The following is a 1153433-nucleotide window of genomic DNA, read 5'->3' on the forward strand; positions in this document are numbered from 1 at the left end:
TGGTTCCTAGTCGGATCCGTTAACCACTGCGCCACGACGGGAACTCCTCGGGCACGACTTTTTACACGATAAATCTTTACTTTTCCAGTCTCCTTTGTAGCAGTTGGACTTCTCAGATATTTCTGCCATCTGGAGGGTTAATGTAGATAGTCATTTGTTACTCAGAATTTCTTCTAAATTTTCAAATTTGCATGACAGCAGCCATATAGGCTTTCCTTTATAGTGTGTAACCTTGGTTTCAAAAACTTATATTGAACACTTATAAATTCCAATCATATTATTAGTATTTATTCAATAATTTCAGTGTATATAATCTATCTAGTGCAAGAATCATTATTCACCACTATTTTCTCTTTCTTTCTAACCATAGTTTCTAATCAACAAGTATATTTTGGTTGAATGAATGAAATAATCATATATTTTAAAAAATATTACATATTTATGTTTTGTTTTCTCCTTAAGCTTGCTGATGGTTGGGGGTTGGGGAGAAGGGTGTTTTTATTTTGCTAGTCTCTCTTTTTCGTTTAAGGCCTGCATGTGCGGTATATGGAAGTTCCGAGGCTAGGGTTTGAATTGGAGTTGCAGCTGCTGGCCTACGCCACAGCCACAGCAACAGGATCTGGGCCTTGTCTGTGACTTACACCACAACCCTGGCAATGCTGGATACTCAACCCACTGTAAAAGGCCAAGGATCAAACCCGTGTCTTCATGGATTCTGGTCGGGTTTATTACCACTGAGCAACAACAGGAACTCCCTGTTTTGCTTATCTTTTGAAAGAAAACATTTTTTTACTAGTTTTTAGAACTTTATTTCAATTGTTTTCATTCCTACATATATAAATCTCCCTTATTTGTCTGATAGAATTTGCAGTTTCCTCGGTCCCTGCCCTGCCCTAGCAAAGTACTGAAACGGTTGGCATTTAATAAATTTAGTAAAGTGAAAATACATTTTCAGAGAGAGAGATTGCACAGGTTTGATCCCTGGCCTGGGAATTTCCATATGCTGTAGGGGCAGCCAACAAATAAACAAAAAAGCAAACAAACAAAAACCCCACTGACCTAAAACATTAGATGTAAATATGTATATTTTTTTTGTCTTTTTGCCATTTTTAGGGCCGCTCCTGTGGCATATGGAGGTTCTCAGGCTAAGGGTCTATTCAGAGCTGTAGCCACTGGCTGACACCAGAACCACAGCAAGGTGGGATCCGAGCCGCACCTGCAACCTACACCACAGCTCACGGCAACGCTGGATCCTTAACCCACTGAGCGAGGCCAGGGATCGAATCCACAACCTCATGGTTCCTAGTTGGATTCGTTAACCACTGAGCCATGATGGAAACTCTGAAAATATGTATTCTTTGTTTTAGAGTATGTTCCATACTATTCTCTCTACATGTAACTGCTAAATCAAGCTTTTTAAAATATTAAAATTCTCCACATCTTGCTTCTTTTTTTGCCTTTTTTTTGATTTTGTAAAATAAACATTAAAGCCTCCTAATTTAATTGTGATTTATCAAGTTCTTCTATTTTTAGGACTTTTTACCTTCTGTGTATGGCTGCAATTATTGGATGTATGATGATTCACTGTTGTTATACCTCCTTCAAGTTTTATATCTACTATTAAATAGTATTTTTCTTTGTTTTTTTAAATACTTTTGAACATTTTGAAATCTCCTTTTCCTTATACCAATATTGCTTTACTTGCTGTTATTTGATATCCAAATTTGAAGATTGTTTAACCTTATTATATATGAATATATATGAAGAGTTATTCTCCAAACATAGTCACACTGGGGATTAGAATTTCAATGTATGAATTTGGGAGGGGACACAATTAGGTCCATAGCAGATATTATTCTTGTTTTATTTAATGCTTTTGGCTTTGAAATTTACTTAGGGTAATATTAGCATTGACTCTGCCTATTTGCCTGTATTTCTCTGGTATATCTTTGGCCAAAATTTCAAACTTAATTGAACTTTAACTCCCACTTTTCTTATCTTTTGGTTTTCAGTATGTATGCTTAAAGTCACATATATAGCTGGCATTTATTTATTAAATTAACCCAATTCATGTTTAATATGTCACACTTGACATACCTGTTTATATTCTATATAATCTAGTATTTATTTTAATTTTCGTTGTCGTGGTTGTTTGCATGGGCAATTCTCCTTTCTCACTTTAGAAATTTAGAAATATTACTGTGCAGCGACATTCTCACAGTAGTGACAACTCAGGATCCTTAATCTGTTGAGCAACCAGGGGACTTCCTAAAACAAAATTTAAAAAAATTGTGTACCATCATTAAATTAGCAAGGAAGGAAACTGAGAAGAGATTACAGGAAACTTGAGTCAGACTCTTAGGATGTGACTAAATCCTCAATGAATCCCCGATGAACCTTCTAGTCATATATGTTCATGTCTGTGAAGAAGAGAAGAGAACATGTAAATTTAACGGAGACTAAGACAGGAAACAAGTAGGAAAGTAGCAGTAAGTAAAAATCATTAAAATGGGCTAAGAAAGTCCTGAAGTGGAAAACAAGATGTCTGATCAGAAGTATAAAAAATAGGCAGAGGTCAGCAAATAGAGGCTACACTGGGAGATGAATATAATAAAATAATTTATAATAAACGTGGACTTGAGGAGAAATGATTCAACATTTCTAACTCAAAGAAGGCAGAAACAGATGATTAAAACCTTGAAAAGGAAAAAGAAACCTAAGTAATCTAGGGTATTATATTATGGTAAAGAGCAGAAACTGCTAAAACGTACACTTGATTCTTTAGGAAGAGATTCTGCATAAAAGAAGTTAGAGGTGGTGAGTGAGCTTTCTGTGATGGGTCAGATTTTTTTTTTTTTTTTTTCTTTTTAGGGCCACACCTGTGGCATATGGAAGTTCCCAGGCTAGGGGTTGAATTGGAGCTGCAGCTGCCAGCCTATGCCATAGCCACAGAAACGCCGGATCTAAGCTGTGTCTGTGACCTACACTGCAGCTTGTGGCAACACTGGATCCTTAACCCACTGAGCGAGGCCAGGGATCGAACCCTCATCCTCATGGGTCCTACTTGTGTTCCTTACCACTGAGCCACAATGGGAACTCCCAGACATGTTTTATGTATACTTACTTTCCCCTTTCAGCTTTCAGAGCAAGAACAGAAGTAGTGATGGCCGATCACTGATCGTGACAAGTAGTGCTCATTATAATCATCATTTTTCCCTTTGAGAAAACCAAGGCTCCACACACTAGCCACTTTTACCCAATGTCACAATGCTTAGTAAGATACGGAAGCTAAAATGAGATGTTTGTCTGTCAAATCTGTGATTAAAAACAAAATACAACAAATCAAAACCTGTATCACATCGCTGCTCAAAAGAAATGAATTCAAAAGCGAGCCGAGGTGGAATGCAGCTGGAGTAATGTTTAGCAGATTTTGTCCCAAGGACCACTTCTGGTGGGACTGAGATCCTGACTGCAGGAGCTGAAATTGAGAGCAGCGAGGAAAGTCAGAGACAGTGGCGCAGACCACTTTAAGAATTTCAGCTGAATAGCATTGAGAACTTTGTCTAGATACTCATGTTGCAACAGAAGAAAGGGTGGGGGAAAAAATGTAATTGTAATGTATACATGTAAGGATAACCTGACCCCCTTGCTGTACAGTGGGAAAATAAAAAAAAATTATATATATATAAAAAAAAGAACTTCAGGAACAAAAAAGTGTAGTAAATTATGAATAACTATTTAATGTTGAGTTTTCTTAATGCATTTTTGGATAATCTCTAGAAAGACAGGTCAAGTCATGATCCCAATGAAGAAAGAGTTCATTCCCTCAAATGGCTAGATTTAAAAATTCTGATTTGTACTCAGCCATAAAAAAGAATGAAATAATGCCAATTGCAGCAACATGGATACAACTAGAGATGATCATATTAAGGGAAGTAAGTCAGAAAAAGAAAGACAAATACCATATGATATCACTTATATGTGGAATCTAAATATGGCACAAATGAACCCATCTACAGAACAGAAACAGACTCACAGACTCATGGACTGTGGTTGCCAAGAGAGAGAGGAAAATGAATGGGAAGGACTGGAAGCTGGGGGTTAGTGGATGCAAACTATTACATTTAGAATGGATAAGCAATGAGGTCCCACGGTATAGCACAGGGAACTATATCCAATCTCCTGGGATAGACTATGATGGAAAAGAATATAAACAAAAAGGAACATATATGTATGTATGCCTGAGTCACTTTGCTGTAGAGCAGAAATTGGCACAACATTATAAATCAACTATAATTTTAAAAAGTCAAAAAAATTCTAATTGCTCTACTCTTGTTTTGCACACCAACCCATATACTGAGCAGTTCCCAAGAGTTTCTTTTAAACATAAATGAGCTGAAGTAGCTTAATTTCCTGACACAAACTCTGTTGGACCCTGTTGTTAGGGTCTCTTATTATGTGTTTCAAGTCGTTTTATTGATGATGACAACAGAGAACAGTGTGGACACTTGCATTTAAGATGCCAATGTATTTTTGACTGAACTTTTATATTTCTTGTGATGTCTGACAACAAAAATGGATCATATGGATTTTTTTTTTCTTTTTAGAGCCCCACCCACAGCACATGAAAGTTCCCAGGCTAGGGGTCAAATCAGAGCTACAGCTGCTGGCCTGTGCCACAGCCACAGCCACAGCCACGTGGGATTTGAGCCACATCTGCGACCTACACCACAGCTCATGGCAATGCCAGATCCTTAACCCACTGAGTGAGGCCAGAGATTGAACCTGCATCCTCAATAATTTATTTATTTAAGGTCACTTAACTAGTGACTTTGATGGCAGGACTCAGACCTGAAACTGCAAACATCAGAGCTTAAAATATCAGAGCTTAAAACGTTCAACTGGAGTTGAACTGTTGTGGCTCAGTGGTTAGTGAATCTGACTAGGAACCATGAGGGTGAGGGTTCGATCCCTGGCCTTGCTCAGTGGGTTAAGGATCTGGCGTTGCCGTGAACTGTGGTGTTGGTTGCACACATAGCTTGGATCCTGAACTGCTACGGCTGTGGTGTAGGCTGGCAACTGCAGCTAGGATTTGACCCCTAGCCTGAGCACCTCCATATGCCACGGGTGCAGCCCTGGAAAGACAGAAAAAAAAAAAAAAGTTAAGATGTATTACAATTTATTGTTAGGTGTTGTCAGGGTGTGTGGTCCACATACTCAAGATGTTTTTGATCTGGTAAGAGGAACAAAACTGTACTCAGAAATCAGAGATGAATCAGAGGCTCAGCTATGAGAGTGATTAAAAAAAGAGAGAGATTGGGAGGAAAGAAATGATTTATACCTGAGTCTAATGTTGAAAAAAGAAGGGGGCTGCTATGAGGGGAAGGAGGGGGCTCTGAAGTGGGGGTAAGCGTGAGTGAGGGCTCCGAGGTAGGGATGGCATGGCAGGTCTGAAAGGAAGGAGGGCACTTTAGGAGCATTTATTTTTTTAATTTTTTAAAATTAAAAAATTTTGTTTTTGTCTTTTTAGAGCTGCACCCTTGGCATATGGGGGGTCCCAGGCTAGGGGTTGAATTGGAGCTGTATCTGCCAGCCTACACCACAGCCACAGCAACGCCAGATCCGAGCCATGTCTGTGACCCACACCACAGCTCATGGCAATGCTGGATCCTTACTCCACTGAGCGAGGCCAGGGATTGAACCTGCATCCTCATGGACACTAGCCGCATTTCTTACCGCTGAGCCACAATGGGAACTCCAAAACATTTATTTTTAAATTGAGATATAATTGACATAACATTGTATGAGGTTAAGGTATACACCATGTTAATTTGATACATTTATTTATTGCCAGTAGGTGTTAGCTAACACATCTATCAAATCTTCCCATCACAAAGCATTTTTTGATAATGAGCATTCTTCCAAGTTAGTTACAATTAGTGAGTTTTTACTGTATATCCTTATGCTGTTATGTAATTGCCAGAATTCATCATCAACTGTCTGAATTACGGTACAGAGCAATATGTTAGCAAATTGCATCCTTTTTTTGCTTTTCAACTGCCATCATGTTTTAAGGTTTTGAATGCTAACACAGCCTAGGACAGATGGCAAGACATTACCTCATGGTTGAGATTTTTAAAACTCTAAAAAGTAAGGCCATTTTTATAATGGGCTTTCTGCATACTAAAACACTTTCTTTATCCTGATTTATTCATACAAAATTGCTATATGATTCCTCCTGCTATTGTTCCAAGAGGGGAGAGGTACACCAATGTGTAATGCATATATGAAATTCATTTGGGTACTGTACTTATAATCTAATCCAGATTCAAAGTAGGCTGTGGAGACTGACAAATATTGATTGTGATAAATTATTACACAGACCTATTCCCACTAAGGCTAACAGAAAAAAAAATAATGAAAATTGACTAATTCATTTTGAAATGCTACATGAAAAGTCAGAACAAAGAGAAGAAAAGGGATTTAAAAAGTAGGCTTATTTAAAAAAATACACGTCGTTTTGTGGGAAAGAGGGGACATCAATCCATAACTCTAAAGCATCGATTGTTTTCCCATTTGTTACATTCTTTCTGATACGAATTACACAACATTTTTTCCTTAGGACTAGAGCGTTGCTAATTTTCTCCATGTGTGTACAATTTGTCTTTGACCTTTAACAAACGTCCTCTAGGCGGTCCACTTACCATCCAAGAACAACGCCACAGCACGATTTTACATGCACACAAAGGGCAGAAAGCGCCATAAAAATAAATGGCCCATGGTACAAGCTACATTAACCCATAGAATAATACGCCATGGCAGCCCTTGTAAATTTTAGTGCCATCCATTCAAAACCGCACTGGGTCCCTTTAGTATTAAATTGGCAGGAACAAAATAGTATATACACATGTTTTATTTGTTAAGGTGCCAGCTATATATTTTGTGTAAAAGTTTGTTAGCCTAGGAAAAGCTATTAAAAGGTGCATCAGGCAGCGTAATATTTAAAAGCAGTGTCTCTTGCCAATACATGATTGCATGTGTTACAGATACACTTACTATTAAACATCATGTATATTTAATATCACGCCATCTACTTCAGTGCCCTAAAAAGCCTTTGTTCATTTTGTTGTTTCCATTATTGAAGAGCTAATATTTGGTTCTCCCACAATTTTGTAAAGTGCAGGCAACCCACAAGGGCTTCTAGTTTTAGCCAGCCGTCCTGTGGGACTAGGATAATTGTTATGAAATCATTAATTCTACCTCAGCAGTTTCTACTGTCAGGTACATGTAACCGTAATTGCAGTTAATGAATGCTGCTCAATTTATTAAGTACAAAATGAAAACCAGTTTTCTTTTATATGCAGCATTGCGATCTAGTAACATTGATCATTTGTGTGTCCCATATTGAATATTCTGCCATCATTTATTAGGGTCTATAGCCACATTTTTAAAAAAAACTTCTCTTCATTAAAAAACAATGCATGGGCAGTTCCCACTGTGGCTCAGCAGAAACGAATCTGACTAGCATCCAAGAAGATACAGGTTCGCTCCCTGGCCTCGCTCAGTGGGTTAAAGGATCTGGTGTTGCCGTGAGCTGTGGTGTAGGTCGCAGATGTGGCTCAAATCTGGCATTGCTGTGGTCGTGGCTTAGGCCAGTAGCTGCAGCTCTGATTCAACACTTAGCCTGGGAACCTCCAAGTGCCACAGGTATGGCCCTAAAAAGATAAAAACAAAAACAAACAAACAAAAAGCATGGAATTCCAACTCTCCATCTAAAGAGTAATTAAAATAATTAGTACCCAAAGTAATATTTAATAAGAATCTATGTCTATGAAAAACAATCCAGCAGAACAAAGACTTAGTTCCTTCTTTGGATAAACAAAATTCTTTCTCGTGCCACTTTCCCTTCACCAATTCTGACAAGAGTATGAAAAATTCCCGAAGCTCTTAGTTGTTTGAAATATTAGTGTTGTTTCTTTCTCAAACACTTGAGCAGTGAAACTCGTGTACATAGATATAGTCTATTTCTTGATTTAAAAAGTAAGGACTAGATGTCTGGTTATCCATCACTCCAAGTAAACTGAATAGACATTTGCAAGGGCAAAGAGAGAAGAATTTCTGAAAAGGTATGATGAAAAATTATCATTTTTAGGATCCCAGAGGCATCTGCTTGCAATGAGTAGGCTCTGGCTATTCAGTTGTCCAATATGAACCACCACAATTAGCTTATACCGTGGAATCATCAAGTCCTTGACCTGGGCTTTAATAACCTAGAAATTAAAAGAAAATAAAAGGTCCTCACTTCGTCATGTTGAAACTTACAGAGTCTTAATTTTCATCACAAATATTGTGGATTTAATTTCAGAAAAAATCATGACGTGAAGACTTTCAGTAATTGCTGTAAAATGGGAGCTATGATTTTCTGCAAGCACCATCCTCACCAGATAGGACATTTAGGGACCAAAGGATCGCACCAGCAAGAAATCTACATGTTCTAAAGCACAGGGGAAAATGACAATCCTGAGAACAGAATTCAATGGCTTTATCACTTTATTTGAAGACCTATGCTGAGATGACCTCCCTTCAAAAATGTTGGCCTTAGAGTTACACCATCCTGCTCACGTCTAATTAAGAGAGCACATATCTGAAGTTTCCTGTAATATGACTACTCATAAATGCTTATTACAGAGTTTGTTATTTAAAAAAGTGCAGCAAGGATGATGGCGTGCCAGCACTTTAGGTGATAAAAATGGAACTAGTGTATTTGAAGGGCACCACGTTTGTATTTGACGACATACAAAGAAGGTGCCTCGAAGAGAAAATGATCATTAAAATATGGTTTCTTTTACAATAAAAAATTTTAAACAGATTGGGCAGTTTTATACATTTTCTGAACAGAATACATGCAAACGATGCACGTAAGAATTGGTTGAGACAAAGGCTTTTTACACCCACGCAATATGGTATATGACCTCATGAATATTTGCATAAAATAAAAAATCAGCAGTTTTACTGCTACTGCAAAGTAACTGTCTTCATCAAAAAGTAGGGGGTTGTGCTTTTAGCAAATATTCTAGTCATAGTTAACACTTTGGGAAATCACAGGTATACCTCAGAAATCGTCTTGGTCATCTGTTTACAGAACTCTGGTTCATATCGTTCTTCTTGTAGGTAGTTAGTTAACACATCTTTCAGAATGTGATCGACGATAACCACAGGAAAATGTTTGGTAGGACCTGAAAATACAGACGAAATCGCTTTCAAAGAAATAATTTCAAATCACACTTTCCCACCCCGTCACTTACATCCAAAGAGGACTGAAACATGGAAAGGCATTTACTCTTCTGGGTGGCTTCTATTTAAGGGAAAAAAAAAAAGTTGTCCTGATCTGGTTTCCAGTGAAGCTCTCTGATGGAGGAGGAGGACAGGGGACTCATGCATTTATCAGACTACCTAACAGGTGTGTTCAGTGCCACTGAGGCTTGACATTGGAAGCATCTTCCTTCCAGTTCCCACTACTACTGACTCACTTCAAAGTGTCAATATCTTTCTAACTGGACCCACCAATCTTACATCTCCCCCCACCAATCTATCTACCACAGTACAACTGACCCCAGGAGCTCCTTGGCAAAGTCAAAAGTTCAGCTCCTACCCAACCTACAGCCTCTTCTTTGACCATTGCTGCTTTTTCCGCGATGACTGCTTCAGCACCATGGGCTTCACCTGTCCTTTAAGGAATACTTGTGTACATCTGCTCTTCTTTTCATTTCTTTCTTTATTTTTTGCTTTTTAGGGCTGCACCTGTGGCATACGGAAGTTCCCAGGCTAGGGGTCAAATCGGACTGGCAGCTGCTGGCCTATGCTCCAGCCACAGCAACGCCGGATCCTTAACCCACTGAGCGAGGCCAGGGAGTGAACCCACATCCCACTGAGCCACAGTGGGAACTCTTCCTCATCTGAGAAATATCCACTCGTGTTCAAGGCCAGTTCAGATGCCTTCTGCTTCAGGTAGCCTTCCTCCTCTCCTCAGGTAAAAACCAGCCCTTGCTTCTCTGTGCACCCAAAGTGCTGAGTGTCCCCTGCTGTCCTGGCTCCTAATCCACCTGATACTTGCCTTCCTCCCCTCAAATGGTAAGCTGGATCAGATTGTACCCTCCTGAGAATCGAACGTAATGCCAAAGGCATAATAAATTATTTATGGTATGGTTTCTGAATTTAAATAGAATTAAACATTTTATAGATAATAACCACAGGACAAATGACAGCTGCTTTTATTGAGTATGTTCTCATGTTAGCCACCATGATAAGTATTTTGTATTTATTTCCTTGTATGTAGAATCTCCCAGTAAATCTTACCATTATTCCCACTTCACAGATGGGAAAAGCTTACCATTATTCCCGCTTCACAGATGGGAAAACAGAGGTTTAAATCCATTGGATAACTTGCCTTGAATCACACAGTGGTAGGGCTCGGATGTACTCCCTGGTTTATCTCACTTGAGAGCCTAAATTCTTAACCATGTTTAACCCACTTTCAGAGGAAAAGCTTCGGCTGCATCTCATCCTGCATCCCAGGAATCTTAGCTGTACCCCCCAGGAATATTAACCTCCTCCTCACCTCTGTCATTGCACAACATGAGCACGTGCCCAGGGCCTAGTGTACAGAGGCTCCATCATTATTTGCTAAGTTGATATGGGTGAAGAATTATACCCAATTCTATTTTAATATTCATCAGTATTTTTTAAAGGCTTATTTTTGTTGACTGTATCAGGGTCTAAGGAAATATTTCGCACACTAAAGTTAGGATAATTCTAGGAGAACTTAATAAAGAGACTCGTTGGGAAAATCTGAGCAGGATGTAGGAAGTTAGGAAGGAAAGTGTAGAGCCCCCTTGGATAATGAAAGTGAGAGCATTGCCCCCATTCTAATCTCTACCCCAACCTCAGCAGATCCCAAAAGAGCCACGTGGAGAGGGCTCCCTTGAGAGCACTTGTGTCCTTCTGTTGATGGATGCAAACAGCCAGAGATGAAACCACAGGTAGGAGTTCACACTCCTCTCTTCTCACTCCCTGCTGAGGTTTCCTGACGGCTGAACTTAACAGGAAGGTGACAGCCCATGCTTAGGGTTAAGGTAGGTCACTCTCCTGGGGCTCAATAAATAGTATTTGTATTTTAATAATTATGTATAAATTGTTCAATTAAAGTCAGCATGGGGAATGAATCTGGACGTGTAGAACAGAAACTTCTGAGTTGGTGAGTATGATCATGAACCCCAGCATGTTGTCAGCAGGAATCTCTGGCCTTCAGGGGAATGACAAGCAGTTATAAAACTCTGACGGATTGGTCCTGATTGCTCCTGCTTCATTGGCTCAGGGATAAAGCACCAGCCCCTGGAGGCAATGCTTTAGATACCTACTGTGTACCCATCCTGTGGACTTTTTAGAAGATTTCCACTTGCCTACTCTAGTGAAATGAGGCTAATTTTGAGGGTGGTTTCTCTCTATTGAAGAAATTGATAAATGATACTACCAGCTCAGACTAAATTAAAATAGATTATAGCCTCTAGATTGGTACCTCTCTTTTTCATTCCTTCCCACCGAGCACTCAGGCTGCATTTATCTTAACTTGACATATATCATTCACCTTGAATGTCATCTGGCCTCATATTACCGTGCCTGTACGCACCATTCCCTTCACAAAATGGCAAATTCCTTTAGTGCAGATATTTGTCCACCTGGTCGACCTCCCTGTCATTTGGGAACAGCATTTCCCAAAGGGAAGGAACTGATCCTCTTTCCACCCAAACCATGTGCTTTTTAAGATCTATCATCACCTCCTCTGAGCACGTCCAGGTCATGCTTGATTGGCTCTGGGTAGACTCACTCCAAGTCCGGCCAATTGGAGTTCTTTGTTGGAATTTATATTTTAAACTGCAATTGGGGTGTAGGTGGGGGGCAGGGAGTCAAACTCTTTCTGGTGGCAAAAATTATGACATGTGACCCTGAGGAAATGCTGGAGGTCATGTTGCTCACGGTGGGAAGGAAGCCAGGTCTCAGTGACAGAGGAAACCTATACACAGTTTAGTGCTAAAAAGACAGAATCCTGAGTCCTGGGGTCCAGCAACTCCCACAGTCCAGCTGCACCAATGTCCTTTCTGTACTTTGCTTCGTTTTTTAAAGAAATCTAATTAACTAGATTCTACTCTGAAGAAAATTTAAAACATAGTAGTCAATGTTTTTTTTCTCACTTCTTTGTGACCTCGGCCCTATACAGCCAGAATAATCCATTGCCTCACTCAGGCTGGGATTCTGAGAGGCAGAGAGAAAGCATCAGTGTTCGGCTTTGGAACAAAGCTCCCAAAGCTTTCAGAGTGGACTCGTGTGAATGCCTACAGTCTTTTCTTTTTTTAGAGCAATTTTTTTTTTCTTTAGGAGGAAAGAATGCTTTTGGATATCAAAAAGCAAAGACCTGAAGAAGGATCAGGATGGGGAAAAAATAGGAAAAAAAAAAAAAAAAAAAAAAGCCCTGTCCACATAAGTAGATTTAAGAAAGAACAGACAAAAAATTTGGTTATTTAATATATCTGTATCTTAGCTTTCCAAATTAGGATACTAATAAGAATGACCACATATTGCTTTTTGTTGGGATTAAATGAGGTGAAATAGTTAAAACGCGCAGAACAGTGCCTGCCACACAAACAAAGCCACTCAGGAGATATTTCTTCTTATTTGTGTTGTTGCTGTTATTTTTGCTGCCTCACTCTGAGTGAAGAGATAGGAACTGGTCCTGCTGAGAAGGCAGCAAGATGGGTGAGGGTGCAGGTAGGGAGGTCAGGTGGAAAGGACTCTATAGATAGGGTGGAGCAAAGTCATCCCTAAGAGACTGGCAGGCTCTGCCCAACAAAGCACCTGATGACAAAGCCTTATCATCTCATGGAGGTTGAGCTCAAACAATGTCTCTCTCTCTGTCTTTAGATTCTACTTTTCACTATGTTGGCTTCATTGTCAGGTGGGCTGTGTTAATGTGGCAGCAAAGATGGCCACCAACAGCCCTTGTCTGGCGTGCGACTCACAAGCAGTGTTCTTAAAGAATCACGTAGCTCTATTGTCATTGCCCCAGAAAAAGTCCTATGCAGAATGCATCCTATATTTACCAGGAACTTACAGGGAATGCCACAGAAGGCTTTTATTCCTCATGAGCTAAGGTGACGTCCCGGAACAGTCATTTTGAGAAGCAATCACATACCGAATGGGGAAGCAACTTAGATCAAACACTTCACTTAATTCTCCCATCCTTATGATGTGCGGACTATTATCCCTACTTACAGATGAAGAAACTGAGATTCAAGGAGGTGGAATACCTTGCAAAAACATCATTTATTTAGAAAGTGGTAAAATGAGTATTCAGATTCATAGACATTGACTCGTTCAGCCTGTATATTCCTCTGTACTCATGTTTCTGTACTTAATAGGAAGATGTAAATGGCTTTTGTTATAAGAAACATTTCAAGTCTTCCGTTCCCTTTTTTCTTTCCTTAATTATGCTCATGTTTCATTTCGTTTTTGGTGGCTATAATCAGTCAGTTAAAGGGAGGACAGGAGTTCCCCATGTGGCGCAGAGGAAACACATCTGACTAGAGTCCGTGAGGATGTGGGTTTGATCCCTGGCCTTGCTCAGTGGGTTGGTGATCTGGTGTTTTTGTGAGCTGTGGTATAGGTCTCAGATGCTGCTCAGATCCTGCTTTGCTGTGGCTGGCAGCTGTGGCTGTGGCTGGCAGCTGTAGCTCCAACTCGACCCCTATCCTGGGAATGTTCATATGCCATGAGTTTAGCTCTAAAAAGCAAAGAAAGAAAGAAAGGGAAAAGAGAAAGGGAGGGCAAACATGCTAACATTTATTTTTTATTTTATTTTTATTTTTACTTTTTTTAAATTTTTTGTCTTTTTTTTTTTTGCTATTTCTTGGGCCGCTCCCACGGCATATGGAGGTTCCCAGGCTAGGGGTCAAATCGGAGCTGTAGCCACCAGCCTACGCCAGAGCCACAGCAACGCGGGATCCGAGCCGTGTCTGCAACCTACACCACAGCTCACGGCAACGCCGGATCGTTAACCCACTGAGCAAGGGCAGGGACCGAACCCGCAACCTCATGGTTCCTAGTCGGATTTGTTAACCACTGCGCTACGACGGGAACTCCAAACATGCTAACATTTAAAATGTGTTTAGATGATGCAAATATTATTGAGTAGATGTGAAAAAATAAACACAGTAATACTGGTGATTGACTTTTTTTTTCTTCACTCTTCTGGTCAGTATTGTATTTATAGATATGAGAAAATCTTTTCCAGAGGTTCACAAAGTACCTTTCATATGCAAAATAAACCCAGAAACAAGCAGAAGTAAGTTTTTGATTCTTCACAAAATTGCGACTTGAGTGCTTAAAAGATGAATTGTCAAGTATGAAAGGCTTTAATCAAAAAAAGAATAATGCACATGACTTTTTGAAAGAAAATATGGAAAATAATTTATCCTAAGGTATTTCTAAAATTACTTTTCTCACTTGGTTCAATACTCAGTACTTCTAAAACGGATTAGATGATTGGAAATGTGTTATGAAAACATATCCTTATGAAGAAGAAACTGGGTTTCCTATTTCAACTACTTTATCTTGTGGAAATCTAAGGATATGCAGCTGGATTTAGGGCTTGGTGTCAGGCTTCCTGTGGGGAAAAGATGACAAAAGCTGCCATGGTCCTCACTTTCTTTCAGGTTTCAGGGTCTGATCTGCTTCTTCAACAGCCCAAACAACATTTTCCGAATTGAATCTCAAAGACTTTGATGGGCCTGATCAATCAAAGGGTTGTGTACCATCCCCAGATCAGTCACTGCTACATCTCTGAAGGCAGTGTCAGCTTTAGCAGGATGCTATGGACCAAAAGTGGTAATGATGGCAGTGGTGGGGCTCCCCTAAAGGAAACCTGGGAAGGTTACCAGAAGGAGAATAAATGTATGTGGTATGGCAGGAATATTAGTTGTCTAACAAAGGCACTGTGAAAATACCGGTAGACAGACTAATTAAGGAGCCTTATAATCCATGTTGCCTTGGGGATTACTGTAGAAAACTGGCTGGAAGGCCTAATGGGATCTGCTGATGGTGTATAATTTTCTTGAGGTTAACTGGCCACAGATGAAACCACTCTGGCCCATGGTGTCTTCCTTTGGCCATTGGTAAGTCTCTGTGGAATTTCTTTTTGGCGGTAATTATGTATGGATCCAGATAATAGTGGGCAGTACACATTTAGAGAGAACAAGTAATTCTGTGAGGAAACGTGAATGGGGAATGACAGTCACTGTGGACTCCACCTGGAATATAGGAGCAGGTGCAAGTATTTTTGTTTTCAGAGATCCAAAACCTCTGTGGGAAGGGATAAACATCTTGGTTAACAGGGGACCAGGAGTCATTTGCCTTTGCCTTGAAGGCTTTTTTCTCCACTTACCAGCAACCTTGATTGGTTTTGTTTGAAAAAATCTTTAATGCATATCTCTTTCATTTAACTCAAGATAACCTGGAAATACCCAGTGATTCAGTAATATACACCACACCTCCGTGCCAACCAGTGAATTGCTTGGTATTTAGGAAATACTGATAAAGAAAAGTAGGCAATGGATACCAGTCTCATTTTGCAGAGGAAGAAATTAAAGCAGTATCAAATTAATTAAGATATATTGTGCTAGCATTGAAGATGCCAGGTTATCATATAGTATTTTAAGTAAATATCATTCATGAGATTAGACATTTTAATTAGGAGGGAGTGACAAAATAACATACCCAACTGATAGGTATTTTCCATCTGAACTATGAGGCGAGAGGCATCTTCACGCTGGCTAGGTTCATCCATATAAGAGACTGTACTCACAGAGCTAAAAGCAAGGAGAAAACCAATTTCAATAATATTATAACAATTATAATGACAAAATTATAACAACAATAACAAAGCACAACTCTGCTTTCAGCAAAAGTGTTACAAAAGTTTTATGTTTTCTCCAAGAAAATTTCAAACAAGTCTCATGTAAATATGTAATTTTTATTTATACAAAAATTATATTGTAATTTAAGTCTAAATTAAAGACTTAAAGTCTTTAAGTGATGTAATTAACGCCTAAAACATTTTAGAGGTGAAAATAACATGGGAGTAGAGAAGTGACTTGGAGCTGGCCTCCATATAGTGGTTGAAGCCCAGTGCAGTGCCTGGGGCATTTGATTATCACTAAAGTGTTCATGGGTTGTTCTGTCTCTGGGGTAACAGAGTGTGTATAGGATTTGACCAATCGCGGATTTCAGTTGGTTAAATCCGTGGATGCAGAACCCGCAGATACTGAGGGCCAACTATACTTTGCCATTTTACATAAGGGACTTGAGCATCCACGGATTTTGGTACCCAAACTGGCTCCGGAAACAAACGCCTCATGGATACTGAGGGACCGCTATGTATGTTTCCAAAGCTATTGTCAATTGCCTCTTTACCACAGATGCAAAGGCTCTCCTCCAAGTGGACAAAACTCACAAAAGGGGCTGGGGATTATATGAGGAAGCTTAAAATGTTGGGAAACAAGCTCTCTATATACATGGGAGTTTACTATTAAGTGTACCTCACAAAATCCCTTCTTAGAAAAAAGAAAAATGAGAAACTCATGGGCATCATGAGAGAAACCGCAAGTCACCCAAATGCTCATAATCAGTAAGCATCAACCACCCTTTTCAACATTAAAAAAAGGGTTTTGACTTGGTTACCAAGGTGATAGAAGCTTATCCAGGTGCTGAACAAGAGACCCAAGCAAAGAGTAACCCCTAAAGCCCCTCCAGGACTATTTATTCAATGTAATCAGAGGAAATTCAACTTTCACTAATGTCAGTCTCAGATCTTTACCCCAATTCTCTCCACCTGTGAAAACGGAGGTTAAGACAGATGTCATTTCAAAGAATATAATAGTGTGTATGTGTTTGCGAGCATGCACACACCTGTGTACGCGTGTGTGTGTTTTCAGTGACTACTTTTATAAGCATGCCATGTTTTTGCTTTAATTAGATGAGAATGAGATTTTTGTTCTTAATCTTTTGGGATTTTTTTTTATCTCTGCAAGGAATTTTAAATACTTAGTTCTGAGCTGTTGGGAATTAGTGAGCTTCTTGAAAATTGCTATTTTAAGAACATCAAGGATATTATATTTTTAAAAATCCTTTAATACAATTTACCCAATAAATTAAGGCTTACCCACCCAACCCTGGAAAGTGATGCAAGGAATTATGGCTGCTTTTCCATGATGGATTTCTGGATTAGAGTTAGTCTTCATTCTTGTAACACCTGCTTCCCTCAATTTTCTGCTGCCCTTTGAAGTAGCAACCAATCTGTTTAGCCACATTGGCTGCAGGTGTTGTGGGCAGCACCAAAGATGATAGCGTTTGCTTAGAAATCCCCATATTGCAGTAAGCCCCTTGATTCTAAGATAAGCCAGCCTGACCCAAATTGTATATGCTACTTTTCATTTTGCAAAACATTTTCCACCAATTATCTCATTTTACCTTTATAATACTCTTTGAAGTAAATAAAAGAATCATTATTCCGCTCATTTCAGTGATAAAGGGAACTGGACAAAGATATTAACATCATACACATGGGAAAGGCAGACTTAGATTTCAAATGTTCTATTTACCTTTTAGGGACAAAGTTTCACACAAGATCGTATCTGACAGAATGGAAGTAGGGGCAATGACTACCTGAAATAATTAATTGCTACAACTAAAATTTACTCACACAAACCTAAGAAGGCGTTAATAAAACCTTCTTTTTCTTTCTTTATTTTTTTTTTTTTTAGAGCTGCACGTGCGGCCTATGGAAGTTCCCAGGCTAGAGTTCGAATCAGAGCTGCACCTGCTGGCCTACACCTCAGCCATGGCCACACTGGATCAGAGCCACATCTGTGACCTATGCCATAGCTTGTGGCCATGCTGGATCTGCAACCCGCTGAGCGAGGCCAGGGATTGAACCCACATCCTCATGGAGACCACGATGGGCTCCTAACCTGCGGAGCTGCAGTGGGAACTCTCTATTTTTTCTACTAAATGCCATATTAAAAACTCATATAAGAAAGGAAGACAGTTGGTACAAAACTCAAATTAGTAGGAGTTAGAAGTCTGAGACAAAAAAAGCAAACAAGGATTTTTACAAATAGTCCTTACTATTGCAATAGCCATGTTACTAAAAGAGTGCACTTTATAATATTATCAGTATGAAGTTAGTAAGTGTCATAAGGGCAACTTAAAACCCCCTGGATGAAGATGGACATGCAAAAATAGAAAGTTTTTCAGAGTGACTTTTTTTGAAATACTTAAGACGATTTCATTCAGTGTCTTTTTACTTCTACAGTATTCTGTCAACAGTGTATATTCATTGTACAAAGTTCAAAATGCACAGGAAAGTATAAAGAACAAAGAAAAATTACACAATAATTTACCAACCTCAGCGATTTTTGCTTTTTTTTTTAGGGCTGCACTTTCAGCATATGGAGGTTCTCAGGCTAGGGGTTGAATCGGAGCTGCAGATGCTGGCCTACGCCACAGACACAGCAATGCCAGATCCGAGCTACATCTGTGACCTTTACCACAGCTCATGGCAACACCAGATCCTTAACCCACTGAGCGAGGTCAGGGATTGAACCCACATCCTTATGGATACTAGTCGGGTTTGTAACTTGCTGAGCCACCAGGGGAATGCCTACCTAACTACTCTTAATATTTAAAAAAACTTCAGATATGATCTTACATACTGGATCATATGATAGGTGGTTTTTTTTTTAACTCAGAAATGTATACTAGATAATGTTCTATGCCAAAAGAGAGTATTCTACATGCATATTTTCAATATCAAGACAGTATTTAATATATGAATATACTGCATTTTATTTAACCATATATTCTTCAGGCCATTTAGATTGTCTTTAATGCTCCATCATTATAAAGAATACTGTCACAGCCATCGTGGCAGGGACTGTCTTTTGCTTTCCAGTGTTCTCTTCATTGTTAGCAGAACCCGAAGTTCGTGGGAATATGTCTTTCCAAACTAAAGACAAATTCTTGGACTCTTTGGTGCTCTTGGGGTCATGTGGCTTGTGAGCCAATGAGATGTAAGTGGAAGTTAGGGGTGAAAATTCCTTTTTTTTTTTTTTTTTTTGGCTGAGCCCACAGCATAGGGAAGTTCCTGGGCCAGGGATAGAACCTGCATCACAGCAGGGACCCAAGCTGCTGTAGTGACAACCCTGGATCCTTAACCTGCTGAGCTACCAATGGAGGTCCAGGGGTGAACGTTCGGAGAGAATTAATTCAATCAAAATAACTCAACCAACAGGGGCTAGTTTATGACTGGAATGTGGATATGATGGCAAGAACTCAGCAGCTATCTTGAGTCCTGAGATGACCTTATGGATTACAGATCAGGAAGCTAGAAGACCAGGCCCCTGAGCTGCTTCTTTCAGATGTCTTACATGTAAGAAAAAAATATATTTCTATTTTGTTTGTGCCACTGTTTTTGTTTTCTTTTTAAAAGTATTATTCTAAGAAGCATTAGATATAACTGATATAAATTTTAACTGATCTAGTGTTTGGAAGTGGGATGCTGCAAGTCATAGAGCATAAAACTTGAAGTTAATTTTGTGGAAGAGATGGAATTTTGGGGAGTGAGATTTCAGATATATTGTTAGAAACCTGGCTTCTCTTATCATGTAGAGAAAAGTATTTGATCGTCTATTGATTTCTGTACATTGGAAGACTGACCATGTATCACCAGGACTATAATAACTTCATGGTAGATTACAGGAAATTTTTACTTTTTAAGAAACTCTATTTATGGTGTTTTTCAAAACTGATATCCAATAGCTTCTGTATTAGATTGAGATGGCTTGGGGAAAGGGAGAGAGAAAAGAGAAGAATAAGCGAAACAGAAAAAAACAAGTTATTTATTTCTTGAAAAAAGAAAAATGAAGACAAAATATTAAAAGTGCTTTCAGTAATCAATGTCAGTTCAGAATATTGGCTAAGAAAAGCTTGGGCATATTTTATATGGATAAAAGCTTTATGCAAGCCCTTTGAAATTTTTGAAGATTAAAAACTGAAGATGCTTCAAAGAGCAAATTTATAATTTTAATTATCGGGGCTGTAGACATAGCACAATAAATTTATTGAGTGTATTTCACAACATTACATGTGAATGAGTTTCAGTTTTCTAAGACCAGGCCTTCCTTAGTTTATAATCACAGTCCTTCCAGATACATGATCTCATTGTGAATGGAATGCTGTAGCCTTTTTTGTTGAATGTGAGTAATGTTTTTGCTGTCTATGTGTTTCATCTGTGTGTTGGCATTTACGAAGGAAGAGGATCTCAATTGGCAAAATATGTCCAAGAGAGTTGTAAAGTTCTAGGAAGGAAGGGAGTTTAAAAGTAAAAGCAGGAAAACTGAAAGCCCAGCGTGAACTGCTGGTGAAAACACTGAACGAACCAAATATATTATTCTAGAGAGAGGAGTAACAATTTGTGACCAATGTAAATTCCAGTGACCACCTGGAATCACATGTACTATCGCTTAGGACACATGGAATTAGCCTGGATGTGGAAATAACTGCATGAAATCAGTTCACAATAACAGAAATAACCCTCCTATATTGTACTGGATTGACCCTGCTAACATTCCCACACGAATCCAACATCCTGTGTTCTGATTATACCGAAAAAGAGCCAAAAAAATTAACTCAGGAGTTCGAATGTTTATTTTTTTCACAAATTTCAGTTTCCTGAAAACATCTTACATATTTGCATGCTAAACCATTTCTTGAATTTCATAGAATAAATACAAGGAATGTCTTATTGTTATAATGGCTGGAGATAAAAATAATAATTTCAATTAAATCTCACCAGCCACGGTACCATCTAATTCTTATTAAGAATGCACTCCAGATATTTTCACTGCCATTATGACTTAGATGTTTTGAAGCTGCAGTGAGAGATAATATTTGAATGGATAACCAGCCATGGAGCCATTAATTTAGTAGATTAAAAGGTCAGACGTTCATCTCTTTCTTCGATGTGTGACTGTGAAATGCCCGGAGATACCGTATATTGAGCCGTCTCATTAAACATGCCCTCCTTTTTCTTTTTTCTTTTTTTTTTAAATTTGTTGCTAAAGTCATGTGCTGCCTCCCAGTGGAGATATTTCAGAGCACACAGAGCAATATAAGGTTTCAAGGTATAAATTTATACATTTGTTCTTTTTTTGGTTTTTGTTTTTTCTCCATTGTTTCAACAGATATTTATTACCCACAATGTGACAGGCAAGATGGGAAGTGCTAGTAACACAAAGAAAAATGAGAGTCCCTGTGCTGGAGAAACAAGATGTGGAAAATAAAGTCAAATATGCATCAAAACTCTTGTGGGGACTTTCCATCTCAAATCTTCTACGGATATTTTTGTGAATGTTATGCTTAAGAGCAAAAGCACACTAACTCTTTCCCCATCAGTGGAAGGTACAGACTGTCTATTCAGGTAATTTAATTTTGTGGTGACAGTTTATAGCAAGGTTGCTGGATTTTTATGTAGTTTTCAGCTATTTTATTCGCATTCTTGGTCCCATCTTACTAGTAAAAGGAAGGCTATAATGCAAACAAAATTCAAGATGTATTTTCACAAACTGAGAGAAAAAGACATGATACGTGTTCTTGTTTTTTGAGGACAAAGGGGCTGAGGGACAAAGAATGAATCATGCCATGTGTGCAAAGTCTAGCTCTGAAGTGATTGGAATAATCCAGGAAAGGCAATTGACAAAGTAGAACAATTTTGAGTACGTGGATAGAAAGTCAGAGTTAGTGCCTGAAGCTCACTGACAGATCTCTTCATCCAAGAGAAGGTGAGGTTAAGGTCAAGGGCAGTTGATGAAACTTCTGTTGCAGCTCCTGGATGAATGCACAGTTCCAAGTTGCATTACCCTTGGCCATCATCAGAGAGGTGAGGCTGAGAGTACAGGTGCCGTGGTTACCTCTGCAATGCTATGGATACCTTCAAGGACTATGGTCTATTCCAACAGGTGTTCTGGCATTGCTGCAAGCTGCAGCATAGATCACAGATGTGGCTTGATCCAGTGTTGCTGTGGCTGTGATGCAGACTGCAGTTGACCCCGAGCCCGTAGCTCGAGTTGACCCCTAGCCCGAGAACTTCCATATGCTGCAGGTGCAACCATAAAAATAAAAAAAAGATAAAAAAGGTTAAAGTATACTTTGTTTTCAAAACCTGAACCAACATTTTTCTATTTGCTGTAAATGAGTCTTATGTCTGCAAGAGGAAAGCCCTTAGTCACCCTGGACTAAACACATACATGGACCTGTGAATCTAACCTATTTGAAATATGAGCAAAAGAACTTGCTTGTCCAGGAATTAGTATAAAACAATAATTATTTACTGTTCCATCAAAAATATTTATTGAGTGATTGCTATGTGCCAAGCACTATTCTAGGTCTTTGGGATACAAAAATGAAAATAAACAAAAAACCCCAAACCAAGATCTCTGCCTTCAAGGAACATAGTGAGAAGAGACAGAAAGGAGACAATAAAATACTAAACAAGTAAATTATATATTACGTTAGAAGGGGCTAAGTGCTACAAGGAAAAGAAGGGCTTGGTTAAGGGAGCTTGGAAGTGGAGGGGGGCTGTTTGCAATTTTAAATAGAATGATCAAGATAGATCTCCCTGAGCAAAGAGTTGGAGGAGGTAAGGAAATGAGCCATGTGGATGAAGGAAGAGTGTGGTGAGGGGAGAGAGAAGCGAGAAGCAGGAGCATAGGCTTTGAGGCAGGAGGCCGTCTGGTGTTTTTTTTTTTTTTTTTTTTTTTTTGCCTTTTTGCCTTTTTGCCTTTTCTAGGGCTGCTTCTGCGGCATATGGAGGTTCCCAGGCGAGGGGTCTAATCTGAGCTGTAGCCACCAGCCTATGCCAGAGCCACAGCAATGCGGGATCCGAGCTGCATCAGCAACCTACACCACAGCTCATGGCAACGCTGGGTCCTTAACCCACTGAGGGAGGCCAGGGATTGAACCTGCAACCTCATGGTTCCTAGTCAGATTTGTTAACCACTGTGCCACGACGGGAACTCCTGTCTGGTATTTTTGAAGAAGTGCATAGAGGCCAGAGGGAGCAAGCCAAGGGTGGAAGACGATGAAGGTACCAGGGTGTCAGGCAGTAAGCCCATGTAGGGCTTTGTGGGCCATTTTAAAACCTTGGCTTTTATTCTGATAGAGCAGGAGCCTTTATAGAGTTTTGAGCAGAGGAATAGCAAGCTCTACTTTATATGTTACGACGATAACTCCGAATGCTGTGCTGAGAATAGACTATAGGCCGGCCTGTGTAAAAATAGGAAGCCCAATTAGAAAGCTTTTATAGTAATCCACGCAAGTGATGATAGTAACTGCTATACAGGAAACTACATCTCTCCCAAATCCATGGGCTGAAGCCTTCACACCCTCCCTTCCCACCTGCCCCTGTGTGTGTATTAGAGATAGGGCCTTTAAAGAGATGATTAGGGAGTTCCCACTGTGGCGCAATGGTTAACGAATCCGACTAGGAACCATGAGGTTTCGGGTTCAATCCCTGGCCTCCCTCAGTGCGTTAAGGATCCAGCGTTGCCGTGAGCTGTGGTGTAGGTTGCAGACACAGCTCGGATCCCACATTGCTGTGGCTCTGGCTTAGACTGGTGGCTACAGCTCAGATTAGACCCCTAGCCTGGGAACCTCCATATGCTGCGGGAGCGGCCCTAGAAAAGGCAAAAGACAAATAAAAAATAAAAAAATAAAAAAAAAATTAAAGAGATGATTAAGGTTAAGTGAAGAGGAAGAGACTCCATCATGTGAAGACATGGTGAAAAGGTGGCCGCCTGCAAATCAGGAAGCGGGCCCTCACCAGAACCTAACCAATATGGCACTCTGATTCCAGAATTCCAGCCTCCAGAGCTGTGAGAAAATAAATTCCTATTGTTAAAGCCCCTCAGTCTGTGGTATTCTGCTATGGCAGCTCAGGCTGACTAAGGCAGTGACCCAGGTGGAGAAGGTACCAGTAGGGGATCGTCCTAAGTAGCTGGATTCTGAGTATATTTTAAACATTGACAGAACCTCCTGATGAGTGGGAAGGAAGGTAGTTAGATGGAGTTAAGTTGTGAGCATGTTGAGTTTGTGATGCCTACTGAAGTGAGGGGAGGAGAAGCCATTAGACCTTTGAGTCTGGGCTTTGGGAGCAATGGTTGGGCTGCAGATGTAAATTTGGGGGCATAACTCCACGTCTCAATCACTAGACTGGACAAGATTCCCGAGGAGAGAAGCACAGGACAAGAGAAGAAGGGGACAAAGGACGGCTCCCTGACGCACTCCTACATTAGGAAACTGGGAAGAAGAGGAGGGACCAGTGAAGAAGATTGGGAAAGAGGGACTGGCCAGGTATAAAGAAGGAAAACAGGAGACCGTGTGTCCTGAAGCCCAAGGGCAGACAGTCTTTCCAGGAGGAAGGAGTGGTGGAGGGTGTCAGATGCAGAGAGGTCAAAGAAGAGGAGAACTGAGGACTGACTGCTGCATGAGCAATGGGAAAGTCATTATGACCTTGACAGGAGCAATATCAGGAGTTCTAGGACAGTCTATTTTGTTCACCACTGTATCTTTAGCACCTGGCACAATGCCTGTAACCCAGGCAACAAACATTGTGTTCAGTGAACAAAAGACATGGCACTGTGATGAAGTCATTATTATTCTTATTTTGTAGATAATATGTTAAGACTCAAAGAATATTACATAGTAGCTAGTTAACAGAAGATCAGGGATTCAAACTCAGGTCTGCTTGGATATCAGAATTCTATGTAAGAATAACAATCAGTCCTTGCTCTGTACTTAGGTGTGCTGAGAACCATTCCAGGTGCTTCCATGTATGGCTGTAATAAATTCCCATCGCACCTGGAAGTGACATTTACTATTTTAACCTTATTTTGAAGAAGAAACTGAAGCATAGAAGGCTTACTAACTTATGCAAGATCAGCAGCTTGGATGTGCTCAAGCTGGAACTTGACCCCAGCCCGTCTTCTGAGTCGCCCTGTTCCACTCACTAAGTTGATGCTATTCCATTCACTCCTTTAACTACACAGTTGCCCCTGGGGGGTTAGGAGTGCCGACCCTCTTTTGCAGTGGAAAATGCAGCATAAATTCTGGTCAGCTCTCAGGATCTGGGTTGAATTTCTTCTCTATCCTTGATTCCACATCCACGGTTTTGAAACAAAACCCCCACCTGTTATAAGTGAACCCATGCATTTCAAACTCCGGTTGTCGAAGGATCAACTGAATTGCATTAGCTAGCCAGGGCTGTCAGAGCCAAGTACCGTGGACCGAGGGGCTTAAACAACAGCAATGAACTGCCTGACAGTTCTGGAGGAACGGATTCCTTCTGAGAGCTGTGAAAAAAGGATCTTTTCCTGGCCTCTCTCCTCGGCTTGCAGATGGCTGTCTCTTCCCTGTTTGTGTCCCAGTTTCCTTTTCTTATAAGGACACCAGTCATATTGGATTAGGGGCCACCTTGATGAACTCATTTAAAACTTAACCACCTCTCTTAAAGACCCTGTTTCACATTCTGCGATACTGGGGATTAGGACTTCAGCATATGAATTTGGCAGGGGGTGTGGGATGCATAATTTAGCCCATAACAAGTACAAGTATTAGGGTCAGAGAACCACACTTGCTGTGTCACCTGGGAGTTGTAATATGCCGGCAGGTTTCCAAGCCTCAGTTTCCTCAATATAGGGGGATAATAAGGCATGTATACCCCTAATTTTCCTAAATACTATTAAATTTCTTCGCTGAGTGCCTGTATAAACTTTGCTTCCCACTAACTTTGCCAACATTTGCTTCTATTCTCTCTTCTTATATTTTGCCATTCAGATGGGTGCAATATGGTATCTTGTTTTAATTTGCATTTTTCTCATTCCAAGTGAATTTAAGCATCTCTTCACATTCTGCTTCACCATTTGGGCTTTGCTTCTGTAAACTGCTATTTATCTCTTTTGACTATTTAAAACTTGTTTTCCGCGGTTATTTTTTTTTTAGATTGTTAATGTGCATGAGCTAAAAACTGTATATCTTCTACTAGCCTGTAAACTGCTTATTGTCTTCTTTGTGGAACAGAAATGCTAAGTTTTATTGTAGTTGTATTTATCAAGTTTTTTTTTTATGGTTTTAGTTTTTCATTTTGGGATGAAATATTTCCCTCTCACAGAACACAAAAATATTCTATACTTTCCTCTATTAACTCTATAGCTTTCCACATTTCAGTCTTCCATGAAAATGGTGTAAGAATCCAGCTTCATTTGCCTTCATATAGTAAGCCAGTTTTCTCCCAATACCATCCATCAAAAAAAAAAAAAAAAAAATCCGTCATTTCTCTGTGTTCATATATTATGTTCTGTATACTTATGGGTTTACTTCTAAAGTGTCTATGTGTTTCACTGGTCTCTTTGTCTATTCCTGCACCTCTTTTATGTTCCTGCATTTATGATCACATTTCCTTACCATTGCTTTGTGGTATACCTTAATACGGAGAGGGTAACTTCCTCCTCAATACTCACTCTTCAAAGCTAACTTAGTTACTCAGAATTCTTTCCTTATTTATAAGATTTAGAAGTAGTTTGGGAGTTCCCGTCGTGGCACAGTGGTTAACGAATCCAACTAGGAACCATGAGGTTGTGGGTTTGATCCCTGGCCTTGCTCAGTGGGTTAAGGACCTGGTGTTGCTGTGAGCTGTGGTGTAGGTTGCAGACACAGCTCAGATGCCCCGTTGCTGTGGCTCTGGCATAGGCTGGTGGCTACAGCTCCGATTAGACCCCTAGCCTAGGAACCTCCATATGCTGTGGGTGCGGCCCTAGAAAAGACAAAAAAAAAAAAAAAAAAAAAAAGAAATAGTTTGTTGTGTTTCTCAAAAAGTACAAATGGATTTTGATTATTATATTGAATTCATAGGTTAATTTGAGAAATAGGGATATCTTTTGGTGTTAAGTGCTTCATCTATGAACTATTTCTCCATTAATTCAAATCTTTCTTAACGTGAATGTCTTTACCTGGAATTACACTTCCAGGGCAGTTTTCACAAAGATGCCAACGAAGGGTTCCATGCTGTGTTGCATACCTTGGCAGGGATTCAAAGTCCATCTTTCTCTCCCTAGTTCTTGGCCCATCTGAGCACAAACAAGGATGGATTATTATTGTTACATAGTTCATCCAGAGAGGAATGGATAAGAACATATGTGATGGAAGTCTATGAAGGACTGCAATGCAGCAGGAAGAAGCCAAGAGCTAGGTCTCCATAGTTACATGAGTAAATATGAAAAATAAAAGTGTTGAAAGAGATAGAGAAAACAAAATGAGATTTATAGCACCATACCATTTATGTCAATAGAAATTCAGATCTCTAAGTACTTGTTTTATAATGTTTTATGAGAGTCAGTCAGGTGAGGCACAAAGGGAATCAGAGGAGAGGTTCAGGAAAAAACAGTTAACTCTACTCACAGGTCCAGGAGACAAGAGATTCAACACGCCACACAGGACCATGTGGAAAATGCCAGAGGAGACAAGAGGCAGAGGACGAGAGCCAGGGAGACCCAGGGCTAGAGCCTTTAGTGGGGTTTCTCAGGGAAAGGCGAAGCTCAGGGGAAATAGCACAGATCTGACCAGTCTGGATAACTTCAAAGAGCTCTAAGCAATAGGAGAGGCCCCTAGCTGTCTGGTACTTGGTACCAGGATGATGAAGGCAGAGAGATCTAGCTTCCTGGACTACGTGGGGGGCCAGAGAGAAGAGCTGGTTCTCAGTTGGTTAGTTTGCATATCAAAAGCATGTTCCCTGGTGGGGCCTTGACTATCCTTAAGTCCTTAATAATTGACTAGACCTGGGAGGGGCAGTCTTTCCTCAGCTAGAAAGCTTTTTTTTTCTTTCTTTCACCTGCAGCCTATGGAAGTTCATGGGCTAGGGGTTGAATCGGAGCTGCAGCTGAGATGCCAATGCCCCAACCTAGGTAATACCAGATCCTTAACCCACTGAGCGAGGCCAGGGATCGAACCTGCATCCTCACAGACACAATGTGGGGTCCTTAACTCTCTGAGCCACAATGGGGACTCCCAGAAAGGTTTTTTCAAGATAATATGTTTATATGTATAACTGATTCACTTTGCTGTACACCTGAAATCAATACAACATGGTGAATCAGCCATTCTCCAATAAAATTAAATTAAAAAATAAGCCATCAGTCCAAAGCATCACCATTTGGAAAAAAAATAAAAGATGTCAAAACATCATAATACATAGAAAATGTAAAAATGTATAAGAAAGTATTTAAACATTCTTGTAGTATATGTAGTATTTTGTGCATCAGAGTATCTGCCTCCTGGGACCTGAGAGTGGGACCTGAGGATGGGAAAGAAGATGGACAATCAGGCAAGCCCGAGGGTTCCTACCAATACTGGGAAAGCCAGAGTGCTATGAAACGATATTCAACTCAACTCTGTTCCTCAGATAAATAAGATAGTAAGTGAGATAAACAGGGATGATAAAAATATCTTCTCTATTTAACTCTCAGGGCTTTTATGAGATTCATATGAATATTGTACATGATGTATTGATCAAGCACAACATAATACTAGCCATTATTGTGGTTTAATTTGGGAACATGGCCATGGCAGATTTCTCAAGCTTCTCTCTTTTTTGGGGGGAAGCCATGTCTCATCCAGATCTTGGTGGGGGCTTTCCTTTGATTTAGATGGCAAGAGAACTTAGTGAGCTGAGGAAACAGGCCAGGCAACATCATTTTTTTTTTTTTTTTGTCTTTTTGCCTTTTCCTCCCGTGGCCTATGGAGGTTCCCAGGCTAGGAGTTGAATCTGAGCCATAGCCACCGGCCTACGCCAGAGCCACAGCAATGCAGGATCCGAGCCGTGTCTGACCTACACCCACAGCTCACGGCAACGCCGGATCCTTAACCCACTAAGAAAGGCCAGGGATCGAACCCGCAACCTCATGGTTCCTAGTCAGATTCGTTAATCACTGCGCCACGATGGGAACTCCAGGCAACATCATTTTTAACTGCACATGAGCAGTATAGGTTGGAAGCATAGAATAAATTCACCACATTTATTCTATGCTTTCTCTCCCCAGATTATTTCTGTGTGGTTCACCACCTAGTATGGTGCCTGGAATGTACTTATTGGTCCATAAACAGTTATTTCAAATGATGTAATGAATGCAATTTTTCCATTTTTTTCGGAAAAAAGATTACCAGGTAGCTTTCAGCTTACTTGAAAAAGAAGCTTCTGCAGAGAACGACCCTGCAGTTCATCATCTTTATACACCTAACATGTGGCACAATAACTGGCACAGAGTGGATGCCTCATAAACCTTGAATAAATGAAAGAGTGAAAAAATACAATGTGGCCTAACTAGAATGTTAGATGCCATCAGGGGCTTCAGACAGAGGGTGGTGGGATCCATCAAAATTCTTGTTTAAGACATCACTGTAATTTTAGTTTGAGACAGAAGAGAGACTCTGACCTACCAGTTGAACTACTGGCCACAGAGATAAGAAGCCTGGATATTATGTCACATTATTCTGGGAAAGTAACTTAACCCCAGGCTTCTATTTCCATGGTAAGGATATGAGAGCAGCACATCTGTTCAAATGCTCTTTGAAGACTGCCAAAGGCTGCTTCCAACAAGAAAGATATCATTGTCAACACCTGCTCTTACCCATGGATGGGAAGCAGAAGGTTCTGGCGAATGAATACAAGAGTTTCAACAGGGCAAGTTACACATAACCAATTCTCAGAGAATGAGAATTCTTGACGGTAAACAAAAGCCCATTTTACCACTCGCTAATTCTGTAAATTTGGAGCCTCAGCCTCTCTAAGCATCTGTTTCTTCATTTGTAGGATGAAGATGATAATACCATCTCTCTTACAGATCAAAGATCAGAAAACATTTCTGTGAATGCCACACTGCAGATTTTTTTGGCTTTGCAGGACCTGCATTTCTTTCTTTCTTTTTTTTCTTTTTAGGGCTGCACCTGTGGTATATGGAAGTTTCTGGGCTAGGAGTCAAGTCAGAGTTGCAGCTGCTGACCTATGCCAAAGCCACAGCAACTCTGGATCCAAGTGACCTATGCTGTAGCTTGAGGCAATGCTGGATCCTTAACCCATTGAGTAAGGCCAGGGATCAGACCCACATCCTCATGAATACTAATTGGGTCTTAACCCCCTGAGCGACAGTGGGAACTCCAGGACCTGTATTTCTATCGCAACTACTCAACTCTGCCATTATAGTGGGACAGCAGCCAGAGACAATACATACATGAAGAAGCATGGATGTGTTCCAATGAAGTCTTATCTATGGATACTAAAATTTGAGTTTCTTATAATTTTCACATGGCAAAAAATATTTTCCTATAGATTTTTTTCCAACCACGTAAAAACTTTTATACAAAAACGGGTGGCAGCTTAGACTGGGCCCTTGGACTGCAGTTTGCCAACCCCTGATATAGCGCTTCTATGAAACTTAAATGAAATCATCGTGAGGACTCAATAAATATTCGCTTATCTCCGTTATTACTATCAATTAAGGGAAAAACAAAGAAAATTCAAAATTACAGATGAAGCCTGATGACAACTAAGTAGACAGAGGAAGAAATATGCCAACGTGCTAACAGGGACGATGTTGGGATCGTAAGAACCTGCTTAAAATGGTTCTTCTTTTCAAAGCATAAAGCATAAACACTACATCATCATGAAAGCATCATTTAAATAAAAGATCTTGGAGTTCCCGTCGTGGCGCAGTGGTTAACGAATCCGACTAGGAACCATGAGGTTGCGGGTTTGGTCCCTGCCCTTGCTCAGTGGGTTAACGATCCGGCGTTGCTGTGAGCTGTGGTGTAGGTTGCAGACGCGGCTCGGATCCCGCGTTGCTGTGGCTCTGGCGTAGGCTGGTGGCTGCAGCTCCGATTCCACCCCTAGCCTGGGAACCTCCATATGCCGCGGGAGCGGCCCAAGAAATAGCAAAAAGCCAAAAATAAATACATAAATAAATAAATAAATAAAAGATCTAACCTTAAAAATGGTTAATGATAATTATATTGAGTATAAATTCAGTCTTCTTCCCACAATTCAGAAGGCACTTCATGTATCTGTTAAGCTCAGGGATCAACTGTAAGCATTAGTTACTAATGCAGAAGACCACAGATGTAGAAAACAAGATTGGAGGACTGAACTTATGCTGATCTCATACCACATCCAAGAAATGGTTCTCCAAGTAGGTCTACCTCCTCCTCTTCTCCTTTGCCCTCCTTATCAGTGTATTTATTGCTCTAAAGGCAAATCAGTCTACAGTCTAATGAGGGAGATAGGCAAGAAAAAGGCCAAACACAGGGCCATGTAAAACATGAAAGCAGCCGAAACAGAAAGGGAGAGCATTCAACCTAGTGGGAGGGGGGGGTGGTTGTAATTGGGTAATTATGACATCAGGGCTTACATCCATTTCATTGACGGCACTCATCAGGGTTGTTCTGAGACCTGCACGTCCTCCAAGCAGTGCATAACCTAAACTAAGAGGTTTGCCCGAGTTATTGTTTAGGAACTTGGAGTCGGCTGCATCTAGTTCAAGCTAAGCTGGTTAAGACTAGACAGGACCACAGCCCCTTCAACTGGGCAGACGGAAGTGTCAGATCGGTGACCTTTTGACATCAGAGAGCTGCAAACTCTACCCTCGGAACATGCAGACGCCTGTAGGCTAGTTAGGTCTGTTCAGAACAATGATTGCTGTACCTTTTCCCAATCCCCTCTCCCGCCCCTCCCCATGTTCCTCAAGCCTCAGGCCACCCTGCTTCTTTATTCTTTATCCCATAAACACTCAAGCCCCTTCCCTGAGAGGAGGTGGATTGGAGACTGGGTCTCCCATCTTGGCTGCCTTGAGAATGAACCCTCTCTTTGTGGCAAAACTCAGCGTCTTCGTGTTTTAGCTTGCTGTGCATCAGGCAAAATAACTTGTTTTGGAAACAGATATAGAGAGCTTCCTGGAGAGGTTGGAGATGGAGCTAAATCCTGAAGGAGGAAAAGAAGGAAGCCAGCATGTAGGAAGAGCATTCCAGACAAGGGTACACCATGGGAAAGCCACGTGGGCCAAGGGCGGGTAGCAAGGCAGAGCACTGAGGGATTATAAATACGGAGGCTGGGAGGGACCAGAGAGTAGGATGCAAGCAGCGTAGTGGGAAGACGGTACTGGAGAAGAAGGCAAGAGGCTGTGGATCCTTCTTCCAGCCTCATAATTGAGGACTGTCCCCCAGCCCTTAAACTGTTATGGGACCGATACGCCTCTGTTATTTCATAGGGAAAGGGTAAGAATGACGTCTCCGTAGTAGGATTAGTGCTGAGGAAATGAAAGGAGATAATGTATGAGGTCCTCACTATACTTCAGAACATGCTTCATCCTGTTGAAATTAAGTTACTCCAAGAATCGCTTTGAAATAACTTTTGAATGAAAGGTATATGCTTTTCCAAAACGCACTGCAAATTCAAAACAATGTTGCATTTGATAGCTCCCCAGCTTTCAGAATTTTTCTCCTCATGGAAGACCCATTTCGGGAAGGAGAATCACACATACCTGCTGCTCTTGGTGAGTGATGAAGACGATGAGAGGTAAGTGGTTAGGGTTGGCGGGGGGGGGGCAGCCTCCATAATGGCCTCTGTGTTGCCTGATTGCTTGGAAGCCGTTCATTTGCTGTTGAAGTAACAAGTTCCAATAGAGGACCTATTCTGAATATTTTGTTTGAGAGCCCCAGTTTCTAACTTTGAAATATATCAAAATAATTATCATTTAAGCGTCTTTGTTAGTAAAACATAATCTTCCCTAATGTGTTGTTAAAACTAGTTTTGTGTTCTTGTTACCTTTGAATTTGTATTTACTCTTCATCAATAAAATAAGGGTTGGAATTCCCATTGTGGTGCAGTGGAAACGAATCCGACTAGGAACCATGGGGTTGCGGGTTCGATCCCTGGCCTCACTCAGTGGGTTAAGGATCTGGCATTGCTGTGGCTTTGGCGTAGGCCGGCAGCAACAGCTCCGACTGGACCCCTAGCCTGGGAACTTCCAAATGCCTCGGGTGCAGCCTTAAAAAAGAGAATGAAATAAAATAAAATAAAATAAAAGTAAAATAAGGGTGATATCTCCTTCTTCGAATTGCTTCTGATTCTAGCTGATTTCCTAACTTGCTTTGAAAGGGAAGAAGTAAATGACAATTATGCAAGTAGGAATCTTAGTTTAGTTTTTGGATATGAGAACAGTGATTTTTTAAATCACAGGACTAGGATTTATGTCAGATTATTATTGTAATTTTTTTTCAAAAAGTTAAATTTAAGCTAACAATTATTTTAAGATAATGAAAAAAAACCTCTTACACTTAAGTATTGGAAATAGCAGCCAAAAATGACTTAGGATCAGAGGCAAAATTTATAGAGGTTAATTATTCTTCCAACTTTACTTCTGATGTATGCTGAGATTGCTACTCCTTCATGTTTCCCATGTGTAAAAGAGAGAGATTGTATTTGTAATCCGCAAAGATCCATTGAAAAATGGAATTTTGAATAAGTGCATTAATACACTCTGGGAGTAGAACAATTTGGTTTCAGAATTCTAATGTAAACCTGTTCCAGTTCTTCTGGACACACACATACCTAACCACAGGTATTCATGTATGTTTCAATCTCGTAGAAACCCCTTAAGAAGAAAAGTCTATTACATAAGTTAATTGACCTCTGCATTGGATCATTTGTTTGGTTTTCTTCCCAAATGGCAGTTTAAAAATGCTATGAAAGTATTAAAAATTCATTCATCTTTTTAAGGAGAGCAAATACAATACGTACCAAGAGCGAAAAAGGTACTTATTACCCTTTGATCCACTGTAAACCTCTGGAAGAAAACAACCAGAGACTTCTTATAGCAGGACAAATTAAAGTGGACACAAACTGAAAATGCTTGATAATTAAAGAATGGTTAGCCAACCCAGAATTATAAACTAACAAAATATTATGCAGCCATTTAAAACGATAAGACAAAGATTATGCAAATGCATCACAAAAATTGTTTAAAACAATGCTAAATGCATTTTTGTGTATTTATTGATAACAAAAATGCAAAAATCATGTATTTATATGATATTGAAGAGAAGAATTCAGGAAACAATGTACTAAGTAGCTGGTCTACACTGCATATGACATTCTTTTGAGGAGACAATTTTGGGGGTAGTCTCTGGAATAGTAAAAAATGGTGCTGCAGTCGGTGTTATTATTTAAGTTGGCTTGCTCTTTTTCTCTTTTATTCTTTTTCCTGACGCACAACACAGTGATTCAATATTGCCATACATTCTACATAATCACCATGATAGATTTAGTTGTCATCCTTCCTCTTTCTTAAAAAAAAAAAAATATGGCCCCCAAAGATGACCTAAACCCTGCGCTTGTCCATTTTTCGCCCCTTTTATGTCCCAAAGTAAATGTGTTTTTTATCCCTCCTGATAAATATCATGAAGCTGTTTCTTCAATAATTGAGTCTGTTAATAGACATTTAGTCACTCACTCTTTGGGGCGGCCGTGAGGTTCCTTCCGCCTGAACTCATGACTACTTAGAGAAGACACACTGCCCTTTTTCTTCAGTAAATGAGTCGTTCTGTCTTTAGCAATGTCTGACGTCATCATAACCTAAGGAGGAACACTTTAGTAAAAATACTGGACAAAAGATCTGAAAACATTTTAGTAGAACACAGAGACGCATTCTAAGTAAGGTACACAGATACTTTAAAAAGAAGTTTTTTTTTGAATAGGGAAGTGGGGTTTCCTTAAGAGTGATTTTTAGTATATGTTATTATTCTGGTCCCTATAACTGGAAATAGGATAACACTGATAACTTTTACTTATGCAACAGCATGCTTAATTCACATAAGCAGATGGTAAGCTACAACGAAATATTTGACTGCAGAAGAGGTTAAAGTCACTGAGAAAAGATAGCTATATGTAGCTATTATCCTATTCCAGAAAGCAGTATTTTTATTGACTCTCCCAAATTTAATCTTTATGAAAGTTTGCTAATTAATATTTGTTGTTGTTGCAATTATTTTAAAAATTTAAATAAACTGCTTCTGCAAAGGGTATTTTTTTTCAAGCAACAGTGATTTACTTTGTAAAGAGTAAACAGAACTTAACCTTTAATGAAGGAATTTATTGGAAAACCTACCTCTTTTCACAAATGCTTGTGACTGTAATGGGACTGGACTTTGCAGAACTCAGATTATAACTCTACTGCCCTAGCTGCCTATATACAATGCCTTTAGACATCCCCTTAAATGATTTCATAATCTGTAAATCTGAGAGCCCTAACAGGAAGATGTGCTAGACACTAAGAGAACTGCCTGGCTTTAAAGAGCTGGCAGGTGTGTGGGTAGGGCAGATAAGTACACACCTAAAACGCCAGTGTGATCAGAGTCAGGGCAGACCGAAGCCAAGGGTACTGGGGCACACAAATACAGCAGTGTGTTAGGAAGAGAGGCAGTGATGGGTGTGTGTGTGTGTGTGTGTGTAATTGTGTACCTGGGTATGAGTGTGTACACAAATGTGAGCTTCTCTGTGTGAGCACGTGTCTCTCTGTGGGCATGTGCTTCTGTGTATGAGCATTGACTGTGTCCCCATGAGTGTACGAGGCTGTGTGTATTAGGATCTGTGTACAGGAATGCAAGTGTGTGCCCCTGTGAGCATCTCTTTGTGTGTGCACCTGCGTGTATGAGTGATTATCTGTGTACCTGAGCGTGTGCCTTTGTGTGTCTGTGTATGCACCTTTGTGTGCGATGTCTGTGCACTGAGCCTGTTTCAGTGGGTCATTCAGGTTCCGATCTTAAAGCGACACAGACAGACCTCGGTCTGCTCACCTGTTTCCACGCAGGCCAGAAATGGGACATAGGGGGCCGGAGGGGCTGTGGCTCTGGTGTCGCCAGACTAACTTCAGGGAGACTACTCAGAACTCACGCTGCTCAGGACCCGACCGGCCGGCCAGCTCTGCACTGGGCATCGCCCTAAAGTCCAGACACGTGGACGGTCAGGGAACCAAAGGCCGGGACCTGCTTCCAGTTCCCAAACTTGAGGCTACCTTTTTCTTATTTGTTGGAGTGAGGAGGAATAAGGCACCAGAGAGGGAGGTCGTGACCAAGGCAGGCAGGCCATTTCTCAACATGGGACCCTCTTCCTCAGCCCTAGCGACCTTCAAACTTGTCTTTGGCCTTGGTCTCTCTCTCTCTCTCACTTCTCTGCTCCTGCCAGACGTGCTGCGGAGAGGGCGCACTTACCTAAGGCAGGGCTGGAGCTGCAGGCGCGTCTCTGCCCGGGGACCTCTCAGAACAAGGGCTCTTCCTCTTCTGGGACCGGCGCGGGGCGGCGCTCTCGCCTCCCCGGGTTTCACTCTGCTCGGGACGTCGGTGCACTCCCATTGGACTCCGCGACACGTCTCCAAGGAGACCTTCTCAAACAGAGTCAATGGCCCGCCCTAGGCGCACCAAATCGTTGCATGGTCCTCTGAGCCACCTAAGGACCTCATCTGTCACTGCCCAGAGGGGGCCGCCCTGAGCCCGGCTGTGCCCTGGGATGGCCGGAAGCCGAAGGGGAAATGGATTCATCCTATAGCCAGGGGGACATCTGAGACTCAAGATGCAGCCCTGAGAGGCTTCATCAGTTCCTGTTGCTGCAGATGTCGGGGGCAAGAGTGCGAAATGCTGCCAGTGCCGAGGACAGGAAACCCGAGGCACAGAAAGAAAGTCAAGCAACCCTTTTCCTTCCCCTTTCCCTGACGCTGCTGCTTTTCCATCCCATCCCGTCCCGCCCCTCCTTCCCGCCCTTGGGTGGCACAGATAGCTGATAAGAGGGATAATCTACTGAGAGCTCATATTTACCAGATTCTGGCAAACAGTGTTAGTCTTATCTGGTCGTCCCAACACCACTTTCAAGAAAGAGCTGTTCTTCCTTTACCATTTAGAGAATAGAGATTCTAACATGTTGAATAATATGCCCAGGGCCCCTGTGGTCTCAGAGGCTTATCTCTTGTGCATTAAAAACTTTGACTTTCCTTGACACTTGCCTTGAAACCACTCTTCCTAGTCCTTAAAATTTAAGAGGATTTGGAATGGCAGCTCTTTGGAGTTGGGAACTTGACATAACTAAAAAGTCCTACCCCCCTTAATAACTCTCCCTTTTCTAACCTCAGCCCCTCCCCCAACTTAAAGCAAACAGAAAGGAACCCTGAAGGGACCCTCACATAGGGGACAATCACCGGAGGTAAAAATAAGATGGTGCCTCTAAGCACCTAGCCTGGCTCAGGTCCGCTGATGGATGCTCAGTGCGGTTAGAATTGGCTGTCAAAAGCAATACATCAGGACAACAGGAGAGCATAGGGGTTACGATAGTGCTGGGGAGAGAACATTAACATTTTTCTGGCTTATCTTATCTCCTGTTTTTAGAAAAAAAAAAAGAACAGGAAAGGATTGTTGATTACTAGGTACTAGGTAGGAACTGCTAGGTGACTGATAAATATTATCTCATTTGATCTATTCGCTGGCCCTGTGATTAAGGGATATGAACTCCATTTTTTTTATGCTAAGGAAATGATGAATCATTGAGTAACTTGCTCAAGACTATAGTTAAATTATAGAGATGAGATTTATCCAACTCTAAAGTGCTTGCACTGTGCCAGACTTTTTGCCCGCCGTGCTCACCTTAGATATGTAATGAAAATTTTCCAGAAATGTGGTAGAATTTTAAGAGGCTGGTAATAAAAGAGGTTCACAACTCGGTTCATTTTTATGTTTTTCATTTATTTTCCAGGAAAAAAAAATCACATTTAAATAACAACTTAGATATTTCATCTTGTTCTCACATATAATTAAACTTTGTCCAGAAATGGGAACCCTAGTTGCAGTAATGTGCCACGGTAAATAATTGCATATTCAGGATTTTGTGAAATGGGTGATTGGGAAAATTATGAAGGAAAAAAACATTTGTAAAAAAATCATTATTTACCAAAAAAAGATATATACACCTTTTCTAACCTATAAGGCAAGTAACATTAAAATGTTCTCATGATTTTCTTTACTGAATCAATATTACACATTCATCTCACCATTGCTCAACAGAGAGCTTTGGGCAGTTCTGTGAAGGAACAGGCCCTTGCTTCTTTTGCTGGTTTTTTCTTGAGCACAGCACAGAAGCAGTAAAGATTTCATCACAGACAAAGCAATAATGGCTATGAGAATAAAGGATTCTCTGTTGAATTACACATGTAGGAAAAAGAGCCAGCCATCAACATTTTAACTAATTTTTAAAAGTGTACTCGAGTATTTTCGTCCACAATTCTTTTTATAAATATTTAATGCTCAATATATTTTGTGAAAATATGTACTCCACCCCAGGTCAAAAAGACATTGTTTCTTTTTTGCTACAAAGATCATGGACAACTCTAAATAAAAGGTGCTACCAACTCAAAGTATACATTAATAGCATTTTCCTAAAGAAAGACAATTGGCTGAATTTTATTACCTTTAGAAACACAGCAAAATTTCTCTGAACTTCTTTTCCTAGTTTCTCTCCTTGTTAAAGTGCAAAAAAACCCCAAAAAACAAAAAAACAAAAACTGAAACCCACAATGCCTTACACTGCCACTTAGGAGGGATGAAGATTAAATTTTGATCGTCTCTTTCATACAGATCTTTCCCTATACAAAGTGAAAAAAAATTTTTTTTGAATATTGAAACCCAACGCTATTCTTACAGTTTAAAAAGCCAATTCTATAAATGACTGCTTGGCCTGTCATAAGCCCTGCTCATAGATTAACATATCATCATACCAACACTTGACTTTTTAAAGAACACTTAATTATTCGGTGGCAATGTTTCCACAGAGAAAGAGATCAAACGGGAGTCAGTCCCTCTCATGCATATCCATTTAACAAAGCAAGAACTAAATACTGACCTGAAAAATCACAGCTATCAAATTGATCATCCTAGCATCTCATAAGGAAAAGAAACAACTTTGGACTTTGGGAAGATAATCCTAGTGGTAGTCGTTAGGTGTGTTATTTACAATATCTTAGGAGTTCTCATTGTGGCTCAGCGGGTTATGAGCCCAACTAGTATCCATGAGGAGGTGGGTTCAATCTCTGGCCTCACTCATTGGGTTAAGGATCCAGTGTTGGAGTGAGCTGTGGTGTGGGTCTCAGACGTGGCTCAGCTCCTGCATTTCCACGGTGTAGGCTGGCAGCTGCAGTTTTGATTCAACCCCTAGTCTGGGAACTTCCATATGCTACAAGTGTGGCCCTAAAAAGAAAAAAATTTTTTTAGGGTAACGATGTGTGAATAACATTAAAAATTTGTTTTGCCAAAAAAGAAAAGAAAATGCCAATGGAATAATACTGAATAAGTGACATGGAGTTAATGTTTGCAGGCTGTACTCATTCAATGGAATAATCTAAAATGATAAATGGCTTGTTATCCATCAACTGATTCACAAACTATGAATGAACTAAAAATTGAACTATATTTAGGGAAATGTACAGTGATTCAGCTTTATTCTTTTCTATCTGATAACAGACAGTTTACCCAGGAATATTTATTTATTTATTTATTTATGTTTTTCTTTTTAGGGCCCCACCCATGGCACATGGAAATTCTCAGGCTAGGGGTCGAATTGGAGCTACAGCTGCCGACCTACACCACAGCCATAAGCAACAGGGGATCTGTGCCGTGTCTGCAACCTGCACCACAGCTCACGGCAATGCCAGATCCTTAACCCATCGAGTAGGGCCAGGGATTGAACCTGTGTCCTCATGGATACTAGTTGGGTTTGTTACCACTAAGCCACAACAGGAACTCCTACCCAGGAATTTTTACAAAAACTTTGCTGATTTATTTGTTTTTTATAAAAAGATTGATTTGCAAAATAAAGCAAAGCAAAAAAGAACTATCTGATGCTCATTAATAGAGTAAAACCTTCAAAATCTAATCCAAACAGTGCGTTTCTCTCAGATTTAACTGAATTTTAAAGTGTACTTTCTAACAAGATTATGTAAAAAAAGTGTCAGCATCAGTCTATCATGATTCAATTTCTTAAAATGTTCAAAGTATTATAAAGATTGTTCACTAGTATTAATTCCATTCTGCAAAGAATTTCGACCATCTGCCACAGATAGCAGCCTGATGTGCTGGTCATAGGTGCAGATCTTAAAAATAAATATTAAAATATTAAAACAATGTCATTGTTTTGTTTTGAATATTTTAGGTGATTAAGTTAAATTCATTAAGATATACTAATGACATTTAAAGTAGATACTAGTTTATTTAAAGTGGCAGATATTCCTCTTAGAGTTCAAACAAAAACCCAGAAGCATCTTTCCAAAGCATTCCTGGTTATATTGTCTGAAGTCGCTGAAAGCTATGTAAACTGTGTTAAAAGAAAACTTTTCTTAAGTTTCTTCGAGGTGTGTTTAGAAAAAAAATGTTTTCCTGATCCAAAAGCTTCTTCAGTTTCATTAAAATGCTAACATTTATTGTCAATGCCCAAGAAGTGGGGAGCATGGGTAGGATCATTTGGTCTCAGATCGCAGTGAATATTTCCCAGAACCAGTGGTCCTGAACATGACTTGGAAAAGACTGGAATACAGGTGAATGCAGTAGAAGTATCCTTTACTTATTTTCATTCACCAATTAAGGGACACATAAACATATATTTGCTTTTCATTGGAACATCTTTTGTTTTGTGTTTTTTTTTTTGGCCACACTCAAAGCAGGTGGAACTTCCTGGGTCAGGGATCAAACCCGAGCCTCAGTTACAACTTCAGCAACACCAGATCCTTAACCTGCTGTGCCACAGAGAACTTCCAAAACATCTTTTCTTATAAGGTTAAAGATGTATTTAAAACAGGCAACGTGCTACCCTAGGGATAGAAGGAGACAATTAGCAATAAATCAAAGGAAAAATGGAATTTGGAGAAGAACTGATCACACCCATGGTGAATGTGAACAAGGATGTGACTTTCTCTCCTAGAAATACTCATTTTGGGTAGAAATCAGATATTAAACCTGAGGGATAATCGAGAGGTCTGGCGCTGGTCAACTCAATAGACTCTCAAATTTGACATTCTTTCAAGGACATTTGGATTCAGTTAGGTATTACAAATGCAGCTCTGGCCTAAAGAAGATGCCAGAACATCAAAGCAAGAGAAATGCTAGTGGGTTTGTTGTTTGTTTTTAATATTTGGAGACTTAAACATTGCACTCCTATCTCATGTTCCCTCTGTACATTCTATGGACAAAAGGTGATGCGATGGCAGCCATATTTGATTCATGAATGAGCAAATGGTATTTAAATACTGCTTGCCAAAGAAAAAATGGAAGGATCAGGAAAATACAATAAAAACCAGAGAGAAGTTCACGCAGTAAAGGGGGTGGGGTGGGTCATCAGAAAAGCCTCTTTAACTAGTATAAGGACTGATTTGTTCAATCATATCAACAATTTAATTTGACTCATTTTAAGGAAACATGCTGACAGATTAACTTTTACAGCAATGTTAAGAGATCACCTCCATTTTGATATCATAAAAATTATGCTTCCATTTAAAAAAAACCTGCTTGATCAGAAAACCATGTAGCAAAACGAATACATTTAGATTGAATGGTATATGCTTCAATGCATAATCTTTTGGGAAAAAGAAAGTTTAAGCAAATGAACAAGTGAACAAACCAGAAATATATCTCTGTAATAGATATCTGCACATTTCACTCTGTCATTCAACTTTAACTGACAGACTGTTTTTTTGAGAAAAAAATGCACAGATGAAAACGATTGGTGCAACCCTTTTGAAATGATACTAGTCCAGGCTTCTGAAGCGTTCAGTTCAAAAGCCTGCAAAATAAACAGTCTAAACCCACAAGGTAGATGTCTGTGTTCCTTGCAAGGAAGGAGCCATTTTTTAGGACGTTGTATTTGGAAGGAATGACAGCTTACAACTGCCTTACTTCTTTTAATCTTTTAAGACATTGATGAAAAGGACAGAACTGTGAAAATGAGAGAATGCATTTCAGTCCACTTTGAGACTGAAATAGCATAGCAGAACTCTAAGGAAAAGAGGGAATTTCCTAGAGAAATCACCCCCTAATGAGTCCCCCCTCTTTAAGATTAGAGGAAGCTAAAGAGACTGAATGAAAAAATAAGCTTACTAGAAAAATGGTATTCAAGGGATAATTTAATGTCAAAAATCTGATAAAATGTCAGACCTAGAAAGTATTTGAGAGATCTACTAGGGCAGTGAGTCTCAAATTTCGGGTGCTTGTTAAAATACATATTCCTAAACCCCATCCCTACAGATTTATTCATTCAGTATGAATTTATTGATGTCTAACTCTCTTCTAGGCTCTGGGAATGTAGTGGTGACTAAACCAAATTCATTGCCTGTGTTAAATAAATGATACTACAAGTAGTCCACAAATCATGCTCTGAGAAACATACCCTTTTCCAACAATTTTGCTTTTGGAACTATCCTTCTTTTGATATTAATTTTTCATAGCACCTTTTAACTGGATGTTCAATGGAATATGTGTAATAAAATGAAACAGAAGAGTTCATTCCGCAGAATGAACATATAAAACAGGTCAAGGGCTTCCACTGCCATCAAGACAATGGGGTTACTTCTAGCTGCCCTATACTTTGAGCAAATTAATTAATCCATCTAAGCCTCAATGTCACCATTTGTAAAACAGGAATTAAAAAGAATATCTACAATTTGGGGGTTGATATAAAGATTAAATGAGTTAATAGCTACAGCGACTGGCCCACGGTAAGCACTCAAGTGAATATCAATTCTTATTGTATATCAACTACTGATTGTACAAGCTTCTTTGTAAAGCCTCCGAGGTTGGATCTTTCTGAGTCGGGTAGAATGATGGAAACTTCTGAGGTGGGAGAAGCTTTATAGATCACTGATGTGTTATTATGCTTGCGTTTGGAGTGGATAGGCAATGGGATCATGCTGTATGGCACAGGGAACTATATCCAATCAATCGTCATGGATCAGAGTGGAGCATAATGTGAGAAAAAGGATGTTTATAAATGGGTCACTTTGCTGTACAGCAGAAATTGGCAGAACACTGTAAATCAACTACAATAAAAAATGTAAATGGAAGTACCAGTTAAATAAAATATTATCTTGAGTTTTTTGTACAATAGAAAAAATAATGTACAACCTAAAAAAATAATAATAAAGATGAGAACCTGAAAAGGGCTATGATTTGTCCCAGGTCACAGAGCAGGAATCAGTGGTAGAGCTAATGCAGTTACTACGATTCTTTGCAAATGGAAACATAAGGAATTATGGCCTCAAACACTTTGTAGATTGAGATTGAGTAAAAATACATAAAACAAAAATAAAACAATTGTAGTTTGACTTTCTAGGGGGAGGGTTCCTCTCAATTCCCTCAAAACTATTTGAAATGTGGACATTCTTTCTTTACAGGTGAAATGTATTCCCACATACCATACAGTAAATTTTCATTTTGGCTATAGGTGTAAGGAAGAATGGAGCTTTAAAAATAATAACAAATTTCATTCTTTGGAATTGAATGTTCCAATTATGATAAAATTCAGACTAATTCATAACAAGTAATTTATTTTTAAAAAACACAAAAATGAATTTATTTGAAAAAACATTTTCCATGTTGCCAAAATAAAGCAGTATCATTCATACTTTCCATCTTGTTAGAGTAGAATCTTTTAAAATCAGAAGTCTAGGGAAATGGTGTTCTGATTAATGGGAATCCTTTGTTTATATTTTAACCCTGGTATTGAAAATCTTAATATCTACTAGTCAATTTTGTTTTGTTTTAGGAATTCAAAATGAATCTGTCTTAATGTTTCTTTTAGAATTGTATTGTCTAGGATCATTTTTCCTAACACGAATTCTTATCATACAGTACTGTGGATATAGGAGTAACAGGATATTATAAACTACAAGATTAAAAAAAACCCCACTAAAACCTAAATACCTGATGTGAGTTTATTGTGTTATTATTTGACCTATTTTCTGAAAGAAGACAGGGTATATAATATCTACTGAGATTTTTCTGGTTATTCAATAATAATAATTATTATAAAAATTAATAACTTCGAAATCACCAACTTCCATTCTGTTTCATAAAGACCAATTATGGAATCAGAGGATATCTTCATAGTTTCAAATTTAGTTCCTAGAAACATTTGAATAATGTTAGAGATCATTGCAATTTATCGTTTGAATTATATTTTATAATATCAACAAAATTATTCTTTGGAAAGAAAAACACTGTATTTAATTACTAATTTGCCCTAGAACTATTTAAAATAAAATAAAATTATAATAAGCAAGACATGAGCACCAGTAATATTTACACGTTTTTATTTTTATTTATTTTTTTGTCTTTTTGCCTTTTCTAGGGCCGCTCCTGCAGCATATGTAGGTTCCCAGGCTAGGGGTCTAATCAGACCTGCAGCGTCTGCGACCTACACCACAGCTCTTGGCAACACCGGATCCTTAACCCACTGAGCAAGGCCAGGGATGGAACCTGCAACCTCATGGTTCCTAGTCAGATTCGTTAACCACTGAGCCACGATGGGAACTCCCAATATTTACACACTTTTAATATGTGATTTGTGTTAATATTTAATATGGTTTTTTATGAACCCATTTCTTAAAAACATGTTTTTATATTCATATGCTGGATAATTCTCAATTTTCTGCTTCTTACTCTCCATCTCTTCATTGGATTCAGTGTTTGAACTATTCCCGTGCTTCATGGGATTTAAAAGTTTGCATTTTCTACTTTGGTTTCAAAATCAAATTGATCTTTACTTAAAATGAGTCTATTAGTTATTTGCTCAAAAAACTTCAATACCAGACTGTTTGGGGAGCCAATCGAGAATTCGTTTGAAGAGTAAGAATTCTTCTAAGGTAAAACCGGGCATTTGAACATTCTCTTGATAGCAAGCACTGATTGAGAAGTACAAATATTAATTTTAAAAGTTCCACTATGAACAATTGCCAGTCACGATCTCATTTTAAAAGTAAGACTTAGAAAATTTAATTTGATTCTAAAATTTAAAGGGGCTAAATTTTCTTTGTCGAATATGAGTGAATGTAAAATAAAATTTAGTAACTAGTGATAAATATAATAATAAATAATTACAGTTATTTAATAGTATAATCTAGACTAAGAATTAGTTTTTCTGTTTAGGTTCGATGATTAAAAGATGAATCACATGTTCAGATTGGAATGGAAGAAGGTTTTACAACTGGGACCCCTGAAGAAATGCTTCATCATTCTGAATTTTCATATTATGAGGCCAGACTGAGTAATTACCGTTTTTATTATACCTTGCAACAATGAAATCATAACATACATTTTTAATAACTCTCTTTTTGACTCCCCAAGAATGGCAAAGATTTATAGTTACATACAATGAATCTCATCCAAAAGGAAATTTATTGCACAATAATATGGTTAGAATTTCATTTATAAAGCTTGTTTTTTTTTTCGTTCTCAAATGATATAAATAATGACAATTAAAATTCTCCATCTGGATTTAAATAGGGGACTAAAAATCATTTTTTCTGGGATTTTTAGACTCAATGTTTTGATTCCTTTGGGTAACGAGAAAGATACTTAGTACCATTCTCCAGGCTGGATGGGACAGCCTCTGTTTAGAGTTGTAGTGCAGAAGTTGTTAACCGGCTCAACTATGGAAATTCTTGAAATTTTAAAATCACAGTTTTGGTTTTGGTCTGATCATTCAGTAATCTCCCACCTTGGCTAGACTGTGGAGAGATGGGGAAGTAGTTAAGACTTCAATGTCTTCTTTCCTCTTGTTTATAATTTCATATACTTAAACTTTAAATATGAATTGCTTTCCCTTTTTACACAAGTTATAAAAATAAGAGGCCTTGTTTACACAGTTTGCATTTTTATGAAATTTGCGGTTTGAAAAAAAAGCTTTTTAAAAAGTGGTAATTAATGCTTTTCTTTGAATATGCTGCAACCTTAGCATTTTTTTTTTTTTGTCTGAAATAGTTTCTGAATTTAACCCACTAAACATGTGAAGATAGAATTTGTATTTAGCACTAGAGTAAAACATACTAAGGACTGAAGAAAAGGACTTTTTTTTTTTCCTGGTTCCACTTAATTCTCTTTGTGCGTGGCACCCCCGTTATGACAGCGATCAATATTATATTTAAATTTTATATATTGACAAAATGCAATCTACCTCTGTAAGCATTGTGCCATTCAACAGGACTACTATTAAATTTACATACCACAGTTTAAATTACATCCATTTCAGGAATGGTAAAATGCTAAAACTCAAAGTATCTAACTGCCTTACTGGAATGAGTACAATTTACAAATACAATAATTACATTTTAAAACCATTAACAATATTACACCTAGAAGTAAATACTGTAGGACTGGTCGTCAAGGTATTGTGTGAGGGAAATCTGTGCTGAAAGTCAATGACATTTCTAGCAGATATATCCCAAGTGCAGATTTTGGTTTGTTTTCACCAAACCAAAATTAAAACCTGTTTCTCATACAACAGTTCTCCATTATCGGAATCCTCCAAATCCTTGCATAAGATTTATTAGTTATCTGCCAAGTATTTTCCTGCAAGAAAAAAATAGCATATCCGTAAGTTACCTGTTAGGTCCATAATGTGGTCATGATATAGGTAACGTTTTATTTTTTCTGCCTACTTCTAGAAGCCAAATACGACATGCTTGAGCGATATAATACTAACAGAAAATACATACAGTTTTTTAAGTTTTCAGTTTTCCAGACCAGCTAGCTGCCTTTTCACATTTCCATATATGAACTCTTTGCAGATATTTGGGTTTGGCCCAGAATAGGTTGGAAGATTTGTTCCTGGATGTGAGAATCCAACTCGTTATAGGAAGAGTAACCATACAATTACTTTCCAACCTGGGTCATTTTTGATAGTGCAAGGGGTGTAATTAATAATTACATCAGTAATTCAGGCATAAAACCCAGGACATTTCCCAAGAAATCATTGACAAATATAATCACTTTAATGTTGGGGAATCTCCCACAATGAACTCCGGAGTGTCCCAAAAACCTATCTCATGACCACACTCAGCTCAAGGGCAACCAGTTCTGATCTCTGGCCTCGATTTTTTAAGGTTGCTATTAAAGTGAAAGATGGAACCTCTCAAATCTCAGCTAAGGCTGACAAGTCTAAAATCTATGAAGACTTGCTGAAGAAAAACACTTTTCAGGCAGGAGATATTAAAACAAAAAGAGCATTTATCTTGTTTACTAATATAACAAAAGTAGGATTTACTCCATTAACTTCCATGTCAACGTCTATAAAATGGGATTGACTGGTTTGTCTCATAGAAGAAATAGCTATAGTCATGATAAATAGACAAGGCCTTCCTAATTTCTCATTTCCATATCACTGTCCTATTATTCCATTTAGCAATTGGTTTGCTTTTTGATTGTGATAAGAAATGGGAGTTGGGAATGAGGAAGAGGAGGAGAAAGATCAGAAAATCACAACAGATTCCCTCTTAAGGATGAGCTGTTAGTGCAGCATTATTTTTTGCAAATGAAACTTACAAGAGACCCCCTTACCTGCAGCAAATCTTTTCTTGATGAGTGAAAATCTATACCCTGCTCCAACAAGTTCAATGTCACAGCCAGAAAGGGTGCTTCCTTCACTTGTAAACTGCACAACCAATGGGGAAGGTTTGCTTGGGCCTTCAGATAACTGAAATCTTGCCAATAAAGAACCCACCCCTACAAAAAAAGTATTGTTACGAGATAACCATCAACACAACATTCAGGATATAATTTTGGAAATTATATTCAAAGTTAATGGGCAAAGTCAAACTTACTAGAAAATAGTATGTGTTTGAGTGACAAAATGGTAAAGAATAACAATTTATCATTAAATATTACTCATGACTGGAGTTCCCGCTGTGGCTCAGCGGGTTAAGAACCCAACAGAGTGTCCATGAGGATGCAGGTGCGACCCCTGACCTTGCTCAGCGGGTAAGGATCCTGTATGCCACAAGGTGCGGTGTAGGTTGCTGATGCAGCTCGGATCCAGTGTTGCCGTGGCTGTGGTATAGACTGAAGCAGCAGCTCTGAATTGACCCCTAGCCCGGGTACTTCCATATGCTGCAGGTGTGGCCATAAGAAGAAAAAAAATACTACTCATGACTTTTTTTTGCACACTGATTAAAATGTAATGCAGCCAAACAGTACTTCAAAATTTGGGAGAATGCTGCCCGGAAGGCAATATTTTCCAGGTTATGATTAATAGCAGATGAAAGTGAAAAATATTTAAACCATCAGGGAGTGTGAGGTCTGATACAGAATGGAAACATGCCTCATTAAGAGCTCTTTGGTGCTTAAGGTATGGTTCTGTTTGATGTGGGTTCTTGGGCAGAAAAGAGGAAGCAGTGAAGAACTATTTGCTGTTATTGGTTAAAATAAGTATATACCTTAATGAACTGAAATATTTTACTTGCTTTTAGTGCTAGGTATATGTTGGTTAATAGTTTTCTAATATCTGAAGGTTATTTCAGCTTTATATATTAAATAAAACAAGCCTGTGATTACATTACCTCCATTTTCTGACTTCTGAGAAATATCGGGAATCTTCCACAATATTCTTTGTTGTTCAGCATTCCTAAAAATAAAAGTGGTAAAAGACTTTTGCGTATGCAAGAGTTTTTGTTTGGTGGCTGTTGTATTTTTCCAGAATGTTAATCAAAATTATCTTAAAGATTTAAGCTACAATTTAAGCATTGTCTGTCTTTATCTACCTACTCAGCTGTCCCTTCCTCCTCTAATTCCCCTCCCTCCCTCCATCTATCCATCCATCCATACATAAATTCTCTCCTTTCCCTTTCCTTATTGTAACTAGTCACAACACTCTTGTTGGAGAAATAAACATTTAGAGGACAATGCAGTTTAAAACATTAAAAAATATATATCTACTGAACAAAAATAGATGGGATGTATTAGTTGAACAATTAATTTAGGTAATTTAAATTGAACCTGTCATATGGCTGACATTCTTTTTTTTCTCTCTCAATGTTTTACTTTCTGCTTCTACCAATCATATTGAAAAACTATAGTATTTTTCCTTAGAAGAATAAGCTCTTAACAGCCACTCTTGGTTGTCAGTGTTTATTCTGTTTCTGTCCGTATCTTCTCTAGCATGTCTTTTTAGAGTCCAGAGGCTGTAAAAGAAAACTCAGTCTCCCCTGCTGCTTTGGGGCTGTGTTCTGCTGGCCAGCAGCCTAACTGAGGCGTGAGCATCTTGCTAAACAGTGTCCCCATCGTCTCAGTTTTGTAGTTGTTGAGAAGCACTTTATGCGGTGCCTGTAGGAGTTTCTCATCCTTGGATTCTCATGAGGGTGGGTTCTTGAATTCAAACGCTCCACTGACAGGATTCTGATTTCTTTCCTTCCTGGTTGGGGCCAAGGTGGCGGCTCCCCTGGTGGGCCAGTTCTGCAGTGTTCTGGGAAACATCCCAGGAGATCCAGGCTCAAGCTTGCTGCTCTTTTACTGTGTGAAGATCTAAAGCCCTGAGTTAAGTCATTTTCCTTTGAAATAGCTATCGAAGTTTTTATTTTCTGCCCTGAACCCTGACACCCAGACCTGCTGGGATCTCTTCCTGGAGGAAACCCACATGGTAAGAAGTCTGTGGTCCTTTTGCCCAGCAGGGGCCCTTTGCAGAAAATGAAGGGGACTAGTGGCTCCTTACCAGACTGCTGGTGGGAGCACCGCCTGGAGCTTGGTCACCCCTCCGTCTACAGGAACCAGGAACTGCACGTTGTTGAGGGCCACAGCCGTGGTCATTGCGTCTGTGTTGTACTTGTAATCTATGCGCAGGTCGGTGCTTGCCGGCTCACACCGCCAGTTCACTGCCAGGTTCAGAGGCGTGGACTGAATGCCCTGGGCCGACACCTTGCCAAAGACAGGAGAGAGAATAATTAAGGCTTGACCACGAATCTGAAACAAAACCAGAAGCTGTGATTCTCTTCCATTGGGATATTCTTAGATACAAAAATATCATAGTGCTGTTTATGCTGCTCACAAAAGAGCACTCAGTAAAGAAAAAAAAAAATCACCATGAATGGTGGCATGTGAGAGACAGCTGAGTGCTTCAAGTAGACTGTTACAGATTAAAACCATAAAGTCAATGGTGAAAATCTCTATAGCACTTCAGAGTTTACAATGTACTTTATGTCAATGAGTAAGCTGGTAGCACACTGGTTAGGAGCTGAGGCCAAGAAGGCAGATGTTCCTGGATGTGAGTTCTTTTTTTCTTTCTGTGTTTTTTAAAAAGTTGAAGTATAGATATAGTAATTCATAATTTTTAAAAGTTATACTTAATTTTTTTTTTTTTATCTTTTGGGGCTGTACCTGCAGCATATGGAGATTCCCAGGCTAGGGGGCAAACTGGAACTGCAGCTTCTGGCCTACGCCACAGCCATAGCAACTCCAGATCCAAGCCGCATGTGCCACCTACACCGAAGCTTATGGCAACACCAGATCCTTAACCCACTGAGCGGGGCCAGGGCTCGACCCCTGAATCCTCATGGATACTAGTTGGGCTCGTTGCTGCTGAGCCACAGTGGGAACTCCATAAAGGCTATACTTCACTTATAATTACTATAAAGCATCGGCTGTATTCCCAGCATTGTATAATACTATACCTTTTTTAATACCTAATAGTTTGTACCTCTTAATCCTCTAAGCCTATGTTGCCCCCCTTTCCCCCTCCCCTCTAGAAACCACTAGTTTGTTCTCTATACCCATGAGTCAGTTTCTTTCTTTCTTTCTTTTTTTTTTTTTTTTTTTGTCTTTTTGCCATTTCTTGGGCCGCTCCCGCAGCATATGGAGGTTCCCAGGCTAGGGGTCTCATCGGAGCCATAGCCACTGGCCTACGCCAGAGCCACAGCAACGCGGGATCCGAGCAACGTCTGACCTACACCACAGCTCATGGCAACGCCGGATCGTTAACCCCCTGAGCAAGGCCAGGGATCGAACCCGCAACTTCATGGTTCCTAGTCGGATGTGTTAACCACTGCGCCACGACAGGAACTCCAGTTTCTTTTTTGATATATTTACTACTTTGTTGTATTTTTAACTTATAAGTGATATGATACAGTTCTGTCTAACGTAATTCACTTAGAATAGTACCCTCCAAGTCCACCCATGTTGCTGCAAATGGCAAAATTTCATTCATTTTTATGGCTGAGTAGTATTCTACTGTATCTATACACCACATCTTCTTTATCCATTCATCTGTTGATAGGCACTTAGGTTGCTTCCGTATCTTGGCTTTTGTAAATAGTGCTGCTATGACTATCGGGGTACATGTATCTTTTCAAATTAGTGTTCTTGTTTTTTCAGATATATCTGGCTGTGAGTTCTGATTGCCACTTCCAAGCTGAGTGATCTTGGGCCAGTCACTGAACCTCTCTGTCCCTCAGTTATTTCCTCATCTGCCAAATGAAAACAACAATAACAATAATATTTACACCTACAGATGCTAGGAAGATTAAAGGAGATGTTTATATGAAAGAGTCATTGTAGCGCCTAGCACATAGGAAGGAACTAATGTTTTAATACATATTACTTAGTAATATCATCACATTTGCTCCTCACGAATCAGTGAGTTAGGCAAAGCAAGTTGCTATTACTTGAGATGTGCCAAAGCAAGGACATGAACCCAGGTTGTCTGACTGGCAGTGCTGCATTGTAATGTCTACTGCCAATTCTAGTTAGAATCTACTGTGAATGCGACCAAGGAAAAGCCAGGTTTGAACAATCAACAAAAAGTTATATAAAGACAATAATAACAACTTGAATCCTGGGTCTGCAGTGACAAATTTGCAATGTTATTATTTCTGTGTACCTGTCAAGTACACACACACTGTAGGGGTCAAGTGGGTGGGGTCTGTGCCCTTGCACGTTTATTCATGAAGTATGAGTTTTGCTGATTTTCAAGCATACAAACTGCTCTTTACTGGCCTCGCAATGCCTGAGCATATGGACACCACGGGGAAGGCTCCTGAAGGCAGGCTGTGCTTACAAGGTTAGCATGGCTGCTGCAGAAACAAACCCAGAAATGGATTCTTTTATAAAATGACAGACATGGCTTTCAATGACATAATTTTACTTAGATAACCATTATAATAAAAGTTTTAAAACTTTATAATAAACTCCACAATAAGCCTTATAATCAAGTTTTTTCCTTTTCTTTTCTTTTTTTCTCACAGCTGCACCTGCGGCACATGGAAATTCTTGGGTCAGGGGCTGAGTCGGAGGTGCTGCTCCAGCCTATATCACAGGTACGGCAATACCAGATCCAAGCAACATCTGCGACCTATGCCACAGCTTGTGGCAACAGGGGATCCTTAACTCACTGAGCGAGACCAGGGGTCAAACCTGCATCCTCACAGACACTAAATTGGGTTCTTAACCCACTGAGCCACAATGGGAGCTCCAATAATACAGTTTTTAAAATTTAAATATTTTTCACAACACAGTCCTCTGCAGACGAGCTTTTATTTAGAAGTCTGTTATTTAAGATAGCTCAAAAGCCCAGCAGCCTCACACTCCCCGCCCTGTCTGTGTACTCTGTTCTGAGCAGGAGGTCTCAACTTCACAGCAGTTCCTACGCTCCACGAGAAGTTTTATGGATGTATGATTGTCCTGGTTACTGCGATGCTACCGGGGGCCAGAAAGTAGACACACTGTGATTTGAGGGCTATCTCACAAAACCATGCCTCCCACAGAATCCCTTGCATTGTTTTTTTGTTTGTTTTTTGTCTTTTTTGTCTTTTCTAGGGCTGCTCCTGCAGCACATGGCGGTTGCCAGGCTAGGGGTCCAATCGGAGCTGTAGTCACCGGCCTACGCCAGAGCCACAGCAACGCGGGATCCGAGCCGCGTCTGCAACCTACACCACAGCTCCCGGCAATGCCGGATTCTTAACCCACTGAGCAAGGGCAGGGATCAAACCCACAACCTCATGGTTCCTAGTCGGATTCGTTAACCACTGCGCCACGACAGGAACTCCAGAATCCCCTGCATTGTTGAAAAACAATAACAACAACACAACTACACAACAACAAAAGGGATTCCTCCATTTGTTTCTGCTGTGCCACAACGGGAACTCCATTTTTTTTTTTTTGCTCTGAGGGATGGCAGGCCTAGGGCTACTTGTAGCTCACAAAGTATTTCAAAATATGCTAGGTTGCTAGCTCCTTACAACCTATGAAATACCTACGTGGGAATCTTTTTATCTTTTTTTCTTTCCTTTTCTTTATGGCTGCACCTGCGGCACATGGAGGTTCCCAGGCTAGGGGTTCAATCGGAGCTGCAGCTGCTGGCCTACACCACAGCCACAGCAACACCAGATCTGAGCCTCCCCTGCGACTTACACCACAGCTCACAGCAACGCTGGACTCCTAACCCACCAAGCAAGGCCAGGGATCGACCCTGCAACCTCGTGGTTCCTAGTCGCCATGACGGGAACCCCGTTTTTTATCTTTATTTACAGATGAGGAAACTGAGGCTCAGTGCCCAAGGTGAGTGGACGGTAGGAAGCTGACTTAATTCCAGAATTCAGTCGCTTGCTTACATTTTAATACTTTTCACCAAGCTCAGAAGCCATAGGTGAATTCTGTCTACTTTCAAGGTTTTGTTATCATGTCCAAAGCTTAGGTAATACTATTCTTACCTGGAAAACATATTCATTTGCATTTCTGTGAAATGTACCATCACATAGACACTTCATGTTCAATAGTTTCTTTACAATATAAATCAGTGGTTTTCAATCGATAGGGTGGATTATATTCACTTGGAGGACTTGTAAAAATACATATATCTCAGTTGCACTCTGAACCAATTAAATCAGAATCTCTGGGAGTGTTAGGGCCCAGAAGGTATCCCTGTCTCTCTCTCTATTTCTAGCCTCTCCCCCTCCGCATCCCCATCTCTATTGTCTATAAATAGATTTTTATTACAGATGTCTATTTCTCTCTGTATTGATCCATAATTAGCACTAGTTCAGAACCAGCACTTGTTTATAACTTCCCTGGTGATTGCAAAGTGCACTCATGTTTGAGATGCACTGATTTTTAAAAAATTAATTTTATTGCTTTAGTAGAGTCTTATTTTATTTAAATTAAAAAAATTAAAGTATGGTTAATTTACAGTGTTGTGTAATTTCTGTTGTGTAATTTCTGCTGTACAGCAAAATCATTCATATATACATATATATATATTCTTTCTTTTTTGTTTTTGTCTTTTTGCCATTTCTTGGGCCGCTCCTGTGGCATATGGAGGTTCCCAGGCTAGGGGTCCAATCGGAGCTGTAGCCGCCAGCCTACACCAGAGCCACAGCAATGCGGGATCCAAGCCGCGTCTGCGACCTACATCACAGCTCACGGCAACGCCGGATCGTTAACCCACTGAGCAAGGACAGGGATCGAACCTGCAACCTCATGGTTCCTAGTCAGATTCGTTAACCACTGTGCCACGATGGGAACTCCTATATTCTTTTTTATATTCTTTTCCATTGTGATCTATCCCAAGAGATTGGATATAGTTCCCTGTGCTATCCCGCAGGACATCACTGCCTTTTCATTTTAAATGTGATCGTTTGTATCTACTAACCCCAAACTCCCAGCCCCTCCCCTCCCCTTTGGCAACCACAAGTCTGTTCTCTATTTCTGTAAGTCCATTTCTGCTGTGTAGACAGGTTCATTTGTGCCATATTTTAGATTCCACATGTAAGTGATATCATGGTATTTGTCTTTCTCTTTCTGACTTACTTCACTTAGTAGAGTAATCTCTAGTTGCATATATGTTGCTGAGAATGGCATTATTTCATTCCTTTTTATGGCTGAGTAGAGATGCACAGATTTCTGTTAAAAGTATAACTTTCAAAAATAATAATTTTGTTTCCTCATCTTAAGCAAAATAATTTGAGCATATTTAATCACAAAAATTACAATGCACTAAAAAGAACCTAGGAGAGCAAGTGATTGGGAATCAGTGGGATACTCAGGCTCTATAGAATCCTGGTTTGAAATAGGTTTATTTATTAGGTCAGTAATAATCTGGAGTCAAGGGCAGTCTTAAGCACAAAAAGAAAGTCCTCCTATCTTATACTGGGATGTGCCAAACATTCTGTTAACAGTAAAAACTTTCCTAACAAAGTTTCATTAGAATTGATTTCATAGGACTATCACATGATGAAAAAACACCAGGTACTTATATTTAATCATTTAATGCTCTTTACAAAACCACAGTGAGCTAGTCTGTCAATATTTGTAATCTTAACTGAAGTAATTTTCTGCAAAGTCATCTTTGTGGCATCTTAATAAAATGTTTTACTTGTAAGTTTAAACTCATGAAGATAGGTATGGATAGTCTTGTCACTAAATGGCCTCCAAATAGTCTTTCAAGGTTCCTATTTTCTTAAAAATTATAGCTTTTAAATAATATTGAGGGAAATGTTAGTTTATGGACTTTTACTTAATGCTAGGTATGTTAGAACATACATTTGTAATGTGAGAGACACCCCGATCATATAAATAGGCTTACCTGATATTTGAGCATGTCCACATTATAATATGTAGCCTGGGGTTTTTGTTCTGATACTTTCTTGAGGTGAGTCATCAAATTTGGCATGTTTACCCAGAACTCCTTGGTATTGGCTTCATTTTGGGTATTATCACTATTCAATTGGGAAGAAAAAAAATGATTGAGTGACAAGCATGCTTCGTGACAAACATAAACTACACCACACCAAAAAAGCATCTTAGCAAATGGTCCTCTGATTTCTGTATCCGTCTTTGGCAATTTGTAGAGGTTATATTATTCACAATAGTGTAGTTTTAGTACAATCGCAGTTCTGAATGGTATTGCGTTAATAGATTAATTCCCATAGGGAGGCATTATTGTATTGCTATAAATCTCAGTGAGTACCCAGGAATATTAACCAATCAGTGTGATAATTGGTTGCTTTAAAGAGTGAATTATTTATTAACCCGAATTTAATAGCTCTTTCTACATCACCACCGTTTCCTCTGAATTAGTCGGTTAATGCAATCAAGGAGCTGAGTACATTGATTTTCTTTTGGACTTATTTGAAGGGCAGTTTCCCAGAAATTACTGAGTTAAATATTTGGCCACATATAAGCATAGTCTTTCTCTCCAACTGAGGAGAAAAGGGTGATACGAAAATTACCATGCCAGCTTTTTAGCATCCATACTATTTCATCTAAGAGCACCTAGATCATAAAAAGTCACCTAACTTAGAAGATGATCCTGGAATTTAAGAGATAATAAGAATGGTAGTTACACTAGAGTGTATAGTTTTTTTTTTTGTTTTTTGTTTTTTTTTTTTACCACACCTGTGGCATGTGGAAATTTCCGGAGGCCATGGATGGACTCTGCACCACAGTAGTGCCAACACCAGATCCTTAACCTGCAGAGCCACCAAGGACCTCCCATGCAGTCTTGATGAACTGAGGACTTTGTATTTCTATGAGAGTTGTCGGCTTTGCTCAGAGACCTGTTCTCAGGCCACTTGCCCCATGTCTCTTCAAAGGTTTATCTCAATGGCAAAAAGAACCAGGCAAGAGTGTGCAAAGCACCTGTTCCCTTCCCACACGACTAGGAACCTGAGGGCCCAAGTGAGTTAATATCTGACTGGCATCACTTTTAGAATTAATTCTCTATAATACTGTAACAGTGGCTGTAATTTTGGCACCTAGGCCCTCTGTTACATATATTATAAACTATTTCATTAAAATTCACCCTGCAAAGGAAGAATTATCTTCCTATTTATTTATTTATTTTAGGGCCGCACCCATGGCGTATGGAGGTTCCCAGGCTAGAGGCCCAATCGGAGCTGCAGTTGCCGGCCTACACCACAGCCACAGCAATGCCAGATCCAAGCCACCTCTGTGACCTACACCACAGCTCATGGCAACGCTGGACTCCTAACCATGGAGCAAGGCCAGGGATCAAGCCCACGTCCTCATGCATACTAGTTGGGTTATCGCTGAGCCCCAATGGGAGCTCCATCTTCCTTTTTAAAGATAAATAAATGTTACAAAAAGAGAAAATCAGCGGTTAGGAAGGTAGAAGGGTGATAGCGATGAGGTGATAAAGGCAGATCGAAAGAAGGTTCCTGTGATTCAGCCTCCAGAAGTCAAACAAATCAAGAAACGAGGGCCTTGGAGTTCCCGTCGTGGCACAGCGGAAATGAATCTGACTAGGAACCATGAGGTTGTGGGTTCCATCCCTGGCCTCGCTCAGTGGGTTAAGGATCTGGCGTTGCCATGAACTGTGGTGTAGGTCGAAGACGTAGCTCAGATCCGGGGTTGCTGTGGCTGTGGTGCAGGCCGGCAGCTATAGCTTTGATTAGACTCCTAGCCTGGGAACCTCCATATACCTTGGGTGCGGGCCTCTGAGGGCCTTAAAACTGCTCCTGGTCTGTTAGGAGGGAGTGATGGGGTCGGGGGTGGGGAGCAAGTCTCAGCATGACCCATAGGCTTCTGCTGTGCCCGATAGAGGTTGTTGAGCACACAGCAAAGCCCTATGACTCTGGGCAGGGAGGAGGTGAATGGAAAAGACCTCTGGCCCCTGGACTTTGCTCCTGCTAAGCTAAGGATGCTGATCTAAAATGTTATTCAAAGCATCCATGTTACCCAGGGCTTCCAGAGTGGCAGCTACACAAGGAGGCAGGAGATAAACTTAAGAGAGGTTCAGCAAAATTAAGTAATTTACTAAAGTTTGAATGGCCAATAAGTGACTGAGTCAGGATTCTAGCCCAGGTCAGTTCTACTGCAGGTCATACTCTCCCACTATATCAAAACAGGTGTGGAATGAATATCCAGCAACATGTCATTAACTTGTGTTAAATAAATCTGAATAACTGAGAAAAATCTCAGTTGTATGTGTAGTAACAAAATAAGCTAAGTTATATGTCTGTGATGAATCCTCGGAGAACTTGCTTTAATATATCCAATCTTTTGGGATAGAACATGATGGAAGATAGTATGAGAAGGTATAGAAAAATAGAGTCATGAGAAATACAGTCACATACATATGTATGACTGGGTCACTATGCTGTAGAGCAGAAATTGACACAACCCTGTAAATCAACTATACTTTAGCAAAAATTTTAAAAAATGGTCAAGAAGGAAGCTTTGCCAATCAAGAGTTTTCAGAGATGCAATGTTTGCATGCTTAAAAGGCTTGAGAATTCTTTGGTTTAAGGATGGGTCCTGAACATGCTTTGCAAGCAAACTCCTTTCATAAAGGAAAAGTAGAAGGACATCTGAATTCATTCCCTGTCAGAGGGATTGCAAACCCAAATGTCCCCAGGGGCCAAGCTGGTAACCTAATTAAGTCTTTCAGTAATGATAACAGAGGATTGGCTAGGGGTAAGACGACAGATAAAGAAAGGTTTGAATTGCATTTGAGAATAGTGCTTGGTTCCATTGCCCTTTTTGTTTCTTTGTTTGTTTTTTAGGCTACACTCATGGCATATGGAAGCTTCCAGAAAGTTCCCAGTTCCCAGCTGCAGCTGCTGGCCTACGCCACAGCCACAGCAACGGGCAATCTGTGACCTATGTCACAGCTCACAGCAATGCCAGATCCTTAACCCAATGAGCAAGGCCAGGGATTGAACCGGAGTCCACATGGATACTAGTCTGGTTCATTAATGCTGTGCCACATTGGGAACCCCTCCATTGCTTTTTAAAACCTAGGTGTAGCAGGGGTGGTGGAGCAACGCTACATAACCAAACAAATAGGCTCTAGGACTAATGGGTCACCAGTCATAGCCCTGACATAAGAATCAAATAGTTGGAGTTAATAAAGTCCAAATCAAGGAGGATTTTTGTTTTTGTTTTGTTCAAAATATAATATAAGGGTCCAGACAATGTTTTGTCAAACAAACATGTTCAGACTGATATTTAACTCAATTAATAAGACTGCTGCATTAATATAAGCATTAAACGCTTACATATATGCCCATTTGGCAGCATAACTGCCTAAAAATACAACCAAAATGATGACTCTTGCACCAATGATATTTACAAACAAGCTGGTGAGATGGTGGCACCTCATTGCTAATTTCAGATGGAGGAACCTAGAAATATAAAATTAGCTGTCTCGAAGTGCACATGGAAAACACAGAGGGAAACAGAAATAAGAAGCTGCTGATTTCCAATCTTGATCATTTCACATTCATTTTTCATACAATGGGTAAGCATTTCATTCATATTTATTTACTTATCTATTTCTGTATTTATTGCTTTTTAGGGCTGCACCCATATAGCGTATGTAAGTTCCCAGGCTAGGGGTCGAATCAGAGCCGCAGCTGCTGGTCTTATAACCACAGCCACAGCAACAGCTCGGGATCCGAGCCATGCCTGCGACCTACACCACAGCTCATGGCAATGCCGGCTCCTTAATCCACTGAGAGAGGCCAGGGATTGAACCCACGTCGTCATGGATACGAGTCAGATTCATTTCTGCTGAGCCACAATGGGGACTCCCCTCTTTCACATTGTTAAACCTGGAGTCAAGTTTGCCAGTTAAGCCATCACAAGGATCAAAGGGAAGGAGGTGATCTTGATCATCACCTGAAAGACCTTGACTTTTTTCACCGCTGGAGTTTCACTCAGTCAAGAGAGTGACTATATTGGTCCTCAAATTCCAAATACCAATAAGCTGTAGTTATTTCTACATAAAGAAGCAGCTTGATAAACTGCTTTATAGTTGAACTCTTCATTCACGCAACACAATCCAGTCCTTATCAGGCACGGGGGAAGGCACTGAGGCTGTGGTCGTGAACTCATGGATGTGTTTTACTGTCTAGTGGGAGAGATGGATGAAAGAAGAAATTGACAGGTAATTGTTAGTTCTTAGTACGTGGGACAAAGCGAAGAATAGGGAACCTTCAGAGAAGTACCACAGCTACTGATTTAGTTTGGGAGGAGAGCGGGGAGGTCAGCAGAGGCTGCGAGGAGCTGAGATCTGAAAGATGAGTAGGAGTCTAGGGACGAAAGGTGGACATCCTCTTGGAGGCAGAGAGAACACAGCCCTGCTGTGGGAAAGGACTTAGTCTGTGCCTAAGACTGGCCAGTCTGGCTGGAGCTGCAAGGGTTCTGAAGAGGATGATGGGAGATGAGCACAGACAGACGAGCGGGAGTGGATGGCTCAGGGCCGGGAGGTAAGGGTCACACGTTTGGATTCTGGTCCAGAGGCAACGTGAAGCCATCAGAGTACTACGAGTGAGGACAACGCGATTTAGCTCAAAAAAGGTCATCTGGCCATTGTGTGTAGGAGGGAGGCACGGTTGGATGCAGGGAGGGAAGGAGGAAAGCAGATGCTGCGGTCCAGGGAAATGAGAGTCAGAATTTGGATAGGAGAGTTCACGATAAAGGGGAAAAGTGGCCGTGTTAGAGAGAGATTTTTAGATGGAATATCAGGACTTGATGAAGGAAAAAACTGTCAAGAATGACTTTTTTGTTCTCATGGTCATCAAATTTGGTTTTGAAATTTGTCACTTTGGTCCTGTTTTATAAATAGGTTATTTTGTATCATATAACATAGAATCTAGTGGATAATTTTTTTTTTGCCTTTTCTAGGGCCTCTCCTGCAGCATATGGAGGTTCCCAGGCTAGGGGTCGAATCGGAGCTGTAGCCTCTGGCCTACGCCAGAGCCACAGCAACGTGGCATCCGAGCCGCGTCTGCAACCTACACCACAGCTCATGTCAATGCCAGATCCTTAACCCACTGAGCAAGGCCAGGGATTGAACCCGAAACCTCATGGTTCCTAGTCGGATTCATTAACCACTGCGCCATGACGGGAACGCCTAGTTTTTAACAGCATGTATATGTGTGTTGTGTGAATGCGCACATATGCGTATATGACAAAGACATCCCATTCAGATTTAATAGGAAATGTGACAAAGTGTTTTTCACAGAAACAAATTCACATAAGCTTCTTTGATGCCATGCGTGTAAAGTTCCACCAAAATAATTACCATTACAAGACAATGAAATTAATGTTTCACAGAGAGATTTTCAAGCTTATGCGAAGAGACGCTCACAGCTCAAATGTCATTTGATTCTAAAGGGGGCTAATACAACAAATGGATTTTATTTCTTTTATTGGGCTCATTTCCTACCATCTTCATCCACTGCCTACCAATGATAAGCAAGCAGAGAGTGAATGCATTTACTCTAAAGGTCTCTTTAGCCACTTGAGACAGTTGGCCATAAAATACATATATGTACACACACAATCACCCACCAAATACTTTGACAGCTAACAAAGTTCTGGGTTTGCATCTCTGGACGTATCTCAGCCGTGGCCGTTTTTCTACAGTGCTTCTCTCTTCCTCATCTACGTATAAAGTGCTAAGCTACGCATATCTCTAAAAAAATGTGTGCAAAATATATTTACCAGCAGAGAAGTTGGGGATTTGGCAGGACGTGTTCTAACCTGCTGAAATTTATCACCCGGAAAGTCAGAGCAGCTGGTGATGGGTTGTTGGCAAAGTGTCTGGTGATGCCGGCAGGAAAGGACAACACCATTTCTCCAGTAATCTTCACGATACATCTGGCGCGTCACAACACGTGAGAGGAAAGAGAGGAAACCCAGGTCAGCATGCTGTGAATCAAAGCAGTTGCGAAAAGCAAAAATTTCTGTGATGATACGACTCAGCGGAAAAGCAGACAAGTAAGCTCTTCCAATTCACTCTAAACTGCTAACACAGTTCTCAGACCTGAGGGCTCAAAGGTTTGTTTTAACACGGATCCAAAAAAAAGTGGCTATTTTGTTGAAGATGTTTTTTTGGACTGTATGATGAAAAATGCAGCTTTTCTCTTTCTGTGGAAAAGTCTGTATGCTCACCTCAAAGAGAGTCATTTATAGTGGTTCACACACTGTCTCTTGTTGATTTCTGAATTGTTGGCAGCGTATGTGAATATACTAAATTGCACCATGTTATCACACTATTTATCAGGGCTTAGTTTCTGAGTAGCATGACTTGAGCATGTTTTTTTATGGGCTCGCAGATGCGGCTTGGATCCCACATTGCTGTGGCTGTGGCATAGGCCGGGAGCCGTAGCTCTGATTTGACCCCTAGCCTGGGAACGTCCACATGCTGCAGTGCGGCCCTAAAAAGACAAAAAAAAAGGGGCGGTTTTATTGATGTATAGTTGATATGTAATAACTGGCACTTATTTATAGTGTAAAATTTCATAATTTCTGACATAACGTATACCTGTAAAACCATCACACAATCAAGACAATCAAGAGAGCCCACATCCCTAAAAGTTTCCTCCTGTGTTTTGTCTTCCTCTCTCCTGCCTTTCTCCATCCTTTCCTTCCCTGTCCCTTGGCAACTGCTAATGTTTCTGACACTACCTATTAATTTGCACTTTCTAAAATTTTCTATATACAGAATCACAAGTGTGATTTTGGCGGGGGGGAGAGGATCTGGCTCATTCCACTCAGCATAATTATTTTGAGATTCATCTCTGTCGTGTGTGACTCAATAGTTGATGCCTTTTCATTGCTGGGTAGGTAGCATATGGACATACCACGGGTTTTGAAAAATTCATTCACTTGTTAAAGAACATTTGGATTCTTTCCATTTTTTTGGTTTGTTTTTTTTTTTTTGCCTATTAGAAATAACGCTGTGATGAATATGTGTGTACAAGTCTGGGTCCGGACACTTGCTCTCCGTTTTCTTGGATAAATATGTAGGAGCGCAATGGCTGGATCACGCTGAACTTTTAAAGAAACCGCCAAATTGTTTTAAGTGGAAAATACAGCTGGGTATGAGAGGTTCAGTTCTTCAACATTCTCACCAAAATTTGGTAGGATCTGTCTTTTTAAGTTTAGCCATTCTAGTAGGTGAGTAATGGTATTTCATTATTGTTTTAATCTGCATTTCTCTAGTCGCTAAGGATCTTAAGCATCTTTTCATGTGCTGATTCATCATCAGTTGTCTACTTGGGTTAAGTCTGCTCAGATTTTCTGCCAAGTTTTTAAATTGAGTTTTCTGTTCTCTCATTGAATTTTGAGGGGTTTTTGTACATTTTGGATACAAATAATTTGTCAGATAATGCTTTGCAAAGATTTATTTCCTAGTCTGTGGCTAATTTCTTCCTTTATTTTAGGCGTAACTTTGAAGAGCAGAAGTTTTTAATTTATCAATTTATTCTTTTATGGGTTGTAGCTAATTAGTTTATTCTTTTGAAGTCTTATCTGAGAAATCTTTGCTACACCCAGGGTCACAAAAATTTCACCCATGTTTTATTCTAGAATTTTGCAGGTTTTTTTTTTTTTGTCTTTTTGCCATTTCTTGGGCCGCTCCAGTGGCATATGGAGGTTCCCAGGCTAGGGGTCAAATTGGAGCTGTAGCTGCCAGCCTATGCCACAGCCACAGCAATGTGGGATCCAAGCCACATCTGCGACCTACACCACAGCTCACGGCAACGCCAGATCCTTAACCCACTGAGCAAGGGCAGGGATCGAACCCGCAACCTCATGGTTCCTAGTCGGATTCGTTAACCACTGAGCCACGATGGGAACTCTAGAATTTTGCAGTTTTATATTTAGCTTTGTAATCCATTTTTCAGTTAACTTTTATATGTTTCCTGTGAGGTAGGGTCCAAGTTCATTTTTTAGTGTGTAGACGTGGATATCTAATAGTTCTAACACCATTTGTTGAATTTATCCACTTGACAATTGTATTGAAATTCCGTTGTACATATATGTGTGGGTCTATTTCTAAAGTCTTTCTTTTGTTCCACTGATCTATTTTGTCTGTCTTTACACCAATATCCCACTGTCTTGATTACTGTGGCTTTAAAATCATTCTGAAATCAAGTAGCATTACTTCATCCACTTTGGTTTTTTTTCAAAGTTGTTTTGGCTAATGTAAGTCCTTTGTGTTTCCACGTGAAGTTTACAATCAATGTGTCAATTTCTACATAAAATCAACATAGTTCTAATTCACCCTTTACTGCCTGCTCTGATAGAGTCTTGGGCCCTGAATATATTTTTTGTTTGCCTATAGGCATTATGTTACACTTTGTCAGTAGAGGGCGCTAGAGAGACATTGCAGAAAGAGTTTTTTTTTTTTTTTTTTTTTTTTTTTTTCTTCCTGCTTCCAGTGTGCAGGCTAGACAGGATCCTGCGGTACTCAAGGCTTATCTAGACCTAGGCTCTTGCAGTGCAAGAAGCATGGGGCACCCCCAGTGGGTGGGTACCACAACCCATGTGGCTTTGTTAGTGCCCGGTAATACTGGTAAGCTTCCATAGCCTCTTGCTCCTGAGGTAGATGTGGCTGGGCTGCCCCAATGCCCAGCTCCTTTAATGCCAATAGGGTCCTTAAACTGTCATATGCACACCTTTACAGCCAACTTCTGTAGGGCGCAGTGATCGGCAATACCCACTGCCATTAGCTTCCTTGGGCAGCCCCCTCAGCCAGTTGTACAGTGCTGTGTGTCTGTGTGAGACACCTCCTATGGATAGTTGGGATTCTGCTGGGCTCTGCCTATGCCACGGCCTGGAAACTCTCCAGGAAGTCACACCTCACCTCTCAGGGGTCACACTGTCCTTCACCCAAGGCCCTGAGTCTTACAAATCATTGTTTCATATGGTGTGTCTGTTTTTGAAGTAGTTTCAGGCAGAAGGGTAAACTGGTCCCTTGTCACAAGACATGTTTCTACAATATTTTCTTAGCCTCTTTGCTGAAAACTCCATCTTGTCCTGCTTTACTTTACCCCATCTTCCTGCTTGAAAAACAGTTGCAGTTCTGGTGAACGACTTAAGATTAAGCACAAAGACCTAAAGGCATAAGTTATTCATAGGGTCAGCTGAATGAGGACATAAGGCATTGGTCTAGGCACGCCGGACCTGTGCAGATTGGCACGCCGTTTGCACAAGCATGATAGGTCCTCTGAAGAAGAAGAGAAAGAGGAACCTCATGGCCCCAAGTGGTTTATGAGCGGTCGTTAGCAGAATATGCATTAGCAAAGAGAACCAAGGTGCAAACCTAGGCATGCAGGGTTGCCTCAGAGAAGCATGCCCTTTCTGGAAGCACAGTGAGGATTCTCTGAAATGCTAGGCATAGATAGCTGATGCCAAGCTTCCTCAAATGCTAATGATTGTTAAATGCCTAAAGGTCAGAGTAAAAGCTTAACCTTCTACCAGCTATGTGACTTTTAAAATAATAAAAGAACTTATAATAATAAAAAAAAAACCCTATATCCTCTACCCATAGCCCCTCCTCACTTGACATCATCCTCAAGAGCACAATAAAAACGGTGTGGTTTCTTGAGGTGGTGCTCTTGGTCCCTGAGACCTCGAGTCCCCCCGGTTCCCACCTTTACTTAAGATAAATGTGTCTGTGTCTTGTTTTATGTTAACTTTTTTCCTTGAGTTTCACAGCACCCGTTCTTCAGCCCCATCTTGCTGAGCTGGTCTCAGCAGTCCCTGTTACTCCACCTTGACCAGAAGCAGAAATCTCAGAAGAATTATTCTTCTTTGGGAATTGGTAAATATTTAAAAATGAGTGAACTTATTTACGACTTCCCTATGCATCTGGATAACTGACCCTTGTACCATTTTTATAACTTTAAGTTCAAGAGTGTACTTTCTAGGGAAACTCAGGTTAATAAATGAAAACTTTGCTCACCCTTGAATATAGGAAACTCTGTTTGCTCCTCAGTTACTCTGTACACTGTGTACCTGTGACTGATGAGACATGAGGGGCTCAGGGGAGATGGTAACTTGTGTGCGAGTTCCTGTCATGGCTCAGCAGTGACCAACCTGACTAGAATCCATGAGGACTCGGGTTCGATCCCTGGCCTCACTCAGTGGGTTAAGAATCTGGCGCTGCCGTGAACTGTGGTGTAGGTCGCAGACACAGCTTGGAGTTGGTGCTGCTGTGGCTCTAGTGTAGGCTGGCAGCTGCAGCTCTGATTCAACCCCTAGGCTGGCGACCTCTATATGTCACAGTGCGGCCCTAAAAGAGACAGAAAAAAACAGCTTGTGTGAAGAACTGCTCTAACCTTGTAAATACAAGGCTGGGTGTGGGGTAGAGGTGGAGGCAGATGAGCTTTCTAAAGTTACCATGCGTCACCTCCTCCCCACTCAGATATTACCGTCCGCCACGCTGATCTATTCCGGGTGAGAATTTCGGTTTCTGGACCTTTTCCCCTCCATTGCTCCTAGAGAATATTACCGATCTCCCAGTTTGGAGCCAAGTCTGCTGTCTTCCTTCTCTATCTTTGGGATCCACCAGCCTTGCTTGAGTTATTGGTGCTGAATTGGTGCTAAGCCTGGACTTCCCCTTAAGCTGAGTCTCCTCTTTAAAAAGACTGTTGACGTGTAGTTGATTTATAACACTGTGTTAACATCTGCTGCCTGAGTCTACTCTTGATGTTTTTCAATATGCAAACGTGAAAAATGTTTGACAGCTCTAGGAAAAAAAATCAGTTTGAGTACTTGTTAAATTGGATATAGTACCTACCGTCACTCAGTATATTGCTGTTAGCAGTGGTGACGCAATTTTTTTTTTTTTTTTTTTTTGGTCTTTTTAGGGCTGCATCTGTGCCATATGGAGGTTCCCAGGCTAGGGGTCGAATCGGAGCTGTAGCCGCCGGCCTACGCCACAGTCACAGCAACGCAGGATCTGAGCCACGTCTGCGACCTACACCACAGCTCATGGCAATGCGGGATCCTTAACCCACTGAGCAAGGCCAGGGATGAAACCTGCAACCTCATGGTTCCTAGTCAGATTCGTTTCCGCTGCGCCACGATGGGAACTCCTCAAGTGGTTTTTAACTAGTAAGGAATCTACTTAGTTTCTTTTCCAAGTTACTCAAAATTAAATCTCAGTGCTGTCTTGGTGGGGGTACTTTCTCTTTTCAAAGCAAGTCAGCAACGGGAGGAGGTGGCATTTATTAAGTCAATAAACATTTATCATCAACTCCTAACTATATAAGTTGCTTTGTTTTTGTTTTCGAGTGGGGAAGCAATTCAAAAAAATGAGCAAAATAAGCCCCTGCCTTCAAAAGGCTTGCGATATTGAGTGGACAATGAGAGGAGCAGTCCATATAAACCACTATAAGATAAACACCCCACTCCCTCTTACGTTACATGCTCTACTGCATCTTAACTGTCAGAGTCAGACCTTTGAGGATTTATTAATCCATCCAGTGTCTAAGTCGATCTGAAATTTTCTATAGTCAGAAAGAGAAAAACAAATACCACATGATATCACTTAGAGGTGGAATCTAAAATATGGCACAAATGATCCTATCAACAAAACAGAAACAGACTCGCAGACGTGGAGAACAGACTTGTGGTTGCCAAGGGGGAAGAGGGAGGAAGTGGGATGGATGGGGAGCTTGGGGTTGGTAGATGGAAACTATTACATTTAGAATAGATAAGCAATGAGGTCCTACTGTATACAGCACAGGGAACTATGTTCAATCTCTTGGGATAGGCCATGATGGAAGATAACATGAGAAAAAGAATGTGTATTGTGTAAGCATGTGTATATATATGTGTGTGTGTGAGTGTGTATACATATGTATATATATATGTGTGTGTGTATATGTATACATATTTGCATATATATCTATTTTTATATATATAAAAGACTGGGTCACTATGCTATATAGCAGAAATTGACACCACACTGTAAATCAACTACACCTTATTTTAAAAAAAAGAGAACCAAAAAAATAATTATTTTCAACCTATACTTACTGAAGGAAAGTCTTTGTTCAACAGTAAGGATTTTTCCTCCCAGTATGTGATGTGGCTACATTTCGTGTGAGTTTAAATTATGGAAATTTAAAATACTACAATATGGAAAAATGAACGCATGTACTTTATGAAGTAAATTTGAAATCATTTGACTCCCACAAATGAAATGTTTGTCCAGAATGGCAAAAAATTTCAGAGTCAACTGGTCAAATGACTTATAAACTGGCTTCTCCCTGTTGTGGACAGCATCATGTTAGCTGGTTAACAGAAATGCTGGCCAATTTTGGTTGGGAAATGTGTGGATTTGATTTATGTGAGGTCACCAGAAGTGCATCTGCCACATAGAGTGTGACTTCTACTGCTTTGCAACCTAAGCCCATAGTTTTCACGTGTACATACCTCTCTGCATAGGCTATTTCCTTTCCTCTATTTATCATCCCCTTTCATTGACTTGGGTACTTGGCAAAAACTCCTTTTCACATTTCAAGACTCAGATCAATGGCAACCTTTCCAAAGCCTTCCTTAATACCCTCTCCATTTAGCCCTCCTCAATTTTTCCTTTCTTTAGATTCCTTGGGCAGACAGATTTTTAAAAAACTGGTAGTTTCTTGCACATATTCTACTGTGAAGCCAAGTACTGTGTCTTTTTTTTTTTTTCTTTCTTCTGTGTCTTAGGTTCTGGGAAGGCAAAGGTGCAAAACACAGAACCCAGTGCCGAGCAGGAACTCAATAGAGTGCTTTTAAAATAAATTCATACATTAACAATTATATATAAGCTGGCTTATCAATGCATCGGGCGTTATGTGATGCACTAGAATGTGCCATGAGAAACAGGACAAACGTGATCTTGCCCAAGCTTCCGGATGAAGCAGGGAGACAGCACTTGAGTAAATAATTGAAACACGATGACAAGGGAAGGATAGAATGTGACTGAGAAACCTAAGGTTTTCTTGGTAATTAGAGAATTAGTACCTAGAACCAGGGTTTTTCAAATAGGAGCTAATAATGGGAGACGTATTTCCCCCCAGAGAAGCAGCAAAGTCAAGGCGTTCTCTGCCTATAAGCTACTGAGAAAGATTCAGATGTCAGAATAGCAGAATACCTACTACAGGTGTTCTGAATACTCAGTGAAAGAGTGTAACTATATTCACATGGATTATATACCATAAGATATAATAAAGCAGTAGATTTATGTTCGGGGAACAAATGGAGAAGCCTTTGATGCAGGATGAGAGGCAACCACATGCAAAAGCAAACCCACATGGCTTTTCTGCATTGTTTCTCTATGTGGTGCTGTGTTTGGCTTTACCCGCCTCCTTCCCACCTTGCCCCATGATGGAATTTTCGAACTTGAGTTGTTCCTTGAAAGTGAATAACAAAGCAACAGCAATTAAAATGATTCACTGCCAGGAAATGAAATTAAATTTAGAAGACTGTCACTTTTTTTTTTTTTTTTTTGTCTTTTTGCTATTTCTTTTGGCCACTTCCGTGGCATATGGAGGTTCCCAGGCAAGGGGTCAAATCGGAGCTGTAGCCACTGGCCTACGCCAGAGCCACAGCAACTCGGGATCCGAGCCGAGTCTGCGACCTACACCACAGCTCATGGCAATGCCGGATCATTAACCTGCTGAGCAAGGGCAGGGACCGAACCCTCAAACTCATGGTTCCTAGTCGGATTCGTTAACCACTGCGCCACGACGGGAACTCCAAAGGACTGTCACTTTTGATTTGTTCATATTTCAGATCCCATAATTTCAGTGAAATACACTAAATCTCCCACTTACAGGTATGCAGTATAGACTACAACTATTCATGGCCATATAATTGAAAAAAAACTCAAATGTGTAGTCATCTATAAATCAAAGGCTCAGTTAATTTGGGAGGGCATGGGAAAGCACTGATATTAATTTGGTGTAAGTGCCACATTATTGGAATACCAAGTCCAAGGTCATGGACACCAGACTCGCTTTATAGATCTTTACAGACACTTGTCATAGTGTGCTGGGGAAACAAAACAGGATGAAGAACCCAGCTAGTATAGGGACAGGTCCACAAGTGACTGGTAGGCTGTTATGCCACTTCTTGGGATTTAAAAAAAGATGATCATTAAGGGTTTCTTAACTCCCATTGCCCCATCTCTACACCTTTCCCACAGTTCATTCTATTTATGAACGAGTCTAATTCACCAATATATACCCCACCTAGCACAATGGCAGCCACAGAGCAAACATTCTATAAATGTCAGGTGAGTAATTCAATGCAACTTGTTCAGCAAATATGCACTGGGTACTTCATGCCAGGCCTTGTTGTGGGTGCTGAGGATACAACAACGAACAAAATGAAATGGACAGAAGTCCCAGTTCTCAGAGCTTCCATTCCAGGGGCGGAAGGGACAGACAGGGGATGCTGAAAACATGGAACTTGTTAATGAACATGTTCATTAAGTAGAAAACATGTAGCATGTGAACTATGGAGAAAAACAAAGTGAGGTAAGGAGAAAGGTAGTGTTGGCACAGAGGAGTGTTGCTGTTGTACACAGGATGGACAGGCAAGGTCTCTGATCAGTCTGCTGAAGGATCATGAAGGAAGTGAGGGGGCAAGTCACTCAGATCTTGGTGATAGATTTCACGAAGGTGGGAGGGGCAACAAAGGCAAAGATGCTGAAATGCAGATGGCGTTGGGCTGATGAAAGAGAAACAGCCCAGGGTGGCTAGAGGGACCTGAATAAGAAGGAGACTGACAGAGGCAGGGTCTTATAGGCCATTATAAAGCATTTGGTTTTGACTCTGAACACGTTAGAAAGATTTTGAGCCGAAGAGTTACATGATACATTGAGAAGAGATTTTAGGGGGGAGCAAAAGTGGAAGTATCCTTACTACCAATTTGTTCTAGCTGAATAAGTGAAGGAATAAATGAGTGAATGCAAGCCAATTAGTAGGCAGACAAAAAAGGATTCATTCTTGTGTGATTCCTCGTGTTTTTCACTCCAGTAGAGACAGCGCTTCATACTTTTGACTATTCATTGTCTTAGGGTGTGTGTTTCTCCCTGCAATTTAGGTGAGTTTTCTAAGGTATAGGTCAGTCAGTCATAAGTGGCCCTTAGGACTGATGTGACAGAAAGCCACGCAAATTCTTTGCTCAGGGAAGAGTCTACAAACATGTATGCATGTATATAAAGTATACATACAACCTAAGCTCATGATGCTTACTTGCTCTAAGAGTTCAAACGCATAAACTATATGAGGGGCTTTTAATTTCTATTCATGTGTGATTGTGGCAAATGACCTCCCTGCTTTAAAGATGAAAAAGAACAGACATGGGAGAAACCAGAGTGCTGCAGAGTGAATGTGTGTGTTCTCCCCAAATTTATTATTTAAACCTAATCCCTGATGTGATGGTGTGTGGGGTGGGGCTGTTGGGAGGTGATCAGATCATGAGAATAAACCTTCATGAATGAGATTAGAGCCTTTGTAAAAGAGGTCCACAAAGCTCCTTAGCTCTTTAACCCTTTCCTATGAACCAGGAAATTGGCTCTCTTGTCAGTTATTGAGTCTTCCAGGGCCTGGATTTTGGACTTTCCAGCCTCCAGAACTTTGAGGAATAAATTTCTGTTTATAGCCACCCCACCTGTTATAGCAGCCATAAGTTCATAACTCATAAATGGACTAAGACATCAGAGTCCACAGTGTTAGTTTCACTAAAAAAACTCTTGGGTCCAGAATAAAATCAAAATGCTGTTTAAAAGGATATTTAGGGAGGTTGCTAGATCCCAGTGACTAGGAAGGAGTGGAGTTACTAATTATATTAGTTTTTTTTGGCATAATATTGTTAGATTTAAACTTAAAAAAACAGTGTTTCTGAAGTGTAAAGAGGTTTAAAGATTAGTCATGCAGATTCTCACTTATAATATATAGAGATCCAAGTGCTAATTATACTTAATTATCACTGTTTCAAAGCTTTTTCATAAAATAGTCTAGTGTTCTTTATGCACATTTAATTTTTTCTTTTATTCTTATTTCCATAGATACTAAGGTTTTCTAAACCCTAGTTCATGCAAGTAAAAAATAAGGAGCAATTCTTTCCTCACCTAGATTTGTCTTTTATTTGTCCATTGAATTCAGACCTATAGCTGGATAGTGACAATTGCAAATCAGTTTGCTTAGGTGTATAGTTTTCAGTATAGACCAATAATCACCTTTTAAAAAAGAGTTGAAGCCCTTTACGAAATTGCTGAATGCTGTAGACCCTCTCTATGGACAACTGTGCACATGAACACACACAATGGACTTGAAATACAATTTCAGGGGATCCCTAGACTTCCTGAAACCTATCTATGGAACTCATTAAAGAGAGGAAAAGTATGTAATTATACTACAGTACATTCAGGTTAAGTCCATTGTCAGGATCTGATATAAGTGAAATCAGACTCGTGTAAATAAGAGAGTGGTACATTTTTATCTAAAATTTTTACTTCGCTCTGATTAAAATTTTTTAGACTGGGTTTTTTTTGTTGTTGTTGTTGTTGTTTTGTTGTTGTTGTTTGTTTTTACTTAACAAGGGTAACTCATAGCTTGTCCTCTTCCTCCGTGTGTTATGGAAAGATGGTTTTACCCCAGGTTCTCATTCCAATTCACCATTATTTCAGTTTGTAGGTGGGTGACTCCCATCCAGGAAAGACTAAGACAATAAGGACATGATTCAGACATTTACTTTTGTGAGATGATAAATTTTCTCACTGTTGGCAGAGTTAGGTGAGAGTTTTCTGTAGTCTGTAACCAAAACTGAATCAGAGATTTCTGGATACTAAGGTATTAGATTATTGGACCTTCTGGCACATTTTTTAAAAAGCAGTGAATTAATATTCCTAATTCAATTCATTCTAGGTGTGCCACCTGTTCTTGATAGTTGGATTTTTTTTTTGATTTTAGTATATGGAATGAAATAGTTATATGTAGGGTGTCCTCACTGAATAGGACAGTTTGAAGAAGACAGTGGCCCAAGCCCCAGGCTTACTTGCTTGGATCTGCTCCTTTGAAGTAGGCATTGACCGTTTCTGTAAATGCTGCTGCAACAGGGAGGGTGTCCTGGGCTCCCATGGTTAGGGGGCTGGGTCCCCTGGAAGAACCTGCACGAAAGGAAAAACCTTCATTTAATATGGATTGGAGACATTTTAGCATAATTGGAACTAAAAGCCCATCAAAGGATTAAAGAATGCAATCTAATTACTAAAACAAAACTAATGTGCTAGGAATCATAACTGTATATTCAACATACAGCTCAAGTATTTAAAGGGAAATATTTGGCTAGCTTACAGACAAACACATTTGAAATTAATTCAATTATGCATTTTAACTACAGAAAAAAATTCAAGCAGAAGAATCAAATCATAGGCATCTTCAAAGTTTTACATACAGCATAGGCAGTATTTGCATGACAGTTTGTACAGCAGGTAGTTAATAAAGAAAACTATGGGTTTCCTCTTTGAGCATTTACCTTACACAACTGCCCATACACTCAAAACTACTTGCCTTCTTCGTTTTAAAGGGTCAAGCAGCCATGGCGCTCCATGGATACGCTGTCCTTTCCTGGGTTCTTTGCATTTCAGAAAGTCCAATTATCCTCAGTTCAAGTAGGCTCAAGGCACATGTCCCCAAACATACACAACCCAAATGTACACCTTGACTTAGCATAACACATAAATGCATCAATTCACTTCACTAAAAATAACAGCAGGAGTTCCCCTCATGGCACGCAGTGGTTAATGAATCCGACTAGAAACCATGAGGTTGCGGGTTCGGTCCCTGCCCTTGCTCAGTGGGTTAACGATCTGGTATTGCTGTAAGCAGCTTGGAACAGCGTTGCTGTGGCTCTGGCGTAGGCTGGCAGCTACAGCTCCAACTGGACCCCTAGCCTGGGAACCTCCATATGCCGTGGGAGCGGCCCAAGAAATGGCAAAAAGACAAAACATAAATAAATAAATAAATAAATAAATAAAATAAAATAAAATAACAGCAGTGCTCATGTTTACTGAGCATCTACTATACATCAGACCCTATACTGGCTACCTAACAAGAATTCAATCCCCACATCAGTCCTATGGGATAGGCAACATTCTTCCCATTTTATAGAAAAAAACCTAAAGCTCAAAGAGCTAAGTGACTTGCGCAAGATAACCCAGTTAAGTGGCAAAACTAAAAGTCAAACCTAGGTTTGCCATCTTGTGAGGTTCATGTATTTCCCATTCTATTTATACAATATAGTTTGTCTAAATGAAACCTTTTCTTGTATGGTTTTGATATACCTTGAGATTTCCAAAAAAGAGCAAAGTTTAGGATTGTTGTCTTTGTTATTAAGCTCTAGACGTGGCACTAAAGAGTCAAGTTTTAGTAATGACAAAGTATTAAATTATGTCACCTACCTGACCCCCTTGCTGTACAGTGGGAAAATAAAAAAAAATATTAAAAAAAATTCAAAAAAAAATTATGTCACCTATTCATTGCTTCTACTTCCTATCACTCAGAACATACTTACTCTTCCCTACTTTGTCCCAGACCACGTTATGCTTTTTATCTTTTACCTTTGGTAATTTCCATCCTCTCCTCTGAGTATGAAAAAAATCAACCCTTTGTATATTTCCCTCCTCAAGAAAGTTTTCCTTGATAATTCCAGTGCATGCGAATGTCTACTTTTTCTATCTTCCCTTGGCTCTCGCTATCTTGAAAGTGATAACTGGTTGTTAACAAACATTCGCTTACTATCTACTGTGTATCAGGCACTGTGGTAGGTGCTGGGGATTCAAAGATAAACACAATCCTTGTCCTCAAGGAGTTGCAGTTCAGTGTACTAATACCATCATCACCATTGACGTTATCAACATTCACTACCAGAAGTGCCTCCATCACCATAATTTGTTGCATACTTACTATATGTTTTACATATGTTATCTGTGTCTGTATGAAGTAAGCATTATATTCATTTTGTGTGGATGTAACCAAGGCTAAGAGTTTATACAACTTGCTCAGTCTTGCACAGCTGGTATGCAGCGTATTTAAGATGGGTACCCAGACATGCATATTTTCAAAGCTTCGGCTCTGAGGACTATATGAATTTGGTGCATTAGTGGTCAATGACATTACCAGCTGAGGGTAAGCAAACTGAGTTTTAAGTTGCATGTCTAAGTCTTTGCCACCTACAAGAGTGTCAGATTTTAGAAGGTAGGAATTGCGACATGAGCCTCTTTTACCAAACACCCAGTCCCTAAAATGGAGCCAGGATTACACTGACCTTTCATTAAGTACACATCCAATTATCCATTGCTGGATCTCAGAAAGGCAACGTTTAGGCACATCTATAAGTAAAGAAGGCACTGAAAGCTACCACTATTATTTTGTAATAGTATTGCTCAGTTTATTTGTTTATTCATTTTTCAAATATTTATTGAGTAACTCTTTGGTCTTGGAGGAGAATGGCTTTCCCAACTGTTAATTAAAACTGGGTGAGAGGAGTTCCCCTCGTGGCGCAGTGGTTAACGAATCCGACTAGGAACCATGAGGTTGCGAGTTCGATCTCTGGCCTTGCTCAGTGGGTTAATGATCCGGCGTTGCTGTGAGCTGTGGTGTAGGTTGCAGACATGGCTTGGATCCTGCGTTGCTGTGGCTCTGGCGTAGGCTGGTGACTACAGCTCCAATTAGACCCCTAGCATGGGAACCTCCATATGTCTCGGGAGGCCCAAGAAATGGCAAAAAGACAAACAACAACAACAACAACAACAACAACAACAAAAAACTAACAAAAAAAACAGGGTGAGAGTGGTGAGAGGGCTGGATCCTGACCATTATATCAGGGTCATGTGACTGGGACTTAGAGTTTGGTGAGGGTTTAGCTAGACTTGCATTCAAATAATTAAAGTAATTTGCTAATTGCTCTAAGAATGCTCTGAACAAAGCTCTATGAAACCTTTTAATGCTACTTAGATACGTCAGGGGTGGTTTCATTGAGAAAGTGACACTGGAGCTGAGGTTTGAGGATGAATAGGATCTTCCCACAAGGCCACGGTGTGGGAGTTCCCATTGTGGCTCAGTGGAAATGAATCTGACTAGCATCCTTGAGGATGCAGGTTTGATTCCCGGCCTCACTCAGTGGGTTAAGGGTCTGGTGTTGCCATGGGCTGTGCGGTAGGCTGGCAGCTACAGCTCCCTTTCAGCCTCTCGCCTGGGAACCTCCATATGCCAACGGTCTGGCCCTAAAAAGACAAAAACAAAAATAAGATAAAAAAACAAGGTGATGATATTAGGAGGTGAGGGCTTTGGGAGGTGATTAAGCGATGGGAATGGAGCACTCAGGAATAGGATTAGTACCCTTTTAAAGGAGGCCCCAGAGGGCTAGCTTGTCACTTTCACCCCATGAAGACTCAGTGAGTCTTTCGCAGCCTGCAGTCTGAAAGAGAGCTTTCACCAAACCACAACCGTGCTGGCACCATGCTCTCAAACCTACAGCCTCCAGAACAGTGAGAAATAAGATTTTGCTATTTATGAGCTATGCGGTCTGTGGTACTTTGTTACAGTGGTCAGACTAGACTAACACGTGCAGTCTGGCCCTGATCTACCCTTCATGACCCGCCTCTGCCCTCTTCCTCTAAGAGCCCTGCACTTGAGCTGTGTTCACCTCTGGGCGTGACAGTCCTTATTGTAGGTTTAATCAATAATGCCAGAGAAGGCGAAAACATCAAAATTTTACATAGACTACTTTTATCTTGAAGGAGTCACATTTTACCATCCTGTCTTCACATCCCTATATTTTGCAATTAATATGCCATTTGTATTTTACTTTTTTCATTTATTACATCATTTTCCTTATTGCTATCTGGTCTACATATTATTTCCACAAGTATGTATTATGGTAGAAACATTTTCCAAATGTTGGGCCATTTCTAGGCAGCAATTATTCTAAATCCATCTTCGTATGAAATGATCTTTTCCATTTCAATCATTCCCTTAAGGTATAGTCTGAGCACGACAAAGTGGGATGATCAAACCATAAAGCAGATATATTTTTGATTACTAAGAATACCAGATTATACTCAGTGAAAATGCAATTAGTGATAAGTGAATGCTTCTGATCCCCTATAGTACCTTAGAGAGTCTTTGTTCATATAATTATTGGAAAACTGGGTTCAAACCAAGAGCGTGTCTAAGATGCTGAAAAATTCAAACCTAAGATGCTGAAAAGTTCAAACCTCATGAAAAATTCAAAGGTGACCAAGAGGGGCCTGAAAACTATTTTCAAATATCTGGAATAGTATTACCAGACAGTGACTCAAGGGACCAGAGTTCATGGCCATGGATCTGCAGGTTAATGGCTTTGTGACCTTGGGCAAGTCAATTAACTTTAGGTTTTCTCAACCATAAAATGAAGGCAATAGATCACATCATCTCTGGGTTTTAGGAGTCTATGATTCTAAGATGTTTATAGACTTTCAAGGACTTTTAAACAGTAGGAACAATTTTCTTTTTTGCTTTTTGTTTTTTAAAATGGAGCTACAGAATTTATTGGTATTATAAAAAATTTGCTAATGTGCAAGTATTTTATACCACATGGCAATAACCTTCCCAATCGACGCCTGACAAAAAGCCATCGTATTTGTTATAGACAAGGACATACAAGTACAATCTGCACAGAAAATACATTAATTTCCTTAGGAGGTTTGAAAGTAATCGGAGGTTATGCATTATTTAACTCAATGTACTAAGAGTCCAAATTTTAAAGTAAAAGTGATCTTGGGAATTATATTCAAGGTGCCATTACAGATACTCTCACTAATTATTGGTACTACGAGTGTCAGATGACACTTCAAAATTTATCCAATTAATGTTAAGTGAAGAGACTAATCCCAAAAGACTTAACAGTATTTCCCCAAATTCATAACATTCTTTGAAATTAACCTCAGTAATTATAACATAATTTAATAAACATATGAGGAACAATTTTCTCACACACAAATAAGCTGCTTGGAAAACGGGATCCCTTCACTGGTGGTTTGAGTGTTTCTGCCAAACTTTTTTTTTCTTTTGTCTTTTCAGGGCCAAAGTTCCTGGGCTAGGGGTTGAATCCAATATGCAGCTGCCAGCCTACGCCATAGCCGCAGACGCATCAGGTCCTGGCCACGTCTGCAACCTACACCACAGCTCATGGCAATGCCGGATCCTTAACCCACTGAGCAAGGCCAGGGATCAAACCCGTGTCCTCATGGATACTAGTTGGGTTCATTACCGCTGAGCCACAATGGGAGCTCCAGATCTGCCAAACATTTACTGAAGTTCTATCACATGTAAGACAGTTGTGGGACACAAACATGTAAACTTTCAGGAAATAGGTTACGAACATACAGAAAACCTAGTAATAATAACATATGCAAACAACTTAAGTTGACAGTTCAAGTGACAGCACTATGAAATTATTTTGCTGCAAGATTAATAGCCAAATGAACAGAATAGGAAATGCTGCTCCTGGATTTAACAAAAAAGAAGCTTGGGCTCTGGAGTCCTAATAGACTTGGCTGTGACTCCAGCTCCTCCACTTACAATCTGTATGAGCAGGAGCAACCTATTTAATCTGTCTGTGACTCAGTTTCCATCTTTAAAATAAACTCGATAATAGTATCTAGGTTAGAGGCTTGTAGTGGACATCAAATGGGATAATATTTGTGAAATCCCCAAGATGGTTTGTACTCACAAAACCATGACTAGTACCCATGAGGACACAGGTTTGATCCCTGGCCCGTCTCAGATCTGGCATTGCTGTGGCTGCAGTGTAGGCTGGTGGCTGTAGTTCCGATTCAACCCCTAGCCTGGGAACCTCCATATGCTGTGGGCACAGCCCTAAAAAACAAACAAACAAACAAAAAACTGCTTATTATTGGTGTTTTTGTTACTGCTATTTTCATCACCACGAGCTTTCTACTACGGTTGTTGAATTGGAGTTGATTCTTTGAATTCGAGTGTTATTCAGGAAGAGAATGATGATATCACAAATGGCATTCTTCACTGAGCAAGGAGATACACTAGAATTTTCTGGTTCCTGTCACACCTAAATTCCTCTTACAAGAACAAAGAATTCTATCATGCATGCTTAACTTTTTTTTTTTTTTTTTGGCTTTTTAGGGCTGCACCCGCGGTATTTGGAGGTTCTAGGTTAGGGATCGAATTGGAGCTATAGCCGCCAGCCTGCACCACAACCACAGCAACTCAGGCTCCAAACTGTGTCTATGACCTACATTGCAGCTCACAGCAATGCTGGATTCTTAACCCACTGAGCGAGGCCAGGAATCAAACCCGAAACCTCATGGTTACTAGTCAGATACGTTTCTGCTGCACCACAACGGGAACGCCATGCATGCTTAACTTTTTGCTTATCATATGGGTGGCTATTGTATCTATTCAAGTTACCTGATAGAATGTTTGGACTAATAAGAGATGAAAGTTGTTTGAATGCTTATTTGTCTTTTGATTCATGCAAATGTGAGTTCCTGCAATAACTAGGCATTGTACTAGGTCCTGAGAGATACACAGAAACAGCTCCTCCCTTCAGGGGATTTACAGTATGGAGACTATAATATTAGGTACAAAATAAATATAAAGCACCACTGAACGTTAGATAATAGTTTACTATTATAATTACTATATTCCTGTTAATGATTATTTTATTTTATTTTTAAGATTGAATGGATTTACTATAAGGTTTAATTTTTTAAATTTTTTATTACTCAATGAATTTATTACATTTGTAGTTGTACAATGATCATCACAATCCAATTTTATAGGATTTCATCCCACGACCCCAACACATCCCCCCACCCCGTTAGTGATTATTTTAAAGAATTCAAGGTAGACATAATAGTTACTATGTCTGTCCGACAATACAATAAAATATCAAACATGAATACAGTTTCTGTTCTATATACATCTATATATACAGATTCAGTATAATTACCTCTATTTCATTAGTTCAAGGTCACTCTTCTAGTAAGTGGCAAAGCTGAAATAACTGTAAACCTGAAATGCAATCCTCTGTCTTCTGACTCTAACACAGGAGTAGTAACAACAAAATTTTTGTGCCTCTTCCTGCATATCAAGAACTATTCAAGGGACCTTCCTTATATTAACTCTTAATCCTGATGATACCCCAAAAGGCAATTACCACTACATCCTCATTTTATGGATGAGAAAACTGAGGTTTTGAGTAGTTCAGTAGCCTTGCCCACAGTTACCTAGTAAGTAAGATGCAAGAATGGAACTGGGAGGCAAACCCGGACTTTCTGACTCTGGATCCCACACTCTTGCCTACTCTGCTCTAGGAGAATAGAAGTCAGAACAAATTTAAGTTAGGTGTCGGATGGCACATTTGCAGTGCCCCCAAAAGAATGAGTTGCTGCCCTTAGCTTGTCAAGTTCTGACAAAACAGCAATTCCAGGGGCCTGGAAAGCAATTGCTATGCATACTTAGGGACGTCTCAGAAATGGAAAAAGCCACACAGAGTCACCAGTGAGTGATGATATTTTCTACAAGTTTTCTGTGACTCTCCTTACTAAGCAAGGTTTTATACACACACACACACACACACGCGGGCGCGCGCGCGTGCACACTCCCCCCCAAGGCCAAACAAAAATTAGTATGACATCTTTAAAAGATAAGGTTGTTCATTTGTGAAAGCATTTCCTGAGTAGTCAATTGAAATATGAATGTGGGCATGGAGTAGGAACTGTATATGTAAAAATATTAAAGGAGAGAGGGAGAGAGATTTTAAAAGAGAAAGGCAAATATACAAACAAAAGGAAGCAAAATAGCCAGGTATGGAAATTGAGTAACAGTAGAAGGTTTGCTTGACAAATGAATGACCCTCTGCTTCCCGAGTTCCAGGGACACCTGGTGCCACACTGTTGCCAGTCTTTTGTGTGCAGGACAAGCCTGTCATCCCCCTGTGCCTGGAGCAAGCCCCGGGAGTGGGCAAGTATTTGTCTCCCCTTTGGGTATACTTTCCTTCATTTTCTATATAATGTTTTCCACTTTGCAATGTTGAAATTTAGAACCTTTTTACATCAAAGCCAGCACATGAAGAAGGTTATTTTCAGTTGTTTTAAATGTGATGTGAAATTTCAGAGGAGTCGCCATCAGGGGTGTTTGTAGCCTGTGTGTCATTGTAGGGTCAACAAATGGAAATAGCTGTGATTTATTGTATCCTCTGTGTATTATCTCATGTGTTATCTCCTTTAATTTTTTTATTCTTTTTTTTAGGGCCGCACCTGCAGCATAGGGAAGTTCCCAGGCTAGGGGTCAAATGGCAACTGCAGCTGCCGGCCTACACCACTGCCACAGCAACACAGGATCTGAGCCACATCTGAAATCTATGCTGCAGCTTGCATATTCTTACCCACTGAGTGAGGCCGGGGATTGAACCTACATCTTCCCGGACACTGTGCCGGGTTCTCAACCCACCAAGCCACAACGGGAACTCCTTATTTCCGTTAATTCATGAAACCACCTCACCAGCGAGTCACAACAGGTGAGGTTCATTAATCTCCATTAATGCATAAAACCGTCTCACCAGTCAGATACTATTTTTTTTTTTGGAGCTTTTAATTTATTTATTTATCTTAACATTACTTAATGAATTTTATTACATTTATAGGTAGGTGCTATTTTTAACAACCCTTCCTTACAGATGAGGAAACTTGGGGAGCTTAAGTAACTAGCTCAAATTCTGAGAGCAAGGGAGCTATAATTTTAGTTATTATGCTTTACTGTGATGGTAAAGAATCTAGAACTTTGTGGGAGGCTCTGGGCTTCAGTCCTCACTGTGCTTCTTAATCGGCATCTGCCCCTGGGCAGGTCAGTTATTCTAGCTGCATCACGACTAAATTGGGACAGTGATGGCAGCGCTTCCAACCTCATCTGACTGTAGAGAGGATTTGCACTTACAAATGCCAGGTGTCCAAAGTGCTGCAAATTTTACTCTTTGTTCATCCGGGCTTGGAAAGAGTCACTCTGAAAGTACAACATGAAGCATGGATAGCATGTTTGTTTAGAAAGCCATCTGCATCCTTGCAGTCTAGCAACCCAAATAACTGCCACTCCACCAGGCCCTCTGTATGTAAGAGGCAAATGACGCTTATGTTCATGAGTGAGAGTACAGGAGACAGAACAAATAAATGGGAGCAACAGATAGCATCAGAATGCATGAAAGAAGAGAGAAGAAAAGCCAGGAACTGGAGTTCCCTTTGGGGCTCAGCGGTTAACGAACCCAACTAGGATCCATGAGGATGTGGGTTCGAACCCTGGCCTTGCTCAGTGGGTTAAGGATCCGGCCTTGCTGTGCCTGGGGTGTAGGCTAGCAGCTACAGCTCCAATTCGACTCCCAGCCTGGGAACCTCCACATGCCAGAGGTGCAGCCCTAAAATAGCAAAAAAAAAAAAAAAAAAAAAAAAAAAGAAAGAAAGAAAGAAAAGCCAGGAGTCGTATGAAGCAGCAGAGAGTGGGAATTGGGTTAGTTTTTCTTTAATGAAAAAAAAAAAGGCAGATTATATTAGTAGAATTAATAAAAAATAAATTATATTTAATTTTACTATAATTTATGGAGTATATTCTAAGGCAGTGTTGAAGACAAAACAATGCTGGAATCAGATTGAATTAAATTTAAATCCTGGAGTTCCCGTTGCAGCACAGCAGAAATGAATGCGACTAGTATCCATGAGAATATGGGTTCAATCCCTGGCCTCACTCAGTGTGTCAGGGATGTGGTGTCACCATGAGCTGTGGTGTAGGTCACTGACATGGCTTGGATCCCAAATCGCTGTGGCTGTGTTATAGTCTGGCAGCTGCAGCTCCGATTCAACCCCCAGCCTGGGAACCTCCATATGACATGGATGTGGCCCTAAAAAGAAAAAAAAAAGCATTAAATCCTCTCCTTATCACTTACGGTGTAACCTTGGGCAAATTACTTAACTCCTCTGATGTTCACCATCATTTTGTAAAATGGAGATCATACGGCTAGAGATACTGTGAAGATTAAATATGATGATACAGGATGTCTTTGTTATCTGAGGATAGTCAATATTAGAAAAAAAGTCACTTTGAAATGATTGCATTTAAAAGATTCATAAAAAATTTTAGGATATGATAAAAAGGCTTGATTGGCAGTCTAAATTGTTATAAACTAAATCTGTGAAAAAATCTTTTATTGACAAACTATGATCAAATAATTAATGAATTCTTAGCATGAACGAAAAAAATGACTTGTCTTGATATCTCGAGGAAGGGTCTTATTTTTCTGAAAAAGTTATGTTATAGCTCTATACACTAATATGGTTTCAGATATGTATTTTATTCATGGTGATATAGTGAGTCATTATTGCAGGGTTGATGGAGAATTTTATAAATTCTCCTAAGGGCCTCTCAATTTCTTGATTTTCTTTTGAAGTGGCTATGATGTAAGCTTCCTTTATTTCTTATTCAGTTATTAATAGTGTTACTTCTGCTACACCTTCAATTGATAATGACTTTGAATATGACCTAAAGAATTTTACAAGATTACTTTCCTTGACTTCATGGAATTCCATATTATTTCTAAGAGGGACGGTTTCACCTGTTAGGGCAATAAATATGCCCCGTATTTGCATTGTATGTCCATTATTTGTAAGATCAGACATTTATGGGAGAAACTGAATCTGCATATTCTATAATGAATTGGGATAGAGGATATAAATTCTACAGTTAATTTGGTAAAATGATATTAGAATGGGGATTAATGCTGTAAGTTAATACTTTCATGTCATGTTTGTCTTTATTTTCCTATAAAATCCAGTAACTGCAAAGACACTAATAATGCCATTAAAGTAAGAAGTTTCACCAGTATATGGAAATCTGATTGCCTATTCACAGTAAATATTCAATAAATAAGAGCCATTATCATTAACAGAGAAGAATTTGCCCGGCAGTCACAATATAATACTTCAGGCTCCCCTCCACATCATATGCAGGCAGCACACGAGGGATGATAAAGAGACGATTAGAAGTTCTTAGGTCAGTAGAAAGGATTTTATCATGAGCGCTTAACTTGAGAAGCTATATTTTTATGACTTGGTGAATCTTAGCTAAAGTGATGGTTATTAAAGTAATATTACCTTTTCTTTATAACAGCAGCTTTGTTTAAAGAATTTTAGGACAGGTTTGTAGGAAAAGGAGTCAAAGGAAAGTTATTACATGTAAAAATTTCTATTTATTCTTTTTCTCTACACCTTTGAATGTTACCATTCCACATAAATGAGTTGACTTAAATTATTTGAAATCTGTCTTACGTATGTGTATGTTGTGGATGTGTGTATGTGCTGCATATAAAATCTACATGTAAACTATTTGGTATAATTTTGGTATATTTGTATATTGTTGTGAATGTATATATATATATCTTTAGAATTCTAGCTCTAAAAATTCTTTATCTAATGAATGTTATAGCCCAATCTAATAGATAATAATGCTGAAATGAAAGCTACACTGAGCATAGACTTTCTGTATTTCAGGACTATGCTAAAATTTTCACATGCACTACCTTATTGAATCCTCACACTTAAAAAATACCATTATCACTATTTTGCAGATGACAAAACTGAGGCTTAAGGAAGTCAAAAATGTTCGCTAAGTGCTACTTTGGTTCCTCATACCCTGAGATAAGTAGCATCAATTGACCTGTAGAGCGCCAGTAAAGAGGAAAAAGGGCAAACCTCAAATGAGGAGGCGCCAGTACGACCGAGTACCTGTTGTCTTTTATGTCTTACATAGTGTTTCATTTAATTATCACCACGGTCCGGTGCCTAGATGGGCGTTACTCCACACTGCAGATCAAGATACTGAGTCTGAAAGAAGTGAGTCATTTGCCCACTTACTCACAGACGGTAAGAAGTGGAATTAAGATTCAGATGAAGGGAGTTCCCATCGTGGCGCAGTGGAAACGAATCCGACTAGGAACCATGAGGTTGCAGGTTCGATCCCTGGCCTCGCTCAGTGAGTCAAGCATCCAACGTTGCTGTGAGCTGTGCTGTAGGTGGCAGACGTGGCTCAGATTCCATGTGGCTGTGGCTGTGGTGTAGGCTGGCATCTACAGCTCCAATTAGACCCCTAACCTGGGAACCTCCATATGCCGAGGGTGTAGCCCTGAAAAGGCAAAAGACAAAAAAAAAAAAAAAAAAAAAAAAAAAAAAAGATTCAAATGAAGATCCACTAAACTCCACACTCTTTCTGCATAAGGAGCTCTACAGGTTTTGTCTCTACCATAGCGGCACTGAGTGAGTTATATTTGCTACACGTTTTTCAGTGTGCAACCCATTCACCTTCATGAAAATTAGGAAGATATACTTAAGAAAGTCAGTCATCATAGAATAGAACTAAAGATACTGAGTTTCTCGGTATGTAAATAGGATTAATTTTCAGTCTTCCTCTTCATAAGTCTCCATCCACTTGTTCTTGAAATATATACATACATATATGGATAATATTTAAATAGATAAATATAACATATATGCCTTTTTTTTTTTTTTTTTTGCTTTTCAAATTCTACTCAGTCCAGAAACACAGGATTGGCTGACATTTTTGTTGTGATTTATAGGGCATTTTCTTCAACCTGGGTCTTTGCTTACAGATCCCCAACCATCATCCAACATTAATAATGCCCTACTTAATTAACTGCCTAAACTAATATGTCTGATGAGGAAAATGGAAAAATTATGTTTCATTTTCATCATCCAAATCCCATTCGGCATATTCAACACAAGGACTATTGTGAGACACGGATGTGAGGCAGGTGACAAAGCCATCATGAAAATGTCTCCGTACGAGGACTTGCACGCACAAACCCTAGTCAACTTCATACAGATGGTCCTGAGAGTTTGACCAAGCATCTGAAGCTGAGCCAGCTAGAGCATGGTATGACAAAGAAGGTGAATAATGACATGAACGGTTAATCTATGGAGCACTTATACGGGATGCCACTGTGCTGAATGCTTTACATGCATTATATCTTCTCCCTCTATCTCTTTGTGATACATATCATTATTCTGCATGTGTTATCACCGAGGAGACTGAAGCTTAATGAAATTAAATAATTTACTCAAGGTAACTTGCTCTACAGCAAGTAGAAAGGTGCTGCGACTGAAAACCAGGTCTAACTTGAATTGCATCCTTGAAATCTACCCGGTAGTCTCCATGTTTGCCCACTCACGTTCATAAACGCTGCTCCAAGATCCAGCTGGATGCACAGCAGGCATTTCCATTGGGGCAGCATCATCCCAAAGGAGGTGGAGATTGGTTCTTGGGGGACCATGAAGGAAATCCTTACTTTTTATGTGTAAAGCACACAGATATACATGTAGTTCATATCCAGATGTACAGTACATCTGTGAAAATAAAATTCTACTGGGGACCAATTAGGAGGAAAGAAATGTCCAAAAAAAGGTCCGTGGGTAAGGAAAGGGGCATAATGCAAAAACAGTTTGAGAAGCACTGGTTTACAGTTTTAAGAGCCACTGGTTGTGAATGTCCTTTATACCTCATCGATTCTCTTCGGAAAAACTGTAAGGTGCTGGTTTTGCTGAAGGATAATAATAGTTTTTCTTTCTTCAAATTGATACCAAGTGAATAGTATCTGTGGTGTCAGAATTATAGGTGGGCTAATCAAGATCCTTGGGAAACTATCTAAGGATCCCACGAGGGAACACAGAACAGAAGAGGGAGGCTTGGGTGGGGGCCTGATCAAGCCAGGAGAGGTGTTCTCCCATGAGCAGTGTGGGGAATCCCTGAGCTGAGGCGGAAAACTAGGAAATATACTCAGGGGATTTGATAGAATCAGAGAAGCTGGAAAGAGCCTGGGTTAGGCTTCCAACCAAACAGGAGCAAGGTCAGAATACAATGGTAGGAGACAGTGACACAGGTCCAAGAGCATCAAGAGAATAAGTGAAGAGTCTGTTCATGAGGAGAATTAGTGGGTCCAAAAGAGACTTCCAATCAGATTGGCAGGGGAATGTGTATTTCTGTGGAAAGTCTCGTGTGTCTTTTCAGAGCAGTGCTGGCTACTTTAAAGGTATGGCCTTGGAGTTGACAACACCAGCATATTATTAGCCTGTTAGAGTCTTTCTCAAACACAAGTGGGAAACATTAAGGCCTTTTAAAAGGACTAAAATATAGGCTATTAATATTAATATAAAGAATTACTATAAGAAATAATGTAATGAATAAAATATAAGGGATAAAATATTCATTGAAGAGCCACAATTGGCTAAAAAGTTTGAAAAGTTCAGTCTCACTAGTAATCAAAGAAATACAAGAAGAGAGAGAACTTTTCACCTTTTCAGATTAGAAAAGATCTGAAAAAATGATACTACATGCTTGTGAGCATATAATGAAACAGACACTGTAATATAATGTCGATGGATATAAAAATTGGTATAACCTTTCAAGAAAACTGCTTGCCAATGTGTATCTGGAACCTGTAAAAGTTTCATAATTTTAACCCACAATTACAATTTTGAGAATCTGTTTTAAGAAAATGTCTTAGGGCCAAAGAATTATATGCAAAGATGTTCATGGAATGTGGAAGAAACTGAAACAATTTAAATGCCTAATAGTTGAAGTGAAATAAATCATCATTCATAACAGAATATACAGATATTAAAAAGTGTTCAGAAATTAAAAATGGACCTAAAAACAATCACATTTTACCTATTAGATGGGAAAAGGTGAGAAATACTGCCATAACTCAGTGTTGATAAGCACACAGAAAAATATTAATCATAAGGCTGGTGTGAATTTTTTGATGGACATTTGGTAATATGTAGCATTATTTTTACACCCTTTAAATTTACAAATTCACACAAGGATATGAGGGTATAGTTTAAGGCTGCTAACTGCACCAATTTACATAATAGCCAAAAAAAAAAACCAAGTTAAAGATCCATTAATAAAAGATAGATACATGTATATAATGCTATGAAGCCACTGACATGAGTATATAGACATATATGTGTATATACATATTTGCACACACACATCTATACTCACACACTCCATATCATAAATTTAAACAGCCATCATTAACTGCAGGTTATATAGCGCTGAGTATATACTCTACTTGCAAAAAAGTGTACTTATTTCCTTGATTGTAAGACGCATATTTTTGAAAATTTTTATGGCTGCAACTGCAACATATGGAAGTTCCTGGGCTAGGGGTGGAATTGGAGCTGCAGCTGCTGGCCTATGCCACAGCCACAGCAACGTGGGACCTGTGCCACAGCTGCAACCTATGCCACAGCCCACGGCAACGCCAGATCCTTAACCCACTGAGTGAGGCCAGATATCGAGGTTGCATCCTCACATACACTATGTCAGGTCTTAACCTGCTGAGCCCCAGTGGGAACTCCCTTACACATTTTTTTAGTACTCCCTACGGTACAGTAATAAAGTGAGAACTTATTTGTACACAGAAGATAAACTATCACATACCAGGCCATTGCTAGACACTTTGAAATCTAAACCACAGATTTTTGATAGATGGGACAAGTAGGTTATGATTGAATTATACATCATGAAAGGATATATAACTCAGGTGCTAAAACTATATCTGTCAACAACTCCTGGCTGGCTTTCAAGAAAGTTGTTTACCTTTTGGCAATTTATAAGTAAATTTAGGAATATGAATGCAGCTACAAGCCTGGAATTTTTGATGTTCCCCCAAATGAAACTATCAACATCAAAGAAAATAAAGAGATCCAAATTATGAACATGCAGTATAAAAAACATCAAGTCACTGTGAAACTAAACATAATCGTTGAGGGTCAGAATTGATTTAGGTGTATTTTTAATTCTGAAATTGAAATAAGGGTAGATTCCATTTCTGATGGTTATACTGAAGATAGTGGTTTGCATTTTGTCTGTTATTGTCGATTTAAAAAGTATTTGCTTTTCTATATTAATGAAGCTTACTTCGCCCCTGAAACATTGTTAAACCAACAGAGCATATCCCAGTGGGTGACTTTTTGGAATCAAGTAAATTCAGCACACACACACACACACACACACACACATACACAACACACACACACACACACGTGTGATTTCAGGGTTGTATTTACTCTCTTTTTTTCATTTCCAGGATATTTTTTTCCTTTTAACTTTATTTAGGTATAATTGAGAGATAAAATTGGAAGCTATTTAATGTGTACGTGGTGATGATTTGATTTACATATACCTTGTGGGGAGATTCCTCCCATCTAATTAATTCACACACTCATCACCTCCCATCTTCTTCTTCCTCCCTCTCTCCCTCCTCCCCTCTCTCCCTTTTTCTTTTTCTACTTACTCTTTTATCTATACTTTCTCATATGGTTTGGATGTTTAAAAGCAATGTGCTTACATCAGTTTTATGATCAGAAGAAAACAAACTATGAGCTGTTTTCATATACTGTTAATGGCATGGGGGACATTATATTAAACTAAAAGCATGTACAATTACACACTATATGAAAATATAAACTAAACACATACTCACACATAGAGTCACATACACATGGAAATAAATCTTAGAAATAAAATACATCAAAATGATATAAGTGGTTATCCATGGTTATTTGATTATAGGTTATTTCATTTTCTGTATAGTTTTCTGTTTTTCTGAATTGTCTATATCGAACATGCATGATGACACTGTAGCACAAAATATTATAAATAGGTATTTAGAGTTATACTGGGATCTGAAATAACACCGAGGTTTCTTTTTTTTACTTTTTTTTTTGTCTTTTTTGGGGGGGATGAACCTGTAGCATATGGAGTTTCCCAGGCTAGGGGTCGGATCGGAGCTATTGCTGCTGGCCTACGCCACAGCCACAGCAAAACCAGATCTGAGCCACATCGGCGACCTACACCACAGCTCACAGCAACGCCAGATGCCCAACACACTGAGCGAGGCCAGGAATCGAACCCTTGTCCTTGTGGATCCTAGTCAGTGAGCCACGATGGGAACTCCAACACTGAGATTTCTACATTTCTCCTTTATTAATTTCTTGAATGTTCTGTTCTTACAGTTAAAAAGTGGACGCTGGTCATTTTGAACCCTACTGAAAGTTATTCCCCAGGGGGCTGATATTTATGAATGGAGAGGCATAAAGAGTGCTGTCAGTCATGGTTTGACTCCCTGAAAGCCTGCTATTGGAGCTGCCAGTTTTGCAGGGAATGGGCTGTGAGCAGAGTCCAAAAAAGGCAAAGCCTAGGAAAGGAGTAATCAACATTAAATAACTCATTCTTCCTCTTCCTGGACTCACCCTTTCAAGGACGGATGGTTGCGACTCTCGAAAGTCACCAAAACATCCTTGAAAAATTAACCTCACCCTTGTTCCTTTGTGAGCCTTCTCCAGAAAAACCTTTTGTGTTTTCTCAGAGGCACAGTTCAAGCCACTAAATCAAATCTTACAGGAAGCCACGCTGCAGTTACTCTTAATAGAAGACCGAGAAACCCCACTGGAAGTAGCACACAGTGGCCGCAGGAACATGTGCCAGCAGGAAAAGAAGCCCCACAACCATATTTACTCACATCCTGGTGACTTGATCCAGCAACACCAGCAGAAGAGGAACAAGTCCACGAAAATTTTTGTCTGCTGAAAACCCATGCTCTAGCGTAAATCATTTCCACATACATATTGCAAAATAGTTGAAGACACAAAAAGGTTAAAATCTTAAGGGCAATCACTTATCTTAATGAATCCAAATCCATCTTTGATTTAGTAAATAAAGCAATGAATGTAAAATTCTCAGCACATATGTAAGTATTCATTAATGTTACCTGCTATCTTAAGAAATAGTCCATTTACATAGTACCTTACAAAGGCTTTTCACGAGTCATTGATTAAAATTTGTTAAGGGTATATACGGTATTGATGAAATATGTTCATTCCACACATATAAAAGGGCTTAGAAATGGGAGATTCTCCTGCATCTCTCTTTTTTTTTTTTTCTTTTTATGACTGATTCTGTGGCATATGGGTGTTCCTGGGTGAGGGGTTGACTCTGAGCTGCATCTGTGACCTGTGCCACAGCTTGTGGCAAAGCTGGATCCTTAACCCACTAAGTGAGGCCAGGGATCAAACCTGAACCAGCATGCTCATTAACCCACTGAGCCACAACGGGAACTCCTCACCTGAGACTTGACGTCACCTCTTTGAATACCTTTTCCATTCATAGCAGCAGCTCTCCTCTCTGCAGAGGGTAAAGAGGTTCCCCTCCCTGTCTGTCAAAGTCAGGAGTACAATGCAGGGTTGCCTCCATTTATGGTCAGCTCTTCTTAGAAGGCACATAATGAAAAGCTATTGCACAAACTATTATGTGTAAAAATAAGCTATAAGGACATATTGATTAAGAGGTGGTGTACAGCTAATACTTTGTCATATCTATAAATGAAATACAACCTTAAAAATTGTGAATTGCTGTACACCTGTAACATATAATCTTGTACAGCATTTTTTTTTCTTCAATAAAAAAAACAGCAGAAACCAAACTATTGCACAAGAGCTCACAATCCTGCAGAGGGAGAACAGACCCCTCTGGTGATTTTTAGCTTCTCCATTCTTTTCTCAGTAAGTTTGAAATTACTTGTCAAATCGCCTGAAATGCCTGTGATTTACAAATTCTTTAATAGATGAATTAACAGATTTTAATGGTAACAGATAGTAACAGATTTTCCTCCTATATTTCATCAGCCTGAACACAGCACCCCCAAAGATTTATTTAGATCATTAGTCTCAATAAGTCAGCTTTAATGATAGACTCTGGTGGAGGCTGGAAATGGTGGTGGGTAAGTGTGCATTGGGGGGGGAGTGGCATTCTGCTTCCAAACCACTCTCCTGCTTCATAAACCATGGAGGAAAGATGACTTGTTGTCCCTGCTGACAAAGAGGGGGACCATATCGCAACTCATAGCAGATCAAAGTGCCAGATGTTTTATGTGGAAGAAGACTAGCATGTAATGACCTAACCTTCTTACATGACCTAACCTTCTCCAAAGTAGGCAATGATTAAAGAGAACAGTCAAGGGATGTGTGAAGTTGGACAACAGTGGTGATAGCTAATCATTAAGCCCTTCGTACCTCGCACGTGACTATTTCAGTCTTGACTACAGCCACTACCACCCTGTCAAATAGGATACTGTTTCCTAGTAATACCATTACTATTCCAATTTCCAGAGAAGGAAACCAAGACTTAGACTAAGTAGCTTATCTAAAGTCACATGACGGAGAGACTAGAATTTAGACTCAGAAAGCTAATTCTAGAGCCAAAGTGCGAGCGCGTGCACACGCGCATATACACACGTTTTCTCGTTCTCTCGTTCCATATATTTTTCTCTATCTATATATAGATGTGTGTCTGTGCATGCATACGTGCATACTGAGAGTAAACTCACATAGGGGTTCCTGTAGTGGCTCAGCGGAAACCAATCTGACTAGGATCCATGAGGATGTAGGTTTGATCCCTGGCCTTGCTCAGTGGGTTAAGGATCCAGAGTTGCCCTGAGTTGTGGTGTAGGTGGCAGATGTGGCTTGGATCTGGCGCTGCTGTGGCTGTGGTGTAGGCCAGAGGCGACAGCTCTGATTGGACCCCCAGCCTGGGAACCTCCATACACTGCAGGTGTGGCCCTAAAAAAAAAAAAGAGAGAGAGAGAGAGAGAGAAAACTAATATAAATTATTTGTACGACTCCTTCTGTTTCTACTATCTAGGTATATAATACCCAGTATATCTTTAGACATAACACATTACATAAGGTTTTTTTTTTTTTTTTTTTTTTTTTTTTTTGCTGGAATTCTATCTCAGCAACTTTTTATCTTTCTTCAAAGCAGACTCTGTGTAGACTGAAATGTCACCCTTGTCTCTTCCTCTGGAAGCAGTCCCTAACTTCTAGGCCAGGTTGTTTTTCTGCTGGGTACCTCCAAAGGACCCCATCTCCTGATCAACAATCTGAATGACAATAATCTCTAGACATTGTTGCAATAACTTGTTTAATGTCTGGCTTCTATGCCCCACAAAGGTAGAAACATGTCTCTCTTGTTCATGCCTGTAATCCTAATGCCTTTCATAATACCATGCATACAGTAGGGGCTCAAAAATTACCTCCTGGTTGAAGGACTGCATCCTTAACAATATCCATCCCTACAGCAATATCAACAAGGCGGTATTCTCCAATTTGTTCATTGTTTTCCCTATCAGATACCTACCTATTGCAGAATTAGTAAACATGGCAAATCTTAGCATTTTGCTATGCATCCATCATCATCAATTTTATGCACATACCTATAAACATATGAAGACAGTCATGACTCCGGCTAAAGAATATTAACATAAGCATGTCTAGACACATTGCAACTACTGGGAGGAGTATTTCAGAAACTCTGTGATATCATAACAGGCAACTAAATCCTCTCATTGAGCATGACTTATAAGTCTCTAAGTTTACTTGCGAGGTAGGAAGGGAAATTTAAAATTTTTTGCAAGAGCTTCATGGAAAAAGAAAAACGAAGTGCCCTGTAATAAACCAATTTTCTTTCTCTTCATAAGCCAAGACATGCAACATTTATTTATTTATTTGTTTTTTGTCTTTTTGCCTTTTCTTGGGCTGCTCCCGTGGCATATAAAGGTTCCCAGGCTAGGGGTCTAATCGGAGCTGTAGCCACCGGCCTACACCAGAGCCACAGCAACACGGGATCTGAGCCGCATCTGTGACCTACACTAGAGCTCATGGCAATGCCAGATTCTTAACCCACTGAGCAAGGCCAGGGATTGAACCCTCAACCTCATGGTTCCTATTCGGATTCATTAACCACTGCACCAAGACAGGAACACCTTTTTTTTTTTTTTTTTTTTTTTTTTGGTTTTGGTTTTTTTTGGTTTGTTTTTACATTTATTATTTAATCATTTGTAAGAGTGATGCAAGTCATTATATTTTTATTGGATGTACACAAATATTGAAAATTCCTTCAGTCTCATATGATGTTCAGTTTTGAGTGTTCATGTCTGTGTGTCAGGAGGAAGGGAAAGGAGAAAGGAAACAAGGTTATAAGATTTGAAAAGGAGGAACACCCAAGAGAGGACAAAAGGGGTGGATAGGCAGCTGTCAGGGAAACAAGGCAGCATGTCCCCTCTATGTTAACCTATATTTGGAATAATTGCCTTCTAGAAGCCTGTATTTTCCTTGTAGACTTAATATCTGCAATTTTCCTACCCAGTACTTGGGTTAACAGTCATACTCAAAGTGTAACTGGGTGAACAACTGAGACATAGCAGATCAGCAAAAGTCCTAAGCACTTAAAATAGTCCATAAAACATGTCCATTAAATATCGTGCAAATTACTAATTGGCTATTTAAAGAGAAGATGCAATGGAGCAAGTTCCACGTTCCAATGCATTCCTTTTCCAATATGGCTCTTGAATATGGGCTTGCCCCAAGGCAAAACCCTCACCTCCAAGGGTTCAGCAAATAACCCCCAAACTTGCACCGTCTGGACTCACACCGCATGATGGTGTGCAGGACGTCAAAGCTGAGAGGTCCCGAAAACAACTTCTAATTTCTGACCATATCGAATACTCTCGGAGTCCCCGGTCTCCTGGTTTACAACAGCATTCTTCCTCCCTGTGTCTCAGAATGGAAGTTTTCGCTTATTTTTCCCATCTTATTAGATGTCAAATGTTTCCACCCCAATGATGTTTTTCAAACTCTCAATGAAAACGGTACCATCCGTTCCTTACTTCTTCTGAACCACTTCAGTAAATGCCCCAATTTCTCTGTGCCTCTAAGCCTAAAAATCAAAGATAATCATAGCATTTTCTTTCGCAAAAAATTCTCAAATCCCACCTTGCAGAAGGATTGTATTTCAAATTCCTCCCCTCAGTCTTTAAAAGCCTTTTAGAATATGATCTCTACTTACTTTTCAAGATCATTTCTTCAAATATTTCCTGGCCCCTCCCAGTGTCTACTGAATGTAACCCGGCTATCATTTCTGAATACAATGAGGATAGCCTTCACCTCAAAGTCTTTGCTCAAGCTGTTCTTCAAACTGGAACTGTCTTAGCTCTCTGGGTCTCCTCGTTCCTTGCCATCAGCCAGGTCAAAGTCCCTGTGCCTCTAAGAAGCCGTCGGAGGTTCTTCCCAGATAAAAATCTATCCCTTCTTCATACATTTCCAGCACGTTTTTATAATTCTTTTATGACATTTACGACAGGATGCCTTTTATAGGAAGCCTAACTCTTCTTTTTCTTGTGAATTCCTCGAAGGCAGAAGCCATATCATTTTATCTCCCTGACTCCTACTCAAGGGCTGATAGCTAAGAGCAGATCATGAATGAAGGAATACGTGAGTGACTATTCTTTAGCTTTTCTATTCATTATTAACCCTAGTTCCCCTCTCCCAATCTAGTGAGCTATTCAACGTACTCTTCAGGTTTTGAGACTGTCTACACATAACAACTCTCTGGGGCTTAGGGCTTTGTGCTGATCTTACTGGTTCTTCATTTGGTAACCCAGATGAGGACTCTGTTATATAATCTGCTTTTGCATCCAGACAAGTGTGATGCAAACTCAGGGGTCCTCTCCTTTGTGGGGGAGTAAAAGACTTCAATCTTGAGCAAAGTAAAAGCTGTCCAATATTTACCTATTTTAAAATTATTGAATTATGTTCATTTTCTTTTTGCTTGAGGGGCACCTTCATTGGATTTTGGATTGTTATGGGCACATGAGAAGAAAATACCCCATCAGTGAGTCTGATGGAAATCCAAGATGCTCCTGGGCTTGGTCACTACGAGAGACCCAAGCAGTCATTTGAGAGACCAAGAAATTACCAGAAATAAATAAGAAGCAAATGCACCTTGGGTACAGAGTGTTCTTGACCCCTTCCCGTAATTCTCCTCATTCAGTTTGAATGCAGACTCAGCGTATGAATAATAAAAGCATTTCAGAGCTATTAGGAAGTAAAAAGATATGAAGGAATTTAAAATTCATGTTATTCTGTGAAGGAAGGCAATCTGAAAAAGGCCATACATTTGTGGCAATATGAATGGAACTTAAGATGATCATACTAAGTCAAGCAAGAAAGAGAAAGACGAATACCATACGACATCACTAATATGTGGCATCTAAAATATGACGCAAATGAACTTTTGTGAAACAGACATAGAGAACAGACTTGTGGTTGCCAAGGCGGAAGGGGCTGGGAGAGAGATGGAGTGGGGGTTTGGGTTGGCAGATGCAAACTCTTATATATAGAACGGATAAACCACAAGGTCCTACTGTAGGTAGGGAAAATATATTCATTATCTTGTGGTAAACCATACTGGAAAAGAATATAAAAAAGGATGCGTGTATACATATACACATCCATCTCCTTCGAATGTGTATTCACATTACTCCCCAACAAAGGAGATTTGAACCCTGAGTGTGTGTATATATACGTGTGAGTATGTAACTATATATATATATATATGTATGTACATATATATGCAACTGAATCACTTTGCTGTTCAGCAGAAATTAACATAGCATTGTAAATCAAGTATATTTCAATAAAAATTTTAAAAGGCCACATACTATGTGATTCCAACTATATGACATTTTGGAAAAGGAAAAACGATGGAACCAGTGAAAAGATCAGTGGTTGCCAGGGGTTGGGGGACTGGGAAAGAATGAATGAAGAAAGCACAGAGGCTTTTTAGGGCAGTGAAAAAACTCAGCACGATATCATAATGATAAATACATGTCATTATACTTTGTCCCAACTGACAGACTATAAAACACCACGAGTGAACACTAATGTAAACTACGGACTCCAGGTGACTATGCTGTGTCAATGGAGGTTCATCAGTTGGAACAAATGTCCCTTACTGGCAGGGTGTGTTGATAACGGGGGAGACCGTGCATGTGCAGGGCAGATGATATGTGGGAAATCTCTGTACATTTCCCTCAATTCTACCATGAATCTAAAACTTCCGTAAAACATAGCGTCTAAATAAAAACCAACCAAATCCAAAAACATTTTATGTTGTGCAATACATCCATAAATTAGCAAAAATCTATCCATCTTGATTTTCCTAATCATCCTGCTAGGTGGGTGTCATACCTTTTACTTTAAAAATTACAAAACAGGAACTCAGAGACGTTCAGTTCTTAAGATCACATGGTTCTTGAGTGGTACCGTAAAGATTTGAATATTATAGCAGTAAGGAACTTTGTTTTGGTAACGTAACACTAACTCCCCAGAACAGATATACCCACTGACTAGCTGTGTGATCTTGGGGAAGTCACCTAAATTCTCAGAGCCTCTGTTAACTCATCCGTAAAGTGTGAATAATTTTCACTAACTGAGCACCCTCTTGCTTCTTGACTCGGGAGAGAAGGTACCACTTACCCTTAGGCTTTCCCACAAAAATTTAATTGGATAGAATTCTGATACGAATTCTGTACATTGATGTCATCCCTAGCAGCCCATTCACATCATTTGGCCTGGACATCAGGGCAAAAACAGGGAGCGCTTTGCTGACCATGATATTAAGAAACATGTATTTGCTCTTTGTCCCAGTTCCTGGCACAGAGCTCCTCAAACCCTTGTGTTTTCTTGAGTGACAGGGCTAGAGGGGAGTTTTTGGTAATTCATAAAAGGCCTCTTTCAGCCATACTTGAGTTTACACTAGTAAGGTGACTCTTGGAGGATGGGGGTTTGTTGGTTAGAAGCCTGGTTCTTTCTGTCTTATACCCCACCCTCTGAGAGAGAGAGAGAGAGAGCGCGCCTAGACTCATTTAACCTCAGAGGTCAATGATTCAATCAATCATGCCTATCTAATGAATGTTCCTATAGCCCCTAATAATAAGGTTTGAAGAGCTTCCAGGTTGGTGAACCATCAAGGCGCTGAAAGTGTAGCACAGAAACCCTAGCCCCTTCCCTCCCACCTTGCTCTATTCACTTCTTTCATTTGTCTGTGCCTAAACCATATCTTCCAGAATAAACAGGTAATAGAAAGTAAAACTGGGGGAGTTCCCATTGTGGTACAGCAGAAACGAATCCCACTAGGAACCATGAGATTTCGGGTTCGATCCCTGGCCTCACTCAATGGGTTAAGGATCCAGTGTTACTGTGGGCTGTGGTGTAGGTTGCAGATGTGGCTCGGATCTGGTGTTGCTGTGGCTGTGGTGTAGGCTGCCGGCTACAGCTCCGATTGGACCCCTAGCCTGGGAACCTCCATATGCCACAGGATGGCCCTAGAAAAGGCAAAAAGACAAAAAAAAAAAAAAAAAGAAAGAAAGAAAGTAAAGCTGGAAGTAAATCTTTGCTGAGTTCTGTGACTTGTTCTATCAGCTCATGGAACCCCAGGAGGTGGCTGTGGGAACCCTCAATTTATAGTTGGCCAATTAGAAGTACAGGGGATGACTTGGGGCTTGTGATCAGTATCTGAAGTGAGGTGGGCAGGCTGATGGGATGGAGCCTGTGGGGTCTGCACCAACCCCAGGTAGTTCGTGTCAGAACTCTTCTGGGTGAAGGGAAAACACCCCGTATGTTTGGTGTCAGAAGTGAATAAATAAAGAAAGAGGTTTCCCTTTTTGACTCTCTATCTCCAGCATGACAGTCAGACACTAAACCTAAGTGACACAAGGAACCTGACTCAAAGAACAGGAAATCAAGTGAAATACCAGAATATCGGTCAATCCTAGAGATTTTTCAGAACCAGGAGACTCTTTTCTTGAGAAAAGGTCAAGCGAATTCTGAAACCCTCAGCATATCTCCCTGAAAGAACATTTTGCAGGTTCAGCTCCACCTGAATTTGCTTCACAGGTTTAGGCTATTTAAAAAATGCTATGACTTTAAGTTATTAATAGAAAGGATTTTACATTTTGTATGCACAATACAATTTACATATAAAAGTTCAGAATTGCTAGGGAAGTGTGATTTTAATATTTTTAATGAAGACAGTCTTATATCACTGCTTTTTATGTTGATATATTTTTTTCTCCAACTTAGTTGTACTTAATACTGTGGTTTGCAGAGTTGGGTATTCAATAACTTTACTGCATCATTGATTACAAAGAGGCTATAGTTGGGTAGGGACAGTTAGTGAACTCTTCCCACTAGAAGAATATTATGAATTTAGCAAAACAGTTGCTTCCTGAAAATTCGCTATGCCTTTCCATTTTTCTTTTTCTAGTGAATCTCAGATGAACTAATATCCTTCTAGGTCACACATGAAAAATTTGACTTGTTTGCTTCTTAAAGGATGCTATTACCAAGTCAGGGCAAGGAAAGTTTTGTTTTGTTTTGTTTTGTTTTCTGTTTCAGGGCTGCACCCATGGCATATGGAGGTTCCCAGGCTAGGGGTTGAATTGGAGTTGTAGCTGCCGACCTATGCTGCAGCCACAGCAATGCAGGATCCAAGCTGAATCTGCCACCTACACCACAGCTCACAGCAACGCCAGATCCTTAACCCACTGAGTGAGGCCAGGGATCAAACCCACAACCTCACAGTTCCTAGTCAGGTTTGTTAACTGCTGAGCCACGAAGGGAACTCCCAGGACAAAGAAAGTTGAGTGGTCCATGATGATGATATTACGTCTTATCAGTGACTAAGTAGGGATATTTAACAACCTACTGAAGGAGGTCAGAAGTTTAAAATGTCCAAGAGTTGGAGTTCCTGTTGTGGCTCAGTGGTAACGAACCCGACTAGTATCTATGAGGACTCAGATTCAATCCCTGGCCTCACTCAGTGGGTTAAGGATCCAGTGTTGCTGTGAGCTGTGGAGTAGGTTGCAAAAGTGGCTCCAAACCCTGTTGCTGTTGCTGTGGTGTAGGCCGACAGCTGAAGTTCCAATTCGATCACTAGCCTGGGAACTTCCGTAAGCTGCGGCTGTGGCCCTAAAGAGACCAAGAAAAAAATGTCTAAGAGTTAACTTTTTCACATAGACAACATAGTTTCAAAGAAGAAAATGTAGCTCCTTCTGCATAAAGGATTAAAAGTCCTTATTGATATATACTTTCCTCCATGAGGAAGCCATCTGAATATAGGCTTGGCCAGTGGATTGAATAAGAGTGGGATGGACATGAGACCAGAGGTTTTAACAAAGTCAAGGATAAGGTATAGTCAGGGGGATGGGAAGGTGGAAGGTTAGGAGAGATGAGGAAACCCACCAGAACCATGTATCTCAAGGGGCTGTCACAAGGGCTGAATGAGATCATACATGCAGAAGAGAGCATCAGCCCAGGTCTCTAGCTAGGCAGCCCTGGTTCAAATCCCTACTCTGCCTCTTCCTGGCTGAGTGATCCTGCAAAAGTCACTTATGTTATCTAAATCTGAATTTCTTCATCAGTTTTTTGTGCAGATGAAATGAGATAATAAACTGTACTTTTCACGTAGTAAGCACTCAGGTGTCAGTTATTATTTATTACTTTTATGGCCCCAAGTCCTCTTATTCATAATTACCATTCCCAGTATGCTCCATTTTCCTTCCCTATTTTATTTTTTCTGTAGAACTTATTACTGTCTCCATGCTATACATTTTACTTATTTATGTTCTTACTTTTGATTCTCCACATTAACATATGAGCTCCACGGTGACAGGGAATTCTTTTCTATTTTTTTCCCTACGGGGGGCGGGGGTGCCTAGGACAGGGCTGTCACACCGTAGTACTCAATAAACATTTGTTGAATGAAAGAATATTTGCCTAAAATAGTTCTTGGAGTAAAGGAAGGGGGACACATTGTTGGTTCCAAAATAGTCAAAACGACCCTTGCCAGTGGGACCATTTTCAAGATGTGGCCAGAGGTGTGGGTTACTAAATGGAGGGAACGTTTATTGGAACTGAAAAAGTCAAAGAGACCATGGAACCAGTGTGTTGGATGGGTCATCAATGAGGCTAGGGAGTGAGATGAAGGAGAGATGAAAGAGGCTGCCAGCTTCTCTAAGCCTACAGATAAATACAGAGGAATGCTCTGCGGGTCAGCGGTAGGCAGCCAGAAGAAGTGGTAAGAGATGGAATGAACAGATGGCTGCCTTTCACCATGGGGAGTAGGGCTTAGAAGTAGCAACAGGGAGTTGGGAGAACCCAACCACTGCCTCCTAGTCCCTTGACATGGAGCCCACAGAAGACTGAAGAACCTTCGGTGGAGAGAGTGTTCTTTTTCAGTGAAGCAAAGAGGTCAGTGAGTTTGGCAGAGAGCCTGTGAATGTAGAGTAGGGTGATGCTAAGGACGTGACATTCCCGAAGGCGTGGTGGGAGTGAGAGCAGTAACAGGAGCACAGAGCAGTCTAAAGATGAGTGTGCAAGCGGCTGTGTGCACAGAGCACAGAGAGAGGTCATCTTCAGAACAGGGACACTCAAGAATGGATGGTTGTAGGTGGTGGTTGTTGTTTTCCTCCCCATTACCAGATACAAGATGATTTTGTAGTTAAAGAAGCTAAGGAGAAGGACAGCACATTTCTGGAAACATCTTGATGTTTGACTGCTCCAGGGAATTATTCAAATATCTAACAGTCACATCTTCTACTTGTTCTGGAAATATCTTTTCCTTCCTTCCATCTCAGAAGAATACTTGATAGCTTCAGTAGGGTATACTTTTGGATGAATGAATTTTAAGTTACTACCTTTTGTAATCTTTACCTTTGGTTGAAGCCCAACTTAAATAGGTCAAAATTTCAGTGAGACTGTTTAGAAAAGTAAAACATTAAGGCAAGCTTTGGAACTCTTGTGAGTTAGAACCATTGTCTAACACTTTGGTATCTCTTTTGTTAAGTTAAATTTGGAGGTGTGAAGCATCTCATATTATCTCCAAATAAATTCATAACGAGTGCTCCTTAGTTAGTTGATTGGTCAGTGGCTCAAAAACTCATTGGGTAACCACAATGCCTAGAACACTGTGAGAAAAAAAACAATGGATAAAACAAGGCAAGGTTCTGAACACGATAAAAAACACTAGATGCCAACAAATAATAATTTAAAAGCTATTTAGAACAAGTGAATATTTTGACCTGGGAATCTTTCTTCCACTTCTGCATTCCCTGAATAAATAATTGAAGAAAATGATAATTCATATTCATAATAACAAATATGGGTAAAGCCAGAATGCCCTAGAAGAATATCCTAGAAGTGCTATTCAATAAAACATGTTGAATGAGACTTTTTGGAGTTGAAAATTTGGGTCAGGGCACTATTCTCAAGGGAATTTAATATGTCACTGCTTGTATGTCACTTTATTATCACAGCAGAAAATAAAAAATCATTCCAGGTTGCACTGGCTGAAACTACCTGAGACTAATGTTTATGAACTAACTTTTCCATTCTCGTAACAGCACTTCTTAGGTCATTTTTAGTTTCAGGGGATAAGGTGTCATTTTTAGTTGCTCCTAAGTCTTCCCCTGAAGTTCACTTTCGTGTACTTTTATAGGCATGAGCATTTCCTGATGAGATGAGTAGGGACACATTCATGACACAGCTGCTCCCATGGTCCCTTGGGAAGCCTTGTCTATACTTCCTACACTTGAGCAAAGTCCAAGATGAAGCTAACACAGTACTAGGTTCCAATTAATTGCTCTTCAACCTCTTTCTTGTATGACTTCTCTTGGCCCCAGTTAAGATGCTTTAGGAATTTGGATCTTACTAATTAGAATGGCAGTGCTATCAACTTTAGCTACTCAGAATCTACTAATATTTTCTTTTCCTAAAATGAAAAAAAAATGTGATTCATGTTGTTATTCCACATGCTTATTAATACTCACACTTGATTGATGATGCAGTCTTGAAAATCAAAGAAGCCAACAACCCAGATTGATTTTTAAATTGGTATCTTTTAAAAAAAGTCTCTCTTTCTCTGTTTAATGAACTCCAAACCAAAACACAAAGAAACAAGCCAATAGACACTCTAAAACCAAAACAACCTGCAACAACAACGAAAACTGCCAAAGACGGGAAGTTTTTTTTGGAGCCCCAGATATTACTTAGGCGTGTTGCTTAATTTTCTGGTTAAAACAGGTAAACTTCAGTTTCTGCTGAGGCCATACTGAATCAGATGAAGGATCTTTACACACACAGGTAATGGCTATATGTCAGGACTACCAACTGTAGCTTCTCCTTTGAGATGCACTGATAAGTAAAAAGACACGTTGGCATTTTTTATTTCCATCCTATTTGAAGAGAAAGTTTATAAGGTCATACTCTTATTGCAAAATTAATGGCTTAGGGCAATGAAAGCCTCTGACGTGATGTGGAAAATAGGCACCCTCCCCTCAAACTGCCTCTCTACCTGTTCCCTGCCTGAGCCAGAACACACCACCAGGTATTTGGGAAGTTTTAAATCGGACAATATTTTCTGACGCTAGCCAAGCTATTCCAAGCTTAGGACTTCCATCTCCGGGACCATCTTGCAAGGAAAAGCCGCTGTTGAGAGAAAAAAGCCACACTACACAAACTACTTAAAAATCCACATGGCTCCTTCCAATTTTTAAAATTGTGTTAAAACATACACTTAAGTTAGGAAAATTCTTTTTGTTGTCATGAAATACAAAGACAAGTTCAATATTTAGAATCCATTCTCGGCTTGAATATTTTTTGTCTAACTTTTGATCCCAGGGTAAATTTAGCTTTTTAAAACTGTAGAAAGCAGAGGTGTAAGAGATAAGTATTTTTGTATAAGACAGCCCATTAATAAATGAAATTGTTTATTTTTTCCTACACCATTAGTTTAAATGGGCCACTTCCTCAAATGTCTGGTCTAAGTTGATCTAATTTTTAACTATAACACAGAAGAATGCAAACCCTTAATGCAGAATGTAACAAATTACCCATCACTGAGATTAGATATCCGACATTATATTTATGTATGTTTTCTTTTTTTTTTTTTTTTTGTTCTTTTGGTTTTTTGTCTTTTTAGGGCCGCACCCACAGCATATGGAGGTTCCCAGGCTAGGGGTCTAATCGGACCTCTAGCTGCCGGCCTACGCCAGAGCCACAGTAACGCGGGATCCGAGCCACGTCTGCAACCTACACCACAGCTCACGGCAACGCCGGATCCTTAACCCACTGAGCAAGGCCAGGGATCGAACCCGCAACCTCATGGTTCCTAGTCGGATTCATTAACCACTGCGCCATGACGGGAACTCCTATTTTCTTTAATCTTCTAAAATGGCAAGCCCAGTGGTAACCATCCATTTTATTTGTCATTCCAGTAGCAATTTCAATTTCGGAAGATGTAAATAGAACTTACTAAAACACTCCTTTTGTTTTCTTTTCCTCATTTTTCTGATTTCCCATGTAGCATTCCTTGTCATAACAATCTATATTAACATATTTACATCTCACAATAATGGAAATCTTACATCTTACGAGTACCTGAAATATTAATTATCCAAAGCAAGGTTAAATGCCAATTCTGACTAAAAATGTCCTTATATCTGTTGCATTGCATTTGCCAAAGAGGAAAGAGCCCTGGTTGACAGAGTTAAGTTCCTTGCCCCAAAAAAGTGCTTTTTTTTTTTTTTCAATTTAACACGGTTAATTAGTAACCAATATTCACTGCAAATTAACTTTAATTTTTTTAATATGAAAAATTGAAGATCCCATACAAACCAAATTCGTGGAATATTTTCTTTTGTATTTCATATTTTCTAAGTAGCCATAGCATTTTTATATAGAAAGTGAGACCAGGTCTTTTTAAAGAGAACTGGGATTTTAAAATGTGGCTGGGGGAAAAAAAAAACACGAGGGGAAGATAAATTAGAATCTGGTATGCTATGTACTACTTACCTTCAAAAGTCAAATAAAACTTTCCTCTGTCAAACCAAACGAGGGAAGGCTGTTCATTCTCTGTATGGCCAGGAGTTGAAGCGGGATGGGAAGGTTAAGGAGAGGGAGAGGGAGAGAGAAGGACACAGTATGAGTTACAGAGCAGGTCATTAATCTCACTAGGGGGAGGGCGGAGGCACTGCATGCCATTATCGTGCAGGAAAAAGGAAAGGCTGGCAATCTAGGGTTTGTTTTTTTGTTTTTAGTTTGGGAAACAGAAAGCAAAAAGCAAAGCTATGGAGGCCTAAAGGGATGGGCACGTGTTGCTGGTAGCTTGGTACTGGGTGCTGGTGGGCATGGAGCAGAAGTCTTCCTGGCCATGCAGGGGCGTCAGCATATTTTCACTGCACTAGTTTGGGCAAACTATCATTCAGCAATTGCCGTATTCAGTTCATCTTCAGGGTCCTCCCCTTCCATGTTTTCGAAAAGGTAAGCTGGGAGTTAGAGGTTATGTAAAACTTAGCTTAGGTTTTCAGTGACAATAGCACTGCACATCAATTGAAAGTGCACGGAAGATGTCATAGATCTTCCGTCCCCTCCCCTGGAATCACCTTAGGCATCCAGACACAAAACACCCTTTACCTATGTACCAAAAGAAAACGAGATTACTAACAGTGCTCTATGATATGTTAAATTTAAAAGCCGTCACCAGACATGGAATTCTAAGCAGTTAAATTATTCCTCCCTTTGTAAATTCACAAAGCCACAGCATCTCACCTTCTTCAAACCTTTTCACTGAGAAACTGTCATGCAACCTGCTGCTTTATAATATGTTCACTTAAAAACATTTCAGTGGCATGAGTTCCACGATGAACAGAAAAATAGACGATGCATCTGAGAGGCACTGGATACTCATGAGGTGAGTAGCATATCCATGAAATTTAGCAATCAGATGGCATAATGGCTTGAATTTTTAAAGTCTAAATATCTAGAGATCACTTTGCTAGCACCATACCTGCAGGCGTTTCACAGCGCCTTTCAAACGAGGGCAGTTTGTCATAAAAAACATCATCTTCTGACACTACGAACCAAAGAAATATAAAGAATGGAAAACAAAAAAACACAAATACAAATCTCAAATGAAATCAAGCAGCACACTTTACTGATCAAAACGCAGAAATGATTCTAATGGAAAAAGGAAACAAAAACCTAAGACACTGGGATTATGCACAGGGTATAAAAAAGTGACGTGCTTGTTTCATGATGAGTCTAGGAGAAGAAATGGAAATTTAAAAAATGCCAGGTTTTAGCATCTGTGAATTGGCTGAAGTCAGCTCCATGGAAGAAATCTCTCCCCCACCTTTTCAGGGAGTTGTTAAAGGCACGGTCATTAATAATTGACTCGTGCAAGTGTATTTCACTCAGACACAATTCTCAAGTGGCCAGACATATGTCCATCAACAGAGCCTCCTGACATAGTGCTGACAGCTCAATGGGATCACTCAGCATGCACCTTCCCCCCATGGGGAAAGAAGAAGCTTTTAATGAGACCGTAAAAATGCAACAGTATGAAGCTGAGGTCCCTGAATGAAGTCTCCTATTTCAATTTCATCAATATCCAAATTGAGTTGGCCTGGCACCTGTCTTTGATAGCTATGGGCTGTTGGTTTTGAACAGCATTATTGTAATCCCACCTCTGGGCATGGTATCAAGCATGGCCAAGTGTTTTTGTGAATTGGTCACAAGAATTGCTCTGAGCCCCAGCCATTCCAAATCTTTGCACATGACCTCTCTTCTCACCAACAAATGCAGATAACTGCAGTTTTACTCTCTGTGATTTAGATCAATCAATGCCATAGGTCAGATGGGTGTAAGTATAACCTTAATAGAAGATTGAATAAATTTTGTACAAAGACTGGTAAGAGAATCTTCCCTACAATGTAGAGAAGTTAAGATAAGGAAATGGATGAGAGTAGTAAAATTATTCCATAAACAATGTTTCTTGGAAATGATTCTACTAGCTTGCCTTCTAGACTTAGTAAGGCAGGGAAATTACTTCCTTGCCAATTCTTAAGGCTCTAGGATACCACCTGTCAGTCAGTCTTTAGTATATATGTGGCTTCCTTAGTGGTTAGAACAAGTGGATGCCACTCCTATAATGTCTCTAGGAGAGGAACAGGAGCTGACACTAGGAAGGGACACTCTATAATATCTCCAGAAAATAGGAAGCAAAACAATAACATTGGCAGTAACTGCATGTAACAGTGCCTTCTTGTACTTACTAGTGGGGAGTGATGGAGACTATTCCTTCTGTCGGAAGATCTAATTTTCTATTTATCATCTCCTTAAAAATGAGGAGTCTCCGACACTACCATTTGTTTTCTGAGCTGAAGTTAACAAAACAGTAGTGCATAAAGGTTGAATGGCATGCTTATAATTTTTAATCCTGGTTGTGTACATTGACAGCTTAGAAGAAAATTTACTAACTAAATCAGAGAACTTTTAAAAAGTGTCATTGGATAGTTCTGTGCTTGATTTAAATAAGGGCAGATGAAACTTTTCCTAAAGAACTAACCTTGGAAATTGCCTCAAATTGACCCGGGATGGGGAAGCCAGTCCTAGAGACAGGCTTAAAAAAAAAAAAAAAAAAAGCATAAGGGGAAAAAAATACTAAAATTAAGTGTAGGAATTTAAAATTAGGGTCAAGAATATCCTCACCTGAAGGTCTTTCCTTTTGTGAGAATAATTGATGTTAATGCAGATATTTAAAAAAAAAACTTATTCAAGTCAGAATTGCCACCCAGTTTGGAGAGACAAAGGCTTGGAGGAAATATCTGAAGTTTTAGACGCTATGTTTAACATTTCACTGTTGACTATATTAAATTACTTTTGCCTAGAGGTCTACACCAAAGGAAATATTGAAGCCCATCGGGGGACCATAAAAGATTACTTTTCATTCATTACAGATTCCTGGGATGTTAAAGGTGTAATTAAAAATGCATAATTAACAATGAAGGAATCTCATTAACAGTGAATTTAACAATGAAGAAAAATTGTCTTTATAGTGGTCTTTTTGCATGGGGGTATCAAAGGAAGGTTTTGCACACATCTAAAAAAAATGACTATCACCCACATAAATAAGAAACAAATAATAAATTGGATATTTACAATTAGAGATAACTACTTGCATATCTCTAGAGGTCTGGAGTTTGTTTCTTCGAATAGGTTTTAAACATTTTCTCTATTCACATAATATTATTAGGATTTCCCCCCAAAATCAAATAGTGAAGGTCTTGTGAGCTTTTATCAGTACAAAAGGAGTTTACTGTATTCCATTGATTCTAATATGTGCAGAATTCACATTGCTGAATTAGGGTTAGGTCTTACAATCAGCATAAGAAAGTATTAACTCAATGGGCAGCTTTCCCCTCTCCTTCTCAGTCATATATAAAATAATAGCGCTTCTTTTAATTGAAGGTATCTGAAATTTAGTGAAGTACAGTTGCAGTGGAACTCTTCATTATTTGAACGTGACAACACACAAAAAGTCCTACTTTCAGGTGTGGCATCAGGTTTACTACTTTGTAATCACAGGTCTCACGAAAGATCTTACGCCCAAAGTCTTTCAGAAGGGGCATATTCTCATATGAATTGTTGTCTAGAGAGATCAGACTTGTTCTTAAAAATTTAGCCCTTTAAATATATGACATTTTGCAATAAGCAAGGACAAATAATAGGTACAGAGTTTCTGCTGCACTTGGCCCGATTTTGGTGCAAGTGTCAGAGAAAATGTCAAAAAAAAAAAAAAGTATGGTGGCATGATGGGAAGGAAGTGTTGAGCTGTCAGTGTCAGGAGTTTGCTGCTGAAATTCTCTATCTCCCTCAAACCATTTGACAATGTTAGGTTGACTTGATGGTCCGAGTCCATCACGAACAGTCAGCTCCTTGGTGCTGAAAAAAACCAAAGCACAGCCTCTCTAGAAAGAGATAATCAGCACCATGCAGGTGCTGCTGGGTGGTCACTGCCAATGTATTTACTTGAGAGCAAAGTGGCTGTCAGGTGACCCACAGCAGCAAGAAATAAAGAACAAGAGAGTGAGGAAGATGAAACCTAAATAAAAATAACCAAACCAAACAGATTAAATCAGAATGCCCCTCAGCAATGAAGCCATGGGACTAGCCTCTCAGAAGGCTTTTTTCTTTTTTTTTTTTAGCCTCTCTGTGGTTCACCTCCAGAGAATGCCTACTAGCTGTGTTAAGTATCAAAGTCATTGGCCAGGATTTGAGACTTCTGCAGCAGAGAGCATAAAAGCACATTGTGCAAAACAGACACAGTTCAAATTCTCTCTGCATGCAATTTTCTCTATGAATCTCAATGAGCTGAAGGAATATGTTAGACAGTCATCTGAGGTCACTTGAGGTCTGCTTTCTGAGTGACAGTTTATTATCCTTGCTTTCCTCTGACCAACCAGGAAAATCACATGGAGCGAGTGGAACAAATGACCTTGAGGACAAAACCAACAGAAAAACAGCAGAGCAGGAATGGGGAAAATGGCTGTAGCAATCAAGAGTATTAAAAAGAGTTCAAAGATAAGATTGGATGTTATAGAAAAACAAAACAAACAACCAAAAAAAACCACAAAAACCCAGAAATGAACAAATAGCCATCTAAAAATGGAGAACCCCAAAGTGCCCCAACTGCTAATGCAGATAACGAGTAGATTTGACTATACAAAGAAATGTTAAATATCAGTCTGTTAAGGAATCATACGAAATTGGACAGCTGGCTATATTTTCATCGAATCTGAACAGTGCTTTTCGGCCCGTCTGACCAAAAACACAGAGCACATGATATGGTGGAAATTCTTTTTGGGGGCCTAGGAGGCACACCCCGTTTCCCTATTTTCCTGGGAAAAGAGGGATTTCTTCTCCAGAAGCGCTTCAGGCTTTGATCAAACTACCTCTCATACCGGCAACTTTGTAGCTTGCTCTTCAGCAAGTAGCAGGAGGAATGTCTTTAGCTTTGGTTAAGGATTCCCCCCAGCAATGCAGAATGGGCCAGCTGGTGTAGAATATGGAGGACGTGGAGGCGGGTTCAGACAATAAAGGAAAACAATGAGATACAATGGAATGGGAGAGCCCAGGTCAGAGACACCATGCAAACAGGGGAAAGGCAGGGAGAGCTATGGAAGATGGGTTAGAGAGGTGGAGAGACAGACCAGCCCTTGGGAAGAGGGAGGATGCTCCAGGCAAAAGGAGACATTTAAACCTGGGAAAACCATCCAGCTGAGCAGCCATTCTCAACTCTTCACTTTCATCACACCATAAGGAAAGAGGCACAAAGGCATTTACTGAAAATGCCAGCAATGACTTATTTCTCGGGAAAATTGACCACACAGTACTGAAAGGCACTAGAAAAAATGTCAAAAAGTTTCCTCAAGTCCCACAATGCCCATGTTTACACCATCTGTCAACATAAGGAGAACCAAAGTGATGAAGAAATGAAAGCTTCCAGAAAAGAAAAGTTCTACATTTTGTGATTTGCTAATGGGTTACATGGTTGGAATTTAAAGAACCATTCCCCCCTCTCCAAGGAGACTATTTTCATGATAAGAAATAATATCTAAATGACAGGATCTTATTTGACAAATTCTTCTTGACGTTTATGAATAGCTTTGCATGGAAATAGCATAAGAGAATTCCTGCAAAACACAGGTGTTCACATTCTTTTATTTGTTTCTTTGCTTTGTGCAAGCACTTTGCCTTCTTTGCTGAGAAGGTGCTTTTAAAAGAAGAGCCAGATGACAGTAGCAAACACACAGCAAAACACTTCTGACCAAAAACATAGGGCGTTAGGGTTTTCAGATCATAAAAAATAGCCAGTTGAAACCACAAACGGACCGAAAGAGAGGAGATAATTTTTACCAACTGTGGGAGTGGTGGCTGCACTCAAGGAATTGGTGGATGATATTGAAGAAGTGCTTTCAGCCCGGGCTAGTGGTGCTATCGGAGGAGGGCTGGAAGAATGGATGGGAGGGCTGAAAGGTCGGGGCTGCAGGGAGAAGAAAAGAGATGGAAAGTTAGAGTCACAGGTCTTCCATATTTTTAACATCTCCCAGCCCCACATATGATAACTCAGGTTCTTTTTTTTTCTTCTTCTTTTTTTAACCCCGCACCCGTGGCATATAGAAGTTCCCAGGCTAGAGATGGAATCCAAGCCCAGCTGTGCCCAATCCACAGCTGTCACAGTACCAGATCCTGCACCCACTGTACGACAATGGGAACTGCACAACTCAGGTTCTTAAAAGAGGATAGGTGGCACCATTTTTACAATGAGATTGATTATATCTGGACAGGACCTTGTGGATGGAGCTAGAGAAACAAAGCAGAAACCGTAATGCGCCACATTCAACGGGTACATCACATTTAGATAGGCTGAGATCTGGGGTGCAGTCAGTGACCTTTCAGGACAGTGGACTCACATGCCTTCGGGGACTAAGCAAATAAGCTTATACCCGCTGAAAAATGTCGAATACAAAATACAGTCCTGTGCTAGCTAACCCAGTCTGTGACTCCTGTGTGTGGATGCCAAAGAAATTTACCTGTACCAGAAGTCTCTTAATTGTTTACATACTGTTTTCCACCCCTCTGCCTTAAAACAATTTGCAAGAAACTTCCAGAAAAAATTCATCTGGCCATCATCCTCTTTTTTATTCATAGGATGCCTACCACGAGTAACTTCTCTATAGTCTTGAGGACAGACATCAGGATTTGCCCTCTCTTGGAGGGCCACTTCCAAAATCAAATAAATAATTGTGAAAGATTCTAAAAGATTCAGCACAACCCAGCATTATTATCTTAAACAGCATCAAACTCCCTGCAGAGGAACTGAGGGACCCAGTATCCTATTCCTACTATTTTAGACCTTGGCTTGAAAGATGCTGGAGATTTGAGGGTGGCTGAAATGTACACTCTTATTTGCAGTGACTATCTTTCAGATGCCACTGGTCAGGGCCATCTGGGGAAGCGCTCTAAAGCTTCGACCTTAAGTTGAGATGACCCATGTTCAGGCATTTTGACTCCTGTTTGTCATTCCCACTGTATGTGTCTGAGCAAGCCAGGACAGAAGGGAACATACCACATCTCCAACTCCAGGCTTCCCTGGAGGTAGCTTTGGCCGAGATGGAGGCCGGGGAGGTGGAGGAGGTGGGGTGGTGCTGCTGCAAGGAACCAAGGGGGTGGCTGGCCGAGCAGGGGACGATGCACCTGGAAAACAAGCTGGTATTAATTGAAAATGGCTGGAAACAATGGCTGGCATCTCTTCAACGCCCCTTCCCCACTCCCTCAGTGCATCAATCACGGACACTTTTTTCACCTCAGCACTTAGGACGGTCAGCACTGTAGCACATGGGTTTCTTTTTTTTTTTTCAATAAAGAAAAAAATTCACTCAGTTGAACTATGGTGGATGGCAGCAGCTGAAGCTCATTGCCCTTTGTTGTCATGTGACACCCAGGGAAAGGTAAATCCTTTTATTACTTTCTGTGATAGAAAATATACTCAAAAGACTCTTTTGGCTTGGGGGGGGGGGGAACGTAGCTTTCACTTTGACCCTGGTACACACAGGATTTATAATAAATTCTCTTGATTTTTGTATATTCAGATTTATTTATATCTAAGATGAAAATAAAGGTTAGAGCTTAAAAAAGATTTTTCATATTTTATGTCTATATACCTGTAGGTGTGTATATGCTAATATATACATAAAACATATAGAAGAGAATTATCCTTTTTACTGTGCTTTGAGGTATGAATACTGTGTAAATATAAGCAAACATAATGATAAGCAAAGGACAAAATGTAAGAAAGTAAATTAGATGTTGCCTGTGTACTTTGTGTATAGACTCTTAACCAGAACACATTGAATTTAAGGGTTTTTGTTTTTCGAAGGAGGCTGCTTAGCAATCTGTCTACGTAGAAGTTGCCGGTTATGATTTTTGTGATAATATTCTATTGGATTTACTTTTCTGGCTGTCAATGACAAACATGGGACACACAGAGGACACACAGAGGTCGGCATGCACAAGGATCAGCACACCAGAGGGGTCTCTAGACTCAGGGGTCTGCCTAGCTTCCTTTGTACATCCGGGGTTCACGACTAAACTACTTGGCTCACAACCAAGTCAAGGTCCAACACATATTCCGAAGAGTTCTTGTTCAGTCAGAAGAGTTCCAGCGACTCCTGAGGTGCATTTCACTTCAGTTAGAAGCACAAGTATCCAATCACTCCAAGGAAATTCGAAGAAATTTTGCTCCAGGAAAATACCCAGCCCCCAGCCCTGCCTCCCCTTTAACACGCCGCAAAACTCTGCTCTCTGGAGCATCCTAGACCAACACCTCTGTCCCCAGATTTTCAGATTCTCAAGAAGATTTGAAGTTGAGCAGCACAACCCACATCTCAGCATCTGCTCCCATTTCGAGGAGAGTCCTCGGTAAAAACCTTTCTCCTCTCTTTCAATAATTTGAAATCTGGGTGCGCTGTGTTTCTTTCTTTTTTTTTTTTTTTTGTCTTTTTGTCTTTTGTTGTTGTTGTTGTTGTTGTTGCTATTTCTTGGGCCGCTCCCGCGGCATATGGGGGTTCCCAGGCTAGGGGTTGAATCGGAGCTGTAGCCACCGGCCTATGCCAGAGTCACAGCAACGCGGGATCCGAGCCGCGTCTGCAACCTACACCACAGCTCACGGCAACGCCGGATCGTTAACCCACTGAGCAAGGGCAGGGACCGAACCCGCGACCTCATGGTTCCTAGTCGGATTCATTAACCACTGCGCCACGACAGGAACTCCTCAATAATTTGAAATCTGAGTGCGCTGTGTTTCTCTGTGTTGTTTATTCTAAGTGTAATTTCATTAACGTGAACCCCCACTAATTATTTCCACTCATCCACCTTTTTTTTTCCCACCACTACCAACGTTTCACTGTATGGTCATCTTTTTATTTTATTGGGCTGGTATCTATGCCCCATATTTTTCATACTTTATTTTATGCCCACCATAAGATTTGGAGGAAGATACTTCTACTATCTCAATGGAAACTAAAGCTCTGAGATATTCAATAACTTGCCCAAAGTCACATAGCTCAAATATCCTATTTAACTACAAAATTGTTAGCTTTTAAATGTGCTGTCTTATAGCTTTAGGTTGCCTTTTGCCGCATATTTTGCACAAAGCCTGATCTTATTTTTGCATGAGCAGACTACACCCGTTTCACTCAATATAAACATTTTCGGCTAATTTTCTCTTGAATAAAAGAATTGGGTATATTTTTACAGGTTCCACTACAAAGTTTTCTTTACACCCAAGATGTTTTCAGAAAATAAGAAGTGACAGCAAAGAGATGGGAAATAAACATTTATGCAACAAAGTCTTTTTTAAGCAATTTGATGGGACTTTTTTGGGGGGTTCCATTTTGCTGGAAACCCATGCTATAAGAGTGGGTCAAAAAGTCTCTCTATTGGGTATATTTCCAAGAAATAGTCTTCCTAGTCAATCTCAGGAAAAGGTAAGCTGCTCACCCTTTTCCTACAAGTTCCAGAAGGGAAATTTTAAAACCCAGTTTCACTAATATTTGGGGTTATCATCAAGGGAGTGTGGAGTATTGAAAAAAACTGATGAAAAGTTCTGGCCCTGCCCGCCTCTTCTCTGCTGTAGGATTTTGACTTCTCTGAGCCTCAGCTTCCTGTTTTAAAAAGGAAAACATGTTTCTACCTTGCAAGTTGTAATGATCAAAATGGAAAGTGCTTATTAAAGTATTTACTAAACTATAAAATACTATACAAATAGAAGGTAGTTGATGTTGAGGTGATAAAAACTGTGTTTTTTGATACATATATACCTAAAAGCAAAGAAAAGAGTGGCTAGTTAACTGCTTTCCTTTTTCTTTTGGGGCACCCTGTTGAACTCACTTTTTCTTTACTGAATTGATTTCATTGATTTGCTGTGGAGTTAGAAGACACCAAAGGAGTGCTTAAGAAGTAAAACCCTGCTTGACAGAACCTACACACTCAGCAGAGGGTGCCCAGGGCCAGAGGAGTACTTCACAATGGAACTTAGGCCTCACACCCTTTTTTGCTGCCCAATAAGATAGTCATTAGCTACATGTGCCCACTGAACACTGAATTGTGCCTTCTGCATCTAAATAACTGATTTTTACTTTTTTTTTTTTTTTTTTTTTTTTTTTTTTTTTTTTTTTAGGTCTTTCTACACAATTATTTCCTATTGAGAGAATGGAGAGGGTTATTATTTGGGCATCTCTGTCCTTATTCTTCGGTCTTCAATTATGCTGTCATTTCCCCTTCAAGCAATGTTTAGTCCCAAGAATAATGCTGGAAAATAATTGTACAACATTGTTTAACAATCACATGTATGTTATTTGAGTTTTGTGAGTTCAAAAAAGTTGGCAACCATGGACATGTTCTCAGTCCATCTGCTGTTCTCAACCTGAAGTTCCATCGTGGCCTCTTTGGTAGTCCCCCAGGACCGCATAAAGATGGCTTCAACCTTCCTCTCTCTTGGTGTGTGTGCGTCCTTGTGGGTGGGGAGGGGAGTAGGGGGGGTTGGTAAATTGAATCCAACGGATCTGAGGTCAGGCAGATCTTGGCTTTGCTTTTTATTAGCTTTGCAATCGTGGCCAAATCCTATCTTTGAGTTTCCATTTCCTTATCTGTCAAATGAGGTTAATATATCACAGTGTTGTGGGGAGAATGAAACAAATTAAAATATATGCCCTTTTAAATATATAAGCAGCCTTTTGTTTTTCTTAAAACACAGTTACACCATTCCATTGAAGAAAGTACTAAATATGTGTGGGGAAGGTTTCATACTATGTTTCTTTTTTGGTGACCAGCACCTTAAAAGCTCTAAAACAGTACTGTCCAACAGAGCTTTCTACGATGATGAAAATGTTCTAGAACAAGTGCTGTCCTTAAGATAGTCATTAGCCACATGTGGCCACTGAACACTGAAGTATGCCTACTGCATGTAAATAGCCAATTTTTACTTTTTTTTTTTTTTTTTTTTATCTTTCTAGGGTCTCACCTGTGGCATATGTAAGTTCCACCCAGGCTAGGGGTCAAATCGGAGCTGCAGCTGCCAGCCTATGTCACATCCACAGCAACACCAGATCTGAGCTACATCTGCAACCTTCACCACAGCTCATGGCAACACCAGATCCTTAACCCATGGAGTGAGGTCAGGGATCAAACCTGCATCCTCATGGATCCTAGTTGGGTTCGTTACTGCTGAGCTACAAAGGGAACTCCTGACTTTACATTTTAATTTAAATTAATTACCATTAAAATTAAAATACGCCACATGTACCTAGTAGCTTCCATATTGGATATTGCTTCTCTGAAAAGACTTGTAGTTAGGAAATATATTTATTTAACTCAACCCCAGGTAGGTTCCAACTCATTTGTCTATGGATGTGTGTGTGTGTTCAACATCTTTTAATACTACTTTGGTTTCCCCAGTTGAGAAATGTTGCACTGAACATTCTGTCTTTATTAACACCTCTCTCTCCCTGGCCTCCACACGTGCTGCAGGCCAATAAAACACCTTCTGCATCTCCTCCCCTGGGCACACAGCCCACACAGAAGAGATGGCCTTTGCCAAGAATCAGTGTCTGCCTTCCAGTAAAGCAATATTCTGGCCAAACTATGTATTTTTAAATTTTGCCATCAGGAAAATTAAAGTTCTTGGAGCAAATTCTTAACTTGCAACTTTCTCAACAACAGGTAACTCTCCTGATTCACCAGGCTGTTAGTGCTGTTGACACTCGATCTGTGACAGTCATCTTGCTGTGAATGAAATTTTAAAAGTAGGCATAATGGTATCCAATTAAACAGAGTTTGAGAAGGATAGGGAAAGTTATTCCCATCAGGCTAAGTGCTACAAAAAAGCAGGTGGGGATAAGCATTGCTACTCTTTAAAACCAGAGATTACATCCTACTCGTTTAAGCCTAAATTTACATTTCTCCCAGTCTGCGTATATTTCATCAATAAAAGATTAACGAGCAAATAAACTGGGACTTAATTAAGGAGATAAAGGTGCAAAGTTTTATTTATTCATGAGCTTCATTGGCCCAGTTCTGTCTTCCATTTAGAAATTCAATCCTTTGATACCAGCAAAGTATAGTTCTTTTCCAACTCAATTATTAAGAATCAATAGTCTTTACGGGTAACATTTTAAAGTGATTTTAAATAAGAATAGGGAAGCTAAACATTAAAACAATAACAAAACTCCCAAGGATTCCAGAAAGAAATCTAGAGCTGTCTTCGCTCATTAGATCAGTGGTCAGCCAATGCAATGAAGCGAGCACCTCCCAGAGCCTTGTGGAAGGTGCTGGAGGAGAGAGGTGAATTACAAAGCTGTCCTGACCTGTTCACCCCTCCCTTGACTAAAAGTCTTGCTTTGAGGAGAGCAGAGTGGCCAGGCCATTGGAAAGGGGGGCTTTATTTTTTGAAAAGTTATTTCAGAAAACTCAGAGCATGGCCTAGAAAAAAGAATTCCATCCAAGAAGATGGAAACACACCCCTCTTTGACAGTGGACAACCATCTTTGGGATTGAGGTCTGAACGTAAAATTTTACCTAATGGTCATTTATTATCTTTAGAGATAAGTAAGGAGACTTACATCCCCCCAAAGACCTAAAAAAGCAGTAGAGGTGGAGGCTCTAACCCTCCAGAATTATAGAAAGGAGCACAGAGGATAGGTTTGGAGAGAATTTTGGTGATGTTGTTGATGACACTGGGCAGTAGAGGTGGGTGTCAGTTTCAAATAAGTTTGGGATGTTTTGTCACTAAACCTTGCAAGAGGGTCTGGAGAGCGTAGTGGTTAAGAACCTAGGCTTGGGATAAGACAGACCGGAGAATGGATCCCAAATATATCATCTCTAGCTGTGTAAATGTGGTCAAATGACTTAACATCCATAAGCCTCGGTTTTCGTGTCTGCAAAAGTGGTGACTGAGAATGTTTCCCTCATGGGGTTGTTGTGAGGATGAAATGATATGCATGGTGCCAGGATAAGAAACTATAGCTATTGTTCGTATTGGCAAAATAAAGGCTCTCAGAGTGTCCCATGGTCAGGAAACTGACTGGTTTTGTTTTAACACAATGTTTCCCAAACTTGTTTGAGTATTGAATGGTTTTCCCTTTTTGGTTGGGCACAGGAATACCTAATGATATAAAACACTGGTTTTGTTTACAGTACAGGTGACTCTCCAGTCCTCCTTGATTGGCTTGCATGCTCTCACTTTAGAGCACAGGGCAATTAGCAAAGAACACGCCTTGACAGATACTCCATTGAAAGTGGAAGCAGAGATAACTATTAGCCTAGAGACAAAAGCCTTTCCTTTCTGTCTCTTACTAGATCTAAATAACTTAAACTTGGTCGCCTCTTTCAAAGTAAATGAAACACAAATAGCTCTTGACACCGCTGGGAAGGTATCTAAACAAAACCCACAGGAACAGGAGGGAGGGCATTGGAGGATGTTGGCAGACAAACATGAGAACCAGTAGAATAAATGATATGGAAGACACATTAGAAAAATCTTGATCTTTTCCCTGGTATACATGGCAGATCATCCTTTCATAGAGAACACAAAAGGAAGTTTCAAATAAGGAAAACCAAAAAAATCAGATTCAACAACAAAGTTTGCACGTGGAGTCCCCAGATGTACGTTTCGGATGACCTGCTCCATCATCTGTCACCACACTTGGAGTTAAGCTCATAGGCTGATGAGCATGTTGATGACGACATCAGAGAGCAGTTTGTTTCAGCAGCAGCTTGATGAGGCCGAGGATGCAGTAAGGCATTCTCTTTTTTCTGCTATCCTCTAAAATCTTTTCACACCCTCCTTTTTCTCTGAAGTAATGATAGGGGTTAACACCGTTCCCTCTCAATAAGAAAAACGCAACACAGAAAAAATTAGGAAACGCATTGACCTACAGAGAAACAGGGCTCTTGAAAAACATACAAGCGTAGATGTATACGATGATAAATTGAATAATGTCTGAGGATCTGTAATCAACTGTGGTGACTACAGTTGATAGGTGACTACAGTTGATAACACTGTATCGTATGATTGAAATTTGCTGAGAGTAGAACTTAAATAGTCTCATCAAAAAAAAAAAAAAAAAGTAAATATGTGACGTGATGGGCTGCTAATTAACTGGGTGGGAAAAATCCTTCCACAATGTCTGTGTGTATCACATCATCACATTGTACACTTTAAAGATCTTACAATTTTATTTGTCAGTTTCACCTCAGTAAAGCAGAAAAACACTAGGGCCCTTGGGGAGGCCTCTGACGAGGAAATCAGACACTTAACGTGAAACTCACGCTAGGAAACCTGTCTTTCTAGAACTTTCCTGAATTCTAAACAATGACATGGCAGGTTTCTCTGAAAAACATACACTTAATGGCAGGGCAGAAGGCAGCGCCCTCCTAAGGGCGGGGAGCACAGGGCAGGACACATCCACAGACTTGCACTATGACTGCGAGCATTTGATGGACTGGGACATGCCACCGGGCATAGGACACCCACACCAAAGGAGGGATGGCTGAAGCTCTAAAGTCAGCGGCCAGGCAGGAGGAGGGTGTTGCTCACACGGCAGCAGCCACGGCCATTCCCGGGCACACGAAGCACACGCAAACAGTAAGACGTACCACTGGTGGTCCCCGTACCACTGCCCGAGCCGGGTCCGGGCGACGAAACCACAGTCCTGTAGGTGGGTGGGGGTGGGGGAGGCGGCGTTGCTCTCTGTCCCAACCCAAAATCTTTCGGAGAGGAGATTGTTTCTAAGTAATCATCTTTAATGAAGGTCTGCTCGGCCACTTTCTTCTGGACCTCTTCTAAATTGAGCGGCGATGGTACATTGCGAGGCGGACCCGGAGGTCCTGGGGGGCCTGGCGGGCCAGGGGGAGCCGGGGGGCCGGGAGCTGGGGAGTCGGCTGGGTTGTCTGATGCAGCTGGTGGGGACGCCACCTTTTCCCTTGGAGTCAACTCTGGAGTAACACGTTCCGGGGATGTGTCAGAAAATTGGACCCACTTATCTTCAGCGTTAACAGCAACAGACTTGGGGGACAACACTGGGCCAAAAATGCTGTCCAAGTCATTGATTGATGGTAGTTTTTCAATTTTGACCTCTGTGGCTGACTGGTCATTTCCTGTGGTTAAAGTAGTTGATTTTAAACTTTAATTACTTTGTTAAAATTATTTGTGGGGGAAGTGGGAGGGGCGAGGCAAAGGCTGGTAAATAGATTGTCTCCTGAGGTGTCTAGGTGGGCAGACTTCATGATGGAAAAATTCTTTTTTTTTTTTTTTTTTTGCCTTTTCTAGGGCATATGGAGATTCCCAGGCTAGGGGTCCAATCGGAGCTGTAGCCATTGGCCTACACCAGAGCCACAGCAACGCCGGATCCTTAACCCACTGAGCAAGGCCAGGGATCAAACCCGCAACGTCATGGTTCCTAGTCGGATTCATTAACCACTGTGCCACGAGGGGAGCTCCCATGATGGAAAAATTCTTGATTGGAGTTGAAGGGGAGGGGAAGGTCCCCTGCCTCTACAATTGAGCATCACCTTTTTTGCTATCATTTACCTGAGTTGGCTATTTCTACCATGATTGAAAACACCGAGTGTGTAACTGCCCTCCAAGGCTTCTCCCAGTGTGCAAAGTGTGTTCGTTTTGAGAAAGCAGTGTTAGGTTCACAGAAACGTACAGGCTCTGGAGCTGCAAATTCCAAAGAGGAGGTCCCTTTGGAAAATCTGGCTTACCAGAATACCTAGGACATACTAGAAAAAGACTCGGTAGCTGGAGATCACCCTCATAATTGACTGGCCACTCTAGCATTTTAAATGAAAATGTTTGGCAAAACTAATGACAATATATGTTATTTAAACAAAAAAATCACATCAAAATAAACTGTCTATCCTCCACCTTAAATACACCAGAAACACAGCACAAAGATTAAAAAGATGTCACCACGCGAATATTTACAGACACATACCCCCCCCCGAGATACACACACACACACACACACACACACACACACACACACACACACGACACTGAGGAGACAAGTACTGCTTATTAGAACTATTACTTATATACCTGTTTAAAAGACAATTATAAAAACATCTTTATCATTTCTTTTCTCATCAAGTCTAACCTGTAGCATCCTAGGCACAACTGCTATATATCCATCTGAGATCATGAAACAAAAAGTCTGCTTTGCTTAAATGTTAGCATTAGATAGTCTTTTCAATTCTTACAGTAATAAGAGAAAAAACATTTAAAACTGTCTTCTGCAGCTTGGCAGGAAATACTTGATAACAACTGAAATGTGAGGCAGTGTACTCTTTGTAAACCCAAGGTTATTCAAATTAGAAATCGTTACCCAAGTAATTGCAAGGCCTGAGCAGAAGCCATGTTACCTTTAAATGACCTTTTCGCTGTAAGAGCTGGCTTAGGACTTACATATTTCACATTTGAAAAGAATTAACCTTCAAGGTTCCAAGGCTACAGATAAATGGGATAGCCGTTCGCATGGCCCATGATAGTTATAATTTTGTTGCTGGTAGGTTCATTTATCTCTAACATAGTCAAGGGGCCAAAATGGTTTGAACTTGCACACACCTCTCCTTGTGACATTCTGGATGACTCTCTGTTGGGTTCGCGTCACTATAAATTTCATAAATGACTACATCTTGCATTTGCTCTTGTCGATAAATACCCCTCTCTATAGCTATCAAACTCACCAGGCTGCAATCGAATTCCAAAGGTGATAAAGAACTACGTTTTACAGGCCCAGACACATAAAATAGCTATGATGCTTTTGCCTTGCTAGGTAGATTATAAATTGTAGGAATACATAGTATTGATTTTAATAGACGGTAAAGATGTGCCTTAGAAATTATCTGTCTAAAGACATGCGGCAGTTCCTTACCGTATTTCATCCTCCCTACACACCTCTTTGCTGTTGGATAATAAATATTTAATGACCACTGGGAAAAAAATCCCCCACCCCTCAAGCTTACCTGAATGCTGCACATCCTAGGAATCATTGCATTTGCATTAGGAACTACACAGTTTGAATTCTAGGAAAAAAGTCATCAGTTCTTGGAAAAATACGAATTATGCCTTAAGATTTTTACCTTGTAAATCATTAAAATGAGATTCAATGATGTGAGATGTCAACTAAACAAAGACTTTTGATGCTGAGATTTTTTTTTCTCCTTTCCTCTCGCAAGTAAACGTGGCCTTCGTTCCAACAAAATTATACAGAGAAAAAAATGAGTTGAGAAAGTAAGCCTTTTTATGCAATCTGGGAGAGGCACTACCTGCATAGTAAATTGTAACGGAACTAAAACAAAAGGCAAACGTTTTCATGTTTAGTCTAGCCTACAGCTTCCAACACATCAAGGGCATGTTGAGGTCCGGGTCCACTGCTGACTGCCACATCATCTCAGAATAGAAAAAATAGAGCTTACCTGGTCCAGTGGTTAAAGGGGAGCCTGTTCGGGGTGGGGTGGCTGGTACGTTTTTTGGAGGCAGTGGTGGAGGTGCTGCCAAGAGATAAGAAGCCAAGTATTATTGATCACTTTCTCTCTAAGTTACACAATATTCCCCAGATAAGCAGGATTTGGGTTTTCATTCATGTTCCTACTGTTGGAAAAGGAATAGTACTAATGGCCCACATTTTTAAGTTCAAAACTAAGGTACTGAAGCAGGCTTCATTCAGAGTCTTCCCTTTTATAAGAATTTGTTAAAAGAAATCAGATAATAATAATAATATCATTTCAAAAAAATCATTTCATTCACTTATTCCTTTGTCCAGAGAACATCAAGAGCCAACTAAATCCTATGCCCTGTACTAGGAATGGAGTTGAATACAAGGAGCTTCTGCCCTTGAGGAATTTACAACTGAATGAATGAATATCGTGGTCACAGGCAATTACAATCCAGAGGGTCCTCAGAAAAAAATGAAAACAGCTTGGGTAGGGGCTCAGATGAGAGGAGGGATTTTTAATACAGTCAGGCTATTATAGTTTGGGTTGAGTCTGGAAAGCTTTCTCAAAGTTATACGTCTTAAGTTGAGGTATATTGTTCAAAGTCTGAAGCAAAATGATTTGGGTCAAGGAAGAATGAACAGATTCCTTTGGTGAAAATTATAGCTAAAAAAAAAAATCCCTGATATAGAAAAAGTATGTATTACAGCCCCAACCCAGAGACTCACCCTTCTGAACTGGGCTTGTCACTTTGTGGGGAAAGTTAGGAATTTCAACGGGTACATTTTTTTCCCTATTGTTTCTTTAATCTATGTTTTCTTCTCACTGCTCTGTTTGCTAGATTCAGGAGTTTGCTTTTTTCTTTGGGACCTCTTTCCCCAGCACCTGGAGTGGGGTTGAGATGCTGGAATAAGCAGAGCTGATGGCTCTGCTCTGGGAGAGCCCTCATCTCCTGTCTTAGCGTCTCTCTGTCATATGGCATCATTCCCTTGTTCTCCAAGTACCACTCTTTCCATGTGTCCCCTCCCTCCTCTGCAGCCTCAGTAGTTCTGCAGGACTGGCAGAACCTTATCTGACTTGGTCAGCTCTGGGTTGGGAGCTTGCCCATGCTTGGAGCATAGCAGGTTTTTAGGTCACTTGCTTCTCATGCCTACATCCTCCTACTGAAAGAATGAATGAACCTGTGGGATCTCAGAAGAAACTATGATTCAAAGCTGATAATTTCCCTGTATTATATTATTCCGGTCTCAACGAACTGTCCTAGCGTCCTTTAATTCTAAAACCTTTTCGAGTAACGTCTCCTCTTAATATTATACAGTCCAAATGTTGCTTATGTGGACTTTCGAAGGGGTGCCCAATTTCACTATGCAGACAGACAGTAAAATGAGTCACTTATTTTTCCAGACAGAGCAGACACATAACTTACTTCCAGTGGGAAAGGGCCTTGTTAACTTTGGCGACTCCGTGCTGGGATTAATTGGTTGGCCTGGACCCCATATCTCAGGCTGATCTAAAAGAACTGGAAACATAAAAAGAAAATTTCCCAGGGTGAGCTGAGAAAAGAAACGCCCTGATTTTAGAACTTGAAATTTCAGTTTAAAGCTGAGCTTCATGAGATTATTTCTGTCTTGCCTCAGTCCTAGCAATCATTCTTTTCAAGCAGAGAAAGGAAACAGGAATGGGGGTGTCTGTGTGTGTGCATGCACAGGGGGTGTCTGTGTGCATATATAGCTGAAGTAAAAACTGCAAAACACAGCATCTGCATTCTCTTCCTTGTTGGTCACTTAAGGACATGCTAAATGTCAGGAGAATGTACAGGCTTGTTTTGGGGACCCACTTGAAAATACAGACATTTCTCCCATGGACATTTGTTTCAAGTTGGTTTATTTAAAGTTTGCTATGACTGTGCTTCAAAAATGAAAATGCCTGAATTCTGTACTGTGATTGCCACCTTTAAAGATTCTTAGGGAGTCTTTAAATAAGACGTTTACAGCATCAGAAAGAGAAATTATTCAAAAAGTGTTTGGTGAATATACTAAGCCAACCAGAAAAATAAACAAGACATCTTAAAGTACATCAGGGCAGTTCGGTATCAGGCCTAAGAACACGGAGTCTAATGTTCCTTCCATTTCTTTTGTCTCTTCCTTCTGTTTTCTTTGTTGTCATGGTAACACTGTAATGAACTAGCTCTTCTCAGCACCTGTCATGTGCCAGGATCTAGGTAAGTACAGCTTGTAATTCATTATGTTGTAAAACACAGTCTAGGAAGTTAGTTGGCCTTGGATTTGAATCCAGCCTCCACACTTACTGTATGACCATGGGCAACTCATGTAACCTTTGGGCCTCCCTTCCTTCAGGGTAGAGATAATAAGAAAAATCTCAAACAGCTACTCAAAGGATTAAAGGAGCTTATGTATATAAATGTAATGCACATAAAATTCATACAAAACATTTATGACAAGACCAATAGCTATTGTGATGTAGTTTAGTCCTCGCCACACCACCATGTGATTGATATTGAGGAAAGCAAAGATTATAGCAGTTAAACAATCTGCCTAACAACATACACGGAGAGGGTAGAAGAGCTAAAATCTGAGCCCAGACCTGTCTACCTAACTCCAAAAATACACTCTTTCCACTCAACCTTGTAAACTAGTGATAGAAGAATCAGTCAAAAAAGTAAGAGTAAGTATGTAAGAAAAGTGGGTGTGGATGTTGGAAAAACTGGTATGCTTGGTGCAGTGTTGGAACTTTACAGAACTTCAGGGGCTGACACTACCCACAGAGCAATCAAGCCAGGTTCATGGACAAGACCAGGTGTGTATCTCCTCTCCCTCATGAACCTCTGATGGAACCTTTAATTGATGGTCTTACCTCTGTTTTAACATGAAAGCAAATGTTCTCCAAAGATGTGGAGTACCATTTTTTTTATTGTCATGGGTTCCATATGGAACACAACCTTTTGAAAATGATTTTTAAGAATTGTTTTCTATTTTGTATATCAGGTTTCCATAACGTTAAGGCATTTTTCCATAGGTAGATTCAAATGCAGCAAATCCAATCCCCCCTTCAGTCACCACATGTCATTATGTCATGCAAAGTGAGATAGATCACAGATGACTTAATAAGAGACAATTGATAACCTCATCCCAGGGCCACTATTACTTATGGATTCTCAGTTGTAGACATTTAAATCACTGAACAGGTATTTAGGGATGTTCCTTATACATTTTCCTAACCTCATCATTGAAAAATATTCATTTGTGGCTGGCTGCTGTCTCCCAGATTCATTCTCCATTTCTTCTGCAGTTAAAATTTAACTGGCCACATAGCATTAAATTCTTTCTGATGGGCTGGTTGGAAGTGATGTGTGTCTCATTCAGATTCTGCTCATACAGGAACCGGCAGTGAGTTCCCTTGGTTCTCCCCTGTCCCCCTGTCTTCTGACCGGGAGATGCTGAGAGCTGGAGCAGCTCCTTTGGACCCAGAGATGATAAGGCCACATGCAGAGGAGATCAGAGCCACCCTGCCAAGTTCTGTATGGTTTACTGTGAGACTGTTTACATAAAACAGAAATAAAATTCTATATGGTTTAATTCACTGTCCTTTGGAGTCTCTTGTCACTCAAGCTCAGTCTACTCATTATGCTTTCAAGTCTTATTGTCCTTAACACTAAAATCTAATTTCCTTCACCAATGGGTCCTAAGAAAATAACATTTTATTATGCCTATAACATAATGCTATTAAGTCATATCATTTTTTTAATGCTTTGTTATTTTAAAATTTTGTGTGTGTGTGTGCTTTTTAGGGCCACATCCATGGCATATGGACATTCCCAGGCGAAGGGTCAAATCAGAGTTGTAGCTGCCAGCCTACACCATAGCCACAGCAATGCCAGATCTGAGTTATGTCTTTGACCTACGCCACAGCTCACGGCAACGCCGGATCCTTAACTCACTGATCGAGGCTAGGGATCAAACCTGTGTCCTCATGGATACTAGTCGGGTTTGTTCCCACTTCGTCACAATGGGAACTCCAATCATATGATTTTTATAAAAACATTTCCTATTAGCAAAAACAGCTGCTGGAGATACATGCATGGGAGATAAATTCATTTTAAGAATAGATTAGATCCCTTTCATAAAGAGTTTTATGTCAGCAAGGTATACATTACTTACCACCATCCAAAAATGGCTAATTGGTAAAAGTTAAATATTTCATGCCAGGCATAAATATTTAATAGGTAAACCCAACAATAACAGCCAAAGTGGTATTTCTCCCATGACATTTTAGTTCTAAGTTGCTAAATGATTGAAGGTCATTCCTGGGTCTGGAGATTTCCAGCAGTGTCTGCTGTGTGAGCAATCCAAGTGACACATGCACTGATGAGGTGGGCAAGAGAGAAACTGTGGTCAGAGAGGCCAGTCACAATGACAGTGACTACGATGCAGAGTTCGGAAGGTCTGACTCCATCACGATGGCCGTTTGGCTCATAGAACACCGACTCCCCACCCAGCGAGTTGTAGCGATGTGCAGTAATTCTTACCGACCTCTTTTGAGGAGTGAACTTGTGAGCTGTTAGGTGCTTCTGGGAGTAAAGTTTCAATTCCTGAGATACTAGAGGTTTGCAAGCTAAACTGCCACGCTGATATCACGCCTAGATCAGAACTATTCTTTTACATGAAGATCTGGTGATACATGAAAAACATGCCTCAAAACATGTACATTTACTCTAGGTAAGTTATACTTTATTGAAAAGAACGACAAATCTCTAGATGGACAGACTTTTTCTTACCTTCTGTCTTCTGTTCATCAAAAGCTGATTCTAATGGTGGGCCAAAGAGGGGAGCGAGCGCCATCGTGTCATCTGGAGGTTTCTTGCTAAATCAAGAAAAAAATTGAGAAAAGGGGTATTAATGTTAATGAGATACAAAGCTTTCAAATATTTTTCACAGTAAGGCCGATGTATGTGTGTGCACTTATGTACATATGGATGTATGTATGTTACTCAAGCTCCCACAGGGATAAAAGTATATTTCTGAAGCTATAAAATGTATGTGGACAAAAGCATCTGTAGGAAGTGAGATTCCTGGTTCTCAATGGGGAACCAAAAGACTGGTCCAACAGAAATAAGATGAAAGAGAGAAACTTTCAAAACCATCCGATTCCCTATACCTACAAGAAATAATACTGGAGAGAACAGTTTATTGCAAAGCACCTTTTCCTCTGAAGATCTTGAAAATCACTTATATTTGTCTTCGCCACATCTCTGTGCTGTAGTTAATGCAGCTTGTGATTAGTGAAAGTCAGGCAGAGGGAGGTTAAGGAACGAGCCACCAGGAAGTTTGTGTTTGTGTTTGAATAAGAAGCGAAGGCTACCAACTTCTAACTTCCATTTTCCCCTCAACTTCCCTCTCACCACATGGTAGATTCATTATTACATCCTAATACTGCCCATCTGAGAAGGAGAAGCACATTGAGAAATCAGGGGGAAAAGCATAAATTAAATGCTCATCCTTTCTAGGAATTATTTCTTAAATTGACTATTAGTGGAAATCTGCATAAGTGTCTCCATTCCCCCCCTAGACCTGATGCCCTTCATTGATCCTAAAGAGTTCTGTGTGTGTGTGTGTGTTGGGGGGTAAGAGGTGAAGAGGAGAGGGGAGTGGCTAGAGAAGGAGGGAAAATGAATCCAGCCTTTCAATAGAAGCAGGAGTCTTTGGGGGAAACAGTGCTTGTTTGTACAATACTTACTTATCCCAAGGAATACACAGAGTAAACTACGGTGCTTTACCAAAACCAAAAAACAAACTAGAAGATTTCTTTGGTGTGGAGCAGGTAGAATGTATCCCCAAATTGTATCCAAATAATAGGCTACTCTTTGTAGGGCCATACAGCCGTATTTCAGATCAGCATTCTAGACACCAAATGACGTCTTCAGGTAGATCTTTCCCTCTCATTAGTGAGAGGCTGCATGTTCCGATAGATGTTACTTTAAATGACTCCGGAGTACCTCCCTAAAGGGTTCCCTCATGCTACATTGATGCGAAATGATAACATACTTAAACCTGCTATGACATACACACACACACACACACACACACACACACACACACACACACACTCTCTCTCTCTCTCTCTCTCTCTCTCTCTCTCAAGCCCTTTGTTGTGAGGAGCTGAGATTTTGGTCCAAAGGAGATTTGCTTAACTGTTAGCCATGCATAAAACACAACTAACATCTCTCATGCTCACCTTATGAGTTCTGGAGTTGGAGTGGAACGCCTAGGTCTCGCCACTTCTTCACCTGATGCACGGGACAAAGGAAGCTTTTAGCATATCTTAACCATTTCTTTTTCTTTTATGTCTTATGAGCTATGTTAGGAAACACTTAGAGATTTAAGTCACGTCAATAAGCAACTCCATGGGAAAACGTTGCAAAACAAACCCAGCAAACAAACCCTTTCCCCTGGCAACACAGCAGCCATCTTTTAGGCATATGCAGTAGCATTTTCTTTGGTGTTTATAAAACCTAATTATCCAAGGAATAACCATGATAAACCATCAGATAGAAGATTTGTACACTGCAGAGCTTAGTGGAATAGCACACCATTCTTTGAGAGTCTGCTGCCTTGATAAGTTCTGCTTTCCAACTACTATGAGAGAACACTAAGCCAGGCCATATGTACATAGTACATGAATCCAGCATTCTCTGTCTGTTCTTTTCTTGAAATGCCAAGAAAATGTTACACCTTTAACTAGGAACCATTCACTTAAGATTTCCTAGAATGTGCTACATGCAGCAGAATATCATGCCACATGTATATTATAATCTATTTACTATCTCTTTGGGTTTAATAAACTTTTCATATTAAATAACACAAGAATGGGTCAGTTGCATCTGCCTTCAATTCCTTCTGCCTTCCTCCTCTGCCTACCCCAATCAGCAAACACACATTTGATTAAATTCATTTCTAAAGGCAAATGACACAGCGAGAGTTGACAAATACAGGAATAAAGTATCAATGCTTATGCAAAAGCATATTCACTTCCAGGATTTAAACATTAATCACTGAGAACCCACTGAGCCCTTGAATCATGACAAGATTTCTTTGCTGTAAAGGTAGGACATTTGTAAGCCTTAAAAATCAAGCCCAAACATGTATCAGTCAAAGGTATATATGCTCCAATATCCAAGGAACTACTCCTTCTTTTAAATCATACTCTATTTCTGGTAGCTAAGACATACTTACTGGATAAGTTCCTTTTAATTGCACCCTAGAATTAGAAATAGACACTATAAGGTTTAGGACCACATATATATTATGTACAATATGTATATTTCTGTCATTGCAATTAAACTGAACTCAAAGAAATGCAGATGGGGAAAAATGAATTTTTTTTCTCAGCATTGCATTCCAGTTGGAAATTGTAGACACACACGCACAACATAAATCAGTTTTTCATTTTGCTCAAAGACTATAGAGAGGAAGAGAGAATACATAATATGTCTTCTGAGCCAGAAAAAAACCCTTACCTGAATAGATTTCATAAGTTAAAGTAAATATTGAATAGTCTATTAAAAAACCTTGAAATCTAGCAGCTAAGAAAGTAAATCCAAGTTTACGTTTGATGTTTAAAATTTAGAGAATGTATTAGGAGTATGCTCCACTCTTGCCAGATGGGGTCCATAAATTGCTTGTAGAAACAGTCATTAGTTTACTAATGCACTTTTTAAAGATACACGAGGCAAATGTTAAAAGGAAGGAAAACTCGAAAACTCTGCCCCTGAGGGGGCTGTTCTATTCTGAGAGCCAGAGAATTCCATTCTTCCCCACCCTTCCTCCCTACCCTGATTTCTTCCACTTGCCTGCCAGGGGGAGCACCCATCTATCAACGTGAAGTCACTCCTTTAGCTCAAGGCATTGTGATCGTATAGGAATAAAATAGCCCTGGCAGGAATAAATAATCTGAGAAGGTCATTTTCAGATTTATAATGCCCTAGAAGAAATTTTTTTTGATAACAGAGGGTTGATTAAAGAAACGTTCTGATTCAAAACCACTGTGAAAGAGTCTTAGCCTGGGATGCTTCCAGAAAAGCAGACCACAAGAAGGGTGGCCTCATAAGATGGGATCTCCTTAGAAGAATGACAGGGGCAGGGTTCAAAGTCAGGGAGGTGAAAGCATAAGAAAGTTTTCCAAAAGGTGTGACTATGAGTTTGGTAGGTGATAACCAAACACACATTTTATTTTTATTTATTTTTTAAAAAATGTTCTTACTTTCCTGCTTGGGTGAAGGCTTAACCTGGTGGTCACGGATGTTTTCTTCTCTCAAATGATAACATGATAATATTAACAACTCCAGACAAGATGTGGCATCTCTTTAACAGACCTACCTGAAACTTCTTCCTCCTTTCCTAAGAATTTATTAGAATTTCGTCTCATTTTGAACTCACTTATAACACAGGAGCAGTTTCAGTCTGAATAAGGATCCACTAGATACTTTTTAGTGAATAGTCCAATCTCTCAAACTCTATTTTCCGGCTTGTCTTGTCTAATAATACAGAGTCTGCATATGTGCCATGTAGAGAATGATTACATCATTGGAAAAAAAATTTTTAATGAATACTTTTTTTAAAAATGAACATTTTAAATTGATATATTTAATTAAGTTAACATGCTTATTTAAATGAATAAACATTTAAAATCAGTATCATTTAAATCAGCTATAGTCATTCTAGGAGTCTGGATGCAGGCTAGCTTTTTGAAAATGAGACAAAATAAAAAAAGAACAAATTGTTTAAGTGAGGTTAAAACGTTTTCCTAGGTTGTAGCGTCTCAGCCAGATTTTTGTGTGTGTGTCTTTTTAGGGCTGCACCTGAAACATATGGAGGTTCCCAGGCTAGAGGTCAAATTGGAGCTATAGCCAGTGGCATACACCACAGCCACAGCCACAGTCAGATCCAAGCCATGTCTGCGACCTACACCACAGCTCACGGCAATGCCAGATCCTTAACCTGCTGAGCGAGGCCAGGGATCAAACCCTCATCCTCGTGGATATTAGTTGGGTTTGTTAACCGCTGAGCCACGATGGGAACTCCATAGTCAGATTTTTATTAGCAAGGTCAAGGTCTGAAGGAAAAGATCAGGAGCTTTAGTTCCAAGTAGCCGATCACAAGGTTGGCATTGAGGGCATAGGACCCACTGAATATAGTGAGACCTGAAATTCAGGAGTTAAGGGACCCTGAGGGCTGTATTGAAGACCTCTTAGTCTCTGTCTTACCTCCTTTATTTTAAATGTAATACTCATCAAACCAAGAAAGATACAAAGCTTCTTCAGTATTCATCATTTTTTGTGTATCCATTCATTTGATTATTGTTGTAAGGCACTAGACCAAAAGCCCCTGTAACATTTTATTAAATATTCCTCATGCATGAAAAGTCATCAGTCGAGAACTAGTAAGACATGGCAAAAATATGCAAGAAAAAGCTCTGTTGTTTAGAAAGAATAAAATCATATCAATTTAGAAAAGAATAGATATTGGAATGATCAGCAGCAAGCCGTTAGCAACAGAAAAGAAAATCTCATCCCCGGATCCAGCCTATAGATCTTTGGTGGCCTTGATGTCGCAGCAGGACAAATCTAGAACAAGGTTAAAGTGATGGTCAACCACACAAAACACATTCAGGAAAAAAGCCTATTGAATCCTAAAACCTTTTCCTCCCTAAGTGACCACATTTCCCTCCTTCCAAGGGTTGTCTTTATAGGTTAATCATGAATAGACTTTGCTCATTTTGAATTAGTTAATTTGCTCTTTTTCTATATTTCTTTATTATTATTATTATTATTTGGCTTTAGCATGTGGCAACTTGATGTGGGAACTCAGTTCCCAAACCAGGGATTAAACCTGGGCTTCAGCAGTGAATGCACAAAACCTCAAAACCACCAGGGAACTCCTCATTCTTTTTCTTTAAAAAAAAAAAAAAAAAGATGTAACTTGTCATAACCTGAGATGTTATCTAACTTCTGGGTTAGAATTATCCATGTAGTACCTGCAGACGTTAATTTTGATCATCAACTATGTGACTTAAACAAAGAACCACAGCTTGTCAGTCAAGGGAGAGTATTTGCTTCAAATAGTTATTGGCTGATCAAATGGGCACAGGTCTAATTCAGAGAACATTGTAATAGTTTCATATTCTCTCTCAAGGGACTGACCGGGCAGGTGGGTGTCATTTCACACATAGCAGTGACTCTTTGTTGCTTCAAAGTCATCACACTTTCAACCTGAAGAAAATGACTGAGATTTACTTTGGACAACACAAACTAATACTGATGTGTCATCACTGATGAAATAAATACCAGCGATAGCCTAGAAAGATTGATTTGAAAGCATGTCTGTCTCTTCCTCCCAAGATTGTGTATTAATGTACATAAGTATTCTAACCAATATTAGTTATGGTCCAGGGACTTACTTTAAATTCAGGCTTAAAAACAATGTGGCTTACAAATTGTTTCCTTATGGTTTTCTTATTTTTTATTATCACTTTGCTCTAAACTTCTATGGTGCTTTCTGGACAATCTTCAGGCCCTAGGCATGCATGTGCCTGTGCACACACATGTGCATACACACACACACATATAGCTCTAAGAGTTGAGATACCTATGTATTAATTTAGTTTGTTATGGAAAAGTGCTCTGATGATCCTAAAATATGCTCTTGACCCATATAAGACCAGAGGCCTTCAACGACTAAACTTTTAATTCATCTGCCTCATTCATACTGGGTTAGCATAAATTTAGCAAGAAGCCAACCTGGCCATTATTACTATACATGTTTAAGGTAAAAATGTTGAGGGTTCTTACCGGGCTGCGCCTCTGTGATCAGCAAAAAGGAAGAGAGAACAGACACCTAGTCAGAGAATGATGGATCAGTCAACAGGCTTGGGTAATAGAAGATTTCATAAACAACTACCTGAACACAGGCTCCAAGTAATAAGGCCAAAGGAAGACAGGCAGTCATGGTGTTTGTGGCTTATTTAAACCATAAGGAGGTTCTGGATAACCTTATGGAGACTCTATCTATCGTATAACACAGCTTCACTAGTGAGGATGTACTAGTTTCAGATATGTGTACACAAGGATGAAGCAGAACCATACAGGAAAACTTTGCTGACAGCTTTAAATATCTTGTCATAGGAATTTTTCTCCATATTGTTTGGGGAGGGAGTTTTAGAGCTAAGGCACTACAGTGAAAACTGTTCCCCCACCCAACAGGGGGTCAGCAAACATCACAGACATAATGCATTTCCCGTGTATTGGAGCTTTAATCAAGAGTCTCCAAAAATCAGAGAGCAGGACTAGAAAGACCTCTTTTCTGCCTGGCTCTTCTCTTTAGTGTTCTGTGGAATGAATGCGGATGAGGACTTTTTTTTAAAGTGTATGCTCTTGGCCTGGTGATTTGGGGAGCCTCTATCAACGGATATAATGGGATGCGGATGATGAGGCGCTCCTGACAAGCACAGGTGGGGAGGATGAAAACTGTCCAGCACCAACAGCATGCTGGTGGACCAGATGATGCCTGGAGAAAGACGACATGCTTGCTGACACGTGACTTCTGTCTCCAACTCCTCCAACCCTGATCACGGATGATATTAATACTCCCCAGCAATCTCTGGTCGTTCTCCCTCTATAGGATTTTCAGCAGTTCCAAGAGTGCCTATGATGTGAGTGGGGAAAGAGCTGTTGTTTGAAGTTTCACTTTCAGTTTATGGGTTAGCTCATGAATTTCCCAGAAGCTGCCTGGGATCCAGTTGCTGCCAAATCTCAAAATCCAGGCAGGAAGCACAGAAGTAGTGAAACGGTTGCTTAAATGAAAAAGAGGGTTCTACTCTCCAGAACACAAACCAGAAATAAAACCTATAGTCTTTTATACCTTTTATACCTGGAAGCCTCCATGGATAGATATTAGTCCAACTGCCTCAATGATATAAGAGGGAAATGAGGCTCTGAGACCCACAGCTGGGAAATGGGTAGAACCAGACACGGAGTTTAGATCTTGGATTCTTAGATCTCCAATTCTCACGTTCTTGCTAAGACACCAAGCCTGACATTGTTGGAGAACTCCTAAAGCAGAGAGCCAGGAATGGTTAATTCTCAGATGGCTACTGGTAAGTAGCTAGGATTTTAGACATATTTACACAGGTCAATTTTACTTGTAGTATTTTAGACTTTACTCTTTGTCATATTTTCCTGCTTTTGACTTATTGATCCCTTCTTTCTTATAAATCTGTCTATATGCATGACACTATTTAAATAAAATTTGAAAAAAAGAAGACTTTTTAATATATATATTTCTGGCTTTAAATTCTTTTGCTGAAGAATTCATACTGTGTTGTGAGAGAAATTTGAGCACTATTTTATATAAAGATTTAGATTTTATAATTCTTTTATGACCAGGCTAAAGTTCTTCTCTAAAGAAGGAAATGTGGAAATTTATATTTTATCTTTAATTTTATAGCAAACAATTCATTCTTAAAAGCTGCATAAAATATAACAGAGGGATTAAAAGTGACACAATTTCCCTCAAAAAGGTTATGAGAAATAATACAAAATAAAATGTACATGGCAACCACATAGAGGCAGAAACTTAAGTTCAAGAAGCTTTATTAATTTAAGATTCTAGAGGACAATGCTTTTCAAAATAATTCCAGTTATATTCACCGAAATTCAGTCCAATAAGTTAGAAACCTATATATTCTAAGTCATTGTTCCTCTTTGTATTTTTTCTAGTTAAAAGATAACAGGATTAAAAAAAAAGGAACATCAAAAAACAGCTGCTCAGATTCATGTCATCACAGCTTATTGACCAGAATCCAGAAGACCCAGCTAAAAGCTGTGAAAAGGTCAGGCACAGAAAACCTGAAGGTCCATAAAGTAAAAGATATCTGAAACTTTCAAAAGGAAAGGAATCCCAGAAATCAAATTGAGGGGCTTTTATATGCTAATTATCATCGTTAAGGAGCATAAAGCCACTGTAGGCTCTGCTGAACTAGGACTGCAAAATCATTATCAGCCAGGAGGGGAGGGCCTTTCCGTTAAAAGTTTTATTTTACTCTTTCTCCTGCCATTTCCCAAGAACTTTGAAGCCTTTAGTCTTCTTTTTCCTACCAATTCATAAAATTTGCTTCAAAGGTGAAGAATACTCATTCAGTGTCTGATCCTGATATGTTCTGTATGCTGAATTCTCTGAGTTGTTAAATTGCAAACTCAGAAGCATGCAGGGCAAGGAGCCGGGTATAGTGCTCGAGGGCACGTGTGTTTCACAAAGTTTTGGTGAACTGGCCACTACTGGCCACTACTGTCTCATGCCTGCAGCACCAAAACAAGTGGGCCTAATGCTGCAGATCTTCAGAGTTGTTGGAGAAGATGCCTGTCTTGATTTTTTTTTTTTTTTCAAGATTCTGGTTTTGAAATGGCACTGAAATTGTTTTTAACTGTGCAACCAAACAAAACATCCATTCAGTTATTCAGAATCTGCAGGTGGCCAATTTGTCTCTGATTGCAGGCATTTGTATCTCACATAACAAGCTCTCAGTACATTTTTTATCTCCTGTTATTATTACTTCACTTGATTGCTCAAACAGGGACTTTGCAATGGGTCTGTTTGTTTTCTGAACAAATTTCCTGTGTTCCTAATTAAACATTAATTGTTCAATTCCTAGACTTCTCTTGGTCTTCTGATGCATTATGGAGAAGGTATTGAAAAAGTTTATTTCCCCCTCTGCTTTTATTTTTGATGTTCGACTTAGAGATGAGTCTTACTTTATATTCTGAGGCAATTTTCAAAGTGGGTATACACCACCAACTTATGATTTGGTCACTAGAATGAAGATCTTTGGTTGGAACATTTTGCGTTTCTAAAATTTATATACTCTGCTATATGAATATGTATTTCTAAAAGAAACTACTTCAGTATATGTCCCCACCCACGGTGTCCTTATCCCACACTAGTTTTGTTTTGTTATTTTTTGCGCACAAGGATTCATTTAAATTCAGCTAACTAGGATAATTTAGTATGCACCAATGTGGGTTAAGTGTTTTAAGAAATTTATAAAAAGCAGTCACCAAACACAATCTGTCCGGCTTGTCAAAATTACTAAATAACCAGCCTCAGGTTTTGAAGCTTTACAACTTCCTCTTTGCTAAAATTCAGTGCTATAGGGAAACAGAGGAAAATGCATGAAAACCACGAAGCCCCAAACAAATATTATTTTTACACAGTCTAGTCACAGCAAACTCAGTGATTCACGGTAGAGAATCTTCTAGGAAAGAATGAGACTATATGATCATTATGTTTACTATTACGATCCTGACCAATCGTCTTATTTGTTTTAAATGCTCTAGGGTGAAGACCCAATGCCCCCCTGGCCAGTTGTACATGTTGGTCTATATTTAAATTTATTCTTGTGTCTATTACAAGTCAGATGACAGTGAATGCCTATCAGATCCAACAGGAAAGGGAAGAGATGATCTTCAGAAACTCCATTTGGGGAGAAAAACAAACAACCCGTTCCTGACCAGGATATCACTGAGAGTTGACTGGGTTGAGCCTCACCAACATGAGCATGGCCAAGGACAAATGAGACAGGGAAGCAGGAGGAGGACTTGTCTTTCAAGACCCACAGCTAACAACGGAAAGGAGTACTTGCCCTTGAGACTGCTCTAAGAACAACAGGAAGAAAATTAACCAGGAAGAGGACATTTTTAAAGCACCACAGGTAAACCTCAGGCTGCTCAGTCCTGTCAATATTAGAAGTGGCCAAATTTGGTTAAGTCAGAGATTCAGGGTCAAAAAGGATAAGCGAAATTGGCAAAACACAAAGAAAGGTTGCTGAAGCCCACCGATGATAATATGTATGTTACATAGCACGTGACGTGGAGTTGACTCACAATTTCTCCAAAGTGGCCCATTCGGTTTAGTAAAAATAATGATTATAATATATACCAATGTTATGTTTGAACGCCAAAATCATTGGCTCTATATTTTGAAAACTTGTGATATTCCTATTCCCTTTTTTGTTCTTCCTGTGTCTCCTGCTCTTCCTCCAATCATATGGACTTGCTACAAGAGCATTTCCTGCACGTGGTGCAGAGACTGTCACGATTGGGCAATGCGCAGGGTGGAAGGTTATAGCACTTACTGCAGCGTCCCCTTAGAGGCGCTCCTTAGTCAACCAACCACTTCTCAGTCGTCCCTTAACATGGAAACACAATATTTTCATATTTTTCAGTGGAGAGGTGGTCTGTGCCAGCCAGGCATCAGCCATCATGCATCAGCATCCTGGGAACATGTTCCCAATAAACCAGGCAGCCAAGACAAGAACAATGATTTTTTTTTTTTTTCCAGTAGATCTGTTCCACTGTTGCTCTAAAAAAGAGATGTAGGCATGTCCTATCTGATTTGTGTTGCCATTGAAAATCACCCTGGAGTAAACGGGACTGTATAAGAAATGATTGGCATTTTATAAAGATCTTCTTTTACTGTCTCTGACAACTCCTGAAGGGGATAATTTTTCTGATTAATTAAAAAAAGAAGAAAAGAAGACCACGACCCTGTCTCAGGCCAGCTTCAAGAGCATTCACTCAGGAAGCTATCATATTGTACATTAAAAAAAAAATTGGAAAAGTTTGCCTAGCTCATGGTAAGTATATGTAGCTTGACTAATCCAAGTGGAAACTGCAATAAATGAAACTTAATACTAAAATATTTGATCATCTGCCTGTGACTGAGGAAGAGGTGACTCTTTACAAAATTACCCTGTAGCCCTTAATAACAGGCTTGTAAAATCACTTAGTAACCAACTTCCTTTTTTCCCCCATGGGGCATAATTAGACCGTGTCCTGGTTCACAAAGGTTTGTTTTTAAAATTCAGAACCTTGCTTAGGTATTAAAACACAGGCGGTTATTAGATATGCAGATGATGAAGATGATATAATAAATATATAAATAACATTTGGCCAAGATATGGAAAGGACTTGTTATTTCTTACCGGACTTTTCCTCTAAAAGCGTAGGCATGGGGAGGAAAAATAAAGAGAAAATGAAAGAGGTGAAGGGTATATTCAAGAAGATACAGCTCAAGTCTCGGAATAACCTTGCTAAAAACAACTCTCCAAGTCATTGCTCTTATTAATGCTTCCTATGAGTGTCTGATACAGTCATTCCCAGGCTGCCGGTTCACACCACCCCAAAAGATGCCATGTTGCCGTACTGATTTATTGATTATTTTGAGCTGTAGGCACTTGAAAACAGCAAATTCTGGAAGAGGCTTTCTATGAACTCCTCTAATTTGCCCAAAGATAAATCTTCCAAAAGGAATTCAGTTGTCTTAGGAGTTTCGTCAATCAGGGAGGACTGGCTCTTTTTTTTTTTTTTTTTTTGGTCTATTTAGAGCTGCACCTGTGGCATATGGAGGTTCCCAGGCTAGGGGTCTAATCGGCCAGTCACAGCCACAGCCACAGCCACAGCAGCATGGGATCCAAGCCACATCTGCACTCTACATCACAGCTCATGGCAACGCTGGATCCTTAACTGCTGAGCGAGGCCAGGGATCGAACCTGAATCCTCATGGACACTAGTTGGGTTTGTTAGCCCTGAGTCATGAGGGGAACTCCAGGACTTACTCTTATCATAGGAGAGAAGATAAGAAGTTAATACTATATCCAAACTTTGTCACAAAACAGCATACCGCCCATCTACACTTCTAAGGGCCCATTCATGTTTCCTGAATATTACTTATTTTCCCCTAAGAAACTTCCATACCTTTCTCCTTTCCCTATTAAGATTCTGAATTCTAACATCACCTCTTGAAGTTACTCATTTTTCTTGACTGTCTGCCAGGTATACGTGAGATAGACATGTAATAAATGTATGCTCATTTTTCTCTTGCTAATTTGTCTTTTTGTTAGAGTCCAGCTGAAAATCTAAGATGGCTTGAAGTAGTTTTGCCTCTTCTCCAGATTCAAGCTGGAGGACATAGGTGTGGCCTCCATTTGCTCGCATGCTAAGCTCTCTTTTGAATGGTTTATTTTTATCAAGTAGAGTTATACTTTGAAAATAAAAAATTATGCTGTGTAATGTTGAAAGGAGCTGGAACATTCCATGAATGCATTGCAGCCAAGCACAAAAATAAAACATGAAAAATTTTTCCCAAATTTCAGTTTTGTCAGGGAACCCAGTATCTATTATCTTCTCCTGAGTTACTTTGTCTAGAACCGTCAGTTCTTTCATTCTATCCTTCATTTGCCCCCACACTCCCCAGGGTCAATTACAAATGATTTTCCTGGTACATGGTCCCCGGCCCCTGGAAATGCTCTTTTATTTCTTTAGCAACCGTCTTGAGGGCTTCATTTCTTGCTGCCAGCAGTACCCCACCGACCTCCTCCAAGTTTCATCTCCTAAATCCATCCTTTGTACCATCCCTAGAATTAGTTCCCCCAAATAGTGAAGTGAATGCATGGCTCTGTCCCTCAAAAACCTCCCTATTATTCAGAAACTAGAAAGCAGGTTGCATTCTGTCATCTCATGCCTTCACGATGGGCTCCAGCTTACCTTCCACTGTTGTCTGTATGAAACCTACACTTAGCTTCAGACGCTCCTTGATGTCTCCGTGTGTGTGGTACAAACACTTCCCTGCCTTCTGCTCGAGCTGCCGCTTCAGCCTTGCATGTCTTCTCCTTCTCCCTCAATTACCATCTTACTCATTCTTCAAGGCCAGTCACATTTCCTCCATGAGGTCTTCCCCAAGCTCCTAGTCAGGATAAACTCTTCTCTGACATTTATTAGCCTCCGGGAAAACAAAGATACTCCTGGCTAGCTCTCATGGGCAGCGCTTACTTCGTTTTGTATTATTTAGATGTCTTCATTCGATTATTAGCTCCTAGTAATGGTTATGAATGGACACTGTCTAGCCCCAAACATAGTGCAAGGCACGTAGGAGGCTCTCCAAGTGTGTTTATGAATTTACTTTTGGGGTCATTAAAAATGATACAGATCAATTAATCTCTGACAAAGGAGGCAAGAATATACAATGGAGAAAAGACAGTCTCTTCAGCAAGTGGTGTTGGGATTCACGTACATCAATGAAGTTAGAATATTCACTCCATACACAAAAATAGACACCAAATGGCTTAAAGACTTAAATATAAGTCCTAATACCATAAAACTCCTAGATGAGAACACAGCCAAAACATTCTCTGACAGAAATTCAACCAATATTTCAGCTTTCCAAGGCGATAGAAATAAAAGCAAAAAAAAAAAAAAAAAAAAAAAAAAATCCTCCCCCCCACCCCCGCAAACCCTCAAAACTAATTGTCACCTAATCAAACCTATAAATGCTTGCACAGCAAAGGAAATCATAAACAAAACAAAAAGGCAATCTATGGACTAGGAGAAAATATTTGTGAATGATGCAACTGATAAGGGCTTAATTTCCAAAATACACAAACAGCTCATGCAACTCAATAACGAAAAGCCAAACAATCCCATCAAAGCATGGGCGGAAGACCTAAATAGACATTTCTTCAAAGAAGACATACAGATGGCCAAGAGGCACATGAAAAGATATTCAACATCACTAATTATTAGAGAAATGGAAATCAAAAGTACCTCACACCACTCGGAATGGCCATCATTAAAAATCCACAAACAATAAATTCTGGAGAGGGTTTGGAGGAAAGTGAACCCTCCTATATTGTTGGTAGGAATATAAATTGGTACAGTCACTATGGAAAACAGTATGGAGGTTCCTCAAAAAACTAAAAATAGAGTTGCCATAAGATCCAATAATTCTGCTCCTGGGCATATAGCTGGACGGAAGTATAATTTAAAAAGATACATGCACGCCTTTGTTCACAGCAGCAGTATTTGCAATAGCTAAGACACAGAAACAACCTAAATGTCCATCAAGAGATGAATGGATGAAGAGGGTGTGGCATAAATAAATAAATAAATAAATATATATATATGTATATAAAAATAAAATACTATTTAGTCACAAAAAAGAATGAAATATCATTTGCAGCAATGTGGAAAGAGAAATATAAATACCACATGATACCACTGAGATGTGGAATCCAAAATATGACCCAAACGAACTAATCTACAAAACAGCAACAGACTCACAGATGTAGAGAACAGACTTGTGGCTGCCAAGCGGGAGGGATGGATTGGGCATTTGAGATTAGCAGGTGCAAACTATTATATAGAAAGGATAACAATACAGACCTACCATACAGCACAGGAAACTATACTCAATATTCTGTAATAAACCATAATGGAAAATAACCTAAAAAAGCATATATATGTGAATCACCTTGATGTATACCTGAAACTAACACAACAGTGTAAATCAATTATACTTTAATAAAATAAATTTTTAAAAACTCTATTAAAATTATACAAATAGTTGAAGCATAGTGTGTTTTAAAATACAAAAAGACGGAGTTCCCATCATGGCACAGTGGTTAACAAACCCAGCTAGTATCCATGAGGATGCTGGTTTGATCCCTGGCCTTGCTCAGTGGGTTAAGGATCCAGCATTGCCGTGAGCTGTGGTGTAGGTCGCAGATGCAGTTCAGATTCCAAGTTGCTGTGGCTGTGAGTAGGCTGGGATTAGACTCCTAGCCTGGGAACCTCCATATGCTGCGGGTGTGGCCCTAAAAGACTATATGTATAGTATAGAGAGAGAGAGAGAGAGAGAGAGAAATAAAAAAATATATAGAAAGATGAATTGCTCTCTGAAATAAGGCTGAATTGTATATAGTCCAAAGGATATGGCCCAGTTGTAATGGTCCCTTCAGCAGCTCCTAGAAATGTTTCCCTTGGCTTCTATTTGACTGTTATCTCTCTGCCCATTTGTGAACTCAGGGTATAATATATGTCACAAAGGCTCTAAGGAAGCAGCACAGCTTGGCACAGACCTTTGGGCAGAGCCATATGATTAGTTCTCAGCGAGCAATAAAAAAAACGAGTGTTTCAGAATAATTGAGGGTCAAGACAGGGCCCACACCCTGGGGCTGCTTTCAGACCCAGACCCTTGCCAAGGAGCCCAGAGATATGAAAATTATTAAGGTTCAGATCCTCGATTTCCAAACAGAAAGAATTTTGGGAGGGGTTAAATAAGATAGCTTCCAAAGAGTTGTCATGGAAGGCAGAGCATGAGTTTTTACATATTCAAATTAGCTTAACCGCTTATTTTCTGGATGCTTTTGAACAAATTACACTGTTCTTCAGTTCCACAGTGTGTAAAGCAGGGTGATTGAGACCTTAGAGAACTCTCATGAGGATTCAGAGATGTGGATGAGAGTGAGAGCAAACATTCACTGAGACCTTACTGCCATTATTTTACCTTATGAGGTTGGTGACACTATTATTTCTAATTTACTAGTAGGGAAAAGGAGGTTCAGATGAGTTCCAAGGTCACATGGTTACCAAGGATGAGAGCAGGAGAGATTCCAGCTTGTCTAACTCAAGGGCAGGGGTGGGCTCCTGGCACAGCCCATTTCCCCTGGCCATTATCAGCACTGGGATTCAGGAAACACACAGCCAACAGCTCATAGATCACTGAGCCTGGAAAATCATCTTGAATTTTTCCCTTGGACTGGAGGTAAAGAGCTCAGGCCTCTCTGCCATAGCAGGTCTCAGGGAGTGAGCTTTTCAGAGTGAACTTGTGTTTCCCTGCATGGTTTCAGATCCTGGAATTCAACTCTGATCATAAGGTAAATGTCTCAGCCCTTTTCTAGAATTAAATGCATTTTATTAAATTAGAATCAGAAGAATAAACACGAGCATGCAAACGATAAGGGCCCTCCCCTTCCTCCTACTCCAGGCTATGTGATGATTAAATCATCTTTATTCAATAAGTTGTTTTAATTGTTAGCAGCTATTAACACCTAGGCTATGGTCTCTTGGCTTAAGAGTTTCTTCGGAATATTAAACAAAGAAAAAACATGACAATTCTCCTTTGGGGAAAGCAAGGCTATTTCTTGATTTAAAATGAACTAATAGTATCAGAGTCAGAAAAAAAAAAAAAAAACTGAAAAAGAGATGTATACCTCCAGGTACTTGTAATCACAGAGTAAGTGAATTTTTGCTTGAACTATACATGTACCTAAAATATAACCATTGAATTGTCTCTTTGTGCAGCGATGTTCCTGTCCTATGGCCTGAAACAATATAATTCTCTAATTTGCGAGCCTTGTCTAAAGGTAGCTCTTCCATATGATCAACAGCTTTCCAAGGGACACACAGATGCCTGCCCTCTGGGGATGGAGAATCTCTAGCTGCATTATCCCAAATCGCTTTCTAATGCAAGTAGACATTCAAGTTAGGTCTTGTTGAAACCTTCCTTTCTTGATGAAGGACTAGAAATCTGCAGTATTTAAAATTGAACTTGGGGAGTTCCGGTTGTGGCTCAGTGGTAATGAGCCCAGCTAGTATGCATGAGGACACGGGTTCGATCCCTGACCTCGCTCAGTGGGTTAAGGATCCGGCATTGCGGTGAGCTGTGGCATAGGTCTCAGGCTCTGCTTGGATCCTGCATTGCTGTGGCTGTGGTGTAGGGTGGCACCTGCAGCTCTGATTAGACCTCCAGCCTGGGAACTTCCATGTGCCACTGGTGCATGTGGAAAACAAAACACACAAACAAACAAAACCCTGAATTCTGTTTAAGACCCAGAGTTAAAGTTAATAGAGGTGAAGAGAGAAAAATATAGACCAGCATTTCACATGGAGATTTTGTGTTCTAAGTACACCCCTGTCCTCTTAATAAGGAACTGAGTTGCCATGGGAATATCTGGCATCAAGTTTCATAAAGTGGCATCAAGACACAAAAAGCTAGATCTAATTTGAAGCTTTTTAAGAGTCTATAATTCTTTAACCTTAAAAATAGAATCTATATTTTGAATCTTTATATTTTAATTACAGAAATTTTTTTTATAGATATACCCACTTCCTATCAGTTATGTATGACTAGTCAGGTATTCACAAGGCACATAATTCATTTACTAAACCATTAGCAGATATTAATTGGGTACCTAACAAAGGCCATGTACTATTCTTAGTACATTAGTGAACAAAGCAATAGGAACAATAGACAAAAAAGCTTCAATGAATTTTTGGGGGGACAAAGGAGGAGATAATTAAAAAATAATAAATATAATAAATAGCTAAAGTATTTAGAATTTGAGAAGATGCTAAATATAATTTTATTTTACTTTTATTTTTTTGTCTTTTTAGGGCCACACCTGTGGCACACGGAGGTTCCAAGGCTAGGGGTCAAGTTGGAGTTGTAGCCACTAGCTGACACTACAGCCACAGCAACACCAGATTTGAGCTGCGTCTGCAACCTACACCACAGCTCATGGCAACACCGGATCCTTAACCCACTGCGTGAGGCCAGGGATCAAACCTGTGTCCTCATGGATACTAGTCAGATTTGTTTCTGCTGAGCCACAAAGGGAACTCCTGATACACGTCATTTTAAAAAGTCAAGTGGAAGAACTTACAAAGCAGAAACAGACACAAATATTTGGAAACCAAACTTATGGTTACCAAAGGAGAAATATAGGGGTAGAGGATACATTAGGGGGTTGGGACTGACATAAATACACAACTATATATAAAAGACAGATGGATAACAAGGACCACACAGGGGGTATAACACAGGATGTACTCAATACTGTGTGATAACCCATATGGGAAAAAAAGTCAGAAAAGGAATGGATATATGTATATGTACAACTGATTTACTTGCTCTACACCTGAAACTAACACAACATTGTAAGTCAACTATACTCCAATAAAATTTTTTTTAAAAGTAGAGGCAAAAAAAAAAAAAAAAAATGGAATTCCCGTCATGGCTCAGTGGTTAACGAATCCGACTAGGAATCATGAAGTTGCGGGTCCGATCCCTGGCCTTGCTCAGTGGGTCAAGGATCTGGTGTTGTGGTGAGCTGTGGTGTAGGTCGCAGACGAGGTTTGGATCCTGTGTTGCTGTGGCTGTGGCGTAGACCAGCGGCTACAGTTCTGATTGGACCCCTAGCCTGGGAACCTCCATAAGCCGTGGAAGCGGCCCAAGAAATGGCAAAAAAAAAAAAAAAAAAAAAAAAAAATTAAATTAAATTAAAAAAAACTAAAAAGTAGAGGAAATTATAACGTTGTGGGAATGCCAGAGGGGGGCTTTTTGTGACTTTAAATAAGGGAATCGGGAGGGCTCATTGAGAAGGTGACTTGACAAATCCCGGAAGTTTGACCAGGAAGTGGCAGTGCCACTGTCTGGGGGAAAAGGGCACAGCTAGGGAGCGCTGAGTGAGAAGGAAGAGTGGCAGGTGTCCGTCTGGGGTCTGTGTGTCGTCACCATGAGGGGTTCAGAGGCCACTGTGAAGCCTGGCTTCACTCTGCTCTGACACAGCTTATGGCTGTTTATTTATCAGGAGTTCTCACCGTGGAGGTTTAGTCACTGTTGGTTGCTGAGAAGAGGCATTGATGATACAGATGAAACAAGACCAGAAAATGCTTGGATGAGACATATGTTGTTTTTCATTACTCTTTGGAAGCTTATTTTGATTCCCCATGTACCATGCTAAAAATAAAAATAAAGATGGGCTTCACAGAGGCTAGGAGGGAGAAAGAGAGTTTCAGCTGGGCCAAAGAGAATGAGACCAGTCGATCTTGCCTCTCCTCTGTGTCAGCCACTTTGGGACAAAGTGGGACCAGTTACCTGGGACAAGTTAACTCAGACTGGCATTCACGGCTCTGTGCCGCTGCTGCGCTGGTGGCCGATTTGAAACACGAGTTCCTAAGGTCTATGGGCAGCTAGTGGCTGTCCTTTAGACAGTCTAAGAGACAAAAGGAAATCTCACCTTCATTCTGTTTAGAAATGAAATTTCCCTCAGTCTCTGGGAAAACATTTTCTGATATAATTAATATGGGTGATTCACACTCAAGTATTTTTTTTCCTAAAATAATTACAAAGCACATTCATTGCTATAGATTATTTCTGGCACTAAAATTCTCCTTCAAAGAACAAAGGGATTGATACTTTTTTTCTTATACCATTATACTTATTTTTAAGGTATTATTCATACATTTATAGAAACTCTAGTATAAAAATAAATGTAATAGTATAAGAAAGATAATAAAGGATCCACCCTTTACTCTCAAGATCAGGGACCACTACGTGACTAAAATTTGAGACTTTTTTTGTTTTTTTGCTTTTTAAGGCTCTACCTGCGGCATATGGAAGTTCCCAGGCTATGTCGAATCGGAGCTACAGCCACAGCAATGAGAGATCCGAGTGGAGTCTGCCAACTACCCCACAGCTCACAGCAACGCTGGATCCTTAACCCATTGGGTGAGGCTAGGGATTGAACTAGCGTCTCCATGGAACCTAGTCGGGTTCATTAACCGCTGAGCCATGAAGGGAGCTCCTGAGAGGTTTTTTTTTTTATGGCTGCACCCATGGCATATGGACGTTCTTGGGCCAGGTATTGAATATGAGCCACAGCTGCAACCTACAGCCTACCTACAGCAATGCTGGATCCTTTAAACCACTGTGTCAGGCCAGGAATTGAACTCACACCTCCTCAGAGACCCACGCCACTGCAGTCAGATTCTTAACCTACTGTGTCAGAACAGGAACTCCTAAAATCTGAGACTTTAGATGAGAAAACAGACCTCTTATTAGGATGTGTGGGATTAGGGGAAGAGAATTATGACCAAAGAAACTGGCACCCATAGACGAGAACACAATAATAAACTTTAGAAAATGACTTGCAAATAACTTCTGCAAAAGAAGAAATAGATGTACTGTTCATATTATTCATGCAACCAATAAAGGAAGAAAAACTCAGTTGAATGGAAGGGGAAAGGTAAAAAAATTTGCTCTCTTTATAAAATAATGCAAGGGATGTAAGTTGCATAATATTACAGCAAAACCCCAAATTCTGTCAATTTCCCACAGTGAAGAGCAATCTATCTGTCCAACCTACCATGTATTTTCTAAGTACCTACTACGTGTCAATCAATGTCATAGATTTTCGAAGAAAGTTTCCATTAAGGAAGGAGTAAGAACCTAAAACTTGTGGGTGTGGGATCAGTTATAAACTCGACACTTACTGAATTACAAGTTATGTTTCTGTTACAAAACTTATTTTCCAAAATGACTGCTTATTTATAGGGTCCATTCTACCTGGATTATACCATTAGTTAAAAAAAGCAGTTTTAAATTCAATTCTAGACCTGTGGGATGAACACAACCAAGGCAGGAGGCCTTAAAGGTATAAACATTAGCCTTTTCGATTATAATTAGCATTGTAATTAAAAGCATATAGCTCAGGAATTTGCTACCTCTGTTTGAGAACATCTTAACATTTTTACGTGTGCTAACATTGTGGGTCTATTGTCTCATTTGATTAGATTTTAAGTTGGTAACAGAAACTGAGGGTTTAAGGTCTCTGACCCTAGTGTTCATGTTTCTGGACTCCGCAGTCAGATCAGGTTCTCTGACACAGAAAAACATAATGAAAGAATTTGGAGTTATGCAAGGAAATTCTAACTCTTACACCTCGCAAAGGGAAGCAAAATGCCATGTACTCCGAGGGTACAGCCAATATTAATTGGAGAAATAATGACAAAGGCAACTCAGATTAAATTCATGTTTTCATTTTCTTTTGTCTTTTTCTTTTTTTGGCTTTTTTTAGGGCCACACTTGTGGCATATGGAAGTTCCCAGGCTAGGGGTTGAATTGGAGCTGTAGCTGCTGGCCTATACCACAGCCACAGCAATGGGGGACCAAGCCGCACCTGAGACCTACACCACAGCTCATGGAACTACGAGATCCTTAACACATTGAGTGAGACCAGGGATGGAACCGGCATCCTCATGGATACTCGTTGGATTTATTTCCACTGACCCACAAAGGGAACTCCTTCTTCTCACTTTCAAAGAGATCAAAGCACACAGCAGCTCAGATGTCTTCGTACCATGGTGGGCATCAGGGTTTGAAAAATAATGTTTTTATTTTAAAGATCATAAAATGGAAGTAACAGAGAATTCCCCAGGAAAAAATAATGAGTAATGAAGGAACAAACAAGCATCTAATAGATATGAAACGAATTCTTGTTCTGATAGACCATGGCTTATTATAATATAGGAGAGAGAAGAATATAATTTGCAAATGGAAGAGTCCACCCCTTTCCCCGACTATCTTTCACGATAAGGCCTGAAAAAAAAATAGAGTTACATCTCATGTGACAACTCCAAATGATTTTGGCCAGGCTGCATGCAGCTCTGTCTAAAGGGGACTTCTCAGACTACATCTGGGATGCGGGACCTTGTCGTCATGTCTGCTGAGAGTATGGAAGGGGAGTAGTAGCTTATACGCTCTGTGCTTGACCTCCTTGATCTAGATCCAATCCAAATCACATTTGCCTTGTGAAGCTGTCCTTGATGCGTAGACCCCACGCTGAGCCTCCTTCCTCCAGCTCGCTGCACTGGAGGTCTGGGCATCAGAATGCATGCAATCATTAGCCTCCCCTTGCACGGTGCACTTTCTACCAGGAGCGAATGCCAGCGTGTAGGAGACTGGAGCTCTCCGCCCCCACTGATGACTCTTTGTTTTTACTGAACCCAATGGGGTGCTGAACCTTCTGCCAAAGCGGGGACAGGAAAGGGGGTGGTGTTACCAAGCAGCAGCAAATTCAGGGATTTTGCTCTCTGGCAGGCTAATTTGGGGGTGGGAGGGTGGGTGGGCCACCTGGAATAGGCAACCAGCACCAGACTGTCCTCTGTTGCAAGCAGGCTCCCCCTCCCCAGGTTTTTTTTTTTTTTTTTTTTTTTTTGATTAAATAACTTCATTATGGATGGCAAATTTCCTGGAACAAGATTAGACTAATTGCTCCTTCATGACTCCATGTCAAATACTTTAATTCCTTGCATTGTGGAGTTTTGCGATGGGGAACGGGAGGAGGCATTTAGCAACATGCCAGGCTAGGTCACCTCCTACTCTCCCATCATTTCCATCAGCCCTCTTGACTTTGCTCAAGTCCTCCCTTGCTATTTTTATTTTCTTTCTGCCTCCCACAAGTTTCTGAACTTAGGGAAAAGGGAAACGGAGCTGAAAAGGGAACTGATGCTTACAGAGCCCCTTCTTAGGTGACAGGCACCGAAGGGGGGTATTTTGCAGCATTATCTCATGTCCCCTTTACATACATCCTGAGAAGGCAGGATTATTTGTTCCTATTTTACAGACTTGGGATCTGAGACTCTGGGTTAAGGAGCTTCCCTGGGGGCACACGGATAATAAAATACAGGCTCAAAAGCTCATAGTCGTCCTACTTAACCAAAGTGATTCAGGGAAGTACTCTCTTTCTTGGTCTCCTTGCTGTGTCTTCAACCTGCCTCTAAAAGCGCTTCCCTTAGAGATTCTTGGGCCAGAGCACACAACGGAATATTATAGCTGAGAGGGATTTAAAGATAATGTAGATGAAAAGATATACTGTTTTTAACTTGGCAGAAACAAGGCAGAATTAGAGTCCTGGCCCTCAAACCTTTGGCTGCCTCTTGATCTTTCTGAGTTGATTTCTTCTGTGAAATAGGGTGATGCCCACCTCCCCGTCTCCTTAACAGTGTAGCTGCTCATTACATCTTTCTAATCATGTCATTGTTTGTACAACAAAAATCACTATTATAATGAGCCATCGACATAAAAAAAGCCTTGCTGATTAATTGATTCGGGGAACTGAAATACATGAGTCACAGAAAAAACAAGCTGTCCTTCTTTAACATTTAAAACAAAGGCGACACAGAAGCCATGAAGCCTGCCTGACCTGTCATCTCAGCCTTGCTCTCTTGTCACGTGGAACAACACATGGAGGACCTTAGGATGCGGTGTATGGAGACCGACGACGTGGGCTCTTTAGGCACCCTCAAAGTGAGAGGCTTCAGAGGGTTTGTGAGTACTCAGAAATTATTTGAATAATGTTTTGGATAAGTTCATGAACTTTTCATTTGTCCCCTGGAAAGAGAACCAACAGCTTTCATCAAAAGTAGTGTAGTGCTATTGAGTCTTGAGTTGGAAACCAGACCTTCTGAATTTAAATCACTTAACTTCACTTACGAGCTGTGACATCCTGGATGAGTTAATTAATTCCTCTAGGTTTCACTTTTCTTATTTGTAAAACAAGGGTAATGACCGTACTTATAGGGTGGTTGTGAAGATAAATAAATTAATATACGTGAAGCATCTGACACACAGTCAGTGCTCAGCTTTTCACAGCTGCCAAGAGCAACACCATTGCCACTGTAAATGCTCTAAGTGGTCTGTGACCTTAAAGATGTTTAAGAGGAGTCACCATGAGACACATTTTATTGTTGTTCTGGTTAAAAACAGCTGTCATTTACTAAGAAAGTCCTTTGGGCCTTATGTACATAAATTTCCTTACAAAGTACTGAGCACGATCCTTGCACTACTTCCTTAATTCTTACGAGGACCCTATTGGGTGAACAGAATCATTAAAATGATTTTACACTTGGTTAAGCCTTGACTGGGGCTTAGAGTTTTAAGTAACTTACCCAGAGTCATATGGATAATGTGTGCAGTCAGAATGCAAACTGAGTTCTGACCTTTTGTAGAGCACAAATTTGTAATCAGTACAGAACTAAATACTTACAATTAAGAACAACTATTCAAGGTAAGTCAGCAATGATTCTTGGCTATCAAAGAATAAAAGTACAATGGAATATTATGCAGCCCTAACAAAGAATGAAATAATGCCATTTGCAGTAACATGGATGGACCAAGAAACTCTGATACTAAGTGAAGTTAGACAGTGAAAGACAAATATCATTTGATATTTCTTACATGTGGAATCTAAAAAAAAGGATACAAATGAACTTATTTGCAGAACAGAAACAGACTCACAGACTTTGAGAAACTTATGGTTATCAAAGTGGACAGATGAAGGGAGGAGATGGATTGGGAGGTTGGGATTGGCATATGCACACGAGGTATAATGGAATGACTGGCCAACAGGGACCTGCTGTATAGCACAGAGAACTCTACCCAATATTTCGTGATAATCTATGTGGGGAAAGAATCTGAACGAGAATGGATCTGTGTATATATGTACGACTGGATCACCTTGGTGTACAGCAGAAATTATGACAACCTTGTAAATCAACTACACCTCAATACAACTTAAAAAAATAAGAAATTCAAAAATAAAAAAGAACAAAAGTAAAGGAATCAATGGCAGCTCATGACAAAGGCAAAGGTGATTTTGCGCCAAGAATGAAAACACAGCATTGTCATCTCAGTTCCATGAAAGCTACGAGAGCTATGGATTGCAAGGTACCTAGAGAACAAAGCCCATCTCTGAAGACGTGTCCCTGTGGGTTCTGGAAGAAATGGAGGCGTCTACCTCTGAGATCCTGCAAAGCGTGAGGAAGCCAAGAAACTGTGAGATGGAGGCCAGAGGGGAAGCTGACCCCCAGAGAGCAGATCTTCAGTCAAGAAACTGAAGTGAAGACAGGCAGGGCATTTGGACCACAAGGGGAAGTTCAGCTTCTATGTGCTGTGAGTGACATCAGTTACACATTGTTTTCTGATAAACTTGTAGTTAGAATGTTAGCAAGAGGGTTGGACAAAGACTGTCCAGTATTTCAGGTATGCGCTCTCAGTGCCTGCTGCACAGAAGGTGCTTACAAAATATCTGGTGGATTGATTGGAAAAGGGTTGGAAAACAAGGTCATTCCTCCATGAAATAAACTCAGTGGAGATGCACGATAGAGGACTGCACTGTGAATGCCAGCCTGTCATAGAGTCTCCTGAAGAAGCCCATACTTATTCCGGGGATTTTGATGTTAAAAAAATTTAGGAATGCTTCTGGAATTACCTTCAAAACCAATCTACAGGTATTGCAAAACCAGTTATTTTATTTTATTTTTATTTATTTATTTATTTTTTTGGTCTTTTTGCCATTTCTTGGGCCGCTCCCGCGGCATATGGAGGTTCCCAGGCTAGGGGTCAAATCGGAGCTGTAGCCACCGGCCTACGCCAGAGCCACAGCAACGCGGGATCCGAGCCGTGTCTGCAACCTACACCACAGCTCACGGCAACGCTGGATCATTAACCCACTGAGCAAGGGCAGGGACTGAATCCGCAACCTCATGGTTCCTAGTCAGATTCGTTAACCACTGCGCCACGACGGGAACTCCAAAACCAGTTATTTTATTAACACATTTTCCCAGTTGGCTACTCAGAGTAACTACTGGTCTTGGCTTTTAATGGCTTCAGGCTATTTGGGTTTCCTGATTTATCACCACTAATGATATTCTTAAAAATGTGCCCTAGGCTCTGCAGCTAAATTTTTTTTTTTTTTTGTCTTTTTGCCTTTTCTAGGGCCGCTCCTGCAGCATATGGAGGTTCCCAGGCTAGGGGTCAAATCAGAGCTGTAGCCTCCGGCCTATGCCAGAGCTACAACAACTCAGGATCCGAGTTGCGTCTGCGACCTACACCACAGCTCACGGCAACGCTGGATCCTTAACCCACTGAGCGAGGCCAGGGATCGAACCCGCAACCTCATGGTTCCTATTCGGATTTGTTAACTGCTGAGCAATGACAGGAACTCCTCTGCAGGTAATTCTAACAATAACAATAAAATAATCTCTAAAAGTAGTATTGGTTATGAGTGCTTTATATATTAACTCATTTCACCCTCACAATAGCCCTGTGAATTATGTATGGAGGTTATCTCCACTTATCATTGAAAAAACCACGGCACGGGTTTTGTAACTTGTGCAAAGAAACCCAGCTAAAAAGCAAAGCCCAGTTGTTTGAGGAATCATGACATCACTGGAATAAGTGTCTGTTTCCACCTCCCTTAAATTATTTTAAATTAAGGAAATTAAAGGTATTCAAGCATATGTTGAATGTACATTTCATTGTTTTTGTAAAGGTATATTTCTCTGTGGTCTAATCTTGTACCTGCTATTTTATTTAGCCCCTTTGAGACATTTTTACTTTTTTTTCTTTTTGTCTTTCTAGGGCCTCACCCACAACATATGGAGATTCCCAAGCTAGGGGTCCAGTCGGAGCTGTAGCTGCCAGCCTACACCAGAGCCACAGCAACGTGGGATCTGAGCCAAGTCTGCCACCTACACGACAGCCCATGGCAAAGCCGGATCCTTAACCCACTGAGCAAGGCCAGGGATCGAACCTGAAACCTCAAGGTTCCTAGTTGGATTCGTTTCTGCTGCGCCACGATGAGAACTCTGAGACATTTTTACTTTTTAAGAGCAAAACCTTTCGTGGAAGATGTAAGGAGTGTGACATCAAGAGAAGTAAGTAGCATAACTCTTTATCTCATCTCTGTTTCTAGCTCCTCCTTTAAGGGAAAGAGCTTTGTATTTTATTCACAGAAAGAAATGGACATCCCAACAACTACCATGTAAGGTAGAGGTTCTTTGTTTCCATTTTAGGCATGAGACTCAAAACAGGTTTAGGAAACTTGCATAAGTAGTACTGTTAACAAGAGGCTGAGTTCAGGATGATCAGACTCCATCTTTCCCACTCTATGCTGATTCCTTTAGCGGTAAAGCACGAAGTTACTATTTGTGTTTAAAGAAATATCATGTGTCTTTTTTAAGGAAAGTTTTGTCCAGATATATACCCAAGAGTGGGACTGCTGGGTCATATGGTAGTTCTATGTATAGATTTCTATACATAGAACTATCTCCATACTGTTCTCCATAGTGGTTGCACCAGCTTACAGTCCCACCAATAGTACAGGAGGGTTCCCTCTTTTCCGTACCCCCTTCTGCATTTGTTATTTGGGGACTTATTAAAGATGGCCATTCTGACTGGTGTGAGGTGGTATCTCATGGTATTTTTGATTCGTATTTCTCTAACAATCAGGGATGTTGAGCATTTTTTCATGTGCTTGTTGGCCATCTGTATATCTTCCTTGGAGAATGGTCTATTCAGGTCTTTTGCCCATTTTTCCATTGGGTGGTTGGCTTTTTTGGTGTTGAGTTGTATAAGTTGCTCGTATATTCTAGAGATTAAACCTTTGTCTATTGCATCATTTGAAACTATTTTCTCCCATTCTATAAGTTGTCTTTTTGTTTTCTTTTTGGTTTCCTTTGCTGTGCAAAAGCTTGTCAGTTTGATTAGGTCCCATTGGTTTATTTTTGCTCTTATTTCTGTTGCCTTGGGAGAATGACCTGAGAAAATATTCATGAGGTTGATGTCAGAGAATGTTTTGCCTATATTCTCTTCCAGGAGTTTGATGGTGTCTTGTCTTATATTTAAGTCTTTAAGCCATTTTGAGTTTATTTTTGTGCATGGTGTGAGGGTGTGTTCTAGTTTCATTGATTTGCATGCAGCTGTCCAGTTTTCCCAGCAATTCTTGCTGAATAGACTAAGGCACATGCACCCGCACGTTCATTGCAGCACTATTACAATAGCCAAGACATGGAAACAACCCAAATGTCCATCGACAGACACAGATGATTGGATTAGGAAGATGTAGTATATATCCACAATGGAATACTACTCAGCCATAAAAAGGAACGACATAATGCCATTTGCAGCAACATGGATGGAACTAGAGACTCATACTGAATGAAATAAGTAAGAAAGAGAAAGACAAATACCATATGATATCACCTATATTTGGAATCTAATATAAGGCACAAATGAACGTTTCCACAGAGAAGAAAATCATAGACTTGGAGAACAGACTTGTGGCTGCCCGGTGGGGAGAGGGGAGAAGGGAGAGGGAGGGAGTGGGAGGGATTGGGAGCTCGGGGGTTAACAGATGCAAACTATTGCTCTTGGAATGGATTTACAATGAGATCCTGCATTGAGAACTATGTCTAGATACTTACATCGCAACACAACAATGGGAGGAAAAAAGTATGTATACATGTATGTGTAGCTTGGTCCCCATGCTATACAGTGGGAAAAAAAAAACACACTTAGCTTCAAAAAAAAAAAAAAAGAAATATCAATCACAAATATCCAGAATGAAAAAAGATTGATTTAAAAGTAGTTCCTCTGAAAGGTGGGTCAGATTTGGTTCAAAATTAAAATCTAGGAGTTCCTGTTTGGCTCAGCGGGTTACAAACCCAACTAATATCCATGAAGATGCAGGTTCTATCCTTGGCCTTGCTCAGTGGGTAAAGGATCCGGTGTTGCTGTAACTGTGGTGCAGGTCGGCAGCTGTAGCTCTGATACGACCCCTAGCCTGGGAACTTCTATGTGCCATGGGTGCGCCCAAAAAGGAAAAAAAAATGTAAAGTCTGAGATAGGCAAGAGAGGGCCCAAACCTCTTTAACTGAATTCAAGACCTGAGATGCAGGTAGGTTATACTCCAGGACATGAAAAGACAGAACTTTTTCAGGGTGGGAAACAAGACATGGGGAAGTAAAGCTGTGACTCTCATTAAAGAAGCAACATTTAGATTAAAATATGTATCTATATATATAAACATAGATAAATACATACATACATACAAACTAGTATGAAGGTTAATTGTATGTGTCAACTTGACTGGCTCTCAGGTACACAGATTAAGCATTATTTCTGGGTGTGTCGTGAGGGTGTTTCCAGATGAGATTAGCATTTGAATTGGTGAACTCAGTAAAGCAGATTGCCCTCCCCTGTGTAGGTGCATCGTCCAATCTACTGAGGGTCTGAAAGGAAAACAAGGCGGAGGAAGGAAGAATTCACCCCCTTTTTCTGCCTCACTGGGCTGGGACAACTCATGTCATCTTCTGCCCTCAGACTGGGACCTACACCATCAGCTCTTCTGGTTCTCAGGCTAGACTCAGATTGAATTAAACCACCAGATTTCCTGGGTCTCCAGTTTGCCAACGATACACTGGGGGACTTAGCCTCCATAATCATGTGAGCCAATTTCTTATAAAAATTTTTATCTATATATCATCTATCATCTCTCTCTCTCATCTACCTATACACATGCATACATATATCCTATGAGTTCTGTTTCTTTGAAAAACCCTAATACAACGAGTAATAAAGAAATAAACCATTGCAATGTTCTAATTGTGTATCAGGTACTCAGAGCTTTTGTGTGCTTTCTTCATTCACTCATTTATTGAATAAATATCAGAGTGCCTAATATGTGCCATGTACTGTGCTAAGCACAGGGGACAAAAAGTCAAAGGAGATTTGATCCTCCAGAGACTGACAATAATCTGCACAAAAACTCCATAAGGACCATTATTATCTTTACTTTACAGAACAGGAAATATAAGCTTGGAACAAGCATGAGACTTAGTTAAAGGTTACACAGGTAGAACAGCAGACTTGCACCTGGTGTCTAGGAACCTACTTTTTCTATTAATATATGGCTGCCTCCTATCAGCCCATAATTCCAGAAAAAAAATTACTTAAATCAATAGCCAGAAAAGCACTTGGAAAAGAAGGTGGTAATCCTAGGTGTCAAAATGTGCTGAGTAGCTTTGTCTTTAGAAGGGTTTCTTGCACCAGCTGTTAGCAGTACTATTGGCAGACAGCGTTCAACTGTCAACACTTCAGAATCTGACTCAGCTGCAAGAGAGCCACCATGGCCAAGGTCATGGCCCTTCTTAGCCTGCCCATATTGAAGCACTGATTGATGCAGCCCTACAAAGGTTATTCATCTCAGCCAAGCTCAAGACAGCACTGAAGGATCATTCTAGCTCAAGAGTTCCCCATGTACCAGCTTAGGCTGTTGTCAGACACGCAAAAGGGTTTAACCTCCCCCTCTGCCCACCCTGCGCCAACCTGAGCTGTTGAGCCCAAGGTCTTGTCTTAATGAACATCCTGCACACCAAGCTTGGAGTTGGAGTCAGTATGCTTCAAGGAAAACCTGATGAGCAATGAAGGAACTCTGTCCTTTTTTATCCTCCAAAGAGCACAACTCGAACATGAGAAAAAGTTATACAGAGATAGCATTTGGGTTTAATAAATTTCTTTCAACAATTCAACAGCTTTCCTCAAAAAGCACTGAACTTTGTGAGACACAGTGTTGGAGGGATCTGTGTAATCAAATAAGTTGCTATTTTACCTAAACTTCTGGGGTTTTTTTGGTTTTGGTTTTTCCACTGTGCTGCTGGTTAGCACATAGCATAGTATCACTGGTATTTTGAAATTAGTGACTGGAAATCTTTAAAAGGAAACTTCCTAGTTTCAATGGGTTATGGGAAAAATTTTAAGATAGATGGAGGGAAAATCCATAACTCCCCAAATTAATTCCAATGACTCCCCCAATTAATCTGAGATTATTTAAGATACGGTGGTATAGAAACTGTCAATATCGACCAATATCCACTCACTCCTTCGTCTTTTAGTAGCAGAACCCTGAATTTTAGTTGATTACACATGTTTCCAGCCAAAGACTACATTTTCCAGATTCCCTTCCGGCTAATATTGCCATGTGACTAAATTATGGGCAATGGGATCTGGGTGGTAGTGATAGGTATTTAATGTCTGAATTAAACCCTTAAAGGAAACCACTTGCCTTTTATTTTTCTTTCGTCCATCCCAAGGCTGGAACATGGAGGTGTTTCAGGATGATAAGGCAGCCGCACCCTCAAAAAGATGTAGCAATAATACAGAAAGTTCTTGGGTTTTGAATGACTCCTGGAGCAAGACTCTATTACCCATCTGGACTACCTACCAGCTCTGACTCTTATGTGGGATACAAATAAACCACCTATTTTGTTTAAGCTATTACTATTTTGGTGTCCGTTAAAGCAGCTCTGCCATTATTTTAATTTATACAGATCCCAAATCAACAACTAAAACCTGGATGATTTTTCTTCTTTACCCTTATCAGCATGGTATCTTTTTAGGAGACTACAACTTAGGAATAGAAAGTAATCTTTTGCATGTGAGTTGACTTCTGCATCCTGCCCTCTTCTTTTTTGGTGTTATGCATTGCCCTGGTCCATACTACATTTGATTTCCATATAAAAATCAGAGCCCAGGTGAGATCTGGACTGAAATTATGTTTGTTTATATGGCAGGATTTTTGCCAGCAATTTAAATCCTAATTTTCTATGTTGCTGAAGCTATGTTTTGGGGAGAAGTCATTTCAGAAAGGTTTGTTTATATTGTACATACACATAGATATATGTATGATTCATTCATTCATTCATGCATCCATTCATTCATTTCATTCATTTATTGAGTCTTTTGACCATGAAGTATATACAGGGTATCTATCCAAATAAAATAAAACTCAATTCATGATGAGATATCAAATAAATTACAATTCATAGATACATACTCATAGATGAATGAAAACTACAAGTAAAACCAAACTTTATCTTAAGATTCTTCAAAATAAATAGAAATCAGAAATTCAACACAACCCATTGTTTCAAACAGTTTACCATTTGAAAATTTCTCTGCTTCTGTTAGTGTAATGATGTTTGCTTTTGTAGTATAAGAGCCTTAGCCTAAATGAAATATCCTGATACATCATTAACTGGTATACATCCTATTTATCTTTTTGTACCTGAAGTAAGCATAGATGTATGAACATCTTATTGTTTGGTTGGAAACATCTAACATGTACAAAGAATTCCTCATATTTGCCATGGCACTAGCTGAATTTCAGAAAGTTATTTCTATTTATCCAGTTCTGAAGCTAAAGTTTTAGGTATGTCATTTGTGCAATATAGGTTCACACGGGTTATCTTGAAACGGTCGGGGATTCTAAAGCCGAGAATATATTTTCAGTTACAATCTCTCTTTATACTTACGTTGGTGTGAACACATGCCTTTTTACCTAGAGTAGCAATAACAGCTAAATTTTTTTACACTAAACGTCAAAAGTCATAAATATTTGGGAATCATAGTTATGGCAGAGCCAGATTCTCACATTAGTAAGAACGAGCTGGGATTTCAGGGGCGGTGGTTGTGGGGGATCCCAGGGTCCCTTGGTTTGTGGTGCTGCTGGTCTGCAGAAACAGCATAACTCTGGGATTATGTCCTATGGGTGTCTCCATCTAGTTTTCACACTGTTTTCCTACCATCTTTTAATCGGTCTTAACCACAGTATATTAATATATTACTTTAAAAATAGGTGTTTGAACAGATACACACTACCATATGTAAAAAAGATAAACAAGGATTTACTGTATAGCACAGAGAACTACATCCAGTACCTTGTAAGAACCTACAATGGAAAAGAATATAAAAAATGGAGATATATATATGTATCTGAATAACTCTGCTCTACACCAAAAACTAACACGGTATTGCAAATAAACTACACTTCAATAAAAATAAATTTGAAGAAATAGGTATTAGGAAGAGCTCAGTGTAACAACCACTCTTCTTGCTGCACTGCAGCAATGTACTGGGTTGGAGGAATAGCTGCCAGATGACTTGGCATATGTATTCTTCTTGATAGAAAGAATTTCTTCTTTCCTAGGGTCAACTAACTGTCAGCAAATAAATAGCATGTGTCTGGGATCATTCTAGTAAGTTTTTCTGTTTTCTTTCTCTTTTTAAAATTTTACTGAAGTATAGTTAGTTTACAATGTTGGGTCTAGTAAGTTTTCTTTCCCATAAATTTGTTCATTTAACCCCATGAACTTCTTCACTTATCCAGGTAGCTTCCAAATGCCAAGTTTATTACACCCTATAGAGAAGTGGATATAAATTGGTTTCAGGCACTTAAATAACTTTTTACTGTTAATAAAAAATGATTTAGTAAGCGCAAAAAATGATTTGAAAGCTGTCTACTGAAAAGTGAAAGTGTATGCATTAGAAATGCCCCTATTACTAGACACCATCCCTGTTACAGACCAATATATGAATTTAAAATCTGTACCCTCCATTGCAGAAGGGAAAGAAAACTAACACTATGTCATGCCTTCCTTTGCAAGAAGACATCTTAAGATGGGCAGTGAGTATACCATGAAAAGTCACCAGAAATATATTTGCTGTGGTTGATTTCAATTAGCAATCATGTTAGTTGACTCTTTACTGAGTGATAAAGAAGGTGTCATTATTGACTTTATTCACCTCAGGTAGGCAAATGCTTATTCAAAATACAAGTGATGACAACTTCTTTAGAAAGGTCAGTTGAGATATTTCCAGAAGCATCTTCAAAAAATGGTTCAGCATTTATTAACTACCTCAATCCCGAGAAACACTGAAGGGAGATCGAGTCTCTCTAAAGAAGATGCTGAGAAGCCCAGAACATAATAATAGCTGCTGGGACAAGAGCCGTCCTTTGCTCTTCACAGCTATTTTTAGAAAACAATTGCAGCACTTATCAAACAGCACAGAGAAAACACGTGCTGGAACTCAGAATTCAGCAACTGGAGAAATGTAGTAGATGAGAATTGGGGGAGGAAGCGCGAATTGTAGAAAAATACCAACTTGATTAACATAAATAAGGCATACCTATATTTGAGAGGGTGATGAGAGTACTTAAGACAAATTGATAGTAAAATTTAAGGTAGATTGTGAGTTTTAATACCATTTTAGACTATGATCTATGACATTAGATTAGTATTTCTCTTTTGAAGCACTAGCAATGAAAAATTTTTTTCTAAAAAAAGCAATTTCCTTTGTTTTCTTTCCATGAGTTTTTTATGTGTCATAAAAGAGGACATAAGATATGTTTTTAAAAATTGCTGTTAGTAAATATGTAAACTTCATATTGTTTTTAATTGCTTCAGAAGTCTGGAAAAGCTTTATCTTTTTCTTCTTTGAATAATGTTTGCAGGAAAATAAGTCAAAAAGAAATGCAGTCCCAGGCACTTTTAGCACTTCTTTGAAAAGCACAAGAACTGTAATATAAAATGAGCACAGCTTTGCATAGCTAGAATGACCTGTTTCAGGTTTACAGAATTCATAAAACGGTGACCATATGCAGCCTTCGGTTTAAGGAATTTCTGATCTACTTAACATGTATGGGTGGAATATGGCTGTCTGTCCAAGCTCAGCAAGGCGTGAAATAAAAAAACCACTCACCACCGGTGATGGAGAAAGTGCAATGTTGCCTATTGAGGCCTTCAGTTCATCTACAGTTGCAGCGTTCTTAAGAATGTCTTTAGATTGCAATGGCTTAATCTTGATATTAAACTTCTTGTGCGATTCTTCTTCCTCTTCCGACTCGCTTGAGGAATAAAAGTGCTTTCCTTTGGTAGGTAGAACACAGTTAAAGATACATAACTCTTTTGTCTATGGGGAGGCAATGATGAGTCTAAGGTAAGGGTGACTAAACATAGAGGCAGCAGGGGTGTACTTAGATGGCAGAAAATCAAAGTAAAACAAACAAAAATAAAAGAAGAAGGCAGGGAAGGGTTAAAATGTATTCACCTTTCCTTGGAGCATCATTAAGGATGGTGAATTTCAAAGAGCGATGGTTACAAAGGAATACTTTTTCTTTTTTTTCTTTTTTTTTTTTTTTTTTTGTCTTTTTGTCTTTTTGCCTAGAAAAAGGGCCTCTTCTGGGGCATATGGAGGTTCCCAGGTTAGGGGTCTAATTGGAGCTGTAGCCACTGGCCTACGCCAGAGCCACAGCAACGAGGGATCCAAGCCGAGTCTGCGACCTACACCACAGCTCACGGCAACGCCGGATCCTTAACCCACTGAGCAAGGCCAGGGATCGAACCTGCAACCTCATGGTTCCTAGTCGGATTCGTTAATCACTGCACCACAATGGGAACTCCAAGGAATACATTTTTGCTGCAGCTGACCATTTGTGTCACATTCAGCACTCAGAGTGACACATCCACAGGAACTTCCTCTTGTCATAAGAGAAGAAGGCCACTCTATGGACCATGGATGAGGAGTTTTAAGTGCTTCAGAGTGTGACCTGCTCTGACCAGAGGTGACTTTGGGGAAGACACAAGTCAGAGCCATTTTCCAGCCACCATGAGTGGCACTGTCATATCAAGTTTTAGCAAGACAACCTAGCACCCACAAGCTGCGCAATTACTTTTCCAGCACAATTGTTCTTTTTCTCTCCTCTCTCTCTCTTCTATGACTAGATCAAGGCAAAGTGTCGCTTATTAGTGATCAGGCTGTTCTCTGTGCTGTTTATTCCTCTCTAATACTAGGACAACATGACTCAAAAAGCTTGGGTTTCAGCACCTTTGCAAACCTAATTTATCACACCATTTTCTGAGAGAAAATGAAAATTAAAAAAATAAAGGAAGTTCCCATTGTGGCTCAGTGGTAATGAACCTGTCTAGTATCCATGAGGACTCGGGTTCGATCCCTGGTCCCGCTCAGTGGGTTAAGGATCTGGTGTTGCCCGTGAGCTCTGGTGCAGGTCGAAAACTTGGCTCGAATCCCATGTTGCTTTGGCTGTGGTGTAGGCTGGTAGCTGCAGCTCGGATTTGACCCTTAGCCTGGGAACTTCCTTATGCCATGGGCTTGGCCCTAAAAAGAGAAAAAAAGAAAGAAAGAAAGGATATAGCCGGGTTCCTCAGGTCTGATGCTGTAGCCTTCTTCATCCAGCTCAGGTGAGTTCTATAAAATACAAGTGCACATTAAACAATTATTATCCTGACAATGATAAAGGAATCATTCATTTTCCTCCAAGAGCCTTATACTTAAGACTTGCCTCTTATTTGGAGGTAAATACTGAGCAATGTGTTTAGATATTTACTCAGGGATATTTAGAGAGGCTTCCTATGGGGAAAATAATCTAGGAATCAACAGTCAATGAAAGAAAACGTTCAAAGAGAATTTATCATGCATTTCCTATAAGTCGAGGAGGGGGCATGTACCAAATGCAAATGATCTTTTGTCTGTATTTTGCTAGGCAGAAGTTCCCCAAAATGCAAAGCACAAAACATCAGGGATAGGAGCTGGAAAGGAAAGGATATTCGTGAGGTTTGGAAGAATTAGGGCATCTGCATGTGCCTTTTGGGAGGATGCAGAGGAGAGAGGTGGGTCAGTGGTGAGGAAGAAACTATACCGAGATACTGAGGCAAGAATGAACAGCATGGTTCCCGTGGGGGAAGGGACAGTGGAGATGGACAGTGTGAGTCCAGCGGGAGACAGTGAAGATGACAGGACTGGACAGGAAGCCATGTGGTGGGAGACCGTGGAAAATCAGACCATAGGGGGCCAATCTGCTGGGAGGAGAGTCTAGACCTGATATGGCTACTGCAGCTTCTCAATGAGGGTAGGAGATGCTGAAAGCAGACGCTAAAGATGCTGGAAGATGCTTCAGGTTAGACTGGGGACAGAGGACATGGGAGGAAGGAAAACAAATTCAAGACCCTTGCGTCAATTTGGGTAAGAAGTGCTACGAAGGACCAAGTTGGTGGTGGTGAAAAGGGATGAACCCAGGACATTTGGAACCTTCCCCGTCTGTTCTTAGTAACAGAGAGGGAAGGTTGAAGAAGACTCAAAGATTTCTGCTCTCAAATCCTGGGAGGATCCCTGGCTGAACTGATTCCAACAGCAGGCAACCTACATTTTTAGGAAAAAGACAGGAAAGATAAAGAATCGGAATGAGTGTGATCTTTTAGTTACCATTCTATGGTGAGTACTGGGACCCATGCTTTATTTCACTAACACTTCATGACAGTCCTATGTGAAAAGAACTATCCCACTCACCAAGGAGGAAACTAAGAGGAATTAGATGCTATTTCTCAAGGAAACACACCCAGCAAATGGCAGACCTGGGTCTTGACCCCAGGTATTTTGAGACTACCTCTATGCCTGAGAAAAAAAGAGGGTGCTGAGTTTAAGGGCAATGCTCTTGAAGTTGAAGTTATAGGCTTGGAAGTAAACAGGACAGATCTGGAGAGAGAAAGAGAGAGAGATTTTGGAGTCCCCGAAGCAATAGATGTGCTGTGACCTTGGAGAGAGGTAAGGCCTGAACGCCATGGAAAAGCTGCCTTTTCTTGAGCATTTTCCTCTTGTCTTTCATTAGTAGTCAGTTACTTTTTTAAAAAATGCAAATGTATTGAGGACACCTTCCTGTTAAAATCCTGTCCCTGGCTTCTCCCTGCACTTAGAAAAGCCCAGCACCACTGTATAGCCTGGAAGACCCTGCCTGACCTGGCTCCAGCCCTGCTCTCTAGCCTCAGGTCTCCGATGCTCCCAAGGCCTTCCTTCCATCGTAATGTTTATGATTTGATTGTTGCAAGCTCTTTCCCATTTCAGGGTCCTCATGAATGTCCTTCTCTCTGCCCTGAAGTCTCTTTCCTCAAATGTGCAGTCAGCTAAGCCTTACTTCAACTTCAGGACTTTGCCAGAAGGCCACATCCTTCCATAGGCCTTCCTTGCTCTTACCCCTTCCCTGTCAAAACCACGATGATATAATCTATTAAGAATAAAATCTTTCTTATTTCTTAAAGACAGTGGAGTCTAATGTATAATTACAACCAGAATTCCTATATGACCTGATTAGCTTTTAGGACGAAGCAAATTTGAGGAAAGTTCTACTTCATTGAAACACATGGGTTTAGGGTTTAGATGGGGTGCCATGAAGTACTTGATGTGTAATTTTGTTTTGTAATTATCATGCTTCTTATGTGCTTAGTGTATCCCATTCCTGTGGATTAAAGAATTCTACAAAATACAAGTATTTTTCAGGTGAAAAAGGGTCAATTTTGAAAAAAGAAATCACCCTTCTTAATAGATTTATTTATTAATACATTTATTTATTTATTGTCTTTTTAGGGCCACAACTGTGGCATATGGAGGTTCCTAGGCTAGGGGTTGAATCAGAGCTGTAGCTGCCAGACACAGCAACAGCCACAGCAATGCTGTATCCTTAAGCCACTGGGCGAGGCCAGGGATTGAACCTGCATCCTCATGCATGCTAGTCAGATTCATTTCCGCTGAGCCATGATGAGAACTCCCCTTTCTTAATATTGTTAGTAACTTCCCTTATAACATTATGTGTGAACAATTAAATGTAGGTTAGCATAGGGGTTATCATAGATTCTAGGGAATTGAATTGCTAAAAATATCAAAAAGATCTAAATCCTGGGAAACAGATATGAGAGAGGATCAGGTAATGAGGTTGATAGAATGACATTTTTCAGAGGGTACAGGTGGTATGAAGAATTTAACTTTTCTGAGCATTTTTCTCTAGAACATAGTATTTATCATTTAAGGTGGTAAGAATTCAGTAGCATTTAATATTATAAATGATACTATTATTTATTATAAAAACGAAAGTTTTATTATTAACAAATATGCAAAAGCTTTACCATCAGGCTTAACTTTTATAAAAGGGGAGGTTGGGCCAAACTGTTACCGAAGGTATCAGTACAAACACATTTTGTAGGGATTGTGAATGTGGGCACTTACTATGAAAAAGAAATGATTTTTGCTGTGAATAGGGTCTACATGTCTTATATGATTAGAAATCTAAGAGCAATTGTGTCCATCCTGTTGTGGTTGATGAAGCATGTGGTGAGGATGTTAACTGGTTTATGGGGGAATTATGAGAGTTTAAGTCTCAGCTGGGATTCATCTTTACTCCTTGGGAAGCAATAGACGATTACCATTAGATCTGGGAAAAATCTGCACTATGAGGCTATAATAATGATCATGGATGGCTATGGCCTCGATGTTTGTATTTCCCCGCCCCCCAATTTATATATTGAAATCCGAACCCCAAGGTGAAAGCATTAGGAGACGGAATGATTTGGTCTTGAGGGAGGAGCCCTCATGACTGGGATCAGTGCCCTTCTAAAAGAGACCCCAGGGAGGTTACAGCTGCAGGTGCCTTCTATGAACCAGAAAGGGGTCACTCAAGCAGACAGTGAATCTGCTGATACCATGATCTTGGACTTCCCAGGCTCTAGAACTGTTAGAAATAAATAGGTGTTGTTATACACCATTCAATTTTTGGTATTTTTGTTAGAGCAGCCTGAATGGACAAGGACAATATGAAACCAAGGCTCAGGTATGAATTGCCTTGACCCAGTATTCAAAGCTGCTTTGAAATAATCCAGAACTGAAATATCTGGAGTTAATATTTTTAAAAGCATTTTATTTATTTATTTATTTATCTTTTGAGGGCCACACCCACGGCATATGGAGGTTCTCGGGTTAGGGGTAGAATGGAAGCTGTAGCTGCTGGCCTACACCACAGCCACATCAATGCAGGATCCGAGCTGCATTTGCGACCTGCACCACCGATCCTTAACCCACTGGGTGAGGCTAGGGATTGAACCCGTATCCTCATGGATACAAATTGGGCTCGTTAACTGCTGATCCATGATGGGAACTCCAAAAAAAGCATTTTTTTATACACATGTTACAGGAGAGGCAGGCAACTGAAATAGTCTGCAAAGAATTATCTCATTGAATCCTTGCAACAATGCTGTAAAGTCCCTACTAACTGCATTTTTTGCTGGTCAGCAAATAAGTACCCCAAAGCCACACGCAACTGATATGTGGAGAGGCCAGGTCTTGTACCCAGGTCTAACAGACTCTAATGCTCTTGACTCCTGTATCATGCTAATTATGCCAGACACTTCCTTATGACATGTTTCACTTATTTTGTGTCTCATTCTAAATGAGGAATGCCTCAATTCACTTTCACATCCTGAAATATTTATAAAGACAAACAATCCTCGGATACTCACATATCTTTCCCAATCAATTTCCGCATAAAATCCATTTGGTGCCCCATTGCTTTTCTTCTGTAATAAATTTGAAAATACATTTAGAAGAGAAACATTTGAATGGAAAAGAAAGGAACAAAGAACACTTAACTCTTATCTGTATTTAGCATGAGCTATCAAAATCCAGCACTGGAAAGACAAATTAGAGCAGCCTATTAAGAAACCACATTGGTGTAACTGAATGGTAAATTGCACTCTCATGAAATGGCATAAAAGAACTTGTACACTTATTTCACAAAAGACTGTAGGATACCTAAGCATACGGATATTACCAACTAGCTGTTCCAATTTTATTCAATTACTAAGGAATTAGCAGCACCTACATTATAATTTAATCCTCTAGACCTTCAGGGGATATAACCAGATGTATATACATATTTAAAAGAAACATTTTGACTTCTCTGCTGCTCTCTATAAGATTCATTCTAACATATCCAAAGAGTTTTCATCCAAGTCATTAGCTGATCTTCTTTTAGCTTTTCTAACACTGACTCAACTTTTTCCTTGATAGAATATAAAGGAAATTGGCTCTACATCAGTTAACTCAGCCTCTAAGTATTATAAAATAGTGTTGCTCTTCTTTTCAAGTGGCTCTTCTTATCAAATTATTAAAAGAGAATTTGAGGATTCATCACGGATTTCTATCATCCATGCCTCCAGGAGCTCAGATCATGGCAAGATGACTGAGTGCCAGCTTTATTTCCTCTGGATTATTTTAAACATTCTATTTTGGCCCGTAGTACAGACCATGCCACGTATGACCACAAGAACTTGAGCAAGGATATGGCATCATCCAAACTAAAATTGCTGGGATTCTCTACTTTTCATGAGCAAAGGACAAAGACAAAAATCGGTAATGGCAATGGAGAGTTCATTCAACAGCGTTCCTCTCGTTAGCACATAGAGCAGGAGTGTGTCACTGAGCATGTGACGAGGTCTCCTGACAACACACTGCAGATGCTGACGCACGAGGCTTAAGGACGGGACACCTAACTCTGCGATCACAAATGAAGGCCAAAGTGGAACTACAAAGTGAACAGCTGACATTTAATTTGACACATAGATAGGAGACGAAAGCTTTTCATTTATGCCTATAGGATCACGAGCAAACCACATAGAGGGACCCTAAGTCACTATCATCACTGATTAATACTTAGTGCATGTTATCTGGGCACCCTGAGAATGAGCAGTAGTTTAGTGACGGTGAATAGTGCATGAGGACTAGATAATGTGTTCATGCCTTCCTCTTCCTACACACCAGCACCGCACTAGGATTTGCAAATACACAAACTCCCCAGAACACAGAGCCTGGACCTGTCCTTCTCTTTGTCTTGCTCCTGACAGAGGTTATGCGCTTTATCAGACAACATCATTCTAACCTTCTCACAGAATCACCTTCACTGAATTAGGGCTTCAACGATATTTTTTCTTCTTTGAGCAAAGGTCGTTTTAAAAAGCTGCCATATCAACTCTGCACCTACGAAGCTATATTTGAGGACACAGCACATTAAATAATGTGCCATCTCATCATAAAAACCTCTCCCATGGTGAATGGGCATGGTTCCTATTTTCGTTCTGTGTGCTTTCTTTTTAAGTTTCTACTTTACCAATCTGTTTGCATATGTCTTCTTAGCAAAATTCTCCAAGTCCTTTTAGAAAGGTATGTAATCAATGAACTAAGCTAAAAGTGAAACTCAAGAATTTTGTGATCATTCTAGCATTATTAATAGAACTTTTAGCTTGTAAACAATTATTTTTTTTTTTTTTGCCTTTTTAGGGCTGCACTCAGGGAATATGGAGGTTCCCAGTCTAGGGGTCTAATCGGAACTACAGCTGCCGGCCTACACCACAGCCACAGCAACATGGGATCCAAGCCACGTCTGCGACCTACACCACAGCTCACGGCAACACCGGATCCTTAACCCACTGAGCAAGGCCAGGGATCGAACCCGCATCCTCATGGATACTCATTGGCGTCGTTAACCACTGAACCACGATGGGAACTCCTCCCAAACAATTCTTTAGTACAAAAAATTGTTAGCTAAAACCCAAAGAGATTAGGTAAATTACTGAATTCACAATTTTCAAAGTTCTACAGTTGTTTGCTTCCACGACAGTCTCATCTCCATAAACAAAGTCCTTCAAAAAAAGATAGTTGACATGCTCTGCTGAACAAAAACAAAATATACATATGTGGTATGTGTGTATGTTTCTTTCCTGACAACATGTATAGAACACTATGAATAAAAAATTCTTCAATTTTTAAAAATATCTAGATCTGGGCTGCATGAACATTTCCCAGTTTCCATGGAAACCAATGGAAAATTGAGATAAAGAGAAAGCAAAGCCTATACAAAGAAATATTCTTCTAAGTTAAGAACATTTTAAACATAAATACTAAACAGAAACAATAAATCATAACAATATGTTCTTTGGGGCAGATATTCAAAACATATGTGCATGAGTGCACAAACACACATACAAACATACACAGGTACATACACACACACAGTTTTATTAGAGGAATTGGAAATTTGGCCTGATTTATACTAGTGAATTCTTACAAATATATTTGTTTTTGCAAATGGATATTATCAAGTTAAAACTAAGCCAGAACCTGGTTGAAATTCTTCTGGTCAAACTCTAGAGAAGAAAAATTGTCTTGGTTTAACCATTTAAGCAGCTTGTAGTGTGATAGTGGTGGTTTTTCATTGGGAAAACATTAAAAAAGCAAGAAAGAATGTAAGTTAAGTGGGGAAGTGTTATTTAAAAACTAGACTTAACATTTAAAGCAATGTTGGCTCGTCACCAACCCATAAACAGTGATTTTTCTCTTGGAGTTTAAGTTATGTATTCTTTTAAATCTCTCTTTTTTAATTCCACAATTAGCATAAATAACGCCTACAACTTGAATATATGACTGTTATTTAAAGATAATTGAGGCTTACAGCAATATTGACCATGCGTTAATCAGCATTCTGTTTTGGTCAGGCTTCTCATTTACTCTTAGATAATGCAATAGGTTAAATCAATACATGTAGTAACAATTATGTTCAACTATACAGTCATCGAAGTTCTTAATTTCCATTGGGAACATTCCTCTTTTCCAAGGTCAGCTCATGGCTACCTAGTCTTCCTTGGTGAGAGTGTTAAAGACACATAATATACCGCCTAAATGTTATCTTTTTGCCATGGAGGTAGACTTGACTCATGGTGTAAATAATCCTATAGAACAGCACTGTCCAACAGCACTGTCTGGGACATAAACGTTCTGTATGCTTACTGTCCAATATGGTGCCACTAGCACAAGTAGCTATGGAGTATTTGAAATACAGCACGTGCCACTGAGGAACTGAGTTTAAATAGCCACATGAGGCTACCATGTTGGCCATCCTAACTATAACTTCTGGCATATTCTGTGCTGGCATCAACATTCCTGATGTGACATGCTTTGGTCAAGTACATTGGTTCCCACGGGCCAAGGTTCTGCCAAATTTCTGATATTACTGAAACAGTGCTCATCTTAACAAAGAGCTACTTGGTTTGTATAGTATTATTTATAGTATAGCCAAAGCTTTTTTTACAGATAAAATTTGAATCTCTGTCCTATGTCTAAGACAAAGAACTCCCATGTCTTTTATGCCTGATCACTCTTTAAAAGTATATGCAGATGTCAATATATAGTCTATACGGTTGATTTAAACATTGGCCCTGGGTGATCAAGAAGTAATGGGGAAATACTATCTAAGAAAGAGTCTTCTTAAAGCTATTTTTTGTTTTTGTTTTTGTTTTTCCAATTTCAAATGGGGATTTTTACTCACTGTTTCTATAACCCCTTGGAAATTTTAAACTAAAATCTGTTTCCTTACCGAAACTTTTTTTCCTCCTTCACGCGCGCACTCTGCTTTGTTATTGTAGGGTGGTTCATGTGGGCTGGGCTGCTGGAATTGATTGTTTTCATGTAGAAAAAAGTTGTTAAAGGATCTGTTTGTTCTTTAAGACACATATAAAGAATCACATGGAGTCAGCAAACATACCAGAGAAGAAACAAAGTCTAGGCCAAATTGCAGGGCCTACCAATCTTGGCAGGGTTCCTGAAGCAAGGAGTGGACTTTGGGGCCCATAACGAGGCTCTATTCAGCAGGCAGGTGTGGCTGGGCCAGGAGAAGAAGGGAGTAGGGGGAAGAGGCATCCTAGGCACAGGGTGATGTGAATCTGGTCCTCATTCAGCCAGCCTTCATTTACAGGGAGGGAACAGACCCCTGGACCCAGCCAAGAGATGCAATACAAACAGTTGTATTTCTCGTGGGAGTCTGAAAAGGCTAGCTCCACCATACACCCACTGCACCCAAGCTTTCCTGAGAGTCATCAATACCCAGAGCATGCATAGCTGACAGCTCCAGATCTGGGCCCTTCCCTGCACACCTCTTTGTTGGATCTCCTGCCAACAATGGCCATGACCGCCCCCGCCCCCGCCTCCCCCCCCCCCCGCCACTGCCTCCCATCCTTGGTGTGGATGGAAATCGGAATGGCTTAGGAAGAAGTTAAGAGTGTGTCCTGCACAAATCAGAGTTTGTCCCTGGGTTAGAATGCATCGCCACCCACAGCTGTCTGAAGCCATGTCACCGCAACAGCCAGGTCTGCTGGGGGTGGGCATTTTCAGCCAGTGGGTAGCAAGGCAAGCCCACCTTCATACATGCAGCCCAGCCACAGAGCCTCTGTGGCCTAAATCTCAAAGGCATCATCATCAGAGATGGGCTTCACTGGATTCTGAGAAACTGAAATTCAATAGTTAAACCTAGTGCGTGGCGCCCGCTCTGCCAAAGTTGTTTATAAGGATTAAGTGGCTGCACCATCACCTGAAGTTTGTGGAACCACATTGGTGAAGCCACACATTTCAACTACAGATACTCCAAAGGCAATAATCTGAAAGCCAAGTCAGCCACGTAAAAGTGGACTGGGTCCTCAGACACAAGGTCTTAAAGAAATCAGTCTGAGTTTGAGAGAAAGTCAGGTAAAGATTTCTAGGGACCCAATGCAAACAGAAAACTTGGATTCCTATAGCACTGGTCCGATAAGGAGTTCTCAAACTTTGGTGACAGACCAGAGTACGTGGAGAAAACTTCAGGCACATTTCCAAATGGTAAACTTAGCAGCTGGCCAATAATTCCCGATCACCTAGGAAGCTATATACCCTTTTCCTGAGAACATGCATTTATTTTGCATGTAGCCTGTTTTCTAAACAGGTCTGTGTTATTTCCTGAGAAATAGAAATTTGATCGTTCTTCTTTCCAGGGATACATGCGTGGCATTTCCAATTAAAGAACAAAGAGGGCACATCTGCTGATAAATAACTTGATGTGACTGGGACTGGTGGCAGTGAAGGGGGATGTGGGTGACCTCAAGGATGAAGCCCAGACTTAGGCTGGGCTTGTTGACATAGTTCATACTCAGGGTCGCCTGCCCCATGCCAGTGCTATGCCAGGCACCAAGGCGCGTGTTCTACTTGAGATTTAAACTGGTGGTCCCCAGAACAGCAGAGAGCTCTGAGGTAGCAGTGGGGCTTTGGAGACAAGGAATAGCAGGGCTGGAGGAGCTTTAGATAAAGAAAAAAGGATGAGACCGAGGCGCCAGAGGGAGAGAAGCAAGAAATAGCAAACCAGCCTAGCAGCAGCCGGAGGGAAAGCAGAGACTAGCTAACAGAGCCTTGCAAGGGTCGGAAGGAAGGGGACAAGAGAACTCAGGGAGGGGACAGAGACAGAAGCAAAGACACGGAAGCAGAGAGTACCTGGGACAGAGTTAACGAGAGGGCTCTGAGCCAGAAGCAAGAGGTGAGGAGAAGCTGAGTCTTCTGGGTCTTTTTTTTCCCCTGCTGAATAGAGCCTTGATTATAGTGTTACCCAATGTCTGATAAATTTCAGTCTACTTTCTTAACATTTCATGGTGAGAACTACATGAATGCAAAAGGCACCCCAAAGCTAAGACCCTTGAGTCCAAGGTGGGAGAAAACTCCCACCACAGCTGCAATTAACACCCCAATTTAGGGAAAATATTATGAAGGGTGATTTTTCAAAAAAATATTTTTAACTATCAGGTTTATTTTAGTTCCCTCTTGAGCCCAATGAGCCTAATGCGAGCCCCCCCCCCTTTTTCCCTCAGTAACAGCTGTTCTTTTGAACCCTCTGAATAGGCATCTGATTTAGACTGGAAGGAAGTCATTTTAGAAGCTGGTACAGACACCCATAAGCACCACTCGGATAAATCCGAGGCCATGCACCACAGGCTTCTTTAAAAAGCAAGAAATCTGGTGACCAGCAAGGACTCAGTTACTGTTAAATCTAAACCCAGTGGACACATTTTCCTTCGTTGGGCTGTAAATTCAGGCCTAAGTGGTTTCAAGACCATTCCCTACTCATGAATTTAATGTAGAAAATGTATCTGCAGCTCAACAATGAAAGGGGAAAAGCGTCTTTCAATTTTATTGGCTCTCAGCTCCATTATGACTTTGTGGCCTCTGTTGGAGAAAAACAGTGCAATATAATGAGCTTTTATATCATTCAATTGGAAATGAAATAACAGTTGATGGTAGCAGCCCCTGCAGGAACTGTCTGGCTTTTGACCTTCCATATTGATGACTGGTTTGCTTGCCTACTCTGGGGCAGGGTTTGAGGTGAAGGCAAGAACTAAGTTTAACTTGACCAACACTGTATTTCTGTCCCATGCAATTACTACAAAAAATTACAACAGTGAGAGTTCTGAAAAGCTATTTAAGCTAATTTTTTTTCTCTGCAGAAACAAAAAAGGAAACAGGGCTTTAAGCAATTCAGACTAGCGTAGATTGAAGCGCAAACCTACTAAAAATGGTCATTTAAATACTTACAATTCCATCTCTATCGGGTGAACCTCTGCAACAAAAAGAAATTAGTAGCTATTAGGAAAATGAATCATTCTTGCTACGTAGACTCAAGTACAACACGAAGAATCATGAACCACCTCTTTCCCCCACTCGTGAGTTCCCACCCCAGTAAACCTGGCTGATGAAAGCTAAATCAAAACAAATAGATTGAGCAATATTTGACTGTGGGGTGTGTGTGTGTGGGGGGGGGGGGAGTCTCCTTAAAAACTGCAATGTGAAAGGCATACATTGCTGGTGCAAGTGTCTTGCCCACTTTTGAGAGGAAAATCCCTTAAGAGCTATGCCACTCTGCAGGCTTCCATTTAAACCCTCCACAAGGAAGGTGGGCCCATGAAGTCTCTCTCATCTTCTCCCCATAAGTGGCCTTGAAGTCCCCTTATACGAAGGAATTTCTATATTTTTTAGCTTACTTTTAGAATCTGTATCTTCTTCTATCTTTCTAGATTTCCTGTTCACTTGATTATAGGAGAGCACAAAACAGAGGGCACCTTTACTAAATGGCTCAGTTAGACGACTGAAGTCCAGGGTATTTCATCTATGGTGAGGCTAGGCTGCAGAGCTTAAGAGTAAGGGCTTTCAAGTAGGGTGAATTCAGGTGTCCAGACTCCACCACTTATTAGGTCTCTGACTTTGGACACATCGCTTCATCTCTCTAAGCCAGTTTAAATATGATAAGGTAGATCTTGCCATATAAAGAATTATAATGGTTCCCCCAACACATCCAGTGTGTGTTAAAGGTTTTTTTTTTTTTCTTCCATGACATCTGTACCCTAGGAACACAAAACTTCCCATTTGTAGCCATGTTAGACTTTATAGCAATAAGGGACGGGTATTATTATTATTGCCACTCTGGAAAACTGAACCGGAGAAGGGGAGAAGCAAAAGGGTAGTCACTGTACCTTCATCACTTCCTACATTAATTCATTCTGTAAGGAGCTAGAAAAATCTTACTGTATTAACATGGAGACTGGAACTATGCAGAGATGGGGACCTGCATTGCTTGGAAGAAAACCTTAATAAAGTGCTTGGGTGGACTATGAAATCTTGAAGAGTTTGGTGTGGTTGAAATGGTTCTTTAGGAGATGGGACCAGGAGAGAGAGAGAGACTCAGAAATGCAGAGTTGGTGTGACATTTTCTTGGCTCCAAGATGTGATTTCCTCTTTTCCACCAACATCCCCTTCAAAATTAGCAGAATATTCATAGTCTACTTGGATTACAAAACACTTGAAGGGAGTGCATCATTTTTCTAAATCAGTTCTGTGTGCAAGTGTTTGCAGGGGTGAATCAGTGATACAGGGGCTAGAAGCAGGGAGGACCATGATATTGAAAGACCATGGGAAATCTTAGGGTCTTTGCACATTCCCTGGCTATGGGAATTAGTTGGTTCAAAGAATGTTCATGTAAGATAAAAGGGTAGGAAGAGTCTTAGCTAATAAAAACTATAATTCATTGAGCAAATATTGAGTGTTTATAATGGGCCTAGGCTAGTAACAGGGGATAAAAATGACGAAGACATGCTCGTCATAGAGCGAATGAGACAGGTAAGTAAATCCAGCGGACTACCAAAGCCACAGTTAACCTAGGCTGGCGGGAAAGCACAGAGAAAAGACCAACCCAAACTCATCAAAACCAACATTCCTTATTAGAGTTACACACTGCAAAAAATGAGCATTTCTTACTAGGATTACTAGGATTTCAGCCTCTGCTAAAGGAATTGAGAGAGAGGTGATTGTATCAATTCTCGGGTAAGGTATATATCTAGAGGGACTGGTCCTTGTGGGAGTGTCTTTGGCAGCAGTAATATATGTGGGTAGACACAGCTCTGGAGACAGGGGTGGCTATGGTGTTACCCACTATTGGTCCAGGTAGAAGGGCATAGCTATAGGGGATCTTAAATGGGAGGCCACTTGATTTCATGCACCTATAGGGATGGTGTTTCAAAAATCTTAATCAGAATAACTGTACTTATACACAGCAGCATTGGTGTCTATTCTGAGCCTTTGTCTTATCCACTGATGGAAATGGGGCATGGTGGCAGTAAGCAGGACAGTGTAGAGTACCAGCTGTAGTGCCAGACTGTCACTCAACATACATCAGTGTAGATTTCCTAGCTGCATAACCTTGGACAAGGACTTCACCCCTTAGTGCCTATTGCCTCATCTACATAATAGCCATGATAACAGTATATACCTCATAGGGCTATTAAAGAATTCAGCGAGTTAATATAAATGAAGAGCCTGGAATAGTACCTAGAACATAGTAAATACTCATTAAATTTTATCTAGAATAATGTAATGTATTATACATTATTATATATTAATAATGTAGTATATTAACATTAATATATTATAGAATTATTATATAAGCTGACCCAGGATGGGGAGTGCAGAAAGCAATGTTAGCTGCCTCAGACAATTGGGCATACGTTCTCAATTTATTTCCTAATTGCCCTTATTTAAGTTTTATTCATTTTTAAATAATTTTTTTCTTCTTAACAGAAGACCCATTATATTTACTTACTTCTGTTTTGAATTGATCATCTACTAGGGACCGTTTGCTTCTATTTTAAAAAATGACAGTGACCTCTCGCCACTAAAATCTTTTCTCTTTTGCCCTCCTATTGTCTTGATTATAATTTTTTGCCCATCTTTTCTTTTTTTTTCTTTTCCCCCTGGGTGATAAAATAATAGGTGCTTAACCGTGGACTAGAATATTGGCTCCATGTCTTATTTTCTGGGTAGCCTTCAGCAAGTTACTTAATTCCTTTTGGCACTGATTTTTCATCTCTAAAATGGAGATATTACTTCTAACCTTATTGAATTACTGTGAGGATTAAAAAGATATCAGTGCATACAAAATACCCTGCCCAGGGCCTGCCACTTAGCCTAGGCTCTCTCCTTCCCATTTTCTATCCGCCATTGTCATGATGATCAAATCAGGAAGCTCCGTTTCTAACTCTATCTAAGGAGGTTCAATCAGCTGAAGTTGGAGCTGGCAGCTACCAGAGCAGGTTGCCTGGCAACCCTCACCGACTTGCAACAGCCCTGAAAACAGTTCGCATCAACTAGATTTAAGTGATCGCAGACTAACACAAGCATTACCTAAAGCTGAGGGGACAGCATGGTGCCAGAACATTTTCCCAGCAGTATGCAAGAATGACATAGGACCCAATCAGAGAGCAGAGGCTCATGAAAAGCAAAGGCTTACACTAGACAGCTTGTCCTTTGACCATCAATGTGGCGGAACCAGTTTATAACTAATTTTCTATCACCTAAGTAAATTGGGGTGCTCAAATGATAAGAAGTGAAGGACAGATGCTTGGGATTTTACAAGCAAATGTCTTGTTAGAAGACTTAGGAGATGCTGGGCATCTCTCCCAAGCCGTGAGGAGTAACTTCCTCATTTTCAGGATTTCAGAAGTGGTAATGGAAGAGTGGCACTTGGGCCACATGCAAATGAGCTCAGCCTGCCCTGCTGAGGTTGTCTGACCTCTTTTTCCCTTTTGAGAGAGTTTTTTCCTTTTTAATTTTCTTCACACGCCAGAGATTATGGGGTAGTCAGTTACAGGCACTGTCTTCAAGGAAAAATGGATTTGGTTTCTACCAAGGATGTTCTCCTAAGATATGTCCAGTGGTACCCCACACAACATGAGGCCTGCTGGAAGGAACAAAAGATGTTGCCAATAGATGAACTGCTGCAGTGTCTGGCATTTAGGGAAATTAGGTTCCACCCGGCATAAACTAAGGTCCATTGGAGGCAAGTGTACTCTAAGGCCACAGAGCTACTGACAGAACCCAGGTCTTCTAACTCTGGTGAACCAACCACCACTTATTCTGGTTAGTGTTTCAAAAAATGGCAGTTCTTAAGAAATAATGGAAATTATATAATGCTCAGAAAAAAATATTTCTAATTTAATCACTTACAAAAAATTGGCAAGACTAGAGTAAATGTAGTTCCCATGAAATAATTATTTACTGAAAGAAAAAGCACAAAGAAAAGGTAAGTAGAGGAGAATGAATACTTGTTATCTGGACAAAAAAATAGTATTTTTTGCCCCCTAATCCTTTATAGTCTTCGGTTTAAAAGCTTTTGAGGCTTCAAGGTTGCCCACTGCCTAAGGAAGGAAGCCCAGACACCTCAGCCTGGCACATAAAGCCCTTCCTATCTGGTCTTGATCTACTTTCCAGCCTTGCCTCCCATCACCACAGCTACCTGTAGCTGACAGGTAGGCAAACTGCCCTATTTAGCTTGTTCTGAATACCTACTTGGCTTTTCCACATCTCTGCTTTGGCTGTTGTTCCCTTTGCATGGAATGCATGTCCTCATCTTCTTGAAGGCCAAACTCAAGACTCCTACTTCTCTGAAGCTTCACTGATCATGTGCTCAAATATGAGCTCACCTACCCTCAAATTCCTAGGAAATTCCATTTCTCATTGCTTATAATGAACTGACCGTGTATTAATTTGTATTAGTAATAAATAAGAGTAGTGAAGGCTGTCATTCACTGAGCATTTACTAAGTTACCGGGTACCATGCTGGTCATTTCAAATATGTTAGCTCTTTTAAGTATAGGAAAGCTACTTCAGCGTGCATGAGTGGTGTTTTATTCCATGAATTGTAAATTCTCAGAGGACAAGGACAGAGGGCAATGCTCAGCACCTTGTGATAAAATGCACACATGATAAAAATGTACAGAATGAAAAGCTGGAGTTACAAAATCAATATAGCCCTTTTCCTTTTCACTTGTGCCTACACAACTACTGACTTTCCCATTTTCTAACATTCTTGCAGGGATTCTAGCTAAAGAAGGGGCTTAAAGGGCTCATTATTCTGCTCTGCAGCAGACCACACCAGATCTGCATTTGCACATGGTCACAGCCAGCTGACGCTGAGTAGTGGTGCTCTCCTTGAGTACATACGTAGAATCAGTGTCCTTTTCTTTCTTCCGTATTCCAAAGGCCTTCCTTGTACGTTTTTTCAATCCTATGGGAGAAAAACAACAAAAGGTCGAAGAAAATTTATTTGCCATTTGAATGTCCCTAGCAACATTCAAGTGAACATATTTTTAAAGTTGCAACACATTAGTTAATTTGAAAGTTCAAAAAGCAATGACAGTTTCTTTACACATCTGCATGTGTGTGGCGGGGGGGGCACATGCATGGGATTCATTATTCTATTTGTCAGCAAATGTTGACCAAGGACATAACACTGTAAGTTCTTAGCCCTAGAAGCATCATAAGAATATTCAAATAAATGGAAAGGAGATCAGGACTAGGTATAGAAAAATTGGCAAGCTTTTCTTAGATGGTTATTATGCATCATCCAAATTGGCACTCTGCCAAGAAACCCGATCATAGATTTAGAAGAACAATAATTTACAGGTTAGATATATTCTCGAGACTAGGATAGTTCCAAGGCAGAGATTATATAAACCATACAAGAGATCCTTACTGATCTGACACATCTTTGTATTCCATATTCCCAATGCACCTTTTTCTACCTCCTCAATTTGGTGGCTAGACTAGAGTCTCTGAACATATGAACATACCCAAACCTCTCTACTCCAGGAGCTCTTTTTCCCTCATTTGGTCCTTACCTCTGATTGAAATGCTCTTCCTATTTTGTTGATACTTAGAACTTCAATATGTGCCTTTAAGGCCCAGCCAAATGCCACTTTCTTTGTGAGGGCCTCTCAATCCTTGGGCTGTAAGAAACTGACACTTCTCTGCTCCTTCCACATGTTGCTCTTACGTGTATTACAATATATCAAACTTTCCACCTATTAGTTAGTTCCTTTGTAGTTTCCTCCATAGGCTGTGAGCTTTTCTAAGACAGAGGCCAAGGACATCCTCTGTATGTCCCCTATCCTAAGTATAGGTACCAGATGATATTTGCTGATTTAAGATGTCTTCCAGGAAGCTTCATGCAGGTGGAGGTGGGGTAAGAAGGCTGCTTTCTTCCATCCTGGACAAACCAAGCTCAGTCTTGTATCTCCCATTCTTATCCTGTCAAGGGTATGCCTGGGATTCCCATCTCCTGCATGTCCTATAGTTATAAACGTGGCTTGTGTTTCTCATGTTAGTGAGTGTTACTCAAATGTACCAAATGCCTATATGTTCAAGGCTTTAGACTGACAACTTACTGGTGTTCGGAACTTCTTGACAAATTACAGCTGGAAAAGACACCGACTTTCAGGATTTGTTTGGTACTACTAGGTGGAACAGAGGAAAATCACTGACAGAATCAGAGATTGGATGACATCTTCTTCTAAAACATGTGAGTCAGCCCAGGCCACTCAGATGATCTGAGTCATTCATTATCTGGCTTTTAGGATATACTCAAATATAATCTCCAAAATGCCTCTGTTAGTCTAATTTTGCATTTGAATAGTCATTCCGTTTAAGATGTTTAGGTCTTTAAAATGTCAATGTTTGTTTTTAAAAAAAAAAATCTCCTCCCACAGTAAGCTGTTTTCCATTACTCTCCACATGGGATTTTATAGAAAACTTATTGACATTTAAATTACCTGCCCATAATATTTATGAATACCCTCCCTCTGTTCATTTTTAATTCTGACTATGAAAAACTTCTTTCTTCTCACTTCTAATTGCCTTATCTCCTTATAGGGACAAAATACCATTGTTACAATAGTCTTTTTCTGCCTATAAATTTTCCTGGGCTTCAAGTCTCTTGTCTTCTCTATGCTTCTAAGAGGGCTTTGGGGTCACAATGAAGGCCCTCTTCCCCAGTCACTACTCTTTTTTTTTTTTTTTTTTTAATAGGATTATAAAGCAAATGCTATTATTATCTTATGTTTTCAAATTACTTTATTTTCTGTAACTTGACCATGAGATAGGAGACGGCATGCCCTACGGAATAGATCAGAAAATACAGACAAATTCCCGTAATTATTGTATTAAATGGGTAACAGGGCAGGCAACAGTAGTTTTCCATAGACTGTGTCCTGTTTTTGACCACCAAATCTGGACAATAGCCAGCATGAACTAGGTCATGAACATCACAAGCTGTCCATTTTCCAGTGAAAAGTGCCCTGGATCAGGCTTCAGGAGACAGAGTCCATTTCCAGCATCATTTCTAATTGTGTCAATGAATACAGTTACTTTCTTTTTGTATTTCAATCTCTCAGTCTACAACCATTCAGTCAGCAATAAGGAATGAAAGAATTTGCACATGTTCACAAGATGCAGTGCCATTCTTCATTTTAGTTTCACTGAAAAACATATGCTACATCCATAGAATACGTCCCCATAGATAGACTATATATGAGCATAAACCAGATATGTGACATTCCAGAAAAGCAAAACTAATCAAATTTTTAAATAATAAAAACCAGTGGTGAAAACTTTCACTTTTCCCCTTGAAAGGTGGAAAGATGTGTGCTTAGAAAAGAAAATGCTGAAAGACTAAAAGTTGTGAAATATAAAAGCCAGTCACATCTTTACAGCTTTTTGAGATGATCCAGGAAGAAACAATCATAGCAAGTGTGTTAAAAGTGAATGGAGAAGTGTGGTCAAGTCTTTTGAGAGTTTATTTTAAAATAATCAAAAAATTCTTCAGAAGAGAGTATTAGTATCAAAGATCTCATAGGAATAACAAGTCTAAGGCACCATATCTGATAATCTGATAAGCTTAAAAAACACTATATCCAATGACTTCTCACTTCTCTCTCTAGAATTCCATGAAAAATTTTAAGTCAGTTTCTACAGCGTAGTTGTTTTTAGGCTGGGTCATAAATTTTGGGTCCACTATTCTTTAGCAAAAATAGGAGGGAAAAAAATCAAGTGTTTTTTGAGAAATGACAATACAAAACAAAGAGATCTAAAGTGAAAGAACTGTGATGTCCTGATGATCTGGGCCTAGAACGGTTTTCTTCCAAGCTATGGAATTGAGAGCATCCCCTGTGTGCATACAAAACTGCATCAGCCACATGGAAGTCTGGCTGTGCCTCTAGCATCTCTCTACCTAATTTAAGTTCCTTCGGCTTCCTTTAGTATTATGGGAGAAGCTAGTAAAACCTGGGAATAACCACAGTTAGGAAAGTTTATTTCAAAATAGGCAGTCCCAGATATGACATTACAAGATAGTGAAATAAAGCAACAGATACAGAAACTGACAATAGTGATAACACAAATATATATAGTAATATTTGTAGCTACCACTACTGAGGTCCTACCTGTGGGCTAAGTACAAGCTGCTTTACCTATGCTGACTCAATTTTCTTATAAACCTTGTGAAAAAGTGGGAGGTGTTTTCTTTGCAAATGATGAGCCTGAGGGTTTACCCTCAGGTCTTATTATCATTATCAGGTTTTATTATAATCATCTCTAGGGAGGAAATTGGAGGCTTCTCTCCCTCCATGGATCCCCAAAGTTCTGCCAGACTCTGTCCTAAGTTCCTCTACCTCTTCTCCCTGGGGTAACTTCACTCCCTCACATGGTTTCGTTTTCTATCTGTAAGTAGATGAATTCTGAATCTATAAGTAGACCCAGTATTATCTCATGAGCTTCTGAACATATAGTACTTCTTCTCATACTCATGCTTCTACAAATAGACATCAAATTTTGAAAGCCTTTGGGTACCACATTATACATATGGAATCAAAATCTATAAAAGCATGCACAATCATTTAGCTTATAATTATTTTCTGAGTAAAATCTCCCTTTAAATGAAATGGTTTTCCACGAATTGATGAATGGACAAACAAAAAATGGCATACTCACACAATGGAATATTATTCAGTCATTAAAAGGAAAGAAGCACTGATACATGCCCCTACATGTATGAACCTTGAAAATATTATGCTAATAAATGAAAGAAGCCAGAGAATCAGCTATTGCATAATGCTATTTTTGTGACATATCCAGAGTAGGCAAATTCATTGAAGGAGGCTGTGTTCAGGGAGTGACTGCAGTATTGGTACAAAGTTGCCTTTGGGGATGATACAAAAGTTCTGGAACTAGATAGTATGATAGTTGCACAACACTGAAAAGATACTGAATACTTTTTTCACATGGCCAACATGTCATATATGTTTCACCAAAATAAAAAAGAAACAGGGAAGTTCAAGCCGGATTATTCTGTGACTACAGGGGGAAGAGGAGGGAGTGAAGAGGAAAAGGTAGAGACAAAGCAGATGGGCTTAAAAGTTTGGGATCTTTTTTTTTTTTTTTCTTAATTTATTTTTTTTTGCTAAAGTTGTCAAGCATTTAGCAAAGAAAAGAGGAACTGTATAGTCACAAATCTGTGTCCATGATGCCCTTCACTATCAAGGAAGTAACATTACAATGAGAATTTGCAACAAAACCTCCAGCTTTTCTTTCTCATGTAACAGATATTTACAAAAAGCTTGCTGGGAACACATTTTTGTTCAATATTCCTTTCAGCTTTTCTCATTAGATTACAATGTTACATTAGTCCCAACTAGATGGTAAGCTCCCTGAAGTCACACATCCTACTATGAATTTAATTTCACTGCCATAGAGTGTTGCATAAATAGAACATTCCTTAAAAGTATTTACTCAATTGTATTAAAACAAAGGCATCATTACTCATCTCCTTTTCAAACTGCAATTCAGTTTGAGTTGGAAGCCTGTGAAATAAATGTGTTAGGGTGAAACTGCCAATCAAAAATGAAGTAGAAGAAAAAAACTAAGTGTGCCTTGCTTGTAGAAAGGATGAAGACGTTCATGAAATTCTTGGCCTCAGCTGTGTGTGGGGGGAGTGTCTGCAAACTGGGTAACCATGTTAAATAGGTTTCTCATGACGGCCCCCCAAAAGTTTGAAAGTCTTTAAAAATAAATCTTTAATAAAAAGTCTTTTTTTTTTTTTTTTTTTGTCTTTTTGCCTTTTCTAGGGCTGCTCCCGAGGCACATGGAGGTTCCCAGGCTAGGGGTCCAATCGGAGCTGTAGCCACCGGCCTACGCCACAGCCACAGCAACGAGGAATCCGAGCCACGTCTGCGACCGACACCACAGCTCATGGCAATGCTGGATCCTTAACCCACTGAGCAAGGCCAAGGATCGAACCCACAACCTCATGGTTCCTAGTCGGATTCGTTAACCACTGCGCCACGACGTGAACTCCTAAAAAGTCTTTTTGACTTAAGACACAGATTACTATGTTCACTAGTGTATTCCTCTGAAACATCCTCAAACTAATTAAAAAATAAAGATACCTTAGAACTTCCTGACTCTGAGTATACAGCTCTGCAGAGGAAAATAAACCATACATCAAAAAAAATTTTTACTTTTATCAATTCTCTTTTCTCCCAAGTATAGCTGTTCTGTAGGGATTCATTAAGAAAATGCTAAATTCTGAATTTGAGCCATTGAAAACAGAATTATTCAGAGGGATCTTCCAAAAAAGAAAATTTGGACTCTATACTCTAAACTTTAGGTAAAGCATCAAAACCTGACACTCAAAAGAAATGACAAGGATTTTGCTTGGTTGGTTTCATTTCTTCCACTTTTTAAAAATTACATTTGAAGTATTTTTCCCTAAAAATGAAGACTGGTTCTATAAGATGGTCAGGTTGAGATAACAGTCCTGGAGCTGAATCTAAAATAGGAGAAATCGAGGTGTGAGCATCCTGTAGGCAGGAGCTGAGGACCAATGGCACAGAAGATGCTGCTGGCCTTCAGCAGAGAAGCTGTCCTGCCCATGTAGGAGTCGAAGTGGAAGAGTCCTGCCAGTACCTCCTCCTTCCTCTCCTTGTCCTGAATTCCCACCATTCCTCTGTCTGGTAGTTAAGGCAAAAACAGGAAGAAGCCAAAGGTAAATTGGTCACCATCCTATCAGCATGTTGGCAGCACATTGGTTTATTTCCTGAGCTGACTTAAAGGGACAGGGGTGGGGAGGGATGTAGCACTACTTTTTATTACCTTCCTTCCTCATCTCACAGTCTTGCTTACACATCGCTTTCATTAACGGCTCTTCAGCAGGATGTTAAACACCCCAGGTAAGCATGGTTGAAATGGTTGAAAAGGCACCACGTTTGGAGATCACGTTCCCAGGGTGCTTTTGCTCCCCCCCCCCCTCTACAAACAGATCTTTTGAGCAGAACTTGGACAAGACAAGGCCTGGATACAAAGCTGACTCTAAGATGAGCTTTCGAAGAAAGAGGAGGGAGGAGAGAGTGGCAGTGACAACTGTTTAGATCCAACACAGTTTTGAGAGGAATACAAACCATCTTCTTATGTATCTCCAGAAGCATGAAGATACTCCCTCCCAGAAATAGAGCAGGAGGCACAACGGAAGAGAGAAAAATGCATGGCAATGGCCTTCTTTCGAATCCAAAGATCTGAGATCGAACCTCAATTTTCCCTCTTACTCACTGTCATTTGCAACAAAAATGCATAAAGAACCTGGGAGGACATAGGGTTTGGAGGAACAGCTTCAGTTTTCCTGTCTGTAATTCCCAGGAGTGAGGGGAAGGTACTGCTGGGTCACCGTGCACCTCCCAGCGCTCAGCACTTTCGCAAACTTGGAAGGCATTACTAACCCCTATCTTGTGGATTAAGAAATAGAATCCGAGTGATTAAGTTCCTTTTCCAAGATCACCAAACAAACAAGTAAGATAAGACCAAGACTTATGTCTCCAAGCCAAGCAGCTTCTCACTTCTCATCCATCACGGGTGGTCCTGATGATTGTGGCTGTACTCAGGGCAATGTCTGGTTCGGGATGGACACATGGCCCATGTTTGTCTAATGCTTTTTAAAAGAAGCCATTCAAAGTTTACACAATAATTAATAGAAAAAAACAATATGTTTTCTGGATGTTTGCAATCTATGTTCCATTGATGTTCAGTTTTTGGATATTTATTTGTATATACAGAGGTATCAGGGAAGGAAAAAGAGCTCAAAACTGCATAGGATGGACCTACCTGAAGGCAGGTGCATTTGGCCAGGGAACAGAGGCTCTGGGGAAGGGGCGTGATGTGATCTCACTACATTTTTGGGTAAAGACTATGTACAATGGCACATTGAAAAGATCAATTTAGTCCCTGTCTTATGCCATAAATAAAAGCCACTAGAGGTAATTTGTTAAATACTCAAGATGATTCAAGAAATGTGTCAGGAACTTCCTTATCTTAGCTCAACACAACCTTATCAAGTGGGAGCTATTATTGCATTGATTATATGCCATGTGGTATGAGGAGTAATGGGTATCAGGTCACACAGGTGGTAATTGACAGGCTATATTTCACAGTCCTTTCTGCCTGATTCCAGAATCCAAGCCCTTGTTGTCAATGGAATATTTTTTATTATTCATCACAATTCATTTTATTCTCTTAACAACAACAAAAAAAAACCCCAAACCCAAAACCTTGATTTTTTTAATTTAAAGCCATTTTTTTTTTATAGGGAAGTTAGGCTGTACATTTCTTAAACACAAAGACCATATTTCGCAGGTTTTAAATCTTTGTATGCTGCCCAGGGAACATACGGAGACCCAATCAATGCTTGCTAAATGGATTATTTTGTGATAAATGTAAATTTTCAGCTTGAGTATTCGTCAACATGCAGGGTTACTCAAAGGTGAATCACATGTAATGGAATTACTTATTTTCTGCAGGAACCCAGGCCAAACATTTGGTCTCAGTAATAAAAACCAGGCGCATTTAATTGCCCTGGGCATAATGCGGCATATTGACAGCAACTCTCACTGGCAATGTCTATTCCTTATGATTGCTGCTGTATTTCTGTCAGGAAGGATTAAAATGCTTTGCGTATTAGCTCTTCCTCTAAGTTTTAAATATAGGTACTCTAATCCAATGCAGATTCTTTGTCCTAAGAAGATCTTACAGGAAAATATAAGACTAGTTAGGATGAAGGCCAGTGCCTCCCATGATTTTTTATATTTATGACTTCCAGTGCCCAGACTACTGCCTAAGATATGGGAGATGCTTAACAGAGGCAAGTACCAGGGAATACAAAAAGTCAAGTTCAGTGTTGAGAAGCATGTGGTACATGGTAGTCACTTCACAAATGTTTGTGGTTCTACATAGTTGTAATTTTAAGCCAAATTGTTCAAAATTAGTGGGCATGTGCTCTTTGGTTTGAATGCTTCACCTTTATTTTTATGTGACTCCAAGGAAATCCAGGTGATCTTTGTACTTTGTCTCTTTACAATATGTACAGAGTTTCTTTACAATACGGTACCCCATCATTCTGAACGGAGCCTATGGCGGGGCGGTGGGTGGAATATGCATCTTAACCTCATTAGTACCGGATTGTAAAATATTCTGATATGGATGGTACCTTGAAGTTCGGATTTGATATATGGGAGTTCAGGTTAGTGCACTGAAATGGAGATGGCCATAGTGCAATTAAGACTTCAAGGGCTAAAGATAGTAATGACTCCTTTTTTTTTGTCTTTTTGCCATTTCTTGGGCCGCTCCCGCAGTATATGGAGGTTCCCAGGCTGGGGGTCGAATCGGAGCTGTAGCCACCGGCCTACACCAGAGCCACAGCAACGCCAGATCTGAGCCACGTCTGCAACCTACACCACAGCTCACGGCAGCGCAGGATCCTTAACCCACTGAGCAAGGCCAGGGATCGAATCCGCAACCTCATAGTTCCTAGTCGGATTCGTTAACCACTGAGCCATGACGGGAACTCCCAGTAATGACTTTTTAAAAGAAGAAATATTTGACCTTTTGGTGACATGGAAGAAAATGTTAACCAGAAAATGGTCATGGAACAAGTTTGCCACAAAAGGGCTTAGTATTTGTTATGCCAATGTCAGTACAGTGAAGGGGCTACTCAGCCCCTTCCCAGAAACTGGGAAGAATTTTAAGCAGGTCCACAACTTTTGTTAAGCTTTAGAAACAATAGCAGGATCCATGGGAAACATACATAGTTGTAAAAAATGTAGGAGTTATGACCTCCTGAAAACTTCTGTTCAAATCCCATCTTCACGACCTCCTGAGGCAAGTTACATAATAAGCTCTCTGCATCTCAGTTTTCTAAGCTATCTATCAAAGAAAGGTTTTTGTATATTCATTCTAAATGTAATGGTTTAGCACAGGGAACTATATCCAATCTCTTGGGATAGCACATGACGAAAGAAAGTATGAGAAAAAGAATGTGTATATATATATATATATATATAATGTGTGTGTATATATATATGTGTGTATATATGTGTATAAATATATGTGTGTGTATATATATATATATGCGTATATATGTGTGTGTGTATATATATATGTGACTGGGTCACTATGCTATAAGCAAAAATTGACACAACACTATAAATCAATCACTTTAATAAAAATAAAATAAAATGAAATAAAATTTTAAAAAATACACAGGGAACTTATCCAACCTCTTCTTATAGAACATGACAGAAGATAATATGAGCAAAAGAATATATATATATATATATATGACTGGGTCACTTTGCTGTACAGCAGACATGGACACAACATTGTCAATCAACTATCTATATTTTAATAAAAATTTTTAAAAATAAAAAAGATAAAATTTAAAAAAGTCTTTTGTAAAGTTTCGGTAGGTGCAAAAGCTATATACCACACCTAAAATATATTCTGCATCACCTGATACAGATTACTTTTGCTTTTCTTACAGTTCTGATGGTTACAAAGCAACTAGAAAACAGCTATTTTGACAGATTATATAAAAGAAACTAAATGCCTGATCTCAGCCCTTACAGCCCCTCCATAGCTCTAGTCCTTTAGAAATAAAATGCAACATCAAAATCTGAAAGTAATCAAATTTTCAAAATCACAGGCTTTTCCTGGTTATAGCTATAAAAATAAAACCAAGATCATGAAATATAATTTACTAATATCTATCATGAAATTTAAGTGGGGATTTAAAGACTCACAGTAAGAAGTACAGCTATCTCCTGAAGTAGGGAAATACATTGTTGATGAGGCCTTTACTATGTGCAAGTCTATTTCAAACTTTAGTCAACTTATCTTCCCAGAAGGATTTTCAAGTAAGCCAGTGTTATTTTTACTTGGGTTAGTGGTGTATAGAATTTGAAGTTTCCAGATTCTACACCTTGTAGAGAGAATAACACTTCAAATACTGATGAAATTAACTTGACCTGTTCCATGAGAACCTTGTTCTCTAAAATGGTTTTCCTCTTATTCTCTCTTCCTCTCCCTTTCTCTCTCCCCACATTCATCGATTCTCTTCTCTCCCCTCCATCTCCAGCCCTCCCCAACCTGGCACTGACACATAGATGGAACTGAAGTTAATGATTCTGTGCAGAAAGACTCTGGTTTTCAGTCACAAACAGAAACATTCAATTGAATTGTAATTCGCCAAATCTCTTTTTCAAAACACTCCATTTTCAGCAAGAAAATGACTCCAAAAGAAATCGAACTGCACAGTAACAGAAATGCTTTGTGTATGTTCTTGCCTTTTTATATTTCATCCAGAAGAGGAAGAAGCAAGTCCTTTGGTCAAATCTCTAAATAGCCACTATCTGTACCATTTAGTGCTGTGAATTGAATTCTTCACAGGTGAATTAAAAAAAAAAAGCTGGAACATGTCCTACACGGAATGTGTTTGGTTTCATTCTCATCTGCTACATGGAGGCAGAGAGGTGGACGTGGGAAAGATTTACATGGCAAGACTGATTCAATGCACCACGGGCTATCAGCCAGCTTTATTTAGTGAGAATCTGGGGACTCTACTTCTCAAATGGCATGGGAACGGTTTAAACAGTTAAAAACATAGAAACATGGAGTTATTTTATAAAGAAGAGGATCTGTTTTCCGAGAAACATACACAAGATAAAGGTTTCAAAGGGAAGTAAGTACAGAATTTAGGTCTACCTTATTTTGAGAGGGCCCTGGAATGCATGTGGATTGGCTCTTGTAATATTTATAGTAATAATGGTAATGATAATGATGATTATCCACCTATCTTCTACCCATCTGTCTGCCCATCCACCCACCTACCCATCTGTCCTTTGGCTACCAATTCCAACAGGTGCCAAAATTCATTGTCATGAAATTGTGCCTGTTGGATAATAGAAATGTACCAAGTTGCAATGATAACCTGCTCTCCTTTAGTCTAGTCTCACTGGAGATAGAAAATATCAAGTCAATCCTCTTGGAAAATTAACCCTTGGTAGTCTTGCTAATTTATGAAGTCATTCCCCTGAGCATTTTCATAGGTTAAATAGACATATTATTATTATTCCCTTGCTTTGTTGATGGATCTTATATTCCAAATGCTTAAATTCATGTTTATTACTCTATGAATGATGCTCTGATTCCAGGTCCTCATATTTATCTAGGAAGCTCAGATGGCAACTTTCTCCATCACTGCTCAGTATCCTTTTCACCAATTTCTCAGGATTGGGCAGGGAGATGACTCTAGCCGTTCACTGCCCAGAGTCAGGCAAGCCCCTGAGTATTCTGGACTGCTGTCAGAAGATCTCTTCATCGTCTCAGTCAGTGGTCGATAGAACAGGAACTTGTTGGACATCTATCATATGCAAAGACTCTTCTGGGCTAGAGATAGAGCATGTAATAAGACCCTGAATTGTGTGCGATCAAAGCTCTGTTACTAAAACCCTAAAACACCCCCTTTCAACTAAGCAGTTGTCACCCTCTTTAACTCCTGCTCATCTACTCATTGATGGGACATGTATTCATAATTGTGTGGTGCTTAGGATGAAGAGTGACATGAGATGAGGCTGTCAGGGGCCAGACAATGCAAGTTCTTAAAGAACAAATTAAGGACTTTAGGTTGTTAAGGGCAATAAGCAGTCCCTGAAAGTACTGGAGCAGGAAAGTGACATCATCTAATTACTTTTTTTTCCCCCCACCAGCATGTGAATTACTTAGTACCAGAAAGCTCCAATAGTAATTTGTTTAATGTTCACTATGATGTGCTAAATAAAGGACATGTCCCTTCTAGATCATCAGAAGACACGATCACATTAAGTACAGTCTTAATGTTAAAAATATTATGCTGTACTAGTTATCTGAAAACCAGCATTTGAGTTGGATTCTGCTAACTAAAGTATTTACCAGAAGAGCTGAATACCTGAGCACTTCTTACCACTTAAGAGTTTACCATTTGTGACTGTATGTAAATATTCCAAATTTGGCAGACCTGAGTTCAAACTAATTAAGTGCTTTCCAACTAATTAAACACCCATGACTCCTGAAGGCAAACGATTCACAGAGTTTTGTTACACTTCCCTTCAGTGCCCAAATCAGATTCTAGCTTTACCACTAGCCAACTGGGTGATGTTGAAAAAAAATCAGACTCTCTCAAGAATTCAGCTTCCTGAACTGTAAAAATATCTGCTTCACATGATGATTATTAGTAGTCAATGAGAACATGGATTTGGCTAAGCAAATGAGATGAAAAAAAAAGGGTATTATTTATTTGTATAATGAGAGTATAGTTGAAGGTCGAAAATATAAACTGTAACAGCACACATCATGTAAAAGAGGAAGCATCTAATTCGGTGCAAATAGTAAGGTCTCTCTCTTCCTGTTTGTATGAAAAGGGGAGGAAACTCCATTTTCCCTAGCGAACCATCTAAGAGTATATTTTCCAATTTCTTCCTCTGGATAGCATTAACTTTAAGATTCCATAAAATCTTGTTACTTTCGTTCCAACAGTCTATTACAATAATGACACGTGTTCACAGGAGGCATAGATAATCTGAAATGGAACTTCCCCTTAGCCAGTTCCTTGGCCATGGGTTCCCTCTCCAAGTAAAATAGTGCCAACATCCCTCCAGACCCTCATCCAGAGGTCTAAGAAACACCTTTGACCCCTTGCCCTTCCTCTTCACAGCTAATCAATCGATCAGGGAGTGCGGTTAGCTTCCTTTTGTGCATCTGATCAGTTCACACAGGCTCCTTCCATCTTGTCAAGCTGTGGCTTTTAAGACATGGCCTCTAAGACTGCCTTGGAAAGGAAAGGAGGCATGAGGAAGTTACCTGGGATACTGAACCCCCTCAACCGGGAAAGGACAGAGTCTTGCTCCTAGACCATTGACCAGAAGGGCTTTGGCTCATATACCATATAGCCCTGCCTAGATGTAAGAGGTGCAGGAAAACAAAGTCCTTGCACTGTGCAGTTGCAAGGGAGCTGGACTCTTTGTAAATCTACCAGCTCTCTTCCAATCCCTGTGTGGATGAGCCATGCCTCCCATCATCATGACTCGGTCGCCAAGAGTTTTAGTCCCATATAGCTAACTGGTCTTGCCACTTGTTATTTGTATTATTGTGAATAAATGTATGCTTTGCTCAACCTCAGGATCCACATCCATAAAATGGACCCTATCTCCTAGGATTGCTTGGAAAGCTAAATGAATCATGCATGCAGGTTGCTTAGCAAAATCAATGGCTTATATAATCAGTATTTTCTAGAAATTGAGTCTGAGTATAAAAGTGACCCTAGGATAAATTCTCAAAGTTGAATTAAAAAAAAAAATTCTACATGGTGGTTTACTGACTTACCTTTTTCTTCAAAAGGTAATGGTTGAAGAAGACTTTGGAGATTTTCATTTCCTCCCCCCCTCCCCTAAAATCACAATTCAAGCAAAAAAAGTTCTTATTCTTGGAAGAGGGTTTTCACAAGCTCCTATTCACTGATTAAGAGGTGGGACTAACATGGCACAAATGATAGGCAGTTAAATCGCAGAATGTCAGGGTGGATCAGCATCTGGTTTGGTGAGAAGAAAAACCAGAGTACAGGGAGAGCAAAGCAACAGGCCCACAGCCACACAGAAAATCACAGAGATGGCTAGATTCAAACTTTTCTTTGTGTGCCTTTATTTTACTTCAATCTCCTTCACCTTATTGCTTTACTATATATGATTGGGCATATGTATGTGTGCATATAAAGACATGTATCATAATATGAAAAGCAGAACTACAATGTATATATACATAGAGAGAAAGGGAAAGAACACAAACTATGTATCTATGTCCTGTAGCGTTCTGGAATACCAAGTATTTTTAGGTTTGAAAATAGTTTTTGTTTCCACTTCTATGCTAAATATATCTCATTACTTTCTTAACATCCAGAATAGTGTCATCAACCCCTATTTGGCAGAATAGCATTTTCCCCTACAATCTGAGTCACATTTCCAGCGACACTAAGTTCATTTTAAGCTCAAATTTGGCATAGCCTTTTGGTTAAATTTTCTGTTAAGTACTCTAAAACGACTTCAATTTATGAACCTACAACCTCAAAAGCAGAAGGAAGGAAAAGGTGACTTGAAGAACAAAACAAACAAACAAACAAACAAAAAACAGAAAAAAAGTCATTAGAAATGGAGTCCGCAGACACCGCAAGATCCAAATGCTGAGTTTGAATGGAGCTAATTATGTGGGACTTTCCACTAGGGTATGGTCTTCTTCCTGGAACAGTCACATTGACAAGAGTAATATTTTCTATGGGAAATTCAAAAGTTTACTAGCAGCCTTGTCAGGCTGCCCCAGATATTTCTCCTCAGAAACCCCTTTGAAAACTGTGAGCGATTCTAGTTGCTTCTTTTTTACAGCCACTTAGCACCCGCCCACACCTTGCTCACCTCCCCTCGGTGATTTCAGCAGAATTCAATCTGCACTCAAGTTACCGGAAGACACATCTCCTTGCTTAGGGTGGCATTTCAGACCCGGTCTATCATATTTCTCTAGTGTTATCTGTCCCTCTTACTCTTTAAACACTCCGCTCTGCAATCATCTGAAAATCATCCTTACTCCCTAAGCAAACGTGCGCCTGTGTGGCCCACGTACTAGCTTCTGTTTTGAGGACTCCCTCTCTGGACCACCTTCTCTTTAACCAGTAATTACAGATATCCACCCATCTTCCAGCTGGTTAAGAAATACCCCACCACACCTTCAGAATAGATCTTTTTTTTCTTCTTGGATTCTCCCAAGGCTTAAGACTTCATGATAGAAATATCAAATTTGGACTTGTATGGCAGTTTACACTGTCTTTGTCCTTTTGGATTTCAAGCTGCTTGAGGTCAGGACGCCCTCCTCGTTCATCTTGTGCCTCATCGGTGAAGCTAACTCAGTGCCCTGCACACAGCAGTCGGTTAGCATTTACTGAATTGAGAAAAGGGTTCTAAGCCAGGTCAAGGCTCACCTGTCAAAAATGACCTTCTCCATCTTGGCTGGGTAGAGACGACCAAATCAGGAGCTTTCAAGTTAAGTCTTCTTCCATCACTGAGAAAAGAACCTCCACTAAATACTCACTAAACTTGGAGTTCCCACTGTGGCACAGCAGGTTAAGGATCTGGCATTGTCTCTGCAGCGGCTTGGGTCTCTGCTGAGGTGGAGGTTTGATCCCTGGCCTGATTCAGAGGGTTAAGGATTGGTGTTGCTGTAGTTGTGACATAGGTTATAGCTGTGGCTCGGATTTGATCCCTGGCCTGGGAACTTCCATATGTCATGGAGCAGCCAAAAAAAAAAAAAACAAAGAAAAAAAAAACCCACCAAAAATCCCAGAACTTGCAATTCTTCATGTATACAAGTGCATGCATCATAAATACAGCCGACATCCTAAAAAGACAGCAAAGTAAATGAAGAAGTAGAAGGAAAGGTGAGCGAAAATACACAAGTGTGTGTATACAAATAAGATGTACCAATACTTGTGTATACAACACAGAAGAGATACTCAGGCTCTCCCAGTACCTGTTCCCTCTGGTTTTTTATTTTTAAAAATTTTATTAATTTTTATTTTATAGTGGAATATAGTTGATTTACAATGGCATGTTAGTTTCAGGCGTACAGCAAAGTATGCATCTATCTACTCTTTTTCAAATTCTTTTCCCATATAGGCTATTATGGAATATTGAGTTGAGTTCCCTGTGCTGTACAGTAGGTCTTTGTTGATTATCTGTTTTATATATAACAGTGTGTATATATATGTAAATGTTAATCCCAAACTCCTGATTTGTCTCTCTCTCCCCACTTTCCCCTTTGGTAACTAAAAGTTTATTTTCTAAGTCTGTGAGTGTTTCTGTTTGGTAAATACATTAATTTATATCATTTTTTAGATTCTACATATAAGTGATATCATACGACATTTGTCTTTCCCTGTCTTACTTCACTCAGTATGATAATCTCTAGGTCCATCCATGTTGCTGCAAATGGCATTATATCATTCTTTTTTATGGCTAAGTAATATTCCACTGTGTGTGTGTGTGTGTGTGTGTGTGTGTGTACATCATATCTTTAGCCACTCCTCTGTCAATGGACATTCAGGTTGCCTTTAAATACTGCTGCAGTGAATATAGGGATGCTTGTATCTTTTCAAATTATTGTTTTCTCTGGACACACGCCCAAGAGCAGGATTGCTGGATCATACCAGCCTTATCACTGTCCTCTTTCAGGCCAAAAGGGCAGCAGCCAATTAGAACAGGTCAAAGAAGCAAGTTCAACAAAGATAGCAATGGTAGCTGCCAGAGAGGAAACAGCACATCAGACTCTTCCGAAAATGAGGGGGCTTTTATCTTCAGGCTACCAGCCCAACTTATAACAGCAGTGTCTGATAGCTTTGTTGAATTACAGCACAGGGCATGAAGTGGTATTCTAAACAATGAAAAATAGGAAAAGCTCTTTTTAAGTTGCTTTAAGTAGTAACAAAACTGTTACTTCTCACCATCAGAAATGGGTTAAATGATGTTTCATGATTTTTGCTTAAGGAAGAGAAGCAATACAAGAATATCGATATATCAGAACATACATTACATATATTAATTCTATTTTTGTATCTATAACAGATGAACATGTCATACATTAAAACTTCACTTTTGACTTTTCTAAAATTAATACATTTTACATTTTTTACATATACTATATGCAAAAAATATAGTATTTTTCCCTCAGAAAATTAAATTCTGTGGGGTTAGGAGCTCCCGTTGTGGCACAGTGGAAACGAATCTGACTAGGAACCATGAGGTTGTGGGTTCGATCCCTGTCCTTGCTCAGTGGGTTAAGGATCCAGCAGTGCTGTGAGCTCTGGTGTAGGTCACAGACACAGCTCTGATCTGGCGTTGCTGTGGCTGTGGTGTAGGCCGGCGGCTGTAGCTCTGAGTGGACCCCTAGCCTGGGGACCTCCATATGCTGCAGGTGCAGCCCTAAAAAGCCATAAAAATTAAATAAAATAAAAAATAAATTCTGTTGGGTTAGACTGTGCTGTGGGTACATTCAACTCCCCCTTGCAGATAAGGAACACCTCTCCTGTAAGTTCCACAACTTGCCCACACAGCATGGATGGGAAGTGATGGGGTAAAGTTCCATTCGGGTTCCTTGGAACCCGAGACCCATGCTCTTGACTCACAGGCGTGTGTCTGCTGGGTGGCTGAGGAGAGAGCGGGGCGCCCACAGTGCCCTGACCCTGCATTTGCTGAACACACTCCGAAGACCTGTCTCTTCTGCCAACACGCCTGGAAATAGCCACCCTTGCTGGGCTGCTCCATTCTCTTGCTAGTCTCACCATAGAAAAAGACACTTACATTCAGGGAAATGAACAGCAATAGTAAGAATTAAGTCAGTGGTTGGCACATAGGAACAAAGTGCTTCCTTTGCCACCAAGTCCAAATGTTCCGAGTAGGCTTCCCCTCTGAAGACTCTAAAGCGGTTGATCTGGCATCTCTGTGACAGGGTGTGCCCTGGTTAAAGAGTATCACTCTGGGTCTTTCAGGACTCCCCTGTGATAGAACAGATCCAGCCACACAACCAGAAGGCAAGGGGAAAGGAATGGACCGACTGTGTCTCTGAATTATCAGTTTTTATTTTGCGATAGAGACAGTGACTTTGCCATCAATTGCCCACAAAATGCCCCTCCACTGTGGTGCTCGCTCTTACACTCAGCTACACCCACCAGAAGGCCATACTGGAGAAAGTCAGCTCTCTCTTCCACACCCGCTTAAGTGTATGCTCCAGGACTCGGCAGGTTTTATTTATAAGTAAAGCATATTCAATTATTTTTTAAGCTCCAAAATTATGCATTAAGCCACTCTCCCTTTAGGAGGCATAAAAGGAATAAAGTTGGTGTTCTTCAAAAAAAAAAAAAGAAGAAGAAAAATAAATATAAATAAAAATAAAAATTAAAAAAAATAAAAAGGATGCCAGGGCCAGGCAACATGACCACTGGAATAAAACTGCAAGCCTTGGTTCCTATCCTAAAGGAAACCATCCTTTGAGATAGCCAAACAGTTAGTATCTTTTTTTGAAATATGGGAGTGATGGGGAAAGTTCATGGTTAAAGGAAGGGTATTGTACGTTTAGGCAGTTTTCTTAAACAATTAGAACGGACCTTGAAATATCTGTTTGAATTCTGTTGAGAAGCAAACGTAGTAAAAACCCCATTACAAGATAGTAGAGTTCAGGGAGTTCCCGTTGTGGCGCAGTGATTAACGAATCCGACTAGGAACCATGAGGTTGCAGGTTCAATCCCTGGCCTCGCTCAGTGGGTTAAGGATCCGGCGTTGCCGTGAGTTGTGATGTAGATCACAGACATGGCTTGGATCTGGCATTGCTGTGGCTGTGGTGTAGGCCGGCAGCTACAGCTCCGATTAGATCCCTAGCCTGGGAACCTCCATATGCCATGGGTGTGGCCCTTGAAAAGGCAAAAGAAAAAAAAAAAAAAAAAGATAGTAGAGCTAATAGACACAATGCATGGCTTCAATCCTGTTTTCATGAGGGAATATATTTTAGAATTTTAGGAAAAACAAGGACTTACGAAAATGGTCTCTCTAGCTATAAAAAAATTCAGTCTTTTACTACACAGCAGTGGCTCAACTTCTTCTTGGTCACAGACTCCCCTGAGCATCTAATAAAAGTTATGGATCCTCTCCTAATAAAATGTTGGCACACACATCTCCCTACCAATCTGTGTATATTATTCCTGCCTTATAGACTGGCTGAATGTATCATGGATCTCAGGTTAAGGCCTTTCCTTTGTAAGAACTCAATTTTTTTTCCCTTAGTGTGGAACAATAGCATATAATAAATGATCTTGGCTGAGACACCTCAGCGATGCCAAGCATGATGAACATCGTGGTGAATCTTTATCAGAAATTGTATGTTACCTAACAGTTCAGAAGAAATCTGGGCCTGCGTCAGGTTTAGAATTCACTGTCTGTCCCCAGACCCATGATGATGGATGCTCTAAATTACAGACAATCAGCCAAGTCCTTTGTCATGTCTCGCTCATAGAGCCTGTTTTCCTTCTGGCCAGGCCAGTCACCCATCTGTTTCTAAGACAAACAGCCACAGTGCTTTTGCAGGACCTGCAGTTTTCAAAACAGAGTAGCAGGAGGAAAAAAAGAAAAAAACCCAGTTATTTCAGAAGCAGCACTAGAAACTAAAGAGCTTGGTCATCAGCAATGATGATGGAAGAAAAAAGTCCACTTAGGTTTTTGGTGGTTTTTTTTGTCTTTTTTTTTTTTGCCATTTCTTGGGCTGCTCCTGCGGCATATGGAGGTTCCCAGGCTAGGGGTCAAATTGGACCCATAGCCGCTGGTCTACACCAGAGCCACAGCAACGCGGGATCCGAGCCGCGTCTGTGACCTACACCACAGCTCATGGCAATGCTGGATCCTTAACTCACTGAGCAAGGCCAGGGATTGAACCCGCAACCTCATGGTTCCTAGTTGGATTTGTTAACCACTGCGCCACGACAGAAACTCCTCAACTTAGTTTTTACTGTGTGCTAATTACAGTGCTAGGCCCTCTTACATATTTTATCTCATTTAATGCATAAATCAGTCCTGCTGAGTATATATCATCCATCCACTTTCTACATGTGAGTAGCCAGAGGCTCTAAGACATTATGTGTAAGACCCCATGGTTAATACAGTTCACTAATGTTTAAGGATATTTGTATCTGAGTCCAAGCCTAATATTTTTCCTACTATATGACACTTTTAAAAGTATGGCAGAAATCATCACAATATTTTAAATAAACTGTACTTCAAAAAAACTTTTGAAAAGGGAAAAAAGACTTATTTAAGAAAATCTGAGATCTAACTCCCTGCTTCCAGCATCTTGAAATTATCTATGAAGGCAAGACCTCAGAGTTTCCTTAGATGAAAAGCTATGCATGGAGGGGAAAGGTTACATACACTTCTAGAACACTCAGGTGAATTCCCCCACCAAGGTCACATGGCTTTGGTCACAACAAAGCAGTTGAAACCTTACCTGGAGGACCCGGCTTCCAATCAGAAGCATTCAGGCTCATACCACCTTTGCTCTCAATGTGGCTAACCAAACGAACCACAGAAGCAATCAGAGGTATCAGGCAGTCATGATGAAACTTCACATCCTCTTTCTATTCACTCTCAGACACCAAATTAGCCTTCACCCCTATTTCCTTCTAGATCAAAAGTCAAAGCCTTTATGGACTGTTATGGCAAGAATACCGGCTAGTTTGGGGCCAAAAAAGGGCCATGAGTCACTGTTTTGCTCTAGGCGTTAAGAATTCTGGGATCACACCAGATAACACAGTAGTTTTGTGATACCTAGACTGATTGCCTCCCCCCACATCCCACTAAAAGACAGTCTGGTATAACAATAACCATGACCTTCCTCTCCCTAGATTCATTTCAGGTATGCAAGTGGAAAACAAAGCCACATTACAACTCTTTAGGGAGATATCAGAGAGAGATATCTTATTGTCTATCTCTTCACCGTTGACCCTTCCCATTTCTACATCTCCTTTCATTTCTCGACCTCTTGGGCAAGGTAACTGAGATAAGATAAGCAGACAGTGTGCAGGTCAACTTCTCCAGAAAACCCTGCTCATGAAGTTCTAGCTGGGGGAACTACTGTCATAGAGCAATGGAAGAGTCAATCAGAAAGACTCCAAGGTCTTCCCAGGTAACAACTTCCAAAGTCATGCTTAGAACCAACCCTGCATTCTCCTTTGATAACAGGCTCCTGTAACTCACCAGAAAACATTTGGCTAATGTTTACTGAGCACCTATTGCATGCTAAACATCATTCTAGATATTTTTCTACAGAGATAAATAAGATGAGGCTTCTGCCTTTGAGGAGCAGTGCTGAGTTAGAGAGATTCATAAAAACAGAATTTCAATAGAGTATATTTGGGTGTGCTTATATGCAGTAGTTAGAGGCTATGAAAGCAAAGGAAAAAAAAAAATCCACCCCAATCCAGGGACTTGGGAAGAGTAACATGAGTATCAAAAATAAATAAGAGTTAGTCTGGTGGGAACAAAAAAGTGGGATGAATAAAAAAAGTGCCTTGGACCGAAGAAACCACCTAAACATAGACACCGAAGGACAAAATTGATGACATGTATGGATCAGTAAAAACAATTTGCTATTTGTTACTAAACCTAAGTAGAAAGGAGACAGTGACAAGAGATGGGGCTGGAAAAGTAGGAAAGGATCTGGTCATAGGGAGCCCTTTATGGTGTACTAAGTAACTTGGACTTCATTTCAGAGGTGATTACTTAGAAAAAGTAGCTTTTTGGCAAAGCATGTACTTGTTTAGATTTGTATGTGTTGGGAAAGATGGATTAAGGAGTCAAGACCGGAAATAGAGTGACCACTTTAGAGACCATGGCAACAATCTATTCAAGAGATGTGATGGGGCCCTGGGATTGAGCAGTGTTACAGGAATCTAGACAAAAAAGAGTGTGTTAAAGAACTTACTTAGGAGATACAGTAGTAAGTACTTAGTGAATGACTAGATGTTGGATTGAGGGGTGGGAAGAGCCCACGATGACTCAGAGTTAGAAATCAGGGGCCCAGAGGAACCTCAAATGTCTCAGAGTATAGAATCAATCAGCGACCTCGTGGCTGAACCAACACAATAATTCACACCTAGTTACATAGCAGTGATTGTTTGTGAATTCATCACATGGCATATTTTGATCCCCCTAACTATCCTATGACAAAAAGGCTATTTTGTTACAGTTCAGGGAAAGTTAAATGGACTTGGTCAAGATCACGTAACAAAGCAGTGGTAGAGCGAGACTCAGACTTTGCAGATTTATACCAATAGTATAGAAAATAATTTTCTTTTTAAGTTTTCCTGTATAAAATTGTCCATATTTGACCATTTTGATGATTTGGGTAATTTCATACAGTCCCATCTAGCACTCTGTTCTGTTCCTCCATGGAGAAAGCTCATGGTCTGAAACCTCCAAGAGAGAAACGTAGGCTTCTTCTTCAGTCATCACACCAGAATCTTTCTGTTTCTGTACTTTAGTGGTTTTCTTGCCCAGACTGTTCTGCTACCTTGTGAGATGAAATTCAGAACCCTGGGAATAAATCCAAGGAGTAAGCTTTGGAGTCCTAGTAGCTTCTCTGATCTGGAGAAAAGTGGCTTCTTCCCGCAGCGCTTGCCCTTCTCAGAAATCTCATCACATTTAGGTTACCTTAGAGAGAGTTTATCAGGGCAAACTCTATGTATCACATCAGGTTTCCATGAAGGACAAATAGGACAACATGTGTGATGGGGACTCACAAACTATAAAGTGCTGCTTGACTCATAGCACTGTGTTGTGATTCTCTTGTTGGAATGAAATAAAAGGGAGGAAGACAAAAATTTTAGTTAATATCTTTCAGATTCCTTTCTGATCCTGAGTAAACTCCCCACCTCAGCACATTTCAATGCTCAATTGAGGTTCCAGCAGCAAGGTGTTGATTGTATCCAGCTACAGAAAATTTAAAAGAAATACCCCCATAGGCACTTTTACTATTAAGATATTGGCGGAGAGTTGGAAAGCAATTACTTTTTCCATTTCATCTGTCCTTCCTTTCTAGACCCTATGTTAAATATTTTGCCTGAAGAGATTAGGTTTTCCTACCCTAAAATTTATATCAGTTTTTAGTAAAGGGTTTCTCAGTGTGTTTTAAAGTTCTGGTAACCAAGAGGTCTGTGTGGCTGGTTCTTCTTATTCTTTTACCTGCATAGCTTCACACTTTAAAAGCTCTGTTAGAAGCCATACGAGTGGATATTTTAATTTCAGTCACTGACTTTCAGATTTTCAAATCTCCTTATTATGTCTGAAATCACATTAATTGCTAAATTTTATTTATTTTTTGTTTTTCTTTTTTAAAAGTGTTATGGGAGTGTATTTGATTTACAAGGTTGTGGTGATTTCTGCTGTACAACAAAGTGATTCAGTCATACATATACACACATCCATTCTCCTTCAGATTCCTTTCCCACATATATCATCACAGAACCCTGGATAGAGTTCTCTGTGCTATACAGCATGTTCCCGTTGGCCAATTGTTCCATATAGCCCAGTGTGCACATGCTGATCCTCAACTGCCAGTCTATTCCTTCCACCCATCTGTCCCCTTTGGTAACTGCAAGTTTTTCAAAGTCTGTGAGTCTGTTTCTGTTCTGCAAGTTCGTTCATTTGTATCCTTTTTAAAAAAGATTCCACATATAAGTGATATCACATGATGTTTGCCTTTCACTGTCTAACTGAGTTCAGAAGAGTTTCTAGGTCCATCCATTTTGCTGCAAATGCCATTATCTCATTCTTCTTCATGGCCAAGTAATATTCCATTGTATATATGTACACATCATCTTTCATTTTACAATGAAAATTTAACTCTTGCAGGCCACTAACCGTAGACACTCTGAATTCACTTACCCAGAGTATGGTATGAGATATGTAAATCCCATACAGGATGTGTGATTTTACATATTATTATTTATCACATGCCAGTAAATAAAAATATTTACTTGAGAAGTACCATGAAAGAACTAAAAGTGTTTTTCGCAATTAGCCTGGAAAATCTTTAATATCTTCACTTTAAAGACTGAACACTCGATTCCCACCTCCTTTTCCAAGACAAAGAATTGTCAAATAGCATTAGGTTAAAATTTATCATGTCTTATAGGACAGATTCATTCAGGCTCTACCTGCGATTAAAATATAAGGTGAATGTTCTATCTTTATTTTGATATATAAGTTTGTAAAAGGGGAGAAAACAAGTACATACGTAGACATCTCACTGTTTCCCACAGTTAATAACTACAGCTCATCATGTTATTTTATTTCCGAGAGGCTGGTTTTAATTTAGGACTTAATTTGGTAACATTTCTAAAAATTCATGTGAAACTTTTTTTTTTTAAGTTCTAGGAAATTTCTGGTGTTACCAGGAGCAAGATATTCAAGCACATTACAAGAAAAGAATCTTTATAACACATTGTTATAATGAATCATTTTTAAGGTGAGCAAGGAGGGAACATGCGAAGTAGGAGACAATCTTATGCTCTCTGTTCTCCACTTTGGCAGTTTAGATTTATGAGTTATGCTCAGTCTGAACACTGCAGTTGACGCTGGGATTTCAAAATTCATTGATAAATTTGACACTGATAATTTTCCACAGTGGCAGGAAAAGCTGGGAGACTTTTATATGAGTGCCTTGCACCCAGAGGATATTTGGCTGTTTGGAAGGGCTCCTAGATGCACTCTTTCATTTGTTCCCCACCACAACCATGACAGGGAGGCAGACCACACCACTGCTCTCTAGAGGAAGAATCCAGGGTTCCTAAAGCCCAAATCAGAGTTCCAGTCATGCTCATACACGTGGGTCACGCAGGCAGACTTGACAGCATTCACGTTTCCAGTCTTTGCTCCAGTGCTTAGAACCGTAGGGTTGAGGCCCAGGAATTTACACATTAGAGTATTTCCCAGGTGATTCTGCTGCACTCAGTCCACAGCTCAGTATCTGGGTAGCTCAGGTCACATGAGCAAACTCAGAGCTCTCAAACCCTATGGCAAGTTTCCATGACCCTGGTTCGTGTCCCAGTTTTGACTTTAAGTCATTCTAGCAGAAAATCCCTATGATCTGAGATGCAGTCTCCAGTTTCTCCAGACCTTGGATTCTCAGCTAGCTACCAAGTTTTCACCGGACAGCAGGAGCTCCTTGGTTTATTGCAAAAGAAAAATGCAGGTAGGCTTGAGGCACTGCATCAGGAAGGTGAGATTTACTGTATTCATGAAAGATATAGGAGTTCCTCTTATGGTGCAGTGGTTAACGAATCCGACTAGGAACCATGAAGTTGCGGGTTCGATCCCTGGCCTTGCTCAGTGGGTCGAGGATTTGGCGTTGCCGAGCTGTGGTGTGGGTTGCAGACTCGGCTGGGATCCCACGTTGCTGTGGCTCTGGCGTAGGCTGGTGGCTACAGCTCCGATTGGACCCCTGGCCTGGGAACCTCCATATGCCATGGGAGCGGCCCTAGAAAAGGCAAAAAGACAAAAAAAAAGGAAAGAAAGATATAGTTTTATTAATATGACTATTATAAGGAAAGGCTATATTAGAACAGGAATTTAACTGGATCCATATTTTTCAAACTACAAGCGATCACTCTTTAGTGGGTCAGGAAATCAATATAGCAGGTTTTGACAAGCATTTAAAAAGTGAAACAGAGTAGAAAATAGAGTGGCTCTCATATGGAAAAAAAAATAGATTTTTGCTGTTGTTGTTTGTAAAATACTCCACATTTAATCTGTGTGTAAGTCTGAGTCCAATGGAACATGTTTTTATTACTGTGGGGGTCAGGACAGACATTTTTTGGAAAACACGAGACTAGGTCATTTAGCTTTGTTCCAATTATAGATTTTAAAATTCTATTTTCTCACACACACACACGATCAAAAAACAACCCCCCCCCAAAAAAAACCCCGCCAATAATAGTGGAAAGGGAAATCTGTAGAGGTTTCAATAAAGAAGAACAAAGACTGCTTTTAGCAGAAACTTTTTACTTCTTTTGAGAAAGACCAGCATTTATGCTCTTGAAGGGCAAAGACCATCTCTGGGTTTCTGTTGGGGAGACTTTTTCACTGGTAGGGAAATGTGGGAGCACTAAATCACTGCAAATTGTCAACACAAAGTCTCCAGTGAAGAACGCTTCACACGCACGTAGTATTTGCGGGACACTGGGTACTGCAGGAGAGCTTTAAAAGGTCATACATCCTAAATAATCCCTCCTTCACGTAATGGGAAAAACATCAAGGAAATATCAGTGGAAATGACAGGTAATATAACAGTTCAGATCAGGAAGCATCTAGTGAGGATCAGTCCCTGCTGCCTGGGCTTAGAAAGGTCAAGAGAGGTGCAAGGAGGTCGTGACCCTTGTCACGGTGTGTTGCATACAGGGATGTTAGAGGGGTTCCTCCAGCATCTCCCCTAGGATCCAGGTTTGGCAGGGTGGCAGCGGCGGTGGTGGTGGTGGTGGCAGAGGTGGAAGTAAGTACAGTAGAAGTTAGGGAAAGGAGTTCCCGTTGTGGCTCAGCGGAAATGAATCTGACTAGGAACCATGAGGTTTCAGGTTCGATCCCTCGCCTGGCTCAGTGGGTTAAGAATCTAGCCTTGCTGTGAGCTGCGGTTTAGGTCACAGACGTGGCTTGGATCTGGTGTTGCTGTGGCTGTGGTTGGTCGGCAGCTGTAGCTCCGATTAGACCCCTAGCCTGAGAACCTCCATATGCCATGAGTGCAGCCCTAAAAAGACCAAAAAAAAAAAAAAAAAAAAAAAAAAAAAAAGAAGAAGTTAGGGAAAGAAGGACCTGGAAGGGGCATACCAGGCACGGGACAGCATAAATGAAGACATGAGGCAAGAAAAGGCATGTGTACAGGAGACGAAGAGCAATTCAGAGCAACCAGAATGTAAAGAAAATCAGGAAAACAAGGCTGAAAGAAATGGTCAAGGTCATGACAGTTTTTACATTATCTGTTAAGTAGTTTGGATCTCATCCTGGAGGCAATGGAGAGTCACTTAAGGGTTTTAAGCTGGGTGTGATATCATCAGTCTGTTGTTTGGTTAAAAAAAAAAAAAAACAACTCTGGTGACCAAGTGGAGGAAGGAACTGAATGGGCAAAGACCAGAAACCTGAAGACCAAATGGAAGGGACTTTCAATTGTCCAATTGAAAGATAATGATGCCAACGATACAGGTGCAACAGGGGAGTGAAAACTGGCAGAACCTTATCATTGAATGCAGGCAGAGGGTAGCCTTTTAGATTTCTATTTTAGTAATTAGAATACATAATGGTGCCATGTATTGTCCTGGTGAATAATTAAGAAAAAAAACAGAATACATTTCAGGGGAGTTGAGTTCATAAACCTGTTAACTTTCAGATGCCAGAGAGATATGCAAAAGGAAATACCCAGTTGGCATCTGGGCATAGCATTCTGAAGCCCAGGGACAAGAAGGTCAGAATATAAGTAGTGCTTGGACCATCGTGGTAGCTGAGAGCCAGTTCTGAAATGAGTATCTGCTGGTCTTTACGACAACCATATGAGATGGGCCATTAGCCCTTATTTGAGAAATGGAAACCCCAAGGCCTGGAGAGGTTAAAGAGCTTGCACAAGGTCCCAGTGTAAGAACTCCAATCCAAGTCTGACTTCCAATTCTAAGCTCCTTCCACTTGGCTGTGATGCCTCTTGAGAAGAATGTCAGGGAAGAGTCTGAACCCTGGGAGATATTGGTATTTGAAAGGTCAACACAGGAGGAAGAGCTCTCAGCTCTGTCACATTGAAAGACTGATCATGTTTCTGAAGCCCTATGAATAAGAATGCTGCAAAAAGAAGGTTGCAAATGTGCAGGGGTTCCTGGATTTCTCATCGTTTGCAGTAAAAGGTAAGAAGGGGATGAACTCTTATTGAGCAATTACTATACATTAGGCATTGTTCTCTATACAAGATTAATCTCAGATAATTCTTACCACTCTCTGAAATAGGATCTGTTATTAATGACCCTTTATAGATGAGAAAACTAAAGCTTAGGAGAGTTAAAAACTCAATGAAAAAAAGACACAGATAGATGGTATTCGAGCTCATGACTCGGGCTCTAATGGACATGCACTTTCCACTTGCCACAAATCTTGTGGCCTTCCAGACAGGCATTAGTGAAAGCACTAGGCCTGTTGTGCAGAGACCAGCCACTGATTCTATTATTATCTTTTTCTTTTCCTTTTTTTTTTCTTTTTGTCACACCAGCAACATGTGGAAGTTCCCTGGCCAGGGAACAATGCTGGATCCTTAACCTGCTGAGCCACAGGAGAACTCCCAGGCCACGATTCTAAACAAGATGAAGCCTTGTGCAAATTCAACTTGGGAAAGTTGGTCCATAATGCCCTTTTAAAAATTACTTTTGATAATACGTAAATTGCTGTTACCATTTTACTATGAAATACAGTTTCTAGTTAGGTCCTACTATATATCCAGCCCAGTTGTTACCGTCCAATTTAGTGACAGTTGATAATCATATGAACTTGTTATCTTTCTAAAGGGCAGCAAGATTCTTGAATAACATCTGTTTATGGCTTCTCTTCTAGTCCAAGATTTCTCTACCCTATGGGCAGAGTGATTTTTCACATCTCCAAATCTGATCACATCTTCCGCCAACTTCAAATTCATCAGTTCTTTTCCCCTCAAATCCACACAACACCATTCTGGCTTGGTGTACACCACCATTCGCCATGGGAATCCCAACATGTCACTGGCTTTCTCTCCCGCCGCCCTTCTGTGCCACGCCACAACCCAGTGATACTCAACTCCTTGCACCCTCCCTAAAAATATGCCATTCACCCCCTGGTTTCTGAGCATGCTCTTCTTTCTGCTCTGAATTCCTTTTTGCTACATGCTCATGTAGCAAAACTCCTACTCGAGCCTCAGGTTAAAACTCAATCATTACCTCCTCTGTAAAGGTTGCCTTGGCAGCATCATCTAGATAGAAGCAGGTACTCTTTCCTTGCTGCAACCCTCAGAACTTGTGAATGCCTTTGGTTATTATTATTACTGTATGATTAATGCCTTATCATGCAGCCCCCTCATAAGTATGACTTTTCATTTTTATGACTTTCGTTTACAGGAGGTGGTCTCAGGCTTGCTCCACCCTTGCATCTCCAGCAGAATGACTGTCAAAGAATATATGTTTGATACATAGTTGAACAAATGAAAGCTCTTCAAATCAAAGGAAGATGAATTCTTAGATAGAAATTTTTGTCTAGATATGAGTCATAATCACATAGCTCTGTAATGAATCTATTTTAGAAAATTAAATTTCTATAAGTTTATTGAAAGGAGCCCAAAGGCACAAAGACTGACTGTTTAACATGCTGTTCATAAGGCTGCATGTTAAAATGCCATTGAACAAAAGCAAAGCAAAAGCTCACCGAAGCTCCGGAAAGCAGTGTTTTAAAATACCCGTTACAATAGAAACCAACGTGTCACATCTTGTAAAAGTTCTAGCATTCATTGGGTCTTAGGTTATAATCACGTCTGCCCCTCTGGGCTAGAAAGATGGTATCAGAGATCAATTCTGTGAAGGCTGATGGGAAAATCCTGACTCTTCTCAGTGTTCAATTGGCGCTCACTAGGTTGAAAATAGATCCCAAGTGTCCAATTCCCTGAAAGACAGGATCGGCCATTGAGGTACAGGAAACTCGAGGAGAGGATACCTTCCTCTGAAAGACCTCGGGATCTCCTGGGTTACAGGAGCTGAAAGTCGTTTTAATACAGTGTTAGCGTTTATTCATAACTAACCCGGATGCTCACGCTGTTAAGATCTCACATGTTTTTCTCACACAGTCAAAATCAAGAGCGGCAGCAATTAAATCAGCACAAGTTTTCCTGTAGTTAAATAAGATTCATACATTTAGGAGTCCCCTTCTTTAGCATGCAAATCCAAACTTGGAAGGAAAAAGACAAGTGAGGATTTGGAGAGAAAGCAAGGCTTTGCGAAAAGTGTCCTGGGACGGGAATCAGGACACCAGGATTTTGTTTCAGGTTTGTTTCTGATTTGCTACGAATTTTCAGGCAAGTCACTTAGCTCTGCAGCCTCCGTCACTTACCAGCTGTGTAGACGCACAAGAATGCCAAATTCCATTAAGCCTCAATTATTTGGGGTGGAAAATTAGGCTGATCATACTTACTTTACGGGATTTCATGAGGAGTAAATGAGAGAACACGGATGAAGTTATGTTTCCCAATGCCCTAGGTGGAGGATCCCAAGTTCACTTGATGTCTAAGTCATATTTTCACAAAATAGAAATACCCTAATAGCTCTGTTCATTAAGCAGAGAAGCCCCAAACAGATCTTATTCCAAAATCTTGCTGCCCTTTAGGTAGACAACTGTGATTGTCAACTGTCACTAAATTGGACAATAATAATTGGGCTGGATATATACTAGGACCTAACTGGAAACTGCATTTCAGAGTAAATTGGTAATTTAAGTGTTATTAAAAGTAATTTTAAAAAGGGCATTAGGGACCAACTTCTACTATTTTCTTTCTTCCTTTCTTTCTTCCTTCCTCCCTCCCTCCCTCCCTCCCTCTCTCTCTCTCTCTTTCTTTCTTTCCTCCTCCTTAACAACATGGTAACTGTATGGGGGAGGGGAAGAGACACATAAATCAAAATAAATTATCAATTTTATTATATTTGAAAATGACCACAATTACTTACTAATGGAATATGCGTTCTTGCTGGACCCTGCCTCCTTCGTTTCCTGTTCTATGTAGATTTTCATGCTTTACTTGCTTTTTGTCATAGTAACTATGCTAAACCCAGCTTTGAAAAGATATGAAGTCATTTGAAGGAATGTAGCGTGGTCTAAGATTGAAAGTGTGAAGTACCTTAAGCTCATGCAGCATCTGACAGATATTGTGTTCCCCTCGAAAACATGTTCAAGTTTCCATGGGACCACTGTACCCTGGGGCCCAACGGCACATATTTTAGGAACTATGGCCCCAGTGCATTGTAGGTACTCAGAATAAATCTGGACTGGATGAAGTCTCTCTTCAGGCAAATAATTCTATGATTTGCTATTTTTTTATTACTTTTCATAAACTAGTCTGAAATAGAGTTCATGTAAAGGAAATAAATTTAAATTATCTGCTTGCGCTTTTCTCCTGGATTAAAAGGCACCTTTACCATCAATACAAGTCACTAGTGTCAGCATCTATAAACTGATAATCTTTGACACTGAAGGTTGCCGGTATACATTAATCATTGCAAAAGGGGCAAATATCTTAAAACATACACACATGCCCAAGACAACCTACCTTCCCCTACACTAGCCAGTTGTGATTTTTTTTCTGCTTGAACTATAAAGGAATTAAATAAAATCTGTTCACAATTTACCAGCTACATATGGCATGACTTTTCAAGGAATGTTGCATTTAAATGCAGAAACACTTAATTTGGGGAGTATTTATTTATGAACAATAAAGGCACTTCAACAAGCATGGGAATCATGCTTAAATGAGGTGAACCTGGGAGAGGAAATAAAATGTTAATGCATAAAATTCTTTTTTTATTTGGCATGGACAGAAATACTAGAAAACACTAGAAACACTAGAAAAAATTCCATACTGTGGGAAGGAAAAATAGCACATAAATGCTGACTCTGGGGCTCCATCTTGTGTCAATGGCAATTGACTGTTAACATCCCTCTGAAATGTTCTGTTAAGAAGGATTATGAGGAAAAATCCAGGCTCTTCACAAAATGAAGTGCCATGATTCACCAGTCATGTCTGCCATAGACTCAGGAGCAGAGTCTGGCAGCATACATGCTGTATGGTTGCCATTTCTGTCTGCAATATATAGAAATCCAGGACACTCGCCCTTCATGTTTTTAAGGGAAAGAAAATCTCATTTTTGCTTACTTATTTTACTGTTTTATATTAAAAACAGAAAATAGAACTCTCTGGTGGCCTAGTGATTAAGGGCTTGGACATGTCACTGCTGTGGCTCTGATCACTGCTGTGACACAGGTTTGATCTCTAGCCCTAGGAACTTCCACTCTTCCACTGCCTCAGGCATGACAAAAAGAAAAAGAAAGAAAGAAGAAAGGAAGGAAGGAAAGAAGAAAGGAAGAAAGAAAAAAAGAAAACTCCTAATTATAAACCAGTATTCTCTCTCATCAGATACTAAATAAAGTTCTCAGGTTGACAGATTGTTAGGTCAATAGCTTTTTGCTCTAATGTAGATAACTCAGGTCAGGCAAGGGAGCAAATATATCTTTGAGCATAGTCCCCAAAGTTAGCAACATTATAATAATATTAGGAAATACTAAGAACACTACCATGCCACCTGAGGATTGAAAACACTTGAGCATCATTCTCAGCTCCTGTTCTTTAGGAATAAATCTCTTTATTTGCTACTTAATTACTATAAAATGCAGTTGCAATTCCCAAAATGCTCATCGCAGATCTTTTAAAAATCTTTTGAGATAATGGTAGATTCACATGCAGTTGTAAGAAATAAGAAAGAGGAGTTCCCATTGCGGTGCAGTAGAAATGAATCCTACTAGGAACCACGAGGTTGTGGGTTTGATCCCTGGCCTTGCTCAGTGGGTTAAGGATCAGGCGTTGCCGTGAGCTGTGGTGAAGCTTGCAGACATGGCTCGGATTCAGCATTGCTGTGGTGTAGGCCGGCAGCTATGGCTCCAATTCAACCCCTAACCTGGGAACTTCCATATGCCACTGGTGCAGCCCTAAAAAGCAAAAAAAAAAAAAAGATATATACACTTCACCCAGTTTCCCACTGCAGTGCTAAGTCTTGTATGATTCTAGTACAAGGTCAAAACCAGGAAACTGACATTTGATAAAATCCACCGAATTAGTCAGATATCACCAGACTTCCATGAATATGGTCTGTTGTGGAGTTCCCGTCGTGGCGCAGTGGTTAATGAATCCGACTAGGAACCATGAGGTTGCCGGTTCGATCCCTGGCCTCGCTCAGTGGGTTAAGGATCCGGCACTGCCGTGAGCTGTGGTGTAGGTTGCAGACGCAGCTCGGATCCCGCGTTGCTGTGGCTCTGGCGTAGGCCGGTGGCTACAGCTCCGAATCGACCCCTAGCCTGGGAACCTCCATGTGCCGCGGGAGCGGCCCAAGAAATAGCAACAAAAACAACAACAAAAAAGACAAAAGACCAAAAAAAAAAAAAAAAAAAATATGGTCTCTTGTGTGAGTTTGTGTGTTTTAAGACGGAACTAACATATGTAGATTCTTGTGATTGCCACTACAGTCAAGCTACAGTAAAAGGACCTATTATAAGGACCCCTTAAACTACATTTTTTTTTTTTCTTTTTGCTTTTCAGGGCCACACCCACAGCATATGGAAGTTCTCAGGCTAAGGGTCCCAGCAACTCCAGATCTGAGCTATGTCTGTGACCTCACACAGCTCACAGCAACACAGGATCCTTAACCCACTGAGCGAAGCTAGGGATCAAACCTGCATCTTCATGGATACTAGTCGGGTTCATTATCATTGATCCACAACGGGAACTCCAAACTACTTTTTTTAAAAACTTAAACAATAGAAATTTATTTTCTCACAGTTCTGAAGGCTAGAAGTTCAAGACCAAGGCTGATGCAGGTTTGGTTTCTCTGAGAACCACTTTTCTTCTTTAATAACCACAGCCACCTCCCTCTCTCCCCTCTCCCTAATCCCTAGGAATTACTCATCTTTTTCCTTCTCTATAATTTTGTCATGTCAAGAATGTTATATAAATGGAATCATACAATGTATTACCTTCTGGGATTACTTTTTTTCAACACAGCATAATTCCCCTGAGACTTGCACAGGCTGTTGTATGTGTCAGTAATTCGTTCTTTTTTTCTTTCTTTTTTTTTTTTTTTTTGGCTTTTTAGGGCTGCACTCACTGCATATGGAGGTTCCCAGGATAGGGGTTGAATCAGAGCTATAGCTACCAGCCTACACCACAGCCACAGCAACGCAGGATCTGAGCTGCATCTGCGACCTACACCTCAGATCACAGCAACGCCAGATTCTTAACCCACTGAGTAAGGCCAGGGATCGAACCTGCAACCTCATGGTTCCTAGCTGGATTTGTTTCTGCTGCACCACGATGGGAACTCCAGTAGTTCGTTCTTTATGTTACCAAGTAGTATTCTACAATATAGATTCCATAGAATCATTCGTCCTTATAAAATTTATGAATAGGTTAAGAAAGCCAGTGAATGGAATGCCACAAGTACAAATTCTCTCTCATGCATGATATCTGACAAAGAAACTCAGGAGTTTACCAGTACAACTTTAATCTTTATTCCCTCATATTTTGTGAGATTGTGGAAAATATTTGGAGGTTATCCCAAGACCCATAACATGGTGAAAATCTGATTAATGGAAACAGCACTTGGTGATGAGAAATAGTTTAAGATAAAAGCAAGAACTGATGACTTCATTGGGGCCCATCCACAGGGTGGCAAATACATCACACTTCCAGTAAAAATTATGAGCTATTGGTAGTAGCTGCCTGGAGAGCAGTGATGAGAATTCAGAGATTGAGCCCAGGCTCAGCAAGAACAGAACCTAGATGGTTCCTGATATCTGTCCCCTGGTATTGGTGGAGACATCGCCACACCTGTGCCAGCTGTTTCTCACCAGTTAGAACTAAAGAAAGCCTGTGTCAACTGAAAGGTCAACGACCAGCATGAAGTATAGAAAAATCACACAATATGTGTATCTCTAACGTTGTTCAAGCAAGGAGCTCCCAGCAAGCAGGATGTCATTGGAAAGTTCATCTCTGTGGTGGGAAAGGATGGCTCAAGCCAGGAACTCCTTTATTACAATCTCCCAATTCCCTTTTCTTCCCACTCTACATACATCAATGAAATAGCTCTTTCTGAGAGAGAATACTCTATTCCTAGAGAGAAAGCACTGACCAAAGCAGCTGGAAATTTCTTCTTCCCCTAATATTTTAGTGTTTGGTTAAGTGACAAGCAGAGTGCTAATGCATTTTATATACCTCATCTCATGATTCTCACACAGTCTTGTGAAGTTGGGTCCTATTATCATCCTCACTCACAGAAAGGACTGAAGCTTAGAGAAGCATGATAACCACCCCAGCCAGGAAAAGGAAACCGTTGGTGTCTGTCTCTACTGCCTTCTCTGCCCCTTGGCTTTCTCTTTCTAATTATAAGTTAATACACTAGAGGTATGTTTAATATACACACCTCTGGGAGTTCTCCTTGTGGCTTAATGAGTTAGTAACCCAACATTGTGTCTGTGAGGATGCGGGTTCGATACTTGGCGTGGCTCGGTGGGTTAAGGATCCAACGTTGCCATGAGCTGCAGTGTAGGTTGCAGACATGGCTTGGATCCCATGTTGCTCTGGTTGTGGTGTAGGCTGGCAGCTGCAGCTCTGATTTGACGCCTAGCCCTGGAACTTCCATATGCTGTGGGTGTGGCCCTAAAAAGACTATATTTATATATACACACATCTCTGGTGAGTCTGGACCACAGCATGATTGCTCCCACATTCCTAGAGCCTGCTCATCTCTGATAAAAATCAAGTGCCTGGATCCCAAGGTTAAGGACCAGATGGTGGACATGGAGACTCAATTGAGTTTTCTGAAGCCAGTTTGCTTAATCTTGAGTGCACCTTCCTAAGCCACACACTTCATCACCCTAATACACTACAACATAGATCTCATCACAAATATAGAATTACTGAAAAAAAGTTGCTTTTTTTTTTTAGTACCTCCAGGTTGAGAAATTTTATCTTAGTAACAGGCCTAATAGATTGGGACAGTTTCCCCATGAGAACTGCAAGGGAATAGAAAAAAATAATTTTGAGAACTAGATAAGTCTTAGAGGAGTTTAACGGGTACAAACCTTTACATTAAGCAAAAAAAAAAAAAAAATCATTTCAATTTTTTTTTCTTTCACATATGTTGTTTATTCCCATTAGACCATCCCACGAATACTCTTCGTTCTCACTTCTAGGTTTGATAGATAGAGAAGTATTTTTAAATTTCTAAATTTATATGCACATTGCACTTCCTTACTTTAAGTTGTGAAGAAGAAAAACACATTCTTGTCATTAGGTAACCATGAATAAGATTCTTTAATTTCATTTCTCATGATATCAATCATTAAGAAACTTGCAAAGCTTATCAGAATATTTGTTTTATTCTTTAGGGATATTATTAGGTAAATATGCTTTAAAATACGTTGGTATCTCTTCTCCTTTGGAATAGGAAACCAAAATACATAGGAGATTAAGAAAAACTATTCGGCAAGTTGCATAGCAACTGAGGAAGAGAACTGGGTCTCTCTCAGGTCTGTTTTTGACCTCAAGTGGAATTCATTGTGCTTGAGAGCTCACACCAATATTCCATTTTCCCAAATGGCTAGAGTATAGTCGTATAAGGGAACCCTGTGCTTAATCAGCCATTGACAGTAGTAAGTGCTACAAGCCAAGTCACTCCACCAACCCATGTGAAAATTGAATAGCATTGTGGAGCAAGAGAAACTCTTACCCATGGCTGGTGAGAGTGCAAAATGGTAAAGCCACTTGGAAGACAGTTTGGCAGTTTCTTATAAAACCAAGTGTACTCTTACCCTACAATCTAGCAATCGAGCTCTTCATATTTATGCAAAGGAATGGAACACTTAGGGCCACACAAGAACCTGTACACAGAAATTTTTAGCAGTTTGATTCATAATTGCCAAAACTTGGAAACAATCAAGGTGTCCTTTAGGAAGTATATGGATAAATAAACTGTGATACTTCCAGATAAGGGAATAGTATTCAGTGCTCAAATGAAATGAGCTATCAAGTTGTGAAGATGTAGGGGAAATGTAAATGCCTGTTATCAAGTGAAAGCAGCCAATCTGAAAATGCTACAGACTATATGATTCCAACTATATGACATTCTGGAAAAGTCAAAACTAAGGAGATAATAAAAAGATGAATGGTTGCCAAGCTTCACAGGAGAGAGAGGAATGAATAGACTGAACGCAGAGGAATTTTAGGGCAGTGGAACTGTTCTATGTGATACTACAACGGTGAAGACATGTCATTATACATCCATCTCAATTCATAGAACCTACATCATTAAGTGTTACCCATCGTGTAAACTATGACTCTGGCTGATGACATGTCAATGTAGGTTCATCTGTTACAACAAATGTACCACTCTGGTGGGAGATGGTGATAACGAGGGAGACTATACACGTGTGGGGGCTGGGAGGATATGGGAATTCTTTATGCTTTCCACTCAATTTTGCTGCAAACCTAAAACATCTCGAAAAAATTGAGTCTATAAGAAGGAAGAAAGTAAACATAATTGGCAAAGGGAAGAACTTTATCAACACGGAGGTCAAGGAGAATGTGTCCAACTCCTAGACATGATCATTTTCACAAGCTTATTTTGAGCCTAAGAATCACAGGATCAATAAGTAAGCATCCAGATTCCTTGAAAGGAAGAGGTAGCCTGGTCAGGGAAGTGACCTGATAAGATGCTTCAGACTTTGGCACTAAATCCAGATGCGGAGTGAGGATGCAGGATAGGGAGAAGGGTCCAAGCCCTCTTCTCCCTCCTGGAATAGTGTAGTCAGGGCTCAACCTTAGAGAAAAATCCATGAAGATTTCAAGTTCACAGTAGGTGCCTGATATTAAAATGTCTTCATCATGCCTAACAAATAATTAGCAAATTTTCCATTGCTCACTGATGTAGAAGAACTGATGACTGCAGATTTTTCTGTTGAGACAGTTTGAAAAGAAGGACATCTGAGCTACAGAAAGAGAATGTTTCCCTTATTTTTTTTTAAATTCAGATATACAGAACACACACTTAAAACAAAGAGCTCAGAAGAAAATTATTCTCTAATGTGTCCTCCAGTTTTATAGAGATTTACTCCAGGACTCTGTTAATCAAATTAATAGACATTGACAGAATCCAATTATTCTTAGGAACACACAAAGAGGATAATGTTTGTTTTTATCTTCAAACAGATTAGGATTACCCAAAAGACCATCTATGCACTTGCTTAGGGCACCAAAAACAGGAAAAAAATTAAAGAGGAACATTTCCCAAAATAAATATAAAAATTTTTGAAATTTGATAGATTTTCCTATTCTTATTTGACCTAACAATACCATTTTATTTTGAATTAGATGTGGTAAAGGGGGGGATGCCAACATTTTTGTCTGTACCTAGGGTCTCTTGAGATCTTAATCAAATCTCTGACCCTAAGAAATTTAAGAACTCGATGGGAGAGGAGAAACACACAGGAAACCAAAAGAGAATACACCTCATTATATCATCCTGTGGCAAATTGGATGTTTCTGTCTATAACCACAACAGAAATCATTATTGCCCAGACATTAGAAAACAGTTTTATAGATTAGATGAGATTTGGGTCAGGCCGGAAGGACTGAGGAGGCCAGTACTTGATATTCAGAAGGAGATGTGGATTTTTTATATCTAGAGAGATATAAATAACCCACTATTTCCATGACTTCTGAAGATGAGTCTCTTTAAAAAGTCTCTACTTATAGATACTTATAGATAACATTTTAGAACTATGTTGTCAAACACCCTCGCTTGTTGAGTCTTCAAGGCACAGGGTCATTAGACATCAAAAGAGTGATTTCCAAGGGTGTCTGAATTTTCATCACTATATTCAAATTGACTAAACGGTGGGGAGACATAAATTCCCATCATTAGCTAAAGAGCTCTTTGTAAAATTCATGGGCTAAAAAGGCCAACAGTTTGAATTTGCTTTAAGGACTCCTGACCTTTTCAATTAATGTTTAGAGAATTTGTTATGTTCTATTTTAATAAGTGAAACTGGGGTTAATGACAGAGGAAATTTTTGTGCCCAAATGATTTAAGAAAACAAAGCCTAAAATAGGCATGTCTTAGCCTCTTCAGCAGCCACTAAATAAATTCACTGTTTCCTTCCAGTCATGAGAAATCTCTGAACCCTTCACCTTCTCTTTATCCTCATCACCATGTAGGTATTAGGACTCCAAGTGATGAAAACTCATGATAGCATATTTAGATGGTAAATAGAATGTAAGGCATGATTTCCTACTGACTAAAGCAGGACCGTGTTTTATTGTTGGGTTTTAAACAGGGTTCCACTTCTGTTTCTTGTGTTAGGTGGGAGCATTTTTTCTTTTTTTAATCACATTTCTACCCATTTTACTCTTTTAAGTAACAGAACCTAGGAGACAAGGAGACACTAGAATACCTTTATTTTGCAAATTATAGAACGTTTATTAATAACCGTGTTTTGGTTGCTTACCAACCAAATCTATTGCTAATGGTCTGCAAAGAATAAAACACAGATTAAATGTGAAATCAAAAGGGAGGTAAGAATGAAGAATGAGAATGTTAACTTCACTTCAAGCTTTCTAGATCAGAGACCTAAAGTGAAATGGAAAATATAGGAAAGAATGTCCACTTAAAAAGTGAAAAAAATAACTCTTTTCAATGAATTCTTATTTCTTTTCTTTTTTGGTAAAAATCATATATTATTAGATTGACTCTGTCTCAAACTTGGATCACTTGACCTTACATATCGACCAGTCATCCTACATGTTAATAAATATGTCCTTTGTAGAAGATTGAAACCTCATTCCCCCCCTTTCTTGTCAAGAGGTCAGCGAGGTGGGGGAGGTTCTGACATTTGCACATTTGGCAGGTGAAGGCACCGAAGGAGAGAGAACGTAAGTGCCTTTTAAGAGGCTGTAGAGTGAGTTGGGGCAACCTGGGGTGTGAGCAATCAGACTTGCATATTACTTTACTATTCCACCACATGCTTCAAGGGGACACATACGTACACAGTGATTCCATCTCTCTTTAGTTACTGATAAGAAAAGATGATCTAGCAATAATTTTTCTTCTTTCATGGGGCTCATAGTGGGGCTGAGAGGAGCTAGCCATATGAACAAAGGTAACACCATGTGACAAAGGAATATGCAGAAGAAAGACACCACTAACCTCTGCTTGGTGGGAAATAGGAGGTCTTAAGCAAGGATGTAAGACAATATGCAGCTGAAAAGGCATAGAGCGTCCTCTTTGGTTTAGTGAATGAAAGGGTATTTGAGCTCAGAGAATTATGCTTCTAAGTATTTAATCACAGACTGAGGAGCTTGGATTTTTTAATCAGGCTCATCCATTCCTGCAAAGGTGAAACCCAGCCTCTAAGTGAATAGTCAGTCCCAGTGGTTGGCACACTCAAGGGTGCATCAGAACAAACTCAGGAACTCTTTCAAGGAAGTTACCGGGGTCCACTCCCCGAGATTCAGCAGAACAAGGTTAATCTGAATTTATAATAACCAGTTTAGGGGATGCAAGTGCAAGCAGTTGGTGGACCAACTGTTGAGAATACTCCCAACTTTTCTGCTACTTTCTTGAGCTGATGGCTCATCTCTTACACAAACCTACCTTCAAGTCTCATCCAAATAACTTAAGAGTTTTCTGGCATACCATGACAGCAGGGTATTTTATTTGAGAAACTATATACAATGTGAAATACCTATAGGCATATCTGTCTCACCCTCTCCTTGAAAAAGGTTTTTTAGGCAGGGTGTAAAAAGCCATGCATAATTCACATATTTATAAATCAGTTGACGTTAACCACATCAGAGATTTGATACATTAAAGAATTTTATAACTATATATAAAATAAAATCGCTAATCTATATTTTTCATAAATCTGAGTTTAAGTTGGGCTTACTTTAATATGTACCTATAGGTTAATACTCATTTTTCTAGCATAGTGTAAGCGGTTATCACTCTTTTAAGGTAAACAAAGACCCGAGGCTTTAGGAATGAGATTTGAGGGCTAACTTATTTTAACATAATCTTGGGTTATCTGAGGTGGATCACTTTTTAGCCTATTTTATGCAGAAATAACTCTAATTGCTTCCTATGTTTTTGACTGAAAAGAGTTAACTGCTTTTCCACTGACATAAATAGGCAAATCCCTTTTTAAGGGGGAAAAAAAAAAAAGCAAACATGCTTAGTCTGTGAAGTGTGTTTTCCTCTCATTTAATCAAAACCTTAGAGGTCACTGCCTTTCCCCAGATCTCCAAGAGAACAATGCCTCTCCATTCATATCTGTAGGCCTGGGACCTGACCCGTTTTCATACAAAGTATCCCCGCCAGGGCTGCTGGACAGCAAAGTCCTTCTAGCTTCACTCGCCAGCTCATCTGGCCACTTCCCCTGAGAAAAAATACCTCCCAGCAAAGCCGTTTGTTTTCAAAGGCAATATTACACAATAACTGGTGTTTTATCCTATCCCTCCTATTACTTCTGGTCCACTTACTCTCATTCAGAATTTATGAGCCCTTTTAGGCAGTGTCTTTAGGATTTTCTAGGTATAGAATCATGTCATCTGCAAACAGTGATAGTTTTACTTCTTCTTTTCCAATTTGGATGTCTTTTATTTCTTTTTCTTCTCTGATTGCCATGGCTAGGACTTCCAAAACTATACTGAATAGGAGTGGTGAGAGTGACATCCTTGTTTTGCTCCTGATCTTGGTGGGAATTCTTTCAGCTTTTCATCATTGAAAGTGATATGGGCTGTGGGTTTGTCACATAGGGTCTTTATTATGTTGAGATCAGTCTGTCTATGCTCCCTTTCTGGAGGGTTTTTATCAGAAATGGGTGTTGGATTTTGTGCAAAGCTTTTTCTGCATCTATTGAGAGGATCACGTGGTTTTAGAATCACGATGATCTTCCTCCAGATTTCTAGATAACTCACAAGCTCCTTTAGCTGCCCTACTGGAAGGACCAGTGAATGGACTCGGAGAGACACAGATTCAGTCCTATTGTCACCACCAAGTAGGTGGTCCCTTCTCCTTTCTGTGGTGTGAAATTCTGAATCTATCCTCCTCCTCTCCGAGCTATACGTCAATGTTTCTCTTTTTCTCTTCATATAATTCTCCTGGTGGCAAAGTAGTTGGTGACCTGGCCTCCTTTCTAGGAAGACATCAATTAGTGGGATTTCTGCCACCTTTTCAAGATATGCACTGGTCACAGGGTCCCGGTTCATCTCTTACAAGCATCCTACACATACAGAATGAGTGGTTGTCTCTTGTGAGCTCATGTGGGCCCTCAGGTGGTGTGCAGGCTGCTTTGTGAGGCAAATTCGATTACAATACAAAAGGATTAACCAAATTATTTTTATTAATATTATTATTTTTGTCCTTTTAGGGCCATACCTGCGACATATGGAAGTTCCCAGGCTAGGAGTCGAATTGGAGCTGCAACTGCCAGCCTGGACCACAGCAACACCTAATCCAAGTGCCATCTGTGACCTACACCACAGCTCATGGCAATGCCAGATCCTTAGCCCACTGAGTGAGGCCAGGGATGGAACCCATCTCCTCATGGACACTAGTCGGGTTTGTTACAGCTGAGCCACAACAGGAACTCCAGGATTAGCCAAATTATAATCTACTGGCTTGTCTCTAATGAACATCCTCTGTCTTTCCATCATTCGCTAAAGTGAATTTGGGTAAAAGTCTCCCATCTTCCTTTTTTAATAGTAAAGTGTTAACTATGTCAGGACCAAACTTACATCTGATGCCAGGTTGCTACTCAGATAATCATTCCTTGGTCTTTAGGAAGGAACACCAAATGGAACTCCACTAACTTGGAGTTTTCTAATGAAGAATGTAGAATAGCTTGACTTAGGCTGAGCTGAGGATATGCCCGGCAAAGCATTTTAAATGAAAGAAAATGTATTGATCCTAATACGTGAAATACTTTTATAGAAATAAATGTTAATCAGAATAGCCTTTATTTATTCTTTGAGTCAAGACTGGCAGGACCTTGCAGGAAATAACTTGTGACAGTTATTATGTGCAATTAAAGTAATAAAAACTATATTCTGGGATAATAGCAATAACAATGGCTAAGATTAAGACTCTCCTATTTACAAGGCACTCTCTTAAGAGTTGTATGGATATAGGTCATTAAATCCTCTCTGTAATAGGATTAAGTGATATATTATTATCCCCATTTATATACAGGGACCAGAGGTGGTAAGTACTTTTCCAAGGTCACACAATTAGTAAATGGTCAAGCTAGAATTTAAAAATAAACAGCCTGACTCCAGAGCCTTGACCCTTAAACCACTATACTATACTGCCCTAAATGAACAAACTGGCAATTTAAGCAGCTTGGGCTTTATTAGCCTAAAGAAGGGAAATTTCATTATTTACTCTTACATCTTAGAGCATTTCAGTACAGTGAGCAGGCCTTGAGTTTTTGCCCACTAATAAAACAAGTAATTGTGTCAAGAAAAAGATTGTGAAATAAAATTTCTCTAATTTTTTTCAATACACTTTTTTTTTCTTTTTAGGGGTGCACCTGTGGCATATGGAAGTTTCCAGGCTAAGTGTGAAATCAGGGCTGCAGCTGCCAGCCTACATCACAGCCACAACAACTTGGAATCCAAGCAGAATCTGTGACCTACACCACAGCTCACAGCAATGCCAGATCCTTAACCCACTGAGTGAGGTCAGAGGTCAAACCCACATCCTCATGGATACTAGTCGGGTTCGTAATCTTCTGAGGCACAATGGGAACTCCCTTCCATATATTTTTTTAAGCTCCAGTTTCTATGATGGCTTTTCTCCAGATCATGATTGGGAGATCAAAAGACTGTCCCAGAGTTCCCTGGTGGCACAGCAGGTTAAGGGTCTGGCATTGTCACTGCTATAGATTGGTGACTGTGGGTTCAATCTCTGGCCTGCGAATTTCTGCATTTTGTGGTCATGACCAAAAAAAAAAAAAAAGAAAAGAAAAGAAAAGAAAAAAGACTATGGCAAGTACTATACCTACTGTTGAGACAAAGTAACAAAAAAATTCTTGCTATATATGGAAGATAGACCATGTACAAATAAATAATATATCTTACATCAGGTGGAGAGAAATGCTAGGCATAAGAAAAAACAGATTTAAGTGGAGGGGAGTTTGAGGTAGTGGTTGCTGTTTTACGTGGTATGCTCAAGAGAGGCCTCTCTGGCTAAGTGCTCTCTGAGCAAAGGCCTAAAGGAAGCAAGGGAACATACTATGTGGTTACTGGGGATGGTAGTTCCAGGCAAAAGCAAAGTAGGTGCAAAGATCCTGAGGCAGGAGCATGCTTGAAGGTACAGGAGACCCTAATCTGGTGAAGAAAGGTAGAAGAGGAAGTTAAAGAGATGAGGGGGCTCTAGGTTACATAGGGCCTTGTAGGCACAGTTAGGAGTTTGGCTCTTTCTCTGAGTGAGATGGAAAACCATTCAAAAGTATTAAAGACTTGAGACATGATCCACTTTACATTTTAAAAGGATCACCCTCACTGTCACATAGGGATTAGGTAGAAATGGGGCTAAGATGAAAACAGAGGACATAATTAGGAGGCTAGTAAAATAAATCATCTGCAGGTAGACTGTGGTTAGACCAGAGTGAAAGCTATGGAGATGCCAAGGAGCGACTGTATCAGGGATATATTCAGACCGTAGAGACAATAGGATAGTTGGTTGATCGGAGGGGGTGTCTGAGAAACAGAGAGGATCAAAACTCCTGGTGAGAACAACTGCAAGGGCAAGGGCAGCATCTACTAAGAGGGGGAAGAGGAGAGAACGGCCACTTTTATTTGGGCTAGAGGGGTGCCCAAAAAAGGCTTGTAGGAAGCAACAGCACTTGCACCCAGTTTTGAACAGGTGTCCTAACATCAGGGAAGGATGTCCTGGGAGCATGATGAACAGATGATTTTTTTTTTGGTCTTTTTGCCTTTTCAAGGGCCACACCCGTGGCACATGGAGGTTCCCAGGCTAGGGGTCCAAGCAGAGCTGTAGCCACCAGCCTACACCACAGCCACAGCAATGCAGGATCCGAGGTTCGTCTGTGACCTACACCACAGCTCACGGCAACGCAAGATCCTTAACCCACTGAGCAAGGCCAGGGATCGAACCTGCAACCTCATGGTTCCTAGTCTGATTCATTAACCACTGAGCCACGATGGGAACTCCTGAACAGATGATTTTTACCTTCATCACAATGGGCACTGTGAGCCAAGGCAGAGGCCGATAGGAAAGTAAGACTGTTGTAAGAATCACGAGTAGTCTGATAGGCCTGGGGCAGGAGGTGTGAGCCAGGGGTGGGGGGTGGGGGTGGGGAGGTTGAGCAGTGTCCAATGAATGAAGAGCCTCAAATACATGCACTTTATTCTACAAGAACCTTGTCACATCCACAGGACTTGAGAACCACATAGCTTTAAAGTTCTCATAGGAAGTCTGCCTTCTTCCTCAATCCTATTTAGATTTATTTTTCTAATCCTATATATCTGCTCTAATCCCATGTAGATCTCTTTTTCTATTCTGTGAAAATGGCTATGCCCATGCCTCTCATTTTACAAAACCTTATGAAAACGTACACTGGACACCTTCAAGTCCTCCGTCTTATGCCTATTATCTTATGCCTTAAAGGGGGTCCCCAGGGACTGACATAAAGGGCTGAGCTATAAAAAAAAATAGCTGAAGCTGAGCAAAAGCAGCCTTGAGAGAGAGCCTATTAGCTACAGATGGGGTGGAAAGACAGGATAGTCATAGACTTTCCTTCAGCTTCCTAAAAGAAAATGAAAACAAACCAAACAAAATTTGGCTAATCCCACCAGCAAACATGTGTGCAATCTCAGGAACCCCAAGATAGATAAAAGTGAAACCACACACATTGGACTACCTAAAGAAGAGGAGGAAAACGCTCTGCTCTTTTTGCTTTGATTAGATTTTTATCCGGAAAACACCTGCTGTACTGATGGGTCTTTGGATCATTGGTGTCATTTTACTTTTCGATGCACTCCGATTCTCTCTGCTGTCCAAGCCAGTTGTTTCTCACCATGAACAAATTCCTTGGAGGCATGGAATTTGTTTGTTGAGTAAAGGCATGGGATACACAGTGTTTGAATCTGGGCTTGGTCAGAACTTGGGGTTTCTAGGCAAGTCAGTTGATGTCTTTGCCTCCATATCCACTTAAAAAATAGAAGAAAAACAATTGCTTTACCGACCTTACAGGAAAGATAGGGATATAAGAGCATTGCATAAAATGTTGTACAACTCATAAAGTGCTTTAAACATAAAATTATATATTTCATAACATAACTAAAAGTGTTGATTGTGTTTTCTTATGCCTAGTGGGCAAGACCAACTTTTGAATCCCAGTGTCCATGAGCCCCATTTGGGAAGATTTATTTTAAAGATATGTATTCCTAGCACCTGATCCACCAACTATCCTGACTCAGAACTCTAGTAATGGGCTCAGGAATAGCAGCTCTTTTTGACTCTGGTGGGTCAGCCAGATTGGGGAACTATGGTTACACAACACTGAATATTCTCCAATCCCCAAGTAATGCCCAATATCAGTACATAGCAGGAACTTAAATCTGTTAATGGAAAAAGATTAAAACACGAATGTCTCTGCAAAGCATAAAATCTGCAAAAAGTCATACTAGTTTATAAATGACAATGTGATATTTTGATTGCAGTAGGTCTGAATAGGGGAATAATTCTTAGAAATCCATCTTGAAGCTGAAGTTGATCATCTGGTTTTGAATCTTGACTTCATACGGGAAGGGAAAGTACAAAAGAAGTGAAGAAAACTTTCAAAATGAAATCTAGGACTAAGCTTGCTGTCATAGTGTCTTTCCTATTTCTTCTTTCTGTCTTTCTCTCTTGGGGTGAGCAGCACACACATAGAAAAGACTGGATTCATACCATCTTTCTAGACTGCTACATCAATTCACCCATAATTTTTATGTTATTAACCATTTGAGCACCTTGCAGAGTTCAAAGCCTGATTTTAGAAAAACAAGTTCCTGGAACCTTGCTTAGAGGAGAGAAATAAGATCAATAAATACAACAATGAGATCCTACTGAGTAGCACTGGGAACTATGTCTGATCACTTAAGATGGGGCATGATAATGTGAGAAAAAAAGAATGTATACATATATATACAACTGGATCACCATGCTGTACAGTAGAAAAAAATAATGTATTGGGGAAATAAAAAAAAAAAAACTGTGACTATGATACAAATGAGTGAAGGTAACACCCACCTATTAAAATTGCCCTGTGATCTCTCTCCTTTGTGTCCTTCACTTGTGACCAACATCCCCCATGGTCAGAATCAGAACAGGGGCTCTCAAGTTCATTAGACAATTTAAGAATCAGGGATAGAGTGAATTCGAAATAGAGGATGATTATCAAGCCAAGATACACATAAATTAAAATAAATTGTTTAGGGTCATCCTATGAACGACAAGCATTCTTTAAGGAGTCCCTTTCCATGAGGAGGGCCTGGACTACTTTACCAGATTGGCCAAGGGTACTTAGAGGCGCAAGGCTCTGCTATAAACACGTGCTCTGAGCTGAGAGGCAAAGGCAGCCCAGAGAAGAGGCCAAGGAAGGCCTGATGAGGAATTGATATTTGAAATGGATGTTGAAGAATGGGAAGAAGACTTCATAAGCAGAGATGGGAGCAGGGCAGTTCCAGTGGCAGTTTGAGCTTTATGTGGGAGAACACCTCCCCTGCCAGCACATCACAGGTCAGGAGTCATTCAGGCAGTTAGTTGCCCTTCTCAAAAAATCAGACAGAGCTTTTTCACTTCTAATCGCTGCAGCTGCATGCCAAGCACCAGACATGACCCTGCTGATGCTGCAGCCCTGACTGTCCTCCTGGAGAGGACGTGGGAGAGAGGGGCAGCAAGACAGGCACTCCCTTTGTCTTTTTTTTTTTTTTCTTTTTAGGGCTGCACCTGTGGCATGTGGAAGTCCCCAGGCTAAGGGCTGAATCGGAGCTTCGTCTGCAACCTATGCCACAGCTTATGGCAATGCCAGATCCTAAACCCACTGAGCAAGGCTGGGGCTCGAACACCCATCCTCATGGATACTAGCCAAGTTGAGCCACAATGGGAACTTCCCCTTGTCTATTCTGTAATCACAGAAGGAGAATGCCCAGACCCCAGACTTCAGATGACACACAGCTACTGGGAAGGCACACTCTTTCAAGAACAGTTTGGCATTTGGCCATCACTCATTCTGACCAGCTCCAAGAAGAGGGATGAGAAAAAAAAAAAAAAAAAAAAAGGAGGAGAGCAAGGGGAGGAGGGCAGAAACAAGACCATAGATAGTTTCAGAAGATTTAGAAGATTTTTGGAGCTAAACTAGGGCGAAGACAAAAGAGGTTGGTCCAGGAGAGGTCAGGACGTCTATTAAAAGCTGGCATAGTAATAGAATTAGCCATCCATTGAGCGCTTACCATATACACTGGGTTCTTTATCTCTTTACATCCTTAGGGCTGCCCTATACTCTCATGTCTGTTTTACAGGTGAGGACACTAAGGCTTGTGAAAGCAAATACCTGCAGAGATTCAGAAAGCTTTTAAACATGGATGAATTTAAAAAGAAAAGAAAGAAAGAAGATTGAACTCAGTTTACTGACTCCAGAAACTCAGACTCCTAACCCAATTACAATGGAACCACTTAGATTCAGTAATGAGAAGCAACTTGGTTACAATTATTTCTATTTACCTAACACAGAAAAGTTTTCTCCTCCTTCCTCATCTTCAGTGATTCCAAATTGATACATTCTCCATTTAGTACCTCCTTTTCAGGAGGAGAGGCATTCATGCTAATACAGTACCTCTTTCCTTATTAGCATCTTTAAGACAGTAATGACCTTTTTTAAAAAATTAGTTTTATTGGAGTATACTTGATTTACAATGTGGTATTAGTTTTAAGTGTACAGCAAAGTGAATTAGTCATACATATAAATATATCCATTCTTTTTTGCCATATAGGTTATTACAACCTATCCTTGTGATTCCAGGAGGACCCGATCCCAGGTCTCATCTCTATATGGTTATGGTCAAGTCTCATTTTTTGACCTCTTGCTGCACTATGTGAATCAATACCAGCCCCCTCTGGATCTCTGCACTTTCACCCCCAGCTCTGGTGCCCACATTCCTAGGAAGAAAAGTCCTGAAATGACATAGAGTTGCACACTCCTGCTGCAGTAAGGATGAAACTGCCACTGTCAGGGGAAGCCTGGATCCATTTGGAGCATGTTAAGCTGGTAATAAAGGCAAAATATGTCTCTGGTTGTCTTTCTATGACCCCCCCCCCAGTGACAGGTGGTTTCCACTGAAGCTTCAAACACCTAACACATTTTATTTACTTTGGAGTTTGTGGGATCTAATCATAGCTAGAAAACAAAGTCCTTAATATGATTTTATCACAAAGTACATATGCATGAGGCAGAAATCACTCCGTTTCTCCCTTTTCTCTTGGTGAAAACGAAGGCCCAAAGGCCTGGCATGACTTGCATGAGGACTCACATGGTGCCATATGCAGAATGTCAACACACATGGGTTTGAGAGAATGGCCATTTACTAATCTGTGCTATGGCTCCTTTGGGTCCAGATTTGAGGTTTTGGACTTTATTTTATTTTTCTGGCGCATGCCCAGCCACATGCAGAAGTTCCCAGGCATACACCCAGCAGCATGCAGAAGTTCTTGGGCCATAGCAGTGACCCGAGCTACTGAAGTGACAACAATGGATCCTTAACCCATTTGTGCAGCAAGGGAACTCCTGGACTATTATTTTTAAGTGGCTCATCTCATTTCTAAAACAACAGCAAGTAGAGAACATCTCGGGGGGGTTACTCAAGTAAGGGCAACTTGAATCTAAGAATGAGAAAGCTGGCCAAATACGGGGGGGTGTTCTAACTGCACATTATGATCTTGAAGGGGTTCGGCACATGCCACCCTAAATGTGTTGCTGTGGCCTCTTGATTATTACGAGCTGAGGGCACTTGAGAAAGATCAGATGCAATAAGAGTTTTTGACCTCTCCCTTTCTACCTAAAAGCAGGTCGTAAAATTTCCCATGAGAAAGGCACCCTCCCTGTTTTCATCTCACCAGACACTGGGAGCTGACTCCAAAACGGACCTGTACAAACAAACCTGCTAAAAGAACCCTTATCTTATGTAGTTTCCCCAAATATTTCCTTGTCACTATCTGACAATTTACTGTGCCTAGCCCAAGCCCATTTGTCACATCCAAATGTATCGTTCCTTGTGTAAAAAGGTTTATAAATTATGAGGTCTTATGGCTTCTTTGGGTCATTTTCCTTCTGAAGACTGCTGTGTACATGTAAAAATAAATTTGTATGCTTTTCTCCTTTTAATCTGCCTTAGGCCAGTTTAATTCTCAGGCCAGCCACAGAACCTGAAGGGGTAGAAGAAAGTTTTTCCTCCTCCACAGACTGTAGATAACCCATAGGTTGTTCTTCCATCACTCAATTTTATGGGAAATTCACACATGACCTAGTACACACCATCTCACCCTCTTCACAGCCCTCCCCAAATTCTTGGAAGAGTCTTCACTCTTATCCCCATGAAATACACATAGACACAAGCCTTCTGAGCAGAAGGTCAAAATGACACACCATGTGATCACAACTGTGAAGAAGACATACCTTCCAAGGGTTCTGCGAGTGGCAACTCTAAACTTTTCTCTCAAAACACACCATTTTTTAAAATGATGACTTTTATTTTTTCCATTATAGTTGGTTTGCAGTGTTCTGTTGATTTTCTACTGTACAGCAAAGTGACCCAGTCACACATACATATATACATTCTTTTTCTCACATTATCCTCCATCGCGCTCCATCATAAGTAGCTAGAGATGCTTCCCAGTGCTGTGCAGCAGGGTCTCATTGCTTATCCACACCAAAGGCAATGGTTTGCATCTACTGACCCCAGTAAAAGACACATTTAAAAAAAATCTCTCTGTCTCTCAAAGTACATGTTCATCCATATTGTGATGAAGTATAAAGTTAAATCTATTTTAGAATGGAAAAGCATTTAAAAATAAACAACTAACCCCACGGCTTCAGGGAAGAAAAATTTCATAACCCCCAAATTGGAGGATATCTCTAAATAAAGTTCTAAATAAATTTTTTGAACTAGGGCCGTTGGCAACCTAAAACACTCAAACACACACACACACACACACACACACACACACACACACACACACACACAAAACACTGTCTTAATTTCGATCACTTCACTATGGACTAACTGATGTCTACAGCCTGATAGTTGAAAACTATATCTATAAGCAATGGGGAGCCATTGAAAGTTCTATGTGGGGAGTAGCAAGAACAGATTTGTTAAAGAAAAACAGGTTGACGAAGACTATGAATTAAGGAGTGAAGGGACTGAGTGATAACTCCCCTTGTGTCGCATAGGAAGTAAACTGTACTTTCTTTCCACTTAAGGAACTTTAAACAATTTCATGGTTCTCATAGATGTATACTATATGTGCCAATTAAAGACCAAGAAAGTACAGAATACAGAACTGTATTAGGTGATGAATAAAATAAGAGAACGAATTGGAAAATAAGCAGAAAAAAGAAAGATGGGAAAAGGGAGAGAGAATGGAGAAAATTGGGAAAGGTGGGAACACTGCAGCAGAGGCTGACTAGCCGTTTGCTAAACCAGTTTCTCCCATGACCTGGACCACAACTCAGTTGCATCTCCAAGGGTCCCTTGCAATGAGATGTGCTCTGTGCCACAATGAAACTCCAACAGAAGCGATGGCGGGTACTCCCAAACTGAGAGGGCAGAGAAATGGATGTGCCTCTTTCCTCTCCCCTTGCTCATCTGCCAGCTGCATTCAGAGGACTCTGAGGACCTGGAGGCATAAGACGGAAAGAACCTGCAGCTCTGAACAAATACATAGGCGACTGTTCGCCTCCCAGGAGTATCTGTTAGATGAATGAGAAAACAAATTTGCTAGTGTGAAGCCACTATCATGTTTGAGTCTCTGTGTTACACCAGCCTGCATGACCCTAAAAATAATGTATCCAATTCTCTTGCTTAAGTTTTAAGGCAAAGTAGCAGCTTTATTGAGGTCTAATTTATATAGGATAAGTTACAATGCTAAGTGATTATTAGCATGTTCCCAAAGTTATGCGTCCATCACTGACATCTAATTCTGGAGTATTTTAATGACTTCACAAAGAAACCCTATACCTATTAGCAATCTCCCCCATTTTCCTGCAACCCACTCAGCCCCAGACAACCGCTCATCTTCTTCCTGTCTCTACAGATTTGCTTGCTCTGGACACTTCCTATAAGTGGAATAATACACTATATGGTCTTTTATGACTGTCTCTTCTCACACTGTTTTTATCCATGTAGCATGTAGTAGTACTTCATTCCTTTTTATTGCTGAATGACATCCCATTGTATGGCTATACCCTATTGTACTCCTCCATCCATTTGCTGATGACTCTTCTTATCTTTGCTGTAGGGTCTTTAAAATAGCCTATCATCATACTGAAGAGGAGATCTCATTCATTGAGAGGAAGCACAATATACATTCAAGGTCTTGTGCATTACAACTATCAGTACTTAACCCCCCCCCATGGCTTATTGGACTTAAAATCATTCAGAAAACTCAGAATTCCTGTTAGAGAGATACTGAACCAAGCACCCAAAAGTGGAAGGGGAAAAAAAAAAAAAGGAAAGCGCATCGTGCTTCGAGGAGGAACCCAAAGAACTAAACTAAATGTCAACACAAAGCAATCAAGTGGAAATTAGGTATTGCTGGGTCAGGGGAAAAAAGTTCATTAAAGGAATCAAGTCTCTGTGTTTTTTCTAAAGATAAATCCCAGCTAGTCTACAAATCATTAAATCTTCATGACAGAGTCAATTTGGTGGTGGTGTTTACAAATGAAATATTAACATATTTCTGCAGCCTGGAAGTTTAGAATTCTGATTGCCTTTCCGTGGTAGAGAAATGACATTTCTGGGAAGATTTACAGGACAGGAGAAAAACACTGCAAAACAGAAAAATGAGGCTTCTGTATTCGCTCTCTTTAGGTCATCAGGAGGACATTCACAAAGAAAGAATTGACTCTGCAAGCATTGCGTTCACTTGATAGACACTCATCAAGCACCCCTTGTTTCCTGGGCACAATGGTGGCGCTGGGAATTGAGATAGAGAAACATTAGCTTGGTAATTACAGCAGAATGCAGTGAGATCTGTAGGAGAGTCATAGATAAAGGGGAAACTTGCAGAGAATGTCTAATTCTGGCTGAACTCGTTGCCTCAGTGTAAAACATAGTGTGTAGAGCCTTAGGGATGAATAGATTTTCCACATGAGAAGGAGAGCAAGGAAATTCTGGACAGTGGGAATGGGATCCACAAAGATTTGGAGTCATGAAAAGTCTGGGGAAAAGGAAGCTGTGCAAGTCAGAATTATAGGGAATGCAGAGGTAGCTGGAAAACTAGTTTGGGTTCAATCTATAAAGGGACCTCCATGAGTCTAGATTTTGTCCTTTAGCCTACAGAAAATTTGCCGATTTTTTAATAAGAAAGACTTATATGGCTGAATTATTTTGAAAGTTTTACCTTGAAAGCATATACACACACAAAAGAATAATATAAAAAAATTATCATATGCATATCAACCTCTCAACAATTGTCAACATTTTCCCCCTTTTGCTGTGTTTTATTTAAATGAAGGATTTTAAAGCAAATCTCCCACTTGATTTCATTTCACCGCTACCTCTCTACAGAGATATGTTCTTATCAAGCCACAATCCATCTTCACTTTTAACTACATAATAATATTGTATTGGCATAATTTAATTATCTGTGGATGGAAATGTCCTTAATTATCTCATAAATATCTTTTTATAGTAGGTTTGCTCAAATGAGGACCCCCAGTTAATTTCCCATGTTGCCCTAAACTGCAAAGATACATAAAAATCCTAATCTAATTCGAGTCAGCCTCCATTTTTTAAAGGCTAGTGTGCTTTGTAGGAGGTATTGTATACTTTATATTGCATCCCATTGAGAGACACTTAACATCTGCCTGTCTCACTCACAGCGATGCTAACACTGAAGATCAGATTTGCTTCCAAGATGACTTAACTAGTACCATGTGGAAGACAGACTATGGTGAAGACATTTTGGTAGCAGGGAGATCAGGCAATACAGCATTATATGAGCAATGAAGTAGATGAGAGGCAGGAAGAGTAGATAAAAGAATGCCATATTCAAGAAATACTTCTGGAGTAGAATTATAAGAAGATGGAAAATGTACTACAAGTTTTAATGGAGGATGCAAATTGGGGCAGGTGAGCAAGTGGTAGGACAAAAGAATATAAGGTCCAAGACAGCAAAGAACTATGTGTCTTGCTTCAATACTAAACCCTTAATGCTTTGCACTATGCCTGGCACACAGTAGATATTTGATAAATAATGTTAAATCCATCTATGAATGGATTACTGAATGGATGGATGGGTGGATAGGTGGATGGGTGGTGCTGAAGCTTCTAACATAAAAACACTAGTTGGATCTGCACACCAACGCTAGAAGCTGGAGAGATAATATGAAACATCCTTCCAATCTGACGTGCTAATAGGCTATTTGTCTATTGATCATTAGCACCCCAAAAAAATGCTTAGCATTGTAAAGGATATTCCACATTGTACCATCCAGAGATGTAAATAAAAGATCCAGAGGAATCTAAATTTATTACTTGGAATGCACATCTGGATTATAGAAATATGGGAATTTCTGATTTTTTTTTTTTGGCCTCAAATCATACACAAGTTCTTAGGATGATGATAATGTAAGAATTTATCCATGCCCACCAGGTGGCATTTCACATGGTAAAGTCACGAATATCAAAAAGAATAATAGGAGTTCCCATTGTGGCACAGCAGAAATGAACCCGACTAGGAACCATGAGGTTGAGGGTTCGATTCCTGGCCTGTTCAGTGGGTTGAGTGTGGTGTAGCTCACAGGTGCAGCTTGGATATGGTGTTGCTGTGGCTCTGGCATAGGCCGACAGCTACAGCTCCACTTGGACCCCTAGCCTGGGAACCTCCATATGCCACGGGTGTGGCCCTAAAAGGACAAAAGACAAAAGACAAAAACAAACAAACAAACAAACAAAAAAACAAAAGAATAATAGATCGACAAAACCACAATCAACAAGTCTCTAGCCAGGCTAGCTAAGAAAAAAAGAGAGATGACGCAAACTACTAATATCCAAAATAAAAGGGAGGATGTTATTCTAGTTCCTATAGACATTAAAAGAATAATAAAGGAATTTTATGACTACAGATGTGATAACCTATATGAAGTATACGACTTCTTTGAAAGGTATAATGTACTAAACCTCATATAAGAATAAACAAAATCTGATAGGTCTAAATCTATAAGGAACTTGAATCAATACATTAAGAGCCTTCCAAAAAACATTAGGCTCAGACATGTTCACTGGTGAATTCTACCAAACATTTGAGAAAGAAATTGTACTAAAACTTTACAATTTCATCTAGTAGAAAGAAATACAACCAGTACTTCCTAACTCATTTTATGAGATCAGAATCAGTAGAAGAGAACAGAGAGCCCAAAAAGAATGATGTAAATATGGTCAATTATCTTTGACAAAACAGCAAAAGCAATACAATGGCGCAAAGACTGTCTTTTTAGCAAGTGGTATTAGAACTACTGGATATCCACATATATGCTTCACTTAAAATGGATCTTTTAGACCTAAATGCAAAACAAAAAACTATAAAGCTCCTAGAAGATTACACAAAAGAAAATCTAGGTGACCTTGAGTAAGGCAATGACTTTTTAGATGTAACACCACAGACATGATCCATGAAAGAAATCATTGATAAATGGGACTTCATTAAAATTAAAAACCTCTGCCCTACAAAAGACAATCTCATGAGAGTGAGAAGACAAGCCATAGATTAGGAGAAAAAAAATGCAACAGAAATATCTAATAAAGGACTGATATTCAAAATATACCAAAAAAAAAAACAACACCTCTCTTAAAACTTAACAATAAAATGAACAATATGATGGAAAAACGGACCAAAGACCTGAACAACACCGCATCAGAGAAGATCTACAAATGACAGTAAGCATATAAAATATTTTCCATATCATATGTCATTAGGAAGTAAGCATATAAAATATTTTCAATATCATATGCATTAGGGAAATAAAAACAATCATGAGATATCATTATGCATGCATTAGAATGGCCAAAAATTCAGCACACTGACAATACCAAATGCTGACAAGAAGGAGGAGCAACAAGAACTTTCATTCATTGCTGGTGGGAATGCAAAGTGGTATAGCCACCTTGAAACACAGTTTGGCAGTTTACTACAAAATGAAATATACTCTTACCATACAATTCAGAAATTATACACCTTGGTATTTACTCAAAATAAAAACTTATGTCAATACAAAATCCTATACATGGATGTTGACAGCAGCTTTATTCATAATCACCAAAACTTGGAAGCAATCGACTTTACTTTCAGTAGATGGATGGATAAATAAACTGTAGTACATCCAGACAACATAATATTAGTCACTGATAAAAATAAATGAGCTATCAAGCCATGAAAAGACATGGGAGAAATTTAAATGCCAATCCTAAGTAAAATAAGCCAATCTGAAAATAAAGTTTATTAAACTTCCAGTGAATAAGTTTCTGGCAACTGAAAGTACAGCATGGTGATTATAGTTAACAAAAAGACATATTTTATACTTGAAAGTTGATAAGAGAGCATATCTTAAATGTTCTTATCAGAAAACAAATGATAATTATGTGACTTGTGACAGAGATGTTAACGAACGCTGCTGAGGTAATCATTTCACCATACAGATGTATATTAAATCACTGCATTTTACACTTTAAACATACTCAATGTTCTAAGCCCACAATATCTCGAAAACACTGAAAAATAACGTTAATGAATTAAAAAGCTAATAATACATAATGAAAATGATGATAAAAATTTGAAATACTTAAAATAGGTCGTTAAGGCAAATCTTTTGGTCTTTAATGATCATGGCGTTTTCTCCTTTTCTTTCTTGAAATAGCATCTTTTTCAATCCCATAGATTATGCTTGGTGCTCAATATCCTCAGGCTCCAGATGCACGGATTCAACAAAATGCAGTTCCTCGTGTACTGTTATATTTACACTGCGAATGTGGAACTCATGGACGTGGAAGGGCAACTATGGAACCTGGGCATCTGGGGATTTTGGTATCTGCAGCAGGTTCTGGAGTCAATCCTTGGTGAATACCAGTGGATGACTGTATTATCTCCACTGTTTAGAATGTTAGAAAATATCTGGTGATGTTCTTCTTGGTAAGATAAGTCCATATTATCACATTCCTTCTTGACTACCAAATTGGCAGCATTCATTGCCATTAATTGCTACCTTTCAATGCCTTAATAAGTGAAAGGTTCAAATAAGTTTTACCAAGGCTTATTTTAAAAAATCTCCCTTCCTCTTTTGTCTTAATTATAAAACCTGATTCAGACTCCTTTCGTGCAAACTGGGGACTTAGCAGTTCATAGAAGTGAAAATTCAGGAATGACACTGCCTTCAGACATGGTCCATTCCGGGGACTTGAACCACATCATCAGAGCACTGGGATCTTTAGCATCCAGGTCTCCTTTCTCGGAGGGGACTTCCTTCTCAGGATCCACTATGTAGAGACATATCCTATCTACAGGATGATATCCTTTCAGGTTTCATTTCAAGAGAACAGACAGAGCACCACTTCCCAGGAGCTCCCATATAATTCCCAGAATTCATTTCTGATTCAACTGGTTTGAATAATTCATCCATCCCTGATCACTGTGGTTATTTTATTTTTATAAGCTTTATCATTTTCTGTTCTGATTGGTTAGGCCTGTGCCACATGCTCTGCACCATGTAGAGGTATAGCTAGCTCCCAGAGGAAACTTACTAGGAAAAGTAAATTCATTGTAGCAGGCAAGAACTATGCAAATTGTCTACTTAGCCAATGTTTTCCTAGTTATCCTGTTATGAATATCATCCTCATCTCACAAATGAAAAACTGAAACCCTCTGAGTGGTGTGGTTAGGACGACAACTCAGGTCTCTCCTCTCTGAACTTAGTATTGTTCTGCTGGACAAGATTGTGCTGCATACTGGGATAAATATTCATTACTCCGAAAAATGAATAAAAGAACTCTTCTCCCAGAAAAAGTGTACTTTTTTTTTTCCTGCTCGATAAAATAAAAAGATTTTGGAGGCAAATAAAAAATTCCTCTTTCTAAATTTTCAGTTATTATTCCAAATATCTCTGAAATCAAAATGATGGATGGAATAAGAATGAGCTCCTAAGAAAGTTGATGGCCCTAAGAGACAACAATTGCTCATTAGTCACATTGATCTTAAATAGAACCTATGATTCAAATATCAAAGTTGCTGGCAGAGATGCTGAGGTGGGTTGCTTACCCCTAAAGAAATCACCCTAGTGCCCTTCTAGCGATAAGATTTACACAGTTTCTTGTTAAGTTCCAACATATACCAGCTGGATGATTAATTCTCCCTAATAACAGGAAGACCTTAAAATGAAGACATCTTTCATTCAGCGTAATGACTGGTCTAGGTTGAACCTAAGTGAAGCCATAACAACTCAGGATGATACACTTGGAATAACATTTGCTTTTTAATAAAATTGGTTGGCAAAAGGAGGAATACTTAAAGTTCAGACTAGACGATTCTATATTCAGTGCCTCCTGCTCTTTACTTTCTCCTAGAAGTACGTCATGGTAGAAATTTTCTTTTTCTTGACAAGCTAGACTCTAAATTCTGTAAGGGCAAAAGCTAGCCTATTGGACGCATCTCCTGGCACATACCAGAGACCAGCACAGGAGAGATGAATAAAGTGTTAAATCAGTAAGCTAACTATTCATTTAACTTTTTTAGAGGAGCAAGAGTCTTCTAACTTTGGGATTTCCCTGTGACACACTTTTTTTTCTAGAACAAAAAGCCCAAATTTCAGAAAGTCCTTCATTTTCACCCCCCCTAATTTAGAAATCTCTCCTTCTTCAGACTTTCAGATTTTTCTTCTGTTTTCTCTCCGTATCTCTGTCACTTGGAAGTTATTTACTGCCTTGTCTTTTTCATTTAACTGCAAGTTTAATGAAATTTTATTTTTAGTTTCTAGATTCCAGACAATTTTTATACTCCCTACAACCGAATAGAGTCCTCAAAAACTTAAATTTGAATTTGCACTTGTTTCTGACAACCTGGACAGTTTTCAAAAAGACACACCCAAGAGAAATAGAGTATGATGTTTAAAACAAACAAACAAACAAAAAAAACCAAATGAAAACCAGGCCACCAAAAATAAGAGTCTATGTAAACAGAAGGAAGGGATAAATTCTTTCAGAGATGATTAGACAATTTTACTTGGATAGCACATTACGTTTCAAGTTTTCCAGCATGAAAAGAAAAAGGAAGGCACCCAAATTACATTCCACATGGATATGCATTGGCAAAAATGTTTCTCCCATGAGATTAAACCCAAGTGAAAATTTATCAGGGGTCTTGTAGTGGGAAGCAGTGGGCATTGGAGTCAGGAGGTCCTGGTTTTATATCTCATTTTCTGTACTTTTCTAACTGTATGACTCTGGGCAAAGCATTTAAACGCTCCAGACCTGTTTCTTCATTTGGAAAATGAGGACTTTGATAACTATGAGCCCCAAAGGGTTATGGTCAGGAGCATTATTATTCAGCTAGTTCCACAGTAATAATAATAAATTGCTGCCTGCTTACTATACCAGGCATTGCATTGTTATCATTAAGCTAGTTACATAGTAATAGTAATAGTTAATACTGCTGTATGCTTACTATACCAGGCACTGTGCCCAGGGCTCTATGTAGAGTACCTCACTTCCCCCTCGCTTCCCCATGTGAAGGAGGTGACCAAAGTAATGGGATGAAGTCACTGGCCTCAGGTCCCACGGTGAGCTGACCGTGTGACTTTTAGCATCTGATCAAAGTTAATTCCCTTTTTGGTGGGTAAATAGCTCCCACCATCACATTTTAAGAAAAAGAAGAACTGGTGTCACATGGTTCCTACGTGTACCATTTCTTCAGGACTACAAGGCATCCTGGGACCATTTTTGGATCCATGTAAAGAGAAAATGGCAGATGACAGAGAAATCTCAAATCTCCTGAGAATTATACTCAATAAATTCCTGTGTGCCTTCTTGGCATGTTTGTAGGCAAACAAACATTAAGTTTAGACGAGTCAGGTCCAGTCATAGCTTCCTCTTCCTCTATCTCACCAAATCTTCCCAGCTTATAGCACACGATAACATAGTGCCTGTCCAGCCTCACTCCATCACTCTCTGCCTCCAAGGAGATCTTAACTCCACGTGAGGCAGAAGTCAAAAGAGCATTTACCACTTAAGTGAGTTACAGGGGAGTCAATGGACTAAGTTCGATTCCAGACATCTTACTCATTAGCCATAGGACCTTGGGAAAGTCATTCTGAAATATGAGTGTCACTATGGATAGCATGACTAAGCTGGACAAGCTCAGTACCCAGATACAGAATCGCTTCTTTAGAGACCTGCCTTGGGGACTGCGACCCCAGAGCAAGGAAGAGATTAAAATGTTCTCAACTCCTAACTTCAACCTGGGAAGCTGCAGTTTTATTGGCTTTTATTGATGGGTCATTGACTTTGGTTTAAAAAAAGGGCTTCTGAACCACTGACCTAAAAGATTGCTAATGGTTCTGGTTTAACCATCTCTGTACGCACATCCATTCCTGGCTGTGGGACTTCAGTGTTACAAATCCGCTGCTAGGAGTAGGTGTGGCAGGCTTAATGAAGAGAAGAGTTAGGAAGAGACCGTTTTTCTTCCTCTTTGCTAACTTCTGAAAAGCAGTAAACGATTTCAGACTCTATTCCTTCCCTGAAACTAGTAAATAGATGGCCACCGGAAGACACTGGTTGCAAGCAAGACCAGATGAACTGGGGAATTATTTATTGCTTTCAGCAAATTAGCTGGAGGGAAAAGAAGAGGTTTGCTCCTCTTCAGCACTGTGGAGAGGAAGTAAACAAAACATTCCATTCGATGTGATTCAGAATTTCCCAGACACTCAGCCAATCGGCCCACTGGAGAGCTCTAAATCACTAGGATTTTCCCAAAGCATCCTCAAAGCACAGAATGGTCTCAAATGAAAGAGGCCGGGGCAGAGGGGTCTGCCCGCAGGCTCCCACGCAGGAAATCTGGTCCTCGTGGTCCTTCCTCTGCCTCTCCTTGTTTGGAATTAGGCGAGTCACTTTCTTCACTGGTCTTGGTTTCCAAGTCTGTTAAAGGAAGATTCTGGACTAGATACATGTTACTAAAGTCCCTTCTTGCTACCATATGGTGTGCTCCTCCAAATAACCCAGGGGTCAGCCAAAGGGACAGCCCCAAATCACCCAGCCTCTACAACACCTTTTTTTTTTTTTTTTTGGTCTTTTTGCCATTTCTTGGGCTGCTCCCTCAGCATATGGAGGTTCCCAGGCTAGGGGTCCAATTGGAGCTGTAGCCACTGGCCTATACCACAGCCACAGCAATGCAGGACCCAAGCCACATGTGCGACCTACACCACAGCTCACGGCAACACCGGATCCTTAACCCACTGAGCAAGGCCAAGGATCGAACCCGCAACCTCATGGTTCCTAGTCGGATTCGTTAACCACTGAGCCACAACGGGAACGCCTACAACACTTCTTAATATTGACGTAGAAATGTTTTAAGGTGCAATCCTGCGATGATACACCCACTGACCCTCTTCTCTGTATCTTCAAGGTTTACTGGATATATATATTACATTCCTCTTAGGCATATCTTATTCACATGGTCTGTTTATACTGAATTCTTGACTTTGTGCTTTTTCTTTTACAGCTGATGTTTATTTTCTCTGTACTTCATGCTGATGTTTCTGGACAACGCCTCCTCCCCCACCCCCAACTTCCCCTAAATAAAACATCACATGTTAAAGAATAGTGGGTAAGACAGTTTAACAACAACAAATAGGGAATAACAAAGGAAAGTTACATTATGGCAAAGTGTGTTACTTCAAGCTAAATTTTAAATGTTTCCATTCTTCCTTCTGCCAAATGTCTGCATCACCCTTGTGCCCCTGACTCTGATGCGGATCCTTGCTCACTTCCCATCCTATCCAAGTTCTCTCCTGGGCAATTCCTGCATATTTGAAGATTTTGCCAATTTCACTTTATAGAACAATTTAGCTCTTTCTCTCTTGTTTTAAATGATGCTCCCTGGCCATGTCCTGGAGCAGGTTTTCCACAACTAAAAAGTACCAAAGTATTTTCTCTAATTGATTACTCTCTGCAGTCTCATATCTGTTTCCTCACCTGTCAAATGCGAAAAATTACATTTCTGTGCGTTATTGTGATGCTTTGATGAGAGGATGCAGGCTTGGTACCCCAAACAGTGCCTGGTATATGGATAGGAGGTGCTCAATTAGTGCTATTGTGAGCTATCGGTATTTGCAATAAGACACACTCTTTCAGGACTGTTTTAAGGATGAGAGAGAAAGTGTAATACAGGGCTTGCCTCATGGAAGGGTATAAAACATGTAAATGTGTTAATACTTCTAGAGGGCTTACTCAAGGCCAAGTACTCTTCTATTTATGCACATTTAATATTCACAACAGCCAAGAGAGGTAGATGCTATCCTTTTTTTTAAATTGAAATATAGTTGATTTACAGTGTTTTGTTAGTTTCAGGTGTACAGAGATTTAGTTATACATGTTATGTGCATGTGTGTCTGTGTGTGTGTGTGTGTATTCTTTTTCAGATTCTTTTCCATAAGATTACAAGATATGGAATATAGTTCTCTGGGCTAAATAGTAGGTCCTTTTTATTTACCTGGGTAGGTGCTATTCCTATTCTTACATCACAGATGAGGAAAGGGAAGCATAAAGAGGTTAACTAACTTTCCTAAGATCTCCCAGCTATTTAGTGGCATAACTAAGATTTAAATTCAGGCAACTGGACTTGAGCCCATGTTTTTATCCAACATGTTGTCCAGCTTTTTAACTTTTTTAGTGGCATTCACAAAGAAATGAAGACAGAAGGTTCATTTCATGCACACTCTAACTTTGGGAATCTGTATCAAGGAACACATTCTTTTTTAAAAATTTCAAAAGTAGCTTCTGGCAGTTCACTGGGTCTTCCAGGAATGTTGTCAAGCAGTCTGATTGTTTTTTCATAGTTTACTGTAAAATGCATCTAGTGTCTAAACAGAAGAACCATACCACACAACGCTGGCAAAAAAAAAAAAAAAAAAATCATGAGACTTCAACAACTGGATTGGGAAAGGGTTGGATTTCAGAGTTTCTTGTTTGTTTTTGGTGTATGAACTACAAAGAAACCTTCCTCGTGACACGCCTGAAAAGCCTTTGGTATTCCAATCAAATAAAGCCAACAACGAAGTCAACCTGGTACTTAGGTCAGAGTCACACGATTGTTCCTGTCCTATCTTGTCATCAAGCATCAATGAGCAGCTGCCCAATAAAAAGCTGCAGTTAAAATTACTGTCCCCAAATCACACCAAATATTTTCGAGGTTAGCTTCAGGGATGGCAAAAGAGGGGGCTTGGGACCTCTGCAGGCTTCCCTACGGCAAATCTGTGACACAAGGATCTGTTGCTCTTTTTGAAATTAAGGCCTTTTGCTGGGAAGGGTGTGTGAGCAGACACTTGGTTGGGTGCCAGCCCAGTACCCATCCCCTCCTTCTCCCATCATAGCACATTTCCTCTTTCCAGCATCACCTGGACTGTTTTTTCAGATATCCACCCCTCCACACATCCTTGGGTTTCAAGGGACTCTAACCCCCTCCTCTACGGCTCCAGCAAGTGGACCCTGATTATCCTGATTCAGCTAAACCAATCACCATCATTCACTCTCCTGGCAAAATTGCTGGGTGAGGAATAGACTCGTAACATGAAACCTGAGACATGTGCTGGGCGCTTCTGGGAAATGTATCTGGGTTCTAAACACAGAACCCCAGAAACAGCTCCCTTCTGCTTCTGGGCATTGTTTTATCTGAAAGCAGTGCCTGCGACAGTCATAGCCGTTTTGCAGCACTGAGGATGGCAGAGTGGAGAGAGGAAAACCTGGATCTTTGATGGCCCAATGGAGTCATGGACTCTATTGCTCCTGGAACTTGTTTTTGACTCTCTCTGGTCTTTCGATTGGGTGATAATAAATATCAAGTTGTTGATGGCTGTTTGAGCCAGACTTTCTGCTTATTGGAAGCTCTAAGGAGTCTATGTCACAGCAGGCCTGACATAGACATGCAGGTTTGTGTCACTATAAGGAGTGGGAAGGTAGGGTAAACCAGACTGCTTCTGGGGAAAGGTGGAAGGGGCTCCACCATAAGCCAGGATGAGACAGGAATTCAGGATCTGTCCCAAATCCAAAGCATGATGCAACTGTCAGCTTGCAACCCCAAGTGTGGTCCGTGGACCAGCAGCCTCAGCTTCACCTTTGAGCTTATCAGAAATGTGGAATGTTGGAGTTCTCAGTGTGGCACAGTGGGTTAGGGATCTGGCATTGCTGAAGCTGTGGCATTGGTTGCAGCTGTAGCCTGGATTTAGTCCTTGACCTGGGAACTTCCATAAGCTGCTAGTGTAGCCAAAAAAAAAAACCTGAAGTGAGAAAATAAAATAAAAAAATATATATATGCAGAATGTCAAGCTCCCTCCTACCCCCAAATTGTTGCATCAGAATATGTATTTTAGCAAGATTGGTAGGTGTTTCCTACACACAATAAAGTTGGAGAAGGATTATCCTAGGTTACTTGAGTCTTGGAAGAGAAGCAGAAGAAAAGGGCCCGAAGTATGGTTCCCTAGGGATCTCTTGAGGGATTTCAAGACTCAGCTTCCTTCCCCTTTTCCTTGTCTCCAGCTGGAGGGAAGGGCTTGGAAATCCTGTACCCCTGTGAGCCCCTCTCCCATCTTCTCCTCTAAAGCTTTTTCTCTTTGACTCTTTGAAACCAAATCTTAACACTTGCATGGGAAGATTCTAGCACTATTCCTCTACAGCCAGGTGATAAGGAATACCTCTCTCTGATCTGATGGCTGCCGTAGATGGTTCTCATTAAACAAAGGGAGCCACATGTCACAAAGCCAGCCACTTCCTGTGTATTCACCTTGGAGTGAGAAAAGCCAAATTGGAAAGATAGGCTATTCTGTAGCTACCAGTTTAGCACACCATGTACAGTAGGTCCTCAGGCTGGGAGCAAAATGAAAATGCAGGGTTCTTGGTTCAAAAAATATTAAGAATTTTAAGCAAACAATAGCAGGGCATGAAGCCAGGTGCGGGGCCCTGCTAAGCCTTATGCAATGTACAGGTTGCACAACCATGAAGCCAGCCCTGCTCTCAGGATGAAATGAGCAAGAGAGAAATGAATGTGGTTGTCTCTGCTTTCAGAAAACTGTTTTCAATAAAGAGAAAATGTCACTGGAAGAACTCTATGTTTGACTTATGATGACTTAGACTCCATGATAAAACCATTCATAAATGTCATCTAGGAGTACCCATTGTGGCTAAGGGGTAACAAACCCGAGTAGCATCCATGAGGATGCAAATTCTATCCCTAGCTTCACTCAGTGGATTAAGTACCTAGCATTGCTTTGAGTTGCGGTGTAAGTTGCTGATTCACCTCGGATATGGCATTGCTGTGGCTGTGGCAGAGCCCAGCAGCCGTAGCTCTGATGTGACCCCTAGCATGGGTACTCCCATATGCCATACCTTTGGCCCTAAAAAAGCCAAAAAAAAAAAAATCATCTATTTATTTCTGCCTTCAAACTCATCACATGCAAGGCATGTTGCTAGTTTCTTGGATGCAAATTCAAAAACAAACAAACATCCTCCATCTTCACGAGGCTCACCCTCTGGTGGGCAAACTAATGAGAAAATAGGCGTATAATTTGAGGCAGAAGATTGCTGTCATAGAAGATTCCAAAAAAATATTAAGTATTGAAACCTGAATCACCAATCCAGAAAATCTAAGCGTAGCCTACGAATCAGTAAATTTCCTCGTCTAACAAGATATTTGTATGTGTGGCAAGCTTTTCAAATGAAGCCAAGGAACAGGCTGTCTTAGGGGACCACAACTCGAGCTTCTGTTTGAGAGATGCGGCACATCATTTTGCCTACATGGAAATTTTGTCCAGCATGTACCTATTATTTTTTGCCTTCGTGAACTCCGGTCCCTGAGTCCTGCTTTCTTTACCATATCCTCCTCAAACACTGTCTCTATCCCGATCCGACTGCCAGGGGTGAGCAGACCAAATGACGTGATCCATTTCCTGATGTTTTTAGAGACGGCTTGGCAAGATCTAAGGGATGCAAGCTTGTGTTCAGGAGAGAGTGGAGAAATCTGCATTTAACGTCAGGCGTAAATGAGGAAGAGAAAAGAAGAGGCAGCTTATTTTAGACCTCTCAAAGCCCAGCAGGAGTGAGCATTTTCATATCGTTAAGCACCAAAACGAGTCCACCTTTTGGGGAGGACTGTGATGCAGGCTGCATCTGGCCAGAGCAGCTGATGGATGAGCAATGTTGGCCACGAGTATGGAATGGGAAAATTCCAAAAGCCTTATGTGACAACAATTTGTACAAACACCTGAAGTTATTTCGCTGATCAGATATAGAGCTTAACCCTTATGTTTGGATGAGAATTCCCCAATTATAATTACTACTCCAGAGACAAACAGAGCATGTTGAAATATGGATGCTGGCTACTCAGCCAGGTATATTCTCTTTTTTTTTTTTTTTTTTTTTTTTTTGTCTTTTTGCTATTTCTTGGGCCGCTCCCAAGGCATATGGAGGTTCCCAGGCTAGGGGTCGAATCGGAGCTGTAGCCACCAGCCTACGCCAGAGCCACAGCAACGGGGGATCCGAGCCGCGTCTGCAACCTACGCCACAGCTCACGGCAACGCCGGATCCTTAACCCACTGAGCAAGGGTAGGGACCGAACCCACAACCTCATAGTTCCTAGTCGGATTCGTTAACCACTGCGCCACGACGGGAACTCCCAGGTATATTCTCTAATCGACCCTCACCTAAACCACTGCATCTCTACCTGGGTGATTCATAGCCACACCTTAGGACCTTCATATTTCTCATTGTTGTGACTCTAAAATGCATGGTATGAATACCAGAGATCTGAACACCAAACTTGTAAATATCAAGATACTACTACAATTGTCTGTCAAACATGGACTAAGAAAACATAATTCAGCCAGGTTGACATCCTTTTAAATAACTGGGGTTCACATGATTAGGCTTCTCCAAGGAAAAAGCTTTCAGGCAGAGCAAAGGCTTGAAAGTCCAACAGGTGGACAGTCTGAGACGTCTTGTGTTACAGATCATTTTCTCCACGATGGATGCATTCACCCCTTGAAAAAACGCTTTCTGATCTGCACACTCGTTTGAACAGGTCCAGGTGGCATCAGAAGTAGGGCATCTTGCATAAACCATCCTGTGACTTGTGGGTGGGGGAGGGAAAGTTCTGGAGCCTTGGTTTTAAAGAGGACCGGTGACACACATCCAGTGCCATGATTTGCAAGGGCGCTGGGCACACAGCCTGCCTTCCTCCATCTCCATTGCAAGCCTGGAAGCAAGCCTGTCTGTGCTTTTGTGAATGTGAGCCTGCATCAGGTTGAGCCAACTGCATTAGTGGGGAAATACAAATGCCCACTTCATTTTTATGCAGCAGATCAGAGGCTTGCAGTACAGAGCTTCCTAGGACAGCATGCCAGAGGAACTCTAGGAAGCAGAGCTTCCTTAAAGAAGGCACATCCTGCCCTTAGCCATGTGGCATTTTCAGAGGGCCAGAGAAGACCCTTAAAAGGAAAAAGAGGACCTCGAGCTAGGGCATGGTTGTTATCCTTTCACACCAAAACACAAGAACAAATCTATTTATAAATGGCTAGGAGAGCATCTTACTGGGAATTCTGAATAAACACAAGAGCTGACTCTGAGGGACTATCCATTCCTCATAAAACCACATTGTGCTTTGCTGAGCGTAGAGTCTGCTTTAGGCATGTGTTTGTTTTTATTCTTGGGGTTAGTTAGTCTGATGCTGTAGTCAATATTTTCCTGTGTTTGGCAGGGGTGTGAGGAATAGTAGAGTATAATGCTGACAACCGCACGCTCTCTAATCCCTGGGTTTGAATCCTGCTTGAAGCATGTTCTAGCTTTCTTATCTTAGGAAAATGACTTATTTCTCTGGACCTCAGTTTTCACATCAATAAAGTGGGAATGATATAGCACCTGCCTCATGAGGTGCTGATGTAATAGCTCAGTGAGTGAAGAATTTATTGATAGAGCACTCAGAATAGGACCTGACACATACAGAGAGCTTCTTCCTTCTCCAGGCTATAAGAGAAATGACTAGGGCTAGATTGTGGCCAATTTAAAATCCTCCTTTGGCTTCACTGATTTTATTCTTCCTTAAGTGTAGGAAAACAAAGCAACTATCCGACACTAAGAGCTACAAATTGGTACCACTGGGGTGTAAAAAAAAATCCTGACATGAATGTAAGATGAAGTAGTCAGTATACACTTATGGAAGGGAGTCATATATTAATTCAACAAGTAAGTTTTGCCTGGCATTGTTCTTGGGCTCAGGATACATTTTTCTTTTTTCTTTTCTTCTTCTTTTTTTAAATGACTGCACCTGTGGCGTATGGAAGTTCCCAGACCAGGGACTGGTTCTGAGCCCCAGCTGCAACCTATGCAGCAGCTATGGCAACACCAAATCCTTTCACCCACTGCCACTGGCTGGTGATCAAACCCATGCCTCTGCAGCACCCTGAGCCACGGCAACTGGATTCATAACCCCCTGAGCCACAGTGGGAACTCCAGGATACATTTTTCTTGATGAACAAGAGGGATGGGGCTTCTTTTTGTACTTAGGCTGGATCTTGAAGGACTTGTAAGAATTCTATGAATAGAGTCGCAGAAAATAGCCTTGGCAAAGGTTCAGAGAAAAGATAAAGATGACACGGAGGAACAGAAAACTTATTTTGGGCAGTTTCTGCTATGGAAGCCTGAAGAACTTGATACCACAAGCAACAGAGAAGGAGCAAGTGAGGTTTCAGAGAACCAGAAGTAAGTAAGTATATATATACACACATACACACATACATGCAGAAGGAGGACACACAAGAAGGACTGGGAGAAAAACTAGGTAGAGCCTGGGAGTGTGGACAACTTGCAGTCTATTTCAAGATTCCAGGAGTGAAGTAAGGTCCAGATTTACAGTAGTGGGTGACAAAAATAGGAAAGAAGAATGCAGAGAGACACTTGGAGGAGAGAACAGAGAGTTCCTGGGAATCAAACCTGTAAGATAAAGGAGAAAGAAGAATAAAGTTGATCCCATGGCTGACTCCTAACGACTTGAGATGATTAAAGCATGAATGTGGCTCCAGATACAGAATCTCTGGAGTTCCTTTGTACTGATGCAAGTTAAGGATCTGGCATTGGCACTGCTGTGATATGGGTTCAAGCTCTGGGCCAGGAATTTCCACATGCCACAGGTGTAGCTAAAGGAAAAAAACAAAAACAAAAAAACCCCCAAAAAACAGAATCTCTTAAGAATACTTCGTTTAAAGATAATCCATTTAATAGATTGATTTTATCAATGGAGACTGTTTTAATCAAAGCAGGACATTAAAAAGCAGTATTGATTTTGGAATGACGTTTCCAATCTAGTGCCACTTTCTACTACGACACCAAAAGAAGGGTCACCGTATTGTGTAAAAAATATAAGCAGACTCAAATTTGAACTCTCTGCACAAGCTTTGAGGCCTCTTCTGTCTGAGCCTGGGAGAAAGTACTAATCTCACAAGACTGTGAAAAACAAAGCAAAAGATATTTAACTCGGTAGAATCCAACAGTTATTGGGATTTCTCTCTTCTGCACTGCTCTTACCTTGAGTAGACTCCGCAGAGCGTTCTTTCTTCTGAAATAGTACAAACTTGGGGATCAAGGCAGCACACATTCAGCAACTGCCAGAAGAGAAGTCTTGAAGCTTGATTTTTATTCTTTTTCTTTTTTTCTTTTTAGGGCCACACCCGTGGCATATAGAAGTTCCCAGGCTAGAGGTCAAATCAGAGCTGCAGCTGCCAGCCTACACCCCAGCCACAGCAATGCAAGAACTGAGCCCCGTCTGTGACCTACACCACAGCTCCTGGCAACGCCGGATCCTTAACCCACAGAGTGAAGCCGGGGATGGAACCTGCATTCTCATGGATACTAGTCGGGTTTGTTACTTCTAAGCCACGACTGGAACTCCTTGAAGCCTTATTGAATTTCTTAGAGGATTTGCCCATTGGTAATGGAGCAAAAGGTCTTTGGTGTGGGAAGCATGGTAATGGGAGCTGTCACATGATTCAGAGACAGTGTCACCAACAGCTGCCGCATAAACCAAGCAGCAACGAGCAAATGAGGTCAGTCCGCACACATTCAGATGATCACTCGAGCTGGGGACCACGGGCCGCAGTGCTTCCCAACTCCGATACCGACCCAGAGTGCCACCACGTCAGAACTGGAGGGAATTCCAAATCACTTTACAGATGAGGAAACTGAGGCCAGGACAGGTTCATGTTGGAGGGAGGATGTGCCGCAAAGTGGAAGGGAATAGGTCTATGAGGTGGTTACGAGCACCAATATTGTTATTTATATGTGGAATCTAAAAAAGGATACAAATGGGGAGTTCCCATTGTGGCTCAGCGGAAATGAATCCAACTAGTATCCGTGAGGATGCAGGTTCGATCCCTGGCCTTGCTCAGTGGGTTAGGGATCCAGTGTTGCCATGAGCTGTGGTGATAATTGCAGACGTGGCTTGGATCCCACATTGCTGTGGGTGTGGTATAGGCTGACAGCTGCAGTTCCAGTTCAACCCCTAGCCTGGGAGCTTCCATAGGTTGTGGGTGCAACCCTAAAAAGCAAAAAAAAAATAAAAGAAAATAAAAAAAATAAAAGAAAAAAAGAAAAACTGATACAAAATGAAGTTATTTGCAAAACAGAAACAGATTCACAGACTTCAAAAATGAACTTATAGTTACCAAAGGGGAAAAGTGGGCAGGGAGGAATAAATTAGGAGTTTGAGGTTAACATATACAAATCACTATATATAAAATAGATGATTAACAAGGACCTACTGTATAGCACAGGCAACTCTACTCAATACTCTGTAATAACCTATGTAGCAAAAAAAATCCGATAAAGGATGTAAATATCTATAGGTATAACTGAATCACTTCGCTGTACACCTGAAACTGACACACCGTTGTACATCAGCTATACGCCAATATAAAAATTAAATTAAAAAATTTAATTCCAAAGAAGCAAAGATATGGGAATCGTGTAGCTCTGAGTCAAATTATTTAACTTCTCTTGGCCACGTTGTTGATAACCTTATTTTTAAAGTGGAAAAAATAATACCATCTGTAATAGGAGGCGTCACATAAAATGCTTTATGCAAAGTAGCAGACAGAGCTGGCGCTGAGTTTCATTTGAATTCTTTACACCTGCACACAAAGTTATCACCTGTGCTCCGAGGCGGGACAGTTGTGGGCCAGTGAACAGAAAGCCATTGTTCCCTCAGCTTCCTGCCGAACCTCAAGTCCCAGACCCAGATCAACCATGTCCCAAACGTGGAGCTACTGCCAACACCCCCCTGCACTGGATATAGGGGAGGCATATGGTCAGACAGGAATTGCAAGAGTTAAACAAAGAGGAAAACAAAACTTGGCTGATGCATTGGTCTCTGGGGCAGTCAGCCAACTCGCTTTGTGGCCTAGAGGAACTTGAAAAGGAAGGAATGGGAAGCACCTTAAAGGGAGAGCCTGTCTTGTTTTCTCCCCGGGGGAAGCGTTTTCCATTGCTCTCTCCACCAAAGATGAGATTTCCTGATGTAAATTGCTCACCAAGGTAAACACGTAGGAAAACATGTTTATTAGGTGAGTAATTCCCACAGGTCAGGTGCTAAACTAAGCACTTTATATATATTAGCTCATTTATACCTCATCATAACTCTAGGAGAGTACAGTGTGTGAATATTGATTTGAAAGGTCATTAAAACAGAAAACAGAGAACTAAATTGGCTGAGATGGCAGAGCGTATAAGAGAAGGGGACAGGATTTGAAATCCAGCCAGCTGAGCTCAACAAGCTGCTGTCGTATCCAGGTTCCTCCACTATGACCCAAGCTAGACTGCAGGAGGGGAACAGGAAGGCAGAGACTGCAGAACGGAAACACAGGGAGCACGATGCAAACCAGGGGAGAGAATGCAAGAACATGAGAAGAGAAGAGAGCAGAGGGAGCAATGGAACAGTGGGAAACAGCACACTGTGCACACAGTGCAAAAAAGAAGGGCCAGCCAGGTGGAGCAGCCAAGCATAGCACAGCTCTGGAAATTGTGTTGCTAAATGAATTTGATAAAGTCAGTAAAGACATTAAAATAGGTAGCCAGCAAAACAGGCACGCTCAAGAGCTCAGACGGGGTGCTGAGTGGTGATGAAGAGGTCCCAGGTGAAGTCTTTGACTACTCTTGACAATGGATGAGAGCATCCTCAGACCAGCCCATGATGCTGCTGCCATCATTAAACACAAAGATGACAGGATCTGGACTCAGCAGTCCCATCCTGCGTTGCCATTTCCTAGCTGTGCATGTGACCTCGGGCCTCCTTTGCCTCATTTATTAAAATGCAGTTAAGGATAGCCCTCCTTGGTTGTAAAGTGGTACAGCCACTATAGAAAATGGCATGGAGGTTCCTTAAAAAATGGAAAAGATAGCTACTAAATGATCCTGCAATCCCACTCCTGGGCCCACATCTGGGCCCACATATATAACTAAATCACTTTGTTGTAAACTTTGAAACTACCACAATATTATAAATCAACTACACTTCAATTAAGAAAAAGAATAATCCTTACAGAGTTATGGTGAGAAATGGGTGATCCATCATTTATATACATACTCACTCAGAGCCCTGCACACTGGTAATTTATACATAGTAATAACGACTACTGTTACTACCAGCCTTGGGTGACTGTAGCCACTTTTACCTTCAGAGAATCACAGAGTCTTGAACTTTTGCCCATTTTAGGGGCATGTGCCTAATATAAGGAGTTCAGTTATATTGTTATTTTTCCTGCTTTGAATAAAGAACTGGTGATGAAAACAAGAAACGCAGTGCACAGGTTAAAAAAAAAAAGGCAATACCTAAGGGCTGTATTTGTATGTACTTCAGAATAAATAGCATAAATGCTCTATTTTGGGTTTATAAATAAACTTGGAGAGGATATGCATATTTTTACACATTTATAATGTACAGATTTTATTATAGTTACCGAGAACTGAGCATCTGTTAAGAACATTAAAATCAAAGGCAGTGTTAAGTGTAACTCTAACTTTTCCAAACCACACAGTCAGAACGACCTTATTTCTCATATTAAAAGTGAGCTGGTAATTGAATTGACTCTGAAATTCTATAAAATAAAAACTCTATTATGGACCCAATAGATGGTTAAGCAAAAGGGGGAGATAGATTTTTCATTCAAGTATAGGAGAAGGGCTTTAAGTACCGAAAAAGGCTTTGCAAATTTCTCTGACACACCCAGTGTAGTTTATTACAGTTTGCTTTACCGTAGAGTGCTATGGAAACCTATAAAGTAACATGTGAGACGATGCAACCCAATCTTATTAAAAACAGTCAGAACAAAGACAGCCTGGATAACGGTTTTGTTACCTCTATAATCATCTACTCATTTTTTATTATACAGAAAATTTTATATGAGCTATTTTTACAGATGTCTCACATTAGGTACAGGAACAGGACAGGCATCTCCTCAAATCCACCATTGGGTAAGAAGAAAGAAGTAAGCAGGTTGGAATTGTTATTGTTAACTCTTGGTTGCTGTGGTGATAATATCACTGTTTTTCCACGATGTGGGAATATATTAAATATAATTTCTCAAAGGTTAAAAATGTGAGAGACCTTTTTCCTTAGAGTGTCAAGCTTAAGCTTGAGCGTCAGATCAGTGTTCAAGTCCTAAATAGTTAGGCATGTCACAAACTCTCATCCTCAATCTTCTCATCTGTGTAATGGGAAAAATGATTATAGGAGCCACCCGAGAGAATCGTTGTGAAGAGTAAATGAGATAAATGCTTATAAAGAATTTAAGAACCGTTTATGGTATCTAGCAAGAGCTCAAAAAGTGGTAGCTGTCTTTTACATGCATAAACCTGAACTCTGCCTGAACAGTCCCTCCTCCAGGAGAGGGTAGTGGGTATAGCGGCATCTATCTCTATGTTAAGAGCCATCATGGAACATTTCACGGACAATGCTATTTTTCACCTTTCTTGCTATACAGTCTCTGGAGATTTAGGGTTGCTCTGCGGCAGCTAGCTTTTGATAGGTTATAGAGCGGCGATCTTTTGCTAAGGTCAAATCAGAAAAGAGAAAAAAAGGAAGAACAAAATCAGTTAGCAACTTCAGTAGAAGAGGTGATTCAGAGCTAATGGCTATAAAAAACTATCCCTCTCACCCATCAGCTGGGAAAATCGAGAGTGTACCATGGACAGATGTGTAACCCATATGCACTGACAATATAAAAATTTAAAACCACAGATTCACAATCTTTGGTACAAAGAAATGGAAAAGTCTGAGGATTCGATTGATGGCCTAGGCTCTAGAGCGGTGATGAATAAGAAAGCGTCTTTGGAAATCAATGGGAAGAAATATCCCTCAGGCTCCTAAGTGAGCCAGAACAGGTGCTTATGGTGTCAAGTGGGAGTAGCGACGGGCTTTTCAAAGGGGCTTAAACAGAGAGGGAGATAGTCTCCTTTGCTTTTGGAAAATCTTCTGAAAGGTTCCTCTTCCCCTCTGGAACAGCACAGCAACAAGGCAATCGTGATGTTGAGATTTGGTTTACCATTCATTTAAGAGTTAAAACAGTAAGATCAGGAGTCTTCTAAGGACTCTGGGAGAGCCAAGGCATGGATGGACCTCAACATATGAGTGGAAGTCACAGGAACTACGCAGAAAGCAGGTCAGAAATTAGGTAAGCTAGCAGGAGTCAGAGAGCACAGAAGCAGAGCTGCTCCAGGCTAGGAACCAAGAACACGGCCAACAGACATTTTTGGAGTACCTAGCAGCAAGTTCTGGGAAAGCGCAGTGAATCAAGAATATATGCATGCAGGCCTGGCATTCGTATAATATTAACAATGACAATAGCAATGACAGTATAACAATAACAGCTGTGATCAACGGAAGGCAAAGGTCACCGGAGATACGCTATATGCACAGTGTCATTTAATGCTTGCAATGACTTTGACTCACTCTCACCTTACTCCCTTACCTCACCTTAGGCCCCATATTTAAAAAGCTCTGTCACATAGAAAATAAACTTATAGTTCCAAAGAGGAAAGGGGGTGAGGAGGGATAAATTAGGAGTTGGGATTAGCAGATACAAGCTGCTGTATTTAAAACAGATAAGCAAGGTCCTACTGCATAGTACAGGGAACTATAATATTCTGTAATAAAATAATATGAAAATAATATGAAAAAGAATATATATATGAATCAGTTTGCTGTAGATCAGAAGCTAACACAACACTGTAGGTCCACTCTACTCCAATAAAGGTAAATATATAAGGAAATCAAAGCTCTGTGAGAATCCCATCTAGTGCTTCCTCCACAGCACTTTGCTCCCTTAGAATCATTTTGTCCCCTGTATTAACTCAATGTCTTTGCCACTCTGCGGTAAACTCCAGAAGACCTGATGTTTGCTCACCAGAGACACCTAGTACTTAGCACCCTGTCCGGAACCTCGATAAATACTTGTGAATGATCTTGCGTATCTGTGATGGTTTAAAAACCCATGAAAGCAAGAAACCAAAAAAAGCCCTGAAGCTCAGGCTTGCCCAAAGGCACACAGCAAGTTGCAGAGGCAGGAACTGAACTGTGCAGTCCCCTGCTATGAGTTATTAGAAAAGAAAACCAGGAGTTCCCGTCGTGACTCAGTGGTTAATGAATCCGACTAGGAACTATGAGGTTGTGGGTTCGATCCCTGGCCTTGCTCAGTGGGTTAAGGATCTGGTGTTGCCATGAGCTGTGGTGTAGGTCACAGATGCAGCTCAGATCCCGAGTTGCTGTGGCTGTGGTGTAGGCCAGCGGCCACAGCTGTAATTAGACCCCTAGCCTGGGAACCTCCATATGCTGCAGGAGCGGCCCAGGAAATGGCAAAAAGACAAAAAAAAAGAAAAAAAAAAAGAAAAGAAAACCAGAGTCCTAAGTATCAAGAAGACTGGAACAGGAACATGTGCCACCATGGGGAAGGGGACGAATGCATTTGAAAACGTAGGCGGCTTGGGCACCTGCAGGTAGGCTGAGAGCTGTATAGCTGGAGCTGTGCACAGGTCAATCTAGTGAAGGGAGACTGTGGGGATCTCAGGCAATGAAATCCAGAGAGGATACAAGAGGTTTTTTGGTTTTTGCTTGTTTGTTTGTTTGTTTGTTTGCTTTTCAGGGCAGCACCCACGGCGTATGGAAGTTCCCAGGCTAGGGGTCTAATGAGAGCTGTAGCTGCCGGCCTATACCACAACCACAGCAACATCAGATCCAAGCCGTATCTGCAACCTACATCATAGCTCACAGCAACGCTGGATCCTTAACCCAATGAGTGAGGCCAGGGATCGAACCCACATCCTCATGGATACTCATCAGATTCATTTCCGCTGAGCCATGACTGGAACTCCCACAGAGGTTTTAATGGAAACTTTGGTGGAGAAAAATAGAACATCGAGAGAGGTCAATCTCTGTCAACAGCAAGGTCTCTTCAGTATTTCTCCCTTTCTGATCTGTCCTAGAAAGAAAGAACCTCAGTGATGAAAGCCAGCCTAATAAATGAATGGATTCAGTGTCCAAATGACTGTCAAAGATCTGAAGTGCTTCAAAGCCATTTAAAAATGAATACATAAAACCCACACATATTGATATACTCGGATCTTTAATGTCTTCAATTTTTTTCACCTGTCAGCATGCCTCTGAAAAAATCTAAATGCCACAGTCATCTGGGTTAGAGAAAGAGTTTATGGAATAAAGCTGAATTAAGCCTTCACTTTGATCCCTCAGATCTTAGCCGGGATGGGACCGAGCATAGCTGGGGAAGGAGACCACATTTCTTTACAATTGCTCTTCACTTTTTCAAAAATGAACATAAAATTTAAATATAATCAGAGTATTGAGTACTCAGACACGGATCCAAGACAATGGCCTCTCAACACCTACCCTCCCTTCCTCAAAAAAAAAAAAAAAAAAAAAAAAAAACCCTCAGAAAACCAGAATGCCATCGGCAGCCAGTCAAGTTCATCCAGCATCCGAAGTAATTGTTTAAAGACACAAATGGAAGCACGACCTTCTCACCTCAGTGGCTTTCCAATGCCTGGGAATAACTGGTAGATCCACCTCCATTGCTCATGAAGACATTTTGACCTGAGCTTGCTTTCCTTCTTTCTTGCCTCCTTCCCCCTCCTTCACGGTCCCGGGACAACCTGGCTTTCCTTTTGTTCCTTGAGCTCACCAAATTCCAGGCCTTTGACCCTGCAATCCTCACTCAGAAGGATCTTTACACATCGCAGTGTGAAGTCTCAACTCAAGTGCCTTCCTGGGTCTCTTGTAGTAGTACTTACCACAATTCCCCATTCTCTTCCATCTGATCTTTTTTTTTTTTTTTATGAATTTACCACCATCTGAAATTATCTTGTTTATTCACTTGGCTTGTCAGTCTTGTCTTCTCCAAGTAGAATGCAAGCTCCATGAGATCAAGGGCTAGCTGTGGCTTGCTCACCTGTACCCCATACCTGGAACCATGGCTGGCTCACAGCATTCTATTGGCACTAAAAATCTTCCTCTCTATCTTGGTCAAAGTTTATCAAGACAGCCTTGAACTCTGTTCAATGTGCCAACTTGAAGTGAGTTGCCATGAGGATAGAAGAGAACAGACAGCTCCGGAAAAGAAATCCAGATTAAATAATGTGATCTGGCAATGACATTGAGCTGATTAGATTTTGCTGAAATTATATACAGAACTCTACTTGGTTTTGAAACTGGACCAATATAGATTTTATTTGGACACACATTTCCAATGCATTTTGTTTTTGTAGGTTGGACACCTTTTTTTTTTAGGGAGTCGATGAAATATTTCCATTTTCACTTTTAATCGTGCAAATCTATAAAATTATTTTGTCAAATGCTTTGTTTATTAATCAATTCTAGCTTTGTGGATTTTCTGATTTGTTCTTTTTTTATATATGTATTTTTTAAATTAAAGTATAGTTGATTTGCAATGTTGTGCCAATTTCTGCTGTACGGCAAAGTGACCCAGTCATACATATACATGGCTTCTTTTTCTCATACTACCTTCCATCATGTTCTATCCCAAGAGACTGGAATATGGTTCCCTGTGCTGTGTGGTAGGACCTCATTCCTTAACCATTCTAAATGTATCAGTTTGCACTTTCAATGTATTTTAAATTGTCTCCCTATAAATTCATTGTTAGAGATAATATTTTCACCCAGTTAAAATCATCTGCCATAGCATTCCCTGTTCAAATAAATAATTCAGCAAATTAGGAAAGATGTTTCTCGCCTGGTATCCAGAAAAGAAGAAAGTCATCTGCACGCATGAAAGGTGGGAAGCATGAAGGAGGGGTTAACTGTAGCAGATCACATCCTGAAATCCTAGTATGGGATCAAAGAATCTTTGTTTGTTTGTTTGTTTTTTGCTTTTTTAGGGCCACACCCATGTCACATAGAAATTCCCAGGTTAGGGATCGAATCAGAGCTGCAGCTGCCGGCCCACCCCACAGCCACAGCAACATCAGATCCGAGGCACGTCTGTGACCTATACCACTGCGAGCGGCAATGCCAGATCCTTAACCCACTGAGTGGGGCCAAGGATCGAACCCACATCCTCGTGGATCCTAGTCTGTTCATTTCCACTGAGCCACAACGCAACTCCTGGATCAAAAACCTTACAACTAGTTAGCACCTCTAAAATCGTCTAACCTAACCCTTCACTTTAAAATAGAACTTCCAAGTACTTTATTGAAACAAAATTTTAAATACAATAATAGCCCTAATACTACATTTATATAAATGTACATAGCTTTTTAAATACTTTCACGCAGATTTGTGCTTTGATGTTTATAACCAAGTAAAGGAAGTTCATATCCCTTACCATTCTACAGATGGAAAAGTAAAGAGAGAGTGACTGCCCAAGATAGACAGCCAGGACCTTCAAAATTGACATTAAGAAATCCATTCCTATCCACCTGGCAAATTCTTGGCCTCATCCCCATAGCTAATGAAGAACAGTGCCAGAGATGTTAGAATTTTTTGAATTAAAATCAACTTCTCTTTCTACTACTTTGCTCTCTCTTTCCAGTGTCAAATGGCTTGTCCAAAGTCCCTTACCTGGCTGGGGCAGCTCCAGGACTAGAACCCAATGCAGAATTCACACCACCTCACCAAGCTGTCTTGTTTAATGAGAACCAAGAGTTCATACCATTCCATGAGACTCATTAATACGAGCCATTCGAGCTCAAAAACCCAAATCAAGCTCCAGCTAGCCGTTTAAATGTTTAACAACACAGAAATAGTAAAATAACAATGGATGTGATGGGATATTACACAACCAACCAAAATAATGTTAGTGGTGATGACTTCATAAGTATGATGATAAAAGCTAACATGTTTTGAAAGAGCTTTTTCTCTATACCAAATACTATTCTTTAAGTATGTCGCATGTATTATAATAAAATAATAATAACTATATATAATATATTAAACTCATTTAATCCTCATAATAACCTTTTCAGGTAGGGATTATCTCAAACAGAAGAAGGAACTGAGGCACAGAGCAGTTAAATAACTGCCTAAACTAGCACACTTGGCCTGGGTAGAGAGGTCGGGAATTGAATCTGGGAAGTTTATCTCTAATTCCCACGCTCTTCACAAATATACATGCAGCCTAGGAGAGTGGTTACAATCTAATTTAAGGTTCCGTGTGTGTGTACATACAAATATGTATAAATATGTGACTATATATAAAATAATAAAATTGGGTTCTTTGACGTAAATGTGTATTTTAATTATAAAGCTACTGAGAGTAGTTTTATAATTGATTGAGCATTGATTGAATGCTCAATATGTCAGGTAAGTTTTAAGTGCAGGCTCTACATAATCTTATTGAATTTCCCCACTGTCCTGTGGTCAGTGTTAAGTCATTCATTTTACTGATGAGCCTGCTGAGGCTCCAAGAGCTTCAGATTGTCTGTTTTCAAAGTCCATGAACTACACTCAACAAACTGTAGTGGTGCTTGGTTGTTTTGTAATAATGAGACTATTTTCTATAACTGGAACCTGGTCTCCCTTAAAAATGAGAGGAAAAGAGTCAGGCAGCATGTGTGAGATGCAAGATTAACTAACTATCCTCCTGGAATCAGAGCGAGGCTCTCAGTCAAAGTGATCCCACACAGCAGATGGGAATAGAGAGAACACACTCCTGGGTACTGCCTGGCATCCAAGAACCAGGCTGGAACCTTCCACATGCTCAAGAGAGTAACACTGAATAAGCCTTTACTTTGGACCAAACACTCGTCTAGATGTTTTATATATATTAGTTCATTTAATTCTGATAACCATATCCTAGGAAGCTTGAATATCCTCCAAAAAGGCTGTGATGCCTTGACAGGATTCATTCATTCACTGGATATTTATTGATCACTTACACCTGCCACACATAGGTCATACAAGAATGAATGAGACACGGTCCCCGATTCAGCAGAGTCTCTGGTCCTTGGGGCAGACAGTGAAAGAGGTACAAGAACAGAAAATAGCTGCAAAGAGTTATTAAGAACTTAATATTTTGCCTCAAGACTGCAGCATCAACCCTACCTAAGTTCCCAGGGTGCCAGTCTGTCCTGTGGACTTGGGACTTATCATGCCAGTCCCCACAATCAAGTGAACCATTTCCTTCACCACCCCCACAACACACACACGCCAATTGGTTCTGTATCTCTGGAGAATTCTGATTGCAAGAAGTATACTTTCTGAGTTAATCCTTATGACCTTACATGATTAAATTATCTAGGAGAAAGATATTGTTATTATCACTTTCATTTTCCAGATGATCAAACAGGTTCATGAGTTTCCCAAGGTCGCACACAGGAGGTTTAACCTAGGTCAGTCTGACTCCAAAGCCAGGGCTCTTAAACCTTCTGCTACTTGGCCTTGGAGGGTGGGAATTGTCAGTAGAGGGAAGGGAGCACCTCGCTCTTAACCTGGGGGAATGTAGGAAGGCTTCCTTGAAGGGGTTGCTTTCCTTTGACTTTGAATGGTCGAATAGACTGAGAAGGGAAGGGACAGCATATGTGAAGGAAAGAGAAGGATGAGGAGCTCCCATCTGGCTGGGGCAGTGAGACATGAGGACATAAAGTAGCCCCTATGTGAAAGAGTTGCACAGTACACAAAAGCATCTTAGAAGCATGAGGAATACCCAAAGGCAGGTGTGGCGCATGACCTCTCCGAAGGTATGAGGACGATGGATTGGAAGGTAGAAGCAGCAAGGTCTGGTCAGGTGTGGTAGCAAGGATAAACGAGCTATTCAAAGATAATCAATAGCTCTGGGGGACCTACTGACACGAGGCAGGCAGCAAGGAGGATTCAGGAATGAATCCTAACACCAACTCTGGCCTGGCTACTTGGGAGACAAGGTTCTTTGAATTAAGGGCGCAAGGTAGCTAAGAGACATTTGATGGTTAAAGTCAATGGCACAGGAGTTTGGTCCCACCTGCTATAGGGCTTACAGACTACTTCCTATTTTGCTACCATAACCAGTGCTGTGAGCAATTTTTCACATGTCATTTTTCGGTGATTCACTAAGGGCATTTGTAAAGTCTGGGTGCACAGCTAGATCATCTGCATTTCAGTTTTATGCACCATATTTCATCTTTGGGAAGCCAGCTGCTCACGGTGGGGAAAGCAAAGTAATATCATCTCAAGTGCCAGCTCCAGTCCGCTGGCAGAGGCGGCCTGGAATGTGATGTTGAGACAGGTGCTGGGGCCAGAGAGAAGGATGACTGTGATTGATTAGTGATGTCTGCCATGGTCAAGAAAGGGGTAGGGGAACACATGGTCAGTGAGAATAGAGGATGATAGAATATGCTAGCAATCAACAATACATGATAGAATATGCTAGCAATCAACATTACATGGAAGAGAACAGGGAAATCTTCATCAGAGCCCTCTCTTCAGAAGAAATGTAGCAATAATCTTGAAAATTTGAAAAGCAAAAGAGCAAGCAGTGACGCCTAGATCCTGAATGCTAATAGACCCACATGTAACAACCAAGCTGAGAGTGAGCCACCTGAGAAAATCACTAGCATTTGCACAATACTCTTTCAGGTGTTTTCATAGTGATAATCTCATTTTTGTTCACAACTATGCCATGAGGAAGCGAGCCAGCATTATTGCTACCCTGCCTAAGGCGAGGCTGAGGCCAAGGCACTCAAGGTCACATAGCTACTCAGGAGGTGCAGCCTCTTTGGGTCCTGGTCCTCCCCTCCCCAAGGCACTGACTCACCACAGCAGATGCAGGAGCCAGGGCAGCCCAGGAGACAGCTATAAATGGTCTCATTGTATATGCACTCAGTGGAGCAATGGCCCTGGGGACACATGCATTTGTGTGCCTTTGGGCAATCACCCAACCAGCCCAGCACCTTTGAAAGTAAAAGGCACCATGGGTTCCAAGGCTTTGTCTAGTCACATTTTTGGAATCATTACTAAAATACACTTTGACTTGTCCTCTTACAGAGAGAATAAAAAATCCTTGGGTCAGTTGTGTCATTTGGCTTTGGTTTCCTCAACTGCAGAATGAGGTTTGACGAGACTGGTGAATCTTCCAGGGTTACACACACCATCATACTCTCGTGATAATGGCCCAGACTTTCACAGAATGTCAGTGAACCCGGAGCAGTCCTTCTCAGGAAGAAAGGGCTTTTGTTCACAGTGGGAGCCAGGCTTTTTGATAAAATGTTTTGTTGAAGGTAAGCTGTGGAAATTTAGAGTCCACTAGCCTATTGATATCACATGTCCTTTCCCATCATAAAATTCTAGGAACCAGTCAGTGTCATTGAAAGGAGCTCCCTGCACTAAAACAGCCCTGTGTTAAGTAGCCTTCTTCAGGGTGGTGGCTGGTCTGAGGCTCATGACCGGATACTGAAATTAACTTGATTATGGCTGAAGAAGCCTCTTGAAATACCGTATCAAATTTAGACGATTTACTATTTGCTTGTCAGTCAAAGACCCAGGCCAAACAATTTCAGATGTTGAGAAAGTGGTTCCAATTACAGCATGACACAAATAAAGAGCACTTGACTAGGAGTCAAGTTTGGCTGATAAATACTGGTTCTGCCTCTTGGTAAGGTGGTCACCTTGAACGAGTCACTCAATTTCATTTAGCCCTGGATTCCCCCTGTTTGAAATGAGGATAGTAACACTTATTTCTAATGTGTGTGTGTGTGTGTGTGTGTGTGTGTGTGATAACATACGCTAGACTCTAAGCTTCTGAGGACAGAGCCTACAGCTTCCCTTCTTTTGCTATTATATTCACAGTGTCTAGACTAGCACCTGAGACTAAGGAAAAAGCTATAGCTGTACCTTTTGAATGAGTAAAGCATTTGGAGAACTTTATTTTTTATTTTTTATGTTTTTTGTCTTTTGTCTTTTTAGGGCCACACCCATGGCACATATGGGGGTTCCCAGGCTAGAGGTCTAATTGGAGCTGTTGCCACCGGCCTAGGCCACGGCCACAGCAATGCCAGATCTGAGCCATGTCTGCGACCTACACCACAGCCCACAGCAACACCGGATCCGTACGTAACTCACTGAATGAGGCCAGGAGTCAAACCCGCAACCTCATGGTTCCTAGTCAGATTCGTTTCCACTGCACCATGATGGGAACTCTGCATTTTGGAAACTTTAACGTGTGTGTGCAAATGTCACACGATCTTATGACAATGTCCTAAGTGAGCATACTATTTTCCTTACACTGTTTGTTAAAGGTATATGACAGGGGTCACTCTGAATGAACTTTTCAAAAACATCCTAAAAATAATAGTCCTGGTACATAATTTAAGTTTATATAAACTGAATAAAAATAAAAATCTTGGAGTTCCCATTGCGCAGTGGTTAACAAATCTGACTGGGAACCATGAGGTTGCAGGTTCGATCCCTGGCCTTGCTCAGTGGGTTAACGATCCGGCATTGCTGTGAGCTGTGGTGTAGGTTGCAGACGCGGCTCGGATCCCACGTTGCTGTGGCTCTGGCGTAGGCTGGCGGCTGCAACTCTGACTGAATGCCTAGCCTGGGAATCTCCACATGCCACGGGAGCAGCCCTGGAAAAGGCAAAAAGACAAAAAATAAAATAAAAGTATTTGGTACACAGTCAAAACATTTGTGAAGTGATGTGTAGTTCTGATTCTGGTATCATCTTATCATGGAGCTCTATCTCATGTGCAGAAGTGTGCAAACCCAGAGTTGCCACTGACCTCTCAGGTCTAACTTTGGGCTTGGAACCACAAGCTGAAGTAAGAGCATGATATTCATCCATTCAATTCAATATGGGGGAATAGTGAGTCTGAGAGGCACCATCATATGACAGAACCAGTATCAGGATACCAGGCTTCTGAAGGCCACTTGTCACTGGAAACATGGATAACACAGGCCCATGCAGACTGACTTCTGCAAAAGGAAACTGGCTTTCCTACCACTGAAAGGGATTCAGCAATTCCACTCCTGGGTTTTCATCTGAAGAAACAAAAACACTAATTCCAAAAGACACATGCACCTCAATGCTCACGACAGCATTAGTCAAAATAGCTAAGAAACTGAAGTGCCCATCAACGGATGACAATGGATAAAGAAGAGAAGATTGCATATATATATATATATATGTATATTACTCAGCCACAGAAAAGAGTGAAATCTTGCATTTGCAGCAACAGGGATGGACCTGGAGCCAACTATGCTAAGAAAAATAACTCAGAAGAGAAAGACAAATACTGCTTCTTTTCACTTATATGTGAAATCTTAAAAAAAAAAAAAAAATTGTAACAAAACAGAGACAGACTCACAGATACAGAGAACAACCTAGTGGTTCCTAGAGGAAAGGGGAGTGGGAAAATCGGTGAAATAAGTGAAAGGAAATAAGAAGTACAAACTACCAGTTATAAAATGAAAAACAAGGATGTAACGTACAGCACAGGGATTATAGCCAATAATACTATAGTAATTTTGTATGGTGCATCATCCCTAAAAGTATTGAACCATTATGTTGTATACCAGAATTTAATATAATTTTGTAAATCGATTACACGTCAATCAAAAAAAAAAAGAAAAAAGAAACACAGGCCTCGCAGGTGTCTGTTTGTTATTACCTTCCTGAGTCCTTCTCTTGAACATTCTCCTTTGCTCCAGACGCACTGGCCTCCTGGCTGTTCCACCCACATGCGGAGCCTTTCTCTGGCTCATTCTCCTGCCTCTTTGGACTGTTCGCCCAGATAATTATTTGGCTGCTCCCTCCCTCCTCTCGCTCAAGTTTTTGCTCAAATGTTTTCTCAATGGGACCTTCCGTCACCTCCCTGTTTCTAACTGCACCCCCAATGGCCCCCATCCTTCTTCTACTTCCTCTATGCTCGCTCTTCACTTAGTTCTTCTTCAAAGTCTTTACCCCATCTAATACACTCTGCGTTTTGTTTTGTTTGTCTTTTTTTTTTTTTTTTTTTTTTTTTTTGTTATTTCTTGGGCTGCTCCCGAGGCGTATGGAGGTTCCCAGACTAGGGGTCGAATTGGAGCTGTAGCCACCGGCCTACACCAGAGCCACAGCAACGTGGGATCCGAGCCGCGTCTGCAACCTACACCACAGCTCACAGCAACGCCAGATCGTTAACCCACTGAGCAAGGGCAGGGACCGAACCCGCAACCTCATGGTCCCAGTCGGATTCGTTAACCACTGAGCCACGACGGGAACTCCCACTCTGCATTTTATTTCATTTTTTCTCTCACGCACCGAACAGGGCACACTCTGTAGAGGTAGGAAGCTGTTTTATTCACTATTGAACCTCCAGCACCTAGAACCATGCTTAACATGTAGCATGTTTTCTTTTTTTTTTTGGTCTTTTTGTCTTGTTGTTGTTGTTGTTGTTGTTATTGTTGCTATTTCTTGGGCCGTTCCCACGGCATATGGAGGTTCCCAGGTTAGGGGTCTAATCGGAGCTGTAGCCACCGGCCTACGCCAGAGCCACAGCAACGCGGGATCCGAGCCGCGTCTGCAACCTACACCACAGCTCACGGCAACGCCGGATCGTTAACCCACTGAGCAAGGGCAGGGACCGAACCCGCGACCTCATGGTTCCTAGTCGGATTCGTTAACCACTGCGCCACGACGGGAACTCCAGCATGTTTTCTTTATACATGCTTTTTAAAATATAATTTTTGATGACTGCATAAACAGTTCTATGCTAAGAGCGACACAGGAGGGTTGCATAAATGCCTTTTTGACTTTCGGTACAGAAAAGATGCAAAACCATCTTGTGGCATACGCGCAAAAGGACGGTATAAGGCGTGCAAACCAAGACAAGCAGATGGGAGTATATGTGAAGCATTTTCTGTGTCAGGAAAAGTATGTTTTGAGGTGCGAGGGAGAGGAGTCGATCATTAGAATTCAAAACTTGGAGGGAGTGAATATGTGGAATCCAACTCATTCAGCAAATGCCAGAGACTCTTAGAGCTGTAGGTTCCATAAGGATGACAGATCAACGCTCCGATTTTGTTTGCAAGGAAACAGAACCCCAGGAAGGTAAAGTAACCCTCAAGACATATAGCCAAAAATAGGCATTGACACATTTAGTCATAAAAAGACTCCAAAATAAATACAAGGTGAAAAATTTTTAAAAAGACATAGAGCCAAGCGTAGATTACGCTAAGTCTGACTTCTGAGTCCATGCTCTTCCAACCAAAAAAATCCATACTGCACAAAATCAGTGAACATATTGAGTTTCTAAGATTCACGGATTGTCCAATCAAGAATAATTTGGTGCCTGAAAAACCTCAAACACCATCACCTTGCCCCCACATGCACAAAGACATCATTCCCCGTCACACTCATTTATATGCATCCATTTATTTAAAAATACGTTCCCAAATTCCAAGACAAACTTTCCAGCTCTAGAAGCCACTCGTTTTAGATCTGGTCAGAAACCAGAGAAAAGGAAAGACAGCCCTGGAAGAAAAAGGGGGGATGGAAGAATAAAAAGGCTGGAGAAAGTAAGGCAGAAATAAAAAAAAAAAAAAGCAGGAGAAAAAAGGGGGAAAAAATGTACATTGACAACAATGTCTCTGGGAATGTCTTAATAGTTATGCTCTAACTTGTCTCTTTCCATTATAAAATAATTTCTTTGGGGCTAATCACCAAAATAATTCAAGCTCAAGTACATATGTCCAAATGGACTATTCCTTTTCTTCTGCGTCACCAAAAGGAATTATCTGTATCCTACAATTAGCACTCCAGAATACCTATCTTTCCCGAGTTATTTTTATGTTTTCAGATCTTGTTTCTCCGGTAATATAAATTTGAGCATTTCCTTCTCTTAAATCCACCATAATGGAAAGAATACCTTACAAGGTATACTGTGAAGCCACTGGAGTCATTTACATCTGCTTTTATTCATTTAGTCGATACATAAACATCCAAGCATCCACTGCTCATCAAAAGCAAAGGATACAGAAGGGAATAGGAGACACCAGATACCTGCCCTCAGGGAATTTACCTGCAAGGGAGAGATTTAGCCTGCACACCAGGAAACAACCATGAATCATAAATACAGCTCAGAGGAGAGAGAAGGGACCGAGATGGGCTCTGTGGCCCCCAGTGCGTGTCTGGGAGCTTGGGATGACAAGATGGCAGGGAAGGCCTCCTGAGGATGTGGCAAAATTGCTGGGACCACAAGAGAATCAGTTACTTCAGGAGCTGGCAAAAGGCGTTCTAGGCAGGGCAAAATTCCTGAGGCATACAAGCATCTGTCCTAGAAACTCGGAGACAGGCAGTAAGGCTGTCAGTGTAAGGGACACATTAGATGAGCTTGAAGAAGCACAGAAGAGTATGCAGGCTCCTGAGTGCTACCGATTTTAGGAGAAATGAGAAGGCACTGAAATTGTTGTTGTTGTTTTGTCTTTTATCTTTTTAGGGCTGCACCCGCGGCATATGGAGGTTCCCAGGCTAGGGTATAATGGAAGCTGTTCCCGCCGGTGTACACCACAGCCAGAGCAATGCCAAATCTGAGCCATGTCTGCGACCTACACCACAGCCACAGCAACACCAGATCCAAGCTGCATCTGTGACCTACACCACTGCCCACGGCAACACCGGATCCTTAACCCACTGAGTGAGGCCAGGGATCGAACCTGCAACTTCACGATTCCTAGTCGGATTCGTTTCTGCTGCTCCACAGCGGGAACTCCTGAAGTTTTTGTTTTAAACAAGGGAGTGACAGGACATTGCATATTAGATAGAGATACTAAATAACTTTCTAACACTCTGTAGGTGCCATTAAAGACTTACATGCTCTAAGAATGGAGGATCATCTCTCCCTAAGTCTACACCTCCTTCCCCAAAGCTCTTCCTCTGGCGAACAAGCCATCCTGAGTCCATAGAAATACTAGGTAGTCCATGCACAGACCAGTTATCCAAAACCCCACACCCCATTTTCTCCTCAAGGGGATCCCACACCCACCATGCTCCCTCATTCCCTTCTCACTCTGACCTGTTCTTCACCAATTAATTTCTCCTCCGGGACTCTTTCAAACATGTGCACTCATATCCATTACAATCCCTTAACCTTTTTCTCCCTTCCAACTCCTTTATAATCATCCCTCTCCTTTTCTGAATTCCAGTTGTGAGTTAACGCAATGAAAGCCATCACAATGAAACAGCAGGAGCGATGATAAAAATTGAACCGGGAATAGGTAAACCACAAGTATGGAATAAAATTGAACATAATTGAAAAATCCAGTGTCAAGAGTCTCTAAAACTTCTAAAAATACAAAAAAAAAAAAAACCCTTCAAAATTTCTCTCCATCTTCTCATTGTCTTCTAAGTAAATTTCCTTTCCCTCAAATAGCAACACTGGAAATTGAAAACACATTGAATGCCCTTGTTCTCTTTTGGCGAACAACTATAGGAACCATTGTGTTCTTTACACTTCATGGCAAATAATTAGTATTTCAGCTAGATCATGGGTTAATAGCCTTTGAGGGACTAGTGTGAGAATCCAACCATCATTAATGGTACAGGAAAACTTGTTTCAAAGACCAATTCACAAACAAACTCAAGAACATCAAAACTGTGAGTTGTTGACTTCCTGCAACTTGTTTATTGGAAACATGCAGCGTGTATGGGCCAAATCCAACAGAAAGAATTATCCACAGTCTTCTAGCATAGTTCATCCAAGTTAATTTTTTTTTTGAAAGACTACATGTTCTTTTTAGAAATTTAAAGTTGACCTTTGGAATTAGATGGAAATTTATACATAAAAGGAAGCTGCTTCTGACCCCAAGCCCTTTATGAAGGAAAAGAAATTCATAAAGTGATGGAATATATATTATAATCTCCTATGCTTACTTAAGGTTTTCCAAAATAACTTCACCATTTCTGGGAAGGGACTTGGTAGGGAGTGAGAAGCATTCCCTTGAAAACTACTTAGCTAATGAGAAAATGAGCAATTCTGGCTTTAAAATTCTCGGTTCCTTTTTGATCACAGCAAAGAATTTTTGAAATAAATAAACTCCATCTCTAGATAGGGGAAAAAAGCCTTTACTGTTATAAGGTTCATTGCGTCAACAGAAGATCAGTTAATCTAGATTTGTTTAAATTTTTCTAAATATTGATTTTGGAGATAAAAGGAATTGAGAGGTATGATTTTGTGAGTACTCATGATTAAAAGAGAGACAGAATATGCAACCAAAGAAAGTAAGCCCTAGTTTTCAATCATATTAACCTACTCACCTTGATACAAAGTAAAAACAAAAAGTTCATATTGAAAATGTTATGAAGAATCAAAAATATGAACGTTGTTGTTAAATGAGCTTGGGTCCAAATTCCATCCTACCATTTTTCTGCCACAATATTTTACTTTTTGCACTTTAGAAAAGTACTGCAAATGTACTGCAAAATTACTCAGTACAGAACATTTATTTGCACATTATTATGAATGGTAAAATAACAAAATTTATTAAATCTCCCTTCGCATTGCCATGAAACACAGTAAACAACAAAATATGTTTTTCAACTTTAAAAATTATTTATAGGATGAAACCATTGCACCTGCCCCCCACCCCCAGTTTTTCTTTACAGTAAAACACCTAAGAGTCTGAATATGGAACTGAAAACACAAGCATTTCCAGTCCACTTCTGCCAGACAAGGCAAAACTTCCCAGCCTGCCTTCCAAACAAACAGCTATCTCTAGAAACCGTAATTCAGTCTCACTTATTAAGATAAGGTAGCTAAAATGTTATTCTTAAACTTTAATAATAACATACAAAAAACAACAGAATCCATGATAGTTGCCCTAATCATACAGACTGTACTACTGTAAGCTTAGCCAGTACATATGCCCTTTAGCAGATAATTGCTTTTGCTCATCCTCTTTCTTTTCTCAGGCACACTACATAAGGCTCTACGATGTGGCATTCCTTAAGAAAGACACCATACAAATCACTGCCAAAAACAGAGAATGCAGAAATCAACAAATCAAGTCCTTTAAAATATACTTTTTAGAATAAAAATATTTGAAACGGGTCATAGAGCCACAAACTACCAGTAACGTGATTGAGATCCCTTGCAGAATTATTTCACAGCCTTCTATGAAATTCTACTGGAATCCCTGGGGAGGTAGTAATATTTCTCGTCTATGGCCAGAATTTCCAGTAGGCATGGAATGAATGGAACCTATATCCTGTTCCATCCAAATGAGAAGACAAAATTAAACCACGAGCAGTTCTGATGAATATTTGCTTACTCTTATTTTACACAAAGTAGAGAAGTAGCTTTGAAAAGTTGCCATGGCCATGCTTTTCCTGAGCATAGATTAAAACGCTTCGGTGAATATATATACACACACAATGCAAATGAGGGTTCTCTCGCTTTCTAGAATAGTGTATATGTGTGGATGACATATGTATTGTGTAACTCCGTGTATGTGTATAACTGCGTGTGTGGGGGGGCATATGTACTAGCTGAGAAGAAACAGCATTTTAACTATCTAGATATTTGGTGACACATTTTTAGAGTCCACTGGTGTTTCAGCAGATGACTGCCATAATGGGATTTTAGGGTGCCTTTTAAGGGGAGTCCTATCTTTCTAAGGCTATTGCAATAGATGGAAGCCTAGCTTCTTCTAGGGATGAGTTAAGATGATAACTGCTAAAACACACTTTCTGAGTAAAAGCAATTCAGAGGTGAAATTCTGAGATGCAACAGAAACATGTATATATTGTCAAAAAGCCTGGCGACAAAGTTGGAAGGCCACTGACAGGCAAACTGATTTCTGGTTACAGTTCTCACCAGCCTTTCTAAGGTCCATGACATATGAAGATAAGATGTCTTGAGAAGCATTCAAGTAGGAACTATAGCTAGATAATAATTATTAGTTTCATTTCAATTTTTAAGCCAAGGACCTGATGGATGGCAACCGAACCCCTAGTGTCACCTTTAATTCATAACAGTGTTAAGATAACATCCTTCATTAGATGAATTTGGCCAACGCAGAGCAATAGTGTTAATTCAGCTCCAACACAAGTCTTTGTTACAGTTCTCATTTCAGCGTAGGCAGCTCAGATGAGCTTATCACACAGCTTTGACCGACATTCTGGGATGGCACAATAGACAATATTACGAGGAGGATCATTGATGAGTATCAAAAAATATTACTTTGTTCACAGATACTTTAACACCGTAGTTTACATGGCAAGGAGTAAAAGAAAAGAAAGCTCTTCCACTTTCCTGGGCAAGATTAAAATCTAATCAGAATGTGCGCAGATTTATTTTTAAGAAATACTATGTGAAATTTACCTGGAGAAATCTAGGTCCTCTATAGACACCTTTTTTTTTTTTTTTTTTTTTTTTGTGAAGAGGGTAAGCCACACGAGCTTTTAATTGAGAAGTACATTAGTAATACTCTTTCTGTTTGTCTTGCCTTGTTATTCAAAGGCTAAATCCATTTTGACTTAATGAAAATGATTTAATCTTAGAGCGTTAATGATCTCAGTTCATTTAGGCCTGCATTTAAAGAACTAGCTTAAGAGTCCTTTGCAAACAAGACCAGGCTCCATAACAAAATGATACCCAATCTCTCTTTTAAGGCTATTTTCTAAAATTTGTGGGCCATGACTGTAGAATTCTTTACTCACCCAAATCACATTAACAGTATTTGACATGATGACAGAGAGAGCAAAAAGAATTCATTTCTGTCAAATAAGTACAGGCAACACTGCTATTTTGTTGTTGTTGTTGTTGGGTTTTTTTTGTTTGTTTTTTTGCGACCATTCTCCTCTTATTCCATTTTGGCAGATTTCTAAGGAATGTTTAAAATTTGTATAACAGACTTTGGCTTAAGAGGTGGCCTCTCTGCCATTTTCATGGCTGATTTGAGACCCATTATGCACTCAATTCGGCATTGTGAAATCCAGGCTGGGGACAAATTTCTGCCTGTCATCTTAGGAAAGGCCAGGAGTTTTGCACCATCCTGTAGTGTGAAAACAGAAAATCAAAGCCTGGGTAGGCTGCCTGTTTCCTTCCTAATCAGCTTGCTCCTTTTTTGAGGTAATCTTAGTTGTCACCATCTCAAGCTTGGAAAGGTAATTTAGTAGAATAAAATATAGTCGAAACAACATCTCCCCAGATAAAGTTCCTCCTCCTTATACCTAATATTGAATGCAAAAAGGTAATCAGTATGTAATCATTTGATACTTGGCTAAAAACCACTGCATGGGGAATGTATTTAGGAAGCACAAAATTCTTTTTTAAAAAACCCGATAAGACCCTGAATCAGAAGCTAAGAGGCCCAGATATTTTTCTCATACTGCTCATTCTGTTGCAATGACAGCCCCTTAAAACTATACCTTATGGATCACATTTGCTGCACCTCTCACCCCAACAGAATGATGTAAATTGCAGAGATAAAAATATCTTACAAGAATTTTTAACATTTTTAAACAGTTCCCTGAAAATGACAGCACATGAACTCTGTCAATGACCTCTCCCATCTAATGTCAATTTCAGAAGACAAGTTTCCACTGTAAATGTTTAATCAGTGGAGTCCCAGGAACCCAGAGCAGAAAACCTTATCTTCTCTCCCAACTTCTTTGCTTTGCAAGCGCTTTCCTAGCTCTATCGCTCCTCCCTGCAAGCACTTGAAGGTTTTTTTTTTTTCCTCTCTCAAAAGAGCTGGGAGCTCTGTAGGTTCTGAGCTAAACAGAAGCCCTGTGGTTTGATTCCATTAGTCTCAGCCCTGGTCCGCTGCAAGCAAACTGCAGCATTTCTGCTTGCAAATCCTGGCAACCAGGTTCTAGACCAGTGAGAAACAGGCTGCACACACATTTCAATGCTGTTCTGCCCCAACCTTGCCTGATGCCAGTCAACCACAGCAGAAAGCATCCTACCTTCCATCATGGTGGCAGAATTGCATTCCTTAATTTCCAAAGAGTCTGAAAAAACACAGGAGGATACGATTCCGTGTCCCAGCCAAGTGTTCACAACGCTGCTGCCGCCCAGAGATCTTCTCTGTCCGCTGCTGAAGCCAAAGGAGACAAGTGTTAACCCCAAAGATAGGCCATGGATGCTGCTGGTGCTGCTTCACCTACAGGCTCCCAGGAAGATGCTGCGAGAGAAAGGGAGAGAACAGCAAGCCGGCCGAGCTGCACCGCCTGCGCTGCCTCGGCCAATCCCTTCAGCTCTGGACCGCGTCACATGGTAGCCAGGCTGCATCTCCTGACACAATACCCCGGGAGAGCACACAGAACCTATTTCCCGTCCCCATTCTCCTCCACCCCCATCCCCTCCGGGTTGTCACCAAATGCACGGCCCCTTCCCCACCTGGTGACGCACTTCCCCCGCCCCTCCTCTCCGTCTTCTTAAACCTCTTGCAGCGGCTGTGTGTGTATCCGAGATTAATTGTCAGACTCCGCCACCTTCACAGGGGACTCTGGCATGAAAGGAACACCTAGGTGGCTCGCTGCGGAGGGGATTTTTTTTTTTTTTAAGCAAAACTTCTTAATAATGCCATGCAGCCTGAAGTCTTGGTTGCACACTATCAAGCTGCCACTCTCCTATCTCCCTTTGCCCTGAAGGAATTCCAAATGTCAGTGCCCGTGGCCTCCGCACACATCTGTGCCTCTCTCTCTCCCCCTTCCTCTCTCATTCAGGAGAGGAAAAAAAAAAAAAAAAAAATCAATCCGGCTGACGTCACATCATAAACAATTATCCCCAAAAGGATGATGCAGAAGAAATTTCACCCCAGCTGCCTCCAAGAGAGCCAGAGAATTAATCGCGCATGACATGCCGAAGGGCTGGGAACTGTCATTAAAACAAAGAAACAAAAGAACCCACCCGAGTGGGGCTCTGGAATCGCACTGGCAACGCTTGAGATAATTTCTGGGGCGGGAGGCGGGGAGAGGGGAGCAGGCAGGGAGGGAGGCCTCAGCCCGACGGAAGACAGCTGTGCGCGCCGCTTCCTCCCTCTCGGACCTGGGCAGCCTGCGGCAGACCGGACCGCGACCGCTGGGCGCAGCTCGGCCCGGGAGCGTTCGAGTCCCGCCGCCAGAGCATCCTCCCGGCCCGGCGCACAGGTGAGCCGCCACGCTGCTGCAGGTAGAGTGCAGCCGCTGCTGCCAACTGCAGCCCCTAGAGGAAAGCGACTTTCTTCTAAATGACACCTTTTTCGCGATGCGTCTCCAGCATCTATAATCGTGTGCAAGCCCTTTCGTTCACCCTAGTGGGAATCCGGGGGGTGGGGGTGGGGGTACAGACGCGCTGGGTTCCGGCCCGAGGGGTGGGTGGAGCCCAGGGTTTTGCTGCTTCCAGGGATGGGATCTGGGCGCGGTGCTGCTGCTGAAGTGGGAACGGTTATGATACCTAGATACTTGGGTTGAGAAACTATCACTTGCCTGGTCCCCAGGGATTCGGGAGCCTTTCAGAGAGCCCCAAACCAGAGGTCTGGCCATTCTCAATTCCCTTCAAGCAGGCTCTCAGGACTGAAGAAGAAGCAGGCAGGTAGAGTTTGGGAGGGAGGAGGAGAAGGAAGGAAGATGGGAAGGAAGGGGAAAAGCACTCTTTAGAACCTTTGGCGACAGCAGAAATAGGCATTTCTCCCTCCACAATTTAGCAACATGACTAGGAGAAAGGCCATTGCATCTTAGAGCCTTTGTGAACATCCAATGGAATAACTTTTAAGAAGTAGGATGCCTTATACCGTCAAGACTGAGTCTCTAATATTACTATTAATAATTTATATTATAAATATACCCATGAACTTTTGATATTGCCCAGCCCTGGACATAGTCTAGTTCTTTCTGTTAGAGCAAGTATGAGGTGTTGGTGTCCGAGGACTACTAAAGAAAACAAAACTAAAGGGGCTGACTGAAGTAGTATATTAATAGATAAAAAAAATTTTTTTTTCAGTTCCCTAGCAACTTAGAAGTTAAAAAAAACCTCATTGTTCTCCCTAAGGACACATATTTCAATGGCCTTGAAATTTCAAAATGAAACTCTCCAGGGAGATACAAATACTTGTGCCTTTTTCCTTATGAGGCTGTTGAATTTTAAAAGAGGAAAGAATTCCAAAGTAAAAACTGTCTTGAGTGCAACTTGCACTGCTCTGAAAACTGCTCTGAAAACTGCAAAAATGAGATTGATTAGGGTGGGTGTATATATATATATATATATTTATATGTGTATATTTTGGTAATAGTTAAGAACATGGATATATATTGGTGCCCAGCAGACTGAGATCAAGTTCTCTCTCTGCCACTTCACGAGCTCTGTGACCCTGTACAAGTTATGTAATTCTCTGTGACTCACAGTTTCCTTATTTCTGAAATGGAGATAATAGTACCAAGTTCAGAGAACTCTCAATACTAATAACCATCCGTTATTAATGGCTTACTATGTGCTGAGCCATGTTTTACATACTTTGCCAGTAAATTACTCAGCGTTGTGTCTGTAACATAATAAACCATCCATGTTGGCTTTTTAATATTGGTAGTATTACCATCAAAGGGCTGCCAGAGGCATCAAAGAAATTTCCAGCCAACCAAGTTATACCACAGGCATGGATAACAACGTAGTGAACGAGTAGACGATGCATCCAGAGGTGTAACTTGTCAGCGAGTTCTCAGAGACTGCTGTCTAGAAGGGTGATTAGACCCTAGTGAGGTAGGTTAGGGAAGGTCCTCTTAGATGCAATTTCAGAGTTCAGAAAAAAAATGGAACGGGCTTGGAGTGGCCGTTCTAAATAAGATGGGGAGGAGTTGCCACTGTGGCTCAGTGGTAACACACCCAACGGGTATCCATAAAGACACGGGTTTGATCCTTGGCCCCGCTCAGTGGGTGAAGGATCTGGTGTTGCCATGAGCTGAGGTTTCGTTCCAAGACATAAGCTCAGATCTGGCATTGCTGTGGCTGTGGTGTAGGCCAGTGGCTAAAGCTCTGACTCGATCCCTAGCCTGGGAACCTCCATATGCTGCAGATGCAGCCCTAACCTAACAAATAATAAAACATAAATAAATAAATAAATAATAAGATGGGGAGTTTTAAATTAGAAAAATGACACAATATCAAATCTGCAATAAGGGCAAGCACTGAGGGGCAGGGCTAAGCAGCATTGTCAGAGATGTAAGGGGACAAGAGAGCCAGGGAGGCCTCAGCTGCCGGCCTTTTCTCACCCAGTGTAAGTTTTACAGTGTGTTAGAGCAAACCTTCCAGACAGATTCAGTGTGGACACACATTACGTTTGTTTTCGACTTACAGCAAGGCATCTAGCCAGAGATGGAAAGACAGTGCAAAGGTTCTTTTGGTGACTGAGGTGTTTACAGAAAAAAAGAAAAGTGTCTCGATAGAACAGTTAGAGGAGGAATCAGAAAGGGATGCCTAATTAAAGGGTCTGTATCAAGACTAGTTAAACTTTGTACAGCCTTATCAAAAAAAATTACTGTTATCAATTATAAAAGCACCTGATGAACAAAGTTCTGCTTCCAATAAAAAGCCACTCAAGCATGTTATCAGAAAAGATTAAGCATTCTGATTTTTTTTCATAAGTTTTGGGGAAAAAAACAAGAACAAAGATAGTACTTTAGGGAGTTTGTGTCATTGCTCAGTGGTAACGAACCTGACTGGTATCCGTGAGGACGTGGGTTTGATCCCTGGTCTTGATCTGTGGGTTAAAGGATCTGGCATTGCCGTGAGCTGTGGTGTAGGTCACAGACACTGCTTGGATCCCATGGCATGGCTGTGGTGTCGGCTGGCAGCTGCAGTTCTGATTCAACCCCTAGACTGGGAACCTCCATATGCCGCAGGTGCAGCCCTAAAAAGCCAAAAAAGGAAAAAAAAAAAAAGACAGTACTTTAGATTGTAGCCCCACTTTCATCTGTTCCTAGAGTAGTTTTTTCCTTACCAACAAGGACAAGGGAGAATTCCTAACTTCTGTATTAATTGGATACTTCTCTTAAATTTTAAATAAAAGTCAAAGGATCTGTGGAAAAGACCAGGCAAATTACTGACTTGCACCAAAGTACAGGGACTGCCCAGGAGTCTAGTCCAGGATGGTGAATGTGTGCCCAGATCACCCCAAGCTCTCAGAAAGTGCCTACAACTAGTCCGAGACCAAAAACTTAATTGCTGAAATCACTAGACATTTAAAATCTTTCTCTGTAATAATATTTGTATGGTAGCAAGGTCCGCTTCCAATTTTACTTACAAGTCTTATTTATTATATCTTTACACATTGAATTTCTTCACTATTTCCCAGGTGTAGTGTGTGAGGGGAAACTCAGCTCATATTTTAGAAAGAGAAAGAACTAATGAGAACTGAGCCACAAAGAAAGGAGGAAAGAAAATTAACACCAAAGGCAAGTTTAAAAAATGGATCCAGATGTAATCTCCAAGGTGGTGACCTCAGCACGACATTGACTGTCCCTCTTGCAATCCCTGTGAAGGCAGGTCAATGAGTGTAATAAAGAAAGGATTATCTAAGCCCCAGAAATCAGCAGGGGTCCCACTTAAAGCATTAGATTTCCCTGGGATGAAATAGGTGAAGAGCAGAAATGCATATATGCATACTCACTATATTGATACACTTTGCTAAAAAGGAGGAACTCCTACTGGAACTGACATGGGCAAGGAAGGGATCTCTTTGGGTAGCTGCACAGCTGAGTGAAAGCAGGCACCGGATCCTCCAAGAAGTTGGGACCCAAACCAAGCACTTATAGTCTGTTTCTCCCAGCATATCAACTTCTTTTTGCTTCCTAGTTTTTCTCCCTGTGATCAGGGAGCTGACTATTTATTTATTTATTTATTTATTATTTTGTCTTTTTTGTTGTTGTTGTTGCTATTTCTTGGGCCACTCCTGCGGCATATGGATGTTCCCAGGCTAGGGATCGAATTGGAGCTGTAGCCACCAGCCTACGCCAGAGCCACAGCAACGCAGGATCCGAGCCGCATCTGCGACCTACACCACAGCTCACGGCAATGCCGGATCATTATCCCACTGAGCAAGGGCAGGGACTGAACCCGCAACCTCATGGTTCCTAGTCGGATTCGTTAACCACTGCGCCACGACGGGAACTCCTGGAGCTGACTATTTAAATGCTTTAGGCTCGCATCTTTGCTGCTTGACTATTCACTATCTGCTTTAAAAAAAAAAAAAAAAAACTTCCAGGAAGGACTCTGAAGGACTGTGGCTTGGATCCCTGTCACCCTTTGGACCCATGAATGGGGCCAGGTTGATGAGGTTGCATGATGGATTTATTTGAACCCAGACTTACTTTGGACTTAGTCACATGCCCACTATTGAGACTAAACATGGGAGGGAGATAGGCAAGTTTCTGTGGTGAAAAAACTTTAATACTCTGAACCCCTAATATGATTGGAGGGGTAGAGAAGACATTGTCCAAGGAAGAGAGGGAGCCATCACTAGAACAAATGTGGGGAAAGCCTCTATAAAACAAAAGCTTCCACTGGGCAGACATTATTCAGTGCATCTGAGATAAAACTTACAGAAGGATTCATGGTGGCAGAGGGGCTCAGAGTGCCATCCTCATCTCACTCGGTGTCTTGAAGTCGCTTGCACATTCTCACTCACTACCTCCAGAGGGAAGCTTGCAGACCCTCTGTTCATCTTCCTCTTCATGGTGAGGAAGGAGGGCAGAAAATGGGAGAGCTGACCCTACATGTTGGTCCATTGGCATCAAAGACATGCCCTGATATGTTCATCCCTCATTCATCCATCTCTGCTCAGAGAACCCCTTATCCAGACCTACACCAGTCCGCTGAGGCTTTATCTAGACTTATATTGACAAAGATAAGCAGAATCTGCAGTTTCACAAGAGGGAGAAGGTCAACAAGGATAGTTCACTGAAGCAGAGAAAACACCCTCACTGAAAGAGAGGAAGTGTCGCCAACGGGAGAGGCATTTTTAAAAAAATCTATGTTTTACTTTCGATGTAATTTCAAGGGTAGAGCAGCAATAAATAAGAGCAGCCTGTTGTGATAAAAGAACATACTGAGGGCCAGAAAGGGAGCATGGAAGTAGTAAAAACATTGTTAATAAAATTATTAAATGTGGAGTTCCCATCATGGCTCAGCAGTTAGCGAATCCTACTAGTAGCATCCATGAGGATATGGGTTCAATCCCTGGCCTCGCTCAGTGGGTTAAGGATCTGGTGTTGCCATGAGCTGTGGTGTAGGTCACAGACACGGCTCAGATCCCACGTTACTGTGGCTGTGGCCTATGCTGGCAGCTACAGCTCTGATTCGACCCCTAGCCTAGAAACTTCCATATGCCACTGGTGCAGCCCTAAAAAAAAAAGACAAAAAGACCAAAAAAAGTTTATTAAATGTTATAGCCGTAATCTAAGATATAAGGGATACTGCCAACAGAGTGCTTGAAATATAGACCCACAATGTGCTTGAAGCATGGGCCCACAGCCTCGTTAACTGGCCCAAGCATAATGGAATTCTTCACTTTGAAGAATCAGTTAACTCAGATATAACTGTAAGAGTTCCAGAAAGTAGAAAAAGAGATAAAGCTCTGCAATTCACTTGTGAATTATAAAATCAGATGAAAAATTATAAAAGAGTTGCTCAATCTTGCTTATGAATATCAATGCAAAACTTTTAAATAGAATCCAGCTTTTCAAAAATGTTATTTCTATAAATTTTATATATAATAGATATAATAAGTTAGACTTTGAGAAATAAGAAAAAGTAATTCAACACTAAGAAATCTAATAATATTTATGAATAATATAATATTATTATCAATTTATGAATGTCATAATATTGTATATTATTATATAATAATATAATATATTTTATAATATTATATATTATGAATATAAATATTGTGATTTATGAATAATATAATCAATATTCAATTTATTAATATAATCTAATATTAGGTTTAATATAGTATTAAGTTAATATTATATTAAGTTTAATATTATATTGTTAATATAATATTAATATTAAATGGAATATTATAAATATAGCTTAATACTCACATTAAGCTATTGAAAAAAATTATGTTATCTTTACAACTACTGAGAAGATATCTGATAAACTTCAACTTATATCACTCACTAATAAATAAAAACCCATTAACAAAGAAAGAGATAAAAAGTTCCTGAGTATGATGAGAGATACACACATTTCTTCCCCAAACCTATCATCTAGTTAAATGGAGACACGATAAAAACACTCCTCATTAAAATCAGAGATAAGACTTAAATGTCCTTTATCACCCTTGTTATTTAATACTATGGGGTGCTGGCCAAAAATTTTGGAATAAAAGATATAAAATTGTGTCAGCAATAGTGACCTGCAGTCATCACACCATTTTCTCTATCTGGATACACAGGAAGATGGCATTTGTTGGCTTCCCTTGCATTGGGTGGAGTTATATGACAGAATTAAGGCAATGGAATTTTCCAGACCTGGCCTGTACAGACACCCTACATACTCATTCTTCATTCCCCGTTTTCACTTCCAAATGCCAGAGAGCTACTTGATCTTTATTAGATTTTGAATACACAAGAAATAGTCTTTCATTGTGTTAATCCCTATACACCTTATGCATTATACGTATGTAACTATTTACATGTGTTTGCACTTTGTATGTGTGTATAATCTTTTATGAATGCTATATCCAAAGGTGTAGTTTTGAAGAGAACTAGAGGAAGGTAATCCAAACAGAAGATGCTCCAGGTGTAGAGGCCATCAAAAGGGAAAGGATATTGAGTGGCATCATGCAAGAATTGGCAAGAACAAGCACCTTAGGAAAGATGCAAAAAGGGAACCATGAAGAAAGCAGGTGAGCCATTTTTCTCGGGAAGATTGGTATGATGTGAAAGCATCAGCAATGTTCAATATAAGATATAATGGAAAACTCCAGGCAAGAGAACTCCAGGAACCAAAATCACACATGATGACCTCAAGGGTCATGTTTTAGAAGTGAGACTTGTGGATCTGCAAAATGATGAAGTTGCATTTAGAGAATTCAAGCTAATTACTGAGGATGTTCAGGGCAAAAACTGCCTAATTTTCTTGATCCATCCTACCCGGGATAAAATGGACTCCATGGTCAAAAATGGCAGACCGTGATTGAATCTCACATTCATGTCAAGACCACTCATGGTTATTGGATGCATCTATTCTGTGTGGGTTTTAATAAAAATGCAACAGTCAAATTCAGAAGCCTTATACCCAGCACCAACAGATCCCCAAATTTGCAAGAAGGTGATGGAACACATGACCTGAGAAGAGCAGACTTGAGAGAAGTGGGCAATAAATTGATTCCAGACAGCATTGGAAATGAGGTAGAAAAGGCTTGCCAATCTATTTATCTGCTCAGTATTTTCTTTTTTTTTTTTTGTCTTTTGTCTTTGTTGTTGTTGTTGTTATTGTTGCTATTTCTTGGGCCGCTCCCGCGGCATATGGAGGTTCCCAGGCTAGGGGATGAATCGGAGCTGTAGCCACCGGCCTACGCCAGAGCCACAGCAACGCGGGATCCGAGCCGTGTCTGCAACCTACACCACAGCTCACGGCAATGCCGGATCGTTAACCCACTGAGCAAGGGCAGGGACCAAACCCGCAACCTCATGGTTCCTAGTCGGATTCGTTAACCACTGCGCCACGACGGGAACTCCTTAGTATTTTCTTTGTTAGATAAGCAAAGAAGCCCAAATTTGAACTGGGGAATCTTGAAGCTTCATGATGAAGTAATTGTTACGGAGAATGTAATGGGGAGGAGACAGGTGCTAAAGTCAAATGAGCTGGTGGATCTGAGCCACTGGCCCAAGAATATCTTTAAAATTCAGATTTTTAATGATGACAAATAAAAGATTTTATTTGTGATGTTTTAAAAAAGGAAAGAGGAGTTCCCATCGTGGCTCAGCAGAAACGAATCTGAACGGGCATCCTTGAGGACACAGGTTCAATCAATCCTTGGCCTCGCTCAGTGGGTTAAGGATCCAGCATGGCTGTGAGCTGTGGTGTAGGTTGCAGACGTGGCTCCCATCTGGTGTGGCTGTGTCTGTGGCATAGGCCCGCAGCTACAGAATCCAGTTCCACCCCCAGCCTGGGAACCTCCATATGCTGTGAGTGTGGCCCTTAGAAAAATAAAATTGAAAAAAAAAAGATAAAAAGGGAAAGAACTAGGTGTGTTCTAGAGCCTAAAACGTCACTGTCTAATACAGTGGTGATTACTACTTGTGGCTATTTAGCAATTGAAATGTGCTCAGTGTGATACAAAACAAACTTATGATTACCAAAGGAGAAAGGCAGAGGGGAGAGATAACTTAGGACTTTGGGATTAACATATGCACAGGACTACATATACAACCGATAACCAATAAGGATCTACTGCAAAGCACAGGAAACTAAACTCAATATTTTTACTAACCTATGACAGAAAAGAATCAGAAAAAGAACACACACACATATACAACTGAATCACTCTGCTATATATCTGAAACTAACACAACATTGCAATTCAACTCTATTTCAATAAAATGTTTTTAAAAAAGAAATGTGCCTAGCCTGAAGTAAGATGTAATGTAAATGCAAGATGCATGCCAGATTTTGAAAAGAGTAGAAAACAAAGAGAATTTAAATATCATGTTAAAAATTTTTATAGTAAGTCCATGTCGAAATGATAGTAGTTTTACATATTTGGTTAAATAAAATATATTAGTAAATTCATTTCACTTGTTTCTTTTTAATGTGTGTGCTTGACATTTTAAGGTACACATGTGGCACAGATTCTATTTCTTCCGTTCTGGAGACTGACAGCCAACGGACATAACATTGTGGGCAAGGGCGGGATGGGTTAATCCAAGAGGTTATGTGTTCATAGCCCTACAACATTCATGTTTATTCATGTCTTCAACCAACCAAAAAACGTTAAGAATTATTTATGCCAGGCATTGTGTCAGGTATTGAGGACACAAAAGTGGAAAGGGCATATATCTTTTGAGAAGCTTGTAGTAGAGGGAAGAGGTAGATGGGCAAACCAAGAATTGCAACACAGGTTTAGAAATTTTCAGAGCTAAGGCAGCACAAAGGAGAGACGCCTGGGGTAGAAGGCAGGCAAAGAAGACTTCTGAGAGGAGTAATTACTTGAGCGGCTCTGTCAAGGGCAAGCAAGGTACCCTTACAGACCCATCTTTATCCAGCCTTACCCATCTTCATTTCTCTCCATCTTCGACTTCTCCTCTGATAGCCCTTTCAGTGTTGTATCTGGATCTCCTGCTCAATGGTTGACAAAAATGCCTGTAGTCAAACTTGAGCATCAACTTGCTTAAACTCAATCCTGGGTTTGGTTTTTTTTTTTTTTTATGACATATTTTCTCTTTCCTCTGTGTCCACTCTACTGGAGACCATCTCCCTCTCCCATGCCCTATCCTGCATCCCCAACTCACTGGCTGAGAAGGGGCTGACATTTTCTTAGTTCCCCGTTTCAGCTTCTGTGTCAATCATTTGCTGCCATTGCCAAAAAATATCTTTTAGATCCATCCTGTGTGCTTTCCCCCAATTTAGAGTTTTATCTTTTTTATCAACTCCAGGTCAAACTTTCCTCCCTGACTCCAGCAACTGTATCACAGTCCTCCTCTTTATCTCACCACTTGTCCTCATTATTCATGACTCCAGCATCTCTTCCATGGTCCAGCATACCTACCTTATTGTTCCTTAGCTTTCTCAAGTCCAATGACCTTACTTTCTGTTGCAACTTAGTCACCAAAAGTATAGCCATATTTTGGACCTCTTCTTTGTTTATTTTTGTTGTTTCACATTACATATTTGCCTTAACCCTAAACTATCTTTCCACCCTTCCCCACCCTCCACATGCCTTAAGACCTCTTGAATCTGCTTTTGCTTCTTATTGTCATCCCCTAGGACTGTAGCTCTTCTTTATTCATATCTTATAGCCTTGGGAGCAAAATCTGTGAGAGGTGAGAGAAGGGATTCTGGAAAGCAATCCCTCCCTAAAAACTCTATAATGTCTGTTCTAGTCATTTTCTCCTGACATTCATCTGGAATGCCTACTTTTATCTTGATAATGTCATCCTTTCTTCAAGATCAAACTCAAATTCTCTCTGGAAAACCAAGCATGTGGATCTTTCCTTTGCTTCACTCTTCCTACATAAACCAAATCAACTTTTGATTATATAGCTAAAGTCATCACTTAATTACTTATTATCTATTTTTATTGCTCCAAAGAAATCTATAAGAAAAGGACCATACCTTCTATAGCTTTGACATTTCTTTTTTTTTTTTTTTTTTTTTTTTGTCTTTTGTCTTTTTTTTTGTTGTTGTTGTTGTTGTTGTTGCTATTTGTTGGGCCGCTCCCGCGGCATATGGAGGTTCCCAAGCTAGGGGATGAATCGGAGCTGTAGCCACCGGCCTACACCAGAGCCACAGCAACTTGGGATCCGAGCCGTGTCTGCAACCTACACCACAGCTCACGGCAACACCGGATCGTTAACCCACTGAGCAAGGGCAGGGACCGAACCCGCAACCTCATGGTTCCTAGTCGGATTCGTTAACCACTGCGCCACGACGGGAACTCCAGCTTTGACATTTCTGACACAAGTAATACTATCCTGGAGGCATATTGGGTGCTTACATTAATTATGTAATAACATTTTTATTCTTGTTAGGGAAATCCAGTAACAGAAATATTATTCTGTTTATTCTCATAATTTCTTTGGCAGTGAAAAAAAAATCAAGAAAAGAAACGTTTCTTGTTTGATCTCCCCAGATAGGTCTGTGAAAATCCCAGTAGGAATGTAAGCCGAGCAATTGCTTCCCAGATTGGCTCCAGAATCAAGACCTGGTTGGGTGGGCTTGTTATTAGAGTAACCAGAAACAGAAACCACAAAGCACCACAATCACAGCCAGAGTTTATGAAGCATCTAATAGCATTCGATATTTTATTAAACAGTCTGCTAAATACTTTGTGATTATTATTTCATGCAGTTCCCCCAAACCTATGAGTTAGGTATTCTATTCCCATTTTACTGATGAGGAAATAGAGGCTCAGAAGCTGTATACGACTTGTGCAAGAGAATAGCAAGTAGCAGAGTTGGGATTTGAACTTGCATCTGTCTGACTCCAAATCCCATGACTTACCCTTCAAACTCAGTGAAAATAGACTTGTTTTGTGAATATTAACTGGTTTGGGGGGTCTCATGTTCATTTCTTCTGGCAATACCACTCCCTTCTTTGGGGAGAAATTCCCTTCTTCTCCCCACTGTGCTCTATCATGAAGAAGAAATGGTTGCTGTCATCTCTCAACATGACAATACCTCCTTACCCATAATGTTGGGGCAAGGGAAAGATATCTGCCCAAGCTGAGCCAACAATACTTGATTTCTCAGGTCTTAACCCGAGTTGGTCCAAATAGAATTCTCCCCCAAGAGTCAAGAAATTAAACCTATGAGGGAGGAGGCTTTCCCTGTTTCCTGTTAGGTACTGTAAGAATGTAAGCCTGAAGCCATGTATGTCCTTCACCTCCTGGAAGAAGCCTGTGTGCATGAGAGAAAGAGACTGACATGGAGAGACAGGGAGGAGGAGCCAGCCCCATTGCTTATAAACCCTACTCCATTTCTCCCTTGCTCCTTCTGACCTTCCCATGGTTAGAGGAACCAACACCTTCCCCATTTTGCCTAGGCAAGTTCGGGTTGGCTCTCTGTCACTTGTAGAGGAGCCATAAGTGATTCAGCCCACCCCAGGAAGGGCTGAAGCTCAAAAATCAATAAAATTAAGGCCTGTTAGCATAATGAAGAAGCAAATGAAGTGCTGGAAGCAAGAGACAAAGCCAAGAGGTGGCAAGTCAGACAGTACCAAGAATGGATTGGGGGTAAGAGACAATGGAATTAAAGACCATTTATCCAGGATGGGCTCTGTGAGACTCCAAACTTTTCTTTTTAAAGATCATTAGCAAAAAATGAGGGTCAGTAGTTCAGCCTAGTTAAAAGACATCAATGGAGTAAGAGCAATAATCAGAATCTCGTAAGATAAAATTATTCCTTTTAAGAATTAAAAACAAATAAAGCCATCCCCATTGTAAAAGAATGTATGTTCAATTTAATAATCATTACAAGGAGTTCCCATCATGGCACAGTGGTTAACGAATCCGACTAGGAACCATGAGGTTGCGGGTTTGATCGCTGCTCAGTGGGTTAACGATCCGGCGTTGCCGTGAGCTGTGGTGTAGGTCGCAGACGCGGCTCGGATTCTGCGTTGCTGTGGCTCTGGCATAGGCTGGCAGCTACAGCTCCGATTAGACCCCTAGCCTGGGAAACTCCATATGCCACGGGAGCGGCCCAAGAAATGGCAAAAAGACAAAAAAAAAAAAAAAAAAAAAAAATTACAAACTAAATAAATCACATGCTAGACCCAACGAAGGAATCAAAAGGAAATCAAAGACATATGTAATATATCATATTGGCCAAGAAACTAGAGCTATATAGAATTTACTCATGGAAGAAAAGGAACCTTGTCTCTTGGTAGACTTAATTTTACCAGGATGATGTGTTGAGGTTTAGATTAGGTAAGAATCAGTCATTGACAATGGATCAGAGAGGAATATCCACCACTAATAAGGTGGGTGCAAAAAAACAAGCTTTTTCATTTCAAAAATATAATCATGTGAGCTTAGTTTCCTAACTGGGTTTACCTAGGGATCAGTGTCACGGAGCAAGCTCTAAAATGTAAGTAATTCATTGGTTCCCCTAGTGATTTTCAAAGCTACCAAGGACTTTAGTGGCCTGACCTCTGGGGAAAAAGGGGTGAAGGCTTGGATTGAAGCTTTATTTAGCAAATCCTTTCCATTCAAAACCCATAAGCTTCTTGTCCCTGTCAGCAAGTGTCCAGAAGATGCCTTGTCAACAGATTCCCTTCAAGGGGAGCATTGCTGGGGCTGTCAGAAGTGGAGGGAGACTTGGGAGCTTCAGCTACAGTCTGGACTGTCACGTCAATTGAAAACTGCTTTGATTTTCCTGCTGGAAGTAAATCACATGCCTCTGACTTACTCTCTGTTTTGTGATGTGCCTGTATCTGTATGTGGTGTATGGGCTTTGTACATGGGCGTGAACATATATAAGTGTGTTTATCAATTGAAACTGGGCAGTGTTTTCACAGAGCGCAAAGTTCAGTAACAATTGTCGGGTCTCCGATTGCTTCTTGTGGGTATCGTGATGATTTGTACACAAGAAGAGCAGGATCCAGTTCAGCTCATTGCAGAATCTGCCACCAGTACAGCATCAAGCAGTATGAACAAAACTTTGAGGGCTGCTAATTTAAGTCGATCACTGTGTGCCCAAAGTAGAATGTTAGTCAGTCAATGTTTTTTGTGGAAGGCTTTAAAATTAGGACATGATTTAGGATTTACACACGCAAAAGAGATGCTTACTTCAACTGCTCTTTAATGTCTCTTTAAGAAAATTATTGTTTCTTCATTTAGTCACTTCATTGGAAATAGGCCACGGTGAAATGTTTCTACCATAAAAAGGACAAATTACTGTAAGTTCTCTAAGTCTTATCACTTATACAATTGACAATTAAGCCAAATTATTACACCCATAAAATAGAATAAGAGAATGTTCTTGCTGACTAAATCATTTCAGTTTCAGGGTTGCTTGGTAAATAGTGATAGGAATATAAATTCTATGAAGTGAGAAACTTTACACTCCTAATTTGGATTTGAGATGAGAAGCATATTTGCTTTGTGATCCAAAGTAATACACTGGTTGTTAATTTCAATACGGAATTAGGGGGTTATAATTTGGTGTGTTAATATCATGGGTGGTAAACTTTGCCCTAGCTCTAGCTCTGATCCCTAAAAACCCTGGGTTTATTTGCGTTCCCATTTTCAGACCATGCCTTTTCCCGTCCCTTTGAAGCAGCATTGTTGATACATTCTATCAGTAGCTTCAACTGTACCTCTTAGGAATATCCTCTGACCAAAGCTGGAAAGAATGTTAGTAATTGCATTTATTCCTCCCAGCAAGGTGAAGTCTAGAATCATTTGTGTTTGCAGCGTGGTGCCAGGGTGCTGAGGGTGAGTTCTGGATGCCTGAGTGCCTGCCACCAGTTAATTCCCATCCACATTCCTGATCTCCCCTTAGTTCTCCTCCATGCTTCTTCACAGGACCTGCTAATCGGGTGCTCTGGCACCATTTCTGGTTTTGCCAAGCAGTCTCTCTGGTATCCATCTTCAACAAGCAATCTTACTTCACTGGACGTACTGCCACAGAGGCCAGGAGTACCAATGTAAAACAGGAATGGAGGATTCCTCATTGTATCCTGTCTGAGTTTGTTCAAGAGAATTGAGACCTTGCAAGTGTGGATAGTATAATCGATCTTTAATAATGAGAAAAAGCCTTTCACAAAAATGGTAAGAGATATAGGAGTATCAATCTGGATGGCTGAAGCTAGAGAATCAAGAAACATTCACAATTTCAGACCGAAAAGGAATAATGAAAGGAGCATACCATTTTTGGGGGTTATTTTCAAACCGCTGTGACTGATAGGTGAGAGCTTGTAAAAAGTCTGGAAATCTACCACAAGGAATTATAATGACTTTCCAAAAATTCATTTGCTGCACTTTACCTTCCAACTCTCAAGGAAGTTGTTCTCGTTGGAAAACTCTAATCCAGAACCATGTAGGGAAAGGAATTTTAGGAAGCACACTTTCCAGGCACAAAAGGGGATTTTGAAGGTACTACAAAATTTGTAACTAAGTTACACTCGCCCCTTTCAAATCCTGTAGTGTAAATGCTGAAGTAGACAGGTAATCATTGTTAAAATATCTAATGTTAGATAATTCAACAAAGAGGAGAAAAGAATAACTCATTCGTATATGTAAATATAAACCAATCAAAGCAGTAAGGAAAATGAGTATAATCACTACAGATACTGTTTTTCTACAAGTGATGATTTGGCCATGATTGGTATTTATATTTTTCTTATTCCACTAAAATTTCCTCAAGTCTCTTTGTCTTCAGTAAGTGGTCCAGTTGGTTGTGGTTCTTTGTCTAGTGGGGATACTCCAATCCTCTTGAAGGAACTCTGTCATTAGCAGTCTTGTCTGTATTGTGTTTCCATAGTTTCCCATTATCTTTAGCCAGAGGACCTAAGAGTATTAAGACCCACCCTGTAGAATATTCTGGATTATAGTCATGTCCTCTTTACTTCCTTTTTTTGTCTTTTTCTGCCATTTCTTGGGCCGCTCCCACGGCATATGGAGTTTCCCAGGCTAGGGGTCGAATTGGAGCTGTAGCCACCAGCCTACGCTAGAGCCACAGCAACGATGGATCCAAGCTGTGTCTGCAACCTATACCACAGCTCACAGCAACGCTGGATCCTTAACCCACTGAGCCATGCCAGGGACCGAACCCTCAACCTCATGGTTCGTAGTTGGATTTGTTAACCACTGAGCCATGACGAGCCCATTTTGTAGGAGCAGCATAATTTCCTCTTTATAATCAGAATGAATTACTCCAACCATTACTTTGCTACTTACTTTGCTATTGGTTCTGTAGTATGACGTACCCCTAGTGGCCAGATGGCAATGGCAGTTTCCAGTTCATCAGAACTATTGTGTGTGCCCTGATTCTAGGAATTGAGATCTTAAAGCAGCAGGCCCAAGCTGTCATAATGGGAATAGAAAATTTTGCTAGTGGATTGTTAGGGGTAATAATGAGAGAATCCAGTTCCATTTCCACCATGTATATCCTAAATCCATACATCCTGGCTATGGGTGAATCAGCATATTCTGATCGCTGATTCAAAGCCTATACAGTATCCTGAGGACATTTCCCCAGCCTGGCAGTTTGCCAAGCCCCTAAAGCCCTCCATCTATGACCTACAGAGGGTTATATTGTGTCTCTGATCATTAAAAGTCTCCTCTGTTGTGGTAGCCTTTTCAGGAACACTTACACAGGACACAAAAATCCTCATGTTTTGTGCCAATTTGGAGAATTACATCACTAATTTTATCTCTTCTCCAGATTTCCTTGTCCACCATTTCCCAATTTTGTGTCTTCTACCTCCATGAGCATATAGCTAAACTGTCCGTCACTGTGCACGAAACAGTATAGATCCATATTTCTGCCTACATTTCCTTCCAAGAAAAATGAACAAAAAAAATGAGCAAAAAATGAACAGGGTGCATTGCTCAAAGTTCTTTGTGCTGGGGAGGATTTCTCTTCTTTTCCATTTTCTTAGGATCACATTGAGTGGTGCCACGGTGTTGTAGCTGCCCACTTTCATTTGTTACTGGGGTATGATGCAGAGTCCTTTGTAACCAAGCTTTGTTTTGGACAATGAGTTAATCGTAGGGGACTCATCATGAAGCTAGAGGTGCTGACTGAGGAAAAGAATCTGGCAACATGAATAGGAATGACAGGAATATGAGTAATTTGTCTGGGCAAATTGTCTGTGCCTCTGAGAGCTGCTTGGGCCCTATTTTGTACATGTCACTTCTATTTGATGATGAAGTACTGTTGTGCACATACAAATTTATAACCTGGTGAGCCAGACAGCACACATGCCAAGCAAAAAGCTTGACATTTTGGCATTCCCGAAGTGGCAAAGCAGAAATGAATCCCACTAGGAACCATGAGGTTGCAGGATCAATCCCTGGCCTTGCTCAGTGGTTTAAGGACCCAGCATTGCCATGAGCTGTGGTATAGGTCACAGATACGGCTCAGATCCATCGTTGCTGTGGCTGTGGTGTAGGCTGACGGCTACAGCTCCAATTCGACCCCTAGCCTGGGAACCTCCATATGCCACAGCTGCCGTCCCAAGAAGCAAAAAAAAAAAAAAAAAAAAAAAAATTGTCATTTTATGATGAAAAGCTTAGGTCACATGGTGACTTGGTAGCTCATTATCAAACATTCAATCTCTTTTAGGACCTAGGAGCCAGCAGAAAGTTGTTTCTCAAAAGGATAATAGTTATCTGCAGAAGACAATACAAATTTACTCCAACATTTAAAAGGTCTTTTATTTCTCTGTAGGGCCTTGCCAAAGATTCATATCTGTCACAGACGTTTCACCACCATTGGGTGTGCAGGCTTATCCGGCTCAAGCAGCAGAACAGCTTGAACAGCAAGCAGCCTAGACCTGTTGCATAGCTTTTCCTTACCCTGTTTTTCCTTCAAAAACTGGCAGTCTTAACAGGTTACTTAGGAAATGGATCAAATCAGCATTCCTCAATGAAGTATTGATGCCCCAAAATCCAAAGAGGCACCCTAATGTTGGAGGACCATATTTCTGGACTGAACCAGGTGTTTGAACCTGATTTTGCTTTGTTAGTTCTATGGAATTTTGAAAACCATGTCTTCATGATAACTGCGGATGGAAGCCATTCTGTGTTTCCTTTGCTATCTGATCTCACCACTCCGATTTTCGTTCAAACATCACATCCTTGGAGAAGTTTAGCCTGAGTTCCAGAGATCTAATCTATCCCATTGGATCGGATTGACCACATTCTCATAGCAGCACTGTGGACTCCTTTATAGCACTTATCACAGTGTACACTGTATATTTGTGCCATTATTTGATAAATAGCTCTAAATCCCACTGAACTCTTAGTCCCGGGAGGACAGAGACTATGTCTGTTTTGCTCACCATTACATCACAGTGCCTGACACATAATAGGTGTTGAGTAAATATTTGATGATGTGTCATTTGATAGCTCCATGCCTTCCCTTGTAAAAGTGACAGCATGTTATAAAGGAAGGCGTGCTAATGGACCATCAAGAGAGCTCTGTTCTAGTGTCGCCTCACCTGCTCCCTTGTTAGACGACCATGGGCAGTCACTTAGATGTTCCGAGTTTCAGTTTACTCCTCTGAGAAATGAAGCAGCTGAACTGGAGGGAGGTCCATCCCAATTCTGAGTCTATAACTCGTTTGTATGACTGAATCTTACAAATCAAATTATCTTAAAATATGACATACTATCATATACTTACATTGAGTATGGCAGTTGTGGGAGATGGGGCATATTGAGATAACCCCCACCTTTTTAGCTTGGATGACTGGTGGTTTTTTCCAGTCATACACACACACACACACACACACACACACACACACACCATAAACAAAGTTTGTAACATGAGTCAGAGATCTTTATTTGGGTTCAAGATGAATAATATCTTCCTTATTTTTACCCATTTTTGTTAACTTGGGCCAGTTTTATTGGACTGTCCTCAGACGACTATTTTTCTTGGAAGGCAGCCACAGGATGCCCCAGGGTCTGTATGGCTCCTCGTCACTCCTTCAGTGTTTACCAAGTCCAGTAGGTGTTGAACCACTGCATGTTCAAGAGCTGCACTAGAAGTTCTATTAAGAGCATTTTCACTTTGTTTAGTCTTTAGTCTTGTAACAAATCTTGAACCTTCTCCAGAGTAAATATTAGACTTTGGAAATTGTGTAGATGCTTTACTTGCTAGTCATCCGATCTTGAAATAACTTTACTCCATGAACCCCAAATTTCTCTTCTTTAAAATGAGAATACTAATGGGATCCTGTAGCATTCTTATGAGGATGAAATAAGAGCATCTTTGGGAATATCCAAGCCCAATTCCTGGAATATAAGAGGCAGTCACACACTTAATTGAGTTTACAAATGAGAAAAGTGAGGCAACAGGAAAATGTCATATGTGGGTATGTTGCCTAAGCTCATGTGACAGAAGCACCTGTTTCTCAAATCTGCCTGGATCTCAGGTCTGGCCAGGCAATCCTGTGAGAAAGGAAGATACTAAAGGATGGAACAGGATAATTCAGAACTGAAGCCATGCAAATAAAAGTAGTAGGTACATATGTGGTGTAAACTATTCTCAGTATCTTAGAGGACATTGAGCGATTTGATTTTTATTCCTTTAATCTCCTTTAATGTTTACCTTGGAACTACACTAAGCACAATGAACGGTGTTTTTACATTATCAGACTTTCAAAAAGTTAATTCAAAATATAATGCAATTTTTAATTAACCAAAATGCTCAGAGATGAGCAGCATTTTGATTAACTAGAAAGAAGTCCAACATCCAGTATTTTTCACCTTTGAACTTGAAAACCTCTCAAGAAAAAGGTCTTCAAAGTTTGTAGCAATGTTCTATAAATATGCACAATCTCAGAAATTTTGGTTGTTGATGATGTCTAAGAATCTATTGATAGACATGTTATAGTTGATTAGCCACGATTCATTTAATCTAGGTACATTTTGTGAATGTCTAACAGAAATTGCTAGATGCTAGGAATACAAAGACAATAGTAATAATTTCTTTAATTAGGATTCATACAGTCTAGTGCTATGAATAGTAGACTTGTAAGAAATTACTGAACATAACTAAAAAGGGATTGTTTTTGGTTTATCATTGCTGTGATTTAACTATAGTAGCTTTCCCTTTTAAAATATAAATCAGGTTAGGTTCCAAAGGCTATTTCTAAATCCATTTGTTTATAACGTTGAAGAGTTGAAAGGAGTTTTTACATGTATTTCCTTGTTGCTGGTCTAACCAAACTGACGTGTGATTTCTCCTTTCACCGTTTTAAAGCCAAGTTCAAATTGGTGGATTTTGTCTCCGGGAACTTTTTCCAAAATAGATCTGTTTCACCTATATTAAAAAATTAGCAAAGGCTTTTGATAACCAGCACCACCTCAACACACACACACACACACACACACACACACACACACACACACACCACTGATGATCTCAAGGCAGCCACAGAATGCCCCAGGGTCTGTATGGCTCCTTGTCACTCCTTTAGTGTTTACCGAGTCCAGTAGGTGTTGAACCACTGCAAGAGCTGCCCTAGAACTTCCATTAAGGACATTTTCACTTTGTTTTGTCTTCAGTCTTGTAACAAACTTTGAACTTTCTCCAGAGTAAATATTAGATTAGTGGGCTTCCAGCATGGATGCTAATTTCCTAGCCATGCATGTAGAAGGTTCTCCATTTTGCTCACCACCGTCTTCATAACTTGCTGATGCACCGTGTTTACTAGCAATGGTATCATCTTATCTCTGTCCTGCAGAACCTTTCCTTCTCACGAGACTGCAACTTCATCCATTTGCAATGTTCATAAACTTTTCACCATGGTTTTAAACATTCATTTCCTTTTTCTTTTTTTTTTCCTACTTTTTTAAGGCTGCACCTGATAGAGGTTCCCAAGCTAGGGGTCCAGTCGGAGCTACAGCTGCCAGCCTATACCACGGCCACAGCAACGTGGGTCCGAGCTGCATCTGCGATCTATACCACAGCTCAGGGCAACACTGGATCCTTAACCCACTGATCGAGGCCAGGGATCGAACCTCAAAACCTTGTGGTTCCTAGTTGAATTTGTTTCCACCGCACCACCACGGGAACTCCCATTTCCTTTTTTATATTGTAGGTATACACCTCTTACTATTAACATTTCCCACACACTGCTGATGGGAACTAGGGAAATACAGGACAATTGTCTGGAAGCATTAAGAACCCACTTGGGGTTCTTGGTCGACATTTTTAAGGTAATTTCTGTCAGCACAGATGAATGTTTTCCCCCAGGCACCTCCAGCTGAGATGTGGATATGGAGTAGGGGAGAACTGGATTTAGTCAGAGTTGTACTTTTGACTGCAGGTAAGATAATGAGAGAGGTGGGTAAGGGATTTGATTAGTGCAAGTAAGAGACTGTAAATATTGACCTTGAGTTTTAAGATGGAGAGGAAGCGAGAGAAGATATTGAAACATGAGAAATAGGGAAAAGGTAGAACGATCAGTTGATTGGAGATGATGTGAAGAGTCAAAGATTTTTGGAACCGGAAGTCTGGGTAGAGAAAATAAGCTGAAAAGCTGAAAGAGGGTGATCAGAATGGACTAGTGTCACGAGACATGTTTCTACAATATTTTCTTAGCCTCTTTGCTGAAAAAAATCCCATCTTCCTGCTTTATTTTATCCCATCTTCCTGCTTCACTTTATCCCATCTTCCTGCTTCAAAAACCCAGTCAGAGTGCTGGTGAATGCCTTAAGCTTAAGAACAAAGACCTAAAGGCATAAGCTATTCATAGGGTCAGCTGAATGAGGACATAAGGCATTGCTCTAGGCACCCCAGACCTGTGCAGATTGGCACGCCGTTTGCACAAGCATGATAGGTCCTCTGAAGAAGAAGAGAAAGAGGAACCTCATGGCCCCAAGTGGTTTATGAGCGGTTGTTAGCAGGATACGCATTAGCAAAGAGAACCAAGGTGCAAACCTAGGCATGCAGGGTTGCCTCAGAGAGGCATGCCCTTTCTGGAAGCACAGTGAGGAGTCTCTGGAATGCTAGGCATAGATAGCTGAGGCCAAGCTTCCTCAAATGCTAATGATTGTCAAGTGCCTAAAGGTCAGAGTAAAAGCTTAACCTTCTACCAGCTAAGGGGCTTTTAAAATAGTAAAAGAACTTGCAAAATAGTAAACAAACCCTATATCCTCCACCCATAGCCCCTCCTCACTTGACGTCATCCTCGAGAGCACAACAAAAGCAGTGTGGTTTCTTGAGGCAGGGCTCTTGGTCCCTGAGACCTTGAGTCCCCTGGTTCCCACCTTTACTTAAGATAAATGTGTCTGTGTCTTGTTTTATGTTAATTTTTTTCCATGAGTTTCAAAGCACCCGTTCTTCAGCCCCATCCTGCTGAGCGGGTCTCGGCAGACTAGGGTGATGGCTGGGTTGCAGGTAACAATGTTGCCAGTGTCTGTAGTTTGACTTGGGGAGTGAGGAGGCTGAGGTAAAATAGGAGCCAGAGCTTAGAGAGAGAGATGTTAAGGTTATGAGCAGCCAGACTGTGAAAGCATCACATATACATATATTGGAATCACCAAGAGTCAAGATATAAGCAGTATGGAGAGCATGAGAGAGAGACAAGAGCTGAAACTGCCAAGAATATGGAGAAGGGGTGATAACCTGGGAGTCAGTAGGTAAAGTCACGATTCCATTAGACATAATAGCAATATTACTAAAAACCAAAACTGAGCATAAAAAGCAGTAACGTCATTTCAGCCCAGAGGTCTAGGCCAGTAAAGCACTAGAACCATGAATTAAACCAAGCCCTTTGAGGGAGTTCCTGTCATGGCTCAGTGGTTAGAGAACCGGACTAGCACCCATGAGGATGAAAGTTCGATCCCTGGCCTCGCTCAGCAGGTTAAGGATCTGGCGTTGCCGTGAGCTGTGGTGTAGGTTGCAGACATGGCTCGGATCCTGCATTGCTGTGGCTCTGGTGTAGGCCGGCGGCTACAGCTCCGATTGGACTCCTAGCCTGGGAACTTCCATATGTGGCGGGTGAGGCCCTAAAGACAAAAACAAAAACAAAAAACAAACAAACAAAAAAACAAGCCCTTTTTATATTTTTATCTGATGGACAATACTCTTTAAAAAGTACTTGGATTAGTTGCCAAGGAATAAAAATGGGCGAAATCTCATAGAAGTCCAGGTTTTCAACTTCTCTTGAAAAATGGAAAGTTTTGTCAATATTGGGCTCAAACTGACATAAAGAAATAATACACTGGAGCTGAGTGAGTGTGGCTGCCCAGTCAAATAGGACACACTCCCTCTGATTTGCCGTGGTCTCCACACCTCCCTTGTGTCGCACTGGTCTCTTTTACCCAGTTGCTTATCTGTCTCACCCATAGATTTTTAAATTTTCTATCCTGTGTTAAATTAATAGACAATATTTTGGCCAGAACTCTATAAAATTGCCAAAACTATTGTTTAAAATGAAATTCAGAGGAGACATATTTACGTATCTGAGAGTACTTTTCAGTTGGAATTTAAATTTATTGAAATGTTACCAGTTCACAAGCTATTGTTCTTAATGAATTAACATTCCTAAATTACAGTTTATTTCAAAGTATATTCTAAACATATTCTTTATTTCCTAGAAGTAAAGATTAATAGCCCAGGAGTTCCCATTGTGGTTCAGCAGTAAGGAACCCAACCAGAATCCATGAGGTTGTGGGTTTGATCCCTGGCCCTGATCAGTGGGTTAAGGTCTGGAGTTGCCTTGAACTGTGGCTTAGGTTGCAGATACAGCTCAGATCTCGCGTTACTGTGGCTGGGATGTAGGCCGGCAGCTACAGCTCTGATTCGACCCCTAGCCTGGGAATTTCCATATGTTTCTAGGGAACTTCCTTCCTTGGGTTATATGTGCAACTTTCTTAATTTACAAGAAGAGAACTGAAGGAAGCATAGAGAATTGAAACAATAGGTTCAAGCTCAGGAACCAGGCTGCACAGCATAATAGAATTTAAATCCTTAACTCCTCCAAATTAAATTAAAAGATGATAATTTCTTTGGTTTAGGATCTTTGGAAATTTTTTTTTTATTGTAAAATATTGCAAACACAGCTTACAGAGTTTAATATATTAACATATGGGTATTTACTACCCAACTTTATTAAATTTTAAAATGTCTTTAGATTTGGAAAAAAAGATATAGCTAGAGTTGAAGCCCTTCCCACACATTTTCCCAAAGTCTCTTCACTTCCCTCCTTCCTCGGAGGTAGCCATTATGACAAATTTGGTATTTTTCATTTTAAGAAGTCCTTTAAAAAGAAATAAATTCTAAAAAGCATTACATTTAGAGAGTGTTTTTATCCTTATTAAGATATGAAAACCTACCATGTGAAAAAAAAAAGGAGAATGCATATAGAGTCAATTTATAGACCAAAATCACCCTACCAGAGGAAACAAAGCCATCTGTCCCAAACACACCTCCCAGCGATGTCCCAAATTGAAGTATTACTTACTCTGCTTAGTCACACATCCTTGGAATAAGTCATTTCTTTTTGGTACTTCAAACGTATCTCTAAACCAAAACAATATCAGATTAAGAGGGGTCAGTTAGCCTCACTGGATCAATGGCTTTTTTTTTTTTTTTGCTTTTTTGCTTTTTAGGGCCGCACTCACAGCATATGGAGGTTCCCAGGCTAAGGGTCTAATCAGAGCTACAGCTGCTGGCCTACACCACAGCCACAGCAATGCCAGATCTGAGCTGCACCTGTGACCTACACCACAGGTCCCAGCAATGCCGGATCTGTAACCCACTGAGCGAGACCAGGGATCAAACCCATGACCTCATAGTTCTTAGTTGTATTCATTACCACTGCGCCATGACGGGAACTCTGGATCAATGGTTTTCTAAACTTAGTAAATCATTCGCAGGTCATCATACAAATGAATGCTCCAGGAAAATTTCTTGTTTTTCCATGTTAGAGGCCTTTGAGGCTGCCCACAAATGAAGTCATGAATAATCTGTGAGCACTAAGGTGCTGTTTATCACAATAGCTTTAATGAGTATTTAATATATTCTAGATGTTAAAGTATTTCACACACATTATCTCTTTTAATTTCCACTTTCAGTCCTATTAAAGTGATATGATAACTATTATCCCCATTTTGCAGATGAGGAAACTGAGGCCACAAATATATATGTGTGTATATATATATATATAATGTGTTAGAAAAAAAGGACTGAAGTTTGCATTGATAAGTTCACTCATCCCTGAATGCCTGATAATATTTCCTCTATTCTCATTTAACTCATTATGTAATGTGTGTGGTTTTATATTGGGAGACACTGAAATTTGAAGGATGTGTAATTCTGTGCTGTGAATAGGGTGTTCCATAAAATCTGATTAAATTAATATTCTTCCGAAGCAGATTTGATTTTCCAGGCTTTTGTTGAATCTTTGGGGATCAGCCAAATTGGCCTTTTGCTTATTTTAAATGAATCTAGGCTCTTAAAATTTATACATCCTAAAAGAAGAGAGGGCTTATTAATGCTGACAGTGCAGAGACCCAGAGAGCAATATTTTTTTGCTATTAAAAGTAACTACTCATGCAGTTCATAGGCACAGATGCAAATTCAGTCTCTCTTTACAGACTTCATCCTTGCTCAGCTCCAGGTCTGCATCCTTTTGGCAGGAGGCCCATTTTTCTGCCATTCCACAGCTCCTGGGACCACTCTAATTATCCTCAACATGCACATATCTCCAAGTGTGCGTAGTTACCAGGCAACCAGATAAGATCTCCATCAATAAGAGAAAGATGCTCTCCAAACAATTCAGGGGCCACCATTTGAACCCTCCCCGCTCGCCCTGGAATTGACCACTTTTTAAGGTGATGAACCATGGGAATACTCATACAGAAGTGTGGCTGTGTTCAGAATTTTATCTTAGTTATTTTACTCATAGAAATTTCATTGATCACTCTCCCCATCACATTTTCCTAAAGGAAAAATATTTTAGCATTTAAAAAATTTCTGGAATAATACATTTTTTAAAATTATTTTTCTTAATGGAGTTATCTTCATGATTGTTAGTATAAGAACATTTCCGTATCTTTGACCTGGAATCCTGAAGTTCAAAGATAAGTTTTAAAAGTGAAAATATTTTTCTAAATTAATAACAAGCATACATGGCTAGTAAACCTGTCCAAAATTAACATTTGTCCTTCAGTGTCTCAAATTACATAAATATATTATACATTTTGATAAATACTAAACATAAACATTAAAATTCCATTGGCACTGAATCTCTTAACAAAAAGGATAATGCCTTTTAAAAAGTTAGTTTAAAAATTTGTGGATAAATACTAATTTTTTCTAGAATGAATCAAGAATAAGCATCAATGGAGTTCCTGTCGTGGCTCAGCGGTTAACGAATCTGACTAGGAAACATGAGGTTTAAGGTTTGATCCCTGGCCTTGCTCAGTGGGTTAAGGATCCGTCCGGCATTGCCATGAGCTGTGGTGAACGTCAAAGACGCGGCTCGGATCCCATGTTGCTGTGGCTCTGGCGTAGACCAGCAGCTGTAGCTCTGATTAGACCCCTAGCCTGAGAACCTCCATATGCCAGGGAGCAGCCCTAGAAAAGACAAACACACACACACACACACACACACACACACACACGAAGAATAAGCATCAATAATTCCATTGCTTTTTTTAATTTTATTTTTAAAGATTTAGGGAGTTCCCATTGTGGCTGAACAGGTTAAGAACCCAACTAGTATCTGTGAGGATGTAGGTTCCAACCCAGGCCTCCCTCAGTGGGTTAAGGATCCAGCATTGCCACAAGCTATGGCATAAGTCACAGATGTGACTCGGATTCTGCATTGCTGTGGCTGGTGGCTGTGGCCTGCAACTGCAGCTCTGATCCAACCTCTAGCCTGGGAACTTGCATAATGTGGCCCTAAAAAGAAAAAAAAAAATTTAGATTCTGAGGAATCTTTCCTATAAATAAGTAGATGGAAATAGAAGAAGTTTTGTGATATGTGTCAGTTAGCTGTTGTAATTCTTTATAAGCTACGCACCTAAACATTATATTATGATTCATTATCAAGCTATGTTTGCTAGTTGGCTCCATATTGAGTTCTCTTTTAATTTCTTCGTCTATCTTCGAAAACAAGGAACATGGAACCCAATACATTTGGAATAGGTTTTTTTTTTTTTTTTTTTTTAACTTCTCATTAGAGGTCCTTCCTTTCTCCACATCCACCTTAATATTTCAAATTTTTCATTTTTTTGTGGTAACATAAGGGCGTTTACAGCCTGGAGAATTTCCCACAGCAATTTAGAATAGATATGTTTGGTTATTTTAGAGAAAATGGAGAAAGGGTAAATGTTGATGAGGATTCGCTTGCCACCAAGTCCTTTTTTATCCTTCAGAAAGGCGTATGAATGGAAGGTAGGTATCTGGAAATCCATTTTTTTAGACGCACACTTGAAATGTTCCAATATTCATAGGAATACGTATGACTTGCAGGCCGTTAGTACAAGCAATGGGGAACCATTGATAACATGAATCAAGGTAATGAGATGTTCAGATTTGAGCTTTAGAAGGATCGCTGTGGCTGCTTCGGACCTGAGATCAGGAGTTTTGGGGTGAAGGGAAGGGACTGGCGTGAGTAGCTAAAGGAGTGAAACCAAGGCCACTCAGGCATTGTGAGACCCAGGGGGAAATCGGAATTAGGGACGCTCTAAAATTTTGCTACCGGTGGCTCAAAACTACAGACAGGCACTCTATTTTTTTTTTTTTTTTTTTTTTTTGTCTTTTGTCTTTTTGTCTTTTGTTGTTGTTGTTGTTGCTATTTCTTGGGCCGCTCCCACGGCATATGGAGGTTCCCAGGCTAGGGGTCCAATCGGAGCTGTAGCCACCGGCCTACGCCAGAGCCACAGCAACGCAGGATCCGAGCCGCATCTGCAACCTACACCACAGCTCACGGCAATGCCGGATCCTTAACCCACTGAGCAAGGGCAGGGACCGAACCCGCAACCTCATGGTTCCTAGTCGGATTCGTTAACCACTGCGCCACGACGGGAACTCCCAGACAGGCACTCTTAACTCACAGTCTCCTTGGTGCTTTATATTCACTCAGATCATAGGCATTACATAGGACGAACTCTCAGGAACAACGGGATAGGAGATATTTGTATGTACTTACATAATTGAGAGTTTGTTTTTTTGAGAGTCTAGTTTTTTTTTTTTTGCCTTTTCTAGGGCCGCGCCTGTGGCATATGGAGGTTCCCAGGCTAAGGGTCTAATTGGAGCTGTAGCTGCCAAGCCTACGCCAGAGCCACAGCAATGCGGGATCCAAGCCACGTCTGCCACCTGCACCACAGCTCATGGCAACGCCGGATCCTTAACCCATTGAGCAAGGCCAGGGATCGAACCCACAACCTCATGGTTCTTACCCAGATTCGTTAACCACTGAGCCACGATGGGAACTCCGAGAGTCTAGTTTTTTTTTTTTTTTTTTTTTTTTTTTTTTTTGTCTTTTTGCCATTTCTTGGGCTGCTCCCGAGGCATATGGAGGCTCCCAGGCTAGGGGTCTAATTGGAGCTGTAGCTGCCAGCCTACGCCAGAGCCACAGCAACGCGGGATCCAAGCCGCGTCTGCGACCTATACCACAGCTCACGGCAATGCCGGATCGTTAACCCACTGAGCAAGAGCAGGGATCGAACCCACAACCTCATGGTTCCTAGTCGGATTCGTTAACCACTGCGCCACGACGGGAACTCCCGAGAGTCTGGTTTTTTAAAGTAGAGTTTTCAGTAATCTCAATTCAAAAAGAAAATATCAAGAAATGAATAATTTCCTGGTGTTGCGTATGTTTTGGAAGCCAGGAAAATAAATCAACTTCTACTCCCCCCCAAAAAAATTCTTTATTTGGGGTAAACTGGCCTGGGTAATATGCTGCAAACTATCCTACCTAGAGACTAAGCATCCTTTAAGGATTATCTCATGTCTGATTTGAGCTATGAAATTTTCAATTAACAGCAATCTCCATTTTGTACTAATTTGTTTATAATTAATTCCTACTACCCTGCATTTATCCATTCCTTCCATACATTCTTGAGACTTCTTTTGTGGGGTTGTGATAGACTACTATTAATTATGGACACTTAGTATTTAGTCTTACCAATGTTCGTATCTTGTACAACCTATGAGATTATTTTTGAAAGTTTTATTGAGTAGAGTTGATTTACAATGTTGTGATCATTTCTGCTGTACAACGAAGCGATTCAGTTATACATGTGCACACACCCATTCTCTTTCACATTCTTTTCCCACGTAGATTATCACAGAATACTGGGTGGAGTTCTCTGCGCTATACAGCAGGTCCCCGTGGGCCAATCATTCCAGATGTTTCAGTGTGCATATGCTAATCCCAATACTTTAAGATACAAGTATTGTAAGCTTCTGAAGATGGAACTGAAGTGTAACTCTTCTCCAGAGCATCCACTGCAGTATCACACAGAATGGACTCAATAAATGCTTAATGACTGATTGGATTATACATTCTTGGTAGCATCCGGGTTACCCTCAGGAGTTCCCTTTATTGCTCAGTGATTAAGGAACCATGAGATTGTGGATTCCATCCCAGGCCTGGCTCAGTGGGTTAAGGATCTGGTGTTGCCATGAGCTGTGGTGTAGGTCACAGACGTGGCTCAGATCTGGCGTTGCTGTGACTGTGTTGTAGGCCAGCAGCTGCAGCTAGGATTCAACTCCTAGCCTGGGAACTGGCATATGCCACAAGTGCAGCCCTAAAAAGCAAAAGTTCTCTTTTAAATTAGTTTCTATGTTCAATAAAATAGTTGACTAATCAAATAAACACAAAGAGAAGCAAAGGTGCCAACCAGGCCTCTTTATTATCACCCCATTTTGTAGGTACTTCTGGTTCGGCACCATTAAAAACCAGGGTTTCTGCACCACAACAAACTTTATTCTTTGGTTCTAAAACTAAATTGGGACTTAAAGTCCAAGGATGAAAAATATCCTCAGAAAAATTTCCAACTTATGATGTCTTCACATAACCCAGACCATGGAGACTCACTTAAGCTTTTCAATGGAGCTTTTAAGGGAACCCCCAAAATCAGATCAAGGGAGTAAAATAAACAACTTGCCCCACTTTCCTGTAGATCATTCAAACTATCAAACTCTTCCCAGTAGCAGAGAGAATAAAACTTAGCAAGAACAGAAGCTCCAAAAATCTTTGGCTAAGGACTTAGGTATAGTTGAGACTTCAGGCCTACTTTAAAGAACAGGGCTATAGTAGCTTTACAGTCTCTGAGGCCAGGGACATTGGCTTCCATGGTAGATAGACTCCAAGAATGCTTTGCAAGCTGAGTGTGGGCCTGTGTCTAAAACAGGTGGTATAAGCCTAAGACAACTTGACTTTGGGAACCAAGGATCTGTATGTGGCCACTTGAGTCTTGGCTTCTTAGAATCTAGGCAAGGATAGTCGTGGACCAAGATCTATGCTGCTTAGAAAAGCATGGAAAGGAGGAAAGAAATAATACGACTAGAAAATACTAGAAGAGGAAAGAACACTATTAGACATTTTTAGTAAAGCTGAATTTGAATCTTGATTCTCGTACTTTTTGATTTTGAATTAGGCACTCAAGTTCTCTGAACCTATCGCCTTGGTTGCAAAAAAAAAAAAAAAAAGAAAGAAAGAAAGAAAGAAAGAAAAGAAGAATGATACTTTGTCTACATCATAGAACCATCACCAAGATAAAGTTTATTTGATCAATTATTTAAGCAAATATATGCCTCATACTTTCTGTGTCAGGCACTTTGCTAGATGCTGGGCATACATGGGTGTGAGCATACATGTGTTTCTGGGCCTGATGAAGCTTTAGTCTAACACAAGTGTTCTCAACCTCAGCAGTACTATTGATATTTTGTATTGAATAATGCTTTGTTGTGGTAGGAGGCTACCCTGGGCCTATTCTGGAAGCAGCATCTAGAGGCATTACCCACTAGATGCTAGTAATGCCTCTGCTTCCTGTCATAACATCCAAGAATGTCTCCAGACATTGCCAGATTCCCTTGGGAGGAATAATTATCCCCAGTGAGAACCCCTAGACTAATGGGAAACAAGTGGCTTCTCAGAAAAGGAAAACCAATTTCTTTCTTTTTCCTATTGGATGTTAATTAGGAAGCATCTTCTAATGGCAGCCATCTTATGACCAAAAGGGGAATTGACTGTTGCTATACTATAGGTGGCAAAATGAAAAGATGGAAAAAAATGGCACCCTGGTGATATTATAAAGACATTCCCTAGAGTTTTCCCTACCTCTATATATTTGGATTTACTGCAAAATGAGACATTGCATTTCCATATTGTTTGAGCAAAAGAAGTTCTGTTGCTTGCAACTTTTTGAATCCTAATTCATATGACCTTTCATCTCCTCTTTTTTCATCTCTTAAATGGGAATAATAACACATTCTTTGTTTTGCCGTGAGGATAAAATGTTTATAAAATACCTTGCCCACTGTTGGGAATATTGAACATATTTAATCAAGTAACCATATTATTATAATGACCATATTAATTTCTGATCTTTCAAGACACTCATCATTATTTGCATATGTTTCTGTTTAATGCTGGTCCTTAATATGTGCTTCAAATATTAATTTTCATCAGAAATTTCCTTGGAAAATGTTCCTTTAAACATATTTGCAATTTATCCGTCACTAATATTTGTTGACCCAATAATAATATGTGTCTCTATTACTTAAACCTGCAGCCTTCTTGGTAACCTGACTGTTTTCACCTCTCTATATGTGTGTTCACTCTTCAGACTGTATAACTTCACTATAGTATATTGTTGCATTTCTCTCCCTTTGTTGAAAAGAGTCACTTCCCAAGAGAGACCTAAGTGAAAAACTAGATCTCTGGCTTGGAAGGATAATGGACATTATGATGCTTCTAGTGATGTAACATTAGTTATCCTTCTTAGACACATTGCAGTAGCCATTCAAGAGCTTGGAGATAACCAGTGCCCACCATATACAGCTTTGCTTTCTTTCCTGGGCACAGAGGAACCTGTCCCGGGCACTTAGAGTTAAGGGGATCAATACGACTAATTATGGACAGCAGTCTGTGTAGTCTGTGATTCAGTGGCATTTGACAGTGGGTGTCAGGTCTGCAAATTGCTCACCTCTGTGTCTTTGGAATCTTTTTTCCCAGGTGGTGTAGCCATAAACTGGAAAGAGCCTGGATCCCAGCTTGGAAGGGAACAGCCTTGAAAAGTTGGCTGACCTAAAGACTTTGTGAGTGAGAAATAAACTTTTATGAGTTAGACCACTAAGATTTGGGGGGTTATTTGCTACCAAAACATAGGCAACCCTGTTTGAATACATGGATGTTCCTACTTCATTTCACACCATACATCCTGTGGCTAAATCCATTTTGTCTGGAATCATCTGGGAAGCAGATGCTCCATGTTAGTGAATTTTCCAGATACCCAAATGGATTCAGTACGGGGTTGGGATAAAGGACTGGATGGTTTTTATATGGCTGTGTAGCTTTGAGCCCTGGAACATGGTTAAGTAGAGCCTGAGCAATAATTAAGTTTGACTTTCTCTTGGAGTCCTTTTGTGAGCTCTTTGAAGGTTCTATGCCATTTCTTTTGACCTGGGAAGATGCATCCTTATTCTAGATGGATGGTAAGACTTGTGATTACTTTCTTAGCTTGTACATATCTTCTTACTCCACCAGATCACTCTACTGAACAGGACCCAAGAAGATGCCATACTGATACTGTCCTGTGTGGCCAAAAAATCCACAGAAAATACTCTTGCATCATTTTCCCTGGTAATCTCTGGAATAAAAGCTGGTTCCAATGTGGCAGTGCTCTCAAGGCTCTGATTCCCTAAACTGCCGAGACCAGCTCAGCAGGATGGGGCTGAAGAACAGGTGCTTTGAAACTCATGGAAAAAAATTAACATAAAACAAGACACAGACACATTTATCTTAAGTAAAGGTGGGAACTGGGGGACTCAAGGTCTCAGGGACCAAGAGCCCTGCCTCAAGAAACCACACTGCTTTTGTTGTGCTCTCGAGGATGACATCAAGTGAGGAGGGGCTATGGGTGGAGGATATAGGGTTTGTTTACTATTTTGCAAGTTCTTTTACTATTTTAAAAGCCCCTTAGCTGGTAGAAGGTTAAGCTTTTACTCTGACCTTTAGGCACTTGACAATCATTAGCATTTGAGGAAGCTTGGCCTCAGCTATCTATGCCTAGCATTCCAGAGACTCCTCACTGTGCTTCCAGAAAGGGCATGCCTCTCTGAGGCAACCCTGCATGCCTAGGTTTGCACCTTGGTTCTCTTTGCTAATGCATATCCTGCTAACAATCGCTCATAAACCACTTGGGGCCATGAGGTTCCTCTTTCTCTTATTCTTTAGAGGACCTATCATGCTTGTGCAAACGGCGTGCCAATCTGCACAGGTCTGGGGTGCCTAGAGCAATGCCTTATGTCCTCATTCAGCTGACCCTATGAATAGCTTATACCTTTAGGTCTTTGTTCTTAAGCTTAAGGCATTCACCAGCACTCTGACTGGGTTTTTCAAGCAGGAAGATAAAAAGGGATAAAGTAAAGCAGGAAGATGGGATTTTTTTCAGCAAAGAGGCTAAGAAAATATTGTAGAAACATGTCTCGCAACACTAATCAGTCAACCTCCTTCCCACCCTCTATTTAGCCCACAGTCCTCTTTTGCTTTTTTAGATGTCAGCTCTCTCCTTGATATCTTCTGACTGCAGACTGCAGACAGTAAAATACCTCCAAGGGGTATCCTGGAAGAGCCCTCACTAGAATTGAGGTAAGAATATTTTAACTGTACTTCTACTCCATAGGGGGCTATGTATAGACTAACAGCAAAGCAAAAGCTCTCCTCAAAATATCTCCTTTCCTGTTTTTTTTTTTTAGGGCTGCACCTGCAGCATATGGAAGTTCCAGGCCAGGGGACTAATCAGAGCTGCAGCTGCCAGCCTATGCCACAGGCACAGCAATGTGGTGGGATCAAAGCCCCATCTGTGACCTACACCAGGGATCATGGCAACAATGGATCCTTAACCCACTGAGCAAGGCCAGGGATCGAACCTGAGTCCTCATGGATACAAGATGGGTTCTCTTTCATTGAGCCACAATGGGAACTCCTCCTTTTCTGTTTTTTTTCAATCTGACCCCACGTTTACCTTTGATTTGAATGAGGACTTAAAGAGACCTGGACCAGTTTCTACATCTGCATATGGGGACATATGGAGTGGTAATTTTATCTCAGCTTTGTCTTGCTATTCTAAGATATATAGCATGAGTGTCTCAACAGATAAATAAGATATAGCAAACAAGCCCCATGGCAATATCTTGTTATATAAAGCTATCTTTTTAAAGCCTGGATTATTTCTATTTTAATAATTTTTCAGCGACACGCATTTTCAATGTGCTCTTATAAGCTTAAATTATTTATAGATAAATAAAATGTTTTATTATGCATATTAGTTATTATATTATGACTGAAAAATGCATGCCTTTGGGGAATACTGACTTTGTGAATTCGCTTATTTCTTTATCGAATGGCCCTAAATGACTATACTGTAATAGTAATGTCACAGGAAAAAATTGAAGAAATTTGAAGTATTGAAAACGATAAGACATGTGAGAGATATGAAATTATTCTTTAATCATTTGAAGGTTTATCTTGCGGAAGAGGGATTAAAATTATTTTATGCTGTCCTGGGGGCAGAACTGAACCCATCCCCTGTGGAACTTTGGCTCCACATGAAAATGAACTTTCTAATGAATAAAACTGTGGCATCGACTGGCTGACTAGTTACTAAAGCTGTTTCTCATCCTGGAAACACAGTTAGATAACATTTCCCAGCCTGTCTTGCCGTTTAGGTGTTTCTGTGTGATCGCGTTCTGACCAACGGAATGTGATGCTTGCTAGTTCAGACCTGGTCCTTAAATGCCTTCCTTGTAAAATCTTCCATGCTCTGTCTCCCATCACTGGCTTGATGCTGATGCTCCTGAAAGCCTTAGAGGCTACGTGTCAAAGTTGGAAGAAGCCTGGCCCCTGAATCGGTGCTCGGCAGAGAGCCTACTTCAGGTCAGGTAATCTACTTTGGGCTTTACTTGATGGAATTTATTTGACTAGATTATTTGTTAATAAGAACTGTCTGGAAATGGAATGGGCTCCATTGGGAAGTAAATTTTCTGTGACTTAGAGTATCTCTTCAATAAGCATAACTTAGAAGGAATTATATATTTGCACAGTGGTTGAATTACCTGTTCTCTGAGCTTCCCCTAGACCTGAGTTTGTTTTTTTTTTTTCATTCAGATATTTTTTTTCAAACTTATAATACTCTTGAGACTTTCATTTTACAGGTGAGACCCTTGTTCCTTTTAATGCCCTTCAATGTCTCTTCTAATATGCTGCTTCTAAATTGCTGTGAATAGCTTAGACAACACCAAACTTATGAACTCTGGCCCTGAAAAAACAATCAATATAAAAAAGGCAGGATATGAAATTTTTTTGTTTGTTATTTTTTAGGATATAAATTTTTATAGAGAGAGGCTGAGTCTCATTTTGCCATATATTTATATGCATATGCACACAAAGAAATCTTTTTTCATTAGAATGAAATACACAAGACAGCAAAAGGGGCAATTTCTGTGTGCTGGGATTACTATGAACATTCTTTTCTTAAACTTTCTTATGTTTCATTTTATTTAAACTAAAAACATAAAAACAGATTTTTTCATAATTAAAAAAATAAACTATTAAGGTTATTTTAAAAATTAAAAATAAATAAATTTTAAGTTAAACGTGTGAGGGTCACAAATGAAATCAGAATACAATTTTGAGTGTAGATGTTGCCGTAAACATTATCTCTAGACAGTGAAACTCTTGTCATCAGTTCATGTGATCTACCACGTGGCCTCCAGTTAAAGGAGGTTGCTTTACTGTACACACATTTCAATTTTATTTTTATCCAACACCTGGCCTCCATTTCTCATTGCTCTATAAAAAGGAAAAGCAAGGGAGAAGCTGCATTTATAGTTGATGTTAGAACTATTTATCTCATGGTTTATGGCTCATTTCATTAACCAATTGTTTACATACCACCTATTGTGACCCCATGTAAATCTTTGATGGGAACAATTACTCACAATTGCAGACCCTAAATGAATGCCTTTTGTTATAGAGAACATGATGGGATATTATTTTTTATTCCCTGTGGAATTATAATTGGATAACTCTCATTATAGCTCTCTGTTTTATTACTCTCTGAGTCCTAATTTGCCTTTCAATTACTTTTCTATTTATTATTTTTCTCTTAAAATCTGCAGCTATCATTTTGTAAGGTTGTAAGAGAACCATGTTTCTCTGATTTATTTTATTTCTCTCTTTTTTTTTTTTTTTCTTTTCAGGGCTGCACCTGCGGCATATGGAAGTTCCTAGGCCAGGGATTCAATCAGAGCTACAGCCGCCAGTCTACACCACAGCCACAGCAGCTTTAGATCTGAGCTACCTCTGTGACCTACACTATAGTTCACTGCAACACCAGATCCTTAACTTACTAAGCGAGGCCAGGGATCAAACCCACGTCCCCATGGATACTAGTCAGGTTTGTTTCTACTGAGCCACAACAGGAACTCCTATTTCTCTCCTTAAAAGGACTCCAAAACTAACCTTGGAAGAAAAGGCCATTTTTGAAGTATAATAAGACAACTGAAAAATCTGATTGGTGATTTCCTCCTGCCTCTAATCACAGGGAAAGACCCTAGGTTAAATGCCTAGTTTGGAGATGCCAAGTTAGTTATGAGGAGTGTGTGGTAATTTGGGTGTCTGTTCTGAGCAGAGAGTTTTTAGCAATAAAATGATTCCAGCAGCTCTGAATCATTCTGAACACAGAGAACAAATGTTATAGGAGCCTTGAACCCATGGGTCCATGCTGTTCCTACAAAGAGTTGACAGTTACATCCAGATGGCTCAGAGGAGCCTTCCTGGTTCTTGACTGGGGCCGAACAGCTAAATTATACCTGCACTTAGAAATATTTTCCAAACCCCAAATCAGCAATAAGAACATTAAAAGTATTCAATACAGATGATGCTAATACTTTTGGGGCCCTGTTCTTTATATGCATCATTTAATTCTTAATAGCAATCCTCGGTGGTAAATATGTAAACAATCAGGTAAAATAAATGTCATGAGAAATAAAAAATTTTTTTTGGTATCAAGAATAAACACAGTTTCTCCCTTGCATTCTCTTTTAATAGAGGAAGGAGATTTGGAGACAAGTGAGGAACGTCTGTATTCCTGTATCGCAGGTAAGAAGGCTGATGCACAGAGAAGTCAAGATGTTTGTCCAAACTGATACTGAATATTTAATATCAGGGTTTAAATTAGGGGACACATTTGATACTGGAGATATAACGTGGATGTAAGAATAATGGCTGTCATTTGCTTACATTACATCTAATCTTTGTAATAACCCTGCTCTGTAGGTATACTGCCCCATTTTCCAGCGAGGAAACTGAGGCTCAGTTTTAGTGAGGTATCCATGGTTGCACAGCAAGACATTGGTGGGGCTGGGGCAGATACCGAGTGTCCTCTGAAAACCCACAGTGTTTTCCTGGACCGCACAGCCAGACACCTTCTTCCTGAAGTTGTTCCCAGACCTTTTCTCTTTTCACTCCCTTCCTCCTTTTTGTAATTTTCCCAAATGTTAGTCAAGGATATAATGCAAGAAAATAAGAAAATTCCAATTTCAAATAGACTTAGAAAACAGGAACATTGTCCCATTTTCTTCTCTTTTGAATTTGGATATGGGGTTTGAAGTAGAATTCTCTACATTTAAAGGTGAATGAATAGTAACACTGCTAGTGAAATGACATCATAAACACCGGTGAAATGACATCATAAGGAAAGATGGAAAGAATGGGAGAAATAAAATATAGCTTAATGTGATTGAGGATAGGCATGCAATGTGTGGAAATAAGGTTTTGAGAGAATGGATGTCTGGGAAGATTTAATAGAACAATTAATTGGGGAGTTCCCATCGTGGCTCAGCAGAAATGAATCTGACCAGTATCCATGAGGATGCGGGTTCGATCCCCAGCCTCTCTCAGTAGGTTAAAGATCCGGTGTTGCCGTGAGCGCTGGTGTAGGTCACAGACGTGGCTCAAATCTGGCATGGCTGTGGCTATAGTGTAGGCCAGTGTCTGCAGCTCTGATTCAGCCCCTAGCCTGGGAACCTCCAAATGCCTAAAAAGGGGCCTAAAAAGATAAAAAAAAAAAAAAAAAAGAACAAATAAATGAAAATTAGACTCTAAGAGCATTGTGTAATATGCATGTATGATCAGTTGCACAATTCATACAGTTTACTACAAGGGTCAGAGCCATTCCTTTATAAACACACACACACACAAACACATACAAATGTATCCTTATTTAATGACTTAGATCTCTCCAAGGAAAAGAGTCTTCTTCTACATGTGTAGTTTCTTTCAGGAGAGAGAAATGATTGATAATAGCATAAATTGATAGCAAGTATTAGTTCAAAGCACTACCCATCATATTCATTTCAGACTTTCAATATTTTAGATTTAATATTACAAATAGTGGATAGCATTTTCACATGATTTACAAGCATTTTCAGTACAAAATAATTGAAAAACATTAGAAAGACCTCCTGGTTTATTTTCTAATTGCATCCTTCATGTAGAAATTTCTGCAAATAAGAAAACGGAATGTGAAAAGAAAAAGAATTTTTTTTTCCAGAGATACATGTTGCTAAGTCTCTAGTAGAAATATAAGCATGCATTTATCTAGCAGGTAGAAGAAATGCTATTAAAAATTAAAAGCTGACCGCAGCTGCTCCTGCCTTCTGGATTAATGGCAGAATTCTTATCTAGATGGTAGATGGATTATTCTGCTTTATTTGCAGAGAAGGAAGAGGAAATGAAGCTGATGGGCCTTTTGGTGACAATAGGTAATATACACCAACACACTTACATGCAACAGAATTTAGATGGGCAAGTGCAGGACAGAAATGAGTTGTATACACTTGAAGAAAAAGCAGGAAAATCGTAGCTCAAGATTTCAGGGAGGTCTAATAACATAGGAGGGAGGCAGAGCAACTGAGCACCAGTGAGAAACTAAAGAGAAATGAAATATTGATGGTTGCAAGATTTCTAGGCCTGGCAGTATCTACTTTTGAACTGGAAATTGCTTCTTATCTGATATTTTATCTACTGATTCTTCACCAACCCAATTTTCTACTAGAATTTCAGTAAAACTTCAATATACATGAAAGCTTTGTATCCGTGATATTTTGGATGAAATGCATGTACAAGGCATGTAAAAGTCAAAATCACATTGTTTTTATAGAAATTTTTCTTATTGGAGTGCCAACTTTTAAGTAATGAATTCCTTAGTTTGAAAGGGACTTGGACATTTTTATGCATATATTTTTGTATACAATTCTATTGTCTTAATGACAAATGCCCACCTAAAGACATTGCTTGATTGTAATTGACACTCTTTGTTAAGAAACATTGATGCTTGTTATATCTTCATTCACACATTTTTAGGCCTATTCTCTTCCAGTTAAACAACTTGTACATGAAGTTTTCAGTCCTGGCAGTTTCGCAAGTTAATTCACCCATATGATAGCTGAAGTTGCCGCCACAATAGCCCTGAATTTTCTGAGTTCTGAGTCCTTCTCAGACTGGGGCCACTTAGCGGTGTCGACATCCTTGTCTTTTACCTTTTACCTTGAGCCCCTCTGAGCTTGATGATCTCTAAATCTGGCAGTGGAACAGGTGAGAGGAGCTGAGCAGCAAGGTCAGCAAAGGCCAGCTGAACCCCTCAGCTCCATTCATGCTGGTCATTGAGATGCCCATGTTTGAACATTGCAGGAGTCCTGAGAAGCGATTTTTTTCAAGTTGTAAACTTTACCTTACTTAGCCCTTAGATGCTTTGTGAAATAGAATTTTTAGCATGAGCCTCACTATAAAGATGAAAAAACAGAGACTCAGACAAGGCTCCTGGTCATGAACTAATATGTGGCAACCTAAGGTTCCATTAGCTTGTTTTCCTGCTGTATCTGCTCCCTGATTCTTAAACATCCTGAAGAACAAACATAATAGTTTGAATTACATCTCATCAACTTTATCCCCCTCTTCCTCTTTTCACTCTGGTGCAGTTGTTCATGGGATTTAGGCCAAAACAAAGTGAGAGGAGGGAAAAGGAAGGAGACACAGTGAGACATGGTACCTAAGAATTAACCACATTATCCTGGGAATAGACCAGAGGTCCGTCCATCTGAAATCTTAGACTGCAATTGTGAATTGTGGAAATTTTGTGATCTCTTCAAATATTAATGACTGAAATAGAACAAAGCAGACATACTCCTGTGACTTACAAGTTTGAGATGCACTCATCTCTACTTCCCCAGAGTCAAGTATTTCATAAACATTATTTAAGTCATCCAACAGTTTTATTCATTCCACTTTGAAGTGGAAACAAATCTGAAATTCAAAAAGGCAGTAAATTTAGGTCAAAGTCATACTTGACTCTAATGAAAACGTGTATAATTTAGTTGAGTTTAAGTTCATCTGGGCAAATGCCCAAGGGCATAGCCTGCTATGTTGCAATGGCCTTCTGTGTGCTCACCTTCCTCCTTCTGATCTCTCTACTTCCTCCTCCTCTTCCCTAAGTCCATCCTTCTTGTCTCTCCAGCATAAAGTCCCTATGTCTGAAGAGTAAATAACATACCCCTTAGTCTGGTATTTCATATGTACCCCTAATCTACCTTTTCAACTTCTACTAAACACTTTTTGAGCTCTGCACCTTCTCTACATTTTTAGGTCTCCACACCTTTTCATGTGATGGTCCTTCCTCCTTGAGACCCCTGTATTCGTCTCCAGTTTCCACAGGCCCTTTGCTTCAAGACACCTCCATGACCTGTCATTTAAGAAGCCTTCCCCAATCTCTGCTTCTCCCATTCCACAGCACTTCCTTCCCTCCTTTGCATCCATTTTTATGAAGGTAGGGGATATCTGTTCAAGATCCCTCTTCTGAAACCTGGCTGTCCTTACTTCTGTGGTTCCTTCAACATCTGCTGTGATTTTTTTTAAGTGGCAGTTCCTTTATCTTTGTGCCTTCTTCTTGCCACATTTAACTGGTCTAGTTGGGGCGGTCATCTCCAGCTAGAAATGTAGTTAATCAGAGTCTTAAGATTTTTTTTTTAAAAATAGAATTGAGGAAAACAAAAAACAAAACAAAACAAACGAAAAAACAAACAAAAACTGCACCAGGCTCTCTCTGGTGGCCAGAATTGTTGGGAGTTAGTTTGGGGAGATGTAAGTAAGCTGCCATGTGCTTCTGCAGAGAATAGTAGTGCCTAAGCTGGTGATCAGTGAAAAGGGTGAAAAGGAGGAGAGGAGAGGAATAAAATGCTGGCAACATCCAAGTCCTGCTTCCAGTGGTTTCTGGGTTGAACCTTCTTTGCATTCCATGAGCCAATTTGCCAATTAGTTACTCGTTGTCTCTTAGTTCCAACCCACCTGTCTGTAGTCTATAAACTGCCTTTCCCAGACCCCTATGCCAGCTGGCTCCTTGATAGCTCCTGGGAGGCACTAGCGAGAGATAAGAAAGCCCCGGAGGAGCAGGGCCTTCTTTCCTGGTCTCTGGTTGTTATTATCAGTGTCTTCCCATTAGTGACAGTTAACTGTAGCTCTCAGCTTCTGTGGCACTCACTCCCAGTAGCTGATTTATCATGGCCTCTCAGAGGGCTGGGATGGGAGTTGCCCCTTACTCAAAGTCTGAGCATCAACTCCACAGCTGCTGCTCGGAGATCCAGGGTTCTGGAAATGTCCCCCTTTTGTTTTAGTCCCCTGGCCTGGGGGAGACAGCTTCTTCCTGCAGTTACCATCTCTGTTCCCTTTTTGCCCTTTCAGCCTTCCAACATTTGTGAAACTATTTCCTAAATATTATTCCCTCAGATATCTAATGGTGATTTCTCTCTTTCTGACACATACATTAAAGAACAAAACAAAACAAAAAAAACCTTCCCTTTTGTTTAAGATGGTTTACACTGAGGTTCTGTCACTTGCTATCAGATCTCTTCTGACCAACACAAGCACTCTTTATGGTTATTGCTTAGAGTAGCAGCCACCATGACCTGAATGTTCACTGTCTACAAGACACTGTGTAATTACTTCATCGGCATACTTGTATTTAATACTCCCATCCCTATGAGATAAGCATACTGAGCAAAGAAGCCTCTTTCAGCATTCATCTGTTATCTTTACCTGGCTCTGTCCACACACACAGGCTCACACACTGTGTTCCCTCCAGAACCTACAGGCATTTACGCCCTTTCCCTTTCTCTATCAATAGCCTAGTGGGCAGACTTCATATCTGTTATCAAGAAACTGGTTTGTTCCTAGTACCAAAGAAAAAGGGTCTCTGCATGCCTGAATGAAGTGCATCTGACATGTGAGTGACGTTGTCAGGAGTGCAGGGCCCACCACATGTGCGTCTTCTCTGTGACCCCTCCACCAGCTGCCTAACTGTGGATGACAAAACTGGGACAAGTGCCATTGGGCTTTGATAGACTGTCTTTGCTTTCCAGAAACTTCTTTTAAAATCTAAGCCCCCCAAAGGAGCTTTGGAGTTTCCAAGGCCAGGGACAGAGAGTCTTGATTTCATTTAACATGTTAAAGACCCAAGTCTTGTGTCTAGATAACTCCCTAGAGATAGGAGGTAACCAGGGTCCAGGAATGACTGCAGAACAGGTCCAATATAGACCATCAAACATTCTGTGTTGATTCCTGATTCTAATGCAGCATCCTCACTGAGTCATGTGCCTGCCTCTCAAAATGGCACTGTTATCCAGGAAGAAGACTCTGCAATTGGCAGGACAGAGATGGGTGAAATCGCTCAGAGGACCAGGCCCAGCCCACTGAGGAGAACCATTTGATTCCCATGCCAATGGGAATCACATCTGAGCTTGCTCAGTCTTTTAAAATTGCCCACTATAGCCTTCTCCAGGCTCTGTAGACAACTTAGTTTTCCGTCATTCCATTCTAATGGCCATGCTGCCATCTTTTCTATGAGGGTTCCATCATGCCTTGCAATCTAATCCACTTTTTGTAGTTTAGCCCAAAGACTGCTTTGGCAGAGGCTTTCTGCCCACATCATTATTTTCATTTCTCCCTTCTAGTGTAATGATTGAACTTGCTCATTAGCAACTGTTTATCCAAGAACTTAGCAAAACAGCTCTTCCTGAGGGCAGTGCACGTGGAGTCCACCCTTGTCAGAAGGCGTGTTGTGTTATTCCAGGTGGATGAACTAATAGAGGACAGCTGGCTCCCTGAAAGACTTGCAAATCTTCCAGGCTGGCATTCTAAGTAAATCAACTTCTTCACTCTTCTTATCTCTTTTTCTGCTCAATCTACCTGCTGCTCCCAGGAAAATTACTCAACATTCTTTTTGTGTCATCCTCTTAATCTTGCCTTAAAGGCTTTTTCATCAAAGCCTGGCCCAGAGCATTTCAGTTCATCTATTTATTATGTGACTGTTTCCTGTGTGTGTGTGTGTGTGTGTGTGTGTGTGTGTGTGTGTGTGTGTGCCTTTTATTTTATTTTTTATTTTTTGGGGGCTGCCTCAAGGCATGTGGAGTTCCCAGGCCAGGGCCCAGATCTGAGCTGCAGTTGTGGCAACTCAGGATCCTTAACCCACTGTGCTGGGCCAGGGCTCCATCCTGCATCCCAGGGCTTCCAAGGTGCCACAGATGCCATTGTGCCACAGCAGAAACTCCATGTGCCCATCTCCTGAGTGTATGATTAGCCACAAAATGCCAACTGACAAAATCAGAAGTGAGACAATTATCTCCCAAATCTATCTTGCTCCAATAAGCAACTATACTATCTCCTCCTGTCTTCTACTTTACAAATCCACTATCAGTTAACAGAAACTATCAAGATTTCTCTAATGCATTGGTTATGTCTCCAGTTGCAAACTAATACACAGTTTAACAGATAAAGTGTATTTTATTTTACTCTATTGCATTTTATTTTTTTCATTTTATGGCCACAGCCACAGTATATGGATGTTCCCAGGCCAGGAACTGAACCCAAGCCACAGCTGCAACTTACACTACAGCTGTGGCAACACTGGATCCTTTAACCCACTACGCCAGGCCAGGGATCAAAACTGGACCTCCTCAGCAAACTGACTTGCTACAGTCATATTCTTAACCCACTGCACCATGGTGGGAACACTGATATACTACATTTTGATAAAATACCACAAGTAGCATTAATTTGACTTATAAACTTTTTGATGTTTCTTCAAGAGGGCCTACGGGGACCTTAAGAGTCAGACAGTTTGTAGTAAACATTGTGTGGGTGACACAGGACCTGGACTGGACATGAAGAGATCTGAACCTCAGTTCTATCTCTTCCACTTGTTTTCTGTTACTTTGAAGAATTCTTTCCATGTTTTTGGATTCCCTGAATATACAAGGAATTGGACCACATGATCTTCAAGATCCTAGGCTATCCCATGGTTCTAGCACATTACGAACCTGTTTTAATTCTTTATTAAGAAACAGGTGATGGAGTTCCCATTGTGGCTCGGTGGTTAATGAATCCAGCTAGGAACCATGAGGTTGTGAGTTCGATCCCTGGCCTCACTCAGTGGGTTAAGGATCAGGCGTTGCCGTGAGCTGTGGTGTAGGTCGCAGACATGGCTTGGATCCTGCGTTGCTGAAGCTGTGGTGTAGGTCAGCAGCTGTAGCTCTGATTAGATCCCTAGCCTGGGAACCTCCATATGCCACGGGTGTGGCCGTAGAAAAGGGAAAAAAAAAAAAAAAAAGACAACAACAAAAGAGAGACAGATGATAACTCACCTAAGTTTAAAAAAAATTTTTATTGTAATTTTTTTCTACACCATTCAAAATTTCAAAAAAAAATTCCTCCAACTAGACCATTGAGGCTCCTGGTTCTCTATTTCCCTTTTATTATCCCTGAGACTATAATAAAATCGCATTTGAGTGTTGTAGTTGTGAACCTTCTGGAATAAGAGATATGAAGAAAGAGGTCTGGTGTCTCCACTTGGACAAGAGTGTGCAGGGGGTCAACGTGGAGAGGTCAGGGACCATCAGTGACAGACTTCAAAGGACAAAGGTGAATCTCAGGGACCCATGTGGTTTGATTCACCAGCCACTGATCTCCAGTGAAGGATTCTTATTTTGGTTCCAACCTAGAAAGCTATGGGCTTTATATTTACTAAGAAAGGAAGCTTTTCATTAAGGTATTTAACATTCATTCATTGAAATAGAGTAATTACTACATGCCAGGTAGCAGGCTAGGGACAGGTGATGCAGAGAGAGAAGGGTAGAGGATCCCAGTGTGGGGACACAAGTAGCCGGATAATCGACTAATAATTACAATTATACCACGTGGTAAGTGCTATGGTAGTTCTGGTATAACTGGATCTCCCTGCCCACCCCGTTTCCTCCCCTGTGATGCTCCTTCCTTTCCTATGTGGCAGCAAGGGAGTGAGTGTGTGTGTGAGTGAGTGAGTGTGGGTGTGAGTGTGTGAGTGTGTGTGTGTAGGGATCTGCCCATGAGAACAGTGTTCCACTCCTTTTATCTTAGCTACCACCTTTGCCTGTATACAAAGGGATCTCTTAGCCCCAGATGTGATATCCCTCAAATGGAAAAGTATGTGTTTCTCATTCTATGAGTGAGCAGGACTGTGAATTACCTGCTTTGAGATTACTCGCTCTGTTAACCAGACCTGATTATATCACAAACCACCTAAGAGCAAGCACTCTTCACCTAGGTAAATATTCTGTTTTTCTAAGATAATATACATCTCTTATGATGAGGTTAACACGTTTGTGCTATTAACATAACTCTTGACCTTGCTTCTTACAAAATAATGACGCTGGCAGGATACTGTTAAGAAATATATGGCGAGTTCTGTTGTGGCCCAGTAGATTAAGGAACAAGCATGGTTGCTACAGTGGCTTGGGAAATATCTGACCTCCTCCTAAACCTACTTATATTATAATGCCCACTATCTTAGCCTGGAAAGTTTGTGTCTGGACCAGATGGACCAGTATTAAGGTATTTTAACTTTTTTTAAAAATCATATTATCTCTCCCAAGACAGAGATTAAAATTATGTGTAGAGGAGCTTCATTCACACAATTAAATTATGAAGAAATACAAACTAGGAAATCTGACTTTGTCTAGGACATTGGTTATGGGCATTGTTAATAAACAATGGTAGCAAAAATCTAATGATCATTTCACTAAAGTGGATCTAAAGACCCTACCAGGAAACACTCAAGTCTGATGGTTTAAGCCAGTGTCAACCATTTGGAGGTCTGATCCTATTGGTTTGATTAGTTATTTGTGAAACTGAACGCAGCATTATCCACCATGCACGCAAGATGATGGTAAAGACAGAAATATTCTTATGCTGTTTACAATCTAGCTGACTCTTTTATTGTTTACAATCTAGCTGACTCTTTTCTCTCTCACAAACACATAAATAGTCCATGTTTATTAGCTATGACATCCAAAAAACATATTTTTCTTCTTTTAACACATTGCTTCTGCACTAACAGTGCAGGAGATCAGTGTTATTCAGTGTTGGTTGAAAATTTTCCAACTACTCTTGATATTGAGAACATAGAGGGACATGAGCTGACTCTCCCTTGTGTGGGATGAGAGGGTCCAACAGGTGCTTTGGGAACCCATTGAAATAAAAGTACGTTTGTGAAAAGGAATAAATGAAATTTCTTAGCATATGACCCAGTCTGGAATTTGTGGTTCTGCTACTCTTCTGACCTGGTTTCACTAGCTGGCGTGTTCATGGAATTGACATCAGATGAAGACCTGTGCACTTCTCAACAGAGATGCTGGCAAAAGTCCCACCAAAATAGGACTCAGCTCTGTAACTAATTGAACAAAAGTGACTCAGAGTTGAGTAGCTTGTGATTTCCTGAAGCCCTTAGTGTTGGGACTTGAGATCCAATTTAGCCACATTTGACTGCATGTTACTAGTGTTCTCTTTTAATTGGATGAATCTTAAGTGTTGTTGGCTTTGTCTTTGAGAGTTTCTTGAGTGTTCTTCAGCGTTGTAGAATGGTGCTCAGAAAAATCTGTCTTTAGTGTGCTGGGATCCCCATGAAAACGCTAACAAACTTGTCTGTATTCATTGAAATTTAGTATCACATTGCAAACAGACCACAGATGGAGTATTGTGTCCTGTGTCAGATGCTGTACTTCAACAGGGATACTGACGGTTATACAATGTAAGGCACCAGAAGTGCTGCTCAGGAAGGAACCTAGGAAGAAAGTTTTACAAATCATAATTGAGCGCATACTAGAAAAAATGAAGATGCAGGGAGAAGATACATGATGAAGATGGCAGGAGTTGGGGGAAACTGAAGGTATGAGGAGCTGCTGGTTTAAGTTTACTCCAAAAGACTCATGGAGGTTTCTGGTAGACGAATTTGACTTCTAAAATTAAGGGAAAAAGGAGTTCCCATTGTGGTGCAGTGGAAATGAACCTGACTAGTATTCATGAAGATGTGGGTTCAATCCCTGGCTTCACTCAATGGGTTAAGGATCTGGCGTTGCCGCAAGTTGCGGTATAGTTCCCATCACAGTTGTGGCTCAGATCTGGCGCTGCTGTAGCTGTGGTGTAGGCCGGCAGCTGCAGTTCCTATTCGACCTCTAGCCCAACCCCTAGCCTGGAAACTTCTATACGTACATCTGTGGCCCTAAAAAGAAAAAAAAACAAAAAAAAAAAAAGAAGGATGTGAACTGAATTTGGCACTTGCCATCAGCCTCTACATGGAGTAAAACATGAGCCACTATAGCTACCAAGCCACAGCACCCCCTGAGGGGAGCTCAGGATGGAGACCAGCAGTGAGGCACTCTGTACTCTGAGAACACTGGAAGAACAGGCCTACAGGTAAGCAGATTATTTTATTTTATTTTATTTTATTTTATTTTATTTTATTTTATTTTATTTTTGTCTTTTGTCTTTACAGGGCCACACCCACGGCATATGGATGTTCCCAGGTAGGGGTCTAATTGGTGCTGTTGCTGCCAGCCTACACCACAGCCACAGCAACGCCAGATCCAAGAGTTGCATCTTCGACCCACACCACAGCTCACGGCAACGCCACATCTTTAACCCACTGAGCAAGGCCAGGGATCAAACCCACAACCTCATGGTTCCTGGTCAGATTCGTTTCCACTGCCCCGCAATGGGAACTTTCCAGTCAGATATTTTTAGGAGATTTTATGTGCCCAATTCTTGCATCTCCTCATATCTAGAAAAACACTGAAATTCTTCATGGTGATGTTTGTTCCTTGTGCCTGGTAGGAACCTTCAGGAGATCAGCAACAAACTTTTGTAAAATGTGTGTGTGCTGCATGCACCTCCCCCTCACCTTTATCATACCCTGATATTCCCCCTTTTCCTCCTTGGGTGGCATTTCAGCAGGGTCTGTAGTTAAGGATAAAGAATGTCTTCCAAGGGTGAGAGCCAGTGAGTCCTGCAGGTGGTAAAAACCCAGGATACTGGCCCTGATAGGGGAGGTGCAAATCAAAGCAATGATTTCAGGGAGCCCGGGCCCCTTTCCTTCCTGCTCCCTGCCCTTTGTTGCAAAAACCCCTATATATCCTAGCTCCTCCCTCGCTGCCTCAGAGCAGTTTCTCGGGGCTATCTGAGATGCTGTCTCCCTGGCTTAAGTCCTAATTTGGTCCCCCAAGAAAACTTAACTCTCAACTTTCAGGTTGTGTGTTTTTTTAGTTGACAGGGGTAAAAACCCGTGCAGGGCTAGTCAAATATAGAAAGAACTGCCTCTCAAAACAGAACCCACCTCAGCGTTTTCATTGTCAAGGTCAAGCTGAGGACTCCACTCCCTATAATCTAGGATTGGAAGGAGTATATCTGATTTAGGTACAAAGGTTTAAGGTCTTGGCATTGGGTATACCCGAGTGTGTCTATCATCGCCATAAAGTCTTGGCTATAAATGTAAATGAGGCATTCGCTTTATCTGAATCAGAGTTCTGTCATTTAAGAAACAGAGGTAACGTGCCTCCAGCTTGCTAGTTTTATAATGAAAAAATGTCAGTGGTCCGTTAAAATGCTTTCTACACATAGAAAGCACTCTTGAGTAACTTGTAGGGTCCCTTCTCCTTTTAAGAATCCCAAATTCTGAGAATGGTGCAGAGGATATGCAATGTTTTTTGCCAGATACCTTTTTCTGTGCCTTTCTGTCTTTTCTCATACATGCTACACTTCTACCTGAACATGTCACTTATTGTTTTTTTTTGTTTTTTTTTTTTTTTTTTGCCATTTCTTGGGCCGCTCCCGCGGCATATGGAGGTTCCCAGGCTAGGGGTCCAATTGGAGCCGTAGCCACTGGCCTACACCAGAGCCACAGCAACTTGGGATCCGAGCCGCATCTGCAACCTACACCACAGCTCACGGCAACGCCGGATCATTAACCCACTGAGCAAGGGCAGGGACCGAACCCGCAACCTCATGGTTCCTAGTCGGATTCATTAACCACTGCGCCACGACGGGAACTCCACGTCACTTATTGGCTTGGAGTACGCTCCTTTCATAGCTGTCGCCAGAGGTTCTGGAATCAGTGTGAGGCTACCCAGGAGGTGTTTAGTAAGTTTAATATTTCTATCATGGAATCATGAGTGAGCACAATTAAGATGGTTTGTTTGGTTTTGCCTTCAGTATTGACAAGAACAAAACAAAACAAAACAACCCACAACTCTTACTGCCTCTCTCTGGATATCAGGGTTTGTGTTTTGAATTTCCTAGGAAGTAGTTCTTTTTTTTTTTTTTTTCTTTTCGGGGCTGCACCTGCAGCATATGGAGATTCCCAGGCTAGGGGTCTAATTGGAGCTGTAACCGTTGGCCTACACCACAGCCACAGCAACGCCAGATCCGATCCACATCTGCGACCTATAGCACAGCTCATGGCAACACTGGATCCTTTACCCACTAAGCGAGGCCAGGGATTGAACCTGCCACCTCATGGTTCCTAGTTGGATTCGTTTCCGCTGCACCACGATGGGAACTCCAGGAAGTAGCTCTTTTGGAGAAGTCATTTCTCTCATCTCTGATGACCTCAGATTCCTTATCATTGAAACAAGGATGTTGATTAGATAATCTTTAAAAACTTTCCTATCTATGAAAATAACAGGATTTTTCTGTATGGCCAGCACTGTCAATATTTTTCTAGAATTGATAGAGTGGGTAACATCTTGGAGAATGCAATTTGAATTCTGAATAACTTTATTATGGCAGAGAAGTAGGAAGAAAAGGTGGAAGAATGTTTACTGAAAATTACTACAGGGAAAAGTAAATGGTACTAATTCAAGGCTAGGAAAAAATTAAATTCTGATTATATAAGAGACTTCAAATATACATGAGAAGAATATTTAAAGGAGATGCACAGGATGTCCTGGAAGACCCAAATCATGTATGAGTTGGTCAAGAAAGACTTCAAGGGAGTTCCCGTTGTGGCTCAGTGGCAAGAAACCTAAGTAGTATCCATGAGGACTTACCCATGAGCCACCATGGGAACTCCCTAAAAAAAACATTTTTAAATGAATGAAAATAAAAGCACAGTATGTTCAAATTTGTGTAATGTATCTAAAGCAATATTTCAAAGGGAATTCCTAGCATAAGATGTTTATATTAGACAGGAAGAAAGGTCTCTAACCAATAAGCTAAGCTTCCATTTTAAGAAATTAGAGAATATTTAATTTAATTAAATTTAAATTTAATTTAATTTGCCTTTTAGGGCTGCACCTACAGCATATGGAGGTTCCTAGGCTAGGGGTACAATTGGAACTACAGCTGCAGGCCTACGCCAGAGCCACAGCAACATCAGATCCAAGCCGAGTCTGCGACCTACACCACAGCTCATGGCAACGAAGGATCCTCAACCCACTGAGCGAGGCCAGGGATTGAACCCTCAACTTCATGGTTCCTAGTGGGATTCGTTAACCACTGAGCCACGACGGGAACTCCCCTCCTGAATTTCAAGGGTTGACTCCCACCCTCCTTTGCAAACCTCATGTGTTCACCACACAATTTTGCATCTACTTCTTCCTTTGCCTACAAGCATTTGAGCCACTTCTTTGTGGATATTTTCCCACAAAACTATATCACATCTATTTACCTGTGTGTCCTTGGTGCCCCTCAGTATTCTGCTGGAATTTCTATATAGTTAGAAGGAGTTCGTACACTTTTTAAAGGAAATAAGCTTCCCTCAATATTTCTTCAGCGCGTTAACCCATCCTAGGCAGAAAGAATTGGCTGGTGCCCCCATCCCCCCATGAACACAATAGAAAGTGGGTGTGTCACTGAATTGAAGGAATGTAATCTCAAATATCTTTGGAAGCAAAGAAAATATCCAAGAGGAAGCTAATTTTTTCTTTTATGAGAAAACTTTGGTCCATATTCCTCCAAGAAAAAGGCTACAAGATCAAGAAAACTCCTCGGGAGTTGAAGGAATCTTCTTTCACATTATAAGTTTAAACTATACTGCTCCCCAACCGTAATTCCTCCAAAGTAGTGACTTTTTTAAGGATATATGCATATTAGAATTTTCAAGCCATATGCTTAGGTATGCATAGCAAATAATTTTTTTCTTTTGAAACTAAACAAGGTTTCTTCCTTAAGCCCCTTTTCCATCAATATTGGGACACATATTGCCAGTTCAGCATTGACTTTGACATTCTAGGTTTTCTTAGGTGATTTAGGGAAAGTATTGCCCTTGGACACTTTTCCTTCAGTCTTGGTTCCTTTGGCACGACGCCTGGGTTTCTGGGGGCCCTCAGAGCCTCCTGACAAAGGCAGGATGGAAGAATTGTTCTGGTCCCCAAGCACCCCCAACTCCTCCATCTTTCAGTGTCACATCCACAATGGTCTTCGCTACACTGGAAACATTTTGCTGCTCTTGGTGAATCTGAGCCCACCTCTAGCCCATCAGCCCAGTATCCTCACCCTGCATGTCCACTCTACTCCCATAACCGTGATGGTATAGAAAACTCTACAGGTGCACCCTGCCTCCCAGTACAGGGGGAAGCAGAGCCTAGGCCTCCACTAGTCTAAAATCCTCAGATTCTCTCAGAGCCTTATCCTCTCCTACATCCCTAATTTTGGCATTGAAGGAATGATGGGAACCAGTGCTGCTTTCCAAGGCCCCTCAACCAGCTTCTCCTTTGAGTTCCTTAGAACTCTCTCTTCTTCTTCTTCTTCTTCTTTTTTTTTTTTTTTTGTCTTTTTGTCTTTTTAGGGACGCACCCTCGGCATATGGAGGTTCCCAGGCTAGGGGTCTAATCAGCACTACAGCTGCCAGCCTATGCCAGAGCCACAGCAATGCCAGATCCAAGCTGCATCTGCGACCTACACCACAGCTCATGGCAACGCCGGATCCTTAACCCACTGAGCGAGGTCAGGGATTGAACCCACAACCTCATGGTTCCTAGTCGGATTTGTTTCCACTGCGCCACAATGGGAACTCCAGAACCCTCTCTCCTTAACTAAGAGATATTTTTAATACCTCCTTCATATCTGTGCTTACTTATTTTTGGGGGGATGGAAAAAAATGGCTTATAGTTTATTCCAGAACTTCAGCTTTTTTAAGAAATTTATTTTATTTTTAAAATTTTTTATTGTAGTTGGTTTACAGTATTCTGTCAATTTCTGTTGTACAGCAAAGTGACTCAGTCATACATATATATATGTTCTTTTTCTCATATTCTCTTCTATCATGTTCTATCACAAGTGACTGGATACAGTTCCCTGTGCTATAGAGCAGGACTTCATTGCTTATCCATTCTAAATATAATAATTTTCATCTACTAATCTCAAACTCCCTGTCCCTCCCAGTCCCTCCCCCTCCCCCTTGGCAACCACAAGTCTGTTCCCTATGTTTGAAATTCTGTTTCTGTTCTGTATATAGGCTCATTGGTGCCATATTTCAGATTCTACGTATAGGTGATATCATATGGTGCTTGTCTTTTTCTTTTGACTTACTTCACTTAGTATGAGAATCTCCAGTTCCATTCATGGATTTTATTTTTAGAACAGTTTTAGGTTCACAGCAGAATCAAGCAAAAGGTACAAACAGAGATTACCAAATGCACAACATGGATATGCCTTCCCATTATCAATATCTCCCTCCAGAGGGTAACTTTATCACCGTTGAGGAACCTACATTGTATGTTAGTATTCAACTAAATTGAACCAAAGTTCATACTTTCCATTAAGACTTACTCCTGATATTGTACTTCCTACAGGTTGGGTCAAATGCATAATGATATGCATCCAGCAATATGGTACCATGCTGAGTAGTTCCACTGCTTAAAAAGACCTGGTGCTTCACCTATTCTTCCTTCCCTCTCCCCTAAGGCCTGGTGCCCACTGATTTTTTTTTTTACTATCTCCATAGTTTGCCTCTTTCAGAATGTCACATAGTTGGAATCATACAGTATATAGCTTTTAAGACTAACTTCCTTAGAAATAGGCACTATTCTAAAAGATTCATCTACACTTTACTGATGCTAAGACGTATCATTTGTAAGATATGGTACTATTGTATGAGTCACCAAGAAAAAAATATGCTGCTAATGAATTTTTATATCATACTTATCAAAGATAGCACTTAATGTATGTCTTTAAACAGAGGTCACAATTATTCACACACAAAAAAAGGAAAACAGAAGTGAAATACGTTATTTAATGTATTTCTAGAGCTCATTTCTCTTTGGAGACTGTCTGTTTTCAGTAAGTCCTCGGGACTCTGGTCGCAGGATTTTCACTGAGGCCCATTCTCTAGTTTTGACACTGGAGCTTCCTGGACTTTACGATAAGGTGTCACAAAGAACATTTTCCAACAATCATGATTTATGTTGCTCCTAAAATGGTCCGGAGATGGCCTGAAAGCTGGGGTGATGGCCAGTGTCCCACCCCGGAACCTGGAGCAGCAGCAGTCACCATGAGCCATCGAGGGCAACCACACCATGATTGCCATGCAGACATCAGCGAGTGGAAGCCCCATTCATGGTAAGACGTCGGTTTTAGGATGTTGAAACATGAAAAAAAAAAAGTGCTCTTAAAATGATGATATACAGGTAAAGCCTTTAATCCTCACAACACTCTGAGGCAACTGCTATTGTATCTTCATCGGACAGATAAGGAACTGCTCTAACAAATTACCATAGACTGGATGGCTTATAAATAACAAATGTATTTCTCACAGTTCTGGAGGCTGGAAGTCCAAGGTCAGGGGATCAGTGTGGTCAGGTTCTGGTGAGGGACCTCTTCTAAGTCGTTCAGGAATTTAAACGTTTAGAAATGTTTCTTTTCTTTGTTATAGATTCAGCTAGAAATGAATTCACTTGATCTTGGTCACCCGTTCGAAAGGGTGCCCTCAGGTGGTTATAACCAGGTACTATAAGGCCAAACTTAGGAGATGCTGAACAACAGATAGAGTTACAGCATCATGTCTTAAAAAAAAACTGAATTACCGGGCAAGATTTTTTAAAAAAAACTTTATTGTGTAAAGCCATACTCTGAATGTTTTACATGTAATAACTAATGTAATGCTTATAATACCATAGATGCTCTTATGATCCTTATTTAACCGTCACAGTGAGCTTTCGTTACTTGCCTCTAATCACAAAGCTGAGAAATGGGAGAGCCAGCTTGTGAGGTCTGAACCTGAGGTTCCAGGGTCCACCCTCTCAATGGGTGGCCTGTTCTTCAAGGCCCCGTCTTACTCGCACACCAATTTTTACCTCTGTGACTCCAGTTAGTTATGTTAAAATGTGCTATCTTGGTCTATTTATATATGTCACCTCTTTATCTCTCTGGGTTGCCTTATAGGTTATTTCTTCAAATTACGGGGGTTTTTTGGTTCGTTTGTCTTTTTTGGAGGTTCCCAGGCTAGGAGTCACATCAGAGCTGCAGCTGCCAACCTGCGCCACAGGCATGGCAAAGCCAGATCCGAGCCGCGTCTGTGACCTGTACCACAGTTCACAGCAGCACTGGATCCTTAACCTACTGAGCAAGGCCAGGGATCGAACCCACGTCCTCATGGATACTAGTTGGGTTTGTTACTGCTGAGCCACAACAGGAACTCCTCAAATTATGTTTTCTAACTCATTGTCTCTTCAGGCCTGTTTAATCGTCTGTTTCACTCAGCCACTGAGAGCTGTGTGTGTATTTGAAATCTACAAGTCTGGAGTTCCCGTCGTGGCGCAGTGGTTAACGAATCCGATTAGGAACCATGAGGTTGAAGGTTCGGTCCCTGCCCTTGCTCAGTGGGTTAACGATCCGGCGTTGCCGTGAGCTGTGGTGTAGGTTGCAGACGCGGCTTGGATCCCGCGTTGCTGTGGCTCTGGTGTAGGCTGGTGGCTACAGCTCAGATTGGACCCCTAGCCTGGGAACCTCCATATGCCGTGGGAGCGGCCCAAGAAATAGCAAAAAAATCAAAAAAAAAAAAAAAAAAAAAAAAAAGAAATCTACAAGTCTTAGTTCTAAAACCTGCTTGATGATTTTTTTTTAACATTCTATTTTTGCTTTCTCAGCTTTAATTTTCTTTCTTATTTCTTTAAACATTTTACACATGGTTATTTCCTATTTCCATCAGATTATTCCAATATCTGAAGTCTTTGGGAAGTCCAAGTCTTTCATTTATTGTTCCTGCTGCCTCCTAGTTACTCCTTGTGTGTTCTGTGGGTTTCTAAAAATTTGTGGATTATATTTTTTGGAATAAAATGCATAAGAATCCCAAGAGCCTGTGTTGGGCATGCTGATCGCAAGGATGTGAACATTTGCTTCCAAGCCACCTCATTTTATAATTCCCTCCTCTGCTCACTTATTTCCTGCTCACTATAACTATCACTGTTTATTTAATTCTTCGACCCTCAGAAATTTCCCCTCACTCTAGTAAGTATAGCAATGCATTAAAATTTGTTTACTGCATCTGTTTAATTCATCATTTAATTATATTTTATCCAGAAAGCTCTTTAAAGTAACCAGTTGTCCATATTGCCAAAAATTGTAACCCAAATTTTTCTTTGAGAAGTTAAAATTTTCTCGGCAGGCGAAGAACTTGAGCTGTCTGAAGCTCTAAAAATATTGGCATACATTCTCCAGGAATGTAACACATCTTCTGACCATCTATGTCCAGTCATTCCAGATGCTGTGTTTTTCTAATGAGAGAAATGAAGGTCAAAGGGATGCAATGACCTGTCTAGGATAGTTCTGTAATCGCAAAACAAAATTTAAAAAGTGATTAGAACCGATCACTAGGACGCAAGGAAATTTTGGGGTTTATCCAATGGTCTGTGACTTAATACTCAGAAAAAAATCCAAAGAAAATGGGGAAGAGCTCTCCTAGCAGCGACTTCTTGGCCTGACCAAGTTACCCAGGATGCCCAGCAAAGATGGTTTCTCCACCTGTCTAGGGTCCATAACACAATGCTTTCCAACTTGAGTCAGATCAGCACTCATAATGTGGAGTCATGATAAATCGGAAGGGAGGAAAAATCACTAATTGATCAGGTACATTTTGCATCCTGGACACATTATGGGTTACCTCTTTTCAGGATTCCATGGGAAAGACCCAAATCTAGATGCTTTGCTCTCCAAGATCAGGAAAGCATAAGACATTTGTATTCTTAGACTGATAACAACTGACCGGTGATAGTCCCAGGGAGATTTTGCAAAAGTCTCATGTCTCCAGAGATGCTCATATCAGGAACTTGGGGTTTAAAGGTCTCTGTTTTGGAGTTCCCATCGTGGCTCAGTGGGTTAAAGACCCAGTATTGTCTCTGTGAGGATTCAGCTTCTCTAGTCTCTTTCAGTGGGGTAAGGATCCGGCATTGGTGCAAGCTATGCCATAGGTTGCAGATGCAGCTTTGATCCAACATTGCTGTGGCTGTGGTGTAGGCCTCAGCTGCAGCTCCAATTCATCTGCTAGCCTGAGAACTTCCATATGCTGCAGGTACTATTGAAAAAAGAAAAAAAAAAAAGTCTCTCTTTTGTGGGCTCTGAGCAGGCTGGATCATAGATTAAAGAGTGAGTGAAATCTGTCATAGCACCCTGTCGTAGAGGCTTGGCTCCTTTTTTGTAGGGAAGAGAGCAGATCGAGCATGTCTATAAAAGGAACATGGACAGATCTTTCTGAAATGAATGTGTAGATTTTTTTATAAATAACACTTGCTATATTCCCAATGGCTAGTGTAAAGTCTGACATATCAGAGGCTTTCAGATTACTTGCTGATTGAATTTTTTTATAAAGTAAAAAATTATTGAACTCTATTTTTGAGCTTTAGTGGCAATATTGCTTTGTGCCACTTGATGGTGCTATAAAACCATTCACAAATACACACACCAGCTTTTGATGCTTTCTGGGCTTCCAAGGGTAAGAGGCATTATTTCTCTGTCCCAGCTTTTCAAATCACCTCAGTCTGGACATCATGCAGACTTTTCTTTCTGAGAAAAGCTGAAAACGCTTCTGATTCATTCTTTTTTAAATAACTTTATTTTTGGAACAATTTTAGGTTGACCGGAAAGTTAAGAAGAAGATAGAGAGATTTCTTATATATTCTCTACCCTACATAACCCCTCCTCCCCATTATCAGCATTTCCCACCAGAGTGGGGCATTTGGTAAAACTGATGAACCTGGGGTTCCTGTTGTGGCTCAGCAGGTTAAGAACCAGATACAGTATCCCCGAGGATGTGGGTTCACTCCCCGGCCTCATTCAGTGGGTTAAGGATCTGACATTGTTGCAATACACAGCTTAGGTTGCAGATGAGGCTCCGATCTGGTGTTGCTGTGGCTGTGGCATAGGCTAGTGGTCACAGCTCTGATTCGACCCCTAGTCTGGGAACTTCCATGTGTCATAGGTGTGACCCTGAAAAGAAAAATAAAATCAATGCATCTACATTGACACAGTATAATCACCCCAAATCCTGAGTTCACATTAGGATTTATTCTCAGTGTTATTCATTCTGTGGGTTTGGTCAAATATATAATGGCATGTGTCCATCCTTATAGTATCATACAGAGTATTTTCACTCTCCTAAAAATCCTCTTCTTCTGCTTATTCATCCTTCACTCAGACTCATTCCTGAAAGCAGCTATTGTTCTAGCAACACTTCTGTTAAAATTGGATTCACACTGGGAAGACTTCTACAGCTCTGACACCCAGAAGAGAGACACATCTACGGAGCATTTTGTTGTTTTTGACAGACGTGACAGTGCAGATTCATTAATAGAAAGAGAGGAAACCAGAAATTCTAGGCTTTGGGTCCCAGACCCAACATCCGTTTATGACTTACCTCAAAGTGAAAGTTATCAACTTGACCAGTGATTTCAAACTATGTTTTTGCTCCTCGGTGGATGAAGGATTCTTCAGAGATGGTTCCAGCTGCCAAGGGTGTGTGTGTGTGTGTGTGTGTGTGTGTGTGTGTATGCACATTTGTTGGTTGGAGGATGTGGAAAGTGGGAATGAGAGCCAGACTGTCTCTTCCAATCCTTTCAACCAGAATAACTCCACATCAGGGATGGGGGGTACGAAATAAAAGCTTTTGTTTTGTTTTTAAGAATATTACCCTCTTGGAGTGCCCATCGTGGCTCAGCAGTTAAGGAACCCGACTAGCATCCATGGGGTCACGGGTTCTATCCCTGACCTCGCTCAGTGGGTTAAGGATCCGGTGTTGCCGTGAGCTGTGGTGTAGGTCACAGACGCGGCTCAGATCTGGCTTGGCTGTGGCTGTGGTGTAGGCCGGCAGCTGCAGTTCTGATGTGAACTCTAGCCTGGGAATCTCCATATGCCGTGGGTGCGGCCCTAAAAAAAAAGACAAAAGAAAAAAAAAAAAAAGAGAGAGAGAGAGAAGAATGTTACCCTCTTTCAGATGAAAATTTGTACAAACCGCAAGGCTCAGTTGTCTCAATGGGGCCTCCAGTCCCAACATTCTGTGGGTCTAAGTTCTTCTGTTTCTTGGTTGAATGCTTCATCTTGGTCAACCTGGTTCAGAGGTTGTAAGGCTCTGGGCTGGCCTCAAAGCAGCACCAGGCAGGTCTGCATTCTCCCTCGGTGCCCTCCCCCTTGGCGCTGTCTCCTCCTCTCACTCTGAGCTCTGGCTGCGTGGCTCCGACAAATCACTCAGGAGGAGGTCTTTGGCGAGGGGTTGGAGAGACCCCTCCATGGAGATTTCATGGTAATACCATCAACTGAAGATGAAAAGATACCCACTTCTTAGAGAGCTTGAGGAAGTATGTAGGTGGAAACCAAATGCCAAGAACTTGTAACAGAAAAGCATCCACCCAGGGCAGACTACACAGAGGCAGGAACAAACTGTGCATAGAGAAGAGGGTCAAAGAGATGGGCAGGTGAGAAGACGATGTGAACCAGTTCAACAAGCATGTTGTGGGAGTGCCCGTTGTGGCGCAGTGGTTAACAAATCCGACTAGGAGCCATGAGGTTTTGGGTTCGATCCCTGGCCTTGATCAGTGCGTTAAGGATCTGGCGTTGCATGAGCTGTGGTGTAGGTCGCAGACATGGCTCGGATCCTGCGTTGCTGTGGCTCTGGCGTAGGCTGGCAGCTGTAGCTCTGATTAGACCCTTAGCCTGGGAACCTCCACATGCTGCAGGTGCGGCCCTAAAAAGGCAAAAAAAAAAAAAAAAAAAAAAAAAAAAAAGCACGTTGTGAATGTCTGCTGTGTGCTGGGCTCTAAAGATATGGAGATGAATGTTAGGCAATATCAGGAGACAAGAAGCAGACACAAAAATGGACAGTCAGCAGGCAGTATTTAAGGGCTTGGGAGTGAATGCAACAAGGTCCGAGGGCAATTCAGAGAGAAGGCACTGAACCTAGTGGATGGGTTTGGGACACTTCCTGGCGGGGTGGATGCCCAAACTGAATCTCCATGCAGAGACAACTGCTGCAATCATACTTAGTGAAAAGGCTTTTATCAGATTTTTTAGGGTTTTTTTGTTTGTTTGTTTGTTTGTTTTTTGCCATGGCATGCAGGGGCTTGATATGGGATCTCAGTGATGAGACCAGGGATTGAACCTGGGCCACAGCAGTGAAAGCACTAGATCCTAACCACTAGTCTACCAGGGAATATCCTATCAGTTTTTAATTAAAGTTTTATTTATTTTTGTTTGTTTGTTTGCTTCTTTTAGGGCTGCACTTTCGGCATGTGGAAGTTCCCAGGCTAGGGGTTGAATCGGAGCTGCAGCTGCCAGCCTACACCACAGCCACAGCAACTCAAGATCTGAGCCGTGTCTGCAATCTATGCTGTAACTGTGGCAATGCTGGATCCTTAACCCACTGAGCAAGGCCAGGGATGGAGCCCACATCCTCATGGATAGTAGTCAGGTTCATCACTGCTGAGCCACAATGGGAACTCCATTTAAGGAAAGTTTTAAAAATCAGACTTCTATATATCTTCGGATGACTGCTTTCATAGCATTATGTAGTAGTAATAGCTATTCTTCATTAAGTTTTAATGTAGCATTTTACATATAATTCCACATTGAATCCTTCAATAATCCCCCAAGATAGGCAGGTATTAAGACCCTTATGATGGGAAAATTTTGCGGAAAATTTCGAGGCTATAGAAAAACATTTTTTTTCAAAGTGTAATTCATTTCATTATACCCTTTGTCCAGTACGAACAGTCATCAACTTGGTGCCATGGTGTTGCATCTTTGTCTTACTCATTTTCTGATGGCAGAGAGCATGTCTTGTCTGTACGTAGTCCAGGGTGTTAATCTAGATGGTAACCAAACTAGGTAACCACAGGTCTGCTTCCAGCTCAGATGGAACTACAGAGACTGGGTTTATCCTCCTGCCTGAAATAACTGAAAAAGAAAGACAAAATGTGTGAAGTGATGCTTCTGAAGACACTGGACATCAGACGATGAAGGAGAGACACTTGAGATAAGAGAAACAGATGAGGTGCCCCCTCCCCTCGCCCCAGCTTATCACCTGAGTCCAGATGTGGCCCAAGGAGGAAGAGCGCACAGGGGCAGCAGGATGGGCTCACTGGGTGGCTTTTTGTAGAAGTGATCACTTGACTGTCATGTTCAAATGGAAATGCAAATTCTCAGAAGAGCCAAAGTCACTTTGAAAAAGATGAGCAAAGTTGGAGGAGAAGCACTATCTGATTTCAAAAACTCTTATGAAGTTAGAGTCATGAAACAGTATCATCTTGGCATCAAGATAGGCAAATAGATCAGAACAGAAGGTCTAGAAATAGACCACATGTACATGACAACTGACTTTTGATGAGGTACAAAAGAAATGAGTGGAGAAAGGATAGTCTTTAATGAACAGTACTGGAACAGTTACATATCTGTATGAAAAAATAAAGTTTGAGGCATACCATGTGTAATATACAAAAAAAAAAACCATCAAAATGGAGCATATTTAAAGCCTGAAACTACACAAACTCTAGAAATATAGGAAACTTTTGTGACCTTGGCTTAGGCAGTCTTCTTACACATGACATCGAAAGCACAGTTCACAATAATTAAAAATTGATCATTTGGATTTCATTCTTCAAATTTTAAGATGTGCTTTTTGCAAAATCCTGTAAAGATCATGGAAAGATAGGCTACAGCCTAACCAGAAGATGTTTGTAAATCAAATTATATATCTGATATAGACTAGATTTTATATATATATATATATACTCAAGTCACTTCACCAAAGAAGATACATCTACAGATAGAAATAGGGAAAACAGGGACTTGAAAAGATGCTCAACATCATTAACCATGAGGAAGATGTAAATTAAAGCTGGAGTGCAATACTACTACAAAGCTGTTCTTGTGGCTAAAGATAGAAAAGACGACAATGCCAAGTGTTGGCGAGGATATAGAGCTTTAACCAGTGTGGAACCTGGAGGAAGTTCCCTGAACACATTTCCCATCACCTGGCTTTGCCAACACTACCAGAGTATATCTAATTAGGGAAACAACATCTGAGATAAATGCAGTAGGATGAGACCTGAGCAGATGGTCATCTGCCTTCCACATCAGGAACATTGAACAATTAGGGACCTTAAGAGATTTGAGAGGAGTTTTACTGCACATTGAGGTGTGGTGGGTGCCACACACGGACTAGGATTTAGGGGATTCCTAGCGGAACCACACCTGAAAGCTCTTCATGAAAGAAGGTAGAAAGGGAGGCCTCCAAACTGGCATACACACCAGCAGGACACAACGGTCAGTCTCCACCATTCGAATCTCCATCATAAAGCGAAGTTTGATATTGCAACTTATCTGCTAAGAATGGGAGGGAAATTAAAGGCGGAGAAATATTGGAGGTTGTCCTTCCTATAAGGATGACCTAGAAGTGTGAGGAAAATGCCAGAAATACTTTCAAACAAGCAGACCAAAAAAAAAAAAAAAAAAAAAATCAAGTATTTAGAAAATAGCATTGTTATTTCTGATCAATAACTTAGCACTATAAATTAACCAGGCAACAAGTAATGAGCATTCGACTTCAGTGGTTGTATTTTTAGCCAGAGAAGCACACATTCAGGATTCAAATCATGGAACTGAGAATCGCAAATTTTTATTTTTTTCTGAACACAGCTCTTTGTGCCCTGCTGCCCTTCCCCTTCCTCTTTGGTCAAAGCTGTGGGGTTTTCTCAAAGAGTCAACCATCTGGTGCTTTAATGTTCCATCTGCAAAGTAGAGACAAATATTATTGTTCTCAAGACGCAAAATAGGGGTCTAGTATATACTCCTTCAGTGAAGTAATAGACTGGTTTTTCAACACTTAAATGCTATCAGGGGTTATATTAGTTACCATCATCTTTGAGGGACTTAAAACCCTACAGAGGATGAAAACTACTTCCTGACTCTATAACTGTAAAAACAAACTTCCTCATTTCAGTAGAAATGACGCTATTAGCAACCAGTCAATACCATAAAACATGCATTTCCTAAGACTGATTCAGTTTTCAAATTTTCTCAGTGCTTTTTCTTTTATTTTCTTTTAAGGTGGAATGAAGCTCAGCAGCCTTCTAGCTGTTACTGCCCTTTCACATAGGAGCAAAGTAAAGCCTGGAATGACTGAATGACTTGACTAGCTTGACATAGCAGAGACCCTGGGCCTACTGATCTTTTTTCTATGCAAGAGCAGGTATGAGATGAATGGCTCGTCCCCAGTTAAATCCTAGGGGAAATATGTGTCTAATGCTCCATTCAACCTGCTCTTAGTACCAGGTTGCAGTGGTGAATCTGTTGTAAAAACTGATGGAAGGGATGGTATGAGCCATGGTGATAAAGTAACGTGGCTTCCCAGACTGGTTCAGTCCTCCATCACTCGAATCATCCTGAAGTGCCAACAAATCAACAGGGGGGCTATCCAAGAGAGAGGGTATGGAAGATTTTTTTATTCCTGAAGGCCAGACATCAATGCCCAAACATAGGATGTCTTCAACTTCCAAGGAAATTGTAGGATGAGAGCAGTGGGAATGGGGAGTTGGGATGCAGGGGTGAGTTGAAAGGCTTTCCTGTGAATCTCTACCTATTGGCAGATACATCCCCGCCAAGCCAATCCTGGTGAGACCTGGACTGAGGAAGGGGAAAGTTGCTGAAAGGTAAGATGGATCACAGTTCGGTGGAACAAAAAAGCTATTTCCAGAATATGGAACTTTATTTTTTTAATTAAAAAAAATTTTTTTTGTCTTTTTGCCATTTCTTGGGCCGCTCCCGCAGCATATGGAGGTTCCCAGGCTAGGGGTCCAATCGGAGCTGTAGCCACCGGCCTACACCACAGCCACAGCAACGCGGGATCCTTAACCCACTGAACAAGGCCAGGGATCGAATCCGCAACCTCATGGTTCCTAGTCGGGTTCGTTAGCCACTGAGCCATGATGGGAACTCCCCAGAATATGGAACTTTAAAACAAATAAAAGGAGAGAAGAAGATGTTTATCTGGGGACTCTAGGTAATATTCATAGAAGTTACACATCTGATGCTTTGAAATGTGTACTATCTCAAACAGATGTCCATAGCTGGATTTCCACTGAATATACAGGAAGCCCTGCCTCCTGTTTTATCTGCCTGCTGGGTCTGTGATTATAAAGGCAGTTAGGAGATTAGAGCTGGCCATGCCTAGCCACACCCGCTATTGCCAGTCATAATCTCCTCTGAACAACAAGAACAAGTATACGTCAGAATCCTAGACCTTCAGAGTGAGAGGGACCCCTGAAGAGAGTTTCTATCCTTGACACTACTGATTTTGCATGTGCAGTAATTCTTTTTACGAGGGGCTGTCCTGTGCATTGTGGGGTGGTTAGCAGCATCCCCGGCTCTACCCACTAGAGGTCAGTAAAGAGCTCCCCTGTGATGACAACCAAAAAAAACTCTCCAGGTGTCAGAAGTCCCTGGGGTGTGTGTGAAATCACCTTTGACTGAAAACCACGGCCCTAGAACACTGCACCCACCCCCTCTCACACCTTCTACATGTAAAAAATGAAAACACTTATATAGGACAGGAGTAAAATGGAGGGGTTTGGGAATAGCTCTGTAAAGCTCAGTGAAACTGTTACACTTTATATGCTTCTAGGAAAAATAAAACATAAAATATTAAATATTTAAATTTATATAAAATTCTAAATAAAATCTTTTTTTTTTTTTTTTTTGCTTTTCAGTGCTGTGCACGCGACATGTGGCAGTTCCCAGGCTAGGGGTAGAATCAGAGTCACAACTGCCAGCCTATACCACAGCCACAGCAATGCCAGATACTTAATCCACTGAGTGAGGCCAGGGATCAAACCCATATCCTCATAGATACTAGTCGGGTTTATTACCGCTGAGCCACAATGGGAAATCCCATTTCAAAGTTTCATTTTTTATTGGTCTTTTTCTCCTTTTAGCGCTGCACCCGCCGCATATGGAGGTTCCCAGGCTAGGGGTTCAATCAGAGCTGTAGCCGTTGCCCTACACCACAGCCACAGCAACTCGGGATCCGAGCCAGGTCTGCGACCTACACCACAGCTCACGGCAATGCCGGATCCTCAACCCACTGAGCGAGGCCAGGGATCAAACCCCATCCTCATGGATGCTAACTGGGTTCACTAACTGCTGAGCCGTGACGGGAACTCCCCATTTCAAAATTTTAAATGAGAAATTTGAACTTACTTCCACTGACGTATCTTTTTACTGACAGATATTCTGCTTGAAATGGCTTTATGCAACACTGATCAAGATATTTGAATGATTGCTTCAAATTCTTAGCAGTCTCTATCAACAAGTAACTTTATTCACACAAGCAGGTGATAAAAATATTTTAAATCATTGTTTATAGCCATTTGAAAATCTATTCCTTTTGAAATGAAAGAACCTAGTTGTGTATCCTTTTCTTACACTGACAACTCAGTTTAATTAATTAATTAATTAATTATTTGTCTTTTTAGGGTCGCATGCACGGCATATGGAGGTTCCCAGCCTACGGGTCCAACTGGAGCTACAGCCGCCAGCCTATACCACAGTTACAGCAACGCGGGATCTGAGCCGAGAAAGTGACCTACAGCACAGCCCACAGCAACACCGGATCCTTAACCCACTGAGTGAGGCCAGGGATCGAACCCCAAACCTCATGGTTCTTAGTCGGATTTGTTTCTGAGGTACCATGATGGGAATTCCTAGAGTTTAAAATTTTTATCATAAAATATTTCACATTTGAATTTTTACCTATCTTATGTTTCAAAATAATCATGAGGATTGAATTTCTACATTTCATATGCACTGTCAGAGTGGCAGTCCTGCAGCCAGCATGGGATTCTTGTCCATCAGCTGCAGATGAGCAAGAGACTCTGATATATGTAAAGACAGAAATCCTGGGCTACCATTTGTCGCTGGGCAGACCAGAAAGCCCCACCTGATTTCTGTACCCATCCATCCCCAACTGGCTGCATCTTGGCCTAAGCGCCAAGCTCTGGGCACCTGGCAACGAACTCCCTACTGGTCCTCAGACTCTGCCTAGGATTGTTAGTGCAGTGTTCTGCAGCCTGTGGATGCCCAGGATGTAGAGAACCTTCTTGGCTGCCCTCAGGGCATCACGGTGAAGCAATGCATGGGGAGATGGCACCTTATCCGAGGTCTTCTCTGGGAACTCCGAGGGTGCCCTTGGACTCCGCACTGCTAAGACCACTTCCCAGGGAGTGGTGATGAGACTCCTCTTGGTTAGAGGCACCTGGCCCCAGAGCCTCAGCCACTCTGCGTCCCACAGGGCGCTCTGAGAGTTGAATGATTCAGTCATTCAGAGCACACAGGAATCCATCTGTGGCACCACTGTAATATGGCACCTAGCTTGTGAAGCCCTGCCTTAGAGAATTTCACCTGCTCTGGGTGAGTATACCCCATGGCCCAGAGAAGGGTGCGATTCAAGTGACTCAACTCAGGTCACATGCTGGGGCCAGACTTCTTACTCCTGGTACTGTAATCACATAGATACTTCATTTCTTCTCTCTCTTTTTTTCCTTCTCCTTGTCTTCCTTCCTCCCATGTTCTCATCCCCCCAAATTCCTCATGGGCCTAGCTTGCTGGTCAAAGACATGGGCTTGCACAGCACCTGCCACAGGAAAGGCAGTGTTTCTCAAGCTTTCCTGCACATAAGGAGGACCTTTAAAAGTGAGTGTACTTTTTTTTTTATTTTATTTATTTTTTAAAAATTTTTTTTGTCTTTGTTGTTGTTGTTATTGTTGTTGTTGTTGTTAAAAATGAGTGTACTTTATGGCTATATCTTTGTGAAGAATGTCGTGGCAGGAAGAGAAAAGAATGAAGATTCACAGTGGAGACCATGAGGCAATAATTCCACTTTACTCCATCTAATTTCTTTGGCTGAATCTCATGCTGAACTCTAAATCCTGGTGATCTGTATGGAGACCCAGTGACCCTCGAGGCGACAAACGTGTAAGAGTTCAAAACAACAGAACCTTTTATCTGAGAAAAATGGAAATCATTCCAAATGCTTGAAGGGGCATGTAGTGGTTTCCAAACTCCAGTGTGCCTGAGACGCTCACTGGAAACTTGCTCAACTTATCTATGTAAGTAATTCTAAATCAGCTGGTTTGGACTGAAGCCTGCAGATCTGCATTTTTAACAAGCACTCTGGAAATATCCTCTGATTGAGAAATGCTGAACTCGGAGCAAGACCTTAGAGCTTGATTGCATTATATGATGGGGACATTGCAAAAGGTGAGAGGAAAATAATTTTTTTAATTAAAAAAACCTAGTTTCTCTTAGGTAACTCATATTTAGAATATTCATGTTGGAAATCATTTCTAAAGATAAAAATATGTCTCCTTTCCTTCTCCTTTCCTCCTCTACTTTTTTCTCTTTTGAACCTGGGAAAGGGGATTTTTGGTATTTCCCCTTCATGAATGCAAGCCATTTATATAAACACCCATCCCAAGTGGAATAGCCAAGCCACAAGCTTCCATGGGCTTCTAAGTCTCAGACACATTGCCCTGCACCCCAAGGTCAAATACTAGCTAAGGCTCCCGTGGTTTGGGGCAACACGGTTTGACACACTTGTGCTAGACCCCCACTCTCTGTCCCCAGAAAAGGTGAGGCAGAGAGTGAGAGAATCGGATAGAGATGATGTGCTGGGGACAGCCTATCAAATATAGGGTGTGGGAAGGCTCGGAGCACTGCTCACCGGTTATGGTAGACGCGTTGCCCCAGGAAACCACAAGAGAGAGTCCATAACATAGGCCCAGAAATGGGCTCATAGACAGTATTTTACCCTGGGTTAATAATTTTCTTCTCATAGTCTTTTAAAATGAGTCGTATGCGTGTATATGTATGCCATATTATAGTTATACACCTCTTTTGTGTGTGTGTGTGAGGGATTGATTGCTACCATCTTACTCATGTGAAAAGAGAAGGTTAAGAGCCCCTGGCATATGCCTCAGATACTATGATGTATTTTCTTATATATTTTCTCACTGGACCCTTGCAGCAGCTTTGTGAGGAAGGTGGACCTGATATTATTCTTCTCATTGTGAAGGGATGGAGATTTAGAGAGTTGATGTGTTGTAAAACTTTGAACAAGTTATTCTACCCTTCTGAACTTCTGTTGTGGTTATTGTTTAACCTATAAAGTAGGGGGATTCACATAGCTTATGGTCATAATACACCATAATTAACTTAGTTTATCTTTTTTTTTTTTTTTTTTGTCTTTTTAGCTATTTCTTGGGCTGCTCCTGCGGCATATGGAGGTTCCCAGGCTAGGGGTCAAATTGGAGCTGTAGCCACTGGCCTACGCCAGAGCCACGGCAACGCAGGATCCGAGCCGCGTCTGCAACCTACACCACAGCTCACGGCAACGCCGGATCGTTAACCCACTGAGCAAGAGCAGGGACCGAAGCCGCAACCTCATGGTTCCTAGTCGGATTCGTTAACCACTGCGCCACGACGGGAACTCCATAATTAACTTAGTTTAAATTGCCTAGCCTGAAAAGCCCTTTGTCTCATGGCTTCTCCTTCCAAATTCAGTATATCTTCTAAATGCATGGCTTAACAAAGAGGGTGACCCTCACTTAATTGGAGTCCCACGAATCCTACTCTATCTAGGGTAATGAAGTCAAGAAAAGTCCCTACACTGCTGTCTACCCGCAGGCCGGGATGGTCTGTGTGGACCAGCCTTCTCTGTGAGGTCGTATGTTAAGGCTACCCTTTGAGGTCATGTGACCCTCCTCCTGGATATTCCCCTGAACCCAGATGCTCAGAGTCCAAGAATCTGGCTGTAGTGAGAGTACCATGACAGCAGCAGCAGCCCCCTGACAAGACGGTCCCTTTGGCCAGAGCTGGTAGACATCAGCTTGCTGGAGTTTTAAGGCAGCCACATCTATGTCCATTGGACTTGAGTTCCAGACTTTTTGCCTTCCCACCTTGAAAGTGATGAAATAATGCCTTCCGGGTAGCACCCAATGATCAGATTATCAATCTTGCATGACATGGCTGAACAAGTCAAGCCTGTGAGTTAGAAGATCTCATCCTAGGTAGCTGTGTGACCTTGGGAAAGTCACTTGACCTCTCTGAACTCTGATTTCCACATCTTTAAAACAAATTCAGGTTGGTCAAATAATCTCGAAGCCAGGTTCTTCTCAAGCATTTAACAGGCTTTAAGAATCAAGTGGGGGATGGAGGATATTGTGAGAAAAAGAATGTATGTATGTATGTGTGACTGAGTCACTTTGCTGTACAGTAGAAAATTGACAGAACGCTGTAAATGAGCTATAATGGAAAAAAATAAAAATCATTTAAAAAAGAAAAGTTTAAAAAAAGGTAAAACAATAATCAACCGGGGTAAGAACACATACTTGTGGGGAGTCCTGTTGTCTACGATTCTGATTCAGTAGGTTGAAACATAGCACAGTAATCTGATTTTTTTAAACAAGCACCCACGTAATACTGCTAGAAGTGGTTTCAGAATGACACTTTCAGAAATACTTCAAGGCTGAGGGCCCCTCCAGCTCACACCATGTGGATTGTTCATCTCCCTCTGTAGTTAACCAGTCACCCAGTGCTGGTGATTATTAAGGCAAATTATCTGTTTTGTCCACCCCCTCCTTTTCATCCCACAGCCCAGCCAGTTTTATGTCAGGATGATGACAACAACTTCTGATTTGAATTCTTGCTTTCATTATTTTGTTCTTCATGTCCTACCATTGACAGTCTGCATATATTCCTAAAACGTTCTCATCAAAACCATGCAATGGCTATCACTTGCCAGGAGGATGAAATCCAAACTTCTTAACCTAGTCATTGTCTCCAAATCCTTATCTCCCATGAGTCCTCTATAATAATGTTCTACATGAAGAGAATTTGACTTCTCGAGGTCTCCTGAAGGAGCCTTGCGTGTCCTCCCCGAGAAGCCCTTTGCTCATGTCTCATCTTCCTCCTGAAACTCTCCCCTGACCCCCTCCAAACTCCCAAGTAGGGGGTAAATACATTTTTACATTTCAGTGCATTCTATGCATTTTTTTTTTTTCTGTCTTTTCTAGGGCTGCTCCCACGGCACACGGAGGTTCCCAGGCTAGGGGTCGAATCGGAGCTGTAGCCGCTGGCCTACGCCAGAGCCACAGCAACGCGGGATCTGAGCCGTGTCTGCGACCTACACCACAGCTCCAGCAACGCCAGATCCTTAACCCACTGATCAAGGCCAGGGGTCGAACCTGCAACCTCATGGTTCCTAGTCGGATTCGTTTCCGCTGCGCCACGATGGGAACTCCCACATTTCTGTATTCTCTACAAGGCTATGCGCAGAGCTGGAAATCAAAGCGGATTTGCTGCACAATCTTTTTTTTTTTTTTTTTTTTCCTTTTTATGGGCACCCCTGCAACATATGGAAGTTCCCAGGCTAGTGGTCAAATTGGAGCTGCAGCTAAGGGCTACGCATGTTATAGCAGCACCAGATCTGGCTGCATCCGTGACCTACCCTACAGCTTGTGGCAGCACCGGATCCTTAACCCACTGCATGAGGCCAGGGATCAAACCCACATCTTCACGGACGCTATGTCAGCTTCTTAACCCACTGAACCACAACAGGAACTCCTGCACAATCTTTTCTCACAGAAGGCCTTTATGGGTTAACAAAACTAGGATGTACTTGAGTGAGCCAACTAACTTCTGTCATTTTTCTCTGTTTGCAAAATAGAAGAACCAAAACAGGATACTCCTCATCCCAGGATGTTACGAGAAACCATTTTTTGAAAATGAATAATTGTTGACCAAGGAACAAAACGAACAGGTGTACTTGCCTGCTTAGATTAAGAATGCTTCCTTTAAGTAATAACATAAGCTTTTTTTCCCCTCTCGAAGGATTTCCTGACATCCTCAGACATGCTTTTTGCTGTTAATGAAAATAACATATATTGAACATTGCAAAGAATCCGGCACTCTTAAGTACTTATTATGCATGATTTGATGCAATTTTCCCAACTACCCTATATGTTAACCATTATTAACTTTATTTTATAGATGAGGAAATTGAGGCTTATGATATTAAACAATGTAACAAAAATCACTGGCTGGGATCAGAGCCAGAATCTGTACTCAGGTCAGTCTGATCCCCAAACTTAGGCATTTGGGTCATTACATTATGCTGCTAACCTAACACCCCTGGGCCTTTCAGTTGTTGCTTGCAGGCTGGTCATCTGGGGAAAGTGCCCGTTTTTTGGAAGTGAGCTACACTATTCATGCCTGGCACATAATAGGTGCTCAGTGAAATCCAAATGAATGCAGACTGAGAGGGAAGATACGAATGAGACATAGATTAACAATACGTTCCAGGCCAGGCGATTGTGACAAGTGCTAATAAGTGCCATCAACTTTGTGAGACAAAGAAGAGGGACGGAGCCCCTTCAGCTGCCACCAGGAAAGGCTGCTTGGAGAAAGTTGCCTTTGAGAGAGCAATGCCCTTTTGCCTTAGGGTCCCTCCTTGATTACTCTTGGCTGGTACAAGCAACTGATGAGTAACCAAAATGGTATGCACGGCATAGGGTCCTCAACCATTTAGTCATTCAGATGGTCCGTGCGTCACTCGGGTTCTTAGCTGTAGCCACAGAACCCTCCCTAACTCGCTTAGGCAAAAAAGGAATTGACTGAGGATCTCAGAGAGATCATGAAACCTCCAGGAGGACTGGAGCATCAAGGTGAGGGGCTGATCAACCTGGAAGAACCCCTGAACTCCCTGTGGATGCATCACTGCCACAACTGGGGACAGATACCTCAGCCTACTGTGGTGATGATAGGCAGAGAATGCCTCAGTCTCAGCTGCACCCCCAAGCAAGACACGCCAGCCACCCTTTTGGTTAAAAGACAGAGTCCATGGGGTATCCGTGTGATCACCTTGCTCTCTTCCTAATCAAAGGGTGTGGGGTTACCAGGGAAAGCCTAGCTTTATGCATTGAAGCCTGAACTTCAAGAAAGGCTAGGAAAGAGACTCTTGGCTTCCAAGTTGTCTGAGCAGAATTCAGAATGCAAACCATTCATCCAAATATAAGATGGTGATTCAAAAGATACTGAGGGGTTTTGTGAGGTATCCCATATGTTAATATCTTATAATAACAATAGTAGCTGAAACTTACTGAGTGAATACTATGTGCTTGGCACTTTGCCTCCCTTTCTTCCTGGCAAAAGCCATGCAACTGATAATATCAGTATCCTCATTTCACACAGGTGGATACTATGGCTGGGAGAGGTTCGTTTCTGTGGGTCATAAAATTAAGGTGGTTAAATTCTACACCACTTAGATGACAGGTCACTGCCACTTCCCAGAACTTCCTCTATCAGGACATTCTTCTTATGTTATTGTTATTATGCACTTAATGGCCACCTTTTCTGCTGAGTTTCATAAGCATACAGGAAGTCTGTTTTTTGTCCTCTCTCCAGCACCTGCGATGTTTATTCATTCGATTAACAGATACTCAGCTTCCATGATAGGTCTGGCATTTTCAGATGGTTGCTCATCAACGATGCATTGAATTTCTCTAATATGCCAGGCACTGTCAGTAGGTGCTGGGAGTGCTGCAGCCAAGACAGGCAAGGCCCCTGCCTCATGGACTTTATGTTCTGCCTGAGGGAGACAGGTAACTAACAAATAAACAAGTATATAAAATAACTCGAAATGATGCATGCTATGAGGAAAAATAAAGCAAAGGAGGGGATAAAAAGTAATGGGGTGGAGTGATAAGGAGGGCCTCTTTGCAGAGATAGTGTTCAATTCACCAGAAGGAAGGAGAGAATGACTCCTAGAAAGATCTGGAGAACCATGCTCTAGGTGGTGGGAATAGCAAGTGCAAAGGCCCTGAGGTAGGACTGAACTTGGTCTGTTCTGGGAACAAGACCAGTATGGCTGAGCATCATAAATAAAAGGGGAAGTGGTTGGAGATGAGTTCAGAGAGATAGGCCAGATCATATACAGCCTTGGGGCCACTCCCTGATAGGGAATTTAAGTTGTATTCAATACACGACCAGCATTGGATGGTTTTGAACAAGGGAATGCCATGATCTGCTTTAGCTTTTTTTTTTTTTTTTTAGTAATGATTTTTATTTTTTCCATTATAGCTGGTTTACAGTGTTCTGTCAAATTTCTACTATGCAGCAAGGTGACCCAGTTACACATACACGTATGCATTCTTTTTTCTCACATTATCATGCTCCATCATAAGTGACTAGACATAGTTCCCAGTATGCAGCAGCATCTCATTGCTTATCCACTCCAATGCAATAGTTTGCATCTATTAACCCCCAATTCCCAGTCCATCCCACATGCTTCTCCTTCCCCTTGGCAACCACAAGCCTGTTCTCCATATGTCCCTGATTTTCTTTTCTGTGGAAAGCTTCATTTGTACTTTAGTTTTAACTAGGTTATGGCAGCAGCTATGTGGAAAGTAGCCTGGAAGTGGGGCAAGATTCGAAATAGGAAGGTTATGTAGATAGTTTAGCCGTGGACTAAGGTATGAAGGATAAAAAGACATGGCTGGATTTGGGGGTTTATTTTGAAGATGAAGCAGGTTTCCAAATGAATTCAACTAGGGTGAGGGGTGGGAATGAAAACAGATCGAGTAATGGGAGATGTCACTTCACGAGACTTGGGTGGGAGAAAGCTTTGGAGGAAAAATTCAGAATTTATGGTATTTAGGGATGGCCCCTTAGAGGGTCTTCCTGGATCTGAGTGGAGGTGCTCAGATGCCATTGGCTGGATGGACGTAAAAGTTGGGATTTCAGGGGAGAAGCATCAGGACCAGATGCACAAACTTGAGAGATGCCTATACAGCTGGTGTTTCAAGTCTGGAGACTGGATGGGATCCTCTTAGCTAGAACTTGATAAACTCGCTAAAGATTTAGAGATAGAAATTGGGCCCGAACGTAGGTTTGACTCAAAGCCTTAAGGCACATAACTTGCAACATCTTTTCTGAACATCAGGACAGGAAGAGAAAACAGTTCTACAGAAGGAGAGAGATAAAGAGAGAAGGAGAGAAGCAGAGAGAGAGAGTGGTAAGGAGAGAAAGAGACACTGAGGGGAAAAAAAAAAAAAGGAGGTAGAAAGAGGAGGGCCAAATAGAGGGAAAAACCATCAAAGGGAGAGGCCAGCCTGGGATGCAGAAGAAGAAGGCAAGAGGTTAGCATTTCTGGCTGGAACTCTATAATCTCATTTTCAAGCACTGTGATTCTTACAATCACGTCTGCCCACTGAGCGCTTTTTTTGGTTTTGTTGACAGCATTTTCTAGAATTACTCATGGAATTCACTTAATAAGCCCTCTTGGGAGCAATCTATTTCTATTCGGTATCAGGAATAGCTATTTTTCTTGAGAACTTTAAAATAAATCCTGAGAAATCTAGGGACCCCATCGCTAGTCAGGTTTTCTTTTTGTATATTGATGCTGGGAACCTTAAACCCTCTTGAGCGATGTGTTTGCGAAAGCCTCATTTCAACTCCATTTTAGGCCTTGATCGCGTTTGCCTTTTTTACTTATTTGTGCTTCTGGTTTAAATTTCTTTGCTCTTTTTAAATATCCCTGACAGCTACTTCAACTGCTGTGTGGAGCAAGGCAGGGAATAACAAACACATGTGGCATCTGCAAGAACCTTTGTTTCAAATCATCTGTTCCATTGCCCTTATAAACTCACTTCGCAGAAGTGTGTCTCAACTTCAGGTAGAGAACTTATGTCCCTCAGTCCACCAAGGGCCTGTCCCCCACATGTCTGCTCTATCTTTCTTTCCCAAGAGAGGGAGTCAACCAGCTCAGCTCTCCTCCCTTTAATCACTTGGCAGAAAAGAGGCCGCATTAGCTTAACTACTTGTACCCCAATGTTGCCAGCACACTTGGTAGCACCTCTTCGGTCAAATCCAGACTAGTCCAGCTCCACCTGGAAAAAACCCAGTGCAGTTACTTGCCTGCTTTGGCTCGTAGCAGGGATTGCAGCTTGGCGGTCTAAGTTGTAGTCGCCCCAGGATACAGTTCCAAGGTCACACGGAGGACCATTGGTTTGGGCCTCCAAGGAGGTGTCCCCGTGAAGGACGACTGCCAAAGCCAGCTCACATCTAGAATGGAGAGGTTACCACACTCCAGGAACAAGGTCTTGGCATATCATGGAGTCTTGGCATTCGTCATGACAGAAAACACCATTGCCACCTGCCCGAACAGGAAAACAGGAAAATGGTGGTCAAGAGCACTACATGCGATGGGCAATTTCCTGGGGGACTCCCAGAAGGAACAGAGAGGAGTTTGAGGAAGTGGGAATTATTGCAACAGCAGGTGGGGGAAGAGCCAGAGAAATACTGTTTTGATACAGAGTTATTAAGATCCAAGCTGGTTTGGCCTAGAGAAATTCTAGCTAGATACTATTTTTAGAAAGAGTTGAACAGTCGCAGCATAGACAGTTTTGATTTAAATCTGTTTCTATAGCTTCCTTGAATGCTGGAGTAAATTTCCTTCCCCCAAAGTCCTTAGGAACGCACTCACTCTTGGGAATGAGTAAGCTGTATACTGGAGAAGGGAGATAGATTTCCAGTCATCGATCCGTCATTTGTGAATATTTATTAAGAAGCTATGACAAGCTTCTACTGTGCTTGGGGCAGATCTACTTATAGAACAAAAAGTGGTTGTCATGGAAACTGCAGATAGCTACCATCCTCTCTGGACTCAGAACAAGGAGTGAAAAGCCCTCTGAGCAAGTTATTGTCTCTAGCCAAGAAGCCTAGGAGCTTCAAGGCTGTTCTAATACTAGACTTCTTGTTTTGTGCATGAATCTCCCATTTTAGTTCTGAAATGTACTGTGAAATCAGGGCTCTTCTGGTGAAGAGGAAGGTCATGACTCAAGCCGGTGACACACCCCTCAGGTCTGTGTTGCCTTTTTTAGCATGCAAATCCACCCTTGTCTTTGCATGTGCCTTAGCCTGGCTAACACTGCAAAGAGAGCAAAGGGCTGAGGACGGGGGTATATGGCAGATGAGCTGGACTAGGGCAAGTTCATCATTTAATACTAGTGATTTTACATGAGTGATTTAAACAGGCCCAGAATCCCAGAGATGAGTGGCAGAGACTAAGGATGAGCAGCTTGCCTTTCACTTAATGTACCTGCTCTCTCAAATTCCATCTGTACTACTTAATGATTCCTTAACATTATGCAACTGCCTCCAGCCCTCAGAGCCTCAGATGCCTCCTATGTTAAATGGGGAGATAAGTTATCAGATCACAGAGTTATCTGAAAAAGTAAATGAGAAACTGCACGTAAAAAGTTTTTTATATTTTTCTTTTAACTATTAGGAATTAATGGTACTTTCATGGAAAGAGGTCAGCACCCTGTTTAGGCCTTTGTTTGCATCTATTCTGCATTGCGTGCTCAGATTCTGGCCCAGTGCCTGGTTTACGGTAGGAGTTCAGTAAATGTTTGTTATTGAATCAATGAGAAAGAGTTGTAATTGCTTATCTTAAAATCTCTTTGATATTTGATTGCAAGAATTGGAAGGGAAGTCTCAAGGTCACCTGGTGTCTCAAGGTCATCTGTGCCTCTGCTTCTGGCCATGCAGAAGAGGTAGTTTGGTATAAAATGAAAGCTGTCCCAAGGACATGAATGTCCGTTGAGCTCACAGCTGATCAACAGGAGCTTTGGATAGACACTTACGTAGGACATAAAACAGAGGGGAACTGGCCTTCCTTTAGATGGAGTAGGCTGTTTTCTACATCAGTAGTTCCATCTTCTCTAAAATAATTCTACTATCTTTATCTTCCTGATGGTCCATGGGATGATGTCTCTAGAAGACTCCTATTGAAAATACAAATATGTTTTCAGAGAATGATGGTTTACAAAGTCAGTAAGAAGTTCTTGAACCAGCAGCGAATAGGGACCACTGAGCAGTAAACTTTTCAAGTGGGGAGGAGGGATTAATGGTAGAGGAGATTTAGGGTTATTTCTTCAGGACCATGAATAAGCTGGTGTACCTAGGTGGGTCCCAGATGAGCTGGGGTCAACTCAGGAACACTGAGGACTCAAGAAATGTGGGATGGGCATCTAAGGCAGATGTGGCAAACGCTGCCATTTTAACCAATTTTTAAGATAACTAAAATTTTCCAAACACAGTTACATAAATTTTCTCATCTCTCATGACAACTGTGTGAAGTCGTCAAAGAGGATCCTGATCATCACCCCACAGTTTCAAATGAGGAAAGAGGCCTAGATTGGTCAAGTAGCATGTTGAGCAGCATTCAGATGATCTATAGAAAAAGTGGTACTAGAGTTTATTTCTTTTGACTCCTAATTGGGTTTTCATTAAATTCTGATGCCTCTCTGACTTGGACAACCAACAAACAAAACAGTGATAATGAAATAAAGACCATACCAGCAGCCTTCTTTTATGCTGCTATTACCATGTAGAGGGCCTTGTGTGAAACAGTGGAGAAACATTTTGTCATTTATAAATGATCACCTGCATTTTCCAGATGTGGGAAAGGAGTCATGGAGGGGGTAGATAGGGTACCCACACTCCTGCTGCTGGTGAGAGGTGGGGTGCAAGACTCTGATCCCCATCAGTCTGCTGTCAAAGTCTGGGGGGTGCTCAGAACTCTTGCGCTAAAGCATCTCTAGGTTGAAAGGATCCTAAAGATAGTTTGGCAGAATCACTCATCCAGATCCTTCCCCAGTGTCTCCCTAAATGCTTCTCTATGTGTTTAGCTTAGAGAAATCCATCTGCCTATTTCCTGGGGCAGCCTGTTCCATTTTAGGACAGTTCTCATGGTTATAACACCAAAGGGAGAGTTTTTTTTTGTTGTTTTTTTTTTAATTCTCTCAGCAGCAGATACAAGAACATTTTCACAGGAAAACACTTTGATAGCCTCACTTGAGGCCAATCTAAGCCTCTTGAGGTTTGAGAGTTGGCTGGTGCTGCTTTAGAGAAAATGACCAGGAGTTGTGTAAGAGGCACTGATTTGTAGCTCTCAGAGGGCTGGGAGAATGAATATGGAAAAGGGGGGGAGGGAGGCAGGGTGAGGGAAATGGGAGCAAGCTGCGTGCTTCTTTGTGTATCTCCTCTTTACCACCCCCCCAAGCCTCCCCCCACCCCCAAAAAAAAACTTCTACCAAGTCTACAAAATCCTAAAACATTTGTTTGGATTTTTATGGACATCTTTGAAAGAGTTGGCCTAGGGATATTCCCAAAGGAATAGAAATGGTGCTTGTATACAGGCGAGCTGACCACAGAAGTAAAACGTGCAGAGAACAGGGCCCTTGGCTATGGGAGGAAGCTCTCCTAAGGGTAGGATGGGAGGCTATAGTAGCTTTAAGGAGATTTTATAGTCTACAGAGGCCTCAGCTGGTGTCTGTGTTACAGTTCTAAGACTTTCTCCAAATTATTGCACTCATGTTTTTTCTTTCTGCTGGATTGTTTCAAGTACAGAAGAGGAAAATTAGTCCATTAGACTCTTGACATGGAAGTGAGACAACGTTTTGACACTTTCTTAAATCTTCATTTTCAATAATATTGCCCCAGCCCATGATCTCCTATACATTAATCTATAAAATGAGGCTAAAAATATCTGCCCAGCAGGGCTCTTTGTGAGGCTTTAGTGAAATCATGTGGTGAGTATAGATAAAATTTGATGCCAGTTAGTCAGCTAAGCTCATTCATTTATTAAATGATTTGCTTTCACAGTGTGATCTGAATTGGCAAAGTTTTTTTAATTTTTTTTTTTTTTTTTAGTGTTTTGTGTTAGGTCCTTACCTGTGGCATATGGCAGTTCCTGGCCAGGGGGTTGAATCAAAGCTGCTGCTGCCAGCCTATGCTTATAGCCATAGCGGTGCAGGATCTGAGCCACATCTGCGACCTACACTGCAGCTTGCTGCAACACTGGATACTAAATACACTGAGCGAGGCCAAGGATCGAACTCACATCCTCATGGACATGGACATTATGGTTGAGTTCCTAACCCACTGAGCCACAATGGGGACTCCTCAGCAAAGTTTTTAAATGGTGGTATAACATGGCTTTTGGAGGGTAGGGTGAGAGTAACTGAAGCCTCAAATATGAAAAACTCAAGTGCCTAGATTGCCCTGTGTCAACCAATGTATTCAAAATCTCTTCCATGGTCTCTGGATTTGGAATCCTCAGATCTTTGCATGTCAGTTGCACACTTAATACGAAGAATGATCCAGCATAACGATGTCATCTTTTCCTGCCAGTTCTTTCTTCCAGCTAATAATGATCGCACCTCCGAGGGCTAATACTCCCTCCTACTAATTACTATCCAGGATTAGGGCTAATACTCCCTCCTACTAATTACTATCCAGGATTAGGGCTAATACTCCCTCCTACTAATTACTATCCAGGACTAGGCAGTAACTATGGATTGTATCTCCACTCCTTGCCTCTTCTGTCATCATCAGGGCTAGAAAGAGATCTTGTCTAACTGTGGCTGGAATCAGGTTGAGGACTGAGGAAAGGGCTGGGATCAGAAGTCAAAGCTTGGCTGGATGCCAGGTTTATGGGCTAAGATCATCTTGTTTTTGTCTCCCAGGGAATTCGTGAGAGGCAAGAACGCCACTTGTCTGATTAAAGAACAGGATTCATAACAGAGAGAAGAGGCGTGAGATGGGTATCATATATAACTTGGAGAATGGTATGGTGGTCACACACATACAATGCAAGCATCCATGGGCGAGCCGGAACTTGGAGACTGCATGTTTCTACCGTCTACGTGAGCCGCTGGGAGCCCAGCATGGGATAATTGACTGTCCTTGGAAAGTGACCAGCTCAGGTCCCCCTCAGTCCTCTGAAGATAAGACAGGGGAAGCGATGACAAGAGGGGAGAGGCTGAGAAATTGCATTCCCAGGACCATCAGGGGGGATCAGCAGCATGGCCCGGGAATGTTGTTTCTTGCAGGAAAGACATGGCATTATCTCAGAACCATCTGGTGGCAGCAGGAACGGGGAGGGGGAGGGAGGCGCTGAGCAGTGGTCACGTAGCCTTGTCTTACTGTTTGCAGACGCCCACGATCAAGCTATTTCCTGACAGAAGTGGGTCAGCTAATAGCCTGGGCTCAGGAAAAAGGGAGCTTCAAGGAATGAGAGAGATGGTTGCAGAGGCTGGAGGATTCCTGTAGCCGAAAAAGTTAGAGACCGATGCGAAGCTTTTTGTCACATGGACAAAATCCCTAGACTTGGGGACAGGGGACGGCGCCCTTGATCTTTCAGTGTAAGATCGTTTTGGATTCAGGCAAGCTAATTTGCTCAGAGCCTCAGTGTACAATGGCATTTGTGGACTCCTGGGTTTAATCTGGCCTGTATGTGACTCTTAGCCCCCGTTAGTGATTACAGAATTGTTGGGTTTGGGGCCACCTCTACAACGTCAAGCTATTTCACATAGAATGCAGGTTTCTGGCTCATCTAACAATGGAAAATCTGGCCACTCTGGGCCCATATTCTCACAGAGCAACATTTGCCTGGAGTTGAGTGGCCACTGCCCCCGGAAATAAGGGATTAACTCTCCACTCCCCAGTGTTCCCCACACGACCCCTTCCCTCAAAGCCCCCACAGGCATTTGTTTCATGACCCCTGCCCTAGAAGGCAGTATCAATGATGGCAGGGAGTGTGAGCATGTGTCCCCAGTGGACCTCTGTCCCCAGCACATGTCTGCAAGGACTGGGCACTGCGCAGGCATTGAATAAATATTTCTTTAATAACAGCCAGTGAGTGAAGACAGGGCTGTCAAAGCAAAGCAGGTTAAATCCAGGCTGTGTGCGTTTGGGTAAATAATTGAACTTTCTAAGCCTCTGTTTTCCTTATTTATGAATCAGGGAGCAGAGTACTGACCTCATGGCACACTCTGAGTGAAGGAATGCAAACCCCTTTGTGTGGCGCTGCCCAGAGAGAACACCCAATAAATATTTGTTGAATGGCTGAAACCATGTTCAGTCTACAGGGTTGTGAGCCTTGGTATCCTTGGTTGGATACAGTGGAAAAAATCATCGCATTAATTAAGCATGGGAATCGCAATGTGCCAGAAAGGGAACACAAATGGGCACCCAAAGAGTGGTTGTCACGGGGGTGAGATTGCTGGGCAGGGAAGGATAACTTGTGCTTTTGTGTCAGCATTGACCATCAGAGCAACAGCATGAAGTGCAGCACTAGGGCGGGAGTGGCTGGTTGAATTCCGGGGATAGAGCTGGGGGCTATGAGGACAGGCTTCGGAGGGGTGTAATGTGTGCCAGGCCCTTGGCCAGGCTACTAAATGCTTTTGAGACCTCTGTTTCCTCCATTAGAAAATGAAGATCATAATGCCCACTTTTGGGGGTTTGGTCTGATTAGTTAATATGAAAATCAACATCATGTGCTTAACATGTTGGTGAGCAGACAGAGATGCTTAGCAAATAATACAGGTATTGGTATGAGAGGGAAAGTACTGCTTAGAAGTTCACAGTCCTGAGTGCTGTTCTTTTTTTTTTTTTAATTGAAGTATAGTTAATTTACAACATTGAGTTAGTTTCCAGTGTACAGAAAAGTGATTCAGTTACACACACGTATAAATTTATATATTCTTTTTCATATTTTTCTATTACATATTTATTACAAATATGAACTACATTGAATGTAGTTCCCTGTGCTATGCGGTAAGATGTTATTTATCTATTTTATGTATGGTAGTGTGTATATTTGTATATTACAAATTCCTAATTTATCTCTCCCCCCTTCTTTTCCTTTGGTAACCATAAGGTTGTTTCCTATGTCTTTAGGTTTCTGTTTTATACATAAGTTCATTTATAGGATTTCTTAGTTCATATACGTGATACATATAAATGACATCATATGATATTTGTCTTTCTCTTTCTGACTTATTTCACTTAGTATTATAATTTTTAGGTCCATTCATGTTGCTGCAAATAACATTATTTCATTCTTTTTTATGGCTGCATGGTATTCCATCATGTGTATATATACCATATATAAATATACATAAATTTTAAAAAAAGATATACATATACCACATCTTATTCTTTTATTTAAAATTTTTTATAGCCACACCTGTAGCATATGGAAGTTCCCAGGCTAGGGGTCAAATCAGAGCTATAGCTGCTGGCCTATTCGACAGCTGCAGCAATGCTGGATCTGAGCCACACTGAACAAGGCCAGGAATCAAACCTGCATCTTCATGGATACTAGTCAGGTTCCTTTCCACTGAGCCACAGAGGGAAATTCTATACCACATCTTCTTCATCTGTTCATCTGTTGATGGACATTTAAGTTGCCTCCATGTTTTGGCTACTATAAATAGTACAGCTACAAACAATGGGACATGTATCTTCTCTAACTAGGTCTTTCATCTTTTCTAGATATATGCCCAGGAGTGGGATTGCAGAATGATATGGCAACTCTATTTTTAGTTTTTTAAGGAAATTCCATAGTGGCTGCACCAGTTACCTTCCCACCAAGAGTGTAGGAAGGTTCCCCTTTGTCCACCCCTCTCCAGCATTTATTTGTAGAATTTTTATTTTCTTGTCTTTTTTTAGGGCTGCACCTATGGCATATGGAGGTTCCCAGGCTAGGGGTCTAGTTGGAGCTGTAGCTGCCTGCCTATGCCACCGCCACAGCAACGCCAGATCCAATCTGCACCTGCTACCTACACCACACAACTCATGGCAACACCAGATCCTTAACCCACTGAGTGAGGCCAGGGGTTGAACCTACAACCTCATGGTTCCTAGTCAAATTCGTTTCTGCTGCACCATGATGGAAACTCCTAGAATTTTTAATGATGTCATTTTGACCATGTGATACCTTGTTGTAATTTTGATTTGTATTTTTCTAATAATTAGTGATGTGGAGCATCTTTGCATGTGCTTATTGGCCATCTGCATGTCTCTTTTTGAGAAATGGCTATTTAGGTCTGCCCATTTTTTGATTGGGTTGTTTCTTTTGTTTGTTGGTTGGTTTGTTATTGAGTGTCACTGAGCTATTTGAGCTGTTTATGTATTTTGGAAATGAAACCTTTGTCAGTCACATGGTTTATAAATGTCTTCTCCCAGTTGGTAAGTTGTCTTTTCATTTTGTTTATGGTTTCTTTTGCTGTGCTGTAGCTTATGAGTTTGCTTAGGCCCCGTTTGTTTATTTTTACTTTTATTTCTATTGCCTTGGGAACCGCCGAGTGCTGCTCTTTACTCTATCACTTACCATGTGACCCTGGGCCAGCCACCTCCCTTCTCTAGAACTCTGTTTCCCAGCATGGGACAGAATTAACGTGTGTAGTGGCCCCTGTGAAGTGCCACCCCCAAACTGCCTTCAGAACAAAGACATTCAGTACCCTCCCCCAGAGGATGGAAGTGTTGATTGCTGAAGGGCCTCTTGGACAATTGCTCTCAGCCAAAGGTAACGGCCACATGCCAGGTTCCACATACCCCCTTCCTGGGGGTGGGTCCACGCAGAGGTTCAAAGTTACAGAGAAGCTAATTTAGGACATCCCAGAAGGGTCCTCCCAGCTTCAGAGTGCTCCCGTGGGATCAGCTGAATTCTCTGTTTCATTGAAATTTGGAGTTCCCATTGTGGCTCAGTGGTAACCAACCTGACTAGTATCCACGAGGATGTGAGTTCCATCCCTGGCCTGGCTCAGTAGGTTAAGGATCTGGTGTTGCTCTACACTGTGGGCTGTGGCGTAGGTCAAAGACGAAGCTCAGATCTGGTGTGGCTGTGGCTGTGGGGTAGGCTGGCAGCTGCAGCTCTGATTTGCTCCGAGATGGGGAACTCTCATCTGCTGAGGGTGAGGCCCTTAAAAAAAAAGAAAAAGCTCTCCCTGTTTCATTGTAATTCAACTTCTCCCTCTGTCCAATCTCCTGACCCTCCTACCCTTATAGATGTTGTTCCTGAGAATGCTCTCCAAGAATCTCCAGGGAATCTGACCAATGGCATTTGGGGCGATTTCAACATAGTCTCTCTGAGTTCAGCATTGTTTGGCTTGCTTGCTATATTGGGTTTGGATGACAAGGGGTAGGTCTGCTGTACAGAGAAGGATCAAAGTTATCTTCGTACAAAATCCCTAGTATAGCTTCATATAAACTCTAGGGAACTCTAGGGAGAGGTTTTTGTTTGTTTGTTTTGCTTTTTCAGGGCCACACCCAGGCACATGGAAGTTCCCAGGCTAGGGGTTGAATTAAAGCTACAGCTTCTGGCCTACGCCACAGCCACGGCAACGTGGGATCCAAGCTGCATCTGCAACCTACACCATAGCTCACAGCAATGCCAGATCCCCAACCCACTAAGTGAGGCTAGGGATTGAACCTGCATCCTCCTGGATCCTAGTTGGGTTCATTAACTGCTGAACCATGTAGAGAACTCCCAGGAGAGTTTTAAAATAAATGGGATCAAGGCAAATTTTTCTGAAAGGCCATGAGGATTCGAGGAAGTGGAGACTTCTGCTTGTGCAGCTGATGCAGGGTTTAGAAGTTTGAAACTCAAACACAGGGCGGCTCAACTAGACATGGCTTTCAAAGGCCTACATAGAGGCCTGGAGGAGAAATCCTGCCTCAGACTGGGGGACTGATCAAGCATTCCAACCCAAGATGTGAATGCAGGTTCTGCTGAGATTGCCCTTTCTTGTCAGCGTGCAGAATAAACTTTGGTGGATGCTGCTGCATTCCAGAGAGAAGAAAATAGGAAATGGAGCTGGGATGGGAAAGCCAGTATCTTTTGGCAGCACCACCCCTTGCTGGTGGTTTTCTCTGCCACATTGGGCCTGTCTATATCAGGAATGGTGAGGGCGGGCCTGCCTTTTCCTACAGAGAAGTAGGCATCTTAGTCAATGCAGATAACCCCCAGATGTTGCTTCTGTACCTAAAACAGGACAATGTGCTCAGCCCCTCAGAGCATAGGTCTGGGCCCCTCCTAGGAGGGTGCGGACCAAAGGAGCCACAGTGGCAGCTGGTGTTTGCACAGGCTCTCCCTAGGGACCCGAGGCTCAGAGTCATATGAGTCCTCCATCTGGTTCAGAAGCAAAGATGCAAAAGCAGGAAGTTAAATTCATCCCTCGCAGAGACTCCCACGGGAGAGAGTGCACCCCGGCAAGAGCTGAAAGAGGCCAAAATGTGGGGATCATTTTAGGGTGTGAGCAGATGAAGGGAACAGCAGGAGGCCCTCCTGCAGGACGAGGTGCTGTGTATCCCCCAGAGATTCCTGAGGTGTCAAAACGAATTAAGGACAGGACTTGGAAATCAGAAAACTGATTCTTCCTTGGGTGGGTTCTTTAATTCCTTAGACTGTTTAGCCGTCCTTCTGTTCAACAGGAATGTGAGTAAGAGTCCTGGCTTTACAGGCTGTTGTGAGGCTTAAGTGAGGTTACAGGTCTAGAGCTCTTGGCTCAGGCCCTGATCCTCTGCATGAACCCTCTGAGCATGGCTGTCTTTAACCTCGTTCTCCAAGGTGGTTGGAGCTGAGTGAGAGGTGCAGGCTGGAGGAGTCTGGCTTCTAGGTCAAGGGTCCACCAGGAGTTGGTTTAAGAGACACTGTGACACACTCATGTCTAGAATTGTTCTTGCAACCCGATTGGGTTGTCCTTCTCCATTTACAGTCTGAATCACCATCATCAGGAGGAAAGGACTGTCTTTCCCTTCCAATATTCCAAACTTCTGCTGGTCCCTCTTCATTCCCAGGGCCATCTTGTTGAAATCGGCAGAAGGAACAGGTAGAGTCATTTTTCTCCAGTGTGGATGCTACTATTACAACTAACTCTGATGTGTTGAGTGCCTGCTATGTGTCATCTCATTTAATCCCCCTGCTCTCTTGTGGCAGAGGCAACTCCATCACATGGAATGAAAGTCTCATGGAAAGAGAATGCTGGAAGAGAGGAAAAATGGAGTAGAAGCAACATGATAGCCAAAAAAATAAAAATCAAAAAAACCTCCAAAACTCATTCATAAGTACATGTGTGACTCCCCTATATACCCATCCCTGGGGACTCCTAACCACATGCTCTGGAACCCAGAATTTCTTCATGAACAAGTAGAGGCAAGAACTAGTGAGCCACAGTTCACGTTAGACAGTCCTTCTGAACGATCTCCTTGTCAAAGGTTTTGTTTTACTATAAAACACCTGCAGCATCCTTCTCCCTATCTGTGGGCTGGAATTTTGCTTTGCCAATGAAAACAACTCCTACCCCTTAATGCTCTCCTTGACATGGGGGCTCACCTTTTTCATTGAACTTTTCCGCTCAGGAAAATCCATTATTGTCTTCAAGAACACAGAAGGACCTCTTTGTGAGCATTTCTCAGCAGCTTCCTTGGAGGTTTCCCTAATCAGAACCAGAACTCTCTTCTAATGCAATCCATTTCTGTGGGCTAAGCCAGAACCTTCCCAGATTTCTTTTGATCTGGGGAGGCCCCTCGCCATAGGAATTGCCTGCCTGCCTTTCCTTTTTTCCTCTCTCCCTTCCTTTTCTATTTTTCCTCCCATTGTGTGTGTGTGTGTGTGTGTGTGTGTGTGTGTGTGTGTTAATCAAACTTACTTCTAAGTCCTGGTTTTACCACTGTCTATGTGCCCTGGGGCAAGTTAACCTCTCTGAGTCTTTAAAATGTATAACGCGATTTCTAGCATCCTATTCAGCCCGAAAATCAAATTTACCGCTAATACCCAGGGTAGTAAATAAGAGCTTGGGCGTTGGACTCCTTTGGGTTTAACTCCCACTTACCCTGCCACTTACTTCATGACCTCAGGGTAGAAAGGCCCATGTTCTTTGGGCCTCAGCTTTTCTAACAAGGAGATAGACTTGACCTTATACGGTAAGAGGATTGGATGTGACAGCGGTACTGAGCCCACTTACTAAGTGCCTGAATCTACTTTAAGCTCTTTAAATGTGTTGACGCATTTGATTCACATGAAATTTCATAACATTTCTTTTTGTGAGTGCCTATGCTTATTTTTCTAGCTTGTAGAGTTTTTATATGCTTATTTCAATAGGAAGTGATGGAATCAAGTTTAAAATAAGCACATAAAAACTCGGAACGATAACACAAGTGGCTTCTCTGTCTTCATTCAACATGTTCTTTAAAAATATATTTCAAAGTCTGTGGCCAAGAAGACAATGCTAAGGAAATAGGGCTAACCCTCCGTACACCTTAGAATGCTAGAGAGTGGTTGAATTATACAGATGGTTGATGGCAGTGCCAGACAAACCCGAGCCTCTGCGGGTAAGGCCCAGTATTGATGTGTCTTAAAATTTCCCCTGTTTGTTCTAACCTTTGGCCAGGACTGAGGAGCACAGTCCTATGTCATGAGTCTAACAAGACTCATCTAGACTAAGAAGCCATGAAGGGATGTGGGTAAGGTGGTTTTCGACTATGACTCTGTTTTCTCACTGCACCCACATTTTCGCAATTAACCTAGTTGTCAAATCTCCATCTAAAATCAGACTACATTATTTTGAGGAGTTCCTATTGTGGCTCAGCAGAAAAAAAATCCCACTGGTATCCATGAGGATGCAGGTTCGATCCCTGGCCTCGCTCAGTGAGTTCAGGATCCGGCATCGCCGTGAGCTGTGGTGTAGGTTGCAGACGCAGCTCGGATCTGGCACGGCTGTGGCTGTGGCATAGGCTGACAGCTGCAGCTCCAATTCGACCCCTAGCCTGGGAACTTCACATGCCATATGTGCAGCCATAAAAGAAACAAACGAACAAAATGAATACATTATTTTTTCGCATGTTCCTGATTCAGCTGCTCCAATAATCCTATTAGACAAGTGCTGATTCCCAGGAAAGACCATTTTCATGCCTAAACGTTGAGAAATATACTCTCGGGTTTTGTCCAAACCAGTGGCACTGGCTTTTCAGTTCTGAAGGTCAGATTTTTGAAAATGAGAAAATTTGCTTATTCCCAGTCTTCTGGAAACTTGCTCTGTACATGTCAGAGAGTATAGAAAAATGGCTCCGTCATCAGACCTGCCAGCTTTCTCAACCCTATAGGTTACAATGCTTTGCATTTAAAGGCTGGAGGTGAATCAAAGGAAGTCTGTACTCCTTTTCTATTTCTTGCCTATTTCAGGTTATACGTCTGTGGAACCCCTGGGGGTGGCTGGCACCGTCAGCCGACTAAAGACTCCCTCTGAAGACATCTTCTCCGCAAGTCCCCTCTTAGTTTCAGCATCCCAACCCTCTTATCCTCTGTGGCTTCGAGTCATCCCCAGTGGGCTCCTGATTGCTTCCTGTTTTCAGGCCTTTTGGGTGGACAACCTCAGAACTGGCTTCAGGGTCTAAGATTTCGTCTATCGTGGCACCTGAATTTACATACTCTTCCAGGCCAGGGATCGAACCTGCATCCTCATGGATACCAGTGGGATTTTTTTCTGCTGAGCCACAATAGGAACTCCTGAAAATAATGCAGTCTAATTTTAGACAACTAGGTTAATTGCAAAATTGGGTGAATGGGCTGAGACCCCAACTACCAAACCTGGTCAATAAATGCAAAACACAAAGCTGCCCACGTGGTTGTTCCGTACGTGGAGCCAGCGTGTAGTCTCTAAGACATTCTTCCGGGTTCTGGAAGCTTGATTCAACAGAGCCTACGTGTTGGCTGTCAGTTCCCTGTGCTAAGAGTTTTCACGGTACACAGAAAACAGGTCAAAATGCTTCTGTGAAAAGATTAAATAAATTGGCCTTTCTATTTTTCCTTTCCTTCTCACGCTATGGTAATTTCAACTTCTTTTATTCCATGATTATATTCGCCTATTTCCTTTACATACAAAGGAAGTTTATTATTATGGAATCCGTAATGTGCTGAATTGCTTACCATTTTAATTGCCGACAAAAGATCTCTTGAAGGTAAGTGCTGCTTTGTCTATTTTACAGCTTGGCAAACGGAGATGCTGCCTTACTAAGTAAGCTGCCTACAGTCTGACAGACAGCAAGGGGCAGAGCTGTGATGCAAACCTGGGTCCATCTGAACCACTGGGCTTTACGTAGCCTCCGTTAGAGCAGCCAGCGGCCGCCTCTCCCAGGCCTCCACCATGAATGGACAACCATACTTAGTCCCACTGGGTCCAGATGCACCCAGAGTCCCCAATACATTATTCTCATGGCCACTCATTACCTTCCAGAGTTGGCAGGCTAGTGGAAGATTATTTGCCATCTCTTCACAATATGATGTTGTATAGACTATCTCCTAAACAGACAACTTGAATTTTTACAATCTACCAAAAAATCTTTTTTTTTTTTAATGCCCATACACATGGTAGATGGAAGTTGCCAGGCCAGGGATTGAATCTGAGCTGCAGCTGCTGCCAGCTGCAGCAACACCAGATCCTTTCACCCACGGAGCTGGGCCACAGAATTGCACTTGCCTCTCCACAGCGATCCAAGCTGCTGCAGTTGGATTCCTATCCCAATGTGCCACAGCGGGAACTCCAAAAATCTCCATACCTTTTTTTTTTTTTTTTTTTTTTTTTGCTTTTTAGGGCCACACCCTCGGCATACAGAGGTTCCCAGGTTAGGGGTCGAATCAGAGCTACACCTGCTGGCCTACACCACAGCCCCAGCAACGTCAGATCCGAGCAGCTCTGTGAACTACACCACAGCTCGTGGCAACGCTGGATCCTTAACCCACTGAGCAAGGCCAGGAATTGAATCCGAAACCTCATGGTTACTAGTTGGATTCATTTCTGCTGTGCCACAATGAGAGCTCCTTAATACTTTTTCATTAAGTTCCTTTCCATTCTCTTAGAGCAACGATTAATTCTATGTGCTCACCAAAGTTCTGCACACTCTAGCCCCTTCCTAGCTTTCCAGCCTCATCTTGAATCTCTTTTCCCTTCTATTTCTATCCTCTAAACACAGGGAGAATCTTTCATTTCCTCAAATAGCCTCTGCTCCCTTGGCCCTCAGGGCCTTTGAGCCTGCTGCCCTTTCTCTCTGTAATATTTATCATCTTCTTCATCTGGTGCATTTCTTCCTTTAGATGTCCTCCTGCTCTCTCTTCAGCCCTAGCAAGATCAGATCAGACACCCACCGATGGCTTTTAACTCTATAGAACCTTCTTTCAGGCAACCTACCATGCTTCGTGAATATGCGTTCATTATGTCCTTATTCTAATCAATTCTATCACTTCTCCATTGAGTTGTAGTCCCAGTGCCTGGCATTCCGTAGGTAGACAATAAACAACCAACTACAGATCGATATCTTCAGATTCTTTTTTTTTTTTTTTTTTGCTATTTTTTGCTAACCTCCTGCGGCATATGGAGGTTCCCAGGCTAGGGGTCGAATCGGAGCCATAGCCACCGGCCTACGCCAGAGCCACAGCCACGCGGGATCCGAGCCACGTCTGCAACCTACACCACAGCTCACGGCAACGCCGGATCGTCAACCCACTGAGCAAGGGCAGGGGCCGAACCCGCAACCTCATGGTTCCTAGTTGGATTCGTTGACCACTGCGCCACGACGGGAACTCCCGATATCTTCAGATTCTAAATCACGACAGGAGTCTCCTGAATTCCAGCTTCCTTTGTGCTTTGGGCACTTTAGGTATTAATCATGCAGAGGACCTATCTGGAAATAATGCTTTTGTTAAATGGCACACCACCAGGCAGAGAGCAACTCCCCTTTCCCAGGCAGGTCAGGCCCCTAGTCACGTGGTGTCACACCTGCCCTCTCGCTGGGCTGCTCGGCTTTTACCCCAGGCAGTGGACAGATTGATAAAGGAGAAAGCGGACATGGTGGGGCCAGGCTGGGATTTGGGTCTCGGCTCTGTAGTGATGCAACACTTGTCACGTGGCTCAACGTCTCGAGTCCTCCATTTCTTCATCTGTAAAATCCCTCACTCAGAGGATTCCTGGGGACACACAATGAATAAATCTGAAGCACTGGCCCAGCATCGAGACTGGCTTGTTATATAAGAGTTCTTCCTTCCCCCAGGGTATACTGCATACCTGGGAAAACAACGGTGTGTTTCTTCAATCAGGATATAAGATTAAAATAGCTGACATCATGTTATGGTCCATGGTCTTACACGGCCCACATATTAACCCATTCTAATCCCCCAAGGGCCCTATAAAGAAAACATGTTATTATCAGCTTCATTTTTTAAATTTATTTTTTGGTTTTTTTTATTTTGTTGCTTTTTCAGGGCCACACTTGTGACATATGGAGGCTAGGTGTCATATTGGAGCGGCAGCTGCTTGCCTAACCCCAAGCCTCAGCACCTCAGGATCCAAGCTGCATCTTCAACCTACACCACAGCTCATGGCAATGCCAGATTCTTAACCCACTGATCCAGGCCAGGGATCCTCATGGATACTAGTTGGGTTTGTGACCTGCTGAGCCACCATGGGAATGCCGGCCTCATTTTACAGATGAGGATACCAAGGTTCAGAGAGGTGAAGTAACGTTCCCAAGATCACACAGCTAATCATGATGGGGCCAGGATTTAAACCCAGTCAGTTTATACTCTTAGACCCCTACAGGATACTGTCTCTTGGCTGGAAAATGAGCAAGGAATCATAGGCAGTGAAAAGATCACTAACTTTGAAAAAAGAAAAATCTCTCAGCTTTGCTTTTCCATGGATGACCTGGCCAGAAAAATCTCCCAGTTCTCCCTTCTCCCGGGATCAGGTGCCAGGTCTCCGGGGTGAAAGCCAAGTGAGAGGATGCATGTGAAACCCCTGTATACACCCAGCCTCAGACAAACGTGGACTGGGAGATTTTTCAGGCTTTCCCTTTCTTTCATAAAAACGTAAACTGTGCGTTTTCTTGCCAATAACCTGGGTTGGGTAAAGAGCACTTTGGCCCTTGATCAGCTCTAGCGTTTCCTTGACCAAAATTGTTGACATCGAGCCCACACAGAGCTGGAAACTCCCGAAGGGATAACGGCACAGGCTCTGACCCAGCACAGATTTCCCCTGAATTCTACAGAGTTTCAACACATCCAAGGCTCTTTGAGAGCAAAGCCCAAGGTTCTGGAAATGCAGTGCATTTCCAAGCCCAGCACAGGGGTGGGGAGCGCTGTTCCTTTGAATAGGAGGGACTCCTGGTGATCAAACTGGTTCTTCAGAACCATCGCAAATGTCTGTCTGGGAACCTCTGTCACATAGCTTCACCCTGAGGGGTGTTTTTTGGTTTGGTTTTGGTTTTGGTTTTGGTTTTCCAGTTTCTTCATTTTTAAAATTTTTTAGTGATTTTGATTTTTTTCCATTATAGGTGGTTTACCGTGTTCTGTCCATTTTCTACTGTACAGCGAAGTGACCCAGTCACACATACCTGTATACCTTCTTCTTTTGTGTGTGTGTGTGTGTGTGTGTGTGTGTGTGGCCAAAGGCTAGAATGTAGATTTGCCTTAATTCTATTTCCTTCTGGCTTGTTTTCCTAATTTCTTTTATGCATAAATTCTGAACAAATCTAGATTTTATTTTTGTAGGAGATGAGACTTTTAACCCTGTATTTTTCTAAATTATCACATAGCATGATTCATTTTTAAAATATGCTTTGTGTGTGTGTGTGTGTGTTTTGCCATTTCTTGGGCTGCTCCTGCGGTATATGGAGGTTCGCAGGCCAGGGGTCAAATCAGAGCTGTAGCCGCCGGCCTACACCAGAGCCACAGCAGCATGGGATCCAAGCCGCATCTGCAACCTACACCACAGCTCACGGCAGCGCTGGATCCTTAACCCACTGAGCAAGGCCAGGGATCGAACCCTCAACCTCGTGGTTCCTAGTCGGATTCGTTAACCACTGAGCCATGACAGGAACTCCCATATACTTTCTTTTTCTCACTTGATCCTCCATCAGGCTCCATCACGGCAAAAGAAATTCTGACATTGGGCCTTTGATTGTCAGAATCTTCCCGGGCTCCAAGGGACAAGGGTGGGCCCAAGGTGGCCTTGGCGCTCAGGGAACATGTGCTGTTGTTGTTGAGTTATTACAGGGCTTAGGACACATGTCCTAGACCACATAGCCAAGCAGAGAAACTAGAATTGGAAGGCAGAGCTCACAGAAGTGCAAGCTCAGTTCTCTCTGTCGCATGAAGCAGCTTCTCTGTGGCATGCGGGAGCCTCAGCTTCCGCCTTTGTGGAGGGAAAGGGCCAAGCCGTGTCAGAGTGGGTTGCAGGATGTTTGGGGTGAAAGCTTTCCCCGGGCTCTCCACCCCACCACAGGCTCCACCACACGTGATCCCACCTCCTCTCCATCCTTCCCAGCCCCTCCTCTCTCTGTGTTTTCTGTGCCCCGACAGGCTTCCTTCAGCTCCAGAAGCTCTCTGTGGGATAGAAACACACTTGGAGTTTTCCAATCAGTGCTTGCCTCCGAAATCCCACATCTGGCTAGGTGGTGGTGGACTCTGGGTGTGGCGTCTCTCTGTCAGTAGGCTGTCTGGGACCCACAGCAGTCCCGAGCCCAAGAACGGCACATCTGACTATGTCCTGGCCTGGGTCAGCTTGGCCTGTGAAACCAGGGCCGTGTTCCAGGTCCGTGTGACTGAGGGGCGAGGAGCCTGGTTCCCACGGGAACAGGTGTGTAGGGGCTGGTGGCCCTGACCTTGTGGGGATTTGGGCCTGGGAAGGCAGCACGGCCTGGGGCTGGGGGAATCTTGGGAACAGGCGTTGGAGAGGTAAACGAATTCTCTGTTTATTTCAAGTTAGCTTAAGATCTTAGACAAGTGACTTATCTTCCCTGAGTTACAATTTCTCTGTGAGAGATCTTAATGCCCTCCTCGGGGGCCCCCGGGGGAGATTAAGAGGGTACTTCGTGTAAAGCGTGGGGCAGAGACTTAACAGATAGTAGTGTATTTATTCCTTTCCTTTTCTTTTTTTTTTTTTTTTTTTTTTTTTTTTGTTGTTGTTGTTGTTGTTGTTGTTGCTATTTCTTGGGCCGCTCCCGCGGCATATGGAGGTTCCCAGGCTAGGGGTCAAATCGGAGCTGTAGCCACCAGCCTACGCCAGAGCCACAGCAACTCGGGATCCGAGCCGCGTCTGCAACCTACACCACAGCTCACGGCAACGCCAGATCGTTAACCCACTGAGCAAGGGCAGGGACCGAACCCGCAACCTCATGGTTCCTAGTCGGATTCGTTAACCACTGCGCCACGACGGGAACTCCCCTTTCCTTTTCTAATATAAATGCAAGTAATGGATCTGGCTCCCGGGAAGATGAAAAGAGAAGGAAAGATAATAGCCATTCCGCGTTCTTCATGCTCAATGTAATATATCATTTTATCTTCTCTGCGACCCTACCATGTAGGGATTATTATTATTATCTCATTTTATGGATGAAAAAACTGAGGTTTGGAGTGGATAAGCACCCTACCCATCATCACGAGGAAGCGGTGGAGCTGGGACCTGAAGACAGGCCCCCACTTCTAGCTAAGCCCATTCACCACCAGGAACTCAGTGGGCAGCTCTCCACCCAGCAGCTGTGGACCAGGTCTCCTAGCAGCCTTTCTGGGAGATCGTCCCTGAGCTGTGAACCCTGTGCAGCAAAATCCTACCACTTCCTCTGCTGCTTTAGTCTCAGCTTCATCCTTTGCTTTTGAAGCCATAGATCTGTTTGCTGTCCACTCTCAACTGCATGAGGAGAAAAGGCACAGCTAAGGCAGCAAGTGTGGTCCTAGCAATCCAGATGCTCCTCCTGAGAAGGTCTAGGCTGGTCCAGGTCTGAGGCTGGAGGTATTTGATGAATCTGGCTGTGATGCCTCAGGATGTGCTTCTAATTCTCTTCTGGACCAGCACACCCCTTGGTCAGGGGCTGGGCCTTGCCCTGTCCATTTCCTGCTCCTTCCCTCTGCCACCCTGCTTTCAAATGCCCATAATCCCTGCGTCCTGGTTATATTCTTCACTTTCTGGTTATAAGGTATCAAGCAGGAATGGCCAGAACTGAGATGAATGGGAAAACTGCCATTGGCCTTCCACGTCCCCAAGAGCTCTGTGATTGCAAAGGGACTCTCTGAAATAGCCTGGGCTTTGAAGAGACACACCTACTATGCTTGCAAAGAGCTCTTGGCCTCTTTGGAGTTCCCTGGGGGCCTAGTGGTTAAGGGTCTGGCTTTGTCACTGCTATGGTAGAGTTTGATCCCTGGCCCAGGAACTTCCGCCTCCCCCCCCCCGGGGGGGGGAAGTAACACTTGGCTTTGGCTTTTCCAATCATTTAGCTTTCGGGGTCCTTGGTTTCTTTATCTGAAAAATGAGGGAATTGGGTCAGGTACTTGTCAAGGCTCTTTCAAGTGCTGGCATCCTATGAACTGGGGATTAAGAATTTTAAATATATTTTAAAATTATTTTTTCTTCTGATTATAGAAGAGTGCATTCTAATTGTAGAAAATTTGAATAGCATGGAAAAGTATAAAACAGAAGCCAGTCAAACTCTTATCCCAGAAAAAGTTGATATTAAAGTATTGGTGTTAATCATTCTTTATTTTGTAGCATGTTTTGTGTGTTTAGTGTGTTTCTTGTTTTATGTATTTATTATACTGTTTTAATAAATGCAAATCTAAATATATTAGCATATATAATTAAATATTATTCAAAAATATTATTTTAATGGTATCATAGTCTTATCATTTAATTATCTCCATGTTGTTGGATATTGAGACTGTTTTAAGCTTTTTTGCCAATATAAATAATATTATAATGAATGTCATGAAATTATAGAATGAATATCTACAAAGCTATGTGTATACTTAATTCAGTTTCCTAATAAATTCCACTTAAAAATAGAATTATTAGGAGTTCCCGTCGTGGTGTAGTGGAAACGAATCCGACTAGGAACCATGAAGCTGCAGGTTTGATCTCTGGCCTCGATCAGAGGGTTAAGGATCTGGCATTGCTGTGGCTCTGGTGTAGGCCAGCACCTGTAGCTCCAATTGGACCCCTAGCCTGGAACCTCCTTATGCCACTGGTGTAGCCCTGAAAAGAAAAAAAAAAAAAATCCTTGAAATAAAATATTCAATTAAAAAATAGAATTATTAAGTTAAAAGATCAGAATTATATTTAGGCTTTTGGTGTGTAGTACCCAGGTCCACATTAGAAGAGTTGCATTGATTGATACTTCTGCCAGAACTGAGTGTGTGAGAATAGGAGTACTAGTTTCACTGGAGTCTCAGTATGGGGTTTGGTCTTTTAAAATAAATTGCATTTATTTTGTTACTTATAAGGCTAACATTTTTCATATGAAAACTGGCCATTTTGATTTTTTTAAAACTAAATTCTCTATTTCCCACTTTTTGAGTATTCACCTTTTATTGATTTTCGATAATCACTTATTCATTTTGAATTAAACATCATCCCCATTGATCTTTGGGAAGCCTATGGTATAAGGAATTACATCCTTTGCCTTTCATTTAAGTGATATATTTTCTACATTTATAGTTTTCCTTACTTTTGTTCATGGTAAATTTTTAACACACACATTTTAAATTTTAGGGAGGGGTATTGATCAATATCTTCCTTTGTGGTTTCTTTCCTTGTTTTTATGCTTAGAAACTCAATCTCCACCTTGACATAAGATAGTCTTCTATAATTTCTAATAGCCCATTCAAACTGTAATTCTATAACCAATTTAAATTTAGCTCACATATAATATGAAATTTGAATTCATTTTTCTCTAAAAATTAACAAACAGCTCCATGTTTGAACAATGTTAAGACTTCCTTCAAAAATGATTTGATATGAAGTCGCTATCACATGTTGAAGTCATACATAAAATCTTGTTTCTAATCTTTCTTTTCTGTTACTTATGTTCCATTTTCTTATCCTGTAACACCTCCCCTCATCTTAATTATTATAATTTTATAATAGTTTTAATTACTTGGAAGTTCATGTTGTCTCTAACTTTTTCTTTCAAAAGTTCTTCAGCTGTTCTCACTACTTTGACCTACTGGATGAATTTTAAAATCAGTTTGTTAAATTCCCCCCTCCCTGATTACCATTGATTCTTTTTTGAAATTACATTAAGATCATATATAAACTTGAAGTGAATTTAGAGCATTATGACACTGAGTTTACCACCCAGGAATATAATGTAACTTGCCACTTAGAAAATTCTGCCTTTGTGTCTTTAAGTAATGCCTCCAGTTTTTTTCTTATCACACCTATTTCCTCTTTATTCCCACATATTTTAAACTGTTTTTGCTATATTTTTATAAATGTGATCATATTTTTTTTTTTTTTTATGCCTGCACCTGTAGTATATGGAAGTTCTTGGGCCAGAGATCAAATGTGAGCTGCAGCTGGGGCCTACACCACAGCCATAGCAACATCAGATCTGAGCTGCATCTGTGACCTACACTAAATCTTGTGTCAACACCAGGTCCTTAATCCACTAAATCAGGCCAGGGATTGAACCCGCATCCTCATAGAGACAATATCAAGTTCTTAACCCACTGAGCTACAATGGGAACTCTTAATGTAGTCATATTTCCATTATACTTTCTCTATGGTTATTACTTCATGTTGGTTATTTAGCATTAAACATTATTGTTTTCATACTGATCATTTAGCATTACATAATCAATAGTAATAATTTAGCTTTGGGTGATAGCGTACAAATCCCATGCAAATAGAATTTCTCCTTTCTTAGTGATACTAGGAAGTAGGGAATTCAGGTTTATGTCTGTTCCTAAAGCCCATCCATGCACCACAAGTCGAGTATTCCTCTCTGCACATATTGAGTGCCTTCTGTTTGCCCCGTGCTGTGCTTGGCAGTGGGGCTTAGCACCTTCTACCTTAAAGTCACCTTTCAGAGTTTGTCCTTCAGAGCCCTCTGCCCCCATAAGCCACAGTGAGAGGCTGGGTGTGTGTATTAATAACACTTTCTGGCAGCCTCCTGATGCTAATTCGGAGGCTTCCCGGATTTGGCAGCATGGGCTTCCATTTTAATTAGCTTCTCAGGAGGTGTTTGCACAATTCATAAGACAAACAAGCCTGCTTTAGAAGTGAGAAGCCCAGTGCATCGTGGCCTGGTCTCCTGAGCAAAGCTCCTGGGAGCCGTGTTTCTGGGAAGGGTGATTGAAATTGTGACAGGGGAAATGGTGGCTCATTCTCACTATGGATCAGAGGCTTCATTGTTTCTGGAAGTGAGTGACAGGCTAAGCCATATTAGAGAACTGAAAAGAAAAAATCAATAACACCACTGATCCTATCTTTGCTTAACATTTTAATATTTTTAAATGATTGACTTTGGGTACTCATATTTTTTTTTTTTTTTAAATGGCCACACCCATGGCATAGGGAAGTTCCCAGGCCAGGGATTGAAACCGAACTGCATCTGTGACTTAGGCTACAAGTGTGACAATGCTAGATCCTTTAACCCACTGCGCCCGGCCAGGAATCAAACCTGGACCTTGACAGCAACCTGAGACATTGCGGTTGGATTCCTAACCCACTGCACCATGGTGGGAACTCTGGGTACTCATTTTGACTTTGGGAAATGTCTTATTAAAATATTTATTTTTAGGAGTTGCCTGGTGGCTTAGCAGTTAAGGACTGGACATTGACACTGTTATGTTTTGTGTTACTGCTGTGGCTCACTTTTGATCCCTGGCCTGGGAACTTCTGCATGCCACAGGTATGACCCCAAATTTTATTCATATTATTAATTTATTCTTTGTTTATATTGCTAAGGATTTTTTGGGGGGGTGCTCCCTTAAATTTTGCAGCTGAGTCGAGTGCCTCACTCTCCTCACCCTAGTCCTGACCCTGCTGGAAATGCCTCGAGAGAGTTGAATTGTGGGTCCCCCCCAAAGATATGCCCACCTTCTAGCCCTCAGAATCTGTGACTATGACCTTATTTGGAAGAAAAGGTCTTTGCAGATATAATTAAGGACTTTAAGATGAGATCATCCTAGATGATCAGAATGGGCCCTAAATCCAATGGCAGGTGTCCTGATAAGAGAATATGACACAGAAAAGGAGGCCATGTGAAGACAGAGGCAGAGGCAGTAGTTAGGAAACCAGAAGCCAAGGAGCAGGCAGAAGCTGGAAGAGACAAGGGGGATTCTTCCTCAGAGCCTTTGGGGAGAGCACAGCCCTGCCAAGGACTTGACCTTAGAATCCTGGCATCTAGATTGTGAAGGAATAAATTTCCCTTGTTGCAAGCCACCAAGTTTGTGGTCATTTGTTATGACAGCCCTTGGACACCATTAAAACCCCAAAGGCAGGTGTGTCAGTAAGAAGTTTGTAAGCCAGATTGAGAGGAAACTTCAACCATCAGGTCCAGGCCAGGGCAGCTGCAGGTGCTGTGCAGTGTGTAGCGAGAAATCAAGGCACAAAGTAAAAAGTTGAAGACAGTTTCTGCTGGATTAAATGGCCCTGTGTGTGTATAAATTGCTGTGGACTTATCAAATATTTAAATACTTTTTCTTTGCCAATCCCATGTGTTAGGCAGTATGTGGCCAGCACACACACATGCACAAGCTTGCCAAGCACAGACATGCTTGATTTAAATCAAATCTTAAAAGACAGACTAAACTGTGAAGCAATTGCAGAATTTTACTCAGCTTTTCCCAGAATACTTGCCACAGCTCTTCCACCTCCTTAAGGAAACCTAGCGAAAGCTTCTCTCTCTGATTTCATAACACCCTCTGTTTTCTGCTAACTGCGTACTTTCCCCACTGCATAGTAAGGAAAAGTTCACTTACCTGCCTCCAGCCTCATTAGCTATGGGCTCGGTGAGGTCAAAGACTGTCATTTTAAATCCCTTTTTCCCCAACACTATACATACATATATGTGTGTGCATATGGAAAGAATAAGTTGAGTTGGTTTTTAGAACAAGCCCCAAATAATATTTTGAAAGAAACAATCAAGGCTCCTAATGTTAGATGCGTCGAGTGAAGTCACACATTTTTTTTTTTAAGTTTGGGTTTTCTTGCTTTTTTTATTGTTATATAGGCAGAATATTCTCCGACATCAACCTTACAAATGTTTTCTCAGGTCAGTCTCCCAAAGCAACGGAAATAAAAGCAAAAATAAACCAATGGAACCTAATCAAACTGACAAGCTTTTCATAGCAAAGGAAACTGAAAAGAAAACAAAAAGACAACTTACAGAATGAGAGAAAATAGTTTCAAATGATGCAGCTGACAAGAGCTTAATCTCTAGAATACACAAGCAACTTATACAACTCAACACCAAAAAAGCCAACAACCCAATGGAAAAACGGGCAAAAGACCTGAACAGACAATTCTCCAAGGAAGATATACAGATGGCCAACAAGCACATGAAAAAATACTCCACATCCCTGATTATTAGAGAAATGCAAGTCAAAGCTACTATGAGATACCACCTCACACCAGTCAGATTGGCCATCATAATAAGTCCACAAATAACATTTGTTGGAGGGGGTGTGGAGAAAAGGGAACCCTCCTGCACTGTTGGTGGAAATGTAAGCTAGTACAACCACTATGGAGAACAGTATGGAGGTACCTTATAAAACTATACACGGAACTACCATATGGCCCAGCAACCCCACTCTTGGGCATATACCTGGACAAAACTTTCCTTGAAAAAGACACATGCACCCACATGTTCATTACAGCACTATTCACAAAAGCCAAGACATGGAAACAATCCAAATGTCCATTGACAGATGATTGGATTAGGAAGATGTGCTACACATACACACAATTTTTAATTTAGAATATTGTAACAAATAGAAATTCCTAGAAAACAAAAATAAACAAACTAAAAGGGAGGGCAGTATGTGCAGTGGTTAAGTTTGCCGACTCCAAGTCTGAACTCTTGTGTTTGTGTCCTCTCTCCATGCTTTATTACCTTGTATCTTAGTTCTCTCATCTCTAAAGTCTTTATCAGGCTCAAAAAGGCATCTGGCTTGTTGGGCTGTGGTAAGATTTAGATGAGTTGTTATATATGTAAAACTTTAATACATTTTCGCTATTATTATCCATCAAATATAAAGCTTTTTAGCAATGTGTCATCCTTGTACATTCTCCAAAATACACTGATAACAAAATGTCCTTCTGGAAAAATTAAGGTGTTGATATAAAAAAAAGTTGTTAGCTTTAAGCTGGATAAATGCTAAAGGTTTGCTGACAAAAATGATGACACTGGTTTTGGACTAATTGATCTAAAGATCTTCTTTTTTTAAAAATACAAATATATAGTTTAAAATACTTACAGTAGCATGCTTCCATTTCTTCACTCTTGATATTCGTATGATAGTTGTCATTCGTTTTGCTTTTTTATATCTTATAAAGTCCATGCTACATTGTTTTCATTTTTGCTTAAAGGGTCAATTATATTTTAAAGAGAATTTTTAAAAATAAGTAAAAAGTATATATTGACTGATCTAGTTGCCATTTCTGGGGTTCTTCATTTCTTGGTGTAGATCCAAGTTTCCATCTGGTTTCTTTTTCTATCTGCTTGAGGATTTCCTTAAACCTTTTTCTATTTTTTATTTTTTATTTTTTTTTTGCTATTTCTTGGGCCGCTCCCACGGCATATGGAGATTCCCAGGCTAGGGGTCTAATCGGAGCTGTAGCCACCAGCCTACGCCAGAGCCACAGCAACGCAGGATCCGAGCCGTGTCTGCAATCTACACCACAGCTCACGGCGGCAACGCCAGATCGTTAACCCACTGAGCAAGGGCAGGGACCGAACCCGCAACCTCATGGTTCCTAGTCAGATTCGCTAACCTCTGCGCCACGACGGGAACTCCTTTAAACCTTTTTCTAGTGTGAGTCTCTTGGCCATGAACTCTTTCGACTTTTGTATGTTTGGGAAAGCGAACATTTTTGAGAGGTATTTTCACTTGGTATAGAATTCTTGATTTACAGTTTTTCTTTCAGCACTTTAAAGGTGTTGTTCAATTGTCCTCTTGCTTCTATTATTTCTTACAGGAAATCGGTTGACATGTATGTCTTGGTTCATTGGTACATAACCAAATTTCCTGCCCCACCTGCCTTAGCTGCTTTTAAGACTTTTTTTATCACTGGTTTTAAGCAGTTTGATTCTGCCATGCTTTGATGTTGTTTTCTTCAAGTTTCTTTTTCTTGGGCTTCTTATGTTTGTGGGCTTATAGTTTGCATCAAATTTGGAAATTTTCCAAAACACATATTTTAAAAGATTTTAATGAGCCTCTCCCCCTTCCTCCAGGACTCCAACTACAAATTATTAGCCCTTGAAGTTGTCCCAAAGCATAGTGGTGATTGATTCATATTTTTTTTAATTCTCCATTCTTTGTGTTTCACTTTGAATACTTTTCATTCTTACGCCTTTCAGTTCACTAATCTTTTCTTCTGTAATGTCTAATCTGCTGTTAATCCTACTTAATGTAGCTTAAGTTTTATGGCTTTCTTATCTCTCAACATTTGAACATATAGATTACAGCTTCAATTGCATCCTAATCTCCTAATATTAACATTTCTGCCAGTTGAAAGTCAATTTTGTTTGATTGGTTTTTCCCCTCATTGCAGGTTATATTCTCTTACTTCTTCCCATGCCTGACAAATTTTCATAGATGCCACATATTTTGAATTTTACCTTGTTTGGTGCTGGATAATTTGTATTCTTATAAATATTCTTGAGCTTTTTCTGTGATGGAGTTAAGTTACTTGAAAACACTTTGATCTTATGGTCTTTCTTTTTAAGATTTATTAGGTTAGACTAGGGCAGTGTTTCAATCAAGGCTAATTATTTGTTACCTGAGGCAGTTATTCCTGAGTACTCTAAGTAATGCCCCATGAATCATGAGATTTTCCAGTCTGGCTGGTAGGTACAGGCACTCTCTCCAACTCCATGTGAGCACAGGGCACTGTTATCTCTTATCTGTCCCAAAAACTCTTATTGCTTTAGCTGGTTTTCTCATAGGTACGTGCTGATCAGTATTTGCCATATACCTGAGAAGGGCTTTCTGCAGACTCTGAAGTTCTCTCTCTCCTTTCTGATACTCTATCCTGAGAATTCCAGTCACCTTGTTCTCTCCTGACTTTCAGCTCTATCTCTTCAACTCAGGGAGTCAGCTGGGCTCTGCTTGGGTTACATGGCTTGGATATTCTTTCAAGGGAGATTGTTGAGCTCACTTCACCTGTTTCCTGTTTCAAATAGATCACTCTCCTTCATAGACTAATGCCTGGGGTTTTGAAAATTATTATATCATATTTATCAAATTTTTTTAAATCTTTTTTTTTTAAGGTCGCACCCATGGCATATGGAAGTTCCCAGGCTCGGGTTGAATTGCAGCTGCAGTTGCTGGTGTACACCACAGTCACAGCAAAGCCAGATCCAAGCTGTCTGCAACCTACACTGCAGCTCATGGCAATACCAGATCCTTAACCCACTGAGAGAGGCCAGGGATCAAACTCATATCCTCATGGATACTATTCGGGTTTATTACCTCTGAACCACCATGGGAAATCCTGTCAAGTTTTTTTTCTCTTGGTTGTTTCAGGCAGGATGATAAACCCAGTTAATTTATGTTAACTGAAAGTGAAAATCTGAGACTGCCTTTTTAAATTTTGTATGTCTCAGTTCCTGCTAAAGTCTGATCCAGAATTTGTATTTTACAAAAGGAAGGTACTCTGATGGACACTCCTAGTTGTAAACCAGAGGACTAGATTTTTGATATTCAAAGTATTACCCATGTACCAGCAGCTTGCTAAGAAATAGAAGCCTCATCCAAGTTCTACTGATTCAGAAGTTTCATTTTAATAAGATTCCAAGTTGATTTGTATGCACTTTCAAATTTGAGTCATATCAGACTGGCTAATTTCAAAGTTCTTTTCTTTCCTTTTCTTTTCTTTTCTTTTGTCTTTTTGCCATTTCTTGGGCCGCTCCTATGGCATATGGAGGTTCCCAGGCTAGGGGTCTAATCGGAGCTGTAGCCACCGGCCTACGCCAAAGCCATGGGATCTGAGCCGTGTCTGCAACCTACACCACACCTCATGGCAACGCTGGATCCTTAACCCACTGAGCAAGGCCAGGGATTGAACCTGCAACCTCATGGTTCCTAATCAGATTCGTAACCACTGAGCCACGACGGGAACTCCATCAAAGTTCTTTTCTAATTAAGGTTCTTGGTGCCTTTGAAATGGATAAGGTGATTTCTAAGAGAGCAAGGTACATTGTGGAAAAGTTGTAGTATGTTAAAGACATGTTTCTAGGGTAGGTTTGTCATTTTAACTGAAAAAGTCCTAACAAAGGGGAGAAAAAGAGCTAACAAAGGGCAAAAAAGGACAAATATTCACTTGACTTACACGTATTTTTGCAATTATTTTATTAATATTTCACTACATGATTTATGTATTTCTTTGGTGTTTCACCAATCTATTCTAAAGGCCCAGACAGTGCTTGGCCTGTCAGGTACTCAGTAAATAGTTCTTGACAGACTGAAATGTTGGATGTGCTGTCAAAGTGGGACCGTTCTGCTCAAGAGAGGCAGAATAATTTGACTCCAAGGAGATGGCTGAGACTACCTAACAAACATTAATATTCAAGAGAATTTCATAAAGTTCATTCAATAATTCAATAAACATTCTTAATAACTAAGGAGGTAATGACGGGAACTGCAATTCCGTGTAATCACAACCAAAGAGGAAAAGCTCATTCAGGAGGAAATAGCAGGCAGTTTTAAAGAAAGTGACCATGCCCACTCCAAATTTATAGTAGCTGAGGGCACAAGTTCTGAGGCAGCAGCTTTACATGTAGAACGAACTTGGATTTCAGTTTGAGTCTCTGCTTTTTCAGCTGTCCAGCAGAATGACTTGAGGCCCTTGCCTGCTCTGGGCTTCTATCTTTAAAATAGAGTTGGGGGATATGATTAGGGTAGTGACCATGGTAGTGGTGATGCTGTTGGAGCTTATGGCACATAGCTTGTGTCTCAGGAGTCTTTGTGATAATCAAACGCAATGATGCCTATAGATGGATACTCAAACATTTATCAAGTGCTATCCGAATGGTCATTATTCCTGGATTTTAGGAAAGAAATGAGAAAAACTCATATTACGACATAAGGAGGCTCTCTGAGGAGCTCAGTTTATAATATAAAAAAATGATAGAAGGAGGAACAACCTTCCCCAGGATGAATACAAATGTTTGAGACTGTAAGAGAAGAATCAAGAAAATTATTTGATGAACATGATTATATGCTTAGCAAGAAATCAATGAGAATAGGCTAGGTGGAAATTGCTGAGGACAAAAGAAGGGGTATTCGAAGATCTGACGAAAATCAAGCCATGCAAAACATTCATGGGCATGTGTGCGTGCACATACACACACACACAGACACACACACAGACACACGCACACAAACACATCAAGGAGGGACGGAGTAGTCTTACAGCTGGTCAATAGTGTAGAGGTAATAGAATTCACAGGGAAACACTAGCCTGATAATTCTCACTTTCTATTTTCCATCTTTCTGTCTTCTCAGGGAGAATGAACTTCGTGCTGAAGAGGAAAAAAGAAAAATGCTTTTCATGCTGTAAAGGAGAGAAAAACAGTCCAGGAAATAGAAACTCCCACCATCCAGCCTCCCATCTTGTACTTGAGTCTCCTCTTGCATCAGCCCCAGCAAGTAAAGTCTCCTTGAACAACCACTTATGGCGTCTTTAATTCACCATGTCTTTGATCATAATATTCCATCTTTGGGTAACAAGAACACTTAGAAAATCCAGTTTGTCATAAATCTGATTCCTGAGAAGCCTTCCCATAACTTCTGTTGGCCTAGATTCCACTCTTACTGTAATTAAAAACAAACTTATTTTCTTTTTACATAAAAATCGCTTTTGTATTTAAACATTGCTTCTATTTCCCTTCTTTAAGTGGAGTTATCATTTCTTCAAGCTTAACGCTCTCATTTCCCTCCAATAATTGGATAGTTGAGCTCCTTTAGTATCCTCTGAAAGTGCTTTAACTTGATTTTAACCAAATGTTCCTCTTGGTTATAAGAAATCTGAGTAAGGGGAGTTCCCGTCGTGGCTTAGCGGTAACAACCCCAACTAGTATCCACAAGGACTCAGGTTTGATCCCTGGCCTCGTTCACTGAGTTAAAGGATCCAGCATTGCCGTGAGCTGTGCTGTAGGTTGCAGATGCGGCTGGATCTGGTGTTGCTGTGGCTGTGGTGTAGGCGAGTGGCTGCAGCTCCGACTAGACCCCTAGCCTAGGAACTTTCATATGCCTCAGGAGCAGCCCTTTAAAAAAAAAAAAGGAAATCTGAGTGAGAAAGGACCAACGTTCTTTTGTTGAAAGAAAATAAGAAATACCAGAAGAAATTCTTTCAACTTTCCTTCACCTAATTCATAAGCCCACTTATACCTGTACCCCTCCTTTTCTGGTATATTGGAGAAAGTTGCCTTTCTTCCAATACTAGTCCCTCCACCAGTGCTTTGGACCACACCACTCTGCCTTCCTAAGCAGACATTGTCAATGATCCCTCTATCTTCCTTCTCTCAATTCCTCTTACTCTCCCTCGTCAGCACGGAGCTTCTTGTCTGGTCTCACTGCCTCCATTTTTTCACCTCCTCCTTACTCTTTTTTTCACTGAAAACTGGCTATTGGGCTGTCACTTCGCTGAAAATTGATCTCTCTAGGTTCACCAGTAATATCCATAATTCTAAATAAAAATAAATAGTTTTGTTTTGCTTTTTACTTCCTCTCTCAGCAGAAGTCAATATTGTGGGGCCACTTCCTTATGAAAACATGTTTCCTTTAGCCTCCTTAGACACCGGATTCTCTTGATACCCTTCCCCGTATTCTTTGATTTGTCTTTCTCATTCTTTTTTTACTGGCCCATTTTATATTCTGTCACTGAACAGCAGAGTTCCTCAAGGGCTGTCCTGTCCCCAGTCCTCTCCTTAGGATGTCCCATGGCTTCAACTACCATACGTATGATCTATGGGTACATTTTAGCTTCTTTGAGTTCCAAAGTGTCATAGTCGACTTGGATGAATATGATCCACTTGGATGTCACAAATATGACCAAACCAAAAATCAAGGCACCCCCAAACTGGAATCATGCTTCCCCTGCAGTGTTCTTCTCTAGTGTTCCTTTATTTTTTTCTTCTTCAGAAAACGACTTCACTATCTTTCCATTTGCATAAGCCAAAACCTTGGGATTTGTTCTTCAGTCTTTTCTCTTGCTTTCTTCTCTAATATCATTCATCACCAAGATGTATAAATTCAACACTGAATGCCATGTTCCTGCATTTCTCTCCACCTCTATAGCCTTATCCTTGTCCAAGCTATGGTCTCATTTTTGCTGGACAACAGCAATCACCTGCTAACTTGTCTCCCACATTTTTTAATTGTCCCTCAGGATCTGCCCACCACTCTGTAATCAGAATGATTGTGCCAAAAATCATGTCTGATCATATCGCCTTCCTGCTGAAAATTTTTGGTGGGTTCTCATTGTTTTTAAGAAAGAGCAAAATTCTTAAAATGCTCTGTGAGAATTGGCTTGTGCCCACCTCACCAGCCTCATTACTTACTGTTCCACTAGCTCAAGTCAAACTGGTCTTCTTTCAGGTCCTCGAGGGCATTCTGCACCCCCTGCTACAGGCCTTTGACACAAGTTGTTTTTACAATCATGAAGTGCATCCTTCCCCTTTTTCCTTACTAATAGGTCCAGGTGATTATTTTTAATTACTCTCCTGGAACTATATTTTCATCCTTTGGAGAACTGATATCAGTTCCTCATAACACACTTACTTTAAATTTTTTTTTCCGATTATTTGTCTAACTACATTATTTAATGAGAATAGGGCTTTTATTCACTGAAATATCTCTCGTTCTCCGAGGTCTAGCTGAGCATCTGGCCCACAATATGCACTCCATGCATGCATATATATGAAAGGGCTTCAATGATACCTTTTGTATCTCTCCTCTTTTCAGGTGCTCTTCCTTCCTCCTGGCACACAGCCCTTCCTGCTCTTCTTGCCCACACTCTTCTGCTAGACTTGCCAAACAAAGCACAGAGGTGTTAGAAAAGCATCCCTGTTCTTCGAGTGGTTTTACGTCTCTAGGTGCATCATTTCCCAGGATATTAAAAGGACTTGCCAAAGGGTTTTTGACTCATAATTGGTGATCTTTGAGAAATCAGAGAGAACACGAAATATGTCATAGGTCTTGGGGGGGGGGTGTGATAGACCAGTATCATCCCAGTCTTTACAAAGAAAGATAAAAACCCATCAGTACAGGATTAGCAAGCATGACATTGATCTCATGAAAAATTCTGAAATAGATTATTAATAATTCTAGAATAGATGAATAGATGGTTTGGAGCTTATTGAGAGGAAAGTAACTAGCACAAAGTTCCTAACAATAAGTCATTCTCTAATAGTTGCTTTTCTCGGTTAGTTAGGGTTTAGTGGGTTATACCATATTTTTGCACGATAGGTCTGAATCTCAGAAAAGTCTTTGAACATATTTTTTTCCTGATGTGATTTTTTGCACATAGGCGAATTTATAGATGGTATCCCTAGGTGGATTTGTAATTGACTGACCAGCGGTGAAACACTGACAAATGGATCGATGTTGATCTAGAAGACTACTGGGAGTTTAACACACCTCTGTGTTGGATAACATTTTTTTACTAAAAATGTAAATTAAAATACAGACTCCACGGTTATCAAAGATATAGATTGCAGATGCTGGGGTAGGGGTGGGTGCTTAGCTAATAGGTCATCATAATCAGAATTCAGAATTGGAGATCCTGCCAATGCTCAGCAGGTTATAAATCTGATTATTATCCATGAGGATGCAGGTTTGATCCTTGGCCTCACTCAGTGGGTTAAGGATGCAGTGGTGCTGTGAGCCGCGGTGTAGATTGCAGACATGGTTTGGGTCCCACATTGCTGTGGCTGTGGTGTAGGCCAGCAGCTGCAGCTCGGATTTGACCCCCCCGTCTGGGAACTTTAATATTCTAAAAAAAGAATTTGAAATTGTTTTTAGGCTAAAAGTAATGTTGGTTTTGAGATTGAAATGAACAACATTAAGTTTTTTCCCACACATATGATGTCTCATTTAATCATCAAAGGAGGGTTTTAATATTATTAATAATTCTCATTTATTATAACTCTGAATGTACCAGACTGTGCGAAAGTGATGAGTGATGTTGCTTAGTCTTTCTTTCCTTTTTTTGTTTTTGTTTTTTTTCAGGGCCACATCTGTGGCATATGGAAGTTTCCAGGCTAGGGGTTGAATCGGAACTGCAGCCGCTGGCCTACACCACAGCCACAGCAACACCAAGTCCGAGTCGCATCTGAGACCTGTACCACAGCTCATGGCAATGCCAGATCCTTAACTCACTGAGGGAGGCCAGGGCTATAACCCACACCCTCATGGATCCTAGTTGGGTTTGTCACTGTTGAGCTACCACTTGGGAACTCCACTTAGTCTTTCTAAACCATCCTTTGATATGGATATCATTTCTGCATTTTACAGAAAAAGGAAACTGAAGATCAAACAAATTAAGGACCTTCTCAAAGGTCTCCAAAGTAGTGGAGCAGGGATTGACACACAGGTTGGTCTGACACTGAAACTGAAAACCCTCTTTTCTATACTTCACTGGTTTTTTCAGATAAAACAATCAGTAAAGTGTAAATGATGTACTGGGCCTCATGAATTCAATTCTACAAGCACAGAATGGAGGAGACATGATTTCACAGTGGTCCCTGTGAAAAGGTGCGAAGGGCTGGTCTGCTAGGACGCACCTAGTGAATCATCAGGGTGAGTCACTGACTTCTTCCCAAATGAACACGATCTGGGCTATGGATCAGTGCCCAGAACAAAGAAGAGCAAGAGTCACACTGCACTCCAATGTGACTGAAATCGGGTGCTTCTGGACCCTCATCCTAAGAAAGCACTGTCAGTGTGAGCAAACCCAGGATAATTAGGCTGGAATGGTGAATTTAAGTCCAATGGAAAGTGGTTGAAAGAAATATGATATAGAAACCAGGCTACCTGTAGCTATATACTTAGCGCTTGTTAAAGTATATGACCTGATGGACAGACACTATCCTAAATACTGCACAACCTGAATTCATGTAATTTTCACAATAACCTTTGACATAGGTACTGTTATTATTGCTTCTAGTTTACAGATAAGGAAACTAAGACACAGAAAGTTTATATAACCTTTCCCAAGGTCACATAGTTTCAAACTCTGAAAGTTTGGCTCCTATTTTCAACTGGTACTAGAAATTAGAAGAGGAATTCTATACATTATTTGGCTACAGAGGGAAAACAATAAACCGGAGAGGGTGATCTAAAAGAATGAAATTTGAGCTCAGAAATCTAACAATTTTCATCACTTAGAAAGAGTCTTGCTGGGTTCAACGTCCCTGGCAGCTTTCAGTCAGGCATATTTTTGAGGAATTCCACAGCACCGAAAGAGCATGAGTTAATCAATTTATACATTTCCTTCCACTTTCATGAGCCTATCAGTGTCAGCATAGTCCTTTGTTGGAGGGTTTGAGTGAGAGCACATATTCTCTTGGAATCTTGAGGTGTCTGTAGAAAAATCTAGATGAACCAGAGCTTGATTTACAGAACATTAACTTAATCAAAATGTACTGCTGCATTATGTTTTCAAAGACAGAAGGGGATTTTTTTTAAAAGTATGTATGTATATATTTAAATTTATTTTTATTGGAGTAGAGTTGATTCACACTGTTGTAGTAGTTTGTTGTACAACAAAGTGATCCTTTATATATATATATATATTATTTTTCATATTACTTTCCATTATGGTTTATCACAGGGTATTGAATATAGTTCCCTGTACTATATAGGACTTTGTTTTTTACCCATTCTCTACAAATCTTTTAATCCAAAACTCCCAATCCATCCCCTCCCACCCCTTCTCCTGAACAATATGTCTGTTCTCCATATCTGTGAGTCTGTTTCTGTCTTGTAGATATGTTCATTTGTGTCAAACTTTAGATTCCACATATAAGTGATATCATATGGTATTTGTCTTTCTCTTTCTGACTTACTTCACTGAGTATGATAATCTCCAGGCCCATCCATGTTGGTAAAAATGGCATTATTTCATTCTTTTTTTATGGCTGAGTAATATTCTATTGCATATTTACTTATATATATATCATATGTCACAATAATCTTTGACATGGGTACTGTTATTATGATATATATGACATCTTCTTTATTCATTCTTCTGTTGATAGACATTTAGGCTGCTTCCTTGTCTTGGTTATTGTGAATAGTGCTGCTATGAACATTGGGGTGTAGACACATGCATAGCAGATGCATTCATTATTTACTAGTCTTTATAAAAACATCATGAAGCAGTAACTGTTATTTTCCTCACTTTAATGAGGATACAACTGCGGCTTGAAGAGGTTAAGTACTTGCACATAGTTACATAGCTAAGAAGTAGAAAAGCAGAGGTTTAAATTGGAATCATTTTCCCTTTAGATCCTAAGGCTCTTGAATCCTTGGGTGTATTTGTCCTATTATGCCAAGGCCCTGCTTCCTTTCTCCCTGGTCCCTCTGGGGAACTCCTAGCTACACCAAGGAAATAATTAATTTGTTTAAAGAACTCAGAAAGACCTTAAGCAAACAAAAACACCTTGGTATAGAGCATTATGCTTTTTATAACGGAACAGTGCCCATTCAAACACACAGTCCGTTCCTCTGATTTTATAGAGGAAAATTAGGGGCAGAGAAGCTGAATGGGTTATGTTGTTGCTGAATAATCCTTGTGGAAGGAATCAGGGAATCTTCTGGTGAGTAACTGTGTGTTATGGGTTGAATGCTATCCCCCTCAAATGTATATATGGAACCCCCACTGCCCCATATCCCAGAATGTGACTTTATTTGGAAACAGTGTTGTTGCAGATGTATTACTTAACGTGATGCTGGAGTAGGGTGGTCCCTTAACCCAATATGACTGGTGTCCTTATGAAAAGGGGAAAGTGGGACACAGAGAGAGCATCATGTGGACATGAAGACAGAGACTGGGGTGCTACCTCTTCAAGCTAAGAATGCCAGAGATCATCAGTAAATCACCAGAAGCAAGAGGACCGGTCTGAACAGATTCTCCCTCACATCCCTCAGAAGGAATTGACCCTGACACCTTGATCTTGGACTTACAGCCTCCAGAACTGTGAGACAATAAATTTCAGTTGTTTCAACTATCCAGCGTGTGGCATACCTTTGTGGCAGCCCTAGGCACTAGTACACTCAGTCATCTCAGGCTGGTCACTGTCCATCTTGGGGACCTCGGTTTCTTTAATTATAAATGGAAAGGGGACCAGAAGATCTCTGAAGAAACTGGTTCTGAAATTGTGCGTCTCATCATTCCAGGGCTCTGAGACCAACACCTTTTTTTGGGTTTGGAGAACCTCAGGCTAGTGGTCATATCTTACTCGTTCACAAAACTACTTGGTTCTATTCAGTTTGACAAATGTGTATTTACTTCAGAGATTGGGTTAGGCACTGGGAGTTCAAAAGGAAATAAAGTCTAGCTTCTGAATTCATTGACTTATATTCTTTTGGGAAAGACACAAACCGAGTTTAAGTATGTAGTATTAGGTGTTAATAGTAATATTTCTTAGAAATTTATGTATGTCAGCTTATGGATTTCACATAACCCACTATGAGCTAGGTATCACTACCATTATCCCCAATTTAGAGATGATAAAGCTGAGGCACAGGGGGGTTAAGGGACTTGCTCAAGTGTACACAATTTTATTTTATTTTATTTATTTTTATTTTTTTGTTTGTTTTTGTCTTTTTTTTTTTTTAATTTTTTTTTTGCTATTTCTTGGGCCGCTCCCGCGGCATATGGAGGTTCCCAGGCTAGGAGTCAAATCGGAGCTGTAGCCACCGGCCTACGCCAGAGCCACAGCAACGCAGGATCCGAGCCGCGTCTGCAACCTACACCACAGCTCACGGCAACGCCGGATCGTTAACCCACTGAGCAAGGGCAGGGACCGAACCCGCAACCTCATGGTTCCTACTTGGATTTGTTAACCACTGCGCCACGACGGGAACTCCAAGTGTACACAATTTTAGATGTAAAACACGAGATGTTCTGGGGTCTCAGGAAAATGATCCTTATCCCAACCTCAGGGATCGGGGAGCATCTTATAGGAGGTCACCTGCTCTGAGTCTTGATGGATATAGAAGATAACCAGGCTGGAGAATTCTTAGTAAAGGGCACCTGCTGGCCAAATTACAGGTTGATAAATGGGATTTGCCAGCCGGCCAGGACCATCTTGGTTCACAGGTTTTAAGGCTCATACAATCATTGACTTCATCACTACAAAGACATGAGTCTCAGACAGGGAACAATGAAATTGTAGAAAAAGCCCTGGGTTTATTTTCCCCATCTGACAGATTTATAATCCCCATCACACTGAAGCCCAGAGAGAAGAGTGACTGACTGATTTAAAGTTATACAGGTAGTAAATGAGGGAGTTAGGATTTGAACCCAGGCCACTTGGCTCCCAAATCAATTCCTCCCCCTCTTCATTTGGCCTCTGTTAGGCTTCCTTTAGTGGACTTAGAATTACCATGGCCCCCAATTTATTTGTCAAAATAAGCCTGTGGGAATATGTCAGGGAAATACCATTCTGTGTGTGTGTGTGTGTGTTTGTGTGTGTGTGTTTCTGACTCTGACAGTTCTTGAAGTCTATAAATCAGCTTTCAGCTCCTATACATTTTATTAAGCATAAGTTATCACCCTTGGTCTTGGCCATGATGCCATGGTAACTTCTGCTTCTGCAGTAGCTCCCTGTCATCAGGTGGGAGGATGATTACACGTATGGTCTAGTTGTTGGAATCAGAAGATGATCCCTCTTTCAGGTTGATCTTCACTGTGGTTTTCCTAAGAACCTCATTATGATTTTACGATCTGGAAGGCAAGTGTTGAGCAACAGGAGAGATTGTAAGCTCCTGGAGTGCAGAGGTCCGTCTTACTCATATCTGATCCCTTCTCCCATCTCTGTGCTTGAACCAGCCCCTTTTGTTGGTGGAGTGCACAATGTGTGAGGAACAGCTGGGGTGAAAGAAAGCTGTTATGCTCTGAATGTTTGTGTTTCCCCCATATTTACATGTTGAAATTCCAAACCCCGAAGATAATAGTATTAGGAGGTATTTTAGGAGGTGCTAAATCATGAGGGTGCAGCCCTCACGAGTGGGATTAGTGCCCTTATAAAAGAGGGTCCAGAGAGAGCTTCAGCCCCTCCATCCTGAGGACGCAAGTGTGAAGGCACCAGCTATCCACCATGAAGCGGGCCCTCACCAGGACATGGTCTGGCTCGTATGTTAATCTTGAACTTCCAGCCCCCAGATCTATGCAATAAATTCCTGCTGCTTTTAAACTACACAGTGTGGAATTTTGTTACCATAGCCTGAATGGACTAAGACAAAAGCCTTAGCTACACGTGTGCTTCTTCCTTCCGGAACAGTGATTCTCCACTCACATCACACATTTGAGTTACCTGGGGAGAATTTAAAATATATGACGCCCAGGGCTCCAACCAAGACCAATTCAAACATAAATCTGGGAGTGAGCGTGGAGCTCAACCATCAGTATTTTTAAAAATATTTGTTCAGATGGTTCTAATTGTTCAGCAAAGGTTAAGAACGATTCTGTAGAAACAGACCTGCAAATATTTATAAGTATTTATAGCCCTAGATATTTTAAAGTCACACCTGTGGCTATTCTAACCAATTCATTTTGTCACTCAATCTGCAAAAGCTCAGACATGGTGGGGTGCAATCAGAAATCAAGGATGGTGACAAAGAGCTATAAATATTAGCTCTGGAACCAGCAGGCAAGCTCGTTCTGCCACCGTGGCTCATCTTCAAACATCTTTAAAAAGAAATACAGTAATTTCAGTTTATTGAGTGGAGTTCTTCTAGAGCAGACCCTCTTCCTGGTTCGTAAACCACTTCCCCCATGGTAAAAATACCATGAGCCATCTGCTGATGTTTCTTTGCAGCTTTTCTCAACACATACACACACGTTCCTCAAGATAATTTTTTTAAAGCTGACTTTAATATTTCAACAAAGCACTATTTGGCTTATGATATTTACACAGTTCTTTCCAGAATGAAATGCACAACCAAATGATCAACAGGAGACTCCATGAATGGTTGGGATAGCCATGAGATTCAGCCAGCCCTCCTTGCTTTGTGTTTTAGGATGACTCTTTGGACCTCAGACTCTTCATGTGTCAAATGAATCAGTGGGACCATCTGACTACATTAAGCTAATGTTCTGTGAATCTGTGATTCATATTTCTAGAGGACCCAGCCAAGTTGGAGATTCCCTTTATTTATCTAGTAGATTAAACTCTTCAGATTCTTCAAGTGGTTTTGTTTCTTTTAATTCACCATCTCCCTTCCCGCACTATTGAGCTAGTTGAACAGTTGCTAAGAAAATAAATGTTCCAAAGCCGGGGGACTTTCTGGACACAGATTATGAAACTTCAGTTGTGATGTCAGCCAGGCAAAGTGGTTGGTTATCATTGCGGGGTACAGTAGGAGAGAAGAGAGAAAAAGGTCCGCTTTACTGCGTCAGAACTAACCACGAAATAACGGGACCTACAGAAAATCTAATCATGCTTTTGTTTATTCACCTCATAGAAAAGTCACTTAAGAATGCATTTGAGCACAATATATAATAATAATACTATAACATACATTGTGAGGAACTTTGGAAAACAATAAATGTCCACCTGAAATAATGCAGTGTTCGTAGACATACAAACCCACTGGTCATGCACATTTGTGCCATTTCTGTAACTACTGAGTCACAAGGCTGAACTGAAAGCATGAAACAGATTTTACAGACGGAGACTGAAGCCAGTCAGAGGCCTAACAAGTGTTATCAGAAGCTTCACATTGGCATAATTTATGATGTCAGTTCACATTATAAGATTCACATTGTATTATCATTTCCTTTTGAAATTAATGGGAACATGACATTTCTGCTTAACAGCCAGTAGGAGGCTTTCTTTGCAAAGTCAGTAGTTTGGAGACAGGTGAACCATCGGTGAGTTGCTTGTTAAACCAAATGTAGTGTTTCGTGTTAAACTGAAAAGCCACAATTATAGTAGAACCCAGTTAAAACCCAACGCATGTATATGGATTTGGGTAGAACAGGGGTAAAACCATGTCCCATGGCTCTCTACCCCTGTTGAACTATACAAAAGTAAAAGCTCAATCGAGACCATTTCGTATCTAACGTGAGAATCCTGTTTCCCAAACCGGTTGGTGAAGGGGTTGAGGAATATTAGCAACTCGGACAAGGCGTAGGGCAGACCCACTGCTGTCCTCGCTGGCAAGGGGCGGGGGGTGTATGTCTCTCTTAAGCGATGTTCAGGTTATATAATACACGATACAAAACATTACAAGAAAAGTCGCAACTCTTAGGCAGAGTCTTCTACACAAATTTAACACCACCATTGGCAGGCAATGTTAGATATATAAATTAATAACTTACAAAACATTACATTATGTACATTAAGTAATAAATACACAGTTATAAACAGAAATGGAAGTGTTAGCGTGGAAGGCAGTGCAAGAGAAAGACGGCAGCATTAAATTGGAAATGGAGTGAGCGGGTGTGAGCGGGAAGAGGGGAGCAAGAGAACAGGTTGGAGATCATGCAGCCCCCGAGGTGGGTTCGAGGGTTCAGGACCTGGCAGGGTCCTGAGCTGAGCTGAGTTCTACACGCTGTGAACCACAAGGCTGCCCCTTCCGACCCCTCAGCTTGCTCGACTTTTTTCTGTTTATAGCAAAAACAGCGAAACGAGAGAAGAAAAATCCTGTCCAAAGCAGGTCAACAGAGACAGTTAGAAGGGCCACTGAGGAGTCGGCTAGGACCGTAGGGGAAGGCAGTTGAATGGGGGTAGACGTGTAGCCTTTCTATTTGTGAACGAAACTGTAGCCAAGTGAAAGATATTGCCCAAGAAAGAAGGAGGAAGACGGTTTTCTTTCCCCTTTTTTTTTTTCTTCCCCAGAAAGAGTCAAAAAAGTTTATGTCAACTTGGAACACGTATCTGTGTAGAAGTTGATACGAAACTCTAGGTATTCAACAGGCATTTCAAAGACATGAAAATGTTTTACAAAAAAGGCACACAGGTTGGCAGACAAGGGGACAGGTGAGCAGATTTATCAATGACATTATTAGTCAGTTCAGTCACTAGAGGGGACAGATTCCCGAAACTTAGTGCAGAAAAATCTCTCAGTTTGGTGTCTTCCATTTTCAAGCCATTCGGTCGTGGGATGCGAACTTGGGCCTCCAGTACCACAGAAAGCTTCCGCTCACCACGAAGCTTGCCAGCAAGGCAAGTCAACCGAGGGATTTCCTGAGCCATTATTTGCTTCACGGTCTTGCACTCTGGCTCCAAACTCAAGTAACTGGAAAGGCCCCACGGCCCTTGTCCCGTGCAGGCCTCGGGCCCCCGTGGCAGGCGGGGCCCTACCATACAGCTGGCATGCTTGTCAAGGCTGGAATGTCCATCTCCACGCGACGTGGGAGATTATGTGTCAGTCGGGGACTTGTCTTCTGTTGCTGTGTCCACCCCGGTCTCTCCCAACGAATCCCTATTTTCCGGGTCGATCACACAAAGTGTCTTGGTGCTGCCGAAATAGCCGTGGCCCTCTCCCTCTTTCTCGGGGCCTTCGGAATCCTCCTCTTCGAGGGTCAGTTCAAACTGAAACTTCTCCATCAGACCCTGGCAGTCTCTGTTCTGCTCATCCAGCGGTGGGGAGGGACTCTGGGGTATCATGCTCTGATACCAGTTCCTGTTATCTTCTAACGTATCCAGAATGTCCTGGGCATCGGGCTGTACCAGATCCGCCCAGGTCTCCCACAGAGGATGGACAATGTAGTCGATGAAACCCACCTGGAGGAAAACAGAAGGTTATGCCTCCGTGACTGTGACAGAAGCCAAACAGGCTGCCCTGGTTTGCAGGCAAAGAAAGAGCAACAACCACCCAAGGAGACCAATGCTCAGGGATTGCATCATTGGAGCACCCGGTCTCCAAGGGTGTCCTGCACGGACTACAATCTACACATTAGCTCTCTCCATCCCCGCAGACTAAGTACTGTGAGTCACCATTCGCAGAGGAGGAAACTGAGACTCATTGAGATGAACTATGTGGTCGGAGATCACAGAGCTTGGAAGTGGTGGCGCTGGGACTCCATCCCAACGTCGTCTGATTCCAAAGCCTGTGTTCGCCTCACTAGCGCTGATTACTTTTCCCCTGACGTGCGCCAGATAAGAAGTCTGGATGTAACCCTGGCTGGGAATGACTTTGTCACTACTTGGAGTCTGTGAGTCATCCTCTGAAGAAGGAAGCCCCAGGTCTACGGAGCTCTGACTCAACATTCTTTCCCTGATAACTTTAAAAGATGCCGCGGTTTTCAAACGAAAGGGAGCCAGCCCCTAGACGCCTCTGAGACGTCTCAAGTTCTTGGAATGTTTTGGGTTTGTAAACGACGTAGGTAAAGCACTGGAAAAATCCTCCCAGCCCCTAAACAAACAAAACACCCCTCTGTGGACACGTCTGCGATTGTTTCACATCCACAGGGCACACAGTCATTTCCATCAGGAGAAAGAAGGACAAATAAAAACAATTAGGCAGTTCCTTTGCTAGTGTTCCTGTGAAGAACTATGAAGCTTATGGGCCTGTTATGATTTACACGGGGGCTCTGCATCCTGCTTGAGCTGGCGTGGCGGCCTTACGCTGACCTCCCCATTGTCGGACAAACAGGAAACTTTGGGGGTGGGAGCAGGTTGAGAGAAAGAATAGGCACTGGTTGAATGAGGGAATGGAATTCCCCTGTCACAATCTGGGGAGCCAGAGAGATGCTGGAGAGGGATTCGGGGGTAGATGAACAAGGTCAACTTATGCACACCCCTGGGACATTACGTAGCTGTATTTCCAGACTGCTGGAAACTTCCCTTTATTGACATTCTGGGTTTGGGCCAATTACTTACTACACCAAAGCTATACTATATCAAAGAACCTTAGTCATGTATGACTCCTTATCTATCTATCTATCTATCTATCTATCCATCCATCCATCTAATCAGTCTACCATCTATCTTCTTTTCTCTCATGTTTCCCTCACCTTAACAAACAGAATGCCTATTCCAGTCAAGGCATCTCTGATCTGCATTGGCTACCAGAACCTGACTCGGGATGATTCAGATATTTATCTTGCTTCCACCTACTCCTCCGTCCTCTCTTTTACTTTGTTATGTGTGCTTAATGGTTTTTAGGGCCTATTTTCAAGGATCTGAAAAAAAACCAGCTCAAGACAACAGAGAAAACTGAATCAGCGAAACACAATGCCGTCATTTTCTTTCCTCATTTGTTTTGCTTCTGCTAAATATTCAGCACTGTTTTGAAAAGCAGTCTCCAGTTGCTAATTTCCTAGGCCCTGCCTGGGATGACAGAGCTCTACAGATCCTAAGAGCATCTAGTCAAGGGCTTCATCGCCAGACGACTCAGACAACGCTCACCAGAGCCCATCTGTGGGAAACGCCAGGGTGTACCAATGACGTCATGGCAACAGGGAGACCTGTCCACAGTGATGGGGAGTAAAGAGCTTTGGGTGGGGGGCAGCTGGGTCACTAAGGAGCCAATGAACTGGACTAAGAAGATAGCTGACACACTGGGGAACCACCTGCTATATTTATCTCACAAGGCTTTTCAGAGGTTCAAGTGGGACAACAGATGTGAAAATGTGTGGAAAACCACAAAGAACATCCTAAAAATATAAACCATCACTGTTGTGAGCAAAAGGGCATTGATGAGTCCATTAATATATTGTTCTCATTAACTCTCAAGGTATTTGAATTGGCCCTGACTTCGTGTTCTCACCCATGTTTATGGCATATTAGATTTTTCAGAGTGCTTTCACCGATTTTAAACTCATTGGATTGGATTTCTCTAAAAAGCAACACAATAATAATTGCAAAGGAACGATACCTTGATATTACAACTCTAGGTAAATTTGGGGTAGAAGGTAGTAGGGAAAGAGGATAAACACTAACACTCGAATGCTTTTGTGATAAAGGCTTTGGGCGGCCTGGAGGCCCAGTCCTAATCATGACCACCTTGGCTCAGGCCGTCTGTTGTCCTGAAAAAAGAAGACCTCAACTGGCCCTGAAACCTTTGTGAGGATATTGCACTTTCTAGGGCTACATACTTTGTAGCTAGAGGCATCAGGGGCATTTCTGCATCCCCTGCTTGCAGTGTATTGTTCCCCCCACCCCCCCAACCCATCCCCTAGTCCTTGGCATGAAGGGAGTTTGTCGCTTTGGACAAAACCAAAAGACGTCAGCTTGTTCTCAGAGGTGTAGATGCAACCGTGGAAGGGGACACAGGTCAGGGCTTCAGTTAGGAGGTAGAAGACATGTGTGGGAATGAGACTCGACAATGGCAGGGTGAGTGATTATGGAGAGAAATTAAAGACAGGGTGCAGGAATCAAGGATGATGAATTGAGGTCCTGGAGAAAGACAGAGCTAAGGGAAACCTAGAAGGATGTGATGGAGGAGACGCAGCATTCGGTTAAATCAGCTTGGTGGGTCAAGGTCATCAATAATTCTCTAAACGGGTTGAGGACGCACAGTCCAAGCATTGATGGGTTTCTGAAGACTGCTTTTTCACCTCGCTGTGAAAATTGAGTGGGATGGAGAAGGCAAAGGAGTCGTGAATTTAATGGAACTAAATGAATGGTTGCGTCCTTATACGTTTGTGTGTATATTGAAGAAAGGAACTAGATGGAGTCCCACAGTTCAACCGTCAGCTCCCAGAAACTTAGAAAACCTTAGATGAGATACCTGGGATTTTTCCACAGAAGCCGTGTGCTTATCACACATGGGGCTAATTTCCATTCCCCTCTCCCGCTCTTTGTCTCCCTGCTGGAAAAATTCCTCCATGATGCGGTCTGTCCATTGCCGATACAATTCCAGGGACTTGGTGGGGTTGCTCAGGTCTGCGCAGTGTACCATGTTGCGAAGGACCTGAAATCATCAAGTTTTGGAAATCCCATAAAATTAGATATAAATACAATTGGAACATCGTATCCCTCTTGTACTAGTACACTTGGTATCAGACCCAAGAACATCTTAGTTGCATTATAATTTAGTTTGCACCAGAAAAGCAGGATTACAGGGGTGCTGGACAGAGTTGGTTGTTTACCATTATAAGAGTCCCCAAAGGGACTTGTGTGTCTTCTTAGATTGACAAGTCATTGAAGTAAAAAAAAAAACAACTGGAAGGGACACTAGAGGTCAGATGCTGCCATGGTTTCTTTTCCTCAGTTTGGAAAAAAATGCAAAGAATTACCCAAAGTGGATGCCTTCATGTTTTCCACTTGTGGAAAGAGGAGACCAGCTGAGGGCAATTTGTATAACCAAAACAGACCTAACAAAGTTCAAGCCAATGGGATTTATATCCAAACAGGAGATTTTGGGATCAGCAGTCACGTATCCTCTATTACAAAGAGATTTTACTGTTTATTTTTAGAATTAAGCAATTCAATAAATAAGGCTCTGTTTTTTCTTCGTAAATTAGAGGATCTACTTGAATGTCCATTTTCCTTAGCTTGTTAAAACAAGCCCAAAGCCCTAGTAATAACCTAGGACATGCAACCAAGTAAAGTTTTTTTGTTTTCTTTTTGTTTTCTTTTTTTTTTTTTTTTTGGTTCATTCAGTTTGGTGCAGCTTCGTGTTAAAGCAAAGCCTCGCATCAAATACCTGTATACGATCGGTATAGTTGTCCAGAAGCAGAACACCGGAACTTGTAACTTTCTTTGTTTCCACCATTGTCTTCAGGTCTGCCAGCAGGCTCATGTGTTTGGACATATCAGTTGCTAAGACCTGAGGTAAAAGACAGTGAGAACTCTCCATAAACTTGGTTTACCAAGGAGAGCAGTAAAAGCAAGTGAGGAACACAAGGGGTCAAATTCTTACCATGTCAATAACCATCTTCCTGAGTGTCTGACGCTGCTTCTTGGTGAGATTCTGGAAGATGTCGCAGTGTTCTTCTTGGAGCAGTTTGAAACCCACAGCAAGATGATGGTTTTCCAACACAGATTCATCATTGTACATCAGAGCAAGTTCTGAATCTAATGAACCAAGGGAAAATGATGACTTAATAGAAAGGGAGACAATTCAAACCATGGCATTACCTCAGTGTGAAATCAGATCTAGTTCTCTCCAGATGATTTCAGGAACCAAGACCCATATGTCATTTTCCCTTAGAGAAAACAGTCTCCCTCCACAAAGAAAAATAGTCAGTTTCTAAGTGAAAAAAAAAAAAAAAAGCTTCGAGAAGATATTAGTGCATAAGGTTTCTCTCTGATTAAAAGTCATAGTACTTTTAAAGTCCTTTTTCTCCTTTTTAACTTTAGGTGAAGAATTTGACATTGTAGATAAGGGCATTCCCAAGCAATTAAATCGTATTTTTAAAATTTTCTTTTGATTTCGTTTTATTTTTATTAAACTAGAGTTGATTTACAGTGTTGTGTCAATTTTTGCTGTGTAGCATAGTGACCTAGTCCTTTTTTTTTTTTTTTTTTGTCTTGTTGCCATTTCTTGGGCCGCTCCCGCGGCATACGGAGGTTCCCAGGCTAGGGGTCAAATCGGAGCTGTAGCCGCCGGCCTACGCCAGAGCCACAGCAACTCAGGATCTGAGCCGCATCTGCGACCTACACCACAGCTCAGGGCAATGCCGGATCCTTAACCCACTAAGCAAGGCCAGGGATCGAACCCACAACCTCATGGTTCCTAGTTGGATTCGTTAACCACTGTGCCACAACAGGAACTCCCCAGTCCTTTTTAATCTCAGTTTGTAGCTTCCTTACTGTCTTCATGCATTTTTGCCCTTTGGAAAAGAATAGACTGAAAATGCCACAAAACTTTATGCAATGTATTAAGAGTTTTCACATCACTTCACTTTTTTATATATATATATATGCTCCCCAGCTCCATCCATTGTGAGTTTGGGATTTTCAAAGAAGATAATGGTGTGAGTGTAAAATTTCACTTTGTCCAAATAATGGAGCTTTTTAAAGCTTTTGTAAATACGGTAACAAAACAATCATTTTTACAACAATCTTGCAGCCTGCCTTTCACACAGAAGAATCACAGGCATCCTGTTAGGTCTGAGACTGAGAATGGTCATCAAACTCACAAAGCCACATTTTCTCTTAACCAAGAATAATCACCAAGTGATGATAATATGTTGCTAATTGAAGAATACTGTTCCTTATATACCATGACTCAAACTGTGTACTTTAAGTTACATCTTCAGAAAAGGTGGTGGAAAAATATGAGGTTATTTCAGCACGTTGGCCTTGTTCTCCTTGTGATCAGGGATACAGATCTGTAAGTGGGCTTTAGGTATTGTAGTGATGCACGTGGCTTGGGCAGAAAGACATTTTCTGTGTGAAGCTAACTGGCCTATATATATGGAGTCATTCAAACCCATACAATGCCACTTGATAGAATCCACACAGACAAGGAGTGGCCCAAAGTTTATGTTCCTTCAATAGAACAGGTTAAAAAAAAATGAACCTCACTTCTAGTCATTCAAATATGCTGATGATAAAGTACAGCAAGGACTCGTACAGCAAGTAGCTCAAACATTTTTTAAAACTGTCAGCACTTGATGATAATCTTGACCACAGTAAGATAACCAATATTCTCAGAAGTAAAAGTACTTTTAGATTTCCAGCATTTAGAAATGATGCATTAACTGCGAAAAATCAGGGATTTTCATGAGCGTGGCTACTAAATATTTTGAGCATGACAAAAGCTTTGAGTAGGGCTCGGGGATCCAGAGATTGGACCAGCCCTGAAGGCCACCGAAGTCAAATCAATCCATACGACAGATCAATCCATAATCAAGCCTATGCAGCTAGAAGACAGTGTGGGAGACTTTACATGACCCTGCCCTCCCTCCTGAATCGTGGAAAACTATTCTAGTACTTTCTTGGGAGTCTTATTTCTATTTGGAGGCTCCCATGCTCAGCCATTTGGACCTGCTTCCTCAGAAGAGTCGGACACTAGTGGGTCATCGCGTTCTGAGCAAGAGCCCAGCATAATACTGAAAATCATTGCCACGTTATTCCCAAGCCTCTCCTTATCCTTACTGGATAATTCCACATCTGTTACTCTTTCCTCACATATTGTATTTTCCAAACACTGAGTACTTTTTATGGCTCCCCTCTGACCCTTTCCAAGTTCTCCGTGCAGCTCAAAAACGATGTTGCTAGTTGGACACAGTATCCAGGAAAGGTCTGACCAGTTGGAGTGAAATGGAAGGATGACCTCATTATTACCCTTATGATTACCCATAATGAAAACATCAGGAGGAAAAAGAAATTAAGCAGTGAATCACCCAATTATCTCAGATGACTGTTGTAGTGGTGAACTCACTTGTGTTGATGAGAAACTGATTGGAGACTCCAGGGTGATCCACGTCATGGATGGCAGCTGCAAAAATGGCGGCCAGGATTTCCAAATCGGTGAAGACGGCCTGCAGAGCAAAATGAGTGCATTGAACTCCATGTCCCGCTGGCCGATCCTGCTTCTTCACTTTCAGACTAAAGCACCCTATTTCTTTCTTTGGGGAAAAATGGTTTGCCGATGTATATAACGTCTCAATATACTCAGCTAATTAAAGGTAGATTCTGTCCAGCATCCTCAGGTCTTTATGCGAGAGGAAGGATGGCCAGAGCCCATGCCCACAGGGAGCCAGGAGGCTGAGGCTGCGGGAAGGCATGAGCCCAATGCTCATGCTAAGAGATCAGGTGGTGCTTGATGTTTGTTTCTTGGACAAGGGTCACAGCAGCACAGTGCTTATGTCACACAAGCACCTACCAGTCAATGAAGCCAGTCAGAGGGGCTCTGCTCTGAGATACAGAAACCTTCATATGTTTTCAGGCTCAGTAACTAAAGCCAAATTCCAGATTTGTTAAGAGGGCCAAGAAATTCTTTCTTAAAGCAAAATTTAAGTTGGGAGCTTTCATATATCTATTCATTCATCCATTCAATACCTAATCACTCAGTGTTTGCTATGGACAAGAGTGGAGAACATTTCTAAGCAGTGAGACCTTAATGCTGGTTGCTTAACTCCTTCATGCCATGTCGTGAAGCCTCCTCTGCTCCGGACCGTACACAGTGATTTAAACCTAGTATCTGTTTAGTTAGTCATTGCTTCTGGCTAAAATGTTTTTCCCTGGCTGAACTGTCTTTCATCGTGCTCTGTGATTACTTAAACCTTCTGATCCTTCAGATCAATCTGTTTATGCAAGGACACTTCACACTCTCTCTTCTCTAACATCTGTGGCAGGCATGCACAATTTCTAGCCACCCAGGAAGCAACAGCAGTGGAGAGTTGAGAAACAGTGTTGGTCTACCCTGTGATACTTACACCAAACATCAAAATAATGCTGTTTCATTCCTTTAGGGGGGTAAAACAGCCTTAGCTTTTTGGATTTGATTTCTCCAAATACATGGAACCCAAGCAATAGAGCTGGGGTCAGTTGAATCTTTCTTCACCTTCCAAGCTCAACTTGCAAAGGTATGCTTGGATAGGGCATGGCCAGTCCCTTCTTGCAGTGAGCCTAGACATTTTGGGAATACCTGACCACCACTGCCAGCTGTCAAGGAAGAACATGGCCTGCTGGAAACCAAATGGCCTGCTTATAACGATATATACCAACGCATTAATCTGTGAGGGAAGCAGCCATTGGGAGCAAGGGAGGGAGCAAGATGTCTTAGAAGATGAGATGCTGCTGCTCTTTGCTTCAACATTATCAATTCCTCAGATTTTTCAGTTACTTCTTCACCTCGTAAGAATTCAGTTTTATGAATTCTTAGGAGAATAAACCTATGGATCCTTCTTCACAGGAACTATCTCAAACATTTCCTATGATATCTCTCTGCTGTTCTTCACAGTGCCTGGAATGGTATAGGCCATTCAGATCAGCATTGTCTGATCAGGATAGACTGTATACCAGATGCTGAATTGGACACTTATTAGGTACTAGAAATACAATGAAAGATAAAGCAAAAAAATAATTGCTTGATGATTAAATAAGTTTTCAATTGTAAGAGAGGTAAAGGAAAGGTTACGCTAATATTAGAAAGCAAAGTAACTACTCATGTCATCCATTTGTATTAATAATCCAATTGATACACAATATATATTTTAAAGAACCAGTTCAAGTATGCACAATCATCTAATTTCACTATTTCTGTAAATACATCACATGCTGTATGTTGTATGGTACTTTTTTTTTTTTTTTTTTTTTGTCTTTTTGCCTTTTCTAGGGCCGCTTCCTGCGGCATATGGAGGTTCCCAGGCTAGGGGTTGAATCAGAGCTGTAGCCACCAGCCTATACCAGAGCCACAGCAACACGGGACCTGAGCCACATCTGCGACCTACACCACAGCTCATGGCAAGGCCAGATCCTTAACCCACTGAGCGAGGCCAGGGACCGAACCCGCCACCTCATGGTTCCTAGTTGGATTTGTTAACCACTGTGCCACGACGGGAACTCCTGCATGGTACTTTTAAAAGAGGAAGGGCAGGTAGGCAAAACGGATCATAACTACTCACATCTAATGCTGGCGTGGAAAGAAGAACATGGGTTGACTGGGCCACGTCGGCAGCGTGCAGGCTGTTATGATAGGCCACGTCGGAATGGTAATGGTCTTCTAACGTCATCATGTAGGTAACAAGCGTGTCCGAGGAGATTTTGAATGTCTTTAGGAGGTCTCTTTCCTGTGCAGCAACATGGATTAGAAAATAAATCAGCGCATGTCCCAAAATGAAGACAAGCGCAATCAGAATAGGAAACTGGGGTGGAAAAAAATCATCGGGCGCATCCACGTGGGGAACCAACATTCGCTCCTGTTTCCTCACCTGGAAGATGGCGTACATGATGCACGTCAAGGGCCTGTTGTGTGAATAGCCAGCCACATTGAAGATGTTAAGGCCCCATTTGTTCAGGTCTTCCAGCTCCTATCATCGAAAAGAGAGAAATTTGGAAATAAGGATAGTCCTATTCGCACACCTCATTATTATTATTTATTTGGGGGACAGTGCCTGGCGAAGTCTTGAGTAGCTATTGAGAGTCTTCTGGTTGCATGAAAATTTGAAAATGGAAAGGTCTGGGATGTTGGGTGTCCTCCTCATGTTAGTTACACATTTCTGTATATTTTCTCAGAAAAGCTAGGGTGTGTCTATTTATACATTTGGTTGCTGACCTGCAACTGTTGTGTGTGTGCCATATATCCGTCCTTAACTAATGTTGCTTTTAGCAGCAGGTGCAAGTGATTAGAGATTATTCTAGCTCATTTCCCTGTCTTCCCCCCACCCCGCTCACCGGCCCATGAGCAACAGCTAGAAAACAATCTCAGGGAAACTCCTCTGCCCTTTGGGGACCATCACTAAGCACCAGGTCAAGGAGACTTCGCTGTTAGAATGTGTGTAAGTTAACCCCTAATTTAGTGTAAACGTCATGAAGGTGCTGGTCACCTATAGTATCCTAGAGCTCCCGGGCCATAGATAGGCCTGGAGGACACGCAATTCTATCCTGTGTTGTGGGATTACTCTGAGACCATCTGATTTAAGGAGTAATTTATTCCATTATTAATTACTGCCCAGAATAAGGGATCTCGGCTCTGCCCTGAGTCTTGGCCCAACGTGTTACCAATCTTCCTCTAATGACATGGTTCAGAAACTCTCACTGTTCGTGTGCTCTCATTTCACATTCTCACGAGGCTAAGAGGACCTCAGCGGTCACCTTGCACCACCTCCTAGAGGAGGTATGAATCCTTTTTTGCACCTTCCTGCCCTAGTAGGATTTGGGCACAAGAGCCAGTGCCATCAATTTCTCTCATTTCTTTCCCAGCGCTGACAATCAGTGCAGACTTTCCCACTGGTCCCTGACATTCAGTCTCTGAAATATCCTCTGTGATAATTCAGCCCTGCCTACTGGTCTTGCTGCCTTGGATTCTCCCAATGTGTGTTCAACAGATTCCTTGTCTATGAGTTAATGAACCCAACTCAGGACCGAAAAATAGTCCTTCAATATAGAAAAAGGGTCTTTTTTTTTTTTTTTTTTTAGGACTGCATGCTTGGCATATGGGGGTTCCCAGGTTAGCGGTTGAATTGGAGCTATAGCTGCTGGCCTATACCACAGCTCACAGCAATGCCAGATCCTTAACCCACTGAGCAAGGCCGGGGATGGAACCTTCATCCTCATGGATACTAGTCAGATTCGTTTCCGCTGAGCCATGATGGGAACTACCCAAAAAGGGTCTTTAACTAGGTGTCCAACAGTGGACAAAGAGGCTCCATCAGCCTCATCATACGATTTAATAATAAAGCAAAAGTGAGCAGGACTATTTTCTAGTGGGATGTTTGGGGTGAAGAGCTACCTGTGCAAACACCCAGCTCATACACACCTTGGCCAGATGATCTTCATTTTCCGTGTTGACTCCAAAGCGTGAAATGCTTGTGTTATTTAAGCTTGAACTGTGCATCAGTTTTTTCACTCCGCTTATCTGTGTCATGAGCTGCTGCTTCTTCTTTTTCTCCCTGTCTTTCTGGGTAGGAGATGGAATCTCCACGTCATTCTGCTTGTCTGCAACAACAACAACAACAAAATTGGTTTACAACATTTGTTTGCTGATGGCAACCCACTGCAATAGCCAAAACAACTTCTAACAGCCTATTACGGATGGTGCATCTTAGGAAAGACTGTCAAAGCCTTATCTCACTTGATCTCCAGGACAATCCTGTGATATGTGATTTTATTGCTCAAGCAGCAAACTGAGGCCCAGAGGAGCCAAATAACTGGTCCAAGAAGTGACAAGAGGTAGAACTCAATCCCAGGTCTTCTGTTTGCAGGGAGATTTGGGAGAATTATACCCATACATTTTCAATCTATTTATATGTAGACTTCTTATTAAAGTGAGTAACTTGTATGTTTGTATAATAGAAAAGGTTTATGTAGTCAAGCCCAGGTTAATAAAAACAGGCTTTATGTCCTGCTCACTTTATTATCTTCGTATTTATCTTTTTAGTTTAAAAGATCCGTATAAGTTTAGCTGGGTTCAGTTTAGATGAGTGGTATATATGTTACAGAAATAAATGGTTTATAATCATCAGATAGTTACTTTAAAGCCTTGGCTTATTTCTGTTTGAGACATAGAGGAAGGCTATCATTTCAGCTTTATTTCATGTCTTGAATCTATGAATTCTACGAATAAATAATAACAATGCCTCTCATTTGGAAGAGACATTACATTTATTAAAATATTTATGCTTATTAAATATTTATAATCATCTCATGGAATCCTTTCAAAAATTCTGCTACAACAAGATAACAGAGGAGCTAGGATTCGTGCAGAAATACTTAATCTACCTGCTTGTAGAAGCTCTTTCTTCTACATCATACTATTAACAAGATCAGCAACCAAAGATCCTCTTTCACCTCACAGGGGCATGGACAGGTCCTGAGGACTTCTGAACAATGCATTAACTCAGGCCACAGGGATGCCTGTGAGTGCACTGAGACAATAATTCATTAAATTGCTCAACAGCTACTTCATTGAACTAAATGACACCCTGTGGCTGAAAGAGTTAATGCGGCTTTCAAAAGTTCTGACATTTAGCTCTACTTGTTTCAGTGAAAATTAGTCCAAAGACAACTTCTCTTTTTGAAAATGACACGTTTCCAGATGGCCTGCTGGGATCTAGACGATTTGCTTTCAACTCCTACAGATGATGGCGTAGGCACGTGTTCTCCCTAGAGACCTCTGCTCGCTCACAGGGCCCCGTGGACAACTCATCAAAGCAGAGCAAGCACAGGGAGGTGGAAACAGCTGTCATGGGCCCTGGGCACCTGGCTGTAGGGCTGGAGCAAAGGCTTTCTGGATCTCTAGTATCTCAGTGCTGTCTAGGTGCCTCCATGCTCCTCGATTCATCAGCCTTTGCCTGTGGCGTAGGGAGGAATTTTAGTGGTCATCCCAATTGGTTTAGGGGTTTCCAATCTGGTTCAGCATCAGAAGCACCCAGGGAACTTTTAAAAAATACAGATTTATGAGCCCCACCCAGTCCTACTGAATCAGTATTTTTCAAAAAGCTTCCCAAGTGACTCAGATGATCAGAGCCAGGTTTGGAAACCAAGAGTAACCCCACACTCTTATTTTTCAGATGAAGTCAGCAACTTGCCCAAGCTCAAAAGGCAATTTATTCAACAGATATTTCTTTTGCAATTACTTTGATCCAGACACAGCAATTTACTAGTAAAGAACCCAGCCCTTAAGGTTCTCTTTAAAAATCTCTTTCTGGTCCCTCAATCTTTACCATAAAATCTATATATTACTTTGTTTTTGAAATTACTTTTCTCCCCGCCACTTCACTCCTAATAACAACTACTTTTGCTAAAGTAAAAGCCATGATAGCCTTGGCCTCTCCTGACCATCATTCTTCACCATTCTTCATGCTTGGTTAAAAAGCTCTTGGATGCTCCTGTGCCAATGCAGATACACAAACCTCTAGTGGGACTGGCAGCTTTTTCCCCGTGTTTAATTAAAGCTTCCCTGCAACAGCGAGTAATTGAGCTGAACCACTACTGTGTCTGGAACATTGCAATAAAGAAGAAAGCCATTATTCACAGAGAGTGCCATTTTGACATTAATGGGTGTTTCCCTCTGCAGGCATTGGAACAACTGATAGGTTTTCCTATTCTGGATTTCCTCTGTTAAATGCTTAGCCAGCACCACGTAGAAACAACCTGAAATACACACTCAAAAGAATCAGAATAAACACTTGGTGAATTTATATTTACCCCATGGTCAGACTACAATGGGAAACGGTGGAACAGTGCAAAATAAATAAATGAACACAAATGCAAAAAAAAAAAAAAAAAACCCTGCAAATGGCGTTGTTGGAGGTGCTTTTCTTGCTGGATCACGACACTTAATCGTATATGAAATTCCTAGGCTCCTTTCCTTGTGTCTTGAAAATTCTGTGTTCCAGCTTTTGAGACCTCAGGAGGGGATTTTAAAGGATGGTTTTTCTCTGTTTGTGAAAATATTAACTAAATTATAATATCATGTCTGAATATCTTGTTCTACCTCTATGTCCTTTACCTCCTTCTGTACCAGCACCTGCAGCCTATTGTCCTGCAGATACATGGGGTATCACAAAATGCCCGCATGGATGGTCTCTGGCTTGCCTTTCAGCTGTCCATGTGGATGGCATGGACAGTTGTTCTAGATGGCAACAACCCAAGTTTCACAAATCCCTGCAGGAAGGGATTTCCCTTCTTTCTAGATGACACATTTTAAATTTCGGTGACTCTTACTGAGACCTACTCTTCAAGCTTTACTTAAATCACTGCGGTCTTCTCCTTTTATGCTCTTGGAGATGATTGCTGTGCTCTGACAAGAGCCTTTTATATTATTGGAAACTGTAACACATGTATTTTTAGGCCCATAATCCTGATTCCTAAAGACTTGTCTCCAAAGCATACATCTATTACTTAAATGCCCTTAAGTGAGATTTTCTTCTCCATGTTCTGATAACCTAACAACCCTCTTTCCTAGTTAAAGAGGTGATGGGTATTTAGATCTTGCAGTCAAGAGAGTGAAGTTTTTGTTATGGCTAAGGAATATTTTAGCTGAGTAATCTTGGTCAAGTTACTTTGCTCTTCTGGGCATTAGTTTTCTTTCCTGGAAAATGAGGCAATGGGATGAGGCCATGAAGGTCCCTTCAGATCTGATATTTTATGAAAAAGTCTTCAGAGTTCTCCAGGAATGCTTACCATGCTTGCAAGACAGAAGGAGGGGCTCTATATGCTGCACTTGAGGTTTGGAAACAAGCTTTGTTTGTTTGTTTGCTTTTTAGGATGATCACAGTGTAAGTCTGTGGTCCAGTCCAGAGAAGCCAGGTTGCCAGACATGTCTTAGCAAGATTGATAGGCTCTGCCCATATCAGAGTCATAGAAAGTTAGAGCTAGAAGGGACAGGGGTGTCATCTATGCCAGGACTCCTATTTTACAGTTGGGGTAGCTGATGAATCTTTTGTTTCTATGATTGAATTTTTTCCCTAAATGTTCTCAGGAATATTTAAAACTTTAAGCAGTCTAGTCTGTTTGATGGGGTTTATCTTGTGTGCGCACACACACACACAGACATACACTCACACAAACCACCCTCCTGATGCTGAGTCTGTAGGGACTGAGATTCCAATAGCCTCCTCAAACAACTTGTTCTTTTCTTTCATTTTTTAAAATTGTATTGAAGTATAGTTGACTTACAATGTTGTGTTAACTTCTGCTCTAGAGCAAAGTGATTCAGACATATTCACATATCCTTCCCCACATAGGTTATCAGAGAATATTGAGTAGAGTTCCCTGTGCTATATAGCAGATTCAAATAATCTGTTCTTGATAATTCAATTTTTTTGGCATAATGAGAAGCCAAATGATTGGTTTTCCTTATTAGAAACACCACACAGAATATTCAATAGAGTTGACATTTGTCTGTTCTTGAGATGCACAGTGTTGAGCCTGAGAACTCATTATCTTCTCAGATGTTTCACTGGAGAGCCTTTAGTGATAAAATAAGAATAACTGGTATTCTAAAAGATTCTCATTATCTCCAACAAGCAGATAGGGAAAGAGGCTACAAGCAAAGAGGACTGCTTAGGTATAGCATTGGATGACGAAGGGCTCAGAGGCTTCCTACAGCTTTACCCTAGTAGAGTCACTTCTGAGAAGACAGACATGTCCTGGTATTTTAACTTGCAATGTTGATAAAAACAAAAATGTGTTCTTGTACTTACTGATTTTTCTCTTCTCTCCCACAGCCCTTCACCTGTCAAATGTCCCCCAAGCAGTCTCTTGCTTATGAAAAAATAATTGGGTATTGCACAGAATGAAGTAGATCTAAAATGAACAGGAGAAGGTGACTGTCTTCCAAGGAATAAAGGGAGGATAATGGAGAAGAAAAGGATCAGTACATAACGCTTTCTGTTCAGTTAGATTCTAGTTACCTCTTGGAACTAGGATGTATGAAAAAAATCTTGTCTTTTGTTCTCAGACAAAGGTTGTGGCAACTGCCACTGGAGAAAACCAGGTGCTGCAGACGCAGGTGTACTGGAAAGGGTTTGAAGGCACCTGTCAATCACACCAATGCCCACTGGGTGCAGAGTAGTGCCATGAGCCTGTCACCAGGCTGATCAAAGACTGATCTGCTGATAGCAGAAACTGCTTTGGTATTAAAGAAATGAATGGATTTTTAAAAAATCAAACCAGAGGAGGTATGTGTTTCTATAAGACGTCAAGGCAATGCTTTAAGGATTTGTAGCAATGCCAAAAAGAGGGACAGTATAATGTTCAGCTGTAAGAATAGGTCATCTCCCTGGAAAGCGCAATTCTATTAAATAAGCATAATTCAGAGGTAATTGAAAGTCAACAGAATCAGAGTCTAAATACTACCCATTCACTTTGAAGTGCAGATTTGTAGATTCTGCAGGCCTTTCAAGAAAAATATACAACAGGATGGCTTTACACATGAGATCAGAAATTCCTAGTAATCAAACAGGATGCATGACAGTAGTTGAGAGGCAATGATGCAAATCTTTCCTGGCAGTGCCATGTGTTAAATACTAGCAATGTGAAAGCAGAAGATAATAAATGAAGTATCACATTAAGATGATAACGATGCTGCTCGCAGAAGGCTCACCCTGTCAGAGATGTGAGGACTCTTCTCCATTTATCTTAAAGAAAGAACTTAGCGAGACAATAGACAAATGATTTGCAAAGCGTATTCTCACAGGGAGGTCAAATCCCTATATAGTTCTCCAGCCATCTCTCACACACCACCTAAGAGGACACATCTTACTCAAAGCCCAGTTATTGGAAGAACTTGAAGTTAACACCATGTCAGAGAAGCCAACGGAGTTTTCCCTAAGGTCTGGATGACTGGAACTGCCCCCCCACCCCTTCAGAGGTCTTGGCAGAGATGGAAGTGGGTGGGTAGATATAGAGTGATCTGAAGTCTATATAAATTCAATTAGCCCATAATAACCTTTGGTCTTTGACAAGCATTTCCATTGATTTTTTTTAAACCAACACCTTCCTGCTTACTGTTTTCACCTGAAAGGTTGTCCTTAGTTCTCAGTTTAAGTGGATTTGTTTTTCTATGATGTAACCCCCTTCCAAACTCACACAGGGATGGATGCCTGACAGGTTGCAGGAATTAATACTGAAACATTTCAGTTATGGAACAGGCTTCCCAGTGAATAGCTTACCTAAGAAAGTATTTGAAATGTATTCAGACACCTGATTCCCCGAACGGCTCATTTCTGAGAGGTGTGTCAGCTCCCGGTTCAGCATTCTTTTGAACTGTTTATGAAAAACAAAAAGGTATTAAACACCTAAAAATGGCAAATTATCACTTTAGATGTGTCTAACTTTACTGTCTTAACAGTTAAGGCATTGAATGAGCAGATGCCATTAGATACTTGATACTGTTTCAACAAAATACAATACCTCCTGAGAGTGAAATTATTCCAATGTCACCTTAGGAAAAAGAGGTTTTCTTAAGATTTTTTTTTAGAATTAACTTTTGATTTCTTCTGAAGGTACAGACACGGGAAAAGGAATTTTCATAGAGATCATGCTCATTTCACTTGAAAATGTAACCACGTTTTAAAAAACATTTATTGGAAATCGACTCTAAAATATAATTTGAGTTAATAACCGATACAGTGAGAGGTGATTAAATGTGAAAAGTTCAAGGGAAAGCAAAAGAAAAAAAGGAACAGCCTTTAAAAGTATATAGAGATGCATAAAAAGAATAGGATTAAAACATGGCAGGGGATTTAAATACAATGAAATATAGCATGCCCTTATTCCACAATAAGCACCCTCAGAAGGCTAAGGGATAACATAATTAAATCATTACAGAGATTTTCTACTTCACAGAAAACATACAGATGTAAATGTTCCACATTCTATCAGAGACACATAACAGAATCAAATTAACCCACCTTGATGTAACCCCAAGATACAGATAATAAATAGTTTGCCTCAGGCATTTTGGAATTCCCTCTTTGCAACAATCCACAAATCTCTTTGAAAGAATTCACCGTTTCTGAGAGCGGTCCCACAAGGATGGAGAAAGCCTTGCAGATTCGGTGGTAAAAAAAAAAATCAAACCTTATGAAAGACAAAGCCTTCAAAATTTAGGGCATTTCCTAATCCAAACAAAGCCCATTTCAGCACTCCCTTCTTGCAAGAAGCCTATGCTCCCTGCTTGCGTTCTTGGCAGAGAGAGTAATGAAATCTGGAATTGCACGAAGGCGCAAGAGCCTGTCCAAATGCATTCAGCTGGCTGGTTTGCAGCACTTATGAATTATGAATAGTCCTGGTGGCCGAAGGGGTTTCCACTCTAGATTAGTCCTGCTCAGCTGAACTCTGCAAGGAAGGAGCAATTCTTTCCTGAGGGGATGCCAGGCTGGGAAACACAGCCATCTTTTTTAAAGCAGAAGATTAAAATGGAGGAAGCCCCATGAATATTTAAGGAAATCTCAAGTCGGAACCCTCCCCCATTTCGTCTAGGTGTTCTTAACCCTCTCTCCTCTGCGGAGACCAGGACACTGCAGAGGCAGCTTCAGAGCTCAGCCACTCTCAGGCTTTCAAAGTGATGTGCATTTAATTCATTTATGCTCTAAACATTTAAAAAAGAAAACGGAAAAAATTAGAACTGTGGCCATTTTCAAACTAGGATTTCATTATACAAGAAATTTTTTTTTAGCTAGCCTTTGGGGAGATTTTTTTTGCACACCAGCAGTGTGCCAGTGCCTTTAGATGTCTTTCACCATGCAACGAATGCAAGTAGAATCGACTTCGTTTGAAAAGTATTTTGCACACAGAATGCGATGTTCTACCCTCCATCAGCTCATTAATATGCACATGAGACTGCATTCGATAAATGAATTAAACACACTTAACCTTTTCATCTAGGATCTGGAGTGTGTTAGGAAATACAAGCTATCGTTTGCTGCATGAATGGAGAATTATTCGGGGTTATGAATGACTGTGCTGTTTTGGTATTGCAGTGTTGCATCTTCGAATTCATGTGCGAAATATTTGAGAGGTAAATTAATTTTTATTTTGCGCTAGCAATCTGGAGCATGTTGAGGGAGTCTTTCCTGTAGTGTCCCCTCTCTCTCTTTTGCTCTTGCTCTTGCTCTCTCGCTCTCGCCTTGTCACTTTAGAAAGGTTACAGGAAAGAAGAACGTCTAAGACCAGAGCCCTGCGGTGGGATTCCCTACCCAGGCCCACCTCACTCTCCTCCTTCTCCCTCCTCAGTTACCCGACCCCCCCACCCCACCCCCCGCCTCCCAGGAGTTCAAGTACAGCAGCTAAAGGAAGAGCCAAGTACCATGGCAACAGCCCCGCTCTCAATTGGCTCTCTTCCTGTGAGGCATTCCCCTTTCAAATGAGCATCCTGCACAGACAATGGCTTCACTTCAAGCAACCAGGCTCCCTTCATGCCACTGCTGGTGCCCAGGAAACCAGGCCTTTTGAGGTGAAGCCAGTGCACGTCAGTGTTGCCACCCCCTGGCTCAATGCTCTAAGCATTGTCCTCAAAGAGGCATGCACAACCATGCCTTCTGGAGAGCCCTGCTGTATGTGTGTGTCTTCTCATGATACGATATGTTAAGAACAGTCCCCAGAAATCTCTGAATGAATCATCTCAGCTAGTTTTACTTGTTGAACGTCTCTGCAATTTGAACTCCGGGTGAATCGAATACGTTCTAAGTCCTTTATTTTTTGAGACAGAGCTGCTCGGTCATAAGAACCTCTCATTTTCAGTTCTCAAAAGACAGGCACTTACAACGCCTGAGAAGCTGGAAAAGACAGGTTTCTGGGCTCGGATGGATCAGCTGAAATTTGGCAAAGAAGCAAACTTTACTTGGAACATTGCAAAAAAATATCTTGTAAAAAAACATAGAGACAGATGACTTCTTTAATTATGTCTCCGCACTAGACCGAGCCAAATATAACACTCAGGCAGTCATCCCCATTTTGATTGCTTTGGTCGCTTGGAAATGCTTAGGAAGATTTTGGAGGCTGTCAGGTTTGTACCAGTTGAATAATGCCATTTCATTTCACGTATTTGATAAATATTTATTGGACACCCCAAATGTGCCAGGCAAAGCATTGAGGCTATATCTGTAAAAAACAAACAAACAAAACCCCAAGCAAACAAAAACCACTTTCATGGTTTTCATCTGCTTTCATCCTAGTAAAATAAGTAGATATATTAAGGCGTGTTTGTTAACCACAACAGTTAACTGTCTGGGGAGGGTGGGGCCGATTTTTATAAGCCATATTTGCCCTTCAGCTCAGAATATAGAAATAGGTAGAAATTCAACCCTAAAAGGTTAGGAGAGGACAGACTTTGCTTCTTACTTTCTCGTTGGCACCTCCCACTGCCACAGGGCCCTGACAGAGAGGTGGCTCTAAGCTACAGGGGTGAGAATAAACCAAGCTCCTACCTTTCCTGCATAGTTCACATTAGGGTCAGTGGACTCAGGTAAGTAGTTAACAGGTGAAAATCACCTCCCACCTTCTCATGCCTAAGTTAGTTCTCCTATGAGCCTTTTGCTAAGGGCATAGACGTGTTACCGAAACCCAAAGTCATCCTAAGGCAAGCAGAAAACACGCAACACCGTAAAGTACGCAAACGGAGGTCACTCAGTGTCAGAAACTGACCCAGTCCTTTAAACATTGCTTAGCAACAGCCTTTGGTTTCCTTCTACCATAAGGGAGGGTCCAACCGCACTGACTAAGGCAATCATTGCTCTCATCAAAAAGCATTTATGAAGGGCCCACTTATATTGGGCTCTGTACAAACGAAGGCAGGCAGACGTGGCCTTGGGGGAGCACAGGGGGTATCTTTCATATTCTAATATTGCAGAGGCCAATTAGTCTGATGAGGGCTGGCCTGTGTGATGAGACCCATCAAGGAATGGAATAGCTTGTGTTTGAGGTTAAGGCTGGGGAGACAGCTGGAGAACTTGGCTTAGTGGGGTTTTCAGGGTCTGATTCCCATATGGGAATGGTTTCTGTTTGAGCCAGAGGCAGCCACAATGTAGTAGATGAATCTAGACTTTCATTCCCGGCTCTTGATAAGAGATGACAGTCTGGTGAAGTCACCTTAGTTTTATATACAAAATGAGAGTGATGCATGATTTTCGGAGCTCAGCCTCTCAGCCCAAGCCGGTCAAGATTCTCTGATAAATTTTATGTCAGCCTCTTACAGTCTGGACACACTAATTACCAGCAACCAAAATTTCCCAGAAAACACACCTCTCAACACTACTGGAAAAAACAAAACAAAACAAAACAAAACAGAAAAACCCAAATCGGAAGTGCTTCAGCCCATAAGAATAAGTCACCAGCGAAGGAAAAGATCTAGTTACCATCCCTGCAGAGTGTTATATTGTAAGACCCTTGGAGTCTCCCCCTGTCTCCTTCTCAAGCTGGGTGTTCAGTCCAGATCAGAAGATAAAATAGCTCCTGAGGGACACTGTGGCCAGAATACTCACGAGATTGAAAGGGAAGAGACATTGTTTACTTTATCAGATAAATGTGGTAGAGAAATCCACAAACAGGCGCACACTATTTCAAACATGAACGGGTCTCTACAACCTAAGGTACACAGATCCTCGTTTTCAGTTAAGAATCTGCCTTCTCAAGAAAACCCTGTTAGAGCTCACCTAGAAGTAATGTCCCCAGAGGGAATGGCCAAAGCCCCTTTTCAACACAGACAAGCAGAGTTTGTGAATGAACCCTTAGTAATACACATTCCCCCAATGCTTCCTGAAACTTATGCCCAGAACTCGATACATGAACACTGCCAGAAATTAGTTATTTTTTGAAAAGGGAAAAAGATATCATTCTCTATTTGAATGCTCAGATATTGTTTGCCCAGACTTCATCTTCTCTATAAAATCATATGTGAATTCTTTTGGGGAAAGGCTATCTTTAATAGCGGGAAGTTATTTAAAATGCATAGACTAGCAAATGCTGAAATTTAATTACACTTGATATAAACATTCTGTTTCACAGCTGCAGTTTTTCTTTAGCTTTAATACTGCATACAGAGAATATTTTCTTCTAAGCCAACTTCTCTTGAAGTGATGGAACACTTTATCATTTTTCTGTATTTCTCATCTGAGGATTGGTTTGGGCTTGGCGCAGAGATCCACAGGCGAGCTAGCAATTCTCTTGAAAAAGGAGTTCTTAGTTAAATTAATCACACAGGAAGGCTGGACCAGAATCAACTCAGAACTTCATCCCAGTTCTAAAAATTGATGAGTCTATGTTTCTAAGAGTTAATCCATCCAGGAGAGTAATAATACAAGGAGCTAGTTTCCAACACATGAAAGAGCTACTTTTAAGAAAGAGCTGAACTTGTTAGAGGGTGACTTGGAAATTACTTGAGTGCATCTTTCGTGATCAAAAATAGTCTTCATCCTATCAAAGACTAGATAAAGCAGGCCCTTTCCTGCTACCGATAACCTTAAGATGAGGTAAACAGGAGGAAAAAAAAAACGAAAAACAAAACAAAACAAAAAAACGGTGCCCCAAAGAGGAAGACAGCCCCAGTAGTCACCCTTGTGGGTGGCCGTCTGCGCAGGAGCCCATCTGTGAGACAGGCGCCTCATTGTGTGAGATCTTCCTGTTTTTGCAGTATGAAACAACTGCCAAACTCATTAAAGTCACAATGACTTTATTAGGGACTGAATTTTGACTCATATTTTACACTTTGTTAGTCATAGCTTAATAAGAATTCCCGGGCATTAGGAAAGTGAAGGGGCTGAATATTCTTCCTTGGAATCACAGAATGCTAGTAGTAGTAGAAGGAAGTTGGACGGTGGTAGCTCAGTTTAGTGAGACGTGGAAGGGAGCTCATCCCTGGCTTGGCTCTGGCACTACTAACCAGATGTGTGATCTTGGGTTAAGATATATTAACTTCTTGGGGTTCTGTTTCTGGAGCTGCAAAATGGTGACCTTCTCAGGTTCCTTCTGATTTTAAAAAATTGCTTCTTCCCTACCCTGGGTTTTACATGGGAAGTTAACAAAGACCCAAAGAAGCGAAGAACCCAAATTCCTAAACACCTACACGTTCTTTGCAAAATCGGATTTCAACGACAGTAACAATAGCAAAGAGAATTTAGTGAGCTTTCTCTAAAACCCTTTATCAAACTCACAAGTTCCACACTTCTTAACATTTCAGGTTAGCTGACGATATGCATCTCATCTCTTGGCTCCTTTTCTGTCTTTCTCTATGACCTGTATCATCTGTTTGAAACTTGATGTCCAATCCCTTTAGTGACACGTTTGTCTTATTTGAGAGGCAAAGGAAATTGAACTGAGATGGTAATGTGGTTAAGGAAGGAATAACAGGCCATTGTCCATTAATACCTACTTAACTAGAGATTATATAGTTCCCCGATGGGCCATTCTAGCACCCAAGTTCTGCTATATTAATATCTAGAGCAAATCCCTGGTGCTCCAGGAAATATAGTTAGGTCATTCTTACTGTCCATTTGCCAAATCAGAAAGAAACACATCTAAATATATTAGAATTGAGTGATTCTCTTCTTAACTGTCTAGTGATGTAATAATAATCCATAATAAATGGGTAGGTATTGAAAAACAAGCCTGGACATCTCTGCCATAATTCTGTAACAAAACATGGGCATTGGTGATGAAACTAAAATAAATTCCTCTTGCTGGTTAGAAGACAAGTATCTGTTCAAGTGACATTTTAAAAGTCATGGTAGGGATAAGTCATTCGTGCTTTCATACACAAAACTGAAAAAAAATCAAAAGAATTTGAATACAATTTTTTTTTTTGGTCTTTTCTAGGGCTGCACCTGTAGCATATGGAGGTTCCCAGGCTAGGGGTCTAATCAGAGCTGTAGCCACCAGCCTCCACCAGAGCCACAGCAACTCAGGATCTGAGCCACGTCAGCGACCTACACCACAGCTCACGGCAATGTCAGATCCTTAAGCCATCGAGTTAGGCCAGGGGTCAAACCCTCAACCTCATGGTTCCTAATTGGCTTCGTTATCCACTGCACCATGAGGGGAACTCCAAAAGGATTTAAATATAATTTTCAAAATAACTTCTCTACAGCTTGAGACCAGGCATTGAACAGCTCTCAAAATTATTAGTTGTTTCTTCTTATCTATCAATCTATGCTCTTTGCAGCTATCTGTTTTTCTTAGAATTTTGGAAAACTTTTCAAGAGGAGATATGGCATACATTGTTGGGATGCTAAAAAATGGACCTTTATTAACCCAAAGTAATTCCCATAAAAAATAGAGAGATTTCTCATGACCTAATATTCCCCTAATTCTGAGAGTTGCTACAGTGACAACAAAATAGATTAAAGACACTATAATTATTTATATCCAAAAACTTCTATTTTCACTATGTATTTTAACTGTATATGCATATATACACATATACATATATATATACACACATATAGATATATGTATAAACCATGGCATATACATGTTTTCACACATGTAGGGTTGCTAGAATTTTTTTTTTTTTTGGCTTTTTATGGCTGCACCTGCAGCATATGGAAGATTCCAGGTTAGAGGTCAAATCAGAGCTGCAGCTGCCGGCCTTTACCACAGCCACAGTGTGGGATCCAAGTCACATCTGCAACTTACACCAGAGCTCACACAGCAACCCACTGAGCGAAGCCAGGGATTGAACTTTCATCCTCAAGGATACTAGTCAGGTTTGTAACCTGCTAGGCCACAATGGGAACTCCTGTAGGGTTGCTAGATTTAGTAAATAAAAATTAGGACACCCAGTTAAATTTAAATTTCAAATAAACAACAAAGGTTTCTACTTAGTATAAATATGTCCCAGATACTACCTGTCCCAAATATCCCTTAAAGAGATTGGTTTTCAAAGTCATACACTCATAACATGTTAGGATTAGAGGTACTGTATATTTTCAGATAGTTTAAAATATTCAAACTTGTTCTTTTGGACAGAAATCTTTTTTTTTTTTTTTTCCAGTGGGAATCACATTAAAACCTGCACCTGTTACTGGAGCCTCACTATTTCACTTTATAGACTTGATCTTTCCCCTTTAATCTGGTCATTAATAGTAAGAGACCAAAAAAAAAAAAAAAGGTATTTTGGCAGATTTGGGATGGTGACTTTATAATTAAGTACAGCAGAGGCTTTTTTTCAGCAAATAACAAAAATCAGTGCAGCAACTGAGAAAAATTGAGAAATTTGGGTACATTATCGAGTTATCCATTTAAGGTTTCCACAACTTCTGTGCATGATGGCTAATGTTTAACCTCCAGCTTCTAATGCCACTGCGAAGGCCATGGGATTTTACGTGATTTCCAAAGGAGTTTCTTTTGAACAATTTTTGGGTTTCTTTTGAACAATTTCATAGCCAAAGGTTCTGCAACTTGTTACATTTGTAAAATTAGAAATCTTACCATGTATCAGACCCATGGCCCATTCAATCTAGTGCCCTCTCCTAACTAGTAGAAAATAAGACCTATGCTTTAACTCAAAAGCAATGCCACAGAACAGGGAAATTATCCTCCAAACATTCTACTTTCTTTTCATAACCGATAAGGACTGGTCATGATTCTCTTCAAGAACTGATTTCCTATTTTATCTTATATCAGCTCCTGAGTAGTTTACAATCTTGCCTCAAATATTGCCTTATTAAAATTTCCAATATTTTGCAGCCATAAAAATCTACCATAGTTGACTTTTGAGATTACCATTCCACTCTTTTGAACACAATATGGGGCATGTATTGTGTTTAATATCAACTATATTGATTTCAGCTAGCAAATTTCATATACTCCTTGAGATAAGACAACAGGATGCTTCAAAACCTGCCCTGGGAATTACTGCTTCTGGATTAGCAGTTTCCCAGGGCTGGGACAGCCCTGAGTCTGGAAATTTTCAAGATCAACTCTGTGGACTCTCAAATAAATAAAGAAAATCCCTGGGCTACAAAGAAATATCCTTTTCTTCCCTGAATGAATATATGTTATCTGTTTGGTATTTTGGTAACCCCTATGTTAGAATTTGTACTTGCAAATTGGGAAGAATCTGCCACAGGTTAGAAATGTGAACATATTTTTAAACCATAAAGGATGAATACAGTAGTCTTAAGTCATTTCATACTAAAAAAAAAGATAGTTATACTTGGTTTTGCATTTTGTTTTACCTATTATTAGCTACCAAAATTTAGAAGAGACGGATGGATGTTTTGCGCAACAGTGCACCCCAAGAGGTACAGGTTTGTTGGGTACATGAAAAGCTGATAAAAGTAGTTTCAGAGTTGGATGCATAGGTTATACGTGGAGAAGAGGGGATTCTGATTACAGGATGGCCTTAACAGTGGCTCTAACAGCATAAAGAAGACTCTAACAGTGGACCCAACATCATAACAACATGACATAGGATCAGCTGGGTCTCCAACTGAGTCTGGAAATAAAATCCTGTATTTTAATTTAGACTGAGAAACTTTGCAAGTTGTTGAGTTTCTTGAGACTAAGTTTTTTAGTCTTTAAAATGGAAGGTAAGAAACAATAAAATCCAGCTGTTGGTAAGGTATCTGAGACCTTTGTAGAGTTCGTACTTAAAACTGAGTTTTGTCTCTGAATTTTATTAGAATTTGAACTCATGGTGTCTTTTTCATTTGGTTTGCATCTGGGTGGAGGTTTCAGTTGGCTCTTTGGCATCTAAACTCTTTTCTTTTCCTTGTTGACAGTAGCTTGTATAATTAACTAGAATATTCCTATGATAGGCTGCTGCAGGTATGATGCAGTGCTATGTCATATAGATTACGTGACACATGAGTTACTCATAGACATTCTGGCTCGCTGGTTGACATTTAGATTATTCACCAGTCTAAGGAGTGTAAACCAGAATTGCCAGAAAGCTGGTTGAAGCTCACTGCATGTAATTCAAAATGGCTTTATGTTAAAGTCATATCTTTAAAAAGTTTATTTGGAGATGTCCAGCTGTTTCGAATCTAGCATTTCATGATTCCATGACTTAGCCAATTTCCTCAAATTAAGAGACGTTAGAACTCTTGAATGACCACAGACTGCCTGACATAAGGATAAATGCACCAAGTAAGCATTTTGCTCAGATTTTCACAGTTAAGGTCAATCCAGAAGCACATCTGAATTAAATGAATATGTGTCTTGGGTAGGGATGAGAGGAATGCTTGCAGTATGTCAGGAATGAAAAATACAACCAAACAATGGCATAATGACCAAGCTGCTATGTTCCAGACACAATATGGAGAATGGCTGAGTTTTATACACAACATGTGTTCACAAATATGCTCCCAGCTGAGCGTGCAATAGGTATTCAGTCTCTGTAGAGTGTAGATTCCGATCCACAGGATGTAGACTTTTCAAGAGAAAGGTAAGCCGAAATACCCCAAGGTCAAACCAAACAACAACAACAACTTTGAAGAGTCACTGGGAACCAGATGGGGATTTTTCATTCAAAGCTAACAATTAGAAAAACTAGAATTAGTCATGGGAAGCACCTACATGTAGCATGTACAGTGCAACAGGAAACAGGGTTGCTGGGTTCTAATAGATTTGCCACTATATTATTAATAAAGATGGTCCTCAACAAATTAAAATTGCTGAGGCTTCATGTCATTGATCCAACAAATACATATGAGAATGCCTACCACAAAACTTGAGCTATTCTAAATGCTAGAACTCCAATCGTGAACAAGGTAGACACAATACATGTGACCAATAACTTTCCAATCTAAGGGAGGAAATGAGTAAAAGCCAAGTTCTACTACAAAAACAACAACAACAAATCATACACTGGGACAACAAATTGTAAAACAAATACGCTGCTGAGTTAGGATAATTAGAGAAGGTCTCTCCAAAGAGATAATATCTAAGCTGAGGAGGAAGGAGGTTTGGTTGAGCTTTAGTTTGAAAATTCTATGTTTTGTGAGCAAGTCATAGAAGAGTAAAATAAATTACCCTGTGGATTTCCCTTTTGCTGCTATTTTTAAATCATTTGACTTTGGAGCAAAGAGAAGAGATTTGATTCTAAGCATCACCATTTAGTGGCCGAAGGGCTTGGACACCTCAGCAATCTCTCCTGCATCTTGGTTTCACATTGACCATGGAAATATAAGGATACTCTCCTCTTGGCGAGCATCAGATGAGGTAACCCAGGTGAGAGTGCTGTGTAAGCAACAAGGCCACTTCACATAGGTTTCCTTATCATGCTACTTTGGATCCGGCAACACAAAAATAACAAACAACTATGTACTTAAAGACAGTGGCCCTGAAGGTAATGCTCTCTGCTGGTACTACAGGAAGCCTGGGGAGCAAATAAGCAGTAGTGAAGAAATGGGCCTTATAAATTTCTACACTGACCAAGAATAAATGTTCCCTCAGGCCAAACCATAGTACATGGGAACGTGTAGTCCTAGATCATGCAGTTAGATTTGCAAAGTGTTCAAAAAAGAAAATCCCTCCTGAATTATTCCTTACTCACATCTCCTCCTCCTTTATTACCTTTATGAAAAAGAGCTCATTTTCTACTCATTGTGGCTCAGAATATTTATCTTAAAGAGAAAAGGAGAATCCATTTTTGCACAGCAGTTCATGTTTTTGTTTATTTTGGGGAAGAGTCTCCTATTTTAGGATTTATTAAGGGCTCTGAAAAGTCTTTTTTGAAAAGCAATACATGACCTTAGTCAGCTTGAAAATTTTACTATTTGACTATGTAGCCTTCGACAATGACCTTACCTTAATACCTTGAATATACAAAAGATTAGCAGTGAAAGAGTGTTATTAATTATTGCAAGCAAAATAAAATGAATTATCTGAAATGAGATAACACTGATTTTCAAATGTATCAAAAATAATACTGGTAAATCTTGAGATGTTATCGGGGAAACTCCCATGCAATTGGTTAAGAAAGATGCAAATAAATGTTGTGCAACTAGATCTTGAGTGTGTTAAAATATAGCAGGGAAAAATTCAGTGGCAACTCATCCTGTCAAGAAACACAAGTAATGTACTGAACCTGGCCAAGGAAAATATATTCATTGCATCAATAAATGCAGATCTAGCTAAATCATTCTGACTCAATTACAGAATGGAGCCAGCAGTAGTGTTCACAATGGATATGGGCTGAGGCAGGAGGGTACTGGGCCCTTTCATCTTGGTGGATGGGTAGCACCTGGTCAGTTAAACTGACTCTTCTGGGCTATCTAGAGCAGGAGGTGGAGTCCATTTCATTAGTGACCTGTCAGAATGCCCCTAGCCTCTCAAAATCAAATGAGTGTGCAACAGGATACCAGAAATGCATATTACCATTGGAAAGTCTAGGCCTGCTGCATGAACTTAAAGTTGTTGAAAATGCAAAAAAAAAAAAAAAAATCCATCTTTATATCATGGAGGCCCCACCAGTGAGGTCATGACCTGTCCTAGCATTGGTCAAAACTGGGATAAGCTATCAAAACTCCCCATGTCAACAAATTTCCTAAATGGCCAAATCAAGTAGAATGGTAGAGAGCTTTCCTAGATTAAAAAAAAAAAATGCAGGATCAACTATCACCAACTGACAAAAGCCTTCATTGGCTTATTTACTTCACCCCTGACTGTTAAATAGAAATAGAGCTAGGCTTCCTTGATAATTTTTAGCCCAACTCTGTAAGCAAACACGGAGTCTCAAAACTTCAAAACAGAATTTCAGGATTCAAGAGCTTGTAACCTGGAGCAGACATAAGTAAAATCCCAGACCATGAAAGTGTTAGCTATGATATTAACCAATAAGATAATGAAGAGGATGGTCTGTGAAAATCTGATCCAAGGAAGAGAAGCTAAGGCAAGATTTCAAAAACAGAAATCCAAGAATTCCAGCAAACCAGGGTTAGATTCATAGTACAAGGTCTATGATATATTTGAGCTACAAGAAGGTTTTCTAGGCAACAGAATATCAAAAGAGGGGTAAAGCCTACATATCTTCAGTCTAAAAAATGAAGTTATAAAACTCTTAGTGTCTTAAGCTATGTTTTCAACAGACCCTCTGATATTTGGAAAAGCAGAGGAAAATTTGGAAGCCCACTGTTGCAATCAACAGGAGCTATTAAAATTTTAGTCTATTTTTTCAACTCTATCAGTTCTTTTCTTATACTCAAATGATTATCCTGGCTATTAAATAATCTCTTTCCTCCCTCCACACACCCGCTGCCAGTGGACTCTCCTTTTATATATTTTACTTTTTGAATTCAAGTCTTCTATATCTTAGTACAATGGCCAAAAAAACTAAGCTTTCTAAGGCACCCAAGAGTTAGAACTTTTCATTTCCTCCTTTATATGCAAGAAATTTTCTCTCCCTTTGTCTACTTCATAAGTAATGATTAGCAATGGGTAAATATCAAAAGAGCTAACGGTAGACTATATTTTAGGCATGGAATAATTTCCCTTAATAGACATTATCCAGTAGCCCCCTCTTATTGGCAGAGGATATGTTCCAAGACCCTCAGTGGATGCCTGAAACTGAAAATAGTACTGAACGCTACATATGCTATTCTTTCCTATACATTCATACCTATGATTAAGCTTAACTTACAAATAAGGCAGAGTAAGAGATTAACAACAATAATTAATAATAAAATAGAACAATTATAACCATAAACTATATAAAAAGTTATGTGCATGCAGACTTTCTCTCTCAAAATGTCTTATACAAATTTAATGCCTTTTCCCATCTCAATTAAGCACTTATCACACACTGTGGTCGTAAGTCACACCGCGCACCTGCAGCTTGAGGTGTGACAGAAAAACTGGCATAATTTTCTTCTTTTTCACAATTTCATAGTTAGAAGATTTGCTCTTACCCTAGATCTTGGCAACCTCAGCATACGATTTCTTTTCTTTCCTTATTAAGTCCAGAACTTTGACCTTTTCACTTAAAAGAAGCATTTTATGACCTCTCTTTGGCATATCTGAATGGCCAGCATCAAAACTCCTGTGCTTTGGGGCCATTATTATGTAACACATAAAATAAGAGTCACTTGAACCCAGTTACTGAGATACCAGGGCAGTTGATCTCATAACCCCACTGGTTACTAAGTGACAAATGAGTGGGTACGCTGGAGAAAGGGGTGAATCAGTTCCTCTGGGTTGGTGGAATAGGATGCTGTGTGATTTCATCACACCACTCAGAACAGCGCCCAATTTAAAGCTTATAAATTGTTTACTTCTGGAAATTTCCATTTAATATTTTTGGACCGCAGATGACCATGGGTTACTGAAACGGTGGAAAGAGAAACCGTAGATAAGGAGGGGACGCCTCTAACCAAGACGATCAGTTCTCCCCAAGCCTTTTTCCCTCCCCCACCCCCCGCCGCAGCTCCTCACTTTAAGTAATTAGATTAATAGTTCAGAATTCATCAGTGTATTTACGGCAAAATATTTGCAACATCTGCTTAACTCAGACATCTACAAACACTAAAACTCATCTTAAGTTACCTAAACACAGAAAAATGTGTCTCTATCTGCTGCAAATGAGGTTTATTTGATTTTACATTTATTGTTTTACAAGGTATTACATTTATATTGTTTCTAAATATGCAGCTGCCAGCACTGCTGAACCCGACTCCACCAAGATGTTGGTAACACAACTCAAAAATCCAGAAATCATATTTGAGTAGAGAGAGATTTGCATAATCTGGACCACTGGGTTGGAAACATTTTAGGATGCAGGGGCAGTTTCAACCTGAGAGCACTGTCGTCATTTCAACTTCTGAAGCTGACAATTCTGCTAAGGGCCAGAAAGAAATGAAAGCTTGACTATTTTTTTTTTTTTTTTAACCAGTTGTAAAAGCCTTCAATTTATCACCTTTGGTTTCAGAGAGAGGAAAGGGAGAAAGAGAAGGAAGTTAAGGGCAGTTTTACCAACCACAGGGTTTTTATTACTTAAAGTTTGGCGTTGGGATCAGTGGGAAAGCAAATAAGTATCAAAAGCCTTAAAATATTTGCCTATAATTAATTAATTCCATTTATGGTACTCAAACCTAAGAAAAGAATGAAGAAATAGGACATTATGTTCATTGAAAAAGTTGGAAAGAAATTATCTATACAGTATCAATTCAATTATATGAGGATAAAACTATTAATCTTGGTTGTCAATGAGTTTTTTCTAATGAAATATGTAAGTATATATGTATATTATGTTACTATTTATTAATTTATATATATATATATATAGTAATTCAGAAATTGAAACGGCAAAAAGCAAAGAGAAGAAAAACAAAACGACCAGCACCAGGAGCATTTAAACTAACTCACTCCAACTCTTTCCTGCTAGATTTTGATCACAACATTTTCAAGAATACTAAATTAGTTCTCTTTACTTGAAGTGATTAAGACGTGCAGCTTTTACTCAAGAAAGGTAATGAGGTTAAAAATCAATGCAAAATAAAGAGGAATGTCCCATGTCTTTCTTAAGCTTAATCAGCTTTTTGCTGATGATGAAGAGTAAGCTGGATCTTAGTACCTTAATCTTCCACTAATTAACCTGATGACTCTGAAGAATTTATGTCGCAATAAAATTACTTCTCATTCAGATTGTGCCTTATAGTTTACAACTATCTTTGGAGTATATTGGAAATTTAATCCTCAGTTTTTACAATCCTCATCTATAAAATGAAGTCCTCAAATAAGTAATACCTACAGCTCCCTTTCGGACTCAAAGTTCTAGAATTTTGTATCATGTAACCACGTTAAGACTCTAACTAGAAAGAATATAGTTAGCTCTTTTTTGGTTTAGTTTATCAACTTTTACCATTCATACTGACCAAAGACATTAAGTAGTTGCCAAATTATCATTCCACTTTGCCCTGTCTGATCAGCTTTAGCACACAGTCTATGTGGTTGAGTTGGAAAGATATTTTTATTTAATAATAACATCTCTTCTTTCTGTTTTCTTTACAAAATAACTATTTCAAATTTTCAGATATAAAAATGCCAAAACCTCTTGTCTTAAATGAAAAAATTTACACTGGTCGAGTCGCTTTTACCTCCTGGTATCTATACTCAAATTTCATTTTTATAACTGCTTAGAGTTATATAGTATGCACTATGTTTTTAGCAAAGAGTGAAGGGAACTTGGCCATTTAAAGTTTTTAAATGACCATTTTAAGACAATTATGTATTTTTTCTTTTTTTTTCCCTTTTGTTAAAGTTTTATTCAAGTATAGGTGATTTACCATGTTGTGAAAATTTCTGCTGTACAACAAAATGATTCCGTTAAATGTATACACATAGCCATTCTTTTTGCAGATGAATCTATTTTGAATAGCTTTAAAAAAGAGATGAAATTGAGCCATGAAGATGACTTGTATTTTTTTGTGTGTGTCTTTTTTGTCTTTTTTGCCTTTTCTAGGGCTGCTTCCCACGGCATATGGAGGTTCCCAGGCTAGGGGTCAAATCCGAGCTGTAGCCACCGGCCTACGCCAAAGCCACAGCAACGAGCCACAGCAACAGTGTATTCCAGCCGCATCTGCAACCTACACCCACAGCTCATGGCAACGCCGGATCCTTAACCCACTGAGCAAGGCCAGGGATCAAACCCGCAACCTCATGGTTCCTAGTCGGGTTCGTTAACTACTGCGCCACGACGGGAACTCCGATGACTTGTATTTTCAACAAGTGCCGTAAATGCCAATCTCCGAAGCTTTTTCGATGGTAAGTAATTAGCAGAGGGAAACATGTGACTTCTGAGTAGAAGTGCATGATCTAGAGCTTTTCAACTCTACTCCATAAAGAGAAAAAAATATCACCAGGCACTTTTTAGAGAGAAAAAGATTATCAGTCACTTCCCACAACAGAAACAAAAGAAACGGGAGTTTTACTGTCTTCTTCATTTCTAAATAACTTAACAGTCCTTTTTTTGTGGAAACGCTTGGCTACTTTAAAGTAAATCAAACAAAGGAAGTTACAGTAAAATATCCAAGAGACTAAACAGTTTGGCACCAGTTGAGAGAAACATCACGTACAAGTGAGCAAGACAGGGAGGGGCTGGCAGGGCTCTGAAAAATGCTACAGGGGAGGGATGCACAGGGACGCACAGGGACAACTGGCACAGTGCCTTCTCAAGTGTGAAGTCGATTGACCGTGGCACAAGTTTGCCCTGCCATCTTCTGGCGCGGTAAGTCCTGGCTTCCAGATTGCTGAGCTACTTACTCCACTTGCTGAGCGAGGTTTTACTTAGAAGTAAACTGTTTTGGGAGTTCCCGTTGTGGCGCAGTGGTTAACGAATCCGACTAGGAACCATGAGGTTGCGGGTTCGGTCCCTGCCCTTGCTCAGTGGGTTAACGATCCGGCATTGCCGTGAGCTGTGGTGTAGGTTGCAGACGCAGCTCGGATCCAGCGTTGCTGTGACTCTGGCGTAGGCCGGTGGCTACAGCTCCAATTCGGCTCCTAGCCTGGGAACCTCCATATGCCGCGGAAGCGGCCCAAGAAATAGCAACAACAACAACAAAAAGACCAAAAAAAAAAAAAAAAAAAAAAAAAAAGAAGTAAACTGTTTTGGAAGAATAGGACAAGAGCAAGTTCCACCCTGGGCCTTTCTTTTCATAGGTAACAATGGCATGGATTGGAGGAGGCTTCTAGCCTGGGACATATTCTAAAAGAACAAAAAAGATAGGAAAGGAGTATAAAAAGATGTAAAACAAGTCTTTATTCCATTAACAGTCTAGTTCCATGTTTCAAAATTTGTTTTCTGGATTTATATTTGCTCTCTAAACATAACTATCTGATTTTTTTTAATGTGGAGGGAAAGGCTCCCCCTAAAATGACTTATTTGTTCTATTTTGAGAATACAATCTCCTATCTAATCACCAGAGGTGCAACAATCAGAGGTAATATGCCTTCACTTCATTCCTGCTTGCTTTTTTAGAGATCTGCTCATTCGGGGACTTTCAAGGCAGTAAGGCAGAACGATTAGGCTAAATGGATTAGAATTCAGTGAAGAAAATGGTTCTATAAACATCGAAGCAGAAATATTTAAATTAAGCAAAACAGATTACAAATCAAATTTATTCCAAAACACTAAACAACTTTCAAACTCTTTGACTTGTTTTGATAAAACTAGAACTTGGAATACTGACTTACACTTGATAACACAATTCTACTTTGTCACAGAAAGAGAGACTGAAATAACGCTGGATAAAGGACAAACAGCTTCATTTTCTATGTCTTCTCCGTATGAAGACAAATCCAAGGAAGACAGTCTCCATGTCATGTCTAGGACATTTCCCTATATTAATTATTGCTACGGAAATATTGCTCCTCTGTTTTATGGTCATACCGCATGCCTTGGAAAGGACATAGTACTTGATGGAATTGCCCAGCTTATTTTAACGATCATAAAAGTTAAAAAAAAAAAAATCCTCTCTCCATTTTCTTTTTGTTTTGGGGATGGGTAAAAAGGGAATTGGAGGTAGGCTAAAGTCCTTTAAACACATCGTTGCAGTCTTATCTTAGACTATATTAGAGAACAGGGAGAAACAAACAGATCTTGAATTTAGCGAACGGATCCACAATATGCAAGGATGAGTTTAATCGTGTTATTGACAGTGTTAAGGTTGCTTTACAACCATTTTCTATAACTAGGGTTATTCTTCCCCCCTCTCTTCTATGTTAATAGATGCTGCTTCCCAGCCATGAAGACTGAGCTAGAGGTTATTCAGAGCCAGTCTAGAGACCCAGAATATGCTAACTGCGGACAAGGATTTTGAACCAGACCTACCCATCAGTGATGGCCAGAGTGAGAAGAATAAGAACGCCTAAAACTACAATAAAATTCCCTTCCAAGGAATATATAGAATTAAATATCTCTATATTTCTATGTTTAACTCTCCCGCTTGGATCATTGATAGTGAGTCAAATGGCCCTGAGTATGAATTCTGGCTCTCATCTTTACCTTAGGCGATTAATTTCAACTCTCTAAGCCTCACTCTACTCATCTGTTAAATGAGGGTAATAATAGCACCTGTTTCAAAGGGTTGCTGTGAGTATTAAAGACAGAATGTAGATTAGGAGCTTAGCACAATGTCTGTGCACAAAACATACACCCGCAAAAGCAGATTGGCTGTTTACTATTACGGTTCTGTGGCTGAATACAGGAGCTGAAATAGACCATGGAGATAGTCTTTAACAATTTTGTCTTGTAGTTAAGAGGCAAAAGTTCAAAAGGATTTAATTGTTTAAAATAATACACCCAAGGAGTTCCCGCTGTGGCACAGTGGGTTAAGAATCCAACTACAGTGGCTTGGGTCACTGCAGAGGTTCAGGTTCAATCCCCAGCCCGGTGCATTGCCCCAGCTGCAGCACAGGTCACAGCTGTGGCTTGGATTCAGGCCCTGGCCTGGGAACGTCCATATGCCTAGGGTGTGGCCATAAAATTAAAAAAAAAAGAAAAAGATAATACACTTAAATAGAGGCAACACTAGAATTCAAAGCTCATGGCTTTTTCCCAGGCTCTTTTCACTTTGCTGTCTCCAGTACTATATAAATCTGAGCAGTAAAGAGAAAAATTTGGATCAAAACAATGTATGAGTCCCCCACTTGGCCATTGGAACTGATTTTTATTCTATTCTGCCTTCTAATCCAAGGTCACCTCTAACATTTGTAGGGCTGCATTTCATAAGCCTAAATACATAAAGACACAGATTGAGCTACTTCCAACCCTCCAACCTTAACAACTATTCCTAGTAGCTTGGGCAGCCAAATTGAATTCAGAAACCTTGAACCCCTTGGATGTGGTAGTGCAGGGGGATCTAGCTTTTGGACCATGCCTTGCACTAGTCCTTCCCCATGTCAACTCACTCAAGCCAAATTATTGCCTCTTGGCTACTTCTCAGGCCTAAATTTCTGCTCTCCTGCAGAACATCCAGGAAAGATGCCTGTACGGGCCCTGGAAGTGAGTTCAAAGCCATCTGAGTGGACAATGTGGGGGTCCAGGCTCCCTTGACCCAGCAAACTCCTCACCTGCTGGAGCAGAGAACAGCTGAATGAAGACTAGGCTAGGGCTCTCTATAAGCACAGGGTCCAGGAAAAGAATCCCTCTTGCCCTAAGTGGGGGCACTACTCTCATCATAGCATTTAATTTGGGGCAAAAGTGGAATTAATCCCTTTCTGTGGCTGGCCAACTGCCCGTCCTCTTCCTAACAGAGTTCCAAGATGAATTTGTTGACCAGTAAGATCTATTTCCTTTCAGTTCTGCTGGATCTAACATTTCCCCTCCTTACTGATTATACAGTTCGGTAGAAAATGACTCACCAGCTTTAAGAGCATCAACCTATCATGGTCACATTCCAGTGCCAGGCAGCTTGGGCCCCAGGTGGCTCCAGACTGGGAGAATTCTATGGCTTCAAGCCCTCCCACCCAAGGGCACAGGCAATTAGCTGGCTTCACACTTGGTACCTCAGTCTCCCTGAAGAATGGGAAAAATAAGCCTGCATAGCCAGGGGGCCTCATTTCCCCTGTGATGGTTTCTATAGTTGACCTCATGATGCCCTTAGAGAAGAAGGTCCGTCTATCTCCCATGCCCATCTCACAAACTTCCTTTGCAAATATTTACTGAAGCACTGGGTGCAGATGCTGTAGGGAAATCACTGATATTCAGGGTTGCTCATTTCAACAACAGAACATCCCTTTTTTATCGATAAAGTTCAGACCTTTGCACGGCACGTAAAAGAGCCTCGGGGCAAGGCTAGCTGAGCAAGGAAAGGGTCGTGGGGGTTTTCAGGGGGGAAGTTAGGTCAGGGACGAGCTGCTTGAACCTAGCTCCTTCCTGGGTATCACAATATGTTCATCTTTTGAAAAACATCCAACATGCTGGGTACGAATGACCCTTTTGATGTTTTGCACCTAAAAACTTTAGGCAAGAGACTCTGTTTTTCAGTCCAAGTCCCCTGTCAGTCACAACTCCACTTCAGTCCACCTCACTGAGATTGTTCTGGGTCGGTCCTTCCTCAGCCACTGTTGTCGCAACTCTGTACTTTTCTGCCTGCGTCTGTCAGGAAGGAGACAGGAAATTCTAGTCACCCTCACAGCAGCTGCGCCATTCCTCCTCTCCTCCTCCGATGACGTCGGTTGGCTTTGGTGACACGAGGTCAGGAACTGAGCCACAGTGAAGGTCAGGAAGATAGGTCAGTGTTTATGCCATTGTTGCGCTGGGGATCCTGCTGAGGCTATTTGCTTTCTTCCTTTCTATACTGTTTCTCTTTCCGTTCCTCTTTTTATAATGTGGAGCCAAAGCATCCTGTTTTCAAAACATCTGACTGTTTTGCCACTGAGGAACTCATGCTCTGATGCATTTCGCTGAAGTGTAAGACAATTCTTCTAATTCAGGAGGCGATAACAGTTGCAACCAAAATTAATGAACAAATCTAAGAAGGCAATCTGCTGTTAGAGCAACCAGCTCTCAGGCAACTAGCTGAACTTGGGCTGCTGGCTGAAGGCTCACAAGACAGTCTTTCCATCTTGAAAGACAACGTCATTGCCTTGTAACACTTCTACTGAATGTATGCCATCTTGTCATTCTTGGAGGAAAATGATCTACGATAACTAACCTACCTGGCTGCATCTTTCTCTCTAATTCTGGAATTCCATTTGTCCTGTGGCCAGCACTAAGGGAGGAGGGAAATTCGGGCCAAGGAGGAAGATATGTTTTCGTAAGTCACAGAAACGATTCCTTACCTAACTCTCTGGGCTCTGAAGCTCACTTAGGACAGCCAGGGAGTCTCAGTTTTCTTCAAAAGGGTTAAGAGAAAGCCACCAACCAACCAACCAACACACACCCCTGTCCAGAGGAAGTGAACATAAAAGACCACTTGCTTTTCTGCCACCAGACACGGTCAGTGCTCCACCCCATGCATGCAGACTGGTACATATGCCATCTCCAAACACCTAAGCAAAACCCTGGCTTTCCCATCACCACTTTTATGTAAGTTCAGAGATTGCAAACAAAACAGAGTCACTTAGCTGATCAGAACCAGAGACAGTTTTTTGTAAAGATGCAGTAAACACTATTAACTTATCACTTACTGAACCACACAGTAAGGGGCAATCGATTGTTAGAGAAAACGGCTCTCACGCATCTAGCTGAACTTGGGCTGCTGGCCACATATTGGGGGCCTTTCTGGGTGCTTTAGATGCAGCATGATCTCAGTCGTCACAGCAACCCTTGTGAGATGGGTACCACTTTTGTCTCTGTTTTACAGATGAGGAAGGTAAGTCTTAGAGCAGGTAAGTACGTTGGCCCATAGACAAGACACTGGTAAGTCATAGAGACAGGATTTGAGCAATGATCTTTTGACTCCAAAGCCCATATATAGAACATCTTTTCTTTTTTTTTTTTTGTCTTTTTGCCATTTCTTGGGCCGCTCCCGCAGCATATGGAGGTTCCCAGGATAGGGGCCCAATCAGAGCTGTAGCCGCCGGCCTACACCACAGCCACAGCAACATGGGATCTGAGTCGCGTCTGCAACTTACACCACAGCTCACGTCAATGCCACATCCTTAACCCACTGAGCAAGGCCAGGGATCGAACCCGCAACCTCATGGTTCCTAGTCGGATTCGTTAACCACTGTGCCATGACGGGAACTCCTATATAGAACATCTTTACCGTGACTTTCAAGTCTGTAGTCAGAGATTCGCCATGGCTCCTTTGCTCAGTGAGGATAAGCAAAAGATGACCAATAAGAAGCCAGAGTCATGCAGATGTGATGACAATGATGATTATAATGATATTTTTAAACAGCAACATAGATGGAACACTCAAATAATTTTGCCACTATTTGAAGGGGGAATTTTAGTTTTACCACAGATCATTCAATTTCCCCCTAAACTGGTAGAGATCAATTTCTTTTTGGTGGCCACCAAAATACGGTCATGATATTACATATGCCATGGATGAAGCTTCACCTGAAGTCAGCATCTGGATAACCAAGAATTTGGGGGTGGGGGTAGCTAAGTGAAAAGAGAGGGAGAGATCTTTCTAAATACTGCAATTGACTTTAGCTGTCAGCTGGGCATTATTCATCCACTGGATAATTGCTTTGCCCTACAACCTTTCTAGAAGGAGGCGAAGCTGCATGCCTTCTACTTAAGCTAACTGTGTCAGCATTAAGGTTTAGCCCTTTCTTTAGGGTTAGCTCTATTCAACTTTCATTGCTTCCTGCCCATGACACCATAAAGGAGGAGCGGAAGGCTGAAGCGATTGGAAGTCTCACTAGGACCTACACGGTTCCTGGTCTCAGAGCCTTATTAACTACTGCACTGAAAATGAAATTATTTTTTAATAAGTTTGCAAGACAGAGAAGGTGTAATTTCAGCACTCCAGACACAAACCGAGTTAGAATCCACAATGCCTCAACACTCAGAATGAAAACAAATGGCAATTTGCAGTTTCTCAATGAGTAACCTTTTTCTCCCTCTGGAGTTGTCTAGTTTATCTTCATGACTCCAGAAGAAAGTTCAGCCTGCCCTTCATGGTGAAATCTGTGTGTGTGTGTATATGTATATGTATATATATATATATATATATATCCCTAAATACTGGAGCTATATGGTGAAATCTGTTAATCTGCTAATATATATATTTATATCCCTAAATACATCTCACATGCATGACAATAATCACAAAATGCAAAGAATGGAGTAGGCCAGAGCCGGCCTGAAACTCCTTCTACATGGATGCCAGTGTGGTCTGGAGAAGTTACGCAGTGAAACCCTCATTATGGGGAAGTAGTTGGTTGAGATTTACAACAGCCTGGAAAAACCCAGAATTTAGCTTTAATTGAGAACTTCAGAGAGAAGTCAGTAACTCGTTAAACCTCAAATCTTTTTTTTTCAACTTGAATCGGAACTAAAATTTGAGAGAGAGACTTAATTTTGTGCCCTTTCATTGATCAATAAACAAGAGTGAGAAGAGTTTACTCTCTACACTATTCCCCGCTCCCCGCCCTCATCCAACTTGCTTCTGCTGCTCAGATCCTTTGAGTAGGACCCAACAAGCCTTGATAGGAAGGTGATATGTTTAACCTCAGGAAAAAGGGAGGCGGGACACACATTCAGGACTGGAAAGGGCATTTGGCAGGTGTGGAGCAAAATTTCTTCTGAGACCCAGAACCTTTAGACAATAAGACAATACCACAGGCCAGGATGACTGGGGATTCAGAAAGGTGTATTTAGGAGGGTACAGCGTTAAGGCTTTTGATTAAAGTAGAGGGTGAATGTGTGTTAATATGTATATTGCATATATAATTAACATTCTCTAAGAGAAAAATACAAACAAAAAACAAGCAACAGCTCTCACTGCATAAATTAGCACTCTAAATCCAGGCGTTAATTAAACAAATGATATAATGATAGATAATTAAAGCACTAAGTTTTGTCTGGGAATCCTAAATAAACCCATTTCTTCGCAGTATGAGTGAACCTTCATTTCAAATGATTCCATTTTGTGAAGCAGCAAACTTTTAAAAAATAATTTTTTTTTTCAGAGACAAGGTATATTCTCTTTTTAATCTTAGGTCGTGCTAGCATCACAAAAGACATGTTTATTAAGAATCCCAGAATGTCCTTCTGAGGAGGATTTCAGAATTTTATGAAACTTCAAGGCAGATCATTCTCGCCATTGATACACAGAAGTCACATTACTTTCTTGCTCAAAAAAAACCCCACATATAACACCTGATTGCAATGCTACATTATGCTACCCTAAGGTTTCATTCAGATTTTATCTTCTGGATAATTGTTTCCAAAAAAAAAAAAAAAAGCATTTTCACTTGCATAGTCATTCCTATACTTTATAAACGCCTCTCACCTTAAACACATTCCGAACGACATCAATAAGAAAGAAGTTTGGTTTCTGGGAATTAAAGCTCACTGAGGATTTTAAACTTTCGCTGTAGCATCAAGACCCAAGCAAAGTGTGGCACTTGGGAACGGAATCCTCGGCGGCAGATCAACAAAGCTATTCAGACAGCCGCGTCCCCAAGCACGTCTGCTGCAGGCGGAGGCCAGGGGAGCCAGGAGCTCCCCTCGCGGTCACGCTTTAATGAATAAAACGGTCATCTCTTACCTTGTTGGAAGCCATCTCACTGACAGAGCGGTAGGTCTGGATGGTCTCTAGCTGGTCTAAGCACCAGTCCAGTTCCTCCAGCGTTTCCATTGCTAATTTTTGATAAGATTCTTCTGCAAACAAACACACAGACATGTAGTTAGGTTGGAGCGGCTGCAGGCTGTCCATAGCCGAGTCACCGCTGCCGCCGATGCCGCCGCTACTGAAGGTGGCCCCGTGCTCCTTCATTATTTGCGCGCCGACTCCTTCCTTCCAGCTCTCTCCACCAGGAGAGCAAATCACCGTGATGCTCGGGCCGAGACGCTGGTGCCAAGTTTTCACCCCCCGCCCCCAGGGCTGGATGAGGTGTCAGTGATCTACCAAGAAACTTCCTCTGAGGAAGAAGGCGGGGAACCGGCTCTTAAAAGCTCATCTGCATACATGAGTCCTAAAACTCAAGGCAGAAGCAGTCAGTTTTCTCAGGCTCTCTCTGCCTTAGTCATCCCGGGGCTCTTTAGGGTGCGTGATGTCATTTCGGAGTGTTTGCAGTCTAGGGGAGAAATGAGGAAAGCGTTCTCGCCTTTGGCTTTTCTTCTAAATGAAACATACAACCGAAAATCGGAGGGGGGAGGAGAGCTGACAGTTAAGTTGGAAGGCCTGGCAAGTCATTCATTCCGGGGAATGTGTAAATGTTGGAATAACTTTTAATTCAGCAAACTCTGACACACACCCCCACCCCCCATGCCACCCGTGAGAGAGGCAAGTCTCCCTTTTAAGTACAGGCAAAATCAAGTCTCCTTGATAAGACTTCAGCCTCAGAGAAAACTGTCTGAAGGTTTACGTGCGCCCATGTATTGGCCTGGGAGTCAGGCAGTTCTTGTTATACTAAACAAAGCTAAAACTTCTCTCCTGCAACTGCCAGGATCACAGGGAAATTCTGAACCGGACTTTCAGGTGGAGCCAGATGTGAACACTGCAGATTTTTTGATTAAAGGCTCGGATTTGTCACTGTAGGAATCTGGACTTTCTGTCAATATTTATCAGTGGTCCGTTCAAAAAATACTGCTTTTAAGATCGTATTTTTGCAGGATAATGAAGCTCTTTTTAAGGGTTCACCATATGTCATTCCATACACCAAAGTGTGAGCCTAAGCTAATATTAAGGTTATTGATTTAAGAACATTACATTAATAAACACTGAAATTAGCTTATAGATGCCAGCTAAAGATGCTACAGTTTCAAAAATTGGTCAGACTCTTCTCCATATCTGACTGATTTTGAGGGAACAATATGCATTCACCCTCCGGAGTTTTCTGGAATGCAAACACAAAGTAGACATTAATAAAATTAAAAATTTCACTCAAAAATTTATTTTAATTTATTTATTTAAATAATTTGGGGGGAGGGGGCCACACTCCTAGCTTATGGCAGTTCCAAGGCCAGGGATCGAACCTGCACCACAGCAGTGACCCAAGTCACTGCAGCGACAGTGCCAGGTCCTTAACCTGCTACACCCCAAGGGAACTCCTCACACAAAATTTGATTATAAAGGGGGAGTTCCCATTGTGGCTCAGCAGAAACCAACCCGACTTGTATCCATGAGGATGCAGGTTTGATTCCTGGCCTCACTCAGTGGGTTAAGGATCTGGCATAGTCAGCCTTGAGCTGTGGCGTAGGTCACAGATACAGCTTGGATCTGGCGTTGCTGTGGCTGTGGTGTAGGCTGGCAGCTGCAGCTCTGATTGGACCCCTGGCCTGGGAACTTCCATATGCTGCAGGTGCAGCCCTAAAAATGTGTGTATATATTTATATATTATTAAGGGAAGACTACACACATTCCTGTCATGTCTAGAATACAGTTTTCATATGTTCCTACAGAAATCCTAGGGAGACCACGTGGTTTTTTAAGTTATTTTTTGAATAATTTTGTGTGTGTGGCACTCAGACTTGAAATAGAAAAGGGAATAAACATAAGAGAGATTCCAAATGACTGGATCCACTTGATCCAGAGGCACATTTCAGAGAACAGGTGTTTTGTTTATCCCCCACAGTGCCTGCCCTTCCAGATAAATGGGATTAAAATTCAATATCCTGGCACAGTGGTTAATGAATCTGACTAGGGACCATGAGGTTGAGGGTTCGATCCCTGGCCTTGCTCAGTGGGTTAAGGATCTGACATTGCCATGAGCTGTGGTGTAGGTCGCGGACGCGGCTCAGATCCCATGTTGCTGTGGCTGTGGTGTAGGCCGGAGGCTACAACTCCGATTTGACCCCTGGCCTGGGAACCTCCATATGCAGCAGGTGTGGCCCTAGAAAAGACCAAAAAAAAAAAAAATTCAATATCTTGTATGTAATACTTAACCACAAAACCACTGGAGGTGACTTCCTCCATTTTTTTTTTCACACTCCTCTCAAATACACAGACAAGAGTTGAGATGTCTGTAGTAAAACTCATTTCAAGCCAGACTTGCACATACCTTCTTTCTTGCTCGGTTTTGCCCTGCTGCTTCAACGCAAAGAATTGCCTCGCTGACTCTTGAGTGTGTCTGAAACAGCCCTTAGCCTCTATTTCCTTCCGGAAGAGCACTTCTCCCAAGGAAGCTTTTCCAGAAGTGACACAACCCTGCCATTCTCCCCCGCTGGCCTCCCATAGAAGAAAAAGTCCCTCTAGTTCCCAAATACTCAGGCTTCACTCCCTTGGTGTCTTCCACATCGCCACCCACCTGAGGTTCTCAGTACTTAAGACCAGCCATTCACCAGGATAGTAGGGAATAAGCCGCCTGCTCAGAGCATTGTGAATTGACCAATATGCAAAATGACTTTTGGACCATATATCACAATTCTCCTTCAGGAAGAGGAAAAAGGGGACCTGATTTCCCCTCACAAAGGAAATACAGTAATTATAGCAGGGAAGCACTGAAGAAGGAGGAGAACACTTCAAGGATCCAACAATTCAGTGCCATCCCCCCAGCTCCTTCCTTGTCTATTACAGAGAAGGAGCACACGCATGCTCCTAGAGGTGGGACTTATCAGTGAGATGTCACCGACTGGCCAGTGGGATGTGGCGGGAACTTACTCCACTGCCCTTAGTCTGGTCAGCCCTAATAATTTTTAGATGAAAAGTTAATGTTGAAGTGAATGAGGATTTGGTCTGTCTTCAATTCTTAATCCACGGTCAAGACTTTCTGGTCTCACTTAAGCGCCTTCTTATCACAGTAACTAAGGCAGGAGGCACAGAGGTAGAGGGGGCTAAAGATGAGGCCATCCAACCCCAGCTACTTATGGGTACAGTCAAAGGAAAGGACCAGTGTAGCTTAGGACTAGCCTCTGCACCAGAACGCTGTAGCTCTAGCACCAGATCCTGTGCTTGGTATCTAGCAGATATTCAGTAAATACGCAGAGAAAGTGCTTGCCCACGCAGCCTGCAGAGTATCTAGGAGTTCCCTCTGTGATGCAAGGGGATTGGCAGCATCTTGGGAACACCGGAACATAGGTGTAATCCCCCACCTGGCACAGTGGGTTAAGGAACCCGTGTTGCCCTAGCTGTGGCTTAGGTTAAAACCGCGGCACCGCTTGGATCTGATCCCTGGCCCGGGAACTCCATATGCCGCAGGGCACAAAAAAAAAAAAAAAAAAAAAAAAAAGCAAACAAGTATCTAGAGGCTGATAGTACCTCTGTAGTATCTGTAGTACTGTGGAAAGTGCATCAGCTTTGCAGTAAGACTCATGCTTTTTTGACTTTGTCTTCTACCACTCACTGTGTGATATCCTGAACCTTGATTTCCTACTCAAAAAAGGATAGGAAGTTATCGCATAAAATTATAAAGAAATTAAAATGAGATAAAAGTATTTTGCCTGGCTGCTAGTTTTTAGTACACACAGGAGAATAATTTTAATGGTAATCAAAGTAACCTCCAAACGTGGTATGTGTTGTGGGGGAAGGAATAGGAAGGGAGATAGAAGAACTGCATATTCGACAAGGGGTTTAATAGTCAGGATCAGCCACCTAATTTGCAGGGGCCAAGTGCAAAATAAAATGCAGAGTCCCTTGTTCAAAAAGCAGAAAAAAGTGCTCTGAAAGGTAGTAAAATAGAAAGCTTTATCCTTTCTTCTCTCAAACTGTCATTGTGGTATTGTATTTTTTATTTTTTTTTAATTTTTTTGGGGGGATCAATTTATTTATTTATTTTTTAATTTATTTTTTAATTATTTCCCCCCAAATTTTTTTTTTTTGTATTTTAAAAATAAACCTGCTATTTTAAAATAGCTCTAGATTTACTGAAAAGTTGCAGCGATAACAGAGAGAGTTCCCATCTCCCCCACATCCAGGTCTCCCTGTTGTTAACACCTTATAATGGCACATTTGTCACAATTAATGAAGGACATGCAGAGGGATGCCAGGAGGAAAGTGCGGACCCTCATAGGACCCCAGAGGCCCTGCCTCCTAAGACTGAGGGCATATGCACAACTTACCAGCAGCTGCGGTGCCCCTACCTGCCAGTTTCGAAACTGATGTGCTGTCCCCTGGCCCCACACCCAGGGCAGGCTCTGGAAAAGTCAGAGATTTCCCTTCATAGGCTACCAATGGTCCAACCCACAGCAGAGAGGTGACAAAGAGTGCTGCCATCGCTGCACTGGGATGTGCTAGATACCTGGGTCAGGGGTGGACAGGAAGTGCACCTCCACCAAGACACGGCCTCTGTCTACCATGTAACATCCATGCCCCACCTGAGACGTTGCCAGGCACACACGCCTAACTCAGACGCTCTCTGCACCTGCACCCAGGCCCTGATGGGAGTGGATGGCAGCAGGGGTCACAGGCAGGCATAGGGAGAAGGATGCTGGATGAGCCCTGGGGTGCTAAGGATCAGGGAGACGGGTGGCTGAGGACATGACCAGGGGAGGCAGGCAGGTGACAGGAGATGGGAGAGTGCTTGAGCCAAGGCTCCAAGCCACGGGAGTATATGCTCCATTTTCCCATCAGACATACAAAACACAAGATCAAAGATAAAATCATTACGAGTTTCAAAACTGACTACGGCGCCCTTCTGAGTGAGGGGGCCCTGTGCAGCATCCGGACTCGCAGGCCCACAAAGCTGGTCCTATTGCTTTTCTTACAAAAAGAGGCTCCGAGAAGGGACAATGCTTAGCACCCCAGAAGCAAATCTCAAGAGGATAAGAGCCAGTAATGGGACTATGTATGGTCATGGGGTGGCTCTAGTTGTCAAGAATTTCCAGAAGGAAAAAGGAGCAGGGAGAACCTCCCCTCTGTTCTTCCCTTCTTTCCCTCTTTCACTTCAATAAGAGCAACAACGGAAGACTTCCTTCCTTCTGCCGGTCTGGTAAGTGTTGCGTTTGACCTTGAGAAACAGGAAGAGGAGCTGGGTGGATAATAAATATTAATCTGGTAATAATACACGGTATTCATATAGCTTCTTTCTCAAAGGAGCTCCAAGCACACTGCCATTAATCCTTGCAACATCTCCGTGCAATAAACACCCAAGAGGTATGATTATCTCTCATTCACCTTAAGGCAAAAGCTAAGTCTGAGGTTAAATTAATAGAACAAGATTCTGGGCAAAACCATATCTTGGTCAATGGAAGACAGGATTCACCTCAGGACTGAAAATGCAGGCATTCCTGAAACTGCTGCTTTTAAAGTGGCATCGAACCCTTAGGTCTTTTCTATTTAAAATTGTGTAACTGCTTTCCTAAATGTTGTCATTTCTTGACTCTCCTCTTCCCTTTTCTGATCCAGCTAACGCAGCCACTAGCACGATATTTACTGTGCAATATTTACTCAGAAAACCTGGCTTGGTTCTGGTCCCGCCTCTTGCTTCTGTGGGTAACCTCAGGCAAGTTACCTACATTTGCTGAGACTACACTTCTTTATCTTACAATGAACACAGGAAAAATGCTTACCCAGTTCTCCCAGGGGAGGTAGCATGGGAGAATACACACAAAACCAGAGCGCAAACTTTCAACACACATTCTGTCAATATCATATTTATTATTACAGATGGGATATGGGTGCCGTGTAGAAAATTAGAAAATTACAGAGAAGCAAAAACATCAAATGGATAAAAATATCACATTTTTACCAAGCAGAGATACCATTGGTAGTCCCCTTGTGCATATCCTTTCGTGTGTGTGTGTGTGTGTGTGTGTGTGTGTGTGTGTAATTAAAACAGATGACATGGTACAAACTGTGGAGTAACAATCTTTTTTTTTTTTTTTCAGTCAAGGATCTCCTCTCTTCTGCTTTGATACTTTTCCAGCTCAGCTAATACTTAGGCCATATTTCAAGAGTCCCCGTTTTTTCATGCACGTTCAATAGAACATGGGTGTCAGTAGAGGAGTGCTGGGCATGACAGACGCAGAGAGAGGTGACAGGAAAGGGCGATAAGAAACCTCAGCCTGGCCACAAAGGGCAAGCTGCTCAGAGCTAGAAAGCCTGGGAACGGATCTGAGCAGAGACGAAGTCAGTGGTCCAGCTGGTAACAGGCCTCAGGTGCCCTGAAAGTTGGCCCCACACTCTGCGTAGGAGAGCATCTTCTTATTCCTGCTCTCTGGGGGAGAAGGGGACAGAGGCCTTTACATACTTATATCATTTGACTCGGAAGCTCTCAGTATGAGGGTTTTTTATTTTATTTTATTTTACTTATTTATTTATTTTGCTTTTTAGGGCCGCACCCACGGCATATGAAAGTTCCCAGGCTAGGGGTCTAATCAGAGCTACCGCTTCCGTTTTATGCCACAGCTGCAGCAACGCAGGATCCGAGCTGCCTCTACGACCTACACCACAGCTCCCGGCAATGCCAGATCCTTAACCTACTGAGCGAGGGCAAGGATCGCACCTGCAACCTCATGGTTCCTGGTCGGATTCATTTCTGCTGCGCCACAATGGGAACTCCAAAGGGCTTCTTAATACAAGTGAGAAACCTGGGGCTCAGAGAGGTCCCAAATCCACATAATTAGCAAGTGAAAGCATCATGAGATACCTAAAATAAAAATATTTGCTATCAACTATACCTCAATGCAATTTTTCGTTGAGATAGGATTGAGACCTACAGAAAAAGCTGGGCATGTTTCATGTATTCAGCTGGATGAGGTTGAGGGTAAATACATAGCCGTGAGCCCATCACTGAAAATAATCACATAACCCTAAGCATCACTTCTAAATATTTTCTCCCTCCCTCTTTGTGTGTGTGTGTGTGTGTGTGTGTGTGTGTGTGTGTGTGCGTGTGCCTTAACAATTTTTTACATGTATTATACAGCCATGCTATATACACAGTGGGTCTAGGACTTATCCACCTTACGCATTTGAAACTTTTGACCAACACCTTCCCAATCCCCCTTCGCCCAGCTCCTGATACAAATACCACTCTACTCTCAGCTTCTATGAGTTTGAGTATTTTAGATTCCTGATACAAGGGATCATTCTAAATGCATTTTTTTTTTTTGTCTTTTTGCCATTTCTTGGGCCGCTCCCACGGCCTATGGAGGTTCCCAGGCTAGGGGTCCAATTGGAGCTGTAGCCACCGGCCTACACCACAGTCATAGCAATGCGGGATCCGAGCCGTGTCTGCAACCTACACCACAGCTCATGGCAATGCCAGATCCCTAACCCATTGAGCAAGGCCAGGGATCGAACCCGCAACCTCATGGTTCCTGGTCGGTTTCGTTAACCACTGAGCCACGACGGGAACTCCCTCTAAATGCACTTTTAACACAGCTCCGTAAGTATCAGAAACATATCTGTCAAGCTTCCCATTCATTCCACCCCAAGACAGTGCCCAGGAAGGAAGTATAAACAACCTTTGTTTACCTGCCTCACAGAATCAAACTGTCTTTTCATTCGAGAAGGTGGTTCTAGCTGCAAGGTTGTGCAGTGGTTAAATCCATCAGAATAATTGACACAGGCAGCAAGGGGATGAATCGCATGCATGTCAAGGTTGAGAAAAGGAAACCAGAGATTTAAAAGCACAGAAAAATATGATGTAATTTATATAAAGTTCAAAAGAGGCAAAAATGGGAGTTCTCTCTGTGGCCCAGTGGGTTAAGGATTGGTGTTGTCCCTGCGGGGGCTCTGGTTGCTGCTATGGTATGGGTTCAATCCCTGGCCCGGGAACTTCTACATGCTGCGGGTGTGGCCAAAGGAAAAAAAAAGAGGCAGAAGGAATGTCTGACTTTAGAAATCAAGATTGTGGAGTTCCCTTCGTGGCTCAGGGGTTAACGAATCCGACTAGCAGTGGGTTAAGGAGCCAGCGTTGCCATGAGCTGTGGTGTAGGTTGCAGACGTGGCTCGGATCTGGCATTGCTGTGACTCTGGCGTAGGCTGGAGGCTACAGCTCTGATTAGACCCCTAGCCTGGGAACCTTCATATGCCTCAGGTGTGGCCCTAAAAAGACAAAAACAAAAACAAAAACAAACCAAAAAACCCAATAAAGTCAAGACCATGGTTATCTTGGAGGGTTAAAGACAGGGAGAGGACTGGAGGTGAATTTCCATGGGGCTGGCAATGATCTTTTTCTTGGTCTGGGTATTGGTTACATAGGTGTGTTATGAAAATTCACTTAATTTCTACACCTGTGATTTGTGCACTTTTCTGTCTTTCTGATTTTCTGTGCACACTTTCCACATAGAGACCCCTCTAAAGAAAGCATACTTAAAAAACAGGAGCAGGATTTCTAAAAACATGCCTTGTATGTGAGATAATAAATGTTCCTCCTGTGTAAGAAAAACAAAAAAAAAAACCCCATGCTTTCTTTCCTTTCGTTGAACGATAGCGATGGGTATCATCAGTAAATTGCACACAGCTAAAAACCAAAAACCAAAAAGGAGGCTGGTTTTGCTATTGCATAAACCAGGATGCTCCTACTAACTCATGATTCAGTGGAACACGTCGGTGTCTGGCCCAGCTGTTTACAGATCCTGACTCTGCCATTCATTTACTAGCACTGTGACCTTAGACAAGGTCTAAGTCTGACTGTGTCTCTGTTTCTTTACCTGTAAAACAGGAAGATAGCCTAAACTACCTATGAGAATTAGGTGAAGCAAGACATGCCCAGGATTTGATACAGACCTTAGCACCTGTCAGGAACTTTTTCCTCCACCCCACCCCCAAACCCTCTCCCTGGTCTTGGCCATTTTCCTGAGGATAGATGGCCATATCTTTTGATCGCTGAGCTGGTAGAGTTTTGCTCTGGTCCTGGGGGGAGAGGGGGTGGGAGGTGAGGGTGGGGGTGGGAGGGTCATATGTAAGGTGGCAATGAAATCCTAAAGTGTCCTTTCAGCTGCGTGATTTCAGATAGGAAACTGCCTCTTGGTTAGGTTCGAGTTTGTTGGGTTCCACGTCTAAAATGTAGACCTGGCTTGATAGATCTTTCCGCTTTCACCCAGTTCTGACCAACACATCAGATCAGTGGACCCTCTCAGTGGAGAATTGTATAAGAAAGCTATCTGTTCATTCATTCACTCCACAAAAAACATGTTGAGTGTCTATTACATGCCAAGCCTGCTGCTGGGTGCTGGGGTCACAGCAGCAGAGAAGACACGGTCCATTGCACTGAACAATTACATTGGAAGCCACCTTCCCATCTCCATGACAGTCCGTGAAGCTGGGTGCCTTATCAGCTTGCTCCCCATCCCAGGCTTATACAGTGCCTTTGTGAAAATTAAAAAAAAAAAAAAAATGTGCTCTCTTTCTTGGCAGACATAACCCTTGGGCAGAAATCTTGGGAAGTGACGCATGGGCTGAATTTCAGCTCCCCAGCACCTGGCTGAGTACCTTTCATCAGAACCCAAACTACACAATGACCTTGTGCAATGGCCCGGGGGCACAGGGGTATGGGGGCAAGCTAGCAGGCAGCTTTCCCTGGCACAACTGGGAGTGCTCCGTGAGAGCAGGGCACAGAACGGGGTCACAGCAAAACCTGGACTTTTAACCTCAAAATAAAGTAAACCCTTGTTGTGAAAAGGAAAGCATCCCCAGACCTCACCTAACTCTTAATTTGCGAATATCATTAAATAACTGAGATATCGTTAAATAAGCCTCCATAAAAAAATGAAAAACTTTAATTTGGTAGGCCAATCATCATCTTTAAATAAAGCTTTTGTTTTTGTAAACAAAATTTCTACAGAAATAGCTCCATTGGGAAAAATATTAAAGGCATCCTTGATGCGGGACATTTAAAACAAAACAAAACACTGTTTTAATTCCAGGAAATGAGAAGTATATACGAATTGGATTGTCTACATTCAACTAATGACTAGCTTTTTCCACAAGCTTCTAATCCCGTCGATGTCCTTACCCGATGCTATGGGCCTTGAGATGAGCAGGCTTATTCCAGTCCCTGGTTCCACCTCACAGTACAATGAGTATTTGTTAAAAATGTAAAATTGGGGAGGTCCCGTCATGGCACAGCGGAAACGAATCCCTCTAGGAGCCATGAGGTTGCAAGTTCGATCCCTGGCCTTGCTCAGTGGGTTAAGGATCCGGCGTTGCCATGAGTTGTGGTGTAGGTTGCAGATGTGGCTTGGATCTGGCATTGCTGTGGCTGTGGCGTAGGCCGGTGGCTACAGCTCCGATTGGACCCCTATTCTGAGAACCTCCATACACCACGGGTGCGGCCCTAAAAGGACAAAAGACCAAAAAAAAAAAAAAAAAGTAAAATCATTTCACACAAGTGGAAATCAGCCTCTCTTTATTTAAAGGTGTTAGGTCAGGGCTATGAGCCTATTTCTTTAGTGATCTTGGTAATGATGTTTTCCCCTTACAGTTAGCAACAGCTTTTTTTTTTTTTTTTTCATTACAAGGTATTAAGTCGGAGGGTATAGATTTTCCTTTGATCACTACCTGGTAAATGAAATGCACCTGTGTTAGAGTGCAACATTTCCAGAAAGCTGTTGTTTTAACCTTGAGTAAAACATCCTTAGAACAAATCCCAGGAACTGACGAACACTCATAGACTCTGTAACACAGTCCTTCCAAAGGCCGTCTGTAAGCCCCAAGTGGCCTTTTTTAGGCAGGACTTTGTTAATGTGTCTTTATAAAGATGAGGAACTTTGCAATTGCACATGACAGGGATTTCATTCTGGGTGGATTCACGGAAGAAGAGGTTCACTGCCCTCAAGGGAAATAACAGTGAAAAGTAGGTCATTTTGATGCCGATCTCCTTAGCAAACGCCTCTAAGACTGCAAGTTAAAAAAAACCCTCCAATCACAACTAGCTTTTGTATATACAACTTGACAGTTTACCAGGCACTTTTGCTTGCAGATCTCATTTTTTCCTTGAAAAATAAACCTCATGAGATAGAAATTATTATTATTATGACATACATTTTCCATTATGCATGTGAGAAATTTGAAAATGATTTGCTCAAAATCATCTGATGAGAGAAGGAGAGAGGGAGAGAGAGAGGCAAAGAGAGAGAGAGATGAGAGATGGAGAGAAGGGAGGTAAAAGGTGGGAAGGGAGGAAGGGAGGAGGGGAGAAGAAGAACCAAGGTTCTCTAATTCGGACTTCCACGATTTTTTTGCTCAGCCATGGGGCCTGTTATAAACCAATGGTCCAACTTTCTCTTTCTTTCACCCAGGCAAGATTGGACGAGGAAAAACTATCTTTGCTGTTCCAGCCTCCTAGCCCTATTCCCTTTCAATGACCTTCCCCTTGCCAAACTCTGATCTCCAGAAGGGCTCTGACTTTGGCATATCCTTTTGGCATGTCTAATGAGAATCTGTACTCATTCAGTTAATAACACACACAACCAGTGTGAAAGGGTGCCCAAGGAACTTCATTATCCACCTGTGTTGGTGTTCAAGGGCAATGACATAAAGCAACCAGAGATGGAGGTCAGTGGGTGTCCAATTATTTTTTGAATACATTAAATATATACAAACTATATATATGAGGAACACAGAGTAGTGGTTAAAAGCTTGGTCTCTGGAATGAGACTGCCTGGGTTCACATGTCCATAGTCTAAACTTGGAGAAGTGACTTAACTTCTTTGTGCTTCAGTTTCCTCACCCGTGTAATGAGAATAATAATGATATCTATATAGTAGATTTTAGTATTTCATTAATAAATAAATGTAAAATGCTTAAGACAGTTCATGGTATAATAAGTACCAGATAAATATTGGCTTTTGTTTGTTGAATATGAGACAACAAAGCTTTATTTAATGAGACGATCTTTTTTTGAGCTCTTATTATGTTGGAGGCTCAGTATGAAAAGCCAAGTGTATAATGGTACGTTTTCTAGACATGGTTTTGCTCACTTGAAAAACCTATATTCTAGCAGGAAGAGACAAATAAGTAACAGGAACATATTTCCTTACAACTGGAAAAGGAGCTACTAAAAAACTGGGTGCCTTGAGAATTTGTAGCAGGGATAGCAAAGTCTGAGAAATGAGATGTGATAGTGAGTTCAGGGAAGGCCTACCTTGGAAAGTCATAAGATTTGATGGAATAAAAATTAGGGGCCAAGAGGGAGGAAAGCAATCTAGCAGGAAGAACATCAAGGGGCTCCAGGAATTGAGAGCGGTCCATGGGGCAGAGACACACCAGAGACAAAGACAGGTGGGAGAGAGAAGCTTAGATCCAGCCCTTCAGAGCCCTGGAAAGCCAAGGAGGGAGACTTGGAACGGCCTAGCCAAGTCTGCACTTAGAAAAGATCACTCTCCCTGCAATTTGGAGAATGAACTTGAAGGTGCGCATGGCTACGAGAAGGCTAGTTAAATAGTATTTAAAAGCTCAGGATCTGGAGGAAGCTCAAGATCTTGGAGGGAAATGAAGTACTCCCCATCAAAGGACTAAGCACAGGACCCAGCACCTAGTAAGCATTCATACCAGGTGCTAGTAGCATTATTATTTCTTTTATTGCCTTAACACATGCAGGAAATAGTGATGGCTACAATTGTGTTGTAGGAATGCAGATGGAGAGAGGTCACGGCATTCGAGATGTTTATGAGTTGAAACCCTCAGATGGTGGGTATTTGGTTGGTGACGGAAAGTCTCTGTCGCCTCACCTTTTTAGGTCAGAATGTGATGGCTGTCAGCGTGCCCTGGTTTCATTTCACTGGTACTAGTCCCACAAGAGTGCCATCAGAAATCAGAGACCGATGAATTAATTGATGGAAAGCAATAATTTACAGGGAGCTTCTCATGTCAACTGGTCATTGCGCGTTCCTCGACATGGGAGACCAAATTCTAATCATGAGATTGCTTGGCAAGCATGAAATCAGAGCTGGGCAGTTAGTTGGATGACTTAAATGTCTGCTCTTCTCAAGCTGCTACGCTTAGCTTTCCACTAGTGACAGTGACTATCATTGCTTCTGCTCAAGTGTTTCCATTGGCCTGAAGTGCCCTTTCCAACTTCGTCTACCTGGCCAACTCTTACTTATCTCTTAGGATTCAGCCTAGACTTAACTCCTCTGCAAAGCTTTCAAAATATTCTGAGGTTGGATTAAGCTCCCTTCCTCTCAGCTCCTGCAACAACCAGGTTTCGGCTTCTTATTTCCAACTGACCATGTCATTGGAATTCTTTCTCTCAGTTTATTTCACCCATGACTTCTTGAGAGCAGGGAATAGATCCTTTTGGCTGGTCTTTAATGCAGTGTAGTATCTATTACCTAGTAGGAGCTCAAAAAAATATTATTTACACTGCTGACTTGCCCCGCCTCCCAACAGATGGTACTGGAATAGAATCTTTGCTACTGGGATGGAATCTTTGCTACTGGTCAGTGCTGGAGAAACTACATCAAGAATTCTTGTTCTTGGTTCTTTTGACAAGTCTCCAAACAAACCACCTTCTTTTTGCTGATTTATTCAATATTGTCACAGTTAAGAAGCTCTCTATTTCCTTTGCATGCATGCCTTGATTAGATTCCTAGCCTGGCTAGTTTTCATATAGGGCCTTTTCTGTGTCTCAAGGGGACTTCTGCAAAATCACAGAAGAATTTATTATTTAACTTTCACAGACTAGCTGATTGAGGCACCATGCTGCAAGTGTCTGTGCACTAGTTCCAGATAGATTTGGACAGCTGTCATATGGAGGACACAAGTAAGGTCCAAAGGCAGCACACAGAGGTCTTAAAGGCATGGAGGGAAGAGAGACCAGGAGAGACTGGGGGGCCAGATAAAGAAGAGCGGGTAACATGTTGAGAGATGAAAAAACTGAGGCAAGGCCATGAACAATGTGAAATCAGAAATATGTCCCCGCTTTGGTCCTGTTTGGGAGGACATTTATAACCGTCTTATTTGGTTAGAACACTAGGTTTCAGTCAGGGAGCAGAGTGGAAGAGATGTGCAAAAGCAGCATGGTCAGGGCCAGATCTTGGACAGCTTTTTATGCTGGATAAAGGCATCTTGAGTTTCTTTGGCAAACAAGGTGGAGCTCTCGAAAGCTGTTCAGCAGAAGAATGGTGCACACAAAGAGGTTTATAGATATCTTTTTTTTTTTTTTTTTTTTTTGTCTTTTTGCCTTTTCTAGGGCCGTTCCCGTGGCATATGGAGATTCCCAAGCTAGGGGTCTAATCGGAGCTGTAGCTGCTGGCCTACGCCGGAGCCACAGCAACTCGGGATCCGAGCCGGGTCTGCAACCTACAGCACAGCTCACGACAACGCCGGATCGTCAACCCACTGAGCAAGGCCAGGGATCGAACCCGCAACCTCATGGTTCCTAGTCGGATTCGTTAACCACTGCGCCACGACAGGAACTCCTACAGATATCTTAATGCTGTTATACAGTTGTGTGATGTTTTGCAGTTACAGATCTCTTTCATATGCATAATCTTTTTAATCCTCATCATGCTTTGTGATGTATTATTGTCTGTATTATGTAGAGGAAGGGACTGAATTCAGGGAGTTTAAGTGTCTCACCTCAAATCCCATAACTAGTAAATGCGGAAACCGAGAGCAGAGCCTAGGCTTTCTGCTTCAGCTTCAGTGCTCTTGCTTTTACAATGCAGCCTATAAGAGGAATTACTGATCCAATAGCAGTAAGATTGCAAGGATAATAGGAGGGATAGAGAATAAGCACCTGATAAATTATTATTATCAGAGAGTATTTTTTGCAGGAAAAGTTAGCCATTAAGAAGTAATGAGTTTGCATCTATTATCTGGGTCACCTTGCTGTACAGTAGAAAATGGACAGAACACTGTAAACCAGCTATAATGGAAAAAATAAAAATCTTTGTAAAATTAAAAAAAAAGTAATGAGATCCCAAACAGGTGTTATCAGAGGGAATGGAAGGGTTATTTATATTTTACACTTCTTTTTACTTGTAGAATGAAAGCTGTCAAAGAAATGTCAAGAATCAATAGGGAATTGAAGCAAAGGCATTGGGAATAAACATGGTAGGCAGGGAGAAGAGGAAGAGAGATTTCCTGTCTCTTGAAACATCATGGGCTGAAACCTCTTTCACCCAGCTATAAGAAAGTGCCTCCACCTGGGGCTCTCCTGGGTGATGTCTCCAATTACCCAGGATCTGGGGCACTTTTCCATGTGAGAATGGCATTGCATTTGCCAGTCAAGAGTTTGCTGAGAGCCAAAAGCCTACAATACAGTGTTTTCCAGTTGACAAAGCATTTTCAAGTTTGCTCCCTTTCTTCTTCAAAGCCATGGAAGTTGTCTCCGTTTTTACAGATGAGATCATTGAGGCTCATCGAGGTGAGGAGACTTGCTTTAGAATCTAAAATTTCTTCACTGTCCAGTATGGTAGTTACTAACCATGTGTGGCTGTTGAGCACTTAAAATGTAGTGAGTCTCATGTGAGACGTGCCGCAGGTGTAACATACACACTGGATTTCACAGACTCTGTATAGAAAAAATATCTGTAAAATAGCTCCATAAAGTTTTATATTTAACATGTGAAATTATGATATTTTGCATATATTAAATTCAGTAAAATACATTATTAAAATGAATCGCATGTCTCTTTTTATAAGCCTTCTAGAAAACTTTAAATTACCTCTGAGTATTGTATTATATGTCAATTGAATAGCCCTGTTCTAGACTTGAGTACTCCAAGGCCAACATGCATTCTCCTCAAAACACTTGATTTCGAAGAGGTGGTTAATAAGGGGAATGATTAGTATTTATCCTGTACCAAAGTTTCTAGGCAGCTAATTTAATCTTCATCATCATTTCATGACCTGAGTATTATTTTACATATGATAGATCCTTTGACTCTTGCAGATGAGAGACAGAGAAATTCAGTAGCTCTCTCAGGGTCACAGATTTGGTGGAATCAGAATTCAGACTCAGACAATCTGCCTCCAGTGCCATCGGGGCTGCTTTAGTGGCTGCCTCTGTTGGCTAAGTCCCAAGGAGACATTTGGATAGACTTTGCTCTCTTTTTGATCAACCAGAAGGCAGGCAGCATGTGAGAGATTATAGGTATGATCTTATTTAATCTTTGCAACCACCCCATTAAGTAATTCTTCTTCTTCTTCTTCTTTTTTTTTTTTTTGTCTTTCCCACGACATATGGCGGTTCCCAGGCTAGGGGTCGAATTGGAGCTGTAGCCGCCAGCCTACACCAGAGCCACAGCAATGCCAGATCCAAGCCACATCTACAACCCACACCACAGCTCATGGCAATGCCAGATCTCTAACCCACTGAGTGAGGCCAGGGATCGAACCCGCAATCTCATGGTTCCCTGTCAGATTTGTTAACCACTGAGCCACAACGGGAACTCCAGTAATTATTATTCTTATTTTTACTTATAGCTGAGTAAACTGAGGCTCAGAGAGATTGCACAAGCTGCCCAAAGTCACAATAGGTCTGTGATGGAACTCTGTCTGTAACCTGGCCTGAATCTAAAGTCGATGCCCCATCACTACATTCGTCTATGAAAAGGCTGAGTCCCCGTGGGTGCTTCCCTGGCTAACCCTGACCTCCTGAAGCAGACTCTCTGGGCTGGACTCTGGGAATTTGTTCTTAGAGTTGCCTTAGGTGACCCCAGTCCTCAGCCAAGTTTGGCAATAACCACCCTATCTAAGTCTTTCGTTTTTAACATTTTTTTTACCTGGGAGTCTTGCCCCTTTAATCTGTCCCAGGAGCTGATAAATTTTTAAAAAAAGGAAAAGGGAAAAAAAACAAACAAAACCCAATATTTCCCTTAGGCAGCCTTCAGTGGGGCTGACCATTCATTCCAGTAGAGTCCCTGGTTCTTTCAAATCTTATCATCATCTGCCCTACAAGGTGGGCTGCAATGATCTAATTAAGCAGAGATAATCCTAGACTTCAGAGATAAAACAGCCAGTCCTCCTGAAGACATGCTTAGAAACATCTAAGTGGTCCAGGGCTGTGTCAGAGATGAGCGAGGTGAGGATTTAAGGAGCGCAGAGGTGGGGGACATGGAGCAGGAGACCCAGAGGCTCTAGACGTGATGTATGGGGCTCTTGGTGATTCAATAAAAACCACAGGTTGTGAATAAAGGCACAGCGTGAATAAAACCAAGTGACTAATTGAGGGGAGGGGTGTGTGTGTGTGTGTGTGTGTGTGTGTGTGTGCGAGTGTACGCACATGTGGTGGGAAGGTTAAGTATGTTTTTTGTAGCCTTGTTTGCAGGTAGACAAGCAGTGGCTTTATGTGACAGATTCCCAACTTCTGACTGGCACATCAATATAAAATTAGGCCCTAGGTTTCATGGCACCCCAACTCGACGTAGAAGCAAACCAGAATTGTTGGAGAATCTGAGAAAGAAGCCCACATTGCATCTACCACAGCTAGTTCATCTTCCTTTGACCCATTTCTCTTGCTTTCGCAGTACTTCCGATCCTGCCCTAACTTCCCTGGTTTGTAAACCACGTCACTTAACTGAATTCAGCTCCAGACTTTAGAAAAACAAAAATTTGAATTTCAGCAATGGTTTTCTTGGCATTTCTGCCTCTGAAGAATTTTACTTGATTCCAATTTTTCCTTTTCACCCTTGGAAGATCATACTTATCAGCTGGGCTTACTCTTTCCCTGTCTCTGCTTTTCTACTGCAGTGTCTCAGGCAGTATAATGCAGTGTCTGTTAAAAGTGATTAAAGATTTCAGTGTCTGGTTTAAACCAATATTTACCAGGGAAATCCCGCCAACATAAATGTGCCGGCGAGGTAGAAAATATTGGCTTAAATCAATCCTTCCCTGAACACACACATACAAACAAGGACTGTAAATGTTTTGCATGTCACTTCTGACATTTTTGGCCCCTTTTTGCCAGTTTCACACATGCATCAATTTAACATAGATTCTGAGCAGTCTTAATACTTAGATAATCTAGAAAATAGATTCCAATGGTGATTTTTAAAAAAGCTTTCTTATTAGCTGAGGTTTGCTGTTTGTTTTGTTTCTGCTTTGGTGGTTTTCTCTAGCATTTATCACACAGGGTCATGTAATTTTGTTTAAAAGGATTCTTTGAATTATGAGAATTAGTATTTTTTGAAATAATAAACAAGGGAATACTGATCTTTTAAAAAGTAGATTATATTACAAAGTTTATTTGCAGAAGCGTACAACAGACATTTTGAGATTAAGTCGGTCTTGTTGAGTGATACTTTAATTTAGCAAACATTTACTGAGCTGATTTTATTCACAGATTGAATTTATTGAATGAGTAAAATACTACTACGCTTCAAATGAATTTTAAATAGTTGTAGTTTGGAGTCAAAATTATTTTTCTGAAATTGGGTAGCCCAGGCAGCCAGCAGTCAGAAGGTCCCAGCTGGCACCTGGCAGCCACAGCTTCCAGGAGAACCGGAGATGGTGAAGGGTGAGTGAGTTTTACAAGCTCAGGACCAAACCCTCAGTAAAAACGTTAAATTTAAGTTCCCATACTGCACTTCCTCTTGGGTAGGGAGGGCTGGGTCTGAGAAGAGGGAATGACTCATCTGCAAAAGGGCCCGCTGGAATTGCTAATGGCAAGCCTCATAAACAGCAAGCACTTAATAAATGCTTGCCTTATAAACAATTAAAATAAAAGGCAATAACCTACTCTAACGCCCTGGTTCAGTGTGGAATGTTCTGATCAAGGTTTGAGGGGCAAGAACAATTTCTATATCTAATCATGGTAAAATCCTCTTGGTCATTTTCTCTAACTCCAAACGTTCAGGAGCTGACGCATCAAAAACTGAAGGACCATGGGAAGGATAGAGAAGCACCATTGAGAGTCTGTCTGAACAAAATCTAATCTTCAAAACAACTGTGTGAAGTCGATTGCATTATCACTAATGTGCAGATGACAGAACAAGTGGGAAAGGAAATAGTGAATGACGCTGGAAAGGTGACCTCGTGTCTGGGCTCACTAGCAGACCCCAGTCGGGGTACAAAGAAGCCAAAGACAAGCATTGCTGTCCTCAAGAAATGTGTGATCCGGGAGGGGAGCAGAAATGCTCCGGCACAGAAGGCAAATGGCAAGGGCACTCTGTCATCTAAGAAGGACCAGTAACAGCAAGGCATGCCTGTGCTTTGAACAGAGCAGGTGCCTAATACATATTTGTGGAAGTGCACTCACATAACTGAACTAAAAGCCAAACAAAGGAAATTAGAGATGGAAAGCCGTGGTGTCCAAAAGGAAATGCAACCCAGCAGTGGGGAGATACGTCTTACCAAACAGAGAGTGTTGAAAAAAAATGGTCAGAGTCAGGGTGGGGCCAGATTATGAAGTGGTGGGGTCTGGACTTAATGCAGGAGGAGGAAGGAGCAATTGGAGGTTCTTTAAGAGGGGAGAGGCATCAGGAAAGAGGGAATTTAAGAGAGTTGGGCCAAAGGGAGCAGGGCAGATGGTTCTCAATAGAAAGTAGCTAGAGTTAAGGATCCCAGCAAAACCTAACTGCAGGGATCTAAGCTGAAAACAATGCAGGTTAGAATAGGTGATGACAATGGGATGGAAGAGATACGTTTTCAGTAATGAAAAAAAACGCACTAATTCATAACATGGCAAAAAACAATACATTGTTCTTCATAAGATGGAGAGAGGGGTGTCTAAAGTTGTCTCTACAGCTTCTAGCCTTGGGGTAGGCCTAAGAGCAGAACCACGGACAGATATGAGGGAGGTAGGGGAGGTTAATGTTACTTTGGACTGCCTGGAGTTTGCTGTGATTCCCACATGACAAAGACTTGGGGTGGGTCTCTGTTAAGTGGACAGAGCTGCAGGCGTGGATTTCTTCCAAGGATTATGAGCCAGGGATGGTGAGCACACACTGCCTGGCCATGACTCTTGGTGGCATATGTCTATCTTCTAATTGGTTCCTAGAGAAAGGTCAGTGACAAACACAAGATTCCTCCTGATTATCTCACCAATTCTTTGCTCTGCTCCCCATCTCCTCAGTCCCAAGTTGCCACAAAGTCACAGTGAAGCTATAAGTGATATATGTCTTGGAAGATTTCCAGCTCTTCAGGGCACAAGCCCAATGCAGGAGATTTCCCGCTTCTCAATATCCGCAAGGAATCAGGCTAACATCTCTTGGAGAGGACCCTTAAAGCTGGAAGGGGCCCAAGAGACTGACCATATTTCAACAAACTCCTTGGTTTTTAGGTGATGATGCCAAGGTCAGGAGAAGAGAACTAACACCTCCAAGATCTATTCCCTCTGTGAAAGAGCAGGAACCAGTTTTTAATTTTTATAGAACCTGTTGTTGCCACTTCAATGTGCCTCATCTCTGACTGGCAACATTTCAAGTCCCATTCAATTAAACTAGTATTTATGGATACATAATAGGTGTCAATCCCTATGCTAGACACAAAGGACACGACAAGGATAAATAGAACAATTACTGACACTGAAGCACTTACAGTCCAGAAAGACTATTTGAGAACAGGAGTAATTGCTTTTCCTTGGGTAGGAGTGGAGGTGAAGGCTTCCGGGAGGAAGTTATGCCTGCTAGGGTTTTAAAGGATGAATAGGAGTTTGCCTGGCAGGAGATAGAAAAAGAAAGTAAGTGTATTCTATATGCAAAGGGAATAGCATGTATCAAAGTAAAGAGATGATACCTTATAGTGCTTGGAGTTACTATATGGGTTTAGTACTTCTATGTTACAGAGGAAGAACAGCAGGAGAGGAATTTAAAAGTGAGTGTGTGTGTGTGTTTGGGCCAGGGGTGAGTGAAAAACATGAAGAAGATGTCCACAGGTCCCTGGGTGATATTCTATAGAGGTATAGTTAGGATCAGAGATATATGGATTATATATGAATACAGTTAGAATTGGAGATATATAGGTACATGAATTAGAGAGCAAAAGTCAGTCAACTATTAAAAAATGACCAGACAGTACTTATTTTAGGCTTGTGAGCCACATGGTCCGAGTTGCAAATATTCAGCTCTGCCATTTAAGCATGAAAGCAGCCACAGACAGGACGGAAACAAATGCAAGTGACTTGTTCTAATAAGGCATTATTTGCAAAAACAAGTGTCCCGCCCGAGGGCGGTACTTGCCCATCATTACTACAGAAACATCCGGGATCCCAATATCACTCTCCATACCTGTGGCAGACAGAGCAAAGGCCTCCTAAAGATGTCTATATCCTAATCCTTGCAACCTCTCAATATATTATGCTACATGGCAAAGGGGGATTCAGAGGGTGGATGGGAATAAGGTTGCTCAGGAGCTAACCTAGTAGTAATTTCAGATTATTATCTAGGTGGGCCCAATGTATAAGGGTCCTTAAATGTGGACGAAGGCTGATGAGTCAATGTCCTCGTGATGGAATATGGGAAACATTCAACTGACCATTGTTGGCTTTGAGTATGGAAGAAAGTCAGGAGCCAAAGAATGTAGGCAGCCTCTAGAAGCTGGAAACGGCAAGAAAATGAATGTTCCCCTAGAGACGCCAGAAAGGAACAGAGCCAAAACCTCGATCTGGGTTGTCCTAAGCCACAAAGTTTGTGAAATTTCTTACAAAGGCTACAGAAAACTAATACAATACGCACGTGAGCTAATAAACCTCCTAAACACTGCAGCGTTAAGAACTCAGGCTTCACATCCACTTAAATCCTCCTTTAGGGGAAAAGGGTAGGTTCAAGAAATCGGGGTTTGGATGTGAGAAGGTTAGGCAATGCTTCAGGGTGTATCTAGAATAAGGAGCTGCTTTTAAACTGAACAGGCTTCATGGATCTCTGATGGGGCAGAAGAGGCTCTGCAACAAAAACTTCACTTGATTTGTGTTCTCTGGGGGCTCCCAGACCTATACGCCTGGGGAAAGAGAAACTTGGGCTCATGAGGGTGCAGGCAAAAGTCCCAGAGCAGGTCTGTAGGCTCAGAGTGGGGAAGTGGGCTGTCAGACATCAGCCTCTGACTTTCTATTCCACCCGCAGCAGGCCACCCCTGCCACCTGCTATGCCACCGTACCACTGACATCACAGCGGATACAGTTTGCTGTTCTAAAATGTGCATTATGAGGAAAACGAGACCGTGATACTGGTGGCATTTGACTAAAGGAAGCAGCAGTCCAAAGATGAGCTTGGGCAGCCTGGCAGGCATGGGCGGTTTAGGGTCATTTCAGAGACAGCTGGGCACTCAAGAAGATAGGTCAGTTGAGGTCAAGGGCCTCTGCCCAAGAGTTCTCTTACACTACCTGCCATGGCCAGGGGCATGGGCCACGGGTTCTACCCTCCCTTCCATACTGTAAACATCCTGAAAGCAAAGACTTCCTCACAGCAGCTACCCCAGTGCCTTCTAACTCCAGGCTACCTCACTGCCCAGTAGCTAAGTGATTAGGAGTAAAACCAAGACCGCAATGGCAGATCTTGTCATAACCAAAAAGATTCTCACCCAAAATGTGGAAGGTACATTTCCATTTACAAAACCTCCTTGCATACACTGTCTCAAACGATCCCCCTAAGGATGTTATGAGGTGAGTGTCCACGAACCCATGTTGCTGATAAGGAGAATGCATTTTACCCACATTGAGCCGCTACATTAACACCCAACAGCTCACAGCTGGAAGAGCTGGGCCCAAATCCAGGCCTTGGTGTCTTAGGTGGGAGCCCACTGCTCCCCGCTCCCTCCTTCTTTTTCTCCCTCCCTTCTTGAAACACCGAGTATCTGCTCTGCAGCAGCCAACATGGTCCAAGGTAACCACAGATATGAAGGCAACTAGGAAGGGAGTTCCCGTTGTGGCGCAGTGGTTAACAAATCTGACTTGGGACCATGGGGTTTCGGGTTCGATCCCTGGCCTTGCTCAGTGGGTTAAGGATCCGGCGTTGCTGTGAGCTGTGGTGTAGGTTGCAGATGCGGCTCGGATCCAGCGTTGCTGTGGCTCTGGTGTGGGCCAGTGGCTACAGCTCCGATTGGACCCCTGGCCTGGGAACCTCCATGTGCCGCGGGAGCAGCTCAAGAAAAGGGAAAAAGACAAAAGAAAAAAAAAAGTTAACTAAGAAGGTTCTGGGCCTAAGAACATCACAGTTTATTGGGGGAGGCAGACATGCCAATGTGTCCATTGTGATACAACCTAAGACGAAGACATCTGAGTATTCGCTGTGCTGTGTACTGAGTATCACCTTTAACATCTTATGTAAATATTGTCTTCCCCACTTTACAGGTAAGGAAAGGTAAGTTTAGAGTCATTAAGCATCTCATAAATTGTGGCCAGGATCCTCCCTTCTCTCTTAATTAATTCTTCCTGGTCTCACACTCTGAGCCACTATGTTGTCCCATGTCAACATAGGCACCAGCACAGAGCCCTACAGCAAGACAGTGGAAAAAGCAGGGGAAAGACAGATTGACGTCTCAGCCGAATTAGAGAAGGAAGCTTTCCCTAGAAAGTGGGACATGCACATAGAATTCAGTGAAAATGAATGAATCCGGTCATTTAAAGATGATCTTTAAGTTTGACCCCCGATTCTAAAATCTGAGCAGGAGAAGAGAGCATCCTAGAAATTCGATGCCATTTAAAAATATTTTTCTGAGTGAACTATTAGGTGCAAAGCATTGCCCAGGAGATTCTGTGAGGAATCAGATTTGGGCCCAATTCTTAAGGAGATAATCCTGCATTTGCCCTGAAAGAGAGGAGGTGAAGCCACTGCCTAAGAGAGGCGTAGAAGAAAAACTTCTGAACTGGGAGATGAGAGATTTGGATTTTCTTTCCAGGTTTATCCCTAGTTCACTCCAGCAAACCCCTCAGCCTCTCAGTTATATTTCTTTGATTTTGAAACCTGGTGTTGGAACAGGTGATGTCCAGAGCTTCTTTTAGTTCTGTTGTTCTGTTAGTTGACTCATTAAGGAAACAGAGGCAAAGTTCTTCCTTGAGTCCATGGGGTGGAAAGGGAGAGTGTAGTTTACCTCATCAGAAGCCCTCCCATAGGAGGTGCCCAGGGCACCTGAACCCTCAGATGCCCAGCAGCCATCAGGGGTGAGCTGCTAGCCACCAGCCTGTTCTCTACTCTCAGCCTTGCAAAGGTTCCCCTAAATAATGAAACCACAAAGACAGAGACCCTAAGAGGTTAGCACGATGCCTTGCCCATCAACAGTGCTAAGTGGATGCTTGAAGCTATTACACTATTAGCGTTGCTCTCATAGAATGACAGCAACCCACACTCTTTACAGGGAATATTCTATGCACAAGGGGCCATAAGGAGTGCTTTGCTGACAATTATCCACTCCTCCTGGCAAATGTAAGCAGTGTGACCATCTCTACTCTAGAGATGAATCTGTGGCTGGAGAAGGTTAAATAACTTGCCTAAAGCCACACAACCCCTCCTCCAGCAGAGAGCCTGCCCTCCCACCCAGGACTGTCTGACCCCAAAGACCTGGCTCTCCATGCCCCAGCTCAACTTTGCCACCCTCTGTGATGCTTCCAATTTGGGTACCCTTCCTTCATGTTAACCTGTACTGAGCAACAGGGAAGGACATATCATACCACACTCTTACCTTAGAGTCTGCAAAGTGCTTTCTCACACATCCATTATCAGATTCTCTTGGCAGCCAGAGAATGAGGTGGAGCGTTATCTCTGTTTTATAGAAGACACTGAGTCTCAAGGGAAGCTGAGTAACTTGGAGGTTTCTTCAACCTTGCTGCCATGCTAATCATGGACTCATCTAAATTTCTGACCACTCTGGGACATTATGTTTCAGAACATTATGTCATGTGTCTTAAAATGTATCCAGTTATTTATATTTGCATTGCAGCATGGTTAACATAGGGCCTTTCCAGAGAGATATTACCAAATGCCAACTGGTATTTCCTTAAACCTCCTTCCAAGACTTGGTGGATGTCATTTCCAAATAATTAAGAATAATTCAATGAATCCTAAAGTTCCAAACCTTCATAACCCTACAATTTTCTTCTTTTGGGAATGCCAGTATATTTGCTGAACCTCATCCTCTTTAGAATGTATCTGTAAACTGCACAGACCATTTTGAACCTTCTTTTCTGATTATAAGGCTGTATGCAGTGCTATGGAGCAGATTATGAGGGACTTTCTTATAAGTTTTCTACACACTATATCTAAATGCAATTTTAACATAGCTTTGTATATGTCAGAAACATATCCGTTGAGTCTTCCCAACTTCCTACCCAAAGAAAGCATGTAGAAAAGAAAGATAAATACAGTTTTTATCGGTCTCACATCATCAGAATTTTACCACGAGAGGAGGTGGTACTCTGCGAGGTTGTGTGATGGTTAAATCAATCCAAACAACTGCCACATGAGACAACAGGGATGAATCTCATAGACGTAAATGTCGAGGAAAAGACATCCAATGCTAAGAAGCACAGGGATGATTCAATTTATGTAAAGTTCAAAAGAGGCAAAAACGCATGTCTGATGTGAGAAGTCAATGGAGTTTCAGTCATGGCTCAGTGGAAAGCAATCTGGCTAGTGTCCATGAGGATGCAAGTTCGATCCCTGGCCTCGCTCGATGGGTTAAGGATCTAGCGTTGCTGTGGCTATGGCATAGGATGGCATCTACAGCTCCAATTTGACCCCTAGCCTGAGAACTTCCATATGCAGAAGGGGGCGGCCCTAAAATCACCAAAAAAAAAAAAAAAGTCAAGAGAGCTGTTACCTTGACTCGGTTACCTGGACAGGGGCTGGGACTGGAAGGGGACTTGAAAGGAACTTCCATGGGGCTGGCAATGATCTGTCTCTTGTCTGGGTACCGGCTGCATGGGTGTGTTTGTTTTATAAAAATTCACTGACTTCTACACTTGAGATTTGTGCTCTTTTCTCTATGTATGTGATACTTCGCTCAAACATTTCTAGGGAAAAAAATCAATTAACTCCCTACTTTCTTAGGTCTTGACAACTATCACTAGCATCTTGATTCTTCTGTCCCTTCTGTTTCCCCTTTGCAGCTTCTCATTTAAGTGTCCACCTCTATGCTGAAATTGCTCAATTAAAATCAACCTGTTTATCCATCCCAGTTTGTATTTTTTTTCATGGCTACTGGAGGGTAGAGCCGGCATGGTTTGAAGAAGAAAAGGTTCTGCCATATACATTGGTGAGTCCTTGAACAGGCTGCTTGTTCAATGTGACTCTGAGGGTCTCTACCTGTAAAACTGGGGTACTAATGGCTACATCATGAGGTTATGATTATTCATCGTGAACATTAAATGAAATAATGTGCACAAATGCCATCAGCAATCCTAGGATAAAGGTACTCTCAGAAATCTGGCTTTTGCTCTTAGTTCCTGCCCACCTTGCTCAGGCTGCTTGGATCTTTCACAGGAATCCCATCAACAATCATATATGAAACAAAAATATTCCTCACTACTTGGGATTTCCTGGAAAACTCTCATTGTCCATATTTTCTCTTCTGCTGCCACAGTGGAAAGTGTCAACACTAGATTAATCGCATTCAACATAAATCACTACCCTAACCTTGGCAGGGCTCGAAGGGCAGTTTTATCATCTCCCTACTCACTCCCCACAGTTGTTGTATGAAAAGGTTCCCACAGCTCCTAAATTCCCATTCTCATGGCTACCCTCTCACGTTTACCAAAAATCCAATTTCCCATGTCACCTGTAAGAAAAAGGTCAATTTGAATTCCATTAGCTTTACCCTTTTACCTCATGAGCCTTCTTCATCTCCACTTTGACCTAGCCATTGTAGTTTCCTTCCTTGTTTGGTTTCGTTTTTTTCTCCTCCATCTGTAGTTTGTTTTTGCTTTTCCAGGACCTTGCTAATTTCAGTTACAACCTCATTCATTCATACCTTTAACATTTGGTTCTCCATGACCTTCACTGCTTCTGCCCATACATATGATCATTTATGTTTTGCTCATCCAACAACAACCGAAAAGCTCTTCTTTATGCCCTACGTTGATATTATCCTTCTTTTATCACCACCTTCCAGAGAAATTATTTCACATTATTATTATTATTTTTTTAGGGCTGTATCCATGGCATATGGAAGTTCCCAGGCTAGGGGTCTAATCTGAGCTGCAGCTGTTGGCCTACACCACAGCCACAGCAACCCAGGATTCTAGCTGCATCTGCACCCTACACCAAAGCTCACGGCAATGCCAGAGCCTTAAGCCACTGAGAGATGCCAGGGATCAAACCCGTGTCCTCGTGGATACTAGTTGGATTTGTTACTGCTGAGCCACAATAGGAACTCCCAGAGGGAAAATTTTAAATTTGACTTCTACTTTCTCAGGAGCCCATCAACCTTCAATGGTTGTAATCTTGCTTCTGCTTCCTCCATTCAATGGCAACTGCTACTTCTGGCTGGGGCTCAATGGGAACTGTGGTGTCTGGGGAGCCCTGGGATGCAGGTTCAATCCCCAGCCTGGTACACTTGGTTAAGGAACTGGCATTGTTGCAGCTTAGGTAGCAACTGTGGTTCAGATCTGATCCTCTGGCCTGGGAGTATATGCCTCGGGGTAGCCAAAAAAACCCAAAAAACTAAAGCCTCAGAAGACAATGAAAACTGCTTTCTCTCTTTCTCTTTCTCTCAAGGCCCAGTGGCCTTCCAAATGTGGAATTTAATGGGTACCTCTTGGTATCCATTGACATCTATCACACTTGACTTAGCAACTCTAATCTATCCTTTGGCAATTTCATTTACTTCCATGTCTTTAAATGTTATTTTCAGTTTTGATAGCTCCCAAATTGTTGGTCCTGATCAGTTGCTAAATCCACATCTACGTTTCCAATTGACCAATGCACTGTACCATATCATTATTCTACTTGTATCAACTCAAACTCATCATAAGATAGATCATTTTATGGGATAAACACTGTTCAGGGCATCTGATTTCCCAAACTGGCTCTTCCACTCACTTGCACAGTGATTATACATAAATCATTTACCCTCACTGGGTTTTCTTCTACATGAAACAAAGGGATTGGGCATAATTATAATGACCTTTTATAGCTTTGAAATTCTATAATGCTATGTTTAAAAAGAAAGCCATTACTTCCCACCCACAATCTGTCCTTTTCCATGACTTCCACATTTTTATTTTTGTTTTATTTTATTTTATTTTTTGCTTTGTAGGGCCACACCTGCAGCATATGGAAGTGCCCAGGCTAGGGGTTGAATTGGAGCTGCAGGTGTTGACCTACACCACAGCCACAGTAACGCCAGAGCCAAGCCATGTCTGCGACCTACACCACAGCTCATGGTAATGCTGGATCTTTAACCCACTGAATGAGGCCATGGATTGAACCTGCATCCTCATGGATCCTAGTTGGGTTCATTACCACTGAGCCACGATGAGAACTTGGCCATACTTTTGTTAATGGTACCACCACCATCCCCACCTAAATTACCTGAAGCTTAAAATCTCACCCTTATCTCCTGTGTCTCCTTATGTCTCCTTTTTCTTTTAATTTCTACAACCCACCTGTTGGCAGGTTCAGTGGGTTTGACCTCAAAAATATCTATTTCAATCAGTTCCATCTTTCCCTTTCTCTCATTATCATCATCACTTAATTAACTAGGACTTTTGCAGTCACTTTCCCACTGGTGTCCATGTTTTATATGATCAAATGTTTGATTTTCTTCAGATATAGCTTTCATTACATCAACAGCCAGCTCAAAAATATTTAATGATTCCCATAGCTGTTTTAATATATCCATATACATTTATTTGGTGTTCAGGCTTCTTTATAACCCAGGTCTAATATTACATATTCTTCCCCTTTACCTAAATCTCAGCTGCAAACACAGAGATGGATTTGTTCCCAAAATAAGTCCTGTTATTTTCACCACCCTCTCCTGGTGTGTGCTGTTTTCTCTGCTGGAATGATGTTCTCTGTCATCCATTATTGAAATCCTTGCCATCAATCAAGCCCCAAGTCAGATAGTAACTTTATGCTTGCAGTCTTCCTTGAATCCCACGGCTGGAAGGCATCTCTCCCTGCTCAGAATACCAGTGCTGTCACATTCCTCTGCAGTGACCCTTTATTATGCTCTTAGCTGATTTAAAACAACTTAAATATATATATATATTCACTTTTCCTATTATCTGGAGGGCAAAGGCCATGTCTCCTTTGTAACCAGATCAGGATTGCTACTGTAGGCTTGCAGTGGAAGAGGGATACAAAGAATGAATGAAGTACTTAATATTGAACTTAATGTATGATTCCCCCCCCCCAAAAAAAGTCACAGGTTTCTGCCCTTAAGGAGTTGTAGAGGAGATAACTTACTCTCCCATGAGACAATTAGAGAACAATTTAAGATTTCTAACACCATCAACACCAAATTGAATTGCTTCCACTTTAGAGTCCGATTTTGTTCCAGCCCAGCTCCTAGTAATTGGATGCTATCAGACACAGCATCACCCTGGGTTACTTTTTCTCATAAGTAAAATGTCGAGTTGTCTGATGTAGCCTAAAAACAATCAAAACAAAGGCATCCACTTAAATTTCAGGTAAATAATATTTTTGTAGTTCTTAGACCATAATTAGCACTTATACTAAAAAATTATTATTTATCTGAAGTTCAGATTTAACTGGGTATCCCATATTTTATTTGACAGCCTTAAATGAGGGAACTGTTTTTAATCACCTCTTCGGCTATCTACTCTAACAGTCTGCATTCAAACAGTTAGCATTTTCAGAGAAAGAAAGCTAAAACTGCACTGTTCCCTTGTCTTGTACTTCTTTTTTCCCTAGATCTCTGACTCAGCTTTTTTTTCTTCTTCTTCTTGGCTGCTCCAGTGTTATGTGAACATTCCCAGGCCAGGCACCGAACCCATGTTGCAGCACCAGCCCTGCGCCACTGCAGTGACCACACTGGATCCTTAACCCACTGTGCCACACGCGAACTCCCTGCACTCAGCTTTCAGCTCAGTTATAGACGTCATAAAACCCCTTTGACTCTGCTATCAAAAGTAGCACCTTCTTATCCTTCTGGCTCCTCTCTCTAGTCACTTATTCCCTTGGCTTGTTTTCTTTTCATTATCTGAAATTATCTTCTTCACTTTTGAGGGCACATGCTTAGTGTCCATCTCCCTCTGTCACTAGAATGTAACCTTCAGAGAGGAGGGTCTACTATCCTGTTTACTGCCCCATCCCCAGCTCATAGAACAATCCTGGCAGGCACAAGAAACACTTAAAAAAGCAAAAAAATACAGTAGGTACTAAAAATATATGTATTTTTTTTGGCCAATGAGGGCAAATGGGATCCAAAGAAAGCAAGCTGTGTATGGGTTGATATGATTAGGGAAGGCTTCTTGGAGGAAGTGGGATTTTAGTAATGCCATGAAGCAGTGGTATAGGGGGAGGGTGTGAATCACTTGAATCCGTTTAGGGACATTTTCAAGCTGTACAAGTCCCTGCCCTCCCCCTCCTCCTCACAGGGCCTATTGGAATTTAGTGTGGTTGATTAAGTGCTAAGTTTAACGTCAAAAGGCTCCCCAGATGATTCTGAGGGGACCCCTCAATCCCATTTGGGAACATCTACCATGAAGGGTGGGTAGGATTAAGCAGAAAGCATTCAGAGTGATATTATCAGCACAGAACAAGGTGAATTGTGCACCAAGAGAAGAAAAAGAGCATACATGATCAGGTTTGGAAGAGAGTTAAGCAATTTGTGCTTCAGCTTGTAGGCAATGGCGAACCGAGGAAGGATTGTCAGAAGCTAACAAAACTGTAAAAAGGGGAATTGCTAGCTATAATTTACACCGGGGTCAGGAAACTCTGGGAACCCAATGCAGCCCGCTGCCTATTTTTGTAAATGCAGTTTAACTGGAACACATCCATGCCCACTCGCTTATGCATCGCCTAGGCCCGCTTTTGCTGAAAGTCAGCACTGTGATACTCAGCCCCTGTCAAGCTCTGCGTGTCCTTGAAGATTCTTCCATCAGAAAGAGCCTCGCTGCCGAGATTTGGCGGATTCATCTTATATGATGAGTCCATGTGTGCACCGGTTAACTCCTAAGCTGAAAGGCTTTGGAAGAGACAGGTCCTAGGTTAAGTGCTGGGCTCTACACGTACATGACTTGTGCATCCGCGAGCTTGCTCACCACCTACCGTACTCATCATATTCTATTTATATGGGGTTATGAATACATACATCAGTGGTTTGTAGCGTCTTTTATCCTGGCACTAAATAGGGAGCTATGGTTATAAATAACCAGAGAGCAAGTTCAAATCTCTTCCCAGAAACTGATATCTGACAGGATTGGTATGAAGCACCAGACACATGAGCAGGCAGGGTGTCATGGCTAAGTTTTCCAGTAACTCCGAAAATATCTGCTCTTACCTCTTTCCCCATATAGTTACACAAACACCAACCTCCATCCTTATCATGCTTCTAGGCTTCTCCCAACTCTGTCTTACTTCTGGGAATAATCTAACATTCTAGGCAAATGGCTAGAGTTTAGTTCCCTAAGCACCTCCTCCAGGAAATGGTACTGTTTGAGATGGTTTTAAAAGAGATTTCCTCCTCCTACCCATGAGGGTAATGTGGAAACAAAATTCTCTTCTGGCTATGGTAGATTATACAGCATTTATTCAAGAAATATTTATCCAGGAGTTCCCGTTGTGGCTCAGTGGAAATGAGACTGAGTAGTATCTATGAGGATGTAGTTTTGATCCCTGGCCCCAATCAGTGGGTTAAAGATCTGGGGTTCCCTGAGCTGTGGTGTAGGTGGAAGATGAGGCTCGGATCTGGCATTGCTGTGGCTGTGGCATAAGCTGGCAGCTGCAGCTCCAATTCGACCCCTAGACTGGGAACTTCTATACGCCATGGGTGCAGCCCTAAAAAGCAAAAAAAAAAAAGAAAAAAAAAATTGGGAGTTCCCGTCGTGGCGCAGTGGTTAACAAATCCGACTAGGAACCATGAGGTTGTGGGTTCGGTCCCTGCCCTTGCTCAGTGGGTTAACGATCCGGCGTTGCTGTGAGCTGTGGTGTAGGTTGCAGACGCGGCTTGGATCCTGCGTTGCTGTGGCTCTGGCATAGGCCGGTGGCTACAGCTCCGATTCGGAGGTTCCTAGCCTGGGAACCTCCATATGCCATGGGAGCGGCCCAAGAAATAGCAAAAACAACAACAAAAAAGACAAAAGACAAAAAAAAAAAAAAAAAAAAAAATTAAAAGTAATTAAAACAAAAGAAATATTTATTCAGACAGAGTGTATCATGCTCTGTGTTGGGATTACAATGGTGAAAAAATAACCACTAGTGAATGACTCGTAAGTAATTAGTCTTAGTGCTTAGATAGTTATATTCCAATGTGGCTGATTGAATTAGAGTGGTCAGGATAAAGAGGTGATAATCCTTGGGTGCCCTGAAAGCCTATAAGATGGTCACCTAAGAAAGTCTCAGGGACTTCGTGGAGGAAGTGATGTCTAAGTGATAAAAAGAAGCAGCTCCATAAATGAAGAGGAGGTGGGGAAGGAAGCCAACAACAGAGAAGCTCTAAAGGCCCGGAAAGAGTAGACAGAATACAGGATCCTCATGTCCATAATATAGTATAAACAGTTGTTGATTATCTGAGAAGAGCTAAAAAGCCTTATGGTGGATTCTCATCAGTTTCTGGTATGTTACATGAGGAAGTAAGGGCTTTGGTTTTTGTCCCACTTTTTAGATTGCCACCATTGTGTGTGTGTGCGCGCGCGCGCGGCGCGCATGTGTGAACTCTGGCTATTGCTCCACCTTTTAGAACATCAGTTTTCTCATTTGTCAAATGGGGCTAAGAATACCTGTCCTCGAAGGACTTTGCAGGAATCTAGTGACGTAATGTGTGGGAAAGGGCTTTACAATCTCTAAAATGCAAGGGATTATATTCTCATTCCTGCCGTCACCCAGGCCACTCCCTGTTTCCACCCACCATTGCCCATACAGGTTTGCTCAACAAATGCAAGCTAATTTTAACATCATCTGCTGACAAATAAATCACATATGGCGATCAAGAGCCAAAAGACCCCTTTTTTTTTTTTTTTTTTTGTCTTTTTGCTTTTTTCTAGGGCCGCTCCCGTGGCATATGGAGGTTCCCAGGCTAGGGGTCTAATCAGAGCTATAGCCACTAGCCTACACCAGAGCCACAGCAACACAGGATCGGAGCCGTGTCTGCAACCTACACCACAGCTCACAGTAACGCCAGATCCCCAACTCACTGAGCAAGGCCAGGGATCGAACCCGCAACCTCATGGTTCCTAGTCAGATTCATTAACCACTGAGCCACGACAGGAACTCCACGAGACCAGATTTTAGATTGTCCCAGGCTACAGGGTACCACAGCCCATGTCATAGGTAACAGAAAGGTGACCATCAGGGAAACTTAGTTACCAAACTGGGCAATCTGTAATTCCTTATGTTTTTCTTGCTCATCTGACAAATGTGAAAACCAGTGGGAGGAGTTCCATGAATGTCCCCCAGCTAGGGAGTCATGCAAAGAGCACCGGGTGTGTGGATGAACTGGGCATTTCCATCACCGGCTGCCTCCAAAGCCACCATGTCCCTTCCATTGCAGGACTGTCTCAAGTCTTCCAGGAACCAGTCCAGGCACAGTGAACGGCAATCTGGAAGCTGTTTGGCTTTTCCCGCTTTCACCCCGTGTGTCCTAATCCCTCCCTGCTTCTGGGCTTCCTGTAATCAAATAGTCACAACCCCCGTGGTTTGGGAGGATAATGGCCACCTCTCAGACAAAGTCAATCAACTGGATGAGCAGTAAGCTCCAAGCTTTAGAAGTTTTCTCTCGAGTTATAAAGGCCCAGTGAACTTGTTGCTTGTATTTCTCCCATCCTAGTCATTCCTTAGGAGACGTTTAGCAGGGATCCCTGTAAGAAAAGGGTCTTTGTAACTCACATGGGTGTAAAAACCAAACCTGTCATTTGAGAAAGGAACTCATTTATACCCATGGGGAGGAAAGGCTATGGAATTCATCTGTGACCTAGTTTTACAGAGCATTTAAAAGGAACTTTGAACATTTTCATTTTATTGTTATTCTATCTTGAGGTCATATTTACATGTTTGCAAAAATTTATTTCTCTAATATCACCCATGTTTTTGAAAAATATGGACAGTCAATCTGATGTAGTTTAAAAAAAAAGAAAATATTATCTGAGTGGCAAAAAGATCAGAGATCTTGGAGTTCCCACCGTGGCTCAGTGTTAATGAATCCGACTAGGAACTCTGAGGTTTCGGGGTCAATCCCTGGCCTTGCTCAGTGGGTTAAGGATCTGGTGTTGCCATGAGCTGTGGTGTAGGTCACAGATGCCGCTCACATCCTGTGTGGCTGTGGCTGTGGTGTAGACCAGCAGCTGCAGCTCCAATTCGACCCCTAGCGTGGGTACTTTCATATGTCGCAGAAAAGAAAAAAAAAAAAAAAGGTGTCAAGGGCTCAAGTGCAGTGTTCTCCTGAGTGGTCACATACAAATTTAACTGGAATATTCTAAGATTGTGGGGTTAGTGGAGAAAGCCCAAGGACTGAGGCTTGGATTCAAATCTAGACCCTGTCCCCTAAAACTTAGACGGCTTTAGACAGGTGCCTGAATTTTTGTCAGTCTTCCCCATAGTTTCTGTGTGTGGATGTGAAAAACCGCAAAGCACCCAGCACAGAGTAGGCATTCATAAATGTTAACCCTCCTTTCTTCTCCAGAAAGCTCTGCCCTTCCATGGTCCATCTGTGCTCCATCATGGAACCAACGAAGTGAAAGCTCTCAGAGTCAGGCGAGCTTCTCCTTCTCTTGATTCCACTTACCAAAATGTGCCCTCTTCCCCACCCCCATATACTCCTTTCAACACTTTAATGAAGCTCCCCACCTAGCCGGCTTCAGGGTAGTCTTAAGTTTGAGAGTAGAAGTCAGGGTGAGAACAAAAGTACATTAGGGTATTGTTCTGTTGATGGACTCAATAAGATAGTAGATTAATATAGGGTCACAGGATTTACCACTCTTTTTTGTATATTCTGTCTTATTATACGCCTGAGGAATTTATGAAAAGGAGCATACTTTGGAATGATATCTGAATTTACTAATAAATGAGGAAAACAGCTTTTGGCAATCTTCTACATATAAGGGAGTAGTTAATAATGAGACAACCCTATTATTACCCTATGAAACATAAGATAAGCAATAATAATGGACTAATAATCTGGATCTTTAACCCTACTAGCTAAAAGATTCTGCAGTAAATATTATAATGAAGTGGCTTTTGGATGAATGAATGAGAAAGTGAAAGCTAGGTTAGAACTTTCTAATGTGGATTTCCTTTCATTTTTATGGTTTGGATAAATTATAAAAATGAAGCAACATAATCATCTGATTTGTCCTGGTTTGTGGAAGAGTTTTAGAATTGCTTTTTATTTTTTAAATTTATTTATTTATTTATTTATCTTTTTAGGGCCACACCTATGGCATATGGAAGTTCCCAGGCAAGCGGTCGAATCAGAGCCACAGCAATGCCATATCAGAGCCGTGTCTGCAACCTGTTACACCACAGCTCACGGCAAGGCCAGATGCTTAACCCACTGAGCAAGGCCAGGGATTGAACCCACTTCCTCATGGACACTAGTTGGATATGCACGGCTAAGCCACACTGGGAACTCCTAGAAATGCTTTTTAAAATCCATTTCTTATGCAAATCAAAACTACTATGAGGTACCACCTCACACTAGTCAGAATGGCCATCATTAATAAGTCCATAAATAGCAAATGCTGGAGAGGGTGTAGAGAAAAGGGAACCCTCCTGCACTGTTGGTGGGAATGTAAGCTGGTACAACCACTATGGAGATCAGCATGGAGGTACCTTAGAAATCTATACATAGAACTACCATGTGACCCAGCAATCCCACTCTTGGACATATAACCAGACAAAATTTTCCTTGAAAAAGACACATGCACTCACATGTTCATTGCAGCACTATTCACAAGAGCCAAGACATGGAAACAACCTAAATGTCCATCAATAGATGACTGGATTAAGATGTGGTATATATACACAGTGGAATACTACTCAGCCATAAAAAGAACAAAATAATGCCATGTGCAGCAACACGGATGGAACTAGAGACTCTCATACTAAGTGAAGTAAGTCAGAAATATAAAGACAAATACCATATGATTTCACTTATATCTGGAATCTAATATATGGCACAAATGAACCTTTCCACAGAAAAGAAAATCATGGACATGGAGAACAGACTTGTGGTTGCTAAGAGGGAGGGGGAAGGAGTGGGATGGACTGGGAATTCGGGGTTAGTAGATGCAAACTATTGCCTTTGGAATGGATAAGCAATGGGATCCTGCTGTATAGCCCTGAGAACTATGTCTGGTCACTTGTGATGGAGCATGATAATGAGAGAAAAAAGAATGTATACATGTATGTGTGACTGGGTCACTTCCCTAGACAGTAGAAAATTGACAGAACACGGTAAATCAGCTATAATGGAAAAAATAAAAATCATTATAAAATAAAATCTGTTTCTTTTTTTTCTTTTTCTTTTTCTTTTTTTTGGTAGAAATGTAGTATTGAGAGATGTCCACAAGCTAACAAATTTAAAAAAGCTTAAAACAGTACTTTCATTATGTGGCACAAGTTTCTTATAAAAGTACTGAAAATGGGAAAGGTCCAAAATGAAACCCTGGAACACAAGCATCCATTCATGAAGTGGGAAACAGTAAGGACATTAGGTAATAATGGATTTTCCATCCTTATGGATCTTACACAAGATCTTTGTAGAGGCAGAGAATGAAACACTAGGAACACTGAGAAATTCAGTCATGTTTCCTAAGACCCTGAATCAGAATCTGTGTGAGTCTATCTAATGTGCAGTGAATGGTGATATGGTTCGTGGATGTATAATTAGAAAAGGGACAAGAGAAGAAGCATCCAGCAAAAGGGACAAGAGAAGAAGCATCAAGCACCCATACATGGCAACCCAAAATCAGAACTGCAAAAAAATTTTTGAAAATTTAAAAATTAAAAGTAAAAATAAAAAAAATGAAGATAGTCTTGAAATGACAAAACTTAGTTCTAGCCTAACAGCAGAAATACAACATTCTTCAGGAAGATGGATACTTCTACATGCATCTTAAGTCACCAAACGTCAGAGTCTGGAAGTGCCACCTCACAGGTAGGAGCCTAACTACTTTCTGATCAAAAAGGTTATAAAGAATTGTCATGCATATCATACATGCTCCAAAGAATCCTGTACAAAAATTAATACAATATTTGCATGAATAAGAGCTGCTATGCATCACTGAGTGCCTATTGTAAGCAGCAACATATTCACTGATGCCACAAATATGTTCTAGCCATTCCTCTAAGTCCATGACAATGTACCAAAGTGACAGAAAATTCCTGTCCTCACAGAGCTTGTATCTAGTTATTTAACGTCCCCACAATCCTAACAACAACCATAGAAGGTTATTATTACAGATGAGGAAATTGAGATTTTAAAAAACGGAGTAACTTGCCTAAGGTCACAAAGCTCATAACCAGTGAGGCAGATTTCAAATCCAGTTCTGCGCAGCTCCTGACATAAGTTTTTGCCTTCTTTGCTACACCACCTTTTTTCTGAACAACAGAAAAAGGATTCTGATGAAAGCACCTCTGCTGCAACTCAGAGGCATATTCTCTATGAAAGAATACTCACTTCTTGTTTGTGGTGAACAGATCACAACTTACCAAGGAGGCATAACTCAGTACCATACGCCTACCATAGGCAGCCTCTTATTCATCCAAATTTTATTAATCAGGCATATGCCGAACCTTTGACCAGATCCTAGGGATACGAGACACAGCCTTTGCTTTCAAGGAGTGTAGTAGGAAAGAAAAGCATATAAATTGATCATCATAAGGTAGCATAATTAAGACAAAGATCTCTGGGAGTTTCCACAGTGGCTCAGTGGGTTATGGATCTAGTATCCATGAGGATGTGGGTTCAATCCCTGGCCTCGCTCAATGGGTTATGGATCCGGAGTTGCTGCAAGCTGTGGCATAGAGTGCAGATCCCACCTGGCTGTGGCTGTGGTGTAGGCTCTCATTCGACCCCTAGCCTGGGGACTTTCATGTGCCGCAGGTGCAGCCCTGAATAGCAAAAAAAAAAAAAAAAAAAAAAAAAAAAAAAAAAAAAAAGATAAGGATGTCTCCATCATGCTCAGGAAAGTGCAGAAAACAGGTCAACACAGCCTGAGGGGAGGGGATGCTGAGCCCGAGGTTGAGTCTTAAGCAGAAGGAGTGAGCTTGCAGAAAGGGGAGGTGGAGTGAGAAAGATTGAAAGTGTTTTGAGTAGAGACAGAGAAGGACTTGGCGCAGGGAAGTGAAAGACAGCATGCAGCTCGAGAAACTGCAACTATTTCAGCCTGCAGGGTGAGCATGAGAGGGAGAGTCCTGAAAAAGGGCTGCACTAGATCAGGGCAAAGTGTGTATTTTGGGGGAGGTGCTGCAGACAGGAAAGAAACTGGGGAACATACGGAGACAGTCAATAACGACTTATGAAATCTCTTTAATGGGTCTTGGCCAGTCTTTATTTAAAACAACAAAAGATTAGACTAGAGTAGAAAATATCGGCTATCACCCATGGAGTAAGATTGTTTTATAAAACACGTACCTATGTGGGGACTGAGTCTCGATGTGAAATGTACGTCTCCCTGGGTGAATCATGCTGCTAAACATTCTAAACCACTGATCTGGTCTCTCCCTTTCAAGGGGCAGACTGTCCCCTTTGGACCTATTCAACAGGGCTGGCTTGTGGGACCTACTATCTCTCTGTTCCTGTCAGGAGACCAAGAGAGGTCGCTTGGAACAAATCTGTCCCAGTTTCTTAAATACTTTCCATACTCCAAAGTCCATGATCTAATTCTAAATCTCAATTGCTCCTCCAGATAAATCCCAATGACCAGGGCTATTTCTGAAAAGCAATTAATATTTCCATTTTGAAGAAGTGAGAAAAATATGCACGTAAAATGAAGCTCCAAATGACTCCAAGAAAGTTGGGGGCCAGTCAGAAGTTCTCTGACCTCGCTATGTTTTTCACCAAATGAATCACCCAGGTGCAGAGCCAATGGGTTTGAGCCATGAAGCATACCATATGTTGTATCTTTTTCTATTCTTTACATGGGGGATTTTCTCTAAACATTTTTTTGGAATTCATTGCTAGCTTTCCCTTCGAATTCAGTCAATTTCTTGCCAGTGTCACTGCTCTTTGATTTTTTTTCTTTACAATGTTTAATCTTGTTTCTCTCCTCTTTTGTCTGATCATTCTGAATTAAGAAAAGAGTTCATACGCAAAGAAAATCTATATAAAATAGAGCTTTAAAAGAGAAAGAACATAAGGTGCTATTGTATTTTTTTTTTTAAATGTATCACCCATTTGTTTGCACAGCACAAGGGTTAAAGAGACACACTGAGGTATATGGAATGCTTGGCCACCGGGGACCTGCTGTATAGCACAGAGACCTCTACCCAGTATCCTGTGATAATCTGTACGGGAAAAATAACCTGAGAGAGAATGGATATGTGTATATGTGCAACAGAGTCACTTTGCTGCACAGCAGCAATGATCACAACCTTATAAATTAACTATACTTCAATAAAACTTAAAAAAAGTTAGCAGAAGTAGTTTAATAAGTACTTCTTTACTAAATTATCTGGTTCATTTAGGCTAGTCAGATAATAGAGATTGATAAATCAAGTCAAAAATTCATTGGGGGCCTAAATTAATCAGACTGCTGGCTGATATCAGTAGAATTAATCAGAAACTGTTTAGTGGGTCAGCACATATTTGTTTTTGCATCCACAATCAGAAGTCAACGTTGGAAGTGACTCTCTCTCAAGCTCTTAATGATTTAGCCTTCTCTACATGTACATTCCTCTTCCCTGAGCTCTAAAAATGCCAGTTCTTCTTGGGGAGAGCTTTTGCAGAATCACAGACTTCCTGAACGTGAAAAACGTCTTAGAGATTATCTGGTCCAGAGCTTCTCCACCAGTTTTATAAGGTTAAGAACATAAAAAAAAAAAAAAAAAAAAAAAAAAAATTCCAGACCTGGCCTTTATGCAGATTCACACGGCCCTTTTGCTGGGATTCCATGCTTTTTATATCTTTATTGGCTCAGAAGATTAGATGAAGCTTTATTTTCTGTGGTTTCCGAAGATCCCTTTTTTTTTTTTTTCCTTTTGGAGATGAACAATGCAAAGGTGACTACTTGCTATTAAATATGTATAAAACTTGGGGATCACTGATGTAGTCTAATTCTCCATTTTAGGGGCCAGGAGAGTGAATTCCAAAGAGGGTAAATGATTTTACTTCAGGCTTGAGCCTCCCACAGACCTGGTACAGTATGTGAAGAGCACAAAGCAGATGCCCAAGAAGTATTCAATTCAACCCCCTTTAAAATGGCCCTAAAGGAGAAGCGTGAGTGAGGAAGTGAAAGATAAGAAATCTATTCACTGAGGTACAATCCCTTGGCTAACATGTGCTGGAGAGGGTGATTCTTCCAGGGGACTTCGGAATGTGTCCTTACTTTCGGTCACGTTTTAGTCACCCTGCCAAGAGCCTGGCAGCAAATAGCTACTGCACTCGAGGGGACACTTGTCCAAACAAGTGGTGTAAAAACAAAGCTGCTTTGTTTAGAGTGCCTCGGTGTTCCTCCCTCCCTGCCCAACCTCAAGGACCTCAAAAAAGGTCATTTTGTGAAGTTCTGGTGTGTGCATGAGTAAACTTGAATCATCGTATGTCACCATTGGAACCACTAAGCCAAATGTCACGGATTAGATTACCCATGTTGTCCCCAAATAGGTGATTATGGCAGGTCTGGGCTGCTGGGTCACCAGGATATTCCAGCTGGGTTTGTTTTTCATCCTACCCCCAGGGAGCTCTGACCATTGCAAATATCCATACCTAAAGCCATTGGAAAATACTTTGAGTTCATTCAAGTTTACTTGGAAAGAACTGAAGGACAACAGAAATATTTGTGTTACTTTTCAAATTATGTAGAATTAGAGGGTCTGAGGGACTCTTGGGCCCAGATCGTATCTAAAAAGGTAGAAGGCAGGGGGAAGTAGAGTTGATCACCTGGGTAGTTTGGACACTTAAAATAATAGGGAGAGAAGAGTATATTTTACATGAGGCAAACATTTGAAATACGCATGTCCACTGAGTACAGTGATCAAAATTATGGGGTACTTATTCAACTTTCTAGCTCATTCCATGTGATAACCACAGCTACCATTCCATGAGCATCTACTACTCAGCAGGTATGTATTTGATGCTTTAGCTGCAACGTTCTGTTATTCTTAAAAAAACCATGCAGTTGGTTCGATAAATTTTATCTTTCAAATTGCTAGGTAGTAAAGCTTTGATTTGTACCCATAGTTCTCTGTCTCCAAGTGATGACTTGGCCTTCAAAAGCTCTATATTCTAAATTCTCATTTTCCCTCTTAGTAGTTATGTGACCTAGGGCTACTGACTCAACCTCTCTGCACCTCATTTTCTTCAAAATAGGGTTAATGATAGTCTCTCACTAAGCTTTTTGTTATGCATGAAATAGACCCATAGAGCATTTAGCTGGCACAGAATAAGCTTTTAACTGGTTGTTGGCTTTCATCATTAGTGTGGTGATTAGCGTATTATTTATCAGTATATCTGCAAATACCCTGGATTGTTAAGATGCCCAGATATTGAGACCAAATTTTTCTTATTGACCTCAGAGATCTGGGAAGTTTTTTATAAATACCCAATCTCAATTCATAATCACGCAGTGGGCAAAGATCAGGTATAGCCAGTCTGCAGGGCTCATGGAGATCAGCTTATGCTGTGTCACATGCGCCAACATATTTAACTTCAGGGGAAATTGTTTTCACACAGGTCGCCAGGCTGGCAAAAAGCAACAACCATAAACTCTTCTCTTTAACAGGCTGGTTGTTATGAAAAGAGGGAAATTTGAATAAAACCCATCAATTCTGGAATCATCCCCAATGAATTAGTCCCTCCTTTTGAGAACATGGAAGAAGAGAGACCAGTCTCAGTATAGTGGAAAACAAAACACGTGTTTGCTGAATAGAATTTATAGAATGGTGGCAGTGTATGATAAGATGAAGATGCCCAACAATTTGATCTGGCAAGGCTGCTCACTGATCTGCTGCTATAACATACTTGTTAAAAGTGCCTTGGAGTTCCCGTTGTGGTGCAGCAGAAACAAATCCTACTAGGAACCATGAGGTTGCAGGTTCGATCCTTGGCCTCGCTCAGTGGGTTAAGGATCTGGCGTTGCCGTGAGCTGTGGTGTAGGTTGCAGACACGGCTTGGATCCTGCATTGCTGTGGCCCTGGCGTAGTCCGGTAGCTACAGCTTGGATTCAACCCCTAGCCTGGGAACCTCCATATGCCGCAAGTGCAGCCCAAAAAAAAAAAAAAAAAAAAAAAAAGAAAAAAAAAGGCTTAGATTCTGGAGTCAGACTTCCTGGAATCCATTCTTGGCTTCACCACTTGTTAGCTTCCTGATATTAGAAAAATTATTCATTCTCCTTAAAGCTCGTTTTTTCTCACGTATAATACAGACATTATAACAATGCATACCTCACTGTGTTTTAAAGATTAAGGGAGATATTGTATATTTAAAAAAGCACTTTGCCCAGATCTTAATACAGAGTAAGGATTCAATAAATGTTAGCTATTACTATTTGTTGTCAATTAAGCACTTTCTATGTCAAGTGAAGATATTTGTACCTCGTCTCTATTCATGAGATCTTGGTGACGGGAGAGCTAATGGTGATCTCTTGGGTAAAGGAGGTGCCCTTGTCGCTGATGGAAGCCTGGCAAGCTGTGAGATCCAGTGGGACAGAGCATTGGACTTGGACTTTTTTAGGGATAAGAATCAAACTCACCCAGTCAATTTCCATCATTCTCCTGGTGGGCTGCTGTAGTTCATTCCGTATATCATTCTCTCATGAAAGCCATGGTTCCTCCCTCTGAGCAGGGGCAGGGTGGCTAGTGGGGAAGGGGAAGGGGATCCTGTGGCCAAGTCTCCAAAGCAGCTTTCTGAACATGTATTAAGGGGTAGGATGCTAGTAGGGGATTCTAGCATATTGCATTACTCCTGGCACTGGAAATCACCCTTGCTTCTAAATTTCGCACCCATGAAGTCAGGCCACTGAAGTATGACTGCTGACTGCTATAGAAGACCCATTTGGATTCACTTTTTTTCATGATTTCGAATCTCCAGTGGGAGTTCCCATTGTGGTGCATCGGAAATGAACCTGACTAGTATCCATGAGGATGCGGGTTTGATCCCTGGCCTCGCTCAGTGGGTTAAGGATCTGGCGGTTGCCGTGAGCTGTGTTGTAGGTCCTAGATGTGGCTCAGATCTGGCATTGCTGTAGTCCTGGCTGTGGCCGGTGGCTACAGCTCTAATTTGACCCCTAGCTGGGAACTTCCATATGCCTCGGTGCAGCCCTAAAAAGAAAAAAAAAGAAAAAAAACCCCAAAACCGAATCTCCAGTGAACTCTCAAGAGTGCCTGGAAGTCCCACTGAGTACTTACTTTCCATGACACTATGTTGTACCTTTTTCCTTCTCAAACCTCCTACCTGCCTCCCCCTCCACAACTCAATAATTCAAACCATCAGATGAGAAGGAACTAAGTTTTGATTGATTATGTGTACCCACCTTTCTTCTAAGAGTGTTAGGAGGATTAAATGAGTTAATACATGAAAATTCCTCAGAACGTTACCTGGTACATAGTAAACTCAATAAACATTCGTTGTAATGATGATTATTATATCCTGCAATTAAACCCATTTTCTCCTCCACCCTCTTTCACCCGAAGAGGTGTCCCCACCCTGGACAAAAGGCAACCCCCCAACCTACTTTCTAGGTTCTGCTGCCCTTTAACTGCCCTGGAATGGACCCTTTCATTATTCCCTTTCTCCCGCCATCAGTAACCCCTCCTTGTCTCTGAACTTTTTCATCAACATGCACATATACTTTACCATCCTCAAGTGTTGAACTCACTGTGAATCTGGCTTCTCTCCTTTTAAGTCCTATACATCCGTTCTTGCCAAGACCCTCAATGACTTCTAGGTTGCCCGAGCCAGTGCTCACTTTTCTATCCTCAACCCACTTCAATACAGCTGATGGCCATCTTCTCAAAATACTCTCTTCTCCCAGGGGTGTGAGACCATACTCTGTCCTCTCCGATCATTCCATCTCAATCTTCTTCCCGATCCTCTTCTTCTCTACTCAGTATCTCAGGGATGCCATTCTCCATGAACTTGTACACTCCCTCTGTATTCTCACCCAAGCCTATGGACTCATCACAATTTATGTGCTGAAAACTCCACATCTGGGTCTCTAGCCTAACCCTCTCTATGCCTACCTGACATCTACTCTGTGAGTCATTATAACATTCAAAAGTGACGGCCAAAATCAAACTCTTGACTTCCTTCTCACCCTCCTTCCAACATTTCCTCTTCTAATCTTATCCATCTTCATCAATGGCAACAATACCACACGGTGGCTCAAGCCAGAAGCCTGGATTCCGTTCGTGACTCTTTTCTTTCTCTTAATGTTTCTGTTCTTAGCCCTCACCACCTAATCCAGGAGCAAATCTTGTTTATCCCAGCTCCCAAATATATTGCAAATCTGTCCATTTCTTTCTATCCCTGCCTTGCTACCATCCTGGACCAGGCAAACATCACCTCTTACCGAGAAACTTCAATGTTCTCTACATTTCCTCTTTTTTCCAATCCAATTTCCTATCTACACTGCTATCTGAATGAACTTTAAATGGTTATATAACATCTTCCCTTCTACTCTTTGGTGGCTTCCCAGTTCACTTTAATGTAGTCCCAACTCCTTACTATACCCCGTAAGACCCTACAAGATCATGACTCCACCCATGACTGACTTCATTTTCTACCCTTGTCCCCCATGTCACTCCATCCCAGCCACACCAAGTCCAAGACCTTGAAATATTCTGTTTTCCCTGCCTGGAATAGTCCCCTTTTGTCTTCCCAGCTTTCTGGCTTCAGGTACCATGCCACCTGCTTGGAGAGACATTTTTTTCATCTTCCCATCTAAACTTTCTTTTCCTGCCCATAACTTTCCACCTCTATGCCCTCTTAATACCCTTCAGAGCACTTAACAAATGTTATTTACTTTTCTGTGTAGAGTCTGTATCATCATCTTGGTCCCAAAGGGATAAGGTCCATTTCTGTTTTAGTCACCACAACCTAATAAAATAGCTGACACACAGTGGGATCTACAAAACACTTGCTCAAAAAAACATGAGTGAATAAATAAGCAGTCATCAGTCTTAATCTGAGCAGTTGAAACGCTAGCACTAAAGCTGAGTTTTGGCCAAACTCACTGAAAAGGCTGGACCATGACAAATTATTCTCCCAGAAAGTAGTGCCAAGTCCTGTTGATGGAGCTTCTCGTGACCGTGATTGGATTTTTCCTCCCTCCAGCTTATGCAAATTATACGCCTCCTCCGTGAACTCCTTAACCCCGACTATTTAATTCCTAACCAAGGGCCAACTTTAATTTCGTGTCCTGGATGAAACCTCTCCCTTTATTTCCAGTCCATAAGATCCTCACGATCCCCAAAAAACTGAGAGCACTCTCTTAATAATTATATTCCATTTTGTGCATTTTTTATGAGCCAGCCACTGGCTCAGGAAAGGAGGATCAAACATACAGTTCTCTGAACTCCCATTTCTTCAGCATCTTTTGAACAAGGCTCCGTGAAGTATTTTGCAGTATTAGCACTCATTAATTCCCATGCAAACTCATTTCCTATTTATATTTTATTTATTTTTATTTAACCAATATTTTTATAGCACAAAATATGTGCCAGGATAGTCTAAGGCTTATCCAAATAGTCATTCATTTAATCCTCACAAGGAACCTAAGACATAGGTTGTATTATTACTCTTACTTGAGAGTTTGGGAAACTGAAGCAAAGACCAGTTATTTGCTCAAAATCACAGAACCTATAAACGACAGGTTGGAACTTGAGCCCAGACTGCGTGACTCCAGAGTCTCTGTTCTCAACTGTCATTCTATAGAGCTTCCCAACTCCCATCAGGCAGATGCGATTACTGCTGTATCACAAGGAGGAACTCTGAACTCAAAGGTTAACGTTGCTAGGGTTACACGGTTAATTCAGGTATGCAGCATCAAATATTCACAGAGTGCCTAGTAAAGGTTAGGCGTGGTGCCCAGTCTAAAATACACGTGTTTATCCAGACTTGTCCTCAGGGCATTTACAATCCAGCTAATTCATGGGCAATGGGGGATTTACATGTGTTTTGGACTCCAAAACTTATGACCTTTCCATGATCCCATGCAAACAAAGCTCTATCAAACTGTTTGAACCCTCAACAAACACGTGGTTAGAGGTGGGACAGCCCTGAAAGGCTTCGCGGGGGAGGAAACCACCACTCACCACGTTTACTATTACTTACACGGTTAAATGTTCCACACTGAAATTCCACAGCCATCTCCGAGAAGACTGGGACTCACACTGCATCCTGTTCACACTGTTTGGGATGGGGCTACCCACAGTGTCAGTGTCTGGATCTATCCCGGATGACTTCTGATTGGCTGAGCTCTTAAAACAGTGAACAAAGCTGGCAGAAGTAGCTTCACTACGCTTAAGATTTCTTCAAGCTTCTTCAAACTTGAACGCTTAATTACCATGGCAGACATACACTAGCTTTTCCTGGCTCTTTGGGGACTGTGACTCAAGGTCGGAAAGCCATAAAACCAGGTGTTCTGAATAGTCGCCTTACCGCATGGCCGAGGTCCTATGCACGTCCAGACTCAATATTGTCCTCCCGGAGGGAACCTCACAGCCCCATCTGCTGCTACCAAGCCCTCTGGAATGAGGCATCCTGCCTTGGTGACCACAAATTGTCTCATGTTTATGTGGCCAAAATAGGCAAACTGAATTCTCACTTTTTTTTTTTTTTTTTTTTTTTTTTTTCACCAGGGCAATGGGAAACACCCAGGATCTTGGTCCTTGGAAACGATGAAAAACCAACCCAAATGTATACAGAGCAAACACCACTGTTTGCCATGCTGTCTTGTTTGTTTGGGGGGAATGTGGATTTATTCATAAAAAAGTTTCTCCATGTGGCAGGCACACCTGGGTCACAAAGTATCAGTCATAGAAAGTAACTCAGGAAAAACCCCATTCAGTCATCGAGGGCTACCTCTGCCAAGGGCTGTAGGCTATGTTTCTGCCTTTTGAGTTTCAACAGCATTTCAAAATAAAAGATGAGAGGGTAGGTGTGATCTCTCACCCGTGATTCAGAATTATTATTAATGATGGTGCTCATGATGGGAAAAGGTAAAACAAAACATCCCCAAAGCTTCAACTCCTTAGCGTTTCAACTCACTGTCCTGCGTAGGCTGTTCCCCTAAATTTACACAGAAAGAAATAGACTTGCAGACTTCAATTAACAGAGGCACGTGGCATCTTCTGTAGAGACACATGGGCAAAGGAACAACATCTACATTTATTTATTTAGCACTTATTTATTTAACCTTCTGGCTGGGCTGCAACGTTGGATTTGGTTTTACATCCTGAATTACAAAATTTATGATGGGAACATGTGTCAGCTGTTTGCTGAAGGAAAGAAAGTCCTCTGTTCTTTGTCTTCTCTCATAATAGAGCCAAGCCTCCTACATGTTTATTTAGAGAAGTGAAAATATGTGAAGAGTAAGAGCCTAACTGTAGCTGGACTTCCTCTTGCACCTCTTCTGTCCTTCCCTCCTGATTGGCCTCTGGGCAGGCTCCTGGTACCTTCTGCCTAGACCACTCTGCAGCCCCTTGCCCGGTCTCCTCTCAAACTCCTCCAATCTGTCTGGCCAATGGCTGCCAAAATCAGAATCAGCTGAGGTTTTTTGAGAACAGAGCACACACCTGCTCTGTGTATAAGGGCATAATGTGTATAACTGTACAGTGTGTATAAGAGTAGGATCAAACATGCATATTACACTTAATTTCATTCTCACAACTACTTTGTGACATAAGAAAGGGTACAGTATGGGCAGTAGCTAAGGGCATGGGCTCAGAATTGGGCAGAGTTTTCAATGTGTAGTTACTTATGATGGAGGCTGATAATGTGAGAAAAAAGCATGTATACATGTATGTGTAACTAGGTCACCATGCTGTACAGTAGAAAATTGACAGAACATTGTAAACCAGCTACAATGAAAAAAATAAAATAAAAATCATTATATATAAAAAGGAAGCGTTTTCAATCCTAGCGTGACTACTTTTTCCCCCAGCTTTACTGAGATGATATGCAACATGGTATAAGTCTAAGGTATACAATGTGATGATTTTATACACATACATATTGTGAAATGATTACCACATTAAGGTTAGTTCACACATCCATCACTTCTCTACTTTTTAATGGAGACCTTGAGAAAGTCAATAGCCTTGTCGATAGAGAAGGAATACAAACAGTAACTACTTCATAGCGTTGTTTGGGCTGTAAGATAATTTTATGGAGGCTTATTTTGCATATCATATGCTTCATCTTTTTCAAGTACACAATTCAGTGATTTTTAGTAGGTCTTCGAAGTTGTGCAGCCATCCCCATAAATCCACTTAAACCATTGTTACCACCCCAATATGAGCCCACATGAACTTTCACTGTTAATCCCCGTCTCCTGCCCCTGCTTCGGGTTTTATCTTTTTATATTTACATTTTCTAGGTATTTCATATAAATAAAATACAATTTACGGTATCACACAATATGGAGTATCTCACGTCTGCTTCTTTCACTGAGCATAATACTTTACTTTACGTGCAGCCCAGAGCCACTGGTATTTGTTCTTCAGGGGAGCACATTGTTAGAGTCATACTCCCTGGGATGTTTAACGTGGTGTTTGCTACAGTGACAGGAAATAGTGCTGGGCCTGGAGTCAGAAATCATGGGAGAGAATTCCAGCCCATCTATTGATCAGCTGTGTGACCTTGAGCAAGTCGATAACTCTTTCTGAGCTTTATTTTAGCCTCCTCACCTACATAGCAAACAAGATGAAACTTCCTTAAAAGAGTAGCAGCCACGACCACCAGAAAAACAATTTTCATTGATCTTTACTCTCTATGTAGCTAGGCCATTTCTATGTAAAATTTCAGCTTATGTGCTAGGTATACAAAGCCCCCTATCATTTCCCACCAATCTTCCCTGCTGCTTTCCCACCACACCTCCCCACCTCATCCTCCCCTCCTGAATCCCTCTTTCATTCCAATTACTCGGCCCACACCCTCTGGGCCACTGTATCTTTGAACATGATTTGCTTTCTTGAACAGTATTTCTCAATTTTGCCTTATGAAATCTCACCCATCTTTCAAGGCAGAGTTCAAATCATCTTTCCTATACCTTCCTTGTCCTAGTGGCTCCAGACATAATTAACCTATATTCTCCTGATCTACTTAGTTATAATAGGTACTCAATGAACACATTGACTTGAGCTGAAATGACTGAAACAAACTCAGCTATGTAGTGAATGACCCAGCTATGAAATGACTAATTTTTAAAAATTCAATAAAAATTCATTTATGAAATTCCTAGGTATAGCACAGTACAGAGTGTTATTTGTACCTAGAATAGAAGCCTGCTCCTCACCACCTGCCTTCCTCTGAGTGTCTGGAGCACGCACGCTTCAGGCAGATTCTTATCATACAGTATTATATACCCATTTATGTTTGTCTACCACACAAGATGGTGAGCTCCTCCAGAGAAGAAACTGTGTCTTATTCATTTCTGTTTATCCAGCACCCAGCCCAATGCCTGATTCATGTAATGGTGAGTACTCGTTAATTGTTTTAGAGTGAATAAATGAATGGCCAAGAAAGTGAGTGAATGAGAGAACGACAGAGACAACCCATTAAAAGTAGACAGTACTTTCTAAAAAAATGAAAAGACAACCCATGGAATCAGAGAAAATATTCGCAAATGATTTAACTGACAAGAGCTTAATCTCCAAAACACACAGACAACACAAACTGCTCAACAACGAAAAAACAAACAACCCAACTGAAAAATGGGCAGAAGACCTAAATAGACATTTTTCCAAAGAAGACATATGGATGGCTGGGAGGCACACAAAAAGATGTTCAACACTGCTAATTATTAGAGAAATGCAAATCAAAACTACAGTGAGGTACCACGTCACACTGGTCACAATGGCTATCATTTAACAAGTCTACAAATAACAAATGCTGGAGACGGTGTGGCGAAAAGGGAACCCTCCTCCTGTTGGTGGGAATGTAAATTAGTACAACCACTATGGAAAACAGTATGCAGATTCCTCAGAAAGCTAAAAATAGAACATAGGATTCAGCAATCTCACTCCCCAGTATATATCCATACAACACTGTAATTCAAAAAGATACACGCACTCCTATGTTCAGAGCAGCAATACTCACAATAGCAAAGACATGGAAACAACCTAAATGTCCAACAAGTGAATGGATTAAGAAGTTGTGGTACATATACACAATGGAATACTACTTAGCCATAAAAAAGGACAAAATAATGCCTTTTACAACAACATGGATGGAACTAGAGATTCTCATACTAAGGGAAGTAAGTCAAAGAAAGACAAATACCATATGATATCACTTATATGTGGCATCTAAAATATGGTACACATAAACCTCTCTCTAAAACAGAAACAGACTCAGATGTAGAGAACAAACCTGTGGTTGCCAAGGGGGAAGGGGCAGTGAGTGGGATAAACTAGGAGTGTGGGGTTACCTTTAGAATGGATAAACAACAAGGTCCTACTGTATAGCACAGGGAACCATATCCAATTTGCTGGGATATACCACGATGGAAAATAATATAAAAAAAGAACATATATATATGTATGACAAAGTTACTTTGCTATACAGCAGAAACTGCCACAACATTGTAAATCAACCATACTGTGATTAAAAACAAAAAGTAAGCAGTACTCGCCTGTCTGATTTCAGAGTTCTAAAAGATTTCTCCTTTAAGAAAGATTTTAATTTTCCTGTTGGCCTTCCGTTAACCCCACTTCTTCCAGAGGGTTTACTTGATGACGTCAATAAATATATATGGAGAATATTTTCCTCCCAGTTCTTTTCTTAACCGTTTCTAAACAAGGGCCACAAGAAAGGAATATTTAAAGGAGATAATTTTCAAATTACATAAGCTCTAAGACACAGTGATTTTCAGTAGGCTGTTGGATTCTACCAAAGCAGAGGGCTTTTTCACACAGTACAAGCATTGTAAATAGTTGTTGAATAATTGGGTCCAACAAACATTTATTAAGTGCCAATGAATAAGACCCAGTCGCCACCTTCCCAGACTCCTCGTACCAGGAGGATAGCAAACATATATACTAGTAACAAGAACACCAATTATTTATTCAGTCATTACTCTATGACTGGCACTATTTTAAGTGTTTTTATATGAAGTAACCCATTTAATCTTCCTAACAACCCTCAGAAGAAGGTATTAAAGATGAAAAACACTCAAAGGAAGATCCCGAGGTATAAAGAAGGTTTAAGAAGTCACCGGCCTAAGAAGCAGTAGAAGTGGGATCTAAACCCAGGCAGTCTGGCTCCAGAACTTCCCTGTGAGAATGCTTTCAGGCTTAGGTGAGGGACCTGTCCCCTTCCTTTCTGTTTCCCCAGCACTCATAAACATTCAGGGATTGTTTGCTATTGAATTGTGCCAACCATGGCTGGTTAGCAGGGATTAGGAAAATAAGAAAGATACTCTGTGTTATGCAACAATAATATAGCCAATGTCAGGGCAGGAAGGGGATGGAAGAAGCCCAGATTTTGGAGCCAAACCCATGAGACCTGGGCTTGAACTCCAGATTCACCAGTCACTAGCTCAGGGACTATTTCTTCTCTAACAAAAAAAGTGATCCAGTCCAACACCCACACACCACCATTTCTGGGCCGGGAGCCATTTTGGAAGTTTGAAGGCTCTGTAAGATGGATTTCTAGACTCAAAGACTCCAAATAATTCAAAATAAAGATGACTAAGTCTGAGGTTAAAAGATTTACCTCGGGTCACACACCTGGTTGGTACTGGTACTAAAATTCAGCTTCCTGAGTTCCAGCCCAGTGCTCTTTCATTTAAGTCACACAGTTTCATTTGAGGTAGGGAAGGTGAACAAAACACCCTAAGAAGCAAATTATTCAAAACGGGACTTTCCAGAGCCAGCCTAGAATTGGACAGCTGCCTCCTTGTGTTCAAGTGAGGCTCGCCCCAGTTTCACTACAGATCTGAAATCTAGCTCTCTCTCCTTGTGATGTCAGGGGCCAGGGGTACCTTTCCAGCAGTGAGTCATGCTCTGGGGCTAAGCCTCTCCCACTGCTCTGCTCTGTTCTAAAACTTCCCCCTTGTCTCCTCTCCCTGCCATGGGGTCCTACTCAATATCCCAAAGAAATAACCTCTCAATGAAGAGGATTTAGTCTTAAAAGAGACCAAGACACGGACACTTCTCTAATGGCTCAGTGATTTCCCTGAGGAGAGAGATGGGCTTGAATCCCATCTTCTTCCAGATTTTTCTCTGGCTCTCGAATCCAGAGACAGGAATAGATTCAATGTGGCTCAGAAACAAGATGGTATGGCCCAGAGAAAGTTGAATGTGATTGGAGCAGCAGATGTAAACACCAAACCCAGGGAGTGTGTACCTTTAAGGCAGGTACATGCGTAGCCATCACCTGAGGCTCTTGTACTTACCTGATAGTACAGAGATCTAGTGCCAGGTAGATAGGCTTTGGAGGCCACCAAGCCAGGGTTTAAATCCTAGCTTTGTTACTTAGTAATTGAATGCCATTATATGACTAGCTACCCTCCTTGAGGCATGATTTCCCTGATTTTAAAAGGGATAATAATATGGACTTCACAAGCAGTTGCTGATGAAGAAAAGAGATCGCATGTGCAGAGTTCCTAATAGCAAACCTGGAGTTTAGCAGGGGTCTAATCATCTGTTAACCCTTCTCCCCCAGGCCTTGTAATGGAAGCAAATGCTTTAGGGAGAGCTCTTTAGAAACAAGCATTCAGGGGCAAAGCTGAGAGCAACTGATCAAACCACTGCTCTCTCATGTACACTCCTCACGCAGAGACATCTCAGAACGGAGCCCACCCTTCCTCTGAAGAACAGAATCCTACGTTAAACTTTCTACGTCTTTCTAGACAAGTGCTCTTCCAACAGGAGACGGCCAAATGAGCCACTTCCCAGAGAAACCCATTCTGTCTGCTGCCAAATCTCTAATGGGGCAAATGGCTCACTGACACAAAAATCTCTCTAATAAATTCCATCCACCGTAATCTGCCTTTGCTTTCTGCCCCGGTAGCACTGAATGGTGAAAAAAAAAGACTGTTTCCAGTCAGAAGCTGGAGCAAATTCCCTTCACGGAAACTTGAGGAGTTGGGGGTGAGGAGTAATAAGTAATTCCTCCAACAAAATTAGGAAACAGAAGAGAAGCAGGACATTCCAGTGCTGCAGGAAAAGAGCGGGTAGAGGTAAGCATTTCTAGAACTTGAGTGAAACAAGTTACTCAAGACCTGAAGAAAAGGTAAGATCTGGGGGGCATGGGGGGGGCGGGGACTGGCTGGATGCTAATTCCTTAAACTCCAGAAAGGAGTAACCGTGAAGTAACTTCCCGAGAGTTGTTCTTTATCGAAAGATAAATGAAAGGAGAAAGTTTGTATCTTGAAGGCATGGGAGGGGTTGGAGGAGTCACATGCCTTAGGATTCAAGTACCGGGAATCTGAGCTGAGATGCAGCGGTGAGCGCGGATGCCTGGAACCGTGGTGAACACAAGCCTGTGAGCGGGGCTTACAGAGTTGCCTGGTGCAGAAATGCGCTGCCAGGGGCTGGAGGCCTCAGCTCCGAACTCGTGCCTTCTTGGGGACAGGGCCACACGACTCAGAGGGGAAATGGAGATGAGGAGGTTTTAAAATTCACGTTTGAGAAGGAAGGGGATCTCAAGAATGACCCGGAGAATCAAGCCAGATATTCTGATTTCCCAGGTGTGCAAGAGGATACGCCTGTTTCAAACCCCCTTCTGTGGAAATAAGTACTAGGCCTCCTCCCGCCCCACCCTGAGGTATCTCAGGTTAAAATGAGCCTCTTTTTTTAGACAGTTTTCCTTATTTAGTTTATGATCATTGGTTGTAGTCTCCAGATACGGAGCACCCATTGACCAGCGTTCGTGTAGACGTGGTGAAGCCCAGGATTTTCTCTTTCCTCTCACGGCCACTCAGTAGAGAGAACGGTGAGAAGGGTGATGTGGCGTCACCAACACTGAGCAGGTGTGTTGCCGCTGCGTGGCTCTCCCGGGGTTCAAGATCCCGCCACTTTACACTCTGATCTCTCAAACTCTCCTATACATTTCAAAACAATTTTGTGAACTCAGAGGAATGGGTGTTTCACTGTATTTTGAAGTAAAATCTCAATTAGAGGAAACATAGAGATTTTGTTTCCCTGGGTCTAATACACTTTATTTGTGGTGGAGCTGGGCAGAATTCTGGTCTGACTCCTAAGATGGGATTTTTGTTTGTTGGTTGATCCTTGTGACGATTAGTTTTCTGTGTCAGTTTGGCTAGGCGACAGGACCCAGCTATTTAATCAACACTGATGTATCTTGTAGATGTGGTTAACATCTACCATCAGTGGACTTTAGTAAAAGAGATTGCTTCTGATAGTGTTGGTGGGCCTTGTCCAATGCGGTGAAGGTCTAAATAGCACAAACTGAGGTTTCATCATAAAGGACAGATTCTGCCTCAAGATAACCACATTAACGCTTGCCTGAGTTTCCAGTGTGCTCTGTGGATTTCAGACTTGCCAGCTCCCATAATTACGTGAGCCAAATCCTCAAAATAAATCATTCATATATATGTGTGTGTGTGTGTGTGTGTGTATATGTATATATATACATATACATACATATATATGTGTATATATATACATATACATACATACATATATATATATTTTTTTTTTCCCCTATTGATTCTGTTTCTCTGGAGAATCCTATCTGCTATGGAACATATCTTTACATAGATTTTTTACTGGAGTTTTATTTCCACATCGTACACAGTCAAGATCAGATTCTGTAACGTCTATTTGCATTAGAACTTCCCTCTGGTTTGCTAACAGGCCATAATAATAAAAAACACAGCATAAGGAACACACAAAAACATGAACAAATGGATGAATGATGCAGGAAGATGTAAGAAGAACTTAGGCCCATGGCATAAAGATCCATGATGCCTTTAAAAAGCATCACAGGAGTTCCCCTTGTGGCTCAGTGGAAAGGAATCCGACTAGGAACCATGAGGTGGTGGGTTCAATCCCTGGCCTCGCTCGGTGGGTTAAAGATCCCTTATTGTGATGAGCTGTGGTGTGGGTCGAAGACACGGCTCGGATCCCGCGTTGCTGTGGCTCTGGTGTAGGCCGGTGGCTACAGCTCCCATTCAACCCCTAGCCTGGGATCCTCCATATGCTGCAGGAGCCGCCCTCAAAAGAAAAAGACAAAAACAAAAATGTTTTAAATAAATAAAAAGCATCACAGGACATGCATAGTCCAATATAATTAGAGTGAGCAATGATGAAGCTAGGCAGGACTAATTGCAGGAGGCTTTCCATCGGTAAATTCTGAGTTAGATTAAGAGGCCTGCAGAGAAGGGGGATTGGAAGTGTGAGGGGTGTGGCGAGAAGGCCAAATCAGAGGAGGCCTAGAAATGATCTGTAGGTGACAAGAGACAGGCGGGAAAAACCTGTGACGAGAGAGGAAGGAATAATGGAAAACCAGGTCAGTGAAGACAGAGGCCCATTGTGTTGACAAAAAGCATGAAAGAACCCTCATTTTCCCCCGGGATAAAAATGTAACAAGCCAGCACGCATGCACACACGCACGCGCACGCACACGTGCACACACACACACACACACACACACACAGACACACACATGGCTTGGAGCGGGCACATTTAGCGAGCGGAAGGATTTGTTGTTTTTCCGGGCAGGAGATGAAAAGGCGCTGAGGACCTAAGAGCGCCCAGCTGTACAAACACGTGAAAAGCCTCTCCCGGTGCTCATGCGCCACACTTCAGGTGTGTGTTTACTTCCTAGAATGGAGCCCCTGTTAGCCCGAGGCCCTGTTAGCCACGCCGGGATGAAAAGGCGATCACAGCGTCATGTTCTGGGTAGCATGACTGGCTCTTGGGTGGGATCATCCTTCCAAAGTCAGCCCACAGAGAACTCCAGGGGGTCCGCCTTGCCTTTGCCTTCAAGAGACAGTCACATAGCCTAAGCAAATGGAACGGGCTCTTTCATGAGCCCACTTTGCTTTCTGTGCAGATGGCAATCTAGAATGGCATCTCAGATGCTGAAACAAATTTTTGTCCTGTGGACATGGTTTCAAGTTGCCTAAAGCTGGAGCAGCTGGGAAGTTGCAAAGTCAGTTTCTCTGTCCCCCATAAGCAAGGTCCTCCTTGTCAGAATCTACCCCTGACTCAAGAAAGTCCATTTTTCCGTGAGTAGACCACCAATCTTACTCTCCTTTTACTTGCATATAGAGGGGATGGCCAATGGGGGGGGGCACCTGCTGTCTAGGACAGGGAACTCTACTCAATATGTGGTGATAACCTATATGGGAAAAGAAACTGAAAAAGAATGGATGTGTGTATATGTATAACTGAATCATTCTGTGGTACAGCAGAAATTAATACAACACTGTAAATCAGCTATACTTCAATCAAATGTCTAAAAATACAAAAAAAAAATCCTAAAAAATAAAATTCAAATCAGAGGGTGTCAATCTCCTTCTCGAAACTTTTATAGCTCTCTTTCTTTCTTCTTTTTTTTTTTTTTCTCTTTTTTCTTTTTGTCTTTTTAGGGCCACACCCACAGCATATGGAGGTTCCCAGGCTGGGGTTTCATCAGAGCTGTAGCTGCTGGCCTACGCCACAGCCACAGCAATGCCAGGTCCGAGCCATGTCTTCGACCTACACCACAGCTCACAGCAACACTGGATCCTTAACTCACTGAGTGAGGCCAGGGATCGAACCTGCATCCTCATGGATTCTAATGAGATTCATTTCTGCGGAGCCGGGAACTCCTCTCTGAATGGCTTTTGAATAAAAGCTACGTGTTTCACCATGGCTTACAAATGCTCTGCCCAATCTAGCCTCTCTCAGCTTCTCTGGCCTTGCCCTTCACCATCACTCTTTTGATCCAGTTCTCTGGCTGCAGCACTTTTTTGGTGTTAGTCACTGGCTCCACCCACCCAGCTCCTATGGAATGTTTCAGGTCTCATTTCAAGTCATTTATTTACAGAGGGTTTCCCTGTGCCCTAGTCTGCATCAATCCCAATCATAGCCAATGATAATAATAATCAGAGCAAAGAGTAAATAATCCTAGGTGGGAGACAGTGTTCTAAGTGCTTTACCTATAATAGCATCTAAATTTTACCACAATCCGTATGGTAAGTACCGGTATTATTCCCACTTTTCACAGGTAGAAAAATCTGTACTTTTCTTCATTACAATGATCAGATGTATAATCATGTGTTCATTCACTTAATATTTACTGGGCTATAAACTCCACAAGGTCAGATTCTGAGCTCATTCACCTCATTACTGCATCCCTAATGTCTAGGACAGTGTCTCATATACAGTAGGCATCTAATAAATGTGTACTGAATAAATGAATAAGGGACATGTATGAGACACATTTCTCCCAAGACATACACACACTACCATGAAAGGGAGCGATGACAAAGGAATGAAAGGAAATTATTAAATAGTACTTGTTGAGGTTGCAGATAACTCAGTTCCTTTGGTTGCTCTTCTGTTGTGAAATTCTCACTACCCCGTTTCCGCTCATTTTAACATCCGAGGTTTGCAGTGTGGCAGAGGCCAGAATAGTGTGGTCTGGAGTAGAGGGAAGAACGTGGGTTTTCAAGAAACACAGACCTAGGTTTCAGTTCTGACTTGATCGCTTACTAACTGTGTGGTCTTGAGTAACCCCCCATATTCCCGCTGAGTCTCCTTTTTTCTAAATCTGAGAAACAGGGACAATCGCATCAGCAAAACAGTTCATTTGGGATAATTAGTGAGAAAACAGTGTGTGCAGAGAGCCTAGCACAGTGCTCGGCGCATAAGAGGAGTTTCTCTCCTGCCATCAGGGGCAGGCCTGTGGGGGGTTGGAAATTCTCCAGTTTATTGGATAAGCAGCACTAGTCAGACAGGACCGTAAAAATGTAAACCCTAAGAGTAACAGGGGGGCAGGGGCACAGGCTGAATTACTGTCCTGGCTGCCTCCATGGACCAAATGAGGTGGGCAAGCCCCACGGCCCCAGCGCGCTCCGTGGTCACAGAAGGGTAGGAAAAGCACACAAACCTCTGAGGGGTCCCTTTTGGTCCATGTCAACAGCTTTGACTGGGAATAAGTCAAGACAATAAACTAAGGCAAAGATCCAGTGAGCTCCGTGGCCTGTTCTCGATTTCAAGGGGACAGTCCCTGCTTTGTTTCTCTTCTCTTGGGTGAAAGGCTGTTCCCTGAAATGCTCCTGGTTTCCGAGAACAGCTCTGGAGGCAACTCCATAAAGTGCTGGCCAGGAGTTGTTGAGAAGCAAGCAAGTCAATTCACCCTGCCCCCCAGGATCACGTGGTCTTGGGGATGTGGGAGGGAGAAAAGGGAACTCAGATGGTCCTCTTCCTTCCTCTTTTGGCTCCCAGCATCCACGCTCATTCTTCTCCAGGTCAACACATCCTCCTTCTCCTCATTTCCCTCCCTCCCAAGAAAGAGGAGAGAAGGGGGCAGGTGGCCACGAGGGTACTGAGAGGGGGCATGCACTTCTTTCAAAAAGACGAAATAGACGCCCTCCTTGATGCTGCCTCTGCTAGGAGGATCTGTCTTCTCTCCAAAGGGAAGCACTGGTCCAGCCTGTGCTGCTGCTGACTGCTGAGCTGTGGGTTGAAGAACCTGTACCCAAGCAGGTGTGTGCCCAGACCTGAACATGTTTATTTACCTACAACGTAATGGGTTGTATAGCTGTAATAATTCGATCTGATAAAGTGAGGACCTCTCAGCTTTATGCAAAAGAAAACTCTCACTTGACTAAGGTCCAGTTTATCAGAATGCTAACTGGACCTTCTTCCTTGCAGTCTGCTTTTAAGAGAAAGAACCACACTTGTATTGAGTCCTCTTATATTTGGTTGCAGCTCCTTTTGGCCTCAGCCCTCCTAAGCTTCCCATGGTACGCCCTGGAGAATCCTACCTTCAGTTCTAAATCTATTTCCCTATCCTCAGACTTTTTACGGTTTCGGGGGAAAGGATCTTTCCAAAACAGACTGCCTTCTACATTGCATTGCGAGGAAAAAGCAGTCATTTAGAACCTTTTAGAAAGATCTCAACAAGGCTTTCTGTTTTGTTTCCTTACTAATACCAGTAGGTCAGGGCTCTCTTTTGTCACACGATGACCACCTGCTTTGTGTAGGGTGCTGTGGAAGGGTATTATATGACACTAATGATACTGATACTAATATTGACACTTTCTAAGTGCCTGGAGCTATTCTAAGTGTTTGACAGATGTTTATATATTGAATCCTTCCAACCAACATGTGAAATATGTACAACATCCATTCCAATTTTGGAGAGGATGCAATTGTGACATGGTCCAAAGGTCACACAGTGGGGGAGCTAGGGTTTGGGGGAGACAACCTGGCTTCGGAGCCTTCACTGTTCATTCCTATGCACAGCCCTTCTCATTTAGTCTTTCCAGCAATCTTGTGAGATGGAATATTAAAATGCCCCATTTTCAAGATAAGAAAACTGAGTCTCAGAGAAGTAACTTATCTAAGGCTGGTCCATGATACCAATCGAATTCAATTCAGGAAACATTAAATGAGTACCTACTTTGTGCCAGGCTCTGTGCTAGGCACAAAGAACATAGTATAGTATGAGAAACTAGGCACATTTAGTTGTTTTCATTTTTTTTTTTCACTTCATTTAAAACTGTCCTTTCTGAAGTGATGGATAATAAAGAGTTCACTTTGAGCAAAGGAAAGTCACATGTAGTCAAGATTAGCCAGGGATGCTGGCTATGTGCACGTGCCTGAGAGCTGGAAGATAGTTACACCAGCCTGAAAGAAAGCCAAATATGGGCTTCAGCTCCCTTCCAGTGCTTTCTGATTCTGCAATGAGCATTCCCTCATTTGTCTTTGTTCATTTCATAAACCTTTATTGAGCACATGCTCTAGATCTTCTGCTATAAATTAGGGATACAAAAAAAAAAAAAAAGAGGATTCGTACTTGACTCGGGACACTAAGATGAGAAGAGGATAAAATTAAAATGAAAAATACATTATGACTGGGTGGCTGTACTGCACAGCAGAAATTGACATAACAGTGTAAATAAATGACACTCTAATAAAAATAAAATTAAAATTAAATAAAATGAAAAATACAGCACATTATGAAAAAGCGCAAAAATTGAGATTTTGAGATAATAATTAAGATAATTGTTGAGAGTGGTTTGGGATGAGTTGAGGGGAGCACATCCAGAAGATGGCATCTATGCTGAGCTCTGAAAGATAAGAAACGTACTTTCCAGACAGGAATGGGGAAAGGAACTAGTACCTGCTAACCATATACTCTATATTAGGGTTTGAACTGAGACATATATTTAGTTCAATCCTGAATCCAGAATCCAAAAATCAGAGCGATTATAAAGAACTCCTTCACTGCGACAATGTAAGCAAATCCCTGTGCTGAATATGTGAATGACATTTTTAGGAAAGGGCAGCCTGGGCGAGGGAACAGAATGTACAAAGGCAGGGAGGCAAGAAGAGCCTGGTGTATTTGAGCGACCGTCTGTTAGGTGCAACTCAGCGATCTACTGTGCTTGGGGGTAGGGGTTAAAGGGAGAGATGAGGACAAAGAAGGATTTAGAAGCAAAATTCTGAGAGACTTTGCAAACCTGGTAAGAAGTAAGGATCTTATCTGGACGGTTAAAGATCACTCGCTCAGCAAACAATATAACCATAACTGGATTTTAGAAGAATAATTCCAGTCACAGAATGGAAGGTGGATTGAAGTGTGTGGGGGGAATGAGTACAATAACTAAGCTGAAGGACCCCCCACCAGGGTTAACGTAGAGAAGGATGGAGCACGACACTAAGGGAGGGAGGATGGGAAGAAAACCAGGGGGTAAGATTGGAGCAAAGACCCCAAGAGCCAGCTGTGGGAGGTGGAGCGATAAAAGATGGTGGAGAGATACACAGAGCCAGGAATGTGGGGAAAGGCGCAGTGGTGGAGTTGGGGGTGGATCTGGGCCTCCGGATGAACCCAAAGGGGTTACTAAAGGTGGCTGGATGTCTGGCATTTCTGTGCCTACTTACTGATAAGCGTGTATACACACTTACTGATAAGGAGCGCAGGGAGTGAAGGGACAGGGTTAGGAAAGGCGATGAGCGCTAAGACCAGCACGGTGGATTCTGATAACCGGATTCGGAGAGAGCGCTCTGCTCAAGATGGCTCCCCGACTTCGTGCCTGGGGGCAAAGTCAGAAGAGTCCAGGTGTGAGGGCAAGATTTGGCTCTGACTCCTGGGCCTGTCCAGGTAAATAGAGTTGTCAGGAATACCCAGGAAGAGACAGATGTTTCCTGAAGAGCCCTCTCTGACATGCCGGCGAGCTGCATGACCAGGCTTGAGGCTGGCAGCAGCTGGGCTTTGGGAGGACACAGGCACGTGGGCAGCCTCCTGCCTCCTGCGGGACTCTGCAGATGAGCCAACTGAGAGAAGTGAAGCTTTCTTCTCTGTCGCCTCCTCCACCCTTTGCTTTAGAGCCTGAGTGCCGAAGCACAGGGCAGGCTGCACAAAGGTTGATTCATAGATGAGGGGCTGCAGCTAGAAGTCACCTAGAAGCAGCAGAAAGGACAAATGTGCGTGTGCGTGTGTGTGTGTGTGTGCAGGACACTGTTTATTCAGGCCACGAGGAGACAATAGCTCATATGGGCAGACAATAGCGATTTGCCTAGATAATTTATGCCACCAAATAAACATCAGGATAGGCTGTGTAGAGCTAAAGATGAGACACATTTTTTAAGAGTGGGGTGTCTCCCTTCAGAGTCTCAATGACAGGAGATGCTTTTGCACACAAAACATTCAGGCAACAATATCTAGGCATCTGCTCCAGCCTACTGTAACCAAAGAGAAAGAAAGGCCGGAACTAAAATGCAAAAGAAAGAAAGAAACTGTGTTTGGAGATAGGTCTGCTACAGTATAAACTTTTGCCTTTCCCTGGCTCACTGCTATAGCAAAACCTGATGGTTGTCTTTGTAAAAAACGTGTCTGTATCTAGGTCCCTGGCAGTGATTTGCCTCTGGGAGGGCCAGCAATCTATTTAATGACTCCATTGACGTCAATAGCATAACTGAAATACTTACTAACATGCATGATTCCAACTTTCAGGGGGGGTGGGTGGATGGTGTTTCTCAGCAGTGCAAAAACACGAAGTGGAACCAAGGCGGAACGAACTCCAGTCTTTAGGCAGCAAGTGAGAGATGAGAGGCTGTGGGTCTCCTCAGTTCCATTTAATACAAAGAAACATTCACACTAAATTTAGAAATTAATTTGGAAGTAGTGAAGTAGCCATTAATGAGCAGAGTATTATTTTTGGTAACCTTTGCTCAAGGGTAACATTTTAACTCTTCACACTTCAGTTGACTTGCTCATGTTTTTTTTTGCAACTTACCCTTATCTCATTTTAGGACACATGGAATACTTGCAAATCAATATAAACAGCTCGATGCTGGGGCTCTGAGGTAAGCTTATTCAGGAGGGCTAATTTGAACGAAAGTAATCCCTACAAAACAACCATTTGGGGAAATACTCTCAGAACTACTACAGCTTTTCCAGTGCATCTGCCCTGTTATTTTGTATGCAGACTGTCTAAACATTCGAGGTGAATAATTAAGGAAATTACCCCAATAATTCAGGCCACACAACATTCAGGAAAAGAAGAAAAAAACAATCTGATGTTTTTAGGCTTTTTTTTCTTTCCTTTCCGCTCTCTCTCTGTAATTCCCTCCAATTTCTCCTTTTGTGCGAGTGGCCGCAGCCTTTGGTAACAAGATTGACTTTATTAGTATTTGTTCATAAGTGTTGTAACCCTGCTTGACAGTTCTTGCTTAATGTAGAAACGGAGCAAATGTGCTGCTTGTGCTGGGCTTCATTTCCAGTCATCTGACTCAGATCACTCTCAGGCCATCACCGTGGCTCAGAGAGCCCTTTACTGCTGTACACACGGTCCCTCTCTCATCCTAGACTCTGGCTGCTCCAGCCAAGAATGAGAACCGAAGCAAGGTCATGACTTTCTGAATTTCTTAGGATCCCAGGTAACCCACGGAGCCTCTTGTCCACTCCTCAAATAAACGCTGCATCTGACACACCCACATGAACCTTTCCAGGAGGAATCGTGGTCAGCAACAAAGACACAGGAGGAACTCATACTGAGAAATAGGCTTCTGGATTAACCAGTAAAAAGCCATTTCCTCCCCAGAATGACCTGGGGGACACATATAGAAGAAATGGATCCCCATGAGCACTAAAAAATATCAAGTCTGTTTCTCACTTAGGTCAACCTATTTCAATCTTACTGGAAAGCTCTATATTATCTCATCCTATTTCTCTGTACTTTTCTCGAAATATACCTAGTTGACTGGTGTTGAAAACCACCATGAGCCGAGGCTATGGATACCCAGGCTTTGAACCTGCAGCAGTCGAGCCTGAGTCCTCAAGGCATTTCTCGAGTCATCTTTGTGACATGGCTTGCTGACATTTCTAAGGACCCATGGCCTTGGGGGTTGTTCTTCATAATATCTGATCTGTGACATGGGTGAGGATCCTGCTTAGGACATGGATCAATGTATTTGGGAAGAAGAAAATCAGGACAGACTATTCCACTTCACCCATTGTTTTGGCTGCTAGAATGTTCCATATATGATGCATATTATTAAAAATCAAGTTGCATTTGTGATCATCAGAAGTGCTGGCCATTAAAAAGAATATTCTCCTATTTTGCAAAGCAAAGGAACATTTTTTAAAGTCAGTGAACACTTGATAATTTATTTCCTTTCAGTAAATTCTTGCACGACATACTCATGATCAGTACTGAAATGCATGCAAAAGCCAGGAATAGGATGGGTGGGAAAAGTGGGACGATTACCCTACACACAACACACACACACACAAGCCGACACGTACTGATGTTCCTGAATCATCTTTTTTTTTTTTTTTTTCTGTTGAAAATAGTTTTAGGGCCTGAAATTCTAAGAATTATTTCAATTTTCCACTTTGAATGTGCACAGATGATGGAACCCAAGTCCCTGCCTTGTTTTGGAGTGTTCTTTGTTCAATTCTATTTTTTTCCCTTTCTGTTCCAGTTCTTACGCATCACGTAGATAAAGCCTGGAATTCATGCTTGTGAAAAGGCAAAATGTGATAAAAATTGAGATGCTCATTAAACTCCAGAGCATTAACATTTTCAACACCCCCAGGGGGATTTACTACTCTTTCTCCTTACCATGGGAGCATATGATTTCCACATTGCTGTATTTTCTAGGCTTTAAATTCCCAATTACTTTACTCTGGCTTTCCTATTTAAAGTACAAAATGCCAACTTTTTCGACTGAACTCTTTTTGTTCAAAATCTATATGACCATACCAATAGAGAGAATTATATAGTGCAGTTATAGAGTGTGTTTCAAACTTCTTTCAATTTCAATGCAATAGCTGATTTTACATTAAAAAAAAACCACAATTGAATATTTTCCATAACCATGCAGATAAAATATTGACTCATTATTAAAGTTTTATTTATGAGTATTTTCCTTAATGTAAAGTCCCCAAACTTTACGTAGTTCCCCTGGTCAATGTACTCTTCTTCCTACTATGTGAAAATAAGTATGCTAAAGCATTTTAAGTGATAAAGAGATGAATCAGGTAGACAGGCTCTGCCTTCATGGAGCTCCAATGGAGCACGTATAAGCCACAGATTGATCCTAGTATATCCTAGAATGGAATTCTTCCCATAGCACAAAAAAGGGAGCAATTATACTGATTTTAAAAAAAATTGGATGCCTTTGCAAAAAAGGGAAATTTGTGCTGTAGCATGAGAGCTGAAACGAATAAGCTTGTTTAAACAGTGAGGAAAAGGTACTGCCCATTGAGAGATTTGCTTTGATTTTCCCCTTGAATTATTTCAGTTAATGACCAATTTGTAGGAGTGAATGTATCAATTTAACCATGGTTTCTGACAATTAGCTTTTTTTTTTCTTACTCAATGAATTTATTACATTTGCAGTTGTACAATGGTCATCACAATCCAATTTTATAGGATTTCCATCCCACAACCCCAGCACATCCCCCACCCCGCAAATGACAATTAGCCTTTAAAACGGATTGCATTTCCTTCATTCAGATGCATTTTCAAAAAAGCTGTCTCTCTGAAACATGCCTTTTATAGAAGAATAGAGTTACCTAAGTCAGCCAGGCTTTCCCAACAAACTGGATTGTTGTTAAATCTTTTTAAATGATTGAGGTTTCTTGCATCTTTTATCTTAGATTTCAATGGAAATGCATGAGTTCAACGTCAATGCTAATAAATAAAAACCTGATCTTACTATCATGATAAACCATCTTTTAAAGCAGCACCCCACCTTTCCATTTTTTGGTGTGCTGCGAGCCACTTATTTTTCATTCCCCTTTAAAGTTTCTATTTAAACACACCTCTTTGTCATATGCTGATAAATATTAAAATAACAGGAAAAATCTGCCTGACTTATTTAAGCTGATAATAAGAACAAAACACAGGATGTGTGTGTCCTCCTTCCTTTTTTTGACTGTGGTTAAGCGTTCAGAAGGTTTTGAAACCTATAATTACGTAATAATTGGTATCGCTACATTCTCTTCCCAGTGAAAAGCCAGGATTTTTTGTAGTTTGCTACAACGACAGACAAAAACAAATTGCCTAAGTGGTATTGTCATTTCTTTGCTCCATTGTTTTAAAAGAATTTAGCAAAAGACTCTAGTTGCCAAGCTGTAGTTACTGTGCCAATAATCACAACATGATCTTTCCAACAGCATCGTTGGCTAATGAGCTAATTTATAGAACCATAAATATCACATATTCTCCCCATGTTTGTCAGTACTTATTACAAGAAAAAGAAAACATCGTTTAAATATTCCCATTGCTATCAAAAGCATCTTAGTAACTTTGGCTAATAGAAATGGGAGTGACTGTGGCTCACACAAGATGATGAAATGACAGGAGTTTCGAAATCACCTGCTTTGATCTCCAAGTATGTGACACCAGTTAGATGTTAAGACACTCTATTTATTCAGTTTCTTTTATAAAACTTCTAAAGGAAATAGTACATGGATAGAGTATAATTTTCTTCTGTTTCATATCATGGGGCTCTTAGAGGTAAACTTGACTTTCCTTCATGTCTTCCCTTTACTTTTATTCTTGTTCTCCATCTTTCTCTCATAAAAGTATTTTTTAAAGCATGTACCATAAATACCTCAGAAGCTAATGAACCAATGAAACCGACCGCCTTAGTGCTCTTCTTTTAAAACTTAGACTTTTGCAGTCTTTCTGCTATATCATGGCTCTCACACCAGCAAGAAAACACAGCATCCGAGGAGGGACAATCATAAGAATAAAGCGAAGGGAAACACAGAAGCCTGTGAGGCAACATTAGGTGTTAGATGGAAACACAGAAGCCTATGAAGCAACATTAGGTGTTAGGTGATCTCAGCATGAGTTCATCTGACTTGTTTCTCCTGTAGTTCTGCTCAAGTCCATTGCCATACTAGTGGGGCAGAATCAAGAGGAAAAACTCCATTTTGCACTTTTAAAAAGGTCACCTGACTGGTTGCATCTTATGGCAAGAAGAATTTATGTTAACAAGTCTCCAAGATGTTCCTTCAAGGCAGCCCTTCCTCTCGGCCCTTCCACATGAAAAGCATAGGCACAGTACTGAAAAAGTGAGAGGTTAGGTTTCCTTTTAAAAAACACCTTTGAGGAACGAAGTTGGATGACCTCCAAGAGAAATGATTTGTGACCTGGAAAGAGCGTTTGGTTTCACACCTGGAAAGGATGCAGATTCAAGTGGGATGTACAGTTGACGCTAAGAGGAAAACCACTAACATTCACTGCGGGGCCCTGGAGCCCGTGTGGGGACACCTGGGCCTTTGAGGTTAGCTTTCCTGGAGTTCCGTGGGGCCGGCAAGCTGAGGTCAAAGTTGCACCCCTGCTCTTCTTCTGGGAAGCAGCATGACCACACATCCATCACATTCTGAGAGCCTAGGCATGCAGACGATGGGAAAATGATTGAATACTGACTTTCATTTGGTTTTACATGGAGCGAGGTTTCCAGTCTGCCTTTGACAAGTCCCCCAGAGACACACTTGGAGGGCCAAGACTGGACAAACAAATGCTATTCTTCTACCCTTTATTATTTTGCAACATAGAGATAAGCCTTCTGACACAGCTTACCTGGAAGGTTGACTCTGGAGACGGGAGGCTGGCTGGCAGCTGGAGACCTCCTGTGGAGTGGGAGAGAAAAGAAGGCTTGAATCTCTGCATGACTACATCTCCCTGCACCCCCATGAGCACGGAGGAGTTTTCCAGGTCAGAAAGAGCTATCAAGTGACATAATGCTGCCTCCGGAAGGCAGGCTCCCGTAACGCGGGTCGATGACCGCAATTCTCTCACATCCAGATGGCCTGGAATTTCCCTCTGCACAGCCTGCTGGATGCTCCAACCCTGCAGAAGGAAGTCGTTGACTCCAGGTCCCTAACCAGGCCTTCTGTTTTAGGGCCTCCCTGCCCCAGGAGGCCCTCTGAAGACTAAAGGCTTGCTCAGAAATGACACCAAATATAATAGTGAATTGCAAATCCTTGGGGCAGTGCTGTAGAAAGTTACAGCCAGGGGAGCCCTGAGAGCTTAATCAGTCCAGGTCTTGTATTTCTGCACTTCAGAAATCTGAGACCCAGAAAGGTGAAGTCACTTGTCAAAATCACATAGCCACTAGGCATTGTAATCCAGGTGGCTTCACTCAGGGAAAGGTCTTTTCATGGTACAACTGGGCATTCCTTATTCTACATGCTCAAGCAAGCCTGCTCAAGTCAAGAGGCAAATGAAACAAGCAAACAAATGCATGCTCCACAAACACTGGGGTTCCTTCTTTCTTGTCTTCCTTTCTTCCTTCCTTCCTTCTTTATTATCTCCCCCAGCCCCAGTCCCAACCCCAATTTTCTTGCTGCTCTTGCTATTCTTTTCATGTTTTGCCAGACTCTCCAGGATCCCCAGAGCATTGCTGGAGAGCCTCCCAGAAACAGTACAGAGCAGCAGTCCTCAAAGTTGAGGGTGCACGGAATCACATAGAGAGCTTAGTAAGACACCTTGCTGAATCTTACTTCTAGTGTGAGCTTGAGAGTTTGCTTTGCTAACTAATGCTCAGGTGGTGCTGATGCTGCTAGCCTGGGGACCACATTGCAGAACCACTGTTGTAGAGGGCTATCTGTCCCTCTAAAGAGAAACAGGATGTTAGCAATGAGCAAGCGAGGAGCACTCGAGGCCAGTGCCTCTCAAACACGGATGCCATTTGATCACTTAGGACGCCATTGAGAGTAAGGTTCCTTTCCCCATTGCCAGAGGGTCTATGTCAGTGTCTCTGGGACAAGGCATGGGGAATCTGTAATTTTTAAATTTCTCTGTGAATTCCAACGCACAGACACATTTGGGAAGGATGCCATGTTCCAAATGGCCGAGAAAGAGGTTGCAAAGGAAGGGTTTCCCTATCAGTGAGGCCACAAAATTATTTTCCTAGGTTTTAAGTGATGCAAATCCATCTTCTGGCCTCTTAGGGGTACTAGAGCTACGAGGTAACAATACCTTATAGTAGCAGGTCTAAGGAACAGGTTCACATTTATCAGTCCTTTACTAGCTGGGTGATTCTAGGCAAGGTACTTTTTAAACTCTCCGTGGCATGAAATTCCCATGTGTGATACAGGGAAGGAAATTTTACCTCCCCTTCTAGGTTCTTCTGTTGGGTCTATTAATTAACTTGACATAAGACAGACTAACAGGAGAAAAAGACATTGAACTGCATACCTAAGGGAGCCCCATGAGCAAAGGAGACCCAAGGGCACATGGAACAGCTGAGAGAGCCATCCTGAACTGTGGAATGAAGTGGGAGCCTGGGGCTTCAAAGGTAGGAGGGTCCCTCACAGGCCAATTAAGAAGGGCAGATGTTTTCTAATTAGATGTTTGCCCTGCTGTACAGATGGGGGATTCAGATAAAAGTTATCTCTGGTAAGAGGACTCTCCCTCTGGGCCAGGCCCCCATCTAAAATTATTTTAGGTAGTTAAGGCAGAGATAAAGGTTTTCCTTCCATCAGCAGGGTCTTGACTGCTTTCAGCCCCGCGTGATCCACGTGCCAAAGTGGCATTTGTAGGATGGCCTGTTCTCGTCCCCCTCAGGGGCAAGGGAAAGGGACCTGCCATCCACTGGGTGCTTTTCTCTACTAGGCACTGGGCTTGGAACTTCTGCACTTTCATCGGGAGTGGTATCGCCTCATTTTAAGGAGAAGGAAACTGAAGCTCGGAGAAGTTAAGACATATGCCAAAGCACACGTGGTTCGAAATAGCAAGGCCAAGATTCAAATCCAAGTTTTTCCAAATCCAGAGTGCATTCTCTGCGCTATCCCATCTACTGAAAACACCTGCAGGAATACTGAGAGCTGTTTTTCAGAAAAAATTAAGAGACTAAATTCCCAACTCCTTCGTCTGGCATTCAAAGTCTGCCCTTTGGCCTCACTATAGGCTTTCATATGCCAACCACTCAGTACATACTTTTTTTTTGTCTTCTTGGGGCCACTCCCATGGCATATGGAGGTTCCCAAGGTAGGGGTTGAATTGGAGCTATTGCCACTAGACTACACCACAGCCACAGCCATCCCAGATCAGAGCCACATCTATGACCTATACCACAGCCCACGGCAATGCTGGATCCTTAACCCACTGAATGAGGCCAGGGATCGAACCCATGTCCTCATGGACAGTAGTCGGGTTCAGTACTGCTGAACCACAACAAGAACTCCCTCAGTAAATACTTACTGAATGTAAGAATGAATGAATGGGAGTTCCCGTCATGGCTCAGTGGTTAATGAATCCGACTAGGAACCATGAGGTTGCCTGTTCGATCCCCAGCCTTGCTCAGCGGGTTAAGGATCCGGCATTGCCATGAGCTGTGGTGCAGGTCACAGACACAGCTCGGATCCGGAGTTGCTGTGGCTCTGGCATAGGTTGGCAGCAACATCTCCGATTAGACCCCTAGCCTGGGAACCTCCATATGCCCAGAAAAGGCAAAAAGACAAAAAAAAAGAATGAATGAATGAGAGAAAGAGTTAACTTATTCTATGTCAAGTTCAACCTTGACCTCTTCCTTTTCCTTGAACATGTGCTCTCCCTTTCCTGACACTGTTCTGGTCCTTCCTCTGTGAAGGATGCTTTCCCTGCACAAATCTGCACATTTAAATACCACCTCCATTCTGTAATATTGCAGTTTATGATTAGGAATATGTATTTGGTCTCTGGCTCCATTCTCTTCACAGAGCTCCTAAAACGCTTGGAGTTTCCTAAGGGAGGAAAGCAATCTAGGCGTTTTTTGTTATGTTAACGTGGTGCCTTTTGCAACTAGGTAACCTGAGGAGGGGGCTGATTGACAGGGGACCCAACCACCTGATTGGAAAGTTTGAACTTTAGGCCCACCCGGAACCTCTGGAAGGCAAGTTCAATCTCCCACGGCCAGAGATTGAATCAATCATGCCTTTATAATGAAGTTTTAGGAAAGATTAGGTTGATGAACGCATGAAGATTCAGAGAGCACGGTACACTCAGAGAGCACAGAAGCTCTGAGCTCCTTTTCACACACCTCCATGTGCATCGCTCCCATCTGGCTCTTCTTGAGTTGTATCCTTTTATAATAAGTCAGTGATCTAGTTAATTGAACCGAAGGAGGGGGTCGTGGGACACTCCAACCTATAGCCAGAGGATCAGAAGCCCAGGCAAGAACCTGGACTTGTCCCTGGTGTCTAAAATGTGTGTGTGTGTTTGTGGGAGTGGGGGATGTCGGAGGGGGTGGTCTTGGAGGAATCTTTGGGATCTGATATTATCTCTAGGTAACTAGTGTCAGAACCAAATTGAATTACAGGACACCCAGCTGGTATCAGGGGATTGCTTGCACATATGGGGTGGGGTGGGGGAGCCAAAAAACAAAACAAAAACAAAAACCACCAAACAACAACAACAACAGTATCAGAATCATTCCTTCGAAGATCAAAAGCCACCTTCTCCAAAGGATGCTGTTGGAGGGGAGCAAAACTTGCTACCCCCAAAATGTGTCCTCCTCGCATGAGATTATTTCAAGCTGAAAAGGTTCAAAAGACAGAGGAAGAAACTTTGACCTTTCCCTTAACTCCAGAAAGAATGTAAATACAGGCCGGTGCTATCACCCTGCAGGTAACTGTAGCATGAACTCCAGGGCGGAACCCAGCAAAGTCTGTTGGTTAAAATTCTACTCTCTGTGCCATTGTCTCCACAAGGTCCAACAAACATTTATTTTCCAGAGGTTTGCTTTTCCATTTCCTTGTCAACTGCCTTCTTTCCTTTAGAAGATGCAGACGCCTACCCCACAATATCCTCTTTTGCTTTTTGCTGATAATGATTTTTCAGGTGAGGGAGCTATTTTGGCATGGAATGCAGGGTCCCCGGGGTCTCTCCCGTGTATACATATTGTTACACTTTTGTTTCACTCTCTCCTGTCAATCTGTCTCAGGTCAACGTATTTATTTATTTATTTTTTGTCTTGTTGGGGCCACACCCGCCGCATATGGAAGTTCCCAGGCTCCAGGATGAATCAGAGCTGCAGCTGCCAGCCTACACCACAGCCACAGCCACTCCCCATCCGAGCTGCATCGGTGACCTACACCGCAGCGCATGCAATGCTGGATCCTTAACCCACTGAGCAAGGCCAGGGATCGAACCCGCATCCTCTTGGATACTAGTGGGGGTCGTTACCACTGAGCCACAATGGGAACTCCTGTCTCAGGTCAGTTTCATTCTCAGACCAGCCAGAAGAACCTAGGAGGAGAGAAGAAAATGTCTTCCTTCCCCAAAACATCATTCTCTTGGCCAAAAAGTGATGCCACGTCTAATCTCCCATGTTGCTTTCTTTGTACCTTCTGGTTATTTCCTCAGGTTCCAACTCCTCTGGACCACTCCATCCCCACTCCTCATCTATGACCCAGTCCTGGTGGGGTCCAGTTCTGCCTGCTTTCCGCATACCCTTCGCAGGACCTACCAAGTAGCCTGCCAGATACCGCACAACTGTTTTCTCTGGGTTCCTTTTCCTCAACAGTCTTGGTGTGACATACTCCTCACGGTGCTCCAGACACAGCATGTACTGTTGCTGGGTCTTTTGCATATATTTTGCTCAGGCGATCATTTTTTCTCTGTCTCTCTCTCTCTCTCTCTCTTTTTTTTAAACTTTTAGCTTTTATTTCATGTTGGAGTATAGCTGATTGACAGTGCTGTGTTACTTTTCATGTGTACAGCAAAGGGATTCAGCTCTATGTCTACATACATCCTCCTCTTTAAGTGGAAAACTCCTTCACATGTTCTGGGACTTCGCGCTGCATCACCTCCTCAGAGGAGCCTTCCCTCCCTTGACTGGTCATTGTCTGGGCTGCTCCTACTTTCCTAGGCTTGCTCCACCCTCGTGCTGTTCTTATTACAATCCCTGGGAGTTCCCGTTGTGGCGCAGTGGTTAACGAATCTGACTAGGAACCATGAAATTACAATCCCTGTTCACCTGTCTGTCTCATCAACTTGCTTGTGAGAAATTTAAGCGAAGAAAACACCTTATTCATCTTTGCAACTTTGCAATTGGCAAAATCTTTGGTACAATACTGGCAGTCAATAGGTATGGATCAGAATAATACTACATTTTTAATACTTTGATTTTACCTATCTTCCTGCATTCCAAAGACTTTTGTGAAAAGAGACATAGAAATGAGAGACCCTCAATACTGGAAATCTTATCTCTGCCTTTTTTCTTTCCTTCTTTCCTTCTTTCTTTCCTTCTTTCCTTCCTTCCTTCCTTCTTTCTTTCCGTTCTTCCTTCCTCCCTCCCTCCTTTCCTCCTTCCTTTCTTTCTTTCTTCCTTCCTTCCTTCCTTCCTTCCTTCCTTCCTTCCTTCTCTCTCTCTCTCTCTCTCTCTCTCTCTCTCTCTCTTTCTTTCTTTCTTTCTAACAGCCACACCCATGGCTAGGAGTTGAATCAGAGCTGCAGCTGTCATAGCAACACGGGGATCCAAGCTGCATCTGCGACCTACACTGCAACTTGAGGCAATGCTGGATCCTTAACCCACTGAGCAAGGCTGGGGATCAAACCTGCATCCTCAGGGAGATTATGTTGGGCTCTTAAGACACTGAGTCACAATGGGAACTCTTATATCTGCTCTTAATAGCACTGCTATGCATAGCACCTGATTCTCTTAATGACACCTTAAAAACTACACAACTTACATAAATACATTTGCCCCAAGAGTTAATTTTGAAAATTAATTTTTATTTAGAGTTGTTAATTCAGGTAAGCATCTGGGTGTGTGAGCCTTGGAAAGGGGATTATAAAGGTTTACCACTTTTTCTCAAGACCTGGTGCAAAGAAGAGGCTCAACCCATTTTAAGTGAATGGATGATGTCTGAAAGCTGCATTATTGCTTGCAGGGCATGAGAATACTAAGGAGAAAACTGTGATGAATGCCAGAAGAAAATGGCATTGGTTGCCTGTGATGGGTCCAATGGTCCCTAACTTATGGAAGAATCATAAGAAGTTATATGCCTGGGTTGTAAAGATGGTGATATTAATAGCGAGAATAATATGGCTTCAACAGCTAATACTTTCCAGCCCCAAATAGCACAGTGGAAAAAGACCGGACTATGAATAAGAAGATAGGAATTCTAATCCTGGTTCTGGCACCTTCCAATCATATAGCCCTGGGCAACTCATTGAACTTCTGTTTCTTCCTCACTTCGGAAGAACAGGCAGCAACTAACATTTACTGCTAATTTACAATGTGCCAGCTCCTGTGTGAGAGGTTTTACATATATTTCTTCCCTTACACTGAGGAAATTTGGCCAAGTTCTTTCCAGCTCTGAATGTTCAAGATTTTATTATTCTCAGCTAATTTAAATCCCATGCCAAAGGACACAACGCAATGAAAGACACTTCAGATATACACTGAAAAAAATTCAAGTGGTTATTAATTCTTTCTTAGCGATGTCATACAGCTTGATCAAATTATGCTTTGGAAGAATGTGAACAGCGATTGATGTTCCACCATCTGATAGCCATGATCTGTGATGTTAGTGAGTTGGGTGATAGGGTTGGGGTGGAGGGGGGGGGCACCTCTTTGCTCCCAACTCCATTCCCTGGTTATGGTTCTGCTGAATGGCAGACACTCTCCTTCATGTGTGATTTCACCATCAGTCTGTTTAAAGCCTGTAAATGCTTTAGGGGTGCTTAACTGAATTAACAACTCTAAATGAAAGCCACATTTTCAAAATTCCTGTGAGAATGGAAATATAGGTTTGAATCTGAAGCCAAGAAACACAAGTCCAACCAAGCATCCCTCAACAGAACATTCCATGGAAAGGCAAAAAAATCACCTCAGTGGGAATTTTGAGATTTTTACCCTTTGGGTGGTAAAGCTCAGACAGACAATGGATCACTTTTATGCAGACCGAAGAGTCAAAAGATAAAGGAAACCATGACTTATGAGAACTATAGTTCTATGTGGGAGTTCCTTTTCATATTTAAAAAACACACGATCCAGATGTCTCAGGAAAACCATTCCAAGGACATAATTGTGGATTGAATGTCACTTTTAAGGCAAGGAGTGGCATTCTGGGACCCCAGTCAAATAGCCCAGAAAGCAACTTCTGAGTTCCATGAATCTCACAGTTTCAGTTATTGAGATAGGTGAGTATCAGGGTTGGGATGGGAGGGAGAATGCTTTTAACCTGGTGGATCCATTCCTGGCAGATATTCTTGCCTTCAGTTGTCTTTCTTTGAGGGTATTGGCTATCTAGGGATAGAATGGAGTGCATTACACGGACCCTCAGTTTTCCAACCAGCTGCTGCCAGGCTGCTTCACTTGTTCAAGTTTGGTTCTCACCTTGAGCTACACTGAGGCCATCTCCTCTCCCTTAGGTGAAGCTCTAGTGGTGGACGTGGCCTGCCTTGAACTTTTGTAGTTGGTGTTGCTTTTAAGGAAGACCTTGAACTCAACAGGAGGATCAGCGCTGTACCAACAATATGGATATGGATTTGGGAATAAGCATTGGATGCAACTATCCACTATGTTGGGTGAGTTCCACTACTGGAGATCTAGTATGTTGGGTGAGTGTGGTTTGGACCAGAGGTGACACAGAGGGCCAAGATTTGGTGGGTGGTCCTCATCCAGAGTGTGAGAATCGGCTCTGGATGAGCTCTATATGGTGACTGTGGTCTTAGGGTACTCTGACTAGGACAACCATGAAGATTTCTGGGGCTCAAAACCCTTGAGGCTATGGAAAAATCTGATTCTCCAGAAGGTAGCTCCAGTGGACAGCCTGTTAGTCAGCAGGGTTAGTTAGGCTGAATTCCCCTGATGCTGTACTAGGGGAAGGACCTCGGAGCCCTTGCTAGAAAACCAGGAGCTGAAAACATCCCACCATGCCACCATTGGCCCCGCTTCTCCCTGGAGCTGTGCAGTGGCCTTGAGTGTTGCTATGCTACAGAAGCCTGAGGACTGTATCCTTATTAATCCCTTCCTCCCCATTTATGATTGCCATCATCTTGGTCCACTCTTCATATTTTAATTTCTGAAACACTCTCCTAGCCCATGTCTCTGCTTCAGGCTCTCTGACCTCCAGCTCTTCCATAAGTTCTTCTCAATGAATCTGTTTCAAAGCCTTCAGAGATTTTGTCTCATAACTCAAAAGACCTAATAGGTGTAGTAAATGGAAAGACGTGATATAATAGAAAACATATACACTGGTCTTTGGCCCTGCTTCCTGGCACAGTGTTTCTAAAACCCCTGTAATTTCCTAAGTAGTAAGAGCACTCAGAGCATATTTTGTGCTAATGAGGTGGCTCTGGTGGGGTCCTGGTGACTCCTGGATGCGGGCTGGTCACCAGAAACCCCAAGCCATGATTAGAAGCTCAGAATTTTCAGCCCTATCCCTCATCCTCCTCACGTCTATGTGAAAAGCCAGCATAAAGATCCTAATAGCATGGGGTTCAGAGGGCTTCCTGCTGGCAAACACTTCCATACCGGGAGGGTGATACACCCCAACTCCATGGACAGAAGCTCCTGTGCCTGTGCCTTCTTAGACTTTGCCCTATGAATCTCTTCATCTGACTGTTCATCTGCATCCTTTATCATATCCTTTAATAAACTGGTAAACACAAATAAACTCGGAAACATGAGGCTTCTGTGAGCTGCTTGAGCAAATTAGTAAAACCTGAGGAAGGGGATCATTGCAATCTAGAGCTGATGGGTCAGAAGCTCAGAGGCCAACTTGAGCTCACGACTGATAGCTGAAATGCAGAGTGGGTGGTGGGCAGTCTTGTGGGACTGAGCCCTTAAGCCTTAAGCCTTGTTGCTCTCTCCAGGTAAAGAGTATCTGGATTGAAATAAATTGTAGGACACCCAATGGGTGTCAGACATCTGCTCATGGTTGTGGGGAAAAACCTCCGTATGTTAAGTGATCAGGAGTGTCAGAAGTGAAATATTTTTTGTGTGAACAATAAAGGAGGTTCACAGGGAAGACCAACACTGTAGGGAAGACCTGGATGGTTCCCTACCTCAGAAGGGAAGTAACGAGCCTTCCTTACAGAAGAGCTCTGCAAGAGGGTCAGGATGCCCGGTTTCAAGACCATCCCTGCTCATCCCCAGAGGTGAGCTCTTCCTGCACTAGTCCCTGAATCTCCCTGAGCTTGTTTCCTCATCCATAGAGTGGGGCAACACGCCTGTCACAAATATCATTCATGGTGATGATACCTGAGATAACAAATATGAAAACTCCAAAGTGTTATTTACACTGTTTCTGGATTTGGCAAGAGAAAGGCAACTAGCACTTGTAATAGCTCATATTTGTTGAGCACCTACTATGTGCTCCATGCTGTTAAATGCTTCACCAATGTCAACTCATTTTCATCCTCAGAACAACCCTGCTTCACAGACTGGGAAACTGAGCTCTAGAGAGGTTAAGCCACGTGCCCAAGTTACATAATTTTCAGTTGGTAGAACTGAGGTACGAAGCCAGCAAATAAAATTCTAGAGGTCCTATTCTGTAAAGAGAAAAAAGGTGGGGAAATGGAAAAGATCACTTCTGAGAAAATAATTTTCTAAATATCTGGGGGTCTTTCTCCAACACTTAAGAATTCAGAGGTCCAAATGCATGATGATACGGACGCATGATGAATACTTATGGAACACTCACTTTGTGTCAGGCATTTTGCTACTTCTTAGAAAATCAAGGAGAAATAAATGTAATTTTCAAGGGGCCTAGTGGTGGTGGGGGGGAGATCCATACAGGATTTGTATGGATTTGCATGGCCCCAGGGTGCTCTGGAGCCACGGGAGGTGTGTGGGGGGTGATGCTCAGTCAAACTCGTCGGGGTCGGGGAAGCATCCTGAGGCAGGTGATACAGAGGTGTGTTATAAAAGTCTGGGTTGGTCGATGCAAACTATTACATTTAGAATGGATTATCAATGAGATCCTACTGTACAGCACAGGAAATGATACCCAATCTCTTGGGATATAACATGATGGAAGCTAGTGGAAGAAAAAGAATATATAAATATGTACGACTGGGTCACTTTGCTGTATGGCAGAAAATGGCACCACGTTGTAAATCAATTATACTTTAACAGTTAAAAAAAAAGAAAATGAAAACAGTTAAAAAAAAGAAAATGAAAGACGTGTAGGAAATCCCTGGCAGGTGAAGAGAGATACTTTAGGAAGGAAGAATCGCGAGTCCAGAATTAGGACAGGGAAGAGAACATTCAGGGAACAACTAGGCCACAAAGGTTAGGATCTCGTGATCCTGTGTGGCCAGAGACCCAGTCTGACTGTACCCCTCCATAGGCCCTGGCACTTCCCATTAGAATGTAAGCCCCGAAGGGGCAGAGAATTGGTCTGTTTTGGTCACTATTATAGCACTAGTACCTGGTACAAGATGGCACTCAATGCATATTTGTTAGGTAAATACATATATGTGTGTGGATGAATAGTCCCCTAAATAATTATTGGATGAGTGAATTATTTAATAAATGAATAAACAAGGAGCATCCCTGCAAAAGAGGCTGGGCAAGCCTCTAGCGTTCTTGTATATGGCATCCACTATAAAGCCAATCCATTACCCATCAAACTCAAAAGTTGGATCACAAAGTGCCTTGAGGCACTTTTAAACAATTAAACTTTGTCTTCATGGCAAGCGTGACTCACTGAAGTGCTCCAAGCTGCAGAGTGACATGGTCAGACAGCAAGTGAGAACAATTACTTTGGTGGCAGTTTGGAGAATAATTTAGCGGCAAAGAGACCAGGGACGGAGAACACGTCGTGGGGTATGTAGGACCCTCTCGCAGGAAGCTCAGTGAAGAGGGAGAGAAGAGTGGAAGGAAATGTAAGCTTTCAAAGCAGGGTTTCCTCTCACTCTTAACAATCCCACTCAATAAAATTCGGATGAAAGCAAAATAGGTGGTTGATGAATAATTTCAAAAAGACTGGAGAAATAGGGGGTCCCAGAGTGAACACTGGTTTAGAAACATCAGCAGATTTAGGATTTGGCCCTGGTGCCTCTTTAATCTATAGTGTGGTTGCAGGCAACTTGATGGATTTCTGAGGGCCTGATTTCTCCTTCAGTAAAACAAAGAGCCTGAATCAACTCTCTCAAAATTCTCTGGTCCCATCATTCTAAGATCACTGATTCTATGACCTTCTTATTTCCATGATAGGTTTTTAAATTGCTGGATAGGAGTTCCCGTTGTGGCACAGTGGAAACGAATCCGACTAGGAACCATGAGGTTGCAGGTTCAATCCCCGGCCTTGCTCAGTGGGTTAAGGATCCGGCGTTGCCGTGAGCTGCGGTGTAGATTGCAGATGCAGCTCAGATCTCACGTTGCTGTGGCTGTGGCATATGCCGGTGGCTACAGCTCTGATTAGACCCCTAGCCTGGGAACCTCCATATGCCTTGAGTGCAGCCCTAAAAAGACAAAAAAAAAAAAAAAAAAAAAAGGCAAAAAAAAAATAATAATAAAATAAATTGCTGGATAATGAAATGCATAGTACCTAGACCCACAGATTGAAATGATTTTGGAGGAGAAGGTTACAGCAGTTTTATCAAGTTCAAACCTTTTATTTTAAAGAAGAGGAGACTCAGGTTCAGCAACGTTCGTTGAAATGCTCCAGCTTCTGTAGTTAGTTAAGGAGCAGAAAAGAAGATAATTCTACTCTTGTTCATCAAATTGCATAAGCCTGTTTATATACTGTCAAAAAATAGACAGCTTGAACTTGAACTTTTAGTGCTTATAATCTTAAGTTTGAACCTCTGAACACATCAATATCTTATTCCAAAAGAAGGTGAATAGAATTTATGGCCTTTATTGATGTGTATTCATACTTTCAAGTAGTAAACACAGAGGAAAAAAACCACACCTCATTTATTGAACTCCTGTCTACTAGATATTAAAGGTACAAAGATTAGTAAGATTTCTAACATCTTAGCACCTCTAAAATACTATGGTGCTCCATCCTATTTTCAAATTTTACCATGTACCCTAACCTCGCTGGGAGAGCAACTTTCCATGCGATAGTGGGTTTTGTATGTTTATTGATTGGTTGGGTTTTTTTAGGGCCATTTAGTGTTTCACCTTTATGGGAGGGATTCATAACTCCACAGACAGTGCATGCTTACTTGTTGGATGTTCCATGAAGGTTTGTCAGGACGGTGAAGTTGTTTCTCACACTTCGCAAGCTGGCGAGGACCTACGAAGAAAAGGTTTCCGTGGTTAAGGAACAAAAGGAGAGCAATGGCAGGTTCAGAGGCCACGCGTTGAAACTAGAGGGACGGAGGAAGAGTGAGCCTGGCCAGCATGATACATACCTGGGCAAAAGGCGTCACAATCAAGTCATCGCCGTGTCTGATGAAAAGAGAGAAAAGAAACGTTTTAAAACATGTAACTGTGACATAGGAGCTGTGATGTCATACTTTATCAGTGTTGGCACCACAAATGTTATACTCAGCTTAAATGTTGAGTGTAGGGATGCAACCTACTCTTACCACATACATTATATCACAAATGTTATATCCCTTCTGCCTGGATATAAGGCAGGGCGTTTTTAGGAGTAGATGGGGATTTCAGGGACTTGGGAAAAAAAAAAAAAAAGAAAAGAAAGAACACCAAGTTCATGGCTCCTGGATTTACAGTGGCTGCACATGAAAGCACTTGCAAGTAAGCATATAGCTTCGGGGTATATTCCCATTAACTAGCAGACCCAGAGTACCGGAATTCAAAGCGATTTGTGAATTTGGGTTGCCAGAGCCAGGAAATTCAAAGGGAGAGCTGCTCACAAGCACACACAGAGTTGGAAAAAATGGCATAACAGTCTGGATAAAGGTTAACTTTGGATTTCCTGGCTTTTGTTGATGTGAACCACATCCTTCGTGCCATTTAAACACAGATTTCTGTCTGGGAATCCCATTACTTTTTGTGCTTCATACAACTTTTTTCTTAAAGTACCCAAGGAAAAGCTTTTAAGAGAGTGTAGGGGGGCAACCTACTATTACCACATCATTGTCTCTCACTTTGCCACAAAGCGCTGATTAAGCTGAACCTAAGGTTACGGAAATCTGTACTCAGGAATAGCCACAACCGTGTTTTCAGAAATACACGCTCTCTCTGGCACACGTTTGGATAAATTTTCTTAAGCCCACACTCAGCAAGCTCGCCATTAAATTCATTAGAAGACACGCTGGCCTGAGTTGCAGACACAATTAGGCCGGTTTGCCATCATTGTGGGAATCACAATAGCCACATAGAAGGTGGTTGGTAATGAGTTTCCTTTACGGGTCATCTTCTCTGTCCCCAGGATCGCCCTACAAATATGGCACCTTATTCATTAACTATGTGGGAGCAACTGGTGATGATTAAGCACCTGCCTAGTACCGCGCATGACCTGAGACTTAGGAATCCAGGGCTAGATAACACCTGCATCCTGTGTGCCCCTTCTCTAGGGTTGGCTTTTACTTTGGGGTCTTTGGGGTCTTATTTAGCACATTATTTTCCTTTCTACCTTGGTCTTTAGCTAGAAGCCCCCCTTTAATTTCATCTAGTAAACTTCCGGTTTGTACAAGGACTAAGTGACTATAAAAAGAACACGGACAAGAGAGAAAGCATCCTTTGAGTGATGACCATCTGTCAGGCTCTGCGTGACATCTCATTTAATTCTTGTAACAAGACTTGAGGCAAATACTCTTATTCCCATTTTATGGATGACATCAAGGCTCAGAGCAGGTAAGCAACTGCATAACGAGCACATCGCTAATACATACGTGGAAGAACTAAAACCATCTGATTCCAAAAAATATGTGCTTTTAACTATTGTCTCCTATTTTATGAGGACCCCGTGTTGTGGATTGAATAATAAGAATTCATGATCCTCTCAAATTTAAACATCATAGGGAAGACAGAAAAATATTTAAACACTGTAGTAGATATCAGAAATATAGAATGAGAAATATCAGCAGTTGATACTTAATGGGATGCAAACGAGAAGTGACAATTACAGAGGAGACAAAGAAAAGGCGTGATGGAATGGGTGGTGTTGGAGAGGAACTAGGAAGGGCAGCCTTTAAAAGGTGTGCGTGGTCTACAGCATAAATGGACAGAACATTGTAAATCTATAACTGTAATAAAAATATAAAAAAAATCACAAATTAAAAAAATAAAATAGTGGAAAGAAAAAAATAAAAGGCGCACATGGTCAAGGCAACTACTGAGAGCAATGCAAAAACAAATGCACAGGAAGTATGGAACACTGAGATGCCCTGTGGCTGTTTGGGTAGAGCTGAGCGCACAACAGATGCCTGTAGAAGGTAAGACTTGAAGGCACTATCTTAGCCATCATAGCCATAGTACGGACATCGTGGACAACAGCTGTGGAGTCAATGCTTAACTGAGAAAATGAGCCAGTGAAGGGAAAATGAGCCAGTGAAGGTTTTTAGTCAGATGTGAGAATAGAAAAGTGCTTTAGAACGTGAAGCACTATGGACACCAGGAGATGGATGGGAGAGAGGACAGAGCCAGGAAGAGCAGCTGGGGGACATCGCAGTCATTCAGATGAGAAGAAATTGGCAAGGCCGAGGGAGAAACAGGAAAAGACCATTGGAGGAGACCCTGAACGTCTTGCCAAGGACTTGACACTTAATTGGATAAGGGGCCATAAAGAAACAGTACTTTCAGTTTTAAAAAGGGGTATCTGGGAAAATAGTGAAGTTGTGAGTCGAAATTAACAAGTGAGGAGGTGGAGAAGACACGTCACTTTCCCACATGTTGAGTTCTAAGATCCTCCTTGATATCCTGGGGGAAAGAGCAAGTGGGGAGCCTAAAACATGTGGCTTAGAGCTGGAGATTTAGGATTTACCTACACTGATGGGGGCTGTTAAAGCAATGGCAGGGCGTGGCTTCCTGAGGTGGGGGCATAAAGAGGAAGAACCTCAGGGTTCTTGCAGGCGAGCCAAAATGAGAGAGGGAGTAGAGTTAAGAGAGGAGCATCTGTGATAAGTGTAGGGAGGTAAACTCTTACAAGAACGACCCCTTCCCAAGCTATTTTTTGGAGACGAACTTTGAACGGGTGAAATACAGGGCTATTTGTTTAGATGTCTGCTGTGGAGTTCATGCTCTTCAGAAGACATCGGGGCGAGCTGGGGATAAGAGAACAGAGTTAGAGTTAAGAAGATCTTCTACGGCTGCTGGATTTTTGGAGTCTAAATGCCCAACAAAAGGTATATAATAGAAGCAAGGTCATACGTATGTAGTACCTAAAGCTCACATATTGTTGAGTAAATTGGGAGTTACTAAAACTATACAAACTAATGACTAGAGGGTTTTATAAAAAATAAAAAACAAACAACAACAACAACCAAAAGCATTAAGAGAAGCACCATGTCAAAATGACTTTACCATTATGCAACTCTGGAAGTCTAGGAGAGCAGGACATTCAGAGGCAAGAGATGAACATGCCAATCCCCAGCCCTGGGTCCCTTAAAGAACTTGAGCTGTAAAAGCTAATGACCACGTCAGACAGTAGCTGCTAGAAAAATGATCAGATAATTTATAGATAATTCATAGCAAGAAGAGGAAAGAAACAAAACAAGACGAAACTCCTATTTGAGTATAGCCAGATTATTTACAAAACTATTCTAAATTTTAAAAACCTTAATTTGATTTTTATTAATAATAAAACGGCATGAATGAACCACTTGGTTGGTTATGAAAACTGTGTTTTCCAAACCAGCAGAGAGGGCAGTGCCTCTGAGGAACAAGGCCAGATATTCAGAACCATAGCAAGAGCACCATCTAGTGGCAAAACTAGCACATTACAGCACATTACAATTTTGTAGGAAAATTGGAAGATGAGAAGCCTGTGAATTGAGTGTAGGTCTGCTCTCAACAATAAATGCTTTTCTTGAAAGCAAACATGCCACTTCCTACTGTTATACTCTGTACTTTATCAATTTGACCTTTCTCTGTTTCATACCTACACATAGAATTTGATGTGCAGTTTTCTTGTAATACTGATTTTAGTCTGTCTTAGAAACACACTATTGCAGTTGAGAGCAATGCTTTTGGACTAAACAGCATGGGTTTGTTTCTCAGCTGCACTAGCACTAACTATGAGACATTAGGCAACCTCTATGCCTCAACTGCTTCATCTGTAGAATGGGGTGTTGTGATAATTAACTACTCTTATAATGTGCTTGGCACATACAAGCATTTATTTTAAATTTTATTTTATTTTATTTATTCAGTTATAGTTATTCTTATTAGTAATAGGTATCATTATTATTATAATTAAGTAATTGCATGTCTATCTTACCAGCTGATGAGAACTTCTTAGGATAGTCATTTCTGCCCCTATGACAGTGGAGAGAACTCATATTTATACTACACTTTATATTTACAAGTCATTTTCATGTACCTTATTTCATGCGATGAGAGAATGTTCTTGACACCAGAGAGGGGTTAAGCACCTATCTTGCTGTTCAAGCCCGAACCCTCCCTACTGCCAACCACCAACCCCCGTGGATCCTAACTTGCAAGTATGTATTAACTGCCTGCAGGCTCTGCTCTAATGTGGATCCCCGTCCTCTATTAGGCGGATTACCAAAGCCACCTCCCATGTGGCTGTCACTTGCCACGGTGCCAGGAAGTGTGATGGCTGTAAGTTTAACTCCAGTCTTAGACATGCCACTGTAATTTTTGGTCGTCCATCAATACTCAGGTCTTCAATTGAAGTGGGCTCTTATTTCTGCTTTTCCTCTTCATTCTCAGGTCTCATTTCCCTTGACTGCTCTCTCTACTTGCTCCTCACACCATGGCAGCTTTAGAACATTCTTTGTATGATAAGCCTTTGCAAATAGGATAAGCAAATGAAGGACACAGGGATCTTCCTTCTCTGTGGCTTTGCAGATGGAGAAGTCAAAACTTGTTCCTGTCCAAGGTGGTTCCTGCCACAGTTTGGGGCAATGTAACTGGCCTCACCAGTTTCCCGTATTTGCTGTTCCCATTGGGGAATTCGTACCTTGGTGTACAAAGGCGCTACGTCAAAGATGACTATTACACAGGAACTGAAGAGGAGCCAATGCAGGATTGCTACATCCAAGAAAGCGTTTGCAATTTCCTTTCGGGATCTAATGATGATCTTGTTTTCTTTACTAGAAGGTCTTATTTGAATCTCTCTTTTGTGCTGTATGCTAAAGCCACTTTTCACTATCCATTTACATTTTTACGCAATATCTTTTTACTCATTCTCCCCACCCATGTTTCTCCTCCTTAGAGAGTTCAGATGAGAAATTGTAAAAAGCTAGTGTTGTCTCCACTGTTAAGACTGAATGCTGAGGGAGGAGTTCCCATCGTGGTGCAGCGGAAATGAATCCGACTAGGAACCATGAGGTTTCGGGTTCCATCCCCGGTCTTGCTCAGTGGGTTAAGGATCCGGCGTTGCGGTGGCATAGGTCATAGATGTGGCTCGGATCCTGAGTTGCTGTGGCTGTGGTGTAGGCAGGCAGCTGTAGCTCTGATTAGGTCCTGAGCCTGGGACCTCCGTATGCTGCGAGTGCAGCACTAAAAAGCAAAAAAAAAAAAAAAAAAAAAAAAAAAAAAAAAAAAAAAAATTGCATGCTGAGGAATTATGCAAAGTTTTCCACCTCTTATGCAAACTTGTGACTGTTCCGTGCTGGATACAACAGGCTCCTGAGCAGAGAACATGCTGCAGCCTCTCCCCAGTGGACTTCACATCAAAACTCTCGCCTTATCATTGTCCTTCTTTTTCTTGGCTTTATGGGTAGAAGCAGGAGAAGCAGGAAGAGGCTCAGGGGCTGCTATTCCTCCATTTATTTCAAGCCATCCTGAAGACTAATAATCGGGTGAAATAGCTTTGAGAGCATGACTTCAGTTTGGCTCAAGATATCTGTGTAAAACTGGATTTTCCAACATGATCCTGATAAAATGAAATGCCAGGAGAATCTAGAAGCTCTACTTCTTGTTGTGTTGAGAAATATAAATTCCTGAACTAACAAATATATGCACGTCTTACTGTAATGGTGAAATATTTGCAAAACAAAATTTTACGCTAGTTTTATTCACTCAAAAATTTTCATATATCTTATCATCAATATGTTTGCTAGGATGAGATTATGGTGCCAACTGGGTTTTCTTGGGAAGGACTATTATTTACTACAAAAGTGTGCCCTTACTGTCTTTTTAAGTTCTTTTTTAAGTGAGAATAATACTAGTAAACTTACATTTAACTTGCCTAAATCTAAAGGTGGAAACATGATGTAGGTTCTTAAGTTAGGGGGGAAGTTTTGCGGGTTGGTAAAGCTGAAAAGAGGGTAACGCTTAGCATTAGAGACCCTGAATGCAAAGTCATTCAGAACTAGATGTCTGTTTCTACCGCTATAAACTGAGTTGGACTGTGACCTTGAAGGTCTCCTCAAGTTCATAATTTCTTTTTCGGATTTTTATTAAAGTATCGTTGATTTACAGTGTTCTGTCAATTGCTGCTCTACAGCACAGTGACCCCATCATACACACATATACATTCTCTTTCTCATTACTTTGTGATTCTAAGTAAGAAATCCCCAGAGGTTCATCTGAAATTTGGTGAGAACCTCCTGGGAAGCCTCAGGCTGTTTGTCCTGAGTCTGGGGGAACTGTAATCACTTCCCAAAGCTAGCCTTTCACCCCTGAAACATTAGGAGAACGAGGCTCTAATTACTTCCAGCTTGCCACGTCTCCTGTGCTCTCCCGCTAGGGGGTTTGTTTTGGTGGAAGAGACAAAATGCCAAGTAGATGTGCTGTCAAAGACCCCATCCCACACTTGGCCAGAAACGTCCTTGCTTCTACACGATCTCCAGGAAAGTGGTTCCCTCCACTCTGCACTCATGCTTTCTACCGGGTCACAGGGATTCTACATTGCAGCTTTAAGAACATAGGCAAATAGAGTTCAAACGTTTTGCCTATGGTCTGTCTTAGCTACTTCAAGGGATAAAGCACAGCAGAGAGTCCGAAGTTGGGGCAGGTTCCTCAGTTTCGCAGAGTCTCCGTTTCATCCCCTATAGAATGGAGGTAACGACGGCTCCTTCCTGACAGGACTGTTGTAAAGATTAAAAGAGAGAACACATGAACAGGGGCCCCGGATAAGCCCTCACTAACCGTAGCAGAATATTCCTCTTCTCTTTCTTATTGAACTGTAACCTCCCTGAGAGCATGCAACCTTTTTGAGACTCCTATCTGTTTTTAACTCATCTGTGATTTTTTCCACTGTTCTGTTCATCTCTTCCGCCCAGAGCCTGGCTCACGGCATGGCACACAGGAGAGATTCAGTAAATATTTGCCAAATGAGTGAATACATGAATTTGGGTCAATGATTGAAATATTTTAGGGTTGGGGGTGTGTCTCTTAAAATTAGCGATGGAAATGCCCTGGGGACTACTTTCTTATTGGTGGCTTTAAAATGACCCCTGACCCTTTCATAAGAGGGTGGCAGTTTTCAGCATCCTTTCCAACAACAGAAGAGAGCCCGGTGGAATTTTCCAGGCTGGATCCTTTAGGGAGCTACTGATATTTTCATAACATATGATTTTAAAAACAATTGTATGTGTGCCCAGAAACCTTTTAAGGCCCAAATTCCAGCATCCACTTTTATTTGGTGTCAGAAACTTAATAAACTAGTAACACAATCCAGTCATTGTTCTTTAAATAAAAATTAGAGATCTACAATTAACAGCGGCAAAACAGAAACATCAGCCGTGCTTAATAGGGCGGTGGAGTGTGTTATGTCTCACCTACAAGCCAGGCAACAAACGGGCATTGTGTGAAGGATCCAGAGAAAGGATACAGACATGTGGCTAGACAGCCGCTTATTAAATGTCACCCAGCAAAGGCCATTCAGAGAAGATGCGTGTCACCAACCACCATTTTCCTTCTCGGCTGTGGCCTCATGCAAACGGCACATCCTGCTGAAAGTTGGAGGGTGATTTGCAAAATGTGGTAAGGTTTTCCTGCCGTAAATGATTTGGCGGTTCAGGAAATGAAGCAGAATAAAAACCAATTTTTTTTTTCCAAGTATCAATAACAGAAAGAAGCCAAACCCTGTGCCTGAGGTTTTCCACATGCTTGGGGGCCCTGGCTACATCTTTGTCATGCAAGGCAGCATGACTGTCCCTGAGGTGGTCAGCACGGTCTCCTCCACTCACCTGCATTCTTCTCCTCCCTCCTTCCCATGGGTTAAAGGGGAACCGCGTGGCTGCTCGGGTGTGAAGGGGTTAAAGATGAGGTACGTGTGAGACTGGGAGCCAGACATACTTACTGCTCGCTGGGAAGTGAAGAGTTTCTCGACATTGCCTTTGGTGACAAGTCATAGTCGCTGTCTGATCGGTAGAGAAAGGATTCTCGGCGCTGGCTGTGCCCAGGAAAGGTGGCGTGAAGCACCAGCCCAGAGGAAGAGCTGGCCTGGGGGTCCAGCGGGCTCCGACCTGGGGAAGGGCCATTTTCCACATCAAAGCTTAAAGAGAAACAGAAAGCAGGTCCCATGAGAACCACAGGAGAAGGGCATGTGATACACACACATGGGAACCAATGCCTGCCGGGCCCTGTATGTAGCACCTCGCACTTCATAGAAAGTTTAGAGTCTCCAAACAGCTCTGACGTGCAGGCATACCCATTCTCATTTCGTATAAAGTAAATGGTCCCAGAGAAGTTCCATCAATAGCACATAGTGGGGTCAGCATCTGACCCCCGGGGCAAAGCCCCCTGGCCTTGCAGTGGCATGATCAACTTTGACAAATTCATAAAATAACTTCGTGATAATAAGCAACGCCAGATACACCATCGCACGCAGTTCTAAGTGTCAGACACTCAGCTATCACTTGAATGAGGCTTCCTAGCTGGGAGACTTCTTCCTGCCATAAATAATGATCACAGTCTCATTAGAGACACCGTGTGCCCATTTCTGAAAGTTTCAGGAATGAAGTGCGATCCTGAAAACATTGACAGACGGCTTCAATGAGAGGCTCGGCCTGAGACTTAATATTCATATGCAAGTTGAAGCCCAGAAAATGGCTTAATTAATCTCCTATTGCCCAGTCGCCCCTAAAGGCTGCAGAGCTTTCTCTCCGAAGGAGGATACCGCCATGGCCCCTGGCAGAAGAGTGCCATTGAGATTTTTGGTCACTCTCCCTCATTCTGGAGGGGTACCCTCAAGTCCAGAACCATCTGACCAAGCTCTGAGCAGTGAACACACAGGTGGAAGGGGCAGACCTCTGGTCTGTTGTTTTCTCTCTCCCGGTCCTGGTGACGCGGCAGGCATCACCCTTGCATTCCAACACTCTCCATCACCCCCTGTACATTTTGCCTGCATGCACAACCTCCCTTAGGTTCAGACTGACAGGAACCCCACATTTCTCTAGACCACTCACTGCTCTTGGGCTACAGCTCTGCAGAAATGGGTTGGGGATATGGGGCTGGGTGTGCTCTCTTTTTCAAGCTGGACCATGTGAGTGGTCCTTAGAGGCATCCAGCTGCCATCGGCCACAATTTACTTCTACATTCATGGTTCTTTTCGTTCCCTTGTTCTTACAGCCTGTGCTCTTGGGGGTGGATGCGGCATATATTTCTTTAATTTACAAGTTGCTTTCTGATTTATTATTCCATTTCCCCTTCATCACAACCCTGAGATGTATATAGTAGGATCCTCCTCTGCCTTTGAGGAAAATGAAGCTTAGAGAGATGTGAAATACCTTTGCTCAAAGTCACAGGCTAGTACCTTGCAGAGTGGGAAGCAGAAGACTCAAGGCTTGCCACTCAGTCCCCTACGCCCCCAGACTTCTGCGATCACAGAACCCCCGAAGGGCTCCCTGGGAAACTGAGGGCACTCACTCTTCAATCTTTACATTCAAATGAAATTCATCCGCTCAAAATGGATTATGAGCAACTTTGGCTGTTATCTTGAATGAAGACAGGGGAGGTAGCAAATGACCCTGGAGCAGTAGGTTTCACTGAAAGAGGGCAAGAAGAAACGACGGAATTCAGGATTATACTGCTTCCCGGAGACCGGTCTGAGAAGCTGCTTTTAGCCAACTCACAAACTCCGGGTGTCTGATACGAAGCAGTAAGTGAGACTCTCGGGTTAAAAGGACAAGGAAGAGCCATAACAACATGTATTTGATCTTCTATGGTGCTTCGGATGGATTTTCACAGCAGGATCCTGGTCTAGGATGAGGCTGTCTTTCAGAGACTGTCGGTGGGCCAGCACTCACATATTTGGGCCTGTTTGCCAGCCTGAGCCAAGGGACAGCTATGCTGTATGGCAAATCCACTGCAGCACGTGAAAACATAATGCAAGCTCACTTGCCAACTTGTCCTGGGTGAGATCTACACTAGTCGTTGAACAAAAGAACGAGCTCCTTCATGGATAAGCATTCCTTTGAGCCACCCAGAGCCTGTAGAAATAGTAGGTCCTGACGCTGGCTCCGAACTCTTCTTAAGGCTAAAGAGGGCAAGCTCTGAAAAGGTGAAGATGTATAACACTGGGAACTATCTCTAGTCACGTGTGATGGAGCATGATGGAGGGGAATGTGAGAAAAAGAATATATATGTGTGTCACTGGGTCCCTTTGCTGTACAGTAGAAAATTAGCAGAACACTGTAAACCAACTCTAATGGAAAAAAATAAAAATCATTTTAAAAAAGGTGAAGATGGGGCTGGGTAAAGTGAGCATAAGTTTTGAAATTTCATGAGTAGTCACGTTGTGATTCATTTGGTATCTATCTGTACATCTTTCCTGGGTATTAAACCATCAAAACACTTCGGTAAACCCTCCAGGATCGGCTGGACTTCCTGGTTATCCAGTAACTAAAGGGTTGATGTCTGGTACAGCAGGGGGCTTCTAGCTTCAGCTCAGTGGCCTGTGTCTATTTAATTGGTCAGTGTCCAGGCAGGACCAGTCATTAAACCTTATGAATATCACTGCTGTGTGAATCTGTGCTAAAATCTTAGAAGAGGTGCCAAGTGGGTCTGCCTACCAAACTCTCAGAAGTTTTTCCACTGAGGGTTTCCACAAGGGCTCACTCTGCCCTCTTTCATGCTTCAGGCATTCCTCGTGGGCAGAAAGTAAATCATAAGTGCCACCCTTCACGTAGATGTCGCAAGGCGTCCTGCCCCTAGAGTTGGTACCCGGGAGGCTTGGTTGTGCCAGGTAAGCAGGGACTGGACCCAGACACTAAAACCCTCTACATGCTGCTTTCCTGTGTTTGGTGCTGTTTGGGGTTTTTTCTTCTTTCTTTTTCACTCTGCCTAGACTCACGGGAGAGCTTGCTGGAATTCAGAAGCAGCCAAGGAAGAATTCCCTGGTGCAAAGAAGCAGTCTCGGGGAGACAAATGGCCTTTCATATTCCCTGGGGCGCTGGTTCAAAGCAACCAACACAGATACACAACTTAGGAACAAACATGAATCACCAACCAGACACCAGCCCCAGTCACAGCAAAATTAGCGGGCAGACATCACAATACGGCCCACAGATCCAGGGTGGGAAGAGGGGTGTGGGCAAGGGGCGGGGGGAATGGAGACAGACGTAACAAGCAAAACGAATGTACCACACAAAGTGAAACACAATTAGGGAGAAAGCGGAATCCGAAATGTCAGAAACAAACATCTAAATGGGTCATTCTTTACTTAGAGTCATTTTGGCCTCTGCCTTAATCAGGAGACACATTTCACCTTTACCCTTCTTTATCAGAAAAAGTTTTATTGTTGGAGTTCACGCTGTGGCACAGTGGCTTTAGGATCCAGCTCTGTGGCAGCTGTGGCAGAGGTTGTATCGGTGGCTGGGTTTGATTCCTGCCCCAGGAACTTCCATATGCCATCAATGGGGCAGAAAAAAGGAAGAAAAAATATTGTAAAAGCAAGTGTTACCTAAAATATAGATAAGAGAGAAAAATCAGCTGTATAAGATTTTCCTTCGGAATATTTTCCCTGCAGGCTTGAATTTTGATTTTTTTCACAAGTTTTTTTCACGTAGTGCACAGTTTCCAAAATTCTCATTTTCCAACCCCATGCTCTACAAGCTTCCTTCAGCATCTTCTCTATTACTGGCCATCACATTTATGGTGTTAAATAACACTGTAACTGATACTTTTGAGCTTATATTTTCTTCGATATTTAAGTGAGGTCGCTCAGAAGTTTCAGATAAAGAGAGGGTGCCATGCACGAATTTCTGAATATTGGACGGAACCTGCCCATTGCCAGCAGATGGACTGAAACAGTATTAAAAGTGGTCTTTTTTTCTAGGGCCAGTGACACTCCCAGCTCCCTCCAGGCCTCTCTCTCACATCCAGGATTCTGTATGCTGCCTCCCTCGGCAGATGCCCCTGGACTGAATCAATTGCTTGTTGTCTGAGACCTAATATATTTTTTAATGACTTTTATTTTTTTCTGTTATAATTGGTTTACAGTGTTCTGTCAACTTTCTACTGTACAGCAAAGTGACCCAGTCACACACAAACACACACACACACACACACACACACACACACACACACACACACACACACATTCTTTTTTCTCACAGGATCATGCTCCATCACAAGTGACTAGACATAGCCCCCTGTGCAACACAGCAGGATCTCATTGCTTATCCACTCCAAAGGCAATAGTCTGCATCTATTAACCCCAGACTAAGACCTAATATTTTAACAAATTTCTCCTGCTCTGTATCTAGAGTTCTCAGCTCCGCGAGGCAGCGACAGTAGCAGGTCATGCTATGTGTGAGAGGTCCTGCTCCCTGTAACTGAACTGCCCTTCTCGCCACTGTCTCTGATAAGTCACTCTTTTCAAATTCAGCTCGTGTCACCTCCTCCAGTAAGTATTTTCTAACATTGCAGCTACCAGTTCAACTGAGATACATCCTTCTCTTCTGTGCCTCCCTAGACTACTTTACAGCAGTACTGGATCACAGTCTTTGTGATCTGTACTTAATTCTCCATTTATTTAGTTCTCCATTTATTTAGCTGCCCCCTCCCCCATAGATTCTTATCTCCAGAAGAGAAGGGAACCAATCCTACTCACTTTTGTATCCCAGGCATCTGGATCAGAGCCCTGTAAGGACTAGATCTTCAAAAATGTTGGCTGAACCAATGAAAAAAATACTGATATTCACTATGAAATCTTTCCCCTTTGCCTTTCCTCTTCCTGTTGCCCTACGCTCATCTCCATCCCTGCTGGCATGGGTTTCTGCTGTTTCCTCCAAGAGACTAGAGAGATGTGGCCTTAACTTATTGGATAAGCTTTGCAAGGCAAAAATCTAAAACTAAAAATAAAAAATAAATTCAGGGAGTTCTTGTTGTGGCTCAGTGGTTAAATGAACCTGACTAGCATCCATGGGGACTCTGGTTCAATCCCTGGCCTCGCTTAGTGGGTTAAGGATCTGGTGTTGCCGTGAGCTGTGGCATAGTAGGTTGCAGACATGGCTTGGATCCCACCTTGCTGTGGCTGTAGGCCAGCGGCTACAGCTCCAATTGGACCCCTAGCCTGGGAACCTCCATATGCCTTGGGTGCAGCCCTAAAAAAGACCAAAAAAAAAAAAAAAAAAAAACAATTCAAAGCGCTACTGTGTCCACCCCGAAGAGAGAAAAATCACTAATGTTTGAGATGGTGATCTTTTCACAAACCTCCATGATGGAAAAAGCCCTCCTATACCAATTTCTGTTTGCTATCTTCTCGTCTCTTTCTTTTTAATCAAAGTAGGCACATACTGTGCCCCACTTTCTCTCCTGACGGTTTCCATTCCCTGGAATCCATGCAAAGCCAGCCCTGAACGAGGGCTGAGAGGGCGCCAGCAGGTGGCAGACGGCAGCTACCGCTTCCCCAGGCTGCACCGCCCAGCCTCCTACCCAGAGCAGGTAGGGCTACTTGCCAATCTTAGAGGGAGAAACAGGACTGAAACCTTATTCCTAAGCCTGGGAGGAAAAATCAGGGATAAAGAACAGAACCACAAGGTGTAGATGAAACCTTTTATTAAGCCAAGAGAAGCTCTACTTTCAAGAATTCAAGCTAAGCCAGGTGGTTATAGAATTGCCTGCAATTTTTCCCAGGGTGGTTGTTTCCTGATCCCCAATTACCTGCACATACCCCAATTTCTGTAACAAAGACGCAGAAAGCAACATCTTAGGAATCGTTCATTTCTGAATCAGGGGAGCCTTTTCTTGACAACTCAGTCCTTCTTTGGGTACGGCTCTGGCTTATTCTCACAAGCAGCCCCACTGAAAAGATGGCAGACTCTCCAGAAGGGGCTTAAACTCCCAGGTCAGCAGAATGGCTCAGCAACACTTGGAGAGTGTGTGCCATGGTCTCAACTTTGCTTTTCTTTCTTAAAAATTGACTCATTGAGTATCATCCACATCGCTGAATTCTCACCACTCTGGGCTGATTCGCTCCTCCGCATTTCAAAAAGGAGAAAACTGAGGTTCCCAAATGCAAAACTTTATTTGCAAAATTCTCAGGTGTGATCTCTTTTTTCTTTTTCTTTTTCTTTTTTTTTTATGACCACACCTGCAGCATATGGAAGTTCCCAAGCTAGGGGTCGAATAGGAGTTACAACTGCTGGCCTACACCACAGCCACAGCAGCGCTGGATCAGAACCGCATCTGTGAACTATGCCACAGCTTGTGGCAATACCAGATCCAAGGCCAGGGACTGAACCTCCATCCTTGCAGAGAAAACTCTAGTCCTTAACCCACAGAGCCACAATGGGAACTCCTCAAATGGGCCTCTTTTAATCCCATCCTGCAATCTGCACCCAGGATCCACTCTTCCATGCCCCACAGACCCTTTTTGATCCCAGAATCTACAGTGCTAGACTGTATTTCTCTGTTTACTTATCTCTTTCATGCCACTAGACTGACCTTGAAGCAGGGACTAAACCTTATTCATTTTGTATTCTCAGGGCCTAGAACTGAGTGTCATGCTAGAAGACATCCAACAAATACCCACCAGCTTAACATTTCTCATCTGATAAAAAGACCTATATATATATACATATATATATATATATTTTTTTTTTGTCTTTTTAGGGCCACAGCCATGGCACATGGAGGTTCCCAGGCTAGGGGTCGAATCGGAGCTGCAGGTGTTGGCCTACACCAGAGCCACAGCAACGCAGGATCCGAGCTGCGTCTGTGAACTACACCACAGCTCACAGCAATGCCGGATCCTTAACCCACTGAGCGAGGCCAGGGATCGAACCTGTGTCCTTACGGATTGCTAGTCAGATTTGTTTCCACTGAGTCACAATGGGAACTGTAAAATATTTCTATTTGGATTAAAACCTCTAGCAGATAAAGCCCTCAGAAGAGTCCCCAAAGGAGTGAATAGGTTCCTTTTCTTATCCTCCCTGTAGGATGCCAGGAATTTTGGCTTTGGAGAATTTTCTGTCTATCATAAGGTGTATGTTTGTATATGGAGTGTGTGTGTGTGTTGGGGTGGTGGTATATTTGCGGGGAAAAAAAATGCTGTGTTTCTTTCAAGTTCCGTTGGAACATATTTCCCTCAATTACACTCAGAAACTAACATCTTCAAACTCTTGCTTATCATTTTGATAAACATAACCATGCCCTTATATACATATACTCGTCACCACCCCAGTGTGCTGCCTGGTCCCTGGAGATGAGGAAGCTACACAGGGGCATGCATTTTTACCCACAGTGACAGTGACACATCTTTATATAATTAATGGCCATAGGCTGCAGCTGGTCCTAATTTCTAGGGAAGGACTTAACTGTGCAAAATCACAGTCTGCATGCTATAGAATGCTGAAAGCAGGCAGTCCTCCTCTGACCACAGTTACAGCAGAATATCTCAGTTTTTGCCCTAAGAATCCAATGCCAAAGTCTTAACTTCTGTCCCATAGAGTGAGAAGGAGAACTATGACATTCAGCTCATCTGAATTCCAGAAACAGCTTCCCACTGCTTTCCTTTTTTTTCCTAGGGATTTTGAAAATCACATCACAGCAGTAATTCAAAACTGCTTTCCCCACAGAGAGGTTTAACCACAGGCAGCAGGGTAATGCCCGAGAGCCTTGGGATTCCGGAGCACGGGCCACTAGCTCCTGCTCCATGGGGAATAACTGACATGAAACAGGGACTCCCTATCTGCTGCCCCACCCACACACACACCTTAGTCTTTCCCCACTGAAATGAATAATGAATGAATCAGGAGACCTCTGAGGAGCCTCGGAGATTGAACACTTTATGGGGATTTTGGAAAAAGAAGCAAGAGTGGTTCTCAAGTGTGCCTGAATGTGGTTTAAGGTTGTTCATGATAACCCATTCATGCCACAAATGTTTATTAGCACCCGGTATGAAACAAGACAATTGAGGAGTCCCCCAATGGCCTAGTGGTTAGGACTCTGGGCTTTTACCACTGCAGCTGGGTTCAATCCCTGGTCTGGGAACTGAGATCCCACATCAAGCCACTGCATGCCATGGTCAAATACAATCAAACAAACAAAAATAATTAAAAAAAACTCCAAGACCCTGTTCTGGGCCTGAGAATTAAGCAATGTATAAGACAGACAAGGTCTTTGAGGGCCGGGGGGGATGGACAGTAAATAAATCAAATGAGATACTTTCAGAAAGTGATAAATGCTATGGAGAAAATAAAGCATTGTAGTAAGGTAGAGACAGGTACAGAGAAGAATGTTTCTAGCCTGGGTGGCCAGCAGGCCCACTCTGTACACTCTCGTAGACTGTCAATTGCCTGGCACACCACCCATATTCCTCAGGTGGTGTCGTTTGAGTTGAGACTGATAGAGGTAGTAGTAATCTTTGTCTTTGGGTTCCTTCCACTCTCCATTTCCATATCATTCTAAACCAAATAATTGGATCAATGATATTTCTCCAAAGAAAACATACAGATGGCCCACAGTCACATGAAAAGATGCTGAACACCACTAATCATCAGAGAAATGCAAAGCTAAACTACCATGAGGTACCACCTAACTCTGGTCAGAATGGCCATCATTAAAAAGTCTACAAATAACATATGCTGGGGAGGGGGGTGGAGAAAAGGGAATTCTCCTACACTGTTGGTGGGAATGTAAATTGGTGTAGCCACTATGGAAAACAGTCTGGGGTTTCCTCAAAAAAAACTAAAAAGAGAGTTGCCCTATGATCCAGAAATCCCACTCTTGGGTGTATATCAGACAAAACCATAATTCAGAAAGATATATGCCCTCCCCCCCGATGTTCATAGCAGCACTATTCACAAGCCAAGACATGGAAACAACCCTACATGTCCAAGATGAATGACTAAAGAAGATGTGATTCACATATTCAATGGAATATTACTCAGCCATAAATAAGAATGAAATATTGTCATTGTCTGCCCAACATGGACAGACCTAGAGATTATTATACCAAGTGATGTAAGTCAGAAAGTCTAAGACAAATACCATATGATATCACTTATATGTAGAATCTAAAATATGAACAAATGAACTTATCTACAAAACAGAAATAGACTCAGACATAAAGAACAGATTTGTGGTTGCCAAGGAGGAAAAGGGGGTGGGAGAGGAATGGAGTGGGAGTTTGGGATATAATATATTCTATTATACATTATAATAGAATATATAATATATAATAGAATGGATAAACAACGAGGTCCTACTGTATAGCACAGGGAACTGTATTCACCATCCTGTGATAAACCATAATGAAAAAGAATATAAACAAAGAATATATATGCCTATAGTGGAATCAACTTCTTGCACAGCAGAAATGAACATGACATTGTAAATCAACTATACTTCAATAAAAAATTAATTGGGTCAAGTGATATTTTGGTTTGAATGTGGTACCATTTATTAAGCTAGTGATTTAATCTCCCCACTTTCTGAGCCGAGTTAGCTGCTCCATTGTCTCGAATGGTTATCTCTGTATTGATATCTATCAATTGCTGTATCTCTAACATAGCACTTGTCCAGCATAATTGCTAGTGTTCTAGTCTGCACTCAAAGGGCTGTATTCCTCAAAGACACAGAACCTTTTTCATATTATCTATTCCCTTGCTAAAGGTCAAGCCTGTCAGAGGTACTCAGTCTGATAAGTAAAAAAAAAATGAGGGAATAAATGATCTGAGACCAGGAATCTTATTTTAGCTTCTCTCATACCCATCGCAGGCAGTACAGATGTACTTCTCCGACAAAAAGGAATGTAAGTGGTATGGGAACATGGAGCCATCTCCTGCCCTCTGCTGTGATTACCCACTAAAAACCAACTCCATTAGGAAGAACCAGGGATTTTCTACCAAATACCACCTGCAGAGAAGGGCTGGAACACCCTCCATAGGGCACTAAGCCCAAGAAGAAGTCAAATGATCCTACTTGGCAATGATCGTCCTCATCCCTTAGTGTTGATGGCGTCAGGGATCAAAATGCCATGAATAGTCCTCTTGATGTTCCTTTGGTTAAGGACTCTATGTTGCAAGTTCTTTAGTTTGTTATTTGAGATCCTTTCTCAAGTGTCAACATTTCCCTAAAGAAATGCATAAACAAAAAGCGTAACACCGATACCTAATTTAAAAATACATTCATTTCAAATGCTTAGGAGCATATTTTAATGTTCTTGTAATAACTTCACATTGGGTTAGTCCTATGTTATATGATTTGATGCACAAGAAAAATGGGACCAAATATAAACGATCATACCTCATAAATTATAAGAATATTATTTCTAACATGTTTACAAAGTACTCTGCCCATCTATTTCTAGGTAAAAATATTTTTCAGAAATAGGAATGTTATAAAATGTATGTTTCCCTGTGTTTTCTAATAATGGCTGAAATTTTACAAATCCACCGTCAAACTTTCATCTGCTAAACCTCTAAGACATAGGACAACTCTTCACAGTAGGTCACTTTCTATAGGACAGTGATTCCCAGGAAAGTTAGGGGTCTCCTAGATGAGAATAATTATTTGTGGGCATGTGTTCTGTATGGAGACTTTATAAAGCAGGGGGGTTGGAGGGAGAAAACTTGCTACAAAGTTGAGAACTTAACTACTTTGTGTTGCTGCTGCCCTAGCTGCACTTTGGATGTACAGATTATCCTACGAGCTCAATATTTTTCTGCCTACACTCTCTACTTTTCCTAAAATGTTATCATAATAAAAACAACAAAAGCTAAAATAGCATTTAAAAAAGATATTCAAAAGGTCTCTTAAGATATGAATCCTCTCATTGTAAGTTTGGTAGCCTGGCCAATAATAAAATCTATGAATTCAATAAAATCTTTATTAAGAAATACACTGCCAACTTCTAGTAGCTCAAAGCCAAGAGAAATTACCTTTGAGAAAAATGTGTCTGACCTGGGAAAAATCATTTCTTATTCAACCAGTGATGATTTCAAGAAATCATTGCATTCTTTCCTAAGTTCTCACATACTACCTGGAAATGCTGCAGAATTCTGCTTGAAATCCATAGCTAAAATATTGTAGATAAATGGTCACTTAGCATATCTATATATACTTCAGTGATGGAGGACATGTTAAAACCATGAGACACTGCATTTCCCATCTGTATTGACTTAATTGTTTAAATCTTGGAACATCAAACTTAAATTTCTTTTACTCTTTATCCCAAACCTCCCCCAGCAACTCTCACTACCTTCCCTCCACTTACTCTGTCTCTCTCACTGTGTTAAATGGAGCTGCCATCTGTTCAGATGAATCACCCATGATTTTACATCCTTCCTCAATCCCCTTCCTCTTTTTCAGTTGGCCAAAAAGTCCTCTCTCTCCTACATCAAAACTGTACACTCCATCTCTGCTGCCACCACTGTTTCAGGGCACTAAAATCTCATTTGAACTCAAGTAGCCATCCTATGAGTCTCCTGGCTTCCACTCTCCCTCCGTCCTCCACATCCTTCTCCACATCACAGCAAGAGCAGTCTCTTCACACAAACAGCAAATCATGTTATTGCGTTTAGCATAAAATCCAAACTGCGTACCTGGATTACAAATCCCTATATAATACAGCCCCTGCCACTCCTCCAACCTCATCATATACCACACTCACCTCTGCTCAATATGATTCAGCTTCAAGGGCTTCCTTTCCATTCTAGAAACAAGCCAAATCCTTTCCCATCTCAGCAATTTTGCACATGTGCTTTGTTCACTGGTATGTTTTCTTTGCTTCAAACAGTTCCTGGCTTATAGAAAGTGCTGAATAAATATTTGCTGAATGAATGAATGCAGGCTACTCTCTGCTTACTATCTTCTCTACTGTTTGTATGGCTGCCTTTTTCTCATTCGTTAAGCCTTGGATTAAGTCACCTACTAAAAACTCCTTCTCCCTTTTCATCGTACTACTTATTACAACTTTTTGCTACATCTATTTGTATGCTTATTATTTTTAAAACTGTCTCCCTTGTACATAAAACTCCAAGCTCCTCAAGGGTCATCTCTTGTATGTACCAATGTATTAACCACTGCTTGGAAGTGTGCCTGGGACACATTGCCTGTCCCTAACCAATATCTGTTTAATGAATTAATGAATGAATAAATGAATGTGTGAGTATATTAAACACCAACAATCAATACACTGATTCATAGCAGATCCAATTTATTGCTTTTTTTTTTTTAAACACTTCTTCATTAGGAGAAGGACTCATTTATTGATTTCCTGTCATTGGCAAAGCTCCCATACTAATCCTTAGGAAGCTCATATTTAAAATATCAGTTTAAAACCTTGTTACAGGTTTGAAATATTTTTTGTGATTATTACTCTGGGCTTATTTCAGAAAATGAGACCAGTTTTGAGATCAAACTTCACAAGTCATTGACCTTTAAGAGAGATCTTCAAGTAGGAGTTGAGGTGTGTATTGAGGTTGCATTTCCAGTCTTAAGTTTGTGAAATGCCATTATTTAATGTTTCAAGAACTTTGTATTTCAAAAATTATACTCTTTAGAGAACAAATAGACTGTATATCTCCTTTTTGGTGGAGGAAAGGGGGTAGAAGAAGTGGCAGTATGGTATGCTATTAACTCAAATAATAATCATAAAATTGGAAATCATTGCCTCAACCTCCGGTCTACAGGGCACTTAATAGTGTTTACCTCAGTTAACATCTGGCCTCAAATTTTATCAGTCTTGAACACTGCACCTGCAGACAGCCTGGCATTTGAGTTTTAAATATGTTCTTTTGGAAAGGAAGGAGGAGTGAGGGGAGGAAGATAAGAGAAAGCAGAGGTGGAAAAATGAAGTTGCAGACATGGGCGATAAGCTAAGAAAAGTAACACATTTTTTTTTTTTCCTCACAGGTATAGAATACTCACTATATTCTGGGCCACGTGTTAAGCATTTGAAAGCAGCTAACTCATTTCATTGCTATAATCACTCTGTGGGGAAGGTGTTAACTTGATCCTATGGATGTGAAAACTGAGGGTCGAAGGGGTTAAATACTTTGCTGAAGACCACTCATCTATTGAATAGTGGATCTTGGTTTTAAACCCAATTTGATTGGAACCATTAACAAATCCAATCAACTCGCATTGATAATTATCTGCTCAGGCTTTCCTCTTGTTACCATCAGTAATTTTCCATGATTATATCTAAAGCCAGCCTTCTGTTCTAAACCCTACCCATTCATAGACTGTGCTACTTTATTCACTCCTGTACCATCATTTTACATTTTGCACATCAACAAATAGTCAAACTGTAAAGATTTATATCTAAAACAAACCAACCCACAAGTAAAAAATAGCAAACAAAAAGATTTCCACTAGACATATAAAATCTGAGGGAATTCATCAACAGCAGACTTGAAGTAAAAGAAATAGTAAAGGAAATCCCTTAGGCAGAAGGAAAATAATACCAGATGGAAATCTGAATCTACACAATGAAATGAAGGGGGTTTTTTGCTTCTTATTAAAATATCTGAAAAATATAATTGACTGAGAAGCAAAAATAATAATGTATTGTGATATTTCTAACACACGTAGAAGTAAAACAAAAGGCAAAGATGGGAGAAATGGAGATATGTTGTTGAAAAGTTACTATACTATATGCATATTATATGCACTGCTTGAAGGCAGACTGTGGTAAGCCAAATTTTACACTAAAATCCCTAAAGTAACCACTAAACTTTTTAAAACGAAGAGCTATACCTAAGAAAATGAAATGAAAGCACAAAACACTTAATTATCCAAAACAGCAGGAAAAAAAAGGGTGGGGGGGGAAGCATGTAATGAACAGACAGGACAAATAGGAAACTAATAGCAATACAGCAACTTTATTTTTATTTTTATTTTTATTTTTATTTTTTGGTCTTTTTTTAGGGCTGCACCTGCAGCATATAGAGGTTCCCAGGCTAGGGGTCAAATCGGCCACAGCAACGCGGGATCCCACAGCCACAGCAATGCGGGATCCGAGCCGCATCTACGACCTACACCACATCTCACAGCAACTTTGGATCCTTAACCCACTGAGCGAGGTCGGAGATCGAACCCGCCTCCTCATGGTTCCTAGTTGGATTCGCTTCCACTGAGCCACGCCAGGAACTCCAATACAGCAACTTTAAACCTGACCAGGTTAACAATCTCTTTAAATGTAAATGGTCTTAGGACCACAATTAAAAGAGGCATTTGCAAGATGGATAAAAGAGCATGACTCAATTATAAGCTGCCTCCTATAATAAATCACTTTAATTTTTTTATTTTTTTGTCTTTTTAGGGCTGCACCCGTAGCATATGGAAGTTCCCAGGCTAGGGGTCAAATCAGAGCTGCAGCTGCCAGCCTACACCACCGTCACAGCAACACCAGGTCCAAGTCATGTCTGCAACTACACCATAGCTAACAGCAATGCCAGATCCTTAAACCACCGAGCAGGGCCATGATTGAACCTGTTTCCTCAGGGATACTAGTTGGGCTCATTACCATGGAGCCACAACAGGAAAGCCCTATAACAAACCACTTTTAATACAAAGACACAAATAAGTTAAAGGGAAAAGGAATGAAAAGAAATATACCATAATAACACTAATCCAAAGAAATATAGAATGAGCATATGAATATAAAAACAAGTAGATTTAAAAGTAAGGAATATTACTAAGATAAAAGAGGATCATTTCGTAGTGACAAAGGAGATAATTTGTAAAGAGTATATAACAATTCTAACAATTGCTGTGCCTAAAATAGGGTTTCAAAATACATTATACAAAAAAAGGAACAATAAAAAATCCACAGTTAAAGTCTCAATAATTGATACAACAAATGCAAGCCCAATAAAGATACAGAAGATTTGGACAACACTAGCAATGAGACCTAATTGACTGATAGAGAACTACACCTAACAACAGCTGAATACACATTCTCTTCAATTGTACATGGAATAGTTACCAAGATAGATAATATTGTAGGCCATAAAACAAGTCTCTAAGTTTTTAAAAATCCAAGTCATACAAAGTATGTTTTCTGGTCAGAGTAAATTAAATTCAAAATCATAACAGAAAGATCTCTAGTAAAGTTCCATATATTTGGAACTAAGCACTCTAAATAACTCAGGAGTTAAAGATAAAATCAAAAGAGAAATAGAAAGTATTTATTTAGTTATTTTTAATTGTATTTAAAATTTTCAATTGTTATTTCCCCAATACATTTTTTTTCTACTGTATAGCATGGTGACCCAGTTACACATACATGTATACATTCTTTTTTCTCACATTATCATGCTCCATCATAAGTGACTAGACATAGTTCCCAGTGCTACACAGCAGGATCTCATTGCTAATCCATTCCAAAGGCAGTAGTCTGCATCTATTAACCCCAAGTTCACAATCCATCCCACTCCCTCCCCTTCTCTCTTGGCAACCACAAGTCTGTTCTCCAAGTCCATGATTTTCTTTTCTGTGGAAAGGTTCATTTGTGCCATATATTAGATTCCAGATATAAGTGATATCATATGGTTTTTGTCTTTCTCTTTCTGACTTACCTCACTCAGTATGAGAGTGTCTAGTTCCATGCATGTTACTGCAAATGGCATTATTTTGTTCCTTTCTATGGCTGAATAGTATTCCATTGTGTATACATACCACATCTCCTAATCCAATCATCAAACCAAAAAGAAAACAAATAGACAACTTACAGAATGGAAGAAAATAGTTTCAAATGATGCAACTGACAAGGGCTTAATTTCTAAAATATACAAACAACTTATACAACTCAACAGCAAAAAAGCCAACAACACAATTGAAAAATGGGCAAAAGACCTGAATAGACATCTCTCCAATGAAGATATACAGATGGCCAACGAGCACATGAAAAAATGCTCAACATCACTGACTATTAGAGAAATGAAAATCAAAACTACCATGAGATACATTCTCACACCAGTTAGATTGGCCATCATAATAAGTCCACAAATAACAAATGTTGGAGGGGGTGTGGAGAAAAGGGAACCCTTCTGTACTGTTGGTGGGAATGTAAATTGTCACAACCACTATGGAGAAAGTATGGAGGTACCTTAGAAAACCATACATAGAACTACCATATGACCCAGGAATCCCACTCCTGGGCATATATCCGGACAAAGCTTTCCTTGAAAAAGACACATGCACACATATGTTCATTGCAGCACTATTCACAGTAGCCAAGACATGGAAACAAGCCAAATGTCCATCAACGGAAAGTATTTTTCATTGAATAAGAATAAAAATAAAAACATTCAAAATCTCTGGAAGGCAGCTAAAGCAGTACTTATAGGCAAATCTATAGCACTAAAAGCTTTTATCAGAAAAGAATAATATAAATGACCTCAGCTTCTGGATTAAGAAGCTAGGAGAAACAAGAGAAATGAAATCCAGCAGAAGCAGAAGGGGGGGGAGGGGGAAGAAAGATAACAGTGGAAATAAAATGGACAAGGGGAGTGAGAGAATCAATGAAGCCAAAATATGTTCTTTGTGTCACCACTAAAACTGACAAACTTCCAATCAGATTCACCAGGAAAAAAAATAGAGACTATGCATATTAACAATATTAGCAATGAGAAGCATCAGTACAGATTCTAAAAATATTATAAAGATAATAAGGGAATACTGTGAACAACTTTATGTCAACAAATTTGACAATAGACAAAATGGATACATTTCTTGAAATATTGTCAAGAGACATGTTTCTACAATATTTTCTTAGCCTCTTTGCTGAAAACTCCATCTTGTCCTGCTTTACTTTGCCCCTGCTTGAAAAACAGGCGCAGTGCTGGTGAATGACTTAAGCTTAAGAACAAAGACCTAAAGGCATAACTATTCATAGGGTCAGCTGAATGAGGACCTAATGCGTTGGTCTAGGCACACCGGACCTGCAGATTGGCATGCCGTTTGCACAAGCATGATAGGTCCTCTACAGAGTAAGAGGAAGATGAGCCTCATGGCCCTAAGGGGTTTATGAGGGGTCCTTAGCAGGATATGCATTAGCAAGGAGAACCGAGGTGCAAACCTAGGCATGCCTGGTTGCTGCAGATGGGCACACCGTCTGCAGAAGCCAATGGTGATTCTCTAGATGCTATGCATAGATAGCTGACTCCAAGCTTCCTCAAACGCTAATGATTGTTAAATGCCTAAAGGTCAGAATAAAAGCTTAATCAGCAACCGGCTATGTGACTTTTAAAATAACTTAAAAAAACCTATATCCTGCACCTACAACCCCCTCCTCACTTGACGTCATCCTCAAGATCGCAATAAAAACGGTGTGGTTTCTTGAGGCAGTGCTCTTGGTCCCTGAGACCTTGAGTCCCCCAGTTCCCACCTTTACTTAAGATAAATGTCTCTGTGTCTTGTTTATGTTAACTTTTTTTCCTTAAGTTTCACAGCACCCGTTCTTCAGCCGCATCCTGCTAAGCTGCTCTCGGCAAAATATAAAAAACAACTACCAAAGCTTACTCAGGAAGAAAAATATAATGTAAACTGGTCTGTATTTATTACAGAAACTGAATTTTAATGTTTAATACATTCACATAAAGAAAACCACAAGCCCAGATAGCTTCCCTGGGGAATCTTGCCAGAAAGTTAAAGACACAATAATACTAATTCTACACACTCTTTCAGAAATTTGAAGAGAAAGGAATACTTCCCAACTCATAGAATAAGGTCAGCATTTTTCCGATACTAAAATTAGACAAAGATAGCCCAAGTAAACAATAGATAATTTCCCCCATGAATACAACCACAAAAATTCCTAACAAAATTATAGCAAATTGAATCCAATAATATATGAATGGGATACCTGAAAATAAAAGCATATGATCATCTTAGTAGATGCAGGAAAAATTCAATAAAAGTAAACATCTATTCCTAATAATTAAAAAAAAAAAAACTTCCAGAAAACTCATCATAGAAGGGAAATGTCTTAACTAGGTAAAGAAAATCTACGAAAAAGCTATTTCTGGAGTTCCTGTCATGGCTCAGTAGTTAATGAATCCTACTAGGAACCACGAGGTTGTGGGTTCGATCCCTGGCCTTGCTCAGTGGGTTAACAATCCGGTGTTGTCGTGAGCTGTGGTGTAGATTGCAGATGTGGCTCGGATCCCGCATTGCTGTGGCTCTGGCGTAGGCCCGTGACTACAGCTCCGATTAGACCCCTAGCCTAGGAACCTCCATACGCCACGGGAGCAGACCAAGAAATCACAAAAAAAAAAAGACCAAAAAAAAAAAAAAAAAAAAAAAAGCTATTTCTAAAATCATACTTAAAAGTGAAATACTGAATTTTTCCCCTTAAAATTAGAAAAAATAATGTCTGTTCTCATCACCTCTACTCAGGATTTTAGTGGAGGTTCTAATCAGTAAATAAAGCAAGGCAAGGATATAAAAGCATCTACCCTGGAAAAGAAGAAGTAAAATTGTTTCTATTCATAGATGATATGATTGTCTATGTTAAGTATTCCTGGCTGCTTTGTTATAGTAAAAACTAAAAACAGTCTAGATGTTACAGATGAATGGACAAATTATAAAATAGCTATACTTGCAATGCCACTTAGCAATAAAAAGAATGAACTATCAATACCTGCAACAACATGAATTAATCCCAAACTAATTATTCTGAGTGAATGAAGGCATATACATTGTATAGTTCCATTTATGTGAAATTCTTGAAAACAAAACAAATCTCTAGTGACAAAGAATATCAGTAGTTTCTTGGGGAAGGAGTCACAGAGGGGCAGGAGGAGGGGTTGCAAAGGAAAACTTTTGGTTTGATGGACATGTTCATTACCTTGAATGCAATGATGATGTCATGAATATATATGTGTCCAAACTGGACCCTTTAAAACATGAGTTTTTGAAAGTTTTCATACCTAAAGATTTTTCTTCAACTTGTGATTTCCACATGTGACCCTCTACCTATTATTTATTGCCTCATTCTTTTGCAAGTCTTTTTAAAGCAAAACTCTCCCACAAGTTGCCTGTACTAAGTATCTCCGTTTCCTCAACATCTGTGTTTCCTCCTAACACACCAGGATGGAGGTTTGGTCCATAGCACCTCATAGGAGACCTTTCCTGTCAAGATCATCAGTGTCTTACATCTCTTTCAACCCAATGAACTCTCAGGCACCATCTTTCTCAAGGTGTTGGGAACATCTGACATAATCTTTCTCTTTTTGACTTTCAAAATAGCATCTTCTGCTTTTCTTCCTATTTCACTGACTTCCTTGGGTTTGCTTTGTTGTGTTTTTTATGAAAATACAGTTGATTTATAATCTTTTGCCAATTTCTGCTGTACAAGACTTGCCTAGGTTTTTAATCTCTTCCCAAACCCTATATATTGGAGAGTCCCTGGACTCAGCTCATGGCCATGTTTTCTTTACCTACACTCATTTCCTATGTGATTTTATCATTGCTCTTATCATGGTATAAAATATCTGTTCACCAATGACTCACTATTGTGTTTAAAACACTGATGATTATAAGAAAAGTATGATGAAAGGCTAAGAGGTTCTCTAACTAAACAAAGCTGGAAACATCAAGAGGAGCAGAGACGACTTAAAAGATAAATGTTTGAAAATGTGTTGCGGATGCCAGGTGCTTCCAGACAGAAGCCCAGACTGTGCTTTCCAGTGTATTCAAGGCACTGTCTGTGCGGCTTTTATGCATCGCTGTCTCTAGCGCTGGTGGTGGTTTTACGTAAAATGCATCCAATTTTCTAAAAAACTACTTAGCATTGATTTTGCATCTCAAGAGTTTCAGAAACGTCAGTGTTCCAAAAATAAATGGTATCATGATTCTATTAGAGCTCAAGCAAAGTCCTCAGGCTTTGCTGTTCTTTGCCATTATTTTTGGAAATTAAATCTTCCTGTAATTTAAACCAAATGCCTATGAGCAGGTCACAGCTTGCCTTTATCAGGGTGAGCAGCCCCTCTTTTCCTTTCCCAAAGCCAAGGTAAGGTGGGGCCAGTCAGGCTTATGGGGGGGGGGCTCACTAGCACCGTCTCTTTGGGGAGCCATGAGGATCCTTTTAACTCACACCCAACTCTTACATGGAAAATGAGAGCCCTACATTGCTGTGACAGGCTTCCGCTTCCCTTCCCAGAGCAATGCTTTCAAAGGAGGGCTATAGGATCAGTGTTTTGAAGTGGATAGAGATGATTTCATTTTTATCCAATGTGAATTCATTTTCCTCTTCAGAGATCAACTCCTACTCAGTGACTCTTATTTTGGAAAGGACATCGTTACTTTACAAACCCACCTTTCCAATAACAGCAATCATCATTACCTCCAAATTTAAGTATTGAGGAAACACACTGGCACAGCATCCTATTCAATTGCTTCTCCTATGTCCTCATGCTCTGACTGACTCACTCACAAACAGGTAAACAAGTCATTTGAAGGGCTGATTTATTTGATGGAGACATCTCCTAAATTTTTTTTTCCAGTTCTGTCAATAATCCCATTTCCTTGTTTTATCTCTTCACAAACAATTCTCTCAACTTGGATTTCCTCTTTAATACTCAATTATGCTAACTTACTGTTAAATTACCCAATCAAACGAAAACATCAGTTTCAACCATCTAAAGGGCTCTTCATGCCGTGTTTGTGACTCACGTATTTCTGATTCACAGATGGATGTACCGTGTTCTGTGCCACCTCGATAATGTGGTACTGCTTGGACAAATAAAAACCACCACCTTATGCAGTCTGGCTGAGTTCCTTGCATGCCTTCTTCTCAATTTTATAAGTGAGTCACTTCACCTCTTCAATATTCTTCAATGTGCTTCTTTTAAAAAAATTCTATTCTGAAGTATGACCATGCCATTCTAGACGAGGAAGCCCTAATACTCTTTCCATTTCTATGTGCATGGTTTACAATTTAGGAACTATTTCACTATGGAATTGAGAGGTGATTAAGGTCCTTTATTATTTAATAAAAGTAGAAACAACTTTTATTAGAGAAATTAGGAATAGCTGATCTTTTGTCTGTTCACAGGCAAACAGTTCTTTTAACGCACAAACTATAAATCTCATTGTTATCTTGGAAGAAAAATATGACAGAAAAGGGCAGGGAACTCTCAAACATCTTTTCATAATTCCTGCAGTGGGCTTATCATGTCTGCTTGGTATTCAAGTCACTTTTCAAGCTTCTTTTATTTTTTTTTTAATTGTAGCACAAAATACAACGTGTAATTTAAAGTTCCTGTGCCCAAACCTTTAATGCATAACTATAACCAGAGCAGACAGAAGAAAGTTCAAATTCATCTGTCTGGTAGTCAACGTCCTAATGGTATGCTGTGAACCTGACCTTCTAAGCTTGGTCTGCTCATCTATGCTCTAAACAAGCTGAATTACGCCCTCTCCTGGAGCTATATTTGCTCGCTTTGGCTTATGTTCTTCCTACTTCCTAGACTATCCTTCCATCTAGAATATGCTTTCTGACATTTACACAAATCCAGATCCATGTGTGAGCAAGGGGCTAGGTGGGGGATGGAAAGACAAAGAATCGGGGAGAATTCAGCAGCTCTAACTGTGGGAGTGACTGCCTAGAGACTATTAAGCTTCCCTGTGTTGTCAGCCCCATTAAGAAATACTCAGAGTGACTCAAAGGGTCCTATATATAGTGGGAAATGACTGCCCTGGGAAAGCTCTACTTAGAAGCAGTTTAATGTAATGGATCACGCAGAGGCTTTGGAACGAGACAGACCTGGCTCTGAATAGAGGCCCTGCCACTTGCTAACTAAAGAGCCTTGGCGTTAACCTTTCTGAGCCTCATGTGTAAGATCGTGATAGAAGAAAAAGCCAAAGGATTGCTATGAGGATGAAGTTAAATAATACATATGAACATTTAGATGTTCAGTTCTACAGTTCGCCAGCAGTGCCAGCACAGGAGACATGCGGAAGAGAAATGGCAGCATCGTTTACTTGAACAGAGGATTTGAGATTTTTGTCATCACCTGCCCCCTCTCCTGAAATGTAATTCCCCAAGATCTGCAGACATCACAAAGCAGACCCAAATTCTTCATGTGGTCTTAGAAGCTCTCAAAGTGTGGAGAAGGACTTCAGTAAAGAGTTGAGGATTCCCAGGTCTGCAAAGGCTTGGCGGCCACCCAGGAACAGAGGCTCTGGGGAGGAGGCCCAGAGCTGGGAGACTGAATAGAGTCTTAGATGAGAAGCAAGTCAGGAAGAGCCAAACTGTGGCTGGTGGGCACGGGACTGGCTTCCCCATGGGCTCATACCACCTCTTTCTCCTCCTCTGCTTGGGGGCTGAGAGTGTCCAGGTGACATAGTTTTGATCAATGAAATGTAGGTGGAGGACTCTGGGAAAGGGGTTCTGTCCCAAATCTCAGGTCAGACATACAAAATTGCCATTGTTGTAGGTTAAAGAGGAGTTGAAAGTCAGCAAGTTCCGATGTTCAACCTGTAGAAGACAATCCTTTCTACTTAGTAAAGCTCTTGATCTTTGGCTTTTTTACTCTTTCCATCTTTTTAAAAAAATTTTTCTTTCCTTTTTTTTTTTTTGTTTGTTTGTTTTTGTTTTTGGTCTTTTTAGGGCCACACCTGCAGCATATGGAAGTTCCCAGGCTAGGGGTCACTTCAGAGCTGCAACCACCAGCCTCTACCACAGCCACAGAAACGTGGGATCCGAGCTGTGTCTGTGACCTACACCATAGCTCATGGCAATGCCCGATCCTTCACCCACTGAGTGAAGCCAGGGATCGAACCCTCATACGCATGGCTACTAGTCAGGTTTTGTTTTTTTTTTTATCACTGAGCCACAACAGGAACTCCACTTTCCATCTTTTTATTTTGCCTGCCTGAAACAGGGAACTCCACGCACAGACAATCAGTAACAATATGATGGCTTCGAGGGTAAACACGGGGTGGTTAAAAAGCGGGATAAAAGGCTCCTGAATCTCCAGACACCGCTGAGTAATGTAAGGTCCTGGACCACCTGCCCCTGACATTCCTGTTGTGGGAGACAGACACAGCTCTCAGTTTAACTACTGGGTTAGGAAGTCTTGTTTGTATCTGGAAACACCTGCTGATGTCATGGTGCTGACTCAGAAGGCAGAGAACCAGTGGACCTGAACGAGGCCCAAGAACTGACCTCAGAGAAACTGGCTTCAGGGAGGAAAATACCTCTCAGGATGACCAAAACATCTGGAGCAGAAACAAATCTTAGGCTGCCTCTGGAGGCAACACAGTATGATTCTTTCTGGAAAAGAAAAAGAAGGAAGGGGGGCTGGGAGGAGAGAAAGGAAGAGAAGACACCTAGTTCTAGGAGAGCTGCAGTTTCGAACTGAGTGGTCAGTTTAGCAAATCAGATATCTGAGGGAATATTTGGCTGTAGAAACAGAACATCAAAAAGCCCTTGGGGTAAGAACATCCTGGTATATATTTTTTTTCATAGAAGCGTAGTTGCTATACAATATTATGCAAGTTGCAAGTAAATAATACAGTGATTCACAGTTTTTAAAGGTTCGGCTCCATCTGTAGTTATTATAAAATATTGGCTAAATTCCCTCTGTTGGACAATATATCCTTGTATTGTATCCTAGCTTGTTTTATACCTAATAGTTTGAAGCTCTTATACCCCTTCCCCTGCTCCCCTCTCTTTCCCCAGTAATGTGTCCTCTACACCTGAGTCTGCTTCATTTTTGTTCTATTCACTAGGTTGCTATATTTTTTAGATTCCACATATAAGTGATGCCATACAGTCTTGGTCTTCCTCTGTCTTATTTCACTTAGCATACTTGAATAACTGCAAATAGGCTCGTGTAGCTGGAGCAAAGTGAGTGCGGGGGAGAGCAGTAGGAGATGAGGGCAGGGGGCTATTTCATATAAAGCTTTCATAAAGCATGTGTGAGAAAGACAGGGGTGGAGTTCCCCTTGTGGCTCAGCAGCTTAAGAATCCACCTAGTATCCACGAGGATGCGGGTTCACTCCCTGGCCTTGCTTAGTGGGTTAAAGGATTCAGCATTGCCGTGAGCTGTGGTGTAGATCAAAGATATGGCTTGGATCCCGTGTTGCTGTGGCTTTTGTGGCTGTGGCCGGCAGCTGCAGCTCCAATTCGACCCCTAGCCTGGGAACTTCCATATGCTACGGGTGCAGCCCTAAAAAGACAAAAAAGAGAGAGAGGGAGCGAGAAAGATGGGGACGAGCGATGCCTGTGAAATTTTATACCTGAGCAATTACAAGGCCCGAGATGCCATCATCTGAGATGAGGAAGACAGTGGAAGGAGTCAGTTCAGGGTCTGAAGACCAGATCATGTTAAGTCTGAGACAACAGACTTTGGAAAGGACAGCTGGATATAACTGGAGAGACACACATTTCAGGTTCATAGGAACGTTTCCCAGATTGACAAGTCAGGAGTAGTCTGCAGCTATGCTCATTTTCTTTTTTCTTTTTGGTCTTTTTTTATTTTTACCATTTCTAGGGCTGCTCCTGCGGCATATGGAGGTTCCCAGGCCAGGGGTCCAATCGGAGCTGTAGCCACCGGCCTACACCAGAGCCACAGCAACTCGGGATCCGAGCCGTGTCTGCAACCTACACCACAGCTCACAGCAACATGGGATCCTCAACCCACTGAGCAAGGCCAGGGATCGAACCCGAAACCTCATGGTCCCTAGTCGGATTCGTTAACCACTGTGCCACAATGGGAACTCCTTTTTTTTTTTTAAAGTGAAAGATAGATTTGTATTTGCATCTATCTGTTCCAGTCTGCTGTACACTGATATTTAGCTGACAGAGTTGATGTGATGAGTTTGGGGAGGATTAAGGTGAAATAATGTATACAAAGAGCATCACAGAAGAGATGTTTGGTAAGTCGGTCCTAATATACATTGTGTACTCACATTTTTCTAGGACTTGTATTAAGCACTATGCCTAAATTAACATATTTAATCTCTCCGGTCAATTGATGAGGTATATAATATTTTAAGCTCATTATATAAAAGAGGATACTGATGTCCCAACAACTTAAGAATCTTGCTCAAGGTCACAGGGCTGATAAGCAGCAGACCCTATATTCAAACAAAAGTCTTTTTACTCCTGAACCAACATTCTTAACCTACTTGCTATACGAGAGTAACAAACTCAGAAGCCTTAGGAGTAATGTAAATTTATGCAGCATTTCCTATATCCAACGCCTACTCAACACTTACACATGGGTGTCTAATGGGCATTTTAGACTTCACATGGCCAAACAGAATCCTTTATTTTCCCAACTAAATCTGTTCTTCCTTCAGTCCTTCAGTTTCCCACATCAATTAATGGCATTGTCATCTGTCCAGTTGCTTAAGCCAAAAACCTAAGAATTGTCCTTGCTCTCTCTCTTTTCCTCATCTAATGCATCCAACTCATCAGCAAGGCCTGATGGCTCTATTTCCAATATTTATCCCATTTGTATATATTCTGTTCATATTCAAGTTCCAACCAGGATTTCAAGCTTCCTTATCTGTTATCTGGATTCTTTTGAGTACTCACTGGTCTTCCTGCTTCCATTCTTAGCCTCTAAAGCCATTTTTCCCACAGCAACCAGAATGAACTTTAAAAATAGAAATCAGACCATGCTTTGAAAGCTTCTATAGCTGCCCATCAGATTTAGAATAAAATCCCATGGGTATAGAGGGAACATACCTTAACATAATAAAAGCCATTTACGACAAACCCACAGCAAATATCATACTCAATGGAGAAAAGCTGAAAGCCTTCCTGCTTAAATCTGGAACAAGACAAGGATGCCCACCCTCCCCACTTTTATTCAACATGGTATTGGAAGTCCTAGCCATAGCAATTAGAAATAAAAGGTATCCAAATTGGAAGAGAAGAGGTAACATTGTCACTGTATGCAATTTCTACTAAATATAGAAAACCCTAAGGACTCCACATAAAACCTACTCGAACTGATCAATGAATTCAGCAAAGTAGCAGGATATAAGATTAACATTCAGAAATTGGTTGCATTTCTGTATACTAACAATGAAATATTAGAAAAGGAATACAAAAATACAATATCTTTTAAAATGGCACCCCCAAAAATTAAATACCTGGGAATAAACCTGACCAAGGAGGTGAAAGTCATAAGTGAGAAATATAAAACATTAATCAAGGAAATTAAAGAGGATTCATAGAAATGGAAAGATATTCTGTGCTCCTGGGGTTAGAAAAACTAATATTGTAAAAATGGCCATACTATCCAAAGCAATCTATAGATTCAATGCAATCACTATCAAATTACCCATGATATTTTTCACAGAATTAGAACAAACAATCCAAAAATTTATATGGAACTATAAAAGACTCAGAATTGCCAAAGCAATCCTGAGGAACAAAAACCAAGCAGGAGGTATAACTCTCCCAGACTTCAGGCAATATTACAAAACCACAGTCATCAAGACAGTGTGGTACTGGTGGTACCAAAACAGACATACAAACCAATGGAACAGAATACAGAACCCAGAAATAAACTCGGACACCTATGGTCAATTAATCTTCAACAAAGGACGCAAGAATACAAAATGGGAAAAAGACAGCCTTTGCAGCAAGTATTGCTAGAAAAGCTGGATAGGCACATGTAAATCAATGAAACTGGAACATACCCTGACACCATGCACAAAAATAAACTCAAAATGGCTTCAAGACTTAAATATAAGACACCATCAAACTCCTAGATGACAACATAGACAAAACATTCTCTGACATCAACCCTACAAATGTTTTCTTAGGTCAGTCTCCCAAGGCAACAAAGTAAAAGCAAAAATAAACCAATGGGACCTAATCAAACTGACAAGCTTTTGCACAGCAAAGAAAACCATAAAAAAAAAAAAAGACAACCTATAGAATGGGAGAAAATAGTTTCAAAGGATGCAACTGACAAGGGCTTAATCTCTAAAATATACAAACAACTTATACAACTCAACACCAAAAAGCCAACAATCCAGAGTTCCTGTCATGGCTCAGTAATTAATGAATCTAACTAGGAACCATGAGGTTGTGGGTTTGATCCCTGGCCTCGCTCAGTGGGTTAAGGATCTGGTGTTGCTGTGAGCTATGGTGTAGGTTGCAGACACAGCTTGGATCTGGTGTTGCTGTGACTGTGGCATAGGTCAGTGGGTACAGCTCCAATTAGACCCCTAGCCTGGGAACCTCCATATGCCCTGAGTATGGGCCTAGAAAAGACAAAAAAAAAAAAAAAGAAAATATATTTCTCCAAAGAAGATATATAGATGGCCAACAAGCACATGAAACAATGCTCAACATCACTGATTATTAGAGAAATGCAAATCAAAACTACTATGAGGTACCACCTCACACCAGTCAGAATGGCCATCATTAATAAGTCCACAAATAGCAAATGCTGGAGGGGGTGTGGAGAAAAGGGAACCCTCCTGCACTGTTGGTGGGAATGTAAACTGGTACAACCACTGTGCAAAAGAGTATGGAGGTACCTCAGAAAACTAAATATAGAACTAGCATATGACCCAGCAGTCCCACTCTTGGGCATATATCCGGACAAAATTTTTCTTGAAAAAGACACATGCACCTTCATGTTCACTGCAGCACTATTCATGAGAGCCAAGACATGGAAACAACCTAAATACATACTGACAGATGAATGGATTAAGAAGATGTATCCACAATGGAATACTACTCAGCCATAAAAAAGAACAAAATAATGCCATTTGCAGCAACATTCATGGAACTAGAGACTCTCACACTAAGTGAAGTAAGTCAGAAAGAGAAAGACAAATACCATATATCATTTATATCTGGAATCTAATACATGGTACAAATTAACCTTTCCATAGAAAAGAAACTCATGGACTTAGAGAACAGACTTGTGGTTGCTGAGTGGGAGGGGGAGGGAGTGGGATGGACTGGGAATCTGGGGTTAATAGATGCAAACAATTATATTTGGAATGGATAAGCAGTGAGATCCTGCTGTATAGCACTGGGAACTATATCTAGTCACTTGTGATGGAGCATGGTGGAGGATAATGTGAGAAAAAGAAGGTATATAAGTATGTGTGACTGTGTCACTTTGCTTTACAGTAGAAAATTCACAAAATACTGTAAACCAACCATAATGGAAAAAATAAAAATCATTAAAAAAAATTAAAAATTGAATAAAATCCCAAAGCCTCACTACAGCCTGTAAGATTCTCCATGATCTGCCCTCTGCTCTCTTCCTGACCTCATTGTAAATTAGCGACTGTCTTGCTCATTATATTTTAGTTGCACTGACCTTCTTTACCATGAGCAAACCAAACCCTTGCTGCTGCAAAGTCTTGCAATTGCTGTTGGCTTTGCTTACCATCTCTATCCCGGGTTCTTCATATCACTGAGGCCTCAGAGCAAATGTCATCTCAGGAAGGACTCTGGTCCCCTCCATCTATATTATCACTTCCTTCCACAAACACTCCACACCACATCATCTTATTTTATTTACTTCATCAGGTACTTGTTTTACTTGAATCATCCCTGTTACTTTTTTGTTTATTCATTTTTATTTATTTTATTTTTTTAATTTATTTTTTATTGTTATTTCCTCCAACACACTTTTTTTTTTTTCCCCCACTGAAGAACTACCATATGACCCAGAAATCCCACTCTTGGGCATATATCCAGACAAAACTGTCCTTAAAAAAGACACATGCACCCACGTGCTCATTGCAGCTCTATTCACAATAGCCAAGACATGGAAACAACCCAAATATCCATTAACAGATGACTAGATTAGGAAGAAGTGGTATATATACACAATGGAATATTATTTGGCCATAAAAAAGAATGAAATAATGCCATTTGCAGCAACATGGATGGAACTAGAGACTCTCATCCTGAGTGAAATAAGTCAGAAAAAGAAAGACAAATACCATATGTATACTCATTTTTATCCGTCTCTCTCCAGTAGAATGCAAGCTTCATAAGATTTGAGACGCTGTCCTTTTTTTTTTTTCATCTATTTTTGCTTTTTAGGGTGGCACCTATGGCATATGGAAGTTCCCAGGCTAGGGATCAAATTGGAGCTGTAGCTGCTAGCCTATGCCACAGCTACTGCAAAGTGGGATCCAAGCCACGTCTGTGACCTATGCCACAGCTCACAGCAACGCTGGATCCTTAACCTACTGAGCAGGGCCAGGGATCAAACCTCACCCTCATCCTCATGGATACTAGTCGGATTCATTTCTGCCGAGCCACGACAGGAACTTCCGAGACCCTGTCCTTCTTATTCCCTGCTATTGCTGCAGGGCTTGATGCAGAGCCTGACACACAGAAGACCTTCAACAAGGATTTGTTAAATAAAACTGGTTGAGTGTCAGATAGTAGGAAGTAAGTATTGAGGTGCTGCCAAAGAGGATGCATGCTCAACTTAAGAAAAACGATTTATGTATTTATTTTTTAAATCTATTTTTAAAATGAATTAATCAATTAATTAATTGGGCCACACCTGAGGCATGTGAAAGTTCCTGGGCCAGGGATCGAACCCTTGCCACAGCAGCAACACAAGCCATTGCAGTGACAATGCTGGATCCTTAATTCATAGAACCACAAGAAAACTCCAAAAAAATTTAAATTTAAATTTCTTTAAAATACTTTACTACAGTATACTTATTAGAATACTGAAACAGAAAGCAGTGACTTTGGAGCTATGGAGGATACAGAGAAATTGTATCATTCACATGATGGAGGATAATGTGAGAAAAAGAATAACAATTAAAAAATTAAAGAATGGATATGTATGTATTATTGGGTAACTTTACTGTACAGTAGAAATTGAAAGAACATTGTAAATCAACTATATTAAAAAAAGAAAAATAACAAAATAAAATGTTTGTTGGCAAATCAAAAGGTCTTTTAGAATTGACAATCCCTATACTCTACCTCCTGACACACACTCACCAATTCCATAAGGCTGAAGACCTGAAAACCTAGAGACAGAATAACACTAAATTCCAGCATGGAAGTGAGCACCAGCTTCCCAGCCAAATTTTTGTGCCCTAGATCTGTAATGATTGCACAGAACAAATTATCCAGCTACCTAGTCTTTCTTAAATATGACACATACAATGAATGTGTTATTTCCCCCTCGCAGGAAATTTGTGGATGAGAAATGTTACAAATCCATGAAAACGAGTTTGGGTTCAGAGGAAAATAAGGGATTGACACCCCTACTCACCAGGAAAATAAAATAGAACTAGAGATACTCAAGAAAAAAGGTATGAATTTACATAAGTTAAATGGGATACCTTTATTTATTTAATTTATTTACTTTTTTAATATTAATACTTTAACTTTTTTTTAATGTACACAGGGGTCTCAGAGAAAAAAGAAGTAAAAACCCAAACAGGATGCTTTTAAAAAAGATTTTACAGCTAGGGTAAGTATCAAATATATCTTCTCTAGTTGCTGGGCCCTAAATATTCAGTTTATAATTTCTAGAACCCAAGTCTCGATGCATCCTGGCTGGAGCTGTTCATGGGTCTTACTTCAGAGTCTATCAGGAGAAATGCCAAGAGAGCGGGTGTATCCATAGCCAAGAGGGACAGGCATTCTTCACTTAATTCAGTTCAAATCCACTTGATGAGTGTATAAGAACTGCTGTTACTCAAGATCTCCCATTATAAAATATTTGAGCTGACATCAAGATTGCAGTAGTTCTTAGGAATGTTATATTCTGAAGAGAGTAAGATGAGGATTTACCTACCATGGGCTATAGGTTTTCAATAAAGGGAAAGTACTGATGATGGGGTTTCCATTTGATGATAGTAAACAAAAGCCTGATTGAAGTAGATTGAGGGGAGAAGGAGAGGTGGGGAGATAAAGACAACCTTTGAACATTTTGCTGTGAATGGGAGGGCAGATATGGAATAGTAACTGGAAGGGGCTGCAAAGACCACTTGGCTTCTTTTGGCCAAGCTTGAGTGCTCAAGAGAGGGAGAAAATGATGATCAAGGGGCAGAGGAGAGAGATGCGATGCAAAGTCCTGGAGAAGGCGGAGGGGGGGAGAGGGTCTAGTCTGCAGTGGAGAGGATGGACTGGGTTCAGGGATTGTGTCTACAGAAAGAAGAGAGTGCACTCCTAGATTGGGGAACAAGTAATCAGTTTTCCTGTGATTTCTTCTATTTTCTCAGTAAAATTGAGATCAATGAACATGGTTTTGTAGGTTGTGGGCACAATGAGATGGTGTGAAACAGCTGTTTTAGAGACCAGGGAAGTGAAATGACCTGAAACACACAGTCAAAGTGCTGGGTAATGCTGATGGCTCATCTGAGATTTGTGGTGCTTAATTAAGAATGAATTCAAGGAGCATGGGTGAGTATTATTCTCCGATGCTCTTTCTTGTGCACGTGCTGAGTAGGTGAAGAGTTGGTCTAACCAGTTCTGAAATGTTGCCTGTGAGTAGGGTGGGCAACTGCGGATGTTTATAAAGGAGCAGTCTGAATGATGAACCCTGCAGTCTAATCTAGATACCGAAAGAAATGAGGGATGTGTGTGAGAAAGGTTGACTGGAGTGAGGGACAGTGGGAAGGTGGTGGGGTCAATGAATTAGAAGTCATTGTGGGGTACAAGCTTAAGCAGTGGGAACAGGAGGGATGGCCTGGAAAGATGGCAAGTGGGAGTCTGAGAGTGGACACTGGACATCAAGATTCTGGAGATGGTTCAGTTATTGGTAATGAAAGGGTCAAGGATAAAGATGGGAGAGAAGATGAGGTAGTTGGGTGGAGGAAAAGATAACACAAAGTGATAGCAATTTACCATGAGACCAGAATATTGAATGGATCATATACATGGGTGCGAAAGTGCTTGCAAATGACAACAAAATTTGTATAGGAAAGAAAGAGTGGGTAAGCTGCTGCAATGTTCAGTGAATTCAGAGTGACCCAGAGGTCGTGGATGGCTACACTCAGGAAGAGTCATGAGTAATGTAGTCTGATGGCATGCACTTCCGTGGACCCAGGTTTTCAAGAGAGAAGGGCAAGAAAATGGTCCCTAAGCCACAAGGAAGAGTAAGGAGGATGCCTCCACTATTTCTAGGCCCTACACTGAGTAGAATGTGGGAGGGAAGTAGCTGTCTCTTGAGGGCACTGCATGGGTAGCTCAGGGGCCAAGGGAGACCCAAGTGTCAGAGTAAGGAAAGGAAACAATGGGCTCAGAGACCGTGTATGAAGGAAATCTTGACAATTTCTGGACCAGGAGGTGCCGCAGCATGGTGGAAAGGTTGGCAAAGATTAGTTTATATCAGGAGATGTGTCAGGCCATATGGGGCTAAGTGTCAGCATGATTACAAAAGGCTTGGACCTCTGATGGTAACTAAGGGCAACAGGAACTAAGAAATATGAGAAGAATGGTGATGGAGGGTGAGAGAGGCAGAGAGGGCAAAGAAAAAATTTTGGAACTGAAGTTCCTCAAGGATCTTATCTGCTTGAATGGCAAAGCTCCACAAAATAAGAGAATATAAGGTACATAAACAGGTGGACTTGAATATCATTTTGTCACTTAATTACCACATGACTTAGGAAAACATATGTGATATATTTAACTCTAAATCACATAATCTATAAGACAGTTTGAATTCTGCACACCTCATAGTGTTGCTAAATAGGTTAAGTGTTGGTTAATATGTTTTACTTTTGTATAAAAAATAAAGTACACTGGATTTATTTTTTGGGTGGCCAAGCATGTATTTCCCTCTTAACAATATCTTTTATTTTATTAAAGTATAATTGATTTATAATGTTGTGCCAATTTCTGCTGCATAGCAAAGTGACCCAGTCATGCATATACATTCCCTTTCTTATATTCCATCACAGTCTGTTCCAAGAGCCTGGATATAGTTCTCTGTGCTTAAGAATATTTTAATTTACTCTTAAGCAATTCTGTCTTCCTCATTAGAGAAAGTTTACGTAACAATCAGAGGTCCTATATGTTAGGTTTGTCCCAGAAAAAACAAGACTTAGCTCTAGGCTCTCACCTAGCTCCTGGAGAGATATGACTAAGACATGACTAAGCCTTCCCCAAATCATGTGACCCAATCTTAAAGACTACCCCACTACCCAGGAGAATGTCTAAACTTTTCTTCATATCCTACTAACAATTCTCCCAAACGGATTGGTCTGTTCCTTTTTCACCCTATTTACGTAGTTTGTTGAAAGTACACAGATTGGTCTGTTCCTTTTCATCCTATTTACGTAAGAAATGGCCAATCAGCTTCTGCACAGAAACCCCCTTTCTTGGCTCCCACATATAACCTCCCTTCTTGAGCAGGTTGACTGCTGACCTCCCTTTGTGAGTCAACCCAGCAGCATAACCCGCTGATAAAGTCCTTTATGCCTGAACTCAGGTCTCAACCTTTCAGCCAACCTTACGCTATATAACTAGCTAAACAAGAGGCCCCATGCTTGGGGTTTAAATCTCAGCAGAGGGACAAAGAAGCTAATAATGGGAGAGTTCCTTTTCATCCTGGTGGGGTGGACTTTCTCTGATGGTTCTGTCTGGGAGGCCCTCTAGGACCTCCTGCTTCTTTCTTCCAGGGCTGCCTTCCTTCTTGCCTATTTTCCGGGCTGGCTCTTCAGGCTTCCAACTGTTGTAGGAGCTCCCAATACCTTTTCAACCAAATCCCATTAGTTTTAGTTAGTCAAAATCAATATGTTGTAAGAAGCCAAAGAATGGAGTGACTGTTGTGGCTCAGTAATAAGGAACCTAACTAGTATCCATGAGGACATGAGTTCGATCCCTGGCCTTTCTCAGTGGGTTAAGGATCTGGCGCTGCCACGAGCTGCAGTGTACTTGCAGACACAGCTTGGATCCTCTGAGCCTGGGAATTTCCATATGTCGCAGGTGTGGACCTAAAAAGAAAAAAAAAAAAAAAAAAGAAATGAAAAGAAAGAAACCAAAGAACCCTAACTGATATATTACTACATATTATATAAATGTTGTTATTGATACTACCACTACTAATAGCAGTAAAAACAACATGTTTACCACTATAGACAGAAATAGCCAAGGCTTAATTGGAAAAAATAAATGAAGAGATCGAGTTCATATCATTCCCTGGAGTCCTGGCAACATTTTCAATTTATTCTCCTTTAAGGGCTATCAATCCCAATCAATGTCATCACCCATCTCCAGAAGGCTCTCGGCAACAATTTTAAGACACCTTTCTAAAGCTGTAAATTTGCCAAAGCAGTCACAGTAAATCCAAGTCTATGCCATTAAGAAATAGTAGCACAGGGCAAGGCATTTTAAGAATGTGAGTGGGGAGGGATAAATCAGATAAAAAGATAAATGAGCAACCTGAAAAAGCAATGACTCAAAAAAAGGGAGCATCCATTCTAATTTATAATGCAAAAGGCTCCGCTGTCATCATCCGTCTTAGACTGCAACAGCACACAAAGCTTCTTTGCAAATTCAATAACCAGTTTGGATAACTAATATCCACATTAAAACCCCTCAAACTTCATCGTGCATGAAGAGGATGCTGACATCCCAGGCTCCTGAATGTCTCCCACTTTATCCCCTGGAACTTAAGGAGAGGCAATTTGGAAATTATAAAATATTTTCTCTCTCTAATGGATGGGAAGTGAGGCTAAGAGAAAAGAATGTGAACAAAGAAGTACTGAATATAAATCTAAGTTATAATACTTTGAAATAGAAGGAGATCAAAAACATGCTTATTATCAGCTATTCTGCTTCTTCTGCGGGCTTTTTGGCTGCTTGGTCTCAGACCACCTCCAAGACTCCAGGCATTCCTTGCTTCATTCCTTTTACTTCATTTTGTCCTGTCTTTAGGTAGCTTTTGACATCCCTTGTGAATTCCCCTCCCTAAAGTAGCTTGGAGAATGTAGCTTCCTCAGTCCCCAATTCTATGTGGCCTTGGAAGATAAGCAGACAGATCTTTCTAGTTTTAAGCGTTTTGATGCTAATTATGCTATAGAAAATAACAAAGAATCACAAAAGTAATAAGCTGGAGACATGATAAAGGTTTCCAGAATTGCACAAAATATGTGGGTCTCTGGCCTTTCATTTCCAAGCCCTGGTGACTGGAAGTCCTATTGCACTCTTGCTCTCTGATTCTGCAGTGAAGGATGAGTCCATGGCCATTCCTAGCCTTTGTCTGATGATGCTTCTCCACAAGGCCATGCAGAAGCCTTCCTCAAGAGCAGTCTTCTTGCCAGGGCTTGATCTGAAGATTCCAAGCATCACTTTCATGAAGGTATAAATTTTGGCAAATGGAAATGAGACCATTAAGGAGAATCCTTTTTTGGGGGGGGTGGGGGGTAATCTGATCCCTCTGTTGCACTGCCAGATGCAGCCACGCCTCTTCAAATGTCACCACCCAACCCAGATCATCAAAACAGCTTTAGACCTTTTTAGGCCTCTTCCAATTTTTTGGGAAGTCAAATCCAAGGTAAAGCAGGGATGAAGGAAAGGCTAATACTGTGCTTTGTGACTTTCTCTGGATTTCAGTTTTTTTCTATGACTTGGTCTTCACCACTAAAGGCAGAATTAGAGGCAGCAGAGTTGGGGATCACAACTGAAACCACAACTTGGGGAAATGCTTTCCAAGAGCAGTGCTTTGTGTCAACTATAAAATCTCTCTCTAGGGTGGCTAACTGACCAGCTTCAACCTGAGAAAACTTCTAAGGCAGCAAGTGAAAGCAACCGATCCTTAGCAGCAGCCAATAGAATGAGAAAAGAACCATGCCACTTACCTTATGATATATCACATGTCCACTAGGACTTGTGACCAACCCCTGCTATTATGCTTCCCATGCCATTGGACCATATTCTGGGGGAAACCATTGTTAGAAAAAAAATCTTCTAGTAATTTATCTTTCCTGGGCCTCTACATAACTAAGCTCCCCCCTTGTGGGAATGGGACTCCTACACGTTAGCAGTCCCTAAGTGAGAGGCAATCTGACTTTATTTACTCAATCTGAGAGGATAGAAATACTTGTGGTATTAAATGCTGTTGGTAGAAATGGTGCATATTAGTAAATGCAATGAGAGCATGATTTTTCTATAAAAAACATAATAGAACCCATGGTTAAAACCAAATGAAGCAGACTGTCTTAAAAATGGCTATTTCTTTTGATTTGTATTTCATTTTCTGTTCTTTTTTATTTTAATGAATTTTAGTTTTTCCATTTTAGTTGGTTTACAGTGTTCTGTCAATTTCTACTGTACAGCAAAGTGACCCAGTCACACATACACACACACACACATTCTTTTTCTTACATTATCCTCCATCATGCTCCATACTAAGTGTCTAGATATAGTTCCCTGTGCTATACAGCAGGAGCAGCATCTCATTCCTTTCCACTCCAAACACAAGAGTTTGCATCTATTAACTCCAGACTCCCAGTCCACCCCACTCCTTCCCCCTCCCCCTTGACAATCCCAAGTCTGTTCTCCAAGTCCATGAGTTTCTTTTCTGTGAAAAGGTTCATTTGTGCCTTATGTCAGATTCCAGATATACGTGATATCATATGGTATTTGGCTTTCTCTTTCTGACTTACTTCACTTAGTATGAGAGTCTCTAATTCCATCCATGTTGCTGCAAATGGCATTATTTTGTTAAGAGAGCTATTTCTATTCCTAACACTTCATGTAACCAAACCACCAAAATTTCCTTAATGCTATCAAATACTAGACCCTTCACTAGGTTCAAAGAGTGTGAAGATGAGGAAATAGCATCTCTGCTTATAAGAACATCACTTTCTAGTGGTAGACTAATACCTGCACAGGCTCTAACAGAAGATTTTCTCAGAGACCACAGCATTTCTGAAGGATAGGGAAGCAATCACACAGGGGTCACAGAAATATTAAAATTTGTTGAGCTGGAGGTAGGGTGGTCAACACTGATACTGAAAAGGATTGATTGTCTAGAAGTATGACTTTTTAGCAAAAGTAATTGAGACCATTAAGGAGAAGAAACAGATATAATCATTCAGCCAGCAGTGTGGCTAGTGAGTCATCTTCCTAGCTCCCTCCTCTGTACTTTCCAGACAGTTGAGAAAGAGACAGAAAAAGAGAGGCCAGTAAATGCCTGTCCTAATGACTCTGCCCTTGGACTTGACTGTGTTCTTTCTCTCTTTGCATCTGAGAGCTCAGTGGACCCTGACATGCGGTGTCCTGGCTTCTGGTTAGTCCTCCAACTCATAGTTAGGAGCTACTGAATCACCCTGCATTTTCCATGCACTGGAGAGTAATTCTACTATCTGTTTGCACCCAGCTGCCTTACAGAGGCGTTCAGTGGGTTATAACCAGGCCACTGCTGCTTCCCTAGTGTTCTTCCTGCCTTTAGTTTCTCTCCCATCAATTCATCTGATATAATGTTGGCAGCTTAATCTTTCCATAATCCACTTCTAACTAAGCCACTCCCATCCTCTACATCCTTTAATGTGTTCCCATCGCCTGTCATAATCCTCACCAGCTAACAAAAGCACTCAGTGATCTGGCCTCAAACTACTTCTCCAGTTGCTTTTTTAAAAATTTTTTTAATTTTAACTTTAATTTTTTTGTCTTTTCTTCTTACCTTAACCCCAGCAATGACACATAGAATTTCTCCAATCCCATGTGTACACTCAGCTTCCTGCCTCTGGATTTTGCCTATTTATCCTCTTGCTTGCAAAGCGCTTTTTCTCCCACCCTTTGAAATCCCAGCTACATCCAAGCCTCTTTTCAAATGCTGCCTCCAGAAAGTTTTCTTATGATATCTCAAATATACTCTATAAGTTACATGCCTAATAGCCTCTAAATTAATTCAAGAAATATGTGTGTGTGGTATTATTATTCATCACACTTAGGATGACCATTAAGAAATCTACTGTTTAACAGGAGCAGGGAATATAAAGAGTTAATAACATCTATTTATTCAGCAAATATGATTGCTGTTTCTACTAGATTCCAGACACACACAAAACTATTTTCTGGAGGTTTAAGGGCAATTTCCTCCTTCTTATATATATATTTTTTTCCTTATCTGGGTCAGAGTAGAAGAAATATATACCATTTTCTGTGTAGAGGTGGAAACACACTGTTCAATTTTTTAGCCTCGTCATTGGTTGCAATTTTGGGGAAAAAAATGTACCATGACAATTTGAGGATGAGGGTGTAATTTAGAAACAGAAGAGAAAGAAAATAGAATCAGAGAGATAGCCTGTCATAAATTTAGGTCTGGAAAAATCCAATGATCTCCCAAATTAGCTGAAACCTGCTAACTTGAGAAATTAGAAACATCCTCTTTTTCCTGATCTTCCAGAAACTATACCTAGTTTTTACTACGTATAGTTGAATTGCTAGTGGAAACATGGCCAGCACCCTTCTCCCTGTGCTGTGTTTACACAATGCAGGAAGATCAATTACAGACCCACAGACTTTCAGAGAATTGGATTGGATCTTAGCAATCAGGAGTGACCCAGTGGCTGTCTACTTGCATTCTGTGGAGAGCTCTGTGGCTGAATCCAGGTGGGGTTAAGATCCAGGAAAATACTTAACAGGATTCTAGGCATCTACACTCCAGGCTTCATCCAGAGATCTATAATTTTATTAATTTTTTGTTTAAGGTTCTTCACTTTTTCTCCCATCCTTGAAATCCCAGCTATCATCCCAGTGCTTAAAACAGATTGAAACTACTAATCTAGGCCATTTCTTTGATTTTTTCCAGTGAAAAACCTGAGGCTCAGAGAGTTAATGCAACTTACTTAAGGGCACACAAAGGCTGTGACAGAGCAGTTCTCAATAACCTAATGTACATTTCCTCATTTTGGAATATTCCCCAAAGGAGTCGAGAGAAGGAATTAATGGCTAGCTGGCTGGCTGGATAGCTGGTGGATGCATGGATGGATGGATGGATAAATGATTGAGTGAATGTTCAAATGCATGTGCACAGTTGACAACAAAAGGAAACAGCCTCACATGACCTTCAAAAATGAACAAGGTTGAACTGATCCAGAGTAAATGTGAACATTGGAGTTCCTGTTGTGGTGCAGCGGAAACAAATCCAGCTGGGAACCATGAGGTTGCGGGTTCAATCCCTGGCCTTGCTCAGTGGGTTAAGGATCTGGCATTGCCGTGAGCTGTGGTGTAGGTCGCAGACATGGCTCGGATCCCACGTAGGCCAGCAGCTACAGCTCCGATTAGGCCCCTAGCCTGGGAACCTCCATATGCTGCAGGAAGTGGCCTTAGAAAAGGCAAAAAGACAAAAAAATAAAAATTTTAAAAAAACCCATGAACATCAATGACACATGTGGGCAAGACCTAGAGAGAGTAAACTAAGACCTTGACAAACCACTGCTTTCCTCCTCTTCTACTTAATGTCTTGCCTTATTTTTCACATTGAAAGAATAAACCTGATGCAAATGAAGCAGATAGGATGGAGAAGAGAGGTTTTTTCTTTTTTCTTTTCTTTTCTTTTTTTAATTTTTAGGCCTGCACCTGTGACATATGGAAGTTCCTGGGCTAGGAGTCTAATTGGAACTGCAATTGGCTGAATCGTTAACCCACTGAGCGAAAGGAAAGTAATTTAAGTTCAAGGATTTTATTCAATCTCGAAAGCAAGGGAAGTGGTGGCTGGGGCTGCATCTAAGGCCATGACTTGTCCTCAGTTCCTCTTGTTGTTCACTGAGACTGAGGCTGAGGTTGGGAACATGCAGTCCAGAGAGCCACAGTTTCAAATCCCAAAAGAACTGGGCAAATTAATGACTTTACTACCTCCAAAATGAACTCTTCCAAATAGCCTCCTCTCTCCTGTGGCTAAAATAAGTTGTTTCAGTATGCCCTTTCCTTCTGCATATCATGCACTGACTAGTTGGGAAAGAAACATGTCAAACTGAGTCCCCAGCTAATAGTTGACTATGTTTTAAAACATTTTCAGGCATGTCTTAAAAAAGCAGGCTCACAGCCAAATAGCATCGCCTTCTCTGATAATAAAGTATGCTTTTGTTAAAAGTAACATAGTGTAGGAGTTCCCGTCATGGTGCAGGGGAAACAAATCCGACTAGGAACCATGAGGTTGCCGGTTTGATCCCTGGCCTTGCTCAGTGGGTTAAAGATCCAGCATTGCCGTGAGCTATGGTGTAGGTTGCAGACACAGCTTGGATCTGGCATTGCTGTGGCTGTGGCATAGGCCGGCAGCTGTTGCTCCAATTAGAACCCTAGCCTGGGAACCTGCACATGCTACAGATGCAGCCCTAAAAAACAAAACAAAACAAAAATTTTTTAATTAAAATTTTTTAAAAAAAGTAACGTACTATGTCTAAAGACTAACTTGCTAGATGGACGTAAACCCATGAAAAACATGTAAACAATTCAGACCTCTAGTTGAATTCAAGCATCATACTTGAATACCGTGGTATCACTTTATGACACTAGCGTCACCTCTTTACAGCAAAATGTCAACTCTGGGAGTGGGGGTGGATATAGTAAGAATGATGCTTTTTAATTACTTTCTTGAAATACGCTTTTGAACATTTCCTTTGCTGTGACACTGGAATAACATCCCGGACAGGCCCCAGAGCTTGGCGAGTAGTTTTAGAAGTGTAATTCATGCTATTTCCAAACTTCTATTTCACCTCAAATGTTGTGTTTTGCCCTCTTCATTGCTGGTTAGGCATCCAACCTTTATGCTTTCCCTCCTCCTCCCTCCCACCCCAGCACCTTAGGAGACAGGGCACAGAGTCTGCTTCTGGGTCAACTCTTTACTGCTTGTTCCAAGACCTACGTCCTCTGCAGTTAGGGGAGATGCGGGGAAGAATAGGGAAGGCAGAGATAATCTTAGGTAACCGGGCACTTATTGGTTCAGGGGAGCGCTCCTTGGTTTCTCTCTGGTCCGTGCTGGTGAGCTGGTTTCCATGCAGATGAGCTCTCCCGGCATTTGTTCAGCCTTGACTCAATCTTCTATCTCTTAAAACTCCTGCAGAGAGAGGCTATCGTATTGGTTTTCAGCCTCAGAAGGAATCTATGCCCTTGCACAGCTTTGGGTAGAATGTTCTATCACTTGACCAGCAGCAACCTGGCCAGCTTACTGCTCCCACCTCCTCTTGTTTCCACATTAGCTATCTTCATGTGGAGTCTAAAGTGACTAGAGAACTAACACTTCTTCCTCTTTCTAGTAGAGCAGGACCAGAAACCCAGCCCAGGATACTTTGCATTGTGATAGTACAGCCTCTCTCATATCCTTCCTGGCATCTCCCAGCCCCAGGATTTTGTCCCACATACCATGCTAGAAAAATCACGTTCTTCACTGACTGGTAAAGCGCTGCCTCTAGAGTGAAAATATCTGCAGATACCAGCTCAAACTATAACCTTTCCATGCCTGTGTTTCCCACGACCTGTAATTTGATGAGATCTCTGAGACCTTTTTTGTTTGCATCTTTAGATACGGCCTATTCTGAGTTTCCACCTCCTGGGCTCTGCCTACTTGTCAAAACTCCCCATTACCTCGGGCTAAACTTCCCTCACCCATCACAGCACGTTTCAACTGCCTGTTACCAAAAAGTCTAGACTTTCTCCTTTCATCCTTATCCACTGCTGTTCACTCTCTAACCTCTACCTCAGCTCAGGTACTGTTCTGTTCCAGGAGGTGGCCTAATTCTTGCTCCTTCCCTCCCACTGTTATTTACTTCTTCAAGCCTGGCCATGTGATGAGAGAAGGTCACTTTTAACTTCATTTAGTTAGGATCGGGCTGCCCTACCCAGTTGAGATTATTTTGGATCTTGAGTTTAACATAACACCTTGTAGTTATTTGTCCCAAATTTAGAGTGATGTCCTAATTTGTTAATGGATTTTGGAATTACCCAGATCTAAGCTTGAATCCTGGTTCTGCTACATGTGACTTGGAGGGAACCATCTCTCTGATTACAGATTCTTGATTGGTAAAATGTAATGAAGATTATGTTTAGATTAAGCAAGGCATATCTCATTAGATCTAAGACAGGACTGATTTTAAGATATATTTATGGGCTGTTACTATTTAAGAGAAATGTGTATCTTAGAGTTGATGTGATAACATATGTAAACCCTTTCAGCCTAATACCTGAACAAGAGTAAATGCCCAGTAGAACAGAATTCATTTCCTCTTCCTCGACTCTGTGATTTCCTTTTATTCTGTTGTCTCTTTCCTTTTCAAACATCAATCAAAATTATTAAAAAGAAAAGAAAGTAGGGGATGAATAAAAGATCCAATGATTCTTTCGATTTCTCCTTTTGCCTAAACAGAAGCTTTTTTTTTTTTTTTTTTTCCACTTAAAGCCTAAACATATTGCTGATTCCAGAAGTACAGTTTCCTGGAGAAAAATGGTTGTTTGGTTTTTGGAGTTAGGGGACATTTCACAGACCAGGAATAAAATAGTTTTTCACTTAGGAAAAAGGAGATGTTGAGAGTTCCCATCTTGGCTCTGCAGAAACAAATCTGACTAGTACCTAGGAGGATACAGATTCAATCCCAGGCCTCGCTCAGTGGGTTAAGGATCTGGCACTGTCCTGAGCTGTGGTGTAGGTTGCAGATGTGGCTTGGATCTGGTCTTGCTGTGGCTGAGGTGTAGGCTGGCTGTAGCTCCTAATCGACCCCTCGCCTGGGAATCTTCATAGGCCACAAAGTGCAGCCTTAAAAAAAAAAAAAAAAGAAAGAAAGAAAAGAAAAGGAAAGGAAAGGAAAGGAAAGGAAAGGAAAGGAAAGGAAAGGAAAGGAAAAGGAAAAGGAAAGGAAAGGAAAGGAAAAGGAGAGGTTGTTTAGCTTTCATTGTATAATCCCCAAGACCACCGTTTATTTCTTGCCACAGGTATGTTAGGGTAACATTTTCATTCTTTTTTAATATAGCAGCACTATTTTTGCCCATCTGTACTGTAAGCAGAAAGGGCTGTAAAGACAAAGACGAGATGGTGGAGAAATTTTGGTCATGATCATTAGTTCAAACTTTTCTCCTAAATGCAGTGGGGGAGCATGGAAAGGTCTTATGTAGCTAAGAATGAGAAAATCAGATCATCGCATTTACATTTCTGGCAATGTGCTGAATTGAATGAATGAAAGCAGAGGTGCCTCAGCTCTACTCTGGAGTCCAAAGCCATAAAGTTCTTTCATCCAGGGTAAATGCCTGGAGGAGGAGCAAGGGACCCAGAGCAAATTAACACCCCAGCAAGTCCAGGCACACAAGTGGGGCCCATTATGAAGGAAGAAAAAAACTTGACTTTGCTATATACAGTTGTGTATTGCTTACCAATTCGCGTTTCAGAGAGAAGATTCTAAAAGGACAAAAAGCATAAACTATGCTAGGTCAGTTTGAAGCCTATTATTCTGCCGTTTACGGTGCTTAGGTGAGGTGGCTATAAAAATGGAAATGCTTGGAGTTCCCATCATGGCTCAGTGGTTAACGAATCTGACTAGGAACAAGGAGGTTGCGGGTTCAATCCCTGGCCTCGCTCAGCGGGTTAGGGATCTGGCGTTGCCGTGAGCTGTGGTGTAGGTCATAGACATGGCTGGGATCCGGAGTTGCTGTGGCTCTGGCGTCGGCTGGCAGCAACAGCTCCGATTTGACCCATAGCCTGGGAACCTCCACATGCCACAGGAGCAGCTCTAGAAAAGGCAAAAAGACAAAAAATAAAAATAAAAAAATTTTAAAAATTAAAAAAATAAAAATGGAAATGATGCTCGAAGGCAGTCAAAAGGTACAGGGTTCCTGTTATAAATAAGAGAAATATGTACTGGGCATGTAATGTACAGCAGGGTAACTACAGTTAACACTGCTGTATGATATATTTAAAATTGCTGAGAGAGTAGATCCTAAACATTTTCATCATGAGGAAACTTTTTTCTCTCTTTTTTTGTAGCTACGTGAGGTGATAAAAATTAGCTAATATTCATATGGTAATCATTTTGCAATATATGCACGTCAAGTCATTATGCTGTATGCTTTCAAATTAAACAGGGCTAGGTATAAATTATATCTCTTTTATGTATCTATATAAAGCTAAAAGAAAAAGTAAAAACAGAAATGCCACAGGTTTGTAGCAAGGGTCTAGGAATTGAGACAGCTCATGGAACACCTGGAGACCATGTCTGGGCACCAAAAGTGCTATTTGCAAACTTCATGGGCATTTTAGGGTATACTCTGAAAGGGATTTTTGGACCAGTGATTTCAGCTGGAAGGCCATACCTAGAAAGGATTTCCTGGGGAGGACGGCAAAATCTCTCTGAATAAGAAAAAAGCCAAAGTTCCTTGGTCCTTTCTTAGGACACTAACTTATGTTTGGTGGATAAGGTTGTGCCACTAAAATGTATCTCGTTCAGTCTGCAGGAGCCTTCTACAGCTTCTGCTGAAAGGAGGTTTCCTTTAAAGAGTTCAATAATGCACAATGAAATAGTGTCCACAGGAAAACAGGCTAATTAATTACATGGTCTCTGGGGCTGAAATAATGGGCAGAGCCAAATAAGGCCCTTACTGGTTTAACTGGAAATGACAACAACAATGAAAACCCATGTCTGGAAAACAAATCTTGACTGAGTCACCACCAAGAAAGAGGAACAAAGCTTCAGGGGCCTCCATAGACTTTGGAGGCAATATATACAACATGACGGTGCTCTGTCTAGACCCACAGACCAGTGACTTGAAAGCTTCTAGCTCTGAGAAAGGTCCAGATCAAGAGAAGGCCTTCCTGCTGTGCTGTGCTGTGCTGAGATGAGCTGCAGTGCATGAAGCCTGCCACTTGCTGCTTCTTATTGAGCTTATCTAATGATGCTGTCAGTGTCTATGTAAACGAGGAGGGTGTATGGAGTTTACAACATGTCTCAGAAATTGTCCCATAATGATGGAAATCTCCAGGATTTGTGTTAACTCAACAAATATTTAATGAGCGCCTAATGGGCCAGGAACTGTTCTAGGTGCTTGTAATAGGCAGTAAACATGAAGGAAATGATGTGAAGGAATAACATTCTAGTGGAGAGAGAAGAAAATAAAAAATAAAAATTATAAGCAGTAAATTTTATAGTCTATTGAAAAGAGACAGATGCTCTAGAAAAGAGTAGATCAATAGAGCAAGGGAATGGGGGTCAGGAATTGGGGTGAGGGAGGTTAGGCCTCTTTGAGAATATGAGATGGGAGCAAAGGCTTAAAGGTGATCAGGAAGGTAGCTTTGTGGACCTGAGGATCAGGGCATTTCAGACAGAGGAAACTACCAGAACAGAGTTACAAGGCAAGAGTGTGCATGTAAGCTCTGATGGAAGAACAGCATGAGGAAGTATGTGGCTGAGAGGCAAGAGTGAGAAGGAAAGTAGAAATCAGAGAAGAAGAATTTAGAGAAGTAATGGAGGGACAGATCAAAGAGGGCCTTTGCTTAGGTTGTGAGAGAAAGAGGATTCAGTGGTGGCTTCATACAAAGTTTGGAACCAACTGTAAGCAGGACCTGTCACATGGAAGAGGAGAGGTTACCCAGGGGGTGGCCAGGAGGAGGCGGGGAGGAGCCACATGCGCAGTGGCTGAACCTCATGGAAACATTCTGCCATGTTTCTTGGTAGCGAAGACTAAGGCACGAACCCAAGTTTATTGATAAGCTATGGATCATAGTTGCTGACAAAGTAGGTAGGGAAACGTATTGAGGGAATCCAAGGAATTCGCTAGAGTACTTTCTAATGCCCCATGTCTTGTAGCAGAAGGCAAGAAAAGTTTCTGTCAGTACTGTGCTCTTGAGGATTTGCTCAGGATTTGCAAGGATTTGCTCCCTCAAGAATAAGGGTTTGAGTTCCCCCATTAGGTAAGAATGTCAACTTTCTGAGATGCACGCTTAAGGCTAATCTGGTAACTTCCTATGAGAAAGCTGCTAAACTATAGTGCTATAGTCTGCCATACACTGAGGGATGTCCCCAAACTGCGATGACATTTTCTGGAGCCATCTTTCAAAGTTGAGCAAACCTGGTCTGTTGCCGGGTACTAGCTGTGGAACTTTGGGCAATTTACTGAGCTCCCCTTAAGCTGCAGTTTCCTTCTTTATAAATTAAGGCTAGTTAAAGTACCTACTTGAAAATGTTACTGAGATGATTAAATGAGAAGATGCATGCACGGTACTGAGTACAGTGTTATTTTATTAGTAGTAAGCCAATATTATTTACTCTAATACATAGCATTATTATTTAATGGGCTTTAAATAGAAGCATAGATAATTTAGCTATAGGCAGGAAGGCAGCGTATTTGGGAGCTTTTAAAAGTATTTGAGCTAGTAACTAGGAGTCTGTGGAAATCTCCTATTCTTTAATTTACTTAGTGAATTAGAAAAAAGGATCATCAACTGAGACTAGGGATAAGAGAGGAGGTCTTGAGGGTTTGAAGGGGGGAGGTGTGAAATAGTCATTTAGATTTTCAGGAGAGTGAACAGTCTTGGAATGTCTGACTGCCTGGACAAAAGCCACGCCTTTTACACAAATGAGAAGTCATATCTGACTAGTGTCTGAGTCTGGGTAGAGACTCAATCCATAAGCAGCCCAGCTGTCTGTCATGAATGGCATATATAATCTTTCTAGCCTTAACATCGGGCATGCCCTGCCCTGATGGGCTCTTTCAAAAGAGAAAGTGCTTAAGCAAGTCTTGATATCCCAACGAGAAAGCTTGCCACAACCTCTCATGCACATACTCCTGCTATTCTATTCCTCCTCCTTTGTCCATATCAATGGCCCCAATGAAAGTTTCTTAGGAACAGCTTTCTAAAGGCAAAGGGAAAATGGAATAGCTAATTATGATCTTAGGGTCAGGAGCAGAAATAGAGTCTACTTCTGCTGTGCCAGCAGTGTCATCAACACATTGGTTGTGTGATGTGACCTTGGCTGTGGTCCTGGCAGCTGCCCAGCTTTTCTCATTCATGCATTTGACAAGCCTTGTCCTGCAGGTTCTTGGTGATTGCATGAACTACCACATATCCTTTCAGCAAATTCAAGATTGCTGACCCTAAAAGTGATATACTCAATCAGAAAGACATAGTGCAATGCAAATGAGAGTTACTGTAAATGTACAACCAAATATCTGAGAGAAAAATGACAACACTAATCATGAGTTTCAGAAATTGGCTGGAGTCCATGTTATGTTCCATGAGACCGGGCTTGTATGAAGAGGAATTACAACATCCCTCAAGACAAAAGCAGAGTTCAAGAAATGTTTTAGGATAATCATGTCCACAAGCCCATAAAATTGGGATGTGAATGTTCATAGCAGCTAGATTCATAATAGAGCCTAGAAACAACCATATATCCATCATCACACAAATGGAAAATAAACATCATATAATAATAAAATGGACTATTACTCAGTAATAACAAATGAACTATTGATACATGTCATTGTATGTGTGGAACTCCACAAAATAGTATGTCGAGTGAAAAATGCAGACACAAAAGAATATATACTATACAATTCTTTTCACATGAAGTCCAAGAACTGGCAAAACTAATCTGTACTAATAGCAATCACATCAATGGAGGTTGGGGAGACTGTAAAAAGGACACAAAGCAATTTACTGGTTGATGGAAATGTTGTATAGCCTGAAAGAGATGGTGGTTCTAAAGATACATATTTTCTTTTTAAATTTTATGGCTGAACCTACAGCATATGGAAGTTCCTGGGCTAGGGGTAAAATTGGAGCTGCAGCCGCAGGCCTACACTATAGCCACAACACCACCAGATCCGAACTGCACCTGTAGCCTATACTGTAGCTTGCCAGATCCTTAACCCAATGAGTGAGGTCAGGGATTGAACCCATCTTCCCAGATACTTTGTTGGGTTCTTAACCCCACTAAGCAACAATGGGAACTCCACAATTTTCAAATCACATCAAATGCATCATACATAAAAGTATCTATTTTGATGGGTATAAATTATATCTCAATAAAGTTGATTAAAAAACTCACACACTGATTCCTATAAAATTACTCATGAAAGTTTTCACAGAACTAGAACAAATAATCCTAAAATTCATATGGAACTACAAAAGACCCAGAATTGCCAAAGCAATCCTGAGGAAAAAGAACAAAGCTGGAGGCATAACCCTCCCAGACTTATTTACAAAGCCACAGTAATTAAAACAGCATGCTATTGGCACAAAAACAGTCTTATGGATCAATGGCATAGAATAGAGAGCACAGAAATAAACCCTCCTACAGTCAATTAGTCTTTGACAAAGGAGGCAAGAATATACAATGGAAAAAAGAGGGTCTCTTCAGAAAGTGGTGCTAGGAAAGTTGGACAACTACGTATAAGTCAATGATGTTAGAATGCACCCTCACGACATATACAAAAACAAACTCAGAATGGTTCAAAGACTTAAATATAAGACATAACACCGTAAAACCCCTAGAAGAGAACATAAGCAAAATATTCTCTGACATAAATTGTACCAGTGTTTCCTTAGGTCAGCCTCCCAGGGCAATGGAAATAAAAGCAACATAAATAAATGGGACCTAATCAAACTTAGAAGATGTGCACAGCAAAGGAAACCATAAACAGGGTGAAAAGACAACCTACACACTAGGAGAAAATGTGCAAACCCACTGACAAGGGTTTAATGTCCAAAATATAAAAACATCTCATACAACTCAATAACAATGACAAAAAAAAAAATCAATCCATTCAAAAAATGGGTAGAAGACCTAAATAGACATTTCACCAAAGAAGATATATAGATGGCCAATGAACATGAAAAGATGCTCATCATTGCTAATTATTAGAGAAATACAAATCAAAACTACAATGAGGTACCACCTAACACTGGTCAGAATGCCTATCACTACGAAGTCTGTAAGTAACACATACTGGGAAAGGGTGTGGAGAAAAGGGAACCCTACTATGCTGTTGCTGGTACTATAAATTGGTAATCCACTATGGAAAAGAATATGGAGGTTTCTCAAAAAACTAAAAACAGAGTTGCCATATGATCCAGGAATCCCACGGCTGGGCATATATTCAGAGAAAACCATGATTCAAACTATCTTTCTTGGAGGAACAAGAAAGTATAGTGTAGGAAATTAATAATTTTATTGCATGGCTCTGGTTATAACAAGAGCTTACTACATTAGAGCCTATTTTAGGCCCTCCACACCTACAAGTATAAAGAAATAAGAATCTTCTGAAAAGAAAGAGTAGCAGAGCTTCCCTTGACAATTACTCAGAATCATCCCAGTAGAATTTTCAGGCAGTTAAGCACTTCTTAGTAACCTACCCGGGCACCTACAGCTGGAACTGGCAGGGGTTAGCAGAACAGCTTGCTGAGAGTATGTGAATTCTTGGAGGACTTGGTCATCTTTCTACCCTCATCTTTCTACCTAAGAAAGGTACACTCTCAATAGTTGTTAGCAGGGGTAGAGGAGGGAGAGAGTAAAAGCAAGCAGTAGCAATAATAGCTTGTATAAAAGACCCTGTGCTTATCCTCAAGGGCTCTTTACAGAGAAAATTATGAGAATGACTAGCAACCAATTATAAGCAATGGCTAAAAATGACAGGAAATACTGAAGGGACACACCTAGAGAGCATGGAACATTAGTGACATAGGTTACTCCATTTATACAGGAAGCAGTTACAATTAGTGGAAAAATATACTCTGTGATTGTGAAAATAAGAGTCTTCCCTTAGGTTTGATTCAAAGTTAGTCTCAGTAATTGAGCCACACAAAAGATAAAGAAGTCGCATTTTAACACCTAGAAGGCTCCCCTATTAATTGGTAAAATCAAATATGAAGAGGATAAACAAGTTTGAGATCAAATCTTATGGTTCTTTATGCAATTCTGAAGACTTAATTTCAGGATACAAAAGTACTCAAAGAGTATTTTGTAATTACAAACCAACAAGAAAATCCATCCAGGAGGAATAATTATATAATTTCTGCATGGCTTCATTGTGCAAGGCTCAGAGAAGGGAATAAATAGATTCCTCTATCATTATGACTGCTGCAGGCAATGACTCACCATTACAACTGGGAGTGCATCCTAGAATAGTTTTTGTTTGTTGTTTTGTTTTGTTTTTCCAGCTATGAATCATACAAGAAATTAAGCAGATGATATCTCCCAGTAACTTAAAAAAATTCAGAAACCCAAAAACCTGAATCAGTTTCTGAGACTCTCCACTGTGAAGTACTTGTAAATCAGATTATGGAGAATATCTCTCTTTTATCAGTACTGGGGAGCCATTGAAAGATCTTAAGCAGTAGTATAATGTGATAAGATTTACATTTTACAACTATGGAAAATAAAGAGAAACGGCATTTAACAAGATCAGTAAAAGGGTTAAGTAAGCTATTATTAAAAACAAATTTCTCTTATGAAAATGTTTTTCATTTGCCTTAAATTGTTGGTATTTAATGGTAGGAAATTAATTTGTATCTGCAGTGGCCTATGGCTTCATAAATAATGATGATAGCAAAATGCCATCTGTGTAAATAACTGGGGTTTGGTTTCTAAATTCTTCAGGCTTAAACCATACATCACATTAAGAAACACCTCATTTGCTCTAATTCTGCTACTGAATTTTAATCAATAAATAATATAACAACCTCATTATAAACCATACATATTATTAAGAATACATGATGGCACTCAAGACCAACAATTTTTTGGATAATAAAAAGTAACATGACTATAAACAAGTTATTCTAAAAAAATTAAAACAATCTTTTTGGAAGTTAGCTGACTTTGTCATGGCAATTATTTCACAATATATGTAAATCAAACTGACAAATGTATACCTTCAATTTATACAGTGATGTATGTCAATTATTTCTCAATAAAATCTTAATCTTTTTTTCTTCTTTTTCATTGAAGTATAGTTGATTTATAATGTTGTACTGATTTCTGCTGTACAGCAAAGTGACCCAGTCTTAAATATATATGCATTCCTTTTCTTATAGTATCTTCCATCATGATCCATCCCAGGAGACTGGATATAGTTCCCTGTACTATACAGTAGGACCTTGTTGTCTACCCAATCTAAACGTAATAGTTTGCATCTACTAACCCAAATTCCCGGTCCATCCCACTCTCTTCCCCCCACCCTTGGCAACCACAAGTCTGTTCTCTGTCTGTGAGTCTGAAAAATTCTTAATCTTTTAACTTTACATTTATCTCAGAGTTGAAAATTTGTAAGCTTTTGCCCCACGATTTGTGCTTTTTTTACTCAGTTCCATTACTTTCAGCAAAGCTTGGAAAAAAAAAATGTAGGATTTTCTTTCTGTATAAATCGTGGTATTACTTCAACAAAAAGTGGGTTCAGCTTTGGATGTTTTGCCTGAGAAAGACAAATAAGAAAGCATTAAAGAGCAATGGGGGTAAACATCCATCTTAAGCATGCCACAATGCAGAATCTAGCTCATAGTTAACCCTATAGCCCACCTTCAGCTTAATTTACATGTTTTAAACTCACATATTAGAAATTCAAAGACAAAGGAAACCAGGCCACGAGCTGGAAGATCATACAAGACTCTGAAATTCCACATATGATTATATGGGTTCCACGCTCTCTTCCCTATAGGTCACCATGGAGACTACACATTTGGGCTACCTGGGTCAGATCCCAGCTCTGGCACTAACCCGTCTCTTCAGCTGTGACAGATTCCTAGCAAGCATATTGCTGAACCCAGCTGGCTGCAGCCAAAATGAATAAAGGCCATTATAATAAAGATGACCCACATCCTACAGTGTCATTTACTATTATTTCACCCAAAAGACTTAAAAAAAAAAGCTAAGAACTGTTTATACACTTGGCATGCCCAAGTCTTCTACCTTCTTGCTGTTTCCTCCACTTTCCTCTTCCGGGTTACCAGAAGCATCTATCCTTCGGTCACTGGGCTATATGTGGGATGAGGTACTGGCATGCAGAGATGGGCTGTGTGGCCCAGAGAAGTTCTATCTGTGCTCCAGGCCAAATAGCCTCTTCCTATTGAACATTCAGGGGCCCTGAAAGAAAAGCTTCCTGGGAGATCATTTGAACCTACCCCAATAACTAAATTTCACCCCTATGCTTTGAAGGAAACTGGATTGGAAAGAGAAATAAAAAGAGGCCCCAGATGTGAGGGTGCGTAGCAGTGCAGGTCGTGGTAGGAGTAGCAGAGGTTGTGTGAAAAAAGTGAGATTGCGACTGACCATTTGGAAACCATATTACTGCCACCACTGACCAATGTCCTGTTAGATGAGAGTTTATGAACTCCGGATTCCTGGTATGCTGCTTCAGCTCTCTCCCTCACCTTTCCCCCCCTCACCTCTGCAGTTATTCTATGTGTCTAGAAAAGTCCCAGCAGGAGAACAAATACTGCCATGCCTTGAAGAACAATGGAGCAGTCCATATGAATGCAGAAAAATACTAGGGAAGGCAAGAGGATATGGACAAAAGGGAATAGGATTTGAAATCTTGACTGGGAAGGGCCATTTCCCAGTTGTGTGACTCTTCTCTTTCTTTTTTCTTATGTAAAATAGAGAAATTAAGAATACCATGATGAGTGAGTATAAAGTTAAGATGTAGAACCCGAACCCCAACTATTTTGCAAGCACTCAAGAAAGTGGATTTTTGTATCAGGTTTAATAAATGACCTCCACATCCAGGACTCACTAGGAAAGGGACCTGAGGCTCATTGCAGAATATCAGCCACTTGGTTTGCTCATAAATCTCCAGATTCAAATTAACATTAGTAACAGTAATAGTGTATTAATATAAAGCCACAGCCTACTTGATGGCCACTCACATTCTTCTTACAACTGACTACTTACTTGTAACAGTCATGGACTTGGTCCAAAAAAGCTCTTTGCAAAAATAGTACTAAAAGCAGTGTGATTTCCTTGGCCTACTTCTCTTTATTCCATTCAAGCACTCTAACTTGCCAACTCAACAGAAACCTGTTCCTTCCTATTCCAGGGCAACAGCAGTAAATTCTGAACAGAAATATATAGCAATTGGGTCTTCCTTTTCTTTCTCAAATTAAATGCTAATGCATTTTAAACTCTTTTAGGATGACTCTTAAGTTGTTAAGGATTCTAAAGTTTGTCCATGTACTTCTTATTTACTTTACCCTTAAGTTTTAAATCAGTTTATTTTTTAATTTGGATCTTTTGAGAGAAAAAATAAATGTATACAAAAAATATGAATTCTAAGTTCTGGACTGGGGATTCTCCCTGATCAGCAACAGGAAAAGAGCAAAGACGGTTCTTCGCTGTAGTTTAGGTGGCGCGTCTGCAGGGTATTTCAATTCAGTTTTTACTGTAAGAAGCAACATTCTTGAATATTCTGCTTATAAAAGCAATAAATATGATGTGTGCCTCTGGCTGATTTTCCTACTCTCTTTAACAGTAGATAACACTGCTGATAGCTATGTGATAGCAACATCTATAAATTATTTTGCTTTTTTGGTTGGGTGAAGTGAGTTGATTTATCATCTGTTACGGCCAAGAATATGGTCCTATGCCAAGCATATAATTAAATATGGTCCATTTTCAAGTCCAAAGAACATAGAGAAAGAATAAAAATATGAGCTTTTCAAATATATTGTTTTATTCCAGATAAAGAGATCTAATTTAGGCTGTAAGTGGGAGAGTCACAAATATTTATACCTTTCCAGCTCCATGAAAATTAAATTATTAAGATGACATTCTTATTTGGCAAATTCAACAGAGACTGCAGCAACAAAATACTGCTTCAGATTTCAATCTCTGAAATTTGATTTAGCAAAGTAAATTATTTGTCCGATTTCAGATATATATGGTTTTTACTCTCTTTCTGTCATTTTCTTTATCCTGAACTCCTGCTTAGTGTTCTTTTTGTTGCTTTTGTTCTTTCTACATTTCTAACTGGTGATATACTTTCTTACTAATCAAGATAGTATGATCTTCATGAAAAAAAATGTTAGGGGGCAGAGTGCCTCCAGCATCTTCTTGTGTGCACATGGGGGCTCTTGATATTTTCCCTACAGAGATGTGCCGGCCCATGGACTGTGTCACTTTGCAGAAGTTCTCCAGGTCAGAAGTTCTGGTAGCAGAGCAAGGTGGAACCCCAAACTTGCAGTGCTCCAGGCAGAATCTCTTTGAAAGAGTAATAGTATCTCAATCTCAGTACCTAAACTGTTGATACAGGAAAGCCTTGGCTATAATCTTCTCATTTCAAAGACGAAGCAATTAAGATCCCATAAAGAAAAGTGACTTGCCCAAGGTTATCTCATTTGTGGCAGAGCTGGCTCCAAACCCAGGCCTTCTGATTCCTTGTCCAGAATTTTTTTCCCATAGTATAGGCCTTGGCAGGTTGTAATCAATGTTCACTTTTAAAGATATAACTTTTTGACTTGGTTTCTCAAGTACGAACATGTTCTCAGAGATTTATAGCTTTGTGTCTTTATCAAGCAATTAATATCACTCTTGGAAAGAAATTCAATAAAATGCTTTATCAAAGTTTCTGGCTCCTCTTGCAGGGGTCTCTTAAAAGCCACCGAAATACTAGTTTTGTAAATAATATTAACTAGCCAATTCCCACTAACAAGATAGCCAAAAGAGAAGGATAGCAGAAGATGAAGAAGGTAATGACATTGCCAAAAACCCCATAGTGCCAGGAGTCTTAAGAACTTGATAACTTCTTTCCCACGTCCCAGCAAAAACAGTTTAGAGAGACTGGGTAATTTTCCCAAGGATCTACTTGCGTGGCAGAGCTAAGATCTCACCCTAAACCACTTTGATGACAAGCTCAAGTTCTTCGAGTCAAATATTTGTAAGTCAAGTACAAAGACAGGAGAGGATGCTCTTTAGAAAGAAGAAACTATGTTTCACAAAAATTCCTTTTTTAAGTCTCTGATATAAAATTTTCCCTTGTATTACTCTTCTGGTCCTCTGGCAATGTTCCCCATGGAAGAAGATCAAGTACCTCAAAGACTCCTTTTATCCATGTTGTTAATAAATAAAATAATGTTATTAAAACCTTTGGGTGCCTTTGTCAGTCAAAGACATCACTGACTTTCTCTCCCCCACAGGAATATGTACACAGTCATGGGAGCCCTGGAAAAATATAAATTTTTCAGAGTAGCTCTGTTCTCCAGGTGCCATGGTGACTTCTGATTGAATCCAGGAGGTCACCTTAGTCACATTTTGAGTTCCTTTGTCATTCTCAGATTGCTCATCAGAAGAGCCTAAGCATTTAACTCCAAATAGTAAGCTGTGTGCTACTGATTATTCATTTTAGGGAACATATTTTGATATGACTTTATAAAGTATACAAGTGGATAGCAGAATGTTCCTGGAAAGATAAGTGCATATCCAAGTCTAATTTTTTTTAAAGTCTCTACTAATAATGAATCTTTAAAAATTAATAGCAATGACCCACAGTTATGTAGGGTTCAGTAGTTGACCAAATATTTTCACATACATAAATCTCATTTAATTGTCACAAGCAACCCTTCAGCAAAATTCAAATATTAAGTGACTGTTAATTTATGATATGGATTGGGCTAAGTCTTAGAGATACAAAAATAAGAAATAGTCCTTGCCTTCAAGGAATTTACCATTTTTATTATTATCATCTTATGTAACATAGTAGGAAAGTAAGCTTATAAGTTAGAATATATTTGCCCAGTGAATTCAGTTACATCCAGGACTGAGACTGGAGTTGTTTGCTACCAAAATTTATTCTTGTCTTACTACATCACAATTCTGCTTAGCAGATTTTCCTGGTGGCTCAGCGGCTTAAGGATCCCAGGTTATCGCTACTGAGGCTCTGGTTACTGCTGTGGCATGGGCTTGATCCCTGGTCCAGGCACTTCCTCATGCCACTGACACAGCAAAAAAAAAAAAAAAGATATATATTAGCTTGGGAATAGAGGAAAAGTGGCCATGAATTATTTTTAAAAGTTTCCCTTATTAGTTTTTAGTTTATGATTTTTATAAATTTGGGATTTTTAAGGCAATGCACACCCTTGTAATCTCTCTTGCTGTTAATACAATGCTTTGCATTTTTAACATTAAGAGAAGTTTTCAGCATATGTTTGCTTAAATAGAAACAGAATCCACATTATCATGTTCATATACGCTATTCAGCTATGCAGTTCCCAAGGTATAATAGACAAATATGCTATCATATATCATTCTGGGACTCACAACTGAGACGATGAAGACATGAGGCGAGTTCATATGTGCAAGAGGAAGGTGACTAAAGGGTTAGGAATTATGAGGAGACGGTTAAAGGGATGTGACTTTTTTTTTGGCGGGGGGAGCTTTTTAGGGCTGCACCCATGGCATATAGAGGTTCCCAGGCTAGGGGCTGAATTGGAGCTACAGCTGCCAGCCTACACCACAGACACAACGATGTGGGATCTGAGCCACATCTGTGACCTGCGCCACAGCTCATGGTAATACCAGATCCTCGACCTACTGAGAGAGGCCAGGAACTGAACCTACGTCCTCATGGATACTAGCTGGATTTGTTTCCACTGAGCCACAATGTAAACTCCCTGAATAGCATCTTGATAACAATCTTCATGGACATGAGGAGTTATTATACTGGCTGTGTTTTACCTCTAAGGATGGAATAAAAAGAATTCAAACTGCAGCCCTAGGGATTTAGGTTAACTATGAAAAACAATTTGCTGACAGGTGAGCGTGTCGATTACTAGAAAAGGATAGGGGTAGTTGTGGAATCTCCTTTCAAAAACAAAAAAGATTTCTAATCTCTTTTTATAGCTCAAATGTGACATGGCCCCAGGCAGAAAGGTGGACCAGATAGATGGCTCCTCAAGGTTCCTTTCAGCATAATAATTCAATCACTATGATTTCAGCCACTAAAAGCATCTTTCTGTGGCAAAACCCACTTGATGCTGAAGTTGCAGTACCTAAAGTGTCCCTTTTACTTTGCTAAGAGCTTCATATAAACAATCCATATAGATAATAACCTCATTTTACAGTTTTCCTCCAAATGTCAGCTAGAATCAGTTTAAAAGTGTCTCCATCAATGCTTCTAAAGGTTAAAAGGCCAAATGTAGGAAAGTTACTAATATTTTCAAAATAGTTGTCCCCCTCACTCATTAAGTTTCATTTTTATCCCAAACCATGGAGAACCCAGTGGAGACTATTATTATAAAGCATAGGATGATAATATCCACTTACAAGTATCCCCACAAACTTTCTGTCACCAAATCAAGTTGATATTGGATTTCAGAGGTTGCTCAGAAGCATATCAGGCACAGCAGAGGGATAGGAAGGTATAGGGTGTGGTGAACCCAGATACGACTCCATCCAGTTGGATGACTAAGAAATAGGCTCAGGATCTTTAAGGAATTACGTGCAGGGTCATACCAGCTAGCAAAATACAAAGCTGAGATTAGAATTCAAATCTTCTAAAAAAAAAAAAAAAAAAAAAAAGAATTCAAATCTTTTGACTCCCTATCTATACAGGGACAGTTTTATAAAGAGTATCTTTCATATTAAAAGAATCAATGCAAAGGTGAGTTAAAAATAATCATGTTTCCAAATATATACCGATGCTAAAAGACTAGACAAACAACGCAAACTTCCCTTCTTTTGGAACATCTAACTCTTCTCTCCATGCTACGATAATGAAATCATATATCTTCCTGAACCAACAGACATGTCAACAGTCATCTCATTCATATGTGACTATCATGTTCCATAAAATCCATATCTTTTCCAATGGATTTGTTAGATGCTCACTTGCCAATCTCCCCTAGCTGTTAAAAGTCGGTTTTCAAGGTAGAAAAAAATTGAGATACTTTTGATTTTTTCACTGCTAATATTTCTGTGGCTTTGGGCACGTTACTTAACCTGTTTATTTCTCCATATGCAAAATGAAGATAATGGTATTTACCTGGACTGACCAAGATAGTATTGTGTACTGAATGCTTAGCACAGGCCTGGCAACACTAAATACTCAGTCAATGTAGGTACTGCTGCTGTTATTATGACTATTATTACTCGCATATATTTCACCACTCAGAAAATTACCCTGAGAGATGATGACCGACGTAGCCGTTCTATTAGGCATAATAGACATAAAAGAGCTCTTTCTTAGGAAAACAAAACTTTCCCCCAAAGCCATGAAATCCATGTCTTCGGCGTCAAAAGTTCAGTCTGACATTTCCTGCGTTTCCTGAGGAGCTAATGTGTGTCAGAGGTTCTACTAAGGGCTGTAGAGGGAAGTATAAGAATGAAAGAAACAGTCACGTTCCTCAAAGGCGTCATGGTCCAGAGAGGAAAAAAAGCAAATATACTGATAAACACAATATGGCAATGGCAAAGAGAGCAGAAAGGGCGGTACAGGATGAGAGGATGGGGAGAACGGCCAAGGGTGGTGGATAGACTTTGGAAAGGTTTGTCGGAAAATGGTACCACTTCAGTTGAGTCTAAATTCTAAACAACAAGACAAGGGGGGTTCATGATCCCTAGTTTTAAAAACGAACATTGTATAGGCAAAAAGGGGTCACCGATCAAATGCATCACTGATCTGTTCTATCTTCATTCAGCTGGACAGAAAGGATTACAAAATAAAAGCGTCTAAGAGGCAGAGAAAGGGACCATTATTTCAGGCACATGCGTGGCGCATCAGGAACTGTATGCAGAGGAAAGCTTTTTCAGTAAATCTGCAATTTGCTGAGGGTAATTATCAACATAAGAAGGTCATTTTATTATCATCTTATTTTTACTCATACGACTCCTCAAAGATAATTATCCAGGTAATGTTCTCAATTCCCCATTTCAGTTTCCATGTGGCTTCTTAGTTGACAAAAGGCAGACGCATAAAGGGGGTCATTATCAAAATCCTCAGGGTTTCTATTGCCCGGATGATAATCTAATTACAGGGCTCACATTTACTTGGAATGTGAGGTAAGATTCTTAATGTCTGCTAATTTTTAAATACTCATGGTAAAAAAAAAATAAACAAACAAAACTTACTTTGTAATTTAAACCATTGATCAGCACAATACATAAGTTCTGAGACTTTTAGATATGTAGGAAAAATCACTTATGCTCTATCACTCATATAACTAAACTCAGGATGATTCGATATTTAAACTGTTAAATGCTTAAGATGACATAGCTCACAAAATGTATCAAAACATTAAGGCCTCATTGAATCCCTCCCCAGAGGGCACTGGCACTCATTTTAGCAGCTCGACACACAATACGTAATATCATTTTCATAATGTATATGACATTAGAAAACAGGCAGAGTCACAGCAGCAATAAGATAAAAAGATTATATGGCAAGGTAAATTCCAAGCAATGTTCCTTTGAAATAACATTCCTGGAGTTCCTGTTATGACTCAGCAGGTTAAGAATCCAACTAGTATCCATGAGGATGCAGGTTCAATCCCTGGCCTCGCCCAGTGGGTTAAGGATACAGCACTGCACTGCAATCCGGTGTAGGTCACGGATGTGGCTTGGATCTGGTGTTGCTGTGGCTGTGGCTGTGACTTAGGCCAGCAGCTGCAGCTCCGAGTTGACCCCTAGCCTGAGAATTTCCATATGCTGCAGGTGCAGTCATAAAAGAAAGTGAGAAAGGAAGAAAGGAAGGAAGGAAGGAAGGAAAGAAGAAAGGAAAGTAAGAAAGAAAGAAAGAAAGAAAGAAAGAAAGAAAGAAAGAAAGAAAGAAAGAAAGAAAGAAAGAAAGAAAGAGAGAGAGAAAGAGAAAGGAAGGAAGGAAGAAAGAAGGAAATGTATTTTGACTCTGGTTTGAAAGTAAAATGGAAAGCAATTTACCCAATTAAACATACTGAAATGTTTCTATTTTGTTAGAATGAAAATGCACTAAAAAAAAAAAAAATCCCATGCAAACTTTATAATAATGATGTAGCGCTTCATGCGTTGAGCCATATCATGCCCATGTGAAGTGTTACTGCAGTGCCAAAAGAGGGCTGACTTTTAGAAGAAGGGCACTTTTAAGCAAACAGGCTGTGGGACATGTTCTCTTGGTAGAGGACTTTCCAAGTCAGCACTGACTCTTCTTCCATTCAGAACCACTTGTTAGTTCCAGGCCCTTTGTCCTTGGAAAATTATCTCCTCTCCATTTTTCCCTTTATAGAGTAAAAGACCTATGAGATAGGCAGCTTATAAGTCTGTCATACTCTCTTACCTAGAATAGTGCCTGACACATAGTAGGTGCTCAATAAATACTTTCAAACAAATGAATGAATTCCTATAGCCCTACATCCTATTTCCTTAAACTGCACCCTACCCACCCCAAGTCTATGGAAACCCCTAACTGGTACCGTGAGTTCGCTTTTCTATTCTCTCATGTACCTTACACATGGCTGCTTAACCACTTACACTAAGGCACAGATTTAATGGTTTTAGTCCCTATATTAAAGCATTTAAGTGTCTCATTATTACAAACTCCTCTCCCTGGCATTTAAACTCTGCCGATAATGGCCTTAACTGAACTTTCACCAGATCCCAGCCTTCCGTTTCAAAGTAAGATCCTTTGTCTCATTCCTGCCACCTGCTCAGACCACCTTGCCTGTTAGACTCTGTTCCTGCTGGTCCCTCTGCCCACATGGCTGCACCCACCATCTTTATCTTTTGAAATACTACCAGTCCTCCCGGATTTATGTGTTAGCATTTCGTAATGTATATGCTGCATTTACATTAGCATGTGAAGGCTGATTTCATATAAATCCTGAAGGACTTCATTCCAAACGCACTGATCAGACACCATGACTTCGACTTATACACCTATCTTATTCTGCCTTGTAATGTAGGTATATGTGGATCAGTGTCTTAGCCCCAGTATTCTACGTTCCCTAAGGCCAACAACTGTGTCTTACGTAGTTTTACCATAAAGCACCTACCACATGTAGTAAATGGTCAACACCTATCTGTTAAGTTGAAGGAATTCCCAAAGATTGGTCATAATGTGACCTGGGTTCTTGGTCTTCCTTAATCAAGAGAAATTGACAAGAGGCCAGGCAACAAATTCAGGCAAGTCTTTATTGGGGCCCCTGTTGCAGCAAGGGAGAGCAAAAACAAGCAACACATTCCTTTGCTCACTCCCTCCCCAAAGGGGGTGTGGGCTGGTTTTATGGGAGGAGGACAGGGGTGGGTCCATGGTCCTGTCAGAGGGGGGGCTTAGGTGGTCTACCTACTGCTTTGGTGGTCGTGTGTGTAAGGGGCATGTGTAGTGACCTGCTTTTACTCTCCAAACTTCTAGAAGGGGCAGTTGGGTTTTTAGGTTTTTTGCATCTTCCTGACCATAATTTACCCCAACTACACATGTGTGCAGTTATTTTTAGTCCCTTATAATTTCTTTGTATTTTGTTGTCTGAGGAGACGTTTATCTAGGTGCAAACTTTGCAGCCATTGCAGCAAAGGGTCCCAGGTCTCAGCCTGTCTCAATAAGATAAAAAAAAACTACTACCTCCTTGAACATACAGTAAAGAAAGCAGAGGGTGGAGGTAGCGTTCCAAAAATATGGACTGGAATCTGAGCCCTGCCTTTTACAAGATGAGTAGCTCAGGCAGGATCTGTAAAGTGATGACAATTACATTATGAACCTCACAGGGTTGTCTGTCAGACTTCAAGTGAAAAAATGAAAGGGATGTTTTATGAACTTCAGATGTTATAAAGATTCAGCTCTTTTCCAATCGTGTGCCATGTAGCTTGTTGGCTCAATAAGAAATGGAAGCTACCCAATCATGGTGAGTCTTTCCCTGCCAGGCCTGCTGGAGCATGAGGCCAGGGTATGCATATGAAGGGTAAAGGAGGCATTCTCCTTCTGCCAGCAGTTCCAGTGGCCAGCAGAGGAAAAAAAAATTAGAAGTTCCTGTCGTGGCTCAGTGGAAATGAATCTGACTGGCATCCATGAGGATGCAGGTTCGATCCCTGGCCTCGCTCAGTGGGTTAAAGATCCGGCATTGCCATGAGCCGTGGTGTAGGTCACAGATGTGGTTCGGATCCTGTGTTGCTGTGGCTGTGGTGTAGGCCGGCAGCTGTAGCTCCTATTCAACCTCTAGCCTGGGAACCTTCATATGTCATGGGTGCAGCCCTAAAAAGGCAAAAAGAAAGAAAGAAAGAAAGAAAAATCAGTATTTGGACACATATTTTAAGAAAAATTTCCCTGCTACAGCACGTAGAAAAGATTTCCTATAAGTTATTTTGAGGCTGAGCGTTTATCATATACTTAATGTATAATGTATTAAGCTGACAAAGCAGCTTTAAAAAAAGAAAAACATTGCCAAATGGTTTTTTTTTTTTTCCCTCCTCTGCTTCCTCCTGTGTATTTTCTCTCTGCTAAATTCATTAAAAAAAAAAAAAATACAACTGTGAGAGTTTGTCATCTTCCTTGGAAAATACTGTAACTCCGCTCATTGGGTGCCCTTCACTTAGAGCTCAGCACAAAAGGCTGCGTGTGAAGAGAGAGGAGGAAATGGGTGCCTGGTTAGACCAGCCCTGCCCCCAGGGAAAGCCAGTTCCCTTGTCACTTTCTCCTTCAGATATTCCTGGTGTGACAGACAAGCTGCATGCAGGTTATGTTATCTGAGTACCCTGGACAAATGTGGCCCATTGAGACATAATCTGCTTTTAGAAGGGCTTATGCAACTCACATTCCTTGTCTGAGGCTTTCCCACATTTCTGGATAGCCACTGACATTTTAATAATTTTTTTAAGTGCAGGGAGGCAGAAAAAGTCTGCCTATGATCCGAGAAAATATAACAGCTACCTCTCTGGAGTGAGGGCTGGCTTATGAATCAGTGTTTTTCTGTTTCTTCATTTCATTTCTGTGCAGGTTTACTAGACACTCTGGACTGGTTTGAAACCTCTCAATGACGTCAATGGGACAGAGAAATTGGAGCAGCGGAGACAGCTGCAATGCACCAAGTCTACTGAGGTTTTATTCTTTTCTCCCAGGGTGACATCTGAGACAGATATTATCAATCAAGCCCTCCTGGCTCAGTACCAAATCAAAGACACTTTATCATTCAAAGCAGTAAAAAGCTGCAATTAGCTGATCTGCTTGGCTCTTTCCCTAGGAATATCTTGTTCATGACAATTAATAATGCAATTAAAGCTAAATTAAACAAGAGAATGCTTACTAAAATATTTAATTTAAATATGGGAGTTCTTCCCTTTAGTGGTTCAATTATTAGATCATTAAAGATGACTCTCTACATAGATTTTGTATAAAAAATTCCAAACAATCAAATGATTACCTCTTTTGAAAACACTCCTAAAAGCCCAATGATAAGCTTTAGCCAGTTTCCAAAATGTCCAACGTCTAGGGGCAAAAAAAAAAAAAAAAAAAAAAAAAAAAGGTACATATAGCAAAGCTTTACCATCGTTTAGAAAAAACAAACAACAACAACAGTAAAAACTGGGACAACTGACAGGGAGGAAACCAGTGCTCTGCGAATTAACGTTTCTTTCAAAAACATTCAAAATAAACCCCAAAAGAAGAAAACAGAGCCAACCGCTTTTTTGTTTGTTAAGCACAACATATTATTTACTGACTTTTCAAGCGTCTCTTCTTAGCAATAATTTTCCTTGCCTGAGTATATAACGGCGTATTGAAATCTGAAAAAAATACAGCACTTAATCTAATTATATAGTTTTAAAGGTCTGCATTCGTTAAACTACATACGTTAAACCACTAAGGACATCCAAGGTTAATCTTAGCAAATCTAACTAATAAATATCCTGAGAACAGATTTTTTTGTTTTCAAAGTTACCTAGAAGGACTAGGCACAGAACCCTCACCAGGAAGAAAAATACAAAACTGGCTGCTCTCTGGCTCTCCTTGCTGTTTGCTGGTGTTTGTTGGCAAACAATGCTGGTGATAAAAATAAGTGCAAAGTGAACGAGAGAGAAAATTGGGGGTGAAAATCAGGGAGAAAATACTAATGTCATTCTCAAGGTGATGTAGCCAAACGGGATGGGATTCAGAGCCATTGAGTCTAGAAAGTCAAACCGGCCCAAACCAAGAAATGCAGAAAACAGTACTCTTTAGTAACTGCCTATTATCCAGGGAGCATCAGCCTTAGTATATTAGGTCATATTACAAATGCTGTATATTACTCTGTCTTAAAACAGATTCCAAAACTAGGAAAGGCCATGATGCAGGAGACTTACTATTTTAATGAGGAATACAAAAGGGAACATGTGTTTGGGTCAACTCTAAAGGTCTGGGTTAGCTAGAATAACAAATGTCTTCCCAATCAGTCATGTTTACCCAAGAATAAAGTACCAAAAGTGTTCTTCATTGTTTAGATTTAAAAAAGAAAAGTTTCTTTTCTCCACCTTCTTTCATCCATTTAGCTGTGAAACAGGCAATAAATCACAGCTAAAGCTACCAAAATATCTTGTATATTCTTTACAAAGCTGAGCTTCCTCACTGGTCCCGTCCTGAAATTTCTCCCACCATGACAGCCATCATTCCTTTATCCATTCCTTGCAAGTCAGCGTAATGGTAATGACATGGGGCCCTCAGGTCTGGTGGATGTGGGTTTGTATCCCAGCTCCATCTAAATAGGTGTCCCTAGATGACTGTGAATCTGCAAAATGATCATGAAATGAAATGACACATGAATAAATATCTTGTAGGCACTCTAAATGTGATAGCTATTATTTTTAGATGTTCATTTAAAATGTGTATTATTGTGCTCAGTGCCAGGTACCTATGTTAGGCAGTCACACACTCACACATGCACACTCACACACAAACCCGCATGCACAGAGATAATTAACACAAAATGCACAGGGTAAAACAAGCTAGCAACTTGAGAATCATTTTTACCTTCCCATCTAATCACCACTGTCTCTACCAATAAAAGCAAAGTGGGACACTGTCATAGCTGTGGGAAATGTCTTAGCCGCCATCAGTCTGCCAAATTTTACCAATGTCATAAACAAGCAAGGAACAGCCCAAGTGGTCATTCAGCCTGGAGGATTCGACCTCTTACCATTCTTGAATTGGTTTCCTCTTTATCTGGCCACAGATGATGGATTTTACGTCAATAGTATCTCTTTTCTGGATTGCCACAACAGGCTCTTAACCAGTTCTCTTGTTTTGAGCCTTACCTATGAATCACTGTCCTTTTAAAGGATGATCTGGCCCGATTCCTGCTTAAAAACTTTCATGACGTCTCAAAACTTATGTGGAAACAGTCTCTGGGTCACAGCAGACCCCATATAAGCTGCGGCTTGACTGACTTTCTAGCTTTATCCCCTTGATGCAACCTTTAATACCTACTCACGTCACTCAGTTCTCCCAACCAGCTACGCTATTTCACATTCTCATGCATTTTCTACCCTTTGTCTTCATCTTTACCTTTGGATTCCTATTATTACATGTTTTAATTACCACAGATACTGCATCAGTGGAGGGGGAAGTGGAAAACTGTTACATGGTACCTTTAGAATATGTCACCTATAGTGAATTTTTCCAAATAATATATAAGAGGATAAGAGATGTATAGATAATCTCTTCTTTTACTGTCTTAAAAAGTTAATTATAGCCAACATAGTGAGACTTGATGATATTTGAAAATTTGAATTATAAGTCCAGTTCTAAGACTTGTCCTTTGTACCGTAGAAAGTGATTTTTAACTATACAACTAAATATTTTGGATTTCCACAACATAATGTCTACCGAAGCTCGTGACAATTCTTCCAAAGCTGTGTTTACTGATCCATCATGGCATCCCATGTTTAAGAAAGGCCACAGAGTATTTCTGTTGCTTCCTTAGAAATCAACACCAGGAGTTCCCATCGTGGCACAGTGGTTAACGAATCCGACTAGGAACCATGAGGTTGCGGGTTCAGTCCCTGCCCTTGCTCAGTGGGTTAACGATCTGGCGTTGCCGTGAGCTGTGATGTAGGTTGCAGACGCGGCTCGGATCCCGCGTTGCTGTGGCTCTGGTGTAGGCCGGTGGCTACAGCTCCGATTCGACCCCTAGCCTGGGAACTCCATATGCCGCGGGAGCGGCCCTAGAAATGGCAAAAAGACAAAAAAAAAAAAAAAAAAAGAAATCAACACCAAGAGCCTACACTAAATATCCTTGAATAGGGCTTCCTAAAATGTCACAGAGCCTGAATATTTATTACCTGGTTTTAGCATGTTATGGACACAAGCCTAAACCTGACTTATTCCTGCCTGTAGATTATGATACTTCTTACTGATAAAAAGATCTTCCAGGGCTTTGAAACTTTGCTGCTGTAATAAAGGCCACAAAGTGACCCTTAGTTTTAAAATAAAATCCTCTTCCAGGTCAAGTATTCACAAAAAGGTAAGGGGATCAAAGACCAAAACATGGGAATTCCCATCCGCCGTGGCTCAGTGGAAACAAATCTGTATCACCAGGACCACTTAGTACAGAACATCCATGAGGACACAAGTTCGATTTCTGGCCACATTTGGTGGGTTAAGGATTTGACACTGCTGTGAGCTGTGGTGTAGGTCACAGACGCAGCTCAGATCTGGTGTTGCGATGGCTGTGGCATAGGCCAGCAGCTACAGCTCTGACTCCACCCCTAGCCTGGGAACCTCCATATGCTGCAAGTGCGGCCCTAAAAACACAAAAAAACAAAAACAAAAAATAAAAAGGCTTGTCCATGGCTTGTTTCTTCAAAATCACTTGAACTCATGGAGACTCCTAAGTTCCAAGTCACACAATTACAACTCAAACACATGCACACACTCCACCCCAACACTCATACATTCTTTTAACAAGTATTTATTGAGCACTTTCTATGTGCTAGACACCATTCTGCACATGTAGGATATATCTGTTAACCAAACAGTCAAAATTCCATGTCCTTGAGAAGTTCACATTCCACCTGGGAGGATGGGGTGACGTGGGAGAAATGGGGACAGAAAATACAACAACACACATAACCATGGCATAGACTTTATCTTGCCCTGTGCCCGTCATGCCCATATCTGTCATCATTCTCTTGCATCTGCTTTGTTCTCTATCTGAAATGCCTCTTTTGTCATCTTGATAACCTCCTCAGGGAAGTCTGTGCTAGCTCTCCTTGGGGCCTCATGGAATTTTATTATAGCTCTTTGATGGCATTTCACGGATTGACTTCTAATTGACATATGTCTGTCTCTTTCAGTGGAAGTCATGTTCCTCTGAGGCAGGAACCTGGCAAAGACTAGTCTTGGGAAATACTGCATCACCAGGACCATTTAGTACAGAACATAATCAAGTAATACCCTCAATGAATAGTCACTTAAAGAATGAATGCAATTTTATTCTACAATAAAGAAAAGAAAGATTAATGGTGAGGTTAGCTAGGATTAGGATGTTTCTTTGCATACAATCCACACCAAAGTTTAGATAATACATAAATTAAGAAAGATTGTGCTTTAAATAGAACTATTTTATGTGAACTCTATTGGTATTGTTTAACTAAACGCTGCTTCAGCAGGCATGGCAATTTAAAAGCTAACTTTTAATTAGTTGATACAAATAATCGTGATAGAAATACTAATTTTAGGACTTGATTATCTTTTAAAATGCTTACTTTTATCTGTGCTATAATCATTTGGATAAGTTTAGTTAAGATGCTTATTTTCTTCAACCTTCTAATTATCACAAGAAAATTAAATTACTGTGTTACTCTGAGAAGGAAGTCCGAGCCCTCTGACTAACTTACTGTGATTGGCACAGTGGAGATTATTTTGGGGAGCTGCAATTTAAGGGGATATTCTAAGAGCAGAAGTCCCCATAGCCTTTATAGACAGTGCATACATCTCACTGCAGAGTTAGGACTATGGTTTGGTAGGTGGGACCCTGTCAAGATATCATCTGTCAGATTAGGAGACTGCTTCTTTGCCAGACATCTCCAATCTTGGAACTTCTCTTTAGTCTGTCTTCAGTTGGAGAACCTTTCCTTCATTGATTTGGCTATGCAGTTAAAGAGGAAGCTGCATTTCTGATACAGAGTGAGGCACTGGAGCAGCTAAAATCCCATCCTGCAATCAAGTGTCAGGGTAATTTTAAGTCTTCTACTCAACTGATAACTTGAGCCCCTGCCTTTAACCAGCATGTAACAATAAGTACTACAGAGCTGTTGATACTAAATAAGAACATGTTCCTTTTGACCTTTTCTCTTCTGAAACAAAAATAAAACCTTTTGCCTGACTTTTCAAGGAGATCCATTTTAGGGAAAAAGTTTATTTTTCTGCCCCAAATCTGAGGCCAATGTGTTCACACTGTTTTCGCATACCCCCGATACTTAACTTCATGCTGAATACAGCAAATATGTGATGATTGATAGATTACTCTGAGAAATATGTGCTTTTTCTTGAGCAGGCTGAATGCAGTTCCTTTAAATAGCATAGGGAGAAAGCAGTAATGTAATTCTTCAAATGTGATATACAATTTTCCTCATCACAGCAGACTCACAGGCATTTGCTCATACTGCTTGTTCTATGGCTAAAGTCTCAAGAGAAAGATAATGTCTCCAGCCCAGAAAAAAACATGAAAATATTTTCTGGAAGCCTTGGATGTTTATACGCCATCTAAATAAAATATTTGTTGATCGAAATGAGTTTTTCTGCTATCTACCTATCAGCAAATACCAGTAAAAGATAATGTATTTGAAGTTTTTATGAGTATTCAAATTTTACTGGTTTTGAACTTCATCACAGGGACCTGGTCTTGGGCACATTTTTTTTCTCTTGGGTAATTAAAGCAAGGGGTCTTCCTTGAGATAAAAAACAAAAAGAGTATCTTTCATAAAGAATTGCACAGAGGATTGTAACCTAATGATTGGCAAAAATTAGCTCTTGAACACTAGTTTCTGTGCGGTGTTTAGCAGTGACAGATACACTCTGTCAGGCTCTATAGATTTTCTATACTGTTTCAAAGATTGACTAGTGTTTACTGATGTCTGGAAACAGTCAAGATCACAACTTAGCTTCTAATACGATTGCCTTGGGAGCCAACACTGTTTCAGTATAAGCCCGTAATCCCACCTACTAAACATACTAAATGTAGGTAGGTATGCCTTGCTTTAGGGAACCACATAGTACAAAATATATGTTTATAAAACAAAAAATTGGGAAGTGATTTTACTATAAAAATAATTCCTATTGCTGAAGGATTTCCCTAGGGTTCCTTTAAAGTTTAGTTCCTCTGGTGCATTTAAGGGATTGTTTACATATAAGTAATTGATATAAGTGTAATTGAAAATGTAGTGCCTACTTTTATTTTCTCACTTGAATTCACTGTTCACTATAGTTCAATAGGGAAAAAAAATGTAGGTAAAGTGACTAAAAAAATTATGTCAGTCAAACGAGCTCAACTACAAAAAAATAACTTTATACTTAATTCTTAAAGCATTGATAAAAAGAGAAAAATCTTATCAGGGCCAATAAAGGTATTCCAGGCACGTCTCCATGGCTTTAACTGTTGAACCTTGAAAATATTTTAGCACACACAATTCAACAGTTTAATTGTGACACTGCATTTTGATCACTGCAAATTGCCATTCAAGAGCAGACTAAGCCATTATCAGACACAACCTAGAATAGATTTATAAGGAGATCCTGCTGAATAGCATTGAGAACTATGTCTAGATACTCATGTCGCAACAGAAGAAAGGGTGGGGGAAAAAACTGTAACTGCAATGTATACCTCTAAGGATGACCTGACCCCCTTGCTGTACAGTGGGAAAATAATAATAAAAAAAAAAAAAAAAAGAGCAGACTAAGCCATTGGGACACCTCAAAGATTATTCTAAACACAAACAGAACTTTCTTTAGGTTTAGCAAAACTTGCCTAGATTTTTTCATTCAAAAACAGAATATGACTCTACTTCTATGGAAGACCACCTTGCTTTCATAGAAATCACTCCATCCAGGTTCTGCCTCCAGGCTGGCTCCACACAATGGCCTATGTCCGTCTCTGCTTTAAGACCCTTAATGGTCCTGTGTAGCTTTTAGAATAAAGTTGAAGTTATTATGAGGGCTTATATGACTCTGTCTGTCTTTTCAGCATAGGCAGCTCTTTCCCTTCTTATGATTAGGAACAGTAACAGCTTTTTCCCCAAATGAATCATGCTCAGCTGTGTTATGCCTGGAAGGTCTTTCTTCCATCCTCTGTCGAGTTATGACCTATTTATCCATCAGAAGTCTAGTTATGAGTCACCTCCTTTATGCCCCAATCTGATATAGGTGAATCCAAAGCAGGCAATAACATACCCTACTGTTTTAACACATTAATTATTATAATCAGTGGTTTATTTGTGGGTTTACTCTATCTGATGGTTATACAACTTTGGGTCTCAGAAGCCTGGCACAGTACTTAGAACATAATATGACCTTAATAAATGTATGTTGGAAAGATAAATGAATCAACCATATCAAAGGATAAGTGGAATTTTTTAGAAATTGATTTGAACAGTATCATTACTAAAAAAAAAAAAATCTGCTGGATTTTTTTTTTAACAAAATGCTAACTAACTTATAAACACTGTGAAGGTGATGAGACAGGGAATAAAGAGACTAATATTTGTTGAGTTAATTATTTGTTGAGTTAATTAGCACTGTGCTAAGTGCTTTTCATCTCATTTAAATACCACAATCAAAAAGTACCTGCAAAAGAATGGGTATACAGAGTTCTCATCGTGGTGCAGTGGAAATGAATCCGACTAGGACTGAAGTTAAACTTACGGACATGAAGTTGCAGGTTTAATCCTTGGCCTTGCTCAGTGGGTTAAGGATCTGGCGCTGCCGTGAGCTGTGGTGTACGTCGCAGATGTGGCTCAGATCCTACATTGCTCTGGCTGTGGTGTAGGCAAGTAGCTGTAGCTGTGATTTGACTCCTAGCCTGGGAACCTCCATATACCACTGGTGCAGACCTAAAAAGTGAAAAAAAAAAAAAAAAGAATGGATATATGTATATGTATAACTGAATCATTTTACTGTACACCTGAAACTAACACAACATTATAAATCGACTATACTTCAATTTAAAAAAACACTAAAAGAAGAGTAAAGAAAATCATAATGAGACATAATATCTATACTATTTTTCACATTTCACTCTTAATATAACCGTATTTATTCAGTACTTTATATGTGCCTGTAACTGTATTAGGTGATTCATATCATTCACTTAATTTTCACAGCATTTCAAGGGACCCATTATAACTTTATTTACAAATAAGAAAATTAGCACTCAGACCTTCCCAAACTCATAGAGTTGATAAACAATGAAGCTGAAATTCTCACCCACACTGATCTGGTTCTCTAGACAGTGTTTATTTCACTGGAACATCCCATCACTCAAACCATTTTCCAGAGGTTATGAATATTAACAGGTGCTCCATCCTCCAAAAAGGTTTTATGGTTAGATAGATTTAAAATACTTTTTCCCTTTTAAAATATATCCTATTTTAGAAATTCCCAATGACATTAGTTGTATATCACAGCTCTGAATCCATTAAGAAATCTGCTAACCATTTTCCAGTTTTAGGAAACCACCTTCGTTTAATTTCTTCACAGACCACTACTGTTACACTCCATAAAGTTCACAACTACCTTCAACTGAAGTTACACTAAAATAGGGAAAAAGGGGTTCTTTTCTGATCCCAACCAATTTTAAATTTCATTTTTGATGGGAAAATGAAAAATTCTAAGTTGCTTTTCCTTTCGTGAGCCCTTTGTTTTTTAATTGACCCTAAGGGGAAAAAAATAGGATCGGGAAAAATTGTGGTCTTATTTATGAGAACTAATCATGCTCCAAGTTGAAAGTATTTTTCTTTTCTGATTGACTCATCAGTACCACCAAAAGTATTTATTGAATGGATTGCCTGAAACCTGTGCTAGGCACTAGGCAAAAAATTATGCCAGCCATAATTTCTGCCCCCTAGAAACCCTGACATTCAGAGAGTTGGAAAATTAAATCTCCAAATAAACAGTGACTATGTTTAAAATGTGTACTCACATTCCTTCTGTTCTGATGTAAATCTGGAACTATGAGATGATACAAGGTTAAATCACTATAAAATCACACAAATCATTGGTTCTAGTTTGTAACACCCATTGCCTCCCATGTACCCATAATTCCATGTTTCTTACTGTCTCAACACGAAGACACAGCTCACAATGACATATTTAAACAATGCAAAGTATGCTACCTCTTTCCCATAGCTCTAAACAGTAAGATTTTTAAAATACGCAACTAATTGCATTAGTCACATAAAAATATATATTTGAGAATGGCTAAAACATCTTTACAATTTGTAATAACTGAGCATTAAGCTTTTCCAAAAAATCTTCCTTTAAACTTCAAGCTGAGAAAAAATTTACCCTGGCCTGAGGACACAGGTAATTTATTCTTACAGAAAAATTTCACTCAATTCCCTATGTACTACCCATATAACCTGGAAAAAAAAAAATACAAGGTAAAGAACTTTTACCAGATGAAGGTACGCAAAGTATATTTTCCTGAAAATCAGAAAATTTTACAAAGCATAGATTTTTTTCCCTAGTCTTTTTGCTTATATTTTTAATCTCTCATTATTCGATGATTTTAAATATGAAATCATGTCCCAGCTCTATTCTTGAACCATCAGTTAAAGGTTGTGGTTCCACAGCATTACCAACACCTACCATATCCACGAATGTCTCCGGGGAGCAGGCAAATCTCTAACCTGCAACATTCTGAAGGGCTGTGATCTCTCAGTATCCCACCTCTCAGGAACTTAGTGCATTTTCGTTCATTTCCCTGTGTTCTTGCTGCCACATAGTTTTTGCTTAGCTCTTTGTCCTTTTAATTTTCTTTCCGACGGCATGCCACTTCCCATTGCAGCGTCGATATCATTTTCGATATGAATACAAATGACTTAGCAATCAACATGGAAGCATTCAACTGGAACATCATCAGTAGTTTCCCTTAGACCTCAAATGAGAAAATCGATCTGCAGTCAAATCTGAGTGATAGCTTCCCATGGTGAGTGTAGCATTTCTTCCAATTTACCTCAGAAAAGGAAAGCAGTTGAGTTCCTAAAATGCTCGAAAAAACTCCCTTTAAACAGTATCCTCTGTTTTCTCTCTCACTTTGCATTTTCTCCTTCGTGCCTGGTGATGTGTCAGCATGTTTTCAGGTTTTCTTTTAACTGAGGGAGTGATCAGATTAATCAAAGACAATTCTCTCTCCTACCTTTTGCACCGCGTTTGGAGCTATCAAACCTCCCGTCTGACTCGTTCTGCATTGTTTAGCCCATTCGGAGCACGATGAAAGAACACCTAACTCACAGGGTCAGATTTCCCGAATGACATGTTAGACCACAGCAAAGGAGGAAACCCGGGAGAGATTATAAGTCCTTTTCATCACAGGAGATTACAGAGCAAAGAAAATGTCTATGTTACACAAAGAAATAACAGTGTGACTGGAATAACAAATTCAACTTTGCTCAGGTCTGGGATCAAGATCCCTGACTTCTCTGAGCATGCCGGTGTGTATTTAAACTTCTAGCTCCAGCCCCGGGAAGACTGGCCTTTAAGCAGATACAATAGCCCTGGAAGGCCCCTGGGATCATCGTTAACACAGCGTAGCCATCACAGGTTCAAAGATCCTCAGATCCCGAAGAACTAAAGGCATCTCCCAGAGTGACAAATTATACGCCAAAGATGTTCAACAGAAAAGACAAGGGTCTCAGCATCCTGGATCTCTGAGCGGAATGTGACCATGGTTATGGCTCACACTGACAAACGCTGGTTTGCAATCAAATGAGAAGACGTGTCTGAATAGCTTTCCCTTTGTCTCTTGTTATAGGATTTAGTCTTACTTAACGTCCTTTCGGATCCTGATAATCCTGTATTTTAACTGGATCTGTGCTACTAAAGGGATATCTGACGTCTTTTATTTCAAATCTGCCTCTAGATTTCAACTTCCGAAATCTCACCACGCCTCAGAGAAACTGACCTAAGAAAGGATTCATCTTATGCAATTGCAGCAACAGGTATAGATTTATATATAACAGGTATGTATATATAATAGGTGTACACACAACACACACACACACACACACACACACATATATATGTGTATTCACAGATGGTCAAAAGTTAGACATGAAAACCAGTTTTCTAACCAGACTTTGTCTCATATCTTGCCCCCCACCCCCACCCCCATCTGTTGTCAAAATAGCAGCCAGAGTAATTCCTTAAAAACCTAACTCAGGTCCCATCATTCATCAGCCAAATACTTTCTGGTCGGTTCCCCTTTGTTTCAAAGTGAGAATCAAAGTCCTTACAATGGTGTACAAGGCCTTAGATATAATCCCCATGAGCTCCCCAGCCCCACTGCTGGCTAAATGCCCCCTTTCTCACTATTTGAGCTTGTGCAGGCCCTTTGCTGATTCTAGAAGATGCCAGGCATGCTTCCACCTTGATGGGTATTTTCTCGATCTAAAACGCTCTTCCTCAATTCCCTCTATGGCCCGTTTCCACACTTGAAGTCATTGTTCGAAAGTCCCCTTGTTATAAGGCCTACCCTGACGCCCCTACTGTGGCACTCTCTTTACCTTGCTTTATTAGTTTTTGAGCACAGCATTAGTCAGCTTCTTACATACACAGTTCATTTATTACATGCATTCTCCCACTAGAATGTGACTCCAAGAGGAACAAGATTCCTGGTGCTTTACTGAGTGCTTATTTTAGTGCTGAGCACAAAGCAGGTGCTCAATCAATATTGATTGAAAATTAATTCATTAATACATGAATTAAAAACTAGTGCCAGTCCACAGGCTTACAACCAACAAGAAAGAAGGGAATTGGACCTGTTTGTAATTAAATAGAAGTGGTTTTCATGAAAATAATATTTGGGGTCAATATGAATGTTCCTGTAACTCTCTATAGGAAAAGGCTTTATTTTCTCTTGTGATTTAGGAAGCAGTGTAATTGCTGAGAACGATGAAACAGAGAAGAGAGAGGCGCTGGGGAATGTGGTTTATTTAATCCAATCAGGCAGCATGATGGATTTTGAAAATGCTAATAAAGGATTGTTTTTGGCTTATGAAGGAAATATAAAATTAGCAAAGGCTATCTGGGAAGACTTGATAAGGGGAATTTTAAAGATGGCATGTGTCTAATTCACTATCACAACCATAGCAAGAGACTATGCTTTCACTCTTGGAATTAGGAAAAAAAAAAAAAAAGGCACCTTATATTCTTTTTCAATTCCATACGATTATCAAAAAGCTTAAGTTTCCTTTTTTTTTTTTTAAAAAAAGCAGCTTTATTGAGATATAACTCACATGCCATAAAATTTAACTTTATCAAGTGTCTAATTTATTGGTTTTAGTATATTCACAGTTGTGCAACCATCACCACTATCCAATTTTAGAAAAATTTCATCACCCTGAAAAGAAATCCCATCTCCATTTACCTCTCCTCTAGCCCCTGGCAACCACTAACCTACTTTCTGTTTCTATGGATTTGCCTATTCTGGATATTTCATATAAATAGAATCATACAATATGTGGCTCTTTCACTTAAAGATTTTCAAGATTCATTCATGTTGTAGCATGTGTCCGTACTTCATTCTCTTTCATTCCATTTTATGACTAAATCACACTTGATTTCTGTTGATTGCTGTTTGAATTGTTCCTACATTTTGGCCATTACATATAAAAATACTTCTGTGAACACTCATGTACACATTTTTGTGTGCATGTACATTTTCATTGTTCCTGGATGTACATCTAGGAGTGAAAATTGCTGAATCATTTCATAATTCTATTATGCTTTACATTTTGAAAAATAACCAAACTTTCTAAAGTGGCTGCACCCTCTTACAACATCCTCAACAGTGCATAAGGGTGCCAGTTTCTCTACTTTCTCTCCGATATTTGTTATTGCCTGTCCTTGCCATAGCCACTTTGGTGGATGTGAGGTGGTATCTGATTGTGGTTTTGATTTACCTTTCCCTAATGACTACTGCTGTTGAGCATGTTTTCATGTGGTTATTGGTCATTTGTGTATTTTCTCTGGTGAAATGTCTATTCAAAAAAATCTTTTGTCCATTTTTAAACTCGATTATTTGGGTTTTTCTTGTGGATTTATAAAAGTTCTTCACGTATTCTGGAAATAACTCCCTTAGAAGATTTATTAAGTTACACATATTTTCTCCCAGTCTAATGGCTGCCTTTTTATTTCTTAATGGTGTCCTTGGAAGCATGAAAGATTTTGATCTTAATGAAGCTCAAGGTCATAATTAATAAGATAAAATGGCAGTGCATGGATTCGAATGCAAGTTAAATAAACTAAGTTTGAGAGACACAGCTTGCTCACGGTCACTCATCAGAAAATCCCAGAGTTTGGGCCCAAACCGAAGTCCTCTGACTCGACTGAATGTGCCTATAACAGATACTGTTGTCTTTTCATAAAAGCTGAACTATTTGTAGTAGAATTCTTTACTACGGGGAAAAAAACCAGTGTGTCTGCGAAATATATTACTCTAGGATTATGTCAGCAAAATGGCTTTCTTTTGGCTATTAAAGCATGTCTTGCTGATGGAGTGGATCCTGGCTTCCAGCTAAGAGGGCTGGGCAGCATCAGAAAATAAATGGAAGAAAAAAGATGGCAGAGTCTTGCATACTCATGGACAAATACATCTTTATGTTTGTGCTTAAAGCTCAAAAGGAATAAGAGCAACAGGGAATAAAATGTTATCTGAGAGCACAAAGACACGTAGGCCATCCATCAACAGCTAACAGCATGAAAGACTCCAAACAACCTCGCCTGAGCTGGCCATTTCATTTAGTCATAAGTCATGCACCAGTGCCGGGTGGAGATCTTCCCAGGCTAGTGCTGAAAATCTGAAGTGTGATGGGCAGCTGGACAGCCTTTAAGTACTTAAATGGGGCAGCACTTATTTTATTTCACTAAGTTTTAACCTCACTAGTTTTAAGTGACATTTAAAAAAAATATTTCACTCAGAAGCAATTTTACATGCTGAAACATAATTTAATTGGTTCAAGTATCTTGTGATAAATGTGGCTCTGAACAAAATCTTACAGATGAAAGAACCTGAAAAGCTATATCCAAGCCATCTCCTTACACGGGTATTTCTTGGATAAAAAATACTAGAATCTATACTATTTGACCTAGATATAGTCAAAGCAGTAATGATTAATAGTAGTAAAAAACAATAATTATTATTATTAATTAATCATAGTTACTGTTCTTACCACTTACTGGTAATAAGAGTACTATTACTAAAATGATAGTGATAGATTAATAATGATAACAGTAGTAATTATTATTATTACTATTACACAGAGCTTTGATGTTTAGAAAGTGCTTTCACATATATCATCGCATTTAGTCCTCATCACAATCTCCTGAGCGTAAGTATCCTTATCTTCATTTCATAGATAAGGACACTGAGATTCAGATTCAGTTTCAACAAATATCAGTGTATAAGGCAGAATGCTAGGTTTGGCCACCCACACAATCTTATCAACACTCACACCACCATCTGAGGTGTGTATTGTTAATTCTGTTCTGCAGACGAGTCTCAGGGAGAACTGAAAGTTGTCCAATCCCATAGTGAGTAGGAGACAGTAAAAAATTTGAGCACAACTTTGTTTTCAACTCTAAGGTAGTGTTTTTCCGGTAAGAAACCATAGTTCCTAAGATAATGTTTATAAATAAAACTATACAACAAAAAGTTTTCATGGTAGTTATAAAGATGGGAAGTCGCACTTTCTAAACCTCAACAAGAAAAACAACAATGGCAATAAAAATAAAAATGGGTTACAATCACTGAACACTTACTACATGTCAAACATTGGGTTAAGTAAGTAAGAACCTTGAACTTAGTGTCATTTAATCCTTTTAACATCCCTATATTATTACCTCAAGCTAAGACATTGAAAACTGAAATTAAGAGATGCTCGTTAACTGACCCATGACCAGAGAGAGTATGGCAAATTGACTCCAAGTCACGTTGAATTGGGTCTTCTGTCTCTCACAAACAAAAATTCAATAGATAATTCATCCAACCATTGTCCCAATGACTGGTGGTAACCGTTAATTCATGTCTCTATTTATCTTAGATCTAGCACCACCTCATCCACAAATTGTGACCAGATGCCGGTATAGACTGGGCAGCAAGCTGGGATCTGGAATCACAGAACAGAGAGAAGCTAGCTGGCTTACCCAAGATCGGATGTATGCTCTGATAAAACATACCGGCTCTGTTAGATACTAATCCCAGATGACAGAATTGACAGAGTATGGAACAGTCTCTTTCCTTTGCCTGGAAGCCACAGATTGTTAGATTCTATGTGTGTGTGAAATTAAAGGGTCACTAGAATGACAGAAAACAAAGTAGGCAAGTCCATGAACCTTACTGCTGAAGAATCTTGTGAAAGCACAGCTTGTCCTGTGCATTTATTTTCCATTAATGATAAAGTGAGGAGATAGAAAATCCTTAAGGCTTCAAGGCACCTCTGCACTGACCATTTTGTACCATAAAAGCATGGAGCTTCCAAAGACCCTCACAAGGAGTTCTCATTGTGGCTAAGAGGGCTAAGGACCTAACATTGTCTCTGAGTATGATGGTTGGATCCCTGGACTGGCTTATTGGGAAGGATTCAGCATTGCTACAAGCTGCGTCATAGGTCACAGAGGCAGCTTGGATTTGGCCTTGCAGTAGCTGCAGCTGCAACTCAGATTTGACCCCTAGCCTGGGGAACTTCTATATGCTGTAAGTGAGACCATAAAAAGAAAACAACAGCAACAACAACAAAACAGTACCAACTCTGACAAGAGCACCTTTTTTCTAAGCAGTCGAAAGTGCTTGGATTAAAACTAGAGCCATTTGATGAATAACTCCTTGGCATTGATAAGTACCTACACTGCCAGTGATGAGCGTTAAGGGCTTTATATAGTTTCTCATTTAATTCTTCAAAGAATCTTATACTTTTGATACCATTAACCCCATTTTAAAGACAGCGGGACCACAGATGCAAGGGATTAAGTTACCTGCTGAAGGTCACAAAACTAGTTAGCAAACTTAGGATTCCAGCCCAGATGTGTTGAGCTTTAAAGCCCTTGTTCTGCACTATTCAAAGCCTAAGTAGAATATCAGTCCCACCACCTATTAGCTGTGTGTCCCTGAATAAGTCATTGAAACAAGTGAGCCTCAGGATCTTCATCTTTAAATGCAAATAATAATACAGCTGCTGTGATGATGAAAGACAAACAGGTAAAATATAAATAATATCATACCATCGTCTTCATAGGTTTGGTAGATAACTTAGAAGGTTTGAGACGAAAACCCCCAGTAAACAACAAAATACCATATATATACAAATGTAACTATCATTGGAACATCTGTGGAAAAGATATTCTAAAAAGATGAACTGATTTTCTTATCCAAAGACCTGAGTGTTAAACCAGAAATGCACTCAGAGTAAGATTATCCTGAAATTTTAGACTTGGGCAGTTATCAAAAGGCTTCCACAGGAGACCCCTTCCCAGCACCCAAGCTAAGAACACATTCCAAAGAAAACAAAGGCCACTCTGTGTGCATGTGTGTGTGTTTCTGTTCGGGTCTGCACACCTGTGCCTGTCTGTGCTTGTTGGTGCTGACATGAGCTTCACTGCCCTGATTTTACCTCTCAGTGTGGTCATCGAGGGAGCTCCAGATGTTCTGTGGGAGTCGTCAAGCGCCCTATGTGAACGCTAAAAACAAAAAGGTGCTCATGGCCACCACTCCAAAAGAATGTGTTTCCAAGATTTGGGAGTACATATTAAAATTTACAAGAAAAAAAAAAAAGAACTGCTTTTTCATCTTTCAAAAGGTTGGCTGTTTCTGGATATTTTTAAATTCCTTCCTAACAGTGCACACATGTCCTTTAGGATAGGACTCTGATCTGGAAATAATAACATATTGATGCTCTGACAGCACCACTCTGGAATTATTGCTGGAGGGCTGGAAGCCAACTTGGCTTCTGATCATGAGAGTTAATGGAGAACCTCCTCTTGATGGTTCTTTGTTTTTATATTTAAATAAATCTTAGAGGCACAGTCAGTATAATTAGATCTTTAGAAGCACTAAGATCTTTAGAAAACTTTCCACGAAGAAAAAGAAAAAAAGATCTCAGAGTTGATTGAATCCAACTTGGTCATTTTGCAAATAAAGAAACTTAAACAGAGACTTGCGTGGGGACTCTAGGGTAGCTAGAAATTTTTCTCTACAACTATATTAGATACTGATCTCCATCAAAAAGCAAACGAACAACAGCAAGAACAAATCCCTAAGCAGACTGTGCCAAGTGTTAAATCACTGGCTGAATGCTAACTCCTTTGGAAGGGAAAAAGCTGGATCAGTGTGGTAGGGTGGACAACAGAGCAGGGGGTGGTGGTTAGATACCTACAGACCTGAATTTAAATCTCATTTAGCCACTTAATGGGTAACAAATAATTTATTTTCTATCTACCTTAGAGAAAGGTTCACATCTATAACATGGAAATAATACACTGCCTTATTTAGGGCTCCAGTAATTGCAACTGCCAACTATGGCATAAAAATAGCTAGAAGTGGGAGTTCCCATTGTGATGCAGTGGAAACAAATCTGACTAGTATCCATGAGGATGCAGGTTCAATCCCTGGCCCTGCTCAGTGGGCTGGGGCTATAGTGTTGCCATGAGCTATAGCTATAGCTCTGATTTGACCCCTAGCTTGGGAACTTCCATGTATAGATGTGGCCCTAAAAAAAAAAAAAAAATATATATATATATATATATATATATATATATATATATATATATAAGCAAAAAAGAGGAAACCATTGGTTCATATAACGGAGCCATTAAGATGACTGAGAGAGTAGAGAGAGTACCAACTTCGAGGAAGACAGAATAGAAGGATTCCAACACCTTTAGTTCTGTCTCTGGTGTGTTTCTATCTTCTCTGTATGTCAAGTAAACTCTCCCAGTCTGGCTGCTTCTAGTGGGATGTGTTATGGGCCATGACTTACGGCCTTGTGGTTTGAGGTAAGAACATATTTTTCCCCTTTTAGCACTCACTATAAAAATCCCACGTGGGGTCTCTAACAGGTCCATTTTTGGTCACATGATAAGTCTCTGGCCAGCAGTTGGGAAGCGGTATGCACATTCTTTATTAAAACATCCAGGGTTTGTACTGTATAAAATAAATGATTAATGAGGACCTACTGCATAGTACAAGAAAATCTACTCAATAATTTGTAATAACCGACATGAGAAAAAAGGAATGTATATATTTATATGACTAATTCACTTTGTTGTATATTTGAAACTAATGCAACATTGTCAGTCAACTGTACTCCAATAAAATTAAATTTAAAAAAAAAAAAGAAAAGAAATCCAGTGTTTGGATGAGGAAGAGGCACTTACTAGAAAAAAAGAGGGAGCTATTGTGAACAGGACAAAAATCTAGATATTTACTTCAAATGCCTACCTCAGGGATGCAAAGATCATATGAGATAACAATTTCAAATGCTGGGCAGATAGTGAGTGCACAAAAAATGGCAGCCACCCTATCCTACTGTAAGTCTTCTTGAAGTTATATGAAATGTCTTCCAGGCAACGGTGAAGAACACTGAATCTGCAGGCAATAAAGGCATGTAGAAGTTCTTAAAGAAATTTCTACAGGGGTAAAAGAAGATTCACTTTTCAAGTGCCAGCCTCCAGATTACTCAATCCTGTATCCAAGATACTATTATCTATGAACTTTACAAGGAGATCAACTGAAGAGGCTTTAAAAAAACTTGTGTCTCCTCTTCTGCTCTTATAGTTTCACCAGGTTGAAAATTTAATATCAGAATTCCTATTTTTTAGAGTGCATTCTTCTGCCACTCTTGGCACTGTGCTTAAATCTACCCAGTGAAGCATTAATGGGAGGTTATTCTGAGCTAATGGGATGCTACTGATGTTCCAATCACAAGTCCACACCACTCCAACCCAAACTGCAGTGACCTAATGCTCGAATATGATGCATCTTCATGTATCTAGAAGAATCCGAAATCAAATTATCAAAATGTTTCCTCAGAATATTCTGGAGACATCCCCAAATGGAAAGATGATCATAATAGAGTTCCCAGAGCAGGGATCAGGTCCAAGCCACAGTTGTGACCTATGCCACAACCTGGGATCCTTAACCAACTGTACTGGGTCAGGGATCGAACCTGCGTCCCAGTGCTCCAAAGACACCACCAATCCCATTGTGCTACTGCAGGAACTCCAAATGATCATTTTTTAACAAGGCTTTTGGATTATGGAAAGCACTCAACCTCTAGTCAAGAGGTTTATATTCAAGTTTCATACTCCCATTCAACAACTATTTGTTGGGCACCCTGAAATTATACGGTGCTTGGACTTATGCGTTAGTGAAGAAAGGAGGGACTATAAAGAATCAAGCAATTATGTAATATATTGGCAGGTAAGTGAATAAGGAAAAGTGAGGTGGGTTGAGGGACATGGGATTGTGGGGAAGGGATCACCTTTGAGTAGAATCAGAAGGAATTCAGGTAGTGAGTGAATCATGGGAAAATGTGGTAGAAGAATATTCCAGACAGGACTAGTACATGCACATACTTTAAGGTAAAGAAATAAACTTGGAAAGGCAGAAGCTAGATCAGGTAGAAGAGGTTCTGAAAGAGACTTAATTAGAATGAGAAAGGAATCCCGAAAGGTCGTTTTGCATTTAACAGGACTACTCTACTCTGGCTGTTCAGCCAGAAAGGGGAAAGAAAGGGAGCAGAGAGCCCTGTTGGAAGGGCATTTCAGAACACTAGGCTGGTGATAATGGTGACTTCGCTAAATTGGTAAAGGTAGAGGTGGTAATAAGTAGTAAGATCGCAGGTAACATTTGGAAAGTAGAGACAATAAGATTTATTGACTAATGAAATGCTGGGACTGAGGAAACAGTGACAACTCGTGAGCTTTGCTATAGAGGAGGAGACACAGAGTTTGCTTCTGATGAGGAATATGAGTTTGAGAGATGGACTCTTAAGGATGGAAATACTGTACGTTCTTTATACACTGAAGATACTGGTCCAATGGAAATTGAGAAATTGAAGTTTCTATGAGATAATAAATGTGAATGTACTTTGTAAATTAGAAAACTCAAATTTCAGGTGTTTAATAATTTGACCTAAATGAACATTCACAGTCCAACCTTTCATAACCTACATCTGAAAAAACATTGCATCATATCCCTTCTATAAATATTTATGATGACATCATAAACACTTCCCTGATTACTTCTTGTTTGCATTCAATTCACAAGACTTGCTTTGTTAGCCACAATAATAGCTATTGAGTTTGAGAAAGGATGAAATTGTTCATGTACCAATGAACTCATCCTTTTAGGTTCCTTTCATTCACCCATTTCTCTTGGATCTGAAGCCAAATAAAAACACAAATGCCACATTTTAAACCACTCTAGCAAGAACATACCAAATGCTTATGACATAGAAGGCAATAGTAAGTTTTGTGAGATTTACAGATTAGTTAGATTAATACCATTTAGACATCTTATCAACCTGTTTCTTAGACTCATCTTATATCCTATACTTTGCATTTCTACTGATTCTGCCATGTATAAAGACAAGGACATGAAACAGCATAATGTATTTCATGAATGGCTTTGGCTTTGTAAAAGCATAAAGTACAAGAAATTGGGCAGGGGCAGGAAATAAAACTTAAGAAGTGGGCAATAAATATCTGCGTACTAATTTGGATGGTAAATGTCATTCACAGTTTTAAGCAGGGAATATCATGGTTTGATTTCTATTTTGGAATGATTATTCTTTTGATGGTGCGTTAGAAGAGGATGAGTGAGAAACGAAGGTGTCAGGAGCCTTATTTGTCCATAGTCAGTGTGTGGAGTACCTACAAGATGCCAGGAATTATGCTAGGTTCCAGGGAAACCACCAAGAGAAAATGCAAAATGCCCTGGTGGTAATAAAAAACTGCACATGTATTATAATACAAATGTATAAATACAGTAAAATATAATACATATTATAATATAAATACATAATAAATAACCTAGTGGTAATAACTGACAGACAGGTAACTATAACATATGATCAATTCTTGGCTATGTTATAGGAAATTAACCAATCTGTGGATCAACCCTGCTTAAAATTAACTTGAAAAATACATTTGTGGAAAAATTAAAATTAGTATCAATCAAAGGGTATCTATTTGGAGGCATATATTTTTGAAGCTGATGAGTCATATGGTAGTGAGAGTCTGGGGTGGCCATGATGGGTCATGTGGAGTTGTGAGAGAGGAGAAATTAATAGGTAAGCAGAAGACATAAGAATAGAGAAGAGATGTGTAGGGGAGGAGGAGCAAGAGGAAAATGGAGCAAGTCTACAGAAGAGACATCATGAGAAACAGAGAGCTCATTCAGCTAATGAGAGAGAAACAGATAAGTGGAGATAGGAGGGCATCTTGAATAATCTCTACTCTAGATGCACATTGAAAATCCCAGCACTATTTCTTGAGAAAACATGTGTAGGTCTGTATTCCTTGCAGCCACACAGGACTTGCAAAAAACACTTTGTTGGCTGTCTTTACTTGGGGGATGGGAGAGACAGTCATGAGAAGAGGTTTATGTTCTCAGATCATGCAGATACAAAAGCTATTTTGAAAACATTTTGTTTCTATAAATGAAGCATATATAGCAGCTTTTACATGCAAGAAACGTATCCCCAAAAGATTCTGCCAGCTGACAGTGTTTGGTGTTTTGTAGAACAAAAGGAAAGAGCATGTTTAATTCACAAGATACTTTACTCATGAATGACAGCAAAAAGTGAACAATAGCAAACAGCAGGATCAAGGATGGCCCCAGACCCAAAAGTGGTTTCATTAAGGACCCTTCTCTAGATGTCTTCCATCTCTGCCCTTCAGTTCCTTTTCACTAAGCCTGTCCTCTAGATGTGCGCAGGACTCATTCTATCAAAAAAACCACTTAGCCATTCCAGGAACCCTTACAGAGCATCCCAGTATGTGTTTGGAGTTATGCCAGATATTGGGAAAGCAGAACTGAAAAACATTTTTTTCCCCTTTAAGAGCTTGGTCTAGTGGGGAGCTCAGGCAAACAAACAGGTTAACAATAGAGGACAGAAAGTGTATGTTGAAATAGGCAGAGTGCTGTGGGGACCCAGAGGGAAAGCCCCCTAAGTCCTCTGGGTGGAGGGAGACTTCAGGGAAGGCAATTTAGCTGTCTTCAAGGAGGAGGAGACGATACGGATGTAAAGAAAAGAGAAAGGAATTTGAAAGACACATCAGCACATATATTCAGCAATGTCTTCCAGGTATACTTGAAGATCAGATGATTCTGAACCCAAATGAATGGATTCCCAATGGTGGCATATCAGGCATACGGCATCATAGCAACAGAGCTATTTTTGGATCAGTTGACTTCTCTGATGCCCCTCAGAACACACCACACACATTATTCCCCTACAGATTTAATGAGGACAGAGCTTCCGACCCGCTACAACCCAGATGTCTGCCCTGGCTAATGTTTATCTGTAGGAGGACTAAGGTGAGGAGATGCTGAGAGGGAATTGGCTACACTTCCACAGCAGGAAGTAATTCATTTCGACAAATACTTATGGACACCTACAGTTTGCTTATTTGCTCTCCCCACTAGACTATGAAGTCTCAGAGTGCTGAAAACTTGTCTAATTGGTCCTTACATATCTCAGCAGCTAGCATAGGACCAGACTAAGTATAGATTGGTGCTTGAATACAAGCTCTATATCCTGTAGAGAAGATAAAAATTTGAAACCAAATGAAGCATGATTCAATTCAAACAAAAAAGCATGAGGTTCTTGACTCCTTCAGGTCACATAGGTCGAGGGGTGGTTGGCATGAATATATTTCAGATTAATTCAAAGAAAAATAAGGTGACTGCACTGCCAAGAAATCTGTTGAGGGTTCAAGAGAGGGAGAGATGAAATCGAAATAGGAAAGTGGCCTATATTTTTTAAGGCAAAGGGCATTTGCATGGGGTCTAAAGGAGAAGAGAAGGAATTTTATAGCTGGGAAAAGACCTGAGAGGAGGATTGGGAGGGGTGACCAGCAAAGACACCAAAAGGCAGGGAAGAGGGAGACTCCATTAGAGCATGATAGTAGTTTGGTTTGGGGCATACAAAGTCATGGAAAGTTGTGAAGTGGGAGAAAGAGGCAAGCCCATGTGCCAAAGGACCTTGCAATAATTAATTTTATGTATCAACTTGGCCAGGCTACAGAATCAATATTTAATCAAACACTAATCTATGCATCTTTGAAAAGGTGTTTTATAGATGTGGTTAACATACAGTCAGTTAACTTTAAGTAAAGGAGATAACCTCAATAGTATGGGTGGGCTTCCTCCAACCAGTTGAAAGCCTTAGGAGCAAAAACAGGTTTCCTGGAAGATGAAATTCTGCCTCAAGAATGCAGCACTAACACCTACCTGAATTTCCAGCCTGGTATTTCAGTCTTAAGACTGTAATATCAATCCAGCCTGTTTCTAGCCTGCTGCTGGCCCACCCTACAGATTATGGACTTGCCAGGTTCCATATCGTGTCAGCCAATTTCTTGAAATAAATCTCTTTACATATACATATATCCTTTCTCTGGAGAACCCTGACTGATCCAAACCTCAAATGTCAATGTTAAAAGGCACAGACCTTGCTTAGGTAGCAGTGAGGTGCTGTCATTGCTGATATAGGCAATGCTGTCACTCTACTTGCTCCCTTTGTCCTATGACAGAGGGAGAATATAAGAAACACTAAATATGCTCCTCCTTTCGGGGACCTCACAGTAACACTAAATTCCCCATATTTCTAAGTCATTTAAGTAAAATGCACTGGGAATAGCTTCCAGATACAGAAAACTAAACTTGTCATCAAAATGCTTCCATAATGTATCTCCCCTCCCCTAATATCAAGCAGTGTTGTGATCACTAGAATCCCCAAACACAGCTCTGTTACACTGAAAAACTTCGAGTGTAATTATGTTTCAAAACACAACAGATTTGTTTTTGTATTTTCAAAAAGAGATGTCATCCAAATAGATTTTTATCATTTCTATTTTCTATAACTACTCTGAGACTTTTCTGGTGCCTTTTTTACTGAAGGGTTCAAAACGTGCTACTGATATAATATTAATTTGTCATTCAGCTGAGTTAAATTCATGAGTATTTATTAATATTGCATCAGAGACTGTGAGAAGCACAGAGAAGTACAATAACATCTCAGTTATCCAAAGTGCTAAGGAAATACTCACTGTGGATAGCTAGGTTTATCTATTAATTCAACAAATATTTACTGAATATTTACTATGTGGCAGGCACCCTACTAGATTTGGGATAAAGAGATGACTCAAACATGGTGACTGTGATCATTTTTTTATAGTACATGAGAATAACAAATTAACAAAAAGTACTCAGATTTGTTAAATGCTCTTCACTGACATTTTATTTAGGAACATAGAAAAATTTTATTGTGTTAGATGCAAAGATCGTCAACAAAATATTAGCAAATGGAATCTGACAACACATTAAAAGGATCATAAACCATGATCAAGTTGGATTCATTCCAGGGTTGCAAGGATGGTTTCTCATATGCAAATCAATCAATGTGATATACTAGGTCAACAAAAAGATAGACAAAAAACACATGATCATCTCAAAAGACACAAAAAGAGCATTTGACAAAATGCAACATCGATTCATAATAAAAACTCTCACCACAGTGGGTATATATAAAACATATCTCAACAAAATAAAAGCCATTTATAACAACCCCACAGACAACATAATACTCAATGGTGAAAAAGCTGAAAGCCTTTCCACTAAGTTCAGGAACAAGACAAGGATGTTTACTCTCAACACTTCTATTCAACATAGTATTGAGAGTCCTAGCCAGAGTAATTAGATAAGTAAAAGAAATAAAAGGTATCCAAAGGAAGGGGAGAGGTGATTTTATCACCATTTGCAGATGACATATTATTATACAGAAGAACCCAAAAGTTATTATTAGAACTAATAAATAAATTCAGCAGAGTGGCAGGATACAAAATTAATATACAGAAATCAGTTGCATTTTTTATATTAACAATAAAATTTCAGAAATAGAAATTAAAAATATAATACTATTTAAAATAATGTAAAACATATTTGAGAATAAACTTAACCAAGGTGGTGAAAAGCCTATACACTGAAACAGAAAATATTATAAAAGAAACTAAAGATGATTCAATGAAATGGAAAGCTACTTCATGGTCTTGGATTGGAAGAATTAATACTATTAAAATACTACCCAAAGTAATCTACTGATTTAATCCAATCCCCATCAAATTACCCATGGAACTAAAAAAAAATAATTCTAATATTTGTATGGAACCACAAAAGACTCAGAATTGTCAAAAAAAACCTGAGGAAAAAGAACAAAGAGAAAAAAGCTGGAGTCATAACCCTTCCAGACTTCAGACAATACTACAAAGCTAAAGTAATCAAAATAGTGTGGTATTAGCATAAAAACAAACATAGAGCAATGGAAGAGAAGAGGGGGCATAGGAGGAGTCCAGACAAGATGGAAGAGTAGAAGAACTGAACTCATCTCCTCTTAAACACCAAAATTGTAACTAATGGAGCAACTACATTTACAAAACAGACTGGAAGCAACCAAAAACGATGTCCTACACACAAAGACAAAGAAGAAGCAACAACAAAACTGTAGGAGGGGTGCTTTCTTGATGTAAGCAATCCCATACCTGCCATGTGGGCAATCCACAAACTGAAAAATAACTATATTGCAGAGGCTCTTCAGCAAGAGTCAGAGTTCTGAACCCCATGTCAGGTTCTCCAGTCTGGGGGTCTGGCATGAGGAGGAGCCCCCAGAGCATTTTGTGTTGAAGGCCAGTGAGGCTTGAGTACAGGAACTCCACATGACTGGGGGAAACAAAGACTCGACTCTTGGAGTGTACACACAGGGTTTCATGTACACTGGGTCCTAAGACAAAGCAGGAACTCCACAAGAATCTAGGTCAGACCCACCTGCAGGTCTTGGAGGGTCTTCTGGAAAAGCAGGAATTCATTGTGGTTCACTGTGGGAGCAGGAGATTGAAGGCAGTGGTCTTAGGGAATAATCATTGGCATGAGCTCCTGTAGAGGCTGCCATTTGGACAAAGCTGGCCCCACTCAACAAAAGTCTACAGGCATAAGTGCTCAGAGGCCCCAGGCCAAACAACAAACAGAGTGGGAACACAGCCCTAGCCATCAGCAAGAAGACTAACTGAAGTTCTCCCAGGCACACAGCCTCACATACCAGAAGGACAAGATTCAGTTTGACCCACCAGTAGGCAGGCACCTGTCCCTCCTATCAGGAAACCTGCAACAAGCCTCTGTATCAACTTCACCGACAAGGGGGCAGACAACAGAAGAGAGAATTTACAACCTCTCAGCCAACAGAAAAGAGACCACACCTAAAGCTAGAGAAAATTAAACAGCAGAGAAATACAAACCAGACAAAAGAACAAGACAAACCCCCAGAAGAACAGAAAAGTGAAGTGGCAATAAGCAACTTACATGAAAAAGAAAAGAGTAATGATAGTAAGGATGATCTCAGATCTCAGGGGGAAAATAGGGGGAGGCATAGATAGAGAAATTACAAGGAACATTTAACAAAGAAATAGGAGATTTAAAGAACAAAAAAGCAAAGATAAACAACACAAAAACCAAAGGGAGAAATTAGCTAGAAGGAATCAATAGCAGAATACAGGAGGCAGAAGAATGAATAAGCTAGGTAGAAGACAGACTGGTGGAAATCACCAATGTGGAACAGAATAAAGAAAAAGGAATGAAAAGAAATGAGGACAGCCTAAGAGGAACTCTGGGACAACATTAAACACACCAACATTTGCATTATAGTGGTACCAGAAGGAAGAGAGACAGAGAAAGGGCTGGAGAATATATATAAAGAGATAATAGCTGAAGACTTTCCTAACATGGGAAATAAATCACTCCTCAAGTCCAGGAGCACAACGAGTATCATATAGAATACCCTCAAGAAGGTACACCCCAAGACACATATTAATTAAACTGACCAAAATTAGGAGTTCCCATCATGGCTCAGTTGTTAGTGAACCTGACTAGCATCCAAGAGGACATGGGTTTGACTCCTGGCCTCACTCAGTGGGTTAAAGATCTGGCGTTGCCACAAGCTGTGGTGTAGGTCGCAGACGTGGCTCAGATCCCATGTTGCTGTGGCTGTGGTGTAGGCCAGCAGCTGCAGCTCTGATTTGACACCTAGCCTAGAAACCCCACATACTGTAGGTATAGCCCTAAAAAGACAGACCAAAAAAAAAAAAAAAAAACCCAAAAAACAAAAAAACAAAAACAAAAACAAAAAAACAAAAAAACCTGACCAAAATTAAAAACAAAGATAAAATATTGAATGTGCATAGGGAAAAGCAACAAATAACAAACAAGGGAATTCCAATAAGGTTATCAGTTAATTTTTCAGCAGAAACCCTGCAGGCCAGAAAGGAGTGGCACAATATACTTGAAGTGATGAAAGAAAAAACCAACAGCCAAGAATACTCTACCCAGCAAGGCTCTCATTCAGATTTGACAGAGAAATCAAAAGTTTTACAGACAAGTAAAAGCCAAAGTAATTCAGCACCACCAAAGCAGCTTTACGACAAACACTAAAGGAACTTCTCTGGGTGGAAAAGAAAAGGCCGCAACTAGAAACAAGAAAATTACAGTCTCCCAAGGCAACAGAAATTAAAGCAAAAATAAACCAATGGGATCTAATCAAACTGACAAGCTTTTGCACAGCAAAGGAAACCATAAAAAAAAAAAAAAAGACAACTTACAGAATGGGAGAAAAGAGTTACAAATGATGCAACTGACAAGGGCTTAATTTCTAAAACATACAACAACTAATACAACTCAGCAGCACAAAAACCAATAACCCAATGGAAAAATGAGCAAAAGACCTGAATAGACATTTCTCCAGAGAAGATATACAGATGGCCCACAAGCACATGAAAAAATGCTCAACATCCCTGTTTATTAGAGAAATGCAAATCAAAACTACTATGAGGTACCACCTCACACCAGTCAGAATGGCCATCATTAATAAGTCCACCAATAACAAATGCTGGAGAGGGTGGGAAGAAAAGGGAACCCTCCTACACTGTTGGCGGGAATGTAAACTGGTATAACCACTATGCAAAACAGTATGGAGGTACCTCAGAAAACTAAATATAGAACTACCATATGACCCAGAAATCCCATTCTTGGGCATAAACCCAGACAAAACTTTCCTTGAAAAAGAAACATGCACCCATATGTTCATTGCAGCACTCTTCACAGTAGCCAAGACATGGAAACAACCTAAATGTCTATTGACAGATGATTGGATTAAGAAGATGTGGCATATGCACACAATGGAATACTACTCAGCCATAAAAAATGTCATCTGGAGTTCCCATTGTGGCGCAGTGGTTAATGAATCCGACTAGGAACCATGAGATTGCGGGTTTGGTCCCTGCCCTTGCTCAGTGGGTTGATGATCTGGCATTGCCGTGAGCTGTGGTGTAGGTTGCAGACATGGCTCAGATCCTGCATTGCTGTGGCTCTGGTGTAGGCCGGTGACTACAGCTCCAATTGGACCCCTAGCCTGGGAACCTCCATATGCCATGGGACCAGCCCAAGAAATAGCAAAAAGACAAAAAAAAAAAAAAAAAAAAAGTCATCTGCAGCAACATGGATGGACCTAGAGACTCTTATACTGAGTGAGGTAAGTCAGAAAGAGAAAGACAAATACTATATGATATCACTTATATCTAGAATCTAATATATGGCACAAATGAACCTTTCCATAGGAAAAAAACTCAAGGACATGGAGAACAGACTTGTGGATGCCAAGGGGGAGTGGGAGGGAGTGGGATGGACTGGGAATCTGGGGTTAATATTTGCAAACAATTGTATTTGGAATGGGTAAGAAATGGGTAAGAAATGAGATCCTGCTGTATAGCACAGGGAACTATATCTAGTCACTTGTGATGGAGCATGGTGGAGGATAATCTGAGAAAAAGAATGTATGTAAGTATGTGTGACTGGGTCACTTTGCTGTACAGTAGAAAATTAACAAAACACTGTAAACCAGCTATAATGGGAAAAATGAAAATCTTTTTAAGAAATCAAGGAAGAGCTAAAAAAAAAAAAAAAAGAAAAGAAAATTACAAATGAGAAGGCTGACCAGTAAAGGCAAACATTTAGTAAATGTAAGAAATCATCCACACACAAATATGATATCAAAAACAAGCAACTGGGAGAAGAGAAGGGTACAAATGCAGGATACTGGACACACATAAAATTAAGAGACCAGCAACTTAAAAGAATCTTGTATCTATAGAGATTCCTATATAAAAACCTCATAGTAACCACAAAACAAAAATCTAAAATAGATACATCCACAAATAAGCAAAAGCAATCCAAACACAACACTAAAGATAGTCATAAAAGCACAAGAGAAGAGAACAAAAGAGGAAGAGAAGTAAAAAGAGCAACAAAAACAAATCTAAAACAATTAACAAAATGACAATAAGAACATACATATCAATATTTACATATCCTTAAATGTAAATGGATTAAATGCTCAACCAAAAGACACAGACTGGCTGAAGAGAAAAACAAGACCTATAAATGCCGTCTACAAGATACTCACTTCTCCAAGTCCCTTGTGGCTGCCTGATGGGAGGGGGAGGGAGTGGAAGGAATCGGGAGCTTGGGCTTATCAGACACAACTTAGAATAGATTTACAAGGAGATCCTGCTGAATAGTATTGAGAACTTTGTCTACATACTCATGTTGCAACAGAAGAAAGGGTGGAGGAAAAAATGTAATTGTAATGTATACATGTAAGGATAACCTGACCCCCTTGCTGTACAGTGGGAAAATAAAAAAAAAATTATTAAAAAAAAAAAATAAATAAATAAATAAATAAATAAATAAATAAATAAATAAAAAAAACCAAAAACCAGAACAAAACAAAACAAAAAAAAAACAAAAAAAAGATACTCACTTAAGTTCTAGGAACATATACTGACAAAAAGTGAGAGGATGGAAAAAGATATTCCATACAAATGGAAATCGAAAGAAAGCTGGGGTAGCACTACCCATATAAGATAAAATACACTTTAAAATAAAGACAGTTACAAGAGACAAAGAAGGACATTACACAACAATCAAGGGCTCAACACAGAAAAGGATTAAAAAATTATAAATATATATGCACTCAACATAGGAACACCTCAATATATATCAACTGTATATATATATATGTACAAGTCAACAGCCATAGAAGGAGAAATAGACAATCACACAATAATAGTGGGGGACTTTAACACCCTACTTATAGCAATGGATAAATCATCCAGAGAGAAAATCAACAAAGAAACACTGACCTAAAATGATGCATTTGATCACTGGACTTAATTGATATTTATAGAACACTCCATTTGAAAGCAGCAGAATACACATTTTTCTCAAGTGCACATGAAACATTCTCTAGGAGAGATCACCTCTGGGCCACAAATCTAGCTTCAGTAAATTTAAGAAAATTGAAATAATATCATGCATCTTTTCCAACCACAACATGAAAAGACTAGAAATCAACTACTGCAAACACATGGAAAGTAAACAATGTGTTACTAAACAACCAATGGATCACTGAAGAAATCAAAGAGGAAATCAAACAACACCTAGATACAAATCAAAATGAAAACACAATGATCCAAAACCTATGGGATGTAGCAAAAGCATTTCTAAGAGGGAAGTTTATAGCAAAACAAGAACTTGCCTCAGGAAACAAGAAGAATCTCAAATAAACCTAACCTTACACCTAAACGACTAGAGGAAGAAGAACAAACAAAACCCAATCTTAGTAGAACAATCTTAAAGATCACAGTAGAAATAAATGAAATAGAAATGAAGAAAACAATACAAAAGATTAATGAAACTAAAAGATCTTTGAAAAGATCAATAAAATTGATAAACCCTTAGCCAGATTCATCAATAAAAAAGGGAGAGGGCTCCAATCAATAAAATTAGAAATGATAAATGATAAATTACAATGGAATGATAGAAATACAAAAGGATCATAACAGACTACTACAAGCAACCACATGCCAATAAAACGGACAACCTAGAAAAAATGGGCAAATTCTTAAAAGGTACATTCTCCCAAGACTGAATCAGGAAGAAATGAAAAGATGAATAGACCAAACACAAGTACTAAAATTGAAAAACTTCCAACAAACAAAAAGTCCAGGACCAGATGGCTTCACAAGTGAATTCTATCACATGCTTAGAGAAGAGTTAACACCTGTTTTTCCAAAACTATTCCAAAAAATTTCAAAGGAAGGAATACTCTCAAACTCTCTGAGGCCACCATCTCCTTGATACCAAAACCAGACAAAGATACCATAAAAAAGGAAAACCATAGGGCAATAGCACTGACGAACATAGATGTAAAAATCCTCAACAAAATACTAGCAAATCAAATCCAACAACACATTAAAAGGGCCATACACCATGATCAAGTGGGATTTATCCCAGATGCAAGGATTTTTCACTATCTGCAAATCAATCGGTATGATATACCACATTAACAAATTGAAGAATAAAAAATAAATGATCATCTTAATAGATGCAGAAAAATCTTTTGACAAAGTCCAACACCCATCTATGATAAAAGCCCCCCAGAAATTGGGCATAGAGGGACCCTTCCTCAACATAATAAAGGCCATATATGATAAACCCACAGCTAACATCATTCTCCACAGTCAAAAGCTGAAAGATTTTCCACTAAGATCAGGAACAAGACAAGCATGTCCACTCTCATTACTTTTATTCAACAGTTTTGGAAGTCCTAGCCATAGCAATTAGAGAAAAACAAGAAATAAAAGGAATCCAAAGAAGAAGTAAAATTATCACTGTTTGCAGATGACATGATACTATACATAGAAAATCCTAAAGATGCTAGCAGAAACTACTGGAGCTCATCAATGAATCTGGTAAAGTTGCAGGACACACACACACACACACACACACACACACACACACACACACACACACACACACTGGAATATTACTCGGCCATGAAAAGGAATGAAATATTGTCATTTGCAGCAACACGAATGAACCTAGAGAATGTTACATTTAGTGAATTAGGTCAAAGACAAACATTATATGATATCACTTGTGTGGAATCTAAAAAAAGTAATACAAATGAATCTGTATACAAACTAGAAACAGACATGTAGACATAGAAAACAAACTTATAGCTATCAGGAGGAAAGGATAGGATGAGGGATAAATTAGGAGTATAGGATTAACAGATACAAATTACTATACAAAAAATAGATAAGCAACAAGGATTTACTGTATAATCTAGGAAACTATTCAATATCTTGTAATAACCTCTAATGGAAAATAACCTGAAACTAACACAATACTACAAATCAATTATACTTCAATTTTAAAAAGAGACGTGTTATCTAGTTTTAAACAAGAAAATTTTCTTCCAAATCCCACTTACCATATAAAATAAGAATACAAAATATTTTAATGCTTAAAAAAATAAGCCTTTATTGTGAAGGTGATGCTGGAAGTGCGTCTTAAACCATGAGTAGGTGTTTGGCAACTGCACAAGACTGAGGCAGGGTAGGAGCAGCAATGAATAAAGGCATAGTTTATTCCGGGGAGTGGGAGCTTCATGAACAAAGTCATTAAGTGAAAAGGGCTTTAATTTCGGGGAAATTGAATCTAATGGTTATATGAGATTGTGATATAGATTTGACACAGTGCCTGGAAGAAGAACTATTATTATCATTAGTTCAGCATAGATGATGCTTACAGTATGTCAGAAGTAGTCACAAGAGATGAGTGGAGTAGGAGAGGTTAAGCAAGTTCCTCATTAGGAAGAGTCATGAACGAAACTAGGGAGATTAAATTTTATCATGCAGGCAATGGAAAATCACTACAACTCCAGCTACCCTGGCTATCTAACTAAAGTGATCTAAAAAATTCAATGCAATCCTTATCAAAATCCCAATGGCCTTTTTTTTAAAACATAATTGGAAAAGCTGATTCTAAAATTCATGTAAGATTACAAGGCATTCCACATAGCCAAAAGAACCTTGAAAAACATAGTTGGAACATTCTTCACAATTCCTGATTTCAAAACTGAACTCATAATCAAGACAGTGTGGTGTTAGCATAAGGATAGACATATAGATCAATGGAATAGAATTGGGAGTTCAGGAATAAACTCATGCATCTATGGTGAATTGATTTTCTACAAAGATGTCAAAACAGTTCAATGGAGGAAAGAATAGTCTTTTTAACAAATGGTGCTGAGAATACTGGCTATCCACATTTAAAATAATAAAGTTGGATTCCTACCTAACACTATATTCAAAAGTCAACTCAAAATGTATCACAGACTTAAGTATGAAGGTCAAAACTTTAAATTTTGAAAATAAAACACAGGAGTAAATCTTTATGACTTTGGCTTCAGCAATGGTTTCTCAGATATGAGACCAAAAGCATAAGTGATGAAAAAGATAGAAATTTGACTACAGCAAAATTAGTGTGTTACAAAGGATATCATCAAGAAAGTGAAAAGAGAAGTTCCCATCATGGCTCAGTGGCTAACCCATCCGACTAGGCATCATGAAGTTGCAGATTTGATCCCTGGCTTTGCTCAGCGGGCTAAGGATCTGGCATTGCCATGAGTTGTGGTGTAGGTTGCAGTTGTGGCTCGGATCCCGTGCTGCTGTAGGCTGGCAGCTATAGCTCTGATTCAACCCCTAGCCTGGGAACCTCCCTATGCTGTGGGAGCAGCCCAAGAAAATGGCAAGAAGATGAAAAAATAAAACATAAAAAAAAAAGAAAGTGAAAAGACTAAGCACAGAATGGGAGAAAATATTTTCAAATCATATAACTGATAACTTGATGTATCCATGTTCAGAAAACATAAAGACCTCGATTAAAGAATAATTCATTTGGAAAGATATTTTGCAAAAAGTTATATACAAACAGCTATAGGCATATAAAAGATACCATCATTATTGAAGAGAGATGCACATCAAAACACGATTAGATACAACATATCCCTACTAATATAGCTAAAATAATAGACAGACCAACATTCACAACTCTTGGTGAGGATATGAATGTATTAGAACCCTCATGCACTTCTGGTGGGATTATAAAATGGTGCAGACACTTTGGAAATGTTTGGCATTTTCTCAAAAAGTTATCATATGGCCTAGCAATCCCCGTCCTAGTTATATACAAAAACTTGTATAAGCATGGGAGTTCCCGTTGTGGCACAGAGGTTAACAAATCTGACTAGAAACCATGACAATGAGGGTTCGGTCCCTGGCCTTGCTCAGTGGGTTAAGGATCCGGCGTTGCCATGAGCTGTGGTGTAGGTTGCAGACGTGGCTCGGATCTGGTGTTGTTGTGGCTCTGGCGTAGGCCAGCGGCTACAGCTTCAATTAGACCCCTAGCCTGGGAACCTCCATATGCCGTGGGAAGCAGCCCTAGAAAAGGCAAAAAGACAAAAAAAAAAAAAAAAGCTTGTATACGAATGTTCATAATAGTATTATTAATGAGAGCCAAAAAGTCTAAACAATCCAAATGTCCATCAACTGATGAAGAGATAACCAAAATGGTATCCATACCATGGAATATTATTCAGTAATAAAAATAAATGAAGTGTCAATACAAACTACAATATGAATGAATCTGAAAACATCATGTTAAGTGAAAGATGCCTGTCACAAAATACCACACATACTGTATAATTCCATTTACCTGAAATGTCCAGAGTAGGCAAGTCCATAGAGGCGGAGAGCACATTAGTGGCTGTCTAGAGCTGAAGAGGGTGGCATTGGAGAGTGAATCCTAATGGAGAATAAAGGCTAACACAGGATGTATTTTGGGGGTGATGGAATATTTTAAACTTAGGTTTTGGTGATACTTGCGTAATTTTGTGACTATACTAAGGATGATTCAATTGCACACTTTATAAGGATACATTTATGGCATTAAATTATACATCAATAAAGATGTTAAAAACAGCAAACATATGTGAAGTCAGATACAGAAGTGACTATGGGAGACAGAATTGCCATAGAAAGCTTCAGGGAAGAACGGGGTTTCAGCATCCCTAAAAAATAGATAGGATTTGGACACAAGGAAGCAGACCATAGAAAATTCCATAGGGCTAGTGCAAATTTTTACATGTATGTGACTGTATTCCTTTGATGATAAGGATGAGACAGCCATCCCAGAAAGATGAGAGAACATGTTCACATTCTCATTTTTATTGTCTTCATGCAAATCTTGGTAGGGTTATGTTGGTACAGTGCAACTAACTATAACCTCAAATGGCTGAGTAATAAAAATCATTGGATACTTGCCAGGACAGAGCTCCTACTACAAGTCACCTTGTGTCATTCTAGCGTCTCTTCCTGAGTGTTTTAAAACCGCTTCATGTGGAACTCCGACAAGCAAAATAAAAGGAAGAAGTAGGTAAGAAACGCCTGTCTGGAAGCACTCTGTGACTGCCATCTATAATTTGCTCCTTTCATCCTGAAGTCTGACCAAATCCAAGCTGATTTACCAGATTGAGAAAAAAAGCTTTTACTCTGAACGAGACATTTGAACCGGAAAAGGCGATGCGATATGTGTGGACTTTGAAATTGTGTGGTTATTGAGAGGAGAGTGTGAATGTAGGCAAGTGGAAGGTACCTGGCGTCACGGGTAGTGCCTTTTCCCAGTTCTGCCGTGAACTAACAAGGGTATCTTGAGTAAATCAACACTCAACCGCCTGCCCATCCTCTACAGAATGACTGTGTTTCTCAACTTACAGGGAGGGTCAGATACAATAAATGTTAACTAGCTTAACAAATCTTTCTACGACCCTACTTCCAATTAGGACATGATGAATTTTAAATGATCTTTGACCTGAAGACGCTCACAGTCTTGTGTGAGAGCACTTTCCAAAGTTATTATACTGACCAATCTTAGATGCTATTTTTGTTTTTCTTCCACATGAATTATTCCTTCCACATAAATTGGCTCACTTGGGCTTCACAGTCTGTCTACCTATATCAAGGCTGTTGGCTGGTTCCTTAATGCAGCCATATATCAACTCTGGAGAGCATCGGTTCATAAATCAAAAAAAAAGTTGAACTCTGAGGCACCAGAGCTGCATACAGCTACTCAGCAAAGAAGTCATCCTTCGTGTTTACCCATCATTTTTAGTGTGCAATGGGTATAAGCACAGGATTTTAAACATAGTGAAGTTCTTGTGGGGCATTAATCTTTCTCTATGGCAGACAATTTAAAGGGTGATTTTTTAGACATACGTTAGAATAGAGTCAAAATTTACATGAAATTTTAATATACAACCTTGAGTCTTTAGGGAGAGTAAGCAGACTCCTGAAGTATATGATGCTAAGGTGGGCAGATTACAAGCATCTTAGCTCAAAGCTGTGAGGTTCGAATGTGTGGATTTTTTGCTTACAGTGTCAGGGCTATGTGGATACATAGACTCTGATTCAAGAAGTGTCGCCAGGAGTTATACAACAGTGGTCATTCTTCACCTGCTTACCTGGGCAAAAGCCTTGGAAGACCAAGTCCCTAAAAGTCATACTGCCTAGGATAAGTCCTTCTTCTAAGTCTTGTTCAGGATAAGTGGTTTTAATATAGCCTTATTCTTAGGCTGGGAGCTAAAAAGGATAAGAATATCTAATAGTAGGTGTTGGAAGTCACGTTTAGAAATGAAAGTGTGTGTGTGTGTGTAGGGGGGTGAACTGGTTAACCTGTCAAATGCTTTTCTATGTTTGCTGACTTTTGTGAAACAAATATTGCAGTCATATACCAGTCACACAATTTTCAAAACACACACTCACACAATCTTAGTAATAGCAGGGATCATCATTCAACTTCACAGAGCTAATACTATTACCCTGCGGAAATAATTAGGAGAAAAACAATATTCTCTTGTCCAGAAAAACACAATAATCCACTGTGGGAAGCAAAGCAGCAATGAAACAGCTGGAAAGGCACCTTTTTCATTTTATCTCATCCCACATTTCTTAAAGGGCAAGCAATAATAAAGCATAAAAGCTTTTGTGGAAATCACTTACGATCATCTGAAGACCACAAGATTGTTACTTAAATAAAAAGCTTGGAAACGACTTTCAGAAATCCCTGAGACTCAAGCTCCCCATACACACTGTATGCATTAAAGAAGAATGATGTGATGCCCTTCTTCCCATCAAAGGCTCAAGTTACTTTTTCAGTATATGAGAGCTAACAGAACCTCAGGTTATATACTTCAGTCCTCTTCCCAACATATTTGTAGTAGGGTCTAAATATCAGGGCAGAGAAATATAAACTTGCCCATTGTTTCAGCAGGCTCACTAGTACTGCTTGAGTTATATCTACAAGATTCTCTTGGACTCTTATACCATCAATGCTCTTTGGCTTCCTAATAACTAACCGTCCATGCACCTTCTGCAGCTCTGTTAGATTCTTTCTCTGGAAACTGCTACCTGCCTATTTTCTTTTGCATGCACAGGTTCCCAGGAGCTTCAGAACAAGCAACATGCCACCATACTCTGTCTTCTCATCATCTAATACAGCATCTGGCACATAACAAGTAACCAGTAATGTCTTCTGAATGTCTGGAAAGAGATGCATTAATGAACAAATTAATTGTATATTTTAAGACCTAGCAGTCAACTTTGTGGATTTTGTGTGTGTGTGATCATAAGAGCGTTATAAGGGCATAAAGAGGTTATATGACACACACTTTTCCATTTTACTGCCTTAAGAAGTTATATGTTAGATGATGAAGTGAGAGATGAGAGCCTCTGGAAGTCCATCAAAGCAGACTAGTCATCCTTAACTGTCCAGTGGTGGGATATACATGTCTCCAAAGATGTTCTGTATTCAGCTACTTCCTTTAGAAAGACATTAATTATGTTTCCTTAACTCAAGATCACTAGTAATCATGATAAAATTCCTATGGTTTTCTTTATTAGAAAATATTTCCATACCGAATTCTTGGAAAAACATTATAAGTTTTCTAATTTTGGAGAGAGCCATGTGAAGCAACATGTAAACTGGCAAAAATGACTGAAAATTTTAGTACTGCCACCTACTGACTTTTTTAGAGGCTACATAGAATTGTCTCTATTCCATTTGCCATTTTCATGGTACCTTGGGTACAGAAGACACTGTATTGCTTTCCTAGTTGGAGCAATGATTTACCTGGAAGGGAAGTCAATGTGGCCACTGTATCAGCACTCAAGACTGGCTTGGGAAATGTTGCCCTAAAGGCAATTGTTCTAAGATGTCCTTCAAGCCCTGCCTCTCACAGATCCAGGGAGAATTACATACTCTCCCATAAGCAGGGAGATGATCCCTACTCCCTAGTCCTAAGATACCCAGAGTCAAAAACAATCAACTGTAATGGAAGTTATATTCCAGGGCAAATCACGGAGGTATTTTGAGATGGTTCTTTATTCTCTCTTCCTTTTTTCTAACTCAATTGTCTTTCTCTTATATTTCATATCCGCTAAACTGGGGGATTCATCCAACTTGAAAAGATATTGAGGAGTTCCCATTGTGGTGCAGCAGAAATGAATCTGACTAGTATCCATGAGGATGTGGGTTCAATCCCTGGCCTCACTCAGTGGGTTGGGGATCAGGGGTTGCCATGAGTTGTGGTGTAGGCTGCAATCCTGGTTCAGATCTCATGTTGCTGTAGCAGTGTTGTAGGCCAGCAGCTATAACTCCAATTTGACCCCCCTAGCCCAGGATCTGCCGTATCCCTCAGACCCCCAAAGAGCAAATATATATATATATATATGTATATATGTATGTATATGTATATATATATATATGTATGTGTGTGTGTGTATATATATATATAATATTGGAAATATCAGAAACCTGAATAAAGAAACTACTTCTGAAGACTTGTTCATTAAAATAAAGTCAGCTTCAGGATGACTTGCTCCAGGAATGCTTGCTTAATTTTTTCTGCCCTCATTAAGGGTAGGTTTCTCTCTTATGTATTCCCAAAGCTCGATGTGCACTGCTGGTTGCTAGTATGGCATTTACCACAATATACTGTTCTAAGTTTCTCTCACCCAGAATTCTGAGAACTCTTGAGACCAAGATCCTATGTCTTAATAACATTTGTATTCTCAGTGTTTCAGGTCACTACAAGGAACATAGTGGGAGCTTAATAAATGTTTAATAAATGTATGAAAAGTAAAATTCCTAATCTATAGCATACCTATACATACATACACACATATACACACGCACACACGCATACATATGTATGTATATATTTAGCTTGACTAGATTGACACCTTTGACAACCAGAAACTAGTAAAATTCTGCATCTGCTTAAGAACAGCATATGTGAAACCACTGTATCCAGACAGAGACCTCAAACGTTAATGTGATGTTTTTAAATATATCTCACAAGCTTCAAAACAGAGATCTAAAATGTAAGTGGGTGGCAGAAGTAGGGAAACCAACTGCCACAAAGCTAATTTTCAAGAGAGCAAAATGTATGTGAAATCATATTCCACGTAGTAGAGCAAGAGCGATCTGCAGTACGCCCGCTCCCCCCAATGAAAATGGATCCTTCATACATATAAGACGTAACTATAACTTTAACAGGCACATGTATTACATTCAGGCACTATCATAAGCAAAATCATACCTCCTTGTATTCAAATATGTCCATGGTCCCAGAGCGTCATGAGAATTTTTAAAAGTTGGATAGTTTTAAAGCTGGGCAAAATAAAGATAAGGATTCCTATAAACAGTGCAAAAACATGACTGATTACTGTATTTCTGCATTATAAAACAATGCCATTTCTACTTTTCACTTTTTTTTTTTTTGGTATAGTACAAATGGAGACGTTTAACACATTTTGCCATTTTTTTCTTACATGATTAGAGAATCTTCAGCTCTTTTGACATTTAAATTATATTTTATGCTGCTTATGTAATGATGTGTCATTCTTTGCATTTAATTTGTAGTTGTAAAAGTTGCACTGAATCCTTTGTCTCCTGGCTCTCTATTTTTAAATCTGAGAAGTTTTGCTGACCTTTTCTCAGTTCCTGGCCCTCTCTGAGGGAATTTCACCAAGTGGCTGGCCTTTCTGGGTTGATGAGATTGGCACTGCACAGAGTGTGAGCAGCAGTTGGGGCAAACTGCCTGCTAACCAACTGCTCCCCACCCTTCACATCATTTTTATCTGGGTGAGGACAGTTTAAATGAGCATTAAGAACAGCCATCAAGGAGTTCTCATCATGGCTCAGTGGAAACGAATCTGACTAGCATCCATGAGGATGCAAGTTTGATCCCTGGCCTCACTCAGTGGGTTAAGGATCCGTCATTGCCATGAGCTGTGGTGTAGGTCGCAGTCGTGGCTTGGATCCAGCCACAGCTCGGATTCAACCCCTGGCCTGGGAACCTCCATATGCCACAGGTGTGGCCCTAAAAAGGCCAAAACAAACAAACAAAAAAACCCAACCAACCAACCAACCAAACAAACAAACAAAAAAACCCAATGGCCATTAAGAGAAAGATGAAGCACTTCTTCTCAAGGCATTTACCACTCCATCTGTTCCAAAAACGTATTTGTATAACTGTCATTGTTCCTACGCAGGGGATATGTTTTATTTGCTTTGAATAAACTTGTCATCAACATCATGCCTTATGTTACATGCAGACAGATCACGGCTGCCATCGCTATTACACCGACTATGGCACACCATTTACTGCGTGCCACACAAGTCGAGAATGGTCCTATGCCCAGGACACATGCAATGGGATGCCTGAAAAGAAATTAGTTTTCCCCAAATTGTGTCTACCTCTTTGTCTTGCTAGAGCTGGAGAGACAGCAAGTATCTGGCCCTGAAGCAGATATGTATTTTTATAGAAAGAACCCCTTCAGTGGCTGTTCTGAGTAAGAAGACCCATTGTCCCAGGAAGAGGAATGTCATAGGCAGAAGGACCTCCAAATTTGCCCACATCCTAATGCACCAGAATCTGTGGATATATTACATCAAATAGAGAAAGTTTCTTTGTAGATATACTATAATTAATGTTATAAACCTTAAGATAGGAAGATGATCTTCACTTGGAGGTGGGCCCAATCTAATCACAAGTCCTTAAAAGTAGAGAACATTCTTCTCCTGGAGGCAGAAGAGAGATGAAGCAGAGGGCAATGTCAGGGAGATGTGAAGTGTGAGAAGGGTAAGGCTTTGCTGGTTTGAGGACAAAGAGGACGAAGTGACAAGCCCCTTAGGGGGCTGAGAGGGGGATCCTGCCTGGTTTCATTTAAAGTGAAAAAAAAAAAAAAAAAGAGGACCACACTCTATGACCATGACGAATCATATTCTACCAAGAATCTGCAGGAACTTTACCTCCAGAAAGAAGGCAGTTGTGTTGCCACATTGATTCTGATTTGTAAGACTAAGTGGCAGATCCTACAGAGACAAGCTGCACTTAGAATTCTAACTTACAGATCTCTGAAGTAATAAATAGATGTTGTTGCAAAGCCACTTAATTTGTGATAATTTGGTACAACAGCAATAAAAAAAACTAATCCAGAGGTTGTGTGCAGCCTTTGGGTCCTGATACAATGTCCCTTAGGATAGACCTTTGATAGCTGGGTAAATTAGAGAGGAAACCAGTAACGTTTTGGTGGGAGTCAACGAGCTTCCTTAGAAGGAAAAGGATCAAGGCCCCCACCCACTTGCTTTTTTGAAGTTCAGTTTTAATATAACCTACTTATAAACTATGGAAGTGAATTGGGAAGCTTCTAACTTAGGTTTGTTGGCAGTAAAGTGAAGACTGCAAGGGAATTTACCTGAGAGAAGGAAGTCTGGCCTGGTGATTTGGGTTTAACATTACAGTCCAAGGGTTTGTATAAATGTGAGTAAATGACAAGTCTACTTGAACTAACTCTTTGATCAATTAAAGTCAACAAACACTTTTTAGCCCTGAATATTAGCATACTGTTGGTGATAGAGGGTGAATACAGTGTGGTTTCTGAGCCAAGGGTCCTGACAAGTCCAGCATGGACCTATCATTGAGCAAAGGTGCAACAAATATTTATCGGATAGATGAATGCATAAATGGATGCATATATGAATCCTCTGCTTTGTCTAAAACCTAGCTCTTGCTTTGTTATTTCTTCATGAAAAACAGTTTTGAATAACCCTCAGAAATTTGCTTGCTGCCTCTTCCCTAGCTCTGATTTTTCTTACCTCTCTCAGATTTGTGAGTCAAATCATTCTAACCCTTCCTGCCAGGCTATCAAGTCCACACTGAGATCTCCTTCCTTAGATTTCCAATTGGACTAGTCATTTTGCAATTCATTGTGCTCCACATTATTGATTTCCTTGTGTTTTTACATCATCTTGCTATTGATTGCTTCCTTTGTTAAAGCCAACTCTGTTTTCTTTCTGTCTTCCCCAAAGATGAGTGCTGGAGCTAGACCAGCCTGTCACCTAACACCTGTGTGATCCAGTGTAAGTTACTTAGCCTTACTGGACTTTGATTTCCTTAACTATAGTATGTAGATAATAAGAGTTCTCCACTATCCTTGGATTATTGTGAGGATTATAGTCATACTTATGTATAAAGTACTTAAATAATTCCTGGCACATAGTATATGCTCATTAAATATTAGTTACATTTTTTATTTTCCAGCATAGCACTCATCACAAAATATGACAGAGGACATGAGATACTTAGTGAATAGTCATTCAAGTTCAGTCATGAAAAAAGAGAATAAAGAGGTGATGAGATATGCAAATTCATAACTCTGTTTTTAAAATTTTTATTTTTACCCCTTGTTCTTTGGCTGCTAAAGATTGAACATAAAAACCTCTCAAGACTCTCCAATGCCAATGGACTAACAATCTGGAGACTCTTCATGTAGTCTAGACTCTGACGTTCACCACCTGGGTCACTAAAGTGTCCTGAATCACTGTTTGCACATGTCTCTGCTAGGCATAATAATGGCACTCCCTTCAACTGAGCCTTTCAAGTTTCTAAATGAGTGGATAAGAATAAATGACTTAGATCCTGACTCATCAGATTCAGCAGAATAGCCTTACCCCAACTTCAGTGAGAAAACTAAAGCCATCAGATGCGACCTCCTTGAACTTCATGCCACCTTGAACAAACACCTCCAAAGGCATGTTTAAGTACCTCCCCTTCTTTTTCAGAGAATAAGCTTCCCCCACTCTTGATCAGCCCTAACCTCTTAGCTATGTCTTCTGATCCCCTTCTTTCCTACACCTCATGAGGTGATACAAAAGCCCACAAAAGAAATCATCAGCTTTAAACATCTGCCATCAGTTATCCTCTCTCTTTCCCATTATCTTCAAATCATCCTTCACTAACACCTGCTTTCCTTCAGCCTGTGAACACACTTAAATTTCTTCCACTCCAAAATTTCAACTTCATTCCCACCCCCTCTAATATCTAGGATCTTTTTTTCTCTTTCATCTGGATTTTCCAAAAGGCTTCACCACTTCCCCTTCTTCTCCCGGATTTTCTTGATGGGGTAATATTTGATCTCCTAACTGCTAAATCTAACATGTTCTTATTCTAAACCTTATCTAAGTACATGTATCTGAAGTGTTAAGGATGCTTTTCCTCCCATAACTCCCCACTGCACAGTTCTGGTGCTTCCTTCCTCTCCTGGTTCTCCCTTCTACCTCGCTGACCATTGTTTCTGGCGTTCTCCTTCTCTGCCTCTGCTCACTTTCTGAATGATGACTCCCCCTAGCAATCTCTCCCTATTCCACGTGTCATCCATCATGGCCATTCTTGCTGGGGGAGATAGGTGGGTGGGTTCTCATCATTTCAGTTACAACTTCAAATGAAACAATTCACATATCTTTCAAATAGGGTGTAGAAGTGAAATTCAATGTACCTCAGTTTTGGTTGAGGCCCTGAGACAAGAGATGTCAACTAGTCCCATGCTCCAGAATGAAGTGCTTTAACACCTGAGCAGAACTAGAAGTAGAAAGCATGTTTCAGTTAGAGTGGTGCTAACGTATCTTCAAAGTGGAACTTCAGAGGTGAGGATGGGGAGGGGTCATAAGCAATCTGCCTAAGGAGATGCCCTGCTGGCGTGGAAGGAGCGGGAGTCCACATAGCTCAGAACATAATTTTTCAATGAGCCCATGAAAACACAAGAGAAAGAACCATCTTGAAATGTCCAGAATAACCAGAGAAACCCAATATCAATTCACACCCATGCTAATCAAGCGGGACTTTTTTGACCCTTATTTTCCTCCTTCCTCTCATCTGCTGTCGGTCCACAGTGTGGGAGGGCAGAGGCTTTGACTTAAAATGCCAATTTGAAATTTCAATTACTGTGTGAGATCAGATATTTTTCATTACTAAAATGAAACTATTTGGGAAACTAAAAGTGACCAAAGGGCTTAATAATTACTGTCTCTCAAGTTTCATTTATTAAGTATAACGAATGCATCCATATTACTGGCCCAAACTCTTCTCTGAGCTTCATGTTCATAATCCTAACATCCAACCCCATATCGTCACCTGAATGCCTTAAATTCCATGTCCCAAACTAAACTTATGCTTCTCTAAACTTGTTTCTACCTTCATATGATGCTCAGATGGTATGAGCCATCCTTGATTTCCATATTTATGTCAATGTCCCCAAAAGCCAAATCAATTTCCAAGCACTGCTCTATTCTTTACATTACATTCTTAAAGCCGTTGTTCTAACTCAGATCTTTGTCGTCATTTCCCTGGACTATCAGACTCACTTGTCTGACTGTGGTCTTGATATGTCAAATCTACTCTTGACTCGGTGAAACCCTGTATTGTGGATACCCATTTGAAATTTAAGTCTAATGGCGTAAGACCCTTCAGGGATTTCTCACCACCCAGAGAATTAAGTCTGAACCCCTTATCAGAGTATTCTGGACTTTAACTACTTCTCCATTTTTATCTGTAACTACATGTTGCTTCAAGTTGTATGCTCCAGCCATATTAATACATTTGGATCCTCTGCTCCCACCAACACACAGTCCCTGGCTGTTTGTTACTTTACTGTCTTTGATTGTTCTATTAGTGATACCTTGGCATGTCTTTCCTCATACCACCAAAATCTACTTCATCCTCTTAGACTCAGTCTGGGTATCAACTCCCTCAGGAAGCCCATTCTAGCACTATTTTCCTATATACAGACTTGGTAGTTACCTCTCTTATACATGATAGGACACAGGTCTGTTTCTACAGATACTGCTTCACACTGTACCTTTCTGTCTATCTCTTTCGTCAGATTATATTGCTGGAGGGAAGTGATTTTTTTTCTTTCTTTTTAGGGTCACACCTGCAGCATAAGGAGGTTCCCAGGCTAGGGATAAAATTGGAGCTGCAGCTACCACCCTACTCCACAGCCACAGCAACACCAGATCTGAGCCACATCTGCGACCTATGGTATAGCTCACAGTAATGCCAGATCTTTAAGCCACTGAGTGAGGCCAGGGATCAAACCCACATCCTCATGGATACTAGTCAGGTTCATTACTGCTGAGCCACAACGGGAAATCCAGGAAGTGATTATATTTTATCATTAACTCCAAAGCAAAGTATTTGGTACCTGGTGCACATATAGCAAATATTTTTGAAAAGAAAGAGGAATTGTGTAAAAGATAGTATTTTATAGACCTCCATTCATTGTATTATTTCATTGGACTCTCAGAACAAAATTATGAGGTTGATATTTATTTTACAATAAGGGAAACTGAAACACATAGCATAAGCAACTTGCTAACAACCACCAAGGGAATTCAGCATATTTAGGGATATGCATCTATGTCTTTTAGGCCCAGGATCCATGCCCACTGAACCACACTGGAAGCCTTTGAAGGCTAAACCTAAATGTATATGTGATGTAAGAAATGAGGTGTCTGATAATTTTAACAGTAATTTCTTCTAGCCCTGAAACCCCAAAAAGAGAAGAATCAAATTACAGTACAAATAAAAGAAAGAACCAGAGCTGTCTGAATGTGAAGAGATGAGTTAAGAGGGTCATTGTACCTCTGAGGTTCATGTTGGTTTTACACATCACTTACATCATACTGTATCCCATTATTAAACAGAGAAGTTTTTAAAACTACCACCTAATTGCATTAGATTATCCAAAGTAACCCCACAGTGCCAACTCTGTAACTCTCTGCCTGAGACACAATTGTTTCTTAGCTTAGGCTGAATCAGAGTATGTTTTCCGTAGGAAGCCAGCATGGTTCTGGCACAACAAGAAAGCTGTTCTTTTGATATCAACATATTCTTCTGGATCTCTAGCTTGTCTTAGAAAAGACTTCCACTCTTTCATGGCAGCCTTAGGAGTCTTTTTTTCCCCAAGTTTTGTCTATATGATATTTGAGATGACAACCTACGCTTTTCTCTCCCTGCCTTTTCCCTGTTCACGTAGCTGCCATTAAAGTAAGAGGTAGGCTCTGAGCTCACTGCCTCAAAGAATGAATGGGGAAAGGCAGAAGCTCATAGGACAGTAGAAAATGGGAACATAGAGAGGGCTCAAACCCAGCTACCAATTCTCCTCACCACCGCAGGCCAGGTTCCTGAGATTCAGAGGTCCTGGGCTCTGCTCCTCAGCTGCATCATCAGGAAGGTGGCAAGACCCCAGGAGGAAGGTGGCTTCTCAGGGTTTCGAGGCACAGAGAACAGAGGAATACTTGCTTAAGATTCTTGAGTCACAGCATGGCAAGGAAGCAACAGAAGGCTGACAGATGTAAATAAGCCAGGAGGATGGGGATAACGGTCTTCTTCTCATGGCCAAGTTAACCTGCAGGTCCGATGGCCAAAGACAAGGTTGCCCTATAGTTATACTTGGCAGTAGGACTAGGAGTTGTGATTCATCCTGAAGTCACTCACCCTTGAATCATCCTTGAACCTGAGGAAGACCTGAGCTTAACTTTTGCACCAGGTAGGTAGAATAGAACTCAAATGTGAGAAGTTAAGATGTGTTAGGGAAAGTAAAGGCAGAAATATCTATTGCATTTCCAAGTTTGTAAACAGATATAAATAAGCTATTGTCAGCATCATGATCATAACCACCCTTACCATTTACTGTGGAAATTCCTCAAATATCTGACTAATAGTAACTTACAAAGCTGCCTCTATTATAGGGGAAGTTGGCAGGACCACCTGGACCTTACAATTTTACGGGACATTATATCGTGGGAAAAATGTGAATCACAAAACTGCAGTATTGGAAGGCTTGTTGGCAAACCTTGGCCTTGATGCATACCCTCTAAGCATGTAGGCCAGGTTGTATCAACTCTTGCATCCAGTTGCTACTCAGAGAAATAGATTTTTCAAACATATTTTTCATGCTACTCTGCTGCTGCTGCCCCTGAACTATACCTGAATTTCCCTAATCTGCAAAAACCTGTTAAAAAAAAAAAAAAAAAGAAAAACACAAACTTGGATGACCTTGGTCTTCTTGGGTGCTTTGTTCTTGAATCATTGCTAAAGCAAAGAAGAGGCGTATTAAATGCAAACACGCACACTTCGTAAATCACTCATGTCAGCCCGGGCTGCTATCTAGGGTTGCGTGATCTGGAGACAAGAAAAACAGTCTGCTCGAGGTATAGGGTTTCAAGGCAATGGGAAAAATGGAAACATTCCAGTCTCATAGACTCAGCAGTCTTTGACTTCTAACTCCCTTTGAAGCTAGAAGGCCAATAAAACAATTGTTTTTCTCTTTAAGAAAGGTCAGAGTTTATTCCTAGGCCTTTGGAGCATCAACAAAAAGTAAGATTAGAGAAAAGCCAGCAAGTTTACATCACTCCTCCTTCAATCCCATACTCCACATTCGTCTCTATTACAAATAGGAAGCATCTGCCCTGGGTCAGGCACTGCAAGTGAGTCCCGCCATCCTTTTACAAATGGGGGAGCTGGGACTCCGAGGATAACTTCCAGTGAAGGGAGAATCAGAGCTAGAAGTGAATTAAGATGGGTCTGATCTCCCCACTGCCCTGTACTGTTTCCTCACCATCGCCCCCTTAGCCCGTGACATTTTAATTAGTGCCTCAGGGGGCCACTGAATAGACCCACACTTTTCAGGGCCACTCCAAGTCAGAACAGTCTCAGAAAAATACAAGTAAGGTCACTCCAGTGTTTAAGACATGCTGTTGGGAGTTCCCGTCATGGCTCATGAGGTTGCGGGTTCGATCCCTGGCCTTGCTCAGTGGGTTAAGGATCTGGCGTTGCCGTGAGCTGTGGTGTAGGTCGCAGAGGCGGTGTGCTGTGGCTCTGGTGTAGGCCAGTGGCTACAGCTCCGATTGGACCCCTAGCCTGGGAACCTCCATATGCTGCAGGAGCGGCATAAGAAATGGCAAAAAGATAAAAAAAAAAGACCTGCTGATGAATTATCACACTTAGAATAAAATCAAAATCCTCTTTCATGGTCCACACGTGAGCTGGCTGTTGTCTAACCCTGGAGCCTCCTCTGTCCTTTCTCCATCTCTTGCTCTGCTCCAGCCATCCTGCCCTTTGCTCTGCTTTTCAAAGTTCCCTTCATTCCCTCGTTCTGCATTGTCTTTTGCCTAAAGATTCTTCTCACAGATCTTGAGGTGGGGGCACCCTCACTGTTGAGATGTCAGCTCACACAGTGGCCTAGTTTATGCCTTTGTTGGCTCACTTGTTAACTGTCTATGTGTCCCTGGTAGGAGGTAAGGTGACATGAGAGGAACCATGTCTCCCATCCCTTATTCTATCCCCAGTGCGCAGAACACAGTAGGGCACACAGTAGGTACTCAATAAATACTATTAACAGAATTAAATTGTTACTACTAGAAAAATTCGAAATGTTAAATCATTATCCTTTCACTGGTAATTAATATATATTTGGCATTCACAAAATATTGAAGTTTAATATTGACATAAAGTCAGATTCGGTCATTTTCATAGGTAACATATACCTATTGTTTAATATAAATGCTAATTTTTTTGTCATCTACACAACTATTCTAGATTCAGGATCTGTCTATGTTACTAACAGTTTTTTTTTAACTTGATTTCCCAGAAATACTTTATCTTGTGTGTAGTTCTTTATTTTGATTGTTTGATTTTTGGTGACATACTGAAAATAATAAAGTTAAATAAGTATCTGCTAAGTGAAACTGACTTTTAACAAGGTCCCAGTAAAACAAGTGAAGCAAATGTCTGCTTCCAGTTGGCCACACTTATATCGAGTTTCATCTGTTCACTTGCTCCCACCTTCTTCCTGCTAATGGTGACATTTTGACATATCCATCCTGCCCTTGGAACTAGCTCGGCACAACACTTTAGACCAATTCTGAGAGCATCAGACTGCCAGTGCGACGCTAAGACATTAAACTGACCTGGCAGGGGCCTATTTCCAACCTCGAACCGCGTTCCTAATTGCTGGGCTTTTACAGCATCCATGACATTTAGCGGCAGCATCCTGACTCCACCATATATTGGCTCTGTTGGCTTGAATGAAATAGTAATAATAATAATAATAATAATAATACTCCCTTAACTTCAGACTCCTTATTTGTAAAATGGATCTTAAGAAAACAGACTTTGAGTCTTTGTGATTTGTGTGCATGACGTTTGCTGGCCAATGCTTTTGGGAAATTCACACCTATAAGGGGAGAAGGACAAGGATAGGGCAGAGCACATGAACTGTGATGCTGCAGCAGAGGCCTCAGCTGAAGCTACTGATGCTTTGGAGGTGGGATGGCTTTTCAAGTGATGTTGAGACTAGGTACTGAATCTTGACATTCTACATCCGTCAGTCACTGGACACAGGTTGCCCGCAGGAGGAGTGTGGCCCTGGACAAGGTGGCTGTCTTTGTTTGGGAGTAATTTCTGATAAGAGTCAGGCAAGAACCTGTCCCCCGCCTGGACAGCTGGGGGAGTGAGTGTCACAGTTCTTATGAGGCTCTGGGCGGTGTCCTGCAGCATCCACTACATGGGGTTAGTCTTTTTTTTTTTTTTTTTCCAGCTTTCATGTGATATCAAACAAGATCGAGTATGTTGAAAAACATCTACCCTAGCCCCAGGCACTTAAATGACACTCAATAAAAATTTTCCATATGAAGCAGTGAAAGAAAAATGAATAAATGTTTTACTGACCCCAGTTTTTGTTGTATTTGCTATTTCCCCTGTGCTACTGTCTGTCACCTGTGTGTCTCTTTCACAAAGTATGCGACTATAAAGACTTAACTTTCGGGAGCTCCTGTCATGGCTCAGTGGTTAATGAATCTGACTAGGAACCATGAGGTTGCGGGTTCGATCCCTGGCCTTGCTCAGTGGTTAAGGATCTGGCGTTGCTGTGAGCTGTGGTGTAGGTCACAGGCACAGCTCGGATTCCTCATTACTGTGGCTGTGGCGTAGGCCGGTGGCTACAGCTCCGATTCGACACCTAGCCCAGGAATCTCCATATGCCACGGGAGCAGCCCTCAAAAGGCAAAAAGAAGAAAAAAAAAAGAAAAAAACTTAACTTTTTAGAGAGGCTCTTCTGGGTTTACCATGAGGGAGCTGTCCTTGTTTCACAATTGATTCATCTTCCCATTTGCTTTGATTGACCCGCAAATTTTTAAGTTACAGAAAGACCTGAACTAAGTGGGCTGAGTGAGACAGATGAATGCTGAATCTTTGAAGACGGAATTTGGGTGATTTTTAGCATCAAGGTTAGGTTAACTGGAGTCTAATTTTTGATTAAGATCACTTCTATTTTTTAGGCTCTAAGGCTAGCCTGGAAAAGTAGTATTTTCTAATTGTTTCATTTCAGCCAGCCCATATATGAGATTTGCAGCAGAAACAAGGCAAATATGATCATCTAATCAAGAGAAAGTCATGCAGTTATTTTCTTTTACAAAATAAGAATTCATACTCCTCTTTATGGAATAGATCTCATATCTTAAAGAAATTCCTCCCGTACATAGAGTGTTTACACCTCTTCATCAACTACCTGATGAGATAAATACCTCTTTCCCCATTTATAGAGAGGTTTAAGTGACTTTCTGAGTTGCAGAATGTGTAAAGGACAGAGCTATGGCTTCTAAGGTTTGACTATTATGCCACCCCCCATAACACCACAGTGATTTTACTTTCTCCCTCAAAAATGTATCTGTCTTCTCACTGTACAGTTAATCCTTTCATTCTATAATGAAACCTTTTGTACCACTTACTATATCCCAGGTCCAGACTGCAAGGTGAACAGCAGTGTCACTAAATGCAAGTACACGCATGGCTCAGACCAACTACTGCAACAAGAGATGTGCTGGAACACAGCCTTAGACCTTTGTAAGCTGAATCTACTTCCTTCGATGTCTCGTTATTCAGCCATTGGAGGACATAAAGCCAGGCTATTTATATGATTTTCAAATTTCTTAAGAAGAAACAGTCACTTTCAACCTCAAACAAATACTGATGAACAGTGAAGTTCTTTTTCGGCGCTCAGGGTGACAAATATTCTTAGAATAAGCTGTTTCTTCTCAAGCTAACATCTTGACTATATGCTATTTAGACTCCAATATAAACAAAACCTAATAGTCAGAGGAAAAAATCACATTCTCCTGGAATTGTACATTTTATGACTCTAACAAGGTGATGACAATGACCCCGTTGTTAATTTTCTGTGATCCAATACGATCACAATTATACTAATACAGGCTGATTTTCAAGGGAACAAAAATAAAATAAAATGTTTCTTTGGTGAAATCTCCAATGAGAGCTATCTTATGACACAGTATCTCCCTGGAGACTGGTTAGGGAATTTTCTTGCAGAAAACATTTTATGTGATGAAAATGGAGTGCATTTGTTTCCTTGGAAACAAACCCCTTCACCTTCATTGCAGAGAATTTTAAGCAATGAAAATTTAGTAATTAGGCCCAGAGTCTACCTATTTTAAACCAGTGGAATTTTCAAACATATGACATTATTAGAAATAATGTGCAATAAAACCCAGTTCGCTCAGTTAAAGTCAAACAAATAAACCTTTACATGACTTAGAAGTATAGACATCTGGCGTTCTAAACACTGAAACAGAATTACCTAAGGACTCTTATACTTGAATAGGTTAGAAAATCCCTCATTTCAAATCATCAGCTGACTAAAAGAATCTGTCACAAAGAAAAAAAACTAAGAAAGGCACAAGATGAATGACAAAAACATTAGGTATTAGAAAGTTTCATCATGAGAAAGTAAAAAATGTGACTATTGGACAATAGTCTCAAGCCAATAATAGCTTTGATTATAGAAAATGTTTTCTATGGGGAAACCAAATCTGCTTTCTTTGCTAAATGGTGTGGGGGAGGGATTTTATAGCCTTCAGCTCCCTCCCACCCCAACCATGACTTCATTTTTTATTGATTTAAAAAGTTTTTTATTTATTTAAAAATTTTTTATAGTTGATTTACAATGTTTCAGGTGTAAAGTGATATATATACATATATAGGTATACACACATATGTATACATATTCAGATATGTATACATATACACGCAATATTTTTTCAGATTCTTTTCCCTTATAGGTTACTGCTGAATATAGTTTCCTGTGCTGTACAATAGGTCCTTGTTTCTCTATTCCATGTAGAGTATTATGTGTCTGTCAATTTCAAATTCCAGATGTAACTCTCCCCCTCCTTTCCCCTTTGATAACTATAAGTTTGTTTTCTATGTCTGTAAGTACATTTCTGTTTTGTAAACAAGTTATTTGTATCATTATTTTAGATTCCACATATAAGTGATATCATATGATATTTCTCTTTCTCTAGTCCTTTGCTTTTTTTACAGAATCAATCAGAATCGATCTCCTGGATATACTTACGAAATCACATTTTCTTTTTTTTGTTTTATATACTATTTGTTGGCTCAAGATCAAAATATGGGGGAAGTGGGCATTAGGCAGGTTAAGACCAATTCTAACATTTCTCAGGCTCAAATGATTACTTTGATAAAAGTAATCATATACTTTAATTAAATTCTTTTTTTTTTTTTTTGTCTTTTTGCCATTTTCTTGGCCGCTCCCACGGCATATGGAGGTTCCCAGGCGAGGGCTCTCATTGGAGCTGTAGCCACTGGCCTACACCACAGCCACAGCAATGAGGGATCCAAGCAATGTCTGTGAGCTACACCACAGCTCATGGCAATGCCAGATCCTTAACCCACTGAGCAAGGTCAGGGAGGGAACCCGCAACCTCATGGTTCCTAGCCGGATTCGTTAACCACTTAGCCATGACAGGAACTCCATAAATTCTATACTCTATTTAGCTTCTATAGTTTAAAGAAAAATCTAACAAAAATGCCTCCTTTTTTTCCTGTTTCAAAATTTTCTTTAACGAAATGATTTGGATAAGCTTTGAACATTTACCCTGTCTTCAAAGTTCAAATCACTTAGAAGTGTCCCGAATATGTAAATAAAATTATTGTTAAACTTTTTTTGTAACTTTGAAATAAATTTAAACTTAGGAAGGTGGCAAAAATAATAGAGAGTTACTGGCTACCTTTCATCTTTCACCCAGTTTCCTAAAAGTTAACATCTTGTATAACTGTAGTATAATAATAAAAACTAAAAAATTAACATGATAGAATATGATTAACTAAAGTGTAGTCTTTAATTATATTTTACTAGTTTTTCTACCTTTTTTTTTTTTTTTTTTGGTCCCAATTCACCATGATCCAATTCAGTACCTCCTATTACATTTAGCTTTAAAATTTCTTTATTCATTTCTAACCTGTGATGGTTCCTCTCTCTTTGTCTTTCATGATCTTGGTAATTTTGAAGAGTACAAGTCAATTATTGTGTAAAATGTTCCTGAGAAGTGATGCACTTCTTTATTTATCCTATGAAAGGATACATGAATTGAAAATATCTTAATACCATTGCTATTAAACTTGATCATTGGTTGAGGATGAATCTGCTGGGTTTCCTCCCTAAAAATTTGCTTTTGCTTCCATAATTAATAAGTATCTTGGGATCTTGAAAGTTTTAAGGTTTAGGATCTTGCCTACAAACCATCACTGCTATGCTATAATGGTGACTTTCTGTTTGTCTTATTCTTTCTATATTTATTAATTGGAATACTTCTTAAAAAGAAGATGTGAGGACAGTTTTTTGGTATTTATTTTTGGTTGGTTTGAACTTTAATGATTACTTTAATGCTTTCTTCTGGCATTAAAAAATTTTAAGTTTTAGAAGATCAAAGTTGCTTAATAAGATAAGGTTAGGATAAAGAAATGTCACTAGGGGCCTAGAAAGTTAAAATTAAAAAAAAAAAAAAAAGAGGGTCCACAAAGAGATACTATAGATAAAGCTTCAATCTCTGTTTGAAATAATTTATTTGTATTTGATGCTAGTAAGAGAGGCATATTAGAAAGTTACCAAGTCTTGATTATTCAATTATATATTCAATGAATTGAAGACATTTTGCTAGGTGAGGAATTGACCATTTTTCATGCCCAACTCAAATATCGTCTCAAAATCCTTCTCTGGCTTAGTCTGCAGAGTAATTATTCACCCTTTTTATTGTCTGTTTGTGTGTGCCTCTGATATTTGCCACCTTTTTGTACACTGTATTTCAACTGTGGACACTCTCCTCTGCCCCTCGACCCTTCTTCCTTTCTTCCTTTCCTCTAAGACTGCAAGTTCCTTGCAGCCACAATACCTCATTTACCCTTGTTTTTCAGTCACAACACCTGATTTATCCCTGTATCTCCAACATATAACACAGGGTTAATACACAGGGTCTTCAAATTAATGTTTAATAAATTCTTTACAGATGTATGTATGTAAGTATATATGAATGGATAGACGGATGGATGAATGGATGGATGGATGGGCCAAAATACCTAACCTCAGGAAGCTTAATCTACTCAGAATATGAATGATTATAGGCAAAACAAGAGGGGAAATATAAAGAAAGTTTCTGGCTCAGCCATTAAAAAGTCATGTGGACATAGCAACATCATTTACCTTTCTCGCTTTCAGCTTCTCCATCAAATTAACTGATTAGATGACCCCTTAAGGTACTTTCAATAACAATGTATTCCATCATTTTAATATCTACTTGGATATTTCTTAAATATGAGTAGTGTACTCATATGCACTTAGAGTCCATCTGAATAAAATTTCAAGCAAGTACACATGTTCTTTCTAACACCAGAACATCTATATATTTTATCTAAATTGCACCAGTGTAAAATTAGATCCTTTTTCGTATTACTGTCAAATCTGTTAGCTCTTTAGAACTAACCAAGGAGAATGATCATTTTCTATTTCAAGTTATGGCAAAAGTAAGCATTTTTTATGCCTTCTCAACTTCCCTGAAACTACAGCTATGCATTATGCAAGTCCTGCTTCACACATGCTGATGCTAAGCACATCACCTCTCATGGGAAGAAGCCATACTTTGATAAATAAAATTAAATGCTTAATGGCAGCTCACAGACTTCTTTCTGTGTAGAACAGTTTGCCTTAAACTTACTAAAAAAAAAAAAAACACCTTGTATTTGCTTTGAATTTGATATTTCAAAGGGCTTTCACATCGGTCACCCTGTATAAGGGAGGATTTTTCAATGTTTATGAGCTGAACAGAAGTTATATATTGTTGCCATCATTATGGTGATAGGAGAACCTGATGAGGTAGACAGGGAGGGCGAGAAGCATTCCAAATGTACACGTTAAGTTACAAAGCCACAGACAGGCTAAAGGATCACTCATGATCACATGTCCTGTGAATTCCTGGTATTTTGAAGGATATTTTGTTTTGGGCTTAAAGGTACTCACAATTTAATAGATGTTACATAAACACAACTCATTTGTTTTTACTTGATGAATTCACGGTGAGAGAAGGGCAAAGGTATCTGTGATGATTATTTAATGGCAACATTTACGAGTTTAAAAGAATCAGAATGATACTAAAGCTTTCCAAAAAAGAAAAAAAAAAAAAAACTCAATAAGGGAGGGGAAAGAAGGAATGGAAGGGAGGGGGAGAGAGGAAGGCAGAAGGGAGGAATGCAGACCTCACTTCCACTCGCATCCCCCCATTTCACCTGGAACACCACCTCTCTGAAAATGCTGATGAATATAACTACTTTAAGAAGCAAGGTACACAAATATGCAAAGGTACTCCGGAGGAATAGCCTTCAAAGTGGTGTCAAGAATGTTAAATCTGTACACATCTATTAGGATTTCAGTTATAATATCTATTGAATGCGCAGATCAGGCTTAAATCATGCTATTTCCTTTTGTTAAAATCACTATCCTAACAAAAAAAAGTATCAGGAATTCACTGCTCCACCTATTTCAAGTAGAACATGCTCATGAGCATGTGGAAAAATTCTGACCTTTTCAAATGTCAAGGTATGATAGGCTGGATGTTCCCATAAAGGAAAAAGAGAAGAGAAATAAATGGTCAAAACATAGAGCTCTTGAAAATTCCCCAAGAAACCAGAGACCCCCACCTCAGGCCTTATGTACAAAATATGTCATATCACTCAGGTTTCTTTTTCTAAGAGAATAGAAGAAGGCATATACAATACAACCTTCTCCTAACCATTCTCCTCAAAGTGATCTAACCATTGGTTATATTTGTACCAGGAGCCTATTTATTCAGCCTCTAATAATGCATGGTTTTCATCATCTGAATCCAGGTTATAGATTCTACATGTTATTGCATACCAATTTTTTACAATATCAAAATCAATCTTTTAGGTGTAAAATTAAGTGAGAAACAGTATAATTTCTCTCCATATTTTAAAAAGAGCCCACCTTCAAAGAGGACTATAGCTGTAACAATAATAGATAACACTCACCGAGTACTTAACATGTACCAGACACTGTCTTAAGTGTTCTGCATATACTAATGCATGAATATTCTCAATATGCCTCTGAGGTGAATGTTACTATGATCCCATTTTGCAGATAAGAAAACTGAGGCTCAAAGATACCAAATAGCTATCTCAGACTTTCACAGTCAGTAGTAGCTCTACCACTACAATGCAGGTCATCTGACTCCAAAGTTATTGCCATTCAATGCTACATCATCTTACAAAGGTGCAAAGGAAGCAGGGAGGGATGAAGGAGGAAGAGAAGAAAGGAGGAAGATGGGGGGGGGGGTAAGAGGAGAGGCATGAAGAAGAGCAGGGAGGGAGGGAGACAGAAAGCTGGGAGGAAGAGAAGAATGTTGGGAGAGTGGAAGGGAGATAAAAAAAGCATGTCAAGGGAAATAATTTAACAAGTTTCAAAAAGGATAGATAAGCTCTCTCAGTGAACAGTTGTGAAACTCAGCTAGTAAGTCACGGAGAATACTTCTGTGAAAGTGAAGCATGCTCACACACTCATGTGAGAAGAGCGGGGTGAGGGGACGGTGCGGCCAAAATCAGAATGCTGTATTACTTCTTTAGGACTTCGAACCAAGAACCGAGTTGCACCCATTTCCTGAAAACGGCTACTACAAAGAATGAAAAAAAGGGGAAATTTTCCACCAGGCATCCGCCAGATGCAAACGGAAGCTGCCAGTCTTCTTCTTCACTTGATCTTAGCCAAAAGGCCTAGAAGCGATCCAGTCTTCTTCTTGAGCAGCAGAGGTTACGGCACAGCCCTCTTCTCTAATTCTTAGTTATTCTGGCCTATTCTTCACCAAAGATTAAACAGAGCGCCTTTAAGAGACTCATAACTCACTGCTGCCTAACCTCAGGTCTGACATTCATGTTATGATCAGAGGGTTCCAAATAGTTTTCCCTAGCGAAAAAATTCTCCATAACATCCTTCAGCGCAAGCAAACTGAAGTATTTATTATTTCTCCAATTACCCCATTCATGCCACCCCAATGCTGTTTTCTTCATGTTTGGCCAAATTCTACATTTTTCCAAGTCCCAGCTAAAACGGCCCCCACTGCCACTATAAAATTTCCTGATGTTTCCACATGATGGTTGCAGCCCGAAGTATTCTTTCCTTCCTCTGAACTCCTGTTTAAATTTGTCTGCATTTGTCTTTAAAAGTTTCGCTTTCTTCTTGGATCTTTTATGTGGGTGATTCAACATTTGACTTTCTTCAGGGTCAACTGTAACCCTCTGAGGCAGCACCACAATTTGATCTCTCATTAGGGACCTCATGGTACTTAAAAGATGGATTTTGACTTTCTATTTTTGACTTACTTCACTCAGTATGAGAGTCTCTAGTTCCATCCACAAATGGCATGATTTTGTTCTTTTTTATGGCTGAGTAGTATTCCATTTGGTATATATACCACACCTTCCTAATCCAATCATCTGTCGGTGGACATGTGGGAGCTTGAGGTTAATAAATGCAGACTATTGCCTTTGGAATGGATTAGCAATGAGATCCTGCTGTGTAGCACTAGGAACTATGTCTAGTCACTTATGATGGAGCAAGATAATGTGAGAAAAAAGAATGTATACATGTATGTGTAACTGGGTCACCATGCTGTACAGTAGAAAAAAAAATCATGTATTGGGGAAATTAAAAAAAAAGATGGATTTTGAGATAGAGAACATATAAGATTTTAAATAAATATTTGTATAATTTCCATCATATACATAATATTACTGGGGCATCTACTTAATCATTACAGGGCATATAACTATAGATATATAAGGTACACATATATTATATGGGGCATCTAAAAAGACTTACATTCTATACTCCCAAGGAAAATAGCAAGAAAAGAAACAGCTATCATAGTAACATCTGCAGAGGCCCCAAATTCAAATGCCTGTAAGGCCTGGGGAGGTAGCACTCATGAGAGGAGCCATCACTGGACCTGGTGCTGAAAGAAGAGAGAAGGATGGAGACTGGAAGAGGAAAGTGACTCCTTCAAAAGCGGTCACCACTCATTGGAAACGCACTGGAAAGAGCTCATCAACACTGGGTGGGAGTGCCAGCCTACTGTGCTAGAAATTCAGATTTTGATGCGAAACCTTGCAGTTTTTGTATCTTTGCAATTAATTGTTATGATTGTTTTTGTGTTTTTTTTAACTTTGTTCAAACACTGTGTGGGCACATAAAACTCACCTGTGTGCTGAATCCAGAGCTGTGATCATCAGCTTATGACATCAGACCTGAAACTTTCAGGCAGATGTGATGGAGAGATAGAAAGTCAGAGATCGCTGATGTTCTTATGAGACACAACGAGTCTTTTCTTTAATTCTTGCCATCACTACTGGGGTAGGGGAAGGAAGCACTTATGGTAAATTTCCCCAGGAGAATGGAATAGAATAAGATGCCCCTAGCTGTGGTATCTATGTTCTTAAACACAGAAATTTATTGTCTCACAGTTCCCGGGGGCTAGAATTTCAACATCAAGGCGTCCGTAGGGTGGGTTTTTCTGAGGGCTGTGTGGAAGAATCTGTTCCATGCCTCTCCGACAGCTTTTGGTAGCTTCAGGTGTTCCTTGGTTTTCGAATGGCTTTCACCATGTGTCTTTATGTAGTCTTCTTTCGAAGCATCCATCTCTGTCCAAATTCCCCCTTTTACTAGGGATGTGGTCATACTAAATTAGGACCTACCCTGATGACCTCATCTTAACTTAATCATCTGCAAAGATCCTTTTTCCAAGTACAGTGAATTCACTGATACTGGGCACTAGAACTTCAACATCTTTCAGGGGAACACAAGTCAACCCATTACTAGTTATACTGTCCACAATCCAGAGCTTCTTTGCAGAGCTCCTTCTGCTCCATGGAAAAACCAGAAGTTGAACTGAGAACTGTGGCAGTAACATCAGTTAAAGGGAAGGGTCTGGGGACACAGAAATGCTTTTCTACACTAGTGATGGAGAATGCTGGAGATAATATTATTTCTCCTGAGAATCAAGTTAATATCTTTCCTTCTTTCCTGTAATCTAAGGACATGCTCAGCTACCTATACATGTTGCCAAATGCACCAGCAACTGTTCTGTGTATCCTGCTTCAGACTAATGGCCTTAAAGGGTCAAGTTCTACCTGATCCCACAGGAATAAGTGTACCCAGTACCTCTGTACAGAATGGCTCACTGGCCAGAATCACAGTGGAAAACATATCGCTGAGCTTCTGAAAATACACAAACTGCATGGTAAAGAGGTTTTCGGAAAGCACCTCCTACAATGAACTCCTGACCTTTCCACTCTCCTCTTTCCTTCTCAAATATCATTAGAATTCAACCAAAACAGAAATTATTCAGAATCCAGCAGGGCCACCCAGCAGGATACTTGGAGATTACGTGTGTCTTGATGAGACTCCTCTGTTTCTCTGAGACCTTTATGATGTGAAACCTGGAAAACCCAATTCATTTCACTGGATCCATTTTGCTACTTGTAAAGTGAAATTGAAGAAAGTTATAAATAAAAATGTAAAAGGTGATACACAGGGAGGAAACAGCATTAGCTATTTCTGTGAGGATCGTGGAAGGCTTTACCAAAGAGGCAACATTTGAATTAGTTTTGGAAAAAAACTACTGAGGAATTCAAAATACAAAGAGAGAATGAGCATTCCAGGCAAAGAAAAAAGCATGTGCCAAAGCAGAGAGGAAAGAAAAAATATGGCACATTAGAAAAAAGTGAGAAATGTATCTACCTAATTCTTAAATGCCACCAACTCCAAGCCAATTCATCAATGCACAAGGTACAATAACACTTTATTGAAAAATTTTTTTTTTGTTTTTTTTAGGAAGAGAAGCGCTAACATATTACTTGTATATCTCAATTTTCTTACATGCCTTCTTTTCAGCATTGATGCTATACCCAGAATCAAAACAAACAAACACACAAACTAGATGGTCTGATAATTCCTTCCAGCGCTAATATTTTATAAGTTGGTAGGCTGTCAGGGTCTCAGAAACTAATTCAGTTGATCAATGGGAAATTGATTACTCCCCATAGATAAAGCTCTGCCCTGAGGGCTATGGGAAGGGGGGATAATTTAGAACTAGCTCTAGCTTTGGAAAGTAAAAAAAAAATGCTGAGGTAAATGCTGTGTGTTACCACCACATCTCATCCAACTTGGACGCTTAACCTGCTAATTTTTCTGCACACAAGTACAATCTTACATCTACCAGTACTAAATGTTACCTTGCCAGAGAATTTCCATAATTATAGCTTATGAATATCTGGGCTTGTGAGTTTTCTAATGAAACTGTTTTTAAATCAGTGTTACAACAGGGCAACTATTCACAAATAGTTGTGAAGAGGGTCAGAAGGAATTTCTCATTAACACTCAAGTACCTGAGTGCATGAATTTAAGAAGTTAAAAAAAAAAACCCAAAACACAAAAACTCTATACTACCGTCGATTTTTTTTTTTTTTCACTTACAGCTTCTTGAGAAGACTAAAGAGAGAGGATGCAGCTAGAGCAGCTGGATTGAGCATAATCTACATCTCCTTATCTACACTGCAGCCCCCATGCAACTTTTCTGAAAGTCTGTTTTCCTTTACACCTAGGTGATTGCCTTTTTTTTTCCCTAGATATTTTAGAAAAAAAATGGAATTTTCAAAAAGCTGATGAACACACGATGATAAAATGAAAGAGGGCAGGAGTCTGTCATCAATGTTTGGAGGACAAAAGCTAGCCTGAGAAGTGATAAATGATGAGGCAGGTTAGGAGATAACACAGGCTAATGACATCCTGGGGGCTATGGTTCAAAAGGGAGTCAGAATGAGCCCTAGGTTGGAAAATCAGAAAAGTAGTCAAAAGTCTTTATGTAGCCCTCCAAATATGTACATTCCCAGCCCAAATCTTCAGGCAAAAATCAGAAGAGCACCTCTAAAGCATTAGACTAAACTCTACGGTGAAACTTCCAGGATGTGTGCGTAGTGCTAAGGATGGATGGGGAGTCCAGCACAAAGTCCCCAATTCAATGACGTGTCCACTCATTCTGCCTGATTATCCTAAAGCTAGACCTGCCTTTGCACATGGAGTTCCAAACCAGCATTTGTATTGACTCATTCCTAAATATGAATGAACAATCAAGACTCATCAGACATTTGAGGAAAGTCTGAAAGATGAGGGAGATTCAATTAAAGAAACAGGAAATAGAGTTTTCAAAACTGAGGATGCCTGTGGAAGTGAACATCCACCCTGATGAGTGTCTCAGCAGGAAAGCAGGCTAAGAACGCAATTGCTCTTTTAATGTTTGTTCTGTCGCGTTGAAATTTCCTATCTTCTGCACATTTGATGAATATTCTATAGTCTATGTTCCAGGAGCCCTAGAATCCTTGACTAATATAATCAAGGAAATACAGTAGACATAAAATGTTGCCAATGTTAAATACTTCTTTGGAGTCAAAGAGGTAGATTTGGCTATGTTAATTTAGAATATCCACAGGACAGTTTTTTAAAAAATGATAACTATACAATCCTGAATCTCTTGGACACAAGAATTTGGACAAAAGAGCACTATCATTAGTTTTTAAGGAAGGAATATTTTATCAAGATTCTCTACACCTTATCCAACATACGCGAACACTTGATCCTTTCTGCTCCGATTCCAGGCTTCCAGAGCAATAATTGAATAAGTATATCTGCCCAGCTAATCACAAAGGAGGAAGGGCTTTTAGACAAAAGATGTGCCCAATAGAAAGTCCCTACAAGTTTCAGCATTCTGTATTCTATAGCAGACAATTTTATATTTGATTAACATGTGATTAATTTCCTAGAGTCTAATAAACTCTTATGCAGGGTTAGGATCAAATTTGGATCTCAACTTTTGATGAATTCACAAAAATAATGTCATTTGGAATTTTCTTGACTGGATAGCTAGGTTGTTCCTTACCTGGCAATAACCCTCTATATTTAGTGTTTGTTTTTCTAAAACATTGACTCTCAAATTTGGCTAATTAAGATAACCTGGGGGGGAAATTCTGATGTCTGGACCAACTATAGATATTCAGTTTATTTGATCTGTGGTGGGACTTGGCATTGATATGTTTTAAGTTCTTCCCAGGTGACCCAAAAGTAAGCAAGCGAAGAGAACCATTGCTCTGAGGTAAGTCACTGTAGATCAGGACTTTAAACTAATAGCGGGCTGCTGACAGCTTAGTATGAGTTTTTGCATCTATTTTGGATATTAGTATTATCTTATCAATATTCATTTTTGCTACACAATCAGACAATTTCAACTGGGGGAAATTATAGGTGGAAAGATTGTTACCTAACAGGTAAAATAAATTTTAATGCCTGGTACTTCTTCTCAAGAACAGGTTGGATCACAAACTCCCTAACCTTGGAAGGTTTGCGTTGGACACAATTCAATGCGATATTTTCTGTGGGCTATCGTATGCAAGGAGATCCAAAAATGAGTAGACATAGTCCCCTTTTCAGAGAAGTTTCATTCTAAATTTCCTTATTCTAAGCTTGTATAATTTGCACATCAACTATTTCATTTTTATCAGACCGACAATAAAATTCAGAGCCAGATATTAGCACTTTCTGCCCTTTCCTGGATTTTACTTTCATTTCAAATTCTACTTTATTATTAGAATGCTTTATCTACCTCTTACTGGCTATAAAACCTTAAGCAACTTAAATACTCTCTTAGTTTCCTTATTTTTGAGACAGCATTCATATGAGTAGAACTGCTTACCTTCAAAAGATTCTTGCAAGCATTAAATGAATTATGCATATAATGTTCTTAGCACAGTGCCTATCACAGAGTACTTAATAAATGTTTATTATCTATCAACTCTTAAAACAATATATTCAAAGCATAATGTACATCTCTCTTCTCTTATTAGAGTTGAAAGAAAATGATACAAGAATTTCTACAAACTACCACTTTATTGATAGAGTTTGTAGTGAATACATTTATTTATTTATTTATTTGTTTTTTTGTTTGTTTACTTGTTTATTTTAGGGCTGCACCTGCGGCATATGGAAGTTCCCAGGCTAGGGGGTGATTCAGAGTTGCAGCTGCTGGCCTACACCACAGCCACAGCAACACGGGATACTTACCCCACTGAGTGAGGCCAGGGATCTAACCTGCATCCTCATGGATACTCTTCTGGTTCATAACCCACTGAGCCACAATGGCAACTCCCCCACTTTTGTATTTTTTAAAAAATATAAGAAGTAAAAAGCACCTAACAAATGGAATTAGGCTCACAGTTAATCTAGTTACAAGTGCTTCTCAGACAGACATCAAATGCACATTTTAAAATCAGATGTTTCGTTTTCTTCTTCACATTTGGGCTCTTCATTCTCTTAGAGCAGCTGTATAATTCAATGATTAGAATTATCTTAATATGGATTAGCACAGTGAATGTAAAACACATGTATGAAAATAACAGGATCTTGTATTAGGAAATGATTACAACACAGAGCAGCAACAGCAATTTTGTATTCACTTGTCTTGATGAAACCCATTTTTGTTTTATAAATCATTAGATATTTTCCAATTCTGCAAAGTAATGTAAATTGATGTTTTCCCTCACAAAATGCTAGTTAAAGAAAACTTTTGATGGCAATTATAATTGTAAATTGATCACAAGCTTTGAAATAGCAAATGCTTGTGCTCAAAGCGTAAGACATCTGGAGCAGCAGAGCAATGCAACTCTAAGTTTTTTTGTTTTTTCTGCATTGCAAGATGTTCTAGTTCGGTAAACAGTTTAACCTTTTTGCCTGCTATTCGCACAACTGAGTCAAATCCATGGGGAAAAGCACCTTTCGGTGATTGAGAATTCTGAATGTGAATCCCAAATTTGTCTTTAAAATTTATCATCAAGGGAGAGGAGAAACAAAAAGGAAAGTTGGCCACTGCAGATGCTGTCACAATCACTAGCGACAAGCCAAAGTACAATCATGCTGCTCAGGGCAGCACTAGATTTGGAAGTGAAAGACCCAGTTGAAGTTCTGTTCTGCTATTTACTTGCTGTGTTGTCTTGGGAAATTCACCAAACTTCTCTGAGTCTCTGTTTCCTCCTCTGTAAAGTGGGGAGGACACCACATCCTTGAGAGGGGTGCTATGGGGATTTGCTGGTTCATGGGAATGATTAAACATTTCAGAATGATTAAATGTGGTAAGATGTGGACGCCTCAATGCCAGAGGCACGTAAAGAAATGCACTTGACTGTAGAGACAAAGGGAGACTGAATCTGTGTAATAATCAGGCAGTACGAGTAGCAGAGGTATCATGCAATTAGGTGAGTTCTTACTTCTTTGTTTCTGATCCTCATTTAATCCTCCAAGAGAACCTATGTAAAGTATTTAGCTCACAATAGAAGGCCAGTAAGTCTTTGCTTATTCACTATCAAGGTCTAGCCTATGACTTATTTTTGCTATATTTACACAGTTAATTTATTCAACAGACATTTACCAATACTCCTTTGGAGTGAAAAATTATTATATAATTCTATCCTCACTAAGGTTTGAGGTGAGACAGATATTCAATAAATAATTTCTCCAGGAGTTTCTATCGTGGCTCTGCAGTAGTGAATCAGACTAGCATCCATGAGGATGCAGGTTCGATCCCTGGCCTTGCTCAGTGGGTTAAGGATCATAATGAATGCCCTGAAGGGAAGGTACTAAAAGGAAGCAACACAAGAGCATCCAACATGGAAGAGATGGGGGATGATTTATCTCTAGAACTACTTGGATTTTTCAAGCATGTCTCCTTTTTCTCTATAAATAAACTTAAGCTTCTAAGTATGCCTTGGTGGTCGCAGTTCTTTGTAATTCTCCCAGCATTCCACTCAAGTATTTGCCTGTAATACTAACCCGATGTATATAAAGGGATCAACTTGTTTCATTTGCTCCTCTTTGGTCATTTTACTTGTCTTGCCTCCATCCTTGAATAAACACAAAGGTCCCAAAATGCAAGATTCATTTAGAAAATCCATAAATCGTGGATTTCCAATATAAAAGCTTAGCCCTGCCGAAGATGCTAGGACCATTCAGTTGCTTCATTATGTAGGAAATGGTAATTGTCGTGAACTCTGATTGCTGTCTTTCGGTAGAGAATCCTCATCAGGGAATACAACAATATGTGATCAAAGGAAGTATGAGCCCTTCTCATCAGCTACAAATCAGGCCAAACCATATGGATGTTAATGAACATATCACTTGTTGATCTACTGCCAGTGAGAAAACTGAAATCAGGTTGAGGCAGTACCCTTCTACTCCAAGCCCCAGTCTACATGTAATCACACCTGCAAATGTTTCTGTGACATAAACAAAGCCCTAGACTATAATGAGCATGACTAATCAACATCTGTTAGATACCAACAATTATGCTCGCTTGGGGCTGAAAAGGCTAAGAAACATGATTTAAGATCATGTTTTGAGACACCGTAGTGGCAACAGAAAAAAAAAAAAATAGCAATTAGCTATAGTTTTGTTTTGTTTTTTTTTTTTTTTTTTTTTTTGAAGCAACTTACTATGATAGGTTGCCAGCACCTGCTTCTCATATTTAGTAATTCTATCGTGTTAGGTATTCTGCTTGCTCCGTCCACATGCCCACTCTGTTTCCACTCTACTTTATGATACAAAAGGATGCCCACCATGATTTACATCACTAGGCTCTCCTGCCCCAACTTCTCTTTGTGTTCATCCACTGGGGAGTGGGAGCAGGACTGGAGAGGCATTTATCCTCTAGGCTTACATCTCAAGGGGTCAAAGAGGACCACTGAAAGCTTTATCTCCTTAGATGGCTATCACCACTCAGCCTTGCATGGAACTGCTCCTTCCTCCCTCCTCTTGAGGCTTAGGGATAGTAAAGGCACCACTGTTGCTAACCTACAACTGAATTATACTGGGTGGTTTCCTTTATGCACCCTTGTACATAAATCTTTTTATAAATCTCCCCAAATTATCCTAATATGGGAACAATTTGTTTCCCATTAGGAACTTGGCAAATCTATCTAATTTTAGATGCGATGAAAGTTTACACATTAATGTACCACTTCAGTTTTTAGATGAAGAGTGGGAAAGTTGTTTGTTCAGAGTGACAAAGCTAGCAGAAAAATCAATACTACAGGGTATTTTTATCAACTAAGACAACGTAATAAGGCAATGGTTCTTAAAAGTGCAGTTCTCAGACCAGCAGCAACAGTGTCACCAGGCAATGTATTAGGCAAATTCTCACACCCTGCTCTAGACTTACTGAATCAGATATTCCAGGGTCAGGACAAGCAATCTGTATTTTCCAAGTCCTCCGGCTGGTGATTCTGATGCATGCTAAAGTTTGATAACTACTGTTTTAAGGTATCATTCTAATATCAAACATAGGAGATAAGAAAAATCTCACTAATTCAGGCTATTTTATCAGGAGAAAGCTCTTTTTATTTATTTATTTTTTTTAATTTTTAAAATATTTATTTATTTATTTTTGCTTTTGAGGCCTGAACCTATGGCATATGGAGGTTCCCATGTCAGGGGCTGATTTGCAGCTGCAGATGCAGCTGCAGCTGCAGGCCTACACCACAGCCACAGCCACACCACATCCAAGCCGTGTCTGTGACCTACACCACAACTCATGGCAACACCAAATCCTTAACCCACTAAGCAAGGCCAGGGATCAAACCTGCATCCTCATGGATACTAATCAGGTTCATAACCCTCTGAGCCACAACAGGAATCCTGGGAGAAAGTTCTCTTTAATAGAAAGTCTAAGTTAAATAATCATCTTAAAATAGAAACAGGAACACCAATGTTCACAGCAGCATTTTTCTTAATAGCCAAAATATGGAAACAACTCAAATATCCTACACATGGATGAGTAAACAAAATGCAGTAAATACATACAATGGAATATTTTTAAGCCTTAAGAAAGAATGAAAGTCTGACACATACGACAATGTGGATGAACCCTGAAGACATTATGCTAAATGAGATAAGCTAAATGACAAAAGGACAAACATTGTACAAGTCCATTTACATGAAGTATTTACAGTAGTCAACTTCATAAAGACAGAAAGTACAGTGGTGGTTGCTAGGAATTGGGGGGTAGGAGGATGGGACATTGGTAGAGTTTCAGTTTGGGGATCATGAAAATGCTCTGGAGATGGATGGTGGGGATAGTTGCCCAATAATGTGAATGTTCCTAATGCCACTGAACTGTACACTTAAAATGGTAACTTTTACATTATAATAATAAAAAAATCATAATAAATCATAATAAAAAAGAAACAGGTGTCAATTCTTTTAAAAACACCCAAAATAACTCCTAGAAAACTATATAAAAGTTCATATCATATACAGCTTTTCTGAGTGAATCTTGGTATTCAGGTCTTTTCCTGTTAGTAAGAATTTGGCACATCTTAAATCTTTGATCAAAAGAGCATTATTTCATCATTTACTTGAAAGAAATTTGCTAAAATTGATAAAAGCGCCTTGTTTTTATCATATGGGTACACCATGGCATTAATTCATTGATATTAGAAAGTAAGCTTCAGCCCTGTCCAAATTGGTCATATTAATCAGCTCATGACTTATCTAGTGCTGCTTACCTCAAAAGTTCCCAGCCAACTCCTAACATGACAGGCGGGATAACAGCAGTTGCAGGATCAGTGGTAACAGTAATAGTTGTCATCATCATACATGTAGTAGAAATCGCTGATCTTTAACTTGAGGGCTTACTACATATTAGACATTGCTTTACATTGATTTATACTCATTCATTTATTTTTTCTGACAACTATGGCGGGTAGATACTATTATTATCTTGTAAGCTTCACAGAGGTTAAACAGTGTTCCCAAGTTTACCCAGCTAGTTATTGTGGATGATGACAATACATATGACTTGACTTCAGAATCTATGCTTCTTAGCCATTGAGCATTACTACCATCCTTAGTAATATCTACCATGTGTTTCACACTTACTGTGTGACAGGAAGCACCCCATGAGCTTTTTCATACATTATCTCAGAAAATCATACTGAAGAGTTGGAGACGATTTGTAGAGTTAGTTCATCCACTGCCCTCTTCTATGTACCTGTGGCCAGGTATACACATTGGAACGCTTCCAATCTAGTTAAATTTGCTGAAGTTGGAGGCAGTGAAGAGCTCCAGGCTCCTCCAAACACTTCCATTCACACTTCTACACTTAGAAATGTGACAGAAGTTACTATTTTGACGATGTCCATTGGTCACTGTTATCTCAAACTCTTACCAATTTCTGCTCTTTATTGAAAACCTAGGCTTAGGTAAGGATTTAAAAAATCAAGATCCTCTCCACCAGTACTGATCTGCATTTATTAACATTTTCAAACTTTTTTTGCTGGAACAATTGGGATTATATAGTATATAGTCCCTCCCAGTAGTAGTGCTGGAAATTTAGAGTTAGGCTCCCTTTTCTATTGAAAAGTGTTGCTAGTGAATGGCTTGATCTTTCTGCAACCAGACAAAGCAGAAAATCTCCTATCTAGAAGTACCACAGAAATTAACTGAGTCACCTATATTCATTTTAAAATGAGTCCCACAGATTGGACCCCTGATAGCCAAACAAGAATACCTACTGCAAATCCTAGCAGTGTTAATATGGCCTTATAACTTCACCTACAAAACTACTGTTATGCTCACTCAAAGAACTATCCCACCATCACTAATTATATGTGAATTTTCACAAATATATTTGGCAAAAACTCTAAGAAACAAAAATAATTTTAAGCCATTTCCCAAGACATTTGTTGGTGTATTTTAGATATATTTCCACCATGATTGTCTAAAATAGTTTCACCAACTTTACATCCTAATTACAAAGCATTCATTACTTTCCCCCTTAATGATCAGGTACAATGACTAGCAAGGGGTAAAAGGTAAAGGACTTATATGCCAAGAAATACAAAAGATTAATCAAGGAAATTAAATAGGATTCACAGAAACAGAAAGATATTCCATGATCCTGGGTTGGAAAAATTAATATTGTAAAAATGGCCATACTACCCAAAGCGATTTGCACATTCAATGTAATCCCTATCAAATTACCCATGATATTTTTCACAGAACTGGAAGAAACAATCCAAAACTTTATGTGGAACCACAAAAGACCCACAATTGCCAAAGCAATTCTGAGGAACAAAAATTAAGCAGGAGGCATAACTCTCCCAGACTTCAGGCAATATTACAAAGCCACAGTCATCAAGACAGTGTGGTAATGGTACCACAACAGACATACAGACCAATGGAACGGAACAGAGAACCCAGAAATAAACCCAGACACCTTTGGTCAATTAATCTTTGACAAAGGAGGCAAGAATATAAAATGGGAAAAGATAGTCTATTCAGCAAGCATTGCTGGGAAACCTGGACAGCTGCATGTGCAAATCAATGAAACTGGAACACACCCTCACACCACAAACAAAAATAAACTCAAAATGGCTTAAAGACTTAAATGTAAGACAAGACACCACCAAACTCCTGGAAAAGAACATAGGCAAAACATTCTCCGACATCAACCTTACAAATGTTTTCTCAGGTCAGTCTCCCAAAGCAACAGATATAAAAGCAAAAATAAACCAATGGGACCTAATCAAACTCACAAGCTTTTGCTCAGCAAAGGAAACAAACAAACAAAAAAAAAATCAAAAAGACAACTTACATAATGGGAGAAATTACTTTCAAATGATGCAACTGACAAGGGCTTAATTTCTAAAATATGCAAAGAATTTATACAACTCAACAGAAAAAAGCCAACAACCCAATTGAAAAATGGGCAAAAGACCTGAATAGACATTTCTCCAATGAAGATATACAGATGGCCCACAAGCACATGAAAAAATGCTCAACATCCCTGATTATTAGAGAAATGCAAATCAAAACTACTATGAGGTACCACCTCACACCAGTCAGAATGGCCATCAGTAATAAATTCACAAATAACAAATGCTGGAGGGGGTGTGGAGAAAAGGGAACCTTCCTGCCCTGTTGGTGGGAATGTAAACTGGTGCAACCACTATGGAGAACAGTATGGAGGTACCTTAGAAAACCATACAGAGAACTACCACATGACCCTGCCATCCCACTCTTGGGCATATATCCAGACAAAACCTTCCTTAAAAAAGACACATACACCCACATGTTCATTGCAGCACTAGTCATAATAGCCAAGACATGGAAACAACCCAAATGTACATCGACAGATGATTGGATTAGGAAGATGTGGTATATATACACAATGGAATACTACTCAGCCATAGAAAGGAACAAAATAATGCCATTTGCAGCAACATGCATGGAACTAGAGACTCTCATACTGAGCGAAGTTAAGTCAGAAAGAGAAAGACAAATACCTTATATCTGGAATCTAATATATGGCACAAATGAACCTTTCCACAGAAAAGAAAATCATGGACTAGGAGAATAGATTTGTGGTTGCCAAGTGGGAGGGGGAGGGAATGGGATGGATTGGGAGCTTGGGGTTAAGAGATGCAACTATTGCCTTTGGAATGGATTAGCAATGAGACCCTGCTGTGTAGCCCTGGGAACTATGTCTAGTCACTATTGATGGAGCCTGATAATGGGGAAAAATAGAATGTATACATGTGTGTATAACTGGGTCACCATGGCTGTACAGTAGGAAAAAAATTGTATTGGGGAAATAACAATTAAAAATTAATTAATTAAAAACTTGGTTATTTTGGTCAGTACAGATTTCATTTCTCCATCTACCATCAGTTCTAGAGTAAAAACACTGGGCAGAAACATGGTTGATGAGGAGAATAATGGAATAAAAGTAGTGCTGTGAAAACAGATTTTTTTATATGACCAATGGTTTGACTTAAAATTAGCCCCAAACTAGACATGAGGCAAGTTAATTTCATTGAAAAATGACATCAAATCATTTGTTGGACTTGATTTGTCAGTTGCATCAAAATAACTTAAAACATCTATGTAAGTAGAAATTGAATATTTTGAATATTATACCAATAAATACTCACAAATATATATTAAACCATAATATCATTAATAAAAGATATTAAAATGAATGTGTATCTTTTAAAAAATATCCAAAATGAAATATCTGAACACCATAGTAAAGGTAGAGATTTATTGTTGCTCTTATTATTTTATATTTGACATTTATTTCATAGCAACAAGAGCTGCAAAACAGCTTTTATTGTCTTGGGTTGATACTTATACAACTGAGATTGATTATGTTCACCTGGTAGCTTAGAATAGTTTTGTATTCAACAGTACCCAATTTTTCTTCAGAAAGACTTTTACTCATATCATAAAAGGTTTAAAATCCAGAAAGCTTCTAAAGGGAAAAACACCTGCAAATAACTTGGTGTTCTGCCTGGAAATGAATGCATCTGCATGACAGAATACCATCTCCTGAGGCAAGGACTCAGCAAATAAAGTCGGTTTGTTTGCCATGCTGGACTTAACATGAATTCTCATGGGAAGGCAGGTATCTTTTGCTGCTTTCTAAGTGATCAGATCAGCTTGAAACTTTTTTTTTTAAGTGCAAAGACAAAAATAATTTTTAAGTTCACTGTACACTATAATCTTCAATAAATGGGGAAATATGTTGGCATAAACAACCCAAGTTCATTACCGTTCTTCTCTCATTTCAAGTGCACATTGAAAATAATGAAGGATGGCTATCAATCTTAATTTAATTGGTATATACTGTATTGGTATGCTTTTACACATTCACAGTGGGCTATGACTTCCCATTTTGTGGAAAGTAATGGAGCATATGCTTTAGTATAAACAGATTTTGTAATGAAAAGTGAATTTCACTCAGAGACTACTTAGAAGCCTAAAATATGCTGACAGATTGCACAGGCGGAAATATATCTTTAGAGCTGATTCATTGGATTTAATGGCTATCATACGAACCCTAAATGTTATAGAATTATATTGTTTATTTATGTGTACTTAATTGGCTTATTTTTCTCTGTAGTTTTAATATCATACTGAAAACCATAAGTATAGAGCAAAAAAGGTTGCCATGATCATCACTAGAAAAGCCAAAGTCTTGTTTGAGAGCTTTATCATGTTAAATCAATGTCTACATTCTATCACCAAGGATATGTACAGACAAATATTCAACTTCACTCAAAGAGGAACTCTAAGATCATTTTTCAGTGGCAGACATGCTGGCCCCATTTCAGAAATTAAAGATACAAAATAAGAAGAGCAGGAAGTTTGACAGAAGCAAAAGTTGAGAATCCTGTAAGGTTCCAGACTTTTGGAGACATATGTTCAACATCAGCTTTGTCTCAGGTCCCTGAGCTTCCTCAGGGTCCAGCAGAGCAAAAAGAAATTGACTGAAATCTCACCAGCAGTGTTGACATTTTGAACTGGGGATGAAAGGAAAGACTCAGATTGCATATTCAGTATGTATAGTTTTAAAAGATGATGTTTGATTTCGAAGAAGTACTTGGACTTCTGCTTCTGACCATGATTTTATAATGTATTAACCCTATCAACTCAAACAACTAAAAAACTGGACAAAACATAAAACAATGAACTGTGATTCCTTAGGGAATGTAAAATAAGCCAGGTGTCCAAAGAAATCTCAAGGTAGACCCCAAAGCTCTTTTCCCTAGTTGCAGTTTAGGGAAAAGAGCTCAGAGCCCAGTATTCTCAGAGTTGAGAAGATCAGAGTTTAGGGAAGGTAGGAGGCTAGAAACTTCAAGATAGAATACTACAGATGAGGAAGCAGTACAGTGATAAAGCTCCAGGGATTGGCTAATGGCTTCTCACTGAATCTGGCTGAACACTGATATGCAATTGTGTGAGAGGAAACTACCCAAGGCTGAAGAAAGAACCTCAACCTGAACAATTCAGAGTTTATGCAGAGCTAATCACAATTCATGTTTCCACTAGCCAGTGCAATTATATGGAGTATCAATATGAATCATCATTTACCACCATAATATTGAAGGTTAACCTTTGACTGAAAGTTACTGTGAACCTGCTTAATTAGTTGAAAGGCAAGTTTCAAAAGAAACTGATTCCGAGTAGCTTAACTGTGCCGGAAAAGTCTTATTAAGAGAATACAGCAAAATCCAGCAACAAACAATGTAAAATTCAAAATGCCCAACATCAATGAAAAAAGAGAAAATAAATAAAAAGGTGGAAAACCAATCAATAAAAAGCCCAGAAATAACAGAGATAGCAGCATTTACAGAAAAGGATCTTTTAAAAAGCTACTATAAATATGCTCTATTTGTTCCAGCATGTAGAGGAAAACAAAAATATAAGGAAGAAAAATGTAAGATATAACAAAGAGCCAATTGGAAATTTAAAGATGAAAATGGCAATATCCAGAATGAAAAATTATAATGCATCATATTATCAGCAGATTAAACCTTCAAAAGAAAAATATAACTAAAATATAAACATAGAAACTACTATATCCAAGTATATATAAAGAACGCTTTACTCTTTCAACTCAATTAGAAAACAAAAAACATCTATAAAAAGGGCAAAATATTTGAATGATACATTTCACCAAAGAAATGTAAAATGGTCAATAAACACATGACAATAACCTCAACATCATTAGTCATAGGAAAAAATAACTGAAACAACAAGGAGATACCACAGATATTCATTAGAATGGCTAAAATTTAAAGAGTGACAATATCAAGCTGATGAAAACATGTAACACCTGGAGCTTTCATACTCTGGTAGTGGAAATGCAAAGTGTTGCAACACTTTGGAAAACAGCTTAGCAGTTTCTTCTAAAATTGAGTATATACTTAACTATATCCTATCCAGTAATCCCATCCTGATATATTTTCCCAATAGACATGAAAGTGTGCACATATGCAGACTTGTACTCATATGTCCTGAGAAGCTTTATTACAACAGTAAAAAACTGAAAACAACCCAAAAGTCCATCAGCTAAGCAGATAAACAAATTGTGGACTATCCCTTCATAAATATCACTCAACAATAAAGGAGCAAATAAATCTGAAAAGCACTATGTTAAAGAAACCAGATACAAAAGACTATATACCGTATGATCTCATTTATTTGATGTTCTAGAAAAGGCAAAACTCTAGTGACAGAAAGAACCACTGTGATTGCCAAGGGCTGAGGTGGGAGGAGACTGACTGCAAAGTGGCAAGAAGAAAGTTTGTAGGGCCGATAGCAAGGTTCTATATAAGCATTGTCCAATAGAAATGCAGTGCTAGCTATGCGTGTAATTTAAATATTCTACTAGCTACATTTAAAAAATGTAAAAGTAAGCAGATTAAATTAATTTTAATAATTTGATATCCAAATATTTTTCAACATATCATCAATGTAAATTATTAATGAGATATTTAAATTTTGTCATAATAAGCCTATGAAATCCAGTGTGTATTTCACATTTAAACTACAACTTAATTAGGACTAGCCACATTTTGAGTGATCAGTACCACAAGTGGCTAGTGGCCACCACTTTGGATAGAGTAGTTCCACATCGTGATTGTGGTGGTTGTTGCACAACTGTGTACTTGTGTCAAACTCATTGAATCATACGTTAATTTATTTTAGGTAAATATATATTAATATTATATACATAATGTGTATTATATTAATTATAACATATATAAAGCTGATTTATAAAAAAACAAAGTAGTTGATTTGTGGGTTTGCTCATATCAAAGACCTTTCCTCCTACCCTGGGGAGTTCAAGGATAATACAGAAGAAATACAAAAACAAGAAACATTATTGTGAGACTTTTATAATCTAATTGGGAAAGCAATAGTAATATATATTATATTACCTAGCAATTCATGACACACATAATACAGAAGTAGCTTGGTTCCAACCTTAATTTCAATAAATTAGTTCTAGGAAGTAATATGATTCTGAACCATAGCAAGAGACCTATAGAAAAACGGATGGATTATTTCTCTATGAACCTTAATCACCACTAGGCTCTTTGGTTCAAGGCAAGAACCATGGTAATCAAGAAACCTGATTTGTAACCTGGATATTCCACTACTATCTAGCTATGAATATAATTTCTCTACCTTAGTTTGCTCTCCTGAATAAACACAATTGCTCCATTTTAAATCTCCTCATACATACCTGGGGCTATGTCAGGCATTTTACGTTCTTCTTTTCTCTCTACGACATAATTTAGCAAGTATGACTTGCCAAATTTTACAGATAAGCAAACTAAGAATTAGAGAAGTTAAGTAACTTACTCAAAATTGCAATCTAGTAAGTACAGAATTAGATTTAAATAAAGGTTCTTCTTGTTCAAAAGCCCATGTACATTCTATTAGACAGAATCACTCCCAAGGCTGAATTTAGACTGCATGTTCCGCAAGGATGGATGATACTCTGCAGCAAAGAGTAATGATCAAGAACTAAAATTCTAGGGTCATTGGGATAGGGCTGAAATTCCACCCCTGCTTCCCAAGAATTTTATCTTGGAAAACTTACTGAACCATCAGTCTCAATTTCCCCACACTGTCTAGTATGTAATATTTAAATGCGAAAATTCTGGAATCAGACTGCCCAGGTTCATTGCTTATTTGTTGTGTAAACTTGGGGAAATGACTAACCCTTGTGCTCAACTGCCTCCATCTTAAAAAAAGAGGGGATAGTGATAACTTCTGCCAAGGTTGCGAGGACAAAATAAGTGAGTGATTTAGGCATTTAGGATGGTACCAGGTTCTATAAATGTTATTAGCTGTGATCACTGTGCTTCTACATGACTTTGGAGATCACTTTAAATTCTACAATTCTATGATTCCACAATTCATTGTGCACCAAGAGTGGACCATTTTCCCTCTGAGTGTGTTCGTGTCTTTGCCTTAAATAATTCTAAAGTGAATTCTCAAAAAGCTAAGTAAGAGTGGTTTTTAGTTTTTAGACGATTAAACCCTAATGCTAAAAAAGAAACTGCTTTTAATACAGCTATCCAAGCTAAAAGAAGCCAGATTTGGACTGTATGTTTTCTGCCGCAGGGACTCATTAGGGCACTAGGTAAGCAACAGATCTTTGAAAGTGTCTTCTGTTACATAAGGACTCAAACTGGGTTTATTAGTTTGAAAAGCCATTAATCATTAAGTTTTTATAGCATTTTAAATGTAGCCTTTCTTCTAACTTAACAAGCTGCTATCTCTTTCAGAGTCTGTGTTTTCTGTTCCCTTTGCCTTGAATTCTCTTGCCCCATTTAGCCCTTCTTAGCTTCCCTCCAATCTCCGATCAGATGTCATTTCCTCTGAAAGTCCTTCCTTAACTACTTTATATTGGCCTCATCCATTTGTTTTACTTCATATCATGTTTCACCCCAGATGATGAATTAGAATGAATTTTTGTTGCTATATGTGTATGTGTGTTTCCTGTGATTTCAAAGACTTTGTTCAAGGAGTGTCCACAATATCTAGAACTGCACCTAGCATAAAGTAGAAGTTCAATTTTAAAAATTATCGAATGAATGAATGAGGCTCAGAGGTCCAAATGACCCCTTGGTCCTTTCTGGTTATAAATGTTTGATTCTAAAATGTAAGGGTATAAAAGTAAACTACTTGGTTTACTCTTCCTCTTGGTACCGAACTATATCACAAATTCATCCATTTCAAAATGACTGCTAAACAAGCAAATTTAAGGATAATTCTGTGAAGTTGCTTAAAAAATAGGGACATAAATAAATGCTTGGATGGAAAAAGTTAAAGAAGAAATTTACTTCAGCTGAACTAGGTTCCAGTGTGGCCCATTTCCTAGAAGCCTCAGAAAGCAAGAGTAGGGTAAGTCTTTGCCTCCCTCCTTGCTTGGCCACTAAATAAAGGGCATCTTGCTATCAAGATCCTCTGATCCAAACTGCAGCCTAGAGAGTGGAAAGATGATGTATCATACTGAAAAAAAGGACAGCTTTCAGATTCAACAACATCCTAGATTCTAACCTCAGTCTCATTGCTATTATGTCATCCCGAGAATATTATTTACTGTCCCTATTCCTCAATCTTTAAATATTTTAAAAAGAAGTAAAATAATACCCACTTTGCTTCGCAGTTTTTAGAATTAAGTGAAGTGATATATGTAGAGTGTCTGCTATAAAATCGTCTTCAGTAACCGCTGTTTTCTACCCCTCCTCTCTCATTGTGCTCTTTGCCTGGCTGAGTGTTTGGCATCCAGTCTTCCTGCCTGGATTATTGAAGCTACTGCCTGGTCTTCCATTCTCCTCAAATTTCCCCAAAGACTGACTCTAGGTTAAAAATTTGTATGTACCAAATTCATTGTATTTTTCTGTTTTTCCAAATGTTATTTACCTTGGTATTCTCCACATAAAATCTTTTCTAAAAGTTTTATGGGGGTATAGTTAATTTACAATGTTGTGTAAGTGTCATGTTTACAGCAAAGTGGATCAGTTATACATATGCATATCTCCATTCACCCCACCCCATGAGTTATTACAGATCATTGAGTAAATGCCCCTGTACTACACAGCAGGCCTTCGTTGGGTATATATTTTATATATAGTAGTGTATGTATATTAATCCCATCTTCCAAATTTATGACCCCCCCCATGGTTTGCCATTTGATAATCCTAAATTTAATTTTGAAATCTTTGATTTTGCTTCTAGTTCATTAATAATTTCCACTGGAAAAGGTAAAAGAGATGTTGACCCTTGATCACTCACTAATTCCATCTGTTGTGTTTATCACAAGCCAAGTTTTATGATAGGCACAAATTCTACTTCTAAGTGTATAAGCTTCTATTTCACCTCTTCCGATGCCATGTTACAAATTTTAGATATATCGCCAGTGAATGCAGCTACCCAATATATTTCTTTAGAAATGAATATTGAAAGAAAAATAAGTACTTAAAAGCAATGCTGGTCATGCTGGCACTGGAAATGTACTAGTCAGTATAAGTTAACAGTTATTTAATGGACTCTACCAGAAGCCCTTCTCATTGTCATCCATCTAATCCTCTAAAATACACTTAATCAGTGAAAACAAGGCAGTGTTATTGGGTCCTACTCTTGAGCAACTTCAATTCCCATCTCTTCATAAATGGTCCCTCATATAATTATTAAAAAGTGCCTAAATTCCACCTGGTGGGTATGTCTATGGATAGTAGTCAATTAAAAGAGGTAGAAAAAGTATCCCAATTTCAGAAAATAATTAGGATGAGGCATATTATAAAAACAATGAAAAAGAATGTACAATCTAACATGTGATTTTACTTTGCAGTCTCCACATAATCATTTTTTAGAGTTATTAATGCCCATGGGGAAAGAGTTCTTCATTATAAACAGAGACACTCAGCAAGCAGTAACCTGAATTTTTTGGAACCTGATTCTTTAGAAGGAGGGTTTCTTCTGAGCGTTTGAAGTTGCCCACAAGAGTTATGTCGTTGCTTATAACCAAGGAAACCACAGGAAACTTGGTTGCTAGGAAACCACTGAATTGTCTCCATGAAGATCACCACAGTAGGTTTGGCTTGAATAGAACAGATGCTAGGAAAATAAAATTATGAAGTTACAGTTACTTTTTTTTCAACCTAGGATGCCTCTTTAAATGCCAGTTAAATCTTTTCACCTGAGAGGAACTGTTTGTCATTTCTGAAAGGCCATCACACAGGTAGAGCAGGGAGCGCTGGCAGGGTGCTGCCAGGACTACAGGAAATGGGCACTATGCAGGGTATGAGTCTAGGCTCCAAAGCACACATTCCTACTTTTCCCAATTAATTGAGCTACCTAGGGAAGGGATGTAGTGACAGCTATTGCGACCCCAACTGAGGGATAGATTGTTAAAAGAAATGCACAACTGTAATTGAATCTTTTCAGACCTATGGCTTCCCTAGTACTCTTTATATAGAGTAGAAGTCCATGCCTCCTTCCTAGAAATTTTAAATTGAACTGTGATGACACAATATAAGAACAAAGAAATGGCTAACCTTGGGCAAGTTTCTGAATCATCCAGTATAAGTTCCCTTTTAGAAAATAGGGTGACCTGAACTTCCCTTCGGCTATCATACTTATTTTCCTATGACTTATCCTTCTCTCCATGGAATTATTAGTGTATTTATAAATCCAGCTAAACCTCTTTAAACTCTAAATATAGCTCCAGCCCATATCATACCTGGAAAAAATCAGCTTTACAGCCTGACCACACCATCACAGGAAGTGATAATTCCTTTCACATGCCTCAAACCTAACTCTCAAGATAATTCTTCTCTCGACTATGCTAGAACCACCTTTACCTTATTTGCACTCAGGTCTTTCTTCAGTTCTGCTACTTCTATGTTTGCCAGGGCTACTTTGTCCCAAAGTTTCCATCTCCTCCTCAATACCATTTTTTTTTTGTTTGTTTTTCAACATAAAGGTATGGCATACAATTCCGATCATCTCTTCTTTGGTTTTCTCTGAGCTAAATTTGTCAACCACATAAATCAAGGGTCTATGGTAAGCCTCTCCAGATGTAGATATTTCAGCTGCTATTTAAGTGGGTAAAAATCTGCCATAAACTTTATTCTATAAGCAGTGATCCCATGGGACCACTGGAGAGTTTTAAATAAGGGGGATGGGATAAGCAGATAATCAGGCCATGATAGATAACCTTGATGGCCAAATGACAAGTTTTGGTGTAAGGTTACACTGGAAGTAGACAGAAAGGTTAAGAAACCATTTGTATATTTCAGAACACACATAGAAATAAGCTTGTCTTTAGGTAAGAAAAGTTGGAATATCGCTAAACAACTAGTTTACAAATATTCAAGAAGCCTATGGGATCATCTCACATGAAGCTTCAGCAAGATGACTGGCTTAGTACAACCTCTTTTACACGGTACTTCTAAAAAAAATCTCTACATCTTCATGGACAAGATAAAAAACTTGGAGAGACTGCAAATGAACTTTTTGCATAATGCTGTCTAAAGATAGTCTATTAATAAATGGCATATCCATGAGAAGATCTATGTATGTTGGCATGGCCAACCTGGTCTTGCCCTTGGCCCTATCTTGCTTCCCTTTGCCGCAACAGCTCAGATAAACATATAGATATGTTCAAGAAACTGGAGTACAAAGCAAATCTGAGAGGGAAATGACCAAAAGGTACTACCAAAGCAGTATGCTAAAAATGAACAACTGTCTATAAAGGTCATAATAGCTGCAATGTAATGAATGGCCATTATTTAAAGTACATTTTTTCCCCTCTGTAGAGCATGGGGACAAAGTCACACATACATGTATACATACTTTTTCCTCCCATTGTTGTGTTGCGATGTAAGTATCTAGGCATAGTTCTCAATGCTACTCAGCAGGATTTCATTGTAAATCCATTCCCAGAGCAATAGTTTGCATCCGTTAACCCCAAGCTCCTGATCCCTCCCACTCCCCGCCTCTCCCCCCAACAGACGATTGGATTAGGAAGATGTGGTATATATACACAATGGAATACTACTCAGTCATAAAAAAGAATGACATAATGCCATTTGCAGCAACATGGATGGAACTAGAGACTCTCATACTGAGTGAAGTAAGTCAGAAAGAGAAAGATAAATACCATATGATATCACTTATAACTGGAATATAATATACAGCACAAATGAATGTTTCCACAGAAAAGAAAATTATAGACTTGGAAAATAGACTTGTATTTAAAGTACTTTATATACCCTGTCTCTGATCTTCATTGAGCTCTGGCAACCTCAGATCATTCTTTTCATCCAAAAATGAAGAATGAGAGATATGTTAACTCACAGCTCAGAGAAGGTATGTTAACTTGCTTAGAGTTAGTTAATTAGTGACAGAGCCAAGACTTGCACCCATGTCTAGTTAGCTATAAGTCAGATTGGTTAGTTTTATGCTTTGAGAATAACAAGCTCAGTGACTTAATACAGGATTTTTTTTTTTTTTACTCACTCAAACTACCTATTTAAGTGGGTCCTGTGGGGGACTCTGCTTGTTACAGTCACTTAGAAACCCTGGTGGATGAGGGTTCGTGTCTCTAAGGTTGCAGAGGCAGGAAAAGGGGAGTGTGGTGATTTGGAAACTAACCCTTAACAACTTCTGCCTAGAAATGACAAGGTCCACTTACTCACATTTCTGGAGCTAAAAGCTGGTCACAGAGCTAAATCTATCTGGTGGGGGCAGGGGGAGGCAAAGGGTTTAAGCCTACTACTCCAGACAGAAGAAAAGAACTGGAACATTCGTGAAAAGCTCTGGTGATTTCTACGCCTCTAAGTTCTCTCCACTTCATCTTATTAAAGACTCAGTAGAATGACACTGAGAAAAAAAGAAAAATGGAGAGGTCTCACCTTCATTTAAGGTGAAAAATACAGAACTACAAGTACAGCATAGAGTCGATCTGATACAGCAGCAGAAGGTATAAAAACACTGAAGACTTATGAGAGTAGAACATCTCAATGAACTTAGGGAATAAAGTTGCATAAATAGGTTTATTACTAGCATTACAAAATCATGATTCAGGCTGACCAATAATAAGTCCCCACATTTTCAATCTAAGTCTCCCGTCAAAACTTTTTTCCTGAGCTCCTGGCCTCTTCATCTAACTGAATACTAGACATCTGCACTTGGGTGACTAAAGTACTCAGAACTCATCATTCCAAAAGTGAACTTATTAATTTTCTATCCTTAAAATATAACTCAGGGATATTCTTGCAATTGCAACTGACACAGCTCTAGCCAAGGCCCCAAGTTAGAAACCTCAGATTCATGGTGTTCTCTTCTCTCTTCTCCTCTCCGCTTCAGACAGCTGACTACCAAGTTCACTTGATCTTTGCTCAGCAACACCCCCCCCCCCCGGCCTAAATTGTAGTTCCCCTCAGCTATTTTCAGAGCTATTGCCACAGCCTCTTACCTGATCTCCCTACCTTCAGTCTGGTCTGCTCCAAATCATTATGCATCCTTCTGCTAGAGTAATCTTTCTAAGATGTGTCTTAAAATCTGGTTTCCCTACTTAAAAGCTGTTGACTGGCCTTATAACACCCATTGAAAAAAGTTCAAGCCCAATTGTGTGAAACTCACAATTTGGGTCGTGTATTTCTAGCTTCATCTTCTGCCCTTCAACCCACGCTTCATAAGCATAAAGCTACCAGTCATTCAAACAGTCTACCATTCCATGACTCTGTGCCGTTGTCTGTGTAGGTCTCTCCCTGCATGAGCACTTGCCCCTTTACAATTTGGTGAATTTCCATTTGACTTTTTTAAGCTCCAACTCAAATATCACTTTTCTCAATTACACTTCTCTCTTGAAACACTTCTATTATTATCCTTATCACACTATATTGGAATTATTCCTTTACAAGTCTATCTCCTCTGCCAGACTACATGCTCGGGTAGGAATTAATTGTCCTAGAACTTAACATCAGCCCTAAAGTTTTGAAAGAATTGGGATAGAGATGAGCTGGAGAATGAAACGCTAATTGGATGGAACTAATGGTGAGGTTTGCAAACAGTACTTCTGAGTTAAAAATTTTAGAAGCTAAGTAAATTGTGAGACTGTCATTGGCAAAATAAAGAATTAAGATATAAAAAGTAAAAGGTGATTATCAGCAGTATTAGTAAATAAAATGTTACTGACACTTTTACTAATTAGAATTCTTTAATGATTAGTGACGTAAGAACATAAACTTAAGGGTAAGGGATATCAGGAAGCAGAGAATGGTTCTAAAAGAAGGTCACAGTGAACTACTGGCCTTGGTCAGGTGGCTTTCAAACTCTGCTGATCCTTTTCAAGACAACACCTACCAAACCCTTTTATGAAAATCTCAGGTAGCAAAGAGCCCCAAATATTAACATCACACCTGACTGCATGCTCTCTGAAGAATTTTAATTTAGCACAAGGGAAAGTGTTTCCCTTGAGAGCTATTCTGGCATTTTATACCCACTTATTGCAACTGATAATAAGTGCAACATGCTTTTAATAAAACACTCCATAAACGTGGGAGGGGTGTGTTTCATTACCCTGGTGATAATTCTGCTTGTTTCCCTTCAGAGAAGAGAGGCTCTGAACCCCGCTGAGCTGATAAAATAGGCTCGATGAATCCCTATAGCGAGAGTAACATTAGCAGTGGGATTGCACAGATTTCCTATCGCCAAAGCCTGGGTAGCATTTCATTACTGAAGTTGTCTGATTGCTTTGGTTCAAACCTTTCCCCCAAATCCTTTCGTTCTCTATTTAAAATCACTACAACAAACACATGAAACAATAACACAACAAGTAGCAGCGTGGGCTGAGGCCCTCATCACAAACAACAGCTGCACAAACTTGCAGTCAAAACACTTATTTTTGAGGGTAACACAAACAAAGCCTACCATGATTCCCCCTAACCTGTCAAGACCAAGAGCAGTGAGCACTGCATGCCCTGGATCTTTGTGCTTATGCTGGTAAAATGTATCCAGAATCCAGGAGAAATTTCTGAAATCAGAGTGCCCAGCCATTCTGCTTATTATGGAAACCTATCGTTCTGTATTCATTTGCTGCCAAGTTATTATTTCCTTGGCTGCATGTAGAGCCACTCTAGATTTCCCTTCTCCCAAAATAGAACTTCTCAGATGCTCTTAGAGCTGCTTCATATGAAAGTAAATGGCAGGAAGTGCTTCTAGCTCATATAAAACTTCTCCATTCATTAAATTTGTACCTTCTCCCATTATTAAAAGACTTTCTTAATTTCCCTGTCTGTACTTCTCTCATAAAAATCCTTTTTTTAAATTCAATGACTTGTTCCAAAGCACTTCATCATTCTATGTTTCATAAAAATTTAATGGTATCTAATCTTCTAAGTCCCATTAAAATGGCCTATGTCTAATGTCAGGTCCAAATCAGCCTAAGAGTAGACTTATGCCTGAAGCCTGTAGGTTCTCGCCTACTTGGTCCCTAAATCAATGGCTCTCAAATTTTAACCTACATTATAATCACTTGGGAGTTGTAAAATATGCAGCTACCGGAGATCTGTGCCAGAGCTACTGACTCAGTAGGTCCCGGATGGGCCATGATGGTGTATGCTGACAAACACCTCCAGGTGATTCAGTCCCACACACTGAGAACCACCCAATGAGAACAAAGAGAACAAATGAGAACACAGCCCTGGCACAGGTATGTTTGCAGCCCCATCTTCACCAACCCTAAGATTTGGTATATCCTGGTTTGAGTCAGTACACCCAGAAATCTATCAAGCTAATCCCACATTCTCCACCATTTTGGCCCTAACTCTGTGTGCATGGCAGGGCTAACCTAGGATTCTTGATTAGTCCTTGTTAAGAACTGGACCTAGAATCTCAGCAAAATTTTCTGGGGCTATGACACTCCACCTAATTTGCATCAGGGAGAATCCTGCTCCAAATGTCTACCAAATCCAGAGAGAGTCCCCAGCAGGATGAAGGCACCACCCTATATCTGAAAAAAGAGTGGAAAAACTGGTGAGGTCTACCATATCTGATTCCACTGGAGCCATGCCATCCCTCAACTCCTATATGTGAGTCTCCAGATGTCTACAGTATTTATGAGGTGACTGGGGGGTAAAACCACAATGTTTGCCCTGCCCCCACGTGAGATTTTTTTCTTACTATATTTTACTTTGTTGCTAATGATGTCACTGGCTAGACTCAGAGTCATTATAAGAAAGATTCCTATGAAACTCTTTATTGTAACTACTGTAATGATGTTGGCAAGGATGTTGTTCACTAATTTACCCAATTTCCTCTTAATTTCTCCTTGGGGAGAAATTAGTGTCTGCTCTTGATACCAAAAATAGATTTACCGCTCATGAGCAATTGATTTGTCTTTTATCTCATGGGCACTGAATTTTATAAGAGAGAAGGCTTCTGTTTTTGCCTTTGACTGCTAGGAAGCAGAGTCTACCTCTAGTATCAGGCTATATGTTTTAAGTCACATTCCCAGCAACACTGACCCCAGTATGAATTTTCTATTTTCTTTCATTCAAATATTCTCTTGTTCTATTTCTCGTATCTCTTGTAGGATGCCTTAATTTTTTTAATGGAATGAAATAGAACTGACGCCTTCCTGTCTTGCCCATCTGGACCTAAGACAACAAGATAACTCAAATGCTAAGGATGACAAATGCTCCTATCAATAAGCATGTATTATATATCTGCCTGATGCTCAGAAAAACTGCAACTCATCTGAAGGATTATAAAGTAAGACAAAGTGCTTGCCCTTAAGGTACTGACAGTGCAGCTGGGGAAAGAAGCCTGGAACACACAGAACCAGAGAACAAAGTGCAAGCGGAAAATGTTAGGAACAAGGTGGTACTGATGGTTAATATTGCAAGAGTTCAGGGATGAAGGAAATCTGACGGCAAGAAGAATTAGGCATTTTCCAAAAGAAATCGGACTTGAACTAGCACCTAGGTTATAGAGAGAATTTAAGATTTTAGGTTAATAGGAGTTCCCGTCGTGGAGCAGTGGTTAACGAATCCAACTAGGAACCATGAGGTTGCGGGTTCAGTCCCTGCCCTTGCTCAGTGGGTTAAGGATCCAGCGTTGCCGTGAGCTGTGGTGTAGGTTGCAGACGCGGCTCGGATCCTGCGTTGCTGTGGCTCTGGCGTAGGCCAGTGGCTACAGCTCCGATTGGACCCCTAGCCTGGGAACCTCCATATGCCACGGGAGCAGCCCAAAGAAATAGCAAAAAGACCAAAAAAAAAAAAAAAAAAAAAAGATTTTAGGTTAATAGAACAGAAGGAGGAACATTCTGGGCCAAATGAAGTATGGCATCTGGAGTAGAGGACGGAATGGAGAGTATAGTGCAGAGCACAGCAAGGAGTACAGGCACAATGAACAGAAGAGAAAGTTGAGGTGAAACAGACATAAACTTGGGTCCTGGCTTGACATAGCTAAAGCCCTTTGCCTCTCAGACTCCTTCTCCTGATTTGTAAATCAGGATAGTGTAGTCTATGACGAGTCGCACTTTGATAAAAAATAAATAAAGATAAATTGTAACACAGCTCTACAGTGCCTAGCACATGATAAGCACTGAAACTTGGCCATTTCCAATGATGAGAAGTCTGGAGGTGAGGTTTAGCATCTCCGGCATGTAGATTCCTTGCCTCCTACAGCAGCTGCTACATCCTGAGAAGTGGCAAACATAATGACATAGGGGACAAATGGTGGGTGGTCTTTTAAGTTACTTTGGACTTGACAGAGGAGGAACAAATAAGCTATTTAGAGTCACTGAACAGGGCAGTGACATGATGAAAGCAGTGTTTAAAAAAGATTAATGCGGTCATAGAGGAAGGGAATGAAGAAGAAAATACTGCAGGCCTGGACACTAACTAGAAGGCTGTTGTGATAACAGGCATAGTGACAAAGGACAGGATGAGGGAGGTGGCAGAGGACTGCAAAGGGGAGGCTTGGAAACACTTTAAAGAAAATATTTCTTTACTTTCTTTAGAAAGGATTTTTGTGACTGACTATACAGGGGAGATGAATGAGTCAAAGGTCAAATCTGATAATAGTAATTGTTCTACAAATTGCCTGTTGTTTGTCTTTATCTCCCACCAGATTCTGAAAGCAACATTTCTATCTTGCTTACCAGTGTCTAGCACGGTATTTCAAGCACAGAAGATAATCATGATATTTTAAAATGCATTTTATTAATGAATAATTAATTCATGAATAAATTTTATTCATGGAAGATAAACTGAATGAAAAAATAAATGACATCAATGACTGTCACAAATAAAAAGCGTGAACATGCATTGAACACTTTCTACCGAGCATTTTGTAAGACTTTTTACATTCAATACCTTGTTACAATCCTAACAAAAGTCCTATAGAGTAGATACTGTTTTTATCTGCATTTAAAATGAAGCACAGCAGGTTCAGGCAATTTACCTAGGGTTACTTAACTAGAAAAATGACAGGGCCAGGATTCAAAACTGCCTATGCCTTCTGATGCCAAAGCCTATGCGCTTACTTGGGAAAACAGGAATGGGCCTTGGAAAAAAAAAAAGTCCTGTCAAAAGAAAAGCAGAAGTAATGGAAACCAGTTAACTTTTACACACCTTGCACTTCATAAATATTTACTCTTCAGGTCACTACAAGTAGCTATTCAGTTAGGTTTAAGTTAATCCTACTATTTATAAGCAAGGTCCCTAGAAAGAAAAAAAGGGGGCCTCTCTGTTTTCAAGGACAAGAAAATTGAGCAGAGGAGAGAGTAACAAAGAAAACAAGCCAAAAAACAACAGTAAAAGATAAACTGCAAAGCTGCACTTGATTAAGTGTGCAAGGAAGGTGCAGTTAGTAAATGTTAGGATTTGGGAAGTGAAAGTGAATGCTACCATGCTCCTTTGTTATAATACGTCCCCAATTTTATTCTCCTACTTCTTCCTGCATATATACTCCCCATTCTACTTCTCTGTTATAAAAAGACTATATAAAATACATTAGCCCATTTCAAGAGTATTTTACAAAAATCTTCCTTTCAGATGACACTTTAGAATGACTTGTAAAGTGAGCATATACCATTCTAGCAGGCAAATACAGTCTTTACACACACACACACACACACACACACACACTGCTCTTTTCATTTCCATACAGAATTTTTCTGTAGTAAAGAATTTGAATCGAATTAAGAATTACTGAATTATAGCAAAGGAAATCACTGACAAAATGAAAAGACAATCTGCTGAATGGGGGAAAATATTTTCAAATGATATAACCAATAAGGAATTAATATCCAAAATATATAAATATCTCATACTACTCAATATAAAAAAAAAACTCAATTAGAAAATGGACAGAACACCTGAATAAACATTTTCCCAAAGAAGACATACAGACGGCCAACAGGAACATAAAAAGATGCTCAGCATCACTAATTATCCGAGAAATGCAAATCAAAACCACCATGAGATTATTACCTCACACCTGTCAGAATAGCTATCATCAAAAAGACTACAAACAACAAATATTGGCAAGGATGTGGAGAAAAGGGAATCCTCGTGCACTATTGGTGGGAATGTAAATTTGTGTAGCTGCTGTGGAAAACAGTATGGAATTTCCTCAAAAAACTAAAAATAGAACTACCATATGATTTAGCAATTCCACCCCTAGGTATATATCCGAAGAAAGTGAAAAAACTAATTTAAAAAAGATATATGTACCTCAATATTCATAGCAGCATTATTTGTAACAGGCAACATAGAGAACATAAATGCCCATGAAGAGATGAGTGGATAAAGAAGAGGTGATACACTTATATACAATGGAATACTACACAGCCATCAAAAGAAGGAAATTTTGCCATTTGCAGCAGCATGGGTGGATCTGGAGGGTAGTATGCCTAACGAAATAAGTCAGAACAAGAAAGACAAATACTGTATGTTATCACTTATATATGATATCTAAAAATATAAAACAAACTAGTGAATATAACAAAACAGAAACAGACTTATAGAGAACAAGTGGTTACTAGTGGGAAGAGGGAAGGGGGAAGGGTATGTTAGGGGTTAGGAGATTAAGAGATACAAACTACCATGTATAAAATAAATAAGTTACAAGGATATACTATATAGCAAGGGAATATAGTCAATATTTTATAATAACATTAAAAGGAGAATAATCTATAAAAATTTTGAATCACTATGTTGTACACCTGAAACTAATATAATGTTGTAAATCAACCATACATTAATAAAAAAATTAAAGTGTTAATAAGTTAGTACATTGGAACTAGGTCTATGAAGTATCTTAGCTATCTCTATGCTGTAAAGTGCAACCACAGACCAAAAGGACACAAGAGAAACAGTTACAGAGGTGAATCTAAGACAATGAATATTACCCAGTTTCTCAGAAAGCTAAGAGAAAGCCCCAAATACCCCAAATAAAGACCTTTTACAATGGGAATATTTAAAAATATGTACTATATTATCTTCTGCCACTTTCATGAGGATTTGAAAAATTCATCTTTAAATCACAGATGTGGTTGCACCTAAGAAGCAACTGAAGAACCTTTAAAAACAATTTCCCTCACCCCAGACCACATGAATTAAACTAGAATCTCTGAAGATTAGGCCAAGAACACCAAATTTTCTTTTTTATATGCCTCAGATGATTATAATGCAAAACCAGGACTGAGAAACATGACTTTAGACTATGACTCACAGACATATTTCTGAATATCAGCTATTTTTGCATTCACTACCCAGAGCTATAGAAACTGATGGAGAAGAATTGATGGGGCCCTAAGCTGAGGATTTAGCTTACCCCAAATCTTGTTCTCTGATGGTCACTAGGTCCTCAATATGTGTCAGGGACATTTCTACAGTATATATTTCTCCACACATGGTATTTGGTTTCTGCTGAAAAGGACAGGCTTGTTATGTACCACCAGTCACCCAGGGCAAAGCTTTGCAACACCAAATGACTAACAACAGTAGACCCAAACCTTAGGTGTCCCATACAGAGGCTCTGCATTCATTCGGGTTACTCAGGAACTGGCTCCTCATCATCCAGGTATGGAAAGTTATGGCTCACACTGCTTACAGTACCTGAACCAATCCTAAAATAGGAAAGTTCCACACATCTGTCTCCAGATAATGCCAGAAATTATCACTTCTTGAATGTTTGCTTTATTCCAGGCACCAGAGTAAGTGCTTCTCCCAACATTATCCTACTTGATGCTCACAGGAACCCTAGGAGTGGGCATTTTGTTTAGGATCTGGTCATTAAAATCAAAACCAGGCTAGATATTCCCAACCAAGGGTATTTCCCTACAGGGAATTTGTTACACAAGCATTAGATGGTTGAAAGAAAAATAAAGATGCTGAGGTAAACCAGATATTAGGAACTGCAAGAAGTACCAAATAGGCCTCAGGCTGGAGAAAAAGGGAAGATGTGGGGTTAACAGAACTTACAGATTCAGAGGAAGAGCCACACACAGTTGGTACTCAGCAGGCCGAAGGGGCATGCCTGGTATTGGGAGTACCAATAGAAACGGAAATCTGGAGGCTTCCCTGTCCTATGCCTTTGAAAAGATGCTGATAGGATCTAAAATCAGGGAGGCTGTCTTTTCTTCCTACCGCCTGTCTTTCAGGCTCCCACCAGTATCTGCCACTGGCAGAATCTGACTGGAAGCAAGCTAAAAGTGAATTTGAGAAATGTGCTCCACTGAGTTCCATCTCTAGCATAGTAGAATGGTTTAAAAAAAAAAAAGTGGAGGGGGTACTTTGGAGATGAGAGACAATAGACGAATAATTAACATTTGTGGGTATTATCATTTTCTATGTTTTATAGAGCAATGGGGGGAAAAAAACAAAAACTAAATAACTTGACCAGAGTTATAGTTAGCAAGTAGAGAAGATTCAAACTCAAATCTGTTAGCACGTCTACGCTTCTAACTACTGACCAACATTGTCTTCCATATGGTACAACATTGGTTTTCAGACCATATTAAAATAACCATATTCCTTAATGACAGCGAACATTCATCGAACACTTTTCATGTGTCAGGCTTTGAACTGAACTCTTTATATGAATTAGTTTATTTAATTCTCACAATAATACTATGAGATGGGTAATATTATCATCTTTGGTGGTGGTATAACATTGCGATCACTATCGCGGATCTTTCAAGTACCTGGATTCAAATTCCATCATTAGCACTTATTAGCCTAATTTACTCTAGGTAGCTATTTAACTATTTCGTGCTTCAGACCTCTCATGTATAAATAGGTTTATTAATAATACCTTGCTTAAAAAATTGTGGGGATAATTAAATGAGATAATGATATTAGGCTCATGAAATACTCTGTAAGCATTTGATAAGCACAAGATACAATTGTTATTCCCATTTTTCAGGTGACAAAAGTTGGACTTTATGAAATTAAATAACTCTCCTAAGGTAGAGCCTAAAAGTGATACACATAGAAACAACAAGGTCCTACCGGATAACACAAATTACTATACTCATATCCTGTGATAAACCATAATGGAAAAGAATGTAAAAAGAATATTTGCATATGTATAACTGAATCTTAACACAACATTGTAAGTCAACTATACTTTGACTAAAAAATAAAATAAAATGATACACTAGGTTTGTAAGGGACACAACCACATTTTTCCGACTCCAGATGCCAGGTCCTTAGTCACTGTAGCATAATCTATTCTGTAAATTTTATAAAGATAATTTCTAATCCTCATATGATGCTACAATAAATAATAATAACTTCTATAATATTTATCTTGTGTCAGACATGAAGTACTTATCTTAGCTCATCAAACCCTCACAACTCTATGAGATAGGTATATATAATGTTATCTCTAGTTTACAGATTAGGAGGCTAAGGCACTGATGTTAAGTAATGTCCTGGAGGATGCATAGATGGTGAGTGGCGGAACTAAACTTCTAATACTCTACAGAAAGAAAAGTTGTATTAACCTCCTTTTATCAATGAGAAAACTGAGGCTCAGAGAGGTGGCTATTTCCAGATTAAGTAGCAAGAGAGTAGAAAGGCAGCAAATCTTTCCCATGCTACCACCTGACCCTAAACACTTCTCACTATGTGGTAGTCCATGTTGCTATCAAGTTCTCTACCAAAATAGGAAGTTTCCTTTAGAGTCATCAACACCACTGAACTGCTAATTCATTAGACTGAATCCTCTTCATTCCTGAATTGTCTATTTGATACTTTTTTTCCTGCCTTAGACATTAGCATGTATAGATGATGATTAGGATATATATTTCAATGAGATTTTTAAAAACATGACCTTAATCTTTTTGCAACTGAATTTTGTTGACATTTTATGAAGAAAGTATAGACCACAGGTTATTTGGGGTTTGGACGACCAGCTCTGTAGGATTTTCAGGTGGAACTCAACATCCAAGTAAAGGGGATTCAGCACTGACCTTTTTGAATGAGACTGAGCATGTTGATAATAGAAAAGACACATACTGGCTGCAAACTAGTTTTAATCTCTGCCAGTGTTAGAAGTTTTACCCCTTGAAGGCTAAACAAAAATTGTTATGAAGAAAAACAAGAAACGATAACTTAAAATAGACCTTCCTCACATGAGGTGGAAATGACCATGAAGAAAGCTCTGTGGGATATTCAATAGCAATGAGTCAGGAAGACCCTGATGAAAAGGAAGAGGAAGACTTGGAATGACTACACTAAGAACCAAATGTCATATAGAGACCCCTTTCTCATTAAACATCTGCAACATTCTCATAAGGGATAAGAAAGCTGAAGAAAGTCTGCTTGTAACACACACAGGGACTGCCTCCACATTGCCTCTGAGATGAGGGTTCTCTGTGAACACTTGGGGACACTTTGGTGAAGATATACCCCCAACTTTGTTGTCCATATTTCCCATCAGAGGTTAGATTTCCTATTATTTCTCCTGTGAGTTCAGGCTATTTCAGCAATAACATCCAAACACCAGAATCTTTGCCAATGTTTTCAATGATTACATTTTGAATTTTACTCATGTAATCAAGCTTCCTCCCCCCCACCCCACCTTTTATTTCAATACTATAACCCTAGTTATAAACTGGTATCGTCTCATCCACTATATAGTGGGATATTCAATAGCAATGAGTCAGGAAGACCCTGATGAATATAGTCATAAAGATGACTATATTCTTTAACTGGTTTGTTTTGTCAGAGTAATTATTTAAGTTCATCTTATTTATTCAGTTTTGAACAGCTTACAATACAGATATGGTCTAGTGGTTCTTTCATGATGGCTTGGGGGGCATGGTTAGTAATACCTTGTCACAATTTTCTTGTGTAAACTGGAATAACTTTCTCACTCAGGACAGGAAAACACAATGGCATAGAAATATGGAAATGTCATAGCCTGGTCAGTAGCTCCCATTACTCTCCGAACTCTGCCAATGAAACAAAGTCCTAAAGACCGATTATTTTAATATTGCTACACTGGGCCTCTCTCATACAGTTAGAGATCTAGGATTTTATATTACACACATTATAGAAAACTCTTGGGCAGAATGGGTCTTGGTTGGAGCAAAAAGTTTGCTCAAATTGAAGACTGATTAATGCAAAAAAAATAGCATTTAAACTGCCCAAAAGATATTAAAATTGTTTTCTTTAAAAACTTCTTAGCCCATTTTTAGTGCTCATTTTTATTTCTTCAAGGAGAGGCTTCTACCTTACAATTGGAAAGACTACTTCATAATTTAATAATTTTATCTCTAATAGAGTTCACATGTACTTCATTTAAATATTCTCATTCTCAATTCTGCCTCATTGCTCTTAATAGCATTTCATTGTATTATATAAAATATTTTTTCCTCCTCAACATTTAACATCTTCAAATAATATCAAAGAGTCATTAACTCTCCCTTTGGTTTCTACTCAGTCAAGCTGCGTGTAATTAGCTCCTTTAATCTTTTCTCTAAATAACTCTCTCCATTCTCTTAGTTTGTGCATTCTCTGAAGTTTCTTTAATTCACTGGCATTTGTCATGCTGCATTACATGTGGCTTTATAGGTGTAGTACAAAAACTATGTACAATACACCTGATTAACTACCCTGAAGAATATCCATGGGGAATTCAGAGCTCAGGAAGGTTTACATGACATATTTCACATGTAACTTGAGGCCTCCAGGTATATAAAATAGCGGAGATAACAGGTCAGAATCTTCAAATTCTTTTAAGTGGCCAACAAGAGCATCTGTGCAACAGTGACTCAATCAGGAGTTTTTAACAAAAAATGTTACTTTTAATCAGAAATAGCCGTCCATACCCCAGAGTCCACTAAGAAGGCATTAAATGGGATTGAAGAGAGACCAAGACCAAAAGGAAGGAGAAAGAGGCAGAGAGATACAGACAACTCAGAGACAATGAAAGAGTTCTCCGAGCACACATTTTAATTTTTAATTTTGTCTGAAGTGAATCAACATGTACTATATGAGAAAGATGGGTAGGCTACCTGGTTGCAAAATTCATCAAACTTTTGATCACCAGACCCATTAAGTCTGAATGCATCTGAGGTCTAGCTCCTCAGAGACAGGGGATAGGTCTATGATAACACCTAGTAGAGGCTCTAAAACCAGAAACACTTCTTGCATGAATAAATGAATTCATAGGCAATAGTTGAGTCACTTTCTTTCTCTAACTGCCCAGTTCCCTCTCCAAAGCTGCACAAAGTTATAAAGAGGTTCTATTCACCTGATAGAACCCCTCATTGTACTGTGTGATTTTCATATGAGGTCCTATTCTAGGCTATGGTACAGAAGAGAAAGATAAGACAAGACCTAAAACTTCTGGCAAGATTTAAAGTACCGATTAATATAATGAAAGGGGAAGATGTCACAATTTTTTATAAAGCGAATTGCCCAATAAAGAACAAAGAAGGTCAGAAAAGAGAAGGAGAACAAATTCTGACCAGATTCTAAGGACTAAGTAGGGGCTGCAGAGCAATGGGGAAAGGAAAGGGAATATTTAGGGAGAAGGGCAATACAGTGTGGTGGTTAAGGAAAGAAGTTTTAAGCCAGGTAGGCAGTGACCTGAATCCAAATTTTGCAGTTTTCTAGTCATGAAAACTTAGACAATTTACTCAATGTACTATTCAATTTTCTCTTTGGTAAAATGAGTATAATAATAATAGCCAACCGTGGTCAATATTCACTGTGTGCCAAGCAAAATATAAATGCTTTACATGAATTAACTCATTTAATCCCCACAAAGTCCAGGAGTTACATATCATTAAGAGAGAAATTCCCCTAAATCACTTGGAAGAGCAACAGAGCACATGGTAAGCATTAGGAGATGATTCTCATGACATCATTATCACCATTTTGAAGGTAATAAAAATTAGGTACACAGAGTAATATGATTTGATCAAGAACACACAAACCATAACTGACAGAGGCAGAATTAGCAAGTTTTTCTGGAAACACAGAAACTAACTTCTTCATAGTGCGGCTTTTATTAATAACCTAATAGCTCTGGTATGTGTCTGACAATGTCCCAAACACATAGAAAGCCTTAAATATTAGTGACTATTTCTACTATTTCAGAATGGACAAGAATTATGCAATTCTTGGAGACAGACACAATTCATTCACTTAATTAGAATTTAGAGAATATTTGCATATACTTAGCACTGGACTGAGTCCTGGGGTCATGAATGTAAATAAAGCATAGTCCCTACCCATAACTTTCCTACAGTATATAAATGAAGTCAAATTCATGAATAAGTACTGAAGGATTCTGAGAATTTCCCTACAGAAATAATGATAAATTACATCAACTTATTGAATTGTCGGTAGAATTAAATAAACTTAACGTGTCAAATGCTTAGACTAGGAGCTGGAATGTAGTATTTAGAACAAATGCACTAGCTATTATTGATTTTTATTGTTATTAGAATGGTCTGAGTGGTGGTATACTCAAAGAAAAAGAGAGAAAAGGAGTAAATTGCTGGCCTGTTAGCCAAATCCAACTCCCAGTCTTATTTTGTTTGGCTCACACAGTGGTTTGCTTGTCTGTTTCTTTATGTGGCTAAGTTGCTAACATTTAAAAATTAGAAGGTCACAAGGGCTCCCACTATGGCACAGCAGGTTAAGGATCTGGCGTTGTCTTTGCTGTGGCTCAGATTCGATCCCCAGTCTGGTGCAGTGGGTTAAAGATCCAGCATTGCTGCAGCTGTGGCATAGGGAACTACAATATGCCACAGGTGCGCCCCCCAAATTAAAAAAACATTAGAAGATCACATAAAAATCCAGATTTCCAGTCTCCTGAAAAAGATCAAAATATGAAAGCACATTTCTGCCCAGCAAACATTAGCAGGGTTTAACCAGCTCAGAAGTCCTGAATGTCCTCATCCCTATGTTTGGTGTAGAGACCAACTTGGAAGCAGCAGGCTGAGTCTCAACACCTTGAGAACAAGAAATCATATGGGATGCTGGTCTGAGCACATGCAGAAATCCTCCCCACCCCCACAGATCTATACATTTCCTAAAAATGCATTTATAAAATTTTGGTCACTATTACAAACAGAATTTTTTTCCTATATCAAAGTGAATATTGTTAAATCTCTGAAGAGGTGGTAAAACATCTTTCCTAATCCCCTAAACAGTAGGCAAAACAGAGGCCATGAAGCCTAAAGTCTCGAAAAAAAAAAAAAAAGAGAGAGAGAGGTTCCTCAATAAGTTAAAGAATTATCATATGATCCCACAATTCCATTCCTATGTATATACTTAACACAAAATAACTATTTAATAATAATTTGTACAAAATGTTCATATACAACCATTCACAATAATAAAAATGTGGATATAACTCAATTGTGCATGAACTGATGTACAGGCAGAATGTGGTATGTCTATACAATGGTCTAGGATTCACCCATAAATAGAAATGAAGTATTGATATACGCTACAACATAAATGAACCTTGAAAACACTATGCCATATGAAACAAGCCAGGCATAAAAGGCCACATATTGTGTGATTCCATTCATATGAAATACACTATGAAATTGTATTTAGTAATGCCGCTGAATTTTATACTTTAAAGAGGTTAAATGTAAATATCATGTGTATTTTAGCACAATTTTTAAAAAGGTATTATTCACAGGACTTAGGTTCTAAATGCTCAGGATTTGTTCTCTTTTGTCAAGGCATCTTTGCTCAATAAGCTTCTCTTACGTAAGTGGATGGTTTAATCTGCAATATGTGAATGAATATCAAATAATTACTGAGTTGAAGAAAGTTCAACCTGATCACACCTCACAAAAGCAGGTGTCATTGATACTAACATTTTCTGACCAAGAAAACATTTGGATATGTTTGCCATTTTAAGTGTATAAACTCAATTCGTTAAATCAGAGGACTTCCAACCCCTCTCCTAAGGACGTAACAGTGAACAATCATATCCCCACAACCTTATCTGACACAGGTAGTGAGTCTGAAATGGGCAGAGATGTCTGCCTAAAAAGCAGTGCTACTGGTCTATACTCTACAGCACCACAAAATAAAAGCAATGCCTGAGGGGCTCTGATCCAGACTTTCCTAAGGACCATGCCACTCTGCATTAAATCCCTCTCTCTATTTAAAGATGGTTCCCCTATATCCTATGTCTACTCTTTTTGTTTCATTTTGTTTTTAGGACCACACCTGAAGCACATGGAAATTCTCAGGCTAGGGATCAAATTGGAGTTGCAGCTGCTAGCCTACGCCATAGCCACAGCAATGCGGGATTCGAGCCATGTCTGCGACATATGCCTCAGCAATGCTAGAACCTTAACCCACTGAGCAATGAACCCACATCCTCATGGATACTAGTTGGGTCCATAACCTGCTGAACCACAATAGGAACTTCCATGTGTCTACTCTTTTTCATACTAACTATCTCAGCCTTTCAACTCTTTCCTTCTGTGCTATGGTTTCCATAGCAATCTGCACACCCTTCCTGGGATGCTTTATTATTTGTTAATATCCTTAAGGACAGCATGAAAATTAGACTCAGTGACATAGATGTAGTCCATAAAGGTCACAGAGAAGGATTTCCAAGGTTCTGGAAACAACACTTCTACTGATGCAGTTTAAATTAATATTTGCTTTGGGGAAAACTAAGTTATTTGGTCTCCTATTGGGTTTGTTACCAACAAAAACTTTGAGGTAACTATAAATGATTTTCTACAACCCGAATGTTGATTGACAGATGATTGGATTAGGAAGATGTGGTATATATACATAATGGAATACTACTCAGCCATAAAAAAGAACAAAATAATGCCATTTGCAGCAACATTCATGGAACTAGAGACTCTCATACTGAGTGAAATAAGTCAGAAAGAGAAAAACAAATGCCATATGATATCACTTATATCTGGAATCTAATATATGGCACAAATGAACCTTTCCACAGAAAAGAAAATCATGGACTTGGAGGATAGACTTGTGGTTGCCAAGTGGGAGGGGGAGGGAGTGGGATGGATTGGGAGCTTGGGGTTAATAGATGCAAACTATTGCCTTTGGAATGGATTAGCAATGAGACTCTGCTGTGTAGCCCTGGGAATTATGTCTAGTCACTTATGATGGAGGATGATAATGTGAGAAAAAAGAATGTATACATGTATGTGAAACTGTGTCACCATGCTGTACAGTAGAAAGAAAAACTAATGTACTGAGGAAATAAAATAAAATCAATGACCTTCTCAAATACCTTGAGGGGGAGACATAGTCATAAGGCAAAGGGACAGGAGCTAGGAATAGGGAGAATGGGTCTGGAGAGCCTGGAAAAGAAAAGTGATGTCGGCTGGTTATATGGACCTGGGTTCCTATGACTCCTAGCACTGAGTTTGATCTCTTCATTAGTCATATATGGCACCATAAAGCATTAGATATGGTACTAGGACTTGTCTGTCCAGGCACTGTTCTAAAACTTTTGCCAACACTGCCTCACTGAGTTCTCACCATGATGTCATGAAATAGGTTTGGAGAAATAAAGTCATGCCCAAGTTAGATAGCAAAGCCTCAATTCAAAAACAGGTCTTCCTGACCCCATATGTCTTGATCTACTAGAAGTGTTGTAAAGAAAAGTACATAGCAGTGCTGTAGATGGGTTCAATCTGCTGGACGTACTAACTCTTCCTGCCAGAGCTGGTCCTGTCATATCTAACACGGCAGGGTATAACCCTGTCCCAGAGAGTTATAAGACATAGAGGACCCACTCATCAAACCACAGCAGAGCTACCATCGAATGACTGTACACGGGCAAATATTTTCCTGTAAGAAAAATGGTCTGGAAAAGGCTAAGGATTAGGAAAAATTTATGTCAAAGAAGTAGGATTTTTTGTTTGTTCGTTGGACACTTAGTTTCTCCTTCACCTCCATCAATCCTACTCTATTCTACAAATGTACATTAGATGTCTTTGCTCTGTGCTTGCATTTATAAATTGATTTATTATATTGTGTGTATTTTTTCTTTTAATAAATTGAAAAACTTTAAAGGAAGGAATAATATATGATTTGTCTTGTTTTCCCTAGAACCTATCAGGGTACCTATAATAGAACAGGTATTCAGGAGATATACATATCTCTGCAGTTTCACAACTGAATTGTTGTTTTTTCTTTTCTTTTGGAGGGAAGGGTAACAAATTCTAGTGAGTTGGCCATTTGGGGGCCACTCTGAAAGTCTAAATTACATAGGCACCCATATATTCAAAACTGTCATGTTCACTCCATAGAAAGTAAAATTTTATTATCTAGCCACTAAAGAGATTAGAGAGCTACCTGCCTCTTCACTCCAAAGAAATGTTAAGTCTACTTACTAAAACTGATGGACCATTTTAATAGTAGATTGTTTTTATTGAAGTATAGTTGATTTACAATATTATATTAGTTTCAGGTATATAATGTAATGATTCAAATTTTTTATAAATTATACTCCATTTATAGTTATTATAAAATATCCTAATTTCATTCTTTTACATGTAGCAGCCCTCTTTCCCCAGCATCATTTATTGAAGAGACTGTCTTTTCTCCATTGTATAATCTTGCCTGCTTTGCCATAGATTAATTTACCATAAGTGTGTATGTTTATTTCTGGGCACTCTGTTCTATTTCATTGACCTGTGTATTTTTTATGCCAGTACCATACCATTTTGACTACTGTGTCTTTGTAGTATAGTCTGAATTCAGGGAGCGCAATACCTCCTGCTAAGTTCTTTCTCAAGATGATTTTGGCTATTCAACACATTTTGTGTTTTCACACAATTTTTAAACAATTATTTTTTCTAGTTCTTTGGAAAATGTCATTGATATTTTTATAAGGATTGCATTGAACCTTGGGTAGTATGGTAATTTTAACAATATTAATTCTTCCAATCCATGAATATGGTCTATCTTTCCATCAGTTTGTGTTGTCTTCAATTTCTTTATCATATATTTCCTTATGTATGATATCATATCTCCTTTATCCATTCATCTGTTGATGGACATTTGGGCTGTTTCTATGACCTGGCTATTGTGAATAGTGCTGCAGTAAATGTAGGAGTGAATGTATCTTATAGTTTTGTCTGAATATATGCCCAGGAGTAGGATTGCTGGATAATATGGCATTTCTACATTTAGTTTTCTAAAGAATCTCCATACTGTTTTTCATAGTAGCTGTACTAATTTACATTCCCATAAGCAGTATAGAAGGGTTCCCATTCTTCCACACCCTCTCCAGCATTTGATATTTGTAGACTTATTAATGATGGCCATTTTGACCAGTGTGAGGTGGTACCTCATTGTAATTTTGATTGCATTTCTCTAATAATTAGCAATGCTGAGCATCTTTTCATGTGCCTATTGGCCATTTGTATGTTGAACCATCCTTGGGATCCTTGATTGAATTCAACTTGGTTGTGCTTTAGTATCTTTCTTATGTATTGTTGAATTCGATTTGCTAATATTTTGTTAAGAATTTCTGTATCTATATTCATCAAAGATATTCACCTGTAATTTTCTTTGTTTGTTTGTGTTTCTGTCTGATTTGGGTATCAGGGTATGGTAGCTTCATACAATGTCTTTGGGAGTACTCCTTCCTCTTCCATCTTTTGGAAGAGCTTGAGAAGGATCAGTATATGTTCTTCCATGTATATTTGGTAGAATTTGCCTGTGAAGCCATCTGGACCTGGACTTTTGTCTGTAGGGAGATTTTTGTGTCTTTGTTTTTGTTTTTGTTTGGGCCACACCCATGGCATATGGAGTCTCCCAGGCCAGGGGTTGAGTTGGAGCTGTAGCTGCTGGCCCATGCTACAGTCACAGTAATGCCAGATCCAAGCCACATCTGCAACCTACACCACAGCTCATGGCAACACTGGATCCTTAATCCACTGAGTGAGGCCAGGGTTCAAATCTGCATCCTCACGGATACTAGTCAGATTCATTTCCACTGAGCCACGATGGGAACTCCTGTAAGATGTTTTTTTAATTACAGATCCTATTTCACTACTAGTGATCAGTCTGTTCAAGTTATCTATTTCTTCATGTTTAGTTTTGGGGGGTTGTATGTTTCCAGAAAGTTGTCCATTTCTTCTAGGTTTTTCAGCTTGGTATAACTTTTCAAAGAACCAGTTCTTAGTTTCATTGATCTTTTCTATTTTTTAGACTCTAGTTCATTTATTTCTTTTGAGCCTTATGATTTCTTTCCTTCTACTAACTATGAATTTTGTTCTTCTTTTTATAGTTTCTTTAGGTATAAGGTTAAGTTGTTTATTTGAGATTTTTCTTGTCTGCAGAGGTAAGCTTGCATTGCTCTCAACTTCCCTAGGATGGCTTTTGTTGCATCATATAGATTTTGGATCATTGTGTTGTTAGTTTTAATGTGTCTCCAGGTGTTTTCAATTTCCTCTTTGATTCATTGAGTGATCCATTGGTTAGTTAGTACCATTTTTTTTAGCTTCCACACATTTGTGTTTTTGGCATATTTTTCTTATAGATGATGTCTAATCTCATATCATTATGGTTAGAAAAGATGCTTGATATGATTTTAATTTTCTTAAATTTATTAAGGTTTGTTTTGTGGCCTCACACGTAATCTATCCTGGAGAAATGTTATATATGCACTTGAAAAAAAATGCATATTCTGCTGCTTTGGGATATATATAGTGAGTATCAGTGACTCAGTGGTTGTGCCTATAGGCTGGTGGGAAGGCGTGGGGCTGGTTCCAAGGCTATTGAGCTAGAGGAGGATTAAAAGATGGTAGTCACCAGCACCAATGTCCACATAGTAGAATAAGTGCCCCCAAATATCTGTTGTCAGCGTCTGTCCCCAGGATGAGCTCCAGTTGCCTCATGCCTCTCCACAAAATTCTTCAAGATCAGTAGGTAAGTCTGATCAAGCTCTTTTCAAATTACTGTTTCTTATTTAGGTTCTAGAGCATGTGATTTTGTGTGTCCCTTTTTAAGAGTGGAATCTCTACTTCCCCCAACTCTCTGGGTCTCCCAAAAGTAAACCCCACTGGCCTTCAAATCCAAGTGTTTAGGGGTCTGTCCCCCCAGCACAGGACTCTGGTGCAGGGGAGCTCAATATAGGCTCAGACCCTTTTTTCCTTGGGGAGAACCTCTGCAATTATAATTACTCTCCTATCTGTGGGTCACTTACCCAGAGGTATGTGTCTTGATTATACCATGACTCTACCATATCATGACTCCTTCTTTATATCCTTAGTTGTAGAAGATATTTTCTGATAGGTTTTGATTTTTTTCATCAATAGTTATTGTGTAAATAGTTGTAATTTTGGTGTGCCCATGAAAGGTGGTAAGCTTGGAGTTTTTCTACCTTGACATGTTGGGAACTCCTCCCAATGGCAGAATTTTTCTGGTTTTGCAAGAAAATATCTATCCATACAATTAAGCACTGAGAAGAGATAAGGAAAGTCTTACTGAAGTAATTGAGGTCTATCTCCTTCACTCGTAGTGATTTGGATATATATCTTTTTGAAGGAAGGTTAATCCTATTTAGACATACATACACCACACTTATACTTTACTGCTTTTCCATTATTTCTTAAGCATTTTCCATGGTATTCATCAACTTCTAGTACAGAAGAAGCACTCAGTGAACAGGTTTTGTCTGGAAGTTTCACTTACATATTGAGCAGTCTATTTGTGTACATTTAACTGTTATAGCTCAGGGGGTAGGTTAATGAAGATGAGGGAGTAGGATAAAGTATACCCAAGCCATGCCTTGGGCATCTGTGAGTGCCAAGGAGAGAACACCACAGTGACAAACAAGAGACACAGCCTTAAAAACATCACCTGACCTCTTTGTACCTCACTGTTTTCCCCTCTGAAATGAAAGAGGGTTGGACAAGTTCACTTTTAAGTCCCTCCTACCTATAAAGATGTATCATCTTAAGAATATAAGGGGGCCTTTCTGTTGCCTGCAGTGTATGAAAAATCAACATGCTGTATTTTCCTAAAGTTGTGATAATACAAAGTCTTATAGTATCTAATGAGGCTTTTCTTGTAACATGTTTTTTGAGTTACAAAAGATCAGTAATAACATGGGGGCTATCCACAAAAGGTCTGCATGGCTCTCCTTTTCAAACAGAATTCTGAATGCCAAAGAAGATGACAAGTGGTGACAGCCAAGAGGGGAAAGCAATTCCCCAAAATGCCATTCAATCTAAGTATGACAATTAAGGTATATCAGTATCCAGCAGGAAATTATGTATTCTCTGTATACTCTTTATAGTTTCAGTTTTACAGGACTAAAAAAGTAAGGAATCACTTCAGAATATATTATCTAAAGTACTTAACAAAGGGAACTTTAAAACTTGAACCCTACAAATACACAGGTAACATTAAAGTTTAAAATCCTGCATTTTCAATTCAAACTTCTGCATGTTGTATTTTTATAAATGTAGATGTTTTTCAATCATCTAATTTCTATATATTCCTCAACTACAAATATTTTGTCCACAATAGAAACTGTCTCATGCTTCAGTAGTAAATTGGCAACCAAAATAGCCAAAATAAAATTCTAAACCTAAATAAGATCTCAAAATCCAAATTATAAAAATTTATTTAGAGAAAAGTGAGCCTGTTTTTATTGTATTATAATACTAGAACTGATCTCAATATTTATATTTTATGTTGCTATTCAATGTAAATTAAAAGCAATAATTTAAATTTCATTAAGAAAACTATCACTATTAACATGACAGTTATACTCTAAACAAGAGTAATCTGAAAGATTCATGTTTATAAAATAATGCTTTTATAGCTTCTCAAATAAATGTCATTTCAAAAAATATTTTATAATCATGAAAAAGTGACATCGTAGAGAATTGAAATAAAAAAATTCCTGTATTTCTGTGAATATAGCTTACTAGGATAGAAAAAATATACTTACACAAATCCCAAGATATATTAAAAATAAATTACAAACCAAAGTTTAGCAATTTTAGATTAATCAAATATTTAGCTAAAAGAAATAAGAAGGAATCTCTTCGTGCATTTCTCTGAATGTCCATGTTTCCATGGCAACTATCTCTTTCCTTTCCTGCTTCCTAATAGCCTCATCAATCAATATTTTATGATAATTGTTTCCATGGAAATTTGAACTTATCTACTTTTTCCCTAGCTTAAATTGTCACTTTCCCTCAAAAGTAAACCAAAAATATATAATTTTCAGCAAAGATTAATTTAGATTAGCCAGTTCTTTGGACAAATTATTTTTAAAAGGTTTATTGTCATGTTATGTTTCATTTTGCCACCTTTACTGCCCCCAACTTCCCACACCATCTACTTCTCCCTCTGCCATTCTCCCGTATATTGACACTTTTTTTTCTCTAGCTTGCAAATCTCTCTTCCACGCTCAAAGCCTTTCCTCCATGAAGTTACAGACTATATATAGCAACAAGAACACTCATACATTCCAACTAAAAATTGCAACAGACATTTTCCTCCTGAAAAAAAAAATGTACATAGACACACTAATCAATCTAATTTAACAAATTTATTGAGTGCTTGCCCTGTACCGTATGGACACTGAGCTGGGTACCTATGGATACGATTAAGAATAGGTTATGGCATTTGATCCAAATGAGTTCACAACCTTGTAAAGGTGTAAGGACACAAAAGAAATACTTTCAGAGTACAAGGTGTACAGAGACACTGCATAACCTAATCAAGATTTCACAGTCCTGCTGGATAAACACTTAAATACCTAACACACACACACACACACACACACACACACACACACACACACAAATGTAAGCATATAGAAGCATGGAATAAATATTAGGACAGATATTTGAACAAAGAATTAAAAGACAGTACATTTTAGGTAGGGAACTCTACCTAAAATGGCTTAAATTTCAGAATATAAGGAAAGGGCTATTTAAAAAGTTAATACTTAAGTTTCCTCCTAGAAATGTTTTCTCACATAGAACATCACTATCCCATAAAATGAAGATAAACTTAAGTGTCACTCTTTTATAACCTGTGAAAATTAGTTATAAATCTGCAGTGGTATTTATCAAACTCAGTCTTATAAATTTTCTTTTCTGTGCCCATACTAGATTTGCAGACTAGGAGAGCAGGGAATATGGTCATTTCATCTCCATCTTACTAGTGTCCAAACATAGTGTGTGTTAATACCTTAATATATATTTATACATACATATATATATATATTTATATTTCCTCTACTGGGAAACAGAATCATAAATAATTAGAGATATGATGTCTAAGAATTAGTACAATGCAAACGTAGTTGCAGCAAATGCTAAAAGCGGAAACCCAAATTGTGCTAAGGAAGAACTGAGAGTAGAGATAAACCCTATGATAATCCAGAAAACTGTCCTAGTGGATGGTGACAATTTGAGCTATCCTCTGAAGTTTGTTGAGGATTTCATCATACAGAGATAAGGCAGGACAGCAAGACATAATGAGTGACAGCATGGAAGCAGGAAAGAAACGACCATGCTCAGAGAGAGATACACTTTGAATGGATGTCAAGAACATAATATTGGGAATGAGGTTGGAAAAGTTGACTAAACTATGATCAGAGCTTGACTGCTGATGGACTTCAATGCCCAAAATTAAGCAGACAATAGGGATCCAAGTAAGGACAGAGCAGAGGCCTAACACAGATACCAAACATAATAGGCCTTATCTGGAAACCATTCTTGGTAGGCTTCTTGCATGTTCCACCAACTCTTTGTCAAACAACTGTTACTGCATTTACCAGAAAGGTATCCATCTGGTCCAGGCACATATTGGTACAATTAAAAGTTTTATTCACTACCCACCTTATAAAATGGAATTATTCTAATTCAGGACTTTTATGAAGACAACGTAAAATTTAATTCAGAGTGAGTTAGCCACACTTGAGGTGATATCTATATATAGTTAACCAAATAGTAAACTAGACATATACATACCGTCTATAAACCATAAAAAATATACCTGTGGTTTTGCTATTAAAGAACTGGTCAAAAATGGGAAATTTCTACATCCTGATGTTATTTTGGATATTCCCTTCCTGAGACCCTGGATTGACCCTTGAGTGATGCATATTTTCAACATCCCCTTAGCATCTATATTATAGTGATTTCATATAAAAGTATGGTTTGTATTATGCATTATGTTTAAATAAGAATTTGCCATATCTATATGCAACTATTTAAAATTATTAATTAACCCAGAGATGTAAGTTATGGTAACACAAAGAATCAATTTAATATCCTCCCCCACCCCCCACGCCCAGGAGGGAAATAGGACATTGACTTCAATTATGAGACCAATTCCAAATTCAGAAATGTTAATATATAAATTTTGAAATGAGGAGGGAGGGTTGAGTGTGCTTTGGTTTTAAAAATATGTTGTCATTATATCTCAAAACTTCTATCAACTTTTCCCCAACCCTGCTTCTATAGCTGTAGCCATTGGTTAATTCTGATAGCTGCTGAATGAATCTCTATGGAGCTCTCCTCTTCTTAAATGCTTACCTGGAAAAAAACCCTTGCTGACTCTTAACCCTGTTTTCCTGGGAAGAGTGTCACTGGTTTTGAGTTCTATTTCTGCTCTGCTTTATTCTTTCAGTGAGAGGTTTGGTTTTTTGTTTGTTTTTGTTTGTTTGTTTGCTTGCTTGCTTTTTAGGGCTGCACCCGAGGCATATGGAGGTTTCCCATGCTAGGGATCCAATCAGAGCTACAGCTGCCAGCCACAGCCACAGCAATGCAGGATCCAAGCCACATCTGCGACTTACACCACAGCTCACAGCAATGCCAGATCCTTAACCCACTGAGCGAGGCCAGGGATCAAACACTCAGTTTCATGGTTCCTAGTCAGATTTGTTTCAGCTGCGCCACACAGGAAACTCCTCAATGAGAGTTCTCTAAGCTGTATTATACTCCTGGATTTTTAGTGAGACAAGAACCATTATAGATATAGCTCCCTCAAAGCACTGACTTTTGGTTGCTCTATCTTATGTGTTCCTTAGTTTTAGCAATTGAATATTTATGTGTGTAAATATTACAAAATAAAAACAGCAGCTGTAGGACTTCTTCTCTGCTCTGTGGGTCAAGGACCTGGCATTATCACTGTAGTGGCTATGGCATGGATTTGCTCCCTGGACCGCAAATTTTCACATGCTGCAGGTGTGGACATATAGGGTATCAAGTGCTATGCACTAAACAACAGGTTACATTCACTTCCCTGCTAAATTGTCATAGTAATCTGTGGAGTTCTCTTATATTTTCTATTTTACATATAAGAGAACTGAGTCTGAGAAACCCAGACAGGTTAATTAATCTTCAACAAAGGAGGCAAGTATATAAAATGGGATAAAGACAGTTCTTCAGCAAGTGGTGCTGGGAAAACTGGACAGCCACATGTAAATCAATGAAACTGGAACATACCCTCACACCATGCACAAAAATAAACTCAAAATGGCTTAAATACTTAAACATAGAAAGAGACACCATAAAACTCCTAGATGAGAACATAGGCAAAACATTCTCTAATATCAACCTTACAAATGTTTTCTTAGGTCAGTCTCCCAAGGCAACAGAAATAAAAGCAAAAATAAACCAATGTGACCTAATCAAATTGACAAGCGTTTGCACAGCAAAGGAAACCATAAAAAAAAAAAAAACCAAAAAGACAACCTATGGAATGGGAGAAAATAGTTTTAAACAATGCAACTGACAAGGGCTTGATCTCTAAAATATGCAAACAACTTATACAACTCAACAGCAAAAAAAACCGACGACCAAATTGAAAAATGGGTAAAAGACCTCATAGACATTTCCCCAAAGAAGATATATAGATGGCCAATAAGCACATGAAAAAATGCTCAACATCCCTGATTATTAGGGAAATGCAAATCAAAGCTACCACGATATACCACCTCACACCAGTCAGAATGGCCATCATTAATAAGTCCACAAATAACAAATGCCAGAGAGGGTGTGGAGGAAAGGGAACCCTCCTACACTGTTGGTGGGAATGTAAACTGGTACAACCATTATGGAAAACAATATGAAGGTGCCTCAGAAAACTAAATACAGAACTGCCATATGACCCATAAATCCCACTACTGGGCATATATCCTTGAGAAAGATACATGCACTGATATGTGTCTCATTGCAGCACTATTCACAAGAACCAAGACATGGAAACAACCTAAGGTCCATCAATAGATGAATGGATTATGAAGATGTGGTATATATCCACAACTGAGTGCTACTCAGCTATAAAAGAGAACAAAATAATGCCATTTGCAGCAACATGCATGAAACTAGAGACTCATACTAAGTGAAGTAAGTCAGAAAGAGAAAGACAAATACCATATGATATCATTTATATCTGGAATCTAATATATGGCACAAATGAACCCTTCCACAGAAAAGAAACTCAAGAACTTGGATAACAGACCTGTGGTGGTCAAGGTGGAGGGTAGGGAGTGGGAGGGACTGGGAATCTGGGGTTAATAGATGCAAACTATTGCATTTGGAATGGATAAGTAATGAGATCCTGCTGTATAGCAGTGAGAACTATATCTAGCCACTTGTGGTGGAGCATGATGGAGGATAATGTGAGAAAAAGAATGTATATAAGTATGTGTGACTGGGTCACTTTGCTGTACAGCAGAAAATTGACAGAACACTGCAAACCAACTATAATGGAAAAAATAAAAACCATTGAAAAAAAAGGTCAAGTTGCATGCTTAAAATGATACATCTAATTAGAAGTCTGAGCCAAGATTCTTATTTTAAGCCTTTGTAACTCCAGAACCAATGTTCTTAAATACTGGGCTTCATGTACTATGCCTTGAGAAGATTAGCTGAGAAGGGTGAACAAGAGATGCAATATATAAGGGACTGAAATGCAGAAATGGTCATGAAGCTATAACTTTGTGGTCAGACTGAAGAAAGCCAACTCACATTTATGTGCGTAATTATATTCTGCAGCTTTAAAGGAATATGTATATCCACCTGGAACTTTCTAATTCTATTTACATTTTTCTGAATGTTGACACATCACATCTACATTAACATTTCAACAAAGCTCAGTGCCAAAGTATGGTAGTTAAATTCAAAGGCAAAATCAGTTTTGTTTACGCAACAGAAATACTACCAATCATTTCTTATGCTAGAAATAATTTGTCTTGGAACACTTAAGAATTTGTATTAAAAAACACTTCTCAGCAATTTGTAAGGCTTCGGGGCAAGCTTTTTCTTTTTATGCAATCAATAATACAAAACTAAATGTAGAAGATTACATACATAGAAACAGTAGATTAGAAACACATTAGAGCAGCATAGTTCTTATGACAAAATGAGTTAATCCAATGTGTCCAATGCATATTTCTTTCTAATTTCCACTGTATCTACATGACTCCAAAATGAATAGTTAACTTAGGAAATGGAGGAGGGTTAATCTCATTACTAACTACAACAAAATTAATTAAGGAAATGAGAACACTCATCACCAAAAATGAAAATTAATTGCTTGGTAAGGATTGGGTGAATAAGTAAATGATCAAATTACTTATGCATATTCTATTTCTTAGGCATACAAATTACCTATGCATGTTTATTTCTTTCTTTTTAATTTTTGTTCCTGGGAAGAAGAACAAGGGCACCAAAAGAAGACTGGATAAGCCATTCAGTATAAAAAAACTGGATGCAGTTTTCCTAGAGTAAAAACTACTACCACTCACATGCACTAAAGATGACACAAAGCTACCACTAAACCTTTCTGTACTAAGGTAAATGACAGTAGGACTCTAACACCTCAGTGGAGTATTAATATTGAAGCTTAACCTCAATAATTAATTAAGAAACCATTTAATTATTAAATGCACATAGTAAGCACATGTGTTAGCATTCATTCAATGTTTACCTGTTAGAAACTGCACTAGAAAATGAATAAAACAGTGGACCGGGGATTTGGAACTGGATTTTAGTCTCCATTTTATTTAGGCTTGCTGAGTGACCAGGGCAAGTCCAATCCACTACTCTGATTCCCTCTTCTGCACAGAAAAGGGTTGGGCTAGATCACTCAGTGATTTCTAAAGCCTTTCTCATCACTAACATTCTCCAATAATATTGTGTAATAACCACAGAGAATGTTAAGGAGGTATAACACAGCTCCTATAAATTACTCTTAATGAAAAAAGAAGAGCAACATACAAAAATGACATCCTGGACCCAGATAATGATTACTTTGCTTTGTTTTATTTTGTTTTCCTTTTGGTTACAAATTCTGAATCAAAGGGTATTTTCAATCCCAAGTTATTCTAAACTGAAATACCACCACATAGATCATTTCAACAATTATAAAATACACATTTTTTTCACATTTTAATATTTCTGAAATCAGTATTTACTTAAAATTGATGATAACTTACATTCAATAACATATGGTGATAGAGACTCAATAAATATTTCGTTCCAAGAAAAAAACAGATGAAATAATAAAAGATTGACATGAACTAAGAACAAATTTATTTGAGTCTCTAAATTTGCTCTGTTAATAAAACCATAAGGAATTTCATATTTAAAAAATAAATTTAATATATTATTCTTGAAATCTATCTGTATGCAAATGGTGGGCTCTGATTTTGAGTATTTAAAGAAAAAGTTCTATACAGAAACCTAAAGTACATTAAAGTGTTTTAAATATTAATAAGAAGATATATCAGCAAATTACATATTTATCTATATAAATGCAACCAAAAGGTTTACCTTATTCTCAAATCCATGTTTCAGAGTTGCGATATGGGTAAAGCAAAACTAATTTAGGGGAATAAACTGCGAAAATTTCTGAGTTTTGTGTATGTTTATTTTATTTCATCTAGCCAAATTTGACAATAACTTTAATTGCAGTACAATCTGTAAAAATACTGAATCACAATGCTATACACCTGTTGTGCACTTTCTGGTAAATTGTCTAAGAAGGAAGCTCCATATGGCTTCCATTTGGATTTGGCCAATGGTAAACATCAGCAGGAAGCCACAGGGAAAAAGAGAGACAGAGAGGCCATGGATATTTCCTCTGCATGTTCTATCCCTGGGCTGCTCTCTTTTCTTTCCTTTTTTTAATGTAGTCCTGGCCTTCCATTTCCACAACTCCTTTGGACAAGCCTTCTCTTCAGCATCAGCTCACAGCCTCATCAACAATCTCACTTCTGGCCCCTTCAGTCCTAAGTTCCCCATCGTTGCTAGGCTCTTAGTGTCTCACAGACCCTTGCTTTGTCTCCTTGATCAAACCTTCACTAACATCTCCTCATTACGACCATCTGTTGTGTGTGTGTGTGTGTGTATGTGCATGTGTGAGCAAACTTAATTTCATGGACATATCAATATACACAGCACTGCATCCAATAATTGCAGAATACATATTCTTTTGAGGACCAAGTAGTTTTTACCAAACTTGGACATATAATGAGCTATAAAGCAATCCTTGACAAAGTTCAAACGATTGAAATAACAGTATGTGTTTTTGTGACCACAAAGCAGTTATGCCAGAAATCAATAACGAAAAGATAACTAGGAAAAAAATCCCCTTTTTTATGTATATCACATTGCATCTTTCGTTATGTTATCCTGGAAACAAACAACCTCACACTCTCCTTGACTTATGACACATTTATTTCTTAATTTTTTAAAGATTTTTATTTTTTCCATTATAGTTGATATACAGTGTTCTATCAATTTCCACTGTACAGAAAAGTGACCCAGTCATGTATATATATATATTCTTTATCTCACATTATCTTCCATCGTGTTCCATCACAAGTGACTAGATATTGTTCCCTGTGCTATACAGCAAGAAACCATCTGGTTTGAAGTCTATTTTTGCTGGGTCTTTGACTAACAAAGGCTGGGAGAAACCTAGGTGAAACCTCAAATAGGAGTAATCTTGAGGAATATGAAAATCTAATTCTGTGTAATAACATGTCAAGATATTTTTTTTTTTCACAAGTTACCTCATTACTCTCAGGATAAAAGCACTCACTCAACTTTGGGTAACTGCTGCTGTTAATCCTGAACTTTTTAAAACCTTGTTAGGATGTTTGGCACTGACGGTTCTAATGCATTTCAATGGATTCAGAGCAGTAAATATACTGGATGTTCTTTATGGATCACTTTCTGCAAGAGCATCCTCTATAAAATTGTTTTTGGATACCTTTCTGGACAAACCATAGGCAACCAGTGGCCTGGAGGGACTCAGCACAGCCTCCACACCCAGGGGCAGGTGACCACAGCAACAAGCCCCCACTTTCTCCAAACACCTCAAGACTGCCCAGACTCAGCAATGCTCTGCTTGACAGGTTTCTGGGGCCCACTCTGTGCCATCACTCAACAAGAACACTTGATGTAATTTCTTTCAATATTTATTTCCAGATTTCAGAGGCAACAGAAGTACCTTCACAGCAGATATTTATCTGGCAGGTAGAGATGTGGAAGGGAATGGGGATGGGACACTCATTTGCTTGCTTTTTTCAGAGGGAAACTCAAATATCAAAACAAGAAAAGTTGAACATAAAAGCATTGAGAGGTTAAAAAATGTTTTTGACTGATTTTGGCTTTGACATTCATTTATTTTAAAACATTTAGAAATTTCCTACTTTGAAATATAGAAAATGAACATATCAAAAGAAAAGAACAAACATTACTTTATGCAATGGTATTTTTTAAAATAATTGCTCTATTTGGGGTATAAGCTAAACTTTTCCAGGATTTGAAGGAATCCTAATTGAATCATTTATCTATTATAGTATTTTAGGTATATACAACTGTGTCTGGAGGGCGTCTTAGACCTTGGAGGGCATATCTGGTAGACTGGTGGTACCCAGGGGAGGGCACTGGAGCAGGATAGCAAAGAAATGGCAGGTGTCACAAAAGAACCACCTGACACGTGACAAGACTCACTAAAGGACACCTAGAAGATAACCCCTTATCCTCCGCATTGTAGACTTAGTAGCTTTGTGCTTCAATAGCTAGGAACTTAAATCATTTTTCTCAAGACTCAAGGTTTTCAGAATTGAAAAGGCAACCAGAATAATAAGTAGCATGAGAGCATCTTGGTGGTCAGGAAGTACAAGGTCATAGCCGGTGTACAGGAAAGCCTCTGGAGACACCTAGACTCCCATACCTAGGAAACCAGCTGTAAGTTGTAAGTTAGATGATCCTGGCTCCCAGATTTCCAAAACTCACATCATTGAGACACTTTGAAAGATAAAATCTTATCCTCATAGTCATCAAAATGCCATTCTTTACAAGATTTCTGAAAAAGAGGCGGCCATCCCTAGTGTCTGAGTGTCCTCTACCATGCTTTTTTATGGCCTTTTGTTACCAGGGCCTAAGATGTCAGATACTTTTATTCTATAGCAAAGCAAGATTCTTGTGACATTCTTTGTATACTTAGTATTTGCACAGTCCAAGGCAGAAACCCACGTCCTTAATGCTGGTTTAATTTGTTGCAGCTTTCCGGTGAGAATAAGAGTCTTTGAATTTTCTGTCACAGTTACCCATTCCTGTACTTACCCAATTGTTTATTTTATTTCAGTAAACCTTTCTTGAGTGTGTAATACATGCCAAAAACTATAGTAAAACATACATCAATAGATTGGCCTTTGTCAAGTGCCCAGCTTTGAGGAGTTTGGGTTTCGTGTGAAGGTAAATAAATGTACAACTGAACATGATGGAGAATAACGTGAGAAAAAGAGTATATGTGTGTGTGTGTGTATGACTGGGTCACTTTTCTATACAACAGAAATTGACAGAACACTCTAAACCAACTAAAATGGAAAAAAATAAAAATCATTAAAATTTTTTTTTATTTTTTTAAAAAGTAAATTATACAACTGAGAATGTGACATGTAGGCGTACACAGATGATGGGAGTAGCTAACACTTCCTGGAAGACATGAAGGGAGATTTCAGGGAGAGTGACACTGGAGTTGGGTTTAAAGAATGAATAGGTTGGTGGGAATGTAAGTTAGTGCAGCCACTATGGAAAACGGTATAGAGGTTCCTCACAAAACTAAAAACATAATTACTATATTATTCAGCAGTCCCACTCTTGGGCATATATCCAGAGAAAACTGGTATTAGAAAAGATACATACACCTTTATGTCCATTGCAGCACTATTTACAATAACTAAGACATAGAAATAAGCTATTGTTCTATCCACAGATGAATGGATTTAAAAAATGTGGTACATATATACAATGGACTATTACTCAGCCATAAAAGAGCATGAAATAATGCCCTTTGCAGCAATGTGGATGGACCTAGAGATTATCATACTAAGTGAAATAAGTCAGACAGACAAAGACAGATATCGCATGATACTGTTTTTTTGTTGTTTTTTCTTTGTTTTTGTTTTTGTCTTTTTGCCATTTCTTGGGCTGTTCCTTCAGCATATGGAGGTTCCCAGGCTAGGGGTCCAATGGGAGCTATAGCTGCCAGCCTACACCAGAGCCACAGCAATGCGGGATCCAAGCCACATCTGCAACCTACATCACAGTTCACGGCAACGCCAGATCCTTAACCCACTGAGCGAGGCCAGGGATCGAACCCCACAACCTCATGGTTCCTAGTCGGATTCGTTAACCACTGCGCCACGACGGGAACTCCACGCATAATATTGTTTATAAGTGGAATCTAAAAAAATGATACAAATCAACTTATCTACAAAACAGAAATCGTCTCACAGACATAGCAAAAAATCTTATGGTTACCAAAGGGGAAGAGATTGGGAAGAAGTAAATTAGGAGTCTGCAATTAACATATACACGCCACTATATATAAACTAAATAACCAACAAGGACCTACGATATAGCACAGGGAACTACACTGAATATTTTGTAATAGCCTCTAAGGGAAAATAATTTTAAAAAGAATATGTGTGTGTGTGAGAGAGAGAGAGAAAGACTGAATCACTGTACTGTACATCTAAAACTAACATAACATTGTAAATCAACTCTACTTCAATTTAAGAAAAGAAAATGAATAAAGAATTAATAGGCATTCTCTGGTGCAAAGTGGGAGAAGAGCTTGTCAATATGTTAGCACAGCAGGGGCAAAGACTTGAAGGCAGAAAAGAGTATTTTTTTCTTGTATCTTTGGTGCCTAACTCTTACTTCAAGGCAACATTTATCACCTCTATAAGACAGTCATATTAGTTCAGAGTAAGGGGTGCCAGCATTTTCTAGGGAAAACTATCTCATTGTCACTATCGAACAAGACCCAGCCGGAGATTTATCTATAGAAGTGAACGCCAGCTCAATGGCCCAACTGTGAAACTAGTTTCTCTTCCCACTATATATAAGATACTTGAATTTAATTTTATAAAGGAAACAATCCCTTAACTCTTAAAAGAGAGGGTTGAATAGATAAGTGTCAAGCTACGATTAATTATGAAATGAATCAAATGTAAGAAGGTGTGGAAGTTTAAAACACAGATGTCTATTTTAATTCAAGCATCAAGAATAGCTCTACAATACTTTTCTCACTTATGTATATTCTTATATTCATTCATGCCTGGAAGAAACAGGAGTGGACATTTAACTATTGGATGGGGCATGTGTATTCAAAGAACTGTATCTTCCACCAGGTGATCTCAATAGAAAGGCCTCAGAATTGCTGAGCCATCTCTTACTCTCTGCTCTTCCTTAAATTTATGGAGGACTTTGGCACATTGTCCAGGGACACTTTAGCAGCTCTTAATTCTTATAAGTGATTTTAAGCCCGTTGGGAGAAACTGATTATTTCTATTCAGGAAATTAGAAGAGAATAATAGAACATGCAAGGGTCTTGCTCTGAGTTAAACACACATGATTTATTTTAAAAATCACATTAAGCACCACACTTTGTAACTCAATGTCAGGGCAGGCTGACTAATTTTTTTTTTTTGAAAATTGTCACTATGAAAAATGCTGGAAGCCATTTATATAAATGGAGCTAGGCATGAAAATTTTTATAACACCCCTGATTCCAATACCGTTTATAAAAATATCATCTCTTACCATTTGTGCAGGTTCAATAATTTAACAATATCAATAATCAATTTTTCACCGACCTAATCATTTCCAAGCTTCACTAAGTGTCATGCCAACCCATTACATTTGTTAGATTCAGAACTGAAATCCTTTGGCACATGAACCATTCTGAGATATTCAGCTAAATTTTGATCAATATATAAAATTATATTTTGTTACAACGGAGTAGCAATTGTTACAATAAAATATTTAATATCGGAGTTCCCATTGTGGTGCAGCAAAAACAAATCAAACTAGTATCTGTGAAGATGCATGTTCGATCCCTCGCCTTGCTCAGTGGGTTAAGGATCTGGCATTGTCATGAGCTCTCGTCTAGATCATAGACCTGGCTCAGATCCCACATTGCTGTGGCTTTGGCGAAGGCTGGCAGCTGTAGCTCCAATTCGACCCTTAGCCTGGGAATTTCCATTTGCCGCACGTAGAGGCCTATAAAATAAGCAAAAAAAAACAGAATTAATATCTTCTGTCAGGGATGATCTTCCCTTTCACTGTTTGCTTAGTTACAACCTGCTCGTTCTTCTCTGGATCAGGGATGCCTTCTCCAGACTTCCTTGTTTTACATTTTCTCATAGATCTGTACATCTTTTTCTTGCTTGTTATAGACACAATATTACATTTGTTTAAATAGTGATTTGATTAAGGTCTGTGTGCTCCAGGAAGAGAAGAGCTGTGTTTGTTTTTTCTCACCAGGACATCGCCAGTGATGAGTGAATGAATGAAATGCCTATTAGATAGAATGTTGAGCAAGTCAGGTCATGGAATTGAATTTCGAGGATGTCAAAGCCTGCTGTCATTAGGAGTTAACAAGAGGCTGGCAACAAAGAAAGATCATAAATTTGAAGACACAGCCAGAAGTTTCACTGTGAGTAGGTAAGAGAACATGGTCAGGACAGTAAAGAGTTGGTGACAAAGTGGACCAGGACACCAGCACAATAACCAGGGATGCTTTTGTTGACATTGCGAGTCACCAGCATGCAACAGTGAGTGTGCTTCATGTAACCATCATTTTGTAGTTTAGCATGTTTTCAGTCTTCTGATCCCTTCAAGTGAGTTGCCCAAGCTTTTTTTTTTTTTTTTTTTTTTTTTTTTTTTTGGTCTTTTTGCCATTTCTTGGGCCACCCCCATAGCATACAGAGGTTCCCAGGCTAGGGGTCGAATTGGAGCTGTAGCTGCCGGCCTAGGCCAGAGCCACAGCAACGCGGGATCCGAGCAGCATCTGCAACCTACACCACAGCTCACAGCAACACCGGATCCCTAACCCACTGAGCAAGGCCAGGGATCGAACCCGAAACCTTATGGTTCCCAGTCAGATTCATTAACCACTGAGCTATGACGGGAGCTCCTGCCCAAGCTTTTAAGAGTATGTTACAAACATGAAAGTTTTTGAGAACTACTCCTGTAAGTCCCAATATCCCCAATAGGAAATTGAAGCTAGAAAAGACTAGCGTTTCCCATTCCTAAATAGACATTAGGATTACCTGGTAAGCTGTTGAAAAAAAAAAAAACCCTAAACCAGAGCCCAGGTACCACTTTAGTCCAAGTGAAAAATCCCTGAGTTTGGAGTCCAGATCTGGATTTGATGGACTTTTTCTTTAGGCCCCAGCAATTCCAAGGGATAACCAGGGTTGAGAAGCAATGAAATAAATAATCTTCACCATCTCCTCTTGCTCTAACATCTTGTCATGCTAACTTAGCAAGAAACTAGACAAAAGACACATTCCCATCTTCACAGTTTTGGGAGCATTTTAAGTTTGGTTCTTTCAAATCCTCACTGTGCAGAACCACTAGGGCACAAAATGAATGTTATCTGCTATGAGGCAGCTGTGTGCAAATAAACCTCATGCGGTCTTAGCTGATCAATGTTTTAATAAGGTCTGTATCGACTAGCTGTGCCAATAGAACTATCAAGCTTTGCTATATGTAGGATAGCTGTATACATACCTACACTCTTTAGTCACCTCTCATCAAAAGGGCTCATGCCTAGAAGATAAAGATCCATGCTAATAAACATGGACTTCATTGCACTCAAGTGGGGATGTGAACTATAATACAGTCAACAGCTTTAAATACATAAGTGCTTTTCATTAGATTTGCAACAAATAATGCAATTCCGATACCAAAAGTTTTTTTAGAAACCTGTTAACACACCTGAGTCACTGTTTTTCATCTAATCTTTTTTTTTTTTTTTGTCTTTTTGCTATTTTTTGGGCCACTCCCACAGGATATGGAGGTTCCCAGGCTAGGGGTCCAATCGGAGCTGTAGCCACCGGCCTACACCAGAGCCACAGCAACCTACACCACAGCTCACGGCAACGCCAGATCGTTAACCCACTGAGCAAGGGCAGGGACCGAACCCGCAACCTCATGGTTCCTAGTCGGATTCGTCAACCACTGCACCACGACGGGAACTCCCTCATCTAATCTTTTAACATTGAAGGGTTTCTGAACACTAGCTTGCCTAATATCCTACCAAATTTCAACCCAAGTTTGCAATCCCCCTCTAGCATACTTTACAGACTATTGTCTATCTTCTGCTTAAACACATCCTTTCATAGGTGAACTTGACCTCCAAGTGTCACCAATTTCACTGTTGTGTCCATGTGTTAGGACACTCTTTGGTAAACTTAAAATAAATTTCCCTCATCTTTAACATCGTCGCTTCTTCCTGACTCACCCAAAGTCCTGCAGAACAAGTCTAACTTCCTACACTGTCTGAAAAGTGATTTAAATTCCTGGAAGAGACCTCTACAGTATCTCTAAGTTGTCTCCCTTAGTATATCCTTGAAGCCTCTTCTGTAAATGCTCCATGATGCTGATGGATGGAATACCATTTTTATTTAGATGCTACCACAGTTTCCATACTTAGCACTCAACAGTTTATCTGTAGAGTAGAAAAAATGCATTTTGTAAAAACAAACAAACAAAAAATGCAGAGCACCTCCTACTTTTTATTTAACCAAGATATTGCAGTGTTTGGTTTGCTTGCTTAGACAAAATTATCCATTTTGCATGGCTCAGGAAGTGGAATATTAGCCATTTTCAAATGCTAAAATGGCTAACGTATTTAACATTTTGAAAAGTAGATGAATAAGCAACCCCCTACTTTTGCTCCTAAAACAAGTAAAGACCCACTTGGGGAACCAAGTGTGATCGCTTTTAAACTGCTTCCATATGAACATCACTGTTATGCCCCTCTCTCCCTGGAGATAATTAAGAACTTCTAAAACAGATGTTCATAAGCAGTAAGAGGATATGGAAAACCTCTCTCTTTCTGCTAACACAAACCTCATGCCTTCTTCTTCTTCTTCTTCAATCAAATAATAAGAGTCAACAGATTACATGGCAATAATATTACTTTCATTAATTCCAAACAATGAGTATAGTTCACCCTGCAACAAAGCCTTGGGAAAAAAATCTTAAAATTGGACAAAAACTTAGACTTTATCATTTAACATCCTCTCCATGAAACTACAATCTTTACTCTTTGTGGGAGGATAGTCTGAACTCATGTCCTGGAGATATCAGATGTTTGGTTCCTTTTTTAGGAAGCATGGACACTTGCATAACCACTTCCCCCTGCTTTGAGAATAGTATTGCAATAAAATAATAAATTCTACATGGGAAATCAATTGACGTCATGATCAAGCCTGAAGATAGTATAAAATCACAACATTTAATCTATCCCACCCAGTTCTGTCCTCTCCACTCAAATAAGGTTAAAATTTGTTAGTCTCATATTCTCCTGGGTTCACATTTCTGGCTGTAGACATAATCTAATCCTTATCTGATGAATAAATGGTTCTTTTTCACTTCCAAGGCATGGGTGTTAGAGCTTTCTTGAGAAAAGACAAACAACCTTGCCACAGCTGATGGAAAAAGTTGCCCACTTCTATCTCCACTCTTTCGATGGCATATCAATGATGCTCTAATCTTTCTCTTATGTCTATTTTACCTATTCCTCTGTCTCTTAACAAGAAGGACAGCCCTCTTCTAGACTCAGAAAGAGGGAAAGGACCAAGCATGGGTGTCCTCACAAGCAAAAGACACTGACCTCACACTTAATGTTTAAGAATCCAAACATGGTTGCCTATATTCTCCTGCAGCTGAAATGGCAGATTGAATCACCTAAAGCATCACTGTCCAGTAGAATATAATGTGAGACACGAAAGCAAAGCACATATGTAATCATAAATTTTCTAGTAGCCATGTTGAAATAATTAAAAAGAAACAGAATTAGAGTTCTGTTGTGGCGCAGCGGAAATGAATCTGACTAGGAACCACGAGGTTCCGGGTTTGAACTCTGGCCTCGCTCAGTGGGTTAAGGATCCCACTTTGCCATGAGCTGTGATGTAGGTCGCAGATGCGGCTCAGATCCCGTGGTTGCTGTGGCTCTGGCATAGGCCGGAGGCTACAGCTCCTATTAGACCCCTAGCCTGGGAACCTCCATATGCTGCAGGTGTGGCCCTAAAAAGACAAAAAGCCCAAAAAAAGAAAAAAGAAAAAAAAAAAAAGTAAAATCAATTACAGTAGACTTTACTTAATCAAATATATCCAAAGTATTATCATGTGAACATATAATCAATACAAAACTTACTATGAGGTATTTGACATAATTTTTTCCTTTTATTCTAAAGTCTTCAAAATCTGGTGTGTATTTTACACTTATATCACATCTCGATTTGGACTAACCACATTCGAATGCCCATAGTCATGTATGTGGCTAGTGGTTACCACATTGGAAAGCACAGAGTAGGTGCAACATCCCTCTGAATGTTCTTACAGGGAAAAGAAAATGTTGTATATTACCTATTTTAAGTACAAGAAAAAATTTTATGGCATGTTAAAAATTCTTAGAATTTAGGTCCTATGTATTTTTCTTCCTACTTTTTTTCATAATACCTAGAGTTAGAAGTGGTAGTCAAGAACATTGGAGAAAGGTCTTATAACCAACGGTCCTATGAAATTTAGTCCTGAAACTTCAGAACACAGTGATAAAGTCACATGAGAACCACAAGACATAATTCATTGGTTATAGTCCCTCCTGAATTAAATAAGAGCTGTTGGTATTCCTGAAACATATTGTGCCATAGTAGTTTAAGAATTAATCTTGGCAGAGCTGTCACTTATGATTTAGTTTTCACAGAATAACTTACTTAACTGTTTCTAAAGTCAGGGTTGGGTTACTAATATGCATCTAGACTTGGAATTCGTTTTAGGCTTGCTCCTTGCTCACTGATGCTTTGGCCAAAAATTGTTTTAAATTCTCCAGGATTCCACTGTAAGAGATACCTTAAAAACAATATAGTAAAGCCAAAGAAAATGAGCTCTTTCCTGATTCCACATTATATCAGGAAATCTTAAAACACATGAGTATATACGTGTTAGCTTCCCAAACACTCCCATCCTTTAAAAATGGCTTGTGTCATCATAACACTAGAACAAGGCTGCATACATAACACTAGAACAAAGGAAGAAAGAATGCTTATCCTCAAGAAATGTGCAGTCTAAGAGGCTATACACCTTAAATTAATATAATATTGTAAATCAACTATAATTCAATCAATCACTAAAGGTATAACAAAAATTTTAAAAGTAAAAGGCGGAAAAGCCTGGCAGAACAAGTCATGACTCATGGTTTGATAATACAGTAAGGAAATACCTATTATTCTTTTTAAATTGAAGTATAGTTGATACATAATATTATATTAAAGGTGTACAACACAGTGATTCAATTTTATGGTTTATACTCCATTTATAGATATTATAAAATATTGGCTGTTCTTGTGCTGTACTTTATAGTCTTATATCTTCTTTATTTTATACCAGGTTGTTTGTACTTCTTAATCCTCTTCCTCTATTTTGCCCCTCCCCTCACTCCTCTGAACTAGTAACCACTAGTTTGTTCTCTGTATCCACGAGGCTGTTTCTGTTTTGTTATATTCATTTGTTCTATTTTTCAGATTATACTTATGAATGTAAACATACACTCTTTGTCTTTCTCTGTCTGACTTATCTCAGTAACCATAATAACCTCCAGATCCATCATGTTTTTGCAAATGTGTGTATATTACATCTTCCTTATCTGTTCATCTGTTGATGGACACTTAGGTTGCTTCCATATCTTGACTACTGTAAATTATGCTGCTATGAAACACTGGGTGCAAATTCTTTTCAAATTAGCATTTTCATTTTTTTTTGGATGTATACTTAGGAGTGGAATTGCTGCATCATATTGCTACATCCATACTGTTTTCCATAATAACTGTATAAGTTTACATTCCTACCAACAGAGTACTAGGGTTGCTTTTTCTCCATGTCCTCATCAGCATTTATTATTTGTTGTCTTTTCAATGATAGCTAGTCTGACAGGTGTGAGGGGATGTAGTTTGATTTGAGTTTCCCTGATAATTAATGGTGTTGAGCATTTTTCCATGTGCCAATTGGCCCTCTGTAGGCCTTCTTTAGACATTTTCTCATACCATATTCCAAAATAAACTCAAAATGTATTAAAGACCTAAATGGAAGACCAGAAACCATAAAACTCCTGGAAGAAAACACAGGTAGTGTACTTTTTGATATGTCTTAGTGATTGAGTATTGAATCTATCTCCTCAGGCAAGGGAAACAAACATAAAAATAAACAAGTGGAACATAAACAAACTTAAAAGCTTTTACACAGAGAAGGAAACCATCAATAAAGTGAGAAGGCAGCCTACTGAATGGGAGAAGTATTTTTAAATGACACATCTTTTAAGGGGTTGATGTCCAAAATATACAAAGAGCTCCTACAATTCAATTTCCAAAAAAGCAAACAACTCAATAAAAAAATGAGGAAAAGACCTGAATGGCTATTATTCTTTACAGCATCTCTGGCACTTAGCAAGTGCTCTGTAAATATCCACTGAAGGAAGGATAAAGTTCCTTCAATGGATGTTCACGGTACAGCAAACTGAGGGCTTCCATAAACAAACATGTCTCAAGTAGAGGATGGTACTTTAAACATATATTACACACGCAACATAACAGGTCATGGTAGAGGTGAATAAGTGTAAAATTAAAAACAGAAATACATTTACTTCCCTCAATGTTATATGAAATGCATACATTCTTATATTAATATTTTATTGCTGCTGCAACAAATTGCCACAAATTTGGTGCTTAGGACAATACGAATTTATTATCTTACAGTTCTAGAAGTCAGACACCTGACACAACTCTCACTAGGTTAAAATCAAGGGGTTGGCAGGGCTGTGTTACTTCCTGGAGGCCCTGAGGGAGAAACCATCTCCTTAACTTTTCCAGTTTCTAAATGCTGCCTGCATTCTTTGGCTCACGGTCACCTTGCTCCATCTTCAAAGCCATGGACATTACATCTCTCTAACCGTTCTTCCATGCCTCACCCCTCTGTGACCACAGTGGGAAAGTGGGAAAGGCTGCATTTACTTCTCTGAAGACTATACTTCTCTTTCTCTCTCTCGTCCCATCTCCTTCTTTCCCTCTTTCTGTAATAGGCTAAGGGTCTTTAAAAAGACAGAGATATAAGGGAAATCATGAGATCCTGCTGTACAGTACTGGGAACTATATCTACTCATTTGTGATAGAGCATGATAATGTGAGAAAAAAGAAGGTATACATGTATGTGTGACTGGGTCACCTCGCTGTACAGTAGAAAACTGATGGAACACTGTAAACCAGCTATAATGGAAAAAATAAAAATCATTATAAAATTTTTAAAAATATATTTAAAAGAAAATAAAGAGCACAACTCTGCCAGCACCTTGATTTTGGACTTCCTGGCCTCCAGAACGAGAGAATAAATTTCTATTGTTATACACCAAAAAAAAAAGAATAAAAAAAATTAAAAGAGAGATTGCATGTGGATAAATTCTACTTAATTCCCTCAGCTGTCTGCTTCTTACTGCCTTCAGAAGTTCCATCAGCTTGAAATTCATTATGCTGCAGAAGAGTGAGAAAAAATATCTGATAGCAGAGATAAAGTATCACCTATCTACCTGAATATAAAATATATCCAGGGAGTTCCCATCATGGCTCAGCAGTGAATGAACCCTACCAGGATCCATGAAGATGAAGGTTTGATCCTTGGCCTTGCTCGGTGGGTTGGGGATCTAGCATTGCTGTAAGCTAGCTGTGGAATAGGTTGCAGATGCAGCTCAGATCCACCGTTGCTGTGGCTGTGGTGTATGCCAGCAGCTGCAGCTCCAATTTGACCCCTGGCCTGGGAACCTCCAGATGCCACAGGTGTGGCCCTAAAAAGCAAAAAAAAAAAAAAAAAAAAAAAATTAAATTAAATTAAAAAATAAAATATATCCAAATAATAACATTGTACCAGTCATGTGTAAAACATAGTTAAAACTGCTTTGGCCTTTGTTATTTTATTCTCCAGGAAGTGCAGCCAGAAGATACACATATTTGTACTTTAAAAAGCTGTAGTTCTATTGAAATATGAATGCAAACTGTTGAGCAATGAAACATGTCTGATATTTATCTTTTTGTGGACAAAATATTCCATCAGAAACTCCTTGTCAACAACCTCACATGTAAACATATTTGAATGCAAAGTTTTTTCAGGGTGGCTGCACCAATTAATTTTTTATCTCAAAACTTCATTTACTATCCATGTTCATAGTTCTAACCCATCATTTGATTTTTCTTAACTTTTTAAAATTTTATTGGAGTATAGCTGACGTACAGGGTTGTATTAGTTTCAGGTGTACAGCAAAGTGAATCAGCCATATATATATGTGTACATATATCCATTCTTTTTTCCCATAGAAGTTATGACAAACTATTGAGTAGATCTCCCTGTGCTATACAGTAGCTTCTTGTTAATTATTTTTTACAGTAGCATGTATATGTTATTCCCATCCTCTTAATCCGCCCGCAGTAGTTCCCCCTATGGTAACCATAAGATTAACCCATCACTTTAAATGAAAAAATATGCTTTAAAAAGTAAAACTACCTGGCTTCCTAAACATTTAGTACTGAGGCACAGGGAGAGAGCAGCTACATAAATCACAATCCAGACAAAAAAGGTGTAGCTATAAAGGAAAAGAGTGGGATGCATTTAAAAAGAGTTTCTTAGTCGGATTCATTAGCCACTGCGCTACGACGGGAACTCCCAAGTTTAAAGTTTTACAGTTCTCGGCATAGAGGTAAAGGACCTATATGCCGAGAACTATAAAACTTTAATCAAAGAAATCAAAGAAGATGTAAAGAAATGGAAAGATATTCCATGTTCCTGGATTGGAAAAATCAATATTGTGAAAATGGCCATACTACCCAAAGCAATCTACAGATTCAATGCAATCCCTATCAAATTACCCATGACATTTATCACAGAACTAGAACAAACAATCCAAACATTTATATGGAACAACAAAAGACCCAGAATCGCCAAAGCAATCCTGAGAAACAAAAAGCAAGCAGGAGGTATAACTCTCCCAGACTTCAAGAAATACTACAAAGCCACAGTCATCAAAACAGTGTGGTACTGGTATCAAAACAGACAGACAGACCAATGGCACAGAATAGAGAATCCGGAAATAAACCCTGACACCTATGGTCAATTAATCTTTGACAAGGGAGGCAAGAACATCAAATGGGAAAAAGAAAGTCTATTCAGCAAGCATTGCTGGGAAACCTGGACGGCTGCATGCAAAGCAATGAAACTAGAACACACCCTCACACCATGCACAAAAATAAACTCCAAATGGCTGAAAGACTTAAATATACGACAGGACACCATCAAACTCCTAGAAGAAAACATAGGCAAAACACTCTCTGACATCAACATCATGAATATTTTCTCAGGTCAGTCTCCCAAAGCAACAGAAATTAGAGCAAAAATAAACCCATGGGACCTCATCAAACTGAAAAGCTTTTGCACAGCAAAGGAAACCAAAAAGAAAACAAAAAGACAACTTACAGAATGGGAGAAAATAGTTTCAAATGATGCAACCGACAAGGGCTTAATCTCTAGAATATATAAACAACTTATACAACTCAACAGCAAAAAAACCAATCAATCAATGGAAAAATGGGCAAAAGACCTGAATAGACATTTCTCCAAAGAAGATATACAGATGGCCAACAAACACATGAAAAAATGCTCAACATCGCTGATTATAAGAGAAATGCAAATCAAAACTACCATGAGATACCACCTCACACCAGTCAGAATGGCCATCATTAATAAATCCACAAATAACAAGTGCTGGAGGGGCTGTGGAGAAAAGGGAACCCTCCTGCACTGCTGGTGGGAATGTAAACTGGTACAGCCACTATGGAGAACAGTTTGGAGATACCTTAGAAATCTATACATAGAACTTCCATATGACCCCACAATCCCACTCTTGGGCATCTATCTGGACAAAGCTCTACTTAAAAGAGACACATGCACCCGCATGTTCATTGCAGTACTCTTCACAATAGCCAGGACATGGAAACAACCCAAATGTCCATCAACAGAGGATTGGATTCGGAAGAGGTGGTATATATACACAATGGAATACTACTCAGCCATAAAAAAGGATGACATCATGCCATTTGCAGCAACATGGATGGAACTAGAGAATCTCATACTGAGTGAAATGAGCCAGAAAGACAAAGGCAAATACCATATGATATCACTTATAACTGGAATCTAATATCCAGCACAAATGAACATCTCCTCAGAAAAGAAAATCATGGACTTGGAGAAGAGACTTGAGGTTGCCTGATGGGAAGGGGAGGGAGTGGGAGGGATCGGGAGCTTGGGCTTATCAGACACAACCTAGAATAGATTTATAAGGAGATCCTGCTGAATAGCATTGAGAACTATGTCTAGATACTCATGTTGCAACAGAAGAAAGAGTGGGGGAAAATCTGTAATTGCAATGTATACATCTAAGGATAACCTGACCCCCTTGCTGTACAGTGGGAAAATAAAAAAAATAAAAAATAAAAAAAATAAAAAGAGTTTCTTCTTACTGACCTAGAGTACTAACCCCAGTCACCATTTCCATCTACTTGCTATCTCCTTGAGAATTGAAAGAAGCATGCAAATCAGTTGTTTTTAATGTGCTTTTATCCATGAACAGAATGATAAATTTTTGTGAAGTCTAATAATAGCTATTTTGCGTCAGGCATCAAATTAGCTTTATTATTAATACATGATTTCTCTATTTTTATCTTCACAATAATTCTCTGTGATAGGTCTTGCTAGCTAAGAGATAACTGATGCTAGTGCTAACCAAAAGTTATTCATCAGGTAAGTGTTACACGTAATGCTGTTTACAGCACTAAGCCAACCTCCAATACAATTAAGCACGTGAGCCCCCAGGCATTTACGAAACACTACCTCCAAACATAGGGACTATACAAACTGGTTCATTAAAACAGTCCGTGCTTAAGTTACTTATGGTCAAGGTCATGCAATAAAAAAATAATTTAAATTTCCTTAGTTCCTAGATTGTAATCTTCCCTCAAAATAAACGTCAAGATCTGTAAAATCAAAGGGTGACATCACCGATGCTCATCTAAATTATTTGCACTCCTCGAAACTGGGCTTGATTAGTATCTTCTCTACCAAGGTAGCCATGAAAACATGATCTAAGACGATTTCGCTCTTCTTTTAAATCCTGAGACAGTTTTATTGCTACTCTACTATAGGGAGATGCCCTGAAACTAAGGAGGTGGTGGGGTGAGGCAACAGGGAAAACAATAACTCTTAGAGAAGGAGGAGCTTAAGGGGGAAGCATGACATAAAAGGATGCTGTGTGCATCCATGTGTTCCAGGGAAAGTGAAGTAGAAGCTGGGTATATACAAGAAGGATGTCATTTGGGAATGACCCATGAGAGAGGGAAAAATAAGGCATCGATCATGAGTCCTAGTGACACAGGATAAGTCTGGGAGAAACCAAAGTGCAAGAAAAATAAATGGCCGGCCATCAAAGAGATGAAGCCAATTAAGAATCATAACATGAGTTCTCCCCTCTTAACAACTTTTTTTTAATTGCCCTATATAGTATTGTTACCTATCAACACTATATTGTATGACAGAGCTCTAGAACTTATTTTGAAATGGCACAATGAATTTTTGGAAGTGATGGATATGTTTAGTACCTTAATTGCAGTGATGCATTTTTCCACAGGTATATTTAAAATGTGTGTGTATGTATACACACACACACACACACACACATACACATCACATATACATATATACATATCACAGGTGCATATGCATATGTTCAAGCTCATATGTATATATAAAATATGTGCTCTTTTTGTATATCAATTATATCTCCATAAAGCTTTTTTTAAGAGAAGCTGAAATTAGATGTGTGTGTGTGTGTGTGTGTGTGTGTTTAACAGAAATCTACTGACTTCGGACCACAGGCAAAAATGTCTGTGTTTGGATGTGGCTATGAATAGCAGCCATGGCCCCCTCACAAAACAAATATGAGGCCTATGACTACCTAGTCAAGTACAAGTTAGCAAATCATGATCACTTTCTTGATATATTTGTAGCACAACACAAACCATGGGCATAAGATGGCAGCAGATAAGACAGGCTTCAGAATCACATAGAGGAGGGTTCAAACCCTGAATGCACCACCTAATACTACCTTAGAGCCAGAAGAGCTAAGTGCTTAAGAGTGTGGGCAACTGCACAGACGACCTGGATCTGGTGTGACCAACTGTTCCAGTTTGCCTGGGACTACTGCGATTTTAACAATGAAAAGTCCTCTGTTCTGGGAAATGCCTCAGTCCTGGGGAAACCAGGATGGCTGGTCACCTTACCTATGCTGTGTCCCATTCCTGCCTTTAACCCACTGGGAGACTTTGGCCAGGTTACCTTATCTCTGTGTGTCTGTTTTCCCATCCACAAAATGCCAGTGATGATAATGGGGCCTCCTGTAATGGAGTCATTGAGAGCAATAAATAATTAATATACATAAAGCTCTTAGAGCATGTCTGGGACATAACAAACAGCAAGTAGTTATCAAAACAAATTTGCTGAACCTTAGATTTCTTCTCTGAAAATGAAGATAATCCTATCTACTTCAGAGAGTTGCTGTGAGTAAACATGAAGTGAAATGATATATAACCCCTTTCTCGAGTATCTGAATAAAGTAACAGGTACGGTATTACTTATTGAATAAACATTTAATGTATATAAGGGAAAGCATTTTGTACAATGCTAAATATTTATAAAAAGAGTATTAAGGCATTAGAGGGAGGATAAATGGATCCCAACTACTTAGAGATCGATAGAAATGAGATAAATACACACCACATCCAGACCATCCCTCTGGAACACATTTAGCAGTAAATACACCGTTCTCCTCACTGCAAAGGCTAACGCGGTTTCTGAAATAATACATTTTCCAGACTGAAGTACACCGACTGGCACTTTGTTGACGCTCATTCCCAAGAAATACTGAATACAATTCTTGTGCTCACGGGAGGAAGGTCCAAATGTACAGTCCTGGATGTGAAATGAAGATGCCGTCTTTCAGCCCACCTCCTGCAGGCTCAGAGGAAGAAGGGCTGGTTAATGCCCACTTCATCATGGAGAACTGCTGTATGTCACAGGGTTCAGAAAGCATCCTCCAATTCAATCCGTTTTAAGCAGCGTTACAAGGTGATAGAATTCCAAGAGCGACATGTGCTCTTTGTATACCTTCCTAGACACACCACACATCATTCTCCAAAAGGATATTACAGTTGTTGAAAACGGCTGTGAAGTAGGATGATGAGGAAGAAACTGGGTTAGAGGAACAGAAAAGGAAAGGAGAAAAGAAAGATGGGAAAAAATTGTCTCTGAACAGAGGCAGCTAAGGAAGGAGTAGTAAGTCTGCCTTGTCTTCTGACCTCTAGGATGACAGTATGACCTTGAGTGAGTCCTTTTACCCCTCTGGGCTCCAGCTTTCTCATTTAGAGGAGGGTGTTTAGTGGGCTCTAGAGGGTCTCTTTAAATGCGATGAGGTATTCCTTAGAAGTCTTTAGAAACTATGACTTTACACAGAAAACATGAGCAAACTGAAATTTTGCAAGTCTTACTTCTTTGGGAATTCTTAAAGACTATGAAATAGATGAGTTGATGGCATGTATACATTTAGAAGTTGACTTTTGAACTTTATGCACATAAATTTATCCATATGAGAATTTGCATGCGTGCCACAGAAAGAAGTCTGTGAAGCCAGTTAGGTTCTCCAGGAATCAATTATGAGACGGAGTTCAGCACGCAGGAGTTTTATTAAGAAGGGCTTTCAGGCTGAACACCTGTGGAGAGGAGGAGAGGGAAGTAGGAATGGCAGAAAGAGAATCCGAGCTGCAATGCAGGGCCTCCCACTGCCTTGGTCAACCCCACAGGACATCAGAGGTGTTCGATATTGGACCAAAATGGCTGGACCGCTATACCCCCAATTTCCTTCAGCCATGAAAGTGGGCTGCTCCTGGGAATGGTGTGACCTTGGATGAGGAGGCTGGAACTGAAACACATCTTTCTTTGGAGGAGTCTCTGGATGGCACATCACCATGTTCACCAAGTACATAAATATTATTAATCTACAGATAAACACTTCTGGGAAATTTATCAAATTTTATAAAAGATCCCCTTTGCAGTCTCTTCATGGCATGAATATGTGATTAAAATAAAATTTTAGTTTGACAATCTACCCACAGTAGCAAATAAATGAAAGCATTAAACCCATTAAGATCTTTTTGGAGGTCAAAAGTAACATTCTAATAGCATTTTATTAATTCCCTTTGCAAGTTATCATCTACTTATATATTTACATGTCTATAATAAATATTTTCTACCTCTATTTACAGTCTTCAAACATGAACAGGTTATTCTTTTTTTTAAAGAGAGGGATGAGAGGGGGAAATTCCTTCTTACCCCTCTTTTTCTCTTCATTCTCATATGCTCAAATTAGTGATTTATATTTCAGATTCCACTCCCTCATCTTTCCCCCCCAACTAAAAGTGTTCACCCCAAGGACTGGGGTTTGCATTTGGTTGTCTCATATATTAACCCAGTAATTGTGAAGTTGGTATTAGTTTATGCCCTGTTTTAGGATATGGTCAAATGACTTGTCTCAAATTCCAAGACCAGGAAGAAAATAACTCAAGATTAAAACACAGAGTCTAGAACAAATGTTAATATTTTCCTCACTTTGTTTTCTTCCAATTTTAATTTTTAAGAAAGACTTCATGATTCAAGAAGTAGCTCCAGCAGCAAAAACATAGGATATGTCTCATTTAGAAGAAAATTTAATTTTTAAATGTAGAAAAGTCATCATTTCTTTGCACTCTCCACCCAAGTGGTGATATTGTTTTTCACATTTCCTTTGGGAATTTTCAGGATTTAGGTTGCCCCATCCTATTTCATGCTATTTTCTTTTATCAACCAAGTCTTTCAGGGTAGTTTCTCCCATTCTCATTGGGTGGCATCCTTTCTTTCCACTGCTTTTCCACTCCCCAGGGCGCAGCCGGTCCTTTGTGCGCCCCTGACAGGAGAAGCATTCATTTCTATGGTAACAATGATGCGCCCCTCACAGATCTCCCAACGCCACTGACTAACACAGCCTCTCAGGACACCCTCTGTCTCATTATTTTCAGTTAGCGAGATCCAGAAAGGAAAAACCGAAGGGATTGCTTTTAACAAAGGTATATCTCAGAATGGAACTCACATGGTGGGGTTTCTGGGCCCTGTTGAATCTGTAGGCAGCATAACTAAAGGTTGTGCCTCTAAAATAGAGCATGACGTTGCAATACAAGAACAACAGGATGTTCAGCATCTGTAGAGCATCGTGAATCTCAGGCATTAGTGGGAAAACTTAAATAAAACATTTTGCTCTCTATATATGCATGTGCACATATATAAACTTGTTCAATACAGAGAAATCAACATTGCCCATTACACTCTCTTAGTATTCATTAGGTTCTTACAGACTCAAGCAAAGAAGCCACTGCTTTGTTTCCCAAATGTCCCAAATTCTATTTCCACTAAATGATGTCACTAATGTCATGGTCACAACAATACCGCACAGAGCCTCCTTCCTGCCACTGGCCCCTAATACAATAGATCATTTCAGCAGCTGAGTCATGATTAACAAACCATAGATTTTTTTCTACTGATATGGAATTAAATGTATATTCTCAATTGAGCTTATGATTTGCAGAAACAAATTTTAAAGTTGCTCAGTGTTATTAAGTGACAGTGAACAACTTGTATTCTCAAATCCCTGAGTTCACATCTGTCACTGTGAGTCTGGATGACAAGGCATTGAATGAGAAAAACCTAGTTAAAGGAGGGGTTTTTGTTTCCTATCCCTCAAAATTATCTGCATTTCAAGTTATAATTCTAGGAGTATTTTAAAATATACTTTTATTTTTTATTTATTTGTTTTGCCTTTTAGGGCCGCACTCGTGGCATATGGAGGTCCCCAGGCTAGGGGTCGAATCGGAGCTACAGCTGCCAGCCTACGCTACAGCCATAGCAATGCAGGATCTGAGCCGAGTCTGCAGCCTACACCATAGCTCACGGCAACGCCAGATCCTTAAACCACTGAGTGAGGCTAGGGATCAAACCCACAACCTCATGGATGCTAGTCGGGTTTGTTAACCACTGAGCCATGACAGGAACTCCTACATTATTTACTAATGTGGGTTTTTCACATTGCTTTTCTTTAATTTGCAGCATCAGTATGGAAATCTTAAATATGTATTTTCCATCCCTAAGTCAGAAAGTAACTCAAGGTTCAACTTGTGTTTTTGCAAAAGAAAAGTGAAAGGCATTTTGATGAGGTACGTAACAGTGGAATACTAAGAGCCGAGAAATGATAAAAGCAAGTTCTAGATATCCCTGGTATCTAGCTCCACCCCAGTACCTTCCATGTTTATACTTTCAGGAAGACCCAGAGCTCAAATGAGCATGAGTCAGATACTATAACCCTAATTTTCTGCTATAGTTCCTTGAAAGATTTAGAAAATCTATGCTTTTGTGACCCAGTTTTAGAACATATGCTAACATAATTTTAATCCAAATCAGCTATATTTTAATTATATGAGTTTTTCTTTCTTTCTTTTTTTTTCTTTTTTTTTTTTTTTTTTCTTTTCTAGGGCCACGCCCATGGCATATGGAGGTTCCCAGGCTAGGGGTGTAATCAGAGCCATAGCCGCTGGCCTACGCCAGAGCCACAGCAACTCAGGATCTGAGCCGCGTCTACAACCTACACCACAGCTCATGGCAATGCTGGATCCTTAACCCACTGAGTGAGGCCAGGGATCGAACCGGCAGCCTCATGGTTCCTAGTCAAATTCGTCAACCACTGAGCCACGATGGGAACTCCAAGTTTTTATTTCTTAATATGAAACAGAGGCCTAGTTGAAAAACCTCCAAAAATACATCTCAGTGTTCTTACTCAGAAATTCTCTTTAGCATCCTTTCATTATTTAGTGAGAAACCCTGAGATGGTCTTTCTGTTACTCAAACCATAGGACTCCTATTTTAAAAGTTCATCAGCTGACAATACAAGCACAGATGCCAACCTTCCATCCTTGTCTCTCTTCCAACAACCAGACATTGGAAATGCATGAAACACATGAGGGTGACATGACAGTTGTAACCTTCAAAGACTTATAGCTTTTCCCATTCATAACTGAAAGGACCTTCAGATATTCTTTACATGGGAGGAAATGGAGCCCCAAACAGGTAAAACAACTTGGTCATGATCAGGCTTCAGGTTCAAAGTGAAAATTGGAGGAGAACCTAATCTATTTATCCTAGGTTTATTTTCATTCCTCTCTCCAAATTCCAAGTAACTAATTTTTTAAAATCACTTCAAACATAAGACATAGAGAATCTAGGAAAAGCCTCACAGTTCAGGGGGCCAATCAATTACTGCGGCAACTGCAGCAGATAGACTCAAGACAGACCTAGAGCTAACTAGTGGGGAAGTCTTTCCCCTCCCTCCAACAATATAAGTTAAATATGAAGAAAGCTACACTTCCTCCCCCCTTTACTCCACCCCTGACTAACTGATCTGTTAAAAGTGGACTTCTTGTGTGTACCCTGACATATCAAGGGAAAAGGAAGTGACCTCAAGGAGCCTCCCAGTCAAAAACATTTAGACACTCTCAAACATCAGATATGAAATATTTGAGAACAAGGAACACTGGGCTATGAATCAGAAAACTATCCCCCCGTCACTGCAGCTCCTTAAATGTGTGCTCTTGAGCAAGTTAACTCCTACCTTCCCCAACTATTGAATAAAGGAGTCAAACTAGACAATCGTATTGTTCCTTTTATCACTAAACACCCATGAATTCCATGATTTACTTCTTCTCGACTACCTCCTTTGATAGCGACGCCTTCCAGTAATTATTAATAAGCTTCTTGAATACCCTATTCATATTTTCTACAATCTCAAATCTGGTAATATCTGGTCCAATTTCTTTTCCATCGTCCCCAAGTAATAAGAGGGTACACCCGTGGGAGCCTGTAATATTGACTGCAGAAAAGATTAGTCATTGTTATGTAGGAGGACAGTGGAGTTGATTGCTCCTTAGCTGTCAGGAAACGGCTCATCCAGAAGCCTTAGAGTATGGGGGTGGTTCAAAGGGAAAAGTTTACTCATAAATACAAGTGATGTCTGGATAATGGAATTTTAGTGATCGAAAGCCAGGGGAAGTGAGGATGGCAGTCACCTAAACCTTGTGTTCAGAGAATGGTGCAAGAGGAACTGCAATGAGAAACTGTGAGCTTTCTGCCTGAATGAAGGGACAAGTTGCTGGGATGCGATGAGTAAAAGAGAATCCTGGGAGCAACTCTGAACATGGCAATGGTCTGCCAAGGACCCCACCAGTCATGAGACAAAGGACCGAAGTGACGTGCACACCCTACGGGAATGACTCATCTGTCACTTAGCGTGTTGGCCCTATTCACACCAGCAGGTGGCCATAGCCAGTATTACCAAGGTCACAAATGCTAAATAAACAAGTGACACTTCCCTTGGCAGGGCAGGACAGCTGATGCTGGGGTGTAATTTATTTGACTGGCACTTAACAACAATCTGCCTCTTCACAGGGCCTGAACTCCCACCACCCAAAGTAGGCAAGGCCAACGTCTTAGCGTAGCAGATTGTAGTCATGCTCAGTAAAGTCCATAGTAACAACAGTATTTGCACAATCTCCTCAAACAGAAAAGTCATTGTTCAATCATCTTCAGAGCCTATGTCCATACCATTTGGAGGTATGGGCCTAGGGCAAGAAAAACTACTTGGAAATTTCTACCACCTTTAAACTATTTCATTCTGCTCAACCTTTATTGGGCATCATAAATTACCTCAGAACACCTACATGGAGCAGTTTAGGAAATGCTGAATTATAGTTCAGCATAACTGGCATAGTGGCTAGCCTATAAGTTGGAAAGCTGACCCCTCAGTTGTATGGGAACTTCTAAGCCACTCTGGAAAACCATGGTCCCTTCTCTTTGGAAAACAAAAATAGCAAGCACCTAAGATACTTATTGTTATATACCAGGCTTTGCCTCTAAGATCTTTATATCCATTGATACTTATTATCCACTTAACAAACCAGTGAGGTGGGTGTTACTATAACCATTTAACAGATGATGAAACTGAGGCACAAAGAGGTTAAGTATGACCAGTAAATACTGAAGTTGAGAATCCAACTCAGCTAGGCTCCAGGATCATTGCCCTTAATCTCAATGCTGTACTGCCTCTCAAGGTAGAGACAGAAAGCTTCATAAATTTTGTATTTCAGCAAATCTTGCCACATTTCTCACTGAACGACCAGTTGTCTCACAATCACAGACAAAATCATAGGAATTCATATTGTAAGGCTAATATTTGCTCTTCTATAAATAAAGTAGTTTACAAAATTCTCTTACTCTTAATGTTGCTATCTTGCTTCCATTTATAGGTCTCAAATTGGATTTAAAAAATCTAAAGTTCAGAGAAGTTTTTTGGTTTGTTTTTTTGCATTGACTCACTATAGGTTTCAAGTTTTTTGGTTAAAGAGTACATTTTTTTTTTGTCTTTTTAGGGCCACACCCACAGCACATGGAGGTTCCCAGACTAGGGGTCCAATCAGAGCTGTAGCCACTGGCTTATGCCCCAGCCACAGCAATGCCTGATCCGAGTCGCATTTGTGACCTACACACAACTCATGACAACACTGGATCCTTAACCCACTGAGCAAGCTCAGGGATCAAACCCACGTCTTCATGGATGCTAGCCAGGTTCATCAACTGCTGAGCCACGATGGGAACTCCCCAAGAATACACCCTTTAAGGGTGGTTCATACCCAAGTTCAACATATATGAATACTGAAGGTCGCTATATTCAACAAGACACAAAAAGAATAAATACTGAAGGGGGAGAGTATTTCTTTGCGAAACAATGACGCAAATTTTTTTACTTCTCCCTGTTAACAATTATAATCCTTATTCTCTTCTTAAACCCAAAGACGTAATTCCTGTTAATTCAGAATATCCTTAATAAAAGTTGAAAACGTTTTTGTGCAGATAAGCAAGAGTAAGAACAGTGTGTGTCTATGCTGGCTACTCACCAGACATGATTGCTCAATTCACCACCAAGAACAAAAGGTTCTGGGCATCCTACTCTCTTCTGATTCTCCTTCCACTCTGGTTTCATCTCTGCCATATTTCTTTGTGTTGGGAGATATTTACAATGGGTCCAGACAGTTTGGGGATATGGCTAAAGGGAAGTTGAGGTGATGATACATCTAGTTTGTATTTAATGAGATCTATTTCTTCTTCTGAACTTTGTGAGTTTTATGGTTTCTGTCATGTTCTTCAAATGTGTAACTCTGTGGTTTCTTCTCTAATTTTAAGTAAATGTTTACTTTTGTACTTGATTTTGAATTCCTAATTTTGCACTCTTTTTCATAAATTGTATAAGTTTCAGGCCCCACAAAACCTGGATTTGTTCTGCTCCGTGTAAACATTTAGAATTCTTTATGTCATTTAAGACTTTATTGAATATTTCTCTAAATTGTCTCATCTCCCACCTCTATCCCCATGGACTAAGTCCAAGTCTTCACCATATCCAGCTTAGATCCTTTATACTTACTTCTTAACTGATTTCCCTGCCTCAAGTTTTGCCCATTTCAAGTGTCTCTTCACACTGCTGTTAGAAGATAATTTAGTTCCATTAAAATCACTCCAGTACAGAGTTCCCATCATGGCTCAGCGGAAACGAATCTGACTAGGATCCATGAGGACTGAGGTTCTATCCCTGGCTTCGCGAGGTGGGTTAAGGATCCAGTGTTCCCCTGAGCTGTGGTATAGGTCGCAGATGAGGCTCAGATCTGGTGTTGCTGTGGCTGTGGTGTAGGTCAGCAACTACAGCTCCAATTCGACCCTTTGTCTGGGAATCTCCATATGCCAAAGGTGTGGCCCTAAAAAGCCAAAAAAAAAAAAAAAACCACTCCAATAGCGCCCCCACCACGTACAAAATCTAGTCTGGTTTCCTAATAAGGCTTCCAGCCCATCTATATCTGGTTCTCACTCTATAGCCTGCTCTCCCCCCACCTGCCATCTTTCTCATTTCTATGCTCAGCATTATACAACTGTACATAAATTCTCTGAGCACAGCACTTATTTCCATGTCCCCTGCCCCACTGACTGTCATATTCACCCCCGTTTCCTTAATCAGACTCCCATTCAATCTTCAAGTCTCACTTTGCAAGAACATCGCTTCTTTGATTGAATCTTATGTCTTTTGACAATAATCCACACATACACATCTTTACGTCTCTGTCCCCTACCTTAATGCATCTTGAGCACTGAGTGTACATCTTAGACATCTTTGTGTGTGCAGCATCAGAGAGGGTACTTCCCATATCTGAGGAACTTTATCAGTGCTTAACGAACTTTCAACTATGTACTTGAGCAAAATTAGGAGGTACAGTTGGGAAAATATTTGGTAAGAGAAATTTGTGATATGCATCATTTCAGTGAAACATGTTAAGAGGAGTTCCTTGATGGGTCATAGGGATGTGATGATAGCTCTAAATTTGAGTTAAGGATGCCTTCTCTTGTGGAATCAACATTGTCTCCGGGAAGTGAGAGGAGATACATTAGGCTTCAAAACATAAGAAACAGAAACCTGGCACCAAGCACTCTTTTGAAATTCTAAACTGAAGAAAAAGAGTTAAAGACCATTAAAGATGAGTGCTGAGTTAAAGCTTTATCTCTAGACATATATATACACCAAGTAGGAGCTTCATCTATGCCACATGGTTGTAATTAGAATTCAGGTGAGTCAAACACAAATATTACTTGGTTATTCCAGTTGTAGGGCACTTAAAAATATACCATTATTACAAGGAAATGGTTATCTCAGGTTTTTGTTTTCTTAAAGCTAGGACCAGCAGTTACTCAAGCTTATGTTTCATAAAAGTTGCACTAGTGGCAGTTAACAGAATAATTCAATAGCTGATGTATATAATGACAACCAAGATTCAAGGAAAGGTAAAATTTTACTCAGGACATAACAACATAAGGCAGGCAGTATGGAATTTTTATAAAAATCATTATCCAAAATTCTAAAAATAGTATCTTTCCCACTTAGGGTTAAAATTCAGAGTTAGCTAGGTGGACTATCTGATTTACATCTTACAGAGCATAAAAGAAATGCAATACGACTTTGCTGAATGTGTGAGTTTTTACTTTAATATAATACTATATGAAATAGAGTCAAATTTGGGAGTTCCTGTCGTGGCTCAGCAGTAATATAATACCATATAAAATAGACTCAAATATGGGAGTTCCTGTCCTGGCTCAAACCCACATAGGATCCATGAGGATGTGGGTTCGATCCCTGGCCTCACTCAGTGGGTTAAGGATCTGGCATTGCCTATGAGCTGTGGTGTAGGTCACAGATGAGGCTTGGATCCCATGTTGCTGTGGCTGTGGTGTAGGTTGGCAGCTGTAGCTCTGATTTGACCCCTAGCCCAGGAACTTCCAAATGCCGTAGATTCGGCCCTAAAAAGAAAAAAAAATGTATAATCAAATTTAATTTGACATAAAATACTAATTTTCTCAAATTCCTTTGCCCTCTGTAAGTCTAGGTAGTCTTATCTAATTAAAAAGATAGAAAAATAAAAAATAAAAAGACAGAGATCATGGACTTATGTTTGCCAAGGAGGTAGGGTAGTGGGTGGCTGGGAAATATGGGGTTGGTTAATACATACTATTACATCTGGAACAGATAAGCAATGAGGTCCTACTGTACAGCACAGGGAAGTATATCCAGTCTCTTGGGATAAAAGATAATAGAAGATAGTATGAGAAAAAGAATGTATATAATGTGTGTCCAGCAGAAATGGGCACAACACTGTACATCAAATATAATTTCTTAAAGCAAATATATTTTTAAAAAATTAAAAAATAAAAAGATAGCCAACCTTTCACACATTTACTTAAAAACATATTGTACTTATAATCTCCCTGCTAAGCCAATCCAAACAAGCTGTAGGATTCCTGAAGCAGCAGATAGAAACACTGCTGAGTTATCAAATAGTCCATTATCTTCCTCCTTTTAAAACATGAGTTGTTTCATTTCACAACTGATATCTACTTATGTTAAAAATTTACTCAAAGCAGTAATCAAAAATTTCAGGCATGCAAAGGCTTTTAAAATAATTTCTTAAAATCTACCGGTAAATATTTTGAGGATGGATCATCCTACTCTAACAGCTTTTAAACCCATACCAAAAAAAGAGAGAGAGAGAAATTATAAATGCCTCAAAAATAGTGTATGGTGTGTTGGAAAGAGCTTGAGACACACCTGAGATTAAATCCTGTATCCATCTCTTCTTGGTCATGTGATCCTCAGAAGATACTCCATCTTTCAGTCAGTTTCTTCAGAAGCTAAAATGAGGCTAAAGTAACTCCCACCCCATAGAGTTGGTGAGACTATTAGGTGAAAAAATACATGCTAGAAGCTTAGCATAATGCGTGGCTGACCCTCACTGTGACTTTTAGGGTCCTTCTATAATCAAAAAAGACAGATTTTTGTTTTATTTTCAAGACTACACCCTTAGTTCTTTCCAGTCATTGTCCTTAGCTGTCTGTAATTTACAATGCTCAACCTAATTTTCTCATTTGCCTCCAGACTACTGCAAAAGAGAAACAAAGTTATTGTACCATCCATATCTCACTACAGAACCCAATTTTGATGCCTGTGTGAACCCAGTTCTAAGAGCTCCTGAGCTTTGAAAAGGAGATTAAACTGGATTTCCTCTTTTCCCCACCATCAGAAAGCAGTTTACATAAGTTTGATTGGTTCTGTTGACCTATGGGAAAGAAATGTAGTTTTTCCAGAAAAAAAAAAAAAAACAAAACACTTCAGGGTTCTGGGGCGCTTGAACAGAGACCCATGAAAGAGCAGCTGCTCTCAGGTGGTACAATAGGAGGGTTCAGTTTCTACGCTCCCCTTAAGTTTCCATATGGAAGTTATATAAATTGAAACCACTAAACCAGTTCAATGAAACCCAAACTGCTGAGTTTTGCACTGCTTTAAAAGAAGCCTTCTGTTTCCTAACCAGCATGAGCTTGGGAAATTTTCCATTTACTCGGAGGGCTGTCATGTAAAGCCGCTCCACCAGTTTTGGTCAAAGATTCAACACAGATTGACTGAAATAATGGAACGGATCCAATTAGTTGACTTCTCCATTTCATTTTATTTTATAACTGCATTCTATGGTCAAAATTCAAAGGAATTCTCTTTAGTTTCCTTTCCTTCTTCTAAAAGTTCTAAAGAGTTACTGTTAAAAACGGGAATTCGGACTTATTTTTTTTTCCCAAAAGCACTAACATGCGTAGACAGGCAGTAGAACGCACAGTAGGCATTCTGATCTATCTGTCCACTTTCTCCCTTCGGAGCCCTCTTAAAGCTCAACACATAGCTCTAAACAACACAAAATTACATCAGACTTTTTATAATTGTCCATTCATGGAAAGAAATGATGAATGTCATACAATAATAGTTGATAGAGACTATTACCTTGTAAAGAATTACATCATTGCTAGAGTACAGTTCAAATTTGATTCACTATTTACTGGGCTCATGCTACTGATGCTGTTTAGAAATTTCAAATGTGTTTCATAGACAAAGATTTTTAAGTAATGCATCCAAATTAATTTGTCCAGCTTTATTGAGACATAATTGACACACAGCATGTGTAAGTTTAAGGTGTACAATGTGTCAATTTGACACACTTATATACTGCCACATACATGGTGGCATGGCTGCTTTAGCTAACACCTGCAGCGTGTCATTTAGTTACCAAGCCTTTTTATGATAACATTTAAGATTCACTCTTTAGCAACTTTCAAGTTTATAAGAAGTATTATTAACTATAATCACCATCCAATCTATTTTATATTAAAAATTATATCTACTTGTAACAGCACAAAATAATCAGCTTTTTTCAGTAAAATTTTTCTTCCTTTAACAAATCAATAATTTTCAATGCCAGTGAAGTCTCTTGTTAATTATGGACTGCCAGACTCAAAAACCACTGCAACTCACTTCCTCAAAACCAGTGAAGAAATGAAGAAAGGGGAAATGGTGCTTTATTGAGCACCTGCTGTGTGCTGGGAACAGGGCAGATTGCTTTGCTGATTCATCTCTTTCTTAACAACAATGTGAAATAGGTAAATGACCAAGGTGTTCCACCTGAAGAAACAGGAGCTCAGGAAGCTTAAGTAATTTACTAAGTTCTCAGGGCTGTTAAGTAAGGGACTCAGAATTTGAACTGTGCTGTTCTCTACAATTTTGTTTTTCCCAGCACTGGCCATGCCTTCCACTTCATTCTAATTTATTCTGTTCCTCAAACTCAAGTAAGGAAATCTCTCATTTCAGAGACACATGAAAAGAATCACTGCTATTATGCACATAAAAATAAACCACTATATTAAGATACACTGAGTGTCAACATATACTTTCTTCAGATAAATAAACAAATGAATTATTATTTTTTATCTATTAATGTTAAAATATATCATGAATTAAGTAGCAGTAGTATAAATTCCTCCCTTTGAAAAACATATGAAGAAAACATGCTTTATGCTATTTTGCATTTGAACATGTAAATATTAAAACACCTTTTTAAAAACTATTTAAATTTGAGTTATATATAAATCACTCCAACATCTACATAAATATTTTTAATATTTGTTTGAATTGAAAGTATTTGGGGAAAAATGGAGTTCCCATCATGGTGCAGCAGAAACAAATCTGACTAAGAACCATGAGGTTGTGGGTTTCATCCCTGGCCTCGCTCAGTGGGTTAAGGATATGGCATTGCCGTGAGCTGTGGTGTAGGTCGCAGATGTGGCTCGGATGCTGCATTGCTCTGGCTGTGGTGTAGGCTGGCAGCTGCAGCTCCTATTCGACCCCTAGCCTGGGAACCTCCACATGCCCCTAGTGCGGTCCTGAAAAGCAAAAAAAAAAAAAAAAAAAAAAAAAAAGTATTTGGGGAAAAATAAACAGAAGTTGGTTAAAAGGAACTACTGAATGATCAGTGACCTCAATGTATGACATTTCCTCCAAAAATTGGTAATCAAATCCTGTATTTTTTTTAAACTTTTGTATAAAAATTGAGGGGTTTGGTTTCTTCAAGAAAAGTAACTCCTTTAAAAATATTTATTTATTTCACATTTATCTATCATATATTCACTTGTTCTTTCAAGCTACTGGTTCCCTACTGAGCCAGACACTGTACCGAATCACACAGTAGGTGCTGTATTTATAGCAGCAAGAACATGATCTGTCTCAAGTTACTCATGACCCAGGAAGAGAAGGTCAGGAAAATAATATGATCCATGCTGTGATAAATGCTATTATAAAACACAGAAACCTAACTGGAGCACCTGAGAGAGACGGCTAACTCTGACTTCCTCTGCAACCAACCATGCTTCCTATAGGGTACTGAGCCCTGTTTTGAGGATTCAGGAGAGTAAAATGAGTGAAGTAGTAAGTGAAAGTGTTCCAAATACTAGGCACAGTTTAGGCAAATACAGCACAGTGTAGAATCCACAAATAGTTGTATAGAAGTTGGATCCTACGTTTGAAGAAAAAGACAAAAGGAAAAACAGAGAGGTTGGCAAGGTCTGATGACAAAAAGCATCAGAGGCCACATTAACAATGGCTGACTTTGGATCATAATGCAAAATAAACCAATATAAAGGGACATTGTCAATACAAAGATAGTGCCCATTTGACTGCTGGGAAAATGCTAGAACATTTTTGCACAGATGGGAGGAATGAGTGGCCAAAAAACTGAGAAGCCAACTACTAAAACTAAGTCATTTTAAATAATATCGTGTAACTAAATAAAAGATAAACTAGTGGTTTATCTTTGGGCCATTATGCTCTCCAAGCTACTTTGTTTAGCATGTCTACCCAAGAAGCTGTTACTACTATCCCAACACTTCTGTTTACAACATAATGTTAATCTGGGTCAGTTTTAGAAAAAGAATTATTCTACTCAACAGGAAATCATCTGAGAATACTCCCAGCTCTTACCCACTTTCGGTCTTACCAATTCCAGAAAAGATAGGCTGAAAGGTTTCAAAGAAGACGGAGTCATTAAACTAACAAGATCAGACACATCAGATTTTAAGCAAAATTCTCAAAGGAATGAGGTATGGTTTTGTCTTTCCTACCTCCTTTGATAAGCCTTTCTCTCCCTCCCTATCACAAAACCCTGAAGCTCAGGATTGACCCCCAAATGGCTCCTACATGATACCTGAGGTCCTCCCTAAAAATGGGCCCAAACTGCTAATCCATTGTCTTTGCTCTGTCTGATCAAAAATTTTATTTCCTGCATAAAACCGCATCCAAAAAAGTCTCAGATATTTCAGGGTTACATTTTCTGTGCTGTACAAGAAATGCACCTGCTTTATTCCCAGCCATGTCATTAAACCCCTTACCTATTCATTATTTTCTAACACACTGTGCCTGAGTATATTCTTCTTATTAAAAAGGCAACCCAAAACAAACAACTTTTTTTCCCCCTAGGTGCCTAGCTTATCAAGAGAAGTGTCACCTGTCAGTTTAATCTCCTAATGCAGCAAAGAATTTTAACTTCCAGCCTACTCCCTCTCCATAGCCTTTCTCTTTGGGAGTGGGAAGCAATATGCATTTGTGCCTCCAGCCCCCTTCTTCCTGTTGGCGAAGGAAGGGAAGAGAATTAAGCATCACTTTAAGAGACTCTAAGGTTTCTCTAAAGGACAGGGTGTTTGTTTCACCACTCAGTGACACTAAGGGCCTCTGCTAAAAGGTTTACTTGTTAGGAGTTGGGCATAGACAAAACCAATATCAAGAGTCACTCTTCCTGCCAATACAAAAGTCATCCTAGTTGAAAAGGCTGAAAGGTGGACATAGAGTCCCAGAAACAGCGCTCAGGTGGTTCAACTACCTTCTCTAACAGAAGGACCCATATCCATCCTAAAATCTCCAGTTTGCATGCCGATGGAGAGAAGAAAATACAGAATCCCAGCGGCATCCTCCTAATCCTCTGTTCTTAAAGAAGAAGCATCTGAAATCAGACTTTCCTCTCAAATACTGACCAAAACTGATAGAAAACATTAAGTCAGTTGTGAAAAGCCATAGCCATGTACGCCTACTGTCAACCGCAGAACAATACCATAAAATATAACAAAATATAAGCCACTGTGTATTGCATACAAATTATGAAATCCTTCATAGACATTATTTCTAATCTGCCACATATATTCCACAAGACAGGAATATTCACCTTTTTCAGATTCAGAAACCAAGGTTCAGCGACCATATGGCTTTTCTAGGTTACAACTTTGTGAAGCCAAGTTTAAAACCCATGTTTATCTGCCTCCAGGGTACATACACATGTGATGATAGGTAGATAGATGATAGATAGACATTTAGATAGATAGATAGATAGATAGATAGATGAATAAAGGTAGACAGAGAGATAGAGACATAGCTAGAGAAAGAAATAGAAATGAGAGAGATAGAATACTATTTGGGGGGACTTCTGAGATGAGCCCCTAAGAATGGCTGAAAAATAAACTGTTAGAGAAATCAATTAGCACTCACTCTCTGTGTCTTAAAAATTAATGAATCTTTCTGTTTGGGGCATGCAACTGATTTCAACAAGAAAAATCCTCTTTCCCAATTACAATGTCTTTTACTTGAAGATACACTAAGAAGCTAGGCAACAACAACAAAAAGAAGCCAGTCAACAAGATAGGCTACATGTGGAAAATATAGAAAATACAAATGTTGACAGTATGCATTCAGTTTCTCACTCCATCAATAACTATATCCAGAGTAGGTCCACTACTTTCCAAACGCTGCCTTAGGTGTCCTATGTAAAAGAAATAACAACTCTCTGGGCTCTTGGGAAAGTAACAGTTTTATTCGGAGAATAAGAACATAAATAATTAATTGTTTCATAAAGTGTGTGCTAACAGAGATAGAATTCTTCGGGATTTTGGGGAGTAGCTGTAACTCTTCCTGAGGGAATAGGGAGAAATTTTACTAAACATATGACTTCTGAGATACATACACTCAACTCCGTTTAACAAAAAAATTGGAGTGAAAAGATGTCACAAACACTGCAAATACATATAGGATATTTCTTATATGCACATGAAGCTTTCTTGATGCATGTCCGTATTACTCTAGGCCTGCTTATATGCAGCAATTTTCCATCAGAACTTTTCCTCCTCCCATCCCTCAACAATCCATTGCCACCAGAGTCTTAAAGCAAGGCCTTCCTTAGTTCAGGCCCTCCCCAAGACCCTATGTGCTAAATAATCTTAACTATCTTTTCCCACCTTAAAAACACCACACAATGTGGAACTCTGTTTAAAGTCCTACAGATTCATCTCCTATTTCTATCATTTTAGAAATTTCATAGACATCTTTCTTCCCTCCATATGTTCAACCACTCCCTGTAATGGGCTTGAAGCAAAACAAAAGGAAGTTTGTCTTCGCCCAACTTCCTAGAGTTCTCCCTGTGGCACAGTGGGTTAAGAATACAACTGCAGTGGCCTGGGTTGCTGCAGGGGCACAGGTTCAATCCCTGGCCTGGCCTAGTGGATTCAAAGATCTGGCATGGCCATAGCTGTAGCACAGGTTGCAGCCACAGCTCAGATTCAATCCCCAGCCCCAGGAACTTCCATATGCCATGGGTGAAGCCATTAAAAAAAAAAAAAATCAATTCTCAATTCTCTGATCCCACCCTCTGAATATTAAGACCCCAACTACAGACCTTTATGAATTCAAGTTCTCCCCCTGCAAAACATATCTTACATGGTCTACCATTAAATTCTTGTGTAATAGTCAATCAATACCTATATAGGAACAGATTTTATGTGACCTGTTTTTAATTACCACTGAAACCCCAAAACCGAGTATAAACATGGGCACAAGGTAAGAGTAATAGGTAATATTTTAAATGCATGACTGACTGAATTAATGAATCCTACTCACTGCATACATCTGCTCCAGCCATGTGCCATACCAACATGTACCAATTTTACTCCACCGCTTAATGCCTCTCTACTCCTGCTGTTCTGAGCTCTGGAAGATCCTCCCCAACTTTTCTCCATCCAAATTGTATAAATCCTTCAAATGTCTAGAAAAGTTGTATAAACCCTTTGATTTCATCGATCTCTTCTGTGTCTGATTTACCATACAATTTACACATAAGTTAAATAAAAATGAAGGGGGCACTCCAACAAGTTTTTATTCTCTTTTCAGTAACATTTTTCTGATTCATAATCTTTCACCCAATGAGAGGAAATACCAACCATAAACATATGTCACTACAACTCAAAATTCTAAAAATATTTTTTCTTATCGGAAATGATGACAACCTCTAAGGAAACTAAAATTTCAATTTGATGAGCCCGTTTTTGCAACTGACACCAAGAAAGGACCGGAACTGCATAGAATAAGAGCAGGATTTAAGTAAGTTGTAGAAAAGATGCCAAGAGGACCTTAAAGGACTCAGAGAGGTTGAGAATCTCCTCTCCAGCAGAGAGGCTTCCAGAGAAGGGGAGGGAGATAGGATGGTGACCCGACAGTGCAAAGGTTTAAGAAATCCCCCACCTCAGTTTTATCAAGTAAAGGGAGTGGATGCTTTAGCAAAAAGAAACAGCAATGCCAGTCCAGTTGAGGGGCTTTCTGGGAGAAAGTGAAGGTAGGATCAACAGTTTAAGATCAGAGAGGAAAAGCTAGAGCATAAGGAACTGAATAGAGGCAGGAATAAAAAAGAAATATGGTTAGTTATAAGATTTAGCACATGCAGTATGAGTTCCTAGAAACGCTAAGGGTCTGAACAGAAAAGTTAGGGTGTCTCAAAACAGACAAAGAAAAAAGAACAGAGGTAGTGAGTGAATCCAATGGGATTTACAGGCAGAGGTTTGTACAGAATTGTTCAGTGTCTGAATGCTTTCTCCCCTTTTATAGCTTTTTAATGTTTGATATATATTTCAGAGAACATTTTTCTGAGTTTAGCCAATTCGTAAAACTTTGTGGCACAAAATTAGAGGACCACCCAGCAATATTCCATGAGACCATGTATAAATTATATTTATTGTCTAATAACGTTAAAATAACAGCTTAAATTAGGGCAAAGGATTATTTTTCCACTGCAATATTCTGACCTAGAGTCCAAAAGAGGAGTTGATTACATAGCAAAAAAATATTCTTTTTCTCTCTTTTGAAATCGGAAATTTAAAGCTTTCGACTCATTTGTTATTTAGAGGAAGACTAGGGTTATAAAACTTTATGAAGTAACCACAGTTAATATTTTCAACATACAATTCAATATCCACATACAGATAAAGTTTAGGGCATGCAAGTCACTCAGAGAAAAAAAAAAAAAGGAGAGCAGAGAAAAAGTTAATTCACAAAGGTGGTGGTAGAGAAAGGCCATAGAAAGGTAGAAAGATTAGAAAACAGGATTCAGTAGATGAGGCAAAAGAGTCTGATACAATGGAATGACAGAGAAGCACAGAAAGATCAAGATTAGGAGAGAGAATTCTGAGAAGTGCAGGATAGGGATGGGGCTGGGACCTGTGTCACTGGGTTAGTCAAGCTGTCATTCACTAGAGTTAGTGATTCATAGAGTCATCACCCACTGTCTCCATCTCTTTGAAATGCTAATTAGCCAAAAGTCTAATTTTAATAGCTAGTCCAAGAAGTACAAGATGATCTGAATGGAAAGCTTAAGGCAAAACTACCAAAAAAAAAAAAAAAAGAAAGAAAGAAAAAGAAAAGAAAGGAAATTTACTTTCAGCCTCCTCTCCTGCTCCTCCCATTTTTTTTTTTTTTTTTTTTAGCTTTGGTGCCTTTGTCTCCTCTTGTTTGGCACATCTACCTGCTTGCTGGCATCTTTCCTGGGTTTGTCTTGCTTTCAGCTGGCTGCTAACATATTCCAGCTAAGGTTCTAACTAAAAATCAAAGTATATCCTCAAGTACAGGAATACCTAGTTCTATTGCACTTCTTTGTACTGAGCTTCACAGATACTGTGCTTTTTACAGATGGAAGGTTTGTGGCAACTCTGCATAAAGCAACTCTATCAGCACCATTTCTCCAACAGCATTTGCTCCCTTTGGGTCTCCGTGTCACATTTTGGTAATTCTCACAATATTTCAAAGTTGTTTATTATTATTACACTTGTTGTGGTGATCTGTGATCAGTGATCTTTGATGATAGCATTGTAATTGTTTTATGGTGCTATGAACCATGCCCATATAAGACAGTGAACGTAACAGATAAATGTGTGTGTGTGTTCTGACTGCTTAAAAAACCAGCAGTTCCCCCAGCTCTCTCCCTCTCCTCCAGCCTCCCTGTTCCCAGAGACACAACAATATTAAAACTAGAACTGCTAATAACCTTACAAAGGCCTCTAAGTGTTCAAGTGAGAGTCGAATGTCTCCCACTTTAAATCAAAAACTAGAAATGATTCAGCTTAGTAAAGAAGGCATGTTCAGATATGAGACAGGCTGAACCTCTTGCACCAGTTAGCCAAGCTGTGAATGCAAAGGAAAAGTTCTTGAAGAATATTAAAAGCGCTATGCCAGTGAACACACAAATGACAAGAAAGCTAAACAGCCTTATTGCTAATAGTGGAGGAAATTTTAGCGGTTTGGATAGAGGATCAAACCTGCCACAACATTCCCTTTAAGCCAAAGCCTAATGCAGAGCAAAGCCCTGACTCTGTTCAGTTCTGTGAAAGCTGAGAGAGGTGAGGAAGCTGCAGAAGAAAAGTCTGAAGCAAGTTGAGGTTGGCTTAGGAGGCTGAAGTCGAAAGAAATCATGTCCATAACATAAAAGTGCAAGGTGAAACCAAGGGCTGATGTAGAAGCCTGTTCTGCAGAAGATCTAGGTAAGATAAGTCATAAAGGTGGCCCACTAAACAACATATTCCTAGTGGAGACCGAACGGCTTTATATTGGAAGGAAGATGCCATCTAGGACTCTCATAGCGAGAGAGGAGAAGTCAGTGCCTCGCTTCCAGGCTTCAAAGGACAGGCTGGTGCGCTTGTTATGGGCTAACACAGCCGGTGACTTCAGTTGAAATCAATGCTCATGTACCATTCTAAAAATTCTAGAGCCCTTAAGAATTATGCTAAATCTACTCTGCCTGTGTTCTATAAATGGAAAAACAAAGCCCAGATGACAGCACATTTGCTGACAATGCAGCTTATTGAATATTTTAAGCCCACTGCTGAGATCTACTATTCAGAAAAAAAGATTCTTTTCAAAATATGACTGCTCATTAACAATGCACTGAGTCACCCAAAAGATCTGATGGAGAGGTACAAAGAAATTTATGTTGTTTTCACACCACTAACACAATGTCCATTCTGCAGCCCATGTACCAAGAAGTCATTCTGACTTCCAAGTCTTAATATTTAAGAAATACATTTTGTGGGAGTTCCCATCATGGCTTAGTGGTTAATGAATCTAACTAGCATCTATGCGGACACAGGTTCGATCCCTGGCCTCGCTCAGTGAGTTAAGGATCCGGTGTCGCCGTGAGCTGTGGTGTAGGTTGCAGACACAGCTCAGATCCCACGTCACTGGGGCTGTGGCATAGACCAGCAGCTGCAGCTACAATTCGACCCCTAGCCTCAGAACCTCCATATGTTGCAGGTGCAGCCCTAAAAACAAAAAAAAAAAGAAAAGAAATACATTTTATTTCGTAAAGCTATATCTAGAAATCACCTTAGATAGTGAGTCATCTGATTTATCTGAGCAAATCAATTGAAAATCTTCTAGAAAGTGTTTACCATTTCATATGCCATTAAGAACATTCATGATTCATGGAAAGAGTCAAATATCAATACTAACAGGAGTTTGAAGAAATTGACTCCAGCCCTCATAGATGATTTTGAAAGTTCAAGACTTCAGTAAAAGAAGTATCTGAGGATGTGGAGGAAATAGCAAGAGAACTAGAACTAGAAGTGAAGCCTGAAGATGTGCTGAAGTGCTACAATCTCATGATTAAAACATGAATAGATGAGGAGCTGTTTCTTATGGATGAGCAAAGAAAGTAGTTTCTTGAGATAGAATCTACTCCTGGTAAAGATGCTGAACTTACCACAAAGGATTTAGAATATTACATAAAATTAGTTGACTAAGCAACCACAGGGCTTGAGAGGATTGACTCCAATTTTGAAAAAAATTTCTGCGTGGGTAAAACACTATCAAAAAGCATTGCATATCACCAAGAAATCACTTCTTAAAAGGAAGAATCAATCAATGCAGCAAACTTAATTGTCTTAAGAAATTGTCACAACCACCCCAACCTTCAGCCAAAGGGAAGCAAAATGGTCTGGTGAGTGCAGAAAGAGGGGAAGAAAGGTCACGGCTCCACTCTGCCCATATTGCCTTGTAGGATGCCTTCTAAATAGTTCACACTTGACACTTTTGCTGAAAATGTTAGTTGCATTTTATTTTTTACTTCCTAATTATAACATAGTGTGTGGCACAAAAGAGTAGTAAGGGAAGGGCAGGGGGAAGGCAGAAAACTGAATGAATCAATTGTCAAGAATTGAATGATGAGGAGTTCCCGTCATGGTGCAGTGGTTAATGAATCTGACTAGGAACCATGAGGTTGAGGGTTCGATCCCTGGCCTCGCTCAGTGGGTTAAGGATCGGGCATTGCCGTGAGCTGTGGTATAGGTCGCAGACGCGGCTTGGATCCCGCGTTGCTGTGGCTCTGGCGTAGGCTGGCAGCTACAGTTCCGATTAGACCCCTAGCCTGGGAACCTCCATATGCTGCAGAAGCGGCCCTAGAAATGGCAAAAAGACCAAAAAAAAAAAAAAAGTAAAAGAATTGAATGATGATACCATAGCATATAAATCCATATTTTAGAGACTCTACCCTGAATGGAATTGGGAGTCTCTTTGCACATAGAAAGATCAGGCATGCCATCTTGCCCTTATGAGATTATTTTAACTGTTCATACATACCATCAAAAAAATTAGACCATATCTCAAGGATTTTCACCAGTTTGGCATTTTAAAGGATATCTTACAATTTATTATTCAAAGTGGGTGCATTTTACATATGTCTTTACACAAATCTTGCAGTTGGAAAAAAAGCATAAACTATATATGTCTAAAGATTATAATTTGAACCATTCAGGTTTCTCATCAAGAAAGCCAGAATTATTGTGAGTGGCATTATCTCTACCCCTTCATCTTCCTGCCAACAGTGCAACACGGTAGAGAATAGCTTATAAGAGATTATTCAATATTGACATCAGTAACCATATGTGCCCCAAAACTGCATTATGACTTCAATTCTCATAACAGTTATATGAAGTGAGCACCATTTTATCCCCATTTTTATGGGGGAGGAAACAACATTTAGAGAAACTGCCCCACTTGCTCAAAGTAATAAAGCTGGTTGGTGGTATGTATGGTCAAGGTTTGCATCTAGATCTGGTCTGTCTCCGGCCTGGGCCAGAGCTACACTCTACCTACCTGATGATATTATTATCCTCATCAATATATTTCTTTCTTTTTTTTTTTTTGTCTTTTGTCTTTTGTTGTTGTTGTTGTTGTTGTTGTTGCTATTTCTTGGGCCGCTCCCGCGGCATATGGAGGTTCCCAGGCTAGGGGTTGAATCGGAGCTGTAGCCACCGGCCTATGCCAGAGCCACAGCAACGCGGGATCCGAGCTGCATCTGCAACCTACACCACAGCTCACGGCAACGCTGGATCGTTAACCCACTGAGCAAGGGCAGGGACCGAACCCGCAACCTCATGGTTCCTAGTCGGATTCGTTAACCACTGCGCCACGATGGGAACTCCCCTCATCAATATATTTCTAATTCTGTTTAATGGGAGCCCTCGGCTTTTAAGGACCATCTCCGGGGGTCTCCACAGAGGGATGGAAAGTTAAGGGGACCATGACATAGCAGTCCTTCTCATATGCAAACCAAGGAGCACTGGTTAAATATGTTTTAAAAGTTTGAGTCCAGAGTATAAATTAACTTGAAGAAATATTTCTACTGCTAATAGGAAAAAAAACTTTTGAGAACCACTGATCTAGATTTTTAAACTTGACTTTTTTTCCATGATAAGCTTGAATTATTGAAGAGCAATGAGCAACAGAACCATATGGGGTTCATCAAGAACTAAAGAGAAAGGAAAAACACAATTCCACCTCTGCATTAATAGAAAATGAATCTTAGAGGCAGCTGATTAATAATTAAAATGAAAACAACAAGTGCTCCTAATTTACTTGGAGGCTGTAGCCCAATTCTGAAATAATAGGCAAATGCAAACAGACACACGCACGCGCGCGCGCGCGCGCGCGCACACACACACACACACGCGCGCGTGCGGGCACAGAAGTAAATATATGGGTCACTGAAATATTTTATTTTTCTTCTACATTATCAATTCCAAAATTTTGTCAATGTAAAAAATATGGGGAGTTCTTGTTGTGGCTCAGCAGTAACAAACCTGACTAGTATCCAGCAGGATGCAATCCCTGGCCCCACTCAGTGTGTTAAGGATCTGGTGTTGCTGTGAGCTGTGGCATGGGTCTGCAGACACGGCTCGGATCCCGCTTTTCTGTGACTGTGGCATAGGCTGGCAGCTGCTGCTCTGATTCAACCCCTAGCCTGGGAACTTCCATATGCCATCTGTGCAGCCCTTAAAAAAAAAAAAAAAAGACAATAAAAAAATACGAACTCAATTAAGGAAACTGAACAGGATTCAAAGAAATGGAAAGCCATCCCATGCTCCTGGACTGAAAGAACTATTATTGTTAAAATGGCCATACTACCCAAAGCAATCTACAGATTTAATGCTATCCCTATCAAATTACCCATAACATTTTTCACAGAACTGGAACAAATAAGCCAAAAATTTGTATCAAACCATAAAAGACCCAGAATTTCCAAAGCAATACTGGGAGGAAAAAACCAAGCAGGAGGCATAACTCTCCCAGACTTCAGACAATATTACAAAGCTACAGTCATCAAGACAGTGTAGTACTGGTACAAAAACAGACAGACAGACCAATGGAACAGAATAGAGAACCCAGGAATATACCCAGACACATATGGTAAGAATATACAATGGGAAAATGGCAGTCTCTTCACTAGGTGTGCTAGGAAAACTGGACTGAAGCATGTAAATCAATGAAAATAGAACACACCCTCACATCGTGCGTAAAAATAAACTCAAAATGGCTTAAAGACTTAAAACATACCACGTGACAACATAAAACTCCTAGAAGAGAATGCAGGTAAAACATTCTCTGACATCAACCATACAAATGTTTTTCTTAGGTCAATCTCTCAAGGCAATAGAAAGACAAACAAAAATAAACAAATGAGGCCTAATCAAACTTACAAGCATCTGCACAGCAAAGGAGACCATTAAAAAAAAATGAAAAGAAACCTACAGAATAGGAGAAAATATTTGCAAATGATGTACCTGACAAGGGATTAATCTTCAAAATGTACAAAGAATTCATACAGTTCAATAACAAAAAAAGCAACAACCCAGTCGGAAAATGGGCAGACGTCCTAAGTAGACATTTATCTAAAGAAGACATATGGATGGCCAATAGGCACAGAAAAAATGCTCAACATCACTGATTATTAGAGAAATCCAAATCAAAACTACAATAAGGTACAATCTCACACTGGTCAGAATGGCTATCATTAATAAGTCTACAAATCACAAATGCTGGAGAGGGTGTGGAGAAAAGTATAAACCCTCCTACACTGTTGGCGGGAATGTAAACTGGTACAGACACTATGGAAAACAGCATGGAGGTTCCTCAGGAAACTAAATACAGAACTACCATATGATCCAACGATCCTATTCCTCGGCATATATCTGGACAAAACTATAATTCAAAGATAGAGGAACCCCTATATTCATTACAGCACTATTCACAATAGCCAAGACGGAAACAACCTAAATTTCAATCATTAGATGAATGGATTAAGAAGATGTGGTTCATATATATGGTGGAATACTACCTGGCCATAAAAAGAATGAAACAATATCATTTGCAGCAACACGGATGCAACTAAAAATTATCATACTACATGAAGTCAGAAAGAGAAAGACAAAGACCGCATTATATCACTTATATGTGTAATCTTAAATACAATGCAAATGAAACTATCCAAAAAACAGAAACAAACTCATGGACATAGAGAACAGACCTGTGGTTGCCAAGTTGGAGGGGAGAGGGAATGGGATGGACTGGGAGTTTGGGGTTAGTAGATGCAAACTATTACATTCAGAACGACCAAGCAATGAGGTCCTACTGTAACAGCACAGGGAACTATATCCATTCTCTTGGGACAGACCATGATGGAAGACAATGTAATAAAAGGAACGAAAATATATGTATGACTGAGTCACTTTGCTGTACAGCAGAAATGGGCACAATATTGTAAATCAACCATACTTAATAAAAACATTAAATTAAAAATTTGAACTTAACTTTATGTTTTGGGGATATTGTACCAAATTTTCACCAATGGGAGATAGTTTTCCTCTTGGCTAAACCATGTGTATTGATTTGAAGTCAATTTCCCTCTTTGACCATGTCTTCTTGCCCCTCCCTCTTTCCACTGCTTTTCTCTATAAAGGAATGTAAGAGGAAAGAAGAAGGGCTATTGATTCCTATTTCGTTAATCCATAGCAAAAGTGTATATCCTCACCTACAATTCTCTAATCAACTATTTTAGTCTATTTATTCTAAACACCTGAAAATGCAGTATTTGCCATCAGAAATCCAGATTCAGATACCAATTTTTTTCACTATGCTTGACTATGTCACTTAATTTCTCTGAGGCTTCTGAAATTAAGGTTAATAATTTCTGGCAAGCGAAAAAAAAAAAGGGATGCCATTTCAAAATACTTTTGTACGTCACGCAAAATAATTTATCATTGGATGTGCAATTTAAATCTAGGTCATTTCAAAGTTAAGATTCCAAAATAAAAATATTAATTTAATAGTAGGAATACTTCATGATTTGATGTCTAGATGTGAGGGAATTATTTCACAATGTTATGAGGATTACAATGAAGAAGAAATTTTGTCCATCATGCTGTTATAGTAGCATAACTTGCAATTATCCTAAAAAGTAAAAGTAATATATATAAATACTGTATACGAATAGATATTAGGATTGTCATATCTTAAGAAAGAGGAATTAACAGACTCTTCATGTCCTGCCTACTAATCTCAAACATTTTCGACAATGGCAAATTGGAAAAATATTTGCTCTGAAATATTTGTAATATAAATCATATTTACCTCAAAATGTTTCTACTCAAACTCTCTTGTATTAAATTACATTCTAGCAACTTGGAGAAATCTTCCTGTATAATCACACAGTTTCAATTTACTGGCTTATAATACTAAAGAAATAGCTCATAAAGGTAACAGGTAAAATGAGAGCCCCATATTTAAATATGTATTTCCATAGTAATACTGGGCCACAAACTGAACGTAGTACTCAAAGCAAATCTTGGTTTGCAGTTGGGAAAAAGAAAAGGCAAGTTTATTCTGCCATGTACTGTCTAGCAGTCCTTTACAGGCAAATGGTATATATGACCTTACAAGGTGAGGTGCATACCCTCCTTCAGGAGGCCATTTGCCCAATTTATTCTGTTAGTTTCTTTGCTAAAGAAAAGGGTATAGATTTGTGTTAAGAGGATATATTCTCATCTGGTTTTCTTTGTGGCCAAAGCCTGAAATCCTGCTTATAGGAATTGGACTAGAGTTCCCGGCAATAAGAATAACAACCAATACTTTACTGAGCACTCACTATATGCCCAGAACTATGCTGTGCTTCATGCGAATATCAGTAACAGCAAACAAATAGTAGTTATCATGCATTAGTCATAATAGCAGTATTATGTGTTCGTTAATCTATAAAAAGATCCTAGGCACTTTTTATATATTAACTTGTGATATTCTCACAATGGTCCTATGAATTAGTGCTTTTACTAACCTCAGTTTACAGATCAGGAAACAAAGACATAGAGAAATAAGTACCTTTGCCTCAGTATCAGAGATAACAGAACGAGGATATATATACCAACTTCCTGATTCTAGAGCCTGAGAGCTTAATCTTGAAGCTATGCTGCCGTCCTACAGACTTCACCCATTAGGGTGACATGGGGATAATGAGGACATGAGATGCAATGATAGCTAGATCTAGAAAGGAAGCTTTCATATTATCAAGTCCAAGCTCTATTCTGACTGAGACTGATTATTTACCCAAGGGCCAAAGCAAGTAGGTCAAAGCAGAAAGCATAGCCGTGACTTCTGATCATATTCATGGCCATGGCCATTTCTACTGGACAGGTTAAACTCCTAAGGAAAAAAAGAAATCATTGATACCTCAAGAGCATTTCCTAGGTTTGTATAAACAACAACAACAACAAAGCTAAACTTGTATTCACATCTTTATTTTATAAAGCAATCTCGACCAAATGCTATTGATTTTTTAAATTCTTTTTCAGAGTTGAAACCCTGACTAAGAAGGAAAGTGAAAAAAATAAAACATTTCATTGACCAGAAAAAAGTAGATCCTTATTAAGGCTTTAATTCTGAAACATATATATTTGATAAGCTTCTTCAAACTGAAACTAAAAATAAAATTGCTAATCTAAATGCATTTGCCATTGTAAGCTTGACATTGAATACTGCTAAAATTTTCCAGTACTCACAATGAACCTAAAAGCTTAAAACCTCTGTGGTTGATAAAGAGCTAAGTGTTGACTGTACCTAAGGAGATAGGATAATTTGCTTGCTGGATTTGCAAACAGAGTCAGACTTCGGTCACTAATTAGTTGTGAAATGGGGAAGAGGAGGTTGAGCTTAGAATCTGCAGCTTGAGAGATTCAGAGGGTGGCGATATCCTAAACCAAATGAAGGAACATAAAAGTATCAGTCTCGGAAAAAATTAGCTCCATTTCAAGCCTGTTAAATTTGTAGTGTGGTAAGTTAAGTTGGCATTGTACTTAAATCTTGTCTCTATACAATTGGGTTCTTTGAAAATATCTACCTTTCATAAAATACTAGATTTCTACAATATATGGTACTCAACATGCATTATTAGGCCCCGAAGAAATCAAGATATTAGCTTTTTAGGCACCATTTCAAACTTTTACTGCTTTTTATGCATTGATATAGTGGTTTCCTTTTTCTGTAGTAGTTTTATACCAAAAATACAGAGCTTTCTTATAAGTTATTTGGTTTTGGATATTACTTCTATCATAACCTTCCTTAAAGTATCCTAACTCTCTTAAAATTCTCTCAAAGCCTATTCTCATATGTCCTTGAATGAATTTTTTTGTTTTTTTTTTGTTTGTTTGTTTGTTTGTTTGTTTGTTTTTTGGTCTTTCTGTCTTTTCTAGGGCCATACCCACGGCATATGGAGGTTCCCAGGCTAGGGGTCTAATCGGAGCTGCAGCCGCAAGCCTATGCCACAGCCACAGCCACATCAGATCTGAGCCAAGTCTGTGACCTACATCACAGCTCACGGTAATGCCATATCCCCAACCCACTGAGCAAGGCCGGGGATCGAACCGGCAACCTCATAGTTCCTAGCCGGATTTGTTTCCACTGCGCCATGACGGGAACTCCTTGAATGACATTTTAAATGCTGCTGTACTATAATTACTGGATGCCTTTTAAAAAAAAGCAAAGATGTAATGGACAACTGAAATGCTGGTTCAGAGGCTATGTATCTGAAGAGTTAATAAAGCGATAAATCTTAACTCTCTGTCACACAAGTGGTCCTCAAAGTAGAGTACGCAAGGCATTTTATGGAGATATTGAGATATTTATATATACGTGTGTGTGTGTGTATATATATATATATATATATATATATATATATATATATACAGATTTATATAAACTGTTTTAAAACATACCTGTTTAGTATACATACATAATACTTTAGTCCAGTATTTCATATTTATAATTTTAATATGTATTTAAAATAAATATATATATATTGAATTTTCCTGAATTTTTTGTACTATGGAATGCAATACAAATAAATAATAATAGTATCTCCCTGGAGGATATTAACATGCTCCATCTCACATTCTTCATTTATCAAGCAATATATCAAATTTACTTTTATAACAAGGGTTTATTAGTTAATAGTGAAAAAGAGAAAACATAATTTATTCATCTATCTATCCATCTCCTGATACAAGAAACATTTATTAAAAATCTGGCTTCGGGGTTGCCGTCATGGCGCAGTGGAAACGAATCTGACTAGGAACTGTGAGGTTGCAGCTTCAATCCCTGGCCTCACTCAGTGGGTTAAGGATCCAGCATTGCCGTGAGCTGTGGTGTAGGTCGCAGACACGGCTCAGATCTGGCATCGCTGGGGCTCTGGCATAGGCCAGCAGTAACAGCTCCAAATGGACCCCTAGCCTGGGAAACTCCACAGGCCGTGGGTGCGGCTCTAAAAAGACAAAAGACAAAAATAAAAAAAAAAAAAAAATCTGGCTTCTTGCTAAAGGAAACATCATATTCTTATTCATATTTTTATCATTTGTGGGACTAGAAAATTCCTTGCACACATTATGCACCCAATAAATTTTGATGAATAAATGTGTGCATTGACCTAGTTTAGTGTAGCTTCCTAGAAAGAAATTGGAACAATCGATTTTAAAGTCATGGATACAGATGCTAGCTAAATGCAAGACTTTTCCAAGTGTTAGAGTTAGTCAACAATGAAATAGTTGCCTCGCATCATGAGCTTCCCATCTTTGAAAATATTCAGACCGAGCCTGGTGACCAGCTGGTGACAAAGATGTGCTGCAGGTTGAGTGGCTACCTGACTGGGTAAGAAGTAAATGAGGTGGCCTCTGAAGTACTGCCAGCTCTAAGATATGGTGATTCTGGACTTAAAATTTCTAGAGACATTCTGAAAATGCCTTGGGTAAAGATCTAACTGAATATTCCTGAAATTGGTGTTTATCTATCGTTTGTACTTATTACTAATTTTTTTCCTATCCTTTAGGATCCTATGCAAGTACGAGTGACTCTATTCCACATTAAGGGAATATACTTGCATGGTCAGGCTCTCAGAAGGGAGAATCAAAGAGTCAAGAGGCAGGCAGAAGCAGAAGCACTAGTAGGGAAGCAGCAAAAGAGCTAAAAAAAAAAAAATAAACTCAGGTAAAAATAACTCAGAGAAGTCATGATCACAATAGCTATAACTGAAATCTTCCTGAGTGTAAGAGTGTTTTTCCTTTATCTTATAATCATTTCTTCCCCAGGTTAATGCTTCAGGTAAAGAAACACAACATATAATTATGAAGTACTAATACAAGCAACAGAAAACAGTAACTCAGGCCAGAAAACCATCCCTATAACATTGCTCTTATTAGCCTTCTCCACACTGATCCTTTATTCCTAAGACTTTATCTCCTAAGCATCATTATTAAATTTATACTCTACCTCTTTGGTTTTTCACTATAAATGGTGATTATTCTAAGGTTGGTTCATGCTCGCGTGTTTCTTTTCTCCCTCAGGTGGATTACGGGCTATTTAAAGAGAAAGACTTTGTCTTGTGATTGTCTCCCCCAGAAATCAATGGAACGTTAATGTTGGCCATTTTCTCCACCTGGAATTCCCTCTCCCTTTTTCCAGATGCCTGCACCCTTTTGTTACTACGGAAGAGTCACTGTGCGGAGTTTTTTGTAGGTTCTACAGCCATCAGTAACAACTGCCTTCCTTGACCTCCTATGGGGTTTGTTGTCTCCACCACTAATTGGAACTGAGCATATGCCACATCGTCCTTGGCAACACCTCTCCTGTCTGAGCCAAAAACATGATCTGTCCCCTGGAGAGAAAGCATGCCAAGATTGGGAGACCATGAGAAGCTTAGCTGTCCTCTTCAGTACATAGGAACCTTTGAAAGACCCACAGATACGGCCCATGATCTAGTGAGGGGGCCAAAAGGTTTATGAGGGACCTTTGAGGGACCCCCAAATATGTCCATGATCTAGTGAGAAGGCAAAATTTTACTAGGATGAAGATGGTATCCTGGCACCACGCAATCTAATCACAGCTGGTTGGAGTATAGCTGTACTAACCATCTTTTAGTTCCACCATGATACTAAGCCACTGAGGTAGGCCTAAACCTAGAATGACAAAAAAGCTCAGTTAGGACCTTCAGCAAAATCAAATTTAGAGGTTATCAAGAGCTCTCCAAGGTACCAAAGGACTAGCGCCATCAGTCACCCACCCAGGAGTAAGAATCCTGTCTCTAGGATGTTCTTTAGGTGACACTATCTATTTACTTGCCTACTTGCTTACGTATATCCTCATTTGCTTATGTGACTTCCACAATTATAATGCCAGATACCTGCCTTCATCTGACGCCTACTGTACCTGGCAAAATGCTATAGTGCACGGATTACCCTGACCTAATTACATTACTTACAACCACCCTAGATAGTTACACTATTGACCCGCAACCAAATTCCCTGACCAAATTTCAAATATATATGTCTAGACTCCCCAACGTTAATGAAAACTCTTAAAAGAGAAACTGTGCCTCTGTGTACCATAACTTTGGTTGATCATGAATAATTTATTTTTCTTTGATTTGTATGTGCACAGTCTAGGGTAGGCCTTCATCATGAGTGACTTCTCAGTGAATTCTTATTGGCTGGATGACCTAAACTGAAGAATCCAAACTTGGGGCTTGAGTGAGGTCTATAAATGCACCAGAGAAATACTCCTGCACTTAGCTCTCACATCTCCCTCGGTGTACCGTCTACTTAACTAGCCCTCCAAACCAGATCTGGACAGACTTCCAGTTGAGATTTAGGACAGTGCTATATAGTAGAATAAAATTTTTAAAAGAATATGGATATATGTGTAAATAGCTAACTATGTTTCTGGATGGAAAGAAACTCCCATGGATTTCTGATTTGTAAAAAGACTGCATAAAGAATGTGATGTATTGAAAATAATTTTCTAAAACATATCTGCTAGAGCATTCCATAAAAGTGTATGGGACATTTAAATACCTCTTTGTGAACCATAAACTTGTTCTAAAAATTGCTTTTTAAATAAATTAGGCTTCAGTTCCTGAATTAATTATTTCTAGGCTAGGAAAAGCACTACTAACATTCAGTTGTCATTTCAATAACATCAAAATAAAATAAGCATCAACAACACGGAAAGTTTTTGTCAGTTTTAGCCAGGTCATCAACGACTGTATGTCATCATATATGAATGCATTTGAATGTGAAAATAAGAACCTCCTACCATGAAGAGTATCATTACTCCCAAAAGCAGCAAAAAAGTGGTATTTTCAATTTTACAGGTAGTTTCGTTATTTATAAAATATCTAATTATGTAACTGCTACATCTTACAGCTTTTTACTCTTAGATCACAGTCCATATCACAAAACCTCTTAATTATTATCATACACATTTATATTTTGCCTCACCACACAGTGGGCTCTCCATTGATACTGGCTGGATACATACATAATGGAATATGCTGGATTATTCCATTTCTTCTTACACTATATAGTATTTCCTATCTCTCCTGTATTGCATCCCTTAGCTAAGAACATTTAGTCATCTTTCCTTCCTTTTTAGATGTTCTCGGCATTTCCCTCTCAATGACTGAATTACACTTGATGTCATGGTTCACAATCTTACCCCTGAAATTATGCAAATTATGTCTCTAATATCTATATTCTTCCCTCCACTAGAGGAGGGGGCACTGAAGAGGATGATGCAGATGCTAAGGTCTGACAGTTAGATACTGATGGCAAAGGTAATACAGGACAATAAGCTAGAGATATGTGGAAAAGCAAAAACAGTATCTGTGAAACAGAGGGTATTCAATATATATGTATTAAATAAGTAGAAAAGTGAATGAATGAACTGAAACTTCACTTTTTCTTTTAAATTCTCCTAACCTTTGGGACTGAATGAACCCATCCGTTTCTGCCATTCTATAAAATAATCACAACAATAATAGTTTCTAAATAGGTACTGAGTAGTTGTTAATTATTATTATGTTAATACGTTTATTATATATATTACATATATATAAAACATATTGTTACTATGTTAAATGTTTTCAGCATATTAACTTACTTAATCTTCACAGCAGTTCCATAAGGTAGCTACAACAAACTCCTCATGTTATAGATAAAGATACTTGGACAGACAAAGGTTGAATAACCTACCCCAGGTCACATAGTCAATAATTAGAACTGTAATTTACGGTTACAAACACTTTCAAACAGATGAGAACTTCTTTTTTAAAAGTTTTTAATTTTATTTTTAATTTTTTAATGACTTTCATTTTTTCCATTAGAGTTGGTTTACAGTGTTCTTTCAATTTCTACTGTACAGCAAAGTGACCCAGTCACACATATACAGACAAGAACTTCTTGACATAAGCATTTTAAGTTATTTATCTCAGTTTCTCCAATGCCTACCCATAGAACAGCACCTGGACTATAGAAAGTTCTTGGTAATATTTGATAAATGAATGATACCTTAAGAGTAATGAATAATATGAACCAAGCATACAATACAAGCCCAATTCCTGACATATACTTGCCAGCTGCAGGTCTCTAAAGTTGAGAGACACCCCAGCTATTTTCCTATCACAGAGGATGCTCTATGCAACCCTGTCCTCTCTTGGCCTCTGGAGGAGGAAATATTCAGTTGATCTCTGTTATATCGCACTGCTGTCATCCTCACTTCCTTTCCTCATCAGTTTCACTGGCCTTATTTCTGGTTCTTAAACATGCCAATCATGTTCCCACCAGAAACCTTTTCGGTTCTTTCTGATAGAGAGGCTCTCCTTCCAAATTTTTTCATAGGTAGAGACATACAGCCAGTCAGATCTCAGCTCAGTCATGACCTACTCAATAAAGTTTCCCTGACCGTGAATAAAATTACCCTAGACTGAAGCCATGTGCCCTAGCTCAGTAGTCACTGAAGGGTGAGCTTTAGAATTTCAGATACAAGTCTTGGTAATTATGACGTAAGTTATGTCCAATTTATATTGTCCTCTGGGCACTTTGCTTCCACAAGTAACTCAGAAGTTGGAGGAACAGCTGAGCCAAGACAAGATATGAGACTCCCTGTAATCTCTGGCCATTATCCAATCTAATAGCACCGAAAATTTTATAACCAACCCTACAATTACTCATTTGTTTCCTGACTGAAAAAGGAAATTTAATGTATGAATGAGCAAAGTCATGGTGAGAGAAAGTGACAAAGGACAATCTTGAAGCAAAAAATAAAATGAAAAATAGTATTCCACTGTGAAATCTAACTAGACATATATGGGATTCAGATCTTTTTTAAAACCACCTCGCTATATAATAGGTTCCCTAAGCAGCCACCCCTGCAATCATCATCATCAAGTCTTCCAGTGACATAAAAGAGGATTCCCCAATTTTCTGGACCCACAGTGTCACTCTTTCTCACTATATTCCTGACCAGAGTTTCTCAACTTTACCATTACTGACATTTGAGACCCCGATAACTTTTTGCTATAGGGGTGTATTCTGTAGTATGTTTAGCAGCATCTCTGACTGCCATTTACTAGATCCCAATAGCAACCACCCCCCACTCCCACCCCAATATGTGACGAACAAAAAAATCTCCAGACATTGCCAAATGTCCTCAGGAGGATAAAAATTTCCCTCAGTTGAGAACTCTAGAAATAATTCCTTCTAAATCCATTGTGGTTTGGACCAAAGTTTGAAAGGAACTACAGGTTTACAGCTATGTGGCTTACATTTCGCTTAAATTTGTATCAGCCTTTTCAACAAACAGTGCTGGGAAAACTAGATATCTACCCATAAAAGAATGAAGCTGGACTTTTACCTTATATCATATACAAAAATAAACTCAAAGTTAACCAAAGGCCTAAACATAAGAGCTATGGCTATAAAACTCCTAGAAGAAAACATAGGGGAAAAGCTTTATGACTTTAGCTCTGACGATATTTCCTTGGCTATGACACCAAAAGTACTGGCAACAAAAGTAAAATTAGACTACATCAAAAATTAAAACTTCTATGCATCAAATGACATAACCAACAGACTGAAAAAGCAACCTATAAAATGGGAGAAAATGTTTTCAAATCCTATATCTGATGAGGAGTTAATATCCAGAATATATAAAGAGTTCAACAACAATGACAAAACAACTCAATTTTTAAAAATGGGTAAAGGACTTGAATAGACATTTCTCCAGAGAAGACATACAAAAAGCCAACAACCCACATGAAAAAGATGCTCAATATCACTAATTATTAGGTAAATGCAAATCAAAACTATAAGATATCACCTTATACTCAGCAAGACAATGAAAAACCAAACAGAAAATAACAAGTATATTGGCAAGGAGGTGGAAAAATTAGAACACTGTGCATTGTTGGTGGGAATGTAAAAAGGTGCAGCCATTAGGGAAAACAGTATAATGGGTCTTCAAAAAATTTGAACATAGAATTATCACAGGATCCAGTAATTCAACTTCTGGGCACATACCCCCAAAGAACTGAAGGCAGAGTCTCAATATTTGTACATCCATGTTCATAGCAGCTCTAGTCACAATACCAATCAGTGGAAGCACGAGATCAAAAGATCCATAGGTAGACAAATGGATAAAATATGGTGGTTTCCCAGGTTGGAAGGAAGGGGGAGTGGTGAGTTGTTTAATGGGTATAAAGTTTCAGTTGTGCAAAATGAAAGTGGTCTGAAAATTGGTCACAAAACAATATGAATGCACTACTGAACTATATACTTAGAAATACTTAAGGGAGTAAATTTTATAGTGTGTCTATTTTATCACTATTAATTTTTTAAAATTATATCAGTAAAGATCAATGAATGAAATGAAGATAAGTCTCCCGGATTTGGAAATCCAAGATGCAAAGCATCATCCTAGGAATATGGGGGCCTTAAATATGGGTTATTGTTAGATACTAGGACTCCCTGGCATCTCTGAACAAGGAGCAGCCTCTCCACTGGCTACCACCGTGATTTGCCTTCAGTTCTGGCAATTTCAAAATATGTCAAACCCAATCATTATTTCTCTCATTCTTAATTAAACACTTAAGTAAACAAACATTCATCCAGTACCAACTATACATCCAGCATAACACTGAGGGATTTACACATAGTATGTAATTCAATTCTGGGGAAGTAATATTAGATTTTTTGGAAATCTGCAGCTAAACACAATCAAAAATATCCCTAGTTGAGTAGTTTAGAACATAGACTCAGGACTGACCACCTGAGTTTGAAATCTGGCTCTACCACTTGGTGACTGTGATCTTTTTGCTTTTTCACCTCAGTTTTCTCATCCTTAAAAATGAGGATACTGACAATGCCTTATTCAGAAGGTTGTTATGAGGATTAAATGATTTAATATTTTTTGAAGCTTTTAGAGCATTACTGGGCATGTAGTAACAGCTACAGAAATTTACTCATTAAATTCACAAACATGTGCTGACCACCGAACTAAATAAAAGAGATTCTACTAGAAGCTTGAACATTTGCTTGAACTGTGAACTAAAATCTACTATTTAACACGGTGAAAGGAGATTCCTAGTTGTTGGGCTGTTTCAAGAAAATGTTCGTGTCCCTGAAAACATCCCCTCCATCTGTGATGACTGAGAACAGATTGTTTAATGAAGAGGAAGTTTCCTCGTACAGGATCCACTGTGTAGTTGCTTCTCTTGCCCTCACAGCTTTAAACGACACAGAAGGAAGTGGGGAGCAAGCACATTGTCATGGTTTATACACTCTGATTGTTTTCAGAGAGAAATACACCATTAAAGTCAAGTGTTGTTTAGGAAAGGAAAAAAAAGCAAAAACAAAAAATTGCAAAGTTTAAAAAATATCTACTCTATCAAACTAGAGTCATGGATAGAATTATGATGCTCTCTGGGCCAGAGCCTGAGCTGCATCACAAATATGAAATCTTTTATGAGGACCAGATGGAAACATTAAATGCCTAGAGAACTGAGAACATGTTAAAAATGAAAATCCCAATCCAAACACAATAACTATGTCTGATGTATGCTACTGCAAAACCAGAAAATATTTAGGACATAAACTCCTTAAAAGATTGTCTTTCATTGAAAACTAAACAACCCCTAAGAGCTCCCAACTGGTGAAACAGTTAAAGAGTTGCATGGAAGTTTAAAAAAAAAGCACTTGGACCTGGGCAGAAAGTGATAAGATATAACTAGATATTTGTGATTATTACAGTAGAAAAAGGAAAACAATTATAAATTCTAGGTCTCCATTAACAATAAGTTTCTTAACTGAGTAGCTGGAAGAAGGAAGTTTTAACTACTATAACCTAGAAAACAATAAATAAAGTCTCTGTGCCTATATCAAGAAATAAACAATCGCTTCTCGGCCTTTTGGCTAAGATCAAGTGTAGTATGTGAAGAAACAAACAAAAAAAATGGGTTGTCTTTCATTTTGCTAATTTCTATTGTCCCTCCGTTCGCATTTTAGAAATATTCTGATTGCTTGTTACTCTAAGAATATCTCTCTCACTCTTGCTGAGTCATGATATCTTAGTGACCTGATAAGAACCACCGTTCTACTATGAATCAAAGAAATATGCTTCCAATTGAAGAATAAATATACATTTATTACTGTCCTATAATGCTGAAGATCGATCCAACATTCTGCCCTTAGAAATACAGCTAAAGGATTCACCAGTTCATACACATATATAAGCAAGGACAGAAGGTTGATTAATCTTTGACAGTTTGGTGATATTGACTACAGAATCACATGATGCCAAACAGTCTTGTAGGAAGAAAATAGAAGAAAGTCAATGAGGCAAGAATTTAGAAAGTCACTGAGAAATGATCGAGGAGTAAGACAGATTATAGAGAGCTAACCTGTGAGTGTAAAGTGAAGTATAGGCTATGGCAAGAAAGAAAAATAATATCTGCTTAATGCCTTCTATGCATCATATTATTTGTCTTAACCTTCACAAAAGTAAAGTTAATGGCTTAGTGAACATAATGGGAGGAGCAGACTGGATTATTTATTTGCCTAAAATCACACAACTAATAAGCAATGTATTCAGAATATGAATTTGAGTTTTCTCATAAGTTCAACAAGCTTTCCATATTGCCTCTGCATTCCTCTCTCTTACTAACCTATTGTTAAACTTTAATAATTTTTAAATAGCAAGAATAAAATTTGCATGCAAAATTCTTCTTTTGGGGAGATTATTACTTTCACTATTTTACTTTTACTATGATTTTTTAATCATTATCTATCACCTTTAATTATTTATCATTGTATGTTGATTTATTTGTTCACATTTCTCTCTGCTGTTCAACTTGTGGGCTCAGGGCTTAAAACTAGAAGGAACCCAAACAATCTGCTAGATTCATTTTTTTATGCATGTATTAATTCATTCTTTCAACCATGTGCTGGCTTGTGTTATGGGCTTAGGAGATTTGGCGACAAACAGCATAGGACAAAGACTGTCATTACGGAGTTTATACTCTAGTGGGAAGAGGCAGAAATAAGATAGATGACAGAGATGATGTAAACACATCATGAATATAGATGTGGATGTAAATAAAAACACACAAAGATGTAGAGCTATCATCAAGTATGGATAAGTGCTATAAAGAAATCAAGGCATACTTCATTTCAGATATTGTGCTATGAAATACTCTTTGATTTCTTTGTAGTCAAGACGTAGAAACAACCTAAATGTCCATCAACAGATGAATGGATTAAAATAAGACGTGGTACATATACAAAATGGAATATCACTCAGCCATTAAAAAGAATGAAATAATTCCATTTCCAACAACATGGGTGCAACTAGGGATTCTAAGTGAAGTTAAGTCAGAAAGGTAAAGATACCATATGATATCATATGATATCATTTATATGTGGAATATAAAATATGGCACAAATGAACCTATCTATAAAACAGAAACAGATTCATGGACATAAAGAACAGACTTGTGGTTGCTAAGGGGGAAGAGGAGGGAGTGGGATGGACTGGGAGTTTGGGGTTAGTAGATGCAAACTATTACATTTAGAATCGATAAGCAATGAGGCCTTACTGTACAGCACAGGGAACTATATCCAATCTCTTGGGACAGAACATGATGGAAGCTGGTACGAGAGAAGTGTGTGTGTGGGGGGGGGGGGGTCACTATGCTCTAGAGCAGAAATTGGCACAACACTGTAAGTCTAGATTTTAATAATTTTTTAAAAAAATAACAAAAAACACATCCACCATTAAAAAAAAAAAAAAAGAAATCAAGGCAGGATTAAGAATAAGAGGAAAGCTTTTTCTTTTGGCCCCGCCCACAACATGTGGAAATTCCCATGCCAGGTATTGAACCCAGGCCACAATAGCGACCCAAGCCACTACAGTGACAGCGCCAGGTTCTTAATCTGCTCAGCCACCAGGGAAATCCAAGAGACAAACTATTTTTACATTGCTTTTATACTGATGGTCAGGAAAGTCCTCTCCAACTAAATGAATTTGAACAATGACCTGAACGAAGGAAGAGGGCCATACAGCTATCTGGAGGATATTCTTTTTTGATACCAAAAATAGGTAGAGTATTTGATGATGCCTACACTGCTTGTTAGAGGACCAGAAAGTAGGTCGGCGTATCTGGAATGGTGCTGAGGGAAAAAGGAGTTTGAAAAGAATTAGGCTGAGACCATGTGGGTATGGCATATACGTGTCAATCCCTCCTGTCAGTGAGATGGGCTGCTGCTGAAGGATTCTGAACAGAGGAGTAGTGTAATTGCTCACATGTTATAAAGAGCAACTGTGGCAGCTGTGTGGGGAATACACTGCAAGAAGGAAAAGGTAAAAGCAGGAATATCAGGTAAGACATTAATTTTTCTTGGCCACACCCATGGCATTGAGAAGTTCCTGGGCCAGGGATCGAACCCTAGCCACAGTAGTAATCATGGCAGATCCTTAATTGCTAGGTCACCAAGGAATTCAAGTAAGAGGTTAACTTAATACTTCAGGTATGGGGTAATGGCAACCCAGATCTGGACGGTGGCAGTGGTGGTGATGAGAAGGGGTCAGATCCTGGATACACTGCAAATGCAGAGCAGACAGGATTTGTGGATGCATTCAGAATGTGAAATCGAGAAAAGCAGGAGTCATGGAAGACTCCATGATTTCTGACCTGAATAATTAGAAAACATGGACTTGCCATACCAAGATGGGGAGGACTGAGGACAGAATGCAACAAGAGGAGGGTGCTGGGATTGGATATCACACTGTCGGTGTTGGGCATGCTCAGCTTTAGCTGTCAAGAAGGCTGTTGGAGAGATACAGAGGTCTGGAGTTCAGAGAAGTCTGGCTAATGATAAAAATTTGGGAATCATCTGTGTACAGATATTATTTAAAGTCATGAGTCTAAGTGAGATACTGGGCCTAGGAAGTGAGTATAGGCACAACAAAGAGTGGGGGGGTTGGGGGGGGCACATTCCTCTGGAGACATTCCAGTGTTTAAAGTGTGGGGAGAGGAACCAGCTGAGGAGATTGAGAAAGAATAGCTTCTGAGGAAGGAGGGAAATTAGAGTGACCAGGAAGCCAAGTGAAGGCAGTGTTTCAAGAAAGAAGAAGTAATCAACTGTATGGGCTGAGTAAGATGAGGACTGATCTAAATAGATCTTTAGATTTGGCACATAGAGGCCACAACCTCAGTAGGACCACTTTCATTGGAGCTGCGAGGGGAAAATTTGATTAGAAGTTTCCAAAAGAGGACTGGAGGAGAGTGAATGTAATGGGACAATTATTTGGAGGCTCAGTGGTTAATGAACCCGACTAGTACCCATGAGGACATGGGTTTGATCCCTGGCCTCGCTCAGCGGGTTAAGGATCTGGCATTGCTGTGCGCTGTGGTGTAGGTTGCAGACATGGCTCAGATCTGGTGTTGTTGTGGCTCTGGCATAGGCCAGCAGCTACAGCTCCGAATGGACCTCTAGCCTGGGAACCTCCATATGCCACAGGTGTGGCCCTAAAAGACAAAAAGACAAAAAAAGAAAAAGAAAAAAAAAAAGCAATTATTTGAAAAGTTTTGCTCTAAAGGGGAAATACAGTTTTGGGTAATAGATGGAGACTACATGGAGACAAAGAGGGCCTTTGAAAGAACAGAGGTCTAGGGCGTCTGGAGACTGACAGGAACAATCTAATAGGACGGAACACCGATGGAGCAGGAGACGGCAGGGACAAGTGCCAGAGCAAAGCCCTTTGAGGATGAGAGGGGTTGGCCTTTACCAGGTACACAGAGAGTCGATCCATAAAAATAGGAAGGAGAGCAGGAAACATGAGCATGGAACAGGTAGGTAGAAACTCGGCGAATGAATGAAATCCTTGCAAATACAACTACATCCCTGGGACATTCAGCCCATTCTCCGTGTCCCAGGCCTTGAGAGGGTTGGGAAAATGTCCCTTCATCTTGCCAAATGCTTCCTTTTGTCTCTGCTCTCTAATGTGTCAAATTCTACAAGTAGAAATTCATTCTTCTGGTTTAAAGTTTATTTCGCTACAATGGAGTCATACATTACACCCCACGAGTCAATGATGCTTAAGTGCCAATGAATTTGTCAGCCCTCACTGTAAGAAGGCTTTTAATAAGGGGACATGAGAACATGAGAGCATGATCATTCTGGATGTTTCCCCACAGGAGCTGGGAGCTGGGGGTGAGGAGGGGGTGGAGTGGGTTGTGTGAGGGAGCACCCCTGAGTCTGTGGACCCTAACCATATATACAATGTGTCATTCTAAATCAGAACACACAGGCTTATTCTTGGTTTACTCCTTTTCAGCTTGATTACCTCGCATCAGTCAGTTGACCTCTCTGAGTCTCAATTTCCTCATCTGTAAATGGAGGTGAAGATTAAATGATATAAGGCATATGTGGTATCATTTTTCTACTATTGCCCCATTTTTACTTTAAAAAGTTAAAAGGCTATCTGTTCCTTTTTGTCTTGGAGCGTATTTCCTGCTTGCTCACACCAGCAGTCTACTTATACCTGACCCCTTGCCAACACACCAGATTCCCAAGAACAGCTCAATCTACTTATACTGCAAAACTGCTTAAGAACATTAGCCATTATATTAGGCGCTGATTCAAAGCCCGCAGACATTCGGAAAGGGGGGACACCACCATTCCTCTATAGACTTTTAGTTTCATAGTCAGACTGACACCCCTTGGTAGGGATGGGAGAACATTATATTTGTATACTTTTAACATTTCTATCCATCAAAAAAATTATTTCACCTGCCAAATTATTGTATACCCTCCTTGGTTAGACTAAAGATCCTTAATGGTAAGGCAGAGAATATCTGTATCATCCAAAATACATATTTGTTCATTAGAATCAACAAAAGTAATAATGCAAGCCACATGTTAGAATTAATTCACTAAGCAACGTCTATCGGTTTTCAGGCATTGAAAAGCAACTAACATACACAAATACAGTAATGCTTTAAGAAACACTAAACATCAACATCTAAACTTACAGAGGACTAAATACTTCGCAAAAGCATTTTCAGGGTTCACATAAAATATAAAATTCATTAATGCATTTTAAAGCTGAGTCATATTTTTGGAAATCTCATACAAAGCTTCTTAGAAGCATTTTTTTCTCCTCCGAATCTCTTTGCCAAGTTACTTTACAGAAAACCAAAGCACTCTATAACCACTGGCACTCAATATTCATACCATAAAGTAAGGATGGTAGAGCAGGTAATTATTAAACCCTTTTGACAAAAGAAGTTACCAGCAGGAAATGGATGCATGCGTGCTTACTGGGCATTTGGGATGCAACTGGCATTAAAACTCAAATCCTTTGAATCCTGAGCAAGTACTGTGTTTATAAAGATAGCTCTTTCATAATATTAGACTCTCCAAAGCTTTATTCAGATGAAGCAGTTGCTTAATTTAATCTGCAATTGCCAGATAGGTTTCTAAAAGTCTTATTTGTATTAATTTAGACAGAACCAAAGCCTTGGCACAATTCTTTTGAAGCCCAAAATCATTTTACTTTATTTTGCACTGTCCCAAAGCTTTGAGTTTACATGGATAGTCATTTTTCAATGATGTATGAATTCACTTGAACAGAACTCCTTGTCTTAAAGATATAACCTTTTACTGCCTTTTGACTGCTCAGAGAAAGGATCAACTCGATCAATAATAACGTGAGAGGGAAGTCTTTGTCCAACGAGAAGCCATAACTTTTATTTCTGTTTTCATCTCTAAAAATTCTTGGAAATGACCAAGAAATACAGAGCAATTTGATTTAAATGCTATAAAGTCATCTGGAAAAAGGTTACATACAACCCTCACTGCACTGAATACTGGTTATCTAAGCTTTCTGTTAGCTTTCAGCAGGAAGCATGAAAGTGATGTAAAGATCCATGAGGGTTGTAAGATGCAAAGGTACCATTTAGTCTAGCCCCTGTCTCCCCCCGGTCTCTCCCTTAAGTGGTCCCATCCAGCAGAAACTCCTCCTTTCCTATAAAATAAAATGTTTGTGAGGCAATATCCATGGTATTTCATCATGTTTATGAACATGATGCTCTGTCCACAAAACCCAAATACACCTGCAACATTTTGTACTCATTAGCGATAGTTTATCACTACTTTCTGTCCTGTAAACTTATCTTTCCTCTTCTTCCAGAAAACAGGCTCCAATTCTTTGTGCTTTTCAATAATTCGAATTAATTTTATAAATATCATATATGAATAGGGAAATAATTGTTTTATCTATACTGATGAGGAAGTTGAGTTTCCAAAAGGTTAAATGACTATCCCTGCTCCACTCAAAAAACAAAACAAAACAAAGCAAAACAGTTTGTAAGTGGTGGCGCCAGGATGCATGTCTCGAGTCTATGACTCTAGGTCCTAAGCTCTTTTACCATTGCCTCTCATGAATAAACTTTCTTACATAAACAAATCACTAGGAGGTTAGAGTCTACTGACTGAGAAAAACAACTTCAGGGACATTATGGTATTTTGAAAAGAACACTATTTTTTTTTAATTTAGTAGCAATTTATTTAAATTAACTCAGAAGAGAAAAAGTGTTCCATCGGCATCTAGTTTCACTAATGGAGACAAGCATCAAATTCAGGAAGGTAACTGGAATTTTAAAGAATAAAAAGCATTTTATGGCCAAAGTCATTGGCAGTTGTCTCTGTGAAGAATGAGAGTGATTAAACCTCATAACACATAGTGATTTATTTTTCTTTTTAAATTTTATTTTACCATCGTAAGAATACTTAATATGGGCTTTAAGATCACGTACTATCCTATGAAACTAAATAATATCCAAGTGGTCTAAAAAAGGATGAATTTAATATGTACAACATTGCTCAATAAAAACATATTTAATTAAGCTGTGCCATGTAAAATTTTAATTTGTATTATGATATATATACTAAAATTTTATATGCAAGCATAAGCTCTAGATACATCAGTAAATGAATGTCTGCTGATTATCCGTCATTGGCCCAGGATTATGCTAAGTATTGGACACACAATGCTTCATGCAATCATCAGAGTGGCCTACTGAGGTACCGGTAGCAGTTTTCAAATTTCGCAGATGAAGAAAGAACTAAACTAGGTTAAATGGTTTGCCTAAAACCTAAAAAGAATGGAGCTGGGATTCAAAGGCTGTGTTCTTTGCACCAGACCGCCAGCCTCCTAAAATCTCAGGTTGTTTTGGTAAACATGACGACATTAAAGACTCAACTCTATTTTCTGGGTTAAGCCCAGCCCTGGCTGAGGAGACTGACAGGTAAGGACAAAGGCCATGACTTTCCCCAGGAAGTTAAAATCCGCACATGGATTTCAATGGCAAACTCCCAGGAAGAAGTCTCAGGCAGTTAAGACGCAGCCAGAGAGACTTGGATCCCTGAGTTTCTTTGCCCTGCCTTCCTGCACCTTTCGTTAGGAAGCCTAAATAGTTCTGATGGTGAGAGAGAGATTTCCTATATAAACTGCTGAGGTAATTGTGGCCCAAATGAGCCACAAAAGCACTCTCAGATCCTCTGTGCTGTGACAGTCTGTGCTTATTAATTTGTGCAGAAATATAAAGGGTAGCAAGGAGACATTTTGAGAAATATGAGTTTTTGATGACACTGGAATTTTTCCAAGGCATTTGTCCACTGAATCCTATACTGGCTTTTTATATGTGGAATCCTGAAATAGACAAGGCATCTTCTTATGCTTTTTTCTCTCTCTCTCAAGCTTATTGGTGCAAGGGGATGGAATTACTTCAAAGTGCTTCTCTTTCTATCTCTTTCGCACAGTGCATGATAACACATGGCTTTTTAAAATATGTTGGTGACAGCAGCCAAACAAGGCTATAAAGTTTCTTACTGGGGATATAAGCTATTCACACGGGGTCTTCTGATATGTGTTTCAGTATAATTTAGCTTGGTTCATTAGAATGTGATTAGCTCATGATAATAAATGAATGATATTTTGCTTTTTCAGTATATAGAATGGTCACACTGTGAATATTATAAAATCATTTCTTTATAAATGCCAGTGCACTTTGATGCTTTCAAATTAGCACATTCCATATTCAGTGATGCTTTTCAAATTGTGAAAAATAATTTCTGCTTTCCCAACCAAGGCTAACAATAATGTGAATGTTTGTATATGTTTAGAGATTTAGTAAGATAATTAAATAGCAGCATCTATTATGTGACTTAAAATGTATGAAGCATTGTTCTAAGTATTTTAACATGTTAGGAGATAGATAGTGGGATAGACAGCATATACATTTTTAAAATTAAATTAACATTTCAAAGTGTTTAAACATAAGGCTATGTTCTCCACTTTGCAAATGAAGGAATTGAGGTCCAAGTCAGATAATTAACTGGTCTAAAATTTCAATAGCAAATCAAGAGAAAATACTGAAACCCAACCTAGCTAGCTTCCTTGACTCTAGATAATGTAACATAAAACAAAGATCAACAGAAAAAATAAAATTAAAGATAACATCAAAATTATACAATGAGTGAAGCCCATGTGTAGTGTAAGGCATTTTATAGCATTCCATAACAATGATACACATTCCATAGCTTTAGAAAAAAGAAATAACATCTCTTTGGGGGGAAGAAAAAATGGAATGCTACGGACATCTGTCCTCTTAGAAACTGTTTCAAGTATCTAAAACCAACAATTTGTCACCAAGAAAAGCCATAAACTATTACAGATGCCTCTAGCCCTCCACTATAACTGATTCAATAGTTTACTTTTAAAAATGAGGCCACAAACATATTCATAACGTGTCAGTATATTAGTAAACTACTAAGAATTAAACTCAAATGGCGATATGACAACATGCTGATAAAAGGGAAATTATTAATTTTGCACTTTGAAAATATATGAGTCTCTTTTGAATTCCAAACCAACGCTTTCCATCTCGGTGTGCTCTCTTCAAACTGAAGAAAACATGTCTAAAAGTTTATATAGAGAGCAATACAGAGATAGAGGAAATGCAGAAAAACATTCACCATCAGTAAATCTAGGTAGACGGTATTCATTGAATCTTCATTACCAGTAACTTCTCCTTGACCTACAGGTATTTCCACCCTCTTCATTTATTTTGCTGCCATTCTTGGACATCTTTGCTTTTTAGGCCTGTACCTGCAGCATATGGAGGTTCCCAGGCTAGAGGCGAATCCAAACAGCTGCCAGGCACAGCCACAGCCACAGCAACACAGGATCGAAGCCACCTCTGTGACCTATACCACAGCTCACGGCAACTAGATCCATAACCCACTGAGTGAAGCCAAGGATTGAACCCACATCCTCATGGATACTAGTCAGGTTCATTACCACTGAGCCACAATGGGAATTCCCACATAAAACTTTAATGTTATAAATTGTCTGGAAATTTCTCTGATTCTATCAAGCAAGTTATCCAGAAATTTTTACTCGATCCACTTATTTATCTCTTCCATTGGTAGTTTTCAAGCCCTTGGATATAATGGAATCTGAATGAGATGACTCCAAATTTCTCCAAGCCTAGAGCCATCCATGATGCTTTCTTTGGACTTAGGACAAGGAAAAAGATCATCACTAGCCTATTTTTCAAGGAATTCTCAAAATGGGCCCTAGATCACTGATGTTTCAGAAAATACAGTTTTACAGCAATTTTCCTTAAAGCCATACTACCCCTCCCGCTTTATTTCCAATCTACACAACTTGCAGTAGGCTGGTGTTGTGAGAGGTGCAGGGAGGAGGAAGCACATAAGCCAGGTCTGTGGGGGGAGCACGCCGAGTGACAAGTGTTCTTTTCCACAAAAGGTCTGAGAATCAGTCATTTGTATTCTCCCTCAAAGGGAAAATGCCTAAATTCTAGAAAGAAGCAATCTGAGAAGGTCGACAGATTATTTTATTTTATTTTTTTACCCAAAGCACTTAGTGGGATTCCAACATATCTCTGTCAAACAAATTACTAGGCATGACAGAGGTCCCAACCTCTCAGTTCAGAAAAAAAATGAGACAGAACCATGTGCAAAGTTTCACTCCTGGTGATGTCTTTTTCTAGAGTACAAGGGTTATTAATTCACAATTTCTTCACTTTGCAAGTCATGGGCTCTTATTTCCAAGTTCCCTGGGGAAACCCTATAAAAAGCTCAGTGTTAATATTTTAGATGATGCGTCAGTAGGAAAATATTGATAACTAAGCATTCTGATATATAATAAGTGGCTATTTTAAAGGCCAAATAACAAACAGATTCCTCTGTACAACAGTTCCACTCAGACAGTTAATAAGAGACATGCAGAGCTTGCCTAAGCTGAAGCACCAACTGTGCTGTTTGATGCATGAAGAATAACCAAATAAATAATTGTACAGTGCTACAGACAAATATTTACTTTACAGCACTACAGGCTAGGTAGTATGATTTGTACACAGTGGCTCAATTAAATAGGCTACCATGTAAAACTCTTAGCCGCTAGTGAGATCTTATAATTAAACCTGTATGGTCAATATCACAGAACACAAAATAGAAAATCAGTTAGAGAAGCCCTCCTGGAAAAAAGGGAACACAACTATTAAGAGATGGATGAAGTGAGGATGCCTGCAGAGTTATCAGCAAAGCTTAATTTTCTCCTTCTCAGCAGGCTAAAGAGAAAGTGCCATAAGAATACGGACCAGGACATAGGACCCATATTCATTCATTCTTTTATTTTTTCCACAAATATTTACCAAGTGCCAGGCTTTCTTTAGGTGCCTGGGATACAGCAGACAAGACAAAATCCCTTCCCCTCATGCAAATTTAGCAGGCTTGGGAGACCAAAGAAGAGAAAAATAACACAACAAAAAAGCATGTCTTTTCATGGAATGTATTTCCATTTAATGATAAGATCCAAGAAGATAAATAAAGCAGAACAAGGGACGAGAAAGTGAAAGGTGCTGTTTTTAGATGGAGGGCTCAGCAAAAAGCCTCTCTGGCAAGTGATATTTATATAGAAGCCTGAATGGAAACGAGGGAGCGAGTCATGCCACCATCTAGGGGACTTCCAGGCAGAAGAAACACCAAATGCAAAGGCCCGGAAGCAGAAACATGCAAGGTTTGTTGAAGAAGAGAAAGGAGGTGAATATGGCCGGAGAACAGGAGATGAGGCCACAGGCAGCCTGGAGCCAGATAACTAACGTAGGGTCAGATAAACCATGGCAAGCATTTTAGATTCTTTTCTGGGAATCATTTAAATGCTTCTAGTATAAGGTTACTGGTGCCTTGACAGTGATGTTAGAGAGAGAAGCACTACAAACATCCAAAGAGAAAAACTGGGAGACAACAAAAGAGGGAGGAATAAGAAAAGAAAGCCAGTAGAATATCACAAAAGGGCTTAAACTTTAGCAGTCCAGCAGTAGGCTGCCCTGCCGGACCACTTTCCGGTGTGTGTCCTGGGGGTTGTCAGCATTACTTTACAAAGCCCTTTTCCAGTAAGTATTTGTAAAATCCAATATATTGAAGACTTGCGGACACTAAAAGGCCAGGAAAACACCATTTATAGACCTGCATTACTGAGAAAATGCTTGCTCTGATTAAAGCAATAAAATCGGGCTATGAGGCATAGATTTCCACTGGCATTCAGTTCAGACTGTGGGCTAAGATAATTTCTTTAAAGAGAAAAACAAAACGCCACACAAAACACCTCTAGTAAATTAGGACTGAGCTACTAGGTTTTCCCCTGATGCACCCATCCTCCTAATCACTAGGATTGTCGGATGCATGTGGGGGTAGTACCTCGGCTAGAACTATGCACAACATCATGCTGGAGGTGATAAATGCAAGGTATACCAAATTTACATACTTTCCTCCTAGTTTCCATAAACAGTAATTTGTTAAGTCATAAAAAAATGTCATAAACACCGTTTTCGATGTTATGGGATATACACAATAATTAGAAGTCATTATCTCTCAAATGCACATTCTCCCTTTTCCCCCTGCTTCGAATCCTCTCAGCCTCCAATCCATTCGCCACCATGCCTGCAAAGCATCTTTCCTCGTAAGAGCCATTTGTGGCAAGCTCCCTTCTTACAACCTTGCAGTAGCTCCCCCCTGATGAGAGAATAAAGTCTTGTTCATGACACTGGAAGCCCTAGAGTATGGCTCCCATCTACAGCCACAGTCTGACTTCCTGTCTCTCCCTCCCTGCACCTTAGGGTGTAACCCCAATGATCTTGGCTTGCTTTCTCCCACGTTCTGAGACAAATTCCCATTCAGGCCCTCACTTGCTGTACAATCTTGGGCAAATCACTTGTCCTCCCTGTGCTTCATTCCTTTTCCAATAAAATAGAAATGCCAGTATATAACCCTTGGGCCTTTTATAGCCAAATAAGCAAATATATTTAAGACAACATCGGATGCCTTTTAAGTGCCAAAATAAATGCGGGCTATTATCACCGCTATATGTTCATCGAATTTTCTCATGATTGTTTCTTTAGCTGAAAAAAAAATGCTCTTCCTGCCCACTCTTCTCCTGAAAAATTCCTATTCATTCTTCAAGACCCCACATAAATGTCATCTTCTCTCCAAACCTTCCCTCACACATTGATTCACTTTCCAGCAGGACTTATTTCTTCTTGTGCTCTTATGACAAGTTGAGTGTCATTCTTCACTGGCATCGTTTATACACCCTCGATTAATTATTAATGCATAAGTCTGTCTCCCAGGAGATATATGTACATATATTTTTTGAAGGCAAGGACTCTTTCTCATTTTGTACTTCCCAGAGAAGGGCCTGGAACATAGTGGGCTCTCAACAAATGTTTTGTTCAAACAGTAAATATTTAGAAACAAAGACATTTCTCCAAAAAAGTTCTAATAATGCTAGGAAATAATTCAAGAAAATTGAAGAATAACACAAGGCAGAGATTTAGTAGATTTAGCTAACAAACTAAGACTAAATTGTATAAGACAGTAAATGTGCCTAAAAGTTCAGAGAAAAGCTAGGCATATACTATTCATCATTTTCTTTTTACTCTTCTCCAATTATTCTAGCTTTATCTTATCAGGAGTAAGTTCCTTTAGAGTAGGAACTATGTATTTTAATACTTTTTTTGACAAACATTAGGCACAAAAGTACATATTTCGTGAATCTTTGATAAAAGGAGGAGATATTGTCAAGATATAGGAAGAACTAAATTGGGAAAAGGAAGAAAAACAAAAGCCTTCTTTCTAATACTAACTCTGAAAGCATACTGTCCTCTATGGCGCATGTGCCATGTGCAAGCATGGGCAGACGGACAGTGATGCTCGCCAGCTCATTTGCTCTCTAAGAGGACAGTAATGAGAACTGTATCATGGGCCTGAGATGTATTCAAGACCATCAACAGTAGCTTCTATCACAGATCATCACACTACTGATGATGGAAGAGAACTAAAGACTGAGGCTGGAACATGAGCAAAGGAGAGAAGGCCGACAAAACCAGACACCATGAAGCCAGTGCCATTCGAGAACAAGAAGGCCGCCTAAGACAAAGAGGAAGTTGTGGCTCAGCCGTTGTTACACCTGATTCGGGGTTGGGATAAATAATACGTTGACCTTAAGGATTCTAGCATATGTTTGCCTATTCCCTGTTCACCAATGCTGAATATTCCACTGACACATTGCAATGTAGGACATTTTTTTTAATCTGTATTTTCTCATACCAACTATCATGGAGTTTGGGGTCTGCTTCTAGGTTTCAGAATTCAAAGAATTTAGAAATTTGGGATATTGGTATAGGGTCAAAATAATGATTAATGGAATAGAAATATTTAGAATAAGCTAAAGCAACTATCTATTTATATTTAGAATAAACATTCAGAACATGTTTATATCTGCAACATATAATACTGAAAAGAACATGAATTTAGAGTAGTAGTATTATTATATTATTATTATCATTATTATTATTTGCTTTTTAGGGCCACACTTGTGGCATATGGAAGTTCCCAGGCTAGGGGTCAAATTGGAGCTACAGCTGCCAGCCTATGTCACAGCCACAGCAACACAGGATCCCAGCCGCGTCTGTGACCTACACCACAGCTCACAGCAACACTGCATCCTTAACCCATTGAACAAGGCCAGGGATTGAACCCACACCCTCATGGATCCTAGTTGGGTTCTTTAACCTTTGAGCCCCAAAGGGAACTCCTAGAGTGTCCTTATATTCCAAATGCAACTTAAATGACAATACATGAGAACATTCTAGTAAAGAACCTAAAATATAGTAGGTGTTGGAATCCATATGGTTTGAATCAGCGTTTTTTTTTCTGTTCTTGCTCACAGCAGAACTCAATTGTATATATGTTGAGTGACAGAAAAAGGAAAACCCTGGGCCAGTTAATAATGATCTTCAGATTCGTGTATGTTTTTATAATTTTTTAATTAACGTCTACTGAAGACCAAAAGCAGATTATAAATTATGCATATATATACACGTATATATGAGCAATTTTCAATCTCTGGACTATGTAGTAGTAAGACTGTGTACTTGGTGAGGTTATAGAACTACCTCCTCCAGATTCCCATATGTCAAAGATGGAGTAAGTACAGTCCTGCTCAAGGGTAAAAAGAAACAAAGAGCTCATCAGCAAATTTCTTCCAGATTTAGGGCTGTGTAAATATTCTGATTAGCAAAAACACAGTGCATATCTACTCTTTTTCAGATATTTGAAAAATAATCCCAGAGTCAGTATTTCACAAGTGTTTCTTAAATATTCTTCCATTAGCCCACACTTCATAACTTGGGTTTTCAAAACCAGAACTACACATTCATCTGACCAAAATCTATGAAACCTACAAATAACTAGATAAAAAAATATTTCAGTGGGTTTAGATATAAACTGCATCCTCTGCATTGTTTAGCTTCATCATGAAAATTACTTTAATTTCAATGCTTAAATCAAAACAATCCAATCTTCTTAAAAGAAGCCTACTGTCTACTGTAAAGTAATAACATGTTTTTAGAGACTTCTAAGTGCATATCTTGGAATTTCTAACTTAAATGCATGGTTTGGAAAATACCAATCGTTGATCGTGAAAGGATGGTGACATTTCATCATGACAAAGAGGCAAAAATAAAGTACTTATGCTCTTATTTCCTTATGTAAATTACATATGATGCTTTAAAAAAAAGCGCACAAAATTTTTAAGATTGATGAAAAAGTCATTTAAATACAGACAATACGCGCGTTTTTTCCAAAAATAAATTTTCATCATATGTTTCATGAAAACAAATTTGAAAAATATTAAATATACACTCAGATGAAACAAAAGAAATAAACATAAATATAGACTTAACCAGGAACTAAAGCAAACTATGATACAACTTTACTAAGAAACATAAAAAGGGGAGTCTGTGAGGTGGGTGAAAATGAATCATGGTCATAATTAAAGTTATTTTATAAGTTTGATAATTAATGGATTCTTTAAGCCTGTATTATGGTGCATCCTACCAAAGTCATGTGTTTTGTTTTTTGGCAATTTGTGGAAAATTTTGTTTTAACTCAATTAGAAGAATATCACTTTAATAGCCTAAGTTACCTCAAAATATCATTTAATTGTTCCTTTTGTAATTTGCTTCAAGAAAATCTGTATAATGAAAGAGAGAAAGTGGTTCTTTAATCATTTTAAAATCTCAGTTCTTTTGAAAAGAAAAAATTCAGTATTTATAGCTCCACATTCCTAGCACATCAAAAATCTATTCTAAGTAAAAGAAAGGTCACATTATTATATTCAGGAAGTCTACAACAAGGAAATAGTACAAAGGTTTTATGAAGATTTACCATTATCTGATAATCAGCTTAGTAAAAAAAAAAAAAATTAAACATGCTTCTGGTCAAAACAATGCCTTAATATTAACCCATTTAGGAAAACATATGGGTCTATTAATTAATTGTGTGATTTCCACCTTTATTCCTTTTAAAAATATGCCCACATACCATCTCCTATTCAGTTATACTATTTTGCAAACTATGTGAAAATACATACACATTAAGGGTGAGGAAAATCATGAGAGAGAGAGGACATATTTATATATAAATCTTTATACAAATGCTACCATTGGTAGGTTGTGAAAAACTAATCACGTGTACTCTACAAGTATGAGATTACAACTAAATAATAAGATTTAATTCATCAAAAAGATGACCCCCCAAATCCCCAATAAAGCAATTACATGAACAACAATGCATTGTCAGAAAAGAAAAATAGCCATGTCATTTTTAGCTAGGTGAAGCATGTGCATTGGCTTTAACATGTGTTATCTCTCAGAAGCTACATATTTCTAGGGGTCACTTGAATTTGCCAATACACTGTGCAGTAGATTAGGAAGACAAACACTTCAGATGAGTAGAAAACAGAATGCAAATGAATGTTAATTTTCAAAAAATAGATATCTTCAGTTTGTAACAGTGGTTGGTAATCTAGCATGCAGTCAAAATCACTGTATTGGAATTGCCTCTATGAGGTACTAGCTGCCTACATGGCTAGTGGTCTCTATTCAATAAAAACTATAGGCATAGAGTCTCAGTTTTGAAGGGTCTGTTAATCTGAAAGACAATATAACCATAAAAGACATCTGAAAAGACCTACCTTTCACAATTAAAGTTTATTTAATTTCTTTTGTGCTTTTCCTTACATTTCATTGTTATTCTGATTTTAAGGGAGCTACCCTACTGTAAATAACATACATACACTAAAGGTGGCAGACTCAGTGCAGTTTTTAGAGGGTTCTTGAATTTATTTACATGGCATTCCCAAGTAAGTTGGGAGTTTATTATGATGATCTATAAATCTGAAGTCACCTTTTTACAGCAGGAGTCTCGTAAAGATAATAGCAATTTAAATCACAAATAAATTTAATTAACCGTGTAATTTCAGAAGCAGAAACTTTTGTTTTCCCTTTCCTTAACTAGTGTAAAGATAGGGACAATAAATCAAAACCCCTAGTTAACACACTACAAAAAATGACAATGCCATAAATTAAGTTTGACTTTACACACTGTCTTAAGAAATAAATCCAAACGAAGATTGAATCATTTATCTTTTTACAAAAAAAAAAAATATATCCTGTTAAAAAATACCAGCAACCACCACCACAAAACACACAAAAAGTCACCAATCACCTCAACAGAGATTAAACAAAACAAACTGAATTTCTAAAACTCCTTCAATACTCAGTTGCCCTAGAATTAGCTAGGTGTTTTTTTTTATAAGCAGTAATTTTAAAGAGTCTCTACAGGAGAGGCTTATTTTATCTGGAAACAGCTAGTGGCACAGTGATAATTTAACACAGAGAGCACTGTGTATCCTTCAGCTGACCTGCTCTTCATTCATCTCACACTTGTGGTCTGTATTATGAACAAAATTCAAATGTTCCATTTGCTAGCATTTCTAAACCACTGTTGCTAATGAAAAGCACTCCAGACACCTCCAAGTCCCGTCTTACCATGTATGAGCCACCGTGAAGCGACGACGCTGCCGAATGCTTTTATTCACCAGCAACTTTCTGAAAAAGCATGGTGAGTTCCTTGGCGAACTGCGTGGAGAAATTTTAGGAGATGTAGGTCTGTTTCCCGGTAATCTCGGAAGCTCAAGTTCTAAGTGCATTTGCTCCTTGAAAGTCTTTATGCAAACCTCAGATTCAGAAGCAGTAAGTTCTTTTGAAGAATCTTTTGCTGTCATGTCTTATATGGGGTGCTGGCTTTCACCATCCAAAACAAAACCCTCAAACATAGCAGAGACACAGCTGCAGGTTAGGAGGCTGATAAGTCTGCAAACTGTTCCCAGTTTAATTTAGGAAGCTGTGGCTCCAGTGTAGGAGCTGCTTAGAGCAAGAACAGCATACTCGAAGAATGGCAAGTCAGGCTGTCACAAGGAGCTTTATCAGCCTGGCTTTGCCTCTGAAAATGCGCCAAAGTGCTTCCTATGTCAGTAGCCTCCTTGTGGATGAGGTTTGTCTGCAAGCTACACACTGACACTCACTGAATTCATTCAGCTGAATATATCAACTCATGAAATATTCATGAGGGCTTCTGATAAATCCTTTACATGTATTTTTTTTTAAATCTTTTCAAACATGCTGCCTTCACTAAGGGATAGTTAAGCAAAACCCAGCCACCTAGTCACTTGTTTTTTGTTTGCACAAAGAGCAGAACCAGAGCCTGTCCAGCATGTGTGATGTTTAAAGTCTTCATTCAGAATTATCTTTCCCTGTAATACACACAACAGTAACTCCACCTACCAAATGCTTATTGGCCCAGGACCATTTAAACAACTGCACTCTGTTTCCCCCTCAACAACACCCTCCATCCCTCAGATTTTCACATTTCTGAAGCCACTGTCCTCATCAGGGAAAGCATTAAATCGGGGCTTGTCAAAGCCTGGCTAAAAGAGCCCCCAAAATTCCATTTCTGAATGCAAGAGCTGATTTGCTGAAGGTTTTTTCTCCCCCTCTCCAGAAGATCCTAAAACACATCAGCATAAAAAGTGTCAGCTAATAGGAAAACACTGGATCTGGTTCATTCACCTAAGGAATTTAAAGACTAATCTTTATTTCAACAAAAATTACCCTCATCCTTCTGCTTAAGCTCATTGTCCCTGGGATGCCCACAGAGCCACTTTCTGTTAAATGCAAAGTCACTCCTGAAAACCAAAGTTCCCTAAAATGGAAACGGAGGTAACAACCAGAAAAAAATGAATGCTCCCCATTATAAGCGTAGGATCCAAAGTCAAGCATTATGCGTGTGTTTGCGCGTGCGTGTGCGTGCATGCACATGTGCATGTGTGCAGGTAGATGTACACAACAGTGTATGTCTGTGTGTTGGTATCTTTACTCACAAGTGTGCGTGTACTTGGTTCACGAGAGGATGCAGGTGAGACAGATGGACAGGGAAGCCCAAAAAAATGTCTCAAGTTCCGAAGCAGATTACTGTAACCTGAAATTTCATTTAGAAACAGACTGGAATGCCACTTCTACACTTTAAAAGCTGTAAAAAAACTAAACACACTATACACACACACACACACACACACACACACACACACACACACACACATCGTGGTGCTTCAAGTGTCCGGATGTCATGAAATCCTGTACCTGCAATGACTACTATCAGGGCCAACCTGATCTCACACAAATTTGACAAAGCAGAACTGGCGCCACTCAGTGAGAGTGACAGTTCAGGAATGATTCACTGTAAGACTTCAGTAAAAAAGCAAGAAATTAATTTTTCCTCTAAGGCGTGAGAACTTCCCACCTTTATAAAATCATTTATATATGTCATATACTCCAGCTGAATATCTAAAGGGGTGAGTAAGAGCAGATTATGGTCTGTGTATAGGAAAAAATAAACCCTACCCCAGCCCTTGGGGGAAGTAGTTTAAACTTAATAGGAAGGATTTAAAGGCCTAGTTTACAAACACTACCTTGGAAAGATGTCAATATGGCAATAATACACTAAGACTATATTATGAATGAAAGCAAAGTCATGGAATGTTAGAGTGAGTGAATTGCAGTAATCACTTGGCTTATCTCATGTTATTATATCTACTTTTTATTAAAGTATGGTTAATTTCAGTATTGTGCCAATCTCTGTTGTAGAGCAAAGGGACCCAGTCATACATGCATGTGCATTCTCTTTCTCATATTATCTTCCATCAAGTTCTATCCTAGGAGATCCAGCTCTTTCTTTTAAAGATAGGAAGCAGACCTAGGGAATGTCAATAATTTGTCCAAAATCCTATTTGTAATTGACATTAAAGCAATAGCTAAAACCCAGGCTTTCTGATTCCTAATGGGGTAGTCTTGCATCAGACACTACAGAGAGATGGACACAGTCATTTTGTCCAGCGAGGCACTAGCACATGAGCTTTACGTTTTTGAGGATATTTTAACTGCTCTATTTGAGAATGAATTGGTAGGGATGTCATGAGAGAAAATACAGTTAAAGCTATCTATTATTTATTGCATTATGAAAAGAAAGCTAAGTCTTTCCTCCAATAATGATGTGACATAAAGCAGGATGAGAATAAGTGATCCCACCAATATTCAGAGTGACTTATTTGCAAAAAATAAAATAGCAATTTGAAGTTCTCACATTCACTTTTTTCTTTCTTTTTTTTGGTCTCTCTGTCTTTTCTAGTGCCGTACCCATGGCATGTAGAGGTTCCCAGGCTAGGGGTCTAATTGGAGCTGTAGCCACCAACCTATGCCAGAGCCACAGTAATGCCAGATCCAAGCTGCATCTGTGACCTACACCACAGCTCACGGCAATGCCGGATCCTTAACCCACTGAGCGAGGCCAGGGATCGAACCTGAAACCTCAATGGTTCCTAGTCAGATTTGTTAACCACTGAGCCATGATGGGGACTCCTCACATTCACTTTTTAAGGCTGCCAAAATACTATAAGCATTTTAGGGATTTCTTTCCCCTCCCAATATTATGGCAAATTTCACAACGTAGATTTAGCTGTATGTGAACTGGGGTTCAGATGAGGACATATTGACAAACTTATGTAAAGCAGCCTAGCAGTACAATTATAACTACTTTGCAATTCTTATTGTCAATGTATGTGACACCATGTGGCATTTCACATTACTCTTTCCCTTTGCCTACTATGACAGCTAATGTCCCAGTTAGAGAAATTTTGAGAATCATCTTAAGACACAGAATTCTCAGAAAATACGTAAAGTCAGTTAATTCTACCTACCTTAAATAACATTTAGGAATACCAAAAGCAGCTAATTGAAATACAAAACTTAAAAAGCTAACCAGACCATTTTCAAGTCGGAAATTAGTTTACCTCTGAGCAAAGGAAATGAACGTTTACAGATATATGCATGGAAGATTTGCTTCTAGAGTCAAAATGCCAAAGAGAAATTTGACAAGATGTTCAACGTTGAAATCAAAGATGAGTATAGAAGGTAGAAAACAGGAGATGGTGTCGCAAAAAAGGAAAACAAAAGCACAGTAAAAGCAAATAACCCGCTGCAATCTTTTCACAGAAAAGATACTGTTTTGAGAGAGAGCGCTGGAGAAGAGGAGAAAAAGCCAAGAAGAAAGTAAACAGAGTTTCTGTGCCCTTCTGAGTGCCTAGGACCGAGCTAAAGCGCCACAGGTAAAATCCTCTCATCCACATGTAATGCTTATCCCGTGGCACCTCAAAGGAGGAAAGGAGGAACTAAGTCAATTATTAATCTGCAGAGAGTTGCCCTTGAGAATTATTTGAATTTCAATTAGAGCTATGTCTCAATTTTAAATAAAGACATTCCTGGTATCCATAGCCTGTCAAAACAATAAAAATCAAGAATTTGGAGTTCCCGTCATGGCGCAGTGGTTAACGAATCCGACTAGGAACCATGAGGTTGTGGGTTCGGTCCCTGCCCTTGCTCAGTGGGTTAACGATCTGGCGTTGCCGTGAGCTGTGGTGTAGGTTGCAGACGCGGCTCGGATCCTGCGTTGCTGTGGCTCTGGTGTAGACCAGCGGCTACAGCTCCGATTCGACCCCTAGCCTGGGAACCTCCATGTGCCGCGGGAGTGGCCCAAAGAAATAGCAAAAAAAAAAAGACCAAAAAAAAAAAAATCAAGAATTTATCATAACAAGATATCCTTCAAGGGTCTGAATAGAGTCACAGGGTCCATGACAGTCACCCATATACTATCTATAAACATTATGGACAAACTGTGAAAACATGTTGTGTTCATTAAATTGAAATGGAAAGCAAATGAATTTCAAGCCAAATGATAACTGATAGTGCAAGTATTATAAAATTGTTAAAATGCTTTTTAAAGGCAACAGCTCTGTAATCAAATGATTTTAAATGAAAATACATTCTTTTTATATTCAATAACTTTCCGACTTCCAGAGTTAATATGGAAAGAGTTTCCTCTGAACTGAGTGACCAATTTTTCTCTAACTGTTATTATAAAGCTAAAGTATTTTAAAAGCATAAGACTACAAATTCTGTGCAATAATATTATAAACAACAATATTAAACACAAAATAACATGGCTCGCATTTACTCTAAATACAAAGCTGGATATTTGAAAAGACGCCGTTGATTCAGAAGTTTCTTTTTAACGAGGAATAGATTTAAGACTGTCAATACAAACAGTTAAATTATGGTTGATTATATCTTTATTTATATCACTATTCAGTTCTTTTTTTTCTGAGAATAGTCACTAGGCTCCATTCAATTGAAGATACACACGCTCTTCCTTCAGCCAGACCAGGTAATAAGTGAATACAGAACATCAAGAAAAAACGGTAGCCTCTCAACAGGATACCCCACTCACTACACGACTCTTTCCAAGTTTTCTATATCTGTTGGAAGAAATGGAACTAGAGAAAAGACAACATTCAACTGAATGAAAATAAGTCTAGCCATCTTGGAGATAATGTTTAAAACTGCAATCTCCTCCACTTGGCTGCATTCTTCTTCCTGGTATTTGTCTGCATTACTTATTTCCTCATTTACCATCATTTAATCCCTTTAGAATTTAAAGTTTCATAAGAGCCAGGCTTTTGTTCTGTTCCCTCCTATAAATCCCAACACTCAGAACTGTACTGGCCACATGGTAGGTATTTAAGTAAATATTTGTTGGGTAAATCAATGAATGATCTTTTTCAGGCAGAATAAGACAAGGGGGAGGGGAGGGAGGCAAAATAGAATAAAATACCTCTCTCAAATTAGAGCAAGAGTTACAGTAGCATTAAGCAGCAACCCTTTCACGACTTTGCGTATTATTTTATGAAGTTTTCCCTGCCTGACATGTTACTTCTCTATTTTCCCTGCCAAAAATACTATGCCACATCCATGGAGGCTAAATTCAGATGAAAACTCTTCAGTGAAATCTTTCCCAACTTTCATAGGCAGAGTCAGCTGTCCCATCCCATCTGTCCTCCTCCAGCACTAGATGCATCTCTCGAAATGTTTCATAGTACATTATGGTATATATTTTCATTTGTCTCCTGAACTCGCCTATGAGCTCTCTCAGGATCTAAACTATTTTACTCTTCTTTATATCTCCAGAGCCTAACACTGCATCTTTTTTTTTTTCCACTATGGTTGATTACAGGATAGTGAATATAGTTCCCTGTGCTATACAATATGACCTCGTTGGTTATCTCCTATGTCTGAATCTTACAGTGTCAAACTCCCAACCCAAATCTCTCTCCCTTCACCACCACAAGTCTGGTCTCTGTGGCTATGAGTCTGTTTCTGCTTTGCAGATAGGATCATTTGTGTCATATTTTAGATTCCACACATAAGGGATGTCATATGGTGTTTGGCCTTTCTCTTTCTGACTTCTTCACTTAGTGTGATAATCTCTAGGTCCATCCGTGTTGTGGTAGATGGCATCATTTCATTCTTTGTACGGCTGAGTAGTACTCCATTGTAACACTGCATCTTGATGGATGAGGATTTCTTAATTGAAAAATATGAATCGAAAATTACTGTAGTGCTCCAAGTAGCACTTCTTGTTAGTCTCAGCTTTTTCTGTCTTGAAAGCCAGGCTGGTCCATGTCACAAGTTCTTGTACTTGATCTTACAAAGGATTCCAAAATGAGCTTCCTAAATCATTGCGGTTTAACTATGTTTTGCCATTTTAACTAGCATTTCTCTCTTTGTTAAAATTATCATCATCATCACACATATCCTCATGGCCATGCAAAAGCAGAACACCTATGCATTGAAAATTCTTTTCACTGGGTAGTATACGGGTAGGGCAGACTTGCTAGGGCCTCTCCTCACACTGCTTGCTGGTTTTGGAAGAGAAATTAGGTGCTTCTTTCCAAAGGCACATTCTGTGAAGGCAGACTGCATAGACAAAAATACTAAGAAAGCTCCTTTCTTTGTTTCCGAGGTCATTGTTAACATCAAGATATATTAGCAAGGATGAGTCAGATACCTAAATGCAAGGAGAGAAACTGTTCCCAAGGGAGGTGTTTTAAAATCTGCATTAAAAGAAGGTACTCCAGTTCCCAAAGATAATATTAACCTGTCAGCAAATTACCTAAAAGGGTGGTTTCAAATGAATACGATATCAGGGATGTACGTGTTAAAAACAAAGGTACATTTAGGAAAACCCTTCTCTAAAATGAGCTTTCATCTTTTTGTTATTTTCCACCCTGTCAGTAGTCTTCTATGCAATATAGAAGAATATGGGGTATAGTATTACTCTACAGTTAAAATTTTAAATGTAAATAATTACCTCTGTAAGACCAATTAAGCACGATACTACAGAGATCATAGAAAGAATATAGCGCAAATGAAAACTGAGTCAAATTCATTCCACTGCTCTTGAAAAGAGAATAATTTTCAGGGATCTATTTTATGTTTAAGTATACTCTAAACAAACTATTCCAGAAACAGAATTTTCCTAAATTGATACTCAATTGTATGAGTCTTAAAAAGGACATAGAATACATATCAACATGGAAAATGCTTTCAAAATAGTGGGTTAGACCAATATTGGCTCACTTAATTTCAAGATGTGTTTATTTATTACATGTTCTGTTAACTTTACATATATTCACATTAGATATTTTTTTAAATTCAGTAACATTAATAATGACAGCTTTTTGACTTAAAGAAGAAAACAGAATTTTAACTAAGACTATGAAATTCTAGTATTAAGTAACTCAAACTCAATTTCATATATTTCATATCATCAGCACTGCAATAATAGCATATATAAAATCTAAAACTGGAGACATTTGTGTAAGCATGCTGAGCTTTGTAATAAAGACTTTTAAATAAAGTATTTATTTTTGCAGTTCCCTTGGCTACGTTTTGTTTTGTTTGTTTGTTTTGCTTTTTAGGGCCACACCTGCAGCTGTGGAGGTTCCCAGGTCAGGGGTCGAATTGGAGCTGCAGCTGCAGCTGCCAGTCTACACCATAGCCACAGCAATGTAGGATCCAGGCCATGTCTGCAACCTACACAACAGCTCAAAGCAACACTGGATCCTTAAGACACTGAGCGAGGCCAGGGATGGAACCCACATCCTCATGTATACTATTCAGGTTCATTACCACTGAGCCACAATGGGAATTCCTATTTCTTGTTTTATTTTTAAATTTATCATACACACAAAAGTTCAACATTTCTGGTGCACTGTTCTATGGAATTTAACACATGTATAGATTAATGTAACCTCTACTACAATCAAAATAGTTTTTGTCACTCCCCCCCAAAAAAAAACTCTTGCGTTGTACCTTTATAGTAATATTCTCCTTCCACTCCTAATTGCTGGCAATCCCTCATCTGCCCTTCATCACTGTATTTTTGTCTTTTCAACAATGTCATATACACGGAAACATTCAGAATTTAGCCTTTGAGACCAGCTTCTTTTACTTAGCACAATATCTCTGAAGTTTAACAAAAAGGTTGCATTTATTAATAGCTCATTTCTTTTTATTGATAAATAGTATTCCATTGTCTGGATGTACCAGGTTTTTCTGCCCATGGAAGGACCCTGGGCTGTTTCCAGTTGGGACAATTATGAATAGAGCAGTCATAACCATCCCTGTGCAGGTGTTTGCATGAATATATGCTGTCATGTGAATATATGTGAATGTATGCCATCATTCCTCTATGGTAAACACCCAGGAATGGGACTGCTGACCATATGGTAAGAATATGTTCATCTTCATAACAAAACATTCATCTTTTTTCCAGAATGGTTGCGTCATTTTGCATTTCCGTCAGCACTACATGAGAAAAATTGCAATGAATAAACTAAATATATGCCTGCCCTCCGGGTACTTAGAGTCTAACGGCACAACTATCACAGTCTAATTCTTATCATCGTTCTAAAATTATCTGCATCCTTATTCACCTGATCTCTTTTTAAAGGGGGGGTCAAAACCAGGTTTTCTTCTATGTCCCTCCATTCCTGGGTTCCTCCCTATTTCACAGCAGATTATCCTTATCCTGGCCCTCCTATAAGATTAAACATGGAGCCATGTCTTGTACAAAGTTTCAGAGATCTTTTTTTATCTTCGTCTACCCCATCAGTGCCTATTCCTTGCTCTGAGCTCAGCCTATGATTTTTTTTTTAATATTAGAGAGACATATATGCCCATTCAATGATACACACCAACACAAACAAAGAAAAGCCTCTTGCTTCAACTCTCCTTGAATTCCAACTAGGACACAGGAGATTTCTGCACAGTTTTCTTAGTAAACGGCAAGTAGTTTTTCTTTCTAGTGAACCAAAGTCTGACTCCCAACAATGTCCTGTTGTTTCCAGCTCTGTCACCTGGAATCACAATGAATAAGCCATGTGAATGACCTTTGAAGACGTAGCCTCTCACACATTTATTTTCCATCGTAAATAATTACAGTGCCTTCTACTATTCCTTATGAAATGTATATTCAATCTTTTTAAAAATACCTAGACTGAACCTCTGGGCAGACACACAGTAATGGGAGAGGGTTGTTGGGCTGCCATAACAAAGTGCCACAGACTGGGTGGTTTAAATACAGAAATCTATGGCCTCAGAGTTCTGGAGGCCAGAAGTCCAAAATCACCATGTTGGCAGGGTTGGTGCCTTCTGAGGGTTGTGAAGGAAAGATCTGTTCTAGGCCACGCTCCTTGGTGTGCAGATGGCCTTCTTCTCCCTGGATCTCTGCACATCATCTTCACTTTATTTATGCCTTGGTGCCCAATTTTTTCCTTTTTAGAAGAACACCAGTACTATTGGATTAGAGTCCCCCTTAATGACCTCATTTTTCACTTGATTACTTCTGTAAAGATTCTAGCTCCAAATAAGGTAACATTCTAAGGAACGGGATTTAGGACTTCAACATCGGAATCGCAGGGGGTGGGGGGGGTGATACATTTCAATTCTTAGCAGTCCACTCTCTGACTCCTCAAAACTCATGTCCTCACATGCAAAATACACTCACCCATTTTAATGTCTCAAGAAGTCTTAATTATGCTGGCATCAACTCTTTAAGTCCAAAATCATTTAAATCATCTAAATCAGTTATGTGTAAAATTCATCCCAGGGGCAAAGATCCTCTCTATCTGTGACCTTTTAAAATCAGACGAGCACAATGGTGGACAGTCATAGCATAGACATTCCCAGTCCAAAAGGGATAAACTGGAAGGAAGAAAGGGGTCCCCATCAAGTCTGACACCTCCTAGGACAATTGCCATCAGAATTTGAGGCTTGAGAATAATCCTCTTTGGCTCAATGCTCTATCCTCTAGGCTCCCTTGGGTGGTGGCCTCACCCCCTCTGCCCTCAGCAATGAGAGCTCTGTCCTCTGAAACCCAGGAGGTGCTTCCACTCTCTGAAACTAAGGTGACCCGATCTTTTGGAATTGAGGAGACTATTCAACCTTCAGAGATGTGTGTCCTCTGGGGCTGTGGTGTCAGGAGCAGCTGCTGGCTTCTGAATTGCCTTCAAGATCATTCTTTGCTTTTCTTGAAGGACAACACATGTTTGCAGCTGGATAGATCTATCAGCCTCTTTCTTGCCTGTGGAATCCCAGAAGTCTGAGAGTCTTCCTTCATTCTGTCCTGTCCCTGTCTCCCTTCAGTCAAATCTTATTTCCTTTGCTACAGATTTCTCAAAAACCTTGTTGGCCTTCTGAGCAATTCATGGGGATTCAAACTATCAGACAAAAGTCCCCCATAGAGCCTTCCCGAATAACCACATCTCTGTTCCTGACCTTTGCTAAGATGCTTGCTTAGACCCATGAGTCACATGCCTAATTTCCTTGGCAAAGAGTTGTCTAGTTATACCCATAATGTTCTCTGTAGAACATATTTTCTCTTTTTTTGCAAGATGAATAGGCTGAGAATTTCCCAAGTCTTCAAGTCCTGGTTACTTTTTGCTTAACAATTTTTTTTTTTTTTAATGTCATGTGGAGGTTCCCAGGCTAGGGGTTGAATCGGAGCTACAGCTGCCAGCCTACGCCATAGACACAGCAACGCCAGACCCAAGCTGCGTCTGTGACCTAAACCACAGTTCACAGCAACGCCAGATTCTTAACCCACTGAGAGAGGCCAGGGATCGAACTCGCGACCTCACGGTTCCTAGTCAGATTTGTTTCTGCTGCGCCACAATGAGAACTCCAACAATTCCTTTTTCAATTTATCTCTTTACTTTTGCATTTTACTATAAGCAGAAAAAAGAAACAAAGTCGTGCCTTCCACACGTTGCTTAGAAACCTCCTCAGCTACACATCCAAGTGTGTTACTCATAATTTCTACTTCCCATCCACAAAAAACTAGAACACAGTTCCGCCAGGTTCTTTGCCACTTTGTAGCAAGAATTACCCACCTCCAGGGTCCAAGAACACATTCCTCTTTTCCATCTGCGACCTTAACAGAAGTACCTTTAACGTGCATATTTCTATCGAGTCTCCTTAATGCAGTCTAGGCTTTTTCTATCACATGCCTCTTCCAGTCTCTACCTACAACTCAATCCCAAAGCCACTGCCATAGATTAAGGACTTATTACAGCGGCACCCCCACCTTCTGGTGCCAAAATCTCTATCAGTTCGCTAGGGCTGCTGTAAGAAAGTATTGATGACTGAGTGGTTGAAAATTTAAGTTTATTGTCGCATAGTTTGGGAGGTCAGAAGTCCAAAATCAAGGTGTTGCCAGCTGGCTCCTTCAGACTGCTGTGAAAGAAAAATCTCTTCCAGACCCCTCTCAAGACAGAGGGAAGCAGAAAGAGAAAGGGAGAGGATAAGATACCACTAGTATTCATTGAGAGCAGCCTACACCTAAACCTCACAAAACCCTTTTGAAATATATAATATCCCTTTACAGGTTAAAAAAACTGAATTAAAGAAATGTAGAAACAACTATCCAAGATCACCCAGTTAGTAAGGTCTCAAACCCAAAGTCAAAATCCATGCTTTAATCCATTATATAAAGGAAAAATATATAAAGAATGCAAAGGAAAAATGAAAAAGAAATGTAAAGATATGCCCCAAATATAATTGACTATATTGAAACTTCTTGGCTCCAACTATGCTATATCCTAAAACTAGAATTGTTTCTCTACAAATGCCATTATTTCAATACAATACAAACTAATTTGAATGTGCAGTAAAAATGATTAGTTTTACCCAGGCAGCAATAAACTTCACTAATGGGTTATTTTTTTTTAATAATTTTGTCTGAATGCACCCTTATCAGTTTTAAGTCAGTTTTGAAAGAGAAGATATTGGTTTAATGCACCTTTGAGTGTTCATTCATTTGCAACTCAAAATTAGAATTTGTTTGCCCTTCATGTGTTGTTAAAAACTAGAAACATTTTCTTACATACCTCCTCTTCTCTATGATCTTAAACATTAAAGATGAAACTATCCTCCCATGATTCTATTTCTAGCCTGTTTTAGCTTCTAATAGACCCTCCTGAGAGTTATGTTTGGGGGATTCCTGGGTTAGAAACTTCATTCTCTTGGCTGTGATTATGATGGACAGCGTTTTGGCTGATTTTGCAAGTTCTACACTCAGATTTTAAACCATTTCATTTGTACTACATTAGACATAACAAATACTTTCATTTTACCTTTAGTAATGCAGACATTTCAGAAATGGGACACCAAATTCTTAATGATACTGCTTTTGTTTAATCTCTTAACTTTTCTCCTTTTTGGAAAGCAGGTTCCCTTTTAGAAGATCCTCGAAGGTGCCGCTTCACACCAGCTGCCAAAATAAAATCTAGGGATTCTTTAATTCCTCCTTCCAATCTGTGCCTAACACCATTTCTTGGTTCAGTTCTGGATTTCCAGACACATTTGGGGATTCAATTGGTACAGTATTCACTAAAATTAATGGACACCACTTGCCAAACACAGAAGCCAAAGAAAATGTCATCTTCACAAAAATGTAAACAAACTCAAAGTAAAGCATATGGAGAACATAAATGAAAAATCAAACTGAAAGAAAAGAAATGCTCTGCCCCCTTTATAGCAGGTGATTCGTACTCTAAAATCACGACCTATGATTGTGAATGTAGATTCCATCAGATGCTTTTTTATAGCTAAGGAAATGTGCCTTTTAAGGCAGGGATCCAAGTTTCTGAATCGTGACAGCAACAGCTGAAGACTAAAGATAGACAGTCAAAACAGCATTTTCTGTACATTTTCAGTTGTTTAAAAAGCAGTTACAGTACATTATGTGTGAAATATATTGTTTTAACTCTGTGATAGCTCCACTGGGGAAAAGATTTATGAGAGAAAATACTATTTTATGCCTTCCTTATACCACGTCTTAAAATGGCAATGGCTCTTTTTCTTGATGTAATATTTCCAGTGTATTTCATAGGGATGTGTATGACCTCTATTAATAAAACATCCCTATTTGAAATAAGTGTTGAGCTCACACATGGCTTATCACATGCCTGCGCACACTCACCTGGGCAGGTATTTGCCATCTCTGCTTGGAAAGCTCTTTCTCTCTATCTTTCCATGGCTCACTCTCTATTTCCTCCAGGGACCTGTTTACACATCTTCTCCTGAGAGAGGTCGTCCTTGTTATCCTCTGTAAAGCACCCCATCCTCCCTCTCACCTTACTCAGCTTAATTCTTCTAACACCATCTTTGCTCTCTGATATCGTATTATCTGTCACTGCCCCATAAACAAAAGCCCCCTGAGGACAAAGACCTTAAGTTTTATTTACCACACTGACTCTGGCACCCTGAAATAGTGCCTCCCATATAACAGGTGTTTAATACATGTCTGCTTAATAAATAAAGGTCACTTAGTGAAAAAGCAAGAGCGTTCACTCTGTACACCTATTAAGCGCCATCTGTCTCCTTCTCAATCACTTCAATCAGATCCTTAAGCAAATTCATCCCGAAGGCCGCTGAGAAGAGATGCTGAAAGACAAGCTCAGAATGACAGAGCAACGGAAACGCTAACACTCGTCTTGGAGTCACCACTCCTAATGGCCTTTTAGCCACCACCGCTGGGGTACCACCGAAAGTCTAACGTGCCATACACAGAGGACTACTACGATTTTCTGCAGCTTAGCTGGAGCTCTTCTTGCTAGACGGAAGGCAAAGCAGACATGAACTTGTGACCTTCCCAATGGAGTAGCTGTGCCACCACCACCCAGCCAGGGCTCAGAGAGCACAATGGTAACACTGTGTACAGAGGCATGATTCACAGGAGGAACAGGAGCTCCGCCAAAGGCAGGAAGGCAATCTGGACAGAATGCTATAGGCTGAGAGGGCTTCCTTTTCATTTCAGAATGAGAAGCCAGTATTTGGGGGGAGGGTAACTGTCCAAGCGGCAAGAGATAACCCTTAGGTGGGAAGACCCAGGATGTATGAATCACTTCCTTTGTCCGGGAAGGGAGTTCCAATAAGGAGCTTCACTTTGGTAAGCAAATCAAACTGTTTCTCAAATTTGATTTTCCATTTTTCACAGCTCCATAAATACTGAAGAAATGTGGTGGTGATGATGATAAAAACTAGGGGAACATTTCAAATATAACCGAGTTAGAAGATAAAAGTATTTATGGACAATGTTTAATGGCATTTTGAAAATTCCTATTAAAAACCCAGCTATTTATAAAGAAATGAGATACCAAGGGGAAAGACCCTTAAATCTGCATAAAATTCTAAATGATTCAGTATTCAAAACATTGAGCTTGTTGTCAAGGAGATTTATCGTAAGCATAGTAATTCTCCTTTCCATTCTAGGCTATCATTTATACTGTCCAGAAACACAGCATTATAATTAAGAACTATTTTGCCATAGATAACGCTGTATTTCCTAGAGTACTTTTGATGTTTTTTATTAAGATTACCAAGCACAAGAACACAGCAATCTATATTTCAAAAATCTCTATGTAAAAATACTTACGTGGAAACAAATTAAAAAGAGCAATCAAGTAGGAGAATGACCTAAGTGAATGAATTATTTATTTATCAGGAGTCTGTGCTTTGAGATCTAACATAAGCCAGTTTCTTCATCACCTCTTGGCAGTTCTTTAAGTTTTCTGTGCCTCAGTTCCTTGCCTGTAAGATGTAAATATTCTGGAGTTCCCGTAGTGGCTCAGCAGAAACAATCTGACTAGCATCCATGAGGACGCAGGTTCGATCCCCGGCCTCAGTGGGTTAAGGATCCTGCGTTGCCGTGAGCTGTGGTGTGGGTCACAGACGTGACTGGGATCTTGTGTTGCTACGGCTGTGGCTGCAGGCCTGCAGCTACAGCTCCAATTGGACCCCTAGCCTGGGAGCCTCCATGAGCTACAGGTGCAGCCACACACACACACACACACACACACACACACACACACACAATCCTACCAAGCACTTTGCAGGGTAACTCATGTAAATTAACAAATCTCAATTTAAAATGTAAATGGCATTGCACTTGCAATGCAATCTGGTGCATATATTTAGCCAGTACACTCCCTTGGAAGATCTAAAAAGTGTTACAGATATGATCACATTCATCTTTATTCCCTGTAAAGAGGGAAATTCCAGCTTCAGTGTGGCTTCTCAGCTTTTAGACACAGTTCCCTGTTAGGTTACCATTTCTCCACGTTCCCAAACTTAAATAAAGCAAAACTTTCTCCTCGGGTCCTAAGGCAAAATTTTCAAAGCAAAGAGAAACTATCTTTAAAATAACACAGAATAAGTTTCTGAAGATTAGAATATGTAACATTTCTCAGAAGAAAGAGCAAGAACAATACATGACTGTCTATTTCTACACTGGATCCAAAATAATGCTCAATCTGATTTTTTTTTTCGATTACAAAGTGCCAAAGAAGGACACAAAGAGAATAAACGTTTGTTGGGGGATTATTTTCACTATGTGCTTGAAATATCGCTTTTATGTAATGCTTAAAATACTTCCATGATACCGGTTTTATTACATACAGGATTTCATAGAGAAAAACATGAGGCCCAAATAGCTTAGGAAACTTAAAGTCAGAGTCCTAGCAATGACGCCCCAAGGCTTTTCTTCTGTAATTCTGTGTTCTTTTCATTACACCCGTGGTTATCCAAATGTGGTTCCATAACCAGCATCACCAGCATCACTTGTGGTTATATTTCCTAAAGAGTATTCCAGACCCATTGTTAAAGATGGCTACACCAAATAAGAAACCTCAATGGTGAGACCTGCAACATGCTGTTAACAAAAGTCTTCAGACGAGGAGTTCCCACTGTGGCACAGTGGAAACAAATCTGACTAGCATGCATGAGGATGCAGGTTCAATCCCTAGCCTCGCTTAGTGGGCCAAGGATCCAGCCATGCCGTGAGCTGTGGTATAGGTCGCAGACTCGGCTCAGATCTGGCATTGCTGTGGCTGTGGCTGTGGCATAGGCCAGCTGCTGTAGCTCCGATTGGACCCCTAGCCTGGGAAACTCCATATGCTGCGAGCGCGGCCCTGAAAAGACAAAAAAAAAAAAGCCTTCAGACAATAATGATGCATACCAATGTTTGTGAACCTTGACATTCCATGATGTGTTTAGCATTCATCTCACCAAATTCAAGCATATAATAAGATCGCAAGGGAGGAAAAAAGGCAGAGTTAAATAGTAGGTCAAATTTCCTAAATCAGAAGACTCCAGAAATCTGCTTTCGGTTCAGATAGGGAGCAAGGACATTCGCAAACTCAGAAATGTTTAGGTCAGGATGCCAAACAGGTGTTATCTCAGGTGTCAAATCGAATGAGTTGGTTGTAACTGCCTGAACTGTGAAGAAAAGGTTTGTGAGTCCACACGTTCAGTGGAAAAGAATGCTGTGATCAATTAGTAATGTCTGCCATGGGTCCGAGATAAGGAGTGTAGCGATCAACCGTGAGCACCTCTACTTATGCATCCATCTGAATACTTCCTACACGAGAAGCTAACTTAAATATATAGCTTTAGATTATATAGCCTTTGGAGAGGATAGTGAGAACTTAATATAGGATTGAGTATTGAAGCAGCTCATGATAATTCCAGGCATCGTCCTATCATTGCAGCTAGACACACCAGTTACTGATAATGATTCTCAAGGACATTGTTGACTTTATTAAAAGTATTTTATTGGAAGCTGAAATACATATTACTAAGTTAAAGAAGCCCATCTGAAAAGGCGACATACGGTATGACTCTGAATGTACCACATCCTGGAAAAGGCAAAATTATGCATATAATAGAAAGATCAGTCATTGCCAGAGGTAGAATGGGTGGGAGAGATTAACAGGCAGAGCCCAGATTTTTAGGGCAGTGAAAAGATTCTGTATGATACTATAATAATGGATATATGTCATTATAGAGATGCAAACCCATAGAATGTCCAACACCAAGAGTGAACTGTAAGGTAAACAGTAGACTTTGGGGAAGGCGGGATCATGCTGTCAGTTTAGGTTCATCCTTGCTTCAAAAAAAAAAGCACCTTTCTGTTGAATGATGTTAAGGCCGAGGGAGGCTTACATGTGTGGAGGCAGGGGATACATAACAAATCTTTATACCCCACTCAGTTTAATTATAAACCTGAAAATACTCTTAAAAAAAAATTCTTTTTTTTAAAGTATTCTATTACCGCTGTATCCAGAGAGGAGATCTCTCAATAGAGGCTGAGAGAGGGGGCAATGACAATACACAGTTTCCATCTTGGTGATATAAAAATTATTCCAGAACTATAGTTCTGCCCTAGAAAGGTTTTGCATTGTCTTGGGTGCTTTATATTAGGATTGTGTCAGAATTCTTTGATGTGCAAATGTGTTTCTCTCCCCTTCTGAACTGTAGAAAGCTCCTTCAAAGACAGAGATGTTAGTTTGTTTCTTCTCTCTGTGTTCCTCCCATTATATCTCCCTGCAATATTTTACTCATAATAGTACATCAAGACTCATTTAAAAATAAGTTAACTACAAAAAGCAAATAGCTACCAATTTCCTAAATGGCAACTATGTTCTAGTAGCTTTGCAGATATTATAGTAACTTTGCACAATACATACTTTATCGTGTTGTACACTTAAACTTATGTTCTGAGAGGTAAGGTTCAGAGCTGAAAAACCAGCATTTCCTGAAGGTTTTATTCAAAAGTAGCTGTGTTACTCCAAAGTTCTTTCTTCAACTAGAATGCCTTCTCTAACCATCAATTATAAAATAGAGTCTATATTTATTATTTTATACATACATATTACATATAAAGATATTGAATGCCATACCTATAGACATAAACCTACATTCATTCATTATTATCCATGAATTAAGGCATTTCTCTGTTATTCTTTCACATTCAGATTAGTTCTGTGCAAGTGGAACTATATTAAGGAATAATTCTGTGTGGCTTTCCAAGTAATGAGAAAAGGGGGTTGGTTCTAGAGCTGATATTTTTTCCAGCTTTGTCAATTAGCTAATGCTCGAAGCTGGCCAGCCCTGGGTCTTCCTGATAAAAAACAGAAGGGACAGATTTCAGCCAAAAGAACACTTTGCTCTTAGAACTTTACCTACGTGCAATCAAAAGAACGTACAAGACAAAATATTCACTAGACTAGAAATTCTCAACAATTTTTTTCACAATCAACTTTATGTTACAAAATGGGCATTCAATAAATGTTTGTTCCTAGAAAAGCTAAAAATAAGGAAGTGGGTTATCTTCTCTCTTCACTGAAAAGGTAAGGAGAAAAATCGGTGATAGAAAAATTGCATCTAAATAAGGGGGAGAATTGAAATAGGCAGAAACAGTAAGTTGGAGTATATCAAACAGAATGTAATCCTTTATATCTCTTCGTCCACTTCCACCCTTTTTGGTAAATATCACAAACCTTCAAGTTGATTCTGTCTCATCCACTTCTACACTCACCACTCTTTGGCCAAAGCTACTTCTGTCCCAGAAAGATATCATCATTCTTTGGCCAAAGCTACTTCTGTCCCAGAAAGATTGATCTAGAAAGTTACAAACTATTCCTTCTTCAGGAAAACATCCAGCTGTATTACACCTGTTCCCAAATAATCTAGACCTATAAAATATTATAGGAAAAAAACACCTAAGACTCACAAGGTAAAGATACATGGATTTCCTGAGAGGTCAAGATCTAATAAATGCATAATTCAAATGACAAAAAAAAAATCCTCTGTGTAACACAGCATGATATGATCCTATAGGGGACTGTACAAACACACCTAGCAGATCCCTTGAAGGAAAAATCTCCTGGCATTTTGGGAGACTGACCATCTATATGGCAAACTGACGTGTAAAACAATTGGGAATCTGACCACAAAACGTACACATCAAAACACATCTGGATATACTAAGTGAAGTAAGTCAGAAAGGAAAATACTACATGATATTGCTTGTAGTGGAATCTAAACTATGGCCCAAATGATCCTATCTACAGAAAAGAAAACAGACTCACAGACGTAGAGAAGAGATTTGTGGTTGCCGAGGGGGAGAAGGGAGGGAGTGGGCAGGACTGGAAGTTTGGGATTAGTAGATGCAAACTACACATTTAGAATGAGACCTTACTATATGGCACAGGGATCTATATCAAATCTCTTGGAATAGAACATGATGGAAGATAATATTTTTAAAAAAAGAATGTATATCTATGTATGATTGGGTCACTTTGCTGTACAGCAGAAATTGGCAAAACATTGTAAATCAACTACACTTTAATACAAAAAAATAAACAAAAAAGGCACACCTGTACATAAAAGTTCAAAGGATCTAAATGCTTAGCAACTTAAAAATCAAATATATCAGTTTAAAAGAAATAGAAAGTCCAACAAATATTCAATAATGATATTTCAACAAAGTTGTTTTTTGTTGTTTTTTTGGTTTTTTTTTTTGGTGCCATAGTCTCTACCCAGTCAGGATGGAACGAATAGTGTGATTTCATAACAGAGCGAAGCAATAGTAGTGGATATTTCTTGCTAACACAGACAATGGCTTTTATAGTTAAAAGATATAGGACATAGCATTTAAAAGTCCAAAGGAAGAAGAGACTATGCCCTACTTCGTATTATTATTAATGATGATGTTCATTTCTGAAATCTCTCAAATTATATGCTGTTATATAAGAATATAGCAAAACACCTACTTAGGCATCCTTGAAATGGTTATTTAGAGTTAGTCAATTTTGGCAGTAATAATTCTGCCTTATTTTTATTCTTGATTTGTCAAAAATGCTAATATTGCCAATAATAGCATTCTTTCTGAAGACTGGCAAGGACTATGGTAGTCTACTTTTGAAATATTTTGAAATAGTTAAATACTCTCAGCACTTTCCTTTCACTTCAACCATGTATCATTCTTCAAGCTATCAATGACAACATATGTGACATCAATGCTTTCCCTTATTGACAGATGGGTTCTTGCATTTAAGTCACATGAGACTCTTCATGAAACAATTCCCTGAGAAATCTCCCCAGTATACCTATTACTATCTATTAAAAGATTAAATAAGTACTCAGTACTATGCAGATCTACCTAGCTGAGGAAGGCAATGTAAGCTGATTTCTAACAAATGTATTGGTACTTGAAAGCAAATTTCATAGAGGTGTTTTATGCAGAAAAGGCACTCGAGTTATTAAAGGACCAGCTGCCATTTTCTAACCACCCAGTCATAATATTATAAATTAAAGTACAAGAATTAGTCATCTATCTCAACTGCCTAGAATGTAGTCACTGGAGAATTAAGCTGATGAAACCAAGATTCAAGTGTTGTGTGCCTCCAGATCTCACTATTTCTACTTTCTCCCCCTCCAACCCCCACTACAATTACTTATCTTCCTAAATATATCAACCTGTGTCACTCTCTTGCTCTGTAACTTTCAACAATCCCAGATAAATTCCAATCTCTTTAACTAATGCCTCTCTTTTTTATCTGAAAAAGGAATAGAATCTTCTGAGACAAACTCAAGCCAAGACCCTCTTTCAGGGTCGGGGTCCTCTTTCAGCCTCATCTCTTGCCAACACTGCCCAAACACTCCCTACACCTGTGTACACAGCCTTCCAGTGGGGCACACATTTTCCCATTTCCGTGCATTTAATCACTCATGTCACTTGTGCTTGCAGTGTTCTCCTCCCTCCTCTCTTGCTCAGTGAATTCCACTCAAGACCCCAGTATATGCCACTTGACTACCTCACTCTTGGAAGATCTCACCAACACCTCCAGGTTCATTTTCTATACCTCTTGATATTTCCATTGTATTGGGTAGGTACCTTTACCATAAAATTTATCCTATTATACACTTGTTAGCTGTGCATCAACATATCTATCTTCCCTAGTTTACTGTGAACTCTACAAGAATATGGTTGATGTTTCAGTGATGTTTATATTCTAGGTTTCTACTGAAGAGTAAGGCACACAGTAGACACACAGTCTTTTATGTGTCTTTGGGCTGAGTGAATAAAGTATGGGTTCCAGAATATTGATGGAAACATATCATGCCAATACCTCCCATCAATAATCTTCCAAAAGCATATATCACTATTCTGCAAAGGATCATGGGAATGTAATCTAGCCTCTGACACTGGACATGTATTTCAGAGCACAGGTTCCATTGCTAAGCTTATATTTCCAGCTTCATATAAAAGAATAGGACCTTGATAACCTTCAAAGTGTGACTAACTTACTTAGAAAATCATTTGTCAGTCCTCAAAAATTCTTAGTAATATTCACATAATTAAATCACTTTGAGTGTCTGCTGCAGTAAGAGTACAATAAATATTTGTTGAATAAGTAAATGAAAAACAAGAATAAAATTGTTAATGCATATAAAAATGCTTTAGTTTGAAGATGTAAAGTAAAAGGCATCCATACATTTTATACTACTTTACCTACGAAAGCTGAATAATGAAATGAACCTTTAAGATTGTTATTCAGAAGTATTATGAGTCTAAAATGGTTTTCTGACAAATTCCTATCTACTCTGGCTCAGAACCGCATTAGAATGGAAAATGAGCAAGCACTAGTAGAGTACTGTCAAAGAATAATACTGAAATAGCAATTCAAAGCAAAACCCTGAAAGAGTCAAATGAATACATAAAGGAGAAAAGAAGAATGAAAGAAACAAAACCTCTACTATAACCTAAACTTATTTCTTTTTTAAGGCTTTTGAGAATCACAGTAATACATGCAATAAAGTGATTAATATCCATGGGCAAGATGTAGAAATATACATCATTGCAAAGTCTGTCATAAGGCTAAACTCCGAAGATGTTGATGAAATGTCAGCAATATATAATAAAATGCAGCAGATCTTTTCAAGAAAGATAGCGCTTTGATATTTTTAAAAAATGGTTTCTCAACTAAACAAGTGCCTGGGATAACCAACAGTTAATTGATTCCCAAGCAAACTAAGAGACCTAATGCCTGAAAACAAGTCTTTCACACCATGTACGGTAGTAATTAGTTGTTACTCATCAAGTGTCCCAGCTGTCTTCCTTTCAGGCAGATGGTAGGTTTATACTTCCTGGCCCCCTTGCGAGAGTACAAAGCACGTGACTACCTCTGACCAATGATTTGTAACTGGATGGAGCCAAACAATTCACTGTCTGGGTGACCCTCCAGAACACTCTTTATCCTCTTGCATTTCTCATGAAAATATCTGAGGTGGTGGCTACTTGCCACCCTGGGGCTCAGAAGGATTATGATCAGTCTAGCTCATCCATATCCAAAACAAATATGTGGTATGTGAAAGAAGAAAATCTATAGTGTTTTAACCTCTGGGAGTTTGGAGTCTTTTGTTATAGCAGCATGACCAGCCTATTCTGACTTACCCTGAGAAAGTATAGCATGTTTCCAAAGTAAAACAAGATGGAATTTTTTAGTACATCCCCTATAGATCGAAGCAATAAAAAGATTTATGCTGGAGTTCCCATTGTGGCTCACTGGGTTAAGAACCCAACACTGTGTCCATGAAAATGTGGGTTCCATCTCTGGCCTCACTCAATTGGTTAAGGATCCAGCATTGCTGCAGATCGGCTCTAATCTGGCATTGCTTTGGCTATGGTGTAGGCCAGCAGCTGTAGCTCCAATTTGAACCCTAGCCCAAGAACTTGTATATGCCACAGAAGCGGCCTTAAAAAGATTTTAAAAATAAATAAATAATTTTTGATAAAAAAATAAAAAGATATATGCTGTGCCAAAATGTGGCTATGATTATTTTAGTATCTTACTTTCATTTTATTAAAGTATAGAGCTGCTTTGAGTTAAGAAAAAACTTAAAGTAAAAGAAAAACGTGTGTAGGTTGGGTCATAATTACATGACAATATGCCTTTGTTACATGTCACTGAAACACTCCTTCTAATCAACAGTTCACTCTGGTACAATGAGAATATGACAGATTACAAAATATGATTTATAAACGTCATTTTAAACACACATCTATTCTGCAATGTGAAATATATCCCCTATGTCACTAAAAAACTAAAAAAACAACACAACCTTTGTTATTCTTCTGGCCCATTCAAACAATGAACAAGGAAATACAAAGTATGAGTTTAATCATTTTTATTTCATATATCCTATCAAAGAGAGCTCTATGATGACAAGCAATTCCCCCAAGAAGAGTAACTTCTCATTACTGTAAGATCATACCTTTTTGGGGGGGTGGATTTTAAAAGTTTCTATTGAAGTCTCATATATATATATATAGAAAAGCACTCACTAGGAAGTGTATAGTTCTCGAATTTTCATCACGTAAGCTCATCTGTGTGAACAGCACCTGGATCAAGAATCTTAACATTCCCTGTTCCCCAGAAGTCCTCAGACAGAGACTTTATTTTTCATTATGGACCTTTTGATGCATTTTTGACATTTTAAAGCTATGTGAGCTTACTTTACAATAAAACCAAATTGGACTTAGAAATAAAGAGCTCAAGCCTATAGGCCTCCCAAGGAGAAGCAGCACACAGGATCCCTCCATCAGGGCAGAAGGAGAGCAGCTTTTTTTGTTGTCCATGCTGATGATTTTTTTAGTGGAGCTTCCCACCCAGTACCCTGAAAAATGGTTAAAGCGCATTGAAGTATCAACCAGCTCCATCAAGATCATACTTTAAACAATGAGTAAAATCTTTCAAAATGCAGTCAGTCACGTAGGTGGGCACACAACTCTCCCACTGGATGAAGGGACTCCAAGGCCAGGGACCATTATGCCTTGTTTGCAGGCCTATTCTTTGTGATATAATACAATGCCTGACACACAGAGAAGACATTCAGTAATACGCTAATAAATACATGAGCTTGGGCAATAGGGAGAGAAAGGAAAAAGGCTCTGAGGGATGCCATGAAATCTTAGGCACTTCAATATGAAAGAAAACACCATGGGAGTTAATCTAGTCCAATCCCCTTGATAGCCAATGGGTAAATGGAGCCACAAAGCAAAGTCCTACACTGAGCTGATAGAAGAGCTGGGATGAGAACCCAAGTCACTGGTCTCTCTGCCCCTTGTTTTTTCCACCATGCCATTCTATTCAACAGCAAGCACAGATTGGAGACATCTCAGGTAAGCACATTTTCCAGCTCTGTTAAGTATGCATACTTCTGGTGACTGCCTATTATTGGGTCAGGACCTGTGCCAAGCACTTGGGAAGAAGGTGAATAAGATATGATGTTTGCTTTATAGAAATTTCTGCATGGTTACCTTGATCCCTTATTTGGGAACCATCATAGTTAACAATGTTACATTTCAGTTCAATTGTTTCCCATCAGAGAAACAATTAAAATGTATAGTTTTGTGCATATGGGAAATAACATTCATCTTTAAGTCAAAATGCTGACAAGATTCCTGGAAATGTTCATTAACTATTTAACACTTAAAACTTCTGAAGGTGTCTAATGTGGTTGGCACCACGTAAAATGTATTTAATTTTTCTTGCAAGGATGCCATCTTTCTGTACTAGATTTACTTTGACAACAATATGTGCTTTGTAACCCTTCAAGAATAGGATCCTGCACCAATTTCACTGAAATCTGTAACCGCAGACTATGCAAAGCAGAATTCTAATTAATAGTACAGTAAAAGCTTTGTTCTTCTTGCTCGGGGGGAATGAGATGCCTTGACTCTTTAAGCAGGCATCAATTCACATCACCCAAGGTGTTCCCACTCCTCTAGGTAACCCTGCTCAACTTTCTAAAACTTATCGCTCAACAGAAGGAGAGGAATGTAATGAATAACTCACACACCCTTACTCCATAAGCTTACCACAGATGTATGCCTCACTTTGTAGGTAACTATGTATGGCTCTAGCCTCTTCCAAATTCAGTAAGTTCATTGACAATAACTTTTCCTTTAACCAAAATAGTCAAGCATGTGCAAGACGATGAAAACAGAGCAGATTGAACAATGAAAAGAGGAAATAAAGAAATTTAATTTTAATCATCCCACCCAGGGATAACCACTGTTAATAGACCATGTTGGCATGCATTTTTCTAGTCTTCTGAAACACACACACACACACCCCACACCACACCCATATGGGTAAAAATGTTATCATGAAGTTTTGTAGATCATTTTTACCACTTGGAAGTATGTTTTTTTATCCTTCTATAGCAGCAAATATTCTTCTACAACATAGTTTTAAATGGTCAGATAGTGATCCACTAAGTGGCTGCAAATTAAATCATATTTATTAGATATGCAAAATTTTTACTCTTCTACAGAATTTTAAACAGTGTTTTAGCAAATAGCAAACTTTCTGAACATCTTTTATTTTAGCTCACAACATTATTTCACATCATCGAAGACATCAATGGACACATTTTGAGCACATAGAATTTTGTGGCGAGTTGATTTTTGCACTACAGTTTATGAAAGTTAACGGCTCTTATAACAACCAAAAGTTTCAGGAACAATGAATGAATGCTGACTTCTTGATTCTGATGCATATCTACTGAAAGCTGAGCCTTAAGAATCTTTAGTTACAGGTGTGATCTTTTACCTTAATTTTTACAGTACTTTGGAATAACTCACCTCGGACAATAATTGCTTCATCATTCTTTTGGTTGGCATATAAATTGGGAAGACTTGTAAATAAACAACTATTTAAGCAATTCACTTAAAATGGACAGTGGTAGCACAAGCACAGAACTGTCGTTTCACGTCATTTCATTTCAGCTGAGAACTGCTGGAACAGAAAGTGTGTGTCGTGTGTGCACATGCGTGTGTGTGGGCACACATGTGTCTAATTTGGAATACATTCTGTCCCAGCAAAAGTGCAATTATCAACTATCGAACAATATTACATTGAGGATTTCCAGAGGAAATGGCTTGCAGTCTCATACTCAGAAACAGGAAAATTGCTTGTGGGAAGTTTATTAGAACCTGAATTCTTCTGATATATCACCAGCCTTTGAAAATGTATAAAGATCTTTACATACAAGCAGAAATGAGAATAAAAAGGAGGGAAGAGAAAAGAAAAATCTAGGGTGCAGGTAAGAATGTGCCTGCACCAGCCAGGCTCAGTTAATAAGCTTGGGTGACCTTTGCTTCCCTAGCAGTCTGGAAGCTTCTGCGTTTTCGAAGGCAAAGACTGTGTTATTGAAAGAATGAAGGCTGAAGAATGAGGGTGACAGCACTTGCCTCAGGCCAACGTGAACAAGCCAAGTAGGAGCCCTGATCAGGCACTTAGTGCCCACGTGGCTATAGGGTAAGGCTCCCCCACCGCTGAGTGAATCAACTGCATTTTCTGCATACGGAAGCCTAGTGTTTGACAGGGGATGGTGAGCTGACAGCAATCAGATCTGGGTGAGAATGTCAGAGCCCAGGCTCGGCGTCCCCTGAGAAGCTGGCATTTGCTGGCCTGTCACAAAGGAGCCTTCCCACTGCTGATAGGCAAATTGCAAATCACAGCCGGGTAACCCCACTCTCAGGGAGCCAATGAGTGAACGGTGAAGCACTAATCAACAGTTATTTACTGACAGCTACTGTGTATCCCTCACTGTGCTGGGTACACGTGGAATGAAAGGGAGGTTCAGGCAGTCTCTCTCTTCAAGGAGCTGGAAGGGAGGCTCAGAGGCGGACTTCTCACTACCTATAGTTTCAGGCCCAGATGCACCACTGTTCTTTCTAGTCAGTACTTTTGGATTTGCAAGAATCCAATGCACTCAAAACACTGAAATGAAAACAAAGCAGAGTGGACCTGGGGGAGAGAGGTATTTTAGGTCAGGCCTTGTGCACCCAGCTGGAGCAGACTTGTCACAGGCTGAGAAAGCTGATTTATTAAATTTTCAGGAATTTTTCCACCGGTTGATATTGCATTGAGGGTTTAGAATCAGCTGTGGTGGGAGTATTTATACCATGGAAATTGGCAAACACCACAAATGAAATTTTGCTCTGTTGTCATTGTCATCATCAGTTATTCTCTGGAGAGCAAGTGGTTAAATCCTTCCATCTGCCATTGCTTATGTCCCAGTTCATATCTGTCACTGTCCAGTTTATGCTTGCAATTATTCACTGCACCTACTTCCACTCCCAGACGTATGCCATATTGGATAATAGGTTATATGATCCCCCCTAATTTTAAGACAGAAAGATCTGTGAGATCCAGGACAGAAAACAGACCTATCTCATGAGCCCTAAAAAATTGGGAACAGTAAAAGCAGCAGAAACTGAGGGGCTGTGCCTCCATTTCTTTTCCTCAGAGACCTCATGATGTTCCATCTTTGCTCATCTCTGCCCTTGCTGCATTTTTCTCTTTCTAGAGACAGTTTTCACATGGCCTCAAATAAATTCCTGAGCCCCCAAATTGGGGTAACCTCCCTATTCTAGGGCCCTCCACAGACTAGCAATAGTCTTGGTATCTTTGCTTCGAAATTTTGAAAGAGAGAATCTGATTCGGCCAACCATGAGCTTGAGTCAAGCCGCACAAGTCACATGTCCCTACTACAGTAGGTTCCGTTATAATTGGGTCAGGGTTCCATCTCCACCCAGCCATGGCTGGGAGGTTCCTATATCACAGGAGCAGACCTTCCCCTTGGTACTTGAAGGCACAAGAACATATCTATTACACTCAATGTTATAGATTCTTCAGTTTCGCTTAACTATATGCTCTTTCCTGCACAAACCATGCTCTCCCGAGCTTCCATTGCTTTGTTTCCACCAGGAGAGTCTCTCTCCACTCCCATCCCTGCCTTCTTCTCCCTTAAGAACTTAGTCTTATCCTCCAGGGCACAAGTCGTATGTCACCTGCTCTTGGGAGCTTTCCACAACTCCTGTCACATCATTGCTTTTTGCTCCTCCGTCTTCCCACTGAGTTACTCTGCAGCCTGCACATTTCAAACAAAAACAAAAGGCTGCCTCACCCACTTCCTGAATGTGTTATCATAAGAAGGCTCTTTCGATTATCTGAATAATAGAGGATAATTATATTTATCTGATAGGGTTGTAAGGACTAAACCTAGTATACGTGAGCACTCAATAATACTAATTATTATCATTTTTCTTATTATAATATTATAGGGGAATACATGTACAACCAAGGAGCTATAAAGTTATAATAGATACTGTCTCCTCAAAAGACAATGAATTATACAGGAAACCTATCGATTTGCATGGTTCACCCTGCTCACCCTGCTGTGTCTTAAATGTCATAACCACATACCTTGCTTTCAAGGTCTTTTACTTTTTATTCTCTCTGATGAGAGCTCACTTTTCCAGGGTATATATATGTGGCTCATTCCTTTATTTAGTTGAGTTTTGTATTCAGTTTGCACCCTGTGAAAGAAGGCTCTTAAGACACACTATCTAAAATGCCATCCACCATTATTCTCAACTTTACCCAGCTCCATTTTTCTTCATATTATTACCAAACATTCCACCATTCTACCTGTGTGTGTTTGTTTACTGCCGTCCTTATAAATATAAGCTCCAGGGGCAAAGCTTTAGTCCATTTTGTTCCTGCTATATGCAGTGCCTAGAAGAGTGCACATTGTAAAATGAATGGGTATTTCCCTAACATATACGAGGTGCTCTATAAATACTGATTTGAACTAACTAGATGTGTGCAAAAGTATAGGTACAGCTCAGTGGGTTAAGGATCCGGCATTGCCATGAGCTGTGGTGTAGGTCGCAGATGGGGCTCAGATCTGGCAGGGCTGCGGCTGTGGAGTAAGCCAGCGGATATAGCTCCAATTCAACCCCCAGCCTGGGAATCGCCATATGCTGCAAGTGCAGCCCTAAAAAGACAAAAAAAAAAAAAATATATATATATATATATATATATATATATATATATATATAGTATATATCACGTAGAAGTTGATTTCAGAGAACTAATCATTATAATCTTATATTTTTACAAAGCTTTACAGTTTATAGAGCATGTTCAGAAGCATCTTTTTTCTTACTCTTAAAATTCAAGCATTCTAGAGACACCCAGTGGCCTCAGTGGGCACTGCTCAGAGCTGTAGATGGCTCTGAGTTAGAGACTGGTGTCCTTGTCACAAAGTAAAGTAGATCAAAATGAATTTTTTTTAAAGGACTGCCATATTTGTTGAATGGGTATGTGTGTACCAAATAATTACATATACACACATACATACATACACGATTTATTTATTAATCCCAAGAAAGTGGTATTATTCTTATCTTTCTTTTCACAGATGAGGAATCTGAGGCTCAGGGAGTCTGCCCAAAGCCAAGAGCCAGAGAATGACAAACCTGGAACAGGAATTCAAGCCTTTCTGACTCCTAAGGTGATGTTACCCTCAAAAGATACAGCCCTGATTCAGGAATAGACAGGACTGGTCCATGATGTCAACCATTGGGAATCATGGACAATCTACCTCAGCCATTTGTGGTTGCCTGTGTTTCTTTCTCAAGAGTCAAGGCGCTGTCTTCCATATCTGCCCCTGGCAGGTAATGCAGATGGTAACCTCTCATCCTTGCCATGCCCTGGGCTTTTCAGGGGAACACCTGTGATGTGAACCCACTGCACTACTGGACAAAAGCCAGTTCTCCCTCCTCAGTCCCTGACGCACTTGTACCAGGAGACAGAACTCTAAAAGGGACTGGAGGGGAAAAAAAAAAAAAAAAAAAAAAAAAACAGCTTAATGGAGGTTAAACTAACATTCAATAAATTGTATGTTTAAAGCTTAATAAATAAATAAATAAATAAATAAATAAATAAATGACTTCTGGGGTCTCCCCCGCAGTGCTATTGACATCCAGATTCTCAGACCTGTGAGTTCCCATCATGGCTCAGTGGTAAAGAACCCAATGAATATCCATGAGGACATGAGGACACGGGTTCGATCCCTGGCCTTGATCAGTGGGTTAAAGATCTGGCGTTGCTGTGAGCTGTAGTGTAGGTCACAGATATGGCTTGAATATGGCGTTGCTGTGACTGTGGTATATAGGCCAGAGCTGCGGCTCCAATTGGGCTCCTAGTCCGGGAACTTCTATATGCTGCAGGTGTGGCCCTAAAAAAAAAAAGAAAAAAAAAAAGATTCTCAGCCCTAAAGCATTAAATGGTTGTACAGATGTAAAGAGCCAAAAATAATAAATGCAATAGTAAAATTTATATTTTGCTTAAGGTAGCTATATAGTCAGGATTTGTCAGAAAAGCAAAACCTATAAATGTATATAAAATACACAGATTTATTATAGGAATTGGCTCGCACCATTGTGAAGGCCAAAAAAAATACGACATCTAGCATCTGCAAGCTGGAGAATCAGGAAAGCCAGCTGTGCAATCCAGCCATGTCCTGATCTGAGTCCAAAGGCCCAGGAAACAGGTGCACTGATTATAATGGATGATAACGGATGGCTCAGCTTCACACAGAGCAAATTCACCCTTCTCCTGCCTTTTTCTCTATTCAGAAAACTGGATGATGGGCATCTACCATCTACGTCAAAGGACGGAATGCTCCCCATCTACACCAGTAAGGCTGATCTTTCCTGATTCAAATGTTAATCTCTTGGCCCTCACAGACACACCCAGAAATAACATTTTCCCAGCTATCTGATAAACTCCATTAGCCCAGTAGAGTTGACACATAAAATTAACCATCAGAATAGCCTTGACTAAATTAAATACATGAATTGGATGGGGTCCGGGTGAAGTTTGAATATCAAATACAATAACTTTTTACACCGAGTCCCTGAATTCACTCTCTTTTACTGCAGATGGAGAAGCAACGTGTAGTGGGAGAAGCCTGGATCTGGCCATCAGCACTGCCACCAAAAACCGAAGGGCAAGTCAACCAAACCAGGCTTGTTCTTCCTCACCCTTACAGACGAGAGTAATTTTACAAGAGTATTAGATTAAGAATGATAGTGGTGAGCAAATAAAAGATCTAAGATGAGATGAACAGCCAAAATTGGTACTTATTGTTATTATTACTATTGTTATTGCACTTGTTTCTCCCATCTCCAAGGCCATTTATTTGTACAGACCTAAAGAGTCTTTGGCACCAGCTTCTCTCTCTCACAGACATGTTGTGTCCCATCTGACAGGGCACTCACCTGCTCTGTGGGCTATGCATCCTTTATGTCAAACAGACCTATCTCCTGGGACCCTCTCTACTTCTCAGGAACATGACAGAAAATTCCTTTCAAATGAATTCAGATTTCTAGAAAATTACCATACATATACAAACACTGCAAAACACAATAGCGCCTAGTCTTCTCAGAATTGGGTGATTACTACAGGATCAGAAACAAATATGAAATATACAAAATGTGTGTGAATGCTCATGGGAGGGTACTGTTTTTAAAACTACTTTGAAAATCAATGTCATGTGAGTCATAAACAGTCTGGGTCTTCTTTTGTGCAACTCTTAAATGATTATCCATTTGAAAAAGGTACATTGTACTTATTTATTTACTTATTTATTTTGTCTTTTGTCCTTTTAGGGCTGCACCTGTGACATATTATGGAAGTTCCCAGGATAGGGGTCTAAATAGAGCTGTAGCTGCCAGCCTATGCCAGAGCCACAGTAACTCTCAGCATCTGAGCCAGGTCCGCGAGCTCACGGCGGATCCTTAATCCACTGAGTGAGGCCAGGGATCAAACTGACAACCTCATGGTTCCTAGTCCGATTCGTTTCCACTGCACCACAACGGGAACTCCAAGGTATATTGTATGTAAACCTACACAACACAAAGTACAGCAGTGTGAGCCCTGCAGGAACTTAATAGTGCTACAATGCTGCCCTCTTGTGTTGAAAAATAAAACATATGAAACTGAGTTATTTCTGCTTATCTGGGAGTGATTGAACAGTTATAAACAAATATTTCAAGAATCTTTAAAAGAGCATTGCACAATTGGAAGTGAGATTCTGTAAATAAAAGGCATCTGTAATACAAATCAACAAGAAGCTCTACTGTCCTTTCTAGTTTATACAGCTTTCTCCACCCCTGAGATGAACAGACTGTGGCCTTTCATCAACCACAAATTGGCAAGAACTAGACTGAAATCGGCTCCCAACACCATCACACATGCATGTGCACTTTGTTCCCTAGTGGTTGTTGGGTTTACTTAACAGGCTAAAGAATGTGTGAGCCCGGAGGGATTAGGCAACATTGTGGCGTGGATTCCATACCCTCTGCAGATCATCTTTTACTCCACAAAATCAGATGACTAGAATTTCAAAAGTCCTCGTGCCTGTGTATCCTGTTCATAGGCTTCGAAGGCAATTCTATGGATGGCAATGACTGAGCAGAAAGACTAAAGCAAGAATAAAACACTGCTTGAATGAGGGAAGACAAGTGTGGTCGTTTCCTAGGGGCTGCCGTAACAAAGTACCACGAACTGTGTGACTTAAGACAGAAATATATTCTCTCACAGTTCTGGAGGCTAGAAGTCTGAAATTGAGATGTCAGCACAGCCAGGGTCCCTCTGAGGTTCTGGGTAGAAGGCTTTCTTGCCTCTCCCTTCCCTCTGATGGTGGCCACAGGTCCTTGATATTCCTTGCGTAGCAGGTGCCTCACTCCAATATCTGCCTCTGTCATCAGATAGACCTTCCTCCTATGTTTGTGCCCTCACAGAGCACTTTCTTCTTCTTATGGGGAGACAGTTATATTAGGTTAAGGTCCCACCCTACTCTGCTATGACCTCATCTTGATCACATCTGCAAAGACCTGATTTTCAAGTAAGATAGCAGGCACGGATACTGGGAGTCAGGACTTCATATATCTTTTGGGAGGCACCATGCAAGCCACAACAGGAAGCTAAATTGTCTCTTAATGCTCTTATATGGAGGGATTCATCAATTAATTGTTACCTAAACATTTCTGGCAATTAGTTTATTAGTGATTGGAGAGCATGAATACAAGTGAGGATAAGAGGGAAAAAAAAAAAAAAAACATGAAAAAAGCTATCAGGGTTTCCGCTGTGGTACAATGGGATCAGTGGCCTCTCTGCAGCACCAGGACTCAGGTTCAATCCCCGGCCAGGCACAGTGGGTTAAAGGATCCAGCATAGCCACAGCTGCAACGTAGGTCTCAAGTGCAGTTCGGATCTGATCCCTGGCCAGGGACCCCATAGGCTGCAGGGTTGCCTCCCTCCCCCCAAAAAAAAACCTGTCAAAAGGGATCATTTTAGCTCAGGCTGTCATAACAAAATATTATAGGCTGTGTGGCTTAAATAACAAAGAATTGTTTTCTCACAGTTGTAGAGGCTGGACGTTTGTGAGCAGAATGCCAGCATGGTCACGTCCCAGTCAGCACCCTCTTTCTGGCTTGAATAAGGCCTCTTCTCAGTGTGTCCTCACATGGCCTTCCCTTGCTGAGGGTATGTGGAGAGAGAAACAGCGCTCTCCCTCATTCTAGAAAGCCACTAGAACCCTACCCCCAGGACCCGGTCTAATTACTTCCCAAAGGCCCCTTCTCCAAACACCACCTTAGTGGGGGTTTAGAGTTTCGACATGGGCCTTTGAATATACACAATTCAGTCCATAGCAAGGAGAAAGTAATCCAGAAAGAGAATAAGCCTGTTCAGTTTGGGATTTGTTTTTTTGCAGTGCTTATTTGCTTTTGTTATTCACAACACCACATCTTGAGAACAGGCTGAATTATGTTGCAAGCATTTGGAATTCCCTCTCAGAGCTCATCCCGGCCCCTTTCTCACTCGGGGAGGACAAGTGAGGTAAGTTATGACAGAAGGCTTCTGGGCTCCAAGTAGGTACCAAGGATAAAATTGAAGACAATGAGCACAGAAGTATCATGGGGACCTTGTGCCCCTAAATTTTCTGCTACAGAGGCAAACTGTGTAAAACTGTACAGTAGAATGAACTACTTAGAGCCTGCTGACAGGGGAGCACTCTTCTCCTCAGGGACACAATGACCAGTCCAGAGGTGACCGCTAAGTGAAACTGCTGAGCAGACAAGGCTACGTGCTTTCTGCTACGGTACGTAGCAGCCATGTCCTCCGCTACAACAGGGTTCATGTGTGCTGCCCCCCTTTTCTCTATAAAGAATCTTTTTGATTATTTTCCCTCCTAGGAGGCATATATCAGAAGAGTCTGAGCCTTTTTCCTAAAACCAATAACAGTTAACCTTTGAATGAATGCCATAGACCAGGTCATGGCTGGAGAAGTTACAACTAACTCACTTAACATTCACACAGACCTTATGGTTTCCAGATGGGACACAAGGAATATGTAAGGAACTTATCCAAGGTATCACCATTGGTAAATGACAAAGCTCAAATATGAACCCTGAAAATGGGATTCCAGAGCCCACTGGCTTAACTTCACTAATTCTAATTTTTTCACATGAGAGTTACTGTGATCCTATTTGTTAATTAGGTCTTTTCCACTAGTAAATTTCAAATACATAAGCCCTGTCATCAATATTTTCTCAATGAGGAAAGAGGTCCAGGGGGTTGAAAAATTTTGCCTGAGGCCATAAAATATAGGGGACAGAGGCATGATTCAATCCCATATCTTTCGGCTACCCAAAGCCATGTTCCTCTTTCTATACTGAATAGTCTACCAAGGACCAGCTACATTACATGTGATGTCCATTGAAAAATTAAATTTGGGCCTCATGGTTTAAAAAAAAAAAAAAAAAGACTGTGAATTTCAAGGCAGCCAATGAGCATGAAATGAAGAGTTTGGACCTTCTGAATTTAGAACCAATCACATGCCCACAAAACCAACCCTGTACGCACATTCATGCCCAATAGTGGTAAGGGTGTTACAAGATATAAGCAAGAAAAATACATCAAAGTTCTTTGCTATAGCACCTTTGGCTACATTTTCTATGCTCTGTTTTGTGGCCACAGCTCAAAACTATCTGAAGAAACTTGTTATGCGTATCTAAGGAAAGAACTAAAAATATACAAAAGACAAAGAAGGAACACAGCACCAAAGGCTGGTCTCAAAGGCTCAGAACCACAGATCACGTGAATAACAGAACTTAAACAGTAAAGATTAGAGTTCAGTCTCCTTTGTTTAGAGACAACAGGAGACCGTAAAGTGAGTTGGTGACTTTTTATGAGATAGTTCAACTCTAGAGTCTCAAGTTTTTACTTTATTATTTTTTCTTTTTTTAAAATAGTTATTTCCCCAATACAATTTTTTTTCTACTGTATAGCGTGGTGACCCAGTTACACATACAGGTACACATTCTATTTTCGCACGTTTTCATGCTCCATCATAAGTGACTAGACATAGTTCAAGTTTTTACTTTAGAATGACGTAAAATTAGATTATTTCTAAATGGCTCCCAGTACTAGAATTCATGAAATAGTATAAATATTTAAAGTATATAACTCTAGGAAGCCATGTTAGTTCTAAAATATTTTGAAAATGAAACTTTTAGATTGATTTTCTCCAGGAAAGCAGACTCCCAGACAGATTCACATGCAAGTTCATTAGGGAGTGCCGATAAAATCATACCTGTGGGGAAGTGACAAAAGCAAGATTTTCAGAGACTGTTTTACAGTCACAATAAAAGTCTCAACCAGCACCACAGGGGACTCTGAGATAGGATGGTCCTTGAGAGGTGTCCTGATCTGGGCACACACAGATGCATCAAGAGTCACTGGATGCAGGCTAATCCTTGGGCATGGCAGTCCTCTTCAGACAAGGGCAAGTCAGAGAGGACAATGATGCCCAGCAGCTAGGAAAATGAGTCCTTCAGTCCTGGAAGGTGGTCAGGAGGGGTTAGGGGTAACAATCCAAGGCATACACTAGAAAGACAATACAATTTTATTTGATACTCATTCCAAAGATCAATGACCACAGTCACCTTTTCTCCAGAACTTCTGATTCTAGCGATAGGGTAGACTAAGAGATTTACTGACCTGTTACAAAGCAGCTGGATTTCTGATAGGACCCAATTTGTGATATACTGCTGGGCTCACAAACCCCACTGAAGAACATGGGGCAGTCACTCAATATGCAGTGTGGTTTGAGGAGAGGCAGAGCTGCCTTAAAGGCAAAGGGCCACAATAGGACCACCAAAGAACACAAAGTGGGAGGAACTAAGCCTTTGATTCCTTCAACAAGCCAGGCCCTTAAGGGTCTCAAAATAGTCCATATGCCACAATTGCAGCCCTAAAATGACAAAAAAAAAAAAAGGCATCCTAGACAAATACATGATGTACTAAAAACAAAAACAAAAAAATAAGACAAAATAGAGTCAAAGACTATCATCATTAGCACTAAAGTAAGCCACTATATAGTTATGGAAAATTTGGTACATTGGGAATATATAAAATTAAACTAAGATATTTGGAGCACAAATAACTGACAAAATGTTAAGTAGTTAAACATATGTGAAAATGTCTGAAAATCACTAAAAGGGAAGAAAATATAGAAAATAGACAAAACACACAAACATGTCACAGAAAAGCAAATGGTAATAAACAACTCTATGTCCACAAAACTGATAAAGAACATAAACAGGCCAATTCTTTCAAAAACTTAATCTCCCAAAACTCACACAAGAAGAAATAAATTATCTGAATAGGCCTATATCTACTAAAGCAATTAAAGTAATAATCCATAACCTTCTAAAACAGAAAGCACTGGTTCTAGACGAGTTCACTGGGGAATTCTACCGAACATGTAGGAAGAAAGTATACCAATTTCTCTACAATCTCTGTTAGAGGAGAGAAGCAGAGGGAATACGTCCAGATTTATTCTGTGAGGTCAGCATCATCACCCTAATACTGAAAAACAGACAAATGTATATCAAGAAAAAAAAACTATAGACCAATATCGCTCATGAAAATCAATTAACATAATCCATCACATCAACAGACTAAAAAAATCAGATAATAATATCAATAGATATAGAAAAGCATTTGACAAACACAACACCGATTCTTAATAAAAACACCCCCCCCCAAAAAAAGATACAGCACTTGTTACCAAAGAACCTGATTCAAGGGATCTCAAATGGTCTCCAGCAAACCCTGAGAGAAGGCTGAAATAAAATCTATTCCCAAAGATAAAAAATAAATAAATAAATAAAAATAAAAATAAAAAAATAAAATAAAAACACCCAATTTAAACCAGGAATAGAGAGGACTTTCTCAACTTGATAAACTACCAACAAAAACCTACAGCTAACATCATATTTAATCATAAGAAACTTGAAACTTTCTAAGAAGCAGGTATAAGGTAAGGATGTCCCCCTCCTATCACTTCTTTTCAACATTTAACCAGAAGTCCTTGCTACTGCAATGAGGCCAAAAAAAAAAGGAAATAAAAGGTATATAAATTAGGAAGGAAGACGTAAAACTGTTTTTGTTCACAAATGGCTTGATCATCATTCCAAAAGAATCAACAAGAACAAAAACCTTCTGGAACTTGTAAGTAAATATGGCAAGGTTGCAGGATACAAGGTTAATATAAAGTTAACTACTTTCCTATATAGTGACATTGAACAACTATAATTTGAAATCAAAAGCACAATACCACTTACCGCAGCAGCCCCCCAAATGAAATATGTAGGTCTAAATCTAATAAAATATGTACACTATCTATATGAGGAAAACTACAAAATTCTGCTGAATAAAATCAAAAGGACTAAATAAATGGAAAGGTATCCAATGTTCATGGATAGGAGACCTCATTATAGTCAAGATGTCAGTTCTTGTCAATGTGATCTACAGATTCAATAAAATCCAAATTCAAATCCCAATAAGTTACTTTTCAGGTATCAACAGACTAATTCTAAAATTTATATGGAGATTAGCCATACGATATTGAAAAAGAACTAAGTTGGAAGGACTGACACTACCTGACCTTAGGACATATTATAAAGCTACAGTAATCAAGACAGTGTGGTACTGGTGAAAGAATAGACAAATCAATGGAATAGAAGACAGAGCAAAGAAATGGACCCCCAAAAACACAGCCAAGTGATCTTTGACAGAGTAACAAGGGTAATACATAGAGCAAAAATAGTCTCTCTTTAATAAATATCACTAGAACAAATGAATATCCAAATGCAGAAAAAAACAAAGTGAATCTAGGCATAGACTATACCTTGACAAAAATTAACTCAAAATGGATAAAAGATCTAGGTGTAATATGCAAAACTATAAAACTCCTAAAAGACAACATAGAAGAAAACCCAGATGGCCTTGGATATGTGATTGCATTTTTATATAACACTAAAAGCACAATTAATGAAAGAAGTAATTGATAAGCTGAACATCATTAAAATTAAAATTTTCTGCTCTGTAGAAAACAATGTCAAGAGAATTAGAAGACAAGTCATAGACTGGGAGAAAAGATTTGCAACAGACATCAGATAAATAACTGTTATCCGAGATATATAAAAAACTCTTAATACTCAAAAAAAAAAAAAAAAAACTTAAAAATGGGCCAAAGTGATAAGGTAATGAGTTCTGGGGATGCAATGTACAACATGATGACTATAGTTACATATTTTTTTTTTCAAAATCTACTAAAAGAGTAAACCTTGAAAGTTCTCATCACAAGGAGAAAAACTGTTAACTATGTGAAGTAATGGATAGTAGTGACTAAACTTATTGTGGTGATCATTTCATAATATATACATACATCAAATCATTATGATGTACACCTTAAACATACACTGTTGTATGTCAATTATATCTTGATAAAGTGGGAAAAATTGGAAAAAAGAATGTAATGTACAGCACAGGGAATATAATCGATATTTTATAATAACTTAGTATGAAGTATAATATAAATACACTGAATTATTATATTTTACACCCAAAACTAATACTGTAAGTCACCTATAAACCAGTGAATAAATAAATGTCCGTGTACTAAAAAAACTTTAAAACTTTCAAATGAAGAAAAATTTAAAAATAAAAATAGGCCGAAGACTTTTACTACACCTCACCAAAGATGTATAAATGGCAAATCAGCATATGAAAAGATCACGTCATTGGAAAAAATGCACATTAAAATGAGATACGATTACACACCTATTAGAAGGGCCAAAATTCAGAACACTGACAAAATCGAGTGCTGACAAAGATGTGGAGCAATAGGAACTCTCATGCATTACTGATACAAAATGGTACAGCCGCTTGGAAAGATGGTTTGGTACTTTCTTACAAAACAAAACATTCTTATCACACAATCCAGCAGTTATGTTCCTTGACACCTACCCAAAAGTATCTGCAAACTTACATCCACTGAAAACTTGCACAAGGATTTTATAGTAGATTTATTCATAATTGCCAAAACTTGGAGGTAACAAAGATTGCCTTCCACATATAAACAGATAAATACATGTGGGCATACAGAAAATGAAATATTATTCAACACTAAAAAGAGATGAGGTTTCAAGCCATGAAAAGACGTGAACAAACTTTAAATGCATATAACTAAGTGAAAGAAGTCAATCTGAAAGGCTACATATCTATTCCAACTAGATGACTTCTAGAAAATGTGTAACTAGGGAGATAATAGAGTGGTTTGGGGGTGGGGAATGAATAGGCAGAACCCAGAGAATTTTTAGGGCAAAAACCCTGTATTACAGTGATGGATGTATATCCATAGAATGTATAACACCAGAAGTGAACCCTAAAGGAAACTACAAGATGAAATTAAAGATTATCATACTAAGTAAAGTAAATCAAACAGAGTAAGATAAATACCACATGATATCACCTATATGTGGGATCTAATAAATAATGAAATAAAAGAACTTATTTACAAAACAGATTTCAAAATCAAACTTATGGTTACCAAAGGGGAAACATGGAGGGGAGACAAATTTAAGAGTTGGGAATTAACATATTTACACTAATATCTATAAAATAGATAACCAACAAGGACCTACTGTTTAACACGGGAGAATTTACCCAATGTTCTGTAATAACCTATATGGCAAAAGAATCTGGCAAGAACGGAGGTATATATATTTGTAACTGACTTACTTTGCTATACACCTGAAACTAACACAACATTGTAAGACAACTACACTTCATTAAAATTAAATAGGGCCAACTATTATATATTGAATGAATAAATAACAAGGTCCTATTGTATAGCACAAGAAAATATATTCAGTATCCTATAATAAACCATAATCAAAAAGAATACATATATATTAAAAACATAATTGAATCACTCTGCAATAGAGCAGAAATTAACACAATATTATAAATCAACTAGACCTTGATTTTTTTTTTTTTAAAAAAAGGAAACTATGGGCTTTGGGAGATTATGGATGTCAATCAATGTAGGTTCATCCTTGGTTAAAAAAAAAAAAGTACCATCCTGAGGAGTGATGTTCAAAACAGGGGAGGCTATGCATGCGAGGAACAGGGAAGTAGAGGACATATGGGGAATAATCTCTGTAGTTCCTTCTCAGTCCTGTTGTAAACCTAAAACTGCTCTAAAACATGAAGTCTTCAAAAGTGACAAACATTTGAAAATGTGCTCAACCTCATTAGTAACCGTATAACACAAATTAAAGCCACAATGATATACCACTACATACCAACTAGACTGGCAAAAATCAAGGTGTCTAAAAATATCAAGGATCAGATCGTGATTAGATAAATAGGAACTTTTATACACTGCTGATAGGAAGGCACATTTTTCCACCACTCTGAAAAATAATGCCGTGTTTCCTCGTAAAGATCAAGGTGTACAACCTCTATACCAGTATTGTCACCAGTGTATATCACTTAGAGGAAATCTTGGGCAAATATACTAGGGAGACACATATATGTAACATTCACAACAACAGAAACAAAGGTAACAAGGTTACTTCAAGCCCCACATCACTTCATCTCACTCGGTATTCATGTATTTCCCAAACGTTTACTGAAAGTCCTCTCTTACTGGAAAGGCACTGAAGAATCTCCCAAGAAGAAAACTCTCAGGAAAATCAAGCAACTACAACCTATACCTATATCACTTTGTACATGTGAAACAGCATCTAAACATGATGTAATGTTCTGTGTATATGTGTGCGACTGCAGGTGTGTGTGTGTTTTAAATAAAATGGCTTTGAGAACATGGGGAAAGGAGTGAATGATTGTGCTTAAATAGAGTTGATGAAAAGGCTTCAGAGAGGAAACAGGGTGATGCTATATCACTGTTACTTAAACCAACACCTTTTGTTTCCTGAATTAAAACTGGATCATTGAGCCAAGAAACTAAAAATACTGCTCCTTAAAATGTGCTGAGTTAAGATGTTCTCAAAGCTTTAATATGCCCCAGTGGTAAGAATGAAACTTTGGCAATTACAGCAGCTCTCTCAGAGCTGCAGCCCATCATTCAGAAAATAGTGCTTCAGGTTAAATGTCAGGAAGAATTTGCTGAGAGCATGGAAAGGCCTTGAATAAACTACTCAAGAAAAAGTGGAATCTTCTCAAGATTCCTCTTAAAATATCCCAGGGGCTAAGGAGTCTGAAACCTAAAGACATGTGAGTGACTTCTGTATGTCATGCCCACGCTTACGGTTCTATATTTACTGAATTACAATAGTGGTGGATTTCTTTTTCTTTTTTTTTTTTTAGGGCAATAACTTTCTTTTATTCAACTTAATTTAGCTAAAACGTATTTTTTCAGCTCTTACTATCTTCCAGGCATGCTGTAAGGTCTCAGAAATACATAAATGAGTAAGACACAATCCCTATCCTCAAGGAACTCAGAAATCAGGAGACTGTAATCAAATAGATGATTAATAGACACATCACTTGTAAAATCAGACTTATGTTTACAAAGTTCAAAAGGAAATCAGGAGGCCTTCCCCAAAGAAGGAAAATATGAGCTGAATTTGAGTGACAAAGGTTAAGGGTAAGATACTAGATAATTAAATGAGAGAAAGAACTATAAATCCCTACTCTTAAGGCAACAGGCTAGAGTACCAGAATGACCTTTGTGGTTTGAATCCCAATGCTCACTGTTATTAGAACAAGCTTGAACAACTTACCTAAATGCCGTGTGTGTGTGTGTGTGTGTGTGTGTGTGTGTGTGTGGTAGCATGCACACATGTGCTGCGTGGCTCATTATGTTATATTGTAATAATGGGTTCTGCCTTTGTTATTATCTTTTTTTTTTCAGGCAATAGGGAGAAGAGACATTTCTGTGGGTTGAGAACAGAACATCCCTAAAAGGGGACTTGACGTGCTTGACTTCAGAGGGTATTTTGTAAACTGTCCATGTGCTGGAGCACATTTCTTTTCCCAATCTTCAAAATAAAAGACCATTATATCTTAATACCCAAAGGGTGATGGGCTGCGTCAAACAGCCTGGTAGCAGACTGATCAGATTGAGACTGATGAGACTTTGGAGAAAGGGGAAGGATTTAGGGAAATGACAACACGAATTACTTCAATATATCCTCTCCTGTAGGCTGAATGCAATAGATAATATCATTTTTCCAGCAGGGCCAAGCACTAGCTCTCTGTGTTCCTGCTCACAGTGCTCAAGGTACTCACCATTGTGCAGTATTTTCAACAAAAACATCAACAGATATGAGTTTGGTTACTTCACTTTAAAAAGAATAAAAAGCACTTTTTGATTCTTTGAAAAAAAAATCTAAATCGAAATAAACTGCATGAGAAATATGCATCAAAGAGACATTCCAATAAAACATAAAGAAACTGGAAACAGGAAATGAAAACACTTGCCTGATGATAAAGGATAAGGTTTGTATACAAATAAACTTAAAACTACATTCTGGCCATTCTAGATCTTGTTATAGTTTCAACTGAAATGAAAGGTTTGAACATATTAAGCATCTTATTTCTATTTTTTAAATTTTCTTTTAACATCCCATTTGAAAAAAATAAAAATAATAATTTAGGTATTCTAGATAATCGCTTTATAGATGTGGAAAATCACACCTATATATGATAGCAATCTATTTGCTTAAATTAAATATTTGTTTTTTTCTTTCTGAGACAATGATAATTTGTCATAGGTGATCCCCTTAGAGTGTGAATATGATATATAAAGTAATCATTTATTTCTAAATCTAAATATTTTTTAAGAGTTTTAATAACAATTCAGTTGCTACTGCCTCAGTAGAACCAAATTTCTCCATGTTATAATTGATAAAAAATATTATCTGAGAACTGCAATAACTCAAAAAAAGGTTATCTAATTTTGCAATACTGTCTATTAAAAGCAACTTCTCTATAATTTGTAATTATGCTGAAATAAAGGCAAGAAAAGTAAAGAGAATGGAATAAAAATAATTAATGAATTACATATATTACTTAAGTATTCATTTAAATATCACTGACATTCAGACCATTCACCATGCAAAATAATCATTAAGTTTAATCACCATTGATATTTTGCTAACTTGCAGTCTTGTAAAAGCATATGTACAGTTTTTAAAATTGTATTGTTAGGAAGGTAGGAGGGCTATTCTTAATGTTGCTGTAAAAATTAACCAAAACCGAGTGGCTAAAACAACACAAATGTGTTACTGAACAATCCTGAAGGTCAGAAATCCAAAATTGGTGAGCAGGGCTGCCTGCTCTCCAAAGGTGCTAGGGGAGAATCTATTTCCTTGCTTTTTTCCATCTTTTAGATGCTATCATTCCTCTCCCATGGTACCAAACCACTCCAACTTTTGCTTATTGTCACATCTCCTTCTCTGACTCACCTGCCTCCTTCTTAGTAAGGATCCTTGTGATGACATGACTAGATAATCCAGGATTGTCACTTCATTTCAAGGTCTTTAACTTAATCACACTCACAAAATCCCTTTATGGTATAAGGTAATGTATCCACAGGATCCTTGGATTGCAGAGGCTGTTACTCTGCCTACACAGAGGTTAAACATTGTTTTAGCTTGCTCTGTTAAATTATATCTGTAAATGTATGTTATGTGGACCTCCAAATGATACTCTTATTCTAAGCCCTGTAAATGTTGGGGGTGGGCCTGATGCTCCCCCCAAAACAATAGCCTAGAAAATAGGAGGCTACTAAGTGGGTAAATTAGAATTTGAGCTGTGAGCGTCAAAAGGGAAGACAGACTTCTTGCACCTCTTTTGGCCTAGATTTCAAGTACTCTAGATTATTATTGAAGGGGGGCTTTGGAATTCTTAGGGTGAAAAATGTCCCAAGTCCTGTGGAGGTGGCCTGAGAGCTAGTTGCTGAGATCCACTGTCAACAGGGTGCTATGCCCTGATGATGACTAAGCAAAAGAGAGTGCATTATCTTTTACTGAACACCTTCTATGAATCAGGTGCTTTGATAATTGCTTTACTTTCATCGTCTCACTTAATTTTCATGACAGCTTTATTACAGATGCAGAACTTTAATATCAACATGATTAAGTGACAAGCTGGATTCAGTCTAATTCGACTATAAAATTGATGCTTTTAGCCACTGTAATACATTTCTATATTTTATGAATCATTGCTTCTAATTATATAGTACTCTGGAAATTCATTTTCCTTTTATTATGGACAAGCCATTAGGGAAGTTAGTTTAAATGTTCCAGCTGTGCCATAGTAATTAAGGAGTTTATTTGTTTTGAGTGGTAAATGGGGAACCACTCCTTGAGGTCAGAAGAATGTGTCAAACAAAGGTAATCAGTAAAAGACTCTTTCAGACAGTGATGCTCAAACTTTAGCAGACCTCAGAATCACCTGGAAGGTTTATTAAAACACAGATCGTGGGCCCTACACCCAGAGTTTCTGATTTCATAGGTTTGGAGTAGAGCCAGTAATTTTAACAAATTCTCCAGTGATGCTAATATTCTAGCTTCCAGACCACACTTTGAGAACACCATCCTAAGGAAGGGAGTTCTCTTGAGGAAGGAGAATTTCAGTGGACAAGAGTTAAACCCATAAGTTTCTGCCATGTTTTTCCCTAGGGAGATTCACCCTCTGTTGCCAGACCTTGGAGTATCAGGATTTGGCTCCACACAGTTGGGATTCAAACCAAGCTTAGAATTATAAGTGGAATTTTGATAGCCAAGAAGGAAAAACTGAAAAGGAGATTCTGCAGCAAGTGAGAGGAAGAATCTCAGGCTGGAACAAGGAATTTATGTATGGGGGGGAGGGGAATGGAGTATAAGGTGAAAGACAACTTTAGTGCAGACCTTGGAGTATCTTATGGGATCAGACTGGAGCTAGTCTCTACTGAAACCACATTCTCGTCTGACAGTTTCCCCGGCCCTGATGTTTTCCTCATTTTCTTCTGAGAGCAAATTCCCAATAAATCACTTAAACAAAGACCCCTATTTCAGGTTTTGTTCTGAGGACCCCAATCTAAGTGTTCTCAGAAGTGTTTCTAAGAAGCAGACTCTAAAGATGGTAATTGTGGAATTGGATTTTTTTTCCAGCTGGATGTCAATAAGAACCCCATCACTGGTGACAGGTCAAGTGTGGATAGTCCTTGGAATGCTAAAGCATCTTTCTGGCTTCCGCCAATGGTCATCTGTGATAGGATACAAATGGAAGGGGATGCAATAGCTGGAACAACATCCTGAGTATTTTAAGATATGAAGAAATAATAACTGTTAGAACTATGGAATTGGTTGGCTGTTGCTAGGTACCATTGGTTGAAGAGAGATTGTGACAGGCTTAGATTTATTGATCACCAATTTAAAGCAAAGTAAGAGAGTATGAGGGATTCCTTGACAGCATTATAAAGAGAACTTCTGCTCCTACAGCTGGATGGTAATCATAGTAGAACAGGGACAGGACATAATTACTAGCAGAACTTCAGAAGAGGCTGAATCTCAGTCTAGGCAAATTTCTGTTTGGACCCTGGCAGGGAAGTAGGGGGAGCCTGACATTTGGAAGGGGATAGCTGTGTAGACACAGTTAATAATATCAAATCCTGAGGTCATCCTGAATCCTACAGGCCTGAAGAAATAGCCAATTCCTCCTTATTTGAAGACAGAAGTAGATACACACACACACACACACACACACACACACACACACACACACACACACTTGAAGTTATACAAAAGCTCAAATGAGGCAAATGCCTTAGAAGATATTTCTTACCTTTCTCACAATTTGTACAGATCTAGAAGTTCTAGGACAAGCCAAATTTGATCCTAATAAAAAGAGCCATTCCAAGGAAAAAGATGCATTGGCCTATACAAGCTGCTTAAAAGAAATGCTGTTTCAAGAATAGGGGGGAAATAGCAAGTGACCTAGACAGATAACATAGTTTTATAAAAATTCAACAGATAGTTAACATGCTTGAGTTCATGAGAAAGAGCAAGCACACTGACCCAAGACGGACTGTTAAATTTGTTCCTCCAGATAGAAACAGAAGTATCACAAAGACCATGGCCTGGAGCCTTGTAGTAAAAGTACAAAGAATAAAAGTGAGGGGCACTTAAGGTCCCTCTAATCTATGCAAGTTCATAAACAGAGACTGTAGTTTACTTAGATGCTTTTTCCCCACACATAAAGGAAAGCCAAACATATACCAATAGTGCAGGTAGTCAGAACTGGAAATCTACCACAATTTTCTGCAATTTTACAGATGGGGGAAATGGGTATTACTTAAATAACAGGGCTGTCCTCCTTTCTGGAGGCTCCAGAGGAAAATCTGTTTCCTTGCTATTTTTAGCTTCTAGAGGCCACCTGCATTCCTTGGTCCATGGCCCCTTCCTCCATCACTAAAGCCAGCAACAGCAGCTCAAGTCATTCTCATACAACCATTTCTCTGGTTCTCTGCAGCTAGGAAAGGTTCTCCACGTTTAAAGATATATATGATTAGGTTGAGTCAACCTAGATAATCCAAAACAATCTTTCCATCTCAAGGTCCCCAATATTAATCACCCCGATTATTTTTCCTAAAACAGCTGTGAATGACATCTTGGTATTTTGGTTGAATACAGGATTCTTGGGTTGCAGTCTTTTTTTTTCTTAGAAGTCTATAAATTATACTCTCGTATTTAGTTTCTCATGCTGAAGATTATATTTTAAGTTTTTTGAATGTTGAATCTTACTTTACTTTTTTTGTAACTTATTTGGTCCTTCCTACTGAAAGCTTAAAGCCTTTTCTTATGTGGACCTGAAATTCGGGTACTTGACTGCAGTGTGCCTAGACCTTGAGTCTGCTGTCATCAGTCTTGCCTGGAATTGTAAATCCATTCAGTTTTCAGGCTCAAGTCTTTCATAACTGGGAAATATTTGTCTGATATTTATTTGATTATTGCCTATCTGCCATCTATTTCTTTTTCTTCTTCCAGAACACTTATTTCCCTTTTAGGGCGTACTGAACTAAATCCCCAGGACTTTTTCCTTTTCTTTAAAGATTTTTTTATGTCCTTGCATTTGCCCCTGACATTTGAGACAGTTCTAACACTTGATCTTTCAGAACATTAGTTTGTTATGTGTATTTCAGTTGTGTGTTTGTGTCTGTGTGTGCTATTTTTAATCTCAGAGATTTTTTACTGTTTCAGTTCATCTGTTGAATATTTTCAATGATTTTGAATTCAAAAGTATTTCTTCATGCTATACTTGAATGTCAAGTACTTTGCTTTTGCTGTAGGCCTTTGTTTGTCTCCTTCAATAACTCTATTGCACAGGAACCTCCTCTGTGTTTTCTCCTTGCTCTTCATTTCTCTGGTAACTTAATATCCTTAGTTGCACTGATATTTTTCCTGGTCTGCTCCTGGGAGCTTAAGGTAATAGGGTTAATTAAGCACTAGCAGTCTTGCAAGTATCCATTCTTATATTTCAGTGGCATGGAGGTTGGTATTTTATTGGTATCATGTCAAGGCATGGGAGGAAACCTCTCTAACATTCTTGCTTTGGCCTCTTCATGCTCTCCCAACCTAACAGGTAGAAAGGAGCCAGGCCACAGGGTTTGGTTACTTCTCAGTGTTTAGGAAACCAGAAGTAGAATATTAGATATATTCCTATACATGTCAATTTGAGTGCGATCATAAGTTTCTGAGGACTAGCCTGTCCCAGGATGCAAGCCTTTTCACCATCATCCTGGGACTCTTCTCTGCTGACCTCCAGACTCTCCTCTTCCCATTGAGGGGAAACTCCTATACTATCTCTGGCAATACTGTGACAGAATCTGAGGCTTCTTTCTTAGCCCCCAGGATCTGTCTGCTGGAAGAAGAGGAACAGCTCAAAGAGGATGAGAAGTGAAATGCATTTAAGCCACTCTCTTCCCAGTATTGTCAAGAATGCTCTCCTTCTTTTATCTGTGACATCATATTTTTAAAAGGTCTGAAGCAAAAAAAAAAAAAAAAGCAAAGTGTTAAAACATTTATTAAATCTACATAGCAGGTATATCAATAGATAGTGAGTGTTTATGAATTGTTTTCTGTACTTTTAGCCTATTTGAAGTATTTTAGGAATAAAATGATCTTTTAAAGTATTAATGATTGATCCAATGTCTCCCTCACCTCTGAAGCCCAGACCCACATACACCTCTAAGTACCTGTGACCATCACAGACCAATGGCACCTTCACACTTGACTTGTTGAAAATGAGTCTTTTGGTTTATACCCCCAAAAAATCATCCCCCAGGTGTTTCCAGTTTCAACAAACAGCACCACTATCAACCAGCTGTTCAAGTAAAAAAGGATAGGATTGGTTACTGATGCTTTCACAAACGTCTACAGGAATTTCCTAGCAAACTCTATCTGTCTGCTTCTAAACAGCAATTAAATCCTTTCACTTCTCTTCATCTCCTCTGGCATCACCCTATTTCAAATCCCTTTTATGCAAAGAGTCTCTACTTCCTCTTTGCCACTCCAATATTGTACCTAAAACGCTATTTTCTTTAAGTCAGATCCTGTCATATTTTGTTTAAAATACTGTCATTACCTTACATAAGCCATTGCTTTTTATTGCTCTTAGAGTAAAACAAAATTCCTCACAATAGCCTATAAGTGACTGGGTGAGTCAAGTGCTCCTTGTCTCTCAAATTTCCGCTTCCTTCCTTATTCCTCTTGCTTTCTGGGCTCCAGCCACCCTGGTCTCCTTTCCCCTATTCAAAGATATTAGGCTCTTTCTCACCCCAGGGCTTTCACATGTCTCTTCCCTACAAAGCCCCACCCCCTTTGAATAGATTAACTGCTTTTCATCCTTTAGGTACCAATCAAATATTATCTCTCTTGGAGGACGTGCACAGCTGCCTTATCTAAGTACTATTCTTTTGCTCACATTTACTCCCTCACACCACCCTGTTTATTCCCTTCGTCACATTATTTCAGTCTGTATAGTCTTCCATTAATTAGTGCAACCATTATTGTTATCAGTTGGTACCTCAATGAGCAGACGCATGTCTTTATCAATTCATTAGTCAATGTACTTAATATTGGATCAGGAAGTACATTAGATAATAAGAAGACATAATGAAGGGACAGTCAGCTCTCACCACACTGGCAGCCACACTCAGATATATGGACCTTGTACAAGAGTATCTTTCTTGACTGAGGAACAACCAACAGACCAGCGTGGACATTCTGTAAACCTCTTCCGTTTTTGCTGCACCAGTGGCATATGAAGTCCTCCACCAAATCGGAGCTACAGCTGCCAGCCTAGGCCACAGCCACAGCCATGCCAGATCCAAGCCGTGTCTGCAACCTACACCACAGCTCACGGCAAAACCAGATCCTTAACCCACTGAGTGAGGTCAGGGATCATCCTCCTGGTTACGAGTGGGGTTCATTATCACTGAGCCATGATGGGAACTCCCTGTAAACCTGTTGCATGCAAAGTACAGCTAGGACTTATTCTGAATATATTAAGATTATATAAGATTATATAATAATAAGATTAATAATATATTAAGCTTAAGAAATTCAGCTGTATACAACACATATAACTTATTTACACTCACTTTTTTTTTTTTGGTCTTTTCATCTTTTCTAAGGCCGCTCCTGCAGTATATGGAGATTCCCAGGCTAGGGGTATAATCAGAGCTGTAGCCACCCGCCTACGCCAGAGCCACAGCAACACAGGATCCGAGCCTCATTTGCAACCTACACCACAGCTCACGGCAACGCCAGATCCCCAACCCACTGAGCAAGGCCAGGGATCGAACCCGGAACCTCATGGTCCCTAGTCGGATTCATTAACCACTGCGCCATGACAGGAACTCCAATATAATTTATTTACACTTTTAAACGACAAAAAGAATACCATTTACTTCACATGAGGATCCAATATGGTGTGGTGGCTCTATGAAACTCTCACATGCTCAGGGCCCTAGGACTTTACAGCTCCATCAGACCTGTGGTGTTTCCTTGGCCACAAAAATGCAATAAATCTCACCGTTGCATATCCACTCAGGCAATAGAAAAGGGTAAAGTAGAAAGACAGTGATTCCTCTTGATTTCAAGGGCGTGATCTGGCTGGAATACAATGTAGCTGGGTTCTAGCTAAACTAGGAGAAAGCTACAAGAAAGCCTGAAAAGAACTGTTTATTTCCTGGAAGCCATGTGCTGCATTACAACGCTAAAGTTTTCTTATTGTTGGGGAGAAGGAAAGAATGAATATTGGGGATTCTCTTCTATATACTCCCATAGAATGTAAACTTCCTAAAAACAGAGACTCTCTTCATTACATCCCATCGTATCACAGCTCCTAGAGGAGTGCCTGGCACATCTGTCCTCCTCTGACCACTGTCTTCATCTTTATCCCGACCCAGTCATCATCATTGCTCACTTAAACTAAAGCCAAGTCTAAATTATCTTTCTGCCTCAATACCAATCTATCTTCCGCACAGCCATCAAAGCCAGCTATTTAAAATAAAAAACATTTTTCTTTCATTTCATTTCTTAAAGCCTTTCTTAAAGCCAACATCCTCAGGATAAGATCTAAAGTACCAGCAGAACTCACAAAGCCCTTGCAGCAGCATCTCACCACACTCACCCTGTTCTCCAATGAAATAAAATGGAATACAGTTCCTTCCACACTCCAGCCTCCTTCGTGCTTTTATGATTTTACACACGCGTTGTTCAATCCAGGAAGAATGGCCATCCACTCTTCTGTCTTCCTATGGCATCTTATACATACTACAGATGACATTATTTTACAATTTTTTTTTTTTTGTCTTTTTGCTATTTCTTTGGGCTGCACCCACGGCATATGGAGTTCCCAGGCTAGGGGTCAAATCTGAGCTGTAGCCACTGGCCTACGCCAGAGCCACAGCAACGTGGGATCCGAGCCGCGTCTGCAACCTACACCACAGCTCACGGCAACGCCGGATCGTTAACCCACTGAGCAAGGGCAGGGACCGAACCGGCAACCTCATGGTTCCTAGTCGAATTCGTTAACCACTGCGCCACGACGGGAACTCCTATTTTACAATTTTTTAATGGACATGGTTGCCTCTTCTATGAGACTGCAACTACTAAAGGGAAGGACAGAGACACTGCCTTGTTTGTCTTTCAGTTCTTAGTCCTGAATTAAGAACAACACATTTTGTTACTGTTGTCATCCGAAATGACCACATATTTGAAGGCATAAAGCACTGTTAGCTCATGGAGAATGAAGAAACCCATCTTATCTGGGCACGTAGCATCCCCTGCTGGATGCTGGGCAGCCCCTGCCTAGGAATGTATGGATGTCAGAATGGATGCCACATAGGATTAACAGATATGAAAGAAGTTTACTACTCATAGAGCAAACAGCAAAAGGATTCTCCAAGGAGAAGGGCTCAGGTTCTATCTAAAGTGAAACAACATTGAGAAGGAGGGAGAAGATAGCTTAAGGTTTTATTACCATTAAGGTAGGATAGGGTTCCCTGAGAAAGTAGGGCTTAGCATCATTTGAACTTCTTAAAGGCACTAAGAGAAGAAATATCCAGATTTTCTTATCTTTCTTAGACATGGGGCAATGGGGAAAAGGGTGAGGTGGGTACTTAAAAGCTGCCAACTGTCAATCATCCAAAATGGAGTCTTGCAACTTCCCACTGCGGCGCAGTGGGTTGTGAAACCAACTGCAGTGGCTTGGGTCGCTGCAGAGGCACAAATTCGATTCCCCACCTGGCACAGTGGGTGAAAGGATCCAGGGTTGCCGCAGCGGTGGCAGGGGTCACAGCTGCAACCTGGATTTAATCCCTGGCCCAGGAAATTCCATATCCAGTGGGTGTGGCCAAAAAAAATGGAGTCTTTCTCTATTATGAAACCTTTCATGCCTATGATTATACTTTGGTTGAAGTCATTTTTGTTTGTCTTTGCTCTACCTTGAGAAAAAAAATGCCCACCTTTCAAGGTTGTTGTGGGAGTCAAATTTAAATAAAGCAGGAGATGGAAAGGTCATTACATACCATAATGTATTATGATGAGACTATTATTTATATTGCAAAGTATTATACCAATTATCACAATCATTAAAAAATCCTATCCTAAGTATTTTCTATATGATGTATATCCTTACATAATTCTAGTATATTCTAATATAATTTTGACCTGACTGATAACAGAATGTATAAACAATGAGGGGTGGAGTGGATAATGAGTGATTTTAAATAACTTTTGTCCATTATCGCATGTACCTGACAGGGCACATCTGGGGTGGGAGATGGGGGGACTTGGTGAATTGCTGACTTGTAAATTGTAATGCTTGATGCATAAGTCACAAGTGCCATCTCTGTGGCCAAAAGATTTCAGTGGGTGGCAAAGCCTGGAGAGAGCTAAACAGATGTGTCATCAATCTCCCATCTTCACACCAGCTTTTGTTGAATCCATGGCATTTGTGCACAGCATCTGTGAATATTTTGATCTTTAAAAGAGGGCTTTAGGATCTGTAGTTGAGAGGCAGCCCAAAAATATAAAATATTTTTCTTGAGGACCTCATCAGACTGAAAACTGGTGACAGATTGTGGGAGCAAGAAAGCACATCCCATGTTTCTGAACCACCACCTTAGCGGACTGACCGCATTCCCCTTCCATGATCAAGAGAACAGGTGAAATTGCCTCTAGCCTTACAGACAGTAATAGGGCAATTGACACCACTCTCCCCAATGGGGGTGAAAGCTGGGACAGGGAACGCTGAGGACATCACACCTAAGTTAATAGATGTCCAAATAGAATCATCGTGTTCACAACTGAAACATTTAAAGAGGCAAAGCACAGCCCTCAGGCAGACGGAGGTGGGAGACAAGCAAACTGATATTTATAATCTTCTTTGAGGGAATAACAAGAGAGAAGCCAGAACTGTTTCTTCTGAAAAAAAAAAAAAATACACCATTAGGAAAACCCTGAAAGAAGATTCTCTGCCCTACTTTATCTCTGTGCTCTTCCTATCCAACAGGCAATGCAGCAGTCGATAGTTCGATTGCATCATTAAGATGTGAGCCTTCTTAAAGCACCACTGTTATCCGACATCTGGGAATTCAGTCCCACACAGGTCAGCTGGCATGGCCCAGAGAAAACAAATGCCCCCGGACAAGAACGCAAGCTTGGTGGTCTGGAATAACACAAGCCTTTGGCTGAAAGGATGGTAGCGGGTCCACACCCCCTCATTCTCAGCAGATGACCTAACTTCCGACTTCACTGAGAAAATCTAGGCCAGAGTTCTCAAAATGGGATTCCCCAGGTCAGTTCCATAAGTATCACTTAGGAGCTCATTTGAACTACACATCCCCAGCCCCAGCCCAGACTCTCCACTCCAGGATGGGATCCAGCCATCTGTTTTCCAATAAGTCATGCAAGTGATTCGCAATCTCTCTAATATTTGACAACTGCCAATCTCCACCTTTGGAAATGAAATGCTCCTATTTCTTTCCCTGTCATTTCCAATATATTCATTCTTTTCTGCCTTGGATTTGCATGTCTCAAAAGAAGAAATTTCTAATCTTGTCTGAAGTTCATCTTTCCCTGTGCTCCTCCTACTATATTCCATAGCAATTACTGCCCATCTCTCTTATCTTCAATCTCTCCCCACCTGCCAGATCCTTCTGTTCAACATTGATAAAGATGTCTCTGCTTTATAACACTTTTCCATAATCGTATCTACCCTAAGCAGCTTTCAGACTCACTCCTTTCACTAACACAGATCTTGAAATAGTACTATTTTATTGCTACCTTTTCCTTCTTGACTCTAATTTTTGTTTTAAAAGCTGTATTGTGTCCTTGGTATCACTTTTAATGTAATACCTAATATACAAAAGAACATGTGTGCCTACCCAACAGAACAAGAACAGGACCCATGCATTGCTGTGCATTCCTCTGCCTCCCTGGCTCATTCTTAAATCCATGCCTCTGGCTCCATAACTCTATGAACATTTTCATGAATGATACCAATATCCACCAAATGAATCATCCAAAGGCCTTTTCTCAGTCCTCATCTTATCCATACTCTGTGAAACTTCTGCTTTTTGATAACCAAACCTTCCCTGAGGCCTAATTTCTGTCATTTTATAATTCTCTATTCTAGTTCTCTCTCTCTTTCTCTGTTCATTTTCTGCCTTCTCCCTGCTTTCCCTTCCCCCTGATTTTTTTTACCCCATGTTAATATTATTCCTTAGGGCTATATCCTTAGTTTGACACAAAATTGATATTGATTAATTTCTGCACACTTGGCCTGGGCAATTTTACTCATTCCATTACTTCATCACCATCTATACACCTGTGGTCTCCACACTATGGCACACACACTAACAACTACACGATGTCCACTTAGCACATGTCTAAAGTACGTTTTTAATGTTTTAAAGTCCTTTAATTTTTAATGATTTTTATTTTTTCCATTCTAGTTGATTTACAGTGTTCCGTCAATTTTCCACTGTACAGCAAAGTGACCCAGTCACACATATAAATATATATATTCTTTTTCTCACACTATCCCCCATCATGCTCCATCAAACAAGTGACTAGATAGAGTTCCACGTGCTATACAGCAGGTATTTTTAAAGTACTTTAAACTCACCCTGTTCAAAACTAAACCCACCATCTTGCCCTTTACCTCATACCCCCAAATTTTTTGTCCTTGTTCATGGCATTACCATTCATCCAAGCTAGAAACCACGGCATGTTCATGGCTTCTCCTCCTTGCTCCGAATCCCCCTTCAACTGAGCACCCACTCCCATCCATTCAATCTCGGGGTTGCTTAGTTTTCCATCTTCTCATTCTCACACGTACTTCTCTGCTCAAATCCGTCTTTTATCATCCACCTCACTCTGAAATTTTCCTCTCTAGATTTCCAAACTTCAAACTTTCTCTTTCCAAATCACCTCTACAATGTCTCTCAATATCTTATTACCTTACTAAAATACAGATCTATATTTGACTTATTTTAAAAATGCAATGGCTTCAATTTATTAATGTGGATAAAGGCAAAACTTCAAAACTCTTCATGTTCTGACCTCTGCTGACTTTTTCAAACTCAGATTTATCACCCTTTTATATAAGCCATATCTCCACTTGCACCTTCTCACATACCCTACCCACCCTATGAATACTTGCATTCCTTGAATATGTCACCTTATCTCAAATAGTCATGGTCTTGTCCATGGTATTTCCTCCATGTCTGTCCCTCAGATGCTCACTCAGCTTCAGAGTCAAGGACTAATATCAGCTTTCTCTGTTGCTTCTCCCCTCCAAAGAAGAATTCATTGCTCCTCACCTGTATTCTTATTCTAGAACTAAACATGTTATGTTATATTAATTTGTCTATGTATATATTTTTCTCACTAAATCTGAGAGTGTGGAAACTTCATTCATTTTTTTCCCAAAACTCTTTTCAGAGCCCCTGGCAACCATTGATCTCTTACTGTCTTTATAGTTTTGCTTTTATCTAGAATGCCATATAATTGGGATTTGCCTGTTTCTCCTTAGAGGCCTATTAGTTTATTGCCTTGGGTATTTTGATATTCGGTTGCTAGGTGCATAGACATTAGTAATTGTTATGTCTTTCTGGACAACTAACATCTTGATCTTTATATAATGGCCCTCTTTATCCCTGATAATTCTTACTTTGAAATCTGCTTTCTCTAAAGTAAATATAACTACTCTAGATTTGTTTTGATTGGTATCAGCATAATATATGTTTCTCCATGGTTTCACTTCTAACAAATCTAAATCTTATATTTAAAGTGGGTTTCTTACAGATAATACATAGTTGCATCCTGTTTTACTTATCCACTCTGACATGACAGTCTTTTTCTTATAAATAGTGGTAGTCACATTTATTTTTTCACAGTTGCACCTGCAGCATATGGAAGTTCCTGGGCTAGGGGTCAAGTTGGAGCTGGATCTGAGGACTATGCCACAGCCATAGCAACACCAGATCCAAGTTGCATCTGCAATCTACATTGCAGCTTATGACAATGTCGGATCCTTAACACACTGAGGAAGGCCAGGGATCAAACCCATATCCTCATGTAGACAATGTCAGATCCTTAACCCACTGAGCCACAACAGGAACTGTGGTAGGCACATTTAAAGTAGTGGTAAAGTAGTGATATGGTCACATTTAAATTATTGATATAATCTGTAGCTGTTTTCTATTCATTGCCCTCATCCTTTGCCCCCACTTGCACATTTTCCTACCTTTTCAGATTTTAATTTAGCATTTTATATGATTACAGTTTTTTCCTGTCAGCATATATATTATACTTTTTATAATTCAGTGGTTTCTCTAGAGTTTTCGATATATTTTAAATGAAGAATCATTGCTGTACAATGTTATAGAAATTATAGGTGCACAATGCAATGATTCAAATTTTTTAATGTTATACTCCATTTATAGTTATTAAAAAATATTGGCTAGGAGTTCCCATTGTGGCTCAGTGAGTTATGAACCCAACTAGTATCCATGAGGGTGACTTCAATCCCTGGCCTCGCTCATTGGGTTAAGGATCCAGCGTTGTCACTCAGATCCAGTGTTGCTAAGGCTATGGCATAGGCTTTAGCTGTGGCTCTGATTTGACCCCTAGTCTGGAAACTTCCATATGTGCCAAGAGAGGCCCTAAAAAGCAAAAATAATAATGGCCATATTTCCCATGTTGTACAGTATATTCTTAAACTTATTTTATACCTAATAGTGTATACCTCTTAATCCCTACCCCTATATTGCCCCCCTTCCCTCTAGTTTATTCTTTACATCTGTGAGACTGATTGTCTTTTGTTATATTCACTAGTTTGTTGTATATTATAGATTCCACATATAAATGGTATCATTCAGTATTTGTCTTTCTCTGCCTGGCTTATTCCACTTAGCATAATGTCCTCCAAGTCCACCCATGTTGCTGAAAATGGCAAAATTTCATTCTTTTGTATGGCTGAGTAGTATTCCATTGCATATATATACCATAATTTCTTTATCCATTCATCAGTTGATGAACACTTAGTTTGCTTCCTTATCTTGGCAATTATAAATAATGCTGCTATGCACATTGGGGTGCATGTATCTTTTTGTTTTTTTAAGATATATACCCAGGGGTGGAACTAACGACTCTTATGGTAATTCTATCTTTGGTCTTTTGAGGAACCTCCATACTGTTTTCCACAGTGATTGCACCACTTTTTTTCAACATAGTTTAGAATTCCTAGCCACAGTAATAAGAAAAAAATAGAAAGAAAGAAAAGTGATCCAAATTGGAAAGGACAACGTAAAACTGTCACTGTTTGCAGGTGACAAGATACTATACAGGAAAATCCTAAAGACAACCCCAGGAAACTACTAAAGCTCATCAATGAATTTGATAAACTTGAAGGATACAAAATTAATGTACAGAAATCTGCTGCATTTCTATAAATTAACAACATACTGTAAGAGAGATAAATTAAGGAAATAATTCCATTTACCATCAGATCAAAAAGAATAAAATACCTAGGAATAAACCTACCTAAGGAAGCAAAATACACTTACTCTGAAAACTATAAAATACTAAGGGAAGAAATTGAAGATGACAAAAATAGACAGAAAGATATACCATGTTCTTGGACTGGAAGAATCAAATTGTTATAATGGCCATACAATCCAAGTAATCTACAGATTCAATGCAAGCCCAAACAAACTAACAATGGCATTTTTCACAGAACTAGGACAAATAATTTTAAAATTTGTATGGAAACCTCAAAAGAACTTGAAGAGCAAAACAATATCAAGAGAGCAGAATAGAGCTGGAGGAATCACACTTCCTGACTTCACACTAAAGCTACAATCATCAAAACATTATTATCACTGACACAAAAACAGACACATAGGTCAATGGACTTGTATAGAGAGCCCAGAAATAAACCCACCCACTTATGGAAAATTAATCTATGCCAAAGGATACAAGAATATACAATGGAGAAAAGACATTCTATTCAATAAGTGGTGCTGGGAAAACTGGATATTTACACGTAAAAGATGAAATCAGAACATTCTCTAACACTATAGTCAAAAATAAACTCAAAATGGGTTAAAGACCTAAATGTAACACCAGATACCATAAAACTAGAGAAGGAGTTCCCGTCGTGGTGCAGTGGTTAACGAATCTGACTAGGAACTATGAGGTTGCAGGTTCAGTCCCTGCCCTTGCTCAGTGGGTTAACGATCCGGCGTTGCCGTGAGCTCTGGTGTAGGTCGCAGACGTGGCTCAGATCCCACGATGCTGTGGCTCTGGTGTAGGCCAGTGGCTACAGCTCTGATTGGACCCCTAGCCTGGGAACCTCCATACGCCGCAAGAGCGGCCTAAGAAATGGCAAAAAGACAAAAAAAAAAAACTCCTAGAGAAAAACATAGGCAGAATACTCTTTGACATAAATCACAGAAATTTTTTTTGGATCCATCTCCTAAAGCAAAGGAAATAAAAGCAAAAATAAACAATGGGACTTAACTAAACACAAAAGCCTTTCCACAGAAAAGGAAACCATTGACAAAACCAAAAGAAAGCCTACTGAATGGGGGAAAATATTTGCAAATGATAGACCAGTAAGGGATTAATATCCAACATATGTAAACAGCTCATACAACTTAATACATTTTTTAAATGCAATTTAAAAAATGGGCAGAAGGACTAAATAAACATTTTCCCAAAAAAGGAAATCCAGAAGGCCAGTAGGAACATGAAAAGATGCTCGACATCACTAATTATCAGGAAATGCAAATTAAAACCACAATGAGATTTCATCTCACACCTGTAAGAATGGCTATCATCAAAAATAACAGAAATAGGAGTTCCTGTCCTAGCTCAGGGGTTAACGAACCTGACTAGCATCCATGAGGATATGGGTTTGATCCCTGGCCTCATTCAATGGTTTGGGGATCCAGCGTTGCTGTGAGCTGTGGTGTAGGTCACAGACACAGCTCAGATCCTGTGTTGCTGTGGCTCTGGCATAAGCCAGAGGTTTCAGCTCCAATTGGAGACCTAGTCTGGGAACCTCCATATGCTGTGGGTGTGGCCCTAAAAAGACAAAAATAAGTATATAAATAACAGAAATAACAAATGTTAGCGGGGATTTGGAGAAAATGAAATCCTCCTACACTATTAGTAAGAATGTAAATTAGTTCAATACATATATTTTTAATTAATCTAAATCGACATTACTGTGCAGAGCAGGTACTTTAAAACAGAATAGCCCCAACTGCTCCTTCCTGCCCATTATAACACTGATGTCGTTCATTTAATTTACCAATACACTATAGTCACCCAATACATTTGTACCATTAGTACTTTAAACAAACAGTTGTGTTTTATATAGCTAAAATAGATTAGTAAAGAAAACTAACGTTATTTTATCTTCATTTATTTCTTCTCTTACACTCTTCCTTTCTTTGTGCAGATCCATGTTTACACTCTATATCATTTTCCTTTGCACAAAATATCTTTTATTATCATTTCTTTCAAGGAAAGAACATTGATGATGAGTTCTTTAGATTTTGCTTGTATAAAAAAGTATTTGTCTTTCACTTTTGAAGGATAACTCTGTTGGTTACAGAATTCTAGGTTGGTGGAGGGCTTTCTTTCAACACTTTAAATAATTTACTCCACTCTTCTTGTTTTCATGATTTCTAATGAGAAGTTTGCTGTAATCCTTATTCTTGCTCTTCTCTATAATATGGTTTTTATTCTTTGTCTTCTTTCAAGATTTTATCTTTGTTTGGATTGATTGAATATGATATGCCTCAGTGTAGATTATTTTGGTAGTTATACTTATCTACATACATTTTTGTTTATGATTATCCTCTGAATTTCCTAAATCTGTGGTTTATTATCTGTCATTAATTTTGGAAAATTCTCAACCATTACTACTTCAATATTTGTTTCTGCTCCATTACCTCTTCATTTCTGATATTCTAAATAGGCATTATGTTATCCTTTCAAAAACTGTTACATGGTCTTGGATGTTCAGCTGCCTGTTTGTTTGGGGTTGGGGTTTTTTGGGTTTTGGTTTTTTTCTCTTTACACTTCAGTTTGAGACATTTCTATTGACCTAACTTCAACCTCAGTCATTCTCTTCTGAGTTTTATCCAATCTACTAATGAGCTCATCAAGACATTTTTCACTTCTGTTAGTTTTTTATTCTTAGCATTTACTTTTGATTCTATCTTTAAGTTTCCATCTCTCTGTTTTACACAACTCATCTTTTTTTGATTGTTGTCTACTTTTTCCATTAGAGGCTTTTTTATAATCATGAATCATTTCAAATCCTCTTTCTGATAATTCTAACTTCTGTGTCTGATCTGATGTTTACTTAGACCCTTCAGACCATGTTTTTTCTTGCATTTTAGCATGCCCTGTAATTTTTTGTTGTTATTGAAAGCTCATGGTATATTACATATTAGGAACTAGGGTAAACAGTCCTTTAGTGTAAAATATAGTTTTAATCTACCTAAGGTTTGGGCTGTGTTAAATGTTTGCTATAGCTGTGGGTTGCTGCAGGCTTCAAATTACTCTAGCGTTTTTGTATTGTTTTTGACTTCCTTGTTTTCTTCGGGCTTCCCTAGGAACTCCTCCTTAGATAAAGTCTGTTCTTGCAGCTTTTTAAGCCATAACCCACTCTTATTATCCTGGATTCATGTTGGTGTGGTGGGAAGGTGTTGGGGAGAAAAAGCAGTTCATAATTTTATTATGGATACAAGAAAGAAATTAAGAAAGATATTGGTAAATATTTAAATCTAAATCAAAGACTGACTAGCATATTTGAGGGTTTAAAAATTATAACTAAAAACTGTGAACTGTGAATGGCCAAAGGAATTAAAGCAGTGTAAAATCTTCATGGAGGAAAGCTAAAATTATATATTAACTGTAGACTTTCAAGGCTAAGTATTGGCTTATTTTCCTCATTTGGTTGTGGTGACATTGCTTTGATAAATTTGGTAGCTCAACATACTCCTTTAAATATTTTTTTAGTGAAGGCCTCCAGAGACATGGTATTGGACTAATACAACTTATATGGGACTGAAGAAAATTACAGCCTTTACAATGGAAGATGGCTTAGTCAGTAGCTCTCAGGTAACCCTCACTCTATAACAAGGCTCAAAAACCCTCTAACAAAATTCAGAAATGAAGAGGATAAGAAGGATAAACTTGAGGTCTTGCTTTCTTTAAACTTTGATTTACAAGGGCAAGAAACTTTGGTTTCAGGTTATTATTTTTGGATACTCGATTAGTGATTGGTATTGGAGGAATAATCCCACAAAGATGACAGTAAGACTGTCCTGACATCTCCGTCTAAAGAACAGCCACATCCCTAGTGTGGGCCCAGACTTAAGGGAAAAAGAGGGGGAAGAAGTTGAGGAATGTCAGAAAGAATGTGTTTTTCCCACTTTTTTGTTGTGTCTTCCAAGTCTCAGGAGTGCCACCATCTTAACACTCCCAGCCTCCTTCTGCCTTCTCAGTCAATCTTCCCCAGGGAGAAGAAGTAATATAATCTGCATTGGTCTTTCCAGAAGGAGGAAGTGAGCATGCACAATTCAATCCTTCCTTCCTCCTTTCTCACATGAGCAGGATTCTATAGTTTCTCCACACTACAGTTTCATAGAGGTATATTCCCCCTGGGAAGGGGAGGCCTGCCCAAGTCCAACAGGACTTCCTATTACTATCTATGTAATAATGGTGTACAGCATTAGATGCCTACTCATCCACAGACACAGAGTACATATTTCAATATCAGCTTCATCAGTAATAAAGATAACATCTTATTTTTATATCTGACTTCTTTCATCATATATCCAAGATGGTTCCAATAACTCAAATAGTAAAGTTCTCCCAGAACCCCTGATAATAGGAAATTCATAATTCTGGCTATTAAGTCTATATAGAACAATAAAGTGACGACCATAGCATCAAAGTAACCACTAAGTGCTAATTACCACAGTACACCCATTACAAACATTTCTTTAATTCATATCACAACTCTGAAAAGTAGGAATTATCATCTCCATTGTTTATTCATTTGAGTGGGTTTTTTTGGTGTGGCTTGGTTTGGCCACAACTGTAGCGTGTGGAAGTTCCCAGGCCGAGGATCAAACCTGCACCACAGCTGCAGCCTGTACCACAACTACACAGGATCCTTAAGCCACTGTGCTACAGGGGTCATCTGGGGTTTTATGGGATAAAGAAACTCACCCAAAAGGTAGGAGGATGGAAGTTCATCCAACTGGACTTAGGTCTTCACTCCTTCTTTCTCCATAATAAATCAAATCACCACCCTTCTATTTCAGGCCCTCTGCTGCAATAATGGCCACCTCCCTTCATCAGCGTACTCTCTCCAGATAGGGCTAAATTTATATCAATGTTTTTCTATTTAACTTTATTTACACTGGGCAGTACCTTTCATTTATTCTCACTCAAATTCCTTCACTGGCTTTAAAGACTTGATCTAGGAGTTCCCACTGTGGCTCAGCAGAAACGAATCTGACTAGTATCCATGAGGATGCAGGTTCAATTGCTGGCCTTGCTCAGCAGGTTAAGGATTCTGTGTTGCCGTGAGCTGTGATGCAGGTCACAGATGAGGCTCTGATCTGGCATTGCTATGGTTGTGGCGTAGGCCAATGGCTACAGCTCCGATTTGACCCCTAGCCTGGGAACCTCCATATGCCACAGGTGTGGCCCTTAAAAAGACAAAAATTTAAAAAAAAAACATATGATCTATAGTACACAGCCCCACACTTAGGACATATTTAGAACATCCATCAGGAACTCAGGGGGTTTCACCCAGCTGCTACTGTCAAAGCAACTATCAGAACAGGAGGCATGTCCTGGAGATCTCTACTAGTTTGAACAGGGGTCATCAAACTGACTGGTAGGCCAAATCTAGCCTGCTGCCTGTTTTCTGTAAGTAAAGTTTTATTGGAGCCCAGCTACACTTGTTCATTTATGCACTATCTACACACGTTCACACTACACTGGTAGTGGTGAATAGTCACAACAGAGACTGGAAAGACCACAAAGCCAGAAATATTTACTATTTAACAGAAAAGTCTGCTGACCCCTCATCTAGACATGGAGACTGAGTCCATATTCTTCGTACTCTAAGTGGTGAGAATAATTCTTTCTCACACCTGGTTGTAGGCTGCATCTCTTACCTCTACAATCTTTCATCCAGTCTATGACAATGATGGTATCAGGAACCCTACTTACTCACTTCTAATCAAATGATCTTTCAATTAGATTTCTCTGCCAGCAGTTCCACTGGCCTTTAACTATCAATATTCCAAAAGAAGTATCTGTAAGAGATGTATTGAAATTTCCTGTAGATGCTTATATTTGAAAATAAATTTTGAGTCAATGACTGAATATACTCATACTTTAACATGTATCTAAGTAATTGAAAAAAAAACAGATATGCTATAAATGAATTACTAATATGTGGTGTTGGCTGACCACATGACAAACTCTCTGGATAACGGCAAAATCCTCCATTTCACTCTCAATTACTGAAACCCACCATGAGGTTACCAATACTTGAGACATGTTTTCTAATTTTCTTTTTTGTTAATTTTTAATTAATGTGTAGTTGATTTACAATGTTGTGCCAGTTTCTGCTGTACATCACAGTGACCAAGTCACACAAATATATACATTCTTTTTCTCAACTATCTTCCATCATGTTCTATCCCAAGAGATTTGATGTATATTTCAGTATATTTTCTAATTTTCAAAAGGCTTTAATGAATAATGATCAGGAGAAGAGAAACTAATATTTGCTGATTGCCTAACATATGCTTTTTACCACACGAGGTATTTTATTGCGATTGCCATACTTAATCCTCACAATTGCCTCCGAGGTGAATACAATTACTTTTTTTTTGGACAGATGAATATACACCCAACTTAGAGGGGAAGACAAGCATGCCCCAAATGTCAGAGTCTGGATTTGATACTCTAAGGAAGGAACGATTCTGCAACTGCCAAAGGGTCTTTGAATAAAATGAACTCAAACTTTGCAAAGTGTATTTTATCTGGAGTGCTATTGTAACAGATAAATCACCAACGCCGACACAACTGGACTCCCACCGTACCAGTCATCACCTCTTTAGTTGCTGGTTTGTGAGGAATTTGCCTGTGGGTAAGAGTTTGGGATAGTAATAAGGGCAATCAGAGAGCTCAGGAAAGCATGTATTTACCAACTGGTATGGAAGCAATTCAATATTGTAACAACTGGTACTACTGCACCAGTGCCAAATTGCTAAAGACTAAGTCCGTGGAAATCTTTTAGACTCCAAATCTGCAATTAGGCAGAAGGAAACCAAGGCTAATCACCTAAGTGACCGAGTAAGCGATGTGGAGCAATATGCCCATTTTAGTCCTCAATGATTGGGTACAACTATTCTAATGTTAATTCAGCTGAAGACAAGATCTAAGTCAGTGCTTTTCAAATTTTTAACCCATTTCCCCCACAATGCGTTCACATGCTCCTCTATCACACACAGACTATTCGATAAACTATTTCATAACTGTGATACTTTCAATCTCAATGATCTAATTCTTAGTAAATTTGTTAACTACCAACTAAAAAGTTTCCTGCATCAAAATGAGCACATACTGACTACTCAACAGCACTGCACAGTTCAGCATGTGACAAGCGTATCCAACACACTGTAAAAATCACAGATTTTAATGATATTGCACTGAGATTTAATGTTCAGTTCTTCTTAAAAATGACCTAAAGAAAAACTGATTTGTAAAGCATCATATAATTTAAAATTTTATAAAATATAGAGTAAGTATTTTTCATTTTAATAAGACTCCATATCATGTAAGCAGACTATTCTTGGGAAATATTTGGAAATCATGTAGAAGAAAAAGAAAAAAAAAACAGAGAAAATGCTAAATATTAAATATGTAATAAAAACACATATCTGAAGAAGTATCATGACACAATTTTAACCACAGTTATAAATTATGTACACTCGATTAATATCACAAAACTAGATTAAAATAGCCTCTTTCACAAATATAAACTCCTACAAAACAGCCCAAGCATCTCTCATAGTACAATTTTCATTCCTCTTCTGATTTACAATGAAGTGTTTTATTTTCTAGACAATCACAAACTGAGATTAGTACAGTTGGATTATAATAAAAAGAAGCTAAGAATAATTCTATTTTGAGTATAACCATAAGAATATCTACTGTCATTCATATATATATGTCATATATTTTATATATATGTAATTTATATTATATATAATTTCCTTTAGGTACTCTTATATGATTTTGCTTTTCTGAATTAAAACGTAGTGACATATACTGACACTTCAAAAAAAAGACCATAGGCAGTAATTTCGCTTTCCCTGACATTAACGAAAACGCATCTCATTCCTTCCTCAATAGGCCCCTTCCAATCTTAAGAGGTTGAAAACATCTCCACTGCTTAAGAAAAGGCCTCATCCTGCTACCCAAAGGGAAAAAAAATTCTCAAAATGTCAAAAGCCTTCGTTATTCCACAGAAAAGTAACCTTTTCGTAACAGGAAACCGTATTTGGAGTAATCAGAGAATGCAATTTGGAATTCACATTTAGTTGGGGGAATACTCACCACTCCTGGCTGACAGTTGTAATAGCAATGCTTGGAAGCGTCATCAAAGGAAGGGTGGTGGGTCTGGAAATGCCGTCTCCCTCGGGCGTCCTCGCCCTTCCACTCTGTCTCTGGGACAGTGGGGGCAGCTGCAAGGTTCCTGAGCAACATCTTCTCCCCCTCCAGAGGTCGATCCCAAGTGTGTTACTAGAAGAACTGTAGGATTTACTCAAGCTACATTCGAAATCGTCTTTAACATTCTAGAGGAACCACAGGGAAAGAAAAGGAAGAAGAAAAAGAAAAATGAAATTCAAATGTGCAAAATGCTGCACAGGGGAGTAAAATAAGAAACTAAATGATCAAGCCATCGCTCATAAAGTCCTGATTCGTTAACTCACAATCAGAATCTAACGCTGACGTCACAACCTGAAGCGAAAACATAGCCTCGGGGGCAAATTCTCTAATTTCAAACATCAGTTGCATATTCTTGGTGACCTTTAGGACACTAGTTAATATTGGTCAGTTATAGTATGTGGATTGCAAGGCTTTTTGTCTTCTCTCTCTTTTTTCTCTTTTTTCTGTCTTTTTTCTTTTTAATTTGCTCAAACAAAAGCTTATCATTGAAAATACAGTTTGGATATCAATGTTATCATTCTGCAACATGGAAACAAGCTATACGAGCTAAAGAATAACATTTCTTGTTCAATGTTTTAAAGTAAAAATATGTTCTATCTCAGGCCTGCAAGATAAGATCATTGTGGATAGCAAACTGCTCCTATTCTGTTAAAAGGTCTTCTCAGGGTCGAAGGGGGGTTGGAGTAGGGGTGTGGGTGTGCATTCGCTCACGTGTGTTTGTTTTCAGTCAAACATACAACAGCTCGGAAAAAGAAGAGTACGCTTTATCTAGTTTGAACTGAACTGCTATGTGTTCAATACATGCCTTAATACTGACATGAATGAAATACTTGTGAGGAGATAAAGGCATTGTCTTATAACCAAGATAAGAGTTATTCATTCTTTTTATATCTCTTGGTGACTATGGTTCCTGGTACCGTGGGGAGTGGAAACCCCAAAAGAGCCCCTGCCTGGTTCACCATTCATAGCAGCTCAACGACAGAAAATGTTACAGCAACGCACATGGCCACTGATAGCAACTTGGAGTTTAAAAATTGCAACTCTCACTCTCCACTCCTATCTAAGCAACAACAGAAGTCCTAACCCCAGGCCAAGGTCTCTTACCTGAAAGTCATTCTGTAGCCCTAAAAACACAGGTCCTTCCTACTAACCCTGCAGAATAGACTTAACACAACCTGGGACTTCTTCAAATAACCCAGAGCAGAGCTTCTCAAACATGATGTACATATCTAGTCCCCCTGGGAAATTATTAAAATAAAGTCTGATCTCTAGGTCCGAAGTCTGGGTCTCTCAAGGATTAGCTGTATATATGGATAAAAGTGTGCAAGAAAGTCATCATGAAACTGATAATGCAAGCAGGGTGGAAAGAGACGTTTCTAAGAGCTAAGATCCACATATACCACAGATGGGTGGTTTTTTGAATGAAACAGCACAGAGCTTAAACTGAGTCCAAACTGCTCAGACAGGGCAGTGTGCCTGCTCTCTTCCTTGCAGAATGCTGGGTCCAAGGGCCAACAATGTCTAGGTCATCAGCAACACCTAGCAGTAGAGGGGTGCTGTTAAATGACCTTGCTCGCCCTCAGAATAGAATTACGACATGACGTCTTCATTGAGCAAAGACTGAGTGGAATCTGGTAACTCTGACTGTTGGAACTTACATCATCGGCTGTCACTGTCATCACACTCCTGCTTTTCTTCATTATAGATGTGAAAAACGGCCCCTCTTAAGACGTTTGTTATTCAGTGCAGCTTTGCTGACAATTTGTAAGACCTACAGGGGAAAAAAGAAAAGAACAGCTCAGTATCCTTCGTTAAATACAAATAATGTGGCTTGTTTGTATCCTCCACACTAACATCTGAGTGCACACAGTGCACATGTCTAAGTAAATAGCACAGTTTACCAAGCCAATAAAACTGACATGCGAGAAAAGAGATTCGTGAAATGCAAAACTCCAACACATCAGTGCAAAGCTAATTGAGAGGAGAGAAAAAAATAGAGGGTAACAATTAGGATCCCAAATAGTCAATGATATTTAAGAATATAGAAATAATATTTATCCTTACAAAATATTTTCTGATACAACTTTTTATTTGATCCCCATAACAATCTGTGAGCTTATTTTCAGCCTTTTTTTAATTTATTCATTTATTTATTTATTTTTTGTCTTTTTTGCTATTTCTTGGACCGCTCCCGCGGCATATGGAGGTTCCCAGGCTAGGGGTCTAATTGGAGCTGTAGCCACTGGCCTATGCCAGAGCCACAGCAACGCGGGATCCGAGTGGCATCTGCAACCTACACCACAGCTCACGGCAATGCCGGATCGTTAACCCACTGAGCAAGGGCAGGGACCGAACCTGCAACCTCATCGTTCCTAGTCGGATTCGTTAACCACTGCGCCACGACGGGAACTCCTTATTTTCAGCCTTTTTTTAAATGAGAGAACAGAGGATCAGAAAAATAATTTGGCCAAGGTAGCCCAGCTAAAACATGGCAGATTTAGAATTTAAGGAATATGACCCATTGATACTATTGTCCAAAAAAAGGAAAAGAAAGATAAATCAATACAAAAGTATACATGATCCCCCCCAAAAAAGGTTCATTTTGATTTTACCATCAGTGTAAAAACCTCTTACATGTTTAAGTACACAGCCAAGTATTTATCACAGAGAATTTCAGCGACCTATAGTTAGAAAGAGCTAGAATTCCATGGTTTAAATCTCATAAACTTGGACATTCTGAAGTAGAGACACCACAGTTCATGACATCTGTTTTGTGTACATCATTGGAAGCTACTTCAGAAATAAAGAACCTCAATAACATTACCAGAAATTAAGGGTGCACCCTGTGCAAACTCCAGAGGAAAAAGAATCACCGATTCATGAAAACTCAGGCTGTTCAAACAGACCCACATTTAAAGTTCAGGCCTGTAACAGTCTGAAAGAGAATGTGAAGAATTCTGAGTCTGCAGAACTGAACTGGAAAAGATATACTACAGAAACCATCGAATCCAAAAAGCATTGGTCCACATGGTGGATTCTCAAGATCTTAACATCAAAAATGGCTTGCCCTGATGCTGTGCTCAAGATGCGCCTATGTTTTCTCACTCTGTACATTTAGCACTCTTAATAATATATGCCTGATTTGAAAAGTCTGCTTCTAAATCATGGAGATATATATAGATTAAGAGCAGGATGGAATTGTAGCTATGTGACTAGGAATACTAAGTAGTGGCATTGTACCATCACCCAGGAAACCAGGGTTGAATTTCTAACACATAATTTGACTATATTATGCAGGAATTGGCAGTGAAACTGACAGAGTAGATAAGAGAGTGGGGGGAGGGAGAATTTTGCTTTTATAAGTCCTCCAGCGGGAGAACCTCACAGGCTTTTCAGGTGTTTGATTCAAGATGCCAAGGAAAAGAATTTCCTCAGCATACACCAGGAAGTGACTACAATTCCTGGGCTCTTTTACTGCTGACCAAAGAGGGGCAGGCAGAATTTTAGAGCTTTTACTCAAAGGCTGCTTGAAACCTAAGTAGACAAATAACAGGCATTTTTTATATTTGTTATATTCAATCTCGAGTGCCTCTATAAGGCAGAACTTGAAAATGTTTTTATTCCTATGTTTAAAAAAAAAAGCAAGATTCAAAATATAAGTTTTACATACAGGATACAGAATTAGACATACCCAGTGATTATAATTCCCTAAAACTATGAGCATCAAAAACTATTAAATAAGCTGTGTGAATTTATAACAGTGAACATTGTATAAGAGTTATGGGAGGTTTTTCTCTCTTTTCTATATTTTCCAGTTTTTTGTGACGTATTCTTTTCCGAGTCAAAAAATTATTCATTTTGCTTGGCAGGAAATGCACTTAAATATAGAATAAAACAACACAACTGGAGGAGAAATCTCCAGGCTGTCTTCAGCGGGGAGGAACAGTGATCAACTTTCCCCAGGAGAAATGAAGCTACAGCTTCTTAGACTCATGCAAGGCATGCTAGGATCCAAATGAAGCTCCCCTGCAAATCCAGTCCTCAAGAATTTTAGGTCTAGTCTGGCAGGAAAGACTTACATAGATTAAATATCCACTTGGTACATAATAGGATCTCAAAAACACATGTAAAATGAGTGAATCAAAGAATATAATTAAATGTTAAAATCCTTTGGTTTCTGAGAAGGCTTTAGGAAGGAAGGGAGGTTCCTTTTTCATCTTAACTAATAAGTGGAATTTGTATAGTGGAGATAATGGAAAAGAATATGGTATGCAAAAATATGAAAGGAATTCAGTGTACTAGGGGTGAGACACATGCAGGAAGATGCCAGGCTAAGGAAATGTATGACAGGCAGAAAGACAACATTTTCCAGAGTAACGCTGGTAGATCTTTTTGGCATGCAAGGGTATTTCTGTGAGGTCTCAGCCATGGAAATAAACTTATGTTTTATGACACTTTGGGTGAGAGAGCTTACTGAATAAATCCGTATGCCTTAACTGGGAGCACGTCCTGGCTAGCAAAAAGCAGGATCTCAAGTCACAAGGCAGTTTTCCAAAAGGTCTACATAAAGAATATTTGACTTTTGCATTCAGAAATAAAACCCAACATCTGTCATAGAACACAAGATTTTTTTTTAAAAGGAGGCAAGATTATTTTCTGGATAGTCCACATTTGCCCCTCGAAATCCACTCCTCCCCCTTCTCCATCCTGGCTCCTCCTGCGAGGCTGGTCCTCAGGGACCGAATCCAGAGCTCTCTAGCCTTTGAGCTCCTGGGACAGGTGGCAGGAGCTTGAAGGACAAGAGGAAAGAGTGGTCCCTTTGTGCTGGCCATAGTGTAATCATGGTGAAAGCCCTCTCTACTCTACATCCCGCAGGTACCCCTCTCTAAGGTGTCCCAGGTTTCCATCAATTACGGTTTCCAATTGACCCTTCAGACACAAGGTTGGTGGCAGCTTTGCACTGTTGCTAGCCTCATGATGCTTCATCTTCCCTTTGTGGTCTTCCTCAATCCTGCCCACGCCTTTTGAAAAGAATGCCCCCCACTCCCTTTGGGAGTCTCATCTGTTTCCTTCTAGGACCCTGACTAGTAAGTTTTGCTCCAAAAACTTTACGAAGCCACAAGACAATTTTAAAATACCCCCTCTCAGTGCCTAGCACAGAGACTGAGGCAAAACAGGGTCTCAACAAATAATGGCTAGAGAATGAAGAGCAAAATCTAGTTGGAGTTCTAGAATTATGTTGTGGCTTTTAGAAAAGATCAGCAGGCATTCTCTCATATGTCTTGTGTGACACAGAAAGAGTTTTATGTCATCACTTGTGGGTGGCGATGGTGATTCTGTTTGGGAATTCAGAGAATGTTATAATACATTTAATATTACATTGTTACATCTTGTATTGTTATACAATAGTATACAATATAATTTAACATACATCATATATAATATTGTTACAATATGTATAAAACAGAAGAACAGAGATGACACATGCCATATTATTGCTAATTGCTAATGTCATCTGCTCTTCTTTCTTTTTTTTTTTTTTTTTTTTTTTTATTTTAGGCCCACAAGTGCAGCATACGGAAGTTTTCCAGCTAGGGGTTGAATCCAGAGCTTCAGCTGCTGGCCTACACCACAGCCACAGCAAAGTTAGATCCAAGCCTCATCTGCGACCTACACCACAGCTCATGGCAACTCCAGAGCCTTAATCCACTGGGCAGGGCCAGGGATAGAACCTGCATCCTCATGGATACTAGTCAGATTCATTTCCACTGTGCCACAAAGGAAACTCCTCAGCTGCTTTTCCTTAAGGCAAACATGGATGGAGAATGTATCTTGTGCCAGTTGAAGCACTATGCATAGATGATTTTACTTATGTCTCTTAGAGCAGCCAACCAAATGAGATGGGCACAATTATCATGATAGGTGAGGTAATCAAGTCTCGGAATAAGTAGTGAAATGTGCTCAAAGTTACACACTCTGTTGGCTCAGACTAGAACACTGATTCTAAAGCCAAGTCTCCTAGTGAATCCTATTCAGCTAATTGGGTCTTCGTCACACCTTTTCAAGGTAGAAGTCAATGAAGTGATTTTTATTTCTTTTTCTGATGTTGGAATACAAGTTAAGTTGATCAGTTTTCTGGAATCAAGCTTTATAGTCATGTAAGGACAAAAATGAATAATTTTTTAAAGATACTGAAGTTTTAAAATGCCTCCAATTTAAGGCAGATGTAAATGAGAGGTCAGGCTCTTTTAATCTGAGATTATTCTTCCATTAGCAAAATGTGTTTCTCAGTACACAAAATGCCATATGCTTCATTAAAACAAAGTGTTTCTAAGGATTTCTAAGGTGATGAGTAAGTATGATGACTATAAATTCCACTTCTGGCATATATGAATAGTTTTCCCATGGCTGTATATTTCACCACTTAAAAGATGCCTTTAAACTTATATTACAGTATTATTCATATAATTTTGCATTTCCTTCTTTTTCCACAGAGATATGAAAACTAAAATGAGGAGAAAGACCCTGACCACCATAGCCATGGTGTAAATTTCTCTTTTGGTGGATTTCATTTATCAGCACTAGTAATTCCTGATTGATAGAAATTTCAATCCATAATAATAATCCTTCTAAATTCCTATATTATGAATACAAACCATGTTGAAATGACCAAATTCAGAAGAAATGAAAAAAATAAAAGTAATATTTTGAGCCTTTAAGAAAGTGATTTAGGAGTTTCTGTTGTGGCTCAGCGGAAACAAATCTGACTAGCATCCATGAAGATGCAGGTTTGATCCCTGGCTGGCTCAGTGGGTTAAGGATCCGACATTGCCATGAGCTGTGGTGTGGGTCGCAGATATGGCTCGGATCCCACGTTGCTGTGGCTGTGGCCCCTAGCCTGGGAACCTCCATGTGCCACAGGTGCAGCCCTAAAAGGACAAAAAAAAAAAGTGATTTAAAAATCACCCTTTATTCTAAGATGATGTCCAAAAAAAAAAAAATCATTTTGTTTTTGTATAAATGATTTATTGAACATGCTGTACGTGTTTTAATTTTTCTCCCATAACTGTTTTCCATCTGCAATGTCAAATCGATTTCCTCTTCCTTAGCAACACTTCAGATTGAGTCCATAACCTATAACTGCTTTAAATCACATCTTCCCTTTTCTCAGCTCAGAGGCCAGGCTCTGTGGGGCCACTTGGTAGCCAGTGTATAGGACTCGGAATGGCAGGCAAGCATGATCTCCTCTCTTATTTCTCCTCTATCCTTTTTTCCTCGGGTTCTAGTTGCTTCCACACTGCAGCAGAGGGGAAAAGTAATGAAAAGCAAAGACTTCTTACACAACTGGGCTTTGAATTGCAGTCCTCTGTTGTGTGCCACTGCGTCACTGACATAAAGAGAGAGAGAGACTGCCTCTTGATGCCCTCTCTAAGGTATCTTTTTAGGGATAAGTAGGAGCTTTTCCATTGGGAAAAAACTAACTTTGCTCATCTCCTCAGCTCCCATTCTCATTGGTACACACTGAAACTCTTGTTGGTAGAGTTCCCTTGAACAATTCTATTCTGATTGAAGTAATGACAAGACGGCTCAAGCCACAACGCACTCATTGAGAATACACTCAAGCATCCTTGTTACACCAAGGGGTGAGGGTTAAGCTCCTTTGCTGCCATCTCTTCTCTCTGCCCTGCTATCTCTCTCCATTCCTCTTTGCCCCTAGCTCAAGGAGATATAAGGAACAGATCCGAAAGCCTTCTGCATAAGTGATCAATGGAAAAATGAGTTATTGTGTCAGTTCTTTATCGGTGTCTTTCAGACCCAAGCCAACCATTCTAAATGCTGCTCTGTGATGCTAGGGCTGAGGCATTACAAACCGCATTTCACAAATTCTCTCCCCAGCTGGCTTCCTTTAGGTGCTGACAAAAGGAATCGTGAGTAGGAAAGTGGAAGAAGAGGGCAGTAAAGAAGGGATTCTCTGCCTTCATTCGGGAACATGGAACACACTGGCACGTCCTCCTGGCAGACCCAGAAGCAGCCGGCCACACAATACCCACATCAGATGTCTGCTCACTAGCTTCAGAGCAACCCCTTGGTGGTTCCAGCTCCTGTGGCAGTGACCCCTCCTTTGCACTGCTGGACCCTCATAACACCACCTGCCCTTTCTCCCTCAACACTGGGAATGGTAGCTGCTTCACTGATCTCTGAGTGACCTGGCTGGCCCATTTTCACTTTCATCATTCACACTTACATCATCAATTAAATCCCTTTTGTTTTCCTAAGGGATACAGAACTTAACACTGTATCCCCATCTCTTCAATAGGTCAATAATTCACTTTTCCAGCACCTCTTCACATTCCACCCTTCCCTGACCCAGAATCAGTTTATGGGATGACTGGTGTCAGAACCCGGCCAGCTCCCTCTCAGAGGGAGTTGCCTGAGCACATCTGCACACAGGTCTCCTTAGAGAATGTGGGATATCTGGATGTCTCTCTGGGATTACGGTTCCCATTTCACCTTTAACAGGAAAAGTCTTCTTCATCCTTCTTTTAGAAATAAAAATGTCCATTTTTGAGATGATGATGATGCTGTAACGGGGCATGCGTATGTCTTTTGTTTCTCAATGGCCTCAACTGAGAAAATGAGACATGGCAACCCTGTCAGTCCTCTACCTCTTTGGAAATTTTCCTCACTCATAAAATGCAAACATCTAAGCCCATCTCCACTAGACCAGTGGATCTTCACTTTTTAAAATATATAGCGTAGAGTCTAGTTCAGGAAAATAAGGGTTTTCTGGTTTGGGTTAGGATCTAATACAGTGTGTACTAGAGGAAGAAATGCTGGAAAAAGGAACCCATTGTGGTATCCCCATTCAGAGCCCTGCAAACGCCTGGCATAGCTCTCAACCTAGGTCTGGGCTTTTGGTGTCTTTATGTGTCAAGAGTGTTGTAAAGAGGTTGGGTTATCATCTTCCACCAACTTTATGAATCTAATGAAATGTCAGGAAACTAGCAAAACCCAACTCTTTAGACTCAGCAAAGGGATAAACATTTCCAGAAATCAGTCTAGAAAATATCAAGCTCCTCCCTGGAGTTTGTATTTATGGGTCTCATCACACTTACTTTGAGAAACTCAGGGCAACTGCACCTAATTAAAGCTGATTTTGGATTTGGGGGAGGTGAGATAAACAGGGGAGCTAAATACACTTCTTCCTAAAATCTGTTTAGTGGTCTACAAATAATGGAGAGCAAAACTTGAGGGAAAAAGATGCATGCAATACAAAAAGACATCATCTGGTAAAAATTCTTAAGACTCTAAAGACCCAACATTTAGATATAGGCATTTCTGGGAGAGAAAATCAGTTTGTTCCATTAGGTAATAAGCATCAAGGACTTCTGAGGTAAAAATTAAACAGTAATAAAAATTAATACGAAATTATACCATTAACTTAGTCTGAGAAAATTATAAGTAACAAAGAGATAATGGCCTTCTAATAGTCATCACATTGCAAAGTAGCTGGACTAAATCCTGCTCTGAGTAAAATGTGTCTCCTGAACAACCACTTAAAACCAATTTCTACTATAAAAAATGTGTTTTTTATCACTTAGAGCATACAAACTCGAAATCAATACACAAGTTGACAAGGAAGAAATAAAGAATTCTTAGTATACAATTTGGATGAATGTTAATTCCAGAGACAGAACAGAGAGAAAGTGACAGACTATTCCCATGTTTCCATTTGTATAAATAATGCCTAAATTGGTTTATTAGTGAGTTTCTCTCCAATAAAAACTGTCTAAAAGGAAAAGTTTTAAAGAGTTGAATGACTTTTCCTAATCGGTAAAAAAAAAAAAAGTTACTGCTACACTGATTAATTTTTTATAGTTTAAAATGCCTAAAAAGACAAGTATATACATTGCTTTGTTTTTCAGCTATTTTTGATTCCATCTTAAATAAGAGAGAAAGAACAACACAGCCCTATATTCAAATGGCAAATTCAAGCCCTATACTCAGATCGATGAACAATTTGATATTATAAGTCCTCTCAGCAACCTGAGGGTTCCAGCTCTGAGTTATCATTGTACCAAAGTGAAGATGTGATCAGGGGAGATTTAGAAAAGATTGAGGGATGTTCACTCTCTCTTAAAATGAACCATAGAAGGTCTACAAACAAATATAAGGGCCAGTCTGGATGAAGGATATTCAATTCACTTAAAGTATCTGTGGGTTACCTGCTCATGCTCAAATTGAGATATTCTTTCTTTTCTTTCTTTCTTTCCTTTTTTTTTTTTTTTTTTTTTTTTTGTCTTTTTAAGACTGCACCCACACCATATGGAAGTTCCCAGGCTAGGGGTCGAATCAGAACTATAGCTGCCAGCCTACCCCACAGCCATAGCAATCAAGCCACATCTGCAATCTACACCACAGCTCATGGCAACGCTGGATTCTTTAACCCACTGAGTAGAGCCAGGAATAGAACCCAAGTCCTCACGGATACTCTGATTCCACCTTCAGAGCTATTTAGGAACTTACACAAACCTATTATAATTGCTCTAGGATCCCAATTAATGGTACCAATTTACAAAAACAGTATAAAAACTTCAACTGCATCCATGATCCAAAATTCTCATTTCCACCCATCATGAATATTGATACTTCGTTTCCTTTGGTTTCCCAACAGTGGCAGCAAAAACTGTTGAGAACCCTCTGTGTGACAGAGACTTGCTAGATGTGGTGGGTCATACAAGAGGAATATAACATAACCCTTGACCTTAAAATGCCCACTGTCTAGTCCTCAGAGGGACGAATCAATGATTATTCATCCAGCAATAACGTTGCATTCTTGGCATGGGTCAGGCTCACAGTGCAATGTGGTTAAGTGTTGTGACAGAAAGAGACAATGGGTTCATTAGGTGAACAGATGAATGAAGACCACCTCTCTGGGCAAAAATCATCAAGGAAAGCTTCATAGGAGATCCCAGTCCTTTTACAGATACTGTATTTAAGAAACAAAGAAAGAAGCCCTTCTGCTCCGTAAGTATCCTCCAGGATGAACTTTTAAAAATGCAAAATTCCTTATATGACCTTCCTGCTTTACATTCTTCTTTAGGATAATTCACAGCCCTTCATGGGACATGCCAGTCCCTCCAGATCCAGTCCTAGCTTGGCTTTTTAGCCTCAACTTCCTATGGCGGCTCCTATGCTCGCCCCCCACTTACTCCACATTATGGTCCCCTTTCACTCATTTATCTTCAGCCAAACTGCATTTAGCATTTACCCAATACGCTTTCTTGGCCTCAGGACTTTTCCTGCACTGTAATAATCTCTCCATTTTGCCTGCCTAATTCATTTTTCAGACTTCAGCTGACGTGTCGTTTCTTCAGAGAAGCCTTTACTGACTTCCCCTATGTGTTGCAAGGTCTTAGCCCATCATTAACTTTCTCTTATTTGCAATATATTCATTATAAATTTATTTGTAAGAATGCATAGTTTCCAATGTTTCAGAAGCTCAAAGTGAATATGGCTAGTCATTTTTTTTTAATTCCCTTGCCAAGCAATAAATATTTCCTGGAAAGTGTTTGAGTCAAGGAAATAGATATATTCTAGGCTTCTTCCTGGGTGCATGAAAACTGTAATAACCCAAAGGCGACATTTGGGAGGGGGCAGGAGACAGAACCAGAATGCCTGGTCAACTACCAACGTCCGCTCACTAATAACCAAGGCTGACAGTACATGCACTGTTACAATAGGGATGGATACTAATAGCCTTGTGGTGGGCACTATTCCATAGTCTCTAAATGCATTATCTCCTGTAATTTTCACAACTATTTTGTCTCCATTTTACAGGTGAGAATCCTGAAGAGTAAACGACTCATCCAAATTCACTCACATAGGAAAGGCCAGAGACAGAATTTAGACCCCAGCACTAGGCCTGCAGTGCTCAGGCAGTTAAATAACCATTTTCCTCTTGGAAACTGCAACCATCATTTCTCAGAGAACAAGCAGTAAATAAGGATGGGTTAGGGCCAAAAGACAGAAGATAATGGCACACCAAAGTGGGATTTCAGGACAAGAAAGGAACCAGATCTTTTTTAAAAAAAACAATGAAACAAAAAAGAGATAAAATTCTGTTGCCTGAAGAACATATGGAGCCTATGAAAAGCTACTCTTTTATGTAACTGCATACAAATTTACATCAAATTGAAAAACTTCAACTATATGTAACAACTGTAGACTTAAAATGACTAAAATGGCATAATAATTTGCCTCTGCTTTCTCTTATGCTTGAGCAAGAGTTCACACATATTTTCTTCTAAATTAGGTCTTCGCTTCAATATCTAAAATAATTTTAAGTTCATACAGAAGACTCTTGATGTTCATTCACAAGTGCTACACCCCTAGGCTTTTTTGAATTATCCACCAATTCAAACATGTTTCAGGGGACATATGAGAGATAGAGAAGATTTTGGTCAAAGTCTTTTCTGGCTCAAAGACCCCAAACACTCATCATCAAATTAAAATTTGTCCTTTCTTGTGAAGAAAACTGAAATAACAAAGTTCCTTATTATTTCAAGCAAGCAAGCACACACAATGTGTGCCCCTGTCTCAGAAATACGAATCTTACATCATTAAAGACTTCCTAGGAGGAAGATCCCAAAAATGTGAGGAAACTTCCCAGGACCTCAAGTGAATTAATGGCATGACATTTACTGATTTAACTGAATTAACTGGATCTTAAATGCAGACACCCAAATTTGGGCCAAGCAATCTGTCCCGGCCCTACTAAAAGGCTGGGGTCAGATTGAGGTTGAACATGTGAAAAAAAGAGGAACTCTCTCAAAAGCACAAGACTGAAACTAATATGGCAATACCAGGAAGTCATGTAACATTGTTTTGACAGAGCACAAGAAACATATAGATACATTTTTATTGGTCTTTAAGTATCTTCATATTCAGAAATTATAATTTCCTTGCTTTTCTTTTTTTTTCTTTTTTTTTTTTTTTTTTTTTTGTCCTTTTAGGGCAGTATCCACGGTATATGGAGGTTCCCAGGCTAGGGGTCTCATCGGAGCTGTAGCCACTGGCCTAAACCACAGCAACTCAGGATCTCAGCCAAGTCTGCAACCTATACCACAGCTCACAGCAATGCCGGATCCTTAACCCACTAAGTGAGGCCAAGGATCAAACCTGCGTCCTCATGGATGCTAGTCAGATTCATTTCCACTGGGCCACTACGGGAACTCCTCCTTGCTTATTTTTAAAGATGCAAAATTAGACCTCACCCTAAGAATGGACTCATTCATGAATTTGACAAGTACCTAATATACTTGATATACAAGGGATGAGAGAAGAGACTGAGCAGGTATTAGAAGACGGTGATGCTTGGCAATCACGAATTCTCAATTTTAGCCCACTTTATATTCTGGGGAAGATTTTATATGATAAACTGTGTCTCAGCTTCTAACAGGCAAAACAGTTCTCATAGTTTTCTGAGATGCTCTTCCCAGGTTATAATCCTCAGGTTCTTCCAGTTGGAAAGGTTTGAGAACACTGCAATACTACCTATAATGACCCCCTCCCCTGGTTACTTCCTTAGAGCAGTGTTTTTCAAAGTTCATTGATTCAAGTGCCATCATTATAATATTTGCCAAATGGATTCCCTCCTTTTGCAGATGAAATATAAAATGTATAAAAAATGACTTGGCGTTCACCTAATGATGGCATAACTAAAACTAAAATTCCAGGAACCTGGATTTGGTTCATATTTTGTTCCCCTCCAGAGCTTACATTTACTACCTCTAAATTAAAGGCGGGGGGGGGGTGTTTGAGTGTTTTTGTGTCTTTTTGTCCTTTTAGAGGTACACCCATAGGATATGCAGGTTCCCAGGCTAGGGGTCTAATCGGAGGTAGCTGCCGGCCTATGCCAGAGCCACAGCAATGCCAAATCCAAGCCGCATCTGCAACCTACACCACAGCTCATGGCAACACCAGATCCTTAACCCACTGAACAGGGCCAGGGATCAAACCTGCAACCTCATGGTTCCTTGTCAGATTTGTTTCCATTGCACCACGACAGGAACTCCTAAAGGGGTTTTTTTCTATTTGTTTTGTTTTCAGCAGAAGTTTATTTATATATTAGAGAACATTCTAAAACACACACACAAAGACTTCAGCACAAAGCAATTCATTTATGAATTCATGTACTCAGGTACTCATTCATTCATTTATCTGACAACCATTCACTGAGCCCTACCAAGGGCCATATACTGTGTAGGCCCTAAGAAAACACAAGAAAAGGCATGAATTCTGTCTGCAATAGCTGAATAATCTAAGTAAAGCAGCAGAGTGGGAATGGACAATTAATACAACCAGTGATATCACACAGGTGGCAACAACATACAGGAAGTTTATTGGGAGGACCAGGAAAGACTTCAGAGAAGATAAATCTGAACTCTGCTCTTGTAAGATAAGTAAACTTTTATCAGGAAGGTAAAGAAGAGTCAGTTCCCAAACAAAACAAGACTTCATTTCACTGATGTTTAACAGTCAGAGCCCCATCAGTGACTACAGAATCCTTAATAAGTCATTTGATCCTTCTAATCCTGTACTTGTATTGGTGAGAAACAACGATGTGCTGTATATACTTTTGATGTGGCTGCCATCATATATGATCAACATCAAACATGGGCAAAATGCTGCATGCTTTGGCATGACAGAAGCAGTAATATTTCTGGTTTTAGAGATAAGCATTTGGAGATTCTCCAATATAAACTATATTCAAGGCAAGCGGTAGTTGTTTAAAGGAAAGCTCTCTGAAACTGGATGCAGATAATTCTATGCTGAGATTCCAACTATCACATACTAACTGTGGGAGTTCGGCAATTTGCTTGACCCCTCGGACCCTGTGTTCTTCTTTATAAAAACAGACACAGTGTTGCCTATCTCACAGTTATCATGAGGATTAAATGAAATAGTGGGTGAGGCCTGGCAAGGTCTTGTATGTACTAGGTTCTCATTAAGTGGTTTGCTGAATCAGGAACCCATCAAAACATTTCTGTTAAGTTTTTTTTTTTTGTTTTGTTTTGTTTTGTTTTTTTAGGGTCGCACCTGTGGCACATGGAATTTCCCAGGCTAGGGATCGAATTGGACCTACAGCTGCCAGCCACAGCCACAGAAACTTGGGATCTGAGCCACATCTGCGACCTACACCACAGCTCATGGCAACACCAGATCCTTAACCCACTGAGCAAGGCCAGGGATGGAACCTGCATCCTCATGGATACTAGTCAGGTTCATTACTGCTGAGCCATGAGGGGAACTCCTTCAGGTAAGTCTTATCTCTTGACACCTCACCATGAAGATGCCCTCTTTCATCTCCTTTCCTTTTGAAAAAACACAGCTGAAATAACACGACCTTTTATAACTGTGCTTTAGAGCTATTTGTGCCTGAATTTTCTTATTACCGAGAGAATATAACAACTGCTTTACAGGGGAAAGACAGTCTCCAGAGATCTGAGAAAGGGGTCAAGATGATTGTGACAAGGTAAATATTACAATCCTTACAAAACGGTAAATCATAAGATGAGGAAATAATATAGTGTCTGAAATAGCATACATTCTCAGTCCTTTAAATATAGTCTGTTCATGGATGATTTTAGGAAATAACTATAGTGGAAAATTAATATACAGCCATGAATGTAATATAGAATATGGATCCTCAGTATTTAATGACTAAGAAGCAGTACCTACTTCTCTCTTCTATCATAAAGTTAAATAACAACAAATAGTCTTTTGGCCTTACCTCTGCTTTACGGGTTGTCTCTCTCTCTCTCTCTCTCTCTCTCTCTATATATATATATATATACACACACACACACACACACACATGTGTATATATATGTATATATGTGTGTATGCATGTATACACATATATATATGTGACTATATAGATCAAATTTTTGTAAAACTATGAACAAGTTTCAAACAGAATGGAAGGCACCTATGCCAACCACTAATCCATCAACACCTCGGTTAGGTTTCAAACTGAATGACAGAATGCAAAGGTTACACAGATGTTCCTACTCACTTCTTAGGAAATTATTATAATTTAATTTAGATAGTATTGTCATCTTTTTTATCTTTGCTAAGATGATGATAAAATAACTACCATTATTATTTGTCAATCACATTAAGTCTAAGACTATATTAAGCGTCTTAGATTTCACAGCAAGATAAGAAAAACTTAAATGCAAAAATTCTTCTCTGCCCTTTGGCCTCCCCTCTCCTCCGCTGTGCACTGTGAGTCTGCATTATGCATCCATCTGACCTCCCTATTGGCAGGAAGACCTGCTCAACCATAAACAGCAGCATCCTCCTAGCAACAAGACACCTCTTTAAAGATAACATTTCCTCTTGATCTTATAAGAGGTCTCATGACCCACCAGGATGATGCTTAGATCTGGATTGTGTAAACTGTCCATAATACATCATCTGATGCAACGCCTTATGTCTCAAAAAACTTATATAAACTGTATCTCAACACCTAACTGACAGAACAATTCTCAGAGTTTTCGGAAATGCTCTTCACAGTCATAAGCCTCAAAATTAGCTCAAATAAAATTTTCCAATTCTTTCTAAGATCACCTGATCATTTCTCATTAACATAAGTAATAGTGAGGGAAAACCACCTTTATTTCTTCAGTTCTCCTGTTTCATGATCATCTGGTTATGTTTGGGGGTGGGGGTTTTTTGGGTTTATTTATTTATTTATTTATTTTCCCCAATACATTATTTTTCTTCTACTGCACAGTATGGGGACCCAGTTTTTAAGTGCCTAACAGGAAATGAGGCAATGCCCTTAAGTCTAAATTTTACCAGAAATTTATTCATTTACTTAAAGAAAATAAAAGAGTATAGGTTTACTGTTTGACAGGCACTGCTCCCAACAGAAGATACCTAGTTTGCCTAGCAAAGACCTCACAGTCTAGGACACTGCCATGCTCAATGTGTGATAGTGAACATTATTCATTCCATAGAGAAGAAATGCAAGAAAGGGATTGATTAGCATGAATAAGAGGATTATAGATTTATACCAGAGCATGGCTTTGAGGGATGAATGGATCTCCCCAGAGAAAAAGAGCTGGAAGGATAATCCAGTTGGAAGAAACATCATTGAGACATTCAACATTATGGTATGTTTGGTGAATTATATCTAGTTTGCACAGCCCTGAAAAATAGGAACTGAAGGGAGAAGAGCAAATAGAAAACACAATTGGAAAGATGGGTACGAGACAGAACATGCTATTCTTTTAATGTAATGCCAAATGGTAGGGACTTTATTCCATATCTAACGGAGGTGGGAATGGTTTTTAAAGAACGTAAACAGGGAACTAAAAGGTTCAGCTCTGCACTTTAGAAAAATGTGTTCTTATGGCAAGAAGAAAGTAAACTAAAGAAGAGAATTTTGAAAGAAGGATAGTAAGACTGAAAGCAAGGAGGCAACAGTGACAGAAATCAGGGAGTTTTAAGAAGGAGGCACAATCCACAAGGTCTTATGACACAAAAAGGTCAAGCAAGAACTGAGAGTGATTACCAAACAGAGAAATTAGGAGGTCATTACCAGCTTTGAAAAGAAGAGGCTTCAGAACGTGACAGAGATAGAAGCTTGATTTGAATGGCTACACAATGAGATTAACATCTTTAGAGGCCTTTTCAGCAAAAAAATTAGAGTATTTCCTGCATGTGGGATTCAAAATAAAAACAACACTGCAGAGCCAATTTATGTTAGCTGGGAACAAAAATATCTAAAATAAATCAGGCATACACTCAATCCTATGACAAAAGGAGAATTCTCTTCATTCCTAGAACAAACCTGACCCCACCTTTATACCAACCTCCAACAAATCACTAGCCGAGAACTCATTTCACTCAAAGATGAATAAGAATCAAAATGGAAAGGACATAAGCTAGGCAAGCAAATGAATGAACAAATAGAATGAATGAATAAAAAAGTAAATAAATGAAAGATTAAGACCACTAGAAAAAATACTATCATGAAACTAGATAAAAATTGTAATCAAGCACATTGCTATTAAACTGTGTGTAGAGTGTGTACAAAAGAGAGAAAAAATGAGAGATCACTTGTATAATATCACAAAGAGACACAACAATTATGAGAAGTGTCTGTCTAATATATAGTAGAAGACATTTAATAAGTATCATCAAATGAATGATGTGCAGAACGCCAAGAGAAGATAAAACATGATAACATGAATTGACAGAGTTTAATGAAGAAGTGAAGCACATAATAAAACTGACATAGAAATAAAGGCCAAATTGGAAGCAGCAAAAGGGTGAATTGGCCATGCTAAAAACATACTAGGAAATAGACTTACACAAAGTGGGCTAAATAAATGGAAAATGAAAAAAGAGTTTAAAAGGATTACAGAAATAATGACAAAAAAGGAAAATAAGCAACACATAATTAGCATCTCTAAAAGAGGAATCAAAAAATAAAAAAGCATTAATAAGAGGCAAATATCTAAAGGTATAATTTAAGATAACTTTCTAGAAATAAAAGAACATTGAAAAAGAACGAAAAGATACAGTGTGATCCAGGAAAAATTGATCAATAATGATCATATCTTAGTAAAGTTAATAAATTCAATAATGAAAAAAGAACCCAGTAAAAAATGCAGTTTCTAGTAAAAAAAAAATTAAGCCACTAATAAAATTTCTAAAAATAAAAATTTCTATCACAATATCATATATTCAATGATACAGTCTGTTCTCCTTTGCTTCGTTTCTTCTGTTCAGCTTAATGTCACTGAGTTCCATCTGTTTTGTCACATCTAACAGCAGTTCATTCTTTTCTTTTATGTATATTGCTGTAAATATATATATATATAGTGGAGTCACTTTATAAATTTATCAAAATTTGTTCATCCTTTCTCCTGAAAGACAATTGAGTTGTTACCATTTGGGGGTATTATGAATATAACTGCTACAAAGATTTTCTACAAGTTTTTGTGTGTTCACATGTTTAATCCTCTTAGGAATTACCTATGTGTGAAATTTCTGAATATAATCACACAGTATGTTTAAATCTAAAAGAAACTCCTAAGCAGTTTTCCACAGGGATTTTAATATTTCATATGATAACAAACAATATATGAGAATTCCAGCAGCTACACGTTCTTGTAATGTCCTTTTTATTTTTTTAAACCTTAGACATTTTACGAGGTTTGAGATGGTATCAAGTTGTGGTTTTAATTTGAATTTCCCAGATAATTAATAATTTTGAAACTTTGTCATGTGTTACTGACATTTTGCATATCATTTTTATGAAATGTCTAATCAAATACATTGACTATTTTAATAGAGTTATTTGTATTTTCATTACTAATTTTTTAGGCATGCCTTATATACTGATACACATCTTTTGTTAGATATATCTCCTCCAGTTTGCGGCATATGTATTCAGTTTAATAAAAGTGGTTTTCAGTGAAAAGTTTTTTGTTTTGGCTTGGTTTGGTTTGGTTTGGTTTTTTGCTTTTTGGGGCCATACCTGCAGCATATGGAAGTTCCCAAGTAGGGGTCGAATTGGAACTGCAGCCACAGGCCTATGCCACAGCCACAGGAATGCAGGATACAGGCCACATCTGCAAACTACACCACAAGTCACAGCAACACCGGATCCTTAACCCACTGAGCAAGGCCAGGGATCAAACCTGTATCCTCATGGATGCCAGTCAGGTTCATAATCCACCAAGCCACAATGTGAACTCCAAGAAGTTTAATACTAGTGAACTCAACTTACAAATTTTTGCTTTTATGTTTAGTGTATTTTATGTTCTAAGATCTGTGCCACCCAAAGGCACAAGATATTTTTTCTACCTGTTATTCCAAAAGTTTTATAAGCTTGTTCTTTATATTAAATACTATGGTCCATATGAAATTAATGTTTGTGTGTGGTGGGAGATAAGGCCAATGACAATGTTATGCCAATATTTATTCAGTTGTTAAAGTGCCATCCTAAAAATCAACACGCCTGAACTCAAAATAACATATTAAAATTCACTAACTTTAACTAATGTACAAAGTTCTGTAATATCAACACAATTAAGACACAGAATATCTCTCTCATCCCAAAGAGTTCTTGCCTGCCCACTGCAATAAATCCCTTCTTCTACAACCAGCTTCTGGCACCCATCAATATACTTTCTGTCTCTGTAAGTTTGCCTTTTCTAGAATTTAATATAAGTAAAATAATATAGAATGTAAACTTCCATGTGTTATTTCATTCAGCATACTTTCGAGATTAAACCATGTTGTCACATGTATCAACAGTTTTATTGTTATCGTTGAGTGGCATTCTGTGGTATGGGTATACCACATTTTCTATCCATTAATCAGTTGATAGACATTGGGGTGTTTGGGATTTGGGGCTACTATGAAAAAAAGTTTCAGTAAAACATTCAAATATAATAAAAATATTGTAAAAAAAATATGTTTTCATTTATCTTGGGTAAACACCTAGGACTGGGATAGCTGAGTCATTTGGTAAATGCATATTCAATTTCATTTAAAAACTACCAAATTTTTTACCAAAGTGTCTAAACTATTTTGCATTTTCCTTGGCAGGGTATGAGAATTTCAAATACTCTGTATCCTTGTCGAAACTTGACATTATCAGGATTTGTTTGTTTGCTTCTTTTAACCATTCCAGTGGAAGTGTAATGGTAGCTTATCATAGTTGGGATATACATTTCCCTAATTACAAATAAAGTTGAGCATCTTTTCATATGTTTCTTTTCTTTTCTTTTTATGGCCACACCTGCAGCATATGGAAGTTGGTAGGGCTGAGCTAGGGGTTGAATCGGAGCTGCAGCTGCAGGCCTATGCCACAGCCATAGCAACACTGTATCTGAGCCACATGTGCAACCTATGCTGTAGCTGTGGCAATGCCCAGATCCTTAACCCACTGAGCAAGTCCAGGGATGGAACCCACATCCTCACAGAGATTACATGGGGTCCTTAACCCACTGAGCCACAATGGGAACTCCAGATTAGTGTACATTTTCTACTAGAATATTTATATTTAAGTTCCAATATAGGTATAAACTCCATTTTGAGATTTTTAGTATATGGCCTGAGTTATGATTCAGATTATTTTCCCCATGTGCATGTTAAAACATCCAGCACTAACAGTTGAAAATACTATCTTTACTTTCATGTAATTACTTAGGCACTATACTCTAAAATATGTATGCATACTCTCTCTTATGTTCCACTGGTCTTTAGTGTCTATTCATACCATCACGTTGTCTTCAGATCAGTTAATATAACTTCTCTATTTTCCTTCTTTGAAATTGTTTAGCTACTGAAAGACCTTTATATTTCAATATAAATTTAGGTAATATCTAAAAAGCTTACTATATTGGAGTTCCCGCTGTGGCTGAGCTTGTTAAGAACCCAACATAGCAACATAGTGTCCATGAGGTTGCAGGTTTGATCCCTGGCCATGCTCAGTGGGTTAAAGATTCTGTGTTGCTGCATGCTGCAGTGTAGGTCATAGATGTGGTTCACATCTGGGGCTGTGGTGTAGGCTGCACCTGCAGCTCCAGTTCAACCCCTGGCCTGGGATTTTCCATGTGCTACAGGTGCAGCCATAAAAAGAAAAAAAAATAAAAAAACAAAAATAAAAAGTTTGCTATAGCAGTTAGAGTGGAAGATAGCCATGAATCTCTAAAAGGTCCAAAATGGGTGAAAAAGAATATTCTTCCTAAAGAATGGACTCCGAAGGCCAGGGGGCCTGCATTCATGGGTCTGAAGGAACTATAGCAATGTTCCCATTTGTTCTTGGCAGACTACCACCCCCAGGGCACTGCACAGACAACAGACTAAAACGCAGGTCCAGTCCTTCTGAGAAAGAAGCCTATTTGTTTGTCCAGGAGCTTTGGCCTGAGGGTTCAGACCTCTGGTCTGGCACATATCTAGAGGCCTCCAGAGGCATCTCAAGGAACAGAGGCTGGTGGATTCAATCTTCGTGCTCTTCCTCTACCCCACTTCAGCTCCCTGAAGAAAAAAGTTTATACCGTCACCTGGCATCCTGATTTTTGCTGCTGCTGCCACCTCTAGGTCATCTGGCTCTGATAGCCATCAGGCCTATGGTCACAGGTCCACAGGACTGTCACCAACAGAGAAAGAGTTTTTTAAATAGCTAGCACCCTGAGGACTCAGCAAGAAGCAACAGGCCCAGGAGCACAGTATTTTCTTTTTCTTCCTTTTTTTTTTTTTGACTATTTAGGGCCACACCCATGATATATATGGAAGCTCCTGGGCTAGGGGTTGAATTGGAGCTACAGCTGCCGGCCTAAGCCACAGCCACAGCAACTCAGGATCTGAGCCATGTCTGCAATCCATGCCACAGCTCACAGCAATGCCAAATCCTTAACCCACTGAGTGAGGCCAAGGATAGAACCCACGTCCTCATGCATACTAGCCAGGTTCATTACCACTGAGCCACAACAGAAACTCCCAAGCACAGTTTTTCTATGAAGGAGTCCTGCTAGCTAGTCAGCACAATGGCTGCCAGGGAGGCAAGCCTTTAATTAAATACACAGTGAAGGGCTGAATGACTGTACACCTTTCTGGAGAACTCAGAAGGCAGGCTCTATCCATGCACTCTCCCTCTGCTACACTTCACAGGGCCAGCATCCCTTGCAGAGCTCTTACATCTGTCTTGTGCCCCAGTATTTATATCTGGTGCCCCAGTTTTTACAGTTGCTGCCCAGAGTAGACCCCTTGAATACCTGGCTCTGGTAGTCAGGGAGCCTGGGTCCCACAGGCATATAGTAAGAAGAAAGACAGGCTACCATCCAGCCCCCGGGCACTGTACAGAGAGCAGACTATACACAGCCCCAGTTTGTTGTGAAAGAGGCCTATCTGCTTGTCCTGGAGCTTCAGCCTGAGGGACGGGCTTCCGGTGTGGCACACATCTAGAGGTCTACAAAGGAGCCTTCAGGTCCATAAACTGAGGATGCCATCCTTGTGCTCTCCCTCTGCCTCACTAGAGCTCACTGATGTCTCCTAGAAAGGAGCTTATGCACTCATCTGGAGCCCCAATTTTTATGACTCTTGCTCTTCCAGATGACCTGTTCTGTTGGCCAGCAGGGCTTAATGTGTGTGGTCCCATAGGACAGTATATATTTGCATACTATTTTTTTTTCTACCATACTTGCGGCATGTGGAAGTTCCTCAGCTAGGGATTCAACTGATACCACAGCAGTGACCCTAGCCACTGCAGTGACAATGCCAGATCTTTAATTTCCTCTGCCACACAGGAACCCCTCTATTTCCATACCTTAAAGCTGACAAATGAGGGTCTGGCTTCCAATCAGCCTAAATCTAGATGCTGATCAAGATACTCCCCTGGGGGACACTGAAAAGTCTTGGCACAACCTCAAAAACTGGGAGCTATTAAAAATAAAATACAGGGAGTTCCCGTCATGGCTCAGTAGTTAATGAATCTGACTAGGAACTATGAGGTTGCAGGTTCGATCCCTGGCCTTGCTAGGGGGTTAAGGATCTGGCGTTGCTGTGAGCTGTGGTGTAGGCCAGCAGCTGTAGCTCTGATTAGACCCCTAGCCTGGGAACCGCCATATGCTGTGGGTGCAGCCCTAAAAAGACAAAAAATAAAAATAAAATAAAATAAGTTTTTCTGACAATTGCAAAAGGTTGAGAGATAACCAAGAGCTAGCTAGCATGATTGAATAACTTTCTTCTACACAAGGCCACTCTTTCAAGACTCTAAGACATGGTTTATTCATCTAAAAGAGAGGAACATGTTCCAATGAAAGAACAAGGCAAAAATCTCCAAAAACCTTAATGAAATGGAAATAATTTACATGATAAAGAATTTCAAAGTAATGGCCACAAAGATGCTCACTGAAGTTGGGAAAAGAATGAATGAAAAGAGTGAGAAATTCAACACAGTGATAGAAAATAGAAGAAAGTACCAAATAGAAGTCACAGAGCTGAAGGATATAATAACAAAAGCTGAAGGAAGAATACACTAGAGGGCTTCTGCAGCAGACCAGATGACCATAGGAAAAGATCAGTGAACTCAAAAAGGACAGTGGAACTCACCCACTAGGGAGCAGTTAAAAAAAAAAAAAACGAAAAAAATGAAGACATCTTAAGTGACATAGGGACAACATCAAGCAGACTGACATTCCCATTATAAGAATCCCAGAAGGAAAGGAGAGAAAGGGACAGAAAACTTATTTGCATAAATAATGGCTTAAAAGTTCCCTAACCTGGGGAAAGAAATAGACATCCAGATCCAGGAAGCTCAGGCAGTTCCAAATGAGACGAACTAGAAGAAATGTATACCAAAGCACATTATAATTAAAATGTCACAAGTTAAAGACAAAGAGAGAATCTCAAAAGCAGCAAGAGAAAAACAACTTGTTTTATACAAGGGACTCTCAAATTGGATATCAACAAAACACTAATAACAAACAAAGAAGGATATTACACAATGATAAAGGGGTCAACCCAACCAGATGATATAACATTTGTGAACATTTATGCACCCAAAATAGGAGCACATAAATATATAAAGCAAATATTAACAGATGTAAAGAGAGAAATAAGTAGCAATACAATAATAGTAGGAGACTTTAATACCCCAACTTATATCAATGGATAGTTCATCCAGACAGAAAATCAATAAGGAAACATTGGTCTTAGATGACATGGTAGATTGGATTATGTTAACAGACTAACAGATATCTTATACAGAACACCACATCCAAAAGCAAAAGATTACATATTCTTCTCAAGTGTGCAGGAACATGCTCCAGGATAGACCATATGTCAGGCTACAAAACAGATCTTAATATATTTAAGATTGAAATCATATGAGACATCTTTTCTACAACAGTATGAAAACAGAAAGCAATTACAAGAAGAAAACTGGAAAACTCCCAAATATGAAGAATAAACAAAATGCTGCTAACAACCAATAGCTCAACAAAGAAATCAAAAAATAAATCCCCAAACACCCTGAGACAAATTTGGAAATACAAAGTACCAAAATTTAAGAGATGCAGCAAAAGCATCTAAGTGAGAAGTTCATAACAATAATGCCTACCTCAAGAAACAAAAAATTTAAATAAACAACTTAACTTTACCTCTTGAAGAACTAGAAAAAGAAGAATGAAGCCCAAAGTTAGTAGAAGAAAGGAAGTAACAAACATCAGAATGGAAATAAATAAAATAAAGACTATGAAAAAAAAAAAAAAGAAAAGATCAATGAAACTAAAGTGATTCTTTTGAAAGACCAACAAAGTTGACAAACTAGCCAAGAAAAAAAGAGAGAAGACTCAAATAAATAAAACCAGAGAGTAGTTCCCACCATGGCACAGTAGAAACAAATCCGACTAGGAACCATGAGATTGTGGGTTTGATACCTGGCCTTGCTCAGTGGGTCAAGGATCTGGCGTTGCCATGAGCTGTGGTGTAGATCACAGGCGAGGCTCGGATCTGGTGTGGCTGTGGCCTAGGCCACCAGCTACAGCTCCAACTAGACCCCTAGCCTGGGAACCTCCATATGCCTCAGGTATAGCCCTAAAAAGACAAAAAATAATAATAAAATAAAAAAATAAAACCAGAGATGAAAGAGGAGATAGCACAACTGACAGCACAGAAATACAAAGGATCATAAGAGATTACTATAAACAACTATACATCAACAAATTGGACAACCTGTAAGAAATGGATAAATTCCTAGAAACATACAATCTTCCAAGATTGAATTAAGAAGAAATAGAGGAGTTCCTGTCGTGGCGCAGTGGTTAACGAATCCGACTAGGAACCATGAGGTTGCGGGTTCGGTCCCTGCCCTTGCTCAGTGGGTTAACGATCCGGCGTTGCCGTGAGCTGTGGTGTAGGTTGCAGACACGGCTCGGATCCCGCCTTGCTGTGGCTCTGGCGTAGGCCAGTGGCTACAGCTCCGATTTGACCCCTAGCCTGGGAACCTCCATATGCCATGGGAGCAGCCCAAAGAAATAGCAAAAAGACAAATAAATAAATAAATAAATAAAGTTTAAGAAAAAAAAAAAGAAGAAGAAATAGAAAATCTGAATAGACTGATTACTACTAAAGAGATTGAATCAGTAAGGAGATTGAATCAGTAATGGCAACTTTTCCCAACAAACAAAAGTCCACGACCAGGCAGCTTTAGCAGGGAATTCTATAAAACATTCAAAGAAGAATTAATACTAATCCTTCTCAAACTCCTCCAAAAAAACAGAAGAGGAGCCAACTCTTTCAACCTCATTTTGTGATGCTAGGATTGCTCTGATACCAAAACCAGACAAAGATACCACAAGAAAATTCTAGACCAATATCCCTGATGAACATAGATGCAAAAGTCCTCCAAGAAATGTTATCAAACTGAATTCAACAATACATTTAAAATATTATAAACATTGATTAAATGATATTTATCCCAAGGATGCAAGGATGGTTCGACATCAGCAAATCAGTGCAATATACACATTAACATAATGAAAAATAAAAGTCATATGATCATCTCAGTAGATGCAGAAAAAGAATTTTAAAAAAAATCACTGGCCTTTCAGTGGGTTAAGGATCTGTGAATTGTGGTGTAGGTCACAGATGCAGCTCAGATCCCATATTGCTGTCTCTGTGGCATAGGCCAGTGACTTAAGCTTCATTTCGACCCCTAGACTGGAAACCTCCATATGCCATGGGTGAGGACCTAAAAAGACAAAAAGTAAAAAAATTTAAAAAAATGTAAAAGCACTTGAGAAAATTTAATATCCATTTACCATTTTAAAAACTCTCATTGAAATCAGTTTAAACATATCTCAACATAATAAAAGTTGTATATGACAAGCCCACAGCTAACATCATGCTCAAAAGTAAAAACGCTGAAAGCTAAGATCAAGAACAAGACACAAATGCTAATTCTCACCATTTTTTAAATTCAATGTACTGCTGGAAGTCCTAGCAATTAGTCAATAAAAAGAAATAAATTCATCCAAATTGGAAAGGAAAAAGGGAAACAAATTGTCACTACTTGCAGATGACATATTATTGTACTAAGAAAACCCTAAGGAGTTCCCGTCGTGGCGCAGTGGTTGACGAATCCGACTAGGAACCATGAGGTTGCGGGTTCAGTCCCTGCCCTTGCTCAGTGGGTTAACGATCCGGCGTTGCCATGAGCTGTGGTGTAGGTTGCAGACGCGGCTCGGATCTCGCGTTGCTGTGGCTCTGGCATAGGCCGGAGGCTACAGCTCCAATTGGACCCCTAGCCTGGGAACCTCCATATGCCGCGGGAGCGGCCCAAGAAATAGCAACAACAGCAACAACAACAGCAACAACAACAACAACAACAAAAAAAGAAAACCCTAAAGACTCTATCAAAAAAAAAAAAAAACTATTAGAATTATTAAACAAGTTCAGTATAATTTCAGGGTATGAAATCAATATACAAAAATCTGTTAGGTTTCTTTACACTAATAAAAAATTATTGGAAACAGAATTAAGAAAATAATCCCACTTACAATTGTAACAAAAAGAAAAAAATACCTAGGGATACATTTAACCAAACAAGTGAAAGACCTGTACACTAAAAACCATAAGACACTAAGGAAAGAAATTGAAGATGACACAAACAAATATGAAGATATTCTATGTTCGTGGATTAAAAGAATTAATATTGTTAAAATGTCCATACTACTCAAAGCAATCTACAGATTCAATGCAATCCCCACCAAAATTCTAATAGCATTCTTCAGAGATATAAAACAAACAATGCTAACATTTGTATGAAATCACAAAAGGCACTGAATGGTCAAAGCAATCTTGAGAAAGAAGAACAAAGCTGGAGGAATCATGCTCCCTGATTCCAAACTACGTTACAAAGCTATAATAATCACAAAGTATGGTATTGGCATGAAAGCAGACACATAGATCAATGAGACAGGATAAAGAGCCCAGAAATAAACCCACTCATGTACCATAGTTTAATATACAACATAAGAGCCAACAATTTACAGTGGAAAAAGGATGGTCTCTTCAATAAATGGTGTTGGGAAAATACCCCATGTGAAAGAAAGAAAGAAAGAAAGAAAGAAAGAAAGAAAGAAAGAAAGAAAGAAAGAAAGAAAGAAAGAAAGAAAGAAAGAAAGAAAAAGAAAGAAAGAAAGAAAGAAAGGAGGGAGGGAGGGAGGGAGAGAGGGAGGAAAGGAGGGAGGGAGGAAAGGAAAGGGAAGGGAAGGGAAGGGAAGGAAAGGAAAGGAAAGGAAAGGAAAGGAAAGGAAAGGAAAGGAAAGGAAAGGAAAGGAAAGGAAAGGAAAGGAAAGGAAAGGAAAGGAAAGGAAAGGAAAGGAACTAGACTACTACCTTAAACCATACATGAAAATTAACTCAAAGTGGATTAAAATCTTGAATATGTAAGACCACAAACCATAAAACTACAACACACAGGCAGTAATCACCTGCATATCTGTTTTGGCAATAATTATTTGGATCTGACTCCAAAAGTAAAGTTAACAAAAGCAAAAATAAAGAAGTGAAACTACATCAAACTAAAAAGCTTCTTTACAGCAAAGGAAATCATCAACAAAATAAAAAGACAACTTTCTGAATAGGAGAAAAAAATTTGCAAATCATATATTTGATAAGGGTTTAATATCCAAAATATATGGGAACTCATACATAGAACTACCATATGACCCAGCAAATCTACTTCTGGGTATTTATCTGAAGAAAATGAAAACACTAATTCAAAAAAATATATATATGCACCCTCATGTTCATTGCAGTATTACTTAAAATAATATAAAAACAACCTACATGGGAGTTCCCATCTTGGCTCAGCAGAAACAAATCTAACTAGCATCCATGAGGACGCAGGTTTGATCCCTGGCCTTGCTCAGTGGTTTAAGGATCCCATGTTGCCGTGAGCTGTGGGGTAGGTGGCAGATATGGCTCAGATCTGGCACTGCTGTGGCTGTGGCATAGGCCAGCATCCACAGCTCCGATTCGACCCCTAGCCTCCATATGCTGTGAGTGCAGCCCTAAAAAGGTTGAAAACAAAAAAAACAAACAAAAAAAACCAAAAAAACCTAAGCAGTATCCTTTGGTGGATGGAAATCTCAAGATATCTGCAAGCACTTCTTTCTTTTGCTTGTCCATTCTTCTCTATGTATCCAAATTCTTTAAAATCAGCTTAAATCTCATCTCTTTCATGAGACTCTATACCTCTCTCTCTCTATCAGCTCTGATTAGAGCAGACTTCAACTATTCTTTAACTGCTCAATACCACTTTGTCTCCAAAACTATAGCGTAAGTACATCAATAATGAAAACATGTATATTCCAATCTATCACAATGTCTAGTTTTTCAACTGATTAAGTTGGTTTGGATATTTGAGTTACCACAGGAAAAAAATAAACAAACAAAAAAGCAATACTGAGACTATGAATATTTGTATTTGCTATGGTATCTGATTTAAATTTTGGAATTTTCTAGTTTCCCTGGTTAAAAATGTTTAGATTTTAACTCTACTAAAATAAACATATAACTTGATATATTCAAACACATCTATTACACATATAATCACATATGCCTGGACATAGAAATGGCCCTTCCATGAAAATCCAAATCAACATAAGGCAAATTTTTTTGTTTCATGTAAGTAGAATTGAAACAATTTGAAAAATAAGCAAAGATGATTTAGGATTTTGCCATAAAGGGGGAAAACAAATTTACCAAGCTTTAAATTATAGAAATTCCCCAAGTCAATATAAAATTTACAGTTCTAGCAATTCTAAGTTGCTCATACATATCTTCCTCAATTTATGATGGGGTTATATGCCGATAAACCCACTGTTAAGTTGAAAATACCTTAAATCAAAAGTGGATTTAATACACCTTACTTACTGACCATTATAACTTAGCCCAGCCTACCTTAAACTTGCTCAGAATACTTACATTAGCCTACAGTTGGGCAAAATCATCTAATACAAAGCCTATTTTAAGATATAGTATAATGTATTACTCATGTAATTTACTGAATACTCCACTGAAAGTGAGAAAGAGAATGGTTGTCTAAGTATAGAATGGTTTTAAGTGTATTGATCACGTGGCTGAGTGGGATTTTGCAGCTCACTGCCATGGTCCAATAATACAAGAGTATCCTACTGCATATAGCTAGCCTGGGAAAAGATCAAAATTAAATATTTGAAGTAAGGTTTTAACTGAATGTATATCAGTTTCACACCATTGCAGAGTTGAAAAATCATTAAGTCAAATCACCATAAATTGTGACTCATCTTTATTTTCAATGGTGCAAATAGAATTTTTAAATTTTTTATTGAGTATAGTTGATGTGCAATATTATAAAAATTTCAGGTACACAACATAGTGATACACAATTTTTAAAGGTTATATTCCATTATAGTTATTACAAAAATTTAGCTATATTCCATGTGTTGTACTATATATTCTTATAGCTTATCTATTTTATACATATTAGTTTATATCTCTTAATCCCCTACACCTATATTGTCCCACACCACTTCCTTCTCCCCACTGGTAACCACTAGTTTGTTTTTTATACCTATGAATCTGTCTCTTTTTTGTTTTATTCACTAGTTTGTTTTATTTTTTAGATTCCACATATATGATATTAGAATCCACTGTATGTGACACCAAACACTATTTGTTTTTCTCTGACTTATTTCACTTAGCATAATACCCTCCAAGGCCATCCATGTTGTTGCAAATGGCAAGTTTTCATTCCTTTTTTGGCTATATAGTATTCTACCACATACATATACATAAATGTGTGTGTGTGTGTACATATGTGAATACAACCAAAAAGAAACAGATTCACAGATAGATATAGAAAACAAACCAGTGGGAAGAGGGAAGGTGCAATATAGGTATAGGGGTTTCAGAGGATATATGCATATACCACAACTTCTTTATCCATTCATCTGTTGTTGCTTTCATATCCTGGCTATTGTAAATAATGCTACTATAAATATTAGAGTGCATGTATCTTTTGGAATTGGTGTTTTTGTTTTGTCTTTCCAGATAAACACCCAGGAGTGTAATTGCTGGGTTATACAGTAGTTCTATTTCTAGTTTTTTGAGAAGCCTCCATACTGTTTTCCATAGTGGCTGCACCAACTTATATTCCCACCATCCGTGTATGAGCAATATCGCCACATCCTTGCCAACAATTGTGGTCTTTTTGATGACATGCTGAGATTTCTTAAATTTATGGATTAGCTGTTTAAGCTGAACTTTAAAACTATTGAGTTTGCTAAATTAACAGCTATTCAAACTTGGCATGATTCAGTTGGAGTATAAAAACCTTTGGTAGGATTATGAATCCAGTGAAGGCTCTGAAATAGGAAGGAATATGCACTATACTTATTGTTCACAGCAATAGTTACTGTGTGGTCTGTAGTAGTAATACATAATTGCAGCTTTTCCAGGAGAAAGCATACTGAACACAACAACCCCACACTGAAGGAAACTTCTGAGCAAAGTAGCACTGTAACCCACCATGCCAATGCAGCATGTCTGATCTGCTTTAGCCCCCGCTAAAGCAGCAGCCACACAATGTGAGGTCTGCCAGAATGTACTAGGAAGATTGTCCCTGGCCAGTTCTCAGTCAGATTCTGAGTTTATCTGGCACTTCATCAAAAGGACAAATATTTTCAGCAGCATGTGCCTTCCTTGGCTTCAATTATAAACATACTTGATACTATGGAGAATATTATTTTTCAAAAAAATGTATGATTTTATTTTACATTTTTGGACAATCAGCTATGAGTTACTCAGTGTAGATGCTGAGGTGTGAAAAGCAGATTTTAATAATAGAATTTGCATGATATTGTACAGTTTTAAAAATCTCAGGTAATTCTCTTAATCTCATAAAATACACATATAATTACTAGTCCCATTTTACAGATAAGCAAATGAGTCTCAAAAAAACAAACAGTTTGCCCAATATCAGATAATTAGTAATATGATAAGACTCAAAAGACCTCAGTTCCAAGTTTATTTAGTGTTCTTTCCACTTTTTGGTCTATACTGAAATTAATTCATTTGGATCTTAAAAGCATTTTGATCTTTAGTGTTCTCTAATAAAATTCAAATTTCCCCATAATCTGTTGCACCATTAGATTACTTATCTTGTAAAATATTTTTTCAAAAATATTACATATATATGGAATTCCCGTTGTGGCGCAGTGGTTAATGAATCCGACTAGGAACCATGAGGTTGTGGGTTCTATCCCTGGCCTTGATCAGTGGGTTAAGAATCCAGCGTTGCCGTGAGCTGTGGTGTATGTTGCAGATGCAGATTGGATCCTAGGTTGCTGTGGCTCTGGTGTAGGCTGGTGGCTACAGCTCCAATTCGACCCCTAGCCTGGGAACCTCCACATGCCACGGGAAGTGGCCCTAGAAAACACCAAAAAAAAAAAAATGTATATATATATATATATTACATATATGTGAACATATACCATTCACACATATATAAAACATTAAAATTTCGTTCATCATTCTTCTATGAGCTGATCCTTTTACATATGCATCACTTTTCAAATAGCTACTATCAACAAGAAAATATAATTTTAAGTCCTTTGTTTAACCTACCCTGACATTATAAACCCTTCACTATGTCCCTATTCAACATTAATATTCATTATTGATGGCATAGCATTCCAATGTTATCTTCACCATAACTTATTTAACCATTGGCATATTTTGGACATTGAGAAAATTTCAAGTTTCTGTGAGAGACTATAGCATTGATAATTAAAAATTCCTATACTTCTAGGAAAAGACTGATTATTCAGTTACCTTGGCAGTAAGTAGTTACCCAGTGGTGATTCAAACTTATTTAACGATCAGAGACAACTCACCTCTATAACCAAGTCTCTGAAGGTGAGACCATCGGTGACCCCTCAGGATTCTGAAAGTCAGTGACCACACTTTTGAAAGTCAGATAAGTAACAATAGACATTAGCAATTATGCTTCTACAACCAATGATCAACCAATCAACCAAGCAGTTCTGTGTTGTTTAAGGCCCCCAAATACCTGAATTCCAGACTTCTCAAAATTCTACAAAATCAGATTCATGCTCTGTTCAGAAAGGGTTGTGCCTAAAATACAAGACTCTCCCATGCTTATAATAGCAGGAAATTCAGTATTTTGTTTCAGATATTGAGTGGTGGTCTCTTCTCTCAACAAAGATGATAATTTATGCACACAGATTTGTTCTTCCTTTTAATTGTTTAAGAATCCTCAGGAAAGTGACAACTAGGCCAAATAGCATAATGACGTATAATGTCAAGTATTTTTCTCAAGAGTTATTTTGATTAACAATGCTGTCAGCAGTGTATAAATATATCTATGCCCTAACAACTTCAACAATCCTGGATGCTATTATATTTTTAAATATTTTCTGACTTAGTAGGCATAAATTGGCAGTTTAAGGTAGCTTTACACAGTTTTAGTTTGTTTTTTTTTTTTACACAGTTTTAGATATCTTATTAGGGACACAGATTGATATAAGAGTAAGTGAAGAACATAAAAGATCTTAGGGAAATGAACTGGGAACCTGTAGAAATAAAATTATGCCCTACATGGATCCTACTGGTCACTATGGGGAAGAGAAGACAATTACTCTACATGAATTAGCCAGCTCACATGCCTTTTCAGACCGAGTGTTATAAATTGTGCTCTCTGTGAAGGAAACACTGCATCTGAGACCAGCATTCCAGATAGTTATTAAGGAGCATTCTCAGGATCCATGCTTGTAAAAATGAGGACAAGGAGGCAGGTCCACTAGGGGCAGAAGCCAAGCTTCAGTGCAGCTCCAACAAAGGTCTCCAACCCATGGTCATCCGATGCTGGATCCAAAAGACCCTTTATACCCCACATTAATTAGTCTTTGGATACAGGATGCTCCAGGAAGGGGACAGAACCTTGGTGAGGACAACTGACAGAGGGCAGTTCCTGAGAGAACTGAGAGCTATTAATCAGTCCTGATGGAGGGTCTGCATTGCATAGCACAGCATCCATTAATTTAAGAGCATATAATAAAGGGAGCATATGTAATTTTACAGACGTGTAGGCAGGGTTAAGGAAACTGACAAAGAATGATGAAGTAGCCAAAGCAACAGTGGGGAGTTGTTATCACCTCTAGGTCTGAAGGGACAGGGAAGGGTACTGGGCCGCTGAAACCTGCTCAGAGTCAAGAAGGATGCACTGACAGTGGCTAAAGGAAGACAGCCCCTGCCAAAACTATGATCTGGGAGGAAGAATAAGGGTAACAGATGCCTCAACTCTTCATTTCCCCTCTCCTCTTCCACTACTGCTTCCCAGAGGCCAAATTCAATAGGAATCCAAAGGACACAAGCACCAATACAGAGTCCTAGAGGTCAGCACCCCAGGGACACAGAGAAGAGCAGTGAACAGACTTATAGGAGCAAACAGAAAAAGACCAGCCTACACACGGAAATATTTTGCTACTCAGAAGACTGACATTGTATTAATGGCGACTTACTCAGTCCTGACCCAATTCACTTTTCTCTAAGTCCTGAGACCTCAGTGGTCAAAAGTCAGCAGAGGTGTTCTCAATGGCTGATATCACTGGAGACTCCTGTCCAAGTATTAAAAAGAAGCTGAAGCAGCATAGCTGGAGCTACTGTCCACATGATTTCTTTTCTTGCTAGATCACAAATCTAGCAATTGAAGGTACAAAGAGCAAAGAGGCAGATCCATCTGCATCCCTTTTTTCCTCTCTCTTAGCAATCATGATGCATATGAATGCTTTGGGGAAGGCAAGCCAGCTGCATTTTTTTCCTTTTGTCATTCTATTTCAGAGTCCTTATATAAGGCAAGAAAGATTCTTAAACCAAGAATAGTGTAAGACCTGCGTTGGTCTATGTAAGCAATGAGAAGAGAAAGAAGACGGATGCAGCTAATCTTCAACAGTCTAGGAGTAAATAGCCCTGAAGGCTGGTTAGCAATCAATACTCTTCAAATGCATAAGTGACCTTGAATTAAAGTGTAATTGACCATTCTCTTTCCAGTTTCTTTCATATCCTTTATATTCCTAGGCTACAAAGGCCTAGTCACTCTACTTAATAAACCACTTCCTTTAACTCTTTCAGTGCTTTTTGTTCATGCTTTTTCTAAGTTTGAATGGCTACCTAACTGGGTTCCAGCCAATCTCCTACTTCTTTTAAAATGTAGTTCACAGAGTTCCCATCATGGCTCAGCAGAAACGAACCTGACTAGTATCCTTGAGGACACAGGTTCTATCCCTGGCCTGGCTCAGTGGGTTAAGTATCCAGCATTGCCATGAGCTGTAGTGTAGGTCTCAGACGCAGCTCAGATCTGGTGTTGCTGTGGCAGTGGCTGTGTTTTAGGACGAAGGCTACAACTCTGATTCAACCCCTAGCCTGGGAACCTCCATATGCAGCCCTAAAAAGACAAAAAAATAAATAAAAATAAAATAAAATAAAATGTAGTTCACTTCATATTCTTTCTCTGTAGCTTACATGCTTCTGCTTTCTCTGGTCTGAATTAAATATTTTCTTCTATGACCTTCTATACATATTTACTTTACATTATATTCTGCATATGTTTATTTGGGAATTTGTTTCTTCCCCTACTAAGCTGTTTATTTTATATATTTTTGAATCACATTCACTAGCAGGTACGCAGCTTTTGTTAAACAAATGAATGACCAAGTAATATTTTATGTGAAAACTTTGCAATCATCAGGGGAAAAACCCCAGTAGACACCAGCTACACAGCAGGCATGTGTTAGTTCTGGGTCTGTTTGTCCTGGTATCCGCTCTTTGCCCTTCCCCAATTTGGTGCATATTTCAGGACTATTGAACTTTGACTACTGCTTTTCCTGAGAAGCCCTTGGCATATGACTGGATTCAACCAACAGAAACTCTGATGAAAGACTGAAGGCAAGAGGAAGAGAGAAACCAAAGTATCAGTTTTCTTTGTCTCAGTTTCCCCATTTCTAAAGTGAGAATAATAATAGCTATGTCATAGAGGATACATGTGTAAAGAGTTCAGGGAATGCTGACATGTAATAACCCCGCAGTGAATTAGTTATTCTCATTATTTAAGTATTTTCTAAAAATTTTCATAATGACTATAAGTTTGGAAAACCTCTGTTTACTGCTTGAGCTTGAAAATGTTATGTAGAAATATACTTTCAGGCTGTCATTCTCAACCATGAAAGTATTTCAAACTGTATGAATAGAGACAATAGTGATTAATAATTTCAGGTATCTACAATGCATGATAAATTATTTTAAAAAGTATTTATCGACAGCTTTAAAATTATATATGTTGGGAATCCTGACCACCGAAAATTTAAATAGGTTACTGAAGACCCTATGGAATTTGACCCATGCACTGACACTAATAAAAAAGATTTAATAGTAAATAAAATATACACCCATTTTATTTTTCTAATTTAATTAATCTCAACCTAACAATAAAATTTTACACACATATGTATGTATGTACATATATGCAATATATGCAACTGTTAATATTTGTTTTGATCATTTGACAAAATGCTAACTCTTTTTCACTGTGGTCTGTGATAGTCATAAGAAGTTTCAAGATCCTAAACAACAGGTACTGACAACTTTTTAGAGATCATGTTTTCATTAACTGAATTTTTGTAAGAATTGACAGCCTTAAATTACGTAAAGCAGCATTTGTGATTAAAAAAAAAACCTTATACTGTGTATGTACGGATTAATGGTGGGGAACTTAGAATATAAACTGTAGTAAAACAATTAGTAAGTGACGTGGGTTCAGGTTAAAGATAGTGACGTAGAATATGTAATAAAACTTTGTATCTACACTGACTTTAAATCCTGAGAAATTCATCCTGCCCCTCCACCATCCATCAATTTTTGAACTGCTTTGACTGTATGTAAAAATAAATCAACTGTGATAGGATGAAGATCAGAATGGAACATAAAGAAAAGCATAAGAAAAATTAGAGCAAATACCCTTGAATAAACCACAGAGAAGAAAAATAACTAGAATTTGGCACAAATCTCTAGCTCCATTTATGAAGTATCATGTCACGCCCAAGCACATATACGTATGGAGAACTCAACGCTTCTATAACATGTAAACCACAGACACTGATCTGATGAAAGAAATATCTTGACAACAAAAGTTTGTTCATTTTCATAAACTGAATTAAAGGAGTTCTTTTATATTATACTCTTAATTAGTCCCCCCAAAATTTTTAAATGTCTTTAAAAATGTCTTAGTTCCATGAGGATTCGGGTTCGATCCCTGACCTCGATCAGAATCCCTAGATTCTGGCATTGCCGTGAGCTATGGTATAGGTTGCTGACACGGCTCGGATCCCAAGTTGCTGTGGCTGTGGTGTAGGCCAGCAGCTGCAGCTCTGATTTGACCCCTAGCCTGGGAACTTCCATATGCCCATGGGTATGGCCCTAAAAAGCAAAAAAAAAAAAAAGTTTCTTGGAGTCCCCTGGTGGCACAGTGGATTAAGGATCCAGCAATGTCACTTCTGTGGCTCGGGTTACTGTTTTGGCATGGTTCAATCCCTGGCCTGGGAACTTCTGCATGACATGGTGAGGCCAAAAATAAATAAATAAATAACCCTCGTTTCTTGCCTCTTATCTTATACCTTATAATCCATACATCACACTCTAACATATTTACCTTCACTACTTTTTGGTAGTTTAATCTAATGGTTAAAAACCTCTCTACCTTACACTTGCTGAGTTATATTTTTTTTTTCTGCTATTTTACAACTGCACTTGCGGCATATAGAGGTTCCCAGGCTAGGGGTTGAATCAGAGCTACAGCTGCCAGCCTACCACAGCCACAGCAAAGCGGGATCCAAGCCAAGTCTTCTACCTATATCACAGCTAACGACAACACCAGATCCCCAACCCACCGAGCAAGGCCAGAGATCAAACCCGTGTCCTCGTGGATCCTACCTAGTTGGGTTCGTTAACTACTGAGCCATGAAGGGAACCCTGGTTTCTATCATGTTGCTCCCAACCCCTTCCACCACATACACACACTCACACACACACACACAGAGGCATGCATGCCTTCAAAGCCCTGTCTTCCTTGCCAGAGTGAAAAGGATTTCCCTCTTTAAACTGTCACTGCATTTCACTTGGTGTCTGCACCACCCACCCAGAGCCCAGCATTTTCTCCTTAGAGTTATTATTTTCCCATCTCCCCTTCTGAACTGTGAGCTCTGGAAGAGGAAGGACTGTCTATCCCTACACCAGTATTTGGCACAATGCTTGACTCATAGTAGGACCTTGAGAAATATTTTCAAAGGAATGAACATTTGCATACCAAGATGTAGACCCAGATGCCAGCTCTGCAGATGATTGGACAAATCATTTAATTTCAAGAGACCTCAAGGTCTTATTTCTAAAGTGGGAAAAATAATAACATCTGTATTCCTTCCTTACCGGGAGGGTGTCAAGATTATATGAGATGATATATGTGAAAGAATTTTCTTTACTTGAAATGTGCTACACAAATGCTTCCATTATACTTTTTTATATTCCTCTACAATGCTTAATATTCAGTGCTTTGCACATAGTGTTTGCATGCAGTAAGTATTCAATGAAGCATGCTGATTGATTGAAGATGGAGAAAAATTCCACATCCATTATTACTGCCATTCTGTCCTCCTTTGAAAATTGTGATGGCTAAATAGCTACCCTTTTCTCTTCTCTAGACGGTAAGCAAAATAACTTTTCCTTCAGCAATCTATTCACTGAGTGCTGAGGATTACAAGGCTGCTATGGATCCCAATTGTTAGTAACTCTTTGATCTAAGTACTAAGTAAGGTACAGTTAAACGACCACTGTTCTCTATTTTACTTGCACTCTCACAGTGAACTCAGCATCAGCTGAAACACTGACCTTACTGAAAAGTATCTGCTCCTGACTGTATTTTAAGAACTACATTATTCAAGACCAGAATCTGTCTTTTGACTGTTTTTGTTATTAGTCATTAATCATTAACGATTATTCAATAAATTACACATGCAATTTCATTACTCATAAATAAAACCATTCATTATTTCATTACTCATAAATATAACTACTTTTCTGAAGATGATTTCAAACAAAGTCCTAAATAATTTGGCATGTAGGTGGTGATTTTTTTTTAAATTTACATTTTCTGTAATATGGCTAAATCTGGCAGTTATAAATTTGAAAAAAACAAACACAAGTTTGATAAGCAAAAGGAAGAAACTAGTTAATAACTTACACAGTACAAATGCAGGATTTTCCCATAAAATTAATCCATGAAACCAAAATGGTAACCATTAAGAAAACAATTTTTAGCTTCACCTGCTTTTTTAAAAAGTGCATTTGCATCTTACTCTTAGTACAATGTTCAACATTTTCAAAAAAAGAATCATGTTCACCAAAAAACTCTCCATATTATATTGTATTCAGGAGAGAAAAGTCATATTCAGAGTTTAGACAACATTGATAAACACATTAAACAGACCTCTAGAGATAGAATTGTGGATGTTATGTTTCTTAACAAGTATGATTATAGGGCTTTTATTGATACTTATTACGGAACTGTCACATGATTCAGCCTGGCTGACAAGCACAAGGAAAGAGGTAGAAAGGTGACCCCACTGAATGGGTGACCCGATGATAGAAGGCTGTATGTCACCTGGTGCCCAAATATCAACACTTCAGCTGAACTAGTTAGAAATAAAAAATCAAGTACAAATTCTAAGAACTATGTGCCTGGCATTAATACCAACTATTCTACATCAATGCTAACAATCTGGGTGTGAAGAAGTGCCTTTTTTATTCTCTCTCTAGAGATAAAGAAACAGAAGTTTTGAGAAGTTAAATAACATGACCTGAGTTCCAAAGCTAGCAAAAAAAAAAAAAAAAAAAAAAAAATCTAAAACTAGAACTTCTATGTTTAACTACCAGGCTACACATGAGTTAGCAATTAAACGAAAAGACCAGTTCATGTGAGAGCAAAGAAGTAACTGTGTTTCACCAGGGGATGACTCATAAACAAGAACATTTTATTTCTTAATTCTCACCTGCAAGATCTAGTTCACCACCCCAGGTCCAGGATCAAGTCTGACTTTAATTCAGGGAGATGTAAAGCACAATGAAAAGAGGTCAAATTCTACCTGCCATTTGAAGGGGCTTCTACATTGTACTTGGCAGCGAATTTCTACCTTCAACCGCACTCCCAATAACTAGGTGCCTGTGAGTCGCACCCTGCCCCCATTGCTGGTCTAAATATTCTGTCCAGCATCTCAATGTTGATCACATCCCAGGACTGCAGTGCTGCCCGTGGGCATCAGGCTCAAAGCATGATCTGTCCTTTAATTGTGTCACCTCTAATTTGATAAGACCAACTCTCTTGACCCAGATACCCTCTTTCTTACCTACCTGGCTTCCAGGTTATTAAAATTACTTATACCTGGACCTACCCAGGTCACAACATATTTCTATCACTGCGCCCTCTGATCACACTCGTCTTATTGTTGGCAATTTCCTTACATGGTTTTATTGACATGGGGAAAAATGAAAATGCAGTCCCTCTCCTCTCACTGAAAACTTTAGTTATTGGTGATTTGAAAGATAAATGATTGTATTGTAATTATTTTGCTGATTTTCGTGTTAGTCTCAACAACATTCACGAAGGAGGGCCACAAAGGTACTCAGACAAAAATTTCTTTTTTTAATTAAACAAATATTATCTGGATGATTTTAATGTGTTCTAAAGAATGAGTAGTTTTTAACTCTTCTAGTCCTTACATTTGTAGGTTAGTTTTGTTTTGGTTTGTTTTTGTTGCTGTTACTGTTTTTGGCTAGAGGCAAGGAAGGTAATGGGGTGGGTGGAAGAATATTGAGAAATGATATCCTTTAATCAAATACCTTTGTGCTCAATAAGCAGTAGAATATTGTGAGCATTCCAGGGCATGATCTGAAGACAAAGTAACATCTAAGAGCATGAATATGTTGGTTCTGGAGACAAGGTTAGAATATGCAAACCTTTTATGCATTTCTTGGCCTAGCTCTAAAATGTATTCAGCTTGGAGAAGAATATAAATGCATAATGAATCAATCCTCTTGGGAAATAATTCTGTCTCTCTGGTCAAAAATTTCTTGGATATTTTAAACCTTAGCATGATATTATAAAAAAGGAGAAAGTAAGCGAGCATTGAATGGAAAAAAATATCTCGTCTAAAATTAATCTTATGACATATGTGAGCTGTCTCAGTTCTCAAATTCTTCCCACAACCACACTCTCATTTTCACATCTCTAATGAAAGCAAAGTTATAGAGATAACGACTAAAGGCTCTAATTGCCTTTATGGGAGCATTTCTGTGAGATGATGAAAAAAAATCACAAGTTATAACTTCAACTGGAAATTCAGCCTTTCATGCGAAAAACGGAAAAATCCACATTTTTTTAAAAAATGTGATAAAGGCAGGTAATAAATCCAGCTCTCTCCAAGTACTCTGGTTACCAAAACTTAAAACAAACTAATACAAATATCATCTTAGAAATGATAAGTAGTAGATTTCAGTAGATCCCAGCTATTGAAAAAGAAGTGTGTGAGCCATGCAGCCTCCCTCTCAGAAAAAAATTAAGTGGAGTTCCAGCACACACTGACGTAATTCTTATCACTGGAAACTAACAACTGACACTTAACTCTGTGATAGGGATTGGTTACTATCAGTGGGTCACAAATTAATTCTTTTTGTGACATTTTGTAAGCCTCTGCACTCTTTGTGCCTGCAAAACACACACACACAAACCCACATCCCTGCTGTTTCATCCTTTTAGAAACGTTGCAACTCACATTGGTTCAAAATCCCAAAACGTTAAACAATTATATTTATTGAGCACCTCCCAAGTGAAAAAACTATTGTTACATAAGTTATGTTTAATACTCCCAGGAAATCTATAATGTAAAAGGAAAACCCGTATTTTCATTTTACAGATATGAGAAACAAAGGCACAGAACGGATAGCTTCGCCCAAGAAAACACATCTGAGATGTGAAACTATTTAAATGACACAGATTGTACCTGAAATGGAAAATGATGTACCTGCATTATCTCTCTACATTTCCAAAGCTGTCTGAGGACAGAGCATTTGCCAAGCATCACACTGAGTTTCCCATTCTCTTACCTGGCCATAAGAAAGGTAAAAGGCTGATCCTATTCCATTGCCCATCCCTGACCCAGATCTTCAAGATTCTCCATATTGTCCCTTGGCTGGATTGGTGCCCACCACCTGCTGAATCAGTGCCTAGCAGAGTCCCTGTCATACAATGAGTACTTGAAAGGATTTATTCAATGAATGAATAAATAAATTAGCACTCTATGGCTAATCACAGCTATATGGAGGAGTAAGGAGCAGGGGAAGGAAAATGCTAACCCAACTCTGTATGTCATCCTTTGAAACCCAGCCTAATTTTCACATTCTGTGTAGAATGACACCAAGTAGTGTCATTTAGATCTCCCTCTGTTCCTTGGATACTCTCTTTTTTTTTTTTTTTTGTCTTTTTATCTTTTTAGGCCTGTACCGTGGCATATGGAGGTTCCCAGGCTTGCGGTCCAATCAGAGCTGTAGCCACCAGCCTACATCACAGCCACAGCAACACCAGATCTCAGCCATATCTGCAAGCTACACCACAGCTCACGGCAATGCCGGATCCTTAACCCACTGAGCGAGGCCAGGGATCGAACCTGCATCCTCACGGATGCTAGTCAGATTCATTTCCATTGACACACGACAGGAATTCCTGTTCCTTGTACATTCTTTTACCATCATAGTGTTTAACAGTCTCTGTCTCTCCCTGGGGGGAAGGGCTCCCAGAGCCTGGAACACAGTGGGATGCCCAAATACTGTTAAATGAATGGGAAATGATGATAGAAATGCCTGGATTTCATCAAAGGCAGCAGCAATTGGTGAATTGTCCAAGAGATAGAATAAGCTTAGGCTAGAGGGAGTCTAGGGAGCCATCTGGAACCTTAAGAATAAGAAAGTCTTTATAAAGCCGAGGACATTGATGTCAAATTTAGCACTGAAGACGGAGACTGAGCACGAAGAAAAGAACAAAGAGGGGAGCAAGAACCGTACCTCACGTGGCCACCTCCTTATCTCCAGGATCCAGCCCTGAGTCAGATGTTTGTTAGCCACTCATTACTGTTTATTAAATGACCACCAAGAGAGTGCACTGGTGATTTCCGTAACATCAGTGTCAGTGGAATTTGCACTATCAGAGTCAGTGGATAAATAAAAGGATTTTGATGAAGAACAGAGGGGAAAGCAAAGTATGTATTCTTCCTCCCCCACTATGCCCAAAAATCAATAAATAGGTGTTGGTTGACAGATTGACATCTGTTCCTTTCTGAAGGATGTATCTCTGTTTGAAAAAAAAGACACTGGCCACTCTGAACAGTTCCTAAGAGGATAAGCAGTCACATTTATGATTTGGTCTAGTGCTTCCCAAGCATTCTTAGGGTATGACACAAGTAAGAAATTATAATATATATATATATATATATATATATATATATAACATATTCAGGGAAAAACACATGGTTGCTTGCAGCTGCACCCTGAAAGTCCCAGCCCTGGAGATTAGCTATCCCAGCACTCCAGTGACCAAAGCAAATCTGTAATCCACTCTCATCATACAAAGTGGAAAACTGTGGCTTGGTAAAAAGTTGGGGGAACTGCCAATCTGTCAGACAACCTTTTTAAGTGTAAGACACAAATGTATGACAAAGTTAAAAAGAAAGAAATTTTACCCTTATCTGCTATTGTAAATTGCTAGGGAGACATAATATTTGAACAGAACTGGATTGATTTTTACTAGTATCCAGGATTTTTAAGTCTTTGACCTTCCTTCACGTTCTCTAAAGTCTTATTGGCCCATCTTCCAATTCTTATGGTATCATTTAAACATCTTTGCTCTCTTGGTGGATGTTCTTAAAATTTTCATTGTAGAAAATTTCAAATATATTGCACAATAGCGTCAGAAAACTATAATGAATCTCAGTCACCCAGCTTTGAAAATTATTACCTCACCACCAATCTTACTCCACGATTTTATTTCCTCCTTTTCAGATATCACCTTATCTGTAAATACTTCATTATACATTTCCAAAAGTTGGGTATTCTTTTATGACCACAATACTATTACCACCTCTTAAAAATATATAATTAACAGTAACTCCTTAATTTAATCAAACACTTATGTCCATATTTTCTCAATTTTTTTTTTTTTTTGGTCTTTTCGTCTTTTCTAGGGCCACTCTCACGGCACATGGTAGGTTCCCAGGCGAGGGATCTAACCGGAGCTGTAGTCGCAGGCTTACACCAGAGCCACAGCAACGTAGGATCCAAGCTGCGTCTGCAACCTACACCACAGCTCACAGCAATACTGGATCCTCAACCCACTGAGCAAGGCCAGGGATCAAACCCACAACCTCATCGTTCCTAGTCAGATTCGTTAACCACTGAGCCACAACGGAAACTCCTCTTGACTTTTTTTTAAATTTCCCCATTACATTATTTTTTTTCTACTGTACAGCCTGGTGACCCAGTAACACATGCATGTATACATGCTTTTTTCTCAAGCTATTATGCTCCATCACAAGTGACTATTTTCTCAACTTTTAATAATCTTTACATTCTGCTTCAATCGAGATCCTAACATAATCCCGATGTCACGACTGGCTAATGTGTTTATATGTCTCTGAGGTCTCTTTAATCTATTCTTTTTATTCTTTCAGTTTTTTGTTAAATGTACTGTTTCTCCAGCAGGACTTTTCCCCACAGCCCAGAATATGCTGATCGTATTCCTGTAGTGGGGTTTCATATGTTCCTACGCTATATTTCCAGGAAATGAGTAGTCTTGAGTAGTCACACCTAGAGAGTGTTACGATGTAGGTGTTACTGCCAGTGGTGGTTTTACCTGATCTGATTGCATTTTGGAGTTCATTTCTCATCAGCTAGTTTTGTTACAGATATGTTCTATAGGTTTGGGGTCTTGCTGTCCCAGTTGCTTTTTTTTTCTTTTAATAGTGAATTCTGGAAAATTTAAAAACCACTACCACTAAAAATATTCCTTAAGGTTGACTTTATTTTTTGAAGCTACAAGAAATATTGATTTAGTGCTTTTTTTATTTTGAGTTTGAGTACATTAATGATGGTTCTCTTATCTCAGATTTCCTCTAACTTAGGTAATATATGGATGCATATCAAATGCTCAGGGATTCCTGGTGTTGAGAAATTATTTTCACTCTAATTTTGCTTACATTTATATAACATGAAAAAGGAATGAAGTCCTTCGCATTTTGCTCCTGTATAATCTAAATGCAAACAGTCAAGGTTTGAGATGCTCAATAATGATTAATTCCTCTCCTTCCCAAGATGGGAACCAATCAAGAGAAAGAGACAGAGAGATGGAAATCAAAATATCATCTTTCTTACTAATAAGGTTGCTAAGAAAAAAAAAAAAAAAGGCTTTGTGTTAGAATAAGCATTCCCTGCCTTAGCCCTTCAAAGTCCAGACCTTGGGACAACACACAGGTGCAAAATCTGGGTCTATTGAGCAGTCACAACCTGTAATGCTTATTATCCTCCAAAGGTAATTTACTCTTCCTCCATGGACAAGAATGAGCAAGATGTCAGAAGTGTTTCTCTAAAGGGTTTATACCACACAGAAATAAGAAGGAGAAACTTCCTCTCACTGAAATTACAAAACAATTACCAATCAGTTTAACTACATAAGTTAGTATGATATATATTGTTTTTCTAAAACTGAGTGAGCTAGTAGAAAGCTCCATTTATCTACAGTAATTGTATGTTTTATTTCAGTTACTACTGACTTGATTATTATGAAAGATAAACATGTTTCAGATCCTTTTGCATCTGACATCCCTGTACCAGTGTCCTTCTCTTTTCTCAGTTGAAACTAGGGCAAAACTTTGTGTTAGTTACTGTGATATCAAGTGACTTTCACTTTGTTCCAATGTTAAAGTCAACAGAAAATGGACATCCAAATAATTAGAATATTCTACATCAATTACATCAAATAAAAAATCTCCATATTCTCCTTTTACTCATGGATAATCGAAAATAATCTGACAAAGTTCCAAGTATCTACAGATGCCAGTTTGAGAAATACTGGGCAGAGAATCGGAATAGATATGAGGTAAAATACATGGTTGACAAAATGTAGCAGTACAGTAAGTAATGAAACATAAACTGCTTCAGAGAAAACTAAGACTTCCCACACTATGAAAGGCAACCATCTCTAAAATGGGAGAAAAGGCTTCCTCTTCCCATCTCTCAAAAACAGTCTACTCTGGAGCAGGGATTTTTAAGTAATGAAAGGGAGGCTGAAGAGAACAAAGATAAGGACATACACAAAATCCACTGTAACGTTACCGAATCAGCTGAGACATCACACGTCTAAGCTCATCATGAAATTAGAAGTTAGTTCACTCTTCTAGAGGATGCACTGGTCTCTATTTTCTCTAGGTCACTGTGTGACTCTAAGCAATATGATGGCAGGAACATAGATTATTTTCACAAATGTTCCAGATCAGAGTCCAGAGCTTACCTGCAGCCCCTGTCTCTCATTTCTCCTGTTGAAAGGTTGCTTGGCACACAAAATCAGGACTGGAAGAATGGTCCAATCTGCAAATTCTGTAAATTATCTGTCCTTCTGTTCAGAAAATTGCTAATCTTTTAAATGTTAAAATGCCCAATCCTAACGTTTGATTAGCTCACCAGGTGATTCTCACAAAAGAGGAGAATACTGTACACAGGCTGGTAAGACAGGCCACATGTTTGTATGAGAGGATGAAAAAACTGTAAAATTAAGCCTGAATGATAGAACTTAATGCCTTTAAACGTCTTATTTTTGCATACTACATTTAATCAACATTAATTGTACCATTCTATCCAAGATAATGAAATGTTTCCAAGTAAATGTAATCCCCAACATGGCATCAACCTATATTTCAAAAATGTTTGGAAGTCAATTACTTGGAGCTTACAGCCAGATAGCCCACAGCTGCTTAGAACTTGGATATTCTTTCTCATATAAAAAGGATTATAAATCATGTAGGTACAATGATATTATTAGAATTACTGTTCAGCTACATGCGGATAAAGTAGGCTTTTGTGAGTTGGCCTGTGCACCTAACTGCCATTTATAACAAGGAGGTGGCCAGGGATAAATACTGATTATACGAATTCAAATGTTCACCGCTGGACTGAACTCATTTTTAACATGTTTAAAGAGGTTATCGGTGACTACAATGAGTTGCCCTGAAACTTAAATTAAAGTTGCCATCTGAGAATGAAACCTCCAGAGAGAAACCACAAATAATGAAATTAGTTCTCAACAGAAAGAACCCACTCCAAGAGGTATATACCTGAGTCTATTTGGGGACTTTCAAATCCAAGCACAATAACTAACATGCAAAGCCTTTTATCTGAAAACAAAAGAAAGCTCTACCCTAAATACGGGTGTTATATAACCTCTCTGCATAAAGAAGGAGTCATAGTGTAGGTCCCTACAAGTTTTCATAAAACACTGTCATCGGCAAAGAAATACTGAGTCTATAAGGCACAAATATCTCATCACTAACTTCAAATATTCATTTAACCAACAAATATCTCTTGAGTGTGTATGATGGGCTCAGTGGTGCTTTAGGCAAGAGAGATATTCTAATGGTCAAACCAGACAAAAATTATATTCTAGGTGGGATAGAAAGTCAACAAAAAATTGATAAAAATATTTGGCTCTGTTGGATGATGATCAATTATTTTCGGAAAAAACTAGGGGGATAAAAGGAGGATAATAACGTGGGGGAGGGGGAGGGATATCATTCTAAATAGGTTAATTAGGGAAGACCTAACAGAGAGGGTGACCTTGAATAAAAACCTCCTAATGGTAAGAGAAGCAACATGGATACTGAATGCGAGAAAACAAAGAATGAGGAAAACAGAAACGCTAGTGGCCTGGGGCAAAACTATGCCTGCTGTGTTTGAGAAATAGCAATGACACGGCTATGTCTGGAATGCTTGTGTGATAGGAAAAAAAGCAAGTGAGTCTATGGAGGTAGGCCCTCATAGACTCTTCTCAGGAGTTCGGCTCTCACTCTGGCTCAAGTGGAAAATTACCGCAGAGGGTTAATATGATCTGACTTTCATTTTAACAGCATCACATTGGATCGTCCATCAACAGTAAACCAGGGGAAGGAGTGTGTGCAAGGCGTAAAGGACAAAGTGGAGAAAACAGGTAGGGAGCTATAATATTCCAGACACAAAGCAATGGTTACAAGCACCGTCAATGGTGACAAGCACAGTGGCAGTGGAAATGATGAAAAGACGCTGGACAATTCTGATGGTCAAACGGGCAGAATTTCCTGAAAGACTGGCTGATATGCAAGAAAAGCTGAGACATCAAGGATGCCGCCAAGATATTTGGTATGAACCCCTGGCAAGGCAGAGCTGCAAATATCTGAGGTGGGACAACTTGGGAGAAGTATATTTATGAGAATCATGGTTGTTTATAAGACTTTTCAGTGTCTGGGGCAAAAAAAGAAAAAAAAAAAACTTAAAAATCTCCATCTCCCTGTACATCGATTTAATGCACACCAGGAAAACTTTAAATTATTAATACAATCCACACAATGGTATTAAGGAGTTAGCACCCAGGACTTAAAAAAAAAAAAATGGAGTATTTTAGTCATAAGAAAGCTTATCGTCTATCACATTAAAGAGGTTGTTCAATTTGCTGCTGGTTTCAGAAGTCCGTAATCATTCTCATATTTGTTTTTCTATATGTAATATGTCTTCTTTTCTCTGGCTGCTTTTAAGTATTTATGTTTATCAGTAGCCTTTGGCAGTTTAATTTTGATGTGTGTGGGGTTTTTTCCCCTTGTGATTGTTTATCCTATATAATTTAAATAAGCTGAATTTGTTATTAAAATCTTAACAGCAAAAATTTCAAACCCAGATGGCTTCACTGAAGATGTCTATCAAATATTCAAACTATAACACCAATGTAACATAAACTCTTTGAGATATTTGAACTTAAGGGAACACTTCCGATACATTTTACGGGGCCAGCATAACCCAGATACCTTAGCCAGGCAAAAAAAAAACAAGAAAACTATGGATCAGTATCCTTCATAAATACAGATACAAAAGAACTCAAGATTTTTTGGAAATAGAATCAAGCAATATACAAAAAGGGGTACTATACCATACCCAAGAAAGTTCAATCCCAGGAATGTAAGGTTAGTTTCACATTCAAAAATCAATCAATGTAATTTATCACATTAATGCAATAAAATACATATTATCATCTGGAGATGCTGGAAAAAAAAGATTCCTGATTTCAAAATACTTTAAAATTCTCAGAAAACTAGTAATAGAAGACCTATCTATCCTCTAACATCACACTTAATAATGAAAGAATGAATGCTTCCCCCTTAAAATTCAGTAAAATAAGTAAGTATTCCAATCTTACCACTTCTATTCAACAGTATAGTAGTAATCCTAGCCATTGCAGCAAGGTAATAAAAGGAAATAAAAGACACACAGACTATAAAGAAATAACTAAATTCCCAAATAATTTAGAAAAAAAAATCTTCTAGAACAGATTTAACAAAATCTTAAGATTTCAAGCCAATATTAAAAAAAATCAAGTTTATTTCTACGTACTAGCAACAAGCAATTAGAAAATAAATTGTAATACTATTTAAAATATGAAAAATGGGGAGTTCCCATCGGGGCGCAGTGGTTAACAAATCCGACTAGGAACCATGAGGTTTCGGGTTCGATCCCTGGCCTTGCTCAGTGGGGTAAGGATCTGGCGTTGCTGTGGGCTGTGGTGTAGGTTGCAGACACGGCTCGGATCCAGAGTTGCTGTGGCTCTGGCTGGCGTAGGCCAGCGGCTACAGCTCCGATTCGCCCCCTAGCCTGGGAACCTCCATTTGCCGAGGGAGCTGCCCGAGCAAAGGGAAAAAGACACACACACACACACACACACACACACACACACACACAAAAGTAAAGTATGAAAAATGGAAGAGAAAAAAGAAATTAAAAATAATAAAATAGCACCTAACCCAATAATGATGCATGACTAAATTGAACACTTTGCATGTGGACTTGTACAATAAAAGCTACAAAGCATTGAGGAAAGAAATTGAAAAGGCCTTAAGTGGTAAAACATACCATGTTATTGGAATGTAAGACAGAAGTTTTTCAGATGTACGTTCTTCCCAAACTGACCAATAGACTCAACTCAAGCACAATTAAAAATCTCAGCAAGGAGTTCCCGTAGTTGCGCAGCGGTTAACGAATCCAACTAGGAACCATGAGGTTGCGGGTTCGGTCCCTGCCCTTGCTCAGTGGGTTTGCTCAGTGGGTTAACGATCCGGCGTTGCCGTGAGCTGAGGTGTAGGTTGCAGACGCGGCTCGGATCCCGCGTTGCTGTGGCTCTGGCGTAGGCCGGTGGCTACAGCTCCGATTGGACCCCTAGCCTGGGAATCTCCATATGCCGCGGGAGCGGCCCAAAGAAATAGCAACAACAACAACAACAACAACAAAAGACAAAAAAAAAAAAAAAAAAAATTTCAGCAAACTCCTTTGTAGACTTAGACAATATAATTCTAAAACATGTGCAAGAATGAAAAAAGCTAGAATATATATGAAAATGAAAAAAAAGCAGGAACAAATTTTTTTAAAACATGTGGAGGAATTATACCGCTGATTGCAAATTTTACCAAAACTTGGCATAAGGATAAAACATAGATTAATGGAAGAGATCAGAGAATCCAGAAATAGACTGGGCATATAGTACATATAGTCTACTGATTTTTTACAAAGTATCCAAGGTAATTCAATGGGACAAAGAAAGTCTTTTCAACTAATGGTATTAGAAGTGTCCATATGGGAGAGGAGGGGTGAATTCATATTTATATCCATACGAACCTCAAACTTCATCTCGCCTCATACAGAAAAATTAACCGGAAATGGATGACCAACCCAAAGGTAAAAGCTAACTCTCTAAAACCTAGAGAAAGAACCCAGGAGAAAATATCTGCTACCTGGATGATGATTTATTACATTGGAAAGAAAATCACTAACTGTCCAAGAAAAATTGTTAAATTGGACTTCATCAAATTTTAAAAGTTCTGCTCTTCGAAGCATCCTTAACAAAAATGCCAAGAATGGCATTTCTCTTGGAGAAAACATTCATAACACATACATCTAACAATGGGTCTTTTTGCAAATATACATATGTACATGTATACACACACACTCTTATAACTCAGTTATAGAAGATAAGCAACCTACTTTTTTAAATGAACAAAACATTGGAACAAACACGGCAAACACATCAAAACAAACACATCAAAAAAGATATGATGGAGCATGATAATGTGAGAAAAAAGAATGTATACATGTTTGTGTAACTGGGTCACCATGCTGTACAGTAGGAAAAAAAATAATGTTTTGGGGAAATAAAATCAATCAATTAAATAAAATAAAAAAGATATGCAAGTGGCCAATAAACAAATATAAAAAGGTTATCAACATCGTTCACCATTAAGGCAATGTTGATTAAATCAAAAAGAGACACCATACCAAATTCACTGCAAGAGTTAAAAGCAGAAAGACTAACAATACCAAGTGTTGGTAATGATGTGGAGCAACTGAAGTTCTCATATGTCACCGGCTAGTGGGAATGTCCATGGTACAACCACTTTGGAAAACAGTTTGGAGGTTTATTAGGTAGTAGTAACAGATGACTCAGCAATTCCATTCCTGAAGATTTACTAAGGGTGCCAGTTATTAGTTTATAGAACCTCAGGTCCACAGCCTGCCCTGTGATAATGGAGCTTAATTCTGTAAGTATTTCTCCTTTGCCAGATGGCACAACGTGAGGCTCTGTAGTAGAGGGTTCTGGAAAGAAAAAAAAAAATGGAAAAAGAAAAGGTTCCTTTTCCTGGTTCTGGTGTACGCCTCACCTCAGGTTCTTGCAGGGCATATAATTCATTCCTGTGGCACCTGGGGGTCAAAAGCATATGGCACCCTCTTGTGGGCAGCTTCATGGAGCACTTTGTTAGGCAGCTCTGTAGTAGAACACCACTGTCAAGGCATCTCGTGGGGAGCAGCTTCCCCCAGAACTCACAGAGCCACTCCCCTACCAGTGCCATCTGCTAAGCACCTTCCCTTGAACAGCTTTCCCTGGCACCCAGAGAGATGTACCACTGGCAAGCAACTCCCCTTGACCAGCTTCCCTTGGCACCCCCTTAGGATGCTTCCCTGTTGAGTGCCACAACAAGCCCTCTGGGTAAACAACTTTTTGCCTCGATACCCCAGACAGAGATTTCCCACCACGCGTGGCTATCCAGGCACCGTCCCTCGAACAGCCTCCTGGCCCCCCTCAGTATCTATGCAGTGAGGTGCAGTGTATAGCATCTCCCTGTGGACACCTCCCTCCCTCTCCAGCACTCCTGAAGGTAGATATCAAACACCTCATGGATCTTCTCCACCTTGCATTGAGCCATGGACATGTCCTCTCAAATGAGCCCTGGATCTCAGTCCAGGAAAGAGAGCAGTCTCCTCCATGGGTACTCTATTTCAATCCTAAAGGAACTGGCTACTCCCTAATGTGTTAATCCTATATTCTTCCATTTTTTTTTTACCTCTTATTAGCCAATGCTCTAGTACGCCAATCCTCTGAGAGCAATTTCCTAGTAATAATTACCTACTATTTAATGATGTTAACATTTTTCAATTAAACTTTCCATTTCAAATTACCCTACGGTTTCTATCTCTTGATTGAACCCTGACTAATACACCAAGAAATGAAAACGTCCATCCACAAAAAGACTTGAACATAAATATTCAGAGTAGCTTCATTTAGAACAGCAAAAAGTTGGAAACAGATATTCATCATCGGGGGAGTGGTTAAATGATTTGCAGTATATCAACACAATAAAATACTGTCAGCAATCAAAATGCACAAATACTGATGTTCATGCTGTTGAACCACATGAATGAATCTCAGAAGTATTTTGCTGAACAGGAGAAGTCATTCACAAAAGAGAATGTACTCCCTGACTCCATTCATATGAAACTTGAAAAAGAAGATGAAACCTATGCTGAGAAAAAGCCTATCCGAGGTTGCCTGAGGGTGACAGTAGCACCCGGGAAGAGACTGGAACTTGGCACAAAGGACTCTGAGGGATAGTGGAAAGTTCTACACCTTACCTGGGACTGACATTTCACCCTTCTACACATTCGTCAAAATTCACCACACCGCACATTAAAAACGGGTCCACCGTACTGTTTCAAAATGATACCTCATGGTTGATTTAAAAGTTAATGAATTCACAAAGTCGATTAATATATTAGTCCCTGGTCATTCAGTTTTGGTGAAGGTGAACCCCTGAGCTTACTCAACTCATTATACCAACAAAACTGAGTTTCCAGAGGTTCAAAGCTAAGGACTTAGTATTGAATATTATTCTGGAGTTCCTGTCGTGGCGCAGTGGTTAACGGATCCGACTAGGAACCATGAGGTTGCGGGTTCGATCCCTGCCATTGCTTAGTGGGTTGACAATCCAGCGTTGCCGTGAGCTGTGGTGTAGGTTACAGACGCAGCTTGGATCCCGCGTTGCTGTGGCTCTGGCGTAGGCTGGTGGCTACAGCTCCAATTCGACACTTAGCCTGGGAACCATCATATGCAGCGGCAGCGGCCCAAGAAATGGCAAAAAGGCAAAAAATAAAAATTAAAAAAATTTAAAAATGAATATTATTGTAAAGAAGTTCCCTGTGTCACAAGCAAACTGGACTGTTTCTTTGTGTCCGAGCATGTCCTATGGTTTCTCACCTCAGGGTTCATCCTAGTCTCTAGCTAAAATCCCACAATCTTGGAGTTCCTGTCATGGTTCAGCAAAAATGAGTCTGAATGGCATCCATGAAGACACAGGTTCAATCCTCGGCCTTGCTCAGTGGGTTGAGGATCCAGCATTGCCATGAGCTGTGGTGTAGGTCGCAGATGCAGCTTTGATCCTGTGTCGCTGTGAGTGTGGCTCAGGCCATCAACTACAGCTCTGATTGGACCCCTAGGCTGGGACTCTCCATATGCCATGGGTGCAGCCCTAAAAAGACAAAAATAAAATAAAATCCCACAATCTTTCCCTGTATCCATTTGTTGAAGTATAATTTATCAAATAATTAAATATTCAATCAAGTCTCCTGACACTTGCTATCAGTCCCTACAAGCTTCAAAGAGCACAGAGCTCATAGAGAGAGGCAGTCTCTCCTCCCCCTGTGCTTCTGCCTCATTGGAACTCGGTAAGAGAGGCACCCAGAGACTTGCCATAGTGATCAGGAAGTCCTGACACCCACCTTGGCAGGATACTTCCCAGGGAGAAAGAACTTGCAGGCCAGCTGGAGTGCCATCACGCTGCTGAGCAAGGTGAGAGGGAACATACCCACCAACGTTACAGGGACAGGTGACCATGGAGCCTGAGGCCTTTTTCTAGAAGAGAGATTTCTGAAGCCAGAAAGCCTACTGAAGTGGCCAGGCCAACAAGGCTTAAAGAGCCTATGGTACAATGCATTTTGAAGAACAAGAAAAGAACCCTCTTCTTTGTATTCTAAGGCCCTCAGAAGGTACTGGAGGTTCTCATGGATTCTTCCGATGGGACACCCACCCAGAGAAGGGGGATGCAGAGCTCAAGAAAGATGTGACTCCCCCAATCTGAAGGGGTCCTTGGGGATAAAGGGAGCAGACAAGAAGCTAAGCAGGACCCAAAAAAGACCACATCATAGAACCTACTTAGACATCCCTGTACACTAACAGGCCACTGGGATTAGCCAGACCCAGGATGGATGATAATGACAGCAAAGGCACTTTCCAGTGTCACCAAGGTAAAACCAGCTATACTCCAAGACTTCGGTCTTCCTTCATTCTGTCCACCTCTTCCAAAACCAGAGGAGCTTAACCTTGAAGTGTAAAGCAGAGAAGGTATCTCTGAGGCAGACATGCCTCATCCCGCACAATAAAGTCAGGGTTACAGCTCAAGCCCACACTCTAGGTGAAGGGAGCTTTGATTCAGATCTGAAAGTGAAGTTTTAAACTAGATTAAACTAAGTTTAGTAGCTGAAAACAACCAGAAAGCTATAGAATCTATCCAAGGTATTGTTAAGACATGCTAATGGGGGTTTCATGTAACATGGTTAAAAATTTAGCCTTGAAAACATAAAAGTATTTCATATTTATCCTGCAATGAATGTATATTCCTCAACAAATCATTTACAAGTCTTGACACCTGTGGAAAGAACTATGTCACATAATAAGCCCACTGCTGAAAACTGCCAAAGATGTTACGCTGGAGGTTATGTTGGATGCTGAGGTATTTATTACCCAGAGAAGGAAAAATTGTTTGCAATACTAATTAAAAACAATTTGTCATGGCAAAGAAACTCAGAGCACAAAAATTATAGGTGGAGGGGGTCCCTTAGCAAAATGGGGGTAAGCAGAATTCTCCACTGAAGTTGCAAAGTCAAGAGCTGAGACTGTCTTGGGGTTTGTTAATCATTGCATATGTCAAACCACAGCCTACTGAAGAGATATAAAATTAAGAACAACTACACCTAACCACAATTGCTTATACATTGCTTTCCCCTCAGAATTCCTTAACAATTCTAAAATGAAAACGAGTCCATTCTTCCGCCTCTCTTTTGAAAAGCTGTCCAATGGGTCACACCATCTTATTTTTTAAATGTTTTAATTGAAGTATAATTGATCACAAGGTTTCAGGTGTACAGCAAGGTGATTCAGAAATATATATCAATACAGACTTACACAGATTATTTTCCATTATAGGTTATTACAAGATATTGAATACAGTTCCCTGGGCTATACAGTAGGTCCTTGTTGGTTATCTATTTTATACATAGTAACGTGTATATGTTAATCTCAGACCCCTGAGTTACCCCTCACCCCCCTTTTCCCTTTGGGGATCATAAATTTGCTTCCTATGTCTGTGAGTCTGTTTCTGTTTTGTAAATAAGTCTGTGTCATATTTTAGATTCCATATGTAAGTGATATAATACAATGTTTATCTATCTCTGACTTACTTCATCTAGTATGGTAATCTCTAGGTCCATCCCTATTGCTACAAGTGGCATTATTTCATTCCTTTTTATGGAACATTTCATTGTATATATATTGAATATTGTATATATATTAAATATTCCATTGTCTACATATTGAATATCATATATATATAGTGAATATCCCATAATTCCATATATATATACACACACACACACACACACATATACCACATCTTTTGTTTGTTTGGTTGGTTGTGGGGTTTTTTTGCCTGTTTAGGGCCACACCCTCAGCATATGGAGGTTCCCACATTAGGGGTTGAATCGGAGCTAGAGCTGCTGGCCTATACCACAGCCACAGCAACACAGGATCCCAAGCCACATCTTCAACCTACACCACAGCTCACAGCAATGCCAGATCCTTAACCCACTGAACAAGGCCAGGGATCGAACCTGCAACCTCATGGTTTCTAGTCAGATTCGTTTCCACTGCACCACGACGGAAACTCTTACCACATCTTTTTTTACTTTTGAGCTGAGAAGCAGAAGAGAATGTCCTGTGTCTTTCTCCCGATTCTTTTTATCTCCTTTTTTAGTTGTTGCTCTTTCAAGTAATATGGTCAGGGGAAAATAAGCTACATGTTATAGAAAGCAGCCTTTTGGTTTGGGTCACTAAACAGTCTTGTAACAAAACTCTTGTGATAAAAGGGGTTGCAAGAAACCCAGATTAGGAGTTCCCTTCATGACTAGGAACCACAAGGTTGTGGGTTCGATCCCTAGCCTTGCTCAGTGGGTTGGGGATCCACCGTTGTCGTGAGCTGTGGTGTAGGTCACAGACATGGTTTGGATCTGGCGTTGCTGTGGCTCTGGCGTAGGCCGGTGGCTGCAGCCCCGATTGGACCCCTAGCCTGGGAACCTCCCTATGCTGCAGGTGTGGCCCTAGAAAAGACAAAAAAAAAGAAAAGAAACTCAAATTAGTTTTTGTTTTGTTTTGTTTCAATTTTTTTCAACTTCAGGTCCAACACAAAATGAGTTGGTAGACCATTTTTGGCTGCCACGGTAATAGTAATGAGTTAACTGGTTTAACTGGAAAGCTTCCATCTGTCTAAGAGAACACAATGCTAAGACTCCAGCTCTGAGAACACATTTCTTTAGTAACATTAGACCCATTGCCCAAGCAGACCTGAACACTCCCGTGTGTACTATTTTTAGTCCTCTTCCAAAAATTATTGCTTTTAGACTGCCCGACTAAATTGTAGGCTACCTGAAAGCATAGAAAAAATCGTCCTTCTCAATTTTATCTCCTACAGCACCCCTACAGCACCAGGACAATCATTAGTATCCAATAACCACTCTTATGCTATTGACTGCTTTTGCCATCTTGCCCAGGAGGACTAAACCCACATTCATAAAGCAATTTACGAATGCCAGATGTCAGGCGCTTCAGATATACCAAGCATTATGATTTCATATTGAAAACACGGTTAAGAAATATTTGAGATACATGCAGTGACATGATACTTTGTTTCCCTCAAGGTCAAATAAAAGTCAAAACCAGGGAAAAAGAAACTCACCTACCAGAAACAAACAAAAAAACCTAAGTTCATCCACTCCTATAAAACTTATATGGCAACTCTGTTACCAGAACTGTCTCTGTCTTATTTCCACGTATGTCACACTCTAGAAACAGGCAAGTAATATTCAACTTCACCATGCAAGCATATGCAAAGATATGCCGTTTTTAGAATAATTATATTTAACTGAAAGGAAATTTTAGATTACTTCTTTTAAAATATACTTTTTATCCTTAAAATTTGGAAGAATGATATGTTTGAGTACAAAACTTCTCATTTGCAAATGTAAGAAAAAAAGCAACTTTGAAAAATATGTTCTGTTTTTCAACATCTACTAATTTAAAAATAACCCTGCAAAGTAATTAAATATACATATTTTCTTATGAACTTTTAGCCTTATTTCTCAGATGAAGAAACTCAATTTTAGATATTCTAACAAATACACCCCAAGTCAGATAGCCAGAAAGTGGAAAAGTTGAAAGTCCAAGATATAGCTAATGTTTTTAGCTGTTAATATAGGATGCCTCTCACAGCCACAGCTGGCTTTAGTAGGGGGAATTTTCACTGCCTCTTTAATAGCTGTACCTTGGAAAGAAAAGGGCAAAGTTTCCCATGGAGGAATTAAGAGTATCTAGCCTCCGAGGAGTGAAGCCAAATGATGGAGAAGAAGCCAGAAAATGAATCTTTTAAAATATATTTCTTAAGGATTTTTCTGGGACTATGTTAAGGGATTTGAGTATGTTTCTGAGCACACACACACACAAACACACACACCCTTTGAATGGGAGCTCTTTGACTATGAGCTCACAATATTTCCAGTATTTTGGACAATGCTGGGCATGGAGTTGGTCTTCATTTTTTTATTCAGCGTTTACTGAGCACATGACAAATGCTAGGCACTATGCCATCTCAGAATGACAAATCAGATTAACTTGATCCCTGACTTTACAGAAATTACAATCCAGCAAATTTCAGTAAGTATCTGCTAAATTAATCATATTCCTTATTATGGTTTGCTTAAATAAGCCTCCATGAATGGCAGTTCTTATGCCTGGAATATCCAACTCTCTCCTCACTCTGCATCTACCCAAATTCAGTTTGTCCTTCAAAATCCAGCCCATATTCCCTGCTCCCAAACTTTATGTAACTGATCTCATCTACTCTGACCTCAATAAGAATTAAACTCACTACCATCTCTCCTTCCTCATACAATTCATCCTTCTGACTTTCTCATTTCTGCCAACAGCCACAGCCTCCTCCCAGTGACCCAGGTGCAAAATCCCTGACTCATCTTTGCCTCTTCTTTGCTCAGCAGCTGTCCGATTCTGCTGCTTCCACCCCTGCAATGCCACAGAAACCTGGTCCTGCCTTCTGTTCCCAGTGCCCTCACCTCCGTCTAGCTCTTCACTACTTCTCACCAGACTATTGCTACAGCAGCTGTCTTGTTTTGGCCCTCCTCCCATTTCAGTTCACTCCAGGTTAAGCTTCAGAGTTCTATTTCTTTCCCCCTTGTTCATAAATCCATAAGAAAATTCCTCACTACCTCACAGAAAGGTTCAGACTCCGTCCTTGACCTTGCTTTACTTTTCTAACCTTGTTAGATGTTTGCTTCAGGGAAACACAGATGTGTCACAAATGTCTCTAGCCAACGCACTTGCTCCTCCCTCTCTGCTCATCGGAACTATTCTCACCACCATCATGGTTCTAGACCTTTCACGAAACCGTTTTTGGATAGTTCCCTCATACTCCCTTCCCCATACATGACAGAGAACTCCCTGTCCTCAAAAGTGGCATGAAACTTCAGAGCAAATTTTGATGCAATATATTTTGTCCCATGTTCTAGTTGTGTATTTACTGTAGCACTTGGTTAGACTTAAGACCACTGAGAGCCACTTTATGGGTCAGCTTAGAGTATCTCTTCTGTTTTCTCATGCACTTTTTTTCATATCTGAACTATAATACTGGATCACACCACTAGAATGATTTGTTTCTGTGTCTGTTTCCTATGCTACAACAGTCCCTAACATTGAGAGACCATATATTAATTTTTAGTGTATTTTTGTGCCTGGCATATAGTCAGTGCTCAATAAATGAGACATGTATGAATGGATTAACACTTTGGAAATATCTCCTTAATATATCAACTAGAATTAATACTATATTTCACTGATAGCCAGTAGAGTCTTAAATACAGCTTCCCCCTAATTTTCCATGGTATAAGATTCATCTCCATGACTACACTGAAATGAAAGATTAGACTGATTTAGTCTTTGGGTTTTAGTCAGGATTCTTTGAAGAAAAATATTGGTTCATACTCACTATTCTCCTTCATTACAATAGTTCAAAATAATGTAACCGTCATCCATAAATGTTCATTAGCAGCTGGATGGGTTGGTTATATGAATAGGGTAGGAAAAAGAGAATAACTCAAAATGGAATTTCTTCTGTATAATAACAAGCTGAAAGTTTTATTTCCTAATTTTAATCTACTGAGTAAAATGTTTGCCTGTTACACTGAAGACTATTTTTTAAAGTAACATAAACTTTAAAGATAATTTAGACCAGAAATTAAACCTGGGTTGTAGAAGGAAAACTTGGGTGTAGATTCCTGAGAATCTATTGAAATTCTTCTCCAGGTAAAAACATGTATATTCTCAAAATCCTCACATCATTTTGTGTACCATTTAAAGTGATTCGAGGTCTCCCTTAAGGTCATTTCCAACTTCAGATTAAGAAACTTTCTTTGGCCCTTACATTAAAGATGAAAAATCTCAGGTTCAAAGATGATAGGCACTTGCCCAGGATCATAAATGTACCTTACCCACAGACTCCTTCCTGCCTTTCCACTATACTAAGTGTTAAAACAAATAGAAATGTTTAACACTGTAAACACCTAAGTGCAATGCTATTACTGGAATACTGTTAAATAAATTTGCATCCCAGAAAGTTCGAGAGATCCTACCCCTATGTTTCTTCCATTTACAAAATTTCTGAAGAGCCCTAAACATGACTCAACTTAGTGATTTCAAAATCTTAGTTTTTCCCTCGGGAAACTAATATTTGATTCAATGCAACAAGCAGATATTGACAGCTTTTGATGTGTTGAGCTTTGTTCTAGGTGTTAAAAGTACAGGATGAATAACACATGCACAAGGAACAAAGCTAACTACTTCATCTGCCCTTGGAGACCAGAAGTGTGTCTAATTCATCCAGTGCCCAGTCACAGGGCCTGGTAACTAATGAGTACACCTAAGGGTTTGGTTAAAACAATGTAAGAGGTGGTACATGCCCTTAAACGGTTCATACTTTCTTGAAATTTTTTTCACTGTTACTTCTATTTTCCAGATGGAATTATCAACCTGTTGCTTTTTAGTTTTTTGGTATTGTTAATGCTAATTATAATATTGAAAGATTCTAAAACAAACCAACTAGACTCTAACAGGTTATAATAAAAGAAAAACTATTCAAGATAATGTTTTAATGTCCTAAGAAAATCATTCTTTTTAAATCCAATTAGTCATTATTTTTTTGCATCAAGTTTAAAAAGCATAACTACGTTTGCCTTGTTACATTTTTATTCTTTTAAATTAATTAGTTTAAAGGGTGCTATATTGAATATAGCCTCTTTGTTTAATCTACACTTCTTTTGAAGAATTTATATTCCTTTTCTTCTATTACAACTTTTTCATATTTCCCATAGTTTTATACATACATACATATATAAATTTAAACCATAATCCTTACCATATTTGCTGAGGTATAATTAACTAATAGAACTATTTTTTTATTGTAAATGTGATCATTTTCTTTCTTTTTCAGATAATTTCACTGTTATTGTATAGATGCACTACTGTTTTTTGTTGTTGTTGTTGTTGTTGTTGTTTTTGGTCTTTTGCCCCTTCTAGGGCCGCACCCATGGCATATGGAGGTTCCGAGGCTAGGGGTCGAATCGGAGCTGTAGCCGCTGGCCTACACCAGAGCCACAGCAATGCAGGATCCGAGCCATGTCTGCAACCTACACCACAGCTCACGGCAATGCAGGATCCTTAACCCACTGAGCAAGGCCAGGGATCGAGCCCTCAACCTCATGGTTCCTAGTCGGATTCGTTAACTACTGAGCCATGACGGGAACTCCTGAACTACTGATTTTTGAATGTTGAATTTTGTATCCTGCAACTTTACTGAATTCATTGATTAGATCTAACAAGTTTTTGGTGGAGCTGTTGAGATTTTCTCTATGTAAAATCATCTCATCTGCAAATAGAGACAATTTTACTTCTTTCTTTCCAATTGTGATGCCTTTTATTTCTTTTTTTTTCCTGATGATTAGACATTTATTAACTGAATTTTAAGGACAGATTCCACAGTTTAATTTTGATCATCTTTTTTTGTTTCATATTTTTTAACATGCACATATACTAACTTCATTTTGCTTATTTCTCCTTTTTTCTATATTTAAAAATCACAGAAAAATATGCATCTGACAAAAGAACTCAGATCTAATCTTAGAAAGCTAAAGGTAAAAAGTATACAGATTTCAGTGTAGGGATTTTAACTTCAGTTGTTACAGTTATTTCCAAATCCTAAAAGATGGAGCAAAATTTCTTATCTTACCCATGCCTACTGAACAAGCCACTAGTTACAACGAGTTTCAGAAATCAATTATTTTCCCTAGTACAACCTTTTTAAGCTCATCATTTAACACAATGAAATCATATGAAGCATTTATTAGCTTCAAGGTCTCTTTTGGTGGCACAAAAATCTTTGCTTGCACTTGTCATTTTTAAGCAACAGAAACCCAAGAGCTTACAAATCAGTGGGAATGGTTAACATTAGAAGAGCTTTTCCAAAAATCCAAGGAAAATAAGATTTTTTTTCCTGCCTTTCTTGTTGAAAGAAAAAGAAAGTAAAGGAATGAATGCAATTAGAGTAAACAGGTATTTTCAAGTCATCTCCCAGGGCTAGATGGATCACTAGTGCCATATACTCCTGCAAGAAAGAAATGGAAAAGAAAAAAAATGCTACAATCTAGAGGAAGAAGAAATAATCACTAGGATCTAACTGTAAATTGTACAAGCAAAATTGTTTCTAAATTAGACACCTTATTAAATCTTGAAAGTATGTCTTTCACTGTAGCTTTCATTTCCACTTAATTTCTAGCATTATCCTCTGCAATCAGGAGGCAATTAAATTTCTTATCATTATGATCTAGAACACAAAATAGCCAAAACATCAGTGAAATACCTTTCCTGTTCAGAAAAGAATGCCAATTCTTGGGCACGTTAAATACAATTTACATATGGAGGCTTCACTGGCTAGAGATACACTTCTAATTTGAACAGAAAAATTGAGAGGGGAAAAAAATCTTCACACAAATAATAATGCATATTTCATCTAGCTATTAAACATTAAAAAAGGTATTTTATTTTTATAATGATATTTTATATCCAAATAGAGAAAAGTCATCACAAAAGTATACTACATCAGATGTGCTGAAAACAAAATCATTTCTCAACAAAGCTGTCCATCAGTTTTTACCTTACATCTGGTCCTCAGGCTATGGCAGAAGCTAGCATATTGGAGACAGTATCTTTATCCCTGTGAACCAAGTTAGAGAAACACTGTTTCAAAAGCTGTCCATTAGATGTGCTAATTACTCTATCCTATATTTTATGTAGACTAGAGAGAAAAATGCAAATAGTTTTTGTTCTTTATATATGCAGGTCTAGGATACCTATCATCACTGTAGCTTGATGACAAAGACCTGGCTAGCTGTTATATTCCACCTAAAAAAATATACAATAAGGGGAGTTCCCGTCGTGGCGCAGTGGTTAAGGAATCCAACTAGGAACCATGAGGTTGCGGGTTCGATCCCTGGCCTTGCTCAGTGGGTTAAGGATCCTGCATTGCCGTGAGCTGTGGTGTAGGTCGCAGACGCAGCTCGGATCCCACGTTGCTGTGGCTCTGGCGTAGGCCAGTGGCTATAGCTCCGATTGGACCCCTAGCCTGGGAACTCCATATGCCATGAGAGCGGCCCAAGAAAATGGCAAAAAGACAAATATATATATATATATACATATATATACATATATATGTATATATATATATATATATACACACACACACACACACACATATATATATATATATATATATATATATATATATACAATAAGGAGTTCCCACTGTGGCTAAGCAGTAATGAACCCGACTAGTACACATGAGGATGCAGGTTCAATCCCTGGCCTCGATCAGTGGGTTAAGGATCTGACATTGCTGTGGCTATGCAGTAGACCGGCAGCTGCAGCTCCAATTTAACCCCTAGCCTGGAAACTTCCATATGCCACGGGTGTGGCCCTAGAAGATGAAAAGAAAAAAAAAAACACAATGAACATTTTCAGCAACTGACCTCTTAAATATTATGAGCAAATTATACTCAGAAAATAGGGTGGAGTTTTGCTTTCTTTTTGTTTGTTTGTTTGTTTGTTTTTACTGTTTCGAGCCCAGGAAAGACTCTAAACAAAGCAAATGCTCTCTCTTATAAGAAGAATAGAGAATGGAAGGTCAAATATGCACCTTTACTTCCATCAAGTCCCACACTCTTTTCCTCTACCACAGATAACCCATTGGGCATCATGGTCTAAAATATACAGTAAGAGAAAAATAATCTTTTGGATAAACAGACTGATAGAGATGGAGAGAAAGATGAGTGGGAAACAAAAGAGAAGAGAAGAGTCTAAGTGTTTAGGTTGTTCCTTGTAAGCACAGAACCCCAGAGCAATATGAAGCCTTAGTGATCCCTTGGCTAAGCACGTTACTTCTACCTAAGAAAAATGAAGCGCTCCCATCATGGTGCAGCAGAAATGAATCCAACTAGGAACCATGAGGTTGCAGGTTTGATCCCTGGCCTCACTCAGCGGGTTAAAGATCCAGCGTTGCCATGAGCTGTGGTGCAGATCACAGACATGGCTCGGATCTGGCGTTGCTGTGGCTCTGCAATAGGGTGGCAGCTGTAGCTCTGATTAGACCCCTAGCCTGGGAACCTCCATATGCTGCAGGTGTGCCCTAAAAAGACAAAAAAAAAAAAGAAAGAAAGAAAGAAAAATGAGACTCGGGAGGTTAACAGTCTAGTAGAAGGACTACTGGCTACTAAGCAACAGAATGTAGCCTGTCAGCTATCCAATTGTCAGTGGTCATCAATATTACATGGGAAAACGGCTGTTCAACAATATTAAAGGAATATAAGGACCAGGCAAATAACCCAGTGAAGCTGAGCTGACCAGGTACAGGACTTCGGTGCATCAGGAGAAGGAGGGCAAGGTGGTGAGCTGGAAAATATATGACCCAGCCAAAGAGAGTAGAGTTACTTAACCCAAGTGGATTTTTGCCTTGTAGAAATACAGGTGTAGAGTTACTGGATACATTGCATTTTCAAGAGAAGTCAGAAATACAGAGTATTAGTTGAAATTCTCTGATGTTTAATTATTGGAAACTAATTTGAGTCTTTTAATTCCCATGCAGACCTAACACGGCCCAGACACGGCTTACAGATTGGTCTTCAGCATCCAAACTGGTCAAAAGGTGGTGGTGCCTCTAGTGACTTCATTAAGATAACCAATAGATTTCAGGCTAGGGAACTTTTCAATGAAAACTCTTTAAGATGATTGCTATGATTTGCCTTCATTTTCCTTTGCTCAGCCTTCCCTGATGGCCATCTAACTGCACTGGCTTCTCTGGAATGACAGTCAATCTACATCTCAGCCTTATCTTCTTGTTGTTGGGTTTTCTGAGAGTGAGCTTTGGGGATTAAGGGTTTTCTGAGTGAAGATTTTATTTCCTTGCCCCCAAAATCAGCACTCCTGCCTGCAAAGTCAATTACATTAAATACCACAAGAGAAGAAAAGACATCAAATTTCCCCCAGGAACTTATGGATGGCTCAGAGATTGCTTTGGAAAGATCTCTTTGGAGAACAGGGAGGGATAATTCCTATACGCAAACTGAATGATGTTAGGTGTCATTTCCCATGTGTCGTCTGTATATTACAGCCTAGGCAGCCACCGCCAAAAGAATAGAAAGCAATTTCAACCTCATCAAAACCTGCCTACTCATGTTCCCTGGTTTCTCTCATCTTGTTTCTTTTAAACTTCCTGCGGGCCTTATTACTCCATTTGATAAATAACAATTTCCTGAGCACCAACAACAGTGAACATAAGAGACTCTATCCTCATAGAGCTTAAATTCTGGAGGCAGAAAGACATATAGATGGACACAGTGGGATGCTGGTAAATGTTTAACAAGCAGTTCTCCAGGAAGAAGACCATGACTTGTAGTGGGGATGATTTCTGTGGCGTAAATACTCCCACCATAGCTGATTTCAAGCTACCAGTATACATCACCGAAGGCAAAATTGGGAGATACCTTCAGCAGCACACTTATGTCTGTTTCCACCTTACAGACATGATCTATGTAAATAAATAATAGTGAAACGTTGCAAAGCAATTAGGAGGTGATGATGACGTTTTGGTATTATTACCTTATTTTTTAATATAAATTCATGTCACTGTCAATTTACATGATTTAACTCTTAACAATATCTGTGTTTAACAACTTGCTCCAAAAATTCCTGAAAATTTAAAATTTGGTTCTCTTGGCTTTGGACAAGCTAGTTCTAGCACACTCCTGGATGTAAATAGACAGATTTTTAATAGAATGAAAAAAGAAATGATTGATTAGAGAAAGCAAAATAAGGGAGAGGTTAGGAATACCAGAGGAGGTTATCTACTGAAAGAGACCTAAAAATCAAACACTCTGGGGCTAGAAACAGCCAACCAATGACAGCACAAGTCTTCTACCTTTATGCCCAGTACAATCAATCAATGCTTTAACACTCCATCCCACTCCATCTCTGGATATCTCTGACTGAGGGAAAGTATTTCCTTTGATGGAACTAAAATCCATCTTCCTGTAGCTGTGGTTTATAAATTGAGTTTTGTCACTAGCAGGAGTTCTACAAGTGGGCCCTAAGGATCTCAGAGACCTCAAAGTCTAGTGAGGAGATGGATGGGACAGCTGCCTAGAGGGAGCCAACCCAACTTCTGCTCTAACAAAGTAGCTGCACAATTTGTATCCATATGTTGGGAATCTCCTTGAATATGTATTAGTTAAGTACTCTCAGTTGTTTTACCTCTATTTTGGAGATTGTGGACCCTTATAGTCCAGAATAACCCTCTAGAACAAGGGTTGATCAACTGCAGTCCACAGACAGAATCCAACCTATGCCTTGTTTTTGTATGATCCGTGAGCTAAGAACTGCTTTTACATTCTGAAAAGGTTATAAAAACAAAAGCAAAGGAAAATATGCAAAACTGACTATGTGGGGCCTGTAAAGCCAAAATCATTTACTTTCTAAACCTTTACAGGAAAACTGTTTCTGCTCTAGAATAAAAAGCCCCATAGTCACTGGGAAGCTATGAATTTATTAAGTTCAATGATTCCATTCAGCTCCATCAGGAAGTTAGGAAGCATGGACAAAAAAATAACAACTTAAAAAAAATAAAAAAATAACAACTTATACCACTGAATTTATTTTGCAAGGAAGCATCACAAGGACTTCTGGGTAAAATTAGCTTCAATATGGCAACTTTTCCAAAGTAAGATGTGTCATGAATTTCTAGAAAATGTGGACTTCGGGAAGGAAAGTGGCAAAATTAGCAATTCTTCTGTAAACCAGACATTCCTGCATGTAGATGAGCACAGACATTTTATAGCAGTCCGGATGTAAAAACTGATGAAATTTTGGATATGAGTCAGATTTCCATAATGATGATAACATCATCATCATAAGAGTATTCACAACCAGTGCCAGAAAGAGGTAGTATATAAAAAGAATGAGTGAGAAGTTGCTATACAATCTCAGGAAAAGACCTAAAGGGAGAGTGTCATGAAGCTCATTTCAGGACAGATAACAAAAAGCTCATCAAGAAGTTGCTGAAATTCAGATAGATAGACAGATAGATAGATGGATAGTCAGACAGACAGACAGATAGATGTTTTCAAGAAGATTATAGAGAGAATTACAGATGGCTGGCTCTTCCAACCCTGACTCTATCACTTAGGATGTGTTCTGCTTCCATTAACAGAAAATCCAATGAATAGTAAACAATAAGACAATTATCTTTTACTCCAACATGTGGAGGTGACATTTCCAAGGTTCCTTCCATTTCTTTACAGGATCATCATAAACCAGCTTCTTTCCATTTTTGTGTTCCACACCTCAGCTTGGAGGGATGGCTTTTTGCCGTTGTAGTCACAGGATGACTGCTACAGATTCATATACAGTATCATCTCAACAATATCCCAAGAAAGAAGGGAAGGGACAATGCCAATGACCACTCTTCATATGCCCATCCTTGTTATTAGGAAGCAAATTATCTTCCTCAGAAGTTCCACAACAGTCTTTCCCTAAATGTCTTTGGGTCACATGCAAGTATCTGGATTTCCAATTACAGTGCAAAAGGGCAAGATATAAAAGAAAAAAGGGATAAGAAATGCTTTGGGGTCACCAGCCAAACAGGCCTGCTACTGATGCTATGGGGAAATTTCATTAAAGAAAACAGCCATATTTTTCTACTTTCACTGTAAGAGAAAGGCTGAGCCCAATGGATGTGGGTACCAACTAAAGTAACATTCTAGTGATATGAAGTATCACTAAGGAGCCTGATTCATTTGAACTTCTGAGCCCGGTCCTCCTTACTGCTTACAAGCAGCAAACTAAGTTGCATTCAGAATCAACAGCACGGAGTTCCCGTCGTGGCACAGTGGTTAACGAATCCGACTAGGAACCATGAGGTTCCAGGTTTGATCCCTGCCCTTGCTCAGTGGGTTAACGATCCGGCGTTGCCGTGAGCTGTGGTGTAGGTTGCAGACGCAGCTCGGACCCTGCGTTGCTGTGGCTCTGGCATAGGCCGGTGGCTACAGCTCCGATTGGACCCCTAGCCTAGGAACCTCCATATGCCGCAGGAGCGGCCCAAGAAATGGCAAAAAGACAAAAAAAAAAAAAAAAAAAAAGAATCAACAGCACAAAAATCTACCCAGAAGAGTTTACTATAGGGTGAGACTGTAAAATGACAAGAATGGTTTTAAACAAGGGACTTTATTGATGAATAAACTGCCTATACATAGACTATTTTTCTTGGAGAATATATACATATTTAGGTGATAATGTCATCACTAAAAATACTTTTTGAAACATTCATGTAGCAATGACTTCAGGGACAATTTATAAGTCACATAAGAAATTCAGTCTTATTGCCTTATATTTCTCTTTTTTTAAATTGTTATTTCCCCAATACATTTTTTTTTCTATTGCACAGCATGGTGACCCAGTTACACATACATGTATACATTTTTTTTCTCACATTATCATAAGTGACTAGACAGAGTTCCCAGTGCTACACAGCAGGAACTCATTGCTAATCCATTCCAAAGTCAATAGTTTGCATCTATCAACCCCAAACTCCCAATCCATCCTACTCCCTCCCCCTCCCCCTTGGCAACCATAAGTCTACTCTCCAAGTCCAAGATTTTCTTTTGTGTGGCCTTATATTTCTTCATAATCAATCCCTTAATTTTTTTTTTTTTGCACACAGAGCCCTGTCAATATTTTTATAAGTAATACTGTAAAAGGCTTAATCACCAGGTTTAATTCCTAATAAATTTAAACTGCTTTCTTTAAGCAAACTCACACTAAAACATTTACTATTTCTTATGATTGAGAATTTTTTCAAAGTATCCTTGACCTTAAAGATACATTTATTGAGTATTTTAAACACATTTGACAAAACTACATCAATAAAGCCCACAAGCTGCTTTTATCTTCACACCAAGCATGTGAAAGATACTCTAGTTAAGAAAAATCATATAGGCAGTTCCCACTGTGGCTCAGTGGGTTAAGAATGAGGATGCAGGTTTGATTCCTGGCCTTGCTCAGTGGGTTAAGGATCTGGTGCTGCTGTCAGCTGCGGCACAGGTCGCACAGGTCGCTGATGTGGCTCAGATCTCCAGATCTGGCATTACTGTGGCTGCAGCATATGCCAGCAGCTGTAGCTCCAATTTGACTCCTAGCCCAGGAACTTCCATATGCTACAATTGCAGCTGTTAAGAGAGAGAGAGAAAAGAAAAAAAAGATAAATCATACATACAATACATATGACTCAGTTCTAGGCCTTGAGGAGTTGCCTGGTTGAACAGAAAGAGAAAAAAATAAGACTGAATTTGAAACTTGGGTTCTATTTCCACTCCACAATTTCATCCATCCATAAAAAATTACTCTCCTCTAGTAAATAAAAGGCATTGAGATAGATGTGGATAAAATAAAGGATTGTACCTTCATAGATTCATTGCCTGGCAAAGACAATGGTAACACTAGGTGGAAAGTGGTAAATAGAATAAGGAAACTATACACAATTACAAAATGTTACAACAAGCATGGAAAGAAGAAACCGTAGTACTCATATAGAGATTAATAAGATACTAGTACCAGCAGAAGTAAAAGGTATATGATGAAACTAGAGGTACCCAATATATAGACAGGTATTAATCAAAAAGGCACAAGAAGTTCATACTGTATTTGCTGGCAATAAGAAGCCAGCAACAAGGAAGTCAGATAATCAGTCAGAACCGGGTTCCAGGAAGAAAATGGTCCAATGAATTAATGGACCAGATGCTCAGAGACAGTGAGAAGTGAGAAGAGTACTGTAAATAGGTGAGATGAGCTCAAGTGACAAGGGCCTGAACATGTACAGGTGCAGTAACAGCAATGAGGAAGGGATAGAACCGAGAGACACAGAAACAGTTACACTTTCCCCCTGCTTCTTTCAGAATTACCAGTGGAATTTCTGAAATTCAGATGTACAGCAAAAGAGAAGAACACGAAGTCTGCAGGAGAGAAAGCCAGAACGGTAAAGACACATAAGAAAAGATGCGCAGTCTCATTAGTTATCAGGAAAAAGCAAAGTAAAATCACTGTGAGATTCTACTTTACATCCTCCAGTATGAAAACACAAAACAGAAACAAAAGCTTGGGCATTAACAAGCGAAGGCAGAGACATGGGACACTACAAATTCACATGTACAACTGGGAGTAAATGGATACAACCAGTATGGGTCGGGGGGTGGAGGGAAAGTGGCATCATTTTGAAAAGTTGAAAATGTGAATGTGAAGATTACAGTCCAGCAATTCTGTTCCTAAGTATATGCCCTAAAAAGCTGAGTAACATGTGCCCATGGAAAAAAAGAGAAACAGCATAAATATCCATCCATGAGGCAACAGATGAATTAAATGGGCTATAGGCATAAATGGGGGTCCTTATATTAAATAAATGAGCCAATGATGTAGGCACCAGTGTGGGTGAATCTCAAAATTATAGTGGAGAATTAAAAAAGCAAATCACAGAGTACAGACAGTTTGATATTTACATGAAGTTCAAACAAATGAAATTTGACCATGTATTGGTTCAGAAGACACATATTTATAATAAAACTACGATGAAATCTAAAGAAAAGATAATGATAATATTCAGAATAGAAGTTACCCTTGAAGGGAGGAAGAAATGGTAGACCAGTAGTACACAAGAGGCTTCAGCTCTATTGGTAATGTGTCAACTGTGTAGCAGATTTAAAAAGTCATTTTACCATATCTATACCTTGTTTTTATATTTTATATTGTATTTATTCTTAAATACCTATGAACCCTTCACAATACAAAATATAGATACTCATACCCCAACAATATGTCCAGGGATGGGTTTTAGGAGTAGTAGTTTTAAAAGGCTCCATGGCTGACTCGTATACACACTGTATCAGTCACTGTATTAGGACAACAAAATTGGCTGAAAATCAACCATTTTAGGTTGTAGGATGGGGTATCAAAGGACATTCAATTTTGAACTTCCATTTCTAGAGAGAGTAAAACAGGTACCCTCCTTCTAAATCAGGGGATTTAGAAGAAGAACTGGACTAGGGGAAAGAAATATGAATAAGATAAATTTAAGGTACAAGCAGGACCAAGACCACTTGTTGATAGTAAAGGAATAAAGTAGTTAATTTTTCAGTTAATTTTCACTAAATGGAGAACCTTTATCTCTCTCAAGACCTTGACCAGAGAAAGTAGATTTCTTCAGGAGGTACCTTCCAGTCCTATGAAGTATTATATGGCATCTGCTCTGCTTTCCGGGAAAATGTGACAAAAGAATTGTTCAATTGCTTTAAAAATAAAAATGTTTTTAAATAAATCGTAACAGTATTAGAACCTCCCAAACTTCCAATCTCTCTACCAATGTCTATTCCTGTGCTTATCTACATTGTAGGGGATAGCTGTTGCCATGGTAATTACTCTCCTGCAACCTTAAGAATAAAAAGGCTGCTGTTTGTAAATGACATGCCACTTTACGCTTTCCAAGGGCAGCATGAGCTGTGTTCCCTGTGCCTGACCAAGCTGTGATCAAGTTGGAGTCATCACCAGGGACAGTGCCCTGTCTCCTGTTCAACACTCGTCTCCCCCCAATGGATTTGCACAAGCAGTAGGGGGTGCAAATTGTGGTCAGAGCAACTGAAATTTTTGTATGAAGTTTTCAGGTAGCTAAATGGATTCTGAGGCTCTGAGGAAAGAAATCTCTTTTACCGGGGACCTCCGTGACTTATCTTATAGGGACACAGGAAGTATCTAAAAGTAAATCAGTGCTGATCAAATTCTGTCTTTCTAACTGCTCTTATCCTGCAAATCCCTAAGAGCTAAAAGTAGATGAGTAATTATCACTGTAATCATTTTAATTAGTACATCATTGGGGCCACCAGTGATTGTCAATATTCCTAATACTCCACATGCATTATTATTTATTATAATAAACTTTTTTCTTTTTTTTTTTTTTTTGCTTTTCAGGGCTGCACCTGCAGCATATGGAAGTCCCCAGGCTAGGGGTCCAATCGGAGTTGCAGCTGCCAGCCTATGCCACAGCCACAGAAACATGGGGTCCAAGCCACATCTGTGAACTACACTGCAGCTCATGGCAACTGCCAGATTGCCACCCCCCTGAGCAAGGCCAGGGATTGAACCCACATCCTCATGTACTAGTCTGATTCCTTTCCACTGTGCCATGACAGGAACACCCAACATTATTTATCATAATAAAATATCAAGGTGAATATTATCATCCCCACTTTGCAGAAGAAGAAATTAGGAATCAAAGAGATTAATTAACTTTCCCACGGTCTTTGCTATCAAGGAATACAGGTTGAATTAAAATCTAAATCTACAAAACAGAAACAGACTCACAGACATAGAGACCAGACATGTGGTTGCCAAGGAGGAGGGAGGAAGAGTGGGATGGACTGGGAGTGTGGGGTTAGTAGACGAAAACTATTTCCTACTGGACAGCACAGGGAACTATATCTAATCACTTGTGATAGAACATGAAGGGAGATGAGAAAAAGAATATATATATATACACATAGACAGACACACACATATATTTATATGACTGGGTCACTATGCTGTATCGCAGAAATTGGTACAACACTGTAAATGTTGCACTGTAAATTTTTTAATCTAAATCCAAGAAGTAAAAATAATCTACACAATAGAGACCCATCTTTTTTTTTTTTTTGTCTTTTTTATATTTTTAGGGCCACACCCATGGCATATGGAGGTTCCCAGGTTAGGGGTCTAATCGGAGCGGTAGCCGCCAGCCTACACCACAGTTCACAGCAACGTGGGATCTGAGCCACGTCTGCGACCTACCCCACAGCTCACGGCAATGCCAGATCCTTAACTCACTGAGCGATGCCAGGGATCGAACCTGCAACCTCATGGTTCCAAGTCAGATTCGTTTCTGCTGCGCCACGACGGGAACTCCTAGAGGCCCATTTTTACCTAAAACTTGTGCTGTTCCCCCACATCTACATCCCCTCTTCAGGTGATTCTTATCGTCCCCACTGACTGTCTTGTATTGATACACAATCTAATCTCCTAAGTGAGAAAGCAATCCTTCAACGAATCTTTATGATTTCGTACTATACCTTACCTATAAAACAAGACTACTAGAATTTCACGAGGTGCCTATCTAACATACAGTATTTGACGGTCCACTTTATTTTCTGGAGCAAATTACAGAGACTGGTTTCCATCATTCAAGGAGGTTTATGTGGTTATCCAAGGATAGAATCTCTTCTTCATTTTAAAAGATATTTCATTCTGTATCGCTGAGAAAATGAAGAACTAGACCATTTGAAGATATTGCAGGAAAAAAAAAAAAAAAACTGTATCTCTCCAGTTAGAGGATCTTGACAGCACTCCCACCCCCAATCTCAGTCTCATTCTGAATGCCCTGAAAGGTAAATATTGTCACTCTCACTTCTGCCTTTAAAGTCCGATTCCATCTGGAAACATTTACTTATGTGCCCCCTTGGCCTCAGTGAAGTATCTGACAGTAAAGACCTTTGCTAACCAGATTGTACAGTCTTTTTTCCTAACCAATCTCTTGCTATGTTTGCTATTACTCTCAAGCTGTTCCTTCTGAATTTTTTCCCTTATCCTGATCCCCCTGAAACTATACATTTCTGGCCTCATTCTACCTCTGAGGTCACTCTTTCTCTTCTTTAATCAGCACTGCAAATACTTCCCTGCTATTTACAGAATAAAAGCAAATACAGGAGAGGATGAGGAGAGAGAGACTGGAGAAAGAGGTATGGCAGGAAGCGCCTGGGACCAAGTGAGGCAAAGAGCAGAGGCATTCAGAATGGGCTCTGATGCTGAACGTACCAAATCGCAGCTCTGGCACAGCCACTAGCTTTGTGACATTTACTCGTTCAGTCACCAAATACGGAGATCTACAACATACCAGCTGGAGTAATTGGTGCCGAATAGGCAGTGGTAAAGAAAACAGAATCTCTATGGTAGATTATGTTAACATTTGCTAAAACTTTGTTTTTTTCCCTCGGGTGCCATCCTCATAGAAGGATTATACATACCTGCCCTAATGTGCTTAGAGTGGTCATGTGACCTGGTTTGGCCAATGAAATGGGCAGAAATGGGCAGAAATTCAAAAGCCAACACGTGGGTCCATGTCCCTTTTCCTTCTGCTGTAACTACTGGCAATGTTTCAGACAAAGCAAATAACAACACAATAAATATGTGTCTCTAAACTTCTATTTCTTTATCTGTATAACATCCACCCCCTAGGTATGTTGCAGGGAATTAAAAAAGACAGAGTATATAAAATTCCTGGCTGGAGTTCCTGTTGTGGCTCAGCAATAATGAACCTAACTAATATACCTGAGGACTCAGGCTCGATCCCTGGCCATGCTCAGTGGGTTATGGATCCGGCGTTGCCATGAGCTGTGGTGGAGGTTGCAGATGCAGCTCAGATCCTGCACTGCTGTGTCTGTGGCGTAGGCTATCAACTGCACCTCGGATTCAACCCCCAGCCTGGAAATTTCCATAAGCCACCAGTATAGCCCAAAAAAGGCAAGAAATTTTTTTAAAAAAAATTTTAATAAATAAAATAAAATTCCTGGCATATAAAACATCTGTCATATTTCAAGCCTTCAGTTAATTGCAGAAAACATGGTTCTAATCTTTGAGTATTTCCCAATATTTGTAGGGAAGACAACCAAAAAACTACAGTCTTGTACATAGCGTACTGGGAAGACAAGAAAGAAAAAGATTTCTCTGCCAGGTAAAACTGAGCTCATTAAAGGAAAATTAGAAGTTTTCACCAAAGAAAGAGACAGTAGCAAGAATGAAGGAGGGAAGAGAAAAAAAAAAGCACGAGAAACAAACAAACCAAAAAAAGCATAAAAAAAATCATAGCATTCTAGAAAAATTGCGAGTCATTTAATAAAGTTAAGGAATAGGATGCAAATAAGGAAAGAAGCAAAACACACAGGTGGGCATTTAGGTAGAGTCTAAGGGGAAGAGCCTGGAGTGTCAGGCCCAGATTTGGTTTTAGGACACATGAAGCTATGGGTGAATTTTAAACAGGGAAATAACCACAGCCAAATGTGCATTCCAGAAACATCCCTCAGAAAGCAGTGTTGAGGGTGGAAGAGGCTGGAGCAGAGACTAGTTAGAAGGCTGCCAAGGCATTCTGGATGAGATGTGACGAGAGCAAAATCAGTGCAGTGACAGCTGAGCAATGAATTTAGCTTTGTGTTCTGGTAAATAAAGCAGAAGAGGCCCTATATTTTTATCTAACAGAAGAAATCTTATAAGTTTATCTGAAGAAACATTTTCCTGAGGTGTTCATCTTTTAAGAATGACAACAGTGGAGTTCCCATCGTGGCTCAGTGGTTAACGAACCGGACTAGCATCCATGAGGATGCAGGTTCGATCCCTGACCTCACTCAATGGGTCAGAGATCCAGCATTGCCATGAGGGGTGGTTTAGGTCGCAGACGTGGCTCGGATCCCGCATTACTGTGGCTCTGGCGTAGGCCAGCTGCTACAGCTCTGTTGTGACCTCTGGCCTGGGAACCTCCATATGCCATGGGTGCAGCCATCAAAAGACAAAAGACAAAAAAACAAACAAAACAAAAGAATGACAATAGTGCATGGATCTGTCTAGAATGCAAATCAAGTGATACAAGAGACATCATGTTTAATTACAGTTTTGCAAAAGACATTTTTATAATATATAGTGGTAAGATTATAAATTATACTTATTTATAGGGATGTTGAAAATATAGGGATGACAATATGTGAATATAATGCATAAATAATCCCACTACCAAAGGATAGCTATTATTGTTTTAGTGTGTATTCTTCTAGCTCTTTTTGCTCATTCATATATGTACAAAACACAAAGATAATTCTATTTTTTCAAAAAAGCAAATTTTTATACAGAATTCAGCCAACATAATAAGAGTTGCCATAACAAAGGAAGGCTAGAGTTTGACATGTCCCAGTTGGAAAAAAATAAAATCAATTCCTGTGTACACTGCGATGAGTGAAGACTCCTTAATAAACCACACATCCACTGACACACACACATAAGCCTTCAATTATTAGAACGGTCTCGCTCTGATATTTAAAGCTCAGTCCTTTTGTTTTGAAACTTCAGCCTTAACCTGAATTCAAAGCTCTTCTATTCCCCTGCCACCAGTAAAGCTGGATTTGAGTCAACTCTTAAAAGTTGCAGAAATAAGGTACCCTGACACCCCACCTCCTTCCTCTTAAAGGGTGATTCCTCTGACAGACGGGCGGAAAACCTCTTCTGATTTAACTGGGAGAGACTGGCATGCTCCCCTACCATTTTCTGGGTTATTGTTTCTCTGATTGATAATGACACACTGGCTTTAGATGCCTTCTGGGTAGCAGGCATCCTGATAATGTCCCTTGCCCTGGGCCCCTCTTCCAGAATACTGTACTCCCCCCAAAGGCACCCATCTCTCCAGCGTACATGGTAATTAACTTTTGTTCTCAGCTTTGAACTCAGCTGCAAGTCCAGAAAACAAGAATAATCTCACCCGATATCCTATTTTATGGCTATGTTTGTTTTTGTTTGTTACAAAATTCTTTCTCAAATTACAATTTCATAAAAACGCTTTTTACAAAACGTGTTTCTTAGAGAAAGACTGCCTACAAAACTAGGATCACACAGTATTAAACTTGCTTTTATCTAATTTATACTTGATCACAGGCATTTTCTCAATTCTTCAAATACTCCTCAAAGAATGCTTTTTATGGCTTTAAACGTAAGTAGTACAATATTTTCACATTAGACAATTAAGTTGCTTCCCACTTTTGCCCATTATAAATAGTGCTCTGATTTACATTCTTGTTTATAAACCTTTCATTACTACCTGAGATTTTTATCCTAAAGATGAAAATGAGTATGAACTTTTTTTTATGGTTTTTGATGCAAACGGATGATTTATTTGCCTTTTGAAAAAACAATACCAATTTTTATTTCTACCTACAGTTTAAAAGATCCTTCCATGACAATTTCTTCAATACTACCTATCTTTCCTCTGAAACCTTTTGTGAATTATCAATTTGGTGGCAGGGAAAAAAAAATGGTACCCTCTTGTTTTAAATTGCATTGCTTTGATCACTATGGAGAAATAAAACATTTTCAAGTGTTTATTAGCTGTCAGGGTTTTGGATAATTAATTGCACTCTACACACATATACCCACCCTCAGTCTCTCTAGTCTCTCTCTCACATACACATGCGTGCGCGCGCACAGACACACACACACACAGAGAGTACATTAACAATCACTACAAATTGAAGCAGGAATCACACCAACCTAAAAATAAGTTTCTTAACATTTAAGTCTCATCAAAAAAGAATACACCTAAGTTTAGACAATAACTGGACATCCCAAGATTCTTCTAAATATAAACAGCAGAGGTGCATCCAAAGGGAAAAAAATAGAGTTGAGCCATGCATCTGTGACTTTTTCCCCCAAGTTCTTAAAATCAGATAAGTAAATTCTCCCATAGGACAGAAAGAGAAATGGGGAAATGGGCTGTCTGATGTCTTCCTATGTGGAAATATGGGGCAGGGAAATAAGGTCCATTCCCTACATAAGCCATATGTACAAGTTATTATATTGACTTCCTTTATAGTTTTGGCCCATTTTTCTTTCAGGAGATTGGTATTTTTATCATTGACTTACAAGTGCATTTTATTTAATAAGGATGTATCTTTGCCATATACACATCAAATGCTTTTATCATTTTATTTTTTTAGCTTATAGTTTTATTGAGCAGAAACTCTTAACTATGCATTTGGCATCTCAATGAAACTTTTTCAAAAACTTTTTATTTTAAAATATTTCAATTCATAAAAAATTTGCAAAAACTGCACTGAATTCCTATATACGGTCTACCCATTTTCCCACGAATGTCCTTTTACTGTTCCAGGATCCAATCCAGGGTACCATATTGCATTTAATCTCAGTTTGATTTTTAAGTCTGGTTGTACTTTTTTTAATGTAATTTACAGAGCCAAGAGTATTAAATATCTTCTCCCAAATTGACCAATCATTTGACAAATAATCATTGTGTTCTCCAGTGACTATAAACACAAATTTAATTTTATAAATGACTTCCAAATTGGTATTTTTTAAATTAAATTCTGACAAAAGTAGAGATGCAATATTTAATTTTGGCTCTCAAAGCACAAAATATGTTTGCTCCAAAGAGTGTGTTGAATACAAAATGATTTTTTTTTCCAAAATGTGATCATTTTAGAATAGCTATGCACTTTCCGATAACTTAGAACAACCAAACTATTCCATAATTCGGTATGCACCCATGACATTGAAAACACATGTCACACAAAGACCTACTTTAAAAAGTTTGTAGCTGGTATATTTGTAATAGCCCATTTCTGGGAAGACCTAAATCCCAGTCAACAGGTAAATGGATAAATAGTGGTATATCCATACAGCAATTAAAAAGAAAGGCACCGAGTGGGGTGGGGGTGGGGAGAGAAATAGAAAGAGTGCATATTGTATAATCCCACTCATATAAAAGTCTAAAACTACAAACTAATCTACAGTGAAAGAAAGGAGCTCAGTGGTTACCAAGGTCTATGCAGAAGGACAACTGACTGCAAAGCAGAGAAACTTTTGAGGATAAGAGAAATATCTTGATTGTTCCGGTAGTTTTCACAAGTGAATCCATTTGTCAAAAATCATGAAATTGTCATGAGTGCAATTTATTGTACACAATTAAACCTCAAAAAAGTCACTTAAAAACCACTGCATAAGGTGCACAAAATAATCCACTGGTGACAGGAATATATATCACATCTCGTTCTTTATCAATGTATTTCATCTTTACAACTTTCTGTTTTCATATCTTCTCTACATTCACACACAAACACATCTTTAAACACACATGTACGACATGAGAAGGTGCTTTATTTTTTTTAAATGAACTCTTTTTAACATTTTAAATAACATTCTTTTTTATTAAAGAATAGTAGATTTACAACGCTGTGTTAGTTTCAAGTGCACAGCAAAGTGATTCCGTTATATACACATGTATGCCTATATACAGAATATACGTATTCTTCAGATTCTTTTCCATTATAGGTTATGATAAAATATGCAGTAGGGCCTTGTTGCTTATCTATTTTATATACAGTAGGGTGTATCTGTTAATCCCAAACTCCAAGTTTAGATAAATTGGGAGTCTGGGATGCTGTGCACTAAAAGAATTTAGTTATAAGGATAAAGGGGCAGGAAGATTTAAAGACCACCAATCTAGTAAACTGGAGGAAAAGAATGATGATATGTCACTTGAACACTTTCTATCAACCAGCAGCTGTCTCAAGCAAGGCTTTGGCAAGCAATGTGCTTTAGTCAATTCATGACTGAATTTTCTGTCAAATATCTGGAGTGCCCCAATCCTTCTGTTCACCTGGCTCTCTACACTGGGTATTGCCCAAAGCTCAAAACTTGGCCTTATGAATTGTTCTGTCTTTATCAGAAATCTTTGCTTAGAGCTCAAATCCACTCACAGTTTCCCATATCACTTCGACACTGAAGCCCAACAACATCTACACTCCAGATCTCTCACCAGCTTTCCTTTGCAGCAACCCCTGCTGCCTGTTGGACACACTAGTTTCCAAAGTTCTAGGCAAAGGCTGAGAGATTCATTCCCTCATGACAGTCATGAAGGTCCCGGAATTAAGAACGGCTTTATCTGTGTACCTCAGCATTCCCTACCAGCATTAATACTTCCAAAGGGTGCCAAAAGATGAAAAATATCTAAGAGACACTGTAAGCACAAAAAGGTCCTCCAGAGTCTAAAAGGGATGAATTTGCATCATGGCCTTTTACTGTCTGGGGAATTCAATGCCACCAGCCTACAGTTAAAACCTAAATGATCATGGCCAAGTATGTTGGGAAGGGATTTGTTCAAGTTGGCTTGGGGCCAAAGGGAGCAGCAGAAGGTGAGAAACGCTGGCTTTGAGCAGTCGGTACACCTCGGGCCCAGCAGGGCTCAGCATGGCATCACCTAAGGAAGGAGTGTGGTGGGGAAATGACATCCACTCATAACGAACTTGAAGGAGGATCCAGGAACCGAGAAAAGGAAACCTTAGAGCAGAAGCTGAAAGCCAGGAGCAGAACCCAAAAATGAGTCAGAGGAAATGCAGCAAAAGGTCAGACCTTGGAGGAGGAAGCAAGAGATGCCAAACCAGCAGAAGGCGAAGGGCTGGGATCAGGGATGAGTCAAGTCAGCTCTTCTTGAGGCCAAAAGAAGGCTCTCCTTTGAGCCACCAAGAGGTAAATAATTCTTTACTGAAATGAAATGAACATTCTCCATCGAAACTAAAATAATTCTGTACATTATTTTAGGCTGTGTAATGACTCTATGGGGCCTTTTTGTTTGTTTAACTTTATGTCTCCCTTTTACGTTCCTCTTTTTTCTTTTGAATGTTTTTATTTTATGTAATTTTTTTTTTTTTTGGTCTTTTTAGAGCCACACCTGCTGCATATGGAGGTTCCCAGACCAGGGGTCCAATTGGAGCGGAAGCCACTGGCCTACGATGCCACAGTCACAGCAACTCGGGATCCAAGCTGCCTCTGTAAGCTATACCACAGCTCATGGCAATGCCGGATCCTCAACCCATTGAGCAAGGCCATGGATCGAACTCACGTCCTCATGGTTATCAGTCAGAGGCTTGTTAACTGCTGAACCACGACGGGAACTCCTATGTAATTTTTACTTAATATTAATGCGACAGTCGTTTTCAAGTTTTTTCACATTTAAAAAGAAAATAAATGTTTGAAAAGAAAATGTTTTTTCCTAACTTCATGGAAATTCAGTATATGGAATGTTCTCATAAAAGGAAAATTCAAAACATTTTATCTTTAATTTTATGATTATTTATATTACTAGCAACTACCATTTACTAATTTTTTAAACTTGTGTCATGTGCTATGTTAAATGACATTTATTCCTTGTAATATCTAGAGGAAGAATTATTAGTCCTGAAACAGATGAGGAAACCAAAGCTAAAAGAGGTCAAAAACTATTCCCCAGATTCTAGCACCAATAGATGACAGGGATGAGATTTAAATGTGTGACATGTCTGACTCCAAACTTTGTGTTCTTAATTACTGCACTAAGCTAAATTTTATTTAAAAGATTTTTATTTAAATATGACCCACATAAAATGGTCCATTTGTTTAATGAATATCTGTCAAGGCACTGTGATATTAAGTACTTTTCCAGGCACCCTTAGAGAAAAAGAAAAATCCAAAACAGCCCAAGCCTTTTAGAACTCCTAAGTTAAGTTTGAAGACATAATCCATGTAATAAAGCAAAAATTAGTCTGATGTGATATGTAAGCCTTGAGTTTGAGTCCTAGAGGTGCTACTGCATAGCAAAGTGGCTCTGAGCAAGCAACTCCTCCTGTGTGAAAATGAGATCACAAGGGCACAAGTGTCACAGGGGCTCTGAGGATAAAAAGAGATGAGAGACCAGTGGTTCTCAACCTCAGGTAGTTTGCTTTCCACCAAAGGCTGTCTGGCAATGTCTGGAGGCATCTTTGGTTGTCACAACTGGGGAGAAAGGGGGAAATGCTATTGGAAGAGGCCAGGGATGCTGCCAAACATCCTGGAATGCACAGGACAGACCCCCAACAACAAGGAATCATCTGGCCCTAAATGTCAATAGTGGCAAGGTTGGGACTTCCTAATGTAGAAAAAGCATGCAGCGAGTGGCGACAGGGTAGAATACCTCTGTACTTGCTCTTATTACTGTTACATAAAAAGGTGGCGCTGTATGCACTTGAGCAGCAAGGTAATAACAATAATAATTTTAAGGAGTTCCCATCGTGGCTCAGTGGAAACAAATCTAGCATCCATGAGGACGCAGGTTCAATCCCTGGCCTCTCTCAGTGCATTAAGATCTGGCGTTGCCACGAGCTGGGGTGTATGTCACAGACACGGCTCAGATCTAGCATTGCTGTGGCTGCGGTGTAGCCCAGCAGCTACAGCTCCAATTCAACCCCTAACCTGGGAACCTCCATAGGTTGCGGATGCAGCCCTAAAAAGACACAAGACAAAAATAATAATAATTTTAAGATGATGGTGAAAAAAGAATAATAATTTTAAAACATAACTTTTAAAGACAAAGACTCAACAAGGTAATGTAGTAGGTAAGAGCATAAGCTTTGGAATCAGATGGACCTATATTTGAATTCCAGGACAGTGTGATGTCAAATAAATTACTCAGACTTTGAACCTCTTGGTTTCCTCAACTTTCAAATGAAAATAAATACACCCACTTCTTTTTTGGTTTTGTTTTGGTGAAGATTAAATGAGATAACTTATGCACCTGGAACATAAGAAAACTCTCAATACACATTTTAAAATTTTTAACGTATCAAGTCTTAAGCAGAGCCTAAAAAAAGTATAGGTTTTGGACCAGTGAAAGGAAAAATAAATCACTTCTTTGTATATAAACTTAAGCAAGGTATTTAATCTGATGGAGACTCCCTGCTTGCCTCTTCAAAATGTGTATAAAATGCCTCTATTGCAAGGTTATACTATGAATTAAATGAAGCAGTGTTTTAAAGCATTGAGTAAGGGGCCTGGCACATGGGGGAGGGTGGTAATTGATAAATATTAGCTACCCTTTCTCCAAAGAGTAAAAAAAAAAAAAAAATTTATAAAGGTACCGAGGTTGAAATAAATAATCAAAATTCCCCTTGCTAGAGCAGAAAGTCTGGACTGAGAAGGACTGGTATACTCCATAATTTACTAACTCTCCCCCTTAGAGAAGCCCCTGCATTTGAAAGGAAAGTTACACATATACTGCCTCTCTTTTGCACCACCCACCAGCTTTCAACAAGCATCCTTTCGGCCTCGGAATGCCACTGTGACTTATCTAGGCTGAAAGAGAGTACAGCCCTTTCTGAGCTACTGGAAGAACAAAAATTGAATTCTTCAACTACAAATATAACTGCATGTTACAAGCATCAAAAAGATCCACAGCGATGGCCATCCATAAATGAGCTAAGCACAAAGCGTGATTTAGGAGAAGATACTGCCATTCTACCTCTAAAAAATAATCATTAATGAGGTTTTATGATCATCTCTGAAAATCACTGTTTGTCAGGCAGTAATACCAGAGATGAAATTACTTATTCAGTTACTGACTGCCAAGGCAGATTATATCTAAAAGTATAATAAATGCTATTTCAGAAGACACAGTTTAAATCTCAATGAAAATAAGAAAAGACTCATAAACCATCCAATTCCAAGCTATTAATGCTAAGGCCTTTTTAAATATACTGTACCATGTGCTTAAGATAATTTTCCAATCAAACGAAGGCAATGTTTAAATCTCATTTACTCTAATATTTCAAGTATGAAAGATGCATCCATATACAAATGAAATTAAAAATATAACACATAGTCACTTTGCTAGTCTAAAGGGTTTAACAAATGCATTTTCCACTCGAAATTACACTCTCGCCTCCATTTGGCAAAGTTGATGATCTTACGGTAGGTCCATAAGGTTCTTCAATGCAGTTTCTGAATTCATTTCGCATTTTTATATACCAAATATATCACACAACATATTCACAATTTTATTTGCTATTACAGCCTATACTTATTCTAAAGGTCTGACCTGTCTGTCAAAAAAAAAAAAAAAATGAACCATTTGCTACTTTCCTTTCTGGGAACCAGGGAATAAAAACAACCTTGTACTGAAAGCATTCAGCTGACTCTGAGTCCCTCTAAACATAAATCAGCCACAACAGAAAAGGTTCTAGCCTTTATGAACTGCAAGTTCATACCTGTAGAAACCCGGCATACAACTTTTGGTATTGCCTGCATCCATTGCCAATGCCATTTAATGCTATTAACTTTCCTAAATGACAACATTTGTCATATCTCACCATACTAGGACTCCAAAAATTTCAGAGGTTCCCCCACTGCCCCTACGATAAAGAGCATAGTCCATAAATTCACGTTCAGAGTTCATGGGTGACCTCAGTTGACCTTTCAAACACATCCTCCCTTCCTTCCCTACGTGAACACTTGTCTACAGCGAAACTTCCCTCACTCTGCCTTCTATCAGCTGCTTGCAAACCTCTGTGCTCCTCCCCTGCTTGGTAGACCTTCCCTTTCCTCTCCATTGACTCAAAGTCCCACCGACACCTCCCCTACTTTTTGCCTCAAGGCCATGCAGTTGGCAGGACTAGAGAGGATCATACAGTCTGGAGGCTGCAGCTGTGTACTCTCACAGATGTCAGTCACAAAGTGACAAAAGCTGGGCCACCTGGCAGCATCCAGCCACTTAGGAAAGGCAATGGAAAGGATCTCTGCGAGGGTTACACGATTTTTTTATTTATTTGTTTATTTTTGTCTTTTTGCCATCTCTTGGGCCGCTCCCGCGGCATATGGAAGTTCCCAGGCTAGGGCCGGATCGTTAACCCACTGAGCAAGGGCAGGGATCGAACCCACAACCTCATGGTTCCTAGTCGGATTCGTTAACCACTGTGCCATGACGGGAGCTCTTGAAATGACATTTAAAACAATATGTGAGGTGTGAAAAGTGGATTTTAAAAGAAAAGACCTTTTTAGAGGATCCGTCCATATGGTTCAACATCTAAATCCCATGCACATTTTCCACATTATCATAGTCCTGAAATCAGATACATCTCACCATCGATAGTATCTTAACAACTGTTCTCAGAGGGGCAGTGGTAATGAGCTAGTTGTCATGACCTGCACATTTATGAAAACCTGTAGAATGAGGGTTGGTTTGGTTGCAAGAAAACCCAGGAGATGATAGTGGAAAGCATTCTTTGAACCTCTAGACACCTTATGCCTGTGAGGAAGCAATAGGAACAGTGGCGAAGAAAGCATTTTTCACAACATTCCCACAGAAGGAATCACAGAGCAAGCTCACGCCACATGATTGCTAAGCATCTTTTCAGGACCAGCACTATTCCTGGCACACAGTGATAGCGCATGAGTAAGCGCAGACATTCATGACTTGGAATTCTTGGATTCAGAACAGATGAATTCTGAATCTGAATAAGTTTTCAGAATAACTTACCCAATTTATTTTAGTGCCTGTTCTTTTTTATGCACCCACATGAAAAATATATGATACACGTGATACATTTTGCATGTAATTAAGTCTAAGCATATTCTGTGCTTCAGAATAAACTTTACACTTTAGATGATAATGAAAACATTTTTACAGTTTAATTGCAAGTATATTTGTCTTAGTGATACACAAAATAATGGTGTATCTTACAATGGAAAGCAGATTAGATTAGATGGAATATGGTAACAGAAATTCTAGAAAGAGGCAACCAAGAAAACCGAATGAAAGAATTTACAATATTTCACAGGAACTAAGATTCTTTGATGCTGGTTCTTTTTTAGTCATACAAGAAAGTGTCAACAGAATGTTTTTTACACAGCCATGCCATGACTACCACCTGATTGATGGTTATTAATAAGATACCATCAATTTAATATGTATCCTGATTATCTGATTTAAGAGATTAAATTGTAGGGGGGAGTTGACTCTATAATTGATCAAATCAGAAATATAAGAAAAAAATTTCAGAACTAAAAGGCAAATATCCAGAAAGAGAAGATCCATTGTATTACCTCACACAATTAATTAGAAATGACCTACACCCAGGCCCGCCATCTTGAAATTTCAAAATCCCAAAGATGATCAGATGACACTAAAAGCTTCAAATTAGAAAAAAAAAAAAAAAGTTCACATTTAAAGGATTAAAATTCAGAATAGCATCATACTTCTCAAAGGCTGAAATGGCATCAAGAAGATAATGAAATAACTCTATCAAAATGCTAAGGGAAAATGACTTCCAACAAGAATCCTACATTCAGAAAAATTATCCTCCAGATGTAAAACAACAAAAATATTCTCATATCGGAGTTCCGTTGTGGCTCAGTGGAAACGAACTCAACTAGTATCCATGAGGACTCGGGTTCGATCCCTGGCCTTGCTCAATGGGTTGAGGATCCAGCATTGCCGTGAGCTGTAGTGTAGGTCACAGATGCAGCTCGGATCCCACCTTGCTGTTGCTATGGCTGTGGTGTAGGCCAGTAGCCACAACTCTGATTCGACCCCTAGCCTGGGAACTTCTGTGGTGCAGCCCTTAAAAAAATAAAAAATAAGTATTCTCATATATAAATCATCTCAAAAGCTTCACTTTTACCTTTCTTAAGAAGACGTTAGAGGATGTGTTCCCTTCATCAAAACAAGAGACTAAATCGAGGAAACGCAAGAGATAAGGGAAAACAAGGGATCCAAGTAAGAAAGAGATGAAGAAATCTGCATAACGGCTGCACTGCAGATACTATCAGCTCTCCACCAAAACCCATCCCCTCTCCTCTGGACACACAGCTAGAGGACGTTATTTCAGCCTCCTTCGCAATGAGGCTTGGCCACAAGATTGAGTTATCTACAATGATATCCCAGTGAGAGGGATGTGAGACACTCCCGGGACCACCTCCATGCTTGAGTGAATGGAGTCAACCATGACAACTGTGGAACCCATGCACAGAAAACAGCAGTACCTCTAACAGGGTCCCTGGGTGACTGCAGGAAACAGCACCACACTCTACTCACCTGAAAAGCAGATCACAGCTCCCACCCCGCCATGCACCTGGAAGTGCTCGGTAGTGTTACATGAGTGAGAAACATGTTTCCCTTGTATCTGAACCATGACACTTTTATGGACTACTTGTTCTCTCAGCCTAAGACTGCCCTAAGAGGAGCCTACCCAGCCCAACTGAGATGGAAAAGGAAGATTCCAAAATGACAACACTAATGGGGAGTTCCCGTCATGGCTCAGTGGTTAATGAATCTGACTAGGAACAATGAGGTTGCGGGTTCGATCCCTGGCCTTGCTCAGTGGGTTAAGGATCCAGCATTGCCGTGAGCTGTGGTGTAGGTCACAGAAGTGGCTGGGATCCGGCGTTGCTTTTGCTCTGGTGTAGGCCGGTGGCTACAGCTCCAATTAGACCCCTAGCTTGGGAACCTCCACATGCCGCGGGTGCAGCCCTAGAAAAGACAGAAAGACAAAAAAAAAAAAAAGATGACAACACTGAGCAAATGTATGAACAGCTTGGGGATGCATGTGGCCAAGAAAAAGATGAATGTATAGGTTGCCTGATTAAACTAAATATATTAAGAAGAGATTTACAATTTAGATGGCAAGTTTGAGGGTAAACTAGTGAGAGAGACTTTGAAAACTGAGCAAAACAAAATAATGAAAACGGTTATAAAATACGGGGAAAATAAAAAACATTTATAAGAGAGGAAATGTAATCATATCACAATATGCCAAAGGATTCAGCTGTGAGTGATAGTTACAGTCAGAGCAATTTAAAAATTAAATTGAGGAAGCACAGTAGGCGAATGTATGTGTGTCATCATCCAGCACAGGAAATAACTATATACAGAAGAAAACTAAAACATCAAGAAATAGTATCATAAGCATCTTGTTCTCACAAAATGGAGGCAAACATGAAGAAACAGTAAGCTATTTGAAGGCAATGCCTCTAGGAAGTAGGAATCAGAGATGGAGAAGGATACACCACAGCAACAGGGGACCACTGCTCTTAGATGGCCTATCAAACCGTAAATTTGCAGGGTCAGGAGTTCCTGTCGTGCCACAGCAGAACCGTGAGGTTGCAGGTTCCATCCCTGGCCTCACTCCCTGGGTTACGAATCCAGCGGTGCTGTGAGCTGTGGTGAAGGTCACAGACACAGCTCGGATCTGGTGTTGCTGTGGCTGTGGCCTATGCTGGCAGCAACAGCTCGGATTAGACTCCTAGCCTGGGAACCTCCATATGCTGTGGGTGTAGCCCTGAAAGAACAAAAAAAAAAGAGAGACAAAAAAATAATTTGCAATGTCATAAATGTGTCCACATCTATTGCATTCCTGAAAGACCAAAAACATCAAATTTGTTTTCTTAAAGCTGACTTTTATCTTCTCTGAAAGGTAACACTCTCTCTCATGTTAATTGGAAGCTCCAATTGGCTGCTTTATATGCTACGATGACCTTTAAAAGACAAAGACCAAGGGTGCGGTCTTTTTAGGGCCACACCCACAGCATATGGATAGGGCTGGTGTAAAGGTAGTTTTTCACACAAAACAATAAAAAAAGAAAGAAAGAAAAAGAAAAAAAAACCTCTCCCAGTTGCAAAGATAAATAAACCTGAGATAGGAACCTTGCTCCCTGGGCTGAAAGTTAAGGGTTCTTATCACCTTACAGTGTGATTCATCTTTAGTGGTGACCACCACATAAAAAGCATGGCAGTTACTTCCTTCCTCAAATGGTCTTTCAAGGAATAAAGAGTTGTGAGTTGTGGTCAGGGGGGATAAGAGAAACCTTTATTGAAGACATTGCAAAAGCCTTCTTTGAAGATCTTTATGTGTCAAGCAGAGCCTCATTGTTTTTAATATAGAGACACTGAAAGTTCTATTCTAGGTTGTAACCAGAGTTCACATTTTAATCAGAGTTTTCACATTTCTTTAACCACTAAAGAGACCCAAAGCCTTTTTATAGCTGGACAAAACATATTACTATATTGCATTATTCAATAAATCCCTCTCTCTGAAACTCTTTCTGCACATTGTCTTCCCCCCACGATGAGATTTACCTTTAATATTTCAACGCAAGAATGTAAAAGTGTGTTGCTATATTGCTCTCCTTTGAAAAACACTGGCATTGGATACCGCACTCATAATTCCCAGTTATGATACTCACTCTTGGAAATGCTCAACCATTATCTTATTTGCACATTACTAATACTATTAATAGAATTTATATAACACCTCTTTTGGAGGAAAAATGCACTTTAAATCCATTATTTGATTTATCTTTGTACTATCTCTCTGAAGTGTGGTAAGAACAGTTGCCTCACCCTATTTAAATGGAAAAAAAAAAAAAAAAAACTTACTTCGAAAAGATCCATTATCCTTGATGTGGATAAACAGCTTCTAAGGAGAGTGCCTACATCAACTAGAAAATAAACCCTCAATTACAGGATATTTCTGTCAATATCTTGAATGAGAAGAGCAAAGTAGAAATACGGGAATCCAGCCAATTTTATTCTTTTTAAGATAACTCTCCATTCTTTGATATTAGTCACAGATGTCATTAAAAATTTTAGGACAACAAAATAGCGCAAAATATATAAATGCAAACTTAAACAAAAAAATCAAGCACAGTATTTCTTGAATGAATAGGATAAAACATTGTCACTGATTTCTCGGAATTTCACACTAAAATATGTTATAGAAGGAAACCATAACCTTTTTTACCCAATTAGCTTGATACCAATGACTATTAATATATACTTTAAGTTTTATATATCAGTCAGCTATCTTGACACAAAGTGACAATGGAAACAAAACTTTAAATGACTAATTTCTAGGGCTTCAAGGCAAGTAATAATGAATAACTATTTTTAAACTGTTACATTTTAAGAAATTTCCAGATCATATGTTATCGCTACAGCACAACAAAAGTTTGTTGTAACATTTGTAAAGCTGAGGAATTGTCTTGATACGCAATGGCAATGATGGCTGTCTACTCAATATGCACTCTCCCCTTCCTCCTTAATAAAAATAGAATCTTGGCATTTGGGGAGGTACTGATTTTCCAAGATTGAAAAAAAAAAAAAATTTAGCTCGGTATTTCTCAGCCTCCCTGTCTTTAGAGGTGGCCATTGTCATCGATCTGGTCAGTGAGATATTAGTAGAAGTCTACCAGATGCATCTTCCCGGAAGCAAACATTCTCCATATGAAAACGACTATCACAGGGTGCGGGCCGTCCTTTGTCCAGCCCCTTCTTCCTGCCTGCAGCACAGAAGCCATGCCTGGAGGCTCACTAAAAGTCTCTGTACCAAGAGAAGGAAAGCCATACACTAACAACAGTAGAGCCAGGAGTTCCCAGGGTGGTTCAGTGGAAACAAATCTGACTAGCACCTATGAGGACGCAGGTTCAATCCTTGGCCTCCATCAGTGGGTTAAGGATCTAGCATTGCTGTGAGCTATGGTGTAAGCCATCAGCTAAGGCTCTGATTCGACCCCTAGCCTGGAGACTTCCATATGCCTTGGGTGTGACCCTAAAAAAAATAAAAAAATACTAAAAAAAAAAACCAATCAAACAAAAAAAAACAAAACAAAACAAAAACAAAAACAAAAAAACAGCCAAAAGCAAGAAGGAGCCTAAATTCTTGATCACCTCAAGGATGTTGCAGTTGCTCCAGCCTTGTACCATCTCACTGCATGGTACAAAAAATACTCATAGTATTACAGGTCAAATTTTCATTTACTCTCAAATTTTCATTTACTCTCAAATCCTGATTAATAAAATGACACAAGTATACCCCCAACTGAATTCTTTTTCTCCCATCACATGGCTAAATGCAAAAATCAATTCCCTACACTTTTGAAAGGCAAATCCAAACGAAGAGTGCACAGATGCTATGACACACCAAAAAACTGTTCCATCATTTATATACACTTACTGTGAATGGCCAACCTTCTTTAAAGTCCAGCTTTAAAGTATTTCTCAGTCATGTGAAAGTGTGAAGTCAGAAGGACACAACCCTAAACAGTAAAGAGGGCATACATTTTTGCCTATAAATCTGCCATATCTGCCATACATTTTTGCCTATAAATCAAGTGAGGAAAACATTTTTTTCAGGACTCATTGGTACTCTCCAACTGTACCCCATCTACTGAAGATTATAGATAAGTAGGAGGTGTGACTCACAGAAATAGTTTTCCCCACATAAATTTTGCTCATTGAATAAAATCTGCAATAGTCTCTGAGCAATATAAAACAGAGACTCCTGGAGTCTTACCCTATTTTTCATGCTAGAACAATGTAATAAAAATTTTACAAGTTATCCAAAATTTTCATACCCCAGCTTCCCCAGAATGAGAATATTTATACAAACCGGCCTAAATTCTGCCGTCTGAGATTAGTAATTATAAAGATCTATACACACTAATTTTAACATTCAAAAATGTAAAATGAAAAGTTATAACAATCACTGTACATATGCAGCTGGGAATGTGTTTGCCTGGGAGTAAAAGAAAATCCTAAAAACAAGTGAAAGAAATAGTTAAGCATTTTATTTTATTTTTTTTCTCACGGAATAATAAGACCAGAGGTAAGCAGTGCAGAGCTGATATATCTACTTTAAGATGTCATCAAAAATCCAGGCTACATCTTGTTAGTTTGCTTGTTGCTTCATCATCCTACGTGTGTGGTTTTATTCCTCATGCTCGCAAGAGAGCTGCTCGCAGCAAAGCAAAAAGGTGATGAGGGCCAAAGACAAGAGGCTTCTCCTTGAGAAACTGCCTTTTCAAAAACGGAAGCAGTCCCCAGAAATTCTCATCCAATCTTTGTAATGTGGATCACTCCTTTCCAACGCGTATACTCGTATAGAGGAAGATAAAAGAAAGAGGGCAAATGGATGCTGAATGTGCAATCTGCAAGATCACTACCCTCCAGGCATTTTTTTTTTTTGTCTTGTTGTTGTTGTTGCTGCTATTTCTTGGGCCACTCCCGCGGCATATGGAGGTTCCCAGGCTAGGGGTCGAATCGGAGCTGTAGCCGCCAGCCTATGCCAGAGCCACAGCAACGCGGGATCCGAGCCGCGTCTGCAACCTACACCACAGCTCACGGCAACGCCGGATCGTTAACCCACTGAGCACGGACAGGGACCGAACCCGCAACCCCATGGTTCCTAGTCGGATTCATTAACCACTGCGCCACGACGGGAACTCCGTCCCTCCAGGCATTTAAATGCAGAGCCACCCACATCAGCATCATCACTACTGTCATGATCACCATCCACTTAAAGTGTCTGTTCCTCAAACTGCGCTGTGTTGTATCCATACAGGTGGGTAGTCCTAACCCAACCAGGACCTCTTTCAATTATTGCAAATTTCCAACCAAATCAAGGAATTTCAAAAAAAAAAAGGTTCCCTGGAGCCCTTTCTTCTGAATAATACAGTGTTCCCCCCGTTTGGAGGGATATTGGTTTCAGGACTCCCACAGATACCAGAATCTGTCAATGATCAAGTCCTTTCTATAGAATGGCATAGTTCAGTGGGACCTCAGGATCCACGAGTCCCACATAACACCATAGAGTCAGCCCTCCTTCAACCATGGTTGTTTGAACCTTCGGATGCAGAACCTGACCCATGGATGCAGAACCCCTCAGATGCAGAACATGTGGATCTGACTCTACTTAATTACACAGCTTATCAAAAGCTTATCAAAAAGTGTTTCTAATCTAAAAAAAAAAATTAATTCCCCTAACGTGGTGTCAAATAATATCTCTTAATCTAGAATCTCACCAAATCACAATGCTAGAAAGAATCTTAGAAATTACCACACCTCTGCATCTTATACCCTGAGGCTTACACAGGGGATGTCATTTACCCACTTAGTGTCATAGCAGAACAAGCACTCAAGGCTTCTGATTCCCAGTCCTCACTTATTCAGTTATCAAAGAACAACCCTAAAAACAAGTTCTTCTCAGTCTTTTAAAAGATGTAAAAGCACTAGGGAAAAAAAAAAAAACTGTCATTCCATTATTTCTTTTTTCTACAAGCTACTTTTCTACCTTGAGTTTTTCACCCTAGAATTCATCATGGCACTTCAAATCATTTCAAGGTGATGTTTCTCATTCAGGGAGATGTATCAGTTACAGAGAAGTATACAGTAGCTCCCTTTAAGTATATATGTGTAGCTTCCTAAAAGTAATTTCAATTACTCTAACAAATACTGTCCTTACTGCCTCAACTCTGAATTCAGAGACATTTATCATTCTTTGCTCTTAAAGTATTTTGATCCGTAATATTAAAAACAAACCCCGTACGTGTCTTTTTTTTTCTTACTCCCAAAAAGTAAATACATCATATGGCACGCTATGCTTTCTTCAGCCCATAACCTTTGATATGAGTGAAATGAGGTTTAAATGACCACCAAAGAAGCCTTACTAGAAGAAGGGAGAATTTTCTCCAAGGGCAATCTTTCTTCATAGAGTAAGAGGGAGAAGGCAGACAGCAGCAGCAGAAGAATCCTTCCAAAGAAGCTTGAGCTCTGTGTATGTTGTGTATGTGTGGTGGGGGGGCAGGGGCGGGGGGCATCGAGGAAGAAAGCACTGCAGGCTGAGATGCCTATTTTTATTTCCTCCAGTCTGTTTAACACCTGCTGTCCCCACTATAACCACCTCACTTGCCGACTCTCCAGAACCTGCAAATTCCTCAGCACACCAATGCACTGTGCCCAGGACAACTGCCACAGCCTTTGAAGTTGAGACTGACTCTAAAAGAAAGCATTTAAGTCACTTTCCCCAGCAAAGAGCAACCACAGATATCACACTGTACAAACAACACAAAAAGAATCCAGGGGTCTTCCTTAGGAGTTCAAAAATCTTCAATATTGTATGCAAACTTTTGAGTTTATGGTAATTTTGCTGGATGGGGGGGTCTATGTGTTCATCAGACTTTCCAACATGCTGATATTTTTAAAAGTACCATCATGCCATCCCAACTTATTAAAGTATTATTTCCTCTTTAGAAAAGGGTACAGAAACATCATGCCTCAATAGAAAAAAAAATTGGGGCCACACCTGTGACATATGGAAGTTCCATGGCCAGGGATCCAACCCAAGCCTCAGCAGTGACTTGAGCCCCTGCTGACACAACACGGGATCCTTAACCCACTGCACCACAGCAGGAACTCTTCAATATAAAATTTTAAGGCTTCTCAAAAGAAAGTTATTCTGATTTCTTAAAGAAAACATAAAACTAAGCCCTGCCCTTATTGAATTAAATGAGCTTAATCTTCTTGTGATCGTTCAAGGTATCAGTTGTCTTAACTATAAAACACTAGGATTGAAATAGGTGATCTCCAAGGTCACGTTTGGTTCTAAAAATGAAATGCTAAGAGTCAGCACTGTAGTATAAACCAGGACAGCCAAAAACAGAACCCTTAATCTACACAAAATATGGGCAAGCTGCTTGTGCAAATAATGTCATTTATTTCCTCCACTGTTTAAAGCCCATCTGATAAAAGGACTTTTTTTAGCAATCTCCCAGAGATGGCAACAGTTTTATAAACAGTCCTAATATTTTTCAAATGCTTTAAGACAACTTAGAGAAAAATATTTAGTGCGGAAAATATAGTATACATAGATTTTTTTGTCTTAGATTGGGCTGTGACTTAACATTTCATTATCCAATTACAGTAATGTTAATTAAATTAAACAAGACATGTACTGATTTTTTAAACTGAGATTATACTGTGTCTCCGAAACAAATGCAAATTACAGGGAAACACAAGTCAAACTAGTATTTTCAACCATAGCTGCTTACAGACAATGTGGATGAGGAGTTAAACCAGAGTGTAAAAAGCATATACTTCCGGTGCAGACCAGATGGTACACGCTTACCTCCTTCCCACTTAATATAAATATAAATTTTGACAATAAGGAAAGAGGCAGCCAAAAGAGGGCTCAGAACAGCGAAAAGGAGGTGGCCTGGTTAATGGCCCTGAACCAAACGATCAACAGGGCACCCAGGACTCCCTGCTCAACAGTAAGTTCCCTGGGCCCATAGTTTCCCAACCCCCTCACCTAGCATGAGGTGTGATAGGTAGGCTTACATTCCTCCCCTGCTTCTTACTGGGTCCAGCCGACAACACCAGATGGCCTCACAGCACGGGCAGGGGGAATCCTGGCACAACAAGTTCCAGGCCCAGCAAGAAATCCCCTCCCTCACCTGGAAGCACCAGGGGACTGGCCTGGGCGGGCTCCTTCTGCCCCCTCCAGGGGCATCAGCAGGGTTCACCCGGAGATCCAGAAGCACCAGACAAGCCAAGCCGACTGACACCGCACCATAAAGCCTCAGGAAATGAAACTGCCATAGAAACCACAGCCCACAAAAGTAACCCAGGACCTGAGCTAAACCTCAATGGAGTGACTGAGTGTCTGCTGAAGTCTAAGATTTCAGTAGGATCCAGAGCCTCTTAACCCTGTAGCCAAAATGCCCAGGATATAATTACAACGTGAAAGAGAGAAGACAGTCAACTAACACCAACACGGAAGTGAACAGATGTTAGATCGATCTAGTAAGAATTTTAGACCATCCATTATAAAAATGCTTCAACAAGCAAATTCAAATTCTCTGAAGAAAAAAGAAAAAAAGAAAGGAAAATTTCAGCAAAGAGGCATAGGTTCTAAAAAGAACCACATGGCAGTTATAGAACTAAAACATACAATGACCAAAATAAAACACTCCCTGAATGGGCTCAGTCGTGGAGATGACAGAAGACAGAATTAGCGAACGTCAGAACAGACCAGTAGAATTTATCCAATCTGAACAACGGAGAGAAACTAGACCCCCCCAAAAAAAAGAGAGAGAAAGAAAGAAAGAAAAGAAGAACAGAAGATCTGGGTTGTGTGGGCCAATAACAAAAGAGCCAACCTTCATATCATCACATCCCAGAAGGAATGAGAAAGCAGAGCTGAAGAGTATTTGAAGAAATAATGAAATAATGCTAGGAAACTTCCAAAATTTGGTGAAAGATACAAACCTATCGATTTCAGAAGCTGATCAAATCTCAAACAGAATAAACCCAAAGAAATTCATACCAATCCATACCAAGACATCATCACGAAGCTTCTAAAAAACTAAAGACAAAGCAAATATCTGAAAACCAGCCCAAGAGAAATGGCACATCACCTTTAGCAGACCACCCATTCAAATGACAACAATTTTCTCATCAGAAACCATAGAGGCCTGAAGAAAGTGACACATTTTTCAAATGCTGAAAGAAAAGAACTGTCTAAATCCTATCCAGTGAATGAAACAAAAAATGTAACACTGTCTTGTACTTAAAACAACAGCATCTAAAAAGAAGAGAGAGAAAAGAGACCTAAATACATATAATATTAGCCAGAGCAACCACCAAGAAAACTACACAAAGAGATACGCTCAAAAACATTATAAATAAATCAAAACGGACTCCTACAAAATGTTCAAGGCAGAAAGGCAAGAAAAGAGAAATAAGGGATAAGAAAAAGAGAAAAGAAGAAGAAAACATAATAAAATAGCAGGGTGAAACTCTAATATATTAATGCAGGGAAACTGGATCACTCACACATTGCTGGTGGGAGTGAAATATGACAGCCTCTCTGGAAAACAGTTTGGCACTTTCTTATAAAACTAACCATGCAGTTATCATAGAAGGCAGCAATCACACCTGTGGGCATTTATCCCAGAGAGATGAAAACTTACATCCACAAAAATACCTGTACATACCTGTGCATACCAGCTTCCTACTCAGCCATAAAAAAAGAACAAAATAATGCCATGTGCAGCACCACAGATGCAACTAGAGATTCCCATACCAAGCGAGGCAAGTCAGAAAGCAAAAGACAAATACCATATGATGTCACTTATATGCGGAACCTAAAATAGGGCACAGATGAGCCTACAGAACAGAAAGAGACTCACAGACATAGAGAATAGATTTGTTGTTGCTGGGGGTGGGGAGTGGGATGGACTAAGAGTTTGGGGTTAGTAGATTCAACCTATTCCATTTAGAATGAATAAGCAATGAGGTCCTGCTGTACAGAGCAGGGAACTATATCCAATCCCTTGTGAAAGACTGTGCTAGAAGATCATATGAGAAAAAGAATGTGTATGTAAGTATGACTGGGTCACTGTGCTGTACAGCAGAAATTGACAGAACATTGTAAATCAACTATAATTTTTAAAAAGATTTAAAAAAATAACCCCAAACTGGAAACGACCCAAATGTTCTTCGATGCCTAACCAAGCTATGGCACACCCACACCGCAGAATAGTACTCAGCAATAAAAAGGAACAAACCCCTGCCACACACAACATCTTGAATGACTCTCTAGGGAATCAGGGTGAGTGGAGATTGTATACTATATGATTCCATTTCTATAACAGTTTTGAAATGACAGATTTGTAAAGCGTAGATTAGTGGCTGTCAGAGGTGAGCAGTGGAGCCAGGAAGCACGAGGGAGGTGGGTACAGTTATAAAAAGGGCAGCACAAGGGCTCCTTGTGGTAATGGAATTATTCTGTGTCCTGACCGTGGTGGTGCCTACAGGAACCTACCCATGTGATAAAACTTCATAGAACTCAACACGTAAAAAAAGGAGTACAAAACTGCTGAAGTGGAATAAGAGCTGGACGTCAGATTTCTGGTTGTCATGCTGGATTATAGTTTTCCAAGATGTTACTCTTGGGGCACGCTGAATGAAGGGTACACTGGATTTATCTGTACTGTTTCTCACAATTGCATGCAAATCTACAATGATCTCAAAATTTAAAATTTAATTAAACCATACTGAGTGAAAGTTGTGCGGAAGCTGGTTTTTCGCATAGTTCCCAAATATCATTTTACAGAGTATATATTACAGATTATTTTCCTCCAAGGGGGTAAAAAGAAAGAATTAATTTCATAGATACCATCATTCCATTGATCTTAGTCACCAATAACGGGACAGACAGGCTCTCCTCCTCTGATGCAGTAGGATTATTCTTCCTAAAAATGTTTAACCTGAGCCTTAATCGAGTAAATAAGCCATTAGATAAACTGCTACTCCGACACACTCTCTAAGACAATGGTCCTGGTCCCAACACAAATGTTAATGTCGGAGAAAGAAAGAATGAAAAAAAAAAAAAAAAGACAAGGAGACTAGCATAATTTAACTTTTAAAAATCACGTTGAGAAAAAGAAAAGAACTGAAAAGAATACACCTAGTCACAAAAAGACATCCTCTGCCACTAGCATGGCAGACTGAGTTCAAGTGCATCAAACGCTCTTCTGCTAAAAGCACATATATACTTAGATTTTTTTAAAGACCAAAGAAATTGAAATAGGTTAAACAGTCAAGCTCAAAGACAAAAAGAAAGGTAATCTGTAGCTGTCAGAACAGAAAGGGAACAGCTATCAGAAGAGCAGGGAGGAAGGGGAAAGTTCCCATCGTAGCTCAGCAGTAACAAATCTGACCAGTATCCACAAGGACACGGGTTCCATCCCTGGTCGTGCTCAGTGGGTTAAGGATCCAGTGTTGCCATGAAGTGTGGTGTAGGTTGCAGAAGGCACTCAGATCTGGCGTTGCTGTGGCTGTGGTGTAGGCCAGCAGCTACAGCTGTTATTTGACCTCTAGCCTGGGACCTTCCATTTGCTGAGGGTGTGCACTGGAAGATTTCAGATATGTTTAAGGACAGGAGACTTGGTTTGGAGCCCATGAAAAGAGGGTAACTGCAGCTGAGGCTGCTGCCTAAAGAAAAACCCTGAAAGAGTTACCCATTTAGTTTAAGAAGGACTGTAAGTCTGGCCTGGAAGCAGCAGAAAGCTTGTCTCTTCCTGGGGCTCTGGATAGAAGAAAAGAAAAGAAAAAGAAAAAGAAAAAAAAAAACAGATTCTTTGAATTAAACCCCTAAACCACATCCACTTGGCACAGTTTAAATTTACATTACCTGCATAGTATAGAGATCTCAAGTCAAGAAAGTAAGGTGAAAGCTAATTCTATGGATGTTAACTAGACTTAATGTGGTGATCATTTTATAATATATACAAATATCAACTCCTTTTGCTATACACTTGAAACTAATATAATGTCAACTGTATTACACATCAATTATACCTCAATAATTTTTTTTTAATCTGACTGATACCAGACCAGCAAAATCCCCGTACTAATCCACAGAAACAAACACAATATCACTTTTCAGGGAAATTTTCAAAAACTAGGAAAAATATGGTTACTACAGGGAAAAACCAAAAGCAGAAACCTGGCAGAAGATGAGTTCATAATCCAAATAACAAACCACATGAGAAAAGGATTCTCCTTTAAGGGCACATATATTTCTGGAAGAACCAACTGACCCAACCATTGGGATGAGTAACTCCTGGAAGAATTTCAAGTAAGAAAACAATCTATGACATAAAATAAGTACCCGTATAATTTGTTTGTTTGTTTTTGTGTCTTTTCCAAGGCCACACCCACAGCATATGGAGGTTCCCAGGCTAGAGGGCCAATCTGTGGGGCAGCTGCCGGCCTACATCAGAGCCACAGCAGCACAGGATCCAAGCCACCTCTGCGACCTACACCACAGCTCATGGCACCACTGGATCCTGAACCCACTGAGCGAGGCCAAGGATCGAACCCGCAACCTCATGGTTCCTAGTTGGATTCATTTCTGCTGTGCCACGATGGGAACTCCAAGTACCAAGATAATTATTAAAGAGACAAAACATGGATAGAATCCATAATAAAAAAGTAAAAAACCTCAGAGAAAAAAACAGGAAGATATGAACAGGCATCAAATAGCACTTCTAGAAATGGAAAAATAAATAATAGCTCAATGGACAATTTAAACAATAAGTATCAATGAAGAAAGAATTAGTTATCTGGAAAATCCTGAATAATTACCCAAATGCCTTTCTTTTTTTTTTTTTTTTTTTTTTAGAGCCCCATCTGCAGCATATGGAAGTTCCCAGGTTAAGGGTTGAATCAGAGCTGCAGCTGCTGGCCTACGCCACAGCCACAGCAATGCTGGATCCTTAACCCCACTGAGCGAGGCCAGGGATGTAACCCAAATCCTCAGGGATACTAATGAAGTTCGTTTCCACTGAGCCATGATGGGGACTTCTCTAAATGCTTTTAAAAAGATATCCTAACTGAAACTAATACAGAGGTAACAGACATGAGAGAGAAAACAAGAAGGTCCAACATAGATAAAAGAATTCCAGTGGAAAGAATAGAGAAAATAGAAGCAAGATAATATATGATGAGATATGCTATGAATTTTTAATAACTCAAGAAACAAAAGACTCCTCTTATTAAAGAAGCATAAGAAATCCCAAGAAGAAAAGATAAAAAATAAACCCACACTTGGGCATACCATAGTAAAACTGCAGAACTCCAAAGACAAAAAGCAATCTTTTTTTAAATTAAAGTAAGTTTATTTTTAATGTTATGCCAAGACAAAGAATAATCTTAAAAGAAACAAAGAAACAACTTCTCACCAATAATAGAGGCTGGAAGATAATATCTTCAAAATTATGAAAAAAAATAATTGCCAATTTAGAATTCTGCTCCCAGATAATCTATTATTCAAGTGTTAGGATGAAATACAGTTTCAAGCAAACAATAACAGCAACATAAGTTTTATCACCTGCACATGCTTACCAAACAACTATGGTCTTCTATAAGGAAGAATCTGAACCCAGAAGGAAGCAGACGGATGCAAGAAGCAACAGTGAGCACAGAAAATGTGGGTAAATTTAAATAATAAGCACCGACTGTAAAAACAATTTAAAAAGAAAGAAAAGCCTAATTATACGAAAATGACATGGTGGCTATAAAAAAACGTGGGGATACTACATCACTATACAACATGAAACATGGACTATGATCAGAATTATAAGGCCCTTGAGTAATAAAAGACTATTCAAGAGAATAATTATAAGAATTATAAGGCCCTTGAATAATAAAAGATTATTCAAGAGAAGTGTAGATATTTTGATTGACATCATCAGTTGAGACAAAGAACGAATGTTGAAAACATAAAACTACCTACTACTATTGGATATTATTTAAGTGCAATAAGAAGAAAGAAGAGTAAAACAAGGAGGGGCAGAAGAGGAGCAGGGACATGGAAATGTCCTCCAACGGGAAGTGACACTTTATTTTAAAAGACAGATGATTAAAACTGGCAAAATGAACATGCATGAAGGAGGTTGTTACAGGATGGCTTCCCCAGGGACCCTAAGATGAAGTTAAGCATGCGATGTTACTAAGGACTGCCTTCCTATCAACATCTGAGAATGGGAAAGGAAGCAGAAATGAGCAAATGGAGACGTGGTGCTGCAATGCAAGCCCCATGGCAGGTTCCAGAGCCAGACTGGTCCTTCAGTTATCTAGAGTTGAGCTGAGATGGCCAAGACTTTACACTCCCACATGCATCAGCCATTGGATGTGAGCTGCCCTAGAAAGTGGCAGGACATTGAACAAAGGGGCTTTCCACAGTTCAGGCAATCCTTGAAGGGACTGACCCCTGAAGACTATCTGCTGACAGGACTACCAGAAGCTGGGAGATCGAGCTCTTATTTGAAGTAGGGTTTGGCACCTCTCAGTGTCTGCCATATTACCACAAGCTGACTGCCCAAACCACTGCTCAAAGGAACCCATTTGTCCTGTGATCAACAACATCCCCACACCGTCTCCAAAGTCTGCTGCTCAGATTTTCTTGGAGAGAGTAATGAAGACTTATACCCTAGTAATAAAAGATAAATCCAAATTTCTAAGTCCTAAAATCTTTCCAACTCAAGACTACATAATATACCTCTAGCTCCCTAATCAAAGAAGACCAAATAAGACAGGAAGAATAACCTGGGACTCTTTATTCCCTCCCAGTGTTAAAGCTTCAGTTTGTAAACCAAAATGAAAATACCATTTCTGTGTCTAATATTTTTATCAAACTCATACCCTTACTTGAGCATATCATTATTATTAAATATCTGTCTCTAGGCAGGCAAAAGACTCCTAGATCAGAAAATCATATATGATTGATATCTTATTCCTAAATCAAAACCAACTCGATTCAAAAGAAACAAGCAGGCCCAAATGGGTACCCCCCTAGAGCAATTCAATTCAATTCAGAAATAAACTAAAAAAGCAAATTGGCTGAGAAACAAATACAAGTAGACACACTGCAAAACTGATTAGCTCACAACTGTAATGAGAAATAGAGATGATAGCTATGTAGACAGCCCCTTTGTATCAATCACGCCATCTCAACATGTCCAGTCCACTTAACAACTTTATGTTTTCTAATGGGATTCTGTTTTTTAAGAAGAAAAAAGGACAGAAACAGCCAGCAAATTTGTTACTAGCCAAGTCCTGCAAGTACTGATTTGAACAGTTGAATAGACCATTGTTATGCTGAAGACACATGTTGACCTTAAGGGGATTTCTCTCTTGGGGTGTCAGAAGACAAATGAGCTACCCTCACAGGAGAATGCAACTGAATTTCCTTTCACCTGAACTGAAATTTGGCTTATCCACCTTCCTGTCAAATTCATGCACAGATAACTTCCAGACCTCTCCCTACACCTCAGGCCTAGGTAAAAATACTTTGGAGTCCCCAAACTGTTTTTGGTTTTGTAACAATTATTGGCAAAACAGCCAGCTTTTAGTAAAAAGAAAATGGGAAAGGTGGATGGTCTGCTAAGGAAAAAAAAAACAAAAAAATCCGTACTTTTTAAAAAATTTACTGTGCCTTTTATTCTTACCCTGTAGCCCAGGGCTTTCAAGTAGCCAGAAACCTCTGAATTTAAAAGATGGATGTGATACAACCAACAGTTATATCTCATACAGATCTAAGACACAAAATGCACAGATTTATCATTTCTGTTTAGTAACATCATATACAAGTGATGTAAACATAATGTCAATGTAATTTTAGGCAAGAATCTTGGAGTATTTCTTTAAATTTACCCCAGGCGTGTATATATTATACATTATACTATATATAATATAGTATGTCATTTATATACACATACTTTTGCCCTTAAAATGAACCACACTGTATTTAAGAGCTATTCCTCTGTGTTCGCTTCTTTATACTGCTTTAAAGCTATTGACTACTGTAGGTTTGGATTTTTTTTTTTTTTTTTTAAAGTATAGCACTTGGAGGGGGTTGGGGGGAAGTGTCCGTGAAAAAGGGAAGGAAGGAAGCAAACAGGAAGATGGAAGAGGAGGGAAGGGGGGGAACCCCTACACAGGCGGGCGCTTGCGCGTGCAAACCACACACACTCGTGCAGCTAGAAAGGGCCAGGCCCTAAACACACCTCGGCACCCCTTCCCAAACATGAGACAGAGCTTCCCAAAAGTTCCTAGCGGAGCCTTCATTAAGCCGTGGCCTGGAAACACCCACTTGGGGCCCCAACCACCGGGCTGGCAGGACCTTCCTGAGGCCGCAGCCCTGCAAACTCTTGGGTACTTCAGGCTCCCCCCGACCCCCCGCCTGCTGTCAATCACCCGGCTCCATGCGCCAATCCATCATCGACTCTTGGGCAAATCCTTCTTTCTGCCTTTCTCCATCCTCCCTTGGCTTCCTCCTTCCCAGCGACTTGCCAAGAAGTCCAGGGTAGGAGACAGAGGCAAAGAAGGAGCGAGAGAAGAAAAAGGGCCGGTTGGTGGATTCACTACAACGGGTAGGAACGACGCGGTCAAGGCGACCATCCTTGCGTGGCCCCATTCCCCCCGCGCCCCGCATCACCCCATGGCACCCACACTCTCCATTTCGGCTTACATGTACGATGAAGTTAGAGAAGGGAGGCTATAGACCCGCAGCCTCTGGGGCAGCCCTTACCTCAGGCTACCCTCGCGGAAGCAGCCCTCGTCCTGCCCGCGGCGCCGCGGGTGCACCGCCTCGGCCGCCGCGCTCTGGACGCCCGAGCTCCGGCCCGGCTCCGGCCCGGCGCCGCCCGGCGCAGTTCGTCCAGCTGGGCGACGGAGCCTTCCGCGCTGCCCGGGGCTCGAGAGGCAGTGGGGAGACGCTGGCTCGCAGCTCGCGGGCCGCCAGGCTGGCGACGCCGAAGCCTGCAGCCGCCGAAGAAGGGCCAGGAGCCCGGGAAAGGAGCGCACGAGCCGGGGGCGGCTGCGGAGCGCGCGCGGACCGCCGGGCGTGGAGGACCCCGCCGGGGCGTCTCGGGCGGCCGCGACGCGTCCCTGAGCTCCTCTCTCCCGTGCTGGCCCGCCGATACCCCTTGTCTGTACCCCCAGTCCCACCCCCACCCTAGGAAACAGCTCTCCGGCGGCAGGCACTTGGTCTGCCGCGCTGCGCTCTTCAGCCCGGTGCGGGGAATAACAATTGGACCGTATTGCAAGGACTAGATGCTGTGTAGTAGGTTGTAACTGCTGAGGCCACCACCTGTCAATTCTAAGGAGCAAGGCACACAGTCCCCAGCCGGCTTTGCCTCTTCCCTGATTCCCCACACGCTTATTTTCCTCTCCCACCTACCTTGCCGAGCGCCCGCAGTACTCCTCCGGCACAAGACCAAAGGAGTTTTGCAAAATAACCCTCACTCTCAGCCGGGAGCTCACGGCATCTCCCTTCCCACCCGAGCTGAAGGATTACGCACAGCCCCGAGTGCCTAGCCAAAGCCGGATGCCGAAAATCCTGGTTTGAACCCCACATTCCCTGGCACCTCCCCCCGCCCCCATTCATAATCCCAGCGGCCGTCTGCCACTACGCACCCTCCCCCCGCCGCCCGCGCTCGCTGCGATTCGCCGTCCCTGGAACGTGTCAGTCACTCGCTCTTCATCTGCCACGAATACAGTACTAGAAGCTCCGCAGGCGAGGGTTGCACAAAGGGTGATGGGGAGGGAGAGCACGCAGAGCTCGGGGTGGAGGGAGGCAAGGGAGTGAGTGGGGCAATTAGGTGGAAGGAGCCGGTGCGAAGGTAAGAGCCTGCTGCTCTCCTGTTGCACAAAGGAGCTCCTGGAGTGGATCAGTGCGGTGCTACTGGGCCAGCCCGTCAGATCCCCACCGCGAAGATGCCGCACCAAGATACCCTAGGAGTAGGTCCCACAACTTGGGAATTTGTGTGACCCAGCAGCAGGCACCTGGGAGCCAGACCGCCTCACCTTGAAAAAACACAGCTGGGCAGAGGCCTCCCAGCTACGGGGGAGTTGAGGAGGACGGGGATGGGAGGAGGCAATGTGAGAAACAGGTTTCCTTTTCCCCAGTTGTCCGATTCTTGCAGTCCTGGAAAGAGAGAAGAAAGCCGGCAAGGGAAAGAAATGAGAAAAATAGGGATGCAGTAACTTTGCCTATTGAGCTATTACAACCAGGGTCCCGAAAGGCTTTAATGGATAAAATCGGCCTGTTTTTCAGTTTATACCAATAAACATTAGGGCATACCCATTTTGCGCTAAGCACAAAATACTGGGCCAAATGCTGGGGTATAGAAATGATTAGGACACACAGTTCCTGCACCCAAGTCGCTCCCAGCCTAGAGGGAGAAAGCCCAGAATCAGAACAGGGCTTTCAACTAGGAACAGACAAGTAGTACATAACAGAAGCACATACCAATTACATTAGTGGGGGGAATTTTCTCCAGTTAGAGGGGGATATAAATTAGGAAATTAGATCCCTTCTGAAGTGTGCATTAAACGGCACACAGGAGCATGCCAAAGAGGCAGCAATAACCTTCTATTGGTTACCCATAATTCTTTACAGTTGTGGAGGAAACGGTTTCAAACACTGGCCCTTGGAAGGTAGCACACCCAGTCCTCCACAGGTGAAACCCTGCCTTCTTGGTCCTGATGCTTTGCATTCCCCTATACCTTCAACCTAATCTCTTAGCTTGAAATTGAGCACAAAGACAAAATTAATAACATGGTAGCAGTCAGCATCTGGAGGGAAGCCAATAAATCCTTCAATGCAGTCATGGTTCTGACACAGTCTCTGTAAAATGATGACAATATAATCTCTTTTTCATGAACTACAGTGACGATTAATTAGTCAGACTCATTAAATATAAAGAGGCAGTTTCCCGAATAGAGTGTAGGATGGGAACCTAAATTGTGATTCAATCCAGGAAAAAAAGAACCTGTTTGAGTGGCATGCTCCCCCTCTCTGAACATTAGAACTTTGAGAAGTATTAGTGATTACTAAAGCACCCAGGGTTATTATATCATCCTCAAAAGGATGTCCAAAGGAGTCTTGTTGCTAAAAAGAAATTAAATGAACTTCAGCATGAAGATGATGTCATCTCCCTAAACATTTTTCCTATTTCTCATTAGAAATTATATAAACTACAAAAAGAATGGGGGAAAAAATGTTAAATGCCATTTTCAGCAAACTTACATAGATTTAACTCATAAACTCATAAATTATATAAACTACAAAAAGAATGAGGAAAAAATGTTAAATGCCATTATCAGCAAACTGGTACATAATTTACTCATAAACTCCAAAGTTCCTCTAAAGTAAAGATTGCTAGAGGCAGTTTGAGCAGATGTCAGGTGGAAAAGGCTCAGGGAGAGTCAAGGGAGCCAGCTGGGACATCAGAAAGTATCAGGAAAAATATTTTAATTTATAAATGTATATAATTCCTGAAAGTGAGGGGCTCTATAAAAGGCAAGAGTAGCTGTGTCTCTCAAAAACTGGAGCAAGAGCAGAACATGTCAGGTAGAAGAGGCATGCATGGATGGGGATAAGAGGCAAAGTGTTTCCAGGGAACCCAGTAGCGGCAGATCTCAGGGTCGGTAAAACTGTAATCCTTAAAGATGAGGTAATCACGCTAAGATGCGAAAGCCCTATTGCTTGTTTGGAAGAACTAGGGAGCACAGAGCTGTTAGCAAAAGGTCTCCTGAACCAAATTTACTGCAGAGACTCAAAGGGAGTAAGTTTACAGAAAAGCTATAATTACTGGAAGCAGCCTGTTTGAGCCTTGTTAGAGGCAACAAGAAAAGTGAATCTGTAGTGTATTGCTGTTTGACAAACTACCTAAAACAATGGTTTAAGAAGCTACCAATTATCTGCCTACAATTCAATGAAGTGACAAATTGGGATGGGTTCAACCGGGTTGGCTGTTCCATAGGGTTGTCAGCAGGTTTCACTCATGTATTTGGGCCTCAGCAGGAATGGCTTGCATTGGACCCCTGGAACCTCTTTCAGGAAAACTAGCTCAGGCAGTTTCATATGGAGGTGAAAGTGTTCCCAGCATTAAGAAAGGGAGCAGGCCCCAGTATTCAAAACTTTTTCAGAATTCTGCGTGTGTCATGTTTGCTAACATCCCATTGGCTAAAGCAAGTCATACAGCTAAGACTAGAGCCAATGAGGGAGGGCATGGATATGGGACAGTGTCATTATTGGAGGTCGTTAACGATCTTCCATAGAAAGTAAGAGCTTTTGATTGAGAGAACAGGAGAGCTACATTAAATCCTCCATGTCAGGACTTTTTACAATGACTGACCAGAAAAATATAATTTATTCAGTAGTGAGGAGTGAGAAAGAAGAGGCTGGAACAAAAAGGAAACAAGGATACTACTAAAAGAATACGATGATACTATTAAAAATTTTTTTAAAGAAGCATCAAAATTTAGAGATAAAGTTGCCACAGAGCCAATGAAACCTGTGACTATATATTTTGCAATGAAATAAAAAAATCTAATAGATAATACGTGAATAGTATTTACTGTTGCCAGGCAATATTCTAACCAACTTTACAGATATGAACTCACATTCTCAAAACAACTCTGTGAATTCGGGATCATTGTTATTCCCATTATACATATGAAAAGAGCTAAGGTACCTAAAAGTTAAATAACGTGTTCAAGATCACACAGCTAGTCAGAGGAAGAGCCAGTATTGAAACTCACTCAGCCTCTTCCTATGTCTATACTCATTCATTAAGCTATATTGCCTCCCTAAATGAAATATATTTACTATTATGTTAGCAAAGCCATGTGATCTATTATGGAAGATAACAAAGCACAAATGAGGAAATACAGAAAAGAGATGAGGCTGAAATGAGCTGATTTAAATCGGGTATGAAGAAGAAAGAAGAACCAAATCATCGCAGAAATAAAGACAGCACAAATTAGAAGAAACACAAAGAGGAATAAGCACTGTGGATTAGAAAGAAACCGGGAAGACATATAAAAGAGTGGCCAAAGGTAAATGAAAATGAAAAGAAATATGTATATTTAAAGTATTATACGAAAATAACAGTGATAGAAGAAGGATAACGCAGCACCAACATACCTATAGTCATAGTCCATAAAGAAGAAAACCTTAGCAATGGGACAGAGCAAATAGTTCCAAACAAAATTATGAAAGAACTTCTCTGAAATTAAAAAAAAAATTTGAGTCCACATATTGACTATAAACACCATGTACCAAGAAAAGTTGATTTATAATGGTTAAGCCAAGCTATATTATTCCTTAGAATTTAATTTCTCTCACTAGGGAGAAACTAAATTGTTCTATTGGGGAGGGAGCAAAAAATGGAGAAATAAATTATAGTAGATTAGAGTAGTCCTTAGGATTATATTAGCATTCTCTTTTTCTACGTTTTAAACTCTAATCATTTCTAATTTTAGTATTTATATCTTTTCTTTCTGTTTTTTAATGAACTACAGTTGATTTACAGTATTATATTAATTTCAGGTGTATAGCATAGTGATTCAATAAGAATACAGATTATACTCTATTTAAAGTTATTACAAAAGAATAGCTATATTTCCCTGCATTGTACAATACATCCTTGTTGCTTATCTATTTTATATATAGTAGTTTTATCTTTTTCTTGATTAATTTAACAGTATTTTAGATATTTTATTTTTATAGTGGAAAAAAAATGCCAGCTCTTGGAACTATGTATTAATTCTAGTCACATTCCTAGCTCATTTATTTCTTCTTCTAAATGACTTAGTTCTTTTCCGTTTTCCTTCTTTTTACTTAATAGTGTTTTTCTACCTTTCTGAGCTGATGCTTATTTAATTAATTAAGCTAATGCTATGTCACAGAATTCTGGTAAGTAGTGATTTTTATCATTATTTTCTAAAAATCCTTCGATTTTTGGTCACAAATATGTAACAGAAATTTTTGTTTATAATTTGTAGGTAGAGATATTTTTGTCTTTCTGATTTTTCCATTGACTTCTAGTTTTATTACATTGTGATCACAGAATGGTGTTTGTAATTCCTTATTTTTAGAGTTTATTAAATTTTTTATGGCTTAATGTATGGCCATTTTTCATGAATTAAAGCTATAAAACCACCACAATTTGCAGAAAATATGAGAGTATATCTGGAAGACTCAAGCAAATGAATTGAAAACTATTACAAACAATAAGCAGTATATCAATATAAAGAAAAATAACTTTTAAATATACAGGAAACAACCAGATAGACCATATCATGAATAAAATATCTTATTTAGATTCGTGACAAAACCATAAAATATCTAAGAAAACACAGTCTTATACAGGAAATGTATAAATCCATTTACAGAAAACTTTGGTAGACTACTGAAAGGCACAGCAGAAAATGAGAATTCCTGGAAAGACATGCCATGGTTTTGAACATGTGGATTCAACATCCTAAATTATAGTAATAATTAAATAATTAATCCTAAACTAATTTTTAAATTTTAAGTAATTTCTCTCAAACAGATTTAAAAAACAAAACAAAACCAGAAAGCTGATTCTAAATTTTATGTAAAAGAAGAGCAAGAGAAGTTTTAGAAGAAAACATGGGCAAAACTCTTAAATCCAAAAGTCATTAACATATGCTGAAGTTTGATTAAGAAAAAAAAAAAAAAACTTCTATATGGCCAAGCACCATAAGTAAGGCAAAGGACAAAGTAGTATAAACTATTCAAAAGTTTGGTAGACTCTCAGCCATCAATGGTGGGAGTAGAAATAAACTCCTAAGGCAGGCAATTTTGTCATATAGATTAATATAAAAAATGCGTGTACACTCTGACCCACAAGTCTCATTTTTTAATATACTTCAGTTATTAAATATATTGAGTGTATTGACTGAGTATACTGACGGTTACTAAAATTGACTCACATATAAAATAGGATATATAGAAATTTATTTGTTGCAACATCGTTTGGAATAATGAAAGATTGGAAAAAACTCGGAGTTCCCTTGGCACAGGGGATTCCTGCTGTTGGGCAGGTTTGATTCCTGGCAGGGAACTTCCACATGTTGTGGGTGCAGCCAAAAAAGAAAAGATTGGAAAAACTACAATGTCTTTTACCAGAGACACAACTATGCAATGGCATACTACTATACAAATATAAAAAATAAGAGGAAGTGTACTGATATGGAAATTTTTCTAAGCTGTATTATTAAGTTAAAATAGCCATAGGTTACCTTTAGGTAACAAGGGGATAAAACTAAGAATATGTATTTGTCTGAATTGAATATGCACTTTAAAAAATCTCTGAAGGAAACCCAATGAACGAAAGGGGTTACCTCTGGGAGACGGTCACAAGCTTTTCAGTGAATTTTTAAACTGGTTGATTTGAAAATCATAATAATTACCAGTTCTTTCAATATTAAATAAAATAAATTGAAAAGTCATCAGATATAATATGAATTATGTGGGGTTTTTTCCTGCCATCTTTCTTGAAAATCGGAAAAAAAAAAAAAAAAAAAAAGACATGCCACAGAACAATAGTAGTACCACAAGCACTTTCTGTCTATGAAAAGGTCAGACTCATTTCCACATGCAGGGTATAATCTTGTTGGCAAGCATGATTCATATAATTATTTCAGGTACATAATCTTCCTTTTTTTAAATTAATCACATACTCAAGTATCAAAAGGAATGACAATGTCTAAAGAAATGATATATTTACCCAGAGCCCTGTTTAAAAGCTCTTTTCTATTAGACTTTCGGCCAAGATTGCCTGAAGCATTAACTTCAAAAGCATGAAGCTGAATCTTGCCACTTAATGAACTTGAAGCATCTATAAACTCAACACTGCTATTCTCAAACCTTGGCTCTTAAGGAGAAAATGAGAATTATCCTCCGATCTTGCCAACCTTAGGAGGATCTCCACCTCATCTGATGAGAGCCACACAGCAAAAATTCAAAGTCATTGTGAATGTTGAGAGAACAGGGTGGTGTGCACGCTGGGAAATTGAAGATTTGCTCTGCTTTCACCTCTGGGACCCATTCTTTGGAAGAGTGCATGTAAACAGACAGTGACCTATTTTAAAGTGAAAACGTGGCTTCGAGGCAGTTCAGCTCTTCCTGTTTCCTTCCACCACCTACCTCACAAACAAGCCTCTGTTCCTCCCTGTGTTCTGAGGCACTGACTTAGATTATTACACTTCATATTTAAAAGTCCACTCGTTCCATCTGCGAGAAGACCCAAAACAACAGCAGTGTTACTGAACTTGAAAGTCCTCTCTGTACTGGGGTATACAGCAGTCTTCTGGCAGTAGAATTTGCCAGGACTTTGTAGAGACTTGAATATATGTAATGGGTGATCATTTGCAATGTGTATAATAATATGTACTCCAGAGAACTATTGGAAGATTAAATGGGAGAAAAACACGAAAAGCACTTGGCATGAATTTGAGTCATTCACTTGTTTCCAGACTAGAATCCGTTTGCGTGGCCATAGTTAAGCCAACCCAATCCTCCTCTCTTTCACAGAGCAATAAGTCATTATTTAAGAATTTGGAGGATTCTGAACATGATTTATTAACCAACAATCTGACATTATCTGAAAACTTGCATATTCTTATAATTTTCATGAGAACTTACAGCAATGCATGTTTGCCAAATGGTTTCGGGCAGTTACTTTAAGTCTGGACACAAGCATTATTTTTTTTTTTAATTTTATGGCCGCACCCATGGCAAATGGAAGTTTCTGGGCCAGGGATTGAATTCGAGCCATAGCTATGACCTGCACAACAGCTGTGACCTATGCCACAGCTGCAGCAATGCCAGATCTTTTTGCCAATGCCAGATTTCTGCGGTCTTGCCAGGGTTCAAACCCGAGCCTCCACAGCAACCCCCATTGAAGTCAGATTCTTAACCCACTGTGTCACCACACAAGAATTATTAATCCTACAGATGAAAAATAGTAGTGTTGAAAATGTCAATTTGAATGTAACATATTTATCCCCAAAGAACTCATTTATATATTATCGTATTAACTCTGTAGGCAGAAAAGGGCAAAAAGTACCCTCATTTCTAACGGTAGCACTGAACAGTAAACCTTAAGCAAATTTTAAAAAGAAAAGCTATTTAATGACAATATTATAAGCAAAGACTTTGCTCACTGTTCCTTCATCAGTCAATGTTCATCAAAGAGATAACAGGTACTGAAAGCTCCCACCTGCCATAAACAATGCTGAGTGACTAGAATAGAATGTTGAACAGGATGAACTCCAAGGATGCCATTAACTATCAAGGGTCACGCTTGACTTCTGTCTGGTCCAAAGCAGAATCCGCTGAGGGACTTTTGGCCAAGCATCTCACTTCTGCTCTTTTCTAGAGGAAGCACGGCTATAACTTGGCTGTGTAGCAGCTTATAGTTAACGTTCATGTTCAGCTGTGAATTAAGACATGGCAAAAACTAGCCCATCTCTCAGGTCATTGGGCCTTGGTTTTCTCTCTCTCTCTCTCTCTCTCTCTTTTTTTTTTTTTTTTTTTTTTTTTTTTGTCTTTTTGTCATTTCTTGGGCCGCTCCTGTGGCATATGGAGGTTCCCAGGCTAGGGGTCCAATTGAAGCTGTAGTCACTGGCCTACGCCAGAGCCACAGCAACGTGGGATCTGAGCTGCGTCTGCAAACCTACACCTCAGCTCACGGCAACGCCGGATCCTTAACTCACTGAGCAAGGCCAGGGATCGAACCTGCAACCTCATGGCTCCTAGTCCGGATTGGTTAATCACTGCGCCACGACGGGAAGGCCCTTGGTTTTCTGAATCTACGTAGTGACTGTCTTTGTTGGCTTGGGGTGCCAACAAAATAGTATAGACTGGGTGACCGAAACATCAGGAATTTATTTCTCTCAGTTCTGGAGACTGGAGGTCTAAGGTCAGGATGCCAGCAGTCAGTGTCTGATGAGAACTCTCTCCTTGGGTCACGGATGCCTGGTTTCTTTCTGTCTAAGGTCAAGATACCAGCAGTCAGTGTCTGATGAGAACTCTCTCCTTGGGTCACGGATGCCTGGTTTCCTTCTGTGTCCTCACGCGGCCTTTCCATTGGGTATGAGGGAAATGGAGACAGAGAGAGGAGCAAGCGCTCCAATGTTTCTTCTTATAAGATCACTAGTCACATCATGAAGTTCTCACCCTCATGACCTCATCTAAACCCAAGTTCCCCCAAACGCCCCATCCCAAATACCATCACATTGGTGGTTATGGCTTCAGCATGTGAATTTGGGGGGGACAAAATTCAGTCTACAACAGTGACCTAGAATAAGAAGCCGTAGTGTGGCATACCCAATCAAAAGGTTAGGTTCATGACATGCAAAAGATACTAATCCACATGCCCATTTTACTGATCGATGTCCTATAAATTTGAAACTCATCAAAATACTGTTGGCGTATAAAGCCATTAGTCTAGATAAGCTCAACTATGGAATGAGATTTTTTAGTAGAGAGAAGGGATGTCCTACTGTACACTCAGTACTTAAAAGTTGTGGCCATAACTAGCAATGGAGACTGAAAATCAGTGTCCAGAGAGCTAGAGGAAAAGACAGAAAATGACAGTCCTGTTACAAGTGAATAAAGTGTTTAAAGAAGTTGAGAATTCACCAATTATGCCAGATGCTGGTTTTGCTTGAATAATATAAGGACTGAGAGCCAAACACAGTTTTTTTTCCAATGTGGAGATCACTGATGACTTTGAAAAGAGTCAGAGTTGAAAAGAAAAACTTGAGTAAATTGGATCAAGAAAGAGTGGAGGAGAAATAAAAAGTGGATACAATAGGAGTTCCCATTGTGACTCAGTGGTAACGAACCCGACTAGCATCCATGAGGATGCAGTTTCGATCCCTGGCCTCACTCAGTGGGTTAAGGATCCAGCGTTGCCATGAGCTATGGGGTAAGTCACAGATGTGGCTCGGATCTGGCATTGCTGTGGCTGTGGTGTAGGCCAGCAGCTGCAGCTCCGATTTGACCCCAAGTTTGGGAATTTCCATGTGCTGCAGTTGCGGCCCTAAAAAGACACAAAAAAAACAAAAAGAAGTAGATACAATGACTTTAGGCAAGTCTTCTGAAGACATTTCTGCAAACAAAAACCAAAAAATGGGACAGTAGTTAGACTGGCAGTTTTATTAGAACATTTTTGTATGTTTCATGAGAATAATTCTGTAGCCTGAAAATGTTAATGAAGCACTAAAGGGCCATATGCAAGAGTGAAATAATGGAGGAGAAAAGAGGGGATTGGATACTGTGTACCAGTGCAGGGAGCTTTAACTGGGATCAGTGATAGTTCATCCATTGACTTGGAAGGAAGTTGTGGGCTATGGATAGAGTTGCAAGTTGATGGGAAGACACAGTGGCCACATTCCATGAAAATGCTATGAATGTGCCTCTTTTCTAAGTGAAAATAGAGGATGCAGGGTCATCAGCACAGGGTGAAGAGAAGGCATGAGATATTAGAGGCTTGAGGCAAGAGAAGGAAAGAAATGGTTGTCTAGACTGCTGGAGAGTGAATTACCTAGAGATAATATATAGCAGTGCATCTGTCACCAGAACTGGGCCATGAAGTGTATAGTCATGAATGTAAAATGGTAAAAGTCAGCATCTTGTGCATTTGTTTTTCAGGCACATTCAGCTGCCCAAATGGAAGCACAGAGATGATGTTGGATTAAATCAGGGCTCAGTTTTACTAGGTCAGTAAAAGCAGTTGGTAATGTAAGTCAGGAAGTGATTCTAACAATGAAATCCCAGCTGGCAAAACAAGGAAGGAGTGAAAAAGGATAAAACCAACAACAAATGGTTATGAAATTTAAAAAAAAAATATTGGAGATGAAGTATTTCAGAAAAGGAGTAACTGAAGCCTATAAAGGAAACCTAATCTGCCAAGGTAAACATGAAATAAAGCTCTTAACTAGTCTTTTGGACTAATTGTATAGCAGACATTTTTAGGTTTTTTAAAATAACAGCTTTATTGAGATATTATTCACCTACCGTACAGTTCACCAATTAAAAATATATTTTAGTGAAATTGGATTGTGATGATCATTATACAACTACAGATGTGCTAAATTCATTGAATAATAAAAAATTAAAAATAAAAGTATATTTTAGGCATTCCTGCTGTGGCATGATGGGTTAAGAATCTGCCCGCAGCGGGTCAAGTTGCTGCAGAGGTGCAGGTTTGACCCTGGCCTGAGGCTGTGGGGAAAGGATCCGGCACTGCCCAGCTGTGATATGTTGCAGCTGTGGCTCAGATTCAGTCCTTGGCCTGGGAACTTCCATATGCCACGGGTGTGGCCATAAAAAAATAAATAATATACTTTAAATTGGGTTTCAGTATTTTTACAAAGTTGTACATCAGTCACGACTATCTAATTCCAGGACATTTTTATCACCTCCGAAAGAAACTCCATTAGCAAAAACCATGATCTGACCTCTCTCAATTACTACTCTACTTTCTATTGCTCTAGATTTGCTGATTCTGGGCATTTTATTTAAACAAAGTCATACAACCAGTGGCCTTTTATAGCTGGCTTCTTTCAACATGAAGCTTATTCATATTGTAGCATATATTGAAGCGTCACTTTACTATGGCTGAATATTTCGCTTTATGGATAGACCTCATTTTGTTTATCTATTCATCAGCTGATGGAGGTCTGAGTTGTTTACACTTTTGGGGCTACTGTAAATAATGTTGCTTCTAACATTCATGTACAAAATTTGTATAGACATATGTTTTTAATTTTCCTGAGTATATACTAAGAATGGAAATGCTGAATCATATGCTAACTCTATGATTAAATCACCTTTTGAGGAACTACTGAACTGTTTTCTAAAGCAGATGCATTATTGCACATTGCAACTAGCAATGCATGAGGATTTATACAGTTATGTATGAGGATTCTAGTTTCTCCACCTCCTCACAAACTCTTGTTAGTATTTGTTATTATTATTGCCATCCTATTTCTATTTCTGGTTTTGATTTGCGCTTCTCTAATGACTAATTATGTTAAGTATCTTTTCAATGTTATTCCCCATTTGTATATTTTTTTTTGGAAAATGTCCTTTGCCCATTTTTATTTAAGTTGTCTTTTTATTGTTGAATACGAGTTTTTTAACATGTTCTGTACACAAGTTCTTTATCAGGTGTACGTTTTACAAATATTTCTCCCAATCTGTGGGTTTTCCTTTCACTTTCTTAATGATGGATGTCCTTTGAAGTTTTTCATTTTGGTGAAGTCTAATTTATCTGTTTTTCTTTTGTTGCTTATGTTGTTGGTGTCAAATCTAAGAAACTATTGCTTAGATGAAAGTCACAAAAATTTACTGCTCTGTTGTCATCTAACGGTTTTATATTTTTAGCTCTTACATTTAGGTTCCTGATCCATTTTGAGTTAATTTTTTATATGGTGTGATATAGGAAGTTACCGTCCTTCTTTCCCAAGGATATCTAGTTGTCTCATCCCTGTTTGTTCACAGAGCTAGTATTTCCTCATTAAATTGTCCTGGCACCCATGTCAAAATAAATTGACCATAAATGCAAGAAGTTATTATTTCTAGACTCTCAATTCTATTCTACTGAACTATATTTCTCCCCTTTTGCCAGTACCACACTGTCTTGATTACTGTTGCTCTGTTTTGAGATTGGTAAGTTTAGATTGGCCAGGTTTGTTCTATATGCAAGATCCATATAAACAGTCCTGTTATAGTCAAATAGAAATAGTTTTTCTTGTTCATTTCCAATCTGGATAGCTTTTTTTTTTTTTTTTTTTTTTTTTTTTGAACAGTAAGGGGAAAGCATCTAGGCTTTCACCATTAAATATGTTAACTGTGAATTTTTCATATATGACCTGTATCAAGTTAAGGAAGTTGCTTTCTATTCCTAGTTTATTGGGTGCTTTTATCATGAAAGTGTGTTGGATCTGTGAGTCCAACATAGGGGCTTTGCCAGAACACTTTCTTTTCTTTTTTTCTTTTCTTTTTTTTTTTTAAGGGCTGCACCTTTGGCATATGGAAGTTCCCAGCCTACAGGTTAAATTGGAGCTGCAACTGCTGGCCTGTGCCTATGCCACAGCCATAGCAACGCAGGATCCAAGCCCACGTCCGCAACCTCAACCAACACCACAGCTCACAGCAACACCGGATCCTTAACCCACTGAGTGGGGCCAGAGATGAAACCCCGCCCCCATCCTTGTGAGCTCCAGTTGCATTCATTACCACTGAGCCACAATGTTAACTCCAACAGTTTCTATTTAGCACTTTTATATTCCTGTGTGTGGCCCATACATTCCCATTTCTTTGCATGAATCATATTTTTTGTTGAAAACTGAATGTTTAAAATAATACATTGTATTAACTCTGAAAATCAGATGCCCCACTCCTCAGGGAGCTAGGGAAGGAGTATGGGGTAAAGGCAAGTTAAAAGGTTCAGTTTTATGGAGATGTAGTCATTTTTCTTGAATAAATACTCTTTGGATTGTTACAAATCTTTAGCTAAATTTTCAGAGTTTGAAAATTTTGATTTTGCCAGTCTTTGCCAGTGTTCTCGTTACTTTTATGGAGGAGTGGGTATTTGGAGGTCTTTACTCCACCATTCCAGGAGATACTGCAGACATTTTTGCACATGTTAAAAATTCTTCCTTTTATTTTGGTGAGTACCTTGAAGATAGAAACTAGAATAATGGAGGCTGACTAGCAGAGTAGACTGAGTGTTAGAGAGGAAAATACTAGCTTTCAAATCAGACAAACTTGGATTAAATTTGTTTTGCCATTTATAAGCTGTACAAATTTAGAGACTCAATTTTCCCTAAGACTCAATTTTCTCCTCCGCAAAGGAGGGAAAAGACATCCTATGTAGGCCCTGGTGAGAACAATAGGTAATATAAGCAAAGTCTTTAGACGATTAACTACACACAATAGGTAGCACTCTTTAAGCAATTACTACTATTATTGGTATTCTTGATACTTGTATTCTTAAACAATTAGCCTAGCGCCTTAAGAGACCAGAGTAAATCCTCATTCCACTCAGCAATATGACATATTGCAACACCAAAGATCTACCCTATGAGTTCCTTTATCATTATCACTGTTAAAGTATAGTCTTCGAAAGGTTAGAAAATTCTGTATTCTCATACAAATATAAAGTGCACATGTGTCAAATATTTTATTTAATTCAATTTGTAAAGGTACAGGGCAAAAAAAAAATCTATAAATTAATCTCTATTCCTACCAAACTGTAAGACAGCCTGGTCAAGACAAGGTTAAGCCCAACACTGCACTGAAAGTATGCCAAATAATCATTTTTTTGTCTATTTCCAAATTTTAGATAATTTTTCTGACAGTCTCCGCTTGAGGATTATAAATAATCTTGAAATAACACTCATGATCACAAAATGGATAGTCTCATTAAGTGTGGTCTGATTATTTATATAAGTGCAAAAAAAAATGTTAATAACCCTTTGGCCTCCACAAGTGTACTCTGCCATTCTAGAGTTGCACAGTACTGACCAGCTGCCTTTGCAAATAATCAACTTCTGTCTGGGAATTTTCATAAGGAATCTTGGATTGAATTTTTCAAAATCTCTATGGTTTGACCTTTATCCTGAGGTTAGAAAACCAAGGCCAGGATGCTCTCTCCATCAGGTTTTATCTTCAGTGCCTATAAATTTGGATGAAAACATCTCTTTTTGAGGCCTTCAAAATTTGCAAAGGAGTGGCCTGCAAAGAAGTGCCTCTTATCACCTATGAGACTGGATTCCCCTAATCCAGGTTGTCAAGTCAGTCTTCTTGGGGCCGTGTACACAATGGCTTCTCAAAGAAGACCAATCCTTGTTCCTTCACTTGCCATATTTGATTAAACAAGATTTACTGTCCTGTATGGCACTCCGGGTACAGTCTTGGTTGCAAAATTAATCTGTTCAATCATAAACTGGTGGAAAGAGGATAGGTTCTTATTGCTCATATTAACTTTATTGTCATGAAAAGTGAGAAGACTCAGAAAAAGATTTGCTGCTAAATTTTAAGGAATTAGTGAGAATCACATATTATTATTATTATTATTTTTGTCTTTTTGCCTTTTCTAGGGCCGCTCCCGAGGCATATGGAGATTCCCAGGCTAGGAGTCTCATCGGAGCTGTAGCCACCTGCCTACGCCAGAGCCACAGCAACAGGGGATCTGAGCTGCGTCTGCAACCTACACCACAGCTCACGGCAACGCTGGATCCTTAACTCACTGAGTGAGGCCAGGGATCAAACCCGCAACCTCATGGTTCCTAGTCGGATTCGTTAACCACTGCGCCATGAAGGGAACTCCTCACATACTATTTTTAAATGTTTCATTTCAATTTATAAAATCATAGTCTACTAAATGGGTTAGCGATAACTTAAGATGAAAGAAAAAGTACTTCCTCTTACCCTCCTTAAAAAATACGGGAGGTTAAGGGAATTAATGGCGCAGTGGAAACAATCCAACCAGGAACCATGAGGTTGCGATTCAATCCCAGGCCTCGCTCAATGGGTTAAGGATCCAGCATTGCCGTGAGCTGTGGTGTAGGTAGCAGATGCAGCTCGGATCCCACATTGCTGTGGCTGTGGCATAGGCTGGCAGCAACAGCTCCGATTGGACCCCTAACCTGGGAACCTCCATATGTCCCAGATGCAGCCCTAAAAAGACAAAAGAAAAAAAAATAGGGTTAATAGATGGAAACTATTGCCTTTGGAATGAATAAGCAATGAGATCCTGCTGTATAGCACTGGGAACTATGTCTAGTCTCTTGTGATGGAGCATGATAATGTGAGAAAGAGAATGTATACATGTATGTGTAATGGGGTCACCTTGCTGTACAGTAGAAATTTGACAGAACACTTTAAACCAGCTATAATGGAAAAAAAATTAAAATCACAAATGAGAAAAAAATAGAACATTAAAGGTAATATCAACAATAATCCAAACAGGGGTTCCCATTGTGGCTCACTGGTAACGAACCCGACTAGTATCCATGAGGATGCCAGTTCACTCCCTGGCCTCACTCAGCGGGTTAAGGATCCAGCATTGCCATAAGTCACACATACTATTCGGATCTGGCATTGCTGTGGCTGTGGCGTAAGCCGGCAGCTGCAGCTCTGATTTGACCCCTGGCCTGGGAACTTCCGTATGCTGCAGGTGCAGCCCTAAAAAAGCAAAAAATAAAACTTGAAAAAAAAATCCAGACAAACTCCAATTACGTTTCTCTCTTCGGTCTTGTTATAGGTCTAGATGTTGTGTCAGCAGTTAGCTTTTGGAAGTATATCTACTTCTGGGCTAGAAAAAGTCCTGAAAATGCTGACTCAGTGTACTTTTACAGTTTGGAAATTATCTAAGGGATATCAGTTTGGAGGCCTTTACCTAAAATTTTATTTTTCAAAGAATCAATTGTTCAGAGTGCCTAGAACTGTCCTTTCTGCAAGATTCCAAGTCTGTCTGTATATGTTGAGGATATAAATTGTATACTGAAGCTTATATAGTAGGATATTTACATGAGTATCAGAGGAATGCAAGAACCTATTTGAGGATGAGACCAAATGGTTGTGATTATTTTAATCCAGTGACCAATAATATCAGAGTGGAGGAAAGTGAAATTTTCTACTGATAATAAGAACATTACTATTTCCCAGGAGGATAATCATTATTTCCCTTAAGAGTAAGAACCCTTTTTTTTTTTTTTTTTGTCTTTTTGCCTTTTCTAGGGCTGCTCCTGCGGCATATGGAGGTTCCCAGGCTAGGGGTCCAATCAGAGCTGTAGCTGCCGGCCTACGCCAGAGCCACAGCAACGCGGGATCCGAGCCTCGTCTGAAACCTACACCACAGCTCACCGCAATGCCAGATCCTTAACCCACTGAGCAAAGCCAGGGATCGAACCCCCAACCTCATGGTTCCTAGTCAGATTTGTTAACCACTGTGCCACGACGGCAACTCCAAGATTGAGCATCTTTTCTAATTTGACAAGACTTCCCAGTCAGCAATTGCAACAGTATTAATCTAATTAAGACACAGAGCATATAAAATAAACCTAACATTTTTAGCATTCCTATTTTTATAAAGCACTATAATAAACTTTTGCAAACTTCCAGGGGCTTTTGAGAAAACTCAAAAGTAATTTCAGGTGTGAAAAATATCCTGAAATTTTTTTCTATTTGTTTTAAATTTAGGATCTCGTCTCGAGATAGAAAAAGAAATTATAAGACAAATGAACACAAATCAGTCAGAGATGGATGAACTGGGTGAAGGTGGTCAAAAGGGACAAACTTCTAGTTATAAAATAAGTCATGGGGGTATCACATACAGCATGTTAACTGTAATTAATCATACTGTAGTGCATATTTGAAAGCTGCCAAAGGAGTAAATCCTAAAAATGTTAGTCACAAGGAAAAAACATTTCTAACTATGTATGGTGACAGATGTTAACTAGACTCACTGTGATAAACATTTCACAATATATATAAATATCAAGTCATTATATTGTGCCCCTGAAACTGATATAAGGTTTTATTTATTGAGATAAACTAGATCTCAATTTAAAAAGATTGAATCTTAAATCGCTGAGAAATAACACTAGGTTACTATGCAGTCAAAGTGACAATAAAATATTTTCAAAAGATACATAAACACATTATAGAAGCTTAGGGCTTTTACAAATGAGGAAATTTTATTCCTTAAAAACAACAACAAAACAAGGATATGATTAAAGTCTACCAAAGGCAGACAGAGCTTATTCTAGCAAGATATGGAATTTCTTCTATAGTGAAGCTTACCTGAATGGTAAAGTTCTAGCACCAGTTTATTATCTTATAGAAAGCCAAATTCTAGCGTTGCATTTATTAGCATTTTACGCCCAAGGGAGAATAATAGACTTATTTTACAAGTAATTACATTTAGAAAAGGCCACTCCTAATCCTTAAAAACCTTCCCATTCCTCCAAATCTTATCCCAGTGCATGTCTTGCAAAGGTGGGGAATGATCTGCCTCTAAAAGCTTACCCCACTATTTCCTGAAGGCCTGGGACCCATCTATTCTGGAAAAAAGCATCCCCCCGGGCAATCACCCATGGCGTATGGAGGTTCCCAGGCTAGGAGGTCGAATCGGAGCTGTAGCCATTGGCCTACACCAGAGCCACCGCAACGCCAGATCCAAGCCACATCTGTGACCTACACCACAGCTCATGGCAACTCCAGATCCTTAACCCACTGAGTGAGGCCAGGGATCAAACCCGCAACCTCATGGTTCCTAGTGGGATTTGTTAACCACTGAGCCACGACGGGAACTCCAGTAATTACAATTTTTAATTAAAGTAGGAACTCCTATTTTACAGAGAAAATCAAAAGGTAAGTAATTCATAACAGTCTATCATTCACAAGTCTTTTAGCCAACGAGTAAATCTCATGAATACATGTAGTTCAATAAATTACAAATTCATCTTTTTTTTTCATTGATTTCATGTTTTCTTAAGCAAAAAGGAACATGTTCATTAATATAACCTCAAAACATATCTTCACTCTGTAGAGTATTTAAAAATATGAAGCAAAAGTTTCTAAACTTATAATAATGCTTAATAAAGTTGCAGTATTCCACCTTACTATAAATTATCCAGTTATTCAAAGATTATTCAAAAATAACTCAACATTAATTCAAGTATTTAAGTTACCTAAGGATCTTGGAAATTAATTTTAAGTTGATACACTATAAAACATGGTTTTTGTTATAAAAATGTTGGAATTATGATTCAATTCAGTTGAACACAAATTTGCCTTGCTCATAATCTTACACAGTATGTAGGAGTAACGTTAACTTCTTTGATCAGGAAACCAATATACAAAGTTTAAAATATTTAGCTTAAGTAACCTTTTCATGGGAAAACAAACAAACCTTATGTTTTAAGTATACTTACTTCATACTCCAAAATGATTCATTTAAGGAAACGACAAAAAGCTATTATTGTTTTGAAAAACCAAAATCACCAAACCAGTCTAATTTGTCCAAATGGTCATCATCATTATGATGAATAACTTAGGTTCTTATACAAATATTGTTCTAAGCCAGCAGCTTATTTTAAGAGACAACTACCTAATCTATTAACGCTTTCTACAGATAAGAAAGTACTTTTCTTTCTTCTTTTATTTTTATTTTTTTTTTTTTTGTCTTTTTGCCATTTCTAGGGCCACTTCTGCGGCATATGGAGGTTCCCAGGCTAGGGGTCGAATTGGAGCTGTAGCCACCAGCCTACACCAGAGCCACAACAACGCAGGATCCGAGCCATGTCTGCAACCTACACCACAGCTCACGGCAACGCCGGATCCTTAACCCACTGAGCAAGGCCAGGGATCAAACCTGCAACCTCATGGTTCCTAGTCGGATTCGTTAACCACTGAACCATGACGGGAACTCCAAGAAAGTACTTTTCTGAGCACAGGCACACAGAACAGTCTTCAGCTTGTTGTACAACTCAGTTGCAGGTTAGATGTAAACATAAGAATACAAAAGCTCATAGTTTCGGAAGTCCTAGCCATGAAAATCAGAGCAGAAAAAGAAATAAAAGGAATCCACATTGGAAGAGAAGTGACACTATCGCTATGTGTAGATAACATGCTACTAAACATAGAAAATCCTAAAAAACACTACCAGAAAAAGCTTATCAATGAATTTGGTAAAGTTGCAGGATGCAAAATTAATACACAGAAATCTCACACACTTCTATATACGAACAGTGAAATTTTAGCAAGAGAAATTAAGGCAACAACCACATTTACCACTTCATCAAAAAGAAAAAAAAATCTAGGAATAAATCTATTTATGGAGGCAAAAGACATACTCTGAAAACTATAAGGCACTGTTGAAAGAAATCAAAGATGACACAAACAGATAGAAAGATATACCACGTTCTTGGGTTGGAAGACTCAAGAGGGTTCGTTTTTCTCCACACCCTCTCCAGCATTTAATCTTTGTAGGCTTTTTGATGATGGTCATTCTGACTAGTGTGATGTGATACCTCATAGTTTTGACTTGCATTTTTCTAATAATTAGTGATGTTGAGCATCTTTTCATGTGTTTTTTGGCCATCTGTCTATCTTCTTTGCAGAAATGTCTATTTAGATCTTATGCCCATTTTTTTTTTATTTTCCCACTGTACAGCAAGGGGGTCAGGTTATCCTTACATGTATACATTACAATTACATTTTTCCCCCACCCTTTATTCTGTTGCAACATGAGTATCTAGACATAGTTCTCAATGCTATTCAGCAGGATCTCCTTGTAAATCTATTCTAAGTTGTGTCTGATAAGCCCAAGCTCCCGATCCCTCCCACTCCCTCCCCCTCCCACCAGGCAACCACAAGTCTCTTCTCCAAGTCCATGATTTTCTTTTCTGAGGAGATGTTCATTTGTGCTGGATATTAGATTCCAGTTATAAGTGATATCATATGGTATTCGTCTTTGTCTTTCTGGCTTATTTCACTCAGTATGAGATTCTCTAGTTCCATCCATGTTGCTGCAAATGGCATTATGTCATTCTTTTTGATGGCTGAGTAGTATTCCATTGTGTATATATACCACTTCTTCCGAATCCAATCATCTGTAGGTTGTTTCCACGTCCTGGCTATTGTGAATAGTGCTGCAATAAACATGCGGGTGCACGTGTCTCTTTTAAGTAGAGCTTTGTCCGGATAGATACCCAAGAGTGGGATTGTGGGGTCATATGAAAGTTCTATGTATAGATTTCTAAGGTATCTCCAAACTGTTCTCCATAGTGGCTGTACCAGTTTACATTCCCACCAGCAGTGCAGGAGGGTTCCCTTTTCTCCACAGCCCCTCCAGCACTTGTTATTTGTGGATTTATTAATGATGGCCATTCTGACTGGTGTGAGGTGGTATCTCATGGTAGTTTTGATTTGCATTTCTCTTATAATCAGCGATGTTGAGCATTTTTTCATGTGTTTGTTGGCCATCTGTATATCTTCTTTGGAGAAATGTCTATTCAGGTCTTTTGCCCATTTTTCCATTGATTGATTGGTTTTTTTGCTGTTGGGTTGTATAAGTTGCTTATATATTCTAGAGATTAAGCCCTTGTCGGTTGCATCATTTGAAACTATTTTCTCCCATTCTGTAAGTTGTCTTTTTGTTTTCTTTTTGGTTTCCTTTGCTGTGCAAAAGCTTTTCAGTTTGATGAGGTCCCATGGGTTTACTTTTGCTCTAATTTCTATTGCTTTGGGAGACTGACCTGAGAAAATATTCATGATGTTGATGTCAGAGAGTGTTTTGCCTATGTTTTCTTCTAGGAGTTTGATGGTGTCCTGTCATATATTTAAGTCTTTCAGCCATTTGGAGTTTATTTTTGTGCATGGTGTGAGGGTGTGTTCTAGTTTCATTGCTTTGCATGCAGCTGTCCAGGTTTCCCAGCAATGCTTGCTGAATAGACTTTCTTTTTCCCATTTTATGTTCTTGTCTCCCTTGTCAAAGATTAATTGACCATAGGTGTCAGGGTTTATTTCTGGATTCTCTATTCTGTTCCATTGGTCTGTCTGTCTGTTTTGGTACCAGTACCACACTGTTTTGATGACTGTGGCTTTGTAGTATTTCTTGAAGTCTGGGAGAGTTATGCCTCCTGCTTGGTTTTTGTTTCTCAGGATTGCTTTGGCGATTCTGGGTCTTTTGTGGTTCCATATAAACGTTTGGATTGTTTGTTCTAGTTCTGTGAAAAATGTCATGGGTAATTTGATAGGGATTGCATTGAATCTGTAGATTGCTTTGGGTAGTATGGCCATTTTTACAATATTGATTTTCCCAATCCAGGAACATGGAATATCTTTCCATTTCTTTACATCTTCTTTGATTTCTTTGATTAAAGTTTTATAGTTCTCGGCATATAGGTCCTTTACCTCTTTGGTCAGGTGTATTCCAAGGTATTTGATTTTGTGAGGTACAATTTTAAAAGGTATCGTATTTTTGTATTCCTTTTCTAATGTTTCATTGCTGGTATACAGAAATGCAACTGACTTCTGAATGTTAATCTTATATCCTGCTACTTTGCTGAATTTATTAATCAGTTCAAGTAGTTTTGGGGTTGAGTCCTTAGGGTTTTCTATGTATAGTATCATATCATCTGCATACAGTGACAGTTTTATCTCTTCTCTTCCTATATGGATGCCTTTTATTTCTTTGTTTGTCTAATTGCTGTGGCCAGGACTTCCAAAATTATGTTGAAGAGCAGTGGTGAGAGTGGGCATCCCTGTCTTGTTCCAGATTTGAGTGAGAAGGCTTTCAATTTTTTCCCATTGAGTATTATATTTGCTGTGGGTTTATCATAAATGGCTTTGATTATATTCAGGAAGGTTCCCTCTATACCCACTTTGGCGAGGGTCTTGATCATGAATGGATGTTGAACTTTGTCAAATGCTTTTTCTGTGTCTATTGAGAGGATCATATGATTTTTGACTTTTTTTTTGTTAATGTGGTGTATGATGCTGATTGATTTGCGTATGTTGAACCATCCTTGTGAACCTGGGATGAACCCAACCTGGTCATGGTGTATAATTTTTTTGGTATGTTGTTGGATTCGGTTGGCTAAGATTTTGTTGAGAATTTTTGCATCTATATTCATCAATGATATTGGCCGATAGTTTTCTTTTTTGGTGGTATCTCTGTCTGGCTTTGGAATGAGGGTGATGGTGTTATGCCCATTTTTTGATTGGTTTTTTTTTAATATAAAGCTCCATGAGATGTTTGTCTGTTTTGAAGATTAATCCCTTGTCAGTTGCTTTGTTTGCAAATATTTTCTCCCATTCTGTGAGTTCTCTTTTCACCTTTTTTTTTTCAATGGTTTCCTTTGCTATGCAAAAGCTTTTGAGTTTAATCAGTCCCATTTAATATTTTTGTTTTTATTTTCATTATTCTAGGGGTGGATCAAACAAGATATTTTGATTTATGTCAAAGAGTGTTCTGCCTATGTTTTCTTCTAGGAATTTTACAGTATCTGGCCTTATTTTTAGATCTTTAATCCATTTTGTGTTTTTGTGTATAGTGCTAGAGAATGTTCTAATTTCCTTATTTTACATGTAGCTGTCCAGTTTTCCCAGCACCACTTACTGAAGAGACTGTCTTTTCTGCATTGTATGTTCTTTCCTCTTTTCTCATAGATTAGTTGGTGTGAATGTAAATTGGTATGTCTACTGTGGAGGACAGAACAGAGGTTCCTTGAAAGGCTAAATATAGAACTGCCATATAATCCAGCAATCCCATGCATGGGCTTCTATCTAGAGAAAACTGTAACTTGAAAAAAATGCATGCACCCCAATGTTCATAGAAGCCAAGGCATGGATGTAACCTTAATCTTCATTGACAGAGGAATGGATAAAGAAATGGTGGTACATATATACAATGGAATATTATTCAGTCATAAAAAAGTATGAAATAATGACATTTCCAGCAACATGGATGGACCTATGGATTATCATACTGAGTGAAGTAAGCCAGACAGAGAAAGACAAATATCATATGTTATCACTTATATGATAAGTGGAATCTAATTTAAAATGATACAAAATAATTTATTTATAAAGCAGAAGCAAACACAGATTTCAAAACCAATATTATGGTTATCATAGTTGAAACCACTAGGGGGAGGGAAGGATTAGGAGAGTGGGAATAACCAATATACACTAATGTATAGAGTGAATGATTAATGAGAATTTACTGTATAGTACGTGAAAATCTACCCCATAGTCTATAATACCCTGTTTGGGAAAAAAGAATAGATACATTTATAATTGTGGCTGATTCACTTTGCCATACATCTGAAACTAATAGAACATTTTAAGTCAACTATACTCCAATAAAATTAAATTTAAAACATTTTCTAATAAAATTAAATTAAAAACAATACAAGACATCCCTGGTCTAGATCTCAAACAACTGTTTTTCTCCCTAGTGGGCATGACATTTTTAACTGGTTTAAGCTCACTAAGAGACGAACAGAAATAAACAAGCCTCAACTTTTCTTGGCCCACACCCAATGCAAAGTCTTTCTTCTGGGAAATACCTAAGCTGTCTCTGAAGTATTTATGCTTACTTTTTCTTTCACCCAGTTAATTTTTAAGTATAGCAAGTGCTGTTAATTCTCCAGGTCTAGGTATTCAGAGCTTAATGGCAAACACCCTCCTGTATGTCGGATAGGCACTTACTCATCTCTTAGTTGTTCTGTAAAGTAATGATATCTTGGAGGAATGAATTTGGAAAACTCTATATGATTAAAATCTTATTATAAGAAACCCCTGGGAGCATGAATGTACAAAGGTAATACATTTTTAAATTCCTTGGAAGTATTGTCAGTAACAGTTTAGAGATCATTAACATGAAAAGAATATTAAAAAAGTAATTTTCTTCTCATATTTTATTGTCCTAGTTTATAGTCTGTGTTTTGCTAAGCTTGAGTGATTTTGTGACTCTTGTTCCTTGCTGGTAAAAATTTTACTGTCTTGGTGATTATGCAGTCAAAAAGGCTTAAGAGGGAAAGATCTTACCAGTGCTTCCATGAATTTATTTGAGGGACTTTTACAAGAAGTGGCTTCAGAAATGTTTGCAGGAATAGGGTAAGAGCATGATAGGGAAGAGAAAAAGAAAAGACAGGTGTGTTTTGAAATGCTTTCTAGGTGATGCTGATGTTCTTACATGGTTTCCTGTTCAGAACGGCCACATGTAAGTGTTTGAAATGAGAGCTATAGAATAAATTCGATATGATTCTTAAGAAGCATATTTTTAAAAACTAATAAAAAAAAACTCTGGAAAATTAGATAGCCAATAAAAGAAAGTTAAAATGATGACAGTTGGTTTTGGAAATCAAGGCTTGTAGTCTTACCTCTGCTCTAAAGAGAAGATATTGGTAAATTTGGGGTTTATTCTTTATGCTGTATCATGTTTCTCAGTGAATAAAGCAAGATAATTATATGGTCTCTTTCAGGATCTATTTGTAAGAATTCTTATTTTAAAAAAAGAAAAGGTTGGAATTCCCACTGTGGTGCAGTGGGTTTAGAATCTGACTGCAGCGGCTTGGGTCACTTCGGAGACACAGGTTCAATTCCCAGCCTGGTGCAGGGGGCTAAAGGATTTGGCATTGCTGCAGCTGTAGCTTACAGCTGTAGTTTACAGCTGCAGCTAGGATTCTCTCCCTGGCCCAGGAATTTCCATATGCCTCAGGTGGGAACATTAAAAGGTTTTAAATTAAAATAATTTAAAAAATAAAACATTAATGTTTCTGATTTCCTTGGAGTCAGATCTTATAAAGAAGTAAACTCCTCACTAATGCTTTCATAACAAATGAATTCACAACATAAAATCCAATTTTTCTGATAATTCACCCTCTGCTAAGATACCCTTTAATTTTTCATCAGCTGTTTATTGAGCATTCTTGGTATTTGAAAGCAATTAATTCTTGATAAACACCTAAATGATTTATATATATACTACCAACATTTTTCAGAGTTTCTAAACAGTAATATATTAATGTCTACACTTTTTAAAAAGGTGAGATATCATAGTACAATGGCAAAATAATTTTGAATATTCAGTACCGAATGTTGTATGCGGTGGAAAAGAAAAAGTTGCAAAATTTATAAGACATAAAGCCACACAGAATGTGGTTCACACTATGAATAGCACATCAGCAGATCACAGCCTCAGAGTATAAATAATAAGCCAATAAAGAGGTGAAACCCTTCTTTAATCCATCGGACTTTCTTCATATATTTGAGGTTTATAGAATAGGTTTTCTTCTACAGTAATAAATCCTTTTCTGTGGGATGACTTGATTCTGGCAACCAGAATTGGTTTCCCACATAAGAAAACAAAGAAATGTAGGCTGATGCCCAGGTATTAATATTTGAGAGGCAGTGTGGTGTAGTGGAGAGAATTCAGGATAGAAATGTGAAGACATAAGTACTCTTTCCACTAAGTCTAATTGGACCAAATATGTAATTTCCCTTTAACTTAATTTCCTCTTCTCTAGAAAAATACCTCCCTGTCTACTTCACGTCAATTTTCACAACTCAAGAGAAAAAACCAATGTGATTACACAAGTAAACTGTAAACACCAAATTTTAATTTGCTGCATAAATATAAGGAATTACAGGTACGATGGGACTAAAAGAATCTTTAATCAGGAGTTCCCGTCGTGGCGCAGTGGTTAACGAATCCAACTAGGAACCATGAGGTTGCGGGTTCGGTCCCTGCCCTTGCTCAGTGGGTTAACGATCCGGCGTTGCCGTGAGCTGTGGTGTAGGTTGCAGACGCGGCTCGGATCCTGCGTTGCTGTGGCTCTGGCGTAGGCCGGTGGCTACAGCTCCGATTCAACCCCTAGCCTGGGAACCTCCATATGCCGCGGGAGCGGCCCAAGAAATGCCAAAAAAAAAAAAAAAGAATCTTTAATCAAAACACATCTCTCAAAGAGCCCAGTTATAATTTTCAGTGTTATTGTCTTTCCTAAATTGCTTCAAAAACTTCAGAAAAATAACCTATTTCTGTGTAGATTATCAGTAGGCCTTTTATCACAGTAATAAGTGCATCTGTTGGTTACCTATTTGGAAAGTATGCTCAATTAAAGGTTTATAGGAGTTCCTGTCATGGCATAGCGGAAACAAATCCGACCAGGAACCATGAGATTGTAGGTTCGATCCCTAGCCTCACTCAGTGGGCTAAGGATCCAGCATTGCCATGAGCTGTGGTGTGGCTTACAGACGTGGCTGGGATCTGGCATTGCTGTGGCTCTGGTATAGGCCAGAGGCTACAGCTCCAACTGGACCCCTAGCCTGGGAACCTCCATATGCTAGGGGTGCGGCCCTAAAAAGACAAAAAAAAAAAAAAAAGATTTGTGTTGCTTTTTTTGTGGCCGTCTCTGCTTTATGGGGTTGGATCCCATCAGAGTCAAGTATTTCTCTGGTCAGCCTACATGGACAGACCCAGAGGGGAAGAGCAGCAAGCTCATTCTCTGCGTATATTACACTTGCTGCAGTTTTCCCAGTTGGACACTGAAACAAAATGGGCATTTTCTTGCTAAGACTGAACTGCTCCCTTTAAAATACCCTCAGTGATTCACTAAGGTGACTCGTCATACACAGGCTATGCAGTCCAACCTATGTTCAAGTTCCATCTTCATCAACTGTGCAAGCTTGTATACCTTTGTCTGTAAAATGAGGGTAGTAGTCAAGTCTACTTTCAAAAGGCATGACCAAAGGAAGATGGCAACAGGATTAAGCAACAGTTTTATGGGTCAGGCTCAGGAGTAAAACACATCGCTTCTACTACTACCTCCTGGACCAAGCCACAATCATTTATCACTTTATTTTGAAAGCTTCCAATATGTTTTCCAGCTTTCAGTCTTACCTCCCTATATACTTTTCTCCATAGAAGCATCAGATGAACATTATAAAATATGTCAGATAACACTGCAGCAGATAATGCCTTGCTGCCATTTATTTATTTAAGAACCCAGCTATCAAAGCTTTTGTAGTCTTTAAGAGTTGCTCTGGGCTGCACCATCCAGCCAGACACTGGGGAAAGAGAGGTCACTTGAAAAAGAGAGCAGTTGAAGGATTTATGGAAGGCTTTTTTGACTTACACCTTGAAGAATCATACAGTATTTCTAGCCACATTCTATTGACAAGACTCTGTCACATGACCCCTTCTGGTTGGTGGAGGAGGTAGAGTTGGAAAATGTATTCCCTGTCTGAGTAACCATTTCTCAGCATTCAATACTCTCGCTACATTCTAGAAGAGGAGCCGAGTCTTTGATAGACAACTAGCTGACTTTGCCACGTCCCAAGAAGCATCAAGCATAGCAGCAAGACCTCTATTTTGTTCACTGTAATATCTTCAGAACCTAGAAGTGTAGTGGCTTATACATAATGGAAATTCTGGAATATTTGTACAATAAATGAGCTCTTCAGAATTCTGTGAGAAATATTTCCTGTGAGTGCTAACATAGTGCTTGACACAGAGCTCATGCCCCATAGATGTTAACATAGCATTAGACTATCCTGTGTTTTCAGTGATCTTTATTGCATAGAATTTCCAGTAGAAGGAGCATACACATTTCCTTGCTCATTTGTTTCTCTTTCCCTGTCTCAAGGCTTCATCTGATGGATGAAGCAGGTCAACAAAATATGTTGACATAAAGGGGAGCTGCAGAGTATAACTATAGTAAATAAAACATTCTACCCTAAGCATCCTAAAGGTGATATTTAACAATTCAACAAGCTGCTTAGCTCTCTTGTACTTTGTGCTAGATTAATCAGAATCAAGCCCAGTTAACCTGTTAGGGATACCTTAAACATGGCTGTAGTTAAGCAATCTTGGCTAAAGTGAAATGTCATTAATTCTTTCAAAACAAGAATAAAATGAAATTATCAACTGGGAGAGGGAAACCATTGGCAACTCTTGTTTCACTATTTACATGGAAAAGAACTTATTGTTGAGAAACATATCTAATTATTATGTCTGAGTCTTAAATATAATCTCCAAATAACCTTGAAGTTAAAGAAATACAACCCTAATTTGTATGTAATAAGATTTAATGGCCTTGCTTATTTATTGCTCAATCATTTTCATGTATGTTATCTTGCCAGTAGTAAGTAAATTGTAATACCTTAGTAGATTGGGAGATAAGAGATGTCAAAAACCAATAACCAAAGAGTAAGGTAAGGATACCTGAGTTCCAGAGTGATGGGTGGGGTGGGAAGAACTCTCAATTCCTTTTTTAGGCTTTTATTGTTCTTTTGAGCCCTCTGTATGGGTACATTTTAGAAGACAAAAATTACAGAGTAATTTAAACAGGAACATTTTAGTATAGAGAATTATTAAGCTATCATATGAGAATAACTTTAAGGTTGGAAAGAGAACTCTGAAGGATATTTTAGGATTGGGGGAGAATACTCAAGGAAGGACAAGCTGGAAAAATGAGTCATACCTTACTGAAGAAAATAGTGGAGAGAAAATAATGGATAGTGAAGTTCCCTGAATTTCGCTGTTCATAATCTCTAAGGAAGCACAAACAACCTAATGGGATGCAGGTAAGCTGAGGGTGGAGGCAGATATATAGAGGGAGTGAATTCAGAGGGAAACAAGCAGTACTGTGCATGTGTGGCCTGAAGCACATTCTGTACGCCACATTCAAAAGGCCATGGAAAGCAAACTTCCAGTGTGCAGTCAATCCAAGGCATGGAAAGGGAGTAAGGTGCCACTCTGGGTTCTTTTTGAACTGGGAATTGGAAAGACCTCCTTCTTCAGGAGCCTAGTGAGCTTCTGGCTATGGCTTGGGATGAAGAGCTCTAGGCTGCTGCACAAGTCAGGTGACTGGCTTGCTGGATGGTCTGTTCCATGGGACCCCCTGTGTTTGTGCACATAGGATTGATAAGAAGATGTTAAAAAAAGCAGTAATCTGGGGCTACCTGGAGCTCCTATATATGCCACTATTGCTATGAGAATGTGAACAACTTACTCAACCTTGCTGAGACTCTATGCCCCTGTTTCTCAAATCAGGTAGTATTGGTGTTCACCCCATGGGATTGTTGTGAGGGTTAAACTGAGTTATCACATGCACATCTTAGTATGATAATAATGCATAAGCCATGATCATTATATATTTCCTATCTCTGCCCTTGATTTACTATCCCTATGATATTAGAAGGTTATTCACTAAACATTACTCCCAGCTGAGCTTTCCAAGTACTGTCCTTGGTGCTGAAATATACCCTTACGGACTTCCTTCAAGTCCCAGGTCTTCATCCACAAGAGGGATCTGATAAGAAAATAATAATAATAATGCCAGTTCCAAAGGTTTGTTCTGGCAATCTAAATGAATTAATGTATGTGAAATTTCTTTATTTATGTATTATTGATGAAACCACAATAATACCACATAAACATATTTGCTTTAGCTTTTGAAGGTGAGATCAGTGAAGACTTTGCTTTAGTACCTATTTTCAATAAAAGAGGTTGAGAATTGATAGTGAAAATATTCTAACATGGAATTCTATACCTTTTAAATTGTTCTTAAGTTAGCTTGATTCTATTTGGATAAGATGATTGCTTGTGCTTTTTAAAGGACAGTAAGATTCACCTCACTTTATTAAAAACAAATTGATTTTATACTATTATCTAGGATTGGCTTTTCCATCAACTACCCCTGTTATCTGATTATTGCAAGAGAGAATAGCTACAGATGAACAATTCTCAAACTAAAGATTAATTTTTTTATCTTTTTTCTAAAGTTTTGTTACACACTCCCCTACTCACTTAACATAGACATACATTTTATAGAATTATCCTGAAGGGTATACAGAATGTAGGATTATCCAGATTCCAAAATATTAGAATTGTTTTTAAAATGAGTAGAATTCATCATCTTAAAAATTCTTATGGGTGCTCTCTTTTGGCACAGTGGGTTAAGGTCAGTGCTGTGGTTCAGGTCACTGCTGCAGTATGGGTTCAATCCCTAGTCCAGGAACTTCCACACACCATGGGCATGATCCCTCGCCCCAAAAAATTCTTACATGTATAAAGAAACAAAAATAAAAGAAGAGTATCATTCCATCATGTAGATTACACATGATGACACTGTTAGGAAATGAAAATAAAACATGAAAGTGATTTTAATAGTCAAACAATCCAAAAGATGAAAACTGAACATTTAATAGTTCCCATGTACCTCCCACCAGCTGCTTCTCTCAAGGAAAATCACTGGAATACTTTTTTGTTTCCTTTTTTTTTTTTTTTTTTTTTTTTTTTTTTTTTTTTTTGGCTGCACCCACAGCATGCAGAAGTTCCCAGGCCAGGGACAGAAACCATGCCATAGCAGCAACCTGCACCAAAGCAGTGATAATGCCAGATCTTTAACCCACTGAGCCACCAGGAACTCCCTTCAGAAAAATGTTATACATACTGCAGGATATATATTTCTGTATATATTTTTTCATTACATGTACAAAATAAAGTTTTATATATATGTATCAATTTATAAGGTAATAATAACCTTGTAGTTTTCTTTTTTAATGACCTTTTCATGCTAATACATGGAACTAGCCATCTCACTCTTTTTTCCTGGCATCATTATAGTCCATTATTTGAAAGTTTAATTTATTTAACTAATTTCCCACTGATGAACATCTAGAAGTATAATTTATTTTTTGTTTGTTTTAACTTTTTATTTTAAATGATTTTTATTTTTTCCATCATAGCTGGTTTATAGTCAATTTTCTTCTGTACAGCAAGGTGACCCAGTCACACATACATGTATACATTCTTTTTTCTCACATTATCATGCTCCATCATAAGTGACTAGATATAGTTCCCAGTGCTATGCAGCAGGATCTCATTGCTTGTCCATTCCAAAGGCAATAGTATGCATCTATTAACCCCAAATTCCAAGTCCATCCCACCCCTTCTCCCCTGTTCTGTTGGGGAGAAGAACACAAGTCTGTTCTCCATGTACATGATTTTCTTTTCTGTGGAAAGATTCATTTGTGTCATACATTAGATTCCAGATATAAGTGAGAGCATATGGTATTTGTCTTTCTGACTTACTTCACTTAGTATGAGAGTCTCTAGTTCCATGCATGTTGCTGCAAATGGCATTATTTTGTTCTTTTTTATGGCTGAATAGTATTCCATTGTGTATATATACCACATCTTCTTAATCCATTCATATGTCAATGGACATTTAGGTTGTGTCCATATCTTGGCTATTGTGAATAGAGCTGCAATGAACATGCGTGAGCCTGGAAAAGGAAAGGAAAGGAAAGTTTTTTTGGATATATGCCCAAGACTGGAAAGTTTTGGCCAGATATATGCCCAAGAGTGGGATTGCTGGGTTACTACTAATAATACTTTAATAAATATCATTATGCATATTACTGAATTTTGTGCATATACCCATTGAGTAAATTCTTTTTTTTTTTTTTTTTTTTTTTTTTTTTGTCTTTTGTCTTTTTTGTTGTTGTTGTTGTTGTTGCTATTTCTTGGGCCGCTCCCGCGGCATATGGAGGTTCCCAGGCTAGGGGTTGAATCGGAGCTGTAGCCACCGGCCTACGCCAGAGCCACAGCAACGCGGGATCCGAGCCGCGTCTGCAACCTACACCACAGCTCACAGCAACGCCGGATCGTTAACCCACTGAGCAAGGGCAGGGACCGAATCCGCAACCTCATGGTTCCTAGTCGGATTCGTTAACCACTGCGCCACGACGGGAACTCCGAGTAAATTCTTTACAGTGAGATTCAGGAGGCATTTTTGTATAAAATTTTACTTGAATATAAAATTGGTATTTAAAGAAGCTGCAATAATGTCCACTCTCACCAAAAGTATAGCAGCACCCTTCATGTCACCACAAATACTGGGTCTCATCAAAGTCTGTAATTTATTGCACTATGAAAGGTGAATAAAAATGATCTCATTGTCATTTTGAGTGTGACTTGGATACATTATGAATGGGATCGAGAATATTTTAGTATGTACATTGGAAATTAATTTTTTCCCTGTGTTCTCTTGGTGTTATCTCAACCTTTTCTGTTTCCTTATTGATGTGGATGTGCTATGCGTGAATCAAGGAATAAACTCTTTGTCGATGTTCTGTGTCAGTCCTGTCACTTATGGTTTCTTTATTTTACAGCCCTTTTAGAAAAGCCTTCCCAGCTTCAAGGTTAAAATAAATTTATCCATGATTTACCCAAAAACCTTTTATCATTTTGTACAAATAAATATTAAGATTCATTTGAAATGTTTCAGATATTGATTTTTTTTTTTTTGGTTTGGGATGTAAATAGATCTTTTAAAAATGTATTATTAATCAACTGCTCCAACATCATTCATTGAAAACCTATTTATCCCACCTTATTTGAAATAACTTCTTTAAAATAAAATAATTCTGATATATAGTTAAGTCTATATCAGCACCCTATTCTATTAAACTTCTATTATGTCACCTGAAATGGCTTTGTTTCTGTAGTATCCTATTTTTTTGGAAATTTTGGTAAGTAATAAGGCAAGGCTGTCCTCATTCATCTTTTGTCCCCCAGGGTTTTTTAGAATATTCTTGGATGTTTCTTTTTCCAGATAAATTTTAGTACTATTCTCTTCATTCTCCAAATTTGTTGTTGTTTTATTAGAATTTATATTGCATGGTGTTTTTCCTCCATTTACTTATGTGTTCTTTTATTTCCCCCAAAGAGCTTAAACAGTTTCTTCATACAGGTCCTACACATTCTTTATAAGATTTACTTCTAGACATCCATTCTTCTAGTTGGTATCTGTTCTTTAATTCCATTTTCTTACTAACAAGTTTTCTTTTGTATATTGGGAAGTTATTTATTTTTATTTAGTAAGTTTTCAATTCATCACCTACTGATTCCTTTTGCCTCTAATGGCTTTTCAAATCTACTTAGCTTTTCTACTTTAAATAATCATATCATTTGCAAATAAAGATAATTTTGCTTTCTCGTTGGCTTTGTTTATATTTCTAATTTAATCATCTTGTCCAATTGCATTAACTAATACTTTTGCAGACATATTAAACTATAGAATTAGTAGTCCCTATTATTATTTTGCTGTACTTCTTTCCAATCTTTATATTCTTATGTATTTGTAAAGTTAATAATAAAAATTATATATCATAAATCATTTTTACGACTATCTTGTATGCAAATTTTAACAGAATTTTCATTTGTGCCATACATTAGATTCCAGATATAAGTGATATTATATGGTATTTGTCTTTCTCTTTCTGACTTACTTCACTTAGCATGAGAGACTCTAGTTCCATGCATGTTGCTGCAAATGGCACTATTTATTATTTTTACAGAAATTTTTGAAGTTTGTTTTCCTTCATTTTGCAGGCAGTGTATTTCCCTTCCATCAAATGTTCTTTTAATATTAATTTTGATGGGTGTGTTTGTTTCCTCATGTAGTTATGCCCTGATTCATTTAAACCTTTCATGTTATTAGATGCATAAATGTCTCTAGCTCTTGAACTTATATAAAGACATTGCCTTCATTCATTTATTTGACAAAAATGAATTTGCATGCCAGTATGCAACAGGAAGTATGCAACTAAATGATAGAATCAAAATTTCTGGCTTCATGAAACTTTCTAGTAAGACACATCATAAACAGGCAAAACATATATTATGATATATAAGAATTGCAGAAGATAGGGACCAGGAATAAGGATTTTTAGAAAATAAATTATAATTTATATTGCCTGGTAATGTAAGGTCTCATCTGATGTGTTATCTGAACAGAGCACTTAAAGGGTTAAGGAATGAGCTATGTGTATGTCTGGTGGGAAGCATTTCAAGCAGTGCCAGTCAAGTGCTCTGAGATAGGGTTTTACTTCAGTGTTCAAAGAACAAGGAGTCAGAAGAGCTGCAGTAAATAATAAATGGACCAAGTGAGTAAATGGTGGAAGGAGTGGCCACAGAGTTAGTGGTCGACCAGGGAACAGTAAGCATTATTGAAAACTTTCAACCTGGAGAGTTTTGCACAGAGGAGTGATATGATCAGACTTACATTTTTAAAAAATCCCTCTGGATGCTGTACGGAGTCAACTAAAATAGGATAAGGATGGTAACAAGGAGATCAGTCAGGATACATTGCAGTTATCTAGATAAGAGCAGCTTGAGCCAGATAGATTGTGGGGAAATAAATGAAAAAGAGTTAGATTCTGGGTAGTGAAGGTAGGGCCAATTTTTAGTTTTTATTTATTTATTTATTTGTCTTTTTAGGGCCATACCCACAGCATATGGAGGTTCCCAGGCTAGGGGTCAAATTGGAGCTGTAGCCACCAGCCTACACCACAGCCACATCAACGAGGGATCCAAGCCACATCTGCCACCTACACCACAGCTCACAGCAACACCGGATCCTTAACCCACTGAGCGAGGCCAGGGATTGAACCTGAGTCCTCATGGATGCTGGTTTCCACTGACCCACAACAGGAACTCCAGGGCCAATTTTTAAATAAATGATATAAATGAGAGAAGGTAATAATAAATTTAAAGTCTAGACCTTAACTACTGAAAGAATGGAGTTATCATTTAATGAGATTGGGAGGAGCAAGATGGGAAGATTAAATGATCAGGATTTGCTCAGTTAAAATTTACATGCAAATTGAACCCCCAAAGGGAGAGATCAAGTAGGCAGCTGGATATTTGATCCTGGAGTTCAGAGGACAGGTCCTGCATAAAGAAATAATTCAGAAGTCATCAGTACTCACATGATATTTAAAACCATGAGGAGGGATAAAATAATCTTGGAAGGAAGCACAGGTAGAAAAGAGAAAATGTGTTAGGACTGAGTTCCAAGGTATTCCAATATTTTAAAATCAGGACATGAGGAGTTCCTGTCGTGGCTCAGTGGTTAACAAATCCGACTAGGAACCATGAGGTTGCAGGTTTGATCCCTGGCCTTGCTCAGTGGGTTAAGGATCTGACCTTGCCATGAGCTGTGGTGTAGGTTGCAGACGTGGTTCGGATCCTGCGTTGCTGTGGCTCTGGCGTAGGCCAGTGGCTACAGCTCCAATTCGACCCCTGGCCTGGGAACCTCCATATGCTGCAGGAGCAGCCCTAGAAAAGGCAAAAAGCCCAAAAAAACAAAAAAAAAAAGGAAAGAAAGAAAATCAGGACATGAAAAGAAACCAGCAGATTTGACATGCATAGCCATTGAGGTAGGAAGAAAACTACAAGAAAGTAATATTCATGAAGCTAAGGTCAAAAAAAAAAAAAAAAGGTTCAGAAAGGAGTGATTATGTCAAATGCTTACCGATAGGTCAAAGCTGAAGACTAAGAATTGATCACTAGCTCTAGAAATAAGGTGGTTACTGATGATTTTTAGAAAAGATATGTCTGTGAAATGATGGAAAGGAATGCACACTTGAGGGAAGCAAGAGCAGTGGATGTGAGAGAAGAGGAAGGAGAAGATATTAGAGATTTAGCAAGCTGATGGGAAAGTAAAAAGCTGAGTGTAAAAAACAGGAGAATCGACAGCCAATAAGAGCCCCCTTGTGGCTACAAGTTGTAAAATTAAACTGAGAGCAGTCACCAAACTTTTATTTTTCCCCAGCCATTTCAGCAGCTCAAACACAAAGATGGAATACATGGAAAAGTGGCTTTATCCAGAATATTATTTGAGCCATATGAGTGCAAAGGAGGGAGAAAAGTTCACGAGAATGCCTATACCAAAGGAACACTGAATCGAATGGAAAAAATGAGGACATGAAAAGGACAAGGTGGATCGTAGGTCCTGCAGGGGCTTATGCATGGTTAGAATTTGGTTATCTTCAAGGGAATTAATTATAAAGACAGGTGGAATTCAAAAAATTGGGATGCTCAGAATCGAGACTTTGCTGTTGGGCAGCATGACAAAGTCTAGGGGATAACCATGGAAATAGACATTTCAGGTAGGGCGGAGATAAAAGCCATCAGAAGAGAAGAGGTTTAGTAACTGAGCAGTCAGAGTTTTTGAAAGGATTGTCTATACAGATATTGAAGTCACTAAGATTCAGTGCATGAGCAGTGATTGAGATATTGGTAGTTAGTCAGGAGATCTTTAAATCTTTAAGAGTAAGAAGGAATAATCCGTAATCTTTTAAAAATTGCACAAGTGATAGCAGGTGGTACATTCTACTTGCAAGAGATTTAAAGCTGGGGATGTAAGAGGTTAAGAAGATACTGGGGAGAAAGTTACTAATTTGCAGCAATAATGTAATTCTGATGATATCCTTAAAATATGTTTCTGAATAAAATTCAAACGCTAAGAACATTTTTGAGCTCTAGGTCTAATGGCCAAATGAATCTCTAGAAGTGCAGCATCTATTTACAAGTTCACCAGCAGTGTATAAGAATGTTCTTTTTAATGATCTGTTAGCTAACAGTGAAAGTTACCAGTTTAAAAATCCTTGCACATTTTGAATGCAAGAATTATATCAACCTGTTGCTTTCATCTCATTTCTTTCATTAAATCAACATCTATTGAGTGTTTTCTATCTGACAGACATTATGTAGCCTTTGGATTTGTCCTGGCTTTCACGGAGGTTATAATCTACCAGAGAAAGACTTTAAATAACTAATTAATTTCCATTGTGTCAACTGTGAGAGAAGAAAAGTACTGGTACTACAAGTGTATATAATAGGGAGGACCTACCCAGCCTTGAGAGTCAAGTAAGTACTTGTAAGCCGAGTCTTGGTAATTAGTATAAGTTGGCGAGCCATTTTAAAAACTGGTTTTGGCAATTTTATTGCTTCAGCTAGTTTTTATGATCCTGTGTTTTGCAAGCTTTTTTGAAATTGCATCTGCCTTTAAACAGGCAGTGTATAATTTTAGATGGTTTTTCTTATGGCATATCTTAGAACAAATATTAGTGAAGTGCTGTTTTGGAATGGTTCTTCTTTACATAGCATTGTACCCTTTTGCTTCTCTCCCACCACATATGGTGGTAACGGACCCTGCCTTTCTGGCCCCAGGGGGTGGGCATATGACTATGAGTCCAATAATAATGTACCGAAATACCTGGTCCAAAGTTGGGCACATTCTTAGGGCAAGTGGGATCCATCTATTAACTGAAGCTTGTTGGAAAAGTCTGCTTTCTTCTCCAGAAATGAAACTGTAAGGATATAAGTCCAGAAGTCCCTGTAGCTGTAGTTTATATGCTTGTGAACTGGGTAGCCTGGGAGAGCAAAGGTACTATCTAGAGAGAAATAGGAGATGTTTAGACGGAAATGGAAAGGAAGAGAGAGGGAAAAGACAGGGAATACGACAGTCAGGTCCCCGTATGCAGCCACCCCTGAGGCCAGCCATCTGGCCGGCCTGGCCCTTCTGTGGCTGAGGTGAGCCAAAGGAGTCCTGATTGATCAGTCTTATGAGACTAATCAGTCTTACCCATTAGCAACAGACAGAGTGCCTTGTGGACGCTTAACACTGTTTTATTGAATTTAGGGCCTGACACATAGTAGGAACTTAATGATTGATGCATGAATTGAATTGAGTATGAACTAATGAATTGACTGAATGAAGGATTCAAGAACAACATTCTTTAAATCGTATACAGAAAACCCAGGGTTTTGATGGTGGCAACTTCGTGTTTTGCTTGCAGCACTGCAGAGATCCTAAACTGGGGCTGTCTGGATAGCTTCAGGAAAGCAAGACAAGAATTGGTTCAGAAATACCAAGTTCATCAAGGCTGTATATTTTAATTGGATTTTCAGGGATGAGATATGTTTCAGTTGACTTTTATTTAATAACTGTCCTCCCATAATATTTCTTCTGGAAGCCTTCTTCCTGGTGGGGTTTTGTTTTTTCCATCCCATGTATTGATGTATTCGTAAATTCCATTTCCCTTCTTCCTGCTGGGTGAACCAGCGACTAAGGGCACAGATGGGAGGGGCAAGAAGGAACAGAAAGAGCCATCATTTCCCCATGCCTGGAGTGTACTTTTGCTGTGATCAGATACCATTATAAATGTAGATCACTCCATACCAATATAAAGGAGGAAGAGGACAAATAACAGTGTTCTCTGTTACATGGTTAAAGCAAGGGGAGGAGGAGGAAGTGGAGCCAAGAGAAATGAGCCTGGCAGAAATAAAATGCTTTTTTTATTTTTCCACTTTTAAATGAGGAAGAATTCATCTTTCACTGGTATTTCTTAGTGGAGTTCAGCTCCCCAAAATTCTATGAAAACATACAACACTACAAATAGATAGGAAAATATACTCCTTTGCATTGCAATAGAAACATGCCCTTGGCTTTAATTTTTAAAAAAAAAAATCATAAAATAGAGGAAAAAACATCAAATTATGTCTAGGTCCTATTGTCTATAATGCCACCACAAAACTGATGCTATAAACTTTGTATACACAGCCTTCCTTTGAAAAGAACTTTCCAAATCATTAATGTAATCTCAACACAGAGTAAGGTGGGAAAGTCACAACATCTTGAATGAAAAAGTTTCCTATGTGTTTGGACATGTCATTCAATCTCTCCAAGCATGTTTCTTCTTCTCTAAAGAGGGAGGGAGTGGGAGGGATCGGGAGCTTGGGGTTATCAGATACAATTTAGAATACATTTAGGAGGAGATCCTGCTGAGTAGCATTGAGAACTATGTCTAGATACTCATGTTGCAACAGAACAAAGGGTGGGGGGAAAAAAATGTAAATGTAATGTATACATGTAAGGATAACTTGATCCCCTTGCTGTACAGTGGGAAAATAAAATTAAAAAAAAAAAAATAAAGTAAGGATAGTAAGACCTACCTGATATTAACCAAAGTGATGAGGCAGATACTGCATCTCTGTTCTTTTGTGTTTTTAGGATTCCTTGAAGGATAGTGCAAATAATAGCTACTATTTTACAGACAAGGACATAAACAAAACTCTGTAGAAAATTTTTTTTAAAGACTAGTGACATTGATTTTGTAACGCATGGTTCAGACTCATTATAAATAATACAGGCAATTTTTTTAAATGTCTGGGCCACATTCCTCTACCCATTGGGATGAATGTAATAGCCAATACCTTTTGTGCACAGGTCCAGGAACAAATTAAAGAACAGAACTTTTGCTTTTGTCAACATTTCAGTCAAAGACTCAAAGCTGAAAACAATGCATAGAAGTATGTCCATATCCTATAGAAGCATGGAAACTCCTTCTAAGGGTTTTTGGCTTCAGCTTCTTAACGCCCTTTTTTTTTCTTTCTTAATTTTTGAGGGATCTTAAAACAGTCGGTATCATTCCTTCTAAACTGATTTTCCTATTCCTCAATCTTCAGATTTCGTTTTTTCATTTCAAAAAATATTTTCCACTAACTCTCAAAGATCCTTTCTGCTTCTTTGTTGGACTCTCTACTCCAAAAACACCAAGTATAGGTAAGCTTTGTCATCTTTTTTCTTTACCTCTAATTATCTCTAAAACTGCTTTAAATTCTGCACCTTTTTTCTCCTTGCTCAATGTGATTTGAAGATGTCATACATATTCTGTTCCTGGGGTTTCCCATTTATTTACTCATTACAGATGGTGTTATTTTGGTAGCACAACTTTTTCTCATCTCTGCAGTTTCCTGTGTCTCCTTATTCTGTCGATTTATTAAAACTCTCATTTTACCAAATGTGTGCTTTTATTACTCTTTTTATAGCACCAAAAAAATGGTCATAAGCAATTGCCTGCTGATCCTTGAGTTAACATTTTTTCTAGTATCAGTTGTCCATTTTTCTTTTTCATGTTATGTTTCCTCCCTCCAAACTTTTAAATTATAGATTGTTGGCAGAGTTGCCATGCAATTTTTTTCTTATACAGCAATGTTAATGTTGGCTGCTCTGAATACACATATATGTGTAAAATCTCCTCTGAATTTCTATTGATGAGTTTTCTCAAATTCTCTTCCCACTTTATCTGGGCTATAGTTTGAGAATGGGACATTGGTTTGGTAAGAAATCAACTTGGGTTTAATGCAGCTTTCATAAGACGCCCTTAGTTATGGCCTCTCTTTTGGCATTCTGTTAATTATCTCATCATTATTTACTTGACCTGGAGGGAGTGTATTTTACTCACTGGGGGTATATTCAAGCCTTTACTGTTAACATGGAGCATCTCTGCTTCAGAGTCCGCCTATGCTAGTTGTTAACTTTTGCCATTTTGTCCCTCTCCTTAAGCTGCTTCTATTCCTTCCAAGGTGAGAGAAAAAGCAAAAGATTAGAATTTGAATGACCCATTTTTCTTTCACTAGAACTGATTTTGTGGCGTTGGGGCCAGATCAGGAGCCAACAAGGCAAGGCTCACGTCTTCTTTCTTTCCATGGCTACATGTTTTTAAATTTGTGTCATAAAACATTGCCCCTATTTCCCTGCTAAATTTCTTATGATTTTTTTTCCTGTTAGTTTTGTGTTTTGTTTTGTTTTACTGCTTTTTTCCCATTCAGGTAGGTGTTAAGAGGAAAATTACATGATTCATCCTTATGCCATCATTTTTACTCAGATGTTATTAGTGGAAAATGAAATGATCCTATATTCATGTTCTTATAGTCCATTCATTCAACATGCAATTTTATTTATAAAATACCTATTTTTTGCCAAGCAATGCAGCTATATATTACCCCCATGGACCAGAGGAGAAGGTTTCCATGATGCAAAAATCACAAGATCTTTTTCTCCAACTCTCCAAGCTACATCAGCCAGTCCTTTTGATTTTATCGCTTCGGTAACTTACAAACTTTTCAAACTTCCTGGTTAATTATCCATACCCTCAATCGCGTCTACATCACCAGCCATGACTGTTACTCTCTAACTGCCTCCAAAAGCTTTGACAAAAGCAAAACGATCTCAGTACCAGAAAGGAAGGCTGTTAGTACTCAAAGAACTGTAGAACTGAGACCACAGATAACAATAACAATAAAAGTAATTGGTAAAGCCCTCAGAGATACAGACTGATAACCATGTTCGGAGTCTACAAAAACAAGAGACACAAAGAAAATCTACTTTATTAACTAAGGAGTTATCTATGAATTCAGCTTGCAGAGAAATTCCTTCAGCCTCTGCAAATGTCCAGGGATAGGAACCAAGAGTTGCTGAGATTACAGATCTCCTTATTCCCTGAAGCCTAGTCTACCTTGAGTATTTAGCAAAGCGGGGATGACATAAACATTAGTTCTTCTTCCTGCTTGGGCAAAGGAGATTGTCAAGACTGAGTGCAATTGGCAATCTCTTTAATTCTTATTGAGCAGATCTGGGGATGCTATCAAGTAGCATAGTGCTTTCCAGATTGAGTGCTGCCATGCGTGTAACAGGGTATGTGCCCAGTGTGCAAAACTAGAATGTCTTTGTGGAATAGGGGAGCACATGGTATTTGTTCTCTAATCAGAAATATAAATTTCTGCATCATAACACCTCACTATTAAAGTATTTCTTTGCAATAAGTATAGCCTATTATACTCTGTATACTGCGAAACTTAACACGTTTCGACGAGCCCCACATCTCTCTTCAGAAGATGGCTTTATACATGTCTGTTAAACTTCGTATATGTATGGTAATGTTTAAATATGTATTAAACCACTTGCCTCGTCACTTTTGATGGCGTCCTGCATTTTGTGGAATTATCCCACCTAAGTAAGTGTGGAAATTGATGTATTTGTGTAACTTATAATGCGGTGTAGCAGAGGATCTCCTTGATGCTTTAATCTAAGAACAAAAAATAGTATTGATCTGTCTCAAAGAAAGTGTCATGATTTTTTATGTTTAAAATGTCAGTCAGTCAAATTTAATGCCTTTTCAGATGCGTAATTTCAAAAAACCAAGAGGAAAGGTAAGTGGTTTAAGATATATTGTAAAAAGGATCTCAGGTTTCTCAGACTCCACGATCTGAAATTTATTTCAAGATTCAAACATCCAATTACAGGTTTGAAGTGTAAACACTTTGTGCTGATAACCCACTAAATTACCGAAACTTCTACGTGGATGATTATGGTAATTACTTATTATTCTCAATGCCCAGCATCTGTGCTTTCTTCTCCTGGCAATGAATCTTGATTTTTCAAAGAAAAACTCATCTCTCCCCTGCTTTCTGTCCAAGCTCACAGGTGGAACATGTGGTTCAATTCTAATTTGAATACATCCTAAAAACCATCAGCATAACACATCAGCTGGATACATTCAGTGCTTGGCTCTTGAAAAGCAAAGAGATGTTCCAACAGGAATATTTGTACAAGTTATCTGATCCTTCTTCTGCAAGGTCTGGAGCTAGGGCCAGTAAAGCCACAGCTGTTACAAGAAACTTCCTTTCCAGAAATCCATGGAAGCTTGTAGAAGAGGACAATTTTGAATGGAAAGTTGAAAATGGAACCAAGATAATAAGACAATCTGTAGAATCTAAACAGGTTACTAAACACGCAACTACAACCAGGAGGGAGCAGTTGAAATACACACGTGGGAATCAAAGAGCCAAAACATGATGGTTTAAACAGGCACCAAAAAGGGGGCTGTTTTCTAAGGCTAGCTTTCCCCATATTTTTTCAGCATTATGCTTAGACAAGCCAGCTACATTTAAATGCAAACACCAGATATCCACTTGTTATACACGATGTGAGACCTCAATCATAAAATATCTGTAGAGCTGACATATGCATTCACACATCATTGTATATCTGATCTTAATGCCGTCAGGTACTATAAACCTAAACTAAAATACAACATAACAGAAATCACGTAGAGAAAGGACTGAGGATTCAAATCTGTGCAATGATATTCCCAGAAAGCATTCCAGAGGGAGGACAGCGGTGGTTTATGGTTTAATAACATAGACATCCTGGGAAAACTGAGGAGGAACTAAGATACTCTTCATCACATTGCTATTCATATTTCCCTGAACACTCACATGCTCCAGGTTTAAAGTCAGCCAGGAGCAAAATGGAAGACTGGGAAACTTCTGTGAGCAGACAGTTAGCACAAGGCAATAGGCTCAGAATCACAGCTCGGCTGAACTCCTCATCCTTAAACTGCATTTTTAATGACCAGAGGCACAAAGGATATCTGCCATTTAAAAGCCATTCCTCTTCAGAGTCCGGCTGCCAGTGACCATAATTCCCAGCAGCCCTTGCACAGGGATCCCAGCAACAGCACCCTCCCCTGACGAATTACAGGCCAGTGGGCCTTCTCAGCCCTTTATTCCTTTTCTTGCCAGTCACTTTCTTCCTTATCTGCCTTTAGACACTCCTTCAACTGCACCCCGTCGCTCTCTAAATCTTGAGTTCTCTGTGTCCTGCTTCCACTTCGGAGGGCCTTCGCAGAACCACTTTTAGCAGGACTCATCCCTCCTGTTCAAACACTTCTGATGCCCTGTTCTTGAACAATGAGTTGCCTTCTGCATTCTCCCTTTGAGAATGCTCCACCTTTTCTCTCCTTTCCAGCTGCTTCTTTTATCCCCTACCATCTGAGTGTTCCTTCACTCCCCAGCATACCTCCTCAACTTAACAAGAGTGAGTTTTCTCCTCATTTCCCCTCCAGAAAAATAGCTAAGTATTTAGCTCTATAGAAGTTGCAGTAGATCTTGTTCCTGGCTTACCTGACCTCCGCTGCTCTCACTTTCTTAATTTCTAGACCAACTCTGATTTTGTTCCAGTAACCATCCTTACTCCACTTGGGAGTCCAAGCCGGCGGGTGAATCCAAATTAGAGAAAGCCAGCAACAATCACCTCATTCCTTTTTCCAAGCACAGGCTTAGGAAAGGAAATGTGTTCTGGCAAAATGAGACAGCAGAGGAAGTCTGCAAGGAGGCTTGTGGGAAAAGAAATTCCATCTTCTGAAGAAGCCCCCAGGTGAAAGCCACTCCTTTCTTCTAAGTGCCATCGTCATGCTTTCATAATAATATACTAACCATTTGTGAAAAGCATATTTTGCCTCAGACTCACTGATTTATAAATTACCTTTCATCATCTGCAGTTCTACAAGGTATATATTATAATCCCCTGAAATTTAGAAGATAAATTCATACACATAACAAAGCCAGGACATTAACCTGGTTCTTTTTGACCCATGGTATATTCATTCACTTTTTTTTTTTTTTTTTTTGCTTTTTTAGGGCTGCACTCACGGCATATGGAGGGTCCCAGGCTGGGGGTCTAATCGGAGCGACAGCTGCTGGCCTACACTACAGCCACAGCAACGCCAGATCCAAGCCGCACCTGTGACCTACACCACAGCTCACAACAATGCTGGATCCTTAACCCACTGAGCGAGGCCAGGGATCGAACCCACAACCTCATGGTTCCTAATAGGATTCGTTTCCACTGTACCACGATGGGAATGCCTGTTCATTCACTTTAAATAGAATTTTTTCTTCCTTACATTTAAAAACTCTTTTAAACATGAATATAATTATTAACTAAATGGTATTCTGTGGAAAGAGTGCTTTTTATAAATATAATAATCACAGTTATTAATTTCCTACATCTACCATTCGATTATATTTGAATAATATTTTTCTAATTAATTTATTCATACATTAGAAAACTTGGAAAAAGCAAAAGCAAAAAAGGAACAATTTTCTCTTATAATCTGAACATAACTACCATCAATATTTTCATATGTGTTCTACAAGGTTTTTGTTGTTGTTGCTGTTGTTGTTGTTGTTTTAGGGCTGCAGGTGTGGCACATGGAAGTTCCCAGCCTAGGGGTCAAATCAGATCTGCAGCTGCTGGCCTACGCCAGAGCCACAGCAACACAGGATCCAAGCCACCTCTGCAACCTATGCCACAGCTCATGGCAATGCCAGATCCTTAACCCACTGAGCGAGGCCAGGGATCAAACCTGTATCCTCCTGGCTACCAGTTGGGTTTGTTTCCATTGAGCCACAATGGGAACTCCTCTACCAGTATTTCTTAATTCAAGCTTATAAGATGTATAAATGCATTGCAAAGCTGATGTCATATTGCATACACTATTCTGTAATTCATCTTTTAAACTAAGTGATATATAGAGAACAATTTCCCGTGCCAAAAATACTCTTCCAAAACATGATTTTTAAGATCCTGTATGATATATAAATATGTTTGTCTTAATTATCCTATGTTGTTGGACATTTGTTTTTACCAATTTTGTAACCACAGAACCAGCCCAAACTGGTCCTGCCCTCTTTCTAACAAGACACTGCATTGGTTTTCAGAGACAACAGAACAAAACTGCAAGTCATGCAGCAGAAGTGCAGAGAAGGAAATTTTGACCTCAGGTAACACTGGGTAAGAGTGGGAACTAAAGTTTTCTCCCCACCTCTCCGCACACCCACCATGTAACCAAAGGACGGGGGCATGACCAGAGCCTGAACACAGGAACCCTTCCAGAAGCCAAGGGCTCACTATTCAGGAAGATCAGGTGCTGAAGCCCCTTAACCACCCCTCACCATAAATAGCCAATTTCCAAAGCACTTCAATCAAACATGACCACCAGTGCATGCAAATACCAACCCTCTCCCCTAACTCATAAAATTTTGGCTGAACCCCAGATGGGGAGACAGATTTGAGCCCTGCCTCCTGTCTCCTTGCTGGTCAACCTTGCAGTAAGATGCTTTCCTTTCTCAAAAGTCATTGCCACACTATCGGCTTCTCTGTGAGTCAGGCAGCAAGTCCTTTGCTCAATAACAGTTTTTGCTATTATAAAGAATACTATGCTAGCATTTGTATACACATATTTTGTCCATTCCTCTGACTGCTTTCTTAGCATGTGTTTAGAAAGAGAACCCCAGCAAAATATAAAGCCTTTTTTTTTTTTCTTGTCTTTTTGCCTTTTCTAGGGCTGCACCCTCGGGATATGGAGGTTCCCAGGCTAGAGGGTCTAATCGGAGCTGCAGCTGCCAGCCTACACCAGAGCCACAGCAACTCAGGATCCGAGCCGAATCTGCGACCTACACCACAGCTCACAGCAATGCCAGATCCTTAACCCACTGAGCAAGGCCAGGGATCGAACCAGCAACGTCATGGTTCCTAGTCGGATTTGTTAACCACTGAGCCACGACGGGAACTCCAGAATGTAAAGCCTTTGTTAACACACTGCAAAACTGCCCTCCAGAAAGAGGATTTCTTAAGCTGGACCTGGTGGTGTATGTGTGTTCTCTTCCTTTACTCTTGCCCTTGAAATTTTTGAGAGATGCAAGATTTCGATGACTGAAGACAAAAACATCAGTTTTATTACTGATATTAATTCAATTGGAAGATGATGCTTTAGGTTTGCTGCTTGTTAATATCTGACCTCTAAACCAGTCAGACTTGCAGTCTCCACTCCTGGCCCAATGCACTTCCACAGGCTGCCTCCTGGGGTCCTGCCCAGAAAACTGAACATATAAAAGATTATAGATTTTCTGCAGGCAGGCCTGCTCAGAATTAGAACTGAGAATTTAGACAAACATGTTTTATTTCTTCTCCAAAGCACACCAAATCACTCCTTCTCCCTTGGAAAGCAGAGGAGGGAGAGAGAGACAGACAGAAAGAAAGAAAGAGAGAGAGTCGGGAAGAGAGAAGCCAGAAGTGTTAGTTCATCTAAAATCTCTCCATGTGTAAACATGTCAAAACAATTTGAGGTTCTGCCCAAACATTTGCTAAGACTATACATTGAATTGTTTAGCTTTAAAAAGTAATTTTCGGAGTTCCCGTCAAGTGGCGCAGTGGTTAACGAATCCGACTAGGAACCATGAGGTTGCGGGTTCGGTCCCTGCCCTTGCTCAGTGGGTTAACGATCCAGCGTTGCCGTGAGCTGTGGTGTAGCTCGGATCCCGCGTTGCTGTGGCTCTGGCGTAGGCTGGTGGCTACAGCTCCGATTGGACCCCTAGCCTGGGAACCTCCATATGCCACGGGAGCAGCCCAAGAAATAGCAAAAAAGACCAAAAAAAAAAAGTAATTTTCTATCTTGATAGGGAAATGTCTCATTTTATTTTTAAATTTTTCCAGTTTTAGTGAGATATAATTTGGCATACAGAACTATAGGTGTTCAACATAATGATTTGATATACATATATCAAGGTTTAGTGAACGTCTATCATCCCACATAGATACAACATTAACGAAATAGAAAACATATATATATATATTTTTTTCTTTTCTTTTCCTTGTGATGAGAACTCTTAGGAAAGAGGGTCACCTTTCTTTTTTCTTTCTAGGGCCACACCTGTGCATATGGAGTTCTCAGGCTAAGGGTTGAATTGGAGCTATAGCTGTTTGTCTATGCCACAGCCACAGCAACTCCAGATCCAAGCTTCATCCATGACCTACACAGCAGCTTGCAGCAACATCAGATCCTTAACCCGCTGAGCATGTCCAGGGATCCAACCCCCATCCTCATGGATACTAGTCAGGTTCTTAACCCGCTGAGCCACAATGGGAACTCCATGGAAAGGGGGTCATTTTAATGCATTGTTTTAACTACTAAAAGGCTGAACTTTTTATTTTGTGAATTTCCTCTTCGTGACGTTTAACTGGGTTTATTTGGAGTGGCATCTTTTGATGCTGATTTGTAACACATGACACGGAAGGATAATAACAATTTGCTATATCCATTTACCAAAATTTTCAATTTTCCACTTGTCTCTTATTTTTTAATGAAAATCTCTTTTATTCCTTTTATATATGTATACACCATTTTAAAATCAGAAAATAACTGAAAGAATAAGAAAAAAGGAGGAAATCTTGAGTAACCTCCAACCAGGAGACAACCACTAAGATTTTGTTTTATATCCTCCCTGCCTTGAAAGATGGATACATAGACAGATGACTGGATAGGAATGTGTAGACATAAACAAACACATACATAGTATTTTATAAAATTTGGATAACATTTGCTGTTTTGTAGCCTGCAATACTTGACATACTGTCCTTACAAGTACCTCTTTCTACATGTGTCAGTTTTTCCTTAGGATATGGTTATAGGATGTTTTTGACGTAAAGTGAACTCATATTTATTACACCTTCACCCACAATTTATGAGTGTTCCTGTTTCTCCACACTTTCACCAGCACTTAGTGTTGTCACTGTTCCACATTTTAGCTGTTCTAACGGATGTGTCCTGGTATTTCATTGTTTTAATTTTCATTTTACTGATGACGTATGATATGGAACATCTTTTCATGTGCTTATTTGCCATTCATGTTTCTTCCTTGGTGAGATGTCTGTTCATGTCTCTGACTCATTTTTAAATCAAATTGTTTTATTGTTAAGTTTTAAGAATTCTTTGCACACTTTGGATAATGGTCCTTTATCGGATGTGTCATTTGAAGATATTTTCCCCAATCTATGGGTTATCTTCGCATTCCCTTGACATGGTCTTTTGCAAAGTTGAAATTTTCAATTTTAATGAAATCTAGCTTATAATTTCTTTTATGCATTGCATCTTTGGTGTTGTATACAAAAAGGAAACTCCATATCCAAGGTCATCTTGGCTTTCTCCTATCTTATCTTACGGGAGTTTTATATTTTTGAGTTTTACATTTAGGTCTGTGACTCATTTTGAGTTAATTTTGGGGGAGTATAAGGTCTATCTAGATTCCTTTTTTTCTTTTTCTTTTTTCTTTTCTTTTTTTTTTTTTTTTTGCATGTGGATGTCCAGTTATTCTTGGAAGAGACTGTTTTTGCTTCCTTGCATTGCCTTTGTTTTTTTTGTCAAAGATCAGTTGATTGTATCTATCAGGATCAATTTCTAGGCTCTCTGCTCTATTGATCTTTTTGTCTCTTCTTTTTTGGCTCTTCATATTCTTCATTGTCTTGATTACTGTAGCTTTATAGTAAGTCAAAGTTCGGTAGTGCCAGTCCTTCAACTTTGCTCTTCTGCAAAATTCTGGGATAGCAATTCTGGCTTGGTTCAACTATTTTAACCACAGAACTTATGTATTAATAACTTCTTTCTCTTACAGGCAGAGGTTTACATCAACTGAAAAGAAGAAGCAAAGAGAGCGAGAGGGTTCATAGAGACGGGTGATGCAACTGAGAAACATATTCTGAGAAGCCAGTTTGGCTTTAATGCATTAGCTCCCTTACCTTTTAATGGAGTCCTGCTAATGGTTTTCCATTTATTCCCACAAACACGCTCTCCCTGTCATGCTTGATCACTGAGAGATACTGTGAGCTCGTTTCTCTCTCTGGCATACAGAACAGAGCTAGGGAGTCCCTCGTTATTACTCATCTCCATCCAGAACAGCAACAACCCACACTTATGAGACTCATTAATATTCGTTATTAATGGGTGTGTCATTTTCTCCTTTGGATATAAGATGGTATGTTTGGAACTTTTCCACTTCCATAGAGTTTCTTTAGAAACATTTGCCTTGCAGAAGAATACACACATTGCAGATGAGAGTGTGGTCTAAGGGTCATTGCAGAAGCTTTAAGCTGAACTCAAATGGAATGAAACTACCATGTGCCCTGTTAATTATACATAACTGATTTCTTCTGTTACAGAAGGGAAACAGGCATGTTTCACCCACAGAAACACCTTTGAAAAAATACCTCTAGGGAGTTCCCATCCTGGCTCAGTGGTTAACGAATCCGACTAGGAACCATGAGGTTTTGGGTTCCATCCCTGGCCTTGCTCAGTGGGTTAAGGATCCGGCATTGCCGTGAGCTGTGGTGTAGGTCACAAATGCACTTGGATCCAGCATTGCTGTGGCTATAGCCTAGGCTGGCAACTGCCTCTCTGATTGGACCCCTAGCCTGGGAACGTCCATATACCGCAGGTGGAGGCCTGAAAACAAAACAAAACATCTTAGGATTTTTTTTTTTTCTTAATTTCTAGAAGAGAATTACTGGGCTTGAAAGTATGAACTTTTAAAGGCTCTTGATGCATTTTGTCAAGTTATTCTTTGAAAAGGCTGTGACAAATACACCTCCACCTGGATTATGTAAAACTGTCTATATACCTACACTTCATCAATACCAAGTATTTATGTCCTTACGCTAATTCATTAGTAAAGGGCATATTTTAATGGTTAAAGTGGTTGATATGGGTTAAAAGGACAAGTAAAGAAAGATCAATGATCGTTTTTGAGAATCATGAAAAGATTACTGGTTGTTCCCCATTTGCTGAACCATCATGGAGTCTCATCTCAAATCTCTAACTCCCATTAATATAAATCATATCCCGGGAGTTCCCGTCGTGGCTCGGTGGTTAACAAATCCCACTAGGAACCACGAGGTTGAGGGTTTGATCCCTGGCCTCACTCAGTGGGTTAAGGATCCGGCGTTGCCGTGAGCTGTGGTGTTGGTTGCAGATGCGGCTTGGATCTGGCATTGCTGAGGCTATGGTGTAGGCCGGCGGCTACAGCTCTGATTAGACCCCTAGCCTGGGAACTTCCATATGCCACAGGTGCAGCCCTAGAAAAGGCAAAGAAAAAGAAAAAGAAAAATCATATTCCTAAATATTTCCGTAGTTAAATGTATTAAGAACTATTTGTTTTCAGCAAAGCTTCTATTAATCCTGAGAATGCTATTCATTTCAAGATCCCGTAACTATCAATCTGAAAAGCTTTTAACCAAGTCCCTAAGGCTGCATCCTGGCATCTTTTCCCAGTGGTTTAATGAAATGCAACATAGAGAGGAGGCTTAAATTGAGCTGCCAGTTTAAGACTTGGGACTTCTACCATCTTCTGACTGAGATTTGACCCAGCTATTTTTTTTTTTATTATTATTTCTAATTGCTGCTAGTTAGGTGATTCTTCTCCAATATTCTTCAAAATGGAGAGATTGATAGACATTTTTCTTCAGCCAAACTCCAGGTCCTTGATATGACAAAAAAGAGACATAAAATTCTACAGGTTTTCCTGTTCCCAGTTGTGATTTTAAAAAGTAACAGAATGTTGAAATGAAATCTCTTCATCTCACTTTTGCCTAGTGTGGTACATAGTGGATATCAAACTCAAGGACTGCCTGTAAAAGGGGTGAGCGAGTGGATACAGAGACAGGACTTGTAAAGAGAGTTCTTTGAAAAGAGCTTGGCTTTGCACGATACCTCAACCTACTCCACCCCAAATGAGGAAAGGGTGCATCTCTGCCCCCTCTAGCTACTGAGGGGGCACTCCCAGACTTCTGCAAGAGCTTTGTATTGTTTTCCAAAGCTGAAAAACACTAAGGCGTGTTGCTTTGACCTTCATGTGAGAAAGATTAAAGTGGCCTGCAGGTAAGGGATAGAAGTCAGTGCATTGCAATGAGCCAGCATGCCCAGACAGTTGGGACAAGGGACCAGTGCCTGTTCCTGTGGGCCTGATGTGAGCCAGACAGGAGAGAAGCTCCAGCTTGGAGCCATACAAGTCCCTTCTAGAGGAATATCTGGAAGGGCGAAGATCTCCAACAAGGAGAATCTGCTGTAGAAACAGCTGAAAAACTAGGGGCTAAAGTGGCATGGGGGCTTGGATAGAGCTTTGTTTTTTTGGTTTTGTTTTGTTTTTTTTCCCTTGGTTCTTTGGTTTTTTGTTGTTGTTGTTGTTGTTTTTCTTAATTTAATTTATTTTTCATTGTTTGATAGAGCTTTGAAAGACAAATCATTACCTACATCCAGGGAGCTTCACTGAGGCCACAAAACACCTTAAAAGGGAGTCCAGCAGTTCCCGTCGTGGCTCAGCAGCAGTGAATCCGACTTAGTATCCATGAAGATTCAGGTTCAGTCCCTGGCCTCACTCAGTGGGTCAGGTATCCGGAGTTGCCATGAGCTGTGGTGTAGGTCGCAGATGCAGCTCAGATCCTGTGCTGTATCTGTGGTATAAGCCAGCAGCTGTAAGCCCAATTCAAGCCGTAGCCTGGGAACTTCCATATGCCCTGGGAGCAGTCCTAAAAAGAAAAAAAAAAAAAGTGAGTCCACTCGAAAATCACAAAGCCATGTGACCAAGGTCAGAAATAGCAGCTGGCTTCTTGCAGGAAGTAAACAGAGAGCAGAGTCCCTGGAAGCTGGTGGCTCACTAACTCGTAGTCCAACCTTTCAGTCGATATACAAGGGAAAATCAGCATCTTGGGCTGGACCTCCTAAATTTATGATCCAGAGAGATTTGAAAGGTAATGAGGCAGAATGGTCTCAGGGCCTGATAAACTTTTATCCAGGAAAAGGACAGTAGTTCCTCTCTGGAAAAAATATGGGCTTACAGCAACAAGATCTACTCCAGAATCCACCCACCAGTGAGAAAGCCATATATGGCAGAGCCTTCTAACACAAGTCAGAGATGGGGTAGGGTGCTGATCTACGGGCTGCTGGTCATCGATGTTCAGAGCTAAGCAGAGCTGAAGAAATAAGGACCTTCCTGGGTTCCCTACGGAATCTGGGTGCGCAAGAGGATATTGTTGATGATGATAATGATGATGAAAGAATCATTTAGTTCCTCATCCCATCAGAACATTTTCTTGAGGGCTGATATGACTCAGGCACTATGCTTTACCATGGGAAGTCAACAGAGATAAGACAGACATGCTCTAGGAGTTCCCGTCGTGGCGCAGTGGTTAATGAATCCGACTAGGACCCATGAGGTTGCGGGTTTGACCCCTGGCCTTGCTCAGTGGGTTAAGGATCTGGCCTTGATGTGGCTCTGGTGTAGGCTGGCGGCTACCACTCTGATTAGACCCCTAGCCTGGGAACCTCCATATACCGCAGGAAGCGGCCCTAGAAAAGAAAAGAAAAAAAAAAAAAAAAAAAAAGACAGACATGGTCTAGCAGGTCCTAATGAATTCTAGGCTGTATTCTTTTTTTTTTTGCCATTGCGTGGGCCGCTCCTGCAGCATATGGAGGTTCCCAGGCTAGGGGTCTAATCAGAGCTGTAGCTGCCAGCCTATGCCAGAGCCACAGCAACGCGGGATCCGAGCCGCATCTGCGACCTACACCACAGCTCACGGCAACGCCAGATCGTTAACCCACTGAGCAAGGGCAGGGATCGAACCCGCAACCTCATGGTTCCTAGTCAGATTCGTTAACAACTGCACCATGACGGGAACTCCTAGGCTGTATTCTAAATTTATCACCCTTTAAAAACTTATAGTGACCATGTGGGAAGGTAACTGTTCTTTACTTTGAAAAGGAGTTGCTGACTTCCACAAATTTGTTTGGCTGATATTCTAGAAATCAAGATAGGAAATATTTAGACTATGAATTTCATAACCTGACCCCCGAGCTCTCAACCCCAAGTAGCACCTAACATTCCAACACGTCTAAATTCAAATCATAAAAAAAAAGCTTTTTCCAAAAAAATTAAAAATAAGAAAATTCTTATTCCTTGAGAGTGCTAGTCATGCAGGGCCAATGTGAAGTACAAAATTTGAATGTAAATATCCATCTTAGCATGTTTCATTTTTTTTCCCTTGGAAAGATAACTGCATATTGAATTCTTTCTTTTCTCTAGGGTGAGTTCTAAAAGGTCTTAGAAAATAAACATGCTGTGCCCAGTAGAGAAAAGCTTTGTTCTTCTCTTTGGCGTCTCTCTCTTCTTTTTTGGTAAGAAATCATGCTTTTTAATAATATAGTCAAGGAGGGGGTGTACATTCTGCCTCTCTAGAGTCTAGTTTTTACAAATGGAGCAAGAGGGGTCATTTGTAAACCCCCAGAGGTCAGGAACAAAGCAGAAAAAGGACCCCAGAGCTTTGCACTTCGGGCCAGCAGTAGCTTTAGGAGTCACACAAACACCCATCACTTCCATTTCAGGAAATTAAATTTGCCCACAGTGATAGATGCTTTGGAAATAGAGAACCTCGGATTAACACTGCTCAACACACACACACACACACACACACATACGTGTGCTTTTGTTCTTCACCCTTCAACTGGATAGAGGCTGAAAGAGATATACCTAATTGAACGTTTTTTTTTTCTTCTTCTGGCCTCCTAACAAGCTGTTTCCCTCTCTCACTTGAAGCAGTGAATGTCATCATTTTCGTAGCATCAGGCAGCAAACAGCTTCCCAGCAGGTATGTGGTAGCTCAGCTTGAAACACAGCTGGTATTAGGTTCAAGGAGATGCAACTGAGAAAAAGAATTTCATCCCCAGCTTTAAGCAGTGGCTCTCAGCAGCACCCAGGCCAGTAGGCCATTTGCATTGTGCACTTGCCTTTTTTCCCATTTGAAGGAAAATGGAAGGTGGAGATGAGAACAGAGCAAAGGCAGCTCACAGGTGGTCAGTGACCCAGCCATCCTGGGACAGTTGCTTCCCTTTGTTACCTGTGGATCACACGCGTGCCTTGCTTTTTCTTATCCTAACTCTGAGCAATAAGTAGATGAGCTTTGCTGACCAGCTCATTGAAGTCAGACTCACTGTGTGTTTTGAGCAAGGAATCACTGAGGAAAATAAAGTTACCCTGAAAAATCTCCCTCACCAACTCTTACTCCATTGAAAGATTTTCAGAAGTATTCATGCATATCAAATGACCACAGAAAATTTCAAGATAAATAATACTAACTTTGAAAGCTGTTTGAAAATCCTAGGACTAGGAATGTGTATCAGGCAAAGAAGAGCTCATGTTAAATACATTCTTCAGTCAAGAGAACTCATGTAGAAAAAAACTTCTAAAAGGAATATTTTTAAGGCAAATTCCATATTACACGACCTTTGCATCTGCTTTATCCATATTTTAATGACTGGTTTTGGATTTAGTATGGGTTGAAAGGGGATCTCAGAAACAGATCCCAAATTTTAACATTGATCCTATAGGAGATCAAAGTTCTATTCACAAAAGCACACTTGTAACCATCATCCAGAAGTGAATTAAGTCAGTGGCTTTCAAATAGTTCTCATATCCTGACATTTGCCTCAGAGCTGTCCCAGCTGGGAGTTCCCTGGGTAAGTACAGCAAGTTATGCTTCCAGCCCAAAGTCCCCACTTTTATCAACATGTCACTTGATAGGGAAAAAAAACAAAAAAACAAAAAAAAACTCTGGTACTTTAAAAAAAAAATTGTTTTGGGAGTCCCATCGTGGCTTGGTGGGTTACAAATCCAACTAGTATCCATGGGGCTGCAGGTTCAATCCCTGGCCTCATTCTGTGGGTTAAGGATCCAGCATTGCTGTAAGCTGTTAGTGTAGGTTACAGACATGAATCTGTTGTTGCTTGGCTGTGGGGTAGGCTGACAGCTGCAGCTCTGATTCAACCCCTACCCTGGGAATTTCCATATGCCACATGTGCAGCCCTGAAAAGGAAAAAAAAAAAAAAAAGTTGTTTTTAAATCACTGAATTAGGACTTCTGCAAAACAGAGGTGAGTGGGCTGTCAGTTGTATGGCCCCTAAGCCTCAGGCACTGTTTTTATTCTCTCTGCAAACCTGTTTTTCCTGTTCTTCCTGTTTATTCTCCTTCTCTCTCTCTCTCTCTCTTTTTTTTTTTTTTTTTTTGTCTTTTTGCCTTTTCTAGGGCTGCTCCCCTGGCATATGGAGGTTCCTGGGCTAATCAGAGCTGTAGCCGCCGGCCTACACCACAGCCACAGCAATGCCAGATCCTTAACCCACTGAGCAAGGCCAGGGATCGAACCTGCAACTTCACGGTTCCTAGTCGGGTTTGTCAACCACTGAGCTACAACGGGAACTCCTCTTCCCCTTCTCTTGCATTTCTCTTTCTTCTCCTCCCCTTCCTTTCACATCTTCTCTATCATAATGTGAACTGGAGACGGGCTCTTGCCATCTGCCTCTGCATGGACTGGCTCATTAGCCACTGCAGCTGCTGATTCTCAACACCCCCTGCAAGGAGCTCAGAGTGGAGACCAGGAGTGAGGCACTCTGTGCTCTGGGAGAACTGGCAGAACCAGTCTTCGGATAGTTAGATATTTTCAGGAGACGCTTTTATGAGCCCAATTCTTGCATCCCCTCATGTTTAGAAAAGCACCAAAATCCTTCATGGTGACATCTGCTCCTCGGGACTAGCAGCGACCTTCTGAAAAAATATGTGCTTGGTTGCATGTTCCTCCCCCACTTCACCAAAATCACATATCTGCTGACCCCCCCACCCTTCCTCTTTGGAGCAGTACCTCAGAGCTATCTGAAATGCTGCCTCCCAGGCTATGGTCCTCATTTCGCCCCAAATAAAACCTACCTCTCAACTTTTAAATTGTGCCTATTTTTTTTAGTCGACAATAAGAAACATTTGTTCAGTACTTAATAGCACCGGTAAGTCTTGTGGATGATTTTGTAGATTCAACAGATCATTATCTCTGAAGATGTTTGGTGCGGAGGATTGAGTCAAAAAATTCAAGCTGCGGGAGACAGGGAAGTGCGCAGACAAAAACCAGGGCTTGCCATGGGCTGCGGTAAGTGGAGAAAAGAAAACCAAGTTTAAGAGCATGTGTACCTGCGAGGAGACTCGGGAACGCTGAGAAACTCACCAAAATGGCCAAGTCCTCAACTTCAAAGTCATCTTCAAGGTCATCGTCAGTGAAAGACTGAAGAGGCTATTGAGGGTGGGGAGAGTCCATTGTGGGACGTTTCCAGGAAAGCACAGTGGCCAGGGTGATTGTGATGCAGATTTGAGTCCTGGCCTTCTCCCCGATGAGCTCCTAGCTAAGTGGTCCTCCTCTTCCTCTTCAGGGAGAGAGACACCCTGACAAATGGAGGGTTCCCTTGCAAAGGTGTGTCTTACCAGACGGCACCTTCTAGTTGGTTTTCAGAGCCCTTCCCATGTCTGCTGTGTCTCAGAAAATTACCATATTAGGAGTTCCCGTCGTGGCGCAGTGGTTAACGAATCCGACTAGGAACCATGAGGTTTCGGGTTCGATCCCTGCCCTTGCTCAGTGGGTTAACGATCCAGTGTTGCCGTGAGCTGTGGTGTAGGTTGCAGGCGCGGCTCGGATCCCGCGTTGCTGTGGCTCTGGTGTAGGCCGGTGGCTACAGCTCCGATTCAACCCCTAGCCTGGGAACCTCCATATGCCTCGGGAGCAGCCTAAGAAATAGCAACAATAACAACAACAACAAAAAACACACACACAAAAAAAGAAAATTACCATATTAAAAGACATTAATACATCAAAGAGATCTATTTTAGGGTGGCAAATGCTACTCTCTACCACCCCATGCGTGCATGTTATTAAACTTTCGAGTGACTTTTCCCCTGTTAGGCTGTCTCATGACAATTTAATTCTTAGACCAGCCAGAAGAACCCAGGACAGAGGACACCTTTCTCCCTATTTCATCATCCAGACCCAATCACTAAAGAATTCGCTTCTTTCTTTCTAGGCTCTCCAAAACCCAGATTGTAAAGCAGTGAGTTATAAAAATCAAAACATCGCATGGCAATAAATAAATAAATAATAAATTAAAAGGAGTTCCCATCGTGGCTCAGCGGAAACGAATCTGACTCATATCCATGAGGACGCAGGTTCAATTCCTGGCCTCACTCAGAGGGTTAAGGATCCAGCATTGTCCTGAGCTGTGGCGTAGGTCACAGACACAGCTTGGGTCTCCCATGGCTGTGGCTGTGGTGTAGGCTGGTGGCTATAGCTCTGATTCGACTCCTAGCCTGGGAACCTTCATATGCTGCAGGTGAGGCCCCAAAAAGACCAAAAACAAAAAAACAAAAAAATGCCTCCTGGCCTACTTGCTTTTCAGAACAAAAATTCATTATGAATATTTCCCCACATCATTATTCTTCTACTACATATTTTTAACAGCTACATAACATTCCATGTCAATTTAGAAATCACATGCTTGCTCACACATTTTTTAGCACATTTTAATTATTCTCTTTGAATCATTTCCTAGAATTGGAATTGCCAAGTTAAGGAGAATGCCCATTTTAAATCTTTTGATGCGTAGGTGAGGCAGAATAATAACTCAGGGAGTCAGTGTAGGAGCCTGGGCTTCGATGCATCCTTCGATATGGCCATTGATTAACCTTTGTGGCTTAAGGGCTCCAGGGAGTAACAGCCCCACAGGGTTGTTTACAATAGGGAGTGTACCTATGCCCAGATGGACATTAATCCCTAACCCCCTGTGACTCAGTTTATGGGAAGAAAAGGGCAAAGAAACCATAAGACTTATGGGACATTTCCACCCCTAAGACTCCTATTGGACAAGGACTGATATAGGTAACTGGGCAAGGCCAATGGGAGAAAACCACATCTTTCTGGACCCCATGTTGTTTCCCCCGCACCATATTTAAGGGATTAAAAACCCCTATAAGACTATAGAGAGGGGGGCTCTTCTCCCCCCTCCCAACTCTCCTGGGAGCTGCTGGCTTTCCTGTAATAAAGACTTTGCTTGCTTGCTGCCTGAGTGTTTGCAAAGTTCATTCTTCGGCTGCGTGAACAAGAACCCAGATTCCAGTAACATCTTTCTGGCATCATAGGTACAGTCGAGATATTCCTGAGCTCAAGTTTGGCTGCTCACTGAGAGACAAGAGTTGGTTGTGATAGGTTCCTCGGAGGATGGAGACAGACCCCCACCCCCACAACCCGCAACCTCATGGTTCTTGGTCAGATTCATTAATCACTGAGCCATGATGGGAACCCCCCCCCAAATGTGGCTATTCACCTTGGAGACCTGCTGCAGACATGGGGAAGGCCTGGCACAAGATCTACACCCTTTCTTGGAGTGTGGATGCTCAAATTGTGCAGTGAGATATAATGGCCTGCAGAAAACAACTGCCTGCATAGGTTAACCACCTACAAGGATTCACTGCCCTCTGTCATGGGACTCGACCCACCTACCCCTCCCTTGACCTTCCCCTCCTCCTTCTTCCTTGTTCCTGACACAAGTTCCCACCATGAACTCCAGCCACGGATTCCCACCACAAATCATTTATAAGCCTAGCATCTCCTCATCAGTCAGTGCTGGCGCCATCCTGAGCTCAGTCCACCCCCCTCCTGATGCCTCCCTAAATCTCTCTTGCTTTACCAACTTGGCTTGAGTGTTCCTCCCTCAGCAAAACTAACAGATAGGAAAGGAAAGTTTGCCTTCAGGAGGCCAGCAACCTGGGGAGAAGGTGGACTCATGTCCAAGAACCAACTCTGAAGAGTCTGATCAACCAGGAACGTTTTTAAAGGGAGAAAAGGGAAGCTAATCAAGGTTAATCATTGGGGCAGGGGGTCAGTAGACCATCTAGAGGACATTCGGGGGGCTCTGTACTCCCAGCCCAACCTCCGCTTTCTAATCAAGAGCCCTCATTCGTGGTCTTTTCTGGATTTGAATAAAGATAAAGGTTGAGGCGTTCTGTTGTGGCTCAGCAGGTTAAGAACCCCACTAATATTCATGAGGATGAGGATTTGATCCCTGGCCTCACTCAGTGGGTTGAGGATCTGGCATTGCCACAAGCTGCAGCATGGTTTGCAGATATGGCTAGGATCCTGCATCGCTGTGGCTGGGGCATGGTCTGGCAGCTGCAGCTCCAATTAGACCCCTAGCTTGGGAACTTTCATATGCAGCAATAAAAAGAAAAAAAAAATTAAGGTTGAGGAGTTCCCAATGTGGCACAACAGGATCAGTGTTGTCTCTGCAATGCCAGGTTCGATCCCCAGCCTGGCACATGGATTCAAGGATCCAGTGTTGCTGCAACTGCAGCTCAGATCAGATCCCCGGCTCTGAAACTTCCATATGCCATAGAGCAGCCAAAAAAAGAAAAAATAAATAAAAATAAAAGATTAAGGTTCAAATCTCTAAGGCTAAACTCCCACAAGATTTGTACTTGGGCCTGGGGGTTTATTGTCTTGGTCTGGGGTGTTGAAAGGTTAGGAGTCAGTATATTCACTAAAAAGATGGGGTGGGAACACACTCCCTAATGGAACCTGACATTAGAACAGGAGATGGAACTTCAGCGCACATGCCAGCTCGGCAGGGACAGACACTGTCTGGGTCTCAAAGGTGGTGCCACAGCAGGTCTAAGCTCCAATGCCTTTGGGGGGGGGGGTGCCGAGAGGTTAATGATGGAAATGGCCAGTGGTAACAACTGGATGTGTGGCAGGTATAGCACAGGGAAGGTAGGTGCCCAAGATCCAAATGAAAAGAAAAAAAAGAAAAAAGAAGGAACATCTTCTTTCCCTAAATTCTTTCCAGAGAGACTCCAGGAAGAGGAAGGTGTCCTCTCTCAGGTCCTCTTGCACCTCTTCAGCAGACACATTTTAACTTCATAAAAAGATAAGGAATCCCTTGTGGAAATGACAGCTGAGGGAATGCGCATCGTAGCGCAGTGGAAACGAATCCCACTAGGAACAGAGGATCCCTGGCCTCGCTCAGTGGGTTAAGGATCCGGCATTGCCGTGAGCTGTGGTGTAGGTCACTGACATGGCTCGGATCCCGAGCTGCTGTGACTGTGGTGTAGGCTGGCAGCTGTAGCTCCGAATGGACCCCTAGCCTGGGAATCTCCATATGCCGCAGGTGCAGCCCTGGAAAGACAAAAGACAAAAAAAAAAGGAAAAAAAAAAAAAAAAAAGAAATGACAGCTTAGTAGGAGAAATTACTTACCCACAGGTTTAGATTGCAAAACGAATTATGTTAGGGGACCATTGACAGAAACTGCCTACCTGGGCCAGACACTATAATAGCACACGGTGACTCACAAGAGGAGGCCCAGATGAGGACATGGTACTGCCCTGAAGACTAACCTGGAGGACTTGGGAGGGGCCGATAGGAGGGAGGAGACGACCACCCTCCCCGGATCCTTGGCCCTGGCATCCACCTTGGCTGAGAGGCATGCGTGCCACCAAGAAGGACCCTGAGCCAGACCCAGAACAGACTGCGCAAGACGATTGGTCAGAGACAACCTAGAAACTAAGCCCATTCCCATAGAACCCGAGGCTGCGAGCCACGGAATGAAGCAGTTCTCCTGGGTTCCCTTCCCCTGCTGCTCTCTGCCTAGGCAACCCTTCCTAATGAAGTCTTTTGCCTTGTCAGCAACTGTATCTCCCCGGACAATGCATTCCCCAGTGTTAGACAAGAGCCGGTTCTTAAACCCTGGAAGGGGTCCCCCCCCTTCCTGCAACAACTGCAGCAGGGAACACTGAGAAAATTGTGGCATTAAAGAATGGAGCATCCCACATTTTATCTGCTGGGCCCCTAAATAATAAGTGAGCAAAGTGATCAGAAATTTGGCATCTTCAACATTTTCATTCAATTGAAATTATTTTTACTGTTCTTTAAAGTCTTTCTGATGAGTTCCCGTCCTGGCGCAGTGGTTAACGAATCCGACTAGGAACCATGAGGTTGCGGGTTCGGTCCCTGCCCTTGCTCAGTGGGTTAACGATCGGGCGTTGCCGTGAGCTGTGGTGTAGGTTGCAGATGCGGCTCGGATCCCGCGTTGCTGTGGCTCTGGCCTGGGCCGGTGGCTACAGCTCTGATTCGACCCCTAGCCTGGGAACCTCCATATGCCGCGGGAGCGGCCCAAAGAAATAGCAAAAAGACAAAAAAAAAAAAAGTCTTTCTGATGGAATTTCTCAGACAGTCACAAAAACACAGAGAACAGTAAAACGAAACTTCAGGTACTCAACAACCAGTTTCAACTACTATCAACATTTTGCCACTATTATTATTTCCTCAATATCTCCCCCAATACGCAATACACACACACACACACACACACACACACACACACACACACACACACACACACACACGCTTTTTGGGGGGTCTGGACAGGACAGTATTAAAGCAAATCCCAGATTCCTTCTTTCTATCTTTCTTTCTTTCTTTTTTCTTTTTTTGTCTTTTGTCCTTTTAGGGCTGCACCTGCAGCATATGGAGGTTCCCAGGCTAGGGGTCTAATCAGAGCTGCAGCCACCAGCCTACGCCAGAGCCACAGCAATGCGCAATCTAAGCCGAATCTGTGACCTACACCACAGTTCACCACAACACCGGATCCTTAACCCATTGAGCGAGGCCAGGGATCAAACCCACAACCTCATGGTTCCTAGTCGGATTCGTTTCTGCTGCACCATGATGGGAACTCCAAAATCCCAGACCTTGCATTATTTCACTATCAATGCCTCACTATATATGAATTGAACATAGCCGCAATACCATTGTCCTATCCGATAAATTCTTTTCAGTTCTTCAGGGTCATGTAATTCCCAACCTCTCTTTGATTTTTTCCTGATAATCTAATTTTTTTAAGTTAAAGCTCCACATATTGAATTTTATTAGTACGTTTCATGGATATTTTTTACTGTACAGAAATTCTTCCTCCTTTGTTTTCAGATCATATATCTGTTGAAGAAAACAAGTCATTTGTTTTGTGGAATTGCCCACGTTCTGGATTTGGCTGAATGCAACTTCATGGCATCATTTGACATCGTCCTCTAGGCCCTGTAAATCTTGGTTTCTTGAGGTGAAACCTAGAAAAGAAGTCAGCAAACTGTAGGCCAACACTATGGACCAGCTGCCTGCTTTTGTAAATAACTTTTGTTTTTTTGAACACAGCCATGCTTGTTTATGTATTGTCTTGACGGCTACATCATTAGAGTTGAATCGTTATGACAGAGACCCTATTGCCTGCCAATCTGATGTATTTAGTGTCTGGCCTTTCCAGAAAACGTTTGCCAGTTCCTGATCCAGAGGCTTGAATACATTGAATGAATGCTCTGATTTTCAAACACACTCCTTCCAATCCCCCTATTGTGATGCAGCAGTACAGGCCCCTCACTATAATCGGGATCTACTATAACAACCAATAGAGTAATTCCTTTATTTACTATATGGATTGTGTGCCTGAAGAGCCCAGTGTGGCCGGGTGGCAGTCATGGGTTCCGATCCCGAAGACTGCAGAGGCGTGCCCTGGACGGGGCACCTCCCCCTGCCGCAGAAATCAGGACCTCCCACAAGCAGAACACAAGTTCTGCCTGGGGCACCGCAAGGAACAAGTCAAACCCATTCAATCCATTGCCTCCTGCATCCCTCTCTGCAAGCTACTGAGGAACCATGGACGTACAGTACGAAGTCACGTGATGTAATGTTTAAAGGAATGAAAAGTTATCCATAGAGTCAAATGCTGCCAAAAGATGAACTAAAATGAAGTCTGCAGCCAGGAGTCAGGTTTTCTGCCTCAATGCCTCTGAAGACTCACTTTCCTCTACAGAGAGAGAGTCATGAACTTGAAGTCTGCTCAGGTCATGTTAGGTTTTTAAAACAGAGAGCGCCTGCAGGCTGAAAATGCAAAAAAGCGAAAAGGACAATAACCTGGAGAGTAAGAACTGCAGGAGGCAAACTACAGCCCCTCAGAAGGGGGAACCTCAACCAAAAGATGGTATTTTCAGCACCAGAGAGCTGGGGGAGGAGTTCTGAACCCCCAGAATTCAGACTTTTTAGAGGAAGCTGGAAAGCTGGTCCTTCGCCACAACCACAGCCACAGCAATGCCAGGTCCAAGCCGCGTCTGCGACCTACACCCCAGCTCACAGCAGCACCAGATCCTTGACCCACTGAGCAAGGCCAGGGATACAACCTGCATCCTCATGCATACTAGTCAGGTACTTAACCCACTGAGCCACAACGGGAACTCCAAGAAGTTGAGTTTGGTGTTTTGCTTGCTAACAGGGAGAGCTTAGCTTTTAGCATCTCTCAGCTCATGTTAAACTATGTTTAAACTAACAAGTCTTAAACTTTGATATTCATGAACATCTCCAATGGCAAAAAAACAAACAAATGTCCTTGTGATCCGCTCCCTCTCTCCCTTGACTCAATGCTGAATGAATAATGTCTGTCTGTCTTTATTTATTTGTCTTTTTGCCCACAGCATGTGGAGGTTCCCAGGCTAGGAGTCTCATCAGAGCTGCAGCCGCCAGCCTACGCCAGAGCCACAGCAACGTGGGATCCGAGCTGCGTCTGCAACCTACACCATAGCTCACAGCAACGCCAGATCCTTAATCCACTGAGTAAGGCCAGGGATTGAACCCTCAACCTCATGGTTCCTAGTCGGATTCGTTAACCACTGCGCCATGACGGGAACTCCAATAATGTCTGTCTGTAGGCACTTGATTGAGACCATTTCACCAGGCAATGGAAAGAGACGTCATAGGGAGGAGGGGACACTGTGAGCAGGGGGGCTGGTGTTCACCATCTTCAAGCTGCTGAAGTGAGGGAGCGGCAGGCATGAAACAGAACTTCCTTTTTTTCTCTGCTTTCCCAGGTCCTGCCTGGGAGACCCGCATCCATCCTACGCACAACAAAAACATCCCAGGAATATGAATAAAAAACATCCTTTTTTTTTTTTTTGAAGTTAAGAAAATGTTACATTGGTAGTAAATGTTCCCTGTGGGGAGGAAAGAACTAGAAAGTTCAGTGAGGAAAAATAATAATCTCATCAGCCTCAGACAAGTACTTTTGATATTTGGTCTTTCATCAGAAATGTTGTATTCTTTGTACATGTGTGAATATGTGCATTCACACATTATTTCTTAATGTTTCTCCCAGATTTTAGGTGGAAAACCATCCCCCTAAAATAATGAGCAGTCTTCTCAAGTCATTAATGGACATTTTTCAGTCCTACTGCATGATTCAGAGTCCGAGCCCCCTGCTGGCCTAGCTAGAGCCCTGGCATTACCAGGACAATTGCCTGTAGACTCCCCAGTGGTGCATGCACCCCAAATGAAGGGACTCTCTCTTGCATAAGCTCATGAGCAGATCTTTTAGCCAGGGGAGTCCTAAATGCCAGCAAGAAGGCCCTAAACCCTTGGGACTATTTGAGGTTCTAAGTGTACCCCAAATGGGAAGATTGCAGGGGCTAAGCATTCCCTTGTGGGAGTTGGAGGTGAAGGAATACGAAGGGTGAATTCTCATTTGGAAAAATCCCTACTTTGCGCCAGTCAGGCCCCGCTGGGTGAACCCTCCACCTCCTTTATATTAAAGGTTGGGGAACCTGGGGCGAGGCTTCCACCTGCATCCTGTTTGAAGGCTGGAAAGTCAGACTCTGGGAAGAAGTCCTTTACTCAGAACTTTTCAGAAACATCTGAAAAATAGAGACAAGCCCAGGATCTCAAAACAGGCCCCTCGAGAACAACTCTGCAGTCACTCTGTAGGGCTGGGCAGGTAAAGACCGCAGAGTGAGGACCAAGTCTGAAGCTTCCTTCTGCCTTCCCATAGATGACCAGCAGGTGGCAGCAGAGGACAATGCAAATCAGGAGGGCTATTGGCAGGATCTGGGAAAGCCAAGGTGGAACCCTCTCATATTTCTGTTTGCTGGTTGATGGATTGATACTTTTTTCACTTCATGGATAACTTAATGAGTCCCACCCCAGTTGACTAGCCCATGATTGTTGCCTAATCCTTTGGGGATTTAGAGTTTGGGAATCCTATGTCCTCACCCACCACTGTTCCAGTTTTCACACACCCAAGTTAGACTTCTGTGAGAAGCACACTCTTTGACAAGCTGGTTTTGATTTGTATATACCTTTAGGCGTGGACTCCTTTTTTCACTCAATCCCTTACTGGTTCTGAATTGGAAAAGTTGTTAAGCCCCTGTGTTCTCACTGGGGATGTTAACAATTATGAGGACAAAAATAAGAACACACAAGTTAAATCACCAACACAACACCGGCCACATGAGAAGTCCTCAGTAAGTGCCAGTTACTTTGCTCCATCCAAGACAACAAAGACGAAGTGAATAAAGACATCATCTATTATAGGCAGAGGTGGCATTCCAAATAGCTTAAAAGAGATAGAGAAAATGATTTTCATTGTTAATTTATTTTTAATTCTGCTGTGCAGGGCAAGCATGCCAACGCTTCTTTGTTTTAACATTTCACTCAAATTGATCTTGTTCAATGACATGCAATAAAAAGTGGAGTTCCTGTTGTGGCTCAGTAGGTTAAGAACCCAACCTGGGATCTATGAGGATGCACCATCAGTCCCTGGCCTTGCTCAGTGGGCTAAGGATCTGGCTTTGCTATAAGCTGCGGTATGTGTTACAGATGTGGCTCAGATCTGCTGTGACTGTGGCTTAGGCTGGCAGCTGCAGCTCCGATTCAACCCCTAGCCCAGGAAGTTCCATATGCAGTAGGTGCAGCAGTAAAAAGAAAATAAAAGTTGCCAAAGACTTACTAGGTAACACATACTATCATAGACCCTAGAGGTACAAACATAAGGCATTTGATTGTCTTGAAGATTTTGTGTTGATGTTTGTGTCTGCAATTTTCTTTCTTGTAATGTTTTTGTCTGGTTTTAGTATTGGGGCATTTTTAGCCTCATGAAGTGACTTAGGACGTATTTCTCCTCTTTTTTTGACTGTGGAAGAGAATTGGTATTATTTCTTCCTTTAAATGGGTAGAACTCACCAGTGAAAACATCTGGGCTCAGAATTTTCTTTGTGGGAAAGTTTTTAACAGCAAATTTAATTTCTTTAATAGATATAAAACTAGTCAGGCTGTTTTTAACTAAACTTTAGTAGTTTGTGTCTTTCAAGGAATTGGTCAAATTTACATAAACCATGGTAGTCTCCAAATTTGGAATAAGTTGTGCCATTCTTAGCTATAAAACAGAGAGTACAACAGACAGGGGGAAAAAAAAAACCTAGAAAAAGATTTATTTTAAGAATTTCCTGGCTTGAGATGTGATGGGGAGCCCAGTGATGCTGAGATTACGGTTAGGCTTCTAGCAGCTCAATAGGTATTTATTTGGGGGGGAAAAAAATGATGGGTGTACTTTGTTCCATGCACCGTTCTAGGCATTAAAGATCTAATTGAAAAAAAAAAAAAAAATTCCAGGGAGTTCCCATTGTGGAGCAGCAGAAACCAATCTGACTAATATCCATGAGGATGCAGGTTTGATCCCTGGCCTTGCTCAGTGGGTTAAGGATCTGGTGTTGCCGTGAGCTATAGTATAAGTCGGAGATGCGCCTCAGATCGGGGGTTGCTGTGGCTGTGGTGTAGGCCAGCAGCTGTAGCTCCAATTCACCCCCTAGCCTGGGAACTTCCATATGCCTCCGATGGGCCCTTAAAAGCAAAAAGAAAAAAAAAATTCCATGTTTTCTTAATGTTTATAAGCTTATATTATAATGAAACACACAGGCAATAAAAACATAAGCAAAATAGATATTAACATAACTTCAGTTAAAGAAGCATCTTATTTTTAAAAGAAGAGGAATGACTTGAAAAGGCACTACCTGAGAGTGGTCATGGACAGTCCCTGGGAGACAGGCAATCAACTGGAGCAGAGGCCTCTGCCTGAAGGGAGGCAGTGAACCTGCTGGAGCTTTCCGAGTTGACAGGTACCAAGTGGGAACCAGATTGTCCTGTTCGGACAGTCTGACTCTAGTGTGGTCTCATCCGGGTTGATTCATCTGACTTCTTGACAGGGATTTTGGCAAGCCCTCCTTAGCTGTGGTTTTCTTTAGCTTTCTTTAAGAAGAGCAAAAAAAACCACGAGTGCCGCCCATTTTAACAGGTACACATGACTGCCATGTTGGAAGAAATGCAGTGTATTTATTTATACAAATTTCATCCAAGACACTTAGGACTCTCCACTTCTTTTCCGCGGAGGCCACACTAAAAACCTCTCTGCCTTTCCTCGTCCACTCTCCCCTCTTTCCCACACTCCTCTGTGCCCCAGAGGGCTGACTTGTTCGGACTGCAGGACTGCAGCAGCGGGCATCCCAGCCCCTTCCCCAGGTTGGGCTTGGCTAGTGGGAGCTCTGGGAGGAAACTGGAGGGAGGGGAAGAGAGTGATGGGGTCATTGGGGGTGGGGGGTATTCCCCAGCCTGTCCCTGCCTGGAGCTGCAAGGCACCCCCACTTTCCATGTCCCTCAGCCAATCTCACCACCCCTCTCAGAGGGGCTGGTTCTCTCTCCTGATCTCTGGTGGGAGCTCCAGCCTCTCATCTTTTGGGACCCAGGGTGGTAACAGGCTGGCTGTTATTTTCTTTTTCTTTTTTGTCTTTTTTGGGATACCTTGGATAACTTTTATTTCTCTCTCTCTCCCTCTTTTTTTTTTTTTTGTCTGATTGCTGTGGCTAGGACTTCCAGTTGAATGTCGAGTAAAAGTGGTGAGAGTAGGCATCCTTGCCTTGTTCCAGATTTTAGCGGGAAAGCTTTCATCTTTTCTCCCTGGGCTGTTATATTGGCTGTGGGTTTGTCATAAGTGGCTTTGATTATGTTGAGATATGTTCCCTCTATACTCACTTTGGTAAGTTTTTTTTAATCATGAATGGATTTGAATTTTCTCAGCTGTTTTTTCTGCATCTGTTGAGATGATCATGTGGTTTTTGACCTTTCTTTTGTTAAAGTGGTGTATTACATTGATTTATATATGTTGAACCATCCTGGTGACGTTGGGGTGAGTCCCACTTGGTCATGGTGTATGATCTTTTTTATATGTTGTTGGATTCGGTTTGCTAAATTTTTGTTGAGAACTTTCACATCTATATTCATCAAAGATATTGGCTTATAATTTTCTCTTTCGGTAGTAGCTTTGGTGTGGGTATTGGGGTGATGGTGGTTTCATAAAATGTCTTTGGAAGTGTTCCTTCTTCTTCAGTCTTTTGGAAGAGTTTAAGAGAAGGGTTTTTATTTTAGAAAAGTAATTTCCTTATAAGTCATGTTTTAGAATCATCTATTTTTCTAGCTCTAAGTGTGCATATTTCTGATGAAGAATGATATGGCTGACCTGCATCTCTTATGACGTCCAGGTTATAAGATATCTGGAACGACATCTTCCTTCTAGACCTGCTGTTTCTCTCTAAATATTTTCTCTCTGTGCTCTGCTCCACTCGTCAGAGCCATAACACCTTCTATCAATCCCCTTATTCTCCAGCAGGCTTGGCCTACACATCTTGGGGGAGCTGTTGAACCCAGCTGCAGATGTCAGCTAGGAGCAGTTTCTTTCCCAGTCCTCATGACCAGGGCATGCAGAGACCAGAAAATACTGAGCACATATTGCCAGCGTTACTCAAAGGGGACTTTAGAGAATTCAAGGCAGTCTATTGGCTATGAGGACTCTAATGGGTCAGTTGCCCTGGAGAAAATAATTAACATTTCTCACTTCAAGTGCCCTTTACTGCAGATCGAACACCTCCCAGCTTACAGAGAATAGCCACCTCCTGTACTCCTCTCATCCACTTCACTGAGATTTCATTTCCTTTCAGCCTTTTCCTATTTAAAGGGCCTCATTTGTATGATGCAATCATCTTTTCCTCTGATGTTTTGATGATATTATGAAGTGTATGAAATGTGATAATGCTATGTGTAGGCGGCGGGGAGAGTTTTAGAGGACACAACGCGACCTTCCACCTTAAGCTCTCGCCCATCCTCACTCGAGAGAAGAGGCAACAGGTAATTCTTTTCACTCCGATACCCAGTCCTTGTATCAGTGGTGAGCCCTGTGACTAAGGGTGACATCCCTCCAAGCATAAGACTGCCTTAATGGGAGTGCTGGGAATCAGTGAAAACAAACAAACGCTCTCCCTCTGTTATTCAAGTGATGGACTAGAGAAGAGCTTACATCTACACATATTCAGAAGAAGAGATGCCTGGAAGACAACCTGCCTGGAAGTGGAACAGAGATGGTGAAATCGGCACACCCTAGGGTTACCCTGGTCTCTGACAGGCTTCCGTTCTGGTGCCAGCTTCAATCTTGACCACAAGTAGGTGGCCCCATGGGTGGGCACTTATGAATCATCACCGGGAAATAAAAAGGGACTGACTTACAGCTCAGGCACTCAGTCCTGAGATAACTAACAATGCAGTTTTTCAAAATTAAATCTGGAGTTCCCATCACGGCTCAGTGGAAATGAATCTGACGAGCAAGCATGAGGATGCAGGTTCAATCCCTGGACTCGCTCAGTGGGTTAAGGATCCAGCATTGCCCTGAGTGGTGGCATAGGTTGCAGATGTGGCTCAGATCCAGCATTGCTGTGGCAGATGTAGCTCTGATTTGACCCCTAGCCTGGATGCTTCCATATGCCGTGGGTACAGCCCTAGAAAAACAAAAAACAAACAAAAATTAAATCTAAACTCTCCCCATTCATTTTGTAAAATAATATCAGTTCTGCAAAGATTGAAGATCTTACGCTCAGCGGAAGCCAACTAAAGTAGTAAGTAGGAAAGATTCCTGCATGTAACAACTTCCATTAGATAGTAGGGTTGATAAAGTGGTTCTTTTGCAGTTCCTTACTCCCAGAATAAATGAGAAACACACCATAGAAAATCTATCTGGCGAAGGTTATTTCCTTGGAATAAACACTTGCCTCCTTAAATTGGCATAAATATTCTTTGAAACCAAAGAGCTTATCCCAGTCAGAGATAGACAACATCTTAAAGTAATCGGATGAGTCCCTAGGCTGCATAAGTTATTACCAAAGCCAAAGTGGGGATTCTGCTTTCAGTAGGCAGGTAGACTATAGATTCCCAAACAGTCATCCCACTGTGAAACATCAAATGCTGAACAAAACATTAATGAAATCCTCAAGGTCAAAAAACTGGACTTGGGAGTTCAAACAAGAAAGATAAGAAAATCAAAATTCAGATATTAAATTTAGCAAATAAAACTATAGAACCCTCAGTTAAAATCTGAACTCTAGTTTTAGAAAAAGTATTTCACAGGACATGTTGGTACTGAAAAAAAAAATCCATTGTTTATCCTAAATTCAAATATAATCAGGTGACCTGTATTTTATCTGACAACCCTTTTCAAGAACCTAAGGTTTAATACTCCTATATTACTGGGCTGAGGCTTTGTATTTGCAAATTCTGGTGGCTGAGAGCTTCACAGAAGGCTTTTTTTTTTTTTTGGTCTGTCTTGTTTCACTAGTATAATTTTCTGAGATTCATCCATGTTACTGTATATATTATAGACAAAGAACATCGGCATGTATATCTTTGCAAGAACATGTGCTTTCATTTCTTCTTCTTCTTTTTTTTTTTTTTTTTTGCTTTTTAGGGCCTCACTCTCCTAATTCCACATGGAATTTCCCAGGCTAAGGGTCGAACCAGAACTGTAGCTCCCAGCCTATGCCACAGCCACAGCAACATCAGATCCGTATCTGTGACCTACACCACAGCTCACAGCAATGCCAGATCCTTAACCCACTGAGCGAGGCCAGGGATCAAACCTGAGTGCTCATGGATGCTAGTCAAGTTAGTTACTGCTGAGCCATGATGGGAAGTCCTATGCTTTCATTTCTTTAGGTGACAGGGCTGGATCATATATGAGGTGTGTATGATATTTTGAAAACGTGAAAGCAACCTTTCATGTTTGGAATCAACTCCACCTTGATATGATGTGTAATTCCTTCTATATCATTGAAATGATTTTCTAAAATTTTATTAGAAATTTTGGAATTCGCATTCAGGAAGGGTGTTGTTCTGTAGTTTTGTTTAGCTGTAATGTCTTTTTCCTGACTTTAGCATGAGGGGAAAGCCGATCTCATTACAAGAGCTGGAAAATTGTCCCTCAACTAGTTTTTCCTGGAATTCTATACAAATCATTTTATTCCTTGAATGTTTATAGGACGGATAACAATGGTGAAGCAAAGTGGGCCTGGAATTGTCTTTGTGTGAAGATTTTTTTAACTTCAAATTTAATTGCTTTAATAGATATTACAGTGTTTTAGGTTATCTGTTTCTACTTGAATGAGCTTTGGGAGTTTCGGCCTTTTGAAAAATTGGTCCATATCATCTAAGTATTGATACTTACTGTCATAAAATTGTTTGTAATATTCTTTTCTTTTCTTTTTGCTACCTATAGAAACTGTTGGTTATCAATCATGCCTCATTCCTAATTTTAGTAATTGCATCTTCACTTTTTTTTTCCTGCTCAGACTGGCTTTCTCAATATTATTGGTCTTCTTAAAGAACCAGTTTTTAATTTCATTAATTTTCCTTCTTGTTTACCATGTCATTATTTCTGCTTAGATTACTTCTCTGCCTTAAAATCTACTTTGTCTGATATTATTATAGACACTTCAACTTTCTTTCTTTTTTTTTTCTTTTTTTTTTGTCTTTTTGTTGTTGTTGTTGTTGTTGCTATTTCTTGGGCCGCTCCCATGGCATATGGAGGTTCCCAGGCTAGGGGTCCAATCGGAGCTGTAGCCACCGGCCTACGCCAGAGCCACAGCAACGCGGGATCCAGCTGCATCTGCAACCTACACCACAGCTCACGGCAACGCCGGAACCTTGACCCACTGAGCAAGGGCAGGGACCGAACCCACAACCTCATGGTTCCTAGTCGGATTCGTTAACCACTGCGCCACGACGGGAACTCCCAACTTTCTTTTAACTAGTGTTGGAATCATAAAACTTGTTCCATACTTTTACTAACTTGTTTGTGTCTTTAAAATAGTTTGTTATGGTCAAATAAAGCTCATGCATATTTCATTTAGATAAAAGAAACTGCCAGAAAAAAAAAAAAAAAAAACCACTGTAAAAGTTACATTTAATAGTGAATTGTTGAAAGTTTCCTTCCTGGAACTGGTAATGAGATAAAGTTGTTTGTTCTTACCACTTCTATTCAACATTATAATAAAAGAGCTAGTCATTGCAATAAAGCAGAAAAAGAAATGAATTAAGAATATGAGAACAAATAAAACTATCATTATTCACAAATTACATCATTAAAGAGGTAGAAAATCTAAAAGGGTCTATGGATCTTTTATTAGAACTAATCAGTACCTTTATAAAAACTATAAGGTATGTATACAAAACCGAATATATTTTTATATACTGACAATACTAATAGAAAATATATATTGTCTGATTAGAGCAATCACTTACAATAGCAGCCAAAAACTCATCAAACATGAAGGAATAAATCTAAGAAAATTATATATGAAACTTTACACTAAAAAAAAAAATCATTGACTCAAATCAAAGGAAATCTAGATGAATGAAGAGCTATACTATGTTCATATATTGGAGTATCTGATACTTTTAAAATATAAATTCTTCCTAAATTGACCTATAAAAAAGTCAAGGAAATTCCCTTGACATGATAATTTGAGAAATTAACCAATTAATTACAGGATCTATATGGACATATAAGATCAATGCAATGAGAAAGAACAAAGCTGTGGGACTTATACTACCAGCTGTCAAGATTTATAGTAAAGCTACAGTCATTAAACAATATGGGTATTGGCACAAGACCAGACAAAGAGAATAACGGAACAGAATAGTGTCCAGATACAGGCCCACATGTAATATGCTTAGGACAAAGTGACAGTCTAGCCCATTGAGGCAAATGATCGTCTCCTCAATTAATGGATCTAGGTGAGTTGTATCAAGGGAAAAAAAAAATAGCGAATGTGGTAGACAGTGCTCAGATGGTCGTTAATGACTTGCCCCCTGGTGTCCATGGCTCTGTAAATTTCCTTCCCCTTGAGTGCTGGCAGGACCTGTAACTTAGTTTTAATCAGTAGAATATGGCAGAGGTGAAGGGCTTTTTTTTCGAGGTAACTAAGTTTTCAAATCAGTGGATTAAATTAATCAAAAGACAAATTAACTTGGGTAGACCTCACCTGGTCAAGAGAGCCCTTTTCAGTAGGATCCAAGGGTCAGCAACCAAGAAGTAAAATATGCCCCTCTCCCTTGCTGGCTTTGAAGAAACAAGCTGCCATGAACTCAGCAGCTGGGAGGAAATATATTCTATCATAGGAGCTTGGAAGAGGATCTCGAACCTCAAACGAGACCCTCACCCGGGGGGCACCTTGATTGCAACTTAGTGGATTCCTGAGTGGAAGATCCATCTAAGCCATTTCAAGACTGTTGACCCATGGAAATAATAAGGTAATAAAATATGTGTTGTATGAAGCTACTTTATTTATGGTGATTTGTACACTTCAATAAAACACTAATACAGAGACCCCTTCACTCATAGCATACAAAAAAAATCCAACTCTAGATGGATTGTGAAAAATAAGTAGAAGAATATATTGATAATCCTAGGGTAGGTTAAAACTTCTTAACTCAAAAATGCTAATCAATGAGGAAAATAATAATTCATACTCTATCACCAATATGTTTGAAAATTCACATATGTGACAAAGGATTCACATCCAGAATATATAAAGAAATTTTTGAAAAAATCAATTGGAAACAAAAGAAAACAACCAAATAGAAAAAAAAATAAGCAGAGGACTTAATAAAGTACTTTGAAAAACTGGATATATGAAAGTTTCCTTACAGTGCAGTGGGTTAAGGATCTGGTGTTATCACTGCAGTAGCTTGGGTCATTGCTGTGGTTTGAGTTCGATCCTGGCCTAGGAAATTTCACATGTCTGGGGCATGCCCCCCCCCCAAAAAAAAGTGGATATCTGAATGACTAAAACATATAAGAAAAGGTGTTTTTTTAGATGTTTGTTTCATTTTTTAAAAAATTTTGGCCACATCTGAGGCAGGTCCCCAGGTCAGGGATCAAACCCGCACCACAGCAGAGACACAAGGTAACAGCAGTGGCAATACTGGATTTTTAACCTGCTGAGCTGCCAGGGAACTCCAAGGAAAGATGTCTAATCTCATTTCTCATTAGAGAATTGGAAAATATTGGTCTACCCTAATGTTACACATTCAAACAGATGCCTGAAATAAACCAATAATTGCCATTATCCAACAAGCTAGTGTGAAAGCCTGGACTAAAACGGTGGTAGAGGGAGTTGAAAACTATGGCGAGGATTGAGAGATGCCCAGGAGATAGAAGTAGTAGATGTGGTAGCAAACAGAGTGTGATGAGTAAGAGATGATAGAGTCAAATTCCTGAGCCAGCTGCCACACATTTAATGTTTAGAGGCCCTGCAACAAAAAGCTTGGGCATCTGGCCATCTTGAGGATTTAGACAAAGTCTGGTGCAATTTCAGTATGAAACATTAATCCATTGCAGATTCAAAAATTTTCCCTGACCACCTTAGAAATTTGGAGTTGAAAAACACCTCAAAAATTAAGTAAAGGAGTTCCCATTGTGGCTCAGTGGGTTAAGAACCTGACAACAGTGTCCATGACGATGGGGGTTTGATCTCTGACCTCACTCAGTGGGTTAAGGATCCGGGGTTGCTGTAAGCTGTGGTGTAGGACATAGGTGCGGCTAGGATCTAGCATTGCTGTGGCTGTGCCTTAGGCCTCAGCTGCAGCTCTGATTTGACCCCTAGCCTGGGAACTTCCATATGCTGCAAGTGTGGCCATAAAAGAAAAAGAGAGAGAGAGAGAAAAATGCAAAAATAAAAGAAAGAAATTAAGTAAGGCTAGCGTCTTATTTGCAGGTAAGGAAATTGAGGCCCAGAGAGGGGAAGGACCCACTAAGATCACAAAATAAGGTAAAGACAAAAACAGATGGCAAATCTAGTCTGTGTAGGAATCCTCAAAACAGGCCACCTTGTCACTATGCTAAATATGACTCTTACAAAAGTTTTGCTGGGACACTTCAGCCAGTCAATCTCCAGCAGCATTCAGTGCAACTATTCTTTTATATCGAGTCCTGTTTTGTGAGAAGGTGTCAGAATATTTTTCTTTTATCAAATGTCCTAAGATTTTTAAGGAGAATTTCATGGGTTTTAGCCAGTTTAGTTGGAACTTCTCATCCAGATTTTTTTTCATCTGTATTTTGTCGCAGGGTCCATAGATGTTCACTTGTTTTCATATTACTCCTTGAGGCATGGTGAACTTTTGTCAAGAATTTCTAATTATGTAAATGGCATTCATTATTTATAAAAGAAGAAAAAATATATACTAAATATTATTTGATTTTATTGGGTTAAGGCTTTATGCCATCCTCAAGACAGTGAGTTTCCTTCAACCTGAGAATTCATCTTTCTTTTTCAATTTAACTGGGCTGGTTTTCTAATACCAGAAGCAGAATAACCATTCATCCTCCTTCTGTGAATCATTCACATTGTGTTGCTATTTTTGTGACCACAGTCACCCCACTCCCAAGTCAGTTTCTGTAACAACACTGGATAATTAACTGCTGGGCCACCAGGCAACTCCTCCAAGTCTGTCTCTTTTTCTCTGTCAGTTGAGATGCTTTCAGCTGTAAGTGGAATACACAACTAAAATGGCTTAAAACAGAAGGTGAAAAAAAAATCTCCTCTTTAGCCCTTTACAGGATGAACATACATTTTGTTGTCAAAACTGACACATAAATAAAATTGAAAAGGTCCTCTACATACAAGATGAAGGAGCCTAGGCCAGACACGAGGAGATGGATACTCACCCTATGTATAACCCCACCTCTAAAGCATAAAGTTTAGGAGTTCCCATTGTGGTGCAGTGGAAACAAATCTGACTAATATCCATAAGGATACAGATTCGATCCCTTGCCTCGCTCACTGGGTCAGGGATCTGGTGTTGCTGTGAGCTGTGGTGTCGCAGATGTGGCTTAGGTCCTGCACTGCTGTGGCTGTGGTGTAGGCCGGCAGCTACAGCTCTGATTCGACTTCTGGCCTGGGAACTTTCATATGCCATGAGTGCAGCCCTAAAAATTAAAAAAAAAATTAAAATTTTTTTTCAAAAGGCATAAAGTTTAGAGTACTTGTCGCATTTCTACTGCCTAGCATCCAAGGTGAATTCTGGGAAGAATTTAATATTACAGGTATGAATTATTTGTCTTGATTATTATTTAGGAAAATAAAAGTAATATTTTTCCCTCAAGGTTTTAAAATTAACAGATAATCTGGGGCAACTAAATACCGTAGCAATGATATTTTTCAATATTTTTATCTTAACTCCAAAAAAATACCAAAATTATTTTTTTTACAAAAATTTAAGTAAATACAATTGGTCTAGAAAGAATATCAATGAGGTATAATGGGCAGGGTTGAGGGATTTGATCTTTCAGATATTAAAATGTTGAGTAGCTTGTGATAATTAATAAACTTAGTACTAGAGGAAAATAGATTGAAAAATCAATAAAAAAGAACAGTGAGCCCAGAAATACAAATATTCTTGAGAAGTAGAAAGTGATAAATGTGATGTTTTATGTGAGTGCGAAAAAAATATTTTTTTTCCCCAAAAACAAATTGTGTTGGGACAGCTGATTAGCCACTTAGAAAACATAGAAGCTAGATAATTATTCCACTCCTTATACCAAATTTAATTCCAAATAAATTTAAAATGTTAACCCCCAAATAACAACATAAATACAAGAAAAATTAATTATCAATTAAGTATTAGAATTTGGTGTGCTTTTCTAAGCATGATGCAAAACCCAGAAGGAAGGAAAAGTCAAAAAAATGTAATAGCATAAGTAGGAAAAATGTATGAATGGTAATAATGCTACAAAGCAAAAAAAATAAATGAAAAACTGCAAAAGGGATTCAATATATGAAAGAAAAGGAACACATTTTTTAATTTAAAAAATATTGCATACTTCTAATAGTAGCCATGGCACAGAAGTTTTATCAGGTTTACTCTCCCACAAACAACTATAAAACTTAACAAAATATGTAACACACTGCTTTCTGGCATTAGACAGACTATATCACAGGGAGATGAGGAAAGAAAGCATATGAAGAAGCCCCATATTTACCATGGCTTTCTCTCTTATTCTCTAATCTGGACCCAGGAAGAGAACATCCATGATGCCGGGAGTGTCAGAGTTTGAGTGGTAAGGCAGTTGGTGTTTAGAGGGCAAGATACTCAATGGGAGCAACCTGTTGAAAGGAATCTTCATAAATCCATATGAGGTGTTCCTTGGGCCACTGGCCAAATCCTAAACTGTACATTCACTGGGTAAAACTCCAATACCCTTGGTAGAAAACAGCTGCTAGTATCATGGACTTGAAGAATACACTTGTGGTTGCCAAGGGGGAAAGGGAAGGAGCAGGATGGGTTGGGAACTTGGGGTTAATAGATGCAGACTATTGCCTTTGGAATGGATTAGCAATGAGATCCTACTGTGTAGCACTGGGAACTATATCTAGTCACTTATGATGGAGCATGATAAAGTGAGAAAAAAGAATCTATACATGTATGTGTGACTGGATCACCATGCTGTAGAGTATAAAATTGACAGAGCCCTGTAAACCAGCTATAATGAAAAAAAATAAAAGTCATTATAGAAAAGAGCTGCTTGTGAATTAAAAGATGATTAGTAATAAGAGCACAATATTGGAGAAATTTGAGTTTCATCCCAGGCATAATGAAAAGACATTGAACAGCATTCAGGAGATTTAATTCTAACTCCAGAAAGGTCATGCCTAGGAATAATAGTAAAGACTAACAGCTAGGACTGGACAAAACTGAAATTTACTCTTCTCAGATAGCCTAAAACAAAGCATAGATAGGACCCAAGGGGTCTGTAAATAATTTAACTGCCAAAAAGAATAAAAGAACATGAAGGGCATCAGCATAATCCAGAACCCCCACTGCATACTATTCATAATATCCAGCCTACAAATAAAAATTACTATGTAAATGTGAAAAAATAGGAAATCAAGGGATAAACCAATTAATAAAAGCAGACTCAGAAATTCACACATTGAAGTTAGGGAAGCATGTTAAAATAATTATAATTGACATGTTAAAGGAAATAGAGGAAAATATGGACAAAGTAGAGGGAAAATATAACATTTAAAGAGACTATTAAAAGCTATAAGAAAGAATCAAAAGAACAAGAACTCAGGAATTCCCACTGTGGCTCAGTGGTAACGAACCCAACTAGTATCCATGAGGACTTGGTTTCCATCCCTAGCCTCACTCAGAGGGTTAAAGGATCCTGTGCTGTCATGAGCTCTGGTGTAGGTCACAGAGGCAGCTTGGATCCTATGTTGCCATGGCTGTGGCATAGGCCAGCAGCTGCAACTCCAATTGACCCTTAGCCTGGGAACTTCCATATGCCATGGGTGCAGCCCTAAAAAGACAATAAATAAATAAATAAATAAAAAGTCATCCTAAAATAAATTCATAATAATTGTATTTGGACTTTCCATGCCTCATATTTTATCTCATATCAATTCTGACAATACTTAGAATTCACAATGATAAAAAATCAGTCATATTTATCCTTCTTTCTTTGTGACTTTAAGGACATAAAGGAGAATTAGGATAATTAAATTTTATAGAACAATTAGTGATGCATACCTCAGCACTAATGTTTGTAACATTTATTAACATACCAATTGTGGTTAAAGAGAAAGTGTTAACTGCATGCCAAATACTTAACGACAAGTTTTAAAAGTACAGTATCTACAATATAAGTATTTCACTACAAAATTAAGTACTTCTAGATTATTTATCAGTTTCAGGCTTTTTGCATGGACATGTTATTTAAAATATCCTGTCAAAGATTCTCACAAAATTGAATTTAATGCCATACATCTTAAGCATAATTAGTTTTGAAAAATAGACATCAGCAACTTTCCACAATAAATATTGATTAATTTTGTATAAAAAATAATTCATTCAATATAAAAGCCAATGGTAACAATTTCTTGATGCTCATACAAATACATGCAACAATATTCAGTTCTACTGTGGTCTTTTGTATTCTAACCTGCTCATCAAATATCATAGTGAGGTGCAGGAATGCTTTAGTGTTTTAAACAATTGTTCAAGAAGGATTAAAATTATTGACTTACAAGTTTTCTTTTTTTTTTTCCAGCCATGCCCATGGCCCATGGCAAGTGGAATTTCCCAGGCCAGGGATTGAACCCATGCCACTCCACCAACCCAAGCCACTGCAGTAAAAAACACTGGATCCTTAATCTGCTATGTCACAAGAGAACTCCCCTAGTGTCTTTTTATAAACAATTCTTCACATTTTCTGGTAAATATGTTTAAGGGTTTTTTTTTTCTCAAATGAGGATTCTTTTAGTCATAGCAAAGTGGATAATTTTAATTTGGGGTTTTAAAATTTGAGAATGTGTTCTTTCAATAGTAAAAAATTACTATTTGTTTGTAACTCTCAAGATGATCCTTGAAAGATGAAAAGTAGAACACATTTCTTCTAAAGACTACAGGAAATAATTTGGAGAGAAGTCTTGTCATCCATGTCTAAGTGACATATGGCTGCAGTGTGACTTGAAGCATTTGGCACATTGTTCAAGTTCACACAAGCCCTATGGGCACAACTTTTAAACCTAATCTTTTTATGATGCCAACCAAAGTAGCTTTGAATCTGGCATCAATTTGCAGAGGAAGTTTATTTTCCCTTAGCTTTTGCGTCGTTAAAATGATTACTCCTGAGGAAATATGACCCTACATTTGGTATTTGGAAACAGGGAGTCAGTTTTATTGGAAAGGGATGAGAGGGGGTAGAAGAATGTCATGCTTAGGGTTGTAAAACCTTATTCTTGGTCCAGGATCACCCACTGGTTGGGGAGTTTCATCCAAGATGTTTCACTACTTGAGATTAGGCTTAAAAATAAAAGGCTGTTTCTATTCCTCTGGTCAATATGTAGCTCATCTCTAAACAGGAACATAGGGCTCCAATAGGAGGACCCCAGTCTTGTAGTTAAGTGTACCTTAACTTTTTGCTTCTTCTTTCTTCTTAGGAGCTTTAACTTAGGAAATCTATCATCTTGTTAACCCTGACAAATGATTTATCTTCATCAATCTGTTTAAACTTGAAGTCAGAGGCTCAAATTATTTTCTGTTTTTTCATAAAGTTCAGATTTTGAGAGACTGGTTAGCAGCTTGTGTGCCAATTTAAGGCCTTTAAATGAAATACTCAAAATTCTAGATTTACCCTGTTTAAAATTGCCAACCTATACTTCAGCTCCACTCTCCCTTCAAATTTTTCTACAGAACCTCTGCAAAGATAGGGAGACTATCTGACCATACCAAAGTATAAAACATTCTAAGACAACCGAAATGGCAGATAATTTTCATAAAGACCCACTAATCTCTAGTCATATATAGAGTGAAATGAACTTACAAAAGTGAAAAATAGATCCCTAGCACACTGACCTTAAAACTGATCTAAATCCATACATCAATAGGCCAGACTTGGAGTTCCCATCATGGCACAGTGGTTAAAGAACCCGACTAGGAATCATCAGGTTGCAGGTTCAATCCCTGGCCTTGCTCAGTGGGTTAAGAATCCAGCATTGCTGTGAGCTGTGGTGTAGGTCGCAGACGTGGCTCAGATTCCACGTTGCTGTGGCTCTGGCGTAGGCGGGAGGCTACAGCTCTGATTAGACCCCTCGCCTAATATGCCAGGGGTGCAGCCCCTCGCCTAATATGCCATGGGTGCAGCCCTAGAAAAGACAAAAAAAAAAAAAAAAAAGCCCAAATCTAGCACTTACTTCAACCCTCTCCATGAAGGAATATCCCTTGGGATTTCAATTTCTGAAATGCTTTGGGAACTTAAGCTGCACCAGAATAGCCTCAATGATCTCAGCTTAATGAATTACCACTAAATTCCTTCCACTTGGACCTGGGGCATTATTATGGTCTCAGGAGTTCCATTCCCAGGATTCAGGAATTCACTAGAGTGTACACAGAGCATGACAAAACCTTGGGCTGACTGGACCATTTATCAGTTTCTCTTTCCTGTTGTTCTAGGTCCTGCAGCACAGATGAATGGCAGAATGTTGTGTTTCAGGGGACTTGCTCCAAGTTTAATCCCTAATTATATGCAGAATGGGGCAGAATGTAACTTTCTATCTAAGTAAATTCCATGTATAGTATTAAAAATAATGGTTAATTTTACCAAAATTTCTATACATGTTATAATTCTCTCTATACGCATTTAATTCTTTTTAAATGGTGAAAATTTTTTTAAAATGTTTTCTTCTATCTTTGTATAGAATTAATTATCCAGTAGGTTGACATGGGCCCTCTACCTCTCTCTTGTAAGAGGGCGATGGGTTAACCATGTGAGATCCTGAGATATCTCAATAATACTTAAGACCTGCAATAGCTTGACTGATTTCTCATTGGTAAATGACCATGAAATGTGAAAACATATTTATCAACTGGGGTCTGAGATCTTTGTCACTGTTTAGGATCACTCATTTCATATGGCCACAACCAGAATAGAGACAGAGTGCGAGACTTTATTTATGGTAATAGTAATTCAGCAGAATCTTCTCTCAGTCTAAGTATAAAACTAGTGACATGTAGCAGCTCATAGGAATACTTTTGAGGACTAAGTTATTCTGATGATACTGATAACCTTGCAATTCTTGCTTATTCCCATTGAACAACAATCTCTGCAGGTTTTTTAATTTAGTTTGTTGTTCAATATGCTTTGGATTTTCTTTCCATGCTAAGAACTGAAACAAACAATAAAGCCTTTAAAGGCAAAGAAAACACCTGTGTAATGCTCACTTAATTTTCATCCAGCACTACAATTCTACTTAGTAAACAGATTACAAGTCAGTCTTTTTTTTTCAATGAATGGCAAGGTGTTGGTTAAAAACATAACCACTAGCATCAAAAAGAGCTGGATTTAAATCTAGATTCCGAGAGTTCCCACTGTGGCACAGTAGAGGTGAATCCAGGTAGTATCCATGAAGATGCAGGTTCAATCCCTGGCCTTGCTCATTGGGTTGGGGATCCAGCATTGCCATGAGCTGTGGTGTAGGTCACAGATGCAGCTGGGATCCTGCGTTGCTGTGGCTGTAGTGTAGGCAGGCAGCTGTAGCTGATTCGACTCCTAGCCTGGAAACTTTCACATTTTACAGGTTTGGCCCTAAAAAGCAAAAAAAAAAAAAGAAAAAAGAAAAAAGAAATTTGGATTCCACTAACTCTGTGACCCCTGGCAAATTACTGAATTTTATCATCTTTTAAAGGAATATAATAATAGTACATGTCTCATACATGTACTATATACATAATACATAATAGTACATGTCTCATACAATTACATCAATAATTAATTGATCAATCAATTAATTGGAAAGTATTAGCACAGGAGTTAGTTTAAAGAGAAAATGCTCAGTAAGAGAGGAAAAAAAAAGGTGTACATGCAAGAGGGAGTGGGGAAGACAAAGACTCTATAGTGATACGCAGTAACATTTGGCATTCTAGCTGTATCATCAAGTGAGCATTTCAACATCTTTTATAAAGAAGAGTTAAGGCAAACATGTTTTCACAAAGGCTTGTGTTGTCATCAAAATACTTGTGGGTATTGCCATTAAATAGGTAGGTTCATTCTATGGCACAGATCTTAGTTTTGATGCATAAAGATTGATTTCTTCAATATTTTCACAAGCATTTCCTCTAGGCCAGGGCTAAATCCTCTGCTTATCTGCAACATTTAGTGGAGTTCCTACCAAAGAGCAAGTGCTCAGGGAATTTGTTAAATTGAAACATCTTCAAATCACACAACCTAGTAGCACAAAAACAAGTACATCATATATTTAACAATGTACAGGATGCCTATTAGATACAAGTGTGCATATGTGTATGTGTAAATTAGTGTAAAACAAAGACACCTCAAGGTAAAACAGTCACACTCTTGAAGACATTTACATTTCACAAGTGTTAGTCTGAAGTCTTCTTTCAGATGTATGTGTAATTCAGATGGATTAGCTCTTTCTACATGAGATTAATGCTCAAAACGCTAGTATTGTTGGGCTTGTTTCTAGCTAGACACAAGGCATTCGAGAACTTCCCACTGTAGCCGGTTAAGAGAATCATTAGAAGAGTAGGTCTACATTACTAGGCTCTTGAAGGCTTTCTCACATTTTTTTTTTCTGTATTACTGAGTGTGGACAAACAGATCTCTTTAACTTTTGAAGTCATTTTCAAATTTGACTCAATTTTTTTCTCTCTGCTATGGAACACCATGTAGAACATATTACCCTTAATATGACTCATCCCATCATAAATCTGAGATGTTTCTGGAATGAACTTAGACGGTTAGGTCATACATCTTGTTTTCCATTATCTTCTGAGTCTGAGTTGAACAAGTTTGAAATTGAGGCATGTAAGATACAAAAGTCTTCTGACCAGAAGTTCCTAAATTGAAATTATTTTCTACAAGGTGTGAACAGCTCTCCTGGAGGATTTTGATGTCAGCGAATAAACAGTGGGCTGGGAATGGGCACCGCACTCTTGACTCATCAGTCAAAAACACATCACTCTCTCTCTTTTTGATTGAGGTGACTCCTAAATAATAGACAGACCTTTCGTCATTATGTTCTTTGGGGAAATTTCCCTCAAACTTCATAAGTTCATCCAATCCTTCTGAGAAGGAAAGGTGTGGTGAAATCATATTGGGATGCTGATCTGATAAAATAAAAAAGGCCTGGGTTTCTATCTCCCATGAGCTATTCGAGAAAGACTCTTTCGGTAGGGAATTGCTGCTAGAGAAGCATCTGCTGACCAAGCTACTTACAAGTTCTTGCTCTTGCTCAGTTTCACCTGATTTAGGGCTGCTGAGCAGGGTGGCATATTTAATAGAGGGCTGTCTTCTATTTTCATCCTCACAAGTTATCTCCATGCTCTCAGCCTCAGAGAAGTGGGCACTGCTGCGTTGGTCACTAATACAAATTGAACTCTTTTCAAGATCCGGAGTTGTCAAGAGTAGAGAGACTGTAGTTGGTGGCACCATCTCATCCTTATTTTTCCATGATGTATCAACACTGATATCTTCCGAAATGGTTTCAGGCTCCAAAAGAAGAGGGCCAAATGTCACTGATTCTGTGTGCTTGATAAAAAGATGCTCAAATGTTTCCGGCTAAAAGAAAAGACAGATTTTAATGCTCAAGTGTGTTTAAAAAATCATTTTGCTTCACTATGACATCAATTGAAGAAATGGAAGGGTGAAAATACCAAGAGACATAAGTCAAGTCGTCACAAATCAACTGGGTTTGGACAGAAACATACCAAAAATTAAAAGGGAGAGGCCGTAGAATAGTGTGTAAAAGTGGGAGGAAGTGGACTCCTTGAATCCTTCTGTTTCTGTGACCATGGACAAGTTCATTAACCTCTCTGCCTTTCAGTTCCTTCACCTGTAAAACTGTGTTCAATATTTACTCCACGGCAATGCGGCAAGGAATAAAGTAAACGGTGTCTGAAAATGCTTATTAGCTCTCAACAAAGATTGTTTACTGTAATTACAAAGTACTATCTTTGGAAGAATGCCTAATATTCCTATAAAGCAAATTATACTTCCACAAACTGAATTTTTTTTTTTGTATTTTTATGGCCACACCTGCGGCACATGAAGGTTCCCAGGCTAGGGGTTGAATCGGAGCTGCAGCTGCCAGCCTATGCCACAGCCACAGCCACACAGGATCCGAGCCGTGTCTGTGACCTACACCACAGCTCACAGCAACGCCAGATCCTTAACCCACTGAGCAAGGCCAGGGATCGAACCCACGTCCTCATTGCTACAAGTCGGGTTCGTTAACTGCTGAGCCATGATAGGAACTCCCACACAAACTGAAATTTTAAGCCTCAAATTAAAAAAAATGAATTGATATAAAATCAAATGAGCAAAACAGCTATAGCTAAAATAACTATTCCATGACATATGATATGAAGGTAAACTATATGTGACTGACTGTTAAGGACTTATCTGCCTTATGTCACACTAAGAACCTGTTTACGATTGTCAGGAAAAAAGAACTAAATACCTATTTGTTGAAAACAATGAAAATGAAAGGGATGATCACAAACTTTTCAAGACTTTTCCTTGTAAATAACTTCATATAAAAATACAAACTATATGACATGTGGAATGAAGACAAAGACACAAAATAAATACACATCATACTTTTTTATAAGAAAGGTGGTTACATTACAATGAAAAATCCTGCCAAGCAGCTACAAGGCAAGAATTTGTGTGCAAAAGCTCAACTCATACAATGTAAACATATTGAAAAAAGAAATGCAAAATAAAGAATGCTGTGGACACATCACATTGAAAAATTAACACAACTGAATGACGTGCATTAGAAATTTCTATTTATATGTTATACATAGAATTAAATTTTTGAATTTTATGATTTTAAACTGACAGAATAAATTCTAATTAATTGTTTGAAATAACAATATAACCAACTATTCTTCATAATGGCAAATATATTCCACATAAAAACACAATTCACTTAACACAGCTTTGAACTCTTAAATGAAATATAGTGGTGATTATAATCATAAAGGAATAAATATGCCAGATGCTTTATAATGGAATAGACTTGTACAGATATTAAAATACTGCATAATAACAAACACTTTATTAACACAACCTCTTCTATTATTCTATGGACAAAATATACGAAAAGTGTCCCTGTGCCTATTTTCTTTCTGACAGAAATCTATAATTAGATTTATAAGTTCTTTCAAATATTTTCTTGATTTTTTTTTTTTTTTGGCTAGATTGGTGGGATTACATACCCACGAAACCTTTAGTCAACAGCTAAATACCCTAGTCAACTGGCATCAATCTATCATTTTGGTTTTTTTAAATGTTACTACTATTGTGTATTAAATTTCTTAAAATTTAATGAACCTAGAAATTAAGATCTCCATATAAAGGAATTGCATGCTTTCAATATGAAAATTAAAAAAATACACACAGAGAGACCATAGCATGCAGTCGAACACATGTTCTTCAAATGACATTTGGTATATTTCATGCCCTTTAAAACTTCATAATTGTCAACTGATCACTGATGCCAAATAATGTGCATGTCTTCAAATGCACTTGATGAGAGATTTCACTAATAATTAATAAGAAGTCATACGTCTATATTATATCAAGGCATATTTTATCAGTGGGTCACAAACTTTTAAAAGTATATTTATTAAAAAATCATTTCAGCCACTATATGCCTCTAAGTTTCAACTATTTTAGAACAGTCTGGAAGCATATTAAATATGTATTCAGCTGACAGGAATTAAAGAATATCCTTTCATATTTTTCACACTTAGATTTTACATTCCAATGACATCTATTAAAAGTCAATGAAGGGGGGGAAGGCACATTCTTCCTGATTTTTAGTTGTTTTTTTAAACATTCGAGTCAAACTATGCATGAAATCTAAATGTAAGTACTCCATTCCATAGCCTAAATTTGACTATCATATGGGTTCATCAAACAGAGGCTTTGGTTTATTTTGAATGTGAGCAACATAACACACAAGTTCACAGAAACAGCAGGTGGCCTTTTGCTCAGGGAGTAAAGTCCTGTGTTTGCCATGAACTATTTCTAAAAGCTCCAGAGAGTCTCCGTTTTTGCATCACTGCCCATTTCCCTGCCTGCCAGAAACTTTGGGTGGTTCAGAGTAAATCTGGTCAAAAATTTCACAAGGAGGCTATATTGGAGGCTGATGTATTTTCTGATCTGGTCAATCTGACTGGCATATGTCAGGTCATCCTGATATGAACTGTAACTTCTACTGGCCTTTGACCAGAACAAACAGTAACTTCCGGCTTTCTTTAAACTGAAATGGACATCAGGACTTAAGTCATTTTCAAGGCTATCAAAAACAAAAATTCCTATAATAATCAAAATTAGAAATATATAAAAGCTACAAGACATTCAAAAGAATACTCAAATCAGTCAGTTTATAGGCTAAAGTGTACATAAAAGAATATAAAGTGGAAAATTTTGGACATAAAACATAAACACTTTTACTGCGTTCTATATTTAGAGCCATTGTACTTGCAATGTGTCAGAAGTTGCCGTTCTCATCCAGTTAGAACATTGTCTGTTAGATGTTTGATGATATCTAATAGATATGTGGTAAGAGCAACAGTTATAATTTTTAATGTTTCATGACCAGGCAAATGACAAAGCAAAAGCCAGATCTCCTAAATATTACTATTTAGACTTCAGATGACTTGAAAAGTAATCATACATCCAAACTGAATTGGATTCAGACCTATAGTTTGGACCTCAAATTCACCCATCTATTTTAAGTTCTAAATCAACATAATCCACCACATTTTAGTTCTCAAGAATCCCACCAAATTTGTTTACATTGTCTCCCCTTCTTCGAAATGTAAAAATCTTCTAATACTCTATAGAATGATGGCAAGTTGGTAGATTGGATTCATCTGCAGTGATCATGATTAGACTTCAAAGAATGTCCGTTCTCTGTTCAGATAAAATAAAACAAAATAAGAAAGCAAAATAAAAAAAAAAATCACTCAGAAAGCAAAAGATAAAAGATTTCAAAAAGCTGTTCTGTCAGACAGGGGTGCTTGATTATAATAAATTCCTGTGTTATACTATACCTATGCATGTTTTTAGGAAAAGATAAAATTTTGAACCTAGGGGGCCTCTTCCATTTCCTTAATGCACTCCTTAACATCACCCTAAGAACAACCTTAAGGATCCTAGAAAAGGAAAAACTATAGAGGACTAACAGGATAAGTAAAAGGAGAGAAGAACAAAGTGCTGGAAAAATAAAAAAGAAGTGGAGGAGCAACAGCAGTATTAGAGAGTTCGGAACAAGAAAGAGTAAAAGAGTAGAGCTCTGAAGACAAACATTTAAAAATTAAAAAAGAGCTGAAATAGTGAAGAGGAGTAGAATGACAGAACATTTATCATGATTTTTTTCCGTTCAGAAAAAGAAAAAAACTGTCAAGCTCACATGGCTCCCTTTGTATAGACAACGTAATCAATGCTTAAAGCTGCACAGTTAATGATAGCAGAGGGAGGACCCTAACTTTTTTGGTCCTCCTTCAACATTCTAGAACACAATGGAAGATGAGACGACATCCCAAACACAAGTAGGCAGGAGAATCATGTTGTTTTGCTTTTTCTATTTGTTGTGATAGCTTTGAGTTGATGAATTTATCCTTTCTTCTGGCTCCTTATAATTCCAAGGGCACATATATAGATATTAAGAACAAGAAGTCATATTTTAGGGGACTGAAATACACACTTCCAAGCCCAGTCATGTGCATTTCTCAACAGAACTTCTAACTCAAAACTGCATCAGCTCTTTCATGCTTCTGCAAGCCATTCTAGCAATTTCAGGGATGCTCTGCTTAGGATCCATGAGGATGGTGTTCTGGGAGCTTTGGTTGCTCATCGGCTTCTTTGGAGAACTAGGGTGAGGACTCTAGCATAGTCTTTGAATCACAAGAAAAAAAATCCATTTGGGTTTAGATTTAACACCCTTAAGGCAGGTTGTTAAGTTGAGTACATGCTTGTAGAAATAGAATGTAGACAGCAAAGAAGCAGGGTCAGACCCCCTGTATAATAGATGGTTTGGATTTAGAGGAAGAAAATAATAGATTATACAAAAATGCTGAAGAAAAAGGTAAAAAAAAAAAAACTAATTGGCTAGACTTTTAAACACTGTGAGATTTGAGTTAGAAGAAAAGCAAGGTTCTTGAGTCATTGCAATAACATTTTCCCATGACAAGAATTCAACCTTTGTTTAAAATTTTTATTTTTATGCTGTTTAAAAACTTTTTAAACATTCTTATTTTTAAATTACAAAGAGAAATGGTGTAGAGAAATATTCTGGTTCAAGATGACAGTTTGAGCATCTATATTTCTTTCTTATCTCTGCAGAGACAGTTAGAATGAAAGTATGTGAATAAATCAAATATATACCCATGACAAAGAAGAGAATCTGAGAAGGTTGAAAGGGAATGGGATTTTGAATTTCTAAAAGATGGAAAACAAATGGTAGAGTGGAGACCAAAGGAGATGACCAAAGAATATATTCAGAGTGGGCTGTAGCTGGAGGGAAAGCCAGGGTGTGTTGTTGAATACAATGGGGTGTGTGTGTATGTGTGTGTGTGTGTGTGAAGAAACTACAAGTGAAACCACAGGAAGAAAAGAGATCTTGGGCTGAAAACTGGAAACCCTACATATGGAATCTCTTCTACCCCTTTGCTGTGTATGGAAGAGCCTTCATATTAGAACTACTCTCCACACCCAAATTGACATTTTGTTCTCAGACGTGACCAAGGAACTATCTGCGGAGGAAGGACTCTAGCAGCTGTTGGGTACAGATGTCTCTGAGCACATCTTTCCTCATCTAGCCAGAGCCCCATCTACCCACCAAGGACAACAATCCCTGCCTATGTGCGCAGGCTCTCCCAGCCAGCCTGTCTATGGTTTCATTCTTAAACATGAAGTAAAAACAAAGGATTACCAGATATTTGGGGCAAGTGTGAGATTTTAAAAAACGAAAGGCCAAGATAAACAGCAGGAAAACATGACCCTAGCAAAAACAGATAATTCAGGGAACAGAAGAAAAAAGAATTTTTAAAACAAACAATGATCCTCTAATTGGTATTTCTAGTAAGATTTAAGAAAAGATTGCATGCAGAATACACTGAAAAGGAATACTCGGAAATTTACAAATATAATAGCAAATAAAATTTCAACAGAAGCACTGGCAAGATCTCAAATGTAAAACAAAAAGAAACATATTCGAGAAGAGATTTAAAAATATGACAATGGGAGAAAAAAAGTATGTATACATGTATGTGTAACATACATGCTGTATGTGTAACATACATGTTTTCCCCATGCTGTACAGTGGGGAAAAAAATTGTGTTGGGGAAATAACAATAAAAAAACATATATAGAAGATCTACGTGGAGGGTCCAACATCTATTTAATACAGATTCTAGAAAGAGAAGAAAAGTTATAAAAGAAATAATATAAATATAATTTCTTAAGAGTTCTCTGACAGGAGACATGGAATCATAAGCGTCTTCAAATGAGGACATAGTTAAATGAAAAAGCATCTCCCCAAACTTATCACTAATTTTAGATCATTGAATGGGGAGAATATTTTAAAAGTGAGAAAACTGCAAATAACCTGTGAGGAATAAAAATCAGAAAAGCATCTGACTACTCAAAAGCAAGACTAGTTACTAGATCTTAAGGCAGGAATTGTTTGAAAAGTCTTATTGGAAAGGCTTGTTCAACCTGGACATTGATATTCCACCAAACTAGCGATCAAGAAAGGCACAAAAAGGAATTTCAGGCATGCAGAGACTCTGACTTACACAACATTTCCTAGCAAGTTATAGAAGGATATAGTTAATCAAGAAAAAGGAAAGAAAAAAAAAATCTAGAAAACAGTAATCACTAGAAACCAGTTACGGGAAAATTCAGTGATGGCTTGCAGCTATTTTAGAAAAGTCCTAATCCCGACTTCAGAAGGAGGATAGAGGGTTTCCTGGACGGAGAGCCCTGGAAAAAAGTCTCCAGTGAAGAAACTTATATGATGGCAGGACACAGAGGTATAATAAAAATAAAAAATAGGAGTTCCCATCGTGGCTCAGTGGTTAAAGAATTCGACTAGGAACAATGAGGTTTCGGATTCGATCCCTGGCCTTGCTCAATGGGTTAAGGATCCGGTGTTGCTATGAGCTGTGGTGTAGGTTGCAGACTCGGCTCGGATCCCACGTTGCTGTGGGATGTGGTGTAGGCCGGTGGCTACAGCTCTGACTGGATCCCTAGTCTGGGAACCTCCATATGCCATGGGTGCAGCCCTAGAAAAAAGTCAAAAAGATGAAAAAATAAAAAATAAAAATATAAATAAACAAATAAATAAATAAACTTAAGAAGCAATTAGAGGAAGTCCCCATGGGGTGCAGCAAGTTAAGGAAGCAATTAGAAACTCAAAACAAAACACAACAAAAAAACACACACAAAAACATAAAAAATAAAAATGAAGCCAACTGAAATTTGGAACAATTTAGATCAATAGGTGGAGTGTTTTTAATCTTTTTAAAAAGTATTCTGTGATACTGGAATGACCAAGAAGTGTAATCACATTATATTACTTGGTTCTGCAAGGAACAATATTTACCTACTTGTAACAATGTAAATGCAATTTGCTGGGTTTTTTTTAATGAACCCACAGACAAATTATAGTACAGAACATATTATCAACCTTGACTTAAGTAAATGTGTAAAGTTGTAGTTGACAGAGATTGGGAAGTAGAGGGAGAAATGGAGGGAAAGCTAAGAGGGCCAATGCCTTCATTAAAAAAGAAAAAAGGAAGAAGAAGAAGAAGAAACAAGGTGAAGGGAGCTCCAGGAAAGTCTATTTCATGGAATAAGAAATGAAGTTGAAGAAGATTCTTTTAGAGTTCCCGTTGTGGCACAGCAGAAATGAATCCGACTAGGAACCATGAGGTTGCAGGTTCCATCCCTGGCCTTGCTCAGTGGGTTGAGGATCCAGCATTGCCATGACGTGTGGTGTAGGTCGCAGACATGGCTCAGATCCCAAGTTGCTGCGACTGTGGTGTAGGCCGATGACTACAGCTCCAATTCGACCCCTAGCCTGGGAACCTCCATATGCTTTGAGTATGGCCCTAAAAAGACAAAAAAAAAAAAAAAAAAAGGCAAACAAGAAAATTTTAAGATATTATGTTAGTACACAGGTATTTCATATTATTCCATTTCATGTATCTATATTATTTTTTAAGTAATTTTAAAAGGTATAAGGAAGTGGAACATACAAAAGAAAGAAAATCAACGGGAAATAATATGAGAATTGATTTTCAGTCACACATGGTATCACCCTATTCTGACATACCGTGGTTAAACAAATGTTTTCTTTTGATTTGAGGGAAGTATCTCAAAATATTCATTTTTTTCATTTCTGATTTGCATATTTACAAGTTTAGTATGGATTAGATTTACTATAAACCAAAGGGAAGGAAACATTAGCTTAAAAACCAGAAGAAATTAATCGTAGGGAATATTTTAGAAATTAGGTTAGATGTCTAAAAATTACACGTAAAAATTATTTTCATAAAAATCAACGTTCAAAAACATCTGAATGTGAAGAACAAATTAAAGGAAACACTTCATACAAAAATTATTACCTTCTTTTAAACAACACTTTATTTGAATTGTTTTTAAAAACAGGGGGCTCCCATAGTCCATTTGCTTTGCAATCCATTGTGGGGGTTTTGATTCCTTCTGTTTTAGAATTGGAAGTATCACACTTTGCTTACCCATCGTTTGATAGATATTTGGATTGTTTCCATGTTTTGACCATTATGAACTGTGCTGCTACACACATTCACATGGGTCTGTGCTTTCATTTCTATTGGGTATATACCTAGCAGTAGAATTGTTGGGTCATATAGTAATTCTATGTTTTGTTTTGTTTTGTTTTATCTTTTTGCCATTTCTTGGGCTGCTCCCGTGGCATATGGAGATTCCCAGGCTAGGGGTCGAATCAGAGCTGTGGCCGCTGGCCTACGCCAGAGCCACAGCAACGCGGGATCCGAGCTGCACCTGTGACCTACACCACAGCTCACGGCAACGCCGGATCCTTAACCCACTGAGCAAGGCCAGGGATCGAACCCACAACCTCAGAGTTCCTAGTCGGATTCGCTAACCACCGAGCCACGACAGGAACTCCTAGTAATTCTATGTTTATCTGTTGGAAAAATGTCAGACTATTTCCAAAAGGGCTGCACCATTTTAGCATTCCACCAGCAGTGTAGGAGAGTTTCCATTTTTCCACATTCTCACCCACTTTTATTACCTATGGTTTTTATTACAGACGTCCTAGCTAGTTAGTGTAAAGAGTTACCTTGAGTTTGGGGCTTGCATTTCCCTAACTGCTAATGATGTTGAGCATGTATCATTTGTGTTTATTGATTATTTGTATACCTTCTTTGCAGAAATGTCTATTCAGGTCTTTTTCCATTTTTTTTTGTGTGTGTGTGTGTTAAGATACACATACATAAAATTTACCATTTCAACTGTTTCGAAATGAACAGCTGAGTGGCCCTAAGTACATTCAGTGATACACTGTTGATAAGGAATTGATGGCAAGGGTATCAGTGTGAGTCTGATGGACCCGAGTTTAATCAAAGTTTTTTCACCTACAGGCCGGGAGATTAAGACAAGCTGCTGAACTGCTGAGATGCAGTTTTGTCATCAGAAAAAATAAGGCTATTAGGCCGATGAGAGAATTAAGTAAAATAATATGAATAGGAAAGTAGGGAGCAAATAGTAAACTTGCCTTGTCCTCTTTAGAAATATAATGTGAATTAGACTATGTTATTTTTCTCTAAAAAAAAAGTGTATTTTAGGAATTCCCTGGTGGTTCAGTGGGTTAAGGATCCAGCATCATCACTACTGTGGCTTGGGATCAATTCCTGGCCCAAGAACTTCTGCATGCTGCAGGTACGGCCAGAAAAGAAAAGAAAGATCAAAAAGTATATTTTAATTATTTGGGATATTAAAGTAGAAGGTGAGATTTTAAGTAGTTACTGAATTTTAGATGAGGTTTTTTTAATGGCTGCATCTATGGCATATGGAAGTTCCTGGGCCAAAGACTGAATTCAAGCCAGAGCTGTGACCTACATTGCAGCTGTGGTAATGCTGGGTCCTTTTATCCCACTGCACCAGGCTGGGGATCAAACTTGAGCCGCCGCAGCATCCCAAGCCAATGCAGTTAGATTCTTAACCAACTGTGCCACAGCAGGAACTCCAGAATATTACATGCTTATTATTAGTAAAATCTTTGAAATCATATTTTTCTTTATCCTTCAAATATTCCTATTATATTTCAAAAATTGTGTATCTGTTGAGCCCTGGTAATAAGCTGAGCATCTTATTATGCTAGTTATGCTTAAAGACTATCTTACAAAGTTATAAAGTCAATATTTGCAAAGGTTAAAAATAATCAGCCTTACCAGTAAGGGCAGGTACACTCACTGTATCTTAAGAATTTTTAAGAATTCTTCCACTTCCTTAGTTTACCAGAACCTGGGTGATGTTTGAATCTGTGTCTGCCAGGTGATGTGCTGTGCATTGTGTAGCTCACAGGCCGTAGTCCTACATCCACCTAGTGGTTCCTTTTAGCTACAAGAAACGTCAGGCATTTTCCAGAAAAGGGAAGAAAACCAGGTTCAAACTTCCTTTTGCTAAGTGGGGCCTGATCATTTCCCTGCCCTAATAAACACATAGAAACCAGTTCCACTGTCGCCTGGGGGAGATTTGAGAGTGTCACACATTGATGAAAGAGTGTTTTCGCTTCTTTTAAAGAGACAGTGAGGTAGTTATTCCCGGCATTAATATATACGGACGTGGTAAAGCTCTTAAAATTTTATTTGGATAGGTATTTAGATTTTTTCACAAAAAAAAAACCCTCTCGGAGTTCCCGTCGTGGTGCAGTGGTTAACGAATCCGACTAGGAACCATGAGGTTGCGGGTTCGGTCCCTGCCCTTGCTCAGTGGGTTAAGGATCCGGCGTTGCCGTGAGCTGTGGTGTAGGTTGCAGACTCGGCTCGGATCCCGGTTGCTGTGGCTCTGGCGTAGGCCGGTGGCTGCAGCTCCAATTCAAACTCCTAGCCTGGGAACCTCCATATGCTGTGGGAGCGGCCCAAGAAATAGCAACAACAACAACAAAAGACAAAAAGACAAAAAAAAAAAAAAAACCCTCTCATACTGAAAGAAAAAACAAACTCTAACATTTAAGACAAATAATCTCCTCCTTACTCTGTCTTTCAATGTCCCTCTTTTCGGATTGCAAATGTGCTAAGGTCCTTCCGACCACAGGACTTTGTGTTTGCAGGTAGATCTGCCTGGGCTCCTTTCCTCCACCACAAAACCTAGTTAATCACTACTCCTCTTCCAGATCTTAGCTCAACTGTCACTTTTGTATCTTTACCTAGCCTCCACCCCTATCCCACACACTAAGCTCAGCAAACTGGGTCCTGTTTTTTCACAAAATGTAGTTTATCATTATTAGTGTTTGTAATATTATTAGAAGATAGGATATCTAATACAGTATTACAACATATACGATATATATTAATTATTTCAGTTATAAAGTAATTCATGCTTATCTTCCCCACTAGACCATACACCCCAAGAGTTTCTGTTTTTCAGACCATTTTAATCCTAGGGCCCAGCATAGGGACTGGCACAGTATAACTGTTCAATAAACAGCCTCTGAGTGAATGAATGGAATGAATTAATGACTGATTTTTAAAATCAATAACCATTTTGGAGAGAGAAAAGAAAACAAGTTCCTTCTATTCTGCTTTTAACCCTGTCAATCCTCTATGACCTCACTGTCTTTTTAGCTAGAAGGTAAAGAGCATCTCTTAAAAATTTGTTTTCCCAGAGCCTAGTACTCATATGTAAGTACTCATTATGTGCTTATTGAATGAATGAATGAATGCCAAATAAATATATTTGGCCTAAAGACCACTTTCACTACAATAAAGTTCACTTTAAGCATTCATAATGGAAGAGAAAGATGAGGGATAAATATTTTAATTGAAAAAGTCATCAGCTCTGTTTTAATGAAAGGAGACTTGCTGGCTTATAGTGAGTAACGGCATAGTTGAAAAGTGCATGGGCAGGTGTGGGGAAAGTGACATTTCTATAAAGAAAATGATCATTTGTAAAACTACACTGCTCCCTGGTCTGAAGACATGGTAGTGTCTCTTCTCCCAAAAGATTACAATTTAACGTCTTATATGGTTTTGCCCATAATGTTACATACTTGTTCACGCATTCATTCACTGGTAAGCTGTAGAGCAATGTTTTTCTAACGACAAATCATAGCCACTAGTATGCGACACCAATTTAGAGGGTTGTGAGCAATATTTTTTAATGCAATAGAATTTGGAAAAAAAGAAGGCACTGCAAACAGTAATATTGTTTTGAGCATTTTTTGTTTCAGCTTTGCCTATTATCTGTATCAATGCATTTACTAGGTTGCAAGGTAAAGTGTATTTCTCACTGTGGGTTATGGTCAAAAGAAAAAATTTAAAGTCACCTTTAGAGAGAACAGTTGCTAACAGAACAGGCTCAAAAGTCAAATTGGTAAGCTAAGTTGGAGTCTAAAACAAGTTACTTAACCACCATAAGCTTTGGGTTTTTCCTCTATAAAATGAAGATGATAATATTTATCTCACAGGGTGACTGAAAGACTATCAATGCAAAACATGTAAATATATAAAATACTGATAACTAATATTTATTGAGACCTGACCATGCTATGAGCACCATCTTCTTTAATCCTCAAAATACCCCAATGAGGTAAATTCTATTAAACATCATTATACAGGAGAGGGAACTGAGACACTAAGAATTGAAGTAAAAATCTTAAGGTATGTAAGAATATGTATCTCAGTGATTTGTACATAAATAAATGGACACTATTGTGAAATATCAGCAGTTCCTTAATGAATCCTGACTTTAGTACTTTGGATTTAGCAGGAGATGTTTAATAATATGTGTCCTTGGTTAAACACAGCCCTTGAACTCAGAACACTCTTCAAAGTAAATAATATAATGCTAGCGGGGAGAAATTCTTCTGAACTATGCTTGTTCGCAGAAGGTCTGGGGAAAGAAGAGGCTAGAGCAAGGTCTTTGTTGGCGTGGAGGGATCTGCTGTGGTGAAGGGAAAAGTATCGGCATGGCCAAGGCCCACAGACAGAAAAATTAGAATATGTAGGTTGATAACAGATTGTAGAAAGAAGTCATTGTGTACTAGCTTAGAGGGACTGTACTTGACCTTGCAGCTAAAAGGAAACCACTGAAGACTTGTAACAGTAACCAGTGATCTTGCAATTATGGAGACTGCATAATAACTTTCATAAGATTATTGTTCAGAACATGGTGTAGAGAGTTTGATATGAAAATTGAATTCTATTTTCCTAATTTTATGGGTGGAAAACCAACCTTGCTTCTGGGGAAATTATGAGAATTAATAACATATTCATTAAACTCTAGAGTTTTCTGAGAAATTCTATTATAGCGGTTAAGTGCAAATTATTTTATTAGCTTTATCACTATAAAAATTTTTTGGCCTTTTTAGGGCTATACCTGCAGCATATGGAGGGTCCCAGGCTAGGGAATGAATTGGAGCTGTAGTTGCCAGCCTATGCCACAGCTCGGAGTAAGGCCAGATCTTAACCCACTGAGTGAGGCCAGGGATCGAACCTGTGTCCTCATGGATACTAGTCGTGTTACTTAACCACTGAGCCACAATGGGAACTCCTTATAATCGTATTTTTCAGATTGCAATCTTTGAGGAAAGGATTATTTATATAGTTTTTAATTGAGCTAAGTAATTATAGAGATATTTATAAGAATTAAAAATAGTGATTCCAGGAGTTCCCATCGTGGCTCAGTGGTTAGCAAATCCGACTAGGAACCATGAGGTTGCGGGTTCCATCCCTGGCCTTACTCAGTGGGTTAAGGATCCGGTGTTGCTGTGAACTGTGGTGTAGGTCACAGATGTGGCTCGGATCCCGTGATGCTGTGGCTCTGGTGTAGGCAGGTGGCTGCAGCTCCGATTAGACCCCTAGCCTGGGAACCTCCATATGCCATGGGAGCGGCCCCAGAAAAGGCGGGGGAAAAAAATAGTGATTCCAGCCTTTTCCTAAAGACAATCAATTTATACCAAAGAAGTACATACAAATATTTGTTCTCCATCAAATACATCTAATATTCTAAGATTTATTATATACAGTGACATGGGAGAAAGATATGTATATTGTTGAGTCATATGATAAAGTACCTATTGAATTTTGTTTTGTTCTGGTTTCAAATCCCTACATCTGCTATTCTTAAAAACAAATGACAGACCAAACAGACTCATATTAAAATGAATTAAATAAAATAAGACTTAAGACATTTTAAACCTTAAAAATATGTGAAGCTCTAACAGGCCTATAGCATCTAAAATGCAGTCTTATATATTTGGGGTTAAAAAAAATTGAAAAAAGGACCTTCTGAAAATTAAGTCCTTGTGCCCAGGAACAGTTCTTGGGGTTTGGAACATCTTCCCAAAATAGCTTTTTCATTCTACAAAAGACAAGCAAGGTATTAGAATTAGAGAATAACATTCACACTGAAATGTTAACAGTTCATCAATGTCCAAACTAGAAATTAATCCACTAGACTGTCTGTGCCGCAGTAGGATCAGATTCATTTTCACATGCTGTCCCATGATGATATCCACCAACTTTCTGTCTAGGCCAAGTTAATGATCAGTATAATAATAAAAATAGTTTGGAATTAGTCAATGCAAACTATTACATTTTGAATGGATAAACAATAAGGTCCTGCTGTATAGCACAGGGAACTATATCCAATCTCCTGATGGAAAATAATATAAAGAAAGAATGTGTGTGTGTGTGTGTGGTCCACACACATATACACATATATACTATACATATATACATACGAGACATTTTGCTGTACAGTAGAAACTGGCACAGCATTTTAAATCAACTATACTTAAATTTTTTAAAAGTAGCCAAAACTTACTAAAAACTGTTTGCCAGGCACTGTGCTAAGTACTTTGCACAGGTTTTCCTCAGAGATAATTAAATATTAAAAATGACCATCAGGAGTTCCCGTCGTGGCGCAGTGGTTAACGAATCCGACTAGGAACCATGAGGTTGCGGGTTCGATCCCTGCCCTTGCTCAGTGGGTCAAGGTTCCGGCGTTGCCGTGAGCTGTGGTGTAGGTCGCAGACACGGCTCGGATCCTGCGTTGCTGTGGCTCTGGCGTAGGCTGGCAGCTACAGCTCCGATTTGACCCCTAGCCCAGGAACCTCCATATGCCGCAGGAGCGGCCCAAGAAATGGCAAAAAGACAAAAAACAAAAAAAACAAAAAAAAAAAATGACCATCAATTGAGTTTCAGAAACAATTCCATAGATATGGCCCCATCGGCTCACTTGACTGAAAGATAAATTGGGATTCTAAAATCATATTTCCCTCCTCTTTACTAGAAGACCAAAGCTTCTGTAGAGAATTGGCAGGTGTGAACTAACCTCAGTGGCCACACCTCTCAGAACAGAGTGATGCAATGCCAAAGAACTATTCAAGAAATAAGGCCACTGGACAAACCAAACAGAGTGGAGCCACGCAGTGCTGATGTTTTAAAAAGCAGAGTGCCTACTGACCATAAGGGAAATGACTGCCCCAAATAAATCTTCACCACTAAAAGTCCTCAACCTAAATTGTACAACTCTGAAAGCCTTTCCTGCCACTTCTAAGAACATACTGCCTCGGATCTCCTGTTATAAGCTTGTTATTTCATGAATGCATATACATTTAAAAAAAAAAACCTAATTTTTTTCCTAAGGCTTATGTGTACTAGCAAAATGGAATATAGTTTTGTGAAATCAGGCCTTTTCTTTTTATGTCGTCTCATTGTATACTGAATACACACCAAAATACTTAGAATACTTCAGTGTTTCCGAATTGGATTTAAAATCAAGGTTTAAATATGTTCAAGATTTTCAACAGCAAGTACAATACCTTTGGTGTGACATTAACAATGTTCCAAGCAATAAGATTGAAGAGGAAATAATTATTGGCACAATCACATATAGACCTGCATCATTCCGGTGTTTTTCACCATCTGAAAAAGAAAAAAATTCACGCAACTCAGAAGCTTCAGGCGGGAGTTCCTGTTGTGGCGCAGCAGAAACGAATCCAACTAGGAACCATGAGGTTGTGGGTTCGATGCCTGGCCTCGCTCAGTGGGTTAAGGATCCAGCGTTGCCGTGAGCTGTGGTGTAGGTTGCAGATGTGGCTCAGATCTGGTGTTGCTGTGGCTCTGGACTCCTAGCCTGGGAACCTCCATATGCTGTGGGTGCTGCCCTAAAAAAGACAAAAAAGACAAAAAAAAAAAAAGCTTCAGGCAATAACACCTTTGTGTATTAAAAATTATAATAGACTTTTTTCCATTTCATCATAAATTGAATTGACCTTTAGAGATACAAAAATCAGAAAGATAAAAAAATATGGCTATAATCACATTAATAAAATAATTATTATTTTGTTCAGACTTACGCTTCTTACAATTTAACAAAACAATTTTTTCAAAGTTATTTGTCAGCTCTCGCCATCTGATCACTTAGGTTATAAAGCGTCAGCTAAAGTTGTTTTTTTCATGACTCTGTTTCAGCATCAGCTTCTGGAGAAGGCAAGCTACAACACCCACCAATCTCTAACTCGCTCACTCCAGACACACGGACTTCCTTGCTGTTTCCTGCACCACCAAGCATGCGCACTCCTCAGGGCCTTTGCACTTGCTATCCCTTTGCTGATGCTCCTCCCCTTTGTTCCTGAGGGACTTTACTCAAATAGCAGCTTCATAGAGAAAAAGACCATTTTTGGCCATCCTTACTGAAGTACCACATTTGAACTCGATCCCGTCATTTTTTTATTTTGCTTCATGCACTTATTTCTATCTGATATTATGTTACACATGATTTATTTACTGCCTGGAGTTTAAGCTCCATTTAGGGTACAGACTGATGTTCACTGTTCAGTCCCTAGTGCTTAGCACAGGGCTCAGTATATATTTGTTGAACCAGGGATGGATTCTTACAATTATTTTAATTACAAAACCAGATAAAATATTTCTCTCTTGAAATTTCATTATTGGTTTTCTTGGATTTGAAAATGATTTTGAAATATAATAGCAAAAGCAAATGGTTCCCACTCCAAGTACAGTAAGATGAATCAGAAATATGACACCAGTGAATGTTTTTCTATAACTCTCCAGTTTTATTTTTTTAATTCCTCTAGAAGATGATTAAAATTTAAAGATTCAAAAATATGAGTCGAGGGGAGTTCCTGTTGTGGCGCAGTGGTTAACGAATCCGACTAGGAACCATGAGGTTGCGGGTTCGGTCCCTGCCCTTGCTCAGTGGGTTAACGATCCGGCATTGCCGTGAGCTGTGGTGTAGGTTGCAGACGCGGCTCGGATCCCGCGTTGCTGTGGCTCTGGGGTAGGCCAGTGGCTACAGCTCTGATTCGACCCCTAGCCTGGGAACCTCCATATGCCGCGGGAGCGGCCCAAGAAATAGCAACAACAATAACAACAACAAAGACAAAAAAAGACCAAAAAAAAAAAAAATATATGAGTCGAAACACTGGGGGGTAGATGCATTTATGTTAATTGTACAGAAAATTAATATTTTCCAAATTAATTTTTATGATGATATATTTTATTGTATAGCTGGTCATTCCCCTTTATTTTGTTCCCATCAACTTTTTACCCAATTTGAGACTGAAGACTTTACTTACCAGTACAAGAATACAATACCCTGCCTGATTATTCTTCTTACAACCACCATGGAACCATGTAGCCTTACCGCAATCACCCGTGACACATCTACATAAGACTCTGGACTCTCCCCTGATTCCATCAGAAAGAGAATAATCAGATGGCAGAACTACTGCTAACTAAGGAGGAACCCACACACTTGTGTAAAACGAAACTAAAAGTAAATATTTTTACCTTGGGTGAAACTGTTAATTATCTTCGGTTTCCCCACTCCTTCCATGAATATGGGGTAAAGACTGAATTGATATTTCTCAATAGGAATAAAATGATCTGAAGAGAAAAAACATTTTGAAGAGTCATTTCTACTGAATTGAGGAAATTCAAGGTAAAAAAAAAATATCCATGATATTTCCATGGATATAAAACTGACAGTTTATGGATTGAAACTGGTAGATTGAAAACTGATATTGTTATTTGTGGATTGAAACTAATAATCAGCCAGTTTCAAAGATAATCTCAGCACTCCAAATTCACCTAGTAACATCCATAATTTTTCAAATCATGTTTTAAAATCTTACCCAGAAATAGGAGTTCCTGTCGTGGCTCCACATCGAACCTGACTGGCATCCACGAGGATGCAGGTTCAATCCCTGGACTCACTCAGTGGGTTAAGGACCCACCATTGCTGTGAGCTGTGGCGTAGGTCGCAGACATGGCTCGGATCTGGCGTTGCTGTGGCTCTAGCATAGGCTGGCGTCTACAGCTCTGATTGGACCCCTAGCCTGGGAAACTCCATATGTCGTGGGTGAGGCCCTAAAAATACAAAAATTAATTAATTAATTAATTAAAATCTTATCCAGAAATAGAAGATTGCACTTTTTCAAAGGCGTGTTCCAGTGATAGCCAGTTCGTTTAAACTCAGGGAATATGAGTTGTTTTATTTCCCTTTTCCAGGCAATACACTCTACCTCCTTTCTCACATCGCCAAAGCCAGCACTATTCCCTTTTGGTAGGAATTTAGTTTAGTTAGCTTCCCCATGCAAAGCAGCTGGGAGACTAAGTCTTATGAAATCCTATGCAAAGAAAATGGGGGTGGGGACCAGGAATCCCCTTACATATCCAGGCGCCTAGATCTATGGAGGATGACCGTCTCCAAAGCCAAGTTCAAAATGGATCTATCGTGTTCACAAATGCTCATAATAAGCAAAGGTTACTCCACAAGAGATAAATCTCTCTGAAGCGCAGAGAGTAAACACCTGAACAACAGTCATGAACTAGATTTAATTCTCTATCAATAATTTAATTCTCTATCAATAATTTGTTTCTATTTATCCTGATGCTAAATTCTAGGGTCTTTGGAATGAAATAAAAGTATGAGCTTTGGGATGATATAAATAAGATCATGGCAATCCTTAGCTTCCCTGCTTAAACTTGGACTTGGAGAGTGTATTGTGCACTTATAGTTTAGATTTTAATCACCTTGTGGGGTAACTGGTGTACTTTTGGATGATTCTGCTGGCTTATGTCAACAGGTTCTAGATCCCCAGAACTTCAGCCTGGTTCTTCCAATCATTGCTAGGGTACACATTTGGGAAAACGATTCGGTAATAGATATCGAAAGCCATTACAAATGATTTTTTTTTTTAAAGTTAAGCTGAAAGCAACATAAATGTTCTCAAATAAATGGTTTAAGTATGTTCTGGAATAAAACACTACATAATCATTCAAAAACTAGTTAAAGAAGTGGGGACAAAATAGAAACATGCTATCGAAGGAACAAATCTGAAGAAACATTATAAGTGATATGATTACAACTATGTAAAATAGTTAAATGAAAAATGATCAAATGAAATAGAATAAATGCGATAGTGACAAATTATAATCAGTAAGCTCTATCATCTGTTTTTGAAATTTTCATTAACTATGCTATGTAAATTGATAATCTGCAGCATCACACTAATTCAGAGGAGAAACTTATTAAGGTACAGTGAGCTTACCGTGGATATAATACTTTTTAACAGAGGAAGGGATTCTGAGCCATTTAATTTCATGGTCTTCATTAAGAATTTTCCACTCAAGAATAAAATACATCAGATTGTAATCACTGGGTGAGAGCAGCCAGGAAAGACCCACACAACTGCTGTTTAAAGGATAAGCACTGAGTGACTGCACGATATTTACTGAGGGGAAAAGAAGGAAATTTATTTTTAAAGTCAAAATTAATGAAAAGATCCTAGTTGCCTTTAGGAACATATATGCTAGTGGGAAAAGGGAGAAAGGAGAGAAAGTAGACATTTACACAAATAAATATAATACATGGCAATTATTTTTGTATTGCAAGTCATATAAGCAGAGAAATGTGGGACTATATGCTATTGAAGAGGAATAAAATTTTATCTAAAATTTAAAAAAAAAAAAAAAGGATTTTTGGATATAGTCAAAACTGTGTTCTCCGCTGCTGTATCACTGAGCAAGGCTGTTAATCATCCTAAATTCCCTCCAACTCTTCTCTCCCACGGATGGAATGGTGCTTTCAAGGCACAAGTCTGCTCACTTTAACACGCTCTGGACAGGGTCTCATTTAAAAGGCTCCCGTGAACTTCCACACACGTGGTGAGGAAACTCCTAACAACCCTACAAGGGCCTGAGGGTCAGGCCTCAGCATCCCCTTTGGCGTTTCCGCATTTTCTGCACCAGCACCAGCCTGGTCTTGCTTCACGTCCTCTCCTGACCCACAGACCTTCTGGTCACACTGTTCCTGTCTCAGAGGAACTCTTCCCTGGCCTCTGGGGAAGTCTGATTCCTGCACCACATCCTGATTCCTATACCACAGTCTGATTCTCAGACCCTCAAAACATGCGAGGCGCCTATTTTCTTTTCTTTCATAAAATGAGATTCCTTTCCTGGGAAAACTCATGTCTGTGTGTAAACAGGGACTAACACGTAAGATTATTTGCTTGTCGTCTGTTCTCATCTCTTGGGCTCTGTGAATGCTGAGACCATCATGGTTTTTCTCATGTTGGGAAGTCCCAGCACTCAGCACAGTAAATATTTCTAGATGTCGACTGAAAATTATTTTCAGTATAAAACTTTGTACAAGTGCTGTGGCACTCACATGAAGCTTACAGTATATGTTCACAAATCATCATAATATAAGGTGAGATATAAAAAACAGCAAGAAAGATAAAAAGCACTGAGTTTAAAGAAAGGATAGGACATATCTAATTAAAGTAATAAGCAGGAGTTCCCATTGCGGTGCAGGGGAAACGAATCTGACTAGGAACCATGAGGCTGCGGGTTTGATCCCTGGCCTCGCTCAGTGGGTTAAGGATTCGGCATTGCCCTGAGCTGTGGTGTAGGTCGCAGATGTGGCTGGGATCTGGCATTGCTGTAGCTGTGGCATAGGCCAGCGGCTACAGCTCGGATTAGACCCCTAGCCTGGAAACCTCCATATGCCGTGGGTGCAGCCCTGAAAGGACAAAAGACAAAAAAAAAAAAAAAAAAAAAATGCAATAAGCAAACACTTCATGCAGGAGATTGATAGAGGTATAGGAAATCTGGACTTTCTATTAAAAATTATACTTTAAATATATAGTTGAGAATAGAAACTCCTATTGAAAGTGGTTCTCAATTTTCTGATCCATCCAAAATGTCATATTAAATGAAATACAGGTTATTTTCAAGTCTTGCATCCATATAATTACATGTAATACTATAACATATATACATAATATATATGGCACATGTACATTACTTATTTCACAAAATTTTATCTATACGTATGTATATACATTCATACATACACACAAACATACGTACAAATATCTAGGTGGAGAGTGAGAGAAAGATACTGATTTACCTACAACCTCCACTGCTCCAAAGTTTAAGTATTATATTTAGTAGAATACGTCCTTTATTATAATATGATTTCAACAATGTTCTACCACATAAAAAACTAAGGCCCATATTACATAATCAGAATAAAACCCGTTATGTTATTTTTTGCACAAAGAAGAGATAAAAAGTGAAAGAGAGACTTTCCGACACAGAGAATCAGAGGCTTCTCGGAAGCTCATTTAGATTGAGAGGGGTTTCCAAAGATTAGCTATTAAAAAGAGCACAGTTTACTACCCTGTACCTTTTCTTACCTTTGCTCATGGGCCATGAGAATGTTAAATTAAAATTTGCGGAAGAAGCACCAATTGAATTGACGGCCAGAACTGTAACAGAATGTGCTTGCTCTGTCCAAAGGAAAGTGAGTTTAGTGTGGTTTCCCACATCTTCTGACCATGTTCCATGGCGGGAAGTATGATGTTTCACCACATAACTTCTCACGCTGCACAATGAGTCATTTTTCATCAGAGGCTGTAGTAAACATAATTAGTTTAAGAGCTACAGTGCTTGTTATACCAACAGAGCTCATATAACTTATTACACATTTCCCCTTGGTAGGCAGGAGTCAAGTCAGAGCAAGCGTTGCAGAATCCAGGACTGAGCTTTGGCCGCTCTGACCATCATCTCCCTGAAGCTGGGTGGGTGGGTGTGGGGCATGCCAAACTAATACCTTCCCCCTTTTATCTTTTCTCTTAAGACTCAGAGAATAAATCATTTGAAGATAAAGAAGTACAGATATAAACAGGACACGTTTCTACCAGGAAGTTTCACTCTAATTCTAGAGAAAAGAAAGACTGGCAGGGAGTTGAGAGTTTCTTCATCTAAAAAACAAAAACGTTGAATAACCCTGTTATTCTGGTTCTGTAAAACGAGAAAGAGCTGCATGGGTATTAATCATGACTCCTACTAATCCTAGGAAGGATCTGTCATTCATTTTTTTCTTCCCCGATATGCTGCCACTTCAAGTAACAGAGGCTCTCAGGTCAATGTTGAGGGCACACCATAATTGCTGTCCTATAGTTTAAAAAATCATACCAGGTCACTGACGATTCCAGTGTATAATACATAATTAGTCCAATTCTATTCTTTCATTCTTCAGAAGATAACAATATAGCCAATCCCCCAATCACTTTCATCTATTTCCAGTTAAGATTTAAGTGCTATCAATCCCCTGTAAACCCAGAGAAAGTTTGTGTGTATACAATGAACTAGAACACTGGTTCTCAATTATTTTGTATTGGTGCCTAAGGGAAAATAGGCAGTGCCCCATAATCCTCTCCCCTGCCCCCTGCAGGAAGGAGCTGCTGGACCCACTCACACTGGAAGAAGGCAGAAATGTTTTATATATAAAAAACATTTGTGTGTGTATATATATATCTATATATAAAACACATACGTTATATATATATATATAAAAGCTCTGAGCTGTCAATGAGACATTTTCTATCAAAAAAAAAAAAAAAGAGAGAGAGAGAGAAAGAAATTGAGAAAAATAAATACAAACACCTAAAAATATATCCCTACGGGACTTGAAATAACCTAGGTACGTGGTAAGTGAGATACTAGCAGCTACTGAAAGAAATAAATGTGCAAAAGATCATGCAATTTTTATATTTTGTTTTTAAAAAATCTACGTCAGTTTCCACATACAAATAATTACTTTTGTAACCATTGAGTAAAAATGATGCTAAACTTCCTTACTTTCTAATACTACAAGTTACTCAAGGCTCATCTTGTGTATTTCCTGCCCCAGCCCTATAACCAAGCATTTTCTCAAAAGCCCTAGTTCCTTTTATTGGAGAGCAGTATTAGAAACAAATCTGGGAATGCTCCTTCCTATGGGAGTAGGGCTTTTTCAGCTTACAGATCAAGGAAATGCAGGTGTGTACTCTATTTGTTTATACACTATGAAAATTTCCAAACAAATCCATCTATATTCATATTAAGCTACCTTGAGTTCATTCTGATGTCTCCAATGCTTTATTACATGAATCACTGCAGTCTTCTCCTTGCTTGTCTGTAACCTATTCAATAGTGAACAACCTGGGTCCTCCTTGCCGTCCATCATCCATGTATCCATCATCCAGGACTTCCCGTGTGGCTCACAACATATACTCAGCATCCACACACCCATCATCCACATATCCAATACTTCGTTCAATTCCAGTTTGCATTTACTGATACAAGAGTTGCTAACCCATACCTTGTGTACGAAAGAACTTTAACTAGAACACAGTAGTTATGTAGTTTCTCCTGGCTTTAGAATCTACTCATTAACAAGATGATTTAGACCTGCACCTTCTTCTCCCACCTCCTTCAGAAAGGTTGTTGCATACACTTGCTATAGAGTTAGATTCTCTTGTCATCTGGATTCCTTCCTGGGATCCTCCAACCTCCTAACGGTTTATCTTTAATTTGCATGCTTAAGGTTTCCTCTTTGTGCTGTAAAGTTTTATGAGTTTTGGCAAACGCGTAGTGCTATATATTCACCAGGAAAATATTATACATAATACTTCTACCATCATAAAAATTCCTCTGCTCTTCACCTACACAAACCTTTCCCTATCAACTAAACTCCTGGAAACTGCTGCTTTCTCTGTTGTCTCTATGGTTAATGCCTTTTCTTGAATGTTATATAAATGGAAACAATGTAGCCCTCTAGGAAGTCTTCTAGAATTTAGCAACATTAATTTAAGATTCATCCATATCTTTGGAGTTCCCATCATGGCTCAGTGGAAACAAATCTGACTAGCATCCATGAGGACGCAGGTTGGATCCCTGGCCTCATTCAGTGGGCCAAGGATCCAACATTGCTATGAGCTGTGGTGTAGGTCACAGATGAGGCTCGAATCCTGCATTGCTGTGGCTATGGTGTAGGCCAGCGGCTACATCTCCAATTCGACCCCTAGCTTGAGCACTTCCATATGACATGGGTGCAGCCCTAAAAAAAAAGAACTATGAAGACTCATCCATATCTTATTGTAGCTTTAAAGCAAGCTTTTAATCTCTGAATAATATTCCATTTTGTGAAAGCACCATTGTTTTTTGAAAGAAGCTATCAAACTATATCCCTAAGTGGCTGTACCATTTTGCATTCCCACCAGCAAAAAATGAAAGTTCCTGTTGTTTCATATCCTCGCCAGCAATTTATCACCAATTTTTTTTTTCTTTTTGGATTTTAACCATTCTAATAAGTGTGTAGTGGTATCTCATTGTTGTTTGAATTTGTATTTCCCTAATGACAAATGATATTTGTTATAGACTGAATGTTTGTGTCTCCCCAAAATTCTGACCCCAAAAACACATTCACTTGGGATAGAAATCGATTCATCTGGGAAGGAGAATGCTTTGAAAATTGCTAAGCTGTATATTCCTTGTTTTTAGAAATATCCATTGCGTCTTTGCCATCACACAAAAAGAATACTCTTAATGTCCCTGAGGTTCGGAGGGAAGCGACATTTACTTTATTTAGGATTAAAGATAAGTAGAATTTTGGGACTTGAAGGCACACTAGATATCATCTAGTCCAATCTTATGTTGATACAGACGAGGAAACTGAAGCTAAAGCGTCTAAATGACTGTCAGCTCAGCACTGATACAACTATAACATGTGAAGCTGAGAATACAGTTCAAGTCTCCAAACTCCAGGCCAGTGCTTCCTCCACTGTACATCCTACCTCTGGGGAATCACATCTCTGAACTGAAATAAAGATGAGATGGCAGAGTCCAGAAATGACTTCATTTTACAATGACGCAAATCTCTTGAGAGTATAGAAGTAAAATTTAAGAATAACATAAAAATCAGAAATACCTTCCAGAGCAGAGTGATATTCCTCTCTTTTTTAGTGGCATCTTCATTAATTATTCTCCAAAATTCAGGTCCTCTGATAGGAACTGCAAAATGACAAGGAGCCCAAGTTGTACATGTGTTCTTGGAAGGATTATTTTTCAGCCACATTTGAAGCAGAAATGTATGCATTTTTTCTTTTCTTTTGTTTTCTTTTCATTTTTTCTTTATGGCCACACCTGCAGCACATGGAGGTTCCCGGGCCAAGGATCAAATCAGAGCTGCAGCTGTGGCCTATGCCACAGCCACAGCAACACCGGATCCTTAACCCATTGAGTGAGGCCAGGGATCGAACTCATATCCTCGAGGAGACAACGTCAGGTCCTTAACCCACTGAGCCACAACAGGAGCTCCATTTATGCTTTTTTTTTTTTTTTTTTTTGCTTTTTAGGGTCACACCTGCAGCACATGGAGGTTCCCAGGCTAGGGGTCTAATCAGAGCTACAGCTGCCGGCCTACGCCTCAGCCACAGCAACGCCAGATCTGAGCCACATCTGTGACCTACACCACAGCTCACAGCAACACTGGATCTTTAACCCACCGAGTGAGGCCAGGGATCAAACCCACAACCTCATGGTTCCTAGTCGGATTCATTTCTGCTGCACCACAACAGGAACTCCATTGATGCATTTTTAAGACACATTCATAAAATCTCTACAGACCTTTTACATCCGTGACAACTGTGTAGGCTGGAGTACTCCAATTACTCCAATAGCCCAGTCCATCTAGCCTCTTACAGCGCACCTGGACAGCATAGACTGCACACAGGTCTGGCACCGGGAGACTGGTGGATTTTAACTTTGTGTCATATACCTCATAGATCTGTAAAATAAGTCAAAGCATTAGATTATTACTAACACATGCAGCTAAAGGGCCCTGAAGTGCATTTTCTTTTAAACTCTAACACTACTCCAAACTAAGAGAGAACTGACTTTGTGTTTTCTGGCTTTAGAGATACTCTTATTAGGCTTGAAATGTGAGCTCCTTCAAGATAGGGATTGCCTTAGTCATCTTTTTTTTTTTAATATTTTTTTTATTTTCCCACTGTACAGCAAGGGGGTCAGGTTATCCTTACATGTATACATTACAATTACATTTTTCCCCCATTTAGTCATCTTGTTATTTCCATTTCATGACAAGATTTGGACTGGCTCACTGCAATGTGTCACTTCCCAATCATTTCTCTTAACCCCATTGCTAATCCCTGTCCACTAATCCTCTATCCACAAAGACTTTTAACAATTTTAACCTGTGGTTAGACAGGGCCTGCTGTAGAGAATCTCTCGATAGTCTCCTCTATAAGCAAGTAAACTGTCACATTCATTTCAGCTGAAGTCATTATGATCTAATGACATAATTAAGAGTTTCTGCTATTTGTAAGTCTTTGCAGACTGCCATCAGAAAAATGACACAGCAAGTCATCATACATATGCTTGCAACTATAGGTATGATTCTGATTGATAAAAGCAGCTTCTTCCAAAATGTATGCAAAGGAACACATACGCCCTAAAGAATATGGTTAGAGGAGAAAAGGTTCTTTGGTAAAATAAGTTTGAGGAACATAGGATGAAACAAAGTCACAAATGTTTCTTTAATTCAGGGCTTCTCCAAACCTTTAGTATATAAGATGATTCTACACTGTGGACATACAGTGATGTAGGGTTTCCTAAACTTTATTTACCCATGTAATCTTTTTTAAGAACAATTTTATGAAATCAATGTTCTATAAAACACACTTTGGGAAATGATAAATTTTAGGAAATTTCATTCCTTAAAGGGGTTAGAATTAGATCAATCTATTTAACAGGAAGAGCGACAGAATAGAGGAGGATATGCTTTGAAGCCAATAAAACAAATCATATGCAATAAAAGACAGTTACAGGAAATAAATATTTAGTAGTGAGGCAAGCTGAAGAAATTTCCAGGTAAAAGGTACCTTCCACTGTACTTCTTTTCCACTTAAACCATAGCGAATCTGGAACTGAAGATTATTCTCTGGGAAGACTGGCTTCTCCCAAGATATTTTCAGTAATCCAATTTTTGCAGTAATTTCTGCTTTCACACTGGATGGAGGCAGCGGTTTCACTAGAAAATTTTTTTGAAGTATTACATAACAGTAATTTGAATAGTAACAATATTTTGAAAACTTGATCTTGGTGTTACAATCTTTTATAACTTCTATTTATAAAGCAACACCTTTTTCTCAAAACTTTCTCATTCATTATCTCATTTGATCCCCTACAACTTTATGTGATACATAAGAAAGGGATTATCTCTATTTTGCAAAGAGGTTGATTGAAAAAAGATCAATACATTGCCAAGTCACTCTGCACATTAAAAGTAAGACCTGATTAGAAATGGAGCTATTGTCTCTGTGTGCAAAAACAACATACTGAACACATGAGGAATGTCAATAGCAAACTCTGTTTTGCATAGAGCTTTCATTAAAGGCAAAAAACTATACATTGCATCCACTTCCGCATGTGTGAGTTTTAAACTCTTCTGCTGTCTATTATCAAGTATTTTAGGTCAAGGTCAGAGGCATTATTGCAGAGTAAAGAATTGATTCTCTACAATCTAAGGAAAATAAGCTTTTTAAAGGGCAGAAATAGAGGCAAAGATGACCAATATGGCAAGAGATTTAAAAAATAGTAGAAGATGATATGTAAACTCAATGTAACTGGGAACTAACATCTCAAAGCCCAAACACAACAGTGTGCACCTCTGAAGATCCAGACTTCATCAACAACACTTCTTTAGAGTGTTAATGACAAAAACAGCTAAACTTTTTCATTACTATACAGTTCCTCATGCTTTTTCAACTCTTGACGGGCCAAAAAGCTATTCTTCCCCAACCAGTAAGATGACATACATTTCACATCTTGAGAAGATTATTCCTTCTCAGAAAAGGAAGTATGAGTGTTTAAGATAGCCTATGACATTAAATGTGTGGTTGCAAAGGACTGAACTGTATGGACATCACATGGATATATTCCCTGAATATCTAGTTTGTAGAAAGAATGCTTTGATGTACAGTGGTTGGTGTTCCCCATAATACCCACATTAGGGAGGTATGAGGAGCTTTCCACATTTAATAGGTGGTAAAGTAGTCACAGAGCACTTCTGTGACTACCCCAAGTTTACAAATCTAGTAATAGATAGAGCTGGCATTTGGATCCCAAAGTTGGATTTCCACAGTTCTCTAGTACCTAGTTAGCAATATAAGACCAATTAAAATGCCTGATGTTATACTGAAAAAAAAACCCATCAAAATGTGTTCAGTTTTTGATTTGCATTTTTCTAATAATCAGTTGATGTTGAGCATTTTTTTCATGTTTTATTGGCCATCTATATCTTCTTTGTACAAATGTCTAATTCAGGTCTTTTGCCCATTTTTCAATTGGGTTGTTGGGGTTTTTTGCTGTTGAGTGGTATAAGTTGTTTGTATATTTTAGAGATTAAGCCTTTGTCAGTTCCACCGTTTGAAACTATTTTCTCCCATTCTGTAGGTTGTCTTTTTTTTTTTTTTTTATGACTTCCTTTGCTGTGCAAAAGCTTTTCAGTTTGATTAGGTCCCGCTTGTTTATTTTTGCTTTTATTTCTGTTGCCTTGGGAGACTGACCTAAGAAAATATTTGTAAGGCTGATGTCAGAGAATGTTTGCCTCTGTTCTCTTTTAGGAGTTTGATGGTGTCTTGTGAGGTACGACCTCACACCAGTCAGAAAAGTCATCATTAAAGTCCACAAATAACAAATGCTGGAGAGGGTGTGAAGAAAAGAGAACCATCCTGCACTGTTGGTGGGAATGTAAACTGGTACAGCCACTATGGAGAACAGTATGGAGGTACCTTAGAAAACTATATATAGAGCTACCATATGACCCAGCAATCCCACTCTTGAGCATATATCCAGACAAAACTTTCCTTGAAAAATACAGATGTGCCCGTATGGTCACTGCAGCACTATTTACAATAACCAAGACATGGAAACAACCTACAGATGAATGGATTAAGAAGATGTGGTATATATATACAATGGAATACTACTCAGCCATAAAAAGGAACAAAATAATGCCATGTGCAACAACATGGATGGAACTAGAGATGCTCATACTAAATGAAGTAAGTCAGGAAGAGAAAGACAAATACCATGTGATATCACTTATATCTGGAATCTAATATATGGCTCAAATGAACCTTTCCACAGAAAAGAAAATCATGGACATGGAGAACAGACTTGTGGTTGCTAAGAGGGAGGGACTGAGAGGGACTTGGAATCTGGGATTAATAGATGCAAACTATTTCCTTTGGAATGGAATGGATAAGCAATGAGATCCTGCTGTATAGCACTGGGAACTCTAGTCACTTATGATGCAGGATGATAATGTGCAAAAAAAGAATGTGTATGTGCACATGTGACTGGGTCACCTTGATGTACAGTAGAAAATTGACAGAACACTGTAAACCAGCTATAATGGAAAAAAAATAAAAATCATTTTAAAAAATGCATTCAGGTGTAGAACTGAATCCATGTTGTAGGAGTCATATACCACATGTGAGGACGTATCTGCGCACGTTTGTGGGGTGGTGGGGTAGAAGGTTTCTTTATTATCCTAGGATATTTAGTATCAGAGAAGTACTGCTTACAGTAAAATCACTTCGAATGGAACCAAACTAAATGGAGGGTGACAGTGAGAGGGCAAATCAATTAACTGGGACTTCACGTTGAAAAAAATTGTTTTAATTATAAAACCTTTACCCTGTATTTAATAAAATGTAGGTTTGAATCAGATGCATACTAAATATTTGAAAATACAATGAATCAAATATTAATTTTGGTGCAATTCCCCAACAAAATAGTATCTAGCATCAAAAGACACTCTTCCACCTTTGCCACACAATCACAAATGGGTCAGTTCTCAAAGATTTCATAAGGATACTTAGAATGATACACCAAATTTCCAAGGGCTCTCTTAGTCTTTGAAATAAAAATATCTCTTAAAAAGGATGTTTAAAATACTATGATGGATGTTATCATCCTTGTCTATTTTCACTTTGGTTATTTTGACTCCTGCTTCCTACACAGCCTTACAAATTAAAGCCTTGGATTATGACTACTCAGATTACCATCAGAAAAAAACCATTGGAATATCCAAATTAAACTTTTAGATTGAAAACACAGAATGTTTCATAATAAATACATTGGGAGAAAAATATACTATGGTTATTATCTAGGATAATATGACTACCAGATTTCATTTCCGGTGACCAATATAATTCATTACATTGCAGGCTGAAAATATTCCTATTGCTAAAAAATTGTGCTATAAGTAACTTAAAATAAAACTGTAAAATTTTCTAAGGCTGATTATCTTTTCAGTCCTGTGTAAATAGGAAAAAATAATTTAATCCTAGCATGATCAGAAAACAGTAAAATTCAACAGTTACTCTGAATCAATTTGAATCCAAATCTGCTAATAAAAATGAAGACACACACGTAATTTTTGACATACCCACGGAATCAGGAATGACACATGTTGGTGGAGAATCAAGTGAACCCAACGGGTGATTTATTCTAATCCACATTGTATAGCCAGATAGCAGAAATATTGGCTGAAATATGCATTCATAAAAACCATCTCTCTGCAACTGGCAATCTTTGGGTTCAGATATGGGATGCACAGATGGAACGTCAGAACAGTAGAGGCTACTCCTTAAAAGATACAAAAAACAGTCAATTAATATACAGAATTGATGAAAGCAATAAAATATTTAAGATTTATGCTTTGTTGTTTAAAACAGACAGTTTTTTTTCCATATAAAAGTAGATATTCTTAATGGAAAGGCATTTTTGAATTCCCAGCTATATCACGACCTTTCCATAAAAATAGAAAATAACTCTTATTAAATATTTTACTAGATAGTAAGTAGGGATGCAAGTTAAATAAATGACATTGTTCTAATAAGGAGATAAGAATCCAACTACAGATAGGCCTTAATATACTTTGGAAGCTACCCTAATATTATATCTAAATGACTGAATTTTTATAACAGAAATCATAAGTGATCATGGGGCATTCCTGAATGGAAAAGAAAGTAAAATCCTTACACTTTTAAATAAGGATTAAATTCCACAACAAATTGAAAACATAACTGATAGTAAATTATAGCTTAATTGATACTGTCCTAATAATTTTTTTTAGGGGTACACATGTGGCATAAGGAAGTTCCCAGACCAGGGGTTGAAATGGAGCTACAGCTGCCAGCCTACACCACAGCCGCAGTAACTGGGGTTCCAAGCTACATCTGTAACCTACACCACAGCTCACGGCGATGCCACATCTTTAACACACTGAGTGAGGCCAGGGATCAAACCTGAGTCCTCATGGACACTAGTCGGGTTTGTAACCCACTGAGCCACAAAAGGAACTCCTGTCCTAATAATTTCTAGTTCAAAGCAATATAATTAAAATAATACCAGTTCTTGGCTTATATATGAATCATATAATCGGGTGTATCACTTGTGTTCTCAAGGAAGAAAATTATTTTTTATCACTGCATCCCAATCAACACTCCACCTCAGAAAATACAAAGCATTTCTCCCCTTCTTTGAAATAGCCCTTCTGGCATTATTTGCTTTGAATATGGTATTTAAGCGGTTAAAGCAGCAGTTACTGTTTCCATAGGAATAGGAGTAAGGAGGCTCCAAAAAAATGAAAACAAATATATTTTTCTGTCTCTCATTTTCCATTGTTGGACACCTTTTTCTTCTTATTTCCTCAAAATTAAAGTCGTGTGTGTTCGAGAACATGTGGTAGGTGGGGTTAAATGAGAGAGAGGGAACGAGGAGTCATCTGCACATAAAAAATAAGAACGAAGACCTTGCACAAAACACATCATCATCATGGGAGCGATAACCATTTATTGAATTTTTCAAGAGAAATCACATCACTTAATTATAATTAAATAAAATACATCATTAACTCTCACAGAAACTCTGCAAGTCCTTATATTCATTCCATTTTACAAACAAGAAAATTAAGGCTTAGAGAGGTTTTTAAAAAAGTCAGAGTTCCTGTCATGGCTCAGCAGTTACCAAATCTGACTAGCATCCATGAAGATGCAGGTTCAATACCTGGCCTTGCTCAGTGGGTTAAGGATCCTGCATTGCTGCAGCTGTGGCGTAGGCCCACAGCTACAGCTCCAATTCGACGCCTAGCCTGGGAACCTCCATATGCCATGGGTGTGGCTCTAAAAAGCAAAACAAACAAACGAACAAACAAACAAAAACCAAAAACCCAACCTAGTATATGCAGCTAGTTTCATGGTTTTTCTATAAATATTAGTAAGATAAATGAGGCAAAATGCTTATGGTTGTCCACAAACACCATTTTTAATGTGAAAATGCCATGGAAAGAAAGTAAAGACATTACAAAAGTAAAATGGCATACCATGAATGCTCTATTCATCTAAAAGTACTCATACCAGGTAAAATGAAGACAGCTATTACTCTCATGTGAGAAACAAAGAAACTGCCCCATTTTTCCTAATACTACATAAGAATAGACTGGTAGCATTAGGAATAGAATTTGGAACACAATATTTGAGGAAACAGATTTGTTTTTCAAGTAGAAAATTTAGATTTTTAAGAATAAGTGAGCACAAGTTATGTAAATCGAAGGTCCGAATACCAATGGATAAGGGTGTTTCATAGTAGTACACACACTTGAAAACTGCTAAAGAATGTTATAAAAATTAAAATCTATCTATCTTGTCCTAATCAAGATAGATATTACTTTAGATAAAAGTCTTCTTAGAAGGAGAATACTATAGGAAGATTTGAATTACTTTTAAAACACGGGGAAAAAAAGCACAATTCACTCTTTGCTATATTTTAATCCTTATTGTTTCTTTTTTAAATAATCTTACCTGCTTCTAAAGGCCATTCATTTATCTCCTACAATCTCTGGGCCACTACCTCCAACTTTTTTCTAAAACATAAATCTTCAGCAAATGATACAAAGCTTGTATAATCTTTGATCTCCTCCTCCTCCAAGTCAAATTAAATTGTATAGCCATTAATTTTTCTTGGATTTCATTCAATAGTTAAAATGCAATTTTAATTAACTGATCATTAGAAAAAATAATCTGAAGTCAAAACAAATTAGAATCTTTGTGTGTGAAGTTTTTCAAGAATCACCAATTTAATCCCTCGAAACTTTCCTAAGTACATTCTACCTCCTTCTTGCAGGAATAAATCTACAAGACTATGGCTATAGTGGTATTTTTCCAGAAAATATTTATCCACAGAAAAAATAAAACAGCAAAAATAATACATACCTATGATACCTCAACTGCAAAGTGCTTCCCACAAGTGATTGGATTGCATTGGTTGACCATCTGCAAGTCATTTTAGTTAAGTACCCATCAGTTTCACATGATATATTGATATTGACATCTATTTAAAACACATTAAAATATTACTATAAAACAAAGACACCAAAACATTTTTAATGAAAATAAAATCTCAATATGATTTTCTTAACATCTTCAACTCTAATACATATAGAGTCCATAGAAATGTATCCTATGGAGCGAAATGAAGAAAAACCAGGGCTTCTTACCAATCACATATAACTCAGCATAGCGATGGTGGCACTCGTGCTCATTGCAGCAGTACACTGCATCATAGGTGAACTTTCCTCGAGGTTTGGTTGCATTCATATTGGGAAAAGTGACTTTGCTAACATGGTCACCCACAACATCATACTGACTTTGAGGAATCTTCTCAGCTAAATTCATCCACCAAACAATCTTTTTTGAGGAAACGATCTTGTTCTCATTTTTATAGATGCAGTGAAAAGAAATGTTAGACCCAACACTTGTCAGAATTTTAGGTGGAAAGTATATAACATCTGCAATGAAGGAAGACATATACGATGTCAGATGAGACAGAAAACACCACATAAGCAATTGATACCGTGTAAGAGAGATTCACAAGGCATTCAGGATTACACTGCCAAAAATAAAACGAGTGCGCTAGGAGACTGCAGAACTGGAGCTGCCTGTTCGTGTACAGTTAGTAAGCGTCCAGGCACTCCCATTCCCAAGTGACTTGAGTGTCCATAAATGTCTTCAGTGTTTTCTAAATGCAGACACTTACTCATTATACAATATGCTTTTGTGAGTAACTGTCACCTGCCGATAGGCATAAAATTAATTAAAATGAAATACAGTCTAGTTCCGCAATATGTCTTCCATCAGACTCTGCTTTCAGAATCAGTGAACCTTAAGACAAGTTCTTAAATCAAATCCCTATCAAACAAAATCCTGAAAATAAAGGATGATTACCATGGTCTTGTTTGGAAATCTGAAAATTTCAAATAAGCAGGTAAAGTAGAAAAATAAGCTTTAAATAGAAAACTGGTCAGGAAATGTAAAATCAGCGATGCACCAATTTACAGAAGGCAATACTGCAAATACTGTTCTGTGGTATCATTTGAAGTTACTTAATGTCAGTGTCCTGTGGCTGAAGACAAGGGGAACCAATATTTTTCTAAAATATTATTTTAATGCCTTTACACAGTTCTATTATTACTCTTTCAGTCTCTTGTTGTTGGAAACAGAGTTTGCCTATATTTTTTATTGGAAACAGAATAAAAGAAAATTAATGTTTACGTAGGAAGACATTAATTCTGCCATAGCACATTACAAAAACATATATTTCAATTGTACAATTTAAGATAGGCTAATTTCTGTGATACAGGTATCTGGGAGTTCCTGTCGTGGCTCAGCGGAAACGAATCTGACCAGTATCCATGAGGACACAGGTTCCATCCCTGGCCTCACTCCATGGGTTAAGGAGCTGGCATTGCCGTGGGGTATGGTGTAGGTCGCAGAAGCAGCTCAGATCCTGCGTTGCTGTTGCTGCGGTGTAGGCCGGTGGCTGCAACTCTGATTTGACCCCTAGCCTGGGAACCTCCATGTGCGCGAGTGCGGCCCTAAAAAGACAAAAAAAAAGAGAGAGAATATGGGTATCTGTGTTAATGCATATCATCTAGATTACCCTCAAAACAAAACAAGAAAACAAAATTTCATTAGCTTTTATTTTTCTCTTTTCTGTAATAGCATGCTAAACTGCAATGTCTTTATATTTACAGTTCATAGAAGACATTTGCATTTTGTATGTCTATAGTCAAGCCTAAGCAGAAGAAAACTTAACAGCATGAAATCAATGAACAGAAGACAGTCCACTAGATTTCCAAGCCTAGCCCAGGGTGGCACTCAAGCTTCACTGGTACGTTACTTACTGCACACAAGTACCCACCACTGAACTGCGACCTCATTCACCTACCTTCAGCAGGCTCGTGTCTCATTAATCAAATACCTCAACGTTTTAGAATAATTCAGTTTTTTTAAAAAAAATACAAATCAGATATCAAAATTAAGCTGAAGTGTTTAATGTGAAAGGTAATAAAACCTCAAAGCATTTCACTTCAAAATTGAATGCCTAAGACTTAATTGAGAAACAGAATTAAGTATTTTGGCATAATGAAAACAGCTTACAAAAAGAAAACAAGTTATTAAAAACCCAATGATTTTTAAAACTTACACTGAACAAATGTATTGAATTGATATGAGATAAATGTTGAATATTCGATTTCCAAAATAATATAAATATATCTTTTATTCTCATATGAGATGCTACACAATGTTTAATGTGTGAAAGAAGGAAACAATAATGAGTTTCTTCTCATGACTGAGAATCAATACCTTTACAGGATCTACGTTATTTAATGAATTTTATTTTTCTATTGGTAAATATTAGTGAATTACTCAAAAGAACATAACTCATGAATGAAAATGTTTTAGATAAGTTACTTCAAAATGTGTTTTTTATCATAGCTCCAGAAAATATTTTTTATTTCTTGAAGTAGGTTACCTGTTTTTCTTTAAGAAAAAATATTTTCTCTAACCTGGTATAAGAGCTGCATAAAAAGTGTAGAGATGATCTAATATCTATTTCTCCCCTTCTTACACGGTTAACAAGAATGCCGTTAGTAAAGGCATTGTAAGAATTCAGCACTTCTAAAGTTGTTATTGTATGTAGCATAACTTAATTGCAATATTCTTATACTTTCTAAGTTCTGGAAAGGTGCTGAGTTTTCCTCTAAAAATCCAAGGTCTCAACAGCTATAGAGAAAGAATCTATTCAATTTTTTTAAAAGAATCCATAAGAATTCCCTGAGTAGGAACAGTCAACGCTGCGTTAACTGTGCATTTGGTAGGTATAGCTTTAATATACTAATGAATAAAAAGTGGTAGTTACAAAGTACTGAGAATTAACATTCTGTACGCAGCAGTACATCAAATAATCTGTGCTTTAAAAAAATTCAGAATGTTTGGAAATGATAAGGCAGATGTGCACATTCATTCTAAATAAATTAATGGTTCAATCTTATAGAATGTTTCTGTTTGGTGAATGCCCATTACAGCACCTACCAGGAACAATGGAGGTGCATCTAATAATATTAAGTAACTGGACTGAAGAGAGAAGGATTCAAATCCCTAAACACAAGAGTAGGAAGTTCCTGAGTTTGGAGGCATATTTGCGCTGCACATCTTTCAGGGAATAAGCCTCAAGTGGGGTCAGCACTGTGACTTGTGGAAACGGCTGCTGATGTAACACAAAAGGAACTCCACAAGCAAATAAACTGGCAAGGTTTCTTTTCAATAAAACATACCTTTGTTGTTTTGTGTACACAAAACACTAAATATTTGCCCATGAGAGGGCATATAAATGTGTATGTATGTGTTTTATAGTACATGTTAATACATCGAATTACTATCATACAACATGTTAAGGAACCAAGCAAATTTAATCCTATAGGTATTGACATGACCTAGGAAAGTAACAGAGGTATAAAAAAGTTTTGAGTAAAGTAAAATAGAACTAAAAATACTTCTAGCCAAAGGTCTAAAAGCCTAAGTTGAATAATCCAAAACAAAATTTTATGTGAAGTGTAACAGAAGCAGCTGTTATATTATCCTGGCTCAAAATTTTCATCTTAATTCAGCTGAATACATAACATTGCTGAGAATCATTATTCTAGAAAGTTATAAATGTCTAACTTGAATATCTGAATAAACAAACTTTGAAAACAATGATAGTTCTTTTAGAATTTCCCTTTTCTTCAGAGAGGGTAGGTTCTCAGATTTAATTAAGGAGTAAAATGGTAAGGAATAAAGCCATTTCAGCAAATAGTTAAATAAAGGAGCAAGTCTCAGACCATAGGAGCAAGGGCTGTTGCCTCTACCTCTTTTATCAAATCTCCCTCCCCTTCCCTTCACCCCGCTATATGAAAACCTCCAGGAGACATTCATTGAAATTTGACTTCGTTCATTCATTCCTCTTTACACATTACATAGCTGGTCCTATTAATTGATGACATGTAATTAAAGATAGGGAGTTCCCATCGCAGCTCAGTGGAAACATGAGAACACAGGTTTGAGCCCTGGCCTTGCTCAGTGGGTTAAGGATCCGGCGTAGCCATGAGCTGTGGTGTAGGTCAAATCTGGCATTGCTGTGGCTGTGGTGCAGGCCAGTGGCTACAACTCCAATTGAACCCCAAGCCTGGGAAACTCCATATGCCGTGGGTGTGGCCCTAAAAAGAAAAATAATAATAAAGACAGAACAGAAGTTTAATTTCCGGCATCATATTAAACACATTGTGATACTCAATAGTTATTTAAGGAATAGAGATGAGAAATTCCTGTCTTCTGAGTCTGTTCATACAGGTTTCCTGACTTTTCTAGTGAGAAATAATTCCTCCCGTGCTTAGCACTTAGTTTAGCTCATCTCACAATCTTACTTGTGCAAAGCAATTAGTTATTACATCAATCTCTCATCTTCATTAGACTTTGAGATTTTTTTTTCCCACTGTACAACAAGGGGATCAAGTTATCCTTACATGTATACATTACAATCACATTTTTTTCCCCACCCTCTGTTCTGTTGCAATATGAGTATCTAGACATAGTTCTCAATGCTACTCAGCAGGATCTCCTTGTAAATCTATTCTAAGTTGTGTCTGATAAGCCCAAGCTCCCGATCCCTCCCACTCCCTCCCCCTCCCATCAGGCAGCCACAAGTCTTTTCTCCAAGTCCATGATTTAGACTTTGAGATTTTGATTACAGCTTGTGGATTTATAAGCTATGATACTTATAAACTATGATCTACTAGTTTCTGAGTGATCACTAAGAGTCAGGCGCTGCAGTAAGCCATTTTATGTGTATTACTTCCCTCTATCCATGTAAAAAAGTCCCTGTTTTACAGAAGAGAAAACAGGCATAGAAAGGTTAAGAAACTTCCCAAGTAAGTGTTGGGGCCAGGACTTCTACAAACTTCTGTCAGACTCCAAAGTCAGTGCTCTTAAACCACTAATGCTACTTACTTTTTAACAATCAGTGCTTTTTCAATAGTAAGTAAGCAATAAATAAACTTATTTAATTAAATGTACGGACTATCTTAGTGTTTTACGTGGTACTTGCTATCTCCATATATCACAATCAACCTGACTGAGTCTGAGTAGGAGTAATTTTGCCCATATAATAGATCAGACAACTAGTCAGAGGACGATGAATTGTTTTCCTATGGTTACACCCTGACTTATACCAGGACTATTAAACTCCTGGACTGGAGTTCCCAGCTTGGCGCAGCGGAAACGAATACGACTAGGAACCATGAGGTTGCGGGTTCGATGCCTGGCCTCGCTCAGTGGGTTAAGGATCTGGCGTTGCCATGAGCTGTGGTATAGGTCGCAGATGCCGCTTGGATCTGGCATTGCTGTGGCTCTGGCGTAGGCTGGCAGCAACAGCTGTGATGGGACCCCTAGCCTGGGAACCTCCATATGCCGCGGGTGTGGCCCTAAAATAGACAAAAGGCAAAAAAATTTAAAAATTTAAAAAAATAAACTCCTGGACTATTGAACTCCTAAGTCTCCATGTAAAACACGGCACCTCAACTTGTATGGAAGTTGTGAATAAACTGCAATTTCTCTGATATAAATGATAACTTTATAAAAAAAGAAAAGAAAATCAAAAGGGAAAGGTCTCAAAAGGAAGCACCTGGAGTGAAAAGAATTATTTAATTAAATAATAGGAATTTATAATATTCAAATAAATCTTTATTATTTCAAATATATGCAAATAAATGCATCTGATGTCCAAATGTAAATTCAGGAAACAGCAATATAAATAATGTTCTGAATCTGTAAATTTGGAACTTTTATTTTAACTCTGCCTTTTGAATCAGAAAGAATAATTCAGCAAGACACTGCTGTGGAAACACATTAACTTGGGAGCTTCATTCTCATTAACAGATTAATTCATTCAAAATTTAAATTAAAAGTTAATATGAGAGTCTCTGAGAACAGACTTGCGGTTGCCAAAGGGGAGGGGAGGGAGTGACTGGGAGTGTGGGGTTAGTAGATGCAAACGATCGCATTTGGAGTGGATAAGCAATGAGATCCCGCTGGATAGCACAGGGAACTACATCTAGTCACTTATGATGTGAGAAAAAAGAATATATCTATATATGACTGGGTCACTTTGCTGTACAGTAGAAATTGACAGAACACTGTAAATCAACTCTAATGGAAAAAATAAAAATCATAAAAGTTAAAATTAAAAATATGGTATTCTTCCTTTTGTTTTGCTTATAGTATGCAAAAAGCAAATTCAGAAACCATAGTCCCCTGTCAATAGAAGCGATCCTTACAAAACCTACCTTGTGTGGTAAAAGTAAAGGGGGTGCTCCAGTCACTCCAGATTCCTGGGCCATCCAGTCTCTTGCCCCTCACCTGAACCTCATATGAAGACCCGGGAAGCACACTGTCTACAAGCAGAGATGTATCTGAGACGATCTCATCAGCCTGTTAAATATCATTGGAAAAAATCAGAATATCAGGTCAATGTAAAACCTTTATCAAAATTGATTGCAAGCAGCTCTCAACTAATTTCAAAGAGTCAAAATCTTACAGATTAGTGAGCTGGCCACAGTGGAATTCAATAGAAATCAATTACCCAATAACAAATGTTTGATGACATGCGTTAATAAAATTTTAAATAGCCTATGAGTCCAAGGAAAACAAATCACAGTGATAATCAGCATATATTTTTAACTGAATGATAATTAATATTGACCTTTCCAAATCTGAGACACAACTGAAGTCAGTGGGAAGCGTCCAACCACTGCTGGCATCTATAACACACACAGTAGAAGAGGATGTCCCAGATTTTGGAGGGATTTTACTCTGGAAGAAGCAGCTGAAGGTAGGGTCTGAGACAGGGTACAAAGGGGCCCCACGGAAATATTTATCTTTAGATTTCTACTGTTAAGGCATATATGAATGCGAGTAGGAAGCGTAAAAAGGTTTATAATTTTAGGATTTCATTTCTGTTTGGTGTCTTTGTTTTGTTTTCTATCTTTTCGGTCATGAGAACTCATTGAATTTCATCTGTTGTTTCTAGACTTTAGTATTCAGCTACCCCTTCTTTAAATTAACCAAAATTTGGAGTTCCCACTGTGGAGCATGGGTTAGGAATCCAACTGCAGCAGCTTGGGTCAGAGAACCATAAACGTTCTTAGAGAAAAGTATCACAGAAGGAGAGACTGAATAATTTCAAGAACCCAAGTCTGATGATAAGCTACAGTGAATTAGAATACAGTTCACAAATTAGACAGAAAACATTAGAGAGACCTAACTGCCTAAACGACCAATGATGTACTCCAAAACTACTGAGCCCCTGGCACATCAGACTGACTCACCATAGGCTGAAAATAGTGAGAAGCAACACGAATGCACCTAACAGTATCAGATCACCTATATTTAAATCCTGTTATCTCCATTTTACAGATGAGAAAGCTGATGCCCAGAGAAGCCTTGCATACTTTTTCCATACACGACAGATTCCCATTCCGCTTTTTTTGGGGCGAGGGTACTGATGAACCCATGGCATGAGGAAGTTCCCAGGCCAGAGATCCAACCCATGCCACAGCAGCGACAACACTGGACCCTGAACCCACTGAGCCACAGAGAACTGCCCCCATTCTGCTCTTGATGAATATAAAGTCTTCAAATTTTAGCCCAGGTTTAAAAAGATAGATTTTTTTACTTGTAAAGTACATAACGATTGGTTTCACAAATTAAGATGTCAAGAGACTTCCCATCGTGGCACAGTGGAAACGAATCTGACTAGGATCCATGAGGCACAGCGGAAATGAACCTGACTAGGATCCATGAGGATGCAAGTTTGATCCCTGGCCTCGCTCAGTGGGTTCAGGATCCAGCATTGCCATGAGCTGTGGTGTAGGTCACAGACGCAGCTCAGATCTGGCATTGCTGTGGCTGTGGTGTAGGCCTGAGGCTACAGCTCCAATTCAGCCCCTAGTATGGGAACCTCCATATGCTGTGGGCATGGCCCTAAAAAGAACAAGAAAAAAAAAAATTAAGATGCCAAGGTCCTTGTCTGGCCCTCAAGGCTCTCTATGACCTCCTTCTTCTTCCCTGCCCCTCTTTAATCATCCACTACTGCTCCTCTTCTCACTCACCACCCTGGCTTCCAGCTCCTCATCCAGCTTAAGACCTCTGAATTGCCATTTTTTCCATTTAGACCCCAATTCCCCGAGACATCTACATCGCCACCTCCTTCGAATCCCTGCTCAGATATCACCTTCTCAATGGACCCTTCCCCCATGTCCATGTCATATTACAACCCACCACCTCTCTCCTGCACTCCCAAGCTCCCCTTATTCTGTTCTACTACCCCAAAGCAGCCTGAGTTCTTGGCACCCAGGAGGTGCTCGATACTTACTGAAAGAATGAAAAAAGAATTTGACACACCATATAGTACAAATGCATGCACTGCGTATAAACAAATACACTGAGTAATGAGAAAAACATAAGGATGCATGTAAAATCAGAAACCAGAGAAGGTCTTTAGGTGAAAATATTATAATTATGAATTCAAGAATTCTGTATCTGGACTTCCTATAGACATTAGGTTGTGTGTGTGTGTGTGTGTGTGTGTGTGTTTTGAGAGAGAGATGAAGAAAGACTGGGAGGGAAGGAGGGAGAAGGGGGGGAATTAATCTAATATACATAAACTTTTGGAAAAGGAGTTTTTTCTGGCACTAAATTCTGGGGAGGAATTTGCCATGCTCTTCAATATATAACATAAATCCACATGTAAGAGACACTGAGTAACATCAAACAATTTTTCTAAAATCATTTTATAGGAGATGCAGAAATGCTATATATATGCTCATTTTTTACGTTGACATTAAATGAAAGCCAGTGACATGATATCAAATGATGACTGGTTCTGCCCAGAAGCAGGATTGCACATTTGGTGTCAGAGACATTCTCTATGAGACTTGGAGGAGGTCTCACCTTTCTTTTAGCTGCTTCGCAATTTTTCATTTCATTTACTAAAGTATACTCACTTTTCTCATATTTGTTGTAGAATTCTCTGAATATTTTACTTGATATTGAAGTTGAAATGGTACCAGTGTTGGGCTGGACCAAGAAATCTTTAAATTACCAGTGTCTGTGATTTCCATATGCAAACCTAATGGTGGATCAGGCTTCACTTAAGGAAAAAAACAAACAAATAAAAAAACATCTTTAAGTCAAGGAATTTTCATGATAATCACAAAATGAAGTCAAAATAAATTTTTAGCATAGTCTCTTTCAACTATCAAAAAGGTGTCCTTATTCAAAGACTAATTACGGAAACAAAATATTGGTTCTACTCTTGGAATAGCAATCCATGTATCTTCTTTTCCTTCTCCCTAAGTGGTAAAGACTATAACTCAGTAAATGAAATTACTGTGATAAATGTGAATTCCTGCTGCAAAAAAAAAAGCCTGCTTCACTTTATTTAACTTAGCATTTCCCAAACTTATCTGAAGCCTCCCCTGACACCACAATTTTAGTGATTAACAAAGAGAAAAAGTATTTTGCAGAGCACTACTTGAAAAATGTATGTAAATTCTGCACGCAAAAATCAATGTACATATGCATGTAAATTCATGTAAATATGCACACAAAATTCAACAAATTTATTAATTTTGAAATACAACAATCCAGACACACTCATTCAAATAACCCACAGTATGCATAATGTACATGCAGGAAACATAGCATTAGCAGGCCTTGACTTGTCACCAGAAATGGAGATGGAGTTTCTTATCCTAATGTGATACTGAACTCAGTATATAATTTCTGAGTTCATATGTATGTGTTTTTATGTATCCATATGCATTTGTGTGTGTGTGTATATATATATATGGGGATTGTGTGTGTGGTTTTAAACATACAACATAGCCTTTAAATTATTTGTAGAAACAACATAAAGATTTTACAATAAAGGATTAATTGAATAAATAACGGCTCATCCCTTTGGGGAAATCTATGTAGCCATTAAAAATCATACTGGAGAAGAATACTGAAAATGTTTAATATTGTTATTATTTTTTTCTTTTTGTCTTTTTGTCTTTTTAGGGCCGCAACCCATGGCATATGGGGGTTCCCAGGCTAGGGGTCAAATTGGAGCTACAGCTGCTGGCCTACACCACAGCCAGAGCAATGTAGGATATGAGCCGCATCTGCAATCTACAGATCCTTAACCCACTAAGCAAGACCAGGGATCAAACCTGCATCCTCATGGATAATAGTCAGGTTCATTAACCACTCACTTAGCCACAATGGGAACTCCAATATTGTTAGTTTTTGTTTTTGTCTTTTCCAGGGCTGCTCCCGCAGCATATGGAGGTTCCCAGGCTAGGGGTCCAATCGGAGCTGTAGCCACCGGCCTATACCAGAGCCACAGCAACTCGGGATCCGAGCCGCATCTGCGAACTCCACCACAGCTCATGGCAACGCCAGATCCTTAACCCACTAAGCAAGGCCAGGGATCGAACCCTCAACCTCATGGTTCCTAATTGGATTCATTAACCACTGAGCCACAATGGGAACTCCAATATTGTTAGTTTTTTAAGTTTATTAAACATCTATACCTGGGTTCCTGATTCATTAAAATGAATAAATAAAAGGACATGTATAAATACGCATTAAAAAAGAAAAAAATACCAAAAGAGTGGAAAATAAATGATGCATTTTTCTTCTTTGTGCATCTCTATGTTTTCAAGATTTTTACGATTAACAGGAATTACTCGCATAACTTAGAAATCATCATTACCATGAAATATTTACTGATTTGCATTTTATTTTCAAGAAATAAAATGGTACATTAATATTTTTCATGTTACATATTTTCAAAAATTGAGTCGTAGTTTTACTTCTTTTCCTTGAATCAAAATTAATGAACTTTTTACTTTATGTGACATATTACAAATTTTGGTTACTTTATTTATTTATTTATTTATTTATTTTTACAGCCACACCCATGGCATATGGAAGTTCCCAGGCCAGGGAATAAACCTGAGCTGCAGCTGCAACCCACACCACAGCTGCACACCAGATCCTTTCACCCACTGCTCCAGGCCAGGGATCAAATACGTGCCTCTGAAGTGACCCAAGCTGCTGCAGTTGGATTCCTAACCCACTGCTCCACAGTGGGAACTCCAAATTTTGGTTAATTTAAAGAGGGGATAGCTGAACACTAAAGTCTAGAAACAACAGATGAAATTCACTGAGTTCTCATGACCGAAAAGATAGAAAACAAAACAAAGACACCAAACAGAAATGAAATCCTAAAATCATAAACCTTTTTACACTTCCTACTCGCATTCATATATGCCTTAACAGTAGAAATCTAAAAATAAATATTTCCGTGGGGCCCCTTTGTACCCAGTCTCAGACCCTACCTTCAGCTGCTTCTTCCAGAGTAAAATCCCTCCAAAGATCTGGCATTACTCATTCTTTCCACTTTGCATCCCATTTTCCTAGCCAACCTATTCCGTTCAGGTCTTCCTTCTCACTACTACTCTGACCAAGGCACCACCCTTTGCCAAATGCAAGCCTAAATGCCTAGGCTCCATTCACACTCCACACCCAATCCGTTAGAACGTTCGGTCAGCACCATCTCCCAAATAGATCCCAAGCTTGATCATTTCTTTACTTCTCCACTGCAACAGCCCTAAACCAACTGGACAATTCCAACAGCTCCTATCTGATTCCTCTGCTTCCACTGTGGCAATTATCCCTCCTCCCTTCCCCATCAATTTCCTTTTTCACTTGCAGCAAACATTTTAAACACATGCACGTGGGCACCCGCACACCCATATACCGTCCCTGACCACATCATATTCCTGGTTCAAAAGGTCCCACTGCAATTAGACTAAAATCCAAACTCTGTAACCTGGCCCATGGTACGACCTGGACCCCGATGACTCTCTGACTACATTTCACTGCAGGCACAAGGGTCTTGTCTTTGGTTCTTCCAACTTCCAAGCCTATTCCATCTTGGAGCACTTTTTGTTCTGGATTTTGGCATGGCTATCTCTTTTTCTTTCAGCTTAAATGCTATCTCCTGAAACAGGATCTCCATAGCTAAAACAATAGCCTCTACACCTAACACTGTTCATCACACAACTTTTTTCTTTCACGCACTTACAATTTTTAGATAGTATCACACATATCCAAATACAAGGACTCTGTCTGAAATAAGACAAAATTCTTTTTAAGGTTCTTATTAAGTATCATAGCACCTTCTCTTAACTACTTTACTTTTAAAAACAATTTAGGAGTTCCCTCATGATGCAGTGGGTTAAGGAGAGAACTTCCACATGCCATGGATGCAGTACGAAAAAACAAAAATTAAAAACAAAATTTAATTCAGTGCTGGCTCTAAATGCTTCTAAACATCAGCTCACAGAACTGGTTTTATAAAGGAGAGGATGATGCTATTTTACAGATTTTGTGTTTTTTCCCTGTGGTATAATGCGATGACTAAATTGGTTATTATTATAATTAAGTTGTGGGGATCAAAAACATATCCCTAGAGGACAAGGTATTTAAAAGTCCTACTGGTAAATATGATGTCATATGCATATTCAAAAAATTCTATACCCTCAGTAACTGAAAAACAAGTGAAAATGAAGTTGTGCGGAAAACTGTATCAAATGCCTAGAAAAGTGGCTCCAATGAGGCCAAAAACAATGATGCAGAGATGCCTATATAAAGAGTCTGCATATAGTTGTTTCAGGATATGCCAATGTAAAACAGTAACATTGTTAAATTATACATCACAGGTAATGTATACTTTCACATACACATACCAAACTGAGTTAATACATTAAGTAGTTTAACATTCGTCTATATTACTCACATGGCACAATGTAATTGAATGCACTGAATATATGTAATCACATATTCAAGTCAAAGACTATTTGCACCAAAAATATGGGCCCTTGCCTATGATTTGAGTTTTTCTTCTCAAAGGGACAGCAAATCATTCGTTTACTTGTTCACTGTTTCTCTCTGCCCACTGCGGTCAGCCCCTGTCCTGTCTCATTCACCACTGTTTCTCCAGTCCCAGGATCAGGGGCTGACACCCATGAGCATCTAAGAAAGATTCATTGAAAGCATAAATTCAGGTTAAAAACAAGCTTTTAATTATTTTCAGACATAGGTGTCCCAGATGTGAAAAATAACCAGGCAATACATATCCATTAGATCAATCCAGGATTTAAATGACTCAAACTGTTTTCAAAAAGAATTTAAATTACAGGGGCAGAGACATCTATACTTCTGTTGAATCCTTCCAGAAGCTGCCCTGAAGATTCCCTAGAACAACGCTGACCATCCTTACAGGGTTGGTCAACGTGAGACGAGCGAGTGAAAAATGTTGTAAGCAGTTTTCAACCTGTTTGTGTGACTGATGTTTAGATCTAGTACTTTTTCTATGCACAACTTACCAACGTTTATGGGCTGAACTGACATGAGAGGTGAGTGAAAAACTGCTCCACCAGATGTGATTTTCAAATACATAAGAAGGGTGTAGTTGAGTTTGGCTGCCGACACAGGCACATGGCATTCACAACATTCACGAGCACTGCAGTTGCATTGAACGCTCTGAAAACTACCTTTCTGGGGGAGCAGAGGTGATCCTTCTAACACTTCGAGCCTATATGAAAAAAGAAGAGCCAAGTATTAACATAGATGGGACAGCACTGGATAGATTTAGAACGTAGGGCACAAAATCCAAATTGACATAAGCTCTTCTGGACACCCAGCTTAAAGAACATCTAGAAAAAGAGATATACTACCACAGGGATACAAAGTTAAGAGTTAAAGGAGGTTAGCCATCAGAAATAACAGAAGCAAGAAGACAGTGAGGCAAATGTGAAGTCCTAAAAGGAAAGGAAAATTGCAGTCCTAAGTCCACTGTCCAGTAAAAACATCTTTCAAAATAAAACAGGCCTGCATTATTTAAAAAAAAAAAAAATGGTAGGAGTTCCCTTCGTGGTGCAGCGGAAACAAATCTGACTGGGAACCATGAGGTTGCAGGTTCCATCCCTGGCCTCATTCAATGGGTTAAGGATCTGGCGTTGCTGTGGCTATGGCGTAGGCCAGCAGCTATAGCTCCAATTAGATCCCTAGCCTGGGAACCTCCATATGCCACAGGTGCGGCCCTAAAAAGCAAAAAAAAATAAGCCAAAGGAAGTCCTTCAGGCAACAAGAAAATGATAGTAAGTGGAGGTCTGGTTCCACACAAAGAAATTAAACTAAAATGGCAAATATTTATTGACTGATTAGAGGAAAAATAATAATCATGGAATGTGGGGTTTATAACATCGGTAGAAATAAAATGTATGACACAGAGTTGTTATGTGTGACTTACTAGTTTTGGGTCTTTTAATACGCCTCATCCTAGGGAGGGGCTAAGTCTTGGTGTAATGAGAAGACTTTAGGGTGGAAGTCAAGGTGGGGTAGCATCTATGCCTCATTTTCCCATCTTGCTTGAGTTACCCCCATGCTGTCCATAAGCACATGCTGCCTCCTATCCAAACCACTCCATGCTTTTTAAAGAACTTGGGGATAGGGAGAGAGTACAAATATTTAGGCATGATCACTGCCTTCAGAAGTCTCCTAGTTCTTGAGGAAGGAAAAAACTGTAAAAGTAAATATACTAATTAATTAAAAATTCAATGTGGAGACGGTGTTGCTTTAGAAACTATACTAACTATGGAGTTCCTGTCGTGGCTCAGTGGCTAACGAATCTGACTAGGAACCATGAGGTTGCGGGTTCGATCCCGGCCTTGCTCAGTGGGTTAAGGATCCTGCATTGCCGTGAGCTGTGGTGTAGGTTGCAGATGAGGCTCGGATCTCCCATTGCTGTGGCTCTGGTGTAGGTTGCAGATGAGGCTCGGATCTCCCATTGCTGTGGCTCTGGTGAAGACCCCTAGCCTGGGAACCGCCATATGCCGAGGGAGCGGCCCTAGAAAAAGACAAAAAGACAAAAAAAAAGAAAGAAAGAAAGAAAGAGAGAAAGAAAGAAACTACACTAACTAGCCTATGAATGAGCATTCAGGTATAAACACAACATGAGAGAAATGGACCCTAACCTTTCCACACACTCCCCACTAGTATGAAATGTGTTGAATTATGACAGATTTTCAAGTTTCCTGAACAAGACTTCAGGATTCCTTTAGTCCTAAAAGAAATTAGTCAGGAAACAACATTTATAGATGTTTTATGTGCAAAGCAATCTCCTAGGCACAGTGGAAGGGAGAATATCATTTTAAGAAGCACACTAAATTTACCTTGAGACCTAAAACCTAAAACCAGGTTTTTCTGTTTGCTTCTGAGCCATAAGACCATAGACAAGTAAGTTCATCTTTGTGAGCTTCAGTTTCCTTAATCAGTAAACCAGAGAAAATGTCTGCACCATCTCTCTTTATAAGGTTGCTGTGAATACCCAAGATAATTACATACAAGTATTGTTCACAACTTTAAGTGTTATCTACCCATAAAATACCATTATGAATTGGAGGTGGAATGACTTAGCACTTTCAACTTCACTAAATCTTTAAACAAAAACAATGAAATGTGATTTTTTTTAAAATATCACGCCATGCCTTTTATGTTTTTCAAATATTAAAATAAAAGCTTTTATCAAAGGAGTATGGAACAAATTAAGTAAATTGTGATAGTTTATGTCAGAAATATGCTTGCAACTTGTATTATGCTTTGACTGAAGAACTCCCAAACTTAAGGCAAAAATAGAACTGAACAGAAAACAAGATGTATTTTTAAAGGTTGGGAAATTTTACGGACACTTTTCTTTTTTAAAACAAAAAGTTAGAATTTCACTGTCTTCCTTTAGATGGTCTTACCACTGCCATCTTTTCCTAAATACAGTGGATATTTGTAGAATAGGACTGATTACCAAGTAGATTAACTCTGTGGTTTCTCTCCTACTTCACTGTTGTGTTCTATTTAATCAACCTCAATTTCATTTTCTTTATAATTTCAATACATACAAGGAAAAGAAAATAAATATTATATATTCATGATAATGAATATATACAGTGATGATATATTATATAGTATACTTACCATATAATATATAGTAGAAATTCATAATTTGTGGATTTTTTTTAAAAAATCTCCATTCAGTAATTTCTCAAACCCCATCATGAAACTCTAAGCATCCATCTAAAACTAATTTTCAAATGTTCTAAATAGAGGTGAGGAAACTACAAACCACAGGCCAAATATACCTGTCTCTGTACAGCCTGTGAGGTAACGGCTCAAATTAGTATCTGAGCTCAAACAATACTTTCCCTTAAGGGACATGGATATAGGGCTTTAAATCCCTTATAAACATGAGGTTTTAGTTGCTTTTAAATATATACTTCTTTACACAGGAAAGCCTTTGAAAGATTTCTCTCATAAATTCTCTAAGGTATAAGAAGATTGTTTTGATTTTAAACTTTTCTACGGTAACCATTATTATGGATTTTCTCTTTCATGGAAGTTTTCATTTGTTATATATTGGCCATCTCTTCCTTCTGATCTGAAGAGTCTTATTTAAATTATTTGGAGATATACTGCCCAAAGATGCACACAAAAATGAAATTTAACACTGAAATAGCATGCGCCAATTAGTAAAATGGAGATATTAAGCAAATCATACAATGAAGAGAACAATGAAAGTGGTAAGAAAAAAAAAAAAGAAAATGTTTCTCAAACTGCAGGCAATTATGACAGATTTGTCCCTATTAATAGTTTTAGAGGATTTCCCCTGTGGCACAGCAGATTAAGAACCTGACGAATATCCACGAGGATACGGGTTTGATCCCTGGCCTTGCTCAGTGGGTTAAGGATCCAGCATTGCCCTAAGCTGTGGCATAGGTTGTAGATGCAGCTCAGATCTGGTGTTGCTGTGGCTGTCGTGTAGGCCAGCTGCTACTGCTCCAATTCAACCCCTAGCTGGGAACTTCCATATGCCACAGGTGTGTCCCTAAAAAGAAAAAAAAAAAAAAATTAGAAACCTGAGTTCAAAATAAAAGGTCAGAGTTCCTGCTGTGGTGCAGTGAATAAAGAATCCAACTGCAGTGGCTGGGGTCACTGCGGAAGTGCAGGTTCGATCCCCAGCCTGGCACGGTGGGTTAAAGGATCTGGCATTGCTGCAGCTTTGGTGTAGGTCACAGCTGCAACTGGGATTCAATCCCTAGCCCAGCAACTTTCAGATGCTGTGGGTACAGCCATAAAAAAATTAAATTTAATTTGAAAAAATTTTAAATAAAAGTGTATCAAAAGAATCTGCTAAATTAATCGTATGAGCAAGTTGAAAAATCTAGTTTACCATAATTTTCTTTTTTCTACATCCTACCATTTATATGAACAGACCAATGACTACTAGCTGACTAAAATGAACTTCAAATTCTTTTTTTTTTTTTTTTTTTTGTCTTCTCTAGGGCCACATCCACTGCATATGGAGGTTCCCAAGCTAGGGGTCTAATCAGAGCTGCAGCCGATGGCCTACACCGGAGCCACAGCAACATGGGATCCGAGCTGCATCAGTGACCTACACCACAGCTCACAGCAACGCCGGATCCTTAACCCACTGAGTAAGGCCAGGGATCGAACCTGCAACCTCATGGTTCCTAGTCAGAATCGTTAACCACTGAGCCACGATGGGAACTCCTCAAATTCTTAGTTGTAGCTAATTTACTATGCAATTTTGTAATGCTCTGATATATTCATATAAAATATCTTTTTAAAAAAATGCAGACCTCCAGGCATAACTAAGGCCTATACTCTATAAAATGTAAATCCTTACACATGGTCACAGAGCTTTAAAACTGAGCATATTGCCCTAGTCCACCGATAATACTTAAAATTCTCTCGAATAGGCATCTAGTGAGATTTCAGTCACCATCCAAAGTTTTAAGTTATCATAAGCATGTACATTGTAAAGGAATTCTTTTCTCTGAGCTAAAACCTATTTTGGTGAATAAAGCAGGAAACTTTCTGCCCGAGATGTCCAATATACCTTCACCCACCACCGCAGCTCCCTTCTTCTCTCAACACTCAGAAGCTGAGGTGAGCCTCTTTCATTTCAAGACCAACCCTTCATCTGTGCTTTTTCTGGAACTTGCCTATTCAACTCTTCACTCTTTGTCATGTATTTCCAGTGGGGCCCCTTCCATCATATCTTCAACTTTTCTCTCCCTGCAGGGTCATTTTCTACAGATTAGAAACAAGCTCATTGTTTTCCATTCTTGAGATGTCCACCTTTGGCTGTGCACTGCCCATTATTCCTCCACTTTCCCCACTTTCCAACCTCAGCTAGGCTTCAGGACTTCTAGAAATTTATAGCCCAGGTATTTCTGCTGTGGACATTCATCTTTCTGGCTGCCCCGCATCGGCCCGGAAAATCTACTAGGCTGAAACACTGGCAGCTAGGACCATTCTCACCAGACACTCCCAATCAGTAACTCAACTCTTAAAGAAGCAGGGGCTTCTAGATTCATCTGGTGAGCAGACCCCTGATTAGGATTCATCTAGTGAGCAGCGTTAGAGGCGGCAATTATCACAGAGACATTCAAGGTCCCGATGTGACAGCAGGGCCACCCTATTGGGGATACTCCTGCAGGGTGACTTTAAGAATTAGTTCAGCAACCTAACATAAGTTATAAATTTCAACTACAGTCTGATAGTCAGCACAAAAATGAGGATGGTACCAACTATGCATATTTTCTTCTAAAATGTGTCATATTCACCTTTATACCAGAATATCTCAAACCATCAGACTCACTTAAAGGGCTTGATAAAGCCTGGATTGATGGGCCCTACCCGCAAAATTTCTGATTCTAGTTCTGGGATGGAGCTATCAAATTTAAATTTCTAAAAAGTTTCCAGGTGATGCTGATATGCTTCTCAATGCTACCTGCCCACCTATTTTTGTTATTAGCTCAGATTCCCCCTTAAAGACTCAACATAGCTGTCTCCTTCCTTAGGAAACCTCTGCTCCTCTCTTGTCCCACCAGCTTCACTAGGTATCCCTATCTAAGGCTCTCACACCAATGGTGTGCTCCCATGCTCCCATTTGTGTGCCTGCCAAGTACACACCAGTAACCACTAAAACTGACAGCCCTATCTTTATACATATCTGTACATATCCTTCCCAACCCCCAGCCTGGGAGTGGCTCCAGGGCAGAGATCATAACTTTATTTATTTTTTTTACATCTTTGAGTTTCTTAAAACATTTTCATTGTAGTAAAATATATACAACATTTACCATTTTAAATGTACAGTTCATGGGAGTTCCCTTTGTGGCTCATCAATTTAACAAACCCAACTAGGATCCATGAGAATGCAGGCTCGATCCCTGGCCTTGCTCAGTGGGTTAAGGATCCAGCGTTGCCAAGAGCTGTGGTGTAGGTCACAGACATGGCTCAGATCTGGCCTTGCTGTGGCTGTGGTGTAGACTGGCAGCTAGAGCTCCAATTCAACTTCTAGCCTGGGAATTTCCATGTGCTTTGGGTGCGGCTCTAAAAAGCAAAATAAAATAAAATAAAATAAAATAAGATAAATAAAAAGTACAGTTAAGTGACATTAAATACATACACATTGAGGGATCATCATCCCCACCATCCAACTTCAGAACTATTTCTTCCAAAACTGAAACTCTGTATCTATTTTTACAACTATAAATAAATAAATAAAAAGAAACTCTGTATCCATTTAAACAAGAGCTCTTCATTAGAGTTCTCTGGTCCCTGGTAGCCATCATTCTACCTTCTGTCTCTATTCACCTTTAGATGGACAGGGTCTAGCACATTTCCTCTTAATTGTGTGATCTCAACTGTATGATCTGTGGGAGGTGAGTCACATTCTCCTTAAGCACGAAATAAAATAATAGACAAGAAAGAATTTTGGAAAGTTAAAATTCAAATAGAAATGGTAAGTACTATCACTGGAATTGTTAAAAAACCTGAGTGACATATTAGCTGTTAGAGCTATAAGTGTATGACTGTTTGAAAGCACCATTTGGCTCTCTGTCTAACACAAGTAAATACTAAGCACTTACATTTTTAAGATAATAAAAAGATCAAACATGAGAGAAACATCCACCTGAAATATCCCTTCCTCCACTCAAATATCTAAGATCCTTGAATGGAGTTCACATCTTATTTTATTTTATTTACTTTTTGGCTGTGTCCATGGCATGTCGAAGTCCCCTGCCAAAGACTGAACCCTCACCATAGCAGAGATCTGAGCCACAACACTGACAATGCCAGATCCCTAACCCACTAGGCCACCAGAGAATTCCCACACTTCTTTTAGAATATATGCCCATCCATATCTGCAATGTCTTATGAGCAGAACCAATAGGAGAAAAGAAGAACCCTAATAAAGAAGAAGGTTGTACAAAAAACATAGAAATGTACATAGATATAAAAGGAAATGGGAGTTCCTGCCGTGGCGCAGTGGTTAACAAATCCGACTAGGAACCGTGAGGTGGCAGGTTCGTTCCTGGCCTTGCTCAGTGGGTTAAGGATCCGGAGTTGCCATGAGCAGTGGTATAGGTCACAGACGCAGCTTGGATCCTGCGTTGCTGTGGCTCTGGTGTAGGGTGGCAGCTGCAGCTCCGATTCGACCCCTAGCCTAGGAACCTCCATATGCCGTGGGAGCAGCCCTAGAAAAGGCAAAAAGACAAAAAAAAAAAAAAAAGGAAATGTAGGGATAGAGGAGCTTTCAGAATCCATTTCTGTACATGGAAGCTCTTGCATTTCAAAAAAATTGTGTCATGGAAAAGTCCAAAATTATTTATTTGGTACTTACAGAACATATAAAAGATGAACTTTAAGGTCATAATTCTTGAAAGGATTCTTAAATAATGACTCCATATAACAGATGAATAATTTCAAGTCCTCTTTCATCCAGCACTGTATGTTCCAGTTTGCACCTGAATTAAAAATAAACTAAATTAAATCTGAAAAAAACATTCTGAACAACTCAGTGAAAGAGAAGAGCTAAATTAAATTTATCAGTGTTCTGATGCAGGCTCTAACTGGTAGTGCGTGTTTGCCCAAGTCAGCTATTCCCTTTGGCCTTCAGTTTCCATTTTTGGAAAGTAAGAGAATAAATACGATTGTTTCTCAAACTTTTTTTTTTTTTTAATCTTGAACCACTTAAACAGAGCAAAAGACCCCAAAACTCACTGGCTCAGCTCATCCTCACTTTCCAAGAGCTGAGAGAGCAGGAAATACCAAGGTACAAGCAAATTTGGGGCAATATTTATGTGTCTGCTTTAAATAATAAAGGCATGGGGATTCATATTGGAACTAAGATGTCTGTCTTAAATTCTCGTTATTTGTAATATTATAGGCCCCACACACAACTGATGAGCATATACTTCACTGCACATTGAAAAACTCACCTGATAATAATATATTCTTGGTAATTTATAATTCACAAAGGCAATCATAGCAACAGTTGGAAATTATAACTAACTCAAGACAGTACTATCTTTAAGCAACACTTAAAAATCCCCATCTGAAGGATTTCTAGCTAGTGCGGACTTCACATATTGAGCCCTAAACAGCCTACATGGCAGAATATTAAATGAAAATCCTCCGTAACCACCACTTAACTTAGTAATTTCAGTTACAAAAACTTAAAAATAACTAGCTATTAACCTATCCTTATATATAAAATTAAAATCTGTGGCATTGTAATTATTTCCCTTGATAACTGATAAAAGTTTTTTGATCATTTCTAGGCTCATCACAAGGACCCTAATATTTTAAGTTCATCCTTAATATATTTGATAATCATTGGAATGGCTACGTTGCCTTACAGATTTAAAAAGTGCTTCGTTTAAAATTAAATGTCCATAGACTCAGTGGGAGACACTGGGAGTTGTTACTTCTAACTTGTATTAAAACTCTGATTTTATTTTGCACATTCAGCAAACTGCGTGTTCCTTCCATCTCATCAGTGGGGCTCGACCAGGGGAGAACTGGCCCTCCACGGGACATCTGGCAAAGTCTGGAGATGTTTTGATCATTCCAACTGAGGAGTGAGTATTACAGTATTGCAGGTAAGTGGGTAGAAGCCAGGAATGTTTCAAAACATCCTACCATGCACAGAACAGCCCACCCCGCTGCCCCCGCATCCAAGAATTATCTGGCCTAAAATGTCAATAGTGTTGAGATTGAGAAATTCTGATTAATCCTCCACAGGAATGCTATATTTATGTACACCTTTACTTTCATACTATAGGTCTCTTTGTAGAGGCAAGTCAACTGTCTCTGTCTGATTTAGCTTCTCCGGAAGGCTTGGAAATAATTTGTTGCTTAGATTTCCAGATGCAAAATTATTAACTACACTAGCTACATTCAGTATGTATTATACTTAAATAACAACCAAAAAACCTTTATTTAAAATATCTATGTAATGATTACTGAGTGATACCATATTTGCCTTAAAATTCAACTAATTCAACAGTCCTATCTGCCAGTCGATATTTACCTTTTTAACAAAAATAAGGTGTACTTTTTCTACTTTAAAGCCAATTTAGAAGACTACAAGAAATGTTTTCTAAGATTAAAAAGTTCCTTAATGACATTTTTCTTTTCGTTTTATGGGATATAAAATAACTGGGGACTCATTAGTTTGGTCACATGATGATTCTCAATTTTATTAGTAATATCAAATGATGATGTGTGCTCAGAATCATATCCATACAGGCATCTATTTCACAAAAGTTTCAGAGAATGAAAACATTTTGTTCAATACAGTTAAGTAACAGCTAATGCTTGGAATATTAAAATACTTACCTGTTTGTTGAAAAACTAAGGAATTTACTGCTGAAACAAATGCCTTCCCTGCAATGTTGTCTGCATGTACAGAGCAGTTTTTATCTTCCTCACTCCAAAAGCAACAGTGGAAAGTTGTTTTAGAAGATAAGTTTGATAAGTAGGTACCACTTGAATTAAGTTCCATTTCAACAACTGCCTCATCATGTCCATTCAAAGTTGAAGTGTTCTTTGAGATTCCAGCAGGCAAGAGGAAGTCATATGTTGTATTTGGTGGCATGCAAGACAACTTAAATTTCCAAGGAGTAATTGGATATGCCAAGTCAAATGCAGTTATCACATAAATAAATTCTGTTAGGACATTTAAAAGACACATAGAAAAGCAATTAATCATTTTGACTAAGACATAAATAGGAAGTATCTAAGATTAAAACATGCAGTCTTCAACAATAATTATTTAACTTTCCAAGTGCTCAAACAGTGCCTAATACAAAGCTCTTCCATTGTCCAAAGTGTTATACTTAAGAGGGAGCATATACCCTTAGAGATAATGCCACTCTTTAGCACCCCTTTTTAGAAATTCACATTTTATTTTCCCCATTAATTTGACATCATAAATATATATATACACTCACATATATATATATACATGTATGTGAGTGTATATATATACACATACATACATATATATATGGCCACATGCACAGCATGTGGAATTTCCAGGACCAGGGATCAAACTCATGCCCCAGCAGTGACTTGAGCCATAGTAGTGACAACATCAGGTCCTTAACCCACTGAGCCACCAGGGAAAGCCTCATATTTATATTTTAATGAAAGGAAATTATATAGCTAAATATTTCAATTTCCTTTTCTAAAAAATATTCTAATGAACTTACAGAATAAATGGTAAGTATCTGCATGTGCAATTATATAAGCAAATATGAAAGTGATGTCTTAACATGTCTTAATGAGAATAACACCAAAATGTTAACACTGCTTTCACTGAGAGCTTTTAGAAAGAGTTGTCTTCAACATCAGGACAGCTGGGTGACCTCCTGAATCTGCCATGATCCTCCAGATATATGACATCATATAAGACATGTCCTTAACGCATTCTCCAAAAACAGATGCGCAATGACAGACTTCTTACAGGAAACTTCCACTGCTGATTAAAGACAATTATCACTTCTGAGACATAAAATTAAGAACAATTTTATAATCATGTACCCCCCAAAAAAACCTAAAAGTGATTATTGTTTTTTGGTAAGGAATTATTTGAAAATAAAATAAGTAATTTTCCTAAATTCTCTCTTTTGCAGGTTATCCTAATGATCCAACAGCTGGTTTGCCTCATATACAAAGTAATGCAGAATGAGAATTTTGAGAATTTTGCGTGGATTTGTATGGAATGAGACTTTGGAAGGATTACGGTAAATGTAAAAATGTAAGAAAATAGTTGGGGTTTTTTGTTTTGTTTTGTTTTGTTTTTGCTTTTTAGGGCCGCACCCACAGCATATGGAGGTTCCCAGTCCAGGGGTGGAATCGGAGCTACAGCTGCCAGCCACAGCCACAGCAACACCAGATCCAAGCCAGGTCTGTGACCTACACCACAGCTCACAGCAATGCCGGATCCTTAACCCACTGAGCGAGGCCAGGGACAGACCTGAAACCTCATGGTTCCTAGTCAGATTCATTTCTGCTGCACCATGACAGGAACTCCAGAAGATAGAAATTTTAAAAAATCAATTCACAAAATTATTATTCTAAATTATAAATGTAATACATGTAAAAATATTCCAATACTTAACGGCTGTTACCAATTTGGGTCCCAGAATTTTCCATAAATATCACTTAATATAAATATGAATCAGATGCAAAAATTATAGACATGACTAACACTCTATTTCCCATAGCGATAACAAGTAGATATTACAACATCGCCAAAAGTGAATCCTCATCGAGGGATGAACTAAAAAGGGACACAAGGAAACTTTTGGAGGTGATGGCTATGTTTGCTATTGTCATTGCGGTGATAGTTTCATGAGGATATATGTCAAATGTACTAATCCGTACAGGTTAAATATGTGTAACTTAACTGAAATTAGCCTAAAACCCTCAAAGAAGTATTTGAAATTTAAAATGTAATGAGTATCACAGACATAGTAGCTAGTGAATCAGTTTAATCAAAAGATGATTCTATTTTGTTTACATGCTTCCTTTGCAAATGATATTTCTTCCCCTCCAAGTGAACCCTAAAGAGCAAGGAGTCCAGCGTTTTCCTCTGAAGGCATATTTTATCATGTTATCATCTGATATCTGTTATCATCCTATTAGAGGTTATATATCAAGGCCCTGGACCTCTTCTGATTCGAAAAACCTAACCAAACCACAAGCCTTTTGGAAAGTCAATGTGAAACATTAACATGGGTGGAGCCTAATAAAAATTAGACAGAGAACGTAAGAGAGAATGTTACTACTCTTTGAGGGTCCCTTGTAGTAGAGTTTTTCTGAAACCTGTGACATTATTCTGGATATTTTCTGTAAATACATAGAAGGCTATAATGACAAAGAACAGAATGGACAACCAGGAAGAATCATAGGAAGGCTCCTAGGAGCACCTTTAATGATCAGAGTAGCCAAAGAAATGTTCAGAACTAATTGACACACGGGTAATGGTTGCTACAGAAAATGAGTTTTGTTAAAAATAGCTTGACTTTAATTGCAAAAACTTGAAACACAACCAAAATTAGAAGACTGAATTTTGTTAAAAAATCAGAATATCTCTAGAATGCTATAAGAAACAAGAGAGACTAGTTCAATGCAGGGGCTAGGGGTAATGACCTTCTGAGCAATGGAAAATCTGCACATAACTTAGAGTTGGCCCTATCTTTATGGAGCTCCACCGCATTTACAGACTCATCCAACCTTGGCTCATGCAGCACTAGAGTATTTACTATTGAAAACAATCCAAGAATAAGTGAACCAGCATATTTCAAATCTAAGCTCTTCAACTAAATACTCGAAAGTCATTGGCATTGTATGACTACTTTCAAACAAAGGCTTTCACAGAAATTTAAAAAGCAACAGGATTTTAAAAGATGTCTATAAGCTTTCTTTCTCTTAAGCATTCTTCTGGAGGTATTTGAGGTGGGAATTCCCAAAAAAACACACCATCTCTTGATAATATCCCCTTATAACATTATCTTATTGTTTACCAGACTCATAATGGGGAATACCATTTAAAATGACATTTCCCTCCCATTTTGGAATAAATCTGTTATTACGTACCATAACCATTTACTTTAAATGTTATCATCAAGTAAACTGCTCCTTGATACCAAAAATTAAAGTTTTTACTATCATCTGATATACATATTTGTAAATTAATTATGCTGCATTTACTAAGTAAAAGTATTTAAATGTTACTGTATCTTGTTTCCAACTATGTATCTGTGTTAACGTGTAGCTATAAATTTTCTATACTGTAGAAGAAAACAAAGCTAAAACACAAATGATGGGCTAGGAGAAAAAATCTGCAACACATAATAAATTCTTAGGGCTTGCAATGGTTAACGTTCTGTGTCAACTTCACCAGGCCCAAGAAGTGTTCAGATGTTTGGTCAGACATTATTCTGGGTGAGTCTGTGAGGTAGTTCCTGGATGAGATTAACATCTGAATCAGCAGACTGAGCAAAGTAGACTGCCCTTCCTGGTGGGGGGCAGTGGGGGGAGGGCAATAAGGGGCATGGGCCTCAGCCAATGAAATCAAAACCTAAACAGAACAAAGAGACAGAGCGAACCCCTGCTGTTTGACTGGCTTGAACTGGGACATCAGTCTTCTCCTTCCTTTGGATTCAAGCTGAAACTTCACACCTCCTGGGTCTCAACCTGGCCAGTGTTTGGACAAGAGCTGATGCACCATCAGCTTCAACTCTCCTGGGTCTCCAGCTGGCCAATTGCAAATTTCAGGACTTCTCAGACTCCACAGTCATATGAGCCAATTTCTTATAATAAACCTCATTCTGGAGTGCCCATCATGGCACAGCAGAAAGGAATCTGACTTGGAACCATGAGGTTTCGGGTTCAATCCCTGGCCTTGATCAGTGGGTTAAGGATCCAGCATTGCCGTGAGCTGTGGTGTAGTTTGCAGACTCAGCTCAGATCCCGCGTTGCTATGGCTATGGTATAGGCCGGCAGCTGTGGCTCTGATTGGACCCCTAGCCTGGGAACCTCCATATGCCGCGGGTGCAGCCCTAAAAAAAAAATTTTAATTAATTAAAAATAAATAAATAAACTTGATTATAGACATATATAATCCTATCTTCAGGTTCCCCAGAGAACGTTGACTATACAGAGCTAAATATCTACACGTTACAGGAGTTCCCGTCGTGGCGCAGTGGTTAACGAATCCAACTAGGAACCATGAGGTTGCGGGTTCGGTCCCTGCCCTTGCTCAGTGGGTTAACGATCTGGCGTTGCCGTGAGCTGTGGTGTAGGTTGCAGACGCGGCTCGGATCCTGCGTTGCTGTGGCTCTGGCGTAGGCCAGTGGCTACAGCTCCGATTAGACCCCTAGCCTGGGAACCTCCAAATGCCGCGGGAGCCGCCCAAAGAAATAGCAAAAAGACAAATAAAAATAAAATAAAATCCTTTAAAAAAAAAAATATCTACACGTTACAAAGTTCTAAAAATCAACTAAGACTAATAAAATCCAACAACAAAATGGTCAAAGTATGCGAATTAGAAAATCACATAAAAAATGGATGTGCTCAATAAACAGTGCTCAATCTCACAAATAACCAAATAAAATTAAAATGAAATGTCATAGTTTGCTTATCTGACAGGCAAAAAGGTAAAAGAATGATAGATAATATGCGTCTTTGGCAGGAATGCAATGGAATACTACTCGTATACTCATGTTGGAACTGCAAATGGCACAGAACTTATGGAGATTTCACAGTATCAATGAAATTCAAGCATACGTTTACTACTTAACACAGAAATTTCCCTCCAGGAATTAATCTATAGAAATACTCTCCCAAAACAAAGAGGTGTATGAATACTTTTTTTTTTTGGCTTTTGGCTTTTGGCTTTTGGCTTTTTAAGGCTACACCCATGGCATATGGAGCTTCCCAGGCTAGGGGTCTAATCGAAGCCACAGCCACAGCAATGCGGGATCAGAGTCACAGCTCACAGCAATGCCAGACCCTTAATCCACTGAGCAAGACCAGAGATCGAACCCATGTCCTCATGGAACCTAGTTGGGCTGGTTAATTGCTAGCCACAACGGGAACTCCTGTGTATACAAATTTCAACGCAGCATCATTTGTTAACAGAAAAAGAAATATCTACCAATGAAGAATTGTTCAAATAAATTAATGATTTTAAAGTACATTCGAACTGTTCATTGTCATGCAACCATTAAATAAATAAGTACATCAGTAAACACTGACAAGAAAAGTTGTGACAATAAATTGAAAAACTGTTAAGGGGAAAAAAGAAAAATGCAAAACATATAGACCAATTCTAAATTTCAACCAGAGGTATGAGTGTGTGCGTGTGTGTGTGTGTGTGTGTGTGTGTGTTCGCGTGTCTTATGTTTCTGGAAGGATATATTTCAGACGTTTTCCAGGAAGCTGGGAAGAGTTTCCATTTTCACACTTACATTTTCATTTAATTTGCATTTTTAACCATAGGCAAAAGAATTTCCTAACCGAAACAGGACATGCGGTTAGCCATTTAAAGGAAACAGTATCTCTAAGGGCAAAATCTCTACCTCATATATGGACATTTAAAAAGCAAATAACTTACCCCAATGTAACAAAGCCACAGAGAACTTTGGACAAATCATCTTACTTCAGAGAAGTACACCAGAAAAAGAGTAAATCTAAAACAAATACACACACATAAAAAAAAAATTGACATATATATAAGCTGTCTGTGGAAAATATATAAGGAAAAAGACTACAATTAATAATTCTTCAAATGTTAATCCTCTGTAATACTCTGGATCAATATCAGCATTTCACATTAAGGTAACAATGTAAGTTGCAGATTCATTTCATGCAATGCTATTTTACTTAGTTAAAATATAAGTTATTTTTCATACATGGCTTAGTCAAAAACTGTCAATGTTCCTTTATGACATGACAAACCAGGACAGGCATCACAGGGTGAGATTGGATTTTTACCTAAACAGAAGTACTCACGAGGTTAACGAAATATGTATAGCTGACCTAGCATTATTAGTTTTACAGTCTTTATTTTTTGTCCTCAGTCCTTAAACTTCTCTTGTTTCCTAAAGCCTTTATCTTTACTGTGATCTACAAAGCCAAACGATTATGGTATAGGTAATGAAACTGCCTACTGATTTCAAATAAAGAGGAGGAAATTTTCCAACATGCTTTCCGAAACCCCCTGTTCACTTGCCAATGAGGTAACATTCCCATTGGTGAGTTATCAATAATCGAAGGGAAAATCTGATGACTTCATATATGCAGATGAGAGGGATGACTTCAGAGAAACTTTCCAGTGAATTTTACGCAATTTGAAATATATAATCAATAAGATTTTTTTTAGCTTTTTTTTTTTTTTTTGCTTTTTAGGGCCACACTGGCGGCATATGGAGGTTCCCAGGCTAGGGGTCTCCTCAGAGCTACAGCTGCTGGCCTACACCACAGCCACAGCAATGCCAGATCCGAGCCACATCTGCAACCTATATCACAGCTCACGGCAACGCCGGGTCCTTAACCCGCTGAGTGAGGCCAGGGATGGAACCCGCGACCTCATGGTTCCTAGTCGGATTTGTTTCCGCTGCACCACGATGGGAACTCCTGAAATATATTATGAATAAGATTATTTGTTCTACTGTATCATAAATTCTAGTGGTAATATAATTTTAACATATTGGGCTTAGATTTGTAATGAAACACTAAAGACTTGATGTACCAGTCTTTTTTAATTATCTCATATTAGGGATTCCGTTCACTACATGAAAATTAATCTGGGTGGAAAAGCCCTGAATTAGGTGTCAGGAGTCTTGGGTACCAAACAAGGCTCTTGGACTAATCAGTTGTAGGGCTCGGATGTCAACCCTCCAGACCTCAGTTTCCTCATCTACAAATCGGACTGAAGGATGAGCTCTGCAGTCCCTTTCAAAGCTGCCTATGATTCTGAGAGACTTCAGTTTAAAACAGAAAACAGAGCTTGATCACAAAGCATGTTACAAAGTATTGAGTGAAATACTCACAAGTCATAGCTGAGAACTGGTAGCGTGTGAGATGAGTAAACAGAAAAACATGTTTGTTGAGTTTTCAACTTACATGACTCTTAGGAAGAAAAGGAATGAGGATGACCTTTCGGTAGTCTGGTAAATTCGTCTGTCAGACTGAGTTTCTCATCATGATTTTGGTTTTCTACACACTTGACATCACAAGGTTTCTTTAGGATTTCTAGAAATCAGTTCGGTTTGGAATCGTCATTATCAAAGAGTATGAAATGTGTGCAAATTCCTCCCAGTTTTTATACCATTTCTAATACAGTATTTTCTCATAAAATAAACCCAAGGGCAATTTTATAATCAGAATGTGTCATAGATACAACATATCACTGAAGTGTTTCAGTTGAACCCCTAGTGACTTAGTGACTCAGTCCAACAACTGATTTGACTCAACTTGTAACTCAACTGATCTGCCGAGTCAAGTGATCAAATAGATCATATTGTTCTTCCTTGCACAAGAAAATCATTCTTTTATTTAATGTTCCATGCAAACGTAAACTATTCTTATGGTCTAAATTCTTGAGGTGAGATTTCATGCTGATATAACAGAGAAGCAATCACAAGTGTGAAGCAGGCATAGCTGTACCACTGAAGAGACTGTGAAAGATGATACACAGACACAAAGAAAGAAATATTTATATTCTCTCTAAATTTTACCAGAAAGGAATATAAGGAAGTTTACAAAAACGCAATAGGGAAAAATGACAGAAATCTAAAACTGTGAGGAAAATAATAAGCAAAGGGAAAATTAATGAGGTGACCAAAATAAGTATAATATACAAAACACCATTAATTCAAATTTACCTCCTAAGGATCAGTTATTAATTTGTTTTAAGCCTCTTTACGGTCCAACTGTTCAATTATAAATTCAGAGTACTTAAAATAAAATGAAATCCAACAGCTTGGGGGGAACGTATGAATAATCTCAACACTAAGAACAGAAAGAAATTTTGCCTGAGTAACTTCAGAAGATAACAAGTAACATCCCCGTAAACATCCTAATAGCACAAGAGTTTCATGGAAATTTCAAATTTCAACAGCTTTTCATCCCCTACTCTGTCAACACCCTGCTCTAAGCCACCATTGCCTCTTCCTTGGACGATCAGAAGGGCCTCCTAACTGGTCCCCTGGCTGCAACCCTTGCTCCCCAATTCAGTCTATTCTCAAAGCAGCAGCCAGAGGAGTCATATGGGTCAGACCGTATCTCTCTTTTCCAAAACACTGCGGTGCTTGCCTTTTCACTCAGACACTCAGAGTAAAAGTCCAAGCAAGTCCTGTGCAAAACTACAAGGTCCTGGATCTCTACTGCCCCTCCGACCTCATCAACCACTGCTTGGCCCTTTGCTGGAGGCACCTTCTCTGAGGAGCCTTACCTGGCCAGTCTACCTAAAATTCCAACTCCTTCCCCACCCCGTATGACATGCCTGCTCTGTCGCTTAATTTTTTTCTCCCTATTACTTAACAGCAGCTAACATGAATATGACTTATTTTTATTATTTGTTTTCTAACTCTTCCTGCTCGAATATAAGCTCCACTAGACCAAGAGTTTTTTGTTGGTTTTTTATACTCTTTCCTTTTCATAATATCCTTCACACATAGAAGCCTGCCCCTCAAACAGAAGGTGCTCCACGTATATTAAGTGAATGAATGAATAAATGAGTAGCAAGATCTGACTCTTTCTTGAAATATTCTTTGAAAAAGACTGGTGATATCACACCAAAATAAAACTGAACAAAAGCAATCTTTAAAAAGGCATTGTAGAGGAGTTCCATGGTGGCTCAGCAGCTTAAGGATCCAGTGTTGCCACTGCTATGGCTCTGGTCACTGGTGTGGCACAGGTTCCATCCCTGGCCCAAGAACCTCCACATGCCATAGGCGTGGCCCAAAATAATAAATAAATAAAAGATACAGATACAGCTCTTTGAGAATCTGTCTTAATACCAGGGAGAATTTCAGAATGGTGATTTTTAACTATTTTCGGATCATTGACCTTGTTGAGAATTTGGTGAGGGCAATGTACCAACTGGCAAGAAGAGTCACATACATCTAAAATTAGAGCTGTAGGGAGTTCCGGTCATGGTTCAGTGGTTAACGAATCCAACTAGGAACTATGAGATTGCAGGTTCCATCCCTGGCCTCGCTCAGTGGGTTAAGGATCCAGCGTTGCCATGAGCTGTGGTGTAGGTCGCAGAGGTGGCTCGGATCTGGCGTTGCTGTGGCTGTGGCATAGGCTGGCAGCAACAGCTCCGATTAGATCCCCAGCCTGGGAACCCTGGGAACCTCCATATGCCGTGGGTGCAGCCCTAAAAAGACAAAAAGACAAAAAATAAATAAATAATTAAATAAATAAATAAAAATAAAATTAGGGCTATAATTTCAAGAGGTTAATAAACTCTCTGAAATTTAACCAAAGCTCCCAGATTAAGAATTCCTAATGTAGATAAATGGAGGTCATATTCCTCTATAACTGTAGCTCTACGAATTGAGTCACTGATAGACAACAAGCTATGGGGAGCTTGAGATAATATTGCCTATTATTTCTCCAGAAACGTAGTCATTTTATGTTGATAGTTAAAGGAAGTAATGTGTCTCTTCCCTTAAATATCTGAAGAAATCTTTAATACAGTAAATAAAGATTCACTCATAGTCTGTTCCAAATGCTACATCCCGGAGTTCCCATCGTGACGGAGCAAAAACGAATCTGACTAGGAACCACGAGATTGTGGGTTCGATCCCTGGCCTCTCTCAGCAGGTTAAGGATCTGATGTTGCAGTGAGCTGTGGTATAGGTCGCAGATGCGGCTCGGATCTGGCATTGCTGTGGCTGTGGCTGTGGCAGCTGCAGCTCCAAATAGACCCTTAGCCTGGGAACCTCCATATGCTGTGGGTGCGGCCCTAAAAAGCAAACTAACTAACTAATTAAATAAATGCTACATCCATGACAAGAGGATGTACAGACACTAATTCAATTTGCATAATATACCAAACACAGCAAGCATATTAAACATAGCATTAGCTCTTCAGTTATTACTAAACTTTAAACAAAAGGAAAAAACAAAATCTTCATTCCACAGAATTACATTATCAGAACGTTTAACATCTATTGCAGAGAATTTTTCGTGTTTTTTTATGTATCAAATTCTACTTAATTATAAATAGAATAGTCTCAATTAGCGCTTGAATGAGTGGTTGGGCAGAAAGGAAATTAATTACAACTTGCTCCAATGATCTCAAAAAGTCTCTAGGTTTGTAGAAAAGTTTATGAGGAAGAAAAGCAATTCTGTCAATTCCGTTGCTCTGATGAACAAACACAATGAGCTCCATCTGCCGCTATTTTTGCTTTTACTTTCTGCATGTATCTTTCATTTAAATAACAGTATTGAAGCATTTTATTTAAATATAAGTGAAAAACACTATTTTAGCACTTTTAGAAGTGTCAAAAATTAACAAATATAGCCTGGTCTATTTCTAATACCGCATCATTTTAAGTATGTTTACTTTCATTTCTTCATGTAGGATGGAAATCGATCATGTTATTCCCATCAAGTAGCTGTTGCAGGCTTAAATTATTTTTTAATTAAAAAATAAACGTTTTCCATTATTCTGGTATAAGCATTTGTCCCTCTTAAAACATAATTTCAAGTACTTTAATTCCTGATATTACTCTAATTGTTTTTGCTGCAAACTAATTCCTTGAAATTAGAGTAATAAGTTATGGTTTATAGATCTAGGTAACAAAGTTAACACAGCTGAGTCAGAAATAGGATCTTACCTATAAGAAACTTAAAATTTATATGTAAATCAATCCATTTAAATATTAACTGAATATGGAGTTCCCATCGTGGCTCAGCGGAAACGAATCCGACTAGAAACCATGAGGTTGCAGGTTCGATCCCTGGCCTCACTCAGTGAGCTAATCATCTGGTGTTCCCGTGAGCTGTGGTGTAGGTCGCAGATGCGGGTCTGATCTGATGTTGCTGTGGCTGTGGTGCAGGCCGGCAGCTGTAGCTCCAATTCGACCCCTAGCCTGGGAACCTCGATATGCCACAGGTGTGGCCCTAAAAAGCAAATAAATAAATAAATAAATAAATAAATATTAACTGAATATTTGGTAAAATATAAGTTGTTACACAGGTAGAAAGATAGACATTAAGAAGTAATTATCATTTACTTTAAGCCATAACATTATTTTACCAGTTTTTTACAAGACAAAGTACTACAGTACCAGTATGAATAAAGTGCCATGGGATTTCAGAGTCAAAATGGCAAACTAAACAAACTGTTATTCTCTTCTTCTTGAGACACCTTTTGAGTTACAGTAAAGTCGACCCACTTAAAACGGAGAATGAGGGGGCCAGCAGCAACAAAAAGAAAAAAAAAAGATGGAGATTTAAACAAATTTATGGAAGATGAAGCAAAGACTGATGAAGCAGAATGAAGGGAGTATCTACCGAGGATATCTGAGTAAGGTGCAGGCAGCAATGAGGAAAGAGTCTTGGAGAAATCCTGTATGTTGAATGGTTTGGTCTGTATATGTCATGTCTGACTTCTTTCTCACCTCATAAACAGCCAAATTTCGCTCCTCTAATTGTCAGAGGAGAGGTTTACAACCAAAACCAACTCTGGTGAGTTTAAGTAGTGCCAACTGAAAACTGTCACTTGCCATCTGGAATGAAATCATTAGCCATTGCAGTCACCCATCTTCGACACACCCTAAAACAAGTTCAGGACAGAGGTCAAGAATGAGACACTCTGTGCTCTGGGAAAAACTAGCAAAATAGTTTCAGATAATTAGATATTTTCAGGAGAAGAGTTGATCAGCCCAATTTCTTGAATCTTCTCATATCCAGAAAAGCACTAAAAACATTCATGGAGACTTCAGCTCCTCGTGACTAGCAGCAACCCTCTGTCAAAATGCGTGCTTGATTGCATGGAGCCTGCTTCACCAAAGTCACATATTTACACACACACACACACACACACCCAAATCTTCAGAGCAGTTCTTCAGAGCTATCCAAGAAGCTGTCTCCCGGGCCACAGTCCTCATCCTGCCCCCAATAAAACCTAATTCCCAACCCTCACATTGTGCATTTTTTTCAGTCGACAAGAACTTATTACAGATGGAGTACCTCACAGAGCATCAGCAAGGCCTGTCAGCGAACCCCATCGGTAAAGCACATGGCCAAAAACCACACCCAAAATCTACAGTGGAATTGCTCTAGAAAAGACAGCTCTGACGCCACGCCAGGACACTGTAGGCTGACTGAAACCACAATGCCCACTACCTCTGAGTTCTCCGAGTTCAGATGCTCTTCATGTCCCACACTTCTGATCTAAAATCTGGCACGAGCATCTCTAATTGGGAAAGCCCAGCTCACGGTCTATGTGCAGATAGCCAGAAAACTTGGGAAAACACAGATTTGAATGTGGAGAATTCCCCAAACACAAGCAAAGTATTCCAATGTGTCCAATGGCCAAAGAGAATAAATAATTGTCCTTTATACTTCCATATGATAAAGAGGAGGAAAGAGACATTATTTGAGGAGAACTCGGACTTCTAGTACAGTCTTGGACCAACATGGTCAAGCCCTTACACATCCTCACACTTAAGGGGACAGGCCTTCAGCATAAATGGCAGCTCCTTACCAAAGTGCCTAAAATGAAGCCTGCCAGATGCCGATAATGCCCAACACACAGAATTCACATTCTTATTTCTTCACTTAACAGCCATACTGAAGGGAGACACAACTAAGACATGAAGGAAGTCTTCAGCATAATAGGAACATTTTGTAAAAAGACAGAGAAAAGAAAACCTTCCATGAGTTTCCATCATGGCTCAGCGGTTAACGAATCCGACTAGGAACTATGAGGTTGCAGGTTCGAACCCTGGCCTCGCTCAGTGGGTTAAGGATCCGTCGTTGCTGTGGCTCTGGTGTAGGCTGGCGGCTACAGCTCTGATTAGACCCCTAGCCTGGGGACCTCCATATGCCACAGAGCAGCCAGAGAAATGGCAAAAAGACAAAAAAAGAAAAGAAAAAAAGAAAAACTTCCATGAGGGACACAGAGATAAATCAGAGAAGAAAAAGTAGGTTTAACAAATGATAATGAGTCTCCTCAGTGACAGATCAAAAGACTGCATCCATAAATTCAAAGCTTGTCTGACAAAGGAATATCAGAGGAAGAGAGAGCTTTGGAAAATTAAAGGCATACTTGCAAAAAATTCTTTCAATGGCAAGGTTTTGAAAACACACTTGCATAATTAATTCCTCCCCAAGGTGGGAGGTGGAAATAGTCAAGCAATTCATATCCAACCAGTAGCATTTCCAGAAAATAAATAAATAAATAAAGAGAAAATGATCAGTGAAGGAATACAAGAAAATTTCCCAGAGCCGATAAGAAACATTAAGTCTTCAAACTGAAAAAAAAAAAAAAAATTCTACCAAGTTGCTAGGAGGAGGCATGGGGGAAAAAAATCCATTCCTGGAGTTGCTGTCGTGGGTCAGTGGTTAACGAATCTGACTAGGAACCACGAGGTTGAGGGTTCGATCCCTGGCCTTGCTCAGTGGGTTAAGGATCCAGCATTGCCGTGAGCTGTGGTATAGGTCGCAGATGCAGCTCAGATCCCATGTTGCTGTGGCCGTGGCGTAGGCCAGTGGCTACAGCTCCGATTAGACCCCTAGCCTGGGAACCTCCATATGCCGCAAGTGTAGCCCTAAAAAGCGAAAAGAAATTGCAGTGGAGTAAAGAAGTCTCTTCTGTATAGCACAGGGAAATCTACTCAATATTCTGTAATAACCTATATGGGAAAAAAGAATGGAGATATGTATTAGATATATGATTCGCTTTGCTGTACATCTGAAACTAATACAATATTGTAAGGGAACTACACTCCAATAATTTAAAATAAATAAATAAATAAAAGTACTTAGCTGAAAAAGCAAAATCACAAAAGAGCAAAGAGAAGAGTTTCCAGAGAAGAAAAAAAATCACTAAAGGAATAAAACCGAATTCTAGAAAACAAGCCAGTAATGACTGATGGAAAATTATTTACAATTTAAAATTCTATTAGCCAATCAAGCAAAGGACAGAGCAAAACAAATATCTTTTCAATAATGCAATGACTTAGAAAGGTTGTATCCAGTGACTCTTTTTCTTAGAAGTAATTTTACAACCTTTTCCAGAAAAATGAAGAGTAAACCATGAAAAAGGGATTCAGGAATTCAGGATCCAGGAAAGCCTGATTACCACCCTGTTGATGACTCTGCAGACTTGAGAATGACCTGTCCAGATAGCAGATGGAGTACACATGCCGCCTGCAAGGAAATGGCCAGGGGGAAGGTGGGAAGATGGAAGGTAGCTTGATAAATAATATGATTCTGAAGCTGCAAAAATCTCTGAATAAAACACACACACAGAAAAACCAGAATGACCCAAGAGAAAAAAAGGAAGTCATTGTTCAAAACTGAAGTCACTAGTCCAAATAAGAATATGAATTCACTGGGCTTTGAAAAGAAGAATAAAATGGATTCCAAAAAATAAAGAGGATGAGTAAAAAACTGAAAAGTAAGGATATAATGAGTATATAAGTATATATATATACACACACACACATACATATATATAAAAGTGTATATATATATATATTCTCTCATCAAGAAAGAAATAGAGTTAATTGGGAAAAGCCAAATAGAAAGGCTTGATCTAAATATGAACTGAAATAAAATGTGGCATAATTCTGAGCAAATACTGGAATTGAAGAATCCATTTGAAAGAAGGAAGAATCGCCTTTACCTAGATTCTAGGAACATTCTGCTTCGAGTGGCTGAGGAGTCATATTGAATGAAATAATATGGAACACTTCTTGATTCTGCAGTGTGCAATATTTACAAAGTCATAATAACATTAACACGGCTCTTCATTAATTTTTCAAATTTTTGGCCTAACCAATAGATGAAAATGAAAGATTTAATTCCAAATACTAAATATAAAATATTATCAATATTCTCACTGTATAGTTGTCAAAATCTGGATGGCATAGTTATACGAGAAGAAATGGTAGGAAGGCAAATGGGTAAAATATCCCAACCTCAGGAAGTAGGAAGTCAAGAGAAACCATCTGTAGTGAATGAAACAAGAAATGATGCAGAATTATAAATGTATCTAATAAAATAATTTTTATAGGTGGAGAAGGGAGAGAGAAGAAGGTGAAACTAGGAAGCTAGCTTCTTTCCTACCATGGTATCTGTTTAAAGTTGATAAATGAAAAGAAAGTCAACATAAACATATTATTTAGCCCTACAGAGGTAGCCAGTGGAAGAACTAAAACCAGAAATGGTTCAGGTTAGTTATTCTCAAAGTCAGGGATAACAAAGTGAGGGGAGTGGGCCAAAGGATGACGGTGTCTGATTATAGCAGATTTCTGTAACCATGTGCATGGATTATCTCCATGTAAAATTTTTATTTTGTCCTTTTAATTAAGTGTGATTGGATTTCAGAGAAAATAGCTACGAACAAAGTTCTAGGGGCTAATTAACGATTCACAGAAGTGAAATACTAGTTGAACTCCAAGAAACACAAAGGAAGAGAGTAGTGCTGTCTTTCTTCTATTTTAAGAGTCACAATACTTCAACACCTCCGACACCAGGATCCTTGTTAAAATCGTTAAAATCGATGTCATCTTATAATCACGGATGGCCTGGTAGCAGCTGTTATCTAGTTGTCATTGATTGCATACATACAAACTGGGGCACTTTCCTAAGGACAGACTGGACAATTTTAAGCCATCAATATTTTGATTAACAAACTATTTAAAGACCATTCAAGGAAGAAAAGATTATGAGCCCTGAGTGTTGCCTGAAACCTTCTGTGGACATCTTTTGGTAAGAGCAATATAGAGCCAGCATAAAATTTGCAAAACGGACTAACTTAAAAGAAAATCTGGGAAACAACTGCAGAGCACAGGGAACGCTACCCAGTATTCCGTGATAATCTATATGGGAAAAGAAACTGAAAAAGAAATTGTGTGTTTATGTATAACGGAATCACTTTGCCGTACAGCAGAAATTATCACAACATTGTAAATCAACTATACTTCCATAAAACTTCTAAAAAGGGAAAAAAATTAAAGTGAAAAAATAGTGAAGAATTCTTTTATAAAGTGACATATCACACATATTCTTGATAACCCAGAGTATGATATCATTTGGGAAACTACCGACATCAACAACACTGAGTTGAAAAGTGACTCAGAAAAACCGGATTCTGAATAGGAAAAGAATCCCTTAATGGAGTTCTCTGATTGTCACTGTGCTTATGAGAGTGATATGATTTAAACAAAAATCTTTAAATGATTCTAAAAGAGCCCTTTCAGCAGGTATGAAACAAAAATTCTGTCATGAGAAAGCGCTGTAAAATAAATAGGTAGAGACTTTTCTTTCTCAGCAGTACAAAAACGGTGTAAAAATCCATGATGTCTTAGATTGAAAGAATTTCAGCTAACTGGAAAGAGCATTAATTTGGTGAAATAAGAGAGAGTATTTCTAATTTGCATAAAACAGAACATATTCCAGAGAGGCGTGCAGATTTAACTGTCCCTTGAAGAATGGGGAGGAATATGAAGCATGAGGTAAGTAATATAAAAAAGATTTTCCTACAAAACCCATGATCGGTTAAAACAAAGACCAGCCAAAGGGTATCAACAAAAGACAATAGGCACTCCTGTGTAAGAACTGCCTAAGAATTAATTTGCAAGTTGAGAACAGTGTTGGTCAAAAGACCAAAAAGCCACTTGCCCAGATGACTGCTTTTTAAAAATGGAAAGCACATTATTACATCCTGATTGTTCTGTGTGAAAACCTTTTCTTCCCTCATATCAGACCTGTGACCAGCAGTGCTCCCTGCAAGACACCCAGATCACTGCAGAAATATTCAGCTACCTCCTGGGTAGGTCCAATATGACAAATACGTCATAACCCTAAGAAATAACATCTTAGTATTATGACACCTACAATTAGCAGGTGCTTATTATGTATGTGCCAGTACGTTTTTTCTCTGTTTATGCCTACACACACACATACACACCATACATGTGTGTGATTTATTTCCTCTTCCATCTCCTACACACTGACTGGTTTGCTGGTGCATACAGAAATCTAATTGCTTGATTATCTCATTGGTGTAGACATCCAAATAACAGCTGCTAGTTAAAGTAAAATGAGAAAATATAATTCTGAGAAAAACTAAGCTGTCCCCCGCCTTCATGAAACAGCTATTTGGTAACAGCTGTTCTTCAACATGAGTTCACATTCGTAAAGCCTATTAGAACACCATTATAGAGGCTCCTGAGAAGCTCTACTTGGCGCAAACCCTTAGCTATCATCTAGTACCAACAGATATGTTCGTATCATCTAGTACAAACGTATACGTTCCCATAAACTTCACAGAAATTATTGGCCCACGAGTAGAGTCAGTCTCCCTCTCCCTCCCCCTCTCTCTCCTCCCATCCCTATCTCTCCCTCCTCTCCTCCCCTCCCTTCTCTCTTTATCTTCTGGATCTTTCCCTCTAAATGGCAGACTCTAAAATTAATATTAATGCCACATGCCCTTTTGGAGTGTCTCCAGTTGAGTCATTTTCATTTGCTAGTCAACAGCACTCCAGTTTGATTTAAAGAGGCCCAAAGGGTACCCCCAAAATTTTGTTAAAATTGTTCTCCAGATGAACCTATCTACAAAACAGAAACAGATCCCCAGGCATAGAGAGCAGACTTGCGGTTGCTAAGGGGGCGGGAAGAGGGAGTGAGATGGACTGGGAGTTTGGGATCAGTTGATGCAAACTATTACATTTAGAATGGATAAGCAATGAGGTCCTGCTGTATAGCAGCGAGAACTACATCCAGTCTCTTGGGATAGACCATGATGGAAGATAACCTAAGAAACAGAATATATATGTAGTTCCCATCATGGTTCAGAGGTAATGAATGCAACTAAAATCCGTGAAGATGCGGATGCGGGTTCAATCCCTGGCCTCCCTTGGGGGTTAAGGATCCAGCGTTGCCATGAGCTGTGGTGTAGGTTGCAGACAGACACGGCTAGGTTCTGGTGTTGCTGCGGCTCTGGCGTAGACTGGCAGCTACAGCTCCGATTTGACCCCTAGACTGGGAACTTCCACAGGCCACATGTGCAGCCCTAAAAAGACAAAAAAAAAAAAAAAAAAAAAGAGCGAGAGAGAATGGGAATGTGTACACACACACACACACACACACACACACACACACGTATGACTGGGTCAATTTGCTTACAGTAGAAACTGGGGCAACACTGTAAATCAACTACATTTTAATAAAAATTTTTTTTCAGTTTAATAAAAATAGTTCTCAAATGCTTGACTCTCCTCAAAGACCATCCACAGTCCACAGACAAGGGCTCGCAGAGTTCCATTCTCCCCTCAGCCAGTGTCCATGCTAGGCAAGCAGAGCCACAGCTTTCACCCAGGGGACTGGATCACCCAAAGATTCCAATGTCAAGCAAATACTAACTGCAAATGGACTGTATTCACTACTGGGGACTCGATGCTGGTACCATAAAATTATACGTGGGAAGAAACTAACTACTAATTTTATGGAAGAATAAATGGCTTGCTAACTTCTATTCAGTGAGAATCTATATCCACAAAAGTTTCACCCAGCCTGCCTTAGACATATTGAGTGTTCACATTTGGGGAAAGATTTTAAACTTCCAAGTACATGGCATTTAAATCTGGCAGTGATTTTTCTACATAGTCAGCATTTCTGTGTCTGATATTTCTTATAAACATTACTAAAACTCACTTAAAAATATTACCAAGGCATTAAGCACATCTTTAAGCTCAGCATGTCAGCGGTGTAGATTCAAGAGTTACAAAAATGGATATTTTGGTTTTCAGGTTGAAGCCAACAGGAAGTTTACGAGGATAATCATAGGTCAGAACCATTGAAAAAGGTTGTTAAAGGAGTTCCCGTCGAGGCACAGCAGAAATGAATCCGACTAGGAACGATGTGTTGCAGGTTTGATCCCTGACCTTGCTCAGTGGGTTAAGGATCCGGCATTGCTGTGAGCTGTGGTGTAGGTTGCCGATGTGGCTCGGATCTGGCATTGCTGTGGCTGTGGTGTAGGCCTAGCCTGGGAACCTCCATATGCCACAGGTGCGGCCCTAAAAAAGACAAAGAATCAAAATAAAAAAAAGAAAGAAAAGAAAAAGGTTGTTAAATAAATGGGTATTTTAAAATAATATCCCCTTAACAAAACCCTATAGAAAAACAAATATAATTCAAGAGAATCACTCCAAATTGATGAAAGCTTCCACTCAGCAGTAATATATGATAATTTTACATGTATACATATATTATAGTATAACCTCAAAATAACATAGGCTTATTACAATGTAGCTTCAAATATATATATATATGATGAAAATTCAGAATACTAAAAGAAAAAAACAGAAAATCACATACATGGTAGAAAATGTTAATACACTCTTCTAAAGAATGAACAGAACAGCAGACATAAATACATGAAGATATATGAAATTGAAACAATATTAACAAGTGACACGAACAAAAACATTAACAAGTTTGACATACATTGACCTCTGCTCCCCTAAACTATAGATTACACATTATTTTTAGTCACCAGTGGGCCATTTATAAAAACTGACCATATAGGAAAACATAAAGCAAATTACAGATAAATCCAAAAGACTAAAATCATACTCACTACATTCCCTAAAACTGCTTTTTTTAAGGGCCACACCCATGGCATATAGAGGTTCCCAGGCTAGGGGTTGAATCAGAGCTATAGCCACTGGCATACGTCACAGCCAAGCAATGCCAGATCCGAGCCGCATCTGCCACCTACACCACAGCTCATGGCAATGCCGGATCCTTAACCTGGTCCTCATGAAAACTAGTCAGATTCGTTTCTGCTGAGCCATGACAGGAACTCCAAAAAGTGTTTTTAAGTGGGGAAAAAAATAGGAAAAATAAAACTACACAAATATTAGGACGTTATTGAAAACAAAAAATTTCTGAGTGAGCCACTGAGCAAAAAAATGATATAATGAAAATCAAAATATATTTTAAATTGATGATAGTGAAAAAAAGCATCTCAAAACTTAAATTAGGAGTTCCCGTCGTGGCGCAGTGGTTAACGAATCCCACTAGGAACCATGAGTTGGCAGGTTTGATCCCTGGCCTTGCTCAGTGGGCTAAGGATCCGGCGTTGCCGGGAGCTGTGGTGTAGGTTACAGAGAGGAAAATTCAAAGTCGGAAATAAATAATATTTCAAAAAAAGAAGAAAGGATGAAAATTAATGAGCTATCATTCATTTTAAGATGTTAGAATAAAATAGCAAAAAAAAAAGAATATCAAGGAAAGTAAAGTGGAGGGAATACTAAAGATACTAAAGAGTGATATTAACAAAACAGAAAACAAACATGCAAAATTGAGAACCAACAAATATAAAATCGGTGGGGTTTTTTTGGGGAGTTGTCTTTTTTTGCCTTTTCTAGGGTCACTCGGACGGCATATGAAGGTTCCCAGGCTAGGGGTCTAATCAGAGCGGTAGCTGCTAGCCTACGCCATAGCCACTGCAATGCCAGATCTGAGCTGCATCTGCAACCTACACCACAGCTCACAGCAACACCGGATTCTTAACCCACTGAGTAAGGCCAGGGATCAAACTGGCAACCTCATGGTTCCTAGTCAGATTCGTTTCTGCTGTGCCACGACAGGAACTCCCTTAACTGGGTGTTTTGAAAAACAAGCAAAATAAATTCTGATGCGATTGAGAGAGAGTACAAATAACCAGAATCAGCAATGAAAGGGAGACATAAATGCAGAATTAATCAGGACCAACTTTATGCCAAATCATTTTGAACTTTTAGATGAAATGGGAAAATTCTTGGAAAATATAATTTACCAAAGCTGACTCAATAGAAAGAAAGAAAAGGATAAAAAGACAAAGGGAGGGTTGGAGGAATTAAGAAACCTGAGTAGTTCATATAACCAGGAAAAAATTCAATCCATGGTCAAAAATCTGGTTCCACCAAAGGTTTTCACAATAAAACAAATAATTTTACACCAACAAAAACCCTTCCAGAGACTAGAAAAAAGTCAACATTTGGCAATTCAGATCTATAATTAATATAACTTAACACCCAAACACAACAAGGACAATTTGAAAAAGCAAGGTTAGAGCCAATTTTATCTTAGACTTTCAAAAATCCTTAGCAAAATATTAGCAAATGGAATTCTGCAAAGCATCAAATGCTCATATAGAATGAGTAGGACTGTCACACTGAGGGTAGTGGGCGAGGGGAATACTACAATTTAATATTTGAAAAAGCACTTAATGTAATTCACTCCATTAATATACTGAAGGAGAACAGGCAACCGATTATATCAGCAAATATTAAAAAAGCATCTGATAATGGTTGATATCTATTCATGATTTTAAAAAACTGTTTGCCAGCTAGAAATGGAACAAAAGTATTACTTCTGTAAAGGAGTATCTACCAAAATCCAAAGCAAACATCATTCTTAATATGAAATGATTTTCCCTGTCGGCACTTCAAATCAGCATTATACCTGAGGTCCTAGTCAAGACAATAATGGAAGTGGAAAAAATTTAAGGATTATAAAGGAGGAAACAAAACTGTCATTATTCATAAATGACAAGAAAGGTGGACAATCCCAATGGATCTATAGGTAATTTGTTTAACTTAATTACAAAATTCATCAAGGTTGCTGGTAAAAAAGATAACTGTATAAAACAACACTATTTTAAATACTTCCCAGCTTATCCTATGAGGCCAGCACTACTCCTATATCAAAACCAATGACAGCACAATAAAAGAAAACTACAGACCAAGATCCCTTATGAATACAGGTGCAAAACTACTAAGAAACCAAATCCAGCAATGTATAAAATGGATTATACCACTGCGACCAATTATGATTTAACTCAGAAATAAAGTATGGTTTAAAATATGAAAATCAATCCACATATCAATCAATAGTAATAATAGAATAAAAGACATGATCATTCAGCATTTGACAAACTCCAATGCCATTTTAAGACAAAAACATTCAACTAGGAATGGAAAATAACTTCAACTTGGTAACAGCTTACATATGAACAACCTACAGCTAACATCATACTTAGTGGTGAAAGACTGGCTGCTTCCCTGCCAAGATAAGGAACAAGACAAAGTTATTCACTTTTCCTCTCTATTAAACTGGAGGTTAGCCAGGGCTACTGGGCAAGAAAAAGAAATAGAAGGCATCCAGATTAGAAAGAGAGAAGCAAAAGGATCTGTATTCCCAGGTGACCCAAACTTATATAAGAAAACACTAAGGAATTTACAAAATATATGACACCTAGTAAGTTCTGCAAGGTTGCAGAATACAAAATCAATATACAAAAATCATTTATATTTCTATACATTAGCAATGAATAATCTGAAATAAAAGATAATTCCATTTCCAGCAGCATCAGAAAGAATAAAACACTTAGGAATATCTTCAACAAAAGAAATGCAACTATTTGTACACTGAATACTAAAAATATCACTGATAGAAAGTAAATAATACCTAAATAAATGGAAAAATATTTCATGTGCATGGACTGAAAGACTTAATTTTATTAAGATATTAATACTTCTTCAATTACTCTCATATACAGTGCAAACCCTTCAAAATCCCAGCTACATTTCAAGCAGAAATTGACACGTTGATTCTAAAGTTCATGTGGATAAACAAGGGAATAGCTAAAACAATATTGAAAAAAACAAAGTTGGAGGGTTTACTTCTGATTTCAAAACTTGTTTCAAAGCTACAGTAATCAAGATGGTGTAGTACCTGCAGTAAGGATAAAAATATAGATCAATGGAATAGAACTGAGATTCCAGAAATAAGCCCTTACATTTTTGACAAATTGATTTTTGATAAGGTGCCTAAATATGGGGAAAGAATGGTCTTTTCAACAATCGTGTTGAGACAAGTAGATATTCACATGCAAAAGAGCTAAGTTGGTCCCTTCTTCATTCCATATAATGAAAGTAATCAAAAACCTAAAACCAACTATAATGGAAAAATAAAAATCACTTAAGAAATATAAAAAAATAAAAATTAAAAAACTAAATGTAAAAGCTAATACAAACTACAAAATTCTTATAAGGAAAACACCGAAGTGAATCTACTTGACTTTGAATTAAGTAAGGGTTTCTTAGGACACAAAAACTAAAGACAAAAATAAATAAACTGGATTTGATTAAAATTTAAAACTTTGGGACTTCAAAGGATACCATCAAAAAACTGAGAAAATGACCTAATTTTTGAAATTCTATATTTTTGAAATTCTATATCTTGTGAAGAATTATTATCTATGGAGTTCCCATCATGGCTCAGTGATAACGAATCCAACCAGTATCCATGAGGACACAGTTCAATCCCTGGCCTAATCAGTGGGTTAAGGAGCCGGCATCGCCATGAGTTGTGGTGTAGGTAGCAGACACAGCTCAGATCCTGAGTTGCTATGGCTGTGGCATAGGTCTGCAGCTGTAGCTCCAATTTGACCCCTAGCGTGGGAACTTCCATAGGCTGCGGATGTGGCCCTAAAAAAGGCAAAAAAAAAAAAAAAAAAAAGTTAATTGTGCACTATAAAAGGATGCATTTCATGATATGCTAATTATAGCTCAATAAAGCTGTTATTTTAAAAATACTTTCAAAGGTCAAATTTATTTCCATATGGCAGTAACAAAAAGACAATAAATTTTTAAAATATCATTTAAAATAATTTCAAAAAAATGCAGGTGCTTTGAATAAATCTAACAACTCCTAATGGAAAAATCAGACTATACTTACATTTAATATATTAGAGAAGACCTAAATATATTGGAGAGAGTCATGAATTCTAAGACTGAATATTTAAAAGACATCAATTTCGTTTTAATTGTTTATATACTCAAAATAATCTCAATAAAATCTTCATTGAATCCCTGACAGATTTTTTTAGAATTTGACAAGCTGATTCAAAAAATGTATATGGGAGTTCCCGTCGTGGCGCAGTGGTTAACAAACCCGACTAGGAACCATGAGGTTGCGGGTTCGATCCCTGCCCTTGCTCAGTGGGTTAACAATCCGGTGTTGCCGTGAGCTGTGGTGTAGGTTGCAGACGCGGCTCGGATCCAGCATTGCCGTGGCTCTGGCGTAGGCTGGTGGCTATAGCTCCGATTCGCCCCCTAGCCTGGGAACCTCCGTATGCCGAGAGAGCAGCCCAAGAAAATGGCAAAAAGACAAAAAAAAAAAAAAAATGTATATGGAAAGGCAAAGGACCAAGAAAGGCTACAGCACTCCTGAGAAAATTGCACAAAGTGGGAGGATTTGCTCCCCTACCTACCAGACAGAAAGACCTAATATAAATCTGTAGTAATTACAGAAAGAAAACAAAGGAACACATACAGAGCCCAGAAACAAAACCATACATATATTAACTCTCAATAGTTGAAAATAATAAATATTTGTTGTTTTAAACAAGTTTTTAAAACACTAAATTTGGGGGCAATTAATTACACAGCAATAGAAAACTAAAGCATTGCTGCTCCCCAGTATTCCCAGATTTATTTTTTTCGCACTGGACAAGTGTGGCATTATCTAATAAAGCTGGTATCTACAAGCTCTGTGATTGAGTAATTTGACTAATAGTTTTATACTTGAAAAAAAAACTCTGCATCTGTGCACCAAGATATTTGCAGAAGAATCATATGTAGTTTATTTACGTAGTGAAAGAAAGAAATGAAGGAAGGTAGGGAGGAAAAGAGGGATGGAAATGACCCAATTATTCTTAATCAGAGCTAGTAAAAAAAAATAAATAAAGGTATCATATTCACAGAATAAAAATACCCAATAATGAAAAGAAATAAATAAAGCCACTATCAGGAGTTCCCGTCATGGAGCAGTGGTTAACGAATCCGACTAGGAACCATGCAGTTTCGGGTTCCATCCCTGGCCTTGATCAGTGGGTTAAGGATCCGGTGTTGCCATGAGCTGTGGTGTAGGTTGCAGACTCGGCTGGGATCCCACGTTGCTGTAGCTGTGGTGTAGGCCAGTGGCTACAGCTCCGATTCGACCCCTAGCCTGGGAACCTCCATGTGCCATGGGGAGCGGCCCAAGAAATGGCAAAACAAATAAAAAACAGCCACTGTCAGCAACAGCATTCCATCAACAAAAAAAAATTGAGCACCCATTACATGCTAGGCCCTATTTCAGATACTAGGGATGCAATAATGAGCAAAACAGGGAAAAAAAAAAAAAATCCACCCTCATGGAGTTTACATTCTAAAGAGACAGGTGAAAAAAAGATTAGCAAGCAGTATTTTTAAAAGTGGTAAGCACTAAGAGGAAACGCAAAGCAAAGGAAAGAGTAAGTGGTGTTTTGCAAGGTAAGATGTGCAATTTTAAATATGATAATCAGGGTGGGTATCATTGAAAAACAGACCACTAAACAAAGATTTAAAGAAAGTGAAAGTTTTAGCCAACCGAATCCAACAGCATATAAAAAAGATCATACACCACGACCAAGTGGGATTCATCCCAGGTTCACAAGGTTGGTTCAACATATGCAAATCAATCAACTTCACACACATATTAACAAGAAAAGTCAAAAACCACACGATCGGAGTTCCCATCGTGGTGCAGTGGTTAACGAATCCGACTAGGAACCATGAGGTTACAGGTTCGGTCCCTGCCCTTGCTCAGTGGGTTAACGATCTGGCGTTGCCGTGAGCTGTGGTGTAGGTCACAGATGCGGCTCGGATCCCGCGTTGCTGTGGCTCTGGCGTAGGCTGGTGGCTACAGCTCCGATTAGACCCCTAGCCTGGGAACCTCCATATGCCGCGGGAGCGGCCCAAGAAATAGCAACAACAACAACAACAACAAAAGACAAAAAAGACAAAAGACAAAAAAAAAACAAAAACAAAAAAAAAAACCACACGATCATCTCAATAAATGCAGTAAAAGCATTTGACAAAGTCCAATGTCCATTCATGATCAAAATTCTTACCAAAGTGGGTACAGAGGGAACATACCTTAGCATAATAAAAGCTATTTATGACAAATCCACAGCAAATACAATATGCAATGGAGAAAAGCTGAAAGCCTTGTCATTAAAATCTAGAACAAGACAAGGATGCCCACCTCACCACTGTTACCCAACATAGTATTGGAAGTCCTACTACAGCAATCAGATAAACAAAAGAAATAAAAGGTGTATCCAGATTGGAAGAGAAGAGGTAAAACTGTCACTGTATACCGATAACATGATACTGTATATAGAAAACTCTAAGGACTCAACCCAAAAACTGCTTGAACTGACCAACATATTCAGCAAAGTAGCAGGATATAAGATTAACATTCAGAAATAAGTCACATTTCTGTATACTAACAATGAAATATTAGAAAAAGGAATACAAAAATACAATACCTTTTTAAATGGCACCACAAAAAATCAAATACCTGGGAATAAACCTGACCAAGGAGATGAAAGACTTATATGCTGAGAACTATAAAACATTAATCAAGGAAATTAAAAAGGATTCAAAGAAATGGAAAGATAGGAGTTCCCGTCGTGGTGCAGTGGTTAACGAATCTGACTAGGAACCATGAGGTTGCAGGTTCAATCCCTGGCCTTGCTCAGTGGGTTGGGGATCTGGCATTGCCGTGAGCTGTGGTGTAGGTCGCAGATGCAGCTCGGATCCCATGTTGCTGTGGTTCTGGCAAAGGCTGGCGGTTACAGCTCTGATTAGACCCCTAGCCTGGGAACCTCCGTATGCCATGGGAACGGCCCTAAAAAAGGCAAAAAGCCAAAAAAAAAAAAAAAAAAAAAAAAAGAAAGAAAGAAATGGAAAGCTATTCCATGCTCCTGGGCTGGAAAAATTAATATTGTAAAAATGGCCATACTACCCAAAGCAATCTACAGATTCAATGCAATCTCTGTCAAATTACCCATGACATTTTTCACAGAACTAGAACAAACAATCCAAAATTTTATTTGGAACCACAAAAGACCAAGAACTGCCAAAGCAATCCTGAGGAACAAATACCAAGCAGGAGGCATAACTCTCCCAGACTTCAGGCAATACTACAAAGCCACAGTCATCAAGACAGTGTGGTACTGGTACCAAGACAGACATACAGACCAATGGAACAGAACAAAGAATCCAGAAATAAACCCAGACACCCACAGTCAATTAATCTTTGACAAAGGAGGCAAGAACATAAAATGGGAAAAAGACAGTCTTTTCAGCAAGTGGTGCTAGGAAAACTGGACAGCAACATGTAAATCAATGAAACTGGAACACACCCTCACACCATACACAAAAATAAACTCAAAATGGCTTAAAGACTTAATCATAGGACAAGACACCATCATACTCCTAGAAGAGAACATAGGCAAAACATTCTCTGACATCAACCATACAAATGTTTTCTCTGGTCAGTCCCAAGACAACAGAAATAAAAGCAAAAATAAACCAATGGGATCTAATCAAACCGAACAAGCTTTTGCACAGCAAAGGAAACCATAAAAAAAAAGAGAGAAAGAGAGAGAGAGACAACTTACAGAATGGGAGAAAATTTCAAATGATGCAACTGACAACAGCTTAATCTCTAAAATATACAAACAACTTATACAACTCAACAGCAAAAGAGCCAACAACCCAATAGAAAAATGGGCAAACGACCTGAACAGACATTTCTCCAAAGATATACAGATGGCCAACAGGCACATGAAAAAATGCTCAACATCACTGATTATTAGAGAAATGCAAATCAAAACTACTATGAGGTACCACCTCACGCCAGTCAGAATGGCCATCTTTAATATGTTCACAAATAACAAATGCTGGAGAGGATGTGGAGAAAAGGGAACCCTCCTGCACTGTTTGTGGGAATGTAAATTGGTATAACCACTGTGGAGAACAGTATGGAGGTACCTTAGAAAACTATATATAGAACTACCATATGACCCAGCAATCCCACTCTTGGGCATATATCCAGACAAAACTTTCCTTCAAAAAGACAAATGTGTCCATATGTTCATTTCAGCACTATTCACAAGAGCCAAGATATGGAGACAACCTAAATACCCATTAATATATGACTGGATTAAGAAGATGTGGTATAGATACACAATGGAATACTACTCAGCCATAAAGAAGAACAAAATAATGCCATGTGCAACAACATGGATGGAACTAGAGACTCTCATACTAAGTGAAATAAGTCAGAAAAAGACAAATACCATAAGATATTATTTACATCTGGAATCTAATATATGGCACAAATGAACCTTTCCACAGAAAAGAAACTCATGGACTTGGAGAACAGACCTGTGGTTGCCAAGGAGGAGGAGGAGGGACAGGGAGGGACTGGGAATTTGGGATTAATAGCTGCAAACTATTGCCTTTGGAATGGATAAGCAATGAGATTCTGCTGTATAGCACTGGGAACTGTATCTAGTCACTTATGATGGAGCATGATAATGTGAGAAAAAAGAATGTATATGTGTGTGTGACTGGGTCACCTTGCCATATGGTAGAAAGTGGACAGAACACTGTAAACCTGCTATAATGGAAAAAATAAAAATCATTAAAATTAAAAAAAATCTGAACTGGTAGAATGAATAAAGCAGATTGCCCTCCCTCAAGTGCGTGGGCCTCACCCAATCAGTTGAAGGCTTGCATAGAACAAAAAAGCTGACCGTTGCATGAGAGAGAATTCTTCCTGCTTTCCTGCCTTTGAAGTGAGACATAAGCTGTTGTTTGTTTGTTTTTCTGCCTTTGGACTCTAAATGAAGCATTGCCTCTTCTTGTGTCTCAAGCCTGCCAGCCTTTGGAGGAACTACAGCACTGGTCCTCAGGTCTTCAAACTCAAGCTAGAACTACACATTGTTCTCCTGGGTCTCCAGCTTCTGGCTCTCCCCTCAGACTGTGGGATTTGCCTACCTGCATAATTGAGTGAGTCAGTTTCTTAAAATAAATCTGTTCATGCACACACACACGTGTACACATACATACATTGGTCTAATTTCTCTGCAGAACTCTGATTAATACAAATATTTTTTGTGTGTGTGTCTTTTTTTTTTGTCTTTATAGGGCCACACCCACAGCGTATAGAGGTTCCCAGGCTAGGGGTCTAATAAGAGCTGTAGCTGCTGGACTATGACAGAGCCACAGCAACACCAGATCCGAGCCAGGTCTGTGACCTACACCACAGCTCACAGCAATGCTGGATTCCTTAACCCATTGAGCAAGGCCAGGGATCAAACCCAAAACCTCATGGTTCCCAGTCAGATTCATTTCCACTGAGCCACGATGGGAACTCCAATATAAACATATTTACTTTGCAATTAAACGAGTTCAAACCTCAGCTTCATCATCTACTTAATCAAGGAGCCTTGGGCTAGCCATTAACCTCTCTAAACTTCAGTTTCCTCAAGCATAAAATGAGGACACTGGCAGAATCTCAATGACAAGGGTGTGAAGTGACTGCAAGATAATCCTTGTAAAACACTGCACTTGGCCTTTAATCAAGCTCTCAATAAATATTTAGCATTTTCATTAAGGTTAATAATGTATATCAGGAACCATTTTGGAGATGTACAATTCAATACTGGCTCTTTCATTAAACAGCTGTTTCACCTCTGTTTTCTCATCTGTAAAATAGCAATAAGCTAGAAGAGATCTACTCAAAGTGGGGTCCACTGTGTGCTGGCCATCTGTGACCTGTTACTGGTCAATAATGAGGAATCCAGAGAACCAGCTGGTATGCATTATTTAGAGACTTCCATAGCAATTTGACCAAGCAATTTCATGTCTTTTGCATCTAATAATAAAAGGTTTGGTTTTGTAAAAAAAATAATAATAATAATAATAAATAAAGGAAGTAAGTCCTGGGGACATCTGGAAGAAGGGCCTTTCGGGCAGAGCTAAGGTGTCTCTGATATACACAAAGAATAGAAGGAGACCAGTGTGGCTGGAACTCAATGAGTGAGAAAAACAGGAAATGAGGTCAGATAGGTTAAAGGGGGGTGGAGGGAATCTCGTGGCACTTCATAGGTGTTTCTAAAGATTTTGGTCTTCTAGGATTTGACTCTGCATGAACTAGAAAGGCACTGGAGATTTTGGAGAAAAAAGTGCATCATCTGACATATGTTGTAAGAAAGAGCTCTGATTGCAATTTTGAGGATGGATTACGGAGGGCAAAGGATAAAAGCAGTGTGACTGGTTAGGAGGTCCTTTCGCTAATCCACGTGGAAGATGATGGCAGCTCAGACTAGGAAGGCAGCCACAGAGGTAAAAACAGTAATCATAGTTAGAAATTATTTTGAAGATAGAGCAAAGAGGACTTGCTGGCACATTACAACTAAGGTACGAGGGGACAGGAGATATCAAAGGTAATTCCAAGGTTTGGGGCCTGAGCAGCATGAAGGATGGAGATGGGGAGGGCTGCAGATAGTGTGGGCTTGGGCATGATGAAGATTACATTTTCAGCATGTTAAATTGGAGATGTCTACTAGACAAGTTCATGGAAACGCTGAGCGGGCAACTGGATTCAGAGGTCTGAAGTTCAGAAAGAGAACTCAAAGCTCGAGCTATCATTTTGGAGTCATCACTGTACAAATACAAAGACTGCATGACATCATCGAAGGAGGTAGAGAGAACAGAGCTCCCAAGGACTACAGATTAAGACCTTCTAAGGAGTTCCTGCAGTGGCTCAGTGGGTTAGGAACCCAACATAGTGTCCGAGAGGATGCAAGTTCAATTCTGACCTTGTTCATTGGGTTAAGGACCTGGTGACCCTGGCCTGGGAACTTCCATATGCTGCAGGTGCAGCTGTAAAACAACGACAACAAAAAAAACCTCCATTACACATTTTTTTAATAAGGAGTTCCTGTTGCGGCTCACGGGTTAAGAAACTGACTGGTATCCATGAAATGCAGGTTTGGTCCCTAGCCTCCCTCAGTGGATTGAGGATCCAGCACATGTCACAAGCTGCGGTGTAGGTCACAGATGCAGCTCAGATCTGGCATTGCTGTGGCTGTGGTGTAGGCCAGCAGCAGCTCCAATGTGACACCCACCTGGGAACTTCCATGTGCCCTGGTTGCGGGTTCAGCCCTAAAAAGACCAATAGAGAAAGAAAGAAATCAAAAGACATTCTAAGTGTAAAATCTCTGAGAGAAGAAGAGAGACCAGCCAAAGGGACAGGAGGCAACGGTGGGTGAAGAAGAGAGAAATCAAGAATACATGGTGTCCTCGACGTCAAGAAGGAAATATTACAAAGAGCAGAGAGTGACAATACTATGAGTTGGTGAAGATCAAAGGTGACAACTGACTATTGGGTTTAGGAAAGGTGATGTCGCCAGTGACCATGACAGGCAGAGTACTTCTGAAAACAAAAGCGTGATACAAATAGATTTAAGAGAAAATGTGAAGCAATGAATTAGTGATAGGGACTATAGACAATTCTTTTTTAAAAGTTTATGCTTTAAAAAGAAGAAGAAATGGTTCAGTCCCACAAACATAATGTTAAGCAAAGAAGTTTCTACTCTGGCACAACAAGACCTGTGGCGGCTCTGGAGCTCTGGGATATAGGTTCAATCCCTGGCCCAGCACAGTGGGTTAAGGATCTGGCATTGCCACAGTTAGGACCTGAACCCTGGCCTGGGAACTCCATATGCTGCGGGGTGGCCAAAAAAATTTTTTAAAAAGTTTCATGTTTCCTTTTAAAGAAACATGATTAGGAAGGAACAAGCAAGAAGTTTCTGAGTATTGGCATATTCTCTTACTTGTATGGTGAATAATGGGGTAATTGCCTTATAATTATCTGTTAATGATTCGGTATATTATTTGTCAACCAGTACATTTGTTTTAAGAACTCTTCTCCCTCTATATGTCATAGTTAAAAGTGTTAAAAAAAATTAAGATTAATAAGATCATGTGTGTGAAAAGCCAACAGGAAATAACACTGTAGAGTTACAAAAGTGTTTAAAAATATTTGAGGAGGGATATTTCAAATTATAAGCAGACTAAATTTGAATTGAAACTCTAGGACTGGCCAGCAGGTGAATATTTGTGCCTTTCTGATTTAATTAGAAGTGGAATTTGTAAATCACATAAAATCTTAGGAATTAGGGCAGACTGTAAGCCCTTTTCTTCATTTTTAACTCCACAGGACATGTTTTTAGTATGTGTTTGGCTCTCAGTATGAAAAATGCAGTATAATATCTGCCAAGGCAATTCTTTTCTTTTTCCGGATATTTTTTAAGTTTTATTTCTAAGACCCCCTTGGGATATTACACTTCATAAACACAAACCATTTAGTTATATAATAGTGATCTAACTGTGAAGACACGAGTGTTTTTTTCTTGGCAAATTCATGACAAAAGAGGACTAGAGCTTCTGCCAGCCGTGATGGCCCTCCCAAGCCATGAATGAGCTGGACCCTGGGCAGTCAGATCCACCGCCTGTTTTCAGTTTGTTTTCCAGCAAGAGACCAGAAGCCAGGATGTGTGAGCTGTACTACTCTCTGTTTATTCAACAACCAATTTCCTTAACTCTTTGGGCATTTCTTTCAAAGAAGACAATCACCTACTTCACCAGGGACTATGAGGGAAGACACAGGCCGGAATGACTGATGACACTTCCAGTTCACAGGGTAAAAGGCAGTGAAAATCAATCCACTGTGTTCATAAGAGTCCTTCAAATCTATTCCGCTCTCCCAAACGAAATACAAAGCACATGCTGGGTGGGAACACATTATTTTATTGTAGATCAAAGTCACCAAAAAGAGCCAGAGACACTTCCAAACCTACTCACCTACTGAGGACTTAGTCTCACATAATTCTGAAGTACAAGGAACAAAAAAGCTAGTCTAACATTCTCTGTCTGCTGAAACAAGGCAACAGTTGTTTGTTTTTATCAAAAGAAAATAAAAAGTTCACTGATACTGTATAGTACTCACTTTCTATACAACTCTGTGTGTGTGTGTGTATGTGTGTGAGAGAGAGAGAGAGAGAGAATTCCTAATTTCTGGCTCATCTATTTAGTTAACCTCTGCTATTTTCTGGGATTCATTCCAAATAACTAAAATGCATTACTAAAATTGGCATCTCTGCTATTGAGCTTAATTTCAGAGATGCTCTAAAGTGGTCTGAAACCATTTTTTTTATATTCTACACACAACTTCATGCTACAAAGCAGCAAACACTGTTTAAGAACAGTAATTGATAGGAAGGGTGCTATTTTTGTTTTCCTCCAAAACAATTTTTATTTCCTCCAAATATACAATACAGAAAGAGAGTAAGTAGTATACGAAAGCCACGTTTTGTCAGTGTTGCAAATATTAACTCAAAGTTGAACATGATTCTTTAAGCTAGACTGAGAGGTGATCTAAATATTTACATATAAACTATATATTTCTAAGCTCTTTGAGAAGTGTTTTTCTCTTTAAGTTTTGGTTGGAAAACCCTAAAAGTATACATTATAAATGCATGTAAACAAAATGCCAAGATCAATACAGATTTTTTTGATTTTATAAAATTACGAAATCTAGCCATGTTTGTAACATGTTGAAAAGTTAAAGAATTAAATCATTTTTAAGTTGGGAAACATCCTGGATATTATTAAAAGGCCCTCAGAATTTTAATCCAAGCCTCTAACTTGACAGATGAGGAAACTGAGGCCCAAAGAGGTTAAACTAACCACAGCTGTCATGGTACATGACAAATCATACCAAAATCCAGATGTCCTGACTCCAAGTCCAGAGCTCTGAAAGAGTATTTGTTTCAACATACTTTTAATACTTAAGGAAATGAAAGCTAACAGAAGACGCTCCAGGTAGCCCCTCAATATAAGGAACTCCCTCAGGCTTATAAGAGTCAACCTCCTCCTATTCTTGCAAACCCAAGTCCTAGAAATAGCACCCCCAAAAACCCAGGGTCTCAAAGGGCCCCCTCCTACCTGGGGTTTCCGAAGTGATTCTTCTATTAGGTCTCTTTTTCTCATCCCTACAAGTTCCCTTAAATAAGTGTTTTGGTTGGGATTGGGTTTCATTGTTTTGTTTTATTTCATTAACTTGCTTGGGGCGGGAGACAGGGGTAACAGAAGCTCCAGGCTAAAACAACCCTATAGCACTTTTTTTTTTTTTTTTTTTCTTTTGTCATCCAAACCTACAAATCCTTCCTCAGGGCCCCAAGACTTACTGGTTTCCGTCGCGGTCCCTTTAGTTTCCAAAGTAGCAAGAAGACCTGGAAAAGAAGTTGGCCAGATGGGACGTCCTTTCGGGGGCGCCCGGCAGGTGCGCGCCAAGGCTAGGCTGGCGGCCCTGGACCGCGCGCCCTGATGCTCCTCGCCCCGGGGGCCTCCCGAGAGCCTGGCTCCGGGGAGCCGAGAGCCCCCGCCGCCCCTCCCGCCAGGCACGGGCCCCTCCGGTGACGCCGCCCAAGCGGCCCCGGCCTCCTGGTCCCCAGGTGGCCCGCGGGCTCCAGCCGCGGCGTTCGGCTCCTCGCGTGGCCGGGAGCGGGAAAAGGGGGAAGTAAGGGGCCCCGGGGAGAGTTGGGTCCCACCTTGAGGCCGGGGTCCCACCTTGGCAAAGGCAGAGATGGCGGCGGCGCGGGGGCTCGGGCACCTGCGTCGCTCGTGCTCGGCGGGCCGTGGGCTCTGCGGTGGGGCGGCGCCAAACTCGTCGCGGAAGGTGCCAGGCAACTCTGAGGAGAGCGAAGGCGGCAGGGTGTGGGAGGAGGGGCGGAGGGGAGAGAATAAAGGGAAGGGAGGGCCGGGTGGCCTCCCGCGCGCCCCGCGCCCGCCGCCACCACTCCCGGGGCGGAAGGAGCGGCCCCCGAGCCGCCGGGTGGCCACGCAGGTGACTGGGGCGGCGGCAGGGATGCGGCTGCGCGTGGCAGCGGGCCTGGGGGAGGAAATGCGAGGCGTTTGGGAAGGAGGACCCCTTGCCCGCAGGGAAGCCGAGAATAAAGGCGAACCCAGAGGGAAGGTGGCGCCGGTCCTTTACCCAGCTGTAGGCGAGGCGCGCCCACCCTGAGCAGGAGTCTCAGACCTAGGAGGGGCATTGGGTTCCCTCTGCGCCTCCCACTTCTAGACCTCCAGGCTCCTGCTGCATCAGGTGTGCAAAATGCTACAATACAGAATGCAATAACCGGGAGTGGGAAGGAAAGCTAAATGAAAAAGACCAGAAGTAGTGAGGTAGTGACTTTCCTGTCACCAAGGATGTTTCACCCAGCCGAGCATTTTGGGTCATGCTTGTCAGGAAAGCTGCAGAAGGCACTCATGCTTCTAATGAAGGGTTGAACTAAATGACCACTTCTCTTTGAATCTGGAAATTCAATGGCGTTTGACGTAGTAAGTTAAAAAAAAAAAAAAAAATCCGTCCTTGAAGAGTCTAACTCCAAAGCCAAAGTAGTAAGCATTATTTTTTTTGCTCTCTACTCAAAATATTCATTTATCTATGTGTGTATTTATTTATACATTTTTATTGAGGACCTACTGTGTGCAGACAATATGCTAGGTATGGTTATTATGTTCCTTGAACCTGGTGTTATGACAAGCAAATATTCATGTAATTATCCATTGTTGTGGGTGATATGAAGGGAACCAATCCGGTAAGGAAAAAAAGAATAAAGGGGAGTGGACCGCTCTAGATTGGGTGGATGGTTAACTTTTAAAGGTCTCTAAAAATGAATTTGCCCAACATCCTTATGCGAAGAAGCATCAAAGACATAAAGAGAAGGTAGCCCAGAGATGGGCAGGGCAGAAGCAATGTCTCCCTCCCTGCTTCCCAACCCAGCCAATTGGCCAACCTGTGGAGCTGTACAAATGGTACTTTTTCCGCAGTTCTGATCGTGGCTAAGTTGTTAACGAATCCCACTAGGAACCATGAGGTTGCGGGTTCGATCCCTGGCCTCACTCAGTGGGATAAGGATCCAGCGTTGCCGTGAGCTGTGGTGTAGGTTGCAGACGAGGCTCGGATCTGGTGTTGCTGTGGCTGTGGCATAGGCTGGCAGCTGTAGCTCCAATTAGACCCCTAGCCTGGGAACCTCCATATGCCACGGGTGTGGCCCTAGAAAAGATAAAAAAACAAAACAAAAAAAAAAGCAAATGGAACTTTTTCCCTAAAGGAGTATCCTCCCAGGGCCAGTGTCACTTTACTGGAGACAAGATTCTTTGTTTCCATCCAGCTGGAAACAAAGAATTGGAGTAGAGATACTAATTTCCTCAAGTTATTGTGAGGTGAAACAACACAATAGAATCCTTAATTAGATATTTGGTATGAACTAGCATATTAGTTTTCTAGGGATCCTTAACAAAAGAACACAGACTGAGTGCTTAAAACAACAGAAATTTATTCATTCACTGGTCTGGAGGCCATAAGTCCAAAATCAAGGTGTCATCAGGTCCCTACAATTCTGAAAGGAGAGAATCGTTCCTTGCCTCATTCAGCCTCTGGTGGCTCCAGGAACCCATCAGCCAGTGGCTGCATCATTTCAGTCTCTGCCTCCACCTTCACAAGGCCTTCTTTGTGTCTGTGTCTTTCTTCTCTTCTGCCTCCTGTACTTGGCATTGGCTTTGGAACCAACCAGACAAAGCAGGATAATCTAAGCTGGAGATCCTCACTTAATTCAACCTGCACAGATGCTGTTTCCAAATAAGGTCACATTCACAGTTTGGGGTTGAGGATGTGGATGTATTTTGGGGGAAAACCCACCATTCAACCCACTAAAGCTAGTAAACTAACAGGGACCAAAATCATCACCTACTATTGTATCAGGGTATCATGGCAGCACCATATTTCAAAACTGCATTGAGGAGTTCCAATTGTGGCTCAATGGGCTAAGAACCCGACTAATATCCATAAGGATGCGAAATTGATCCCTGGCCTTGCTCAGTGGGTTAAAGATCTGGCTTTGCTGTAAGCTTCGGCATAGGTCACAGATGCAGCTCGGATTCGGTGTTGCTGAGGCTGTGGCGTAGGCCAGCAGCTGCAGCTCTGATTCAACCCCTAACCTGGGAAATTCTATATACCACAGGTTTGGCCCTAAAAAGAAAAAAAAAGTATTGATACCAAGTATAATTATTTTATTTTGAACAGCTAAAAATAAATATCATTAAACCTAGGTTTATGAGGAATAACTGTCATCAGAAAAAGAAGTGCAGAGGCCCAAACCTTCAATTCATGTTTGAGTCACAGGCAATACTTAGAGGCTGAGCATCCACCCCAGAAGCTACCATTGGATTTTTTTTGTTTTTTTTTTTTCTTTTTTTGTCTTTTTAGGGCTGCACCCATGGCATATGGAGGTTCCCACGCTAGGGGTCGAATGGAGCTACAGCTGCCGGCCTACGCCACAGTCACAGCCACGCAAGATCCAAGACCCGTCTGTGACCTACACCTCAGCTCACAGCAACATCGGATCCTTAACCCACTGAGCGAGGCCAGGAATCGAACCCACAACCTCATGGTTCCTAGTCGGATTCGTTAACCACTGAGCCACGATGGGAACTCCATACCATTGTTAAATCAATACAGAAATACACTCTACATCCATATGAATGCATTTCTGATAATGTGATCAAGTATTGACTGTCTGCTAGGGCCCAGGCTTCAAGTTAAGAGCTCCTGTAAACCTTACATTCTAAGTTAGGGGACATCTTTGAATCTCACTCCCTCTGGCACTATGTATACTGCATATCCAAAGCCTGATACAGAGTTGTTGAATGAATACATGAGTAAAAATAAATCACTACACATCAGCTAGGCAATTATCACCACATTGAAAAACAACTCTATAATGAGACGATAGGATTTACTAGAGCAGAACAGATGACTTTTTCAGTATTTTCTTGATTGAGGGGGAAAAAAATCCTTAAAAGAAAAACTTTGATTTAAAAAAGAAAATAGTGGAGTTCCCCTCGTGGCGCAGTGGTTAACGAATCCGACTAGGAACAATGCGGTTGCAGGTTCCATCCCTGGTCTCACTCAGTGGATGAAGGATCCGGCATTGCCATGAGCTGTGGTGCAGGTTGCAGATGCAGCTCGGATCCTGCGTTGCTGTGGCTCTGGCCTAGGCCGGCAGCTACAGCTCCAATTAGACCCCTAGCTTGGGAACCTCCATGTGCCTCAGGAGCAGCCCTAGAAAAGAAAAAAAAAAAAAGACAAAAAATAAAAGAAAATAAAAAGAAAACAGCAGTTCCCAAGTGGCTCACCAGTAATGAATCTGAATAGCATCCATGAAGATGTGGGTTCAATCCCTGGCCTCACTCAGTGGGTTAAGGGTCCTGTGTTGCCATGAGCTGTGGTGTAGTTCACCGACGCAGCTTGGATCTGGTGTTACTGTGGCTGTGGCTTAGGCTGGCAGCTGCAGTTCCAAATTGACTCCTAGCCTGGGAACTTATGTATGCCACAGGTGTGTATGGAAGGAAAAGAAAAAGAAAGAAAAAAGAAAATAATGAGACCATCTATATTCTCTTTTTTAAAAAAATAAATACTTATTTATTATTTACTTATTTACTTTACTTATTATTTATTATTTGCTTATTTACACAGATACAAATCCTGCTGGGACTAATCAATCATAACTGAAGTTATCGTTACTTAAAGTGAATAAAGTATTTGTCCAAGTATTTTGGTTGATAGTTTCAACTATTAATTTTTATAATATGGAGGCATCACTTCTTGAAACTCTTTACAAACAATTATGTCAATGACTCCACTCTCTCCTGTTTCACCTCTTCCCTCTTTGAGTTTCCTTCCTACTCTTCCGTTCTTACAATTATAAACAACCATCCAGTATGTTAATATCTACCAAAATGAGTCTCATTCAGTTACTTACTTGGGTCACAGGCCCATCTCTGAACCATCTCATGGAGGCCAGTGTGTTAGAATATGATGATCAGGAGTTCCCGTCGTGGCTCAGTGGTTAACGAATCCGACTAGGAACCATGAGGTTTCGGGTTCAATCCCTGGCCTCACTCACTGGGTTAAGGATCCTGTGTTGCTGTGGCTGTGGCATAGGTTGGCAGCTATAGTTCTGATTCGACCCCTAGCCTGGGAACCTCCATATGCCGTGGGTATGGCCCTAAAAAGCAAATAAATAAATAAATAAATAAACTTTAAAAAAATGCTACCAGTATGAGTATAAAAGAATTGTATTACTCTGAATACATAAAAAGCTGTATAACATCAATGAAACTCACAGCAGCGATGCGATACAAACTGTGACCAAAAAACTATTTAGAGTTGAAAAGAAAATCAGTTGGAGTATTTGTTTACAATTCAGTACCAAGAATGAAAATTATTTCACTCCAAGCTTAAAATGAGTATCAGAGCCTGGACTAAAATATGACTTTTTCTCAAGAAATTTTATCTTTTACATTTTTTCAGTACTTCATGCTCTATCTTCTTATTTATTGTCTATTTACCTCTTTACCAGACCTGGGCATCAGAGTGTAAGAGAAATTGCAAAAGTCTACAAATTTTATACTAAAGCCAAATTAATTATTTCTTTGCCTCTCAAAGAATGCAATAAAAATTGAAGACAATAAATGTGGAGAAATCACTCCTAGATAATTGCCCGGAAAGACTGCCATGAATGAACAGTTGGCTAGAATTATTTCAGAATCATGCAGCGAAGTGAAGTTTTCACAGAAATGCATTTCAGGTTTAAGTCCCTATGGACCTTAAAGGAAAGAGGCCAATATTTCTGATAGTTCTGATAATCGGTATACACATGCTATAAACCAATTTTCACATAGCACAAAGCATTTTATTCTCTGCAGGAGTATAATGGGATTTGAAAGCAAAAAGCACCAGGGTTATTGGTTGGTCTATAAGCCAAATCTCATAGTTAAGCTGTTGCAAAGTTTACAGATTTACAACAAAAAGATGACGTGTTGTGGGATTTTTCGTTTGCTTTTCAGAGCTCAGGTTCTTGTTTTGAACTAATGGATTGTAAAAAAAAAAAAAAAAAAAAACAGTGTGTCCTACTATTTAAGTTATATGCCTTGGTCATATCAATGTCACATTAAGGAAACCTTTATTATCATCGTCCTACCAGATAGATACCCATTACAAACAGATTATAGAGGACACTTATTATTTTATCAGCCAGCTCCCCTTCTCCTCTTCTGGTCAAAGTATTTCCTTTTGGCAGAGGAATTGCTCCTCCCTGACTTGAGACACATGGATCCAGTCGAGGCTGCCAGTTACAGCATCCTGGCTTCAGAGGCTACATAGCATGTCATCCAAGTTGGATCTATCCTAGAATGTAACACTCCTGGCTCTGTAACTGGTCAATGGGGTGGGAACATAACTAGAGGAGGGCCAGTCAACATTGTTCTCTGAGGCTTTGCCAACAAGAGTTGGGATGGGGTCCCGGGGGAAGGAGTCAAAGGTAATGAAGAGCTTTTCCCCTCAGATGGTGAATCTGCAGGATGAGCGGGAGCTGCCAGCGGTCAGGTTCTCTGCCACATGGACAAACACTGTCTGCAGTAGAAAGACAGGCTTTGAATTCAGGCCACATAAGCAGGTTGAGAAAATGTGTCTTAATTCTACTTATGCCAGTGAGCTTAATTTCTCTAGTGAGATCCTGTTTCACCAACTGATAGAAGCTAAACGTCAATGGATTCCAGGTCCCAATTTCTTTTCCTTAAAATTGCTTCTAACTTCTAAGAGGAGATACTGTGGGAGGCAAGGGAAAGCAGGGCCCAGGATATGCAAACTTCTGATCCTAGGTTATCTGTTGAATTTGGCATCTGGCTCTTCATCCCGTCTGTTTGGCAGGTGTTGATCTGTATGGATCCACATCAAAGGTCACTTCAGGATCAATGACTCTCCTTGCTTGCCCCTGATGCCTATCTGAAGTACACTAAGAGGTGTTCACCAAGCACCACTGTGGGCTATGGGCACCTGGGTGAGGCTTTACAAGGCCCAGAATCATAGCTGTGCTACTTTCAGGGATTATCCCACTGCTCCTATACCCTGAATGAGTCAACTTGGAGCTCTACAAGTCTGCTTTAGATTTGACTGCCTTCATCACACAGCCTTTTCTTTCTTTTTCTTCTTCTTTTTTTTTTTTTTTTACTTTTTAGGGCCACAGGCAAATGGAAGTTCCCAGGCTAGGGAGTCAAATCAGAGCTACAGCTACCAGCCTACACCACAGCCACAGCAATGCGGAATCCCAGCCATGCCTGTGATCTACACTGCAGCTTGTGGCAATGTCGAATCCCTAACCCACTGAGCAAGGCCAGGGATCAAACCTGCATCCTCATGGATACTAGTTGGGATCATTACTGCTGAGCCACAACAGGAACTCCTCCAACACAGCCATCTCTATGTATTGTCCCATGCTGCTCCCAAGCCATGCCAAGACCTCTCGGGTCTTCTCTCCACTCTATCTAGATTAAAGGACACTGGCTCTCTCTACTCTGGGATTCTCTCAGCTCTTGGAGTTTCCCCCTCGATTCTTTGGAAGTGTCTGTTGCCACTCGCCTCTAGGGTTCAATCCTCTGATATAAACTGCATAGGGTACTTCAAAATTTTTGTCTTAATTAGACATTGGCTGCACTTGATAAGATGAAACATGCACAATTTAAAACACCAATAAAGGGAGTTCCTGTTGTGGCTCAGAGGGTCATGAACCCAGCCAGTATCCATGAGGATGTGGGTTCGATCCCTGGTCTCGCTCAGTGGGTCAAGGATCCAGCGTTGTCACAAGCTGCAGTGTAGGTTGCAGATGCAGCTCTGATCCTACATTACTGTGGTTGTGGTGTAGGCCAGCAGCTGCAGCTCCAACTTGACCCCAGCCTGGAAATTTCCATTGGCTTTAGATGTGGCCTGAAAGAAAGAAAGAAAGAAGGAAGGAAGGAAGGAAAAAGAGAGAAAGAAAGAAAGAAAGAAAGAAAGAAAGAAAGAAAGAAAGAAAGAAAGAAAGAAAGAAAGGAAGGAAGGAAGGAAGGAAGGAAGGAAGGAAGGAAGGAAGGAAGGAAGGAAGGAAGAAAGAAAGAAAGAAAGAAAGAAAGAAAGAAAGAAAGAAAGAAAGAAAGAAAGAAAGAAAAAGTAAATAAATGTATAACACTAATAGAGGGAGTTCTTGTGGCTCAGCAGGTTAAGAACCTGACCAGTATCCATGAGGTTGTGGGGTTGATCCCTAGCCTCACTCATTGGGTTAAGCATCTGGTGTGGCCATGAGCTGTGGCACAGGTCACAGATGTGACTCAGATCTGGTGTTGCTGTGGCTATACCCTAGACCAGTACCTACAGCTCCAATTCGACCCCTAGCCTGGGAAGTCTCATATGCTGTGGTGCAGCCCTAAAAATATAGAAAGGCAAAAAACCAAAAAACAACAAACACAATGAACCAAACAGCCATTGTGTGTTGCTTAGTGATGGAGTCATCTAGTAGGTGCCAGGCCTCTTTCTCAGTGGTACTACACCGCCTTAGCTCTCCTTGCTTCCCTCTTGGCAGTCTTCTCCCCCTATACACACACACACACACACACACACACACACACACACACACACACACACACACACACCCTGGGAGAGTCCCCTTAGTGTTCAGAGCTTGCATTGGCTCCAGGTCTCCATTTTTGATATTCAAAATATAAGGGAGCAGGACCCTATGGGGCCTTCCTGGGGCCTTCCCCTCCTCCATCTCCTCGGCTTTAGCTCCTCTCTGACTTACCTAGATAACAGTATCTGATACACATTCCCAGAGTTGTTTTCCAAATGTGAAATTCCCCCCCACCCACCCATCCACCAAATGAAAGATATTAACTACTCAACACTTTACCCTGCAAACCTCCTCCCTCACCTGGCTTATGAAAATGCTTTATAATTTGGTTTGGGGGGTTTGGGACGGGCGGGGGTGGGGCGCAACAGGCCACAAGTCAGCCATCTCCATGCATGGCCCTGCCATAAAGCTTCCTCTGTTCCAAACTCCAATGTTTCAGTTTGTTTGGCCTCACTGTGCACTGAGCACAAAAAATTGCACCAACAAAAACACAGTCTACTGGAACATCTCCTTCTGTGGCAAATGGGCACAAAAATGCCCATGAATGGAAGAGGGTTACGGGGTAAAGAAATGAAAGACCTGGGGAAAAATACATACCAGGTCATCTATCAAATTATTCCTCCACAGAGACCACAAAAGAGGTTTCTCTTTTCAGTGAGTCCTGATGGTATCCAACTCCCGGCTCTGGGTCCCTCCTTCCTGGAGCCTTGTAGTTAACTCTTCCTTCAATTCTGGAAGCTTCCTCAGGACTTTTCCTTAAGTCCATCTTTTTAGTGACGTGAATTCAATCTTAATTAGCTAACCCAACCTAATAGCTTAGCCAAAAAGGGGAATTTTTATTACATGGAATCAGGTAGAATTGAACCAAATTCTACCTGAGCCAAATAACAGGAAAAGCAGACCTACAGCTGGTCTCCAAGAACTCCAAAGCCTTGGAGTACCTGTTGTGGGTCAGCAGGTTAAGAACCCAACATAGTCTCCATAAGGATGTGGGCTTGATCCCTGGCCTCGTTCAATGGATTAAAAACCAGGCTGTGACTTAGGCCCGCAGCTACAGCTTTGATTCCCCCCATGGCCTGGGAACTTCCATGTGCTGCAGGTGTAGCTATAACAACAAAAAAAGAACTCCAAAACCACCAGTGAACTTCTCCATCTCTGCTTCTCAGCACGGGTAGCTCCATCCCCTCTTACTGACTACATCTCTCCACACAATAGGAAGTATAGTTACTGACGATTCCTAGGCTTTTCATCAATTGGTCTTTACCACAAGATAAAGGAGAAAAGATGTCACGGTTTAAAGTTTCTATTAATTTATTTCAGCAGTAGAAATGTAAAGAGAAAGAAAATTCCTGCGTTTACCAATTCTTCTCTCATGCTCTGTAGACAATGGCTTGTGTTTGAATAGAAAGAAAATTCTCGAGTTTACCAATTCTTCTCTCATGCTCTGTACACAATAGCTTATGTTTAAATTGTAACTATATTTTTAAAAAATTCCTTTCTATGACAGATGTTTGACCCTTCTAAATTTCTCTTTTAAGAGTACATAAAGAAAAGAATGAATTTTAAAAGATTGCCTTGTGTCTTTTCTTATGCTAAATGAAAAGGAGTAATGAGAATTTTTAAAAAGTGTTTTTAAATAGACAAAAACAAAACAAAACCAAAAACACCAATTACATGTTAATGCCTTTGCAGTTGAAATTAGATGTGGTGAGACACAACAAAGAAAAATATGACATTCCCGACAGAGAATAATATTAAAGTCAAGGAGAATGAATTGTGATAAATATATATACCACGTTCCTCTACCTTGCCCAAGCCTGGGGCACTTCAGAGATTTTGTTTCAATTATAAGTTGACTGTACTTGACCTTATGAAACATTCCTTTTAAGACACTAATAAACACAAATGTCCAATGCGTGTTGCTTAGTGATGGAATCATCTATAAATGAGCTTTTGTAATTATTTATAAGAAAGATTTGGCATAGTTCTAATACAAATGTTTCTGGGTCTGTGAATTTAGAAGTTCTAAGTCTCCATCACCAAAACTCCACAATTCATGGTAAAGTCTTTTCAACTTCTTGCTAAACCTTCCAGATGCACCCATATCTTCTTCCTCTATCCTTCCCCCATCAGCTCTCCAATGGCATGCGTTACTGAAAGATGCAGAAAATAACCACGTCAATGTTTCTAGTCCCTTCTATTTTCCCCTTTTTCCTTTTTGCCAGGAGTGGAACAATCAGTTATGCAAACAACTGAACCCCAGTTAACTTGAGTGCCTGCCATAACAACTTTCTCATTGGCAACTTTCACTAGATTTGTAAGATTCTTGTGGTAAAATGAAATACAGCTGAATGCCTCGTATGGTTCAAAGTCAAATGCTCATTTAGATCAATGGTTCCCAGACCCTGGATTTCAAAAGCGAAGTTTCAAAAATGTGTGGTGAACCAGCATAGGTTTGCCAACTGTCTCTTTGCCAAGTAAAGATTGAGGGCACGTATGTTCTCTCCTATCCACATCCCTTCACAAAATAAAGGATATTTTAAGGCCAAAGAAGTAGGCAGAGCATTATGTCAAGTTTGAAAAGAAAAAAGAGGTGTGGTCATTATTTCCAAGGACAGAGAGTAGACAACTGCGCACCGATTGTGTCCATCATAATTCTGACAGGGAACAGATAGCACCTTAGAAGGGTTAAACTGAAACATTTCAGGGAAAAGAGGATTTACAGAGGTGCAGGAAAAATTTTTCAAAATCCGGCAAAGGATAGTGAATTACCCAGAGACTCACCACAGCAGGAAGCATGATTTCTCAGGGGCCTGAAAGGAGGAGAAAAAGGAATAGTGTTTCCAGAGCCAAGAGAGAGCTGGAGAAGACAGGAAGGGAACTTGGGATAAACTCAGCCACTGCCAGAACCAGGATGAGGGAGGGAAAGAGAGGCTCACAATGCCTACCCATCTCCTGCGTCCTGCCTGGACCCAGCAGAGCATCAGAGGGCAAGAGGGCCTGCATCTCGCAGACCACAGAGTCAGCCTCAGGGAGCACAGAATGGGTCAAAAAAGGATAGAAAATGGGTGGGCATCCACTAGAACATAACAATATCCTCTGTGAGAGGGATTGGGGTTGGGGTCCGACGGGGGAAAAGGTATGCCTGTGAATTTCTTTTTTTCCTGTCCATTGCAGGAAAATTACAAGAGATTTTTTATTTTCAGATATAATATTGTTTGCAATTACATGCTTGATCCAGGCGCCAATTAGTGACCCCATATTCAGTAGTGTAACATCGAGTGGTGCTCAAAGGGGCAACTTGTTCCAGGACTTTATTTTTTACCCCACTCGTTATTAAAAATGCAACTTCACATACATATAAAATAGAAGCAACACGCAACACTTTTATTTAGTTTGGAACATTTTGAGCAAATTACAGAATGCCAAAATACAGCTTCTGTGCCTCAGAAACTTCAACCCCAGAGGTGCCCAAACTTTGCTGCCTGTTGTTATCATACGGGACCTTAAAAAAAAAATACCAATATCTAGCTTATACCCCAGAAGTTCTGATTTAACAGTATGGGGTAAACTTGGACTAGGACTTTTTTTTTTTTTTTTTTTTGTCTTTTTGCTATTTCTTTGGGCCGCTCCCGTGGCATATGGAGGTTCCCAGGCTAGGGGTCCAATCGGAGCTGTAGCCACCGGCCTACGCCAGAGCCACAGCAACGCGGGATGCGAGCCGCGTCTGCAAACTACACCACAGCTCACGGCAACGCCGGATCGTTAACCCACTGAGCAAGGGCAGGGACCAAACTCGCAACCTCATGATTCCTAGTCGGATTTGTTAACCACTGCGCCACGACGGGAACTCCTATTTTAGCTTTAGATTTAAAGAAAAGTTGTAAAGATAGTAGAGTTCCCACATACTTCAAACCCAGTCTTCTCTTTATTAACCTCTTAGGTTAGTGAGACATATCTATCATAAACAATTAATGAATATTGATCCACGATTTTTAAATAAAGTCCGTATTTTGTTCATATTTCATTAGTCCTTTAACTCATGTTCTTTTTTTAAACTTTTATTGAAGTATAGTGGATTTACAATGTTGTGATAATTTCTGCTGTACAAGGCGATTCAGTTATACATGTACACAGAGCCATCCTTTTTAAGATTCTTCTCTCACATAGACCATCACAGAATGTTGGATAGAGTTCTCTGTGCTACACAGCAGGTCCTGTTGGCCAATCATGATTCCATATACCACAGTGTGCATATGCCAATCCCAGACTTTAGGTCCATTCCTCTCTGTACCTCTCCCCTTTGGTAACCATAAGTTTGTTTTCCAAGTCTATATAACTATGTTCTTTTTCTTGTTGTTCCAGCATTCCATCCAGGAAACAACATCACAATTCATCACCATATCTCTGTAGGCTCCTCTTGGGTGTGATAATTTCTCAAAATGTTCTTTTTTCCAGCCTACACCAGAGCCACAGCAACGCCAGATGCGAGCCACATCTGCCAACTACACCACAGCTCACGGCAATGCTGGATCCTTAACCTGAGCAAGGCCAGGGATCGAACCTGCAACTTTATGGTTCCTAGTCGGATTCGTTTCCGCTGCGCCACAACGGGAACTCCAAAATGTTCTTGTTTTTGATGGCCTTGACAGCATTGTGTATTTGTCGGGTATTTTGCAAAATTTCCTTCAATTCAGATCTCTCTAATGTTTTTCCCGTGTTTACACCATGGTTGTAGGTGATGTGGGGAGGAAGGTCACAAGTAAAGCACTGTTCTCATTGCAGCAAATCAAGAGTTCATCAACATAACTTATCACCATCTTGGTCCCCTGGCTGACACAGGGTTGATCAGGTTTCTCCACTATAAAGTTACTCTTTTTCCCCATTCCATACTGCATCCCTAGGGAGGAAGTAGATGTGCTCAACCCACACATAAGGACTAGGAGGCTATGTTCCACCTCCTTGAGAATGGAGGAGCTACACAAATTATTTGGAATTCTGTGTGGGAGATGTGTCTATTCTCTCACAATTATTCACTTCATCATTTATTTACATCAGCATGGATTCATGGATATTTACATTTTTCTGTATTACAATCCAGTGCTACGTTATATATTTTGTTGCTCAGATTATTCCATCTTTGACCACTAGGAACCCCTTCCATGGGCTCTTATCTCTTTTGATATGCCCCATCACTGTGGGTATTTTTTTCTAAGCAGTTCCGTACTTTCTGGCGCTATCAGATACTCTGGCTCATCTTGTATATTTCCTTATAATCAGCAATTTCTCCAAGGAGTTCTGGTCCCTTTTATTAGAGGACAGTATTAGAAATAAATATATGGGTGATAGATGTGACCTTGCTTCTAGGCCCTTTTAGTTGACAAAACATAAAAATAAAATATATGTGTGTGTAGCTACTCCAAATATGTGTGTGAGAGTATGTGTAATCCCCATACACACACATATACATAAATATCCATTCTATAGTAAAGTAAGCATGAGTTCATACTGATATCTCCAGCTCCATCCATCCCATTTGTGTAACTTGATAGCTCATCCTTCTTTATCACCACATACACAGGGATCTTTCCATTCTCCTCCTCTTTCCTGCCTACAAGAGCCCAGCTCAACAGTAGGAAACGTGGCTCCTGCTATCTGCTATCCATTTACTTAATTTTTAATTCCAGTATACAAGTAGAGTATTTTCAGAATTGCCAACCCATTCCCCTACGGAAGACTTTACCAAGCATAAGAAACAGTGCTTATGCACAACTGCTTTTTCTCAACTCCACTTATTTCCAAAGTTGTTTAGGTCAGCCAGCTTTTCCCCTGATTCTTACAATGAGGTTTTTTGTTTTTTGTTTTTTGTTTTTTGGGGGGTTTTTTTTTTGTCTTTTTTTTTTTTTTTTTTTGCTATTTCTTGGGCCGCTCCCGCGGCATATGGAGGTTCCCAGGCTAGGGGTTGAATCGGAGCTGTAGCCACCGGCCTACGCCAGACCCACAGCAACGAGGGATCCGAGCCTCGTCTGAGGCCTACACCACAGCTCACGGCAACGCCGGACCCTTAACCCACTGAGCAAGGGCTGGGACCGAACCCGCAACCTCATGGTTCCTAGTCGGATTCGTTAACCACTGCACCACGACGGGAACTCCCAATGAGGTTTTATTCATACATTTATAACACAGATTATTTTGTCATGGTCTGCCTTCCACCATGTGATCCCTTACGTTCCTGTTTTTTTTTAATTTGCATACATTAAGGATCCCTTTTTGCATTGTAGAGTTCTATGGGTTTTGGCAAATTCGTAGCATCAGGTATTCACAATGGGAGTATCATACAGAACAGTTTCACCACCATTATTCTCTTACTTCACCTATTCAAACTTCTCTCCTCCCCAGACTCCAGTAATGACTAACCCATTTATTGTCTGTATAGTTTTGCCTTTCTGGAGTGTAAATAAAGTCAAGGAGCACGTAGCCCTTTCAGACTGGCTTCTTTCACCTAGAAATATGCATTTACCATCCATTCATATCTTGTGTAACTTGATAGCTCATCCTTTTTTGTTGCCAAATAGTATTTCATTGCATGTATGTATCACGGTGTGTTCATCCATTTACCTGTTGGAGGACATCTTGGTTGTTTCCTGGATTTGTTGATTATGAGTAAAACTGCTATAAACTTTCACATGCAGGTTTTCTCGTGGACATAAATATTCAGATTAAATGGATAAATCGATTTCTGGATCCTACAGTAAAATTATATTTAGCTGTGTAGGAAATATGCCCCAATCCATCCTACAACTCATCTTGCAAATTTTTGATTATCCAGGAAACATTAAATGAGATGAGACCCATCTTTCAGTTGTGTCCACTCCTTTCCAGAAAAGGAAGAATATTGTGAAAACAGCAATTCTCTCTGGGAAGGGGACTCTATTCTTGGATTGCAGTTGATTTGCCATCTACACCACCACCCCCATCTTTCCTATCTCCTAAAATACAATGTTTCACTATTGTAAGAATTTAATAGCTTTCCTTTTCCCACTGGTAAAGAGGGCATCAGGTGCATTTTGACAGAGCAAAGGAAAGTACCTTTTTGAACTATCTATGAAGGGTGGCTGGCTACTCAATGCACCTTGGTCTTCCTTTTGAACTAGAATCACTTAGTGTTTCTCTGTCACACACTCGCTGATGACCATTTAACCTTGAGACATACATGAATGAATCAGACAATTTTCTAGTGATACTGAATTCGAAAGAAAATGGTACCTTGACTCCTGCATGTAAGTTTATTGTATCAAAATAAAGGCACAAACTTTTAAAGAGAGCACTTATCTGTGCTTGACAACACCGGACACAAGCTATTCTTTGAGGAGCTTTAAAAAAAAATCCTTGGTTTATTTATTTTTAATTGTAAAATGTTAAAGTCAAGTGTATACCTGCATATCTTGGGAATTTAAATAAATGATCAATGACATTGCAAGGTAACTGGCTGTCATCTTTTGAGAATCTAAACTGAACCAAAAACAAGAAAACTGGAGGATTAGGAAAGAAAAGCACAGGGACCAAATAATTGCCTTTCCTCCTTCTGTTTATATAATAAATGCACTTATTGTTGCCATGGCAAAGGAGCCAGTCTGTTTTTCCCATTCCTCTGTTTCTACCGTTTGTTATATCCAATGCCAGAAAATGTCATATTTCACCATCATCTTTCTTGGATCATTATGTTTGCTCATCTACCCTGTATTTACTCCTCTCCCTACAGTCTTTTTCACAGTTTATACCTACTTAGAGAAGGGATTTCAGGTGAGGGAAGTGACTTCAGATAGAGTTAGAGGAAATCAGGAAGCAGAGAATGATGAAAAAAAGATAAGGGAAAATAACTCCGCAGTTTATTTAGCCAGGAGAGCTTTCCTGATCTTGAAAAGCCCCTCAGATTCAAAAGAGGGGAAAAAAAAACCTCTAAAAATGCCCTTTAAGGCAAATTCCACCTTGTTGATAAGATTGCAGAGGTCTATTTCGGCTTTCTAAAGACACCTAGCCATACTGATGGGGGTTATGTTCTTTTGTGACTTGTTGGGCTGAGATCATCAAAGCGTAAGGTCTAAGTTAGGGGAACTAATAATACCACTAGGCTAAAACAGTCCTGCAACACATGGAGTACTCTGCCTGATTCATAATGCCACATTTGTCAAGGACAGTAACACACTAACACGTTTTTGGAAGATTGCAACCAAACCTACAACCACATTCATTGCCCTATTCATTAATTCATCTGTATATTCAAAAAGTATTGACTAAGAGCTCTCATATTGGAGTGCTCATTGTGGCTCAGTGGATTAAAAGCCCAGCTAGTATCCCTAAGGACATGAGTTTGATCCCTGGCCTCTCACAGTGGGTTAGGGATCCCGTGTTGCCGTAAGTTGCGGCATAGGTTGCAGATGCAGCTTGGATCTGGCCTTGCAATGGCTGTGGTGTAGGGCAGCAGCAGCAGCTCCAGTTCTACCCCTAGACTGGGAACTTCATATGCCAAGGTGCGGCTCTAAAAAAAAAAGAAAAGAGAGAGGGACTATTACGTGCTAAGCACTGATCTAACTTGAAATCTAAAATACGTATACGAGTGAGACATTAGCCTTTCTCTTGAAAAATTTCATTCCAATTCATGTAAATGGTAGTTAAATGAATAGGGTGTTTTTACTTTAGAAAAGACTGAGCTGGAAGAATTGTCCCTGAGAAGACAGAAATTTTAGGAAAATGCCAGAATCTGTAGGAAACAATCAGTAAGGGTGAGATAAGTGGTTTCATCCTGTTTATATGCCCTGAAGTTTGTGTGTACGAACAATTAGCTCAAATGGTCTTTCTTGTTCATTGCATTCATGAGGGCAAAAGGCGAGGTATTCTGCCTTTCCTTTCATAAATGGTTCAGTTACAGACTGATATTCTTGTTAAAACAATCCTGCAGGACAAAGGTACTATGGGAAAACTCATGGCAGGAAGGGTTCCAGGCTTCAACAAGCTAAGAAGAGTTCAGCCAAAGCATAACTTGGATTCTGCCTTCACACATTTGAGCAGCTGTCATGTGGAATAAGGAACAGACGGGATTTATATAAAGTTACAAGCAACTTAAATTGCGGCTAATGAGTGGATATGATAAAGAATAAACTTTCAGACGGATAACAAAAACTGCAGGGCCATACTTCTCAAAGTTTAATGTGAAGACGAATCACCAAGGGATCCTGTTAAATGTAGACTCTGATTCAGGTATGTTGTGGATCCCAAGATACTTATCTCTAACAGGATCCCAGGTTGTCCTGGTGCTGCTGGTCCTAATGCATCTTACATGCATCACTGCTCTAGAATTCTCTGATGATGGAGCTCATTAGGACAGATGGGGTTGCCTGTCACTGGAAATATTTAAGTAGAAGCTGAATAACTGTCAGGAATACAACAGCAAGAATTTCTGCCCCACATGTGAGAGGGGGCTAGATGTTCCCATTCAAATTTAAATGGCTTGATTCAGGGCTGTTCATAAAAGAATTAATTTTACATGTGATTGTTTCTATTAAATATTAAAATACGTGAACAGAGATAATGAAGAAAGTAAAATGGGTCCTGTCTTCCCACTTCAATAGAAGATCTTAGGCATTAATGACTTGCCCAAAATTCACTCTGCCATACAATAATGAATTTATTGAGCACTTACTCTCAGCTGAGATCTGGCATAGGGCTGGACAACCAACACTGAACAAAAAGTCCTGCCCCCCAAAGGTCACAGTTGAGCTGAATACCACACAACAAAATCTCACTTTCTATTAGTTCATTGAATTGTCTAAGATTCTAGGACCAGGAAAAACCAATTACAATGACAGTGAGATTGAAAAGTGGGGGGAAATAATCCATCATTTGATGTTTCAAATGCCAGAGAAGAGCACTGCTGAATTTTCCAAGCAATTTTGGCTCTATCACGATGGACAGCATGATCCTGACACTTTGACAGGATAACTTTTCACTCCACTCCAAGAAAGTATGATATTAGCAAGGACTAAATCATCCCAATGTCTATAAACAAAACAGAAACCCTCAAAACCCCAAGCAGAATACATTTTTAAAAAAATAGACATATTCTTTCTGAAATAGACAACCAAAGACAAAAACAAAATCCTAGGAGCTGACATTGTCACTGCAGCGGTCTGGGTCACTGCTGTGGAGCTGGTTGGATCCCTGGTTGGGGAACTTCCACATGCCATGGGCAAGGCTCCCCCCACAACACTGCAAAATAAAAATAAAAATCTTTTTTAAAAAGCCCAAAAAGAAAAAACAATTTACCTATAGAAAAAAAAAAAAAGATCAGTGTTGCAAAGGACTTCTCATTAGAGACCATGCATCCAAGAAAAGAGTAGAAAAGGGAGTTCCCGTCGTGGCGCAGCAGAAACAAATCCAACTAGGAACCATGAGGTTGTAGGTTCAATCCCTGGCTTTGCTCAGTGAGTTAAGGATCCGGGGTTGCCATGAGTGCTGCCTTGAGCTATGGTGTATGTAGGTCACTGACGCAGATCTGGCATTGCCGTGGCTGTGGCGTAGGCCTGCAGCACCCGCTCCGATTAGACCCCTAGCCTCCATATGTGGTGGGTGCAGCCCTAAAGAGACAAAAGACAAAAAACAAAACAAAACAAAAAAAAAAAAACAGTAGAATGAAATATTTCAGTGTTGAAAGAAAAAACCCAATAGCCTAGAATTCTATATATAGTGGAGTTACATTTCAAAAGGGATAGAAAAAAATTTTTTTTTTTATTTTCCCACTGTACACCAAGGGGGTCAGGTTATCCTTAGATGTATACATTGCAGTTACAGTTTTTTCCCCCACCCTTTCTTCTGTTGTGACATGAGTATCTAGACATAGTTCTCAATGCTATTCAGCAGGATCTCCTTGTAAATCTATTCTAGGTTGTGTCTGATAAGCCCAAGCTCCCGATCCCTCCCACTCCCTCCCCCTCCCATCAGGCAACCACAAGTCTCTTCTCCAAGTCCATGATTTTCTTTTCTGAGGAGATGTTCATTTGTGCTGGATATTAGATTCCAGTTATAAGTGATATCATATGGTATTTGCCTTTGTCTTTCTGGCTCATTTCACTCAGGATGAGATTCTCTAGTTCCATCCATGTTGCTGCAAATGGCATGATGTCATCCTTTTTTATGGCTGAGTAGTATTCCATTGTGTATATATACCACCTCTTCCGAATCCAGTCATCTGTCGATGGACATTTAGGTTGTTTCCACGTCCTGGCTATTGTGAATAGTGCTGCAATGAACATGCGGGTGCATGTGTCTCTTTTAAGTAGAGCTTTGTCCGGATAGATGCCCAAGAGTGGGATTGCAGGGTCATATGGAAGTTCTATGTATAGATTTCTAAGGTATCTCCAAAGTGTTCTCCATAGTGGCTGTACCAGTTTACATTCCCACCAGCAGTGCAGGAGGGTTCCCTTTTCTCCACAGCCCCTCCAGCACTTGTTATTTGTGGATTTATTAATGATGGCCATTCTGACTGGTGTGAGGTGGTATCTCATGGTGGTTTTGATTTGCATTTCTCTTATAATCAGCGATGTTGAGCATTTTTTCATGTGTTTGTTGGCCATCTGTATATCTTCTTTGGAGAAATGTCTATTCAGGTCTTTTGCCCATTTTTCCATTGATTGATTGGTTTTTTTGCTGTTGGGTTGTATAAGTTGCTTATATATTCTAGAGATTAAGCCCTTGTCAGTTGCATCATTTGAAACTATTTTCTCCCATTCTGTAAGTTGTCTTTTTGTTTTCTTTTGGGTTTCCTTTGCTGTGCAAAAGCTTTTCAGTTTGATGAGGTCCCATGGGTTTATTTTTGCTCTAATTTCTATTGCTTTGGGAGACTGCCCTGAGAAAATATTCATGATGTTGATGTCAGAGAGTGTTTTGCCTATGTTTTCTTCTAGGAGTTTGATGGTGTCCTGTCGTATATTTAAGTCTTTCAGCCATTTTGAGTTTATTTTTGTGCATGGTGTGAGGGTGTGTTCTAGTTTCATTGCTTTGCATGCAGCTGTCCAGGTTTAAAAGGGATAGAAAAATTAAACTTCAAACAAACAAAACAGAATGAATTCATTTCCAGCTGAACTGGAGATGCAAGAAATGGTATAACAAATTCTTCAGAGAAAAAGGAAAATGCTATGGGTACATCCACACAATGGGATACTACTCAACAGTAAAAAGGAATGGGCTATCAAGTCAGGAAAATACATAGACTAATGTTTAATGCATACTACTCAGTAAAAGAAATCAGTCTGAAAAAGTTACTTACTATATCCCAATTATGCGACATCCGGAAAAGTCAAAAGTATAAAGATGATAAAAAAAAAAAAATCGGCAGTGCCTAGGGTTCATAGGGCGAGCACAAGAAGTGAACAGGTGAAGCACAAGAGCTTTATGATACTACACTGCTGGATATCATTTGGATTATGCATTTGTCAACATCCCCAGAAGTTTAAGCATGTTTAGTGAATCTCTATGTGTGCAAATTTAAGAAAATCATTTATGGGATCTCAGGAAGGAATTCAGAATGTGACAAAACAATCTAACTATATTACAAATATGCAAAACAACCTCACTGAAAGGGTTTGGGAGGAAATGTTCAGGTTTAAGTAACTTTGGAAATGAATAGAGGCTTAGGACTAAAGGCAAAAGAAATTCAACATAGGCATTGTACTCTAGTTGTAAAGTTGCATTCCACAGAGGAACGGGTTAACAATTCTGAAACCATTATACGTGTACACTGGAATTGAACAATGTGATAAAGGTATGGCCGGTGGTGAGGGCCAGGTTTCTCACTGTCTGAGTAACAGACAACCTAGGTGGGAAGACTAGAATGGTCCACGTTATAATGGATTAGAGATGGAGACATCAGTATGAACTCATGTTTAACTTAATATGGAGATGAGTGGCTACAAATAGAATTATGTAGAGATGTACATATACACGTGTTGGCATACACACATGTATTTCCTTGCTCTGTCAGCTGAAAGGGCCTAGAAGCCATGACAGCCCAGTAGCAATGAACACACTTAGCACCTAGATCTTGGCTTCTAATACCATACTCCTTGGAGAAATGATTCATTCTGCTGCTAGAACAGGAAATATACAAGATGGACCAGAACATCTTACAGTGCCAAAAAGTAAGGAAGTCCTAAAACAAATAAACAAAAAACAAAAGGAGAACCAAGCCCCCAGGAGTCAATGGAAAAATCTCCCAATGGCCAAAGCTGGAATAATGTGTTCAACAGAATAAGTAAAGTAGTATTGGATTATAACATAGAAGATAAAATAAGTATCTGAGTCCATACTGATATAAATAAAGGATTGGATAAATAATTTAATGAAGAAAAAGAGGAAATCTACCATGCAGAAGAACTCTAGATAATTTATGTAGCTCCTCCAATCTCAAGGAGGTGGGGCTTAATTCTCCACTCCTACATGAGAACTACACATAGTGACTTCCTTCCAAAGAGCACAATGTGGAAAGGGGTGAGGGGGGAGGGAGTAACTTTACTGTGGAGAAACTTGATAAACACTACCACGGCCAAATGATCAAGGTCAATATCCATGCTGGTAAGTCACGTTGATGACCTTGTGGTCTTCCTCCCAAAAAGACAACTCATGAGAAGAACATTACACAGTCTAATCCCAGCAAGGGACATTCTACGAAATACTTGATCAAAACTTCTCAAGACTTGTCAAGGTCATCAAAAATAAAGTCTTAGAAACTATCACAGCTATGAAGAGTCTAAGGAGACAAGACAGATAAATGTAATGTGCTCTCCTGGATGGCATGTTGGAACAGAAAGGGGGCATATAAGGGAAATATTAAGGAAATCTGAGTAAAGTATGGACTTAAATTATAACCATTTATCAATAACAGTGCATTGATTATGACAAAGGAACCATGTTAATGTAAGATCTTTTGTTTGTTTGTTTTTTGTCTTTCTAGGGCTGCACCCTCGGCATACGGAGTTTCCCAGGCTAGGGGTTTAATTGGATCTATAAAATCGGCCCTAAAAAGACAAAAGACCAAAAAAAAAAAAATTAAATTCCTCTTAGGAAGATGATTATCTTTTTAGTAAAAATAAACAAAAATCTTTTGCCATTATAATTATGGAATGATAGACTAGGGCATGATAGATAGAAATTTGGCCACGATAAACAGAGGATGAAATTTGGAGGAATTTCGGGAGTTGCCGTCATGGCTCAGCATCATGGCTAGCACCCATGAGGAGGCAGGTTCAATCCCTGGTCTTGCTCAGCGGGTTAAGGATCTGGCATTGCCTTGAGCTGTGGTGTAGGTCACAGATGCAACTCGGATCCCTTGTTGTTATGGTTCTGATATAAGCCGGCTACAGCTCCGATTTAACCCCTAGACTGGGAACCTCCATATGCCACAGGTTCAGCCCTAAAAAAAAAAAAAGACAAAAAAAATTTTTTTGAAGGAATTACGATAATCCAAGAACCAACTAGCAGAAGGAGATTGGGGGCCCAGAGATGATCAGTGAAGGAAATGGAAAGAAATCATTGATATTTCAGGAGACCCTGGAAACCGAAGAGTGAAGTTAGTCCCCGAAATATTTCTGGTGATAAAATTGCTAAGAAAGTTTAAGAGCGGTGTGCCTAAAATCCGAATTAAAAAATTTTGCACTGTTATTATGTCACACAACCTCCACTTCTGAAACTGACGGCATGAAGGGCCTGAACCTATGAGAACACAGACAGGGACTTGAATCCACGGGCCGGGACCCAAACCCAGCCTAAACCCAGTCTGGGACTTGAACCCACAGTTTTAATTTTTATTTTTATTTATTTATTTATTTATTTATTTATTTTTTCTTATTTTCCCACTGTACAGCAAGGGGGTCAGGTTATCCTTACATGTATACATTGTGAACCCACAGTTTTAAATTAATATCACTCACTCAGGGTCCGGACTCAACTGAGATTTAGGTTCTTCATGCCTCTGCGCAGAATGAATTCAGCAAGAGACCAAGGGATAGGCGAGAAATAGATTTCTTAAGATAGGACACTGGTGAGAGATGCAAGCAGGCAGGCATGGAAGCTCTGCCCTGAGGATCCCGTGGGCGGCAGTTTTATCATCCAAGGGGAGTTGGGGTGGGAAAAAGACCACCTCTTCCTTTCTGGGAGTAGCAGCTCCTCCTTGGTATCTGCTAAGGTGTGTATTCAAATGAGCAGAAGGGCCGTCCTCAACTCCTGCCCTAGGTCTGAATCTGAATGCCGGCCTCATGCCATCTCCCACCCAACATCTCAAGCCTCCACTAGTCAAGCAAGCCTGTGACATTCCGATGGCTTTCCTGAGCAGTTATGAACTTACAGTGATCTCCCAAAGTCTCCCTAAGTTTCCCCCTTCGTCTATGGTCCCTTATGGGACTTCTACAACGTCCCGTGCCTACGCCGACCCTATCTCTTCTGTGCGACCGCTTTCTCCATTTAAATGTCTTCTAGACAACTCCTTAAATAGGTGGCATTTTTGAGAATTCAAAGAAAACGGGATGCATTGGGACACATGTTGAGGAAAGGATACAGAACAGACACAAGAGGTAAAATGCAGATAAGAAAAAGAATTCCAGAAGCAGGAAAACAAAACTAGAGATGATGATAAGTCCTCTGAGAACTTTCAGAGATATGAAGGAATGGGGGAGCCAGGGAGATAATGGGTTTTGCGTTATCTGGAAAACATGGGTGATGAGTACAGTACAATTCTGTGAGGCTGTTATGTAAAAATACATTTTTAGCCATGTATAAATATATAGGCTTTTTTGGGGGGGCCACCCCTGCAGCAGTGGAAGTTCCTGAGCCAGGGATCAAACCCATGCCACAGCAGCAACCCAAGCCACTGCAGGGACAATATCAGATCCTTCACCCACTGTGTCACAAGAGGACTCCAATTTATCGGCTTTTTTACAAAAACGGCAATCATGAAAGTATTTGCCACTTGGCAATTTCATGAGTGTAAAATATTAAATTTCAGTTCACATCCATCACTTCAAACAGAAGGAAGCTGCAATTTCTTTGTTACCATCTGAGCTAGAATAATAATATGCCAGCACAGAAACTTCCTTTCAATTATGTGTTCCTGGCTTTCTGCCTTCTTAAAATAAATAAAGCAGCTTTCCCACCTCCCAGAACAAAAACAACAGCCCCATGTAACAGTTAAGCCAAAAAAGCCAAACCTCTTAAGCAGATGCAATACCACTTAGGCCAACTTCTAACTCTGTTGATGTTCCTCTCCCTTGCTTACATAAGTGGAAATGTTTTCAAGATGCCGTCTGTTTCATTCATAGGGGAAACCAGGTCTGTCAGCAGTGCAGGCTTCCAGTGGAGCTCGCATCAGATGAGAATGAGAACTGAGGTTTGACACTTGCCATCAGCCTCTGCATGGAATAAAACGTGAGCCACGGCCGCTGCGAACCCCCAGCACCCCGTGAGGGGAGCTCAAGATGGAGACCAGCAGTGAGGCCCTCTGTGCTCTGGGAAGACAGGAAGAACAGGCCTACAGATAGGTAGATATTTTGAGAAAATTTTATGTGCCCAATCCTTGCATTGCCTCTTAGCTAGAAAAACACTAAAATTCTTCATGGTGGTGTTTGTTCCTTGTGCCTGGTAGGAACCTTCAGGAGATCAGCAACAAACTTTTGTAAAATGTGTGTGTGCTGCATGCACCCCCCCCTCACCTTTATCATACCCCGATATTCCCCCTTTTCCTCCTTGGGTGGCATTTCAGCAGGGTCTGTAGTTAAGGATAAAGAATGTCTTCCAAGGGTGAGAGCCAGTGAGTCCTGCAGGTGGTAAAAACCCAGGATACTGGCCCTGATAGGGGAGGTGCAAATCAAAGCAATGATTTCAGGGAGCCCGGGCCCCTTTCCTTCCTGCTCCCTGCCCTTTGTTGCAAAAACTCCTATGTATCCTAGCTCCTCTCTCACTGCCTCAGAGCAGTTTCTCAGGGATACCGGAGATGCTGTGCCCGCCCCTGCCCCCCAGGCTGAAGGGGAGCAGGGGCGGGCCCTGATAAAACTTAACTCCCAACTTTCAGGTTGTATATTTTTTTGGTCAACAAGAACATATGGGAAAATTGGGTCAATGTGACTTCATGAAACAATTATCCATTGAGTATAACAGGCAGTTTGACAAGGGAAACAGAAGTCCGTAACAGAGCATTGTCCTCAAGAAATTTTCAGTCTAATAGGCAAGGTAAATCAAGCACATAAAATAGTTATTTAAAAATACAAGGAAAGTTTGCAAGATGGAAAGAGTTCTGGACTTTAGTGGCACAACAATATGAGTATATTTGACACTACTGAACAACACACTTAAAATGATAAAGATGGTTGGCGTTCCCGTCGTGGCACAGTGGCTAACGAATCCGACTGGGAACCATGAAGTTGCCAGTTCGATCCCTGGCCTTGCTCAGTGGGTTAAGGATCCAGTGTTGCTGTGGCTCTGGCGTAGGCTGGTGGATGCAGCGCCGATTCGACCCCTAGACTGGGAACCTCCATATGCCGTGAGAGCGGACCAAGAAATGGCAAAAAGACAAAAAAAAAAAAATATATATATATATATATATATAAATGATAAAGATGGTAAATTTTATGTGATATGTATTTTCCCACAATTAATTTTTTTAATTTTAAAAAGGGAAAAGAGCATAAGAAAAAGATAACTGATGGACCACCTCCCCACCTTGGGAGAATAGCGAAGAGAAAGTTAGCATTGGTTTGGCTCCAGGCAAGACTGGGTTTTGAAGAGCTTGGAAGAAAAGCACGATCTTACCGAGAAACATCCACTTTAAGAAAAATAGCACACATACACCTATAAATGTAATAAAATAAAAAAAAAGAAAGAAAGAAAACTAGCACAAAAGCTAGTTTAAAATCTACTGTGGAGAATCAATTATCACATGTTAAGAGAACAAGTGGAAACACCTAAGAAACAGAATTGTCATGGAGGCGCAGAGAGAAGAGGCCAGAGATGGGCAAAGAACTAGTAGAGTTCAAGGAGAAGTGGCAGAGAATGAGAGTGTATTGAAAATAAGAGAACACTGGAGCAGTTGCAGACAAGGGCTTTGCGCAAGCCTAGCTCCCTTCCTTGCTGGCTTGTTAGGTAAGAATGTGATCAGAATTCAGAATGTGACTATCCAGTGACTGGATAGCTGGAGAGTAAAAACCAAAGCTGGAGAACAAATCCCAAGGATCTGACAAAGAGGAAGGAGGAGGGAGAGCAGGAAAATCTTCGAGTTGAAAGTAATCATTCAAGTGAATGGGTTCTGTCCTGTGGGACGGTGGGGAGAGGGAATTCCATGTGAGAAGAACAGCATAGCCACGGAAGCCGGGAAAGGTCAGCGGTCATGGTAAGATACCCAGCACTTGAATTGATCTAAAAGGTAGGAAAATTAAGAGAATAATGTGAGATAACCCTGGAAAGGAGACTAGAGCCACAGTCTTGGTTTTGTGAGCAAGACTGAAGCATTAAACATAAAACGGCAGTAGTGTTTCTAATATCATGTAGGGAGAGAGGATTCATAAAAGACTGACCTGAAGTTCCTGTCGTGGCTCAGTGGTTAACGAATCCGACTAGGAACCATGAGGTTGCGGGTTCGATCCCTGCCCTTGCTCAGTGGGTTAAGGATCTGGCGTTGCCGTGAGCTGTGGTGGAGGTCGCAGACTCGGCTCGGATCCCGAGTTGCTGTGGCTCTGGTATAGGCCGGTGGCTACAGCTCCGATTGGACCCCTAGCCTGGGAACCTCCATAGGCCGTGGGAGCAGCCCAAGAAATGGCAAAAAGACAAAAAGAGAAAAATAAATAAATAAATAATTAAATAAATAAATAAATAAATAAAAATAAAAAAAGACTGACTCAGGTGAGAAGATCGTACCCGACACAAGGTTTCATCCTGATTATGCTGGTATATCCAGCTGCTGATCCCAAGTACACAGTGTGTAAATAATAAATGCTGGCATTCCTGCCGTGACTCAGCAGAAACGAATATGACCAGTGTCCATGAGGATGCAAGTTCAATCCCTGGTCTTGCTCAGTAGGTTAAGGATCCAGCATTGCCATGAGCTGTGGTGTGGGCCAGCAGCTACAGCTCCTCTTCAACCCCTAGCCTGGGAACCTCCATATGCTATGCGCGTAGCCCTAAAAAGACAAAAATAAATAAATAAAAAATAAGACATAAATGCTTGTTGAATGAATAAATTATTGCATGGTAAACATTTAAGGAGTGAAGTACGAGGGCTTGGGCTTAGGTGATGGTAATGGAAAATGGGGAACACGTTTTTTAAAATATCGACCAAATCAATATGATTTCATATTAGGTGGAAAGCCAAAAAAGACTATTTGATTTTGAATTAGGAGTCTGGGTGCTTTGAGAGGGAAGGGAGATGAGACTGTCTTCCTCCCCCACCCGTGAGCAGAAATAATTTTTTACTGTCAGCCTTTCTCATTAGAGAATGGAAACTATGATTGAGCTTGGTACCTACCCACAACCGAGAAAGGAACATAATAAGTAGGTTATAACTGACATGAAATTGAATTTACAAATTGCCTAGCTCTACTTTTTAGAGTGGCCCTAAACAGTGTTCTTAGCTCACCTGAAAGGACTCTAAGCAACCTGGATGCTTCAGTGAATGGAGAGCAAAGGTCCCACTCCACTTTTCTCAGCAGAAAATACAAAAAGGAAAAAAGCTAATTAAATAGAAAACCGGCCCTATAGCTCATCTCACAATTTTAGAGGCAACCCATTTTACTTCAACGACTCCTAACAGATACCTTCTAAAAGGCAGGAAGACCGGTAAAAAAAGAAATCAACATTCCCGGCTCACAGGGTCTCCATCTCTGCCCTGATGGATGCGAAAATGACAAGAGGATCTACATACTCCCTACTGTCGTCTCTGGCTATTTGCTAAGAAGGATGTTGGCTCTTTACATTAGAGATTCCCCTAGGCAGTCAATCAGAGGAGAAAGGGTTTCTCTCCTAGCAGAAATGTTAGTGATTGAATCACGTTGATACAGCTAACACTTCTCTTTGAAATCTTAAACTAAAGGACAGGTAAAAATGGTAATGGTTAGTTGGTTTGTTAGAATTTTTTTTTTTTCTTTTTAGGGCCACGCCTGTAGCATATGGAAGTTCCTAGGCTAGAGGTCTCATCGGACCTGCAGCTGCCGGCCTACACCATAGCCACAGCCCAACCAGATCTCAGCCACATCTGTGACTTACACTGCAGCTCACAGCAATGACGGATTCTTAACCCACTGAGCTGGGCCAGAGATCAAGCCCACATCCTCATCGATACTAGTTGGGTTCTTAACCTGCTGAGCCACAAGGGGAACTCCAATATTTGGGTATTGTTTTTGTTTTTTTGCAGGGGCTTGATGTGGAATCTCAGTTCCCAAACCAGGGATTGAACCTGGGCCACAGCCATGAAAGCGCCAGGTCCTAACCACTAGACCACCAGGGAACTCCCTGACATTTGGTTGTTTTAATAGTCAGTTATTTAGCAAGGTGAATTACATAGTGAGATATTCACCAAGAAATCTCATTCCTTGCTTCAGAGTAACATGGGCATTTTAGATTTTTCTGAAGTTTTATAATCTAAACACAGACACAGACCTGTTGGCCAGAATGGGACTTTTTGAAGTTCTTGAATCTCCTTGATACATTCTGTGTATGTAGAAAATTAATTGTCGGTATCACTTATCATAAAGCAATTTTAAGCACATGACAAATATTAACCACTTCACATCTGAACTAGTAGCAGCAAATTATGATGATCTCCCGGGCAGCAACAAGGACTTATTTGGGGTAAGGAAACACAAGCACATCAGACACCCATGTGTACGACTACATATTGCTTAGCCAACGGTTTTTATTTGGGAGTGATAATTTTGCAGTCATCTGGTCTATCCAAGCCCTGCTTTCCAAAGAGCGTCCTATCCTATTATTAAAAGACAATAGGTCGGGAGTTCTCTTGGTGGCTCAGCGGTTAATGAACCTGACTAGGATCCATGAGGATGCAGGTTCGATCCCTGACCTTGCTCAGTGGGTTAGGGATCCGATGTTGCTGTGAGCTGCAGTATAGGTCACAGGCATGGCTCAGATCCTGTGTTGCTGTGCTGTGGCTGTGGCTGTGTCATAGGCCGGCAGCTGTAGCTCTGATTCGACCTCTAGCCTGGAAGCTTCCATATGCCATAGGTGCTGCCCTAAAAAGCCAAAAAAAAAAGGCAATAGCTACCCTTTTCTCCACACCCTCTCCAGCATTTATTTGTTGATTTGTTAATGATGGCCATTCCGACAGATGTGAGGTAGTACCTCATGGTAGTTTTGATTTGCATTTCTCTAGTAATTAGTGATGTTGAGCATTTTTTCATGTGCCTTTTGGCCACGTGTATATCTTCTTTGGAGAAATGTCTATTCAGGTCTTCTGCCCATTTTTCCATCGGGTTGCTGGGTATTTTGCTGTTGAATTGTATAAGTTGTTTACACATTTTAGAGATTAAGCCCTTGTCAGCTGCATCATTTGAAACTATTTTCTCCCATTCCATAGGTTATCTTTTTTTTCTTTTTTTTTTTTTTCATGGTTTCCTTTGCTGTGCAAAAGCTTGTAAGTTTGATTAGGTCCCATTGGTTTATTTTTGCTTTTATTTCTGTTGCCTTGGGAATCCAACCTAAGAAAACATTTTTACAGTTGATATTGGAGAATGTTTTGCCTATGTTCTCTTCTAGGAGTTTGATGGTGTCTTGTCTTATGTTTTCATGTTTAAGCCATTTTGAGTTTATTTTTGTGCATGGTGTGAGGGTGTGTCCTAGTTTCATTGATTTACATGCGGCTATTGAGTTTTCCCAGCATCATTTGCTGAAAGAGACTGTCTTTTTCCCATTTGATATTTGTTGTACAGCAGAATTTGAAAGAACATTGTATATCAACTATAATAAATTTTTTTTTAGTGCCACAGCCATGGCATATGGAGGTTCCCAGGCCAGGGGTCAAATCGGAGCTGTAGCTGCCAGCCTACACCACAGCCACAGCAAAGCCAGATCCAAGCCTCCGGATCCTTAACCCAGTGATCGAGGCCAGGGATCAGACTTGTGTCCTCATGGATACTAGTCAGATTTATTTCCACTGAGCCACGATGGGACCTCCAAAAAAAATAAAAAATAAAAAATAAAAAAAAGACAATGGGTGTCCAGATTCCTCGACTTCCCCTACATGTCTGGCCCAGTATTCCAAGAACTTGATCAATTATTTACCCTTCTGAAATCAACATCATCACAGTCCTTTCTTTTTGTGTGTGTGTGTGTGTCTTTTTGCCATTTCTAGGGCCGCTTCTGCAGCATATGGAGGTTCCCAGGCTAGGGGTCTAAACGGAGCTGTAGCTGCCGGCCTACACCACAGCCACAGCAACACCGGATTCTTAACCCACTGAGTGAGGCCAGGGATCGAACCCACAACCTCTTGGTTCCTAGTCGGATTCGTTAACCACTAAGCCAAGACGGGAACTCCACAGTCCTTTCTAATTCTTAGTTTAAGTCTGGGGAAACTCACTCAAGCAAGAGGTTGGAAGGTACAAATCATCGGAGAAGGTGGACACCTAATTACAGGCACTGCAGCCTTTAAAAGCATAGCAGTTGACTAGTAAGAACTTTCTCTTAGATCCTAGGATTAAAAACACACAGGATAGGCTGTTTTTTCCCAAAATGCCTCAGAAAGAATCACAGATTATTGTAGAATGAACTTAAGGCCATGTTCATTGAAAAGAACTGCGATTTCTCCTCTTTCCTCTAAATACCATTCTTGCCACAGCTGGGATTGAAACGACTAAGGTTGAAAGGGGAAACCTTGAGAAAATCCATGGTGCATTAGGGAAAACAGACTCTCAAACGAGAAAACAGAAATTTAAGAAGCACAAGGGAATTTGTTCTCACAGAAAAAGACGCTTGGGAGAGTCCTCATAGGAGACTTCATAGTATCCCCAGAACAGGAGATAATAAATTGTATTTCCACTGACAAATTTTTAAGATTTTTGACAACGAACATCAGGACTATCAGAAAATGTCCTATGGTCAAAAAGTTTCTCTCAGTCCTCTACCTCCCATGGTGTTTTCTATATTTCTCTTTATGGACATAGACAAAATCTCATGGTAATAAAAAATAACAATAAGACCTATGAAATATTTGCTGAGTGCCAGGCTGAATATTTTATAAACATTATAAACATTAGGACTTTCAACCCCCATAGCAGTTCCAGCAAGTTGGTAGTGGGAACCTCATTTCAGATATAAAGAAGCTGAAATGCAAAGAAATTAAGAGACCCACAGAAAGGTTATATGGCTATGCAGTAGCAGAGCCAGGATGTGAGTCTCTTCTCCTAGAACCACACTGTTTTCATTGCTCATGAAAATGGAGGATGGGGAGTTCCCATTGTGGCTCAGTGGTTAATGAATCTGACTAGGAACCATGAGGCTGCGGGTTCGATCCCTGGCCTCACTCAGTGGGTTAAGGATCCAGCATTGCTATGAGCTGTGGTATAGGTCACAGACACAGCTCGGATCCCGAGTTGCTGTGGCTGTGGCGTGGGCCGGCAGCTGCAGCTCCCATTCGACCCCTAAACCTCCAGATGCTTCGGGAGCGGCCCTAAAAAGACAAAAAAGAAAAAAAAAAAAAAAAAGGAAATGGAGGATGGGCCAAGTACAAGACTAACTACACACTTCCATCTGGACTGCGAAAAAACTTCCTCCTCACGCCCCCTCTCACCTCTAAAGCCAAACCCACAAGTGATGGGGACCCTACTGTACAAATTGGAATTCCCAAAAATCAACTTGGAAATGGGTGTTTCACTGTTGGTTCATTTGGTTGAAGTAAGAACGGGATGGAGGCGCTGAATCAAAAGTCCAATGAATGGCCAAGTTGAACCTTTAGTTTTATTCAAGACGCATAATCAGAGAGGAAAAGTCCCAAGTCCATCTGCTGAGCCTAAGTGTAACCTATGTTATGTATTTAAATGCGAATGAAGCTTCCTCACTGCTGGACTCTGGTGGCAACCTTAGTTTTCCCCTAGCTATGTCTGTGTATCTAGATAGAAATTTATATGACATATGCATGTGTGTATCTATGTGTGTGTGTGAAATGACACATAGCACTCTGGTTATCCACCATTTGTTTACCATACCTTCAGCAACCCAGAATCTAAGAGGAAAAGTGAAAGGGTACAAAATGTGCTATTTGCACCCGAAATAGATAAGAGTAAACATCATGTACTTTGAGCACTGCATCATCTCTGCACATGCCCACACGAAGAGCTCAAGAACTCTTATTCTACTCATCACCGTTCACCACCTCAGGATCTGGTAACCTGTTTGGTTTTTTTTTCCACTGCTGATAAGAGGTAAATAGAAAGGGAAGATTATTAGAGGCAACAGTCCTGGTCAAGAGCAAAAAGTGATAACAGGCATGCAAATGGCTAAATGGTACAGAGTACTTCCGTATACATACGGAACATATGTTATATACAGCAATACACACACACACACACACACACACACACACACATATGTGGCTGAATGAATGAGTGGATGAGAAAACAACCTCCCCGCTCCAAATGTATTACCCAATCCTTTTAGCAGCTGTTCATGTGAAAAATCTGGGACTTTTAGTGATTCGTGTGCAGAATATGAGTCAAGAATCAGTGTTACATTAGATTGAATAGTCTTCCATGCCGTGATAACTTGATTGGAATAGAACTAACCTGAGTAACCATCAACAAGGCGTGTGCGCACGTGCATATGTGTGTGTCTGTCCCTCTGTCGGTGAGACAGTGATTGTAGGGAGACAGATGACGCTTATGGAGACTGGAGCCAGGCACATGGAAGCCATGTGGTTGGAGGCAACTCTGTGGCCCTTTTCTCAACAGGGCCGTTTCTCTGTTTTCCTCCCTGTGGAACTGCACCCCTGCTCTTGGTTCTGTTCCACTAGGCTGTAATTTGTCATGTCTCCTCTTTCAGCCTCAGTTCTAGACTTTTCAGGTCCCCTTCTTAGAGATAGGTCTTTATTCCAAATTCCAAGGGGAGGAATTGAATTGGCCCACATAAAATCATATCCCAACCAGGTGTGGCCAGGGGTGGCAGGGCCAAATGTTATATCATAACCGCTTAGAGCAGCCTTTAAGCATTTATTCATTCGACCACTCATTTATCTGTTTCCATAGAATATGTGGTCCCTGACCACATAGAGTTCACATTAAAGGAAAGTGAATGGTCTCATTTCATGTTTCACCTTCAAGAATGGAAAGATATCAAGAAACTAGACCATGTTCATAGCTAGATCGTATGTTCATTAAAAATTTAGAAGCCATGTATCATTGTTCAAGACTCTGAAGCTGCTAGGGTAGAAAAGAGAAAACTAACTCAGTCATTCATGCAAACTATTACATGTAGAATGGATAAGCAATGAGGTCCTCCTGTATAGCACAAGGGAAAAATATCCAGTCTCTTGGGATAGAACATGATGGAAGATAATATGAGAAAAAGAATGTATATATATGTATAAACACACACATACACATATATGACTGGGCCACCTTGCTGTACAGCAGAAGTTGACACAACATTGTAAACAAACTCTAATTTATTAAAAAAAAAAAAAAAGAAAGAAAGAAAAGAAATTTCATGAGTACCTACTCTTTTCCACACTGTTCTATTCTAAATTCTGCGGTGACAATGAAGCACAGATAGAGGCCCAGTTTTCTCATAGAGGAAATCTGACTCACCAAGAAAACCTAATTGCTACCTTTAAATTTTAAAGATTTGGAGTCCCCGTCGTGGCACAGTAGAAACGAATCCAACTAGGAACCATGAGGTTGCAGGTTCCATCCCTGGCCTTGCTCATTGGGTTAAGGATCCGGCATTGCTGTGAGCTGTGGTGTCACAGACGTGGCTCAGATCTGGTGTTGCTGTGGCTCTGGCGTAGGCCGGCGGCTACAGCTCTGATTCGACCCCTAGCCTGGGAACCTCCATAGGCTGCAGGTACGGCCCTAGAAAGCAAATAGATAAGTATTTGTCATGTGTAAAATACATGCTTAGTCTATGCGGCTCCAGAAGGCAGAACTCATCAGAGAGTGAAAGTTAGAGAAATGAAGAGAGAAGAAGGAACTCTAATCATTGGTGGAGTCCCAAAAAGAAATGAAAAATCCCAGAAGATGAGGCCTCCCTCCCCAACTATGGCAAGTGGCAATAACTCTTATGCATATCATCAGAGTGATTCTGGCATAGGAGAAAGGCTAAGATACCTGCTAAAGTTCCTTATAACTCTTAGATTCCAAAAAGAAACATTAGAGAATAGCATTCAGAAACACTGAACCTCCAGTTTACCTCGGAGAGAGGGCTTCCCAACAGGCTTAATTATGTTATTCCCCAAACTCATTCTTTTCAGATGTACTCTTTGTACAGACGGCATCGCAGATATGTTCAAAGAGACCCACGGTGGCTCCAAAGAACATTTTTATGAGTAATGTAGGCTGACTGTACAAATTGGTAACAGAAGCACTATAGGATCTATTGTCACTAATCTGTTTTTAGAACAATACTGAAAAATGACACAACCTCTAACAAGAAAGGGAAATAGCCTGGCTCTGTGTGTACGTGTGTGTGTGCCTGCATGTAATGGCAATAAAGGATTTACGTAAGCAACCTTGAAGATTATCTGTATCCCCCTAAGATGCAATGCTCTGCATGGCAACAGTGGGAAGCAGTGAAGCCAAGAGTTTTACATGCAGCCTTGGGAGCCCACCAGATGTGGGTTGGAATCCTGTCTCTCTCATCTCTATGCCTATTTCCCCATCTGTAAAATGGGTATCTTCGCAACGCAGATGATTAAAAGAGAGCATAATATACCTACAGTACTCAACCCAGCTCAGTGCCCGGCCCATAGTAAACACTCAACATACTCTAGTTACAATAAGTAGGCAAGAGCGAAAATGCAGTGCATATTCTCTTATGCACCAGGCCACGTGCTGTTTTGTGTACAATTTCTCATTGCTTTTGTCTGTTTCATCGATGAGAACATTGACACTTAGAGGAGTTAAGTACATGGGTCAAAGTCAGACAGCAATCAACAGAACTGCATTTTCAACCCAAGTAGTTTAAACATAAGCCTGTAATTTATTTATTTATTTTTTTATACTTGTTCAATCCACTTTTTAGAGTGAAATAAGTTAGTCAACTTTTCTTTATTTTACTTTTTCTAGAAAAACTAAATAACACATGGGGATTTCCGTTCCTTGGAAAATGTGTTTTAACTTATCTGTAAAATCAATAGGGTCCCTCTTCATTGAGGAGCAGGAAACAAAAGGACAAGGTTGATCATCAGATTATTATTGATGTATTTCATTTTCTATTTCACCTAAAGCCAGTAGTTTTTTTGTTTGTTTTTCTCTTTCCAGAAATTCACTTTTCTTGGCTCTCATGGGATGTTACCTGAAAATTCATATGTTGAAACCCTACATCCCAGGACCTCAGCATGTGCCCATATTTGGAGACAGAAGCTTCTAGGAGGTTAGTAAGTTAAAACAAGGCCTTTAGTGCAGGGCCCTAACACAATATAATTGAGGTCCTTGTAGGAAATTTGGACCCATGAAGGAATTTAAGGAGTTCCTTTCATGGCTCAGTGGAAACGAATCTGACTAGTATCCATGAGGATGCAGGTTTGATCCCTGGCCTCGCTCAGTGGGATAAGGCTCCGGTGTTGCTGTGAGCTGTGGTGTAGGTTGCAGATGCAGCTCGGATCTGGCGTTGCTGTGGCTGTGGGGTAGGTCAGCAGCTGCAGCTCCAATTTGACCCCTAGCCTGGGAACCTCCATATGCCACAGGTACAGCCCTGAAAACACATACACACACACAAAGAAATTTGACAGTGGAGTTCCCTGGTGGTCTAGCAGTTAAGGATTCAGTGTTGTCACTGCTGTGGCTCAAGTTCCATCTCTGTCCTGGGAACTTCCACAAGCCACGGGCACAGTCAGAAAAACAAACAAATAAATAAATATATGGATTTGAGCACGTAGGCTCTCACAGCAGAGACACCATGTAAGGACATAGTAAGAGAGTGGCCATCTGCAAGCCAAGGAGAGAGGCCTCAGGAGAAATCAAACTCTCTAGGACCTTGATTTTGAATTTCCATCCTCCACACTGAAAAAATTTGTCATTTAAGCCATCCTGCTTTTGTGTATGTGTGTGGTATTTTGCCATGGAAGCCCTAGCAAACTAATACAAAGATTTATACATTTATTGAAATATAAGCTAACTGTTCAAAATGTTGTTTTTCCCGTTCTCTTTTTGTGTGTATTTTGCTCATTCATATCTTCTCTTATTTTTCTTATCATCCTTGGTAAAGGTTTTTCTGTCTTAAAAGTAAACCAGATCTGGAGTTTCCGTCGTGGCTTAGTGGTTAATGAATCCGACTAGGATCCATGAGGTTGCAGGTTCGATCCCTGGCCTTGCTCAGTGGGTTAAGGATCCGGCGTTGCCGTGAGCTGTGGTGTAGGTTGCAGACGCAACTCGGATCCCGAGTTGCTGTGGCTCTGGTGTAGGCCGGCGGCTAAAGCTCCGATTCGACCCCTAGCCTGGGAACCTCCATATGCCACGGGAGCGGCCCTAGAAGTGGCAAAAAAAAAAAAAAAAAAAAAAAAAGACAAAAAAAAAAGTAAACCAGATCTCCTGGTTCAAATTCTGGCTCTACTATTAACTAATTGTGTATCTGTTGACAAGCTACTTCTCTTAGTTTCATCTTTCTCCTTTAGAAATTGGAGATAATTGTAACACCCTCATCCTAGGGCTGTTGTGGAAAATTTGATAACATAAATAAATTAATTATAATGGTATTAGTATGTACTA

General features: G+C 39.8%; 4 protein-coding genes, 10 long non-coding RNA genes and 2 pseudogenes across 97 annotated transcripts; 8 read left to right on the forward strand and 8 right to left on the reverse strand.

The window, feature by feature from the left end:
• Positions 1–8066: 8066 nt before the first annotated feature.
• On the reverse strand, positions 8067–36517 carry DYNLT5 (dynein light chain Tctex-type family member 5). Its single transcript, NM_001243355.1, has 5 exons — positions 36472–36517; positions 34716–34837; positions 15826–15917; positions 9112–9236; positions 8067–8270 (listed from the first exon to the last, which is right to left on the reverse strand). The coding sequence occupies exons 2-5, from the start codon at positions 34832–34834 to the stop codon at positions 8067–8069; spliced, it is 540 nt and encodes a 179-aa protein (NP_001230284.1). The 5' UTR covers positions 34835–34837; positions 36472–36517.
• A 9027-nt stretch (positions 36518–45544) lies between these two features.
• SGIP1 (SH3GL interacting endocytic adaptor 1) lies at positions 45545–273575 on the reverse strand. Of its 50 annotated transcripts, XM_084964758.1 has the most exons (26): positions 273529–273575; positions 272583–272713; positions 178993–179056; positions 174037–174061; positions 172945–173028; positions 171026–171097; positions 167118–167174; positions 162972–163026; positions 161521–161696; positions 129706–129730; positions 128708–128759; positions 127251–127336; positions 123882–123974; positions 122438–122512; positions 119612–120112; positions 112026–112153; positions 110813–110939; positions 105903–105968; positions 104909–104968; positions 73075–73186; positions 61732–61887; positions 55844–55976; positions 49985–50187; positions 48837–48901; positions 47839–48003; positions 45545–46851 (listed from the first exon to the last, which is right to left on the reverse strand). In XM_084964758.1, exons 2-26 carry the CDS (start codon positions 272590–272592, stop codon positions 46829–46831), a joined length of 2613 nt encoding a protein of 870 aa, XP_084820884.1. In that variant the 5' UTR covers positions 272593–272713; positions 273529–273575; the 3' UTR covers positions 45545–46828. The 50 variants fall into 50 exon arrangements, with proteins under 50 accessions (XP_084820884.1, XP_084820885.1, XP_084820886.1 ...); XM_084964759.1 differs by lacking the exon at positions 273529–273575 and having other exon boundaries at positions 171026–171094; positions 272583–272802; XM_084964760.1 differs by lacking the exon at positions 273529–273575 and having other exon boundaries at positions 119630–120112; positions 272583–272802.
• Positions 134329–138472, forward strand: LOC146402875 (uncharacterized). The gene is made up of 2 exons (XR_014808060.1): positions 134329–134623; positions 136860–138472. It is a non-coding gene; the product is annotated as an uncharacterized LOC146402875 (long non-coding RNA).
• Positions 191536–194545, reverse strand: LOC146402876 (uncharacterized). The gene is made up of 2 exons (XR_014808063.1): positions 192040–194545; positions 191536–191879 (listed from the first exon to the last, which is right to left on the reverse strand). It is a non-coding gene; the product is annotated as an uncharacterized LOC146402876 (long non-coding RNA).
• On the forward strand, positions 207016–214283 carry LOC146402877 (uncharacterized). Its single transcript, XR_014808061.1, has 2 exons — positions 207016–211333; positions 212945–214283. It is a non-coding gene; the product is annotated as an uncharacterized LOC146402877 (long non-coding RNA).
• A 30-nt stretch (positions 273576–273605) lies between the features above and the next one.
• Positions 273606–385206, forward strand: LOC102162079 (uncharacterized). 17 transcript variants are annotated; one of them, XR_014808057.1, is made up of 13 exons: positions 273606–273767; positions 305197–305279; positions 305728–305925; positions 306738–306831; positions 308046–308118; positions 310294–310344; positions 336130–336271; positions 336669–336731; positions 339677–339768; positions 339891–340335; positions 371548–371658; positions 378479–378622; positions 382626–385206. It is a non-coding gene; the product is annotated as an uncharacterized LOC102162079 (long non-coding RNA). The 17 variants fall into 17 exon arrangements; XR_014808046.1 differs by lacking the exon at positions 382626–385206 and adding an exon at positions 280346–280504 and having other exon boundaries at positions 308046–308123; positions 378479–378844; XR_014808058.1 differs by lacking the exon at positions 382626–385206 and adding an exon at positions 280346–280504 and having other exon boundaries at positions 305728–305823; positions 308046–308123; positions 378479–378844.
• Positions 280502–281299, forward strand: LOC100520254 (small ribosomal subunit protein eS1 pseudogene; annotated as a pseudogene).
• Positions 286568–296050, reverse strand: LOC146402878 (uncharacterized). Its single transcript, XR_014808064.1, has 3 exons — positions 295971–296050; positions 290463–293853; positions 286568–288925 (listed from the first exon to the last, which is right to left on the reverse strand). It is a non-coding gene; the product is annotated as an uncharacterized LOC146402878 (long non-coding RNA).
• Positions 385207–388634: 3428 nt separating the features above from the next.
• On the reverse strand, positions 388635–941096 carry PDE4B (phosphodiesterase 4B). Of its 12 annotated transcripts, none has more exons than XM_084957908.1 (17): positions 940851–941096; positions 837261–837373; positions 835489–835727; positions 520923–521117; positions 512932–512968; positions 512743–512813; positions 500209–500258; positions 432324–432436; positions 407388–407481; positions 401528–401706; positions 399981–400079; positions 399675–399839; positions 397487–397586; positions 395018–395172; positions 394802–394924; positions 393884–394066; positions 388635–390933 (listed from the first exon to the last, which is right to left on the reverse strand). In XM_084957908.1, exons 2-17 carry the CDS (start codon positions 837300–837302, stop codon positions 390568–390570), a joined length of 2211 nt encoding a protein of 736 aa, XP_084814034.1. In that variant the 5' UTR covers positions 837303–837373; positions 940851–941096; the 3' UTR covers positions 388635–390567.
• Positions 409107–426086, forward strand: LOC146402879 (uncharacterized). Of its 2 annotated transcripts, none has more exons than XR_014808073.1 (2): positions 409107–409237; positions 425879–426086. It is a non-coding gene; the product is annotated as an uncharacterized LOC146402879 (long non-coding RNA). The 2 variants fall into 2 exon arrangements; XR_014808072.1 differs by lacking the exon at positions 409107–409237 and adding an exon at positions 424239–424378.
• On the reverse strand, positions 425235–429037 carry LOC146402880 (uncharacterized). The gene is made up of 2 exons (XR_014808074.1): positions 428935–429037; positions 425235–428248 (listed from the first exon to the last, which is right to left on the reverse strand). It is a non-coding gene; the product is annotated as an uncharacterized LOC146402880 (long non-coding RNA).
• Positions 485745–642642, forward strand: LOC102162258 (uncharacterized). Of its 5 annotated transcripts, XR_014808071.1 has the most exons (9): positions 485745–486162; positions 495419–495472; positions 507991–508146; positions 525331–525470; positions 541711–541826; positions 551182–551305; positions 551401–551466; positions 552253–552401; positions 594925–597555. It is a non-coding gene; the product is annotated as an uncharacterized LOC102162258 (long non-coding RNA). The 5 variants fall into 5 exon arrangements; XR_014808067.1 differs by lacking the exons at positions 485745–486162; positions 525331–525470; positions 541711–541826 and adding exons at positions 494115–494267; positions 599105–600831 and having other exon boundaries at positions 594925–595024; XR_002345461.2 differs by lacking the exons at positions 495419–495472; positions 525331–525470; positions 541711–541826 and adding an exon at positions 599105–600831 and having other exon boundaries at positions 485850–486162; positions 594925–595024.
• On the forward strand, positions 752120–752271 carry LOC146402881 (U2 spliceosomal RNA; annotated as a pseudogene).
• On the forward strand, positions 793444–802507 carry LOC146402882 (uncharacterized). Of its 2 annotated transcripts, XR_014808065.1 has the most exons (4): positions 793557–793695; positions 798792–798884; positions 800011–800072; positions 800317–800441. It is a non-coding gene; the product is annotated as an uncharacterized LOC146402882 (long non-coding RNA). The 2 variants fall into 2 exon arrangements; XR_014808066.1 differs by lacking the exon at positions 800011–800072 and having other exon boundaries at positions 793444–793695; positions 800317–802507.
• LOC146402883 (uncharacterized) lies at positions 824247–825487 on the reverse strand. The gene is made up of 2 exons (XR_014808075.1): positions 825138–825487; positions 824247–824594 (listed from the first exon to the last, which is right to left on the reverse strand). It is a non-coding gene; the product is annotated as an uncharacterized LOC146402883 (long non-coding RNA).
• An 81523-nt stretch (positions 941097–1022619) lies between the features above and the next one.
• LEPR (leptin receptor) lies at positions 1022620–1116792 on the reverse strand. Of its 2 annotated transcripts, XM_021093487.2 has the most exons (20): positions 1116539–1116792; positions 1116157–1116201; positions 1087396–1087471; positions 1081608–1081937; positions 1079608–1079731; positions 1072226–1072434; positions 1067789–1067934; positions 1065071–1065215; positions 1058906–1059196; positions 1058622–1058739; positions 1055795–1055994; positions 1052220–1052368; positions 1050946–1051105; positions 1050248–1050330; positions 1046691–1046907; positions 1044540–1044722; positions 1042777–1042872; positions 1040784–1040886; positions 1039243–1039318; positions 1022620–1025269 (listed from the first exon to the last, which is right to left on the reverse strand). In XM_021093487.2, the coding sequence occupies exons 3-20, from the start codon at positions 1087433–1087435 to the stop codon at positions 1024442–1024444; spliced, it is 3498 nt and encodes a 1165-aa protein (XP_020949146.1). In that variant the 5' UTR covers positions 1087436–1087471; positions 1116157–1116201; positions 1116539–1116792; the 3' UTR covers positions 1022620–1024441.
• Between the last annotated feature and the right edge of the window lie 36641 nt (positions 1116793–1153433).

Source organism: Sus scrofa, chromosome 6 (assembly GCF_054392235.1).
Source record: "Sus scrofa isolate SSC_HxYL_T2T_F1_AM1 chromosome 6, Sscrofa_HxYL_maternal_Yorkshire_Landrace_v2.0, whole genome shotgun sequence".
NCBI classification, from domain to species: Eukaryota; Metazoa; Chordata; class Mammalia; order Artiodactyla; family Suidae; genus Sus; species Sus scrofa.

What these genes read in the sequence shown, in the direction of transcription:
- SGIP1 (XM_084964758.1), bottom strand. An exon ending in AGCCACCACTCCCACAGTTG is followed by an intron (nt 105,969 to 110,812) that starts GTAAAAATTATC and finishes TTTGGTTCGTAG; the next exon opens with TGTCAGAAGATGATGTTTTT. An exon ending in AATCCCCAACTTCTCTGCTG is followed by an intron (nt 55,977 to 61,731) that starts GTAAATATATTT and finishes CCAATTGAATAG; the next exon opens with TGATAATACCCAAAATGAAG.
- DYNLT5 (NM_001243355.1), bottom strand. Translation starts at nt 34,834, where the DNA reads ATGATGACGTCAGACATTGCTAAAGACAGAACGACTCATTTACTGAAG. An exon ending in GGAAAATACCTATCAGTTGG is followed by an intron (nt 9,237 to 15,825) that starts GTATGTTATTTT and finishes CTGTATTTTCAG; the next exon opens with GTCCTACCAAACATTTTCCT. An exon ending in TGACCAAGACGATTTCTGAG is followed by an intron (nt 8,271 to 9,111) that starts GTATACCTGTGA and finishes TTTAATTTCTAG; the next exon opens with GTTATTAAAGCCCAGGTCAA.
- LEPR (XM_021093487.2), bottom strand. Translation starts at nt 1,087,435, where the DNA reads ATGATTTGTCCAAAGTTCTCTGTGGCTTTGTTACATTGGG. An exon ending in TGTGGCTTTGTTACATTGGG is followed by an intron (nt 1,081,938 to 1,087,395) that starts GTAAGTTATTTG and finishes ATGTCCTAACAG; the next exon opens with AATTTATTTATGTGATAACT. An exon ending in TTGCAGTTGAGGTATCATAG is followed by an intron (nt 1,055,995 to 1,058,621) that starts GTATGTATTATT and finishes GTATCTTTTAAG; the next exon opens with GAGTAGCCTCTACTGTTCTG.
- PDE4B (XM_084957908.1), bottom strand. Translation starts at nt 837,302, where the DNA reads ATGAAGAAAAGCAGGAGTGTGATGACAGTGACAGCCGATGAT. An exon ending in TCTTCACTTCCCAGCGAGCA is followed by an intron (nt 512,969 to 520,922) that starts GTAAGTATGTCT and finishes TCTTTTCATCAG; the next exon opens with ACACGGCGATGACTTGATTG. An exon ending in CTTCATGGAACATCCAACAA is followed by an intron (nt 500,259 to 512,742) that starts GTAAGCATGCAC and finishes CCCACTCCACAG; the next exon opens with GAGGTCTCCAGCTGCCAGCC.